The sequence below is a fragment of the Meriones unguiculatus genome, chromosome 1, assembly GCF_030254825.1.
Source record: "Meriones unguiculatus strain TT.TT164.6M chromosome 1, Bangor_MerUng_6.1, whole genome shotgun sequence".
Taxonomy (NCBI): Eukaryota; Metazoa; Chordata; class Mammalia; order Rodentia; family Muridae; genus Meriones; species Meriones unguiculatus.
The window spans coordinates 11,988,982-12,975,407 of NC_083349.1; the positions used below are offsets into that span (position 1 = coordinate 11,988,982).

The window sequence follows — 986,426 nt, forward strand, 5'->3', positions numbered from 1 at the left end:
GAGTGAGTCTTTTGGAGATAGCACATAGTTGTGTCTTTCTATAGGAACATTTAATCAAGTTACATCCAATGTGAGTATTAGTGGATAAAGACTGAATCAGTCCTTGTTTTCTAGTTCTGTAAATCCTTTGCTCCTTTGCTTTTCTTGTATTCAGGGATTGAGTGGTGCACTTCGATTTTGCTCTTTAAACATTTTATTTATCCATGTGTGTTGGTACAAGGGTGTGTTTGTATATTGTATGTGAGCATGCAGGTTCACGCTACTGAGCATGTATGAAGGTCAAAGGACAACTCCATCCAATATGTGAATCAAACTCAGGTCATGGGGCATGACAGTCGGTACCTTCATGTGCTAATGGATCCATCTCCCCAGTCCCTTCAATTCCAGGCTGTTGCTTTGTGGTTGTCATGAAACTTACATAAAACATACTTTATATGCAGTCATTAACCATCTTTCCAGTTTCAATACCATTTCTATCTACACATGTCTAACAATTAGAGACAGATAAGAACAGAAAGAAATAAGAAGATGGTTATATTTACTTAGGGCAAAGGAAAGAACCAAGCACCACAGGTCAAACATCTCTGTTACTCTCACCAGATTTTCCACAGTTGACACTTCACCTTTTGTACTGGCTGGTTTTGTATGTCAACTTGACACAAGCTAGAGTCATCAGAGAGGAAGGAGCCTCAACTGAAAACAATGCCTCCAGGAGAGCTAGCTGAAAGGCATTTTCTCAATTAGTGATCACCCAGTTCATGGTAGATAGTGCCATCCCTGGGCTGGTGGTCCTGGGTTCTATAAGAAAGCAGGCTAAGCAAGCCATGAGAAGCAAGCCAGTAAGCAGCACCCTTCCATGGCCTCTGCATCAGCTCCTGCCTCCAGGTTCCAGCCCTGCTTGTGTTCTTGTCTTGACTTCCTCCAGTAATGGACTATGATCTGAAAGTATAAGCTGAATAAACCCTTTCCTCCCCAACTTGCCTTTTGGTTATGGCAATGTGCTGTAGCAATAGAAACCCTAACTAAGACATCTTTGTATCCTGCTTGTCTTCCTCCTGGTAGACACAAGGGCATGTTTATGTCTTGAATCTCAGCCCATTGTGTCCACAGAGAACTTCCCCTGGGGTGTGATCCTTAATCCAATGAACAGGCTCACACCTCAGCTTTGTTTCTTCTGCCCTTGCTCTGTGGTTGTTCTATCAATCAAGTCACTGTACAAAGCAAGCTAAGAGCAGCAGGTTTTTCTCTGACGAGTACACCCTGGCTTCCTTTATCTTGCTGTTGCTCCTCCACCTCATTTCTCTCAAGGATTACATGAACATCCACATGTGCTGAATGAGACCAGCACAGCAACAGTCTAAGAAATAGCTACCGTTTGCAGCAACTTACGACTGCCTGTCAGCCTGGTAAGGTTGCAGACAAGGCAGACTTAATTGTGAAGTTCAAGGCCGCCTCACCAAACACAGCAGACCTCATCCCTTGAAACTCACTCTGAGTCAAGGATATTGTAGTTTGGGTCATCCTTGAAATACATGGAAGGTTTTTTCATGGAAAAAAAAAAACTGGATAGTAAGTTATTTTCTGTGGTGAAGAACAAATTCTTATGGAAATGTTCACAACGTACAAAGGCAGCACCAGGTTTAATTTGTACTGTTTTTCTTTCTGTTTGGTGCTTTACTATTTTGGATTTGGGTTTTCTTGATATTGTCTCAGTCTGTAGCCCCGACCATAGGCCAGACTGGCCCTAAACTTGCTGTGTAGCACAGGCTGCCCTCAAACTCTCTACATAGCCCAGGCTGGCCTGGAACTTAAGGTATCTTTCTGTCTTAGTCTCTAATGTGATAATAATGGACCACCATGTGTTTTTGTTTTGTTTTGTTTTGTTTTGCACTGTTTTCCTAAGCAAGTTGAAGGTAGTTGGCCTCTCCATTGTCATATGGCCCTTAAGTAATATGGAGCCAGATTACCACAGATAATTGGGCAAAGGATGGAGCTTTGATTCGAGTGTAGTTAAATTTTCACAACAAACAAATAAACAGACAAACAAACAAAAAAGCTTTGTAATGAGGGACAAAAAGACTGAGTTAATCAGTTCCAGGACACTAATCAGAACATTGATGTTGCCTGAGTCCTGTCACTGCACCAAACCATGCACAGTGGGATGATGAGAAGTTAGGTCGAAGAGAAGCCTGGAAACCTTTGAGCGGCAAAGATGATCAGAGCATCTTGGCCAAGCTCCCTGGTGTTCACCCATGCTTTATTGTAAAGTGAGTCCTATGTGACTTGCACACTGAGACTCCTGCCCGATACAGTCAAGCAGTTGCCCTGGCCATGGAGACTGGAAGATGCTTTAGATGGATGGCACAGCACAAGCACCCAGCAAGCTGGCAGTTCCCCATCTTTCTCGACACCAAACGCCTCTTCCAGGCTGTCAGCTTCAGTCCCTCTGCTTCCTCAGCTCTTTTCTCACTATCCAGCCATTTGTGATGACCTCCAGAGAAGGCTTCAGAAACAATAGGCCAGCTACATTCTGAGAAGATGCCTGACTCTTCAGGGTGGGAATTTCCAAGGCCTAGTACAATTTATGCCTTAGTTTAAAACTAATAGAATTTGCAAGTTGAAGAGAACCTCATGCTGAAAGACCGGACCATATGACCAAATTTTTTCAACATAATCCTGATCACTAATATTCTGTTTAATTTGCAACCATTCTAATCTAATACTTGTTTTAGAAAGTGTTCCCTTCCTTTCCACTGCGATCAGGAGATAAAAGCAAGTACAGGAAACTCCTCTCTCTCTCTCTCTCTCTCTCTCTCTCTCTCTCTCTCTCTGTCTCTCTCTCTCTCCCTCTGTGTGTGTGTGTGTGTGTGTGTGTGTGTGTGTGTGTCCCTCTCCCCTGAGCCTGAGCCTTTCCCGCATCCTCTGTCTCCTCCTCATGTTAAGTAAGTACTCAGGCTGAGCTACATTCCATATTCCAGCCTTGGGAATAATCTCCAAGAGTTTACAGTTTCACGTTCCTGGGACTCTCATGTTGAAGGTAGCAGAAGTTCACCTAAAACAGTCACTTATCTCACTACTGTGAGCCAGTATGTGACAAGAAGCAACTTAAAGGTGGAAGGATTTGGGTTTGTTTGTTTTTTCTCACTGTTTGAGTGTGCATAAATCCATGATGGCTGGGAAGGCATGGCAGCTGGCTGTTTCATGGCTGCCAGCAATGTGTAGCTGAGATTCCTCTAATCTGCTTGAATCAGGATGCAGAGAGAAAGGACAGGAAGTGGGGCCAGGATATAAAACCTTAAAGCTCACCTCCCAGTGACACACTTTATGCAGCCAGGTCCCACCTCCTAAACTTTTCACAGTGTTTCAAAATAATGCCATCTGTTGCATATAAAGAGTTCAAATACATGAGCCTGTGGGGGGCATTTCACAGTCAAACTATGGCAGAGGGGAAACCACTATCTTAAGGAATCTAAGGACCAAATAAAAAATTAGAATGGCCAGGACACATCAGGAAGGAAGGGCCAACTGGGTCCTCCTCCTGGGCGCTTGTCAATAAAATGGGAGGATTGTGTGGACCTTAGAAAGCAAGATAAAGGCTGAAACTTAAGTATCTTAGAAGTGTGAGGAGGGTGCAAGGTAGGAGCTCCATAAATGTTCTCCTTTCCTTTATATAAATTCCACTGTACTTGTGAAACTCTGAGGACCAAAATGCAAGCGAGCTAAAGAATGCACAGTTAATAGACACACTTTAGGTAGAGCGAGATAGAAGTACAAGGCTCAAGGAAAAAGAGGGAAAGCAACAAGAAAAAGAAACTGTGAGTGGGTGTGAAGGGTCTTCCAGCAAAGGCAGAGGCAGAGTCATTCTCTCTCCTTAAAGCTAGGGAGGTGCAAGCACCTCCTGCCCAAGACAGTTACAGATTATTTATCATAAAGTAGAGGTTATCAAAAGCAAATCATACCTCATGAATTTCCAACAATCGAAGGATATGCTGAATATTAAAATAGAACATGTAGAAAGAGCCAGAGAAAGGGGGAATGTTCACAACACCCATGGATGGAATCTGAGACTTTCTAAAGATTCACAAATGAATCTGAAATCACTCAGAGATGCCAAGAGCCCTCTGGAATTAGCATAGAAAAATAAGCGAGCATTCTGAAATCAAGTGGCTTGGAACTGATGCTGATTAGAAGGCTGCAGCAGAAGATTTTCAAGGAGACAAAGAGGATATGAAAGTACTCAGAACGAAACAGCCCTCTCATTCCCTAGTTAAAGATGAGTTGCAGCATGACCAAGAGAGAGCTGAGAAAGGCTGACAAAACGTTGTTTATAAAGTAAAAGAATGGGGGATGGCTCACCAGGCAAAGTTCTTGCCCTGCAAGCATTAGGTTGCAGGTTCAGATCTGCAGCATCATGTAAATTCTGGGCAGACCTGGTACATTAGTGGCAGAGACAAAGGATTCCCAGGGTCCTAGACTAGCTGAGTCAGAAAGCTCTGGGTTCAAGAGAAAGAGCTTCCCTCAATATATAAACTGCAGAGAAACCAAGAAAGATTCCTGACATCTACCTCAGGCCTCCACACACACATGAGAACATCATACCACATATATACACACACCCATACATGGTATTATCATATAAAAAGACAATAACTAAAATGTTTATATCAGTAAAAATTATAAATTTTGTGCTATCTAATGCATTCATACTAGGAAAGTCATGTGATGAGAACATGTTCATGCATATTCATGGTGGGGCCATTTTTGTGGGATCCCTCAGCCAACTGCTGCCTTTCTTTTCTGTAATGAAGATACATTATTCTGCATTAAAAAAAATTTCAGGAAATATTTTTAAGCTGGCTTCTGTTGGTGTTCAGAAAGCACCTGGAAGGTCAGTCTGGAGTTCAGATGGGATGGGTGACACTGGGGTGACAGTCGCCCCCAGGCACCACGGAGAGAGCATCTGCACTCCAATGCCCAGATGTTCCTCATTCCATCCAAGAGTGAACTGGGCGCAAGGACATCCAAGAGATGGACTCATGTCCACCCAACCCTAGATCACTCCTCCTAATTCAGGATGGAGTGAGTGTCTGCATTTGTTCAAATAGGAAGACCCACTCAAAGCATCACAAAAATTATTCCTGAGCCAGTAAAATGGTTCAGCAACTAAAGGCACCTGCTGCCAAACCTTATAAGCTGAGTTTTATTCCAGGACCCACATGGTTAGACAGAACTAACACACTCACTCACACACACACACACACACACACACACACCAAATGATAGATAGATAGATAGATAGATAGATAGATAGATAGATAGATAGGCAAACAAATATTTTTTTTCCTGAGCTCTCAGATAGATTTTTAAGGTCTGTATATAAAACAACTTTTGAAGAAGTCCAGCTTCTGGACTGAGGGATAGCTCAGTGGGTAAAGTGTTTGCTTTGCAAGTGTGAGGGGCAAAGTTCAATCACCAGCAATAAAGTTAAAAAAAAACAAAAAAACAAAACAAACAAACAAACAAACAAACAAACACACACACTTGATGGTACATGCTTGAAATACCAATACCAAAGAGGAAGAAAACAAGCAAGTCCTTGGGCTCATGGGCCAGCCAACAGAGCCGAGTCTGTGAGCCTAGTCAGTGAGAGACCCTGTCTCAAAGAAACAAGGTAAATGGCTCCTGATGATGGACACTTGAGGCTGCCCCCTGGTTTCCACGTTCGTGTGCACACACATGAACACACACACAAAGAAGGCAGGTGCCAGACCACCATCTCACAGCAGGTTTGGGACACAGCAAGCAAACGGCCCCCTTTTCTCCCACAGTGCCACACCCTTCATCATCGGAAAGGCTGGAATTTTAACGGCGGTCCACCTCTTCCTGGCCAGGGATTTTAGCCAGGAAATGTAATCGCCCGTTCATCAACAGCTGTTCATTAAGCCCCATCCAGGTGCTCATCCCCAAGGATCTGAAGATAGAGGTGATGGATCTCTTTCTTTCAAGGAATACGCAATATTCTGATGAGATATGTGCGCCCACACTCAGAAAGGAGTTGACGAGGACGCATAACTGCTGGCAACAATGAGGGGAAAGTTTGTAATGAGCACGCAAATGAAAATGGATTTGCCTGTCAGTATCCATAGACTCTGTGGTCAGGGCACTGGCAAAAGTACTGGTTGAGCACAGAATCTAGAGGCATGTCCCATCACCCTGTTTGCACCAAGATGATTCAAACGTCTTCCACCACTGTGACACAGGCTGCATGGACAGTGCTAAGCAGAGGAACAATTTTAAGAACCAAGCTCCCTGGTGGGGTCTAGCCTCCGGTTCCTGGATTTACATACCAAAATGGCCAACAGTAGCCATCACAATATAGTATTAGGTGAATTTTCTGAAATCCTACTGTGAGCTGATAGGGATGAATGGAGAAGAAAGGACCATAAAAAGAAGAGGTAAATCTCTGATGTCCACTCTGCCAGGATTTCCATCTTCCCCTGTCTATCTTACCCCATTTCCAAATCCAAAGCAGTGTTGAATATTAGGCTCATATAATTTTACAATGGGACTCATCATCAGCCTTAAAGCTGGCTGCCTTCTGCACTGAACATGAAAAAAACAAAGCATAAAAGGACCACACAACCTGCTGTAAATGTCCTTTCTACTCCTGCTAAGCGCAGGCTGGTTATGGGTGAAGGCACCTGAGTATTTATAGAAACAGAAGAAAAGATACAACTTCCCCTACTGCTCAAGGAAGCCCCTGGGGGACCAAAAGCCAAGAGGTGCCCTCCTGCTCTTCTTCCTTCCTCCCTGCCACCCAATGACTGGACCCTGACTTAGTTAATTTTCTTAGTGCTGAGATCAAATAAGAAGCAACTTGAGGGTCTATTTTTGACTCACAGTTCAAAGATGCAGTCCATCACAGGAGCGAAGGTGTGACAATGGAAGTCCGAGGCAGCTGGCCACACGTGGCCTCAGTCAGAAAGCAGAGAGAGATGAATGCCGCTGCTCAGCTGGATTCCTTCTTTTCCTTGTTAAGTCGGTCCCAAGATCTGTCCCTTGGACAGTGCTACCCACATTTAGGGTGGGCCTTCCCTCCTCAGTTAAACTTTTCTGGGGAACCCTTGCAGTAGGCACACCCAGCAGTATGTCCCGTAGGAGATTCTAAAGCCAGCCCAGCTGGCAGTAAAAATTAATGCTCACAGCCCCTTCTCCACCACCACCGTCTGTGGGGTGTTCTCCTGTCACCTGGAGTAAATCCAGAGAAGGACATTAAAGCTCTGGCTTGAAGAAATGTGGGCAGAAGGCACAGCTTGCACAGCCTGCAGAGAGCCAGCCAATCAGAAACCAGGCTCTAGGCTCTAGTCCCGGTATTATAATTTGCTGAACAATGGGATTCTCGGTTTCATTAGAGTAAAGGGGGACAATATTGTCTTATTCCCCCTGGAGAGTAGCTTATTAAAGGAAAAGGGATTCAGATGGGTGATAAAACCATCAAAGGCCTGTAGCAATAGATTGAACTGTATTGTAACAGAGAAGAGAGTGAGCAAGTGAGTTCAACTTCAAACAAAACAAGGTCAAGGGGGATTCATTGCCAAGAGGTCAGGTTTGCCATGGAAAATTACTAGCATCAAGGGTCAGCACTTCTTACTAAATGGTCTCAAGAAGATTCTTGTTAAAGGCCAAGGACTCAGACTTCAAAGCTGAGAGATAAGGAACTTGATCAGATATCAAGGGTAGGGAGATTGCTAAGACTGGACAAGTCGTAGACAAGAGAACAGTCCAGACAAGGCCAGGTCCAAGAGACAGCTCAGAGGGGCCTGATTAAAGCTTGACCAAGATGAACATGTGCACATCCAGGAGTTGAACATCAAGAATGATGTGCATGGTCTTTTGTAGTGTATCTAGCTCATCAACTTCTACGAGAGCTATTCAACAAGTTTGTTAAAGAGCTGGTACAATGATACAGTTAGCATTTCAAGCACAATCAAACCAAATACATAGTCTTTGGGCTCTTCAAACTCCAAGAAACAAGGAGCTTCACTGACCACTGGTTAATTATTTGTAGCCACCATCCTAATAGCCAAGTACTCAAAGGACCACTGGGGACAGACTATGGACATCTAAGTAATATCCATAATCAGTGTCTTGACAGTTCTTGGACAGTCCCTTCACAGTGGTGGGTAGCTCCTACTTCCAGGTAGCCACCCTGTGCCAACTGATCCTGAGCATAGAGAAGCTTCTCACGTATTGAGGGTTCCTGGTCACTGCCAAGATTCTAGGAGGTGGTTTCAATCATCTCAAAGATCTGACAACATCTCTAAAAAAACTGGCCACTTGGGTCACCCGAGTGCTTTCCTCCACAAGGCAGCTTTCCAATGCACTGTTCCCCATTAGGAAGATTGGTATTTAGAGAATCATAGCAGCAGGTGAACTTAGATGGTCCAGAACCCAGCACCCAGAGAGGAGAACTCAATCCAACCAAGAGCAGGCTTTGGCCAGAGTAGAAGCTAAGGCTCTGGGTATGCCTGGTGGTTCTCAGCTTAATACAATAGGACACAGACCAGGCAGGTGCCAGACAGCTGGTCACATGAAGAAATGATCTACCTAATAATCCAAGTGCTTCCTTCCGTCTATGGCTTCTGCTTATATATTCCTCACATGTGGTAGGAACATGAACTAGTAGAGACAGTTTCCTGCTCTTGTATCATCAGGAAATTCAAGCGTGCTCTGGCACTTGAAGCACTAACACTGTCCACAAGCTGCCTTTGCAAAGCCAAGGGGGCTCTTTTCCTAAATGAAGCCTTCCTGGATCCCCAAACTAAATACAAACTCATTTCCACTCAAGCCCCTGGGATTTTATAAGCCCCAATCTCTGAATATCTTCTTGGTCTCATTCTCTACTTGTTCCTGTGTTAGTCTCCCTCTCCACCCTCCATATTGGACATTCCCTTTGAGGATCCAGTGAGTCCTTGTGGGACAATCACAACATGCTTTTTACTGACCTTGGAGGCAGCCTCCCCACCATTAATTATTTTCCCAGGAAGAAAATAACCATGGGCCAGAATTAGCCTCCAGAAAATCTATTTGCCCCCATCTGAGTTGGAAGGTAGGAAGCCTTTCCCTAACCTTGGTTTCCCTCTGGTGCAGGCATAACCAGTTCTAACACTATGGATTCACTTTACTAAAGCTAAGGTTCTCATCTATCTTCAGACAAAACAAGAGGTTAAATCCATATCCAAAAGCCAGTGAATCTTGAAAATGTCCTGACTCATAATTGAAACCTTCTTGAGAGGAAAGAATACAGACAGATCTTGGAAAACCCCTTGCCTCAATCTCACACTGTCATTACTGTCATTAAGGGTGCAGACCTCAGCCAGCTACCCTAACAAGTCACTTACGGTCAACTTCTTGGAGACACCTGTCTGACCATCTTCATAGACATGTGATTCTGTGCATCTGCCAGGCTCCAGGCTTCAGATGTGACCTATAAAGGGTTCATTGCTCTTCTGGGAGAAAATTCTGCTGAGAAAGAAGAACCTGCCATCTGCCTGAATTGCCCCTATGAGGATGAAGGTGTGGGAACACCCTGGCCTGTGTCATGGCTAGGAATGCCCATTGAAAACTGCCTTTTTTCCTTCCAGGTGTGAAATCTCCAAAAGAAAAACTGCGATGGCCACTCAAAGGCATCATTGAACTCCTATCAGCAGGCCAATGATGGATACCTGCTCTCTACACTAAATTCACTGGTAGAGGCCAGCAGCGAGACTGACTAATAGAATCAAAGGAGCCTGCAAGGTAAAGACTCGAATGGAAGCAGAATGGGCCTGCAGGGTAGTGCAAGCCTTGAAGATTTGATTCTATTAACCTGCTAAGCCGAGTGAAAGGAAACCCTCTTCAAAGAAGCCACACAGATATTTGTATAAAAGGTGCAAAATGTAGGCCTCGGGACACGCGTGGGAAACACATGTAAGAATAAGATAAGCAGGCATGAAAAAATGCTTCCTCTCAGCTCATTCCCAGGACTTAAGTATAACAGAAATGAGAAGAAGTGCACGTGTTATTGGAGATGTTAAAAAGAAAAATAGAAGCCTGGAATCCAGAAGCCTCCAAAACTAGGCTGATCTGCCTGTCACCAACACATCAACAATAGGGAATGGCTAAGTGTTGTTAAAAGGCAGACAGAGGAGGCTTAGAAGGGTCCAGTAGCCCAAGTCCATATTCAAGGCGCTGTCATGACTATAACTTAAATATGGAATAGGTTGGGGCAGACAGGCTATAAGGTATACAGGATATAAGTTAGCAGTCCTGTTCACTGTGCGGCCCCTCCCATCCTCTCAGCTGCAGTCTCCCAAGGTGATCCAAAAAGTCCTTCTTACTGCCCTTGCTTCAGGGGACAAGCCTGGTTCTCAGGAGATGGCCACTTCTGCTTCAGGGTTCAGCTCTGACGTGATAACTGCCCTCCTGAAGCTGGTGAGGTAGGATGTCTGTCCTGCTAGGTTCTGCTGTTCTTAGAATCCAAGAAGCCTGCTGGCTCAGGACAATGGTTTATCTCTGCGTCTTCAGTTTGAAGGGGGATGAGCCAGGTTGGAAAGACATTCCTGGAGAATTAACATGCCTGTGCACAAGGGAGCAGGTGACCTGAGTAAAGGAGGACACAAAATGAAGGCAAAGGCATCTTCCATCCTGCATTTGCTGATCTCGTGGATCCAAGTGAGGAATCCATGCTGCTTAGGAAAAGCAACTTCTAGGTGCCTGTTTCACATTAATCAGGGAGTGACTCTCCCTAGACCTCGGTTCCTACTGTGCTAATGCCCCCTCCCCACATCCCAAGTATCAAAGCCTTCATACTGCCTCAAGGGAGAGGTAAGAGCAAGAGGGTCCAAGATCACTCCTGGGTCCTGTCTACCACCTGTTGGCCACTCTTCCCCAGAGGTGCTCTACCTCTAGTGATTCAGTAAGGCACAATATCTAGCCAGGGTTTGGCGACCCTGAAATCATCAATAACAAGCTGCTGAGGCCACATGACAAAGTGAACAGGCAGAAGTGCCAAGTAAGAACAAGCTTGGAAAGCAGGACCCAGGGCCTCTGGAGGGCAGAACCAGGAATAGGAGGGTTGCAGAGAGCCAATGGAAAAAGCAGGGCTAATATCCCTTTCAGGGTGATATTAGACCACCTCAGGGTCCAAGGGGTGCTTCGCTTCTAGCACTCTACCTGTATGATACCCACTTCTATTCCCAGGACCTCCAGGAAGCCCCACAGGGAATATTCTTAGGTGTGGAGGTGGGAGCTGGCCTAAAGACCACACTGAGGAGAAATAAGAAAGCCCTAGAGCCCACCCAGACTCCTGAAGACCCTAATCTTCCCAGGACAGCTGAGCAGACATTCATTGGCAGAGCTATGACCTATGTCACCTGGATATGACTTTGCTGTCTCTATACGCCAGGGACATTTAACACTGTCTGTTACTACTACAACTGGCATCTGGTAGTAGGAGTCAAGGAAGCAGCCTAACATAATGGAGCCCAGGTTTTATCTTCCTACAAAGAATGCCCAAGATCACTCAGACCCCAGGGTCACCAGGCCTAAGGCTGAGGGTGTCACCAGAACCCCACTGTGTGTGTGCCCTCAGATCTCTAGTCCTTGTGTGTTCCCTCAGATGATATCAGAGGAATACACAGCATAGTATAGAAGGAAAGATGGGCTTTATCACAGAATAAAAGGCAGCTCTCAAGGATGACAGTGAGAAATGGACAAAAGGCCCACAGCAGAGGAAAGCACACTCTAAGGATATGAGTAGGGGTGGACCACTGTGTAGTGTGTCCTCTTGAGGGATGAGAGTGGACAATAGTCAAATGCCCACAGCAGAGGAAAACACACTCAAGGGGTAGGAGTGGACACTGGATAGAGTGATCACTGTGTAGGGAACATCAAGAGATGAGAGTGAACAATAGTCAAAGGGACCATTGTGCCGACCTCCATGTGTAGGTGGGTTTTATCTTATTTGGTAAAATCTCTAGAACACATGGCTTTCCTAGGGGCTGTTGTCCTGCCCAGGTGTTTGGCAGGCCCACTTGGATTGGTCAGGGAACAGGTAATGCTATGTCTTTACCAGAAAGCCTCCAGCTGTATGGTATTTGTATGAACTTCAGGCAGAAGCCATGTCTCCACTCAAAGCCAAAGCCAAGACTCAGGGCCTATTCTATTGATGAGTAATCAGAGCCCTGCAGTTTCAATTCCAGCTCTTACAAGCTGCTCACTATGATGGAGGGACCATTCTAGTGCCCCTCAAACCTGCCGACACTTGTATAGTAGCCTAACAAGCCCTTTCCCCCACCCCAAAAGAAATAGATCAGAGATCACTGCTTCCTGCTTCACATCATTATCACCTTTTAGAGTTCCTTCTCAGCATTTCTGATCTGGCCAGGACACTCAGGAGGCACACTGGTAGGAAGGATTACTAGAGCTGGGGCTTTCAGGCAAGTTTGGACAACAAAGAGGACTCTTAAAAGAAGGAAGAGGGATGGGGGTGAGGGTGGGAAGGACAATCCTGAACCAGGTCAACCTGTGTAAACACTCACACTAGGAACAAAGTGACCTAAATCCCAAGGACTGCCTCACTTTACCTACCAGGCCAGATTCGTGGAAGAATCCCTGTGTAGGAGAAAGATAGCCTGAAGATAATCAATTTAGGAAAAAACAAATTGAGTGGGAAGGCTGTTACCCCGCTAAACAGGCTGTTACCCTTTAAAAGATGCCTTCCCTTTGGTCTGACTCGAGCTAGGCATTTTTCATGTTAAATACAAGTTAACTGGGAAATTACATTTCTACTCTTTTATGATACAGATTAGAGAGATGAAGAAAAACCTGCCATAAACAATGGAAGGCGGCATTCTTCAGATGGAGATAGCCTGCAGAAGGCCATTCTGCTTCAAATGCAAGTTCAAACCGCTGCCTGTGCCTTAGAAGCCCAAATTCTCAGCCACAGAAAATCACTGAGGAGTCTGAGCGGCACAGCCACAGCCACTGGAAACAGCGAGAGTCATGAAGTCACAGCCTGACACAGTCACAGCGAAGCAGAGCAGATGGCTACAATCACTGTCCATTCTCTAACTTTTGGGCTTTGGTCTCTGTGCATTGAATTTTTTCGGACTCTCTGCATTATGGTTCATTTTATGTCTTTTCCTGTGAAAAATTATGGCTGAGTCTTTTTAGGAAAATTCTAAAATTGGCTTTATCTGGCCAGTGTTAGAAAGTCTTCCTTTTGCCCTGGAGATCATTAAGCACAGATAAGCACATAGCTAGATGAGGCCATTTTTACCAGGGATTCTCCTGGGGTGTCTGCCCCTGAGCTAACTCAAAAATCATAACTGGTGCAGGGTAAACAGAGGCAAGTGACAAACTCTGACTGGCCAGGAGAATAGGTTACAGATTCAAGATTTCTTTTTTTATAGCTTACAGCTCTCTGAAAATAGAGTTTTCAGGGGTACACTCCTGAAGGAATAAAACTCGGTAAATAAGATAGGTTGGCTAAAATAAACTTTTCCTACTCTATACCGTAGACGATGAAACATAGTACATTAAGTTAGGTGTTAACATTTCCTATTCATAAAAAGACTGATTCAGATAATTTCTGTTTCTCTGGAGTACTTTCATCCTACAAACATTGGCAGTCTAAAAGCAGGCTGTCGTATAATAAATATGTTTGCTTTGGAGGAGACATCCTTTTTATTCTTTAAATTGGAGTTATAGGGCTAATATAATAATAATAAAATCTGTTCTGTTTGTATTTTCTAATTGTGACTGAACTTGTAACCCTGGACATGTAATGGAAAATCAAACACATAATCTGTACCACTTGCATAATTATTAGTCTGTCTTTGTTCTATGAAACCTGCATAAATAAAGAAGCACCTGATTGCTAGTAAGTCAGGGCTGGGAGATTCTCCTGACCATCAAGCCTAGCTCCCTCCCTCCCCTTGCCAACTCTTTATATCTCCTCTACAGGCCTCCCTGTCAGCAAGGACCCAGCCCCACCCTGTTGCTGGACCACACTCCCACTAATCCACTAATTGCATCAGGACAGTGGGACAGTAAGCAAGAGCTGCCTCAGAAGCCCCGGGAAGCTGGTCATAACTTAGACTGTTGTTTCCAGCTGCATGAGGTCCAAGCTGTAGTAAGATCAAACCTACCAATTTGCATTTCTTCAAGCTTCCAATTTGTTTCTGAGATCCATGCTCAAGATCCATGGCTGTGAGGCAGACCCAGGTTTTCAGTCTAAGAGCTAATAGCTAACAATCTGAGGGGCTGGGTTCTCCTTCATTGGCATGAAGAACCAACAAAGTGAAGTGTTTGTGGTATGTGTTTATGTGTGTATGTGTGTGCATATATGTGTGTATTCATGTATGTGTGTATGTGTGTGTGTGCATGTGTGTGTGTGTGTATGTTTGTGTACCTGTGTATGTGTGTTTGCATGTCTGTGAGTGTGTATATATATATACATTTGTATGTAAGCCAGAGAACAATTTGGGTGTCATCTGTCACCCTCTGACTGGCCTGAAACTCAGCAAGCAGATTAGGCCATCTGTCCAGCAAGCCTTGGGAATCTGCCTGCTTCTACCTCCCGAGTGCTGGTATTGCAAGCATGAGCCATCTCTCACAGCTTTCTATCTTTTTTATGTGGGTTCTGGGGATCAAGCTCACATCTTTGTGCTTGATGACAAGCAATTTCCCAGCTGAGCCATCTTCCCAGCCCCTGAGCTTCAATTTTATATACAACCTTTGCATCCCTTTAAATGAGATTTCTCAACAAGCTGTGTATAGAGAAGGAAAAATAGTCAGTGTATTGTGGAAAATCCCCTGTCTCTGAGCACCAATGCTGACATCAGCTGTAATGAGGCGTAACATTATTACATGACCCTCACATGACATGAAGAGGGGTACAGAGTCACTGTGGTATTCTGCCACTGAATTTAAAGTTCTAGCCTAATCATGAGCAAACATCCTAGAACACAATTGGCCATATTCGCTAAGCAGCAAGGTTAGGAACCACAAGGGAAACTGAGGACATTCCTCAGAATGTACAACAGTGCCTTGGAAGCTGTACGCTATGGGTGTCTGGATTCAATCCTGAAACCAAGAAGGGACATTAATGAAAAAAAAAATCTGCAACTATCCAACCAAGTTTATAGCTTTATTAAGGACACCATGCCAATGCCAGTTTCTTAGTTTTGACAAACATACCATCATTAGGCAGCAGAGAGTGGGCCAGGGCAACAAGAAGCCTACTGGCATCACAACTCCTCTGCACAGCTGCAATTATCTTAAACTTCAGGCTAGCCCCACGAGAACCTGGGGACTGTAAGAATTTCCCAACAGCACAAGCTCTGAGATCAACAATTAACAAATGGATCTCATGAAACTGAAAAGGTTCTGTAAGTCAAAGGACGCTATCAATAGAACAAAACAGCAGCCCACAGATTGGGAAGAGATTTTCACCTACCCTACATCCACATCCGACAGAGGGCTAAGATCCAAAATATACAAAGAACTTAAAGAATTAAACAACAACAAATCAAATAATCCAATTTAAAAATGGGATACATAGCTAATCTGAGAGTTTACAACAAAGGAATCTTGAATGGCTGAGAAGCACTTAAAGAAATGCTCAGTGTCCTTAGCCATTAGAGAAATGCAAATCAAAACAACTCTAAGATTCCATCCTACACCAGTCAGAATGGCTAAGATCAAAATCTCAAGTAACAGCACACACTGGTGAGGATGTGGAGAAAGGGGAACCCTCCTCCATTGCTGGTGGGAGTGCAAACTTGGACAACCTTTCTGGAAATCAATCTGGTGCTTTCTCAGAAAATTGAGAATAGTTCTACCTCAAGACCCAGCTATATCACTCCTGGGCATATAGCCAAAAGATGTTCCACCCTACAAGGGCACTTGCTCAGCTATGTTCATAGCAGCTTTATTTGTAACAGCCAGAAATTGGAAACAACCTAGATGTTACATCTAGGTAACAACCTAGAAGAATGGATACAAAAAAAAAAATTGTGGTACATTTACACAATGGAATACTACTCAGCTATTAAAAACAAAAATCACGAAATTTGCAGACAAATAGATGAAACTAGAAAAGATCATTCTGAGTGAGGTAACCCAGACCCACAAAGACACACATGATATATATTCACTTATAAGTGGATGTTAGACATATATATAGGATAACCACACTTCAATCCACAGACCCAAAAAAGCTAAGTAACAAGGAGGGCCCAAGAGAGGGTGCTGGAATGTCACCCAGAGGGGAAATAGAATAGACAGCAGAAGTGGATGAAGAGAGGGAACTGGGCAGGAGATGGAATTAGGAGGGAATCAAGGGTGGGCATCAGATGTGGGGAGAACCGGGGTGGGAGGTGAGAGGTCTGGAAACAAAAAGGGAAACTGAGGGGGAGGGCATCTTCTTGTCAAGCCAGAGACCTGCGAAAGGGTAGGTTCCTGGGAGGATATGGCTATGACTCTAGCTGAGACTCCTAACAGAGGGGGATGGGATAAGGGGGACATGAAGACTGAAGTGACCATCTCCTAGCCAAGCAGGACTAATGGAAGGAGGGGAACAACAACCCACCAACAAAACCTTTGATCCAAAACTTACCCTGCCTACAAGAAGTGCAGGGGTAAAGAGGAACAAAGATGAAGGGAATGTCCAAACAATAATTGGCCCAACCTGAGACCCACCCCACAGCAGAGAGCCAGCCCCTGACACTGTTAATAATGTTCTGCTATGCTTGCTGACAGGAGCCTAACTGTCATCAGAAGTCTCCACCTAGGAGCGGATGGAGACAGATGCTGAGACTTGCAGCCAAACCTGGGAAGGAACTCTGGGGATCCTGTGGAAGTGTTGGGGAAAAGATGGAAGGACCTGGAGGGAACAGGAACCTCACAAGAAGACCAACAGAGACAACTAACTCAGGCCTATGAGGGCTTTCAGAGACTGAGACATCAACTAAGGAGCATACAAGGTGTACACATATGTCTTCATGTGTGTCACGTGGTAAGTGGAGTAGGGGAAGCTGTTTCTAACATGGACTCTATTGCCTACTTTTGGATCACTTCCCCCTGGCATGGCTGCCTTGCCTGGTCTCAGGGGATGAGGATATGCTCAGTCCTAATATGACTTGATATGCTGGGGAGGGTTGATGGAGGTGAGGGGGAGCTCCCCCTTAATCATGGGAAAGGGAGAAGGCAAGGGGTAGGAGGAGGGAACTGGGAAGAGAGGAAGGCGTGGGCACCCTTGGGATGTAAAGTAAATAAAGTAAAATAAAAGAATTTCCTTGATTCATTTCATAATGTGGATGTAACAAGGAGATCTGGTGGTTGGGGGGGACCCTTCTCTCAATCGTTTCTCATTTCTTTTCTGGACAGAAGAAAGGTAACACCAGATACAAGGTATGGGGGAGGGGTGTATAGCATTGGAAGCTGAGTGGACAAATGCTTTCCAGGAGTAAGACCTCGTTTGCTTGAAAATGATCAGTATTTGCAAACCATCATATCACAATGATGTTAAGAAATGAAAGTTTATACCCATCAGAATGGCCAAGATGAAAAACTCAAGCGATAACACATGCTGGAGAGGTTGTGGAGAAAGGGGAACCCTCCTCCACTGCTGGTGGGAATGTAAACTGGTACAACCACTCTGGAAAGCTATCTGGCGCTTTCTCAGACAAATAGGAATAGTGCTTCCTCCAGACCCAGCTATACCACTGCTAGGTATATACCCAAAGTTTGTTCAAGTACACAAAAAGGACACTTGCTCAACCATGTTTATAGCAGCTCTATTTGTAATAGCCAGAAACTGGAAACAACCCAGATGTCCATGAACGGTGGAATGGGTACAGAAATTGTGGTATTTTTATACAATGGAATACTACTCAGCAATCAAAAAGGAGGAAATCATGAAATTTGCAGGCAAATGGTGGGATCTAGAAAAGATCATTCTGAGTGAAATATCCCAGAAGGAGAAAGACAAACATGGGATATACTCACTTATATGGACCTATAAGATATGATAAACATAATGAAATCTATACACCTAAAAAAGATAATCAATTGAGCGGACATGGGGTAAGATGATCAATCCTCATTTAGAAAGACAGATGGGATGTGCATTGAATGTATGACAGGAGTCTACTGAGCGCATCTGAAAGACTCTAACTAGCAGTTTTTCAAAGCAAAGACTCATGACCAAACCTTTGGCAGAGTACAGGGAATCATAAGAAAGAAGGGGAGTTAGTCTGATGGGGAAAGGATAGGAGCTCCACAAGGACCAAATATATCTGGGCACAGGGTCTTTTCTGAGACTGACATTCAACCAAGGACCATGTATGGATATAACCTAGAACCTCCACTCAGATGTAGCCTGTGGTAGCTCAGTAACCAATTGGTTTCCCAAAGTGAGGGGAACAGGGACTATTTCTAACAGGAACTCAATGACTGGCTCTTTGGTCTCCCCACCCCCGAAGGGAGGAGCAGTCCTGTTAGGCCACAGAGGAGGGCTTTGCAGCCAGTCCTGAAGATACCTGATAAAACAGGATCAGATGAATGGGGAGGAGGTCCCCCCTATCAGTGGACTTGGAAAGGGGCAGGGTGGAGATGAGGGAGGGAGGGAGGGAGGGACTGGGAGGGAATGAGGGATGGGGACATGGCTGGGATACAGAGTTAATAAAATGTAACTGATAAAAAAAAATAAAGAAAGAAATGAAAGTTTATGTAACAAGATACAATGCAGAGACATGTGCTCCTGACTAAGGCAGCTGTGGCTAAACTCAGTTTCCCCAGTGTGATGGTTAGTTTTAGTTATCAATTTAACACAATTTAGAATCACCTGAGAAGGAAGTCTCAGTGAGGGACTGTTTAGACTAGATACTGATTACGTTATTATTATGTTAATTGAATTGGAAAAACTTGCCAACTGTGGGTAGCACCATTTCCTACGCAGGGGATCCTAGAGTGGAGAAAGTGGGAAGAACCCTAGCATACATTCATTGATCCATTGCTTTCTGCTTGACCGTGGGCAAATACTTCAAGCTTCTGCTGCCTTGACTTCTGTGCAAAAATGGGCAGTAATCTAGAATTATGAGACAAATAAACCTTTCTCCTCTAATTTGCTTTTGTCTGGGTATTTTTATCTTAGCAACAGAAACAAAACTATGATACCCAGTTATACATCGGAGGCTAAGACAAAACAGCCTTGAAGTTTTTGTCCACACTCATGTTCAATAATTCATGTGTATATGCCTGGAGCTGCCTGACTCTGCCTCCTACATGCTGGGATTAAAGGTGTATTCTAATACATACCTTGTGGTTGGTGTTGCTCTTATATCAGCCAAGGGAAGAGCAGATGGTAATCTTTAGTTCCTATTAGCTTGATGTCCGGGTTGGGCTGATGGCCCAAGCTTTTTGATGCCTAAGATTCATAAAATTCAAACAAATCAAGGCAGTACAGCTCAGGAGGAAGAAGACAGAGACCTGCATTCTGCCATGACACACAGTGAGGGTGAAGAAAGATGCCCATTGACCTGCCCTCAGCCCCACCGCAAGGGTGGGCCCTAGATACACAGACTCCCGCCTACAACCATGCAGTGTGGCACAGGAGAAAAACAGAGACCTGCAGACCTCCATGCTACCCACAGACCTGCCCTCCAGAACAGGACACAGATACATACGTGTTACAGACACTCACTTGCCACCAGGCCACACAACACAGTTGTTACCCAGGGGCCCTTCAGCCACATGTCTTGCCTACAGGGGGAGCCACCACAATGTTTGAGTGTGCAGCAACTAGATGGGAGAGAAAGAAAAGTGGAGAAGCTTGAGCATGATGAAGAGAGGTGGAACTGGAGACTCAAAGATGTTGAGGAGTAGCCTATTGTGAGTGCCCAATCCCACTACCTGGGGCCGTGCTGAGGTCACAGCCTGAACTGCTGCTGAGGGCCGCGTCTGTATCGGTGGCTATGCAGCAGCAGGGTTTCGTGTCGGTGTTCATGGCTCCTATTACCAATAGAGAACATGAAGACATTCCTGGTTGGGACAGCCACTGGGAACTACATAGACGTCCAGAGGCTGTGCAGGACTGGCCCGGTCCGACTCTGGCTGTGGTGCTCTGGAGAGCTAGTCCTGCCACATGTCTGCCATGAGGTGGCATGGGTGCAGAGATAATATCCTCCCCATCCCTCCTTGCTTGTCACCACCTGTAACAGTCAGGGGAGCTGGTCCTGTCCCTCACCCGCCTTAGTACTCAGGAGAGTGGGTCCTGCAACTCACCTGGGCAACACAGTAGAGCTGGCTATGATCTTGAAGGTACATGTGAGCCAGCCCCAAAGATATGAGTGCAGGAGAGCTGACCTAGCCCCTCACAGGCTACAGCAGTTGGGAGACTGGGCCCCATGCCTTACTGGGCAACACAGTACAGCTGGTTCTGGAGGTATGGATTCTGATGAGCCAGCCCAAGGGCATGAGAACAAGAGAGCTGACCCTGTCTCCTGCTGATGATGGCACTGGGTAGCTTAGCTGGAACAGTGCTATAGAGCTCACTCTGGTGGTTCAGATAAGGAAGAGCTGGTGCAATGATCAACTCAGCTTCCACGCAGGCCCAGATCCAGGGCTCTGAGTTGGTCCACCCCCAAATTCTATATCATCTGAGATTAGTGGGGATGCATGAAAGGGCCATTCCTGCTGATCCAAAGCTGCAGGATCTTCATGACACAGAACAATATGATAACTAGGAGGAGTCCCTGTGAGGATCCAATATTGATGGAATCACAGAAGCCAAAGATTGCCAACCAGATCAATGACTCTTTGCAATGAACATTCACAAGTGAAGATGTACAGACAAAGGGGAACACTGTGGGACTCATTGTGACATACGACAGCTTCCACAATGAGATGTTTATAAAATGTTTTCTATGCTTTGGATTTTTTTGTTTGGTTTGTTTATTTGTGTGTTTTTTATTTGGGAGGGAGGTTGCAAGGATGAAGGGCAGATATGAGGGAATGGGAAGATGAGTGGGCCTGACTTATATCGAAAGAGTTTTGTAATGATCAGCATTTTTAGAATAAGCTTTGCCTGCCCTAAGCACACTGGGAAAGGATAAGAATGTAGCTTGGTAGGAGAGTGTTTGCCCTGCATCTCCACACCCTATATTTAATCCCTAGTACTAGAGAAAAAAAGTGAGAAATTTAAAGAAATACAAGTAGTGATCTTTGATATTTGTGGTGATTTACAATTCTTCATAAGACATCTCAAGTTATTTTATAAATATTGTAAAAAGTGCTATGTACTAGTTTTTATTTTAAAATTCAAGGAAAAAAAACTAAAACATACATCGAAAATTACTAAAATTTCATGTTTAAGACAAACAGAAAAGAAATCACATATAGGAGGCCAGCAATGGCCTGGGCTTGCTAATGGGCTCTTTTCTGAGCAATGTCTCAATCAGATAAAAATGTGTAAATATGAACGCCCAAGGGCTCAACACGATGCTGAAAGAAATTTGCTTTTCGGTTTTCTCTAAAAACAGAACTGGCTTCCCTCTTGCCAGGAAGTCCCAAATTACAGTTTTGAATCCATTCCACCAACACATGAGCCAGGCTATGGACTTGACAGTCAGAGCACACAGCACTGCAGTTTGGAGAGCTAATCTTGGAGCATTAAGTAAAAACGATGGAGAAGTGTCCATTTCTGGTCGTAGCAGGAGAGCCAGAGTCAGATATTACTTCTACAGGCCGAATGTCTGTGGTCTGTCCTATCTTCAAGGCCTTATGTTGAAGTTCTAATGTCCAGTGTGACAATATATAGAGACAGGGCAATAACTGGGCGTGGCTGAAGTCACCAGGACAGCCACCATGATGGCATTAGTGTCCTCATAAGAACATGTACCAGAGATCTATCCCTGAACCCCACAAGGTCACATGGGCATTTGGCAATACAACAGCCACCTCCAAACAAAGAGAAACTGCTGCATAAAACCTACTGTAATAGGTTCCAGAAGCTACTTCTTCTAAAAGGCATTACTACTCAGCATGGCCCACAAGAGCACAGCAAGCAGAGAACCTGGATCCATGTTGAGCCTGTGTCCTTTACTTTGGTCAGACGTCTGCTGGCTTCTGCAGAGGAGTGATGATCACACAGCAGTGTCCATCATCAAAGGGTGGCAGCGGCCTAACCAATCTCAACCCCCTGAAAGGCTGGAGGCTCAGAGTTATTGTCCCAAACCTTACAGTAGTCATCTTGGAGCCTAGGAGCTACAAAAGTCTCACAGACCCAAGTCACGCTATGATTCTACACCATGTCTGGGCTGCACCTTCTTCTCAAAGGAACCAGAATGACCCCCATAAGGAATGACATTGGTGCTTACATTCCCAGACAGAACAAGAATGGGGGCAACAGTCCACACCTGGACAGGGCTGCTTGAGTCTCTGTACTTCCTGTTCTCTGCCCCCATTCTTCCTCTGTTTAAGCATAGAGCTTATGTTGGTACCACAAAGACAAACTTGGGGACCTGGGGACCGCTGGAACTCTTTATTCTGTCCTCTTCCTAAACTATTGATTAGATCTTCTCTCTGCCTTCAGACTTACTGGTCTCTAATTGGTGAGTTGACTCAGGTGGCCAAGAAAGAACCTACTGGGGCTTCCACAGCTGGGGTTTTTGCCCTGACTGGCACTGGAATCTTAGAGCTACAAGGTATCAGTTTCCGCTATTTAAGCCATGTGGTATGTATTTTGTTAAAGAAGCCTGGGCAGGTTGAAGCAAGGCTGTATGTAAAACCCAAGTGGGGCACATGCTCTGGCCACTATCTCTGAAAGTAATCCTTATGAGAAGGCACTCACAGCAGGCCAGCTGCCCATTGGTTGCCAGCAATGCCAAGGGCCAGTGCAAGAAGCTAGGCCTGAGTACTTGAAGATGACCACGCTGAGCCAAGGAGCTAGGAGACAATACTATCCACCCGCATCGTGGCCTTGCTCTTCTGTAGCCTTCCCCAGAGCCAGCACCGTGGAGAAAAGACAGTGTCCTGGATTCCTGTCACTATCAGCATCTGACTTTCAGTAGAGCCACACTGCCCTGACAGAGCAGAGTAAGAGGATCCAGAACACCAGGACATTGTCACATGACCCCTACTGGCAGGTCTTCTACTAGCTGTTAAAAATCATGCATCAACAAATAGGAGGCAGTATTGTATCAAGAGGCTGAATATGCATCTGTGTGCCCTGGACTCCCTCCCAGCTCAGCCCACAACAGCTGTGTGCCCAAGGGCAAGTTCCAATGTGTCTCTGTGCCTCTCTTTCTTGGTTTATGATATCCAGGGTAGTATAAAGAAAACATCATTTCTGAACTCCATAGTGTAAGGGTAACTCACTCAACAAACACACTAGATTATCATTTGGCATAAAAAGAAGCTCCCATTTTGCAAAAGCCCCTGAGTGAGTCCCATGAGTTTCAGCTTTGGCCAATGGAGGAAATATTTTCATGGCCACCAGGCCAGATCTGCTGCCCCCACTCACAGCAGTCTCTTCTCTGTCACAGAACTGGCTTCTGGAAAACACAGAGATTTCTGACTTGCGATATTCAGGGAGCCAGAGGGTGGTCAGCTCTCTAACCTGAAATGCTCAAAGGACGTGGCAGGGCCAGGCCCATGCTCACAACCACTGAGGAAATGTACTGAAATAAAGGCTCACAGCCCTGGCTTCCCCAGAGAGAATTTTAACATTTATTTATGTTTGATGTGTATGAATGTTTTGTATGCCTGTAGTGCCTGTGTGCCACATGCATGCCTGGTACCCACGGAGGCCAGAAAAAGTCATCCTATCTCTGGAACTGAAATTACAGATGGTCAGTTGCTCTGTTGGTTCTGGGAACTGAACCCATGCCTCTGCACAGACATCAAGCACTCTTAATCACCAAGCCATTTCTGCAGCTTCCAGGGTTATTTTAAGAACTTATTTTTGTTTATGTGAATATATGTGTGTGTGGATGGATGCCTGCAGAGGCCAAAAGAGGGCATCAGGATTCCCAGGAGTTTAAACCAAACTCAGGTCCTCTATAAGAACAGCAAGTGCTTTTAACCTCTGGAACCAGCTCTCTAACCCTTCCCCTAACCCCCCAGAGATTGTTGAGTCTATGGGGGGTGTGAGACACTGCACTTGAAATTTACCTTGAGATGTTAATGCAAGGGGTGCCCGCAAAACACTGTTATAGCATCACCCCAAACAGTGCTCACCTCAAAAGGAATCTTGAGCTAAACAGGAGTGAGCTAAACAGGAGTGAGCAAGGCCCAGGAACACAGATACAGATCAAGACAAATACTATGAACACCATGTTCTAATGTGGAAATCATTTCATGGTGTTTTTACAGACATGGGACAAAAGAATGTCAACACTCCAGAACACTGGTGGGAACAGCATGTAGCAGGTTACAGCCGGATGCTGTCTGATGACATTCTTAGCTCTGGGATGCGTTGGAAGCTCATGATAAGCTAAATTAATACACAGGGCCTTACCTGAAAGTCACAGGGATGTTCTGGCACAGAGGTTGGCAATGAATATCTATTACGGGGACTACAGAAAGCTCAAGATAATCTGACTCTGGATCTGCAAAATTCCAACTATCCACAAACTTCTAATTAGTCAATTGACCTTGAATTTTTAACACAGGTATGTCTTTCTCTGAAAACTCCTGCTCAAAGAAAAAACACTAGTCACGAGGACTCTACTCCTTGGGAGTCTCTCGCTAGCACTCATGCAGAAGTCAGCCTGCGAAATGATGTCCAACCAGCCTGAAGTCTGTAGGCGGCTACTAGGACATTCGGCTGCTCTCCTGATATGGAAACTACATTTGGCCTTGGGAACTTAGCCCTCAAACAGTGGACACAGCGATGGTGGGACTGTAAACTGCAGCCTCCATTCTTCTGCCTAGTTGTCTGGCATGTCTGTCTCAAAGTGGTACCCACTATAGGCTACTCAAATCCTCGGCAGCCCCACCCTTTCCATCCACCTGTGACCTACTCCTCACCTCCCAGGTGAGACTGAATTCCTGTTTAGAGCCAACACATGTTGGCTGGCATTGCATTCCAACAATCACCCTGAACAAATGTGACATGGGGTTTGTGGCCCTGGCTGAGCCACAGGGATAGGAATATGGCAACATTTGCCAAGAGGTTTCCCAGTAATGGTTGGTTCCCAGTGAAAGATAAGAAAAACACCCAATGTACCGGGCTGGGCCCTAGGTTACTGTAACAGCTATCAACATCCAAGCTCCTTTCAAATGATCTGACATGAAAGCAGCACATGAAGGCAGTACTTGACTCTTTGAAGAGAATAAAAGACACCCAAGATGCTTGAGTCATAGTGAGTGGGAAGTTCTGCAGGAAACACAAGGGAAATAGAAAGCAGGGGTCTCTATGGCATGTGGGTGAGCTTGCACTAGCATGAGGCACATTACAATGCAGGAGGATATCCCCCAGGTCTAGATTCTATGTGGAGCCAGGTGTAGGGGTTACTTGCCTATAAGCCCAGCACTTGGGAAATGGAAGCAGTATGGTCAGGAATTTGTCAAGGTCAGCCTTAGCGGCATACCCCTGTTTAAAAAACAAACAAAACTTTGAAAGGTTTCGTGTGGAGCAGATGGACACAAGATGATAGCGAAACGAAGAATCTAGACTACTGCAAAGAACAGCCCTCCCCGTGATTGTGACAGTTTGCTCCAACAACTCTGTGACAGAAGGTGAAGAAGGTGGGCTATTGCGTTCTCAACATACAATGTCCCAGGCCTACTAAGGTGTTGGGAACTCGGTTGTCAGCTGGTGGGCTTTGGGGAAGATTAGATTCAGGGGGCTCTGACCTAAGGGCTGAATTAATCTCTTGATGGAGTCATAATATAGTCATGTTATTGGGATGTAGTAAAAAGCCATATGAAGGAACTAAATGGAGGAAGTGGATCACTGGGCATGTCCTTGAGCTACATCTTGCCCTGGCCCTGGCTCATCTTCCATTTCTGTATTTCCTGTCCACCATGACGATAATACACTGGACACCTGATCCTAGGAACAACATTCAGCCATAATGGAGTCAACCATGATGGATTAAAGCCAGGAGCAAAATAAATGCTTCTTTTTTTCCAGTTTTCTCCCAAACACTTTTTTTTTTAAGTTGCTTTTGTTTGTGTTTAGGGGGTTGCTGCATTGCGAGTATGTAGGGCAGCAGAAAATTTGTGGGAGTCAGTTCTCTCCTCTTTTACTGTGAGTGTCTCAGGGTCAACAGACTTAGAGACAAGTACCTTTACCTGCTGAGCCATTATCACCAGCTGTCTGTCGAGTGTTTTGTCACAACAGAAGGTCTAACACAGTGACCGTTCTCAGAGTCACCCACAGAAGCTCAGCAGGTCTGATAGGGCAGGATGTGGCCTTTCCTGTGGCAAGTGATTTTCTTTCTGGGCTCTACCACTTCCGGCCACTTCCCTGAGACTACAGCTGTAAACTGCATCTCACCTGCCTATGGGTATCATTGAAGAAGAAGAAAAGTAACACGGGTTGCTGAGGAAGTACAGACTGGGATCTTCCAATGCAGGGCATGGATGTAACAATGTACAGCTGCTGGGGAAAACAGCATGGCTGATCCTCAATAAATCGAACTTGGACCTGCTGCCTAACCAAGGAAGCCCTCTCCTAGGTATCTACCCAAAAGAACTGAAAACAGCATCCAAACAAAAGCCTGACCCTGAATATTCGTTGCACTATTCACAAAAGCCAAAGGTGGAAATTCCTGGAAGCTTGCCAACAGATGCAGGCATGAAACATGATTTGTCCACATGATGGGATTGTACCTCGACTTTTAGAAAGCAGTACTGAGACTAGTTGCAACACGACTGACCTCTGTAGTATGCAAGGTATGAGAAACAAGATGCCAGTGATTCCACGGGTATGAAATTTCCAAGGCAAATTTATAGAGTAGGGGTTACTTGGGGCTGGAAAGGGAGGACTCATGCTACTCATGACAGGATTCAGACCTTACACAAGTAGAGGTGAAGGCTGTACAGAATCAGGAATGTAGTAAATGTCACGGAATTGTTAACTGTACTGGTAAAAGTAGTCAATTTTATACTACATGTATTTCACGTTGTACAGGATTATCCTTTAAGCCGACCTGTCACCATCTCAGGGAGTTTTTCTTGGCCTGCTTGCAAAAGGTCATCACAGTTGGGCCTGTTGACGATTTACCTTTCCTCATAGAAAGAAAGGCCAGGAGGGTGATGAAAACTTCACCTGAGAATCAAGCCACCCCTTTCAACCAGTGACTGCATGAGATTGTCCTCTGGCTTCCAATTCTATACTGTGGCAGGTACATACACATAAACACATCATATACAAAATAGATTGATAGATACACAGGTGGATAGATGATAGATATAGATAGAAGATAGATAGATAGATAGATAGATAGATAGATAGATAGATAGAGCTCTTCTAGCCAGAAGTCAAAATTAAAGATAGAAACAATGCAGATTAGCCATAAAATCCATGCAATAAAAAACATGAGTAGGAAAGGCCAGACTCCTTGGGCCACTGGAAACTGGGCTTAGAATTTGGACACAACAGATGTCAGCAAGGAAGATGTTTAGACAGTGAGTGGCATCAAGCTGGAAAGAAAGAAAGAAAGAAAGAAAGAAAGAAAGAAAGAAAGAAAGAAAGAAAGAAAGAAAGAAAGAAAGAAAGAAAGAAAGAAAGAAAGAAGAGTGTGGAGTTGACCAGGCTGGGACCTGAGACACAGGGATGAAAGTGAAGAAGGATGTGGGAAGAGAAGCTGAGAAAAATGTGACAGGTACAGAGACAAACCAGGGACCCTCTGGCCAGCACATCTTCCAGATTTGGTCATGCAGTGTGTAAGGGGAGGTGAGCTGAGCTGAGGAGGAGTCAGCTCTACATGGTACACATTCTGCTCAGGTCTATAAGTTCTAACTCACTATTTTCCTATGTCTGTTGACCTGAGTTCAAAGGAAATCAGAGCAACTGCAGTGATTGGCAAAAATGATTCAGGCAAAAATGTCTGGGAAGGATTGCAGAAGCCAGCAGGACATTCCAATCATGTCAGCACCTCTGCTGGGTTCCCATGTCTTTCCCTTGCTTTGGTCCCTTGGGGCTGAGGAGATAGAGCAGAGATGGATAGGAGCCCTCTAAAGTCAGGGACTCGGATTCTGGGGCTGTGCTGCTAACATTCAGTCCAGTCTGCCAGTGTGGACACTGGGGCACAGACATGTTAAAAGGCTTCTTAGAATTCTGTGGGTCTTAAGCAGTACAACATACAGAGTGAGCCTGGTGCTGTGTGCTCTATGTATAGTTAAGCTGGGGCTTAAGAGGGAGTGATGACAAAGACTTAACCCTTTGACACTACTGTTCCAAAAGTGACCCTCAGTATTGGAGAGCAATTAAATGGCAAATGCTTTGGCATCTCTTCTGCATCTCCAGTTCCCTCTGTTGCTCTTTCCCTCTGAACTAAATCATGCTCTCCTGGTGGCAGAAGAGAAGCTCACTCAAATTCCCAGGCATAGGAAACTCAGAAAGTTACAAGACCCACCAGACCCCCATGCCAACCTTATCCAAAGCAATAATGATTGCTTGGGGGGTGAGGGGGACACTGGCCAGCCATTCTGCCTGTAGGTTGGGCAGAGAGCTCCAGGAGTCCTTTCCATGAACGATGGGCTTTGGGTGATAAAGCTGCCTTTGAGCCACCCATGCTCCTTTGGAAGGAACCCCTCGCTCCCTCTGCAATGTCACCTCAATAAACTTACTGCTTCACTAAACTAGACGTGAGTGAAACCGTTCCTTTGGTCAGTTGTCAGTGCCCTATCTGGGATGAATAGGCATTTTTCACCTCTCTCTGGGAAAATCCATACAACATTCTCACAGCCCACTTCTACCTGTCCTCCAGTGCCTCGCCCTGGGCTGTCATTTCTCCTAAGAGGCTTCCATCTCTGCACAGGCCTCATCCCCTGTGAATGCTGGGAGCTCCGTCCCAATCAAGGAGGGATTCTAGAAAGTCCAAGTAAAAGTAAAGGACCTTGCTCCTAAGATGGCATAGGAAGTTCTTAAGGTCCCAATGATTCATGTTCTCTGGGCCCCATCCAGCTCCTTAAAGCTGTAGTACTTACTGCTGAGCTTTGGAAGCCCTTGCAGCTTGAAGGTGCTTCAAGGCAAGTGTTATCAATGGCTTCTCCCAGGCATTCAGCTCCAGTGGCCTCAAGGTGCTAACAGAGTGTCCTAGGGGAACAGGGCACAGGCAGCTTCTCCCTTTCCTGCAAGTCAAGTCCCGCTTTGTGCATACCCCCCTTAGAGAGGTGTTCTCTGCAAAGGGCAACAGCATTCTTGTAAAAGACAAGGCTACTATGACTCTGAAGGCTTAAACTGAGAATAATGAAAGAGCAACGGTGCCATAATTAATTAGGGGAAGAACTGAGAGATGAGATGCTTTATCTAACACCTAAGAACATTAAGTAACTTAGATCCATCCTCAAGGCAAAAGCCACCCAAATCGTTCCCTGCTCTTACAACGAAGCACATCTGCACAGCCTTAATTGCATTCTCTGTGTTCTGCCCAGCCCTATAGCTAGCTAAGGGAAATCTCAGCCAGGAGACCTGGCTCAAAGACCTTACCCTTGCAACCTGCCTTCCTTCAGCAGGGCAAGAAGGTGGGGAAAGGGCTCTTTGAAGACTTGTAGCTTCAACTGGAACCACAAACACAGTTAGTTACAGTGTAGGATCTGTCTTGTGAACAATTACCTTTGAGGGAGGAAGCCCCTTTGAGATAAAAAACTGACTCAGCCTTCAATATCTCATGCTATGCTCACCTATGTGACAGTCTTTAGGAGGCCGAGCCAGGAGAATCATAGGCTCAGAGGGCTACATAATGAGATCCTACTTCAAAAACAAAAGTTTGTCTTAATTCACCAACCTACACCAGCACCTATCTCTGAACTACACGGGCCAGTGGCCTGGTGAGGTTTATTTTTGTTTGTTTGTTTTTGTTTTTTAAGAAAAGAACGAAAAAAATGACTTTTGAGTCATTTAATTAGTCTTTTTTTTTTTTTTTTTTAATGCAGTTTATTCAGGAACATTGAACAATCCTCGGACCCCGGGGAAAGCCAGCCCACAGCTTAAATAGCCTCTGGGTAGCCAACCCAGGCGTGCCACGGGGGCAATGCAGATAGGTCCACATACATGGAAGCAAGCCAGATCCTCGGCCTTAGCCAAATGTGGAGTTGTTCGTGACAGAGAGCACTCACCATCGGGAAGGTGGAAGGCGGAAACCAGCTCCATCTTTAAGGCATAGCATTCCGCAGCTCTCTACAGTTCCCCATTTTTGTTTTAGACGCATCAGGCAAGAGTAGAGGTCTATTAGTCTTATATGTCTTCTTAATACGTGTACCTCAAATTTAAAATCAAAGGGGAAATTTGACTCTCTTAATTTCTTGGCCTTTTGAGTAAACTAACAGTAATCCAACTTGAAGATAAATTTTTTAAAAGTAAAGAAATATTAAGGGATGGACAGATTAATCATTCAACATATTGAGACGCCGCTTCCAAATGGGCTGAGCTCATTTGTAGTTGGTCAGCTGTCCCACCTGGGAGAGATACCCAGATGATAAAATATAGAAACAACCCATAAGAATCCAGATTTTCCAAGAAGCAGAAAAGATGGCAGCGGCAGCCTACCTTATTGTAAGGGAACACCAGGAAGGAGCTGGGGTGGGGATATTCATCAGATCATGAAGCCTGTGAAGGCTGGTTAAGAAGAAGCTTGGCTTTGGAGCAGAAGGAAGGTCAGCCTAAGCTATGAGAGAGCCCTTAACCATAGTCAGCTTGGAGGGGACTCCTGGGTATGCTTTACAGCCTTGAGACCCTTCACTGGCTAGGGGCAGCCCCTTTATGGAGCAGGCGTCAACACAAGGACAGTGACATATGTGAGAGGCCAGCATCTAGGGATCTCTATCAGTAATCACCCCAATGCTTGGTGGTCCACAAGGTCCCTTCTCATACCTCTGACAGCACCTGTTTGGGAGCAGTAGAAAAAGATGCTAAGCATCTGGCAGAGTCAAAATCTCACAAAGAATAGACTGTGGAGAGAGAAACTGGCTCATGCTCTCCTGAGAGGGCAGCTTGAATCTGGGTTTAGGAAGGGGGGTGTGAAGTCTGTGGAAAGCACAGCAGGAGGCTGTGTAGGGGCCACTGCAAAATGGCAAAGGCAGTGGAGTTCAGGCACTTGGGAGTCCTTGAAAGCACAGACCATTGCTTCTTGCTATTAACTGAGTTCTGGGCTACACAGAATGCAGTGCAAACAAACCTTGATGGAAACTTCTGGAAAGCACAGGCTCATGATACAAGAATTTGAGTTTTGCAATTTCAATTAAACACATCTTGTAGAATAACCCTGCATCTCTATTTAACATAAAATGAGAATCTGGAGAGATGGCTCCACATTTAAGAGAGCTTGCTGCTTTTACAGAGGACCCAAGTTTTGTTCCAGTGCCCATATTGGTGGCTTACAACACCTATAACTTTATCTCTGTGGGATCTGATGCCCTCTTCTGAGCCCCACTGGATTCATGCACACAAACGCATGCACAGATGCACTCACATAATTCAAAACTTTTAAATTAAATATTTTTAAGGTAACAACAGAACAAAGCATCCTGAAAGGTCCAAGATTACTCAGTGTTTACTAACCAGCTTCATTAACCAGCTATTACAGGGCATGGTGGCACACGTGTTTAATCCCTGAGAGTTCCAGGCCAGCCTGGTCTATAGAGTGAGTTATAGGACAGCCAGGGCTCTTACACAGAAACTCTGTTTCAAACAAACCAAACAAACAAACAAATAAACAAAAAATTAACCAGTTATCAGCTCAGCTCTGACCGTGGCTGTAACAGAGCATTTGCCGCTCTTCTGTTTTTACCAGAGGAGAGGATCAAGTCCTATCTAAAAGAGGGGGGAAAAAAACTCTGAAAATTACTAGCTGTACAAAAGAAAGAACCGTGTAACATGAAACCGAGAGAGAGAAGGGGAAGGAGAGAGAAAGAGAGCACAAAACCAATGTCCACAGGATCCAGATGTTAAGATTAGCAGACAAACTTCATAAAATAACTATTTTAAAACATTTGTAATGATAGAAAAAGATGGATATTAGATATTATAATAAAGATGATATTAACATAGCTCATAAGCTACAAAAATATTAACTAAATGGATGTTCTTCGATAGAAAAGATAATGTTTGAATTAGGAGCTCATTAGCTGGAGTTACCAGCAAGTTTAACATGCAGAATACAAGAATGATCTGCGCTGATTATATTCAATAGGAAACATCCAAACTGAGGCTTGGAAGTGAAAAACAACGGGAAAAAAAAACATATTTCAAAATTAGAGAATATTCAGTAGGGACTGGGAATTGCTGACAGAACATAAAAGCATCAGGCCTAGGTTCCAGGGTTTTTTCTCCAAAAGGGGAGAAGAGATTAAACATGTGGGACATAGTAAAAGTGTCTAACACCTATTTAAAAAGCAAACAAGCAAACATGTTCTGGAAGGAGAGGAAAAAAAGAATGGGACAAAGCAGAAGTTTGAGAAAAGATGGTGGGAGTGTCCCCATGAGGGATGGAAGACACACGCGGGAAGAAAAAGGAGAGCAAAAGCAAACACAGTTACATTGATGAAAACCAGAGAGACACAGAGGAAACCTTAAACCAGTGAAGGGCCACTCTCCAGTTTACATCTGAAACATCCCCAACAGTTCAGGGCTGGACCTTAGTCCTAACTGCATGGAAAACCCCATTTCCTCCTCCCAGCCAAGCTACCTTCCCTTCGTCACTCAGTAGTAGGAAGATGGACCGTGAGGGAGGATGTTGAAAGGATGTCACCCTGTTCTCTGTGACACCTCTCCTCCTGTGTTCCCAGGCTTCTGTAGGTCACAATCCATAGCCCACGCTTCCCTGCATGTGAAAGCAGGGACTATGGTCACCTCTGACCAATCTGTTCCCTAGAAAGGTGGCTAGTACAGAGATGAAGGAAACTCCATCTTGAGTCTTGGGAGTTAGGGAGCCTGAACATTCCCATTGTCACCGAAAATTCTCCCTGGTGACTCTAAGGAACTATACAGACATGAATACGGCCTTGCTTTTAAGATGCTGGCGTTCTCAACAGAATTCCCACCTGGGAATCCCATCTCAAAAGAATGTCCACCAGGGCAGGAAGAAAAGATACCCAACTCAGTCACTGGCAACAGAGGCTTCAGAGGGAGAATGAAAAACCAAAGCCTTTATATGGATTCCAACAGATTCACCTAAACTAGAAAGATGGTGAAGGGAGCATAAAAGGGGAGAGATACAAAATTATTAGCAAAGATGTCTAGACTAGACATCTACACTTAGAGCAGGTGCTCAGAGGGAGTGAGAGTAAGAGTGCCACAGATTCCCTCCTGACACAAGAACACCGTCAAAAGTTTGCAAATGAGCTGGGCATGGTGGTGCAGGTGTGCGAACCCAGAGCTCAGGAGACTGAGCCTGAAGCATCATGAGTTTGAGACCAGCCTGGACTACATAGCAAGATGCTATTTTTTAAAACATACATAAAATCTGAGATTGTAATTCAGTTAGTAGAATGTTTGGCTAGGATGCACAATTCTTTGTTTCATCTTCAGTGTTACATGAGCAGTAGAGTACACATCTGTTTTCCCAGCACTCCGGAAGGAGAAGCAGGAAAATCAGAAGTTCAAGGTCACCTTTGGCTATACAGAGAGTTTGAGACTATCCTGAAATACATTAAATGCTATCTCAAAAAAAAAAACAAAAACAAAAAAAAAAAAAACAAAAACAAAACAAAAAAAAAAAACCTTAGCTGTTCCGTGAACCTTAAAACCGGATTCCAAACCTGTGGGCCCCAGATCTAATACCTCTAGAGAATATTGTGATTTCTAGTAAGTAGAAAACCTGACCTTCAGATCCTGCAAGGCCAGTATGAACACATGCAGGGCTGTTAAATGCTGGGCACTTCCAGAACAGCCACTCACATGACCATTTGGCGAGTGCTCTCCGTTTTCATCTTTGCCAAGATAGTTGTGCAGTATGATGGAGTCCAGCCATTTTTCCAGGGGACTGTGCAAAAGCAGTGTTCTAGGCAGACTGAGAAGCTGAGAGAATACGGTCTGGTGAACTCACAGAGCTTTCAGATGTCCTGTACCCCATGAGCCGGCTCACATCTGGGACACATCTGCACTCTTGCTTCTCATGGAGAGTCAAAGACCTCTTCCCCATGGGTAGTGCAGTCAGAACCTTCCCAGGAGCTCAAGAAAGGGAGAGGGAAATCTGAGTTCTTGGCACAGTATCAGACTCTTCATGATGCCTTTTATACACTTTGACAAGCCCTCTGGACAATTAAAAATGACATCACCTGGCCACTTTTAATCTGCAAGCCTGGGGAGGGGGAGGTGCAGAAATATGTCTTGCACATGTGGTGGGTGCTGAGGCCAATGTAGAGCGTTTCTCCCCGACAGGGCAGGAGTTGAAACTCAGGATGCCTTCAGTGCTGTCTGGGGTCCCGCTGAGAGTGATTTCATGTTTCATAAAATGCTCTGAAGATGCCCAAACCCAGGTATGGACTTCACACAAGGTCACTTTTATAACACAGAGGAAAAGGCATAGAAAACACAGACAGCTCTCTGAGACTTTGTGTCTGATGCTGTAGCTTTCAAGCCAGCCAAAAAACAAGAATGTCCATCACACAGCTATGCTAACCAATAAACTCCTCACTTTCCTTCCAAGAAGCTGTTGTTGCTGTATCTTCTTGCTGAGCCATTGACCAGAACCTGTCTCTGCATGTAGAAATACCTGTTTGTCTGTTATTATATAAATACTGTATTAGTCTTAAGCTTGACATTTTTGCTTTTTCTTCTTCCTTCTTGGAAGAAATCCCCATGCCAACGTGTATAGACTGGACACTAAGAACTGCAAATGCACAGTCAAGGTTACGCATAATTTACTTTTAAAAGACGATGTCAAGTTGATCTCCAAAAATCCACAGGGGGCGGACGTGACAGGCTGGTAAAATAGCTCATAAGTGTGGGTAAGCTGCTTAACCTTTGTATGCCTCAGTTTCTTGACTTGTAATACCACAACTGGTCAGCCACCCCCTGCCTATGCCCCAGCAAGGGGGATGAGAACAAGATCAGATCGAGGGTATAGTCACACTGGGAAAGCACAACAGAGGATGCCATTGTTAGGGATTAGTCACCACAGTGAGGATTGAAAAAGGCAGCTGGCTCCCGTGCAGCTGGGCTGGGCAGACCCAGGCTGTGGCCTGCCTGCTCCTGTTGCTGTTTAGAAGGTGCACCACTGCTTCCTCTTCGGCATTGTTTAACAGCTCCAGCCCTCCTCGACTGCAGAATGAGCTGCCCAGGCTTAGCCAGGCATCCAAATTACTGTTTCCTTAATAGATTCTGAGCATGTGCACTGGCATTAATTTAAAGCCATTCATTGCACTTCTTATCAGGGTAAAGGACATTGGTGCATCTTACTGTTATCTTGAAGTTAATTTGAGGCTTTAAATATTTAAGTGTTTGATAACTTGTAGTTTGGGAGGGTGAAATACCATGAGAGCCTCAGACTGTATGTATTTATCTCTGGGTTAGATACGAGATTCCCTCCCACTTCTCCCAAACAGCACTGACTTGCAAAGAAGTCCTTTTAAAATTCATTTTCAGGCTATTGATTCTTTCAGAATGAAGATGCTCTATCAAGAGGCAAAGAAATTACTTTTGAATAGCTTCCTGTTCTATGGACTGTGTGGGTTGGAGCAGTGATGTATGCAAGGATACAGGTGGTGAGATGAGCTATGAGCAGCTGAGAAGCAGCTCTCTGGCCGCTGTGTCCCATTTTTTTGAGAGACTTCACCCCACGGTCTGCCATGCCAGCAAAGTGTTTGGCCCTCCTGCTACAAGTCACGTGCATTGCAGTATTCCTAAAGTGAGTAATGGCTTTCATGAAACACCGCTTTTTCCCTAGCCAAATGCCCTTAGAACAACTCAACTTTCTTTCATGAATGAATGACTCAGAAGGGCTGTCAATGACAGCCACATTGTTTGTAACAGGGTAAATGTTCAGCTGGATGCAGATGGAAGGACTAGGCTTCAAGGTGAATTGATTTAAAAGGAGTATGTGTGTGCCCAAGTCAAGCGGAGTCCCAGGTTGCTAAGCAATCCCTATGCTTGCATGCCTCAGCAAAGCTTTCTGGAAAGGAGCTGTCCACTCATGCTGCTTGCCAGCTCTCCCCTCTTGGGAGAGGCCTTGCACAGGATCTCCTTCACTTAAAACACATAGGAATTTTTGGAAGCATCCATTTCAGACCTCAGTTTACAACTAGCTACATAAAACATAAGAGTACCAAGCCCAGCTCCAGGCAGAGAGGTGAAATGCCCCTGCATTGTTGCAAAGAATCCATGGTGTGCATCTTGTGTGCAGGAGTTCATGGGAACTAAGATAAAGAAGAATAAAACTATACCTACAGCTTGGGACCAGAGGACATTTGGAATGGGATTAAAGCCATGGAGTATTCCAAGAAAGTCCTAGAGTATACAAACAGGACATGGCATTAGGAGACCTCACGCCTACAGATACGCAGTGAAGAAACAAGAATGAGACCACAGTACACACGCGAGGGGCTTCCTTCAGAATTGAAATACCACCAGGAACCGCTGGGTGTGAGCTGAGATCTGTGGTCAGGAATCCATGATTCTGAAACATGAACAGGTCCTGTCTGGAACATGTCACATGCACAGCCCATAGAATGACAGATGGTGACGCTGTGAATGACAGCTAAGACATTTGACATTGCTTAGTTGAAAGTGAGCCAGCTGGATGCCTTTAAAGTGAAGTAGAGCAATGATGTAATCCCAGCTGTGCACTGGGGAGAATAACATGGTGACAGCGTGGAGAACAACTTGAGAAGAAAAGTCTAGAGACAGAAGACCAGGTAGGCTCTCATGAGCAGAGACAACAATGGCCTGCTGCTTCTGACCATAACAGCCTTCCAATATGCTGTAACTTCCAGTCTGGAAGGAGAAGAGATGGGGGAGGGAGGAGAGCAAGGTCCACTGGGCTCAAAGGAAACTGACTGAAAGAGGAACTAGAAGAAAAGCAAATGAAAAATGCGAAAATACGCCGTTCTCCTGGGAAACCTAACATCAGTGTCTGGTTTCAGCAGAACACCATCATCTGTCACAATACCATTGTGATTCAAACTTTATTGCTTTTGTAATTCTGTTTATATTTAGTTAATCACTCAATTTGCTTTCAGAGATGTGTCGAGTGCTAGCAGTGTAAGAATGCTGTACCTTGTTTGTACATACGAAATATTCAGTGCAGGCTGATGACACCCACCTTTAAAACTCTGCTGGAGGCATCTTCGAAGAACTGATATTGCCCTGCTCCACCTACCTGTCTGATGGACACCTGGGACATGGCACTCCCAAGCCTGAATCTGTTCCTCCTGCAGGTGCACAGCCCTATCAAACTGCAAACACCATCGTTTCTGTTGCTGAGCCAGAAGCTATGAAATCATCTGTCTCTTCCTTTTCTTTCTCATCTTATGCCTGTCAGTCAGCTGAGTCTCTTAGATCGCGCACCTCACCTTCCTACACGGCTCACACACAGTTCAACATCTCCATTCCTGACCCCTGGGGTCAAGCTACCCAGACCTCTCTCCTGGGTTATTATAGCAGCCCTCCTTTGCTTCACTCTTTTCCTTCCCAGTGCTATAAGCCTGGTCCTCATCTGACCATGTTGAGAAATGATCGACTTTTAAGAGGCAGGGCCTAGTGAGCTGCCTTTAGGTCATTAGGGATGCCCCCTCAGAAGCGATTAATGCAGTTCTCATGGAATCCCAACTGATTACAGCACACACATCATCCAGTCTGGCTTCCTGTCTGCCACGGCATCACATGCCCCTGCCATGGAGCTGATGAGAGTTAGCATCATGCTACTGAAGCCTCAGAACTGTGAACTAAGTAAGATTTCTCTTTCTAAAGTTTGTAGTCTTTGGCATCTCATTATAGAAAAACGGGTTGATAAGCTATAGTCTCTCCCTATCACTTCAAAAATGTAAATTAGATCAAGTCCCTTCCTATCTCAAGCATTTTAATTTTACACAAAGGAAAAGCCAGATTATCACACTGGCTCCTAGGACCTACTGGTTTGACTTTGAGCTACCCTTGTTTTAAATTTGAACTATTATAATTTTTAATGCATTATATAAAATCCACTGTCTTAATCAGTCTTAAGCGCACAGTTCAGTGTTGTCAAGGATGTTCACATTGTGGATAAACAGATCTCAAGAGCGGTTTTCATCTTCCGCATCTGAAACTCAGGCTGGAGAGATGGCTTAGCAGGCATTTGCTGCCAAGCCTGATATGACTGAAGTTTGATCCCTGGGACATAGATGAAGACAACAAACCCCACAAGGTAGCCTCTGGCCTACACAGACAAACAGACACACACACACACACACACACACACACACACAGTGGCATGTGTACACACACAAGTAAATAAAGTGTAATAAAAAGAAAGCTTAAACTCTATACCCATGAAACTTCTCTCCCCTCCCCCACCATCCCAGCATCAAGCAAGTGCCTTTCTACTAAGCTCTCTAGGACTCTCATTGCCTACACAAGGAGAACCACACGGCATTTGATATTTTGAAGGTGGCTTATTTCACTCAGCCCCAGGCTGCCTTGTAAAATTCAGCTGCTACTCCCCTCCTTGTTCAGCCTACTCCAGCCACGTGGTCCTTCTGCCTGTCCCCGGGCCACATTGAGTACACTCCTGGGTGTCCATCCATGGTATGCTCTAAATCCATCTGTCTTAAAGAAATGACAAGCATCTCTCCCCTGCTTTGTATCTGGTGATGGGGGTGAGCTAGAAATAAGCCATGATGGTCATGTTTACATCACAGGAATCAAAAAAGTTCTTTAAAAACAAAACAAACAAACAAAAAAAGCGTAGAAAGCTAGTTGATTTCACCTGCCAGCAGACTACTTACCACTACTCTGCCGGAGATGAATGGTTCTGAGTTTTTACCTTTTTTTGGGGGGGAGGGGAGGTTCTCAAGACAGGGTTCCTGTGTAGCCTCAGCAGTCCTGGACTCGCTTTATAGACCAGGCTGGCCTTGAATGCACAGTGATCTGCCTGCCTCTGCCTCCCTGAGAGCTGGGATTAAAGGCAATTTCTACAAGACAGGCTCACTGGAGATACCCTTCTGACTCGTAGTGTATACAGCAGCAATCCCTACCTGCTCCCTTCCACTTCCCATCGCTGCTGTCTGCCTGACAAAACATGCACTTACCATCTATCTGTTTACAATCTGTGCTTTCCTTCCAGAATGTCAGCACCATAAAAACAAGAACTTTGCTTAACGTACTTCTCCAGCACCAGGAACAGTACCTGGTCTATTGAGGGTGCTCTCTGTATATTTGTTGAACAAGTTCATAAACACATATAATAGGCCAATATTGATTGCCTAGTAATTATTTAGCAGAGTGAAATGTTTCACATAAAAGAAAGCGCTAAATAAATAGATCTGTACTTGCATCTGCACTGAGTAAAGCTTAGGCAGCCAGGAAGCCGGAAGCAGTGGCTCACATCTATAATCCCAGCACTCAGGAAGGCCAAGGAAGGCAGATCTGTGAGATCAAGGCCAGCCTGCTCTACAAAGGGAGTACAGGACAGCCAAGGCTACACAGAAAAACCCTGTCTCAAAAAAATAAACAAACAGAAAGAAAAAGAAATAAAACCCAAGCCTTAAAGAGTAAACAAGTTAGACAACATAAAATAATGTGCATAACATATATAGGTGTATACATATATATTTACAAAAATGTCTCCCAGAGGATAGAATGTGGTATTAGCCACTTTTCCGTTGCTGTGACAAAATGCCATTACTAGAAGCAACTGAGAGCAGAAAGTTTACTTTGGCTTACCACTCTAGAGTCCATGATGGCAAAGGAGTCACAAGAGCAGGTGGCCAGAAAGAGCAGGTGGCCAGGAAGCTGGCTGATCACGTTTTCCTGCACACTAGGAAACTGACAGAGTGAACTGGAAGAGGGATGACACCAGAAACTGCCCTCTTCGATGGACTTCCTACAGCAAGGCTCCATGTACACAGCAAGGCTCCATGTACTAAAGGTTTCGTAACATCCCCAAACAACGCCACCAGCTGGGGTATTCAAACACATGAGTCTGCAGACACAATTCTCATTCAGACCACCATACCTATGTCCACAACTTGATTTCATGCTCTCCCTCAACGTGATGTTTCAAATAGTGAATGTGCACCCCTTTGGGTTTCTTACAGTTCTAATATGTAAAAGCCAAAACTGAAAACACATAAGCTTGAGAGCAAAATGAAGGGAGAAAGCTATAGTGACTTAGACAACATTGGTGTCTACCAACTTCCTAATAAACATTAGGACTTTGGAGCAGATGAGTTCAAGTGTTAGCTAGATCAACCCTGAGGTCAGGAGGAAGAAGAGGGCACTGCCATTCAGGACTGTTATGCAGCAATTTCCTCCAAGACTAAAGCAGTTCATCTTGGGAGGAAATTTCTTCCTCGGAGACTATAAAAGGGAAGTGAAACAACAGGTTGTTTCAGAGCCAAGGGTGACACAACAGGGTGTGTGTGTGTGTGTGTGTGTGTGTGTGTGCGCGCGCGCGCATGCATATAAAACACTATCTTGTAGGGAAGAGGAAGTCAGGGAGTAAACAACCCAAAATAGCTTCAGGAAGTCCCTGAAATGGACCAGATTCACTGGGCCCCTTCATCCCCAAACGTTATATAAATAGTAAAGACTGCTGAGAGTCACTGATGAGCCAAGTTGTGAAGAAGGCTCTCAGACCTGAAACAAGCAGAGACCAGTTGGACTGCCTGGAAGAGGTCCAGACCTCACTTAGAAAGGACAGCCTCCAGCATGTAGTGTGCAGTGTGTTCCAGGCTTCTGGCTTTTGTGAGCTGTAACCAATGCTATGGTAGGCTTTGGTGAGGCAGCTGTCTTTGAGTCACTTCTGTTCCTATAACTAACCTCTCTCCCACATTCCTTTAATTAGCCTCAATAAAACTCATCAGTTCAACAAATTGGACTTGAGTGATAGCCATACTTTGGTCTTCCATGGACTCCCTATCTGAGGTAAAGAGTGTGTGTGTGTGTGTGTGTGTGTTGTCTCGTCTCAGGAAAATCCCACAATACAACAAGGTCTAGGGAGCAGAGGGACTCGGAGAAAAATGGAAAAGGAGGAAGAGAGATTCGATCATACCTGCAGATGCTGGATACTATTGAGTAGTGGCTGAGTGGAGGTGTGCTGGGACCTGAAAATAGGGAGGAACAAGGCATAGTGTCAGCACACCCCACAGACAGTAGCATCAGGAGCTGAAGCATAAAACCAATGAAGAGACTTAGGCTTGGGGAGAGAAGCAAGGCACTTCCTTCATGGAGTTCAAGGAGAACAGTACTTAAAGAGTAGAGACCTGCTATGCCTAGAACTCAAAAAGGAGTCTGTGTGTGTGGTTCAGATGCCCTCCCACCATTAGGATCTTTCTCACCAGATTTCCTGCTTATACTGTACACCAACAAAGTGGTCTCATATAGAATCTCAGTTTAGGGTACAAGACCATTGGGGTGGTAAGTGTTGACTGTCAGTTTGACAGGGTCTGGAATCACCTAGGAGACTAGCCCCCAGGCACACCTGGGAGGGGTTATTTAATCCCTGGGCATTCTTGTGGGAATTACCTTGATCATGTTAATGAGGTCTAAAGAGCCATCCTGAAAGTAGGCAGCACATTCCCTAGGCTGGGATAATGGAGATGTGGAAAAATAGAGCTGTACATGTGGAGAAATAGAGCTGGCCAACAGCAAGCATTCATCACTCTCTGTTTCTTGATATGTTGATGTGACCTGACCAGGTGTTTCAAGCTCCTGCTGTTATGACTTCCCCGCCATCATGGCCTGAACCCTTAAACTAGGAGCTGAAGTAACCCTATCTCCCTGAAGTTGTCTCTGTCAGGGTGTTTTATGATGGCTGTTGATAAAGAAACTAAGGCGATAGTTAAACACCTCTCCTAACAGCTAAGTAAGTTTGTAGTGTGTGGACAGAAGGAGATGTATACAGAGAAGTTTCCCTTCTTGGGGAATCAAACTGCTTATTCATGTCCTGAGTCCCTGATGGTCCCTCATTACACACTCCATTATCCACACATTCAATTAGAAGACATTTATATTCTATTTTAAGGAATCGTGACAACTCATTATAGAAAAGAAAAAAAAAAAAAAACTAAGCACACTTCGTGATTTGTTTTTTTTTCCCCCAGTTAGAGAGTGATGTTGTCAGATAAACTTAAAAAATAAAAATAAAAGGATGAAAGCCTTCTTCTGACCTGAGTTCTCATTGGGTTTTCTCAATCTTTGAATAATAGATACTGGGATAAAAACCAAGAGAAAATGGTATACATTATCAGATCTTCAAGTTTTCCCCAAGCCAATTGCTTGAGCCACTATCATTTGATAAAAATAAAGAACTTCTTCCTGGGAAGATGGTGGGCAAACACTTGCTATGGAAATGTGAAGGCTTGAATTCAGATCCCCAGAAGCCATGCAAAGCCAGGCATGGTAACGTTCCTCTGTAAATCCTAGCTCCTACAGCGAGATGGAAGTCAAAGACAAAACCCCACCAGCTCACAGATCATCTAGCCTGACATTTGCAGCAGATGGCAGATGAAAACTATCATCTCAGAATGCTCTCTGACATTCACGCATAAAGGAGCAGGCACACCCTCCCGACCACTACTGCACTTTAAAATAATTTTTAAATAAATTTTTTCTATTCTGTTCAATGATGATCTATCTATTAAAAAAAATATGGACATAACAAGAAAGGTCTTGGGATTCACAGAGTGAGGTTGATTCCACCATCAACCAGCCAAATGACTTAACTCAGGGCGTATGCCCTCTCTACTGTACATTTTCTCCCCTGTAAAATAAAATAATCCTCACCTCACAGGCTGTCATGAAGGTTAATTGTGTACTTTATGAAACTGTTATGACAAATTCCAGCAAGAGCAATTAGGACTTCTGTTTATTTGTTAAATAGGAGTTCGGGGTATGGATATGTTATTAAAAATAATTGTGTCTCTTAAGCTTGTTGTAACCGCCAATTATGTACGTTTTCACACAACTTCTGTTAAATAACCTTTTAAAACAATCTAACGAATGAATCACATTCATGTTTCCAAATGGCCTCAGCCAATCATTATCTCTTCTGCGTCTGATGTTTGCCTTGTAAGTTCCCACATCTGTCATGTAAATATCCCTTATCTGACTGGAGGTTTTACCATATACATGGCCAATTTTCAGATATTTTATATTGTTCAGGGCAAAGAACACATAAAGTGAAAAGATGAGAGTCTATCAAGTAAAAGCATAGAAATCTATTTATGAGCCTGAAATTTCTATGGGTTATTTGGTAGCTGATTGAATGTGTAAAAGCTGTGGGACGAGGTTGGATTCTATAAAAATACATTCATTTTCACCCTGGGCAAGGGATTCTTATTTGTCCAATCCAAGCAGCTCAATGTTGATGAAACTGGTGACAAAGAGAACGAAGACACTGTAGAAGCAATCAGTCACCATTTCTCAAAGGCTGATAATTATGAGCAGGCTCTGGGCCTTTAGCAACTAATCTCTGCTCTCTTTTTTGAGGGAATAAGAATTGTGCCCCACAAAGTACTAGTTCACTCCACAAATGCCCAGAACCCATGTAATCAGATGCAATGGTGCACCTCTGTAATCCTAGCACCTCTATAGTGAGATAGACGTGGAAGGCAGAATGGGCTTCAGAAGAAAAGCAACATACTCCCTTTGAGAAGAACAGTGCTAATGGAATAGGCCCCACTAGACCCAGAGGGCAACCAGCACTCAGTTCAGAGCCTATGTGTGTGGCTCATCTGCCCTCCTACCATTGAGCATTTCCTCACCAGATCCCCCGCTTACACATAGTACTGACAAAGTGCCTGTCTTGTTGACTTCCAATTTCCGGGCCAAGATTACTGTGATGGTTAATGTTGACTGTCAACTTGATAGGAGCTGGGATCACCTAGAATATTCAGGCACATTTCAGAGGGCTTATTCCTCTCTTGCTTTCTCTTCTTGTGTCTCTTCTACCCTTATAGATTTTTCTAAAGTTTTTTATTTGTGCATGTGTGTTTTGCTTGCACGTATGTGCACTGAGCACATGGCTACTGCCTGCAGAGGCCAGAAGACAGTGCTGTATCCCCAGGAACTAAAGTTACTGAAGGTGGTAAGGCTCCATATGGGTGCTGATAATGAAATCTGACATTTGAATTTGTCCTTTACACAAACAGCAGGTACTATTCTGAGCCATTTCTCAAGAAACTATGCCCACCAATTTCATCCTCAAATATCCCAATAACTTCAAGGATAGAAAGGAAAACATAGTGTATGCTGGCATAGGACACTGGCATAAAGAAGCTTGAGCTGTCCCCATCATCATGTTTAGACCATTGTGCTGGCTAGTTTTGTGTCAGTTTGACACAAACTATAGTCACCTGAGAGGAGAAAACCTTAGCTGATAAAATGCTGAAATGTAATGTCTGGCTGAAGGCAGGACTGTAGGACATTTTCTTAATCCATGATTGATAAGAAAGACCCAGTCTATTGTGGGTGGGTGGTGTCATGCCTGGGCTGGTGGTCCTGGGTTCTATAGGAAAGCAGGCTGAGCAAGCCATGGAGAGCAAATCAGTAAGCAACACTCTTCTGTGTCAGCTCCTGCCTCCAGGTTCCTGCCTGGTTTGAGTTCCTATCCTGACTTCTTTCAATGATGAACAGTGAGTGGAGAAGTCACCCAAATAAATCCTTTCCTCCTCAAGTAGCTTTTGCACATGGTGTTTAACAGAAAAGAAAATGAAGACAGCCATCATCTCATTTAGCTCCAGATTTACTCTCTTTTCCTACATAAGTCTCAGAATCACTGTAAGGTTGTAGTACATTTGTGTATGGAGACATTTCAATGATCTGTACTCTAGCAAAAGGTTCAATGTTATAAAGTGACCATCCTGTCCTTGGTCTTATTGCTAACTGAAGGTGAGAATTAAAATTCAACTCTTTCTACCATTGCTTTCTTTAATGAGAAAACCAAAATTGAATTTGAAGTAGATTAAGTAACTCATTTAATCTTGCTCGAGGTGAAACCCAAAAGAAGGCATTTGCTAGGAGTGAAGACATTTGTTGAACCATTTAAAGGACTTAAGACTCAAGTCATTTAGCCATCAGTGGCACACAAGTTCTCAAACACACCGGAAATTCTCAAGTGCTATGGACTTCCTGATATTTCCTGTGTCATTCTCACCATACACAAGATAACAGGATTTGAGACCATACCAAATGTTCACTGGGCCAAGACAACTCAGTCAGTAAAGCACTTGCTTTGCAAACATGATGACTTCAGCCCCAGTAACCTGTAGACATAAGGTTATTGTGTAATTCAAATGCTGATTTCTGTACCACCAATATCTGGTTATACTCCTTGTTCTGAGAATCTCCTGTCTCAATGTTGTGTAAACACTGCTCCCCGATTATCCCCTGGTATGCAAAAAAAGCAGCTTATAGCCAGGGGAGAGAATAGGGCTGGACTTCCTGCCTTCTGGGGGAAAAGGAGCTTGAGAGAGGAGAGGTTCAAAAGACACCAGGAAAGAGAGCTCAGCAGAAAAGCTACAAAGTACAAGTATCTCTGGGGTGTATGCTAGGAAGAAGCCAAATTAGCTTAGAGGGTTAAGAATAGAGTAATAACTGCTCAGTTATTGTGCTGTGAAGCTCATTATAACAAATGTAAAAGAGTTTCAATTATTTGTGTGATAGCTGGGTTAAAAGAGAAACTGAGAAACAAACACAGTTTTATAAAAGTAACCCTAGCAGCAACCACATAAAAAGCAGAGTATGCTGACAATGCATACCTGTATCTCCAATGCTGGGGAGATGCAGGCAGGTGGATTTGTGGAACTCACTGGTCAGCTAATCTAGCCAAGGACTCTATAAGTTTCAGATTCAGTGAAAGACCCTGTCTCAAAAATATATCTGAATGGTACCCAAGGAACCACACTGAAGGCTGTCTTCTGACCTCCTTATATATGGGCACATACCTGCATGAGCACCTATACAAATATAGGCAGCCTCCATGAACACACACACATGCACACACACAGTGCATGCACACACACAGATAGATGCCCAAACTTTAACAGGTAACAGCTCCAAATAACTATTTCCCAGGCTCCTTCTCAAGATAGCTTCATCCTTAGATCTAGGAAAGCCAGGAAACACCAAGTGTGCATACTGAACAAGGTCCACACATGCCAGAGGAAACCCATGGAAGATGCCACCAGCTTCCGAATAATAAGGGCAGCATTTGAAGTCTTCCATGCATTAGAAATGTTACACTTATGATCAACTTACGATCAAACCAACCTACCGGGAAGAAAGACTCCACAGCACCCATCCTTCCTACAGTCCACCTATCTTTAGCATCTCCTTGGCTGCACAGAGGCCTTGACATGCTAGACTCACAGTGATCTATTCATTTCATCCATATATATGACATTCTCTGCCAGTGTTTCACGACAGAACTGAACTGGTTTAACAAATTGAAGGTGGCTTCAGTCTGCTGTAATAGAAGTTTTGGTTTCTTTGTAAACTCGGTTATGTTACATAAGTATGTTTTTTTTTGTTTTAATCCCAAGTGTGGGATTTTAGTCTGAGCTTTAGTTTGTCCACAGATGATAGTTATCTCATGTGGAGTGTGGCTTTTGGCAGCTGGTAATAGCCTGCCTCGTGCCTTGTGGGGCACAGCGAGGGACATGGTCTAGGACTCTGGGGGATATAAACGAGAAAGCGTGGTATGTGTGCAGTGTTGGCGTGTGGCAGGTGGCCGTTTGGAGAGACCAGAGATGGATGGTGTGGCAGTTTGGAGCACATAGACAGAGAAATGCTTCAGGGGGCAGCAGCTTGGAGGAGACTGCTGGCTGAGTTTGGTGTTAATGGAGACTGGTATAGCCCCAAAGAGCCTTCGACCCTTAACAGCTGGGAGAAGTAAAGGGTTCTGGGCCCCCTCTCTCCACTAATCTTCACTCTCCTATGTAGGGTTAGGAGGTTGGAAGAAAGGTAGAGATCTAAACACCCCAAATCAAGTAGAGTTTTAAACACAAGAGCTACAGTCTGCTTTCCCTTTGAGTCCAGTGTCCTCTCAGTGACTTAGGGTGTTTGAGCAGGTCTGAGAAAGAGCAAGACTCAGCAGCTACAAAACACTTTTCAAGTCAGCAGAGCTGGGAGCTTTGGAAGAAGCTGTATCCACAAGGCTGGAGGTCAAAGATAGGAATATCTCCTGCTTGGGACCAGAAAGACTTCTTAAACATGTATAATCAGCCATTACCATAAGCATTAAACAAGCCACACAAGTCATAATTGTAGAGAAGTCTTTTTGAAATATACTGAGTTTAACAAACCTTTTAGTTGAGCTTTGTCAATCATTCCTTTGAATCCATTGGTGCTCACTATGCCAACAAATGACCACAAATGCATGGCATTAACAGATACATTCCCATCAGGAACCCAGAGGGAATTGCCTGCCAATCTTTCCCTGTTGTGGGCTGACTATTGGGTTGTCTGAGGCTGTAGGTTCCCCATCAGCAGCCTTCAGATCCCATCCCACTGTGTCTCCTGTGGTTGATACTTCCTAAATGTCTACACGGGATGGTTGCTTATAATATAGTATTAAAGGAAGGGCACGCAGGTTTGAAAAGTCCATCAAAGTTGCCTGTGTCTGAAGTGTTCTTGGTATTCTTCACAAAAGATCAGAACAGCGGAGAAATTAGCTCAGTGGCTAACATCTTGCAATAGAGACTCACAGGCACAGAACCAGCTTCCCCATGGCTCCTCTTTTATGTTCAATATACTCCCTTCTCAACAAGGAACCCCAGCTGGTTTTCATGAATCCAGGACCACCTTGATCTAGCTATCTGTGAGTTCCATTAAAGGAATGACAATCATTCTTTAAACAAAACACCAAGAGATCACAGATCTGTGCAGGGCTTCCCTTAAACCAGTGTGGGCTCCTGAAGGCATGAAACAGATTTTTTATAATTCCCACTGGCAGTACTCTGCCCCAGTCACTCTGTGGGATTTGCTGTAAGGAAAGTTCCTGGAAGCATAACAGAGGGGCTTGAATGCATTTCTCTATGTGTTGAGGCCCTCAAAGTGAGATTTTACTAAATCAATGTTAATCCATTTACATAATCCACTACTTGAGGCTTTCTATAGACAATTTCATTTAACAAGAAGCTGCCCTGGAGTGTTAGAAGGGCCCTAAGTAAAAGGTGCTATTAATGTCTCTCTCAGCTTTGGACACCTAAGAGTTCATTTCTATAGCTGAGGCTTATGCCATGACAAGCAGGCTGACAGGTGTCCTGGTTTACTTTCTATTGGTGTGATAAAGACCAAGACCAAAAAGAGCCTGGGAAAGGAAGGGGTTATTTGGCTTATACCTCCTGATCACGATCCCTCATTGAAGGGAGCCAAGACAAAATCTCAGGCAGGGCAGGAACCTGGAGGCAGGAACTGAAACAGAGATCATGGAGGAGTGATGCTTATTGCTTGCTCCTTGGGCTCACATGTATTTACCTTTTTTATTAATTTAATGGACCACCTTCCCAAGGTTGGCACTGCCCAAAGTGACTGACCTCCCCACATCAATAATTAATCAAGAAAATGTCCCCATGGACTCACCTATAGGCCAGCCTGATGGAGAGGTTTTCTTAACTGAGGTTCCCTCTTCCCAGATGACTCCAGTTTGTGTACGGTTGACAAGAAACCAAACACGTATGGTTAGGGTTTAGTGCTAGTCTTCTGAAACATGTTCTGGCACCAGCAGGTGTTATACTCTCAAGCATACAGCAGTGTGGGGTTTCTTGGGCTTCTTTTTACTTATGCAAGGTGGGCCAATTGTGGATGACTGTTTACTGAGAGAAGAGACAATATAGATCACTTATTTAAAGAAGTTGGAAGTAAAAATTTATTAAAGCAAATTATAGATTGACAAATACATTAGTGTGTGTGTGTGTGTGTGTGCATTCAAGAGTGTGCACATGCATGCGCGCACGCACACACACACACACACACACACATACACACCTTTCTAAGCAACCACACCAAGCAAAAAGGCTAAAAAGACACTCTTTCCAACTTCTCTAATGCAGGGTGAGGGCTGCTTTCTCGCCTCAAACATAAATTCTGTCAGCATAGGAGAAGAACCAAAGATGCTATGGAGATGTTTCTCATTAGACCAAGATGATGAGTCTCCAGATGTGAAATGTTCTCTTTGTAAGTAAAGGAACACATATCTGCAAGGACTGCCAGATGTTGGACAGCTCCACTGTCTCCCTTGGTGACCAGGACTAGCCTTCCATGGCCAACTTCAACATTCATGGTCACTTTTCATGGCATTAAGACCTATGCCTAGGGCTGGAGAGATGGCTCAGTGGTTAAGAACACTGTCTGCTCTTCCAAAGGACCCGGGTTCAACTTCCAGCACCCACAAGGCAGTTCACAACTGTCTGTAACTCCAGTTTCAGGTGGTCTGACACCCTCACACCAAGGCACATTAAATAAAATTAAATAAATTATTTAAAAAAATAAAAGACCTATTTCTTTCCAAAATCTCTGTACTGAATAAACTGGGGCTATTTTGGTAACTCCACAAATAATTAAATGCACATGCCCTTTGAAAGGAAAAGTATCGGCCCAGGAACCCCAGGACTGAGTTCTCAGCACAAAGGAGATTTGTTTGCCCCAAAAGGACAGAGGGCATGGATAAGGGACAAAGACAGGAGACAGAGGAAGAAAATAAAGGAAGGGAACAAAAGACAAGACACAGGACAGGAGCCTATGACAGATGGCCTGGGAAAGTCTCTACTGATCGAGGTATCGAGGCAGAGGTTGAGACTCATAGCCACAATTTGGCCAGAGTGCATGGAATATTACGGAAGAAGAGAGAGACAGAAAGACCTGGAGGTGACAGGAGCTCCAAAAGGAGACCAACAGAGAAAAAAAAAGGGGGGGGTCCTAGGGGCCCTGCAGAGACTGATACCCCAACCAAGGACCATGCATGGAGAGGACCTAAAACTCCTGCTCAGATGTAGCCTATAGACTCAGTCTCCAAGATGATACCCTAGTAAGGGGAGCAGGGGCTGTCTCTGGCATGAACTCAGTGGCAGGCTCTCTGATCATCTCCCCAGGCTACAGAGGAAGACAATGAAGCCAGTCCTGATGAGACCTGATAGGGTTTGGTCAGAAGGATTAGGGGAGAGTCAATGGACTAGGAGAGGAGAATAGGATGAGACGAGGGAGAGAGGGATTGGGAAGAGACAAGGGAGGGGCCACAGCCAGGAGAGTCAATAAATTGTACTAAATTATTAATAAAAAATTAAAAAAATAAAGAGAGGGGAGAAAGAGGGCAAGGAAGTGTGTGTGTGGGGGGGTATTTGTTCCAGAGAGGAAAGAAAAACTTCCTCTGAGTAGAGCAGAGACAGATGTGGTCCATAGGAAAATAGTGATTTATAAAGGTAAAAGGGGAAGCCCCATGTTAGGATAAAGTGTTTAATTTTAATTGGCCATCTTAATTAGGTGACTCAAAGGGGGCTTTTTTATTGCTGGGTTTCAATACTTTGATAGCTGGACCTTGGTAGTCAGCCTCAGTAGGTGGAAGTGGCCAAATAAGGAAACAGAACTCAGTGGCTAGCTTTAGGAATCTAATCTAACAAAGCAGACAGAAATGGGGAGCAGGGAAAGGCCTGCCAGAGCCATGCTCGTCATGCTCAAGCTAGACAAGAGTCCCTTCACCCTTCCCTCCAGCAACTTGATACAGACAAGGAAGAATCTGTCAGAAGACCTCTACCAGAAGGCCAGGTTTTTAAGTAATGGTGAAAAAATCTGAGGCCTCCCCGAAACCCACCAATAAAAATTACTCAACAAACCAAATACTGTTATGCTGTAAGACTCTGAGCAACCATCATAATGAGACAGGAAATGGGATACTCGCTATTAACAGACACCTATACTACAGTGTTATTGGGAGAGACCTTTATCAATAATATATGGATAACTTTGTTGAAAAAAAATTAAGAGTATGTATCAGTGCATGTTAGAATGTGAGTTTCTTTGCTGGATAAAGCAATGGAAGCATGCAGAAGACCAGCCAGGAGAATGGCATTGGCAGAAGGAGAAGGGCTATAAAGAAGACTTTTATTTTTTGTTAAAATGAGCTAACATGTAATTGTAAAATCCCTACTCTCCTATTGACTTGGATACAGTCAACAGGATACTGATACAGGACAGGCCATTCCCACTGTGTGCAGTAGCCCGGCTGATACTTGGGTGAGCTCAGGATGGAATGTCCATTAACAAGTATGCTAAGAATCGCCCTGAAACCAATAATCTGCAGCAAGCTTGCTAGCACTGGGGAGGCCAGGGTCCATCAGCTAGCCGGCGTTCATCAACTCAGCCCCTGCCTTTCAGACAAGAATGCCCAGAAAGAAGAAGGCAGATCCTATGGTGAGGATACCCTGCTAGAAACATTTTCTGACTCGTTCCTAGAACAACAAACACGCCATATGTCAACCCACATCAGTGATGGAGCGCTGCCTGGTGGCCTGGATAGAACCAAGACACACTACTGTACAGCTTCAGCCATCCGTGCCCTACCTCCACCCTAAGATTTATTACAAGGACATTGCCCAAGCAGCATATGAAAACCATTGAACAAACTGCAAACACACTGGCCCAGACGCAGCTGGGCTTTTCCTTCTGTGAGGCCCAAATCACCTTGTGTTTTCCAACATCGCAATCTTGGTCAGAGGAATTTCGAGCCAGTTACATTTGGGCAGCTAGAGATAAAAGTATTTTCCATTACATAACACAATCTTTCATTTCCCTACTCCCAAGCCCTGGCTCCCCTTCCACCTGACTGAGCTACTGACTGGCACCTGAACACTGCATTTAACTAAACTCAACAAGGGCCAGAAGGCAGAGGATTTGGCTTATAATTCCAAGCCACCCACCAACCTTTCCCTGACACCACTTATTATATTTTAGTGTCTGAATCAATTGAACGGTGGGTTCTAAAGAAAACAACTGAATACATTTGTGCTCTGGGAAAAGACAGCTTCGGCCGTAGTCATCCATCACTGTAAGATACAAGGGGGAAATGCCTTCAAGAGGCTCATTTCTTTTTCAACTGCAATATGCCAGCAGAGCGCATACGGATTCCATAGCATGTAGAAAACCACAGGGATTTATCCTCACAAAGCCATGCCTGAGCCAAAGGAGACCTTAAATCTCAGCAAAACACCTTCCTCTGTAGGGAACGTGATAGGGTCATTTGTCCTCCACATTCAAACCACATAAGGGTTAGCATGCCCCCTGGTGGTAGTTGCATTTATTTGCCCTGTGCAATGCCCTGCTTCCATTCACTCCCTGGAAGACCAAGGCAACTCCCTATTCACACTCTGGGCACCCAGCAGCTGGATGGCCTGGGGAAGTCCGGAAGTCTGCAAAAGTACGTGTGCAGGTTCCTGAAGAAGAGACTCTGAGATCAAAGCAACTGGCCAGGTGAGAGTGACAGGTATGTTCAGATACTGCTGCCTTGTGGCATACTAAGAACTGATTGATACTTGGCAGACCAGGGTGGAGGGTGTGCAAAGTTCTCATGGTTTTCTTCCAGATCTGCCGAGAAAACAGTCCAGAAATCATCCAGGGCGAACAACGCAGACACAGGAGTAAAAAGAGGTAAGGTGGGACCTGACTTAGCCACTAGATGGTCTAATGACAAGGGGAGAGTCACTTGCAGTCTTCAGTTTGCCTGTGAGTTCACTCAGCTGTCAGATGGCGTCCTGGTTGCATTTGATCCTTGTTTTGTTTTGTCAACTTGACACAAGCCAGAGTTATCTAAGAAAAGGGAACCACAACTGAAAAAAATACCTCTGTAAGATTGTCGGTAGGGTATTTTCTTAATTACTGACTGATATAGAAGGGTCTAGTCCATTGTGGGTGATGCCGACGCTGGGCAGTTGGTCCTGGGTCATATAAAGAAGACAGCCTGACAAACCACTGGGAACAGGCCAGTAAGCAAAACTTCTCCATCTGCCTCTCGATTCCTGCCTTGAATTCCTGCCCCGGTATGTCTGGATGATGACTTACACACTGTAAGAAGAAATAAACCCTTTCCTCTCCATGATGCTTTTGGTCATGGTGTTTATCACAGCAAATAAACAATAACTAAAAAAGATGAGGGCACAGCTGTGATAAAATACCTAGCAAGTAACAATTTAAGGGAAGAAAGGCTAATTCGGGCTTACAGTTAAAGGGGACAATTCCATCATGGTGGGAAAGGCATGGCAGCAGAGCATAGGACTGGCTGATTCCATTGTAACTACAGTTAGATAGGAAGTGGGCCTGGTCTACAAAGCCTTCACCAAGGCTCTACCTCCTAAAGGTTCCACAACCTTCCCACAGATTGCCACTAGTGGAGGAGCAAGTTTTTAAACGCATCAGCCTATGCGAGACATTTCACATTCAAGCCATAACAGGGTTGGTGGAATCTCATCTTATGAAGTCAGTATCCCAAACAAGCAAAGCAACATGGGTAAGGACTCTTTGCAGAGTCCCCAAGAGAGCGAGCAAATGCTCTAGCGAGCAAATGCACTGAAAGCAGACTGCAAACCTGATTGATACTTTACAATCCTGATGTTGCCCAGTGAGACCGGAAGGTAACTATCATTTTAAAATCACATCCATGTCATCAAGCTCATGTCCTCTTTCCTCTGTGAGACCCGAAAATACAGAGAATCCAATATGAGCCACCATACTTGTCCCTCATTATTTTTTCTTTCCCAAACTTCCTGTCTTAGTTACTGTCCTGTTGCTGTGAAGAGACACCATGACCAAGGCAGCTCTTAGAAAAGAAATCATTTAACTGGGGGCTCACTTACAGTTTCAGAGGGTTAGTCTGTGCTCATTATGGCAGGAATCCTGGTACCGGAGCAGTAGCTAAGAGTTTACATCCTGATCTGCAGGCAACAGGCAGAGAGACAGAGATAGAGACAGAGAAATGGAGAGAGAAAGAGAGAGAAAGAAAGAGACTGGGCCTGGAGTGAGATCTTGAGACCTCAAAGCCCACCCCCAGGGACACACCTCTAATCCTTTACAAACAGTTCCACTAACTGAGGACCAAATATTCAAATATATGAACCTATGTGGGCCATCCTCACTCAAACCATCACACTCCCCACTGCCTCATTCATCTCAATCTAAAATGAACAGACTTCTAAAGATCTTTTTAGCAAGCTCTTGCAGGTCAAAGATTTCCCATGTTTACTAATCCTGCTTGTTAAAAACAATCCATAGTACTTCTTGGGGTCCAGAAAAATCAAGCATATAACTACCAATTTTAAGATGCAAACAGTCAATGTTTATGTGAGCCATCAGTTTAAGCACTGAGATTCTACCTGTAAAATGTATTGAAGTGTGACATGAAATGTACTGATGGTTTGTAGATTGGTTGGGGTGGTACTTACACAGACCTGCACATCAGCCAAATGCACAGATACATACAATCCAGACCAAGTTCTGTACATCATGCCAATGTCAGCACCCTGTAGCGACATTATACTAAAGTAAGACAAGGTGCCAGCTTGGAGTGACTGAGGGTCGTATGTGGGACTTAATAATATAGATTTTATAATTGATAATGAACCTGTAATTTTATCAAAATAAAATGTTAGCATACCAATAAGTTTGCCAAAACTATGACTACTTATAGATATAATAGTTATTATACTTTGAGATTAATACAATATTAAGAGTGAGCTATGATCATAAACTGCAATGATCTGTATTGTACTTTACATTCCAGTACAGAGCTTTCTTCCACCATCCTCTATATTTAGGTTTTAGCGTTTGGAGGTTTTAACCTTGAAATGAAGGTGAATCACATAGTGGATGTTGTGCTATGGTTTCATTAGCTGCATTTCTTTTTTCTTACTGGTGATGAGAAAAGAGTTATGAAAAAGCTGTCCAGGCTTCCCTGAGCCCTCTCCATAATTTTGCTTGAATCTTAGCCATAAAGGCTGGAAACCACTGACAGGTTCTTGCTCAGGCCCGCATCCCTAAGGTGACCCTAGCCCCCTTAACACACCTGTCTCAGTAAATCACTAAGAGCAGGCGCACTTTATTATTTCTCGATGCCGAGATGCCATTAGGGACCCTTTCACTCCTTTTATTTTTTTGTTGTTCTCAAAAATGCCCAATCCCCCAAGCTGGAAAAGGCAATGCCTGCCTGTAATCCCAGCACTTGGGAAACTGAGGCAGGATAATTGCTGTGAGTTTTAAGACCAGCCTAAGCTATGCAGTGAATATTAGGCAATCCAGAGATATATAGTGAAAAGACACACACACACACACACACACACACACACACACACACACGGAGGAAGGAGGGAGAGAGAGATATCTCCTCTGTGCAGATACTAGTCAGTTTTCATTCACCCTGGACTTTCTGTTGCCATAGTTATTTTAACACCGTCTTTGACATTTTAACATCCTGATCACTGACAACACAAAACACAAAACAAAACAAAACAAAAAAAATGCATCTTCAACTGATGGCATCCTCTGTCAAATGACATATCACGAATGTGACCGCCTTTAGCAGTGTTTGCCTGATATCTTCTGCTTTGCTCCTGGCTTCAGGTAGGGTTGCTCTGAGTTTCCTCCTGGAAAGCTGGTGTGTCTCTGGAAGTGACTTCAACCAAACATCAACAGAAACAATGTGCGCTGCAGAACAGATTTAAATGCCTGTGCGACACGCCCTTCTGCTGCTACTGTGACCACTTGTGTTCTAAGTGCTGGGATCTGTGCCAGCCCCCATCATAAAGGAAAAGAAGTGTACCTAAGAGCCCTAGAACTAACCGTGAAAGTGAAGAAGGAACTATAAGTGAATGGATTATTAGGGGTGCTGTGCTGATGGCTCAGTGGTTGAGAGCAATTGCTGCACAAGCAGGAGGACCGAGTTCAGATCCCAGTTCCCATAGAACATGCTGAGTATGATCTTGTGTGCATCTGTAATCTTTACTCTTGAGCAGAGACAGGGGGATTGCTATGACTTGCTGGTTCCCAGCCTAGCCAAAACAAAAAAGCAACCAGCTAAACAAACAAACAAAAACATGAGCTTCTGGTTCAGGGAGAGACCCTGCCTCAAAAGAATAAGATGGGTAGTGGTAAAAGATACTCAGTGCCCTTCTCTAGCCTTTTCACAGTTATGTACCCACATGTACCCTCACACACACACACACAAACACAGACATGTTTTTAAAGAATTTTCAAAGCAAAGAAAAAGTTATCACTCTGAGGCGTGTTGTTAATGAAGCACAGGGTGGCCTATATTTTCAAAAGAAGGGATGGCCAAAGAGAGACATGTTCCATTTGGTAGCCAGTTGTTATTACTCAGGACAACCATGTTCTGCAGGAACACCATACCCTGACTGAGTGAATACTGAATCACTGTTCTCAGGGGAAATAGAAAGCCAGACTCCTGCAAGCTCCAAGTCATAGCATTTCAACCGAGCAGCACGTGACCTCGCTTTCTGTGCTTACTTAAAGATACCTTACCTGACAAGTGCTTTCCACTTGATAACATAAAGCCTAGTTGGCAGCAGTGCAAGTCAGGCAGAGTAGGGTCCCTGCACGCCCTCGATGACGCCATTTCCATCAACTGATCGGCACATAAGCTTGCTGTACATGTGTTTCTGCTCCTTAGTTAATGTGTTTGTCACTTGTGATGTGAAACACAGCCAAGAGTGACAAGCCAGGCCAGATCAGAGCTTTGTCTCACCAACACGGTTTCTCTGGTGAAGGAGTCCATAGTTTTCTTCTGGGCCGTTCTAAAGAGCAAAACTACCAACAACAACAACCAAAAAAAAAAAAAAAAACCTTGAAAAAGCAAGGCACAAATTAAGCTACATCTAGGACATATATTCACCACAGGGGTAAAGATGAGCAGCAGCTGTCAGCCCTGGCTGAGACCGAGCACGCTGGCTGACCTCACTGAGCGTTGATGTGGGCTTACAAACAGATTTTCGAGAGGAGGTGAGTTTACACACACTGATGCTATGGAAAGAGGTTTCATTATCCCAGAGGTTTAAAAACTAAGATGCCTGGAGCCCCAGGACAATGAGAACTGTGGAGGATCTGGGCTGGGAACACAGCTCACTGGGTTCCCACCGAGCTTGCTTGGGATGCTCAACACCTTGGCCCAGTCCCTAGTACTCCTCACCCTACCTTACCAGTCTGAAGACCAAAAACCTAGACACCGTTCTTGGCCCCAGCAAAGAGCCACGTGCATTGTTCCAGACATTGTAGTTGGTGCTGAAGGTGGAAAACACGAGAGTTGTTTCAACGCCTCTGTGTCCAGTGGCCGTGTGGCCCCCATGAACGGACCGCCCTGCTCTTTGCTGCCATGCTCCAAACAAAGAAGGGAAAACTGCTTTTGATGAATCAATACAAATTAACACCACGTTCTTTAATATTGCTTATGACAATGGTGGGAGCCACACATAAAATATTTATGCTCTGTACTGTCATCTGATAGCTGTCTTGAATAAAGAGATCTTGGGCAATTATTTAGAGTTGTGCCTTGAACTAGTCACATTTCCAGGGAACACTCTTCCTGTGTATAAGAAACAGTGACAAACTAGTCATTTAGACTTGTACTTTCTCAGCAGTGGGCCAGGTGAGCCTGCCATGTCAAGGAAACAACTGTTATTATTTGTTGCCAAAGATAAAATCGAGGCTTTGAGATGAAAATTAGATTTTGGAAAATATGTATATGCTGCCACAGGCTGGACAGCCTTCCACTCATAGTTAAATGCTTTCTGATGTAGTCAGCGCTGAAGATAACAAATACTCATTTAATCACTTTAATGAAACGTGTCAACATTTTCAAGAGCCACTTTGCTTAGGATGTGATTATATTCCAATTGGCTAGTGGAAGGTGTTAAAAAAAAATCTTGCATGAGTAAAAAAAAAAAAAAAAAAAATCCCAAGACAGAAAAACATTTTAATATAAACAAGGACAAAAGGTTCATTGACATCCCATATCCCACACCGTCACTAACTTTGGGGAAGCTGGTACTGTCTCACTAAGCAAAGTTTAAAAGAAGAGCGGTGACAAGTATTGGGGCAGTAATCCTTTCTCCAGATGTTGAGGCCAAACTTCCCCCATTTGCTTCAGCCAACTATTATAGCCTGCTGCAGAAAGCAGCAGGTATGAGAACAAAGCTTTTCTGCTAAACCAAATGGGTTTAAACTACATGGATTTTCAGGCTGGCATGGCAATTTTGGTCTTCTTGATACCTCCTCTTGGGAAACAGAGCTTACTTTGATTAATGTGTTACGTTAATAGCTATGCGCTGGTCTGTTACTGCTATCTTAAATGAGCTGATGTTCTCAGCATCTCAGTTCTAACATGGTAGATCTCAGAAGATGCAGCTTAAAGTACAAAAGGTCTTGGGGTTCCAAAAACTTAGGTGTTTGAAAACTGTCATTCACATTCTCACCCACTAAATTAACACTACTGTCATGCCATCCATGCACAGTGTTCTTGTATAGGTTACAGAAGACTACAGACTAGGAGAGGAGGAAGAAATGGAAGGAGGATGGGAGATTGTAAATTCACACTCTTTCCTAACAGACAGATGACATGCAAATCCTGGTTGGTTTGTTTGTTTGTTTGTTTCAATAAGAATATGAGTTTCCCAAGAAAGGTATTTTTAAGCCAGAGTTCTTAAACAGAAATCAAGCTGGCTTTACAGTTACCAAGCATTCTGCTCAGCTTCCGTTTGACAGTACTTACTAGGCTGCTAAGCACGGGAATTTGCAAGACTGTTATTCCTGAGCCATCAGCATGGCCTGGCATGGCTGTGACTTCAGCTGCCGTTATTATTCCGTTTTAATTAGAAAACTTTATGGGTTTGCTTTCACTATTATCACTGTACTTTCTCATGAGCTATTTGGTTTGCTATATAATGAGACACTCTATTAGCATCAGTGACATTTTGGGTCCATAATTTTCCAGTGCCTAGATTTAGCATTGTGTGTCATGGTACAAATAAGAACCTTTCAGATTCCTGTTGCTAAGATTGGTGAGACACCATTACAGGTAATTATATTATGATAAATACTTATTATTATTTAGTTATGATATAAATAATATCCTCCGCCTTTTTTTGGACAATGAGATTTTTGTGTAGTTCAAAATGTTTCTTAAGATGTGAAAGCGACTCCTGCCTATAACTCTGGCAGTGAGGAGTCTGAAGTGGGAGGATTATGAGCTTAGGGTCTGCCTAAGGTACATAGTGAGATTTTTGTCTGGTGGCTGGGGATGGGGGTGACATTTGTCTCTCCAACAGCTAGTGTCAGTGATCAGAAACGCATGCTGATAACTCCAAAATTTCTACCAGTGGTTGAAATTGAAACTGAAATTTTCAGATGAATTGAAATTGAAACCAGGCATTCCATGTGCCCAGCCATTTCCATAGGTTAACTTGCTTTCCAACATGAAAGCCATCCTCCCTTAACAATACTGAACTGACTCCTTGTAAATAGTCTCATCAACAAGATGGGTCCCTGCCCCAGCCCAGCCTCTCTGCAAAATTCATCCTACCTCCTGGGTGCGCTTCAAACCAAGAGAGACAATGCACCATGGCATTGTCATTGACAAAACTTATGCTGGAGAAAATCTTACCATGTTTTAAGTTAATTGACTATTCTGTGTTGAGCTGACTTCATAGCTATCCTGGGGTGCCCAGGATATGCCTGGGCATTGTTGGACATGCCTGCAATCATCCTGTGTACCCAGCCCCATGGCTCTCACCAGACATGCTCTAATTACTCATAGGATATTCACTGCTCTGCTCTAGGTGTCTCTCTGGCACATGGTAGGTGCTTATACAAGCTCTCTCTTCTTTGTCCCTCAAAATCAATGCTCCTCCCCTCACTTCTGCCCTGGACCCAGGAAGCCACCTTAGTGGGCCTTCATAGCAGCATTCCTGCTTCTGACTTGGTCTGCAGAAAAAGAGAATGAAATAATACCACATGTATAATTTAAAATGTTGTCGTAGTCATATTTTTAAACGTTAAAAAGAAATAGGTGAAGGCAATGGTAACAATATGTTTTATTGAAACCAATATATCTAAAATGTTACCAAATCAACACACAATCAATATTTTAAAAGTACAAATTAGTGAAATATTTTATGGTCTTTTCCCACTAATTCTTCACATCCCAGTGTGCAGGTTGCTCTGCGAGTGAGTCTTGGTTTAACTCGCCACATGGCACATGCCTTGGGATCATAGGAGGCAAGGGGCCACCCTGGGCAGCTCAGATCAGGAAGCCAGAGGCAGGGAGAGAGTAAGCTGAGAGTAGGCACAGCTTCAGCCCCAGCCTCATGGGTCACTGCAGGCTGCCTGCTTCACAGTATTGTTTCAGAAGCCTTTTGGAGCTCAGGTCCAGTGAATCTGGCTCCTGCAGTCTTTCTTCATCCCTGATTCTAGAAGGCTGAGACTTCTGACACACGCTGACACACGCCTCTGAAGTTTATAGAAGACTATGTCCCAGACTTTCATGTTGCCAGCAATCCTTTGTGTCCCTTGACTATCACCATCACCTGGCCTTCTCCTCCTATGTTACTTTGTTTTCATTTTTTTGGACAGGGTCTCCTGTAGTCCAGGCTGACTTCAAAATCGCTATGTACCTGAAGATAATTTTGAACCTCTGCTCCTCTTGCCTTCATCTCCAGGGGCTGTTTTATAGGCATCACACCTGATAAAACCTGGGTTTTGATGCATATTTGGTAAGTACTGTACCATATAAGTGACCTCCCCAGCCCTCTTGTTAAAATGACATCTGTCATATTGGATTAAGAGTCTTACCTAACTCCAGTCTCACCCGACCTGTACCAACCTGTGGTACCAACCTGTACTTCCAAACTCTGATGCATTATGAGACTCCAGGAAGAGTAACAATTTGGGAGGTGGGGGAAGAGTCATCTAACCCATGCATTCCCAAATAGCAAGCAGATCTAACCAAAAGATGAGCAGGTGCCTGCTTGTGATGGTTTGAATGAGAATGACTCCCACAGGCTCATAGATCTGAATTCTCCAACAGTAGAACTGTTGAAGAAGGATTAGGAGGCGTGGCTTTGTGGGAGGAGGTTTCAAAGGCCCACACCATTTCAAGTTAGCTCTCTCTCTCTCTCTCTCTCTCTCTCTCTCTCTCTCTCCCTCATTGTTGTTTCTCAAGATGTAAACTCTCAGCTCCTGCTCCAGCACCATGCCTATCTGCTTGCTCCCAAGCTTCCTGAGATGGTGGAGACTGCTGATCCCATACTGATTTGAGATCCAGTCTTAAGCAAGTATATCCCAAATGTGTATATACAATTGAACCTCATACCATATTTTCTGTCCTGTTCCACTGGCCGACCTGTGCAGGCAGGTGTTGATTCTGCACGAAGGTGGGTACGAAAGCCTTGTGATCTGTTTTCATGCTTTAACATGAAAGACCTACAGTCTACTTAACCTCTGTCTCCCACTCGTTACTCCTCATCTTCCCCCAGGTTCTCCTGGAGGACTTTCTTAGTTTCACTTCTAAATAAATTTCCTAAGCTAATCATTTAGCATCACTTAAAAATTAATAATTCCTTTTTTGAACAGGAAAACTCTTTGGGGCAAAGAGTTCTGTATTATTTCTCTCCTTCAAAATTCATTAAGATCTTGTTTGTGGACTAAAGCATAGATTTTTCTTTGATGTCCCAGGTGTGTTAGTAAATTTAATCATAATGGTAACAGCAGCACCTGACATGGGCAAAGTGAAAGGGGGGAGGTTTAACTTGGCTCACGATTTCAGAAGGTTCAGAAACTTTGTCCAGAGTATTCTGGGAGAACTTCATGGTAGGAAAAACATGGTACAGAAAGCTGTTTACATTACTGTGGACAGGAAGGAAAAAAAAGACAGAAATGAGGAGGCCAGGGACAAGATATTCCCAAGGATTTACCCCTAATGACCCGTTTTTCCAAAAAGGCACACCTCCTAAAGCTTCCACATTCTCCTAAGATAGCAGAAGCAGCTGGGGACCAAGCCTGTAGAGGGACATAGCATATTCAGAGCACAGCACCATGTGAACTTTAAGAAACTATATAATGAGGCTGGAATGATGACTCAATGATTAACAGCATTGTTGCTCTTGGAGATGACCCAATTTTGGTTCCCAGCACTAGTGTGGGCAGCCCACATCTGCCTGTAATTCCAGTTTCAAGGGATCCGACATCCTCTTCTAGCCTTCCCAGGCACCCACACTCACACGTACATATTCACACGCAGACACACAGGCACGCACATAATTAAAGATTAAAATGGCTCGGACTACTGGTGCATAGCTTTAATTACAGCATTTGGGATGCAGAGGTAATCAATCTCTGTGTATTCAAGGCCACACTAATCTACATAGTGAGTTCCAGGCCACCCAGGGATACACAATGAGACCCTATCTCAAAAAAACACAAATAACAAAATTTAAAATAAATAAATATCCATTATCTAGATTTTAATATAAGAGTTACCTTACTGGTTGTGTTAATTAGCTTTCTATATTTCTACTGATTTTTTTCCTCTGTGTGTAAATTCTTCAATTGACAGATGTGGATTAAGAATAATATTAATGCATTCAAAGGTTTCTCCTTGAATCTCTTATTAATTCTGTGGTATGAAAACTGACGTGTGCTACCAATGACTACACATTAATCATGGTGACTGGTTGCAATGTGAAAGGCAGGCCCTGACATTGTAAATTATATTCTTTGTCTCCAGTGATGCTTTCAGGTCTGAATTCTATCCTACCGGATGCAAAGCTTTCTGTCTTGCATTTCATCCTTTTAAATTTTATTTTACAAGGCTTCTCTTTACGTATCTCTAATATGGAACACAAAGTTGAATTTTCCTTTAGCTAAAATAATAAAATAAAAAATGTTTCTTTTGAGAGTGAGATCTTATGTTTTATCAATACAGGTTTTCAGGCTTGTAACCCAAGCTGGCCTTGAACTCATGGCTTAGCCTCCCCATGCAGGGATTGTAAGCAAGGCATGTGTCATCATGTCCAGCTATCCAACATATTTTATCTCTTTTCTGGAACGCAATAATATGCATACTAAACTACATACAGAGATGCCCCAAAACAGATATGTGTGCATAGGGAAGCACAGACAAAAGCCTTTCCATGCTTGATATTTCAGTTTACTTCCTGTTCCTGGTATGTGTCTTAGAGCTTGGGAAGGCTTGAATTTCTGGACAAAGGTTTTTATACCTTTATAATAAAGATTTAGTAATATTTCAATCTGTCCTCTTGTCGCTTTTCTCTCTTGATCTCCTACCATAAAATATAATTTGCAACTTTTCTTATGTTCCCATTTTTTTACCTTCTAATTTAGAATAAGAATTTTACTTCAAGACAGTCTGAATAAAGAAAGCAATGAAATCATTTCCTTCTTCATCAAACTCTTTCCATTTTTTGTAGCTATACAATGGTCTGCGTGGTGGCAGTCCCTGTGGACTGCACATTCCCTCATGAATTCTCTGCTGTAGAATGGTAGATTTATCTCACTTATCTACTTAGAATCAACATCAGTCCTTCTTCCAGCGTCTCTCCTGTTATTTTATTTTGCTTTGTTTTATTTTTATTTTGAGACAAGGTCTTCTGTAGCCAAGGATGGCCTCAAACATCCTACATAACCAAAAATGACCTTGAACATTTGATTCCCCTGCCTCAGCCTCCCAATTGCTAGGATCAGAGATGAGTATGGAGATACCTAGTTTGTGCCGGGCGAAGGATCAAACCCAAGAATCTACTTGTGCTAATTACACACTCCACTAAGCCATGGGCCAGCTGCCTCTGTCTGCACAAGGCTCAGGCTAACCACAGCCCACAGTTTCTGTGTATTCATGTCAGTTTACCTGTGCCTCTATCCTCAAAGGAGAGCCTGGCTAGAAACAAAGCTCTTGGCTTATGCTTTCCTCCCGTGAGTACATTAAATAGGCATTCATTTACCTTTTAGTGTGATTTGTTGCTGTTGAAAAGTTTCCTCGCTTCTTTCCTGGCAAAAACTTGATCCTTTCACTCAAATGTCTGAAGATTATTTTTCTTTTCTAGATTCATTTCTTAAAACACTCCAGGTTGTCGCTAGAACATGATCCTGATCTATACATAGTGTTTCCTCTTTCATTGCGTGCTTTCCAGGAATTTTATGTCAAGGAAAAAAATTTTCATACAATTCGATCCTTTGTATATTCTGAGAGTTCTTCAAAGGGGCCTTTGAACTCCCTGAAACTAGGTGACAAGATGAAGACAAGAGAATATGGACTTTTTTTTTCTTTTTGAGCCATATTTCAAGCCACTTGATTTTTTACTTACATGAACCCATACATTCTGTCTTTGGCTGGTTGGTGGTGGATGTGCTTCCTAGCCTAGTCTTAAAGCTCATATGATTTTCTGTCTTCTGCATGAATGCTCCAATCTTCCATATTCCCTCCTATGCTCCTATTAATTCATCTACCTGCGAAATTCCTTCAGAAGCCACATTTTCATTCCTGTGATCTCAAATAGCACCTGCTCTATAAAGAATTTCTCCAAAGAACTGAGATATAGGGCATCTATTCACTAATGTATTTGTGATTTATTTTATGTTCCTGTAGGTGTATCATCTGCATGCAAGTACTCACAGAGGCCAGAACAGAGCATCAGACAATTGTCAATTGCTTGATATGGGTGTTGGGAGTCCCTCTTGGGTCCGCTGCAAGAGTAGCAAGTGTTCTTACCCACCAATACATTTCTCCAGTCCCAAATATTTTTAAATAATCTAAGAAACCAATGTTCTTTATATGCCCTTGCAACTTTCATATAACTTTTCAACTGCTTTAGACTTTAAAAAAAATAACCATTACAATAATGCAAAGGCTGAGGAATACCTCAGTTGGAAAAATGCGCACTGAGCAAGCATAGGGACCTGTGTTCAGATCTTCATCACCTACATAAAAGGCAGACAGTGTTGAGAGAATGTAGACCAACAGACAATTGGAGCTCACTAGCCAGCCAGCCTAGCTGAATTGGTAGGTTTCAGGTGCAGTGAGAGGCCCTGCCTCAAATAAACAAGGTAGGGAGCACTGGTGAAGAGTCCCAAAGTCAGTCACACACACACACACACACACACACACACACACACAAACACACACACACACTTTTTGATATGGGGAACTTCAAAGTGGTGTTACTCCTGGTAATGCTCTTCTTTTTGAGGCTGGTTTGAAATGGTCCTATATATGTTTATTCTCTTGCACAAGCCAGATAGGGCCCTTGTCAATGGGCAAAAGAGATCCAGGATTTTTCCCAATTTCTGGCACATACTAGGCACTCTGTGGGTACTTTGTGAATGGGTGAATGGACAGAGATTGAAGCTTACATACAGTCATCCACTTGCTGGCTATGTATGATAATCCACAGGACGCAGCCCCTTCCCCCCATGTCATGAGATTCGGGAAAAGTTATTAGTGTCTGGGTCTGGTTAAATGGTTAGGAGAGTAAAAAGATTTTCCATCAACTGGAAGAGCTTCGCTTCCTCGCTGAGTAGAGGGATAATTGAAGATTCATGCGAGACTAATGGATTCTTTGCAAAAGCAGCCAGTGCATGAAGGGAGCCTGATACTGCTGTGCATTGACATGAGTAACAGTTATTTATCAGAAAAATAAATGGGACCCACGTGCTCCTGATGCCATTGTGATGCTAAGCACACATTGGCACCTTCCCCCTTCTCCATCTCTCTGGCTTTCTCTTCTCCCCAGCCCAGCTTGCTCTGTCTGCATCAGACAGACCCTACAGATAAGAGTGACGGTGTACATAGGCATAAAACACCCCAAAACTCCCTGGGTATAATGCCTCTGAGTGATTGCGAAGAAATGCACTCCAGCAGCCACTACAGAACTGACCTCAAGTCCAATTTTGTGAAGAAGACCTTACCTCGATTGCTCTTTCTCAATTGTGCGGTAGAGAAACCTCACCCATGTCCCATGTTGTAGAAAGAAAAATGTTTAGGAGCTGGAGTGATGGCTCTGTGGCTAACAGTTTATACTGCTCTTGCAGAGAAATTGAGTTCGGTTTCCAGTACCCACATAATGCAGCTCACGGGGAGCAACACCTCTAGCTATAGCAGGCACCTACACTCATATGCATGTACACACACAGAGACACACACAGACACACTAACAAACACACAGAGATTTTATAAGAGTTCGAAGAGTCCACTTTGGACTCAAACACAGTGCCTTGTATGACTGAAAAAACTGTCCAGCTTACAGAGTCTCAGGGTCTCGGTCAGGTGAGCAGGTTTTGAATCAACTGTCCTAGTCTACAGCCATAACCCCAATCTTGTCTGTCAGGATAAACTGTCCTAATTTATTCACACAGTTGTTGCAAGGATCAAATGTATGTGAAAAGTCTGAGCATGCAAAATAGCTCCTAATACACAGAAATCAGGGCAATATGCAAATGCAAAGGCAGACACTATAGAAATGTGAGTGAGCATCAGAGCCAAAGGAGAACAGAGTGGAATAATAAAACCCCATGAAGTTTCAATGTGGGATGAGACTGTTGACCTCACCCAGGGGGCTGGCCCGACATGTCACAAAAAGGGCTCAGTTTGTACAGGACTTGTCATTGAAGCAATGATTGATTCTACCCATATATCCAAGAGAAAAAAAAATGGCTGAAATATAGTGGGGTGCAGAAGAAAAGGAAAAGTAAATCTGTCAAAAGAGTTTGCTGGCATCTTCATTTCTGTCCTATCTGGAAGTGCCATGTTGCCTTAGACCACACAGATCCCACAGCCAGTCCTGGTCTGTGGCCTTCGGTGCCAGGGGATTAGAAGGTAAAGATAAGCGTGGAAGGCCTTGACATCTCTGATTCAAGTGCGCACTCCTCTCTTTTGCAAGGCAGCCCCTGAAGGCATCTTAAAAAAGTTTTCTTTTCTAGAGAGAGGAGGGGTAACATCTCCCTTCCACTGAAGGTTTCCATGTGGAATTGCAAGGCCAATTAAAAAGTATAATATGTAAATTTCTCTGGCATTTATGCTCATAAATATGTTTGCAAATACTCCAGGGTGACCTGCCTTGACTGCCAATGAAGCAACTGCTGTTTTCTGGAATATTCTTCAAAAATCCTGTTTTAGAAAATAACATTACATGACCATAAATAGTTTACATCCATGGTTTGAGAGATTTCCTGGCTTGGTGAGAGATTCTCTTTCTCACATCTGAGTGGGCCTTCCTCTGCTCACTAGAAGAACTCAGAAACCTCAGTGTCACAGGCAAGTACCTGCTCTGAAGGATTTGGTCACCATATCTGTCTTGTGACTCATTTGGGCTTTGAAAACATGACTATAGTAATTAACACTTTCCTAGGAAGTGGTTAATGAAGATAATACAGTAATCCTGTGCACTACTGCACTTTGCTGTTGAATCCTTTTAATCCGTTATACTTGTAATACGAGAGGGAAAGTGAAGATGTCGTTAAACAAAGACAAAGCCTACTTCCCGTGTGTGTTAGTCACTTTTCTGTTGCTGTGATACAACACCACAAACAAGGCAACTTAGAGAAGGAAGGGTTTGTTCGGGGCTTGTAAGTCCACCACCATCATGGTGGGAAGCACGGCAGAAGGTAGTAACAACTTCTGGAATAGTGAGCTCACAGCTCACTTCTTAAATTGCAAGCAGTAGCCAAGAGAGTACAAAGGGAATGGTGCAAAGCTCACCTCCAGTGACAGATTTTCTCCAGCCACATTGCCTGAGTCTTCCAAAATAGTGCTACCAACTGAGGACCAAGTATTCAAATGCCCAAGACTATGAGGGACATCTCATTCACGCCACCACACTGTGTTTTGTAAGTCTATTTCATGACATGGCAATTTTTTTTTAGTTGATATAGATTTGGAAAGGTGGTTCGGTTGATAAAGAGTTTGCTGTGCAAACATGAGGACCTGGGTTCAATACCTAGCACCCACTTAAAAAGTCAGGCATAGATGTCTAATCCTAGCACTGGAAGAAGGAGACAGGAGGGCCTTTAGCACACAGTGGTCAGAGTGTCTAGCTGAATCTGTGAGTTCCACATCCAGTAAGAGACCCTGACCCAAAAACTAAAGTGGAAGGCAATTGAAAAAGATACTAAACCAATCTCTGACCTCCACAGGCCCTGCCCCTGTGTGCACAGGACTTACTGGCATGCCTATCATCTTAGTTAAGATGTCTATCTCTGTGGTGAAACATCATGACCAAAAGTAAGTTGGCGAGGAAAGAGTTAATTTGGCTTACATTTCCACATCATAGTCCATCATTGAACAAAGTCAGGACAGGAACCTAAATAAGGCAGGTACCTGAAGACAAGAGCTGATGCAGAGGCCAAGGAGAATGCTGCTCACTGGCTTGCTACATGTGACTTGCTCAGACTGTTTTCTAATAGAACCCAAGACCGCCAGCCCAGGGATGGCAAAGGGGCTGAGCCCTCCCCTGTCAATGTCAATCACTAACTAAGAAAATGCCCTACAGGCTTGCCTACAGCCTGATTTTATGGAGGCATTTTCTCAGCGGAGGCTCTCTCCTCTCTGGTGACTCCAGCTCGTGTCAAGTTGACATAAAACTAGCCAGGACACACAAATACACACACACACACACAGTGCAAATATGCTGTGCTGATTTGTATCATGGGAATGCCTTGACAAACTGCCTGTGGTTGTAAAGAAAAATTCAGAAATTAATTAAAACTTTAAGTAAGTTGCTGTTGCTTTTGGGTCAAGGGGAGAGGAGGGAAGGAATTGAACATAAAGGACCTACCTCTGAAGGACCTCAAATAGCTACGTTTCTACTTTGTAATGAATCCTTTCCCTCCTTTGGGCTTTTTGGGCCACAGTGGTCTTCAGTGTAAAATTAAGGCAGGGCCCGAGCTGCAGACCATTAACCTGCAGCACAGAGACCCTGGGGGCTCTGCAGAAGTAGACACGTTAGTCAACAGGCAGAGAGAGAAGGCTGCATCACAGGGCTACCCTGCCTTTCATGGTCTTTCAGCATGACTATTACCTTTCTAAAGTGGAAAACTTGCACATGAGATTTGGGGCTTTGTTCTTTGTATGTGTGATTTGAAAAGTCTACTTTGACTTCAGTGCCTGGGAAGGGGGAAAAAAAAAACTTACCATAATCAAGAGCAATGGGTACAGAGTGAGAAAGGGGAAGTATTCTCACCACCTCTCCATGAGTGCTGACCCCCCCCTCCCAACATACACACAGACATGGACTACAGCTACTCAAAAGTCCTACTCACAAACCCCATGAGAAAAACACACATGAGCCCAGAGAAGCATCTTCCTTGCTCAGGAAATCCTTAGGTCCTCATGTCTCTCTTCTCCCCTTTCCCTTAACTGCTGCCTAGGATTTGTTTGAGGCAAGGTTTCTTGTTGCTCACTGCTGCACATGCCAGGCTAAGTGGCCCAAAAGCCCTTGCAGAGATGTCCTGTCTCCACCTCCCTTCTTGACGTAGGAGTGCGGAGATTCTAGATGCTTGCGACTTTCATGAGTGCTCACTTACTGATACTGTGTGCAGCTTTATATGGATTCTGGGGATCCCCGGGACATCACACTGTTACGACAAGAGCTTTGCCTCCTGAGCCATCTCCCCCACCCAAGTTAGTGGTTTTTAAAGTCAACCGGAAGCAGACGAAGCTATTATTTATGTTTATGTTGTCCTCAAGTCAAAGGAGCCAGTGGAAAGCCATCATAGGAGCTTACTGTTGCTCTGGTGACAAGTTCCTGAGACCTGAGCAACTTCAGACCCCGCAACTTAAAAACCGTGTATTGCACGGTTCTGTATTGTAGAAGTCAGGAATGGGTCTCAGGGCCTTAAAGTCAGTTTCTGTGTTTCCTGCAGTGGCATCAAGAGAGCATGTGTGGCCTGGCTTTACCTGCTGCCTAGAGGGCACCAGACTGCTTCTGCTCCAAACTGCCTAACTCAAACCTCTCCTCTCTCTCCTGATGCTGACATTCACAGATACGCTTGAGAGGCACGATCCTGAGCTTACTCCTTTGCTATGCAAGAAAATGGTTTCACATTAACAGCTGTGACACTTTAAAATAAGACAAAGATATTACACAGGGCAGACTTTGCTGAAAATTATTCCTTATTTGTCTGATATTCTAACTTAATTGAGTGCCCTTTCTTGTTAGTTGCAAAATCTGGAGACCCTTAGGGCTCTCGTAGAAATGGTCTGGAAGCATCTGGGCGAGATGCTATTGGAGAACAAGTGTCCCGTAGTTAAAGCCACCGAAGGGTTTTGTGGCTGCAATGTACATTGTACAGAGGATTTGTCCAGTTTATAAATTACAGTCATGATTTCCTTAACACTTTCTTGTTTCCCCATTAATAGCTTTATGATCTGAATTTTATTATCTGCTCTAACTTAGGTTTCTGCCTATTTGAAATTTGTCCAATTTTACCCAGATACTAAATATATACTTCAAAGCTGTGATTCCAATCAACGTGGCTAACTGAAATTTTTTTTTTATTTCCATAAAGCAAAGCCACCACCTGTTGCTTTCAATAAACAGATGTGTGGCTCATCCAAACTCATGATCGAGCCATTTGCTATTAGGATTCCTCCCAGTTGTCAGGAAGATGAAGTTCACCTTAATAGCCAGTTATATTCCTTGTGCATCCGGAAATCCCCAGAGGTCTTTGATAAGAGGCTATAATTCTTCCGACAGCATTCTAGCCTGGGTATTGAAAATGGTCCCCAGCAAACTGATGTATCATGGAGCTTTCCTCAGCAGCGGGCAAAGAATTCTGAACAAAACAAAAAATTATGTTATGGATAACAGCCTCAACTATCTAGTCCAGTGGTTTTCAACCTTCTTAGTGTTACAAGCCTTTAATACTGTTCTTCATGTTGTGGTGACCCTAACCATAAAATTATTTTTGTTGCTATTCATAATTGTAATTTTGCTACCATAACGAATTGTAAAGTAAATATCTGATAGGCAGGACATTGGATATGTGACCTCTGAGAAAGGGTCATTTACCACACACACACACACACACACACACACACACACACACACCGCAAAGGGGTTCTGACACCCAGTCTAGACCATGCCTGTCCAACAGAGATAATAGCAGTCATGTACATAATTATGGATTATTTGGAAACCACATTTAATAAAACAGATAAAGTTAATTGTAATATGTTTCATTTTGTTCAATATATCCAGAGTATTATCTATATAAGATGTAATCAACATAGAAAATAGTAAAGACACATTTTTACATTTTATTTTTCCTGGTATGTGTGTGGGCTAGAGAATATAGTCCACATTTTCAGTGTCCCATAGGTACATGTGACTTCTGGTGGTCATACCAGATAGGGCAGGGGGCCCTGGCCTGAGCCCTATATGCAGGCAATGCAGCAAATTCTACAAACCTAGAGGCCCAGAGACGCAAGCCAGAGACGGTGCTGATGGGTAATGCCTGGGTAACTCTAAATGCCCCCAACAATCGGGATGGGAGGCTATCTCTAAAATCCTGCACAGTCACCCATTCGTTTCATTGTCATCTCTTCAAATATAAAAGACCAGTGCCTGGCAGGCAAAGGCAGTTAATTGGAAGAAAGCAGTCAGGAGAGAACCGCCGTTAATCCACTCCCTTAGACCCACCGAAAAGAAGAGCAGTGCAGGAGAGTCAGCTTTCTAACAAGCAAGCTCCCACCCTGCCTCCAAGGTGAAATGGCTTTCAGTCCTATGAAGAAGAGGTGTGCCTGTTTGTGGTTCTTGGGCAAGTTGACGGCTGGGGCTCCAGGGATCATGAGCCCTGGAGAGAGGAGCTGCATGAAGTTTTTACCATTCTGAACTGTGCAGCTAGAGGTATGGTACCATAGGTGCCAGAGACACAAAAGGCCTCAGCTGTTCCTTTCAGGAAAGCAATCCTCAGTCTGGAGGGCGTGGTGGCAAAAACCATTTTGAAACTCTGAGAAAACATCTTTATTCCAGGAAAACAATTTTCCCAGGCAGCCTCATACCTGGAATTCTCTCCATCAACCATCTCTGGCATCCACCAGAGCAAAGAGTGGCTGCAGCTTGAAGCAGGCGTTTAGCTGTGCGTCTCTGGTATACATGAGAAGTGCCAAACGAATGCCCTGCACCCACAGTTCACATATTCTATTTTTGAGGTTAATAAACTATACCTTAGAAGGTGTAATTGTTTCCTTGGAGCCCATGCTGTTAGGGCGCTGGGGTTGCCACCATTTACAACACCACTGTGAACAGACTTTAAATTGGAGCTGTCAAAATGTCCCTTCAGCAACAACAGAAGCAAAACTCTCACTGCACACGCTAGACAGAACAGCTGTGTTCTACAGGAAAGGGGCAGGCCCAAAGCTTCCATCCCATGTTAGACCAGTGACTTGAGCTGAGCTCCTCTGATCAGTACATAGGACATTTGGCCTCATTTTCCACGTTTATTACTGAGAGACATGTTAAGACTGACAGAGCCGCCAACAGTATTCTGAATATCTAGACAGAAACACCAGCTATAAGAGCAGGCAGGTGACCAACTTAGCAACCACAGTGAGCTCTGAAGGTGTCACCTGCCTGGTGACAAAGCTGCCTAATACCTAATGTGACAAACAGAAGCTTCCCAGTCAGAAGACTCTACAGCCTAAGGCACCAGGTCACCTGTCCCAGGCTGACCAACTTCCTGACCCAAGAACCCAAAATATTCCATTTCTTCTGGAAGTCTTTGGAGGAGGATTTTGGAAGAGGAAGTAGGAAGGTAGGTAGGATGAACTGGCCCCATGGTAGGCCCTCCTCCAAAGTTCATGGAGCCCTGAAAGACCTTGTATTGCTATTTTAGGGACCTGGGGGTCACAGCCACCCACATGTGTCCCCTGACTCCACGTCATCCCAGTCCTGGGGAGATTCCTGACTCTCTGGGTATTCCTAGCTGTAAACTGGCCAGGTTCACTGCTGAAAACCATGTATGTTTATGGTGTTAGTGTCTCAGAGGCTCTGAGGAGAAGCAGTGTCCTAGCCCATTACCCCACTGCTGGCACTGTGTATTGGAGTTTATGACCTCAGCACAGCACTGCTGCTTTTGCTGGAAACACCAGCCTTCAAGAGCACTGAATCTCAAACCAGAAACCAAGCAAAGAGGGGGAAATGCCCAGTGTCTGAATCAGCCAGCAGCTCGGACTCCAAACCTTCCCAGTGACCCCACCCTCACTGAAAGGCGTTGTGGCTCCTGTTCCTTAATATGGAGCTGCCTCTGCCAAAGACAACAGCAAATACAAATAAAGTGGGTGTTTTCCCTTGCTACCTACTCCTCTAGGCCCTAGCTGGTGCACCTTTATATATCAGGCTGTGCTTGGCTTAAACATGCCAGGCAGATCAACCTCCTCATTTTTAACCAGTGATAGCCCAAAAGCGTAGCTAATACCAATGGATGATAACGTAAATAGTGCTTGACAACAGAGGATCAAAATACATGAGCAAAAGTTGTTAAAAAATAAAAACACCAACTACAGACAGTTTCACAAAAGAGCATAAGGGGGAAATAAAGACAGATCTCCACAATATCCTCCAAACAGAGGCAGTGAGATCACTTCCTGAAACATACTATGAGGTCAGCATTATGTTAACAACAAGATAATATAATCATATTACAGGGAAGAGAAACTGCAGACCAATACATGAACAGAAGCTCAAAATCCTCAACACAGTGAGCAAATAAAAATCAATCAATACCATCCATCAAACCAGGGTACTAACGAAAAAATATGTGATCATATCAACTTGCATAGAAAGGTACTTAGCAAAACCTAACATCCATGAGGGTTTTTTTTGTTTGTTTGTTTGTTTTTGTTTTTTTCTTTTTTAAGACTCAGAAAGATAGGTATAGAAGGGAATGGCCTCAATTTGATAAACTAAATATATATCAAATCTAAAACAGTATATTTCTAACAGTGACATGGTGAACACTTTCTCCCTTGGCTTGGGGCAGCTGAGGATAGATATACATATTTGCATGAACATTTCTAGATATGTGGACATGCATGGGTTCATATACACACATACACCTGCGGCTCTGTCATCTGAAAGGGTCCGAAAGGCCTGACACCTCAGCAATGGCAAGCACAGAGAGAGCCTGCATCTAGAACCCTTCAGAAGTAGCTGATTCTAGGAGGGGCTGGGGAAAGCCTGAAGAAGTTTCTAGTGCAAGAAAGCACAGAAGAACTTAAAAAATAAGACAAGGGGCAGCAGCCAACTGAAAGAATCAAAAGGAGCCACACTGTAAAAACTTGAGCAAGAAAACAAATTAAGCGATAAAATCATATTGGACTATAAACTCATGTACTAATAAAAGGGTAGAGTCCCCAGCAGTGTAAAAGTTACTGAATGGTTAGGACATAGACCAAGCTTTTGTCCATAAGAACTCCAAGGCATATGTACTGATCCATTCAAGGAAGGAGAATAATTCCTTTCCTTCGGTGGGGGCTACATGGAGTGACTTCCCTCCAAGAATTGAGCATCAGGTGGTTCCCTGAAGATGGCAGACAAAGCTGTGACTACAGCCAGAACCACACAGTCCCCAACCCTGTACTCCTAACTACCCCAAAGTCTGTGTTACATGGATCAATGTTTCAAGGTGGCACTAAATCAGTGTCATAAGGAGGAGCCTAAAAGTCTGAATCATGGTCAAGCCACCAAAGGCAGTTCCAGGAGCCAAAAGCCTTGGGGCAGAAAATGACTGCTCCCTTCCCTTCCCTTCCCTTCCCTTCCCTTCCCTTCCCTTCCCTTCCCTTCCCTTCCCTTCCCTTCCCTTCCCTCCCCTCCCCTCCCCTCCCCTCCCCTCCCCTCCCCTCCCCTCCCCTCCCCTCCCCTCCTCTCCCTCTCCTCTCCCTCTCCTCTCCTCTCTTCTCTTCTCCTCTCCTCTCTTCTCCTCTGCTCTCCTCTTCTCCTCTCTCTCCCTCTTTTCTCTCCCTCCCTCCCTTCCTCCCTCTTTCCTTCCCCCCTCTACTTCCTCAACTGCTCTTACACTTGGTAGTATATGCACCCTCCATATCTTCAGAGATAGTTAATACTAAAGCTTTGAGAATCTATTCATGACAGGACATTTCAAGCACAAGATGGTAAACATGTTGCCAATGAGACAGCAGCTCAACTCTCTCCTAGGAATCCTGAGGACAGCCCTTTTGCAGTAGCCTTCTCCTTAGCTGAGAAGATTCTATGTTACTCTGAAAAAGACTAAGCATCTGCCACATTCCAGGGTCAACACAGTGTCCTGAGTTCTATAAGAAAGCAGGCTGAACAAGCCAGGGGAACAAGCCAGTAAGCAGCACCCCTCCATGCCTCTGCATCAGCTCCTGTCTCCAGGTTCCTGCCCTGTTTGAGTTCCTGTCCCTAATTCCTTCAGTGACAGTGTCCTTGCTGTCATACCCTGCCCCTTCCCTGAACTCTCCAGCCCAAACACTGGGCTGGCTTTTCCTGAGCTGTTCTTCTCTATATAATCCATTCACTTTGGCTATACCAGTCCTTTTCCCCTTTTCCTTTTTTGACGTCTTGGTCTCCTGACCTTTCCCCTCCCCAAATTCCATGCTCTAATGTGGAAGCAGTTTCTTTGGGGGTTTGCAGAACAAAGAGAGTAATAAAGCAAAGCAAGTTTGAAATACAATGGTAGGTACTTTAGAGAGGTGGGTACAGTGAGATTTGGCTTTTCTGTAGGCCTAAGATGCTGCCTAAGGGCATTCTTCACTTTTGGCTTGGCAGAAGCCAGTTGTTATATTTTGGGTTACTATTGCTATGATAAAACAGCATGACCAAAAGCAAGCTGGGAAGGAAAGAGTTTACTTAGCTTACACTTCCTCATTACTGTTTATCACTGAACAAAGTCAGGAGAGGAACTCAAACAGGACAGGAACCTGGAGGCAGGAGTTGATGCAGAGGCCATGGAGGGGTGCTGCTTATTGGCTTGTTCAGCCTGCTTTCTTATAAAACTCAGGACCACCAGCTCAGAGGTGGCACCATCCCCAATAGACTGACTTGGTGAGGACTGACCCCCTCCTCCATCAATCGTTAATTTTAAAAAATGCCCCACAAGCTTGCCTACAGCCTGATCTTATGCAGGCAATTTCTTAATTGAGGTTCCCTCCTCTCAGATGATTTTAGCTTTGTCAAGTTGACATAAAACTAGCCAAGTTAATGTGCTCCAAAAATAAAAAGGCTTTTATCTGTTGTCACAAGATGTTAGTTCTGACACAGAGGTGGGCAAGGAATGGCTGTTCTAGAGGGCCTAATGCAAGGTAATCAGCCTCTGGACCTTCAACGTTCCAATTTCTGATTTTTCTAAACCAAGTTACTCTTGCCATTGTCAACTAGTCCTGCTTTTTATTATTCTCTGAGGTCTTCAGCCGAATCCTCTGTCTCCATGGTGTGAAGGAAAAGAAGAACCCTGTGGCTGTGTGAGCTAAAAGGATGTGAGAAAAGGCTCCTTGAGCTTTAACAGCACCTGAGATTAAGCAATCACAGGTAAAAGGCAGGACGATGTTCCTCCCAGGCTGAGTGAGAAGCAGAAGTCAGTGAAGCTAGAGCCTAAGCCTGATACCCTTGGCCATGGGGTGGGGTGGAGGAAGAAGATCAGTCCAGGCCTGAGGACTTAGAGCACAGTCCAGGACAAAGGGCATGGAGAAGACCTGACAGAGGTCCAGGCCAGGCCTTGAAGCTCCACTTACCCACCCCAACCAGATAGGAAGCCTTTGGCAGGCACCCAGTGGGGTGTGGGAAGCTCCATCCCTCAGCAACTTCTCAGTACTGCCTAAAAAATCCACAGGGGGCCTGAGAGCTCTCTCAGGTCATGCCAGCCTCCTAAGGCTCCCCACTAAGCCTCTGAAACCCACTGTGCAAAAATCCCATCCAAAGAGCCGAGAAACTAATTCCAAAAGAGACTCCCACTGTTGTCGTTTTAATTTATTTTATATTATAAGTACTACTTTTCTCCCTTCCTTTTCCTCCTTCCAAACCTTCCCACATACCCTTCCCCACTGTCTTTAAACTCATGGCCTCTTTTTTCACTAATTGTTATTGCATGTAGATATGTATATACATATACAAATATAGCCCCTCTGTTGCCCTCTTTCTCCTGGTGATCTGGCAATGTCCAATATCTTTTTCTGACCCAGCTCACCTCCTCCTTAGAGGCTTTCTTGACCTCCATTTAGCCCAGTGGGGAGTGGACAGAGTAAACACCCAGCTTGGGAGTCCAACCATCCAGATGGCTTCAGTTTTTAGTAGCAGGGTTTTCCATTTCCTGTAGCTGAAGGTTTTTTCCACCTTGACTGCTTTCAAAAGCTTTCTGCCCAGCCGTTAAAAAGCGTGGTGTGAATCGGTAAGCAAGGCCCGGCCATCAAGCTTGCTTCCCACCACACCCTGTCCATCACCAGTGACAATTTGGCAATGCTCAGAACACATACCCCACTGACGAGACAATGGGGGCAGAAAGCCATGCTCAAGACCCCTCTCACTGTCAAAGGAAGGAAACCTACCAATTCAGCTTTGAGAAGAAGCATCATCACCTCAGCCAGGTCCCACATGAACAAAAGGTAATAACTGGGTCTCCTGTGTACATTTCAGATGTGCTTACCAGACACAAGGCTGCATGTGCTCATTAAAATATCCATTTTCAAAATTGTTTTGGTTAGCCCTATAACAATGGTATACTGGCTATTAACTTCTACTCAATAAATGCACTGTGGATATGAAGTCTTTCCCAGCATGCTATTATAGGAAGGGGCAGTTCTAGAAGAAGCCCTGATGAATAAGAGCAACCCAGCATCTTTAGACTAATGCCTTGAGAAGTCGGAGAGCTTGCCAAGTCTACACTGTGAACTTGGGGTTGGGGCTGCAGAGACAGCTCCACAGTTTAAGAGCATTTACTGTTTTTGCAGAAAACCCAAGTTCAGGGTCCAGCATCTGTGGTGGTTTACAAGTGGCTGTAACTTCAGGTGGTCTGGCCTCTTCTTCTGTCCTCTGCATGGACCAGGCACACACATGGTGCACATACATACATGCAGGCAAACATTCATACACAGAAAATAAAAACATAAAAATTTAAGAAATAACTGGGCACAGATTTAGCTCAAGCTAACTTTTATTTACCCCATTCTTGAGTCTTGTGTTTGTGTGGGTTTCTTCGTTTTTGCTTTTGAAGACATTCCTCTATATGCTAGGCTGACCTCAAACTTGATAGACACCTGCAAATGATCTTAAATGCCTGATTCTCCTGCCTCCAGCTCCCAAGTGCTGGAATGACAGGGTTGTATCACTGTGCATCTCCATGAATTCTAGGAATGAGCTGAGGTGTATCTCCAGCCCTGAGTGTTTTCATATAAATTTGAATGCTATTGATCTCATCTCCCAGTAGAAAGACCATTCAAATCACATCCTCCAAGTCTGACAGGCTGGTCAACACCCATTGGCCCAGCCCCACCTGACCATATTGTTGGTAACCCCACTGGCATCGTGGAAGTTGAATATCTGCCTTGTTAGTCAGTGACCTCACCTTGAGGTATGATGTCCTTGTCCAGTGGAGACACCTCAGCAGTTTCTTAGTGGAACTCTGTTGCTTATCTACATCATAGGAGCAGAGATTCCATCAAATGCTCAAGAAATGCAGAGTCCAGGACAGACAGACAGACAGACAGACACACACACAGAGAGAGAGAAAGAGAGAGAGAGAAACCTCATTTCATTTTAAAGTCATACTTTTCCTCTCTGACCCAGCTCTTCTTCTAGAAACAGACCCCAAGGAATTTTGGTCTGCAAAATACATGCGTAATGATGTTCATCAGAGCACTGATTAAGTACCAAAAATTGGAAACAATTTAAATGTCTGGGAAAATGGCATGAATACATAATTCATCACTAATGATAAGCGATATAGCCATTAAATAATATATATGCCATCATCAGATATGTTAATAACATATTAATCCATATAGTTACATGAAAAAAATTGCAGTGGATCAAGATGACTTCACATGGCTTCCCTTCCCTAGGGTCTTGGATGTCCACTCAAGAAGAGTCCAAGCACTGTAGAGAGCTGCGGAATGCTATGCCTTAAAGATGGAGCTGGTTTCCGCCTTCCACCTTCCCGATGGTGAGTGCTCTCTGTCACGAACAACTCCACATTTGGCTAAGGCCGAGGATTTGGCTTGCTTCCATGTATGTGGACCTATCTGCATTGTCCCCGTGGCACGCCTGGGTTGGCTACCCAGAGGCTATTTAAGCTGTGGGCTGGCTTTCCCCGGGGTCCGAGGATTGTTCAATGTTCCTGAATAAACTGCATTGAAAAAAAAAAAAAAGAAGAGTCCAAGCTACTACCACCAACTCTAGTGTCCTGTGCTGCCTGCTATATCAGTGTCTCCAGATGGCTGAAGTCAAGCTAAAGGCTTGAATTGTCATCAGCTCTACTGTTCCTGGAGTCAGGTGTGAGTCAAAAAACTCACATAGAACACAGCATCCCTACCCCTGTATACCCAAAAGAAATACTGAGCCTGGCAATGGAAATGGCTGACTCTAGAACCGGAAAGGAAACAAATTCAGGAGCCGAAGTCCTATGGCGAAAAAATTAACATTTATTTATAGATAAGAAACCCTGCTGTGGAGAGCCACTCCTGTCCTTGATAGCCCTACACAGTCCTACACAACTATGTTTGCTCTGGGAGATCTGGGAGATCAGTAAGTCATTGACTTCTCTTTCTCCTCCCTGTTGCTGCCCTGAGAATCCATATTACAGAAAAGCCTTTGGAAAGAGAAACTATATATATATATAGCATTTATTGTACATGATTGTTGTGATGCTTTATTTTTACTTTGATTGTCACTAGATGATATTACCAAAGCTTCAACCCTAACTGATATACCTTTGGGTATGTCTGTGATGGTATCTCATGAGCGTGGGTCTCAGGAGGAAGAACTACCCTGTGTGTGTGCAGCACACTGAGAGCAGCGGTCTCGCAGCTGGGATACATTTGTTCCACCTTAAGTTGTCTTTTTGTCAGGTATTTGGTTCCAGTGATAAGAAGACTTGTTAATTTTAATGATGGCGATAATTACATTTATGGTATCTTAAGTTTATTTCTTAGGAGTTTTCCACTCAAGATTTTAACTACCCCATGAAGAACAGCCAACTTCAGTGCTAGAGGGAACATAGTCTGTAGGACAACAAGTTTAGGGGAATTCCGTAAAATCACCCTCACCTTTGCTAATCCTGCCGAAGAACAGGCAGATCTCACTGAAAGCTGTTAAACCCAGGGTTAACATTTATTATAGGGAGGAATCCACTTCAAAATCAGCCAAGGGAAGAGGGCCCTGTGGGAAGTCAAAAAAAGCAGCAAATGTGGAGTTTATGTTATCTCTTATTGTAGAATGAGAGAGAGTATTGTTTTCCTGGCTCTAAGGGTAAGATAATGTGTGGAAAGTATTACCAGTAACAGTTATCTATGAAAGTATGGTGGTTTGAATGAAAATGGCCCCCCATAGACTCATAGAGAGTAGGCTTGTTGAAATATGACCTTGTTGGAGGAAATGTGTCACTGGAGATGGGCTTTGAGGTTTTAAATGCTCAAGCCAAGCCCAGTGTCACTCTCTCTTCATGCTGCCAGCCAATCCAGATGTAGAAAACTCAGCTCCCCCTCCAGCACCATGTGTGCTGCCATGCTTCCTGCTGAAACAATGGATTAAACCTCTGAACTGTAAGTCAAACCCAACGAAATGCTTTTCTTTATAAGAGTGCTGTGGTCATGGTGTTTCTTCACAGTAATAGAAACTCTAAGACAACAAATCTTGATGTCTAGAACCTTTACTGAGGCCTCATCTTGGGAGCACAACTGATGGTCCAAGAAGCTATTTTGTTTCCAGCCTCTTCAAAGGTCAAATGATACCACATGACCCAAAGTTTCCACTCAACATTACAATACCTGGTTGGCATAAAACACCTAGACTCTGAATGCAATCATGCATATTCCAGAAGCCTAGAGTTGACTGCCCAGAGGTTGAAGGTGAAGACTAGACCTCTTCTGGGACAAGGTTAAATTCCTCAAAACAACACCCCGCCACCACCAGTAGTCTATGTTGCCTTCAAGTCTTTATTATATGAAGTCTCAATTTTGGGCAGAGACCTATTGTCTTCATAATTTCTATTTCTTTCAGGTCTCCATGGCTTTCGTGGTCTCCAATTGCTTTCATGGTCTCCATTCTGTCATGATCTCCATGGCCTTCAGGTCTCCATGCCTTCTGGTCTTTATTGTTTTTATTGCCTTCATAGTCTGCAAGGCCTGCATGCCTTTTTAAATCTTCCCTATTATTTTTAGGATCTGACTACTCATAAAGAAGAATGAAATCCTATTATTTTCAACAAAACAGATTAATCTGGAAGGAAGACATGATATAAGCAAGACAGAGAAAGACAAGCACCATACCATCTTTCTCATATGCAGTAGGTTTTCCTTCATGTTATGTTTTTGAGCTGGAGTCTCACTAGGTTGTCATCATTCCCAGTTTCCATAGTATCATAATTATTGGCCCATGCTATCATACATAGCACATATGCAGAAGCTAACGGTCTGATAATTCAATAGAGATTACTAGAAACAAGGAAGAATATTTTGGTGGAAAGTGGAGACAGGGAGGTTGGATTTAACCCATACATGGTGTATATGTACTTGAAGTATCACACTAAGCTCCATTAATATGCACAATTAATATCTATTATTAAAATCTTTTTTTTTTTTTGCCAGGCATGGTGATACATGGCTTAATTCCCAGAGGTTAGGAGGTAGAGACAGGCAGTTCTCTGTGAGTTCCAGGCCACCTTGGTCTAAATAAGAGATCCAAGACAACCAGGGCTGCCTAAAAGATCCTGTCTTAAAAAAAAAAAATCTTTGGTTACTATTTTGGAGGGATGGCAGTGTTGTTTTGTTGCATTTATTTTATTTTATGTTTATGAATGTTATGTCTGCATGTATGTATGTGCACCATATGTGTGTGTGGTGGCTATAGAGATCAGAAGAGGGTGTCATATCCCCTAGAGCTGGAGTTATGAATGATTATGAGCCACTATGTGAGTTCTGGGAACTGAACCCAGGTCCTCTGCAAGAGCAACAAATGTTCTTAATCACTGAGCCATCTCTCCATCCCATGTTATAGATTTTTTAAAGACAGGCCTTACTCTGTAGCCTTAGCCACACATTGAGTAATGATCTAACAAGGTGATTAACAGGCACACTTCCTCAAACTTTTATGTTCCTTTGGGTTTTTGAAGTAGGGTCTTAGTATGTAACTCGGATTGGCCTCGAACTTTCATCTACTGGTGGATATTTAGATGCTCTCCACTAATCTCCCAATGATCTTGGGAGATGTCATTTCCTTTGGCTATAAACCCAGCAGTGGGGCTGCTCTGTCATGGGAGTTAGAAGTATTCTGTTTATTTTGTTTGTCTGTATGAATGTGTGTGCACTTGTATGTGCTCATGATTACACGGCAAGCACTCTTTTCTAAATATAATGCTTTTTAATGCTTTGAGGATTTCATAGAATATACTTTGATCATAGTCACTTTCCCTAACTCCTCCCATGTCCACCCCCACCCTTGCTGCCACTCCCAACTTCATGCACTCTTTCCTAACCCACTGAGTCCAATATACATTGTCCATATACTCCTGGGTATGGCCATCCATTGGAGCATGGTCAACCTACCAGGGACCACCCTTTAAAAAAACCTGACTCTCCCTCCCTGAGAAACCTCAGCTGTCCTTGCTTAGCTTCTCAGTGACTGATGAAGTTTATGAGCCCCTTCCCCCTCCATGGTGGAGTGTTGACCAGATTTATCATGTTCAGGTCTTTTTCAGGTATCCACAGGTGTTGTAGTTCCTCCCTCACCTCTGACTCTCACATTTTTCTGTAATGGTCCCTGGGCTTTGGAGAGGTGGGCAAAGGTCTCATTTGTGGCTGTGCACTCAGTTGTGAATGTCTGTGTTAACTGCTGCACACAGCCCCCCATCAAGCTCTCTTACCCAGTAAGTCATCTCGGCAGACATTAAGCCATCTTATCAACCACTCACTGAGTTTTGAGGAACCCCAGTACTGTTTTCCACAATGGCTGGAACTATGTTCCCATCCACCCTGTGTAAACATTCCCATTTCTGCACACCCTCCGCAGCATACATTCCGTTTTGTCTTTTTTAGTAATGACTTTCCAAACCTGGATTAGTTTCTATTTCTTAACCGTATGTATCTTCATTTCCCTGGTGATTATAACTACAGTTTAGAGCTAGTCATCTCAAAATCCCCTGCTTAAAAGCCTAGTCACCAGTGTGACACTCTGTGGTGAGGATAGATCCCTTAGAAACCAGGCTTTATTAGAAAGAAGGTCTTGAATTGTGCCTTTCAAAGAGACATTGGGACCCCAGCCTTTTTCTTTCTCACTCTTTGCTTCCCAACCACTGTCTTCTGCCACATACTCCCTTCATTTCTGTGCTCAAGCCAATAGGAGCAAGTAACCATGGGCTGAAGCCTCTGAAACTATAGGCAGAAGCAAACCATTCCTCTTTATAACTTGTGTTTCTCAGGTACTTTGTCATAGTAGCAGAGTGCTGACTGACAGTGATGCCGAGCATGTTGTACATATCTCTTGGTCACTTGTATGTCTTCTTTTGAAAGATTCCTATTCAGGTCTTTAGCCACCTTACTAATTGGATTATTATTGGTTCTGCTAACTTAAAAATAAACTATGTCTTGGGTATTTTCCTAAGCCCTTTGGAAACACCAAAAAATATTCCAAATTATTTGTTCTTCCTTAGAAATTTTTTGAGATTATGTCATAATGTCTTCCACTGGCATGTGCGGAAAGTGATATCCAGAAAGGACTTGCTGAGGATCACACAGATCTAAAAGGTAAAGACTGAATAGTTTCTGAATTCTGGGCCTCCAGCAATAATGTGTTACACTAGAGAATAGAATTCTTGCTACCAGGAGGCAACGTTAAATGTTGGCTGCTGAATTCCCCGTTACCACACACACCTGAGACCTAATAGCTGCCATCCAAAGATTTATTATGAACTAATTGAAAAGACTCAGTATATTTGAATGTCCATCAATTAATTATTTATATAATTAATTATTTAAATATAAATACAATTATTTATATTTATTAATGGGCAAATGAAGACATTAAGTTGTTTGCCCAGGCAGAAGGATTCTAGAATTTGAAAGGTGTTTTGAGAATGCATAAAAGCAAATGGGTTAGGGCTGCAGGAAAAAGGACAATGGACAGAGAAATGTTGAGAGCCCTTTCCTTTATTTTAGCAAATAAGAGAGGGCAGACAACTTTCTGAAGTGAAGATAGTTAAGACACAATTAAGTAAATTTCTCATTGGGTTCTTGAAATCAGGTTCATTAATCAGTGCCCAGAAGGCATAAGTTGAGAAACTCCAAGATTTTCAGAGATGGAAATGACTTTGAAGGTCATTACATTTAACTTTCTCATTTTACATATGCTTTTCATAAAAAGAAATCGTCATCTATGGCATCCAAGAAGCTGGGTTAAGCCATTTCTGTCTCACATAGAAATTGCTGCCTCCCTTCCGGTGGGCAACCTGGTCTAGTTCATCCCACAGGATCTCCTCACTTTCTAGCTTCTCAACAGTCTTCCTGCCCTAACCCTGCAACACACAGTTTGTAGGATTCCGTAGTTGTTGGTCTTTCATTTACATGGATGAGTGTGGAACTTAACAGTACTTGTTAAATGATTGGTTCCAGGCTCCAGCACCCATGTAAACAGTCCTGCATGACATCACTAGCCTAGAATCCCAACACTGGGAGTCAAAACAAGGAGACCCCTGGGGCTTGCTGGCCAGCCAGTCTAGTCAAATCAATGAGCTCTGGGTTCAATGATAAACCCATGCTCAGAAAACCAGGTAGAGAAAAAATGGAGGAAGATACTAAATGTCAACCTCTGACCTCCACAAGTACACATACACACACACACACACATCATCATCATCATCATCATCATCATCATCATCATCATCATCTAGGGCTTTTTCATTAACTGAAGGGGTAGAAACTGCTTTGAAAGTATGTGGCACCACCGCTCGGGCAGGACTTAAAGAATGAATAAAAGGGGGAAAGAAAAAGCTAGTTGAGTGGCTTTGTTTCCCTTTCTCTGCTTCCTGCCCACACTTGCAATAAGATCAAGCAGCCCCACACTCCTGATGGCACAGCTTCCGCCACCAGCTTCCTTCATCATAATTGACTGTGTTTTCAACCCCTTCCTGCTTGAGCTCCTCTTGTCAGGAACATGTGCACAGAAGCAGCATGAGTACCTTTAACACAACCTCAGAGGTGTTAGTGAGGATTAAGGAGGTCATGTCATATAAACCACCGATAACTTAATTAGGGCTGGAAAAGCGGCTCAGCGGTTAAGAGTGTTTTCTGTTCTTGCAGAGGACCCAGGTTCTGTACCATATCAGGCAGCTCATAACCATCTGTAACTCCAGATCCAGGTGGGTACAACACCCTATTCTGGTCTTCAAGGACCTGCATTCATATACCACACACACACACACACACACACACACACACACACACACGAACACATGTACATGTGCATGCATGCAGACACTCACTTAAAAATAAAATTTAAAAATGAACAGCAACAAACAGAATCATTGGTTTTCTTTTCTCATGCCTAGAGCAAGTACGAGACACATGGCCATTGTCAGCAGTTTCCTTGGCATCTAAAGATGCTGTCACTCCTTTCCAAGATAGAGAATTTACAGTTTTCAGAAGGCTGAAGAATTAAAGTGCAGTCTGTTCAAAGTGCCCCTCCGATAGCCATCAAATAGCCAGGGATGTCATAGGAAGGCTCATGTGCTCAGGGAGAGACGTGCACAGCGACTACAGACTCATAATAATTCCACAGAGTCGCCTGAACAATTAAAACACATTAGGGACAAAGTCCACATTTGCTCCCAGAACCAAGGAGGGTAATTGTGTCATTGAACTCATATCATTTCCATTTGGCGGAAAGAGTTCTCAGGTCATAAACACAATAGTTCTTCATTCCACCACAGCCAAGTGTGGAAAACATAATAGAGACCTAATGACCCATCTTGCTTAATCAAAACGAGTAATTTTTTTTTCTTTTTTACCTTCCATGAGCCTCTGCTTCTGGAATTGCAGAAGCCAAACTTAACCTGATGCCACAGCCCACATTCAAGACAGTGTTCCTCCACCTTTTTGTGAAGCTCTCAGCTTTGAAGATTGAAAATGCTTTGAACCAACGGCTTTGAACTCAGGAAAGTAAGCCTCTGCCCAGAATGCAGTCATGAGGGTGACGCTGGTTATGAGGCATGATTAACCTCCTCTGCCCTGTCACATTTCACAGACGGTAAAGGATTTGGCTTTCTGATTTTGACATTAGTTTCTTTCCTCCAACGTTAAATATCAGTCTCAGGCTGTTGTGGCTGGGGGTTGGGGAGAAGGTGCCCAAGTCTGTGTGTATGTATAAGACCCTGTGCAGGCGTGAGCACCTGTATGTTCCTGCCTGTTGATGCCAGAAGGCGACTTTACCTGTCATTCCTTAGGTAGGCCCTACATATCTTGGCCTGTTAGATTTGAGGTTTGAGTTTGGATGTTGGTTTTGTTTTGTTTTGTTTTGTTTTATTTTGTTTTGTTTTGAGACAGAATCTTTCCCTGACCTGAAACTCTCCAGACAGGCTAGGCTAGGCAGGCCCAGGGTTACTTGTTTACACCAGGATTGGGATTACAACTGTACTGTATCACTCCTGGCTGTCCTACATAGGTCTTCGTGCCTACAAGGTAAACACTGTACTAAGCCATCTCCCCGCCTCCAAAGCACACACATTTTATCATGGTCTATTTTCAACTTTATTGCATCTCAACCTTGCTGGCAGTAACACAAGCTGAAAAATCTGATGGCACCATAGTTCTTTCCTTCTTCATTTTCATGAGCTTTGACAAAACAGCTAAATTTGTGGCTTAGGAAAGCCGTCGTGTCCAAGTCCATAGGTCTCGGTGTGGCAAGGAGCTCTTGCCATAGGGAGAGAGAAACAGAAGTCCCTGTCAGAAGTAGTGTCATTGGTGAAATGAGTGTATTTAACTCCATTGTTAAGCTAGACCCTAAGAGCCACTGCCTCTGAGTCTTAGGAGTTGCTCTTGGTGTCTTTCTGTCTTGGTGATTGTTTTTCTGCACGTACAGGAAGTGTCCCCCTCTTCTGTGAAGAAGCAACTCCACCATAGAACACTGTTCTGTCTAAACAGGAAAGTCACCTTCTATCTCAGAGCATCGCAGGGGCCTGGACATTCTGAGAGTGAGAAGACAACCAGGAAGAAGCTGCCAAAGGGCAAATGAGCGAAGACATGCTTGGGACAGAGGCTCTCAATTGATGAAATAAATGGTGACATACACACTACTGTTGGTCACCAAGCTATTTCATTTATGGAGGCTACTAACATGGGCTGTTCTCCAAATCAGCTTCTTAAGTGAAAAGAGCTAGGCCATGAACAGGGAATGTGCTATGAGGATACGGTGTGTGTGTGTGTGTATATATGTGTGTTATAATTCTTTCCTTCTTTCATTCCTTCTTTTGTCTTTTTGTTTCTTTTTTTTTTTTAAGACAGGGTCCCTCACTGTCCTGAACCTTGTCAAGCAGGCTAAGATGATCGACCTTCAGGCACCCTAGGCAAGTACTCTACCAACTGAGCCACATCTCTAGCCCAAATATTTTGTAATCTTTACGTATGCATAGGATTTTGCCAGAAGAACCCATTAGAAATTGATAAGGGTTGTCTCCAGGGAGGCAGCCAAGGACATAGGAAAGAGAGACCCGCACAGAGGAAAGAATTCTATATGAACAATAGCTGAGTTCTTATCAGAAGTGATAGAAGCCAAATGCATTGGAAGGGTGAAAAAAAAAAAAAAACCTCTCAAGCTAAAACTGTGTGTCCAGTGGAAGCAAACTTCTAAAATAAAGACTGTTTCAGATAAGCAAAAAAATGAGAAACTTGTCAAAAGCACACACAAAACAAGAAAATTTAAAGAAGGTTTTTTTCAGGCTAAAGGGAAATAAAACTAGGTAGAAATTCAGATCAATAGGCAGGACTGCAGGTTGCTAGAAGTGTCAACTTGTGCATGAATACAGAAGACTCTTGAGGATACAAGAATATCTCAGTGCACACTCATGCTTAGCATGTGCAAGGTTATGAGTTCAAACCTAAACACTGAAAATAGCAATAATAATAACAACCCTTTTACTAATCTTACCTTATTAAAATATCATTTATAGCTTAAAATTAAAATATTCCACAGCTAGTAACAAAGACAAAATAAATATATGAGTATAAAAAGTAAATAAATTGAGACTATATGTGATATCCCTAGAACAACCAAAAATACATTTTTAGACAGAAATCACTATAAATTTAAAAAAGGAGATAGAATAAGAAATACTCAACACAAAAAAAAATAGAAGAGTGAATATACAAAAGTACAAAATACAGAAGCTGAAGCCTTAAACTCAACTATAAATAAGTAAATTAAATATAAATTAACCTGACAGTCTAACTAAAAGACAGAGATTATCACTCTGAATTATAAAGCAAGACTTAACACTATACTGTTTGTAACAACTTTAAACATAAAGATACAGACATACTGAAAGTAAAATACTGTGGGAAATGTCCATCTAATTCTTAAACTTAAGAAAGATGATACAGTTGCATGATTGTCAAACAAAGTAATTGTCAAATGTGTAACCCCTGTGGCAGCTCTTGGCTGAGCATTCACAGCTGTCACCTCTTGTCCAAGGGTTTGCATCCTGCAGCTTCAAATACCTGCACCATAAAGAATAATATTTTTTTTTAAAGAGAGCACACTCTTTTAACAAAAAAAAAAATAATTGAGACTCAAATGTATCCTAAATCTGAGGTGAGTCTGGCAATAGTCAACTCATATTGCATGACATGACTTCACTGCAACCTTCGTTCTGGACACACAACCTGAGCATGTTGCATTGTGCATGCTGACACACAACACACATTCGTGAACTCTGTGGAGGCCAGAGAACAACCTTGGGTTCCAACCTCACAAATGTCATCCACCTCCTTATAATGAGCTCTCTCATAGCCTGGAGATAAGGCAAGGCGAAGGATTCTTCATCAACCCCAGAGGATTCTGGGATTGAACTTTGCTCCTAATGCTTACCTGAGTCATCCTCTGGCCTCCTGACATGGTTCTTCTCACATGATCATGGTGCCAAGTGGAGTCAGAGCCAGGTTGTAGACCGGAGCTGCTCTTGTTCCCACTTTGGAGTCTTTGCTCCCACCCTACAACATTCACCCATGCGACCTCTGCTCTCACTACTGAATGACTTCCTGGCAGCATCCTGAGCTCTCCTGTTCCTGTCTTTCAGCCTCTGCTGCTTTCTCTGTAAAACTCCCGCTGAAAACCAGTGCTGAGTCCACTGAAAACCAGTGCTCTCCCTGGGTAGTGCTCATAGGCTACCTGTCTCTCCAGAGAAACTTGTCCCCCTTCTTCCATGTCTGCATTTGCCTTCCTGGTGCCTGCATCAGCGTCCTAGATACGAGGAGGCCTCAGGAACCCTGGCAAGCTTGGAGTGGTCCCTATTGGAGATTCGTTCCAAGTTCTGCTCCTCAGTGACCACATGAGCATGGGTACACAGCTGAGACTCCTTCTGTAAACAGGGCAGCAGTTTCCATGCAGAGGGTTCCTATGAGGGTATAGAGGGACTGTCTGTGTGGTCCTCCTTCTTCCAACCCAAGCCCCCTGCATGAGAGTGAGGATTCCCTGAGCTGCTGGGGCTGGATTACATGAGACACACTAGCAGAGCAGTCGTTTGCTCATCTTGTGTTTCCGGCTGAACATAATGCATCTGTTCCTACCTGTCTAACTGAACTAAATGTCCCCACAGCAGGGAACTAAGACACAGGCATCCCTTTATCTCAATCTGTGTCTCAGAGTACACTGTTTGTTTGTTTGTTTCTCTGTGTAGCCCTGGTTATCCTGCACTCACTTTGTGGACCAGGTTGATCTCAAACTCACAGTGATCCACCTGCCTCTGCCTCCCTGAATGCTAGGATTAGAGGTGTGCACCACTACACCCAGCACAATATACAATTTTAATACAATAAAAATGATTCCAACTTATTAACCATTGGAAATGGTCTTTGTAAGGGCTTTTGTGTAGATATTTATTGAGTTTAAGGGTCTCATAAACAATACCCCTGGGCATAGTTTCTGTGACTGTTTGGAGTAGACCAATTTAATTTTTCATACTCTGGGTAGTTATTAAGGACATATCACCTTGTCCTGGTATCTCTGCAGCTACCAGAACAGAGAAGTCCAGGAGAGAGAGAGAGAGAGAGAGAGAGAGAGAGAGAGAGAACAAAAAACAAAAAACAAAAAATAGGCTGTTCAGAAGACTGAAGCATAAGGATTTTTTTTTCCCAGTTCAGGAATTCTAGATCATCCTAGAAACACAGCTACAAACTATCCAAAAAATAAAAATATAAAAAAATAAGCAAATACTGAACTAAAAGAAAGTTGTTGCTGCTGTTGTTTTGTTATTTTAAGTAAGCTGCATGTGATGGCACATATCCATGATCCCAACCCACAAAAAGCTGTTTGGAAGGCTGATGAGTTGCAGGCTATTCTGGTCTATTCATTGGGTCTTGAAGGATGAATAAATGTGGTAATTCAAATGATAAATGTGCCCCATAGCCTCACATATTTCAACATTTGGCCTCAAATTGATAGTTTGTTTGGGAAGGCTTAGGAGGTTTAGAGAGTATGTCACGTGGGGTGAGTTCTGAGAGCTTGAAGTAGGGTACCACTTCCTGTTCATTCTCTCTGCTTCATGCTTGTGTTTGATATGTGATCTCTCAGCTTCCTGCTTCTACTCCCATGCCTGCTGGGTGCAGACATGCCTCCCTAACTGCCAGGATGAGCTCTTATCCCTCCAAAACCATGAGCCAAAATAAACCCTATCTTCCTTAAATTGCCTTTGGTCACAGTGCTTTGCCACAGCAACAGAAAAACATTAATACAATGAATGAATGAATGAATGAACGAACGAACGAATGATAAAATAATAATAGAAATATCTCTATATAGGAAAAGGATGAGAGCATGGTTCTCAGAGCCCTGGTCAGTACCACCTTTCAGAGTGGAAACTTAAATAAACAAATCCATGACAACCTCTAGTTCTCATCTGTAAAATGGAGAAAACAACAGCACTGATCCTAAAAAAAAAAAACACTGGTCAGAGGATTCAGTTAGAAACTGAATACCATGGTGTCTATCAGCACACAAGAAGGCAGACTTCAGAGAATTCTTGGCACTGAGCTAATGCAGCTGTACCAAACACATCTCTGAGCATCCTGAGTACCTGGTCACTGGGGAAACCCAGTTTATACCATTTTCGGAGCTTAGTAAAAGGAAGCTCAACCATTTAAAAAAAATACACTGAATGCACTGGGGAATTATGTCTGTGAATGTACCTGGGAGACCAGCAGTTCTTGGGGAATATGGCGAATACAAAATTGCAGGAACAAGTTGTGCTTCCTGGGAAGGGTTCATCACAGAGGAACCTTAGCAAAGTCAAGGGCCGGATGCCAGGTAGCCATTTGGCAGGGAGGGCCTGTAACGCAGATGTCTGATCCTTGCCTAGCCCTTTCTCAGCCTTCAGAATCTCTCCCTATTGGAAAATGGCTTCATTATATATGATCCTCCAAAGGACTGGAGTGAGGGAGGAGAGGGAGAAAGAGAGGAGGAGAGGAATATTCTTTGGCTGTGAGCTTCATTTATTCATAGGGCTGAGAATCAAGGATCCACAATTTCTTATAACTGTCTCATTTGACAAGCTAGAATGAGATTAAAACCTTTGCAAGACTATAGAGAGAAAAATCCCAAACTAAAGATTTTTCACCAAGAGAAAAATCTCTAGCTAAAGTATGTCCTTGCTCCAAAGTAAATTGTTAAGCCACAATTCATACCAGTGGGTGTAATTCTCATTTGCCTAATGTGCAAATATTCAGTAAATATCTACTGGGCATCCTCCATCAGCCTCAATGATGTTATTTTTTAATAAAAATCATATAATGAAAGCAATAGCAAACACTCATGGATCCCTCTCTATGAGCTAAAGAACAATTCCAGATATTAAAGGGGCTTTTAAAAATACTGGCAAGAGGCTAGATGTGAGAACCATGGTAGAGCCCTCGCCTGGCACAGCTGAGGACCTGGCTTCCATCTGCAGCACCATGGGAAAGCCCCGGCATATGTATGTACATGCTTTGAAGCTTCTTTAAGCTCTGACCACATGGGGACCACAAAAAGCCTCCTCTCTGGGCACTTTTTACAAACAGCAGCTTTTCCCTGAGCTGCAAGGGGCTGCTCCTTCCTCCCGGCCATCATCTCTAATGTGTGATAAGTTAGTACCAAGCATGGTAAGTATCCCGCCCAGAAAGAGAAAGCTTGCCCCTTGTCCAAGCACAGTGACTTTAGACCAAGAGGCTGCCTGTCTAAGTGGAATATACCAGTGGCTTTGAAGTGCCCATGAAAAAATATGGCTCCTACCCACCTACCCCAAGCTGACAGAGCTATCTATGGAACTGAAGGAAGGATGGCCAATCTTGTGGATCACTGCCCTGGGTAAGCAGGATCCAGCCATCTTGGTATGCAGAGCAAATGTACACATAGTTTTACTCGGAGTCTGCTCTTGAAGAGGGAGAAAGGGCGCTACGCAGCTGGGAGGACAGCAGTGGATCTTACAGCCCAAAGCAGGGATGGCCAGTCTGGAGCATCCAAAATCACTGCAGGGGAGGCCATATGCAGGAAGAAAGTGATCCTTGTTGGTAAGGTGGAGGCTCAAGTATTCCAAGCCACACTGGAGTCGTCTCAGATAAATGTTGCAACATGTGCACATGTGCCTAAAACCATTTTTATCTAAATCACCTCCCACCTAAACCCATGGAACCCATGAAGCTCTGTCTGTCTCCCTCTCTGTCTTTGTCTCTGTCTGTCTCTGTCTCTCTGTCCCTGTCTCTGTCTGTCTCTTGTCTCTTGTCTCTGTCTCTCTCTTGGTAATGACCACTACTTCGGAATTGCATCTCTCCCCTGTCCATTGTCCCTACCCTACTTGAAATTAATCCGCAATGCTTCTCATGATAAGGTAGGCTCTTCCCAAGGCCTGTGGGGCATCAGATCTGTTCCCACACACATCCAGGCTCTGCTTCCATGGTCCTTCCTGTCTCCCACAGACCTGCTCAATCTTGGTGTCTCACTTCTGGAGTCTCATTCCCCAACATAAGAGAGCCTTGTCCTCTCCTCTCCTCTCTTCTCCTCTTGTCTCCTCCCTCCAGGATCTGCTCACTCTTCTTATCTTTCCAATTCCTGGGTCATACTATAGAGAACCTCTCTGACCCTGGGAATAATCAGACATCCTGAACCTGTCACAATGTTAGACAATTGGTCTGTAGTGAGCTGTAATGGTTAATCTAGATTGCCAACCTGACAGACTCTAGAATCACCGTGGAGACAAACGTCTTGGTGTATCTGTGAAGGAGTTTCTAGATTAGGTTAACTAAGGTGGGCAAACCCACCTTGAAAGTGTGTGATCCATCCCATAGGCTGGAGCCCCACACTGAAAACAAGCAAGCTGAACACCGGCCTCCCCTTTCTCTCTCCCTTTCCCACTCCCTCTCCCTTTCTCTCTTCCTCTCCCTGCCTCCCCATTTCTCTCTCTCTTTCTCCATCCTGGCTGTGGATGCAGAAGCAGCAACAAGGAAATAACTAGCGAGTGAACACAGTGTGGACCCCTACTAGGCTCTGGGCAGTTCCGACAGAATGAATGTTGAAGAGAACCAGCAAAGGCCACCAAGCAAGCAGACTCCTGACTGAATCAGGACCATGAGCAAGTTGACAAGCCATGGAATGAGTGGCCATCTCAGATCTAAAGGCTCCTGACCACCAGCTGGAGTCAGATCAGCCACAGACTCAGCACAGCGCAGCTATTTCTTCCCATGTAGACATGACCGTGACCACTGTGGAGCAGAGCAGCCTGGTGACTACCTGAGGCCCTTCCAACAGTGAGCATGTGGATATTCTCTGTGGGGGGAGGGGGAACTCACAGGACCCCCTTCCCTCCCCAACGTCCTACTAAATAAGAGGCAATGGTTGGCCTCTTGGGATGTATCAGTGCGAAGGTCGCCTCTGAGTTGCCTATGCTCCTGCAAACTAGTAAACTCATTGGTTCCCCAATCTGTATTTGAATGGATATTTTTTTTATAGTTGGTTTGCCAGTGTCACGTTTACCTGGGATAACTAGACTTCTTTTTTTTTTTTTTTTTTTTAAATCTTCCCAGAAAAAGTCAGGCAATACTCAGGTTGAGAGAGTGCTGAATATGTGCCTTCATGCCTCTCAGTGTGCTGCAGCTCAAACCAGGCATCTCTCCCCAGCCCTCCTCCCTTTTTGATGCTATAGGCACATTCCTGGCAGGGGTGCTGTCAATCCCAATGTATCCTCTCTTGAGTGTTCTGAAGTGACCAGCCATGGAATGATATAATGCATTCAGGTTTCCTGTGGTTTGGGATTTGGGGACCACATTTCTGAAGGAGAGTCATTTTTCCTTCATTTTCAGACAGCTCGGAACAATCTTTCACTTCAGCTACAAAATATCGATGTCTCAGCATTTCAATGTTGATGGTTCGGTGTGAGCAAAAGTCATAGACCTGAGAGACTGGGGATTTCTCTGCATCCCCAGCCCTAGACCCCTCTCCCCACTCTACCACGTGTTCAAGGTCTGACACTTCTGGGACAACTCTTTATACCAAACTCAGCCAGCCTGGCATAACTCTCTGAGAGCACAAGGGAAATGCATCAGCTCCCACACCAAATATCACCAGAGAAATTTAAGCAGAAAATACTGACAAGGCTTTGTTTCCACGCAAAACTCAGTCTCCGGGGAAATTACACTTCGATGATTTATGGAATGTGGGTCTTTAGCCGTATTACACTTTGCGATGCCGACAAAGACAACAATAATGTATAATTGATTCCACTTGGATCTCAGTGAGTCAATAAAGAACTTTGTTTATACATAATTTTGTTGGGCAAATCTCCCAGATGGTGCTGAAATGTTGCATTTTTAAGACGCTGAGCTTGGTCCAGGAGGATTATAAATTATAAAGATAATGTGTCTTTTGTATCGTTACAGCCATCTGATTGTAATCACAATTATAGTCACTGTGAAATCTAACTACATTCCATTGCAACATGACTCTCGACATTTTTAAAGCTTCATTTATTTAAGAGCCAAAAGTCAAAATAAGGGCTCTGGTAATCCCAGTGCTCTACCTGCCATGCAAGGGCTGCTCTGCAAATTAGAGCCTATTACACAAATAAAAATTTAACATTCTCATAACAGGATGAGACAAGACAAATACAGACTCTTCAATAGGATGCAGGTTAACTTCTGGCGTTACAGCAGATGGATTTGTCTAGGCTCCTGGGAAACTAACACCTTTTATCTCCACAATAGTTAGCTACTGTGCAAAACAGATAATTGATGCTTCTCTCAAAGATGCAGTTGTGCCTCTTTACTGCTACATCGATATATGATCACAAGGTTAGGAGAGCAGACCTAGAGTGACATCACTGAGAAAATGTCTTTGGGGCACTGGTGGGTGACGCCAGGACCAGGTTGGCATGCTAGTGTAGCCGAAACTGGCCCAAAGCATAGCCCTTGTGACTCCCTCCTGGGGGAAGAACAGGTCCTGCATACTAAGACACTGTAAACAGAGGAAGCACACAGTCATTTCCAAAATGATCTCCGAATGGAAAATTCCACAAGCCTGGGTTCCAGATTGCAGGGATTGGCTTGTAATGAGGCTGTTTATCCCAAGGGTGTCTGCCCACCTACAGGCTCTGGATGAGAGGGCTCAGGGATTTAGATATGAAAGGATGGTTAATGATTCTCCCAAGGAATGGCAGGAAGCCCAGGTGGCTCTAAACAGACCAGGAAGAGGCTGGCGCTGAGAAAAAGGCCAGCAGAATGGAGAGGCTCAAGTTCTCAAAGTTAACCTTGTATCCACATCACCTGCAGAATGGCTGGGCTCAGGCTGCAGGGCTTTGCCTGCAGGAGTTGGATGGCTGACTTGTGAACCGGCCTGAACATTTGTATTACTTGTATGTAAGTCCCCGAAGCTGCTGGCCTTGAAACCACACTTCTAGAAAGCCACTTCAGGGGAGCATTTTTGTTCCACATGTGGTCCTTTGACCAAAGCCTCAGCAGCCCCAGTAATCCTTGGAATTGTACGATCTCAGACCCACCGGAGGCATAAGGATTCAGAATCCTCTGTGAAGCCGACTCTCTGAGTGGCTCGTGTGCTCATTAACGTTTGAGAAGCACCATTGAATATGATGTAAGGTCCTTCCAGACCCTGGATTTAGCTAATTTCATGGTCAGGTAGTTCCTGATGTGCAGGCACAATCACATGCTTTGAAATTAGAAAGCGGGAAGAGGCTAACCTCAACTTACTCGTTTCCAGTCCACCCTTCTCAAAACTGCACTGAAATAAATGTCACACATGGTAGCACAAGTGCCAGCTGCACCAGGAACCTCAACCTTCATTTGCCTTTGAAGCGCACCTTGAGCTTGTGTCTACGAGGAAGGCAGCCACCATTTTAGCTTCTTGATTTTTCTCCCTCTTGATGCACATCAACACCTCAGACACACACATTCCTCACAAATACGTGGGCGTTGTCTGGAGGGCTGCTGTCTGAGGACACATAGCGGCACTGTGCTCCTGCTTGTGAGACGGCACGCTCACAGTTCTGCTCAGGCCCACTTTCCCACTAACTCCTTCTCTCCACTGTTTATGGGACACAGCCTGGCACCCCCCAGTTTCCTTCCAGAAAGGCCTCTGATACTACTGGGAAGCCAGATGTCGCAGAGCTCAGCTATCTAGAGTAGGCCTTTTCTACAAAGGGCCAAGTGGTTAAAAATCCTGGCCTTGGCAGGTCATGCAGATGTACATCTGTTTATCAGTCAATGTGGCTTGAAAGTATCTGACAAGATGTAAAGAAAGGACAGTGGCTGTGTCTCATTAATACTTTATTTATGGCCACTACCTTTGGGTTTCATGGCTGGTATATCTTATGAATTTTTTCAACATTATATAATACAAAGTTGTTGTTGTTGTTGTTTATCTTCAGGAAATACAAATTCAACATACCCCAAAACCAAGAGCAAGGCTAAGTAAGTCTTACCATCATCTTCTGTTTAAATAGTATTATAGGCACTTGCCTTCTCCCTGGTGAATCTTAGCAGACCGTGATCAAGATCAAATGAGAGGATCCTTCTAAGATGTGCACCAAATATGCAATAAGAAAAGGCAAAACTGGAATAAGCCAATAGAAGCAAACAACGAGGAAAAACCACTGTTCTCCATGAGGATAGAGGTTGCCTGTGGATGAGCAGCAATGAGACTGGGGGCTCCTCGGAAGAGTGTAGGCCAGTGGGGTCATGTGGTACCCTCATCATGGCTAACAGGAAGCCTCTAATGTGGACAAACCAGTACCGCGCCACGTGAGAAGATATGAGAAAGTAAAAAGGGCTGTTCTGGACAGAACAAGGTCCACCTCAACCTGGCCCTGGAGGTGTTGAAAACGAGAAGTCCTGAGAATGCTGGAAGGAGGGTCAGGTTCTCTCAGCAGCCTAAGATGATACGTGGGCCCTGGTTCTGCATCCAGCACTTTTCGCTCCTCTAACAAATATGTATTGATTATCTGCTGAGTGCCAGCTCACCTACCATGTTAGGTACTGTAGCACAGATGTCGCAACGCTTCTAAAAGGTTAGGTGTGTGAGAGCTGGAGAGATGGCTCAGCAGGTCAAAGGACTTTCCATGTAAGCCTGATAATGTGAGTTCAATAGCCACCACACACACACACACACACACACACACACACACACACAAACACACACAAAGCCAGATGCAGGGGATCACGGCTGTAATCCAGAGAGCAGAGACAGGCAAATCATCAGAAAGCTAGCTAGCTCGGAGTACGCCAGCCCAGAAAAGAGGGAACAGATTCCTAAAAGTTGCCCTCTGACCTCCTCCATGTGGCATATTTGAATTCTCTCTCATGCAAACACAGATACTCACGGTTATAAAAAAAATGAAATAGAAGAGTGCAATGTAAAACAATAGATGGGTAAGCAAGATATATAAGAAAGATAATAGACAAGATGGATAGGTAATAGCTAGGTAGATAGAAATTTACAAAAGAAGACAGAAGATAGATAGATAGATAGATAGATAGATAGATAGATAGATAGATAGATAGACAGATAGATAGACAGACAGACAGACAGACAGACAGACAGACAGACAGACAGACAGATAGATAGATAGATAGATAGATAGATAGATAGATAGATGATATATGCATAAGTTGATAAGTAAGTGACAGGTGGATGATAGATAAATATAAAATTAGATGATACATGGTAGGTAAATACAGATGATAAATAGATAAATACATAGATTATAGATTCATGTTTAAATAGAAAATAGACTTAGGATAACAGATCCTAGAAGCCTTCTAGATCATGCAAACAGAAGCCCTAATACCATGGGACTAGCTCACAGACAGGACGCTCCAGCTAGTTGCTGTAATGTGGCATGATGGCAGACTCTGGCCAAGTAGACAGAGCAGCTCATCAGGGGGAGAGACTCTCACAGGAAAGGCTCCTGTGGTATCTGTCTGTCCAGTGTGGTTTTTCTACATGTTTAAAATTGGCTTCTATTTTTTAAAAGGTTCAAAGGTTTAAGCCAAACAATGTGTACCTGTGAGTTGCACGTGCCTTGTCTGTAGACTATGGTTTGTGATTGCTGTTTGAAAATACATGAAAACACATGTTAGCTCTAATCCATGCCACATAGCGAGAGCAGAGACTAGAACAGAAGTGGGTGTGGGAGGACCAGAAAAGCCGAGGCCAATGAGATATGCTCAGGACACCGTAACCAGTGGCCTTGAAAGACAAAAAGGATGACATTCATGATACAGTGCTTTTCCTGTGACAGAGACTCAGACACTGCCAGGCCTTGAGTCCCAGAAGGGCACAATTCAGTCTTGAAGGCAGGTGACATGGAGTCATCAGAGAGGGATGTCATGAGCAAGCTACTGCTTGGCAAGGGCAGGGGCAGGTGCTCAGAGCCCAAGTCGCTGTCCTCTTCCCATCCTCTGTCAGCCGGATGAATCCTGTTAGAGAAGTTGAGTATGGTGCACCTAGGTTGTGAAACCCAGTGTTTCACTTTTATCTCTTCTGTGAGCTCACATGTGCTGCCTGTGGTCCATCCATCCATTTACCTCATCCACTCATCCCTCTATCCATGCATCCATTCTTCTATTCCATCCACCCACCCATCTTCCATGTATCAAATGGAAATGATAGTGACAGTTCCTGTCCTGAAAGATTCTTTTGGGAAAACGAGTGAATTGAAGATCTGGGTTTATTTTCATGAGTCTGTGGTTCCAGTACTCCAGGGCTGAGGTAGAAAGATCTACCTCAAGGCCAGCATGGGCTACACAGGACTGCTTTAAAACAAAACAAACACAGTTTGTAAAAGTATAGGAAAGATGCCCTAATGCTGCCTTGTACCTGGGCGGGATTGGTCATCCCTGTCGGTCATGACAAGCTGTCTAGTTTACCTCTTTGGCCTCTGAGGAAGCCCCAAGTCAGCTGCAGCCTACAGTTACCTCATACAAACCAACCATGTCACTTTCATCACACCACAAGAATTCTCCCAGCCTGAGAAAAGGCTTGGCCTTTCAGATCCACCCATGAAGAGCCCTTTCTGCTCACTCACCAAGGATTGGGGACTCACAGGGCTCAGGGGAGCTGCAGCCCTACTCTGACATTCAGTGCACAGAGCATTTCTGCTTCTGCCTTGTATCCCACCAGAGAGGAGCCCCACTCTGTGGAAGTAGAGACATAAGGATCGCTAGGGTCTGCTGCCCGACAGCCTAGCTCCAGGCTCAGTGAGGGAAAGACAAAGAAGTGAGTCAGAGAGTGACAGTGTTCTCCTCTGGCCATTGCATGTGCTCACATGAGTCCTTGCACCTCCCACCACCCACACACTCCACACCACACACACACACACACACACACACACACACACACACACACACAGTACAACACACATAAGCCAAAAACCCCACATAATTCATTAATTGTTCTTCCTTTCTCCTCTAATTCCGTAATTTAATTTTAAAATATCAGCTTTGCTTGATAGAATCCATCCTTTCTATACCTAAGGGATGGGCATTACTCCTTTAAATTAAATATAATATTGAGATGTACCACCTGGATACCGTGGTCCCCTAAGCCCTTTAAGCAATATTCTCCTGAAAACAGCATGACATTTTCACTGAACAGAAGTGTCTTTTTTCCCCCAACTGTAAATGAGCATTTTATGCCCTCCCAAAATCAAAATGATATTTTTACTGTTATGATTTTATTATGGTTCTTGATAGGGCAGTTTGCTTTTGTGAAGTTAAAGAAGGCAGCGAAGTGGAAACTGGTAACAAATAGGGCATATTGAAATTGGGCTCCACAGCTTAAATTTCCCATTCATTTAATTGGGGAGAAAGTGTGTGTTTGTTTGGATATCTAATTATTGGGAAAGGAGAGGTTCATTTGTCTAAGTTAATATCCCTTAACCAAGTTAAAAATTAGCATACATCTCTTTAATTACACCTTGGAGTGACAGCAGCATGCATCAGGCCCTCCACAGGCCTGTTCACTGCAGCTCCCCATCATCCAGTGCTAGAACAGGGCTAGAAGGCAGAGTCCCGTCCACCCCCCTCTCTCATGCTGCTTTGCTGCTGAGTTGGTATCAGAGGCCTGCAGACCCTCTGGTCCACCCTGCCCCCTGACACCTTGGAGCCCCCCACTCCGGTCCCATATGAACAGACCCCCCTCAAGGTGCCCAGCTTCTTTGGCTTTCTGATGAGCTCTGGAAACACCAAGCATGGCTCCCATGTCAGATCCCGCCCCTGCAGCTCCTCTGCTTGTGCAACGCTGATGTACTCCCACTTTAGGCTTCAGCTGACCCCACTGCCTAGTTAAATCTTCTCCAGTTCCCCGTCCCCCTCTACTTCACCCTCTACTTTATGGAGAGCCTCAGCCCAGATTGCTCAGAGCAAGGATATGCTTAGGAATCGTCTGTTAATAAAGAAACAGAGGAGCAAATGGGTACATGAATGAATGAATGAATGGCAAATGAAGGAATGAAGTAAATCTCACCTGTGGTACAAGGCACACAGTAGGACAGGAGCAATAACTTGCAAACCACTATGACCTGGTGAGTGCTCTCCCTAGCGGCTGAGTAGGAAATATTTCTCTTGCCTAAGACTTTCTTTTCTGTTTTCTTTCTTTCTTTCTTTCTTTCTTTCTTTCTTTCTTTCTCTCACTCTCTCTCTCTCTCTTCCTTCCTTCCTTTCTTTCTTTCTTTCTTTCTTTCTCTCTTTCTCTTTCTCTTTCTTTCTTTCCTTCTTTCTTTTCTCTTAGTCTTTCATCATTGCCCTCCTCATTGTTGTTACAGGGTCTCATGCACCCCAAGTTGGTCTTTCACTTGCTATATAGCTACAACTGACCTTGAACTCCCGATTTTCCTTCCTCCACCTTCTGAGAGCTGGGCTTCTAGGTGTGTGCCACCATACTGTTACATAAGCCTTCATTTCTTAGTAGCTCATTAGGAAGTTCTATAGTTTCACTTGCTTATTATTGTCCAAACCAGATAATTTGTGGCTTACATATTTAACAATGGAAAAAAAAGAGATGTGGAAGCAATAGCATTGCAATGGCTAAGCTGCTATGTAAAATGATTTTTACCAAAAGTTTACACTAACATAAGAAATGTTATCTTATGAATAAAAAGAAAACAGTCTGGGCCATTCAACATTATGTAAAGACAGTGATGGCAAAGGTAGTTTTTACAAGGTCAAAGAATCCTAACATAGTCCTGAAAAGAACCAGTAGGATGCTAGCTGTCCCATGAACCAGGCAGGCAAGCACAGATGTGAATGTGACCCAACACAAAGCCGTAAATTTAGTTAAGACTTTTTAAGGTTAGTTTGTGATTTCTCTTTTGGTAACCTTGTCGATGACAGTGTCTAGCTACAGTGTGGAAAGGTTGGGCCCTGACAGGGAGCACTTCTTATTTTGTAACATGTAGAAATCATAGGGTGTGGCTCATTGGTAGAGTGCTACCCAGCATGCTTCTGCCCCACCCCCTCCGTCCAAGCCTCAACACTAAAAGAAAGCAAGGAAGTACACCCATGAGAATGGCCAAGATCAAAAACTCAAGTGACAACACATGCTGGAGAGGTTGTGGAGAAAGGGGAACCCTTCTCTACTGCTGGTGGGAATGTAAAACTTGTACAACCACTCTGGAAAGCAATCTGGTGCTTTCTCAGACAACTAGGAATAGCGCTTCCTCAAGATCCAGCCATACCACTCCTAGGCATATATCCAAAAGAGGCTCAAGTACACAAAAAGGACATTTGCTCAACCATGTTTGTAGCAGCTTTATTTGTAATAGCCAGAAGCTGGAAACAATCCAGATGCCCCTCAACTGAAGAATGGATGCAGAAATTGTGGTACATCTATACAATGGAATACTACTCAGCAATGAAAAACAAGGAAATCATGAAATTTGCAGGTAAATGGTGGGACCTGGAAAGGATCATCCTGAGTGAGTTGTCCCAAAAGCAAAAAGACACACATGGTATATACTCACTCATATAGACATACAACGTAGGACAAACCCACCAAAATCTATGCATCTAAAGAAACCAAGCAAGAGAGAGGACCCTAACTAAAATGTTCAATCCCCACCTGAAAGGCAAAGAGGATGGACATCAGAAGAAGAAGAAAATAGGAAACAACCTAGAAACCTGCTACAGAGGCCTCTGAAAGCCAGAAGAAGAAATCAGGAAACAAACTAGGAACATACCACAGAGGGCCTCTGAAAGCCTCTGCCCTGCAGACTATCAAAGCAGATGCTGAGCCTGATGGCCAACTCTCGGGCAGAGTGAATGGAATTTTACGTAAGAAGTGGGAAATAGTAAGAGCTGGAGAGGACAGGGTCTCCACAAGGAGAGCAACAGAACAAGAAAATTTGAACACAGGGAACTTCCCAGAGACTCATACTCCAACCAAGGACTATTCATGGAGATAACCTATGTACAGGTTATCTCATGGCAGGTCAGTGTCCAAGTGGGTTACCTAGTAATGGGAAGAGGGACTGCCTCTGACATAATCTGATTGGCCTGCTCTTTGATCACCTCCCCCTGAGGGGGGAGCAGCCCTACCAGGCCACAGAAGAGGACAATGCAGCCACTTTTGACAAGAACTGATAGACTAAGATCAGAAAGGAGAGGAGAACCTCCCCTATCAGTGGACTTGGGGAGGGGCATGCATGCAGAAACGGGAAGGAGGGTGGGATCAGGAGGGGAGGAGGGAGAGGCTTATGGGGGGATACAAAATTAATAAAGTATAATTAATAAAAAAAAAGCAAGGAAGGAAGAAGAGAGAAAGGTAAGGAAGGGAGGAAGGGAGGCAGATGGCGGAGGAGCAGGAGAAAGGGAATCATAAAGTTTCTTTGTTGTTCCCTGATTATGGTCACTTCCACTCCCACAGCTGGGTTATAATTGGTATTTGGCTTTTTCCTGGGGAAGGGTCATCGTGCATGGGAGGTGGTCCCATACCTCAAGTGCTGTGTGTCTGAGCTCCATGGGAGGGTCAGAAAACTCAGCCACTCTTTTCCTCAAGTCAGCCTCCCACCCCAGGGAACTGTGTGTCCCCAGCAGAGTTGGTAGTAAACAAGGGAGCACCTGCCTCCACTTTCCCTGTTAATTATTCAGCACTACCACCCACACTACACAGCCAAGATGTTTGGAAATCAATAACTAATTTACATGTGACCCTCTTAGCAGAAGGTGTTATTTCATCTCATTCAAAGGCCTCTGGAGTGTCCACCATGAATGAGTCTGAGACGTAGCTCTGATAAGAGAGAGACACAGGGATGGAGACTCCAACAGAAGAGTGTATAGAAGGTACAGGAGGGCTCTAGGCAGAAAGTCTTAAGTTCTTGGCCCAATACCAAGTTCAATGTGGTCACCAGCAAAGGGACTGCTCCAGCCTGGGGAAGCCTGAGTACTTTCCTGTACTCCTGCAGGGCTTCATTTTTAAAGAAAAATCTTTAAAGCGTAATAGGTTTTATTTAACGGCATGTAAAACATTGCTGTCGTGGGGACAAAATTCCCGTTTAAATAGCTTATTGAGACATTAATCATCCAAATTCCCAAAGATATGATAAAAAAAATTTACAAAATTCTGTTACATTAGAAAAGCCTGGGCACACAGCTACCCCCAAACTTCCAGTGCCAATTTCCTCTGATTTATTGGAATAACTAAGTACAGCCACAAAACTTGCTTTGTTAGGATACCAGGGAAGTGTTGTCACAGCCTGAATCCCAAAATCTTTTAAGCCTGCCCAACCTGCACACTGTAGGGGGAGGGAGCTTTCTTTCCTGGTGTCTCTGTCTTTGTTGCCCCCTTCATCTTCACTGTGTGAACTGACTATATCATTACTACCATCACAGGATGGGAGCCCTCATCCTAGGGGACCACCCGGAAGCCACATTCTTAAAGGAGCTGAGGGGTGGGGAAGAATCAACATTCAAAAAAAAAAGCAGACAGTGAAACAGTGAAACAGTTAAGTTGAAAGATAAAGGAGGGAAGAAGTCACTCCAGAAAGTGGAGGTCACTTTTGAGCGCCCCTGAACACAGAGACAGCATGTGGGGACTTCATTATGCAGATTAGCAGGGAGCCACTGGTGGTCTCCAAGCAGGACAGTGAGGTGATTGCAAATTTGGCCTTGGAAGATCATGCAAAGTTGATTAAAACTGCCAAAGCTCTCCTGTTCCTGTGATGGTTTGAATAAGAATAACCCCCAAAGGCTCATATGTTTGCATGCTTAGTCCCCAGTTGATGAGCTGTCAGGGAAGGATTAGGAGGTTGTGGCCTTGATGGAGAAGATAAGGCCTTGTTAAAGGAAGTATGTCATTGGGAGTGGGATTTGAGATTTCAAAAGCAAACACCAGGCCCACTCTCTTTCTCTCTGCCTCTCTGCCTGCTACCTGCAAATCAGGATGTAAAGCTCTCGGCTACTTCTCCAACACCATGTCTGCCTGCTGTCACACTTCCCACCATGATGATAACGGACTAACCTTTTATAGCTGTAAGAAAGTCCCCCAATTAAATACTTTATTTTATAAGCGTTGCCTTGGTCTTCACAGCAATAAAAAAATGACTAAGACAGTTCCTCTAGGACAGCCGTCCAAATGCTGTGACCCTTTAATACAGTTGCTCATGTTGCTCTCACTCCATACCAGCGTTAGAAACGAAACTGGACTGAAAAGAAATACAATATGAGCCAGGCATGCCAGCATGTGCCAGTAATTCCAGCACTCAGAAGCACTTGATCAGGAATTCAAGGCCAGTCTGGGCTACCTGGGGAGAGCCTTTCTCATAAAACAAAGCAACAACAACAAAAAAAAAGAAAAGAAAAGAAAAGAAAGAAAGATACATTCCATGTCTTGGTTTCAGTATATTGAACCATTCCTGCATCTCTCCTTGGACCTCTCTACCATCCTCTCCTCCACCCTGCTATTCATTTCCTTATGCATATTCTTACAAATATCCTACAGCCACAGAGATCCATTTATGATGCTGAATACAGCTGTTTAGAGAGCTTTAATAGTGTAAACACAGGGTAAAGGAAGGCAACAGGTCACATGGCTTGTTGGTTGTTATGTTGTTTGTACTGTACAGAAACAAAGTTCACAATCAGACATTTTATGGGAAATTATTGCAGTTCTAAAAATGTGTAAAAACTCTTCCTAAATATATCAAAGGTAGAACAGCTTAGGAGCATACACAACTGAAGAAAAGTTCACGAGGTGGTAGGTGTCCACAAACAGCAAGGAAAATCTTCCAGAACTGTGTCAACATTTATATTTTGTATGTGACACTCAGAAAGTAGCACCAGAGAATACACCTGCTCTTCATACAGAGCCCATGTACGGATCTGTGTGCGGAATGAGTGTTGGGGCTCCAGACGGGTGAGGGCATTGTGTACAGTGATTGAGGGTACGCTCAGAACACCTATGAGTGTATTTTCCACAGAGAATGACGTGGAAGGTATCTGACGGAGCTGCACAGTGCACAACCCACACCACTCTAAGGCGTTCTTCAGAAGCTGGCGAAAGACGCAGAGTCCATTTGTGCAGCCCCGAAAGAGAATAGCCAAGGAGGAAAATAAGTTCTGATTCCTACCAAGCCTTGCCTGGTTTGGGGTGTGGTTCATGGTGTCTTGCCCTAAATGCATAGATTTCCTGGTTTCATCTTCAACAGTTCAAAGGAAAAGACTGCCACCACCAATACGGTCATTCCGCTGCTTCTTAGTTAGTATAAGACAGATGCCCCCATAGTGCCCTTGAGTCCTCCAAGGGCTTCTCTGTGCCCATGGGAGAGCAGGGCTCCTGGCTATTTTAGAAGTCACCACAAGGGAAGGGATTGTTTCTCTTCTCACACTTTTGCTCCATGAGTTTTTGTTGTTGTTGTTGTTGTTGTTGTTGTTGTTTTATCCTAACACCAAGCAGAAGGACATGAGGTGGCTTCTCCAGAGCTGGCTCTGCTACCAGCCAGGAACAAGCACATGAAATGTGCTGTTATTTCAGTTCAGGGAAAAACAATTCGATCTAACAAATTATTTATAATAGTTTTTTTTTTAAGTCCTGCAAATAGAATAGGAATGAATAAACATTGAGTTGACACCTATACTACTTTCTTATTCTTAGCAAGATTTGGTATATTTTCTAATTGTATGTGATTGGAGCCCAGTGCAGTGATTCAGTAAAAGTGTTCTACCTGTAGCCATTAAAACAGGGTGTCCAGCATCTCCAGCTCCTTGTCCTTTGTGTTCGGAGCTTCCTGTTGTTGCTCCTGGAAATGTCTAGTTGAGTAAGGATGTGCTCCACATGACCAACCTCATGGGACAAAGAACATGTCCATGGGAGTTCCTATTTAGAAACCAGTTATACTCTACACTAAATTTTTTGTTAGGTTCTTGAATTTTTCTTTGGTAGACAGCCTTGGTTGGACTAGCTGGACCACAGCGTCTAAGCCATTCTAATAAATCCCTTTCACACACACACACACACACACACACACACACACTGTCTCTCTCTCCATCTCTCTCTCTCTCTCACACACACACACACACACACACACACACACTTCCTCTGTAAGATCTGTTCCCCTAGAGAACCCTTAGTAACAACTGTAGATACAATGTGACCAGCTGCCTCAAGCTCCCATCTCCTCAGCTTGCCAAGAATGGCCTGTAGCTTTGAACTGAGAGCCAAAATAAACCCTTCTTTCTCAGGTTGCTTTTCTCAGATATTTTGTTCTAACAATAAGAAAACTGACATGAGGCTAAGAAACCATGGACAGACAGACACCTCTCAAACTGTGAGTCGACACAATGCCTTCCTTCTTTTAAGTTGCTCAGCTGTTTTGGTCACAGCAATGCAAGAGTACTAATGGGCTTCTTCTAGAGGCCGAAAGGAGCATTGAAAGGATTCCAACACCACACAGAGATCTGGTTCTGGCTTTCGCTCTCCTGAGGGAGAGCTTCCGATGCTGTCACTGCAGAACCAGTTTTCCTGAATAGGAACTGGCTCCTGCATAGGATCTCCCACGGACATGTTCTTTGTCCCATGAGTTTGGTCATGTGGAGCATGTCCTATTCAACTACATATTCTCAGGAGCAACAACAGGAGCTTCTGAGATGCTAGCCATCCTGCTTCGATGGCTACAGGTAGAATGCTTGCACTGAATCACCTCACTCCGATACATACAATTACAAATGTTACAAAAATTAGGTACAATTACAAAAGCTGTTTTGGAAACATCTTCTTGAGTAGGACAGAATGTTACTCACTTTCTATAAACCCCAACTGTGGCAATCATTCTCCTGCCTCACCCTCCTCATCTCCATGTGGAATCTTCTTCCTTGTGTATGGCCTTAAGGGTGGTTTCCAGTCCCCAAGAGATCTGAGGTTGGGCTCTGAGGTACAATACCCATCACAGTTACGATTGCTATAATGAAACACTATGACCAAAAGCAAGTTGGGGAGGAAAGGGTTACACTTCTACATCATTGTAACCCATCATTGAAGGAAGTCAGGACAAGAACTCAAATGGGACAGAAACCTGGAGGCAGGATCTCATGCAGAGGCCATGAAGAAGTGCTGCTTACTGGCTGGCTGGCATGACTTGTTCAGCCTGATTTCTTATAGAGCCCAGGACCATCAGCCCAGGGGTGGCCCCACTCTCAGAGGGCTGGACCCTCCCCCCTAAATCACTAATCAAGAAAATATCCTGCAAGTTTGCCTATAGCCTGATTATATGAAAGCATTTTCTAAATTGAGATTCCCATCTCTGAGATGACTTTAACCTGTGTCATGTTGATCTAAAGCTAGCCACCACAGGTACTGTCAGCTGGCTATCTGGGATATGGAGTCCCTTAAAGTACCTGGGTCATAGAGAGTTAGTCTTTGCTGGCATCAGGTTGCACAGTGATCTAAGAACTGGATCTTAGCATCCACTCACATATAAGGCTTTCCACACTGCACTTAGCTTTATATAACCCCAGTGTCTAAGATGCAGGATCATGTTCTCCACATCCATGGAGAACCAAGCTAGGCTAACCACTGGATTTGTGGGTAGAAGAGCATCAGTAAAGAAAACACAAATATCACACTTAGGCTGTGGAGCAGAAGGGAACAGCTTACAGGTTGAAATTGGTCAGCTCTAGAATTACCGGGATTATTGTTCTAATGGTGGGGGAGAAAACTACTCTTAGCAGGTTAAAACCTGCTAACCAAACTCATCTGAAACTACTTTGTCATTACTTTCTAACAAAGGAGATCTGACAGGAGAGAAACTACATTCCCACAACATCTTCCAGATGCCCCCAAGCACACATGTACTAATAGTGATGGCTCCCAGGCAGCTCAGTAGGCAGGATGCTCTGTGCAGAGCAACCTCCAGGAATACTTGCCTGCTGCTGACCCAGTAAGAAGACATACCACACACCCAAGAAGAGCTTCCGTCAGCTGCCCAAATGGAAAACAGCTCCAGTTTAAGGAAGCTGCTCAGTAACTTTTTGTGACCACAGGAATGTGGAGGCTTGTTAAGCCCTGGAGAGGGACTTGGATGGACCAATGGATACATTGAAATCTGCACCAGGCTATATATTCTTTCTTTTCTCTGAAAAGAGACCCCACACCCCCTAAGGACCGCTGAATGGCTGTGCTTTGTAACCACTATCTCAAAGAGCTTTCTGCAGTGATGGAACTGTTCATGGTCCAGAATTGTGCCCATCAGTGACATATGAATATGAAGGGATAAAGTGGTTTATTTTACTTCAATTAAGTAGCTTTAGTTGGGAGCGGTGGCTCATGCTTGTAATCCCAGAACTCAAGGAGACAAAAGCAGGCAGATCTCTGTGGGTTCGAGGCCATCCTGGTCTACAAAGCGAGTCCAGAACTGCAAGTATACACAGGGAAGCCCTATCTCGGTGGGAGAAAAAGTAGTTTTAATTTCAAAAGGCTAGAGACATGGTTCCATGAGCAAAAATCTTGCCTTGGAAGCATAGTATTTTGAAGTGGCTCTCTAGAGCCTTTGTAAAGAGTCCAGGTGTGGAGGAATATGCCTGCAATCCCAGCATTGGGGAGGCAGACACAGGCAGATTCCTGGAACTCACTGTCCAGCCAACCTAGCCTACTTGTTCATACTAGTGGCTTTTTTTGGATAGGCCTGCCTCAGAAAAAGAAAAAAAAGCACCTTAGTGGGTGGCCCAATACTCATGAGTGTATGGGAAGCAACAAAAGTAGACACAACGGGCTATTAAAAAGAAGGCACAAAGTTGGGAGAGGGATTTGGGGGTGGGGGTAGGAAGATTTGAGGGAATAAGAGGTATTAATCTGATAAAAATGGAAGCATGTATGAAATTCCTAGAGAATTAATAAAATTTTTTATGTATTTTTAAAGTAAATAGATGGTGCCTAAGGAGTGACAGCGGAGGTTGTCCTCTGTCCTCTAACTGTGCCATGCACAGATACATGGATGTGTGTGTGTGTGTGTGTGTGTGTGTGTGTGTGTGTGAAAGAGCAAAACTTGAATGAATGACTGCCAAGCATCAGGGTCTGAGAGAGGGCTAAGCCCAAGGAGCAGTCCAGGGGATGTGTTGGACCAACGTTCCCCTGCGTATCATTCTTGCTGGTTATTGTGTGACTTCAACGCTCCTGAGGAAGACACACAGAGTGAGTCCAGGACTGCTAAAGTTCTTAGCCGCTAAAGGCGAAGCTCACAACTGAAATGTCAAAAAATAGTGGGCTCTGTCGTTGGCGAATTGAACACTGTCATTAACTGTGTGTGGCCTGGCTGGCACACTGGATATGGAACTGCAGAATGTCACTTCTTTGAAAGCCTCCAGGCACATGTGCCAGCAGTGACTCAGCTGGATTTCCCTGCCAATCAGATGTGTCAGCTCAGACCTTCTGACCCAGAGTTGCCAGAATGCCAGAATCAAGAGCATTCCTGCCTCCCAGATAAGAGCAGCCACAAAGGGCATGCTGACTCCCTACTTGCTTCCTTCCATCCCCACTGGGTAAGGCCAATCCTACTTGGCAAGCAGGCAATTCTTGTTGGAAGTCTAAATTAGTATCCCAAGTTCACATCTAAGCTTGGAATAAGATTCCCCCAGACACCCAAATAGGCAACCAATATGCCCAACCATACTGTGACAATGATAGATAGCTTCCACCCACACCAATAGGCATCTTGCTTAGAAATGAAAAAGAAAATAAGCCAGGAGCGGTAGTGCACATCTGTAATCCTAGCACTTGGGGAGGTAGAGACAGGCAGATCTCTGTGATTTTGAGGCCAGCCTGGTCTACAAAAGTGAGTCCAGGACAGCCAAGGCAAAACAGAGAAACCCTGTCTTGGAAAACAAAACAAAACAAAACAAAATACAAACCAAAAAGAGAAAAAAAAAAGAAATTTTAAAATAAATCACTATTGTCCATTTTCAGTACAATATTCATGCAGAATTCATCAGCGAATCAGATGAACAGGTGGCACGGGACACCTTGTTCCCTAACTGGCCCCTGGTGTCACTTGAATATTTATTCTCAGTCCATCCTACAATGGAAATTTTTCAGGCAGTCTGTGCTGTGAATGAGCTCATGAACCAGAAAAGAAGGGAGTTCAAGTCCCAGGGTATACAGTAGGTAAGGCTTTGTGTCCTCAAACAGTAGGATGGGGGACCTAGGGATGGGGAAATGCTAGACACCAGGAACATCTCCTGGAAGAACTCAACCAATGGGAACTTCAGGGGCAGAGAAATGCAGCCAGAAGTGAAAAAACTACAATTTTGCACCAAATCCACATGCCGGCCGCTTCGGCTTTTTTCTCTAGGTGACATCCAGCTTTGGAAGACTGTAAATGAGCTGCTTCACTTTGGCTAGTCTGCAACTCCAGAACTCATATTATGGAGTGAGGACCACTGTTTCGCACAGAAGCTATCGCCCGGGCTCCTGTTGATTCTTGAATGCAACTCCAGCTCTTTCCCTTCGGGCACTCATAATTTCCCAAGGTGCTCCTAAATGTTTCACATGCTGGGTGGCTTGAAACAGTAGAAATGTACTTGCTGTGGCTTTGAAGGCCCAACATTTAAGAACCAGGGATCAGCCGGGTTGATTCCCTCTTAGAACCTTCAAGAGAGAATCTACTGCAGGTCTACCAGCCACTATCTCCCTTTTGGTTGTTCCCAGAATTCCTTAGTGCTCCTGGCCTTGCTGCAACCTCCCCCCAGCTTCTCTTTCTGCCTCCACCTGCACAGATTTCTATTCTCTGCACCCTTTGTCCATATCTCCATTTTCTTGAAGGATATTGGTCTGTCAATAAACGACCCTGGTTCAGTGGGACCTTGACTTTAACTGACTACATCTACAAAGATCCAGTTCCAAAAAAGGCCATAAACACGGGTACCAGGAATTAAACACAGCACTTTTTATACATATAATTCACCCCTAGAGACCACTGCCACCTTGGAAGCAGAAAATCTTTCCCCCGGAATGCACTGTGCTAGACCAGGGTGGCTTCATTTCTGATAATCTGTGTGTGTGTGTGTGTGTGTGTGTGTGTGTGCATGTCTGTGTGTGAATGTGTTTGTGCACATGCATGTGTGTGTATTACCAGTACAGCGTCTTCATCATGACACCAATGCCATCTTCTTGGCAAAGAATGACTCCCAGTCAGTGTTCCACATCACTGAGCCTCAGCATCCAGCAAAGACTTCCCTCCTTTTGCTGCAAAACAGGCTCCCAAAGCAAGGCTCTGGTGCCTCCTGTACCTGTGACTCCTGAGGATTTGCTAGAGCACAGTGGACACATAGGTAGAGGGGATACAACAGAATAAGAGAAGTAGGATTTACCTCCAAATCATCATTGCTTCGTGTGACATTGAGCAAGGTTATGTCGGGGTCACTTTACTCATTATTGGCTCATGATGGAACAGCTCCTTCACAAACTCGCTAGGATCATTAAATAATACACTGGGCCCTTAGATGCTGAATGGTGAGTGTTAGTTGCCAAATCTTTCATTTTTGACATTTTCCTTTTATATTTTCACATATATTATGAGTCCTTATAAAAACACAATTTTAATTTAATGTTAAAATATAAACAAGAAGAGTAAATTAAAATATTTATAAGTCTCCAACTGCAAGATAATTATTATTTAAGCTTTGGTGTTTTTCCTTGGTCTTTTAAAATGCATATATTTACACATAGCTCTTCTGTAAAATTGGTATCATTTTATTCCTGTTTGTTTTGTTACCGCCTCCACTTAACAAGATAATACGTTTTCATATTTAATTACTTGATCTTCTAAAACCTAGCTCATAACATCTGCAGAGTAATACATCCTAGAGAGAACATAATTTCTTCAATTAGTACATTTTACCTGTCATTAGGGCTTCTTTCAATATTTTTAGATTTTGTGTGTGTGAGTGTATGTGTGTGTGTGTGCGTGCGTGCGTGTGTGTGTGTGTGTGTGTGTGTGCGTGTGTGTACATGTGAGTATGTGCATTTGAATAGTACAGCATGCATGTCCAGATTAGAAGACAGCTTGTGGGAGCTGGTTCTTCCTTGCCACCATATGGGCCTGTGAATCGAACTCAGGTCTTCAGGCTTGGCAGCAGGTATTTCTGTATGCTGAGTCATGTTGCTGATTGGTGTGTATGTGTGTATGAGAGAAAGAGAATATAGGCACATACATGTGAGGGCTATTTGGACAGAAGACAGCATTGAATACCTTGAAGTTGAAGTTATTGGAGCACCCAAGATGTCTGTCCTTTTTTATTTTTTTTAATATTAATTACAGTTTATTCACTTTGTATACCAGCTGTAGCACCCACCCTCATTCCTTCCCAATCCCACCCTCCCTTCCTCATCTCCTCCCATGGCCCTATCCAAGTCCACTGATAGGGGAAGTCCTCCTCCCCTTCCATCTGACCCTAGCCTATCAGGTCTCATCAGGACTCTGCATTGTCTTCCTCTGTGGCCTGGCAGGGCTGCTCTTGCTTCAGGAGGAGGTGATCAAAGAACCAGCCACTAAGTTCTTGTCAGAGACAGTCCCTGTTTCCCTTACTAGGGAACCCATTTGGATACTGAGCTGCCATGGGCTACATCTGAGCACAGGTTCTAGGTTATCTCCATGCATGGTCCTTGTTTGGAGTATCAGTCTCAGAAAAGACCCCTGTGCCCGGATTTTTTGGTTGTTTTGCTCTCTTTGTGGAGCTTCTGTCCCCTCCAGGTCTTTCTATCTCCCCCTTCTTTCATAAGATTCCCCCCTCTCTGCTCAAAGTTTGGTTATGAGTCTCAGCACCTGCTTTGATACCCTGCTGGGTAGAGTCTTTCAGAGGCCCTCTGTGGTAGGATCCTGTCCTGTTTCTCAGCTGCCAGGGTCTGAACACTGGTCCTCATGATTATTCAACACGCACTCTTAACTACTGAGCTATCTCTCCAGCCCTCACTATATTTTAATCTAATATATTATGAAGGACATTCTTAGAGATAAAATCCTGTGCGGCTCTTTAATTATTTCTTTTGGAAAAGCAGTAAAACGTAAAATTACTTAAGCCTCCTCTTTAAATGACCACATCATAACTCTTCCTTCTCTGTCTCTCCCTCCTCCATCTCAACGAAGAACCCTCCCTCCTTTTTCTTTGTATTAGTTCTTTGAATGTGTTGTGCAATGTTATTTGGTTATATTCACCCCTGACTTCTTCCAGATCCAACTACCCCCTCCACTTCCCTACCTTGCTAACTTTTGTTCGTTTCAATTTTTTTTTTTCTCAAACCATCAAGACAACGTGTACTGCCCAAATGTTCTTGGGCGTGTGATCTCTAACTGGCATGTGGTCAGTTTCCCAGGGGCTATACTCACGGAGAAAACTGCCCCTCCCATTCCTAGCATCTAACCGTCCTCACTACCTCTATGGTTAGCAGCAGGATTTTGTGCTTCGCTCTCATGCCCATGCTAGAATTTTGTCTGGCTTTGGCTTTGACAGATCTGGTACTCACCGCCACAACTGCTGTATGTTCATACACGCAACTCCTCTGTGCTATCTAGAAGATAATGTTTTGCTCTGTTTGTTTTTAATTTTTTTTTGTAGTCATTCACTGCCTCTGGCTCTTAAATTTTCCCATGCCCTTTTCTGACATGATTCCTGAGGCATGGGAGAGGAGGAGTACCTCATCTATCTTACCTTCGGGGCTGAGCATTCTGAAGTCTCTTATTCCCTGCACTTTAGCCAGTTGTGGGCCTCTGTGTTAATCACCATCTACTGCAAATAGAAGCTTTTCATAGGAGGATTGAGACATGTATTGGTCTATAGCTTTAATGACAAGTCGTTAGAAGTTATTTTAATACTGTGACTGCTTAGTGGAGTGATAGTAGGAGGTTCTGTCTCCCTTGGGACCTATGGCCTGCCTAGACAGGTTCTTGGTTTGATGATGGTACCATATATGGGTTTCATCTTGTAAGCAGGGCTGAGATCCAACAAGAAAGTGGTTGCCTGCTTCCATTATGTCTATACCGCTGTTGCACCAACAGGTATATGTCTTCCAGGCCGGTCATTACCGTAACTCACAGGGTTCACAGCTTGTAGGGTTGATGATTACTTGTTCCCCTCCTGTAGCAAGAATAGACCCTTTTAACACTGTGAGAAATAACCAGTGGAAACCTCTCTCTCTCTCTCTCTCTCTCTCTCTCTCTCTCTTCAAAAAGATAACAGAAAATGTTCAAACACCCTTCGCTTCTTTCCTTGACCAACTAGCTCAATACCCTTCCTCCATCAGTGCTCAACCCTCCTTAGCTCCTCACTACATAAGCTGAGCTCAGCCATGTCTAGGAACAGACCCTGCATCTCTTTCCTCCCCGAATACAGGCGCTCCTTTAGTTCTTGACTGCTTCTGCCACATCTTCAGACAGGTCTGTTCATTTCCCTATCTTAGTTCCCTTTAACTGATAGAAGAAATGTCCTAGTGGTTTAAAAATATACAACACTCATTATCTTTAGGTCTGGAGATCAGAAGTCCAAAGTGGGACTGATTAAAGAAAACCCCCAATGTCACAAGGGTTCCTTCTTGAGGCCCAGTGAAAGCATTTTACCCTGGATACTTCTAGCTTCTACAAGCTCTCTAATTTAACCTCTCCATCTCCATGACCATTGGCTCATGGGTCCATCGAAAGCTAACAGTGGGTCACCTCCAAGCATGCACTGACTAGGAATTCTTACTTCTCTTGACAGGACTTTTAGAATCAGAGTCTCTCAGTATTCCAAGATGGCATCCCTTCCACAGCACCCTGGTGTTAGTCAGATCTGCAGGAATGCTTCTGCCAGCCTAGGTGACACCCTGAGGGGCTTCCTTACACTAACCACACTCTTCTTTATTCGCTGAGCCTCTTACATCTGATCCTTTACCCACAAGTATCTGGCTCTAGCCAGTCATTACTGATCTCCCTGGAGCTGCACACGGTAGCCAGGTCTCAGTCCTAGAGACCTCAGCTGGTCATTGTTTTCTTTGTGACACTCTCCTTGCGTGAGGGGTGCCGGAAGCCTTTGCTTCTTCCTTTACTCAATGTCATTGGCTGCTTCTTTGTCTCTCTTATTAAGTCTCTCCTTTATCTTGACCATAAAATGTGGCCCAGGGGACACTCCATCTGCATGGTTGCCTGGGTGAATTCCTAGCACAATTACATATTTACACAGGACACACCATGCATGGCTCTGCTCCCAACCTCTCTGAGCTCCTAAATTAGTGCTACGACTTTTCACTAAACACTTGGGCTTCCAATAGATATCTCCAGCATGACATGCCCAAGCCCACACTCAGATCTTTTTACCTCTACCTGTGCAGTGTGCTACTCTCTTCTCTATATGGAACAGTGTGCCCAGGTGCTCAAAAGAAAGCGTAGGCTCCCTTTTTCCCTCTTTCCCTCAAAACCAGGACTGCTCCAGCAGTAATTCTTGAAAGAACTTCCATTAGCACACATCCCTAGACTGACTCTTTGGCTCTGCCAACACCTTGCACAACTTTCCCACTGCTACTCTTGTTCCCTGGATCCCTGGTGAGTGTGGTTCCAGCACCTTGTTACAGCCTGTTTCTCGTGCAGAAGGAAGACTCTGAAAAGCTTAAGTCACCTTGTATTTGTTCCTGTGCTCAAAACCCTTCAGGATAGCGTGTTCAAAACTGAGACAGAGGCCAATGTATTGATGGAAGTCAGAATCCAGGAGCCTCAATAATGTGGGCAAGCAGTACTTGGAGCCCTGCACTGCCTGCATTGAAGCCATCAGCATGAGCGAGTTTGGAAAATGCCAATAGCCAAACTAGAATCTTCAAAAGCTCTTCAAATGACTCTGTGGTGAGGACTGCAAATATCAAGGTTTGTGACTGAAGTTCATGAAGACAGCTAGGCATGGGAAAGCAGTAGACTGCAGACTGTCAGGTGGTTATTTATGTGGACTTAGAAGTTTCCCTGCAGCTTCAGGCAGAAAATGTTGGTTCTGCACACATGTTCTTGAGCTTTCCCCCCGGGCATTGTCTCAAACATTGGTGGTAAGTTGAGGTGGTGCCTAGGTGTGTGGGCCCAGAAGACCACATGGGCCTATGAATCCTTTTCAAATTCTGTGGGCATGGCACGGTCCAGAATGAATGGGGTCTTCTGTGTCTATGGAGGCAAGAATACTTTTTCTCTACCAAATACCCACATTCCAAACCACAGATCCAAGAGTATGTTAAGACACAAAGGTGGTAGGTCAAATGAAGGCTGCTAGTCAGCTAACTCAATAAATGGAGAGGTAGCTGGATCTGATGCACATGCCTGTAATCTAACATTCAAGAGGTGAAGACAGAAACTAAGGTGTCTGAAGCTAGTGTGGGCTACATAGTGAGACCCTTTCTTAAAAAATGAGGAGGGGGATTACACAAGTAGGCCCAATGTAATCACAAGTGTGTCTCATTGAACAGTGTCTCCCAAAAGTGAATGTCCTCTGGAGCCTCATATTGTGACCCTGTGTGGAAAAGGGGTCTCTGAAGATATATAAGACAATGTAATTTGGGTTCCTGATCTAGTGACTGATGTTCTGAATAAGAAAATAGGGACACAGAAATACAAATAGAAGGGGCTGAGTTACACTCCCACCAGCCACACACTGCCAGGGACTCAGGAGCCACCAGAAGCTAGGAAATGGGTAAGGAGTGGGTTCTCCTTCAGAGCCAACATTCAACTCTCAGATTCTCAGTTTGGCCTCCATAGCTGTGAGAGTGGAGTCATCCAGAGAACCTCTTACAGATGCTCTGGGAAAAAGGGTATGGGGTTCTTGGAAATGCAAGAAGGAAAAGGAAGGATCACCACCACAGCTCAATCCAGGGAGGGAGGAGCCAAGAGGCACAAAAATAAGCAGCCTCCAGAGCTGAGAAACTGCAGAAAGCAGAGAAGTGGGCTCTACACCGAACCTTCTAGAAAAAAAAAAAATGTGGCACTTTGAATCCTAGATTTTGGTGCAAGAACCATTTTGGACTGCTGTCTTCTGGGAGTCTTTTGCAAGTCAGTCCTTTCCTTCCAGTAGGTATATCTTAAGATCGAACCAGGTTGTCATGCTAGGCAGCAAGCACCCTTTACTCTCTGAGCCCTTCCTCTAGCCCTCACTTGGTTTTTGTTCACTGTTGTTCTTTAAATACACAGTAATTCAAAACATTTTTTTACTAAGCTGACTCTTATAAATTCCTTTTTGTATTCCTTCCCATAATTCTTATAATGCCTTCACATTGAAACTAGATAAATATTCTTTCTATTTTCTTCAGTTTTCCTAATTCACTTTTTGCATTGATTTTACAATCCAGTAGCTCTTAGCATTTAGTTCTGGTTGATGACAGATGCTTTGAGAATCTGTGGATGTCAAAGTCACTTCTCTAAAGAAGACAGACACAGACATGCAAGCCTTCACCCACTAATATGCTGTGGGGAGCATGCTGCCAAATCCTGAGTAGGTCTCAAAGAGAAAGAATGACCTTTCTCTTTCCTTCCTTCCTGTGTGACCAGGAACAACTCTGCTCAGCTGGAGGTAGGGCATTGCACTAGGCATTATTGGGCTTTACTTCACTGTGACCAAAGTACTTGAAAGAAGCTTTAATTTGGACTCAAAGTTCCAAAGCTGAGAGTCCCTGTCTCACTGGCTGTGTTGTTTCTGGCCCCGCAGGGACAAAATTAGAACGGAACAGAGCTGTGCATCTCTTAGCATCAGGGAAGCAGAGAGGAGAATGCCTGTGCTGGAGAGCTTCCTGCTTCTTGGCACTTTATCCCATCTGGTGCTTCGGCCTGTTAATGCTGCTCACCTTTAGAGAGGGCTTTTGTTAATTCTCTCCAGAACCATCCTCACAGACACACCTGGAGAGGCGAGCTTTCCAAATCTCCTAGGTTGTCTCTTAGTCTGCTCATGCTGATAATCAAGATTAACCATTCTCCACAGGGGAGGAGGGCCTTCCCGCAGCCACAGGAACAAGCTTTCCAAAAAAAACAGAAAGAGAAGCAAGGGGAAAAGTAGGGATGTGTCTCATAGATAATGATGAGCCTACTATGGTTGGACAAATAAGAGGAGGGAAGCTACAGGGGCAAAGAGACCCTCACACGTCTGTTACTGATCTGACCAGGACATGGAGCAGTCAGGAAAACATCATCTCACACATTAAGCATTAAGGAGAGCGTCAAGGCCTCGGATGGTTAGCGTTAATTGACAATCTGATAGAATATTGCCTCTGGCCACACTTATGAGAGATTATCTTGATTACATTAATCAAGGTAGGAAGACTTGGCCTCCCTTGGTGGCAGCATTCCCTGACTGGGAGCCTGGCCTGTACAAGTGAAGAAAGGGAGGCAAACAGTGTGCTTAGCCCTTGCTCTATGCTTCTCTGCTGCAGATGCAGCATGACTAACTGCATCAAGCCTACCTCTGTGACTCCCCCTACACACACACACACACACACACACACACACACACGATAGGCTCTACCTTGAACTGTCTGCTGAGCAAATCCATCCCCACTTAAGCTGCTTTTGTCGAATATCTTGTCACAGTAACTGGAAATAAACTAAGGCAGAGTATGAGGAAGACCAGAAACGTGAAGAAAAAGCACTTGGGAAGGTTCTAAGTGTGTGTATTGATGTGTCTGCGGGAGAATGTCCATGTTCCTGAGACACTCGGCTGTAGCGGCAGCAGCATCTTCCTCTAAAGGCTTTCTCATATGCATTCCCCCATGCACAGGTGTGAAGACAAGCTGGGAAGAGGCTTTTCTAATCACCTTTGTCCCAATGATTATTCATACCAAGACCCCAGAGAGAAGTTAAGACATTTGTCCAAGGCCAGTGATTTGTGGAATTAGACTCCCAGAGGGCAAAAGTGGACAATGGTGGCAGACTTAACACAAACTTTAATAGAATTTATAAAAGCAGACTTTCCAGAGCCTGAACTGCTCTTGGATGTGATCTTTATCACTCACTAACCGATAAGGCCTCTGGGACCCAAGGAGGTTAAGTAACTCCTCTCAATCACAGAGGCATTAAAGCTAATCTTGATCCAAATTCTCGGGAGTTTCTAGGACTGTGAAAAAAAAATGTATAATGCCCTAAGCAGTGATAGCAACCCTCTACCAGCAATCCAGTAGGGTTTATTATCAAGTCCTGAGTTGAATTCAGACAGTTTTTATAGGCAGCCCAACAGGCAACAGGCCTCTGTCAAGTGAGCAGGGACTTAGACACTGTTTACCAATGTGTGTTCCATTAGACTCTAGCTCCTGGGGGGGTGCAGCATCAATTTACACCCTTTGTCTCTGTTATCCTATGGCTTGGGGCATGTTTATCACATGCTCACATTCCCAGCTAAATCTATAGTCCAGTCTCACCTCAATTTCTCTGTGCCATGTGGCTGAGAGCCAAGCAACAGAGAATCCCACCCACTGCCATCCTTGAGCCCGCAGTGTCTGGGGCTTTTGAACATAGCTTCCTAAGATAGTCCCTGCCCTGGAAGCCCTGCTTTATTAAAATTCCCCCTGTAAAGATCCATCTTCAAACCTATGTTCATAGCAGCTGTGTGCCCAAGACCAAAGAAGCAACAACAACACAAGTGACTCTTGGTAAATAAATAGTCAAATGTGGTGTCATATGAAAGAACACAACTCAGACTCAAGAAGGAAGGAAATGTTGGCATGTGACCCATCAGGCATGAACCTTAAGGACTTTGTGTGATGTGAAGTAAACCAGTCACCATAAGACAAACGTCCTATGATACCGCTTGTTTTAGCTACATTCCTGTTGCTATGACAAAACACCTGACAAAAGTAAATAGAAGAAGGAACAGTTTATTTTGGCTCACAGTCTGAGGGCACAGTCCTCCACAACCAGGGATGCATGGCAGCAGGAAAGTGAGGTCATGGCGGGAATGCATGGTGGGCCTGCTCACCCTGCAGCTATTTTCTCTCAAGATAAGAGGTGGACACCTCTCTCTCTAGTGACTCAGCCAAAATCCTATGATTGGCACAATCACAGTGTAAAGCTTATGACTGGTGGAATTGGAGATCATAGTGTGATGGCTGTATTTATAATTTCTTGGCAGGCTTGGCATGCCCCTTTCCATCTCTATAGCAGGCTGTTCTTCAGTCTTGTCAGGTTAGCATGGTAGGCTCCTTTTGAGTATTTTTCTCTGATGTTGCAACATTAAGCCCCAACAAAGGCATCTCCCAGAGGGACTTTTGCTTGTCCTTGGATAGAATGGGTTGAGCTGGTTTCACAAAAAGCAGGGGGGAAAATCCTGTAGGGCTCCCTTACCTAGTGTCTCCCTTCCCCAGCAGACACTACATCAAGAAGGAAGGGATGAAGGGTTCCTGAGGGCAAAGGCTCTGGTATTTGAAGCTCTGAGCTGCACCAGGAACAGCAGCTGTTGGCCAGCCAAGGAGCCCATACCCAAAGCCTAGCTGCCACAATAGGGGACAGTTAAAGAGTCTCCAAACATGACAGGGTATAGGCAGGACCAGAAACTATGAAGAACAGCAGACACATTAGCAAGGCAAGCGACAGCAGGAAAGCTGGGACTATAAGAGACAAGAGGCAAAAGCGGGCACTAAGGACAAGCACTCTGACCTCTGGAGGAGTCTGAGAGAGCTGCCAAGGGTTAGAGAGGTCCTCAAGCTAAGGGGCTGTGACTCTTGGTGGTCACAGCTTAGAGCAATAAGCCTCTGTCTTGGACAGGAGAACAAGGAGCTGCCATCTTTGAAAGATTGGAGCCATAAGCCTCTGGTTCTCAAGGCTTGGCGCTATAAGCTTCTAGATTTGGAAGCCCAGCTTGTGAGCCTCTGAGCTCAGTATCATCAACAGACACTAAGGAAGCCTTTCTTGTCATATGAGCCAGCTGTGCCTTCAAGTCACTCCGCAGCCCAGGCTTGCCTTGAACTTGCAGCAATCTTCCTGGTTCAACCTCTCAAGTGCTGGGATCACAGGTCCTCATGACTATATTCCACTTCCCACAGTCTGTATCCAGATAGACACAAAGAATCCCAGGGCAGCCTCAGCAACATTACTGAACTAAACACTTACAAATGGCTAAATGTGGGCCTGGAGAAATGGCTCAGCAGTTAAGAATTCTTACTGCTCTTGCAGAGACCAAGAGCCCACATTAGGCTGCTCAAAACCACTGGTAACTCCAGCTCCAGGGAATCCAACACCTTCTTCCGATTTCCCTGGGCACCCCAAAAACACCCACACATATTCATTTACATTCACAAACACACATAAATAAAAAGACAAGCTATCTTTAAAAAAAAAAACCAAGAGGTAAGTTTTCTATTATAGTTTACCACTATTTTTAAAATTTTGGATCTATATTTTTATCATATGTATATGTGTCTATGTATGTGTATGTGACTGTATATGTTTGCATGTATGTCTGTGCACCACTTGCATGCCTAGTGCTTCTGGAAGCCAGAAGAGAGCATACAATACCCTGTAACTACAATTACAGATGGTTGTTAGCTGCCATGGAAGTGCTGGAAATAGAACCTGGGTCCTCTGAAAGAAGAGCCAATGCTCAGCCAGAGCTGAGCCATCTCTCCAGCCTTTACCACTTTTTTTTTTTTAAGAAAAGTATTTAAAATGTAAACCTAAGTTGCTCAAAGGATTTCTTGAATCCCCACAGTGAGTGAGTTGCATGCCCCTGGTATCATGGTCGGGAGAATTGTACATGACTGTGACAGGATCAGCAGCCCCTCATCCAGCACTGTCCCTGGACAAGAGCTCAGATCACCTTCCCATATCAATCAGGACTCTAAATGGGATGTTTCCTGGAGGCACTCAGCCTTCTCCAGCTCCTTGGTATGATCATAGGCTCACAGACATTCAATCTGATGCTGCTACAACAGACAGGTCATTTGTAAAGAATTAGCTTGACAAGTTGAACACTTTCTTCTTGAAAAATGAAGATGAACATGAAAATATTGAACATCCTGAAGGAATGGCATGATTTACAGAGGCATTAATGAGAGTGGATCCCTGACCAGCACAACCCTGCATGTTGGTCACAGACTCACCTCCATCTCCTTCCTACTATCGGACCTGCAACCCACAGCCTATAAATGCAACTGTAGCATATGACCGTGGCATTAGGATGTCGGCTATGGTGATAAAAGTGTCTAAGGAGCTCCAGGTTATGTCATGGAGAGGGATGGCCCAGAGACTCAGCATGGAAAGCAGTCAATAAAGGGGCTGGCTTGGGGAGCTAAGGGCAAGCAGGCAGGAGGAATTAGGAACCTCAGTAGTTGCTGAGTCCAGCTATCCCACCTGAGCACCTAGCAGCCGTTTGCTGTTCATAGTGCTTGAGAATGCCAGAGCACTCCCTAGGTTCAAGTTTGTTTCCTGGTTCCCCTAGCCCTCTCGTTGCATCCTCATCCAACACAGCACAGATACATGACTAAGTGGCTTCCCTAAAGACAATCACAAGCCTGACTCACACTGGCTCACCACTTCCTGCAGGTCAAGCCATGCACTAAGCATTTTTAAGTGGGTCGTGTCAATTTAACCCTCCAACGACCACAAGTAGACTCTATTTTCTGCATCCTCCTGTGAAAGAAATCAGTGTGTGTGAAGGTCAGGTGGCCTGCCTAATGACCTGTGTGATGTCACCACGAGGAAGACAAACTCAAGGAAGCCGGATGACATGTGCTATGCCTCAAGCATTCCTGACAACTGGAAAAAGGGGGGTGATCAAGGAAGTGGTAGCAAGACAGGTAGGTTGTTCTTACCCCAAATGGAGGTGTCAGATTCCATGTAGGACACCTGAATGGCACAGAACAGCTGCCATGGCCGGGAAGACAGACTTTGATCCTGGGGTATAAGCTCATGAGCAAAATGGTTCCCATGTGAGGATCCAGCATTGCACATGTTCTAGGTTGTCCCATGGAGGAAGACCTACCTGAGGAACTTATGGGCCAACAGGAAAAGGTCACCAATGAGATTCCCTACATTTGCTTACCTGCCACACAGGTGACAGTGCAGGCTCCACTGGCAAGCAGGATGCCTGAGGCATAAGGAAACTGTTGATGCTGAGGAGAGTTACAGTGAATGGACATGATCAGAAGCATTCATATGTCTTCATCAAGGTCCACACATCCCCAGGAACTATTTTCAAGGGGTCTGTTTTGTCTCTCAGTTCACAGTACAAATTGAGCAAGAACAAAGCCCGTTCCCTCATTGCTCAGCATCTAGCCACAGGCTGACACGGACTTGACCCATATGTGTGCCCAGTGTCAGATCTGGAAGGTTTACACGTGCTCTCCTCCACGCCAGTTCTGTGTGAGATTACCAAATTGCCTCTTAGAGAGGAAGAAACGGGCTGTGAGTCAGATCTCCTGGACATGTGTGCCGAGTACAGTACACACAGGAGGACACACCCTTCCTGCAGATTTCTCTGGAGATGGATCCTCCTAGGTTGTGCAGTACCCAGCCCATGCATGGCCCTATCAGGAGGGTGTGCCCCTTGCCAACATCCACCCACTGGGAAACGGCAGAGGTGAACCTTCGCCTGTCGACACCAAATTTTGCCCACCTATCTCTTTGCCAAAATGGGGAAGGCACTTCTTAAATGCTGGATGATGGCATGGTGTTCTGAGAGAAAGTACATCTTAACTCTTTCAGTCCCTGGGGACAACAGGGAGTCATGCAGCCTAAAGGATCTACACATGTAGCTAAGAAGAAACCAACCCCAACCACAGAGTGGCATGAGTCACAACAGGCTAAAAGGGGGAGAAACAAGCCAGAATCAGTGACCAAGAAGTGGATGGGAAAGAAGTGGAGATGTTTGCAAAGAAAGAGGTGCCATCTGCTCAATGAGGCCAAAACCTTTTGTACTGTCTGTTCTCTTATCCACTTTTATCCTAAGTCTTAATCTATCTCATTAGTTTGCTTTCTCCTCTCTCATTTCTCTTCACCATCTTACATCAGTGCAGTCCTAAGCTGCTCTAACTTACTTATCTGTTCATTTATTTACTTTATCTTCATTGTGTATGGATGGTACATGTGATATGTGCATGTACATGCCATGGAGCACATGCTATGGAACATAAATCAGGGAACAACTGTTAGGAATGGGCTTTCTTTCCAACTGCGGGTTCCAGCGTTAAACTGAGGTCGCCATGCCAACATGGCAAGCACTATTACCCAATGAGACATCTCACTAGCCCTGGGAGTAAATTCCTACTGATCCAAACAGAGAGGGGTCAGGCCTGAAGTCTCCTTCAAAAGCAGTTGTCCTCAGTCATATTCTGAGAACTAAACCACCTGCAAGAACCTACCAGCTCTTTCTTCTCTCCAAAGACCAATGTAAAAATGGAAGGCGTGCCCAGAGGCAGTATCTCCCAGTTCCTTATTGGAAACAACTCCATCACTGCAGCAGCATTACTGACACCAGGGGTGGAAACACTAGAACAATATGCTGATGTCTGACCACCAGATTATGGCTTCAGAGACAAGGTTATTTCTCCCTTCACCCTGAAGCCTGGCAGCTGCCTGCTCAAAGCCATGCCATGAGAAATAGCTTTACTGTTCTAGCATCCATCACTGCCTTGGGTTCCTTTCATCAGGATTTGGCTTTTGATCAGTCATGTTTCTATAATTATATGTCAGAATTATATTTCACTCAGAAAACCAATTTGAAGCCCAAAGTCTAGGTCTTCAATTTAGACATTAAAGAGAAAGTACCAATACAAGGAGGGTTTGTGGACCTCAACAGTGTAATAACCCAAGATCAGAGTGGCCAGTAACCCATCAGTGTTAATACTTGGGCTGTTAGGGCTGGGGCTGTAGCTCTGGAGTGTTTCTTTGGCTAGCGTGCAGGAGACCCTGGGTTCAAGCCCCAGTGCTACCAAACAAGTACTTAACAGTCCTACGGGCTTTCATTGCTCTTTGTGGGCAGAGCATAACAACTGGGTTGAAGGCTTTTCTTTTCAGGTCTGGGAGCTTTTGCCCTTTGATGCCCATCAAAACTCAGTGAGTTCTGTTGTCTGGCTCTATGGCACAGGCATATCATCCCACTTACTGGGGTAGGGTACATGGGGCAGGAGGAAAGAAAGAAAGACCAGGCCAAGGTGTAGCTCAATAGATAGAGTGCTTGCCTAAAGCATGTGTAAAGCCTTGGGTTGAATCCTCAGCACCACATAAATGAATGTGATGGCACATGCCTCTAATGTCAGCCTTTGTGAACAGGAGGCAAAATGATTATAAGTTCAAAGTCATACTTGGTTACAAAGTGAGTTTGAAGGTCTACGTGAGACACATGAGACTCTCTGCCCCTGCCTTTGTGGGGCGGGGGAGTAGAATGGGGTTTGTGCTCAGTAGCAGAGGGCACACCTACCACGTGGAAGCTCCAACTGTCTGCTTTCATCTCATCTCTCCCTTCTGTCTCATCGTTCACTGTGCTTCTTGTCATTCACAGTCTCTCTTCCTGGTGGGGTGTCTCCCCTGCTTAGCTCCCCACCCACATCCCACGCAGCCAGGTTTCATCTCTTGAAGGACACCCCCTCCCCCAAACCTTGGTCCTTATTCAGGTCGTTCCTCACTGGTTCAAGCATGTCCCTCAGGCATTTCCTGTCTACCTCACTTCCAGATTGTACCCATGTAAACCCACATTTGCTTTAAATGCTAAAGGAGGACAGAGAGAAACCAGTGCTCAAAGCAAAGAGCTGCAGGCCATGGGGAACACTGGTTAGTGCAGGGCATTTTACACTGGATGGGAATCATCAGATCATTTGGGGATACCATTCACAAGCAGCCGAGTTGCTCCAATAGGGCTAATTGTCTCATGTGAAGCCTCCTAACAAGTCTCCTGTTCAAGATTCCACTGCCTTCAGCCAAAAAAACAAATCCAACCCTGGGAATAAGATATCTATTGGTTCACAAAATGTGTGTTTCTTTCCACAGTGTTTGCACTCACTGTGAACATATGTTGATTCATGACGTGATTTTTCCCCACTCACCACAAAATGTGACTTTTTGGTTCTATTTAAAGATTAATTTTTATGCATAAATCAGTATTGAAAAGATGTGGAGTGATATTTAGAATCATCTTTCAGTTCACTCCTTATTTTATTGCTGAGATTAACAGACCTGTCTCAGATTTAAAATTTTTCTCTTTTGCTCATTTAATATCTTAGAATTAAATATTTATTATTAATATTAATGAAAACTAAAAAATGATTAATTAGACCTAAATTATAATCAAGTCAATTTTTTTTCAAATTAATGTGATACCAAAACAAACACTGATCACGCCTTTCAGCTCATGATGTAATTACAGAGACAGTCAACCTGCTATTTATCTAGATATCCACTCAACCGTGTTATAAACTATTAATTTTCAGAGAGAGCACCGTTGCCAAGGACTGTCAGCTTCTGCCTGAGCATCTAAGATACATTCATTGCTCCTCGACCTACTGTAATGGCAAATGTCAGTTACAGCATTTCTGGCACCAGCTGCCTATAACCCTAGTGCAATTATGGAAAGATTGGATCATTTCAGTAAACAACTACAAAGAAAAAGTTTCAGGGAACTCTCTCTCTCTCTCTCTTTCTCTTTCTTTCTCTCAGTGTGTGTTTGTATGTTTGTGTGTATTCATGTACATATGTGGAATGTGTGTACATGCTGATGTGGTTGTGTGCATATGTTTGTATGTATGTATGTACATGAGTGTGTGTAATGAGTGTGTACGTGTTTATGTGTGCGTGCATATGGGTATGTATGTGATGTGTGTGTTTATGTATAGGTCAGAAGCCAATATCAAGTGTCTTCCTCATTCAACAACATATTTTTTGAGACAAGGCTTTTCACTGAACCTAGAACTTACCCAGCAAGCTCCAGGGATCTGCCTGTTCTAGACTTCCCAGCACTGAGACTATAGCCAGGAAAGCCCAATTTGCACCCTGAGGATCCAAACTCAGGTCTTGACACTTGCATTGCAAGGATTTTACTGACTGAGAAATCTTCTCAGCTTTGGGTAGTTGTGAATTTCAGAGAGTAACACATATGGTCTATGATGTTTTGCTTCTTCAGAAAGCAGATGGCTTGTACAAGGGGGCCATAAAGAGAGGGTCAGAGGGGCTGTACACACCCTGTACAGAAAACTCTCATAACCACCCTTCTTGAGTACTCTGTTGACACAGGGGCTGAGCAGAAGAGAAACAACAGAGTAGATGAAAACTGATAGGAATAAGAATAGTAGGAAAACAGAAAAATAAAAACATGCTAATTTAAATGAGGGATGGGAGTAGATCTGCAAGGTTCAGTAGGCATGTTACCATGTGTTTTAATAATACATGAAAACAAGCTGAGTGTAACTTCACAACTCCAAAAGTAGAGGTAGAGAGACAGAGTTTTGTGGCTGGATTGATCTATGTATATAGCAAGACTCTGTCTTAAAAAAAGAAATAGAAAACAAGCATGTAAACGGAAAAGTCAAGAGTAAGCTTGAGAAGTGGGACATAATTGCAAAGTTATGGAAACATGAATTTCACTTAAAAATTATACTCAACAAATAACAAAAAATCTGTAAACACCAAATTCCACACAAAGGACCATAAATCAGAAAGAAAAGAGCAGAGTCAACAACCTTGTGGTTAGTACCTAGAGGGCAGCAAGGTGTGACCACAAGACAGTTTAGAATTAATAGGGCATAAAAAATAGCTAAAATGATATAACACAAGGGCTGAACAGCTTTTGGGAAAGCTTTGAATAAGAAGTCAGAGCACACGAAAGAATTAGAAAGGAAAGAAAAGCTTATCTCACATCTCTAAGTCAGGAGAAGCAAGGAATTTAAGAGTGAGTAACAGAAGAGAATGTCTGATAAGAAATGATGAATCCAGAAAAAAAAATGGCTTTAAATTAAAAATAAATGAAGAAGTATTAAGAATTGTTTGAGAAAGAAAACAAATTTTAAAAGTGGGCAAAAAAGATTAAACATGCAGATAACAAGAATCCCTTAAGAAGAACATTAAATCTAAGAAAGAAAACAAATATTAAAACCATAATTCAAGAAAAACTCCCTGAAATAAACAAGATAGATATGCAAGTGTGTATTGAAAGGATGTGCTGCCTCTAATGACCAACAGCAAAGCACTGGCTAGTGAAGTTGCTGAGTTGAAAATACAAGAAGAAGCAGAAGCTTTGAGTACCTAGAAAACAAAATAAAACAAAACTAAACTAAACTAAACTAAACTAAAGGCTTATAAGGGAAGGGCATTTCACTGACCCTGAAATGGTATTACCTGTCATGTTTTCTGCTAGGTAAAGATAGAATGCACTTAACTTTAACAAAAATACCCAGAAATATGTTTTATGCTTACAAACATGAGAAATTATTTAATGGCCATACTCCTGATATATAAAACACCCCAATAGTCTTACAAGAAGTTTTGTTTGTAGAGGAAATTAACATAGGAAGACTTCTTTGACCAGCAGGTAAGAACAACTGTTAAGCCATGGGTTTTTTATACCCAGCAAAACTGGCTTTTAAATATGCATAGACATTATTGTGAACCTACAAGAATAGTGTTGCTATCAGTTCTTCCAGAGTGATCCAGTAGCGAATGACAGCATCAGAGGAGGCATTGGTGGCACCAGAAGCAGCAGGAGCAGCAGAAGCAGAAGCAGCAGCAGCAGTGACATGGTTACTCAGGAAAAAGAGGCAAAGCTAGACAGGCCACATTACTCTTTCCTTGGACCTCTTTGTTTCTTTCTGGCATGTCCATTGGAAAGTGCTGACCATTTTGAGGGTATCCCTCCTCCCTGATGTAAATCCTCCTTAGAAATATACTAAAAAACATCTCCAGAGGTCTATCTCCAGGCTGATCCTAAATCCCATCATGTACAGTGTGCTAAATTCCTTTATCCCCCAAGTCCTTAGACATAAGAACTATCAGTATTAAAAATAAAGAAAGAAAGATAAATACAATGAAACACAGGAATAACAACAAAGGGCCAGAGAAGACATATTTTTTCATTCTGCCACCTCGCTCAATCTGATTGAGTGAGAATGTTAATGTCAATATAGGGAAGCTACTTTTTCAGTCTAACTACTCAGAAGGCTTGGATGAACTTAGTGGCAGGGCATATACCATCCCTGGGTTCTATCCCCTGCACCTCAAAATAAAAATACAATAGCAACAAGCTTCCTTGAAACTTACAAGGTCATTTTGAAATATAGCATCTCACTGAAAGACATTATTGCTTCATGGACTTTAAGTGACTATGGGTCCTTGGTAGAAAACACAAATGACTTATAATATCACTTAGTGCCGGTTTGTATGGAAGCTGGCAAAGCTTTTTAGAGACTCTGACATCACATCTCAAAAAGTCAGGGACCAATATGAGCATCAAGCATGGTAATATTTATAAAGACCTATCCCTTGTGTGGTCCCAACTACTCAGGAGCCTGAGGCAAGAGATCTTAAGTTTAAGGCCAATGTGGGCAAATTCCTGAGTCCATGTCTCAAAAAGTTAAATAAGAGACTGGAGCTGTATAGCTCAGTGGTAGAACACTTGCCTGCCCAAGGTCACGAGCTCAATCCCAGAACCATCAAACAAAAACGAAAGCAAAGGACCACTTAGTGAAAACCCATAACTTCCTAACATCTTCATAATGAAAAGACCACATCTGAAGGATGGTGGGACAAACTCCTTACATAGAAAAGATGACACTGGAGATGAAAATTTTGCATAAATTCTTCACTAAATGTATCATCTCATAATGCTTCTATGGACCAGAGAAGGGCTATGACTGGTATGGGTATGTGGGAGAAACTTCTGGGTTGGCTGGCAGAGTTGCAGTTCTGAATCTGGCTGTATTTGTTTTGTTATAATTCCTGAAGATTTGATTTGTGACAGTTTCTATATTTAGTATTCGTCCTAACTTACTTTTAATTTCTGTGACAAAAACTAACTTGGGGAGGAAAGGGTTCATTTCATGTTACACTTTACAGTTCATCATGAAGGGAAGTCAGCAAGAACTGAACAGAAGTCATAGAGGAATTCTGCTTACTTATTTCCTCTCCATGGTTTGCTCGGTTTACACTCGTACTCTCTACGACCACATGCCCATGGGTGGTACGACCCTCAATGAGCTCAGCTATCTCATCTCACTGGCTCATTAATCAAGAATTGACAAAGGATATCAATAAAAGTCCCTACAGACTTACCTACAAGCAGTCTGATAGAGGCATTTTCTAAACTGTGGTCCTATCTCCCCAGATGGCTTTGGCTTGTGTCAAGTTGACCAAATACCCAACCAGCACAATATTTTTGCAGTGAAAAGATTTAAAACAAAAAACAGGAGTCCACCCAGAGAACCTTTTCCATTTCAAAAGCTAAAACCTCCTCTGCCTCATGTTCTTTTCTAGAAAAAGCAACTTTTTCTGGAAAAAAAGGAGGCATCAAAACTTCCAGTATGGTCTGTGCCCAATACTGGCGTGAGCATAGACTCTCTTACAGTTCATTTCATGGCTCACTGTGGCCTTTTCGGGCTTCAAAATGAAACACACACGGTTCCTTCTCCCAGGACTCAGTGGCATTTCTCTGAAAGGAAAAAAAAAACAACAAAAACAAACAAACAAACAAACAAGCAAAAAAAAAAAAAAACCTGACTTCTTTCTGGGCTATGACATGGCTCAGGCAGTAAACACTTACCTGACAAGCATGAAACCTGAATTGGGTCCTTAGAACCCACATAAATGGCTGGGTGTGGTATAGCCCAGATGTACCACAGTGACCGGGGAGGTAGGAGGCAGAGATAGAGGCAGGCAGATCCCGGGAAGCTTAAGTACCAGGCAGCTCAGCTTATGAGCAAGGTTGTGGTAAGTATGAGGCAACACTAAAGGCCATGAAAGACCTTGTCTCACATGAAAGGTAGGAGGCACTTGAGGACTGACATTCAAGACTGTCCTCTCACCATATGTGGTGTGCATGTACACCTGCAGTCACACATATATGCACCTGTGTGAATACACATGTACTCACATACACACACACTTATATATCATCTGCTTAGAAAGTCAATTTGAGATTTCTTTTTTTAATTTCCTTGGGAAATAGTAGTCCCATCTGGTTTCTGGAAGTCACCCCTTTAGTTGGACCTGAGTTAGCCAAGGAGACTCTGGCATGGAGGGATGACGGAGTCCCAACAGTTTTGATTGGGACTCCACACTCCCTGAAACCACAGCTTGGACCCAACTTCCCTGTCCTGCTCTGGCCTTGGGATCATTCCACCTTCCTTTCACTGAGAGCTTCCAGCATAGGAACTTAGCAGTGACATGAGGCCCCTCATAGTGAAACAGCTTGACCTCTGCTCCTCCACCTCACTCCCACTCCTGAAGCTGGAAGTAAGCACGTTCACTAGAGAAAGCGCTGAGGGGAGCCCAAAGAGTAGGAGGAGGTGAGGTCCTCCTGCCTAAGCTCCATTCATCGGGCTCAGTGACAAACAATAGAGAAACACATCCTGTGGTGTATATATTTTAATATTTTAAGTGTATACTTGTGTATATCAGTGAACGACAATGTAGAACAACACAACAGTTTAAGGTCTGGTCTCTCTTGGTGGACGTGTGTACAGTGGGGTTTCTGAGTGTCACACACAGGAGATGACTAAGGTCTGATAGTTGAACTATACCCCTTGCCTGCTGCCTACCATGTCAATAGCTTCTCTCTTCATATCCACTCCTTCTCAGTTCTCCAGCATCCTCCCTCTTTGATCTCAAGGCTGGTCGTTGCCTTGGTGCCTTTGCTTTGTGGTGCTATCAGGTCTAAATACTCTGCCCCAGGCATTTGCAATTTTTCTCATTGTTTAGGTCTTAGCTCGAATTCCATCACTCTCCACAGGTTTCCCTGAAAGACCCTGCGACAAAGGGTACACATAGAGCTGAGGGTTTGGCACAGAGGTGGAGCACTTAGCATTGCCCGAAACAAAGTGGGCCCGGGCAAATATGCCACTCAACACTCCTTTTTTAAGGTTTCCCTAGACGTATAGGTGTTACTAAAATTCCTTCCCCAAAGGGAGTAATGCTTATCCCTCCTTCTAAGGCCCTAAGGACAATATGGGGGCACTTAGAGGGATGTGGATGCTCCTGACCCACAATGATGCACCAGAAAGCCTTTACAGTGATGATAGCTTTCCCATAGCCATATAGATGGAAGACCCCGCCCCCCACCCCACACTGTCTTTCCCAGCCGATATACTCTAGTCCCTCTCAAGCCTCTGGGCGGTTAGGACAGAGTTGATGCCAGGATGCTTAGGTGAGAGTGTTGGGACCCTCCTCAGCACCTGTGAAGGAATATAAACAGTCAACAGATCCAGCTGGGGTAATCCCTTCAAAGGAGGCTGAACCCAAACTCCCCATGATAACGATAGCAGTTGCTTGCCTCAGAGGTCTGTCACAACAGTGAGCCATTGTCTCCTCACACTGTGGTCCTGCTGAACTGTTTCCTGCCCATTAGAGAGGATAATCTCTCTCAGAACAGAGCTTGCCACTCATATCCTGAGTCTATAGACTTGGACAGGCTCCAAGAATCAGTGACTGGAAGTTGAAGGTGACCTCTGACCCTCATCTGTCACACTCTCATTTACTCACATCCTGTGAGTTAACGAACCCCATCTATCCTTTACAATGCTTGGAAGAGATGGGAGTCTATCTTGCCTAGGTCCTCTAGTGGTCAGCAACTCCCTGACTATCTCGCTATCTCCTTCTCTGGAGACTCAAACTTCCTTTACAAGTGTGCTAGGTCACATTGTCTAGAGGTTATGTTAGAAGTAGGAACTGTTTAGGGGCGCATGGAGGGCAGAGTGGTGTTTGGGAAAGTGGGGGGTAGCAGCAGGAGAGGGGATCCCAGTAAGAAGCCACTCAGTTTAGTTGAGTATAACCCCACCAGGGCTGTTCACATCCAGCATCTTTTACTTCCTGTCTGTGAAGACTCCGGAAAGCAAAGACAAACAGACAGCATGTGCCCTGCCCTCAATGGAGAATGCAAAACAAGCAGAGAACAACCACACCATAGGGTCAGTGGTTGGTTCCAGAGCCAGTTCCCTGACAGCAGTGCTGGGTAAATGTCCCTTGCTTCTCAGCTGTGAGGGCACCTGCTATCTGTCCAAGGAGAACATAGAGGCTGGGCTTCTCCTGCCTGCCTGAGGGACTCCTTAGCAGTTGAAGCCAGTTCCGCCGACATGCCTGCCTGTGATGTACACAGCCTAAGAGATGGGATCAAGGGAAACCCCTTTCTTCTGAAGCACCCACTCTGCTCTGACACCTGCCCCCCTCCCCACTGCCTATGCCCTCTTGCTGCTGCCAGCCTAAGGGGAGCCTGGAGCTACATAGCTTTAATGGCTTTAGAAAATCCCCTTGCCCTGCTCTGGCAGAATTCCTCCATCCCAAGTTTCACTTGCCCAAAGAAAAGAAAACCAAGGCTTCTAGAATGCGCCAGAAGCCACTGTCTCTTAAAACAGCTTTATTCTCCTGGTTAGCAAAAGGAAAGAAAAGCTTAGTTTGCTTAAAATAGGAATAAATTCTGTGTGTGTTGCAACAGTGATAAAAGTTTGAATATATATATATATTTTTTTATTTTATTTTTTTTCTGTGTAGCTTTGGCTGTCCTGGACTCACTTTATAGACCTAGCTATGTTTTGAACTCACAGTGATCCACCTGCCTCTGCCCCCTTAAGTGCTGGATTACAGGAGTGCCCCACTCTGCCCTGCTTTGAAAAGTTAATTTTTATAACAACATCAAAAGCAGGGTGTCTTGGGGAAGCCTTGGAAGATATCCTGGTGCCTACTTGGAGGGGTCTTTGTGCTTATGAGTTCAAGCAGAGTATGGTAAAGGAAGAAAGAACTCCCATGTCATACTTATCAGAGTAGGTCTGATCTCTCACCAACAGACAGGTTGGAGGAGGAGCCAGGAGATGGCTGTCTAATTCCTGGGGTGTCCAGCAGGTACTGACACTTCATTCTTAAAGTGCCCTTGACTCTTGAACCTAAGACAGAATCCAGAAACATGCAGGAATTAGTAACATTGGCATCTCAACTCTCATGGCATCAAGTTCTAGGTAGACGTTAGCAGAATTTGAGGTGTCCCAGCCTTTTATCAGAGGGAAATACGGAGTCTGGTCTTCGTCCTTGCTAACACAAGGCATCCTGAAGCTGCTAACGTGGGCCTGCAGCTTACCTGGCCCATTGTGTGTTCAGAAAAACCTGACCCCAAGCTGCTTCACAGAGCACTCCTGCCCTGTGAGCAACGCCCGTTGGGGACTAGAGGGACCACAGGGACCTGTACCTATGTATCCATTCATGCATGCACACATATCCACAAACATATGCACACATAGCTCCCAATTGCCAGTCTGTACCTATCTTCATTTATTTTCTGCTGCTATCACAAATCACTGGAATGAGGTAATTTATGAAGAACGGAGTTCTGCAGTACAAAGCTCTGGGCACTGCAAGTCCGACAAGTCCAAGACCATGGCACTGACCTCTATGCGGCACCTGGTGAAGGATGTTTGCTGCATTATCGTAGAGCAGAAGGCATGGTGGGATGGGCTAAGAACAGCTTCTTAGCTCAGCCCTCCCTTTTTTTCAGAAACCCACTCATGGAAGCATGGGAAGGGGGTGTCCTAGGTCCTAATCTCATCTAACCCTCATTGTCTTCCGAGGCCCTGCCTTTACACAACATTAACACAGGAATTTTGGGATTCCATGTCTAACACAACTCCAGGGATGCATTCAGACCATTTGCTGTTCTCTAACAGCAAAGCCCCCTCCCATAGGGGCTCTTCTCTGCCCCCTCATTTGTTCATCCCCTCCCATTTCTTCATCCTTTCCTGTAGCACACTATCCTACTATCTCAGCAGGGCCATGGCATTCTCTCCTAAAACACTCTTCCTGTTAGAGCCTCACCCTATTTCCATCTTTGACTGTCACACTGCCTAACACACAGTCCCCCATGGACAGTAACCACCTGAGTTGGATTGTATGTGTTCCAGAGCCTTTCTAATGGACCTGCGTGTGAGTCTGGACTGGCCCCAAAGTGGCTTTCTCTATGCCTGTGGCTCTGGTCCTCCAGTGAGGGGCAAGCAGGGACAATGTTCTCACCAGCCTACCCTTGACCACTTACCCTCGACACTGGCTGAGCTTGGCTTCCAAGTGCCCAGGCAGAGGAAGCAGAGGAGATGATAGTCAATCACAGGCATGTGCTGGGATTGTCTACAGGTGTATGAAGGTCTTGGGCCTGTCCTCTTCTGGAAAATGGTCCAGGAATTGTCCAGGACATTACCTCCTGTAATGTCTAGCTGCAGGCAGTTTATGCAGCTTCAAAAAAGGAGTCATTGGGATTGAATGTGTCTCTCAGCTGTGCCTTGTAGAGTTGGAACAGCAGGTGGTCAAGGCATGCCCTCCCTTCACCTTCGGGGGGGGTAACCTTGGCATCCACTGTCTTTGGTCCCTCTAGCTGGTGTGACACAAGCCTTGGGTCTTGTCCACAGACAGGCAATGCTTCAGGTTTGTGAGTGAGAGCTACAGAGTAAGTGGTGGCGCTGAGAATTATTTTTTTTAAAGGAAAAGTGAATAATGACTGTTTGAGCAGCTTCTCCTAAAGGGCTCCATTAATGATCTAGTGTTTCTTTTTTTTCTTTTTTTTAATGGCTGTAACTTCTCTCCAGATGAGGAAGCTGCCAGTACTGCAGAGCTCATGTCAGATGCAGGGCGTGGGGCAGAGCAGGCCTCTCCAGCTCTACCCTCCCCTCCCTCTGCCTCTGGGGAGGTACTGGGTGAGGATGAGTAACAGCAGGAGGGCTCTGCAGCCCTAGGAACCCAAGGGTAGCCAGAAAGGGGGACTGGCAGCGTGTCTCTGAGCACTTACTATGGGTGGAAGCTATCCATGAGAGCGTGAATGTGAACTTATCCAGCTTCTATTACTGACCTCCCTGTGTTACAATGTTCTCTCTCTCTCTCTCTCTGGTTTTTTCTAGGTAGGATTTCTCTGTGTAGCCGTGGTTGTCTTGGACTCCCTTTTGTAGATCAAATCTCTCAAACTCAAGAGATTTGCCTGCCTCTGCCTCTCTGAGTGTTGGGATCACAGGCATGAACTACTGCACCTGGCTTCTTTTGAGGTACCTAGAACTTACGTGTAATGTTGTGCTTTGGTATTTTCTGTCTGACAAATCCTGGACCTCTTTAATTTTTACATCTGTTTCTACATCTGTTTCTGACTGTCTTTCCTTTCCCCTGGCTCAGGAACATGTTTTCCTGTCTCTTTACATGAATATATATATATATAATTAAACCAGATCATTGACACTGGGTGTAGGATATCATGCCTCCTTTAACATATCCTTGGACTTTGTTCTAGGATGCCCTTAAGTCCCTTGGGCTTAGCTTCGTTGTCTTGACATTGTTTCTTAGTTTTATTATTGATCAGAGCAGTCTATGGTTTACTGATGACTTGGCCTTTCTGCAAAAGTGGGGGCCCTCTTTTGGAGGTCTTAGCCTGACATCTTTTGTGAAAAAAGTGTCCACGGTAGTTGCAGGGAAACTCCATTACCGAGCCATCTCTGAGAACACTTCTGGCAGGGTCCTCTTGTGTTCTTTTTATGTCAGGTAGGCCTCTTGAGCTTTGGTCTACACATTCAATATTCAGCCAGATTCTACATCTCCCTCTCTTTTTCTCTCTCTCTCCTATCAACCTCTGCAGCCATGGAGAGAGTTTGACAAGAGACAAACCTCAGGGTGTGGCCAAACACTGATCTAGATTAGGGTAGTTGAGGTTGGAAGACCCACCCTAACTGAGGGTAGTGCCATTCCAAAAGCTTGATGAAAAAGGGGAAAGAGAGCTGAGCACTTGTCTTTGACTTAGAGTCACTATTGCTGTGATGAAACACCGGGGACCAAAAGTTGGGAGGAAAACGTTTGTTTGACTTACACTTTCACATCATGGGCCATTGTCTAAGGAAGTCAGGGCAGAAACTCCACCAGGCCAGCAACCTGGAGGCAGAAGCTGATGCAGAGGCCGTGGAGAAGTGCTGCTTCCTGCTGAGCCTGCTTTCTTATTGAGCCCACAATGTGCTGGGTCCCCCCACAGCACCAGTTTTTCATCCCATTCTGCTTCCTGACTGAAGCCACAATGTGACCAGCTGTTCCAAGCACCAGCTAATGTGTCTTCCCCATCAATGCATGGAGTATACCTGAAACCAGGTACCAAAACAAACCTTCCCTTCCCTAAATTGCTTTCGTCAGGCATTTTGTTACAGCAATGAAAAAAAACAAAACAAAAAAAACCAAAACAAACAAACAAAAAAACAATCCGCTTGGCTTCTCTGAAATTCCAAATCTGCCTCCACTGTGAGCATCAGGCTCCCAGAGTTCTCTGTCATATTCTGCTCCCCAGAACCTTCCTTCATATTTGTTTCTGAGGCCCCAAATTCTGAACCACTTATATCCGTGATCAGGAAACTGCTTCTTCATCTGTACCCTTCCTGTGTGAATCTCTGCTCCTATGACTTCATGAAATTTGCAGGAAGCAGAGAAGTCAGATAATATTGCCAGAGTCAGATAGCTACCAAGGTCTTGGGCACAGCATTGGTTGACTCTGTGAATGAACGTAGCACACAGAAGAACCTTGAGGTCCCAGAGTTGGGCTAGCAACCTAGATCCAAGCTCCATCTGTTCCAGGCAGCTCTTCTTGCAATTGTCCCTGGCCCCTGTCAGAGCTCATTTCCTGTGTACAGGGAAGTTCAGTTTGATCTCTGTGTCTAGAGTTACGTCACACGGGCCCCCAGGGCACACCAGAGGCCAGTGTGCAGCATACACTACCTAATAGCATATTTGTTCCGTGTGGCTGGTAAAAGTTTAATGCTGGGGAAAAGCCTTACTCACCTTTATGGAGATGGCTAAGCAGGGCACCTGCTGGCCGAGGCACTGGAGGTCAACATGGCAGCCTTAGCATGCTGATGTGTGGACACTCCCAGCCACTGCTCCTTAAACTTGGCTGGAACCTCATGCCTCTCCTCCCCGTACCTTGATCTCACTTCAGAAAAAGTTTCAAACGTACAGATAAGGCAGAGAAATGAAACATGCACAGACCTTTCACCAAATATAAATAATTTAGCCTCATTTTTCCCATGGAGGCCAGATCAGGACATCGTGTCTTCCTCTACTATTCAGAGTTATTATTTTGAGACAATGTTTCTTACTGAACCAGAAGCTTTCTGTTTTGTCTTGGGAAGACTGGCCAGGGAGCTATCTGGATCTGCCTCTCCCCAACCCTCCCCCGTGCTATAGGCCAGTGCAGTCATGACTGGCTTTGAAAACAACAACAACAAAAAACATTTTGATTCAAACTCAGTCCTCCATGTTTGCAGAATAAGGGCCCTATCCACTGAGTCCATTTCCCCAGCCCTCTGACTGTCTTTTATTATTATTATTATTATTATTATTATTATTATTATTATTTCTCAGTCGCCCCTATTTCAGTAAACTGGAAGTTTCCTCAGTCATGCTTCTTCCTGGCTGTGTGACCACAGCACACATCTGGCATGATGTCCATACCTGACACTGGGTCAGTGGTCCAGCAACCAGGTGCCTCTGCTGCAATACTGAGTCCCTCCCCTTTCAGCTGTCAGGCCATCTGTGCCTAGGCCTCCTCTGTGCAGGCTCTTCCTTTTCATTTTCTTGTCCATTTTCATCTGTTCTCTTCGAAGCACAGCCCCAATGACTTACAGGTCAGGTACCTCTGCCAGGATAAATTTTTGCTTTCTCTCCTGGGTTTGCATAGTAAAGGTGTTCAAAAGAAAATAATTTGTGTGTGGTGACCCATGTGTATAACCTTAGCATGTAGGAGGTGGAGGTCGTAGGATCAGGAGTTCGAGGGCATCTTCAGTTGGCTGTACAGCTAATTTGAGGACAGCTTTGTCTACAAGAAACTGTCTCTCTCACACAAAATTAATCCAGGGTGGCATACACACACAACCCCAGCATTTGGGAGGTTGAGACAGGAGGATTCTGAGTTTTAAGCTAACCAGAGCACAGTTAATTTTTTTAATTTATTTTTTTTAAATTTCAGTTTATTCACTTTGCATCACACCTATAGCTCCCTCCCTCCTCCCCTCCCGATCCCACCCTTCCTTCCCCTTCTCCACCTGTGCCCCTCCCCCAGTCCACTGATAGGGGAGGTCCCCCCCCCCCCCTTCCTTCTGATCTTAGTCTATCAGATCTCATGAGTGGCTGCATTGTCTTCCTCTGTGGCCTGGTAAGGCTGCTCCCCTCTCAGTGGGAGGTGATCAAAGAGCAAGCCAATCAGTTCATGTCAGAGACAGTCTCTGTTCCCATTACTATGGAACCCACTTGGACACTGAACTGCCATGGGTTACATCTGTGCAGGGGTTCTAGGTTATCTGCATGAATGGTCCTTGCTTGGAGCACCAGTCTCAGAAAAGACTCCAGTGCCCAGATTTTTTGGTTCTGTTCTCCTTGTGGAGCTCCTGTCCTCTCCAGGTCTTAATTTTTTTTTTTAATTTAATCAAGACTTAAAGCTAATACTATAAATGTGATCGCTGATTCTGTCATGCGTCTGCTAGTCTGCACTCCTGCTGATTGCTGGGGCTGGGCTACTGGGCTATGTGTTTCTGAATGATATGCAGCCCTGGCACACTACCCTATGGTTACATTAGCTGACTATGATCTCCATTACTGATTTCAGGAGCTCTGGGCCTTGCAGCCAGTTGGCAGAGGTGTGATGCCTGGCAGGAGATCTGTGGCTATGAGTCAGGAGTTCAGAATGCCACTGCCACAATCCCAAGGCGTGTGGAACCAGAGAGTACCCAGCTCGTGTGGCCACAGCGCAAGGAGACAGCGATATTTTGAGCCACAAGATGTGATTATTGCCTGTGATGACCAGTCTCTGAGGCTTTGAGGAATAGGGGCACATGCATAAGTCCTCAGCCACACTGTCTCAAGCACACAGTCAAGGTCCACCTAGAGTTTTAAAACTCTGACTCCCAGGCCAGAGAAATGGTGAAGCGAAGTCAGGCTGCTTGCTGCCAAGCTCTTGACTTGAGTTTGCTATCTGGGAGCCACACGGTCGGGGGGGACAGAACTGACCACAACAATTTGTCTTCTAACCTCCACCCATATTCTCTGGCAGATGCCCTGCCCCCAATAATAAAATAAAAATCCAATATACGTTTTAAACCCTGACTTATACATTTATTAGCATGTTTTTTTTTTCTTTACAAAAAATCCTGTGTCAGTCAAAATACGTGTGTTGTATGTATGCATTTGTATAGGTGTGTGCTCTTGCACACACAGGTATATGTGCACATGTGTGCATGTGTAGGCTGAGTTTCACATCAGTGTATTCCCTCAATGACTTGCTAACTCATTTTATGAGGTCAGATCTTTCACTACATCTGGAGCTCAAAGGTTGGGCTAAGCTGCCTGGCCAACGAGATGCAGGGATCTGCCTGTTTCTGGCTCCCCATCTCTGGGGCTACAGGTGTTGGCTGATATGCTCAGTTTTTTTATGTAGCTGCTGGGGTTCCAAGCTCAGATCCCCCTGCTTGCATAGCAATCACTTCATCCACTGAGCCATTTCCCCAGCCTCCTATACCAGCCATTTTTATCAGAGTGAAAATGTGTACCATGAGGTTATTGAACAGTGACTAAGGAGAGAGGGAGGGACGGACAGGAGGCAGCTGGCAGCTGTTTGCTGTTGACTTGTAAAGCTACACACTCACTTGAGAGCCAGGGGATGACTTGTGGGTTTCATGTCAGCAGTCCCAGTTCATAAGCAGGGCTCTCAGGACCCTAAGGTTTAGCAACAAGAGGCCTGGACAGAGGCAGCAGCAGAATGACTGCAAAGATGGCGGAAGCAGGGCATGCTTTCAAGGACTGTTGGGTCCCAGGCCCCTGGTTGTTCTGCAGAACAAGCCATCATGCGGAGCCTCAAAACCAGAATTGAAATGAGGCCCAGAAGAGAATATGTGTGCCTCCGATTCATCTTCCTGGTTTTCTTCCCAGAGTTCCAAATTCCCAGGAAGACCTAGAAAGCCCTTCCCCCTGGAGCTTCTCTGTGTTACTTCTCTGCTTTTTAGCCTTAGGCCTCTCCCTTCCCTAAAGACCAGCACTCCTTCCCACCACAGGCCCTTTGCATATCCAGCCAGTCTCCCACATTTCCTTGCTCACATCTGCTTATCCTTAGAGTCAAGGCACCCCCACTTCTGGTTAGCACGTTCAGTTGCTTCTCCTTGGGAACTCAGAGTCCCCAGGCCACACCCACAAGGCCTGAGGTTTCTGACAGCTACAGATGGTTTTAAGTGCATGCTGGAGACCATGTGTGAGGTGAGCTCAGGCTGCTTCCCTCTGTGGGACTGAAGTTCCTTATCAGTGAAAGGAGCCTGTGACTTTCTGTGAATCACTGGCTGGATTGTTAGAAATCTTAGCTGCACATTATTCTGAGTGGGGGAGGTTCCCTCTCACCTTCCCCATCCAGAAGCCCCTAGCTATTTAAGCTGCATTCTGGATGGGATGAAAAAAGTGCTCCAGGCCAGGGTGGCCCTGTCTACAGCAGGTAGTGGCCACCTGACCTTGCCAATTCTAAGTGAGCTGGCCTTTCCCTGCCTGTGACATTCAGTCTTTATATTCAGTAGCCTTCATCCTTTTAAACTTTCATTCTTCCCAGGCTACTGCATTTATTGTTGTTTCTAGGAGGCAAGGGAGAGAGGTCACGGATTAAAACATGCAATCCCATTTACCCCTTCTAAAGGACTGCTGTAGACCTCAGGGCTCATCCCACCTTACTTTTAACTTTTTCTGGGATGCCAGTGAAAACTTAACCCGGGGTGTGTCTGTGTCCAGGCCGTAAAGTTTTGCACTTGTTGTGGCCTGGCACTGAGCGAGTCTGAGACCGGCCTCCCTCAGATTAGGGTTGCTAGGAGGCTGAGCTGCCAGGTCTAAGCTTGGCCTGGTTTCCTTTCTACCAGCAGCTCTTCCCACTTCCTCTCTTTCTGCCCTTCAGCAGGCCTAAGTCCTACTGAACACCCCAAAGTTACTGCAAGCCCAGCTGCAGGCCCCTCGACACCCAAAGGGAGCTCAGCTGTCAGGAAGCACCCGGGGTCTGTAAAGTCTTTTCCTAGTCTTCTCTTACCAGCGCTGATGGCACTGTGTGCACCACCTCTTCCATCAGCTACCAGGTGCATGCTCAGTGTGCTCAGCTGCTGGCGAAACAGGTGCCCACTTTGTCTTTGCTGAATGAATGAGGGCACCACGAACTCCTAGCTCTCTACTCCAGTGCTCTCCACCAGGCCAGAACCTGGGATTTGCATTTCACACCAGCGAGCGTGTGTGTGTGTGTGTGTGTGTGTGTGTGTGTGTGTGTGTGGTGTCTGACTCTACACTAACCCTCCATATTCCTGTTAGGGTCCAGGCCTGGAGGGCTGCAAGGACTCGCGGCCACGGCATGGTGCAGTGTTCGTTCAGGATGCCGGTGTGTGGTGTTCACCCCGGGTGTTTTCTGACAACTGAGCTCCCTTTGGGTGTCAAGGAGCCTAGATCTGGCCTTGCAGCAACTTTGGGGTGTAGAGTGTGGGGGACATAATAAAGAGCGCTGGATGTGGCGCTGCAAAGGGGTTGCAGGGTGGGAGGTGAACGGTGCAGAGTAGCGACTGCGGGATGCTTGGTGCAGTGTGCAGGGCGTCCGTGGGTTCGGGACAGCGGCCCGGGTCCCCCGAGGGACGCGGCAAGCCCGGCCCAGTGCACCCGCGCCTGGGCGGGCTGCCGCGGGCCGCCGTCCCGCCTCTCGCCGGCGCTCCAGGCCTTTCCCATCCGGCCCGCGACGCTCCGCCCGCCCCGTCCCACATGACACCGCCTCTGCCGCAAACTTTTTCCTCCCCATCCTGTCGCGGCAGGGAAGGAATGGAAGATGGCGGCCTAGGCGCAGAGTTTCCTGCCCGAGCAGCGGCGGCGGCAGCGGCGGCTCCAGGGGGCTGCGGCCCGCGCCACCATGACGCGCTGGGTCCCCACCAAGCGAGAGGAGAAGTACGGCGTGGGTGAGCAGCGCGCCGCCCCGCGCCCGCCCCGCGCGCAACTTCCCCGCCGCGGCGCCCAGCCTGTTGCCGCGCGGTGCGGAGCCCGGCCCTCCCCGGGCTAGAGCCCGCGCGGGGAACCCGGGGACCCTCCGGGGCCACCGTGCTCCTCATTCCCGCGCATTCTCATTGTCCTCGTCCCGTGTGGTCCTGCGCGCGCGGGGCTCCCGGGGTCATTGTTTGCGTGCGTTTTGGCTTCTTCGGGAAACTTCTGTTTGGCATCCGGGACTCCGGATGGATACTTTTCATTGTGCAGCGCTCGGATCTGAGAAGCTTCCCTTTCTAGCGTGGGGAGTGGCCGCGGCTCCGGGTCTGGGTCGGTGCTGCCTTTCCCGCTCTGAATGGTGGGGGGACACTCGGGCGCTCCTGTGTCCCTGGGTCCCTAGAAAGGGACCTCGAGGGCGGGGACCTGGTTTTGCCTCTTTGTTGCTTCCCGAGGGGGTGGAGGGAGTCGGGTTGCAAACTTAGGTTTGACAAAGTGCACATTCCAGGGAGCCTGGCTTTCCTCGGTGGCCAGGCTGTCTGTGGGCCCTGCAGACCCTGACTCCTCAAGCTAGCCCACATCAAATGTCAGCCCTGCGTAGGCCGCAGAGCTCGCTAGCATTCCAGATCTCACTATTCTGTTTCCAGGCTCTTCCTTTCTTTTCCTAAGGAGCCTTTGACGCCCAGCCTCACCTGAGCAGACTCTCTCTGACTTGCAAGCAAGCATTTCGGGGATTTGCAAGCAAGCATTTAGGGAGCTTGCCGCCTTCCATCCTAAGGGCTGCCCTGGGGCACCTTCTCCGCAGCTGTCTGTTCCAGGCATGCTTTCAGCACCCTCTTGCAGGCCTAGTTCATGTCCCAGCCCGCTGACTTTGGAAGTTTCCTGGAGGCTCCGCTCTACAAGTCTGTGTCCTTCCTGTGAACTCCAGTTACTCATTTCTGTAGCGTGTCAGGGATGGTGTCCATGGGTGCAGGGCTGGGGAAGCCTAGGGTCCCTTACCCAAACTCTAGGCCCACACACAGGTTTGGAGGGCTTCTCTGCTTTGGGAACACTGGGGCTGAGCGCCCACCTGGCCCTGGGCAGACCTTGCTGAGGCCCATGGCAGAGCTGGGTTTTCTGAGGGCGGATGGGGTGTGTAAGGAGCTAAAAAGCATGCTGTATACCTCCATCTGATGGGCCCGGTGTGGGGCGAAGGCTGTTAGAGCCTCCTCCGTCTGTGTCCCGTTTGGGATGGGGATTCTACTTGAGAGGACCTCAGGTGTGGCTGTAATGGGGTTCCTCCTAGGGTTGTCCAGGTCTGCTCGAGGAAGAGCTAGAAGAGGACTAGGAGCAAGCAGAAACCAGCAGCAAGATGGCCAGGAAGGAGTGAGACAGGAGGGACGCTCGTGCCGGCAAGGGAGTCCCCCTGTAGTGGAGAAAGTTGCTGCATTTCACCTTTGCAGCAGAAGTAATGGGAACACTCTGGGTTTGAACCCTGACAGCAGTAGGTTCACACTTATCGCCCCGTTCTGGCCACCATGGGCTGCAGTTATTGCATAGGGATATCTACTTTGATTTTTGTGTATTCTCTTGAGACAGAGTTTCACTGTGTAGCCCTGGTTGGTCTGGTTTTATATTCTCTGAGATCTACTTGTCTCTGCCTCCTGAGTGCTAGGTTTAAAGGCATGCTCCGTCACACCTGGGGAGGCTCCCCCACCCTTTTTAAAAACAAAAACAACAGCAACAACAAAATACTGGAAGGCAGTTTTATTGGCGTTTGAGAGAAAGAAGCAGGCAGGCTGCAGATCTCAGCAGCTGTGGGGAGAAGGTGGTGGATAGGACAGAAAGCGGCTGGGAGTGATAGAGGGGGGCTCAGTTCAAACCCAGTTTGTAGTGCAGGGTGGTAGTGTGGCGGTTCCTGCCTGTGAAGCCAGTGGTGCATGTTGGGGAGGCGAAGGCAGGAGGATCGGAAGTCATCCTGTGTAGCATAGTAAGTCCGAGGCCATCCTGGGCTGTGTGGGATCTTACCTCAAAAAGAAGAGATAAAAATCGTATTTTCTAGGGGAAAGGCTAAGAAAACCTGCAGGCTTAGCAGTGGGAGCCCAGTGAGTTCCTTTGTTGGGTGTGGGGGCTTCACTTCAGAAAGAGAGAGGGAGGGGAGGATCCGGTGCCAGGGTGTGGGGTGGTGTGGGATGGTGGCAGCACTGCATTTTGCTGTAGTGTCCAGTTCCCATAGAGACCCGGATGCTGTCTTCAGTGAGCCTTTTGTAGTTCTGTAGTGTGGCTTTACCTGGAGAAGATGGGGGGACATTCCTGTGGAGGGTCAGGAGGGAAAGCAAACAGCGCAGGAGCCTGTGACCTGCCCAGTTAGGTCACACACCTTCCAGGAGGCAATCTTGTATGTGACTTCTAACACTGTGTCTTTTGCTAATTCATTGATCTTAGAACTGTTTTGGGTAGTTGTCAAAGGAGACCCCAGCCATAAAGTTATTTTTGTTGCTACTTCATAACTGTTGTTTTACTACTGTTATGAATCATAATGTAAATAGATGATATGCAGGACCCAAAGGGGTCATGACTCACTGGTTGAGAACCGCTGGTCTAGGGGATGGTTTTGTCAATACAGTCTAGCAAAAGTGTGAAAGACTGTCTTATGTAGGAGAAGGTAGGGCTCTGTTTCCCTTCACCAGGATGCTGCTGAGCTTGGATGCAACAAGGCCCGAGAGGACGCCTTGAAGATTAGAATCTCCATGGGGAGAATTCCTGTCAGAGTGGAGGGAAGTCAAGGATGGAGGCGTGGAGGCATCCCAAGCTATGGTCATGTTGGACAGTTTGAATTGGGAGGATCTTAGTGGCTCATGGGCAGATGCTTACTGGGAAGGATGTCATTTCTTGTATGCAGGCTGATTGGCAGTTTCTCCATAAGGGAAAGTTCCTAAAGATCCTCCATACTGACCTCAGCCATTTCTTTGGTAGCCTTAACAACAGGCCTGTGTTTCCTGAGGCTCTGGTGGGTGGACCCTGCTTCCACTCCAGCCACTTGGCCCATGAATGAATCACGAGGGAGAAGGAAAATGATCAAATGCCATCTCTTTTGGAAACATGAATCACAGCTCATTGTTCAGAAGAACTTGGGGACTCTTAGAAGCATTGTTTGTAAATGAGACACTCCAGTTATTTCTTTATTTTGGAAAATTGAGATGAGAGTAAAAATGGCTGATGTGTGGCTCCTCCCAGGGCAGGAAATGGGGGTTCCCGTGATCCATTTGGTGGGGCTGCTGCTTGTGAAGGTTGCCAGCTGGCTTTTTCTCCCTCTCTTGGGCTTGGTTTGGTGGGCCATGTTTAGGGACCTGTCTTATTTGTGCAGGCATAAACTTTGATTTAGCTGTCACACTAGGGGCTGGGTTAGATGATCTTTTTCCTTCACTCCAGACTTGTCAGGTCCTGTGTTCTGGAATGAATAAGGTTTGATGGACCCTCCTTCTCAGATTTAGCATGGGCTAGAGGCACACCTGGAGACAGCGTATTAACAGTTGTGGAAGGTGGAGTGAGGGCCGTAGAGGTATGCATGCAGCCTCATTTCTCTACCCTGTGGGTTGTGATATGCTAATAATGAAGAGAGGCTTTGCAGTGTGATTAAGCTCATGAAGTTTGGGAGGGGGTCAGATGGGCTCTGGGAGCTTGGCTGGCTAGTCTTGGCAGAGGGAGTGAGAAGAGAGACGTGTTGAATGGGAAGTCAGGTTCCAAAGCAGAGCAGGACTTGATGGGTTTTGCTGGGAGACATAGGGGCTCACTGGCAGGGACCAGACTGAGGCTCCAGGGAGCCAAAGGCTACCAGGCAGTGCAACCTCATAAAACTGTCGGGTTCTGCAAATACCCAAAACTAGTTTGGACTAGATTCTCCATGGAGTCACCTGGTGGGAGCCCTGCTGGACAGCCTCCTGTTTTGAGACCCAGGACCACTGGGCCTCTGGCTGCAGAAGTGTGGAACTATTCACTTAATAAGGTTAAGGCCATCTAACTGGGGTAGTTTGTTATAACAATAGTAGAAAACCAGAGCAAATGGTGTGGACAGAACTTGGGCCAGGATTCTCCTGTCCTTGAACTCTGTTAGGTGCAAGGAAGATAGTGAGCCCAGTATTCCTCACCCCCCTCACTCTGCCCCTCCCCCACTCACTCTGCCCCTCCCCCACTTCCAGGTAGAGATCCCCAGTAGGGATAGGGCATTGGCAAGGTAGGCACCTTAAATTATTCCTGGCTCTTGCTCATACCGTGACCCTGAGCCTTGATATTCCCATGTGCAGAGTGGGGCTGAACCTGCTTACTTCAGAGGCTTGCAAGGATTCATCGAGGTGTTGTGCTCAGAGCATGAGTGACACGTGCCGACTGCTCAGTGCAAGCAACTATTGTTTTATTTTTAAGAAAATTATTATATTTTTGTGCACGTGCAGGCACACACATACACACACACACACACACACACACACACACACACACACACACACACACGGGCCATGGTGGATATCATAGGATAGTTTGCAGGAGTTGGTTCTCTTCTTCCACTGTGTGGGTGCCAGGTATCAAACTTAGGTCATCATATTTAGTGTCTTTCCCCCTGAACCATCTTGCTGTCCTCTGCTTTTATTCATTCTTTAATAAGGAATAGCTTTAAGAAATGTAATGAGGAAGTGGGGCATAGTGGCACATGCCTTTGATCTCAGTGCTTGGGAGTCAGAGGCAGGCAGTTTCTGTGTGTTTGAGGCCAGCCTGGTCTACACAGTGAGTTCCGGGACAACGAAACGTACGTAGTGAGACCTAGTCTTGAAAAAGGCCAAAATGCCAGAGAGAGAGAGAGAGAGAGAGAGAGAGAATGATGAGGTAGAACACTCATAGTTTTTCTTCAAAAAGTGATTTTATTTTTTAGATTTTGAGACAAAATTTCAACAAATTACCCAGGCTGGCCTACTTTGTGGTTCAGACAAGTGATTTCTTAAAATCCTGTTTGCTCAGTGTGAAACATGGAGTGTGTTTATGTTTGCATGGTCTTTGCTTCAAATATTGAAACATCCAGAGAACCCTGGGAGGGCAGGGGGGAGAGGGGAGGTGGAGCTCCTTGTCATTACCTAGAGTGGTGGGCAGGCTGCCGCTTTGGATAAAATATTAGATTTGATCCTAAGCAAGAAGGAATGCACACATTTTCATTCACTAGAGCTGCAGAAAAACCAAATTAGGGCACAGATTATATTTCTCCAAATCCGATTTAACTTTGGAACACAAATGTTTAAATCTATTGTTATACCATTGTTCTAGAATATTACTTGTCAGGATTGTGTTAGGGTGCAGGGACCAGGGTCAGTTTGGTTCTGAGTGGCTCTCACTTCTGTGGCTGCAGGCAGTGAAGGCAGGGAACAGAGAAGGGTTGAGTTTTCTGGGTGGATTTGATGAAACACCAGTTTTTCAGTAGTACTTGAGCTTGGCCTCCCTTCCTTGTCCCTCCCTCACTTCTTCCTCCTTTTCTTTTGCTCTTTCTCTTCCTCTTTTTTCCTCTCTTCCTCCTTTTCCCTCCTGCGTCCTTCTTCCTCCTTCTCTCCCGCTCTCTCTCACTCTCTCCTTTTCTTCCTCTCTTTCTCTTTTTGCACTCTTCATAAAAGTTTGTATTTGCAGGCAATATGGCCACATGCAGTCATAAATAACAACACAAAGGGATCATCTTTTATTTACTTTTTCGGTTTCAAGTTTGCATCTCACCAGGCTGGTCACACAATCACTGAACTACGGTCCCAACATTGATGCAGTCAGGCTACAGAGCATTTAGTGTCTCCAGGCCCCTCATGCTGTCCTTCAATAGCCACCTCTACCTTCATAGCACACTACCTACCTAAGTCCTGGCAACTGTTAGTCTCTTCTGAGGCTAGACTTCTGCATCTCAGATTGATTCCTACAGTAGGCAGCCTCCAGTATCCTTTTTGCTCAGTGGCTTTTTGGCCTCTGGACCACCAGATTGTTGTGCCTGTCTAGTTTGCTCCCACTGATGGCTGAATAGTGTTCTTTATGGCTCTGCTGCAGAAGGTTTGACTGTTCATCTGTCAGGATATCTGAGTTTTGGCTGTTATAGATAGAACTGATATAAACACTCAATGTAAAGATTTTTTTTTTGTGAACATAAATCTTAATTGCTTTTTGGTGTGTGTGTGTGCAGATGAGGGTTGGCGGGAGGGAGATAATACAGGAATAATGCAGTTGCTGAGCCCTGTGGTAGCTGGATAATGAACTTTTTTTCCTTCCCATTTTGAGTGTGTGTGTGTGTGTGTGTGTGTGTGTGTATGGAGGCCAGAGGGCAATGGTGGGTACCTTTCTCTTTCACTCTCCACCTTATGTTTTGAGGCAGGGTCTTTTACTAGAACTGGAACTCATCATTTTGGCTAGGCAGGCTAGCTGCTGAGCTACAGGGGTCCCCATTTCTACCCCTCATTGGTGTATTTATAGATGTATGCCACTGTGTCTGGCCTTTACATGGGTGCCAGGGCCCAAATTCAGGTCCTCATGCTTGTGCAAGCACTGAACCTCCCCTGCAATCCTGGAAGAACTGCCAGCCTTTACCGCACTGGCTGCACAGCCCCCGTCACCTGCTAAGCGCTTCTTCCTTTCTGTCCCTCCTCTCTTGGCTGTTGTCTCAGTTTGCCCACTTTACCCAGGCAGACTGGGGTGGCAGTCTCAGTATGGCCGGAGTTTGTGTCTCCCCACAGTAGCCATCTTCTGATGTCTCAGTGTCATGTATGTGTGGAGGCCAGTCTGTAGCTAGCTGCCTGGTGATGGAGGTTCGACAGGGAGGGACAGCAGGAGCTGGGGCACTGAGCTGAGAAGTCGTTCAGGGTGGGACCCTCAAGATGGCTCAGTGACTAAAGGTACTTTCTGCTTGAGGACCTGAGTTTGATGCCCTGGACTTACATAGAGGAAGGAAAGAACTGCTGCAAGTTGCCCTCTGACCTCTGTGGGTACCATGATACAAGTGCCCTTCCTCCAACTAAAATACAATAAATGTCAACAACAACAACAATAAAAGACATAAAAAAGGTAATACTTTATTTACCAACAACAAGGAGAAATATTGTTCCATGTTCTCAGGGCAGGGTAGTCCTTCAGTCTGCAGGGTAGTTGTTCAGTCTGCAGGGAGGGGGCCATATAGTGCATGCGGCCAGCCTTGTAGGGTCAGCCTTGATAAACCGTGCTGTGGATAACTCATCTACACTATCACTTTCCCAACTGTTTCAGTGTGCTGAGAAAGGCCCTAGGAGACCTTCTGCTCCTGTCTGCTTTCTGTTGCTGTGCTAAAGCAACTTGGGGAGGAAGGGGTTTATTTGTTTTACAGGTCACAGGCCATCACCCCTGGAGCTGAGGCAGGAAGAGAAGCAGAGACAGGCCCGCTTCACCTGGCTTGCTCAGCTGCTTTTCTTACACAGCCCAGCTACCTAGGGACGGTGTTGCCCACAGAGGTCTGGGCCCTCTCATGTCAACCAGCAGTTAAGAAAGTGCTCCTTGGGTCTGCCCACAGGCCAGTATGATGGATATAGTTCCTCAGTTGAGAGTCCTTCTAGGCGTGTGCAAGTTTGTGTCAAGCTGAGAAACCCTAACCAGCAAAGAGGAGGTGCTCATCGGAGTTGGCTCTTAGCCTTTCACGGGTTGTTGTCAACAGCCTCTTGGAGTTGATGGGGGTGTGCCCACCACCATCATCGGCACCCCCATGCACACAGCTTCCAAATGAGACCTTGACATCCCAAAGGTGGAGATGCCACAGGCCGCTGGGGCCAGCCTGTCAGCCTCTGCCACCTTCTTTCCACTTCTCTCAGAAGCGGGGAGGGTGCCAGTTGATGTGAGGTGCTTAGGAGCTGATGTTGTGTGAGGCAGTTTGGAAGTGTGGCGGTACAAAGACTGAAAACACTGTCGTGCGTTTGCGCATACTAACATGCTAGGAAGCCCTGGGGGCTGTCACTTAGATCCATGTGCACAGTATGTACTTTAGTTTACTGGGGCTGCTATGACAAAGTGCCAGAGTCTGGATACTTTAAATGGCAGATATGTATTTCAGCAGTATTCTTGAGCCAGAATTCTTAGGTGGGCCTATCATGGCGTGTTTTGTGTTTTGTTTTTTTTTTTTTCCTGAGACCTGTCCGCTTGGCTTGCAGACTGTCATCTTTACCCCATCTCCCGCAGGTATGCGTGCCCTAAGCTCCCCCTTTTATAATGAATGACAATAGACCTGTTGGATTGGGGCTTCTCTGAAAAACCTTATTTTAGCTGAGCCACACCATGAATGACCTCGCTTCCCACACAGTTCCATCCTGGGGCTCTGTGGTGGTTCATTCGAGTGAGTGAGAATGTCCCCAGATGCATGTGCCCATGTGCATTTGAATGCTTGTGCCCCAGATAGTAGTGCTGTTTGGGGAGGCTTTAGGAGTTATGGCCATGCCTGATGAAGTACATCCCCAGAGCTGGGCTTTGAGAAGAGAAGGCTTCACCCTACTTTTGTTTTCCTTCTGCTTCTTCTTTGTGATTGAAGATGTGAGCTTGCCTCTTCAGCTGCCATGTCTGCCTGCTCCCGTGCCTGCCACCCTGCCATTTGGTGATGGACTCTGTTCTCTCTGTAATCATATAAAAGCCCAGATAACTCTTCTTTCTATAAATCGCCTTGGCCATGGTGTTTTATCACAGCAGCAGAAAAGTGACTAACATAGGTTCAAAACTGAGGTTGTCACTTCAACTTTCAGACTTGGGGCCTCACAACCCAGCCCACAGCAGCGTCCCTGAGACTCAGCTGAGTTTCCCTTGTCTTCATGGCACTTGTGTTGTTTTGTTCTTTCCTGTAAGGTGGAAGGTGCCTAGAGGGGTGTGGCAGATGAAGTGTAGGGCTTCTGTCCTTAGGTCAACCTGGAAGTCAGCAGTAAAGTTGGCACCGGACTGATACGCTCAGGCAGTTTTAGACCTGAATGTGAACTCGATTTGGTGCTGTTGTTCTTTCACATCTCGTTGGGTCTGGGTGCTCACACACCCTGCTTGGATTCATTTCTGGGTTCTCAGCAGGTGTGTTTTTGTGGCAGGAGCCTTGTGTCCAGGTGCAGTGTGCTTCCTGAATCCCAGCTCTGCAGCTGATGGCAGGAACAGCCTTTGGTGCTGCTGCCCTCCAGGGCTTCGCACTGCCTGATTGCCCGAACAGCTCCGCAGGCTGCAGTGGGAGGCTGGCTTCTCTCCCATAGGCAAACTCACAAGGCTCTCAGTCTTTCCCTATGACCACTGAGTCATAGGGGGGCTAAAGGGGCAGGCAAAGGGCTGATCTTGGGAAAAATATATGACTTGGTGATCATTTTGAAGCCATGCTGGGCTCTTCACCCACCAAATCGCCATAGCTGCACAAAAGAGGGAATCTGGGTGCTTGCACACAGGCACTCACTGACTTCAACAGGCAGGTGGTACCTCCTAGACGGACAAGGCGGCTTGTTAATTTTCTTTTGTGGGTGCCCATGGCACCTTAGCATGTGCTGATGACATCAAAACGTCTCAGTTTCCGAGGCACAGAGAGCCCTGTTGTGGATTTCTTTCTTTATTTGTTAGTTGTGTTTTAAGAGAAGGTTTTAGTCTGTAGCCTGCTGGCCTAGATCTCACTGTGCAGCCTAGTCTGACCTCAACCTCACTAAGTAGCTCAGGATGGATGCCCTTGAACTCCTGACCCTCAGACCTCCACCTCCTGAGTGCTGGGATTACAGGTGTGAGTCACCAAGCCTGTCTTTGTTTTGTTTTTGTCATTGTTTTATAGCTTTGACAGCTTCTCTCATGGGAGTGAGAAAAGAAGCAGAGTGAGCTTAAGATATAGTATTACTGAGATCAGGTGAGTGCCACAGTTCTTACTGGTTCCCAGGGGACCATGAAAGTACAGGGTATAGGTGCAGCTTGAGTGTGTCATTGTTCTATGTCATGTGTCACTGAAAGTGTCCTTCAGCCTCTACTAGGTGCTGTTTAAAGCTGTGATTTGCCATTACCTTGGGAGTGACACCCACAATTCATGTGCCACCCTGAGTGATTTCTTTAACCGAGTCACATTAAGTTTGTAGGGAAAGGTAGCAGTCACGATTTACTTCCTTTCTGCCTTTGGCTGCTAGCTGCTCTTACACACAATTCTACTCCTTTTTTTTTTCTTTTTTGAGCTAGGGTCTCACTATGCAACACTGGCTAGCCTAGAACTCAATACATAGACCAGGATGGCCTCAAAATCACAGGGATCCTCCTGCCGCTGGCTCTACAGGGCTGTTTGCTGACTTCATACAATTAACATTTGCTTTATGTTGGTGTCCCTCAGGTGGCTCAGAGCACTCTGTCAGGCAAACAGCAGGTAGGTGGAGAAGTGTGCACCGGGAAGCTGGTCATCCCTTCCACCAGCTCCTGTTGACACTTATTTTCTATTGATCGGGAAGTGGATTGGGATGGGGCCCTTTAGCATCACGGACCATGACTACAAGCTGCATCTCTTTATTTCTGAAACTCAATAGCAAACAGTTGTTTGCATTCCCTAGACACTGGAAGAGATGCAGCTGGGACCTGGGGCCAGCTATGGCGCCTGTGGGTTTCAAGAAGTTCCCAAGGTGCTGAGTTGAGGAAGCAAACTGCTAAGCATCTTTTTTTGGATCGACCCTGCAGCTTCCGAGTGTGCCCTGGAGAGAGCACACACACACACCTCATCATCTGTCTGTGGCTGTGGACTTGTTTGGGTCTCAGTGGGCAGAGCACTGAGTGTGTGGAGATTGGCCTGCTTTTCTAAGTATTGGTTTTGCCTTGTTATTTCCTGGCATCTGTATTCTGAAGTAACTCTTATGCTTGTGCTGGAGTGTGTATCAGAAAAGGCAGTCAAGTCTCCTTGGTGAGAACCTTGAAATAGTGTTAGATGGGCATGCTGTGAGGTGGGGCACAGAGCACTGTATTGGGAGTTCAGGACTATGTGATCAGCCCTTGGAGCCTCAGTACCTCACCTAGAGACAGGGCCATAGGCGCACCTGTGCCCCTCCCCCATGCCTGAAACATTCAGGAGGAAGTACACTGCCTCCCCCCATCATGTCAACTCCCTAGAAAACACGCCATTTTGGACGATTATTCTAAATTGGAAAATGGCATTGTGAGCTTACTTTCCCTAGTGTTTTAGTATTTCATTTTATTTACCACTAGTCGATTTCTAGTTTCTGGTTGCTGTTCTGAGGAGGTGCATATTCTGTCTAGCTCACCTTGGCTGATGGGCCTGGGTGTGAGAACTGTGCTGATGGAAAGAAAACAATGCTTTCAGTAGCTACTTCCCTTCTTCTCTCCTTCCTCCCCTCCCTCCTCCCTTTCTTCTCTCCCTCCTCCTCTCCTCTCCCTCCTCCCTACACTCCTCCCTGTCTTCCTTCCCTTTTCTCACATTTCCCTTCCCCTTTTTCCTCCCCTCCTCCTTACCTTCTTCTTCCCTTTCCTCCTCCTTTTCTTTCTCTCCTCCATTATACTCTCCTCCCCTTTCTCCTCCTTACACTCATCTCCATCTTTCTTCTGTCTTCTTACTTTTCCATTCTTCCCTCCCCTCTCATCACTATCTTTTCCTGATCCTTCTCTTCTCTTCTTCCTCCCTGTTTTCCTCCTCCTCATTCTTCTGTTCTTCTCCCTTCACTACCTCCTTTTTCTCTGGCTTCTTTTCATTCTTTTCCTCTTCCCTTTCTCTTATCTCCCTCCCTCCCTCCTTCCCTTCTTCCCTCCCTCTTTCCCTCCTTCCCTAAACTCCTTCCTTCCTTCCTTCCTTCCTTCCTTCCTTCCTTCCTTCCTTCCTCCCTCCCTCCCTCCCTCCCTCCCTCCCTCCCTCCCTCCCTCCATCCCTCCCCTAACTTTCTGTCTCAGCTCTGTTTGTCACTGGTGATCCAGAGATGTCCTTCTGGGTCCCATATTCTAGCACAGTTCCCTATCTGAACCCATCAAAGCCAGTGTTGTGAAATGTGTCAGGAACTGGATTGTCATGATGTGTGTAGACAGGTACTAACTGGCAGGTAGCTCCTGTACGTTCCAGACCCCACCCTGCACAGTTCTGGGTGACACCCAGGAATCTTGTTGAGTATGTAGATCCAGTGGCCATGGGGTGTGGACATGTTTGATATAGAGACCCCGCTCTACTCAGGTTGAGTTCCGCCACTGGATGAATTCTCACTGGGTTCTAGAGCTTTTGGGGTGTGTGGGAAGCCAATAAAGAACTGTAGGTGTTACCTGTTTCGTGGTGGCACCCACAATCTTTCCTCTGTTCCTGAGATCTGATGAGAAAGTCTCAGACTCTGGGTGGCTGCTTCGCCTTGAAATGCCATGGAATGCTCTTTGTGGCTTTCTTGGCCTCCTTTCCTGTACCTTTCCTGGTGCTTGGTGGGGGCTGGGTTACAGCCCCATATGCTCCTCTCCTTGGCTTGGCACATTTGTGCCTGATTGTGCTCAGCTACCAGCACTGTAGGCGTTGTCATGCCCCTGACTGCTCTCCTTCCTCTGAGCTGGGCTGTGGGGATAGCTGTGGGGAAGGTCGGACCCGTTGTGGACGATTCTGAGTCCCCAGACCCTAGCTCCCTGAGGGGACTAGAGACAGGATGGGAGTCAGCTGGTATGTCTCCCTGTGGTCTTGCAGCTTCATTTCCTTTACCAGAATCCCCTCAGGCAGAGTCTGGGGGATGGAGCTCTGTGGCTGGCTCATCATCTTCACAGTCAGGCCAGGATCCAGCCGCCCCACCTGAAGAGTAGAGACCCAGCTCTTCCAGGTCTACCCACACAGGCAGCCCCACACAGCCTGTGCTACCTGCAGGATAGAGCAAAGAAGAAACTTCCGCTGGTAGGCCCCACAGCCTGGCTCTTCTACCCTACTCCTCCAGGGTGCCCCTCAGCTTCCCTGTTGTGCACCCCTTGTGCTGAGTGTGAATAACTGAACTTTCTACCTCGGGAAATGCTCTGGGGACATGGGAACTAACTCATGCCAAACAGGGTTCTCAGCCTGGGCAGTCCTGACTCCCTAGGCTGGGTGGGTCAGTTTTTGTCGTAGGAGTTGTCGTGAGCCTTGTAGGATGCTCTGTAGTAGAACTTTCCATCCCTGGGCAGGAAACTCCCCCAAATGTCTCAGACATTGCAAGTGTTTGCCTGGGGCAAGAGGTCCAAACTCATGAGAGCTCCAACTTGTTTGCTGCTGCTGCTGCTGCTGTTCCTACTGCTCCTGCTGCTCTTACTGGCAGAAAAATGTCTTGCATGTGCCATACACCTGGCACTGTGTTCTAGTTACTTCTGTCTCTGTGATCAACACTAAGACCAAAAGCAAGTCTGGGAGGAAAAGGTTTATGTCATCTTACATTTCAGGTCAGAGTTCATCACTGAGGGAAGTCAGTGCAGGAACTAGAGGCAGGAACCTGGAGACAGGAACCGATGCAGAGATGGTGAAGGAGTGCAGCTTACTGGCTTGCTCATCAACCTTTCTTTACAGTTCAGGCCCACCAGTCCAGGGATGGCACTGTCCACAGTGGGCTGAGTCCTCCATCAGACCAGCTACCAAGAAAATGCTCCAAAGATATGTCCACACTTTGTGCATGCTGTCACAACCCCTCTGAGTTCATACATGCAGCAGTGTCTGGAAGATAATGTTTCAACCACAGCCGCTAGCTCTTACACCTTTCCTGGCACCATTTCAAAGTGGTAGTGGAGTGTGTATGTGTGTGTGTGTAGTGTGTTATGTGTTCCTTTTAGGGCTGAATATTTTGCAGTCTCTTGTTCAGTGCTCTGTGGCCAGTAGCTAGTTGTGGGTCTCTGTTAATCATTATCTGCTGCAAACAGAAGTTCCTCATTTAAAAAAGATTTACTTTTGTTATTTTTAATTATATGTATATGTGTGTGTGTGAATGTGTGTGTGTGTGTGTGTGTGTGTGTTGATGGGGATGGTATATGCACATGTGTGCAGGTACCAAGCACATGGGATTTCTCCAGAGCAGAGTTGCAGACAGTTGTGAGCTGCATGTTGTGGATGCTGGGAACTGAACTCAGATCCTCTGCAAGAGTGCTGTGTGTTCCTAATTGCTGAGCCATTTCTCCAGCCCCTAAACATTTTGTTTTTAAATCCCACTTATTTTCATGCATGCAAGCGCATGTGTGCTGTGTGGAGGTCAGAGGGCAGCTTATGGTAATTGGTTCTTTTCCACCATGTCAGTGCCGAGAAACAAACCCAGGTCTTGGGAACATTGCCGTTACCGCTCAGCTATCCCACCTATCTGAGTTTTCTGGATGTCAGGCCTCTGATGATGTGCGGACGAGCTGGACACCAAACAGCTGAAGTAGGGGAGCCTAGAAACTCCTCCTCAGAGTTTGTACTTTTGAGAGAGACTCTCACCGTGCAGGTTTGGATGATCTGGGACCCACGATGTAGACTGGCTGTCCTGGAGAGCACTGGAATCTGTTGGCTTCTGCTTCCTGAGTGCTGGGATTAAAGGTGTGTGCCACCATGCTGGGGAACTCTCAGGGTTTTATTTGTAGAAATAAAAGCACTTTCCAAGCCCCCCCCCCCAAAAAAAATATAACTTATTTTCTTTAAATAATTGACTTTACCAGGGGCAAATAATGATTTAGCAGGAGGAAAATGTGGTTATTTTTCTTCCAGATTGCCTCACTTCTATTAACTTAGCATGATTTATTTCAAGTCCTCCCTGTCTTGTGTGTTTGGTTGCCCATTTCTCAGAGGTTTGAGGCATGTTGGGCTGTTCAGCCCTCATGCTAGGCCACTGCAAACCCTTGGGCCGTTCTTGGGAGCAAGGGGACTGCTTTGAGAACTAGCCTGGTGAGGCTGCAGAGATGGAGGATCTGAGGTCGGAGCAGTTTCAGGGACGACCTCACAGTAGGGAGAAGGCTTGGCCTGTGAGCCTCAAGCTGCCTTCTGGTGTCTCTACCCAGTGGCCACCTAGCCGCCGTAGCTCCGAGAAGGTTAGTGTCCTGTGGTCTGAAAAGCCATAGTGCATCTTCACAGGCTTCTTTGGCTGTCTGGATATGCTCTTTGTTTCCCCCTGTCTTGGTTTTGCAGGCTCACCGCTTTTTTCCTACCCAGCTTGCTGAAGCGAGGCCTCCCCTATGTTGCTCACCACAGTACCACAACGAACTTCTTCTGTTCCAATCCCTATGTTCCCTGTCCCACAGTCAGGGTTGAGTAGATCCTTTTCTCTGTTCCCAGTGTGTGCTGTGGTCCATGCATGTAGGTGAAGGGACAGATTTCATCTCAAGAGCCCCGAGGCTGGAGGTGTATGTGTGTGTGTGTGTGTGTGTGTGTGTGTGTGTGTGTGTATGAGTGTGTATGAGTTACGTCACTTATGTTGCTGCTTCCAGACTGGTGTTGGGACCCACTGAGTAGCAGATGACTAGCAGATGACTGTGACAGTGACCTCAAAGCTCCCTCCCCTCTCCTGTGTCCTGGCTGTTTGAATGAGCGAGGATATGGGTGGGTGGGGGAGCCATTTTTACAGCTCAGGTATTCGATAGGTAAATTGGGGCCATCACTTGCACTTTGGTGATTTATATGGGCTTAGAATTTTCCCCACTGTTTATTGATACAAGGTTACTTTTCAAGTCTCTTTTGAAGATAAAAGACAGCTCTGCATTCAGTAATCGCCTAGAGAAGAGGGTAAAAGGAAGGTGAATGTTGAAGGGTGGTGGCTGGAGTCTTGGCTCCAGCCCCAGATTCTGGCTGGCTGCAGCACATCTCTGGTCTCTGATGAGATGTCAGTGAAGGCTCTGCCTCCAGCCTTTCCTGCCCCCAAATGCGATAAAAAGACAGGTATCAAAGGAGAGAAACAACTGCAAAGTTCTTTGCAGGTACGAAACATTAAACAACTACAAGAAACATTTAGCAGCCTGTGTTCAAACGGAGATGGGATGCTCTTCCTGTCCAGTTCACTTGATAAGTACGCCAGACTTTCCATACCAAGAGATAGGATCCAGGGTGCCTGGGGGCACTGATATAGTCACTGACAAATGATACTGCAGGAAAATGTTATCTCTATTAAAAACAGTGTGCCGGTCAGCCGGGCGAGGCAGCACACACCTTTAATCCTTTAATCCTAGCACTCGGGAGGCAGAGGCAGCTGGATCTCTGTGAGTTTGAGTCCAGCCTGGTATATAAAACAAGTCCAGGTCAGCCAAGGCTGTACAGAGAAATCCTGTTTGAAAAAAACCAAAATGAACAAACAAAAACCAGCTTGTCAGTTACAAGAAAAAATATTATATATAGAAGTACTGTAGGAACTAATGATCCCACTTCCCCACAGGCATGTTTCCCATAGAAATAATGACAGCTTAAAATGTTGATAGTTGTACTGCTCTCAGTACTCAAGAGTGGACATGAACTACCAAAGTGTCCACCTTTGATGAGTTGATAGTACAGTGAAATACTACTGAGACATGAAGAGGAATGAAATTCCCATTCATGGCATAGTATGGATGAACTTCGCTCACATTATGCTAAGGGACCACAGCTAGTCACAGGAGGACTTATATTGCAGGATTCTGCTGATCTAAGTTATCTACAACAGGCAAATCAATAGGCACAGAGAGCAGTTTAGTGGTTGTCTGGGGCTAGAGGAGGGGGAAGCAATTGCTTAACAGTCCTTTTCCTCTTACAAGAATGAAGATATTTTAGAAGTAGGTGGAGGTGAGGGAGGCCCACAATATTGTAAACTTCTGATTAGTAACCTCCCCTGAGCTTCCTCTCTCCTTTTAATAGACTCAACCCAGGGAATGATGCCACCCTCGGTGGGCAGGTCTTCCCATACCAGTTAAGGCATTCAAGATAATCCCCCACAGGCAAGGCTGGAGGCCTGTCACCCAGATGATTCCAGATTTTTTTCAGTGACAGTTAACGCATCCCAATCCCTCCATTGGAGGCCTCCCTAAGAGTTGTCTTTCTTCAGCCTCTTTGATCACCTCCCCCTGAGGGGGTGGGTGGGTAGTCTTACCAGGCCACGGAGGAAGACTATGCAGACAGTCCTGATGAGAACTGGTAGGTTAGGGTCAGAGGGAAGGGGAGGAGGACCTCCCCTATCAGTGGACTCGGGGAGGGGCATGGGAGGAGAAGAGGGAGGGAAGGCAGGATTGGGAGGGGACAAGGGAGGGGATGAGGAAGGGGGCTACAGCTGGGATACAAAGTGAATAAATTGCAATGAATTTAAAAGTAAAATTAAAAAAAAATCTCAAAAAAAAAGTTGTCTTTCTTTTTCCATGTGAGGACTTAGCACAGAGGGGACATCTGTGAACCAGACCCAGGCCTTCACCACCTATTAAACATGCTCATGCTTTCGTCTTGGACTTCTTGCTTCCACAACCCTGGTACATTCCTGTCGCTGACTGATGTAGTGGCCAGAACAGGCCACCACACCATGCCATGTGTGAGAAGAAGCAGGCAGAAAAGCAGGAGGATCTCCGGCCCTTTTAGCCAGCATGAAGCTTGCTCATCTCTCTGGTTGTGGTCATGCTGGGTGGCAGGTGTTGCTGAGCTGCGCTGTCTCTGGAAACCCCTGTTTAGAGCCACAGGCAAGGCAAGAGGACCTTGCGGTGCCGGAGTTTGGGCACAGGTGGTACAAGTGGAGCCCAAGGTTTTAAAAAGCAAGGGGACAGAAACCCAGCCCTGCAGACTCTCCTATTTGTGAGCCCTGCTGCTCTAGATTAACTAAAAGCAAAAGTCTCTGTTTGCAGTTTTTGTGTAACTGGCATTTGACTGCGGGGACCAGATGTGGTCAAGGGCTCTAAGGCATTTGTCTGCACAGCGTCTCCCTTTGATTTCTGTGATTTATAGGCAGGAATGTCAAGGTGGGATTAGCATGGAACGAGCCTTCAGGGTGAGAAATCACAGTGCCGGGAGATGAAGGATTGTGTGGACGTGTTTCTTAAGGACAGAGGTTGAGTGATGGTGGCACGTGGGGTGCAGCGTCGGAACTTGTGTTGGTGAGTGCCCCGGTGTTATTTGCAAAACCGGCCACTCGCCTGCGAACATGGCCAGCGGCTTTGAGATTTGCTTTTAGATCTGGCTGTGTACATTTTATTTTTTGCATTTTACCATTTCGTAAAATTTTTAACGGGAAGGCTACGCAGGCAGCTCAGTAGACAAGAGTATTTGTTGTAAGTACAGAGGATGTGAGTGAGTTCAAATCCTAAGTGCCAGCATAAGAGCTAGCCTGGGTGCTGGGACTGTGGTATTGAGGTAGGGATGGGGTAGAGTCAGATCCCTGGAGCTTGGTGGTCATTAGCCTAGCTGCTCAGTGAGAAACCCGTCCTCGAATGAAAGAAAACAGAGCGGAGAAATACAGGCAGATACCTGATGTCCTCCTCTGGCTTCCTGTGTCCGTAGACTGGCGTGTGCCTACACACACACACACACACACACACACACACACACACACACACACCGCACTCGCAGGCGCTCGCGTGGGATCACAAAGACTCCTTGGCAGTTTCCGGGCCTACTTCTTCTTGCTGTTTCCTTCCACCCAGGGCCTGCCGGATTCACTTCTAAACACTCAAATTTGCAGAATTGCCGTCTCCTCTCTTAACCTGGCATTTGTTTACTTCTGATCAACCGCAGTCTGAAAATGGCAAGTGGAAAATTCCAGAGATGAATGATTCATGTTTTAAATAATTGAGTACTATCTGTCGCTGTAATTGTTCTATTATTAGTTACTGTGGCTGCTCTCTTCCTGGGCTGGCTTTGTAATTGAACTTGATCATGTGTGTGTATGTGTGTGTGTGTGCAGGAGAAACACCATATGTGTGCAGCTTGGATGCTTTTCGGCATCCAGTGGGTCATGGCTCACATGCCTGTTAATGAGTGTGGACTGCTGTGAATGTGTGTGAGGGAGGGTGGGTGCCTCCTGCTCAGGGATCCTGGGACCGGTGCACCTGGCACCCAGTTGGAGCCACCGACTGGGAGTGTCAGAGGGTTTTTTTCTCCAACGTGGGAGAGCTTGAGGGTTTCTGCTGTTCTTAAAAAAAAAAAAATATATATATATATATATATATATATATATATATATATATATATATTTACATTGTATTTATTTTATGTGTGTATGAGGGCTGCCTGTGCTTGCCACATTTTTAATAGGAAGTCATCTGGGCATCCACAGGGAGCCTATGGCTGAGAAGTGCCCTGGATGACTTTAGTCCATAGTTTAATTAATTAATTAAAAATTAAAAACCAAATTATTTTATTTGGTTTTTTGAGACAGGGCCTCTCTGTGTAGACCTGGCTGCCCTGGACTTGCTTTGTAGACCAGGTTGGCCTGGAACTCACAGAGATCCACCTGCCTCTGCCTCCCTGAGTGCTGGGATTACAGGCGTGTGCTATTTTATTTTTATGTATATGTATGAGCATGCGTATGTAGGGTATGTGCGCATGTGTGTACACTGTTATGCATGCCCATAGATAACAGGAGAATGTCAGACGTCTGCTCCATCACTGCTTCATTCTCTTGAGACCCTGAACTGGAGCCAGGCTGGCAGCCCACAAGCCTTGTCTCTGCCACTTACAGCACTGGGGTTACAGGTGTATATGGCCATGCCTGGCTTTTTACACAGGTAGGTGCTGGGGTTTCAAACTCAGGTCCTCATGATTGCATAGCAAATACTCTCATTCACTGAACTCCACCCAGCCCTTGCTCTGGTGAGCCTGCAAAGGCTGTGAAGAGCTTCTTCAAGCCAGACATTGCCAGTGCTGATTTGGAGTCCGAAATGAGTGAGGCCAGTGTGAGTGACATCTTGAGGTGATCAGGGGTGTAGGATCTTGTGGTTGACAGGAGCGTGTGTGTGTGTGTGTGTGTGTGTGTGTGTGAACTAGGCCCTTTGATGGGCTCATCTCACGGTGTGGTGAGCCGTGGTCTGGCTAAGTGTGATAATTGGGGTCTGGAGAGCATGGGCCATGAAACTGTAAGAAAGATCTAGAAGCCAAATCCCTGGTGGCTCTTGGTTAAGTTCGAAGCCCTGGCTGTGTGACTTGGGCCTGGCCAGGCTAGCTCTGTGAGCCTCCATTAGCAGGTGTGTAAGCAGAGGAGGACAGCCCCTGCCTCCTCCAGGGTGAGAGAGATGACAGGAACTCAGCATACATTTAACCCTGACTGAGCTATCCACCTGCACGTGGGATGCCATCCCTGAACAAAGAAGCCTGAGAATTGTTCCCCCACGACACAGCCATCTAAGTTTTCTCATGTTAAAAAAAAAAAAAGCCAAAAAACCCCCAAGAATACTAGAGAGCTGTTAAGTAGAATCATAAGATTTCCATCTAAATTACTTGATGTTTGTTCTCATTCTAAAACTACTTACATGCTCTAGTATGAATTGAGATTTCTAGGAAAAGTAGACAAAAGGAAAAAGATTGAACCTTAAAAGCCATTTTTCTCATAATCATTTGCATATATTTGCATATCAACTTGAGGGAAAACAGCTACTTACGCTTGGGTTGCATGGCTATAACATTTCATAAATATTATGTGATAGAATGAAGTGCATGTTACAAGTTAAACAACCCCCTTCAAAAGGGTTAAGGTCCTGACTGAGTGTCCCGGGATGTGACCTAGTTTGGTATAGGGTCATTATTGTGAGTTAGGATGAGGTCGTGCTGGAGTATGGAGGTCTTTCAGTCAGTGGCGCTTTGTCCTAGTGTGAAGAACAAGATGGCTACCGATGAGGAGAGAAAAAGTAGAGTTTTGCTCTCAAAGCCCAGAAGGAATGAGGAAGGTCTATGGAATACCCAGAACTACCAGGAGCTGGAAGGCTAAAGGAGGGGACTCTTGTCAAGACTTGGAGCACAGCCCCACTGATCCTTGCTCCAAAGCTGTGTGAGAAAACATTTCTGTTTATAAATGCCCATGATTGTGGTACTTGGTTATGGAGCTGCAGAGAGCTGGTGCAAAGATACAGTCAGAACAGAGGAAGACTTGGCCATTTGGAAGGAGAGACTCATGAAAAAAATAAGAAAAGAACCCAGCGTGGTGGTTTGAATGAGAATGCACACATAGGCTCTTATCTATTGTTCCCCAGTTGGTGGAACTATTTGGGAAGGAATGGGGGGTATGGCCAATCTGGAGGGAGGTGTGTCACCTGCGCTGGGCTTTGAGGTTTCGAAAGCACTAGCCATTTCCAGTTGGCTCTTTCTGCCTTGTGGTATGTCTTAAGATGCTAGCCCTCAGCTACTCTCTACTGCCATGCCTGCCTGCCCTTCTGCCATACTCCCTGCCATGATGTTCATGGGTTCTTAATTTTCTGGAACCGTGAGTCCTAAGGAAGTGCTTTCTTTTGTGCCTTGGTCATGGTGTTTTGTCATAGCAATAGAAAGGTAACTAAGGCATGTAATGGAGACATTCATTAGATGCAGGATAAAGCCAGAGTCAGAGGAAGGATGCAGAGCCTCCAGAGACTTTAGGGATCTAGAGCATGATGGGATTTTTTTAGGGCCACGCCTTGGGGATCTGTATGGTTGATTTCTGTGTTCAGGGCTGGCAATGGGCTCTGCTCCTAGGGCCTCTTACAGCTGGACCTGTAAACTTCCACATCTCATCTCATTTTATCTTCTCTCCTCTCTTCCCCTGCCCTCCCCTGCCTTCCTCTCTCCTTCTCTCCCCTCCTCTCCTCTCCCCTCCTCATCTCATCACCTGTCTCCAACAGGCACAGAGGTGTTACATTCAGACTGTCTTAGTTCACTTGACCGTCATCTTGACATAGCCAAGGCTGACCTGAGAAGGGAGTCTCAGCTGAAGAATTGCCAAGATCAGACTGGCTTGTGGCCATGTCTGTGGGGGGATTGCCTTGATTATTCATTGACATCGGAGGGCCCAGACTGCGTGGATGGCACCATCCTCAGGCAGGTGGTCTTGGGTTGTACAGCATGAGCCTCAGAGCAAGCCTGGTAGCAGCACTCCTCATTGCTTTCTGCTCAAAGTTTCTGCTTGAGTTCCTGCCTGGCCTTCCTTAGTGGTGGGCTGTGACCTGGAAATGTAGCCAAATTCTTTCCCTCCCCTTAGTTGCTTTTGGTTTAAGTGTTTTATCAGCAACAGAAAGGAAACAAGAACACTGTCTATTTGAATCATGTTTTTAGAAGAGAGTGGTGAGAGCGTTGATGTAGTCGCCACTTGCTGGGTATGTGGTAATATAAGCAGATTCCAGGGCCAGCCTACAGTGTTCCTCACTTTGGATTTGATGAGATGTTTAGGCGAATGGGAGATAACTAACCACAGTCTCCTCAAGGGGCAGGCTTTGTAGATTATTCTTGTACAGTGAAGTGTTTGGTAGAGGGCTGGATGATCTGTCTTTTGCTTCCAGAGAATATTCTGATCTCTTTTCTTTTCTAGATTTATTTATTTAACTAAAATATTTATTTAGTTAATTTTATGTATATCTGTGTATGCCTGCATGTATGTTTGGGTAAAAGAGGGTTATGAGCTACCATGTAGGTGTTGGGAACAGAACCTCTGTCCTCTTCAGGTGCTCCTAACCACTGAGCTATCTCTCCAGCTCCTAGATTTGTTTGTTTCATTTTATGTTTATGAGTGGTCTGCCTGCATGTTTGTACATGCGGCTGGTGCCTGCAGAGGTCAGAAGAGGGCATCAGATCTCTTGGAACTGGAGTTAAAGATGGTTGTGAGTTACTGTGGGTGCTGGGAATGAGACCTGAGCTCTCCTCAAGAGCTGGGACCAGGCAGTTTTAGTGCTGAGGTGAGTGTTCTCAGGAAAGGTCTCAGCTCCAGGATGCAACAGAGCCAATCTTGTTAGAGAGTGGAGGGGCTGATGGGAGGTTCTCTCCAGCAGAGGTAAGTAAGGACCAAGGCTTATAGGTGGAGCCAGAAAAGCTGAAAACAAACAGCCCCTGAAGGGACTGGGGAGGTAGTTCAGTTGGCAGGGTAATTGCTGCATACAAGCCTGAGGACCTGAGTTAGAAACTGTTGAACCCACATTTGAAAATAAGTGGGCGTGTTGGCGCATGTTTGTGAGCACAGTGCTGGGGAAGCAGAGACTGTGGACTCCTCACTGGCTGGCCAGCCTGTCTCATCTGGTGAGCCTCAGGCTAGTTAGAGAACCTTTTGCAAAGGAAAAGTGGATGGCAGCTGAGAGACAACTCCTAAGATTGTCATCTGGCCTCCATGTGCATGTATACATACACACACACACATCACACACACACACACTGCACATATACACCACACACACACACACACACCCATACACATGAGATATTTATCAGCTGCAGAATAAAACCCAAACCAGAGGAAGGGCCCGGAGTGTTCAGAGGCTTGAGGGCTGGAGGAGGAGGGCTGGCTGATGGAACACATTTTCTTGGGGTCATGCCTTGGGCTTTGGTAGATCGATTGCTGTCTTTAGGACTGGTGGTGGGCTCTGCTCCCAGGGGTCTCATGCAGCTGGACTTGTCAACTTGCTCAGCGTTTTTACGTCTCCAGATGCCAATTTTACCGGAAAATAAGGAGGACTGCTTCCTGCTTTTCATTTATAAGCATCCTTTTGCTCTGTTGCTGGGTAGCCTGTGCCACCCTGGCCTAGGGGTTGATCTGTTGAGTCCAGATGGGTATTGTGGGTGAGTGTTTAATCAGGGCTGGGTGTTGGTGTTCAGTCTCTGGAGGCATTTATATGTATTCTGTGAGGACAACTTCTTGGTCCAGAGGGATTCTGGGAAGTATATTCATGAGATGGTTCTTGTTTTCAGTATCAGGCCACTTCCCATAGATTGCTCAGATATAGGTAGAAATCTGTAGAGGCTGATTTGCATTGGAATTGACTCTGCATCCCATTGCCAGGTCCCATTATGGACTATGTGGCCGCTGGAGTGGCCTGGTATCCCGAGGGCTCCAAGACTGTTTGTGGGCAAGCTGATGAGTCCTGGCAGTACTCTGCTGGTTGTATCATCTCTGATATTTACTGCACCCATCATCTGCAGACTATAGAAGAGATAGCCATTGCTACCCTGTGGAGCTGTCATGAGGATTAAATGCCAACACAGGAGACATTAAGATTTATTGGACTTTCCCTGCTCTGGACTAGTACGAAAATGGATCTTACAGGTTGACAGTGACAAGGTTGAACATGCAAGGTATTGTTCTTGGCTCAAGTAAGGGATTCGAGGGCTCCTAAAAGTGAGGGGCTGCCTGGAACAGCTTTCCCACAGGGTCTCTGATGAAATTGGGAGGATGATGAAGACATGAGGAGAGCAAAGGGTGGGTAATGACGGCAGGAGATTGTGATGCTGCTGTCCAGACTCAGGCATTGGATGCTGGAAGAGAGAACAAATGGGGGACAGGCAGGGCAAAGTGCAGTAAAACAGGTAGGCAGCCTAGAAGGGGCTCAATGGCCCAGCTCTAAAGTTTTGACTCATTTGCACTTTCAAAATAAAATGCAGGGGGGTTTCATCTCACAACTAGCCATTGTGAGGAAGCGGTCCAGTGGCATTTACTGCATCTGTATACTGTGTGGCTGTGAACTGTGTCTATTGTGAACCCCCATGTGCCTGTGTAAGGAGGTTAATCTTCCTGGTTTGTTTTCCTGCTTTATTCATTAAGGCAGGGACTTGCGATCAAACCTGGAGTTTACTGATGTGGTCAGTTTCTCTAGTCAGTGTGCTCTGCAGATCCCTGTGTCTTTCCTCTCAGGCTGGAATGGCAGGCCCACCTGGAATTTTCCAGGGTTCTGGAGACCTGAACTCTGGTACTCATGCTTATGGTGCACACCCTTGACCGTTGAGCCGGCTCTGGAGCCCTGTACTCTGAATCCTTCAAAGGCATGCAAGCCTGGGTTGTCCGGTTGCTTTAGCTTGTCATGTGTTTGAGGCTCATCCATGTTGGATAATGTGTCAGCACTTCCTTTATATGACTGCGTGCTGTTCCACCCTATGGATAAATTTCCCATGTGTTCAGATGCCAATGGACACTGGTTCATTTATATCCTCCGTCTATTTCAGCTAGCCTCGCCTTGACCATTCCTGGGTAAGTATTGTCTTGGCCATGTATTTAGTTCCTTTGGAGGTAGGCCTGGGCATGGTCAGGGACATCGTGGTGCACCCTGCCTTCCCTGAGGCAGAGAGGCAGCCCTCCCTGGCTGCGCCCCATAGCTGGTATCTTCCCTGCCCATGCTCTCATGCTTATTCAGGGAAGGGTGAACCCTTTCTCTGCCTCCTTGGGAAACAGGACTTGGGCAGTGGGGATTCTGCGCTCACCACTGAGGCTGGAAAAGCAGAGAAGCCTGGCCTGGGGGTGAGGGGGAAGTGTCCTTGGCTAAAAGGTGCTGGGCTCAAACCAAGGACCCAGGTCTCCAGGGTTCTGGGCCCTGCACCTCCTGGTCTATGCTCTCAGCTCTGTATATGGCCTCTTTTGGGGGGACCTAGAGGGAATCTGCTTCTTACTTGGCTGCTGTAGTGATCCTGTCATTGCACTTGACCCTTGGCTTGTGGCAGCATCACAGAGGCCTTGTTCTCCTTGCATGCCATTTTTGCCTGTGTCTAAATTCCCCTCTCTTCAGAACACTGTGAAAGGAGGTACTCCAACTCATGCTTCCTCCCAAAGGCCCTTTGAGGTTTCAAAAGCTGTTCGCAGGCGAGGCATTTGCTTCTAAATCTAACCATTTTTTTTTTCCTGCCTGTGTTAGTAACAGGAAGTTTGCTCTGAATTACGCATGCATGTCTGATGGGATGATGGCTGACTGTGGGTATTCGGGGCCACTCTTGGTGACTCGCCTTGCTTTAGAGTTTTGGCTTAGGTTGATGGGAATTGACTGAGAATAAAGCAGTTCTGGATGGAGGAGAGGCACACCACTGTTCTGCTCATTCTTTCAAATCACAGTGAGATCACAGAAGAATCTGGGGCACTCCACACTCAATATTCATTTCCAATGTGTCTATGCTAGGGAACAAACTCTTCAGCCTGAATAAATCAGAGTGCCTCCCTCTGTAGCGGGCAGGCTGTGTGTAATTAGTTTATCAGGGAAAATTTGACTAGTATTGACGGGAAGTGGGGTTGGGATAGCAAGTGGCAATGGCTAACTATCTTATCAGGGAAACCAAAAGTGTCTATCGAATTACAGTGATTCTGTTATGTTGCTTGGCCACTCCATCAAGTTAATCCTCCTGAGGATGATTAGGCACAACCATAAATGCATAGATACGAGGCAACCAGCAGATGGATGCACAGACAAAGTAATTATAAGCTGGGCATTTACATTTTTTCCGTCACAGTGTTTCAGGGGCCTGCTGGTCCAGGGCGATCTGCCTGTTGTCTGGGAAGATGACATTGCAGTCGTGGATTTCATCTTCCCTGTGAACTTAGCCAGGGCATTGGACTCCCAGAGACTCCGAGGGGATTCCGTGTTGTGATAGTGTCTGGTGGGTAGAGGAAATGGCCTTTGGTTACTTTTGCATCACTCTTCTGTGGTTCCGGAAAAGCTGCGGTGTTTGGATCTGCTGTTAGGATTTGAATCTGGTGATGTCCCCAACAAGCTCATGGCTTACCCCTGCCAGAGTGATTCTGTGAGGCCTTTTAGGAGGTGTGTTCTAGCTGGCAGATGTAGATTGCCAGGTCCCTGGTTCTTGTTCGCTGTCTGCTTCCTTTTCTGCTGTGTTGCGAGCAGCTGTCCTCTGCCATATACTCTGGACACCACAATGCTCAGCTGTAGTGCCAGGGCTGAGCAGCTGTGGACAGTGCCCTGCCAATGAGGTAAGGCTAATATTTCCTCCTTTTAATTTGTTCCACCAGTTATTTTGTCAAAACAACACTTTATATTGTTCTAAGGGAACAGCACAGTTCAGGTAGTTTGTAAAGAAAAGTTACTACTTCTGGGTCTGAAGCTTGTGAAGTCCATTAATAAAGGACTGCATATGGGACTTGTGATTCCATGGTGAGAGACTGTGAATGTGTGTGCTCAGGCGTCTCTTCTTCTGAAGACACTGATGCCTGGAGCCCCACCTCATGGCCCCACCTCATGATCCCACCTAACCTTCACTGTCTCCTATGGCTTGGCCTTCTAATCCCACTAGCCCATCAGTGAGGAGACTAAGTTTCTATTGTGTGAACTTTGGAGAACTCATCCAAACCAAACCTGAATAAACTTCAGTCTGCTGGAGACAGGCTCCTCCATGCTCACCTCTCAGGACTGCTCCCAGCCCACCCCTCCTCTGGTGCTTAGAACCCTCTAGACAAAGCAGCTCCAAAGATCTGTTAGAAGGGATCCTCCAAAGGAATGCAAGAAAGGCTCTGTTTGTGCACTGAAGTCCTGAAGAGAGATTGCTGTACCCTGTGATGCTAGCGTCAACTCTGATGCCGTATGTCTTTGTGTGTGTGGTGTATAGATGTGCATATATCTAGTGTGTGTTCTACCTACATCTAGTGTGCCTTGTGTATCCTCACAGGTCAGAGTTCAACATCAGGTTTCTTTCCTTGTCGCTTTCCACTTTGTTTTTCTGAGATAGTGTCTCTCACTGAACCTCACTCACTGAATCCTCCTGGCCCTGTCCCCTGCAGTGCAGGAGACTAAAGCCTTTTTTCCTTTAGTGCTTGCTTAGAATTTAAATCCGCACTGGCACTGTTGCTCTGCACCTTACTGACTGGGCCATCTTTCCAGGACCTTGAATCAGCCTTTAATTTTTTTTTTCTTTTAGTTGTGTATGCACTTACATGCATGTGAGCATAGCCTGGGGGGGGGGGCGCTAGAAGAGGGTCTCAGATCCTCTGGAGCTGGAGCAAGAGGTGGTCGTGAGCTTTATGACTTTGGTGCTGGGAACTGAACTTTTCCTCCGGAAGAGCAGGAAGCTCTTACCTGTAAGCCCTACTTGGTGCATCTTCCAGAACACAAAAATAAAAGCAAATGAGTGAGTATCCCAACAACTACAGAAATCACCCAAGAGTCTTGATCAGATTGTGACCCTGGATTCTCCCCTTCTGGATAAAGTGTGATTTCCCTTTTCTGGAATGTTCTCTTCTCAAGTCACCTTTACAGGTGGGATAGCTGAGAGAGTGAGGTCCCAGGGGAAGGAAATGCTGCAGTAATTCAATACATGTCTTGGAGGCTGCTCTGTCTAGAGTGTTCTAAGCACCAGAGGAGGGGTGGGCTGGGAACATGGCGAGCTCTCAGTCTGTTGCCTTCAGCTGTGAGTCCTGAGTGGTTCGCATGGAGGAGCTTGCCTCCAGCAGGCTTGGGTGGGAGCGGAGTGTGTTCAGGTGTGGGCGGATGGGTTGTGTGCTGAGACAGCAGGATTAGTTCTCAAAAGACAGGAGAGCACTGGAAAAGAAACAGAATGGAAGAGCTCCTGCTTATTCTGAGCTGCAGGAAGCTGCCTTAATGGGATGAACCAGCCTCCAGGGAGCAGCATCTGGGAACCTGGGGCCTTTGGCGAAGCAAGGAGTCTTGATGGGGCTTACTTTTACTGTAAATACACTCCGCATTACAAAATTTCATCAAAAGATAACCATGATCCATCCTTTGGGGATGCTTCTAAGGGAAAGTAGGGGCAGTTCCCGATTGCTTTGGCTGGGCCCTTGTTTACAAGGCGCTTCTAAAAAGCACTTACAGAGACAATATGTTTCATGGCCTTAATATAGATTGCTTTGGTTTTCCCCAGCTCTTGTGATTTTAATTACCATTTAAAAAATAATGATTTCCTTTTCTTGGTCAATGAAAGATGATCACTAAAAACAAACCAATAAAAAGTTTAAGACGTCCTTGAACCTGCTGCTGTGCTTTCTTTGGAGGGCTGATTTTCCTGTGGTCAAGAGTATATATCAGGGGCCTGACTGCCTGGGTCACCTCCCAGATCTGGTGTGTGTATGGGGTGGGATCACTTCTGCGTGCCTTAGTTTGTTCCCCTGTGAGAGGAGGATAGTAATAGCAGTTGTGACCTGGGTGACGTGTTGTTCGCACGGGCTGGCGTCCGCAGGCATCTCATAAGCACTGTGTATGCTTATAGTTATTTAATGGGTTTGTCTAAATGTAGAGTTTTAATTACTTTTATCCTCTCTGTGAGAAAGTGCTTGACAAGAATTGGTTAAGGCAGGAGAGGTGTTTTGGCGCATAGTGTCAGGGGATAGAAACTGCCATCATGGTGGAAGAGGCCGGGCAGCTGACATGGGTCTGCTCGTGGTGGCAGAGTGTGAGACAGGTCCTCATATCATGGAGGACCAGGAGGCGGAGACCTTGGGCTAGAACTAGAAGTAGATAGCCCCAGTAAGGCCTACCCTCAGTGACCCACATCTACGAAGTAGGCCAAAGTCCCATATGGTCCATGAGCTGAAACAGCATCACTAACTGGAGGCCGGGTATTCATATATGGGCATCTCTGGGGTACAGGTCACATTCAGTGCCTACTTACCAAGTAGGAAACAGCGCTGAGTGGTGAGTGGAGGAGGGACTGCCAGAGAAGGATCTCAGAAGCAGCAGCAGCTAGTAGGTGCTTTAAAGAGTAGATCTGAGTTCATGATATGAAGAAGCCCAGGCCCAAGTGGCCTCAGCTTATCTGAAGGTCCTAAAGGTGTGAAGGTGTGAGAGTGTGCCTGACACCTAGCTTAGCTGAGATGAACAGATAGTCAGGAGCCAGGAGAAGAGCAGGGTCTTTTGTAAGTGTTCTTGGATCTGGACCTTCTGCTATCTTAGCACTGCAGAGACTGAGAACCTCATAGCTGTCTCAGCAGTCCCTATCTCACACTGAAGGCCTGGAGGATTCCTGGAGAGCCAGTGGTCTGCAGTCCATGGTGTAAGCCAGAAGAAGCTGGCTTCTTATATCAGGGAAGGAATGCAGGAGCAGCAGCAGTAGCAGCGGCAGTAGGGTAGATGGACTTACCAGCTAGATGGGAAGGCAAGCAGGCAAAAAGCAAAGCTTTTCCATTGAACCACCTTTTATCTGGCTGTCACAGGAAGGTGCTGCCCAAATTTAGCGTTGAGTCTTTCCCACATCAGATAACCTGATAAAATTCCTCACAGCTGTGCCCAGGAGACTGTCTCTTAGTGGATTCAAGATCCAGTCGGGTTGACAACCAGGATCAACCATCACAGGAAAGACCCATTGGGAGGCAGGCAGATAAGAAGAGGGACTGATGGGAAGCTGTGTCTGCAGCAGAGTGTCCAGCAGTGCAATTAGTTGAGGGTGAGTGACACGTGGTGAGGGAGGTGTCCAGTCGTGGAGAGCGATGAGCCTGATTTCCCAGCCCAGGCTCAGGCCTTGCCATGTGGCTGAGAAGGAAGTCTTTGCTGCCAGCTCCTGGACCAAGTTGTGGGATTCTGGAACAGTTTACAGAGTTGGGAGTCCACAAGTAGATAGTGACAGTTCTGTAGATGTGACTTGGGTGGGAGGAGTTGGAAGAAGAGATACAACGAAGGGATATTGTTGGCGCTGGTTTTTCAAATGCCATTTTATTTGGGCGTTTGAAACTTATACCTTAAAAATATACCTTAAAACTTATACCTCCCTTCCAACCCTCCCAACCCCAGGTAGGGGAAAAAGGGAAAGGGGACATAGCCCTCTTTACTTCCTCTTGCTATGTAATGTCGTAGGATTCTTTAGGGGGCAATGCCAGTATCCATTGTTAGGAAATCCAAAAGTCCAGGGAACCAGCAAGCCAGCAAGAGCAGCAAGCAGTCCTCCTTCTCCAAGCCTCCACCCTGTCTTCCTGTGAGCTATCATATATATAACCCGCAAAGTCCTCGTAATTCAATTAATTCCAGCTGGCAAAGAACCCATCTCGGAGCCTGCATGAGGCAAATAGCCTGCTGCTGTGGACAATCTGAATCAGCCTTGTATCGCACACCTGGGATTAAAGCAAAACCATGTTTACATCCACAATATTTCCCCCTTTGTGTGTGTTTTTTTTTTAATTGGCTTTTTCTCTAACATTTATAAACTATGTACAAAAGGATATGGAGTCAGGACTCTGGGCAGGACAGAGGAGGAAGGAGCACAGTGTGGATGTCCAGTGTGGACACCCAGGAAGACCCTGCAGAAAGAGAGAATCCGTGCGAGAGAGACAGTCTGTGGTTAGGTGGCCTTCGGGTGTGTCTCAATGGCCTGGTGGCCTGGCCCCAGTGGGCTCAGAGGTTAGAGCATGTTCTGTCTGTGTGTGGCTAGGGGAGATGCAGGGGCAGGGGAGCACTGGGGTGTGAGGTGGGGAAAGCAGAACTTAATCCCAGCGCTGGAAGCATTTCTTCTCTGCTGTGTCACAGGGGCACGGAAGCCCTGTGGCCAGAATCTGTTTTTATCTTAGTGTCTGAGGCAGCAGTCCCGCTGTGTCTCTCTTGTGGGTTGTGCTGTAGGTGCCAGGCTCAGATCACTGTCCATTCCCTGCAGCAGGATGGCCTTCTGAGTCACAAGGCTACTGGCAGGACTCTGTTTCCTAGAGGCTGTGGACAGAGGCTACATGTGGTTTTTTGCCACGTGGGCCTCTCCGCAGCTCATGGCTGGCTTTGCCAAAACTAGCAAGTGAGCTGGGGGTCAGGGTAGACATGTATACTGAGAACACAGAGGGCAGCAATCAGTCCTTCTGTGACCCATGGCTGTCAGCTGCCATATTGGCTAGGGGGACCCACACTGGCTGGGAGAGATCGGGAGAAGCATCAGGAGGTAGGTGTCTTTGGTCGTCAGCCTGGAAGCTCATTCATTCTCATCTCTGAGGCTTGTCTCGTGCTTTCCTGCTGGGGTATCCCTGGGCATCTGCCCTCTCCAGCTGTGTTTGGTGCCTGGTTCCCAGGACATAGCGCATGATATAGGGATGAGGCAGGTAACATGTTGGGGTCCTGTTAGAAAAGGGGCAGTGGACTCTGGCCTGAGAGTCAACAGATTCTGTGATTGTAAGGCAGAAGCTCCTTTTGGGGGGAAAAACCAGATGGCACCATTGAACTCAGTGGCTTTAATTTTTTTCCCAACTTTTGTTACATCTATTTATTTGTGTATATGTGTGTATGTGTGTGTGTGTGTGAGAGAGAGAGAGGGAGGGAGAGAGAGAGAGAGGAGGGGATGTGCCACAGTGTACAAGTGGAGATCAGAGGGCAACTTGCTTGAGGTAAATTCTCTCCTTTTTGATATAAATAAAAAATGGGAGGTATAGCTCAGTGGTAAAATATTTCACGGCAGATCAATATGCCCTCTGTTCATATCTGGATGCCCTGACATGTTTTCCTGTTCAGAGTGAAAGTGTTTGTATGTGTGTGTGTGTGTGTGTGTGTGTCTGTGTGTATCTTGCCAGGCATGGTAGTCTACATCTTCAATCCCAGTAAGCACAAGGTAGAGGCTGGCAGATTTTAGGCCAGCCTGATGTACACATGGTAAGTCCGAGGCTAGCCAGAGCTAGAGGACATTTTTTGTTCACTGTTTATATTCACGTATATGGTAGTGTGTTATATAAGGACATTTTCATAACAGCATACTTGGTATGCTGAGCATGTTCCCTGACATAGGCCCTACCTTTTTTGTGAACTCTCATATGACTGGGCTTAACCTTCTGGGAGTGGCAGCAAGATGTCAAGCCTTCGCAGAGTCCTAGGTGGAGCCCAGGACTCACCCTAGGTAGGTTTGGGTGTATCTGCCTAAAATCTCTCATCTTTCCCTGGCCATGGGCGGATCTTGCAGTGGGATTGGGTGGAGCCACTCCTGAGAGGCACCCCAGCCTGCTCTTACCTGGAAGCGCTCCAAACCCTTCTCAGTTGTTCCCTTCCAGGAGGCTCTGTGTGGATTTTCACAGCCATGGCTTGATTCCTTCTGGGCAACCACTCAGCTCCCTTTTTTCCTGTCACTAAATAGAACTCTATTTGCAGAAAGGGGTGTCTAGGCAAGATGGGCTTGAGGCTTTGGTTATGGGCACCTGGCCTATGCAAGGAGCAAATGCAGTACTCAGTTACTTTCCTCTGATGCATGCATATGGTTGTGGCTCTGATGTGTTTGGTTGACTCTGTCACAGCTATGTGCGGCACTGTAGAAATGGTTGGGATACTTTGAGGCTATAGGCTATGTTCGTATACTACTTTCAGCCTGTGGGACCCCAGGAAAGTTATCTGGTATTGGTTTATTGTTAAATTCTAATAACCATGAAACATACTGAAAAGTGTTTTCAAGAGCAGGGTACCAAAGGCTTAACTGGGTAGCTCATGCAGAATGACCAGGTGACACAGAAGATACTGTGAAAGGCCAGCTTCTGAACCCAGGAAAGCCGCTTGCTTAACCTGAAGTTTGGAGAACAAGGCAGTATGACCAGGACACCTGCTTGTATCTGGGTTCCATGTAGGCCTGGGGTCCACAGAGGAGTGAGGTAGGCAGCATTCGGTGGGACTGTCAGGAAATCCTAGAGCAAGTGTACAGTGAGAATTCCTTCCCTGGGGCAATGTGAAAAAAAGGTCTGCCCCCTCCTTGTAAGGCCACAGTGGCAAATCAAAGTACAATCACACCAGAGCGTATCCTGGGGAGCCAGTGAATTTATTGGGCCTCTTTATGGGTGAAGGGTTGTGGACAGAAACATGGGTCATCTGAGACAGCACACTGGAAAATGGATGATAGCTTCTCCATAGCCAAGATGAAGTTCTTCTCAGTTACCCTTTCCCAGCCTATGTACTCCAGCCCCTTCTGAGACACCTAGGACGTAGGCAACTATGGCAGAATTACATACAAATGGCTAGCAGGAGGTGCTAGGGTGACGGGCCCACTGTCTCCTATGATATGTCAACAGTTAGTAAGTTTGCAGTAGTTTTGCCAGTAGGCCTGGTTGCGTTTTTGTTTGTTTGTTTTGTTTTTGCTTGGTGGAAGCATGGCGAGGGGCATGGCAGGACCTATTGCAGGAAGAGTCCTGCATGATGAAGGCACAGGCATGGGTGGAATCTGAGGGTAGGTGTCTTGGAGTGCAGGTTACCAGGAGTGGCAACCAGAAGATCAGGGGGAATGGCTTCATAAGACCTGTAGAGCTTGGCCAAATGTGACTGTGAAAGAGAAGATGCACAGAGGCTACATGCCATGACCCTAGAGACCTCATGACCTTCGCTGCTGCCTGTCACAGGCACCTTCCCAAAGCATGCTTCCCTTTTCATTGTTGAGGAGGCTTTGACCTTCTACTTCCCTCTTTCCATCTCCTTGCCTGTCTTTCCATCTCTCTTCTTTTCCTTTCCTCTTTGTCTCTCCCTTACCCTTTCTCTCTCTTTCCTCCTCTTAGCCCTGTGCTTTATTTTCTCTTCCTGTGGTATTTCCAGAGCCTCAGTTTTCAAGGTGATGTCTACTCCTCATGACCTTTTTTTGCCAGGGGCATTTCATAATGCTTTCTTTTGGGCCCCTAGGAGCAGCTCCATTCTGAAAGCAGAGGGAGTGCAGCAGGGGATCTGGTGAATGGGAGTCCTGATGAGAAGCAGCCATCCAGCTGTAGCTGTCACCATGGCTCCAGAGCCAGGTGGCACCTAAGATGTGACTGCCCACAACCAAGGGCCTGCCTCATTGCATCCATCTTCTATCAGTCAGTCATTTTAAGGTCTAGCCTTCGTCATGTTCCCTGGCGAGGTGGCTTCCAGCTCTTAAGGCACTCAGGAAGGGCACACAGCACCAAGTGGTTGCAGCCCACACTCAAAGCCTACAGGTGAGTTTCCTGCACACAACATGGGGTCTCTGCCACACCTCTGTCCTCGCTCATGGTACATTGGCAGACTATGGAGTGGGTACCATTCTGGCCGTGAACAGGGTCATAAACAGAAGCCCTGTTCTTAAGGGAAAAGGTGAAGCCAAAACCCAGATGCCTTAGGAGTTCCTCTTCCGTCAATGTGGAGATGTCATGTGGTCCTTCAAGTTGGATTTTTCTACTGTACCCTTGACAGGAAATCTACTCCCTATCAGTCCCCAGAGGATGTGTGTGCCATTCTACCCTGCTGGATGATCTACCTCATGTGGGTCCTGAAAACGTTTATTGCAGGTGGACTGAGAGCTGGGTTTGAGGAACCAGGGCTTAACACATCGCCGCCCCTGCTGGCTCTCTCTGCCCACAGAATGTAATGCCTTTAAGGGTCTTGGGGTGGGCATGCTGCTTGGGATCCTTAACATGTACTGGGTTTAAGTCCCCATCTGCTCTCTCAGCCTTGACCTTTTGTTCGGTGAACAACGTACTCACTGAACATACAGGCGGAGTGGGCGGTTAAGGGATGCTCCTATGCTAGAATTATGTGCTGTGCCCTCCACCCCCGCCCCCTCCCCTCAGGCATCAGTCGCTCCCCTCCTTGTATTTCAGAGGAACAAAGAGCTTGGACACAGATGGATCTCTGTGTGACCAGAGCATGGGGTATTGAATGTCCTTTTTGTGCTGTAACTATCAATCTGTGTTCGACAGGAACGTGGCTAGAGTCTGACTGATGTGGGGAGCATCCGGAGGGGAAAGCATTACTGAAAATATTTCATCTAAAAAGGACTTTGTGACAAGGTATGCTTGTGACAGTCCTTGTGTGATGTTAGATGGGATTTTGTGCGACTTTTGTTTTGACATCTGGCTGGTTTTATGAGAGCTTTTCTGTGAAAACCAAGAAAACAGTGGCCAGCCAGAAAAGCTATGTTCAGCTGCCACAGGGAGGCTGGGCTTCCCCAGAATGTGCAAGTGTCTTAGTTCATTTTCTTGTTGTGACAGAATACTGGAGAGAAACAACTTAAGGAAGGGTTAATTTTGGCTCACAGTTTGAGGGTGCAGTACATTCTGGTTAGGTGTGGTGGCAGGAGCTAGGTGGTAGGACACGTTGTATTGAGAGTCAGGAAGCAGAGAGAAACAAATGGTTGGTGCTCAACCTACTTTCTCTTTTTTTTTTTTTTTTTTTTCATCTAGGTCCCCAGCTGGTGGACTAGTGCTGCCCACATTTTTTGGGGGTGGGTTTTCTCCCCTCAGTTAACCCAGTCTGGAAACTCCCACATGGACACGCCTAGAGGGTTGTCTCCTAAGTAATTCCTGATCTCAAGTTAACAGCCAACGCTAACCATTATAGCGGGTTGGCAGCCATGCTGCATGTTGCTTACCAGTACACTCAAGCACTTAACTTTCCCCACCTTCTGGTTCTGTGAGTTTAGGTGGTAGCCTTACGCTTTCTCCATATTTTAAGTTTTTGAGTCTAAAGTGGGGTTGCTAAGTGTAACCCCTCACTTGTGAGTTTCTATAGTAGTAAACCTAGGTCAGTTAAACTCAGTGCTCCTCCAGAAGCCATTCGGTGCAGCTGCTCCACGGTTTGCTTTGGTTGGGTCCTTTCTTTAGTTGGAGACCTGGTTTCTGGATAGTCTTGGTCTTACCTGCTTTTTCACCAAGCTTTTCCCAGAGCTCCTCTGGGAGCTGGCTTCCAAAGCGTTGTCTATGAGTGCCCTGTGGTATGGAGTTGGGACCTGGTAAGAATTGCCGAGCATCGTGTTGAACTTTCTGTGTGATAATGGCCTGGGCTGTGCCTACTAGAAGGTGAATTTTGCCTAGAGCGGACATGGTTCAGCCCTGTGTCCTCTGGCTGTCCTCTGTTCCTGGGATTTGTCATTTCATCCTGTCTTGAGGGCTTTCTGAGTGAGGCATGCATCCAGGGCAGTGTCATGACCCCTTTGAAACAGAGGGGAGCTGGCTGCAGAAGCCTGAGCTGTGGAGGCTGAGACTAGTAATTTTTTTGTTGAATACATTTAGGGAGGTGCTCCCAGATTGGGATGAGTAGGGCCCCAGGTATGGTGGCATTCTTCTCCTCTTCTTGGCCCTTAGGTCTTTGTTCAGGAGTAGGAGCACCGCGGAGCCTGCAGGCTTGGCCAGACTCCATGGACAACACAAGGAGTAGTTTGTGGAGTGTCTGGTCCTGCTTGGTCAGAATGAAGCTTATGCTTTTTTTCTATGGTGACAGTGATGGTGGTTGCTAGTCATATGGATGGTGGTAGTGTTGCTTGTAAGGATGTTGTTGTTGGTGGTAACAGTAGTGGAGGTGATGGTGACACTGGTGTCGACAGTGGTAGAGACAGCGGTGCTGATGTGGGTGATGTGGTGTTGTAGGTATTGGTGCTGGCTTCCGTGGTTATGTAGATGCTGTGATGGTGCTGAGGATGGTGGTTATGTGGGTAGTGTGATAATGGAATTGATGGTGACATTGTCAGTGGTGGCCTTGGTGATCATGTAGATGTTGTGATGGTGTTGACGATGGTGGTGGCAAGTGGTTGTTATGAGGGTGATGTGGTGGTGATACTGGTGGTGGTAACAGTGGTGGTAGTGGAGGTTCTGTTATGATATGATTGATGGGGCAGTGGTGATGACGTTGATGATGATGTGGTAGTAATGGTGGTTACGACTGGTGGTGGCAGTGATAGTTATGTGTTTATGTTGTTAATGGGGATCAGATGGTGTGAATGCAGTGAGATTGATGGTGATAGTGGTGGTGTTACAATGATTCTGTTGTGAGGTGATTGGTAGTGACGGTGGTGGTGTTACAGTGATACTTATTGATGGTGACAGTGGTGATGTTGGTGGTGGTTGACCATAGACATGGTGATAGTGTTAGACTCCCTTGTCTCATGCACCAAATGTTCCCTGGGGCTTTGTCGTGAGTGTGGTTGCCCTCCTTTGTGGCTGGGGAATTTTCTGTGACGTGGTTTGTGGAGGAGAGCTTGCCTGTGTGTTGGTGCCAAGGTGACTGTTGGAACTGAGAGCTCATACCAGTCAGAGAACTGTGAAGAAGGGCCGTGTGAAGTCACAGGGAACTGCAAGGAGATGGGTTTTCCCATGTCCAATTTGATGGAGCTTTAAAAGTTACAGATGGAACAGGAGTGGAGAGATGCTCGTTTTTCTGTTCAGAGCGTTGAAAACAATCCTGAGTGCTCCTGTCTGCTGAGCATCATGGCAGACAAGCTGCAGTGAGCGGTTTTGTTGTCTGCTCTCGCCTGCCTGCCCCTTATCTGCTTCAGCTTTCGTCTTATTCAGCAGCTACTCCATAAGCAAGCAAATAGGGTTTTATAGCCTCTTGCTAAGTATTTCTCATCTCTTGCTAAGTATTTCTACCACAGTGCAAAAGCAATTTTATTATGTGAGGCTGTATTTTTATAGTCAATTGAAACAACTATTAAAATATAACATTGCTTGTAGGGCTCATAGCAACTCTGCCCTTGCCAGCTGCAGAGTCCTGGAAAGAGAGGCCTTCTGGGGAATCAGGGCCTGTACCCTGGGCCTGAGGCCTGTGTCTGCTTATGGGACCCTGTGTTAGTTACTTGTCTTGTTGCTGAAACAAAATATTCAACAAAAGCATCTTAAGGAAGGCAGCGTTTATTTTGGCTCACAGTATGAAGGGATACAGTCAGGCCATTATGGTGGTGAATATCTGGTGGCAGGGGGTTGTGAGGCAACTGGTAACATTGTATCTATAGTCAGGAAACACGCACACACACATACACACACACACACACACAGAGAGAGACAGAGAGACAGAGAGACAGAGACAGAGACAGAGTGTATTTTGACCTCAGTTAACCTTATCTAGATAATTCTTCACAGACTTGCCCGTGTGCTAGGTGATTTTGGATTCCCTCAGGTTGGCCATCTAGAATAAGCATCACAGCTGGTCCCCAAAGGTCCTCTTAGTTTAAGGCCCTGCAGTCACACCTTGAACTACTTTCCATGTATGTATATGTAGGCTTTCCCTTTTTGACATATCTGCTTTTTGTTGGCCTTTCAAATTCATGGGTGGTCAGCCCATTCATTTTGTTGGGCCCACATCAACTAAATCATTTGGCAATTCTTTTTTGGGCTTTAGAAGCAGTTCCGTAGATAACCCAGGGTAGCCTGGTACTTGTAGAGACCAGTAGCAATTCTCCTGCCTCAGCTTCTTGAGTGCTAGGATGACAGGTGTGGGCTGCCATACCCAAGCTCTATGGAAATTCTGCTTAATTTTTAGAAGAACTGTCAAAGTATCTTCCCAAGCAGCCACTTAACAGTATATAATCTATCCGTAAAGGATTCTGGCTTCATCAAATGTTTGTATTCTTACTTTTTAGTTATAGTCACTCTGTTTTGAAGTTTATAACAATTGTTAAATAAAAGACTTTGCACTGGCATTTTGTGTTGGGCTGTGAATGTTATGTAGCCCGTCCCAGGAATAATCAATGTCCTAGGTTGGCGGGGTGTTCTGTGGAGTGCTACCTATGCTCAAGAGCATGGGGTCTTGGCTTAGAGTGGGTTTCCAGCCTGCTGAAGACAAAGGCCCTTGCTTTCCAGGTCTAAGGGATGTCTCTGTGGTCTGGGGCTGAGTGTATTTGTCTATCTTTTGTAGGCAAGGTCTTGTTTATTTAACTTTGTTCAGGCTGGCCTTGAACCCATGATTTCTCTGGTTTTGTCTCCTCAGTACTGAGGTTACAGCCATGTGCCACCATGCACCAGGTTCCTCATGTCTGGGTAGTATACTGTGGGCTGGAAGTTACTCTCCCCAGGTCTATAAGTTGCTTAGTACTTATCATCAGTGCTTACTTCTGGGAGTCCCCATTACATAATGCTTGTGAGTGTTTCTTTGCCCTCTGTGCTCAGGCAACCTACCACAAATGCTACTTCCAATTTCTGCACACTGTCTTCTCTGTGGTTTTGGGCAGTGTCCAGGGAAGACAAATTTATCAAGCGTTTAACCAAGGCAAGATTTGTCTTGTTTCCTCTGGGAGCTAGAGTTGCACATTGGCTCCTCACTACACAGTGCTGAAGGCAGGTGTTGGTTCCACTTGGGCCTCATTCCTGATATGACAGACGGAAAAACAGGTGCCGTGTCCAACCAAACCAGGTCATGGGTGGGCTTTCTCCCTCAGGCTCTGCGAGGTTGGGTCTCTCTGAAGTGCAGGCTGTCCCTCTTCTCCTTGGCAGAGCATCTGGACCAAGCCCCAGCTGCCAGTGCCCAGTGTTGATTCTGCCTGGGAACAAGAGTTCAGTGTGTGGGCTGCTGGGCCATTAGCATCTGAGTATGCAAATACATCCCAGCAGCCTTCTCCCTCTGTAGTGAGGTCCTTGCTCAGTCAGTGTTTTGGAAATCTTGGGATTAACCCAGAAGAGTGAGGCTTGTACTAGTCCTGACCTCTAGGCATTAAACGTGACCCTGAATCTCATGTACTGTGGTCCTGTACCTTATAGTCCTAGAAGTATCTCCCTTCTGATCTCTTAGACACAAATACCCTATCTGGGCCATAGTGACAGGGGAGAGAGGCCCTGGGGTAGGGCAGGGAGCAGGAGGAGGAGGTAGATGTGAGCAGTGTTGCAGTCACCTGTCTCTCTTTCTCTGTGTTATATGCTGTGTTGGCATGTGCCCATATGTGTACTAACAGAGTGCAGAGGTTGACATCTGACTCTTCCTGGATCACTTTCTTTGTGTTTTGAGACAGGGTCTCTCTCACTGAACCTTGAGTCGCCGTTTAAGCTGGACAGCCAGCCCTAGGGGTCCTCTAGTCTCCACCCATCTTCAGGTTTACAGATGTGTTCTACCATGCCTGGCTTTTATGAGGGTGCTGGGAATCCAAGCTCAGTCCCTCATGCTTTCCCACCAAGCACTTTACTCACTCAGTCCTGCACCCTGCCAGGACCCCTATTCCCTCCTTCAGCTTAAGGTATTGTTCCGTGAGCACAGGCTTGGAGTGGCATTGACCTGTAAGACCTCCTAGGCAACATCGCATCCTCACCCAAAGGTGCTGTGGTGGCTGTCTCTTGTCACTCCATTTCACAGAGTGAGGAACTGCACTGCCCAGAGCTCCTCATTTGTCTGAAGGCGCAGAGCTGGGGCATGGGATTGAGCTCGTGATGCTACTGGAGGTCCCAATGCTGTGGTCAGCTAGAGTGATGGGCCTGCCAGCCTTGAAATGGAACCTTCCAGGGAGGATTTGCTTCAGGGAGGCAATGTGGAGGGGCCCTTTGCTTCTCAGATACAGGGCGCATGGTGCCTTCTGTCTTGCTCACCGAGTGGGAAAGTAGTGTGGAGGGATCCTGCTCTCTGAGGAGACTGTTCATCATGGAAGGAAAGGGCTGAGCAAGTTGCCTCATCATGGAGGCAAAGGACTGGGCATGCTGACAAGCCATCATCCTGGAAGAAGAATGGCTGGAAACTGCTCCGAACTCTGCGCAGAGGCGAGCTGCCTGGAGGGCTCTCGCCAGCAGCCTGTGCAGTCGCTTCATTAACACCCCTGCGTGCTCCGCTTTATTGTTTATCTCGAAGAGGGCTTGATTGTTTTTTTAATCTTCATTTTTTTTTTTATCAACGCTAAGTCATGTAACACCACAGAGGAAGAATTTCAACACACTATAGAGAATCAAAATCTGTCTCCGGGAATAAGAGGGTTCCGTCCAGCGACCGCCACTACTGTTGTCCCTCTCTGACTGGCAGGGTGGGTGAGGGTACCAACAGTTTTTGGGGGCCTTAGTGCTTCTCCTAGATGCTTTTGCAGTGTGGAGCTTCTCCCAAAAGTTGGCTGGTCAAGGCTGAATTTCCATTGATTGACAGAAGGTTCTCAAAAAGGTTAAAGATAACAATTGTAGCCGTTTTTGTAAACGTTCCAACAACAAGTACCTTAAGATGCCCTTCAGCAGGGGAATGTGCAAACTCATGGTAACATGTATTCTGTAATGAAAGCGAACACATGTGTATCTCACAAGGTCAGGTAAATAGGTCAGACATGAAAACAGATTGTGCTTCTGTGTGTGTCACTATCAAGAATTGGCAAAGGTCTTACCTAATAGAAGATAGTGCCGTGAGAAGAACATTCTCTAGAGGGGGCCCATGTGTGGAGGTCAGGGTACAGCCTTGACTGTCAGTCTTTGCCTCCCACCTTATATGAAAGGTGGATCTCTTCTTGTTTGCTACTGATATACCAGGTTCCCCAGCCCATAGGCTTCCTGGGGTTCTGCCACCTCTGTCTTCCATCTCACCACAGGGGCTTCCAAGAGCTTGTCTTTCTTTGGTGTCCGTCATGTATAGAATCATGGATCTGATTGTATGAGCTTTGGATATAGTCATTTACTAGTATGTAATGGGGATGGCTTAGCTCACCATGAGGACCAGGAGGACCACGAGGACCTGAGTTGGAATCTCTAGAATCTATGTAAGGCCAGCCACGGTAGACCTTGTCTGTAATCCCAGAGCTCTTTTGGCAAGGTGGGAGGCAGAGGCACAATCCCCAGGAGCTCGTTGTTTGCTGGAGCCAGCTCTCAGAGGATGGTTTGAAAGGGAGGAGGGTGTCATACACAGGTGCCACAGCAGGGCTTCTCAGCATGGAGCCCTGGCAGAGCATGTTTGCCGGTGTCTGTGCCACCTCTGATTGACTCAGGAGATAGGAAGAAGATGATGGTGTAGCTGAGGTGGAAGTTGAGCACCTGCTGATACAGGGAGAGGCTGTCTGTCTGTCTGTCTTTCTCTATTTGTCTGTCTGTTGGCACCACCGTGTTAGCACCCAGGGTTTGTGTGTGTTCCTTCCTGGTTTCAATGGGCTGGGGACTCTTTTCTTCCCCCACATTCGTGTTATTTAGTCTTGGTGTTTTGTCCCTTTAGGACTCTCATAGGGATGGTTGGTCGCCTGTGAGTGTTAATGGGAAGGAGGCCAGGTGGCTGGCCTTTGTGTCCCTTACTTGCTAATGTGGTTCATTGAGCACATTCCCTGGCATATCCTTGGTACCTCTTGCCCAGGTGACACGGACATGTGCTGCAGTGTGAAGGCTGGACCTTCAGGGCATGTTATTTGGGTAGATGTTTGGAAGTGGCCTCTGCTGGCTACGCCATGGGTTAGCTCTATAGGTTCTAATGTGAGCTAAATCTAACAGTGGGGTTAGGAGTATGGCCATGGTTATGTCATCTTGAAGTCCTTTGTTGACTTACCAGTACAGCGTTGGGAAACTGAGTGCTGGATTCTGTGAAGCATGGCTGTGATGGGAGGGTGGCAGAGAAGGGCGTCCTGTCAACAGGGGCGTCTCAGTAGTTTCGTGGAGTGGGACAACTGGATGTAGCCCTTCTGTGCACTGTCTTCTGTGCTTATTGGATTTGGCTAATGATAGGCAGTGAGCAATAGCAAATGGACAGCATTTGGTGTGACCTGTCAGGGTGTTTGGGGACACTGAGAGCATGTGTGGAGGTTCTTACATTGAGGTGATGAGGCTGGGCCGGGCCAGGCCAGGCCAGGCCAGGCAGAAGTGAGCCCTGGACACAGGCTAGAGGTAGGTGGTTCTGATGTGGAGACTCATCTCTTCCCAGAGTAACATTGGCTCTCCCCTGTTGGATTTCTGGCTTTGCTGGTAAATGTCTACACATATGAAATCTGAACCAAGTCTGCCACTGAGACAGCCAGTTAGGAAGGGGTCACACTGGCTGGCCGTTAAACCTCTGGAACCTCTTGTCTCTGACTCACTAGTGCGGGGATTATTGGCTTGTCTAGTTTTTTTTTGTTTTTTTTTACATGGGGTCTGGGACTTGAACTTACTTCCTCAGCTGAGCCAGTTCCCTACCCGTCGGAGTTTTCTTCCTTGTGGATGGGTTTGTACAAATTCATTCTTATGAGGATGGTAATTTTCTATTCTAGAACTGACTTCATAAAATATGAAAAAAAGTAGAAACGTAGGATTTTACTTTTCCTACCATGGAAAAGCAATAAATCTGACATCCCCCAACACCCGCTGTTCTTCCTGTGGACCGGTGCATTTTGGCACTGTGACCTTTTGGACTAGATAGTAATAAGATAGTCGCTGGCTAGTCATGGATAAGGCAAACAATGGTATTTTATTCTGAAGAAAGATATTGAAATGTCTCTGAATTGTGTCTGTCAGTTCAATTAGAATTTGAGCAAAGACTCTTTCATATTTTCTCTTTCACACGCTTATCTCCACCACCCTTCCACCTGTTCCCATTTAAAAGGCAGAAGGAAATATTGAATAACAATGACAGTGCCTTTATCCTGCTGTGCCCTGCTCTGTTTTTTTTTTTAAATTATTTAGATGATTTTTTAGATTCTAATATCCAAACAGTTCATGAAATATGGCCACAGGGGTTTTTATTGGCAGGGAGACAATCTGTGTATTCCTAGGACAGAAAGATATGAGCCTGAAAGAGTAGTGAAGCCTGCAGGAGGAGCACAGTGACTTTGAAACAATATTTCTGTCCCCAGAGAATCTGGGGCATTCTGCGAGGCACGTGTGCAGAGAAATGAAACTGGGGGTGAGCTTTGATGTTGAGCACCACTCCCCTACTTTCCTCTGTGTCCCTTTCCTCTTTGAACGTGGTTCCTTAAAGTGGGTACAGAAACTACCCAACCCACTGGAGTTTGTTTAAATTGTGGTTAAAAATTTTCATTACATAAAATCTTATTTCGATCAATCAAAAGGACCCAGTTCTTGGTTGAGAGCCAACTGTTTCCACTATCCATCTCCACAGTGCTTTTCATCTTCCCCAGTAAAACTGTCATTCAACCCGACTTCCCATGCTTTCCTTATCCCAGCTTTTAGCAGCCTCTCTTCTCCATATGAGTCCAGGAAGCTTCAGAACTTTCTGTTTGAGACTGTTCCCTTTCACGAGTGTAATTAATGTCCATGTTAAAAATGTTCTGAATTGTCCTTCCTTGTAAGGCTGAGTGGTAGTCCACTGATACATCAGATATGTTTTATCTTCTGTTGATGGGCAGGTTTCTGGAGTCACACCTTTAAACTGGAGACTGCTGTAAGTAACGTACCCATACCGCTGGTATTTTCACATTGGGTGTGTGCATATTTGATATAGGTACATTGGTATAGGTCTCTGGCTATAGACATGGATATACATTGCAGGTGAGAGCCATTCACTTTTCTATGGCAGCTGAACTGTTTTGCATTCTTGTCAATGCCATGTTTAAGTGGTTGAGATTTTTCTTACTCACTGGAGACTTTGCTTTCAGGAGGAGAATAACAGCAATCCCTGAGGCTGGGAGGCGATAGCTTCTTGTGGTTTTTGAGCAATTGTGTGCAGTGATGGTGAGCTTATTTGCCCTGTTTTCGTTGGAGACATTTCTGCCCCAATCCTGTCCATTTAAAAAACACTCTTAGTGTTGATTTTGAAGGAAGTTTTAAAAACAACTATCTAATTTGGGGGGAGGCACCCATGTGCCTCGCATAGTGTGTGCCACTTTGTGTGTGTGTGTGTGTGTGTGTACATATGCTCATGTGCATGCATCATGTTGTATATGTAGAGGTCAGAGGACATTTTGTAGGAGTTGATTCTCTCCTTCCACCATGTATATCCTGCGGACCAAACTTTGGTTTTCAGATTTGGCAGCAAGCTTCTATACAGAATGAGCCATCTCACTGGCCCCAAAAGTATTTACACAGTCAAGACACTGAATTTTACTCGATTTGCAAATGTTTTCTCATATTCTGTGTGTCATTCAATAAATAATATCTTCTAATATATTCTTTTAAACTTTATTTTTGCCTTTTCTTGTCTTTTTTTTTTTTTGTTTGTTTGTTTTTTGTTACGGTAGCTAAGAAGTCTTCCAGGCTTACTGTCATATTTTCCCACAACAATTTTGAAGTTTTCACTCTCACAGCATTTCTAGCTTGCTAATTTTTGTGTTGCTTGGAGGATGCAGCTTTGTGGGATGTTTGATTTCCCCCCCCCTAGGGTAGCCAGTTGTTCCCACCACCATCTGCTGAAATCTGACCTCTGCCCATGAGATGGTCTGGAGGGTTTATTTAAAATCACTTGCGCAGGGCTTTTCTTCTTGTCCCTTGGTCTGAGTGTTGGTGTCTGTGCCTGCACCACACTATCGCTGTGGCTTTGAGGTCAGGAAAATGGGAGGTCCCAGCTCTGTTCTTCTCTTTCTGTATCATTTCGGCTACTCTGGAGTCTCTGTGCTTCTGTTTGTGGGGTGTCAGTAGAAGTACACTGAGCTTCGGATTGCGCTGGATGCCATGGCCATGCTGACAGTTTGAAATCTTTCTCTCCAAGACCGTGGGTGTCTTACCATGGATGCCTTTTCATTTGTTTGTGTCTCTTCTTTTCTTTCTGCAGCATGTTATTGTTTCCCAGGTGTATCTGCCTTTTTCTTCCTCGGTTAAATGAATCCCTGTTTTCATTATTTTTGTTCTTTAAAGACTCGCCATTAGTGTGTGTATGTATGTACATGTGCGTATGTGTGCACGCATGCAAATGGCACACGTTCTTTGGTCAGTGGACCACTTTGTATAGTCAGCTCTCTTTTCTGGGGGACAGGCTCAGGTTCTCAAGTTCCTAAAACATGTGCCTTTACTGACTGAGGCTGCTCACTGGCCTGGTTTTTATTTTTATCTGTAGAACATCTTAGAAACAGCACTTTTAACAGTGCCATTTCTGCCTGGCTCCGAAGAATCTTCCTTCCATTCTTCCTCCTCCTTGTAGCATCCTTCCAGCCATCCTCCCACCTGGTGTTAGAAGCTCTACTATGTGCGAGGAGCATTAGAAACTCCCCTTAGGAAGGCACAGTTAGGTCTTTGAGAGACTCACAGTCAAGGGGAGGAGTGTGGAGGAAGAAGTGACTGGGTGCTCCAGCCCTGTCTGACATATTTGCCTGTGGCCTCCTTCAGCTGCTTGACTTGGGGGTAAACGCAGTAGTGTCTCCTTTTGAAAGGACAGTTTAGGAACTCTAGCCCGCAGCTCCCATGAGGACTGGTTTGTTTGTCCCTTTCTTTGTGGTCATGGCAGCGGGTTCCCATGCTACACTATTGCTAGTGCTGTTTGCTGAGTCCTCCACGACTATACAGTTAATTTTCTTCCCTCCCAGTTCCTGCCCTTTACTGTCAAAACCAAAGGATGTATCTTAGTGCTTCCTGACCTTTTCTATCTATTATTTTCTGAATGGCCCAGTGTGGGAAATGCTATCCCTCAGAAGCCCGGATGTCGGGCTGACTGGCTTCCTCAAGGCTATGTCAGTGGGCCACAGCAGGAGTAGGCCCAGGCTTGGAAACAGCTGGCACAGAATATGCCAGCACACTGTGTTCTCCAGGCTTGAGGACAGGCCCTGTGGCAGGTAGGCCTGCAGGAGCACAGACAGGAAGGATACTGGCCCCCACCATCCCAGGAAGGCTTCTCAAGCTCTGAGAACATGAGTACCCTTGAATACTTTTCCCATTGAAGGCAAGATAAAGGGACTGAGATCACAAACAGAGCAACTAATTTTCACAGATTGACATGAAGAAAGAATTTAATTATCTTTTAAGCTGCTGCCTGAAATCCTGATGTCATGTTTCAAGGATGTGTGGGTCCCAGACAGAATGCTGAGCCTATTGATGGGGTGGTAACCTTCACCTTGGTTGCTGTGAGGAGGCTCTCCACAAGGTGGGGATGGGAAGGGCATATATTCATAGCCCCAAAACAAAACTGCAATGAGTGGGTAAACCTCCAGCTTCCCGATCTGGGCAAGAGCATGCCAAAGAGGAAGAAACCATCAAGATTTTCTGTTTTCGTGCTACTGCAAACCATCCAAGAGGGGATACCTCATGAGCTCACTTAAGTCAGTTCTCAGCCTGTGGGTCAAGATCCCATTGGGAGTGGAATGATCCTTTTACAAGGGTCGTCCATGACCATCAGAAAACGCAGATATTTATATCAAAATCCGTAACAGTAGCAAAATTACAGTTATGAAGGAGCAACAAAAATAATTTAATGGTTGTGGGTCACCACAGCATGAGGAACTGTGTGAAAGGGTCAGAGTGTTAGGGAGGTGGTGAACCACTTCTCTGAGGAGTCATGGTTTGGGGAGGCACAAAGGAAGACAACTCGGTAAGGTCATGGGATGGCGCAGTTTATAGAAGGCTCTGTAGCAAACCATTCATTCTAGGTATGCACAGAATCTTTCCGTAAAGGGTTTGAATGAATAGGATTCACTTGGCATGTGGACAAGGATGTAGAGTTAAGGATGGGCCTTTCAGACAAGTGGGGCTTTGTAGCATGGAGAAGGAACTTTTCTCAGGTACAAGGACAGCTCATGGTGTGGGAGGTATGGTGGAGCTGGAGAAGGATGAGGGGTGCAGCCAGATGGCAATGTGGGTTGAAGTTGCATCCCACAGGGCTTGGGACGCTGCTCTGCAGGGGAGCTGCTCTCAGAATGGAAAGCTGAGAGCGGAGGGCAGTACTGTCTGTGGTGGTCTGAGAGAGGAGAGTTTATGACTCTCATGGAGGTTCGGGTGGGAGACAATCTGGAAGGGAAGGCACAGGGCTCTGGGGTTGCCTTCAGCTCACTGTACCACCTTGAGCCCTGCCAAAACTCTGTGGACCTCAGAACTGTCTTTTCCTCCTGCCCTGTTGCTGTCCCCCTCCTTTTCCTCCCTCTCCCCTGCTGTTCCCACCTTCCTTCCTCCCTCCAGCCTTCCTCTCATCTCTTCCTTCCTCCCTTCGTTAGTACTGAGAGAGTCCTGAGGTTAAATCTAGGACCTTGCATTTGCTGGGCATGCTCTCTACCTCTGAGCTATGTCCTCAGCTCTCTTTTTTACTGTTTTATTTTGAGACGAGTCACTAAGCAATTCATGCCGGCTTTGAATTAACTCGGCCTTTGAACCTGTGATCCTCCAACCGCAGGGTCTTGAGTAGCTGAGGTTAAAGGAGGTCCAGCTGGTGTTTTCATCTGTTAAGTGGGTTGATGGGCTGTACTGGAGTTTTCCCATGTGAGAATATTTAAGTAGGCTGCTGCTCCTCCACAGTGTGACTTACACGTCATTAGTGCTTTTTCTGCAGCCTCCAAGAGGTCACAAGTGCCTTATAAAGGTGATCATTTATGTTGATTTTATTTGAATGGTAAGCTAATTTTTTTTGTTTCTGAGATTTTCTTTGAAAAGAATAAGTGATTCACGAGTGGGGTGTTTTGGGTGCAGGTGGCCCTTAGGAAGGTACAGTGTTGGTACAGCATGTTTATTTCTCATGTGGTGCCCAAGCTGAGTAGTGTCATTTTCTGGTTTAAACCCAGATTGAGGGAAATGAAAAACATTCTATACTTACCTTATTATGCAACTTTTAAAAAAAGGTGAATTAGTCTGAACACATGAAGCTGTTGCTAAGTGCCTGGTTCATGGTATGTGCATAGTGACTGTCCACCAGTGCCATCACCATCACCATCATCATCGTCATCACTAGCAGTGAAAATACTTGTGGTATCTCAATACCATGTCATCATCACCAGCAGCATCAATTCTAACACCCCCACCCTTGGTGTTGCCAATAATATTAGTACATAGAACGTGAAGTCCTCTCCTCATGGGCTTCAGGAGGCTCCCCCCACCCCAAGATCTCTCACAGCTGCTGTCAAGATGATCCGGAAATTGAGTAGAGGTCATGGATTTGCTTTCTCGGGTCTTTGATAAACTTAATGCTATTTGAGACACAGACCAGTGTGTTAATTTCATGCTCTGGAAATAAGACCCATACTTAACTCTAGGCTGCTGGCAGTTCTTAAGAAATGAATAATTATAAAAAAACACCCCACCATTCAAGAAAAGAACTCTATGATTGGCTTGTCTCCATACCTCCCTGTTACCATAGGCAGCATGTCAATCTTCTACGTTGGGCTCCCCTGTCCAAGATGGAGGAGTTCATGTTTCTGTGCATTGATATTTGGTGATGTCACCTACAGCTGGGCCATTAAAAAAGGTAAACAGGGCCTAGGAAGATGGCTCAGTGGGTAAAGTGCTTGTGGTGCAAGCATGAAGACCTGAGTTTGAGTTCCACCACCCTATAACTACAGTGCTATAAGGTAGACAGAATTAGATCCCAGGGATTCAGTGACTAGCCAGTCTAGCACAATAGAAAACTTCCAGTTTCTCCGAGAGACCTTGGCTTAAAAAAAAAAAAAAAATAGAGGAAGACACTCATCCACACCCATTCACATGGGCAAGTGCACCCTCACATACATGTGCACATATGAATATACTATACACACAGATACATATCACCCTCACCACCATCACCACCACTACCTCTACCACCTCCACCACCATCACCACCACCTCCACCACCACCACCACCAACTAATGATCAGTGAGCTTAAGGACAGACGTGGCCACAGCCTAGGGGTTGTTTCCTGGATCTGAGTGAGACAGGATAACCAGATTCTTCAGGGAAGGAGTTCCCGGGCTTTAATAGCTCATAAAGATGAAGGACCTTTTCATGGCTTGCATCTCTTTGCAATGTCGAATGACCTCATATTAAGCCTAGATGTTGACTGCTGCTCATATCCTTTTGCAGGGATACGTTCCTTTCCTCTCATCCTCACCAAGGGCAATGGTGAAAGACTGATCATGAAAGAAGGAGTAGCCTTAAACTGAACACTTTGGGTGCTTATTTAAAAACAGCTTTGCTCCCTTGGGCTTGTTTACCTCGTATAACAAGAACTGAGAATTGGCACTGCAGGCATGTGCTTGTCTGTGTTCATGCTTCTGCAGTGGAGACCAGTTCCAGCCGCCTTCAGGAGTGAATACCATTTCTCAGTAATTCTGAACCTTTTTGTGTGTGTATGTGTGCATATCCATATAGAGACTTGAAGAGAACTTTGTTGGCCGTCCCTTAGTCACCCTCTCCCAGGGCCCTGGAATTTGCCAAGTAGGTTAAACTATCCGGCCTGTAAGCCCCAGGGTTCTTCCTGTTTCCACCGCTCCATCGTTGGGATTTCAAACACACGTTCCCAGCTAGGCTTTTTTTTTTTCCCCCAGTGTGGTCTTGAACTCAGGTCCTCATGCTTGCATGACAAGCCCTCTGGCCCGTCCCGCTTCCACTCCTCCTTCTGCCAGTCTCCTTTTACTGCCAAAACACATCCCCACAGATCTTGAACCTTAAAACAACACACATTGGTCACTGTCCCTAGTCCTGGAGCACTGAAGTCTTAGAGGCCAGGGCCATACAGGGCTGCAGGGAGCGTGTGCTCCATGACCTCATCATGTAGGACCATCTGGATCTTGTCTCCTCCATTCTGGACTGTTCCTCCTGCCTCCCTCTCACAAGGGCCTTTGTGATTACCTTGAGCCCATTATGTGATCCAGAATTCGCATCCCCATCTGAAGATCCTAAGCTTGGTCACAACTGCAGTGGGCTTTTTAGCCGTGTTAGGAACATGTACATGGCATTCTGGGAATTCAGATGGTGATGTGTTTGGAGGGTCATCGTTTGATCTACCACATTTCCTTGTCAGATAGTCTTATGTTGCTGAGTGTTTTGATTTACTCTTACTTTTGACTTATTCAGTCGGCATTAACTTAAGTGCAAGGATGGGACCATTGCTGTGGTCCTGACTCGCGGGTGATTTGGGGCCGTGTGCCCACAGATAGAGCTGTGTGGCCCTTCACATACAAGACTGTGGGTCTGTAGGCTCATTTTCAAGTTCTATTTATGCCTTTTGAATTTGTGTATGAGGTTCTCACCCCGCTTTTCGCTGCTTCTGAATAGGTAGGGTTCTTTGAGTGGAAACAGTAGGAAAAAATTATGTGTATACACTTTGCATGTTCACACATGCCCAGATGTATTTACATTCGATGTGTTCATTTTATTTCAATTTTAGTGTGTCTGACTTGTTTTCTCCGGATCTCTAACTGAGTAGGCATGCTAGAAGGATGCTGTTAACGGTTGTGGTATAAAAGCATTTATGGTTCCTAAAGGCTTAGGAATATGGCCGTGCTGAACTTGGGAAGCTCAGCATCCGCTGTGCACTGCCTTTACCTGCTGCCGTTATCTCCTGTTAAAGAGTCGCTATAAAATGCTAAATAAACTTAATAACTGGTAACAACCTACTTTGTCAGTTGGGGACACTTACATTTTATGAATTTGGGGGAAATACTCGAGAAAATGGAACTTTCAAGCTGTGTGTGTGTGTGTGTGTGTGTGTGTGTGTGTGTGTGTATGTGTTGTGATGCCTGAGATGTTTTGAGATGTTTTGTGAGCCCGTGCAAGTGCCATAGCTTTGGCTTTTTAGAAAGGACCCAGAAGCTGAGCAATGCTCTTTGCAGAAAAGGTAAATCACCTCCCAATACAATAAAGGACTTCAGTGGCAACCAAAGTCACTGTGGGCCAGGTGGTGTGCTAAACATGCCTGTCACAGTTGGCTTCAGCCATTACCGTCACACACATGGAAAATGTAACCTCAGCTGAGGAGTTGCCTCCATTGAAATGGCTTGAGGGCGTATTTGTGGAGCATTTTCTTAATTGCTATTCAAGTGGGAGGGCCCAGCCCCCTGTGGGCAGTCTAATTCCTAGGCAGGTAGGCTGTATAAGGAAGGTGGACATGGGGCTGGGAGCAAGCCAGTAAGCAGTGTTTCTCCATTGTCTCTTCTTCACAGTTCCTGCCTCCAGGTTCCCACCTTGAGCCTCTCCTCTGGCTTCCCTCAATGCTGGGCTGCAATGCATAACTAAAATAAGCACTTTCCTACATACATTGCTTTTGGTCAGTGTTTTATCACAGCAAAAGAAGAGCAAACTAAGGCAGGGGCTACTGCTGAGTGGGTACTGGGTTTCTTTGTGAAGTATGGGAAACATTTTAGAAATGATGGGTGATGGTTGCACAGCGTTGTGGATGTAACTAAAGCCCTGACTCACATACTTAAAAATCACATTCTCAAGCAGGGTACAGCGGTGCACATCTGTAATCCCAGCACTCTTGGAGGCAGAGGCAGGCAGATCTCTGTGAGTTTGAGGCCAGCCTGGTCTACAAAGTGAGTCCAGGACAGCCAGGGCTGCATAGAGAAACCCTGTCTTGAAAAGCCAAAAAAGAAAAAGAAAGAAAGAAAGACGCATCATTTTCTCACCCCCCCCAAAAAAAAGTGTTTCTTGGAATTAGGAATAGTTAAGAACGTCCACATATTTAAGACATGCAAGGGCTACCCATGTGAGGGCATCAGGATTGCAGATATTATAACGTTGAAAAATAATAATTTCTCCTTCTGCTAATGCGTTTTCCCACTTCTTCTTCAACAGCTTTTTATAACTATGATGCTAGGGGAGCAGACGAATTGTCCCTGCAAATAGGAGACACCGTGCACATCCTAGAGACTTATGAAGGTGAGTATCGCCTGGTGGTTCTTGTCTGGGGATTTGGGATTCTCCAATGCCTTCTCAGGCAAAGCGTTTCCCTGTCAGGGTGCTCTATTCTCATGCTGCCTTTCCCACAGATGCATGCTTTTCTAGGCAAAGGTTGGTAGGGCAGCTATTTGTTAAATTCGGTGAGGCTTTATTAAGATCAGCATTAAACGAAACATTTTTAACCCCTAAATGCTTCTGGATGGCTCATTATTTTGTACATGTGTGCAAATCATTTTTTGTTCTCTGTGTAGAAACCTGCCTCTGCCTCCCAAGTGCTGGGATTAGTGGTGTGAGCAACCACAGCGTTGCTATGTGTGTAAATCTTGACCAAAACTGACATCATGTTGGTGAGAAACAGACTTGGGCTATTTCAGTTTGTTTATCTGATATATGTGATGCGTGTTTTGAGCTGTTGGTATATATCTATATCTATATCTATATCTATATCTATATCTATATCTATATCTATATAATTTTTTGTTGTTGTCGTCGGTTGTTAAGTTTTCACTTTGATTTGTTAGCAATAGATCTCAGGGGGAACTGCAATCGTCATGCCTCATTTGTTGCCCTTTTTCTTTGTCTGTGACCCCCATTTTCTGTGGGGTGAACAGATCACCAGTTATATGGGATACGGTTCAGGGAAGCAATTGTGGCTTTTCTGATACCATTGGTTTTTGCAATAGGCTTTCCTACTTAGCGCCTTGCACACCATTTGAGCCATGGTGAATGTTGGGCTGTGGTTATTCCTGTGTGTAGGAGCAGCAGTGGTAGCAATAGGCTGGCTTTGTTTCTTTGTTTCTTTTTTTCTTTTCTTTTTCTCTTTCGGCATTGCTCTCACCCAGAGTTTCCTTAAGGTTGGTGTTTCTATGTCACTGGCTTCCTTTTCTGCCTGAAAAGAGCATTCCTAAGCAGTGTTTGAGTCAGAGAAACTGATTTAAATAACCAAATTGCTTTTAGATCGGGTTCAGTGAAAAGTCTTACAAGCGGGAGATGAAATTGTAGACACCTTATAGTAATCAACAAATTGAACTTCCAGTGAGGTCTTTACACTCCACTTTGCACAGGAGTGAGCAGAGCTTTGCTCCTGCCAGCCAGGCAAGTAGGGGCTGGCTCGTGTGCCCCTCAGAGACACAGCTGAGAGGCAGAACTCTATTAAAAATCCATGTCTTGGCTCCCATCTCTCCATCTGATGAGGAAGACTTAGAACTCCATTCTATTTGCACCGTTTACTCTTGAAAATGTATGGGGGTTGCGGGGAGTCAGCTTTACTGGCATATGCCTGGAAGCAGCTGTAGCTCGGCGAAAAGGAGCCCTTAAGCGAATGAGTGGCTGGCTGTGATGGGCGCCGTCTGCTTGTTTTCAGTTTTGACAGCTGACAGTTGGATTTCCTTATCTGCTCTCAGTACATATTGCCAGTGGCTTCGAGGAAACAGAGAGAAATTAAGTCGAGGTGAAGGATCAGGCATCTCATCTCAGACACTCTTTCTGATCTGTAGGGAAATGCTCTGATAGTGTTTTTTTTTTTTTTTTTTTTTTTTTTTTTTTTTTTTTTTTAATTGCCCCCAGTCACTTGAATGTGGAATTCCTGGGTCATCAACTCTGAGCAATGGTGTCTTTCCTGAATTGTTAGTGATTTCCTGGGGCCTCTGGGTGTGTGGAGGCTGCAATATCATTCTTTACTTCAGGAGGGGACTGTTCTCTTTTGCTGTGCCATCCTCAGTCACATCAGTGGGCCTTGGTCTATGCTAACCACAATAATCTGCTTGTGGCTTTGACTTCCAGGCTGACATCAGCCAGGGTTAATTTGCAGGCCAGTCTTGGTTCTGATTAAACCACCACAGTCTTTACAAAAGACTCTAACATAAAATGCATTTCCCTTCCTGGATCGCTAACTTCTTCGTAGGGTCTGGTCTGAGAAATACATTAACTGCATCTTCTGGAAACTGGGTAATGTTACCATCAAAGAGGGACACTGCTGCCAATGATTTCCTGTGCCTGCCTGTGCACCTGTCTTGTCTTGGAGTTTCGCTCTGTTTCTACCTTTATCTTCCCTCTCTCTCTTCTCTCCCTTCTGTTTATCAACCTTGATTTTCTTTTTCTCTGTGGTTCAGGATATCTTTATATAGGATGCTGCAAAAATTGTAATATCTAAACGATCGCTCCATCTTCCTTTGCCCCAGGGTGGGCTGGATTGCTCCTTTTTTCTCTTCCTGCCTTTTTTCTTTCTCCTTTTAAGATGATTACTCTTCATTACATGCAGTTCAAAGACCACATTTCCCTTCAAGTTATGGTTAATTGCCCTCGGAGCCCTGCTGAGGTGGACGGTGTCTAACTGCAGCCCATGGGCCACATGCAGGTGAGGACAGCTCTACTGCAGCTCAACATAAAACCATAAACTCAGTTAAGACATTATGAGATCTCTCTCTCTCTAGTTGTAAAAACTTGAACGCTCTCGGCATGAGTGCTGTAGACAGCCATGCCGTTGAAAGGTTGGATGGGCCAGCCTGTTACATCCAAGAAAGGTACCTACTACCTTCAGGTCACAGTGCTGTCGAGGCAAGCAGATCTTCCAATGGCTACTCAGTGTAGGCTCTTTCCTTTAATCCATGTCTAGTGTTGAGGGCCAGCCAGTCACATGTGAACACAAGTCCCAGGTGTTTAGGAAGTGACTGGTGCTGAGTTTCCCCAGGGCTGGATGCTGTTCCAGGGGAAGCTAGAGGCATTGTACAAAGGTTAAAGAGTCATCGTTTCGATGTGGCTGTCACACAACTAAGCCTGATTAATTCAGACTTTTAAGTGATAAGGATATATATTCTTCTGAAATGGTCGGCCTACTTCCTGTGCTGGCCTGTGGCCTCCCTGAGCTCAGGACTGTATTTCTGCTTTGTTTGCCTGTCTTTCCAGTGGGTACATCTTTTTGGTATGGATGGGTTGGTTACACAGAGGCCAGAAGCAAACCCTTCCAGGGAGAAGTTCCTAAGTGTGTCATCTGCCAGCTGAGCATCTCCCTGCTCAGCCTCGTCCCTCCCTCTCATAGCCATTTTGTCACATCCCTTCATTCCCATGGTGACCCTTTCCTCTTTACACAAACTCTCTCGCATGCAGCACTCAGTGTGGCTTGGCCCTGCTTGTCTCAGGCATCTTGGGAGTCATGAGCAGAGGCCGTGTCTGTAATTGGTGTGCGTAAGAAGGTCCTGGTGACGAGTGAATGGGCCCTGCTTGATGAAGCAATAATTCGTGTGGAATATGCACTTAGCTTAGAAATCCCATTACAAAAGAAACTGCCAGCTAAATATGCTAAGTCAAAGATTCCTCTTCTGACCCACCCATAACTTAGTCCCTTCGAACAATAAAAACACCAGCTCCCCAAACCAAACCAAACCAACAGAAACAAAGACAAAAAAACGAAACAAAACAAAAAAATCAAACCCCCCAAAAACCCAAACCAGTTTTCTTGCCCCATGTGTGTTGTGGATGTCTTACCTTATATGAGTGCATCACAGCTCTCCTGTGTCTCACTGGCTCCTCTTTAGGTTGTTTTGCTCTGTTGTCTGAGTCTTTTTTACTGTTAGGCCCTGTCTGCCATGTGAGCATTGCCTTATGCTCTGCAAACAGTACCGGGAGCTCAGGTGATCTCAGCTCCCATCTCCAGGATTCTGCAGCCAGGACCATCTGTGTCTGTCCTGCTGCGCAGGGACACAGCTGTCTGTAGGCTGTTTCACTAGGACAACTTGCTTGCATTGGGTAGAGGGTTCCTGTGTTTTTGGTGGCTGTGGGGTAGGGTAGGGTGTCTGGTGAGCACCTGGAGCTGCTGTCTATACGCTCTGAGTTCTGAGCCCAGGAAGCCATGTCCTGAATCCTCTTATTTCCACCACCTTTATTTTGGGGCAGTGCTAGGAGGTTGAGTTTTCACTTCATTGATTAGTACTATGTTTGGCTCCTCTTCACACACGTGTAGGTTCGTGGGTTTCTTTGGTGAATCATTTGTGTAGTTTGATCCCTTTTTTTTACATTTGGTTGCTGACTTTTTACCCCCTATGGTCTTTCTTTGATATTTCTAAGACATCAGTCCTTTGCCACTTTCGGAAAAGGAGGGGAGGAACATGGTCATGCTGAATGGGACAGTGCAGGGGTGTAAAGGATAGTCCTTTATGCTGAGTGGTACAGTCTTTGAGTAACTCACTAGATTATAGTCCCATCTGCCTGGAGCCTGGAATGCTGTAACTCCGTGGGCACTGATTCCGGGCTAGTTTAGCTTAACTTCTGAACTGACAGTGGCTGTCAGGAGATGCTTTCCATTTGGACACTTGACATTTGGGACAGGCTATGTCCCTACTCACTGTCCTCATGCTGAAAGAACAGAATGGGTTCATTTGGACCTTTTGAGATTCCTGGAGTTCCTGTCCTATTCCCCTTTCTGGATATATATCTTTATAATTACTAATTGAGGCTTTTGTTCATGTTCTGGTTCATAGTCACTTTCTTCATAGTCACCTTCTGAGAGGGCTGAGGGACCCACTGCTGCTATGTGGGATCCTTTATTCTTTCTTTCTTTCTTTCTTTCTTTCTTTCTTTCTTTCTTTCTTTCTTTTTCTTTCTTTCTTTTTTCTTTCTTTCTCTCCTTCCTTTCTCTCCTTCCTTCCTTCCTTCCTTCCTTCCTTCCTTCCTTCCTTCCTTCCTTCCTTCCTCCCTCCCTCCCTCCCTCCCTCCCTCCCTCCCTCCCTCCCTTCCTTCCTTCCTTCCTTCCTTCCTCCCCCCTCCCTCCCTCCCTTCGTCCTTCTTTCCTTCCTTCTTTCCTTCCTTTCTTTCTTTTTCATAGCTTGCTTTAATGGATCTCATTAGTTTCCGGGGTCCAATACATAGGACTGGATAAAACCCCATGTTGTTGACTCTCTCAGAATTCACCCAGCTCACCTCCAAATGCTACCTGATGCTCTGCAGGGTCTTTTTGTACCTGTGAGATAGTGTTTTGGGAGGTCTTTGAGTTAGCTGGTGAGTTCCTTTCTGGAAGTAAGGTGACCAGGACCAATCGTGAACTCTTTGTAAGAAAATATCTATCTGATTTCTTGACTCAGTGGGATTGTAGGGACATGGGTTCATCGTCATGGTCCTCTTGGAATCTTTAGGGATGAGTTTCTGCAGTTAGCCTTGGTGGGAGGTAGCCCTGATAGTGGCTGGTCTGCTGTGAAGGGCTCATCCGTTCAGCCCTTGATGTGAATAAGCAGCTCTCCTTCCTTTGCCCTCTTTCCTTCTCTTGCAACATGGAAGGGATATGAAGTTGGAGCCAGGCCAACCCCTAAGGGCCAGGGCTGTGTGAGTGCTTGGTGTCCTTGCCACAGAAGTACTTTGTGAGCCTATGGCTGCCCCAGGGCAGAGGCTTGCAGAGGGAGGAAGTGGCTCTCAATAGGTTTTCTGTTGGACAGCCTTTGATGATCTGAGACTCTGGAAGTTGCCCTTGGAGAGATCTTGAGCCAGATCAGCAGAGGGAGGGAAGGGAAAGGAACCTCCTGGGAACAAGGCCTCTTGTAGGGCTTAACTTCAGGTTGTTGATGGGGGACCGATGGGCAGGCAGAGATGAAATGCAGAGGTCCACATTTGCAGGGAGTGAGTCGTGATCTGTGGGACTTCTCTAAGGTATTAGGATGGTTGTCCTTCCCCAGCATCTTCCGCATACCTTGAGGTTTTGCTTGGACTGTGCTGTGTCTCCTGTACTAACCAACCATTCCAACTCTGTGTTTGTTCAGGGTGGTACAGAGGCTACACTTTAAGGAAAAAGTCTAAGAAGGTAAGTCCTTTCCATTAAACATATTTCTTCATAAATCAGACCGGGAGAGGAAATCAATTCTATCTTATTTGCATCGAAGAATGTTACTTATATTTCTCTTTCATGAGTTTTAACAAATACATGGGCTGAGATTAAAAACAAAAACAACCACAACAAAAAAAAACCGACCTTGAGTTGGCTTCTTCTGGATAACGAATGTCTACAGAAATCACAGCTTTAAGCAGGGAATGGTGGTGCATATCTAGCTCCTCAGTATTAGGCTCATCTGGTCTAACTCAATGAGAGCCTGCCCCACAAAAGACATTTCATCTAGTTGCTTAGTTCCAAGAGTGAACCGTTAAGCTGTGATGTGGTACCACTGTGTGTGGCTGTGAACTGAGTGTAATGACTTGAGAGAAGTAAAATGCTGCAAACAGTTTTTATCCTTTATAAATTAACAAGTTTGCAAAGCTCACACATGGCCATTTCCCATTTGCCTTATGGCAGTTTTCAAACTGGCTTAGTCAAGTTGTAAAAAAAAAAAATTCCTATTTTCTAGGGTGATTTGCGTGTGTGATTCTATGAATATCTGAAACAAAAACATGTTATTACTCCTCCGATATTGTGGAGGGCACTCCCATCCACAAGGGTGTGTGGCTTTGACATTCTTAGCTTCACAAAACCTAATTATGGCTTTTCTCTCTTACTCTGTAATGCTACAGTGTTGCAGTAATGCCCATGCTAAGCCATGGTTAGGCTGTCTGTTTAACTTGGACATTTTAATATCTGATTGTGTTTGACAGGTGGTTCATTTTGCTTCTCAGAAATGGCCTCTCATTTACTGCTGTATCCAACTGGACTCTCTGTTGTGATCTCCAGTCTGTAATGGAGCTTTGGAAGCCCAGTGGTTTCTATGCCAGGGCCTCCCTGCTCTATAATAGAGCTTTGGAAGCCCAGTGCCAGACCTCCCTACTCTGCAAACTCGGAGGCCTGGGCTGGCCTTTGCCAGCTGAGCTGGAGCTCCATGAAGCTGTGAAGCTGTCCATCCCTTTATGGATATCACTCGAGAAAGGTCCAGGTTGGGGGAGCCACAGTTGGAGATTTCAGGAGACAAGAGCTTAGCAGTATTACAGTTTCTCAGTGGTAAAGTGCTTGCCCCAGGATCTGAGTCCTATCCCTAGTAACAATGTTAAAACCCTTCAAATCTGGGTAGTGGCACATGCTTCTAACTGTAATGCTGGGAAGGCAGAGACAGGAGGTTATCTGGATCTCACTGGCCAGCCAGACTTGACTAATTGACCAGTAGAGACTTTGTCTCAAAAAACAAAGGTGGGTAGCTCCTGAGGAGCAGCACCAGAAGTTGGCCTGCTCATGACAGTCACTCACCCTCACAGACTCCCCCTCCCTACGGCCTTATTACGTAGAACAAAGCTGCTGTGAGGAACGTGTGCCTGGAAGGCCGCTCAGTTTCCTTGATGCGTATTCCTTATCTGCCATCCCCTATCTGCCATCCCCATCTCCATCTTGGGCTTTCTCCCATTCTTCAAGACAAGACCTGTAGTTCTCAACCTTCCTAATGCCATGACCCTTTACTACAGTTCCTCATGTTGTTGTGACCCCCCCAACCATATTTTTATTGCTACTTTGTAAGTGTAATTTTGCTACTGCTTTGGGTAGTATGATAGATATCTGATATGCAGGATGTCTGATCTCAAAGGGGTCGTGACCCATAGGTTGAGAACCACTTTTCTAGGCTTTGGCTCTTCAGGATATTCTGCCTGGCCTCAGGATACCCAGGCCTTCCACCTACAAAAGGGTGTGGTTATTTACCACCTGAGATCCCCATTGGCAGATGAGGAAATCAAAGCCTTGCAGAGGCTGTACTTTGGTGTGGTCCTGCACCATCTGTCTAGGTCTTCACAGACGTGTATTTGGGCTGGCCTGTGGCTTATTTCAAACCTCCAGGCATGTTCTATGTCATCCAGCTGTAATTCCTCCGTGGCTTCATGATATTGAGCACTAAAGTGGCAAGATTTCTGTCAGTGGACATGGCAGGGCTAGAGTCTCTTGTGTGTTTTCTTACCCCCTTCCAAACCCACACACTGCAGAGAAAATACACATTCTATGTGCACCTGCCAGCTTCTCCAGGTCCTGGATTAAACAACCTGGACCTATTGGTTGCTCAGCCTGGACTTCCTGCTTGCCCCTTCCCTAGGTGTAATAGTATTTCTTTGTGTGAAATCTGTTCACTTTGCTGGTGGATCGGACAGGCAGAGATCAGCAGTACCTCCTGGCCATGTTTAGCCCTCTCTGAGTCCTGCTCCCTTCCAAGCGTTGTTTGCCATTTGCTTCCTGGATGTCCCATCTTGGCAGTTGTCTTTAATCAGAAACTTCTTTTCTCACAGTAGGTTACCTTGAAGCATTAGGGTACTAACTCAATTTCTGCTAGGTTCACCAGTAGTCTCCGGCTTGTGCTGCCTAAACCTCTGGGAGTCTCTGGTTTGTGCCGCCCTAGATCCCATGAAAGCGCTCTTAATAAACTCCCTCTGGCACTTCACAAACAATGTCTGATGCTGGATTTTTTTCTCAAGAGACCGGCTCCTTTAAGCAGGGATCTGCTGGGCCACATGTTTTTGCAAACACATGTTTGCACTGCACATGAAGTGTAAAAGTGTAGAGACAGAGCTCATATGTGTCCTCAGCACCTCCGCAGATTGTTTGTTTGTTTTTTTTTTGCGGGGGGGGGGGCATTGTCCACTCGGTGTGGAGCCTGATGAGGAAGGCCCCAGGGCTGTCCTTCAGTGGTCAGTGGACAAGTGACAGTGGTTTAAACCAACTTTTGATAGCTGTCTTGTCAGTTTGTAAGGGGACATCTGTCAAGAGCCCATCATCAGAATTGGTTTCTGGCGTCAGACTAGTGGGTGTTCCACTAGTCAAGGTCAGCAGTGGAGAGGAGGGGCACCCTGTGGAGGAAGATTTTCCTGGGCCTTTGTGAGGTTGTCACTTTGCAAACACGTTGTGTCTGTTTTCTGCTAACACATCTGCACAGTCTGAAATACAAGCTGATTGGGATATTCTCTTTTGTGCCTCATGTTGTATGTGATGCTTACACTTGCAAAATTAGTGGTGATACAACCCCTTATACCCTCACTTTTGGGGGCTATTGTTTGATTTGCAATCAGTATTCACACTGGTAATAAAAACTCTTTTTTTCTCTTCCTCAAAGGGTATATTTCCTGCTTCATATATTCATCTTAAAGAAGCCATTGTTGAAGGAAAAGGGTGAGTCTTTTCTTGATATTTAAGTGAAGAATTGAATGATTACATGTGACATTACTGCCAAGTATGTGGTAGGGCAAGATTCGGGTTAAGGTAGTAACAGTGGGGCTGCAGAGTTGGATCACTGGTTAAGAGCATGTACTATTTTTGCAGAGGACTTGAGTTGGCTTCCGGTAGCGTGTATGGTGGCTCACAATTACCTGTAACTCCAGAAAGGGCCCTTGGACTCAAGTACAGATACACACATATATACAAAGTTAAAGATAGTAAAACCAACTCATTATAAAAGATAATAGCTGTGTTTGACCATGATGGTTAAAGAGAATAAAGGGACTTGTGACTCAGTCATGTTGGTCATTGCATTGACCCATCAAAGTGGCCACGGTCAGTGCCTTAGCTGTGGTTATCTCTTTGAGCTGAGGTTCATTTGGGGAAGTGTGGGCCTTGTCTGTGACAGTGACTACCCTAGGCCCTTAGCTGAGTCTTTTCTGAGTCTTCTCCTCCTCTTTGGAAATCATAACTCGGTGTAATACAGAGTTGAGGGCGAATGAGCAGTTGTTGCATGTAAATTCACCTCTGTGAATGTGTGTGTCAGCTAATTGAGATGTATAACTCCTGGAGGTCATCAGAGTCAGGTGTAAGGTCCTGAAAAGGACATTCATAGCACAGGAACGCGTGCCAGGTGTGAACTGGAGGAGACAACATTCAAATGTTTTCTTTTTTGGTCTCTGCTTCATCTTCACACTCGGTTAAATATGTAAATTATAAAATTACTAATCATATGATTACCGCATAATGACATCTCTTTGGCTGATTACAAAATTGCCTTTCCGAGCACTGTACTTTTAACATATGAAAAGGATGGCTCGGGTTCCTGCACTTCCCCAGTGCATAATTAGAGTAAAGGGAATGATTTAGAGGCATGGATAGTGCTGACCTGCAGATGGCATTTGTTCAGACAGATAAAATGTTTTGTATGCAAAATTCTAAAAATGAAGATAAAGAAAGTTGAGAAAGTTTTGCCTTATGACGGGACTAATTTTAAGTGTGCATTTAATGTGTATCTATCTGCCAGGGTTAAAATCCTTATATAAGTTGGCTTGTATAGGGGTAATAATTTTTCCAAAGCTTTTTGAAGTGTGTGAATAGGGATGTGTGTGTGTGTGTGTGTGTGTGTGTGTGTGTGTTTGTGTGTGAGTTCCACTTACACCCATGCATACTCAGCAGCATATTATTATGAGAATATGGAATTTCCCGAACCTGGCAGCAGGCAGGCAAGGCCTGTTGGTCTTCTGGTGTGGCGACCACAAAGAGTAGAATGTGAGCTGAGTGGTGCACAGGTGTCCTGATTATGCTTTTGGCTGTCCGATGTTGTCCCCCACACTGCGGGCTCTGACCTTTGCTCCCACTCACCTGGCTGCCCAGCTCTTCCTTTTTGTGAGGTTCCTCTGCCCAAGGACCTGGCAGGTGACCACTACCTCTTCGTTTCTTCTGGGTGCTGCAGCCATCTGCCCTCTTCTCTGCTGGTCTTTCCTCTTGTCTAGTACTGACTTGGCCACAACTTCACCTCATTCTACCTCTCTATTTTTTGGTTTAATATCCTATTATATTCATTTATACTTTATCTCCCCCATTATCTCTCTCTCTCTCTCTCTCTCTCTCTCTCTCTCTCTCTCTCTCTCTCTGTTACCTATTCTTTTTCATCTTTTTCTCAGCGGTGGCTGCCATCACTTCCTTCATTCTTCTTTCATGCTGGTGGCTTTGAGAATGTGCTTTTTACATTTTGTCATAGCAAAGTCGTTCCCATTTTGTCTCCTCCCCCCTGCTGTATTGCCTGCAGCAATGGCTGCTATTGTCCACTGTTTTCTCTGAAGCCCCCTGTAGGCCTTGGCTAAGCATAGTATACACAGCAAGAGCAGGGTCTTGAGCCTCGGCAGAAGGGTCAGGAGTTTATGTAGTGCTACATTGGCTGCATGTCCTTCTTTCTCAACTCTATCCCCCAGTCCCTTCTCCCTCCCTGGAAAACCAAGGTTTCTGTTGCTGCCTCAGTGCCTGCTCTACCCCTGTTTACCCTTTGAAGAATTATTTCAAATTGATAAATAAAAATGGTATGTATTGCTGGTGTCTAATGTGGTACTCTGAAGCACACATGCATTGCAGAGTGGCAGGTGGAGCTAGTTCACACCAGTTCTCAGGAGAGGCTGCCTTCTGGTCCTACTCATCTGTGGTGAGAGCACTTCAAGTCCAGGCTTCTAGTCATGTTCAAGTGTATAGATGTTGTGAGTCACACCAGTCACCATGCTGGACAGTACAACGCGTGGATTCGTTCTTTTGTTTAATGTTTCATCCTTTCTCCAGCATGTGTCCTTCACAGTCACTGAGGCACACCCAGCCACAACTCTTTCCCTTCATCCTATGCTTTCAAGGTGGATGGGCAGGTGTGGTTAGGGTTGTACCATCCTGCTCCTCTGCCTTCCTGGCCGTGTGACTCCCTCATTACTTAACTGAGGTGGGAATCTTTCCCTTCATCTCATGGTCTTGCCCACAGCTAGTAAAGCAGGCATTGTTATCTGTGCCTTTCTGACCTCCGCCAAATATGAATGATTTGATTTTAAAAACTGGGGAAATTAAAACCATAAAGTAACGCATATGTTGATGAAGAGTTAAAGCCAAGTCAAGGGCTAAATCTTTTGGGATAGAAAGAAAAGGTGGGTGGGTAGTCGTGGGTGGGACTGGATAGAGTCCTCATGGACACAATAAGTTTTGTACCTGATAGGAATGTGAAAGTTATCTTAACTCAGACCTGTGCCTTTTAATGGCACACACCGGCTGGGTGTGTTTCTGTCACTCTGAGATGGGTGAGTACACAGTGAATACAGTTTCCTGTACCCACCCTTGGCGTTCTGAAGACTGTCAGTGGCTAGTCTTTCTCTTCTTCATTTTACCCCGCCACGTGAGATGCATGGCTTACAGGCAGGGTAAGGTGTGGACATCCCCATGCTCTCTACGAAGAACTTGTCATCTGTAGGTATGTGTATTCTCGTGTGTGTGGACATCATTGTATTTGTGTGTTTTCTCCATTTGCTGAACCATTGAGCTGTAGCCCCCATAGGGACTCATTCACATGCAGCTCACAACAAAGCCACAGAGTCAGCTACCTTCTTCTTTCATTCCAGGCAACATGAAACTGTCATCCCTGGGGACCTCCCCCTCATACAGGAAGTCACCACAACGCTGCGAGAGTGGTCCACCATCTGGAGGCAACTCTATGTGGTAAGAAAGTGGGATGCTCAGTTACAGCTCAAGAATAGAGACTTGTGTTTCTGGTCCTTGTGCCAACATAAACTTTGTCCTTCCTGGGCACCTAGAGAAGAGAGCCTCTGAGACAGGGTCCTGCTTCTCAAGGACAGAGCAAGCAATGTGATCATTGTTCTGGCTAATGTTGGGTGCCCTGTGGCCTTTGACCTTTGTTGTGTTGGGATGTAGCTTGCTCACTTGTATTGGGTAAGCTGAACTAAAATGGAAGATGGCCTTGGATCCCCCTTGCTTTGTGTTGGTCAAAGGGAATGAGGCTGATGTAGGGTCTTTGAAGGAGGGGACCAGGCAGTGTGCTCACCTCTGAGTGTATATTTTGGTCATGAAAATTAAAATCTATTTTTTTTTTTCACAGAAGTAACTTAGTTTTGAGAGCTTGGTAGGGGTTATTACTAATTATCTATTTTATTTTTGTCACTGACTATCTGTAAGTGATGGGTTTTATGGTCTGAGGAACATGATAGTCTCCAGGTATTGTGTCCGAGGTAGGGCAGGGAACATTTCATATTTTGACTCTATGAGCAGTTGTCCAGTTCTTATGAATGCAGAGATGTTGGAGCTCTGATATCTTCCATTTTGTTCTCCCTGGGGGCATTATTTGCACATAAATCCATATTTGCAGCAGATTACCTTTTGTTAAGCCTGTATTTCTATTCAGTGTTGATTTCTCATATGCTAATGTTATTATCACCGAGCAAGGGCCCTGGAAGGAAGTCAGTGCGTTAATTTCTTGGGAACATAGAAAACTTCCTAAAGTCTCCACAGCTGTTCGCCGGGCAGGCTTGTTTTTGATTATACAGTGGTTTCCTATAAATGCGCGGTAATAAGCACTTGCGGTAATTGTTCATCAAACGTACTCGCAAACCTAAAAGCTTGAAGTTAGCCATGAATGTTTTGTGTAAATCTGAGCAATTTCATAGTCGGTGTTTCATGTTCAACTTAGCAATTTCTAAACAAAAATACGATAACACAACAAACAGGGGTTGCCATGGACTAATACGGTATGTGGACAGCATCACTCTCCCTGTCAGGGAGTCACCATTCTTAACCGTCACCTGGTTCCCTCTACAAATGGCAAATTCACCTCTGATGGATTTGTGCTGTTGGCTTTGTACAAAGCCAAGTCAAAGGTGCTTTCGAATGTTTAGATGCATTCTTTCAGTTCTCTGGTTATAGGCCTGTCCACAAAAAAGTATGTATTTTTTTTTATATGCTGTTAGAGAGATGGGCAATGTGGGTTAGTAAGACAAAAAGAAACATGTTTTAACTTTTAGATTTCATTAAAAAAATAAAATCAAAATTAGGAGCCTGGCATGGTGACGTGCACTCAGAACTTGGAGGCAAAGGAGATTAAGAATTTCTGTCTTGAGTTTCTGCTGTCTTCCACCTTCCCTAGTTCTTGGCACATTGTCAGGTCTCAATAAATCTTTGCTGAATGATTGAAAAAAAATTGTTTAAGGATAAGGCTAGCCTAGAGTACATGAGACCCTGTTACAAAACAACAACAACAAATACAAACATGGGAAAGAAGAAAAAGAAAGGCAGGAAATAGAATTAAGGCGATATTATAAAGACAACTTGGAGAGATGGCTCAGCAGTTAAGAGCACTTTCTGTTTTTCTGGAGGTCCAGAATTTGATTCCCAACATTCATGTCAGGAAGTTCATGACTACAACTCCAGGGGATCAGATGTGCTCTGGCAGCTTCTGTGCACACATGTCTCTCTTCTCTCTCTCATACACACACACACACCTCTCAAACACATACTTATACAAACAGTATAATATAATGATACAGCTCATGGAATATAAAATAACTTGTCAGAGTGCTATGAGTTGTGTAGGTAGTAGGGCTGGTTTAGGAACTTAGAAGTTCCTCTAGAGAGAACTTAGAAGTTCTCTAGAGAGAAGAGTTTCAGATGGTTTTCAAATAGGAGATAGTGACGGAGTGGCTCAGGTAATGTAGAGTGGAGCTCATTTTTAAAATGTTTTAATTTTGCAAGGGATCATGGTGCTTAAACTATAACTAAGTCCTGCGTGGATTTTCAGAGGCAGAACATTATAGACAACCCTAGTCTCCTTGATGAGTTACACCAACAGAGTCAAACCGTTTTTTTTTTTTTTGTTTGTTTTGTTTTTTTTTTTTTTTTTTTTGGTACCACAAATCCAATACACAAAAGGTGAGCAGGGTCAGTTCGGGCTCTTATGTTTTAGTTTTCTTTTGATATAGAAACAATAAAGAATCCTCATGGATAGACATTTGCTGTCACTGTATGTTGTGAGGGTCACAGTGTATCAGGGAAGGCTAGCTCAGGATGGCTTATGTGTCAGCTGGCACCATGGTCTTGGGGCCCAGCACAGGGCCTTTTGAAGACTATTTCCAGGTGAGCAATGAGGCAGAACTGTCATGGAGAGGAGGACAGTCGGTGCTTCCAGGCATGTTGACATGTGAGTCTTTGTTAACTAGGAAGTTCAGGATCCACAATGGAGCAGTGAAGTTAGAAGAAAGATTCTCCTAATGTTGTGAGTTTCTAGTTTTGTGGTAGAGCACATCCATAGCTATCCTTGGATGGATGGAGACACTTTCCAGCATTGGCCGTGCACAGTGTGATGCTGGGAGTCTGGGCCATGCCGAGTCCCAAGGTCCTGCTCTTTCTGTGCATTCTACGCTTGGGAATGTGGGATTCAGTTTGGGCAGGTGGGCCGCTTCTTATTTATGCAGCGTCTCATAGGAACCAAATCCTATATAATGTGCTCTGTTTGACATGATAATCTGCTTTTCATTTGACAGTCACTGAATCCCAGGGAGCAGTGCGTATCCTACCTTTTTATTTGAAGAACCATCCATTTGATTTAATCTCCACTGTGCTGTTTTGTTTTTGTTTTTGTTTTTTTCTTCTTTAAATCAGAACTCTTACAGTTGCCTTTTTTCCCTCCCTGTACAGCAAGATAATAGGGAGATGTTTCGGAGTGTACGACGCATGATCTATGACCTTATTGAGTGGCGCTCGCAGATTCTTTCTGGAACTCTGCCCCAGGATGAGCTCAAAGAGCTGAAGAAGAAGGTCACAGCTAAAATTGATTATGGAAACAGGTTTGTTTATTTAAAAGATGATTTCATGCTTAAATTGTCTAATATAATAGCACAACCCTACGCCAGGAGGATGTCTCAATTACATATCATAAAGCTAAATTTCTAATACCACAAAAATGGAGTGGCTTACATTCTAATCTAGTTTATCCAATTACCCTTGAAGCCTTTTGTGGTCTTTGTTGTATAAATGGTGGAATTGTGAAGCTGGGATGGGGTAGCCTGTCATTTTCACTGTTTTTTTTCCACCCCAGTTATGACCTTCAGTGCACTTTTACTTTCCACACACAGCATTTGACATCGCGTTTGATGGGCAGTGGTGAGCCCTGGATTATTTCCTGTGGCTCCCTTGGTCTAAATGTCAGACTAGATGTTAGATGTCACCATGAAATTTGTCCCTAGAGTTGACATGCCTGATCTAACAGACAGAAGCACAACTCTCTTAAGCTGAAAATGAGATGAACTACACACTGTCTTCCATGTATGGGAAGTGTCCACCCTGGTTTACTTGAATGTCTTGAGGGAGGGCGTGCTTACTTCTGAAGAGAGCACTTGCTGGTGTTAGCTGCCAGGAACATGACTGTTTTGGTCCTAGTTCTGCCCTATCAGTAGCCAGAGTTAGGTCATGGCCTCTCCCACCTGGTTCCTGTTTGCTTGTTCACAAGTTGTCAGAGCTGCAAGAAGCCTGAAAAATGACTTGGTCCTGCACTTCCCTGATGCCTTTTTTACCTCAGAATCACTCGAGGAGGTTTCACTATTTTGAACCTGGGGTCCAACTCTCCAGGTTCCAAGCTCTGCTGTCTGGTGTGAGGTAGAGAGTTCATTCAGCCTGCTGTTCGGGTGGTGGGAAACTTAAGGTATAGTCCACCGCCTTCCCCATTTTCACACCTGAGAACGTGGAGGTGAGAGCAAGGCTTTCCTGCCCATCAGCTCAGAGGCTCCTTAGATGAGTCATAGGGCCTTTCTGTAATTGAATTATTGCATACTTGTTTCCTGGTAATCCCTCCTTTCTCATGTATGAATATTTCCTAAAGTCCCATTGTGTGTGACTTTATTTATTTACTTTGGCTTCCATGGCCAAGAGATTCCAGGTATAGGATATTAGAGACTGCTTCGATGAAACCCATTACCAAGACTACCTGCTTTCAAAAGCTGCAGACACATGCACATACTTCGATTTCAGGAGGAGGTGTCCATCCCCTGAGCCTAGTCTCTAACCTTGTTATGGTGAGGCACACGTTTCAACAGAACCAGCTCTGTATTGATTTCAGTGACCGCTGTAGACTGGTTGACGTGACAGGCTATGGTAAATGGTGGTGGCATTGGGCTAAAATGCCATGAGCAAAGGTGATTATTTATTAATTTTTCTGCTCCAAGGCCAGAGATTCCAGGTATAGGATATTAGAGTCTGCTTCAATGAAAGCCATTACAAGACCCCGTGCTTACAAAAGCAAACCTCTGATTTCATTTTCTGTTGGAGGAGCCTGGTTTTGAAGTTGGGTTCAGAGACCACCTGCTTAATCCAGCTGCAGGAAACAACCTAAGTACATTACACCATGGAACAATCTTGTTAAGACAGAAAGTGTTTTCAAATGTAATTTACTGCTTTGATAGAAAATACAACCTTATTAAGATAGGTTTGCCTGAGGACTGCAGGCCAGAATTCCTCCACAGCTCATGCATTCTATATATTTTCCTACACCCTCCTTTAGGAAATGAAATAATAATAATAATAATAATAATAATAATAATAATAAAATAAAAGCATAGCATATTTGATTTTAGGATGGTCCAGTTTCTCAGGGAGCAGTTGGTTGCTATCATCATTATCATTTATGTATTCTTGCTTTTTCCTTTTATATAGATGGGGGCCAGGTCAGGGAGTGTCCAAGGAACTGTGGTAAATGTGACCAAGGTCATGGACTCTTTCTCTACAAAGATAGCTCTGTAAAACACACAGAGACAAACCATACCACATCCAGATACTCCCAGACAGGTCCATAGTCACACTTACCCACGGAGATCCGCATGTACATCCAGACATACCTAGAGATGTAGACACTTCTTGATTTCAGAGGGGGGTTATCCAGCCCCTTTTTTAGACCCTTTGCCATCCCGTGGGACTAGTCTCTAACCTTGTTATGGTGAATCCAACACTCCTCAACAGAACGAGCTGTTTGTGGAGACCGAACCATTGATTGTGGAGACTGATGTAGACTCCATCTACAATGATTGTGGATGCAGCAACAGGCCACCTCATATGATGGTGAACTTATGGGGAGAACAATGACATCAGATGATACCCATGGTAGGCTGGCAAAGTGCCTGATCTGTATCTTCCTTGAGGGGGCCTCACCAGTGTGACCTGTTAGGGCCTTGTGGCTGAGCCTCCAGGAGCTCGCCCACACCACCCACATATCATTGGCGCACAACAATCACCGCACTCACTCACACAGTGCTGACCCACAGTATTGACTCTGAGAGCAGGGTCAAGGCTGGGGTGAGTTGGTCAGATCTGGTAAGCTTAGTCTTGTTAGTGAAACATGTTATGGAGACAGTGCTGCCTTTCTGCTATCATGTACCTACGGATAGTATGCATGTGCCAAGTGCAGTCGTGAGCTCTAATTGTCCACACCTTCCACAGTCACTAGTCATACACATTTTGAAGATCTAAAAGTTCCCATCAGAAGGTGAAGACTTTATCGAAATGCAGGTAGCACTGAGTAACTTTCTTCCTCACAGTGTGACCCATTTTGACGTACCGAAAGCAGCGCCACAGAACGACATTCCCTGATATTTGTGGATGAGTCTCAGTGTCTGAGGCATTTTCATCCTCTCGGGCTGGGGCTGACACTGTGCTAGGCAATTCACTCCCATGGTTCATGTTCTCCATGCTCTGAATTCTTGGTGCTCTAGAATTCTTGATTTGGACCTGGTGGTGAGGGATGAAGATGGGAACATTTTGGATCCAGAGCTGACCAGCACCATTAGCCTCTTCCGAGCGCATGAAGTAGCTTCCAAACAAGTGGAGGAACGACTGCAAGAAGAGAAAGTGAGCTGGCTTCTTCAGCATGTGCTTTGCACGGGTGGGGGGTGGGGCGGGAGCATGGGGGTGTGGGAGGTGTGGGGTGTGGGGGATTGTATTTCTCAGCAACTATGTTAAGTATTAGGAAATGTTAAGGGAGTCCAGAACGGACACTAAAACGAACCACCAAAAAGCAAGTGTCCAGTGTGTTTCAGACAAGGAGTGGGATGGAGTAAGTGCTATAGCATAACCTGTTAATTTAATGAGTATTGGTCAGGCATCCGCCATATTCCAGGAGCTTGGGACATAGTACAGAGTGAGATAGAGCGTGGAAGTGTCTTTCTAGTGCGAACTCCAAATTAAAGCTAGCCAGTAATCCAGGAACTATCATTCCAGTTTGACAGACGGACATGTGTTCTTGCAAGCACACAGCTGCAGGATGGGTGCTGTGTAGTTTGAGAGCATGTGGTAGGGTCCCAAAGTGACTGTATGAGCAGTGTGGCTGAGAGGTGGCAGTTGGTAATGGTTTCCCTATTCTATAGGGGACTAAAAAGAGCATTGGTTATATTGTCCAGCTTGCTCACATTGATCTTCTGCTTTTCTCTGTAGTCTCAAAAGCAGAATATGGATATTAACAGACAAGCCAAGTTCGCAGCTACTCCATCTCTGGCCTTGTTTGTTAACCTCAAAAATGTGGTTTGTAAAATAGGAGAAGATGCTGAAGTTCTCATGTCTCTGTATGACCCCATGGAGTCCAAATTCATCAGGTAGGCGACTTCCCCATTGCAGGCTTTATCAGTTACTTTTCTTAATACTGTGACCAAAATACCCGAAAAGAAGCATCTTCCTCGGGGAGGTGTTATTCTGACCCACAGTCTGAAGATAAGGTCCAGCATGGTGATGTCCTGGCAGCAGAAGTTGCTCTCAGCTGTGGTAAATGTGCTGGTTAGTTTTTTTGTCAACCTGATACAAGCTAGAGTCATCTGGGAAGAGGGATCTTTAACTGGGAAAAATCCCTCTATCATGTCCTGTAGGCAAGTCTGTGGGGCATTGTCTTGATTAATAATAACTGATGTGGGAGGGTCCAGCCCACTGTGGATGATGCCACCTGTGGGTAGGTGGTCCTGGGTTACATAAAAAAAAAAATAAAATAAAATAAAAACCTGAGCAAGGTACAGAGAACAAGCTAGTAAGCAATGTGTCTCCATGGCCACCATTTCAGTGCCTGACTCAGAGTTCCTGTTTTGAGTTCCCGCCCTGACTTCTCTTTAGGAAGGACTGTCAGCTGTAAGATCAGTTGAACACTGATCTTGGTTCCCCTGATTGGTTTCCCATGGTTCCTCTGGTCATGCCATTTATCACACTGATAGAAAGCAAACAAATTCACCCTACAAGTGTCACCTTTGCTTTTTTGCAAACTTTTGGTCTAGGAATGTCATCTGTGGCTTTTGCCACTTTGCTGTTTCTCTAAGCCAATTGGCCAGCAGTAGGTCAAGTATTTCCTCTTGTCATATGAAGACTCATAATAAACATCTGTTGAACAAAAACATATAACTTTCTCTTTATCCTGATGAAAAATATTATGATTAAACTGTGTGAAGTGTGTGTGTATTTATGTATCAACACTCCTGTGTTTTTGTTTGAACTATCAAAACTTAAAAATGTAGTATTTGCAGGAAACAGAACACATAGGTGATTTTTACTCTCACTTCTGATAAGTGCTTTCTTTTTGACAGAGATTCAGCTTGTATTTTATGGCTTACTTGGCTTTTTAAAGGCTCTGAATTAAATATACATTGTTCCAAATTCAATGCACAGCTATGTATTGTCATTCTAAACAGACAGAGAGGCTTTTCACATTATAAACATTGCATTGTCATTTGCAAATACTCCTGTTACACAGATAACCCATGTTGTAGGAAGTGGAAAAGTTATTCATACAGTGCCTGCTTGGCAAAGAGTCTGTCTGTGGCCTGCATGTTTATAAAGTCAGAGTCAGGTGGATAGTAGACTTCCATGCTGTTAATTGGGATGCTTTATGTGATACATTGTATACCCATCGAGGTTTGAAATATTAATTTGCTCCTGTGTTTTCTTTTCTTTTTTTTTTTTTTTTCAAGTGAAAACTACCTAGTTCGTTGGTCAAGTTCAGGATTACCTAAAGACATTGACCGGTTACATAACTTGCGTGCTGTGTTTACGGTGAGTGTACCCATGCAGGTATATGTTGGCTATCATTGTGTCCTTCTCTGATGATTGTTTTAGGGACTGCTCAGCACTGACTGGGGTCTGGAGGAGGTGGTGGGGATGCCGCCTCTGATACCGGCTAATCAAGGTATCACCGAGCCTTTGGCTGAGGTCTCTGAGCTTGGTCTTCACTTATCATCGCTAGGAGATAGATTACTTCCTGTCTCTTTAGCTCATGTCTTCAGTTCACTGAGCTTAAGTGTCTCCTGTTACTTTATTCCTTCTTTTCATCTGTATAACATTAAAATGCTCTTAGCTGGTCTGAGAACAGACCCTCGATCCGTTTTATGTCCTTTTCAATTGGACTTGTGTTGGATCATGGTTCTCTACAATAATTTATGGAAATTAATATTTTTAGGATCTTGGGAGCAAAGACCTGAAAAGAGAGAAAATCAGTTTTGTCTGCCAGATTGTCCGAGTTGGCCGCATGGAGCTGAGGGACAGCAACACGAGGAAGCTGACTTCAGGGCTGCGGCGACCCTTTGGCGTGGCTGGTAATGTCCACATTCCTGTTTTCCTTTGGGAGTTTCAGATCTTTCACTTTGAGGAAGTACAGTGGGCCACTTTGATTAACGCACTTTGCTGCTGGAGAAAAAATAAACAATGTATTAGTTATATTTTATATTGTTCGGAGCCGACCTGCTGCATCTACTGTGCTTTGGATTCAGACTGAATCTGCTCTAGTTTGAAAGCAGATCCCAGTGTTTACTGGGAGAGACACTGAATCACTTTCCTACACTGTGGACAAGACAGCACTAGGGGGCTTGCTGGACTCAGGGAATGGTTTAGTAGTGGACAGGCACAATCTAGATCCATGCTGAGGATCTAATAGAGGAGACAGGACAACTAGCACATGGGCTTGTTACTGTCCACATCTCTGCTTGGTGTTGGTAGCTGTACAAGAAAGCGAGAGCCTGGTTATCTGTGTCAAGGAAAGATAAGTCCCCACTAGGTGACCTCTTTCAATGTCATTCTCTTTCTTTATAATGTAGAGAAGCAGTTTTCTTTCTTTGTTAAGAGTTGCAGGGCAATTCTTAAATCCAAACTTCTGACACTTACTGTCCCTGATCTTTAGGAATCACGTTATAGTTCGATCCTGTGGCTGGGATAAAACAGTGTGATCAAAAGCAAATTAGAAAGGAGAGAGTTTATCTGGCTTACGTTTGCAGGTCACAATCTATCGTTTTGGGAAGTCAAGGCAGGAACTCCTGACAAGAACCATGGAGGACCTGCTTGCTGGCTTACCCTCCGTCTTGCTCATGCTTATGCTTGGCTAGCCCCCTTATATGGCTCAGGACCACCTGAGTGGGCTGGTGTGCCCTCCCACTTCAGTTATGAATCAAGACACCCCATATAGATATTCCCAGAGCAACCTGATAGAGGAAGCATTCAACTGAAATACCTGTGCAGTTGATTCTAGGCCGTTTCAAGCTGACAGTGCTAAGTAAGACACATATGTGGGGAGAATTCTTGACTCTTGATACCTAGCTGTTATTTTTTTTTTTTTTTTGTATGATCAGTGATCAAAGACAGACTTTGCTCGACTACCAGGACGCTCAGCACTGAAATTTTACTCAATTAAATACCTTCATTTTAATAATAAAAAAATGTAGGTGCTGGAGGAATTGGGCTGAAAATACACAGTTCCCGTACACCTTACCCTGCTCCCAGTGTCCTCTACATTTGTGCCACCAGTGAATGCTATGCTTATGACAGGCATTCAGTGATGACTGCGGCCTTCCCTAGAGTTCACAGCTTACAGGAAGATTTGATGTTGGTATTGCATGTTCTGCCAAGTTGTGTGTGTGTGTGTGTGTGAGAGAGAGAGAGAGAGAGAGAGAGAGAGAGAGAGAGAGAGAATATGTGCAAGTCATAGATCAAAGGTAGATGTCTTCCTCAGTCACTTGCTTGACACCTTCTTTCTGAGACAAAGCCTCTCACTGAACCTGGAACTCATTATCTATCCATTGAACCCTAGGGATCTTCTTGCCTTTCTCTCCCTCTTTGGGCCATGTTACAGTCATGCACCACCATGCCTGAGTTTTATATGGATGCTGGGATTCTCAGGTCCTCATGCTCATGACAAGCAGTTTATCTATTGAGTCACCATCCCAGCCCTATTCTGTGGGTTTGGACAAATGAATAATGTCCACTATCAACCCTAAACATGGAGAATTCTGTTTGACTGTTGGGCTCTTCAGTGGGCTGTCCCAGTGTCTTTATTATCCATGGTGAGGTGTTCAGGGTGGGCGTGGTCTGGGGAAACTTGGCATTTCCCTCCCCTCGTACTTTAGCACACACTAAAACACTCCTGTTTTCCCAAGCATATAGCATCATTTGCATGTTTAGCCAAGTTACTTGTGATCCTTTCATGGCTCAGAACTTTCCTTTTTTTTTTTTTTTTTTTTGGTCTCACCTGCATGGCAATTTTAGGGAAAGCTTGTATGTTTTTGTCTCAGGTGTTTTAGTTTTTTCCCCCAAAGCCATCAGAGAGATCTATGACCTGATAATGTAAGCTGCTTTTTCAGGCATGGATACTGCAGGTTCTTTGGTTATTAGATAACTGCAGAGATCCTGCTGATAAGTTCTTGTGACAGCACTGTTAGATTCGTGAGAACAAAGATGAGATTTAGCCAGAGGCGGACATTCTTTCGCTCTGTAGATTAGACTTGGGATTTTCCCCAGCCTTTTCTGGTTTGGTTGTAATGTTCTGGGAAGTTGTCGGTGATGGAGTGTGGGCAAATGGGTGGTCATGGTACTTGCTGATGTTGCTGTGTCCTCTCCATGCTTATAACATGCTTTTTCATTTGCTTGGTGGAGTCTTGTGTTGGGTTACAGTGCCCTGTCTTTGGACTTGTCTGGAGCCAGGCTATATGATTAAGGACAGCCGAGCTTATGGTTCTCTGTCCTCAGAGGTGCCAGTTAAGTCAGAGGACATCTGGGCCACTGTGTCATCCCTAGTACTTGGATTTCTGCCTGTGAAGCCACCCTGGTTGCCCATCTGGACTGATCTTTGTCCCTTTCCTCTTGTGTCTTCTCACCCTGGTACTTTGCAGGCTCAGGACTAGTGGGAACCAACCAGCCTGAGAGAAGCTCTAGCCCCTCCAGCTTGCTGCTACCTAAATTCTTGAGAGAGGAGCCTCGTCCTCTTTGCTGTCTGATTGGCTGATAGGACCCTGCATGCTCTAGTGCTATGCAGTTCCCACATGAAGTACTACAGAGGCCCCTGGGAGCCTGTACTTTTAGGCTGTTGCATAGTCTCTAGTTTGGCTGTGAAGATGTCTATTCTCTTGGTCTTAGAAAGGGACCTCTGCTGTTTGCAATAAGCCCAGCAATTGCCTGTCTGCTCAGGCCCAGTGCAGCTGCCTTCATGTTGGCTCTCAGCACCTAGCCTTCTAGCTTCTACATTCTCCTGAAGATCAGCTTTCTGATTCTACTTATATTTATTTCTGGCCTTTGTCTGAGACTGAGGGTAAACCTTTAATCCTGTGCTTTTACTGTGTAGACTTTTATTTAATTTAATTTATTTTTTAATTTTTATTTTACTGGCAATGTCCTAACATCTGGTCATGTTCTCCTTTTCTGGCCCAGACTTCTAACTCCCACAGAGACCCCCCAGCCACAGGTTCCCATTCTTATTAGGGCACTCTGTTCTCAGACCTGAGAAAAGAGCCTGGCTTTTGGTAATGGGATTCTGCCCATTCATATGCAGCTCCCATGTCCACATACACAGATTTAATTTTGAGGCTTTTTCTAGAACAATCTCTGCTCATCTGTGTCAACAGAGCTGGATCTTAAAAATGAGAAAGGCATTCATGCACCTGTAAGCCCACAGGTTTTAGTCTTTTATTGAAAATAATATGCCATGATCCTTTTTGTTAAAACATTTGATAATGCGAAAGTGATTGGCAGTTGTGGGAAAATCATGGAAATTTTATGGAAAAGAAAGATAATTAAATAAATCATTCATAATTTGACTCAGCCAGGGTAGCACATCATCTTTATTTTTGGTATGCCTTTTTTCTTTTATTTCTAATTTCTCCTTTCTTTTATGGGAAAACCTGGCCAGGGGATCAGTCCTAGGTAATGCGTTTATCCTCTGTGCAGCCCTGGTTCAGTGCCCAGCTTGGTAGAAACACTTAAGACAACAGCAGCAAAACAGTAACCAATTGTAGGTCATTTAGTTGTTCATTGATTTTTTTCAATTCTTGGTCTCCTTTTACCAGCTTCACTATTTGTGGTGTGGTGGTGGTGTGCTCATATTTTGTCCGTGTACTTTTTACATGTTAAAATACTTAACACTACATTATGGATGCTTACATTTGCAACATATTGTTCCAGAGTTAGGGGTTTGATGTCTACAATTTAGAGCTTCACGCTCATTAGCCTTGGGGCTCAGGATGTTCAACTTAGTGGGAGAGGTGTGTGGTGAGCACTCTTGAACCTAAGCACCCAGTTGGGCTGCATACAAGGAAGTCCCTCTATTGAGGTTGCCAAATAAGAGAGTCCTTGGTCCTCAGTGTCTCATTTTGTGCTCAGCTGATATGAACAAGTTGCATGGATGTATCATGTCATCAATGGTTATAGCTGTAGGTCTTTCTCTTTCCCCTTGAAGCCTGCTTCTCTCTCTTGCCACCCACTTTTCTTATGCTATATTCTTGATCCTCTGTTGCTGTCGTGCTTTGCATCCATACCTCTTGCTTTGTCATTACTGGGTCTGCCATACCCTTATTCTTACTCATGATCATGTTGATCGCAGCCAGACTGGTCACTTTGGGTAATGGTTTCTTTCCTTGTCCGTACCAGAGTGTATCCCTCCTCCCTGGTGAAATCCCCATGCCGAAAGGATGTAGAGACCCAGGGCTGGCAGTTTCATATCCTTTTTTTGGCAATGGGTATCTGTGATGGATAACTTTAATTGTCAACTTGACACAACTTAGAGTTACCTGGGGAGAATTATCTAAAACAAATTAGCCTGTGGCCATGTCTAGCAGGGATAGTTTGATTTTCAATTGATGAGGAAATACCAGCCCACTGTGGGTGGCATCATTCCTTAGGCAGGGGTTCCTTAACTATATGTCAGAAGCAAGCAAGCAAGCAAGCAAGCAAGGCCTGCATGTCTTTTTGGTTTTGACTATGAATATGATGTGACTAGCTGTTTGTAGCTCCTTCCACTTTTGACTTCTCTACTGTCATGGAATGTAACCTGGAATTGTCAGTCAAGCAAAACCTTTCTCCTCTATGCTGCTTTTTGTCAGGGTATTTTATGGCAGTCACAGAAATGAAATTGGGCAAGTGTCTTTCTCCATGCAGACCACAGTGAGTTCTACCTGCACACAGTGCTTGGCATGGATGATCTCTGAGGAAATTCTTGTGCCTTGGAGGCATTCTCATAAGGCTCAGGATGGGTGGGCCTGGAAGTATGTTCATTAACTAATAGCAAGCTGGTTAAAGGCTGTTTTCTACATGTGTATTTGTCCTCATCCTGCCTTGTTTCTTTGCTGTGTTCCTGCAAATTCTTGCTAAGTCTACGTATGTTCTGGGGCAGGATTCTGGACACTTAGCAAGGTATCCGATAATCTAAAAGAGCTGTAGTTAGCTGGTGAGATGAGACCTATAATAGAGATAAGAGTATCCAGGGAAATAGGAAAGCCATCCATTTGGTATGAGTGGGTGGTCTGCTGAGTTCAGCTTAACTGTCCTGGGCATGGCTGTTTGAATGTTCTGCCACTGAAATTCAGTGTTTCTTGATTATGAACTGGTGGTGAAAAGATAGGCTTGGACACTGTGCATGTGACCTTAAGTGAGAGCTGTGAGTCCACAGTCAAGTGAAAACCTGATCTTTGTCAGTCCCTCTTCTCAGCAGCTGATAGCCAATGCTCCGTTATCCAGGATGTGCTTATCTAGATTCGGGACACATGTGTTGGTTCAGTGGACTGTGTGTGTGTGTGTGTGTGTGTGTGTGTGTGTGTGTGTGATGGTTTTCTCCAGGGCTTTCTGGCTCTGCCATAATGAGCAGGGGATGGTAGTGCTGCCTTTCTCTCCCTTTCTTAGTGTGATACTTACTTTCTGTTGTGACAAATATCCGACTTGGGGGCATAAATAAGGAAGGACTTATTTTAATTTCCTGTTTAAGGATATAGCCTGTCACTGTGGGGAAATACCAAGGCAGTCCAGATTTGAGGATGCTGGTGACATTGTGTCTATTGTTAGAAAATAAGAGGTCAGACAGGAAGTGGGGCCGGGCTGTAAAACCTCAGGGCTTGCTCCCAGTCACCCACTCACTTTAGCAAGGCTCCATTTCTTAATAGTTTCACAACCTTCCTAAACAGTGCCAGCAGCTGGGGGCCAAGCATCAAGTACATGGGCCTATGGGGAATCCTTCACATTGTTGCCGCAGAACCGAGGGTGGTTGTATAGGAATCAACCTTACCTGTAGTTTCAGTAAGGGAAACCAGTCGCTGGGAAAGAACTGGGGCATGTGGGTGAGAAAAGACATGGTAGAGTACCTTTCCAGTTCCCTTTACTTAGGAAGGTAGAAAGTTGCTCTGAGTAACACCCCGAGTGCCTCTAGGGCTAGCCTCTCTTTTAGGGTGGACTTTCTAGGGATGCCAGTGAACCTGGACCATTTCGGTGACGGCAACTTAAAATGAAGAGAGCCAAGGTGGTGAGATGGAGGTGATAGACCTGTGGCTTTGGGATGTCTGTTCATTCTTGTCTCTGTGCTCAGTTTCCTTAATTGTCCAGTGGGTAACTGATGGTCAATCTTGAGTATCCCACTGACTAAGATACCGGCTCTTGGTGAATTGTTCCACTATGTAATTATGTTATTACTGGATGGTGTCTGAGTTACTTTTCTCATTGCTATGAAAAAATACCTGATAAGGAGATAACTTTAGGAAGCAAGTATTTATTCTAGCTTGAGAATATAGTCCATGTGCTGTGGATGGCATGGGGATGACAAGGTGGCAGGACACTGAGGCAGAGGCTCACATTACATCCTTAGCAAGGACATGAGAGTGAGAGATGAATGCTGGTGCTCAGCTCACTTATCCTCCATGTTGAGTGCAGGACCCCAGCCCAGGGAATGGCCATTCTGCCCACCTAAATTCACTTCATCTAGATAGTCCCTCGCAGGCATGTCCCGAAGCTGGCAGAGTCTAGTTAACTCTCCTGCCGGTGTGTCCAGAGGCTTGTCTCCTGGGTAACTTTAGATCTGGCAAGTTGACAGCCTTAACTATTGCTGGTTGTTGTGTTGTTATGAGCAGGCCAGCCGCTTGTCCCAAGAGCTGTTTAAAATAAAGTTAAATGACGAGTATGAAAGCGCTTCTTTATCACACTTACTCCCGCTTAGGTGCTCACTGATGCAGAATATCTTCTTCATAGAGAACTTTGTGTGGGAGCAGATCTCTAGAGTGACCCCAGGGAACAGGCAAAGGAAATTATTCAGTGAAATTATCTATTTGAGTTCCTTGCCCATTGGGGCCAGCATGTTCAGATGACTTAATCTGTCAAGTGTCTTAGAATAATGGATTTATGTGTGAGAAGATTCTACCATATGGTTCATGCTGGAACATAGTCCACTCTTCCTCTCCCCCTCTCTTTTCCTGTAAATGGTGGCACTTAAACCAAAATAACCCCCTCTGTTCTTTTATTTCCCCAGTGATGGACGTAACAGACATAATAAACGGAAAAGTAGATGATGAAGATAAACAACACTTCATTCCCTTCCAGCCGTAAGTATGAAATAATTCTGTCCTTAACCAGATACAACATGAAAACCCCATAGTTAATAATTTATTCGTTAAGCCACAGTCAGGATTCATTTATTTTACAATAATAAGAAATCTATTTAGTCACTGCTGTGGCACGTGGAATCGGGAGCTGTGAGGACGATGGAATAAGGTTTGTGTATGGTCCCGAGAGCCGATGTTCCTTGTGTTCTCAGAATTACCTTATCAGTAGGAAGATTACAATTCTGCACTGAGCGTGTTTCTTTACATAATCGATTTGTTCTCGTAGCAATTCACATTTTCAAAATACAATACTTTCAAATTCATCACAAGAGGTTGCTGCTTTTTAAAATAGAAACCAAACAAAGTAATGATGAATTCTTTTGTAAAGCGAGAAATAACACCTTAAAGCCTGTAATCAGGCTGGTGATTTTTCTGTCTTGGGTTTTTTTTCTCAGATGAGAGAGTTTGGGCTTTCTGTTTTTCTTTCTTAAAGGCTTTGTTCACTTCTGACCCGAGGTCTTTAAAGAGGGCCAGGGAACATGGGGAAAACGCTTGGGGCCGATTTGTGAGATTAGTCTCTGATTGGAAGCTCGAACCTGTGGGAAAGGTGGCTGAAGTGAGGGTGGGTCTTGATGGGGCCACTCCTGCCTCATGGAGGAGAAAGGAAAACTGGGTGCTTCAGGCTGATTGCAGGAGACTGTCTCCTCTTGGGGCCTGACTTTCCAGAAAAAAATCAGTCGGGGTTAGAGTGACCTGTCCCAGAACTCTGCAGTTTCCTCTTCTCTCTTCTATTTTGTTTTTATTCAAAGACTTAGGCTTAAGGTGAACTTTACTTTGGCAGGCTTACACTGCTTTGGAGTTGCTGGCTGAGGGCTGTGGGAGGCTGGTACTAATGGGTGTCTGAAGGAGCCCTGTCCTTGGGAGGATAGAAGACATGGCATTGGCTTCTCTTGCCTCATGCACTCTTCATGATGGACCACCCCATTCCCTGCACATGTGAGAACTACTTGTTTAGGATGGTGGCAGTGTGGCTTTTTTATGCATTAAAAGAATACTTTTTCTTGTGCATCTATAGAGGATTTCAATTTTGTTTCCTTTTGCAAGGAGAATCACATCAAAGCCAAATCACATAAGCCTAAAGTTGGGCTCAAGTACCACATGTTTCACTACAAATAATCGAGACAGAGGTCTCTTGTGGCTTAAATGCTTTTCATTTACTTTTCTGTCTGGTCTACTAACCATGAGCCCCATGTGGTTCTTTATATTAATTACAACTGAGTGGAATTAAAATGTAGCCCTTCAATCACATCTGTCTGTTCAAGTGTTTAGGGCCATGCAGGGCTGGTTATTGCCATATTTGGATAGTGTGTTGGTTTCTTTTCCTGTTGCTCTGGTGAAATACCCTGACACAAGCAACTTAATGGGAAAAGGTTTTTTTTTCTTTTTTTTCCACTTACCATTCAAGGTTACAGTCCATCAGTGTATGCTTGTGTTCAGCTCACTTTCTCCATTTTTCACAGTCCAGGATCCCAGCCAGGGAATGGTGCCACTAATGGGCAGGTTTCTCACCTCAGTTAAAGCTGTCAGGATAATCCCCCCTAAGCGTGCCCAGAGTTCTGTTCTATCTCTCAAGTCTGTCAGGTTGACAATAAACAGTAACTACCGCAGATGGTGTGTAAGTGCTCATTTCCATCTCTGTAGGCAGTTACAGTGGATGATCCCTCTCACGGCAAGAGCATATAGCAGCGTTCTATAGAACCTGGGAGATTCTTTAGCAACAGGGGAAATATTCCCATCCTGGAACATGGCTGACATAGTGGTAATAAACAACACACACCTTTTTCAGGTTATAAAACTCAGTTACTTGTTTTTTTTTTTTTTCTCTCTGAAAAATGACAAGGTTTCCTATTGTTCCTAAGGCTTCAGTTTCATCAAGACCACAGGATTTAGGAATACCCAACAGTCCTTCTAAGTGAATCTCCTTGTTGCTTATTTGTTCCCTCTGAAGGTAAAGTAAATAAAACAGCAACAACATCAAAAATCAAGCCCAACAAAACACTAGCTTTGGGAATTGTTAGAAAAGTCAGTGAAATGATCTTTCAGGTTATGACTCTGGTTTTCACCTGGCCTTTGAGATCACCTGCATGTTGCCACCATGCTTTTTTGTCTGACAGTGGAAGTCCACTGTAAACAGAATTAGCACACTCTCTCACCTGCTGTGTCATTTGTGTGTCTTGCTCTTCTAGAGGATGATGTCTACACAAATTTTTATCTGTGGTGATAGAAGAAAAAAGTAGCATAATTCTAATAGCAAAATAAGCCTGGAAACTGTTCTCTGGGAAATGTCATGCTAATGAGAACGTTTTTTGCTCCATTAAAATGGATTTATCACCTCACAGGGTTGGTTTTAGGGAGGGAAACGTAGTGTGCATTCTCTCTCTCTTTCTTGTTCATCTCTTTTTAACTTGGTGAAATAAATTAGAATAGCTCTCAGCTTCTTTGAGTTGCTTGGCTCAAGTGATGGATGACAAAGTCCTTGTTCCCAGAATTGATTTTAAGTGTTCTGTACCTGATGTATGTTTTTACACCCTCTTCCCATGAGGCTCGGTGGCACTGCACAGTATTTCTCCTGGTGCATGTTGCCTTTGCTGGCTACTCTCATGCGCATGGGCTCATGGGCCTAAGAACATTGGTAGCTTGGATTTCCAGTGATGCGCAGGGTTCGGCATGTAGACATGGTGGCTGTTACTTCTGTTCTCCAAGGACTGGTCACATGTAGCCATTGAAGACCCTTTTGTGAGCACACTGAGGAACCAAAGGCAGGGCTTCTTAAGTCATTAGGTTTGAGGGCTATTTTGGGGGGAAGGAAAGGGATCTTGTTTTTATTTTCTTCTTTGTGCCATCTTGCCCTGGACTAGTTCCGCACTAGCACAGCGGCACAAGGAGGCATCAGTGTTGAATTCAAGGTCTCTCAGCCACTTTAATTTCAGACCAGCCCCTTTGGACTGTCCATTAGCAATGGAATGGAGCCCTGTGCACATATTCCCTGGGAGTGGGGCACCCTCCTCGGCTGGACTTCTCTCCTGTGGTTCACCATTTTCCTGATCGATGCTTTCCCTGTCTCTCTTGTCACCTCTCCTGCCCTTTGTCTTTCGTTGACTCATGACGACTCTCTCATATTTGGTGGTGATGCTCTTTTGTGTCCCCCTGTTACTGTGACCCATGGGTCTCTGTGCCCCTTTGTCTCCTGTGGTCTTGGTTGCCCCACGCCCTCCAGGCTCGCGTTGGACGACGCCATTCGACACAAGCCGCTGAACATGTCATCCCGTTTCTCACCCAGGGTGGCAGGGGAGAATGACTTCCTTCAGACTGTCATAAACAAAGTCATTGCAGCCAAAGAAGTCAACCACAAGGGACAAGGTATGTATCTCTGTTTTTTTTTGTTTGTACCCATGTAAGGAATCTGGTGTGGGGCTTTCCTGTTGGAACGTTTGGGACTGGGTGGTGCTTGTGGCTCCCAAGTGGGCAGCTGTGCAGCCTCACCAATAGCCTTTGTAGGTTCCTGGGAGCCAGCTTCCCTGATGAGTGCAAAAGGGTGGGGAGTAGTGCATGGCTGGGGCTATCTGAAGACCTAGGGCTGAGGATCCTGGCAGCATGGGAATCAGTCCTTGCCTTTGACTCCTCCTCCTTCGCAGTGTTCTCCTGCTCTCTCTCTTCTCTCTTATGCTTAACAAAGTACGGATGGCTGAGGATGGTGGCTGGTTGGTAGTGTGCTTGCTTGTCACATGAAGTGCTGAGCTCTATCCCTAGCACCACATAAAATAGGCTTTGATGGTACGAGCCTGAAACCCTGGCAGTCGAGAGGCTAGGGGGATCAGAAATTCAAGGCCACATTAGGCTACCCTGATACAACAAGTTTAAACAAATACACAAGGAAGTCAATCAGCAAACCCAAACCCCAATCCCACAGTAACAACAAACCGCAAGCCGTGAATGGAACCCCTGCCCAAAAGCCATGGCGTCACCTCATCTGATTTCCCTCCCTTCTGGCACCAGCTCTTGTCTCCAAGTCCTGTCACAGTTCTGGCAATGTTTTGTAATTTCCCCTTTGTCCCAGCAGGGGAAGTGACTCCTTTTTATTTCTGTCATCCAAGTAGCCTCCTCCCTCCTTCCTGCCAACCCCTTCTCCCTGTCCTGCTTGCAATGTTTTTAATACCACACCGATGTGTTCAAGCAGCTGACCTTCTGGGGGCAGAGCTAATGAATCAATCAGCTTGGGCTGGTGACAGTTGGCGTTGGGCTGGCCAGGAGCCCTGCCAAAAAACAACAGCTTATCAAACCCTACCTCTTACATGAAGGAACATAAGTCACCTTCAGAGATTGGGGATTCTAACCCTGGTTTTTAGCATTTGGGAAAACCCATGTACCCATGGCTGTTGATCTGGCACAGCACACTGTGCACTCAGAGGAGCTCAATGAAACAGCTACCCTCCATCTCCGGCCTTCCAAACCAACCCTTTCCATTGTCTCAAGCAGTGTTTAATGAGTCTGAAGAATGTTCTGGAGAAAAGGAGCTCCTGTATGTCTCTGCAGTTAGCCTTGGCTTTACCCCACTCTCTGGCCAACCCCGTCTAGAATGTTTATGGATTATAGCCTTTGTACATGGAGCAAGTTTAAACTGAGCCAAGGCCCCACCCTTGTAGATGATAGCTTTTCCATTTTGCAAGCCACAGGGAGTCTCCCAGAGGTAGGAGCAGTATAAGGCCTGGCTGCTCCCTTATTTCTGGATCAGCAACCCTACCTCCGCCAGTCCTCCAGTTCCTTTTGTAGCTTCCTCACAAGGTTGTGTTTATCACAGAATCACATAGGAGAAATAGAAATGGTTTCACACTAACATCAAAACAGCCAGGCTGTTTCTGGGTCACAGTCAGAATCTCTGAGCTAGACAGCAATGGCATGGACACTGGCTGGGGTTGATAACACCTGGTACCTTGGACGACCAGAGAGGAGAGAGAGGTCTCAGACCATAATTGAGGATGAACAACAAGAATCCCCATAGCCTTTTTCAACGGGGCTACTACTGTCTTCCTGAATGAACATAGTGAGTCAGTAGTATCATCACTGAGCCAACAGCATCAGCAAGTGAGCTCTACCTTGACCCTGAACCTTCCTTCAACACTCCTACTTAGAATCTAGCTCATTCCTAGGAGGGTCTGGGGAGGCTTGGCCAGGGCAGTCACTGCTAGATGGTCTGGACTCTTCCCGTGGGCTCCTGTTTCCATCAGAATGACCCAGGTGCCTCCTGATGCCTGCCTATCTTTCCAACCACAGCCGGAGGACCCAGAATAGAGGACAAGGTGGAGATGATAATCTCTGCAAAAGCTGGTGGCTCTTTTCCTGCTCACCTCCCCACATGGCCTTGGCATATTCCATTGCTGTAGCATCCAGTTTCCTTTTCACAAAGGCAGAGTCTCCTGAACATCCTCTTTTCCCCTGGTTGACTGAACCCAGGGTCTTGTGCAAGCACAATAAGCACAGGACCATTGAGCCACACCCGTGGTCCCTTGATTCTTTTTTTATTTAACCCACAGGATTCTGCCTCTGAGTTCTGGGTGCATATATGGACACTAGATCCTCACACCCATACCTGCTAATTGTTGTTTGCGAAAGGCCGCCTCTCTGCTGTTATTTAATGTCACTTGGTTTAGTTTGCTTGGCTGTATTGGCAGAATCATGGGGAAGGGGGGGGTCAAGATAAAGTACCCAGCCCCTTGAGGGTCTGTTTAACTCTCTGCAGGCCCAGAGCTGCCTGTTGGCTCTCTGTCCTTTAGTGTGAATTAGGAAAAGGAAGCCCATAGCCTGGGTGTATAGAGATACAGTCAGTTCCTGGGTGCACGGGGTGGGAGTACAGTGTGAAATGCAAGTGAAGAGAATCTTTCACATGTGCTTTGGGATTTTCTTCCTCTCCCCAACCCTTGCCTGGTGCAGAGCACGTTTAATGGTCCTGCCCACAGCAGATGCTGCCTCTTAGGGCCACCTTCCTTCCCTTTTGCTCTCCCTGGTTCTGTGGTTTTGACTCCCATATTGGTCTTCCCAAGGCCCTCCCCATGGGTTAGGCTCCAGTGCTGGCCTCCTGCAGCCTCTCCTGACTCAGTATTTTCCCTTTAACTTCTATCTGAACGTGGAAGTTGCTTTCAGGTCAGGCCCCTGGCTTGCTCTTGAGCCCTCTGTATCTTTTCAGAGCATCCTGGCCCCTACTGGCCTCCAGATATAGACCTCCATGGGGGTCAGGAGCCTCTGTGTCTCTGCCTGTCTCCAGCCTCTGCCATAAATGCCACCTTCTGCTTTCTCCTAAATTGAGATAATTCAAAAGAACCTTTTATACATACAGACCACTTTGCTTCCGTCCCGTGCTCATGCTGTTTGATCTCAGAGTCAAGGGCTGTGTCTGGACTGAGTGTGTGCCCCTGTGCTGGGTGCCTCTGGCCTGGACATTTGCCTGAATATTTCTGTTTATGATTCTGCTCCGTGGATTAAAGGTTTCTCAGCTACTGAAATGGTTTTTATCAACACACCTGAGGCAAATGTGACTTTGTTTTTTCCAGGTTTGTGGGTAACCTTGAAATTACTGCCTGGAGACATCCATCAGATTCGGAAGGAGTTTCCTCACTTGGTGGACAGGACCACAGCCGTGGCCCGCAAGACTGGGTTTCCAGAGATTATCATGCCGGGTAAGGTTAGCCTCACTCGGGGCATTGAGCTCCATGTGTGAATGGCAATGTTCAGGAGATCTTGTAGAGAGAGTGAGCCGAACATGTGACAGGTACTGTGTCAAGCCCTGGGGCATTAAGAATGTCGTTAGTGCAAACACAGTGGTGGGATGCACGCTTTGGACCCTGGGCTCTTTGTAGGATTGGGATCCCACTAACTGTGAAGCTCACACATGGGAGAACATAGATACCCAGCAAACATGGAATTAAGTATCTGATCAAAGGAAGGAAGGAAGGAAGGAAGGAAGGAAGGAGAAGGGAAGGAAGGAAAGAGAAAGGAAGGAAGGAAAGAGAAAGGAAGGAGGGAAGGAAGGGTCAGACACCCAGGCCAGTGCCAGGCAGTTAGGATGATGCTGTTCCTTTGGACCAGCTCAGAGGGTGTTTATTACCATACCGACATAGCTCAGCCATAGCAGTATATTTTGTGCTACGTGACCTAATAACTTGGGTTATTTTAAAAAATGTTTTTTCTCTTATATTTAACAACACTTTCCAGTTTCTAAATAATACTCATATCAATAATCTGATACTGTTATTGATATCTGCCCCCGGGATGCATGCTTATATTTATCCTTAATGTTCCATTTGTTTTGCAACCAACATTTATTTGAATAGCCTGGATTGCTCCACAGAAGGATCTTGGGCACTTTAAGCTTGGTGTTGAACTAATTCCAATCAGAATTAAACCACAGCATCTGGGTGCAGTGGTTACAGGCCTGTAATCCCAGCACTTGTGAGGCAGGCACAGATGGATCTCTGTTTGAGGCCAGCCTGGTCTACAAAGTGAGTCTAGGACAGCCAAGACTACAAAGAGAAGCTCTGTCTCAATAAATAAATAAATAAACAAATAAACAAACAAACAAGCAAATAAAGCCACAGCCCAAAGTTACATGGGCAATGGGCATTGAAAATGGGATCAAGCCACAGACATTTATTTAATTTTATTTTATGTGGGTTAGTGTGAAGATGTTAGATGCCTTGGAATTGTTGTTACAGTTGTGAGCTGCAATGTAGGTGCTGGGAATTGAACCTGAGTACTTTGAAAGAGCGGACAGTGCTCTTAACCTCTGAGCCATCTCTCTAGCCCCAAGCCATAGTCATTGCTGTTCTTATTTCATGCAACCATGGGGTGTATGCTTTCTATGCTATTCACCTTTCAGGATTGGTGTGGGTTATTGACTACTCTGTCTGTTGACATGACAGATAACTGAAGTGAGCTAGCCTGCATAACATTGTTGCTTCCTGTATCCCTGCAGAGGTATGGTATGTCAGTCTTGTTCATGGAAATGGGCCAGTTGTGGACTTACTGTTTATATTTGGACTGTTTATATATGGGTGAAGGTGATGGTGCATTTGTTTGCTTCTTTAGTATATCCTTTTAGTGTTTTTCCCCACTTCTGTTGCTGTGATAAAATACTCTGACAAAAACATTTTAAGGGAGAAAGGCTTTCTTCTAGTTCACCATTCATAGTATAGTGGGGAAGTATAATATAGTATGGTGGGAAGGTCAGAGGAGTAGTAGGATGAAGCAGCTGGTCACAATAAATTCACACTCACAAGACAGCAATGAATGCAAGCTACTGCTCAGTTCACTCTGTCTCATGTAAGTTGTGGAAGCCCTACCCAGGAAATGGTTCCACCCACAGTTAATATAGATCCTCCCACTTCAGCTTATCAAGCTACTTTTCCACAGGCATGAACAGAGACTGTCTTCCAGTGACTCTAGTCTAGAGCCTGTCCAGATGACCCTCTACCCTAACCATCCCATCTGGGACATCTGGAATCTCCTCCTTATGCTAGTAGAAGTTTCCCTTGTTGTAGATAAGTTCACAAAGTTAAATCCATAGCTCATCAGTTATCTAATCGTTGGCTTTTGAACAACCCATGCTGCTGACCATTGTCCTAGTCAAGAACAGGAGTCCACATACTGAGTGGCTGCTAGAGGGATTCTAGCTGGAGTGAGTCACCCTTGTTCTCTATTGACTGAGTAAGCACTGGCCAGGCGAGGGCACCAAGTCCACAGTGCTGGCATTCTTCTGTCTTCCTTCCATATTAGTTCAGTGGAACCTCTGCATTACTCCTTTCCACCTGCCTTTTGGAGGCATGCATCTTTCCACAGTAGGAGAGCCTGTGCGACCTCACTCCTGTTGACCCTTCTATGTGTTCATGGCCCATGCTACCCTGGATCCTTTCTGAAGGACGCAGGGGAGAAGCCAAGCTATCCATGGAAGATGGATAGCGTCCAGTCATGCCTCTGGGAAGATGATAGCCTCCAGTCACCTCTTAGCAACTAATATCAGTGTCTAGTGAGCCCAACCTTTGCTGAAGGTCTATGTGGTGCTCTTCTGTGGGGATTATCCACTGCAAATGCTGTCTTTTTTTTTTTTTCCTCTCATGGCTCAGAAAAAGTCTCTGTGGGAATGGCGAAAATAGGCTTGAGGGTGTGGCCTTTCATCCACTTGAGACCTCATAGCCCATGTTTCTTCCTCTGCGTACTGAGGTTTTTTAGGAAATTGATACAGCCCTCAAATAAAGATTATGGTTTTGGGGGCCAGGGAGATAGCTGAGTTTTTAAAATGCGTACAAGGATTTGAGTTAGATTTCCAGAACCCACCTAAACCATGCTCCACCATTCTAGTTTTGCAGTGTGTTGGAGAAAGCTGGATTTCTGGGTCTTACTGGCTAGGCAGCCTAGTTGAACTGGGGAGTTCTAAGCCAGTGAGACTCTGTCCTAAAACACAACATAGATGGTGCCTTAAGAACAGCAGTTAAAAGCTGGAGGTGGTGGCACACGCCTTTAATCCTAGCACTCAGGAGGCAGTGACAGGCAGGTCTCTGAATTCAAGGCCAGTCTGCACTACAGAGTGAGTGCCAGGGCAGCTAGGACTACACAGAGAAACCCTGTCTTGAAAACAAACAAACAACAATTAAGATTGCCCTCTGGCCTTTGCTTGCATGAGCTCACAACTGCACATATAGCTGTATACACAAATGCATACATAAAGATTATGGTTTTTGTGTTCTGATAGTAATTTTCAGGCTAAGAAACATACAATTGAGGCATACCAAACCACTAAGGCTGTTGAGTCATGGTGTGTAAGCCCAGGAGGTGAAAGGACTTATTTGAGGCCCCACAGCTGATAAGGGGTAGGCCTTCGTTGGAAAGTCTTGTTTCCTGCACCCCAGCCTCATGCTCCAATCTTTTTAACCTCTCTTGTGTGCAGTATCTGCCATGGCAGCTATGCTTTCTTCCCTTTTGTGCAGCTACCATGGCTGTGGGAGCAACCCACTGGGACCATTACGATAATGACTTTTAAATGCGACTTTAATTTAATAGTTGGAGCCATTAAAAGCCAAAATAGAGCAAATTTTTAAAAAGCACATACACACACAAACACACACACACACACTAAGAAAAAAAAGAAAACTTTTTTTTTCCCTTAAAAACTCCTCATGGTTATCCACAACTGAGGTCTGTTGTTCTCCCTGCTTTTCAGTGCAGAGCAGGGTTGGGCATGGGGTGGGGTCAGGCAGCCTAGTCATCAGTAATGATGCTTCTTCTCCATCATGGAGCAAAGGAAGCTTGCACTTTCTCCAGCTCTCACGTTCTCAATAGAAAGAAGATTCTGAGTTTGTTTGTTCTAATCTGCCCTCATCACAATTAAAGGTCCATTTCATACTAAAAGTTATGGAGTTGTATGTGGTGATACACCCTTGTGATCCCAGCCCTTGGAAGGCTGAGGCAGGATATCTGTTCATTGGAGGCTATCCTGGGCTACAAGTGAGATCCTAAATAAAAAACAAAACAACACAAAACAAAAACTTAACATCTCTCCTTCCCCAGACAATCTCTTCCCACCTGCGTCCTGTCAGCTACTTGCTAGAAGAGAAGAACTACATTTAACCTTTCCGTGACCTGTCCTTTGTCCATGGCTCGTGGTTCTCATTCGCAATAGGCTTTTAGTTCAAGGCTTGAAATCGGACAGTTCAAAACAAGCAAAGAAAGTTGGCCTTGGCAGTTCTCTTCTGCATGTGTGAGCTGGCTGCTGAGGACACAGTGATATTCCATGGGAGGCTTACAAAGGACCCTAGTGATCACGGGATGCTACAAAGGGCTTGGGTCCTTGTAGCTCCAGCAGTGGCATAGCAGCCTCTTTGAGCACCTCAGAGAGGTGCAGAGCCAAAGTTGACGCGAACAGGTTCTGCCATGCTTTAGAAGCCTAGACTGTTCTGTAGGAAATATTTCAGAACTGTCTAATGCAGTATTTATAATATTCCGTTAAGACAGCAATTCCGACAATTTGGCTAAATTCACAGTTACACAATGAATGATGGATTGCTATAAAGATATAATTTTCCCCCCAGGTGATGTTCGAAATGATATCTATGTGACATTAGTTCAAGGGGATTTTGATAAAGGCAGTAAAACGACCGCGAAGAACGTGGAGGTGACGGTGTCTGTCTTTGATGAAGATGGGAAGCGACTGGAGGTATCTCTTTTTGCTGAGTCTTGTCTGCAGAGTTCAAGTTCAGCTTTGCACATGTCCGCCTTGGCTGTACTACAGGAACTGAGGTTTTTGATTGCCTGTGTTATGTCATATGTTGGGATGTGTGTTGGTAGCAGCCTCCTTTTTTTTCCTGCTTGTCATTGTGTTCTGGGTATCCAGGCCACCAGCCTGTCTCAGGGGATCCCTGTAGATTTTGACGACCCTCTTTGCTCAGACTTATAAGGAGGCCTTATTTCTTGGTGTAATCCCACATACCTAGCAATCACAGTTGTAGGTCAGAGACCATTTCTTTCAATATTTGAGAGATGAAGAAATAGAACCTGAGGATTCTCTTTGCTCAGGCTCATAGAGTGAGGTAGGTTTATAGGATCATCTGCCTTATCTCTTAAATGCCTGAGGTGACCAATAACACCTCCTCCTCATGGCCAGAGCAGCCAGCAGAAGCCACCGGTGTGGCTCAGAGGCTGTGGTTCCCTCTGATGAGCAGAGCAAGTGTCCCTCTAGGACTGGACAGCAGTGGCTGGGCTTGTGTCCTGGCTCAGCTGTGTGCAGCAGGTCTCACACTTTTTCTTCCTGTCTGGCCTTGTCTAGTGTCACTCATGTCTGCAGAAGCCTTGAACTATCATGCCCTGGCCTCTTAGGCTTTAGTGTTATGGATGTGGTTGAATTTTGGCCGACAACATTTATAGCTAGAGAGATGAGTCTTTGCTTCTAGGCCCACTAAGTAAATTGGGCAAGTGTCATCAGCTTGTAATTTGAAGCCAGTTGGGCAGGGGATAGGAGAAGTGGTAGTCGAGGTTAGCCTGGTTTAGACTGGTAGCTGGCACAGGCAGACCTGCCCCTTGATTTTGGGAATGCATGCCAAATGTAGTGCTGTGTTGGCATCCTGGATAACTACCACTTTTTCTTGGGTGGGTGTAACAGGACTGTGTAGGGTGAGATACTGTGATCTCTAATGCTAACACCTTTAAAAATAGATATCTAGATAGACAGATAGATAGATATTATTCATTGTGTGTGTGTGTGTGTATGTGTGTGTGTGTGTATGTATATGCCCATGTATATAGAAGTCAATATCCCACTTCTATCACATAGGTCCTGGGGATTGAACTCAGGTTGTCAGGCTTGGCAGCAAGAGCCTTTCCCCACTGAGCCACCTCAGCAGCCCTAACATGAACTCTTTCTTTCTGCCTTTTCCTGAAGCATGTGATTTTCCCTGGTGCTGGTGATGAGGCAATCTCCGAGTACAAATCCGTTATTTATTATCAAGTGAAGCAGCCTCGCTGGTTTGAGACCCTTAAGGTATTGTGTTTCTGCGGTCGTTTCATCCCCAGGGGCTGATTGTGAAATCCTCCCTCACACCACACAAAGCAAAGTTGTTCAAGACGGTTAAAGAACCTCCCTGCTAGTTCCTCTCACACACCCTTATCTCCTTGGAATGTAAAAATAGTACCTCCATGGGGATGAATTGTCACATCTTCAGCATAGCTAACATCATTCTCTCCTTGGGTCTGGTGTATATGTGGCCTGCTGCCTGTGTACCAAATAGGAAGAAGCGGGGATGCCGGTGTGTGGAGGTTATCGTGGAGAGGGTGGATCTGCTTTTTGTGGCATTGATATAAGGCTTTCATCACGCAGCCTGTATATGATGCTATGGTACCCTACTGTAATATGTAAAACTAACCCCCCCCGACCCCTGTACCCTTGCCCAACCTAAGAATTTGAATCACAGAAGGTAAGGGATGGCCTTTCAAATATAGATGTTGACATGAACATTAGGGGCAGTCTTTGCTTACAGACAGCACACATGAAGCCTTGTTCTTTGGCCATAATGGAACAAAAAAAAGCTTTCTTGCTGCAGCTGCCGAAGGGATGCGGACACACCTTTATATAGGGGCTACAATGAGGAGAACAGCTTTCAAAAATAGAACGCGAGCAGTGTACATCTGAGTGTTAAAACAAAAACTACCCGGCTGTCTAGCAGAGCTTCCTCCGTGTCCTTCACAACATTATCTTGTTTAAATTTTCAAAAGACATTTTGCCTTTGGCAGAAATCATACGAGGATAAGATAGAGGGTGTTTTCATTGCTCTGGTCCCTGAATGCTTATCGTAGTACGGATAACTAGCCTGAATTAAGCACTTCCTGCTATGGGATGTTCGGAAAGGTACTCACATGTCCCCTTTCGGTTCTTCAAGGTGGCTATCCCCATTGAGGATGTAAACCGGAGTCACCTTCGATTTACCTTCCGCCATAGATCCTCGCAGGACTGTGAGTAATGGGCCACTTTATCAGGGTTTGTTTTCAAGGGAAAAGCTTAGCAGGCAGCACCTGCTCTGGATCGCTTTAGGACATGGCTGTCATTTGCGGTGATGTCGTGGCTCCTTGGCCGTTTCTTTCACCTGAACTTGGCCCTGGAGAACATCAATGAACGATCTCAGGGAAATTAATTTTCGTCTTTCCTCTGGGATGGGAGGTGCACCTGCTCCTTGCTCCTCTTTCCTCATGTCTCTCTTCCTTGTCTCTAAAGATTTTACTTTTAATTATGTGTCTGTGTGTGTGTGTGTGTGTGTGTGTGTGAGTGTGTGTGTGAGTGTGGGTTTGCAGACATGAGCGCAGTGCCAGTGGAGGCAGCAGAGGGCTTCGAATCCCCTGGAGCTGGAGTTGTACCCTGTTGTGAGCTGGCCTGCGTAGGTGCTACGAACTGAACTCTGGTCCTCTGCAGGAGCCACCTTTCCAGCTCCATATCTTCTTTGACTCACTTGTGCCAGGCTATTAGGAAGGCCACTGAGGCATAGCAAATCATTTGGAAGATTGCCTTTTAGCACTCTTTGCCTTAGCATCAAGAACTAAGAACTTGAACCACTTTTTGTCTTTGCTGGAGCTTAGCTGGAGCTCTCCCAGACGTTGGTGTAACACTAACTTTCATAGCAAGCCTAGAGGAAGGATTGCACCTTCATGCTTTCCCCTTTCTGAAAGAATTGCTTACTGATTACTGAAGCTGCTCCCATCGCAGTGGTTGAATTAGTTCTAGACTCTGTTGCAGATTCCTAAGGATGAGGCTCTCTGGCCCTTGCTTTAGGACAGAAATGCCATCCTTTGGACTGTCTTCACCACAGGGCAGGTCCCAGAGCGGACCCTGTTGCCATGAGGAAGTGCTCATGTGTCCCCCATCTGACAGTTTCTGGGGGCTCAGGCCCTCCCTGTGGGTCAGATGTGTGTGATAGAGGATGAAGCTACAGAACATCCTGAAGGGCTGACTGTGAGCCAAGGTTTATTGTTGGGAGGCATATGGTCCTCTGCGTAGGGTCACTGAGAAGCCTGGGCTGCTATCATTAGGAGGAGTTAGGAGAGAGAGGGCATAAGTTCCATAGAGCTAGAGAACCATATCTGAACCTACACGGGTGCATGCTTGGGGTGTGCAAGGCCAGGAAGTAGTTACACAAAGGCTCTAAAACAGCCAGGAGCCCATGTGGTGCATCCGTGTGGGATGGAAGGAGGGCATGCATGGCAGGTACCTCTCACAATCCCATCCTAACCGTGTAAGAAGGTCAGAAGCTAAAAGGCCATCAGAGGTCACGATAAGTGTGAGAAGCAGGTTAGTGAAGTGCAGCTAGTGGAGATGTGCTGTTTCACTTTTGTGTTTGCTTTAAGACTAGGCCCAGCAGGTTGAAGGCCTGGTCCTGGTCAGTGTACACGGTGCCCTGGATGGCCGACACCCCAGGATGATGGGCACAGTCACAGACTGTGAGCTCCTATCCTTGAGGCTGACATGGGAGCTTCCTTGTGTTGTTCGGATCAAACATCTCCAGAATCCCTTGCAGAGTCAGTGTTCCTCTCCTGAATCCTCATGTTACACACGAGGAACTCCGTGTAGAGGCTTTTGGGTTAGTGCCTCTGAAAAGAGCCTAAGGCGTAACCCGTGCTTTAGTGCTACACTACAGTGCCTCTGGGAAATGACAAGGACATTCTTCCACCTCCTGGTGTTTGTGTTAGTGCCTGTCTATCTAACCAGGGGATGAAGACTCTGGGCTAAGTGGCAGCATGGGGTTAGTCTGCAGGGCCACCTGAGTAATGGCAGCCAGGATTAAAATGTCAAATGGAGTGTGGAGAGATAGGGGCTGGTCAAAGGGGTTCTCTGGGCACAGGTGCAACAGTCCAGATGTGCTGTGGGCCAGAGTTCTGCCGAGGGGGCAGTAGGAGCTTAGGCACTCTTAGAGAGGTAGAAAGACCAGCCTTAGTGCAGGCTTGGCTTCCTGGACACATATCATCCCCAGGCTGCAGGGCCTCCAGGGTCTGTGGAGGAAGCGGCACAGTAGCTAAAAGTTCTAGACTCGTCAAGGACTGTGTCAGAATTACTCCTGAGCCACTTTCTTAACAAATTCATTCCCCTTAATTAATGAATTACACTAGGGCAAAGGAAGGTCTCTAGCATTCTAATTTTCAAAATCCTTGTTTTTCTCGTCAGTTTTAAGTACTCATTATAGACAAGATGCTATCACCCGACATGCCAAGACACATTTGCATAATTAATGAAGCCTCTACGGCCACAGCTTGTGGGGTTCTGGAGACATGTTGAGCATTGTAAGTGTGGTGCTTATGAGATCTTGTTTGCCAGCCACTGAGGGTAGCCCTAGGGGCTGCTACAGCTGGGCAGTATATCCTGGGTCTGAGAAGGAAAGAATTCAGTACTCATCATCCCCCTTGGCTGACCACTGGGCACATACAAGTTGCTTTCCACCTTAGAGCAGGGCCTGGAGAGGGAGAAGTGATGGGTTGTCCTCTGCTGTGATCTAGCTAGACTAGAAAGCTTGGTGCTGACGTATGAGGATGTGGCCCGCTGTAGCTGGTCGGCCATGTAGATACATTAGTGCATTATTGCAGATAAAACTTCATGGTCTAGCCAGAAGCTGAGTCTGTTGGGACTGGAGCGGGCTCTGGCTACTCTGTAAGTCCATGTGGGTTTCTGCTATGTAGTTCACAGGACTCTGTGAGGTGGTGCTAGAACAATAGTCCACCTACTTTGTGATGGCTCTTAGTGAGCATGTGTTGGACAGGGCCTCTTCCTTGAGTGTTGAAGATGCAGTGTTAATGAATGATGCCCCTTTTTAGTGCCTCAGTAGAAGCTGTCTGCTGATAAGTGCCATTGCATGTATGGCTAGAGATCGCTGCTCCCCTGGGGGCTCAGGCTTAGACGGAGCGGGTCCTAATCACTTGGAAACTGATGTCTTTCACACGTGCTGCTCTTTCATAAAGTTATGTTTAGTAAGGCACATCTGTTCTGTTCCTATCTCTCTTTTTTGGTTGGCTTTCCGTCCTTTAAGTAATTAGTCATCATTTACTTAGCCCCTGTTACATATAAGTTGCATATAACTATCAAGATGAGTAAGTGATGGCTCCTTGGGCATTGAGGTCGTGGGATGAATGTTTTGTGCGCTTCAACTAGAGGAGGGTGGATATGCCCTCCTTCCATGTCCCACCTCTGTCCTTTCCTTCCTGAACAGACTTTTGAATATATACTTCTGACATTTTCTGGTTCTGCACCTCTGTGTCTGTGTGCCATCTGTAGGTGGCAGCTTGTGGAATTCATCTCTTTGGTTTTAACTCTTGTTTGTGTCACTACCTCACTCACCAGCCACATTGGCCTTCTGTCCCCAGATGAGCTGGGTCCCCGTTGCTACTGGACCTCTGTGTTGCACCCTTTCTTCCGGGCACATGGTCCATCTATCTTCTCAGATCCACCTGTTCTGACCATCCACCCACAGGGCCTCTGATCTTCCACTCCTGGGCACGCCTCCAGGTTTTGCTTTCTTTGTGGCCTAAAAGAGCTTACCTGTTTGTTGTCCCTCTTCGTAACTGGCGCAAGCATTTGTTTGTCAGGCTTTATTTCATATGCTGGGTAATGGCAGTACAAATATACATACAGACATACACACAATCACACATATGTTCTCATGCACATACATTCACACATATACACTCAAATGCACACATGTATACACACATAGATACATAGATACATGTACACACACATATACAACCATACATAGCCATATATACATATCTACACATGTATACATCTACACATACAGATATATACTTATACACAGTACATACACACAACATATACATATACATGTATACACATGTACCCATGTAGAATGCATATATATGTATATACACAGACACACACATACACATGTACACATACATATATATACACACATACAGTTATACACATATATAGACATATATGTACATACAGACATGTACACATATACAGACATAGAAACACGCATGCATGTATTACCAATAAACACATACACACATACACATGTACACCCCCCACAGACACACATACATACCCCCATACCCTTAGATGCCAGGGCTAGCAATAACAATAACAGATCCCCCATCCCTACATACCTGCCAGTGATGAGGACCATGAAGAAAAAGCCCATCAGATGCAGGAAAATTATGTAAGCAGGCACCTGACTGTTTTAGATGCTGTGAGGAAAGTTGAATGAAGGAGGGCATGAGCCCCACATGCAGGTCTGACTGTTGCACTGTCTTGCTAAAGCACAAGAACTTCCCTCCCATTCAGGTCTTTAAGCCCCCAGAGGTAGGTGATGTGCTTTTCGACTCTGTCGTTTCTGTGTTGCTAAGTCTTTTTTCCATCCTTGCCGTAGTTTGCCATGTCCTAAGTTTCCACTCCTGGTCTCTATTCCAGGTCACACACACATTCACATTTGTTGTTCCTGCTTACTCTGGAATTGTAGCATCTTGAGCGTGCCTTCACATTCTTCCTCGAAACTTTCGTGCTCTTTAGTCTGGAATCGGTCCTCACATTCTGTAGTCTTCCCCGAGACTTTGAACTGCTCTGATATTCGAACTAGTTTGAGGACAGCTTAACCTTCTGTGATATGAATCTTCCTGTTGGTGACTCTGCTCCATTTCTCCACATCTTCCATTGGCTTCAGCGCAGTTGGGTGATTTTTTCCATAAGGTGTCTTCAGTAGCATGTGCTAATATCACTGTATCCTGACTGTAGTTGAAGGTAATTATTGGTTTTCTTTGCAGCTAAGGATAAATCTGAGAAAATCTTTGCACTAGCCTTTGTGAAGCTGATGAGATACGATGGGACCACCCTGAGAGACGGAGAACATGACCTTATTGTCTACAAGGTGCGCACATCATCACAGGGATACTGGGGATGCTGATCTGATCAGTCCTTTATAACTTCCTCACCTGAGCTGAGCTGTTGGGTTTTCATGGCTGTGACTAAATGACTGAGCCAAACAACTGAAGGTATCCAGGGCATGTCCTGGTGCAGATGTCAGCGCTTTCAGTCCTTCCTGCTGGGGAGGGTGTAATGGAGGGACTCACATCATGGTGACCAGGAAGCAGAGTGCGAAGAATACTGTGGGCATAGACTTTCTCTTATCCTATCATGGTCCCCAGTCTTTGGTGGTACCAGGTTTCAGGGGGATAACTTTCCCCTCATAGTTAATCCTTTGTCGTAGCTTCAACTTAGAGGTGTGCTTCACCAAACTCCAAGGACTTCTCCCTCCAGTCAAGCCTGTGATCAAGATGAACATCACAGCTGACATTTCCCACCCCGAGGAGAGAGCTGCTCTCTAGCAGTGAGCAATGTTTAATTATGCAAATGAGCAGTTATGATGACCAGCCCTTTTGCTATTCCTAATGAGAGAAGATGACAGGCAATAGCACAGTCTATGCTGTATATGAAGGCTAGAGATATGAATTAATGCACAGGAAGAGGGAACGTTGTTAATGTACATTGTAGAGCACAGTGTAGAAGGGGGTTTGAGGGTTGAAAAAAGTCAGAATAATAAAGCATGCAAACAAACCGTGGAGTGTGGCCTCCATGAATGTTGTTTCACATAGCGTATGATCAAACCTACAGGCTGAAGCCAAAAAGCTGGAAGATGCAGCCACATACTTGAGCCTCCCTTCTACCAAGGCGGAATTGGAAGAAAAAGGCCACTCGGCCACAGGCAAGGGCATGCAGAGTCTTGGGAGTTGCACCATCAGCAAAGACTCTTTCCAGATCTCTACGCTGGTGTGTTCCACCAAACTGACCCAGAATGGTGAGTTCTAGAATTCCTCCCTCTCAGACACATCTTTTTTGGCTGCTTGTTGAGTGGAGGAGTTTCCTGTGGGTGTGTGGACGTCATTTATTCTGTCCTTTGATAAGGACCCGCATAGACGTTGATGCACTTGGGAGGAGGAGGTGGCATCCGTCATAGTTTAAAATTCACACTTCTAATTTGGTCTAAGAATTAACTCAGCAGGGAGATTAAACAACGAAAGGTCTTATTTTTATTTTTAAACATGTATTTATTTGAGGTGTGGGGGCAGGCAGATGAAGAGTGGTCCTCTTCATCCTCTGTATGGATACTGGAGATTGAACTCAGTTCATCAAGAGTGTTGGCAAGCACCTTTATCACTCAGCCATCTTGCCAGCTCTGGACTTCCTCTTTAAGATACTTTCCAGCCAAAAGAAAAAATAGCAAGGCATCAGGGTAAGCATATAAGATTTGAAATCAGACCAGAGAAATGGAATTGAACCTTGGCCCTAATTTAACCCTGGAAATGACCTTGAATAAAGGTCTTCTAAACCCACCTATTCTTGTTGTTTCCAGAGATTTCGGACCAGTATATAGACTGTCAGATTCGAGGTACCTCCTTTCTTTGTGTCTTCCTCTGTCTTAGCTTCTCCTTGAGATAACTTCTGGTTATCTTTCTTGGTATGCCTGACATTTTTAGTCCCCTTGTGGTGTGAGATAAGATGTACTTTCTGGTTCCCATACACTAAGCTCAGCCTAATGTGGCTGGTTCCTCATGTCCCTGGGCTGGCTGAGTTTATTTCCCTCCCCTGCAGCCTTCCCAGAAACATGGCAGTCCAGTGGAGACGCTTCTTATTCAGAGCACACCAGTGCCGTTGCCGTGACTCTGTCTGAAGGAGGCAGAGGCTCTCTGCACAAATCCTTCATTTAAAAGCTGCATCCTCCTAATGTGGCCGTATCACAGCTGTGCAGGGACTTTATGCTGTCTTGAAATAGAGCTTAAAAATCCAATTTTTTTCCCCTCTTAACTGTCTGATATGAGTTGTGATTATTAATGTCCGTCATTATCAGGAATCACATCTCTGTGTTGCCTGTCAGTCATGGCTGGAGTTTGAGATTTGCTGAGGGGCAGGCATCCTTTTGGGCTTGCACAGGATTAACCTAGCACAGATGAAACCCTGTCCTTTGGAAGACTGGACTCAGGGGGTAGGGGCGTGGGGGAGGAATGTTTGTGTTCTGAGGGCTTAGGCTTGCCAACCCTGGGTCAGATATTTTTCAAATTTTCTCCTCCTGCTTCCATCTCTCATTCTCAGCTTTACCCAATGATGCCTTATTCATGTATTAGTGAGGGGCTATAAGTTATCCAGATAACTTTGGGTTTTTTGGGTCTCTATGTGAAGAATACTGCTACTTTGTGGCCATTTGGGTACTTCCTGGTTGCTAAGTCATTGTGGGTTTGTCTGAATCATTCCTGAAGGGTCCTAACTTGTTGCCTTGTGATAATCCCCACCAACAAATGGAACTTTTCCCCCTAAGGGACTAGATTTGTACAAATGGTAGGGTGAGGGAGGCAGGAGATCAGTACCCAGGGACATGAGTCAGCTGTGTGGGCTCCTGCTTGGGACTGGGCTGTGACAAGAATGTTTTTGTACTAGGAATAAGACTCTCTGCATATGCCCAACAAATGAGTGTTCGTGCCTCATTTAATGCAGACTAATGGTGGTGTCCCCAGCTGGGTCATTGGGCCCTCTGTGTGGTGTTTTAGTGTTTTAGCAGGTGCTGAGATCTGGTGCAGGTCACTTTTCACTTTGGAATAAGCCACTGTCTTATATGTGGGTCATGTTTCAGATACACTGCAAGATATTGTTTGAAATTTGATCATAATTGTCTTTTCAAAACAAGTCTCATTCACAGGATCTTTTTAAAATCACACATCCCAGAGAGAGAGAGACAGAGAGAGAGAACCTCTCAGGGTGTTGTGAGGATTCCTCTTTTCACCTTCCAGCTCCTTGAATCTCACCATCTGCAGGGTGATTCCCTCTCTGGTACCCAGGGAGAAAGCCCTGGTCTCCGCAGCAGCTGTTGCCAAGCAACAAGGAAATTCCAAAGTGATGCTGCTCACTAAACAGAAGGAGGAATCTGGCTTTCTTTTCATGCCAGCAGTGATACCCCTTTTTGGGATTGTGCCATGCCAGGAGTATACAAGATGGGGTGCCCCAGTTGGCATCAGAGTATGGAGTCCCAAATTGTCCTTTGAGAGAATCATTTTCCTGAAACCATAATTTGTTCTTGCAAAGTTCCATTACTTAGGGAAAAAAAAAAAGCAGGGGCTGAATTATTCATCAAGGTTTGTATTAAAGATCTCTGTCCTCAGTGCTGTGTGGGCTGCCATAGGAGGTAGGAAAAGAGCTGTAAGATGTGATCCCTTGTCTCAATTAGCTTACTGTATAATGAGAGCGAAAGGAGTCATGAAACAAAGAATAATAATGAATCCACCTGTGTTGAGTCCCTGGGAACATAGGGGATGGAGCAAGGTCTTTTCTGACTGGATAGCTTTGTGGGGGTGGGGCAAGCTGTTTTCTTAAGCCCCCACCCAAGACATGATCTTTTGTTAATTTTCTCATTTGAGCCTTTTTTCTCTCATTTGCAAAACAGAGCTCAGATTGACAGGACAAGTGTTATCATCCCAGATTTTGTGAGGTGTGGATCCCTGAGACAGGAGAATTACAAGTTCAAGTACGATCTGGACTCTACAGTGAGCTCTAGGCTAGTTTGACCTGTCTAGTGAGATCTATCTTAAAACAAAACAAAACAAAACAAAATGCCAAAGCAAAATGGAAAGAAAAACCCCAAACAAAGAACTAATAATCAACCCCCAACCCAAACCTACCAATAAGTAAATAAATACAGATTGAAAGTTACAGTATAGAGATCAGGCTTAGCCCAGTGACACCAGCTTGGGGTCCAGATGATTCATGGGTCTCCATTAAAGAAACACTGATCCCTTGTGAGATGGAAATATCCCCAACCCTGGGACCAGGAGTGTCTTAAGACAAGATATATCCGTTCTTGTTACTTTGCTTTCAGTTAAGAAATGGCAACATGTCACCTTCCACCCAAAGTTTCTAGCTGTCTTTCATATTTGAAGGACTGTGGCTGGTTGCATCTTGTGTTCAGTGTTATGATAAGCTTGCCTTCATATTGTATCACTGAATTCTTTTAGCTGCCCTGCAAATTATGCAGCATATGCTTGCCGTTCAGACAAGAAAACAAGGGAAAAACAAGGGAAACTCCCTGCCTGATGTTCCGTAGTTACTGTGTGACTCAGCTGGTTTTATGTAACCCACACTGTATGTGGGTGCTGTGCGCCGTCCCCCTCTGCTTTACTCTTCTGATGCCCGAGGCGATGTGAAATACATGAAAGTCTGTATGGGGTGGAGATGGCTTTTGTGTGGTTTGATTCTGAAATTAGAATGCATATCTGTTTACTGCATTCTTACCTAGATCCCAAATTATATGCTTGCTTTCAGATGTTAATGGGAGCCATGGCTGTATTTATTTGTTTATTTAATTATTTTGGTGCTTGTGGTCTCTTCTGTAGCTGGTGCTCCTGCTACACATAAACAGTAGATTAGATGCAGTTTGCTAGTTGCATTTTTGCAAGTAATGGCCTAGTAATATAACTGGGAGTAAAAAAGTGTAGGCATGTGGGATTTCCTAGACAGGGCTTGGATTCTGTTTTTCTACTTTAAAGAACATCTTACTGTCTTAGGCAAAATCCTTTAAGCTTAAAAACAAACAAACAAACAACAACAAAAAAAACCCCACAACCACGCCCCCCCAAAAAACAAAAAAAAACCCAAAACCTTTGAAGCCTCAGAAGATGTTTCTGTAGATTGCCTGCCATGCAAGCATGAGGAGACGAGGGTGGGTCCCTAGCACCCACATAAAAGCTGGCGGCAGTGGCATGTGCCTATAACCATAGCACTTAGGAGTGGGTGGGTAGAGACAGGTGGATTCCTGGAGCTCATTCTCCAAACCATTGGGTTGAGTCAAACTCCACATTCAGTGGGGGAACGTGTCTTAAAAGGTAGCATGCAGAATGGTGGAGGAGCAAGAAATACCCAAGGTTGGGCCTCTACACACACTCTTGTACATGCACCTTTACACACACACACACACACACACACACACACACACACACAACCAACCTCCCCCCATCCCCTTTGGATCTTTGAAAGCCAGTATAGTCAATCCTCGGCCTTTCTACTAAGACCCACAAACAGCTCAGAAGGCAGCAGGCAGCTGGTCAAAGAGTATTCTCCGTTCTTCAGGTTCGTTGTGGCTCCATTGAATTTGTTTTAGTTTATTTTTAAAAATACACATTTGTTCTTGAGCAGGAAGAGCCAGTTGGGGAAGGAGGGCTTGGCAGCTCTTTCTGGGTGGGCAGCATCTTACAAGTGTTACAGTGGTTGGCAGCTGCCTCCAATACGTAGGAAACAGCCTCCCCCCGTCCCCCCGCTTGGTTCCCAAATGCATGTTGAAAGCTCCTACATGGACATCATTTCATGGTAAATGTGCTTGGAAATAGTGAATTCAGCCTCACTGCTGTTAAGTATGTTGGCACTCGGTAATGAAATATTTAGCTGGTGAACCTTTTGAAATCGGCTTTTCTTTTGAGAAGTGTTCACAGAAACCCTCACATGCTGCATGAATTCAAGACCAAGTTCTTGCCAGAGCTGGGAACTGATTGATTCCTGTGTTTCATTGCAGTGGACCTCCTGGGGCTTCTGAAGTGGAGATCCAACACCAACCTTCTGCAGCAGAACTTGAGGCAGTTGATGAAGGTGGATGGTGGTGAGGTGGTGAAGGTAATAGGCAGTGGAGGGAGGCTTGCCCTTGTGTTTCATGTCTGTTATGTGTGCAGTGCTATATGTGTGCAGTGCTGCTGGGCCCTCCTTGGAAGGGCTATGTGGCTTAACATGGAAGGTGTGAACTTTGAACCCACCTACTCTAGAGTGCTGTTTCAATGCTGCATTGACACTGCTCAATGGCCTCTTTCAGCCATGACATTCGTTGTTTTTTTTTTTTTTTTCCTAGGTTCTTAGGGTTTCATGGGACATGTTAGTCTGTTTTTAACCCATGAGGGAATGTCCTGTGTCTGCTGGGTTCTTTCACTCTTACCCTGGTCATTGTTAACATCCTTATTACTGACTCATGATTCTTCAGGTTACTCAGAAGTGACCTGGATAGCCAGCTCTGGGTGTGGTAGAAATATTACAAGTACCAAGAATCTGACCTGGTCATTTCCTCCCTGTGTGACATTGAGTTCCTGTCCTCACCTCATATTTTAATTTGGAGAAATGTTATTAATTACTGTTGTTGGTTTGTTCATGTAGCTATTTTTAATATTTAATTATTTGAGAATTTCATACAATATATTTTGATTATATTCATCCTTCCTCCTCTTCTCCTCCTCCCTTCAACTCCTCTTAGCTTCACTCCCACACCTCTTACTCCCCTCCTCAACTTCATGTCCTTTTAGACAAAACTTTTAAGAAGCATAGATTCTAATTTGTGAAGCCCATAAACTCTGTGGCAGGAGAGTTTTCACTGGAGCATTGGGAGCCACAACCTGAGAGAAAACATACTTTCCCTGAGTAGCAGTCAGCTATCATTAGCTCCTCATTGAGTGGGAGGGGCTCAGTTGGCTTGATCTTGTATAGGTCTCGTGCAGAAAACCACAGCTGCTGTGTATTCAGGAGAGCAGCTTAGCAGTCCTATCCCAAAGACACTGTTTCACTCTGGACCTTTCTGCTCTCTGGCTCTTCATATCCTTCTGTTGTCCCCAATGGTCCTTAAGAGGGATATGATATAGATGCATGATTTGTAGCTGAGCACCCCATGGGTACTCTCTGTGCTTTGTAGGTACTGTTACTTGTTAAGACCCTCTCCACTTGGTGTCCTGACCTGGGAGCTTGTAGTCAGAGCAGTGATCTGAGCTCCTGTAAGCATCAGGTTCTGTCCCTTGTATTCTCTAGTAGTGTGTGCTCCTAACATCTCCCTACCACTGCCCCACCCCCACCTTAGGTTCTTCTTTCATGTTACATATAAGGTGCTTGAATGACATTCCCTTGCACAAATGTAAATCTCATCAGTGTCAGGGTGATCCCTCCCTGGTTGGGGACTCTGAGCAGGCCAGTGGCCTATGGTGTTTCATAAATTGTTTCTCTACTGCTTGGTTTGTGCATTGCCTCTTCAGTTCCTCACCCTCTGTGAGAAGAGCGTGTAGTCGGGGACTGTCTTATCTCTGGAAAATTAATTACTTAAAATGGCCTTAATTAACCAGCAATGTGCTTAACTTCAGCGTGAATTAATTTGGTTGCACTACTTTCCTGCATCCGTTGTATAACCGCTCAAACATAACCTTGCTAATCTTAAAATTTTAATCATCTCTTCAGTCCTGCTCTTGTACCAATGGCTTGGACAACATTAATTGCATTTTATACTTCCTTGGCTTCTAAATCCCCAGTTCAGATGGAAACTGTGTGGATAAATTAGCATACTTTAAAAGATGTGCATTTAATGAACTTTTGTCTGTTATTTTGAAGTCCCTGTGTCAAAGATCGACTGTACTTCTGTTGACTGGGTGTCACACCAGAAAAGAAATCTAGAATCATCTTGTCCTCTTCTCCATTCCCAGAGCTAATGTTTTATTATATCTGAATGTTCGTCCATGGAAGTGGTTTTCTTATCTCTCCCTTCCAGTGATTACTGCTTCTCCTGGCTGGCCTGGGTTGACCTGACCTAGCCTTACTTGGTGTTCTTGACTCATTCCTTTTCCTCTTTCCCTCTGCCACCATGTTCCACCCATGCTTGTTCCTGGAGAGATGAAATGGCTTGTCGAAGCCAGTTGGTCTTGAAGCTCAGCAGGACTCTAATATCTGTTTTACAGGGCTCCTTCTTTATTTAGAGACATTGATAGATGGTGGGGCATATTCCATTTATTCTATGACTCCCTTGTGTGCTTTCATAACTGGGAGAGGAGGGACAGCAGTACTTGATGGATTGAGAAAGGAATTTGTACATGTAGTGAGAGAGATGCATTCCCATGAAAATGGAGAATGAAGATGGCTGTTTGATTCTTGACTGGGTAGCTCAGAGAGTGAGGGGAGTGGTGTCCGAGCCTTTGGCTGCATGTGGGGGCCCCTTCCTGATGCTTGTCTCCAACTACCAGGTGCCTGTCCAGAGAAGGAGTCTCTGCTCTCTCGAGTTCTGCCCCTGGGCCACTGAGCATGTCATTTGTCTTAGGGCCATTGGTAGCCCTAGGGTAGGGAGTTTGCATGATCTGTGATGAGCTCGCTACACAGGGAGCCTGTTGGCAGGGACACTGGGCTTTTAACAGATGACATGATGTTTTGACCTTTGCCACGATTTATAATCTGAAAGTGATAGGGACTGTAAGATGATTGTAAAGACTCAAAACATCGGAGTTGATCAAGATCTTGTCGTGTGTCCAGACTAGAGTTCTTGACGGAAAGGGTAGTTTATCTCCTGCTAGTTGTGAGGACCATTTTCTCTGTGTAGTAGGGGTTGGGTAGCACAGTGGCATACAATGTGGATTCATGTCTCTCTGAGCCACAGTTCTCTTGCCAGTTCTTCCAGTTTTCAGGCATGAAGCACAGGTAGGTAGTTGGAGCTGCCACTAGTTTGGGAACAGGTTCCTACGGCCTGTATTGTTACTTTTCTAAAGGCTATGGCATCTGAGGTCCCCGTTATTGTCTGCCAGGGCCTCTGGCTACTTTGTATAGGCTGGACAACTCAAAATCTGTACCCAACATCTGATGTAGCCACCACTTTGATTTTATACCTCTGTGCCCACCTACTTTTACAAAACAGGGTTTTTTGTTCTGTTTTGTTTTGTTTTTGAGATACAACTTATATAACATATTTTGTTTTTTTCCTTTTACTCTATCCAGTTCAGTAGGCCTTACCAGGCCACAGAGGAAGAAGATCCAGGCAGTCCTGATGAGACTTGATAAGCTATGGGCAGATGGCAAAAGAGGAGAACTCTGCCTTTCAGTGGACTAAGGGAAGGGGATAGGAGGGAGGAGGGTGGGACTATGAGGAGTTGAGGGAAGGGGCCTCAATTGAGATATATAATGAATAAATTGTGAAAAAATAAAAATAAAAATTATATAAAAAATAGCATTAATGTATTTATAGAGTTGTGCAATTCCCAGTACTATCTAAGAACCATTTCTTTACCCACCAGAGAAAATCAAACCTATCGGCAGTCACTTTCCAGACTCTGCCACGGACAGTCTGCTTTCTTTTCTGTTTTTGCCTCCTCTGAACATTTGGTGTAATGGAATAGTACAGTGTGGCTTCTGAGTCTGGCTCCTTCATTGGGTACCACATGTACATTTAGTTAGTGGACAGACCATCCATCCTATAGCTTTCCTAGGAACTTCATGTCTCCTGTGGCTGAGTGATGGCCCACTGGGAGGATAGATAGGGATCCATAGAAAACATCACTTTGCTCACGCATTCTTTAGTTGATGGACATTAGTTTCATTCACTTTTTTTCAACTGTAAACAGTGCTGCTTTAGCTTTTTTGGGCAAGTTTTGTGTGAGCATTGTGCTTTCCTTTGTTTGGGATGTGTATCTAGGGATGCTGTTGTTGAGTTATATAGGGTTTATGTATATTTACCTTTCTGAGGAATTGTCAAGCTGCTTTCCAAAGCCTCTGTCCTATTTTATATCTCTCCTAGCAATGAATGCTCAAAGGCTCCCATTTCTCTACATCTTCTCCCACACTGAACTGTCATCCATCTTTTTGGTGATTACAGTGGGTGTGATGTGGGACTCTGTGTGGTTTCAGTTGCACGTCCCTACTGACTAATGATGAGGCATTTTTACTTCATCCCTTTTACGGCCAATATTGTATCATATGCTGTTCCACTAATCTTGGGCATCTCTATAGCCAGGAATCTCACTATATAAGGGAAATCTAGGCCAGTTCATCTTACAACTCCTTTAGAGTGTGGGATTAGTGTTACATATCTTTGAAGTCTAATTTTTTCTTAATTAGATCAGTGATGCTCTGCTGTGCTATACGGTCATTTCTTTGGTGAGTTTCAGTAGATTGTAAAAACAGTATTCAATTATTGTAATGCATACTCACGTTGCAGCACACTGCTGTGTCCCTAAGCTGCAGGCACACTCTGTCTCATATTTTCTTCTTGATGGTTCAGCTGATAGTAGAAGGTCTTTCTCTTTCTCAGAGAAAGCTGATGCTCTGTGATGTCTGGTTGTCACTCATGGCCTCTTATGCTTATGCTTGGTATGTCCTGATAAAAATATGGAAGAGCCTTAAGAAGGGTCTCTGTGTGGTATGGTTTGACACAGGGCATCTCCCAGCTCTGGTCATTCTCTGATCGGTCCAGGATGGCTTTTTTATTTTTTTGGGTCTGGAATTCAGTCATGTGAAATTTTGTCTCAATCACCTGTCACCTGAATAAAATCTTGGAAATTAGTAGCTTAATTACTTAATTCAGATATCTATTCAGATAAGGTCTCACTCTGTAGCTCAGGTGGGCCTGGGACTACCTGTATAACTCAGACAATCCTACCCAAGCCTCCCCGGTGTTGGGATTACAGGTGTGTGCCACCGTTCCTGACTGCAAGTTAAAGCTCTATATCCAGGAATAGGGGGAGGTGGGTAAGAGGAGTCTGAGGAGAGACTGTGGTTGTCCCAGGCTGGATGTAGGATGCAGGGACTGCTCACTAACCTTTTGTGTCTTTGCAGTTCCTGCAGGACACCTTGGATGCCCTCTTCAACATCATGATGGAGAACTCTGAGAGTGAGACGTTTGATACCTTGGTGTTTGATGCGCTGGTAAGGGGCCTCCCTTTCATCTGCTCAGAGGGTGAGGTTTTCTTTCATGCTGCAGCCTTTGAAGCAGGGAGGGACCCATCCCAGTCACCTTGAAAGCTTCTCCATTGTGGAGTCAATCAATGGGGGAAGCAGGGAGGAGTGCAAATATACTTTAATGTATAACTATAGTTATGTTAATCCCCTTGCTAGGGTAGGGAGATCCAAACCTGGGGATGGCCTCTGCCTGGACCATTTCCAGCTCATCTCCCCACTTCACAGAGGAAGATTCCAGAATGATTTTCCGTGTGCACTCATGAGAATATTTTGGTTACGTTGACAGGTGTTTATCATTGGACTAATCGCGGATAGGAAGTTTCAGCATTTTAATCCTGTTTTGGAGACTTACATTAAGAAACACTTCAGTGCAACCTTAGCCTACACGTGAGTTCTGTGTTATTTGAAAACCGTTGCTGCTGCCTTCTTTGATGTTTGCAATCATTTTCCTCTGTGACTTTGTCCTATGGCCACACACTTCTTGACTCAAAACTCTGGGTTTACTGGCATACTTCGTATTATTGTTCCCTTCTTAACAGACCTGAAAGTCTTGTTGAAAGAGATATGTGATAAATTAGCCCCACATTCTGGAATAAATTCTTGTTGTCCTCCATCCCTTCCATTTATCTTTGAGAAATTTCTGCTTATGTTCGATGAAGCTGATATATGGATTCATGCCTCCTGTCATGCTGCAGCTCCCCAACAAGCAGCTGATGAATGAATAAACGAATATGTTTCTCTTTTGAGGTTATTGGTCCTTTAGTGTACATAAATGCAGTTTTGTTTTCTTCAATGAGCCTCCTCACTCCTCAAAGTATCTTTTCCCTTCTCTCACACAAGTTCCGGCTGTTAAACTACTTAGATTTCTTTTTTTCTTCTGTCTGTCTGGTACCCTTGTCCCCCCCCCCCCGTCTGAGGGAATCTGTGGGGCTTGGGCCAGCAAGCAGGTTACCTCCTGTTTGGTAACAATTCTGGATGCAGGATACGTTGGCTTAAATGGCAGCTCTTTCCTTTATGAATTGTGTGATCTTAGGCAATTTGCTTAACCTCTCTGACCTTCAGCTTTTTTTGTCTATAAAAAAAAAAGATTGTAGTTTTGTTTGAGAATTCTGATGAGTTATTAGAGCTCAAAATAAACCCTGATGCTTAGACTAAGCAGTTGTTGGGGTTCGTTTACTGTGTGTGACTTTCCCTCTCATGTTGGGATTTAATGACATGTTTTCAAATTTTGTGTTGTGTAATTGCATTGAAAATCTAAAAAAAAAAAAAAGTCATGCCATTTCTTTAAGAACAGCACACTTAGAAGTTAAAGTCTGTGAAATGAGTCCAGAGCCCATCTGTGCTTCTGAGTAGACTTTGTCTATCTTCCCTGCTGGAGAGCTGCTTTCTCTAGCTGAGAACTCAAGGTCCAGGGATGTCAGCTCATGAAGCCAGGGAGTGTCACAGCCCAGTGTTCTGCTGCAGATCTCTTCCTGCCCTGTCCTGCATGTTTATGACAGGTGGTAGGTAGAGTCCCTGGCCAGGGTGGTTGCTGTAGAACCCCCTGAAGCTTGCAGAGCAAGCTGTGACGATTGTTTTGTTAATTTTCTGTTAATGTTCATTGAAAGCTCTCTTTGCTCAGTGGAGATGTCCTGTTGGTTGGCATGTTGGACATTTTTCTATGGAGTCTCTGGGAAAAGAACAGTTTGGGTGCCTTCCTGCCCTAGTTGCCAAGCATGGCTATTCAGGGATTGTGGATATGGCCAGAAGATGTCTTCCACATGTAGCAAGGTCTCCATATGTAGCTGATTTCAAATTCTTTCCTTTCAAGAGTGACCAGTCAGCTGTTTTGAGAGTAGCATTCCTACTTTACATCATGAAGTGAGAGCAGTGCTGAGTTCTACCTTCGGTATCGAATGTTGCCTGGTGTGGGACTCAGCCTTGTTGTGTTGGGCTGGTGAAAGAAGGAGTAGTATCCTCACTGGTAAAAAAATGAAAATGGAGAAATTTGGGGGCTGGAAATATAGCTCACTAGAGTGCACAGCATCCCTGACACCCTTAGTTCCAGCCCCAGCCAGCATCATAGGGTGTGAAGGGTCATGGCTGCAATTCCAGCACTCAGAGGGTGGAGTCAGGAGGGTCAGAAATTCAGATTCATAGGCTACCTGGGTTATATGAAACCCACTTAAAATAAAAGTGTGTGTGTGTATGTGTTTAGTTTTTGGGAAATTAAGCGATGGATCAGTGGGAGAAATTAAAGCACCAAATTATCTTTAAGCTTAGATGAGACAGAGGCATGAGTCAGTATCCTCCTGTTCTGTCAGTGCTGTCTGCTGAAAAGACTTGTGTTTTAGAAAAATAGGTATTGCACTGCATTCTGATAAATTTCCAATCCATTGTTTTCCGTATTAACTGCAAGAATTAATAACAGAACCTCCATGTTGGTAAGTAAATAAAAGAAATAGGAACCCACATGTTTCACATTGCACTTAAAACAATAAAACCGTTTTCCTACAAGAGTTTTAAGAGAAAAAATTTAAATTGTGTGTGCATATGTTTGTATGGGTGTGCAGATGCTTGTGGAGTCCAGAAGAGGCACCAGTTCTCCTGGAGCCGGAGTGACAGGCAGTTGTAAGCTGCCCTACAGGGGAGCTGGGAATCAAACTTGGTTCCTCTGGCAGAGCAGAATGTGATCCTTACCACTGAGACATCTCACTAGCCTCTGAAACAGTAAAATCTTAACTCTGAGGAAACCTTGGTTCCTCAGCAATGAATCAGAGTATTTCAGACTTTGAAACACCAAATGAGTAGGTTTTGATTTGTGAGTCGGAACACCACTGGAGGCTGCCCCTGCGTATTATTTCATTCCATTCTGGGTGCTCGTAGTGTTCTGTGGGCCACCCGAAACTCTGGCACTGTGTATTAAGAATCTCCATCCATCCAGTTCCCTGAAGACCTCAGCAAGTCTCTTTATGCATCCCTGGCTTGGAACTCACTATGTAGATCAAGATGGCCTCAAGTTCACAGGTTCACCTCCTCCTGCCTCCTAGGGGAAGGTGTATTGCCATCTTTTGCCATGCTTTCCAAAAGCTATCTAAGCAGGGAGAAGGCTCGGGGTAGTGGATGTTCTCTTTAGCAGGTCAGCTCCTGCATAGGTCCCTTCTTTGACAGTTCGTGGAGGCTAGGGCACCCTGGCTGTGACCAGTATGGCTCCAGATAAGAGAAGAAGGAGTTCCTGTGAGGGCTGCTCTACATGTAACCTTTATGTCATGGCTCTTTTCTGTTCCATGCTCTGGATCTCATGGAGTTGCTGTGGGCTCCCTATTGGCATACTTGAGGCTCCGTTTGCTGTGCTCCTTTCTTGCTTCCATAGAGGTTTTGATCTTGGTGCAGTCATGAAATGGCCTTGCAGATTTATTTTCTGGGTTTGGGCCATTCTCTTTGTAAATCATCATTATTATTTCAATCCTTTCCTTTGATAAAACAGTTGGAAGGATTCTCCTTGCCAAGTGTGTGCTAAGGATTTGTTGTTGAGTTGGGGATGTGAACAATGGTGAAAAGAAAAGAGGTTGTGTAGCTTGGAAAAAAATAACAGGAGCTGAGTGAGACAGACTTGCGCTAGGATTTCACTTGTGTCCTGGATATTAAGGACTTCAAGGAGTGGCCCTTGCTTTGGGGCCCTTCCCAGTGAGTGAGTCCCAGTGCCAGACCCCATGGCCGAGGGATCCTGCAGGCCATCCTTCAGAATGCACTCCTGAAGTTCACACATCAGACTGGCTCCCCCAATGGCTCAGGCTTCTTTTTCGAGGTGCTGTAACATGATCCATGACAGAAATGCCTTCTCAGTCAGTCACTTGCTCACTCACAAGCCTTTTGGCGTATTTTTTTTTTTTTTTTTTTTTTTTTGTTTAATTAACGTTGTATGCAGGGAGCTGGGGGATGTTTCAAGGAGTAGGAACCCTGGCTATTCTTTCAGAGGATCTGTTTTGATGTGTATCACCCACATGACAGCTCTTGACAGTCTGTAACTCTGGTTCCAGAGAACCTGATACCTTCTTCTGGGTTCCTATGACAAGAGACACACATGTTGTGCGTGGATGTACATGCAAGCAAAAGAACCATACATATCAAATAAAATTCAAAAATATTAAAAGTCAAAATCTGTGTGTGTGTGTGTGTGTGTGCACGCGCGTGTGTTGTATATGTATGTACATATGACTGTATAGGCATGTTCACCTGCATAAGTTAAGTATTCATGTCAGAGGTCCTCCTTCATGTCTCCACCTTGTTTTTTGAGCAGGACCTCTCACTGCACCTGAAGCTCCTGGTTTCGTTAGACTCACTTCTCTGTAAATCCCACAAATTCTCCTCTGTCTCACCAGCCTTGCTGGTGCTGGAGTTGCAAGTGTCTGCTGCTACTCTGGCTGTCTTTTATTAGTGGTTACTGGGCATTGAACCTAGGTCCTCATCCTTGTGACAAGCATTTTACCCACTGACCCATCACCCTACATGATGCACCACGGTATTTTTGCTTGTTTAAAATTCAGAACTGTGCCTGGAGAAACGGCTCAATGACCGCGTGTTCTCAGTGCTCCCACAGAGAGTCTGAATTTGGTTCCCAGCACCACACAGTGTCTCACAACCGCCTGTAACTCTAGTTCTCTGGGATTTGATGCCTCTGTGGATATCTGCACACATGTGGTATATATGAACTGGTGCAGGCGCGCGCGCACACACACACACACACATACATACACACGCACGAAAGTAAATACATTTTTAAAGGGAATGGAATTTCAAAGCTTTTTGTTCATTGCTACAATGAGGTATTATATGAATTCATGCAGGTTTTCCCCCCCACCCTTGTATCTACTGCCGGAGACAAGATGCCTGTAATGTATTGCTATCCCCCACTTGAGGAGGACCCCTCTTGCCCACAGAGTCATTGTCCCTCTCTAGAAGCAGCCATGTTGTCATCTCTGTATCACAGCTCTCTTTGTCTTCTCTTGAATACCATGTACTCATGTGCACCTGGCCTCTTTTCCTTCAGCATAATGCTTTGAGATTTGTCCATATTGCTGTATGTGTCATTGTTTGAATTGGGTCTTTTTTGATGTCTTAGTCGTAATTGAGTCTCATGATTTGTTCAGTCATTATTGGTAGATGTGCGGGGGCTGCTAGTTTCCTAGTATTCTGCATAAGACAGAGAAATCTTCTTGTATTTTATAGACACAGAGTTCATTTCTCTTGGATAAACGCTTGGGACTAAATTTGCTGGACCGGAGGGACACACACGTAGTTTATGAAATTATTGTATCGCTTTGTATGCCCACCGGCAACTTACAAACATCCCTTTGCACAGAGTTGGAAGGTGTGACCCTGGATGTAGCTCAGCATCCAGAGTGCACAGAAGTCCTGGGGTTGATTACCCAGCACATAAAACAGGGTTCCATAGCAAACCCCTGTAATCCCAGCACTCTTGACGTGAAGGCTAGAGGATCAGAGGTCCAAGGTCTTCCTCAGCTTCATATGACAGCCGGGATTACAGGAAACCTTTTCTCACAAATAAAACGAAACACAAAACAACAACGCCACCTCCATGTTAGCGGTGGTGGAACCTCCTGTCCAGCCTTTCCCTTTTCATACATAACAGTTTGAGCAGTGTTCTACTCTCTTTCATACTTAAATTATTTACACAGCTCAGGGGATACACACCGTATCGCTCATATATTTTATTGTTGCAGACAAAGCTGAGGTGTATGTTACTGAATATACTTGTAATTGCTGCTGTATGAGATTTCTCAAAGTGGAGTTACTGATGTCAAAGGATCTGAATATATTTGCTCTTAACTGGTGTCAATGATAAAATACCCTGATATATACTGTTAGTTTCCCTCCAAGGAGTCTTGTTCCCATTTATTCCCTCATTCTCTCTTTATTAGGCAAACGTTTTACTTGTTATTTGTTTATATAATTGTATTATTTACCTTATTTTTTTCTGTGTGCTGGGATTGGATGTAGGGCTTGGCACCTGCTGCTGGCATCTTCCTACTGAGCTGCTTTCTCATCCCTGTCTTATTTGAATTTACATATATTTGTTTACTAATGAAGTTGATTACTTTTTTAAAATGATATTTCTCAAATTTTGTTTCTTTTGAACTGCCGTTCTCACATACCCTGATGTTCTGAGTGAATCTCTTACCGTTTAGACTTTGGTCATATGTAATGAAGGAAAATTTGAGGCTTTTTGCTGTGCCAAGAATTTTGTAAAAATGTATTTATGGCTGGGTGTGCTGGCACATATCTTTAATCCTAGTACTCTTGAGGCAGAAGCAGATGGATCTCTCTGAGTTCAAGGACAGCCTGGTCTATCATTGGGTATCAGTCTTCCTAAAGCTGTGACCCTTTAATACAGTTCCTCATGTTGTGGTGACTCCAACCATGAAATTATTTTGTTGCTACTTCATAACTGTAATTTTGTTATTATTAGGCATTGTAATATAGATACCTGATATGCAAGATATCTAATATGTGACCCTAAAGGGGTCTCAATCCACAGGTTGAGAACCATCGAATAATTGTTCCAAGGCACCTGGGACTACAGAGAGAGACTCTGCTTTAAACATCAAAAACCAACAAACAACGTGCAGTATCCCAGAAGTCCCCCAAATCTTAAGAAGCTATTAATTGCAGAGTCCCAGGGAACAATTCATTTGTATTTCCTTCCCATCCTTATGTCTGCCGTGGGATGGATAATTTGAAAAATAATTCTGATGAATTTATACATGCTGTGATTTGTGTAAACTTTTTCATGTTAGTGATTTGTTTTATGCTCCCAGTTTATAAATATGACCATCAGAAATACAGTTATTATTTATGTTTTAAAATATTTATATATATTTTTCATTCAGGGGTGAATTCCATTACTAAGAAATATGATATCTATTCTAAAAATATTATTATTCTCATTTTTTTATGCTCTTAATAGAGATTCCTAGGAATTTCATTTAAAATTTAGCACTGTTTATTTGCATTGTCATCCAGAAATTTCCCATCCAAGGCATTCAGTTGCAGCAGATTAGTTCACCTGAACAGGCGGCTGATGGTCATGAGGGAGGAACTCTTTCATCTCACCCCTTCACCATTCTTACGTTGCCAGGAAGACATTTACCAAGCGCTTCGTCTGATAAGAAAAGCTTCATGACTATTCATGTATCCATAGGTGGAAACCAGAGTAAAAGTGATGATGTAGACATCACTTTCAGATAAGTGTCTCTTTGGGATTTCTGAACTCTTGCTTGACATATGTTTCCCTTGGGACTAGGAAGCTGACCAAGGTGTTGAGGACCTATGTGGCAAGTGCGGAGAAGCCGGGAATCAATGAGCAGCTGTACAAAGCCATAAAAGCCTTGGAGTACATCTTCAAGTTCATCGTGCGCTCTCGGGTATTGTTCAACCAGTAAGTGTTCAGCCAAAGCCCTGGAAAATGCTCACTTCCCTCGTTTTTTTCTTTCCCTCACTCTCTCCTCTTTGTCCTCCTCCCTGTCCTTGGCTCATCTTCCCTCCTTTCCTTGCCTGCCATGGCCAGACACCCATAGGTAAAGGGCAGGTGTGCGTTTGCCCACTCTGACCCTGACTGCTTCCACGGCTGTCCCTGCAGTTTGTGTTGTCCCAGAGTCTCGAAAGTGTGCCTGTGAGCCAAGCATTGTCTGCTGAAAGTGTTTGTAATGCTTCTCACGCAGTGCTGGGCATCCACTAAGAGCTTGGCAGTACTTTTCAGTATATCTTCATAGAGCAAAAAGCCCCACAAGAGCAAACAAAAATGAAACAAGCAATGAGGAGGAAAAGCCAAAATCAAGTGGTACTGCCTCACATGGGAGCACTGCAGGGCGCTGGGCACTATTTTCCTTCCAGCAGAATGCTGTATTTCTCCAGATACTAGAGCACCCTTGGGCAGCCTGCCTAGTGAGTGTTTCGTGGCCACTGATCACCTTTAATTTTGTGCTTGAATCCAAGTTGGGGTATGTATGACTTGATTATTTCAGAGAATGTTGGTCCTTTATAAACTTATAACATCCACCTTTGTCCTGATAAAATGAAATCAGTATCTCCCACTATCAAAAGAGATGTACAGGTAGATAGTCTGGGTTTACGGTATGGAGTGCACTCTGCTTATTTTTGGAGGGTGCCATTTGATGGTGATTTACAGCGAGGATTTTCTTGTGGTTGGTCTCTTCACACAGGGAAGGGCTTTGTGAACCCATCAATCAGAGAGCATGCTGCCTTTGCAGAGAACAGGGCATACCACCTGTTATCAGTGAGAACTGGGCAAATGTTCATTGGACCCTTATCAACACCTATTTCCTCTAAGCTTCAACTTTACCTGCTTGAAGTAGATATGTTGATAAGTACCAAGAGGAAAGGGAAAGGAAGCATAAAGAATGCCATAGCAGCATGATACTGATTGTGTAGACCGGTAGTGGTCAAAATAGGTGTATCTACGAGGGACTGGGCAGCCCTCCTCTTGCTCTTGGGACTGGGGTAACAGTGCTCGACTCACTCTGGGGTTCCCATGGGTAAGCCAGTAGAGATATATGTAGACCCAAGGGTGGACATATCAGGCTTTGTCCTTGATAGATATCTCAAAGGTATGTTCTTTCTTTTTACTTGCTGGAGGTTGGCATGGCACTTACTGTAGAAGGGTTCTGTCTTTTGGGGGTGTTTAAGTTGATGGTGATTTTCTCACTGTTAGGTGGGAATGAGGACAAGATAAACTTGCCTATGCATTCCTGTATGTTGTTTGGTTTGATTTCAGTCATGCTAATTATGCGAGAGTGAACTCTGTGGCCCTTGGAATCATCATTTTTCATTATTTCCTTCCATTACACAACTCTCTTCTCTGACCATGTCATGACTCAAGTGTAGAGGTCAGTGGACAACCTGCAAGAGTTGGTTCTTTTCTTCCACAATGTGGTTTCCGGGGATCATATCGGGTCCTCAGCACTGGCAGCAAGCACTCTCAGCCACTCAGCCATCTCTCCAGTCCCTGTTTTAAAATTTTTCTTTAAATTCTCTCATTACAGTAAGGCAGGAGGGTGAGCTAGAAAGAAAACCCATACTAGTTTGGCGTTGTGGCTTTCATCATGGTTTAACTGAAAATTTGTAATCTTGTCCAGTGTATGCTCCATGTGCTGCTGAATCAGGGGCTTGAGGATGTGTGCCTCCTTGGCAGCCACAGCGAGGGTTTCCTCATTCCTCAGAGATTCATAACAGCAACCTGTGTATGTGGGGTGCCATAGCAAAGGCTGCCTCATTTACATCAGTGCTTCATTAGAAATGACTATGGATGGTCACTCAGTCCACTGAGATCAGGTGGGTCAACCAGTAGCAAATTCTCTGCCTCTCTCTTTAGTTCTTTTCAAGTGTAGACTATGAACTTGGGATTCCAGGCATAAGATCTTAGAAGCATGGTATCTCAGATTTGTTCAGTTTGATCAGTCTTATGCTGGTTAGGGCATACGTTTGGCTGGTTGTTGACATTAAAAATTTACTTAGAAGGTTTTGCCAGGTGAGACCCACTTTACTCACCTACCCTATATATAACTTCTGGCCTGAAGAAGACTATGGCTCACAATCACTTGCTCCATGGTATCCCTCATGTTCTCTGCATCCAGTATCTTTTTATCTTCTTATCTTTAGAGGCTTTTTCTCATGACTTTAAGGTAGATCTGCCTTTTCTAGCCTGATGCCTATGAGCAGTGAGGTCAGGGTATAGGGTGTGTAGCTATGCCCAGTTCTCCTAGAAAAAGCCTCTTCCAGCTTTCAGAATGCAGTGTGTTATTTTCATCTCATTGACAGAAGTTGTCACACGACCACCCTAGCTTCAAGAGAGATAGGTGGGAACTCAGTTGAAGCAGAGATTATGTTACCTTCAACAAAATGAAAATATACAATAAGTATATATTAGGCAGTATAGTAGGTTGTAGTGTTTTTCTTCCTGTCCCTTAGCTCCGGGAATAACTACTCATGAGACTCATTAAATATTATGCAGATATCTAGGCCATATAACTCTGACTAGTTCATAACAAAATAACTCATATTACTAATATAATTTTGCCACATGGTTGGTTACCTGAGCTCAGGCTCCATGCATCCATCCTCCTCAGATCTTGCTGGCTGAATCCTGTACACCTGGCTCTATACTGAAATCCCTCTGTTTATTGGATGTTCCACCTCCTATTTCCTGCCTCAGCCACAGGCTATAGATTGTTTAATTGACAGGTGATGCATCCATACAACACACAAGAGATTCCTTCTATAGAGCAGATAGTCTCCACTCTTGCATATCTTCAACCCAGTTTACCTGTGCTTTGAATGCTTAGTATTTCCCTACTTCATCCCAGGTTCTATGTTATCTTCATGTAGGCTCTATTGCACATTTCTTTCTCATAAGAGTTTCTCATAGAGACTCTCGTCACCAGCATCTTTATGATTTTCAGTCATTGGAATACTAGATGGCTAACAGATGAGCTACTAGAAACACACAACTTCCTGTAAGAATGTGGTATTAGAATACAACTTCTGCTCAGCTCTCTTCTCACAGATACTGACTCATATCCTCCTGTCATGAGCCTCACATGGGGACATCTCACATGGGAAGTGAGTTTACACCAAAGGGGTGCCACCACATCCTGTTCCCTCCTCTACTCCCTCCTTCCCTTCCTTCTGCATGGGAAGCAGAGAGCCTCGATTTAGGCACTTGCTGTGAAACTTTTCCATTCTCAAAAGGTATAAGAGGAGACTGTCTACCCTCAGCCCTGTGGGCTCTGACTTTACCACGACTCCATCATATTGTCTGTCTCTGGTGCCGGGGTCTGAACTTTCCTGGGAGCCCCCACCTTGTTTTTCCCTCTCTGTCTGTCTGTAGCACTATAACATGGTCCCGGTAGTCCTCTTGCCCTCTTGTCTCAGTGTCCTCTTAAACCATATGCCCCAACTAAAACCTAACCTGAACATGACACAGGAAGTACCCCATATAGGGCCTCAGGAATGACCTTTTGCCTGTGCTGGGTATTCAGCCTGCCTCTGCAAGCTAGGTCTCAGCAAGACCCAGCCCTCTCCCAAACTGAATTTCTTTGCTAGAATAACTTACACTTTCTGAGAGCCAAGATTGTGCAAAACACGAATTGAATGTCAGCCATCTCTAAGAGGAGCAAAGTCTTGCACTCTCCAAGGTTTTTGTCTGGAGTCATGGCCTTCCTTACTGACACAAGGGCATCATGATGAGATGGTATAGGCTCTTCCTTGTCTGTCTTGTTTTTCTTTCCCTCTCTCCTTTCTTCTTCAAAAAATATGTAATAACTTATGTCCTGTCTGTATCACAATTTTCACATCCTTGTCAAACCTTCTGCATGTGTGGGTTTTAGCTGCCTGCCAGGATCTTGGAAGGATGAAAGAACATATGTGCCTTTCAGAATGCAAGGTGCACTTGTAGCCATATTGTGTGGATACAAGAAATACTTTTTTTTTTTTTTATCTTCGGATGAAACCTGTGAAGGTGTTTTAATATCTTGTGGATTTCAGGGGCTAAAAAACCAAAAAAACAAAAAACAAAACTCATGCCCTTCTAGCCAGAGCTGCTTCTTCCAGAGGCTTCATTTCCCACCCATGATGTCCTGACCTTGTCCTTCCATGATATTTATCTTTGACTTTAAAGTTCTGATTGGAGTCTTGGCACATTTCTGTTTTGAATGGGTTTCATGAAGAGTCAACAGCTTGGTGGTATCCCAGGCAGACATCTGGAGTGTTTGATCATCAGAAGCTCTATGTAGGTCTCATGCAGGGTATTTTCAGAGGCGGGGAGCAAAATGGGGAGTTCCCATTTCCTTACCTACAGTACACTCATTACCTTTGGAGAGAAACAGTTGTTCTCACAGCTTGGATTGATAAGTAGGTTTTATTTTTTTTTTCAGCTGAACAAACTTTTGAGGCTTATTCTTTTTCTTCTTCTTTCAAAATGGTCTGCTGTGTTTTCAAGTATAATATAGCTGCTGTGTTAAATCCTGGGATAATTGCGAGCAATTATTCTTCTGAAGAACAAAGAGACTAAACTTGGTAGATAGGGATATTGACACTTCCCGCACTCTGTGGCTGTCTTTCTGTTGTGCAGTCCCATTCCCCACTCTTCTCTTGCACTTGGGAAGCTCTTTTTGTCTTGAAATGAGAACAGTAGCTCTGGCCCAAACAAATGTGGTTCATCTTGAACTCAGTGAAAGACCCCAGGCAGCCAGAGGCTCCTCTGCTGTATGTTTGTCTGCCTTCTGTGTGGGTGGATCACATTAACTAGAAAGCCTGAAGCAGACACATCTTGCAGCAGACAGGCTGAATGCTGGTCTTCATCTAGGTACTACTTGGCACCTTTACTGCCTTTAGTGTGCTTGTAGTTTCTGCTTGTCATCTAGTGTTAGCTTTGTGAATAATTAGTTATTGATTATGAATAAGTTATGCCGATCTGTCTTTGTGCTCTCATTCCTTGGGTCACAAAATAGAATGTAGTTCTTAGACAAAGAGCCTGTCCTCATTCATTGTTAATGAATACTTAATGAAAATAGAACAAGGAATGAGGAGGTCTTAGTCATCAATTTATTTATTGATAACTTTCTCGGTTCCTTCTACACATCCCTTCCTCCAAATCCAAATAGGTCGTGTATGTGACTCTTCCAGGCATAGTTGATGAAACCAGGATGGAAAGTTCTAGAGACTTCCCTGATGAACTTTCATTACAGAGAGATGTTTCAAAGGAGTCAGTGTTTGGTGCTAAGCATTCATTAGCCTAAGAATGCTGTTTGCTAAGAGAGCAACTCATTATTAAAATGTCATTCTCGAGAGGGTCTTTGTGGGGTTCCAAATATATTAAAGGCTCATACATTATGCTTTACAGGTTTTGAAACAGTTGTTGTTGGCCTACAGGTTTATAACTGTTGTTTGTTGTGTGGATTTAATTTAGTCCTTAATCAGCATGAAAGTCTTCCCGTGTATTGGTCACTGTGTACTTTTCTTCATTCATTCTTTTATTTTCCAACTCTTGATGCTTCATACTTAAGGTTCTCTTGCTACTTTACCCACACTTACCTCGGAATTCATCATATAGTTTGGGTTTGTCTTGAGCTCATGGTGATCCTCTTGCCTCAGTCTCCTGAGAACTAGGATTACAGGCATGAGCCTCCATACCCAGGTTAAGGCATGTCTTTTTATATAAACACAGCATGTATCTATTTTTATTTGCCAATCTCACAATTCTTCAAATTCTATGTTCCATTTGTTTATACATAATGTTGTGAAGTTTTAGATTCCGTTTCTCAACCTAAATTAAATTAAAAAAAAAGATTTTCTAAACTAAATGATATTTCTTTGTCCATAGCTTTGTAATGAGAATGGCAGAGGATTGTAATGAGGACACCAGTCATTAAGGAAGGTGAAGGAAGGAAGTTTTTAAAGGACCAAGAGAGAAAGATTACACCACATATTTTTGAATAAGTGGTTTTGGCTACAGTGAATAGACAGGAGTGACCTTACTCCGTGGTTGCTGGGTAGAATGGATATCTTGCTAGAAATACAAAGCTATGGTGCCAATCTGTACATACCAGTGCCATGCACATTCTGTTGTGATAGTTTCTGTGGGACAATCATGTCAAGGACATTCCCTTTACAGCCTCCAGCTTTAAGTAGTTTTGGGGAATTCGGTCTGCATGGAAACTACATTTTGATTTTTGGCAACTTTGTCCTTCTCATTTTAAATAAAGATTTCCAAATACTTGTTAATTACCAACCCCTGTAGTTAGGCTTTGGCTGTAATTGTTGTGGACACATTGCTCTCCCTGTTGCTTGCTTGGTCCCATGTCAGGGGCAGAAGTGATTGGTGCCTGGTAATCAGTGTTACACTCCTTTGGCAGCAGGTCTCTGGAGCTGCTCTGCTGGAGTCCGTTGGTAAGTTCCTTTCCTCTGTTCTGCTCTTTGGGAATGGTTATCTTTTCAAGCAGCACGCTTCCAACAGATAAGCCAAGCAGAAAGATACAGTAAATATAAAGCATGGGAAGTTTGGAAATAAAAGAGCAAGGAAGGAAATTCCATATTTCTTATAATATAATGTAATATAATATAATTCTTATAATATAATGTATATGAAATTGCATATAGAATTTGGAAATGGCATGGATCATTAGAATTCTATGAACTTTTGCAGTCCTTTATACATTCACATCGATAACCAAACATCATTCTAGAAATAATCCTTATTCATGTAACTAGAGTCACAAATCAGATTTAATCACTTTAAAAGCAGTACTTAAAGGACTTCAAAGCAAACAGATGTCAGGTTATAGATATGGCTTAGGGGCTAACAGCACTTGCTCTTCTTGCAGAGGGCTCAAGTTCAGTTCCCAGCAACCATACAGCAGCTTGTAGTCATCTTCAAGTTTAGTTCAGTGGGATCCAATGGCTTCTTCTAGCCTCTATGGACACTGCACCTACGGGGTCCTCATACATAGATGCAGGCAAAAGATGATCTTAAAAACAGATGTCACAAAGAAAACGATCACTAAGATTTAACTTTCTGTAAAACTAACGCTGGCAGTAGAAAGCTTATCTTGAGAAAATACAACAATCTTTGTATCTTAAGCCAGTTATTCTAAGTTTTACTGAGAACAGATAACCCTTTAAAACTAATTCATGTAAAAAAGAATGGGACTCACGTTTTACCTCAGTGTGTAGGTTCAGGTTTAGAGAATCCTGTAAGAGCTTTATGAATGTGACCACGTGTAAGTTTCTGTTCGTAAGATGTGTTCTTAGCAGAACTCCAGCTTGCAGACTGTAGCATGCTTTCCCTCTGTTGCTTTCATTCTTTTTCCTCACTTTGGAACATTGCCTGCCATTCTGCTGCTGAACAGAAACTTCATTTTGTAAAACTAGATCTCATTTGAAAACAATTCTTTTTTTATCCTTCTTTACCAAAAATGTCTTTTTCTCCTCACAATTTTGTTCATCTCTTCCCTTCCTGCTTCCTGCTTCCAGTTTGGCTTTGCGTCTTTCCTTCAATTGACACTTAAGTAAACTCTAAACATCTCTACATTTATACAATTACTCCTTTTCACAAAGAAAGGATGAATTTCATGTGTTGCAAGTTTTCCTCATCAAAACATGCTGTATTTTGTCATTTTATTCTTTCCACATAGAATTACCTATCAGCTCGAATTTGAAACTCTAGTCATTTTTGTAGTAAAGACCAGAAAGGAACTTCTTTTTTCCATATACTGACAACATATGACAATGTATATTTCAGTAAACCCAGTTATATACTGTATTATACAGGTTTGAAAATGCTAAGAAAACCTTAATTTATATTTAATTCATTTTTATTATTTAAACTGGCATTGGAATCATGCAGTTCTTTTGTATATTTAATGCCCCTTGTAGAATTTGTGGCTAGTTTATTTGTAAACATACCATTGAGCACTCCTAATTTATTCTTTGATTATATATTCTTTGATTATATACATATAGATATAATCTCCAACTTCTCCACATATGTGTAGTCTTTATTTTTGGTTATTTCCTCATCAAAAAAAAAAAAAAATCCCCTAAAAGGTGAATGGCTGTGTTTAATGTGCAGGAGACAATGGACATTATTTTTTTTTACATATTTATTTTTTGTTTAAAGATATGATTTGATATCTAGTAGAGATAATTTTAACCTGGCCAAGCCATGATGCCCACGCCAAGTTGTATGCTAATTCCAGCAGGTGTCTCTACTTTTATTTAGTCAAAATTTCATAAAAAGTAAGAAAGTAATGTGAATTTATTAGTTTATAAAATGATAGTTGAGTGAAAATTATATTTATGACAGAATGGGACAAGTTAAGGTCACCTACTTAAGTAATGGAACTTTAAAATTTTTGTTTGTAGTTTTATGAAGCCTGGGACCAAATTGTTCAGTCTCAGCAAGTTCACATAGTTTACAGTTTTCAAACGGGCCTCTTCTACTCTTCTTTTCTTTCATCTCAAATGAACATAGGAATGAATGCTTAGATATTTTCATTTTGGCTAGAACTGGGTGAAATAAATTTCCAAACTCTCTTGAATAACAAGATCATTTTAGTGTGAATAAAGTGGATTGACACTAAGGGAAAGGAAGCACCAGAAAAATTAATATATATATGTATATATACACGTGTATGTATCATTTATATGTCACAATACATGATGTGTTATAGTCGTCATATATATTAGTATATAGTATGCATACAAAGTCTCCTACAGCGCTAGGTTTCTGGTATAAAATCATAGCAGTCTTACTAACATCTAAATCACTGAGCACAGCAGCCTACAAAGGCCTTTGCCACCTTTCTTAGGCAAATAGCAGCAGGATACATCAAAAACAAAGGAAATTTTGTCTGGGATGTTCTTGTTTCTTTGAGTAAAAATAACATGGGAATTTGAGAAACAGAAAACTGGTTCCAACTGCTTGCCCCAGGGAAGAGGAATAGAACTCAAGTAACAGCTTAGAAAACTATGTCTCAAGAAATTGAGGTTACAGCTGAATCAAGATTGCCAAATGCCATTTCACAAATGGCCTTCTATTCTTCCTGATATTTATGCCTCTCTGAATATGGAAAATGAAAGCTCTTTTTTCTAAAGTTTAAAAAAAAAAGTGGATTGAAAATAGAGGAAAAAAGAAACTAGCGCAAAAAATGAATACTATTATCATGTTTGTGGTACAGTTGCAGATTAAGAATCATCATGACAGTTTCGACATGAAAATTTTATATCAGGCATGCAATCAAAAATGTTTTTAGATACACAGATCCAAGAGACATATACCATCACAGCACATAGATGTGAGCACAAGTGTAGGTGTTTTTAAAACACAGTAGAAATCACTGCTGCAGGATCTGTTGTTACAGTTATTTCCTTGGATTGCAGGGTCAGCTGACCCTGGCTAAGTTAACTTTGCCCTGAGCTGTTACTGGCACTCTAGGAAAAAAAAAATACCTTTATGCAAAGTCATCCCCATAAAAACAGCCAGCACATGACAGAAGAGCCTTTGTAAGAATTTCACCTCAAAAACAGTTCATGGAGTTCTGCCTTGCTTAACGATGTGATCCTTCCAATACACTGAAATAATATAAAATCAGTAGGGTGCCTTTATAAAAAAGTGGGACTCTAGATTTCTGAAAAGACTTTTTTTTTCCCAAGTATTTTTTTAAATTATTTATACTTTTATAAATTATAGTTTATTCACTTTGTATCCCCACTATAGCCCCCTCCCTCAGCCCCTCCCAATCCCAACCCTCCTCCTTCATCTCCTCCCATGCCCCTCCCCAAGTCTATTGATATGGGAGGTCCTCCTCCCCTTCTATCTGACCCTAGCCTACCAGGTTTCTTCAGGACTGGCTGCATTGTCTTCCTCTGTGGCCTGATAAGGCTGCTCCCCCCTCAGGGGGAGGTGATCAAAGAGCCAGTCCCTGAGTTTCTGTTCCCATTACTGGGGAACCCACTTAGAGACTGAGCTGCCATGGGCTACATCTGTGCAGGGGTTCCAGGGGTGCTAGGTTATCTCCATGCATGATCCTTGGTTGGAGTATCAGTTTCAGAAAAGACCCCTGTGCCCAGAGTTTTTTGATCTGTTGCTCTTCTTGTGGAGCTCCTGTCCCTTCCAGGTCTTCCAATCTCCCCCTTCTTTCGTAAGATTCTCTGCACTCAGTCCTCATGCAGAGAGGCAAAGTGGATGGACATCAGAAGAGGGAGAAAATAGGCAACAGGACAGGAGCATAGCACAGAGGGCCATTGAAAAACTTTACCCAGCAAGGTGTGGAAAGAGATGCTGAGACTCAGAGCCAAACTTTGTCAGAGTGCACGAAAAGACTCTTGAGAAAAAGTAGTGTTGTGGAAATGGAGAATACCATGGGCTCCATTATAGGGTTTGTTAAGAGCTGACTGTTTGCTCCAAAGGAACTGTATTCCAGTCCCCTTTTTGGTCACCACAGATATCAATTTAAATAAGAAAAAGAAATTTGACATACATTCATCCATTTATGTGTGTATGTATGCATGATCTACTGTCTGTCATCTGTCTTTAATATCCATCATGTTCTTTATCTATCAGTTATCTTATCTACTTATCTTTCCATTAACTACCATCTCTCTCTCTCTATTTATCTATCCATTCTTTTCATCCATTCATGTTAGTTTTTATTGTCAACTTGATACAACCTAGAGTTATCTGAGATGGAGACTCAGCGGAAGAACTGCCTCCATTAGATTGTCCTGTGGCCATGTCTATGAGGTATTGTCTTGTCAGTTGATCTGGGACAGCACTCTCAACCTGTGGGTCATGACGCCTTTCGGGGGGGGTCGTCGAACAGTCCTTTCACAGGGGTCACCTAAGACTGTCTGCATATCAGATATTCACATCATGGCTCATAACAGTAGCAAATTTACAGTTATGAAGTGGCAACAAAAATGATTTCATGGTTGGAGGTCACCAAATCATGAGGAACTGTATTGAGGCATCACCGCATTGGGAAGATTAAGAACCACTGATCCAGGAGGCCTGTCCACTGTGGTGGTACTATCCCTCTCTCCCCACCAGGTGTTTTTGGGCTATTTAAGAAAGGTAGCTGAGCATAAGCCAAGGAGTGACTCAGTAAGCAGAGGTCTTCAGTGTTTTCTGCATGGGTTCCTGCCCAGGGTTGTCTCAGTATATATAGGGTATGACCTGAAATAAGAGCCAGATAAACCCACATATGAGCCAAATAAACCCATTTTTCCCCCAAGTTGCTTTTGGTCTGTATCTCCTTGCAGCAGACGATGGAGACTCCGTGCATTCTTTTTGTCCTTGGCACTAATGTCGCCATGCACTTTAATACTACATGTATTTTGAGCTCTGTCACACGTTGCTGTTTTGTGTAATTGTCATTCATTGGTTGTGCTCTACGTATAGAATTGCTTTTCATCTCTCTTTTAACTTCAGGTTTCCCCCAGGGTTTGTTTTCCTTCTGTCAGAAGAGTTCCCTGTAGGATTTCTTTTAGAAGAAATCAGCTACAGGCTTTGTGTATATGAAAATGATTTATTTCATGTCTGTGGTTGAAAGATATTTTTATTTGACACAGCCCTCCAGATTGGCAGTTTTCTTTCTGTAGGTGTTACTCTATTTTCTTCTGGTTTCCATCATTTCTGGTGAGAAGTCTGCTTTCAGATATATAGTTACATCCTTAAAAATAGAGTAATATGTGTCTCCTCTTCTGGCTGCTCTCAAAGTTTGTCTCTGTGGTTATTTGCAGTTTTACTGTGGGCTGAATAGGTACACTTTCTTTTTCATTCATTTTTCACTGAAAGTTTGGGGTTTGGGGTTGAAGTCTTTGATCACCTCTCTAACCCCCCTTTTCTGCAGATATGTGAGTTGCATGCGTCCCAGACCTTTTTGCTGGGGCTCCATCTTCTACGCCCTTCTCTGTCTTTCTTCATGACTTTTCTCTGGGTGGTCTTCCATTTCACTATTTTTATTTCTTGCTGTGTGTGCCCTTTAGGTAGCCCATGCAGTGAACTTTTAATGTTATTTATTACATCTCATAATTTGGGGATTTGCATTTTACAGCTCTAGTTTTAAATGACTTTGACCTCTGATTTTTCCACCTTTTATTTTCTCATATTCTATCTTTTCATTTTCTCTAAATAAAAAAAGAAAAGTTTTGTGTAAGCACATGTGTAGGCTACCCACAGTATTCAAAAGAGGATGTTGGATAACCTGGGGCCTGAGCTGCTATGTAGGTGCTGAGAACCCAACTAGAGTCCTCTGTAAGAGTCTCAGTGCTCTTGACCACTAGGTCATCTCTCCAGCTCCCATGTTTTCTCTAATTTTGATGTTTCAATCAACTAACTACAGGGCAGCTCCTGTGTTCTGAGTCATTCTCTTATTTTCTTCTTTGGTTTGACCATGTGAACCATGTTTGGCTGAGGTTATTGAGTTCTGTTTGAAGGATGGATTACACATATGCAAAGCTGTCGAAGCTCCAGATTATACGATTATCTTCCTGAGATGGCTCATGGTCTTGCTGGAGATTGTCCTTGGGCATGACCATACTCTAGGTCTGGTCATTTCCGTTGTGGTAAAAATACCCCAACAAAAGGCAACTTAGCGTAGAAAAAGGTTGTCTTTCAATTCTAGGTCACAGTCTTTACATTTTTGGAATGTCAAGGCAGACACAGCCACAGTCAAGAGCAAAGAGATAATAAATACACACTGCATGCTGTAGGCTAGCTTTGTCTTCGCTAACACTTTTCAGGAGCCCCTGCCTGGGAAACGGTACAACCCGCAATGAGCTAATTTTTCCTACATGAATTAATAATCCAGACAGTCTTACATAGACATGCCTACAAACCATCCTGGTCTAGGTAATTTATCACTAAAACCATCTTTCCAGATGATTCTAGGTTGATTGTTAAAATTAACCAAAGCCTACCTTGTAGGCACAGTCAATCTGGGCATCTTGGTTTCCTGAGAGCCTGTGGTGGGCTGGGTGCCTGGAAAGTTGGTGAGCTGTGTCTGCATTTTATTTTCCAAGGTTCTCCAGTGTTGTCACCCAGAATCTGCTGTTTTGTTTTGTTTGTCTCTTATCTGCGCTGTTATCTAAGGTCCCTTCTCTTGATTTTTGGAACCCAAGCCATTTCTTCTGAGACTGGTACCACTTCCAGTTGGCTTTCTAGAAGTTTTCATTTTAGTATTTAGTCTCATACAGAATACAGCTCCAGGAAGTGACAAATGTCCTGGGGTGACAGAAAATTGTAACTTATTTACAATAAGTGGCACATATCAGCATTCATGTTACCAACGTACAAGATCCTTATTGTTCATTTAAAGCACAGCTGAAGCTCTTGACAGTTTCTCAGTTTCCATCGCCTCTTAAATGAATGCACTGGTGTAGAGCCATTATTGAAAATAATTTTGAGTTTACCATTACAATGTCATTTTAAAATGGTTATAAGATCCTGTTACAGTTAGACAATTAAGTCTTCTTAGGCTAGTTCTATAACATCGTGACACTTCCCAGGCATTTGCACCAGCCCCGCTATTGTTCACCTCCCACCTGCGAACAGAAGTTCACGACTCTATAATTTTAATTGTTCAGTATATCATTTAAGCAAACCTCTATTTGGAAACGTTTATTTACAAAACAGGTGCACTGGGTTGCAATTTCCCGCTTTATACCAGAATTCCTTGCTTTAGAATGGAACTCATTTAAATGTAAGATTACCTCTGGGGTAATTAATTATCACTGAGTTTATGAAATTTTCCATTGTGTACAAGTTCCAGGTGGGGTATATTTTTAATTAGGCAGGAAACTAGTTTACATTAATAAAACATATGAGTTGCTACATTTTAAAATGTAAATGCAACTTGCAGTAACTGCTAATAAATAATTTATGGATGGGACTTATTTATAATGAGTAATGTATATCGGCATCTTCGGAACCAGTGTAAAAGCGCCTTATTGTCCACTTAAGGCATAGCCAAAGCTCTTGACAGTCCCCATTGCCTCTTAAGTGAACACAGTGGTGCAGTACCGTTTCTCAACGTGACTTTGAATTTACTAATATAATGTTATTTTTCAAATGGTTATAAGAGCCTGTCACATTTAGATAAGTAACTCTCCTTATGTTCGTTACATAACATTAGGTGTTAAAAATTCTGGCAGAAGGTTTGAAGATAGAGCTCCACAATAGAGCACTTGCCTAGAACGCATGAGGCCAAGGCTTTGTACTCAGTACCACAAAATTAAATCAATAATGAATAATTGAAAGCTGGCACAAAGCATGCCAAGGGAGAATTATGGTTTCATTGGGGTAGGAATAAATCTGAACTGGCCCATCATAGTCCCCTCCTTTTCTTTCTTCTGACTCCTTCTTCCCATCCTTCCCCTTGTGTGGCTTATGTCTTTACAGGTTTCTGAAATGTTTCAAGTTACCAGCAATATGTATTGGGACCAAGTCTGCTCTGATGCATACCTCCATAGTTGTGTGTCAGATCATACCCACCCACCCCCCCCTTGAAGGATGCTGGAGACGGCCCTCACACTCCCACAGGTCCCCTGTCAGTTCCCTTAGTTACTGTGGATGCAGGGCTCAGAGCCGGGGCTTCTCCTCAGGTCCCCACAGTGTCATGTGTTTCTTGCAGGCTGTATGAAAACAAGGGGGAGGCCGACTTCGTGGAGTCCTTGTTGCAGCTGTTCCGGTCCATCAACGATATGATGAGCAGCATGTCAGAGCTCACAGTCAGGGTGAAGGTAGGTGCTACCATGCTCAGCCAGGCTCCGGCAGCTCCCTCCTGGGCTGAGAGATCCTTAGCTAGGAGTGTGATCTTGGTCTGTGTTCAGTGAGTTCTCATCTCCTTCCTTTCTAGGTGGCTGAATTGTAGATTATCTCTGTGCTCTGTTCCAGAGAGGTTCTGAATGAACTTAATATAAATAGAGGGAAGTTTATTAAAGTCAGTTTAACAGACAACTTGTCAGGGCATCTGGCGTCTGAGACTCTGGGAGGGAGGCTGAGGTGGATGAAACCTTGGTCAGACTTCAGTCTGTGAGAAGGGAATGACTCCGTTGTTCCTTTCCCTCTTCATCCATTTCTTTTTTTGTGTTTGTGTGTGTATAGATGGGCATCTGTGTGCATGGTGTGGCCAGAGTTCAACCTTCGTTGTCATTCCTCAAGTACCTTGATGTTTGTTTTAAATGAGGTTTCACTGGTTGGCCTGGAATTTACTATGTAGACCAGGCTGTCCTTGAACTCACAGAGAGGTAGAGACCTACCTGCCTCTTCTTCCCAAGTGCTAGGATTAAAGGTTTGCATCATTATTTCCAGCCCACTTTTTTGTTTTTGAGACAGGTTCTATCACTGAACCCAGAGTTTGTTTATTAGGCTAGCCTGGCTGAGTAGATTGCTCCAGGGATCTTTCTTTTTGTACATACTCATCTCGGAGATTATAAGTGTGCTAGATTTTAAGTGTGCACCACTGTGCCTGGAGTGTACATATATGCTTGCACAAACTCCCCTCATTGTGCCTTGCATGCAAATGCCTCTAACCTTGGAGCCATGTTGCTGCATCCTCTCCCTTTTTGTAACTGAGTTTTGCAGGATTGAGTTCCAGTTCTCATACTTTCAAGGCAAGCACTTTAGTGGCTGAGCTATCTCCCTAGCTCCTCTACACCCATTTATGATCACCTCTTCTTGTTCTGTTGTCGTTGGGAAGAAGGCTTGGGACTCCTCTAGGACATTAGTGGTGTGGAGTTGTCCCAGAGACAGAGCGTGGAGAGGCCCTGAGGGGCAGTCCCAGATGCCCACACTAAGAGTCCACTCTGTTATGTGGACTCTTAGGAGCTGATTAATGACCAAGCAATTGTGTAATTTGGAGCTTGCTGGCTGCTATGATCTGGCAAGGAACAAAACCAAGTCTTTTTAAAGTGAGTCCTTGTAAGTTCACTCTCCATACCAAATTGTATCTTTTTTTTTCCTTTCATGCTTTTTTAGTGGATAATTTTAAATCATTCTATTGTTATTATTGTATATAAAATGAATTAATTATTCTGTGTATATTAATTAAATGCAAGAAATTATTATGGCAGCAGTTACGCATAAATCAGCTCTTTTCCAAATAAAAGGCACAGAAACTTGTAAGATTTATAATAAACCTTAAAGTTCTAGAGCTGGGCAGATATTAATCCTTCTAAGCTGTTTCCCATCCAAAATCCCAGACACTTAAACATGTTCCATTGGGCTGCTTCTGCTCCATCAGGCCAGTCCTCAGAGCAAGATGTCCTTGTCCGCAAACTCCAGGTTACTCCATGGCAACCTCCTATCTCCTCTCCATCTCCTTCTTTCTCCTTTTCCTCTCCTAGTAGCCTTTCTGAGACCCTAAGACTAGGAACCTTTGCTCTGCTGCCTTTCTTCTGCCCAGCCCAGGCTGTCAGCAACTTTATTAACCAATCAAGGATAACTGGGGAACATTCCTTATATCACATGGATACAGGACATGGTTTAACATGCATAACAATGCTCATGGCAGGGAGGTTACCAGATCTCAGGGCATTGACATCAGCATCTGAAAACAGCATCTTAAAATTATTATATTAAAAATGTTTTGGACACTGCTGTAAAACTTTGCCATGCTAACTAGAATGAGGATGTGTGTGTGCAGAAGTGGTTCCTTGTCACAGTGACTAAGATGATTCTTCCTGCTGAGTAAGAGTAAAGCTATGACCTCCTAAGGTGATTCGTGGCAAAGCCTTATGATCTCTCACCCCAATTTTCACGTGAAGTTTCCCCAGATTGGTGATCTATTAAGAAAGCCATGTCCTGCATATATTAAAAGTTTTAGGTTAGTTGTTTTGACAATGTGATACTGCCTAAGGCTGTTTTAACCCTCCAGGGTTAAAATTAGCTTTGCATTAGTACATTTTACTGAGGAATGCTGTGGCATTTGAGAGAAACAGACATACATTGTTCAAGAATAGATTTTAAAAAAAAAAAGGAGAGGAAAGAAAGAAAAAGAAAAAAACAGTTCCAGGAAGTTTTGAGACTAGAAGTAATTTTAGTTGGCTAAATATATTCTTACATTATTAAGTTTGATTGGGCTTGACTGGTGTCTGCCTGCCTCCCTGGAAGTGAAGTCGTTTGTCAGTGGAGCCCGGAAAGCTTACCCTCTGGTGGGTGTTCTATTGTAAGACACGGATGGATTCAGTGACGTTCATGCTTGCTGCAGGTCTGCCATCTGCAAGTTGGAAGACAGATTTCTTCCTTCACTGCTAATTTGGTATTGTATGATCTCATGACATTTGTTCTTTTAGCGTTGCTGAATCTTCATTCAGTCCTTCGGCTTGGGTCCTAACTCACACACTATTTTCACTCTTTCTGTTTTGCCATGTGAAATGGAAATAGAATTGTACACTATCTTAGGTTTCTCTTACCGGGGCATTTCCTAGGATGAATTATTATTCCCAAAGAGCCAACACTACTGGCTGCTTTGATTCTCTGGTGCTGGCGTGAAGGTCAAGTGCACATTTTCATGGTACATGTGCCTGCGAGTGTGTGTATGTGTAGGCAGTGTGAGTATACATCTAGATGTAACACATTGATGTATGCCTACCCCTGCGCATCTGTGTGGGATGTAAGCATCGTGTGTGCCTGTGTGGGAAGGCATGTGAGTAAGCATGTATGTTTGGGATGTATGAGCGTGTGGATTGCTGTGTATGTTTCTTTATTTCTCTGTGTGCATTCATTTGTAGTGTCTTTGCTGTACCTATAAGCTGAAAAGAGTTCATGAAAAACGTCAGCTCTTATTCCACAGGATGCACTCAGGCATTTTCTGTTCTCTTCTAGTCTCCTTTAGTATATTCTAGACTAATGTGTTTTCAGTAGTAAAATTGCTCACTGGGAGGCCCTGTGTTTTCAGCAAGGGCTAATGGATCTCAGCCCACATTTGGAAGCAGTGCTTTTTTACTGTTCTTTGGGGCTCTTTCCCATCTTTCCTGTACAGCACAGAATGAATATATTATCATAGTTCTCTGCACTTTCTGCACTGTGTTGTGCAGCCTCAGGCTCCTGCCAATTGGGCATGAGTCTGGGACTGAAGACTAATTGAATTTGAGGCTCCTGAACTGAGGGTGAGGCAGACATGTGAGGGTCTGTCTCCTTCCAGGGACTGCCCTTAGGAAGAAGTCCTCTCATCTGCCCCCTCTCTCATCCTCTCCTGGTGTGAGTTCCATCTGGCCTTCCTAAAAGGAGCTGAGTTGGAATGATACCATTGTGTAATCAGTTGAATTTGAGTTGATGGGTGGCTTTTCTCTTCTAAGAGGCAGGACTTTAATGTCCCTACAAATAATACGCTATCTTCCTTCTTTGCCTTTTGTCTTATGTGAAATTGTTGTGCATGGCAAACTGTTACTGCCTTTTGTCTATCTACTGCTAAACTGGCATCTTGGGTCTATATTGCTTCTCACAAATCTCGAAATTTAAAGTTTTATTTTCCCCAGAAAAACAGTCTGAATGTGTGAGGGGCGATGACAACTAAGAGTCAGATATGACAGTTTTCACAAATGAGAAGCCAGGCTTCATGGAGCTTTGACCTACACAGTGCTCCGTGAGTGGTGACGGCAGTGCCCATTCAGACATTCTCTCCAAGGCTCATTCATTTTCCTCCCTGGGTTCACATTCATCAGACACCGAAGAGTCCCTCATGACCTCAGCTCTCAGAGCTTCCACTGTGGGTATTTCATTCTTACAGCTGTGTGGTTTTCTTTTGAGCTTGGAATGATCCCAGTCAGACACAGATCGGTATGATGAGCCGAATGTTCATAGGGTGTCCTCCCTCCATGTATGGGGACATTGCTTCCAGAAATCAACAGAAATAGATGGAGACCTGATATGCCATTCCTTATAAACATGAAGTAGCGTTTGCAAATAACCTTTGTCCATCCTTCTTCATAGCCTATTATTTTTTTACTATTAGTTTATTTTTTTTAATTATTAATTATTTATTATAGTTTATTCACTTTGTATCCCAGCTGTGGCCTTCTCCTGTCTCTCCTCCCAATCCTTCCTTCCTTCCTTCTTCAACTCCTATGCCCCTCCCCTAGTCCACTGATAGGGGAGTTCTTCCTCCCCTTCTATCTGTCCCTAGCCTATCAGGCCTCTTCAGGACAGGTTGCATTGTCTTCCTCTGTGACCTGGCAAGGCTGCACCCCCCACTCCCCCAGGGGGAGGTGATCAGAGAGCCTGTCACTGAGTTCCTGCCAGAGACGTGCCCGTGCTTCCTTTACTAGGGAACCCACATGGAGACTGAGTCTATGGGCTACATCTGAGCTGGGGTTTTGGTTCCTCTCCATGCATGGTCTTTGGTTGGGGTATCAGTCTCTTCATGGGCTCCAGACCCCAATTTTTTTTTTTTTTTTGTTCTGTTGTTCTCCTTTGGTGCTTCTGTCTTCTCAGATATTTCTATCTCCCCCCTCTTTCATAAGATTTCCTGCACTCTGCCGAGAGTTTGGCGATGAGTCTCAGCATCTGCTTTAATACCCTGCTGGGTAAAGTCTTTCAGAGGCCCTCTGTGCTAGGTTCCTGTCCTGTTCCCAGTTTTCTCCCTCTTCCCATGTCTGTCCCATTTGCCTTTCTGAGTGAGGATTGATCATGTTACCCAGGGTCCTCCTTCTTGATTATGTTCTTTAGGTGTACAGATTTTAGTATGTTCATCCTATATTTCTAATATCCACTTATAAGTGAGTATATACTAAATGTGTCTTTCTGCTTCTGGGATACCTCACTCAGGATGATCTTTTCTATTTCCCACCATTTGCCTGCAAATTTCATTATTTCCTTGTTTTTAATTGCTGAGTAGTATCCTATTGTGTAAATTTACCACAATTTCTGTATCCATTCCTCTGTTGAGGAACATCTGGGTTGTTTCCAGATTTTGGCTATTATGAATAGAGCTTCTATGATCATGGTTGAGAAAATGTCTTTGTTGTATAGTTGGGCATATTTCGGATATATGCCTAGGAGTGGTGTATCTGGATCTTGAGGTAGCATTGTTCCTAATTGTCTGAAAGAGTGCCAGATTGATTTCCAAAGTGGTTTTGCAATTTTACATTCTTACCAACAATGGTGTAGGGTTCCCTCTTCTCCACGTCCTCTTTAGCATGTGTTGTCTCTTGACTTTTTGATCTTAGCCATTCTGATGGGTATAAGATGAAATCTTACAGTTGTTTTGACCAAGTATGTTGGACATTTCTTTAAGTATTTATCTGCCATTCTATATTCTTCTATTTAAAATTCTCTGTTTAGCTTTGTACCCCATTTTTTAATTTGATTACTTGGTTTGTTGCTATTTAACTTAAAAAAAAAAGATTTATTTATTATTTATTCAGTATTCTGCCTGCATATATGCCTACATGCCAGAAGAGGGCACCAGATATCATTATATGGTGGTTGGGAGCCACCGTGTAGATGCTGGGAATTGAACTCAGGACCTTGGTGCTTTTAACCTCTGAGCCATCTCTCCAGCCCAGTATTTAACTTCTTAAGTTCTTTATATATTCTGGATATTAGCCCTTTGTCAGATATAGGATTGGTGAAGATCCTTTCCCAGTCTGTAGGCTGTCATTTTTTTTTTGTTTGTTTGTTTATGACAGTGTCCTTTGCTTTACAGAAGCTTTTCTGTTTCATGAGGTCCCATTTATTGATTGTTGATCTTAGAGCCTGTGCTGTTGATGTTCTGTTCAGGAAGTTGTCTCCTATGCCAATGAGGTCAAGGCTTGTCCCCACTTTTTCTTCTAATAGGTTTAGTGTATCTGGTTTTATGTTGAGGTCTTTGATCCCCTTGGACTTTAGTTTTGTGCAGGGTGATAAATATGGATCTATTTGCATTTTTCTACATGTAGAAAACTACTTAGACCAGCAACATTTCTTGAAGATGGTATCTTTTTTTCCATTGTATTGTTTTGGCTTCTTTGTCAAAAATCAAGTATCCATAGGTATGTGGGTTTATTTCTTGTTCTTCTATTAGATTCTGTTGATCCTCCAGACTGTTTCTATGCCAGTACGATGAAGTTTTATTTTTATTACTGTGGCTCTATAGTACAGCTTGAGATCAGAGATGGAGATACCTTCAGAAGATCTGTTATTGTACAGAATTATTTTACCAGTTCTGGGATTTTTGTTTTTCCATATGAAATTGAGAATTGTTCTTTCAAAGAAAGAGGAAAGAAAGATTTCTGTTGCCACATGATCAGCTTACCATCTCAGTACATCACATCTTCTCTGTATAGCTGATGGTACCTAATTCAATGTAAGTATCATGTAAATAGTGGTTCTGAATAGGAAATGATGAGGAAAAACTAAGTGTGTCCTTATTTCAGACATATTTTCTCATATCCATTTTTGATCAATTTTGATTAAACCCCTCATGTTGAAATTTAAGTGGCAGGGCTGACAACATGTAACATATATGCTTTAATGTTTTTTTGTTTTTGTTTTTTTTACATATAGACTATTACAACTTTCATATCTTTGGCATGAATTTGCCATATAACCACTAATATTCTGTCCCTGTTTGTCTCTGCCTGTCTTTTTCTCTGTGTCTTTCTTGTGTCTCTGTGACCATTTGCCTGTACATGTTCTTGTGGAGAGGGCTAAAGTGTAAGGTAACCATGGAGCTGGAGGTACAGGTGGTTAAGCGAACCAGTTAACTTGATTGCTGGGAACCAGTCTTGAGTCCTCTGCAAAATAAATATGTCCCCTTAACAGCTGACAGTCTTTGTAGCCCAGCAGTTCTCAATCTATGTGTCCCGACCTTTAGAGGTTGAATGACCCTTTCACAGCGGTCACCTAAGACCACCAGAAAACGCAGAAAGTTACCTTATGATTCACAACAGTAGTTACATTATGAAGTAGCAACAGAAATAATTTCATGGTGGGGGTTACCACAGCATGAGGAACTGAATTAATGGGTCACAGCATCAGGAAGGTTGAGAACTGCCACAGTCTAGCCAGACCCACTAACGTTTTCCATCAGCAGTTGTTATTAGCTGCTGGTTGTACTTGAGCTCATTTGATCCATGTCCTCTTTCAGAATACAGAGGTGTTTTCCCTCTTTGTTTTCATAAGCAGCTCTTTAGGAACCTTCCTTGGCTGGCCATCTATAGTCCTGGCAGGAGCCTTGTTCCATCCTGTCTGGCCTGAGGCTTTCAGGTTCTGTACCTCTTATGGACCTCCTGTGACTGTCCTTTGTGCCTGTCACATGAGGCTTCTGGCCTTCTCGCTGCCTGGTGCTGTTAAATAAGATGGTTGTGACTCGGTTTCCTCTCAATCTACTCCTGTCTGTGTTTCCACTTCGTTCTTGGTGGCCTGGAGTGGAGAGGGGACCGCTTTCCGTACCTACTTTGTTTCTCTAGTTATTGGCCATGTGCGGGGAAGAAGAAGAGTGTGGTGGTGAGGAGCGCAGCCAGTGAAGGACTGGACCATTGTAGACCAGCAAGCGATGTAACAAAGTCCCATTTTGAGACCAAAAGTTTTGCCCAAAGCAAACAGTATCCTCTTTCTTTCACTTGCTTTGCTTTGAGGTTGGTAGAGGTCAGCCGAATGCCATTAGCTTTATTTTCAGGTTTCTCATTTTTCTCAGACGCAGGATGTGATGTTTCTCATGGGGACTTTCCAGGTCATGTCACTGCATAAGGAAAAGACTTATGGAACAAGAATATAGGAACAGCTGAGGCTGGCAGCCCAGGAGCAGCCAGCCGTGACAGAAATGGCTACCCTTGGTTGAGAATCAGCCACAGGCCAGGCCTTCTAGAGAGTACTGCTGACGAGATGCCAGAGTCCAGAAGGCGAAAGACCTAGTTAACACGGAGGTTGTATTAATTTCCTGGGATCCCACAAAGAAACTTCTTCAAATGCAATGGCTTGAAACAGCATAGATTCAATCTCTCACAGGACCATAGATTAGAAGCCTGGCATCTTGGCACCAGCAGGTTAATTCCTTCTGTGTAGTCTGGGATGGAATCTGGTTGTCCTCAGCCACCCTTAGCTCATAGACATACCCATCTGGCTCTAGTCTGCATCTTCTCAAGGGGGTTCTCCTTGGTTATCTGTATCTTGTGTCCTTCTCCTCTTCGGCCATGTGGAAACAGCACCTATTTTACTGAAGCATAACCCCATGCCAACTTAATTTTGTCTGAGTAAGACACTGTCTGATCATACTCAGAGTTGCTTTGGACTTGCATGTAACCTTCAACTCACATCGGATGTCAGCGTGTATATTAGTAGCACCCAACACAGTAGAAAAACAGAGACTATGGCCTTGGGCTAGGTACCTTCAGCTAGCCTGACATATTCATTACCTGTGAACCAGAACTTTCTCTGAATTGTGTGGCCTCAGTTTCCTAAAGGCCTTGTGAACATGGAGATTTCAGTTCTAAGTTGGATGAGATCCTGGTCCAGCTCCCAGGTGACTCTGATGTCTCTGAAGCTTTTCTGCTCTTTAAGTTGGAAGAAGCCAGCCTAATGGTGCATTCCAGTGGCTGTGGGCACTAGTAGGAGGAGTACTGGGGTCTGACCTGGTACAGCCTTTGCAGCTGGTTTCAACCTTGCTGCCCACCCTCAGCTTCTCAGCTTTGGTTTGACAAGGCCCACTTGTGTGTGCATGGGGAGACCCTTGCCACTAAAGCTATAGCATGTATTAGTAAAGAATCAATAGCAGGAAACAAGGTGGCAAAGGCAGTATCTTATGTCTTCCTGAGAAGGAGCCTTTGGTTTAGAATGCCCCCAAGTTCATTACTGTACTCTCTGTTTTGTGCTTCTTCAGGGGCTTCTAAAGTCCGGAGCAATGAGAATTCAGCAGACAGGGCAGCCCTGGACTTTACCTTCTGTTTGGTTGATTCCCTGCAGTGGTTCCTACCTTCCCTACAGGACCACAAAGCATAAACAAGATTAATCTGGAGCTTCCTGGCCAGGCCCACTTCTTTCTTGGCCCCCTCTATGCTGCATTCAGGACATGGCTACTGCAGCCAGCTTTGCCAATGTGCAATACTAACAGTGGAGATCCTGCCTGTCTAACCTCCTTAAGCAAGCCTGCCTCTGCGTGGGTGGGTCTCCTTCCAGCCTGGGTGAGAGAATTGTTGCAAGGACAATAGCTATCATTGGTGGTTTCTTGTTTTGTTGCAAAAACCCAGCCACCTTTGCTTGCAAGCATAGCCATAATTATAGCTGTAATCACTGTGTGCTGGTTTGGGGCACATGCATAAACTGATGTGCATTCAATTGTTCAATCCAGTGATTTCTCATCAAATTAATTTTCCTATTGTTGAATGCAAGGGCTTTGCTTTTAGAATCTTAAGCTTACAGTGAGCAGTTTCATTATTAGGTAGTGGGAGAGAGTCATCTTTTTCTTTAACCTGTGACTGATTTCTTTTTTGCTGATGACCATGGCACTTCCTGTGCTAGGGGCAAGCATTTGGGTTGGAGGATTCTGGCTGCTTTAACCAGCTCACCTACTCCACCTTTCATATGGGGCTCACTGGGAAATAGTTACTTCTTTGACTCTGGGGTTTCTGCTGGGGAGCCTATGATTTCTTCCTGCTTCCCTCTTGGCCTTCAGGACTTTCTGGTGTTTCTTCCACATGTGTGTCCTTTGGCTAGCATCCTGCTTCCTGTCAACCACGGCATTTAGCTCTTTGTTCTTCCTACATTATGGCCAGATTCCTTCAGTGTTTCTGAGTAGCAGTGAGCCGACAGACAAGCTTGTGCTTAGCAACACATCATTCATTTGCTTGGATATTTCAAACCTCTATTTGGTTAAAGAGGTGGCTCAGTGGGTCAGAGATTTTCACTCTGTGCCTGCGACTGTGCTAGGCCATTACAGGAATAGCACATTCCAGCCTCTGTTCTCAGGGGTACATTTGAGTAAGCAAGACAGGGATGAACCCATTAACCACACCAAAGAGGCAGAGTCACACAGCTGGAGATGCAATCCAAATTCACACTTGTTCTCACATTATGCCTTGTAGTAAACTATTTTTAAGAAAAATGTAAGGTTTGGAGTGCCAGGCTGTGTCAGGGGATGAAAATACTTTGGAGGACTCCAGAAAGTTTAATGGAAGAATGAAAAGAGAGTGTGGAATAGGGAAATTGAGGTGGAGACAGGCAGCTGATAGCGAGGCATCAGTGGCAAGTGAAACATTTGTCTGTTTATCTGAGGCAGAAAATTTGCAGGTTTGAGAACAGACAGGTTTGAGCCAGCCATTACTTTAAAACAACAGCAAAAAGGCCCAGGGAAGTATTTCAGGGTTTGGATTATTCCCTCATGTTTAGGGAACATGAGGCCCATGTTTGTGTGTGGGGGTCCCATGTTTAGCTCTCAATACAAGGTTGGGGGAAAACAACAACAAGAAAACCCACCAAACATGAAAAAGCAATGATAGAATCAAGTCAGAGCTCCATTCAAGCCTACTTGGGCTGCATAGTGAGACTGACTCTGTGTAGAAATACTACCCCCCCCCCCCCCCAATAAACAAACAAATAGTTCAGTGGTTATGGCTGGCTTGAGTCAGCAGTGAAGAATCAGATCCCTGGGATCATGGAAGACTAGGCTAGCATGTGTGGCCTGCTCTGGTCAGGTCACCCTGGCTTTTCCAAGGGACGTCTTGGTGCTGCCTGCTGAAGAGGGTACCGAGGCTGAGAGAGGAAGCAGGGGGTGAAATAAAACAGACCCCCCCACACCAGACTTGCTGACATTTGGAGATGGTGATATTTGTCTTGTCTGTTGTAGACACTTAGCAGCATTGCTGGCTTGTGCCCAGGAACCATCTTCATCATAATTATCAGAATTATCTCTTAGATGTTACATATGTTTCCTGGGTTGGTATTGCTCAAGTGGAACTCCATGGACTGCAGGGCTGGTGACAGAGAATGAGAATATGGTTACTTTGTCTAACGTGCAGACCGCCGTAGATCTGTGTTGGAATGTGTGAACCAGGGTTATACCATACACCAAATTAGAGGCAGGTGACTATGGGTACAATTAAAGACTGTAGAAATTCTGCACATCTTGGATCGCTGGCCCCTGAGACTTTGCTTATGAGCCACTGACTGTATTGCCCTGGCTGTTCCAATCTGTGGTGGGGATCCCCTCCCTGCTTAAGGCGGCATGCCGGTGTGTGCATACGCCTGCTCTCTTTGTACTGATTCACTTGCCACTTGGAATAAAGTTTTGATGTTGTTGAGGATTTTTATATTTATTTTTATTTATGTATTTATTTTTATTTGTGCATGATTATGTGCACACGTGAATTTAATGCCTGTGGAGGCAAGAAGAGGGCACTGGACCCCTGGGAGCTGGTGTTTCAGATCTGCTCTGCACGGGTACTCATAACCACAGTTAGGGCTGCTGCAAGGTTAACAAGTGTTCCTAACTATTGAGCTATCTCTCCAGTTCTAACACAGCACTATATTTTACAACGAGTCTCTCTCCCTCCAACATTTGGGCTAACATTTTGTGTCTGGTGTCCCGTTAGTGTCTATTGTTGGCTGGCTGTCAGAGTTACCTGCTGCAAAGTTGCTGGTCATCATTGGATGACTGGTTATATAATAAGATAGGAAAGTCCCAGATTTCAACTCCCATATGGTTTAGGGGAATTTATCTTCTGCTTCTTTTGCTCTGATGGATTGTACAGTGTGAAATAATCCTAATCCCTTCTATTTGTGCAGCTTCTCAGTGGCCAGAGCTTTCTGATGCATGTTATCTCTCAGGATCCTTCAGTACCACTGTAATGACTATGCAAACTAATAATGGGAGGGAGGAAGAAAGTAATTGTATAGAGTGTGTGCTCAGTACTGTAGATGGAAACGGCTCCTTCCTCACCGCCACTGGCTCATGTCTGGGGTCTTCACCTGCACCTGTCTCTTGGGGCCTTTCGGGGAGGTGCTTGGGGGGAGGTGGGTACAGTCCTGAAGTTTCCAGACTGAGCAGAGCTGATGTGTCTCTCACACAGGCAAGCACATTCAACAGTGCAATCCTTGTAGATATGGATCAGTGGCATGTTTCTAGGGTATCGGGCATATTTTGGTTGCACACTGCAAAAATCTTAAATAAGATCTAAATAAAAGGAGAAGAACCATCTCTGTATATAGATCAGACGACTAGATACCACTAACTTCCCAGTTACCGAGTCAGTGCGGTTCTCATCTTTACTTTAGAGTTACAGTGTGACTATTGATGGCATGGTTCTGAAGTTTAGATGAGAAAGAGAAACACCAGAATACCTGATAGGATGTCCTGGAAGGAGAAACACTGAAGTTTAGATGAGAAAGAAAAAGACCAGAATACCCGATAGGATGTTCCGGAAGGAGAAAAACTCAACAAGCTTCGCCGTTATGCTACCATTGTCTCATTGCACAGACTGACCTCGGGTTTGCTTCAGAAAGCTGGATGTGGATTGCTTCAGGTAGCTGGAAGTCCAGTGCCCTAGGCCATGTATCCATGTATCCATGGTTAAAAGTTGGCCCCTATACTTGCTGTAGCTGTTTCCTCTCCACTGGAGTGAGAAATGGCCACCAGTAGGCAGAAAGTTACATTCTTATTACTGTTTAATGATCCTGATGTTCATACAGTGACTGCTTCTTTTAGAGAATTTCAGTCCTTATAAAGAACTTCTTTCTGGGCTGGGGAGATGGCACAGGATGTGAACTTCTTGCTATACTAGCCTGAGGACCTGAACCCTAGAACCCATGTTTAAAAGCTGGCGCATGGTGATACACAGTTGTCATGACAGTTCTGAGAGGCAGAGATAGAAGGGTCCTTTGAGCCTCACTGGCCAGACAGCCTTGCCTGCTTGATGAGCTTCAGGGCAACGAGAGACCCTGCCTCAATCAATCAATCAATCAATCAATCAATCAATCAATCAGTCAGTCACTCAGTGTATGTTAATAGGACCTGGCATATGATACCCAGGGTTGTCTTCTATATGCATGTGTAGAGCATGCATGCTCCACCCAGCTATGCATAAATGCATATACAGACTTGTGTACGCTCATACCCCTAGAATTCTGGAACCTCTTTCTGTAAGGAAGGGGTTGTGGGAGGGGCCTGGGAAAGAAAAGGCCATGAGGCTGAGACAGAAATGAAGAAAAGGTGGAGGGAATGGAGAGTGAGGTGTTGGAGCAGCCAGGAGGAGGGCTTGGGGACAAGCAAATGCAGCTGAAACTATTGTAAACCCGGGACTCTGTGAGGTGTGCTCTGCAGCTGTTCTGGCCTGTCTGCTGGACTGATGCAAAGGGCCCTCACTGAGGCCCATGCTCACCCCACATGCCAAGTAGCCCATGCCCACGACCAAGAGGAGTGAGTTGCTTAAACCTTCCCAGGAAGAATTTCACTGAGTTAGAATAGTGCAAGGAAGTGAGGGACAGACATTTCATATGTGAGCTTCAGAAAACTCACTGGCTCTGGTAAAGTGGATACTTATAAACTGTTAAGATGTTTTCAGTGTTAGGATCAAGTAATGTGTCTTTTCCTGTGCACTGAGGACACTGCACATTAGGTTCCAACCCAGTTGGAATTCTGAGTTACTCAATGAGTTATGTTGGTGACTCAGGGAGTGAGAAGTCAAATCCCAAAGGCGTATAAGGGTCCCAGATGGGACAACCAGACCCCAATTTCCTGTTCTCCACAGTGCTGCTTTTTCCATGAGATCACTCCAATCCGATTTTGAATTATTATGCCGGATTTACTCGGAATCCTGAGCCAGTCAGCGTCCTTCTGACTGGAAGGTCAGCAGTGTACCTAACTCTCTGTGAACTGCGGCCAGGGTGCCTTAATAATTCAAGGAGAACAATTTTTTTTCTCTCTTAGGAAATCCCAGATACTCAGTATGGTGCATTGAATTAGGAAAGAGGCAGGCACAGAGAGAGTGGGTCTGTGAAAGAAAGATGTATCATTAAAACAAAGCAGACCTTTGTACCTGTGTACCTTTTAAATTCAGCCATTCATTGTTAGAGACTGTCTACCATTGTGTGTATGTGTGTGTGTGTGTGTGTGTGTGTGTGTGTCTGTGTCTATGTCTGTGTGTAGGGGTGTTCATGTGGAAGCCAGAAGACAACCCTGTATGCCATCCACTTCAGTTTTTGACACAGGATTTCTTCATTGCCTGGGACTTACCAGTTAAATCAAGGCTAGACTGGCTGGCTAGAGAACCTCACAGATCTACCTGTCTATAAGGACTCAGGGCTGACATTATAGGAGTGGGTCACTCAACCTTATTATCTCTCTCTCTCTCTCTCTCTCTCTCTCTCTCTCTCTGTATCTATGTATGTATGTATGTATGTATGTATCTATCTATCTATCTATCTATGTATCATCTATGTATCTATCTATCATCTATCTATCATCTATGTATCTATCTATGTATCTATCATCTATGTATCTATCTATCATCTATCTATCTATGTATCTATCTATCTATCATCTATGTATCTATCTATGTATCTATCTATCATCTATCTATCTATCTATCTATCTATCTAATTTATTATTATTATTTTTTTGAGATAAGATTTCAGTGTAGCCTTGGCTGCCTTGGACTCACTTTGTAGACCCGGCTGGCCTTGAACTCACAGAGATCTGCCTGCCTCTGCCTCCAGGAGTGCTAGGATTAAAGGCTTGCACCACCACACCTGGCTTATTTTATTTTATATGAGATGGAATTTGGTATGCAAATGATTAAGGAGGGACAGCATTCTTTACCATCTGATTAGGCAAAACAACAGTATCATCCATTTTAGAAAGAGAAATTTTCCTAGGATGGTTACCTCTGAAAATCAAAGGCAGAGGCACTGCGTGTCAGGCAGCTTTACGTCATCGAGACAAAAACTTCAGCAAGTCATCTTATAAGCAGGAGGGATTTATCTTGCCTCTAGTTTTATTGCCTCACAGCCAGACTCTTTGGCTGTCCCTGTTGGACCTGTGCTAGGTAGTACTTTTCAACCAGGCTTGCCATGTCACATGCCCCTCTAGTGACTCACTGCCTCACCACAGGCAGGGGCCCCACAATGCCTTGCGTTTCTCTTTTAGTTGGAACCTCTTCGAGGCTCCCCTACCTCCCTGTAGCAGCTTACTGGGGAACAAGCTTTTAACCACCTGGACTGATGGCGGACATTTACAACCCGAAGCATAGTGTGTCTGAGAGAGTCAGTGAGCACCAGTTCCTTTTATTGCTTTTCTTTTAAATAATTCATTTCATATTAAAGTGGAGAAAGATAGTACTTGAGTTTCTTGTGTCTCAGGCCGTTCCTCATGTGATGTTTTCTAGGTTGGCTGTGGCTCGGCTCAAACGCTTCTCCTCCCACAACAAACTGTTCACATCCGCCTTTTTGGCAGGCCTCTGCTAGTTTTCGCGCCTTGCCTTGTCCCTGGTACTTCCTGTTTCCACCTTTGCCCGTGGTTATTACTAGGACATGGGAACAAACCACAGCTCCACTTCTCTGACTCCCTGACTGAGGTTTCTCCCTCTGACTTGTCCAGGTTGTGGATGTGCAGTACCTCCCTTGTCTGCTATTACTGAAGGTTACCTGTGGGCAGCAGGTGGCTCTGGGTAGATGGGGGTTGAGCTTCATACTTCAATGACATCACTTTATGTTTCATGGACTCTAGACCCCAAGACAGATAGCAGGAGGACCATTTTCAGGTGAGACTTGTGTTCCTTCCTTGAGTGTTTCTTGAGGGCCGAGGAATAAAAAAGTGCTTATAAAATGCACAAGCAGATGTATAAGTCAGAGGTTGATGCCAGCCACTTGCAGGGAATCATTTATGAATGAGGCTAAGATGAGCCCAGTGCAAATCTATGGCCCTTGCTCCTCTCTGCTTTGCTTTCCACACTGTGTTTGGGACCTTGCCATGTGAGTAGGTAATACCTTCTTTAAACCACAGAGAAACTCCAATGTTGGGTCAAATTCGCTTCTAGTGAATGGCTGATGAAAGGAGACATATCTGAAGCAGCACGTGCCACTGAAAACAAGCAGCCAACATGTATCATGAGCCAGGCTACACTTAAGAAAGTGCAAGGGACCAGAAAGCAGAGCTCAGAGTGTAGAACTTGTGGGAACCTTGGACCCCAAGGTTGGAGGCAGACACTCTGCTAAAGGGTTCATGTGCTGCCTTTCCACAGCATTCCAGTTCCTGCTGCTGTCCTCAGCTCCTCCAGGCTCTTTCCTCCGTTTCCCTTTCCTTGTGATGATCCTGCTCTGTTACATCAGCATTCATTCCCATGCCTCATCTTTGCCGCAGCTGTAGAGTCAGCCTCCTCCTCTTACCCCAGGGCTTGGCCTTCCTTTTTCCTCCATGCTGGGATCTCCCCTACGCGTGCCTTTTTGGAAGCGGGATATATTAATGGCCCCAGAGCTTCCCTCGCACTCGTATGCCTGGCTAGAGTTATGCTTCAGTCTGCAGACCTCCACGGGGAAAGGCAGGCAAGGGCTGGAGCCTGTGTCCACACTGAGCAGTGGGCTGTACTATCAGGGGAATGGTCATTACAATGGTTCTTAATTGGGAAGGTCATAAGGCTGGGCAGATAGGTCAGCAGTTAAGGAGGCTTGCTGCTCTTGCGGCAAACCCAGGCTTGGTTCCCATCACCTATATGGCTGCTTACAACTATCTGTAATTCTGGTTCCGGGGGTCATCTGATTCCCTCTTCTGGTCTCCATGGGCACCAGGTCCACATGTAGTGTATAGACAGATATACAGGTACAAATACCCGTGCAAATAATCTAAAATGATAAATCTTTAAGAAGAGAAGGGAAGGCATGGTAACTTCACTGTCTGCTTGTTTGTCTGGCTTGATGACTGTTCTGAAAGTAAGTCTTCAGTTCTGCTTCTGATGTTGCCCCTCCCTGGCTGCTGGTGTAACGGCTAGCATTTTAATGTATGCCTACTATTAGCATGTGGGCAGGCATAATGTGCACTCTATTACTTTCCTTTATAGTATATTAAGTGCTCATTTGGCGCCAACTTTGGCCTCATTACTGGCCGGAGGCTGTAAGTAACAGACAGTGAAAGATGTACTGTTCCGTTTGCAGGAGAGGAAGCCAGGCATTTGACCCCCAGGGCAGGTGACAGGTGAGGTGGTATGTCATTGCGTCATTAGCTGTCTAGATGAGAGACTGCAAGGCCAGGCAGGGGCCCAGAGTGCCAATGGGCCTGAAACCCCCATCAAGGGCTTGGTTATAGCTCTTAGGATTGGCTTTGAGGCTGAGAATCGACATGGCCGACTGTTTCAAGGTAGAGTTGGGCAGGAGGATGGGGAAGAAAGGAGGAGAGAGAGATGCTGCCAATGCCTTGTCTGTGGGTTACTGGGATCTTGGCTGTACTGGAATATACGTTGAAGATAATGCATATAGAAGGGTACTTTATCGCATACTGGAGCCCAGTGATAAAGATGGGATGCCGTCTCTTAGTCCGATGGTGGTGTGTGAGAGCCCAAAAGTCCTGGAAGCTGGCATATAAGCTTATTTTTTAATTACACTTTGAGGAAAGGTTAAGATTTCCCAGGGAAGACATAGGGGGATGGGAATGGGCATCTCTCAGTATGAAAATTACATGAGTTCTTGAAATTTTTATCTTACAGACTTCATTATTAGTTCTTTTATTTTTACCATGGGATAACTTTCTTCATTTATATATTTAAATAAAATATGTCTTTAATTGAGAAAGCCTTTTCCCGAAACCTTCCCTGTCCCCTTTCAGAGTTTTGTGGCTTTCACCGGGAGCCTCTTTGTAGGGTGTATGGTCTCATTCATTCCCCCTAGATTGCTCTTGTCCCGTCCTGGGAGCTGCTTTGGGAGTTTGTGGACAGGCATCTGTTTCCCACTCTAGTTTTCTCTACCAGCTAGAAAGCAGATAAAGCTGCTATGGCCTCCTTTGCATTTCAAATGTGTTGGTAGAAAATGTGGTTATTTTCCAATGTGTTGGTTACCTTCGATGGAGGACACAGCATGTGCAGACGTCATATCCTGCCCTCAGGCTCTGACGTCTCTGGATAGACAGCTTCTGAGCTGGGCCTTGGGTTCTTACTGAGCCTACTCCGGGCCCTTCCCTTCTGCCTGTTCCCTGGTTGGCTGCAATAAACGTTGGTTGAAGGGATGCTGGGTGTGTGCTTTCCTCTCCAAGACATAATCCATAAGTGAGGGAAGCTGTGTTTGGGGACCACGATGAGTCAGACAGAGCCCTGTGAACAGTAATGAATTTTAAGGTTTGTATTTGAGGTTACTTGGCTTACTGTGCTTTCTATAGGCTGGCGTTTGGGTGAGATCCCATTTCAGCCCTTTACTTGTGGTTTTTCTTTACCTAGAGCAGCGTATTGTGAGTGGCACAAAGCTGCTTCCAGATTGCACAGTCTGACAACTTTTCCTTTGATTTTATTACCTGCAATCCTTTACTTTTGAAATAATCCCTCAATCAAAAAAAAAAGTGAGAGATGAATCTTAAATTGAGGTATAATTTATAGGCATTGAAATATGTACCTCTGAAGCAGACAGCTCAATCTATTTTCAGAAATGCTTTTGCCAGGAGCCCACAGCCCCACCTGAGTCCTGAGTAAAAAGTATCTCCATTGCTGGTACCTGAGTGTCTGCTGTGCCCACTGTGAATGCAGCAAGTGGTATATATTCCTTTATTCAGAATCAGAGCCTGTGACTTCCATCTGCATCGCTAGTTGTGGTTCCTGTGGGACACAAGCTTTGTGTGCCACTGTTTGCTTGTTTCTGTCCATGAAACACTAAAAAATGTTTCAGCTGTGTCCCGAAGTTCCAGAGGTTGCACACATTCCTTGTGACTCTCCCTAGAACAAAGTGATCACCTCTTTGAGCATCTGAAGAGACCCTGGACAAAGTACCATCCCTCACTTCACCAGCAACTAATTTTTCACTAGCATGCATAGAGACAGATTGCACACCCGTGTGTGTGTGTGTGTGTGTGTGTGTGTGTGTGTGTATGTGCACTGTCAGTTCATGTATACCACATACATGTCTGGTGCCTGTGGAGTCCAGAAGAAGACATTGGATCCCCTGGAACTAGAATTGTAGGCGGTTGTGAGCTGCCGTGTAGGGGCTGGGAACTGAACTTGGGTCTTCTGCAAGAGCATTCCTAACTCTTTCTCCATCTTTCCAGCTCCATACAGACCAATCTTTTTTTTTTTTTTTTTTTTTTTTTTTATCTGTGGAACCTGTAATTAGAAATTGCTCTTTGGAAGTGTTACTCCTTTGTATTTTAAAGGAATCATAGCTCCCAGAATTAGCATTCCTGGTTGTGTAATATTTAATGTCTTTTCTTTATTCATTTTTTGAAGCTATGTTAAGTTCAGTAGAGCAGTCTCATTTACACTCCACTTATTCATAATTTGGGATAATTAATGTAGTGGCTGGGCTGCCATTCACCTCTCCCAGCTTCAGAACACGGGGCTCTGCCATTCAGATGTGTATCTTGAGCAGATTAAGTTGCTCTTGGCGTGCTTACACCTCCTAAGGGAAAGAGATCTTTTCACACTCTGGAGGGGATCTGAGTCCCTCTTGACTCTAACTTGCCAGATGGCCAAAAAGGACTTTAGAAATGATGAGCTCAGGTCCCCTCCAGCTCAGAAAGCCTGAGATCTTGCTAATAGGATGCTAAGCTAGGGGGTGTTCAGTTCCTTTGAAAGTGTGCATGAAATAGCAGAGAAATTTGTTGTTCTTCATATTTTCACTAATTTCACCCCCTCTCCCCCAGTAGGCTCCAGTGTCTGACTGATCTTGGCTTTTGTGACAGAGTAGCTATTTAATAGCAAGTGTCCCTGGGGGAGGCTTTAGTGTAGCTAAGTTTCCTGGAGCTGTTGGGGTTGGGGAATGACCCCCGTTTAAGGGACATCTCTGGTACTTCAGATTCAGCATGTTGATCACAGCTTGAACAGGCTCTGTGAGGTGGAAAGAGAACTGCATATGAACTTTAGTTTCCTGTGTTACAGCTTAACTCTGGGTCTGGTCCCAACCAGCCTGGGCTGAATATTAGGTTGTTCAAAATCAGTGCCATTTAGTCGAGGCTTGAGTTTAGGTTTTCCTTTTCAATAATTTAATATTTAAAAAATGACACCTTTGGTCTTCTGTTCTCTCCCAGGGAGGGTCGAGGGAACCAGCCTGCAATTTCCCTGTCTGCCCTCTGCCCTTGCAGTGTGTACTCATTAGCTTGTGATTGTTCCTATAACCTTTTTCCAGCCTGGTGTGATCTCACAGGCCACCTTCTGTGACCCTCCGAGGCAGTTAAATGAGGTTTCACTTTTCCTACGAATTAAGTATGTCACGGGTATTTGAAATGTTCCCAAACTTGCAGTGCTATATTTTGGCAAAATAAATACTATGCTCAGAGAGTTTCAACCGTATTGATTAAAAGCCATGTCTCTTCTTATTAGGCTAGGAAACAATTTTTATCAGGTAAACAATGGTGAGCTAATGCTCCCATTTTGGCAGAAGACCTGCTGCTGGCAGTTTTGCTGTCTGCACGTATGGCAGTCCTTGCTGATTGATAGGTAGGCCCCGGGCCTGTCGGCTTCTCTCTGGGCTTGAGACTTCTTGCTGCAGGAGTGTATGGTGCTTAATGGTCGTTCTAGCTGAGTAAGTGATGTATTGCTATATAGCACCCACCCAGAGGTTGCCTACTGTGTGTTGCTTGTATCTTCCCTGTTCTTTTCTATCTCTTCTTCAGACTGCACTGGTACTAAAAAACAGACATGGCCAAGATGGCGTATGGAATGGGGGTGGGGGATGGTCATCTGTGTCCTGGCCCAGAATCCCAGGCAATCTCTGAGATCCTTTATCCTACCTTGGACTAACTGAGCTGCGAACTCCTTTTAAAATTCCCTTCCTGGGGAAGATGGTTTACATTTACAAACAGTGGCGATGCTGTTTGTAGTGTTGGAAGTGCTTTGGAGATGTGGGTTCACTGCACAGTCTTCACCATTCTGGTAAAGAGTCAATGATGCTTAGCCTTATGCTGCTTCCTCCCCAAAAGAGGAAACACCTGAGTGAAACACCTGGCCAGCAGCAAAGTATGGTCTAGTGAGTAGGGCCTATGCATTGGGCAAGAAGAGGCCTACCTGGGGGAAGTAACAGAGATTATCTGGTAAGAATGGGAGGAGCCATGGCCTCCATCCTCTATCTGCCTTCCTCCTTGAGCTACTTCTTGTAGTCCTTCCATCGTCATTCACCCTGCCCTCTCATCTCAGCACAGGGGCCTGGTTGCTAGTCTGAGCCTTTGCATCTGAGCAGATCAGCTGCCCTAGAACATCCATCCCCTCATCTCTCCCAGTTGACCTGCTTACCAGTCAGTCAGCTTTCCCTACCCAGCACAGAATTCGATTGTTTCTTCACATTTGTCCTAGCATAATACCCTTAAAGCCAACATCCCTCATTTCTAGAGTGCTTAGCAGGGAATTCTTCCAATAAGCCAGACAGAGCAGAAGTGTTGGGGGCTATCATTTGAATGTCACTCTTCAGTATGTCATAGCCCTGGTCATCAAGCACATTGGCTGGAGCTGGAAATGTATCACATACCATGAACAAACACACAGGGGATCAGAAAATGATTCTGGAATTGTACCTGCCATGCTATTCGTGAAATGTTAAATGTGGTATGTCACATTGCAGGTCACATCCTGGTTAGCTTCTTGCATACCTCATCTTGGGAGCCTTGGTGGTACTGGAGTTGTTAGCACTAACAAGCTAGACTCATACACTCATCTTCCGTGGGCTAATTAAAGGGGAAAGCCATAGTGAGAGGCAGAAAAAGGTTATTTACTGCAGCCACCTTGGGAGGAGGAACAAAGAGGCCCGGCAGCCCTCTTCAAGTGCATTTTTGAGTTTCTGACAATTCGGTTTAAGTTTAAATAGAGAGCAAGAGGTATGCATAACTTAGCAGTTCTGGTCAGGGTGTGGTCCAGCCCATTTCATAGCCTGCTGCAGTCAGGTGGTCTGGCAAGTTATCAGAATTGTGTGAAATTGCTTTCTTGGAGACAAGTTCTCCTTCTGATTGGTACCAGGTATCAAACTTCTTCTTCTTTTTTTTTTTCTCTTTTTCCCAGCATGAGATTACTGGGAAAATTCCATCCCCTCAGGTCCATTATTTCAATATTCTGACAGCTAAAGGAAGGGACACAAATGTCTCCATAGACTATCTGCATCCCTGCCAGGACAGTCACAGTGTGCTCTGATTCTTATCTTTCTCCCTGTATTGTTTGTGCTAGACCTGCCTGCTTTGATTTGAGAAACCCTTAGGGCTATTAAAATATGAGTTAATCATATAAGGAACTCACTAACTCAACTTCATAGTGAGGATGTATGCTTCCTGTTGATAGATAATAAAACAGAGTGCAATAATTTGAATTCTGTATAATGGATGTGATTAGAAATGATTTCCCTATTTACTCATATAAAAGGCTAAATGGAAGATGATTAGTGAGTTCTGTTTAATGTTTTTTCCTAAGGTGATTTCTTAATCTTCCAAACAAATTCCTATGACAGAGAGAAGAAAAAGAAAAACCCATTAAAAGTTACTTTAAACCTTTAAGACACTGTTCAAGGCTTTAGATATGAGTAATCTTCTGTCCCTTTGGTAGATTACGGCTCTGGAGAGCAAACAAATCATAGCCAAGAGCTATGCTGTGCGTGTTAACCCAGGGTCAGCATCTCCAGGCACGGTTTTGACCACAGTACTGTGCTCCTGACACTGATCGTAAACACAGTAGTGAGCTTTCACATCGGAAAGATCTGTAATTTTCCATCTTTGACTATATTACTTCTGAAAATTAGTATTCATAATTAATGTGTCTAAATCCTTCCAGATCCCATTATTTAATATTGTTCTGTAATTTGATGATTAAATAATGCTACTTAAAAAAAAAATCCTTGATCCTTAAATCCTTCCCCAATAATCTCTTGTCCATGATTGTGGGTATCTCATGACTTACATTTAATTAAGCCATTGTTGGCGAGCAATTGCTACTCATTGCAATTAACAAGATAATATATAAAGCCACAGTGAAATATATGTGCATTCCTTCCTGGTCTTGGGTTCACAAGGCCTCTAGGCATCACATTTTAATTATATCTGGCCATAATTTTTTTAAGTAATGACATCTGGTCCAAAGACCCTTTGTCACACTGAACCAGGAATTAAGTCTGGTTGGTCATGGAAGAACTTTCCCCCTAGTTGAGTAGAAACCATGTTGGGGCTCTCCTCAAGGTGTCCGGACCCTGATCTGGTAGCCTACATGGAAAAATACCAAGTGGGTAGTGCCCCTCTGTCTAGCATTTGTTGCTTTCTGTGTCCAGTAGATGCCAGTGAGAAGAAAACAAGCAGATGAGTGAGCAGAAGACCAACATGCCATTCTCACTCACTCTTTTAAGTACATGTCTGGGACAAGGACTCAGACTTCACTGTGTGGTCTTGGCAAGAAGTTTTCTCTGCCAAGAGATGGCCGAGAACATGGACATGGTGCCCCATCTCTTGGATAGGGCTCACATAGAGTCCAGGAAAAGTAAGGAAAGGATGGATTGGATGAAGGATGGGATCTCCACTGTGAAAGATGTGGCACATCTTTCTCTTGATGGCTCAAAGTGACAGCCAACTTCAGAAGACTCGGGCTGTTAGGAGAGAGATGCTACTGGATCCTGAAAGCTGCTGAGTGTTCTAAGACCACCTTAGCCTGGACTGTGATGGATGAGGAGAGAGCTTATTTTTCTGCTTCTGGCTGGTTTGCTGCACTGTAATCTGCTTTCTCCCTTTTTCTCCTTTTCAAAAGGATTTTTTTTTTCTCCTCCTCGCCATTCTCCATCCATGGCCTGACTATATATCCCTAAGTGTTCTGTAACTTGATATATAGACCAGGTTGGCCTGGAATTTATTAATCTACCTGCCTCTGGCTCCCAGGTGCAAGTGCTTGAACCAAAGGTGAGCAGCACCATGCTTGGACCCTTGACTTCTTGGAGCAGCTATTCTAATCCTTCCTGTCACCTGGCCTCTCCAACAATGAGGACACTTTGAGTTTACAGTGTTGGAGAGGAAGGAGTTTGTGGATTAAGAGCTCGTCTTATCATTTTTCCTTCTTTATGGTGTAGCTTTTTGGATCTTTTTGCCCAGAATCAGTAACCAATCTTGAGCTACTAGTATCAAGAAACAAATTACTATCTGACAAAAAAGTTATGTTATTAAATATCTCTGCAACTCCCTGCATGTGCTAGGCAGTATTGCAGACATAAAGTTCTTCTATTGTGCAATGGTAGGATGAGAGTGATATACTTTTAAATCAGGGCGAAGAGGTATAGTTTACCATATCATCTATTGTAGTAGAACAATCCAAGGCACTAGAATTCCATCTTCAAGCAGGAGGGATTTAGTATCTTATTAGGGAACAGAACTAAAGTTTAAAGCATTAGTCGGCTATAAAATTGTATTCGTATTATATCTCCTTCACTCCAGGCGGGCATGGTATGGTTGAGTACCAAGGATGAATGGAGGCATTTGAGATGCTGGAGTTCAGAATTCTCTCAACTCATGGTCTGTTTACTGGACCCTAAGCCTCTCCTCAAGATGGTTTTTTTTTTTTTTCTTTTAATTGTTGAGAAAGCCATTTTGTGTTTCTGCTAAAACACTCATTCATTCAACAGATATTTTCCAGAATCTGCTGAAGGTCAGATGATTTGGGCAATGCTGAGGAGTCAGAAGGATACTAGAATCCCTATGAGATTGTGTGGGGGGTGTGAGGCAAGGAGAAGATTTATCAAAAGGATGCCTCTTCTTCCCACATTGGCCCATCCCAGGTTTAGACAGATCTCTAGCTAAAGGAGATGGAGCTCCGGGTCCTAAGAAGCAGATCTGGAAGAGCCCCTGGTGTCAAGAGGACCCAACTTGGTCTTCATAATGTAACTCCCGTTTAAGCAGAACCCCTGAATTCCCCGGTTAGTATCCAGGGGTTCAGTGACTTTGTTGGAGTCCATTTACCATTTTTCTCTATATAACGTTAAAACAGCAACAAAATACCGAAACACATTTGCCTAAAAACTTCTATGTTGGTTTGGCATGATTTCAGAAGTTACCTGGCATACTCAATGAAAAAGGAGCAAGGAAATGTAAAGTACACTTGGCATTTTCCTGCTGGCATGAACACAATTGTTAGATGTCATTTTAAATAAGCCTTTTAAAGGTCACATTAAAAATAGAATAATTGGCTATGTTCTACAGCTCATGAAAGATCATGAATACATAACTAAGTAATAAATTTTAAAAACAACCACTCCTAATTCTATAAATATAGGTACTGATGGCCTTGGTTAAACATTACCATTGTTCTTAAAAATTGCCAGGGCTTAAGCATTCTAAATTGGTATGAAAATGATGACCAGACAGGTGTTGGTTATAATGAAGTTACCAGTGTCTAAAAATGAAGAAATTAATTCATAATTCTGTGAGATGCAAACACATACACAGACTCACAGCCAAACAATATGAAGAGAGAGAGAGAGACTTTGGAATACCCAGCCCTTAAAGGGATATCTCTATCAAATCCCACCCCTGGGGTGGGATTGAGGAATTCTCCAGGATGAAGACACCCAAGCAAGTCAGTCAGTCTACAGGCTCATTTGCCGTAAGGCTCTCCCCTTCCTCTTGTTCAAGCACTCTTTGGGGTGTAGAAGATTTGAGGCAAGCTTTTGTGAGGTCATTCTGATGACCTTCACATCACCTGTCAGAGCTATGACATCAAGGGCCGTCTGCAGCAATAATTGATACCTTTGGTATTAGTTGGTTAATGGCTAGGTAAATGATACTTTGATTCCAATGCACATCTTGGTCTACGCCGTGAATCTCGTCCCAGGCTTTCCTCACAACTATGTTTTTGTGCATTATTGTGCATCTCCACATCTAGACCTTCCAAGATCCAGAGACAGGGCACTTCATTTTCTCGGATGGCAGTTTCACTTCATTGACCAATAAATGAAATTATTTTCTTGCCCTTGCTTTTGTCTTGAATTTTTAAGTTCTCTCTGCTTTGCTGTAAATGGTCCTTTCCTAATGCAGAGTGGAAGCCAGCGGTTTTTTTTTTCTTCTGCGTATATTGCCAATTAATGGCAACATTGGAAAACTTATTCCTCATTTGATTTAACTCAATACCTAGTTAGCTGTCAACATGTGTCTCATCTTTTTAATTATCGTCTGTTCAGACTCATGGTGAAGTCATCAGGTACTGAACCTTTCAGAAATTGGTTGCTGGGCCTTTTGTCCTTTTTGCTTATTATTTCACTGTTTATTGTTGTCTCTGATGACATTTTCTCTTTCCTTCAGTCAGTTGTGGAAGAAACAGGCATATTTTTCCAGAGCAAAATCCTTTTTTTGTTTGCTTGGGGTTTTTTTTTTGTTTGTTTGTTTTTTTTTTTTCTTCTCCGATTGCAAAGCTAGGATTCTGTTCCCATGCCTGCATTAAACATGCCCACCACAAGTTATTAAATCCTATTAAACTGACTCATGGTCGGGTGCTAGCAGAAACCTCAATATCCTTTTTTTCCATCTCTTCTTGCTTATGTCTTTCTGTGCAATCTTGTTTGGGTTGAAGTTAATCTCACACTTCTATTATGGCTCTGAAAATAACAATGATTATGGCAATTTCTAAGTAAGTTATCATTTGTTTGAAGTGTGTAGATGAATGGCAGCGTGAAAAGATATATTCTTTCCCATTTACTGTTACCCAGAACAATGAGCTTGAGTTCATATATGTTGAGCTGGGGTAATGGCTCAGTGGGTAAGAAAGTTTGTTTCATAAAGCATAAGGCCCTGGATTCAGATCCCCAGAACCCGGGCATGCCGGTGTGCTTTCACAACCTCAACAGGGACAGAGGTGGCCAGATCCTAGGGGTTTTCTGAGTAGTCAGACTAACTGAAATGACATATTCTGGGCTCTGTAAGAGGTCCTAACTCAAATGGAAGGCAAAGAGTGATTGAGAACATCCACTCTTTGCTCCTAGCCTCTGCACATGTGTTCCTGGGTGTGAACTTCCTGGCCTTGTGCATGCACATGTTTATACCACTCCACATGCAATTAACACAAATTCACAGGAGTTGAGTTTTTCCATGTTTCTCATATTTAGGTATTTGCATACCAGAGGCACCTGCCCTGAAAGAGATTTCACCCTGTCATCCCTGGATGACACTTGTCCTGAAAGTCAAAGGAAGAGCCCTGCGTTTGGAAAGATCCCTCTATAGGAATTCAGAAGCCCTGATGAACAGGTGTCTTGTTGAATGTAACATATGTCTCCAACGTACCAGTGCTTGGGTTGAGTGAGTGGATGCGGGAGTGTGAATTTGTGAAGACTCACTGCCTTGGCTGGGTCCTTTTGGCTTTCTCCAACTTTTAGTAAAGTGGCCTATGATCTTGGGGCACATGATCCGTTTTCCCTCTATGCTGGTGCATTGTGGGTATCACCTGTGGGGAGGATGCTACAGAACTGGGTGAAGTATGCATGCAAATATGCATCATTATTGCTAAGACAGGGCCACATGGGAAATGAAATCCGTTGGGTTTTTATTTGTGCATTGCAAGGAGTTGCTGTAAGTGTTGGGGAGACTGTAGGTCAACTGGTCACTGGGGAGATGGCACTACTGTCTTCTCCTTGGAAAACCCCCTTCTATTCCTCACAGTTTTGAGTGGATTTCCACAAGCCCACCTGAATTGCCCAGCCAAGTAACCTGAACTCAGATGTTTGTTATTAACATATAAACTATTAGATTCTGCAGTGGCATTTTTCAAACAATTTGTTTTTTAAAGTATTTATTTTATTTATTTGTGTGTGTGTGTGTGTGTGTGTGTGTGCTCGTGCGTGCGCGCGTGCACGCACAGGCGCGCACATGTAGGGACATGCGTGATTGAGTTCAGGTGCCCATGGAGGACAAAGATGTCAGACACTGTTGGAGCTGGGTTTATAGGTGGTTGTTAGCCACCTGACTTGGGTGTAGAAACTGAACTTAGATCTTTCACAAAAGCAGTGATCACTTTTAACCACTGAGCCATTTCTCTAGCTCCCAAATTTGCTTTTGTATATCATCTCCCTCCCTCTTTTGCCTGTCCCCATTCCCTGCTTTGTACCTTTCTACTCCTGGTAGCCCCCTTTCCTCTTCATGCCCTATGGTTCCCTTTGCCAACAGTAAGCTGTAAATTCGAATGGCTCATTTCCCAGGGTATGGGTCTGCCTGTGTGGTTGCTGTGGAGATTAGTCCTGATTGAGGAATAGTGTTGTTGCCTTCAGGATTCCTAATGGGAAGTTCTCATTCTAGGACTAGTTCAGAACAAACCTGCGACAAGTAAGGAGGTCCTGTGGCCCTTATGGAAGCCGTATGTTCTCTGGCCAGGGGTGGGATCCTTGGAGAAGGCACTGGGGAAGAAAGATACTGTCTGGAAGACTTTGAGTTCTCATTTAGGGGTTTCTTTGATTCAAGGGCTCCTTTCTAGTGCTGTGTTGCACAATTTATAACCATATGATTGCCAAACCATTTTTTTTATAAGCAAAGTGCGTCAGAAAAGATGGAAGGTATATTAGTTAGGGTAACTGTTGCTGTAATAAAAAAAACATGACCAAAAACACCTTGGGGAGGAAAGGGCTAATTTCACTCATAGTTCCACATAACAGATCATCATCAAAAGCAGTGAGGACAGGAACTCAGGGGCTGAAACTTAGAGGCAGGAGCTGGTGCAGAGACCATAGAGAGGTGCTGTTGACTGGCTTGCTCCTCTTGGCTTGCTCAGCCTGCTTTCTTATAGAACCCCAGATGGCCAGCCCTGGTATGGCACCACCCACAATCAGCTGGGCCCTCCTGCATCAATTAAGAAATGTCCTACAGGCTTGCCTATAGTCTGATCCTTTGGAGGTATTTTCTTAGTTGAAGTTCCCTCACCTCAGATGACTCTAGTTTGTGTCAAGTTGACATAAAACTAGCCAGCACAGAAGGCCAACCTCTGTGTTACCTGCTGGTTGTGCTCCAGAGAAACCGCTTTAGGAATTTGATGATTTGTACCTGCTTTTGGAGGAAGGGTCTTTATAAACATGCCTAAGCTAATATGAGGTCATAAGATAGATGGACCCTAGTCCAATGTGGCTAGTGGGTTTGGGGCATGCAACACAGCTCAGGATATAGGGAAGTCACCAGAAGTAGGTGTCACATAACAAGGAGAGGAACAAGATGAAGCATGTGATACTGATATACTTGACCTCAGACTTTCATTCTCTGTACCTGTGGGACAACTTTTAGAGCATCCAGAACTGACTAACACAGATTGCAGAAACCAAACTCCTGCCTTTTGGGCCCTCCTTACTCTCCTGTCCTCTTGCATCCGTGCTTTGGCTGACCTCTCTCCCTCAGTATCCCCTGGCTCCTCTCATGACCCAGTGTGCTGGCATTTTTACTGTGTTCTGCCAGTCTGTGGCAGTCTGCCTGGTAGACTTCACATGCTTGTTTTATGTTCTTCATCTCTCTTCTGTGATTCTGCCTTCCATGCTAGCATTGCTCAGGGCTTCAAGGCCTCTGTGTCCAGGAATGGCCCCACTCATCTCTAGTGATTCACCAGAGTTACCTCACCTCTGGGAGAGATTAAGACTTTGATGGGTTGTCTGTTGCCAGGGATGGTCATCTTTGCCACCAGCCTTTCCTCTGTAGAAGATATTGTCTGGCATGAGGAAGTTTTTTGTTTAATCGCATGGTTTTACTTTTCCTTCCTTCTTTTCTTCTATTTCTTCCTTCTCTTTCTTCTTCTTCTTCTTCTTCTTCTTCTTCTTCTTCTTCTTCTTCTTCTCATCTATCTATCTATCTATCTATCTATCTAGGTGGTAGTTGTGGCTAGGTTGGCCCAGAACTCAGCTTGTAGCCATACAGGCCTTGAATTTGTGACAGGATTCCAATCTTAGCCCCATGCATGCCAAGATTATAATGAGACATCATGTCTAGCTTTAAATTGCCTAAACTTTGCTTTATCTATTTTGGCAACACTTAGAGAAATCCCTTACTCTTGACATCAGGTATCTTCCTCAATTGCTTTCCATGTTATTTATCAAGGCAGGGTCTCTTGTGGAACCATTTCCCTCCAATTCATGATAGTCTAGCAAATTCATGATAGTCTAGTCCAGCCCATTCCAAGGAATCCCTTTTCTCTGCTTCCCAAGTGCTAGGATTACAAAGGGCTACCATTACTGCCTTTTGTGTATGTGTGTGTATGGGTTTCAGGGATCTTTATGTTTGTGCAGTAATTGATTTATCTACAGAACCAATACCCTTGTCCCTAATAAGTTTTTCAACAGTTATTAATTTATTATTGTTTTATAGCTTCTGATGCAAAATGTTTGGGACTCAAATTGCAGCTTGTTTGAAAAGGTCCTTGTTAACTTATGGAAGTGGAGGGTAGTTTGAGGCAGGGACAGTTTTGCATATTGTCTAGTGTTTGGGACATGAGGTGGCTCTCCGTCCTGTTTCTCTTGGTTACCTACCATATAGGCACCATGCAAGCTGGGTAATTAGTGATGGCATTAGCAGTGGATTCTCAGGAGACACAGGCAGCAGCGCTGGAATGCAATAACAAGATGAGCAACCTCAGCTCCATTTCTAAGATCCTTTGAGCCACAAAGCTGTGTCTGAGATGTCTGTCTGTCACTGTTGGAGACGATTGTGTGTGTCAGTCATAAGTTGTCAAGAGGTGTTGTGGCTTGGAGTCAGTGAGTCAGGAGTTGGGGACAGGATGTTCTCATTCTTTTCCAATTTGTGTGTGTGTGTGTAATTGTGTGTGTGTGTTTAAATTGTGCTGAAATGCATGTGACATAAAGTTTATGAATTACAATCATTTTTTTAAAAGATTTATTTTTATTACCTGTAGTAGTGTGTGTTAGTGTGTGCTTGTACATGAGTGCAGGTATCGATGGAGGCCAGAGGCTGGCTTTGGCTCCCCTATAGCTGGAGGTACCAGCAGCAGTCAGCACCAGACATTTTTCTCTAGAAGAGCGGGTAAGTGCTCTTAGCTGCTGAGCCGTGTCTCTAGCACTGTTACAGACACCTTAACATGAGCAGTTTCACTACTCTGGGAGAGTCACAATGTGTGCCCACGTTACTGTTCCAGTACTGCCACTCAAGAGGAAACCCTAAACGGAAGGCCATCCATCCCCTCTTCTCTGTTTCCTCAGCCCCATTTGTTTCCTACTGTGTATACTCCATAATAATGGCACCAGGAAGTAAGTGGCCTTTCCAGTCTGGCTTCTTTTCCTTCACATAGTTCAGGATTTGCTCCTATGATAGCATCTAGCAACTTCTCATGAAAGGGTGGATGGTGTGTAGATGAGCCATGCTCTACTCACACATATATTCCTCATGGATTCTCAGATGGCTTCTGCTGTGAGCACAGCTTCTGGGACCTGTTCTCTACAGGACTTTAATAGCTGCTTTAAGTTCCTTGCAGTACAGGCCTAGGTTTGGCCATCCTAGGTCACATAGTTTTCCTTCCAGTTTGTTGAGAATGACATTCTTCTATTTTATTTCTATGGGCCTCTCTCAGGTTACCCCATTGAGTGACAGATTGATCTCAGAGTTCACCTCCTGTAATTAAAAACAAAAAAATTGCATCCATTATAGTTGAATACTGACTCTGCCCCACAGCCTGTGTGTTAAAACTTTATTGCCTAGGAATGTGATGTCCAGGGCCTAATGGCAGGTGTGTGCTCCATGGGATGTGGAGGTCTGTCCTCTTTGCAATCATTTGCTTTCTAGTCAGGAAGCATGTGTGCATACATGTGTGGGCAGTGGTGTGCCCCGCACTGAACTCGCTGCTGTTGCATAGAGAACTGGTCTCATACGGGGAGCTGCGATACTCACAGTGTCCTTGCCTCCGAGCAAAGGAAAGGGTTCCAGAAGCAGCATACCAAAGGGCAGAGTTGCAGGGCAGCAAATACATCCTGCAGGTTTGTAGCTCTATGTCTGCATCGCTGACAAGGCATCGATGGGCAAGGCATGGAGGAGTTGCCTCCTTAATTAGGGAGAGCAGGCTAGGATCCCTTTAGGACCCAGGGCATCATAATGCCAATGCTGTGGGATAGCCTCAGGCTGCCTCTGTTCTCAAGGAAAGTCTTGTTCTGCTGTTACATGCTTCCTCCTCCCCTGGAGTACCCCAGCTAACATTTAGCAGAAGCTCTGGGAGAAATGACTAGAAGTTGGTACCAGAGAACCTTTGAGGCAGGGATGAGATGAGTAGACCCATGGATTCCTTTGAGGTGTTTCTACCATACTTACCCCTCTCTGTTACATTACATGTGTTCAAATTGAATGAAGCCAGATTGTTTTGTTCTCCGGCTACCCTGGTGTGTATCCTTTGCTTGGTAGACACATATGCCTGGAGGCTACTGGACTAGGCAGAGCAGCTACAATGTACTTCCATCACTGTGCTAAGTACTCATTGGCAAAACTGTGAGGACTGTGGGTACAGGAGGGACTATGGTGACCGTTTTAGGAAGCTGAGGAGCCAAAGGAAAGGAAAGCAGAATTTGTAAGCCGAGCTGTACTCGGGTGTTGTCATAGCTGTACCCATTTGTTGCTGTGGCTGTTACACGCTGGCCACTGGGCTGTCTGCATAGGCAGTGATACTGGTCCTATCTGTGAGTGTGTTGTAGCTAGTTTTCCCTTCCCTTTGGGAGATGAGAACAGAGCTGAGAACAAAATTGGAGAGGCAGTTTAAGTGGCTTTTAGCTTCCTGGAATTCCAATTTTATTGTGCTTTACAAAGGTGCAGGTCAGAAATAGTGGAAATAAACGCAGACTAGTCTTTCTGTGGGCATTATTATGGAGGGATCCTCATTGTAAGTGTATTTTGGCTTTAGCATCTGCAGTGTGCACAGTTTCAGGGCAAGTATGCTAATAAAGAGCAGATGGCCTGCTTAGGACAGCAACTTATCCTCTTATAGCTCAGAGGGTCTGAAGTCCAAGATCAAGGCATATGTATGGCCAAGCAAACAGGAGGGGAAGCTTTTGCTGTTCCTCCAGTTTTGGGTCCTTCCTGGTGGTCCTTGGTTGTTGGTATACTTTTTAAAAACTTTTATTTATGTTTTTTATGCCACTTTCTCCCTCATCCACCCCAATCCCTTCTAATATGCCAACACCAGGTAGAAAAGAAAGAAGGTTAGTGGGGAGCAGGGGTGTAGTTCTCTTTGGCTACTTCCTGCTGGTTAGGGTCAGTGGGTTCCTCGGGGGCAAGTCCAATTGTGGTTTCAGGATGTCTTCAAGTTCTTGTCAAACTGCAACAACAGCAACCAGGAGGAGCAGGGGGAATACCAGCATTTTAATTCCTTGGAGCACCTTTATTCCATCTCAGAGTCTTCAGAATTAAACTATCTGCAGCTGGCAAAGAGCCCCCCTCTCAAAGCCCACACCAGGCAAATAGTTTCCTGTGGTTTAGTTTGTAGTTTGTAGTTTCAGTGGACAATCTGAATCAGTCTTATATCCCACACCTGGGATTAAAACAAAAACATGTTTACGTAACGTAATTGAGTCAAAACTTTTCACTACACTTGGTTGTATTAGTTACGTGATTATTGCTGTGATGAAATACCATGACCAAAAATAAGTTGGGGAGGGAAGGGTTCATTTGGCTCACACTTCCACATCATAGCCCTTTGTTGAAGGAAGTCAGGACAGGAACCCAAAAAGGGCAGGAACCTGGAGGCAGGATCGGGTGCAGATGCCATGGAGGGGTACTGCTTGCTGTCTTGCTCTTCATGGCTTACTCAGCTTGCTGTCTTGTAGATCCCAGGACCACCAGCCCAGGGATGGCAGTACCCACAATGGTCTCACTCTCTCACGTTAATCACTGATTAAGGAAAATGCCCAACAGGCTTGCCTACAGCCAGATCTTATGGAGGCATTTTCTCAGTTGAGGCTCCTCCCTTCCAGATGACTCTAGCTTTTGTTAAGTTGACCTAAAACTAGCCAGTACATGGCAGTCCCTATCTCCTCCCGCACTCAACAACCTTTCTTTGTGTGTTTCTGTCTACCTCTCCCTTCTCTGATACAGACACCTCATTTACCATTGGATGTAGGGGCTCTTCTTACACACATGTGATTTTTCTATGTAAAGATTCTATTTCTGGATCATTCCATAGTCAGTCCTGAGGCTTTGCTGTCTGTCTGTTTTTGGCTGCTAACAGAATTCTTGAAACTTGAGTCATGTATGATAAACAGAAATATTTTACTCATAGTTCATGTACATAAGAGCATAAGAGGGGTAGGAATGATAGGCCCCTCCCCTTCATTTGACAGAATCTGGAGCCTTTATGGCTTAATTACCTCTTAACAGCCTCTCAGTATTGTCACAGTGGTGAATGAACTTGAACTTGGATTTTGAAGGGTGCATTCAAACACAGGGATGGTGTTAGGTCTCATATTTTGGAGGAGGTCCAGGAGAGGTGGGCATGAGCTTCCAGTTCAACAGGTTCAGATAGGCTGAGTTTTGTCTGGGGAGGGTGGTAGTGGGTTGGCTGGGCCCATGTTTGTTTCCTAGGTCCATGGGTCCTTTCTGTACACCGTCCAGTACCATTGAGCTGTGTGTGCATCTTGACTTCCCTCTGTACTGTCTGAGGGTGTGCCAGGGGGACAGCAAGGCAGCAGACAGGGTAGAGACTGGTATCCAGCCTCACCTTGGAAGAATGATCTGGAGGCTCCACCGCCTTCTCACAGTGGTGTCATCTGCCCTGGGGCACATGCTGTGTCCCCTCCTGTGTTCCTGAAAGGTTCCTCTTTCTCATTGTCCTGCTATGAGGAAACCCATGTATATGCTGTGTTCACTCCACTGCTCACTGTTTTCAAAACTGTTCCACTGAGGTTCAGGCCCTTCAGCTGCTGTCCCCATCTGTCCGCTTTTGAATTCCAAGTGCGTTTCAGACAGACCCCATCATTTGGAAGTTGAGCTTTGCCTCCTGGAAGCTGTCTGGACAGGTAACCAATTTGCACCAATCAGCAGGCCGTCTCACAAGATTGCTCTCCTTTTCCCAAGCTCTCCCTCATGTGACCACACTAGTAGATCGGTTAAAATGGGGGGGGGGGGGCGTTGAGAGGGGAAGAAAAGCAAAGCAAGCAGGAAAAGTTTAGTAATGCAATTCATGTTTGTTCCTGCTAAATCACGCTAATTCCTCTGTTAAGCATGCTGTGCAGTGTGCAGGCTCCTGTCCATTCTCTGTCAAACCACCGTGTCCAGCTACCTGCCCTGTTTCATCAAGACCAACACCCAAGAGCACCCCCGGCAGGCGTGCTCCTTATACCTCCCCATTTTTTTAACCAAGATTTCATATTTCTGAGGTCTTCCAGAACTGGAATCTTGAAGTCGGAAAGGAGATTCTGTTGACATATATATATTAGCTCAAAAAAACCTACAAATGGAATCATTTTAATATGCGTTTTTCTCCAGAAATATGTAAATTAATAATTGCTTCATACATTATTCAAGGAAAACTTATTTTGTATCACCGATAGCTCTTGTAATCTTATATAAAGATATGCTAATGGATTTAATTAAAATAATTATGCTGAATAATGTAGCCTGAACTTTACCCTAAAATAGTATCTATTAATCGTCATCAGTAGTAATATTTTTAGGCAGAGAGACACTTACAGCATTAAACTGACACTGGATAGAAAGTGCATTTTTGTTTTGTTTTGTTTTACAGTTTTGTATTAAGCTACTATTCTCATGAGAGACATGGCAATGAAATTATGTGAACTATCAAATTTATTTAAATTTTTTAAAACCTGAACTATTTTACTGATAAGAAAACTTTTAAATCTTCTCTGTCCTTTTGTGGTCTTTTTTTTTCTTTTCCTTTTCTTTTCTTCTTTATTTTCTTCTTCCTGCTTCTCCCTCTGAAACTTTGATTTCGACCTCATTTACCTTCTTCAGGGTTTAATTTCAGAATATGTTCAATTCCTGATTACTTGGATATTAAGAGATGAACCCAATTTTAGGAAGGACAGTCTGCATCCTGCCTGTCTCCTCATAGAAGTAGAAATAGCTTTTCCTGCAGCCATGGTTCTGTGCCTGGTGCCAGGAATCACTTGTGGGCTTTTATCAGTCCTTAGTGGCGAATCAGTGTTTAATGCACATTCTCTCTCTCTCTCTCTCTCTCTCTCTCTCTCTCTCTCTCTCTCTCTCTCAGGTATATGTGTACGTGTGTGAGTGCATGTGTGGTGGTCAGAAGTCAGCCTTGGGGTTTGTTCCATCAGGGACCACCCACCTTGTTTTCCTCTTAGACAGGCTCTCTCAGTGGTCTGGAGCTAGGCTAGTTAGCTAAGGACTCTGCTTGTCTTCAATAATGATATTAGAATGACCCCAACTCCCCTTCCACTCAGCGCTGCCTTTTGGGAACTCCCCAAAGGTCTGTCCACCATCCCACTCCCCCAACTCCACAGAAATGGGTGAGTGGTCTCCCTCTGTGCAAGGCCAAGAACAGGCAGTGCTGTGCAGAGGCCACTGTTGAGGAGAGGGTGTCATGTTCTGAACAGGCCTTTCTTCACTGATGGGAGTAATGAAAACCAGACACATCCAGAAGGAAATGTAAATGTAAGAGCTCTTCGAGAACTCTGATTGGGTGACTAGGTCCTAAGATTTCCAGTGAGCTTAGACTCAGGATGGAAAGCTCTGCCGTCAGGGTGCTTTCTGAGTTAACATTCGCTGTATCTGCATGCTGTCCTGTGGCTACTGTGGTGATGGACCTGGCCCTAGTCTGTGGTGGGCTGGACATCCATTGGCATCCTGGGACAAGCTTATCTGCTCATGGCCTGTCTTCCTTCCAGCACCACCTGGAGGTAGATCCTGTGAACCATTAGTTACTACATGGTATTCCATTGCAGATGGTGGATCCCATCCTTGTTCCTAGATCCCTGCTCTCTGTCACCCTGCACTGCCTCTCCTGTCCACTCTGCTGGAATCAGTGGGCCTGGGAGCATTCACTTTTTTTTCCCCCTGTGGGTGTCTCTGTAGATAAGATTGTGCCCAGTGTCCTCTGTCCACAGTGTCACACTTACCCTTATTCCTCCGGTGTGCTGTGTCTCAGTTCTGTCTTGAAGCAGCAGCCCTTCCATTTGACCAAGACCTTCCCTCAGAGCAGTGACCCCATGCTATAGAGGACACTGATGCCTTCCAGCAAGTTTAGGCCAAGTTTCTAGCCCTGGGAGCTCTAGGCAAACCCCAGTACTTATTAGAAATGGAATAAGCAAATTGTGGTCCTAAGCCAGGCCACTCACACTGGCCCAGACTTGAGTCAGCACTGGGAGGGAGGGAAGCAGAGCTCTCTACTCTGGTGGCATAAGATATGGTGGATTTCTCTCTTAGCTAAGGCCACTGACAGGCGTGGCTGGTAGCAGAGAGGCAGGTGTTGTTGTAGGACCCAGGGAACATGCACCAGGTTCATATTCTTCTGGGAGTCCTGGTGCTTGGCACTGCCTCATGTTTTCTGTGAGAACAGAATGGAAGTCATCCTTCTCTGCTTTGTGGGGATGTGAGGAAACTTTGGTTTATTGCCCGCAAGAATGTCTTTAGGCACTTAATCCAGTGTTTCTGTGTCCTGGAGCTGAGCTAGTGGTGGTGGTTAATGCTATTAACTGAAGTGTGTATGGGGGTGCAGCAGGACAGATAGTAGCACACAAGCCCATGAGTGAAACAGAGAAGGGGCTTTGCAGCTTTTGAAGAGGGCTGCTCAGGTGGGCCAGAGTCTAGGAACCCTAGGGAATGCTAGCCATGTCACCTTCTCCCCTCTCCCCAGCAGAAGATGTCAATATATAAATTAATGATGCATTAAATAATTATGATGTAATTATAATCTAATATTATATATGATAACACACACACACACACACACACACACACACACACACATATATATATATATATATTAGATTTGGATCCTTTAAGAGCTCTCTGGCTTTCCAAATGAGCTAGAGGGTGTCATAGTAGAAGAAGGAGGCAGCTAAAAGGTTGAGGCATTAGATGGGGTATTTACAGAAGGAGAAGTTGTCAGGGTCAGGGCAAGCTTTCTTCCTTTTCAGAACTGTCCCGTAGGGAAGAGGGATGCTTGGCCTGACATTCAAGGCCATGGAGTAAGCAGGTATCCAAAGCCCAGCAGCCTTTGGGACTGTTGTGTAGCTCAGGAGCGTAGTGCACATCAGGGGTGGAAGGAGTTGAGATCCTGGGCCTGCAGGTGGAGTCCCCACATGTAAGAGGACAGAAGAAATAGGGTGTCACATAGGGTGCTGCGGGAAGAGTGGAGTGAGAAGGGGTGGCTGAAGGGTCTGGAGAATGGTCATATAAGACCATGTTACAGCACTTTACACTTGTCTCTCTTCTCCTTAAACCTTGTTTCCTATAAGAGAGGAGGTTTGCAATTATTAGTCTGATGAGCTGTACTCTGGACTAATGGACTTTATGAGATCACTGGCCTTAGCAGGCACTGACTTCTGTATCCATCCCTGGGGCATCCTTGGGTTTGGAGGCCTGAGACAGCCTCACTGGGGAAGCCTGCCAGAACCCTGTCTCTGACTTGACATTCTGATTGTCCTCCTGAACACTGAGCTGGGTGACTCAGGGCCACCAGCTGAAGATGGCCCATAAAGTTCTGTCAGGTTTGTGGCTGTCTGCCGTATGCTTGCAAAGTGGTGTTTATGAACTTACTGCAGGCTATATGATTCTTTGTAGGGTTCAGTACAGAATGCACAGAGCTCATCCAAACCTTCCTCTCTGGATGTCCACAAACTAAACGAGACATTCTAAAAGACCAAGCAGCCAGCCTCTGCGGATGCTCATTATTAAATGTCACCATAAATACTTTCTAGTTTTCCAGACAAAGGCTGAGGTAGTTGAAGCAGAACATTTGAAAACAGAAAGAAATGATATCTATTTAGTGCTTTTTTTTTCCCCCCCAATATCAACACAGGCTACTAACTGGAACCCCTTTGATCTCTTTGGTGTTGAATGGCAGTGCCAATGCCTGCAAAGAACAATGGGCACTGGAAATCTATAGAGGATTTAGGGGAAAAGTTGCTCCCCAGCCCTGTGTGTTTTCCTGATTGTGTGCATACATATGTGCATGGCCTGTCTAGAGGACAGAGGACAACCTCTGTGTCATTGTTTTTATTTCTTTGCTTGTTTTTCAAGACAGTTTTTCTCTGTAGCTTTAGCTGTCCATCCTGGAACTCACTCTGTAGAACAGGCTGGCCTCGAACTCACAGAGATCAGACTGCCTTTGTCCCCCAGAGTGCTGGGATTACAGGTGTGCGCCACCGCACTGGGCCCCTCAATGTCATTCTTCAGCTGTCTGTCAGCTTTTGCTTGAGAGATGATCTCCAGTTGGTCTGGAACTTTCCCGGGTAGCCTAGGCTGGATAGCCAGCAAGGGGTCCACTTGTCTCCGCCTCCCAGTCTCATCATTTCTGTGTTGCAAGAGATTTGATCACACTATGAACCCCAAGACTATGATTGTGTCATTTACTGGAAAAACCTGTTTCTAGTTGTGATGTGGCTCAGCCCTATCACGCATCTTTACTCAAAGAGCCTTCTGCTTGAGTATTGTAAACGGGATTAAATAAAGTTAAGCCTCAGTCAAGAGGTGGAGCAAGCAACCAGTTGATTGGGAGTGAACATGGGGAAACAAAAAAACATAGAGTAAGAGGAAGTCAGGAGGACAGATAGAGAGATGCACAGGAAGTAGAAGGGAGAAACATTCAGTCCAAGGGGATTTTGAGAAGGCCTGTGAAAGGAGGATTCCTTCAGGGGGCAATGGCGGAGTAGGAAGGTCAGCAGGGTGCTTTCTCTACCTCTCTGGGTTAGCAGGCTTTCACCCCAGCATTTGGCTTCCAAGTCTTTATTGTTAAAACTGAACTTTTGAGATATTTTTAACAGAACAATATTGCTGGGATTGCAGGCTGTCTACCAGAACTTGCTTTTTACCCACACTCCGAGGATCTGAATTCAGGTCCTCACACCTGCTAGACAAGCACTTTACCTCATTCGTTCTTGTAAAATTTATGAGGACTGAATATGACAGCTTCACCCACTCAGCCATGGGGCTAGAACAGACTGTTCTACTAGCCAGTGAGACTCCATGCTGACAGCTCTGAGCTTCACTCCCTCTCTTCCCATCTGTGACAGCATGCTCAGGGGCTCCCGCCAAAGGTGGCTGGTGACTATTTAGTGTTTTATTTGGGCCTGGGGATGCTCACTTTGTGGAGATTAAGACTCTTGTCATGTGACTGGCATCTGGCTGCTGAAGTGCAGGTACATTCTCAGCTGTTCCCTCCACCTCCATATGCTTTCACTCTAAATGTGGACATCCATTCATTTGACATTTCTAATGATTTTCAAAATTAAGGCCAAGGGCTCATGCATAGATGAGACTGGGACATTTGTACAGTACTCATTTTTTTTTTTTCTGTTAGTCTCTGTGCGGAGGGGTTTCTCTATTATTATTATTATTATTATTTTAATTTTTTATTTTATTTTTTGCCAACTGGCTAATCTTAATGCCAAACAATTCTGGCTCTTTTCTACAAAGGCACACCGTCCACTGTGACATTCTACTGTCCTCTTTGGCAGAAGATTCTCCCTCCCCCCCCTTCACCTGCTCTGTGCTATTTTGACTTTTCCAGAAAGTTTAAAGATATAGTTATATTTTCTCTGGCTTTCTGGGTCCCCTGTGTTACTGTGGTTTCTCATTTTCAGTGATGCATAGTGCTTCATTGTATGGACTCATCTCCTGAAGGACTTTCTGGCTACTTCTTGCTTTTTATTGATGACCATTAAGGCTGCTGTGCATTATCACATGCCGGATTTCTGGAATTCTAACACCCAACGGTTCACTTAGTGGGATTCACTAGTGGGATTGTAGATTCTTCCTATCTCACTGCAACAGGCCTTCAAGACCGTTTCTAGCTTTGTTTCATTATGTTTGCATAGCAAACACAGGCATGCAGAGCATTGCTGAGGACTGTGGTTTCCTTTCAGACGCCATTCTACAAGATCGAGTGGTGCCTCGCTGGAGTTTTGTTTTGAATTCTCCTTATAAGTAGTGATGTGGAGATCTCCTCTTCCTACCTCTTCACTTCTTTCCTTTCTCCTCCCTTCTACTCCCCTCACTTTCCTTTCCTCTTACTTCCCCCTCTCCCTTCCCCTTTCTACCTCTTCTTTCTTTCCTCCCCTTCCCCTTTCTACCCTTTCTTTCTTTCATTCAGTCAACTGGCCTGGATCTTACAAATGACCTTGAAGTGCTGATCTGCCTACCTTCCAAGTTCTAGGATTTTTGGATGTGCATTACCCTGTCTGTCTTGTGCTGAGTATCTCTGTAAGTGTTTATTTTCCATCTACACATCTTTCTTTGGAGAAGTGTCTCTTCCAGTCTTTTTTAAATTTTATTTTTAAGTGCAGACTATTGTTTTCTTGTTGAGTTTCTGAACTCTTTGAACATGCTGGCTCCAAATCTCTGCCAGACTGAGTTTCTCAGCCGTCCTCCCCCAGTGTGTGACTCCTGCCTTGTTATCCAAACTGTGCCTTTCATAGATGTAGCTCTTTGTTTTGAATGCTTTCTTTTATAGACTGTGCAGTTTTATTGTGTGTGAGAAATCTTAGCTTAGTCCAAAGTCACAAACATTTTCTTTTAAAAGTTTCATAGTTTTTGAGTTTTTCATTGAAGACCAATGATGTGTTTCATGTTTACCTTTGTATCATGTGTAGATCTGGAGTGAATTCATTTGGGGATGCTTTTGGAGAATTGATGGCTTTGGTAGAACTCCTTGACCATATATATATTCTGGGAGATACATTGAAAGTTCTATCCATTTGTTTTTAGGGGTAGGGGGGTTGACACTGATTGCCACCATATTTTCCAATACTGTAATTGTCATCCTGCTCTCTTCACCATTTGCCTTTGAGCTTTCCTGCAGTTCCCTGAAGTAGTTAGCATGAGTCAGAAGGCACCAGAAGCAGAGCCCTGTGAGCCGCGCATGCTACTTAGAATCACAGATAGAGTGTGGCAGAGCCACGTCAGAACACTGATGTTCTGAAGTGTGTGTGTGTGTGTGTGTGTTCTCCAGCTTTTTCCCAATTCACTTTCATTTCTCCTGTTCAGTACTCCCTGTGACTAAGAACAACGTCTGTAATGCATGTATTGCCAGTTTCTTCATCTGACACCTGTCCCTTCCAGATGGGAAGTTCCCCAGAGTTAAAGATCATAGATGCAGGGTGTTGTGAGTGTCTCTGTGGCGGAGTGTACTCCTTGGGTATGTCCTCAGGAGTGCTAGAGTGGCGGCATGTGTTATTTCTATCAAAATTTTAAATTACATTCATCTATCATCTATCCTCTGTGTGTGTGTGTGTGTGTGTGTTTAGGGTGCGTACACTTCCTCCCGAGTATGTGTGGAAGTCAGAGAGTAACTTGCAGGAGTTAGTTCTGTCCCTCTATCATGTGGGCCCTAAGGACTAGACTCAGGTCATCGAGCTTGGTGGCAAATGCCATTACCCACTATGTCGTCTTCCTCCTGGCCCACTTGTGCTTTCAATTTTTGCAGAAAATATCATACTGATTCGGTAATGACTGTGCCATTTTACACTCCTATCTACAGCGAATGAGGGTTTCTTTTTCCCACATCTTCATAGCATTGGTGTTTTTTCTTTTCTTGTTGACAACCATTCTGACTAGGTTAAGATGGAACTCAAAGTAGTTTTAATTTTCATTTCTGTAAGGATGTGGAACACTTTAAAAGATACATATTGGTCATTCATTTCTTTTTCTTCTGAAAACCATCTTTTCATTTCATTAGCCCATTTGTTGACTGGCAGTTTTGTTGATTGGCAGGCTTCTGTTTGTTTAATTTCTCACAATAACAAGGAAATGGAACAAGCTATCAACAGATGACTGGGTAATGACATTGTGGTTTATGTACCCAGTCAGATTTTATTCAGTAGCAGGGAAAAATTAAATCATGAATATTGTAGAAAAATGAACAGATCTGAAAAATATATTAAATGAGGTGACCCAGATTAAAGAAGACAAATATTGTCTTTCTCTGGGGATTCCAGCTTGTAGGGTTTACACACACACACACACACACACACACACACACACACACACACAGAAGTGAGTGTGGACACGTGCTATGAACCACAGTGGAGACCACTAGAGAAGGAAAGAAGAGGCAGGAGAATGAGTATAAGTGATAGGAAGGGACTGAGTAAGCTATGGAGCCAGCAGTGTGAGGGTCAGCCCCCGGGGATGGGACAGAAATGGGGAGTAGAATTAATAAAAATAAATATCAGTTTAAAAATGCTGAGTTGATACTTAATATTGTGCATATGAATTTAAATTATTAAATAAAATGCAGGAGTGGACAGGTCTTCGCATGGTGAATGGCCAGCAGTAGACTCTGCCCCTGCTCTTACTCTGTGAGGCTCTGGGCTTTCTAGAACAGGGGCACTTAACCTCTTTGTACTAGCAACCACCTTTCACCTGAGAAACCTTTATGTGACCCCAGGTATCCAGGGGTATAAAACAGGTATCCAGATTAATCAGGTACTGAGGATATATCATTAAAAATTTATTTGAAAACAACTATTGGGCATATATAGAACTTTAGCCGCTCATCAAAGAAGATTGCAAATATGCATGTTAATAATACATATGTGCTTTTCTAAATATCTCAATACAACCCAAAGATATGCTAATGAGATGCATGCTGAGTGACAGAGGAAAATATCAGGAGTCTTTCTTATAAATCAAGCCACTGTATTTCTGTAAAGGCAGAGAATGTTATTACAGCAGGAATACTGTGATTTGCTAAAGTATAAGAGTTTTGGATCTGAGCTGAGGGTGTTTTGGGTGGCAGCACGTTTTAGCCATGTGTGGTGTGATAACATACCCAGTGCACAACAGGCCTGTTGAAGTCCTGTGATACAATATGGGCAAACACTGATAGGAACATCCATTGTTTCCAGGCACAGTGCACCCTTCATTGTGAATCATGTTTTGGTCCTGTATGTTCCCCCAACTTTTACTATGGCCAGACTTCCTGAGCCCTCCATGTTGGGGTGCTAGGACCCAGTGAGAGGCACCACCTACAGTTTAAGAAGCTGGAAGACACAGGCATGAAGGCCAGAGAAGACTGAGTAAAGATCAAAATGGTTTTTCACTAAAGGACACAGACAGGAGAAAGATGTTTTTGGAGTAGAGCAAAACTGCTTCTGGTAAAAAGGCGTTTTTCTAGGGGACTGGTGTTCATCTTATTTCTGAGATACTGTTTCAGTTATAGACAAACATTTCTGCTCAGCTCACAGTGTGGGCGCTTAGTTTTACATGTTGTTCTTATTGGTGTCCATTAATGTCCACCCCCACCCTGTGAAGTTACTTGTATGTGGGTTTAAAAGCCTGATCGTTTGTTTTTGGATAACAATGGGTATGCTCTTCCCTCAGGAAGACTATTTCTTCCGCTATGCATTCCTTAGTTGTCTGTGTTTCTTTGGCTAGGGTTGAGGGCCCATGCACTTTCCCCATCCACATTAGTATGTCTGTTTTTGTTGTTCTACATGGCTGTAGCTTCTGACATTTTTATGAGACACAATCTCACAGCAAACTCCTTTTTGTGTGACTTTTACAATCTCTCTACTCTCTGCAGTACTTTTTCCTTTCTTTTTTTAAGCTTGTGAACATAAAACAAATGCCTCTTTTGGGGGGTGGGGATGAGATATTGTTTTGTTCATTTGTCATTGTGGTTATGCCTCATCAGGAAGCGGTCTTTCTCATTTTGATTTTTCTGTGGATCTTTATCAGAATCACAGGATTATGTTAATATTTGCCTGCCTGAATTCTGCTCAACACCCCTCTTTCTGGTTTGCAGGGGGCAGCATTGAAATACTTACCGACCATCGTCAACGATGTGAAGTTGGTGTTTGATCCCAAGGAGCTCAGGTAATTGTCCTGGAAACAAAGGCTTGCTGGGTATCGCTTTTTGTCAGAGCATTGAGTGTGGAGGATGCTGCAGGCTGTCTCAGACTTACAAAGATCAGTGTCCTGGACTGTGTGGGATGGATGCTGCCGATTGTATCTTCCTGTAGAGAAGGCTTTTTTACCTGTCAACAGCCAGGATTTGATTATTGTTGTTGAAAATGGTTTGCAGCCTAGTGAAACTATGTCCCTATGTTATCTTAGTTTCTCTGTCTGTTGCTGTGGTAAAACACCCCGACAACAGCAACATGAGGGAGAAAGTGTTTATTATGGCTCACAGTTTATCATGGTGGGGAGGTCAAGGCAGCAGGAGCTAAAGGCAGCTGCCATATTGCATCCAGAGCCAAAAAGTAAATGGCAAGGAACGCATGCTAGTGCTCAGGTCACTTTCACCACTTTATACAGTTCAGGATTCCCTGCCCAGGGAATTCTTTCACCCACAATTCAGACCAGTCTTCTCACATCTGTTAATGCCATCAGGTTAACCTCCTATAGGCATGCTCAGAGGCCGGTCTCCCAAGTGATTCCAGCTCCTGTCAGGGTGACAGTTAACACTAACCAACACACCCAATTTTTCTATTTTCTATACTTTGGTGTTTAGGTTTTAATATGTGGTTGCTGGCCTAGTTTGAATTTTCAGCGCCCAAAAATCTTATATGGGGCCTTTTCTCTTCTCCTGGTAGTCCCTGCTGTATTGTAACAGGACAGTTTCTCTCTCTCTGAGCCCTCCTAAATGAAGAGCTGTGAGCCACAGGCTGCAGGACCAGAAGCTGCCATTTATGGTGATGATGATGACAGTGATGATGATGAACCCTCTGAAGAAGTAGTCATTGGGCATTCAGTGTGGAATATTGGTCCAGGGACCAGATTTTTCCTTCTTAATATGTGCCCCCTCTCAGAGTTCTTTGCTGTGTAATCCACAAATCCCATGGCTTTCTGAGGAGTGCTTTGATGGGGTATTTAGCCTTTCATACTAGATGTGAGCCCCATACCTGCCTTTTGTTTGACACAATGAATGATGTGCATGCAGGAAATCGCACCATTTGTACTAACCAGAGCCTCCAAATCGCTGAGAGGACATTTGTCTCTGAGGGGTCATCTTTCCTTCACTTTATATCCACCCTAAGCAATTAATGTCTTGAAATTGAAGGGCAAGGGGTTCCTGGACAGTACTCCCTCTGATTTGCCTGAGATTTACTGTCCAACAGGGACACACTTATTTTCTGCTTCCATGGCACTGACATTAGGGTTCTAGCTTAGCAGGCTCCAAGCAGTGAAAGAGAAACCTAGGATGTGGCCCAGGATGTGGCCTGCCCAGTTGTGTTTCTGCTAAGTCCTTTTTTTTTTTTTTGGAGTGCGGTTTTAAAACACGGTCCCTGTTCTTGGTAGAAGCCAAACCCTGAACTCTTGCTGAGTGTTCTTAAGTAGACATGGCAGCCTAGTGTCTGGTTTTCCTGAACCCTCAAAGGACTACAGTGGATATTTGAGAAGCACAGGGCTGGAGATAGCGAGAGGAAGTGGAGAAGCTTGCCTGGTGTGAGCTAGCGCCGGAGCCGGGCCTGTCTTTGACAGCTTGTGGAGGGACACCCTCCCTGCTTGGGATTGCTGGTTGTACCATGTGCTTGGAACTCTGAGGAAGAGCTGATCCTCTGGGGCACCTGTCTTCACCCTCTGCTCTGTCCTTACATGTGCTATTTTGATGCCTATACCAGTTTTACAAATCACATTAAAATCTCACACACACACACTTTCAGATCAGCATTGTTTTAAGGTCTCTTTTTTCCCTGACATGATGTCTTCCATATAGTACTTAGGAGTGACTTTCACAGCGTACCATCCCATGCTTGGCCATCATTTATTTCTGCTACAACAACAGGCATCTGCTAAGTGCTCTCTCCCCATAGGGAGTAGGCTTCACCCAAAGTGCTGTCCACACTCCAGTCAGTCAGCTTCTGGGACCATGCTAGAGCACTGGTTTGATACTAGCCTAATTTTGACTGCCCCTGGTAACTCAGCTGGCGAGTGCCACAGGTCCAAGGTGAACTTGGTCGTTTTGACTACAGAGAACATGCCCCTCATTGATCATGTCTAGTTTTGTTTTTTTTTTACCATTGTAGAATATGCTAGGATATTTGGGGCAGTTTCTCCTTTTTTGAGTACTACAAATAACACTACTTTAAGTCATGTGTAGGTTTTGTATGTAAGTGCAGATTTTATGTTATGCATTATATAATATGCAACACGTGGTAACATGGTTTTACATTTTGGGGAAATTTTCAAGTGGCCGCACCTCTTTCCTACCAGCATCATGTGAAGAATCTAATTTCTTTTCTTTTTTTTACATTCTTACCAACACTTACCATTATATGCAATCTGAGTTGTAGCCTTACAATCTGTTGTAAAGTACAGACCTGGGCCTGGGTTCTGTAAAGGACTCTATGAAACCCAGTCTTGACCTTTCAGGGTCGTTTCCTAGCATCTCGGGGCAGCAGGGGGTGCTTAGGCCGCCTGTGCTTTTGAACAATGTCACTTGCATTTCTCCTTGTAGCAAAATGTTCACAGAATTCATCCTGAATGTCCCCGCGGGCTTGCTGACTGTCCAGAAGCTCTGCTGCTTGATTGAGATTGTTCACAGTGACCTCTTCACACAGCACGGTGAGTGGATCCCTGGGAATGAGGAAATCGCCCGGTTCTTCAGTCAATTCTCCCGGCTGCCCTAAGGAAGAGAGGTGGCTCCCAATTAAAGCAGCTCATTTGCTCTAGGCAGGCCTTAGCCCTTTCAAGAGAATGGCAGCTGCCGTACAGTATATGTGATAGGCCATTGAGAGTAGAGGTGAAAGCGTGGGTTTGTAATTTGGGAGCACATTAGAGCCCTGTATAATCAGCATACATTGTAGCTCTTAAAATGTGTGATTGTCTGTCCTGGGGAGGCAATCACTTACATCCTTGAGATGATTGGAAGGGGGGAAATACCCATTTTTCTTTCGATTTAGAAGTAATGGCTCTGTCCTGTTCTAACTCCTGGCTTTTAACAGGGCTTCCTCAAACCCTGTTCAGAGTCATGAGGGCCCTAAAGACTCCTGCATCCCAGTGAACTTTCCATTCTTCTTCATTTACTTCCCTTCCCTTTTGATTAATCATTTTCTGTTTGGACAGATTGAATTAATATTTTACACCTGCCAAGCAATTTTAGTGAAAGCTCAAAACTTTTGCATAATCTGCAACCTCCCTCATTTATCGGGGCCGACTTGAGGTCTAGTGGGTGACAGCCTGTCTGTGTAACACAGATTTATTCTCTTCCATTTGTGACCAGACATTTGGTGGCTGTGTTCTTTTCCTTCTGTCTCCAGGCACAATGCTGTTTCTTTTTTTCCCCTGAGCTGTTTTGGTGATGGAGCAGCCCTGGCTGCAAAGTGCCCTCTTAGTCCTGCTGGACTGGAGCAGGGGCTTGGGGCACCTGTCTCAGGTGCTGTACTGTGTTTGCTGGTTTATCGTCTTTCTTGATTTAACTCTGTGAATGTACTGGAATGTGTATGGGGGGGGAATGATCCTTCATCTTGATGGGTGTGATTCATCCCCTCCTTCCCAAAAAAGGATGAGACCAAATATGGGTGGCTTTCTGAAGCACTTTCCCTCATACTCCTCTGTGGGGCAGAATCCCTTAATCTCATCTATGAAAGCCCTGTTGTCTAGGACTTGAATCATGTGATCTAAATTGAGTTCTGACTTCCAACAAAGTCAGGCTTTTACTCAAGGGCTTGAATGAATTGATTGCCTAGGTGTCTTCAGAAGCAACGGGACGCCGTGGAGCATGTAGAAAGTTGCTAAGAAGGTGACCGTTGGGGACATTGCAAGCAGGTGTTCCCATGGTGACTACAACTGAAGCCAGAACAAATACATTCTTGCCCCAATTTATATTTGCGTCTTATTGGGTTCATTATTGCTGGAATGTGCCAACACCTTCCCCATAAATATATATGCTTTCTCTCATCAATATCTCCACACTCCCACATACCGGATCCACATTCCTCTGCTGCCCCCCAGGCACCTGGCACCCTTTCCTGATGCTGAGATAAAGTACCTTAACAAAAGCAACTTAGACAAGAAAGGGTTTATTTTAATGCACAGGTCAAGGGCACAGTCCTCTCCTGGGAGAGTTTTGAAGCCACTGGTCACACTGCAGCTACAGGCCGGAAGCAGACCTAGTTCATGGCTCATTTTCTCCTCTTCGTGTAATCTAGGACCCAACCCCAGAGAATGGTGCTGCCCACTTTTAATGTGGGTCTTCCCTCATCATGTCATAACGTAATGGATGTGCCTGCTAGGTGATTCTAAATCCTGTCTGGTTGACAATTAACACTGACCCTCACATGCCCCAACGCCCTGTGCTTTCATTCCTCTCAACCTTCTAGGTCTCATTTCTACTCTCCATACCACCCCTGTATTCCTAGATACCCCACTCGGTATGGCTTCCCCAATTACCCTCACTGCCATCAGCAACAGCTTCACTGAATGAGTACTTGTTGCCAACCAAATAGAGATAGTCTCTGTTTCTCTCTCTCTTTCTCTCTTCCTTCTCTGCCTCCCTCCCTTTCCTCCCTGGATTGTGAAATTTATTTGAGAATTTCAGAGCCTTGCAGGAGGACTGTGTGTCTTATTATAACTGGTGTGTGTGTTCTAAGAGATTGTGATGAGGGGAATGTTGAAACCACAGGAGGTATTTGAAAAATCAATTGCCCTTGGCTCCAGTGAGTAGAAACAAGTGGCTTCATAGGCAGGTGTGGAGATGTGTTTGGGGAAGTTCTTCCCTATGAAAATTTGGTGGCCTCTGTTCAGGCTCTGTGCAGATTATGGCTGACTTTTCATCACAGTCACGATGAGGCAGTCTTGTGTATAAACACCTACTTCTTTACTTTTTGGCTTTAGTGTTTTTGGTTTGAATGACAGAACAGCTTCCATTTTGATTCTAAAAAGCTTCTTTTCATCTTCCTCATTCTCCTCCTTCTTCTCTCCCCTTTGGTGAAGATTTTCTTCTGACAACATTATTGATCAGTGTGTTTAGAATTTGATTATCCATCCCTGCTAGGGTGGGCATTCTAATTGACGGAGAATTAGGTCATGCCCACTTCAGTCACACTGGAGCAATAAGGAAGCTTAAGAGGAATAGGTATCTGTTGCTAATTCCCTGGAATCCATGGTTATGTTCAGTTTGTGTTTCCTGTAGGTGGTGGGGGCACAGGCAGGTCATCTTCTCAGGAGTGGGACTTCTGCAGAATCATGACACACAACAGGTGTAGAGACGGTCAACAATACAATACAAAGCCTACCAGAACGAAACAAATCCCACGTTCGCTAGAACTTTAAACATAATATCTGTCCTTTAGGTTACACTAGTTCTTATCAAAGATAATCAAAGAAAGACCAGTTTGTGTAGTACTTAGCTTATCCTTCCCAGAAAGTTGTATCAGAGGTCCTCCTGCCCACACCCACTGGTGAATCTCATTCTAAATATTTCAGAGAAGAATCAAAGCTATGGCCGAAAAAAGACATAATAGTCACAGTTTAAACTTTGATGAGAGTTTAGCAATTGACATGGTTTAGTTGTTTTTTATTGTACATATCATTTTAAGATAACAGTCATGACTGACAGCCTCACACTAGGACCTTCGGGCTTTTATAAATTTTATATGATCTTTAGAACATTTGCATTAAAAATAAATATCAAGCATCATGGGAAAGTAATAGTCATTTATTTAGCAAGAGTTCTAAAACAATCACCCAAAAGACTTTAAAACATATACTTACTAAGCCTCCACTCTTGCTCATACCTGTAATCCTAGCACTCTGGAGGCTGAGACAGAATGATTGCCATGAGTTCTTTCTCTGAGAAAGAAAGTCTGGGAGGCCAGTCTAGGAGGTAGTGAGTGTGATATCCTCTCCCAAAACTAGAAATCCAACCATTCAACCCACCATACACACAGAACAACACAGCATCATCATCAACAACAACTTATGACCTCTCTTATGATTGCATGTTCTTTCTTAAACAATAAAAAGTGTAATTGAGATACCAGAACATGCAAGAAATCATCGTGATAAAATGCAATCTTAGGGCTGATCTGTGTTAAGGAAACTTGTTAGTTTAAATACTCAAAATTGTTTTTTTTTTAAATGTCACTTAACAATGTTTAATTTTTAAAACTATACATGTTTTAAACAAATTACTGTTATCCTGATTATATATAAGAAATTTCCTTATCTATAATTCAATTTTCCCAAACTTACTAAGACTTCTTTTCTTTTTCTTTTTTTGTTCTTGTTTTTGAGGCAGGCTCTTTTTAGGTAGCCCAGGCTGTTCTAGAGTTTCCTATGTGTGGAACTTACAGAGATATACCCTTCAAGCCCACCGAGTGCCTTCTTTAGACTTCTACAGTTGGAGTATATCTTTATTTCTTTCCTATCATTCTTACATGCCTTTTTATCTAGAGCAACTCAGACACTCTACTTTTGTAACAAAAGGTTTAATTTTTCACTAAAAAAATCTTTTTTCATCCAAAACAAATCCTCTTTGTAAATATTTCCAAACCAGAATGTATCTTTGTATTTGTCATTGCAACTTTCTTTGCTTCTATCTTAAAAGTTCCTGTTTTCTTTCTTAAATTTACATGTTATAGTATTCCTTAAAATGTTCAGATTTATATAAAATTCGTCCATTTTCCAATGAAAATATATTTTACATTTTAAAGATTCTTATTTTTGTTTCCTTTTATATATGATTACATGTGTAAACTAGAATTTTCTGCTGTTTATAACCTTTCCTTTTAGCAAGAAGTTAGAAAACAATCTTGAATTGATTTTCATATACCGACAATTTCTAAAAACACGTTTGATAAGGAATCCCTGTCTTAGGTTCTTTTTTCTTGTTGTGACAAAATCCTCTGACAAAAGCAACTTAGTGGGAAAAGGTTTATTTAGCTTCCAGATTCAGGTCACAGTCCACTATGGTAGGAAATCGGGACATCAGGAGCTTGAATCAGTGGGCCACAGTGCAGTCAAGGTCAGAAGGAAAGAGCAATTAACTCAAGTTGAGAGAGCTCAGCTTATGGTCTTCACTGTTACAGCCTGGATCCTGCCTATAATTAAAATGATTCTTCCCATATCAATTAATGTAATCAAGCCAGTATTTCAGAGGCTTGCCTATAGGCCAGCCTGATCTAAGTATCCCAGTTTTCAAACTTCCTAATGCTGTGACTCTTTAATGCAGTTTCTCATGTTGCTAGTTCATAACTATAATTTTACTACTGTTATGAATTGTAATATATGTATCTGATATGCAGGATATCAGATATAGGACCACTGTAAAAGGGTCTTCAGCCGTTCAAGGGTTTGAGACCCACAGGTTGAGAACTGCAGAACAGCCCCACAACAAGGGGCTCCATTCTGAGGTAATCCCAGACTGCCAGGGTGACAATGGAAATCAACCATTACACCCACGTAGGTAGGCTTTTCAATAGAACATATGAAGACAACTGTTTTAATTTGCATTTAGAAATATTTCCTCTACTTTTCTTAATTTATTCATTTTGGGCAATTATTCATTGCTCAAAAAGAGCAATTTTTAGCAAGAAGTTAGACAGAAAACAATCTTCAATTGATTTTCATATGCCCCCAATTTCTGAAAACACATTTGATAATAGAAAATTTCTGTATGAAGATGATTTTTTTTGATGTACTAAGAAATCTTGTACTGCTTTTCAGAACTTTTTTCCCCCCAAAGGAAAAACTCAACATGACATTTCTGTTCTTGATACACAGGCTATAGTCACTGTTATATGCTCACCTGTGTGTTTATTCTTTTGATCACACTTAGAGTTGAACCTTTTGCTTCCAGAGAGATGGTGTTAATATACAGCCCAGGCTGACCTAGAACCCCTAGCTTCCAGTCATCACCCCTCACATGCTGGGACTGCAGGCTTACAGGACTGTTTTTTGCATACTTATGACCATAAACATTCAACAGAGGTCAACGTAGCCTCGCCCAGCCTTGAAATCCAGGCAGGCATGTTTGCTTACAGTCCAGAAGACAACTTCATTTTTCACTTAACCAACCATTTGATGAGACAGAGTAACACAGAGTATAAACTCACTTGTTTATAGAGTTGTGTCTGCGTTACATTAATAAAACTAATATGTGACGAGTTAAGGTCACCTGTTGTTACACTATTGAACTTAAGAGATTTTTGTCGTGCATCTTAGAACAGCATCTTCTGCTGAGGCATCGCCCAGAGTAACTTGGATTACAAAGGTTCTTTTCTCTGTTCCCCTTTCCTTACTCTCCAGTCTTGCCATCTCAGCATTCAGGAGCCAGCATTTAAGTTAGGACTAACTGAAATTAAAAAGTTTCAACCAACATTGAATAATAAGATTATTTTGCCAGATGTGATGGCATACTGCTGTGAACTCTTATCCTTTGGCAGGTAGATGAAGTAGGGTCATGATGAGTTCAAGGTCATTTGTGTGTGTGTGTGTGTGTGTGTGTGCTACAGTGAGTTTTAGTTCATGGTAGGCTATGTGAGAGACTTTGAAAACAAACAAACACATCAACAATATATAAAATTGACAAAAATCAACATGCTCACATTTAAAATTAAAAACTGACAGAAACAACAGAGAGATGGACAGATTTAAATTCCTTTCCATAGTTTCTTAGTTAGGGTTTCATTGCTGTGAGGGGACACCATGACCAAGGCAACTCTTATAAGGGAAACCATGTAATTGGCCTGGCTTACAGTTTCACGAGCTTAATACATTATCATCATGGTAGGAAGCATGGCAGGGTACAGGCAGACATGGTGCTGGGGGAGCCAAGAGTTCTACTTCTTGATCTGAATGCAGCCAGCTGGAGACTGTCCTGGGTCTTCCTACCTCAAGATCCAGATCACACGTGTCTCCTCCCTTTCATTCCAGAAACAGTCAAGTTGACTACCACGAATAGCTACCACACATATTAGTACTGATATTACAATTTAAGAATAACCTTAGGGGTACTCAGAAGTTTCTGAATTGGATATGTAGGTCAAAGAAACAGTGCAGGAGGATTGTTGTAAACTGTAGACCTACTTGGGCTGCATGGCAAAGACATGTCTCCAAAACGTAGTAAGTTTTAGAACCAAAAGAGATTTCACCGTCAAAAGGCTCTAAGCTGTTACCCCGAGCTCAGTTATATTAAAAAATTTAAGGAGAAATCCCTGCCAGACCATAGTGCAGGGGCCATGGGAATCCATTCCAAATCATGCCCAGGGATTCTGGCTATCTTAGTGCATTTTAATAAAATTCTGCCCAAAGCTGATGCCAGGACCCAAAGCAAGTGTGAGTTACCTTGACCCAGATTTGCTCATGGATGTATGTTTGCAACAACCTCTGTCAGAGTTATCATCAGACCATCCTACATTGTGTGTGTGTGTGTGTGTGTGTGTGTGTGTGTAGCTAGCTAGGTAGGTATGTTTTTTATCTTCATGTGTACACATGTGTGTGAAGATCAGAGGTCACCCTCAGGTGCTGTTTCTTGTGATACTGTCCACTTTGTCTTTTTAATCAGGTTCTTTGGCTGGCCCAGAACTTGCTGATTTGTTTAGATTGGCTGGTTAGCAGGCCCTGTAGATCCACCTTTCCCAACCTCCCCAGTGCTGGGATTGAAAACCGTGCCACTCTGTGCAGATTTTTGTGTCAGTTTGGACTATTTAACTGGGGTCCTTCTGCTGATAGCAAGATCTTTTTCTGGCTAAGCTTTCTCCCCAGCCCCAGCCATCAAGCAGCCACATGAAAGAAACCTTCCTTCACACCTTCCTGGATTCATTTGCTTGCTCTGGGTTCTCTTTGATATGAACCTCTCCTTTCTGCTTCCCACTGCTCCTGTTTTCCATGCTGTCAGTGACTATCAACTGTCAGTGAATGACAGCACCCTGTGTATTACCAGTGAACTGTCCTGGTCCTTCTCTGCGTGTTGGTGTGAGGAAGAGCTTATTTACATAGCTTTTTGGGTTTTGTTTTTTTTCAAAACCTGTACATGTAAATGCGGTGCCTGTTGAATAAGTACCCAAAACATGCAATCTTCAGTTAAAAATATTTAGAGCAGGATGTCTCCTAGAAATATGTTTTATTGGAAATTCTCCATCCCCCTGCAACTTACTGTCTTTCTGCAGCTACTATGACACTTGAAGGGGTCTCTTCTGCTGGTCTCGTCCTGGTGTTGGATAACTGCGTCTTCCCATGCAGCCACTTTGTTTATTTCCACTCTTGTCTTCTGAGTCTCATTTTCATACACTGTCTAGAGTTCTCTTTGAGCCAAGCAGCGCATAAATAAATGGCTGGAATTCCTAATGAGTTAATCCGATCTTTTAAAACAATCCATCTTTTTAAATATAGTGCCATACTTTGACTGTATGTGTGTGTCTGTGTACACACACGTCTGTATGTATGTGTGCGAAGATCAACATCAGATACCTTCCTCCATCACTCTCTGCCTTAGCTATCATGACAGTCAGTTTCTCACTGAACTTGGAACTTGTTTCGTTTGTTAGATTGTTCATTGACCCCAAGGTAACTTCTTCCTGTCTCTCTCTTCCCAGTTTTGGGATTGGCAGGCACGTGTGGGCATGCCCAGCTATTTATGTGTGTGCTGAGTCCCCATTGGTGGCAAGGCAAGCACTTTGCTGAATGAGCTAGCTCTCCAGCCCTACCTGGAATTTTGATCTTCGTATCAAGTGGTACCCAGCCTAATGAGTAAGGTGTGTGAAGTATTTAAATCCAGAATGGTCCTAGGCCAAGGCAGAATTAGCCTGGAGCCTCTCATCTTGCAGCCAATCAGCATCTGCCATCTCTGTTATAATCAGCTTCCTAAATGTGTTCTGAACACTGAGTGGCTGTTCCCAAATCTTTTAGAATGCTTTGTCCAGTATATGAAAATTCCCCTACTCATGGATTTTGGATCATAAGAACCTTTCTGGTTTGGGATAGCACAGAAGGCCACTGTTTTTCTCATTTGCAGGCTCTGTCCTCCCAAGCAGCCAACTGCTGTCTTCTCTCCTCATCAGGAAAAGATGAACAGCTGAAATCATCTGGTTGGTCTATTCTCACAAAGATGCAATTACTTTTATAAAGTAGTCCATGCCACATTTGTATAAATATTTAAAGTCAAGTCATTTTCGGATGAGATATTGCGCCTGCAGTTTTCATGCCTTCTTCTTCCTTAGGCCCCGATCCTTAGAATTTTGGAGAAGTTGGCTTTGCTGCCTGTTCTATGGAATGTGGTGCATGGTTGTGGAGTGCTATGTTGGGTGTGCTCTTGGTGTACCAGTGATGGAATCCTTGAGGTCACTTTGAGAGTTCCAAAACACAGGCTGCATTTCAGCCCATGATCCCTGACTCCTTGAACGAAATTACCTCCTGTTCTCATATTAGCTGAGAAGATGGAGACTATTCCATCTGGGGACTAATTTCGGTTGTTCTCTGGGAAAACGTCTTCAAGCAGTGTTGAAGATGTATTCTGGGTATCTCGGAATGGTGGCCATATTCATAGATTTATAATCTCAAGGGGTTACAGGGTAACCAGTCAGAAACTGCATGTACTCAGAGCCAACCTGAGCTAAGCTATCTTGTGGCAAATGTATGCCTTGTTGTCTGGGGTGTTTGGGGGCAAGCAACATGTTTGTGCAGATCTCAGCGGGGCTGTGTTTCCAACACTTGAAGTTTGGCCCAGTCCTATGGTCAGCAGGCATGTGGGTGCTATCTTAACAGTACATAGCCACAAGAGCTATGCTTTACATCAGTGAGTTGTGTACTCTCACACTGGACTTTGGTTCCTGTGGCCCAGGCTAGTAAAAAGCCAGCTGTTTTTGCTTTCTCTCACCATTTCTTCCATTTGCAGACAGGGAGAGGGAAGATGTACCTAGTTGGTCTTTGTTGGGCTACAACAGGAGATGGGTCATTTGTCACAGAAGGTTGTGCTGGACCTGAGCCTCTATGAAGCTGCCTCATTGCATGACAGCCTTCTTCTCTGTCCTGGCTTAAGGATTGTACAGTGTCAAGCCCCATGTGGGAGGATGGGACTGCCTCTGGATTCAGTATACTTTCTTATGGAAAGGAAGGGGGAAATTACCAGAATATAAAAGGGTAGATAGAAAGCGCGAATATGTACTTATGTCCCCATTTTCCAGCTTCCACAATATGAACTAATAGTCAGACTCTCAATCTAATCCAAGACATCATAATGCTTCCCTTAGGTAGCATTGCTCAGTGGATGACATTGTTCCGGACTGAGGATGTATACTAGGTCTAGACCCCATGCTGACATCCTGTGTCTGTTCCCTATCCATCTGCCTTGGATGTCCTGTGTTTGCTCCTATGCTGAGGTGAAGGGCCTTGGTCTCATTAGCATGCTGTGCATGAGAGCCAATGAATGGGCGGTAATGGCTTCCGAGCCTGGTCTCCGATGTGACTTGCCTACTTGAAAGCTGGCTAAACAGATTATGTGCTGCGCAGAATGATGACTCTTGAATATCATCTGTGGTGGGAAGAGCAGATTTTCAAAGCAAGATAGAAAGAGAAGGAAAGGTCGACATCTCATAATTTGTACATTTGTGGCTTTGTTCCCATGTGATTATGTTGTTGCCTACATATCTGAAAAAAGCTGGGAAAAATTAAAGCTTAAATCCCATTATAGAAATGAAAAGTTCTAGCGTAATTAAATTAAACGTCAGAACACTGAGTGTAGGATTTATGCCCACAAAATTCTTTTACATTGATGGTATAGGAATTGGGATGAAGTGAATTCACCTCTCCAGCATTACCATGTAGGCTAGCCAATAGTACTCCCTATGCTTTCAGGGAGCCTTTGTGAGAAGGGGAGTTTTCTTTTGGAACTTCTTTCTTGTCCGCACATACCTGCTCTTCTGGATCCTAAACCAGGGGGAGTTTCTTCTGATTAACATGGAACAGTTTCCTTGTTTTTCCAGATATAGTCTTTCCATTTCCCATCCTTACAGGAACCTAGGTGATTGACAGGTTTCATTTTCCAGCTTGCTACCTGCTTTTTCTTTTGTGTGTATTTGTTTGGTTTTAGAGGGGAATGTGAGATTAGATGAGTCACGTTTAGCAATATCTGTTGTGCAATGTACTATCAAGTCTTGGTCTTGGTAGTGCTTTAATACCCTGGTGGATGACCTTTTTGTAAAACTGTTATTCCCTGGCACGGCTTTGATTTGTTTGTGGTTGTTGCTTTCCTGGAGGCTGGGCTCTTGCTGTGACCACAAGAGAGAAGGGAGCCATTCTCTCAAACCCTGGCCATCTTATACCCCTTCCTCTCCTTTAACAGACAGACCCTTTCCTGGGTGGCTGCCCTGCTCACAGGTAATGCTAGGTGGGATAGCACGCTGTCCTGCCTTCGGGTTCATCCTTGAGTTCCTGCCCCAATAGCCCCCAGGAATGGTGTGTGGCATAGAAGTGTAAGCTAAACAATCCCTTTTCTTTCCAATTTCCATGTTGACAGAGTCTTTTATCACAGCCATAGAAATCAAACCAAGGGCAGATTCCCTGTCCAACAGTGCTCACCTGCCCTGTGGAAGCTCATTTATTCTCAGTTTTGAATAATAGGAAGCCTCTTTAAAATTCAGGGCGAAGGAGCTTAAATGTTGTGTTTCATTCTTCTTTTCAAGGTGAATAATTCTCCCCATGATCAAATGGAGTAAAACTCTTTGCTAATGGTGGAAGCATTAGTTACAGCAGTCCTTCAAAGGCCCTGGGTCCCACATACCTGTTAAGACTTTGAGATGAGAAAATACTGAAGTCAGAGTTCTCCTCACAGTAGCCAGACCCTAAGTAGAAAAAGTATCTATCTCTAAAAAATTGCCCTGTCCATCAGTTTCTGCTGCTTTAGGTCATACACAGGAAAAACTGTTTAATTCATAACCGTAATAAAAGAAATATATTGTTCTGATGCTTTGATCTGTCAACAAATCAAAACAGGTTTTTTTTGTTTTTTTTTTTTTTTTAGTTTTTCTACTATGAAAAACCAGATCTTAAACCCCAAGCTATTCTCAAGTAGTTTTGTTAACTTGATAGATGTTGTACATAGAGCAAAAATTGGGGTTGGGGCTAATTTTGCCACAGTCACTTAATGTCCCACTCATAAAGCATTCTGGAACACTTTAATTAGATAGCTGTGCTGATGACTTCTAATGAATGTGGCCAGCTGCGAACCCTGAAGACTAACTCTTTTAAATAATGCTGGAATATAAACATCACTTTCTCTTCTATGTTTTTTTCTTCTTCTGTGCCTCAAGGAACCTTTTAATCTCGATCTGTTATCCAGTACCTTTTCCATCCCTCATTCTATAGGTCTCTCTCTCTTTCTCTCATTATGCATGTTTGTCCAGAGGCCGCTTGTTTCAGCAGTACACACTTTTAGGAATAGCTTATAGATGGGAATTTCTCTTAATTATCCCCATCTGAAATACACCATAATTTATCGATCACCTACAAAGTGCTCAGGACTTTTGGTTAACAAGTTTGATTCCTCTGAGAGCCTTCAGGGTCATCAACATAAAAAATGTAGAATTGGAAAAGACTAATTAACTCAATTCACAGATGAGGGCATCAGAGTTAAATAAGAAGCCTTGTCTCTAAGCAAAGGCCCAGGCAGGGAGCTGTCCACCACTGTGGTGCTGATTAAGGCTCTGGCTTGTTTCAGATCCATCATCCACACACTCCTTAAACTGTTTCACGCCCACTGCATGAGTAATTCTGTCTGAAAGCTGAATTTACTTCGACGCTATGTGAAGCAAGAAGAAAACCCAGAAATAAATGGATAAATGAACACATCTGTAAATTAAGCATAAATAAATCATATAGTGTTGTTCTAATATGTCTGCGGGGTTTTAATAGTTTTTCTCTTTCTTTCTGTGGGGTGACAGTGGGGGGGGGTTGTACTTTGTGAACAGATTGCTAGGACCAACAGCTCTTTATGGTGTTATTCATCTAAATATTAGCCTCTGTTGACTCTACTTTGAGCCCATCTCTGGGCAGGAGGCTCCTGCCTCTGTTGTTTAATGTCCATGTAGGAAGAGCAGTAAGAAGTGGCTGTCTCCATTTGTCTCATACCTAATCATGCTATCACTAGGTACCTGGAAAACTAGTTCCTTAGCCCTATATCCCTTGGTTATTTCTGGGCCCTGAAAGTTCAGCTCTTGCTGTATAAAATGCTGTATAAAATTGAGAGGCTGCCAAAATTTTTGCACCTGCCAGGATTTTGTGCCATGAGTCCACCCTGCAATAGCCATTACATAAATCCAACTCCAAGGGCACAGACCTTCCTGCAGATGAGCTGCCTTCATCCACATATCTTTAACACTCTGTTTGCTAGAGTGGCATGTGCTCAGATCCACACTGACTAAGGGCTGTGTCTGTGGCCACCTACTAGATCAGCTAGCAGCATGCAACCTCCCCATCCCCTCCAGACCATTGATCCTGGGTCTTTTCTCTTCCATATTCTGTGGTTCTCTCCATAGGGGATTAGAATTGTAGAATCCCTTGTCCTATCAGCAGGCCTCCTCTTTGAGCTCCTTCTCTTCACTTGGAGAGCAGATTGCGTACGTGATCAGATTTTCCACACAATATTTCCTGCCATCCTATTTTAGTCTATGCATTTTCTTTCTTTCTTTTTTTTTTTTCATGTATTTACATGGTGCTCATTTTGTATCCTTTCGATTGGTTTTTCTTTGCCTTTACCTGAGGATATGTCATACCTTACAGCAATTCTATTAGAACTTAAACTCTCTTGTTGTATCCCTCCAGACTCAAGGGTTGAGAGGGTCTGCTGCCCAGTGCTGTTCTTTTTTTTTTTTTTAAAAAAAGATTTTATTTTATGTATAAATGCTCTATCTGCATGTACGCATGCACGCCAGAAGAGGGTATCAGATTCCAGTACAGATGGTTGTGAGCCTCCATGTGGTAGCTGGGAATTGAACTCAGTACCTGAAACAACAGTCAGTGCTCCTTAACCTTTCAGCCATCTCTCCAGCCCAACAACAATTTTTTTTTTTCTTTTCGAGACAGGGTTTCTCTATGTAGCCTTGGCTGTCCTGGACTTGCTTGTGGACCAGGCTGGCCTCGAACTCACAGCAATCCTCCTGCCTCTGCCTCCCAGAATGCTAGGATTACAGGTGTGAGACACCACGCCCGGCTTCAGTGCTGTTCTTAAACATTACTGCTTCTATGCAACGTCTCATGTTCATACATAGGAGACATACATTTAACCAGATTTTAAAATATATGTTTTGCCTTTATTAATCATTCTGTGTGGGCACACACATGCATACCACAGTGTATGTGGGAGGGGTGGTCTAGAGCACTACTCGTGAGGGCCCGTTCTCTCTTTCAACTTTTTGGGCCTTGGGGATGGAATTCTGGTCATCAGTTTGGGTAGCAATTGCCATTACCCACTGAGTTTTGCTCTGCATTGTTTGAAAGTCTCCATGTCTCTCTGCTCACCTTTCCAATTTCCAGAGCTTTTGCCTGCTCTGTCAGCCTCTCAATTAAAATTCCATGGCTTTAGGTACCTCAAGGCTGAATTACAGATTGCCACATTTCTGACCCTTTTAGCACACCGGCAAGTGGCACTGTTCTGACCAGAATATTTTACAAGGTTCTGCCCAGCCCCCAGGAATAGAAACGCTGGGCTGCAGATCTCTGTAGGCTCAGTCCCACAGATCAGCACAGTCAGTATTCCAGAAGGAAAACTGCAGTAGCAAGGGCGGCTTGCAAGTAGTTTCTTCTGGCGCTGCCAGGTTTCACAACTTCTTACGTTAAAACGATGCCTGGGAAGATTTCTTAGAACTTGACTTTTATATATGCACCCATGTATGTGCCCAGGCACATCTGTTATCACCAAGCTCTCTGGCTTGGGGGTGGTGTGGTGGCTTATGCCAGCTTAGCTTTTGCTTAGCAGTACAGTTGCTGATTATTTCTGTCACCAGGTTCTGGGTCACCATATCTTGGCAGTCTGGAGAGGAGTAAATGGCTTCTGTGACCCCTTCTAGTACAGATACTGTCTTTCAGCTACTGCTGCTTAAAGGCTCACGTAGACAGAGAAAATCACTTGAGCGTATTGAAATTTGGGCACAGGGTTCCTAAATGGTAGGGAAACAAGACAATTGTCTATAAAAGATGAATAGCAAGCATTCCCCATTAATATGGCTCTTACTGTTTAATTCTCATTAAAAGTGTTATTCTGGCTTTCAGTTCTATGCAACACACACAAGGTTATTAAATGCACTTTATGGATCATTTGTTTAATGTGACCGAACCAAAAATTAAGAAGCACATTACTCAGTGTTTATAAAAAATGAATGCTTTAAATGGACAAATTCATTCTCATTTTTGTGTCTTATTTTAATGTAGAGCTCTAATGGGGTTATAGACGGATATTCTGCTTGGACATTTATAAGCCGATGATGCCTGTTGAATACCTTTTATAAAGATTAATATTTTTTACTCTGTGCCCATTACCAGAGCATTAATCATCCTGGCTTTGGCCCTCACAGCTGCAGATGAGCAGATGTTGAATGATTGGAGTCTGTGATCATTGCAGAACATGGAGAGGGGAAAGCATGGACAGTGGTTGCTCATGGCAATTTCTATGGAATGTGGGCCCGTAGCAATGCCTTCCCCTTGCCTGGGTTCTGGATTGAGTTGCCTTTCTTGCTCTCTGTAAATGGCAGAAAAAAATAGGGCAGCTATGGTTCTTGCTGCTATTCCTCCAGTGGGTACTGACAGGTAGGAAAAAGTCCTGGGCTCTCCTCTGATAGGCTGAATGGCCAGAGAGAGCTGTGGCCTTGAGTGAGAGGAGCCTTCATTCATCAAAGTGAAGAATTGCATGAATTCCTCCTCATCTGCTTTGTTGCATACTTAGCCTGTGCTTCCTACAGAAGTAGACCATGAGCCCTGGATGTAATTTTAAATTCCCTAGTCCTCAGCAAATGTGGTTTGAAGCAATGTAAGTCAGTCACATATTTTATCCAAAATGTCATTGCTCTGTGAATTCTATCTAAAACTCACTAATGGCATGCTTTATATTCTTTTATCCACACCGAGTCTGAGTTCATTGTGTTGTAACTTATAGCACAATTTAAATGCTAAATTCTTACTCTATCAGAGACCCTGGATCTTTAGTTTTCAATGTATAATACAATTTATTCTTCTTAACAGTTGTTTGCAGTAACTAGATTAAACATCACATTTAAACATTTGAACTTTCAATTCATTTATTAAAATTAAATCCAGCTCTATGGTTGTAAACATACACATTTAGAAGGCAGTTTGACAAGATGACCATTTAGAAAAATAGCAATAGAATATTCTGCCTTAGGGCCTGTTACCTCCTCAGCCAAGGGCTTTTAACCAGAATTACAGTGCTAGTCCTGCTGAGCAGTCCTCAAATCAAATCAGAAAGCAGTTAGTTACTCCATAACAGTGTTGTCACTATTGTACCAGTGGATACACATTACCTAGAAGGTTGGCATTTATAGCATTAGGAGCCAGCAGCCAAAGGTCTCCTAATGATAAAGGTGATGCTTCCCAGGCTCCACCCCTTACTGAGGATCTGTTGAAAATTGTTAACTGCTGGAGAAAGAGAGTTGGTCTTTGAGGGTGTGGTCACTACCAGGTTTCCTTTGGTCCAATGATGCCTCACACCTATGCACATACGGGCAGTGCTAACTGGACTTAATGTCTTAGTCTCTATTCTGTTGCTGTGAAGAGACACCATGACCAAGGCAACTCTTAGAAAATAAAGCATTTCATTGGGGGCTATGGTGTCAGGATTTGTCCATGATTAGCATTGCAGGAAGCATGGCAGCAAGTAGGGAGGGGCTGAGGCTTTATATCCTGATCTGCAGGCAGGCAGATACAGAGAAAGAGGGAAAGGGAGACAGAGACAGACAGACAGAGAGAGAGAGAGAGAGAGAGAGAGAGAGTCAGACAGACAGACAGACATGGGGAGATAGGGACAGCAGGCAGAGAAAGAAAGAGACAGAGAGAGAAAGGGACAGAGAGAGGAGAGAGAACAAGAACACTGGTTTGGTAATGGGCTTTTAAAACCTCATTGCCCACCCCCCAGGGCCACACGTACTCCAGCAAGGCCAAACTTCCTTGTTATTCTCAAACAGTTCCACTAGCTGGGGTCATGAATTCAAACAGAAGAGTTTTGGGGAACCATTCTTATCATAAAAAGAAAGAAGACAGGAAGTTAGGAAGAGAAGTTGTTGAGGGTACTAAGGGGGAAAGGAAGGGATGGCATTTGGGTATATATGGTCATATATTGTTGTATGCACACATGAGATTCTCAAAGAATAAGCAAATTAAATCCAATTATAAATTCTATTCTTTGGATGCACCAGCTCAGCTTCATGTCCAGTGACGACCATACTGTATTGTAACCATACTGTGTTACTGCTATGAGGCACAGGTCTTAGCGCGGCTTTTATTAAAGAGACGTTGTTGTCATTTGTAAGAACTGTGTCTGCTTGTGCTCACTGTCTGCCCAGTAGGCATGATATCCTTAGTTCTCAGGATAAACTGACGAGGTGGCTAACTGCAGTGTCACTTTGTAGATATGGAAATGGCATGTCCAGAGCATTAAGGTAATGTGCCCAAGATTCACAGATGAACCTGGTGGATTTCATTTTTGCTATTATTATCATTTCCATTTAACGTCCAAATTACAAGATATTTTTATTCAGATATGTTTGCATCCTTTTCAAAGTATGTAATTTGGGGTTTCTTTTTCTTAGTTTATTCACAGAGTGGAGTAATTCTCACACTCTTTAATTACAGGGTATTTACTTGTGCTGTGCTGTTTGTAGCCCCAGTCTCCTTTCGTCACTGCAGGCAGCCCTACTCTACCTTTTTTGAGACAATAGCTCACATAGCCCAGGCTAGTGAAGAAATCAGTATGGAACAGAGAGTGACCTTGACCTTCTGACCTTCACTCTCCCTTTCACCAATCCTTCGATGGCAAGCATGAACTACAGTATCTGATTTTAGTTTGTGCTGGGGATTGACCTCAGGGTCGCCTGCATTGCTCGACGGGAATTCTTTCAATCTTTCTGTACCCCAGCCTTGCTTTTTTTTTCTCTATGTTTTTCTTTTGTTTGTTTAATTTTCTGTGCTGTGATTGAACATATGGCTTCATATATGTTATACAGTTCTTGTTTTTATTTTTATTAAAATTAAATTTGTTGTACAAAGTAATGAGTTTTGCAGTGGTATGTTTTTTAAGTATGTCATACATTTTGACTAATATTCATTTCCTTACTACCTTCTGTGTCCCCTCTGTCTTCCTGCTAATCTCTTTCCTTCCCCCAAGTAGCTCTTCTATTTTAATATTGTGTGTATGCATTATGCTTTTATTATTTCTTTACACATATGGATGAACTGATCAAATGCTTTTTTCAAAATCTCACATCATGAATCAGAGTTTATCAGTCTTCTGGGCGGGCATTCCAGAATTTTTCAGAGGCTGTGTGTCAATGGTTGATTTAAAACAAGTAAAATGAGTTTTTCCTTTAATATAAGCTTTTTTAAAAGTTGTGCTGGGAATGGATTCTGGGTATTTAGTTTGTTTTACTGGCTTTCTGGATATGGTTTTCTGGATTTGGTATTCTGTCTGTGTGAGAGGATATGGCACACGACCAGTCTGAATGTCCACTGTGTGGCAGGGGAGTCTTCTGCCTCAGCGACCAGGATTGTATAATCCTGCAGGTGCGTACCTCCATCCATGAGTGGCATATACTTTGAAAGCCCTACTGTGATTTAAAATTTCGGAACACTTAACTTCTGAAGATTAAAATACAGGCTATGACAAGAACCACTAAACAAGACGGTTTTTTTTTTTGTTTGTTTGTTTTGTTTTATGGATATAGTATGTGCTTATAACTCCAATATTTGGAGATAGGATTATGAACTGAAGTCTAGCCTGGGCTTTATTGACTCACCTTGTCTCAAAAATAAAAATAAAAAAGAGTTTCTGATACTTATATTATTCTGTGCTTTGGGAGCAGGCAGCAGAGTAGCTACTGGGTGGTAGATCCATGCTAAGGCCACTGTAAGGTATTCATTTTCCTGGTGTACTTTCATCAAAGAGCTTGGCCTGGCAAAATATAAATCATACACACAATAATAAAAATTATAATTTAAACAGCTATTATTCAGTAAGGGCTGGGAACAGTACTGGACAGCAGGGTATGCTTTTAATTACATGCAATTTAGTTTTCAGAACCTCTGCACGCACTTGCAGAGTAAAGCAAGTCAACACACACGCACATGCACACGCGCACGCACACGCGCACACACACACACAAACATGTCCCCTTGTTCAGGTGTTCACTATTATCCAGACTGGTATGGAAACCATCCAGTAACTTCAGATCCCCAGGAAGGTGGAAGCGCTCTTGTTGAGGCCTGTTTGTCCTTCAGCTGTCTGCCAAGGATGGGGTAGTGCCTTCCTCACCACTTAGCAGGTGTGAATTGCTGTGGTTCACAGATAAAATGAATGTGTATGGAGGTACATACTAACCAACTGCCCTCTAAGACAGAGAAACCTACACACACACACCTGTCTTGGTTTATTTTATGTGCTGAGGTCATTCCTGTTAAAGAGAAGAGGAAATTGTCCCCTCACAGCATTTACCTTCCAGTGAAAAGAAGCACAGCTAATACTCAAGGCAGTCAGTATTTCTGGTGGTCCATGAACTTGGACCTGGAGGTACAGAGCATGACTGCTTCACTCTGGCTCTGGTTCCCCAAAAGGTGCTGGGAACATTGTGTTTTTTTCCTTTGAGGGTGTGTACTTGGTTTCTGATGGCATAATGATGGACAGCCGTGCAAGCTGTGCTATATTCTTGGAGGCTGGCCCCAGAACCGTGGTTTAGGCAGTGTGGCCTCTGCCCTTCAGGGATGTCTGGCAGACCGACTGTTCTGTTTGGCTCATCTGTGTTCAGATGTGGAGCTGCTTGCCGAAGGGATTTTGTGCTGGTGCTGAACATGGTGACCTTTCCTAGTGGTTCAGCCAAGCATGCTTTGTTCCACGTCCTTCCTTACACACCATCTTCTTCTGTCTTCACAGTATTCTCATCTCCATTTCCCCATCGCGGCTCCGCCCTCATCTGTCAGAAAGAACAGCCAATGACACTTTCTCTTTTCTGGGACCTAAAGGAAGGAAGCTCTTCTGTTTCTGGATGTGTGTGTGTGTGTGTGTGTGTGTGTGTGTGTGTGTGTGTGTGTTGTGTTTGAGTTTTGTTTTCTCAACACATTGTGACTCAGGCTAGGCTGGATTTCATTAAGGAGCCCAGGCAGATTCGAACTCACAACTGTTTTCTTGGCTTAGCTGCCTGAGTTTTGGGATGGCAGATGCGAGTCTTCAAACATCTTTAAATATCTTTAAACATTACAAATGGTCAGTGGAGTTGCTTGTCGCCAAGACTGTCAGTATAACAGACAAGTGAAGCTGACAAGACCCAGGAGCTGGTGAGTGGTGAGTGCTCCAGTGAGGGAGCCAAGCACCCTGGGTAGCATCTCCCTGCCCAGGATGAACATGCAGATGTGCCTCATTTACCCTGAGGTGATACTGACCAATGGAACCAGAACACTCAATTAGCTCTGAGAACAGCGTAGTCAGCCCACTACTGCTTTCCCATCACAACAGATAAATGGGGCCATAAGCACTGGACTTAGGCCAGGACATCTGGTTCCAGGGCCTAAGGGGCCAGCTCTTACTTTACCACTCAAGAGACATAGCCTTCCTCCAGCATGTGCTGGCCAGCTCACAAGGCTCTCTGCTCAGTAGGCCCTAACACAGTGGCTCTCAACCTTCTTAATGCTGTAACCCTTTAATGCAGTTCATCATGTTGTGGTGAACCCCAACATTTCATTGCTACTTCATGGCTGTAATTTTGAAATAGTCATGAATCTTAATGTAAATAGCTGGGTTTCCTGATGGTCTTAAGTGATCCCCGTGAAGGGGTCATTTGACCCTTAAAGGTGTTGTGACCCAACAGGTTGGGAATCACTGCTTTAGCAGCTCTGCCTTTTCCATCTGAGATAGTTTGGGGATTCACATGACCTCCAGAATGACAGCAGTCACATGGATAGTAGCCAGATGGACAGAGATAGCTCAGGGCTTTTTTCCATGTTGAGTTGGGCACATAAGTGTCATATGTTCCCGGTGGAAGTTAAAGAGGGCTCAATTGAAGGTACTGAATTGCAGCTCTCTGGGAGGGCGAGGCATGAAGGGATATTCTGACACTGGTCTGGACGGTGGCTCTGCTCTGGTTTAGGTGTTACATATGGCCTAAAGGCAGTAGATGTGATATAAATGACGGTGGATATAGCTTGTGAACATTGAGGCTCTATAGGAAAGGCATCTGAGATGGGTAGCATGTTCCAGGGGTCATTTTCTTACATGTTTCCCCTGGATAATCTATCTTTTGGGCTGTTGCCACATCTGTAGCAGAAGACATTTGGCATGTTGGAGTATGTCTCAAGCTCAATGATCCATGGTCCTATCTGTGAAACACTTTAGTTTTTCCATCCGGGTTGTTGGAAGAAGTCTTCCTGACTGGAAACCCAAGCAGAAAGGGGCCACCATGCTGGCTCCGACATTGCCACAGTTATGTGCTGTTCCTCTGCCCCTGGCTTTTTGCAGGATGCCAGTCAGCTCCCGGAGTGCTTAGCATCTTATCCATTACATCTGCACAGGGATTGACTATTAAAGTTAAAGTGTCAACAAATGTAGCTGTGTGTTCACCTTGGATTACTTAGGTTTTTTGTTTGGCTTGGCTTTTTTTTTTTTTTCTTTCTCTCCCTCTCTATGACCAAATATCTGGCAGGAATCAACTTAAGGATATAAAGATTGATTTTGGCAAACTGTGTGGGTGGGGGCCCATGGTGGCAGGAACAGCTCCAGCTGTTGCTCCTCATCACCTCACATTTCAACAGAACAGGAAGCAAAAGGCAGGGAATCTTGGCTCATCTGGCTTTTTAACTGTTTCCATTCTTACAAACTCCTGGACTGGTGAGATAGCACCAGTCATGATCAGATTGAGGCTTCCATCCTCAGTGAATGTTTCCTGGAGAATCTTTCTCAGTCTAGTGGTTGAGGTCATTCTGGATCCCATCAAGCTATCAGTTGAAGGTGAGTCATCATGCACACTTGTGCTGTGATGCACTTTCTAGAATGTGGAATTGCCCTAGACTATCTCTATGGGAAATCCTTAAGTGGAATTTGTGTATACTCTGGTTGAGCTACTTCTATGTGTCCCACTGGGAGACTGTGGAGCAGAAGGGCTTGTGTTATTTCTGATTCTTCCTGCCCTGTGCCCTCCTCCCCAGTCTCTGACTGAACTGTTGACCTTGGGAAAGTTCAGTGGGTGCTCTTGAGTTGAGAGTCTGTTTCTGAGTGGGCAGAAGAGCCCTTCCATTGCTATGTGTGATTTCTCTTTCCTTCCATAAAAACCTTGGGGAACATTAATGCAAAACATGCTTTTCTGTATCATTAATGTCATAAATCCTAAAATGTACAGTCCTGAAAAACAGCTATATTTATTTCCTGTTGCAGAGCTCTGCTGTGCTCACCTGCTTTGCATCCTAAAGGCAAAAATGGCTGCGCTGATGTCAGAATAAGGGGCTGTAACCAGGCAGATCGATTTGGAAAGGGGATGCTGCCAGGATTCAGCTAGATTTCCAAACTGGAGGAGATGATTAGGAATTTCACTTCATCATAAATCTGTGCCCTTGTTGCTCTTCTGTTTAAGGTTTGAATATTCTTGTGATATTCCTATCTAAACCACAAATGAAAACCCAAACCTTCTTTGACCTGGACCTCAACTCCCAAGTTTCTGTTCTCAGTCTTGTTTCTGTGACCCTGACTTCTGCTTTCTCATTCTCACCTCTTCAGTCTACCCCAGCGAACTGTGTGGGGCAAAAAGGCTGGCTTTACACCATTGTCTCATCTTAGAGCCGATCTCTTTCTCTTAAGAAAGGGAATCCTTTCTGCTTGTTCTAGGAAAAGGCTGGAAATCTGCAGCTAGAATATTTTTTTTGAGGTAGTACTCTTTTTAATGTTGTAAAATTGATGGATTAAAAGTAAGAAACACTAGTAGTCAACCCATCACATGTGCAACTGCCTAGAATGTGCAGCTTTGAGAGATGTGCAAATGTTTCTTTCTGTGTTTATATATGATAAGCCTGTTTGTGACTTGTGTTTATACAAAGACCTGCAAATGCACGCAGGTATCCATCTATGAATGGTTGACTGCAATGGAAATGGCTTCCTGGTGGTCAAGCCATTCATTCTCCCCTTCAGGTGTCAGTGTCCATTCTGTACCTTGTGAATCAGACACTTGAGAGGGTACACAGCCCTTTTGCAGACCTGAGGGATTCCTTGGTGTCTCCCGCTGTCTGAAAATCCTGTGTTCTGTGCAGACTGCAGAGAGATCCTGCTTCCCATGATGACAGACCAGCTCAAGCACCACCTGGAGAGGCAGGAGGACCTGGAGGCATGCTGCCAGCTACTCAGCAACATCCTGGAGGTGCTGTACCGGAATGATGTGGTGAGTCATGGCGATCGGACCACAGACAGCCTTAGCTGCCGTTGCCCAAGCCTTGGACACACGCTACAAATAGGCCTGCCTTGTTGAAAAAAGCGGTGACCTTCATTTTCAGCCTTTCTGTAGAGTTTTACCTTGAAATTATTTTTATTTATGTGCATGCTTCGATTGTTACATTGCAGCTTTCACCCTTCTAAATTGAAATTAAGTTTTTGTTTTCCTGGTAAGATGTTTCCCCCGGCCAGAGTTCTCATCCTGCGGGTCAGCTGAAGGTTGGCAGGCTGGTTACCATCCTTTTTTATTGTTTGCATTTATCAAGTAATACGTCAGCCGAGCCACCGTGCTTCCGGCAGGCAGCTCTCTGCTCTGTTCCCCACAGGTAGAAGCTCCCAGTACTTCCTAAGCTTTGCAACTCCCTCTTGAGTTAATACATCCTGTGTTGTTCTCTAATCTGAATCTGGCTCAGGCAAGATAGAAACTCTTCTGTGTGTCACAAGTAGAGACTGAACCCATGAGCAAGACTGGGGGGTGGGCACCAGTGTGCCTAGGGTTCCCCTGCATGTCAGTGCTTCCAGTTCTAGTCAGTAGACAGGGTTGGTTCTGAACTCTCTCATGTATGGCCTGTGCACCTTCCTGGTACAGATGCACACACACATGCACACATGCACACATGTACTCCTGTGTGGTGTTGTTCCTTCCTTCCCATGGTAAGTTGTTCACTCTGAATTAGTTACTTTTCTTCTTGCTTTCACTAAATACCTGACAAGAATCTACTTAAAGTGGGAGGGGTTGATTTTGGCTCACAGTTCAGAGGTCCTAGAACATTGTGTGGGGTGCAGGAGGATTGGGCTAGGTTCTATCTGTAGCTACAGGAGGGTGCTTGCTTTCATCTGGGCAAATCATGAAGTGGCAAAAGGGGAATGTTGATCTTCATTTGCCTTTCTCCTGATCCCCTTTTTATTCAGTCCAAGACTCCACCCCATGAGCTGCTGCCACCCATGTTCAGAGTGTCTTACCCTCTCAGCTAATCCTCTTCGGAAATGCCCTCAATCAAAGCTTTACCTTATAATGCCCTTGGTATTTCTAAATCCAATAAGGTAGAGAATGATGATTGACTATCCCATTCTCCATGGTTTGTGCTCAAAGGATCAGATACAACCCCTGATGGGTGATGGGACAGCTTCACCAAGGGCATGGCCCTTGACACGTCTTGGTGTCTTCCTCAGGACCAGCCTCAGTGCTCCTAGGCCAGGCCCTTTCATTTCTCAGAAAGAAGCCAGGGCAAAGAGGTTGTAAGGAAGATCTTGTGACTATGCAGAGATGCTCCGGTGCCTGCCTACTCAAGCCACGTGCATGGGAGAGAATCCACAGTCCCATTTCACGTTAAACAAGGGAATAAATTCTCCCTAATGGAAAACCCTATGGCACTGTGAATTTTAGATAATTTGCTGCACTGGTACTAAAACACCCTGTTCTGTGCAGCAGTTAAGTTATCGGGATGTGACACGCAGAGCAGCCAGCGTTGTTATCTGCCTGCCTTCCATTTACAGATGGCCAAGCGTCTCTGGAAGACTAATTGGCGGGCTCACCAGGGATCATAAACATTATATTGTTTAAATGGATTTGCTCTTAGTTTTAAGGTTTGCTTATATTAATTTACTATGATTATATAACAAATTATCATTAATGGGCTATAATTAATAAAAGGCCTCGAGTTTTCTTTGGGAACGCATTTGCCTTTTACAAAGACCATTTTTCATCTCGTTAAGGCTCATAATTGATTGACTCTCTGCAGAGCAGCTGGGTTTGGTGAGGAGCGCTCGGGTATGGGGGACCTTGATGGCCTGTGTTCTTGGCTGTAATTGGTGTCTCTTCCCTCCAGGGACCGACTCAGAGGCATGTCCAGATCATCATGGAGAAACTTCTCAGGACAGTGAACCGGACAGTCATTTCCATGGGGCGGGATTCTGAGCTCATTGTAAGTGCCCAGAGACGCACTCTTGCGTCTTCTCAAGAAGGCCATTTTCCACAAATACCTGTCCCATCTCTCCTCTCATAGCTGCCACTGGGACACTTTCTGAAAAGGTAGCATGGGACTGAGAAACAGTCTGTTCTTGTTTCCCATAATTCTGGAAGCATCTGTCAGAGGGGAAGAGGAAACTAACCAACACATCAGAGACAGAGACACTTAGTACTGGGTTTCTTGTTATTACTTTTTGTCAAAGATGCATATTTTCTTTTAAGTCTTCACTCTCCTGGTATTTCTTTCTTTGTATTTATGTTGAACGTATTTTTTTTATAACATTTTATGAAGTACCTTAAAAAGTAATTGAGGTAATCCACCTTAGCAATTTTATTGTCTACTAAATGCATTCTAGTTGTTTCTCTCACAATGGGTCCTGACTTGCGGGAAATGATTTATTTCAAAACGATTTTATCAAATTTTTACGGTCATTGTGAGCCCGGGTCATGGCGACTCGTGTGCAGAATTTGTCATCTCCATCCTCTCAAATGGTTACATTTGGCTACTTAGGCAGGAGACCCACATGTGCGTCCTAGTAACCGTTTTATTACATCAAGTGTACGTCATTATTTAGTTAACCTGGCTGGGAGGCCTCTCAGGATGGGATGGAAACAAGAAAAGCTTTCTTAATTGAAGAAACGAAAGCTTTTTTAGCCTTTTCACCCACACTCAGGGAGGACACATTGGTTGTGTGTAAGCCTGATCCTTTCAGGGAGTGAAGAAATGAGGGAACGCTGGGGTTGCACAGCCATCCCAGCCTGGGTCCTGTGTCCCTGTCTACAGCCTTCACAACAGAGGGTATCATGGAAGTGAAGTAGGCAGGTAGCTCAGCAGGTGGGCTAGGAATCTTTCTGTCCAGCACAACTGTGCACTTTTTGTCTGTGACTTCCAGGCCGCGCTGTGCTCATATTTCCCTTGACTAGCTATAGATTGCTTATGTTTGGGCTATCACAGGTATGAATTAGAAAATAATAGGTTTCCCTGTGATTGGCTATAGTTTAAGTTGGTTTTCCCAGTGTGGCACTCTGCATGTGTACCTATTGTGACTTTCTCAGGAACTGGAAGCAGCTGTTTACCCATCAGTGGAGGTGGAACCCCATTAAACAGCATGCCTGGGGGCTCCCCTGCAAACCTGCTTGGGTGTGCTGGACACATGTTCACATGGAAACTAGGAAAGGGGCTCTAGGCAGAATGGATGGAGCATGGCTTGGAGCCACAGCAAGCATCATGATGTTCACTGTGACCCTTTTCAGAATAAGTTGGGTTCAAGGCTGGTGTTGACATGGCAATGCTCAGGGGCTTTCAGATGCTGCAGAGGTTTCAGCATCTGGATGTGCAGACTGCCACGGGGGCTTGAATACAAGGTGTCTGATAAACTAGCCTTGCCTCTGTCTAAGGTGGAGGAGCAGGGTAATTGGTTAGGGAGACAGTACTGTCTCTGGCTAGGGAGACAACAGTTCTGTTTCTGTTTAGGGAAAGTGATCTTTTAGTTAGGGATATATAGCCCTTTCTCCCTCTGGCTAGTTGGACACTAACTGAGCTAGGGACCCTGTCTTAGAGCTGTATTCTCTTGGTGCATAGTCCCTGACTACAGCTAAACCTGGGAAAGGAGGGTAGAGAGGAAGCTTAGAAAAGTTCACACATGTACTTTTAAATGTGAGTGATTGTAAAGAGTACACAAAGTTTGATAAAAGGAAGAGTGCAGTGAGTGGAGCTCTTAGAGCCTGGGGTCCAAGCATTTTTGGAATGTTTCCCTAGCTAATAACCATAGCAAGTTGTTATTGGCAGCTTGAGCTGGGCACTAACTAACTAACATCTTGGAAGATTCTTGTTTCTAGCTCCTCCTGCCCCACATCCACTGCCTAAACAACTACAGAACATTGGACCCCAGTACATCTGTGGTTCCTGATTCTAGTGCCAGCTTATCTCAGCCTCTGCTGTGTGACCAAGGTGGAGTGCTGGTGGAAGAGTGATCAAAGTGCCTTTCTGGTTTCTGCCCTACATGTAGGCAGCAGCCCAGGGATATAAGCCCTCTTCTAGCCCTACCTTGCTTCCTTTCCATAAGACAAACAAATAAACAACCAAAATCAAAAGCAAAAAACAAAACTGTAGTCTTCTGCAGGTAAAATCCAGATGCAAAATTGATGCTGAGTTTCATGGCGGGTTCGTGTCCAAGCTTGGAGAAGCATTGTGTTCTAAGGACTGGTTAGCAATTCCTTGAAATGAACTCTTTAATGTTTTTAAGGTGGGCATGCGGTAAAGACCTCCACTAGGCCTTCCCATCTGGAGCCTCATCCACTTGGGGTGCATGCACAGGGGTGCCACACACTGGCAGGGAGTGAGTATGCCTGGGAGACTGTCATATCCAGTCCCATCTGACCTTAGCAGAAGTCTCCAGAAGTCAAAGGGAGATTGGGATCTTAAGCCAAGCTCTCCAAGTCCCAAACATCTCAGGTAGCTAGAAAAAAGAATGAAAGACTCCTTTTAAATTTGTTCTGTGAAACCAAGCTGTTGTGGAAGAAATCACAAAAGGAAACACGAGTGAGCTGTAATTATTTAATAAGTGATCACAGTGTCAAGACATACCAAGAAGGATGCTGGCCTTTTCAGAGGTGAATTGTTAAGAAGGGTCTGTCGGTCATCTGCCATCCCTGAGTGTCCTCTCTACTGTCTACAGAGTAGTGGGGCTGCAGAACTTTCCCTGTGAGTGTGTGTCACCCAGGAGTCACTGTGTGTAGCAGGTGGGCATGGATGCATTAGCTCAATGCTACACTGTTGCTCTGTGAATTTCGATTAGGATGGGATCGTCACAAAAGCATCCTTGACAAGGGGGACAAAAGCCTCATCAGTGGGTCCTCCAGGGTGGAAAAAGAGCAGAGAATGGTTTACAGATCCACTGTAGGAGAGCTGTGCTGTTCCATTGTGCCCTGGAGATTTCTATCTTTCCAGGCTACTCACTTTGCATAACTGTAGTGGAAATTGTGTAACTGTGAACCAGCTTGAAAGTTATAACTGATTGCTCAAAATGGATTTTTTAAAATAGAACTTATTTAAAAAAAAAAAAAAGAACAACCTTCTGAGTAGATGTGTTTCATTAGAAGACTTATTCTGTGACATTGTCAAAGTTAGTACTTGGAATGGGTCTGCTTTTTTCCACTGGGTGCATATTTATTAGGTGTTCAGTCTCTGCCTGGTTCTATACTGAGTCAGGAGTGGGCAACCTCACACAGAAGTAGACAAGATGCCACAGGCAGTGTACAGCCACTTTTATCCACATCTGCAGTGGTTTTATATAAGCTCTGCACTGCACTCTGTTGTGTGGCCTTTGTTTAAGAAGATTGTCTAAGAAGATTGCATTTGAAGTGACTACGGGGATGCTTTTCATACACACACACACACACACACACACACACACATGCTACCTATTAGGACAAAAATGTTTCTTGATCCTAAATGTCATTATTAAGATAAATCAGTAAATTAACAAATAAAATATAAACAAAGCCCCTCCACTTGGCAGGTATAGAATGAAGAGCATGTATATGCTGAAAACAGGCTATCCTATTACTTTACTACTGAATTAAAAAGGGTTTTTTTTTTGGGGGGGGGGGTTGAGACAAGGTTTCTCTGTGTAGCCTTGGTTGTCCTAGACGCCCTTTGTAGACTAGGTTGGCCTCGAACTCACAGAGATCCAGTTGCTTCTGCCTCCCTGAGGGCTGGGATTACAGGTGTGTGCCACGGTGCTTTGCTCTCAAGGTCTTTTTAATCTCTGTTCCACTTAGAAGTTCTTTAAGGTGAAGAAAGTGGAGATAAAGAATGGACAGGCCTTTGACCTCATGTGTCTGTAGTCATGTCCACATGGAAGAGTTGGCAGTGATACAAGTCATCGTCAGAGGCTCCTGAGCAGACCATTTAGTTTTTCATTAGGTCTGACTTAGATTTTATCTGTCTCTTCCTCTTAGAAGCCTGTCTAGACTCCCAGAATTCCATCATTCCTACCCAGGATGTGTGATGCATTGCAGGGGCCATGTGCTTGTACACAGGTGGCCATACCAGACATTTGTTGTAACATTGAGCGACACAGATCCGTCTTTCATGGGATAAGCCATGGCCAGGGAACAGTGATTAACATGTAGGGATATTCCTTCTCCCTGCTGTATTAGCTGGTTGCTTCTTTTAAATGATTGGATTTACATTCTGATAATGAATGCTTTAAAAATGTAATTGAGTGAGGACAGTGGTTAAAGAGTTTTCTTTGGCCTGGGTACACACCAGAAGACTGAAAATTACCGTCTCACTTAGGCAGAGATGTAAGCCTCCTGTAAGTTGACTCTGTGAACTTGGGAGCCTCTGCCTTAGACATTGTTTGGGACTTGCTGTAGGGCATGGTTGGGCACAGAGTGATTGAGATGGGAGCAGCATCGTTGGTAGGGCATTCATTGGCATCCCAAGTCATTTCTAAGGGCCGGGAATGCTTCTGCAGGAAAGAAAGGTATTAATTATAATTGTTACCCTAGGGAAGAGTGCCTTTTCCACTAAGTCTTAAGACAATTTTGTCGCCAACATATTACATCCCTCTGCATGAGCTTTAATGTTGAGGTTTGTATTATCTTGGAGTTAAAGTATGAATGTGCTTTAAAAAATCCTTACTGGTAAAAACCAACTAAACCAACCAACCAACCAAACACAAACCAGTGCATTATAGATGCTTCAAATGGAAGGAGCTTGACCTTTGAATAAAAGCGTCACACCAGCTGGCCAACTATATTGTTGGTGGCCTTCAGGAATTCATCCTGGTGTATGCATGTGTGAGTAATGACTTTACAAGTTCATTTATATTTGGTGTTAGCAGAGTGATCTTTCTTGCTTTTTATATTTCTGTGTCCTAGGGTTTTTTTTCCCCCCACCGAGGTTGCTCACTACCAGTGGGCTTATAGCAGAGGAAACACACATCATGTAATCACCTTGGTAAAATTCTTGCATGCTCATACCGGTCTATGGAGGTATCTTATATTAACTACTAATGTGCCTAAAGCTAATGAGTTGCTTTCCCATGACCTGTGACTTGCCATGACATATGCTACCTATTAGGACTTGATTGGTTTATGTTAATTCCCAAAACTGGATGATACTTTTGCTCTTTGTGTTGTACAGCTATTTTTTTCCCCAATAAATGGATTGGCTTCACACTTATCTGAGGTCAAAGGTATAAAAGCTCTTTATTATTATGTTTTCTTTTAAAGATAAGAAATGTGGGTGAAGCAAAATGTCACATCCATGAAACTGCTCCCACTGGTGGTAACTGAGTCAGATAAAGAGAGTCCTATAAAACCAGTCCACAAGCATGTTATATACTGGCCATGCTCTTAACAGATGATATGGTAGAAGTTCATGCCCCTTGGTTGTTTCTCACTCTTCCTCACTTCTGTGAAAGCCAACAAGCCAAACTTTTATCTGATGGCATCTCTTCTCTTTCAGTGAATGGTGGTCTGTGGGATATGTCATGCCTGTCATTGTCCACAAGAAAAATGATATCAGGCACCTATGGTTGGGGGGTTCTTTCAGCTGATCCTGGGACAGCTGCAATGAAATCCTTGCCCCTTGTCTGCCACAATCAGCTATGCAGCAGCAAATAACAGCCTTGTTGGTTGCACAGACACTCAACAGTATGGCTTTTCTGGACATTGGATCCCTTTCATGCAAACTCTGCTGGTCTTACATAATGGATATTTTGGTGTTTATATGAGCGGTACCCCAAGGTGGCCCCAATAGGCGGCTACTAGGATTCTAGAATTTGCCTGAATAATCCCCTCATCAGTCTGAGCTGGTATTTCAATCTTCTTTCTTCCTCCTGTCCATAGCGCTTGCCTTCATCTCCTTCATTCCCACAAGGCAAATGTGAGGACAGTGAAGTCTCACAGTCACAGCCACAGTGACCTCTCTTTATAGATGGCCATCTTCTCCCAGAGGAGGTGCTGTCCACTTCTAGACACTTGTTGGCACTGGGATTAGGCTTTATGTACAGCCAGGATGGAGTGAGTGCTTCCCACCCAGAGGAAAGCGGAAGAAGAAACAAACTAGCCACTAGTCGTGAGCCAGGGACCTACTTGATACTCTATATAGAGTCTAGAGAGAAGCCACCCACTTTCGGCTATGGAATGTGAGGACACAGGGTAAGTTTAGTAGTCTTTGGAGGCTCTTTAAAAATGAGACCCAAGTTAGGCACATCATGCCATAAGCACGTATGTACCCTGCATAACTTAAAATGTTACCTTGTTTTTCTGATACCTAAGCCCAGGCCAGGGTGCTGAATAAACATGCAGGACTAGCTTCTCTGTGTCAGCATTGGGGATACAGGGAATACCCAGGGCCCATAGCAGTGCCATCCTTCCAAACCCCATCAGAATGCATTTTAGGGCAAATATCTACCCATTATTATTTTCTTGGATTAGAATCAGTCCCAAAGTATAGAGGCAGCGAAAGAAGTTTGGTAGACACACACATTACCTTTGATTTTTTTATTTAAAAATTAATAAAGATTTAATGACAAGTATAATAATTTACTCTATACGTAATGCCATGTGTACATCTACATGGGAGGGGACACTGAACATTTTACTTGGTTTTGTATGAAAGTTTTGACTTCAATATTTCAAGAAGAAGGGTCATCCTCTGTCACTGGCAATTTGTGATTCAGCTATGAAATGAGCTTGAAAATACATTTTGTTTCCTGGTTGGGGAGATGCTTTTTCTTTTTCTTTTGAGGAGGAATTGGTTTTTCTTCAGAGTTTCGCTTCTGACTCCAGAGTGTTTCATCTTTTGATTTGGGGGCCTAGACTGGTTTGAAACAAGTGTGCTCACATTTAGACAGATAGCAGCACTGGACAGAAAGCTGCTGAACCCTTCTTTCCACTTAACTGAGAACATGGGAATCTTCAAACATACGAAGAGAAAACTGGTTGCCAACATTTTTATAACATCAGTTAAAAACAGTATAAAAACATGAAAGTTGTGTTTGAAGTTTCATATGCATGAAACAATTGCACTTCCTTCAGGTACAGGATCAGCTTGGTCAGGGCTCTTCTCCAATAGTCCTGTTCACTGCTCTTCTATGGATTCAAATTCTTATAGAGTACCTCCATTAAAGCCATGTATTTGTGTGTGTGTGTGTGCACATGTGTGAGTGTTTGCAGATGCGTGCACAGGAGCATGTGTGTATCCATTTTCAGTTAAGCATACCTCTGTCGTGTGATTTGAGTAATCCTTAAGAGTAGTCATACAAAATATCCTTTTCGCTTTTTTTTGGTTTGTTTTTTCTTTTAAAGACCAGACCAGATGACTGTTTGCTAGATCCTTGTATAACCCAACTAAATGGAACTGCTGAATCCAGAGGAAAAGCATGGTGAATCATAGCTCCTACTCCTCAAAAGAAGGACATGACCCTCTCCCAAAGCTGGGTTGCTGCCCTCAGTATGCAGTTCCACTGAAAGTGCTGGACAGACACTGAAGACTAGGTTTTTCTGATAGGCTCACAAACTACTCAAGATTTTAAGTTATAAAAAAAAAGGATAGTAAATAAAAGGCAAAAGAAGATCCCTACTTCCTACACAGGAAACAGAACACTGAGAGAAGTCATTAATGCACAGGAGGATTTTGGTTTCTATAAAAAAGATATTTGTAAAGGTGCAAAGAAATGAGTGAAAAATAAAGGAGCAGAGGTTTACATTGTCATGTGTGATCAAGAGAGAACTCTTGAGTGTGATGGCAGATTTTAAAAAAAATGCCTAAAAACATTTGATTCACAGCTTTTCCCTAAGTTTGCCACTTAATACAATTTACAGGTAGGTTAAATGTAGGCGATGGTAGGTTTGGCCATTGGTAGCAGCTAAGGGAAACCCACTGTTTCTCTCTGAGATGGTCAGATCTCGCACAGTAGTGACAAAGCATAAGGAACTGTATAAAACACCTGGCTGCATTCAGGGATGAAGGGCATCTCCGGGGATTGAGTCACAAACAAAACAAAACAAAACAAAAAAATCACTTTCTGCTTCAGCCCAGGCACCCATGATTTACAGGTAACTATATTACCCATTGTGTATCTTTTTCTGTTTTCAAATTCTTACCAGATTCACCGTTTGGCCTTTGGGTACCCAGAGATTAAAGCAAGATCCAAGAAAGCTTACTGTCCAGTAGCTCTGACCCTGTCAGCTTCAACGATTGAAGGCATATTATGACTTGGGGGTGGGGGCGGGGTGGTTCCTGGCTGCTGGCCATTTGGAAAATGAGCAGTAAACATGTCGTCCATCTGGAGATGAAGAGGGTGCTAAATCTGTGGTGTCAATGTGACACTGAAGATGTGGTCACTTGGCTTAGCGCTACAGCACACGAAGGCAGATATACATAGAGTCACATTTTCGAGATTATTTATGGTCTCCGACCACTTGAAAAAAATTGTGCTTTCTCCGGAATTTAATGTGCTGAAAACTGCACTCCCCGCCCCCCTGCTTATTTGCAAAATGAAAGATAAAATGAAGTCCTCTGCCAATACAAGGCTTGCTTTCTCTTCTCATTAAAAATAATAATAATAATAATAAAGGGCCAAAAATAATGAAAAGTTCCACTGTCTACAGAGGGACAGCCTGCCCTATGGAACGCTGATAACTCAATACTCATTCATAGATGGGCCGGCTGCCGGGGGTTAGAGTTTTTCCTTATCTTTGACTATGTAAGTTTTATTTCAGACTCTTCACCCCACACCAGTGCACTGCAAAGGACAGCTGGCAAGGGGCGACAGTCACTCCCTTGCTGCTAATTATCTGTTGGTGCGAAGGCCTTTTTGGTACGCAGGGCGAGAAGCAGGGAGCACGCGTTGGCACCGCAGTTCCCTTGATCCTATCCAGTTTGGGAAAGGACTGACTTAAATTCCAGTGGGTTTGCAAGATGGCCTGGGTACTCCCAAGCCCCCGAGTCTTAAAGAAACCAGAGTTTCCACCTTCCGTGCTTTTTGGACTCAGTTTTGGATTTTTGCTTGGGCGTGGAGGAGTAAGTCTCCTGAGTGTAAGGCGAAGGGATGACCTGAGTTTCCTCGACAGGGTGCAGTTTTCTCAGCACAGGTTGGAGTTTGTCTTCCTGTTGCTTAAAGTCCAGCTCCACACTAGAAAGACAGAGCAGAGAGTTTAGTGTGTGACCCTAGAGATCTGGGGACCTCCCATCAGAGAGGTCATTCATTCATACTCTATGTTTAGTAATAAATAGTTGGCTAGATCATATTTTTACTGTTGAGCACTGTGATCTATTCCAAATTCACTCATTTCACTTTGGAAAATAACTTTCTTTCACAGGCAGGCCTTTAAAGTTCTAAAATATATCCTGGGGCCAGGGTGATGGCTCAGTGAGCAAAGGGCTTGCCACGTGAGCCTGAATTCAACCCTGAACTCTACTTAAGACCCACATGCGGTGGCTTATGTCGGTAAGTCCAGTGCTGAGGGCAGAGTTCAGGCAGATCCCCCGAGCTCATTGGCCAGCCAGCCTAGCAATCGGTGAGCTCCAGGTTCAGAGAGAAACCCTTCCTCAAAAAAATAAGATAGAGATTTACCAGGGGCTGCTTTTAAAGCTGATTCTCCTTCTCCTGGCAGCTATCATTTGCCAGTAACTCACCAGTTAGTGGGAGGACTTTGTACCCACCTGTCTGTCCATGCTGGGATTTTTGTTTGGCTTAAGATTACACAAGGATTGTACATGTTTTCTCAATGTCTGTGGGTTCATATATGCACCTGCCTCCTTGAGGAGAAGGCTGTTTTCCTCCTCTTTTCCTCTTTCTGACCCCTCTTCCTCAGTGACCCCGGAGCCTTGAGAGGGAGGGCCACACAGCCAAGAATAAATGGGCAGCACAGATTGGTTTTGATGGGTAGGAAAAAAGTAAAAGGGCACAAAGTTGGGTTGCGGAACCCGAACTAAGAGGAATCAATGTAGGGGATGAATATGATAAAAATGTAGTATTTAAAATCCTCAAAGTATTAATAAAGTTAAATTTAAAATAAAATGAAGAGCAATAGGGGAAGATGTGTGACTCAACCTCTGGCTTCCACATCCGTGCACAGATGCCCAGGACTACAAGTACAAGAATTTAAATAAAAGCCTATCATATATCTGTTGCCACAGAAAATAGGAAAGGCAGATTAATCACCCTATTTATCCTGAAGTGTACACGTGCACATCATGGAATTGGCCAGCCAGCAAACAGGGAAAGAGGCAGAAGTTGTAATACACACACACACACACACACACACACACACACACACACACACGTCATATGCACTTGCAGTGTATCAAGCAGTGTATTCCTATGCAACCGCCACTGGTCAGAGAAGCCTGCCATTTGAAAGCGCCAGGAACCGAATGACTTTGGCTTGCCTTCTTACAAAATTGTACTTGTCTCAAACATTCTTGTGGACTACAGCTAGGAGAGGACCCCGGGGAATGTCTCTTGTGTTTATCACCTCTGCACTACTGAAAGGTTTTGGTTGTTATCAAACACAGCTTCCCAGGACACAGCATAGATAGCATTTGGTCAAAACAATACAAGATTGTAATTACCCCATGGGAGCAGGAGTGTGCAAGGATGTTTGTGCTAGAAAGATAAGATTGAAGATGTGTTTCAAAACATCCACGGCTACTTTGGAAGATTCTGGGAGGAATGCTGTCAGTGTAGTGGAGTGGAGTTGTTCCTTAGGTCTGTATGAGCTGTGATGGTCTGCTAGAAACTGGTCCTCATGGAGCCCCTGGCCCGCCTGGCTTTCTGTGATGATATGGCACTGGGGAGCTTTTCTTCCCATCCCTTGCTTTTTGTATCATGTGATTTAGACTAGAGCTCTGGAGTCTTCTACCCTGTCCTCTTACCTTGTCTAGATTTCACTGAAATCTAAACTAGATTTCAGTGAATGTTCATAACACTCTATAGCCAGAGGGACCATGAAGCACCTATAAACATGAAATCCCATCCATTTAGAGAACTATTAATCCCAGCCAAATTCTGACATTTTAGAAACACAAAGCAGCAAAGCTGTATTATCTGGAGACTTAAAAATAAGTTCAAGCCCTATCCAGTGGACCAGTTTATGATTTCTAAATCACACACACACCATATTTCTTATTGTTTAAAGGCTGTAATATCACTGTGCGTTTTTTTTTTTTTTTATTTCAAGAAACATTAAAGGGTGTTCTTTTTTTTCTACAAGAAGCCTTCCTCTTCTCCAGGTATTTTAAAGAACTGTGTGTGTGTGTGTGTGTGTGTGTGTGTGTGTGTGTGTGTGTGTGTGTGTGATGTGTGTGGATGGCACAGCATGTGTAGAAGTCAGAGGACACCTCTCAGGAATCTGTTCCAGGAAGTAGAATTGACGCTTATGAGCACAAGTGTCACTTATCTGTGTGGCAGAGGAGGCAACTGCAAACCTTAGGATGTTCTGAACCTGTGACATTCCAGCCTGTCTGGGCCGTGGTATCTGTGGTAGGAGATCCTGTCCTGGTGCAGGAGCTTGGGGCACAGGGATGAGGTCATTCCCTCCTCATCAGTGAGCTTTCATTTACTCCAGTTCAAGGAGAGGTACTGGCTGTTTTACCGAATTCTCAAACATACAAGTGTATGAAAGACCTCTTCACTATTAGTGAATAGTTCCAGTATTACTTTGTTCTTACCTTTATGTTTTGACTGCAGATTTTACAGTTGAGTCTGATGCTGATAAAGAAAAGTATTAGAGAATCCTCAGCCTGGATGTTTAGGCAACAAGAGCCTTTGGGGAATCTGTGCAATGTGACATTTAGTTAAGCTACTACTGAAACATGTCAAGGCCATGTTAATTCCATGTCAGTTGTCCAAGGTAGCTTTTTAGTTGTTAGAACAGAGCATGTGGCTAGCAGTTCCTAGACTAACATCCAATCCCGGGCACCTGTAATTATTGAATTTCCCATTAAGCAAGTACACTGGGAATCCTGTCATTAACCAATTTATCACACCGAGGAACCATGTAATCACAGAGTAATCTAATCTGAGTTCTTGTTAACGAAATGGCTCTACTTTATCTGTTGAGCAGAGTCCTTTGTGCTCATCCAGTACGCTGCAGCCTGGAGCAGGCTTGATAGGAGAGACCTACTAAGCCTGAGAGTACGTACTGGGTAATGCCTGCAGTAGGCCTCACTGACACAGTGACCACGAGCCCTGCCTCTCCTCACTGCCTGCTCTGTGTTGTCCTCCCTGCAATGGATCTGTCTGGGCGTGATATGCATGCCTCAGCCAGGCACACTCCGGACAGGCGAACCTCAGCTCTTAAGTAGCACAAAAGGGTATTTTTTTCTTTTGCCCTCTGCTGTCTGCTAGCAGCTTCTTGTTGTCAAGGAGCACACTGGGTTATTTGGCGTCTGAAGTAGATGGCTCACTGAGTAGGGCAGTATTACAAGGTTAAGAATCTGGTTCTCTCTGACTGGCTTAGAGCAAAGGTTTCTGTGATGTTAATGGCCAAGTGGCCTCTGCTAGGAACAAAGGTCCTGGATATTGTGGAACTCTACAGCTGTGTAGTCTCCAGTCCTTCCTTTCTGAAGACAACCAATTGGCCAGATAGAATTTAGGGAGGCCTGCCAAGCAAATGGGCAATAGCCCATGTTTTGACTTTTATCTTGCCTATGGGATGATGAACCTGCATCTGCTCGTATGTGTAATTTGATGGCTGTGTAATCGTCTTTTTTTCCTTGCATCCTTCCTTGTGGCTATTCATTTACCCACCTGGGGTGCTCTGTCTGACTCATAGCATAGAATGTCACTCTATCTCCCCACTCCATCCCAGTTTCACACAAACTCTGCAACCCGACCACAAATCCTTGTCTTCCATATTTGAGTTCCTTCTTTGCATTGCATTCAGTGTGGAGGATTCTGTGTCTGCTTTGGTGCTGAGAACTGGCCAGAGTTTTCTGGATAAGTTTTCTGGCATCAGAGAAAAGGCTGCATCTTGTACTGAATGGAAGGGAAACATCTCAGTCTCTGCATTTATAGCTATTGCCAAAGGCATATTATTGAGCCCCTCTAATGCTTTCCTTTCTTTGTTTGCACCTCCATTCTTGTTCTAGAGATGTAAAACAATGCCTCCCATTAGGAATTCCCAGTGGGCAGAAGCCCTGTCTGCAAATGTTGCAAAGCCTTGGCCACACTCGTCTACGGCCCCTGGTGGTTCATGATTAAAGATGCAAAGACATTTCATTTTTTTTGCTCTATTATTTTCTCTTAAAGAATATAAGTTTAGTTGTGAGAGCTTATAAAAATCACTGTTCTATGTTTCTTATGCATGCATTGATGTACATAAACATGCTCCTATACATGTCTGTATGTATATGTAGAGGCCTGAGATCAACCTACCATTTCTCATGTGCCATCTGCCCTGTGTTTTGTTTTTGCTTTTGTTTGTTTGTTTGTTTTGAGACAATCTCATGCTGGTCTGGAATTTTCCAATTAAGGCTAGGCTGACTTGCTTGCTAGCTCCAAGGATCTGCCTATTTCCCCAGTGCTGGGATTTTAAGTATTTGCAGAATGCCTGTTTGTTTGTTTGTTTGTTTGTTTGTTAAATGTCTCCTTTGCAGTTGGGTGCAGATCCCCATGCTTACAAGGTAAACTCTTTATCAACTCAGCAGTCTCTCAAGCACAATCTGTGTCTTCCTAAAGAAGTGAAACGTGCCCATCTCTAAATCTCAGGCTGTTCTCTCAGTCTGTGCCCAGGCATCGTTTTCTTCCTGGGTATGGCAGTAAGTTTCTTACTAACGCTCCTTCTAACCACTTCATGGGATGATGCAGTGCTTCTCTGTTCCTATGAAGCTCCTACAAAGCTTAGGTTCTGCCACTTGATGTCTATACCTCAGCTTAAAGGAGTGCCTCACCTGAAGTCTTTTTCTGTTTCTCACTCTAAAGCAGGAAAGAGTTAAAAGCAGGTGAGTGTGGCCCCCAAGCTATTGCTTGTTTTCTGAAGTGGAAACCCCCACACCTTTGATTTCTCCTGCCTGCCAATGCCCCGTGGCTCCTTGAGCTTCAGATCCCTAGCCTCTGTTTTTAATTCTCTTTGAGTTAGATCACAGAGTCCCCGGTGCTAACTGTGACTCTGCGAGTCTTGCTCTGCCACTGTGGATAAATCACCTCACCTTGGGGACCTGTACTCCCTTGGCTGTGAAGTGGTGATAGAGAGTCTTCCACTCAGAGGGCAATTCCCAGGAGCCAGTGCACTGGCAGCATGGAGGAACTCTTCTCCTGTGGCTTCGGATCTGATAAGGAATGCTTCTGAGTACAGTACCTAGTGAAGGTGACTGTTGTTTGAACTTGTAGCCATCAGCACCACGGGAAAGCACCAGCACTGTCCAGAGGAAGCTGATGGTTAGGCAGGGACTGTTCTGGCCCATGCTCTCTTGTATGCTAGAGGAATCTAGAAAAGTCCTTTCTGTTTGGTCTCTGTTTATCTACATCCTTGGCCACCTTTCCAAGTGGTAGATGAAATAAAGCCCAAAGGAGCCATTGTTTTTCTCTGAACATTTCCCCATAGGACATGTAAGGGGCACTCTCCATCTACTGAGTCCCAACACCACAGCTTTCTAAAGTCCACTCCTCTCTCTTCCTTCACATGGTTAGTGAACTCCATCCTTCCAAATGGCTGCACTGCAGACCCCACATTCCTCCTTCCTCTCCACCTGTTAGGTCCAGTGGCTCCCCCCACCCAGCTCCCACATACTCTAGCACCCCATTGAGGACCTTGGCATTTTCCATTGGCCTTGGAAGAGCTGGCTCTCTTTCTTTCTTTCTTGCTGCCACCTCAGGGTTGCCAGAGTCTCCACGGCCAAAATGGCAAACACCTTATCCTCATCCTGTCATCTGTCTAAATTGCGGTTGCTCTTCCCCTTTCCTTCAATGGGTTTTCTGGAGGAGCTAAGTCTGCCCACCCACAGGCCATGCACAATGCTCTGGCAAGCCACCCTCTGGCCAAGTTCTCTTTACGTCTGTCTGGTGGCAGTTGCTTTCTCTCAAGTCTGGGAACTCACGGAGGTGCACACCACACTGAAGCCATCTTTCACTGTGATTCAACCAGTGCTGGCCTCTCCGAGCACATCCTCTTTATTTACTGAGTCACAGCAAACTGAACTGACCTGCATCCTCTCCTTCCAAGCTCACAGAGCTGCACTACCCAGCCTGTTTTTCATTTAATGTGCGTTCTATTTGAAGAATTCTGGTTATTGTGTATTATGTAATATGTATATAGTATATGGTTATGTTTTATAGAGACCTATATAAGGATATGAATCTCACTCCAATGAAGTATTGGTAATTTATAATTACTAGTTTTTTTTTTTTATTTTTAGATGTAGATCTGCTATCCCTCCCAGCACTATTTCATGCATTCTATACCTGTCTATAGCAGCACTATAAGGCTTCAACCACCAGAAGTAGTTGCCTAACCAGTAATATTCAATTACTGAGACTATAAAGATCTTTGCTATAACAAAGACATTATGATTATAGTTTTTAAAATTATCCGACTGTTGTAGCTACAAATTAAAATATATAGTATCCAAAGCCAGTTAGAGAGTGATATTTTCGAATGTACCCTCTGTTTCCTGAGCTGTGGGATATGCTTCACTGAGGCCCCAGCCTCTTCACCTCACCTGCTGTACCACGCCCAGGTCATGCCTAGGAATGCCTAAGTGCAAGGGCAGGCTAGGCCAGGTTCACAGCCCTCAGGGAGCCCTGCTCGGCCACAGGGCAACAGAAGTAGGATCAAGTCATTTTGATAAGCTCTGCATGTTATCAGTTCTCCCCTCAGGCAGGAATGCGACCAGAGGACTATGCAGTTATCATATGAGAACTTAGCACACCTTAAGTCATAATCCTAGAAGATGCCAAGATCGTGCATTGTGATTAGAAGGTATCCTTGATTTATTAAATGTCGCCGGCCACACATTGCCATTCAAGCCTCAGTGACAAGCACAGTTTTCTATCTCTGGAGGTATAACTGCAGTGAACTTCAGAGAATGCAGAACCTTCACCCTGTAAAATCCATTCCAGTGTGCTTCCCCCTCTCCCTCAAGTACTAGGCCTTGGGTTATAACCACAGTCCTCTCCTCACTTGCCCTTGTCACTTCTGATGAAACTCCTCTCGTCAGACTGGTAGATTCCATCCCGGACACACCTCTGGGAGTGAGTAAAGCCGCGTGCTTCTGAGTGCCAGGCCGGGCTCTGCTCCTCTGGAACAAAGGCTACAACCCAGGGTCAGTCACACAGCAGTTTTTACACACAATGGCATTAGGTTAGGTTGTTCAAGGCTGCTGGCATCTTGGGGATGGTTTCATGTGCCTCCAGGTTGTTGTTTGAGGGCGACTGGCCAAAGGGAGAGGCTGCTGAGAGGGCCTGGGAACCACCATACTGTAGAATCCCTGGAATCTCCTCAGAGAATGTTTTGCAACTCCACTCAGAAATTAGGGGCATGTTTGAATCCTGTATTTAGGCCCTAGAAAAATCCCCACATTCACCTAAAACTGCAGGGCATCTATATCCTTATAAAACTGGCAAACTCCCTCTTTCCTGGGTGCTAATTTGGACTTCAGAGAAAGGTTCCCTAACTTACACCCCTTGATTTAATCAAGGTGAGGGCGGTGGCTACTCTGTGCTCTTCTGCCCCTGAATAAAATGTAAGTCACTGCTTTGCCAACAAGATGTGGGGCTATGAGTAGCTTTCACTCTGCGTGCCGTCGTTAGTTTCAGTGTCTGCAGAAGGAAATCAAGGTGTTGTTGAAGGTCTTTAAAAATCTTTACATACTCAGGGAAAAGGGATAGTGTATTTTTAGACTCTGAAAGAATACTGAGAAACTGGATTATTAGCTTTGGGAATTTTTCAAGGAGAATTTTGAGGCCTGTCAAAGCTATTCTTTCCACCTGACTTAATTTATTTTATTAAATTTTTTTTTCTTTATACTGGAATAACATCGTGTGAGGTATTGTTCAAGGATTCAGTTATGTCACTGTGTCCCATTCCCCACTTGAAGAGTGTGAATTAGAGCACTGAGATATATGTCGGATGGAAGGTGGATTTTTCCCACCTTGGCTCATGCTGCTAAAGAACTCAGTATGCACACGCGGAGTAATTGAAGCGGCGCTGGAAAGGATATTTCCACTAGGAGATAATCGTTGGGTGACACAGGCTGCAGTGACGGTGCTGCTCCAAGTGGCTCTGGATGGCCTCAGATTGGCACTGGCTCTGCATACAAATGTGATTGCCTCTCTCTACAATAAGACTCCATTAATTGTGTTGCTGCCCCTCTTCCTCACTCCAAGCAGCTCCTCTCTGCACAACCCTGGGGACCAGTAAAGAATCCTCCTCTCCTGTGTATCTGGGTGTCTTTGCAACCATGCATTTTGTGTTCTCAGTGGTGTGTGGTAAATTAGTTGGGATGATTTAAAAAAAAAAATGCAGTCATGGTCTCTGTGTCCTTACCCTATCTAATTGCTTAAGGTGTTTCCTAAAATATGACTGTCATTTTGGGTAAGAGCATGTATCCTCAGGGCACTTCCGACTTGAGACTCATATACTGGAAGGAAGTCCTCAGTTGCTCACATAGAGGTCACATAGAGATGCTCTGCTACCTGCCTGTTCCTAACTCTCCAGCAGAGGGAGTGCTAGAAAACACAGCTGTGCCACCTTTATACTCCCACTCCCCACTGCCTAGCATCCCTCCCTGGGGCCTTTTCTCCCCCCTGTCTACTCTGTGTGAGATGATGGAAGTGTGACACCCTACAGGATAACTCACAAGTTTCCCTCTGGTAACGAGGTCTGGGTGGGCGGCCAGGGCTTTCCCTTCCTTCCTGGTACCCTGCCCACTCACTCCTTAGTGAGTGATTTCTGGTGTCACCTGAGGCCACTTTTATGGTGGCCTTGACACTATAGAAATGAAGCATGAATGGGCAGGATCTTCCTGAAGTCTATCCTAACTCTGCTCAAGACGAACTTCCTCTCTGGAAACAATACTCCCTAATTAATCTGAGTCACTATTATTATCTTTTACATCTCTGTGCTATCCCCCAAAGCCTTTGAATCAAGCCTGGCTCACTGGTATTTTCATTAAAACATACACATTAGAATTCACCCCCATTCCTTGCTCTGTTATTGCACTGTTATTTTATGAATTAACTAGTTCAGTAAAAGAGGGAAGGGCCGGATTTGCTAATGGTCTCTTTCATTATTCCCTTTGAAACCAAATCTGAACGCAAGGTGAAGTCACCGGAGGTGACATCAGATTAGTCTGACAATGGAGTTATCTGGAAAGGTTGGAGACAAAGACTTCACCATTTATCCTTAAAACATTTCTAAACTAATTAAAGCATATTTTGACAGGAAGTAGGGATGATAAGGCAGAAAAGTTTTACTTAAAGGAAAGTCCAACTGGAATCTCTTTTAATCTTTTGTGCAGAACCTCCCCTGCATTTGAATATCTCAGCTGGTCCAGATCACAGTCAAAGGGGTGTCATCTTAGGGGAAAATGTGATCATATCAGCCTTCTCAACTTTTCTAGTTGTGAAGAGATAGAACCCTCTGGTGCTTGGCCTTTCAGAGCACTAGTGAAATGGGAGCAACCATTGGTTACGGCTAGGTCTGTGCATCCGTTTGCCAACAGAGGGAAAGGATTTTTTTTTTTCTCCTATGGCGAGGCATGTTTTATGACTGTCCACATATTCACCCTCAGTCACATGCCCTGTCTGAGAACCCAGGCCCTTTCTTATTTTGTGTTTGTAAATAGCTAGCTTCTTGGATTTCAGAATTGGAAAGGATCCTTTGTAACTCTGCAGGGCTTAAAAGGTGAATGGATACCCGCCACAAGAAAAGAGAGCAAAAGCAGCTGGGCCCTGAACCTCAGGCACCCAGACCTGAGCAACTGGCTCTAACACACGATTGCTTCCAACCTTTGTGTGGTGCTACTTTCACTTCAAGCCTCTCTTTTTCTGAAAGTGCTTCAAGACCTTTTGTCCTTTTGGTATTTTTCTCAAGTCCTGTATATTTCTGTGGAAAAATTCTACTTCATAGTAAGATACGTACTGCTAACCACAACAAAGGCATATGTGTATTACAATGCCATATCCATCCCAAAGCAGGTAGCCTGATCTTGAACTCAATACCCTTCCTGCCTCCTTCAGCCAATCCCTACTAGAAACACAGGTGGTTTTTTTTGTTGTTGTTATTGTTTTCCTGCTTTGTGAAGAAGACAGCTGGGTTTCCAGTGTTTAATGCAAGACAGTTCATTGTCAAGTTCATTGCCCTGCAAGGCTGGCTCTCTGTTTGCCAACAAGCAGAAATGACAACTTAAAATTTGGGCACATTGGCAGCTTTTATGGCCCTTTGTGTACTTCAGATTCTAAGATAACCACAGCCATGTAACATTTAAAATATCTCCCAGGTTGGAATCTGCTTTCATATTCCCCAATCCCAGACATGCCCCTACCAGGGGAAGACTGAAATGTCAAAGTGGAAAGCCATAGGTCCTCAACTCAAAGTCCCTCTCCTTGGTACCAAAACCAAGCTTTGGACAGATTGTAAAGACTCTGACCTTGAGTTTTGCTTTTTCCCTTTGCTCAGAGTGTTGTCATAGAGACAGTCAATTTCTGTCTCTCATGGTGTATTTTTGGTATTCAGATGGGACCCTTAGCTGATGTGCCTCATTAGCCCTTCCTTGGGTGATGTTGCTGACACCTACCCAAGGCCATTGCTGTTGAGTGGACAGGTCTCTCTCTCAGACCTTTTATTGTTCTATAACTGTCTGCTGGCCAAAAATATGCTGTTATTTGTTCCTAGACTTGTTTATGCCCTTTATATTCATAACTGATATGAGTGATTTCAATATTGTGAAAATCAATAAGTTACTCTTGTCTTTGGAAAGAGGGATGATATCAAATAAAACACACAGAAAGAATAGGGTCAGCTCCAGTATTCACACAGACTACATCAGGGTCTGTCACATGACATGGCTGCATTTTTAACACAGGAATGCAGCCATTACTCATAGAGGATAACATGAAACAATTGTTGGCCCTGTCTACATTTAGAGGCTTCACTGCAAAAGACTCACAACACGATTTCAATGTTTATAATTTAAATGGAATAACATACACACATGCTGTATAGATAGGAGTTGCCATGGTTTCCCCTAAGGCAGCGGTTTTCAGTTAATGGACATGGCCACATCTTTTCTTGTTTTAACATCTGTTCCTGTGAACCTCAAGAAACTTTTGAGCCATTTCAGAGACCGAGTAACTATTGTGTGGTGTCATATACCTTTAATCCCAGCACTGAGGAGGCAGAGGCAAGTGGATCTCCTTTTGTTTAAGGTCAGCCTGGTCTACATCATGAGTTCCAGGAGATCCAGGGCTTGATAGTGAGATACTGCCTCGAATCCAAGCCAAACAAAGGGTGACAGGAACTAAGGGGAGAGTTGGATGAGCTTTGTGTGTTCTAGAATACTAGTTACAAGAATCAGTGAAATAGGGATGTAAAGGATTGCAGAAACTCCAGCTGGACTGCTAACATGCAGAATGTTCCAGAACTTGCTTACTGAGCCCAAGTATCTTTTGTTTGCAACACATCTTTGGAGTTAAAGTGTGGTTTTGTTTTTAATTGCCCTGAATGGAATAATTTTCCAGTACTTTTATGGAACTCCGTTCCTCCTCATTCACCCCATCCTCTGCTGATGTTTCTGTGTTGTTCTGTTCTGATGGACAGTCTGTGAGGTAGTCGAAAGCCCCTTTTCTAGTCTGTTTATGAAAATGCATCCCGCCAAATCCTGCTGTCAATGAAAAGTCTCTGGGTGTTGACAAACACTCACTGGTTTTTGCATTTTGTCATGCCTCTGACTTTCTAGCACATTCTTCTAGTGCCTGGACAGTCACTGGTCTTTTGGATCAGAGACTGTTGGTTAATATATTTGGATGCATGTAGAATGTTAGCTGAGCCAATTCAACATGGTATCAACTCTATGCTAAATCCCCCAAAAGACAAATCCTTATCCTTCTCCAATTCATTAAATTACTTTTAATATTACTTTTTATGTAAGTCGCCACTGGATTTAGAGCTAAATTTATTTACATTATTTTCAGCTATGTTGGACAGAGCCCTAATAAATTCTCTTTTCAATCACCCACAAAGTGTTAAGTGATTTTAGGCTGAACACACTCATCCCATGAACTTTCTGTAGAAATCTTTTCCATGTCAGTCTTGTCACATTGGAAGACTGGAGGAACTCTTGGCCTGGAAGCGTGCTGAACCCCAGGCAGGAATTGCCTAACACACACTTGCAGGCCATAGTTTTATTCATGTCATTAGTGAAAAATGGGGTATCCTGCTTAGAGCCCTTCACTGTTGAGTCAAGGTTCTTATGCACAGTGTGGATGTAGTGCCAAATCCTCACCAGGCATGCTCATCAGAAAGGCACTCCCTCTGAGCTGAAACATGGACCTTTGTGTGGGGCTTGATTTTTATTTTCACACTCACAGCAGCCAAGAACCATCAAGAGCTTCATGTCCTGGCCAGGGTTGCTGGGGCTTCCTGGCTTCGTGCCTGTGTCCACGCCTTAGCCTTTTACTTATGCCTCTTACAAAACCATGGTGTAGGATGTCCGCAACATGGCAGCCTTTTCAACCCCAGCTCTACTGATGCTTTGGACCCAGTGACTTTCTTTTCTTGGGCTTGGCTTCCCTATGCATCACAGGACATCAGCAGCATCTCTAGCTTCTTCCTACCCACCAGATGTCAGTCTTGCATGGCCAGCTGTGACCAATGAGTCCCTTCAGACTTGGCCTGTTGTCCTGTGGGAGTCAGGACCATTTGGGGCCATTCAGTCCCTACATCCAGCTGTGGTTTCTTCTGCTAGCTCCTTGACAAAATTTCCATGTGACCCAGCTCTGCTTTGAAAGAACCAAGGTCCTTCTGGGCTGCTCAGCTTGGGTTGTCACAACCGTATCTGTGTTCACCTCAGCACTGGAGGTGATGAGTATAAGACTGAGTGGCCCAAAGCCTTCCTACACTGTCTAGGATCAACCTCTTCATGTAGTGGTACTGACATTTGTCCACTTTTATTTGGGGAGGGGGCACTGAGGCTCCTCTGTATTTTTAGGCATCTATAACTACTTAGTTACTACTGTTTTTTTTGATGATTTTTAAAGCTTACTAAAATTGTTTTTTCCAACAGAAGATACACAGATAACCATTAGATGTAAGAAAAAAAATGCTAACTATCAGGAAATACAAATCAGAACTACAATGAGACACTGCCTCCATTCATAAAGACAATATCATTTTTAAATGTTGACCAGGATGCAGGGAAAGGAAGATGCTGTTGGTGGGAATGTGTGTGACCACAACCGCTATGGAGATGCTGTTAGTAGGAATATGGGCAACCACACTCGTTATGGAGATGCTGTTGGTGGGAATGTGTGAGACTATAACTGCTTTAGAAAACCCAGTGAAGAACTGCCACCATAAGGGCTCCACCCTTACTCCTGGGTATACCCCCAATAGAAATGACATCACTGTATCTCAGAGATGACCACACTCACCACTGTGCACTTCACACCAGCCAAGGCCGTGGTCCTTCTGGGCCCTTGACTTCAGTCTCCATGTTTAAAAATGAACTAAATCATAACACCTGCCACTGTGGTCACAGTTTGTAAAAATTTCACACACACACCCCCCCCAAGGAAAAAAAATACAGCAATTTCTGAAAGTTTTAACCATGCCTTAAATCTTAAAATTATTGTCAATGACCTAAGTATAACTTGCCTATTGAAGGTTTTGGATTTATTCTAGTGGGCTTCAATCACTACAAAGTTTAAATTAAAACAAAATGCATACAAACAGTTATAGTTTCCTGAGAGGGGACCCTGCCACAGGGAAGGAGAGGACCACACACTTTTTGAGTTCCTTGAAAATACCTGTATATGTGGTGTGAGCAGAGCAGACCTCCCATGAATCCTAGCCCGTACAGTGTGAACTCAGGCCTTTGATCTATAACATCTGAAGGGCTTATATTTTACTGTTTTGCCAGAGCACAGCTCTGTGCTCAAGGCTATAGATTCCAAGGGAGCAAGCCATCAAAATGATACTTGCTCCTGATACCACAAAGGTGCATTTGCAAGATAAACATGTTCATGCTCTCCTTCATCCTGGGTTCGTATTCCTGGGGTTGGTGCTTGGGTCGAAGGATGGCTGCTTAGACATAACCTAGAAGTATGGTCAAGGATGGACCCAGCATGGGCCCCAACAATTCTTGCATTTGGGGGTAAACATCATTGTCACTCAGAACAGCAAAGTGGGAAGAGAATGTGAACATACCTATAGATAATACATGCACTGTTCCTGCACGTGTCACAATTAGCTGTGTCTTGCCCCGTCCGATATGAAAGCCTACAAGATAAGAACAGGAGAGCATTACAATCGGTGGCTGGGGGTGGGGGGCCGCTTGCTGGCCTCACAGAGCAAAAGCCTCAATTCAGATGCCTTCCCAATGTGAGATGCTCATGATCACAGGAACTGATGCCTATGTGTTTTCCACTTTGCTCCTGTCTCTGCCTTTATGGTACCAGCCAGTACACGTCTACAGCCAAGATGTCACCGAAATTAAATTTAGAATGTGAACATACGCTCCTGGATGAAGTGTGTAATCTGATTGCAATAGAAGCATGAAGAGTAGGATGTTTAAAAGTAGCTTAATGTTTATTGTACTTAAAAAAAAAATCTTCCAGGAGAAAGCCATGGGTTTAGAGGCTGACAACTGCGTGGTTTTATAACCTACCACTTCCTGTCCTGATAGCTCAGGGATTGTGGTCCCTGAGTCAAGTTCTAACCCCAGCCTCCACAACCAATTTGTCTAGTATGCCTGGGATGGATTTTACATTGTTAAATGCTTGGAAAAGTATCCAGAAACTATTACCTATAACATGACTAAACCATGTATGTCTCCAAAGGGTTTCATTCTGACCATAAAGATTGTGATTTAATACATAGATGAATATTCATATAATTTCTCTGAGTCTGCCTTTTGGCCCATAAATCCTTGAGTATTTCTTTTGTGGGTCTGTAGAGAAAACAGCTGCTGTTGTCGGTGAATGTATCTCTCCCACTGTCAAGACTTCTGATGCATTCTCTGGCTGTGCTGTCTGCTAAGTAATGACCTTGTAAGGGGAACATGGCAGACTTCAGCTGAGACCAAGGAGATTTTTGAGGTGTGTGAGTGTGTGTGAGCATGTGTGTGTACGTGTGTGATTGTGACCCTCTCATAATAAAATAACTAGCTCTCGAGTATTTTTTTGTATTATATTGAAACTTGCTTGTGACGGGGAGGATTTTCTTAACCAGGTCAGGGTTGCCTCGAATATATTTATCTTGGACCATTCAACCTCCAAAAACCCTCGCATGTGGTGCTTCTGCTTGCTCCCAACTGCTCCACCTTAGATGGATTTTCTGCTCCTTCTAACACACATGTGTACTTTATTATAAATATTATTTGCACCAAAGGTCCAACATGAGCAGCCAAATCTGTCTTGAGAGAACCGTTTCCATCTGGCTTGGTGTCCAATCGCCTTGGGGTCCTATTTGCATGGACAGCATAAGCCAGCAAGGTAACCATGTGCACAGTGGCTGTGTCAACACCAGCGTTCTGGGTTTGTGTCATCTTTTGCTGTGTACACTGTGTGCGTTTGCATTGCGAGTTTCAAATTGAAAAATAACATTTGTTTCCTCATTTATATTTTGTGTTAGGTAAACATCTGACAAAATCATTGACTGCTCAGTGCTGACATTGTCTCTGTGGACTCAGTAAATGGCAGGCCTGGCTTCAAGTTCAGTGCAGTTCAGTTTGGGGTAGTTTATTTGTTAATCAAGTGACTCTGTTCTGCTCCAAAGTCTTGTTGAACGTTTTCTGTGATGCGTTGCGTTTGAAAGAGATTTAGAATCACAATATCGCTGCGTTTGTAGTGCCCCTCTGTTATACTGGGCAGCTTTGGACACTCCTATCTGGCCTTTTCACCTGGGGCTCATGTGCTCCCCCTGCTCTTCCCCAGGCAAGTCAGGTTCTCATTCTTAGCTTTTTCCCCCGGAGTGGCAAGCCCGAAGGATACACGCTGCCTCTTTGTCCCTTCCTAGCCAGAGCCCTTCTCCAACCTCTAGGGGATGCACAGGGCCATTCTCTCTTCAGTCTTCTCACTTGAGCTTGGCCCTCAGTGTGTTCTTGACCATAGCCCCTGCAGGGTGAGAAACTGTACCTGGGCCCACATCCTTGCTGAGACATCCTAGCAGTATATGTCTTTGCTGATGTGCTGTCAATCTTCAGGGCTGGGTTGTTCACAAGTGCTGCTATCCTAAAGTGTATGAGCAATAGGGAAGCAATGCACCTAACAGTCACTCTTTCGTGCTAGTCACATCCAACCTCTAGATGCTTAAAGAAGGCTACTGTGGTCCCAACCACTGTTTGGGGCCACTCATTGGTACACTTCAAGCTCCCAGAACCTTCCTGCCCTAGACCTCACTACAACCTCTTCCAGCATCGCACCTCCAAGCCTCAAGGGTCTCACTTGTATTAGTGCCTGGAGTCTTCCAATTAATTATTCTCATTTTATAGAACAGAATGCAGCCATACTCCAGGCCCAGGAACTCATTATTCTTAGACCCTGGGCTTCTGATGCTTTGTGCTGCTTTGCCTCTATCCAGGGACTTGTGTTTTTCATTACATGTAATTGGCAGCTTGGGATAGTCAGTGAATCTGAAAACTGACAGGACAAAGGCTTCAGGTACCAGAGAGTCACAAGAGGATCCTCCTCCAGGATGGGAGAATGCTTTAGCAAGAAGCTGTCCCTTTCTAAGCTTTCCTTAGGAGGCTATGCTAATCACTTGTAAATCCCACACATTTCCCTCCCAATCTATTGGCAAGTACCTACTGAGTCAGGCATGGCTGTGGCCATCCAGAAGCTATTTGCTGTGATGTTAAGTGCTTGCCCTTGTGAAGTACTCTGCAGAAGTAGAAGCATGTGGTCAGCACACGGGGAGGGTTGGATTGTCTCCTAGTAGTGGACAGTCACATTTCTTTTTTTCTCAGTGGTATTTTTCATCAGCTTTCCCTATCTGTGACTTAAGTTCCAGACTTCATTACTTGTCAGAACCTCTCTTGGAGGGATACTTCTGAATGTTAGGAATGGTTTCTTTAGTATCCTTTCTGTGGTTGTCATTTAAAGGAATCAGACAAGCCAGAGAGGGATTAACTTGTGGTAAAAAAAAAGTAAGATGTTGACCTGTGTTATGTGGCTTGTAGCAAACTCAGCACAGGACTCCTGCCAGCAGGGATTGTCAGTCAGGGTCTCTGCTGAATCTGTTATGCTCTGTGCTAATTGATCTTGGACCTTCCAAGCTCTAGGATTTGGCTTCACTGATCATATTAAGGGCACATTAATATCTGGGCTGCAGTGTGTGAATTGGTCAGTTCTGCAAATACAGACTTAACAGATATGTTCTTCTTGAGGGCAGGAACACCAAGTGCCACTCAGTAATGCCCATGTTTCTTCACCCTTGGAACCCTTCCCATTAAACCAGGACTTGGAATGACTGTCTCTCTGTATCACTACTGTAATTGAGAAGAGCAATGCCAAACAAACTGCAGGCCACTAGAGCAAGAATTTCTTCAGATACAATGAAGCATAGATCTCTGTTGAATCAGAGCTTCACAGATACTAGAGTTCAAGTTACCTAAAACTAAACCAGGACATTTTGATCAGCTTTTGTTTGTTTGTTTGGTGGGTTTTTATTTTTTATTTTTGTCTAAGAAGGTTCTGACTTTGTAAAGTGTTCTTCCTGTTTGCTTTCAGGAATCCACACTTTATACTGGGTTGTAAGTTCATTCTCCATTCAATAGTGGTCCCATTGGGTTATTTGGTTAATATGACTTAGAGTCAGACTTAGTTTTCTTACTCTAGAACAACACATGAAACAAATGACAAATGAGAGCTAAAAAGAAACAGAAAGATAAAGTGTGAATAGTTCTATCCTCACAAGGTGAACCCCTCTGGACTCCAGTGGCAAACACGGTTGTACTGTGTCAAGATAGCATAGCACTCCCCTGTCTTACTGTAGTGACCTGTATGTTTTTAGTCTCAACAATAAATGTTATGGGGGCTGGAGAGACAGCTCAGCAGTTAAGAGCACTGACTGTTCTTCCAGAAGTCCTGGGTTCAATTCCCAGCACCCACATGGCAGCTCTGTAACTCCAAGATCTGACATCCTCACACAGACATACATGCATGCAAATTACCAGTGCACATAAAAAAATAAATAAAATAAAAACAAAAATAAATGTTACTAGACTTAAGAAAATAGGATGTAGCACCAAGGACAGCTCCTAGGCCAAGGGACAGTTTTTTAAGCAGCAGGTTAGACTCTTCCCCCCCGCCCCCTTACATATACTGCATGTGTGAGTATGGTCTCCCTACTAGTCCATCTCTCTGTCCACCTATTTGCTCATCTCCATTCAGGAGTGTGTGAATGTTATCTGTGCAGAGATAAACATGCCTGTGTAAAGAGCGTACATCATGCAAGTATAGCTCTAGAGTCAAGCCCCAGGAACTTCTCTCTGTTTACAACAGGATCTCTTATTTGCTGGGAACAAGAATAGTAGAATGTTTGAAATGTTTGTGAGCTCCCGGGGATTTGGCTGTCTTTACTCTCCATCTCATGATCACTGGATTATGAGAGCATGCATGCCAACAAGCCCAGCTTTTCACATGGCTGCTGGGGATTGACCTCTCACACTTGCAAGGCAAGTGCTTGAATGACCGATCTATGTCCCCAGCCCTCTATACCTTTTTCTCTTGGCTCCAGCAAATGTTTCTAACTCAGAACCCAAATCAGCCACCCAGAACGTCTTTCTCCTTGATGATGCTCTTTGGACACATCCTTGTGTTGGAATGGGCTTTCTGGAAAGGTCCAGGCAAGTAGACATGATTTGTAAGCTTGGTAAGAACAGGATGCATGTGAGTTCAGTGGAATCTGGACAAGGACGAGGTGTTCTAGGAAAACAGAATTTAGACAAGCTCGTTCCACAGGGCACTTCTGGTGGAGACCAGTTGTAGGGTCACTTCGGCTTCAATATGAAACCTTATTTCTCAACAAGGTTTTACATCATTTAAAAAAGTGCCATGAGTGTTTTTTGCAGAGAACAGCCTGCATCTCAGGGTGTTCCTTCTCAGAGAACCAGATGGATGCCTCCTTGTAGTGGCCATTATTCCTTGAGTGCAGTTCAGCACTCCAGTCTCCCTGGCTACCAAGTGCTTTGATAGTAATTTGCTTCAGTTCTTCAGCTGTTGTTAGCAAAAGTCCCTGAGTATATAAATACAAATATGTATTTTTCTACAAGTACATCCCCCTTCATAGTAGTACTAGTGTAGATTTGTGAAAAGGCATTGAAGACAGTTCCTGTGTGGGATTCTCCATTTTTTTTTTCTTTTATTGGAGCTGAATTATGAAAACAAAAAAAAAAAAAAAAAAGGGAGGCACAAGGCTGAGCTGCTGCAGTGGTTTTTACAACATCCCATAGTGACACTAAAGGAAGAATAATGGTTGCCAACTTCAGCTGAGACACATGAAGGGGCTGTCCTGGGATGCAGAGAGACCATAGGCCAAAGAATGGGAGCTACAGACTACTTGCATCTCTTTAAGGTAACAGGGGAAGCTAGGTGGTAGAAAGGGGGTGTGAGGAGTATCAGGGGAAGGTCACTGGGAGCTCCCTTCTACTCCCCATCCAAGCTGCTTGGTGTCTCTGACACCCTGAATGTTCCAAAAGAGAAAAGACCCACAGTCCTTGAGTAAAACAAGGTAAAGCAGAAGCCAAACACTGCTTGTCTTAGTAGAAGATCAGAAGGCATTAAAACTGAGGAAGGGGAGATGGAGGAGGAGAGGCAGGAGAAAAAAAAAGGGAAGGGAAAAAAGAAGGGGAGGAGGGAAGGAGAAATGAAGAAGAGCAAGAGGATGGAGAAGAGGAGGTAGGGGAGGAAAAGAAAGAGGAGGAGGGAAGAAAGGGGGCAAGAGGCTTAGGAGAGGGAAGAAAAAAGGAGGAGAAAGAGGAGGACTGGGAAAAGAAGAGCAGGGGGAGGGAGGGAGAGAAGAAGGGGAGGTCCACCATGAAGTCACTCTCTCTCTCTCTGTATTTTTATGAGAAGCAGAGCTGGACAAAGTTCTGAAGACTCATTGGGAAATGTCTGGGAAGGGGAAGTTGGTTTTCTGGCATCAGCATGAATATTGACACTGTTTTGACTGAGATCGGTTGTTCTGGTAGCCACAATAATCTCTATGTCCCTATGTACTTTGCCCTGATAGCATCCATTTGTTTGTTTTGTTTCATGGTACTGAGACTCAAACTCATGGCCTTGCTCTTCTAGGACAACGAGCTCAGCTCCATGGCAAGGGATTATTCTAGTCAAACATGATTGGAACTCCCAATAATGATTGGGACTCCACCTACCAGGGAGGAAGAGATTGGTGGTGGTGGTGGTGGGGGGGCGCTGCCAAAGTTTAGGAGTTCAAAGAGAGTGAAAGATGTAGTGAGACTATTCAAAGAAGGGAGGACAGGAAGAAGGGATGGCTGGAGAAATGGCTCAGAGGCAATAAGAGCTTGCTGTCCTTGGAGAGGACGCAGGTTCTGTTTCTAGCTCCCATATTGCAGCTCACAACTATTCAACTCCAGTTCCAGGGCATCAGGCACCCTCTTCTGACCTCCAAAGGCACGAGGCACCTCACATGGAACACGTACATACATGCAGACAGAACACCTGTACATGTAAAATAAAACAAGCAGATTTGAACAAAAAGGAAAAGAGAAAGGAAAGGTGGAGAAAGCAGGGAGATCTTAAATTCTCATCCTCGAACTCCCTTGCTCACTTGCCTTGGTGGTTACATCAGCCTTTGTATTCAGTCTGGTTTGAATGTAGCCCTCTGGAGAATCGTCCTATGGGCAGTGCCTGTGTGCTGTGGGTTGTGGGGGCCCTCCCCCAAGATCCTACACAGTGCAAGCGACAGCAAGTGACCTTGTAGCATACTCACTGTCTTTTAAATGGTGTATTAATTTTCAACAAGGTCACATTTCTAGTGCTGAACAAAAGCATTTCGGATGATGCTAACATTGGGGTGACCCGCCAAGTGTGGTTTTTCAAAACACTAGTTACACAGAGGGTTGGAACTGTCACACTAAATTAACACAAAGGCTGTGTCCTGGTCCTGTGGGTATGGCCCTCAGAAAGAGATGGCATTTCTTGCAAAAAGGAAAGACCATCGTCTCTGTTCTTTATGATAATTTATGTTCTTATCTAATTTATCCCTTAATTTTGATCTCTTTTTTCTTTTGGCTTTCTCACCTGGTGCCAACTTTTTCCCCCCCTGTTCTTCTGCATTCCTGCCCAGCTATGCCTTCTCGATAACTAAGCCATAGTTTGTGTCAGCATCTTAATGGGCTTTTCCACATAACAGTCTCCAAGTGATATTAATTAGAGGCACACCATACCTCTGCTATTGGCAAGAAATAAATTCCAAAAGTAGTTGGAGTTGGGTGTTGTAGGCAACCTCACGGATTCCCCAGAAGCAGACCCAGCTTGTGTCTGCACCCAAATCCTTACTAGGAATTTGCCACATCATGTATTGGAAGTGTACCTAGTTTATATATTGGCTCTTCCGTTGCTAAAGTGAATTTAGACTTTCCCAATATATCCATAGAAACATCTACATCTGTTGTAAGAACTGGAGCCTACATCGATGTAAGCTATTATATGCCAGGATTTAGGGAGTATCTGATTAAAGCTTTGTGGTGCGTATGTGTTGGGGTATATATGTTTGTGAGTATGTGTGGAAGATAGAGGCTAACAGGAAGTGTCTTCATCATGCCAAACCTTACATTTTGAGACAAGGTCCCTCACTGAATTTAGAGCTCACTGGCTGGCTAGTGAGCACAGAATTCCCATCTCTGTTCTCCTACCATTCAGCACTGGTCCGACGCATACAAACTACAGTGTCCAACTATGTGCAGTGGGAATTCGAACTCATGTCTTCATGCTTGCACAGCAAGCACTTTGCCCATTGCTGTAAGCTTCTTAAAAAAGTTGGTTTTCTTGACCAACTCCATGGTCACCTATTGGTTAATCCAAAGTAGGGTGGGCCCTCTTAGTTCATGGTTCAACTATGTTTCTTTCCCTGGTAGTTGCCTCTCAGCTGAGTCAGGCTAGGCGGTTGAGTGACCCTTGCTGGGCCTGTGTCTCTAATCAGACAAAGTAGGTTGTTAAGGGTGAACACCAAGCCTGTGTTTTGAGATACATGTCAGTTGTCTCCACTGCTGGCAAAACTATCTGAGATATCACCCCACCTCCTTAATGATGTGTTAGAGGGGTGAAGGTTGATGCCTGTCAGGTGCCTTCTAAGAGCTCTGGAGAACCTCTCTGGAGCCCTTTGCTGGCTCTCATCTGCCCTCTACTTGCTCTTGCTGTCAGGGCCTCCAGCATTCAGTATCAACATGGTTATTCCATCCTTCAGTTTACACCACTGATGTCTAGCACGTGGGTCCCAGGGGAAGGTGGCAGTTAAAGCTTGTGGGAGCTTGGGCTGAATGAGCAAACACAAATGTGAATGGACCAAGAAGTGATGTTGTCTAAGCTGATCATTGAGAGTGAGTCTGATCTGTTCCAGTGAAATTTACCATTGAATAACGCTCTAGAAAAGTCCCTTGATGTTTTATGGACGTTGTGTAGCAGCAGTAGTAACCATGACAGAGTTTCCCTAATACAGTCACTGAACTGTGTGCATTTAGAGAACTCCAGCTGGTATTGGCTGTTCCATGAGTAGTTTCCTGTGTTCAGGCATGAGCTGCAATCCCAGCCCAAATAAACATAAACACAGATTGCCCACCTTGATCCACATCATCTGGTGGTGGTAGGCACAGGGGAGGGAGGTCCTCTCACTAAGACCAAACTCCTTTTTCACAGATATTCAAGAATTTCCCCTGGACATGGACATGTGAATTCCTGATTTCTTGCATGTGCTGTGTATGCAAACATGTGTACATATGTGGTACCTGGGTATCTTCCTAAGTCACTACCTACCCACCTTTTACTGGTGTCTCTCACCAATTCATCTAGACTGGCAGGCAAGCTCCGGGACCCATCTGTCTCCTCAGCACCCCAATGTGCTGAACTTCCAGATGGAGTTTGTTCCATGCCTGGCTTTTCTGTCTGTGCTGAGGACTCGAATGCAGAGCCCTGTGTTGTGTGGCCGGCATATTACCACCTGAGAGGTTTCTTAGCCTCTCCACCCTGGTATCTGTAGCATAAAACAGGAGTTAGATCTGGTTGACTACACCAAGGGTGATTTGTTTTGGGGGAGCATGGGTGCCATGCCAGAACTCAGAAGAAAGAGCCTTCAAAGAACACAACAGTGTGTTCCATAGCATTTTTCCTTAAGCTTGGAGTGTTGGAAAGCCAGGCTGGGAATTTTAGCATGAAAAATGCAGGTATCCTGATTTGGAACACGTTCCTAAGAAGCTGAGTTGGGTCTCTCTTCATCCTATTTGTCTTAACCTTACTTTTTAACCCTAGGATAGGGTGAAATCTTTAACAGGAATAAAGGGGGGTGGGTGGGAATTTCTCCCAAACCAATAATTGAGATAGTAACCCTTAAGGTGCGGCCCTACATGCATACCACATGCCATCTTGCTGAATTCCAGGATGTTGCCTGACAGTCTTGGTCATTTCTACTTCTTGTTCTAACTATTGACTTTAAGAACTCTGCAGCTCTGGATCCCAGCACGCTTGCCAGTGACTAAGAACACAAGGCCCATTTAATTTGATGTTGGTTATAAGCTTGCTGTATACAATTTTTTACTATTTTTAGGTATGTCACTTGTTTCCTAGATCTCTCCAAGACTTTCAACATGAATGGGTGTTAGATTTTGTCAAATGCTTTTTCGGCCTCTAAGGAGATGATCATGTGTTTTGTTTTTTTTTCCCCTTCAGTTTGTTTATGTGGTGGATTACATTGTTGGATTTCTGTATATTGTACCACCCCTGCATGCCTGGAATGAAGCCTACTTGCTGATGGCGGATGGTTTCTTTTATGTGTTCTTGGATTCGGTTCGAGAGTACTTTATTAAGAATATTTGCATCAATGTTCATAAGAGAGATAGGTCTGAAATTCTTCTTTTTTGTTGCATCTTTGTGTTGTTTAGATATCAAGGTTACTGTGGCCTCATAGAATGAGTTTGGTCCTTCCATTGCTTGCTGTGTCTTAATGTCCTGAATGGCCCTTTGGTGGGTGCTGGTTGCTTGAGCTGTTAAGATGTACAAGGCCCCGTTTTCAAGTTGAAGGATGTGCAGGTATGTTGTGGAAGTAGATTTGCATGACTCTGAAAAGCAACATCTTTCCATGGCCCGCTTTCCAACGTTCTCGCGAACTACCCCTTTTCCAGTTAGTCCCTTGCATCCGCTGAAAAGCTCTAGTGATCTGGGAATCTCCACAGACCACTCCATAGTAGCTAGGGAAATAAGGTCACTTTCTCCTGTGCACCACTTGAGACCATTTGTTGGCCAGGACCTCGTCTTCTGCTATTCTTCCCCATGCTTTTCTCTGATCAGAAGAACTTAGGTATAGCCTTTTTGCTTGTCTTTAACATTTGCTTCCTTGTCCCACCACCAATCCTCATGGAGGATTCCCTCAAAACCAGTGGCCAGTTTGTTTTTTCTGTCTTCTTATACCAGAATGTAGGCAAGGTTCTGGTGAACTTGCAGTGTGCAATATATGTGAGTAAAGTAGTGGATGACCAAGAAATGTTTTGAAAAATGACTGCATGAATGGTTGTATGAGCAAATGGAAAACATGCATATATATTCTTTTTGGGTCTAGGCACGAAATACCCTTTTGCTCCTGGATAATAGACTGACCAATTTTGTGACACTCCAGCTGGGGAAGGGATGCTTGTCTAAAGACTATTATCATTACCCCCTTTCAAATTTTTCCAAACAGGTAGAGATAAAGGTCAATCATTTTCTGTTCCTCTCACCCAGTTATGAAGATAAATGACTCAGCACCTTGTACCTTAAGCTGCCCTCTTCACATGGCTGGGAAAGGTCACTCATTCAGCCCACAAGCAATCTGGGTAAAACCACCTCTTCCTGAGAAGAGCCCTAATAAACTCCACAGCTTTCTGTAGACAGTGTTGACAAACAGTTACTGGTTTAGCATTGACTCAAATGTGGTGACCCTCTCATTTTGGGGAAGTTCTGTGTGGACTTTCAGGTTATGCTATAAATGTATAAAGCTTGCATTTTCTATAATGTATTTACACAGTTGAGGATATACACAGTTGCAAAATAATGACAATAATGATACAAACAAGGCACTTGCCCCAGAAGGCACTAGAAATATCTATTAATAATAAGAAAGATGGCTTTTTAGGGCTGAGCAGAGGCAGGCTTGATTAATTTGTGTTCTGGGAGGAGAGCTAATGCTTAAGCTATAGTTTATTGAAAATTAATGAAAATGAATTTTTGGTGATACTAGCTACCCAAAGGGAATAAAAATTAGGATGTGAGTTTATGGTACCGAAATGGATTTCCTTCTGGCTGCCATTTCTCCCCACTTGAATCCTATCCATCAAATATGCTGTAATGCATGGAGGTTTCAGTTTGAAAGTGTGGCTGTTCATTTGCAGGTCATGATGACAAATACCCACAAGGGCTTTTATCTTTTCTTTATAGATTCTTTTGATGTATTTAGATTAGCTGAGTTAACAGTTTTAAGTGAGGCTTTTTGCTTTGTGAAGCTTGTGTGCCTTTCCAGAGCTGATCTTGCCAAACAAATGCACCTGAATTCTGCTCTCCGAAGATTCAGATCTTCCTATCTGAGGCAGGAGAGATGGCTCAGTGACTAAGAACACTTTCTGCACTTGCACCTAGGTTCAATTCCCCAGTGTACATACGGCAGCTCACAACCATCTGCAACTCTAGTTCCAGGGGATCTGACACACTCTTCTTGCCTAGGTCGCCCCTGCATCCTTCTTGAATACTGCATGCATGTGGTGCACAGACATGTAGGCAAAGCACGCGTGTACATAAAATAAGATCCTTATCAAGTTTTCATATTTTTGGTGAGATGATTTGTAGAAATCCTTACTGTCCAATTTTGAGCCTAATCTGGGGATACAATCTATTATATAACTGATGAGATGTTGACCTAAATTTTTTTACTCCAGTCAGAGTAGTGGTACAAACAGCTTGAATTACAGCACCTGGGAGGCAGGGGCTGGTGGTTCTCTGTCTGCCTTATCTATAGGAGCAAGTTCCAGGCCAGCCCAACTATACAGTGAGACCTATGTCAAAACAATACAATAATTAAAAAAATTCATTTGTAGTTGGATAGTGCCTAATTTGGCAGCATCCTTCCCCAGTGTTCAGCATCCTTCAGCATCCTAGCCCCAGGGTCTCTCATCCTCACAGTTGTTTCCATCTGGACTTTGAAATACATTCGGTGTTTATTTTATATTGTGTCAGAACCTTCTGGCTTGTTGTTCACCTGCTTCTGTTTGTTGTTTTTATGAGGCACGGAGAAGTCTGTTTTGATTTATTGCTCCCACGCTGTTCTAATTTGAATCAACTTGAGGAAGTAAGAGCCTGGCTGTTGGGTAGTACTCACTCTATGAGTGATGAGCTGTTTTTCTCAGGGAGAGTGAGTGTTGTGTCATTCCCCAGGTCCCTGGACTTAGACACCAGTGATCTAGATTCTTCTGCAATGATCACACAAAGCGAATTCCTCTTTGTCAAGATAAAGCCTTAAAAATATACACTATTTGGGGAATGGTGGTCCCTGCTGCCTGTGGCACTGGACATGTGCTGAGTTTCAATTCTGTGACCCGAGAGAGTGGACACAGGAACAGAGTGTCTGAAGGCCCTTCAATCATGGCAGGACCTAGGCCTGCTTTGGCTGGAAAATGCCTACTTTCCTCCTTCCATGTGCAAGCCTGCTGTGCCCCCGTTTTCAGGGAACTGTGAAGTCTCATACAACCTACCTATGAACTCAAATGCTCCCTCTCTCCTGACCTTGGAAAGCCTATGACGCATACCCAAGCTTCAGTTCTTTGATGGAGATCATCTGCCTCAGACTGCATTGTGAAGCCTCGGAAATGCTCTGCTTATTGTACATTGCTCCAAGTAGGTATACTTGATGTGTTGAGCTCAGAGGGGTTCCATCTGGGGGCTCTTGCTCCCATGCAACTCTTCCTCAGACCCAACGGAAGGTTGAGTGTAGAGCATTTTTCCACTGCTTAGCAGAAATTGCATGAGGTTTGAAAAAGTATTTGAAAACCAGAACTCACATTTCTTCTTCCTTTTTTTAAATCTGAATTCTGGAACACAAATCCATAAATTTCATAAATGTTCATGTCATGCCTTGAATTGCTCATTTTATCTGCAAACGGGGTTTCAGAGTTGCCTTGTGGCTCACTGGTGAGGTTCCTATTCACTGGCCAACTTGAAAGGCTGAGGAGGTATTTGAAAGCTATTTTGGCATTCTGCTCAGGAAGATTATTTAAATTCCATTTCCAGGTATATGTGATACCTACACGAAGCCCACAGCAAGAATGGGTAATGTGTTTTATACACTTACAAATATATTTAGCTTTATTTTTACATTAAGGAGGGAAAGACTTATCATTTCCAAGAACTTGAGACAAGTATTTACAAAGCTATCTAAACATAAACCATTAAAAAAGGCTCACCACGACCTTGTGACTGGGAGGGTCCTGGCATGCACTTTCACTTCAAAAATCACAAAAACAAGAAATACACTTGAATGTGGGGTGTGACTGTTTCATCACAAATCTATAAAAGCTACATGTTGTAATAATGATAAAAAAAAGTTTCTCTCTTCTGCTAATAGAATGACACCTTCACCTCCAGCATCATGGGAAGGAAAAGGCACTGGGGAAATATCAAGAGGGGGAAACGGAAGGGTAGGGGTGGAGGGTGGGAATTAGGATGGGATTGTTCTCCACGTAGGCAGATCAGTACATAGGGGTTTTCCTCAGTAAATTTTTATGAGTATTTTAAGATGGCTGTAGAAGTTGTATTACTTCTAGACAATTCTGCAGAACATGTTCTTAGGGCAGAGAGGAGCCTTCTTCCAGACAGAAAAATGTATGTCAGAAAGTCAAAGCTCAGTGATCTGGCAGACTCCAAGTTCCCTGACTCCCATCTCAACTCCCCACGACTCAGAAGTGAAGTTCAGAGCACAGTGCCTTGATTGTGCAATCCTCAGGCCCTCTTTATCCTCCAGAATAGACTAACTCATGTAACACAGCCAGGAGACACTCCACATGTTCCAGCCCACATGCCTTGACCTCGCGGCAGCTTGCTCCTGCATGGTCATTTGACAGAGTGACTTCAGAGAAAAACGGGGTCTCCCCGCAGGCAACCTTTGGGTACGGGATTCCTATCTTCTATAAGCTTTCTGTGTTTCAGAACCAGATTCTTGCTTTGTAGTCTAGACTGGCCTTGAACTCACCATTCTCCTACCTCAGCCTCCCAAGTGCTGACATTACAGGTGTGTACCATCATACCTGTTTTCCAAGTGTCATTTAATCCCCAAATCCCCTGGGCAGGCAGGTATGCAGGCTGCAAGGCCTTTAGACCTCAGTTACAAAGGAAGAGTCAGGGGTCCGGCCAGTTAGAGACCACTGAAGTAACTAGGGGAGGCCATGTCTGTGGGAATTTCTCTGCTCAGGACCTGCTGACTGCAGAGACCTGCTCATTCTGCTTTGCTGTCCCACTGAAATTCATTTTCTGAGAGGGGAACAAAGGTGCAGTAGACGCCGGCCTGCCTTGGCTGCACCACTTTAAAATGTTTTCGGTTACAATAACTGAGATTTGTCAAGAACTTTAGAAAATGGAGCGCCGGCATTTCCATCCCCTGCAGATAGAGTGTTTGAAGGGATAGGACAGTATTTGGCAGAATTAAGGACCCCTCTGCCTCTGATTTGGCACTTAGCACAGCCTTCTCTCGATGCCCACAGTCCCCTGCTTGCCGGTGGAACACCATGTCAGAGCAGAGCAAGATACCACTCAGACTTACAGAATCCACAGGAGTATCTACTCTTAGAATCATGGTTGCTGGCAGCGACTGTTGATCACTGTCTCCCCCACCCTCTGTTTGAGACCTTTCCCAGCGAACCGGGTTGAAGACTTGATCTTAATGCAGTGTGTTGACTCTATCAGGAACACTTCATCATCCAATAGGCAGTGTATAATAGCTGGGCTAGGCTGGGATCAATTCCCTGGACCCAGCTTTGCCTGGACTCCAGAAGGGGAGACCTGGGGGCCAGGAACTTAAAGCTTTTGATTCCCAAGGTCTCTGCCACAGCTGCCACAAGGATGTACAGATCCCATGCTGAGCCTCTTGTTTTATAACTTAAACAAGTAAACTGCCCCCCCCCCCTTTTTTTTCTGTTGTAACACAGAATTTTATTCCATTTGGGCCTGGGTAATTAGAGAAAATTTAAAGCGGTTTCTCATCTCCTCACAGGTTCTGAAATGCCTGATTGTGCATGTTCTGTCAATATGAGAAAGAGCCCGTATACCAGTTCTATCCATCTGGCAACAACATATCAATGAAAACAAATGGCCTTTTATTACCACAAAGGTGGGGTACCTTTCCTTTGGCTATAAAGGATGCTGCCGTATGATTTACCATTTTGTATTATACACACACACACACACACACAGAGAGAGAGAGAGAGAGAGAGAGAAAAAGAGAGAGAGAGAGAGACAGAGAGAGAATTTCAAAGTTGGGTATGTTGTAGGGGCCATATACACTGAAGAAAAAATAAAGCATATACACGAACAAGCTGAATATTAGTTAATAATGTATTCGTCAAAGGCCTGAATTCCACGTGCTTGCTCACTGCCCAACTCAGCATCCTCCACTGAAAATATTCCAAATAGGGGCCCTCTGAGTGTCTGAATGAGTTACACGTCCTTCCTGTCTGGCAGTCACATATGAACTATCTGTACCCGAATTTTAGCATAGATTTCAACTGAGCTGAGCTATTTCCAACACTTAACCATCTAATAGTCAACGCTGCGGTCTCCGGTCTAACTCTCTCTCTCTGCTTGTGTAAATGTTTGTTGCAACACACCGTGACTGCTCATATTTGGATTGCTTGCGGCTGCTTTTAGGATAAAGATAGAGTGAGAATCATCTGGATATGGATTCCAAAGCTGATAATCTGCTGCCCTCCCCTCCCCCTGCCGCCCAATACTGGCTGGTTCTGCCCTGTGGGAAGGGATTATGAGGTCCTCTAGTGACCCAGGTCCTAGGAGCTGAGTCCTCACTTCTCACCTATTTGTCTGCACAGAACTTTTTCTTACTTGGTGGCTACTCCACTTTTCATGCTGATGAACAGGATAAATGGGTTTGTGGAGACATTAACACAGGTCTCTGTACGGGATGTGTTAACTCCGTTATTTATTCCTCTCTCCTGAGTCTTGAAAGCACAGGGATGCTCTCCTCATCGAGCCCCTGGCCTTGGAGGCATTCCCACAAGTGGATTTTTGTATGAGTGTCTTTGTGTATTTAATTTTAAAATAATATTGTTAGTTAGTTAAACCACTGTGTGCCCCAAATGGGGAGAACCAGACCTCTGGCCACCAAGAAGCCACCTATTGCCTTGCTGAAGGATATCCTACCACAGGGGACCTGTCCCTCTGACGATGTATTAGAAGTTCTACCCTTTCCTCAAGCTATTAGACACTTTAGCTTGTCTCCTTTTAAGCTGTTGTCTCAGATGTTTTCTCACTCAGTATAGCCACAAAGGTCCAGCACTTCATGCCCGCTTTTCTATTAGCTATGTTTCAAGTTCTGGCATGCTCTGGGTGGCCTCCTCACCTGACTCCCACTTCCCATGTCTGAGGGAGATGCTCACAAGGACCTGGCCAGTGAAGAAGCTGTCAGTCTGGGGAATGGTTGGTCTTGGCCTTGTGTTTAACATTTTTGAATATAGCTTCTCCCATGGGTTTCTGGTCTTCTCTGACTAGGAAGGCTGTTAAGAGACAGTGACTTATTGAGTCTCTAGAGCAAGTGGTTCTGAGCCTGTGGGTTAGGACCTCTTGTGGGGTGTCAAATGATCCTTTCACAGGGTTCCTATCATATATTATTTCACAGAATATCACATCAGATACTCTGCATATCAGATATTTATATTACAATTCATAACAGTTGCAAAGTTACAGCTATAAAGTAAAAATGAACATAATTTTATGGTTGGAGATCACTACAATATGAGGAACTGTATCAAAGGTCGCAGCGTTAGGAAGGTTGAGAACCACTGCTCTAATGTAAGGGATGGGTAAGCTGGGAGGCAGGAAGAGCTATCTCCCCACAGGGTGCTGCTGGGGCTGCAATGCCCTTGAGCAGGGAGGCCCTTCAGGCAGCCAGTCAGTGAGTTTCCAGCTCAGGAATCCCATAGTGGCTACAGAGAATTTCCACTGTTGCAAGAACTGGTTGCATTTTTAATTCCATATCCCATTTGCCCCATTCTCAACCTTTAACAAATACATCAGTCATGCAGGTAGCCTGTGTGACCTAGCACTTCTTGAGAAGCGACCAGAATAATACTGAGAACACTGAAACAGGCAGGGTAATTCTTGGCATTCATGCCAGCAGGGTGAGCAAATGCCGCCTGCGCTGCATAAAGCAGAGTGATTTGCGTGAATTGCCCAAACGTTTTTACAGGGGACTAAAAAGCATGATTGTGAGGCAATTTTTCCACAACCACTTCCTTACAGAAGGCATCCTCTTAAATGCTGTCCATTGGTCTTACCATTTTATCCTGTACCCACTGTGTGCTCTCTAGGCAGGGGGTTCCTAGAAAACATACCTAATAAGCCTCAACCACTCCTACTTAATGAAGACCCAACTGAAGCTCAGTTGCCTACGATGAGACCTTTCTCTGCCCAAGCCTTTCAGGCATGCATACAGGCAAATGAAATTAATGGAAGAGTCTCTCAGGAAGAAAACTTGCAAGGGACTGGAAGCAGCTATCTGGTGATGCCCTCATTGCTCCATACAGAGAAAGCCATTGGAAAGCGCATGTCTGACGTCCTGGATGATGAAAAGCCCTATCAAAGATATAACACATTAATTACAGCCTAAGATATTTAGAGACTCCTGATCAGACGTAAAGATCATCACTTTCCCCTCACACCATCCAGACATTAACACAAGAGAAGACCCGTGGCCTCCAAAAGCACAGCTCTAGCTCTGAGAACACTCTGCGGATGTGTATATAGGATAGGTCACATAGAGGCAGTCGTGGCTCCAGTGGGCCCACTTCATTAGGAGATCCTTCTTAATAGTGATGGTTCTTATCCAGAGCCATTTTGTACTTTGCTAGGCATGATAGGAAAGTAGGAGCCTTGACATTAGCCCATTGCTTCATAGGTGTCTTACAGTCAGTGACCCATAGCTTTGAGACTATTTCCTAAGGACAACTTTGGATATTTTAACTTTGGATATTCTTTAATTCTTTGTCACTTCACAGAAAGTGAATATGTAATGATACATACATACATGGATGGCAAGATGGCTTGATGGGCAAAGGCAACTGCCACCAATCCCAGTATCTTACATTCTATCCCCATGACCCGTGTCATAGTAGAAAGGACTGATGGCTGAAGGTTGTCCTTTGTGCCCTTAACCACCAAACTCACACAACACACACACACACACACACACAAACACACAGAGAAAAAGAAAAATATAGTTTGTAATATATTAAAAATTAATCAGCATAAAGCAGAATGCATTTCCTGTTGTTTTAACTTGGGCTACAACCAAAACAATCATCTCTAGCCTCCATGAAGTACATAAGTCTTAAGAACCTCTCTCTTCTTCCCTCAGGACCAAAGAGGTTAGCTCAGGTGATCAGAGGAACAGAAACTTCTATTTTCAGGGTTTGGGAGCTGATGCAATTGCCTGACAATGCAGTATTTACACCAGGGAAATGGGCAGCTACTTCCCTTCCCCAGAGTGCTTACAGGTGACACAGTGGAACTGGCCATGACTGGCCTTCCAGTCCCTATGGACTCCTCAGGGATTCCAGCCTCATAGCTTCTGCATTGTCCCCTACAGGTTGCTGCCCTCTGGACTAGTCCCACGTGGACAAGGGAAGTGGGAAGTGTAAATATTAGTCAAATTAATGATCTTGTTCCTGGAGTGGGAAGAACCACTGTCAAGGTAGCCTGGGGCTTTGGAACTACTTGATTCTCTGTTACATTCATACAGTGGATTCCCTGAGGTGGGTGGGAATGAGTGTTCTAGAACTGATGTGTGAGGCTGCCATACTGTGGAACTGACTTGAGATCCTGAGTTTGCCCTTGTATGGATAATGACCTAAGCAGAGGTTTGTTTTAAAGGTGAGAGAAGGGACCACATTCTTGGCCTTGATATAAGGTGCCAGTCCTAACATGGATATGGCACTGCACAAACTTTGGGATACCAGGGTGAAAGGCTTTTTGTGACAAGAGGCCTTTTCTCTTCTGTTTGACACTACCAAGCTCTTAAATCCTGGCCAGCATGACTGGGGAGTGAATGGTCAAGCATAACCAACTGCAACTAATGTGAATTTATGAGTTTCATTGGGCACAGGTAGCCAGCAGCCACTCTACTCAACAAAGAATCCCAGGGTTTCCAGGGCAATGTTGAGTATCAGCCTTTGCGCTCAACATATGGGATTGTATTCATTACAATGGACTCAGACATAGGACCCTAAGTGTTCCTCAGACCCTCTTTCTCCTATCCAAAACCATTAATCAATAAGACCAATACTTAAACACTTGCAGACATTATCCAGCTCAGCATTTGTCACCGGGAAGAACATAACTGAGAGTTGCCTTTGTAACTCTCACTCTATTGCATGATGATCAAAGACCCCACTTTCTAGGTGCAGAGATCAGCTACAGAGAGGTAGGGCCCTGGCCCAAGTCACCAGAGCCAGAGCTCCCATCCAGACATAGGTTACAGGACTTGAACCCACTTGGCTGGGTACAGATAGCCTCTAGGAAGCTAGAAGACGCCAGTGAAATAAAGTTTCATGCTTGTCCTGATAACACAAGGAAGCGCCTAGCTATAGGCATAGTTTTTCTTTCCTAGGGTGCTCATAGATGTTTCTGTTTGAGTGTGACTCCCAGTGGGGTATGCACATTACCATACTATATGCATCTAGCTTCATACCAGTTGATGAGGTTTTTTTGTTTTGTTTTGCTTTTTCCAACCTGGTGTTGCTGACATCCTTTTATGTTGCTGTCTGGCTCCCATTATTACAAGCTATATCAAAGTCTAGAAATGGTTCCTGTGACCTTCTCGTTTTTTGCTAATGCCTAAGTCCCTCTTCCCCAGTGTGTGACTTTTGGATGTGTACAGAATGGAGAACAAATGAGTGAAATGCATGAATATGGAGATATTGCAGGAATTGAACAAGCTTTCTGCAGTTCCACGGCATTAGAGTGACTACTAGCATCCTATCAAATTATATTAGGCTAGTCTTTATTTTTGTGGTCATGGCAACTGGAATCTTACTGTGTCAGTTGGACAGGGGGCGGGGGGTTGGTAGTAAGTATCCCCATTTGTAGACAGGCCATGTGCTCCAAGGTAGAACAGTCAAAGTCAAGGTTGGGACAAGTACCAGGTGCCTCGCTATTGAAACCATTGCATTGGCTTCACCTTCCGCCTTGGAAGGCAGAGGCTGTTTCTTTTCCACTGCTTGTGATAAGCAAACTGTCTGAATCAATCACAGCAATCCCCTACAGGAGCTTTCAGTCTAGGGTGTTCTGCTGCAGTGACAATGTATTGCCTGGCTTCCCTTTGTTATGCTGCTGCCAGCTCACTTCGCCCACAGAGTACAGGGGACCAGTCACACAGACAGGAAAGCTCATCCAACCTCCAGAACTTAGAATGGAGTGGATGAGGCAGTTTCAAGGGGTTGGAAAACAGAAGGCTTGTCAGACCAGACCAAGGTTGGCAAGCCATGGGTACTGTTTGAAGATGCACAGAGCCAGTCCTGGCATCCTTGCCTACAGTGAAGGCTGGGGGAGATTTGCTTCCTAGCTTGCACGCTCAGCAGCTGGTCAGGTCCAACAAACCCTTGTTGATGTTAGACTGTCCTATAGTCCAAAGGACACTCAGGACCAGTCATGGGTGTAGTGTCTTTCTCCTAATCATCTACAGATAGGGCTTGTCTAAAGAGGGGTTCTGCCTCTGTGTGCTCTAGGAAAAGAATAAAAACCAAAGACTGTCTATTACACAAACATTATATGGTCCAGAATGCCCATCCCAATGGCATCATTTACCTCTTCCTAGAATTTATTTTTCCTAATCCCTTTTGATTTGTTTTCCCCTACCTCTCCTTCTATAATGATAATGGTATTCCAGGTGTCAAGAGGCCTCTTATTTAGATATTGTGAACGGGCACATGCATTACAGTTCATCAAGATCAGAAACATTAATCTGATTAGATCACAAGGAAGACCCATCAACTCACTGAGTAGACAGGTAGAGCTTGCAACCCAAGGCCAGGTGGGCAAACATTCACCAATGGAATGAATGTCAGAAGCAATGAAGAGCCTGGCCTTCAACACACCTGTGACCCTTGTAACTGGCTTAGCTCTTCAAACTGCAACCCTGACACAGAAATGCTGGCATTAGATAGACTCCTTAGGGATGGGACATAGGAGCTAGTGATGGGTTTGGGAGTGGTGAGCCTGCAGGGAATAGGATAGTCAGCATACATACCCTTCCCGGTGGGCCTCTCCTTTCTCCAGCTCCTGAATGACTCCCAGCAGCACTTTGATGGTCTCTTGGCTAGAGCTAATTAAGTTCTCCATCACCTGCAGCTGGGCCTTGAGGTCTACCACCTCTGTGTGAGGCACGATTTGTTGGTGTTCTTCATCCCCTGCCCCAGCTACGGGGCTAGGCTGGTTCCGCAGGGGTTGTTCGCTACATTCTGGGGACAGGCACTGCGCCGGGGGTGAGCAGGCCAGAGCAGAACCTGTGGATGCCTGCAGTCCATTGATGTGAGCAGCCCTCCTCTGCTCCTCATCCGCAGGGCAGAGAGACCACTGGCTGGCAGCAGCAGAGTTTGACAAGCCAGGCTCAGGGGGCCTGGTACTGATGGCAGGCGGGTACACAGTGGCGACCTCTGTTTTAAACACCCTTCCATGGGTGAGTGGGGTGGGCTCCTCTGAGTCTGGCGTGCCCCTGTCGGGTTTAGCTCTCCCCTGCAGCTGGGGGATGGGCTCCTCAGAGGGAGGCCGAGAGTTCTGCAATAGAGCTTCAGGATAGCCAAGCATGCCTGGAGTCTTGCAGAGCTCTGCACAGTTGACCCCAGAAGGCTGGTCCAGCGCATTCACATGCTCATTGGAATGGAAAACCAACGCTGTGGTCTTGTGAATCCTTCCTGCACTGCAGGGCCGTGGGTCCTCCATGGGTCCAGCCTCGCTCTTTTCTTTTGAATCTGTCAGAAAGCCATTGTTCTGGCTTTTGAAGGCATCTGCAGCTGGCAGGCCCTTGAGACTGCCTTTCTTCCGGTCCATCGGGAATGTCTGGTAACATTTGCGAAGGTCCGGTGAGGTCTGCACACCCGTGCTCTTGGTGACATTGGGAATGGATCGGCGGGCTGGCACTGTCATATACTTACGGTACGCCGCCCTACAGGACACAGCCTTGGCCTCCCGCTTCTCCCCCAGAGGTCCTGAAGACAGCTGTGTGTCCCTCTGCTCATTCTGGGCCTCACAGATATCCTTAAAGCGCACCTGCAGGGCCTTGTTGCGCTTTTTGATCTGTCGGTTGGGGTCCAGGGCATATCTCATCTCCAGGGCCAGGCAGGCCGCTGGCTCCACTTCCTGTTCTGGTGTCGTGAGTACGCATCTGCCGGAGTCCTTGCTGACCATGGTGCCTGCATGCAGAGACAGCAACAGAGGCGTCAGTGGGTCAGAAGCACACATGCAAACGCGGCCGAATGGACTTCCAGCCAAATTACAGCTGCCGGCTTCCTAATTATTTTTAAACAGGTGAGGTCGGCCTTTACGTTAAGGAAAATCAGACAGGCGGGGAGTTGCTGGCAGGCACAGCATGAAATGCTTCTCAATATTAAAGCCTGCTTACATTTCCATGTGGGATACACTCGTTTTTTGTTTGATAGTGATCCTTGTTTCCCCATTAGACAAACCTGCTTTACTACAGTCATCAAGCGGCCCAATGATGCTGCCTTGTCAGATTTGCAAATTATCTTTTCACATGTGTGTTTCCACTCCTTAGGCAGATGGTTTACGAAATGCGACTTATTTAGTTTCGGATTTTTTTTTTTTTTTTTTTTTTTTTTTTTACTTTTGAGAATGATGTGATTAATCTATTATTGGAATCCAACGGTTTTAAAGACTTACTGAAGATTCTAGGTCCTAAGTAGACAGACACTCAGAGGGACGGCCTTGCAGGCAGGAACCAGGGTCGGTCAACATGGACTCTATGGTGAGCCAGCCATACTCCTCCACAGGGATAACTCTGAGGATAAGTCATGGCGGGGAGTATGCTTCTAGCAACACCAGTCATGGAGCACACTGTGGGTTTCCCTGAGTCTACAAAAACAGCAAGGTCATCTCTTTTCTGTGATTCCAGGGAGAATGGTATTTGGAAATTACTTAAAAAATTTCTAGAATCAAATTTTGTGTTTTGATCACAACCCCTGGAAAAAAAATGACAACAATGGTAGTTGTTCTAGCATTTAAATGCTGAAAGAAAATAAAATCAGGAGGCTTTTTGTTAATCATGCAGATTCATCTTGGGCTGAGCTATTAAATGCAGCTAAAGAGATGCAGGTGGCCAATGATTCTCTGGGGAATACCAGGAGGGTAAGTGCCTTCCCTTTATTAGATAAGCAGATTCGCAGCTGCTCGGTGCACACCGAAGAACTTTCTTGGGGCCCGCACTTGAAACAAGAAAATACAGCGAAGCTGGGCCTGGTGGTGCAAACTTCTGATTCCAGCTAAGTAGGAAGCTGAAACAGAAAAGCTTCGGCTACTGAGAGAGTTTAAGGCCAGCCAGGACAGATGAATGAGCCCTTGTCTCAAAATAAAGTAAAAGTAGGTGTGAGATAAAGCTCCACGGTAGAACATTTTCTCGGTATGTAAGAGGGCCTGGGTCCAGTTTTGGGTTTGGCAACAGAAAAGCAAGCCAAAGATCAAGCTGCCCCTACTCTTTGTGAACTAGCCTTCTCTGGAGTCCTGACATTTGAGAATAAAGTGACCAGTTTTTGGATGTGGCTTTACAGGAGGCTCTGGTGTCAGAGGCCAAGAGGTGAGAGAGTCACAGAGATGAGCCAAGGTCAGTAAAGGCTGATTATCTAGTCCAGAGTATACAGAAAATCAAGCTCTGTCCTAAGCAACGGGTTTACAAGGATGTTGACAGTGGTGGTAGTATAGGTAAAACCCTAGCCCAGAGACCTGGAGGAGACTCTTGGGATACACCATGGCAATGGAGATATTTGTAGAGTGGCTGCTATGTATGTGGTCAGGAATTGGTGTCAACATTCCCATGACATGGAGGTATGGTATGTCAGCTGTTGAACCTCACAGAGCAGGTGAGAAGCCCAGGTAGGCACTGACCCACCGAACCCTGAGTTCACAAAGTTTCCAACAGACCTAGATGTCCAACATACAGGTCCAGTACCTCTCTTGTCCTTAGTAGTGAAGGCCAGTAGGCATAATGACTCACTGAAGGAGAGGAGGAGAAGAACTCCAAGCCCTTTACTTAGGGGTATAGCCAACCCAATGCTTCTGCCATGGGTTATGCCTCTGCTACCTTACGAGCCCCGGTGTGGTGTTTACAGCATGGAAGACGTGGGCAATTCCCAATTTTTCATGATAATGCTAAAAACCAATGGGTAGTTATGTCTGGGGATACCCTAAAATCATCTCTGCAGCCTTTGGCTGCATTTAGACCAGGGTTACTCAGCTGTTGCTCTGTGGGTAGGTTAGGCAGATGCCCTGCTAATGCGGGAGCGTCTCCGCACAGTGTAGAACGCTCAGCAGCCGCAGCCAGCAGCCCTGGCTTCTCCCAAACAGAGAAAAGAAGCGCGTCTTCCTCCCAGTGTGACAACCAGCAATGTCACCAAGTGAGCTTCAGCATCATGACACCCATGCATTAGCCTTTCCAACCATGACTGCCCAAGGCTTCCATGTCATTGTCCCAGGGTCATGTCTTCAGAATCAAGGATCTCAGGTACATGCGGAGGATTTCTGCCAGACCTCTGTAATCTGAAACTCAACCTCCGGGACAGTTTTAGAGAGGAATAGAATAGACTAGAGGGAAGAGAATAGACTAGAGATATGATACATGAATATCAAGGCTCATACATTGAAGGAGGGGATTATGCCTCAAGGGTGGGGCAGGGCAAGCTTGCCAGCACAGATAAGAGCTATCTTTCAGGAACATTTTTCATAACAAAAAGAAGACATATACTAAAAAAAAAAAAAAAAAAAAAAAAAGTTGGTGTGGCGAAGAGAATTGGAAACTGGGGGCCATAATAAGAAAATTAAATCCTAACCCCAACTGTTATCTGTGTCTGTTCTTTAGCTGCTTGGCCATATGGTGTGTCAGAGTGCATCGTACCATCATTCCGAGGGAGACCTTCGTACTAGGGGAAATTTGAAAGAGAGAGCATTTTTACAAAAAGCAATTTACTAGTAATTTTTCAGCCTTTTCCCTGCCAGTCCTGAAAACTGTGTGTCTGAGTAAGTTTGTCCTGCCTCACTATTCATCATCAGCATTTGCCAGGAACTGCACTGAAATAATTTTCTTACATCACTCCGCTGGTTTGCTGAGTGCTAGACCCAACCATCAAACTCATAAAACAAATCAGAGGAATTAATTGCTGGTGGTAAAAGCAAAATAGTAAAAAACAAAACTCTTGGCTCTTCATGCTTTACAGAGCTGCTAAGTGTGTAAAACACAATTCCCCCTATTAGGGAAAACAATGATAAATAATAAATAAGTCCTTTCTTTTTGGAGGGCAGGCCTAGGGGTTGACCCTAGGGCCTTGTGTCTATGGGCAGGTTTGAAGGTTTATTTTTATTGTCTTTTTAAAATTTTTATTACACGTATGTGTTTTTGAGTGGAGCTGCTCCAAAAGGCTAAAGGCATTAGAACCCCCTGGAGCAGGAGTTAAAGGATTTTGGATGCTGCCTGTCATGGATGCTGGGTATTGAGCTTGGGTCCTTTGTAAGAGCAGTACATGTGCCTAACTTGCTGAGGCATCTCTTGAGTGTCCAGACCCTATGCATACACTTCTGAGTGCTAACAAATGCCAGCCTGTGGCTGTACATTTCACCCCCATCTTCTCCTTTGACCCTCAGGATACCCTTGCCTGCTGGGGAGACTCCGTTGCTATCCCCATACTATATGTTGAGACTCTGAAAGGAAGAGCTGGTGGCCTGTACTCTAAGTCCCTTTGAATAACATTCACTAAAGAACTACCCTCAGCAGAGAAATCTGTCACTTGGCATGACCCGTGGTAGACTTCCAAAAGCATCAGCTAAGCCGGACACGGTAGCCTGTACCTCCGATTCCAGCACACAGGAGCCAGGGACAGCAGGATCACTGCAAGTTTGAGGCCCACTTGGTCTACATAAGTTCTGGGCTAGCCAATGATACTTAGCAAGGGCCTTTCTTAAGCCAACAACAATAATAAAAGTGTTGGGCATCTGAAACATGAATGAGTCAGTCTCTTGGCCTTCTAATATCAAGTATGGGTTATGGGAGACTTACAGTGGTCCTAGACCATGCCTGTCATTGCTGCATAAACTAAGGGTTACCCCGAATTTTGAAGTGACTGCCAAGACTTGAACAGCATTTATAACATGTCTTCTTTGGGTAGGTTACCCCGTAGAGCAAGAGGTGTTGGTCCTTTTGGTGAATCTCTTACCTGCAGAGCAGTGGAAGTCCATAACCTATATTAGATTTCATGGGGAAATGCTCTGGCAAGCGGCAAGTCATGGTTGGACCTGCCTGGCTCGGGGAGATCTAGATGTCGTGGAGCTGTGTGGAATATAAATGTCTTAATTATTCTCTCGAATTAAATTTCATAATCGAATGTAAGTTGTAAATATATAAACCCTGTAGCTGTAGATTAGCGATGCCCTGTCATCTCTGTACTGTTTTAAATTAATAACATAGATTTTAAAAAAAGCTCAGATCAACCTGAATGAGAAGAAATAGAAACTACTACCATCCTAACAATAGGTACACATTCAAGTAAACGATGGTGAACACTGTGACCATTAAAGTAATAATTATAAAGAATCTCTGCAAAGCAGGAGCTAATGTTCAGCGAAAGAAAATAGCCTACCAAGTTTAGCTGGGAGAAAAGAAACCAACCAAAGTGGTTGCTGTTAGGTGAAAACATTGCCTTTAGGGAGAGTATCTTATCCATGTTTTGTTTTTTGTTTTTTGTTTTTTTTTTTGTTTTTTTTTTTGACTTGAGGGTGATTGTGGACACAAGGCAGCTACCTTACTTTTCCAGTTAAGCAGTCCTTCAGCAGCCCCCGAAAGGATCAAGTTGGGATACAAACAGCCCCCAAACGCCTTCTTTGGTCACACTGAGAAAGTGCTGAATTTTAAAGTTTTGATAGTGTGTGTGGCCTGCGTGTATGTCCAGGTGTGTACCTACCACATAATTACTTGTGTGTACAGATATGCTCACATAGGTTGGGGGAACTAACAGACCATACCAACAGTCCAGAGAACTTGCTATGAAGAAGAAAATTGCCACTGGTTTGAAATTATAAGCAAATCGATTTACTCTAAGCTCTGTGATTACAGTCTCCAGGAAGTCTGGGGTTTCATCAGCTGATGGGAAAGACTTGCTTCTATTCTGCCATTGTAAAATACTTCATGCTTCCCAGGATTCATATGTGTCTCTCTGATATGGTGTGTGTACCTTGATTAGTCCTCTGACACGTGGGACTGTAGAGAAACTATCTGTTGGGGTCGCCCATCACTGTTTTTAGTCTAAAAGCCAGCAAGCCATCACATGAATGTGGAGAAGGACTGCATGAAATTGCTGGCTTCCCAATGGCTCTCTCACAGTTGAGGCACCTTGGAGCCAGAGATGCTGGCTGCAGTTCAAGATTAATTGGGTCAACATTTTATTCCATATGCTGTGGGAACGCCTGTGTATTAGGCTCCTAGGAGTGGGGAGGAAGGGGAAATGGATAAGCTTTTCTTTAACATGGAGCTTCCCAGTGGGGAAGGGAGGCAGGCTCTCCCTCACTCCAGGGATGCCTGTGTGTGGGGAAAGCTTTAATGTGGAAACCTGACTTACAGTCCTAAAGCCCCCTTGCCTTGAGGCAGAGATAGCTGCATAGGCGTTGCACTGTGTCTCAGCTCTGTGGTCTAGTTTCATTTAACTCTCTTCTCCCAGACATTCATACCCTCTTCAGAGGCAACTAATTTGGCTGGAAAGGGATAACTCTAGGTACATTCAGATGCCTTTCTATGGTAGACAGTGAGGAGCTGCTTCTCGGACAGCAGCCTGGCTTATGGGAGGTAATCGGCTTCTGTTCTGTGTTCTGTGTGTGTGTGTGTGTGTCCCCTTCCATCCCTCCCTTTCTCTTTCAATTTCTCCCTCTTTCCTTCCCTCCCTCCCTAGGCTGGCCTTGAACTTGCTTTATGTAGCCCAGGATGACCTTGAACTGCCTCTTCCTGGGCTTGGCTTATAGGTATATACCATTATGTCTCATTTACGTAATGCTGTGAATTGAATCCAGGGTGTTAGGCATACAAGGCAAGCTATGTACCGAGTGAACTACATTCCCTACCTCTCTTATTGTGAGGTAACCCAGGCCCTTATGAAACAATTGCTTTCTAGTATGGCACTGGGAAGAGGAATACATTTTAAGGTAAAAGGCAGCTTTGAGGCAGAAGAAAACCTGTCAGAATGAGGGCTCTGGTTTGTTCTTACCTATGTCACTGGAATACATAGCTCACCAAGAGAAGAGTCATACCAACCTTATAAACCACTGCTGCCATGGGTACACACTGTCCTGTTTACATTGAGTGGGCAGAAAGGCATGAACTGTGAGCCTCATCTAGGCATGGACACTTTGGTTTGAAGGCTTCAGAACAGTGGCTCTCAACCTGTGGGTCATAACCTTTTTAGGGGTCAAATGATCCTTTCACAGAAGTCACCTAAGACCATCAGGAAAGCCAGATATTCACATTGTGATTCATAAGAGTAGCGAAACTAGAGTTAGGAAGTAGCAACCAAAATGATTTTATGGTTGGGGTCACCACAATGTGAGGAACTGTTTTAAAGGGTCACAGTATTAGGAAGGTTGAGAACCACTGCTTTTTAGAAGAACCAGAAAATGGGCCTCTTCAAGGAAATGGACTTTCCTCTTCACTTAAGTTCCATCACAGACATTAACCTTTGCTTACCCACTATCCAAGCAGAATCTAATTTAGTAGAAAGGAAGAAGCAGAATTTTATGATGTTTGTGAAAAATCAACTGGTAACCCTTCCTCCTTCAAATGGAATCTTAAGTTGACCAACAGAAAACACCCCACCCCATCCTCGTCCTCACTGCATTTGCAACAGCACATTTCCCTGCTGGAGCAGGCACCCTACTTTCCCTGTATAGGTTCTAGGGAATGAAGAGCTCATCAGATTGCCACATGGAACTCCTCAGAGTTTGGAGTTTGTGAGAGCTGATGTGACACTAAACAGGTGTCCCTCCTTTCCTAGACCTCATGGGATTCTTATTCCTATAAAAATAGGTGCATGTGTCCTGGGATGGACTTGGAGAGTCGGTTGCTGAATCCAACTTTTTTGAGGGTGCATGCGAGGGTGCATGCCTGTGCTTGTATACAGGGTGCGCATTCAAGTACTTGTACATGTGCTTGAGCATGTGTGTCTTTCTGTCCCTGTGGCCTGTGTGAAGGCTGAAGGTTGATGTTTGGATGTCTTCTACGTTTTTTTACTTTTTTTCTACCTTGCTTGTTCCCAGACAGGGTCTCTCAGTGAGCCTGAACTGGCCATCAAGACCCAGACCTGCCTGTCTAACCCACCTGACTCAAGGCTGGATTTACAGACATGCACTTCCACACCAGGCAACTTTAAAAACAGAGCAAAACCAATGAGTGCAGGGGACCAAAACTCAGATCCTCTGTGCTCCTGCTGCAAAACGCTTTCCCCTCCAAGCGTCTTCCCAGTGCACAACCTACTTTAACTCATAACTTATCTGAACTTCAAACTGGAATGCTGACCTTTTCTTCCTTTCCCCCAAAGTCCCTTTTGTGAGCAGAACACCCCCGCCAGCACCCCCTACTACATTTCATGTTCATCTTAGGACACCAGTCTGGGACATCCAGGATAAGATTTCTGTGTGGAAGTATCCACTCATACAGAGAAGCCATTTAGAACCGTCGATGCAGTCTGTCTCTCTGGCAAGTCCATGCAGGCTTCTGTCTCCTAGCCTCAAAACGATCCCCACCTCTGTGTTCTCCTTGGTTTGGCCAGGATGTTGAATAGGTCTGGGTTCACAGCAGCGGCAGCTAAGCCAAGAAGAAAGAGCCATGAGTGCTTCTTATAATCGGCTTCTATTTATAAGCTGATTGTTGAACGTAGGAAAAAAAAAAAAAGTCTTGCTCCAGGAATGAGTGTGGATGAATCGCTGGCTATACAGAGCTGGTAGTGTCTGTGACCCGGCCAGCCCTCATACTTACCGTTCACCAAGGTCTAATGTGGAAAGATATCCTGCTTCAAATTCTGAAGGCCTTCTGACTCGTAGGCTACAAATGTTAGAGGGTACTTTAATTTAAAGTAATTCACAGTATGAAACAGGGGAGCCCTCTTCCTCCTACTGAATCCGATGGCATGTGAGGGCAACCTCAGAAATTGCTCACTGCCCTGAAGACTGTTTTGTCAGTTTAAACAAAACTTAAGGGCTGGGGAGATGGATCAGTTGGTGAAGTGCTTTTCAAGGGCCTGAGTTTGATCCTTAGGACAAATGCAAAAAGCCGGCAATGGTATGTGGGTTTCTAATCCCAGCACTGGGGAAGTGGAGACAAGATTACTGGGGATGCCTGTCCTAATAGATGAGCTCCAGGCCAGTGACAGGCCACAACTCTAAGTGCATGGCTCCTGAGGATGAACTTTTGCCTCAACTTTACACACAGTTGCATGCTTGCCTATACTTGTTTGTATACCTGATCCCAGATATACACACCCACACGCACCAGACCTTAATTTAGGCAGAGAGAGTATGCACAGTTAATTGCTTCGGATATGGAAACTGTAGAAATACTCTGATCAGAATGACTGACAGTTATTCATTGCAGGTTTGCAAAGGGCAAGGTTTCAGTGTTAAGAATATAAGTACAAGGAAGGCATGGTAGCAAATTCTTTTAATCCCAGCACTGGGGAATCAGAGGCAGGTGGGTTCTAGGACAGCCTGGGCTACACAGAGAAACCCTATCTCAAAAAAACAAAACAAAACAAAACAAAAAAACAGAGAAAGAATATGTCATGTCTAGTAGTGGGGAAGAGAGAGAGAGAGGATAAAAAAATTGCCTACATATTGTACACTTTTTATACTGGGCCACTCCAATTGTTGTCATATTTTTTTTTTTTTCATTTAATTAAACCCCATGAATCCTGGGCTTCTTTTTTTTTTTTTTTTTTTTTTTATACAGGCCAGTTGATTCTTTCTTCATTTTCTTTCTTGACCAGCAGAAACAGTGGCTATTAACTTGTCTTTTTTTATTGCTATCAAAAAGTTAGCTGCTACTTTACAGCATGACACTGCAGGCATCCCTCTCACGCTCCGCCTTCCACTTTGAAGGTATGTCTCCTGTGTGCATGGACCTTAGCAGTGTCCCTGCGGCATGGAACACCCTGTGGTGCTTCTTGAGAGGTGGTTATTGTAGTTCACCTTCAGTCTGGGAACACAGCTACCCTCTTATCTCAGCAGAACTTAGACAAAGGCTGCTGGTCTTAGAGGCAGCCTCTGGACCTAGCTTGCAGGGGTCCAAAGCTCCACCTCCTTCTTGGATTGCTGTACCATCTTTCTAGCAAATCTTGATAACCTTTTGATTGCTTCTCTAAATCCTGAATATTCAAACATCACCTCCCACTAACTTCTACATTTCTTTTGCTGTTTTTTTTTCTTTTATTGACTTCCCTTTCATACCAGTCACCTTCTGATCTTAGTTTCTGACCCTTTTCTAAAGCCTACCTTCTATTCTTACTTCCCATCCCTGTTAGTGGACGCTGCCTGCTTCCCCTCTCAGCAGCGCCTAGTCAGGTAGCAAGTCTTGTTTTCTTTAAAGCCTTCTTTATTCTTTCCTACCCTATTCCTCTGATTCTCATCACTACTTAAGAATACCAAGCTCCCACGTTCCTACACCATCTCTGGAACACACTGTGGTCATCCCTAAAGTACATCTTTCCTTCTCTTGGCTCATTTTCAAGGGCTGTGCCTCATCCTCCACTCATGGCTCGTTGCTTTTAGGTGGCATAGACCTGGTCTTGCTTCATCTGGCTCCAGTCACCTATATGCCCAAGATGTCCAGGAACCCTACTGGGTGCTGGGTACATGTAAAACAATGAGACATAGTCCTCAGCAGTGTGTCATTAGCAGGTAGGGACATGTTTAATGGACCATTCCTGGAGTTACTAGGGACAAGTTGTTGAATGTGATTGTGGGAGTGTTCTCTTGTAAACATAAGTATCTGGACAAAGCCCCACTATCCCTGCCTTGTACCCAACCATCCTTCATCCTACTGGCTGATTTGAATATAAATATACATCATTCTTGGAGCAGAAGCTCTTCCCACGATCTGGTCAAGAAGTCTTTGGATGAGTGTGTGATATTAGTGATTTCCAAGGATTCTGTCTGCATTCCCGGGAGAGCTTGGCTGTCTAATAAACCTTGGGTAGGAATAATAGAAAGGACAAGTTTTCATTAAGTTTGAGGAAACCACTACCTGGAATTATGCAACATTTTTTTTCCTTCTGCTGATGCAAGACAAAGAGATGGCATGCATACTCATAAGAATAAGAAGATGGCCTACGAATTGGGCAAGTTTTGTGTTTAATTGTGAAGACTAGCTGGAACTTGATGACATATTCCTTACAGCCATTGTGACATGCTAACAATAGACTTTTTTTTTCTGATGATTTCTACCTGTCTTCTAAGGAATATGATGTAGTAGTTGCCAAATAATTAATAATTTGATCCACACATCTGTGGCTCTGAGTCATATGCAAAGTTCAGTGCACAACATCTTTCATAATCCCAGCCTTCTAACCAGCTATAGAAAAGGCACCCTTGGCCATTGAGGGGCAGACAGTATTGTAGAGTCCAAAGCACAACAGTAGACCTTGATACTCAGAGGCACATCAGGGTCTGGATAGAATCACATTCATTTTCTATACCCTGAATGTGACCTGTGGATATAAATCTTTAGTCACTACATACCATCAGTCCTTAGGAATATTATTTCTCCTCTATCATTATCTACTAAGACGAATGTGTGGGTGGCAGTCCTGAAAAAAATACAGATAGAGGGACAAAGAGTAGGGAGCAGAAAGACACACTGTAGACAGAGACAGGTACTTCCTGACAATAAATGGGGCCCTCAGTAACAAAGGGGCAGTTGAACTATGATGTATCACGCATGCTTTGCACTTGAGTGAGGTACACAGAGCTTGGGTGGCCGTGAGCCCCACTGTCAGGATTTTGGAAGCTTGTTTAGAGGTACCCAAACCCTTTCTCTACCGAGAATGGAACTTGACACTCAGATCTGGGGCAGAACCAAGGCCAGACAGGCAACTGGGTTACAAAACTCTCCACCTACAGACAGCTCACGTGTCAGTATAGTGGGAAGGCCAAGGTGATATTCCTCAGTTTGCCTCCATCTCAGACCTCCACGGTAGTTTACAAAATACCCTGGTATTTTACAAGGATCATGGAAAGAAGAAAGAACAATAGAAAAAGACTGCATAGCCCGTGAGAACGGGACACGGGAGTAAGGGATAATGATTTATGACAGTCTGTGAAGAGTCCCTACAGCCATCAGAATCCAAGGGAAAAATATAGATCTCAGCCAGTCCTCGTCCTTCAGTAAACCTCCTCCACGCTGCCCATCCTGAGGCTTTGGAGGAGGACCTGAGTGTTCATGAGGTGGACCTGAGTATGTTTAAAGCAAGCAGTCTAGCTTGGCAGGAGAGAAAAACCCGAGGACAGCTGTCCTTCCACAGAAGAAAAGGAGTGTGCCTTCTCCTTGGTGGTTGACCCCTAGACTTGCTCTAGGCAACTGCACAGTTTGGGTTAGGAGTAAAGTATTATAAAAGAAGAATGAGACAATATATTTAATCCCCACCCCTATCATGGTAAATCAGTGTCTGGATGTAGAGATCAGGAAGCATTACATATATATTTTTAATTCCTCTGGCCATTTTATATATGTTGGTTTTTGGGTTGGTTTGGTTTTTGTTTTCTTTTGTTTTTGAGACAGGATCTCACTGTGTAGCTTTGGTTGTCCAGAAGTTTGCTTTGATTGACCAGGCTGATCTTAGGCTCACAGAGATCCATTTGGATTGGTTTATGAAAACCGCTAGCTTGTGTCTTTTGTTATGTTTCTTCCCCACTTCCTTAATTTCTTTATTTCATTTTTTTTTCATTTTCTAATTTTTATTTATTATTATTGTGTGTGTGACTATGCTAGTACTTGATCATGGCCTGTGGAGGGCCATGGGGTGTCAACACTACTGATTAAGACCGGGTCATATTTGCACAGATTCAGTGATGTCACCCCTCTGTATAAACCTGAGTAAATTTGTCACATCAGTGAATCTGATAGACACAGCAAATAGAAATGTACTCAGAGGAGAGTTAATATAATACATATGAAGAGAAATGCAAATACCAAGACAAAAATAAATTACATGAAGGCACAAATTATTTTAGTGTAGCCATAGAACTAGCAGCCAAGCCACTATTCAAACAGGCCCACACAACAATTGGCTGGGAGAAGTCATAACACTGTTTTTCTCTTAAATAGAAGCTGGGGCTTGAAAGTAGGAAGCTCGTAGCCCTCAAAGCTCCCAGCTCTCTATGCTTCTACCTGCAGCATACCAGCAACTCTTTGGGGCACTAACTCCTGGATACAGGATCCTAGCTGTGGGAGTGTCAAGTCTATTGTCGGTGGAATGGTGGAATGTAGCCCTTTGTGTTGTGTGCTCTCAAGGGGGAAGACAGGAGACGGGTGAGGGAGGGAACTCCATGTACCACTGTATAGATTTTTAAACCATTAGTGATGATTAGATAGCACAGAGAAGAAGAACGTTAGTGCCAAGGTGTTGTGAGGTTAAGGGTCCAGAGGAAGACACTGGGTGTCTCAGCCTGCCCCAGTGACCTCTCCAAGCTGGTAGAACTCAAGCAGAAAAAAAAAAAAAAAAAAAAGAAGTCCTTGGACTTGGAATGTCAGCTCTTGGGTGAGAGAGCTTTCATCTACATGAAGGCAGGGAGAGAGGCGCCCTCTTCCCCTGGTTTGTTTCTCAAGGTTAGTCAGTTCAAAGGCATTCTTCCTTTAAAAACTCAATCTCTACCCAAGTGAATTTTTAACAAAAAGATCCTGATTGTGAGCTGAGCAGAAACCCAGCCCTATTTTTTTTCTAAACACAGCATGGTCAGAAGTAAGGACTGATTGTCATCAGTATAAAAGCAGTCTTTCCTTTTATCACCTTTTATCATTATTTTTTTTTGTCCTCCTTAATAAAAAAAAAAAAAAAAAGACAAGAAGAGTTACTTCCAGCCAGGATTCCCTGGATTTCCATCGAAATTACTGACTAGGTTTACGGTTAATAGCCTCATCAAATATTCATTGAGCACCTGTTACTAGATAATACAGTGTTTCTTCCTTTAAGGATCTCTTTGAATTGCGAGTCTCCAGGTCCATCCATCCATCCTCCCCTTGCTGAAAGCATTCTTGATGCTTTAGGTTAGAAGTGATAATGGTGATGATGATGAAGAAGAATAAGAAGAAGAATAAGAAGAACTTTCCCTTTTTCAAGTAGTATTTCCAGCTGAAAACTCAGACTCAATTTCCTAGAATCACCATATCTTTCCCCCTGCTGGCTCCCAGCCTTAGGTTTTCACTTGAACCACTCACCCCCTGGGTCCAATGTTAATCTGTCCTCTAGCAGCCGCCATGCCACAAGGATCCCAACCTTGACAATTTCTGTCATAGCTGTACCTCTCTATCCAACCTCAGTGCTACCAGCCACTTTTTTTTTTTTTTTCTTTAGTCAATTTTCACCTATGGCACCTTCTCAGCTGGGCTCTGGTTCCTTTTCTCTGGCTTCTGTCTGGATATCAACACTTGGTCTTCTCCTAATATACATTCTTGCTGAAAGCATCCCAGGAGGCCCTCCTTGCCCTTCTGATTCCTTCTCAAAGTGGCTTCAAACTGTGTCTGATCACCCTGTGATGCTGAAACACAAACCTTTGCCAAATGTCACTCATCATTCTTGCCTTGGAAGTCTCTGCCCCTCAGCGCAGCACCACTTGGCTTAAGCCCTGGGTATCCACATGCTGGGCCCCAGGATCCTCTCTCAATCTGACACTTGAAGTCAGCCAAGGTGTCACTCACGCTGGAACCACCCATGTCTTGTCAATCTAGAGCTGTTTGCCACACCCTAGTCACCTCTTCTCTCCCTGCTGGACTCAAATTCCTTGAATACCTTCTTTTCAGTCTTGAGCTCTCCTCCTGCTTTGCCTTGGTCCTGGCTGCCACCTGCTTATCTGTCTACCTTCCTATGTCCACCCTTTCTAATAGCCTGGTCTTTAATAGTTCCAGTAAATTTCCAAGACTGCTAAAATAACACTGGAAAAATAAGCAGATCTCAGGAAGCTAACTCCAGATGCTGTGAGCTACCTAGACTCTGACAGCTCAAAACATGTGGAGGAGATGTTAAAAGGGGATAGTTGAGCAGTTTAGGGTGACCCCCAAGAACGTTGTGCTGAGATCCATGTCACTTGTTGAAACGGCCTAGAAACACAAGGTTGGCAATGGGTCTGCTGTTCCTCTCCCCAGCAGCTGACAGAAGGGCCACATCATCAGCCTGCCCTGTCACTTCCCTGGGTTACTGGAGTGGAGAGAAATCAACTTTCATTTGCAAAGCTGCTTGCTCTGTTTTTCACATTTGGCAGCTTTCTCTCACACCCCTCCTAGTCCATAGTTTACTGCTTTCATTTTATGCCCTAGGCTAGATTATCAAAGATCGAACTGGAATTTTCCATAGTAACTCCCATGCAGACTTTAAGGAGCATTTTGACATGCTGGTAGGTTCACTATTTTTTTGTTTCCTTCACTTCATTGGTTAAAATAGTGGAACTTCTCTGAATGTACACTCTGCATAGATGAGCTTCTCTCTAGTTTTTTCTTTCTCAGCCTTCCTACCAGGATGACATGGCCACTGGACATACCTATCAATATGCAGTGCTTTAAATTAGCAGTGCCATACTCTACAAAATCGGAGAGAATTCTTCCCAAATCCCTGTGAAATGGTATACTATCCCAAAGGTTTACAGAGTGATTTAGAAACACAACTCTTTCTTTGTCTCCTATTTCTACTTTCTCTGTATTCAAGTTCATCTTTCTCTCATGCTCAGCTTGAACTGAGTCTCCGGTCCAAGCCGAATATCCTGATGGTTTAGAATTTGGGTGAGTGAAGACTAGGAGAGGCCTCTGACGGTCTGCTGTTTCTTAATCTGAGGTCAAGATCTTGGTTGCCTGGAGACATCTCTCTGACTTCTGTGCTTCCCAGGGCTGAAATGGTTATATCCTCAGACTTGGTTGAGAGGTTCCTACCAAAACCTCATACGTCTTACTCCTTAGTATGCAATGTCATCCAGACCCCTTCTTTATGTGAATTTGCCAGGGCCATGCAAATCTGTATTCTATCCTTCAAGGTATAAGATAAACACTTTTTTTTTTTAAAGATAACTGATTAAAGGTCATGATGTTTTACTATATTTACATAAAGATAGATTAATACAAGTTTGGATAAAGGCTTTTCAGAACATCTTGGAACTTCATGGGGATATGTGTGTTGTTACGTCATATCAATCATATTAAATTTTGCTTTAAAATATTGAAGTCACTTCATAATGCTATGAAATATTAAAATCAAATATGAAGGTTCCACATCATAAATTATGTCAGCTAATTTTGGGTTAGAGAATGCAGGTCTCTGGAGTCACAAAGAGTCCAGGGTGATAAACGCAGCTGTCACATTTCCAAAGGAGCTATGGAAAACAGTCCTTCTCCTTCTGTCTGGGAGTCCTTATGGCCTTTCATTCCCAGGAGGATGTGAGCCACCTCCATTCCGTATAATTGGTGTGGTGCCCTAGATGATCTGTTAGCAGCTTCTCTCCTATGCATCTGCTTAGATGTCTAGTGGGTCCGTCTGGAGTGTTAGGATTAAGGCCTTTGGCAACCTTGTTACTGCCCTTCTACAGCAAGGCTTGTCCTGAGAACGGCTTCACAGCTATGCCTCTGATCATTTCTGAACATCAGTCTAAGAAGCAGCCTGGCCCAAACACGAGTACTCTGCTTCTACACAGGAGCGCAGTGTCTGTCTCTCTCAGTGAGGTGGCCATGAAACAGAGCAAGCGAGGGTATAAAAATGTCTAGCCATGTGAATAAGTACCTGACCTTTCACTGGGATAGCCTGGTATTTCTCAGCCTTGCCTACATTTTCTGTGAACTCTACTGTGTAGGGCTCCTCCTTGGAGATGGGTGCCTGTCTTGCTCAGGCTTTCCTTTTATTTATGTAGCTCTTAAATTTTTATCTATAAGGGGAAAACGTAAGTCAAAAAATTGCTTCTTTCCTGGGGCAAAATAACTGTGACAGCCGAGGAGTTCAGTGGTAAACTGAGGTAACAGGATTTGTCCTAGATGTGGGGCTCTCTATGTTTGCCTTGTTAGCCTGCTTCTTAACCACTAGTTATGTTTCTCAGTGGGATAATGGACCTGATTTACGTCAAAAGCCCCAGTGTCTTAATCAGGATAATAAAACAGAAAGTCATGGCAACTGTTGTCATTTTAAGACATGCTTTGCCTTTCAAGGACATCCTGTCTTTAAAGAGAGGTCTTTGCATCAGATTTAAAAAAAAAATTAAATTGAAACACTACCTTTTTAAGGAAAAGATGGATTTAATGAAGAAAACAAAACTCTATAGCTCACATAATTATACCAAATCGTGATAAGTGGTAGCTATGCTAGACTCCCTCCCTACCAAATTCAATTCTGATGAACCTCTCCTGGAGAGCAGTACCTTCCCATGTAAGCAGCAAACATGGACAGTAGATTATTAATATCTGGTGAGGTATGCAGATGGCAAGACTTCCATTTTCCCCTTTGAGCTGTTTGGTGCATGTTTGCTAATCATGCTTGCAAAAAATTGCAAAGATAAATATGAACTTTGAAAAGTAACATTCAACAGGATGTGAATGTAAGAAATAGCACACCATGAATAGTAAAACCAGCATGTGCTGCCTCTGCGGAGTGAAATGATTACTGTCTGTTCATCCTTTACCATCGTCTTCACAAGGCGGAATCCTTATTTATGAACTACTCATGGGGAGTGATCCAGGTTTTATGATTTGAATGGTATTTTTTAATCAAGTCCATAGCCCCGTAACCTTGACTGTGCCCTGATCAGGTTGTGAAAAAGTAACCCCTCATCAAGTCATTTTCCAAGAGAAAACCTTCAAGCTACTGACCTCAACCCTGTGCTAGCCCTTGCCTTGGTGCTCTGAAATGATCTAGTAGGTTCTTAGCCAAGGCAGGGCTTGCCCAAAGTTCCTTCCCACTCTTGCCAGTTTCACCTCAGGATGCTTCGGCACAATTTCAGCACCCAAGCAGACAAGGTCAAATTAAACTGCTTCTCCTGCTGCTTCTAGCTCATGAGCCCAACAGGGCAGCCAGTCCCCCAGCCCCAGACCTGCACCAAGAGAGGGGGAGGGACCTGAGCAGAAAGTAAAAGTCACCCATTTTCTCCCCTATTTACTCCAGGGGCGCCTCTCCTCCCCCACTCCTGGCATTCCTTTATCACTGGCTCCATCTCCTTGTGGCATATTTTCAGGGTAGTAGAATGTTGAGGTCACAGGAGAGACTCTTTTTTTTTTTTTTTTTTTTTTTTCCCCAAGCAGCGGAGACACCAGCCTGAAACCCTGAGCATGAACAAGCAAGATGCAGAATCTTATTCTTGACTTTGGGCTCTAGTCTCTGCCCCTGCCTGGGGCTGGCCAGGGTCCCCTCCTCTATCCTGCCCTCACTAGTTCCCTTGGTTCTGCAGCATCGGCTGGTTTCCCACGCTTGTGCTTGTCAGATATGGGATGCCAGGCACACCAGAAGCTCAGCAGATGCAGACCCCAGCCCGGAGAAGGTGCCAATACCAGTAACCAAGAGAGGAGACGAACATTTCACGTGGTCATTTTTGCCTATGCTCCTGCTTCGGTGTATACTCAAAGGCAGGCAGCAGGGCCCCTCCGTTCAGACTTATCCCCCCATCTCCCTGAAGTTAATCAGCTATACTGTACTTAGCAGTTCGCTTTAGTTTGGATAATACTTTCGAAACCTCTAACGTGCCAGGGAGATGGTCGTCCCCTGAGCCCACCACCCCACCTCCCGCCCAGTTCTGCCTGGCCAATGATGCCTTGTGCTCACAAGGCTGTGGCGTTTGTCTAGAATAGACATCACATTCCCGCTCCTCCGAGGCTGTCGCCAAAGTTGCCAGATGCCCCCTCAGGGACCAGGTCCTGCCAGATGCAGTTGCGTAACCTCGCCCCCCAACCCCCGCCGCTGCCGGCCACCAGGTCTGCACTGGGCTACACCCGCCCGTCCCAGACCCAGGCGCTGCCGGTTTAGGGGCGAGTGCGTGCGCAAGAGCCAGGGTCTGCGCCTATCTGCCCGCGGTCAAGTACAGCGGGCTCCGGGGTGCGGGAGGAGGGCTTGCTGGGCTCCGCTTACCTTTGGCTGCTCACAGATAAGTGGAGGTCGGTGCAGCGCCTGGCTCGGGCATGTCTTGCCGCGGACCCTGGCAAGCCTGGCGCGGCACGGAGCACTCGGGGCAGAGCATCCACGGCAAGGAACCCTGGGCTCGCGCCGAAGAAGGCTCAGCTCCGGGGACTTGGCCGGCTGCGTGCCCGCCGCCCGCCCCCTCCACTGCCACGGGCCCGGCCCGCCCGGCCCGGCCGGCCCCCGCGCCGCAGCTCGAGTCCCTCCGGCTCCTGCTCAGCGACGCGCGCGGGGAGGCAGTGGCTCGGCCGGCTCCGGGGACGCCCGCGCGCTCGCCCGGTCGCGGCGCGGCGGAGCCAGCCACAGCCACCCGGCTCCGTGCTCCTCAGATGTCCTCATTTACTGCAATTGTCTTCGGCGAGATCCGGGAGCCCGGGCCGGGAGGAGGGGGTGGAGAGGGGGAGGGAGCAGGAGGGGTGTCCTGGCCGTCGCTCCAGGTCCCAGCTACTCTGTGGAGCCGGGCGGCCAGAGGACTGAAGACAGGGTGCCCCCAGAGCTGCGCGCCTGCTGCCTGTGCGCTCGCCTGCCACTGAGGCAGGCGGAGCCCCGGGGCCCGTGGGGCGGGGGTGGGGCGGGGGCGGGCCGGGCCGCGTGCGTGGGGCGGGGGCCGGGCGCGCGAAGGAGCCCCTCCAGCCAAAGCCGGCTCGCGGGCAGGAGGAGGAGGAGGAGGAGAAGGAGGAGGTGCTGGAAGCAGCCACTGGCTGCCGCCTGCGCGCGGAGCTCCTCTGCCACATCCTCGGGTTTCTGGGCTGCAGGCGGCGCTGCGCGGCCCCTGGAACTTGTTGAGTCTACCCAGGAGCCACCTCATGCAGGCGCGGGGACCTCTTGATTTCTCCTTCAGGAGAGGGCTGTCTGCAGGGTCCCTGCTTGATGGCTTCCTGTGGTGTCAAACAACCTACCCCTGCTGGTTAGCTAATGCGGAGGGAGGGAGGAGAGGCCTCTCACCTGCTGATCTGTCTTTGGAGAGACTGGGGGTCAGGATCGCCCTTTTGTATTTCTAGGTCCATGACCAGCGTGGAATACACCCTTCAAATAAGGACTGCAAGGCAGACCTGCTTAGTGGCATAGGGACTAAGTAGAGAGTACCTGCCTGCCTCCCGGGTCTGTTGGACGCTGACAATTTGTGGACATGCAGAACAGACATCTCTACTGCTGCTCACCTGGAGCTCCTAGTTCCTCTGGCCCCCTCCTTCTGGAGAGGCCGTCTTGGGGAGGGTGTTGTGTTTGTTTTGATCAGTTAAGTACACTTGGGAAAGAGATTTCTCTAGCATGAACAGAGAACAACTCCCATCACTTACCCCAACTTCACCAGATCTTTTGAGCTCTCTGCGGAAGGTTCAGGAGCTTCCCTCATGCCTAGCAGACACAGGGACTAAGTATCCCTGCATACAGGTCTCCTAGCCCCCACCTAGGACATACTTGAAAGTAGTTCCTACAGAGAACATGGTGGTAAGCTTGGGCTAATGAGTTGGGAGTTCAGATGGGAAATGCTCTTACCCCAAACCCTAACCCCAGACAGAGGCAAGCCTTGCCAGACAGGAGATAGGATCTTGTTTGTTCCTATATCCTCTATCCACGCATCCCATCTTAGTACTCCAGCCCACACGCCATTGCTCTGTTCTCATGTTGTGATCTGATTGAGCCCAGCTCCCTGTTTTGTATACAGCCTCAGCTCTTTTAAAGGGCTTTCGATGAGATGCTTTATTGTCTGTGTAAGGTGATGTGTTTGTTTGTTCCAGAAGGAAGACATTCTAAAATATCTTCCCTTTGTGTGCCTCTCTCAGTAGCCCTTAGGATAAGGACCCATGCTTCTGGGTAAAAGATTTCTCTAGATGTACCACTAGGCTCAGCCAGATGTCAGGGCTGACCCTGAGCCTGCAGCTGGGTACTTATTCCAGCTCCACTGGAGTATCCTGTGTTGTGAACACTCAGCTGCAGGCTCAGGGTCATCCTGATATCTAGCTGGGCCTGGCAGTTTGGGGGTGGGGGCCGATGCCAAAGCTGGGAAATCTAGACTCTGTCCCTCCCATTCTTTAAAATGCCCCTTACAAAGCAAGTTCCCCCAATTCTGATTGACAGCCCCTTTTACTTCTTTAGCCCAGGAGGCTGTTGTGATTTGGTTGGGGGAAAAGGCCTGTGTACTGGCTAATTTATGTCAGCTTGACACAAGCTGGAGTTATCTGAAAGGAAGGAACCTCAGTTGAGAAAATGCCTCCATAAGATCCAGGTGAAAAGCATTTTCTTAATGAGCAATTGATGGGGGAGGGGCGAGTTCATTGTGGGTGGTGCCATCCCTGGGCAGTGGTCCTAGGTTCTATAGGAATGAAGGATGGGTACTCCAAGAGGAGTGAGCCAGTAAGTAGCACCCCTCAAAGGCCTTTGAATCATCTCCTGCCTCCAGGTTCCGGTCCTGCTTAGGTTCCTGCCCTCATAGCTTTTGATGGTGAACAGTGATATGGAGCTCCTCAAGTTGCCTTTGATCACCGCATTTTATCCCAGCAATACTAAGCCTGAATAGGACAGCCTGCAAATCTGAATAGACTACTCAGAGGGATGCCAGAAGAGGGAGTGGAGAACTTAGGGCTGTGGAACAGCAGATAGTGAGGGTTCCTGCCTTATATTCCCCCACCCTTCATGTGCTCTCACATCTTTGGAAATTCTGTTAAGTGTCTAGAAAACTTTCTGTAAATCTTACCTTATTGTAAATCCATAAAATCAAAACCCCTCTTTTATTTTTTAAATATGTCACTGTAAAGCTGATAGGCAATGTGGTAATTGGCACCAATGATAATGGAAACTAAAGGTTTGGGGTTCATGAGTAAAGTAAGGTAGACAGAAAGGTATACAGAAGAGGTCAGAGTTCAGCCACAAGTGGCATTGTGAGCTAGTTAGGTGTCTCTAGGGACAGTGTCAGTGAAGATCCCCTCAATGGCTGCCTGGAGGAGGAAAAGATGAAATGCTGTGGCAGGCAGATTGGAGGATGTTGTTGTTGAGCCATGGATGCTCTGAGATTTTCAGCTCCCAGTAACTTCAACTGTTGCTAAGTCTATCCTGGTTTAGATATAAAATGGTTCTCCAATTGGTCCCCAGCTGTTGATGATATTTGGGGAAATTGTGGGAGCTTTGGAAGATGGGGTTTATCTGGAGGAGGTAGATGTCAGGGATCAGGGTACAGGGGTAGCCTTGGAGGTTTCTAGCTGGATTCTGCTTCCCATTCCCTACTGGAGGTTTGAGGAGACCCAGCCTCATACACTGCCATGGCACTCCTACTACCTGGGCTCAGCCTGCCACCTATCTTCCCCACCTTAATGGGCTGTGCCTCTAGACCACACCCAAACAAACCCTTCCTCTTTAGGTTGCTTTTTTCATGATTCTGTCTCAGTAATAAGCACGTCACTGATAGACCTCTTTTTAAAAATGTATGAACCCATTTACGGATTACATCACTAAGTCCACCGTCACATATTGAAATAGTGAGAGTATGTCTCATTGGACATTTGACTGGGGATGAATATTCCATGTGGGTAAGGTTGCTGTGCCATCATGCTCAGATCCTAAAGGCAAGCCTTCTTTCAGGGGCTGTGTGTGTGGGGGGGGGGGATTCTGGCTTTCTCGCTGCCCACAGATGCTCTTTGCATCATTGTTTTTGCATGGACAGAACAGATGTATATATTAAGGGTTTATAATTAGTCCTTATGTTCAGCTTCCTCAGAAAAAGAAAGTGGACTCATTTTAGGAATCAATTAGGTATAAATTGGTTTCTTAGATTTTTGCTTCAGAATTTTGCTACAAAAGGTAGTCTTGCAAAGGAGAAAATAGCCATTTTAAAGGAGATTTCCCACAGGCAGTGGCATCCAGAGAATAAAACTACAAGGAAACTCATGCTACCCAGCCCACATAGAGTCTGTTCCTTTGACTTCCTGAAAGTATGCACATCTTGAAATTCCAAACCAGTGAATTGGTCAGAAATTGGTAGCCAGGTTAATAGGACTCTTGTCTAGCATGCACAGCATCCTCAGCCTGCTCAAGTCAGACTGTGTGGTGTATACATGCAAACTTAATTCTTAAGAGGTAGAGACAGAAGAAGTAGAAGTTCAAGGTCATCCTTGGTAATATAGCAAGTTGGAAGCAAGGCTGGATTACCAAAGACCCTGTCTCAAAACAAAACCAAATAAATACTATGATGAACTGCACTCTGTGTGTGTGTGTTCCAGAATGTTTCAAGCAGCTTTAATTTCAAACTGAAAGTAACCTATATATCTACTAAGAAGCAAATGGGTAAACATTTCTTGAACTTTTAAAAGTGTAGAATATGATCTAGAAACAACCACCACAAAATTATTACTTTCTGAGGCCAGAAGACTTTCAGAAACATTTTGCAGAACAAGAGTGTATATCAATAATTTCCTAGGGAGACTCTTGGTGGTGAAGAACACCAGCTGCTCTTAAGGGACCAGGATTTGATTCCCAGCACTCACATGTCTCACATTGATCTTTAACTCCAGTCCCAGGAATGCTGATGCCCTCCTCTGGCCTCTGAGGCCACTGCATGCATAAGGTAGTGCACAAGACATACATGCAGGCAAACTGCCCCTGTACAAGAAAGAAAGAAAGAAAGAAAGAAAGAAAGAAAGAAAGAAAGAAAGAAAGAAAGAAAGAAAGAAAGAAAGAAAGAAAGAAAGAAAGAAAGAAAGAAAGAAAGAAAGAGAAAGAAAGAAGAAAGAGAACAGAAAAAGTGTATATCACAAGAGTCATTCAAGTGGAGTTCAAGGGAGATGTTTTTGGTGCTTGTATGAAGCTGGCAGCTACCATTGGAAGCTAATGACATAGAGGGTGGGGACCTCCTTGAACATTCATTCACATACGTAAGCCGGGTGTCGTTTCATCTCATTGTATTTTGTTTGACTGGTGTCACTGCATCCTCACCATGCCTTTTAATACACTTCTTTAAATGAAGCAGCTTATTCATCAGTGAGATGAAGCCAAAACCCAAGGGAAAGGATGGGTTCTGCAAACTCCCTGCACACTTAGCTGCAGGTGAGAAAGTTCTAAGGGAAGCTGCCACCGAACCCTGGCCCTCCTGACTCTCAGATGCCCCCGTGACACAGCTCACTTGGGAATGATTTTCCCACCTCCTCCTTTAATGTTCTCAAGTGACTCAAGGTGGGACTGTTTATGGTGAGCTATTTTCCCACTCCAGCTCGGAGGCTACAGCTTCAGGCATGGTCAACTCACAATCCACTTCCACAAAGGAGAGGGCGTCACACTGATGAGCCCCTGTTGGGTGGGAACTAGAACACATGCAAGATCTGCTTTCTCCTTCAAGAACAAGACAGATGCACGATGCTCAAAAGGCATTGCAACCAGGCCTCCCTTAGCCCAGGAGACCGTTGAGACACCGCCTTCAGTCATTGCATTTGTCATCTACCTTCTTCTGCCTCTGGACTTGGATCTTGCTTGAGTCTCTGTCTGTGTCAAGCCTCCTATCCACAACTGCCTATTGTCCTGGTCACTAGATCTTCTCTTGGAGGAAAGCTGCCTGACCACCCTTCTGATGCTTTCCCCAGTTGTCTTTTCCTCCCAAGACCCTTCTGATGCCTTCTCCAGTTGTCTTTTCCTTCCTTCTCGGTTAGTCAGCCACTAATCTAATTGGTTTGGGAGAAGGTGAGCATCTTGAAGACTGGTTAAAATACCAGGTTTTCTAAACTGATCAATGTGAATATAACTTTCTAAAGGAAATTAGATGTTTTCCCTTTTAAAGAGGATGTTAGTGGTTCTAGCCTCCCTTTAACAACTGCGGCAGCTGTGCTTAGTGAGGGAGGCTGAGTGGGCATGTACTCCTGGCACTCTCCCAAGCCTACACATGCTGCACTCTCATCAAACCCATGGGCAGCTGGGCATGGTGGTTCATGACTGTAGTCCTAGCTATCTGGAGGCTGAGGCAGGAGTTCAAGGCATGCAGTGCTACAGAGTGAAACCCTGCCCCCAAACAAACAAAACAACCCCAGGCTTCTCCCTCCTAGGCTGGCCATCCTCTTTTCCCCCAGCACACACCAAGGAAGCAAGCCTGCAGTAGCGATTTGGCCGGCTTCAGTCTGTTCAGCCTGGGCTGTGGCAACAACAGAATTTTCCCACCATTCTTACCTAATCCAAGGAGTAGAGGTAGCAACAGAGATAGCTGGCTACAGGGCCATTCTCAGCATTTGCTGCTTCTGCTTTGCCAAAGATGACACCTTTAACCAGAACTGGGTCAAAATAGGATAAAAATTGCTCTCAAATTTCAGGGCATATCTTCCAGTCCACTTTATGTAGCACTGTCCTGTCTCTGCTCTTCCTTCTGAGGTCTGTCCTTGGACAGAGGCTAGGTGTCAGCTCGGGCATTGCAGGGAGGCACTTGTCTTGCAATCAGGCATAGGGGTTTCCTGGTTTGTCCTTGTTTGTCCCTATCCTTCCCAGGCATGCAGGAGGGGGTAGGGGGAAGGGAAGAAGACAAGAATGTCTCCTGTCTCCTTTGTTTGTTCCCCTAGGCTCCTCACACTAGATGTATATGATGCTCCATTCTTGTGGGGAGCCTACGGCATGTTGTGCCCCAGTGCTTTGTGTATTGTCTGCTTTTGTCCTCGTGAGAAGGCTGTGAAATAGACAGGGACAAACTTTACACAGATGTTAATCAGAAAAGGTGAGCAGTTTCTCCAAGGTCACGTAGCTGGGAAGTGCTGGAGCTTAGACTCAGATGCAGGTCCTGCACATTGCCAAACTGCTTTGCTCAGTTCCTTATTTTTGTCTGCCCTTGACATTGCTGTAGAATATATATGGTAAGTTAGTGTGCCTTGACTTGGGGTGAGCATCTTTCAGGGGTGAGGAATGTCTGTATCCACTGTAATCTCCTTCGTGGTTCTTACCTGTCTGTCCTAAGGAATACCAAAGGCCTTTGTCCCGAGCTAGCTGTAATGCCCCAGGCTATCATGGGAGCAGTCCAGTGCACTCATGGGACACACTCTGACCCCAGTCAAGTCTTTTGCCTCTGCTCAGCTCTTTGCTGCAAGCTTCTAAGACTGTGGCCATTTTTTTTTCTTTCTTTAGCTAGACATCCTCCTCTCACTGTACCTCTCATTTGCACTTTAGAGTGAAACCAGGCATGGAAACAGCAACAGACCAGGATTCTTTTGTATTGGGTAGTACTCTGCTTCACCCATATGATTTCACTGACATTATCATGTTGTCTTCATCAAATGACAGTTAGTAAAATGATCCATCATAACATACATGTTCTCTATACACCATAGGGCCCTTCTTCAATATTTTCTGTGCCATGTAATAAAGTCGTATTATCGTGGCCATTACTGATGGCACAGAATTCGGGCCTGCTTTTTTTTTCTGAGCCCTAGCTTATTTGGACAGCATTTCCTCCTCCCTCTGCTCCTCCTCCTCCTCCTCTTCTTCCTCCTGCTCCTCCAGCTCCTTCTGCTCCCCCTCCTCCTTCCTCTGCTCCTTCTTCTCCTGTTTCTACTCCTCCAGTAGCTTGCTGTGCATATAATTTTAATTACCCACCCTTGACATTTTGATACTCAGTATAATAAATTATTTTGCTAATTTGGGTCTAGGAATTGATTACCTGACTTTGGATGTTGTGTTTACTGGGGAGTGTGGATCCCGAGAGTGGAAAGACATGGCTTTTGTTTTTAAGTGCTGGAGTCCACATTGGAACAATACGAATGTTTTTGTAAATATCTATTTATATTTGGTGACCTCCAAGTCCACACAAGGATTTTTCAGTTTTATTTTTATCATTAACATGTTTTTGGTTCTTTTTAATATATATACTGTAAATTCTTGGGGATTAGGTGAGCAAGGCCATTACTGTAGTCCTACTGCATGAGGCCAGGATCTCTCCATTCAGCCTAATCCAGATTATGGTACCTTGTGGATATGGTACACTCCAGAAAGCATGTGTCTTTAGACCTCACTTCTCAGTGCCCTTCTGCTAGTTCCAGTGTGCCTTTAAGCTAACGTGACAATCAAGCATTTCTCTGAACACATTGTGTGTGCAGTTTTATTCCCAGGATCCAAAGAATAGCATGGAAATAGGTTTGTAAATGCCGCCTACCATTCTTCATTTGTAAATAGCTAGCGTCAGTAATTTAAAGTGTGTATGGTTACAATATGATTCTGAACCCCTTTGTTGAGGCTGTCACAGCTTTTTGCTGCAAAGAAACTTCAATGGGGTCCTCCACGCTCTGTACATTGTGAAAGATGGAAGAGAGTCATGAGGTTCTTGAGCTTCCTTCCTTCCTTCCTTCCTTCCTTCCTTCCTTCCTTCCTTCCTTCCTTTGATGGAAGCTTTTTATTCTTGGCATTCTTTGGCTAAATATTTCAATAAATTAAGCAAAGAAACCTGAAAGTCAGTGTGCTTTGATATATATGTGTCAGTGTGTATGATATATACATGTATATAAGTGTGTGTGTGTGTGTGTTTGTTTGTTTATATAGCTTCTTGATCAGTGTAATTGATAGCAGGAAATCTAAATTCATTCTGAGTGTATTCAGTGTGAATCCCCAGGTTTTGTTGTAGAATTTATTGACTACCGAAAATGATTCCTTAAAGTTAGGCAGTTTATATATAACTGGGGAGGAGGCAGAGGGCAAGTCAGGAGACTGAAATGGGTGTTGTTATCAGTGGCCACTGGGGGCTCTCTTCAACTTTCTGTGCTTGTAAGTGATGAAATCTTCTGGGCAGTCCTGAGCTCAGGTCATTCCACTCATTTGAATACTAATTATATGGTTACACCCGATGAGCATAAAAACAAAAACAAAAACAAAATGTCACCCCATTATTAGTTATCTTGGACTATAGTGTTAGGCTCTGAAGTTCTAGTAAAAGATCAAATTTATTGAGATTTCTTTTGTTCCCTGCATCCAAATATGAAAACAAAATAATTAATTTTAATGACACCTTTTCCTTTCCTTCCCAGTGGAGTAAATATTGTCACATGAAATTGTTGGTGATGCTTCCAAATTCCTTAAAATAAGGCTTCTGACTCATTCACACTGTGAAAATAGTGAAGAAGCAACCTCTTCACTTGCAGGTTCATGTTACTGCCTCTTTCTTTTTTGGTCTCTGGGTGTTAATGAAGAGTTTTTGGTTCTGGAATTTTCTCTGCTGCCAACTCGAGCAGAGACAAAAGAATGAGGCTCCTGCTGCCTAGTTAAGCTCTGGGGTTCAAGCTTGGTGCTCCCCTGCCCTTGCTGCAGGCAAATCACTTTGTTAGTCAGTGTGATATCGTAGAGCACAGCCAATAGGAACAGTGGATGAGCAGATTGGAGTGAACTTTGCTGTGCTGTGCTGGCACTGCGCCTCATCTGGTTGAGTAAGTGGCAGAAGTTGACCAGATGTTTCCATCCTGAGTGCTGAACAGCAGCATATAGCTGAGGATAGCCATGGATGTTACTCCACACAACATTGAAAATCTACTGTAACTGTTCTGAGATTTCTAAATGATGATGTACTTTAACTGTTCTGAGATTTCTAAATGATAACAATGATGGTTATGATGACCATATGATGTGCAGTGATAAGCATGATTAGCATGCTTCATGATAAGCATGAAGTTTGTAATGGGAGCATGGTTTCCCAGTGTGAAAATGCTGGGCACACCTGCTAGAACATGTGACTTCTATAGAACATGTTCTCCCTCCTCCAGACATACTGGGAGAGCCTTGTCTCCAGCAGTATCCTGAGCCAGGAACTGTTAATGGTGTCTGAAGACTTGAGAACAGGTTACTTAACACAAGGAAGATTCCTTGTCTGGGCCACTTTCCATTGCTTTGCGAGGCTGGACCTTGTTAATACATAGCATTAAAGGATATGGTACTGTCTTTTGGATAAATCACAAGTGTGAGAATCTAAGCTGCTGTTCTCAGAGAAGTGTAGGCAAGTTTGGGAGGCATCACTCCTCCACCCCTTCATTGTTAGCCAAGCCTGAGCATTGTCTGGGGAAGTAAGAACTGTGTCTTTCTTATGTGCCAGTCTTCCTTATGGGATTCCTATAGATGCTCCTCTACTTCCCGGAACCTATGAGGTCAGCACTTTCATTCTCCTTAGTTGTAAAACTAGGTTAAAGGTTACTAGCACCAAGTGCTGGTTGGAGAGGCAAATTTGGGTGAGTCAGTGCACAAGACAATGTCAAACATCTTACATAAACACCCCTCCCCAGAAGCAAGAATGATTTGGAACTGTCTACAGAAATATCAGATAAAGAAATTCACCTTGTAACCATGCAAAGCGTAGCTGGAGCTGGCCATGTTTGCTGTCCAGGTCTACCAGATAAACATGGATGAGCCCTAATGAACCAGTGACACTTTGGAAGACTTGAAAATACTGTGGCTTTGCCCTTCCCAGGGAAAGAAAGCATCTTGCATTCTTGCACATACTAAAGACTTGAATGTTTCTCACATATTTTGAGATGAATGTGAACATTACCTAAGCATTACTCAAAAGAATCCTTTGTAAAAGGTGTTGCAAACTTTTCTTTAAAAAGTTAATTAAAATATCTTAAGACTTTATGGGCCCTAACATCTCTGTTATGAAAACCCATTTCTGTGGACGAAGCAGAACAGCTATAGAAAACACCTTTAAAAACAAAACAATATAAAACAAAAAAGCTGGATGTGGTGGCATATGCCTTTAATCCTGGAACTCAGTAGACAGGTAGATCTTTGTGGGTTCCAAGCCAGCCTGGTTTACATAGTAAGTTCCAGAATAGCTAAGGTTACATGAATAGATTCTGTCTCAAAAGAATAACAGAAAGAAAGAAAATATGTTAAATAGTGAGTTGTCTTTGAATTTCAAAAGAAGGTTATTAGTGGGGCTGGTGCTAAGACTCAGTGGCTAAGAGTACTTGCTGCTCTTGCCAAGGACCCAAGTATGATGCCCAGCATTCACACGTGGCAGTTTAGAACCACCTGTGGCTACAGTTGCAAGGGATCAAGCACCCACTTCTGGCCTCCATGACCACCTTTACACATATGTGCCAGTGTGCATGCAGGCACACACACACAAAACAGGCACAGGCACAAGGAGATGATAGATAGATAGATAGATAGATAGATAGATAGATAGATAGATAGATCTTCAAAATTAATTGTCTCTATAGAACCAGGGAAAAAGGCTGGATTTACTGCATAGACTCTTATTTCTTAAGCTTCCAACCCCATATGTAGCAAAAAATTGTTTGACCCATTTCTAGTACCATGTATGGGCCCTGTGGTGGTTTGAATGGTCCCCATAGGTTCACAGGCAGGGGCTCTATTAGAGGGTGTGGCTTGTTGGCGTAGGTGTGACCTTGTTGGAGGAAGTGTGTCACTAGAGGATGACTTTGAGGTCTCAGATGCTCAAGGCAGACCCATTGTCACTCTTTCTTCTTGCTGCCTGCTGATCTGAATGTAGTAGAACTCTAAACTACCTCTCCAGTACCATGTTGGTCTGCATGGGCCATGCTTCCTGACATGATGATAATGAACTACACCTGAACTGATAGCCAGCCCTAATTAAATGATTTTCTTTTTAAGAGTTGCTGTGGTCATGCTGTATTTTCACAACAATAGAAACCCCAACCAAGACAGGGTTAAGGTTTTAAGAATTTTAATAATGATTTAAATCATCCTAGGAAACTGTGGTATTTTTTTCCTTTGTTTCTCTTTGTGGTGCATTCTAAACTAAACCCACTTGGGATTTGAGCAGTAGAACAGTGTTCTATCAAGGATTGTTTCTGAGGACATATGTATACTCATGGAGACATTCATTTATTAGTATTTGGCTAATAAATAACATTTTTATACCTCAAGACTCAGGTTTTTCAGAAAGAGAAAATGAAGCAAGAACTATAAAAGGGGAATTTTTTTTCTTCATGAAAAGGGAGATAGAGAGAGAGAAAGAGAGAGAGAGAGAGAGAATGAGGGGAGAGGGAGAGAGAGAGAGAGTTAGGGCACCTTTCTAAGTTATATGCACAGGGTACCTGCAGGTGCTCTCAGAGGCCAGCAGAGGCCATCATATCCCCTAGAGCTGCCTTAGGTGGGTGCTGGGAATGGAGCCCAGGTCCTCTGCAAATGCTCTTAACTGCTGATCATCTCTCAAGCTCCTAAAGTCTTTACCAGTGATGACCAGAGAGTTGTGCATTCCTGGCTGTGCAAACAGTGTGTGGTGCCTCTTGGAGACAAAGAGCAGCTATCTCCTTAAGGAGATCTGTGTGTGCTGAGGTTGTATGTGCCTCCAGAACACTAGACAATGCTGTTAATATTGGCTTTTCATCTCCAGCTGATTTATTTAAATGTTTCACACAGCCAAATGTACTGTCTTTGCTGTAGGCTTTTAATATGGGAGCTATTATGATGACGGATATGATATATGGATTTTTTTGTTTTGATAGTTTCCAAACAATTGAGATAAATAGTTAACTTTCCATAATTGTTTCTTGTAACCATATGAAAAATTATTAAGCATAAACTTCCTATTTTTTTAAACTAGAGTAAGAATCAATAATCAATCAAATGTGCTTTTTAAGGTTATGTTTAATGCTGTTATTCCAGGGAGCCGAGATGCACTGACCCTTTATCATTTTGTGCATATGTGTGTATGTGTGTGTGAGTTCATTTATGTGTTCGGGTTTTCGTGATGCAGCTGAAATGTAGAGGTCAGAGAATAGCTTTGGGTATCAATCTTGACCTTCTACCTTGTTGAGATAGGGTCTTCTGTTATTCTCTGGCAGTGTATACCAGGATGGCAGCCCCATGGACTTCTGTGGATCCTCCTGTCTCTGTTTTCCATCTTCCCCATGGAGGACTGAAATTAGAGACAGGTTGCAGTGCCTGTCTGTACATGGGTTCTGGAGAGCCCAACTCAGAGCCTCACAGTTGTGTGACAGGTGCTTTTTACCCAAGGAGATAACCTGCCCAACCCCTGATTTATTTTCGAACATGCCCCAAATGTGACATGGTGCTCTGTGAATTCCGCAGGCATCTCTGAGTGTTTCCACCCACTTTGGAATTTTTCCACGCTCTGTCATCTGTTAGTGCTTTGTGATGTCCCCTAGGGATATAAGATAAACTTAATTTATACGGCAGTATTTCTGAGTTACTACCATTAATTCCATTTAACATCACTATACATTAAAATCAGTTCACTCTCCATAGGGCTCTAGGGTATCAAGGGGTTGCCAGCACAGGCTGTCTTACCTGGTGGCCCTCTGTTGACCTGCCTATGAGGACTTACCTAGGCTGCCTTTTGCCAGCTGTGTTAACCCTAAGTGCCATTTATCTTGTTTGAAATCCGTTTGGATTCTCTGGGCCATTCTTTGCCATTTTTCTCTTTTTCAGCAGTGAGTGGGCCCTTTGAAGGCTGGTTTCACGGTCCTTACAGAGATTTCCAGGATGACTCTGAATACTTGACTCTCATAGGCCAGAGACTGAGCTTGCCTTTGGGGTTTTAGAGTGAAAAGTCAAGTGTGTTGGGGCATGTGGGTGTAGCTAAATTGGATTTTCCTGAAAGAGAGCAAACTCCGGGATCTCTGTGCAATGGAGATTTTTTTTCCAAGAATGAAGACGAAAGAGAAGAATGGGGCTGGGTGGAGGAACCTGAGAGCAGGGGAGCGACAGTGTAGAGCACGTTCCTGACCCTGTGTGGTGGTTGCCGTGGCATGTGCTTGACAGTGAAGGGCCACCTCTCCTCTGTTGTCAGAAACAGATGGGTGCGTAAAGGGCAGGAGAACCACGGAATCCCTTCTTCTGTGTTCCCTCAAATGTTAAAATGATGGATTGGGAAAGTAGATGAGGAATAAAAGTACAAGAGCCCCATCAAAAACAGTGTAAAGTCAAGGGTTTCCCACAAGGGTGCAGTTGAATTTATGGGACGAGCACAAACGTCCCAGGGACTGTGGAGGCATTTCCAAAGTGTGTGACCACGGCCTCTCAGGCGCGCCTCCACCTAGATGTGGAGACCCTGTGACCTTGCAAATTCAGCTAAGAGCCTCCTTGACACCTTAATTTTCACTTCGCTTAGCAGGCCTGCTTAGCCTGCACTTCCTGTGGGGGCGGGGAGCTCCTCCAAGGCTGCTGACCATTGGCTAGGGAAACCCCATACTCAGTTGCGGTGTCCCTCGAATCAGTTATAAATCTCTCTTTATTGCCAGTCTGCGTCGTTATGATTCACTGCCAGTCTCTCTGTCTCTCTCTCTTTTTTTCCAATCAGGAAAAAAAAAAAAATCAAGAGAAAGATTTCTTCTCTCAGTTTCTTGCTTTCCTTGCTGAGAGAATGAAATTTTTTATGTAGTCTTAAATTTGGTGGTTATTGCCCCATTACCTATGGAAACTACTGTAAAGACCTCATTCAGCTGCCATCAGCACCAGCTGTAGGCATCATTTGTGCCACAAAAGGTGGCCCCAGTGCTCAGCTTGGGAAGAATGGCCCCTGCTTGGCTTTGCAAATGACTCCCACTGAAGCCTTGGAGAGCCTAGGACATGACATGAGGCATTAAGGGGCTGTAAAGGGAGTGATGACTGAGAATTTCTTGTGGAAATGTGGTGCTGCTTGCGACTTGATGATGATGGAGTCATAAGGGGCTCTCTGTGAATGTCAGCAGGCGGCTCCCAGACTACCAGGATTTGTCTGTCTGTGGGGAGTAAGGGCAGGGCATTTTCTTTCTCTTGTAGCTTCTGGTATATGGACTTTCGGTTCTCCTGTCTGGCCCTTTCTCTGCTTTGAAGCTACTTCCTGTGTGCTATCCACCTTGACTGTGGTCTGTATTGAGGCCAGGCCGACTCCTTAGATGTCTCCCCTTAGATGATACCTTGGCTGGTGGAGGTTACATTAGGATGCTGTTGAATGTCCATTCTTCTCCCTCTTCCCTCTCTCTCTCTCCTCTTTCCCTCTCCCCTCCCTCTTTTCCCCTCTCTTCCCCTCTCCCACTTTTTCTCTCTTCCTCTCCCCACCTCCCAAGATCCTACAGCCTCATCAAGTTTTCTGCACAATACAAAGTCCCTCTTTTGTTACTAACTTCTTTAAAATACTACAATAAAATCTTGGGATTCTGTTTTCTGGACCTGTGACAAATGACCTAATGACTTAGGAATGTCACATCACCCGTTTGCCTTTGAATTACTCTCTTTTAATCCATTGTTTGTTTTTATTACATTTATGGAGGAGAGGGTCACGCAGGTGCCACAGCACGTGTGCAGAGGTCAGAGGGCAGTTTATGGGAGCCGGCTCTCTCCTTCCACCAAGTGGGTTTTGGGATTGAACTCAGATCTTCAGGCTTGACAGTAAGCGCTTGTATCTGCTGACCTATCTTGCCAGGCTTCTCATGGTTTTATTTTATCTAGGACGCTTTGCAGGAGATGGGTCCTCTTTGCAGTCAGTGTGCAATAGTGTACCGCTGACTTGTAGGGATTGCCTGGAAAGGCAGACCTCTAAAAGCACGCCACTGAACAGATCTCTATCCTTTAAGGCCCCACTTGGGCTGTGAAGGTCCTAGAGAAGGCGGGGGGGGGGGGGGAGCCAAGGGCATCTTGCTAGGTAGATGGTGTTTTGTGTTTTTTTTTTTTCTTTTTGGTTTTGTGCCTCCCAAATGAAAGTTCCAGGTTTTGGGGTTGGTGTCCTCAGGCATCTGGAGAGAATTCGCCTCTCTTGGCACTTACTGACCTTAGTAGCCCTCCTGGGCACTGCTCTGCCCTAACAGACAACATCGCCAAGTTCGAGAATTTGGGGTTTGGGTTTTCGTCTCTCCCTCTGAGCTCCGGGTATGCCTGAGAGAAAACAGACAGTCTTGGGCCTTTTAATTCTTGTCAAATTCGTCTCTTTCATTTAACAGCCTTTATAGCATTGAATTTTGAAGGCATTGATTTTTCTATAGTAGAAATTATGGATTAGATAATTGGTCAAATAAGAAAAATCCTGATACCATAATTTTCTTTTTAAAAATACACTGACAGGAATGAGCTCCTTTGGTGAGGAGGAAAGGTAGTAGGGTGTCCACCTGTCCGTGGATTGGAGTGTGTACCCTCTTTTGAATATTTGCTGAGACCACAGGCCGGCAGCCTCTTACCCGATTCTCACCCTGTCTTTCTCTCTCTGTCTGGAAAACCTATTTCTGTCTGTACCAAGTGAGCTGTGTGTCCTGACACACTGCCCAGGGGCTCGTATTCCATGCGGTGTCACTTCTGCTGTTTGAATCTGTAAGTAAAATTAAGTTCACTTTGGCTAACCCGATTTTATTTCTAGCTAAAATAGGTGTGCCTGGTGCAGTTTTTTTTCTTGTTAGCCAGCTATGAAGGTTAGCCTAATGAGCTCTAACCATTTCCATTTTGGGAAAGTCATACTCAGTTCAATAGAAGCTAGACCTCAAATTTTGAATTTTGAACACTGTCCACAGTCTGAACATACAGCACAGTCCTTTCTTGTAACAAGCCCAGTTTTCAGTCAGCCCCTCACTTCCCAAAGAAGCCGCAGACACTGCACTCTGTGCTGTGTGGCTAAGATGCGTGCCGATAGGCTCCGTGTGTGGATATATTTCAGTTTATACTATCTTTGGAGTAACCACATCGTAAGTATTGAAAAGCATCTGTATTTCCAGGCTGCTCAAAAACTAATCGTTATGATTTCAGAAGTCGGTTTTCTCTCACTTAGCTCTTAAAACTAGCTGTTGTGAGTACTTGTACACGCCTGCATGTTTATTTCAAAGATTCTGAGAGAGAGAGAGAGAGAGAGAGAGATCTTCAGGGAAGTGCCATCCCTGAGTCAGTTCTGCCTCGCTGATTCTGTCCCTGAGTCGTCTGTGAGATGACATTCAGTAATGTAAAAGGTTAAATTATTTCAAGAATCATGTCTCTCCCAAATCTAAAAGCAAAAAAGAAGGAAGGAAGGAAAGAAAGAAAGAAAGAAAGGAAGGAAGGAAGGAAGGAAGGGGGAGAGAGAGAGAGAGAGAGAAAGAGAAAGAGAAAGAAAGAAAGAAAGAAAGAAAGAAAGAAAGAAAGAAAGAAAGAAAATGTGTTTAGCAGCAAACCAATACCAAACCACCATGTGACGATGTAATTGCCTTTGGTTTTTGCACATTAGTTTGTACTTCCATACAGTCCTGTGGTAGAATACATACTGATTTTGGGAAGCAGCCTTTAATCCTGCGGGCAGGTGGTCACTCTGAAAGGACTACGCTCTCCACTCCATGCACCTCGCCTCAATCCCTCAGTACCTTCCACGCTTTCCAGTCACCTGTCCAGTTTCGCCTCTGCCGTTTCTCACTGCCTAGCAATTGAGAAGCAGTTGTCTCCTTCAGGAATGTTCTAAGTACTTCTCTAGACTACTCTCCAGTGAAGGATGAATGTACCAAATTCATACTTCTGCCCTTCTGTGATAGAGGCCTTTTCCTTTCCTGGAGGTGCTTGGAGAGCTGGCTTGGTTGGCCAACACTGTTCCATCCCCATTCCCTACTCCTTTCTTCTCTACAAAGGTGCCAAAAGGGTATCTCTCTTGCTTGCCTGCTGACTTTCTGCCTCTCACAGTGATGGCTCCCAGCTTCTTATGTTCATTTCTTTTCACATAAAAAGAAAATTTCTCCCTAATTAAAACATTGAGCATTAATGCATACTTTCTTAATGCCTAAAACATATCATAGCAAATGGATATAAAACATCAAATCATTTCTGTCCCCTGCTCCCATGCCTCCCTGAACCCTTCAGGTGTCTGCACGGTGCTGACAGCTTGACAGCTGTCCTCCCACACTTTTCTCTCTGCTTGTGTGCACTCGTGGTCCTTGCTGGCCTCCAGCTCCCGCTCCTCCTGCCTCCAGCTCCCAAGTGTGAGGATTATAGGTGTGTGCCACCACACCTAGCTCTCTCGGCTGTTTTCTCACAGCAGTGGAAAGCTGACTGGCATATACAGTGTTCTAGGGAACATGCTTTGGGGAGTGGTGCCCCTTTGACTATGTTCAGCATGTAGGGACATGAGCTTTCCTTGTGATGTAATATGTACGTTATTCCAACTGGTCGTTCAGGTTCACCTGTGCCATTGTCTAATCTGTATAGACCACACACACAAGAAGATTCCCTTTCAGACTCTCTAGCCTTCGCTTGTCCTAATCCAGCATTATTTTATGTGTTGTGTTTTTCACTGTATATATGCAGTCTCTGTGTGACGCTGCCACTGTGGCGGTAATGTAAGGTCTAGCCTGGGACGCTGCTTCTCCTCACCCCAGAGTGCATGCGTGCAATTCTAGTGTACTAGTCTGTGGCTGAGGTAAATACCATGATCAAAAGCGGCTTAGGGGAAGAGTGGGTTTATGCTTCACCTTATGATTCTGGGTCACAGGTTATCATTGAGAGAATGCAGGGCAGGAACTGAAGCAGAAAATAATGGAGGGACATTGCTGATGAGCTTCTACAGACAAAGTCCACCTGCCTAAGGCTGGTGCTGCCCACAGTACTCTGGGCCTTCCTACATCAATTAACAATCAAGACAATTCTCCACGGGCATGTTTTTTTATGGGAACAGGGTTGTTTTGTTTTGTTTTTTAATTCTCAGGTTTGTGTGTTGACAGGAAAGATTAGCCGTCACTAGCCATCACACACGCTCTGCCATCTCTCTCTTTTCCCACAGTCAGATCTCTCTGGGCACACTGACCCCTGCACCAAGTCTATAAGGCTCCCTGCCATTTCCCATTTTGTCTCTTCCACACCTCCCAGTATCAGTCTCACAGTCCATCTTCTTGTGGAGACCTCCCCTCCCCCATGAACATAAGCAGCTTGATGTGCTCTGTGGAGCCTAGGAGGCCAGCTTGCAAAGCTCTGGAAGCCACCCTGCTGGGAGTCTTGTCTTCCCCCCCTGCCCTATGATCCTGGCTGGGCATTCCTGGATGAACCCAGCCACAAACACCCCTGCCCACCGTCTACACTGGCTCTACTTCAGAATGCGGAGCTGTTTCGTGTGACCGTGAACACTATCGCCTCCAGTTCCCACAGAGGCCCCGTGCTTATGGCCATGGTGATTTAGAACCAAATTCACAGCAGGGCTCCAGCCCTTGCTTGCCTTCAGTCTCTGTGAGCTGTTGCAGATAAGTGGGATTGACACGTAAGTCCGCCTTATCTTTCAGACCTTGACACCGACAAGATGCCTTAGATAATGCTTTGTGAATGATGGCCCCTTTTTGTCTCTGAACCCCACGTAAAGGCCTAACACATACTTCCCCAAATGTTGATTCCCTGATAACTTAAATGAAGTTAAAGGAAAGAAGAGGGATGACCACACTTGCACCTGGGATGGTAGATAGAAATTTCTAGAATACGCATACCGCATCTTCTCTGTAGCAGAAATGAATGGACAAAGAGCCCAGAAGAGAATAGTGCGAAGCATCGCTAGCCAGTAAGAGTCAGATTTCCTTCTTCCTTCCTTTTCACTGCGACTTCAGCCCGAAGGCCTCTTTGATTGGCCCTGAGTATCGGGGTATATCTCTGGTACCAAGCATCTGGCCACTGCCTCTCTCTAAAATAAACTGATTCGTAGTCACTTCCCCAGTAAATACATCTTAGCTTCCGCAGCAGAGTTTATTTGCTGGGATTTGGAGTGATAGAATCCTTGATACTCCGGAGTGAAGGGAGGAGGCTGGCTATGGAATTCATGAATTGAAATTGTGTTCTGGAAGCAATGCCGTCTGCTGTACTTTGATTTCATCACAGACCACAGGGAAAGCAAATCCCGTGAGCGTTAAGAGTCCTGTTTGGGCAAGTGCTATGATTTCCAAAGATAATCCAATGTTGTGGGTAAGGTGAGCTTGCCTACCAGTCTTCTGAAGAAGTCGTGGAGGAGACATGAACACATTCTTAAACACAGTGTGTTTGCTATAGACACTCACTGGATTCAGAGATTCCTGCGTGTTGCCAGAAACATTGCCAGCTCAGGGGAGGAAGGCTGCATAGTGAGGTCTTGAGGGGGAACTTCTGGGGTTAGAAGAGAGGACTGGGAACTTCCCAGCTGGCAGTGTGCTGAGGGTTCTCTGTGGGCAACCTTTCCTTCCCTTCAGCTGGAGGCTGAAGCAGATAATCACCCTTCCACATGGAGAGAAATGTCACGTCTTCTGGAATAGAACCATTACGATGCATCGGGGCCAACTGCCCCTGAAACACGGTTGTATCAAAAGCGCCTTTCCTCTTTGCCTTTGGTGGTATTGACTTTTCTCGGGGCTTTTCAAGATAGGAGAAGTTTTGAAGCCTTAGGTCAAATTGCTAATTTAGAAAAGCATTAGGCTGTACAGGAAGCCGTTTCTGCTTTCCTTTTGAGGTGGCCACAGTATTCCAGGCAGTGCAGTTGGCCAGCTCTGACAGACATTGATATCATTGGGCCAAAATCCCAGCTTCTTTGCCCTGCTGCAAGTCAAGGGCAGAACGCCAGAGGTGCAGAAGTTTGCATAAGGCCCTCAGTGTGTTCTGCTGACCTAGGTTGCATTGCAGGGGACAGATGCTCTAAGAATAGGAACTGTGGTGGCTTTAGTTTGTTTTATTTACATTTGTCTATTCATTGTTTTTGATCATCAAAGGAAAACTTTCAGGGGTCAGCCTCTCCTCTTCCACCATGTGGGTTCCGGGGCACTGAACCCTATTCAGGCTGCCTCAGGGCTGTGTTTTGTCCATTTACTTTTATTTACATCCTAGAATACTGTCTAAGTGCTACATTGCACAGGACCCGCAGTGGAATTTGATCATAAAGATATACTCACTCCCAGTTGTCCAAGGTGTCCTGTGCCCTTCTTTGACACCTCAGAAGCAAACCTGTTTCTGCAGTTCCCCTCCACCATCTCTCCATTAGAGTTAGAAATGCATTCTGTCAGCTTTCCCCACTTCTCTGCAGATGTAGGTTGCATTCCCTCTGGTTTTCACACGTACACTTTGTATGCACACACTCTGCTGCATCCCTGTCTCTGCCCATCCTTTCCATGTTACTCTCTGTGCCCTAGAATGCAATGCCAGTGCTTTACTTCATCCTTAACATCCTGGTCTGCCTTTAGACCCTCCTCATATCCAATCCTTCCCTCTACTTCTATTTAGCCTTAATTCTGCCTTCTCCTTGCCAGAGGCCCCTTCTTTCTGAGTCCCTAACTGCTCCTCATAGCCTTGTTCAGTGGTCTCAGATTCCCCTGGCCTCTTAGAACTTCTTTCTTCTCAATGACAACCAGACAGAAGGATGTGTTTTCTCACTGACATCATCAGTAAAGCACAGAAATAATCACCTTCAGTTGAGTGTGGCGATGCCGTTGGTGTCTCTCCATTCTTGCCCCCTGGTTAAGAAGAATTCAGCAAAATACACAGATAGATGAAGCAAACAAGATTCATCAAATTGAGAGTAGACACCCCCACCAACACAAGCAATTGGCTCAGGGAAGAGAGGCCCATACGGTTTGAGCTACTATGTTCTTATCCACTCTGCCTGGTCTTATCCAGGACATTATTCTCAGGCTCCCTACTGATGGGTTTAAAATAGTTCCCCCACCATTTTCACTTAGAATCCATTTGACCAGAAGTGATTACTCCCTTTTGTGATGGGAATTTCCTGATTGATATCCTGACTGGCTGTCCCCTGCATTCTCTCTAACAGTGGACCGTGATTATAATCTCAGCACTTGGGAAGTTGAGTCAGGAGGATTGCAGTGAGTTCAAGGCCCGCCTAAGCTATGTAATAAATATAAGGCCATCCAGGGCTATACAGCAACACCTATTTCAAAAACTTAAAGCACACACACACACACACACACACACACACACACACACACCTGTGAAGAGAAAGAATCACCCTGAGTATCACACAGATAAGTGTTAGCCTGCACACTGTAGTGCAACTCCCAGCCCTGTTTAGGAGAATAGCTTACACCATTTTGCTCACTCTGTGAGCCTTATTCACAATCTCAAATCTTTTCTCCTTTGCTTGGACACTCACTCTCACTGCACCCCCTTTCTGCACTGTGGGTGTTGGCACAGAATATGACATACCCAGGCAAACTTCCAGCTTCATATGTAGCTGAGATGATCTTGAACTCCTGACTGTCTTGCCTTCACTTCCCTGCAAGTGCTGGGGTTACAAGCATGAAGCATCTCATCCTGTGTCTAAGTGTGTGTCTGAATAGTTTTGTGAGTATGAGTGCAGGTACGCTTGGAGTCCAGCAGATGGCGACAGACCCCATGAGCTGGAGTTACAGGTGGTCATGAGCCATCCATCTCCTGGAGGTTCTAGGGATCAAATCTTGACTTTTTGTACAGAATACTGTTCTGCACACATTTACCATCATTTCAGTGATATCTGCTTCTGTGCTTCTCAATGAGGTAGATACCCGAGGTCCCGTGACATGACAGGAACCTGTTTCCATACTATCACTTTATCTTCCAAACATCTGCTTTAAATTATAAGTTCTATCAGCAGAAAGTGTGTTCTTCATTTTAACTTTTTAAAAACAATTTTGAGACAGGTTTTTACTGTTTAGAATTTTACTGCCATCAATCAGTAGTGCTGAAGGAATCCTGACCCTTTACCATGACACAATTCTCTGTTTGGGTTTATTTCCTGAGAATTGGCTTCCACTAGCAGTGCCGGTGAGTGAAAGGAATTTTAAAAGTGGCTCTTTAATCTGTTTGGGTGAGAGTGTAGATGGGTGAAGATGAAAAATTAAATTTACACTATAAGTTTAAAAGCTAAAGAGGAAAACGGCATTTGGAAATCAGAAAAAAAAAAAAACCTTAAATGCCTACTTACATAGCTAGTGTTTATTCTGTTTGTAAGCAATGTGTTGACTTTACTGGAAGCCATTAGGTGTCTCAGTAAGCAGCCTTGAACTTGTGCTCTGTGAGTGTGTTTGAGTTCTAGATGTACTCTCTTTGTGACCCTCCACAGGCCTGTCCCCTCTGTCTAGGTTCCAAATGCACACTGCAGAGCCAGATTCAGTTGTATGCTAAAGATGGCTTCAACTGGATTTGGCTTCTGCCTCATTAATTTCTTAAATGCTCTTTCTCACTGCTGCAACGGACTGGCCTCAGAGCCCTGTTCCCAACTGTCTCCACACGGAAGTGTTCATGGAAGGCTTGAGCTGTCAGATGAAAGAGCGCTCCTAGAAATGGCTGCAGGCTGGCAACACAAGCAGAAATTTCAAGGACGGATGCTCTTACCTGTTAAGAAGGGGCTCTGGTCACCAGTAGCACAGCGGGCTTCTGGTACTGGCTGCGTCCAGTCCACCACCTCAGTGTCTGCATGAACGGCAGACATCTTTCCGACTGTAGTTCTGATTGGAGCTCCTCCGAAGACAGGTATGCGGCAGCTATCCTGTGCCCTCCTCTCCGAGGGTGTAGGCTGTGCAGGATGGAAATAGAAGCCACTGGTCCACCATGTGCCCACATTCAAAGTGCTAGGTCTATAACAGCCTGCTCTCTGTCTTCACTGAGTCTGTATGCAAGCAGAGAAGATGAGGAGGAGGAGAGGGCCATGACTAGCTAAGAATGGGAGATTCCCAAAGTCAGGCAGCCCAGGGCATCACAGCAGGTTCAGCCAACTTCAGTGCCAAGGAGCCACCCGCCGACAACACCTTTTCCCTCTGCTGTCTTGTTTAGCAGATGAAAACTGGCTTTTTAATAGGTTTTCTCCCCGTTGCATCTTTGAAATTGTCCAGCGTTAAGTGGTTTAAGTTGTTTCACACAGGCTTTTATTTCATTAGTGGTTCTGTATGTGGATTCTAATTCTCACAGACTGATAATATGCTGATAATATGCTGCTCTTCTGGAAACAAGGAACCTACTCTGTGAGTGTGTGTGTGTGTGTGTGTGTGTGTGTGTGTGTGTGTGTGGCTAGGGAGAGGGGACACTGTGATGTGCTATCAACTCTGAGCACCCTGGTATTACTCTTCTTCCTCTCAATGCTCAGACAACAAAGGCAGCGCTTTAAAGTGTTTCTAGTTATTAAAGTTTGAGTTCATTCAACAGTTTCTTCTCTGTTCTGAGAACCCTGTGGAAATAAAGCCAAGCAATACTTCAGACACAAAATGCTAACCTGCCCGTGGTCTAAGCAGACTCAAATGCTTCCTTTCATATTTAAGAACGGTCTCCTTGCATACCGCTGACATTGATTTGAGAAGATATCACCTCGTGGAAAATATTTTCATGAGTTATGAAAATTATGGGCCACGCTGGCTCTCACTGTTTAAGAGAATTCCCTGCTAAAATATGTGCATGGGAGGTGGAGTGGAGAATGCGCAGTAGCTAAGGTTCATATTGACCTAGCCTTGCAACCTGAGTCTGACTGCCAGAACCTGTGTAAAGGTGGAAGGGGAAACCCGACTCCGCAAGCCTGTCCTCTGACCTCCACGCTGGTGGTGCTGTGTCCCTGCATTCCACCTATACATCATGCTCATAGAACAAAATTCCCAAGACTAGGTAATTAATAAAGAAAAGAGAAGTTTCGGGTTGGGGGTAGCCCAGTCCGTAAAGTGCTGCATTGCGGACATGAGGACCTGACTTGTGTCTCCAGAACCATACCCCCGTCCTGCTCTGTGTGTATGTGGTAGGGGGCGGTGTAGGGGGGTGTATGTGTGGGTGGGGGTGTGTGTTCAGCCGGGTATGGCTATATACACCTGTAATCCAGCACTGGGGAGCTGGAATTAGGACGCTCCTCAAGGCTTCCTAGCTGGCCAGCCTAGCTAACTTAGCCACTTTCATGCCATTGACAGAGCCTATCCCCAAAAGCTAGTCTTTTGCATATAGTAGATTGCAGATATTAGATTGAATGTGAGCATATATGCAACAACCACTACTACACCTACATGTGCATATGTGCCTGCCATGAACACAGGCATACATGGTAATTACATAATTAATCCTTTAAGTCACCCTTTTCTTTATTTTTAATTTTTATATTAATTACAGTTTATTCACTTTGTATACCAGCTGTAGCCTCCATCCCCATCTCCTCCCAATCCCACTCTCCCTCCCTCTTCTTCTATACCCCTCCCCGAGTCCACTGATAGGGGAGGTCCTCCTCCCCTTCCATCTGACTCTAGTCTATCAGGTCTCATCAGGACTGGCTTCATTGTGTCAAGATGCTCCTCCAACAGGAGGAGGTGATCAAAGAGCCAGCCCATGAGTTCATGTCAGAGACAGTCCCTGTTCCTATTATTGGGGAACCCTCTTGGACACTAAGCTGCCATGGGCTACTTCTGTGCAGGGGTTCTAGGTTATCTTGATGCATGGTCCTTATTTGGAATATCAGTCTCTAAAAAGACTCCTGGGCCCAGATTTCTTGGTTCTGTTGTTCTCCTTGTGGAGCTCCTGTTCCCTCCAGGTCTTTCTATCTCCCCCTTCTTTCATAAGATTCCCTGCACTCTGCCCAAAGTTTGGCTATGCATCTCAGAATATGTTTTGATACACTGCTGGGTTGAGTCTTTCAGAGGCTCTCTGTGATAGGCTCCTGACCTGTTCCCTGTTTTTTTTTCTCTTCTGATGCCCATCTCATTTGCCTTTCATAAATAACCCTTTTTTTGTTGCTCTTTTCACATTTCTGAAGACTACTCCACAGGCTATCACTATTTACTGTCCCTGAGGATAAACCCGGAGGAGCTACAGGACTGCACATCTTACCTGCTTTGTGATATTTAAACATCTCCTTAAGTGTCGGCTTCTTTGTTGTATCTGTGTTTTTAGAAGATGCCTCAAATGATGTCAGCGTCCCATCATTAATATTTCCTTGAGAGATTAATTTGGTAGTCTCTTTATGTAGACTTTCTCCTATTCCCTCAATATTACCTGCCTCCCTAAGTCTTTTTCCTGTCTTGCTCTCTTCTTCCCCCAAACCCTAGTCTGTCTTTGGAACAAGGTCTTCCATGTACTTCAGGCTGACCTCCAATTCATTGTCCCCCTGCCTCCACCTTTGGGGTACTGGGATTACAAGTGTCCCTTACCACATGTCATACAATTCTTACGTTGTCAAAGTAATTTTGTAGGCCCTGATGGTTAGCTTTGAGTCACAACTTAATCTAGAATCCTCTTAATGAAAAATTGATTAGATTAAGCTGACATGACGACAAGCCTGTCAGGGATTATTGTGATGGTTTTAATATGTTTGACTTCCATTGAATCATGTGTTTGAATGCTTGGTCCATTGGGAGTGGCACTATCAGGAGGTTTGGCCTTGTTGTAGTAGATTCGGTCTTGTTGGAGGAAGTGTCACTGTGGGGGCAGGCTTTGAGGTACCCTATGCCTAAGCCAGGCCCGGTGTAAAACACAGTCTCCTTATGCTGCCTTGGGATCAGTATTAGAACTCTTAGCTCCATCTCCGACACCATTTCTGCCTAGGTGCTGCTATGCTTCTTTCCATGATGATAATGGACTATAAACCTCTGAATCTGTAAGCCAGCCCCAATTAAATGTTTTCTTTCGTAAGAGTTGCCTTGGTCATGGTGTATCTTCACAACAATAAAACCCAAACTAAGACGATCACCTTGATTATTAATTGATGTGGAAAGGCCAAGCCCATGGTTGGCAGCATGATTCCCTAGGCTGGAGGTCCTGAATAGTGTAAGAGGAGAAGGCTGGAGGAAACCGAATGATCAGAGATACATTCATTCTCTGTCTCCTCTGGGCTGTGGATGTGATGGGTCAAGCTGCTTGAGATACTGCCTTGACTTCCTTCAAATGATAGACTGACACTTGGGATTGTAAGACGAATAAACCCTTTCCTCCCTGTGTCAATTTTTGTCACAGCCATGGAAATGATGACAGAATGTAGGTTCATAGAAAGGATGGAAAGGTGAGGATGCTGATTCCCATGTGACTCCCCTCAGTTTCTCCTCTTTTCAGCATTCTGAGGTACATTGGTCACAGCTAAGAAGTCACTGCTGAGAACCTCTGCATTTGTAAAAATGTTTGATTATGTAATTTAATGATCTGTAAAATTCAGAGCCACACACATTAGCATCCTTCAAGGATATTTGGAAAGAGAGTAGTTTAGAAATGTATACAAAAGCAAATTAAGTGGTAAATTGTGTATGCTTGTTGTTTAGAAAGTTAAAAATCAATTAGTACCATTAAAATTATCATTTGCCTTAATAATATGGTAATGTTTGACTTGAGTTTTTCCTGAGCTTAATCATTTCGGTTTGGTGATATATGTTCAACCTCTCCTCATCACTTATACTTCTTGGGCAAGCCTCCAGTGGGAAGATGGTAGTGCTGGGTCTGAGCCTCATGAGCACCGTCTGCTTCCAGAGTGATGCTTACCTGTGAACAAAGTGGCTTCTGTGTTTGTTTGCTTTTAGCTTTATTGAGATGGGGCCCCACTCCTTCACCAAGCTGACCTGGAGTGTACTCTGTAGTTGCTGAACTTGTGGCAGTCTCCTGTCTCTGCCTCCCGAGTGCTTCTATTAGAGGCCTGAGCCTTTGTGCCTGGCTCCCTCTTCTTTCAGAAATTTGTTTGTTTGTTTGTTTTTTAACAGAGTTTTATGGCACACACCTGTAATGCCAACATTTGTGAATTTGAGGTGGGAGGATGAGACAATCAAAGCCAGTTTTGGCTGTATAGCAAAGCCAAGGCCAACTGGGACACATGAGGCCCTTTCACAACAAATGAATATATAACTACCCAGCCTTTGTAATGGCTTTGGCTGCTCTCTGCCCGGTTCTCCCTTGTCATGTAGAAGTGACCCAGACCATCTTCACTGGCTGTGTGAGTCATCTCATCCAGTTGGGAAGGACGAGCAGGTGATGCAAAGCCACACTAGTTGGTGAAATGGGTTGATATGGCTCTATTTGCAGGGTCACCTTGAGGGCTGTTTTCTGATGTTCAGTCCACCAGTGTAAGTTAGATACTCATAGTAACTTATACTTCTGTTTATAGCCATTTTTTGGGCTAACCTGAGCATGGCTCTTTAAAAAAATCTTTTTATTTACTCTTGTTTGTGTATAAACAGGGTTTTCCCCTGAATTATTTCTTAGCAAGGAGAAGATTCTGTTTTAATTATACCCAGAGGTTATTTGAAGCCATGTCACTTAAGGTAATGAAAAACTGATTAGAAATCAGGATGTTTAAATATATGTAACTGCAGGAGCCATGGCTTAGGTTATTTGAGAAGCCATGTGAAGCAGGAATTGGGAGTAAGAATATGTTTTTTGAGTTTGTACAAGAGAAAGAAAAAATGCTATTCTTATTCATAGAACCATATGTAGATATCAGGTAGCATTCACCATTTGTATTCTTACATTCTATATGTAGTTTGTTGCTGTTCTCATATAGTCTACCATAGCCCAGGTTGGGTCTGAATTTACTCTATAGTCAAGGCTGGTATTAAATCCTGGCTTTTCATCCTCCACCTCTCAAGTGGATGGTTAAAACCTACTTTCTCTAATTCTTAGTAAAGTTTTTGTGTGTCCTAAAAGTCACATTTTCTACCAATTAACACTTTTTATACTAGCAATCTGAGCTAGAGAGGTTAGAACATTGTATATTCCTACATGTCTAAAATACAGAAAATTATCTATGGGAAAGAGAATAAGAACTGGAGTGCATTTCATGGGTACAGTGTAATTGCTATCACCATGTTCTGAACTGACAGTTTTTCATAATTGTGTGCTTTACTAGTAAAGATAGAAAATGAGCGGTCACATTTGCCAAGTGTAGGATTCCGGGCTTGCCCATCAGGGCTGCTGGCATAGGAGGGTATCCACAGGACTCCCTGCTGGAAGCAGGGAGGGGTCTTTGTACCCTGCACTGTCCCTTGCCTGGACAGTCCTCGCATTCTCTCTGAGAGATTGATACCCTCCCTTTTGGACCAAGAAGAACCCCACTCTTCCTGACGTGTACTGTTCCCCAAGTCTTGCTGCCTAAGGCTGCTGCCGTCACAATATCTAAGGATAAATGTGTCAAACTAGAGGATTTCCATATGTACCTGTTGCTTTTCTATTCCTGTGACAAAATAACAAACAACGACAAATCAAGGAGAGAACAGTTTATTTCTGCTCATGATCTACGGTTACAAGTCCACCAGGGTGAGGAAAACATGATGTGGGAGTGTAAGGTGCCTGGTCACAAGTATTCAGTCAGGTAGGAGCAGGTGGCTGAGACTAAGCTTGCTTTCTCCTCTTTTCCTTTCTCTGTAGTGTGAGGTATAGCCTGATGGCGGGGACCACATTTAGGGTGGTCTCTTCCCATCAGTCAGAGCTCTCTGGAAATAGCCTCTTGGACACAAGCAGGGGTTCTAAATCCTGCCAAGCATCAGGCAAGATGCCACCCTATGCAGGAAGTTAAGGTTTGCTTAGAAGTTAGCCTTTTGAATACCAGTGATTGGAAACAACTTAGGAAAAGTGATCACACCCTTCTCATCCTTTTACTCATTATCTCCTAGATATGGAACTTGTGTTTAAATATTTTATCCCTGGCAGTTAGCATGTAGTTCATCCCAGGATGCTGGAGTTTCCCTGATGTTTCCTCTTTCCCCTCACACTGAGTACTGTGGACTGCAGAAGTATGACATCTGCCAGTAGAAGATTATGCATAAGATGGAGGAAAACTGTAGTCAAATAAAACTTAATTTCTTGGCTTTGGACACTCTGAGCCTAGGTCCCTTTCTCTGCCATTGTGTTATTTCCTTCCTCTCCAGACTGTATCCCTCTCCTTTCCCCGGCACCGTTGAGCACCAGTTCTCCGGCTCTTGGTGCCTTGAGTTCACAGCAGCACTTCCATGGGACTGACCTCCTCTCCTGCCACACCCATCTCAGCCTGGCTAGGTACCCATCATGTTCTCACACCTCTCCCCCTTTAAATGGCATCTTTAAAGGACAGTTGCAACACGTGGTGCGATTCCGTGCCTCAGCATGGCACATAGCCTACAGCAGATGCTGAGGTACGTAGTGGGTACAAATGGATGTGTGAGTGGTCCTGAGATCTCAGTTTAAGGTAAAGTCCCCATGTGGCTGCCTTTGACTCATTTATCCCACCCGCTGTAGCTTTGGGTCTTACTCTGGATGGCATCTTTGTATGTGATACCTTCTCCAGCCAGATCCTCACTTAGTTTTTGGCACACCCACTCCAGAGCATCCATCCTGGGTGCACTCTTCAGATCCACCACCTTGTAAATTCCCTTGCGAGGTGAGCCTCCCCTGGGGGCTTCTTTGACATTGGGGATGAAGGGGATTATAGTGGCTAGGTCTGGCTTAGCTTGGCCATGCCATCTGTACATAGTGTGTCTGTATACTAGGGTACCCCGTGTCTCCATTCCAAACCCTCACTGTATCCCGAGCTCTTCCCAGTCAGGAGACACAGGCAAGGTGAGAAACAGCTGGTCCTCAAGCCCTCCCTTCCTTAGTGTATTGCTTTTTCCCCCCCTCAGATGAAATTATCTTCATGAAGGAAGGGGTTATTTCCGCTCACGGTTCCAGGGTACAGTCCGTACTAGCAGGGAAGTCATCGTGGGAGCTTGAGCAGTTGTTCACATTGTATCTGCAGTCAGGAAACAAGAGAGAGATGAGCTCCGGTGCTCAGTTCACTGTCTTCTTTTTATTAACACTGGGAGCCCAGCCCGTGAGAAGCTGCTTCCTATATTTAGGGTGGGTCTTTTGCCTTCCATCAGACCTCTTTAGAGACATCCTCCCAGATATACCTGAAGTGTTTCTTCTAGGTATTTCCAAGCCCAAGTTAACAGTGGAGGTTAACTTTAGCTGTCACACTTTCCTGCCTTCGTGTTGAGGCAGTTTCTAGTAGCCTTCCCAAGGAACATCTGGCCACAGTGGATGATGGCCCAAACATCACACAGTCTATACTGAAATAGCCCACCATTTTCTGTGTTTGCGATGCTGGAGAAGGACTTTCCAACCTGATGGACTAGACTCACTGCAATGAGACTAGACATTTCACACTGTGTAAAATTGTGTAAAGTTGCAAACACTGGGGATGAAAAGATAGCCCAGTCAGTAATGTGCCAGCTTCATAAGCCCGAGGACCTGAGGTTGCATCCCAGTATCCACACAATATCTGGATGTAGCAACCAATGTGAGAGGGTTACAGAAACAGGCAAATCATTGGAGCTTATTGTTTAGCCAGGTTAGGTGACACATAAGTTTCAGGTTCAGGGAGAGACCCTGTCTCAAAAATAAAGTGGGGGTTGGAGAGATGATTCAGTGAGAAAACTATGAGTGTGGGTCTCCATGACCCTTGTAAAACCAGGCATGGTGGCCTGTATCCAGAATCCTAGTACTTTGAAGACAAAACTGGAGGCAGAAACAGGAATTCTTGGAGCTTGCTGGTCAGCCAGGCAGACACATCCCAATCTTGTTTCCTTTTAATATGTTCCCAGTAGTGGATTCCTTTGTCCCACAGGCTTCAGATTTTGAAGTCTTCCACAAGGGCTATACTGATTTACATTCTCCCCACTGTGTGTGCCAATGTTCTCTTTCCTCACATTAGTCTGAGTACTTTCCTTTCTCTCTCTTTTAATCAGTAAGCTGCTCAAGCCAATGTAAACATTTTCTCTGCTTTGGAGTTGCATTTTCCCATTCATTAGTGAGCAGAGCATTTTCCCCCCATACAACTGCATGTCTGTTTAAATGTCTGATCACACCCTTTACCAATATATAATTAGCTCATTTGTTTTCTTGGTATTGACTTGTTTGAGTTTTTTACACATTTTGGATAGTAAAGTTTTATCCAAATGATGACTCCAAGCATTTCTTGTACTAACAAATGCTTACATTATGGTAACCGTTTTACTGTGAAGCCTATTAGTTTAATGCAATCCTATTTGGATTTTTTTTCAGTATACTACTATGTCTGCATGCATGTGTGTGTATATACATTTTATATGTATATATTATATACAATTGTTATATATAATACTTACGTCATATACTATATACACACACATATACACATGTACAAAGGATTTGGGGGGAAAGGGATCTCTCACTATGCAACCTGGAGTGGCCCAGTACTTACAGTGGTCCTCCTGCTTCTCACTTGAATTCTCTTGATTGGATTATGCACATGTTGCAATCCATCAAGCCAAGGTTTTAAAATATACTTTGAATTGACTTTTGCCTATGGTGTGAGGGTCTAATTTAATTTCTCTGTATGTGCATCTCCTATTCTCTCAATACCATTGTTAAATAGACAGCACTTTCTCCTTATGTGTTCTAGGCATCTTTATCAAAAGTCACTTTCCAAACTGGATGGGGAAACATCCACAAGGCCTCAAAGCTAAATAAGAAACTATAGGCAACTTAGTAAAGCTGGGAGAGGTAGTCTTCCCCAGGGAGGTGCATAGCAAGTGCTTATTCACTGCCAAATAGTCAGCCTTGACAACATGTGTACAAATAACACTATATGGACTCACTAGGTTACATTTAGGAGTATATGTGTATAAATGAATATATTTATGTATGCAGTAGCTATTACTGAAAAGGGGGCTATGAATTTGAAGGAGAGTGGGGAGGGATAGATGCGAAAGTTTAAAGGAAGGGAGAAACAGTTAAAGTATAATCCTAAAAGCAACAACAGCAATAAGTTATTTAGATTCTTTTCCAGACTCTATTTCTTGGTGGATGTGTCTGATTTTGTGCCTGTGCCATGCTGTTTTGATTACTCTAGCTTTGCTTTGTATTTTGAAATCTGGTAGTATGTTTCCTCTAATTTTTCTCTTTTTACTCAAGATTGTATTGACAGTTCAAGATCATTTGTGCCTTTGTACAAATGTTTGTTGCTGTTTTTGTTTTGTTATTTATTTATTTATTTATTTATTTTAGTTTGACTACTGCCCTGTGATGGGGGCGGGGAGGCTTGTACTGAGCCTGCAGGTCACTTTGGCTTACACAAACATTTTAACAGGATTAATTCTTCTAGGCTTTAATCATGGTGTTTCATTCCTTGTATCTAACATATTTAAGGAGTGTTTCTATGTTCAGCATTTGAATCTGCCTCATCTTGGTTAAACTCTTCCTGGTTTGGTATCTTGTTCTCTGGTGCATTGAACTGTTCCTGTTGGTGGATTCTTTGATCAAGCACCCAGAAATGTTGTGTTTCAACATTTTCAGGCAGTGTTGCTCAGGGCAGAATGGAAGTTTACATCAAGTACGGTCTGGGGAGAAAGGTGTGTTTAGAGAGTGAGTAGGCCGAATTAGACATGATTTTCTACTATTTAAAAATGCTTCTTATGTTGTCTTCTCAGAGCTATCTTGAAAATGTATATTCGGTATAATAGTAGCTGAGAATGTGTATTTTAAATTCATGGTGAGAAGTCTTTCAGTGCAGGAATCTGAGGACATTCTGTTTAGCCGCAGGTCTGAGATCTTTAAAGGGCCTAGGCATGAAGCCATATTCCTTCAGTTGTTGGCAGGCTCATTCCTTGCTTAAAGTCATAGTCAAAGAGAGCAGCATTCTGTTCTCATTGTGCAGACCTTCCTCCTTTCTGTCCATGGCTTTAGAATAGCAGAAACACAACATATCCACTAGGCCTGTGGCAGGATCCCCTCAGGGATGGCTGTGGTCAGGGTGTCCTGGAGGAGAGAGCATCCTTGTAAGGAGGAACAATGGATGGTGTCCTAGATAGCTATGTAGCTTGCACAGGAGGATCCCTACATGGACATCAGATCCAGGATGGAGGGGCATCAAGGGTACTGGGACCAGACATATCTCCCATTCTGAGTTGGAAGGCAATAGACAATTTTTGAAAGGAGGTTTTGGCATGCAATTTTGCAGGCAGAGGTAGGCTAGCCTGATGGTGTCCTGAGCAGGGACCTCCTATAGAGACACAGATAGAGTGATCCTAAAGGGTGCAAGTGTTAAGGACAAGGACAATGTGATTAGCCAATGTGGTTAAAATAATGACCATAAGGAAGTTGAGTTGGGGAGGCAACAGAAAGGGCTGGAGCAATTCTTGGGAGACTTCATAAGTCTAAACATGGGTTCAAATTAACAAGGCCCTGACCCCACCCCACCCCCACCATGTGCTTGGGGGGGTGGGACACATATGATGACACACAAATATATGTGTATATGTTCATGTTTGCATATAGACGTTAGTTAACCTTGGGTGTCTTCTTCAGTCACTCTTCACCTTGAATTTTGAGATAGAATCTTTCATTTCTTTTATTGCCTGCTGCTCACCAGTTTGGCTAGTCTGACAAGGCAGCAAGACACAATGAACCTCCTTTGTATGGCCATGATGTATGGGCCATCATGCCCTGGTTTTTTTTGTTTTGTTTTGTTAAGGTGAGTTTAAAGGATTGAACGCAGGTCCTCAGCAAGCACTTTACCAACTCTGACATCCCCCAGGTGGTGTTTTTCTTTTGGACTTACAATAATGGTTTTGCCTAACTAAAGGAGATTCTCCCTGGGCAGTGTTTGGGGTATGTAATCCCTTTAAAGAAATGCCACCTAATAGCTGTGTTTCTCTCTGACTGATCACCTTATATGTCTGAGTTTTGCTCCTTCTGGACACTGAAGCAGCCCATTGAAATTCCATGTGAGTGGGCCTCATCCCATTATCCTGCAGCTTTTTGCTAGACAGGGATGGGGAATATTCCATTTTGCAAACTTTTAACTATGTAGCTAGATAATGAGCTTGTGAGAAATATAGTCAATTTTGCAAACAAGTAGAGATTCTGGAAAGTAATTAAAATTAGTCATTATTGTGCCACTTTGTAAGTTTACCTTCCTCCGCATGCTGTTAAGATCTTGTTTGCACAAAATTAATAAGGAATAAAGAATCTTGACTGAGCATCTGGTCCAAAGTGACTTCCAGTATGCATCTGTCCAGGTAACTTATGATTGAAGTTTGGGATTCATGCGAGGGGAAATCAATTTTTTGTGTTCTTGTTATTATGATACCTTTATCATTTTGTGTGTGCGATGAATGATTGAAATGTCTGTGACTTTTTTTTAACAAAAAAAATCTATGAAATATAGGGATTTTGTTCAAGGAGACTAATCTCAATGAAGCATTGTTTTTATTAAATTTAATTAAAGTTACAGTGAGCATTGTTATCCACCCTGGTCATGTGACAGTCACAAGCGCTGCTGTGAAGTTCGATGAGATGAGTGTCAGCTCTTCTTCTTATACCTTCTTTGAGTCTGGGTAAGAAATAATAAGGTGGAATTGGAAATATGATAGTGCTTATGGACCACTGCAGCCTTGGCTGTGTGTTTAGATTGATACCAAGAGGACAAGCATTTTAGGGTTCCTGGGCAATGCTAAGGCTGGCTGTCTTTTAACAGATTGATTAGAAGTTATTAATACCATAGACAGACAGTGGTGTCAGGGCCTCTGAGGAGAGCTCAGAACCATGTGGCAGAGTTGGGGTCCCTTTGTATAAGTTTCAGATGAGTGGAGGAGGTTTTTGTTCTGTGACTGGTGGGTAGTCCATAGTAGGTACTTGCTTCTGTGTTGTCCTTGAATGAGCCATGAGGGTGGAGAGGGCAAGACTAGAAAAATAAGTCACAGTGATTATAGGAACCAAATTACCTTCATTTTAAGAAGTGTCCTTGTTTGATCAAAATGGAGGAGCTATAAAAAATGGTGAGGCCATGGGTAACATGTATAGCCTAGAGAATTTTCCTCCATTTCTGAACAGCTGAAAGATCTTCTTTCTGAATAAACTATAACATGAACCATCTTCAGACTTTGCTCACCAAGCACATGGTGTTCATGAACTGCAGGTACCAGATGGTCCTCTTGTGATACTGATTAATGTCAGCTCGGATGAGTGAAAGTGATGCTTAGATTCAGCTGCCAGTAAGTGTCCCCACCCCATCCCCCACTCCCACCGGTGGGGAACCTTCTGAGAAGAGTGTGAGGATTTGGTGGCAGGGCCTGGACACTGCAGGCAGAATCTGACTAACAAACTACTGGCAATCTCCTAGGTTTTTGACCTTACACAGTCCTGCCTTTTTGGTTTTATCTTTACTCTCTTAGTGAGAACTCAGCAGCATCCTTGCAGAGTACTTCATTTGGTTTTTGAGACATGGTCTAGCCAATGAGTGGTCTAGAACTGGACATCCTTCTGCCTCAGCCTCCTGACTGATCCACATGTATACCATTGTGCTGGGCTAACTGTGTATCTTGGTGATCAGTTCTACTGTTAATAATTACTCTTCCATAGTAAAACTCTCATCCATGGCCATCTTTGTTTGACTTGCTTTGTTTAATTATGGCTGGTCTCTAGTTGTTAAATACTTGCTTAACATGATGATAAGTTAGGTTTTTCCTAAACTGCTGTTCAAAGTAGCTGTCAAAATTAGCCCCAAAGACATGATCATTAAAAGCACTAAGGTGCTTGGAAGATGGTCCACACTGTCAAAAGACCTGAGTTCAGCTCCCAGCACCCACATCAAGAGGCTCAGAGCTTCCTGTAATTCTAGCACTAGAGGATCCAACAGCCTCCTTTCGCCTTCATAGGTACCTGCATATGCATGACACACACTCATACACATGCAAAATAAGCAAATGAAACCACTGGAAACACAAAGTGTCCGCCCTTATTATTGGAGCTTGAGGTCGTCCTGCCAGATGCTGGCCCAGAGTGAGGCTAGAAACAGACAGTGGACTGAGATGTGTAAAGACAACACCAAAGTATGTACAGTCAAAACCTTGGTTTATTTAGAAACTCGCCCCAGAGCAAAAACTTTGAAAGTCAGAAGAAAAGTCCATTAAGTTGTATCATTAAATATGCAAATATACCCACCAAATAGAATAGGTTTCCCAAGTACATAGAAAGAAAGAATAAAAACTTGATTTAAAAATAAAACGAAATAAAAAAACCCCACTTTATCCTTTGCATATGAAAATACCAAGATCTTTTAAAGGCTCCTAACAATAATATCCATGAAATATTAACCAACAGCATAAAAATAGACTGGGACACTTTGGTTTGTGTGTTTAAATGGGAGAGTTGTTTTGTAAGCCTCCTAACATATAACAATTCAATGGAAGTCCAATTTGAATCCCAGTGGCATTTGAGTTTATTTACAAGATGAAACTGACTTGGGTGGGTACGACAGGGCTTAGGGAGCAAGGTGCTTGCCATACATGCAGCAAGATATGAGTTCAAATCTCCAGGACACAGAAACTGAGTGGGTGTGAGCACCTGGCTGTACTCATCTGAGTGGGTGTGAGTGCCTGGCTGTAATCCCAGCACACTGAGGGTGAGGACAGGATCTCCATAGCAAGCTTGCTACATTAGAACCAGGAAGCTCTGGGCTCAAGAGAAATGTAGCCTCAATATTAAGAAAATAAATACATAGAAGATAGACATATAATAGACACATAGTTGGATAGATAGGTAGATAGATAGATAGAGCCTCAATAAAAATATAAAAATATATAGAAGAGTGATCAAAGATAGATAGGTGATAAGTAGATAGATAAGTAGATGGCAGATATCTAGCCTCAATATAAATATATAGAAGATAGATAGACAGAAAATAGATGGATAGATAGAGATCTAGCCTAAATAAATATATATAAAGATATATAGTTTGATAGATATAATCTATTATATAAAATATATTTAAAATATATACAATTCAATTTAAATTACATACATTTATGTTATTTAAATATAAAATTCAAAGCACCCACATAACACACATAGATGTGCAAAAAAAATTTTTTTGGAGTTTTTGACATGCCTCTGTGATACCTCAAGGCAATTTTTTTCTTCCTCTTTTCTGTTTATATGTCTATCTTCTTCCTTTCTTCTTTTCTTACTTCTTTTTCATAAAGAGTAAAATAGCGGAGAAAATGGAGAAAATATATAAAACAACAGCTTCAAGTTCAGTTTGGCAACAGAGAACAATAACTCCATTTGAGCTCTAATATATATGGTATTAATTAAGTAAAGTAGTCTGTTTCAACCCATATGTCCCTCAATTGAGGATTGGATACAGAAATTGTGGTACATTTACACAACGGAATACTACTCAGCAATTAAAAACAAGGAAATCATGAAATTTGCAGACAAATGGTGGGAATTAGAAAAGATCACCCTGAGTGAGGTATCCCAGAAGCAAAAAGACACAAATGGTCTGTACTCACTTATAAGTGGATATTAGACATATAATATAAGATAATCATACTAAAACCTGTATACCTAAAGAAGCTAAGCAAGAAGGAGGACGCTGAGTAAGATGCTTAATCTTCATTCAGAAAGGCAAATACAAGATGTCCTATTTCCAGTTCGCTCAAAATATCCCACATACCCTGTTTCATTGTCTCCTCCACTTGTTAATTATTTTCTCTTTTGAACAAAAACACACAGGATGTCAACCTTCAAATATGGCTTCTTTGATTTAGGATAGTGTTTACAATTCATCTCTTTCTTGTCATTAGTTTTTTTTTTTCATTTTTTACTGCTTAGCTGTGTGTCATTGTACAGATGTGCCACAGTTGGATAGGTACATATTTGGAATGTCTCTGAGGCTTGGTATATGACTCTGTCTCAAGGAGTGACCAATTTTACTTCTTTGCTGGCCTCCTCCAGGAACTCAGTGCTGTCTGCACTGCAGAGGAACTGAATGGCTGTTGAGAATTTTGCTTGAGTCTGCTCTGCCATTTTGAATCTCATCTTACAGCCTTCCCTCCTCCCATCGTTTAGCACACATCACAGTGAAGCCCTGACCTCATGGTCTCAGAGGCCTTTAGCTCAGGGGCTCAGCAGAGGGTAAGGTGGCAGGTGGGGATGCTAAGCCTGTAGAGACTGGGTCGACCTTTTAACTCATCTTAAGTACTTGCTTCCCATGCACATTGTTCTTGGATCCCCACGGTCATTTTTTTAAAATAAATACTGAGACTTTTACTTGTCAAACCTATTTTGCTCTCTTACATGGTTTCTAGTCAGAAAAGCTATGGAATGACTGATCTGCTGTATAACATCTGTGCAAAGAGCCACGTCTGTGCCTGCATAATGCCTAGTAAGAATTCCATAGGAATTGTCATATGACATCTGCATTCTGTTGTGTAAAAGATCAGACATCAAAACATCTACCAGCTATAATGTTCTTGTCTCGCAAGGTGGCAAGCCTGCTAGGGAGCAGTCCCCGGAGCTTCCCCAACCTTTTATAAAACGTTTTCGCAAATCATTTAATTGTCACGCCACCCAGTAAAAAATATTGTTTACAAAAGGGCTCCTCTGCGTTCCTAAAACTTGATGACTCAAAGTGGCTGACCCTTTCCTCCTTCCCTTGATCCTTTGCACTTATAATGAATTAACCAATCACATCCGGTTGAAAGGTTGAACTTCCACCAGGGATGAGACACAGTTACTTCCTGGGTCTGACTGTGCTTCCTAACCATGTCTGAGTCATGATACAAAAAATTGTTTTGTTTTGTTTTGTTTTGTTTTTCCCCAAAAAGAAATTGCCTTGCCAGTTTCCTTTCACTTTTCTCAGCATGTCTTCCTGTAACAATGAGATTCTAACACTCCCTGTGGTTCCTTCACTTTTTTCCATCATCATCACTTTCAGTATCCCACGCAGACCCAGAACTTACTTCATATCCCAGGATGGTGTTAAATCCACAATCCTCTTCCTTCAGCCTCCCAAGTGCTGGAATTAAAGGTTTGAACTCACCATACCCAGCTGCTGATTTATCATTTTTTTTAAGAAATACTATTTATTTAAGTGCATGTGTGTGTGTGTGAAAACACACCTGTAGGAGTCAGAGGATAACTTGTAGTAGCTTATAGTCAGCTTTGTCTTCCCACAGTATGAGTCCTGTAGGTCAAACTCAGGTCGCCATGCTTGAAGGCATGTGCCTTTACCTGCTGAGCCATCTTGCTGGCACTCATTATTATTATTTTTTTTTTTACATTTAGTATGTGATATATTTCTCTTCCCACATCATTCAGCCAGTGTGAGTAAAATTGCAGACAATGTATTTTTTGATATATGCATCTGTTTTGCCCATTTCCAATTTAATCTGTTACTGTGATTGCAATACAGCCCTTTATATACAGAAATCAGTTGTAGAAATGTGTGGACATTGATTCCCCCATTAACTAGCAAGGGTTTATTAAGGCTCTGTTACTCTTGTTTCTGTTACTTCATGTTCACTGATACTGTCTATCATGTCAGAAGACTCGGGAAATCCTGAGCTCTCTAAGGCTCTAATATCGCCTGATTTATTGAGTTTATAAAATTAAGGTATAAAATCTCTGCTTTACTATCTTTCTAGTGTTGACACCAAATGAACTTTATTAAGAAGTTGCATACATAGTATATAATTTTTATTGCACTATGTATCAGTTGCTTTTTATTGCGTGATAAAACACCATGAACAAAAGCAAATTATGGAAGAAAGAGCCTGTTTGGGCTTACAGTGCCAGAGGGAGAATCCACAAGAAATCAGAACTCAATCTACAGAAGGGAAGCAGAGAGAATAAACTGGAAAGGGGGTGAGGTTATTAACTCAAAGCCCACCCCTAGTGACATATTTCCTGCAGTGAGGCTCCACCTTTTAAAGGTTCCATCACTGTCCCAAGTTATGAGGGAACCAAGGGTTCAAATACATGAGCCTATGGGGGACATTTCTTACTTAAACCAACACACACCACAGAGGATAATTTTTATACTTTTTATCCTTTACTGTTTTTAACAAATGTGAACAGGTATTTAAATTATTATATTCAATAAACAGCGAATAATTGTTACAGGTAACTTCCTATCCAAATATTCCCCTTTGGTATGTGTTCTTTAAACATCTTTCCATAATTACTGCCTCTGTAAAATTGAAATTGATTTTGTTTTTAAAATTAGATTTTTTTTTTCCCTTAGTGTGCCCGGAATGAAATGAGATACTAATACTTTATGAATTCAACCAAGCACACTATCTAAATTTAATATTTAATTTTGTTGCTAGTAGTTTAAAAATCCCTAATAGATGGCATTAGTGTAGTTTATCAACCATGCTGTTTTCAGTTTTATTTTGTGCCTTTTATAGTCTTCACTTTGGCTCTTCATAAAATAAGGAAATTATGATATTTTGGAAATTAAATGAGTGAAAATTCACCACATGTTGAATAAAAAGATCATGTTATTGAATTTATCCTCTCTCTGTCTTTCTCTGTCTCTCTCCGTCTCTCTGTTTCTCTCTCTTTTCTTCCTTCTTTTCCCTTGCCCCTCTCCTCCTGACAAGGTTTCCTTTTATGCTGCTTTGTAACTCATGCCTTGGCTTCTGAGGTCCTGGTACCTCTGGTTTCTAAGATTTTCTGGAATTCAGAGAAGTCAGTGGGCTTGTTGCTAGATTTCACCATCTTCCTGTCTCTGGGTCCTCTGGCCACCTCTGTTCATTCACTTTCCAGCTTCCAGAGTTCTTTTGTTCTCCATTGCTTCTCACTCTCATGGTCCTTGTGACCATAGTGTTGATATTGATTTTTTAGACAAGAGTCTCTATGTAGCACTGGCTGTCCTGAAACTTACTCTGTGGACCAGGCTGACCTGAAACTTATGGATAGTGGCCTGTCTTTGCCTCCCAAGTGCTTGGATTAAAGGCTTATTCTACCACACCTGGCTGCAGTCTGCTGCTGAAACATGTTCTGTATAGTCAGCATGATGAGAAGAATCAGAGATAGACCCATGCTTTGAATGTGTAATATGGGATTCCCCCAAGTGTGTTTTGCAAAGACTAAGGAATCTTTGGGCTAGTTTATGATGTCTTGATATTTTCTTTGTACTCTTGACTTTCTGTTTTTATTATTTTGTAATTTCTTGGTAGAAATAGGAGCATATAAGCTTTCGCCTTGGCTTTTTGTCTCAAAAACAGAGAGCCTTTGTGCACCATATTTTTCTAGTGTGTCAGTACTCAGACATCATGCATATGAACTTATTTTTAACAGCTTTTGACTTCTCAGTGGAGGGAATGGCTCCCAGGCACATTCCTTTCCTGTATTTTGTTCTCACAATGCTCCTTGCTTATTCATTCTTTGGTTTAAGTCTTTCTCAAAATGTGAGTCATTACAAACCCCTCGAGTTATACACCTTCACACCTTGGCTGTAGTTCTTTCCTGGTGCTCTCTCACAACACAAGCTTTAAATGCCACTGATGATTGCTGTCCTTGACTTTGCTTGACAGGAGATTATGAGGTAGGGCCATTCTCAGTGTCCAATGAGACTTAAGTACCTAAATGGAATTTCCTTTTTGAAGATACTTTATTAGAGAAAACATGTTGCATTTTTTTACCAAGCTAGGAGCCATCAAGTATCCTCCTAGAGCCATATCACCAGAACTAGTCTTCACTCCCAGTGTTGACACCTGTCACGTGTTCCGGGTGTGCTTTTTCTGCTTCCAGCAGCTTCTGTGATCTGGAGCTGCTCAAATACCTCATGAAATTTTTAGAACTTAGACAAGTGTTCACAGCCCTGTCTATGCCACACATCCCAGACAGCAGATACTTGGCACATGGGAAGTGGGAGCTCCGGGGCAGATGAATCAGCGCACACCCAGCTGACAGAATAACTAAACCACGTTCACTAGGCATGTGGCTGCAACCATTTGCCTTCCACCTTCCCAGCTCCCCCAAACCAGGAGTGAATACTCTTGGGGGTTTTCCTACTAATCCATATACTTGTCCTCAAACCTGACTGTTCTGCTGACCCATCTAAGAGGCACTATGTCAGGGCTGGCTCTCTGTTTGTGTCTGCTGCACCTCGTTCCCCATACCTCTTTTCTACCCTGCTGCAGCATCTTAATATTGAATTTACCTGATGCGAAATATCCTCAGCTCCTCTACCAGTGTTCCCCCCTTTTAGCCCTATCTATATGCTCTTTGCTCTTCCTCTCTTCTACCCATCTTTAGTCCTCATTGTCTTCGGTTTGACCTGCCCTCAGGCTCACCTGGCCTCTCTCTGGTCCTCCTGCCTCCTGTCCTCTTATGCCCACTTCTCCATTCTGCCTGTGTGTCCCATCCCTCCAACCACTATCCACATTGCTAATGCACTGAAAATACACAGGGATTTAAAAGTGGCCACTGAAGCCAGTTCTTCAAGGATTTGTAAAGTATATGTGGAGGGGGTGATCACTCCGTCAAGAAGTGGTGTAAGGCAGTTGCTATGTTTTTCCAGACAACAGACCCTTGGCAGAGTGCAGATAAGAGAGTAGGAAATACAGGGCTCAGGAAGAGGTGGTCACTCCTCACAGATGACATCTTTCCTTTCTTGCAGGTGACATCTCTCTGTCTGTCTTTCAAGACTACCTTTTAAAGTCCTAATACATGCTGCTTATAAAAATAATATGTATTCACCTTTCTTCCCTGATGACAGCCCTGAATCTTTTCTTTCTAGGCATTTCTCTCTTTAATCTTCCCTTATAGATTCCTTACAGTGTGGGTTCGTGTATATAAAATATCTGTATTTTCATTCCTCAACTGTCTTTTCTTGTGTTACTGAATCGCTTTGTAGTTCTGAGGTTAATATTCAAAGGTTGTGCAATATTTCAGCCTAACAGTACAACTGCTTGAATTAACAGATATACACAAGACGGTCCATTGCATATAGACTGTAGGTAAACAGTGTTCTTCCTGGCTTCTGTGAGGTCCATGTAATATATGCATATAACATGGAGGAGTTGCTCTTTCTTTGTGTTTACTTGAGATTCAAATGTAACTAGCATCCTGCATTTCATCTCTCAGCCGTACAAAATATATGACTTAGACAATTTCTTGCCTTGAGTGCTTAGATATTTTTCAGAAATGCAATGGACACTGTTGGACATAAAATTTCCTTTCCTGAATTACCTTTTCAGGTGGGTTGTTAGAGGGAGAATTACTGAGAAGATGAGTATTTTCTTTCCAAGACTTTTCAAACCTCTCACCAAATTGCTTTTTAAAAAGGTTATAGCAATTTACGCTCACACCGGTCATGTGTAAGAATCCTCGTCCTCTGTACCTTCACCACTCAATGCTTAAATCCTGCCTTGCTGTTCTGGCAGCAAATAATGATGTATCATTTTCTTCTTGATTACTAATGAGGTTCACATTTTCTGTTTATGAGGCAGTTGGTGTCCTGGTTTTTTAAGTACAGTTGACTTCTCTGCCCTTACTCTGCCTTGCTTCGAAATCACAGGAATATCTCTTATTTTTATCTTGTTAATTATTTTAGTCTGTAGCTAGAGCTGGAGCCCAATCCCCAAACTCAAGTTCCAAGGACTAGCTCCGTACAATGTCTTACCACCAGCCTACTCACTGTTTAAAAATAAAAGCCTCAGATGACTCCTAAAATGAATTTAAAATAATTAAACCAAAAAGTGTAATTTTCTTTAGAGTCTGTAGAATTAGAAGTGTTTTTTTTCCCACAGTTCTTTCTAGTTTTGTTCCTACTATACAACTGATTTCAAATACCATTTTCACAAAAACAAACAAACAAAAAAAAGCAAAACAAAACAAACAAAGTGCTTCGCCCATTCTTACAGAGAAATATGTATATGCTGGGTTACCCTGGTTCCAAGTGAGGTGTGGAGCTCTATCGTGTGAACAGTACTAGCTCCATAAAAGTACTAGTTCCCCAAGGGTGGGGCTCCATTCCCAAAGCTCAGGGATGGAAGAGGGGATGTGTCTGTGAACTGTAGCACATATGTTTCCCCTTGGCTAGTGGAGTCCATGTTCCCACATATAATTGTGCTGAGCTAGCAAAACTTGCTTCCTCTAAGCAAGGAGTAGGTGAATGGTACAAATTGCTTTTGGCCCATTTCCTTAGGTTAAGTAAAGGGGGCATGCAGGCTGCCAGGCAGCTCTCTGCTAACTCATGGGGATGGCCCTCTTTCTGCCCTTTCAGGATCTGCCTTCATTAGCCCCCAGTGTCATTAAATAAAGGGCTGTTTGGCTGCATTCTTCAAGATGTTCTCATCCATATAAAAGACTCCATACTAGCCATTTACATCTTTCCAGGGCTTGCTTTGTGGATACCACTGTGTTCTTGGGTTTTGGTCTCTCCGCCACCATTTTCTTTGCTTCTGGACTTTCAGAATTACACTCGTTAATGAGTGGGTTTCGGTCACCTCCTCTGCCCTCTGGCCTGACTCAGATGTGCTGGCTGTTCTTATGGCTATGACTTTGAACAGAGCCTTGAATTTTCTTAAGCCCCTTTAGTAGTTTTCTTTCCTTTTCCTTGCAGTGTGATATTTTACGGTGGGCATGTTGATGTCATGCTTCTAAATCTAAATCGCTGACCCAATGGCTTTGGTGATTCTGAAATGTCAGTCATTGCTGAACTGCCTTGACCTGCATGTTTCCTTTAAGCATATGCTAGGTGTACGTGCCTGGATGCTGTTCTAGAAATTTCCTCTTCTCCCAGAGTCCATTACAGGCTCCAGGCAGCTGCATTTGAGTAGAATTGGAGGCATAGTATTGTAGAGGCCCTTCCTTCTCCTCTACTAACTTTCCCTGATAAGGACAAGAATGGGAGTGGTGAATCTCTAAGTTATGTTGGTTGTCAGTGACCAAATATGTGCGTTCCAGCCCTGGAGTGCTGGCTTCATACCAGGCTTTCCTCCTCTGTAGCTACAGTCTCTGCATCTCAGATTAGCTGCCTGAGAAATGGAACAAGCAACAAGTTTATAGATGATTGAAAGAGAGTGGGGCCTGGCTAATGGGCAACATGACAAGGATGAGCACTCAAGGATGGCATCTCCTGAGAAGAAGATGAGGTGCTCAGGCAGCTTCTCTGGAGCCCAGTGGGATGCCAAATATTTACGTCTTTCAAAAGTTCCCATTCATAAATAAATGTCCTTCTGATGCAAAACAAGCACTATTTAGCTCTTTCCCAGAACACCACCAACTTGGAATCTAAAGCTCAACAATTACCATTATTCACAAATAATTTACATTTCTGGGCAAATGGAAGATACCATATCATCATTATTGTATTTGTTCAATTTGCAAAATGGGTCCTTTGAGGACTCATTTGGAAGCCTGTGTGTATACTACAGACAGAAAATGTATCGGACTCTAACATTCACTGTGGAGTGCATGTTCCAAATTAATATAAAAGACATTTAGGCATTCAAATATATTGTTGGAAAAATTGGAATTAGTGAAAAGAATGCAATTTGGGAGCTCATTTACTAAAGAAAAAATAGGGATGTGTCTCAAGCTATATCCCTTTTATTATTCTACGAGACTCATACAATTTAATGTAAGTTAGTATAGGTCCTGTGCGGCTTCAGATGTCATTACCTTGCGGGTGCATATTTAAAAGCAAGGCAGGCTCCTTGATATCAGCTCCCCAGCCTGCCAGTGAGAAATTGTACTTATGGCAATAAGACTGCTCACGCCAAAGCATGCACCTTTCAAGGTACACCCTTGTGTGTCCACACACCCACAGTGTGCACACTGTCCAGACTCCTTGGACAGCTTTGGTCTTTTGCTCTCTCCAGCATTTGCTTTTGTTTGTTGGTTTCTGCTTTCTTCTTCCTCTTTCTTTCCATGAAGCTCTATAGGTTATGAAGAATTCCCATCCCTCTTACTGGACATTCCAGTGAGACTGACTGCCTTTCTCCCCCTACTCTTTCCCGGGAGCAGAACTCACAGTGGGTTTGGTTGGTAGCGATTGCCTCTGAATTGGCCAAGGAGGACATAGGCAGATTTTGAGAAATAAGATGCCTCTGTTTGCCATGGCCCAAGAAGAGGGGCTGCACACATCTGCTTCATAATAAATGCGGGTTATTTCTAAGAATGCTACATAAGTTTTTGGGATTTCAATCTTGTCTTTAATTTTTTGTGAACTTAATTAAGGGAGAAACATTTAAAGCTTCTTTTTCCATTCTGGAAAACCTTTTGTCAAGGTGCATTTGATAATTTAATACAGTTAGAGATGAAAAAATCCACTGTACCCCCTTAAACAAACAAACAAACAAACAAATTTCTGAGGTCAGATGTGACCCAGGCCATCTCTGGGTCTTGAGTCTCTGCTCTTGAGTGCCATGGAACAGAATTGGGACTTCTGCCCAAGTCCCATGCCTTCCCCTGGTGGTTGAACAGCCAGCTCCATAGTTGATGTCAGTTTTCCCCATAAGGAGTGTTATTTCTCTACCTAATTCTACCTTCCAATCCACCTACAGGGGAACTTTGTGGCTTGCATGACAGCTATTTTACGGCAGATGGAAGACTACCATTACGCCCACCTAATCAAGACCTTCGGGAAAATGAGGACAGATGTCGTGGTGAGTGTCATTTCCACCATCTCACTAGGCCAACAGTGGAAGTGGAGGGTGACATCTGTATTTCCATTTAAAATAGATTTTTTCATGGGAACTTCTCTCGTTGATATCAAAAGCCACACCAGGCTCTACATGGAAGCTTTTGACTAGCGCTGATCTAGAGAACAACTTGGGTATGAGCCTAGAGCATTCCCATCTGTTCTGGTCACAACATAGTTTCTCTTGCTGCTGGGTCACCAACAATCACATCCCTCAGTCATTAGCTCCTGTCATTTCTTGGTTGGCTTTCTATAACTGTAGCTCACGAGCCACTTTCCTAGACCTTCAGCTATCTTCTGCTATTAATTAGTGCTAATCATAGACACTCATCAGCATTTCTCCTAATAACTCCTTCGTCCTCCTCACTCAAACTATGATGCAACTTAATTGGGAGAGTGTAATAGGAAAATTTATTGCTCAGGAGCTACCTCCCTAATGGCCTGAAATTACACTGCCATATGGCAAATACTCTTTGCAAAGCTGCACCAAACCTGCTGGCAGGCTTTCTAGTGAGCAGCTCATGCGAGTTCTTGGAATCCACTTTTAAGGACCCACTGGTCCAGTAGACTATGCGTAGATTGCTGTGCGGCACAGCTAGCTCACATTGTATTACCAGAGCAAGACTTATTGCACTTGGCCTCTGCCTTACTGAAGGAGGGAAGAAACAAGATGATGTTCATGATTTTCTTCAAAGAGCTATATCAAGGACCAGGTTTTCTTGTTTGTGGCCATCGTAGGTAGGTGGACAGGCAAATAGACAGGCAACAGATATGTATACAGACAGTTTATACATACATACATACATACATGTATTCATATGATGGATGAAAGATAAGTAAATCTCTAAGAATAAAATGAATTTATGCCTTAAAATTATAACAAACTTCCTTATAGGTAGATAAATGATAGATTGATAGAAGTTAGATTGATAAATGATAGATTACTTGATAGATGATAAGTGATAGATTGATAGATATATTGATGATGACAATAGATGTTGGACATATTGATAGCTATTTAGGTTGATTGATAGACATAATTATAGAGACTAAGTTAGTAGATAGACTATGGGTTAACATAGACAGGCAGACAGATAATTTTTAAGAAGAAAATAAATCTATACCTTCAAATAGTAGTTTTCCTTAAATGAAAGTGTATTAAAATGTGTACAGTTTTATTTTATCTATAAGTTTTGGTTTTCTTTGAGTATCAAGAAGAAATTTACTCTAAGCACATGTTCAAGTAAACAATAAATACCACAGAATGTCCTAGGTGTAATTCAAAATGATAGCATAGTGAAAGCTTATTTTATATTCATAGTATTTAATTTCATCATTAAATCTTAAAAGTGTGTCTCTGGCCTGCTTTGGTCAGTGAAAATAACAATATGACATTGTGTGAGTTCACAGATGATATTTTGGGATGAGAATAACTGCTCATACTGAAAAATGAGTACCGCCATTAATAGTTTGTCCATTATCAGAACAGACGTGCTCAAAATCTATATGTGGCATTAAAAAGTATCTAATATGAATTTAGCTACAGCGTGGGATGAAACGCAATGATACAATGTAGTTTGTAAGTGTGAGTCTTAATTACTTTTCTGTTGCTGTCATAAACACCATGAACAAAGTCAATTTATAGAAGGGAGACTTATTCTGGCTTATAGTTCCAGAGGGATAAGAGTCCTTCATGAACCCCTGCTCAGATGTAGGCCATAGTAGCTCAGTAACCAAGTGGGTTTCCCTAGTAAGGGGAACAGGAACTATTTCTGACATGAACTCAACAACTGGCTCCTTTACCCCCTTCCCCCACCCAAGGGAGGAACAGTCTTGCTAGGCCACAGAGGAGGACAGAGCTCTATGATCTGAATGCCTGTTCCCAGGGAGGACAGGCAAGGCTGAACTGCCAGCAAGGCTGCACCACCGAACCCTCCCCAAACACTGCTCCTAGCTAGAGACAGAGTGTTCAAATGCCTAAGACTACAGGGGCCATTTCTCATTCACAGATGAGGGTGCCTCACTGGCTTGGGTGTGAACTCTCTCCTTCCTCAAAATAGAGGATCAAGTATGGACACCATGTTGTGGGCCTAATTTCCCAAGGGACTTTTCTTTTTTTCTTCTCTTAGACACAGGCATCCAGAAAATCAATTATTTGCATACAATTTAATTTCCATTATAAAATGGCATTTGTTATTGGTATGTCTCAAATTCCCATGGCAAGGTTTTTGATTGTTGTTGGTTCATCAAAACCTTCTTGAAAATATGTTCCTATCCACTATCCACTAACTATATGTGGAGAGTATTTTATTTTTCTGCTCTCCCAATTATCACGAAAATGAAAAGATCGTTTCCTGTGAAATAATTGGAAGTTAATTAGTATTCCAATATGAGAGTGGCCTAAAACCGTTTTTCTGAGTCCTGCTTGCATCTAACAAGCACAGCTCCAGGTCCTTAGATTCAGCCGCACTCCAGCCCACCCCCGCTGCTACCTCCCCCAAACACTGCCAGTGGGTGAATCAGTCTCAGATAGATTCAGAGTTATCATCACCCCACTATCCCCACAGGGCCGCTGCGGTCACCTTCTAAATGGTCCTTTGTCCCCAGGGTAGCCAGAGAATCTCAACCAGGGTGGGAAGACTGATCTAGGCAAGGGAAGACCAGACAGGTGCCACTAGAGCATCCCTCAAAGGACAGGCAAGCTGCTTCCTCAAGACCAAGAGCTGCAGCAAACTTTTCTTCCTTTTGCCTTCTTCTGGGTATTGCCCTGGATCTAAGTCTCAGCATCAGGAGGAGAAGCAGAAAGCTTGCCCAATGTATCCAAAAGATGCTCAAGTACACAACAAGGACATTTGCTCAACCATGTTTGTAGCAGATTTATTTGTAATAGCCAGAACCTGGAAACAACATAGATGTCCATCTATGGAGGAATGGATACAAAATTTGTGGTACTTTTACACAATGGAATACTACTCAGCAATTAAAAACAAGGAAATCATGAAATTTGCAGGCAAATGGTGAGATCTAGAAAAGATCATCTTGAGTGAGGTATCCCAGGAGCAGAAAGACACGAATGGTATATACTCACTTATAAGTGGGTACTAGACCTATAAGATAGGATAAACATACTAAAATCTGTACACCTGAAGAAGATAAACAAGAAAGAGAATTTGGGTAAGATGCTTAATCTTCATTTAGAAAGGCAAATGGGATGGACATGGGAAGTAGGAGAAAACAAGAAACAGAACAGGAGCCTACAGCAGAGAGCCTCTGAAAGACTCTACCTAGCAGTGCATCAAGCAGATGCTAAGACTCATAACCAAAACTTGGGCAGAGTGCAGGGAATCATATGAAAGAAGGGAGAGTTCACATGACCTAGAGAGGACAGGAACTCCACAAGGACCTAATAAATCTGGGCACAGGTGTCTTTTATGAGACTGTATTTCCAACCAAGGACCATGTATAGATATAACCTAGAACCCCTGCTCGGTTGTAGTCCATGGTAGCTCGGTAACCAAGTGGGTACCCTAGTAAGGGGAACAAGGACTATTTCTGACATGAACTCAATGGCTGGCTATTTGACACCCCCCCGGAAGGGGGGAGGAGCAGCTTTGCTAGGCCACAGAGGAGGACATTGCAGCCATTCCTGAAGATACCTGATAAGCTACAGTCAGATGGAAGAGGAGGAGGACCTCCTCTATCCATGGACTTGGAAAAGGACAGGGAGGAGATGAAGAAGGGAAGGTGGGACTGGGAGGGAATAAGGGAGAGGGCTATAGCTGGGGCACAAAGTAAATAACCTGTGATTAATATAAAAATAAATAAAAATTATTAAAAAAAAAAAAAGAAAGAAAGAAATTTTAAAAAAGAAAAGAAAGCTTGCCCAGAGCCTCAGGGAGACTGTTCTAGCCAGATGTCACAGACCTCCACTGATGGCTCTGGAAGAGCCTATACTTTTCTCCACACTCTGACCCAAACCAGCCGGTTCTCTGACATCAGCTGGATGTCCTGCAGTTCGGTCCTTTCCCTGCACTGTCAACATGGATGTAGCTATGGATGCCACACATGAAAAGCCCCACCAGGTCCAGCTGTAAGTCCAGGCCCCCATATTTTTGGCTAAGCAGTTGTTAATGAGAGTTCCTTTAACCTTATCCTTGAGGTCCATAAGTTGCCCGTCCAGCTCACAGTACTTCAGGAGATGCTGGCACATTCTCTCCTGTTTATTGTAAAAGACAACTATAGTGAAACCGATGGGAAGAGCTGCACAGGACAAAGTGGACAGGGGTGGGCATTCAGAGCAGCTGCATCTTTCATATGATTCCCTGGAAGCCTGTCAGCAGCTCAGACCCCTCCAGTCTTGTCTGTGAGTTATTTTGGCATAATCTACCCCTAGTTGGAGAATGTAGGGTTTGGGAGTTCCAGACCTCTTACCCAGACTTTCTGGTGAATAGCCCCTCCTTGACACCTCTTTAAGATAAACTCATGTGTAAGACATATATAGCATGTGTAATGCCAAGTACTTGGAGGATTTTGTCCTTGGTTCCTGGGACTCATGTGCCATTTTACCATAGTAAATGTGTGTTGGATGAAGATGGACATGTGCAGGGGCAGAAAGGGTGGAGGCAGTGCTGAGGGGACGGGTCTGTTAAAGGTTAGAAGAGAGAAGGAGGCACACTGACTCTGGGGACTGCAGGCCTTCTCACCTGCTACCTGGTTCTTGTATTCCTTGTGGAGTCTCTCAGGCCCAATCTGCTGCCAGGCCACTTTCTGAACCTCCACATATCCCAGGCCCTCTTGCTGGAATCCTTCCTCACCTTCTTGCTGCTTCAGTCCTCACTTTCTGGGAGACTTTCTGACATTTGTCCAGATCTCTATAGATGGATATAGGCCCCTCTCTTTCAGAGTACCTTATCTTGACCATTAGCCTGTTCTGCAATAGACAAGGGTAAAGTATTGGATATAGAAATGGTGAGAAAGAATACTAGTGGGTTTGCGGGAGACAGAAATGCCAGCAGTGTGCCTGCTTCAGACACATTCCATAATGGAGACCCTCAGGGTCTCCAAGGTGTTGTTGTCTGTGTGACACCATCAGCAGAGGTGTTGCCTGGTCACCATGGAGCATGCCTTCTACGTGGAAAGAGGAGACAGGCTCCACACACCGGCTGCCCTCTTCCTGGACCACTACTTTCTTGCAAGTGCAGCCTCAGGAGAGCTCTCCACACTGGACCATCAATCTAGGGGTGCAGATTCCATTCCCGGTGACTTTTTATCAGCATCATGAAAGGCCATGGCAGTCAGAACAAACTCACATGCCCCAGGGTTAGTCTTTCCAGTGAACCCATATCATCTGAGCTCTGAAAACAAAACAAAAACCAAACCAAAACAAAACAAAACAGACAAGGCTAAGTCATTGGTGAGATGTCTTCCCTGGGCATAGTAGACAATGGTGGCAGTAAAAGGAGGAGTTTCTGATCCTGTGCTGGGCAGGAGTTTCCTGTGGGAGGCACCCAAGGGGCACGGAGGTATCATACCAGCCAGGAACTCCTCTGGCCTATGCTAGCAACCTTCTATCCTTTGTTGCCTGTTTTCAGAGCAGTTGTGTTTTGGGTGAACTTTATTGTGAGGCCATTATGGGGTCACACACAGCTGTTGAATGTAATGAATTCTGTATGCCCTTTATTCAGTTCCTCCTGACAGAAATGTCTTGCAATACTATCTTATAACATCAAAACCAGGGCTTGACATTCATGCAATCCACTCACCTTATCCAAATTTCCGTGATCTGACTTGTATTCTTTAACCTAACGATGTGTCATGAAAAACTTCAGACAAACAGAGAAATTGGGAGAACAGCAGCAATTCATGTCTGAGCTGTCAATGGCAAGCCCTGTAGCTAGGAACTTCTTCCACCAACCCCCGTGTGTGTTGTGTGTGTGTGTGTGTGTGTGTGTGTGTGTGTGTGTGTGTGTGTTACAAACATTTTAAGAAAGAGAGTGCCATTTCTCTAGGCATGCTAAGTGTCTGGGCAAGCACCTACAATGGTCCCCATCATGCCATAGGTAGGGACAGCCACCACCTCACTCATTGACCTCACACCTAATTTTCCCACCTTTGCTTCTTTCATAGAGCCCCACCCCCAGGATCAAGAGTCCAATCCAGATTGCTCTGTCCAGTTTTCGTGTAGACTAGGCTAGCTTTAAACTTGCAGTGATTATCCATCTCAGTCTGCTGAGTGCTAGGATTACAGCCATGGGCCACCATGGTGAGCTTTGATGTGTCTCTTTGTGTTTCTGTTCTCTTTTTTGCCTTTGCTGTCTTCCTTCTATCAGTGTGTGTGTGTGTGTGTGTGTGTGTGTGTGTGTGTGTGTGTGTCAGTGTATGTCTGTGTGTGGTCTGTGTTAGAAAGAACATGTGAGAATAGTGCCCACAGAGGCCACAAAAGGGCTTCGAATCTCCTGGAGCTAGAGTTACAGGCAGTTGTGAGCTGCCAAACATAGGTGCTGGGAACTGAGTTTGGATCCTCTGTGACAGCAGTATCTGCCTTTCTCAGGTGGGCCCTCCAGCTGAGGGTGACTTTTTCATCAAATTAATGAGATTAGAGATAGAGTGAAGCTGTTGTTTTCCTCCAGAGCACACCTGCAGCTTTTGTTAGAGCTGACCACTTACTGTATTGGGCACCCTGTGTGTGAATAGTCAAACGCAAATTGTGATAGGAATGAATGAAGCTGACTGATGAAGCATTCTTTCAGTACTCCTAAACCCAAGGCTTTGTGAAGCCTCATCAGCTATGCTGGACCACCCTGACTACTGAGTTACTCAGCCCTAAGGGCAAGCCTCACAAGAGGTCATCTCCCACTCCAGACTGCATTTTGTTTGATTAGCCAAGCTCCATCATATATCAGCTGAGCAATACTAATTAGGTGTTGGCCTGTGAGTCATAGAAAGGAAAGAAAAGCCACTGGAGAAAGATGGCTTCTCTCCTAAGACTGTAAACCCAACCTTGCGTCTCAATTACTAGGTTTAGGAGAGAGTTGGGCAAGAAAGCCAACAATTCGAAACAAGAAGATATGACCACAAAGTGTATAACCGAACCGTCCAAAGTTCCAAACTCTTGACAAAATGGGAAGCTAAGCAGTAGAATCATTAACTTGTGTTGAAATAAACCCATTCCTCCCCTAAGTTTCTTTTGGTCAGAGTGTTTCCTCACAGCAGCAGAATGAATCTAGATTAGGTTCCCTTGCCCACCACCCGATGTTGTGCCCAATTCGAGAGACCCCAAAAGACCACTAGGAGTCAAGTCCATTGCAAATCACAGGAGGATCTTTATTCAAGCTTAAGCTCAGGCCACCAATCTTCCCTGAGGCAGCAGGTTAAAAAGTGAGGCCCTGAGTCTCAGGGGGGCAGAGTTTTCAAAGGGGAAAATGGCAAGCAGGGAATCCCAAGCCTTACAGTTACAGGGAAGGGAAAGTTTTGGGTGGGGGTGTTAAGCAATTAAGGTGGCATTCACAACAATCTGCAGGGTGGAGGGCTATGTGCCCCTTCTCAGAACTCAAAGGTGGGGGTCAGGTCACTCCAAGGTAAGATAGAGTCTAAGAAACAAAATGGAGCCACCCTTGCCAACCTCAGTTCCTTCACCGACACTTGTCTTCAAGTTGCTTCCGTGCAAATGGTGCCATTTGATAATTTGCCACTGGGAATTGCTTTCTTGGCTGCTTAAACTCCATTCTCTCTCTTGGCCTTCATAGCCAACACTTCATTCTGATTCAATAGATAGAGCAATGAGAAAGGCCCACTCATTTGGCCAACTCTAGCTATGACTGTCTTTTTCTAAACCAACTCGCTGCTGCCTTTCTTTTTCTCTCCCTTGGTCCTGAGCACAGATGGAGGCTTCCCAGGAAACCTTGCCAGGGCTCAGGTTAACAGCACAGAGTCGAACCAACTTGCCTTCCGAAATAGGAAGTACTCTTAATTGCAACCAGCATGGGCCCTCTGGTACAAGCTTACCAGCTTCCTGTGTCCAGTGACTTCCTTGTGGGTGTGTGAGTGGCATAAAGCAGCAGGGAACCCCTTGAATCCTGCTCCCCCATAGGGATCTGGGTGCTCCACAGGAAGATCGTGAGATTCCAGTGGCATCCCTGAATGGTTGTTGGTCAAAAAGCATGCTGAGAGTGTGCAGCGGCTCAAGGCAAGCTTTAAATGACAAAACAAAAGGGTAGGGATCACAGCATACAAACCTCTGGCGGCTTTGATAGAAAAAAAAAATGGATTTAGGATAAACATGAGAGAATGCTATAGCTAGCTTGATAGGTTTGTAAAATCCATGTTTTCCTATAAGCAGAAGAGGCACAAATGTATATTTATAACCCTTGGGGATCTTTTCTTAACTGCCAGAGAGACATTTCCAGGGACCATTTCAACATCTATCCTTGAAAAAGCTATCTCGAGCAGGAGGTGCCCAGGTAAACAGACAGAAGCAGTATACAGCACGAGAGAAATACATCTTCATTTGCTCCTAGAATGTTTTCCTTCAGCTAAAGATAATGGGGTCTTTTATAATCTCATCATGGGGAGAGGGTTCACCCCACTCTTGGTGGGCTGCCTCACTGCCACGTTGTCTCGTTGCAGGACTTCCTGATGGAGACATTCATCATGTTTAAGAACCTCATCGGGAAGAATGTCTACCCCTTCGACTGGGTGATAATGAACACGGTGCAGAACAAGTAAGTGCAGCTGGCACCCTGCCTCCTTGGCATGTGGAGGCAGCAGTGTGGTGGCTGGGTACTCAGGTGGCTGTGCTGAAGTGCTCTGCTCCTTCCACAGTGCCCATGGTTATATAGAGAAGTGTTGACATGGAAATCATGGCAGGTGTCCTCATGCCAGAGTGGGGCTCTGCCACTAGGTCAGGCTGTGTCCCTGCAGGGGAAGAGCCAGGGATGTTGTCAGCTGGTACTGACAAAATCTAGGTAAGAAGGATTCTGTGGTAGCTGTGGATGAAGGTTGTTGGTTATGAGTGGGAAGGGGCATGAGTGTATTTTTGCACTTCTGATAGAAACGTGCTTCTCCTGGTGGTGTTAACTTATAGTTCTTTATGGCTTTGGCTTTTCTTTGCTTTTGTTTTGTTTTCACCAGGGTCCCATATAGTCCGGACTACCCTCAAACTTATGATATAGCTATATGTAGCCTTGTACTCCTGATCCTCCTACCAACAGTTCCCAAGCATCTGGGGAACAGATTTTGAGTGCCGCACCTCCCTGGCTTTGTCTTTTTGTCCACCTGTGAAGAAATCCACGGCAGCAGGGACTTTCCCTGGGTTCCTCTCCTGCTGTATCAACAGGAATGGTGTTGGCCTGGATTCCCAGCAGACCTCTGACAAGGCTCCACTGAGGGGGTATTCAACCTCTCAAGGCAGATACTGCTGTGACCAAACTCTCATGGTGGACAGGATGGAATGGGGATTCCTGGCCCTGGGGGTTGCTGTAGTCAGCCCTGACTGGGCCCTGGCCTCTGATTCCACCGTTGCCATGTCTCTGAGCCCTCTGCCTATCTCTTGACATTCCCATCCTTCTGGGGAAGCTGAGATCCAATCCAACAGCATACTACTGATTTTTTGCCCTTAGGATTTATTTTTGTGATTCGAAATCCCAAATTCTTCTGGAATATTACACAGTGTTTTCAATAGGTCTCTTTTTTATCTATCAGGACAAACAAATCAACATCAATATCGGAAACAAACCCCCACTACCTTAAAACCATGTACACAAACCATTGCACCTTTAGCCAAGCCTTAGGGACACTGTGGCAACAATGCTTAGAAGAGGTCCCTGAACACAGGTGAGAGAGATAGCAGGTATGGACTCCTTGACATGACCTCATAGGTGAATTTGGCTGCTGGTCTCCCTAGAAAGGTAGCCCACATCTCAGTGTTCAGGTTATACATTCCACACTGTGGAAAAACCTCAGATGTGATTGGTTCCCTGTAGTTGTAGCTCCCTTTCAGGGTCCACCAGTGTGTTGCAGAGAGCATAAAATATATACTTGCACTTTTATTTTTTGTGATGCTTTTACGACTGACAGGTTGTTTATAGTTTTCAGGTCATTCTTGTATCATCCCTCTTCTTGCTGCACCATCGAATACCTCCCCCCACCAACCTTGGCTTGGAGGGAGCCTCAGCTGTCATTGTGGCCTGCAGCTCCATGCACACAACAGTGTATGCATGCACAGCGGTGTTAGTCTGGAGACACCAAGGTTTGTTGTAGCCATGCTGCATTTTGTGCAGCCAGGAAGGGTATGATCCATGGTCCGCAGAGTTGTGGACTGACTAAAGAGTATCAGCCTTCTTCTGCTCACTGAAGACTCCCTGCTGGCCCAGCCATGTGACGAGCTGTAGTGGGTGGGCAGCAATGAGTGTCCACTGTATTGTAGCACAGGCTTTTGTTCTGAGGAAGATGAGATGAAGGAGGGAAGCCACCCCTTGCTCCTGTCCGTGAGCCACTAGTGCCAATATTGATATTTATGGGAATAAGTGACACCAAGGGTAGAGAATGACATCTGTCCTGGCCTCTGATTCACTGTGCACAGAGGCTGCAGTCCTAAGGCAATCATGGTAAGGGGCATGTGTGTGTGTATATGTGTACACACACATGTGTGTGTGTGTCTGGTCTGTCCAGCCTGCTATATGTTATACAGAATACTGCACCAGATTGTCTAGTCACAAATTCAAAACCTCTGAGTCACCAAGTCTACCTACCTACCTTGGTACTTTCTGTAAATTTGGAAGAGAGAGAGGGAGAGAGAGAGTTTTTGTGTATGTGTGTTCTTACCTATGTGTGGCTGAATGGGAAGCTGAAATAAAGGCTCTTCTGTTTGAAGACACTTTAACCCTTAAAAGTCACAGCAAAGCCACAGTTAGCATTGTGCACTGGGACAAAGTCAGAGGCAAGGTGACCTGTGGAAGAGCCGCCCATTTTTGATGCACATCACATATGATGATTGTGAAAGTTATTCCCATACGTGATGGGATGCAGATGCCAGAATACACAGCGCTGATACATAGAAGCTGAGTGAGAAAGATGTGGAAGGAGCCTCTTTCCAGGCTAGGGCTGTAGCCCAGCTGGGAGCCTGCTCACCCACCATTCACTGAGTACAGAGAGCTTGACCCCTGGCCCCTGTGTGAAAACTACTGTGTGAAAACGGTGTGAAAGCATCTGCCTGTAATCCCAGCACTGTTATCCCAGGTGGAATCAGGGAGAGCAAAAGCTCAGAGAGAAACAGAAACAGAAACATCTTGGCCTCTTGCCTCCACCAGGTCAAAGGGCCAGATACTTACAGCTCTTTAGAGACAGCTGGTTTTGTGGCCCTTACCTTCCCTTAAATGCCAGCTTCCCCATGAAGAGTTTTTCACTTTTCACATGGTGTGCTCATTCTCTCTTGCTGCCTTCTCTGTACAAGTTGTGATGGCTAACCTTGGTGACAGATTGAGCACATCTGGAATTACCTAAACTCAAGCAGTTGGACACATCTGTGAGGGTGTTTTCTCCCCTCTCAGTTGGATTATTTGAGGTGGAAGACCTGCCCTAAATCTGATCATTTAAGGTCAGAAGACCCACCCTAATTCTGGGCCAGAGCTTCTGGAGGCAGCTCACCTAAAAGGATATGGAAGATATGCTTTTGCCTCACTCTCACAAGCAAGTTCATCTATGCTTATCCCTTTGCTTTTGTGAGAACCTTCTTCTTGGGAATTGCCAAGTAGACTGTAAACTGACAGCTCTCTAGGATTTCTCTGGAACTCCATCAGCAGTCTGGGACTTCCAAGATACTCAGTCTTGTAGACCAAACAAGATCTAGCCATTACATACATGCATGCAAACATATATGTGTGTGTGTGTGTGTGTGTGTGTGTGTACACACACACTTATATACACACATACACACAGAGAGAGATACACATAAGTAACTAGTTAATTCTATCAGTTCTGTTCCTTTAGATTGTCTTGACCAATAATACACTTGTTTCTGGGATGAAGAGTGAATGACACGTAGGTGCTGGGACTACTATAGGACTATCATATGCCAACATATTCTTCACAGACTTGGACGCCTTGGGGATTCACACATGGGGAAACTGAGGCAAGTTATAAGCATACAAAAGAAGTGGTAGGGTTATTATTTAAGTCCATGCCAACCATCCAGAACCATGTTCTAAGCCATGCTGTACCTCCCCCCTTATCTGAACTGTGCCTTCGTCTGCCCAAAAGGATGCTGACAGTACTCCTCACCTCCTAAGAGCCCAGGCTTCCTATCAGACTTGCCTCTTACCTCACTGACTTCTGCCCAGTCAAGGCTCGCTGCTCCTCTCTCTTCATCCTTGAAGGCTGTGCGCATAGAGAAGTTGCTGTCCACCAGCCTGCTCCGAGTTCCTTCAAGAACAAAATTGTTCAAGTATTAAAACAATATTCCTGTAGAAACTGTGCAGAAAGCGTATAATATTGTTTGTTTCTAGGAGAAAACACCTGAGAAAAGCAACTTAAGGGTGGAAGGGCCTGTTTTGGCTCACAGTTCGGAGATGTCCACCCTGGTGGGGAAGGCCTGGTGGCAGAAAGCCCTGTGTGTGAAGCAGCTGGTCGCACTGTGTGAATATCCAAGGAGCAGAGCAGGATGAATGCTGGTGCTTTGCTCCTTTCTCCTTTTGCCTGAGTCTGGGACCCTAGCCCATTCACTCACATCCAGGGTGAACCTTCCCACCTTAATTGTTCTAATCTGGAAAGTGCCTGAGAGATTTGCCCAGAGGTTTGTCTCCATGGTGATTCTAAATCCCATCCAATTGAGGATCCAGATTAACCATCACATATGGTTTCAATATCATTTCCTGCCTGCCCTTGTTGTGTATAAATGCGTGTGTGTATCTTTCTGTCTCTCTTTCTGTCATTAATTATGTCCCACATTGCCACCTTTGCTCATGTCAGTCCCTCTGCCATGTGCTGTAGCCCTCCTTCCCTCTGTACTATGAGCTGTGATTCCCAGAAGCTTCTGGAGTCTGTATTTAAGTTTTAATGGCACAGCTGGACATGCAGTTTTACCACCCACAGCTTAGAAATCGACCAAAACAGCCTCTCTGGTCTCTTAAATATCCATGTGCTTGCTCGGCTTTGTCTGTGAACAAAGTGCTCCTCTGTGTTCAGGGCTCGTAAAAGGGAATTAAAGGCAGCACCCATTTGATGTGTGACAACAGCTTGCAAATCAAGACTCTTGGGGCAGAGTTAAGCTCCCAAGGACAGCCACTGCTTGGTTGCCATGTTACGACAGTGACAGACTAGCAATGGCCTGACATTATGGCTCTGAGCTAGGCTATGACAGTGCTAGGAGGCAAAATGATATTTAAGATAAGCACAGTTCAGAAGGGGTCAGAGTGTCTGTGGGCTAGCTTCCAGAGTGCTTCATGGCCTCCCCAGTCATAGGTGCTGCCTCCTTGGAAGCCCCCAGGATGACCGGAAACCCACACCTTCTTATTCAGCCACTGAGCATCACAGCTGCCCTGGCTCTCGCGCGGCTTTCTTTTCTTTATTGGTGCTTTGAGTGTTTGTGGCACCGCCCACAGTTGCACACTGTGTCATGGCTGTGTTAGCTGCTGATGGGAATGAGGCCACTTGACTTGTCTCCACTGGTCCTGGGCTTTGGCTCACTCACCATTGTAGCACTGTGTTTATGTACTCAGTATGCACACTAAGAGTTTTGCTATGGGTGCTACCTGGTAGGAGGTAAAAGTCTGTTAGATGGGACACAATTCTCTTTCACCTCAGAGAAGGGGTGTATGAACTGCATTCATTTGGCCTGAGAAACATATTTCTGCATCATGTAGCAGATGAGAAAATGGACAGTACTGGGGATGATTTTTTTATAGCTTCTTAGAATTCAGCTTCCTGTTCATACCGACTACAGAGATGGTAACGGAACTGTTTCTGCGCTTGTCAATGATTGACACTTGTGATAGATTTCCTTTTTAAAACTTCAACCACTCCTGCTGGAATTCCCCCATGGGCCTTGCTAGGAGCTGGCCCTCCTCTCTCAGGAGGAAACTAAGTGAAATCAACACTTTCTGTTGTTCAGAACCAGAACCATCATGGTTGACAACTGTGACTGTCAGTAGTTTTCAAGCATCCCTTCGTGTCAGTGTAGATTTGGTGTTTGAGGCTGACTGGTCTCTTTTAGGCTGAGTTGGGGCCTAAAGGAAACTGTAGACTGTGGTTTAAATCCTGCACACTTGCATAGAAGACTTGGAGGGGCCTTGGGACGTTCTAGGAGCCAGCAACAGAAGTACACTGGAAAGTAAGGCATGGAAGAAGAGACAGTGGTTGCAAAACTCACCTTCATTGGATGGTGGACAAGAAAATGGTCCTTGTCATGCACCAGAGGAGACCCACTATTCCTCATTTGAATCTTTACCTGTTCTCACAGGTAAAGTGAGCAAGAAAGTGGCAGAGGGAAAACATCTGTTGAGAACTTATAATGCCTCCCACAGAAACAAATAGACCAGTCTTCCAGTGTATACACACGCCTGGGGTGTTGCCACTCAGTGCAGTTACAACAATTAGTTATAACTGGAGCTATTGGAAAGACGAGCTTAACAATTGTGGTGAAATTTTTGGTTTGTGTGTATATGCTTATCTGTGTATAGGCAGATGGATGACCAAGGGACACCCACACCCTAGGTGTCATTTTTCAGGTGCCATTGACCTTGATTTTTGAGACAAAAATCTTACTGGCCTGGAACTCAACCCTTAGTCAGCGAGCCACAGACAAATGCCTGTCTCTGCCTCCCTAGTGCTGGGTTACAATTATGTGCCATCACATCCAAGTCTTCCTTTTTGAGTTCTGAGGAGCAGGACTCGTGACTTTAAGCTTTCAAGGAAAACACTTTACTGACTGAACTATGTTCCTGGTCCCAAATGCTGACCTGCTTCATTTCATTTCCTTTGTGGTTGAGTATTGGAGCATCTGAGGTCAAGGCGCCAAATTATATTGTTGGGTCATCTGTGTCTAGAACCATCAGATCTCTAATTTGTAGTTTCATATTCTGAAGTTTTGCCTCTACTTACAGTTTGTAAGAATATATTGGAAGAGGGACTGCCTCTGACATAAACTGATTGGCCTGCTCTTTGATCACCTCCCCCTCAGGGGGGAGCAGCCTTACCAGGCCACAGAAGGTAACAATGAAGCCACTCCTGATGAGATCTGATAGACTAAGATCAGAAGGAAGAAGAGGGGGTCCTCCCCTATCAGTGGACTTGGGGAGGGGCATTCATGAAGAAGGGGAGGGAAGGTGAGATTAGGAGGGGAGGAGAGAGGGGCTTATGGGAGGTTACAAAGTGAGTAAAGTGTAATTAATAAAAGTTAAAAAAAAGAATATATTGGTTTTTTAAAAAATTTCATGTGTATATGTCAGTCATGTTTTTTGTTTGTTTGTTTGTTTGGTTGGTTGGTTGGTTGGTTGGTTGGTTTTTCAATCTTGAACTCTTGGCAATTGATCACCCAAGTCCAGGATATGTTTGTAGTTTCCTCCTAAGGATATACACTCCTCTTTTTCTCATCCGGTGACTGCAGCCTAGCCATTTTATATGGCTTCCTTCTCCTCCTTTTTTTCCTCTTCCACTTCTTCCCCTCCTCATCCTCCGTCTTCCCTTGCTTAAATGCAGACAGCATTTAGCCATGATGTATTCCCCATGTATGAATATACTACTTATGTGTTCAGCAACTGAATATCAACAACACACATTATCAGATTCCACTGAGGTAAGATGTCATGACTACTTTTTCCATGAAGCAACTTCTCTCTTTTAAAAAATATCGTATATTTTCCCACTCCTGGGTAAAACCCACCAGATGTGCTGGCATCCAGCTGGCATGCTTGCTGATCTTTCTGCCAGTGTTAATCTGGGGTGTGCTCAGGATGGGAAAGGGCCCTTTTGGGAAGGGGTTCCACTTTAGCAGTGCTGGGTTTCTAGAATACATCATGTCAGTGCTCGGAAAGCAAATTTGGAGCTCCAGTTTCCAGGTGCCTGTTTACTGGTTTCCTTGCTGCAGAAGAATTGTAGTTGGTAGTCTTACTGTGCTGAGGGCTCAGGAAGGTGGGGCCAGGGGTTAAGTACCTGCCAATGGAGACCAGCCTCCCTCGTGGGGATAGAGGAATCTGGAGGAGCGAGCTGGCAAACTTTTTGTACCTTGAGAGCAGGACTATTTGGCATTCCAGGCTCCAGCAGCTCTGGGATTCTGCCTTAACCTCTTTCTTCTTACTTTCAAGTCCATGGTTTTAGTTACCCTGTTACTTTGTATTGATGTGGCCTAACTTTTTTATTGCCTAGCTATAGCTATATAGGTTTTGCATTCCTGGCAGCTTACTAGTAGTTTTAAGCTTGCCTAAGGATTACTTTTTCCTTTTGTCATTGGCATCTGCATCATCACACCATAGTGAGCTGAGTTGCTGAGAACCAAAACTCAGTGTCACAAACATTCTGAAGAAAGGTTCCCAGCAGCTTATTGTGCTTACTGTGACCTTCGCTCATACTCTGTGTTCTTGAACCTTCACATTTCCAAGGAAATGGGCTCTGTCTGAGATGTGCTCCAGCTGAGACCACATGCTCTCCTGATAAACTCACAGGGCTTTCTTGAGACTGAGCATCTTGGTGTTCTAGGGTTTCCAGACAGCTTTGGGCACAGGTATGGGGCTCAGACTGGCACTTCCAGAAGGCACTCATTAACCCAACAGACTTTACTTCCTTTTTTCCTCAGAAGCTGGTGGGAGTAGAGAACAAGGGCATGAACTACTCTCCCTCAGCAACTTTAGGACCTCTGTGTGATATGGACAACACAGGAAAGCAAGCTTCCACTAGTTGTAGGAAACACCAGGCCACCCCCTTCTACCTCTTGAAATTCTCTTCCTCTTTATTATGTTCTTTTGACTACTTTTTAATTATTTTGCTCTTCGCATAATTGAGACAAACCAATTTTGGATTTTACCTGGATGTTTATAACTAATTTATTGGATATAGCATAGATATTTTCTACCAGTGAGGTTGATTTGAATTGCCTCTTTATTTAATTCCGAGATGAAAAATCAAACCGCTCTTCAAGGGCTGGCAGTGATGAAGGGCTCTCAGAACTCTTACTTAGGGACACTCACTTCAGAGTGTTTGAAAAGGCGGAGCCTACTGGAGAATTCTGAGGCTCACGTTGTGAGCTCCCTGCTGCTGTTTGTCTCTGTCTCCTTGGCACTTAGCAGTGATGGATGCACTGTGCTTCCTGAGGACAGAAGTCAAGTGTCCTCTTTATCCTGTGCATGGAGCATCCCTAGGAGCCAAACAAGTATCTACCTGAAGCCCCCAACCCCACCCCAGCCCAACCTCCCATGTTAGGCCTGTCCTAACTTCTCATTCATTACATTCCTGGGACCTAGAAAAATCTATGCTGAAGGACCTCGGAAGTTGGCTCAGAACTGAGAAAAACCAGGTGAGGGAGGTCAGCAATCTAGCATTCATCTTGGCAGAGACAGAAAGAGCAGGGTCGGAGGTCAGTCTGGGCTCTGGAGTGGATGAGAAACAGTATGAACTATAAAGGGAGACCTTATCCAAAGCAAGAGAGAGAGAGAAAGATAGATAGAAAGAAAGAAAGAAAGAAAGAAAGAAAGAAAGAAAGAAAGAAAGAAAGAAAGAAAGAAAGAAAGAAAGAAAGAATCCTCAGAGGGAATCAAAGCCACAAATGTGCTGGGTTGCCTGGCAATACCTCAGGTGTCCTTTCAGTGGCTGAACAAGTAGAGTTCCCCCACTCCCCAGAGGACAAGGGGCTATGTCCATATTTATATAGGGAGGAGAGGGCTGCTGGCATCTGCAGAGGGGAGCTCAGGAATGTTCCTGACCATTTCAACAGTAGCTCCTAGTAGAATTAAACAATAGCTTTCCTAAGTTGTCTTGGTCATGAAGTTCAATTACAACAATAGAAAAATAACTTGACTGATGATATATGTAGGAGGCAGCCACTTTGGGTGGAACCATCTCGTCTCTATGCTAGTGGGGCTGGACTGTAGAAGAAAGGTAGCTGAGCATGAGCCAGAGAAACCTCTAGCAAGCAGTGTTCATCCTTGATTTCTGCTTCAGTTCCTGCCTCTGGTTTCTGCCTTGATTTCCCTGCCTTAGCATTGTAACTTGTCAGAGCTGCTGGCTCCCAGGATGCTTCCGATGTGGCAGTTACATCAGTTGCCAGAAATGTAAGCAGCAGAGCACCCTGGAACCCATTCTCCTTCCCAGGCTGAAGGCAGTGGTTAGTGACCTGCTCTGCCCTCAGAGCTCCTTGGGAAGAGTCTTTGAAATAATGAAAAGCAAAGGCTTAGTCATGTGTGGGTTCCTGCTGAGGTCTGGAAACGAGACTACTGTTGCGCTACTGAGGTGATGGTATAGACCATTCTTACTTTCAGTGATGTTATTGTCACTACATAGAATCCTTACTCCTGTCCTCCCTCTGTCTCCACTTTCCTTCCCCTCCCTCCTCCATTCTTCCTTCCCTTCCCTTCTTTCTTCCTACATTTCCCTCCTTTCTTCCCTCCCCACCCATTTAACAGTTGTATGTTTATTGCAGTCATGAGTTCCATGCATCTTCACCTTCCACAGATACCTTCCAGAAAGACTCCAGAGGTTTCTGCACGCATACATGTGCATACACATACACAGCTGTAGCTCTGTTGCCACATAGACTCAGTAACAGTTATTACCATTCATTGAGTGATTCCTTTTTTCTGTTTTAGCCAACCTGGGGTCTATAGAATTACAGTATTGAACTCACCTTTTCTTGATGTCAGACTAACTTGAGCACAGTTCTGTGTATTCATAAAAAATATTATTTTCTCTTCAGATTTGTGTACTTCATGTGCTAACAGCTCTTTGTTCTCTCTCTCTCTCTCTCTCTCTCTCTCTCTCTCTCTCTCTCTCTCTCTCTCTCTCTCACACACACACACACACACATTCTAGACAAGAGCCTTGTGGAAGTTTGAGTGCAGCAGACACTTTCCTCAGCTCAGTAACTGCAGCCTTCCCTCTCATTATAATGTGTCTGTTGGTTGACATTTAAAATTTGTCTTGAAGACTTATAGAAAGATACCGACTGGAATCACCTCTGGTGACTGTCCAGGTAGTGAGGCTTCACATTTCTCCAATGCAGCATCTCCAAGAGATACTGTTTTTACAGTGAGCCTGTCTTAAATACTTAATGTGCTAGTCCACAGTTATCTGTCTGCTAGTCACAAGATTGAAAATAAAGTTGAATAATGCATTGTCTTCATCTTCAATCCACCCTGACCCTGTGTTCTCAAATTTAAAAAATTTAAATGTGGGATGCATTCCCAAATCTATGAGGAAATTGTAACAGTGATCACTGCAGTTCCTCCGGAGAATCAAAGGGTGAACAGATTGGGCGGGGGGTGTCCTCCATGCTTGCCCCTTCCACGTGGCATGCGCTGTGCTTTGTAGGAACCTCTGGACTCTGCCGTAGGGGTGTTGCATCTAGATATTTGAAGTCTCTCCAGCAACCTGCAAGGCTGCAGGGTATCTTGCCTATCACACAGTAGGTACTCAACAGTGGTCTAGGACTGCCAATCTAAAACAATGAGCGTCAATAGAAATCCTCCTGAGGTGGCTGAAAATGACCTTGAACTTCTGAACCTCCCACCTCTACCTCCCAAGTGAGTTCATAGGACACACATCATCGCGCGTGCTTCGTACTGTCCTGAGGCTTGAGATGGGGACTTTGTGCACTTGAAGCAAGCACTTACCAGCTCCATTAGGTCCCCAGCCCATGAGAAATAGCAGGAAGTCACCTGACAAGTACAGACAGCCTTCTGTGGCAGATCCTCTGTGGGAATGAGGCACACATACTCCTTCTATGTTTGAGTCCGCTAAGGAATTATTTTTGATGCCAATATGCAATGAGCAGATCCCTCTAATGCTCCTGGCGATCTAGCAATTAGTGAATCTCCGTAACTGAGAGTTGTCCCAAGTTTACTCGAGACACCTGCTTGCAGCTCTGAGTCTGTAAACCTCGCTCAGATCAGCAGCATTGCTGCAGGCCTGTGAGCTGCAGGGAGCTGCTGGCTTCTGGAGCTGGCTGCTTCATGGTTAACCTTTCCAATAAGGCATCAGAGAAGGGGTTTTACTTAATATTGTACCTGTCAGATTCCCAGAGCTGCAAGTAAATTGAAGATACAAATTATGTTGTAAAGTGAAATATTTTGTGTTATTCTACAGTTTGGTTGATTTAGGAAGAAAATGAACTCTGACAGCTTGATCTTTTCAGTTCAGTGGATTCTAATGGTCCAAAACAAAAGCCCACACTACAGGCTCTTCTTCTTTTGCTGTTTATGAGCAGTACGGCTGCAAGCTCGGCCCATGCTATAGACCCTTGACAACTGGCTCCACGCTGTGGATGTGCCAGCTCTTGGGAACAGCTGCATCATGCTGGCTGTACATATTTTATGTATAAGTAAATACTCGCCATCCCCATGAGGGGAAGGAATCCTCTCTCTGTCTGGTCCACTTGCCTCGGTGTTTTTCACAGGAAGAAGGGAGCCTAGTTTTTCTAACTTGTTGCTGCTGTTGCCATGGCTCCGATGCTCACATAGATGTGATTATGTAGATGCCTATAGGAGATGCTCACTGAAGTGCACAGATAAAGGTCAGTTGAAGAGCCCTTTACTTTTCTATCATGAAGCTCATAGCCTTCCTGTGCCAATGATTCTTTGTGTTTACAATATTCGTTCCCTGAAGTTCTCACCTTAAACCCTGTACTTCTGATGCATTAAGGAGGGCTGTGGGATTTGGAAAGATGATAGTGTTTTGTAGGCCTAGGCTTCTTTGGTGGGACTAAACTGTGTGTTCCTTCCAGTTTTGGTTTGCTTTACATAAAATTCTTTGGCCTTCACAGCTTGGTTAAACATCTCTCCTTGACCTAAGGAGGACGATCAGGCTGCCAGCAGCAGTTGATGGCAGCTTTGACACTTCCTCTAAAAGCTCCCAAGCACAGCTCTTGCCATCCTGGAGCTGGCTCCTTGGCACTTTCCCCAGTGTCCCTGGGACTAGGGGATCAGGGATCTGCTTTACTTCAGACTGAATTTTACTGGATAACTAAAGCTAGTGACCACTGGGAGGAAGGGGTTTTAATCAGTTACAACCTGCAGGTGATTTGGAGGTAAAGCAGAAAAAGCAAATGAAAAAGTGGGTAGGTGCCTTTATCTTAGATACAAAACCTATGACATAAGGTGGATTCAGAGGGCATAGAGTTTATCTTTTAGGAGATGCTCTTACAGGTAAATGTGGTGTGCTTGTAAAGCACAGAGTTTGGTACTCCTTCCTAGTATTGTGAAGTGGGTTGGAACCTTCCAGAAACCACAGTAAAAGGAACTGCTCTGTTTCTCAATGATGTTCTGCCTGCAGGATGGATTTTGGGTGGTTTTCCAGCCTAAAGAAACCATATCTTTGTGTATACAGAAGCCAGTGACTGCTGGGGACAGGAGCTGGAGGCAGAGGAAGGATCCTCTGAGAATGGGTAGTTTCTGGATTTGTTTTGAAATCCAGGCTTTAGAACATAAAAGTGACATCAAAGTTAGGCTTCCTAGAGATGGTTTGGGCATCAGATGAGGGAGCATGGACAGGGATACAGGCTGGAGAGATGACCAGGAGCTTCTGGAATAATCTAGACCACAGACCACACATGGTTTTGTCCTGGAGTGAAGTGGTCATTCTGGAGAGGAAAAAAAATGGGTCATTTGGCATATTCTTCAGGACCAAAAGGACCTGTTAAGAGATGGCTACAAGGAGTGAAAAGGTAGATTGTCAAGGGAGTGTGATTGGCAAGTCTTTCAATGTGATGGGGAAGCAGATTAACAGGGTAGGAATGTTCATAAGCACTCTTTCCCATTATGCCCAGTATTTCTTCACCATGCCCCCCACTACCCTCCTACAGAGAAAAATTACACCGAGTTTACACTTAATTATAAAAAAGAATAAATACTGAGAAATACTGTAGAGTGTGCTTCAGAGGGCCACAAGTAGGATGGTATCTGAAATCTTTTTTTTTCTCTCCCTAAAAAGTGTTTTCCCCTGTTGCCCTTGTTTAAGGAATTCATGGTCTGCAGACTGTAAGGAGAGGACTGGTAGGAAGGCTCAGCCAGCAGGTGGACATCCAGCACTCATCTCAGGAGAAACTAGAAGTTAGAACTTACAATTTACTGTACTATTAACAATGACATGATGCTACCAAGATGCTGTGGGCAATGAATGTAGCCAGAGCAGGGAAATAGAAGGAGGTGGAAGTCCTTGTGGCTGAGCAGATGGAAAAGTCAACAGAATACAGGGAACTGGGAGTAGGAGCCAATAGAAGGGAGAAAACCAGAAGAGAGAAGAGTGTTGAGCTTCTAAGAGATTGTGTGCAGATTAGCAGAGAAGTGGCCTAATGAAGTGGAGGTCACTGCTGATGTCGACCATGTTTGCCCCCCTGCAGTTAGCAATTGTATGTACTGACCTTGGGTAGCCCTGGTGAGGTTCATGGTGCTTAATTCATAGAAAGGGTATGTTTGGGGACATACTGTGATGCCAAAGTGGTTTTTCTATATTTCTTGTTTCTTTGGTGGTGGAGGTTGGGCCAGTGACTGAGAGTACTCTGGTCGAGGACAAAAAAGGTGATGTAGAGGTGGAGTTAAAAGCCAGGATGGCAACAGCAACAAAGGGATGACCTTGATGGGAGGGGAGATGATTTGCTGTGAAACATGGTGAGACAGAGGTAACGAGACAGAGGTAACGTGTATGCGGAGGTAGGAAAACCTCATATGGCTTCATTTCTCAAGACTAAAGTTTGGTCATTAGCAGTAAGAGACCAACTCAGTAGTGGGGGATTTGGGTTCATCTATATGTTTTGTTCCCATGTTAACTCTGCCTGGGGCATTTACCGTGTATCCCTGTGGGTGGCTCCATGTGTGGCCCGGAGACTCATGCTGTGTTGCATAAAGCCTGGGAGTGACTCATGAATATACAAGCCTAAAAAAGATATATCACTTTAAATAACTGCTACCAAGTCACCCTCCCGTGAACATTTCTAGATGGATTTTGTCTTTTAAGCTTCAACAAACCCTATTAGCCTGCAAAACCTACTGGTCTCTCAAAATAGCCCTCTCTAGCTCCTCCTCTGCAGGTGGATATGGCAGTCTGGCCTCGAGGCTGGGATGGGCCGCAGGAACCAGAGTTACCGAAAGAGGTGACTTGTGTCTGAACCCCCTCTGGCTTCATTTAGTACATCCTTTTTGATGAGTAGGGATGCTTTAAACATCCTGTTGCTAGTTTTCTGCCCTCAAAGCCAGTTCTGTAATGCTCAGCTGTCTCCCCAGACCAGCTGCCCTGCTGCCCCTCCAGTGTCCCAGTTTGACATTCCTGGGAGTCCCTGCCTCCTGTTTCTCTTCTTAATTTCCATTTCTCCTGTCCTCACAAACAACTAAGCTGTGACTCAGAATTCCTGGTGTCTCACGGGCATCCCAGGACCCAGCTGTGATGTGTTTCAAGCAGGTGACTCACAACTCTTAGTCCCCTTTCCATTTTGTTTAGAGGTGGATGATGTACATGTCTTCTCAGACCTTCTTCATCCAGACTCCGATCAGTCCAATCACTATTTGGTGTAGATCATTGCATTTCCTGTTTCCCTACTGCAGAGGGCTGGAAGGGAATGTGGAAATCACTTTGTGGTGAGTTTTACAGACTGTTCCCTAGGGCTGACGTTACCTTGCTACTTCCTTGGAGATATAAGATGTATATCCCTAGAGCCAGCAAGCAGCCGGCTAGTGCACACAGTGCTGGGGAATCCAGGGGACTAGATGTCTTGTACTGATCATGTTCATACGCTCTTAGTGCCATCTCTAGCAGCCATGAGTAACAGGCTCCGGTCTCAGCTGCCTCTGCATGGGAGCCCCAGCTTATAAGGCACACAATTTCAGTAAAGGATCACACTCTATGTATAGCTTTGGAGCATCAGCCTTTGATGCTGTTTCTGCAATGAAGATGCTGTGGAATCATGTCATCTGATACAATCATATATATTCCCAGTTGTTAAGCAGAAAGTTGCGAAGATGGTTAAGCTTTAAAAACTATAATACATACAGGGCTAGGGACATGGCTAAGTGGTAGAGTGCTTCCCTAGCATGCATGTGACTCCGTGTTTAATCCTCAGCAATGCAAATAATAAATAATAATGACACAATAAATCAGGCTGGCTTTATTATGACTCTCTCCATATAAATGTGCGCCCATTTCCCAAAGGCCATTGATAGGTCAGGATGCTCTTTCTTGTTGGTCCGTTGATCTTAGTGCTGTTTCATTGGTGCACAGTTCACAGTGCCTTCCTGGAATTGGGTACCCCCAACAAGTCAACTTTTATGCCTTAGAAGTCAAGTAAGACCTGAGGACAACTGGCAAAGGACTTTGAATCCTGTGGAGATTTTTACCAGTTCCTTAGCTGCATCTTGCATAATATTTCTGTAAATAAAACATTTACAGTGTTGGGACACAAAATGAATAAACTGTAATTAATAAAAATAAAATAAAAATTAAAAAATTACGGTAACAGACTTAACTGCATGTATCAGGTTGTGTAAGAGTAGAGAACTTGAGCTCAGCACAAACAATTGAGCATGCAGGTATTAATTTTTCTCTTCGTTCTTGAGTATGTTCGTGATATGACTAGCTGTTTGTCGTTTCTACCTTGATTTACCCACAAAGGTTGGCGGCAACCCAGCGTTGTAAGCCAAGTAAATCTTTCCTCGCTAAGCTACCATGATGTTTTGTCACAGCAACAGACATGAAATATGGATAGCACCCTCATTAGTGTTAGAGCTGATTGTGAGCAATTTTGCATATAGGTATTTCTAAATTTGTTCACTTCCCTTTTAGAAGGAAGAGACCTCAATGGCATGGGTTTGCCTTGCCCAAGTAGACCATCAGATGTTTAAATGAATAAACCTCTGCAGATCTCCAGCTACTGGGCTTGCTGTTACTCATTGAGATCTTGAAAGGTGATAGCTGAACTTCTAGGGCCTCAGGAAAATGAGGGCAAAGTTTTAATTTTTTTCCTCTAAGGTCTAAGAAAATGAAGTTAGAGAATGGCTCAGCAATTGCGAACATGCACTGCTGCTTCAGAAGGCCTAGGTTCCCAGAATTCATTTGGGGTGACAACCATCTGTCACTAGGCACCAGGGGATGGATCTGATGCCTCTGGCCTCTGAGAGCATCTGCACTCACGTGTGCTTACCCCCAGAAAGACACATACCTATACACATAACAACAGAAATAAACCTTGAAATATATTTTTTTAAAGATTTAGGAAGATATTGTCAAGCAAGCAGAACTTGAGTTCAGTGGACCAGAAGTTCACCTATCTGTTTCCACCTGACATCTTCCTCCTGGTCTGAGGGAATTATGCAAGGGTGAGAGAGCACTGGGTAACTAAATTCAGAAACTCATAGAAGAGTCTAACATAACTACACAGGCTTCTAGCCTTCCTTAATCCCAGGGCACTGATCCCAAGTGCTCCATGACAAGGTAAAGTAGTTTCTTGCCTGGTGGGGGAGAGGATGGGGTGGCGGTGATGGGAGTGGGGCAAGATATTTTGTTCTCCTTCCACAGGATGTGTTCTTTCTGGTCCAAGTATAATCACTGATTTTGGCAAACTTCAGGATGCTTTGAGTACTGTTTACCGTGTAGAATATTTCCTGAGTCCAAACAGAATCAGTGACAGTGCTCAGGCACTGAGCAACCTGAAGCCTTTCCAAAGCACACAGTCTCTCGGAGCCACTATGCCCCTGTTGCTGATAGAGGTGATTGGACATGCCAGATTCTCAGGAAATACCTGGTGAATTGACAGATGCTCCCCTTCTTGCTTTACAGTTGGCAATTTTCCAGTGTCCTGTTTTCCATATGCAGGTATGACTCTGAATGCATGTTTTTCCATAGTAAGTCACATTTGTGGTATTTGAGACCATGGTTAGACTTCTGTGTGACTTTTACATAAACTGACATCAAAGGTAATGAAATTCATAATAGAGCATTTAGCAGCTATTGAGCTTTTAGTCTGGACTGCACGCTTTGCACTATTTATTTAAGATCCTCCCAGTAGCCATAGAGGTCGGACCATGTGGCCCTTATTTCAGGGATAATGGGAGCGGACCTTGGTAATCTCTTCTGAGCACAGCAATGTCTCTGACCAATCAATAAGACTGGGGCCCTGTTTGCCCGGCTCCAGAGCCCATGCCCTCCTTTCTAAAATCCCCACTTAATTTTCACACACACCCCCATCCCTATTCCATTGCACTTTCTTTGCCATATTTTTGTGCCATGTGGAGAAAAAGGTCAAGACCCGAGGTTCACCAGGCCATGTAATCATATAGACACCCTGCCTGCTGAGCCAACGTCTGGACATGCATATTCAGCTGAGATTCAGAGAAATCTGTTGGCGCTCCGTGCTGCCTGTGCCTGTGTTCACCTTGCTGTGCTTTGGATGGGACAGAGAAGGCAAGCTCCCAACCCAGGCTTCCAGACCAGCCTCTGCCAGACTGCAGTGGCAAGAGGATGCTGCAGCCCTCCTCCTGCCCATGGCTCGGGAACAACGGACGTGCCCGGCAATTTATGAAGGATTATCGCACACAAAGGCAATATTTGCTTCATTCCCTCATTTCTCATTCGCCCACAGCAGTGCCTCTCCCCCAGTATCTCCTTATAGCAGAATTGTAGGAAAGTGACCTTAGCTTTGAATCAAATACCACACTTTCTCTCTTTTTTTTTTTTTCAAGGAAATTTCTGTGGTTTTGGAAATTTATTTCGTATACTTTTTTTTTTTTTAAGAGAAAAGCCTTTGTTCTATTGTTCTTTGAGTAAAATGTGCTGGCAGTGAATATCTTTTATTTTCCTGTAAGGATTTTCTTTTCAAGTTAGACAAAAATACTTCATGTTTCATGCATCCAGCCTCCTGTCCTCATCACCTTACATTGAGACAACTCTGGGCTCTTGGGGAAAAAAAAAAAAAAATGAACAGGGAATTATGGGAATTCACCCATCTCTGAGCTGCTGGGGATGAAGTGAGAGATCAGCTAGTTGTTCCTGCAAGCAGTCCTCTTCCTGCAGACAAGCGTGATGCCAGCGAGTAGATCTCCTGACAGCGACTGCTCAGAGAATCGTGTGCAGGTAGGGTGTGGTGTGCAGTGGAGATGTGCAGCGCTGTCTTTCCAGGATGTCTGCCCTCGGCCCAGTGCTGCTTTAGAACTGTAGAGATACCTTTCCTCCTATCTTTTTTTTTTTTTCGTTGTTTTACCCTAAAGTGGGCCTTAATCAAGAATATTTCACAGGCTGGAGAGATAGCTCAGTAGATGAAGAGGGTTCAGTTGCCAGAACCCATGTGAGAATGCCCAGTGTGGTGGAGCAAGCTTGTAATCCCAGTGCTGGATTCAGGTGGGACCCTGGAGCTTACTGCCAGCCAGCGGAGCCGACTTGGTGAGTTACGCCAGTGAAAGACCCTGACTTGTAGGAGATAGACTTCATTTTTGAGGATGACAACTCAGGTTGTTCTCTGGCCTCAATATGCAGGTATACACACACAGACCACACAACACACAAATTCATCACAGCAGAACATTTTTCAGCTTTTCAGTTTATAGAAAGTACAAAAGTGGTACGTCTCAGCCTGGGTCCATGTTTCTTTCCTTAGGTTAGCGATGGCTGACACTGTTTAGTTTAGCCAGCTACTCCTTTGGAATTTACAGTAAGGCCACATTTAATATATTTCCATTTAGCAAGTATTTGTTCTCCATAACTGCCTTTGCTCTTTATTTGATTTGGGGAAAGGGGGCCTGGTCCTTTATATTTTCAGTATGGCTAGAAATAGAGGCTCCAGGGCTTTGCCCCTGATGTAATTTTATTTTTAAATTGAAAAGTGGATTTATTTAATGTCCTCCAAGAAGCAAATTCACAAAGCTCTGGCAGCCCTAAAATGCACTGCCAAAGTTGTAATTGGTAAGAAGTTAGCAAAAAAGAGGGATTAGCTTGTTGAGCCATGGCGTTGCAAATTGTCATGGTCTTGAGTAGTTTTGTGGCTTGTTGAGAAAATGATCCTGAGTTTAGTATGCATCCCCACACAGTAATATTAGAGAGCCCTGACATGAAGTTACTCTTTGCAGGGAGAATGTGTAAACTGATATTTCCTGACCTTCCTAGAGGAATGTATAAGGACTTACGTTTTAAAAGTTCCTAGCTCTTCTTTGAAAGTCTGGTAGAATCCCGCGCTAAAACCGCATCCTGGTGAGTGAGGGCATCTCTGTGACAAGCTGCAGACCTAAATCAGAATAGGCCTCTGTGCTGATATGAGGGGGACTCTCGCTAAGACTCCTAGTATCGGGAGGCTGAAGAGGACACCTTGTAACTAGACCTTTATTTGAACTCCTAGTGGACGGAGGAGATCCCCGTCCCACCCACAAAAACCTCAATCCAAAATTTACCATACCTACAAGCCCTGCAGGGACAAAGATAGAACAGGTAGAGCAGAGACTGAGGGAATGTTCAGCCCATGCAGGACCCCACCCTAAGACCCACCCCACTGAAGAGAGCCAACCCCTATCACTATTAACAATACTGTGATATGCTTGCAGACAGGAGTCTACCAGAGTTGTCCTCTGAGAGGCTCCAACCAGCAATGGCTGAGACTAACAGCCAGACACTTGGCAAAGCATAGGGAGTCTACTGGAAAAAAGACGGGAAGGATAAATGGACCTAGAGGTGATAAAAGCTCCACAGGAAGACCATTAGGGCCAATCAACCAGGGCCCAGAGGGGCCTATGGTGTCTGAAACACCAACCAAGGTCAATGTGTGGTCTGAACCTAGGTCCTCTACTTATAAATAGCGGATGGGCATCTTAGGCCTCATGTGTTAGAGTGGGGGATATCTCTGACATGGACTATGTTGCTTGCTTTTTGATCACTTCCCCCTGATGGGACCACCCTACCAGGCCACAGGGGAGGAAGGTGAACTCAGTCCTCATGTAAATAGATGAGCTGGGGTGTCAGGGTAGGGGAACTCCCTTATTCTGAGGAATAGGACAGAGGGAATGCAGGAGGGAGGGTGGGAATGGGAAGAGACAAGGGAGAGCCCTATGATTGAGATGTCCATTGAATTAATTAATAAAAAAAGTAAAAAGAAAAAAAAAAGAGTTCCTAGGAAGAAAGTCTCTGTTGGCAAGGAGGCTGTTTTCGTGACAGCCAGCTGTTACTTCTTAGAAAAGGGAAGCAAAGCAGTCTGTGATTGAGGGGTGCTGCCTGAAGGCAACAAATGGGATAACTCCTGGGCATGCCCAGTTCTTTCAGTCTTCTTACCTCCAGTATCTAAGAACAAGTAAATATACACCTTCTAGATCCTTCTTGACAGCAGGCCTTTGTCTTTGACTTTGATCCAGGGTTGAAGGGCAGCATACTCCTAGGGACCTGTTGACAATCCAGCTATGTATGGGTCTGAGCTGGGACATGGCTTCCTTTGCTTAACTCCACAAAGAGGCCTCCAGGCCATCTGCCAGAATCTTCTGCTGCATTGCCTGTATTCTGTCTCTCAGCTTTGTGTTGGGGAACCTCAGTGTTCCAGTATGGGCCTGGCTGCTAGGCCCCTGCTCTGTTGCCATATGGGACTGATGGCTTCCTGTCCGCCATGCAGTGATTTTTAGATCCCGTAGAGCTGTTGAATGGGGCCAGCCCTGCTTTGCAGTCTTGATCTGGTTTCTCACCAGGGAGGTCAGAGAAACTTCTAGAAGACACCTTTTAAAAGTGGAGGAACACCGAAGGCTGTTTCCTTTTGGTGGGTTATGTGTTAAGTCTAGAAGAAATTACACCACCCTCTACCTGGTCTGAAGACCCAACAGGTGAGGACAGTGTGTATGGCCTTTTGGTGTTGCAAGCAGCTGTTTTAGTTTCTTACAGTTTGAAATCCCCATGTATTTTACTTTCTTACCATCACAGTATAATGTCAGAACGCTGTACTTTCTATTTCCCGTACACCAAGCATTTCTCATCATCACTAACGGAATCTTGGATTCCTGCTCCCCTCACCCTCACTTATACAGGAGTCAGTCCAATGGTTGGATCATTTGCCAGCCTATCCTGTCTTTGTGTGCGTTCAATTGCTCTCAAGTTGCATCTGGTGCAGATAACGTTGTAGTGAGTGCGTTCGCGCGTGCTTTTTCTATACTTTGGATTCCTTCCTAGGATTCGTTCCCAGAAGTGGGATTACGAGAGCTCGATACACACTGTCAAATTGCTTTCCAAAAGGACTTTACCCACTTCTGTACCCATGCCAGGATACAGTATTATCTTAAGCTAGAAAAGTTTATTTAACGCAATGATAAAAGTTCTCTTATCTTGATTAAATTAACGTTTCTTCAACTGCCTGGAGAATAAACTAATTCTCACCCATTTCCTTATAACTCCTGCTTTGGACCTCTGTATTTATTGGATTTTAATCAATTTTTTTCTTTTAAAGGAAAGATTTTTTTTTTTTTAATTTTGTATGCGGGTGGGTGCTGCATTATGTCTCTGTTTCACATGGGCAGTATGCCTGCAGAGGTCAGAAGAGGATGTTGGATTCCCTGGAACGGGACTTAGTCCTGGTAGTGAGCCATCGTGTAGATGCTGGGGCCTGAACCTGGGTTTTCTGTAAGAGCACCTAGTACTCTTAACCACTGAGCCATCGCTCCAGCCTTGAACCTTTTTTTTTTCTTAAGCAGCACTGCACATGATGCTCATGTTAACCTTGCCATATATGTGGGCATATTGGGGGGGGGGGCGTTTGCATAAAAAGCAAATGGAAAAGTGGGTAGGTGCCTTTATCTTAGACATAAAACCTATCACATAAGGTGGATTCAGAGGGCATAGAGTTTTAGGACAATGATTTTCTGCCTACAGGATGGATTTTGGCTGGTTTTCCAGCCTAAAGAAATCATGTCTTAGTGAATACAGAAGCCGGTGACTGCTGGGGACAGGAGCTGAAGGTAGAGGAAGGATCCTCTGAGAATGGGTAGTTCCTGGATTTGTTTGAAATCCAGGCTTTAGAACATAAAAGTGACATCAAAGTTAGGCTTCCTATAGATTTGGGCATCAGATCAGGGAGCATTGACAGGGTTGTGGTGGTTTTTTGTTGTTGTTTTTTGTTTTGGTTTGTGTGTGTGTTACTCTTTGCCATCTCATTTGGTATGACTTTCTGAAAATTATGTCTGATGTTCATGTATAACGTTTCACACATATTTCCAGCCTTTTCCACATGATTTCATCATGTTGGCATCCTCCCTTCTCAAATTTACTATTTAGTTTGGCGTTTTCCTATTTTATTATTTACATTTTAGATTTTCGTTTTTCTGGAATTTAATATTTGGTGCTAAGTGTGCCAAATTTACTTTTCAAATCTTCCATGTTATTACATTACTTTTCTTGAAGTAATCCCTCACTGTAGTTTCAAGTGATCTTCTCAATTCAATTTTTGAAATACTAGAGGAAATTTTGGGGTAGCTTGAGTGCTAGAATAACCCTGTATTTGCAGGTTACAACCACATTGCTCTGGCTTTATGGTGTTTAAACTCCTGCTGGCCAGCCAGATTCTACCTCCTTATTCCTCCTCTGGGCTTTTCCTTAATAAATAAGACTATTGTTTTACCAAAGAAAATATAATTTGATTAATCTGTGGAAAGCAGTTACTTTCAAATTATGTTTGGATTTACATTCAAGTGTCATGTAAGCATGGCTCAGTTTAGAGTCTGTATTTTATTTGCAATGTATCTTGTTCTAATCTAGTCAAGTGGTTAGATTTCTTATGGGTAATAGCCAAAGATGGAAGCCAATGTCCACAGCTTCCGGCTTCAAGTAGAGACTTACTGTTGTGTTTTCCCCTCACAGACAAGTGGGACTATTGCTTCCACACTAGTGTGACTCATTAGCAGAGGCTAATATATATTTCATAAACAAAAGATGTTTTCATGTCACTGCAATACCCTATTGCCCCCACCAAAAGAATGTCTTTTTATGAATACTTTTTCTACTTGGATCAATTCAGAATCTAAATAGGGTACAAGCATCCCGTGAGGGAGCAATAGGTAGTATGCACCTCACAGTTGTCTAGGTCTTCTGTGGTATGCTTCCTACAGTTCTTAGGGTGTTACATGTGGCGTGTTTCTCACGGTTTCATGATGCATATGTTTGTCCCAGCTTTCAGGACATTACACCTGGTGTGTTTCTTATAATCATCACAATTTACATACGGTATGTTTCCCAGAGTTAAGGGTATGCTATGTGGTGTGTGTCTCACAGTCCCTGGGATGTGCTATGTAATGTGTGTGCATTGCACATAATGATATTTCATAATCTATAGAAATCAGGAAATTACATAAAATACACATGTCTTCGGTGCAGACTTATGTAGAATCATTTCTGGATGACGGGCAAATTATTCCTTGCTGTGTTTGTTTTGTTTGCTGTATCCTGCCAGCATACCCAGTCAGGCACACAGATGATTCCTCCTATGAGTGAAAGTCATCACCTGGACATTTAGAGTGATTTCATATTGCTTTTGACTTTTATTTAACGACTCCGTAGTCATCACTTTTGTCATTACTATGAGGTTCAGAGTCCATAAACAGGTGTTTGCATACTGCTTTCATCTCTGCTTCTATTTTCCCACAGGAAAACATTGTTATTAGCTTATTTATGTATACATCACTGCTTAATTTTAATATAAGTAAATACACATATTTCCTACTCCAGTCTTATTCTGGTTAGATGACTGAATATTAATGATGCTTATAGGGGTATAAGGGACTGCGTGGGGTACCTGCACCCACTCAGAGGTCAGAGCATTACATTTACAGTCTTCCTCTATTACCTTTGACCTTATTAGGGTCAAGTGAACAGGAAGCTCACTACTTGGGCTGGGTTGGCTGGCCAGTGAGCCGTCAAGATTTACCTTGTTGGCTGGCCATGCTTTTCTGCTTCACTCTTTCGTGTAAGTGAGCTCTCTAGAGACAGGTCTCCAACCACAGTCGTGTTTCTCACCCACTGCCTCTTCCTCTGTACAGCTGGTTGTTGGATATGCCTGCTGTGTTCCACTCAGTCTTCTGTCTTTGACTTTTTTATATGGAGCTTTATCTAATAGCTGTGTGTGTTCATCTCCTCACAGTGTTGCCCGTGTGTCTTTATGGTAGGTTCTTTGCAATAGATTGGCTCGATGGGACAAGTCAGTGCCATTCTGCCAGGTTATTTATTTGAGCTTTCCACCAGAAATATCTAAGTACATTTAATTCTTCAGTAGCACGCCAACATATACTTTCATGAGTGAGTGTGGTTTTGCATTGTTTGCTGTGTGACCGTTCATGTGTTTGTTTCTATGATACCGTGGTTCAGACTTAGTACCTCTGTTATTGCTTTTACCCTACTCTTTTCTCTTCTTCTTCTGGGACTTCTGTACTTACGTGGTAGACCTTGGCATAATATCACTTGCCTTTCTAAGGGTCCTGAAGTGTATATGACAGTCAAAGGACAACATTTTTCTTCACTTTCCACCTTGCTTGAGACAGAGTCGCTTGTGTAGTGTACATAGTACAGCTGTTCATAAGCTTCCGAGGATTCTCCTGTCTCCCTCCTGACCTGCCATTGGAGCTCTAGAATTACAGTTATGCTTTACAAGGGTTCTTGGGGTTCAAACTCAAGTGCTTTTACGAGTGTGGCATGTGTTTTATGTATTCTCCCTAGTCTTTCCTTTTCTTTTACTGTTATTTACCATTCTTTTTCTGTTTCTGTGCTGACCTAGCTATCCTTTGCCTGGCATATATTCATGTTTTGACTTTCTTTATCATATTCTGTGATCTACTAATAAACCCAGGCATTATGGCCTTGGAATTCTCATTTGGTTATTCTCACTAATCAAGCACAAAATTTCTCTGTTCAGTCTTTCAGTCCCTCAAACACTCTTGGTGTCTCTGGGTTCCTCTGTTCTGTGGGTCTGTTTCTATTGAAAAGTATTGGTTTATGGGTCATATCTTGATGTCCTATATGCCTGGATTTTTCTGAAATATATGGCAGAGATCCATTTTATTTAAAGCAAACAACAAATTCATTAAAAAGATGATGCCATTGTCTTACTTTGTATCAAATCTACCTTTTCTTTAGTTTCCTGTGGTTTTATGTTTTGTGTATTTATCTAAGACAAAACGGCCTTTTCTGTAATACTCAAAATGAAGGTGACAGGTGTTTTGGGTGGAAAGTAGATTTTTGTTACATTTTGTAGAGCTTTATTTTTGGAGCTAGTTGTAAGCTTCCATGCCACTGTAAGAAATAACTCAGGTGGATTCCATAAGCTCTTTGCTCAGTCTCCTCCAGAGTTAACATCTTTCATAACCGGAATCCCCACCAAGAAATAGAGTTCTCCTTTTATGTTCATGGCCATAGCTTCCCCCTCACCTTGCTGCATTTCCAGCAACTGCCGTCTCTTCCCCAAAGCTGTAAAAAAATTTTTTTTGTTGTTAGACTAGAATGTAGATCGGATTGCACAGTTGATCACCTTCCAAGACTGGCACTTCTCTCTCTCTCTCTTTTTTTTTTCACCTATCATAGTTCCTTTGAAATTCATCTAAGTTGGAGATAACAACAACTCACTGCTTTTGGTATTATTGAGTCGTAGTCCATAGTGTGGACATAAGGATGTTTTAACAACTGAAGGCCATTTTTTTTTCTTACAGATAATAGGTATTGTGAGTATCCATGAGTAGTTTCTATGTGGGAAGAGAAGCTTTCATTTCTCTAGCATAAATGCCCGGGATCCCATGTCAAGGTAGAGACCTGGAACCCTAGGTCTTAGTTGGTGGGCCTTTTTTTGGGGATTCACACCATACCTGGGACTTCCTTTTCCCACCGCTTTCACTGTAACATGCCAGACCTCCCCCACGCTCCGTCTCAGGGTAGCATAGATCTACTAGCCGAGTGCTCTTTGGTTCTGCCTTGATGAAAACCACCGCTGTGGAAGCACTGGCCTGGGCAGCCTTCTGTCTCTCAGTGTCTGACAGCAGTGAGGGAGGCAGTAGGCAGGGAGAACAGGGACAGGTAACACCATCTAGCACAGCGGTTCTCCACATGTGGGTTGAAACCCCCTCCACAGGGGTCACATATCAGATAACCTACACGTCAGACGTTTACATCACAATTCATAACAGCAGCAAAATGGCAGTCATGGAAGTAGCAGTGAAATAATTTTATGGTTTGGGGGTCACCACCACCTGAGGAAGTGTATTAAAGGGTTACAGCATTGGGAAAGTTGAGAACCATTGTTCTAGTGTCTCCTTTTCTACATGGACTTGGGGTACCTGGACTCTGGTGTCTGAGACCTTTGCCTCTGAAGACTTGATAGCTCTCTAGAACTCTCCTAGTGATTATCTTCTTTGGCTCCATTAGCTTTCTATCAGCTCCCTAACCCTCCTATGATTTCTGCGTCTACTTCCCCCGTCTCCTCAATTGGATGTTCTCAAACCCTTCAGCTGCTGCCTGAACAATGCACAGTACCTCTCTCCATGAGATATGTATGTTCCGAGAAAACTGGGCATTAGCTGCTAAAACGGACCCCAAGGCAGAGGACCACCTTAGCTGTTGAACAGTTGTACAACTTTTGCAGTAGAGAGCCCAGGGCCTGGGAAATAGAAGATGGACTGTTTGGGAGCCCAGCACAGGGGATCAGAAGCAGTATCCATTACAGGGATGCCGGCACCAGTCTAGGCTATGTCCGATTTGTTGAGCTACTCAGATGTTAAGCTGCTGGGGTACATTGTTCCTGACCAGTGAGATTTAGTATCAAGCCACGCCTGTAGACAGACGTGTGAGTGGTGCTCATAGGATTAAGCTGTGACTTGAAAAATCCTAGGTGGTCACCTGAGGCAGGCGCTTGTCCAGCAGTTGAGCACCAGGCAGCAGTGCATATGGTAGGGTTTCATTGAATCTTCTGGATCAGGCTGTAGCCAGGTAGAGTTGCCCGGGTCCAGGGCAGTGCTTGTTCAGCTACCAGCTAACTCCACTGCCAGTATGGCTGAGGTTACTTCTGCTACTTCCTTCTTCCTGTTTTCAGCTCAGTGTGGACTCCCGGAAAGGGACAAAGAAAGGTAATTCAAGGGAAGTCTTCATTGGACCTGATGTTGCAATATCAGAGTGGGCAGCACAGGGAGGTGTTTTCTCTGTCAGCTGTGAGTGAGCTGAACACACTGCTTATACAGACCAAACTGGAATATCTGGACCTATCACCATCTGTTTGGCCAACCACAGCTATTCATTTTGGACCAATCACAGTGATTAAGGCTTGTGTTTTGGACCAGTCACAGCCTTGCCACAAGAATTACTATCTTTCCACCAAGGAGATGTACTTCTACTCTGACCAAGGTAGAAATGATCCATCCAAGCTGTGATTGATTGCAAAAAGCCTGGGACAAACTGTGCAAACAGTCCTGGCTCCGGCTCTGTCTGCAGGAGCCAAGGCAGACAGCTGCAGTCTTTTGCATAGTTTTCTCAAGGCATCAAGGAGCCTGGTGCAGGTTTTGAGAGAGGTCTGGTTGGCTGTGTAACTGGCAGTGCTGTTGCTCAAGGCTGCTTGGACATCCAATGGCTCAAGAATCCAAAGGCTGCTAATTAGGGAGTGTTGGTTTTCCATTCCCATATCTTGGCTTCTTTACAGGAAAATGGTTGTCATAAAATCTTTACAATAAACTGAGAAAAATTGATATTAATACCAACAGTGATTTTATTAGATTTTAAACAATGCTTTAGCAGTATTTAACACCTGTTCTGTGCCCAGGCAAGGTAGGTCTCTCTGAACTCTCACACAGGTGAGATGGAGAAGTCATCATCTGCCCTCTCTGAAGCACATGGTCTCAGCGTGGAGTTGCTAGACAGAACTCTTGGGCACAGGCAAGGCCACCTGTCATATGGCCATTAGGCAACAATAAGAATTAGGGGCTTAAATGTTGGTGTTGGTGATGCAAGCCTCAGGCCTCCTTGCCATTGACCCCCTTCATTTTCATGGCAGACAGAGAATGTGATACCAACGTTCAGTTTCACTGTCCTCGGCCCTGCTTTTTAGTTGGAAATCCAGAAATCTTGAAGGCAAGTCCTCAAGTCCCATAACTCAGATGCCTATGCCTATTGGTAAAGCATGCCCTAGGGTCCTTGGGACTTGTCCTGAGCTGTTGGGTCCTCCCTGGTAACCCCAGAGGCAGGGACAGTTCAGATCTCAAGCGTGCAGCACTGACCAGACTTCCTCCATGCTTGCTTCTTCTCTTCTGGTTAGATTCTCTGTGTTGGGTGTAAGCTGTACTGTTGAGATGCTGGGTATAGGTACAGCTCAGGGTAATACAATAAATAGACAACCTTCCTGATGACAGGGCAGGTTGGGTGAGAAACAACCTATAAATAATCACTCAGGAAAGGCTGTTTGCCAGAGAAAGTTTGGGAAGAGGAAAAGGTTTCTCTGACTTTCTCTTTCGCTGTTGCAAAGAGCTTGCCCATCTGACAGGGGTTTGTAACAGGCACTGAACCAAGCACCATTTTGGAATCAAAACTCTTGGTTTGACAGAGACACCATAGGCTTGGAAAATCTATAATCCAAAGCACCTTTGGGAGGAGTTGAGGATGTAGCCCTGTTGGTAGAATGCTTGCCTAACGTGCACAAAGTCGTGGGTTCAGTCCTCAGCGCTGCATAAAATTTGGCATGCTATAATGTATATGCTATAATGCATCCCTGTTATACCTATGCTAGGACGGTCGGGATGTAAGTAAGATCGATAGATAGATAGATAGATAGATAGATAGATAGATAGATAGATAAATAGATAGACAGATAGATGATAGATATAAAAAAATAGAGCCAGAGGACCACCCTCATGATCAATATTCTACCTACCAAAAAAAAAATTCCACCAAAGTTCACAATTTCTTCATCGCTTATCCTGGAGAGCTGGTGAATTCACCAGGCTTACTCAGGGAGGGAGTGAATGGTTATTTACAAGAGCATGGCTGACCCCAAGGCAGCCAGGCCAGACCTTCTCACCTGGGAGCACAGATGATGGGTTCCCTACAGAGCCATGGATGGAGCTGCTCCTCACTTAACTTTGTCTGTTCCATATACTTTAGCACATCCTAAAACCCTGAGGTCATATATAATTTGGGCAGAATTGTATGTTAATTGCTCGGAGGGACAGATGTAATGTCATGTCCCAGGAACATCCCATCCTTCTCTCTGGGAACACCAGCAGTGAACAAGCACAGCTGAGAGTTCTCTTGCATGAACGAATGGTTGATCTGATGACATGAGCTATTTTGCTCAGAACCCAGATGAAGAGGCAGGAGGATCAGAGGTTCAGAGTTATCTTCAGCTGTATAGTGAGTTAGAGACCAGCCTGGGATCCCTGCAATCCTGACTCAAAACAAACAGAACAAACAGAAAACAAGAGCAACCAGACATAGTTCACTGTGGCTTGAGCTGAGTTGTGGTTGGTTGTTGACGGTGCCTCTCATAGACCACTCTGATTTGGAACAGGTTTTATTATGTCTGTTTCCTGGCATGACCATGCTAGCTCACTGCTTTGTTGTTCTTGTCCTGTTACAGTCGTCTGTAGAATAGTCGTCTGCTGGAGATTCAGCGTTTGCCTGGAAATGCTCGTTTCAGCAGAAGGTGGGTGCTATCCACCTATTAGCCAAATTCCAGGAAAGAAAGCTCAGCATTCTGCTTGGGCCCAGGATGGTAGAGACTTAGGCAGTACATTGGATCCACTGTCTCCTGCTGCTGCTGCTGCTGCTGCTGCTGCTGCTGCTGCTGCTGCTGCTGCTGCTACTGCTGCTGCTACAAAGCTCTCCTGTCAGCTTCCCAGGACACAGCCCTCTGGAACAATGAACAGGGTCTTTTATATGTTTTTAATGGAGAAATGGGCCACTCGTGTTTGTCATGGGGATTTGGGGGCAGCATGCCCAGGACAGCATCAGGCACAGTCCTAAAGCCGTGGGAGATGGGCTGAGAAGAAAGGGTAGTTGGCAGCTAGCAAAGCACAGGTGTGCTGTCATTCTCTCTGACCTGTTTGTTCTTGGGAGTGTGGGTGTGTGCACCACAGTAAACTTTGCATTCCTGTCGATTGATTAAAGGTGCAGCAAGCCTGCTTGTCAGCCGTGCTATTGATCACATTTATTTACAAAGAAATAAAGTCGTTCATGCAGCTTGCCTGGAGCCGGGGGCTTTAAGTTTCCTGTTTCTCTAGGAAGAGCTGCCAGGGATGTGAAGTGACCTTTGACCTGCTGAGAGTGGATATCGGCAGACAGATTTCATGCCCTGTCTCCTGGCCACCCGTTTGCTGCCTTTGAGTTGTTAAGGATATTAAAAACAGAGATGAGGAGCCCACTTTTGACTTGTTCAGTTTGTAATGTGTAAGCCTCCAATAGCAAAGCAAGGAAGCTACCAGACCTACTGCCCCAAACCTCAGCAAGACAGAAAGAGCGATCTGTGAGCTCCAAGAGTACTGGAGAAGGATGTGGGAGTCTGGGGGACAGAGACCTTGAGTGTATGGCCTGAAAAAAAAATGAGAGCTGGTGACACCTAAGTGCCACAGTTTTGATAATATACTCTCCCTTGAAGGCTCTTAAATCTTCCATGAAGCCTGTGACAAATAGGAGTGGCTTGGCCTTGGGGCACAGAGCCCAGCAGCTAAAGGCTGACCCTTCCTTCACTGCATAGGAGACTAGTAGATAAGAAACCAATGCCTGCCTTCATCAGAGGCCCCTGAAGTTGGCTATGTTGCTTGCTGAACTGTTTTGAACTTGTGAAGGAAACAGCTGTCATTGTCTGGATGTTAAAATGACACCCTTGGTTTCATGTGTCACTAACATCTTCCCTTGCTATATGCTCAACTTGGATGGGTTCCTGGTCTTTCTCTGTGAACATGGTGGCAGTGGCTTGTCCTTTATGTAGTCAAGTGCCCTTTATCAAAATATGCTGCTCTACCCCTCTGCCTTCCTGTGATACAATGTGTCCTACTCAGATTGCTCTCAGAGGGATGATGGGTTGTGGGGAGCAAAGGAAAAAGAGGGAAACTGGCTTGCCCAAGGAGCAAGATGCTGAGACCATACTTGTTGGTGACACTCCAAAGATGTTTATGAGATGCTTTGAAAACAACACAAGAAACCAGCAAAGAAGAAAGGCATTTCATTTCTGTCAGCCTGGTGATGCCAGAAGGGACCTTCTTTCTGTCAGAGCCCCTCTACTCTACTCTGGCTCTCTGGCTCCAACAGATCATCAGGTACTTCTTTGTCATTATCTTTGCCTCCAACCTTGGCCCTTCATTCTCAGACAGAGTTGTTGAGAGACATACTCTAGCACAGATGTGGGGGCTCCCTGAGTCTCCTCCCAGTTCACCTGACCCCACCTCATTTCCCAGCACTACCCATCTGTCTATGCCTGCTCACTCTAAGACAAACCTCTCTCAGGATTGTCATGAAATAGAATGGTTCTTATTTACAGTTGAACTTCCTGTTCATTCCTGAGTCTGCTGTTTGTACCAAGTGCTATATTTTATGTAAATTGTCCTATTTAAGAAAGGTCTCATCCAGAACCCTGATGGGAAGGGCTCAGGGCCAGGAAGTGAAGTCCTAGAGCAAACACAGCCTGCAGCTACCTGCTGACTCAGGGCCAGGATCCCTGCCTCATGCCTAGATATGAGAGTGGATCAGTGTAATAGATGTAGCTCCTTCTGTTCTTTGAGAAACTGTGAGGAGTGTAACTAAAGTGTTGACAACATGAAGAAGCTAAAGTCAGCATTGTGATAAATATTTACATCGCTTCCCTTGGATGCTGATAATTGTATTTTTAAACGAAACTCAATGATAGAAGTGGGACTTTTTGGGGGGAACAGGTGGTAACTTTCTTACAGCCTAATATGTGGTTTGGGGACAGTTTCTCAATCACTCTGGGCTTTTCTTTTCTTATCTGTTAAAAGGTGTTATGCAAGCTGCATGATTCTCATGACCTCTTCCCTTTGAAAAACTCTACTTTGCCTCAGTTTACATCATCCTGTGGTGGTAGAGCATCATAAGCACCAAGAACCTGTCACGCTTCTGTAGCAGGACAGACAGAAGAGCAACTGCCTGTGGTATCAGAGGCCAGATCTTCCCTGCAGAACGCAGCTCCTCTCCTCCTCAGGCCTGGGTCCCAGGCCTGTGTTTTGCTTGTTCCTTGAGTAGATCCAGACACTGCAGGACAGATAGTCGCAGCTGTTGTTCTCTTGTTGGGTCAAGGTCAAGGTGCTTGGCCAGGTGTTCTGTCAAGAGTCCATCATGAATGATGAGAACACAGTCTGAGTCCAGAGCCTCTGGAAAAGACATTGCCTCCTCTGCCCACTTGGGTGATGAGTTTCTAAATGTCTGGCCCAGAGAAAGACTACGTCACTACTTGACTGGTTCTAGGTCAAAGCCATGAGGGCCAGAGGAGACAGGCCAGCAGAGGAGGTCCTTGGGTGGCGTGCATGGAGAAGGGAGGTACTGCTGGCAGGTGGAAGAGAACTATTGGTGCTGAGTCTATAGAGCATGAGGAAGGAGGTTAGCTTGGAAATACACCTCACAGAGCATCTTCCACAAGCTCTGATGAGCCTGGCAGTAGCGAAAGGTGGGACTATATGGTTGTCTCCACATGGAAGATAGGATCAGATATCCTGGCCTGGGCACTGTGGCTTTGAGTCAGGAATTGGCTTGGAGGTATGGCTGCTTTTCAGCACCTCCAGGACACTAAGACACACTGAGCAGTGGGAATCTGGAAGAACACATGCAACTCAGAATCAAGCAGCACCCAGAGGACTTGGCTGGTGGCTGAGAGACACTGGATGGGTCAGCAGTTCCAGAGGTGAGATGTATAAGAAGAGAAGTAAGGATAAGCTGAGGCTATAAAGGGAGAGGAGAAACAGCTTAAGGCTTTGCTAGTGACCCTGGAGACGGTATATGGCATGGCCTGGAGAGTTCTTCAGTTCTTCAGAGTTAACCAACAAATGTGAGGTTCCTCAGTCTCACCGTGTGCCTCCAAGTCACCCTACATCCCCTTGCCATGTGACAGCTTGGTTCTCTTCTAGCTATGTTTGAACACTTCAAGTGTTCATAAAGCAAGTGCTCCTGGCATTAACTTGAGAAGTCCATGCAGAAGAAATCCATGCAGTGAGAGAGAGAAAAGGAGGGGAGCTTTCTTAGAAAGGGAGCCATAGCATCCCTCCTGCTTGCTGTGCGTGATGCAGGCAGGCTGGAGGCAGAGCAGGCAAAACACTACCTTCTGCAGCCCACAGTGATGCCTTCTCTTCTGCTTCCTCCTCGGAATATTACTCATTTCAGGGTTTTGCTTGTGTTATCTTGAGAGGAAACAAACAGGACTTAATTAATCCCACCCAACATTATACTGGAAAAGCAATTATTCCCACCATGTGTAATAACCCATCTGTAGGGAAAATAATCCATTAAGCATGAATCAACGTGAATTTAAAAACTATTATGAAGATCAGCCAGGCTCTTGGTTGTGAGCACCATAATTTGAGAATTTGCTCATGCATACTTTGTTCTAGCATGTTCTGTGACCTTGGCACCTAAGTTCCCAAACAATGAGCGTCTATTTAGTAATGAGTGTCCAAATTCACAGGTTAGCCAATCAAATGCTTCACAGTTGAGTCCCTTTTGGGGGGATTAGGTTGAATCTGTGATTAATGAGACAGTGAGTCCCCTGTTTTGAAATGAGACTGTAATTGTAGCAGAGGGCTGCATTTGTTTGCATTTTCCATAAATCATTCATTAACTGAAATGAAATCTTTTCCTTAAATTACCTCTCATGGTTCAGTTATTAGTGAGCTTTCCTTTCTTTATAAATTTACTGGGCTATCCTTCAGTTCTCCTTGAGCAAACCAAGTGATTGCTTTGACCATTGTCAACGGGAAATCATTTTCCCTGGCATTCCCCTCTTCCCAACTGGGCTGTAAATCCTCTCCCAACTTAGATTGCTGTCCACTCTGCGGAGCCCGGAGGCTGCCGATGCTCTGTCTGAGTCTTGTTGAGCTGCCTATGAAGATGTGTAAAAACTCTCTGTGGTTAATTTTCAAAGAAACACCTAGCAAACTTGTCCGGGTTTACAAAGCCCAGGGCCTGCAGTTAGGAGACCATCCCTACTGAAAAGCATTCGGTCACATTTGGGCTCTGGAAGGCTTCCAGGGTAGCAAAAAGTTCTGTCGTATAATGTAACTCCTAAAGTAGTTAAATAAGGGTAGTTAGATAAGGGAAGTCCTACTGCAGTGGTGTGTAACATACAAGTCCAGGCCAGGTAATATCAGGACTGAGCAGGTCCTCTCTCTTTGATCCATCATAGCCATCTGCACTCTTGACCTTCCAGTCTTTTCAGATCTGAAAGCTGCTTGAAAGAGGTCCAAGTCATAGCACTCCCAGGAAGAGAGGTTGACATCTATGTCACTTGATCTTTATGAAAGCCACCAAAACCAACAAAGAGAAGGACTGGTACTTTGAGGTTTTGTCTCATGTAAGTGGGAGCCTGAAGTCCACTTCTGAGCCCGCATCAGACCCCACCTTCAGTGCTTCTTGGGTGCAGGGTCCAAAGGGCAGAGTGTGCACCAGAGCTAATGACTTGCTTTCTCCACAGCTGCTTTCCATACCAGCTCAGTTCTTCTGGAGTTAAAGAAAGTAAGCCTTGCTTGTATTGTCGGAGCTACTAGCCATCTAGTCATGCGTCTCCATCCTAACAGAAGGATCCCAAATGTTCACTTGATGAGGGCAAAACAGACTTCAGTGAACATGACTAGGGATGGTTATGTGGAGGGAGACACGAAGGTTATCTGCAAACCAACTTCACTTTGCTGTCTTTGCCAGTGGAGGGTAAAAACTTGTAAAGGCTGCATGCTCACTCATGAGCATGTCGTGGTTTGGATGGGTGTCTCCCAAATGGTTGTATTAAAGACTTGATCTTGCTGGGCACAGTGGTGTATGCCTATAATCCCAGCATTCGGGGAGGCAGAGGCAGGTGGATCTCTGTGAGTTTGAGGCCAGCCTGGTCCATTAAAGCGAGTGCAGGACAGCCAAGGCTATACAGAGAAACCCTGTCTCGAAACACCAAAAGAAAAAGAAAGAAAAAAATAAAGACTTGGTTCCCAGTGTGGTGTTGATAGGAGTTATAGACATTTAGGGATAGAAGGACTTAGGTGTTTTAGGTTACTGGAGGTATACCCTATAAGGGGTAGAGCATGCTCTCTCATTAGGTGTTTTAGATTACAGGAGGTATACCCTATAAGGGGTAGAGCATGCTCTCTCATTAGGTGTTTTAGGTTACTGGAGGTATACCCCTATAAGGGGTAGAGCATGCTCTCTCATTCTCCCCCTCCTCTCTCAGTCTCTCTCCCCCACCCTCCTCTTCCCTCCCTCTCCTTCCCTTCCTCCCTTCCTCTTTCCTTTGCTTGAGACAGGAGTGCCCTAACACATGTTCCCATGGTGATGCCCTGCTTTACTCAGAGGCCCAAACCAATGGAAGAACCCGACCTTAGAACTGAGTCCGCATCATTGCAAACTGAAAGAAACCACTGTGCTTGCCAAGATTCCTGTGTCAGGCATTTTGTTATAATGACATGAGATCATTACACACGTGCATCTTGTTTTTAATATTTGTGTGTGTGGGGTGGGGGGAGATCTTCGTGTTAAGAGCAGGTCTTTATAATGAGCTACCACTTAAAGAGCCACAGAAAGAAAATGGCAAATGTTGCCCAAGCATGGCAGCCAGCCTGTTGCCTTTGGTCCTGTGTTTGCTAATGGTCTCATAGCCTTTCTTATGCCAGGGTTCATGTGGGTTGTATGGCAGACCCTCATTGGCAAGCCTCTTTATCTTTGCTGGGTCCAGTCTGCATACAGCGTGATATCTCCAGCCAGTTCCCCTTCCTTTCTGGGCCAGCTCATTTCCATGGACTGTTTGGGCCATCCTCCTGGAATTTGAATCAAAGGTGGCTATGGAGACATGGCTGTCATTTGGCAAACCTGAGATGCCATGTATTTGAAGCGGAAGGTGCCTGTCTCTCCACACCATGTGCAGAGGCGAGAGAAAGGTGCTGAGAAGCAAGGGCTGCTCCGGGGCTCTAAGAGGGGAGCTTCTGGGGGAGGGCTGAGCCTAGCTTATACTTCTCTGTTATATCTGTCTACTTGCCTTCAGGTGAATGCCGGGCCTGCTATCTGTACTTAAAGGCAATTTGAGGATAGAAAAGATACTCTCCTCCAAAAGAATCCATCATTCTTTGGTGATGGATCTGCAGTCTGAGGCAGGGCTCAGAAATCGTGTCTTGGAAAGCGAACGCTGAAAGAGCGTTTTAGACAACGTGGTTCTCTGAATGTATTACTTCAGGTGACATCTCTGTGATTAGTGTTTTTAGTTTAGGGTGCACTATTCCATCCGTTGGCGCAGCTTTCCCTAACGCAGCCTGAAATGTGTGCATGTACACAGGTGTGTGCGTGTGCATTCTTAAACACGGATGGAAAAGAAACCTCTCCAAGTGAGCCTCTCCAGAAAAATGTGTGGTATGCACAGCTCTGCAATAAAAATGCAGGCATGGCACCTCCAGAGAAGCTGCTCCAGGCTGTGTGAGTTTGTCATTTCTTGGAATACCAGTGTGGTATTAAAAGTTCTCACCAAAACATAGAATGATTGGATGGATCATGTGCTTATTACAGTAAGAAGCACACAAACTCACTATTAACCACTTGCTTAAAAGATGGAGAAGTCTTCATTCCATCAATTGCTGTAGGTGTTTTGCAGTAAAGGAGAGAAATTATCAGACTCCCCTCTGAACAATGGAGATTTATGACTGAAAAGCAGGCTGGGAGGACGGTGACGGATGACAGATTACTAAGGAGACATCAAGGATAAGGTAATTCTTGCAAACTAAAACTGGAGGATTCTTATAGAAAGGGGGCTCTGATTTAGATGGTCCAGGTGAGGATAGGAAATGGAACAAACATGGGGGAAGGGGTATTCTCTCTGTTGAGGTGTCTAGTCAGAGTCTAGGTCAAGACCTGATGGATAAAAAGTCCCCAGAGGATCTTGGTTGTACTGAAGTCAAGGAGACAATATTTGCCGGACCTTTGACTTAGTCTTGTCACTCATAGTTAAAGCACATTGTTTGGGTTCAGCACTGACTTAGGCATATTTTTGAATGTCTAGTAGAGGGTGAGAGAGAAAAACCTGTATGCTTCTAGTGTTTTAAGACAGATAGTGTGTGCTTATGTGCAGAGCACAGAGGAATTCAGTCCACTGAAAGAATCCAGTCTGGACCACAGAGAAAACTGGCAAAGCAACTGCTCTGGTTTGATTCTAAAAGGGTTCTTCTAGCCTTTTGCTAGGATGAGAACACAGTTGGTACGTTTGTCATTGTTCATTCGTTTGTTTAACTGCTGAAGATTGAACTCAGGGCTTATAGGCTAGGCCATTGTGGTGCCACTAAGCCACATTCTGTGACCTGTGGTCAACCATGGGCCAAAGTTAATTTCTTTTTTTCAGAATGTCACAATCTTCATTTATTTTAATGACTATGTAATATTCCTTTTTATTTATATTATTATAATTTTTAAACAATTTATTTATTTTGTGTCCCAGTTGTAGCTCCCTCTCTCAAAGTAGATAGTTCCAGAAATGAACAATTTATACTTTCAAATAACTGTTACTATAACAAGTTGTTATAATTGTTCTGTTTTATTAGAAGTTATTGTTAAGCTCTGTAGTGCCTAATGTACAAATTAAACTTTATTGTGCATATATGTGAAAAAGAAAAGAAAAGAAAAAACTAAACAGTAGCAAGTTCAGACCTCTCAGTGGTCTTGACATCCACTTGCTTTTCAAGTTCCTCAGGATAAAGGACAGAATCGCCTTGAAAGCTGAAAGGCCTTTTAGTAGTGGGGATTTTCTGTATGAAGCTTTGGGAGACAAGAGGCTTCCACTTCTGTCACTCACAACAGAGTGTCATCCTGGGCTTCCAGGCAGTAGAGGGCAGGGGCAGAAACTGAGCCAGCCAGGGAAGCATCTGCCAGCACTGACAGATGTACCAGAGCCTTGCTCTTCAAGGAGGCGTTCCCAAGGCCGCCAGTTATTCAGCTCTCCGTCACTAGGGATGAGTTTAGTGGCCAATAATTTCCCCCTTTGTGACATGCAAAATTTTACTGTATCTTTGTATCTTCAGTAGCCACACTAAGTCAAAACATGTCAGCTCCTTTCCTGGAGTTTCTGAAGTCTACATGTGACTTTCAATTAACTTTGAAAACCTTTTAGAAGAGATCTGCTATACTATGTGGCTAAGGCCAGAAGTTAGCAGAACAAACAGGAGTTGTTTTCATACCCATCACAACCTTGAGCATTTGCTTTTGCTGTAAAGACACCTCGTACGACTTTCGTCTTTGTTGGGTCTGCTTGAACTTGTGTCTACCTGCTAACTTCAGTGTGGAGTCAGGCAGTCTCATCTGAGCATCACAAAGCTTCCACTTACCAACCCAACCAAAAAAGTTCTTCCCCTTTTCATCCTCATAACTCATGGTTCCAGATTGTATCTCTGCATTAACACAGTACCAAAGTAGGTTCTGTGTGAAACCTTTTGACCTTGGTTGGTATTGGTGCTCTGATGAATGGGCCACAGCAGAGCCTGGGCATCACAGGCTGTGTTATAGGCTGTGCTCAGTGTGTGTTACTGAGGCACCTCAGGGTTTCGGTCAACTCAGGGACTCATTTTCCTCTACGTCTCTTAACAGGATCCCTGCCTCACATGACAGCCAGCATACCTTGCTGGGCCTCAAGGGGCATGGGAAAGCATTCTGGGAGCAGTGTGGCAGATGAGCCATGTGCTCAGGTAGATAAGGCAAAGAGCACACAGAGAAGCCATGCTCATGATCAAGCTGTCAAAAGCATCTCCAAGAACAGACATGTGCCTGACTGACTGTCTGTAAGCAGAAACCCACACAAAGAGACCTCGAGTGAGGTCAGCTTTGATACTTCTGTACTAAGGTTGATGCTGATTGGTTTGTTTCTTCTGGTTGATTTCAAGCAGGACTTTTGAGGATTTTGTGTTCCCCTGCATGGACTAGGTGGTTTGAATCTAGGATTGTGGCACACACTGTTTCTATAAGGTAGTTAAAGGTTGATAGTGTTATGTAGTTAGCTCAATTTTATGCACATAGGGATACACCCATACACACAAACTCACACACACACACCCCAACATAAAATCAAACTCAATGGTATTTTTAGTGATCTTTTGTTTCAGAATGCTTTGTTTTGGTATTTTTTTTACTCTCTCTCTCTCTCTCTCTCTCTCTCTCTCTCTCTCTCTGTGTGTGTGTGTGTGTGTGTGTGTGTGTGTGTGTCTGTATGCAAGTGTATGTGTTTTTTGTGCTTTTTCTTTGTTTTGTTTCTTTTTTTCTTTCTGTTTGCTTTGTTTTATTCTGGTTTGTTTGCTTGCTTGTTTTGCCTGTTCTCTAAAGAGAGAGAAAAAGGTGTGGGGTTGGATAGATGGATGGGAAGATCTGGGAGGAAATACAGGACAAACATGATCAGAATATACTGTATGAAAAAAAATGTTCAATTAAAAAAAATCCTACTTTGTAGGGACACACCTTCAGGAACACTGACTTTGTCCAGATGGACTTTTGGTGTTTTGTACTATGTGGCCCAAGCCTTGTTTTCCATCTTAATGCCAGTTCAAAAATGCCCATGGAAGGGCTAAAGAAATGGCTTAGCAATTAACAGTGCACAGAGGACTCATTCAGGGATCCTCTGGCTTCTACAGGTACCTGCACTGATGCATGTGTGTGCATATGCACGCACACACACAATCAAACTAAATCCTTTTTATTTAAAAAAACAACAACAACAACAAAAAAAAACCCCTCCTACCTGTCAACGCATTGACTTTTCTTTTTCTCTGAAGGGCTGTTAGTGGCACCCAGGAGAGTCACTTCCCAGAAGTATCTTTCTTCTCACAACAATGATAACTCTGTTTTGTCACACAGAAGTTTGTCCCCAGGCCAACATTCAATCAGCTTTCCCTGACTTGAGCATGGTCTTAGGAACTTATCAGGAAAATATGTTTTGTTTGTACTGATTGTATTATGGAAACCTGGATATGTGCTTGGGGGAACTTTTAACTTTATCTTGCGTGATAGATATTCAGCCGTTATGAAACTAAAGCCCAAATGAAGTGACAGGGACGTGAAAATGGAAGTCTGAAAGTCTGGCTTTCTTAAGAGAAAATCTCTCTCTGGGTGAAAATTAAGAAAAATATTTACATGTATTATATGCAAAGTGTTGCCGTTAGATTAGCCATAATTGAAAACACAAGCACTGAGACTAGCTGGGGAATTGTTTTAGGATTAAAAGAAGATTCATTTATAAGGCGATGTTTTCCTTTTGGTAATGCTAATTTGATATCTTCAGTATATTACTTTGAAAGTGGGCACAGAGAATTTTCCAGCTTCTCTGGAGCTGTGCTAATCAGATTGTTGATACTCTGTATTTTCCAGGCCTTTCATCAATCCTTTTGAATATGTAAATCTTTGGTGTCAGCCCCTTTGTTATGCTATGAAGAACAGATAAAAATCACTTTTGCTCTCACACATTTGGCCACTTTTGTCTCTGCCTTGGAGTAGCCTTGCAGCAGAAAGCACTGTGCCCTCTTGGTTTGCTGTTATCTTCAGGGTATATGCTTCCTCTGTAGCACCAGCCATTCTTCCCTGTGAGCTTGAGGTTGTGTTTTCAGTCAAGTCCATAAACTTGGACACCAAACCCCTAAAGGAAACCCTCCTGTTCCATGCGGCAGCCTGTCCGACAGTGCCCCCACTGAGAAGTAAACAGCTACTGTCAGCAAACTACATGAAATCTTTCTGAAATAGGAGGAGGTGGCTTGTCAGTAACCCCTCTCTCCTGACACAGAAACAGATGGCCAGCACCTGTGCAGCCCTCAGCGAAAGCACTGCCCTCTGGGACCTGGCTTTCACTGGCCACTTTCTAGGTGGTGGTGGTAAGACCCCTCCTCAACAGAGCTCCTGGCCCTTCTCCTGCGACTCCCTGGCTACCCTTGTCTTTTCTTCAGGGAGTTCTTCTCTTCAGAACCCTGCTTCTTCTGCCTCCCGGTTGGCCCCAACATAAAAAGGAAGGTTCTCTCAAGGGTGGGGAAAAGCCTAGGGCACCAGTCTTGAGAAATGTCTCTTATGTGTCAGCGGAACTGTCTACAGATGATCTGGCGTCTTTTGAGACTATCTTTGAGCAGATTTCCAATTCACATTCTGGGGGACCAGTTGGTTCTGTTTCTATGGTCCTACAGTAAGGAATATGGGGCAGCTAAAGTTGTATTTCTTGGTCCCTTCCACCGATTTCATGTGTTATGGACAGGAAAGATGCACTTGTCTTGCTCCGTTGGCAAGACAACCCTGTGCTCTTTCCCTCTCTTGTAGCTCTCCTGAGTATGATGGTACCAAGTCAGTTGTTTATGCTCTGTGTGCTGAGCAGCTAGCAACTGCTTACATCTTCCTCACCATGGGTGGCAGTAACCAGGGATGCTGGGCCCAGTCTCAATTTAGACTTGCCTCCCTCTACCCCCCAGGTGCACAGCAATGATTGAGTTTCTCTGGCCATTTCCAAAGACTTCACTATCAGTTTTAAAAAAAATGATTTTAATCAAAGAGATGAGTCAGAACATTAAAAAACTTCTCTTCTGCCCAGGTAAATCCCCTTAGGTTTTAGAAATACCACATCCTGCATATTTTTTTTTTATTAAGACCCTAGTGACAATTGTAATTAAAATTGGTGTTTTCCATGAATGGGAGCCAGTTGCCTATTGTATTCCACATAGCCTACCATCTCCCCTTCCTAATAAAAGGAGGGTGTGAAGCAGCTTGCCCAGCATTAAGCAGATTACTCTGGGAGAGGAAGCAGTGAGGATAAAAATTCTCCCTCCGTAGATACATACAAACTAGCTAGAACAACCAGGCGCAGAGTAAATAGCCAGGCTTCATTGCTGCCTGATTATGGATTTGTTGATAGGAAACAACTTTTTGACTGTTTACATCATGAAAATTTGATAACCCATTTGTATTACTTAAACCGCATATTTCGTGAGCGTTGTCAAAGCGAGGGAGTAATTTGTAACAGAGGCAGTGGATGTAGAAACGAACCTCGTGGAAGCGTTCTCTAAATTGCTTTGCTTGCAGCTATGTGGGTCTGCCATGAAGAATAATTTCTCGTATTGGATTTCCAAAGCCACAGGAGTGGCCACAGAGCAGGCAAGGGACAACCCAGTGATTTAAGACCATTTAATGCCCCAGTTGTCATGAAATACTAGGAAATAAACTCCAGTGGCCTGCTAGAACACATTGCTACAATCTCTTAATGCCCCAAACTAGGAGGCTGATTTATCTTCTGTTATGTCTTATTAGATGACAATGAGGAAAACGAGTTGGGAAAAGTTAGGACAAAACAAACCCACAGCAGGGAAATGGGCCTGAATGCACCTGGTACCAGCAAGTTTGAGCTCCAGTCTAGCTTGGGCCATGTTCTGTATCAATGGTTTTCATCTGGGAGCATACAGACAGGCAAATGTGGTGCAGTCTGTGAGGCTGACTATCCCATGTTGCCCAGATCTCATCATGCACACTAGTCCCCAGGGATCTTATCAAATTTCAGGTGCCAGTCCAGTGGTCTAAAGCAACCTGAGATTGTCTCTGTGTTTCCACTGTAGCTGGCCTATCCAGGGCTATGTGGGGAAGGAGGTTCCATACACTCTTGAGGATGGCTGATAAACCTGTAAACTTACCTAGTCATCCTTTCTGGACACTGCTCCCTGATTACAATAGATGCTGAGCCAGCAATGGGGTTTGAACACAGACACGTTGTCCCTCTGTTCCAAAAGCTGTGCCTCCTGCTTTATGAGCATGGCTGCCACTTACAAAGTTCTTATGCCACAAGCAGGCTTGCTTCTTCTTCTGCCATTAATTTGTTGAAATAAAATATGCAAAACAAGCTTACCATCTTAATGATGCCAAGTGTACATTTTAGCGATGTTAAATAGTCCTTTTTCTTTTTTTCATGCCAGACATTTTACCCCTCACACCACAACTCTTGAACACTAATCCCTGTCCCTTCCCACCCTCCTCCTTCCTTCCTCCTCGGGTGACCCTTCTGTGCCACATATATGTAAACTCACACCACTCCCAGCCTGTTTCACTTGCTCAAGGTCCTCAAGGTCCGTCTGTGTTGTAGTGCATGTCAGTCCTTCCTGCTTTTGAAGGTTGACCGATCTTCTACTCTGTGTGTTACCACATTGTGCTTCCCCATGCATGCATAGTCCTGGGGTTGCTCCTGTCTTTTGGATAGCGTGAGCAGGGCTGCTCTGAGCAGGGCTGTACGGGTCTCTTTGACTTCACTTCTGGTTCTTCCTGACTAGTAATAAAACCAGAAGAGGAGGCTCTGGGTCATATGGCAGCTCTATGTTTGAATGTTTAAGAAAGCACCTTTGTGTTTTCCACAGCAGCTGCAGTTTTACATACCCAGCAGCACAAGGCTTCCAACTTCTCTGTATCCTCTCCAGCGTTCATTCCAATGTTTTCCATAGTAGCAGTTCTAATGGGTGCAAAGTGTATTCTCATTAAAATGACTGCTTTCACGAGGGCTTAAGAGGTAGCTAAAGGGTTAAGAACAGTTGTTCTTCTATCATCAGGACCAGAGTCCAGATCCCAGGACTCTGATCCTCACATCCCAGATCCTTTCTCCTTTCCCATATGGCAGTATGAGCATTCATCCTGGCCCCTGGAGGACAACCCTTAGACAATGTATCCACTTTCCATAGCCCTGTCACTCAAGCAAGGGCAGCATCCTAAATAGCTTCACAGCACAAAGACAAGCCCTAAGATTCTGACTGGCAAGTGAGCATATGAGATCACTAATGTGGGTCTGATTACTGACTTATGGCTCTGGGCTTTGTGACATAGTATGTAAGAATGACCAAAAATCACTGATACCTTCAGATTTCACATGCTATTGCCAAGGATTTTGTTGGGTGAAATAGTTGTTCCTTGAATCAATAAGATGATGTCTTATTGTCTGTTATTTTTGTGAACTTATGTGACCATACCATTCTCAATCTTTCGAAAAGAAGAGCCACGCCAGGCAATAGTGGCTCATGCCTTTCATCTCATCACTCAGGAGTCAGAGACAGGCAGATCTCTAAGTTCGAGGCCAATCTAGTCTACAGAGTGAGTTCCAGGACAACCAAGGATACACAGAGAAACCCTGTCTCAAAACCAAAGAAGAGGAGGAAGAGGAGGAGAAGCCTTTGGTAGGGAGGGGTGGTGCTCATGCATCTGTGTGAAATGTTTATATGAAGGTGGGGTGTTGACAATGTATGTCATTCCTAAGATGCATGTACCAAGTTTCACTGGCCTGAAACTTGCTGACTGAGCTAGGTTGGCCAACCAGGGAGCCCCAGGGATCTCCCTGGCTCTACTTCCCTCCCTATGCTAGGATTTTAAGTGTCTACCAGGCCGGCAACTAAGCCCCGGTCCTCACACATGTATGGCAGGTGCATTACCAACTGCCCTAGCCTAGAAGGGAAGAGTCTTGAGAGAAGGGTAGTGATCCCTATCGGCACACAGCATGGCCTACACTTCCCCCTTTCCATCTTCCCCAGCAGATACGAACGAGGCTCTTTTCCACCCTTTCCTTTCTGCTTCCCTTTGAAGAGAAGTTTACAGTTGTCTGCCCAAGATTGGTTCCTGTGAGACAGAGGGTTTAATCCAGCATGATAGTCCCCTCAGCGCCCTTGGTTCTCACAGGCTGGCTATGTCCATATTTGTGTTCAATATAGGTCTGCACTTGCTGTGTGGTCATCTGGCCTTCTCCAATCCATGTGTTGACTTGTTCTCTTCTGAGGTTTCGTGTGAAGTAGATTTTTTATGTGGTGGTGTTGGGGAATGTTGTACCCTTCAGAGAAAGGGACTTTTCTTTCCTGTAAATATTGAAGTGAAATATTTCTCTTAACTCGGATGGCCAGTGTACACCTGTTTCCACACTTAAGCTGATGAGTTTGTTCATGACATGACATTCCCTTAGAGACCCAAGTTACCCTAATGGTATCTATTTTTAGGGCATCCTGAAAACAAGAAAGGGCAGGCATGTGAATGCTTTCTTTGAGTAGGCTATTTAAAGTTGGGCTGGATTATGGGCAGATTTTTTTTTCTCAACTATGAGTGAAAGGGGAAAATGGATAACACAGGGCCAAAGCTCCTGAAGTGGGTTCTGGATGAGATATAGACAAGCTGTGCCTGCAGATTTCTGAAAAACATGAGCATCGTGTGGGTTTGAGGAGGTCTGTAGCAGCTCATCCCCACTGTATGCATGCTGTCTCCTGTGCTGAGCTGTTCTGTGTGCTTGCTGCCTGAGAGCTGCAAGGGACACGGAGTATAAAGAGTGCTTGCCTGTTCCCTGGTGTAACTGAACATCCCAGGGTAGGGAGTCTGAGAAGAAAGAGATTTATTTGACATATAGTTCTGATGGCTGGAAAATTGACAATCAGCTCACTGCACCTGGTGAGGTCCTTCTTGCCAAAAGGGACTCTCTATGGTCTGAAGGCAGAACAGAGCATCACAGGACCACACCCGCAATATCCTAGTTCAGGCCTCTGGTTCTTCTTTTAAATGCCACAGTGGCCCTGGGTTTGGTTTCCACCTCCCAATTCCTTCCAGGTTCTGTTAAATTTCAACAGTGTATTTTATTTGGTAGGGACGAGATTCAGCCTTAGTGAAGCCATGATAAGTCTGCAGATCAGGCTTCTCTCTGTTGGAAAACTCTGACTTGCAGTATGACAAAACCTCCGTGCCTTCGAGTCAGGGCTTTATCTCCCTTGCTAGGAAATCCATCCAAAGGAGGCCGACATTCAGATTCTCTCCCAGATCCCCCAAAAGTGGTTGTGAGAGGAGCTTGCCTCCAGGTACATTCTAACCTGTAACCCTCGAGGGACTAACGGGACCAGATCCTCGATGAGCAGAGCTCACCAGCATTGTGAGCAAACACACTGTGAGAGATGTGTGCGCTCAAAATATGTCTGCAGTCCTTAGGCGCTGCCTTTACTGGGAAATGAAGTTTTTGGCTCTGCTCTCAATGTACTAAGCATTCACACCAACTGCTTGACATCAAGGGATGATGATGTAGTGACAACAATTGCCGCACATGTAAGGTCTACACACAGTGTTTTGATATCCATTTATAGCAAAGTGGTTACTGCAGCCAAATGAGAATGTGTATCCAACTTCTTGATTATGTATCTTTTTTTGTGTATGTTAAACACTTCTAAAATCCCTTTTAACAAAAATCCAGTACACAATCCATACCATTTAGCTTTTGTCCTCAAACATCAGATCTAATCATATCTCTACTTACAGCTACATGGCTGCAGCTCTTTACCACTGGCCACATCTCCTCTCCCAGCCCCAAATATTTAAAGTCTGGCAGGACAGAGGATGATGGACTTTTCAGCCAGTGAAAAAGCTCTATGATACTTTCTCTAGAAAGCAAAGACCATGAGGAGAGAGAGTTAGAAAGACGCTGCTGCTTTGTTTGACTTTTTGTTCGGGTTCCTTTCAACCAGGTCATTAAAAGCAACAGACTTTACCTGGGTTCCTCTTTCATCGTTCTACTTTCACCTAACATTTGTGACATCTGATTGTGGAGAACCTGGGTGACTTTGGAAAGCTATGTGGTTGTACTCAGAGCAAAAGTGGAGTTAATATGAGGCCTGACTTCTGGCCTACATATCATCCCACAGATACAGGTCTGAGAGCCCCACCAGGCTTCTCACAACTTACACCGTGAGTCCCACAGGTCCCAGGTTACTTGCATCCTGCATGTGGCCAGGCTTGGAAGTAAATAATCACCCTTCACCAATGCACTGGGCTAGTCTTATGTCAACTTGACACATCAACTAGAGGTATCTGAAAGGAAGGAACCTTAATTGAGAAAATACCTCCATAAGATCTGGCTGTCAGGCATTTTCCTAATTAGTGATTGATGTGGGAGGTCCCAGCCCACTGTGGGTGGTTCCCTCCCCGGCCTGATAGTCCAGGATTCTATAAGCAAGACATGGGAAGCAAGCCAGTAGCCAGAACCCCTGCATGGCCTCTGCTTTGGCTCCTGCCTCCAGGTTCCTGCCCTGCGTGGGTCCTCACTTCCATGGATGATAAATAGTGATGTGGAAGTATAAGCCAAATAAACCCTTTCCTCCTCAACTTCCTTTTGGGTCTTGATGTTTTATCACAGCAATAGAAACACTAACTAAGACATTCAAGACCCAAGACTTGCCCAAGACCAAGAAAAACATCAACATGGAACATTGTTCCACATAGTGAACTGTTTCACCCCAAAGCTCGGTCCCTGGGCTTTTGGTAGTTAGAATGAGCTGACTCATCTGTGTACATTCTTGTATCATTTTCTTGGATTATTTCCCAAAACTTGACAGACCTTAGTAAAGTTATTTTGAGACTTTGCTGACAGTTTTTTTTTTTTTTCTAGGCTCACACCATGTATTTTAGGCACTTCAGTATTAATACTGTGACCTCATTAAATGTGTATTTTTGTTTAAGCCTGTGGGCATGGGTGGGGTGGCAGTTTTTGTGTCCATATTCAGAAAGCCCAAGTTTAAAACAGCCCACTCTTGGGGGTCATGTCCATGCGTCAGAAATTGGATCAAGAGAGAAGGACAACCTTTCCAAGGCAACCTTTCACAAAAACATTGAGACGATGACTTTGCTAAGTGCTATTACAGTGCAGAATGTATTTTTTTTTTACAGACATATGGACTTTTATAATTTTCATGTGTTTACCACATATGAACCTCATACCTCCATCATGTAATGTAGGTATCTTGAGCCTCTCACAGAGTCTGCTCCTAATCACAGAGCTCACTGTGACGCAGGAGTCACATATACTGCACTTGAAGAGCTCAGGATTCAATTTCACATGAACTCGCTAGTCATAGAGAACAGCTGATTCACTAATGCCGATCAGTACTGAAGTTTCTTGCATTGCCACTTAGCCCGAGTGTTAAAACCAGCTCAGTTGGATTAGCACTTTATGTCTTTCGAGCTTATAAATACTCCTGCGTGCCTGCTCTGGGCATGCCACTCACAGGCTGCTAGAGTTGCCTGCCCTTTCCTGTGCATTACTGGGGAACACCTAAGTTCTTAGCAAATCCCCCTGCCAGATGTTTAAACAACCACTGTCTTCCATCTAGACTAACTCAGTTGACCTTAGTAGAATTTGCACCTGGAGGTTCTGATTTCTCTCCAAAAACAGGAATATTGTGGGCAGTGGAGTCATAAATCCTTGTGCTGGAGGGAAGCGGAATCTTCAATGCTGAGGGCAGCCTTTCTTGGGGCTAGCCCATGCTCGCTAGTGACTTTCCTTCTCTCTACTTCAAAGTAGAGATGTGCATAATGCAGTAATGAACACTGGCTCATTCCACAGCATCCATATTGACATGACAATAACAGCATTGACATCCATAGCAACATGACAAAATTGTCAAGCTAGACAGATGGCGCAATGCAAGCATGCGGACTTGAGTGTGAACCTGGATAAAGGTGGGTGTGGGAGCGTGCCTGTAATCCTGGTGCATCCATGATGAGGTAGAGGTTAGAGATGGAGACTCCCCAGAAGCTCGTGGGTCACCTATCCAGGGAATATGCAGTGCCAAATGACAGAGAGACCACGTCTCAGATATGGTAGGAGAGGGCTGACGCCCAAAGTTGTTTTCTGACCTCCACACATGCACAGTGGCACGTGCCCACACTCACACATAAATACCCATCCTGCACATACATGGAGAGTTATTAATGAGTTGCCTCATCTCATTACCACCTTCATTCAGTCTTTCTCAGTTCAAATGGGTGTTGAATGCCTCCTACGGGTCTGGCTGCAGGCTAAGTACCAGCTAAGCAAAAACCAACGAAAGTGGGTATCGGGTGTCGAGCTTCTCATATAGCTGAGAGTCTTTGGGGACACCCTGGACATTGTTCAGACAAGCGAGCTAGTGACCATGTAATAACAAATGTGACCTGGGCCCCCTGAGGTAGAAACACATGGTTCTATGGGAGAAGGAAATGGTTATGGGAAGGCTGGGAGCTGACCACATGTGCAAGAATCTAGGAAAAGCATAGGCAGGCAGTCACCAGGGCATGGGAGAAATGGAAGGGGCTACATTCATCCTTTCCAGTTCATGTGCCCAGCCTCTAAGGCAGCTGCTGATGAAGAGTTTTGTCCTCCAGCAAGAATGATGCTCACTCTGCTGTGGTAATATCATTTTACAAGGCATAGTGGCTATTCCTGAACATGAGTGTCAGGCCCTGCTTTCAACGCTAGCAAGACTGACCAAACCTCTTCATGATGCTTGCCTCCTACACAGACGGAGGTTCAGACAAGAGGTTTCACAGACCTACAGCTTGGGCATATAACATCAAAGACTATTGTCATGCAAATAAATAAAGCATTTCAGGTGCAGTGCATGCATCTTACAGGGGAATCTGAGAAAACTTCTGCAGAGGCCTGGCAATGAGTCTTTCCTGGACCAGCGACTGGCATGAAGCCAGTGTAGCTAGGAGTTCCCTCGGAGCCTTGCTCCAGCACTCTGACAGGCAGGCAGCTACCTACCTGCCTTCTTCGTCACACAGAGCTAAAGCTTTCTTCAAGGACAGCACTGGGGAAGAAAAGAGGAAAGCAACTCAGATCGCCAAAGGCGGGAGGCAGTGTACTGATCGCATCAGTTAGAAAATTGTCTCCGTTCCCTGGTTTGCTTTCCCTTTAAATAGGACATTCAGTCATAGCTTCACTATAAAATTGATTTATTGTGTGGAAATAATTTCCGTAGCAGGGGAACTAATTTGATTGTGTAGCATAAAGAAAATGTATGTGGGACAATGGGGAAGAATAGAGCCAAAATGAATCCAATATATTTTAATCTCCGCAATAGAGATTATATTTTCAATTAAGAAGCTTAACATGTCTGTATTCAGCTGGTAGGGCCCTTCCCAGAACACGTTCCCACGTGTTTGTGCGTAATAAGTCACTTAGCATTAAGAAGGTACATGGTGATTAGCCCTGATCACCTAGTTACCTCCCGCTAATAGCAGAGTCAATGTTCACAGCCACTGTGACTTCATTTGTGTGGCAAAAAGCACAATAACATGAAAGATGGACCTATTATATTGGTAATATGGTGTATTCGTCAGAACAAGAAAATCCTCAGGGCTGAAGAGATAGTACAGCGGTTAAGGACACTTGCTTCTCTTCTGGGGAGCCGCAAACCTCAGCACCCACACTGAACAGCTGTAACTCCAGGTCCAGGGAATCACATGCCCTCTCTGGCCTCCATGGGCACCTGAAGTTGTGTGCATGCACCCCCCCCCACCATGCCCCTTCCCCCATGTACACACATAATTTAAAAATAATAAAAAACAAGTTTGTTTGTTTTTTTAAGGAAAGAACAAGAAACCCCTGCCTGCTTCCCTGACATCATGGTCAGGACTCGGTTTTTGGTCTCTCTCTGTCCTGCTCTCTCGAGCAGAACTGAGCAGAAGGCTGTGTCCCAGCAGCTTTGCTTTGCTAATTGAATCTACCAGGGGCTTGGCAGCAGATAGGCTGGTCTTTGTTCTATGCCTGCTCTTGGCTGACCTTGGAGTTGCTCACTCACTGCCTGGTAGACTCAGATGCTAGCCATGTCCCCTTGTTCTGGGTCACGTTTGATCTTAAGCCAACCTGTGAGATCTGACTCCACATGAGTTACATTTTACAGTCACTGGCATTTGTCTCTGGGGCTTGTCATGTAACACGAGTGAGCAAGACAGAGCACAGCGCCTCTGATTCTAGGCCCTACTCATGGTTCCTTGCTCACCCTATATTAGTCAGTTTCCCAGTGTTTATTTTGGCTTATGTTTTGAGGGTATGGTCTGTCAGTGAAAGAAATCAGTTCTCACCTCAAAAGAACAGCAGAGATAATTTATTCTGGAATGGAATGTGAGCAACCACTTCCCAGGAACACAGGTTAAGGTTACCTCAAATTCCATGTTCTAATATGTTAACAGTTTCATGATTTTTTTTAATAGTAAAATCTAGATGATTTTCAAGTATACTGGCAGAAACATGTAGGCATCTTCTCAAAAAGTCAGAGAAATCTGAGCTGTAAGCCTCAGTAACACCTGAGGCCTTCTTGGCCGTTAGACTCTGGTGATCTGTGTATTCCAAAGGGCTTGCCTAAAAGTCGGTAACAGCTAAGATCACATGCCAAAGAGATTCACAAATGACTTAAGAGATCAGCTGGAGATTGACCAAAGGTTAGTTGGCTCTGGACTTGCAACACTCCAACTTTTCCAGTAGTCACTGGACTTCTTAAGCATTTGGCTCCCTAAAGCCTCAGTGGAAGGTCCAGTTTTTTCTAGGATTATTTCAAGACGAGGAAAGCATGCTTGTTCAAATCTTTCAGACCAGGAAGCAGAGAATTGGGAATACTGGTACTCAGCTGGCCCTCTCCCTTTTTTATTTTTCTTCAGGCCAACACCCCCTTGGTGTAGGCATTAAGGGCAGGTCTCATTTCCTCAGTTACTCCTCTCTGAGGAAGGAGCACAGACAAGCCCAGAGGTGTGCTTCATTAAAGACCCAGATGGTTCCTGTCAATCAGGTTGACAATAAGCCAGGCGCAGTGGTGCATGCCTATAATCCCAGCACTCTGGGAGGCAGAGGCAGGCCTCTGAGTCCGAGGCCAGCCCAGCCTACAAAGCAAGTTCAGAACAGCAAGGACTATACAGAGAAAACATGTCTCGAAAAACAAAAACAAAAGTTGACAATAAATAGTAACCACCCCATTCCCTGTCTTCCTTCTTTCTAGAAGCCTTGTAAGGGGCAGGGGCTTTGAGATGCTGGCTTTTTTTTCTTCTTCTTCTTCTTCTTCTTCTTCTTCTTCTTCTTCTTCTTCTTCTTCTTCTTCTTCTTCTTCTTCTTCTTCTTCTTCTTTTTATGACCCTCTCCTGTCTTCAGCATAGATGTCAGATTAATACCAGAGTATTAGGTGTAGAGACAAGAGGAAGACAGTGAGCAAAGGAGAGAGGGTCAGAAGGAGCACAAATCTGGCGTGATAGCAGAGGCAGATGTAGGGTGGTTTAAAGGCTAAGATGAGCCTTTCCAGAGGCGGGTTGGGAAGCACAGTCTAGCCAATACACAGGAGCTGGTGCCAAAGAAGAGCTGTTGTGTAAGTAGAGCAAGCGCCCAGGGCTCCCTCGTGCACAGCCATGTGGCTAGGAACATGTCAGGTTTGATAGCATCAAATCAGACAGTATAGACTGGGATGGGGAACAAATTGGGAATGAGGTCAGAGCTGGGTAAGGGAAGTGGGGGCTTTAAACCATAGAGAAAGAGAGCCATGGGAGCAAGGACAAGGGAAAGGTGACAAGCCTGAGTTTAAAACTTGGCCAAGACATCATTCATTTGGGTGTTTATTTGTTCTAGAAATATCTATTGTATACTAAAACAGGTCAGCCTCAGGCCCAGGCCACCAGAACTACCATCTGGGGCTCTGTTTCTACTGCCGTCTTCTCCTGTAGATTGTCCCTAACCTTCCAGTGTCTTCAACATCTGTACAAACTCATTCTTCAGATGTAGCCTTGACCTCCCTTCAGCCCCCTCCCCAGCAGCTGCATTCTGTCTTCAGAGCAGACTTCCCAGAGCTGCTAAAGTCCAGGTCTCTGCCTCCTTCCCTCTGTGCAAGAGCCCCACTCACCCCATTCAGCTCTTAACATCTGTTCTGCTGAATCCAGTGACACCCAGTCAATAAGCCCTGTGATTATGTCACCAGTCATAGACTTAGCTCTTATTCTCTACCTCTCCCCAGGCCCCATCACTCCACATTGCCTTGCCTGGGTTCTCCATTCCTGGTATATCTCTTCTATCTGCTTCCGGATGCACATGCTTCCCCTATCATATCTCCTCTCTCTCCCCTGTATCTCTCTCTTATCTCCTTCCCTCCTTCCCTCCTTCTCTCTCTCTCTCTCTCTCTCTCTCTCTCTCTCTCTCTTTCCCTCTCTGTCTATCCTGATGAAATGCCAATGTCCCCATAGGCTCTATGTTCCAAGTTCCAACATCCCTTTCACCTGACTCAAACCTCCCTGATATCTGGGGTCCCTGGGGCTGAACACAGGACATTATTCTAAGAAGCAGTGCTGTGCCCCTGTGTGGTGAGTGGCCCCTCCCATTGTGTTGCCTCCTGTTTGCTTCCCCTCCCCTTTCCCTGAAAGTCAGCCTTTCATTCTTTCCTGACCAGCACAGATTCTGGTACACACAGAATGTCTGATATCCTTGTGAAAGGCCAGGAGAGAATGAGAGGCCCACAGAGGCTGTCACATGCATGGCTTCTCTTTGGCGAAGAGATGGCTCAGTGGTTCTGAGTGTTTGCTGCTCTTGCAGAGGATCCAGGTTTGATTCTCAACACCCTCATCAGGTGACTCACAACCACCTGTAACTCCTGTTCCAGGGTGACCCGTGTTCTCTTCTGGCCTCTACTGGTACCTGCATGCACATGATGCACTACTACACTCTTACATATTAAAATAAAATAGATAAAAACAAACCCTAAACTGGGAATAGATAAACTGGCCAAACTACTTCACTATCGTGTACCTTGAGATTAGGGGGGAAAGTCAAAATAAGAATGTTTGCTAGTATCTGAAAATTAGATGAAATTCAAACCTCTGTGTCCATGAACACAGCTGGTTTGGCACATAGTCCCCTGTGTTCACTGTAGCCACATTTGCACAATGGGTGAGTAGTGGCAACAGAGACCATATGGCCTGGGAGACTTAACCTCTTTATGGTGTGATTCTTAATAGAGCAAGTCCGCTGATTTAGGAACTGAACTCTTAGATAGAGAAAATGTGGTGTGGAGAACAGACACATTGTTCTCAGGCTGTGATCTGTGTAAATCTAGTGTGGAGGTTGCAGAACTGACTCTCATGTGAATGCCAGTAGTGATGGTTTCTTTGAACTGTCAGCTTGACACACTGTAGGGAAGGAACTATCCATAGGAACCATCAAGACTAGGTTGGTCTATGGGTGTGTCTCTGGAGGATTGTCTCAATTATGTTGAGGGGTGGAGGTAAGTCCCTGTCACTATTCCCTAGATTGAGGGTCCTGAACTATGTACAAAAAAAAGAACGGATTAAGTACGAACCAGCATGCATTAACTCTGTTGCCCTCTTCTCTTAATGATGAATGTGATATGACTAAATCCTTCAAGTTCCTGTTGCCTTGACTTCCCAAAGCGATAGACTGTAGCCTGGAATTGTGAGCCAAATAAACCCTTTCTCTCTTGAGTTGCTTTTGTCAGGGCATTTTTTTCACAGCAACAGGAAATTAAACTGAGACACCTACCTTTCGGGAAAGGAGACCCCAAGCATGGAAGAATAATGAGCATTGTGCAGTGGAAGGAAGAGACACAGGTGCCTGCAGCTAGTGGGGAGACTCCATATTAGTACTTTGGACTCTGTAGTGGAGTTCTAATCCCCAGTAACTTTTCATTCAGTAAGGCAAGCATAGTACAAGGACCTCAAGGTATGCACATCCTAGTTCCTAGGTCCCTAGAATGTGCTGCTGTATGTCCTGGGGTGGTTAGGTCACAGATGATGCATGGGAACCTACAGGAAAAATTAAGACTATGGACTCTGTCTGGGAGCTTCTGTAAAGAAAACAGCTTTTCCAGCGCTTGGGGCTCCTTTTAAACATCTGCTGTCTAGAAGCAGAAGGGAAGATGTGTCATGGCATCTAGGGCATTCAGTAACATCACTAGGCCCTCTGTCTTTCCTACTTCAAAGTCACACCCCTAGGAATGTCTTGAAGCTGCTTTATGATGGTGACTGTGCCTTAGCAGGGCTGGTTATAATGATGTTCCTTGGAATACTTTATTATCCAGGTGATGCTAAGAAGTTAATAATAAAATGGTGCCGGGTACCATAATAGTAGTAGACCTATGCTCTACTATGGAAATTTGCTTTAACTTTTTTTTCAGTGAAGTATGCTGAATATCTGCAAGTTTGCTCAAGTGACAGTAGAAGCTGGAAAAGTTACTGCTGCTAATGATGCAGAGCATGGTGCTATTATTGGTAGAGTCTGTGTGTGTGCATGTATGTACATGTGTGTGTACTTTCAAGTTTTGGAAATCTTACCTGTGTGGTCAATTTTGGATAAAGTCTCCCAGTTTCAGAAAAAGTCTCCCAATTTCCCACGTTGGGTTGGCATTATACAGAAATTATTGACCATAACAATAATGCCTCTAGACTGTTATCCTGTAAAAAAAAAAAAACAAAACAAAAAACAGGATAACACATTATATTAAATACCTAAGGTCTTAGCTACATGAATTTGATTATAACACATTTTCTAAATATTTTTCAATTCAGCTATTTTGAGAATAAGATTCCCCTAAGCAGACACCATGCTGATTTTCTCTTCTCTTCTGCCTGACACATCCTACCTGGAGGAGCAGAGGACTCAGGCCTTGGTGTCTGCTGGAGGACCTCATAATAATTTGGCAAAGACCAGGACTACTGTCCTCACCTTAGATTCAGCTTATGTTTCTGGCTTTGTCCTAGCTGGCAGCTCTGTTGAAGCTGCTTTATCCAGATGTGAAAGCACCATTAGATTCTTCGCGACTATACAGCTTTGATTCTGTTCAGTACTTGTGACAATAGAATGACTCAAGAGCAGAATAGAATGGCCCAAGAACAGACAACAAGTGTACCTTGTCCCTTAAAAGGGGACCTCCCAACCTGCTTCAGTCTTCCTTCTTCTCTTTGGTCCTCTAACGTCTATTCAGGTGTCCTACTCACTTTCTGGGGCACGATGTGTCGAGCATAAAATTGTCATCTTTAGAGCACACCCGAGTACCTCACTCTGTAGTTGGCCCAGACTCTATCACCAACTCTGAGTTCTCCAAAAGTCATGTAATCTCCCTACGTTCCTTTCTAGGGACCCTATGGAATAGTCTAGTCAAATGATGACCTACACCATCACTTCCCATGGGTTGAAAGTCGATCTTCTTCCTTCCAGACCTTCCAACTCTGAGGCCATTAGTCCTGCTGCACTTGTCACCCTCCTCTTGCTTTCTGATCTTGGTAAATGGTACAGAGGGTAAAAGTCTCTGGTGCCCTCCTTGAGTCTTGTGGCCTTGACAGCATAGGTTTGGGTGGCTAGCTCAGCTCTCAGGGATTTGTGATCACAGTGCCTAGGATAATCATTATTGACTCACTTAGATTGATGTAACAAAATTCCAAAGATTAGAGGATTAAAAACAATAGAAGGTCATTTCTCAGAGTTTTAAAGACTGGAAAATCCAAGGTCAAGTTGAGGCAAATTCCTGTCTGGTGATGCTGGCCATGATAATACTATGACAAGTTCATAATACTTCAAGGGTTAAGAGAGAGTTTTCTTAGGCTGCTTTTACCAACACACCAATCACAGTCCTGGATACCCCACCCTCAGCTAATCATCTCCCAGAGGCCCACTTCCTAATGCTATAAAGATTTCACTCTCTGAATTTGGGAGACACAAGAATTAGACCAGAGCCACTGGGGATGCTGGCTTCCCCACAGTCTCTCCAAGTAAGTTTAAAGATGTCATTGTCTCTGCATCTTTCTGTCTCTTCCATGCCTTCCTCCCAGCCACCTGGGGATGTGTGGGTGTCCCTCCCACGGGTACTTCCGGTACTTGATCAAAATGCTCAAATTTCCTTCTAGCCAAGTGCATTGAAGCAAAGGCAAGCCACTTAAATTATACTGCACGGTGAAGGGGGTTGCTGGAATTGTTGGTGGAGTGCTTGCCTAGCATGCAGGAAGCTTGGGATTCTCTCCCCAGAGCCATATAAAACAGGCATGATGGGGCAGACCTGTAACTCCAGCACTCAAGAAGTAGAGGCAGGAAGAGCTAAAGCTCAAGGTCACCCTTGACTTCATAGTAAGTTTCAGGATAACCTAGGGTACAAAAAATAGCCTATCTCTAATTAATTAATTAACTGGTTAATTGTAGTCTTGTGGCTGTGTTGTCTAAATGCCAGAGTTCCCCACAAGGCACTGCTGTGATGCTATCGGGCAGCTGATTGAGCCTGTGGGGTGTTCTCTAGCAAGGGGCTGGGCCAGGAGTTCAGCTCCCCTCTGATACCTGTGAGCAGTGATTCATGAAGTGTACAGAAAAGGGAGGTGGGAGGTGTGGCTGGTTTTACTACTAGCTGAGTTGTCCAAACATGTAGTGGACCTTCTTTGCTTCCTCCCACTAACAATCAAAGAGTGTGTGAGCTCTGGGCTTAGCAGGTAACATGGCAGGTGGCCAAGCAGGGATGTTTCCTGTACTCCAGAACAGAGCCTGCCCTTGTCCTAGGTCCATCCCAGCACCTGAGCAGGTGTCTAGGATACCTCTCGCTGGTGGATGGAGCCAAAGCCAGATCCACAATAAGCCACTGTACCTCAGAGTTCGTGCAGTCACTTCAGGGTGAGGTGTGAGCAGGGGCTGTTTGCTTTGAGCTGGTGATCCTGAGAGGTAGGAGCTGTGTGTTCTCCATAGCTTAGCTGACAGCTGTCAGTTGTCATGGGATCAAGAAACAATTGTCACATGGGAGCCCCTTGTGGAAAGAAAATCTGTTTGAGGTGCCTTCTGCTCCTGAGCTGCAAATGACAGAGAGATGAGCTGAGAAGAAATCAGCCACTGCAAATTCAGTTGACAACCAAGCACCAGCCATGTCTCCTGAGAAACATGAATGAGCTTCACTGTCATCCGCCTGTCCCATTAATCAGTCAGTCATTAAAGTAATTCTCCATTATCAGAACTCAGAAACACCTGGTAGGTAGATTTTCTGAGGGACAGAAGAAGGGATCTGCCTCTGAGTGGTTCCATTCAGGTTCCAAGGCACGTCAGGGTCATGTCAGGCCGTGTTCTCTCTAAGCCATTGTGCCACCTGAAGTCATGCCAGTTTGGGAGAGAGCCCCATAGTTGTATCTAAAATTGGTCATTGCCAATGTTTGGGTAGGATGTGTCCACCAAAAAAGCTTGTGTGCATTAGGCTTGGCTTGGCACTATGTTGCTGACACCAATTGACTCATGCCACGACTGACTTCATCCAGGGTTTAATTCCTTGATGAGTTTACAGCTGTGAGCTATGATGAAGTGCAGCCTGTTTAGAGAAAGTAGGTCACTGTGGAGGTGCCTCTGAAAGGTTTATTCTGTACTTGGCTCTTTCCTAGCCTTCTCTCTGCTTCCTGGCCACCATGTGGTGAACAGCTTTTTTTTTTTTCTATTATGTTGTGCCTGTCTTAGCAGTATACTTTTGCACTGCAGTCCATAAGAAATCTTCCTTTCAGATAGTCTCTCAGTTATATGTTGTAACAGTAACCAAAAGCTGAGGCATATAGATGGTATCTGCTAAGATCCTGTGAGCCACCTCTCTCTCTCTCTCTATTTGTGTGTGTGTGTGCATGTTTGAGTATGTAGGTACATGTGTGTGCACTTGTGGTGACTCCAGGTTGATGCTGAATGTCTTCTCTGATCACTCTCTGCCTTAGAAATTGAGGCATCGTCTGTTGTTCAACCCCTGTTTAGCGAGTCTGTCTGATTGGGTTGCTCCTGAGATGCCATCTCTACCTCCCCCAAGCTGGGATTACAGATACTCCACCAAACGCACCCAGCTTTTGCATAGGTGCTGGGATCCAAACTCCGGTTCTTCTACTTGCACAGCAAGCACTTTATTTGCTGAGCTATCTCCCTAGCCCTGAGCTACCGCCTTCAAAAGTGGTGCTACTGAACCATGTCCTCATTACTTTGCTACCAGAGGGATGGTCTCTAACCAAAGTCAGCCGCATAGGTCTATTTGTATGTAGTGTTCTTGAGCTTCCTAAAACCCCTTCTGTCATGCCCTTCCTGTGCTATATGAAAAACCATTCCAGGCAGGTGAAAAAGTATGCCAGATGCAAGATTGGTTTCAGTCAATGGTCGTCATTACACCATTTGAGTTCTCTATACTCATGGCCTAATACTAGAGTATATGGTGAGGCTTTGGATACCATCCCTAGACACTGAGCTCTTTAGATCCTCATAACCTATTTCCACAGAAGACTGGTGAATTCCCAAAATGTCTATGGGTGTCTACATATTTCACATAACATAGATTTCAATAAGGGTGGCTATTTTGTGGTCATTTCTTTTTTTTTCATAAGAAAGCTCAAAGCTCATAAAATAGTTTCTAACATGCTAGCATTTGAGCTCTTAGTCAAGGAAACAGAACCAAAGCAGGTAGTTTTTGTCCAGGCTACTCATCTTAGAATGTACTTTTCTAGTTAAGGGTTGTTGGCCAACTGACTATATATGACATGGCTCTCAACTAGCTTTCTGTTGAATTGCTTGTGTGGAAGCAATTCACCTGCTTGCTCACACTTAGTTTGGACTGTGTGCAGTGCCCTATCTTAGATATGTACATACTTTCAGATCACTTTTTCTTGCTACCTGGGACCCATTTGGTAGATAAGTGAGCTAGAGAACCATGGTCAGGGCATTCATAGCTCACTCAAGACATTTAGGATTGTCTCTCATGCTGTTCATCTAACTGTCACACTGATTTACTTTCAGCACTAATCAAGACTTGAATTTATTCTCCAAATCTTAGGATTGGGCGTTTATGGGACAAAAGGTCAAGGTCACTTGGTAGCTGTGTTCCAAAGATCAGGAGACTATGTCAGGGATAGATGAAGCAGGGTCAAGTGGTCTTAATAGTAAAAGATAGCAAATTTCCATCTGAAAATAGGGACGGATTCATGAGTTTACTAGGGTGAGTTCCAGAAGCTGATCTTAGGCTTGCGGTCAGTGGCTATGTCTTCCTTCCTTGAAGAATTTAAATGAATTGCTGAGTGAATTTGTTAAAATGGTTGCCTACAAGGCTGAGGATGTAGTTCAGTTCATAAAGTGCTTGTTGGGGATGCAATAAAGCCCCAGACTAGAAACTCACCATACTGCCATACTCAACTCTCATCTCACTTGGAGGTGGAGGCAGAGGCATCAGGAGTTCAAGGTCAACTTCTGCTACATAAAGAGTTTTAGGCCAGCATCAGCTACGTAAGACTCAGTCTCAAATGATATATCACATGTTCAGCTCTGTGTGGGATTATTCTATACCACTAAAATTTTGTTTGCATAAGATGGTGGGCTTGCTCTCTGGGATGTGCTGTGAGGCCCTCAAAGAAAAGACATGATTCTATCCAGCTTCCTGTCTGCTTAGGATTGTAACATAGCACAGGGCGCCTTGGCCCAACTACTTAGTGAGTGAGATCACACTGGATGAAGAAGGCCTGACCTCCCTTTTGTCTTTTGTGACTCGTAGCAATTATGTAAATACAAGCAACTTTTTAGATGCCTTTTTTTTTTTTTTTTGGACTGCAAGGGGAAGAAAATCATAATTCAATGCCTGAGCTCTCGTGGTCTAGGCTGCTACACTGAATCCATCCAGCAAATGAGCTTAGAATGAGATGGCCTCACAGGCTCAGAATAAGGTTATGCCTGGTAATAAGAAGTGTCACTCAGAGGATGGCAGAACAGCAGCTTCTGGAAGTCCCTTCTCTCAAGCCTGGCACACTATAGTATTTCCTGCTTTATCTTCCTGGCTTCTCCTCCACTTTTTCTCACACACTCAAGTCAGCACCAGGGCCAACCAAGGAGAACCTTTCTCTGCACGAGTTCAAGGCTGAAAGACAGTGCCAGCAAGACCTGTACAACTCATTTGGCCTTGAGGTCTGTGGCTCCATGACACTTTACCATGGTCAGCGGAGCTCCAGCATGACCATCAAGAACCTTGCCCTGGGGCAATCCCCTCCCCCCCTTACCCAACACCCTGAGTGTGGTAGAACCATAGATAACACACACTGTTATGCTTCTGGTGGTCCTTGCATTGTAAAGGAGCCACAATTAAGATCAACAATTAGCAGACCTTAAAAAGAAGCAGCTTGGGAGCTGTGGAGTAACGTGCCTGCCGCACAAACATGAGGCCATGAGTTTGAATCCCCTGTGCCCCCAACCTTAGCAAGGAGACCTTAGTCTCTTGCAAAGGCCCCTCCATCATTGCACAGCAGCTGGAGACTTCAGGCTTTCCTTTGGTAGTAGCCAGAAGAAGCTGCAAAGCCAGTGCGATTGCATGAGATCTGAAACTGATGTCAGGATATTTTCTTCAGCCGTTTCTTCACCTTAGTTTTAGAGATGGGCTTCTCTCACTGGCACAAGAGCTCACCGTATCAGGTAGGATGGCTGGCTAGTGGGGTCCTGGGGTCCACCTGTCTCTAGCTCTGTGCCTGACTTTTATGTGGGTGCTGAGGCCTCAAACTCGAGGTGTCTATGCTTCTCTGGTTGCAATCCTCTCCCCCTCTTCTCTCGTTATTTAAATGCCTGGAATCTGGCAGTTCCTGGATTCTGGAGCCTAGTTAAACTAGACTGCTGTTGACCTTGTACTCCTCCAGGCCATCTGAGCTGGAATGAGACGAGGTTTACTCAGAACAAATCAACTGCTTAGCACTGAAGCACTAAGCTATTAATAAAGTAGCCTTCAATTCTTTTCTGCAATATGGAGTACAGTTGTGTCTTTATAATACTTTGGAGTATGAAAGTGCCCCCTACCTCTTGCCCCTCTCACATAGACCCAGTAGCTCCTCCCTCCTTAGCCCAAGCACGGGAAACTAAGCTGGTAGTGAGTGGAATCAGGCACACTCTAGTGAAGATGAAAATGCCAAGTGCCAGGTAGCTGCTCACAGAACACTCACAGGCACCTGGGCCCCTGGAGTGGCCAAAGAATCTTGTCCCAGTTTTTAGCCCATGGCAAAGGAGCCTGGAGCAAGTTACATTAGTTTGCTAAATGATTAAAGTGCCCTTAAGCAAGTCTTGCAGATGCTCCAGGATGAGTCCTAGGCAGAGCTGGGCCATCCGAGCATGAGCTGACTTGAAAGATGCTTTGTCCTTTGTTCTGCTGGCTTTTCTTATGAATCTCTGCCTTGAACTTTACAGCTCACCCCGGGGGTCCTCACAAGGTACATTCATCTGTACTAGATTTTATTCTGTACAGGCTCCCCTGCTGCCTGCTTAGTGATAAGGCTCCTCAAGGCATGTGGCTGACCCTCTCCCAAGCTATATGACAGGCACCCTAGGGCCCAAGGCTCCTGGCTTGTGGTTGTTTTCCGTGTTCAGGTTTCTGGTTTTGTCTTGGTTTATGTCTATTTATCAATGCCCCTCAGACTCCTGGATCCGAATAGCCTGGGGCTTAGAGAATGAAAGGCATACATTCTTATTCCCAGGTTTGTTGGTTTGCTTTAGTTTAGTTTAGGGTTTTTGTTGTTGTTTGGGTTTTTTTTTTTTTTTAAGCATGGAATTGAGTCACAGTGATGGTAGAGGAAAATCATGGCTCCCACTGCTGCAGTTTCTAGCAAATGCTGTTTCCTTTCCCTCTTATGCTTTTCTTCTTTATTATTATAAAATATATATACCATAAAATTGGCCTTTCTCCCATTTACAGGTGTGCAGTTCAGTGGCATTAATTACATCTGCAGTGTTGTGCCACCAACATTGCTGCTTATTCCCAAAACATTTCATCTCCTTGAACAGAAACGCCTAGCTCTCTTCCGACCCTCCCACGTTCATGGGTGTCTCGAGATCAGAAAAGACTCAGGTGTGGGAGAAGATGATATTCACACCCTAGCAAAATCCGTATGCTTGTGCCTGAGCCTGAAGAATCACTGCTTCCTGCTTCTGTCTCTGCCTCCAGCCAAACCATCTTCCATCTTCTATCATCTAACATCATTGTCCTTGAACCATCCAATTGAAAGATGAGGGAAACCACAGAGGCAGCCTGAGGGAGGATGGTGCAGGGCATTGGGATGTTGGTTGAGGGACCCTATGAGGCAACCAGGACCCTCCCCTCCTTACCATGATTGATTCTTAGAGTCAAACCATGTACTCTGTTCCCTGCTTCCACCATCATTAGAGACTGCCCCCTCCCTTCCCAGTGTCTGCTGGAGGATCACTTTTGCCTTACTCTTCAGACTGTCACTAAAACCAACACTTATTATGAAGTTGCCATAGGTTAGCTGGGCAGGGGTGGGAGGCACAGGAGAGTGAGCAGAAGGAGGTTGGAGAGAGGTAGCTCATGGCCTTAGTAAGATTTTTATTATTTATTGGATGAATAACAATGCTTGTTTTTATCCTGTGGAACATAGTTGTTTTGGAGTTGTGGAATGGTTATATCTAGCTAATTAACATATGAGTTAACCCACACTGATGCCATTTTTGTGAGGCATTTAACAGTCTCTTTCTTCACAGTTTTTTAAGAACACATTTATCCACAGGTACCTGCTGTACAAAGATCTCTTGACATCCGTTCCTTCTATTTAACTCATTATGTATTCCTTGACCAGCATCTTTCCATCCCATCCCACCCACACCCATTGTCAGTCTCTCTCTTTATATTGGGCTGACATCCATGTATCCTCTCTTAAGGAATAGGTATGGCTGTATTCTAATGAGATTTAATCTCAGAACTCCAAAAGAGAAAATAGAAAGCCTTGATGAGGACTTAGAAAAAATAGAACTCTTATGTGCTATTGCTAGAGAAGTAAAACAGTGCAGCCACCCTGTAAAATAGCATGGCTGTTCCTTGAAAGCCTCTAATGCTTTCACCACTGTGGTGACCAGCGCCATTTCCAGGTGGTGGAAAACCAAAGACATTGAAATAAGCCTCATAACTGTACATATATTAGGCAAAAGCTGAAAAGAACCCATATCCAGTCAGCAGGTCAGTGAGCAAACATAGTATGACTTTTACAGTAAGGTTTTTTCAGCCTTAAGAAGGGATTGTTACACCCACAGCCACAAAGACAAACCTTGAGGGTGTTTTGCTTGAGAAGCAAACCACTCACTGGAAGATAAATTCTTTATGATTCCACTCGTATTTGGTACTGAGAGTTGTCAAATTCATAGTCAGACGGTGGAAAGGCAGTTTACCAAGGACAGTGACATGGGTATAGTAGGGAATCACTGTTAAAGGGCTCAGCCTTCACCCTGTAAGATAAACTCTGCAGCTGGACAGCAATGATGGCTTAGAGTTGCTGAAATGCATGCCTTAAACTTGCTAAGATGATCAAACATATGTTATTTATATTGTACTGTTTTTAAAAGAGTAAACACATATGTGCATATACACACAGAGAAAGACTAATGATTAGTGTTAATTGTCAAAGTGACAGAATCAACTATCACTTGGGACTTAGGCCCCTGGGGTGCTGGTGGGGGGTTGGATTATCTTGTTAACCTTATTGCATTGATTAAGGTGGGAAGATCTGTCCATTGTTGGTAGCACCATCCCCTGGCTTGAATCCTGGACTGTAGAGAATGGGAGCTGAGCTGCAGCATGCATTCATCAGTCATCATTCCTGGCTGTGGGTGTGATAGGACCAGCTGCCTCCAGCTCCTGCTGCCATGATTTTCACACTATAATGGATTTCACCCTTGAACTGTGAGCCAGAAGAAGCCTTTCCTCCCTTCACTTGAGACAACTATACAGAAACATGAGATTGAGGGCTGCTAGGGATGAACGAGGAAAAATAGGTTAAGTGGATCACAGAACATTTTGGGATAGTGAGCATGCTTCATATGATTCTATAATAGGGGTATCTGCTGTACATTTGTGAACTACAGAACACACAACATGGGGAGTGAACAGGAATGTAACCCATGGACTCCGGGTAATAACTAGAGCTCAGAAAATGATGTAGCTTCATAGATTGTTGAAAATGTACCACTATCAGCTACTGGAGGAGGCTGGGCATGTCTGGGAGAGAGGCATCACCTAGTACATTTTACTTTCCATTGACTTTTGCTGAGCACCTAAAACTGCCCTAATTATACACAAACACACGCACACACACACATATACATGGGATGACATGTAGATGAAACAGCAATAGGCAGAATTTAATAATTATGAAGCCTGGGGGGCTCATGTTGTATTGTCTGCTTAGGTTTCTGTTAGAAGCTATCCTTGCTACAATGAGAAAGGAAAGCAAGTGCAGGAATTGACTTGGGTCCTGCTGACCACTCTGTTTGGGTTCCTAAGGAAAGCGGTGTCAGGTCCCAGGAGCTCAGCCCCAGGCTCGAGCTCCCTTTCAGGAATGTGGTGTTGGCCTCCCTGAGCCTCAGTTTGCTTGTGTGTAAAGTATTGGATAATTCATACCCCATAACTCTTTAACTCATTAAATAACATGGTTTGTATGAAGGTACACAGCAGTGCCTGTAACAAGAGATTACCTGTAACAACAGAGCATCAGGAAGCAGAGTGGTCAGGTGTTAAGAGGAAACATAAGATCCAGGCAGGATGCAGCCACCTGGCATGGCCCTATCAGCCCTAAAGAGCCCTTGAGTGGGAGTAGTATTTCAGTGAAAATGGGACAGGGCATGACTCTTACCCCACTTCTTTAGCAAGAGCTAAAGGATGAGACAACAGCCATCTTTGCTCCTGGAGACCTTGCAGTGAGGACAGCACAACCTAGATCCAGGACAGGTCCTCTCCCAGAAAATCCTCTGAGTTCCTGTATGCAACTCAAACCCCATCTTTTACCACACTGTCCAGCAGAGGCAGGGTTAAAAAAAAAAATTCAGAGCAACTAGGATTTTAGTTACAAGCTTCATGGATGCTTAACGTCTTTATTGATTTGAAAAAGAAATGAGGAAGTCTTGGGAAACTGTGGCAAGAGCTGTGCAGACAGGAAATGGTGGTGATGGCGTCTTTACATTTGGGATCTCCCAGCTACACATAGGTTAGAGTCCTGGGACTCCATTCTACCTCTGCTGTCCATCTGCAAACATGATTACACCCCATACTTCATGGTTAACTCTAATTTCAAACTGAGCTGGCTCTCTAGTGACATCAGTCTTCCCAAACAATTTTGCTGATTCAATGTTGGAGCACCAGGCCTTTGGTTTCTATGCAGTCCTCATACTTACTGTACTAGGGTTCCCCCCTAGAAGTCACCTCATTTGTATATGATTTTGCCATTTCCAAGTAGAGGTCACACAACAGGAAGCTGCTGACTCTAGTTGGTCTCTGATTTGACAGGAAAGCTGTTCTGCCAAGCTGGGTGCTGGACAGCCGCACTGATTTGCTGAAATAAAGCATTCGTTACCTCTCCTTCCCATTTAATTGAAGTGGCATTCTTTGCCTCTCTGTCATCACTTCTCCTTAGCTTGCCTCTTTTCCCCCAGCATTCCTGAATTCTGCAAAAATCCTTTGAAGGCACGTTTCCAGATCCTGCACTTGACTCATTGTCCTGCCGGGATGGGATCTGTCACTTCTAATTTGTTTCTTTCTTTCTTTTTTTTTTTCCTACCCACTTTGGGCAAAACATTTTAGTAAAGGATGCAGTCTTTCTCCCCCAAAGCAACTTGTTTTGATGCCAGAAGTGTTCAAATGCCCTCATATTGAACTGTGCAATCTAATTATGTAAGTTAAAGTGAGTTTGAGGAAGAAATTAGGAAAAACCCTCAGCTTCACAGTTTTTGCAAACTGGCTTTACATTTCCCTAGAGGCTTTGCACCGTTCTCCATATTTTTTCCTTTGTAATGACGAAGAAACTCAAGCACCTTGACTTGAGTTTTAGCAGCAACAAGCACTAGGTAAAAGAGACAATAAAGATGTCCAGAAGCTAGCTGTGACGGAGACAGTCCTTACAGTGCTTTTTTTTTTTTTTTTTTTTTTTTTTTACAGGGTTTTTCTGTATAGCCTTGGCTGTGCTGGGCTCACTTTGTGGACTAGGCTGGCCTTGAACTCACAGACATCCGCCTACCTCTGCCTCCTGAGTGCTGGGATTAAAAGTGAGAGCCACCGTGCCTGGCCATTCCTTGCTGTACATATGCCGGCTCTTGAAGACTTTCCACTTGTTAAATTCCCTCCTCAGCTGAGCTGGGCTATGTTACTTTTAGTACTCCATACATCACCTGCCTGATCCTTTCTGGGTGGTCTCCCACCAGAGCAGGCACATCCTGTGACCCTGAGCAAGGTCATGATAGGACTGTGGCAGAAAGGCCAGAGCCTTGGGAAGCTCTCTGTAAGCTTCATGTTGGTGAGAAACTTAGAACTCAGAAAGCACCTCTTTCTGTTCTATTCTGTTCTATGTTCTATTCAGAGCATAGAAATACTCATGGGCACAACTTCCTTTTAACAAATGCAACTTAAGATTCTTTGATGTGTCCTGTTACTCAGGGTTCTCTAGAAGAACAGAACCAAAGGAGTGAATATATATTACAATAGGCACTTATTAGATGGGCTTAGACAATATGGGCTGGGTAATTGAACATTGGCTATCTTCTACCCATTGGGGTAGTTGAGAATCCTGTTGCTACTCAGGCCATGACAGTAGGTGCCTCAATAGTCCCTGTCTGGTGCTGAAGGCCTGGAGAATTCCTGGAGAGCTGCTGTTCTTCCGTCCATAGTAGAAGGTTGTAGAAACTGGGCTGCTAAGTCAGCAAAGGGTGACAACAGCACCACTTTGCCCTAGGACCGCTTCGTAGATGGGCTGCCTCTGGAAGGTGCCACCTACGCTGGGGCAGGTCTTCGCCCTGTGGTAACCCTTCCTAGAAGTGCCTTCAGAGACCCACCCCAAAAGTGAGTCTCAGTAGATTTCAGAGACAACCAAGTTCAAAACTCTGTTTAACCATCCATCATAGCATGCCTAAAGAAGACAGTGTTTGATGGCCATGGGCTATGTAGTGATGTCTCTTCTCCACTTTCAGTCTCAAAATCTTGAACTAGGTAAGCCTTGTAGATTGGAAAGTTCCCGAGAACTGGCTGGAACCTCAGCTCATTGTTCTCATGATCTGCTCAGAAACTTGAGCTGCTTCTTCCGTTGATGTAACATTTCCTTTTAAACTTAATTTTAATTGGCACTTGTTTTATATATTCACGGAGTGTAGAGTGTTCTGGTGGCATATGTACATCTTGTGGAGTGGTTGAATTATCCTTATTAATCTATCTGTCGCCTTACATCCTCATCATGCTTTTGTGATGTTGAGTGACTTGGTGCACAGCTAAATGTTTACATGCATAGGAAGCTGTTGATTGACAGATGTATAGATACAATTAGATGAAGATTTTAACTATACAAGTGTGTAACTGTGTCAATTACAGTTAAACTTAGTTGAGACTGACGGAATAGAATTGAGCATTAACTGCCTCGTGCAGAAGAGGTTGTCAGAGAATCTCCTGTGTTGTTTAGTTAGTTGAATCATATTGGCTTTGTGGTTGTATGTTTTTCCCCCCACATTGGCACAATTTTAAAACAAAATTTTGGGGAGGTGGCTCAGTCAGTACATCCCTTCTGTTGTAAGTGTGAGTACCTGAATGTGGATCCCCAAAGCCCATGTAAGAAGAGCTGGGTGGCGTACATAAATGTAATTCTAGCAGTAGAGACAGGCAGATATCTGGAAGTTCATGGGCCAGCTAGCCTGGCCTACATGGTGAAGTTCTAGCCAATGAGAGTCTCTGTCTCAAGCAAAGGTTAAAAAGCACTTGAGGACAGATACCCTATCTTATCCTCTGACCTCCATACATATGCTATGTATGTGTACACCCAATGTGGACAGATTAAGTTGTATCAGGTTTGAGCATGCTACCCTGCCTTCCTGGACACATGACTAAGTTGCCGAGTATCCAAAGATTACTTTCTTTCCACTGGGTTTTCCCAAATAAAACTTGCAGGCTTTCAATCTGATGACATTTTTTAAAAATCTATTTAGGATGACATGATTTGCCTTTGATTCGCTCTGTATTATTTATCTCTGTGTAGGGTTTTATCTTCCAAAGTTTTAGATTATAGATAAATCCTTCCATAGATTAAAAATGATTGAAAAGAGCTCTGTTACATTCAGGCAGGCTTAACTTTTTCTTAATCATTTGAACCGTTTAGGAGAGTAGCCATGAATACATTTGAACCTTCATACCATTAACTAGGTGTTTAGAAGTTTACCACTTAACATCCAGGCTCTGAATAGGACAAAGCTTGATCCGTTTGCCTGATGATGGTTTTCCCCTACTGCTGTTTTCTGCATGAATAGAACACCTACCTGTTGTGGTGCCTTCTTTCCTTCTTCCTTGCAAGCATCTTTTTCACATTCTCACATCTTGCCTAACCTCCTTGTCCTGGAGCAAGCTGAGGGATAGGGGACTTTGGTTGGTGGGATTTCCTAACATTCACCTTGGCTTACAGAGATCTCTTACTGTGCTCGTAAACATATGGTTCCTTGGAACAAAGCCTTTCAGAATGCACACGCTGACAAGGGATCCACTGAGATGCCTTGGAGGCTCTTGATGTGAAAAAGGCAAGATTCTTTCACTCATGAAATGAGCCAGAGATAAAAAGAGGAATGGAAGGATCTCTGGAGACCAAGAGAAGAAAGGGGGAGCAATGCCCAGCTACTGCTGCTTATCCTCATCAGAAACCTGGGTAACAAAAACTTGAAAATAATTGAACCCTGCCCAGAAAGTCAGTGTAGAAAGCAGGGGCCCCACAGAGAAAATACTAAATACTTGATCCTACATTGTGAGTCACTTTGATCTTCTAGGCCACCTTTTCCATCCATTTGCCGTCTACTCACCCATTCATCTACTTATTTATCCACCCACCCACTCACTTACTACTTAACTGCCTATCATCCACTTACCTACTACCCATCTGCCCATCCATCCACCCATCCACCCCACTGGTCATCCACTCATTTACGCATCCAGACACTCACTTTTCTATCACCCACTCATTTACCATTCACCCACACATCACAGACTCACCTGCTCATCCATTCCATTTATCCATCATCCCACCCATCCAAACAACCACCATAAGCAGACAAAAAACAATGTATTTGAATACCTACTGTTAACCCATTGTTAGAGAAGTGGATGTTTTTTTGTTTGTTTGTTTTTTCTGTTTTCCTTTTCCTTTTTACTCTAAGCTCACTCCAGCAGTGTGGAGCAGAGACAGACTCGCCAGTGTGTAAAGACAAGCCCATCTATCTACCCACCTATCTGCCTTCCCTATGGCCACTTCCTCTCAAAACCAATTGAGATCTTGCTGTGTTGGTCACACTGGGAGGAAAGCCCTTATTCTATATAGTCTAACAAGGCATCATGAATCTGTCTAGTTGCATGACTTGAGATCCTCTTCATGCCCCTCTATGACCGAAAGCAAGCGCTGTGCAAAAGCTTCTAATATGATTTTCTGCATTTTTGCTCCCTAGTTTGAGATTTATTACAAATAACATAGGATTACAGTGCCTAATAGGTCATCCTACCCAAAATAGCCACTGCTTATGTTTCCTTTTGCATCATTAGCTAATTGATTTATTTCGGGAAGACTCCGACATAGCAGCTTTTTCACCCCATCTCTGTGAACTGTGGGATATTATTTATCCGTGCCTGTGATGGCTCTGTGCAATCATCCTACTCTGATACGCTGAGCACATGTTCCATTTGATCTTGTTTACAGCATTGATTGTAGTGTTTATTTGATCAGTCCCCTAGTTTCCTTCATGCAACTTGCATTCTGTGTTATTTGGAGTTTTGTCCTGGCTTTTTAAAAAATTTATAGGGAATCTAAATTATAGAATCTATCTCTGAGCACTGCTCTTTCTCAGCTGACAGTTCATTAAAAAAGTTTTTGTTCAGACTTCATATTGTTTCAGCCTGACAGCGTTTCTTTTACTTTGAAGGAGGGGGAGGGGCATTTTGAGAAATATCTTTATTTAACTAGCTGAAAATGTTCCAGAGCTTAATTAGAAGTAGCATATTGCAACTGTTTGGGTGTTATCTAGAGGCAAAATAATTACCCTGTAATAATAATCCATGTTGTGCAAAACCCATCATTATTGTCATCAAGGGCTGGGGACAGCAACTTGCGGCTCTGAAGGGCAGTAGTGTACTCTAGGGAATGTCCGGAAATACTGAAGGGAAAAAAAATAGAACAGAAAAGTTATTGTGGCTATATAAGCGGGGAGTTCTTGGACTTCATGCAAGTCCGTTCTTGTGAGAGCAGGGAATTGTGTTCCATTGAGATCTTGAGGCTTGAGGTGGGTCTGTGGTTTCTGTTTCTGCAGCACGTTGCCCCCAAAGGCCAAATCTGGGAGTAAGTAAGAAGATCATCTTCTGACCTGTGCTGTATTCCTAGAGGCTAGCCAGGGTTGCCATGCTTCCTCCATGCACAAGCATAACCTTAGTTCTGTGCTCCATGTAGTAATCTGGCAGGATGTCTAAACATTCTGCATTCAGCTTTAAAGAGACAGCTAAGCCAATTACAGAGTTCAGCACCAAGAGCTATATCTCAGATGTAACTAGACATCCTAGATTTGCAAAATCTGGCCGATGGATGCTGCTGCCCCGTCTTGGTTAATGGACAAGGCAGCGATCCCCATGGTCCTCCATTAAAGGACACTTAAAAACACCCATTCTTCCAATCTGGTTATGTCTTCATGTCTCCAAGGAAGAATACAGATGAGTGTCTCTTTCTCCAGTGACTGAGATCACAAACTCCACCATGGGCCAGGCAGCACACCTGTGTGGGTCCTACACCCCGTGGTCTCCTTTCTGATGGAATGATGTCTGCAGCTCCTGATTAACAGAAAGCGCGGTGACAGGACATGCTGTGGAAAGGGCTCGGCCAGAGGCCTCTTTTAAAGCCTCAGGTGGAGAGTCTTTTTCCTTCTCTAAGCTCAACTAGCTTGACTCTGGGTGGCAGGGCCTAGGGAGCTTCTGCAAGCATGCTTAGTTAGAGAGATAGTGCTGTCAGAGAACAGGGATTTCAAGTAACCCAGATTTCCCTCACATTGTATCTGCCTCCTGCTGTCTAAATGAGGAGAGGTAATTAAGTTTATTATCTGTGACCTGATGCTAATTCCTCTTGCATCCTTGCTTTGTGCGAAGGGAGAATGCCATTTACAAAGAAGTAGCTGGACTATGCTTTACTGTTGTCAACACTTTTTAAGGGTTATAAAACAAGTCTACTGAGTGAACAAGCTGAGGAAAGACAGTCCTCCAGAGTCCTCTCTGACAGCCCAAATTGCACACTTCATCATAGAAAAATAGAAGTCAAGGTGTTGAGAAATGTGCCGAAAATTGTACATTGTCAGGGCTGGAGAGATGGCTCAGTGGGTTCCAGCCCTCACTGTACAAGCATTTACACTCGAGTCCAAATCTCCCTCACCCGTGTAAAAGCCTAGGTATGGCCATGTGCACCTGTTATCCCGGGCTAGGTGGCCAGCAGCTACAAGGATCACTGGGGTTTGCTAGCCACTATCCTAGCTCCGGGTTCATTTACACTCATTCCCCGATTGAAAGGACTAAGGCAGAGAGTGATAGAGCAGATTACCCGATGTCCTCATCTGGCCTCCCTGTGCCTACACCATGCAAACTAGTGATACACATCAGTGAATCAAAGGATCCCGATGCCTCTAAAATTCTTGCCAGGTCACTTTCTTATCTACTTTAAAGCCTTTTTTAATTTTCTTTTATTAAGTGAACAGTGATTGAAATTAGATAAAGGACAGATGGCAATGATAATGGCGGTACCTCAAAGTACAGTAACATTGTACCAAATCATGCTAAGCCTCATAGCTTGCACACCAAGAATGCTTTCAAAGCCAACTAAAGGATTTGATTATGAAGCAATAAGATGTTTTAACTTCAGGAAAGGATTTTATTTACATCTTTTCTTTCTTTTTTTTGAAAAGCAGGGTATTTTTGTGATGTGTTTTAAATGTTAGCTTTAGCTTTAAATGTTATTTTGGTCCATTTCTTTCATCCTGTAGGTACTAATCTTCTTCATTAATTTAGAGAAGATCTGCACATAATGCTGAGAGTTTCTCACTGGCAAGACCTCCCAACTTCACCGGGGACTTAGAGACTTTACACTCTCAACAGTCTGGAGTCCTACCTAATTGAAATGCCAAACCTACAAAGGTGCCAAAGCTGGGGTGTGTAATTATGCCATTTTCTCTTGATCTTTCAGAGTCTTCCTGCGAGCGATTAATCAGTATGCAGATATGCTGAACAAGAAATTCCTGGATCAAGCCAACTTTGAGCTGCAGGTAAAAGGAGAAGTAGACAGCACCTTTGTGGGCGAATCATGTTAAAACAAACGGCTGCTTGGCGTCAGTCATTTATAGCTCTAATCCTTGGATGCTAATCGGCCTCTCATCATAGGTGTAGAGATGGAAGCCGAGGAGTGAAAATTATGCCTCCAGTGTATTTGCTCCATTTAGCAAGTTAGGAGATAGAGTTGTTTCCGAAAGAAAGTACTGAATCAGAGTGTCAAGGAGCCACTCTTCTGGCAGGAAGCAGCAGGCAGGCCACTGGGTGCCACTATGCCTGGCTGCCAGCCTTGTCTCAGATCATCCTAAGACAGGATGAAGGGTTCAGTGAAGGAGAGTCAGGTGTGCTTCACTGAGCTAATTGCTTCTGAAATTCTTACCCTCATCCTCTCCCCTGGCTGTATGTCACCACTAGTGTCCACAGTGAGTCCTCCTGTTCCATAAATAACTCTTCTGTGTATGCCCTGCCTAAAGTTGAATGGAGGGGTCCTGGGCAGGACCCCTGGGTGTGTGCTAACTAGGCCTTCTACCAACTGAGCCACATCCCCAACCCTAGCAATGTTACTTTAAAAACATGTTTTTTTTTTCTTTCTAACTTTTTATTGCTTTTCTCTGCCTGATGCTTGTTTTCATCTGTCATAAACAAAGACTCAGATGCGGTAAATGAGTTGTTAGGGAATGTTTCCTCTCCTCTCTGCAACTCTCATTCCCTCCCTGCAGGAGTAACTTATAACTAACGGAGCTGCACTCTTCCTGACACCAGGCATTTAGGTGGGCTGATACATGACTTCATCTCGTTTAGAACATGTGTTGGTTCATGCAGAGTGTTTTGCCGTCCTGTCCTACTCCACAGCATGAATGTGCCTGCACTCATTCAGCTGCTCCTGCAAGATGGCCCAGACTCCTCAGCCTCTTACTGTCTAATACTGAGCCAAGCTCCCATGAGCTCCCACGAATGTCAGTGCATGCAGCCTGTAGAAAAGGCTGATTGCAGGCAAAACAGATGAGCGTGTAACCTTGATGGACAGTATCACAATGCCCTTGCAAAAATGTTCTAGCAGTAGCACCCTCACCAGCCACATATATGTATATGTACATGTGTGTGTTTATAAAATTCTCATTAGCTTTCTTCTTTGAGAGTTTCATGTATGTCTGTGCTATGTTCTCTGGAATTGCTGGACTGGTGAACTTGGAAATGTTACAACCAGCATTTTGAGGGAGTTTTTGCAGTCTGTCTTTTCCTATCCTATGCTGGTCGTCTTGTCCTAGCTTTCATTAGACTTGGGCCTGCCTTGTGACTTGCTGGCTGGATTCTTGTCTTTTCTGAATGTAACTGTTGCTAGGGAGGGACCTTTCTCCCCGCTGAAGCCATTCTCACTGCACTCTGCACTCAGCTACTCATGATCTGTGATGACTACCCCTGGGTTCTCAGCCTGAAACTGAACACATTGAAGGCTCTGTGTTCTCCAGGTTTCAGAGCTGGGCCCATACAGGATGTGAACCAAACCACAACAGCTCGGACTCTACAGCAGTCCTGGTTCCATAAATCAATAGAAGGGATGAGGAGACAATAATACACTCATTTGAAAAGTGTTCACCCTGGTGTAGTGGTAAGCCACCTGTAACCCTAGTTTTTGAGCAGCTAAAATAGAAGGATCCTAAGTTTTACCCTGGTCTGAGCTTCTAAGCCATACCCTGTCACAAGAAAACAAAAAGGAGCATTCTCTCTCACTATGGTACAAGTCTGTTGTGCCACCTCAGTAAACTGAGGTGGAAGGATTTTGAGTTCTGGTCCTGCCTTGGCTACATAGTGAGTTGAAGGCTAGCACAGGTAACTTAGTAAGATCCTTTCTTAAAACTAAAGTTAAAAAGGGCTAGGATCTTACGCAGCAGTAGCAGCGTGCTTTCCTACCATGTATCATAGGCTCTGGATTCAATCACAAAAGGAAACAAAGGAAGGAAGGGACGGAGGGAGGGAGGGAGGGAAGGAAGGAGGAAAAGAGGGAGAGAGGAAGGGAGGCTTGGAGAGAGGAAGGGAGGCTTGGCTTGGATTGGATTGGGTTGGATTTGTGGTTGTTGCATTTATGGCCTTTAAAAGTACTAGGTGGCACACACCTACCTGTAATCCCAGCACTTTGAAGGTAGAGGCAGAAGTATTAGAAATGAAGTCATTCTTAGCTACATAACCAGTCATGACCATCTTGGTCTACGAGAGACCTTGTGTCAGAAAATGAAAAGAAAACAGAAACAGGTACCAGGGGGCTGTTTGTATGGTTTCTGGTCCATGTTGACACACCCTCTTTCCCTCCCTCCCACCCCACTTTTCCTGCTGGCCATGGTTCTATGATCTGCAGAACATACCTAGCACTGCCCTGTGACGGCTGCGGGAGCAAGAAGGACAGAGGAGGGAAGTGCTCCTTTCAAAAGTAGATGAAAAGGAGCAACTTATATCTTATGTAGTGGAGCCTCACCCACCCCCACTCCCTTGTTATTACAGAAGAGGCCAAAAGAGAATGCGCTTTGTGGGCAATTAAGAAGCACTCTGAGGTTAGGGACATTGGCTCAGCTTCAATCCTGCCTTGGATGTGAACATCCTGAGATGGGTAGCCAGGGCATCCTTGGTTAGGTCTATGGTGGGCAGAAGAGCCAGACAAAGGGAACCACACACACACACACACACACACACACACACACACACACACACACATGCTTAAATCCTGGGGGTGCTCTTGAATTCCCACCTTTCACAGGTCATTAAACTCAGAGCTGATAGTGTGAACATCTTATCTTTATGCGACTCTACGTAGCTATCGCTTTTGAATATCATCCCTGGTTTGTAAATGAGGAAAAAAAAAAAAACGGCATCTGCACTGTCTTCCAAAGATCATCTTTCAAATCACACATAGTCCATAAATCCTTGAAATGAAGGTTTGATCTTTTTACATGTTTTTCCTAATTGTTTGGTGTATGCATAATTTTGGTATAATAAGAAGTCGTAAATTATGCAAGCGTATACTGTTCTGCAGAAAGGGGCTCTGTCGTATGCTAACAGTCAGAGCTGAAACCACGCACTGCTCATGGCAAGTTCGACACCACCATGCCAGTAGACACTACTCCGCCCGTAACGATCCCTTGCGCCTTCCAAAGTGCATATGGTGTGATGAGAAAGAGTCAGGACAGTCTCCAGACGCTTTCAGGCTCACATAGCAGCCAACAGTAAACCTTTCCTCACAAGGGACTATTCCACCCAGGTCGCTCCTACTAACAACCTTGTATTACCCTTGAAGAAACTGAGGCATGGTCAAAGGTTAGAGACGCTGCCCTGGTGAATTGAGCCTCACTCTTGAGCCTCCTTCTCAGCCATGAATCACACCCTGAGGGCTAGCTGGCAGTGCTGTGGGGTTTTAAGCGTTTCAGGATAATTTCAGGAACGTGTAGAACTGTTCTGAGGTCCAGTGGTCAGCTATTCCACAGCCTAGAGCCTCAGCATCTCCTGTGTTTTGGTTTTCAGCTGTGGAACAACTACTTCCACCTGGCTGTGGCCTTCCTCACTCAAGAGTCCCTGCAACTGGAAAATTTTTCAAGTGCTAAGAGAGCCAAGATCCTTAACAAGTAAGTCCCTAACTCTCCACCCCCCAGCCCTGCCACCTCGGGCAGGAGCCTCCTGCTTATTACCATAATTTCCATGTCTCCTCTAAGCCAACTGGGTACAAATTGAGATGTAATCACAGTGTAATGAAAGGGTGGTTTCAAATCACAAATCCGGTGTCGCCTTTGTAACCCATGAATCAAGATCTAAAATTGCAGGATTCGTCCTGGCAGGTTCAAAGTCAGTGTGACTGGAGATGGTGAGTGCTAAACAGCATTTGAGTTTCTGGAGATAATGGCTTTTGCCGAGCGCTTGTCTGATGTCATTGCATATGTTATTGCTTAGTTTTCAGTTCTGCTGTTACAAAAAGAAGGTTCTGGTGGCGAAGCAGAGCCATCCATGGTTCCCCGTCTTCCTCTGGTAGGAGCTTTGAGTGGACTGGAGTAGCCTGTGTGTCATTAGGAAAGCTCCATGAAGGCCAGGATCCCTGGGCCGCTCTGTGCTGCCAGAATGCATCCTGAATGATCCTGTTCCAATACCAAGAAAGAAGGTTATGGGCTGAGGAGATGGTTAAGTGTGTCAAATGCTTGCTTCTCGAGCATACGTAGTTCAAATCTTCAGAACACATGTAAAGTCAGACACAGTAGTGTACCTCTGTAATTCCAGCATGCATATGGTGTGATGAGAAAGAGAGACAGGACAGTCCCCAGACGCTTTCAGGCTTACATAGCAGCAAACAAGAAACCTTTTCTCAAAGCACATGGAGGGACATTCATGTTGTCTGTTCTCAGCACACTCATTCACATACACACACACACACACACACACACACACACAAATACATAGAGGATTTACAGAGAAAGAAAAAAAATGGTTGCTTAGGGTCCTTCCCAAGGTCTTGGTGTCCTGAGGTCTCAGCTCCTCTCCTTCTGCCTCAGTTCCACTAATGTCACCCTGCTCCAGGTGCCCCTTCAACAAGGACTCCTCAGAAGATTCTGAAATGATTCCCATATTGCTAGGTCATATTTATATTGCTTATGCAGTATTCTGACTGTGTTGAGGCTTTGCCGAATCCCTACTAGTTGCTGAGATTATAGGTCAGAGGATACAGAGAGAGTCTTGGAATGTGGCCCCTGCTCTGCCTCTCATTGTCCAACAGTTTCTATCTCCCCTATAGGGAAATGAAAAACATGTGATCCTTGGCGTGTAAGAGGTGTTTCTGTGTATAATACTGAGCTTTAGTTCACATTCCAGCAGTCTAAGTACTGTGTGTGTGTGTGTGTGTGTGTGTGGACATGTATATGCATGTATGTGTTTATATATATGTACATTTATGTATGTGTGCGTATTTTATGTGTGCACGTGTATGTTTCACATATAATCATTAAAGAGCAAGACCGTTCATTCTGTAAGTCCTCACACTCTCCATGTCTTCCATATGAGCAAGATAAACAAAGCACAGAGGGTTCGTCATAGGCCACCCTGTCTAGCTTGTGCTGGCACATTCCAGCCCAGGCAGCTCTGCCAGGGTGAACTTTTGCTACTTGACTTTCCGAGAGAGCCTGTCTGTAACTCCTCCTGTGCCTGACCTGATCCTCTTTGGCTCCCTTACGTGACTGACCCCAAGAGCCATGCATGTAGACAGTGACCATTATCCAGAAGCGACAGATGTACCTGCCAAACCAAGCACCGTGGGCAGAATAGCACCCACCTGCGACGGCTGGCACACTGCCCCTCTTCGGAACCTTCTCAGGGCTTAATTGCTCACCGTGGCCCCCATGCCCAAGGACAGACGTTTGCTGGCTCTGCATGCTGGAGACTGATGCTGCACAGAGTTTCCGCTTTCTGGCATTCACGAGGGCTTGTGAAAAGGGAGGGATGTCTGCTTGTGTTGTTGCTGCCCGTGTGGTAGAAACCATTATTTGTAGAAGCAGGGTGCCCTTAGCAGCTCTCAGTGTGGCTCCCTGAGGCTACCTCAGCTTCTTGAAGCACAGGCTCCCACCACTTTTTACATTTGTCCAGCAGCCCACGTGGGTAACACAGACTCTGGCATCCAGCCCTGGGCTGACTGCGGGACCCATTTAATATGAAGCACCTATACTTCCTGCCCTTAGAGATAGATGCCTACAGGAGAAAACATGCTTTTAAATTAGATGCAGCTTCTGGAGGCTTTGATGCTGAGTCCTGTGAAGACCCAGTGGTAGCTCTGGGCTGTGGTTCCCTCTTGCTACTATGTCAACTGTCCAGGGTAGGGCAGTGTCAACAATTGCTTTAATCATGCAGGACCCTGTTCTCCAGAGAAGGTCTTTGCTTCCCTTCTTGCTCTATGGATTCAAAGGCTACAGAGCCAAAGGAAATTAAAACAGCCATCTGGCGTCTCTCTTTCTGGAATCCATGGGGACCCTGGATCAGGCTTTGCTGTCTCTCTTAGATACAGTTACAAGAAACTCTGGGACTGTGCATCAGTATTCCCAAGGATTTCTCAGGGGGGAAAAGCCTGGCCATATTGGAAGCTGTCTTTGTAAACTTCATGAGATATTTGAGTCTCACTGGGCCACAGACTACATGTGGTAGTGACTGGCCATGGAGAGCACAGTGAGTTCCTGTTTATGATAAAGCCAACATGACTTACAAGCCCAAGAAACATCAGCTTCATGCAGGTTGTCACCAGCATTCATGATAGTTGCATCTCTTTATAGACCATAGACACTTCGTAGTACATTTGCAAACATTATTCTTAAATAGCAAATGGCTTAAGATGTATCTCAGGGTGTCCTTTCCAAACTCTTTAATTGACTGGGTACATTGAGTACTAGATATGATGATCCCTTTAGCTTATCTAATGGAATAGGATTAGACCTCCTCTGTGTTCAGGCAAGTGTGGTCCTGATGCAGGGGAAAGAGGGGAAGTAGATCCCAAGGTGAAGTCTTTCATTGTCTAGTGGAAAGCTAAGATAAAGCAGTATATGGAATCAGTAGAACACGAGGTTGTCACAAGAGCCTTGAAAGCTGGAGGCCTGCCTACAGGGCACAGCCTAAGGAGGAGAAGCTACCAGGTAGAGTGGACTTCAGACAAGGGGAGAATGACAGCTGAGATGTCTGCCCATTTGACTGACATTGCACCCCAAAGGGCATAGCCAAATCTTCTAGCAAAGAGATGCACTGACTTGGAAATGTAAGGCAGTGGCAGGGGCGAGGGAGGCTAGGAAGACAGAGCCTACAGGGAAGTGATAGGATGTTAGCCCAGTGATCTGAGGTAGTAGCTGGTCTTATATACTTGGGGCACGGTGCATAGGTCTAACTACATCTGGGGGAAAGCCTTGGGTCTGATGTAGATTCAGGTCCTCCCACTCAGGACTGTCCATATGTGTCACAATCAGCGTCTGTAAGGCACATCTGAGTGGACAACCTCTGTCTTCTCTTTCTCTTCCTGTTCTGCCCCACCATGGCTCAGAAAAGTAGAAATTTCTGGAGTCAGAAGACCCACTTGTTCACGCCCTAAGTATTTGGGTGTGTGTGAGACATAAGGAAAACAAGCTATACCACGCCAAGGACTGAATATATAAACCCCCAAATAAAAGGAAGATTTGCCTGTAAAGCACAGAGTAAAGAACCTCAAGGACTCAAAGTCCATAATAAGAAAATGCTGCCACCCTACTCCAACGTATTGCTAGTGACTCCCAGTAACAGACATCAGGAGCATGCTGCTTTGGACTATCATCCACTCTCCCCAAGCTTTTTGCATTACTGGGGTTCAGGAAACATAAATAAAATGCAGAAGTGTTAACGTTGAGTTCATTGCCATTTGGACAACATTAGTATGTCACATGACTACAAGGGAGCTCCATGCTCAGGACCCAACTTTGGTCTGGGAGAGAAAGGATTCATGAATTGCTTTTGCATGGTTTTGTTTGTTTGTTTGTTTGTTTGTTTGTTTGTTTGAGACAGGATCTCTCTACATAGCCCTGACTGTCCTGGAACTTACTGTGTACCCAAGACTAGCCTCAAAGGCATAGAGATCCTCCTACCTCTGCCTCCCAGAGTGCTGGGATTAAAGGCCTGTGCCACTAAACACAGTGCTTTTGCAAGGATTTGCAAGAGATTTCTTTTTCCAATGGTGTCACAGCAGGGAGAGGGGATGTTAAATGAGCAAGTACAGCTCTTTCACTTACCCATTTCCCCTCCCCCACCCCAGGTGAAATAGGTAAACAAATTATAGGCAGGATTTTGAGAGAAGCTAAGAAAAAAAAAGTAAATTTGATGTGACAAGTTCCATTTTACAACCTGGCCTCATCAGAAAGTAGTATTCTGTACTGCATAATTCGATCAATTCAATCCTCGTGCTAATTATTTTTTTTTTTTCAAAAGATTCAAATTGTTTCAAGTAAATTCACTTTAAGGATTAGAAGGGGACCTGGGGAAACAAACTTCATAAGCAGTAGCCCTGTGCCACCTTCGCGTTCGCAAAGCTAATTAGATACATTGGTGAGATATTGCCCTGGGGAGCATAATAAAGCGTAATGCAGGCAGAATGCTCACATCAGCCCTGTGTCTAACGGGGCTCATTCCCAATGTTCTCATCCCCTTCTACCTATTGTGTTTTGTTTGGTTTTTGTTGTGCCGGTGGTTGTTTTGTTTTGTTTTGTTTTCATTAAGACAGAAATGCCTCAATGGTGGGAACTAGAAAAGATCATCCTGAGGGAGGTAACTCAGAAGCAGAAAGACATAAATGATATATACTCACTTATAAGTGGATATTAGCCATATAATATAGGACAAACATACCAGAATCTATAGCCCTAAAGAAGCTAAACAACAAGGAGGACTCTAGGGAAGATGCTCAATCCTCATTCAGAAGGGCAAACAGGATAGACATCGGAAGTAGGAGAAGACAAGGAACAGGACAGGAGCCTTCCACAGAGGACCTCTGAAAGACTCTACTCACCAGTGTATTGAAGGAGATACTGAGACCCATAGCCAAATTTTGGGCAGAGTGCCGGAATCCTTATGGAAGAAGGGGAGATAGAAAGACCTGGAGGGGACAGGAACTCCACAAAGAGAACAACAGACCAAAAATACCTGGGCCCAGGGGGACCTGCAGAGACCAATACTCCAACTAAGTACCACACATGGAGAGGACCTAGACCCCTGTTCAAAGGAAGCCCATTGGCTGCTCAGTTTCCAAGGGGGTTCCCTAATAAGGGGAACAGGGGCTGTCTCAGTTACCAGCTCTTTGATCACATTCCTCTGAGGGAGTGCAGCCTTGCCAGGCCACAGAAGAAGATGATGTAGCCAGCTTTGATGAGACCTGATAAGCTACGGTCAGATAGAGGAAGAGGAGGTTCTCCCCTATCAGGGACTAGGGAAAGGGCATAGAGGGAGAAGAGGGATTGTGGGTGGGACTGGTAAGAGGCAAGGGAGGGAGCTGCAATGGGGATACAAAGTGAATAAATTGTAATAAATACATATAGAAATAAAATTAAATTTAAAAATTAAAAAAAAGACAAATATCTCATCCTACCCATGAGCTTGTTTCTTGCTTATCTATCCCTTCTTTCTCTTTTGTCCTAACTATCCACCCTTTGGCACTCTGGCCACATACCTTATACTCTTCCAGAACTTCTGACCAAGTCACAGGGCACCAAATCAGGGTGTGGCATTCAGTGTTCTTGATTGCTCTCCCTAATTCCTTCAACACTGCTGCTCTTTGCTTGTGCCTTGGTCATTAACACAGAAATTGGGTGCTTTGTAAAGAGTTTGCCCTTGACTTGCCATCTGGAAGGCAGGAGGCGTTTACAAGGGCATGAGGCCAGCATTTTCTCAATTTCTGCTGAGTGTCTTGTGCTGTATAACAGCATGGTCGTGAAGCATATGGAGGAAGAGCAAGGAGTACTAAGTGAGAGTGTTCGAGAGAAAGAAACAGAGGCAGACTGGCTTTATAAACACATTCTCTCTTATGACTAATCTAGTCCTGGAGACCTAACTCTATCCTATGAGAACTAACTCACTCCTAAGTGCTCTGACTCACTCCCTCAAGATCTAACCTAATCTTGAGAGAAGCAACCTAGTCTCTTGAAAGACATTTATCCATTCCTGAGGGTAGTGTTCTCATAACAGAACCACATCTACTAGGTCTCTTAATGTCAAGTTGTAGCACATAGACCTTTGGGGGCAAGAATATCCAAACCCCAGAACTCTATCTCCTCTCCTCTGGACCTCCATTCCAGGTTTGCTTAGGCTGCTTCAGCCTGTTTCTTTGTCTGGTTTGACTCCTATACACACACATCATGTACAGAGACCCCTCCAATCTCAGTCTTAGTATTCTTATTTTATTCTCTCTTTAGGGAAGCATAATCCAGATTCAAGATTCTCATTGTTTCCTGGGCCAGATACTAAGTAGATGGCTCATTGTATATGTTCCCAGGTTCACCTGCCACAATAGTGGTCACCAGGAAGTTACAATCTCTTATCTAGCAGTTATGGAGTAGGTTCTTCTTCTGAGGGAGGTTCTATTAGCTTTCAGTAACCATCCCCAGATATCAGCATCTCCTAACCTGTGTTGTAACTCCAGTCTCTGCTCATCTCCAGATTAAATTCTTTTCAGGTCTCCCGGTGTGTTTGTGATTCTTGATGTGCCCTCATAGGAACACCACTTCTTGCATTTAGGGCCCACTCTACTCCAGTGTGGCTTCATCACAACTAGGTCATACTGTACAGACTCTTTGCAAACAAGGTCGTATTGACAGGCCTCATGTGTGTAAGGTATGTAGATACTCTGTGTGATTATGGGGTTGAAGTCAGTCTCTTCTGTCATGACATAGATATCCTGAAGCCTGTAGGTCTTGTTGGAGTTCTCAGTAAGTGGTGACTAAATGAAAGCATCTAATGGCTCTTACCACCATGAGTGAGATGCTGTGGTTAAGGCAAGCCCTTTAAATTATAGCATTTCCTCACTGGAGTGTTGGTTAGGACCACCTTGCTGTCACTGTTCAAAATGGCCCCAAGACAAGCATCATGACTTGTTTCCCTATACTGTGGTCAGGTAGTTGCCTAGCTGTGCTTAGATTTGGGTTCTGGTTGGCCTTACTCCTGTGGGGGCTGAATATGGTGGATGTAATTTCCTCATCTTGGGTTAAAGATGCAGGAATCCAAGTTCATCCAGACATTAGGCCTGAGTGTAAGATCATAGGACTTCCTGGATTGGGGAAAGGCTCCCTCCCAAGCCAACTTAACTATGCTCACTTAGTGGGTAGACACACTAAGAATGAGGTCAGTCCAGTTGTGTCCTTATGACTTGGCAGAGCTAGGCCCATCTCCTCAGCACCAGTCCCAGGCTCCTCATTGGAGGAGTGATACAGCATTGTAACAATGATATGAGATGGAAGCATTTTGGAAGAAGATGTAACACCCCGTCCCCTGGAGTGCATGAAGTGCAGGGAACAATGTGGGCTTATGATCTGAGAACTTGGACTCTCTTCTCTCTCTGCCCTGTAACTCAAGCCAAGTCATCCAGCTTTTCCCCTCCAGGCTTGGGCCAGCTCCCTGACTCTGCACTGTGAAAGAGCCACTCAACTGTGATCTCCAGGGTTGCCCCCGGCTCCAAGGTCTGTCTCCAGGAAATGAGCTTCAGCCAGACACTCTCAATTATCATCATTTTTCTCTTTCAAGGGAAGAAGGTAGAAGTGTTCCCCGCAAGCCCTCTTGAGATCTGCTGACAGCTGCTACTCTGCCTGGGAATTACTAGGAAGCTTGTATGGTTCCATCAGATCTGCCTTCTTATTAAATGCAAAGGAAGGATCAAGCCTGCTGCCAGGGAACTCCAATCCTGGCCTCCACCAAGCAGCTCCTTCCTTCTCGTCTGGGTTTCCAGGCATCTTGTCTTATTTGATTGTTAAACAGTATTTTCAGCTCATTGTGCTGCAGGCCTGGCTCTCATGAGAAGCACCCCCTCTGATCATTGCTGATACTCTGGTTCTCAAATACTGCCAGGTCAAATCATCACCTGAATCAGGAAAGCAAAAGTGAGAGAGGGAGGAAACCCATTGCTCTCACCCTCCTCCAGCAAGAGAGAGGCAATGTGCTGGCCAGTAGAGACAACACTCCTAATTTCCCCAACAGCTGGCGAAAGGCAGGTCACCACCCGAAATCATAAATGTTAACCGTGCTGCTGGCAAAATGAATCCCAGGGCTTCCTTTAAACTATTAGAATTGTAATCATTACAGGACCTGAGAGAAAAAGCTGAGTCAGGGCCATCCATGCTGAGAAAGAGAGACATCCATGGGCCTTCAGTTAGATATTCTGGTGTTTTGAGAAGGGATTCTTCCTGTAGCCTGAAAGCAAGATGTTCACAGCCAGAGTTAATGCTGCTGCTTTTGTTACCACTGGCATCACTGGTGAGGGCATTGGCGTTCTGTAGCCACCTGCCACACTGTCATGCTTCCCAGTCTTGTCTGAGGCCTTAGCTGAGAGTGGCTAGCCCATTAACCTCTGAAGAAAAGATAGGGCTGGGTCTGAATGTGAGTCCCCTCCCCATGATTAATGGCAGAAGATGCCAAGTTGCCAGGCTGCCCTGCTGCCAACTGCATCTTGCCCAGGCTTTGGTGGCAGTAGCTGCCAAGAAACCTCAAAATAATGCACAAGTTAATGTGTTCAGGTCTCGGAACCCTTAAGCGATTTCAAGGGGGACTCAAGCCTGGGAGAGTGTCTCCCTGTCACATCTGACCTCAGACCCACAGGCTTTGGGGGTAGCGTGTCTTCACTGCCCGGGACATGCCTCTCATCCCTGTGGCTTTGGCAGTGAGTCCGCTGCTGGCTGAGATCCCCTGATTTACTGAGAATGCCTGTGTCAGCTCCCACTGGCTTGCTGGGCTGGGTTTGTAGGTTCCAGCTTGTCCGCAGAGGAAGTAGCTGACCTCCCAGTTCTGTTTCTCTACCTACACCTGGGTGTTCTACGCTCCATGGCAGGGGGCCAGGAAAGGATCTATATACATGTATTCATACATACATGCATATGTACATACACACATATGTTCATACAAAGTATATGTCATTATGGCATTTTATACATTCAGTTTGTTCTCGTACACCCTCAGTGCCCTTCCTCAAGACCCCTACTCTGCTTCCCTTTTTACCCATAATTCACTCCTCCTTCTATATTTTATTACCCACTCTTACCTTTCCTTACCTTTAGACCTCATCTCCTCCTTCTATCCCATTCCTATTTTCTTTATATATGCAGATAATATGGAGACCAGTCTATGTATACATATACAGCAAAGAAAATATGTATACACATACATTCACATATATGTATATGCCAGATCACACATAGAGAAAGCATGTGTGTGTATGGTTTGGATTATTACTTTTTTTTCTCCGTGACTGATATGAGCATGCCACTGTAACCCTCCAGCTATGAGTGACAGACAGATGCTTAGGGTGCAGGAGACTTTAATAGGGTGGCAGGCGGCTGGGGGTTGTTGATTTAGCAGCCAGGATGCTTGCCTGAAGAGCCGGGACACCGTCATCTGTGATCAGCTCTCGTGGCACCTCGGCTGCCACAGGGACGAACGGAGCAAGCCCGACGACGCAGCTGCTCGGCTGCAATGCTCTATGATAATTTCGCAAATTATTATTTTTAATATAATCAGCTTTTTCCTTAGGCACTAAAAGAAAAGTTAAATTGCTCACAAGCTAATAAAGGTTTATCTTCCGAAGCATCAAATTCTGTTTACTCATGAAACGCACACCTCCTCTCTTCGCCCACCGGGAAGAAAATTAGCATTTATTTTCCCAGATAAACAAAAACTGCTGCAATGTTTGTTGACATATTTGGGTATTAAGCTCTTGCTTACATTTAAAATGATATAGAAGAATGGGGAAAATTTGGAAGCAGCCTTCCCCAACTCTGGGGTTTTATTTTCCTGTGGGGAAGCTGGTTGCTCTTGGGTGCCTGGGTGTGCTAACTAACAGCAGCATGCATGGAAAACAAACTGCCTTAGGCCCAGGAGCCAGGAGACTGAAGAACACAAGCCTGGCTGTTCTTCATAGCTTCTCTGTGTTCCCTCGGGATGTGCTGTCATCTGGGATGCGCCCCATTCCCGCCTGGAGCTCTCCTTGAAATCCTGCTGGTGGCAGATGTAGTTGGAACTCTGGCACAGGCGTCGTCTGAGTTCATGATGGAAGCTCCATAGACTGACACGGCCTCTCTCCTTCCCTGGTGTCTAGGTATGGAGACATGAGGAGGCAGATTGGCTTTGAGATCCGAGACATGTGGTACAACTTGGGTGAGTAGCTGGGCATCATTTTGGGGAGAGGGTGAGCAACTTGAGTTCCCTCTGCATTGTGACATCAGCCCCCGAGATCCACTTGTCCCTGTCTCCCAGCACTAAGATGACAAGCATGAGCCTCCTTGCTCAGCTTTGTTTTATATGGATTCTGGGTTTGAACTCAAGTCCTCCTCCTATTTGCGTGGCAGGTACTTTACCAACTGAGTCATCTCCCCAGCCCCTTTGGGATATCCACACACACACAAAAAAAAAAAACCTCTATTATTCCTATTCCCAAGATAGCAATTACTGCTCCATGCACAGTTCCATTTTCAGTTAGGCAAACAGAGGGAAGGGGGAGAAAAGCATATCCCTGTGGCAAATAAGGAAATCAGAAAAGGGCCTCTGGTGTCAAGCAGAAACGTAGCCATACTACCATGGCTCCTAAGTACTACTCTGCTTCAGTCTGTGTCTGCTCCATGTCATTTACCAGACTGTGACATCTGCCATCACTCCTGTGTTCAGCTGTACAGAATCTCCCCTCTAACAGGTTTATTCACCTACTCAAAATCTGCATTTGCTTACCCTGCCACCAGGTGGTGGTAGCAGAGTGTGCTGCCGTGATCCAAGCACTGAGAGATCTGATTAATGATGATACCAAACAAATACAACTTTATCCAGGAATTAATTCATTACACAATGCTTCATCATTAGAAATAAAGAATTCTCTATTAAAATCTTAACCAAGGGCGAGCTAAAGGGACTTGCCAACAAGCCTGATGACATGAATTTGATCCTGAGACTCACATGATTGAAAGAACCAGCTCCTGAAAGTTTTCCTCTTTCTATGATGTGATGCACACACACACACACACACACACACACAAACACACAAACACACACAGATAAATGGGGTCTGGAGAATAGCTCAGTAGAATACTGACTGATCTTCCAAAGGACCTGGTTTTGATTCCCAACACCCACATAATGTCACACAACTATCTGAAACTCAAATCCTAGGGATCCAACTCCACATCTCTCCTCCTCAGGCACTGTGTGAATATGGTGTCCATATAATGCAGGCAAAATACCCATAAACATAAAACAAAAATTAAAGATAAATAATTATGATAAAATTGCTTTTTTAAACCAAAAGGACTTGTTTTCCTATAGGTAAGTTTCTTAAAGAAATTAGTATCCATCAAGAACTTCTGTCTTTAGTGTTCCTAGTGGGAGCCTGCTGGTAACACGGGGGTCCTTATTGACATCTGCCTTTTGCCCTGAAACTTTGTATCAAAGTGTTCTGGACCTTAGAGGAGTTGCCCAAGTATCTGGAAATTATCAGGGATCAGTATAGTATCTGGAAAGTGTGGCTAGGAAGATAGAAAAATGAAGTATGCATTTTGATGGAAGTGTGGTACGGGGCTCCATGGTACACAGTTCCTCACACACATGGACTATGAGCAGTCAGGAGCTGGCTCTACAGGGCCACACCTAATACTGTGATCAGCAGGATCAATGTGACCTTTTTGACCGTTTGACTCCTCACCCTCCCAAGCTTCTCAGTATCAGACATGGGGAGGGAAGTACTGTCTCATCTGAAGGAAGGTCAAAATTCCCCAATGTTCCTTGTCTTTTTTGCTTAGATAAAGAATAGATCTTACACACACACACACACACCTTTTTTTTTCCTTTTTGCTTTTGTTGAATTTTGAGAGAAGAGTCTTACTCTGTACTCCAATCTAGACTGCCTCAGCTTCTTGAGTGTTGGGTTTGCAAATGCGTGCCACCGTATCTGGCTACATATTTTGTTTTTGTTTTCTCAAATAGATCTTTACCTGGAATAGAAATGTGAAACCCCTGAGAAAATGATACTGCGAGAAACTCTATTAGTGCTATTACTCTATAGGTACTATGACTCTGTAGGTGCTATTACTCTTGGCAATGCTGATAGCCTAAGCATTTCACCTGAGGCCCCAGCTCAGCTCTTGAGCATAGAGATACAGAGTAGAGTTCCCTGGTGGAAGTGCAGAGCTCTCGGGGCAGCTGTGTCTGTAATACCCACCCAGTGCACACAGAACCTGCCCCGTCCCATTTGCCTTGGGTATCAGAATTGGAACATGGAAGGAAATGAGGCCAGGTTTAAGGTCAACCTCGAGCTTCAGAGGTGCCACTGACAATACTTAAAAATGAACACCGAGTTTGGTTGCCGGAGGAGGGAGAGACATCTTCAGGGATGTCTTTGGGCAAGGTGCGTACTCTTCACTGTACATATTCCTCACTAATGCCCTCTGCCATGACCCCCATGAGCAAAGGAAAGATGGGCTTCAGGAAGAGTTCTGCAGTCTCCACGGTGTTCTCCACGGTGCCTCCCCAGGAGCCTGCAGTCTCAGGTGTGGCTCAGACTCTTCTTTTCTGCCCCAGAGTGGTCAGCTCTCTTGACATCATGTCATTAGGCTCTAAATAAGATGAGCAGAGCTTTTTGATCCACCATGTCAAGAAAGGAGCTGAGGCGGGTCCTCCCCCACCTTGTCACTTACTAATATGATCACACGACAAACACTTGAGTGTTTCAAAGCTTGCTTATCAACTTGGACATGAAAAGGAATGGGAGATCAAAAAGAAGCCATGGCCTTCACAGTTTAAGAGCAAGGATTTGTGATCTGTAAGAAAGAATGACTGCTCGCTGTACGGAAAATGTTGTCCTGCTCCTCAGATGCAGTGTTCTCCTGGCACCGCCATCTTGTCCCCTCCAGTAAGACCCATTTGCTAAACCACGTTTGTAGCGGCTTTATTTGTAATAGCCAGAAGCTGGAAACAGCCCAGATACCCCTCAACTGAAGAATGGATACAGAAATTGTGGTACATCTACACAATGGAGTATTACTCTGCAATGAAAAATAAAGAAATCATGAAATTTGCAGGTAAATGGTGGAACCTGGAAAGGATCATCCTGAGTGAGCTGTCCCAGAAGCAGAAAGACACACACGGTATATACTCACTCATATAGATATATAACATAGGACAAATCTACTAAAATCTGTACATCTAAAGAAACTAATCAAGAGAGAGGACCCTGAATAAAATGCTCAATCCCCATCCTGAAAGGCAAAGAGGATGGACATCAGAAGAAGAAGAAAACAGGAAACAAGCTAGGGACCTGCCATGGAGGGCCTCTGAAAGGCTCTGCCCTGCAGACTATCAAAGCTGACGCTGAGACTTATGGCCAACTGTTGGGCAGAGTACAGGGAATCTTATGTAAGAAGTGGGAAATAGTAAGAACCGGAAGAGGACAGGAACTCCACAAGGAGAGCAACAGAACCAGAAAATTTGAACACAGGGGTCTTCTCAGAGACTCATACTCCAACCAAGTACCATGCATGGAGATAACCTAGAACCCCTGCACAGATGTAGCCCATGGCAGTTTAGTGTCCAAGTGGGTTACATAGTAATGGGAAGAGGGACTGCCTCTGACATAATCTGATTGGCCTGCTCTTTGATCACCTGAGGGGGGAGCAGCCTTACCAGGCCACAGAAGATGACAATGCAGACACTCCTGATGTGATCTGACAGACTAAGATCAGAAGGAAGGAGAGGAGGACCTCTCCTATCAGTGGACTTGGGAGGGGCATGCATGAAGAAGGGGGAGGGAGGGTGGGGGAGGGAGGGGCATGCATGAAGAAGGGGGAGGGAGGGTGGGGGAGGGAGGGGCTTGTGGGGGGATACAAAGTGAATAAAGTATAATTAATAAAATAAAATAAAATTTTAAAAAAAGAGAGAAGGACTGCCAGGGCTGGATTCCTGATAGGCAAATAACAGAATTTTATAGGTTTTTGTTTTCATCTTGGAGGTTTTGGTTTTTGACAAGTAAGTTCTTTGCTCTTCTTGGGATCTTCACCATGCAGGCTCTAAGAGCAGCTCTGTGCGATCATTATGGCCAGCAAGGACCCTTCTGCTGTGATCTCCAATGTTCAGGCCTGTCTGCCAACGATACTGTGCAGGCTGCTGCTCTCCAAACTCAGAGCAGCCCGTCGTGATTTCCCAGGATATGCACAGCCTATTTCCCACATAGCTTCCTGTTTTCTTTTTTCTCCAGTGGGCTCAGGTTTGGGAATATATTGGCAGGCACATGCAACCAGTTCTGCCAAGAAAATAAAAATAGAAGTCGGATCAGATGTGTTCCTCACCTTAAAATTAGTCACCTGTCACTCCACCGAATGCCTTCCCTCCGTCCTTCCAGTGCTGTGTGTCTTTGCAGAGAGAAGGGTTTCTCACACAGAGGTGCCCCAGAAGCCCCAGGGCACAGATTGGAGTCTCCTTGCTCAGTGTGGTACAAATGCAGGCACAGCCCTGCTGGGTGGGACAGGGCAACAAGCCCTTTTCTTTTCAGAACCCAGCACATCAAAGAGAAAATCAAAAGCATGCTCTTTCAAAAGAAAAGTGGAAGTGAATAAACTGTAATTAATATAAAAAAAAATAAAAATTTAATTAAGAAAAAAAAAAGTGGGAGAAAATGTGTCCATTACCCAACTCTTCAGTTTCTTATGAGAGCTGCTTGGAGGCAGCTGCAGGGCCACCTCGCCTCCCCCTCACCATGGTTCCACCATCTACTGTTGTTTATTACATCCAGCTCTCGGGAACCAGGCCATGCTCCCTGATACAGCGCTGGAGAACCAGCGCATGCTCCGTGATCCGTTCTGGCTGGAACAAAATTGTTCACAGTGAGACCTTTCTTTGGCCTTATCCAGCCTGGGCTATTTTTCATGCAAGGATCGCCTTCACTGGTGTTTGGGGGAATGTACGAAATGGCTGCTTTTCCTTGAAACGGGATACTTCATGATGAACCCTCGTGGAAGTGATAGAAGGTTCTGCCCTGTGGTCCTCGTATGTGCACAATTTTTCTATGATAAGACCTTGTTCGGTTGCTGGATCCCTGAACATCAGAGGTGCAAATATGAACATCCAGACACTGGGGATGGTGCTGCCTGGGGAAAGCCTGGCTTTCAGGGAAAGCCAGGTGTCACTCTCAGAGGATTTAGTGCTACATCCTGTCACTAGAATAGTAGCTCCTGGCAGGTCTTAACGGGGTAGAAAACACAACTAGGGGACCTAAGCTAAAACCTTTGCCTTGCACCATGGTTGTTATTGTCTCAGTTACTTTTTGTCTGCCTTGATAAAACACGATAACCAAAAAAAAAAAAAGCAACTCATAGAAGAAAGGATCTGTGCCACCTTAAGGTTCCAGAGAGAGAGAGAGAGAGAGAGAGTGCATTATGGCAGAGGAGGGATGACAGCGGTCTGCTGGAGCAGGAAGCTGACAGACCGTATTTCCATCTATACCCAGGAAGCAGAGAGAGTACACTGCAAGTGGAACAAGGCTATAAACTCTCAAAGCCCGCCCCCAGTGACGTACTTCCTCCAGCAAGGCTGCACCTCCAAAGGTTCCATAATGTTCCCAAACAGAGCAGTTGACTAGGGACCAACTGTTCAGATACCTGAGCTATGGGAACATTTCTCACCAGAACCACCACAATCATCTTGTTCTTCCTTTCTCTCCAAAGGAAAAGATAAACGGCAGGAGTCTCCTTGACTCTCATTGACCCACACTGAGATCAATCATTAGACTTCAGCTAGAAGTGCGCCAGGGTGACTGAAAACGTGGCTGTCCTAAGTAATTAAATGAATAAATATGAGCGTCAGAGAGCCCTGCCTACCTTACTAACTGAGGGACAATGGACTTGTGACAGTTCCATCCCCGGGACTGTCACAACTCAGAGGTCTCAGGCTACTCCAACCAGGTGTGTTTTCTGTACCAAAGTGAAGGGTGATGATCCCTGGGGTCACACCATCTTTCTATCTTTTTTTTTTTTCTTTTTCCGTAGCTTAGGCTTACAGTGGTGCCCCTGCAACCGTTTGTTCTGCCTTGTATATCCCTTCCAGCCTGGAACAATAAAAGCTGCAAGTGACAGACAGAACTTTATGACACTGAAATTACAGTTGATGAACAACTTGCTGTCACAATCTCCTGTTTTCTGAAGCATTGGCTCTGATATCTTTTAGGTGTAATACAAGGAAAATGTCACCTGAGAAATTGAATATAATGGCATTTTCAGGGGACCACTTTGTAGCACTTGCGTGCCTTTCAGAAGTGTTAAGCATTAAGGGAAATGGGCAGAATCACACCATTGGTGCTTCAGAAAAGGTATTAACTATGAAGCAAAAGTTGAAAATTTGGATTCTAATTAAATTCAGGTTCCTTATCAGAGATTACACGCTGTACCTGTGTCCGTATTCTGTTAAAATGTCTTTTGGTTTATGAGAACGCTCTACTTTCTTATGTATGGTTATTTATAATTTATAATAGACACATTAACTTAATGACTCTCTCGACAAAAATCTGCATTCCTTGAGCTATAAAGAAAACCAAATTCCGTATTGTGTTTCCTGATTGTGTCAAAGTATTAATAAAATTAATTAACTCCAGATCAGCTGCTGGTGTTAATAAGAAAATGTCACAAATAATTCACTCAGGCGTGTCGTTCCTCGTGCACGCTCCTGTTGTGTGCTGGCATGAGACAATGCCAGTCAGAGCGCAGTGGCTTGAAGATAAAGGAAGCATTCGGAGATGAAAGATGAGAGAGCGTCCTGGGAGCACCACCCTGGCCTCATTGTCGTGTTAGCCACCTTTCTCTAAAGGAACAGAGCTGATAGAATAAGTGTGTCTGTGCAGTGGTGGGGAAGTATTAGAATGGCTTACAGGCTGTGGTTCAAGTACTCCTACGATGGCTGTCTCGTGAGATAAAGGCCAAGCATCGTGTAGTTGTTCAGTGAATGAAACTGATGTCTCAGCAGTCCCGGCATTGGGCTGGTGTCCTGGGAAAGACCTAGAATGCTGCTAGTCTTCAGTCTTGGTTGGTTTTCCAAAGAAGTAGGTTCTAATACCAGCAGAAGGATGCCTCAGCAACAGGATAGATGAACTTGCCAGCAAGAGTGAAGGCAAACAGGCAAAAACAAAAGCTTCCTTCTTTTGTGTGCTTTTACATAGGCTGCCACTAGAAGGTGTGGCCTAGATTATGGTGGGTCTTCCCATCTCTGATAATCCAGTCAAGAAAAATTGCTCACAGCTGTTTGAGTTGTAGTTGATTCCAGATGTTGGTTGACAACAGAGATTAGCCATCACAGCCAGCTACCTCAGTGTAGAAAGGTTCTCACCTTGCCTTCCCTGGCTCTCATCAGGGCCCATATAGAGTCATCTGTGCCATTTCCTAAGCATCCTGAATTCAGTGATAGCACAGTCAAAGGAGCCCGCAGCTCACCAGGTAGTCTTGGTGGCCAATGAGCACTGGGAACACACCTCCTCAGTGCAGGGAATGCAAATGTGTTTCACCACACCTTTGCTTTTTGTTATTTTATGTTCTGAGAGTCAAACATAGGTCTTCATGCTTGCGAGGCAGGCCCTTTATCTCCTGAGACCAAAACAAAAAGACTGTTCTTCACATAAATGCGTCCCTATCAAGCAACATCCTGAGATAGTAGACCCTGCTATTTCTGCAGTCCCATGTTCCTGTAGGGGCTCTGCACCATTTCATTGCCATCCTTTCAGAAGCCACTGCTTAGTTAGTTCACAGAGGTGTCAAAAGAACCATACCACTCCACACTACCTGGGAGAGAGAATAAGCCTAGGAGATCTGCAGTTTTCCTGTGTCACCTCCCAGGCTTGTCAGATGGGCCTCTCCCAGCCCCAGTCCCCTCCTCAATCTGACAGAGGAGCAGACGTTGATCATATTCTTGACTTATGTGCTACAACTCACTTCTTTTGAAACCACCCTCTCTCGTCAGTAAACAGGAAGATGTCTTGTCTCAAAGCGAACATCCAAACAACCCCTCTAAAAGAATAATAATGAATATGATAGTACAGAGTACCACACAATGCAATGAACGAGACATGCTTGCAGGCGACAAGTGTTTAAGTATTATTTATGATTGTTGTATGTGTATGGGTCATATAGGGGAGCGGTGCATGCCATGCCACATATGTGGAGATAAGAGGATAATCCACTTTTGTGTGGGTTCTGGCACCACACTTGGGTCATGAGACTTGCTGGCAAGTAGCTTTACCTACTGTGCCGTCTTGATGGCCTGAGACACAGAAGGTCATGCATTATGGCTTGCTCAAGACTGAGTTCTGTCCACTGAGCCATCTCCTCAGACCTTCATACACACATATGGAAACTCCATTCAAAAATCCTAGGGATCTGTGTTGCTGTGTTCTGTGTTCTTTAAGCCCCTTTTGAAAACCCACCCCCCTTTTTAAGGAAAATAATAAATGTTGCATTTCTTTATTGAAAGGTCAACACAAGATAAAATTCATCCCAGAAATGGTTGGCCCAATATTGGAAATGACATTGATTCCTGAGACAGAACTTCGAAAAGCCACCATTCCCATCTTCTTCGACATGATGCAGTGTGAATTCCACTCCACCCGGAGCTTCCAAATGGTAAGGATGTAAATGTACAAAGAGTGTGAAGACCGGAGGGACAGACGAAAACAGCTGGAAGACACAGATGATTCTAGAGCTCAAGGTGACACGCAAAAACAGTTCTCCACAGCTCAAAGAAAATGCTGTGACCATCCTTACTAAAGAATCTGCCGTCTTCCTCTTTGGGGAAGGTGGCCATTGGTTTCTACCCATCTCTCCATCTCTTACTGGTTTTTATAGGTACTTTATATTAAATTCTAGATGAAAGTCCGTTGAGGCTGGAAAGAGGGCTTAATGGGTTGGTTTAGAACATTTGCTCTGAAAGCAGAAAGATCTGAGTTTGAATCCCCTGCATCCATGTAAAAAAGCATAGGGATGCATACCAGTGCTAAGATAGGAGACACATGGGTCATGGGAGCTTGCCAGCTGGCCAACCTAGCCAAAAAGGTGAGCTTTGGGTCTGTTAAGATGTTCTGTCTCAGGGAATAAAGTCTGGACACTCAGCATCCCCCTTTGGGCTCTGCAGATGGGCGAAACACTCCAGGCTCCAGCAGGTAGACTCTATACTCCCACATATACATGCAACATACCAACTCACATACATGTGTGTGTATGTGTTTGTGTGTGTGCTTTTTAAATCTGATTTTAATGGAGATATAACACTCCAGGAAGTAGGTTGACTCCTTTTTTTTTTTTTTTCCCTAGGCTACTTAAGTTTCCACTACCAATAAGTGTATTATGTGCCTGCTCATTCACATAGCTTGAATTCATGTGGAATGTTTCTCTAGTATACATACTCAGAAATGCAATTTTCGAATGAAAATGCTTTTGTACCATTTGGCGTTATTGACAGATTATTTGATATTACTGCTATAAGCTTTGACCTGCCTCCACTGCTGCTGCCTCTAACGCCTGGTTCCAGTGTCACTCCATGCTTGGTGGAACTATAAATTATAATCTAAAATGCTTTTTTTTTTTCCAGGCATAAAATTCATCAGACTTTTTCAATTTCGTACGAGTCAAGCACAAAGAAAGACTTGTGAAAACTGCTATTAAATTTAAAAAACTCAAAGGGAGAAAAATTGTTTATATAGATAAATGTCACACGTTCAGAAAACCAGAATCAAAAGCCATTAAAGCCATTTATACCATTTCTCATTTTTAAATGTAGTCTTTGGATCAAAATAAAGGTCAAGGGTAGGTAGAATGAAGACGAATGAGAGGTGGGCTTCTGCATTGGCTGTCCCTCCTCATGGGCTTTGTGCCTGGTTTCAGTGTTATGGAAGTTTCTAAATATCTTATAGTAGTAACCTTCTAAGGAGGTCCTTGAACTGTTCTGACTTACCTAGGTTTGCTAGGAAATGATACAAAGCCAATGAGAGCCACAGAGGCAAGGCCCAGTTTAAACACTTGCCTCCTCTTGAGCATTCAGACTCTTCCTTTGTTTTTGCCAAACTTCCTGAGTAATACTACAGGGAAACCATGCTCCCTGGATCCCAATTCATGCTTCACTGACTTAACACACACCTTGCTTGGACGTAGGCAAATAAAAGCACAGCCATGAGCAAGCAGATCCACAGAAGAGACGGTATCAGACTGCAGCATTTTGCTCAGAACTCACTGGCTGTTTTCCGTTTGTGTTGAGACACGAAGTTGTACGTATCAGCAACTCTTTAAGTGAAGTGGAAGGCGAAAACCATAAAGCTTGTAGAATCAACCTTGAGATTACCTGCCTTCTCTCCACACCAGAACAAATACACCAGATAATCCATTTATAAAGAGAAAGGTCTTGCTTTGGATCACTGTTTGAAAGGGTTTTGCTCATGATCAACTGTCCTTCTTGTCTGGGATCTTTAGTAAGGCAGCACAACATAGCAGGACTAGAGAAGCAGTGAACAAAGCCACTCTCCCCAGAAAGAAAGAAAAAACAAATCAAGGAAGAGCTGAGGCCATGCTCTACCTCAAAGGTGCACCTGTTGGTTTTATTGACCTAAACAGCTCTCACACTAAAGGTTTCCTGGAGACCAAGCCTCCGTTACATGGAACTTAGAGAGCACGCTAGAAATGCAAACTGTAGCAGGTCTCCTCTGTGTCAGTCTGTTCCTGGGGGTTGGGGAAAGACGGAGAACCTCTGCCTCCCAGGAAGATGCCATGCCGAAACCCTCCCCACTGCTTACTCTCCCTCTGGCATCCTGGTCACTTGGTTTTCTGGTTACAGTAGCCTTTGCTTGCCCTCTCCACCTCCTGATCGCAGTCACTTATGAAGATTCCCCATTCCTTGCCCTTTCTCATCCCCCCACCTCCATCCTTCTCTCCCTGCTCCTCCATACCAGGGCTCTCAGGCTCCACAGCACTTGTCCATTGACTTTTTCTATCCTTCTAGAGCCTTCCTGCTTTCACTCTGGCCAGTTCTTGTCAGCCTGTTCTCTTCAAGCTGTAGGCATGACCCCTGTTCCTTATAGGCAACCTCTGCAGCCATCTCCTGCACTGGGTACGTGCTCAGCCTCCAGGACACAGCTGGCTCAGCCTGCCTTTCCATCCAGGAGCTGCTGGGATGGAGATGCTTGGCTGCTGTTTAACTAATCCACCACAAATGCAATTATCTAACCTGATTAGTCACATCAGTGAGGGCTTAAATTGCCTCTACTTTTATAGCAGATGCACAAACCTAATGGAGTGAGGGGAAGGCATTAGGGCTTTTTGTTTTTCGGCAGCTTTAGTGTTTTGGTCACAGGACACAGCATCTTCTACGACTGTACTTTCATAGCAGAGAAGCTGATATGCTGATGTTGGTGAAATTGTGGCCAGCTTGTCGCGATCTCTTGTAATTGGAGGTTTGCGGTGACCTACTGGTTTCAGGGGGAAACCTTCATTTCACCCATGATCAAATAGTATCTAAACATGACTGAGGTTTTTAGAAGCACATGCTGCAAATTGGCCTTTCCAGAGTCGCCTGGAGCTGTTGCCCTTGCACTCGTCAGCCACAATGGTAGCATTTTATTAGCATGTTCTTTCCAATGTAGTTCCAGGAAGAACAGAAAACTTCCTTCAGGACTGCTGTCCCCTTGCCCTGCTCGGCCTCCCCAAGGTTCTTCTATTGGCTGGGCTCCTGTGGTGGTATGAAGGAGCAGCATAGTCACCCATTCGGGAACCATGGCCTCCAGTAGCCTATGGCAACCTTCCTAGGGCTGTATTCCTTTACCTTGGCTCATTGAGTGATCTTGGTTTCCTCAGTTCTGAACAGATCTCCGCAGAACCATCAGTTCTATGAGAGTCTGTAGGACCTGGGGATATGGCTCAGTTTGTAGAGTTATGTACCTGGTCTGCACAAAAGTTTGATCGCTAGCACTGAATAAACCAGGCATGGTGGTAGGTGTTTAATCCCACCACTGGGGAGGTGGAGGCAGGAGGATAAAAATTAAAGGTCATCCTCAGCTGGCAAGTTTGAAGCTAACCTGGGATACATGGGACCCTGGCTCAAAAAAAAAGGGGGGGTCTAGAAAAGTAGAAATAACAACAATAACAGGAAGGTCTGTGGACTCAGGGTACCTAATGCTATTAAAAGTCACATTTTTATAGCCAAGCTGTACAAGGACTGGACCCCAGTGGGTGGATCTGTGATCTAACATGACAGGCTTTGAACCAGGCAGGAGCATAGGAGATAAGAGGCAGCCTAGAGTTCTCTCAAAAATCTCTCTGGGCTGTCGACAGTGTCCGTCCTTACAGGCCAAGACAGCAGATTTGTAGCTCATTGGAAGGAAGTGGGCTGGATACTCTCTCCACACCCACACCCTATTCTTCCCCATACCATCTTTGGACTGTCCTTTTCCTCCCTGGGTGTGGGTACTACAAGTAGCCAGAGGCAAGAATACCTATGAGAGTCTTAGCCTGGGGGCCTCTCAGGTGTCCTTTGAGTGGTCTCTCCTGACCCTGTAGCAGCTGCCGTTGACAGAGGGAGTCCCCTGTCATGTCTCTGGCCTTTCTGCATGAGTGTCCCCTCAGCAGGAGTCTATTTCTTTTCTTCTCTACCTCTTTTATCTCTGACTGCTTCCAAAGCTCTAGCCTTTTGATCCATTCAGTCCTTCTAAGACCCTTCCATGATATGGTTGTCTCACCCATCCACCTCAGTTGTTCCCTCCTTTTGTTTTCACCTCTTGGTCTCCTGTCCAAGAATTCTCTGTTCCTCATCGTTATAACATGTTACTTCAGTTCATACCTGTTCTCTGTTTAAATCTTCCTTCCACTCCTTCCTGCAGTAGCATGGGAGAGGCAGAGAGGCACTGTAGAATGGTTATTAATAATTATTATCAATTCATATTATTAGTAATGCAGCAGTTACTCTTTAACCAGCTGTTTTCCTGAATAACCACACAGAGCGACTATAATTTATTTAATTAGCCCAGAGCATTATACTGAACAATAATTACTTCATCCTAAACCTCCAAGCTATTTTAGTTTTCTCCCATTCAGATTTTCCGTGTAATACTTGCTTTTTAAATCAGCTTGCTCCTGTTCATTCCTCCAGATGCTCCTTGGCCCTCTCCTCACGGCTCCATCTCCACTTCCTCTCTCTTTCTCCACCCCATGCTGGATGTGGATGTCCCACCCTATTCTCTGTATTGCTCAGCATTGGCTGGTTGGTGTTTTATTGGCACAACAGAGAACAAATGGTGGGCATGTTTACACAGACTTGAAACAAGAGATACTTAGAGTAAACATCACAATGCTGTGTCCAGATTGAAAACATCTAGTGGGGTAGAGAAATCAGCATTTGAATAAACAAGGGTAAATTTTACACAGTCCACAAAAACATTATGCCAACAAGGCATCCAGATCTTCATGTCCCATTTGTCACCCACCTCAGAACACCAGCCATAGTAAAGAGATGATGGAGCATCACTTGACTTTGCACTGACTTTTCTGCTCTCAAACTGAAAGCCTCCCAGGTGCATAACTGTGAGAGCCTCAGCCTTACACTGTGCTTTCCTTCCAAAACATAAAAATGAAAAACAAAAACAAACACACATACACACACTTTAAATTCTCTTCTGACACGTTTTTAAAGAATTCCATTTGTTATGGCTTTGGAAAACATAGCACTAGCTGAGAAATGTAAGCAAACAACCACACAGGCCACATACAGTTGATAAAAACGTGGTTGGAAAGGTGAGATCATGTTCCCAGTCATGGGGTTGTTTCATGTAATCTTCGTGAGACTTGGTAATAATATAAACACGAGTAATCTTGTCTGGTGTCATCAGAAACTCAGTTCCTGAATTCCTTCTGCAGCCTATGTCTCTAATCTTAAGCTAATAAATGGATAACCCAAGTGGATTTTGGAAGCTTCTGCCACTTGGTAAGAAAGCCAGTGCAATGTGTACGGGAGTATGAATGTGAACAAGTTTGGTGGAAATTTTATCTTGTTTATTCTCCAAACCATTTGGCAGTTTTATTTGTTGGCTTGTTTATTTGTGTTCTTTATTTCAAAAGAAAATGTGGTCATATTGTTTTATATGCTTCTAGAGAAACCATGGCATGAGGAATAGATTCGATTTCATTGAATTCATTCCCAAAGGTGGTCTGAGAGATCTTGACAGCCAATACCTTTGACTCCAAGAGTTGTGATTATATTGAATTCTGTTCTTTAAAGCCTTCCAGCAAAGGCATACTCTCCCATCATCTCCTTCAGCTAAATCAGACTTGACTCTCTCTGGGGCCATTTTCTTAGAGTTCACTGTAACTGTGCTCAGCAAAATAATAATAATAATAATAATTCTCTTCAGGTTGAGTCATAAGTGTAAGGTGTCTCTGCCTGGCTGCAGGGGAAGCCCAGCCTTGCTGTCCCAAAGGTTCAGTTTTGGGGTCTCCCAGTTCATGAGCAGGGCACAGAAGCTTCAAGGTCAGGGAGCTACTTGCTGGATGGATAGAGCAGGATATGGAAGTTTTTAAGTGTGAGATGAAATCCTAGAGATTAATTAAGTGTGTAATTGAGTTTACACAGCAGTTAGGGAAGATAAATTCAATCTACGTAAAAATATTAGTGTGTCTGAGCACAGGGATTTAAGGCCGAGTGACAGATTGAGGAACCTGTCACTGTTAGGATATCATCAGGAGAGCTTGGAGATCGAGCCTCTTGAACACTGGCTCCTGTCTGCTGAGCTTTCTTCATGGGCATATTTTACATGCAGTCAACCATCTTGCTGTTTCTCGTGCCCTCTGGTGAATCCCATGATTAAGGCTGTATGGCCTTAGCAGACTGGCCCTGCTCTATAGAGGTGCTTCTTTGGAGCTCTCTGAAACCAGGAAGTGGCCAGGCACCAAGCTCCTACCTTGCAGTGTCTTCTGAGCTTGTTTTCATGGGAACAGCAAGGGCAGGAAGTAGAGCACTGGGGAGCAAAGGGCAATATTTACCTGGAAACTCTTTTGCTGTTAGATACAGCAGGCTACACTCGTTGGTTCCAGCTCATGATAAGCTCTGAGCCTCCAATTGTATTATCTGTGTTGTCCAGATCATTGTGATAAACAATCCTGGATACAATGCAGGTCTGATTTCATACATGTATAAATATGTTGTAGTGATAGCAGTAAGGCTGGTTGGATGGCTTAGTGGGTAGAGACATGAGCACACGCACACAATTTTAGCAGTTAACCTAACCCAAAGTTATATGTTTCAAATGTATTATCACAGATTTTAAGATTATCCATGGCTGGGGTCCCTACTTCATAGTTTCTGAAATAACATTTGGTAGACCCAGAGCTGACTATGGCAGTAAGATTGGGAACCAGTATCTTTTTTCTAAGTTAGTTGTATTCACAACATCAACGCTACTGTGAAGACAGCCCGTCACCGTCAGCTGAAAAGCACCCTTCCGAATGCCTTCACTTGATGATCTCTTACATTTAGTGTTCTCAGGGGGATACAGATATCAGAGACTTGACATACTCTGTTCCATACTTTAAGCTGGATACCCCGTGGATATTTTTGTAGCTATATTGGTGATTCAGAAGAGGAAAGAAAATATAATGACTCTGCTTATTACAACAGAGAGCCTCTGCCACAATAAGGGCACAATGAACACACTCCAATTTTATCCTAGCCACAGAGCCCTGCTGCCTGTTACCATAGTGCAAGCTGGCAAAGAATACAATAAACCCAGGCTTTATTAAAAACCAGCCCCGCTCTATCAGCAAATGGACTGTCTCCAATTTATTGGGATGGGGCCGTTTAATTCTGATTGTGATAACAGGTCACAGTACACTAGCATATTGATCCTAGTATGCTCTGTAGAAATGGATGAAGGCGCGGAAGTGAGGGGCTAGCTGAGGAACCCCGCTGCTGTAAACCTTGCTGGTACCCGGCCTAGTTGCCAGGTGTTCGTGCAACTGGAGGTTGGTAAATCTAGAATCGGCTGTGCTCGGATGCACTTACCGTTCAGCCAGTCTTTTTAGGAAACATTATATTCTTCAGTCAAGTTTGATAAGCAGCATATTTCAGGAGCTGAGGCTTCCTCATAGTCTGTGTGCACGAGTGTGTGTTTGCGTGTGTGGGTGTGTGGGTGACAGCTAAGTTTACACACGGAAGCAGAGAAAGAACGTTATTTTCATAAAGTAGATCCTACGTTTCGGTGCATTCTGATTGGGGGGTAGAGAACAACTTGAAATGTGTCTGTGTATATTTGCCAGTGTTTGAAGAAGGCGAACTTCCTTCTTTCCCAGTTAGCAGTTCTAGTCCTCAGACATGTACGCTTGAGTATATGTCTGAATTAAGGTGTTTGGTCCTCTTTTATATCTCAACTACTTGTGCATCACACAAGCGTGTCACACCTTCGATCTTTGGCATCCCACTCTTATGTTTGCTCCTAAAAGGACTGCCTTGAAATGCCATCTTGGAGCTAATTGCAAGAGGTCTCCCAAAGTGAATGGCCACTTGAAGGGACCCTTTCTGTACAGAACAGAGTCGTTGCAGGCTAGGAGCAAAAGGTGGTCACAGCAAAAGCATTTTTCTTGAGACTCCATGTAGGGGGAAAAAAAAAAAAAGGAAATCTCTTCTTTCAGTGGAACCATCTCTGTTTCTTTAAGCCTTGAACTTCTTAAGCCTGACAATCAGAAAGTGGCATTTATCTGGGAGGAGAGTGTGAGGAGATCAGAAAGACTGAGCAGCTCATAAAGGCCAAGGTTGCTGAGAAGCTGCCAAGTCCTTAGTGCTGAGCAAGAAGCAGCCCCGGCCCCTCCTGCCCCATCTGATGTGTGTGCAGTGAAATGAAAGTGAGGCTCTGAGTACTGTGTCCTGATACAGACAGGAGAGTCTGGGACAGCTTGGAGGCTCTTCCACTGGCCTTGCTTCTCTGCTTCTCCAGGGCCCACCATTAACTGCCACTCTTCCATAGCACTTCACATGCCCTATGTCAATGTCCCTTGTCTGTTGTTGTGGATAAACCATGTCACCACTTGGCTGGACAAAACCCAGAGAACCAGCTTTTTCAGTAACAACCATTCCCTAGCTCACTGGTAGATGCCTTGCCTGGCATACAGGAAACGCTGGGTTCGATCTTTAGCACTCCATAAAATCTGGAGCAGAGGCACATATCTGTAATCCCAACACTTGGGAAGTGGAGGCAGGGGATCAGAAGTTCTTCCTTGGTTATATTCTGATGAGAACAGGTGTGTCAGGCTCACCTCCAGGTCTTAATATAGTAGTCACTGAGGGAGGAGGCCTACTCTCACCTGGCCGTCATTCTCATAAGAACCTTGTGATCAAGGGGGATCTGGGGATCGCTGCTGAGAACTGGGCAGTTGGACGTCTTTAAAGGGACCCGGGAGACTCTCACATCCATGCAATAGTGTGTTTGCTTTCTGGGCTTTGAGCTCAGTTGCCCATTTCTCTCTTGTTCACCTTCCCTTGTTCAGAGTGTATATATAACAACCCATGCTCTCCTAGCCCCTCCCACCTACCAACATCCCGGATTTTGTTACCTCAGGATTCTCTTTGACCCGGGTGTCATCTGGCTATCAGGGTAGGAGATGAGGAAACACAGGTATCAGTATGAAGGTATCTGTTTCCAGTCCAATTATCCCTAGAAACACATTGGGAGTTTCTCACTCCTGGAATTCAGAGATTTTTTCTTTTTAAAGTCTGGATCTGAGAGATAGTCATTCAACTCTGGTGCTCACCATGTCTGCTCAGCAGCTCTGTGGAGGTGAGCCTGGAGATGGACCACCTAAAGGTGACTGCTGAGGTTTGTTTCTGGACTCTTCTGCTTTGCTTCCAATAATCCTGTTTGAACTGGAGACCTGCCACAAAGTGGCAGGGAATGTTTTCAGATTGCCAAAACTGCTAACCTAGCAAATGAAGTCTGTTCCCTTCCAGGAACCAACGCCCTGCTGCACACATTGTTGTAGGGATAAAGTTGTATATCTCTTTCCATTACTCTTGATTCCATTTCCTGCAGTTGGCTTGACTTGCCTTCTGCACCCCTACTTCCACTATTGAAATACATGAATTCAGGCTCCATTAACCGGGAGGAGAAGGAAAGGTTCTCTCTGAGGCTGGAAGTCATCAGAAGTCTGTAAGGGCTCAGGGACAGCATCTCTGAAATGAAATCAGGTTTCAAAGGCAGAGGATAACCATCCGACAGTGATCCCAAAGATGTAGATGTGACTGAGACCCGAGTCTCTGAATGGAATATCTGCCATGCTAATTATTTACGTTCCTGTGTTTAATTATAGTTTGAAAATGAGATCATCACCAAGCTGGATCATGAAGTGGAAGGAGGCAGAGGAGACGAGCAGTACAAAGTGTTATTTGATAAAATGTAAGTGTTGGTTCACAGTGGGATTTATGTCAGGAGAGAGACAGAGAGACTTGTAATTAGACTACAATGAACTTTGTAGCCCAGAAATAATTAAAATGTGTTAATAATGGGAAATATTTTAAACTGCGCCTCAAGTTTCTTTCTTGGAGTGTGATTAACAAGGTGTATGTAATTATTTTTCAGCCTCCTGGAGCACTGCAGGAAGCATAAATACCTCGCCAAGACAGGAGAAACTTTCGTGAAGCTCGTGGTGCGGCTGATGGAGAGGCTCCTGGACTACAGGACCATCATGCATGACGAAAACAAAGAAAATCGCATGAGCTGCACAGTCAACGTGCTGGTGAGTGGAAAGTTAATTAAACCTTCCATCTTCACAGCATGCTGCATACAGATAGAGCCAGGGCATCCAGGAGCCCTGAGGACAGCTGGCCAGAGAACACTCCACAGCACAGCACAGCTTCCCCCTGCCGGGGGTCCTCTTTGCTTCAGGGAAGAAGGACAAAGAATTACCTGCCTATCTGCTCTCAGCCAGGCCGGGAGCTTGGCTTCCTTCTGAATGTTTTCACAATGTCAGTGCAAGGGATGAGGGTGGCAGAGCCATCTAGTTTCATAACTAAGGTAGCACCTTGTGCATTCCAGGTATGAAGACTCTGCTATTAGATTAGAGTCATGTACTACAATGTATGTCCTGAGTGGTAGCCTCCAAAAGATGAATTTATCCTTAGTCCTGAGAATATGGCTCAACCCTAGCATTGGTGGCTTATAATCCCAGCACTGTTGAAGCAAAGACAGTTGTAAAATTGTATTTCTGGGTCTCATTGGGCAGCTGGCATACCCTGCTTGGTAAGCTCCAGGCCAATGAGAGACTCTAGCTCAAAAACATAAAATAAAATTAAAACAAACAAAAAAACAAAAACCAGAGTGAATGGCTGAGGAATGACTGGCAGCTGAGCTTATCCTCTCACTCCCACCTTCACATACATGTGAACGCACACACGCTCACACGTGAACACTGAAGCTTGAGATGAGATCACCCTGGGATGCCTAAGATGATGAGGGTTCAGTCTAGTCACAGGAGTTCTCATACAAGTGAAAAGAAGAGGCTGGGCCCTTGGGAAGTGGAGGCATAAGGATCGTGTGAGTTCAAGGCCAGCCTCAGCTATATAGCATATTTGAGACTCATGTAGGCCATGTAAGTCTTTGTTTCAAAGTAACACCCCAAACAGGGACAGCAGGCACAGACACAGAAGAGAAGCCAGGTAAACAGGGGACAGCAATTGGGGTGATGAAGACAGAGTCTACAGAAGCTGGAAGTGTCAAGGAATGAGTCTCCCCTAGAGCCTTCACAGGAGATGAATATGGCCCTACTGACACTGTGACTTCAGAACCCCTCTACTGTGAGGATGTGTTGGCGTTGTTTGAAGCCACCCAGTTTATAGTCATTTGTTAGAGCATCACGGGACACCAGTGCAGGACAGCACAGATGGAGGGTGGCTTGGTGAGTTATCATTGACCTTGAATGTTCCCACTATGACTGCAATGCAGGCAGGTCTGCGGACACCTTTCCTGCTGCACTTCCTTCTTAACATGCATCCAGAAAAAGGAGCAGGAGCAGGGCCAGTGTGCTTTTAGGAAGCTTGATGACACACAAGCACAAGTCCAGGGACTGTCTTACCAACCCCACGCCTCTCTAAATGGATCTGGCTTCAGAGCTCTCTGCTTGTCCGTGCACTGTTCACCCCATAAAGAACCATAGTGGCTGATTCCTGGCCATGTGGGGCTCTCCTCTGCCTCCCTCAGCTGTCTCTAAGCAGAAACACAAGACAGGTCTGTTCCTAATGTGCCTAACTTTCTTCATTGTTCTCCTCAGTCACTGGCCTTGTGACTTCAGCCCATGACCCAGTCACTGAGCAGCATGCAAGCACTTAGCCCTCCCTTTCATGTCTGTCGTTTGTGTGACCTGCAAGTGCTTTGAGGTCACTGCAATGGACTTTTGTGTCAGGAGGAATGTGATATGGCATTCATTTTTTATAAAGTTCCCAAGGGAAGAGAGATGGCCCAGTGAGTAATACCAGTTACTGTGCAAGCATGAGACACTGAGTTTGTGGCTCAGTATCAACACAAAGACAGGCAGAGTGGCCTATGTGCCTATAACTGCAGCACTGTGAGGGGCAGAGACAGGAGGAGCCCAAGGGCTTGCTGACCACTACCATAGCTCCAGGTTCAGTGGGAGGCCCTGTCTCAATGGGCCAGGGTAGAGAACAGCAAACCTGAAGTTCTCCTCTGGACTCTGAACACATGCATGGGTGTATGTATACACACACACAAACACACACACACACACACACACACACACGTACATTATGAAAAATCAAAAGGGCTGGAGAGATGCTTGATGATTAAGAGTGAATATTTCTGCAAAAGACCTGAGCAATTCTCAGCACACATGTCAGATACCTCAGAGCTTCCTGTAACTCCAGCAAGAGGGGATCCGGTGCCCTCTTCTGCCCTGTGCCAACACTCATGCACACATTTATATAAATAAACAATAAAGCAAGGTTCTGCTTCCCTTAGCATCAATTTAGTCTCTGACTTGCCATGAAGGATAGTTGAAAGCTCCTGTGCAAGCACAGCCCCTGTGTGCTATCTGGGCAGACTGTTAAGGCTGCTAACAAATATTTCTGGTAACGAGTTTTTCCTTCCATAAACATGGGGACCCATGATGTCTGCCAGTTGTAGAAAGAGCTTGGGAATCATCACTCCCTTCACAGCAAGGAAAAAGCTCAACAAACTGAAAGACTAACAGTTCTTCTGACATCCATCTTCTTAGACAAACAATTATTACTGCAGCTGGAGGGGCAGGGAGATCCTCAAAGTCACAGCTGCTGGAGCTGAAATCCAGGATAGTAGAAACCTTGGCTAGACATCACATTCCTTTCAGCACAAAACAGCCATACTGAAAACAAAGACCACAGTTTAAGGGACAGAGAGGCCACTCGAGCCAGACAGGGATAGAAGAGAGGTTTTACAGTTATTGGCACAGGCATTTCAAACAACTGTGGGGACTGAGAAGATGGTTCAGTCAATAAGGAGTTTGAGGACATGAGCTAAAGCCCCAAAACTCAAGAAAAAGAGGCTGGGTGTGGTGGCACATGCCTATAATCCCAGCCCCAGGGTAGTGAAGCTCAAAAGCCAGGCCAGTGAGAGACCGTGCCTCAAAAGGAGGGGCAAGATGTCCAACAGCTGCTGTTGGGGGAGAAGAATTATTCTTAAAGATAAAAAAAAAAAATAGTGTAAAAGAAAAAGAATGACTATGTGGCACCTAGTTGAGTTCTCATGCTCCTGTAGATGGCCCTTGCCAACACAGATATGACAGCATTAATTAAATTTAATGGATCATCTCCAAAAAGGATAAGACATGATGCTAAGAGGTCCATATTAGGGAAAGTGCAAGGGAGAAAATAGTCCTTGGATATGATCATGTTTCCTTGTATATATGTATGAAATTCTCAAGAAAACCAAAGAACTTGTATAGAAAATAAAATGGCTGTGATGCTTCCATCTACAGGCCATATGAGTTGACTCCTGCACCCTTGTGTCCTATGCATGACTTAAGGTATATAAGGTAGTCACAGGAAGGAGAAATGTTACCAGGAAGGAAGGGTAAGACAGGGTCAAAGTGTATTGCTCAGACTGGCTTGGGATTCTCTATACAGCCCGTGCTGGCTCAGACTCATGATTCCTTTGCCTTAGCATTACAAGTGTTAGCATAACACAGGTGCACTGCCATGCTCCCCAGAAGTGTGATTTTGGCAGAAACATTGAGTTCGATGATATTTTACAGTAATGTGAAGATATAGCCCACTTACTATAATTCACAAACTAACTTTTCTCCACCAGGGTTTTTGCACTAGGGGCTTTCTTCTTTCAGGCTTTCTTCCTTTCCTTCTTTCCTTCCTTTCTTCCATTTTTGCTTTCCTTCCTTTTTCTCTTTCCTTCCTTTCTTCCTTCCTTTTTTCCTTCCTTCCTTCTTTCCTTACTTCCTCCCTCCCTTCCTTTCTTTTTTAAGTGAGCACCCATTTTTCTTATTGTGGCTTGAAAGGTCTGTCTCTCTAAAACAATGGATTCTCTATCCAGGAAACATCGTGGGTCCATGGGTTAGGGGCCTGCTTCAGAACAGGCTCAGGCAGTGACAACAGCCCCTGTGGGACAGTCAGTGTAGCAGTGGTATACAATTAATGTGTCTTTACCTTTAAATACATGGGGCTAGTGTTTTGTGATATGTGAGAATAAGTCTGTCTTCATGCTTCTCTGTCTCTCACAAAGACTGGTTCCAGCATGCTAAAGTCATGTTGATGATGCCTTTCCTTACTCCCAATATTGAATTGCTTATTTACATGAGACTGACTACAGTGATTAAGAAATTGCGTTTCCAACCAGAACCTTGTTTTCCCTGAAGATGGGTGACTTTCCAATGACCAATATAGGTTCAGTCCTCAAGTGTCTAAAGTGTTTGAGATGTGATCCTTACAAAAACAAAAGTCAGGAAGTGTGAGGTGCTCAGCGCTCAGGTAAAGTGGTCGCTTGACTCTTCATGGCCTGGGTCCACTGGATGTGCCAGCCATAACTGAACCATCAGTTTTCGATATGGGACCATTTTGATGAGCTGTTGTTTTAATTTTTTTTTTTTTTTTTTTTTTTTGCTCGGTTGTTCTTTGTATTGTGTTACATAATGGAATCAGTTTTGGGTTGTTTTGTTTTGTTTTTTTAACAATGGCATGGCTTACTTTTTCAGAATTTCTACAAAGAAATTGAAAGAGAAGAGATGTATATAAGGTAGGTATGCGTCACTCTGGTGGCACCCTCTGTGTGTGCCGCACTGGCCAGCACACTGTGTATGTGTTTCAGTCCCTGTGATATGTATTTAAGATATGTATGGGCTGAGCTGACCAGCATCCTCTGTTTGCCTTGTCATTACTGTGAGATGTATATGAGGGACATGTGTGCCACGCTAGCCAGCATCCTGTGTGTGTTGTAATTGTGTTAGATGTATATAAGGTATGCATGTGCCAAACTGGCCAGCACCCTCTATGTACATGCTGGTAACCTAGTAAGTCATGTGACCAAGTGAGAAATCTGGTGATAAATTCCAGAAGTAGACAGTATAATTTTGCAGTCTACTATTACTTTAACTAGTAGGCTATTCCCACACGTCTATGTATTTCTCTCACAGAAATGAAAAATGTTTTGTGTGGACAGCTGGACTTGGTGCTCTATTAGCTTTTAAGATATACTGCAGACATAGACCTCTGATGGAGCACTCACCTTGCTTGGGGAGGCCCTGGGTTTGATCCCCAGCTTCACTGGGAGATCAAAGCACTTGATGAGAGTGACATGCTATATTTCTTGGTCACTCTTCATGTTATATGGTCACTAATTAGTAAGGTGACAGACCATGGCAATGAATGAGGTTAATTTGTCATCTTTGTGACAGGAAGCTTGACTGTGTTCACTACCCAGAGCGTACTTGTGTGGTTTTAGACTTCTTAGGTTTTTGGTTTTTTTTTCTTTTAAAACATACCATATGAATATAATAAACTTAGGAAAACAACTAGCCTCTTTGATCCAAAATGTGTCTAGCTGTACAGTAAAGAGCCTCCCTTTCTTCCTACAGAACAGACATTCTTTTGATCACGTGCGCTGTCATCCTGGTTTTGTTTTGTTTTTTTTTTATCTGTGGATTTAGATCTTTATGAATTTTTTTTGTGTGTATGCATTTTAGAAATGCACAATCTAGACTGTCTAATCTAATTTCAAATATTTGAGGAATAAAGCTGGAAAAGATGAAAGAAATAAGGGGCCTTGCAAGGAAATTCTTACCTTTATAAATATATCCTCATGTTTTCCTACAAAGATGACTTAAAATTATATATTTGTATATGTGCATTCCAATATATACTTTTATTTATTTATGTATGGTATATATGTGTGTATGTGAATATATATTATTATTACATTTATTCTTGTCAGTTTTTTTTAGTGATTTCTGCACCAACAGTTTTCACAGCATTTTGAATTATGAACATAGTAAAAAGAAAGTATAGCCATGAGTTACTGTTGAATGTCGAATTTAGCGCCTGCAGTCCTCAACACAAATTACCTTGTGACTCTTTAAGAATGTAGCCCTATTTCATCACCAGATACTTATATAAGCTCTGCGACCTGCACAAAGAGTGTGACAACTACACAGAAGCGGCTTACACCTTGCTCCTCCACGCGAAGCTTCTAAAGGTAATAAAAAATCACAGTACACATCTATGCAGCTCTTCTGAGTTTATTCCTCATTTTACTTTTCCATGACAAATTTTAGTAAACCACTGGCATAAGATTTTATGGATATTGGCTAGAGTCAGCGACATAAACAAAGATATGCAAGAAGGGCTCTGATTACAGAATCGGCCCAGCTGATTGCCAATTTAACAAGGTGTCAAGTTTGCAAACCTTCTGTGGGCCGTGAAGTGACTGTGAGTCAGATGGTACGTAATTCCTCAATTGTGCCGACAGGACTGAAGATGGAGGACAACATTGATAATAGGGAATGACCCTGGTAGAGCAGCTTGGATGAAGGATAAGTCATCCTCCTCCTCACATTGGCAGAGGGAAGAGGCAGATCACAATGTCTGTGCAGAGCAGGGCATGCAGAGAGTTTCAGTGTTGGCTGTTTGAGTCTCTACAAAAATGTTGCTAATGAGCATGAGGACTTCCAATGCCGGGTGATTCCTTTATTACTCACCTTGTTCTGAGACATTGGCCTTTTACTTGTGCTGATGTGTTTGTGTTCTTACCCATGTCCAATTCCAGAATAGTTAGTAATACAGAGTAGAGCCTCATAAAATAACTAGAATAGTGGGTGGGCAGCTGGATGGGTAGATTAGTGAGTAAAAGGACAGATGGATGTGGAGAAAGAGAGCGATAGACGCATGGATGGATGTTGGATGATGGATGAGAAAAGGATCAATGTGTAATGAATGGATGGGTGGATGAAGGCTGGGAAGATGCATGGGGCGATAGAAGATTAAATAGACAGGTGAATAGATGATGAAACTGCTATGTAGCTTTAGATCTTAGAATCTTAGCAAGTCTTTGATTATCTTTCTCATGACATTCTTATTTTTAAAAAAATCAGAAAATTCTGCACTAGATAAACAAGAACCTTTAGAGTATTTAGTCAGTGAATCTTGTTTCTAACTCTAGGCTAACCCCCCAAACAGCAAAAGTAGAGTGAGAGATAAACCCACAAGAGAAAATTACGTTAAAATGTGTATTAGAATATACCTGTTGGGTCATGAGAATCAAGGAGGATAGTGTTTCAGAACTAAACCCTGGGCAGACTCCTTTAGCCTCTGTCCTCATCCTAAAATATACACACAGAGAGACAGAGACAGAGAGACAGAGCAAGAGAGAGCAGGATTTGCCTTTGCCTAAGATGAGCAGGGTCCTAGTAGGCAGACGGCAAAGAGCTTGCTTTCTTTTGCTCCCCCTCCATAACCCTGTAGGTTGGATGCCTACAGACCCTCTTCTCTGGTGGCCATTTAAAGCTTTGACAAAGAATATTTTTGAAAGTAGAAATTTGGGGAAGTTCCTTTGGAAGCAGCCATTACCTTTGTAAGGTCCAATGTCTGTATTTATTAGAAACCCAAGTGTCAGTAACGGGCAAGCTATTTTCACAAAATGTGAAGATCTTGTTATTCACACCAGGGAAATTAAAGCAGCTTGACAGACCGCTCGCACTCTCAGAACATAAACTTTGTAAGTCTGTATAGTTGTAAAACATATATGTATATGCTTGCATGAATATGTGGCTAAGCATACCATTTGCTTAATCTTTGGATATATTGAAAACAGATGGGTTTGTCACAGGCTGTGTGATAGCTTGTTCCACAGCCTAGATCAAATAGGCTCAGTTGCTTCGTCTCTTCCACTGGGCTCCAAATTTTCCAATTAAATGGTAAATGAAACATAATCTGTCTCCATATTTTTTATACTATTACATTTTGTAATTTCCCCTAAATATGTTTTATATTGTTATCAATGTGAATTCATGCTGGTTAATCAACTTACTAAATAAGATGGTCTGTATTGCCTTGTCGAGTAACCAAAAAAGATTCTTCGATCCACTCCCCCCACTTTTTTTTTCCTATCTTTCTTAATCAAAAATAAGAATGATTAAGAGCATGTGTGCTTAGCTTAGTAATGATGTATTCACCTGCAGCCATACGTGGAAAGTGCAGGGGACTTCCCCATCCTGATTCAATGTTACTTTTATGGTCTGAAGTCAAAAAGTAAGCCTGAACCTTTGGTTCTTTCTAGTCACATTTCAGAATCACCAAAGTCTTACATTTACATCAAGTCTACTTCCAAAACAGCCGTATGTGTCAGGTTATGGAGTTTCTCAGTTTTGCTTACAGATAGGATGTGCAAGTCCACCTTTAATTTGAGCCTTCTACCCAACAGTCCTAGGGATAGGGAACTGAACTCAGGTGTGCAGAGTTCAACGTGAGGTAGCCAAGGCCCTTGACTTTGGGAAAGATGTGTGCCTGGCTGAGAGCAATCCTCTGATGGTGTATCACCACCTTCATTGGATTCTGACTCCCTACTTCCCCATGACAGATCACTTAGCCCTTTGTCCTATGTCACAGCACCACCCAGGTCCCCACTCCTTGCCCTGGTCCCCTTGTTTGTCATCCTCCTAACAAGAGTCACCATAGCTGGCCCCATGGATTAACCCTGGCACTAAGTTCACTTCCACCACATTTGTTGGAGACCCACGGCCTAGGAGTCAATTGCTTCTTTGCAAGACTCTCACTGTCCTGTCTGAACACAGAGTCACACTGCACCTCCCAGGTCCACCTGAGAAGCCCATGCGTGCTGTACTCTCCTCTGGGCCTCCCATGCCGTTCCGTGCAAAGTCACACCTCACACCCTTAGCTGCCTATGAAATCTTTTTTAGGGCTATTATATCCCATGATGCATTTGTGTGATGACAGTTTCTAGGTAGCTCAGAGCTCTTGTGAGTGAGGCTTCTGACCCATCTTTGACCCAAAGGCACATGGGAGGGCCTCAAGAAGCATCTGCTCATTGTTTCTGAAGCCCATACTAACATCGTTGGTTCATTGAGCTAATACTGAGTTTACATGTTTTACCTGTCAAATGGCCCTAGCTTCCACTCTGGTACCTCTTCAATTCACACAGAAACTGACCAGCACTTCCACAAACACTGGTAGAGCCTGTGCCAGGCCGAGACCCTATAGCTGGTGGTGCAGAGACACCTCTCCCTCCTTAAGGATCCTGATAAAATATGCAGTTCCATTCTGGGTGACCTGTGATCCACACACATTGTCTGTCAAGGTTTTGAGTGACTTCTGACCAAGGAGAGAGTGCTCCCATCACCCACTAAAGACAATCACCGGTCACTTGCTTATAGTATCCCTTGCTGCCAGGAAACCGTTTGTAAGCTTTGTAGCCCCGGCTTTGCAGGGATTTTTTCACTGGACAAGTCTGCCTCCGCTGTCTCATCTGCTCTTCTTCTCGGGCAGAGACAGCTTTGTGCCCCTGGCATTCCCAGGCCCAGGCAATATGATGACAATAACTACCGGATCCCTGGAATCAGTTTACAAATATTCACATACACATATTCAGTGCCTGGCTTGGTGCTCCATGGCATTACTGAACATGCCCCTGCCTCAGCGTTGTGCAGTCCTTTTTTTTTTTTTTTTTTCCACAGTGGTCAGAGGATGTGTGTGCAGCCCACCTCACTCAGCGGGATGGGTTCCAGGCAACCACACAAGGACAGCTGAAGGAGCAGCTTTACCAAGAAATCATCCACTATTTCGACAAAGGCAAGGTAAGACACACACTGCCCATTGGTCTCTCTCTCACATGTGCGCCTTCCAGCGCTGTAAGCACAATTCTTAATGCGTGATGTTTGCAGAGCCAGAACTATTTTAAGTATTTTGTAAGGAAGCATTTTATGTATGTTCCTCCAGCTTGTACTTATAAGAAACCTTTTTATTTTTATTTTTTAAATCAATAGCTCTTTTGGATGCTCTGTGGAGAGTAAAGCCTGAAGCCATCCAACTTTTCTGATACCTCTTACTTGGGGAACCAGGTCTGGGAGACAGCTTGGACATGTCTGAGTGCTTGGACTTGGTGTATGCCTTTGGCATCTTGCATTTTTCCTTTGTCACTGAAAAATTAACCCTGTGATGAAACAAGCTTTGTTCCACCTTGGCAGTCTGCAGACTAACTGGCTTAAGCAAAATGGTACATTCAGTTGACTGCTAAGGGAACACTGCCATCATTTTAATCAGCCGTCTTAAATGTTGCCACTGTCCTTGTGGTCAGATGTGTAGTCACTATACAAAGCAGGCCCTCTGGCTTAAGAAAGTCGTAAAGCCAAGGTGACTTCCAAGCTCCCTCTGGAGTTCCATTGGACTTTTTGAGTTCTATCAAGACTGTCCTGTGCCACTCCAGCAGGATTCCAAAGGGGGCTTGTGTTTTATTTCCTTCAGCTGTCACGACAGAACGTTCTGAATGGTAGAAACATTTACCCTTCAATGCCGGGAGCTCTTAGCCTGGAATCCAGGTGAATGTGAGCCCAGGCTCTCTCCAGGCATCGTGGGCAGTTGTTGGTACTTGCTCCCTTGGTGTGTCCCCCATCCTGGGTCCTCCTGCTGCTCACTTTAAGCCTGTGTCTACATTCCTCCTCCTGTGAGGACACCAGGCACCGCCTGGAGGGAGCCCACCCTGCCCCACAGAACTTGAACTATGTCTAAAATGTCTGTTTCCACATGAAGCTCCCACTCACAGGGGCCAAGGCTTAGGACTGCATGTGTCTTTCTGGAAATGCATTTTTACCCACAGCAGCACCTGTGTTACATAGGGCACTGCCCCTTGGGTGTCATTCACAGGAACCGAACCCTGTTAAAAGTGACCATTTAGTAGAGTCTCTGTGAGGACAAGCTCAGGAGTCTCTCTGTGTCTGAAGTGACTTTATGTCTCCTTTTTGAATGGTGTGTGTTTGTGTGGCAGAAAACTGAACCTAGATCCTTACATGTGCTAAGCAAGTATTCTGCCACTGAGGTACATACCAATTCCTTCTGGTAACCTTTTCATTTCAGAACACCATCTCACTAAGTTTCCCAGACTGACTGAACTTGTGAACATCCTGACTCAGCATTCTGAGCAGCTAGGACGACAGGCCTGTTCTACCTGTCATTCTTAACACTGGGAAAAATCTAAACTCCCCACCCAGGCCACTTAGAAGGCAGATTCTGCCTGGCCTGATAGTAGACTGGCAGGATGTAGAGATATGAAGCTTGCCCCATCGGCCCCTACTCGTGCTCCCTAAGCTTTTCCAGGGTCCCTTTGTTCCTCAGCAAGTTGATAGAGAAACAACAGATTTAGCCTGAAGCTTTGAGGCTTGGTGGTATGTTGGCAAAAGGATAGCCAGATCCAATGAAGCACAGGTAGAGACCCAAGGCAGGAAGCTTAAGGAAAGCAGGGGTCCACCGAGTCTGAGGAACATGTGCCTCTGTGGGTAGCCATAATCAGGCTCTCTAGGAGCAGCTCAGCTCCAAAGGATCTGAGACCCTGCAATTTCTCTGGCTTCATCACCCTCTCTTCCCCCTCCACCTTACCCTATGCTTGTTGGCGTCTTGAATAGACCAGCCTGCCCACTCTGCCTAGTAGCTGCCTATTGTTCACCCAAAGCTCTTTCCTCTCCATCTCAACCTAAAGGTCACCTCTTCCCCACCCTTAAGCCACCCTGTGTCTTCCTTTGGAGTACTTACTTTAATTTGCTAAAAGAGGTTTCCATGCATGCCTCTCTAGTGACTCACTGAGGAGGCTATGAGCACTGGAAACAGAGGCCTTGCTTATTTGTTCTCCCAGCATGCCTAATGCTCAGAACAGCTCATGCTGCATGCTTCCTGAGTGGTGGCTAGATGTCCAAACAAATGAATGTTTGTTTATCAGCCCTTTTTCTCCATTAGAGTAGTCTGTTTCTAGTAGGATCACTGGCCTTCAGGAATGAGAGACATAAGACAGGTGTGTTTGTTTGTTTGTTAACCTGATAACTTTTTCTATACAATAATAGTTCATCTAAAAAAAATCACATGAAGGGGCAAAAAAGAATGCAGTCAGTTTAGAATGTTGGTATCCAACTGCAATCTGCAAGGACATCTGGCTGCCTTGAGTGAGAACCAGTGTCACTAGAAATCTCATGGCTGAGTCTGAGCATGTGGAGCTGTGTTTCCCATAATGCACAGGGTGTCCCCATTACAGAGAACATGCAGCCCAGAATGTCAATAGTGCTGATGTGGAAAACTTGCCCTGAAAGGAAGGAAGGAGGAAAAAAGGATGGAAGAATCCATGTGACAAAATAGTATAGACGAAAAGGAAAACCAGTGAAAGGACTGCCCTCAGGTGTCCCTGTGTTGTGGAAACAAAGACCATGGTGACGTGATCCATTGTCTGACCTTGAGTCAGAGTGAGCTTGGGAGGGCTGTGTTCCCAGCTGCCATTCCAGTTGTATTGATAAAACAACAAGATTGGAAAGCCATTTCGGAGTGCCTGTGACATTTCCACCAGAATGTTAAAAAGGAGCCAAGCTGCCCATCCACACAAAACTACAGTGCAGGTGCTGGAGAGAGCTCTAGAGCTTAGGACGAGCTGTGCCTGGGTAATGAGCTGGCAGCAAAGGGTTCATCTTCATATCATCAAGCAGGATGTGTTCTAGGAAGCCATTATCTTTTATGTATGCAGGGATAGGCCAGAATATTCTGGAGTTTTGACCAGGAACTCTCCAGAGTTCCAAACAACAATGGTTCTCTTCTGCTCAGACTATGTGGCTGTCTCTCTAGACTACGCCCAGGAAGGTTGAACTTCTGCTCAGGTAGATACAGCCAAAGAAGGAATAAGAGGTAGTGGTTTCCCTGAACTGTTTCTGCTCTTGTCATCTTCTGAGGCAATAAATGGTCATTCAGACCTTCCAGGGCTGGGCAGGTACCTAGGAGGACAGCGTAGCATGAGGGGAACCTGCTCCCACCATGCACTACAGAACTTGATCGGGAATGCAAGTTCTAGATAAGTGTGCTCACAGCACATAAAGTGGTTAATCTGTATGTATACATATATGAATTTACTCACCTATATGGTCACAGGTAGAAGCCCTCAAGGATGTCATCCTTTATTACTGAGCTTTTTTATTTTTATTTATTTATTTTGAGATGTGGTGTCTCCATGAACCTAGAGCACCCTGATTGGCTAGACTGGACAGCCAGAAAGCCCCTAGAGTCCACCTGGGGACTACACTAGTTCTGGGGTTACACACACACACCACAACACCTAACTTTTAATGTGGGTTTTAGGGTTCCAAACACAGTTCTTTGTGCCTGTCCAGTACGCACTTCGCCCACGGAACCATTTTCCCAGCCCTAGAGCTGCTAATCTTGACTTGGCCCAAGTGACACATGTGTTCTTAGAAAAGTGTCCTGTTATCTAACCGCGTGGCTCCTCACATCTAGAGATACAAGAGCTGCTATCTGAGAGAACTTGGCTTTGGTGTTCATCCTGGCTTCTCTGTGGTTGGTATCATTCTTCCATCTGAGAGATCTTGGGAGGCAGGATTACATACCAAAAGTGCTTCACAATGGGTCCTAGTGTCCTGTGAGGGCAGGAGCATGGCAGGTGGGTAGATGCTGACAGTCTGACATACTATTCAAGATTTTGACTCACTTTCATTTGGGAAACAAGTCCGTGTTAAAGGCTAGAATGCTTGGTAATCATTTAGAACCAACACTCTTCACGCCTGTTGTGCTGACTGGTTTTATTGTCTTGTTGTTGCTTTGCTTTTGTCAACTTGACACAGGCCAGGTCGTTTGAAAAGTGTAAGGTAACTTAATTGAGAACATGTCTCCATCAGATAGGGCTGTAGGCAAACCTCATGGTACCCCATGGGAATTCCCTTGATTGATGATTGATGTGGAAGGACCCAGACCCCTGTGGGTGGTACTATCCTTGGGTGGGTGGTCCTGTGCTGTATAAGAAAACAAATGGACCCCCATCCCTTTTACCTCAGCAGCAACAGCAGGCGGCATAGCTGGTCCCACAGGGGCCAAGAGAGCAGGAGAGCTGGCCCTGCCTCCTACCTGCTGCAGCACCCAAAAGAGTAGGCCCTGTACCTCACCTGATTAGCACAGTAGAGCTGCCCCTAATGGCAGGGGTGCAGGTGAGCTGTTCCAAGGATGTGAGCATGGGAGAGCTGGCCCTGCATGCAGCAGCATGAATGAGGAAGAGATGCCCTCCCCCACCCTCCTTGCCACCTAAGAGAGTACTGACACTCCTCTTAATTCCTGCCTCCATGTTCCAATCCCTTGGAGATCTGTACGAGTTTTCTTGCTCTCTGCTCTGAATAAGAACCTGAGAAGTAGCAACTTAAAGGAGGAAGGGCTTATTTTCCCTACAGCTCAAGAAAGAACATAGTCCAACACGGCAGGGAAGGCACAGCAGCAGCATACGGTGGCTGGTCGTACTACATCTACTAAACACTAGTCAGGAAGCACAGGGAAAACGGGAAGTAGGGCTGAGCTAGCAAGCCTCAAGGCCCACTCCCCAATGATTCACTTCCTCAAGCACTTCCTAAAGATTCATGAGCTTTCCAAAACAGCGCCACCACCTAGAGGCCACGTGAACCTACAAGGGATTGTATTTGTCAGGCCCCTCTAGACCAGGGGTTGTCAGCCTTCTTACTGCTGCGTCCTTTTATACAGTTCTTAATGTTCTGCTGACACCCAAACATAAAATTATTTTCATTATACATCATAACTGTAATTTTGCTAATGTTGTAAATCATAATATAAATATTTGATATGCGGGATATCTGATATGTGACCCCCAAAGTGTCTCAACCCACAGGTTGGGAGCCACTGCTCTAGAAAAATAGAACCAATAGTTCAGAGTAGTCAAACAATACCATTCTCACGCCAGAGGGGCTGACAACCTAGCGGTTGCTCAGCAAACAAGGCTGGGTACCTAAAGACCCACTGATCTCACTCTGCATTGGAAGCCCAGAGAGAGACAGGTTATCATATCAGGGAAGGATTCAGCAGGGCAGATGAGCTCACCAGTAAGACTGAAGATCAATGGAGCAAAAAAAGCAAAGTTTTCTTTCCTCCGTCTGCTTTTGTCAGAGGAAAACTTGTAGGAGAGGTGCTTTTCTACCAACGTGTGGGTTCCAGTGTGGGACTCTTATCCTTAAGTTTGATGGCAAAGGCCTCTACCTCAGACCTGAATCACCACCTCTAAGTAGTGAGTTTAAAATAGTTTATATTTACTGCAAAACTGAGCAGAATGTACAAAGTTGTCATGACCCCACCCTCGTCCCACACCCCAGTACTCCAAGTGCCAACAGTCACTCTTTTGCAGCTGAGTCTCATGTAGCCACTGCTGGAACAGCAAACACCATGGGATTGAAGAGGCTACACGGTCCTGCTTCTTGAGCCTGCCTCTGGGCTTCAGGGATGCCTCAAAAGCATCACTCCTCCTCCCCACACGTGATCGGCTATCAGAAGCAACTGAGGTCCCATCAGTTCCCCCACCACAAGAGTCCTGACTGAGCATGGGATTAGCATCCTCCATCTTGAATCTTGTATTAACTTCCCTTCAGAACTGCACTCAGCACTGCATATGCTCATAGTAAAGGTTGCTAGTGGGACAAAGAGAGGTCCTTGCAAAGAAGGACTGGCTGTTATTATACAGCATCCTATCTGTGTGATGAAGGGAGCCACCTTTGGTCTGAATGGTGGTGGCAGCTTATTGAGTGGGTGAGCAGACAAGCACACAGGAGGCCCTGACGCAGACAAGTTTTGCCAACTGCGCTCCTGGCTAGGACCACATCTGAGTGTGCGTGCATGTATGTATATAACCATTTCAACCCCAAGCTTTGTTTGATCTTGCACTTAGAAATGCATCTTTAAATTTCCTTACACGTATTCATTTGTGTGTATGTGTGTACAGACAAAATAAACAAAATACGATAAAAATAATTATTTTTAATAGGGTGATAAGATAGAAGCGCAACAATACCTCAGTCTCAGGAAACTGTAACTCAGGTGTGGCTCTGTGGAGATACTTTCTCACCTTTGGTCTGGTTTTCCTTGCGCTTGAGGAAATTTTCCCTCTTTACTCTATGGGCATGGGGCAAAGTCTTGAGCAGATGCACTGTTGGGACTTCAGATAACAACCCAGGGGAAGTCAGGCCAGCAGCATCCCAGGCCGTGTGGCTTATTGCTGGTCAGCAGAAGGTTCCATTCCCAGGTCTACAGCTGCATCCTGTGTGCAAGGAAGCCCTAACAGGGGCGCTTGGGCTGAGGCTGGGACTGAATTCTAAGAAAGCCTCTCTCTCTTGCCTTCTGCCATGACACCAGCAAGGCCAACAAGAGTTTTTTTCCCTTTTATATTGGGCACATTCACCAGTAACATATGACCTGTTAGTTTTCTGTGTTTCTCCCATACAAATCATTCTTCTAATTTTGCTTTTCCTCTGTTCTCTAAAGTTTTGAATGACTCTCAGCCTAGCTGCTGGCATCTTAATCTTTCCCTTTCTCTCCACAAAATGTCATTTCCATTCACTCCCGTTTTCATTCTCCGACATTTCTTCCTTCCTCGGCCCAACAATCACGGCAGACTCTTTTCCCATTCCATTTTTACCCCCACCTGGGCCTCTCCCCGCTAAAGCGTCTGTTTGGCTTTATCTGGGAGGCGAGTGTTCTTTCTGAAGCTGCTCCAAATTGTCTGTCTTATTGTGTTTGGCTGAGGCCTAGTAATTTTCAATAAAGCCCTTAATCCAAGTACTTCACTGAAAATTACCAGGCTTCTCCGTGGAGGATAAGAGTTGAAAATAGCAGCCATGCTATTGGGAGATTTTAGAGTATGGATGCCTGTCCTAGCCCAGGTAGCTGCAGCTCCCAGTCCAGCCCCTGACGGTCATTAATGATGCCTATGATACATAACTTATGACTAGATGATGTGTGGAACCCTGTGACGATTTTCAACTGGAGTTCTGCTTCTTCTTTAAAATACGATCCTTTTGATGAAATTCACACTTTACTTTGTGCCAAACTTGGGGGGAGGGGGAGGGAGACAAAACGCACGTAGCGTGCATCATCTTGTGAGCTGTAAATAGGAGTTTGGAGATGTGTTTCCATTTTTGGTGAGATGGTTGAATTTTGTTTCTAAGTAGGGTGACGTTTTCACATCCTGTGACATTCCATTTTAGAAGGCTGCGGGTAAGCCTTGTGGAACCCTGTCATAAGTTCATTTGGAGGCTTGGCAAGCTCTTGGTGTGAACCAGAGTCTGTCTGTCTCATCAGCCCAAATCTGCATCTGCGTACGTACTGAGGTCTCTTAGGTTCTTTGTGATTTTTTTTTTTTTTTCAAAGCATCAAGGCCAAGAACAATGCTATTGTGCATTAGTCTGTAGTTACACGGGGAAGTTTCTCTGCTGACAGTTCTACTGTGTGCCAAAGGCCAGTCAGCACTATACAGAAACAAAGTCAGAGTTGGCCTCAAGGGATTCTTGGCTAGCATCAGAGTACTCTAAGAGTAGATAAAGAATGGAGCCTTCCATGAGCATGTCACACAGGTGGACATGGTTAGACCTACCTCACAGGTGCAAGTGTCCCTTGTTCAGATTTGGGGACTAAAAGGCTGCTCACTGAGTGTAAAGGCCTACTGCCAGTCCAGGGCCTCTTGGTCCCTCTGCTGCAGAGGGACCTCAAAGAGAGCTGTGGCCTCTTCTGCAACATTGATCCTCATCCATTAAACACCAGAAAGCTGTGTGGGACCCTGGAAATTCAGGAGGTAATTGAGTGTGATTCTCCCCAATTACTGCCAGGGAAAAATGGATGAGCAGTAGAGAAATGGCTTGAAAGTCAAACTTCATATAAAACACCTTTGCTACGGAGCTGTTCACAGTCAGTAAGTGCCCTAAACCAGAGTCACCCACGGTAGTCCTGCGAGTCAGCCACGTTAGGGATGAAAGACCTTGTATCCCTGATGACACCTGTCTCCTCGTCTGCTGCTGCTCCACCACCCTGGAGAGTCTGTCTTCCTGTCATCCACTTAATGTCTGCATGTGCGATGTTTCGCTTTGTTGCCTTTCTTCCTTATTCCCAGGGGACAAGCTCTCCCGTGGAACTCAGAGCTAGACAGGCAGTAGGCAAACCCCACGGATCTCACTATCTCTCACAAACAGGAGCTAGAGTTGTGTGAGACCATGCCAGGCTTTTTTACATAAGGGCGGGAGATTTGAACTCAGCTCCTCCTGCTTGCACATCAGTGCTCTTACCTTCTGAGCTGTTTCCCAGGTCCCCTTCTTGACTTTGTATGTGGCCTCTGGGACTCGAACACAGGTTGTCTTGCTTCCGTGGCTACCACCCGCTTTCCCATGGAACTATCTCCCCAGCCTCCTTGGCTGCCACTGTCTTGACACTAAGGAAGGCATTTTAACAGAAAAGAAAGTTTTCTGTGTGCTGGGCTTGAAAAAAACAGGAACTCCTGGAACCGGGAAGACAGTAAAGATTACCATCTCAGAAAAGGGGAAGGGCACAGAGGTCAAATGTGCTCCACAGATGGTAGCCAACAATTCCCCAGATGCCATAAACTGGATTAAAGACCTCAGATCAGAAAATAAAGTTGTCTGCGAATCCAGGCATTTTCATTTGGGGCTGTTCAAGCCTGCTAAGCCTGTAGCTCTTGTAAGAATGGAGCTGAGCCAGGGTTCAGTCACTAAAGGTCAAAGCGATTCTTTCCCTGAGACAATCTAAATCTAGATCATATTGAATCTGCTTCCTCTGTGGTGCTGAAATATTTTCCAAGGCATTCGTGTTGGAAGTATGAACTGCCCACACTCCCTGTAGAGCCCTGGTCCAATTAAAAATAGATGAAAATCTGCCCAGTATGGAATCCTTTAACAGGAGTGGTGGGGCATGGAAGGAGGTTGTGTATTTATAGAAAATCTGATAGAAAACACAGCCGTGAGACTTCGGGGTGAGCAGGATAAGATATTTACTTGAGACCTATATTTCTTTTAAAAACAATTACTTGGCTGTGTATCTAAAGTACCTCGTCTGTCATTTAGGATCAAGACAGATTAAGCTTTTGCTCAGGAATGAATTAGAAGGCGGAAAGAAACCTGAGCAGCTAAGTAAGAAAAGGTGTATTAGCGTGCAGAAACTAAAGAACAGCCTACCAAAGGGGACCTACAAGGAAAGGAATGTTGTCTTTGAAGTGGAAATACACTAAAGGAGGCATGGGTCACTGGTGCCTAAAAGAAACATTACAGGGGAGAGTGTTCCTCTGGGAGTGTGAACTCGGGCTCTAGAAGACGACATTAAAGGTCTAGAGAGGCTGATATGGCTACACAGAGAATATGAGATAACATCAGACCACAGGAAACAGATTTGAAGTGTGACCCCTTGACATGGTGTCCCTGGCTCTTTCTAGACTCTTCTTCAGGCGGATCTCCCCATGTGTGAAACCCACAAGGAACTTACTTTTTTTTTTTTTTTTTACTTTGCTCTTAAAAGTATTAAAAATACAACCATTAATTCAGAGTCGCATTTTTCTTCTCTCATCAAGAATACCCAGGTGGTATTGGACATATTGGCATACTCCTGTCACCCCAGTACTTGGGGGATGGAGGCAGAATCGGGAATTCCAAGTCATCCCTATCTGTAGAGTGAGTTAGAAGCTAGCCTGGTAGTAGGTATTAGAAAGGATATTTCTGGTGGGTACAATTATAGGAGTGCCCTTCAGTTAGTTGAGTGAGTCAATAATAAGCAAACCCTGTGGTGGTCCATCCTAGCGGGCAGAAGGGCTCTGTGCCAGGAGGGTGCTGGCGTGGGATCTTAAAGAGTGAGGATGCCAATCTACCGTGTATCTGCCCTGTGACCTGGAGCAAGCTCCTTCCCTCTCTGATCCCGGGATTCCCAGTCTGCAGCCTGAAAATGACACTCCCTACCAGACGGTTAGAGAGTGTCCACTGGGGTACACCGGGAGCTGGCCATCACCATGTTAGCTGGAAGCTGCTAAAAGGCCCAACTTGTTTTGCTCCCGCTACGGTTATCTGTGCCAGTGGTTCTCAGTCTTCCTAATGTTACAACAACAGTTCCTCATGTTGTGGTGACCTCCCCCCAACCATAAAATTATTTTGTTGCTATTTCATAACTCTAGTTTCCCTGCTGTTATGAATTGTAATGTAACTATCCCGTATGTAGGATATCTAATATGCGACACCCTGCCCAAAGGAATCTAACCCACAGGTTGAGAACCACTGATCTGTGCCCTTGTCAGGAAGAGATTGCACCATTAGGTCTTCATCTTTTTCCAACTATTAGCAGGCAGGAATGAGTAGCTCCCATGAGGATTAGTGCTGTGATCTCCTAGGAATGACAGCACTGAGGAAATGTAGAAATTTGAGGCTAGGGTTGCACAGTTTGTTGAGAACTACCTGAACTTTGTCATTTCCTGCCAACCTTGAGTTCTGTGTCCTGAGCCTTGAGGAGCAGGTAGCAGCGTCCTCAGGTTTCGTATGAGTGACACCCAAACCTTGCACTTGGGCGAATACAGTCTGGGGGGGAGGGGGAGACAGGCAAGTTCCAGTTTTAATACATTAGAGAAAGTTCTGAAGCCCAAAGGAGGAGGGTAGGCAGCACCTGGGAGGCGTGGTAGGGGATCTTCTGCCTTCAAATGTCCAGTGTTTCTCAGGCAAGCCACCTTTCCCAGGGGAGAGCCAGGCCTAGAATCAAAACACTGTGTGTCAAAAGTTTATCCACATTTTAAAAATGCTAATAATGATCATGATGATGATGAGGGGCCTAGAGAGATGGTTCAGCTGGTAAGACTGTATACTGTTCTTGCAGGGTCCCATGTTCGGGAACTGGCACTCACATGCCTATGTACACACACGTGCAGGATAGATAGATGATAGAGAGATAGATAGATACACAGACAGACATATAGATACATTTAAAATAAGTAGAAGTTTATCCCTGTTTTTGAAAGTAAGATATTTGGAGAAGCAGCTTCAAACTATTTTGCCGTAGGAAAGTCCCCTTTTCAGATATTAGCAGGATTTATATCAACAAAAGGCAAGCATTCTGAAGCTTTGAATTGGCGTTTCTGGCAGCGTGCACTCTGGAGCATGATGGCTGTGCAGTAGGAACCTTTGGGATGTAGCCACATAGTAGATGTTCTGAGCAATGTGTCTTCACCCTGTGGTGTCTCTTCCCTGGCTCCGAGGCTGCCCTGACAGATGGTCCTTGGCGGCCATTATTGGCAGCAGGAGAGTGAGGACAGGTGATGATGGGCCAGCAGACTGCCTTGCTGTGGGAAGAGCTGGTATGATGGATGAACCTGGGTTGAGCAATTTAGTCAAGACCGCAGGTCTGGAGCCAAAGGCTGGAACCTCTAGAAAATACTTGTGTATTTCCTGCATGATTCCCCAGGGTGTCCGTCAATCTAGTGTATTTCTGGATGTTCCCTTATGAATGATGATGTTACTGTTTGGTGCACAGTTCATGCTTAGGTGTCTCTGTTTTCTCCGTGTCATTCACAGATGTGGGAGGAGGCCATCGCCCTGGGCAAGGAACTTGCAGAGCAGTACGAGACGGAGATGTTTGATTATGAACAGCTAAGTGAATTGCTGGTGGGTCCTTGCTTTGGTTTGGGTTTGGTTTTGTTCCTAGATTTTCTCATTCAGTTTTCATATTGGGATCTACCTAAGATGTTCTCTTGGCTTTGACCTGCCTCCTTTCTGTTGTCTCAGAAAATGGCTATCTTTTAACTGTTGGTTGATTCCAGTCCATGAAAATTCACTTTTTGTTCTCAAGTAGGCCAAGAAGTTAAATCTTTTATTAGAAATGGGTAACAAGACTGAATTTTAAATACAGGGTCTCGACAGCCGGAGTCTCTGAGAGTTTTGACCTGTTTAAAGCAGTAACTCTTTCCATATGAGGAGCCTGACAGTGAATGGTGGTAGCCAGAACCTTGTCTTTCATCCTCTAAGTTTTTAGTTACTGCCTTCTCAGTCATGCCTTGTGTGTGTATGAGTGAGGGTATGAGTGTGCGTGGAAATGTGTGCAGACCATGTTTATAATGAAGTGTTTGCTTGCTCATAATTTAGAGTAGAATAATTCTGTCCTTCAAATTCTCCCAGCATCTGATCTGTATCCTTAAAAAAATAAAATAAAAGTAAAAGAAAATCATCTTTGGATTATTGAAAATTGCCACTAAAGGATACCTAGTGACCAAGTGTGGCTTGTTTAGGTTGCCTTGCTAGACAGCGTGGATTCACGCAGGTGCAGGCCTCAGGTCCCCAAGAAGAACCCAGAAGGGTGGTTGCTCCCATGCTCCTCTCAACTCTGAAATGAGTTTTCATTTTTCCTTCCAGAAAAAGCAGGCACAGTTTTATGAGAACATCGTCAAGGTGATAAGACCCAAGCCTGACTATTTTGCTGTTGGCTACTACGGGCAAGGATTCCCTTCATTCCTTCGGGTAAGCTTGCTTGTTCTCGCTCTGTGCCAGCATTACTCGCTCAGCTGAGCGGCCCCTTCCAGTCCCGGGGCTTTGCTCTGCAAGCTCATGTGCTTACTCTGGGGTGCCAGAGAAGGACTAAGAATATTTTCTTTATTTATATAAGGACTCTGGTTACATAGAGACCTTCTGTGTGATTTTTTTTTTCCTGAAAGAACTCTCCTCAGAGATTTGTATGTGTGTTTAGTTGTGTCAAAGTATACATAGCAAGCTGGGGAGATGGTAACTCAATAGGCAGAGCACTTGCCACAAGTGTAAGGACCTGAGTTCAGATCCCCAGAAGCTACTTAAAGCCAGACTCAATGGCACCTATCTATAATGACAGCACTCTTACCAGAAGATAGGATGTAGAGAGAGGAGACTCTCTGGAAGCTCCCGGGCTAGCTGGTCTGGAATATAAGGCAGTAACCAACAAAGGGACCTGCCTCAAACAAGGTAGAGGGCATTGACCAACACCCAAGGCTCCTCTCACCTCTACTTACTTACACTTTGTGGTATGCATGTACATACACACACACACACACACACACACACACACACACACACACGCACGCAGGACCCAGTGTTGTCCTGTCTGCCTCTGGGAGTCAGGCCTTAGCTACCTCATATAACTCAGGTCATACTGTGTCGGGCCTATTGTGTCTTGCTTGTTTTCACTCTGCATAATAGCACCAAGGTTTGTCCATGGGTTTGCACGTGTCATAACTTAAGTCCTTTTCAAGGAACGGGACTATCCCATTGTGTGGACATACCTTACTTTGTTCATTCATCTATGGTGGACATTTGAGTTATTTCCACCTTTGATGATGTGACTAGTGATGCTATGCAAATAAATATTTTTAGTGCCATGAGAATCTGGAAACAGGTTTTCACAACCATGGTGAAACCGAATCTACCTCCTCCATGGGAAAGCTGGGTGTTATTGGACACGTTACTAGAAAAATAGGCATAATGCACCTTTAGGCAAGCATTTCCCAGTATCCAGGTGATGCTGGAGTATGTAAAAGTTGCCTGGCCAAATAGTGAAATTGGTTCACACTTCTGAAGAAGACATTCTTGCTCTTGATTTTCCAGTCTCACGACATGTTTTTATGACTGTTTTATGTCTCAAAGAAACAACCTAGGGAGAGACATCCAACGCTGTTATGACATCTACATGGAAAAAAAAAACATGGATACCCCCACATACACACAAACATACAAAATACAAAATACAAAAAAAAAAAAAAAACAAAAAAAAAAAAACTGCATGTAGTAAAAGTTGTCCAGCTTTACAAAAACTTTAGTATCTTTTATCTTTTTTTTCCTCCCTTTGGTGTTTTGAGACAAGGCTTCTCTGTGTAGCCTTGGCTGTCCTAGACTCAATTTGTAGACCACGCTGGCCACAAACTCACAAAGATCCGCCTGCCCCTGCTTCCCAGAGTACAAGGATGATAGGCGTGTGCCGCGGCGCCCGGATCAACAGCATTAGCGTCATTAAGTGTGCCTCAACATGTATCTCAAGGAAGAGAGAAGCGAACCCTGGACTTGGCACACTCATGCTCATGGGTGTCTGGGCCCCAGGGGCAGAGCCCCCATGTGATACAGGAACCACCAACCATCAATACAGTTATCTAGCTCCAACAGCAAGGCAGCAGCCTGCCTGAGCAGGAGCTGAAAGGCCCCTGGGGAGGCACACTGCAATACAGTCTGGAGCACTGGATCCTGCAGGCTCCAGGGACCATTCTGGGTCACTTCTACCATCAAAGGACAAAACGTGAAGGAAGAATGAAGAGTTTAACGGGCTTGATTAATATCGAGCTGACTTTCCCGACACACCTGAATAACTCTGTGGGGCTGTAGCAATATATCCATTACGCTTCACAGATCGCCTGGCAGGGGTCAGTCTGACAATGACATTACCGGTTACCAAAAAGTGGGCGGAATGTTTAGCAACCTCACGCTGCTGAGAGAGCAGGGCTGAGCTATCTGGCTGTCTCCTTGGCACTGTTTCTCTCCATAAATCGAGCTCATTGCTTTTTTTTTTTTTTTTTTTTTGCATTCTTATTAATATTTATAACTCTCACAAGGAATAAATATCTCTTGCCTGGTATGTACATTTCCCCCGTTTTCATGTTTGGAAGGACCTCTGCAGAATGCAAAGTAATGGACATTTCTTGAAAATGTTATTAGTGTTTTCATCTATAACTCTAGTGTTTTTCTATTAGAGCCTTTATGTACTTTTATTATTGTGCTTTTTTTGAGGGTAAAACTTAATAAATGCTTGCTACTTTCTGAGTGACCTGCTCTCTAGTAAATCTTACTGCATTCTTGAAATGTTTGCCTTCTTACAGCCTCACAGGAGGCCCCAACTCAGTATTTATATTTCTAATTAAGACTACATATTACTTTGCTTTCTGCCTGACATTTTTCTTCCAGAAAAAAAAAAAAAAATCAGGCATTTCTTTCTTCCATAATGATGCTTCAAACCATACCTAAGCACAAAGCAGGAAAAAAAAATATAATTCTTAAACTGTTACTTCCTTAGTAATTTGTTAAACTGCAGAATAAATTGGGATTTGAAAAGGGGACTGTTCAGATTGGTTTGGACTGTTATAAGAAAACACCTTAGACTGGGTAATTTATAAACCACAAAAATTTATTGTTCAGAGATCTGGAGGCTGGGAAGTCCAGAAAGAAGAAGCCAGGAGATTCTGTATCTGATGAGGCCCTGTAGGGTAGCAGAAGAAAATTTCTGGAGGCGTTCCCAACACCCATTACCCAGCCACCGTTACATTGGTGACCATATTTCAGAGTGGCAGGGGCATCCAAGCCACAGCCAGGGTAGTTAATTGCACGTCCCAGGTGTCTCCCCTTATCTCTGTGACAATGTATTAATTAGATAAGCTTTTACTTATGGCTGAGTCTACACAGATCTAAGAATGTGTGGCAAAATGCTATTACCTCTGTCTCCCTCTTGCTACTCTTTCTCTGTCTTCCTCCTCCTCACCGCTGCCAAGCCATGTCTAGCCGTAAACGGCCACTAATAAGTTGGGGCAGCTCCTAGCATGACCAACTGGTACAAAGGAGTTTCTAGTTAGACGGAAGCAGGAGAGGAAAGGACTAGGCAGGTGGGAGAGGCAGCAGCCCTCAAAGGACAGCAGTGGTGCTATGAGCTAGTCACTGACACCTGTTTGTGACTCTTCTGACATGCCCTCCCTCCATGGTCCTTAAAGAGATCTGTTGTGTCTCTTCAGGACCCTTCCTCCCAGATGTACCTTACAGCGACTGCCTCAAACTCACATAGACAAGGTAGGCACAGTGCAGCTGGGCGTAAGGACACACCAGGGCCACCTAGTCTGGCCTTTGCTAACAGCTTCCAGTGAAGTCTAAATTGGAGGATGTGACTTGGAAATGACAAGAGTCAGCCCTAAGCGCTGTGAACATTTAGTCACTGTTGAGTAATCATCCACTCATTGCCAGTCTCCAGGATTCAGGGATGCCAGGAGTTCAGGGTCTTCCTGTTTGGCCTGGGTCTCCTTTCCTCCATCTTTGCTCTTGTCCATGTGACACCATAAGTCAGGTCAGGCTCTGAGGACCTCTCCTTAGTCCAGTGCAGAGCTATATTCTTTTTGGCAGGAGAGAAACTACTTAATTAAGGCTACAGGGGAGAGGCCACTGCCACTGGCTGCTGGGTTCCCATGTAGACTCTTTGCAGTATCTAGGAACCCAATTAACACAGGACCCAATTCACATGAGAGAAGCTTAAAAACAAATTAATTTTACATATGCATAGGGATTTTCACAAAAGAGTAAATTCCAAATATATGACCGGAGTTGATACTTTTTGTCAAAGAGTAATAAATTAACAAAATAAAAGCAGGACAAACCACTCTCTTGACAGGATAGTAACTTCTGGGGATGTTACTGAGAGAGATGGGTTGGAGCAGAAGCTAGGAAGGTGTGGCTTACTTTGTAGCTGCTTATCCAGGTTGCTTACAGCAGAGTGTGAAGGGCTCCCCAAGCAAGAATCCTTACTGCTTCCCTGCAAATGAAAGTAGAAGGTGATAGGTGTGGTGTCGCAATCCTTGAATCACAGCATCTGGGAGGCGGAGGCAGGTGGCTGGCTCTCTATGAGTTTGAGGTCAGCCTGGTCTACATAGTGAGTTCCAGGACAGAACTTAAAAAAATTAAAATAAAATAAAAAAGGAGAAGGAGGCTAAGCATCCCCTACAGTGATCACAGTTCTGTGGGGAAATTCACCTTTTAATAACCATTTCCCAGTCAGCATACAAAAACAAATACATTCAAATATCTTGTCCATACACACTGGCCAGGTTAACCCTATGTGAACATGTGTAGGGATCCTGTGCCTTGTTTGGTTACTTATTACATTTCTTTATATAAAAGTAGACTTGTGTGTGTGTGTGTGTGTGTGTGTGTGTGTGTGTGTGTGTATACATGTGCCATGATGTACATATGGATGTACATATGGAATTCAGAGGACAACTTGTGGGAGTCACTTTTCCTTGTATCATGTGGATCCCAGGGATTGAACTCAGGTTGTCAGCCTTGACTTACAGGTGCCTTTACCTGCTAAGCCATCTTGCTGGACTCCTTAGGTATTTAGTTGGCTTGTATCATTAAGAATAAAGCTCCTGGTGAGTGTTCAGCCATATGAAATTTGGTGTTCTTGATTGAAGAGTGCGGTTGCTAGTTATTCTCAAATGTAGTGGCCTAAAAACAAAAACAAACAAAGAAAGCTGTCCAAACAAATAAAGCTGTCAAACACATTTTTGAAGACCAGTGTTCTTGTGTGTGAACTTTTCTTGGTCCTTCACCTGTGATGTTATTTAACAAAGGTCATTGTTTCCAGGGAAAAGTGTTCATTTACCGAGGAAAAGAATATGAGCGACGGGAAGATTTTGAAGCTCGGCTCTTAACTCAGTTTCCAAATGCTGAGAAAATGAAGACGACATCTCCACCAGGCGATGACATTAAGACTTCTCCTGGCCAGTGTATCCTTTAAGACAGCAGGAGGGCCATTCATGGGAAGAGTTGGTACACTGGTGCCTTCAGGGGACGGGCCTTCTCTCGGTTGTCATGCATGGCTGCCATTTGGTCTTTAACCCTCTTTCCTCAGACATCCAGTGCTTCACAGTGAAGCCCAAGCTAGATTTGCCCCCTAAATTTCACCGGCCGGTATCAGAACAGATTGTAAGGTAATCAAACCACTTTTCTTACCAATAGGAGGTGAAAAGATGCTGACAGTGGGTCTCTTACAAATAATTCTACCTTTTTAAATATGGATTTTAACATTTGAAGAGCAATGCTGGATGATTTTTCTGCCCTCTTCTAAGAACAAGGGCAGCTAATGATTTCTGGCACCCATAAAAGGAAAGAAGTAATTAGAAGAGTATACAGGATTCCTTTCCCAGGGGCTGCAAAGATGAAACCCAGGAGGAAGGAGGTGGCCCTTGGCTCTCCTTACAGTCCACACATTCAGGGTAGAGTCCACAGTAGTATTCAAAGTTAGCCCTGCCCCTGCCCTGTGGAGGTATGAACTCACTGCCTTGTCTGACATGGAAACCGAGATTGGAATATTTGCTCCTCATGAAGGTACAAAGCAAAAACCTTCTGCCCCGGGGTCAGAGGGTTCACTCCACTGGTAAAGTACTTGCCTTGCTAGCATGAGGATCTTTGTTTAATCCCCAGAACCCTCATTAAAGAAAAATAATAATAAAATAAAACAGGCAAGGTGCTTCGTGCTCTAACCCAGTGATGGCAAGATTGGAAGTCAAGACTGAGGGAGCTGTATAAACTCACTGGTCAGCCAACAGAGCATAGTTGACAGAGTTCCAGGCTATTGAAAGACCTTGTCTCAAAGAAAAGGTGGAAGATGCCTGAAGGATCACGCCCAGGGTTGTCCTCTGCCCTCCATATGTGCACATGTGCATCCCCACATATGAACTCACAGACAGGGTCATGCAGTGGCATTTAAACTTCAGGTATCCCAGTGGGACTGAGCTCACACACACACACACCTGTGCTGAACTGCATCTGGGCAGCACTATAGAGCTAGCCTCCCCAGAGGTTCTTTGATGTGGTGGATTCTCTATTTGATCTCTGTCCTGGTGGGAGCTGCAGCCTCTTTGATGCGTGCTCCTCCTCTGCTCTGTTTGTTCCTCATCCTGGAGTTCCCTGGGCCCTTTAGCCTTTCATCACTGTTGCCCTGGCAGTCATGGAAACAAAGTAGGGTTTGCAGGCTGTTTGCAGTCTAGTGCATTCAAAGAAATGCAGCGTTGGGCAAATAGAGACTCACGGAGCCCCTCAGGTGGTTTTGCGTGTATTCCCTCTTGAGGAGAGAAGTCACAACATACATGCACACGCACACATACACATACTTCACGAGCACAGGGCCATCCCCCACCCGTAGTCCCCAAGGAAGACAGACAATAGGCTGTTTATGGCCCTGTGCACTACTCTAAGTCTACATCTCAAAAGTCTGAAATTAGAGCATGTGATACCTTTTTTGAATATTGTCAATTTATTTAGGTAAGTTATCAAATTATTTCATCTAGATGGGGCAGAGGCAGGGGATGTCTGTGAGTTCAGGGCCAGCCTGGTCTACATAACAAAGTACAGGCCATCTAGGGCTACATAATGAAACTGTCTAAAAAAAAGAATATATATATATATATATATATATATATATATATATATATATGCATATATATATATATATATGTATTACTAAAATGACACATGATTGATTTTTTTTTAAATAGTGGACACACCTATTGAGCCCACAGGCTTTTTCTCTCCCTCACATCACCTTTCCAAGTCTTTGCCAGGTCTGTCCTTACTCAGCATCCTTCTCCCTGAGGGCTGGCAGAGACAAAGAGGAGGGGAAAGTCTCCAATCAATTTTTCTATCTCCAGGAGCTGCTGGAGGAGGAGCCAGGGCAGTGGCTTCAGGTCAAGTTTGGGTACAATTCCTGAGATGTAGCGCTGTGTTCTGAAACAGACCCCCACACACACACCCAAGTCTTAACAGCATTTGGCTGCTTTCAGGTTAAAAGTCTAATGATTTTTCTGTCTCTACAGTTTTTACAGGGTGAATGAGGTCCAGCGATTTGAATATTCTCGGCCTATCCGGAAAGGGGAGAAAAACCCAGACAATGAATTTGCGGTAATTAAACAATAATACCTACAAATGCTGTAACAAAACCCACAAAAATCCTCACCTAGTCTTCCGGCCACAGAAGGGCCTGGAGAGAGCACATCACCGCAAGGCCACCATGGACAGTGCTAAATATCTCTGTGTATTACAGGCAGATATCACATAAGCATTACACTCTAGACTGAGTAGTGCTAGTAGCATTTCACACAGCTCATCAGTGAGGTAGCTGAGACATGCAATGATGGACCAATGGCATTAGAGCCGTGGGTGTTCCCTTCCAGTGAATCTCAGTGCTTAGAACCTCAGAGGCTTATTTGGCCTTGGGTGACAATGACAGGTGAGGCAAGCACCAGGGCCTCCCTGTAACTCATTATACTGTAGCTATGTCCCCACTGTCTTTATGGACTGGGTGATCCCTCTTTGAGAATATGCCATGTGTCTCTAATCTGAACCCAGCCTCATCTCCCCAGTCATGTCAACCAATCAGGGCTCTAGACATTGCCAGACAGTTCTTCCTTTTTGCAGCCACTACATTGGTCCCAGAAATAGTAATACACACCTATATAGTCTTCTAGGAATTATACTTGCAGGACTGGGGAGATGACACGGTTAATAAAGTGTTTGCCATACAAACATGGGGACCTGAAGTTCATCCCAGAACTTATGTCCAAAAAGCTAGGTGGATGATGCATACTTGTAATCCCAGTGTTGGCGTGACAGAGTAAGGGAGATCCCTGGAGCGCACTGGCTAGCCACTCAAGCTGACTAGGTAAGCCCCAGGTCCTGCTAAGAGACCCTATGTACCAAAACAAGGTGAAGAGTACAAAAGGAGCCCTAGCCAAGGTTGACCTCTGCCCTCTACCTGCACACACAGACACACAGACACACATTCAAAGAAACTGTACAGATGAATTGCTTTAATAGAGCATATTTCCAAAAGCCTCAGACAAAGCTGTACTTTGACAAGTTATACTGGAACTCCTCCCTTCAGAATCCCTCGTCAAAGCCATGTTTCAAGAGACCTTAGCCCCTGGGTGACAGCAAGGACCAGCCCTGATAGCATGGTTTCATTTGTCCTTTAAAGGTCTGTAGGGTACAGGAAGCTAAAGGTAAATTAACATGCACACCTGACCCAAAGCATAGTTCAGAGCCTGCTGTCAGGGCTGCTTTGGAGAAAGGGACTTTTGCCCTCTCTTCCCAGGAATCTTCAAGGGGAAAACCTGCGTTTCCTTCACAGCTCCTTGGAGTCACCTTCATGACATCCCTTCTGGCCCCATACCAGTGTCTCTGTGATGAGCTTGGAGTGAGGCAACTCATTGTTTTAACAAAGGTTGGGTTTCTTGGCCAGTGCCAACATGCCAAACCTTTGGTGGCTGGTCCTCATGGTGTGACCAGGGTCAGAGACTAGGCACAGACACCCTGGACATCCACGCTAATGGTGGATTCACAGTTTTCTGAGTAATTCCTTCATAATAATAAATCATGCCATTCTTTCTGCAGTGTCTGGGACACAAATACCTCCCCCATCTTGCAGTATGTATATTCTTACACTGTAAAGAACAGACACATAGAGGCCAAGCAAATTGCTGAATGGTACTCAATGAGCCGGCAGCGGAGCTAAGAATAACTGAGACACCTGACATTTTGAGCTGTGCTAAGCCCCGGAGCTTGTGCTGCTTCTAGATGGCCCCAAAATCCTCCGATGGCCCCATTTGGGTCCTTACACGTAGATGGAGCATTCCAAAGCCGTGGGATTTAGCCCTTCACCACCAGACAAAGGTTCAGGCTTCTAGAAAAAGAGCAAAATCTCTTTCAGTAGTGAGAAGCTTAAGCCTGACTCCTTCTACAAGGCTTCTGACCCCAAGAACAAGGGCTAGGAAAACTGCCCTATGAGGCCAAGAGCTGTGCTCAGCATCTATAAGCCTGGTAGGGGGTAAAACTTTAGAAATCAGGGCCATTGAGGAGGAACCAACCAAGGTGGGTGTCTAAGTTAAGAAATGACCATAAAGCCCAAGATATATCCAGGGTATTCACAAGGGTATGGGCATGAAGGGGAGTGTGGACAGGCTCTGAAAGGCTACCCTTTCTCTGGCAAATCCTCAAGAACACAGGCAGAAGAACCTGGCCTACAAAACAAAGATCTGCCTGTGGCCCAAGCTCCTGCAGTCCCCTCACTTTCCTCTGGAGTCTCAGAGGTTCTAAAGGCCAGAGCAGTTTTCTGTGATTGTCACCTCACAACTGGATAGGTCTGAGAAGGTGGCAGTCTGGAGGGTTATGGTTTGCCCCTCTGCTAGAGCTGTGGACCAACCATTAAAGAAACAGCCTGTCTCATTGGTTAGAAAACCTTTCCTGCAGTATGTGAGGTAAAGCTCTATAAGGACTGCAATTTTGAAAACACTTTTAAGATACACCTAGGACCGAGGTTATGTTTTGGATGGTAGAATGCTTACCTGGAATGCAGGAAGACCTAGGTCTGATCTCCAGCACTGCATCAGCTGAGTGGGTATCGTGGTGCATGCCTGTAAGGTCTGATCCCCAGCTCTGCATAAGCTGAGTGGTATCGTGGAACACACCTGTAATCCTAACACTAAGGTTCAAAAGTTCAAGTTCACCCTCAGCTACCTACCAAGTTCGGGCCAGGGGAGTTACATGAGACCTTATCTCAAAAGAAAAAAAAATTTAAACAAAATATACATGTGAAAAAAAGCATAACACTGAGTGAGAAGTCTTGAATAAAGAACACTAAAGTGTTCAGGTCCTCACCGGTGCATTGTGGTATGTGCCTCTCTTCTATTTCTACACTATGTTCCCATACAATATAAACATAATAATTGTGTTGTTTAAAATGGTGATTTTTATTAAAAACACAAGAGGCCAGTTTTAGGAAACTTTGACTTTGAGGGGTTTGTGCCTTTGAGTTTCTTCTGTAAACTCAGTTGGACCCCTCCCCTAAACACACTTATTGAAGAGAGAACCCCTCTTATTCTGGGGTGTTTACATCACCCCTGCTCACCCACTATATTCTCTTGCCAAACAGCAGAGAGGCGTGTGTGACAGTGCCTTTTGATGATGTGCTATGACTGTTAAGTAGAACATGGCTCCTGAGGTTTCCTCAGCACACACTTATCCTTTGAGAACACAAGCAGACCCTGTTCTCCTGGAGGACTCACCTGATGGGGTCACACGGATACCCAGCAGAAAAGAGCCCCTTCCTACTGGCATCTGCCTCCTGACATATATTATGTGAATTCTGCTTACAGAATATGTGGATCGAGAGAACCATCTACACCACCGCCTACAAACTACCAGGAATTTTAAGGTGGTTTGAAGTCAAGTCTGTCTTCATGGTAAGGACACGCCCTAGAAGAAGTGGCTGCCTCCCTCTCCCATTGCATTTGACACGCCCTCCTTGTCCCCAAGGATCACTGTGTGTACCTTAAAACATCAATATCTCCCCATCTCCTCCAGCACCTTATACCCCAGAGCCAGCTGACCCCATTCCCTCTCACACGTTAGTAATTTCAGCCACAGCTGTGTTGCTTTGATAGTTCTTTCTCTTAACTAAATGAAAAGTTTAAAGTATGTTCCCACTGCCATAAACTTTCTACCAATGGTTGTTTTGTTGCCATTTACATGACAACTCAATGAATAGAATTTACTCATTTCAAGTGAGAATGTATTCCTCCTTGATCATATTTTTAAAGACATGATTCCCAACGTATTAGCCAAACTTTTCCTCACTGTGATACCGGGTTATTTTGTTGTTTGCTTTTGTTTATGAATGGGCATTTTACCTGCATGTGTGTCCCATATGTGCCACATACATGCAGTGCCAGTTGAGGCCAAAAGAGAGGGTATTGTATCCCCTGGTATTGGAGCTACAGATGGTTATGAGCCAACATGTGGATGTTCAGAATCAAACTCAAGTCCGCTGGAAGAGCAGCCAGTCCTGTTAACCACCAAGTCACATCTAGCACCGTGAGTTTTATTTACATGGAACTCACATTTGTGGGGAGCTACAGGATGGCTTCACTAACAAAACACAGAACTGTGCCCTAGGTTTATTGCCAGGACCAAAATATCAGGACTATGATAATTGCCCATATAAAATGATCTAACAAAAAGATAAGGATGGAGTAGCCCACTTGATGGAATGCTCGCTCTGTGTGCACAGAGTCTTGAGTCCTATCCTCAGCACCACATAAACTGAGGGTGGCCGTGTACATCAGTAATACTAGCATACACGGGGATCACAAGTCTCAATGTTATCTTCATCTGTATGTTGAATTTGAAGAAGCCAACCTCAGGCTACAAGATATTCTGTCTCAAAAAAAATCTAATTAAAATATGCTTTTGTTCATGTGTTTTCACTGGGCTGGATGCTACCTCAAGCGATGGCTCCTGCCATTCAATTAACAGTGAGTCCCTGAAACACCTGGTGATTTGGCTTAAGGACTTGGCTAAGCTTGCCAGTTTGGCTCTTTCCTAGTGTATGCCCACTGATTTTTTTTTTTTTTTTTTTTTTTTTTTTTTTTTGCCCATGCCAATGAGAGCTGTGGGCCCTTCCATGAACATATATGTCCCTGCTCCAGCAGACCTCTCCACTCCACCTCAGCCAAGATGGAGCTCCCAGCCCCCCAGAGTCCTCAGGACCTTCTTCCTCCTGGGGACATGGTCTGAGACCTCAGTTCTCTTTCACTAAGCTACCAAGGTAAATAGAAGGCTGTCAGAACATTAGCCATGAGACCATATAGCGTGGCCAGGCTGAGGTCTGGTGGAAAGCCAAGTCCCAAAAAATTCTTCATTAACATTCACAAGACGACTGAATTTTCATTACCCCAAATACCCATGTTTGCACAGAAACCATGTGTTGGAAGAAAAATGTACAGGAGGCCATGAAGGCTGCCTCAACTGTGCACTACAGGACCTGGGGTGATGGCCCCATGCTCTCTTTCTTACAGGTAGAGATCAGCCCGCTGGAGAATGCCATCGAGACAATGCAGCTGACCAATGACAAGATCAGCAGCATGGTCCAGCAGCACCTGGATGACCCAGGCCTACCTATCAACCCCCTGTCCATGCTCCTGAATGGCATTGTGGATCCCGCCGTCATGGGTGGCTTTGCCAATTATGAGAAGGTGAGTGGCATAGCTGGGATGGCCTGAGTATTCTCAGGCTCCATCCCCTGAGACCCAGAAGTTATCCTGAAGAGTTACCATCACTTTCCAGAACTCCTGGGAGTCATTAAGGGCCTGAAGACTCCATCCTGGGGACAAACAGGAATCCAAATGTTTACCCTAGGGAGATGACGTAGGTTCAGTGGAAACGTCTCTAGCCTTCCTCAATAGTAAGAATTGGTGGGAATGGGCTGAAACTGAATATCATGGGTACAGGCTAACCCAGGTCTGCTCACCATAGCCCACTGCCCATTTTCGCAGATGCCGAAGCTGCCACGCATTTATTTACTTCTTTCCTGTGACAGTTTTCCTGATACCACAGTGACATATTTGAGCCACGAGGCCTATGTGGTCCGCAAGACTAAACCATTTGTCTGCTGGCTTTACACAAAAGAACTTGGTTGACACAGATCTAAACCGTGAAACCTGAGACCAAAAGGGCTCTACTAGTGAGCTGGCAATGATTGTGGGAGAAAAGTTAGTAACTTCCCAGTGTCTGTGTCCTCTTGGTCTGGCTGGAATCAATAGAACAGAAGTATATCAGATATGTAGGTGAGCTTCCAGGCATTGGTGCAGCTGAGAGGACAGGAGCCATTCCTACTCAACAGGGCTAAGTAATCTAGACCTGCTATGGCCTTTCTGCACTCCTGGCTGCCTGTGTACTCCATGTATTGTGTTTGACCTTGGGCCCTGGGGATGGGGGCCGGTTAACCCTGGGTCTACAGGGAGTGCCATGGGAGGGCTGTGGCACTAGGTTATTGTTCTCTTCTTGAGGCTCCAATGCACAATGCTGTGCTGGGCAGTCACCTGTGCTGAACAGCTCTCCTGTCTCCACAGGCTTTCTTCACAGACCGATACCTGCAGGAGCACCCTGAGGCCCATGGGCAGATTGAGAAGCTCAAGGACCTGATAGCCTGGCAGGTTTGTATGGCTAGGAAGGGAAGACGGGTGACTCGGCCCCTTCACACACATTCCTAGCAGAATGGCGGCAGCCTCGGGATCAACATACTCACTGTGATACCCCACTGTGATAAAGTCACTTAAACACCCAAAAAATTCTGTGTTGCAAGTGAACAAGATCTGCTAGGAAGCTTTTGTCTGCTAGAATAGAAGAATATCAGATATCAAGGTAGACTCAGAGCTGCAAAAGCTCATACCTCAGTCCCTGTGGTGAGAAAGAGAGACAGACAGACAGACACACATACAGACAGAGAGAGAGCTCCATAGGGTAGCTGCAGCCTGCCCTGTGAGCTGCCCTTCCATTGTGAGGAGGCAGCTCTGAAGGATGAGTATCATTGTTTGTGTTTGCCCAGCTGTGGTTCTGAATGCTACGTTGACTCCATTCTTGCTTCTTGGCTGTCTACTTCTAGAGTAGGAAGCTGCAGAGGGCCCCTTGGATTCCCTGGTGTCTGTGTTTCCGGAACCCCTGGGCTGGGTGTTCTACACTCCCTCCATCTGTATTCGCTCTGCCACCAGAGCAACTTGCTGCAGCTCCCCTCACACAGGCAGCAAAGATGTGCTGACTCCATGATCTCCACCAGGTGTAATTTTCCTAGCCAGACTACAGAAGGCAGGGAGTGGGCCAGGTCCGCAGGAGTTAGGAATGTGCCCACGCTGGAGGAGCTGGAGAGCTAGCCAGCTTGTGTTAGAGTTGTGCAGGTGTTCAGGCTGCGTGTATGGCTAAGCCTGGCCCCAGACTCTTGAGTGTGCCTAAGGACACCCAGGCTCAGCACAGAACTGTTCTTCCTAGGAAACCTTCTGGGCATCCTATACTGACTCCTAAAACAGTCTCATCCTTGTGACATCTCTGTCACCAGCACATTGGCCAGTGAGACCTCTTAGGGAGTGGGGCTAGGTTAGGGTTCGCAGCCAAGTTGGACGTCTTCTAAACTTGCGTTCAGATGTATTCGATGACTAGCTTTTCACAGCTCTCAGTACACACTGTACACACGTATACACCAGCTCTAATCGTGCTTCCCATCCTTTCTTCCCTCAGCTTCCAGCATCTGCCCTTCTACGTTCAGTTTGTATGGACCTGGTGACTCTAAGAAACTCCATGAGTAGAACTGTGTATGATTGGTCCTTTGGTGTGTTTTATTTCTCTTGGCATAGTGACGTCAAGGTTCATCCGTGTTGTAGCGTATGTTAGGGTATCTTTTTGTAAAGCTAAACAATATTCTGTGGTGAGCATTTGGGTTGTGTCTGCCTTGTGGCTGCTGTAACTAATAATGAAATGAACACGAGTGTACAAATGCCTGCCATCTCCCTGCTTTCTGGACTCTGTCTATACTGAAGGTTAGATTTTCTGTATTGCATAAAATTCTAGTCTGTGGCTTTCAGCCGTTACCAAACTTATCTAAAGTAGCTGAATCGTCTTATACCCCAAATTCAAGATCTTCACCAAGACTTTTTATTATTTGGGTTTTCTTTTTTCATATCATGGCCATTTTACATGAATATGTCGCTTTATACATTTTTAAGAGAATTACATGAAAAGGAGATATTTTGACTTTTGTCATAAATCTCTTGAAGTCTGATTGCCCTGGAATTGTTTTGTGACATAATTAGATTCTCCGAATGCAAAGTGTGCAATACTGTTGGTTAATTAGTGGATGCTTCACAGAGAAGTAAGTCACATCTCCATTCTCCCTGTGACTTTTACTTAAAAATAAAGAAAGCATAGAAAAGAGTTTAAATTTTGGATGATTCCATTTGAAGCACCAGAAACAAAGAGAACACAGAACTCAAAATACCCAAGAATGCTATAACACAAAAACTAGTTTGGTCTGTGGAAGTTCTATTGATTTCCACCACCCCCCCAACCCCTGTAAGCTTTTACAGCAAATTGGATTTTATGAGTTTCAAGTCATACAGAGGAAAATAATTTGTTCCCCAGAGAGAGACTTTATGCCAGCACCATGTCATCGCTCCTAATAACTATATTAAAAGATGAATTTTAAAACAGCTCTTGGGAAAGTTGAAAGAAAGAATCTGTTTTCTAGCAACTTCATTAAATCAAAGAGCAAAGGGAAAAAAATACATATTCAGAACATTACCTGTGATTTTGCTCTCATTTGCAAGTGTTTTGATATCTTCGTATCAGTAATTGAGTTGTATGTTCATTAAAAAAATGAGAGCTTTACAGTTAGCCTGGTTCTCATTTTGCTCGTTAGTTTATTCAGTTTGGGTTTTTTCAGAAATTCTATCCAGGCAGAGTGGGGTTTCTCCTGGGAGGAGTCCCAGGGTTTGCTGGCTGAGTTACAGCACAGGTATACGGTCTCCAGCACCTGCAGTTCCACTGAGACTGGCTGGTTGGCCCGGGCCTGCTCCTCACCTCTGCTTTGTGGTTCTAAAGAAGATTGTGATAATCTGCCCTCCATAGCCGGAAGTCTGGGCATGCTGCAGGCTGCCTAGGGCCCGCAGACTTTGCAGTCGATAGTCAGGCGCTTCTTCCTCAAAGCCTCAGCTCTGGCTTCCCTCAAACACACCTGCAGAGTGTCCAAAGATGAGCCCACGCCTCCTCCTGCTAGACTGCTATGCAGAGTACTTATTTTCTTTGAAATGTACAGAGATGAGAGACCAGCCTCACTCATCATCCCCAGCTGACAACAGGCACCGCCCTTTCTGCAGGGGCTGGTGCCCTCGGAGCAATGAACAAAGCTGTCAAGTGTTCCCTGCTGCTGGCAAGGCCTGGACCTGTGCAGAGCACACACAGCAGGGTACTTGAGGAAGGCACTCATGAGGCAAGCTGAAGGTTCCCTTTGAATAACTGGAGGTGTGGCTGAGGAAGCCCCCTCTTCTCTTCCAGAGTCTGGGGCTCTTTAGAAATAACAGATTCCAAAATGTACCCATGGCGACTCAAGCTGTGGGGCACAGTTTCCGAGTCCTGGGGCAATTGTGGCAATCCTGCGTGGGGTTAGGCATCTGCCTGCCAAAGATATTTTGAACATGTGGAACAAAAAGGCCCTTGGTCTATGGCTTCTCTTTGTATATTAAGCACCTCATACGTTGGACTGAGATCCACAGAATAGCATCTTCTTTCCTTTCATTTAGAATCACAGCTGCAGCTCAGCTCCAAATAGACCTAGAATCAGGGGCCAAATCCTATTCTATGAGAAGGCTTTATCTGCTCAGCATTAGAGACGACTGAGAGCACTGAATTCTCTCACCTTGTAAGTCTCACCTGCCAAACTGCAGGTTCCAGCAATCCCGGTGCAAACAAGGGTCTCAGCTCTCACTCTCATCCATCACCATCGGGGAGGAGGTAGCCTCCCCGAGACAAAGAATAATTGTATCACCCTCAACCATCACCATCACCGTCACCACAAAAACCAGGATGATTGGATTGCGCTCTGCACATTTGAGACAGCCATTCTAAATCAGAACTGCTCTTATCATCTAGAGTGACTGTGGTTTCACCTAGAGACAGCCTTCCCACCTGTGCTCGCCTTTCCTCTTCCACACACAACACCTTTGCCATGCCATCTGAAGACGTCCCGGTATATCTTTGTCATACCTCCCACCCTTCCACCCTTCCCCTCCCATGCCCAGTCAGAATTCAGGAAGCAAAAGACTAGCAATGAACATTTTTGAGGCTAGTCCCGGGTGCACGGTGGCAAAGCCTTGGGGAAGCTGCAATTTGCATGAGGAATTCCTACAGGATATGAAAGCACCTTGTCTGTTTCAAAAAGCTCACGTGCACATGGGCCTCATGTGATAACTGGACAGAAATTGAGAACTGGCTTATGCCCAACTGTCAGCATAACAAAGTTTTGTACCCATGCCCCCTGAGCAGGCTGGGTGCCTTGAATATGGGGGTGTTTGCATGCCCCTCCTTCCCTGAAGTACAAGAGAGGCAGCAGCTGTGTGCTATAAATGGAAGCAGATATAGCTCATGAGTTGATTCCTCTTGCTAAGATTCCTTGAGTTTGTTCACATGAAATTCAATTGTGTACTTATTATCCATCTCACTAATAAATACGCTGGTTCAGATTGGTATTCTGTCTTATTAGGAAAATCTGTTTTTAATCAGTATTTTTATTTAATTATAAATTATTAAGAGGAAGCCTCTCAGCTTGATTGCACTGGAGACTGACTAACTTCCAGTCCAGGTGCTAGGGGAGAAGCAGAGGCCAGAGACAGAGTGGAGCCTGTTCTCATGCCCACCCCCTAGCCGAAACTGCTCCAGGGTTCTCTGGCACTGAGAGAATGAAAATGTCTTGTGTGACGGTTTTAAAGGTCAGCGTCATTTCTACTGTCGGAAGTGAAGTGTTGGCACGGATATCCTGTGACAGTAGTGTCGGCAGAGAAGCGATTATTTTTGGTTTTAAGGGAGAATAAATTTAGTTTTTTCTTTCCACGTAAGAATATCCGTCAGGGCTATAGATCGCCTATAATTGGATTGTTATGTTTGGGGTAGGCTTCTCAATTGCCTATAAATACAATCTTCTCAGCTGATAAATGAGCCCTAGCGTGACCTTTGGCTACCAGAACAAAGCATATGGGTACACATTCAAAGCACAACTTTCCCCAAACGCTAGAGAGAAACACTTGTGCAGAGTCTATTCTGGAATGGATTGGGTGACTCCTACCAAGTAACAGCGTGCCCACCACCTGGATCCCTTCAGGACCCTTCAGTTCTTTCTTTTTTAAATTAATTAATTATTTTTTTTTTCAAGATAGGGATTCTCTGTGGAGCACTGGCTGTCGTGGACTATGTAGACCAGGCTGGCCTCAGACTCACAGAGATCTGCCTGCCACTGCCTACCAGAGTGCTGGGATTACAGGTGTGCTCCACCAGGCCCAGCTGACCCAAGCAATTCCTATTTAAACATTTTTAATAAATCTTATTTCAACATTTCTTATTTAAACTCTGGGCAGACAGGTGTTAACCTGCCTGCTGATGAGTTTAATCAGTCACTCTGATTTGGGAACTAAAAAGCAAGTGCAGCCAGCCTGCTGCTGCGTCCTCCTGCTGTGTATTGCTCCTTCCCCAAATCAGAAACACCGACCTGTGTTTTTCAGATTCCATTTTTGGCTGAAGGGATCAGGATTCATGGAGACAAAGTCACAGAGGCGCTGAGGCCATTCCACGAGCGCATGGAAGCCTGCTTCAAGCAGCTGAAGGAAAAAGTGGAAAAGCAATATGGTGTCAGGACCATGGTAAGTGGGCAGGTCACAGAAGATGATTGTCCCATTGGAGCGGAGGTCCTGAGCTGAGGCCACTGTAACGCCTGCTAGGAGATGGGATTTTAGGGATGTCAGCCTTCTTATTAGCACACTTTATGGGATATATTAATTACTAAATACCTCACTCATCTCTGAATTGTGTGCTGTTTACATTGATACAGTCCAGGGGTCTTGATAGAGCTAAAGAATTAAAAAGGAGGGAAAAAAATCTACAGTGTGACAGGTAGCAGTAGAGAGAGAAAATTTGGAGCACCACAAACAGGAGCAACTGAATCAGCTGCTAAGGATATCTATTGGGGTTGAGGAAATGCATGCATGCAGCAGATAGTCAGAGAAAGACCCTCTGCAAAGCAGACAGGGAACTCAAGAAGCCAAAAACCCAGCTTCTTAAGCTGGAGGTTTTTAGCTCTCTGCAGAGTCTTCTTCCTCTAAAGTAGGGTTGGTTAGTTGGAAGAAATACAGGATGGCTGATTGGCCCCCAACAATTGTATCCTAATGATCAGGCCTTGAACTTGCTGAGGCAGTCTATGGAGGTATGGTAAGCGGGAGGGGTGTGTGTGGGGGAGGATTAAACCAGTCTTGGAAGTTTGCCATCTTTATTACCTAGCCATGGCCCTTTTCCCTATCTGTCTGCCTACCGGGAAATCTGGCTAACTCCTAGTCCCTCAAGGTCATGGAGAAATTTCACAGAGGTCTCTGGGACTCAGTTGGGCTACAGAGCTCATGCCATGGATAGAGAGCTCAGGCAATATAGCACTCATGATATCCCAAAGCAGACATGGAGTCAATGCCTAGTTCGGCATTAAAGCCTACAAACTGTGGCCAATGGGCTCAGAGAGATAATAGCTTTAATAGTATTGAGTTTTCCTTGAAAGCATGAAGACTGAAGTTTGATCCCCATCTTATCATGTAAAATAAAATAAAGCCAGACATAATGACACACATGTGTAATCCCAGTTCATGGAAGGCAGAAACATACAGATCCCTGGAACTCACTGGCCAGCCAGCCCTGCCTATTTGGAGAGCTCTGGGCAAGGTGAGAGATCCTGTCTCAGAATAGAAGGTGGACAGCACATGAGAGAAATATGCCTGAGATTTATGACCCCCCTCCACACACACACACACCATGGCCAGGAAGGGAGAAGAAATGGGTTACTGATGTTGTAAATTGTTGCTAAAGGATCTTTGATCTTCAATAATGGCTATTGAAGAAGGTAGAAATGATCCAGGCTGGGAGGCAACCAGGGGTCTGAGTGGCAGGCCAGAAACCAGTGCAGACACAAGAGCTGCAGTTGGAAAGGCTAGCAGCCTCCAAGAGCCAGGAACACCAGTCAGGGGCAGTAGGCTGTGGTCAGGGCATGGAGCTAAATGGCTCTGGTGATAAGTTCCTGAAAAATTCCTGGACTAGAGCTGGGTCAGAAGCATGACAGATGGGGCAGCCTTGATTTTCAGTAATGCAAAGAGGCCTGCAGATGTACTCTTACAGACGAGCCCCTACTGAGCATGGAGCTGGCAGCTCCAATCCCATAGGTCAGTGCTTTGTCAGGGACCAAGCAGGACATGAGCCAGACAGGAAAATAATGATCCTGGACTATGGTTTGCAAACCAGCAGATGAGAGCCTGAGACTGACAGCCCAGTGGGAGCCCCGGCAGGTAAACAGCTGAGGGCACAGGGTGCCCCCCCTACTGTTTGGAAGGACCCTTCTGCAAGTCAGAATCCTTGAACAGCGCTGTGTGATGGCTTAGAACCCACAGCTTTCCACCTTCAGGGCTGAGTGGCAAAAAGTTTGTGGGTGTGTCAGAAGGCAGCTCTTCCAAAGCCTCACCGAGAAAGCTCTCTGTAGGGCACAGGTCAAAAAAGAAAGCTAGGGCAGGGAGGTGGGGGTGGTGTGCAGGGTTGGGTTCGGGGGACACGGGGAGTTTATAAAGATGATGGGTGTCTTTTCAGACAGGTTTCCCTTGTACCTTGGCACCCATCCTTAGCTAAGCAATTTCTGTATCACCTTCTCCAGATGCCATGCTTCTCTTGGTGGGGACAGCCAGGCATCCCACCCAGGGCAGTGAGGCTTTCAGAGCATGATCTGGAGACAGAGTTCAGGGAGCATCTGTACACAAGGGTGCTGTGATGCATGAGTCATACTCCATCCTGGGGACCAGAGTGAGGCTCTGCAGCCAGCCTTTCTGGGTAGACAGCAGCTTAGGCTGCACCCTGTTGTTCTGTGAGATACGTGTTCATAAAGAAAGGCAGGCTGGAAGGCACCTTGTTTTGTCACCTACTTTGGAAACCTACAACCATCCCAAAATACTTTGAGATGCAAAAGAGATGGGTCTTTAAAAAAAATAAACAACCCTCAGAAAGGACATAAAGCGTTTTGTCGGTGTTTCTGAGCCGGCCTGAGCTGGGAAGGGGAAGGACCACACGTTCCCCGACTGCATAATGCACAGACCCTCCAGCTTGCCCCTCTGAGCCGTGTATTTTGTCGATCCTGGAGATCCAAGGAGACACTGCTTCCTGGATGAACCCTGAGTAGACTCCAAGAGACTCTCAGAATGGACATGCCAAGCACTGGCGCCTACCTCTACCTTTGCTTCCACCTCCACACATGTGAAACCTTTTTCTGTTTCTCACCCCCCTGGTGCTCTTCCTAAATACCGATGGGGGCCAGGGAAACTTGCTTGGCTCTGCTCTCTTTTCTCACCTCACCTGAACCAAACCACTGTTCAGGCCAGGTGCTGGTTGGAGCTCCAGGTCTGTCTCTCCAAGGGACCCCTACTAGCTCCTTATGGGGTTCCCTCTGTCCCACAGCCCAGTACTTCAGTGCTTCTGAAGTGCATCAGCTGCAGAGCCCAGTCATCAGTGCCTCATCAGCGCTCACACTGGCTCCCATGCCACTTTACCTAGAAGGAGACTCAGACCAGGCCCCTGAGTGCTTCTCATGGCCTCAAACCTGGCTCCCTTCAGGGGCAGCATGGATGCCTGAGTCTCCAGTCCACAGCTGCCATTTAAGTAGAACAAAATACACCTACTTCTCTCCCTTCCTTATAGCTCACCTTGATCCATTCACCTGTCCATGACTCAGTGTGCAGCCAACACTCAATGGGCATGGTTGGAAAGTATCCTTCAGCCAGGAGGCAAAGATGCAATGTTCAGAGAATCATGACAGGGCCTGAGGGTCACTCTGGCTGGGAAGATCAAAATAAATTGTCTATCCAGATACCAAAGCAACAGGACAAGGACAAAAGAAGCTGCCACCAGCCTTGTATCAAGCCTTCTAGCCCTCATATGTAATCATTGTTAATCCTTACAAAGGGCCCACAGTGGGGACAGGGCTCTCTGCATGTCCCCAGAGAAGCTCACATTGATCCCTTGCTTTCCACACAGTTCATAGTTGGTGCTAGAGACAAAAATCTAGTCTGTTCTAATTGTTTGGCTGTGCGGCTGGAACAGACAGACAGCAAGACTATTACCGTGACCTGTAACTACCTGTGGGTTCTGGGTAAGATTCTGGTTGCTTCAGATGGAAAGAATGAAAGTCCTCTTAGTTCTAGAATTCGGAGGCCCTACTCAGTGAAGAAGTGAGGCAAATGGACCAGAAGCTCCCCTCAGTGAGTGTCCTATAAATACAAACCTCCAACAAGGGCTTGTTGTCCAGACCCTTCCCCTGACTTCCTCCTTCTCATGTACATCCTAGTGTATGTGCAAGTTGGTTACCATGCCAGCCCTGGCTAGTTGACAGTAGGAGGCCTGTCCTTTCAAAAGCTTAGGGTATCTTCACCTGACCTTTGTCTCCTCTGGCCCCAGCAGTCTCCTGTTCAGGAGCACCTGTTTGTGAGCAACACTGCATTACCGACATAGCAATCTACATGCTGGATCTTCTCAGGAACGGGCACACAGTGCCAGGGCACCCCCACACACATACCAACTAGTTCAAGTTTCTACTCAGCTGTTGGCTTGGCATTGGTCTCCTTGGCTGTTCCTTCCCCTGCTGGGATAGTGATGAAGCACAAGGCAAAGTTCTGCAAGTTACAGAAGTCAGCAGAATCTGAAGTTTGTTCACCGCCCTGTATGTCAAATGGATAGCAATCAAGTCAAACTTGAAATACATTCAGTGGAGTCAGGAAGGCAGTCCCTCCCCAGCAAGATAGGTGTTCAGAGATAGAATCACCTTCCCCAACTGATCCTCCACCTTTAGCCCTGTGGAAGAATGACCAGAGATATTGTGGTCGAGAAGGCCAAACATGTGACCAGGTCTCATTTAAAATATAAAGTGAGTCAAAGCTCACTGGCCTCGGAGATGCCAGAGAACAGATAGCATCCCAGAGATGGGGTTGGGTGGTGATGAGCAGGTCAGAATGCGCCTAGACAGAACACTATCCTGGAATCAATGGGGATAACAAGGGAGACAGCTGCATCCCTGCGTTTAGTGCAAGACAGAGAGGGGGTATTGTAGATCAAAGCATCGTTCTGCATACCAGCAGGGCTTCAGAAAGGATGAGAAGAGGACATGGTATAGACACCGAGTCTCCAGGTGTCGTGTAGAAAACATTTCTGCATATGGGAAGAATCTACAAGATACTCTGCCCCTTCTAATTTTCTCCCAATAGCTGATTAATCATGGTAGACATCCATGGAGATGCCTACTGGCACCATCATTGGTCCTAAGTTCAAGACTGTGCTGGCAACCCCAGAAACTTATTGCCTTGAGCCAGTGGCCTGCACTGTACCAGGCCTTACTGTTTGTTTTGTAAATAAAGTTTTTTAGCAGACAGACACACTCCTTTCTGCATCATATGTAATCAACACCTTGCTATTCTCCAAGAGCTAGGATTACTGCAATCCAGATCAGCTGTCCTCTAGGTGATTAGCTGTTGTAACATGCCAGGATCCTGAGCTGCAGCAGGGAGGGTAATGCAACACGAGAGGAATGACACACAGAGATGTGATTTCTGCCAGCCCAAGGAAAGTGTTTCTGAAGCAGCTGTGGTCCAGATGGGCCAACATCTGGCTTCCGGCTCAGGTACACTGGTGTTTCCTGGCTAATTAGATGGAGATGCATGCTGTATCCCATTGGCATTGGTTTTTCGTAATGTACAGCAAGTTGTCAAAGACAGAACTAGAAAATTCCCTGTCGTGACTGTTTTCTTGGAATGTGTCATTGGTCCTCTTTGTAGGAAAAGGGTGACACATAGCCTGGCCCAGGTTTTTCTTCCATCACTCTTACTCATGTGAGCAGATCTCTGGTGGAGAGGCAGCCTCTGTAGTGAGGGCTTTGAGCCAATATGCCTCTATGAGTCTAGACATCTGACCCAGGTGTTACTGTGCAGATGATCAAAGGTCATACAAAGATCTTGCACATTTCAGTAACATTCTAGATGCACTCTCTGTTAAACTTCCTGATGAGTAGCACCACTGTAGGACAGGCTGATGTTCCTTGGAGAAGGAAATTATATTTCAAATAAAAAGGCCAAGAAGGTTTTTTGGTTTTGTTTTTGTTTCAGTTGAATTGGGTCTCAAAAGATGTTGAAATTGCCTTCTTTTTTTCCTCCTCAGCTCAGAAGAAGAAGAAGAAGAAAAAAAGGTTTATGAAGTGTGGGCTCGTGTTGCCTTGATCCCACATTGCTGAGGCTGCTTCAGCACAGGAACCTGACCATAGTGGCCCAGGTGTTAACACATTTCTTCTTCTCTCAGCCCTCAGGCCTGGATGACAGGAGAGGCAGCCGTCCACGGTCCATGGTTCGCTCCTTCACCATGCCATCGTCTTCCAGGCCCCTGTCAGTGGCTTCGGTCTCTTCCCTCTCCTCTGATAGCACCCCTTCCAGGCCAGGCTCTGATGGGTGAGTTGGGCTCAGCAACTGGGAATCCATGGAAGGAAGGCTGGACACCTCATGGGGTGCCACCAGTACCCTGGGGTTGCAGAGCACCCCTGGACTCACTGTTTTTGAAACAGAGACTCTCCCAGACACTTCACCTGTGGTGCCAGATATCACAATGGAGGTCTTATTGCTACCATGAAACACCTTCCTGTGGGTAGCATTACCAGAAAGGTGTCTGCCAAGCCTTAAAACTCCAGTGAGCATTTAATTCTCAGTGTGTCTCAACTTCCCTACTATCTCCATCATGCCAATGGCCAGAGCCAGGCTTATCTGACTGGATAACTCACTTTTTTTTTTTTTTGAGGGAGAGAGAGACAGAGAGGAGAGAGATTGTATATTGCTAATAAGGTTTTTTACTTTTAAAAAAAAAGATTTTTATTTTATGAATATGAGTGTTCACCTACACACACTCACACACACACACACATGTATATGTATATATGTGTGTGTGTGTGTGTGTGTGTGTGTGTGTCCACTACATGTATGCCTGGTACCCACAGAGGCAAGAAGAGAGCATCAGATCCCCTGGAACTTGAGTCGCAGAAGGCTGTAAGTTGAACCCCTTCCTCCAACACACACACACACACACACACACACACACACACACACACACACATACACACACACACACAAAGACACAAGTCCTCTGCAAGGACAGCACATGCTCTTAACTGCTGAGCCATCACTCCAGCCCCAGATTTATTACTTTTTAAAGAGTAATTCTGTTTAATTTAAATACTTCTGAGAAAAATATGCTGCCCCATACTTTATTTGGCTACCCTGCAGAATAGAAATCATACTGTCCTTTTCCCCCCCAACTTTTATTTTTCATTTTGTTAATTGCACCATCAAAACCACCTTTAAGAGTGAGTAAGGTGTATTAGCAGGTAAAGGCACTTGCTGCCAGATCAGATTCCTGGGACCCATGTGTGCAAAGAGAGAGCCAGTTCCAGCAAGTTGCCCTCTAACAGCACGGATGCTGCAGTCCCTGCCCAGGTGGGCGTCCACACATTCCATAAATACCTGACAAAAAACTAAAGAAAATCACAGTGAAGTATATAAGTACTCATACATTCACACGGTTGCACAAACACTCCCCACCCCTTGAACTCTTTCCTCTTACAAAACTGAACTTCACACCACTAAACCACACCTTGCGATCCCCTTCTTCAGACCCCCCCCTTAGCTGCCACTACTGTCTGCTGCCAAGTTTATCTAGTCCCGCACACACATCAGAGGCTATAGGCCACCTCTGCTCTGCAGGGCCATCTTGGATACCCCCTCATAGGAACTAAAGAACGCGTGAACCTGCTAGTTTATAAGCTAAGTAACCACCGTGAATCCTCAGTGTGGCTAGGACGTTAGCTCAGAGTGCTGCAAAGACCACCTGATGCTGGTATTTTCCTGTTGTTTTTGAGTGCCAAACCATGTAAAAATGTCTTGTTATGCAAAAGAATCACATACAGTTTACACATCAGAGCAGAACTTCCGAGCAGTTAGTTTTTGCACAGTTGTGATTATCCTAGCCTTTTCACTTGATAATTCATCACTATCAAACCTGCAGCCTTTGGTCCTTGTTCTATTCAGACACAGTCTTCTGGAGACTCTCAGGGACAGATCAGTTCTAAGTGCCCTTTCTTGCCAGCAATTGGTGTGCCTGATGGAGAACTGCAAATTCTCGCTGTGTTCTTTTCTTAACAGTAATTTTTATCAGTGTCTGATATTTAGGCCAAACCCATATGGAAATTCTCCACTTAGAGGTGTTTAAATCATATGTGCCTGTCACTTAGAACAAGATAGCTAAAAAAATTTAATGCAGCTTCCCTTCAAGAGAATCCCCAGGCTAGTTAGGGAAAGGTTTTTATATTCCTGAGAACACAGGGGTTAGGTGGAAATTGATGGAGAGGTTTTAGATGGAGTGGAGTATTACAGGCAGCTCACCCAGGAGGCGTTTGCTCAACCTTTAACCGCAAAGTGTCTCTATTAGAGTCCAGAACTGTGTTCATTCTTGGATTTCCATGCTTTGCTGTCTGACTAATGTGGACAAAGTGAGGCTTAATCTCAAATGGTACAGGTTACATGCATAATAAAGTTCCTCCTGGCTGCAGTGATCCCTCCTAAACAAAGAAATGTACAGGCACCTGTCTCTGTTGGGTTCCTTTAATGCTCATCAGGACACAGAGCAGAGTTCTCCTCCTAAGGTCCAAAGGAGGCCACAAGTCTTCCTTCTGCCTGTTTAAATTGTCTCAAGTTCAACAAAACCTAGAATAAAGTGATGACATTTTTAATATAGATAGATAGATAGATAGATAGATAGATAGATAGATAGATAGATAGATAGATAGATGGATGGATGGATGGATGGATGGATGGATGGATGGATGGATGGGTGGGTGGATAAGAATACCTTTGTTTTAATTATTTTTCTGTTGCTGTGATAAAATACCCTGAGAAAAAGTAACTTAGGGAAGTAGGGCTAGGTTAGCTCACAGTTCTGGAAGGATAGAGGCCATCATGGAGAGGAAGGTGTGACAGCAGGCAGAAAAGGCATGACAACAGCAGCTGGAGGCCAATCACATTGCACTCAGGAAGCAAAGTGGGGGTGGGGAGAGGAAGGAGAGAGACAGAGAGATATATCGGAAAGAAAAGGAAGTGGACCAGGTCCATGAACCATCAAAGCCTGGCCCCAATATTATACTTTCTCCAGCAAAACTCCACTCCTAAAGGTTCCATCACTTCTGCAAATTGCACCACCTACTGGGGACCAAGTGTTTAAATATATGAGCCAATGGGGGACAATTCTCTTTCAAACCACCAAAACCTTCATGGTCAAAGTCAAGAGTTGATGTGTAGATTAACATTCATTTTTAATCCCTTTATTTAATTTTTACTTTTGGAATTTTTCAGACATGCACAATGTAGACTAAATAGTATCTGGTGTCTTATCCCAGCAGCCAACGTTCACATTATAAACTCTCTTCCCATCTCGTTTCCACCTGCATCCCATCAACTTCATCTTTATTTTGTAACAAGTCTTAAGCGTTGTATCATGTTATCTGTTGATGTTTTGGACATAGCTATATACTTGAACATCACATTGACGTGAATTCCAAATTACTATGACATTTGTATCAGTTTCTCATTTTTTACACATTATATTTTTATTTTATTGTTTTTATCTTTGTGTGTGTATGTTTTTGTATGTATGTTTACATGCATGAATACAAGCACATACATGCCATGACAAGCATGTAGCAGTCAGAGGACCACCTCAGCTGTTGGTCTTCACCTTCCATCTTGCTTGAGACAGGCTCTCTTTTGGTTGTTCATTGCTGTCTGTACACACCAGCCTTGCTGCTCCTGCACGTCTAGATATTCTCCTGCCTCTGCTCCCATCTCACTGTCAGGAGCTAGGACTGCGGATGGGCAGCGCCACCCCTATCTCTACATGGGTGCTGTCGATTTGAGCTCAAGTCCTCACAGCTGCACAAGAGCTTTACACAGAGCACCATCCCATTGTGGTCCTACCTCACATTGCTTTTAAAGTTTGTTAGAAGCTAGACGGAATGAAGTCCTCACTTGCCTTTGGTTGATATCATCTCCTTAAGGCTCTCAATCCACTAAAAAAAAAATTGTCATTTCCTTGTAATTTGTTGAAAAGTCCAGATTGCTTACCTTCCTGTGTCTGCACTGAGCGGATCATGTTGATTTTGTGCCCTGTAGCGTGGGTACCATACAATGAGTGTCTTCCCCCTATTAGCAGCATACTGGGAGTTGAATCTAGCTGTGTGGTGTAATTCAGGTATGACTTGGGGCCAGCTGACCTTGTAGGTGGCTATCGGTCCTTCCCTTCAGAGGCACATCAGAACTGATTCTCTCTCTTGGTGATGGCGGCGGCCATTGGTAATCAATGCTCAGATTCAACACCATTACAGTTTCAGTAGCATGTATGTCTCATCATCGCATAGCACTGTTAGACTGGGAGAGACGATATGTGTGTAACAGGGTTCTTGTACTCTGTGGTCTTTATCTCCAGTAAATAACATATGTACGTGTGTGGGGAGTGTGTGTGTGGTGCGTTCATGCATGCATCTTGAGTGTGTGCTAATGTGCAAGTGCAGTAGATGCGCAAGAAGGCTGAAGGACCTCATCAAGTGTTGTTCCTCAGGATCAATTGTTCTTTTTCCCAGACAAGGTTTCTCATTGGCCTGTAGCTCACTAATTTAGCTAAGCTGGCTATCAAGAAAACCCAGAAGCAAGCACATACCACTAAGCTTTGCTTTTCCGTGTGGGTTCTGAGGATCAAGCTCAGATCCTTGTGCTTGTGTGGCAAGGATATAACCAACTAAACCACCTCTCCAGTGTGGCATGCTGCTGGGACTCATCATCCCTGATGGGTCACTATACATTTAAAGGCCCCTGCTGCCTCTCTCCTTGAACCATTTATTTCCTTGTGGAAGTCTGTGGTTAGCAGCCAGCCTGGTGCATGGTGCCTGACTTCACATATCCCTGCTGGATAAAGGGCAGCAGCTATCCCGTTAAGACATTGATTTAGATATGTATTTCTTCTAGCTTTGCTCTTGAGCCTCTGCTGCCGAAGAAGATGCACTCCAGGTCCCAGGACAAGCTGGACAAGGACGATCCGGATAAAGAGAAGAAGGACAAGAAGAAGGAGAAAAGGAACAGCAAACACCAAGAGATATTTGATAAGGAATTCAAGCCTGCTGATGGCTCCCTGCAGCAGTCTGAGGCTGTGATCCTTTCCGAAACGGTAATTTAACTGGAGATTAGAGAAGCTGGGGGGGAGGGGGTGTTCTGGGACCCACCTAGGCTCTGCATCTAACCGAGAGGGCTGTCAGTTGGGTTTTATTGAATTTTCACAAAAAAAAAATAGCAACTTAAGAGCCTGAGGTCTTCTCATCTCTGACCTCAAATAACCCAACAGTCAGAGACACAAAGCCGAGCTGTCTTTTCTCTGAGGACACATGCTGTCTTAGCCTTCATCCTCTTTCAGAGGGGCTGAATAGGTCAGTCTCTTGCAGGGACGTCATGTGTCTAGGTTCCTTATAGCTCTGTTGGACTTTGTGCCCTCATGTCCTAGCACCCCGGAGAACAGAAGCACACTGCTTTCACAAACAGTGCTCACGCACAGGGTAACAAATGTCCTCTGTACCCCTTCTTGACTGATGTCTTTAAGCCATAGTCACTGCCTGAGGGCTACAATCCATTCAGCTTGGGGCTGGCGAGATGACTCTATACTCAATGCTGTCAGTTGATTACCCAGAATCCACATGGTAGAAGCAAACTGACTCCCACAAGTTTCCCTGTGACCTCCATCCATGTGCCATGACATGTGTGGATACACACAAATATAGGCAGGCATATGCAAAATAAGTAATCATCTCAAGATGAGTCCAAGGCCTCCTCGGCTTCCCAGAAGCACTCCATAGTGTTCAGGGTCTGTGTGTAGAAATGAGGCAGAGAGTGTTTCAGTGACAGACAGACAGACAGACATCATCAGTGTCCAGAATGATAGGATCTCAGAGCCATCTCCCCTAGACATGGACTCCACTTGGCCAAAGTGGCCAAAGCATTCATCCCTGGGTAGCAGCTCCATTACATCTGTGACTAAGGACTGAGCGAGGCACACCTCTTAACAAGCCATGCTAAAACATATCAGAGGGAATATTTCAGTACCAAAAACAGTCACATATATGCCACGTGGTCAGGTCAAGGTGGAAGGCACATGTAGATGCCAGAGCTGTGGCATGGCTCAGGAAGGCCACTGCCTTTCTGGCTTGTGACCATATATTGTCACCAGAGCTGGGCTCTGATGTCTCTATTCAGACACTGGTGGCCAAGGGCATTGGGCCCAGGAGGCACTGGTCAAGGCTGGCATTAAATGACTGGGCGTTGGGCCTCAGGCAGTACATGAGGGGATCTGGTGAAACACTCTACATTTTCTGCCTGTTATTTCAGAAAGCTGGGCTTCAAGACAGACACCATCACCAGCCAAAAGCTCCTCTAAGGTCCCACAGAATCCTAACTAGTTGGCTCAGCTTCCTTTGAAATATTTACTCAGGGTCAGGCACTGTGAGGTCCTTCAGACATTTTTATTTAAGCTCTGTTTTAAGATACTGAAACTGAGCCTCAGGAAAGTAGAGCCAAGTAGCGGAAAGAACCAGGAATGAACTGTGGGAGAACAAATCCAAGGACACAGCAGATGCTGAGCCATCACAGTATAATTTCTGTCCTTCCCAATGATGACCATGTTCCTGGGACAACACCTGCTAATGACAGGGCCAGCTGCACCGCCATGTGGGCCTCTCAGATCACAGGAACTACACAAGGTCAGAGCACAGAACCTACGGATGACTTTGCCATCAGTAGGTGCCTGAGGTTCAGAATGACCAGGGCTGTAGCAGCAGAGTTCTACCCACTGGTGAGGTGTGGTACAGCCACTGACACTCTATACACATGGAGGCCTCCTTCAGGGGGCACAGGTGTTGGTGTGGTCCCCTACGAAGGAGCCATGCTAAAAAGCAACTGCATATTCCATGCTTACTCTAGCACCCCCTAGTGTTTCCAGGACTCTGATGTTGCTAATGCAATAGACCTACGTATATAAACTGGTCTCTCCAGACTCTGCAAGGTTTCCCTCCGCCCTTTGGAGCTGAGCTCAGCTTCCTTCTTGATTTGTATCATTAACAGTTTCCTAACCTTTGGCTGAGCCTCTCAAAGCTGGGCCTCCAGGCTACCATTTGCATTTCCCCAGGAAACCCTCCTGAAGCTTTGTGTTAGGAGCTGGGGGAGTGAGAGAAGCTCCTGACAGCCCCAGTCTCTTTCACTGCCCCTGTGCACATCTTCCTGAGAGAGCTGGGCTTGAAGCCAGTCCTGACCTCCCCTAGTAAAGCTATGGGCCCTCTCCAATTCCACAGAGAAAGGACAGTACTTGAGAATGGCACTCACACCATCTTCACTAAATGGTTCTGATGGGGACCAGAAGGCTGAGGGTGTATGCTACTCATTTATCATAGGGACTCTTCCCTGCCCAGGACTTCACCCCCACTTCTGGTGTCAATAACTCCAGTTTGGACTGGCTTTGTGGGTCTTTTCTAAGGTAGATACAATGACCCACTGGCTCTTGCCATCCCCTTCCCTGCAAAGCCATCTCAGCCCACCCACTATACCCCAGGATTAAGCTGAACCACCAAGGCCAGGCCCACTGGGAGACAGCCTCTTCTGCTTTTCCGTCAAGTTAATAATATTTCTGAATAATCCTGCCTCAGAATATTTTGTAATTGCTGGTGTTCCCTGATGTGTAAGATCTAATACCAAGCTGTAAGAAATATATAAATTAAATTTACTGGTGTTACAAACAGGGGAAAAGGCTCAGGTTGGGAAAAGTGGAGTACACCCAGAAGCATAAGGACAGCAGAGAGAGAGAGAGAGAGAGAGAGAGAGAGATAGAGAGAGACCTCCTGCCAGATAATAATAGATCAGAGGAGAAACTAACCAAAGGGGAAAGGGACTCCTGCCCTCTTGCTGAGCCCTCTAGACTTCTGTTCCATTTTTGATCCTTTGGGGGCATCCCTGGATGCTCTCCCTGGGTACAGAAATAGCTCACAGCTGCACCCATCCGTTTTTACATCGAGTTCAAGTAGCCTACAAAGGACTGGGGCCATAGCTCGGTGGGTAGAGTGCCTGCCAGCATGCATGATGCCTTGAGTTCACTCTCCAACAACTCATAAACCCTACGTGGTGTGCACTTGTAATTCAGGAGGTAGAGACAATCAGGATCAAGAGTTCAAGGTCATAGCAAGTTCCAGGCCAGACCACCCACCAAAGGCTAGGTCGAGGATTCATGTGAAAATCTGTGTTGGTGGGCACAGGCTGCCAGAACAAAGTACTGTACTCTCTGTGAGCAACCCAGACAACAGAAAGTGTTCTCTACCAGCTCTAAAAGCTACAAGTCCAAGATCAAGGTGTCAATGGGATTGCCTCCTGCCAAGGTGGTGAGAGATTACATTCCTCCCCTGGTTCCTGGGTTGGCTAACCATCTTTAGTGTTTTTTGATGTGTAGCAGCCATACCCCACATCTTCTTTTGTCTTAGTTTAATGTTCTTCCTGTTTACATGCTGTCTAAACCCCCTTAGTTTATAAAATCTTATTGGATTAGGGTCCATACTCACATCATCTTAACTGGCTCCTTTGCAAATCCCCTACATCCAGATAGGCTTGGATACTGGGGTTACTGCAGCACAGGAATTTGGGGAAGACTCAAGTCAGTCCACACAGATCTTAACTTGGTTCTTTCTGTCCCTCAATACAGATAAGTCCCCTGCGGCCCCAAAGACCCAAGAGCCAGGTGATCAATGTCATTGGAAGTGAAAGACGCTTCTCTGTGTCTCCTACGTCACCATCCTCACAGCAGACACCCCCACCAGTCACACCAAGAGCCAAGCTCAGCTTCAGCATTCAGCACAGTAAGTGGAACTTAAGATGCTAAGCCATAAGGTCCCCTTGACCGTGGCGCTTTCCTCAGGACCTCAGCAGCAGACCGAAAGTTAGAGGGGCACCTGTCATCTGGAAGAAATCCCTCTGGTTGAGCTGGGACATCAAAACTTCAGCATCTCATACAGAAACCCATCTTCAGTGCCTGAACTCAGCAAATAGAGAGTGCATGACCCAATCCAGGACCAGAACCCCTGCCTCAGAAGGAGTCCTGAGAGCCACAGGGAGCAATGTATTCTGAGACCGTGGGGCTCTGTGTCTCATGGGAGATAGTGAAAGAATCATTGCTTAATGCATAGAAATTTCTACCAAGGATTGCAGATGGCTGTACAGCACTGTCAGCCTGTAACCACCACAGGCCCGAACACTAAAGGAGGATTAAATGACAAGTGTTAGATCACATCTGCCTTCCTGGAGTGACACAGGTACCCAAGTGCCACTCCTGAGGACCACTGTTCTTCCAGCTCTATACCAAGGTTTCTGCATTCACTGCTGATCTACCCTAACATTTCCCTGTTATCAGATAAGGTCTTTCTTAAAAAAAAATAATAACTCCAAAAACACAACTATCAGTGAATAAAACATTTTTTCAAAGAGTATCAACGAAGGCTGATTAAATTAGCCTACCTTTGCGGTCTTCCCTCTGTTTAACAGCCCATTGCTCATCTCTTTGGCTTTGGAAAGTAACTGCCGACCCCTATCTATTCAGCAGTCATAGGATCGCTCTGGTGAGCGAACTGTGTGAGGTAGCAGCTGGCTGTGCCCTTTACCCAGTGAGTTCTCCCAGTGGCAACTGTGGCAGACTGACCATAAAGCCGGCCAGACTTTCAAAGCGGCCGCTGTCCACAGCCCTTGACACGTCAACTATGTGGGTACCACCAAGGAGACAGAGGCTCACGGGCAGTAGTATTTACACAGTGAGTTGATATGTTGCTTTAAGCTCCTTTCTAGAACATTCCGCGAGAAAAGACTCCCCTCTTTGTATTCTTCACTGCTCTGTCCTCTCCTGTGTTATTTTGGCAAATGTTTCTGTGGAGTAGGAGACAGGTAGAGCCAGAGCCTTCAAGCCCTCGAGACTTTTTGGTAACACTGTAATTATTTGGCCATTCTCTAGGTCTGGAGCTGAATGGCATGACAGGGATGGATGTGACCGATATCCCGCCTCCTCTGCCTCTCAAAGGCAACATGGCAGATTACGGAAATCTGATGGAAAACCAGGATTTGATGGTCTCACCCACATCTCCACCTCCTCCTCCTCCCCCACAGCGGGTAAGTGGAATCTAAACCGTGGATTGCAACCTTCCAAGTCTCAGTGGGTTTACCTTGGGCCCATGAGGAAAAAAGAAAAAAAAACTCAGGATGGACCTGGATTTGATTTTGAGAGAAGAGCTGAGGAGCAAGGATGGAGGCGTGAGTATACAGTCCATGATTCTGCATCTTAGCCCTAGCTGCAGGCAACCCCGCCTCCCGTACCGTGCTGCAGCCAATCCAGTTGCTGGCCTTGCTCTGATGTCATCCTGATGGATGCCAATCTTTGAGCTGTTGGTACTGCCAGCAGCCTTGATGCCAAGAGGTCCGCCTGACTAAAGTGATGTGTCCCACCATTTGGCTCACACTGACAGGTCCCTGGTGGCCACAGGCCCTTGCTGTCCAGAGAGTCCCCAGAAGAAACTCCACATTGGTACGGAGACTGCATACCCTACCTCACTGGTTCAACAGCCCTCAAGTGCCATTCACAGTGGCAGTTGAAGGTTCTGGCCTGGCTGCTTCTGGCAGTACTCATGAGCAGCCAGCCCGAACCCCTTTTCATCACTGGTCCCCAGGCTGGTCCCCGCCAGACACCGTTATAAAGTCATTAATCATGTCTAATGTATTCCCTGCTGAGCAGCCTCAGGCCTGCCTGCTAATGCAAACAGTAGAGAGGGGTCCCAAATGCCCCACTGCACCGGGTTCTCTCAGCTGCTGTCATGCATTGCTCAGGTCCTATGGTCCTGGCCCATCCTCTTGTTTAGAGCCCAAAAGTGAGTAGAAAAGGTAAGCTCGGCGAGGAAGCACAAGTGAGATTTATGTAGCCAAGGCTGAAATGTCCACTCCAAAGTCTCCATTCCCAGGACACATTATTCATGGCCTTATATGAAGTCGACTCAGACTGAAGAGTAGAACACCCCAGACCGTATTCGTACAGCTGGTCCTATCTTGTGCTGTTCAGCCTCAATAAAGATCTGGCTACCAGAGGCCCTGAGAGCCCTGATAATGTGAGCTTTGCTGGTGGCTACCACGAGGCATGGGGATTTTTTTTTTTCTTCAGTCATAATTTAAAAATAGATTCTTCATGGCCATTTCTTTTTTTCTGTTGTGGAGGCTTTTTACTGGGTACTCTGCAAGCCTCTTCTCCCCTTGTGAAAGCAGTAAGGGAGATCTGGGGCGATAGCTCAGTAGGTCAGATCTTTGCCATACAAGTAATAGGACCTGAGTTCAACCCACCAGACCCCCATGTAAAACAGCAGGCATGTTGGCAGGCACCTGTCTTCCCAGCACTGGGGAGACAGGAAGTTCCTTGAAGCTCACTGGCCGGCCATGCCAGCCAAATTGATGAGCTCTAGGTCCAGTGAAGGATCTTGTCACATGACCGAGGAAGATGCCTATTGTTGACCTCTGGCTGCCACATGCATGTTCATACACATATTTCCAATAGCGTGTGTCTAAACACATATAGACAGGAATGCGCACATCCAAAAAAAAAAAAAAATAGAAAGCAGTGAGGGAAGAGAGTGCATATTAACTGTGTATTTGATCCTGTAAGGAGACTAAACACACTGTAGGACTTTTGTCTCTGACAAGCAAGGGACAGGTGGCTCTTCTAAAGCTGAAGTGTCATCTATGTAGGAAAAGGTCCCCCTAGAGCTCTCAGCTGGGAAGCTGGCCCTGGAGAAGGGTGTGTTCCATGAGGCTAGAGGTCTTAGACAGCTACTGAAATGTAGACTTGACCTCTCCAGCACAAAGGGCGGCCCAGGGAACCTGAAGGAGAGGAACCCCCACTTCCTTAGGGCATCACATCCTATGTAGTCAGTTATATCGTTATTTTATTAGAAAAGTTAAAATAACTATAATTCAAAAACTGAACTTGGAAGCGTGAACAAGTTGGGTTTTTTTTTTTTAACACATCTATGCAGAGGTGACAGATCCATCGTCCTGAATTGTCAGTGCCACCTGTGATTAAGTGAATGACCGACATGCCCTAGCTGCAGTTCAGTTTATAAAGCGGGTGCAAATTCAATTAGATTAATTACCCAACTCTCTTTGCGACTTGTTTCTGGTTTAATTTGCAGCCTGAGCTCAAGTTTGGGTGACAGGGCCGGTGGTTAGTGTGTCGTAATTAGTCAAGGCATCTTCTCAGGTGCCTCCCTCAGCACAGGCGCTGAGAGCCGCTTTTGGATAATGATCGTTTATCTGCTATGGGAGGTGATCGATAGCCTCCTGTCACTCTCATCGATTGGCCCGGGGCTTGTCGGTGACTCTATCTCTAGCTGTTGCTGTTTTAAGCTGTCATTCATTTCAGAGTGGCGCATATAACCAGTCATGTGAGCTATCATTTTGCTCAATGGTGATAAACCCAACATTCTTCTGCTTGGTGTTAAGGGCACCTTTGGCATCTAACGCTATCTTCTCCTCAGACTGGGCTGGCCTGCCTGTAGTTACTCTCAGTTGGATGTCACAGTCACCATAGCTTTCACCTATACACACCTGTGATGGATGGTCTCAGGCCATCAAATCTGTGTTTCTTTTCACGGTTCACACCAACCTTAAAAAGACTCACAGATGTACTCTTCACTTTCCCTTGGGTGTGTGTGGGTCGTGGGGAGGTGTCTATGAGCGTGTGTGTGTGTGTGTGTGTGTGTGTGTGTGTGTGTGTGTGTGTGTAGGTCCATATAGACATTTGTACATCTGCATGTTTAACATCTGGTGTCTTCCTTAATTGCTCTCCATTTTATTGTTTGAGAAAGGTCTCTCACTAAACCTGAATCCTGCTGATTAGGCTAGACTGGTCAGTCAGCAACAGCGATGAATCCTCCTGTCCCTCAGACAGGAATTATAGGCCTGTGTCACTGTGCCCACTTTTCCCCATGGGTTCTGGGGATCTGCACTCATGTCTTTATGCTTGTGTGACGAGAACTTCACAATGGGGCCACGAGCCAGGTCCCAAGGCCACCGGCTTCCCTCTGTAAAATGGCTAGTGTTATAGACGATCACCTTTCCTCTGTACCTCAGCACCAGGGTGATTGTATACTTACCTGTCCGAGAATCAGGAGGGAACTGTGGCAGCGAGCATGAGACTCTCACATTCAGCCACACTTCACCCTCTGTTGAGAGACTGTGACTCACGTTACATGTTGGGTCTTGAACACTCCTTGGGATTTCTGCTTGCAGTGGGCTCCCACCTCCCTTAGTCTGCCAGTTCCTTCATCTGCTCACCTTCTGTGCCCTGGGGCGATAAGGGTACATCTGCTGGGCATCTCTTGTCAGTGTCTGTGATGGTCATGAGGATCCCGGGAGTGGTCACTTTAGTCACTTACAGGCTGTGGTGTGTGGCTTTCTGTCAGCCTCACAGCTGTAGGTTCCTTTTCTGTTTTTGGAAGATATATTCCATTAGTGACTTTTCTAATCTCCATCATGCCTGCTAAGAAGTCTCCCAAAACAGTGCCACTGGCTAGGGCCAAGCACATGAGCCTGCGAGGGAAGAGGCATTTCAATGAAAATGTACCAGGGACCCAAGGCACTTTGCTGCCTGCGAACCAATCCAGCTGGTCCCTTGCTTTTGTTAATAAAGTTCCCTTCACCCACCACTGTGGCCACAGCTTCTGCTGGCCTAGGTTTTGGCTGCTTTCCAGCCTCAGCGAGAGCCAGGCGTGACCCACAAATTGTATAAAGTTACTTTCTGGAGAAAGCTTGCTGCCCGACCAGGGCTGTCAGTCCAGAAGGCAGGGGAGTCTCTCAGCACAGCCTGGAGAGCCTGTCCTCTGGACACAGGGCCATTGCTAGGTGGATGACACCTGAATCCAAAACCACAAACAGTGACACTTCTCCAGGGAGCACTCACTGTACTGTGTACATGGATTCAGATGTCAGAAAACCACAGCACGACAGGGCAACCCAGGGTAGGGTAGCTGACATGCTGGCTCCAAGCCAAGCAGAGTGGAGCCAGGTCACACGGAGAGGTCAGTTCCGATTCTAAGTGTTTGGACTGACTTCCCACTGCTACGCCAAGTAAGGACCCCAGCAAAGTAATGAGGTGCTTCTCTGTGAGGACATCAGTGACATGATGGCTTCTTTATATTCCTGTTTCCTAGCAACAGCCACCTCCACTGCCCAGCAAAACGCCACCTCCTCCCCCTCCGAAGACGACTCGCAAGCAGACCTCAGTGGACTCCGGGATCGTGCAGTGAATGCCCTAGGATGAGGAAGCTAACCTTCCTCTTCACCTCCACACAGCTACTGTACCTGCCGATTACCTCCTCCCGGGCCTGGGATACCTCACCCTAGTGTGATGGCTTTTCCTGGAAAGGAATCCTTCCTAGCCATGGGACCAGAGGCCTTAAGTATCTCAGAGCACAGCAGGAATGGGGCCAAGGCATATGTAGTCCGGATTTTTTTTTTTTTTTTTTTTTTTTTTTTTTAGGTTGGAGCCTCCAAGCATGTCAGCCTTTCATGTAGCCTCAGTCTTGCCCTGACATCTTTCTCTTTTGTGCCAAATGACTTCTATTCATTTGCAGAGAGCTTGGCTGATGTGAGTTAGCCAGGCGGGAGGGATGAGGCCAGCCCCTCCTCCCCCATGAGAAGCTATGCAGTAACCTTGTAAGGATCCTTACACTGCCTCTGCAGCCCAGACTCCAGCTCACCCCCCAGGGCTGACTGCTCAAGCCCATTCCTGCTGCATCCGCAGTGTGACTTCTGTGATTGAGTGTCACTTCAGCTGACATCGAGCAACTAGGTGTACCCTTCAGAGAAGATCTCCATCTTCTCTCGGCATACATAATTTAAAGTAGGGATATCTCTCAGTTACTAAAGAGATACTAATATATGCCATAGAGACACCGTTAAGAATACTGGATCAAATGGAAAATAAATATGAGCATAGGAAGGTGAATTTTCACTCTTTTTAAAAATATGACCCCGTGCACCACCAGAGGCCGTTTTAATTGGGTGGCTTCTCCGTGTTCTCATTGTGTACAGAAGTTTGTATATACACCGGGTCTCAGAGCTCCTGTGAGTGTCTGGGGCCCTTGTTTACTCCCATGGCTCTCTAAAAATGAGCTCCAATGTGTCTTCTTCATGTTTGACTGCTGGGAATATTTGTCTTTGAAATCCCACAAATTAAATTGTTTTCCAGATTCCAAAGGTCCTGAAAACTGTTGGTGGACAATGATTAAAACAACAACAACAGCAACTAACTTGGTATAACCTAATATTTTTATTTGATCATCTATATTTTTTTATTCACTATGATCATGATACTGTTTGTGCTAGAAGATTTCAAAGTTAATCACTGACAAATGAAAAATAAATGTTATTTAAAAAGAACTAGTTTCTGGCCCTTTTCATCATTTAATATAAAATATCGATGCTACTTTCTTAAACAAAAATACACATTTATGTATGTACCCACCTATCTTTCTCAGACATAACTGTGTGTTTTGTGTGTGTGTGTGAGAGAGAGAGAGAGAGAGTGTGTGTGTGTGTATGTGTTTGTGCTCATGTACTTGTGTACAAAAGTGCACATGTCTGTGTGAGTGTAGGTGTTAGAAGCAAACCCTGTGTTTCTTACTCAGTTGCTATTCATGTGTTTTGAGGCAGGATCTCTCATGAACCTCAACCCTATCGTGAGGCCAACCCCTTTGAAAAGCTAAGCAGTAGCCTTGTAAGGAGTAAGCTAGACTGGCTAGCCAGCAGCTCTCAGCAATCTACTTGTCTCTGCCTCCCCAGAACTGGAATTATAAGTGCCTATCACTGCCCTCTGTGTTTTGTGTATGAGTCCCTGGGCTCAAGCCCAGGTCCTCCTGTTTGTATGGTGCTCTTCCAACTGAACCATCTCCTCAGCCCTTAAACATAATTGTTCTTTAATTCTTAGTTTTAATAATCTCATGTATGCAGTGAAATATAACTGTATCTGCTCCTCCTGTCCCTCCAAGTCCCCCATACATATTCTCCCAACACGTCATAGCACAACATAACATCTTTTTTTCTTTTTTAATAACACACTAAGTCTGGTGATATGTGCATGGCTGTAAGGCCATTAACTGGACCATGGGAAACCTAGCAATGGCCACACCCTCAAAAAAATAATTATCCCACCCTCCGAGTAGCTCTTCAATAACGGTGGCACCTGGAGATCATCTACCCCAGTCAGGCCAGGAGTTTAAGTGGTTTGAACTTGTGCCAGCAACTACAGCTGCTGTGAACTAACTCATGACTGCAAAAGCTAGATCACCTCCAAAAGACAGCATTTCAGAGCTATTTCAGCCCCACTTCCTTTCGCTCTTACTTTCTTTCTGCCTCCTCTTCTGTGATGTCACCTAAGCCTTCCTTTGGTCACTGGGAAGCTAATGTCAATGTTCCATGTAGGGCTGACCACTCAGCCTTTTATTCTTAGCACTTTGATCTGATATGTGTCTCCGAACTGGCTGCTGTCGACTGCAAAAAGAAGCTTCTCTGACCAAGGGTGAGAGCAGCCCAGGTTTATCGGGATAAGCCTAAATGCTTTCTAGTCCAAAGCCCCATGGTTGGGGAGGTTGCAAGCCCAAGCATAAAACCTACTATTGTTATTTTGCTAAATGGCTATGCTGTTCATATGTCAAAATGCCTTCTAAATATATATGCTTATACTTAAAATTTTGAATCATCCCATTTCATTGCCTCTGGATTGGAGCCCAGGTACAAAATGCCCACATCCACTTGAGTGTGTACATGTCCTCACAGTCCACACCAGACCTGCACACTCCCATACTTTATTCTTCCCGCTGGACCTGAGTTCTTCCAGCTGCTTCTCACTGGGGCCTCCTCTCCAGCTGGGCGTTGCTGGGGCCACTTTCTCCTGCCTCTGTTGCTGCTGTTTTGAGAGAGGACTTTGTCATGAGGCGTGTGATTTGTCTTGGGAAGCTTGGATGCTTGAGAGCCTTCTCCAGGACCTACCACACCAGAAGTTGGGTGATAGTGGGCCCTCCTTGCAGTGTGAAGGGCTCTCATCTCCCTCCTTTATAAAAAAAAAGAAAAAAGAAAAAAAAATGCTCTGTCCATAAGAAAGTGCTTGCATGTCCACCCTCACTAGCCCGGAGGAGGCCTCCGCAGAAGCTAAGATGCCCCCGGGGGCAATTGTCATTTGTAGTAGTTGTCCTGTTACATCTTACAACAACTTCAAAGTATACAGAGGACTAGAGAGAGGCCTCAGTAGGTAAGAGCAGCTGCTACACAAACATGAATCTCTTAACACGCAGATAAAAAAAAAATACATGTGTGACTATGTGTCCCTATAACCCTAGCACTATGGAGGGCAGAGGCAAGAGGATCATTGGGGATAGTTAGTTGACTGCTGGCCAGCTCTTGGTTCAGTGAGAGGCCCCTCCTCTCCAACCCAAGCAAATGGGGAAGTACATGATAGAGTAGGACACTTGATATCTTCTTGCCTCCCCATAAGCTCATGAGCAGTACACATCCATATATGTGTGTGTGCACGCACACACACACATACACACACACACACACTGGTCAGTTTCTAAGACTCTGTAGATACTTGTCAAGATGGAAGTTTTTCTTTGTGAACCAGCTTTTATTTTTTTCATCGAGATAAAGTGTTCATACTCTATTCTGTATGTTAGAAACAGAACACTGCCCACAGTCCTGAAACAAATGGCTTTGGCACAGCAGTATGGGAAAATGTCAAGAGTCCAGCCACTGGCTGTGGGCCATTTGAGAATGGGAGGATGGTGGTGTTATTGCACTGTGTCATGCATGCAGCACAAAAAAAAAACAAAAACAAAAACAAAAACAAAACAAAACAAAAAAACAAAAAACAGAATCATTGCCAGTCTGTGGGAGTGGCATCAGCCATGACTGTTCCTGATCTCCCAGATCAACCTCCTGTGATACAACCCCAGCTGGAGTTACTACCACTACACACACATCTATTTGTTATTTTTCTGTTATTGTGTCGAAATATAATGAAGACAATTTATAGAAAGAGAGTCTTCGTAAGTTGGAAGCTTGGCTGGCTGGATGGGGTCTTCACCTGGCTTTGGTCTTCCCTTTTTATTTTAGTTGCTTTCCACTAGCAGAAAACGCCTTAGGTTCTCTTTCAAGTGGCAGACATGGCAGCTGGAGCAGGAAGCTGGGAACTCACATCTTCAACCTCAGGCACAAAGCAGAGAGAATCTTCACATCTTCAACCTCACATCTTCAACCTCCAGCACAAAGCAGAAAACTGAAAGAATCGCAAAGCTTTAAACTCTCAAAGCCTGCCTCCAGTGACATACTTCCTCCAGAAAGGTCACACCCCCTAAGCCTTCCCAAACAGTGTCACCAACTGGAAGCCAAGTGTTCAAATACCTGAGCCTATGGAGGACATGCTTATTTAAACCACTATACCTTCCAGAGATACATACCCCATGCTGGGAAATACGTGGAGAACATAGCACAGTTACCTAGGAAGGAAGGGAGACCTCTACCATGTCACAGAACTACCTTAATATAGTTACATATTCACAAATATGGGGGATGGATCTGACAATTTCCTCCCAGTGTCAGCCTTCTGTTACTGTAAGAAATATCTGAAGTAAATGAACCTCAATACAGGGAAGCTCTATTTGTGCTCACAGTTGAGGTTTGATCCCAATACCAATTAGCTGTGAAAATTTGGGCCTGTGGCAACATGGTGCATTGTGGCAGGAGTGGAGGAAGAAGACCCATTCACTTCACAGCTCAATGCTAAGAAGGAAGAGAGGAGGGAGGGCCCAGAGCCCCCAATATCTCCTTTGAAAAGGAGATACTCTGCAGCCATTGGGGTGCATCTGACTTGGCCCCAACTCAGTTAACCATATTCATGGTACCAAAGTCTAGAGACCTAGGATAATGTATGGGCACATCTGGAACATTCCAAACTAAAACCATAGCGCTTGTCTTACAGACCAAAGCTCTAATCGAGGAGAGATTCCCTGCTGTGTCCATGGTTTCCTGGCTCCCAGGAGCACAGAGAAATGAACGCTCATGGTCTCCTTTCCATTCGCTTTAGTGCTCCAGCCCACGAAGTGGTGCTGTCCACCTTTGGAGTGGATCTTCCCATTTCAATGAACCCCACCCAGAAGATAAATACCTTATAGCCATGCCCAGAGTGTTGTCTCTTGGGTGGGTCAGGATCCTGTGAAGGTGACGGGATTATTAACCATCAGGTGCTATTTGTGTAATTTACAGAATACATATGCTTTTCTATTTAATGAGAAAACTTTTGTTCAACAAGACTCATCTTCCACCTTCTGGGATGCCTTATTGGATCAATGTGAATGACAGCTCTAAAACTGGAAGGTGAATGGTCTCTTGTGTTGTTTTTTTACTTTGGTTGTTAGGAAGTTCAAGGCCAATTTAGTTCGCACAGAGTTACTTAAACTTTGGTTTTATTTCCTTGGCCCTCCAGAATGCTCTCTGGCCTGTTAAAAGTCCACCTTTACTTTCAACTACCCAATTTAAAATGCTCTTTCCCACATCTTTATTCAAAGAGGGTAGTATATAAGCCTTATCCTATAAATGGAAAAATCTTTTTTTTTTCCTATTTAAAAACCACCCTCGGTGCCTGAAGATTGCCTCCTAGTATCTAAAGAAATTATTTAAAAATCAATTTTAAGATTATTCTTTCATGTAAAGATTTGATCTCTTTAATTCTTTACAGATTGTATTATCTTCTGCTCTGGATTCCTCTATGGCTCTGGGCTTCACAGGTCGTGTTCATGGGAGTCTTTGTGGGTTTAATGCCTTTCAACCTTTGCTTTTTAGTTCTATATTTAATTGCTTTAGTGTCCTTTTCTTTTTTTTAAAAAAAAAAAAAGTCTGTTGGTAACTTTCCCCTCTGTCTTCTCGAAATGCCTTTTAGAACTATTTCACCTACTGTCTTCTTGGAATGCTCTGAAGACCTGGGTGTCTCTAACCCTTTGACCTGTGTCCTAAACTTGGCAGACCCTGTTTACCTCTCACCTACACATCTGCTGTCGCTGCTACTTGCTGTAGGGCCTAAATTATTGTCCTAAGCCTGAAAGGGGGTGGCAGTAGCTCAGGATAAAGCTTATTTTGATGAATTCATGAAATTTCTCTTAGCCCCAGACAGCCAAGATGTGATATAGTCTTTCTTGTTTGGTTGGGTTTTATTGAGTTTGTTTTGTTTGTTGAGACAGGGCCTTGAGAAGTAGCGTGGGCTGATGTAGAGCTCAAGACAAATTTGAGCTCCTGCCTCAGATCAGCCTCTGGTTGCCGAGATTCCAGACACAGCCCACCATGTCCATCGGAGGGAGTCTAACCTATTACTCACCCCGAGTGTGGGTGTTGCCAGGAAGGTGTCTGTAGGTAGGATACACATCTATAATCAATTGACTTTTAGTAAAGTCTCTTGATATGTGGGAGGATCTCAGCAAATCAGTCTAAGGCCTTAAGAGGAAAACAGTTTTCTGGAGAAAAACATTTCGGCCCAAAGACCAGTCATCCCCCTCCTGATTTTGTGCCAGTTGCCCATTGCAAGTTTGAACTCACCAGGGTATGAGCAATTTCCTAACTTAAATCTCTCTTTCTCTCTTCCTGCCTATATCCCCCTCCTTCTTTCCCTTCATTCTCCCCATTTCCATCTCTCTGTCCTCTCTCTCATTTCTCTCCTGTCTCCTCCTCCCTTTCCTTCTTCTCTTCTCTTATGTTTCCCCTTCTTTTTTCTTTCTCTTTTCTCTTCCTACCTTCTCCCCATTCTTCTCGCTTTCTTCCTCTCCTCTCTCCATTCCCTTCTCTACTCTATCTTCTCGCTTTCATCTTCTCTCTCTCCCCTCACCTATCTTCTTTGTCCTCTTTCTCTCCCACTTTCTTCCTTGTATACCCTCTCTCCCTTCTCTTCATTCTCCTTCTCCACTCTCCTCTTCCTCTTTTCTTTCTATTTTCCTCTCGTCTCTTCTCTATCTCTACTCTTTGTCACTTGCTCCTCCTCTCTCTCTTTTTTCTCTCTGACTTCTTTCGTCTCCTCTCTTCTCTTTAATTTTCTTTTCTTCTTTCTCCTCTTGCGCTCCTATCTTAAGTTGCTTCTTGTCAGGTGTTTGGTCACAGGGAAATGAAAAGTGCCCAAGCCAATGCTGTCCGCATTTAATTCTTGGCTTTTAATGTTCACACTGAGGCTCTGTAAAAAAACAAACAAACAAACAAAAAACATTTGAAGAAAAATCACTCTACAGTAAGAGGGCTAGTGTGGTACCCAGCAGACATCTTATGTCAAATGATTCGGGGAGGGCAACATAAGGTGTCCTACCACAGAATATCACCCATGAAGGATGGAAATATCTTTCCACTCAGGAAAATTGATGCGATATTCAACAACTTCTTTAAGAAAGTCTAACTACCCTCACAAACAAGTTTCCTTAGAGCATCCCTCTGATTCAGTGTCATTGGAACCACAGATGAAAAGCCACCACTGCCACCTCCCTTAGCAGTAAAGTCTCTACCCAGAACACCAAGGAGCAAAAGTGAGTCCCTTCCTGAGCTTGTGAAGTCAGGATCAAGTGGTCCTTTCCCATCTCTGAAATATTCCTAGGGCTCTTGCCAGGTCGGGCCTTTTTCAGTCTCCTGTCCTGCTGTGGGAAGAGCTAACATCATCTCTGAAATTCCTCTGGGAGAGAAAAAGTGATGCTCAAGGGAGACTAGTCCATATAAAACCCATAAATCATAAAACTCTGTGGTCCTCAGACGGGTGAGAAGGAAGGTGAGTTCGGCTCCTTGAAGCTGCAGTGTTTGAACGGAGCCTTGAGCTGCTATGAAAGGTACTAAGAATCCAGGGCTGTCTGACTAGAAATGAACTGGGAATAACTCAGAAGCAGAAGGAAGAGGTGAGTAGGGCATGAAAGGCAGAGACTTAGTGGGACAAGGTCATGAGGGAGCCTACTGTCCATGAGAGAGCTTAGATGTCAATTCAAAAGCAGGAAGAAGAATGACCACCATCCAGGGGAAGGATAAGTAGAAGGAATAACAATTACAAGGAAATGGAAGGATGGACCATGAGGTCTTCAGCATCACCACCATCACTAAATGAAGCCGGCATCTACCCCTCAAAGGAAGCAAAAGGAGAAACCCAGAGGTGAAAGCTGGCTTTGGGATTTTCCCTGCCAGTGGGTTCGGAGATGTTCCTAATGGGGATGGGATGTGGAGCAAGAGAGAGAGAATGCCCAGGGGTGCCCTGACCATAAAAAATATAATGCTCTCAGTCCTGCTTCTACCACACTGGCAGCATTCCTTTTCCCTAGTAGCTCCACCAGTTCATATGCACAATTCACTATGAAATTCATTGCCATTCTGGGCTTCCAAAGCGAACCATGCAGTGGCCACAGTGAAAAGCACCCACAGACAACACCAGAATCCCGAAAGCCACCCAGGAAGCAGCTGGCTCACAGGATCCAGCCTCCTTGGCTGCTAATGGAAAGGTGCAACAATTTGGGAGGCAAAAATAATCAGTTTGGGAACGGAATATTTTTGAATTAGCATAAATTAGGCTATTTAAAAATACTTGTTAACAGTTAATTTAGCATTATGCACACTCTTGTTGGAGAGGAGGACACTTAATATTGAATAAGGAGCTACCTGCAAAAGGCAGGGTTATTTTTAAACAGCTGAATATTTTTGGTTTCTCAGCATGGTATACAGACAACATCTGCAGGCTTTCACTGCCTGGCGGAGGCGCTTTCACATGAAAAGCAAACTTCATAAAAGCAAAGCAATTATAATGGCATGGCTATGGCAGAACACCCCCCAACCCCTGTATTTCAGAAGTGTTAGTGAAATGAGTGGTTTTCAATAGGATCGTCCTATTACTTTAGCCTTGGAATAAAGACTGCACAGTTTCTTTGGTTTGGCTGGCTTGCAAGTGCTCAGAAGCCCAGTGGGCAGAAGAAGTTGGATCACACTTTTATAGCCTTGGATGTGAACTCCCTTGAAGAAAGAATGCTGGGAATGGAATGCAAAACCAGGTGGCTGGTCCAGTGTGATCTCCAGGTGCCTGGGACAGCCTGGCTGTGACAGATATGCACAGAAGTGATAGAGAGTCCTGATACCCGGCCCAAGGTTTCACAACTCAGAGTCCAGGATGTGGCAACACGGCTGAATGGGGCCTCAGAGCCTGGCCTCTGCTGCTTTTGAATCCCTAACTTTAGACAAGGGCACCTCCTTAGACATCTTCACATTTGAGTCCTTCTACTGTTTTCTGTGGTTGGAGGTAAAAGGAAATGTGGTCCATAGCCAGAAGAGGCTTGTGGTGTTAAAAAGTGGAAAACAGATTCCAGAATTTTCTCTAAGGAAAGACTCCCGGGATTCACATTCCTAGCAGTGTCCTCAACTTTATTTCTTCATCCATCACAGTATTTGGAAGCTCAAGGCACAAAATGGCCATGCAATTTGCCAAGGTCACACAGCTGGCTTTCCATTTGAAAGCGTCTTTAGAACTCATGTTGGTGGGCTGGGGAGATGGCTCAGAGGTTAAGAGAACTGGCTTTTCTTCCAAAGGTCCCGAGTTCAATTTCCAGCAACCACGTGGTGGCTCATAATCATCTGCAATCAGATCTGGTGCAGGCAGAATATGTATAAATAGTAAATAAATCTTTTTTTTTTTTTTTTAAAGAACTCATGTTGGGTTAGAAATGGATGGTTCAATGGGCAGGTCTTTTGCTTCCCTTAGGGTTCTCAGCATTCTTGCTTCCACATGTTCTGCACAACTCACTCTGAAGTAATATCCAACAGGTTGGCTGCCAGGCTGCCCTCTTCCTTTTCTCTACCGGGACAACAAAGCAACTTTGTTTTGGATGCCAGGCTGCAGCAACTTGGTGTGCACACTTGAGCGTGTACATATATTTAAGAAAGACCCATCTGTTGTCCTCCTCTATTCCTTTTCATCTCATTTCTTTGAGACAGGATTCTTCACTAAATCTGGAGCTTGTGGTTTCAGTGACACTGCCTGGCCAGCAAGCCCCAGGACCTACTTGTCTCCACCTGCCCAGTGCTGGAGCTACAGGTATGCGCACCAGGCTCAGCAACTTTCTTTCTTTCTTTTTCTTTCTTTCTTTCTTTCTTTCTTTCTTTCTTTCTTTCTTTCTTTCTTTCTTTCTTTCTCTTTCTTTCTCTCTCTCTCTCTCTCTCTCTCTCTCTCTCTCTCTCTCTCTCTCTCTCTCTCATTTATTTATTTTAGCATGGTTCCGGAGGATGGAACTCATATCCTCATGCTTGCACAGAAAGCACCTTACCCACTGAGTCACCTCCTCTTCCAGCTACAGCTGCTTCCTGTAGTATGTTAGTATGAACCAAGGCTACAACTGCCAAAGATGATTACTGATATCATAGGTTCTCTCTGCCATGCATTGCCACATCATGTGGCTATTAACAGTCTGACTACCAATCCTGAGTATAATATCAGTCCCTTTATAACTTTTGTATAAATGACCACATTGTGTGTGTGCGAGAGAGAAAGAGAGAGAGAGAGAGAGAGAGAGAGAGAGAGAGAGAGAGAGAGAGAGAAGGAGGGAAGGAGATACAGAAAGCTTCTGTCTACATTTAAACAGCACTTTCTTCCAGCAGGTCAATAAGGCTGGGGGAGAGGCAAGGAATTAAATGGGAGATTTCACTGCATCTGATTTCAAACAGGCTGGCTTATGATAAGCCAGTCTTTGAGAAGAGTGAACTCAAAAGAATAAACATTTAGATTTTAACAAAAAAAAGTACTCAAAACAAATAGGCTTGCAGAAATCTCATGAAGGAATAGCCTTTCTTAACTCCCTTTGACACAGCAGAAACTCTTTGCAGAAACTAGACTGGCAGAACACTTTTCTTGTTCTGATTGGCTGTGTCTCTACCTGTACCCCACTCCTGTCATAGCCCCCTTATTTCTTCCAGGTCTCAGCTCAGTTCCTAGACTACTGGCAGCACAAATGAATAAGACTGGGAGAGCCCAGAGAGCTGATCAGTTCCCACAGTGGTGTTCATACAGGGAGGGAGCTGTGTGTCGAGGCTTTGGAAGAAGAGTGATGGTAGGAAAAAAGAGGCATACTGCCTTCTGCTTCCCCCACTTTCCTAATACCCTCCCATCAGCCAGAAAGTCCCTTCTTTTTCCCCTATGCTTGGGGAAACGCACTTGAGACCTTCCACAAATCCCCACACTTTTTCTGGAAAAGTCGTATAGCCTCCTACTGCCATGTGATTGTAGAGGGAAGCCACCACCTGATCCTTTCACAGGTACTGGGCAACCTTAATGCAGGAAGACTCTATCTGTACACACTCTAGCTTTAGCATACAGGGTTCAGTTGTCCCAATTGTCCAAACCTGAGGTCACCATCTCTTTCCATGACCAGAAATGTCCTCTAGACCTAAGCACATATTACTGACATCTAGGCTTGGGACGTCTGGACTCCAGTCCCAGTGATTAACATATGTTCTTGCATGTTAAATGCCCCTCACACCCACTTTGGAAAAATCTTGAAACTTCAGAGAAAGCCTGCAAACACAACAAGACAGTGTGTACTGTTAGCACCTAAGCTGTGATGAGGTCATAGCTGGGCCAGGAGTCATGGCGTGATAGACTGAGAACAATTCTCTATCATTTGCAGTGAGGAAGGTGGACATTATCAGCTACTACCATGAAGGATAAAGCAAGGAGGTTCAGCAGGGATAGTGAAGCCCCAGAGAATAAAGACGGGTCTGAAGGAGTAAGAATAGAACACACCAGGGGCCAGAGCATCTAGAAATATAGGAAGAGTAGTAGACATTCAAAATAGGACAAAGATTAAGGGACCAGGTATCCATTCAACATACAACCCAGGGCGAGATGGTCATGGTTATGGTGGTGGTGGTGGCAGGAATGTACTTTGACTCTAGTTGCCCCTTGGTAGGAGAAGGTTGGGAGGGTTGATCAGGAAGGAGTAACTAGAAGGAGAAAAAGGTTGCTGTCAACAACATTGCCACTGTTATTACCATCTTCATCACCACCGGTAACTCCACCATTACCATTATCATTGCCACCACCACTGTCATCACTACTGTGACCATCATCATTACCACTGTTACCTCCATCCCCACTCTCAACTCCAACACCATCATCATTACTATAGTTACTCTCATCACCATCCTTACCTCCGTCACAATTACCATCTTTACCCCAAGCACCGTTCTTACCCCTACCACTATTCTTATCCCTACTGCTGCCGCCATCACCATCTTTACCACCACCACCATCATTGTCACCATCTTCACAACCACCACCGTCATTATCACCACTACCATTACCTCTACCATACTGACTACAACCACCACCATCACCAACACCAAGGGCATCATCATCCTAACCACAACTTCCACCCTCACTACCCCTGTCTGCCCTAAGGTATTTGAAGCATGAAAGGAAACAGTTTTCATGAAAGCACTTTGCAATTATGTTATAAGAACTAACCCCATGTGATCCAGACCCCAGTTTAGGCAGGTGTGGAAATGGTAACAGGGACCCAGGAAGCCACTTCAGGGCAAGTACCTGTCCAGCAAGATGACTAGGCTTCTAAAATCAGTTCTGACAATTGTCTTTGGGATCTCATCACAAACCAATCTGTCAAGAAGAAACTAGGACCAGCAGAAATGTAAGAAGGCAGGAAAGATGGGAAGTTAGACAAAAGAAAAAAGAGAAGGGAGGGAGAGAATGAAGGAGCAAAAGGAACACCAAGCATAGCCCTCACCTGATTCACACATCCCACGCAGCCTGTGGTCTGCTGCACCCAACAAGCACCTAGGCTTGCTTTTCTCGAAAGATTAATTCTCACCCTGTCCCATACTTGTTCCCACTGAGAGATTTCTTTGGTGGTAGAAGAGATGCCATCTTGAATGCGGGGGTTAGGGGTAGGGTTGGAGGCGGTGGTTGAAAGGTAGAAAAATCCTAACAAAACCTTAAATTACTCTCATCAGCTTCCTGGAACTACTTAGCAGTGAGCCAAGAAAATCATAACGTTGGCAAGTTATTATTGTGTCAAAAAAAGGATATTTATTTTTATCATGAATCTTTTTACTTTCCAAAATACCTAGCACATCGATTATCTCGTTGGAGTCTCATAACTGTCATGGGTATAGAAGAAGAACAACATATTTCCTTCTCCCTTCATGCAGGGGGTGCAAGTCCTGGAAAGTTTGAGTGGCATGTGGCTGTGACATTTTGCAGGCTATTGGCAAGCTCAGGCAGGCATCTCATGATGTTCAGAGCATATATACTGCCTAAGTCCTCTCAGCATCTATCATGTGGCTGGACCTGGCTGTGCTCATTTATACAACACATGCTTATTTCTCTAGGCGCTGAGGATAGTAATCTCGAAGTCCCTCCCTGTGGCATAGTGGCCATGACCCCATCTTTGGAACCTGGAAGTAATCAGAATTCTAACTTTGTGACTTACCTGGCGCATACAGATATTTTGACTCAGAATATCCTAATGAGCTTGTTTTCTTCTTCCTCCTCCTCTGCTCCTTCTTATCTCCTTTCTCCTTTTCTTTTTGAGACAGTCCTTAGTTCAGGCTGCCCTTGTCAGGAGGAGAGGCTCCTCAAGCAGGAAAACAGCTTTCTCATGGATAGGAGCTGGTAGGAGGCTGATGGAAAAATGGCAGCCTCCCTCAAGGGAGGCCAGTCGTGGCTAAGCTCTGACAGTGCTTGCTAACCCATCATTACGTGTCTTCCTGAAAATGGCTCCTTATTCTCCAGGTCAGAGTCACACAAAAGAAACAGTTTTCTCCATAGAGCAGCCTTGCCTCCACTGCTCTTCTCCCTACCTGACAAAGACTGTTCAGTGACGGGGCAGCGTAATTGGAAGTGACTGGTTACCTTCAGTTTTAGGCGGGTGGCACGTTCTCTTAAGGAAAAGGCTTGGCTGTAAGGAAAGAGCCTGTCTTTGCAAGATGTCAGGGGTGGGGCTGCTATTCCTTGAGATGGGACGTGGATGCAAGACCTCTGAAATTCCATGATTACCCCCACTTACCTTGAGAGCTCTGAGCATGTGAGTTCCCCAAAGTATGTGGACAACTGTCCTTCACGTGAGAGGAACACTCACCGTACTGAAATACTAGAGGCTCATGAGGTCTTCTTCACCATAAGTGAGTTATAATGCACACTGAGAGTGTAGTCCTATCAGCTGAGACTAGGTCTCTGTCGACCTACCCACAGGGGAGGCCATATTTTACACAAGGCACACTGATCCCCAGTGGAGACTCAAAATCATAAGCAATGTAGCAGGAATGCACGTCTGTCTAGGCGGGCCAGAGCCCCAAGCACTGTTCCTCCTGAGATGTTTCACTAGATGCTCTGGGGAATGGCCAACAGGGACCATGGCACCCATCCCCCCCCCAGAACTCAGAGAATGCCTCTGAAATGGATAGCAACCTGCCCTACACACACACACACACACACACACACACACACACACACATACACACACACACACACCTGTCCCTCACTCTGTATGGGTGAAGTCCACAGAGGAGATGCTGGTTCTCTGAACAGCAAGCAGAAAACTAGCCAACACATAGTTTGAATGGCTAAGCCATTGTGCTAAATTATGAGGGGGAAAAAAAGCAGCAGAAACCATTGTTCTTCAGCAATAACAATAAAACAGACTCTCTTTATTAGTCATGGCCCTTTAGAAGAACAAAACAGATAGAATAAATAGATATTGTAAAAAGAGGTTTATTAAATTGATTTACACAATAGTACTGAGAAGTCCAGCAATGGTCATTTGCATGCTGAGAAGCCAGGAACCCAGAGGCTACACAGACTGTCCATGCAGGTGGATGCCTGAGCAGTCCAATCTGGTGCTGAAGGCCTGAAGGAGTGGTGGGGAGCTGCTGATCTTCTGTCCACACCGGAAGCCTGAAGGAGCTGTGTTTTGATGGCTGTGAACAACAGTGATGGGATAGATACACTCAGCAGCACGAAGCGAAGGCAACGGGTAACACTGCTTCCAGGAGAGGCTCTTCTCCCCTTCATTAATCCTTCCTGGAAAGAGCCAGAAACATTGTCACCAGTCAGAGGCAGTGGTGCATACCTATGATCTCAGTATTTGTGAGGCTGAAGCAGGAAGATGCTGAGTGCAAGGCACACATAGTAAGTGTAAGGACACCTGTAGCTCTTCAGCAAGACTCTGTCTCAGTCAATCAAACCCTAACATGTGGCCCTTACATGAGCCTAACAACTTTGGAAAAACCCAAGTAAGCCTTTCTCCAAGATTTTCAGAGATATCAAGGTCCTCAGAAATGAAATCTAAAAATCTAAAGTGCATCTGTGTTGAGAGTTGCCCAGCCTAGACAGACAATGTGAGTTTCAGCAAGCAGTCCCTCCTCTTTCAGATGCTTCCCAAATCCATGGCCACATTCTAGCCTCCATGATCCAGGGCCTTTCGTTTCATAAATCAAACTGTGATCCAACCTCAAGTCCTCCCCCTTTGTCCATCCCAGGACATTGCTGAGAGCCATGCTTCAAGACCTGAACAGATGACAACTGGCTATGCAAAAGCAGGCTGAACAGATCCATGGAGAGTCCAACCCTGGTATTTAAAGAGGACAGCCATTCTGGTCAGTGCCAGCCAGGGCCTGTGAATACTACTACTATCAGAGATGTGGCTCCCCACTCTTTTGCAGGGCCTCTGCATAGCCCATCAGGTCCATCTCTCTATCCACATGGCAGGCCATGTGGAAGCATGGCCTCCAAGACAGGAGCTCCTCAGAAGCTGCAGTGAGAACTACCCCATATATATATAGAGAGAAGCACTCCTCCAAAGCTCAGGGATGCTGAACCCAGTTCATGCTGAGCCATACAGAGGCAGAGAGGCTTCCCAGGGTTCCCTGGTCTCTGATCTTCCTTCCTGCACAGCCTCCTGAGACTCGCTGGATCTTTAAGTGCACTCTCTGCCCAGCGTGAACACAGAACTCTTGGGAAGGCAGCAAGCTGTGTCCTCAGACCATATTAATAGACTGGCTCTCCAGGGAAGAGCACACAGAACTGAGGCCTGGGTGGCATCTGTCAGTGAGAGGATCGTTGGTTAGTCCAGAGTCCATACTATTCTAGCTTTCATGGGACAAAGCAAACAGAGCTGTCTGATTGCAGAAGGGTGGGCAGCAGAGGACCTACCTATCAGGGTTGGGTCAGTCCTTTGTTTAGCTGTGAAAAAGACAGAACGATGTCACAAAACCTGGGTCACTGCTGTAAGAGAAGTCTCGAGACACTCAAGGGAGGTGTCTCTTAGCAGAAACCCAAATAGACCTTTTATCTTAGAAATAACTGTCGCTGTGATTTTGGCCTAACAAACCTTATCTTCAATAAGACGGTAGGAGACCCACAAACATTTAAGAAGAAATACATGACATAAATGTCACTAGCATGAAATGAAGAGGAGTGAGACAATAGAAGAAGGGGGAAGAGAGGCTCTCAGACCCACCAAACCCCACCACCAGGCAGGAAGTGGACAGCATGTTACACTGAGTCCCACACAAGAAAGCCACAGCTTTCCTGGATAGATTTGAACATGGATACTGTTCCTTCTGAATAAGAGTATTATAGGAATTGTTTTAGGTCCATTCTATTGCACTTTGCACGTGTTGCCACATAGGTCTCCTGTCAAGAGAAAGGGTGGTTGAGATGTGCTTAAAGTTACATCCAAGGAGCCTCCTTCCATGGGAACCCAACTTGTAGGAAAACGGCCTGGATCATGTGCTGATCTTGTAAAGAATAGATGGTGGAGTAGGGTGGATATGAATATGTTTTGCATGTAAGAGAAAGGTAGATAATTGCAGTCAATGGGCAGATAGGTCAGGCGGTGCTGAAGCTTGAAAACATATCCATGATTTCATCATCATCATTCTATCTTCATCAGAGAAGCTTTTGCTTTTCTTTTCTCTTTCCAGTGGGCAATGGTTAATTTAGAGACTCACATTTGATAAAAATGCAGAGAATAAGTGACCACGAAGTGCTCAGCCACAAATGGGCTGTCCATATCACACTCTATCATGTAAGAGGGGACAGAATGAGTGGCAGAGGTTGGGGAGGACTGCTGTGGAAGAATGTCCCATGGACAGCATCACCAAACTTAAGAATTCACAGAGGCGGTGGCTACCTGCACAGAATCAAACTGGTCAACCTTCCAGCAGGGGTAGGGGACCGACACAAAAAGTCCTGACCCTGGGGAGAGGAAGTCAGTCTTAGTGCTCTTCAGGATGGTAGTTCCTCAGGCTGCCCTGAATAGTCCTGCACTCAGGCACATGTGTGGGGCACTAATTGGACTGAATGCAGCGAGGAGTCATAAAATAACTAGGATATGAAGTTGGAAGGAGCATGGTGGAGGAGCTGGAATGGGGATGTGGGGAGGGTGTAATCAATCCATTTTCATAATATATGAAATTTCAAAGAATAATTAAAATATACCCATGAGTCTTTGATAGACCTTTCTTTAAACAGGTAGACTTTTTTTTTAATTGCCCCTTGAATGTGGATTGGACCAAATGATTGCCCTTTAATGAGTGATATATGTGATTGCTCAGCCTAGGTCATAAAGCCACTGCAACCATCCCAGGCTTCTCTTTCAGTTTCCTTGTCCTGAGAGCAGCCAACTGGCATGCCCTGAGAGGACTCAAGCAGCTTACATGGTAAAGCTTGCCTGGTAAAGACCTGAGGCCAGCAAGCAGGCATGAATGGAGCTCTGCCAAGGGCCCTGAGAATAAAACATCAGGGGAAAAGACTGCAGTTCTGGGTGAACTTTGACGCAGGACTGCCCATCAGCCCTTTCTGAGTTCCTGCCCCCCCCAGGCCTTGTGTAATCATGAGTGGTAGTCATTTAAGAACATGCAATTTGGGTATGATTTCCTCTTTGGTGATGAATAATGTGACTCCAGTACTCTGGAAAAAAAATACGTGGGGATGTTTTTCATGTTCTCCTCTGATTGTGAATAGTTAACCTTTAAGAAAAACTTGGGATGTAGGCAGAACTTAATAGAGCTGTTTGGAATGGGCAGGCTTTCCTGTTGAACTTTGGAAAGTGATCCTGTACAGATTTAAATTTTCCCTCTAGATTGTTTTGGCTCGAGGTTTGGTAGATTGCAATAATTACTTTGCCGTATTTGAGCCTCCTATTTCTTTCTGAGCTTGTCTTGGTTTATGCATACTTTCCTGAGAAATCACTTATTTCATTCACACTTTAAAGTCTCATAATAGAGTTCTTCACACCATGCATTGAAATGACTGTCTCTGTGTTTTTGTTCTTGATCATGGCTGGGATATGGTTCTGCTGTCCATTCTCTTTCTTGCTTAGATTTTCTAGAAAGTTCAGTTCCACTGGTTTTGTTGTTGTTTCATTGCTGCACTGCCACTGATGTTTTCTCTTGTTTGTTTTTGACTCAAGGCAAAGTCTTGATCTGTGAACTCTGGCCGGCCTTGAACTCATGACAGACACTGCTCTGCCTTAACCTCATGAAAATGGGGAATGCATGTCTGCACCACCTCGCCTGGCTTTGAGTGCTTCTAGTAGGAACACTGCTTAGGCCCAGTGAGGATTTAAGCTTTGTTTTTTATAATCCTAGTTTCATTATTGTATCATAATTTTGTTGCCATGGCTCCCCGAGGGTGCTCACTCCCCACCCTTAAAACTTTCTACTTTTTTAGCTAGTAAGCATATTCCTATTCATGCATGTTACCTAGCTTTTTTACTTACTAATTAAGAGCATTTGAGAGTGTGAGTTAGTCTGAATGGGATTTGCATTTTGAGTTTTCACACAATCATTCAGTACTTGTAGTCTGGGTTTCCCTTGTCTCAGATGTTATCTTTAGGGTGGCAACATTTTAATTTCCTGGTTGAATTTTTATTATTAGACATTTGTGTTTTCATCATCTTATGGTCTGAGAAGCTGACCTAAACATTCCAAAACTATTTTAAATTTTTGTGTGAGCCATGGATATTTCCAAATAATAGATATGATTTATATATATATATATATATATATATGTATATATATATTCATTTATTTCTTTGTGTGTGATTCGATATAAACATACAAGACTATGGATGTCATATGTGTATGATTGCAGTCACCTGTCCTTTTCTGGGCTGCTCTTAAGGTCTAGGCTCCTTTCTAAGATGAAATCCAACCTCATTGCTATAAAGCCTTCCTGACCTTCAGCACAGGAAATAATTGCCTCAAATCATCTCTGAATTCTGGAAACATTCACTGCCATTACTGTGATGGGAGTCCCATCCCTGCCCAAAGACTGGCTAGGCTCCTGCCCTTTTTCCTGCCCGGGGCTAAGTCCTGCACTCAAAATCCTATAGTTACAGGTAAATGTGTGAGAACCTCTCCAAGGTCACTGGCTGTAATGTCAGATGGGTTATGTTCTATAGAGAACTTTCTGAATTATCTAATGCTTTGTTCAAAGCACAGTGTCAGTTCTGCGTTAGGATTCAGACCTGCCCCAGATCTGTGACAGGAAGCATTTCTAATTCATACTCTGCCAGGCTGCACTCTGCCGGCCTCATCGTCAGTCCAATAGGCAGGGGTGAATAAGATACCTCCTATCTTTCTCAGATATCCATGCCTGCCCCTGATGATTTCTTGCAAGGACCATGACACAGAAAATCCCCCATTGTTCAGATCGTTCTACACACTATTCTAAGACTCTGGGATTTCTTTTTAGAGCAGTTTTAGGTTTGCAGAAAGATGGATCAAGACCACATTTTTAAGAGAGCACTTACTATGTCTTTGGATATTGCACGACACAATCATTTCAACATTTTGATAATCTGAGACTCAGATGGTACTGTGCTCTTCTTTCTGCTTTGCAGGGATGGTGGGGCTTTTTTTTTTTTTTTTTTTTTTTTTAAAGTGAAGGATTTGTTTCCATTCCCTGGGGTCTGTCTCTATGTAGATCAAACAAAGAAAAATTGTAGGCATCCTATTGGATCCCTGAATCCTCACTGGTTTAACTCTTTCCTGAAAAGATAAGATCAGAGGTATGGTGTAAAGAAGGCATTTAATCATTGCTTGAAACTTTGAATGGAGATCTTTAACTCTGTGGGCGAAAGAGTTTAGGTCTTGGCTAAATTATTTTATTATAAGCCCCCTAGGCTCACATGAAATGATGACATTTGTGTGTGAAAGAAAATGTTTCCACTCACCTTGCTGTGCAAGCCAAGTGCTAGCAGAACCCTTTTCTTGGGTTTTGGAACTCTCTGGAAAGGATTACTAGTCCCTGGCACAATAAAATCTGCAGCTGACACACTGGCACTTCTCCTTTTAGCAGTTTCTAATCAATGCAGCTCTGCCCTCTATGGAATGTCAGAGGAGAATTTTGGTTAAGAAAAGTACATCAGCTAATCATTTCTAAGGCGTTTGGCCAGTGATGAAATATAAAGGGCTTAAAAAATACTTCCATAAAGAAAACTTTATTCCTTTTCCTTTTTTTAAAAAAATGTGAGCACGTTGTTTCTTTCCCTTTCATAGGTCAGTAGGCAAGAACGAGCTCACGGCCCTCATTCTGTTTATCGTATTATAAAGATGACTTACAAATGCCCTAAGTGTGCTGCCATCCACAGACCAGAGTGATGGTTCTGGGGAAGTTTGGTGAAGAGCTGCGTCCTCCTGGGAACTCTCCAGGGACGATGGGAGAGCTGCCACAAACCAAACTGCTTTGCCCAATCTCTTCCAGCTCCTTACCAGAAAATGTTTGCAGTGCTGCAGAAAGAGGTTAAAACGGTTCATAAATCAGTAACAAATCTATTGATGTTAATAAAAAAAAAAATCCTGTCAAACTAGAATGGTTTAAGGATTCTGGGAAAAATTTAGAATGTCCTTGTCAGTTGTTAGCAAATAGATAAGCCTCTTCTTCTTCCTTTGCCTTCTCCTCCTCTTCCTCACAAACAAGAACATTTTTTGTTTTGTTTTGCTTTGTTTTTAAATTATGATTTAGGTACCGAGAACTTGAATTAATTAAAACAAACACCCAAGCAAGGACTTACTAACCCAACTAAGAGGCCATTCTATTTGATTTTTTATGCACCACTGAAATGTTACCCATTAAAGCACTTTCTCTTCTGTTGGTGTGGGTCTAGGCATCACTGTTAGACAGACTGCAGATCAAAACAAGCCATAAGAGGCACACAGTTATATTTTATCTTCAAAGGAGAGTAGTGTAGTTTCTACATCAGCTCTCTTAGCTCTTTCCTTTGGGTTTACACCTTTAAATTGTTCTCTATCAACGAAGAAGGCAAGGCAAACATTTGCAGAAACCTTTGCAGAGATGGGAGGAGCAATTTGCACGCACTAAGTACTTTGATACACCAGTCCCTGACTGCAGCATGACAAACTTCATCCCCCATAATGTTAACCATTACGCGATGAACAGAGCATCATGCCCTTCAGGTAACGGATAAAGCTGGGCAGTAGGGGCTGAAGAGAGGGCTCCCGTGTCCTCAGGGTCATCCCACTCCACAGTTAGTTCAGTTGGGTTTTGTGCTGACCTGGATTGTTAGGTACTTTTCTGTCTCTGTGATGAGATGCCGTGACCAGAAGCGATTTAAAGAAAAAGGGGGCTATTTTGACTAATAGTTCCAGAGGGTTTAGTGAGGAATGGTGGGCCAGCATGGCAGCAAGCAGATGGAACAGGAAGCTGCTCATCACATCTCATTGACACATTAGGAAACAGAAAGAGGGAACTGGAAGAGGAATAGTGGTTAGAATTAGGGTCACAGTCAGTGTCTTTAGGCACTGAAGTACAATGAACTCCATTCCCTTTTCCAGCAGCTCTGGGCATTTTCCATTGCCCCTTCGTCCCTCCCGCAACACCAGCACAGCCTTTACTGCCCCGCCTTCTGCTACTTTGATGGTTTGAAGAGCCTCTGCTTCCTGCCCCCAACATGATGGTCCTACCCTCCTCCCACTGTTTCTCTCCTGATTTGACCTTGCCTAGCCTGGGCATCCTTGTCCTTTATTTGGAGAGGAATACACCAGTAGCCACTTGCCTCAGGCCGGAAACTGGGGCTTGTCTTCAATGCCCCCTCTTCTCCATCCTACCTAGGCTCCTTTGACATGGCATCCTTACTTCCGCAGCCTTCATCTAGACCACCGTTGTCTGTCTCCCAGCTGATCCTAATGGCTTCTCACAGCTCCCCTACCTCTACTCCTGCCCTCTAATTTCTCTTCCAGAGAAGTCAGAACATTTCTAAAGTATAAGCCTAATTTTGTCAATGACTCTCAACCTTTCTGAATTCCTGTTGACCATAAGACCGACCCCATGTGATTTTAATCTGTTGCCTCTGAATGGTTACCGAATATATCTCTTCTCCTTCCCTCCCCTCCCCTCTTCTACCCTCCCCTCCTTTCTCCTCCTCTCCCCTCTCTGCTTTTTTAAGGCAGGATCTCCCTATGTAAAGCAGGCTGGCCTTGAACTAATGAGGTACACCCGCCTCTGCTTCCTAAGTGCTGGGATTAAAGACCCAAATCACTGTGCCCAGCCCAGTACCTTCTTTCAAGGACATCTCTCCAGCTAGGCTCAAATTGTTTCAAGTACTTCCTCTAGCTTCTGGCTCTAATACAGTATTCCCAAACCCCCGCAACCAAATTCTTTTAGTTAATGGCAACTTCTCCTTGGTATTTCCCCTCAGGCACCAGCTCTTCCAAGGAGCCATCTGATATGCCCTACCCCATAGCTGCTGCTCCCTGTGTATGGTTCTCCACTTCCTCCTCATTAAGGCTTGACTGATCAGATATATGATGTGACAAGAGTACGTTAAACAAGCCATCACCTCCCCCACCCGTGTCAGGTGGCTTCTATGCCCCCACTGTTAGCAGCTCATATCTGAAAACTTGAGGTGAAGAACTGTCCTCCATGCAGGTTTTTCTCAAGAAAAGTTTTTCACATAGGTACCCCCCACACCCCAAATACTAGCCAGGCTCTTCTCACCCTCTCCTCTCTGGTCCCTTTGTAGGTTTCCCATTTGGCAGTGTCCTCCTTAGATGTAGAGGAACACAGAACCCTCCAGACTGACAACATTCTGCGATCTAGACATGGTTTGACCCTATGTGAACTTGAGTCTTTCCAAAGTTCTCCCCTGGGCTCTTAGGGGACTTACTTTTTGACAGTCCTCACACCTTCTGAGCAGAAGTCCCGCTTTTGTCTGAGATGTTTCCCAGGTCTGTTGATTTGTGGAACAACTCTGAATGCAGAGTCACGGCAGCATTTTGACCTGGGGGTGACAAGGAAAAGCACTGTTTAGCATCAGTGACTTGGCCCTGGATTTCCAAATCAATTGTTTCAGAGACACGGGGAGGCAGCAGCTACATCTCCATGCAGGAGCACACCTTCATAGAGAGGCGCTAACACTGTTTCGTGCTCAAAAGCTGGGAGGCTCTGTGCACTTCAGAAACTCATTGTAACACCCCCTGATGCCTAGAATCAGCTCCAGTGACCAAGGGCTCAGCTGAGCCAAGGGCTCCCTGAGGCTGCATCACCAGACTCCATTGTCTTTCCCAGTGACCCCTAATGACCGACTGGGGCTACAGCGCTTTAGATGAGGAGTCAAATATGCAGATCGATCTCTGTTAGAGAGTAGGAATTGCTCTCATTAGTCTTTGCTTAGGTTAGGAGCCCTGTGTGCAACTTGAGATTCGAAGGGGGGGGTGTCCAGTGAGTGACCAGGGGGAGCTTGCATGTGGCCAGGCAGCTGTGAGTCTGCCCCGTGCTTTCTTCCTCAGAGCAGCTCAGTGTGGTGTCTCTCTTTCTCTCTGCCTTGGTAGCTGTGGTTTCCAGCTTAGGCTGGCTGCCCCGCTGGTTCCACAGAGGCTGCCTTGGGTGCTGAGCCCCCCTGCACACCCTCTGAGTCAGCGGCCATTGTCAGTTGTCTCTTCTGCACTTGCTCATGCTGAATCATAAGTCTCGGATCCTACCCTCTGTCATGAGCCTCTTGGCGAGATGATTTTGCAGAGGTGACTCTGTGTTCCAAGATGAAATGTCACACCCACTGAAGCTTCTCAGAGCTCATGACTACACGCTTCAGCCTCTTGTTTTGCAACTAGCATTTTCTCAGGTCACTTCCATGTGACAATTAAGATAGTCTGAAAGGTGATACTTAATCAAACACTTGCTTGGACTGGGCTGGGGAGATGGATACGTGGGTGACAACGCTTGCTATGTAAGCACGTAGATCTGAGTTCAAATCCCTTAAAAGGGTGCCATGGTCCTGTGTGTGCCTATAACTTCTGAGCCATGAGAGATGGAAACACAAGCATCACTCATCTGGCAGTAAACCTACTTCCAGGTTCTTTGAGAGACACTGTCTCAAAGGAAGAAAATGGAGAGTGACAGAGCAGGACTTTTGGTGTTCTCTCATGTATTTGAGCATGTATGCATATGAGTTGAAGAAGGGCTGGAGGGATGGCTCAGAGGTTAAGGGCACTGGCTGCTCTTCCAGAGATCCTGAGTTCAAGTCCCAGCAACCATATGATGGCTCACAACCATCTATAATCCTGATGTGCATGTGTACATGCTGACAGAACATTGTACATATAAGCAATAAATCTAAAAAAGAGAAACATTTTTAAAAAAGTAAATGCCTTGAAGAAATGAGTGAATTCTTGGTTGTGCTCCTTTAAGTCACAGTCCTAACTGGACACATTAAAGTCCAGAATCATGTCCCTACTCAATGTCATTGAGACAGTTTCAAGGTCTTGGTATGGGACTTTGCTCTCTTCCTTCAAATACATTAATTTTTCCACTCTGTTTTTCTATGCTTGTATTTCCATTCCTTTTATGTCTCTCTACACAATTGAACTGCCAGATCAATTTTTCTGGGATGCAACTTGTAGCTCAGAATTATCGATGGCTCTCTCAGAAACTTCCAGCAACACCTCCCTCCCACCCCTGCCTCATTCTCAGGGACAGGTCTTTCTGGCTCTGGTTCTGATGAGGCACATTGCACAGTTCCTTTCTCTCCGTTGAAGTCACACTCTTAGTCTCCCAGCCCCCAGAGCCCAAACCCTCTCCGCTGCATGAATCCTTCTCACTGTCCGCAGCATCCCGAGACCTCAGACAGATATCCTTCCTCACCTGCTGTGCCCTCCTTTCCCTCTGAGGGTACTCCTCAGCTCTTGGTATCATTTGGGAAAGCAAACAGGAAGTCTAGAGGACAGATTCAATACCCAGGGACACAAATATCTTCTGCATGACTATGACTCTCTGGATGAGGTTCTCTGGGGTGAAAAGGTGTCCTAGTCAGTAGCTTCAGCTGTCAATATGGTGCTGAAAGCCAGCTTCAGAACCCTGGGGTGAGAGTGCAGGAGCTCAAAGTGCTTGTCAAGCATGAGTTCTTGAGTTCCGTCCCCAGGACAGATATCAACCAGGCTGTGCATGGTATTGAGTAGATGTAATCCCAGTGCCGAAGAGGCGACAGGTGTGGGGCTCTGTGGCCAGCCAGCCCAGCCTGCTTGATGAGTTCCAGGCCAGCGAGAAACCGTATCGAGAAAGCAGATGGATAGTATCTGAGGAATGACACGTGTGTGAATGACCTCTGGCCTCCACACAAACATGTGTATGCATGTGCATGTACACACATACACACAGACTCACAAACACAGACACACACACAGAGACACACAGACACACACCACACACACACACACACACACACACACACACACACACACTCCAGGTGATTTTAAAATAAATAAAAAAGTGTTTTTGACCGAGCAGTAAAATGTAACTTTATCAAGCCTTGGTGGTAGGCCCTAGTATGCCTGTCTTTTAATCTTCTTCCTGGTGACAGGGGCTGTGAACGTCAAGTGTTTCTGCTGCCCACGTGTTCTATGCTTTCTCCCGAGGAGTACTTGCATGCGATTGCTTCTGTTTTGAGCTGAATGAACTTCTCCTTCCTTGGAACACCGTTTTTATTTCAAAGAGTGACTGACAGACACACCACGGCTCTTCAGACTTGGGTATTTGCTAGACATTTTCTCAAAAAATGAACGATGCAAGCTTGTCACTTCAAGGAGAGCAACTGACAGTGTATTTTTTTTTTTCTGGTGATAAAATTCAAGCTTTCAAGTGAAAATTGGAATTTTGGGACACTTGTAGCAACCGCCCTGAGCCTGACAGCTCCTGGTACGTAGGCGCCTTCCTCTTGAGAATGGCAGAGAACTTAACAAAGAGAATTTTCTTATCATGCATGAGAAAATGTGGCAACAGATGCAAGCTCGGCATAACTTAGGGACCTAGCACTTCTCTGATGAGCACTGTAAGATGCCATGTGGCAACATATGGAAGTCCAAGATGACCTTACAGAGTTAAAGCCCCAGTGGGGTACAAGCTCATTGGGGGGTGCTTCTGATTCTACCATGAATTCATTTTACCAACCTATGAGCTCCTAAGGTTTGATATGGTGTGTAAGAAGAATATAAATAGCTATCTTAAAGTGCTTTTGAGATTTATTTTTTATTTTGAATTAAGTGTATGTATGCATCTGTGTTTGAGTATGTTCATGGGAATGCAGTGTTTTCAGGCCAGAAGAGGACACTGGATCCCATAGCTCTGGAGTCACAGGTGGTTGTAAGCCGTCTAAAATGGGTGCTGGGAACCAAACTGAGGTCCTTTGAAAAGGCAGCAAGTGCTCTTAGCTAAGATATCTCTCCAGCCTCTCCAAGTTGAATAAATTTTTAGTGACCTATGACTTTTGACATTTGATAAGGTATAGAAGGAGAATGTCCTTATTGTGTACTTGAGCCTCTTTTGGATGTATGCCTAGTAGTGGCATGGCTGGATCTTGAGGAAGTGCTATTCCTACTTGTCTAAGAAAGCGCCAGATTGATTTCCAGTTTGTAGCAGCTTTATTTGTAATAGCCAGAAGCTGGAAACAGCCCAGATGCCCCTCAACTGAAGAATGGATGCAGAAATTGTGGTACATCTACACAATGGAATATTACTCAGCAATGAAAAATAAGGAAATCATGAAATTTGCAGGTAAATGGTGGGACCTGGAAAGCATCATCTTAAGTGAGCTGTCCCAGAAGCAGAAAGACACACACAGTATATACTCACTCATATAGACATGCAATATAGGATTAATCTACTAAAATCTGTACATCCAAAGAAACTAATCAAGAGAGAGGACCCTAACTAAAATGCTCAATCCCCATCCTGAAAGGCAAAGAGGATGGACATCAGAAGAAGAAGAAAATAGGAAACAACCTAGAAACCTGCCATGGAGGGCCTCTGAAAGGCTCTGCCCTGCAGACTATCAAAGCAGATGCTTAGACTTATGGCCAACTGTTGGGCAAAGTGCAGGGAATCTTATGTAAGAAGGGGGAAATAGTAAGATCTGGAGAGGACAGGAACTCCACAAGAAGAGCAACAGAACCAGAAATTTGAACACAGGGGTCTTCCCAGAGACTCATACTCCAACCAAGTACCATGCATGGAGATAACCCTGCACAGATGTAGCCCATGGCAGTTTAGTGTCCAAGTGGGTTACATAGTAATGGGAAGAGGGACTGCCTCTGACATACACTGATTGGCCTGTTCTTTGATCACCTCCCCCTGAGGGGGGAGCAGCCTTACCAGGCCACGGAAGATGACAATGCAGCCACTCCTGATGAGATCTGACAGACTAAGATCAGAAGGAAGGAGAGGAGGACCTCCCCTATCAGTGGACTTGGGGAGGGGCACGTGTAAAGAAGGGGGAGGGAGGGTGGGATCGGGAGGAGAGGAGGGCGGGGCTTACAGGGGGATACAAAGTGAATAAAGTGTAATTAATAAAAAAAAATTAAAAAAAGAAGGAGAATGTCTATAGTTATCTGAAGTGAGTTAAGGAAAAATCCTCTCTTCTCCACTGACCTATGTATAGGAGGCCTGATTTTCTTCCTGTACTTAAACCAAAACATCAAACCACGGCAGAATAGCTATGAGAACCCAACTGTCTTCTGTTAAGTCAGCCATTAGGAGAATATGTAGAATGTCTACTCTTCTCATTTCATTTTCATTGTGTGCATGTGTTTGAGATTAACACCTTTGAATAAACATATTTTGGCCAATCTTCTGATGACTTCCCTGGAGTAGTGCTTCAGGGTCCAGAAGTGTGGACCCTGAGAACCCCTGATATTCTTTTGAACAGTCTTTAAGGTCAAAACCCTTTTCATAATAGTAAATAATCCAGCGACTTTTCCACAAGCTAGTCACATCACGACTATAGCTTTGTCGTTTTAAAAATGCCAACATCCTGGTGTATTTTCAGTTTTAATTTCTAATTAACACAGTAAACATTAATGCTCCAATGCGCAAATAGCCACTTTTTTTTTTCATTCCTTGGTAGCTATGTAGAGGAAGAGGGCTTCTGAGATCCAAGGACATGAGGACAGCAGGCACAGCTCATCCTTTGATCATTCTTTACTTCTCTTCAGAGAGAAGGAGCTGAGAGTGGACAAGACAGAAATTATATTGCCTTTCCTGCAAAGCCCAAGTTGTAGAGAGATCAAGGTAAAGGTGAATATGTTTCCGGCCAACCCTTCCCTCTGTGGCTGACAGTGTTTATGGTATAAGGGCTTTTCTGCCCATCCCTCTGTCTTCCCAACAGCCTGGACATCTGCATGCATCATCTTCGCCTGCTCAGCTTGGGAGCGTCCTAAACTTCAGGAGTGCTGGGGCTTTTCTTCTCTCACTTCAACCAGAGAACAGTGTTTCTGCAGGGATCCCATTGTGCAGCAAAGAGATTGCAATTTTTAAACTATTATTGCCTCTTTTTTTCCTGGCAGGTAAGTGCTCTTCCACTCAGCCCTACCCCTGCTCATGGCATCCTTTGCTATACGATCATGGGAAATATTATACATAATTTAACATTTAAGTTTTTTGACCTATGTCTCTTATGAGTCTTGCTTTTCTTTGTCATTGTTTTTAGTCAACAAAATATTTTTGTTGACTAAAGTATTTTCACAGTAAGTTTGTAACATTTTTAAAATTTTTCTTTGGACATTTTAATGTCTTCTTTCTTATGTTAAAGGTTTATCCATTTAATAAAACTTGCAACTTAAAGACATTACTTCTAGGACTGGAGGGGATGGCTCAGTGATTAAGATTACATACTATTCTTTCAAAGGCTCAGGGTTCAGTTCCTAGCACCCACATCAAGAAGCTTACAATGGACTGTAATTCCAGCTCCAAAGCACCCAATACCCTCTACTGGCCTCTGCAGCTTTCTGCACTTGCATGCACACACATATACAAATTAAAAACAATAAGAATAAATCTTAAAAAGCTAGCTCCTCAAGTGTAATTTATATGCAACAAAATGAATGTGCCTATCTCCATTTTCAGCGTTAGTTTGATGAGCTCCGGTTCCTGATGAATACATATTTATATACAAATCTTCATACTCACCCTGAACATATGGAGAAATGTCACCAGCACTGTGCCCATACTGCTTATGGTTGTGCTGTTGATTGCTATTTGTGACATTTCTCTTTCTTTCTTTCTTTCTTTCTTTCTTTCTTTCTTTCTTTCTTTCTTTCTTTCTTTCTTTCGAAGGATCTTATGTATCCAGGCTGACTTCAAACTTACTGCACAGCCAAGGCTACCCTTGAACTCCTGACACACTGTGCTGAAAAGCTTATAGCATCACACTCAGCCATTACTCTTATTTTAAGGTTTAAATAACATATTATTATATTATTAATAAAGCTAATATGAACATTGACATATGCCTTCTGTGAATGTAACTTTAAAAATTATATGTTCAGTTATTTCTGACATAAGGGGAGGAGCTTTGAAAAACATATTACTATCTGCATAATCCTTACAAGGAGTCACAGTAGTGTTTCACTTGAGTTCATGAGTTTCATTCAGACAACAAGGGCATCTCCCTGTCATGATATGCTGAGCATTGCCTTCCCCACATTAAGCATTGGCTTCTTTTCTTGCCTTGTTATATTAGTTAGAGCCTTCAGAACAAAGATCAATACCAGCAATTATCCCTGTTACCAAATGAGCAATCCATGAGTCATCTGTTAGTGCACTGGGATGGTGAGCTCTAAAATTCATATGTCTCAATACCCTGGGCTTCAAAATGTGACCTTATTGGGAGGTAGGCTCTATACAAAGGCCCTCAAGCTAAAACAAGGTCATTAAAGCAAGCAGCAACTCACTATGATCAGTATATTATAAAAGGGTGAGGATTGGGAAGATTCACACAATTCCTGAAAGAAAGATGGCATCCAGAAGTACAAGACAAGGCTGGCTCTGATCCAAGCCCTGGCCACAGAAGAAGCCAACACCAGTTCCCACTGCTGGGTTCCACTGAAGGAGACACACTGTTTTGTGGTTTGAGTGACTTTTCCAGTTGCTGTGATACTCTGACAAAAAGCAGTGCAGGGGAGGAAGGTTTTATTTTACCTCACAGTTCCAGGCTCAGTCCACAATAGTAGAGAAATCATAGTGGTAGAAGCGTGAAGCACATCCAATTGAGAGCAGAGAGAGATGTTCACCTGCCTGGTTGTGCTTGGCCTGATTTCCTCCCATTTACACAGTACATAAACTCCTACATAGGGAATAGTGCCATTCACAGTGGGCTGGGACTTTCCACTTTGATTAATTGAAACAATCTCCCAAAGACCAACCCTATGCAGACTGTTCATTATAGAGACTTTTCCTCCACATCCTTCTAGGACCTAGAATCTAGGTCGTGCCAAGTTGACAATTAAAGCTAATCATCCTAAGACCTAACAAACAGGCACCCAAAACACGGAGGCTCAGAGTGGCAGGCATTTGTATCTGTTCACCATTCTGTAGGTCAGCAATGTGGGCAAAGCTTCAGCTGAGCTGGCCTGCTCTCCTCAAGAGAGTCCGTCACACAGCTGCAGCCATCTGCAGCACGACCAAGGCAGAATGTCGAGGCGGCCAGCAGTGACATGCATTATGCTGGGGACCAGCCTCAATGAAGTCTGTGCTGTGTGTCGTGTCCTCCAGCTGTGGCCTGGCCAGGCTGCTGTTCATAGAGTGCTCCCAGCAGACCGGAAGAGAGAGTGTGGCATCTTCAGGGACATGAGTTCGGAGTGACACATCACTTGCTCTGCATCTCAATACCAAGCTACATGGCAGGGCCAGCCCATGCTCAGGAGCTAGATGCAAAGATTCCAGAGCCATCCTATAAAGGAACACGTGTGCACGGCGCCGAGGCCTGCCTGCTTTGGGCAGCTTGCCAATCTGCCTTTAATGGGAATGTCAAATGATTTATTACCAGGTGTGATGCTTGCTAGGTGTTTCTAATGGACAGTCTTAATTTTAGCGAGTGTATTTCTAGTCTCTGGCTACACACATTTTGTATCAGAAGTGGATATACAGTTATATCGACTGTTGCCTGGCACCCGGACAGATGACCACGCGCACTTCTCGATAACCTCTTCATGTTATAAATTACACTAGTATTCCAACCCTTTCTGTCACGTGGCTATCAGGCATCTCATCTGGCCATTAGGCATGAATTCCGGGTGGGTGGAACTACGTCTGTTCCTCAGGCTCTGGTATACCACAGACCCCCAGTGACGTTTGCTGCAGAGTGTCGGTCGGGTAAGCTACCATCATTTAAATTCCAGGCCATGTTCTCTCGGTTAGATCAGATGGAGCATGGAGGTGACATTCCTTTTTTTCTATTCCGAGACGTCTCACAGGCATCCCACCTGCGCACCTCCCCGGTGTGACCCACCTGTGAGGCTGCAGTCTCTCCCTCCCCTCTGCATCTTGTTCCCCTTGTTCTTACTCCATCTGAAGACTCAGTGCTAGCCCAATAATTAGCATTGTCCCTGGGAACCCTAAGGAAGTGTGCACTGCTTCTGTTTGGAATGACCCCTCTCTCGCACAGAGAAAAGCATGCCCTCCTTCCCCCCCCCAAACTGCTTTGAAGTAATACATAACTGTATAGAGTAGTTTAAAAAAAAAAAAAAAAAAACCACCAAGAAGGGATCTCTACAGAGGTTGCAATGGAGATTTTGCTTCCCTGGTTTTAATTTTTCCCTTGTGATTTCACTATTTTTCAATGTTTTACAAGAGGAAAAAAAAAAAGCAGCCTCCCCCTCTCCCCCAGTGTTTTAAAAAGAGAAAATAGTAGCAGCCTCCTCTCCTCGCTTGTGTGTCTCAAGCAGGGGAACACGATATAACACTACCATGGAAGACCCAGGCTCAGAGCTTGCTGTTCCTCAGCCGGATGCACAGAAGCAGCCCTGACCCAGGGCTGTGAAGAAGGCCCGGAGAGATGCATAGAGCCCAGACTGTAGCTGCGGGAGGAGAGTGACAGCTGGAGCCCAGTTCTCCAGAGCCTACACTTCCATGTTGTTGCTAGACTCAGCACCGAGGGCATCTGCTGAGCCAGAAGGTAGAGACTAAGGCTGGGTCTAAAGGATGAGCTGTGCGTTAGTCACAGCTTTCTAGAGGAGCAGAGCACATAGGATGAATATATAGCATAAAAGGGTTTTACCAGATTGGTTTACAGGACAGAGTACGTAGCCCAACAACGGCAGTCTACAGAGACTGAGAGCCCTGCAGAAGCACAATCCACAAGGCTGGATTCCTCAACCATCCCAGTCCAGGGCTGAAGGCCTAGAATATTCCTGGGCAGTCTGCATTGGAAGGTCAAGGAGTCTGATGCTGGGAACGGATAGCTGCAGTAGCTAAACACCCCAGCAAAAAGCAAGGGTGGGCAAGCAAGCAGGCTGCTTTTCCCTGGTGTTTCTTTAGGTCTGGGCTGCTGCTGGAACCCGCTCTGGAGAAGGGTCTTCCCCACTTTGTTAATCCTTCCTGAGAGTGTCCTCCCACACAAGCTTAGCATAATCACTGGCAGAAAATTGCTAGCCTTGAGAGACAGGATTCTTATTTTCAGGTGAGGGCTGAGCTTGGTCAGCTGAGAATTTGTGAGCAAAGTACAGAACTTGAGAAATGATGTTAGATTCTATTGAGTCTTTGTTATTATACATCTGGGTATATGATGTATGTGTGACGTATGACTTGCAGGTGTGAGCATGTCATGGTGCATAGCAGACGTCAGGTCAGAGAGCAACTTCAGGGAGTAAGTGCCCTTCTCCCCCCTTGTTAAAGCAGGGTCTCTCTTGTTTCTGCTGTGCCCTGTACTCCAGGCTGGCTAGCTGCTGAACATCCAAACTATTCTTTCTCTTTGTCTTTTATTTAATCACAGGGGTGCTGGGATTCTATGTGTGTGCCACCATAGCTGGCTTTTTATGTGGATCCTGGGCATGGAACTCAAGTCATTAGCTTTGCAGAACATGGAATGGAGAAATTGTCCTCACCAGATTGCCCAGTAGGGAAGGCTGTGGGGCATTTACTTAATTAGTGATTGATGTGGAAGGAATCAGCCTATTGTGAGTGAGGACACCCCTGCCTGGATAGCGATAAGAAACTGAGGTGGACTGTATAAGAAACCAAACTGAGAAAGCCATGAGGAGCAAGCCAGTAAGCGGCATGGCTTCCTCATAGGCTCCTGGCTCCAGGTTCCTGCCCTGTTTGAGTTTCTTGCTCTGACTGCCTTTGATGATGCACTGTGATATGGAAGAGTAAGCAAATTAAGCCTTTCCTCCCCAGGTTGCTTTTGGTTTGTCACGGCAATAGTAAGCCCAACTAAGACACATGGAAAGAGCATTTTATATGCTGAGCCATCTCAGCGGCCTATTTAGGCTAGTTTACGATTCCAGATGAAAAGTCCCATAACAAGGTGCAGTCCCGACAAGGTATCAGGTTGGAAGTTTTCCGCCTGAGTTGTGGGGAGAGTTCTTTGAAAGATTGAGAAACTGATGTTGCTATGCTATGTGTGGTCATGCTTTTAAAACTTATTTACATTTCTTAAACCTCTACCTCCCCACCACCCCAATCTCTTCCAACACCCCAACACCAGGTAGGAGAAAGAAGGTGGTTAGTGGGGAGAAGGGGTGTGGTTTTTCTTAGCTCCTTCCTGCTGCTTGGGGTCATCTGGTTCCTTGGGGCAAGCCCAACCTTCATTTCAGGATATCTCCAACTTCTTCCCATCCAACTGCATCAACGGCAAGCAGGAGCAGCAGGGAGAAGCACAAGCAGCCTCCTTCTTTCTCAGAGCTCTCCCAACACTCTCTGGGCTCTGGCCTTTATTCCCGCTCAGAGTCCTCAGAATTCGCAGGAGGCAAATAGTTCCATGCTGTGGGCAATCTGAATCAGACCCATCTCTCACACCTGGGGTTAAAACAAAAACATGTTTACATCCACAATACTCCCTCCTGTTCTGTATCCAGCCATAAGACACTGACATTATGTAAACATGGAGGCACCAAGCAGGAAAATACAAAGCTAAATTTCACTGCCAGGATTTTCCTCAGTTAAGCATGCCCATCTAAGTACAGGAGGGTTCCCCCAACAAGACGGCAGTGAACAAAAGGTCTCTTCTAGGAACGGCCCCTGACAACTTAGGGGCACCCCATGTTCTCATGAAGCCTTGTCAGAGCCGTGTGAGAGATCAGGGCTCTTGGTTCTTCCAAAGCATTTTTAAAATGTCTGTGTCTAGAAGCTTTCCCTGCATGCATATCTATGCACCACATGTGTGCCAGTGTGTGTGGAGGCCAGACAAGGGCACTAGAAATTGGAGTTACAAATGGTTGTGAACCACCGCAATTTCAGTGCCAAGAATTATACCACATCTTTTGGAAGAGGAACCATAACTGCTGAGCCATCTCTCCAGCTCCTCTCTTGGTTCTTTTAAGGCTGCTTTTTCATCTAGTCTTCTTCAGGGACTAGAATTCCCAGAGCAGCTTTTGGCTCGTGGGAGAATACAGGGCAGAACGCAGAATTCCTTAAGGAATGCCTCCAGTTTCTTTGTGTGTTCTTTGCAGGGTTCTTTGGGTTTGATCCATACATGATGCCTTGTACTCCCCATCATAGGACAGTGCAGAATCCTTTCTTTGCTCTGGAGTCTCACGTGTGCTACCTTTTGGAGGACCCTGTGGCTGGTCTTTGAGTTCCAGCTATCCTTGAGTCCAGGTCCTTGTTCCCTGGGGAGCTTCATGTCTCTACTCAGGTGCTAGTATCTCCCTTTGCTCATGTATGCCATTCATTTCTATCCTGCACAGAAATCACTCCCAGGCTGCTCTCTTTCAGCACCCTTTTATTGTCTTCACTCCTGCTTGCACCCTTAACTCCTCACCATCTTCTCGAGACTCCCTCTTTGCCTGGCTCATTGGGTGAGGGCCCATTGGGTTTAGCTTGAATCCTGCTTTTGGATTGTTGGCTTGTTTTTTGTCCTGCCAGTCTTTGCCCCAATAGAGGCTAAGCGACCCAGGCAAACGCATTGGCTTGGTTACTCCTTGGATAAATGGTGCCTGCTTCGTGTGATAATATGACACCTGGCCTTTCCTCATATATCCCATGCTCTTTTCTTTCAAAGGAGCCTGGCACAAGGAACAGTCTCTGCAAGGCTCCCCTGAAAACTCAAAATAACTGATTTCATGTGCGCAGTCACAGGCCACACTCAACCCACTTAAGACTCAAGGACCTGACTCAGCTCCCTGCACACACTGCCTTACCAAAGCACCTTTCCCTTGCTGCTCTTTCTAGTCGTGACCTTTAATCGCTTTTCATGATGCTAGGAAGTGAGTTGCTGGGACGAATTTATTCTTGGAATGCACCTTTGTTAGACAGGACTCCCTCATGCCAACCCATAACCACCTGGTACAATTTAGGTCCAGTCTGTCTCTGCCCCGTTCTCTAAGCCTGAGCATCCTGGCAACTGATTTGAGACCCCGATAGGGATTCCACCCTTCCAAGATGTGTCAGCTCCTACGAGAGCACCATCCCTGGATTTGGTCCTTTTCTTCTATAGTGGTCTTTGCCTCTTGGAAATTAACGTTACGTGCTTGAAGCGGTCTTAGCTTCCAGATTCTAGCTGCTATTGCAGATTGTGAAGTCTGAGTCTGAGGCCTTCCAGTGACTTCAAGAGTCACAATTGCTCTCCTGCAGGCCTGGGCTTCCATGCCTCACAGCTGGGTCCAGAGAGGGAGGCACTTCTCTTAGACTCAGGATATCATCCCTACAATACCTCCTGGACCTGAGTATGTATGGAAATTTCCAGAAACGAGCTTCTTTGCCTGCTTGCTAGTCTGAGTGGCACTGGGCAGGGACATCCTTATACCACCCCAGCATCCACCCATGAGGTCAGAGCTGCTGCTGGCAGGAGTGTGGATGTATATGACAAAGACCCTTGCCTTTCTGATGTTCCACCTCTCAGGAACTAGTGCAGACATCTGCACCGATGGAAAGAGTCTTATCTCAGTCCTCCTGGGATGAAATTTTATGACAACCGAGGCAGAAGGAACTGTCAGGAAGAGTGAGGCTGTCAGGATTTGTCCCCACAAGATTGCATGGGTGAGGAAGAATAGACCTTAGAGCAGATCAGCCCGGAGAGATGGCTCAGCAATTAAAAGTGGTTTCCGCACTTACAGAGGACCTGGGTTTGGCTCCAAGCACATATATTAGGCAGCTCACAACCACCTTAAGTCCAGTTCTAGGATACTCAATGTCATCATCTGACTTCAGAGGGCATCAGGTACATGCATGGTACATATACATATGTACATACATACATACATATATACATACATACAGGCATACATGCAAAAATAAACAAATCTTTCAAAAAGACATTAGGGCAGAGCTTAAAGGCATTCTGAGACCTCCCTGTTTTAGGTACTCTTCTTGTCACCATGACTAAATATCTGTCAAAGCAGCTTAAGAAAAAAAGGCCTCGTTTTGGCTCATGATCAGAATACAGCCCATCATGGTGGAAAGGGAATCATGGCAGGAGTGTGAGGCAGTTGGTCACATTGCAACTGAGGTCAGGAAGCACAGAGAAGAATGCTGGGGCTCCAGTCACTTTTCCTTTTTGATTCAACACAGGACTCCAACCCATGGGATGATGCCTCCTATACTCAGGTCAGCTCTTCTCTCTTTAGTTAAGCTCCTCTGGAAATAGTCTCATAGACACACCTCTGGGTCTATCGACTCTAAAACCCATCAAACTTACAAGAGAGACTATCGTACTTTTAGTAACACAATAAATACCAGATCCTCTTAGGATAGCGGAGTGATTTGAGTCTCTCTGTTGCCCCTGAAGCAGGCCTTTATATTCTCCCCATTAACTCTATTACCCCACTGAGAGCTGACATGCCAGCTCACAGGCGGATCAGCTGTCTCCCTGCAAAAGAAGAGTAAAATCAGCCAGGTGTATTTGAGCAGCTTGTGCTGCCAGGTGCAGGATCCACTGGAGGCAGCAGAATGGTTGATGGCCTGCACCTAAACTGCCATAGTGGCAGCATCAGAATAAAGGCACCAGTAGCTGGGGAGCCCCAGAAGGTGAGCCAAAGCTTCCATAGACGATTACCATTATGGAGGGAGGTGTCGGTGACTTCTGTGATAGACAAGGAATCGGGTAAGGTCATTAACAAAGCTATGTGGCTCCGGATAAGAGGAAAGGGTGAGAGGGTATCTCTCTGCTGTGCCACTGGACAACATGCTCCTGGGGCACAGTGGCCAGACAAGATGTGTAAGGGTAAAAAGTTGGAAACTGGGATTGACACAAGACTGTGAGCTTTCAGGGGCATTCAGTAAGCTGCCTAGTCTGTTCTGCAGCCCTGATTGATCAGTAGTGGTTTGATTACAGTACATTTTCATCATCTACATTGACCTGGTGTTTGAGTTGTATCGGACTAAGTGGACCCCATTACAAAACAATGACTAGAGAGATGGGAAAAGGGGCAGGAGAGGGAGGAGTTCACAGAGAGGCTTAAATAGAGGAATTGGTCATCTGGGTCCTTTGTTGTGGGGTCACGAGAATAAACTAGAGAGTGGCCATGGGAGAGCTACCTTTGCCTGTGAAGAGCAGTGCCTATATTCTGGCAGACTAAAGACTCAGGGGACATGAGGACATGGAGCTAGTGCATGCCAGAAATCCTCTGATAAGTGTCAGTAAAGTGTTTTGAGATTGTGATCGCTAGAGAAAGCAGAGGAGAGGAAAGCCAAGGATGGCAACACATTGTCACTCTAGCATTTGGGAGATGTTCAGGAGAATCAGGAGCTCGGGGTTATTAGCAGCTATATAGTTAGTGCAAGAACAGCCTGGCTGCATAAGGAGACCCTACCTCAAAAAACAAAAACAAAACAAGCACGCAGTTGAGTTGAATCAGCTGTCTTTGGACGACAACTACCAACAAGCCTGTTGATATGAGTTTGATCCCTGAGACTCATATGGTGAAAAATGAGAACCGATTCTGCAAGTTGTCCTGTGATCTCCATAAAAGAGTCGCCATAGCCTGAGTATGTGCACACACACAGTAAATAAATGTGAAGTATTTTTTTTAAATAAAGCAAGATGCAATAAACAAGACAAGACAAAACTCCAACACACATATAATCTCTCTCTCTCTCTCTCTCTCTCTCTCTCTCTCTCTCTCTCTCACACACACAAATAAGGAGATCGGGAGGTTTCCTTCCTTTCCTCTGAGGGCTTACTTACAGCTGGCAGAATGACACATCTGAGCAGGATGGATGAGCACACTGGGATATGGGGTCATGGTCCTCAGCCAGGACCTTCCTATTTTGTGAGTCAAGAGAGGCCACAGCTCCCAAAAAGAGCTTTTAAAGCTTCCTGGCAAAACCAGAAAGAATGCAGCTATCTGCAGCTATAGCTCCCTGCAGTGTGATGTGAGCTAAAGAGTCAACTGCTCATTTAAAATATGCATGGTTGAGGCAGGAGAGATGGCTCAGCAGCTAAGAGCACTGGCTGCTCTTCTAGAGGGCATGGGTTCAATTCCCAGCACCTACATGGCATCTCAGAACCAATTCCAGTTCTCCAGTAACTCCAGTTCTGGGGGATCCAGCACCCTCATCAGGCTTCTGCCTGTACCATGCAGGCACATGGTAAACAAATGGACATCCAGGTAAGATGCCCATACATATAAAAGAATTCAAAAATTATTTTAAATATGCAAGGTATAGCCAAGGGTCTTTGTAGACAATTTTCCACCAAAAGTTAAGAGTTTAAAAGAATTCACAAAGCAAGAATGCTGCCCTTCAAGAAAAGGTAGACGTATTATATGATACAGTGATTCTATCCAGCTGTAAACCCCAAAGAACTAAAAAGAGATACTTAGTAGATATCTGTATACTTGTGAAGATAACATTTTTCAAAAAGAAAAAAAAAGTGGAAATGACCACAGTGTCCACTGACAAATGAATGGGTGAAAAAAACTGTCATTCATATCTATGGTGGAATAGTATTTAGTTTTGAAAAGTAAACTTGATTTTGGTCCCTGGTACACTACAGATGAGCCTTGAGTTAACTGAAATAAATTGTTTGCAAGTAGGCAAGTTCTATATGAGTCTACCCATGTGAGGGCCTTAGAGTAGTCAAAATCATGGAAACAGATAGCAGAATGGTGGTTCCAGGTGGTTTCCAAGCCAATGGAAAGAGGAGTTTTGTTTTATAGAGACATATTTTCAGCTTTGCAAGGTTAAGAGTTCTGAGGATGGACAATGGTGATAGTCATTTGTGGTGATTTGAATAAAAATGCCCTCCTCCCCCATAAGACCATAGGGAGTGGCTCTGTTAGGAGTGGGTGAGGCCTTGTTGGAGGAGGTAGGGGTGGGCTTTGAGGTCTCAATCCAGGCCCAGTGTCTTACTCTTTCCCTGCTCCTGCCTGTCCAGATGTAGAACTCAGCTCCTTTTCCAGCACCAAGTCTTGCTGCATGCTGCCATGCTTCTCGCCATGATGGTAATGGGCTAAACCCCTGAGACTGTAAGCCGGCCCCAATTAAATGTCTTCCTTATAAGAGTTGCCATGGTCATGGTGTCACCCTACAGCAATAAAAACCTTAACTAAGACAATCACTCAACTCTGTGAGTGCATGTTGTGCCACCAAACCTCACACTTTAAAAGGATTGAGAGAGTATTTTGACAGAAGATTATTTTGTCACAACTTTAAACTTTTAAAGAAGGTTTGTTTTTATTTTTATGTTGGTGTGTTTGTATATATGCCACATGAGCCTTCAGTGACCACAGAGGCCAGAAGATGATGTTGGACTCCTATGGAAATGGAATTACTGGAAGTTGTGAGCCTTGAGTGCTTGAGTACTGGGAGCCAAACTTAGAGTCCCTGAAAGAGTAGCAAACATTCTTTCCTGCAAACATTCTTTCTCAAGGTCCATTGTATCATAACTTAAAAAGACAATGAATGTCTTTCACATAATCTAAACTTTTATAAAAATTGAGGTTCTGAATGTTAATGAAGGACAAAACGACTGCAAAATGCAAAGCATGTTTGACTGAATATAGGAATATTTAGTTGCATTCATGTTTGTTCATGGCAGTCCTTGGAAATGAACACTGGAGTGTGTATCCACAGACCTAGATGGAATTAGGAAGAATTGCCCTGTGAATTAGGTTGGGCTGATCATAGCTCTGGTATGGGCTGCCTTTGATCTTTTTCAGATTATTTTCCCCAGATAGATGAGGGATGGCTTTCAGTGACAGTAAGAGGAAAAGCCAACTGCACTAGCACAGACAAAGCCTTTGCTCGTGTCATTCATCTATCTACTGGCATCTTGCTAGTTAAAGCAAGTCTCATGACCAAGACCAGCACCATGGATGGAACATTAGTTTCCCCTAGATTCAGAGCCTGAAGCTGAGACCAATGGAAGATGGACTCATCTTCATATTTCTTGTAGCTTTCTTGCATAGCCTTCTCTGTAATCAGCCTTTAATTCTTGTAAGACTGTTTGTTTTGCATTAGGATAAACAAATCATGGCTTTGAAGGACAGTTATGGCTTCTGTTTATTCTATTTCTGTCTGTGAACATGGTTCTTGAGCTTTGAACTTTGACTTGATGAGTTTAGCCAATATCCTTTCTGCTTATTGGAGTCACACTTTTTAATTCCTTCTGGTAGCTATGTTTTGATTTTCACACTGTATCAATTTCACTGCAATATGCTCACCTGACCCAGTGCCTAGCTCTCACTGCTTTCCTGATATCCTGTTGGCCATTAGTTGGAAGCAGATTTTGACTCTAAGCACTCCCGATGATGCCACTGACATGTAATCATTTACCATGCCTGTCATTTCTAGTCATTATGCCATGCGTCAGGGAAGTTCTCCAATTACCATTGGGGAGGTTAAAATCAGACACATCGTCACCACAGCTGGTTCTCATCAGGTCTCTGGCATTTCCAGTGACTGCTTGGGAAGATCCACAGATGGTGTTAGATGAGATGGCCTTGTTTCCTTGGCTTACAGAAATTAAAAGAAATGGAGACTCAGGAAGAACAAAAGAGGCTGCTCAGCCACTCATCTTTGACAAATAGAGGCAAGTGTCCAGGTGCCATTTTTATGCTTCTGCATATGAAGCCTCACCCGCTAATTAAGAACCTCTGAGACATGCTTTAGCATGAGTTGCCTTGCCTAGGTTAGCTGCAGGAGAGTACAGTATGGATGCCAAGGAAGGGCACGGACTCTGCAGATGCTGGGCAGTGAACCCAGTTCTTCAGTGTCAAGTGACCCAGTAAGAATGTTCTTCTAGGAAGTAACAGGCTTTTGTGGAATGTCCTTGGGTGTGTCATGGCATTGCAGACTGTTCCTTGAGGTACCTGAGGCCTATGCAAACACAGCATCTTTGCACTGAGCCCATTGAGTGAGTGCCAGGGTGGAAGAGAGGCAGTTGGTGAGAATGAGCCTGACTGCTGGTGATCACAGTCAGCAGACAAGATCTGAACATCAAGTTCACACCAGAAGAGCCCTTACATGCTGGGCCTCTTTGTGAGCCAGGCATACCTCCTGCCTGCCTAAAGCAGACACACCTCCAGGGCTCAATGCCTAGAACTCTCAGCACTCAGTCCCTTTCTCAACCCGCCCTGCTGACCCATCCACTGTGCTGTATTTGGGCGATGCCTAGCTTTGCACGGACACACTCAAGATAAGATACAATGAGAAAGGAACCTCAATAGGACTCAATAGTAAACCTGAAAAATAAAATGATAAGAGAAACATACTCTATGAAATATAAGGCAAAAATTCATCACTGAAGAACTGAGCTCTAAAACAGCAGATATTCGTAGACAAGGACTTCTGTATATAATACTAAATGAAGAAAAGGCAGTATTTGTATATCTCTCTGTGTGTGTCTGGTCTGAATCTTTGTATATTTGTGTGGAATGCATACACAAATGCATGATCCACATGTTTTAGGCTCACATGCACACGAAGGTCTGCAGTAGATTTTTGGTGTTTTCCTCTATTTTTCCACACTTCACTTACTGAGACAGGGTTTCTTGCTGAACCCATCGTTCACTGGTTTGGTAGTCTAGGCCATCCAGATTGCCCCAGGGATTTTCTGCATCTGACCCCTGAGTTCTTGACTTATAAATGACCACACTTCTTGTCTACATCTTACATGGGTTCTGAGAATCTGCCAGGGGCCTTCCTGGGGGAGAGGGCTCTTCCCCGGGCCAAGAGTCATTGCTGACAGGGCAGCCATAGAGGAGATAAAGAATAGGCAAGGGGAGAGAGTAAGTGAGATGCTATGGTCAGGGGATTCTCACAGCTCTGACTGACTAGTAATCAGGCCACTTCAATGGCACTGACTGACTAGCAATCAGGTGCTTCTTTATTAATACAGGTTTCACAAAACAAAGACAGACTAATGATTATCCAAGTGGTACAGATTATGTGTTTGCTTTTCATTATATGTCCAGGGTTACAAGTTCAGCCACAATTAGAAAATACAAACAGGACAGATTTTATTATTTGTTTATTTATCTATTTATTTATTTTGTTTCGTTTTTCCGAGACAGCATTTTTTATATGTAGCTTTGGCTGTTCTAGACTTGCTTTAATTTTTAAATTTTATTTATATATTTACTTATTACAATTTATTCATTTTGTATCCCCTCTGCAGCCCCCTCCCTCATCTCATCCCAGTCTCACCAACCCTCCCTCTTCTCCCCCATGCCCTTTCCCTAGTACCCTGATAGGGGAGGACCTCCTCCCCTTCTAACTGACTCTAGCTTATCAGGTCTCATCAAGACTGGCTGCATCATCTTTCTTTGTGGCCTGGCAAGGCTGCACCCCCACCCCCAGGGGGAGGTGATCAAAGAGCCAGCCACTGAGTTCATGTCAGAGACATGTTCCCTGTTCCCCTTACTAGGGAACCCACTTGGAAACTGAGCAGCCAATGGACTTCCTTTGAACAGGGGTCTAGGTCCTCTCCATGCATAGTCCTTAGTTGGAGTATTGGTCTCTGCAAGCCCCCTGGGCCCAGGTATTTTGGCTCTGTTGTTCTCCTTGTGTAGCTCCTGTCCCCTCCAGGTCTTTTTATCTCCCTCACCTTCCATAAGGATTCTGTCACTCTGCCTGAAGTTTGGCTATGACTCTCAGCATCTCCTGGACTTGCTTTATAGACCTCAAACTCACAGAGATCTGCCTGCTTCTGCCTCCCTAGTTCTGGGGTTACAGGCATGCACCAAGGTACTTCGCTAGATTTTATTATTGTTATTCCTATAACCCCAGTTTTAATAATCTATAGAGTGTCTACTTAAAGCAAACACACACATTATATGACAGCCTACTTTTGGACTGGTAGTGTTTGGGAGCACTCCAGACAAACAGAAAATATCTGAACCAGTCTTTTGTATGAATAGCAAACACTAATGTCTTACTTCTTTTACTATGTGTTTCATCATCTATGCTATAAAGTAGGAAAAGTTTATTTTAGTCAATCTATCATATTTACTGAGTTTTATTACTCCAGGAATGTACCCTATATGACCCTCTATCTTTAAACTACATTATCAGAGATCTGTAAGTCATAATAAAAAGAGACCTTGAACCTGTAACTTATTCTCCTGGCCACTCAGAGTTTGTCAGTTGTCTCTGCTTACCTTGTGCCAATTATACTGTTTGAGTTTGCTCAGGGGCAGATACTCCGAGAAGATTCCTAGAGTAATGGCCTCATCTAGCTATGTGCTTAAGGATCTTCAGGGCATAAGGAAGACTTCCAAATAATGGCCAGATAAAGTTAATTTTAGGATCTTCCTGAAAAGAATCAGACATAGTCCTCCCCCCCTCCACTCAGGAAAAAAATATAAAATGAATCACAATGCAGGAAGTCCCCAAGAATGTCACATAGAGCGACCAAAACCCAAATGTTAGACATAGAATGACAATAACTGCAGCAATCTGCTTACCTTTGCTGGAACTGTGTCAAGCAGCTGTGCTGGCTTCATGACTCTTGTTGTGGCTGTGCCAAGGGTACAAACTCTGGTCCTTGCAGTTGTCCATCTGAACCACCCACAAGGCAGTATTTTCATGCTGAAACAAGCACAAAAAAAAAGCAGATGAAATGAGACAGCATGAGGTGGTGAGCAAACCGAAAGCAGCGAGGAAAGAGGTGGGAGAGAAAAATCAAGTCATCGAACAGCTAAATGTCAAATTTGCATCAGTAAGAAGAAGATCAATGTTATTAAAATCGCAACCGGAGACACAAAAGAGAAACTCAAAGAAATAAAATGGAAAAGAGGAAAATTGAAAGGATGATAGGAAACATGCTATACATGAAAGACAGACGAGAGATACAAATGATAAAGTTGGTGCCCTTTGAGAAAAGCCTAAGTTGAGTTGAAAGCATTTCAAGGATATAGCAGAAGAAAAACGTCTCATGAGAAGTACTGACAACAGCAAGGAAAACCAGCACAGAACAAAAAACTGAAAGGTTGAAACTTACAGAACAAATTATATGTGTGTCAGACAAAGGGAACAGAAGCCAAGCCATTTATTTGTTAAGTCAAAAATACTGAGACTATTTGAACACCTATGATTACAAAAATCCAGAAAATGAAAAAAAAAAAAAAAAGGACAGTGAGTGAATGTTGACCCTATAATCGTGAATACCCGATATTAGATGGGATAGCCTTGTTTCCTTCACTTGCAGAAATTAAAAGAAGTGGAAACTCAGAAAGAACATAAAACCAGAACTCTTCTCAGCCACTCTTCTTTGATAAATGGAGGCAGGTACCGTCTTTATGCTTCTGCGCATGAGGCCTCACCTGCTAATTAAATAATGCAAATCTTGAAAATGTTTGTACACAGGACAATCTGTGGGCTGAGGAGATGGCTTGGTAGTTAAAAGCATGTACTGCTCTTGCAGAAGACCTAGGTTCACCCCCAACACACAAGTCTGGTAACTCACAACCGCCTGTAACTCCAGCTCCAAGGGGATCAGACTTCTGATCCTTGGCTACCTGTATTCATGTGTGCCCACACACATGCACGCAGAATTAAAACAAAAGATTAAGAAATCCGTTAAGATAACCAATGACACCATCAATTAATTAAATAAGAATGACCAACTGACCTCCATCAGTGGCAGTGGCAAAATGTGTATATTAAGAAAGCATATAATAGGGTCAAGTGTGATGGCATATAGCTTCCTTTATTCCCAGAAGAGGCAGGAAAATCTCTGAGTTCGAGGCCAGCCTGGTCTACAGAATGAATTCTAGGACAGCAAGGGCTACACAGAGAAATCCTGTCTCATAAAGCCTAAAAAAAAAAAAGAAAAAGAAAAAGCAGATGATTTTGTTTCAGCAAGGTGATTCAGCAGGTAAAGGTCCTTGTCACCAAGTCTGATATCCTGAGTTTGATTCCTGAGCCCCTTAAGGTAGAAAAAGAAAATGGTTGCTTTGAGTTGTCTTATGATTTCTATGCATGCCCTGTGGCATTTACATGCCCACCTTCCAAATAAATAAAAAAGAACACACTATTTTTTAAAAACTTAAATCCAGTTTTGATGGTATGAAATCCTCTTACTGGAGTAGGAAATAATAGACATTTTCCTACAATAAGAAATCCCATGCTGGTCAGTGGGGAAAACACTAGAAATTTTTCCAATAAAATTGGGATAAAAATGCCCACTGTAGAGTTTGCTAAGGTAGCAGTGACAAATTTACCATAGACTGAATGGCTTAAACAGTAAAAAATTAAATAGCTCATACTTCTGGAGGCTAGAACTCTAAGATGAAGGTATGGATGAGTCTGGTTTCTTCTGTGCTTCTGCTCTTGATTTCCATGTGGTTATCTTCTGTCCAAAGTTCTCACATGGTCACATGAGTCATTGTGAATTAAGAACTGACTATAAGACCTTGTTTTATTTACCTCAATTGCTCCTTAAAGACTCCATCTCTGACACCACCACAGACCAAGCCATTAGCACTGGGATTTCAATCTATGAATTTGGAGAGGCACAATTTGATCTGTACCTTACACAGATACCACGGTGTGACATTGCCCTGAAAGGTAGCAAATGGCAGCTGACAAGAATTACCAGATTTCAGAATTCTTCTCACCTGTGAGTTAGCCATTTGGGTGGTAGATCATTTGGAACATAAATGGCCACATCAGCTTATCAGTCATGCCAATTGCAGCTGTTTGAATGGTCATTGGGTAAAGCGTCCATTGCCTAAAGAGTGTGTGAACATGGCATCTCTATACACAGGATATAAGCCCACTATGGAGAGATGTGAAGTTTGCATGTATGTTACACTATGCACCCATGCTTCAACACATTAGAGCTAAGAGGAGAAAGTCAGTTACCAAAGACCAGTGGCTGTGGGTGAGTGCTCTCAAATTGGAACGGGTACTGTGTGTGCAACCCCGTGAATTCACTCGATGATGTTAGGTTGTTCGCTTTAAATTAATTTTAACATGTCACAAAAAAGATTTAATTTATAGACTGGTGATAGACTCAAAAAACCATAAACGCTTCAAAGTATGAGCTCTTTCAAAAACAGATGCCTCTGGGAAGTCTGGAGGTGACACGCTTATAATGCGAGTACACTGAAATGTAAGAAAATACTAGCGGCTAGTAAAACTGACAGAGGAAACATTTATAATAAGTTTTTAAAAAAACTTCCATAGATCAATATAAAAAGCAGACTTCAGCAGACAACAGACCAAAAAACAACAACAACAAAAACCCCCAACAAAACAAACAAATAAAAAAAGACCTGGCAGTTTACCAGAATAGTAATGGCCAATGACATATGTGAAAGTTTTAATCATAGAAATCCCAATTAACACTAATAGTCAGCAGAAGAGCTGAAATGAGCAATATCAAATGCTGGCAAGAATGTGAGGCAACGGGGCCTTTTGGACATTGCCAGAGGCAGGTTGAATCTGTACAGCCACTAAGGAAGCATCTCAGCCTCATGACCGTCAGAGAGCCCACGACACTCCTGTGCCTCACACGGCCGTGAGCACACACACCATGTGGCTCACAAAAACATTTGTGTTGACACTTTCTGCAAAACAAAAACAAAAAAAAACAAACAAAAAAACAGGACCCAGAGAAAGTCCAAAGGGATAAATGAGTTTTGCATGGTATGAATATATCTATTCACCAATTTAAACCAAGAAAGTCAACCATAAGCAAACATGATGGGATGTGGGGGAAATGAAGCCATATAATTAGATATCACATGAGTCTGTATGTAAGGGCGTTCAAAAGCTGATAAGGGGAAAGTGTAATGTTAGAGATTTATTCTTATGCCATAAAGTTAGTTATGAGAACAACCAGGAAGTAAACACCAAAAAAAGATCAGCTTCTCAATGGTTACCTTTCCTGAGGTGAGAGTCCTGAGCTGCTGGTCATGTATTGTCTCTGGGTGTGGATGGGCTTACATGGATGTTTTATTACAATTCTTCCTGCTGTACATTTTTATGGTGCGCGTCTTTATGTAGGTATGTGATAGTTCCCAGCAGGAAGCAGTTTTATGGGCTGGGAAGTGGCTCTGTGGGTAAAGCGTTTGTCACACAATGGTGACTGGAGTTCAAATCCCTAGTAAGTATGCAAATTCTCCGCAGATCTGATCACATGCCTTTAATACCGATACTCACAGTGGACAGATAGAGATGGGGGTTTCTGGATCAAGCTAGACTTGCTGAATCATTGGTTTCGAGTGACAGGCCCTGCTTCAATACATAAGGTGGAGAACAGCTGAGAAAGACACCTTATGCCAACCTCTGGCATACCCACATGTGTAAATACACATACACATATACATGAATATTCAAACACACACACACACACACATAGCATATATGTGTGCCCACACACATGTACACACATACATACATGCACCCATGCAAACATTCACACACTCATGACACATATGAACACAAAAAGGAGAAAGTTTTAAACCAATGTCAAGGGTTCTAAGCTGTGGGCTGTGCTACCATTTGCATGAGAAGTAAATAAGCCTGGGTGTGTTTTTGGCATGGTCGCAGGCAATATGAGAAAGCATTCAGAGGAACCACGAACAATGGCTTCCTCCAGTGCCCGGCACCTGAGCCTGAGGACTTATTTCAGTGAATGCTTTTGTATGGTTTGAGTTTTTAACATGCTTAAAATGTATAATGTCAGTGTTTTGAAATGATTTGCCACAGCAAGCATGAGCAGTCCATTTCTAGATATAAATATTTAAATCGTGGCCACTAGAGCAGCCTTTGCTCTCATGGGATGTGGGAGGAGGTGCTCCCTCTGCATCTTCCCCTCTCAGGTTTCAGGAAAGTGAAACTTCAAACAGAACAATGGAGATATCTAGGAAGGCTACACTAATCTTCCTCCCTGTTGTCCTTCTTGTCCCCCTGCAAGTGAGTGCTGAAGAGCACTCACAGTTGATGGAGTAGGACAGGGGTAGATGATAAGGTGGATACATGGACAGAGGATAGAATGGGACAGATGATAAAATGGGATAAGGACAGATGAGGTGGGGACAGGGTCAGATAATGGGGCAAGGACAAGGACATGGACAGATAGGACGGACAGTAACAGGGATGGATGTTGGATGAGGGACATGGCTAGGTGATACATTGAAGACATGGGCACAGGGCAAGATGGTGGGCTTGCTGCCTTCTGGTCTTGGCATTGACTTGACACGAGCAGTCATTGTTCACCCAAGCACAAGGAACCTCAGCATTGGAGACTGTGATTGATTCAATACCCACCGTATCAAGGGATTATTACCAAGAGGATGAAAAGAAGCCAGAGCCCCTCCAGGATGCTGGAGTTTCCAGAGGGTGTCTCATGTTTCTACTGCCCATCTGCTTGGATGGGAACCAGCAGGTTCCATAATGTTCTAGATTCATACAAATATTTCCTGAGATGTTGCTGATACATGCCCTCATGTCGAAGTGTACTGTAAATTGGTAGCGAGGTCTAGGACTGGGTGGACTCTGACTCAACATTTTCAGCAAAGACTTTACGGTGCCCCTGTGTAAGCCCGAGGCTCCAAGTTCCTCTTGCTAATGTTAAGTCTGGACACTTGGTTAAGGGGTGACAGCAGGCCCTCTCCTTATAAAGACTGGTTCATCTTGTGAAAAGTCAGCCTTCCAAAGGACCAATGTGTCAGTATTGTTTTAACATCATGTGATGTTCCTTGCATATGTCAGTTAATTCACTGAGGATTATTGGATGGTGATTTCATAAATCAATTACTACATTAATGACTTGGTATTTCTGAAAAAACTTTGATGACTGTTATAGCTGTCATTTCTCAAAAGTGGGGTAGTCATCAATTCTTAGAGTGAGGAGTTGGGGTAAAGACACTTCCAACACTGGGACACTTTCCTTCTCCCCAACCTCTCTTAGTCACTGCGGGCTTCTGAGCTTTTGTTTAATGTAGAAGCGAGTCTTATAATGACACTCAGCTTGGCCCCATTTAAGGGGGAGGGTGGGCTCCAAAGAATCTTCTGGATCACTTCGACAGAGTCTTATTTGTCCTTGGAAGTTTGTGCTTTAGGACTGAACATAATGCCCCGAATTTACTATTCATTTTATAACCTGTAGCCATATGTTAGGGAGAATGGTATTTTAAAAGTATGGATACTGATGTGGCTGCCCCTTGTCACCCTTTCAGTAGTCAAGGCTGAGAAATTTAAAGTGAGTTACTATTGATATTCCTGATATAACATGGCAGGATGCAGCTTACATGAATGCAGCCATCATGATGTAAATGTCAGTTTGCCCACCGTGTTCTTGTGAGCAAATACTGTCTTAATTTAATTTCTTAATTAATTCCCATTAATTGAAATTCTTAATTTAATTAAGTTTTTGTCTTAATTTAATTTCTGTTGCTATGATAAAATATCCTGACAAAAGGCAAATTGGTATGAAGGAGGAGGTTTATTTTAGCTTATGGTTCTGAGTAACAGTCCATTACTTTGGGGAAGTCACAGAAGCAAGAGCTCAAGACAACTGATTAGTCAAGAGCTGAGAGAGATATAAGTACATATATATATATATTTGTGCCTAGGGAATGGTGCTGCCATTCGAGGGATGGATCTTGCTGGTCACTACAACTATGTTCTCATGTTGTACAAGCTCATGTTTTCTAAGAAAGATCAGGCAATCCTAGTTGGTCCTGGCCCAGCTTTGTCTAGATTAGTCCACTTTCCTGTTTTGAGGTACAGAAATTTCATTGTTTTGTGGTGCAGGGTTGTGTTTAGTTGTGTTTATCTTGGGGTACAGGGGAATGCTTATCTTGCTGCTACTCAGGACATGCCTTTGTCCTGTAAGTCTCTAATAAATTGGCTCAGGAGGCTTCTTCATGGGTTTTCATAATCTACTCAATCAGCTGCTGTTTAATTACACTGGATGAACTCCAGTAGTCTGTTATTACCAAAGAGAGTGTGGTTTATGAGACAGACACATGTGACTGGGTAGTGGCAGAGCTTTGCCTTTTAGAATTGACTGGTTTAATCATGAGTAGACAGTGATTTTTCTAACTAATCTGGATGTGATCTGCCAAAACTACACAGGAATCTATACATCTGCAAGCTTTCCAACCAAGTATATCATCCATACACCCCATAAAATGGAATATATTGGATGACAACTCAGTGTTTCTTTGACACTATTTATATAATATGTGTTTTATACATTTTAAAAATGGAATTTGTGGCTGTTATTTTAAATAACTTTTTTACATGTTAGCATATTTGATTAATTATTCATATCACTGACCCTGATACCTGTCAGAGACAACTTAAGGAAAGAAAGACTTATTTTGGCCCACATTTGCGGAGGGATTTAGTCCATCCTTCCAGGGAAGGATGCCAAGGCAACTCAGTTCAAGGCATCAAGAGCACATGGAGGAAGCTGTTGACAGCAGGGTAAACTAGGGAGCAGAGGAGGGAGTCACCCTCAAATGCCCATCACTGGTGATCCACTTCCTCCTGTCTCTTGTTTCACAGACTCCTGAGCTGGAGCCAGCAGCTAAGGACCATGTGTTACAAACAAAATCCTGAAAAGAGAAGCTCAGATTCAAGGTGTTGCTACCTCTCAGCCATTCCTCGCAGATCTAAGATACAGATATTTCCTCTCAGAAAGAGTTGAACTGGAAACTCTAGAGCAGTGCTTTTAACCTTCCTAATGCTGAGACCCTGTAATACAGTTCCTCGTGTTGTGGTGACTCCCAACTGTCAAATCTTTTTTGTTGCTACTTACTAACTGTAACTTTAATACTGTTATGAATCATAATGTAAATATCTTATATTTCCAATGGTCTTAGGAGACCCCTGTGAAAGGATCAGTCAACCCCAAAGTGGCTAAGAACCATTGCTCTAGAGTCATCAGAATACTTCACATGAAATGTTGGACTGACAACATTTTCTCTCTTAGGGTCAATGCACAGAGACAAAGCTTTCCTGCTGATACATTGGAGTACATTAGAGATATGAAAGATGGTGATCTCTAATTTAGACTTTCTTTACTATATTAGAAAAAATAAAGAATAGCAGCCATTAAGGGCCTTTGACATGAGCTTAATGTTGTGCTGAAACGTTTGTGTTCCTTCTTCCTACCAAAGCTGTACAGTAAGCAGTACTGTTTCACATCAGCAAGGGAACTGACACACACAACAGCTTAGGGAACATGCCCAAGGCCCTCTAGCTAACCAAGCACTAAAGGACAGAATTTGAACCCTAAATAGCATGACTCTATAATCTAACCTTTAATGTAATAGCTGCATGCTACTCTAAGGGGGGGGGGGGTGTAGTCAGATGGAGATTTTCCAATAAGATGGTACATAGGTCCACTCATGTCCACAGAAGCCTATTGAAACATCAAGGTACAGAGTGTCCATGAAAAAGAACGTAAAGAGACCCAGCTTTCTGGGGATTCTGCTCCCCGTTTCTAAGGGAATTCAATGGGAGTACATCCTGAGAACTGGAACAAGGGTGTGGCTCCAGGGTGATGCAGGGCTAAGAACAGGGTGTTTTGGGGGCCATATGATCAGCAGTGTGTGTTTGGGGCTGGGAGCCTTAGGCTATCAAGGAAGCCAGCAGGCACACCATGTTGAGCCAGTGTTTTTCATTATTTCTTTTCCCAGGGTCTTTTGGCTGTGAAAAGTGTTCTCAGCCAGCATGGACTGAATCCTGCCTTCAGCTCTCTGTAGCCCTCCTCCTGAGCTCCTGGCCTTGTCCTCCTCATGGATGTGTCTCCATTTGTCTATAGCCCAGGATGGTAACACCACTGCTTCTGCTCTCAGCTGAACACCTGACCTCCCACTGCTGCCTGAACACATTGCCACTCAACAAAGTTTCCCATCAGGTTTTGCTTTTGTCCCCAAGTGCCCTATTTGAAATTGCACAGACTTAAAGCATCCACAGTATTTCAGTGAGTCTATCCACCTCAGCAACGTAGGCAGACCACGCTTTTCAGGTGAGAGGAGGTGATAGCCACAGCCCATTCTCTGTGAAGGCATGATAGTTCATCAAATGCCATGCCTACCTCCTTCTCTGTTGTCACAATCACCATGAAGAGAATGACAAGTGTCATTTTGTTTGTTTGTTTGTTTGTTTGTTTTATTTTGAAACAGAGTCTTACTACACAACCCTGGGTAGCCTGGAACATGCTATGTAGATCACACTGGCCTAGAACTTTCACAGATCCACCTGCCTCTGCCTCTAGAGTGCTGGGATTAAAGATGTGTGCCACCACACCTGGCTGACAGGTGTCATTCTTGTTTCTCTTCTAGAATCACTGTAAGGGGTACAATGGGAACTCTCAGGCCTCCTTTTGTGAAGAAAAGCAAAGAACCCAATTCACATTCAAAGATCATCCCCGGGTCTAGTTTCCTGCTCGTCAGCGAAGCCTGGAGAGAGACTTACTTACACCATCACATTTTATCCCATCTTGACAAAAATATGGAGATAGGAAGAATCTTTTTCAAAACCACAACACTGCAAATAGGACTCCAACCCGGTGATGGGAAAAGGAAGGCTCAGCAGAGCTGAGAAACCTGTCCCTGTGAGATAGCTAAGCGGGGTGGGAGCTGTGGCTCTCACCCTGGGTCCTTCAACCTATGTCAAGCAATCGTCCGTATGTTAACCATCTACTCATCCGTCTACCGAGGAATAGTTTTAAAGTTCAGCATCTTGCAACCATCAGCTCAGTCAAAATCAGAATTTTGCCAGACCCTTCTGAGCACCCCAACCTTCCCCATTGCTCTAAACTCTTGCTCTAAAAGTCACTAACAGTGTCCTGGCTTTTATGAGCACTGTTGGGGCAGTTTTGAAGTATTTGCCACCCACCTGTCTGGAGGCAGGAAAATTGGTTCTAATCATGCTTTAAGTTTTGTGTAACTGATAGCTACCTTCCTTCCTTCCTTCCTTCCTTCCTTCCTTCCTTCCTTCCTTCCTACCATTTATCTTCCTCCTCCTTCTCTCTCTTCTCCTCCTTCTCTCTCAGCATTTATTCAAGGTCATTCTATCTCTTTCCTTCTCTGAGCCCTGGGAAAGCAAAGAGTTCTATGCAAAGTTTCTCAGCAACTCCATCAGTGTCTTCATTCCTATCCTCTGCACACTGTACAGGGGTCATCTGACATCCCTTTTTTCCTCTTTATAATGTGTACACAGAAGAACCTAGGGCATTTGAGTTATAGCTTCTCACAGGATGGATTTTGTGTGATGTTGGTGCTGCTGCTGCTGCTCATAGTGGTGATGATGATGGTGATGATGATACTGATGATGATGGTGATGGCAGCTTGGCATGTGCCTACCTCTCTGCATTTCCCAGAATTTAGCAGCTGAATCTGACTCAGTCTGGACCATTTGCCAAGGTTCCTGGCTGTGTTCTTTCATTAGGACTGCAGAAGATCTGATTTATGCTATTTTCAAATTCTAGCAGACATCGTGCTTCATACACAGATCTAATAATTCAGGGGCTGCAGAATGGTGAGTCCTGATACCATCATTTTATTTTTACGGATTTCCTGGGAAGGAAAGGCATAGTTTTCTCATATGATAAGCAGTTATCCTGTGGCATGGTTTTTACAAGAAAGGAAGAAGAAACGTTTGATTCATTTTTTTTTTTTTTTTTTTTTTTTTTTTTTTTTACTTTCTAGGATAACAAAATGGTTTCTGTCATGCTGAGGGCCAAGTGACAGTTCAAAAAGTCATTTTGAAGTAATAGGTTTAAGCAAAAGTTTTGGAGTTTAATCTGTGGGGGGGGGGAGGGGCATTTGCATGTGGGTGACCATGGAGTCCAGAAAGAGGTGTTGGATCTCCTGGAGTTGAAGTTATCGGTGATTGTGAAATGCCCAAACCTGGATACTGAATTCAGGTTCTACGCAAGAAAAGAGAGCACTCTTAACTACTAAGCCATCTCTCGAAAGGGAGTTCAACTCCCATTGTAATTCTTATACATTGTAATTCTTATGCCCTGTGTTTGGCTAAAGAAAGTAGCCCCACCAGCTTTCTGGATATTCTCCGTATGTAATGTTCCATATATCTGTTCTAGATATGGAATTTATCCCATCTCTAAACCCTGGTTTCTTTATAGAAAATGATATTTTGAGGCCATAATCATGGTTCCATTATTGCTAATAGGTTTTTATAGCTACAATGGACAGAGTTAAAATGTGTTGTGTGTGTGCATTTGTATATGTATGTGTGGATGATGTATGAGTGTATTCGTATGTGTATGTACGCGTGCATGGGTGTATGGGTGTATATATGTACCAATGTATGAATGAGTGTATGACTGAATGTATACATATTTATGTGTATATGTTTATGTGTGTAAATGTATAGGAATGTGTATATTTACGCGTATGTCTATGCATTCCTTTAGTTTCTCCAAAAACATGTAGGATAACTTAGATGTTCTTTCTGCTATTTCTAGAGATCTGGCTCTGGGCCTATGGCCTGTGATATGTAGCACTCCTGAATATCCTTCTCTTTACGTTAAGAGTCTGGGTTCTCAGGTGCCGGAGATGACGAAATGAGAAGTTGGATCCTCTCTTTTTGGTTCCACGTCCCCTGTCATTTCTAAGGACAGCAGATCCACTCTGATCAGCAGTTAGGTCTGCTGGGTACCTCTCATCTCCATCACCTGCGTACACTCTGCTGTGGCCCTTGTGTGTAGAGAAAATTCTCTCTCAGTTGTTTCTTATTTCTCTTGTTATAGGGAAGCATATGGTTAATGCTCATATCTATGAAAAACTCTCTGGCCACGTTCAGTGTCTAGAGTTTGTTTTCTCCAAGAGCCCTCAGGAAGATCTTTTGTGAACAATACTCCTGCCATCTTTTCCATGGATAACCCTTTGTCTGTGCTTTTTATGCTTACAGATCATTTTGTGTTATAAAATTCTGGGTCATCTTCCTTCTTTTTTTTCATTTTTCTTCCTTTTCCTTTCTCCTACCTTCCCCCCGTTTTTGAGATAGTGTCTGTGATTGTTAGCATTAGTTGTCAACTTGATACAATCTAGAATCACCTGGAAAGAAAGTCTCATTGAGGGACTACCTAGGTCAGATTGGCCTGTGGGCTTGTCTCGGGGGTGGTTATCTTAAGGAAGGGAAAGACCCAACCACTGTGGGTGGTACCATTCCCTGGGCAGGGGATCCTGAGCCACACAGAGTGGAGAAGGGCTGAGCACTAGCATGCCTGCACTGATTCACTGCTCTCTGTTCTTGAATATGAATCATGTGACCTGTTGCTTCAGGTTCCTGCCACACTGACTACCCTGCAATGATGGACTATAACCAGGCTAGGTGAGCTAACTAACACTTATTAGGACATTTTACCAATGAAAAAGGGACATGGTTAACATAAGGGCTTATAACATGGCCTAAGCTGACCTCCAACCTGTGCTGAACTTCCTGCTTCTGCCTCCACAGTGCTAGTAATATAGGCAGGTGCCACAATCCCTGAGTGCTTTTCCTCTAAGTATCCTAAAGATGTTATTTAATTTTCTCCTGGCATAAAACAGTGCTGGAAAAATCATTTTATTATAATCTAATTTTATTTTATTTTCAAATCACATTTTCTTCTTGCCTATATAGCTAAAAGGTTCTTTTCTTTTAATAACTCTAGTGACTTAAGTAAAACAAATTTTATTTGTTGTTCCATGTGGTTATTCTTAGGTAAATAGTTCTTTCTTTCAGTAGTTTTTTTCACATGTTTTTCTCTTTCCCAAAGGAGACCTTTGTGCTGGAGTATGTCATATTTGTTCTGTATCTATCTTTCTCTGTACATCTCTTTCTTAAGGATTATCTATATGGTGGCTTTTTCAGTATCTTGAATTGCTTTTTATAGGCTTCATTTATTTATTTTTCTAAGGCCTATTTATTCAAACAATTTGCTTATTTACTCTTTCATTCTTCTATCTCATTTTCATTTTTAAATTATATTGATTTTTGTTTACATGTTTATTGAGCCCTATAAACTTATTCTGAGTCTGTCTAATTCTGATTTTCATTGTTATTTTGTGTTTGGTGTTATTTCTTATTTTTTCCAGCCATTTGTATCTCTTTTTTGCTTATTGTGGTGTATAGAGTACTTTCTTTGCCTTTCAGGATGCTGTTCTGCCCAATGTCAGATATTTAGCATGAAGCTTATTTTCCAGACTTCCAAGGGAGGCTTGGTCCAGATGCAGTTTTTCTGGCTGCATATTATTCCTCCTTCTGTTGGTTTCATATGGTATTCCAAATGTGGCTCCTTTATTTCTGATTTTTTTGATTTTATGCTCAGGCTGTTTCTCCCCTGTGGCAATTTTGTTTCACTTTTTATTTTGTAATTTCAGTCTTAGTTGAGGTTCTAACAGCATTCTCAACCTGCAGCTCCTCCCTGACAGGCATCCCAAGGGGTGGCTCCAAAAGATCACAGAGCCCAGGAGACCTTGGCTCTGCAAACTTCCTAGCACAGGTGGCCTTAGTTCCAGTATGGTCAGCTGGCTGTTTGGAGATCCCTGTTCTCAGGTCTTTCTTCTGCTTTGTCCCCCAGTGGTACCAAGGCTGGGGAGAGTCTCCACTTGTGTGTGTGTGTGTGTGTGTGTGTGTGTGTGTGTGTGTGTGTGTGTCTGGAATATTTTGTGGTCTAAAATTGATGCTAGTCTCACCCCTAGTTTGAACTTGTGCAGTCAGTCTTTCTGTGTCTTACTTGATGACTCTGAGTTTCCTTTTCTTTTATTTTTTTGAAAAGAAAGTATAAATTATTTTAGATGGATAAAAAGTAGGGGGTTTAAGATAACTACCCTGAAGTCATTTAACTTAGGAAGCGAAGGGTCACAAATGCAGCAGAATGTTACTAGTCCCTTCCCTTCGGTCATGTTCCTTACAGCTCCACACAAACCTTGCCACTCCCACAATCTTTAATCAATAAATGATGATCTATAGGGTCATAGGGTGAATATGCAGCATTAATCAAATAACTGTGTCAATCAAATAATTGACACAGGTATCAATGGGGCAGGCTTCCAGGACCTTGGTGTCCAACCCATCTATAAATGTGCATTTCTACCTCTATTGATCACATGGGTGTCTGCTTAACATCTTTCTATGTGGGAAGCCTATGATATTATCAATGACCTGCACCTTCTACTGGAGAGACTTCCCAGTGCCTCCTAATTCACCCAGCTTGGAAATCCCAGTCGACCAGTGTTGATATTTCCCACCAGAAGCATAGACTTTTCTTATGCTTTCTGGTTTCTAATTTCCACAGGTTAATATGCTTCACACCAAGGGGAAAAAAACCATAATTACTTTGTACCAAGCTGTAAAGAGCTTTACTGACTCAAGAACATAATCATTGCTGTGTTGTGAGCACAGCAGAGCTGATTCTTATTTGTGATCCTGAGTTATTATGCTGCAACTCTGCAAAATTATTTAGACAGAAATAATTATACCCAATGCAGTCAGATCTGGAGAATCACAGATTGCAGTAAATTAGAAAGTCTGGTCCTAAATATATATATTATGTTATCTTGTTTTTGCTCTATCTTTCCCTGAGTCATTTATCCCTTTCCTTGCAAACTTTGATTCACTTAACTGCTTGTTTTTGAAGGTTCTTTTTTTTTCTTTTTCACATCATATTTTACCAAGATGTAAATTAGGAACATCAAATAACATACATCTTGGTTGTCTTCTAGGACAATGTGTGATTACATAGGTCTTCATTCCTAACCCAGACACCCACTCTTCACTCAAATCAAACCAAGAGACTCATTGAGGACCTTAAGCAATTCTAAAGAACTAGGAGGGGAAAAATTAGTTCTTTAATGAGATCGTGTACTTTTCCTTCCCAGAATTCCCAAAGCCTGTACGAGGTCCTGTTGGGTCTGCTTGTCTTTCTGAGTCTTGATACAAAGAAGTGTAACTTTCCCTTTTTCTTTTCTTTCTTTCAGATGTTTGCCAGGCCTAAGCATGTATCTTATGGTACTTTGGGTTTCCTTAATTTTTTTCTCTAAATCTCAACCATGTGGTTGACTTCCGTGCCTAACTTGAATGGCATGTCTCTCTCTCTCCCTCTTAAGCACACACCTATGAGTCTATAATAAATTTCCCTCTAAAACTGCAAAAATGCAATTATTGAATAATCTCTACTTGGGTGAGATCAAACCCAGCAGCAAAGCCCCTCTAGTTACTGCAGGGCCTGGGGTTCAAAGGGAAAGCCTGAGAGCTGTGGTACCCTCCTATTGGGACCTTCCTGGCAGCTGTAGCAACTTGGGAAATATATTTGCCCTTTTAAAGCAATACTTCTTTATCTATGCAACTGAGTTGGTAAGATCAGCCTTTTGAGTTCCATACTATGTAATTTCCAGGGTATGGGACAGCATCAGGGTAATTACAAGGTGGGAATTGACACCTCTGACCTCAGGCATCTACAAAAGGCATCAGAATGGATGCGCAGTCCAACAGGTTTTCATCTAACTCAGACGTCTACGGCTGTGGCTGCTCAAGGATCTTTTAGTGCAGAGCTTGGGCCTCACCTCAGGGATTTTGACATCAATGTTGAGAAGGAAGGCATGATATCATGTTGTTCAAGAGCTTCCCAGTGACAAATGTATCCTGAGATGGCTGGCTGGTTTGGGGCTGAGGTCCTGGGATAGCTCACCTTAGAGTGAATTAATCCTGTAGCAGTGTGGATGACCCCCATGCTGGCTTTGAATAATTATCAATCCATGATTCCCAAACAAGGCTTTGCTCAGAACCATCCCAAAAGGTATTTTAAAAGATAAGCTTTCAGAGCAAAATTCCAGGTCTGCTGAATAAGAACATTCAGGAGTAGAGACCAGAAATCTTAGTCTCTCTCTCTTTCTTTCTCTCTCTCTCTCTCTCTCTCTCTCTCTCTCTCTCTCTCTCTCTCTCTCTTTCTTTTTTTAAAAAATTGCTACAAGGCTCAACCATTATGGGAACACCAACTGAGAGGGGACTATTGTTTCCGGTTTCCAGAGAGACTGTTTAGCAGCAGAAAGATGGTGTGTGTGTGTGTGTGTGTGTGTGTGTGTGTGTGTGTGTGTGTTTTGGGGGTGGGGAGTCTAGATTGCTTTCTTGCAAACAACAAAAAGGAAGGTGAATTTGAGTGAATTGTTTGCAGTCATGTTAAGTCATTCCCTTAGCTTTCTAGTGCCAACCAGACCAGACACCTGGCAGGTCCCTGCTGGAGAATATCAATGATTCCAGCACTGATCCCTGAGACCTTTTCTATCTGGGGCCTGCTGAAGACTCTTGGGGGTATTCTTGTATTTTTCTCTTCTATTGGTAGTCTCTGAAGAAAACAAATGCATAGCATCTTTTCAAATGTCTTGCACATGCACAGTTACATGTGTGCATCTACAGTCCTCAGCAATGTGGAGTCACTTCTGGGTCACCTTGAACAGAAAGCATCCATTGTGCTGGGGCCCACAGCCCCGCTCCCAACATTTGATCTGGGAGGTAGATCTCCCCACTACACATGAGTGCTGCTACCTCCAGCCTCCTGAGACTTAAGGACTAGGCTTTTCCCATCAGTTGCCTCTTTTGCAACAGCCCCAGCTCTACGAAGAGTTAGTAGGTATTCTTTTTCCAAGTCTTTCTTGAGGAGCCAAGGTGACAAGGACAATGGGATGAAAATGTGACTTCTGGGAAGATGATTGAGAAAATAGGATTTGTTGTAAATGTTTCAAAGTGTTTAAGAAGTTTCTGGCTAATTAAAAAGTGGGAATCCATCCCTGATCTCAAGCTGTACTATTGAGCAACAGTAGTAAAAACTGCATGGTACTGGCATACTGGTGGATCAATGGAATTGAATGGAAGACCATGAAATAAACCCACACACTTATGGACACCTGAGTTTTGACAAAGATGCCAAAACCATACAATGGAAAAAAAGGTAGCATCTTCAACAAATGGTGCTGGTCTAACTGGATGTCTACATGTAGAAAAATACAAATAAATCCATACTTATTACCCTCCACAAAACTAAAGTCCAAGTGGATCAAAGACCTCAATATAAAACCAGACACACTAAACCTGTTAGAAGAAAAAGTGGGGAAGACCCTTGAACTCATTGGCATAGGAGACAACTTCCTGAGCAGAATGCCAACAGTACAGGCTCTAAGAGCAACAATCAATAAATGGGACCTCATGAAACTGAAAAGCTCCTGTAAAGCAAAGGATATTGTCATCAAAACAAAAAACTGCCTACAGATTGGGAAAGGATCTTCACCAACCCTATATCTGACAGAGGGCTAATATCCAGAATATATAAAGAATTCAAGAAGTGGAACAACAGCAAATCAAGTAATCCAATTAATAAATGGGGTACAGAGCTACACAGAGAATTCTCAATAGAGGAATATTGAATGGCAGAGAAACACTTAAAGAAATGTTCAACATCCTTAGCCATCAGGAAAATGCAAATCAAAATGACCCTGAGATTTACCTTATACCAGAATGGCTAAGATAAAAACTCAAGTGACAACACATGCTGGAGAGGATGTGAGAAAGGGGAACCCTCCTCCACTGCTGGTGGGAATGTAAACTTGTACAACCACTTTGGAAATCAATCTGGTGCTTTCTCAGACAATTAGGAATAGTGCTACCTCAAGATTCAGCTATACTACTCTTAGGCATATATCCAAAAGATACTCAAGTATACAACAAGGACATTTGCACAACCATGTTTGTAGCAGCTTTATTTGTAATAGCCAGAACCTGGAAACAACCCAGATGCTCCTCAGTTGAGGAATTGATACAGAAATTGTGGTACATTCACACAATGGAATACTACTCAGCAATTAAAAACAAGGGAATCATGAAATTTGTAGGCAAATGGTATGAACTAGAAAAGATCATCCTGAGTGAGGTATCCCAGAAGCAGAAAGACACATACTCATAAGTGGATATTAGACGTATAATATAGGATAAACATACTAAAATCTGTACACCTAAAGAAGTTAATCAAGAAGGAAAACTCTGGGTAAGATGCTCAATCCTCATTCAGAAAGGCAAAGAGGATGGACATCAGAAGAGGGAGAAAACAGGGAACAGGACAGGAGTCTACCACAGAGGACCTCTGAAAGACTCTACCCAGTAGAGTATCAAAGCAGAGGCTGAGACTCATAGCCAAACTTTGGGCAGAGGGCAGGAAATATTATGAAAGAAGGGGGAGTTAAAAAGACCTGGAGGGAACAGGAGTTCCACAAGGAAAGGAAAAAAATCTGGGCACAGGGATCTTTTCTGAGACTGATACCCCAACCAAGGACCATTCATGGAGATAACCTAGAACCCCTGCACAGATGTAACCCATGGCAGCTCAGTGTCCAAGTGGGTTCCCTAGTAATGGGAACAGGGACAGTCTCTGACATAAACTGAGTGGTCTGCTCTTTGATCACTTCCTTCTCAGGGGGGTGCAACCTTACCAGGCCACAAAGGAAGACAATACAGCCACTGTTGATGAGACCTGATAGATTATGATCAGATGGAAGGGGAGGAGGACCTCCCCTATCAGTGGACTGGGGGAAGGGCATGGATGGAGAAGAAGGAGGGAGGGTGGAATTGGGAGGGGAAAAGGGAGGAAGCTACAGGTGGGATACAAAGTGAATAAACTGTAATTAATAAAAATAAAAATAAAATATATATAAAAAAAAGAAGTGGGAATTGATACCTCTGACCTCAGGCACCTGCAAAAAGGTGTCAGAACTGATGTTCAGTCCAACAGGGCTTCATCTCAGCCATCTTCAGCTTTTGCATTTCTGGAATCTGTAAGTGTTCCATCTGATCATGACTGGAAATTCATGTCACCCATGACATTTGCAAAGGGGATTACATGATCACTAGGAGGGTGTGCCTGTCATCCAGGTGATACACAAATTCTTTTTTGGCACAGCCTCATGGAGCAAGAGTCAGTCCTGCTCATTGCTCTCCCTCAAGACTTCTATTAATTTACTTCAAATCTCTGCCTGTGTCAAAGACCCGAAGATACATGCATGTCAATTCATTCATGCAGTGACTGTGTGTTTCATGGTCCAGGGCATCACTCTAGCCTATGGTAAGTACTGAATTTGATCTTCATGTTTCTGACTCCTCTGAGTTGTAATGCTGTTGGGAGATCAGGTCAGTTAAGCTGTGACCTCACCCTCAGAGAGCCTGTGCAGTCATTACTTTCCTTGTTGGTATTACCTATTACCTGACAAGAAGCAACTTAGAAGAGGAAAGATGTATTTAGCTCATGGTCCGAGAGGAAGGTCAATGATGGATAGGAGAGCCATAACTACAGGAGCTTGCCTCACAGCTTGCTATATTTCCTTGAAGCAGAGAGAGGGCCAGAGGCCAGTAGCTTCAACGGGCTATTTAAGCCTCAAGGCCTACCCCAACGTGACCCACTTCTTCCAGTGAGGCCTCCATGTTCCAAAGTCTACACAGCCTCTCAGAACAGCATCACCAGCTAAAGATCACACCTCAGATACTTGAGCTTGTGGGGGACATTTCATACCCAACCCACAAATAATGGTCTGTGTTCTAGTGGGTGACACTGGCATGGCTGCCCCTTCCTGTATTCTCAGGAGAAAGCAAACACACACAAAAAAAATCTTTTCAAGTGTCCCAAAGGTAGAGTTTGATGCACATGAACATGTTCTGGTCTTAGCAATGCGGAGTCTGTGTTTTCAGCCATTATGAGCAGAAAACATCTGCTGGGACCCAAAGATCTATGATGTGCTTGGGCTTCAGACATGGAGAAGGGAAAAACTCCCTGTTCAACCATATCCTCTGACCCTTGTTTGACTGAGGACAGGTCTTTATAGCATAGTCTGAGGATGACCTGGAACTCTCATCTTCCACCTCCACCTCCTGAGTGCTAGGGTTACAGACACATATACAGCCCCCAGCTAACTTGTTCTGCAGGTCAAATTTATGGCATCCTGAATACTCTTCTGAGGTCTTGAGAAAGTGACTGGACAAAGATCAGCATCACCATCTGCAAAATGGACACGGCAAAATACCTGGATGTCTTCCCTGTGAGCTATGACAGGGCTCTTATCAGACAATGCAGAAAACATAACTTCCGACCAAGATGAATTCACCCTTTATTGTCATTACATATCAGTTGTAGGCTTATGAAACATGTGTGTTTAAAAGCATCATTTATAAGTTTCACAGATAAAGGAATCAACACATCTGGGAGATGATCAGAAAAAGTTAGATTATAAGATATCATTCAAAACAATTGGAATAATTGAAGAGTTAATACCATTAAAAACAAGTGGTGGCTGTACCAGTTTGAAACAGGCTGAGCCAGTCACCACAGCCCTTGCTCCTGAGAGCCAGTGAAAGAGCTCTCAGCTGTTTCCTGCCCCAAATGTGACCCAAACTGAGTTACTCTTGGACGACCCTAGAAGCCTCCCTTCTTTTTGTCTCCAGCTCCTTTAGGTTGCAGTGTAGACACCATACCAAGGTAGAAGGAATGGTGCCCAACTTGAGCTGCATGTCCCCTTCATGGCCTCCTTGGAAGTGGCAGATGTCTGGAATCCTGTTTATGTGGTTTCTGGAGCCTGGTTTCTTATTTTGCTCAGACTTTGAGCCTCTGTCTCTTTTTCAGGGCCATCTGCATCCATCTTGAGATAAGAAATACCATCTCAGATGCTCTTTGCTTTGCAGGGGTACAGAGACCCAGCCCCTAGAGAACAGGATCTGGAGAGGCTAGAAGTTCTGCTTTGCCCAGGGAGAATGCGTTGAGGACAACTTCCCAGCCTCCCAGTGACCTATAGCCCCATTGCTTATCATCGCTTCAGAGTTTTGCCTTTAGCATAGGGTCTGTCCTGTAGAGGATCCATATTCCTAAGTTCATGCTGGCCATCTCTGTTCTTTGTCCTGTGACCAGCCAGCAAAGTTCTATCCTGTCTGGACAGACACAGGCAAGTCCTCTTTCTGATCTATTCTATGTGAATTAACTCTATGGCCTCATCTTTCAGATTTCAGCCTTTGATTTTCCGAATGAAGGTTTTTGGAATTCAAATCAGTCTCTCCTCACCAGCAGCAGCATGACTTTTAAGATCAGCATCAAGCCACCTCTCTCATCTTTTTCCAGTCACTCTGGAGGGAGCCAGGGCTCACTGAGAGAGTCCTCATGATACCCTTCTAGGAAGGCAAGGCAAGAAGGGAACAATTTCCAAAGCAAAAGCAGATGTTTATTTCCGTAAACTGAATATAGACACACAAGCAGGCACACAATGGCCACATATGAGTCATTGGAACCCATGATGCTACTCTGGATGACAAAAGAGATAAAAAAAAAATAAGTGGCTCTTCAGTACACAAATGACAAAAGGGCTAAGAAGGAAATTAAGGAAATTACACCCTTCACAATAGCCACAAATAATATAAAGTATCTTGGTGTAACTCTAAACGAAGAAGTGAAAGACCTATATGATAAGAACTTCAAGTCTCTGAAGAAAGAAATTGAAGATGTCAGAAGATGGAAAGATGTCTTATGCTCGTAGATAAGTAGGATTAACTTATTAAAAATGGCCAAAAGCAATCTACACATTCAATGCAGTCCCCATCAAAATACCAACAAGGTTCTTTACAGATCTTGAAAGACCAATTCTAAATTTCATATGGAATAACAAAAAACCCAGAATAGCTAAAACAATCCTGTTCAATAAAAGAACTTCTGGAGGTATTTCCATCCTTGACTTCAAGCTACACCAGAACAATAGTAATAAAAACTGCATAGTATTGGCATAGAAACAGCATGGTTGTTCAATGGAATTGAATCAAAATAAATCCACATACTTGATTTTTTTTTTACACTTGATTTTTTTTTACAAAGGATCTAAAACTATACAATGGCAAAAAGACAGCATCTTCAGCAAATGGTGCCAGTCTAACTGTATGTCTACATGTAGAAAAATTCAAATAGATCCATATTTATCTACCTGCATAAAACTCAAATCCAAGTGGATCAAAAACCTTAATAAAACTCCAGATATGCTAAATCTATTAGAAGAGAAAGTGGGGAAGAGCTTTGAACTCACAGGCACAGGAGATAATTTCCTGAACAGAACACCAACAGCTTACGCTCTAAGATCAATAATTAATAAATGGGACCTTTTGAAACTGTAAAGCTTCTGTAAGGCAAAGGACACTGTCAAGAGAATAAACAGTAGTCTACAAATATCGAAAAGATCATCACAAACCCTACATCTGACAAAGGGCTAATATCCAAAATATATAATGAACTCAAGAATTCAAACACCAATAAACAAAATAACCCAATTAAAAAATGAGGCATAAAACTAAGAATTCTTAACAGAGGAATCTCAAATGGCCTAGAAGCACTTAAAGAAATGCTTAACTTAGTCATCAGGGAAATGCAAATCAAAATGACTCTGAGATTCCATCTCACACCATTCAAAATGGCTAAGATCAGAATCTCTAGTGACAACACATGCTGGCCAGGGTGTGGAGAAAGTGGAACCCTCTTCCCTTGTTGGTGGGAGTGTCTACTTGTACAAGTTCTTTGGAAATCAATCTGGAGCCTTCTAAGAAAACTGGGAATAGCTTTTCCTCAAGACACAGTTATACCTCTTCTGGGCATATACCCAAAAGATGCTTCACCACACAACAAGGACATGTGCTCATTGTGTTCATAGCAGCTTTATTCGCAATAGCCAGAATCTGGAAACAACCTAGAAATCTCTAGACCAAAGAATGGTTACAGAAACTGTAACCATTTACACAAGGGAATATACTCAGCTATAAAACAAAGAAATCGTGAAATTTGCAGGCAAATGGATGAAACTAGAAAAGATCATCCTGAGTGAGGTAACCCAGAACCAAAAAGACACACATGGTATGTACTCACTTATAAGTGGATTTTATATAGTATAGTACAGGATAAGGATACTATAAGGCACAGACCCAAAGAAGATGAGTAACATAGAGGATCCAAGGGAGGATGCATAAATCTCAATCAGAAGGAAAGAGAATAGACAGAGGTAGTGGCTAAAGAAAGGGAACAAGGCAGGAGAGAGGCCACAGAGAATTAAGAGGGTGGAGATCAGATCTGAAGAGAGCGACAGTGAGAGGACAGAGGGCCTGTAGAGAAAAGAAAATCTGAGGGTGGGGGTATCTCTGGACCTAAGCTGGAGACCTAAGTCAGGATAGGCTCCTGGGACAATATGTGGGGCACTCAAGCAGAGACTCCTAGTAACAGAAGCCATGGTGACTGAAGAGGACACTCCCTAACTAGACTAGTCTCCTAGTAGAGGGAGGGGAACACCAACATACCCACAAAAACTTTAACCCAAAATTTACCCTGCCTACAAGATGTGCAGGGATAAAGATAGAGCAGAGATTGAGGAGATGCCCAACCAAAGACCCATCTTATGGAAGAGTGCTAACCCCTGACACTATGAATGATGCTCTGCTAAGCTTGCAGACAGGAACCTTGTCAGAGTTGACCTCTGAGAAGTTCTACACAGGGGTGCTTCAAAACAGATGCTGAGACTCACAGCCAAACATTGAGTGACATGTAGAGAGTCTTGTGGAAAAGTGGGAGGAAAGAGAAAGGGACCTAGAGGTGACAGGAGCTCCATAAAACCAACAGAGCCAACTAATCAGGGCCCAGAGGTACTTGCTAAGACTGAAGCATCAGCCAAGGACCATGCACCAACTAGACCTAGGCCCCCTACAAAGATGTAGAAGATGGGCATTTTAGGCTTCATGTGGCTCATTTAGTAAGGGAAGTGGGGACGTCATCTGGCATGGACTCACTTGCCAGCTTTTTGATCCCTTCCCTCTGGTGGAACTGCCTTGCCAAGCCCCAGGGAAAGAAGACATGCTCAATCCTGATGAAACCTGATGAGCTGTGGTAGAAAGGGGAAGGGAGCACCCCTTTTCTGAGGAAAAGAGGAGGGGAAGGAGGGGAAGGGGAACCTGGGAGAGAAAGAGGGATGAGGCTACAACAAGGATGTAAAGTGAATAAAAATAAAATTTTAAAACATGAAATGAAGAAAGTTAAATACTCTGAGATAGTCAGGTCGTCTTGATCACCTGGGTTCCCACTATCACAGAAAGATGGAGACAAAGTTAGGAAAACGAGAGTTGACAATAAAAGCAATGTTTAGAGAGATGTGAAGATGAGGGGAGTGTGCTGAGGGTTTCAGCACTTCCGTAGACCGGACAGAGCAAGTATCCATGATTCTCCAAGGCGTCTCCAGCCTTCCTCCCAGTGAACTTTAGTCTGGAGGCCTTATTTAAGACTCCTCATCTCCAGGATAGGTGTCTCAAAATTTTAACTAGTTTTAATCCCCTGTGTCTATGGGAATTCCTCTTAGCAGCAAAAGAGGGTTAGCAAAGGATGGGTCAAAATTGCTGTTATTGTCTAGTACCTGCTGGCCAGGTGGGCCTTTCTTCTCATGGGCCCTGAATCCCATGAGGGAAGTATGTGTCTCTATCTCGTTTGCTATTTTAAAACACCTAAGGTAAGCACCAGATGTTTGTTAAATGAGTGACCTGCTCCTGTTTACAAAAGCTGTATAGGTCAGTTGGAGGGTATAATAACTTTTTCGCCCTTCAGGTAAGGCATAAGCTTCTTCCTTCCCAGGACCATACACATTCTATAAGCTCAAATACCTCGTGTTCTCCTTCCTATATAGGTTCAGTTCCTGTCTGAGGAAGGTCAAATATGTAAGTCTAGAATACTGAACAAATGAGTTTAAATACTTCCTCCCAACCAGGCAAGATCATCGAGTGGTATGGTCCCAGCAGCCCTTGCCTGCCTCTTACAGGATGAGAGCCGTACCCTAACTTTAATCAGCACAGCACCAGGAAATCAGACTCTGCCTAGAGTAATCACAGCCAACCTTCTGTATTCAGACATTTTGCTCTCATGGATACCAGCCATCTCAGTCGCTCTGGCTTAGTTCAACAGAGGTGAGCCATCTAACCTTTGAAATCTCAGCACATATAGATATATGGTTCTCTTCCTCATTACAGCACTAAGACTTCACCCCAAGAATGGCACATGGGTGTCCTGAGTATGTCATATCCATCATGGCTGCCTGGAGGACAAGGTGGAGAAAATGGCCGAGGTTATATTCTACCTGGGATGACACTATTAGTGACACCTGTTATGACTGTGACAGGTGAGAGGGTGACATTTCCATTTCTACATCATCTTGCTGGCACTTTATACTGTGTTGAACCACTGATGGTCTTTAGGCATGCTTCTCTCCAGCTATATTATAAAGCCTTTGAAGCCCCAAACCAGAACATAGACCTCTTTGTGCCCCCAGCACTCAGCACAATGCTTGACTCAGAGTAGGATCTGGTGGTGGTGGTGGTGGTGGTGGTGGTGCTGTGCCTGTGTCTCTATGAGCCATGTTACCATAAGCCAATGTTGGATGTTTTTGTCTAGTGTTCTCCACTTTGTTTTTTGAGACATGGTCTCCTACTGAACCAGGATCTCACCATTTCCACTAGGCTGGCTGGCCACCAAACCCCTGACATCACCTGTCATCCTCCTCCCATATGGGCCTTTATGCTTGACATTTGGTGGATGCTGTGGAGCCAAACTCAGGTCTTCATTCCTGTGCAGTATGCACTTTGCCCACTGAGCCATCATAGTTGGGTCTTCAAAGATGCATACTATTTTGCTCACTGAATAGTAGTAAGTAGCATTGAAGTGTCTTGTTCTACATACCAAAGCCCTTAGAGAGCCACCCTGCATGATTTCTGCCTTCTCTTCATTGAAAATCAACACCCCAAAGGACCTGACCAACGTCTATGATTAGTGTTTTTCTACTAAATGTCCCTCACCACTTCAGCTTCTTTGATTCTGTCCTCCATGAGGCAAAACCTCTTCTGTTAGGGTCCAAGGCACTTGCTGATAGCTGAGATCCTATCCTATGGTGCTTGAGACATTCTGCACAGGTTTGTTTTCTAGGATAGCATCTCTAAATTAGACAGACAAATCAGTAGTTAGCAATCTGGTGGAATAAACTGCTGAAAATGTATTTTCTCACTAACAGACTTTTTATTACATATTTTGAATCAGGCATGTGAACTGGGATGTTGACAGTGGTAACTGACTCTAGGTTATGTGGAAATGGTAATCTGTAGTCTAAACTCTGTTATGTTGAATTCAGCTGCTGCAAGAATATCAGCAAAGAAACTCTCGTTCCAAATGACCCACCCATATTTAACTGTCCTTTGCAGACGATTTGGCTAAATGAATGGATGGAGCTTAATTCTTTCCAAGACTTCCTTTGGCCTGACTGTTCACCAGATGTTTCACTTCACAGAGTTCATCCTGGTCCTAAATATACACCAGATGGCTTAACTCTGCCCTCATGCCCCACAAAACACAGGGGAAGGGAGGCTGGTGCTAACTGATGAAATCATTTGAACTTGTGCTTAGCGCTTCCAGGGTTGCTGCGGATGTCAGAAAGGCATAGTTAACACTAAAAGGGCTTAATCAGATTTTCCAGACTCATATCCTCATTTTATTAATGTCAGGGTTTTCCTGATAATGCTGCACACTGGCAAATGTGAGTGGCATGAAAGGAAATCTCTTAGTGTATGTCTGAGCTGATCCCAGGACGCAAAGGAAGTTGTTTCCCAGGCAACAAAAATGTCTTCATATTTGTTGGGTTCAGGGTGCCTTTCCAACCTCTGTTCTCCCAGGACCTGTAGCTTTTGTTAGGTGAAGGATGCGTCTTTGTTGTGGGAGAAAGTTGGAGTTTTCCTGTCCAAGCTTTTGGGGCTGCCAGCTTTTTAGCTCAAGTCTCCCTTGCAGATGAGATGGGGAGGACAGAGCCTGGTCAGAGAAAGAGAGAGAGAGAGAGAGAGAGAGAGAGAGAGAGAGAGAGAGAGAGAGAGAGAGAGAGAGAGAGAGTCTGAATCTGGGCCAGAAAGGTTATCACCCCATTGCTCCACTGCATATTAGTAAATTTTGGAAGCAGATGGTGCTGTCTGCAGCCCAAAGTACAAGGGGCAGACACAATGGTGAGGAAAACTCTACCAGCTTTCTCTGCCAACAAATGGACAGGTTTTTCTACTTGTCATCCTGCTACAAGAGGCACTTCCAATTAGCTGTATTAGGAAGTCCAACCTGGCATGGTGACATGGCTATAAAATAAGGGGAGGAAATATTGAAAGAGGGCTCAAACATACAGGAACAGAAAAGAACTGCAACTCATGACATAGTGAATTAATTTCAACCACATATTTTAGAGCAGGGATATCCAGAAAGAGAAGGAATTCTTGACAACAAATTCAAACTGTCAGCTTCAAAGAAGTCAAGACCAGCCATAGTGTGGAGTTGACCAGGTTTCCTGGAGCTCAGACATAGGCTGTGTAATCCCTTTCCTGCCACACCTGAGACCCTCAAGGTAACGTGTTCTGAGTCCTCCAGGAAGGCAGTGACCAAAATGTCCATTCTGCTAGCCCAAGGGGGCATTGTGGTTCATACTGTGGCTCTTCATCAAAGCTCATGACACTGGCTTTTTATTTAAGTTCTGGGAATCTTAACTCAGGTTAACACTTAACACCTCAAGGCAAGCACTTTACTAACTGAGCTATCTCCCTCACCACTAAAAGCACTGTTAGAATAGAAGGAAGGAAGGAACAACAAAAAAAGAAAGAAGCCGTACTACCCAGGAAGGCCATGTGGATGGCTGCATGGGTGAGCTCTATTGTCCAGATGTGGTTCTCTCTATGACTGCATCCTGTCCAACCCCGATGAACACACAAAAACTCTAGAATTTTAAATGGTATTCAGTGCATTAGTTTAACAAGAATGTGCCATGCCTTGTATGGAAAGACCAGGGAAGATATGATTTCCACCACTATAATTATTAGAATTATGCAGAGGTGGTTGGATATAATGTATATCAATTAAAAAATACATAAAATAATCCTAAAAGTGCAATAAAACATTGAGAAAGTGGGCACTTTGCTTTAGATACAGTATTTAATAAACTTATAGAAAACTAGAGTCTGTGTTTCTCTATAGGATGCTAAGGGGTCACAAATAGGAAGGAGAAAGTGTTTTGGCAAAAGGCCCATCATTAGTGAATGCTCAGGGGCAGGAAGGGGTGGAGAAGTAGAAAAAGCAGAGATTAGATCTAACAGGGTACTGCTGATCTCACCTAAGGGCCACTTAGGGGAAGAACCTCATCTGACTTGTGGTTTGTGGGGGGTTTGGGCATATGGGTGTAGAAGCCCCACAGGGAAGCAGGGATTGTGGTTAGGGACATGCTGGGATCAAGGTCAGAGTTTAAGGTTTGGACTCAAGTTCCTGCTGAGTGAATGAGTTGTGTTGTGCAGTTAAATGCCCAGGTCTTGGGTCTGGGGAATGGGGAGGTTTCAGGTTTTCTGCTTGAGCATCTGGGTGGTTTATTCACAGTGAGAGTGAGGCAGGGGAGTGTGCAGAGGGCCAAAGTTCAGTTTTGAACATGTTAGATTAAGCTCTGTTAGAGATATTCTGGATGTACCAATGAGTTTGAGAGACGTGGGAACAGGGGAATCCTGGACTTCCAATGCACTCCAGACTCTTGGTAACTGGATCACAGGACACACTACAGGACATGTCCCATCACGTAGACAAAATGCCAATGGAGTAAGGGGACACAGGCCTGTTTTGAGAGCGTGCAGCAAGGATACATTCAGACAAAGGCAATTCAGATCACATGGTGTCTTAGGAACAAGAGGAACCTCCCCTTTCCATTAGAGAACAGATTAGTCCTTGGTCAGGAATAGAGAGGATCTACACACCTGGTAAAGACAAGCAGTAGGATGAGGCCACAAAATTGGACAAATCCAAAGAGGAGGCCTTTGTTGCCACAATGAGAACCCCCTTCTCTCTTTTTCTCTCTCTCTCCCTCTTCCTCTCTCTCTCCTTCCCTCCCTCTTCCTCCCCACTTCCTGTATTCCCTCCTCTAGCCTTTCTTCATCTCTCTGTTTTCTTTTCTTTTACACACTCTAACTATATATCCCAGGCTAGTCTTGAATTTTTGAGCCTCTTGTCTTTATCTACCCATTGCTGGGATTACAGGTATGTGTCCCAAAGGGTCCCTAAATTGGGGGTTTCCCTTATGATTCAAGGTGATAAGGTACCTACATAGTCTTAAACTATCAAATGGTCAGAGGAGAGCAGGGCTTTTGCAAGGTCTATGGCAGGTGTTGAGCAGGTGGATGGAGACAGCTAACACAGCAGCAGAGGCAGCTGTTAGGAGACTGCTCTCATGCCCATGGAGCAGGACGGGCAGCTGAACCAGGTGCCAGGGAAGAAAACAAGGTCAGGATGGAGACAATGACCTTAGGATGTGAAGCATGGAGCATGGAAGTGAAGGGTCAGAGAGGCAAGGACACTGCAGGTTTCGATGGAACCCTGTTGAAGCCGAAATGCAGAAAGCTGAATATCATGGGGTCTAATGACAGCTCAGTCACCAGCAAGTAATTTCAAATGAATCCAAATATTCTGTATCTGTGGTCAACATATGCAGTGTGGGACAACTTCCCTCAAAGCCTCCTTCTCTTCTGTTTATATTTCTCTCAGGCATGGGTCCCAGGCATACCTCCCCGCATACCCTTCCTATAGCTTCCTATGTTCCTTTCCCAACACTTTCCAACTCAGCAACAAAATGCTAAGACGTAAATATGGGTTGGAAGTTTCTTGGGGTATGGGAAGAAAAGGAAAGAAACTTCCATAACCTTCTAGGAATGCGAAAAATCTGTTTCTTTAGACGAGCAGTTAAACTCCCTGTGCCTACGTTCTCTCTGGGTAGCAGAGACCCCTGTAATCATACAGATGGAGTTCCCAGGGAAAATGCAGCATCTGACTCTGTTAGCTGGCAATGGGGGCTGCTGGGATGATGACCCCACCCAAACATTTTTTCTGTTTACCTGTGCTCCATGAAGTATTTGTTAGGGAATCACCTTAAGCAGTAGAAAGCCAATACAGCACATGAAGGTACCTGTTAATCTTTTGATCATCATCTTTCCAGTTTCATTTCTCTACTTTTACACAGTTCAAGAACCCTGCCAAGGGAATGGTGCTGCCCACACTGAGCCGGGTCTTTCTACATTAATTAAGGTGATCAAGATAATCCCCCATAGGCATGCTCACAAGCTGAGGTGATGTAAATAAACCCCCAGTGAAACTTTCTCCCCAAGTGGTTCTAGGTTGAGTCAAGCCGACAAACTAACCATTAGAGGCTAAAGATTCCATCTTTTTTCTTTTGGGGGGGGGGAATGAAAAAAGAAATTGCACCAGGACTATGATATAGGAACCAGGGTATTAAAAGCTAGCAGAGCTTCATGAACAGGGAGTCAACTATGAATAAAACTACCAGGTTGGAAATGCTATAGAAAGCCAAACTGCATGGAAGAGGCTTTAAAGTAGTGAAGCTGACCTTGAGCTGTGAAGTGCTGCTGGAAGGGGTTCTATAGCACCATCCAAATCCTAAGTTAGTTCTCCAACCTAAAAATATTGTCAAGAATGTCAAGAGTTACAAGTGATGTGAACAAGTCGGAGCCAAGATGGCGGTGCCAAGCACACACAGTTTCTGAAAGGCAGAACAGTGGTGACTGCAAACAGAGGAGACCAGCCAGCCCTCAGGAGCATATAGGATCTCACTCCAAAATGGCGGTGACCAGCTGAAAAACATCTTCAGCAAAGCAGCTGGATACAAAGTTAACAGCCCTCCCCCCCCAAAAAAAATCAGTAGCCCTCCTATATATAAACGACACACAAGCTAAGAAAGAAATTATGAAAACAATAACCTTCACAATAGCCACTAATAATGTAAAGTATCTTGGTAAGCGAGTGAAAGACCTGTATGACAAGAACTTCAAGTCTCTGAAGAAAGATATTGAAGAAAATATCAGAATATGAACACAGGCCTGGGCCTCACCTATGTCTTGCCTGCAAGCCAACCAGACATGGGCCTTGGCCCGCACCTCTGTCATGCTCAGCGCAGCAGCTTGACCAAGTGCTATAACACTTTGGTATTGCCGTAGGCTTTGGAACCCCGGAGCTGCCATTGACACCAGCCATCTTCTGCTAAAAGAGCTAAATTGCAACACTCCATGGAAAACCATTTCCACACCCCAGCTTAGTGCACTCAGTCTTCACCCTAAGGTGCTTTAGCAGCCCCTGAGAGAAATGGAACCCCCATTCTCCATCTGGAAGCTGAATTCCAGGACCCCAGCCAACATCCAGGCCCCTCTGAACAGAGAATGACACTTGCTCAGATGGAGAAATAGAATAGACAGTGGAAGAGTAGAGTGTGGGGGGGGAGGGAAACAAGGCTGGGGAGAGTGGGGAGGGGAGATTTGAGGGCCTGGAGAGAAAAAGGAAACAGAAGGCAGGGCATCACAAGACAAGCTGGAGACCTGCAACTGGGTAGGCTATGGGGAGGATATGAAGATATCCACAAGATGTGCAGAGATAGAGTACAGACAGACAGAATTTTCCAACCAACACCTGGCCCAACCTGACACCCACCCCATGGGAGACAGCCAACCTCTGACACCATTAGCAATACTCTGCTATGTTTACAGACAGGAGCCTAAGCTCACCATTCTCTGAGAGGCTTCCCAGCAGATGATCAAATCAGCTGCTGAGACTCAAGCATCAAGCAGAGCTTGGAGAGTCCTATAGTAAAGTGGGAGTGAAGGTTAGAAGGGCCTGGAGGGGACAAGAATGCTGCAAGAAGACCTACAGAGTCAACTAAACTTGACCCATGGCAGCTTACAGAGATGAAAGCACCAACCAAAGAGCATGCATGGACTTGACCTAGGCACCCTGCCCATGTATAACCAATGGACATTTTGATCTTCATGTGTATTCCTTCGTAAGCTGAGCGGGTGCTCTCTATGACATGGACTCTGTTGCCTGCTTTCAATCACTCTGCCCTAACCATATTACACTGCTTAGCCTTAGTGGAGGGGTGAGGCTTAGTCTTGGTGTGACTTAATGTGCTGGCATGGGCTGGATGTGGGCTCCCCTTTTTGGAAGACAAGGGAGAGGAAATAGAATGAAGGGGATGGGAGAGAGGGGGCTATGATCAGGATGTAAAGTAAATATATAAATTAAAAATTAAAAAAAGTGATGTGACCAGAAACTTTTGCTTAGTTGTGCTGGCCCAGGATGGTCTGCATGACACCCACAGAAATGACTCCTCCCAAGAATCTAGCTTAGGATGAAAAACACCTGTGCCCCTGTGCAGTGCAATGCAGCGTGTGCATGCATTCCTGTGTGTGTGTGTGTGTGTGTGTGTGTGTGTGTGTGTGTGTGTGTGTGAAATTTCCACTGCATTATAGAAATCAAAAGTTGTCAAGGTCTCAGGTCTCTCTTAGTCTTAAGAGTTTGCTTCATACTTATTATGTGTCATAGGCTGACTTCAAACTCATGTAGGTTATCCTCCTACATTTGCTTCCCAATTGTTGGGATTACAGGTGTGTACCCCACAGCAGGTTGCATCATGTTCTTAAAGAACTGTAAGTGTGAGCATCTGGATTTCATGAGACCCAATAGCAGGGGGAGGACCTGTGTTTTTTTAATATAATGTGTTTTTTAATATAACTTTCAACTTATTTGGTATTGACAGCCCCATTCCCTTCAGAATCCTCTCATTTGGAATCTCCTCATGCTTCCAGGGCTTCTCTGATTGTTCAAACAGTTGAGCATGGCATTCAGAGTCCCATTATGTGAAAAATCCAAAAAAATTACTCTGGTGGCTTCTAGCCATACCTCAATTTCAGCCTCCTAGCACCAGACAGCTTTGTCCCTACCCAGTTCACAGCCCTGGTTCTAGGCAACCTTGTTCTTTTTTATGAAACCCATCCCTGGGCAAGGCCAAGTGGTTGAGGGTACCAAGGGCATTCAAAGGAGTAATATTTCTTATTTTTCCAAAATTGGAAGCAAGGTTCAGTCAGATAAAATGTTTGGTTAAAAAAGTATTTGTGGATATACTTACTAACTTTTTTTCAGCTTGACATAAGCTAAGATTGTTTGGGAAGAGGCAATTGATGGAAAAAACACCTCCATCAGAATAGCCTGTAGGCAAATCTATGGAGCATTTTCTAATTATTGATTAATGATTGATGGGGGGCAGCCCGCTCTGGTCAGTGACACCTCCAGGCAACTGGTCCTGGGCAATTTAATAAAGCAAGCTGAGTAAGCCACGAGAAGCAATCCAGGAGAAGCAAGCTAGTAAGGCAGTGTTTCTCCAAGGTCTCTCCTTCAAGTCCTGCCTCCAACTTCCTTCCCTAAATTCCTACCCTGATTCCCCTTCATAAGAGACTGTAAAATAAAATAAACCTTTCCTCTCCAGGTTGCTTTTAGTCCTGGTGTTTGTCACAGCAACAGAAAGCAAAGTAGGACAGCGGGATAGGGTTTATCATTCATGATTAAGGAGTGAATGAATGAATGAATGAATGAATGAATGAAAAGTTTACTAAGTCTTTTTGAAGTGTTTCCTAGTGTCTTTATATCATGGACTCTGCACTGTTTAGGGATATATAGTTAGACAAGCCACGGTCCTGGCGTCACACAGTGGTGAAGATGTTAGGAGGAGGGCCCCACACTAGCAGTTGTTTTCAGGGAAGGTATGTGGGTTTTAACATTACAAACTCAACAGTCTGTCTTTGATGGCATATGTGGAGGTGGGCTAGAGCTCTCAGGGGAGACCAGCAGCATGGAAAAAGTAGGAAGTACTCAAGCAGAAGGTCTAGTAGGCTCTGAGTTCCAGAAAATTTTGAAGCTGGCTTTTTCTTGGGCTGTCTTCTCTAGGCAGCCCATTGCAGGCAGAGATTGGGGCCCAGGGTCATGGTTCTAATTTCCTTCAAAATCAGAATGGTGGCGCCTACTTATCTTTAGGTTTGAACTTTTTAGAGTTCTTTATATACTACTTTTTAGATTTCTCTTAATTTGCTTTTATATTCCTGCTCATAGAAAGGAGGTTATGATAGGGCTGAGGAAATGGCTCAGTTGGGTAAAGAGCTTGCTATGGAAATGTGAAGCTTCTGAATTCAGATTCTTAGTGTCCAGGTAAAAGTCAGAAACAGTAGCCTCTGCCTGTTAGGATAATACTCAGGGAGAGGAGATAGAAAGATCCTGGGCACTTGCTGGTCAGCTAGGTTAGCTGAAGTAATGAACTCAGTGACTGTTTTAGTTAGGGTTTCTATTGCTGTGATGAAACACCCTGAGCAAAAAGCAAGTTGGGGAGGAAAGGGTTTATTTGGCTTATGCTTTCACATCACTGTTCATCAACAGAAGTCAGGACAGGAACTCAAACAAGGCAGAACCCTAGAGGCAGGAGCTGATGCAGAGACCACAGAGGAGTGCTGCTTACTGATTTACCCTTCGTGGCTTGCTTAGCCTGCTTTCTTATAGCATCCAGAACCATCAGCCCAGGGGTGGCCCCATGCACAATGGGCTGGGACCTCCCTTATCAACCACTAATTAAGGCTTGCCTGCAGCCCAGTCTTACAGAGGCATGCTTTAAACTGAGGTTCCCTCCTCTCAGATCGCTTTAGCTCCATGTCAAGTTGGCATAAAACTAGCTAGTATAATGACAGACCCTAGCTCAAAAGTTAAGGTGGAAAGCTAGAGAGAAGACAACTGACCTTGACCCCTGGCTCACACTCAAGACACACACACATACACACACTCAACACACGCACAAACAAGGGGTCCATGAACTACCCAAAAACAAGATCATAGCAGGCTACTCATAAAGCCCACTGTAGTTCAACGGGAACACAATTGGCCACAGAGCTGACAAACAGATTCCGGGGCTGCTGTGCTGACAACTGATGCACCATGGAGCTGAGCCAGGGAAGTAGGACTGAGCTGGAGTGCACACGCCTCTGACATTGTTGTCTCCTGGGCTCCTGTTCCAGAAGGGAGGAAGAGCAGGGTTTTCTTCTTACTCACGGTTGTCTCAAATCCCCATCCAGACAAATGCAGCCCTGGCAGCAGAGCCATGAGAAAGAGAGAAACCTGGCAGAGGTCTTGGATTTGGTGCAGGGTGTGGAGTCCAGGCGGGGGTGCTCTTACTTGGAACAGTATGATGTTCTTGGACTGGCGTCTGTTCCTGCACAGATACGCAGCCAGGAGCCCAGAGTCAGCTATCACTCAGGCCAGGACTCTGTGCTGGCTGCCTTCTCTGAGAGGGACCTTTTTACGGACAATGACAGGCTCGGCATCAGGAAGGATCCTGCTGACATTTACAGTCTTTTGGCTTTCTCTTGCCAGTCATTTCTTAATAAAGCATGTCAGCTCGAAATGGCAAGGGGCTGGGCTCCTTTGTTCTACCTGGCTCTCTTCTTATCACTTGCTGCTGGTCCTGCACATACAAGATTTTCATATTCCCACGTATTCCCCATATTCCCACATCTGAGAGCTTCCAGGACATCTATCTGCCCCTGCTTACTGAACCATCCAGCATCTACCCACATCCTTTCTCCTTCCAAAGATGGAGGAGTATGACTACTCCCATCTGCCAGTTCTGTGTGCACCTGCTCCTTAGAGAAGCCAGCCACTATTACTAGTGAGAACACAAGTCTCACATTCTACAATGACTACAGGGTAGCATCATTGTTGTAGAAACAGAAAAGCTCAGGTTCCTAAGGAGACCATGCAGTGTTTGGATGAAGCCTGGGTTGGTCTATTGGGTGATCTTGGCAGAGCTGGCTCTGGGGACAGAGGAATGCACACAGTCCCATAGGAGCTAGTTCTTGAAAGAGCTCCATGCTTGAATGTAATCCTCTGCTGTCACCATCTGCATTTATTTTGATTTTGAGACACATGTAGCTCAGGCTGGCCTAAATATGCACTTCATAGCTGAGGCTGTCAGGATCCTTCTGCCCTTGTCCACCTAGCACTGGCTTTTCCTGCCTCTACCTACCTAGTGCTAGGATTACAGGTATCAACATTATTCATGCTGGGAATTCCTAATAACTATTGAGTAAGAGTCCCCATGCTTCTAATCTGTACTGGGCATTGCAAATTGTGTCACCAGTACTGGATCTTGCGTAAAAAAAGAAAAATGTTTTTTAAGAGTGACTCTGGTATAGAATCACCAGGAGCTGCTCATCCAGGAATTCGTCTGTAAGCCTGTAAGGTAAGACTGGTATCACTTATAAACTCTACTTTTCTGGTGAGGAACTGAAGTCACAGAGAGGTTGAACCCCTGTCTTTCTAGTCATCAACTTTGCCTGTATGAAGTTCCAGGTTTGTTTTCAGTCTCACTGTCTACTGTTCCTCAAGGCAAGCTTACATGAGGCTACCCAGTGCTCCTCACTCTCTGGTATTCTTGGTTTCCTGAAGTAGCTGTGATCTGGGGGGACTTTGTAGCCAGCTCTTTTCTGGATGTTTCTGGTGGAGCTGTTCTAACTTACCCTGGATCCCAAGTAAGTTCTCATGACTCATCTACGATGGTTCAACTGTCTTTTCTGGGAATTTCCCTGAGGCCATCTTGCACATTCAGGGTTTATGTTCCCAAGATCATTGGATCTGCAACCTTAGGCCCATTCTTTTGCATCTGTGAGCTTTCAACAGAATGCTTCTAAATTAGCCTGGCTCTGCTTTGCACATCAGAGACTTCTCTTGTGCAATACCTCAGGTGCTTGCCTGTTGACCATGAGTGACAATTCTTGCCATTCTAAGGTGTTGGTGGCAGAATACTGGCCATGGCTGCACCTCCCTGGGGGCATTCTCAGAAAAAGATGGTTGTAGCCATTTGAGCTCAATGCCAAGGACGACAGACTTCATACCCTTGCACTTCACTTCCCCCCAGCAGTGTTGGCAGCTTGTTCTGTGGCCACGAAGGAATTCTGCTTTTTCTGCACGCTTGGCTGAGAAGCCAGAGAAAGCCATTTGTTCTAACATGAAATGAGGTTTCACCTTTGATAGGCGTCTTTCCCTCAATGACGACATCTCTCTTAAGAACCAATGTTCTGTAGACAGTTTCTGAGCAGCCTATGCAATTGCCACCATGCCACCTGGCAAATACAATTCCTCCAGTTCTCAGTCTGCCACCAGTTAGAGGTGGCACATCCCCTGTTTTCACACTCAAGCCAGGGTAAGACTGCATTGCTTTCTGCCTGAATGCCCCTGCCTTCCTCCCAAAGTGTCTCTACAAACAGGAAGGAAGTGGCCATCTTCCTGCAGGTGCTCTGATTCTTTAGATTGAACTGGAGGAGTCTTAACAAGGAAAACCTTGTTTTCATAGAACCCAAGGAAAACCTTCACAAAAAGTTTAAAAGCCAGATAGATGCCTCTCAAAGCCTTCCAAAGCAGTCTGCCTGTGCCAGCCAAAGACAGGGCTGGGGCACAAACTGAAAGGTTTTCCCAGTTGGCAGCTACCCAACATGGCAGCCAATAGGCAGCCTAGAGCAGGCAGTGTGGCAACACAGACATTCTGCCCTACTTGCAGACAGGAGCTTAGTATAACTGTCATCAGAGAGGCTTCACTCAGTAGGTTGATGGAAACTGATGCAGAGACCCTCAGCCAAACAGTAAGTGGAGCTTGGGGAATCCTGTGGAAGAAGGGGAGGAAGGATTGAAGGAGCCAGAGGGGTCAAAGACACACACACACACACACACACACACACACACACACACACCTAAAGAATCAACTGACTTGGGCCCATAGGGGCTCAGAGAGACTGAACTGCCAACCAGAAAGCATACATGAGACTGGGGCACTGTGCAGATATGTAGCAATTGTGCAGCTGAGTCTTCATGTAGGAATCCTAACAGCAAGAGCAGGCACTGTCTCTGACTCTGTTGCCTATCTTTGGATCCCTTTCTCCCAACTGGGCTGCACTGAGCCTCAGTAGAAGAAGATGAGCCTAGTCTTACTGTAACTTGATATGCCAAGACGGTTGATATCCATGGGAGGTCTCCCCTTTTCTGAAAAGAAAGAAAGGAGGGGTGGGTGGGAGAGAGAGTAAATGAGAAGGAGGAAAGGAGAAAGGGTAAGCTTTGCTCAGGATGTAAAAATAAATAAAGAACTAAATAAAAATAAATTAAGGCAAATGGGATGGACATAAGAAGAGGGAGAAAACAGGAAACAGGACAGGAGCCTACCACAGAGGACCTCTGAAAGAGTCCACCCAACAGGATATCAAAGCAGAGGCTGAGATTCATAGCCAAACTTTGGGCAGAGTACAGGGAATCTTATGAAAGAAGAGGGAGATAGAAAAACCTGGAGAGGACAGGAGTTCCACAAGGAGAGGAAAAAAAATCTGGGCACAGGGAACTTTTCTGAGACTGATACTCCAACCAGGTACCATGCATGGAGATAACCTAGAACCCCTGCAAAGATCTAGCCCATGGCAGCTCAGTGTCCAAGTGGGTTCCCTAGTAATGGGAGCAGGGACTGTCTCTGACATGAACTCAGTGGCCTGCTCTTTGATGACCTCCTCCTGAGGGGGGAGCAGCCTTACCAGGCCACAGAGGAAGACAATGCAGCCAGTCCTGATGAGATCTGATAGACTAGGATCAGGTGAAAGGGGAGGAGATCAGTGGACTCTGGGAGGGGCATGGGTGAAGAGGGAGGGAGGGTGGGATTGGGAGGGGATCAGGGAGGAGCCTACAGTTGGGATACAAAGTGAATAAACTGTAATTAAAAATAAATTAATTAAAAAATAACAAAAAGAAAGAAAAGACCATCTTGAGTGAGGTATCCCAGAAGCAGAAAGACACACATGATATATACTCACTTATAAGTGGATATTAGATATATAATATAGGACAAATATACTAAAATTCTATAGTCCTAAAAAAGCTAAACAACAGGAAGACCGTAGGGAAGATGCTCAATCCTTATTCAGAAATACAAATGCAATAGACATAGGAAGCAGAAGACAGGGAACAGGGCAGGAGCCTACCACAGATGGCCTCTGAAAGACTACGCTGATCTAGGTATCAAAGCAGAGGCTGAGACTCATAGCCAAAGAGTGCAGTGGCTTGGGTAGAGTGCAGAGAATTTTGTGAAAGAAGGGGAAGATAGAAAGAGCTGGAGGGGACAGGAGCTCCAAAAGGAGACCAACAAAGCCATAAAAACTGAGCTCTGGGGGCCCTGTAGAGACTGATACCCCAACCGAAGACAATGCATGGAGAGGACCTAAAACTTGGGCACAGATGTAGCCCATAGACTCAGTCTCCAAGTGGGGTCCCTAGTTAGGGGAGCAGGGACTTTCTCTGGCATGAACTCAGTGGCAGGCTCTCTGATCACCCCCCACCCCAGGGCGTGCAGCCTTGCCAGGCCACAGAGGAAGACAATGCAACCACTCCTGATTAGACCTGATAGGCTAGGTTCAAATAGAAAGGGAGGAGGACCTTCTCTATCAGTGGACTAGGGGAGGGGCATAGAGGAAGAAGAGGGAGGGAAGGTGGAGTTGGGAGGAGAAGAGGGAGGGGGTCACAGCCAGAATACAAATTGAATAAATTGTAATAAATGATGAAAATTAATAAAATTCTTCTTGCATACAAAAACAAAATAAAGAATTCTGCTATCAGCAGGTACCAAGTCATTCTTTCTCTCTCTCTCTCAGATACTCTTCTCTAGAAACTTCCTCATTTTAATATAACATGTTATTCTCCATCCATTTCACCTGTTTTTGAGGTATCTCTCTGAAATCTGAATTCTCAGAAAGGAAGTCAAAGCAACCATGAATGAGACTGAAGGATTAATGAGCTTCTAGGAATTAGAACAATTTGGGAAGGTGGAAGTAGGGTGGAGGAGCCTGGAGGCACTTCCTAAAACACAGGTGAGTTATTTATTTGCAGGAATAGCTGTACCTGGGTTGAGCTCTGAGGCAGGAAGCCAGTGAGCATCCTTTCAGTGACCCTCACTATCAGTTTCTTCCTTTGGCAAAGTCCACCATGGTGTTTTTCATGATCTGGTCTTCAAACCAGCAGCACCCTGGTGCAGATTGGCCAAGCTGTCCCTGAGAGACAAGACTACCAGTAAGGGGCTGGGAACTCCATCCCAGCAGGGATACTGTCCCCAACCCATGCCCTACCATAGTCTAGAAGGCATCAGGGTCTGACACAGAGGCTTGCACATCTGTGCTGGAGCAAAAAGTAGGCTCAAGTTCCTCTCAGTGATGCTTAAAAGAAAATAGAGGCCCATGACTGACCTTCAAGCAAATCTCCGGCAGGAAGGTCCTGCTGAGATCTGAGAACTCAGCTGGACTGTGCAGAGTATAGAATATACTGGCTAACAAGATGCTGGCAGAGGCCTGAATAAGGGATGCTCCACCAAATCTCTTTGGACCACCGAGTACCTTCTCAGCTGCCTCCTTTTTGAAGTCAACTTGACCTTGGATAAGATTGTAGCATTTCCAATGTTGAGGAACCAGGTTACAGTTTACCTTCACCCGAGCTGTGTGTCATGGCTGTGGAAACACAGTTTATAAAATTGGGCCAAGCTCTCCTGACCTTACTGTGTGCAGAGCTCCCACCCCGCTTTCTGGATACAGAGTTCTACAAATGCCTTCGGATCTTTACCCAGGAGTGGCAGTTAGGGCTGGATTGATGTGTAGCGGTTTTCAGGACTTTCTGCTTCTGCAGAGGACTAAGGTTTGTTGCCCAGTATTAATATCAGGCGGTTCACAACTATCTGTAGCTCCAGTTCTAGGGGATCTATTCCCTCTTCTGACTTCTGTGGGAACCCCAGCCCCCCCCCCCCCCAATCTCAAAACAAGAAATGAGGCAGAAGTTGACATTGGGACCTATCTGGCAATTTGGATGATGTTCAAGTTTGCTTTCTAGTGCTTCAATTAACAATGACCAAAAGAAACCTGGGAAGGAAGGGTCTCTCTGGGTTACACTTTCATGTCACAGTCCATCACTGAGAGAAGTCCAGGCAGGAAAATTAAGGCAGGAACTGAAGCGAAGACCACAGAGATCATTTCTCCTAGCTTTCTCAGTCTGTAGAGCAGTTTCTTGACTGATAAAGGAGGCCCCAGCCTTTGTTGACAGTGCTACCCCTGGGAAAGTGGTACCTATGGTTTTTGTTTGTTTGTTTGGTTTGGTTTTGGTTTTTTGAGACAGGGTTTCTCTGCATAGCCTTGGTTGTCCGGGACTCACGTTGTAGACCAGGCTGGCTTCAAATTCACAGAGATCTGCCTTCCTCTGCCTCCTGAGTGCTGGGGAAATAAATGGTTTTTTAAAGCTGGGTGTTGGAGTACCCGTACACATACTCTCAAATATTTTAAGAGTTACAGGGTGAGCTATGTCCCTCCAGCTCTTTCTTCCCTTTGACTATTGTGAGCTCAGGAGGTAAGGCAGCTGGTCAGTAGAAAATTTCCGGAGAGATGGAAAGGAAGTAGAAGCATGAATCCCATCTCTGCTAGTCCCTGAAGAGCTTTTCCATTGACTTTTCACATGGGGTGGGAACCATAGAAGGAGAAATATATGATATTGTTTCTGTGGCTAGGAAGGGCTTCAGACAGCTCCCCCAGATCTCCATCAACCTTCCTGGTGCTTTCAAAAAGAGATATGTCTTAGTTACTTTTAAATTTTGGTGACAAAACACCATGACAAAGGCAACTTAAAAATAACCATTTAATTGGGTTTACAGTTCCAGGAGGGTTAGAGGCCACAACGAAGGAGCAAAGTGACAACAACGGCTGAAAGTTTGTATCTTGATCCACATGTAGAAGGTGAAGAGAGAAAGAGCATCCTGGTAATAGAGTCTTTTGTAACCTCAAAGTCTACCCCTAGTGACACACCTCCTCCAACAAAGCCACACTTCCTTAATCCTTCCCAAACAGGTCTAGGAGCCTCTGAGGGGGGCATTTCATTCAAATCACTGCAAGGTAGAAAGCAGCAGAAAGAAGAGGCCATCGCCCTAGCTGGGACAACCAGAACAAGGGAAGGAAGGCCCCTCCACTAGGTATAGGGCAAGCAAGCCAGAGTATAGGGTGGTCAGGACCAGTGCTAGGCCCACAGTGGACAGCCGTGCTCAAGAAAATGCCATACAAAGGCAGAAAACTCCTTGGAACCTGCTGCTGAAAGGCAATAGAGTTAGAGCATTGTCCAACTGTTAGCTGCTTGTTACAGCTCAGTAAGTAAGCATCCAGCCCAAGTGCCTGCAGTGTAAGTCTCTGGCTTCTAAATCCTGGAAGAATTTTCTAGTATCTGCATCCACCAGCCTGGCTTCTAGGGCTCGGGCACTCAAGGTCTGGAGGAGTGTCTCTTTATTAGCCCATGATTATTATTCTAAAGAGCCAAGGGGGCCCCAGCTGGCTCACTGAAAACACTATCTTTCCCAGATGCCTCTGGGATGAAGCAGAAGGCAGCCAGAGAAACACACAAAGACAGAATCGTCACCCTAATAAACACCCTTGATTCAGTAGGGCTGCTTAATGAGAGCACCTACCAGCAACTGGGATGTATTTAATGTCATTCTATATGGGTGCTGGGGCTTGAACTCAGGTCCTTGTGCTTCTACAGCAAGCGCTCCATCCACTGAGCCATCTTTTTAGGCCCTCTTGTTCTTCTTGCAGTGTAAAGACAAAAGCAGGCTGTAGCTGTCGCAGATCTCCTCCATTCCTGGAAGAGAACCGGATGAATCCGGCATCACAGAACCTCAGCTAGCCGAAGAACAGGACAAGAATATAGATAGGTAAACTCTCAATTCCCACTCTGCTTTTACAGTCCTGAGCGGGCTGCTCCCCTGCGTTGGCTTTGTACACAGCTTCACGAGATTTCCTAGCAGAGCACTCCTGACCTCCACCCACACTCCTGGCCAGCATCTACCATGTATTTCAAATGCTTCTCAGTCAAATATTTGACAATATAGAAATAATGCCTCTTTAATGCAAATAGGATGCTTTTGTGAAGCTTAGTAACTTTTCATTTATTGAGAAGGAAAATACTGGTCAAATGTCTTTGAAGTTTTATAGGCAGGAAGCTATATTTGAATAGTCTAATATTGTACAGTGGCAGTGCAATTATATGATTTTAAACATCACGACTTTAACAATACCCCTGGGGCTGGGGATATGGCTCATTGAGGAAAGAGTTTATTGTACAAGCAGGAGGACTTGAGCTCGGATTCTCAGCACGAATGTGAATACTGAGTGTGCAACACACTCAGTGCTTGGTGGTGGGGAAGAGTCAGGCACATTCCCAAAGCTCACTGGCCAGCCATTCTAGCTAAGTGAGATCCAGGTATAGTATGAGACCCTGTCTCAAAATAGAGAAAGACACTTTTTGGCCTCTCTGTGTATATACTCACACCTGTATATATACACAGAAATAAACACATTATGTATGACATACCCCATGGCCAATGTTTAGCATCAATTTCATATTTGAAATTGAACAGTAGTTGTGTGTGTGTGTGTGTGTGTGTGTGTGTGTGTGTGTGTGTGTGATAGTGCCCATGAAGGTCAGAGAAAAGTGTCTGATCCCCTAGAGCTGGGGTTGGAGATGGTTGTGAGCTGCCCGTTGTCAGCATTGGGAACTGAACTTGGCCACTCACGGCAAGAGCAGTAAGTGCTCTTAGGCGCAGAGCCAACTCTCCAGCCCCAGTAGTGTTGGTTTTTATATGAAAATTAAATATACTTAATTTTTATGATAGCTTCAGCATTATAAATCAACTAATTCAAAAGCATTAAAAAATTTCACTGCATATAAAGAGTGTGAGTTATGTAGGCATCCGTCTTCACCTGTTCAGGCTCTGAAGCTTAGACAGCTGTATCTTTCAGAGATGATGGCATGATTATTTTAGCTGGAGATCAGGAACATTCAGAGGCCAGAACAGAAGCTTCCAGTAGATAAAGTTTCAAGTGCCTGGAATTTATTTATCCATGAATACAACCATAATAAAAGATTGTAAAGTTTAAATGGGTACATAGCTGGAAAACAACCACAGCCCTAGTAAAAGTGAGATAGTAAAATGTACAGATGAGGGTTAAACGTGAAGGGAGAGGCCAAAAGCAAGGTTCCTCCCTGACATGGGTTGGGATATATGGTTACTAAGGCCGGCAGTGCAGCGGCCTCTATGGAAGGATGAATCTCAGAGACCTGCTTCTCCCCTAGGCAGTCATGAGGCACTGAGACTTGTTTTCCTCAAAGCTTTTCAGCTGGGCCTGTGAGACAAAAAGGGGCTGGTTGGACCTCAGAGGCCTGCTAAGGACAATTCCCTATCTTGTCATCTGCCCCATGTGTGACCATGCTTAGGAGATGACCGTGAGGCCCCAGGTGGAATTAGGAAGGAAGGCAGGTCTGAGCCCTGGGAGCTGGCAGTGACCTCTGCAGGTTCTTGCCTTCTTTGTACGCAGCTGTTTGGGGTCATGGTTGGGGCATCAGGAGAGTGAGCTTGGACATTAGTGCTGGGGTCCAGCTGTGCCTCTGGGTTCACATCCTCGCTCACTGAGATTCCCGGGATGCAGTGCTATATAGGTTGTACTCTTTGTCTCAGTCACATGGCGCCTCCTCTGAGAATTAGAAGAGAACATTCAGACTCTTTCAGGAGGGCCCTGTGCCTGACTCAAATCACCCCTCAGCAGCTCATAGACCTCTGCCGAGCCCTGTCCACCACTCAGGCTTTGCTTTACTCACCTCCACTAGATTTTTTTCCTGTTCCACCACCATAACCCCAAGTCAGGGGCTCAGCATCTTCCTTTGTCCATGCCAGTAGTACTCAGCCCACTCCACCTCTGTTCGTATTGTGTTTCCCTTCCCTCAAGCACACAGTTCCTCCTGGCTCCACTTGCCAGGCATAGGCTGCTCTGATCATCTAGAAGATTACCCCCAATATACTCTCTTGGATAAGCACCTCTCTAGATGCTTATCCAGTGTTAGCATTCTAAGGGAGGGAGAGGAGAAGAGGCTGAAGACCTGCTCTGGGCAGAATCATTGTTTAGGCAAGACATTTGTTAACGCAGACAGCAACATGGCGGGTAGTTGGAAATGGTCCCAGTCACACACCTATCAAAAGCAAGATGTCTTCTTTTAAGGTTTTTAAAGAAACAGGAGGTCTTGCATGGTAGAGAAGCAGGTTTAGTTAATATGCAGCTTATGTGACAGTAGCCACTCTTCCTCTGGGTGGGTAAATTGAGCCCAGTTAATGTGTTACCCAAGGAGGGAGCTCTGTAGCCATGAACCTTTACTAAAAAATATAACATAGTCTTGAGATGATACCGAGGGAATCTCGGTAACGGGGTTTAATCACTCAAAACTGATGCAGGGACAGTCTTGACAGTTGTGTTGGATGGAGAGAAAGAGGCTCTTTTTTGGGAATAGTTGTGATAGTGGATGTTTTGGGGAGGGAGAGGAGAAAGGAGGGTTAAAATGTTGAACAAATTAGCCTTCAGGTACAAGATTTATTACCGCTGTGGCATCAGACAGGCAACACAGCACATCTGGAGTTCAAAGGATGAGGCAACGGTCCTTACAGACGAAGCCTGGTATTTGCTCTTGAACATGGTCGTGAGCAGACTTAGTTAAATATGTGACCTAATCTATGTGACGACGGTAAGAGAACGGGATTTTAGACTACATGACAGAGGTTACAAAGATATTGGATGGGAGAAGAGGGATTTGATTAATATATGATCAAAACCAAGCTGCCTCAGACACCAAGGGTTAGGAGGGTGGTGTGTTTTCCACCCTGTTTGCAGTCCTACCTGCTTAGGGTGTGGCTATCTGGAAGGCTTAAGGTTTCCACCTAAACAGGGAATTCCTGTGCTGAGTGATAACAGAAGAGAGACTCAAGGGAGTGATAGGTGTTGAGGAGGTGGTCAGAGCAGGTATGGGTGTTGACAAGATAGATAGTACAGAAGTGGGTGCTAAGGAGGTGGTCAGAGCAGAGGTAGAGGTCTAAAGGTGGTCAGGGTAGGGATGAGGGGTAAAGAGGTAGTCATAGCAGAAATGGGATGTGAGGAGGTGGTCAAGGCAGAGATGGCGGTAAAAAGGTGGTCAGAGATGAGGTGGGGGTAAGCAGGTGGTCAGAGCAGAGGTGGGGGTTGAGAAGGTGGTCAGAGCAGACATGAGCAGTGAAGACGTGGCCAAGGCAGAGGTGGGTGCTGAGGAGGTAGGTGGTCAGAGCTTAGGTGGGTGGTGAGGAAGCAGTCAAACAGAGCCATGAGGCCCAGTGTGGTTCAAGAGTCTCTGGAGGACTTGGATGAGAGAAAAGGCGGTGTGGGGGAGGGCTAGTAAGGCCAGGTGTGGAGGTGACATTTTGGAAATGGCATGTTTTTGAGTAACCACGGCGAGCTGCTGGAAAACGCAACCCCTCTTCCAATCATCTCATCACGCCCACACAGCCAGTCTGTGAATGTGCTTAGTTGTCTGCCTCTACCTCTGTTGCACCAACCTGGTCCCTGGCTCCCTCTTCTCAGCTGGATCATCACACTGAGGACCATCTCTGCCCACTTGCTGAGCTGCCTGTTTCCTCTGCTTTTGGCTATTTTTTTTTTTTTAACAAAAAAAAACTCTGAAGAGGTGTCTCCTCTGCTGTGATCCTTTGATGGCAGAATGAAGTCCAGATGCCCAGTCCTGGTATGCTCTCCCTGCAAGATGGGAACGGGAAGTAGAAGTAGCAGGATGGAGCCACTTGCAGGGGTTCAGATACCCTGGGGCACTGGCTGTGTGAGAGTGGGTCCCCCACTGAAGGCAGAGTTCTGGTAGGTGCTGCCTCATTCAGGCCAGCCTGACCTTGGCATTCCTCATCTCCTGTATTTCACCCTTTGTCATATTTGCTTGGTGCTTCAGTCTTCAGGGTACAGTGGGCCCTTACTGATTCATTAACCACCCAGTTCAGCTGCTATAACAGAATGTTCTAGAGAACAGCTTTTAAAAGACTTCTCCATCTTGGGAAGAGCAAGATCCCTTGTGATAGGGGTCTTTTCTTCCCACAGTGAGATCTTACAAAGTATACTTGCTTATCCAGAAAGATTCAGCTGCTGTTACCCAGATGTTTAAGGAGCCTTCTTTATCGATCAATGCTGCTCCCAAAACAGGACACTGTGATACACTGAAACCTCACCTCACGGAGCATATGCCTTCTTAGAAGCAAATTCAGAGGACCAGTAGAATAAAACCATGGGCTAAGAAATTCAGGAGCATATGCAGAAATTTGTAACTAAGAATGTACGTCTCTGGGAAAACCTAACAGCATATTTTACCACTAATTATTTAATCAACATATAAGTCATTTCTTATGACTGCTACAGCTTCCTGCATTATCTCACAAATAAGTGCCACATTTCAGTGAATCTGAGATCAGATAAAGGAAAACGCACATTGTTTATTTCATGAATAAGCATTCCCAGCACTCAAGAAGCAGAGATAGGTGAATTTCTATGAGTTCGAGGCCAGTTTAGTCTATATATCAAGTTCCAGGTCAGCCAGGATTACATAATGAGACTTAAGGAGGATGGAATGAAGGAAGGAAGGAAGGAAGGAAGGAAGGAAGGAAGGAAGGAAGGAAGACAAAAAGAAGGAAAGAAGGAAGGCAGGCAGATATGACTGTGTGAAATGCATGCCTGCTTAGACTATTGCTCTGTCATATCTAGGATATGGTTCTCAACTGGGACGAGGGACATATGGATCTTGTACCTGCTTCCTAAGGGGACATTTGGCCATTCATGGAGAGGTATGTTTGTCAACTGCCGATGTAGCAGTATCTAGTGGATATGCCAGGGGTCCTGCTTAAAAGCTTAAAATATGTAAGCACCTTCCACAATCAATGTCAGCCCACAGAGTCGAGGGGGCTTAGTCAGCAAAGCTTGCTACCCAAGAACGAGGACCCGAGTTTGATCCCCTCCCCACAACCCACACAGAAAAACCCAGAATGGCTGTGCACATTTATAATACCAGCAATGGAGAGACAGAGACAGGTAGGTATCTGGAACTCATGGCCAGTTAGCCTGGTCCAATCCGTGAGCTCCACATAAGTGAAAGACCCTGTTTCAACAAATGAAATAGATAGCTCCTGGGGCTGGAAAGATGCCTCAGCAGTTAAAAGCACTGGCTGATCTTCTAAAGACCTGGGGTTCAGTTCCCAGCACACAGTGGTGGCTTACAACCACTGTAATGCAAGTTCCACAGGATCTGACACCCTCTTCTGGCCTCTTTGGAAACTGCATACAAGTGGGGCACAGACAATACATTCGTACACAAAGATTTAAAATAACATCTTTATACATAGAAGAAGATGGACAGACAGTTCCTGAGTCAGGACACATGTCAGACACAGACAGATAGAGAATGTCCACCCAATGTCAATACTTCTGACCCTGAACACCCACAGTGTAAAGCAAACATGGAGAGTGGTTTGCACTTTTTATTCTACCATGATGAGCCTCACCATCTCCTGGGTCCCGTTTCTGCCAGCTCTTTAGGACAGATGCATGGAAACCGTAAGCAAAGTCCTGAGGAAGTCATGAACCAGAGCAATGACTGACTTCAATAAATTAACCTCAGCTTCACCCAAGCCTCTTCGTACTCTACTATAAAATATAAAACACAAAATGTACTCAAACACATTCTGTGTTTTAATTACAGATTCAGAGCTTAATTCATATAACAGTTATATGAATTAAGGAGCAATAAAATGAAATTGATTTTTCCATACACGCAGAAAGATGTGGGGCCTAATGTATATTACAACTACAGCCACTGAGATCTATTGCAGGGTGTTTGTATAAAGACAGTGCAAAGCCTTCAACTGCAGTGAACTGCTAAAATTTTTGTTCTTGTTTGTTTGTTCTGCTTTTTATTTTTAACATGGAATAATTTAAACATCTAAGTCCTAATTTTGGTAAGTTGCTAAGGCCAGTACTGATAAACTAGATCCTGTAGGAAACTTCTTTGTCCTTTGACACAAAGCTCTTGGAATAAAAAAGGTGACCTCAGTGGCTTCTGACCACAGTATTTCTAAACTCATGTCTTCAAACTTCTGATGGGAGATGCAGACATGTCTGAACATTCCAGAGCGCACCAATGAGAAGCAAAAGTCACAAAGCATTTGTTCCTTTCCTCTGCTTTGGCTCTAAATGTGGGCAGAAGTGTGTGCAAAGGACTCTTGTGACTTTCAGACAAAGGTGTGACAGACGGGGCATTGCTCTTTCGATGAGAAGGCTGGTGAGTTCCAGGGCTGAGCTGGCACTAACCTTTGCTTTTCCTGTTGGCAGTGTTCTTGGCATGCGGCACCTTCCCTGTCTGCCCAACACATGACACCATGGAACTCGTCATCCAAAGATACCCCTGGGGGCCTGTGCCAGCTTTCTAGCTGCCCTCTCCTCCTCTTCCTCCTCTTGGACATACAATTGACATTAATATGCACTGAGAGTTCAACATTTTCTTTCTGTCCTCCCCACGCAAGCTGTTGAAAGGAGAATCTTGTTGCTCAGGGCACTGTGCATAGTTCAGACTTTGGATTCTTGGCTCATCTTGAGGAATGAAACACTCTACTTCTCAATCATAAGAAGCTGATCTGTGTAGAGAGTGCTGGGGTGCTGGGATGTTTGGGCACTGGGCACTTAGTCCTGACCTAGAACTCAAGGCCATGAGCATATTTTGAGCTCCAGCTTTGCTGTCTTACAACAGCTGCCCAGCTGCAACCTGCTTTTAATAAGCTTGGGTCCAGAAAGCAGTTCTTGCTTTTGAATCTGAGTTAGGGATTTCCTAAGGACAAGATGGGACTAAGGGCATCATAATCAGTTCTAAGCCATAGCACAGGACCCAGCACACAGTGAATGGAACACAGCATGTTTTCAGGGAACAAATGCCAGGATGAGTGCCTCTTTTACAAATAACCTCTTCTAACCTTCACTTTTGGTGCTGACCATGGTCTTGATGTGGGCTGCTGTTACTCCCAGACATTGTACTGTGGGATCCAGGCACCCGAAATACCTGTAAAAGGCAGAAAGAATGAACTATTAGATCAAAGCCTGGAAGGACTCATTTAACATGCTTCCCACATTATCAAATCCATGGCTCTCTGTGTAATCTGTCATTTTTTGCTCAGTTACCAATGCAGAAAGAGTGGTTCTTTTCGGAGTCATGGTGACAGGCATCCTACTTTGCTTTCTGCTGCTATGATAAGGCACTGTCCAAAGCTAACTTGGGAAAGGAGTGAGTTTGAGGAAAGCTGGGGCAGGAACTTAAGCATGCTGGAGGCAGGAACGGAAGAAGAGACCACAGAGGAACACTGCTTACTGACCTGCTCCCAGGCTCACACGCAATTGTCTTTCTTACATAGCACAGGCCCAGCTACCTAAGGATGGCATCACCCATGGTAGACTGGATTTTCCTGCGTCAACTATCATTTAAGAAAATGTCCCACACACATGACAACAGGTCAATCTGATGGAAGTCCATCCTCAGCTAAGGTTCCCTCTTCCCAGGTGTGTCATGTTGATATCCAAGGTTAACCACACAAAGGTTGTCTTGTGAGTTTAGAGGATGGTCACTATATCAGAAGATATCCAGGGCTGAGTTTGAGAAGAAGTTGCTGGCAAAGCCTTATGTTGTTTTCTTCTCAAGTGAGTGTTGACTGAGAGGTACCCCACTAAGCTTTCTGTATGCCCAAACACCCTAAAGTTCAGGGGCTCAAAGCCCTGGCTGGTTAGCCAGCTTGGTGGCATATTCCGCTAGGCTGGCTGGAAAGGCTTTACTCTGTGACTGACTCTTCTGGAATCCGTAGGCCATGGGGGCTGCTTCTCCTTACACATAAAAGAGCATGCATGTCTATTGCTGCCTGATGTCTAAGATACATTGGGGCTCTGCCCGTGGAGGCAGCAGACAGGAAGGATGCAGCAGGTATATCGAAGGATCCACCAGCAAACATATGACAGCCATACCACATCAGCCCTCTTCCCTGTAAGCATTAAACACTGTTTCCTTTACTGTCCAAATGGTGAATAAGCAAGAACCAGGGGGCAAACAGCAGAGAACGGTATCACAAAACCTTATGGAAACAATCATCTCTGATGAGCAAACTCGGGTTTGTTATAAGCACATGCCTAAGCTAGCATCTCTGATCTTTGGAGTGAGATAGATCATGGATCTTGGGCAATCTCCAAGTCCCACAATAACCTTGCCTTCTATCTCCAGATGACAGCGTGCGTGGGCATAAGTACAATGGCCAGTGTATCGTTTGCCCACCTGTGGACTCTGCTTCCTGGATCTTATGAGCTCTGTTTTGACACAGCCTCCTACTATGATGTTCTGCCTCTCCATGGGCCCAGAAGTAATGGAGCCATGACCAAGACCTATGAAACTGCAAGACAAAAGAACTCCTTCCTCCATCATGTTGTTTTCTGTTAGGTATTTACTACAAAGATGCAAAAACAGACTAACAGACAGGATGCATCAAAGAGCTAAGAAATATATTTAACTATCAGAAACATGGTTACCATTTTATTACAACTAAACTATCATAGTCCCAGGATGGAGATTTCACTCAATTAGAAGAATACCTAGCATGCATAGAACCCTTTGTTTCATTCCAGCATCACATATAATCAGGTATGGTATAGTTGTAATACTAGCACTTGAGAGATAGAGGCAAGGAGATTAACTATATAACAAGCTTAAGGCTAGCCTAGGATACATGACACCCTGTCTAAAAAAAAAAATCACACAATCACACTACAGAAGGAAGGAAGGAAGGAAGGAAGGAAGGAAGGAAGGAAGGAAGGAAGAAAGGAAGGAAGGAAGGAAGGAAGGAAGGAAGGAAGGAAGGAAGGAAGGAAGGAAGGAAGGAGGAGAGGGAGGGAGGGTGGATGGGAAAGAGGGGAAAAATGGAAGAGGAAGGAAGGGACAAAATGAAAAATTATCATCATCTCCCTGTAGGTCAAAATGGCAGGTCATGGATGTCTATTTAAGAGCATCTGGTCTCTGTTCCTCTGTGTAGAAGGACAGAGAAAGCAAGTTAGGCCCTTATTATCACAAGGACCTATGGAAAGCAAGTTGATCTCAAATTCCCTTGAAAGTCAAGTCTAGTTGACAACTGACCTTAAGAGACATCTGGTTGGTGATACCAAATAAGGCCTTGTTATTCCAAATAATAGAACTTCATTATTATTATAAATAAAACACCAACACAGGACCTAATAATGTTTTTGTAGGTATGAGAGTCCCCCAAAGGAAACTATATGGGACAAGGCAAGACGCTTAGAAAAGAGAAAGCCACCATTTCAAAGCCATGCAAGATAATATGTGGCTGAGGATCCAGATGATATCATCAAAGTTGAAGCAGAAGGTGTCTTGAGAAATGTCTTGTGGAATCTCTGAGGAAAGAGAGAAAGAAAGGGGAATGGGGAGAGGTAGGGGGAAGATTCTAGAATTACAGAACCAGCCTGGCCTAGACAAGTGGGGGAACAAGAGGAGACACAGACACCAGAACTAGAGAATGGACAATGGTATTGAGCTCGGAGGAGGTGACAGCTGAAATTTCTCATTGGAAAGGAATGCATCTGATTTCAAATACTGAGATAATCCAACTTCAGTGTGTATGTGTATTATCCAGGAAGTGGGAGATTGACTTTCATAAGTACTGGCTGTTCTAGCCATGGTCAAAGTCCGTGCATAAAAGATTAGCAGCCTGTGAAGCCCCCACAGAATGGGAGTGACACCTTATCTCTCCTCCATTGGCTAGATGACCTTGGGCAAGTTGTTTAATATCTCCAAGCCTCAGCTATAGAGGACAGTAGATTGGAACCATGCTATTCCAGAGCTTCAATGAAGATGTAGTGATCTGAGCCACAAAAAAAAACAGCCAGGCTGCATGTAGGCTACAACAGCAAACACTCAGTACACAGTGTCGACTGTTACCCTTATGTACTGAGCCTAGTGTGTGTTAGCCAAATGTTTTTAGTTAAAATGTCTAATTTGTACTGAGAACAGAGTTGCTTTATGTAAATGAGATATTACAGGAACATGAGTTTCAAGCATTTAAGTTCAAAGTCTATACAATATCATCTTCTGTCTCTCTCCATCTATCCACTTGCCAATCTCAATCTTTCTCCCTCCTGTTTTTCTTCATCTCTCTCCCTGTCTTTTTTCTTGTTTCTTTGCCTCTTTTTGCCAACCTCCTTCTTTCCTTTTCCATATATTTCCAGTTATTTCTTTTTTGTCTCTACATCTGTTCACATCAGTCCTTTTCTTCTTTCCATCTTTCTCTTTGTCTCTATAGCCATCTCATGATTTCTTTCTCTTTTTCTCCTCTCCCTCACTTCCCCTCTGTCCATCCATCCTTTATTCCTTTTCTCTCCCTTTCCATTCCTAGTTCTGCATTTCTAGTAATGGCTTTTTTCTTTTCTTTTAAATGAGGCAATCTTTTCCTATGCCACAGTAAAGATGACTCCTGCCATCTTCAGACACAACTAGTCCATAATGTTGTAAATCTCAAACCTTTACTTTCATCACAGCTAACAGTATACTCTACTGAAAGTCAAGTATCCAAGGAAGCACTTTATGATAATAGCCTATTCCTGCTCAGTTTCCTCCTCCAGAGCATAACTTTCAACCTTTTTAAAGCTGATTATCTTTGTATTTAACTCTGAATAACAGTGTAGTTTGAATTTTAATTTTTCAGCATTATATTTTGAGTTTCCTTTATAGAGATTGGGCGATCCACTTTACCACAGACACATGCTCATGCTCGAAATAGCTTTCAGTGCAGTTAAGATTCTTTTGCATTAGAAAGCCTCTTGGTAATCACATCAATATAACGAGTGTACAATGTCCTCCCAACTGAGTCAAGTAGTTAGCTTACTACTTTCCTTCACGGGTGGCATCATTTTCACTGGCGTGAACATCTCTCTCTCTATGGACTCACCACTAGTTCAATCTACAGTTCTCCAGTGGTCTAATTCTCCTTACAAGGCATTTAGTCATCCTTTGGATTTTATCTTCTTGCAGTATTCTCTTTTAGAGACTTCTATACCATCCCAATATACTTGTGGTCCTCCAAGTCTGGTGTACTGGTGAACTGGGGACTGCTCTTGATTGCTCTCTGTGAATTTTCTCCATCTCCTGTGTTCATCTCATGGCTGTGTCCCTCATTGTTTCTTTATTACAATTTGGTGGAACATAGGAACATATCCTGAAGTAACTTTCTGAGAAAATGTTTGTGGGAAGTATTGTTTTGTGATAATATAATATAATATAATATAATATAATATAGATTATATTATATATAAGCCCATATTTATCATAGTCTTACATTTGATGGAGAGCAATAAATTCTGATTATTTGTGAATTATTGGATTCTAATTCTAAATTAGAAACAAAAGTTGAAAATTCTTCCAGAATTTTGAAAGCATTGTTTCACTGTCTTCTGAGTTCTCTGTGTTATTTCTGAGAAGCACAAAATTATTTGTGAATTGAGTCTTTGTAGACAATCTAGAAGCTAATTGAATCCAAATCTGCTGAAATTTTGAGATGGGCTGAGTTTTATTTATTCTGCTAAACAATAATGGGGTCTTTCCACCTATAAAGGTATTGGGGATATTGTCTTGGATATTGTGTCAACGGTTCTTTGCTTCCTCATTCCTTCTGCTCTCTTTTCTAGAATTTCTATCATGTCATCATGTCTGCGTGGGATCCCAACATCCTTACTCTTTCAGTACCGCAAACATTCTCCTTCTTTCTCTTAATCTAAAGGCTGGGAGACGTTTTTAATGTTCTCTCTCAATACTTCTGAGTTTTCTTTAGTTTTAATTTTCATTAGATGATGTGTCATCTGCAGTGTTTCTTTCATATAGCTTTCTTTTTTGTTTCATTGATCTAATATATTGTTTTCTTTTTGAGAGTATCGTTTCTTTTAAGTTTTTCCCCTTTACATATTTTAATATGTCTTCTTTTCTTTCATTACTTCATATTTTTTCATATTGTTGTCTTCCATCCTCTTTTTTTCTTACTGGGGTACAGCTCTGTAGTTATTGTACTTGTGTTTTGGTCATGCACGTCGATTTACTATCAGGTACTGAAAACATTCATGAAAGGATTTTGTGCTACCAGAGCTGGTGATAGGGGAGTTTAGCACACTTTGGTAAGCTGAGATGATTGTGTTTAAAGTCTCTGAGGTTCTTGTATCTCCCACTCTTTCCTTTTGTCTTTGTCTTGGGCAGACAATTCAGAAAAGGGTCTTCTGTCTCCTGTTTTGATGATGAGGGACCTTCTGGCTATGTGCTAAGAGCTAAGCTGTATCGGAGACAGATGCAGGGTTTACAGCTTCGAGTTGTGCCTTTGTTTATAAGACTCCATTATATCTAATCCTCTCCATTAGGAGACCTCTGTTTCGCCCCTCCTTAGAAGAAACCTCTGGTCTCCTGCCAAGTCCAAGAAGAAGAAAAGTGATGTGGCATTTAAATGATTCCTAAACACATTTCTCCCAGCCCTCCTTCCAGGACTACCTTTAATACATGAAAAGAGTCCCCATCCCTGATCATAGCTGAGTCTGTTGAGAATCTGTCCACAAGCACTTTCCAGCTCTAGCTAGCCTATTGCTCATCAGCTAACAAACTGCTGCCACAGAATAGAGCCTCTTTTTTTCCTATTATGTTGTTTTCAGTGTGTGTGTGTGTGTGTGTGTGTGTGTGTGTGTGTGTGTGTGTGTGTATGAGTTACCTGGTCTTAAGGAACAATAACAAGAGAATATATATCCTCAATTCCCTCTGCCCTTTTTGTCTCCCAGTGTCTACATGATGTCCTCAAAAGAACTCTTAGCAAGAGAGTTTGGACTACCTGCCTCAGGCCTTCAGCTTGGCACTAGTTCTGTGATTTGAGTTCTCTCAAGAATGGAGTCACTTTCTTGTCCTTGTGGTAGTCAGACTGGGACTATATGACTGACAGCTGCCTGAAAGGCACACAGAGGAACATTTCCCAAAAGAAAGGCTTGGATGTAGCTGTGACAATTAGCTATGTCCCTGACTCAGGGTACCTTTGCCCTCCAAAAGGTGAGGATTTAGAGGAGGTAAGAGTTTTCTTCAGAAACCTGCCGTGTGTGTGTTATATGTGGGTACACATGCACATTTATGCACTGTGTGTGTGTAAGTCCAAGGTTGATGTTAATCAGTTACTTTCTACATGGTCTTTCATTGTCCAGAAGCTCAGTAGCTAGCTTGGCTGGCCAGTGAACTCTACAATTCTGCTTGTCTCCAGTTCACTGTCACTGGCATCACAAATGTGTACCACTGCACCTGTTTTTATGTGGTTACTAGGAATCCAAACTCAGGTTGTTCTGCTTGCATGGCAAGCCCTTTGGCATCTGAGCCATCACAAAGCAATGTTCTTTGATTATAATGAAGACCAGTGGCACTACTTCAGAAGCAGTAGCAGCAGCATCTTCTTTGGTGCTTTTTGCCATTGTGGCCCTCAGAAACAGCTGGTCCTGAATCAACTTCTTAACACTATTGCCCACTGGTGTATAGGGGCAGTGAGGCTTTGAGACAGGCTCTGTCTCCTGGAGAGGAAAGGAAGTGATGAATGTAAAGGCACCCAAAACTCTGGCCAAAGGACTTGGAGAGTGTCTTCAAATTCAGTGTCATTCCTTGACTCAGGGACAAGTGACAACAGATGTGCCATTTGTTTTACTTTGACAGTTGAAGTCCTGAAGGAAGAAAATTGGGTATTGAGACCTGATCTTCCTGCACCATTTGTGTGGTCACTCTTGGGGCCCTCAGTGATTTCAGCTGTATTGGTTTCTGACATTCAATGAAACACTGTCATCCTTCTTAAGCATTTATAAACTCCAAACTCAAAACAGTGCTTTCGGTTCCTTTCAGGCCCCTGGCCACCTATGTCACAAGGAAGCCGTGTGGGGGACTGAGCCTTTGAAGGGCATTCTTAATGGCAAGCTTTGAATGAAGTCAACCCCTGGCAACTCTATGACAGCTTACATGTTACTGTCCTTTTCCTACTTAGCAAGAACAAAAGGTCGCAGCCAGGCCAACCAGTCACACAGGATGGATCTCAATGACATTTTCACTTCGGAACTTTTCTGATATAAAAGGGCCTCCCAAGGAGGATCAGGCAGCAAGCCTGAGGCATTTGGCAGAAAAAAAACCGATCTGCGCAGATCTCGGAGAATCCAAAATGATTAGGTAAAGTACTGCATATCACTGCCAAGAGAAATATTGAATTTTTGTATGTTCTTAAACCTGCATTTGCTTATGTGAGATTGCAGTCAAGGTTCTGTCTTTTCTGCTTTGCAGCTCCTTAAAGCTCAACCTCATCTTAGTGCTGTCGCTGTCCATGGTACACACGTTTTGGTGTTATCCGGTTCTCTCTTCCAAGGTAAGGGCTTCACTGCTATTTCTGATGGTCATAGGTGATCAGGATGGTGAAATAGCCAAATCCAGAAGAATCTCAAGAAATATGTGACAGAAAAATAGTACATTTTATCTCTAGACCTTTAGAGATAAGTAAGCGTAAACAGATTCATGAGATTAGTAAGGCAGAAGCTTAAATGTGGTCGTAGGTAATTCTGGAATATACTGATTTGTTTTGAGCTGTTGAAGGATTGTATACTGCATGAGGAAATGGCCGTTTCAATCGAAAATGTGCATATTTTGGTCCGTGACAATTTATTTATTCCCCATTCACCCACTCTTAACCATAGTAAATATTTTTTGCATTGAAATTGTACAAAAAAGCTCCACAGTGCTCATTTTTCAGAAGCAGAAAATTTCTTAATTTTTCAAAACTGTGGGCTTTTTGCCACATGTGGAATATAAGGCAACTTGTCAGATGCCAATAAAATATTGTCTAAAATATTTATTCGTTGTATTTATTCAAGAGTGTTGGTGGAGGTTCGAACTATATTCCCAGAGCTGCTCAAGACATTAAAAAAACATAATTGCCTTCCCTTAGTGTATTTATATTCCTTCTATGTCATCTGCCCTTGTCTTTATGTCATTATGTTTACAATATTAAAATATCTTTGGTTGTTGATGATGCTGTGAACTTTAACTTTTCTTTACTAAAAGTTAACCTGTCACAGTGTAATTGCTGCACTCACTGTGGTTTGAGGACTAGTTTTAAAAGAGGGGTCACAGAAATTCCAAGTGGCAACTCCCTCAAGCACCGTATTCTAGTTATTTATATAATCGGCCTGCTCATTGATCTTCACATCTGTCATTTTTCTATTTCCTGTGTGCTTAATATAGCTTCTCTTCTGCCTTCCCCTCCTATAAGCATTCAACACTAATTTACTCATTGGTTCTTTAAGACATGAATAACATTGATCCAGTGGGTGACTCACAATCCATAAATGGATATATTTTCTCAAGTGTCTTCCTGATTGCTTTCTATTGTTTGTCCCTAAAGGTTTGCTCACAGCATTTTTGAACAAGAGGCACTTGTCAGTAGCTGTTTTTAAATTAAGAATTCTTTCTTCTGAAGTATGTACAGACTGCTTGGGCCATAAGACAGTGTTTCTCCTTTCACTGTGTTGCCCATATTTCTATCTTTGCCCACGAGAATACTGTTCCTGTTCCAGCCCCGTCAGGCAGTAATGCTGTGGATGGTATTCATGGTAACCTGACTGTTTGGGGTGAGTGATGATGCAGTCTAATCATATGGAATTAGATTAAATTAGATTAAATTAGATAAATTTCAGCATTTTGTTCAGAGCTTCATCGAAGTCCATCAGCTAGGCAAGTGCTCAGTGGGATCCTCATGATGGGTTGCCCCAGCTACCTTCAGATCAGCCACATACACTAAAGTCTTTTTAGGGATGACTTAAGGGTCTCATGGCCAGAACTGGCATCTTTCTTTTGTGTGATAGAGGTGACTGTTTCTGGAAACAGTGAATGTTTCTGGAAAGAGTCGGTTGTTTCCTTTCTGCAATGATGCATAGGTCACTCCTGCTGGACTTTTAAAATAGACAGTGTTTATTGTGTTAACACAGGGGAAAACAGAGTGGCGTTAAACTCAGAGGTTTTGATTGGCTTTTTACCATAACCAATATTTATAAAACCGTATTTGACTATTCCCAGATCAAACAGAAAACAAAACACAACACACACATAAACACACAGAGAGACAGAGACAGAGAGACAGAAGGATACAGAGACACAGAGACAAAGAGAAAGGCAGAGATGAAGATAGAAAGACAGAGAAGGGCAGAAGGAAAAGAAGAGAGAGAGAGAGAAAGAGAGAGAATATACATCTTCTTTTCCCCAGGGCTATTGGGAAGGATTTCTTGGGTGTTCTGAGCACTGGAGACCAGTCACGCATCCAGCCAGGGTGTGACAATTCCAGAATTCCAGGAATTGTGATGCATTATGAGCATCATCCCAAGCCCCAAATAGAGTAACTCAAGGCAAACTTGTCTCCTACACCAAATAGCAAAGGGTGTAAGCTTTGCTTTATGCTATGTCTCTTCATTTTAAGTAAAATGCTTCAACTCTTGTTCTATTGGGACTGAGAAACCAGGGCCTGGAGTCAGCCACTGGGGGATAGCATCATCTGCAAGCATGAGCTTTCCTCATCTAGAGCCCAAAAGTCAGTAGCGCTGACTTCACACAGCTCTTTCTTTGCAGGATAAATCAAATAATGGGAGACACAGAAAGTGTGTCACTCAGAGGTGGCTTTACCAAGGTCTCTGCTTGGTCAAGGACAAAGTGCCTTGTCAATTGTTAGTCTTCTTTTGAACCCATGCAAAAGAGAGGCCTGGCAAGTGTCAGCAGCTCCCACCAGAGCCCTGGATCGGGGCTGCTGCCAGGACTTACCAGCTGTGATCAGAGCACGGACTTGGCTCTGATGCATGCCTTCCTCATGTGCACAGAGTGGGGCTGGACAGCAGGTTCCTTTGGCTCAGTTTGAGCTCTGGGGTTCAGGATCCCTTTCTTCCACCATTGAGCACCTCAGCATTGTGATGTGCTATCCAGGCCTTGAGCAATGATGAAGACTGGGACCATAGCCAGAAGGCGTTGGTGTCAGGGATGTGCAATGGCACCACTTTCTGGAAACCTTGGTGGGTAGCCACAGAAGGACGTTCAATACTTCCAACAAACCTAGAGTTGGGTCACACTGTGTGGGTTTTGCCTAGGTGAATTTCTTTCAGTTTATTTAATTTTTAAAACTAGCTTATAAAGCAGCAGGTTTTTTTCTGGCATGTCCATGAATACTTAGGGGAATAGAAAATTTTGACACAGGATGTCATGTAGCCCGGGGTTGGCCTAAAACTCACTATGTGGCTGAAGATGACCTCACGTTTCTTATTTCCCTGCTTCCACCTTCCAAGTGCTCATGTGTCAAGTATGTGCCACCCTACCCAGCTTATATGGTTCTAGGGACTGAACTAAGGGTGTTGGGTAAGCTAGCCAGTACCCTACCAACTGAGCCACAGCCCTAGCCCCTACATGAGTTTTCAGTAGCATTCCCAGGACTAATCATAGCCTTCAAGTACTCCTTATGAAATAATGACAACATGATCGTTACATGGAATACACAATGTAAATGCCGAATGGCAGAATGAAAAGTAGACAAGCCAGAGGTAACCCAGATGCTCTCTGGTTTAAGTATGTGTTGAAACACAACACATACTTAAACATACTTAATGATGTTTTTCCCTGTTAAGATGAGACATGGGGCCTTTATGGCCATAGGATTACGGAAATCGTTGCTGTTGAAATAAACTTTTAACCCAGAAGCTGAATCCTCTCCCTCTTCCCCCATCTCAATCACCAGGTGCCTGGGAAGCCTGATTACTTTCTCATCTTACTGAGCAGCTGCCCAGCCAGGCTGGAGGGGGGCGAAGGACTAGCTTTCCTAAAGCCAATTTTGGAGAAGACGTCGATGAAAAGGTCCTTTCGCAACGGAGTCGGCTCAGGGGTGAAAAAAACTTCATTTCGAAGAGCAAAGCAATGAATAAGTGTGCAAAGGACTCTGGGAATTAATCTCAAACTATGTAGAGTGTGACTGATGTGCTAAAAAAAACTGTGTATCTTACATGGGATGTTTGCTTTCCTCCTCGTCCTCAGAAATCCCCCTTCTCCTAACTGGCTCAGAGGAAATTAAGTTTTTTGGGGAAAAATACAAAGCTGCCTCAAACTTGCACCAGTGAGTGAAATAAACGATGTCTGTGCTTAGCTAGAAAAGTCCCCAAATGAGGAGGGACTCACTGGCTTTGATCTTGAATTGGCCACAATGTGTGGGCGTTTTCACTGCCGCATTAGTGTGATCCTTCCCCTGCTGTCTTACTGAGCTGTGACACCGGGTGCAGCAGAAGGTATATGCTATTTCTCCTTTAAAATATGATTTTCTCAAATGATTCAGCTGGGCCAGTTCTTTGGGTTGTGCTGTTTCTGTTTGTAAGAGCCTCGTGACATTCCAGCAAGAAGATGAATGGTGCAGCTCCATCTCGCAGTTAGTTAATTGGTACCTGCAACAGAGCTCTCCAGAGCCCTCTGGGTCTGTTTCTACCCCTCCTTTCTCTGATTCCAAATATACATGAATATGGCTGATTGTTTGGCCTGGAAATTTTTGTTTTGTCTTGACTTTTAAACTCATAGACCATGAAACACTGCCGGCCACAATGGTGACACCAGAGAGCTGGCTGGAGCTTGAGGGGTAGGAGGTCCATTCCCCCAACCTGGCTGAAGGATGAGTTTCCCCACCTCTCTCTCTGCCAGGTCAAGCCCAGCATCCTTACACTGATACTCTTGACACTGTTTTTTTTTTTTTTTTTTTTTTTTTTTATGGACAATGCAGGACTGAGATGGTGGTGGTGGTTTAGTGGGTAAAATGCTTGCTATACAAGCATGGGGACCTGGATTTGAAGCTATATAAAGTCTATATAAAAAGTAATGCATGCTTGTAACTTCAGTACTGAGGAGAGATAGTAGGGATGATAACTGTGGCTTACTGACAAGGGATTCTAGTCAGATGTGTGAACACCAAGTTCAGTGAGAGACCTTGCCTCAAGACAGTAAGGTAGAGAGCAATAGGGAAAGAAGCCCAGTGTTGACTTCTCACCTCCATAAAGGCATGCATGCATACATACACATATGTGTACCCACACACATGAGTATGTAAATATACACATGCACACACAGAGAGAGAGAGAGAGAGCAGCCATTGGTCGAAGAGTTACTTCTAAAGTGTAAAGAACATGCTCATGCATGGTGGACTCTGTGACATGTTGCAGGTGTTCTCCGAAAGTGTCGCAAAGGTTTCACAAGGCCAGCTTTGAAAGTCAAAGAAGGATGCTGTTCTCGGTCACCAGCTTCAGAGAGAAAATAGTCTTTAGAATTTGAAGCTCATGGTAAGCAGGTCGCCCAGTGGCCAGGCAGCTTTGTTCAACCTGCTGCCTGTGTGTGCAGCAAACCCCAGATGTGTCCAGTTGAAGAAGATTCTAAGAATTTGCCTGAAAATACCAAGCTTTGCAAGACCTTCTTGTGCTTCCCCTTGTCCACAGTAAAAGTGAGGGGCCCCCTGACTTGTGTGTGTTCATTTTACTCTTGCTGTCCAGATACACAGGTGATAGTTCAGAGTGAAGCAACATAACCATGTGTGCATCTGCTAAAGGGGCATTCAAGGTTCTAGGAGCCCCAAGGAGACACTTTTGAGAATCACAGAGGAAACACCCAAGCATGGAAGTTCTCCTGGGCTGATATGTATACCCATATGAGAACAACTTTCCCTTGTCTCTTTCCAGCATTTGTGTCCTTCTTGTAGACCTGATGGTGTGAAGACTGTTCCTTCCCATGATGCCTGTCTGCTCCTAGCTGTGCATCACTCAGTGACCTCCCCACTCCAGTGCTTAATAAATGGGCCTTCTCCTTTGCATTCCTTTTGGAGACAGGTATCCATTGCTGGTCCCTTCCATAGAGCCAGCTGTGCAGGGCCCCTTGTCTAACAGCCATACTATGGTAGATCCAGAGAAGAGAACAACATCACACATACTACTGTAATGCTGGGTGTGCTCTCTCTTCATTTCTTGGATGGAAAAATCATCTTCACCTACTGGGCTGTGGTTTTGTTTACCAAACATCACACATTATAAAGGGGACAGATGATGTCTCTAATAATTTGAAACATTCATTTTTTTTTTTAGATTTATTTTTATTTATGTGTAAGTGTCTGTCTCTGTATGTAGGTATGTGCATATGAGTGAGGGTGACTGCAGAGGCCAGAGAGAACATCATATCCTCGGAGCTGGAATTATAGATCATTGTGAGCTAATATGGGTTCTGGGATCCCAAATCTGGTTCTCTGCAAGAGCAGTTAAGTGCTCTTAACTACTGAACCATCATTATTCTGACTCCAATATTGAAACATTCTTAGAAAATCTACACTTGTAAAATCACCTCCCTCTTTAATTTTTGTATCTCCAAATACACGCAAGTGTACACTCACACACATGCTAACAGACCTTACACACAAACACATATATACCACATACATATACAAACATTCACATGCATATACACAGATCCCATGTACATACACACTACACACATACCATATGAACATCTCATACATACACCACACACACAGACACCCCACATACATATACACGTCATACATACACCCACTGTCATAGTCAGGGTTTCTATTGCTATGAAGAGGCACTATGACCACAGCAACTCTTATAAGGGAAAACATTTAACTGGGGCTGGCTGACAGTTCCAGCGGTTTAGTCCATTGACATCATGGTGGGAAGCATGGTAGTGTGCGGGCAGACATGGTGCTGGAGAAGGAGCTGAGAGCTCTACATCTTGAGCCACAGGCAGCAAGAATGAGACCTTATTTGAGCTTCTGAGTTGAACCCACCCACTAGTCACACACTTCCTCCAACAAAGCCACACCCACTCCAACACCACACCTCTATCCTCCAACAAAGCCACACCCACTCCAAAACCACACCTCTATGGTGGACCATTATTATTCAAACCACTACATACACATGTACACCACACACGCTACACACCCACCACACACAGACACACACCCCGTACACAGGCACACGCACACAAACACATACTCAGGCAGGTGAAGTGAGGGTTCACCTACCAGCAAAGGCACACCTTTTGGTCTTGGTGTGGTCATGACCTGTGACCACCCTGAGGAAGAGGAAGGGTAGTGCATAGACCGATGGTGAGAAGAAACACAAAGCGAACTAAACACAAACGAACTAAAGATTGGCCACCTAGCTGCTCCCTCACCTGTCCACAAGCTTGGAACCCACTCAGTCATAATCACAGAGTGGTGTCCACAGTTTCCCCTGGTCTTGCTCCAGCCAGGTTCTTTAGCCCTTCAGCCACTATTTCTGCTCTCAAGATACCTGGGATAAGAGTAGAAGCTTTCCTAAAGGTACTGAAAAGGAACATTAGCCTGAGACATGTAAGGCCTTTGTGTGTGTCCTTGATACCATCTCACCTTGCAGGCTTAGATTTTTCACCAAACCTACTTTATTTAAGGTTCTTAAATGCTTCTACCTCCCTTCTGCCCACTGGCCAGAGGCAGAGAAGAAAGAAGGCAATTAGGTAAAGGGGGCTGTAGACCATTTTAGAAGAAGTTGCTTGGGATGAGTCCACTCTTCATTGCCTGGATACCAGCAGTCCAATCCAAAGGCCAACATAAAACAGCAACAGGAATCATCGTGATTCAGAAGATCAGGACAAGTCGGTGAAATCTGTAAGACTTAGCTAGACTACCCTAAGAAGTTTTCTGGAAGGCTTTTCTCTGTGAAGTCAAGTGTCAAAGCATGAAGATCAGCACAGCGATGTCAATCCAAAAAGCAATGTCTCATTGTCCGTGGGATTCTATGTATCTCCTCTCCTCAGAGTCCACCCACTTTGTTCTCAGATGGGTAAGGTCATTCCCCCCACATAAGACAGCTCACAGCAAAATATCATGTGCCCTCTCACAAGCCAGCCACCAACAAAATGCCACATGCCCTCTTACAAGACAGCTTCTAACAAAACATCACATGACTCCATAAAGAAACCAGAAATTTCCTCTTCATCCCGTATTTGCTGTTTTTATCGGGTTCCCTTCTGGGGCAAAACCTTCGTAGTGGTTGCAGCTTTCTTAAAGGGAGAGATCACTGTTCCCTTGTTTAGTGTCAGTGAGGACAGATGGAAGGAAGAAGTCCAAGTACAGACAGGATTGACTGCCCTTTGCCCTTTGTTTTCTGTCACTGACTCTGAGGCAGCAGCTTTAGAAATCTAAGCCTGTGGTCAATGGTAGCTCTACACTCACTCAGAACATATAGACACAGCCAGGGATCTGCCCTCAGTGATGGTCATAGACTCTGCAGCACTTGGTGGCCTGAGGGTCTCCATAGAATGTGCTCCCAGTGAAATGTGGAAAGCCTGGCTGGGAGCGTGTTAGGGAACTGAGTGCTTCGTGTCTTCCCAGAATTATTGATGGGAAAGCTAATAAGATAACCTCATGGCTGATACTTTACGGCAGGCAGCAGATTGCTGCATTGATGTGTGGCATGGATGAAGCTCCTTGTATGTGAGAAAGGAAAGGCTGGTCTTGTGAGAAGTCTTCCCAATTTTCTATTATTTGTATTTATTTCCATGGATCAGTTGAAGTAATAAAACACCAAAAACATAATTAGAGAAAGTTCCTTCTCATTTCTGAATGTAAAATATTTAAGCCTTGGGGAAAGGGGAAACTGAAAAAGTGTTTGCCATCAAAGGATCAGAAGGGGTTACACGTGGGCAGATGGGGACGTTCTCTTTTGGGAGAACAGTTATACACTTCTTGCCCAGATTCCTGTCATAACATGTTTAAGAGGAAATAATATTTTTACTTACCAGAGAAGTGGCTGAGGAAGGTCACTTAAATCTTTGGGGAACATGAGCCTAACACAGTGAACTGTTTTGCTCACCAATCCCTGCCCTGGAAACTGTATGCATTGGGGAGTAGCCTGGTACAAAGGGATGGAGATGAGAAGACACCAGTGACTTCATGCCCTCATCACCAAGGGTTTTGGTAGAGGTCAGCATTTTGCTTGTCTAGCTTTAGGCTCTGGAAGCCCTTAGAACACAAACATCTCACAAGATGAATAAGTTGTTACTTATTTCCCTCTGACTCACCTGAACAGGATTGAGTTTCATGCTCTACTGGAGAATTTTAGTGGATTGAAAACAAGAGCCAGCAGGAGCCATAGTTATCCAGAGAGAAAGGATGCTGGTGTGGAGGAGTTAAGCACAAAGCTGACAAGGGAGGCAGGAGAGCCAAGAACCCTTGTCCCCACAGACCGTCCCCAAAGCCCATGGCCACACACTCTCAGTTTTGACACATCACCTAACCTTCTGGAATTCTTCTAACTCTGAGTTCCCCCAGCACAAGTCAGAGCTGGTATCACTTATCTTACCTAGCTGTTTTTCTTTCTTTCTTTTTTAAAAATTTCATTTATTTACTTTACATCCCGATTATAGCCACTTCCCTCCTCTCCTCCCAGTTCTACCCTCCCTTCCTCTTCTCCCTATCCTCTCTCCCTTACTCCTCAGAAAAGGGAAGTCCCCTCCACCAACCCACCCCAGCACATCAAGTTGCATGAGAACTGAGCTCATCCTCTTCCAGTGAGGCCAGGTAAGAGCAAACTACAGAGTCCATGTCAGAGACAGTCCCTGTTACCCTTACCTGGGAACCCACATGAAGATTAAGCTGCCCATTGGCTACATCTGTGTAGGGGGCCTAGGTCCAGTCCATACTTAGTCCTTGGTTGGTGCTTCCATTTCTGTAAGTCTCCCAGGGCCCAGGTTATTTGACTCTGTTTGTCTTCTTATGACATTCTTGGCCCCTCCAAGTCTTTTTTACTTTCTTTTTTATAATATAATTTTTTTATTTATTACATTTTTAAATTTTTTAATTTAAATCTTATTTTTATATTAATTACAGTTTATTTACTTTATATCCCAGTTGTATCCCCCTCCTTCATTCCCTCCCAATTCCACCCTCTCTCCCTCATCTCCTCCCTGCCCCTTTCCAAGTCCACTGGTAGGGGAGGTCCTCTTCCCCTTCCATCTTACCCTAGCTTATCAGATATTGTCAGGACTGGCTGCAATGTCTTCCTCTGTGGCCTAGCAAGACTGCCCCTCCCTCGGAGGGTGGTGGTGGTCAAAGAGCCAGCCATTGGGTTCATGTCAGAGACAGTCCCTGTTCCCCTTACTAGGGAACCCACTTGGATACTAAGCTGCCATGGTCTATATCCGAGCAAGGATTCTAGGATATATCCATGTGTGGTCCTTGGATGAAGAAATCAGTCTCAGAAAAGACCCCTGTGCCCACATATATTTGGTCCTTGTTGAGCTCCTGTCCTCTCCAGGTCTTTATTACCATCCCCCTTCTTTCATATGATTCCCTGCACTCTGCCCAAGGTTTGGTTATGAGTCTCAGCATCTGCTTTGATACATTGCTAGGTAGAGTCTTTCAGAGGCCCTCTATGTTGGGCTCCTGTCCTGTTTCTTGTTTTCTCTTACTTCCATCTTATTTGTCTTTCTAAGTGTGGATTGATCATCTTACCCCAGGTCCTCCTTCCTGTTTAGCTTCTTTAGGTGTGCAGATTTTAGTATGCTTATCCTATCTTATAGGTCTAGTATCCCTTATAAGTGAGTATACACCTTGTGTGTCTTTCTGCTTCTGGGATACCTCACTCAGGATGATCTTTTCTAGATCCCCACCATTTGCCTGAAAATTTCATGATTTCTTTGTTTTTAATTGCTGAGTAGTATTTCATTGTGTAAATGTACCACAATTTCTGTATCAATTCCTCAACTGAGGGACATCTGGATTGTTTCCAGGTTCTGGCTATTAAGAATAAAGCTCTTATGAACATGGTTGAACAGATATCCTTGTTGTGTACTTGAGTATATTTTGGATATATGCCTAGGAATGGTATAGCTGGATATTGAGGAAGCACTATTTCTAATTGTCTGAGAAAGCACCAGACTGATTTCCAAAGTGGTTGTACAAGTTTACATTCCCACCAGCAATGGAGAAGGGTTTCCTTTTCTCCACAACCTCTCTAGCATGTGTTGTTACTTGAATTTTTTATCTTAGCCATTCTGATGGGTGTAAGGTGAAATCTCAGGGTCATTTTGATTTGCATCTCCCTGATGGCTAAGGACATTGAGCATTTCTTTAAGTGTTTCTCTGCCATTCTATATTCCTCTACATGGAATTCTCTGTTTAGCTCTGTACCCCACTTTTTAATTGGATTACTTGATTCATTACTTTTTAACTTCTTTAGTTCTTTATATATTCTGGGTATTAGTCCTCTGTCAGATATAGGGTTGGTGAAGATTCTTTCCCAATCTGTAGGCTGTCTTTTTGTTCTGATGACAATATCCTTTGCTTTACAGAAGCTCTTCAGTTTCATGAGGTCCCATTTGTTGATTGTTGCTGTTAGAGCCTGTGCTGTTGGCGTTCTGCTCAGGAAGTTGTCTCCTGTACCAATGAGTTCTAGGGTATTCTCCACATTTTCTTCTAACAGGTTTAGTATGTCTGGTTTTATGCTGAGGTCTTTGATCTACTTGGACTTTAGTTTTATACAAGGCAATAAGTATGGATCTATTTGCATTTTTCTACATGTAGACATCCAGTTAGACCAGCACCATTTGTTGAAGATGCTATCTTTTTTTTTCCATTGTATGGTTTTGGCATCTTTGTCAAAAATCAGGTGTCCATAAGTGTGTGGGTTTATTTCCGGGTCTTCTATTCGGTTCCATTGATCCACCATTCTGTTTCTATGCCAGTACCATGCAGTTTTTATTACTGTTGCTCTATAGTACAGCTTGAGATCAGGGATGGAGGTACTTCCAGGAGATCTTTTATTGTAGAGGATTGTTTTAGCAATTCTGGGTTTCTTGTTATTCCATATGAAGTTAAGAATTTTTCTTTCAAGATCTGCAAAGAATTGTCTTGGTAATTTTATGGGACTTGCATTGAATCTGTAGATTGCTTTTGGTAAGATGGCCATTTTTACTATGTTAATCCTGCCAAGCCATGAGCATGGGAGATCTTTCCAACTTCTGATATTTTCTATTTCTTTCTTCAGAGATTAAAATTTTTTTCATACAAGTCTTTGACTTGTTTGGTTAGAGTTACACCAAGGTACTTTATGTCCTTTGCAGCTATTGTGAAGGGTGTTGTTTCCTTAATTTTTGTTTTTTATATTACAGTTTATTCACTTTGTATCCCAGCGGTAGCCCCCTCCCTCATTCCCTTCCAACCCCACCCTCCCTCTCTCATCTCTTCCCATGCTCCTCTCCAAGTCCACTGGTAGGGAAGGTCCTCCTCCCCTTCCATCTGACTTTAGCCTGTCAGGTCTTATCAGGACTGCATTGTCTTCCTCTGTGGCCTGGTAAGGCTGCCTCCCCCCTCAGGGAGAGGTGATCAAAGAGCCAGTCACTGAGTTCATGTCAGAGGCAGCCCCTGTTCCCCTGACTTGGGAGCCCCTTTGGATACTGAGCTGCCATGAGCTACATCTTTGCACAGGTTCTAGGTTATCTCCATGAATGGTCCTTGGTTGGAGTATCTTTCTACCTGCTCCCACCTCTTCTACAAGGCTCTCTGCACTCCATGTAATGCTTAGCTATGAGTCTCAGCATCTGTTTCGATCTGCTGCTGGGTGGAACCTCTCAAAGGAAAGCTGTGTTAGACTTCTATCTGTAAGCATAGCAGAGTATCCTTAATGCTGTCACAGGTTGGCTCTCTCCCATGGGATGGGTCTTAGGTTGGGCCAGGCATCGGTTAGACATTACCAGGTTGCTTTTCATTTACTTATTAAATAATTTGCTCAGAAACATTTTCAGAGCTTGTACTGAACTCAGACACAGTGTTCCAGACACTGTGAATTCAGAGGTGAAGAAAAGAAATCAAAACTCTTGGACGAAGTGGAGAAATATATAACATACATGTAAAATAGCACGAGGAAGGTGCTCCCTATAAAAATGCACAAACTGGCAGGAATCTGTTGGAAAAATTTAATAGATTAGTAGGTGTTATTTAACATCTACATATATGAAGACTGCATACAATGCAATCATGAAATGGAATATATACATTCAGGTTATATACGGTTATTATATATATACGGTTATTTTCAATTATGTAGATGTAGGGAGTATCTTAGATGATGGTAAGAAAAAAAGGAGCAGTGGGGTTGTCAGAGGGGGAATTGTGAGGTAGGAGCAAGAGAGCAATTTTGGGTACAGTTGTTAGGGAAGGTACCTCCAGGGGAGATCAGAGCACAGAGACCAAAAGGGTAAGAGTCTCTGAAGACTGTTGTAAGACTCCTGTTTTTGAGGGACACAGAAACACACTGGATGGTTTCCAGCAGATCTGTGTCTTTGGCCCTTGGAGACTTTATACACATGGGACATAAAGAGTCCTGTAGTCAGTTTTAACCAGGGTAGCAGCTGTTCACTGCAGGAAAAACCCCAGTGACACAGCTCCTTCTCCATCTCTGTTCCCATTATGTCCTCAGAATAAGCAAGCTGGTGGGAGGTTTTGTTTGTTTGTTTTTAGACGGGGTCTCACTGTATAGCCCTGGCTGACTGGTTTGGAACTTGCTTGGAGCCAACTGGCCTCACATTCACAGAGATTTTGACTGCTTCCACCTCCCGCATGCTGTTATTCAAGGTATATGTCATCACAGATGGCAGAAACAGCTCAGCTGTGATGTGAGTTACTTGTCAGTTACCAAGTAGGGACAGTGGCTAATATCCAAGGTGCTGAAGACACTTGGAATGACAGAGGAACTGCTGACTTCTCCCCTTTCCAATCTCCCTTCCTCCCACTCCCAACTCACCTGCTCCTCTGACTCTTTTGGACCCTGGAAGAATGACAGTATTCCTGAAGGGTTCGATGTCTTCTTACTGTTATGGACTGTGAGGAAAAGTAGGCTTCAGGCAGAGGACAGTAGAGATGGAATAAAGAACAGAAAAAGCAGGAAAGACAGTGAGTGCACAGTGAGTAGGAGGTGAAGACGTGCTGAGAGATTCAAGATGAGATGTATCCCCCAGAGGAGGGACCACAGGGGCAAGTGGAAAACGACTGGACCCAGATCAAATGAAAAATCAGACACCACAGAGCAGTGTCCTGTGTACCAGTGTGACTACAGACTCCTAGAGAAGCCAGCCTACAGGAGGCTGGAGCTCTGTGCTCCTGCCCATAGTGAGACTTCGCACATCCTTGGGCAAGCAATTCAGTAATTATCAGAGTGACTTATGGTCACTGCCAAGAAATGACATTAGCTGGAGTCTTTGCTTCCTGCCACCATGATGGAAACCCTCCAGGTACATAAAAGAATTATGGGTTATGGCTCTTTTATAGTCTTGGAGTGAGAAGCGCAGCTCAGGCTGGTGCAGAGTTCTGTCCCAGGCTCCCATAGGGTGTGCTACGACAGATAGCATGTGTGTCACAGGACCATCACACTTCTTCTTTGGTTAACAACCACTGACTTTGCCATCAGGCACACCCAAGCTCAAATAGCATTCATTTAGCAAACTTTAGGCAGGTTTCCAGATCTTTCCAGCCTCATTTTCCTCACCTGTAAAAATACAAGCCAAAGTGACATCACCATAGGATCACAGGAAGAAAATAAATAAAACAAGAAATGCTATGCCCTCAGGGGCATCAGTGACAGCCTGGATTGGTGTTGACTGAAAGAATTGTGTGTTTAACACAATTATAAATGGCATTGCTGGGGAACTGGAGGCAGATAATGGTTGTTGGTGATAGACATGCAAAGTGAATATTATCCAAAATAAATCGCCCCAAGGAGAGTTCTACCCTAATACGGTGCCAGCATGGCTGAGTACCAGGGGGAAAGTCTACATTCTTTAGAAATCACAGATTAATTGAAGCTCAATGAGAGACTGAATGTAGAATGAGCTCACAGTCAGGCTGTACCTAGCCACACAGACCTTTGTCTCTGAATCAGCCAGGATCGGGAAAGCCAGTCTCTGTGGCAATTGCTCAAAACAATAAGTCATGGTCAGTAACTGGCAGCACTGGCCCCAATTCCAACTCACAGGAGCAAAAGAAAGCCAAATGCCCACCCTGATCACCCCAAGCTAGCCCACGTCTTGTGCCTCCACACCAAAGCTCTCTATCTAGAGTGACCCTGAAGCCCCGCTCTTCCCCACTGCAGCCTCCACTCCCCTGCCTTTGAGTCTCAATTAAGCAAGACATGATGTTGGTACCTTTGCAGGGGAAGTTCAGTGACTAGCTCCTCTTAGTTTGTTTTGCAGGCGATGGAGCCTCTGTTCTGACAATGTTGAGAGTGAAGGCGGCACAGACCAAGAAAAACTTCAGAGAAAGCCTACAGTTCAACAGTCAAGAAATGCTGGAGTCTCTGGGTCCTAGAGTTCCGGTGTCTCTTTACTGCCCCTTGTCACCCCACCAAGTCTCCCTCGTACCTGGGGGCAAGGACGAAGACATGAAGCTTTGGCATTTGCTGACCCCCCCATATGTTGGAGCTGTGAGGACAAGGGCATCCATTTTTTCCATCATAAATGGGGAAGAGTTGGGACAATAGGGAGTGAAACAGGAATAGAGAGAGGGCTGGAGCCCTTTGTCCGCAAAGTCTTATCTTCTCTTGCCTACTACTTGATGTGATCCAAGGTCTTATCTTTTCAACTTGAGCAGCTTTGAGCAGAGGGCTTTGCAGTTGGCAGAGGAGGGCTTCCCCAGCTCTACTGCTGGTAGGAGAGCCTTATGGTCCTTTATTTCTACTGACGTCACATGCCAGCCCTGCCTCCCACGGCCCAGTCTGTCCTTGCATGTTCGGTACTATCTGTGTTTTCTTTGCTCAGAGACCTGCCTCGGGGTGTTGTTTCACTAGAAGCCATATATAAAGCCTTCAACAGGCCAAATTACGATGAAGCTGCTTTCTTGGAAGGTGGGAGACATCATCTTTTTCTTGGTATGGAAGAAATACTAATATTTTCCCAAGGCAAGAATGACTGTGAAAAGCCTCCAGAGCACACTCCATCTCCTGTGTGCACAGAGTACCTGGAGAAGAGAGGGGTAATCAAGGCCATGCATCTTTGCTTTAACACCCCTTCCAGAAAGCAAGTAGAAGGCCCCCTCCCTAGGAGATGGGAGGCAGACATTGGATGAGATATTTCAACTTGCTTTACTTTGTGGCTCTAACCATAAAAAAAATTTAAAAAAAAAAAACAGCACTTTTATTTGAGTAAGAGAGCAAAGAGCTTCCCCACCTATATCTAATCTGTAATTCCGTGGCGTGGGTAGAATGATGTTCGAAATTTAACCAAGCTCTACAGGAATAAGCCAGGACACACAAGTAATTATTAATTAGTATTCAGTGGGCTCTCAAGATAATCATGGTCTCAGTCTCACTTTCTGATTTGTAGATAATGTTATCACACTGTATTTCAAGAGAATTATGTATGAACTTGCCGTGGAGAATATGTCCAAGATCCCAGAAATTTCACACTCCCTAAAGACTTGACAAAAGGCCAGCTTCTCATGGCTCCTACGTTCTCATTAGCAATTCTTCAAATCAGTTGATTGTGAAGACTGCCTTCTTTTCACTCTCTCTCCCTTTCAGTAACACTTGGGACATTTAAATGTACCACCTGCTGTCCATCTAAGGTTTCTGCTTCATAAGCAACATCCTGTACCGTGATTGGCATCTCCTCTTTAAAGCACAGGATTGCGTGAGTGTAGAGAGGTGGTTGTTTTGGGCATCAGATCAATTTGTAGCATGTTGAATTTCATCCAGATTCTGTCTGGCTTATGGGTTCTGGTGGTATGAGCCCACTAGAGATGGCAGCTCATCATTTAGCAGGTGGCAGAGAGATGCCCTCTCTCCAAGACCGAGTTCTTTATTTCGCAAATAAAAAGCAATAATTATTTTCCCACGTGACTGTGTATGTGGTGTGTGTGTGCTTGTGAAATACATGTTCACTAAAGAAGCTGAAAAGCAGCAAACCAAGTAATCCAATTAGAAAATGGGGAACAGAGCTAAACAGAGAATTCTCTGTAGAGGAATATAGAATGGCAGAGAAACACTTAAAGAAATGCTCAACGTCATCAGCCATTAAGGAAATGCAAACCTGAGATTTCACCTTACACCCATCAAAATGGCCAAGATGAAAAACTCAAGTGACAACACATGCTGGAGAGGTTGTGGAGAAAGGGGAACCCTCCTCCATTGCTGGTGGGAATGTAAATTGGTACAACCACTTTGGAAGTCAATCTGGCACTTTCTCAGACAATTAGGAATAGTGCTTCCTCAAGACCCAGCTATACCACTGCTAGGCATATACCCAAAATGTGCTCAAGTACACAATAAGGACATTTGCTCAACCATGTTTGTAGCAGCTTTATTTGTAATAGCCAGAACCTGGAAACAACCCAGATGTCCATCAACAGAGGAATGGGTACAGAAATTGTGGTATTTTTACACAATGGAATACTACTCAGCAATCAAAAACAAGGAAATCATGAAATTTTCAGGCAAATGGTGGGATCTAGAAAAGATCATTCTGAGTGAAGTATCCCAGAAGGAGAAAGACAAACATGGAATATACTCGCTTATATAGACCTATAAGATATGATAAACATAATGAAATCTATACACCTAAAGAAAATAATCAAGAAAGCAGACACGGGGTATGATGATCAATCCTCATTTAGAAAGACAAATGGGATATGCATTGAACGAATGACAGGAGTCTACTGCAGAAAGCATCGGAAAGACTCTACCTAGCAGTGTTCCAAAGTAGATACTAAGACTCATAACCAAACCTTTGGCAGAGTGCAGGGAATCATATGAAAGAAGGGGAGTTTGATGTGGAAAGGATAGGAGCTCCACAAGGACCAAACATATCTGGGCACAGGGTCTTTTCTGAGATGGACACTCAACCAAAGACCATGAGTGGATAAAACCTAGAACCTCTGCTCAGATGTAACCCGTGATAGCTCAGTAGTCAATTGGTTTCCCATAGTAAAGGGAACAAGGACTATTTCTAACAGGAACTCAATGACTGGCTCTTTGACCTCCCCACCTCCCAAGGGAGGAGCAGTACTATTAGGCCACAGAGGAGGACTTTGCAGCCAGTCCTGAAAATACCTGACAAAACGGAGTCATATGAAAGGGGAGGAGGTCCTCCCCTATCAGTGGACTTGGAAAGGGGCAGGGAGGAGATGAGGGAGGGAGGGAGGGTGGGATTGAGGAGGGAATGAGGGATACAGCTGGGATACAGAATTAACAAAATGTAACTAATGAGAAAAATAAAATTAAAAAAAAGAGAGAAAAGAGAAAAAAAATACATGTTCACATTGTATGTGCTCACACATATGTGCATGTTCATTTGAAGGCCTGAGGCTAATGTTTGGAGTCTCCTTGATCACCCTCCACCTTATTCATTGAGGCAGGGTCTCTCATTTGAACCCAGGGCTCAGTGATATGGCTAATTCAGCTTGCTGGCTTACTCTGCCGATCTCTTGTCTCCTCTTGAGAGTGCTAAAATTATACAAGGGCCACCATTCCCAGCCAACATCTAAACAGGTTCTGGGATCTGTCCTCAAGTTCTTACATTTGTTGCATGAATTGCAAGTGCTTTAGCACTGAGCCATCTCTTCAACTCAAACAGTAACTATGAGTGCTGATAACTATTCTTCAGGCTAGGCTAAATGAGTTGAAGCTCATAAAACTCTCAGTCCCATGGCTGATGGTGACACTCAACAAGGTATGTAGATCTTTTAGCATTGTTCTTGGCACAGCAGCAGTACTGCAGGCCCTGACATTGTTGGAGTCCTCCAAAGTAACTCATCTTTCTATTGATAATCCTGTAAACACATATAATGCCTTGGTAGCCACAGTCATGACCTTGTCTGTTTCTACCTGTGATACAGAGATAACTACCAGCATCCAACACAGGAGTCACAATAAAACAGAAAGGGAAAGAGGATTTTTATGTGAACACTGTACCATGTATCATGCAGGCTGAAGACTGGGCTGTTCCACAAACATTGTATGAAGAAATCAGCAGAGGGTCATCATAATTCATTGTTAGGTGTAATCCCATGATCAGTAACTGGCTCTTTGATCACCTCCCTCAGAGGCGGAAAAAGCCTGACCAGGCCACAAAGGAAGACTATGTAAGACAGTCCTGATGAGACCTGATAGGCTAGGATCATATGGAAGGGAGGAGGTCCTCAACTATCAGTGGACTGGGGAAGGGGCATGGGAGGAGATGAGGGAGGGAGAGAGGGAGAGTGGAATTGGGAAGAAATGAGGGTGAGGCTACAGCTGGGATACAAAGTAAATAAATTGTAATAAATAAAAATTTATATTAAAATTTGAGCTTTATTTGCTGAGTATAGTCTCTATGCTGTTTCTTTTTCAGCCTCTCATGTGACCCTAATGCTTCCTGGTCCAAGTAGAATTCACTAATGTAGCAACCCTGGACAGTAAAAGGCTTCTTAGTACTTCTGTTTCTCTGAATAACTAAATCTGATGTTTCTTTTGTTGCAATCTTGTCAGTTAATACCCCTTGTAATGGTTAGATATAATATATAGTATGCAATTCTAGTGTTGATATATGAATTATATAAACAACATATTAATTAGAATATATAATATGCAATTTCTAGAACGTACATTTTACACTATATATATCTACTGCATAACACATATTGTAGAAATTTTATACATGGCATCTCTGACTTAGAAAATTATTTGCTTTTAGAATATCCCTCCACTTGTGTATATCCATTTATAAACTATTCCTGGTACATGCTATCACAAGCTTTAGTTCTTTCATAGTATATTTTGGCTTAATGAGATGAAAGAACATCTTCCTACCTGGTGAAATGGTCTCACACAGATGGTGGGAAAATATGCTAAAATTTCAAAAATACATTTAAAGTAGCTACTCCATTCTTCTTTTTTACTCTCCTCTTTAGTAAGCTATTTTGTTGCCAAAAAGAATAAAAAGAAATTATAAGGTTAAACTGTATATATTTTTAAAATTGCAAGTGTTCTGGAATTTTCAGTGTGGAATGACTGTGTGGGACAGCTGCTTGCTCCCATGTATATGCTCCTGCTTGGGTTATGCGTGCAGGCTTCTTTTTCCACATTTAACTTTAGGATGGCACTCAAACTTGTGGAAGCGTCACTTTATTACAACTTGATGGATCCAAATAATGGCATCCCAAACAGCTCTTCTTTAATATGTGTGAGTTATCTTGCATATTAATAAGATTAGTATTCTGAAGAACTTCGGAAGAGAATTCTAGGTGACCGAAAACACACTAGAGAAATAGCCAATCAGAAGAGCACAGGACATGCCAATTTCAAGGACCAGTCTAGAGACTGACCGCTAGAATTTCCTTTCCTCTGAAACAAGGCATCCGTTTCCTGTGGACAGAACATTTCTTGAATTCTCAGTACAGTTCCAGCATGTACATAACTGGAAGACACTAACACTGAATATGTTATTCACTTATGTTTTGCTTTATTCTTTAAGAACTAATTAGGAATGCATGGAGATAATGTTTCTGAGGAATCTGAGTAGGCTATAAACTGCACGAATCCACAACCTGAAAGTTAAGATGATTTCTAATGAATGGGTGAGTCACTCCCATGTGTGTTTAAGTCGTTTAAAATAATACTTGAAAATGCACAAAGGAACGTTGATTAACTGCCCTTCAACTCATGTAAAATGGAATGAGAGCTTGTGAATTTAGACATTAGCTTAAGATATTAGAGGAGAGAGTGCTATTCTAATGACACTGATTGATAAAACCTTATCCTCCCACTTATAGGAGTAAGATGGACCATATCTGTGTTTACAAATTCCAGAAACTTCGCTGAAAGGGCGTTGAAAAGAAACACAAAACTCACAAGGAGAGAAGTGGCAGCAATAACAGTTTAGGGCTGGCAAAGATACAAAAGGACCCAGTGACAAAATTCTTTTTAGAAAATTCAACTCTATAGCATTAGTAATTGTTTACCCCATAGTCTTCAAAAATGCCTACTATTTAATGGCATTAAATGCTTCAAGAAAAGGCTTAAGATGATAGGACCAGAGCAAGGAGACATTTTTGGCATCTATTTAAGAAACAACCAGACCTAGAACCCCTCTCCCATTCTTGATGACCACCTCTTGCCTGACACCCTGTGTGATACAAGATTTATTCTCTGCCAGTGATCGTTCCAGAATGAAGAACAAGGTGTGGATGAATACAGAGGCAATCTGCTGACCACTTGGGGGCAAAGGTATGTTATCTGGGGTCTGCTTTCACCCAGTTCCTAGGAGGTTAGGATGTCCTTCCTCCACCAATCAAGAGGCAGGAGGGGAGGGGCAAGATGGCAGCGCCGGGAGGACTCTCATTCTGAGCAGCAGCAGCAGGATCAGCACAGTGACCAGTAATCAGAACTCACGGCCATAAAACACAGTCATTGTGTTTCCCAGGTGAGAGAATACCCCACGGTGGGGGATTCAATCAGCTTTTAACTCACCCGGCTAAACCGCGGAAGAGATCCCAGTTCCGCCAGACGCTTGGCTGCCAGCCGCCAGCCCCAGCCCCAGCCCAGAGCCACAAGCCAGTGTCTCTGGTCACGGTCCCAGACTGAACCGTGCACACCACACTATCAGAGACTGGAATTTTCAGTCGAGAGATAACCCCAGGGTACAGGAAAAGATTGGGACCAGCCTTAGGTCACCCAGACATCTCCTGGAAAAGACTCGGGTTCCATGGGCACCCCAGGACCCAGCTGGGAGCCAGAGCCCGAGACCCAGGCTATGGCACCACAGAGCCCTGCCTGCCTGCGCGCCTGATTCGCCGCCTGAGATAGAACTGTGGGCACCAGGGCACCAGCAAATGAGTTTCACTGTCCGGTGCAAACACACAGGGAGGAAAATGGCTGGTCTGATCTCAGAGCACTCAGCCGACACCCCCAGCCTGAAAACGTCCCCGGAAAATTACCCAGCTTAGGGAGGCACCCAGGCAACCAAAGGCCGCAAAGGCAGACACAGGCAGTTTCTGCGCACCAGACAGCTGGTGGAGACTGAGCCGCCATCACTCAACTGTGCTCCAGGCACAGGCAGTTTCTGCGGCCAGCCAGCTGGCGGACACTGAGCAGTGTGCACCAGGGCAAAAAAGACACTGGGAGTCCGTGTCTCCAGAGAATCCATAGGGAAGGAAGAAGACTGTACTGACTTAAATCACCCAATCCTTCCCTAGAAAAAGTCTAACAGTCTAGCAGACCAGTAAGGCCATCACTCAGCTGTGCTTCAGACACAGGCACAAACAGTTGCTGCTCGCCTGATGTCCAACTGGGTCACAGCAGCTGATCATTAAATTTACAACAAGAAACCCAGAAACAGGGCAGCTGCCCTCAGGACTTCCCTGGGTGAGAGGAGAACCCTCTCGACTAACAAAGACCACAGTTACCACTCAGGTCTATATCCCTGAGGTGAGCAACTCCTGAAAAAACACCAGCCATCCAGGGACTATACCCAAAAAGCTGAGAAGACATCCTTCAGGAAAAACCAGCTTTCTGCAAAGGGGATTCTCTCCACCACAGGATCCCCAGGAACCACCAGAAAATAACCCCAAACACCTAAGATAGCACAATGGGTAGAGGCCAGCGTAAAAGCTCAAGCAACAAAAGACAGAGCAATATGGCATCTCCAGAACCCAGTTACCCAGGGGCAAGTAGCCCTGGACACCCCAGCATAACTGAGATCCAAGAAGATGACCTAACAACTATGCCCATGAAGATGATAACAGAGGAAACAAATAAGATACGTAAAGACATAGAGGAAGATGAACTCAAACAGAATATTGCCATCCGTAAAGAAATAGAGGAAGCTGCAGCCAAACAGTTTATGGCCTTTAGAAAGGAAATGCTTAAAGCACTGAATGAAATAAAAGAAACAGAGTTGAAGGAACTAAAAGAAAAACAGGAAAGTACAATCAGACAGGTGAAGGAAGTAAACAAAACAACTCAAGACCTGAAGATAGAATTGGAAAAATTAAAGAAAACACAAATGGAGGAAATAATGGAAAGGAAGAATTTAGGGAAGAAGACAGGAACTACAGAGGTAAGCATAACCAACAGACTACAAGAGATGGAAGAAAGAATCTCAGGTGTAGAAGATACAATGGAAGAAATCGATGTATCTGTCAAAGAAAATGTTAAATCTGAAAAATTCCTGACACAGACCGTCCAAGAAATCCAAGACAATATGAAAAGACAAAACCTAAGAATAATAGGTATAGAGGAAAAAGAAGACTTCCTTCTCCAAGGCCCAGAAAATATTTTCAACAAAATCATTGAAGAAAATTTCCCCAAGCTAAAGGAGAGGCCAATTAGAATACATGAGGCCTACAGAACACCCAACAAATTTGACCAGAAAAGAAAATTCTCCCGCCACATAATAATCAAAACAGTAAGTATACAGAACAAAGAAAAAATACTAAAAGCTGCAAGGGAAAAAGGCCAAGTAACATATAATGGCAAACCCATTAGAATCACACCTGACTTTTCAACAGAGACTATGAAAGCCAGAAGGGCCTGGACGGATATCATGCAGACCCTAAGAGAACACAGATGTCAGCCCAGGCTACTATACCCCTCAAAACTCTCAGTCCTCATAGACGGAGAAAACAAGATATTCAATGACAAAAACAAATTTCAACAATACCTACAAACAAATCCAGCATTACAGAAGACACTGGAAGGGAAAATACAACCCAGGAAAACTAGCTACATTCAAGAAAACACAGGAAATAAATAACCTCACTTCAGTAAAACAAAAAGCAACCAAGCACACAACCTGATGACCACAGCCAATATCAAAATCAAGGGATCTAACAGCCACTGGTCATTAATCTCTCTCAACATCAATGGACTCAACTCTCCAATAAAAAGACACAGATTAACAGAATGGATACGTAAACAAAACCCAGCAATCTGTTGCATACAGGAAACACACCAAAGACACAAAAATAGACATTACCTGAGGGTAAAGGGTTGGAAGACGACTTTCCAAGCAAACGGACCCAAGAAGCAAGCACGAGTAGCCATTCTAATATCTGATAAAATAGACTTTCAACCAAAATTAATCAAAAGAGATGGGGAAGGACACTTCATACTCATCAAGGGAAAATTCCACCAGGAAGACATCACAATCCTGAACATCTATGCCCCAAATACAAGGGCACCCACATTTGTGAAAGAAACATTGATAAAATTTAAAGCACATATAGATCCCCACACATTAATAGTGGGAGACTTCAACACCCCACTCTCAACAAAGGACAGGTCAACAAAACAAAAATTAAACAAAGAAACAATGTCTCTGACAGAGGTCATGAATCAAATGGACCTAACAGACATTTACAGAACTTTACACCCAAACACAAAAGAATTTACTTTCTTCTCAGCACCTCATGGAACCTTCTCCAAAATAGACCATATAGTGGGTCACAAAGCAAGCCTCAACAGATACAAGAAGACTGAAATAATTCCTTGTATCTTGTCTTATCACCATGGAATAAAGCTGGACCTCAACAATAACAGAAATAGCAAAAAGCCTACACACACATGGAAACTGAACAACTTCTTACTAAATGACAGCTGGGTCAGGGAAGAAATAAAGAAAGAAATTAAAGTCTTTCTAGAAATCAATGAAAATGAAGACACAACATACCCAAACTTGTGGGACACAATGAAAGCAGTGCTAAGAGGAAAGTTCATAGCACTAAGTGCCTTCAAGAAGAAATTCGAGACAGCTCATTCAAGCACCTTAATGGCTCACTTAAAAACCCTAGAAAAACAAGAAGCAGACACACCAAGAAGGAGTAGACAGCTGGAAATAATCAAACTCAGGGCTGAAATCAATCAATTGGAAACAAATAAAACAATTCAAAGAATCAATGAAACCAAGAGCTGGTTCTTTGAGAAAATCAACAAGATCGACAAACCCTTAGCCAACCTAACTAAAAGGCAGAGAGACACCACCCAAATCAACAAAATCAGAAATGAAAAGGGGGATATAACTACAGACACTGAGGAAATCCAAACAATCATTAGGACTTACTTCAAAAGTCTATATGCCACAAAATTTGAAAATCTAAATGAAATGGACAATTTTCTTGATCGATTTGACTTACCAAAGCTGAATCAGGACCAGGTAAATCAACTAAATAGTCCTATATCCCCCCAAAAAATAGAAGCGGTCATCAAAAGTCTCCCATCCAAAAAAAGCCCAGGACCAGATGGCTTCAGCGCAGAATTCTACCAGACCTTCAAAGAAGAGCTAACACCAATTCTCTTCAAACTATTCCACAATATAGAAACAGATGGAACATTACCAAACTCATTCTATGAAGCCACAGTCACCTTGGTACCTAAACCTCACAAAGACTCAACAAAGAAAGAGAATTTCAGGCCAAACTCCCTTATGAACATTGATGCAAAAATACTTAATAAAATACTTGCAAAGCGAATCCAAGAACACATTAAAGATATTATCCACTATGACCAAGTAGGCTTCATCCCAGGTATGCAGGGGTGGTTCAATATATGGAAATCCATCAATGTGATCCACCATATTAACAAACTGAAAGAAAAAAACCACATGATAATCTCCCTAGATGCTGAAAAAGCATTTGACAAAATCCAACATCCATTCATGTTTAAAGTATTGGAGAGATCAGGGATACAAGGCACATATCTAAACATAGTAAAGGCGATATACAGCAAGCCTATAGCCAACATCAAACTTAATGGAGAGAAACTTAAAGCAATCCCACTAAAATCAGGGACAAGACAAGGCTGCCCACTCTCTCCATATCTCTTCAACATAGTGCTGGAAGTCCTTGCTAGAGCAATAAGACAGTTGAAGGAGATCAAGGGGTTACAAATTGGAAAGGAAGAAGTCAAATTATCACTATTTGCAGATGATATGATAGTATACGTGAGTGACCCCAAAAACTCTACCAGGGAACTCCTACAGCTGATAAACACCTTCAGCAAAGTGGCCGGATACAAAATTAACTCAAAAATATCAGTAGCCCTCCTGTATACAAAAGACAAAAGGGCTGAGAAAGAAATTAGGGAAACAACACCCTTCACAATAGCCACAAATGACATAAGGTACCTTGGAGTAACCCTAACCAAGGAAGTCAAAGACTTTTATGAAAAAAATGTCAAATCTCTGAAGAAACAATTAGAAGAAGATATGAGAAGATGGAAAGATCTCCCATGCTCATGGCTTGGCAAGATTAACATAGTAAAAATGGCCATCTTACCAAAAGCAGTCTACAGATTCAATGCAATGCCCATCAAATTACCAACACAATTCTTTACAGACCTGGAAAGAAAAATTCTCAACTTCATATGGAATAACAAGAAACCTAGAATTGCTAAAACAATCCCCTACAATAAAAGATCTTCCGGAGGTATCTCCATCCCTGATCTTAAGTTGTACTATAGAGCAACAGTTTTAAAAACTGCATGGTACTGGCATAGAAACAGAATGGTGGATCAATGGAACCGAACAGAGGACCCAGAAATAAACCCACACACTTATGGACACCTGATCTTTGACAAAGATGCCAAAACCATTCAATGGAAAAAAGATAGCATCTTCAACAAATGGTGCTGGTCTAACCGGATGTCTACATGTAGAAAAATGCAAATAGATCCATACTTATCATCCTGCACAAAACTGAAGTCCAAGTGGATCAAAGACCTCAACATAAAACCAGACACATTAAATTGGCTTGAAAAAAAAGTGAGAAATACCCTAGAACTCATTGGTACAGGAGAAAACTTCCTGAACAGAACACCAACAGCACAGGCTCTAAGAGCAACAATCAATAAATGGGACCTCATGAAACTGAAAAGCTTCTGCAAAGCAAAGGACACTCATCAAAACAAAGCGACCACCTACAGATTGGGAAAGAATCTTCACCAACCCTTTATCTGACAGAGGACTCATATCCAGTATATATAAAGAACTAAAGAAGCTGAAAAGCAGCAAACCAAGTAATCCACTTAAAAAATGGGGAACAGAGCTAAACAGAGAATTCTCTGTATAGGAATACCGAATGGCAGAGAAGCACTTAAAGAAATGCTCAACCTCACTAGCCATTAGGGAAATGCAAATCAAAACAACCCTGAGATTTCACCTTACGCCCATGAGAATGGCCAAGATCAAAAACTCAAATGACAACACATGCTGGAGAGGTTGTGGAGAAAGGGGAACCCTTCTCCACTGCTGGTGGGAATGTAAACTTATTCAACCACTCTGGAAATCAATCTGGCGCATTCTCAGAAAACTAGGAATAGCGCTTCCTCAAGATCCAGCCATACCACTCCTGGGCATATATCCAAAAGTGGCTCAAGTACACAAAAAGGACATTTGCTCAACTATGTTTGTAGCAGCTTTATTTGTAATAGCCAGAACCTGGAAACAACCCAGATGCCCCTCAACTGAAGAATGGATGCAGAAATTGTGGTACATCTACACAATGGAATATTACTCAGCAACGAAAAATAAGGAAATCATGAAATTTGCAGGTAAATGGTGGGATCTGGAAAGGATCATCCTGAGTCAGTTGTCCCAGAAGCAAAAAGACACACATGGTATATACTCACTCATATAGACATACAACATAGGACAAACCCACTAAAACCTGTGAATCTAAAGAAACTAAGCAAGAGAGAGGACCCTAACTAAAATGTCCAATCCCCATCCGGAAAGGCAAAGAGGATGGACATCAGAAGAAGAAGAAAACAGGAAACAACCTAGGAACCTACCACAGAGGGCCTCTGAAAGCCTCTGCCCTACAGACTATCAAAGCAGATGTTGAGCCTGATGGGCAACTGTTGGGCAGAGTGAATGGAATTTTAGGTAAGAACTGGGAAATAGTAAGAGCTGGAGAGGACAGGGTCTCCACAAGGAGAGCAACAGAACAAGAAAATTTGAACACAGGGAACTTCCCAGAGACTCATACTCCAACCAAGGACTATTCATAGAGATAACCCAGAACCCCTGCACAGATGTAGCCCAGGGCAGTTCAGAGTCCAATTGGGTTACATAGTAATGTGAAGAGGGACTGCCTCTGACATAACCTGATTGGCCTGCTCTTTGATCTCCTCCCCCTGGGGGGGAGCAGCCTTACCAGGCCATAGTAGAGGACAATGCAGCCACTTTTGATGTGAACTGATAGACTAAGATCAGAAAGGAGAGGAGAACCTCCCCTTTCAGTGGACTTGGGGAGTGGCATGCATGCAGAGGGAGGAGGGAGGGTGGGATTGGGAGGGGAGGAGGGAGGGGCTTATGGGGGGATGCAGAATGAATAAAGTGTAATTGATGAAAAATTAAAAAAAAAATTAGCCGTGAGTCATACTGTGCAGACTGCTCAGACCCTGAATAATCTTTTAGCCAATGTAGCTCATGCCTTAGATGTACAAAAAGGAATTAATGCTCAACTAAAAGGAGGCTTGATGGTGTTCAATCAGAGGATTGACCTCGTGCAGGAGCAAATTGATATCCTATGGCAAATCGCTCAACTTGGCTGTCAATGAAAGTATGCTGGACTTTGTGTCACTAGCATACAATATGAGAATTTTTCCTGTGCTGCAAATCTGTCTAAACAATTGTCTAGCTATATTTTAGGTAATTGGACTGGAGAATTCAATACTACGATGGAGCAGCTGAGAGTGGCCATTATCACGGTAAACTCTACCAGAGTGGATGCAGGACTAGCCACAGGATTATCACCATGGATTGCTGCAGCCATGAATCATCTGAAGGAATGGGCGGGCATGGGAGCGTTAGCAGGCCTTCTGGTGTTGGTCTCCTTGGTTTGCCTGTGGTGTATATGCAAGATTAGAGTCTCACAACAGCGTAATGCAGCCATGATCATTCAGGCCTTTACAGCCATTGAAGCAGGACAGTCTCCCCAAGCATGGTTGGCTACCATAAAAAGCTAAAATGTTATGCTCAGGATGCGAGGCTAAGCACTGCACTCAGGGTCAGCCGCTTTCGACCCAGAGAAGAGCAAGTCTGATTGCATGCGGGTTGATGCCCCATGTCCCACCTCTGAGAAAAAGGTATCAGACGGGTCTGATGCTCTTTGGGTGGATGACACCTAAATGAACATCGGTACAAAGTCCCAATTTATTTCTGATATCAGAGATCAGACCTCTACTCTTGCCTGATGCATCTAAAACAAAAAAGGGGGAACTGTAGAGAGCTGCATAATGCCGCGCCTTAAAGATGGAGCTGGTTTCCACCTTCTACCTTCCCGATGGTGAGTGCTCTCTGTCACAAACAACTTCACATTTGGCTAAGGCTGAGGATCTGGCTTGCTTCCATGTATGTGGAGCTATCTGCATTGCCCACGTGGCACGCTGGGGTTGGCTACCCAGAGGCTATTTAAGCTGTGGGCTGGCTTTCCCCAGGGTCAGATGATTGTTCAAGGTTCCTGAATAAACTGCATTGAAAAAAAAAAAAAAAGAGCCAGGAAACTCTTATCTTAGATGTTTGATGAGATCTAAACAATCCAGCACCAGAGGATCCATAGTTGTGTAGTCGGCAGCTCATCCGGCAGTGTAACAACCTCAATATATGTGTTAAATCACACAGTCTGCTCTCGTGAGCCTCCTGCTTACCAGAATCAGAGCAGAAAATATTAGGGGAAATGTGAAGACAGCCTCTGGCATAGAAGACAATTAACAACACTTTGGAGGGGTTGGAAGGATGGGATAAACAGAATTTGTGCAGAAAGAGAAGAACAATATTCTAAGCCAAACAGCAGAAAGTTACTGGTAACATCCACATACATAAGCAAGTATAATAGAACCATAAAATAAGAACTGGATGTTACAGAGAAGAAACATTTTAGGAGCAACAACCATGTAATATATTTGGGTTATGGCTGGACTCAAGAAAACTAAAGCCATGAAAAGTGAAACCATAGACAAAGAGAACTATGGTAGTTTCCCACAGAGAGAATGGCCAGGGAGAAATCACCAATGAAACAGTGTAAGAAAATGAGCAATAATAGAAGCACATCAAATGCTGGTTCAAAAGGGTACAACTAATAGTATCACGATGGTTGAAAATGATTGTTACAATATTCACAAGCAACAAATATCATAGGCATTGATGAGTTGAAGCATTATAGCCCTGGGAAGGAAGAAGGTGGAATGAGGTGGGAACAGCCGTTACTATAAGGAAATGTATGTGGCTAACAGACCCTGTCACCTATGCTCTGGACAAAACTAAAAGCTATCTGACTAGAAGAAAGGGAGGAATAAAAGAAGAGAGGAAGGGGGGATGGAGAAAAGACAGAGGAGGGGGGTGGAAGAAATGGAGGAAAGAAGGCAGAAAGAGAGAAAAATGAAAGGAAGCAAGGGAGGGAAGGGGAGAAAAAGGAAAGGAGAGAGAAAGAAAGGAATGGTAGGAGGAAAGGAAGAAGAAAGAAAAAGAGAGGGAGAGAGAGAAGGAAGGAAGAACAGAGGAAGGAGCTTAAGAAACGGAGGGAGGCAAGAAAGGAGCAAGGAATGGAGGGAGAGGAAGGCACCAAGACAATGCAGCTGACTGGACATACAGGTTTCACTGAATTCACACATTCCATCCTGCATGGGACTCTGGACATGAGCCCACAGAGAAACACATTCCCTACGCTCCTGTATTCACAGTGTTGGTCATAAGATTTAGCCCTGTTCTTGGACTGCCCATAATCAGTCATTAATAAGCCAAAAGAAATTCTTCCCGTGCTGGCTGGGCCACAGCAGAATTGTGTGAGGCCAGTCAATGATCACCATAGTGGAGTTCACCCAGCTGTTCACACATTGCTGATACCCTTGGGAGGTCTACGTTATGCTTGTAGAATTTACAATTCAGATTAAAGGAGGATTTTACAGCTATTTAGAACATACTTTAAAATGTTCTCTTTTGATTTTCTCAAGCCGTATACACATATAGGTTTGGCTGCTATGCCAGTGAAAATCTTCCTGGGCAGCCATCTGGACTTCTTAGAAGCAAATGACCTAAAGTCAACTGCCCTTGGACCTCAGTGGGCAGGAACTTTAAATGAGATGTGCTGGCTTCATCTTGTCCTGTCCCCTTCATTCTCCATGGCAGGTACTAATGTCTTCCCTTACTAACAGGGCATGTGGGAAACCAGAGCAGCTGGGGGCAGGGGAGCTTCTATGAGTCCCAGGCTGAGGGTTTAAATTTTACATTCATTTGGGCAGTTTACTACTTGCCTCTAAACTGCAATTTCCCTGGCCTAAAAGATGTGAATTGCAACCTTTCTTTCAAAGTTTCTTGAAAGTATTATCTGGAGTCACTGAGGCCTTAATATATTATCTAGGAATTGCCTTGTCTCTAACTGGTAGCCACTGGCTTTCCTCATCTTAAAAATGATGATTGATTCAGGTGCTGACAAGGTTCGCCAGAACTCATTACACATTTTAACAGGATCAGTGTAGGATATAGAAAGAGCAGGGGAGAGGGCCTGAGGAGGTCATCCAGCAGGGACACATGAGATTTGAACATAACCATTCTCCTGGGTTTTTTTTCCCAAAAGTTCTTAGCATATCAGAGGCAGTGTGAGTTATTGGAATGGGGCCACTACAGCGGGCTTCCTTCTTCAATGTAGTCACCCTGTGAGCATTTGAAAGCAGCCACTCTCTGTCCCCTACAGTCCCTGCCCTGCTACCTCATGGTTTGAAGCTAAGACGTGCCAGATGCCAGCATGAAACACTCCTGAGAGTGGACAGCAGGTGGCCAATCCATTCAAGGATACTGGAAGCTTTTTCTCTTCTGGTGGCCATTGCATGAATCCTCTAAGATTTGGGATTCTCTGATCTCTCAGATGGCCTTGTCACAAAGCCCTGGTGGCAGCTTTTCTTACGTGCATTAGGCTTAGCTGGTCATAGTCACAAGCTCCTATGAGGTTAGCCCACGAGAATATGGAAGTAGCCATCCAATAGGAAAGTGTTGAAGGCCCACTGCTCTTGGCCGCTCCTCCCTATCCTCCGGGCAGACGTTGCATTCTTACTTGATTAAATCGCAGAGCACTTTTCATTCTCAAATAATGATTTTCACGGGCTGGAAGCTACAAATTCCAAGGCTGCCAGCTTCATCTTCCTGTAATTGGCTGTGCAAACCTTGGCAGATGACCCCCATTCTCCATCCACATGGGGTGCAGAGGGGTTTGCACCCCATGGGGCTACAGGGGTAAGAGGGTTTTGTGATACAAATTAGTAGAGATCACCCTGAACACACTGCAAATTAGATCAACGTTCTCTTGTAAATAAAACTCTGACCACGGAAAGATCCACTTGTTGTCCCAGGAGAACAAGAAGGCATGGGTCCAAAGGAGGAGAAAAAAACACACAGGCTTGGGACTTGTTTTGTGCCCCGCCCCCAGTGTTTCCTGCTGTGCTCAGGAGTCAGAGGGTCTGCTGGGTACAAGCACTGGCTTTGAGCATATCCGTGGGCTTCGAATCCAGTCCCAGATGAGGAAGGTACAGATGGTGCCTGCAGAGTGTCGGGTGGGAGGTTCAGTCCCTTGGAGAAGAAAGAAATGGTGTACCCAGATGGAGGGGTCAAGGCTGAGGGTATTTTGGTTGTTTTTCAGTGGGAGGACAACATTATTCCCACACCTGATTGGCAATTCTTTTTGACATAATGGAATTGGAACGTTGGCAAGGATGTTGTCACATGACTGTGTTACAGAAATAAAATGCGGGGCACTCTGTGGGTCTGACGTACGACTCCCTTCTTCGCAGGCAGACTTCCTTTTCTGCACTAAGGGAGGGAGGCAGGAGCTCACTGGATAATTTTAGAGAAGAAAGCTGAGTTCAACACTCTCAGTACACAGGAGAGGAGAATGGTTGGTCTGTCAAAAATGAGTCCCGTCCGAACAGCTCCAGGCAACACAACCCATTGATAGCCATGTAGCCCAATTAACTGTCTTGTTTGTGTTCTCACGGATCCTAACCAAGGGTCCAGTTACAGGGGGAAACACACACACACACACCAAACATTTAAATTTTGACCTGCAGAGTTCTTGTCTCTCCCTGCTATTAGACACTTAACAACTCAAAAACTCTGTTTCTTCTTAGGACTCTGCTGAACATACCAAATATTGGTGGAGAAGGAACTAAAAGTCTGTCCTCTACACAGCTGACAAAGGACCAGTGTGCATAATCTCACCCCATCTTTTCTTAATGAAAACAGTGCCACCAGCTGGTTAATAAATGGTTCCAACTAGACTCTATTGACTGAAATAAGCAAGTTATTTTGTCTTCACTTAAAAGGGGCTCATAAACTCTACTAAAGACAATTTTTATCTTTCCATAAACATTCATAGCACCTCATCATCCTTGTCCTCCACAGTGTGGAAAAATGACCTGAAGAAGACCCATCTTTGCATTTCTTGAGCCATGGTGGGCTGCCCGTGGAGACACTGATGGCTTCCTGGGGAAATGGGTGATTCTCACTTCAATCCACTACAACACACAGGTGGCTTCACTGAGTGAAAGAAACAATTATCTTCTGCCCATAAAAATAGGAAAATCCCAGTGCATTAGTCAGTTTTCTACTGCTGCAACAAAATTGCTGCCAAAAGTGAATTAAGGCTCATATTTTGAAGGTATTTGCAGAGGGAAGGCTTGCAGCAGGAGGGTGAGGCAGCTGGCCACAGTGAACCCAGTCAGAAAGCAGACTTGAACTTTGGTGCTTGCTCACCATTACCTTTTCATTCTGTCAAGATCCTAGCACAAGGAATATTGCCTCCAGCATTCAGGGTGGGCCTTTCCACCTCAGCTAATCTAATCTAGACAATCCCTCTCTTACCTGGCCGGATATTTATTTCCATCAAGTTGACAGTTAAGATTAATCCCAAGCCTGGCTTACAGACAATCTCAGCTACTATTGTCTAGGAGTCCCATGAAACCCCAGTGCTGGGTAGGAGGCTCCGTTGGTCCCTCTGTGGCCCATCCAGCTTTACCTCTTGTACCTGTGTCCTCAAGGACCTGTTCTGACTCAGGGCATTTTTAAGTAAGCTAAGATTTCTTGAACTTGAACTGTTATGACGCAGAGCAACAGAAAAGAACTAAGAAACAAAAATCAAAGCAACTGCATCTCAGGCAACCAGTGAACTGAAGCAGTCAGATTTTGTTAAAGTGAAGCATGGTTTTAACACTCATGTGCCTTCTTTTAGGTCGAACATGGCACTAGGGACAGAAATAGCGTCTGTCACCTTGAGTCTCAGCAGGACTCAGAGTCATGGCGTTTCTGGTTTGAGTGTAAAATCTCCCTCATAGACTCATCTGTTTGGCACTTGGTCCCCAGCTGGTGCTGCTGTTTTGGGAGGTGGCGGTATGAACTCAAGAGGTGTACATAGCCTATCCCACTTCGGATCTCCCTCAAGCAAGTGTCTGGAGCAGAACGAAGGACAGAGATTGTCCCCACGCCAGGGACTGTGTGGAGGGGAGGCTGTAGTTTCTGCTCTGCTGGGGGACTAGAGAGGGTGACCTAAGGAGATAGATCCCAAGACTCCTGGCTGCAGAGTAGTTTTGTGAAACCATTTTCATAAAATTGGGCTGGACTGTGAGGCCCTATGGCTAGGCTCCTGATTCTGGGAAAGGCTCCTGACTGGCATTTTCAGCACGGTGCTAGTGGTAGGTAGTCCTGTTCTTTCAAAATCTGCAAGGGATGCTCATCTCTAAACTTATTATGCTTCCTCTTTGCCTAAGGAACAGGTGCCAGGAGACTGGTAACACTTAGGACTTCTGTGGGTCTTTTCCACCTCAGCCTTAGCACAATGAGGCCTGAAGGGGAAAGGCTGGGTGACCTTTGACATTTGCAGAAGCTGTTTCTCATGAATCCCATCAGAAAGCTTGAGAAGTGTCGCTTCCTTCCCTCCCCATGGTGGAGGTGAACTCTGTTAGAGGTTGGGAAAGAAGCTAATATCCAAGCTCATGAATCCTGTTCTCCCAACACCACTGGGTACAGCAGAGAGCAAGCAGTATGTGCTATGCCCCAAGGCCAGCTGCTGACCTGACAAAGCAGTTTATGAACGCTAATTTTCCCTTTTATCACAGGAAGGGGTAGGACTAGAGTGATCCCTAGAAGAGTCCAGCTATTTGTGTGTCTGAAGGTTCTCCACACACATCTGTATGCATGCGTGCATACCATCGCACCGCCATAGGTCTCACCATAGGAAAACCTCAGTATGGGGACCTGTGACAATGCCTCAGCCTTAAGCCTCAGTGACATGAACTGAGCTTCCATGCTAAAATCCAGTCCTACCTGCTTCAAATGAGCACAGAGTCAAGGGAGCGGGGAGAGACAGATGCATAGGAGTCTCTTTCTCTTCAACTAATGAGGAAAATGTTAGGACTTTCCCAAGGAAAGAGATTCATTTCTCTAAATGGCTCTAATAAGAAAGGGGGAGGGATCATTAAGTATTTAGAATATGAAGATAAAAGTCTCCCAGGTTTCTAAGTGCTGATATTAAACTGTAACATCATTTATTAACCAAATGGCTTTGTAGAGCTCTTTCCACTTAATGTTTGAATCTGAAGACATGAATGTATTTACTCAATATGATTGCATTATTTAAGGGCATGTGTCCAGTTCAGGGCATTGTGAACAGAGGAATAGTGCATGTAGTTAATGTTAAGATGAGAGGCAAGCAAACATTTTGACTGGTAAGTGTTTCCCACAGGCCTTCAGGGTGGTCCTTAGTCACGAAGTGGAGAGAGATATTTTATTCAAAAATGTCCATTCAAAACACCGTTTGTTCAAAAAGAAAAATCAGGTATGATGGTTAGTATCATTTTTCCACTGGGCTAGGATCCAGACTCACCCAGAAGACTAATCTCTTGACATATCTGTTAAGGAGTTTCTAGACTTGGTTAACTGAGGCAGGGAGCCCCATCTTAAATGTACGTGGTACCACTCCCTAAGCTGGGGCTCTAGAGTGAATAAAATGGAGAAAGCAACCTGAGCATGAAATTATTCTCTGATTATAGTCAGGAAGTTGCCAAGCTCTCCTGCTGCCATGCTTTCCCATGTCATGATGGGTGGACTACACCCTTGAGTTTAAAGTAAGCCCTTCCTTCCTTCCTTCCTTCTTTCCTTCCTTCCTTCCTTCCTTCCTTCCTTCCTTCCTTCCTTCCCACCTTCCTTCCTTTTTTAAACTGCTTTTGTTGGGTATTTTGTCACCACAGTGAGAAAAATAATGAATGCATAAGGTTTGTAGTATTCTTAAATCAATCTGCTTGAAAAATTCATGTTGGGCTAGGTTCTCTGCCCACCTTTGAACACAACATCACTCTGCTGCCTTGGTAATACAAAGCCCTGAATATCAGCTTTCCCCAGCTCCTCCTCTGCATGCTCCTAGCTCTCTCCAGGGTGATTCCAGACCCAGAGCAGGGGCTTGACCTCCAAGCTCCATTGGGTGTGAGCTGGCCACCTGGCTTTTCTACTGTAGTGGCCAGGTCCTCATCCACAGGAATGTCCCCAAGCAAATACTTCTGAAACCTCAATTTACCTAAATTGGCTGTATGTGTCTTCTTCTTCAAGCTCCCAGGGTTTCTGTTTCCCAAGTGGAAGCTCAAGAATCTCCAGGTCACTGTACTCTGAGCATGAGTCCTGCACAGCCCTGCCTTCTCTCCAGAGAATTACATAGCCTTAACTGTGCAAAGGGCTGTTACTGAAATCAGAGACCCTGAGGGTTCCAGTCCTCATCCAGGGTTGATCTGCAGAGAAAACGACTCAGGAAGATTCTGACAAACAAGCTCTGCGATTTCATGTTTTCCACTTGACCTTTCTGCTTTCTGTTTCCGGCTGGCTCCTGCTCATCCCCTCCAGCCACACGGCTTAGAACAGACTCTGACAGCTGTGTGGGCGTCACCTAGCCAGTCCAGAGCAGTCTCAGGGTGGAAATGCTTCAGAAGGGCCTACCTGGAAGAAGTCAGTCGATGTGGGGTGAGCCTTAAGGCTGCCAGCCTGACCCTGCTTCCTGTCCAGTCACTGCCTCCATATCCACCCAGATGTGAGCACACAGCATCACAGGCTTGCTGTCCTGATAGCCCAGAGCTGGCTCTCCATGGCACATATACAGTCTGCCTGGCCACAGTCAAAGGGGTGTCAAGAGAGCTCTGCAGGGACAGCCCAACACTGTATGCTTGTTCTCCCGTATCGTGGTTTAAAGCCTAATATTGTTCTGTGCTTAAACTCCAGGAGCAACACACAGTTGGAGAGTGCTACCAGTTTGTAAAACATATGTGATAATTTTTGTCACAGCAAAGAGAAGAAAACAAATCTGGAGGTTTCATCATAATAATTGGCAAGCCTGAACCAGGTAGTCCATCCACATTTGTTGACTTGCCAGTGTTTCTGGGGCTTCAGCCCTGTTGTCACCTCCTCTGTGCAGACATGCCATAAGAGTCTTCTAGGTGCGTTTGTGTCCATAGCAGTGTTTTTGCATTGCTAAACACTGTACAGTACTTCAGATGCTGAGAAAATAAAAGTTTACATTCAGTGGAGAGCATCGGAAAGTGGGGCAAAGAAAATGAGAAAAAAAATCCTGTCACTAGAGAAAACCTTTTTAACGTTTTAGTTCATTTTCTTCTAGCTTTTCTCTCCATGCTTTAAAAAAATGGTTTTAAAAGAATAACTTCATCTATATAGGTTTTACACTCTGAATTTTTCATTTAGCACGGCATATGCATTCCCCATGTTATTAAATATTTAGCAAAACATATTTAAAGTCAGCATAATATTCTGTTATATTTATATACTATTATTTATTTATTCATGATTCTTTAAGGCAAACACCCACTTGTTTAGCAAAAATGTACCGAATTCCACTCTCTGTCAGGTGCCATGTGTGGCTGGACACTTTGCTATTCTTTGTGTTTTTAACCTTGTGAACTTCCAGATGTTGAATTTATTTATTTTTCTACATCTCTGCATCTCCCTATGATCATTTGTCTAAGATAAGCTTCTTCACTGCGAATCACTGCTGGATAAAGAAGGATTAACATATTTTTCTTCTAACTTTTTATTTGAAAAAATTTCAAACCTATAGAATATCAGAACAAAAGTATAGTATGAACATTTAATTTGCAGTCACCAAGTTCTCTCACTCTCTTTCTGTTTCCTTACCCTTTCTCTTTATACATGAGTTAAAAAAAGCACGGACCCAAAGTGAGGGGAACAGGGACTATTTCTAACAGGAACTCAATGACTGGCTCTTTGGTCTCCCCACCCCCGAAGGGAGGAGCAGTCCTGTTAGGCCACAGAGGAGGGCTTTGCAGCCAGTCCTGAAGATACCTGATAAAACAGGATCAGATGAATGGGGAGGAGGTCCCCCCTATCAGTGGACTTGGAAAGGGGCACGGTGGAGATGAGGGAGGGAGGGAGGGACTGGGAGGGAATGAGGGATTGGGACACGGCTGGGATACAGAGTTAATAAAATGTAACTGATAAAAAAAAAAAAAAGCACAGACCATGTTCTTACATGTACACACATTCCCACACATACTTATGCACATACACACCTGTGCACACACACATGCACAAACTTTCACACACATGTGCTCACACTCCTACACATACACACACATGCACACACACATACTTTACCTTTTCTCTAAACAAATTGAATCTTGGAAAAGTAGCTGGGGACCACCATGATGTTTTGTTTGCTCTGCTAGGATGTCCAAAGAAAGCACATTTTTCTCATTGCCAAGACCTTCATCACATCCAAGAAACTTAAAACAGTGAAACTAATGATTCTGTGGTTCACCTTGATTTTTCTCCACCTCTCCCAATAATAGCATTGTAGCTGTTAGTTTTTAAAAATGCTGCCTGTTTCTGTGTTTACTGATGTGCTTGGGAGCTGATTGCACATTGCTGTCCTGTCTCATTCCTTTCCGCCCACATATGTTTACTGAGGGAGAATTTTCACTGCATAACATCCAAACATGTCTAGGTGCCATGCATTTTACATCCGAATGCATCTTCAAGACACTGGAGGGCTTCCTTCCTCTGGCTCTCCTATGCTCACTGTTCAGACCCCTTCTCCACTGTCAGGGTTTAGATATAAAACATAACTCACAGGCTCATGAGTTTGTAAACCTGGCTCTCAGCTAGCAGCACTGTAGCACTGAGGCTAGGAAACCACAGAGAGGTAGGGCTTACCTGAAGGAAATCTCATTGCTGTGGGTGGACAGTGAGGTTTCTAGGCTGGCCTCACTTCCTGTCCTATCCTGGGCTGCTGGTCTACCTCCACATTAAGCAGACCCCCTCGTGTTTCTGCTGCTTCCCACACCATGCCTTCCTCACCAAGACTGTGTGTGTACCCTCAAACATGGAGGCAACATAAACTCTCCATCATGTGTCTTCTTGTCAAGACTTGGTCACGGGAGTGAACAAAAGCAACTAATTAACCTGTTTCTGGAGGGCAGTGTTCTGTATTCCTATAGTTTGCCTTTGTTGTTGCTGCTGCTTGAAACAGGGTCAACTGTGTAGCCCTCGTTGTTCTGGAGCTTTCTATGTAGACTAGGCTGGCCTCAAACACCTATCTGCCTCTGCCCCCAAGTGCTGGGATTAAAGTGGTTGCCACCATGCCTGATCCTAGGTTTTATAACCAGGGTTAGGCTGTTGGAATGCTGTGGTTTCAGTTTGTCTTTTTATTACTGAGAACCATTTTCTTTTATAGTTTTGGCACCATCCATCCATATGCTAGCTCACAGGCATGTGAGTTGTTCCTAAATTTCAATTACAATAAGTAGAGCTACTGCAAACACTTGTATGCCATCTTCTGCACACTTCATTTCTTTTAGGTAAAGATTTAGATTAAAGTCTGGGATATAATGCTGCATGCATGTTTGATCTTAGGAAAGACCTCCACATCACTTTTCAAAGCAGTTGCATTCATTTGCATTCCCACTAGCAAGCCAGTCACCTTTTGATCACCAACATTTAACACTGTCTGTTTCCTTAAGCCATTCTAAAATGTGCCCTAAACCTTACTGTAATTTTGATTGGCTTTTGCCTAACAGTGAATGGTGTTATCTTCTGTTTATATTATTTATCACCCATGTATTTTTCTGGCAAAGTGCAAGACTGAAAGCTAGATACTGAGCTCTTCGAAAATATCCTTTGCTGGTGGGAGTTTGGATTAAGAGGGCATTTAATTGCCAATCTTTTAGTCCCTAGAATTTAATGTTGTACCACAAAAATTAATAAACCTTTACATTGTTCTTGTTCTTTCAAAAATATTTATACTTCTCTTCGGCCTTTTATTGATTAAAGGAAACAATATATAGAAAGCGTTCATTTTCTTTTTCAAAAGAACTATTGAACTCTGATTAAGATTTCATATTGCCCTTAGAGCCTTTTGGTTTTATTTTGGTCTCAAAACCAAAATAAAACCAAATATGTAGTCCAGGCTAGCCTCAAACTCATGATCCCACCTGCTTCAGTTTCTAGAATACTGAGATAGGTGTGTGATAGGTGTGTGATCTCCATGAATATGGGGCCCTCTTTCACCTTCATCTCTGGGGATACTAACTCATTTTCCTGTGATAGTATTTTAAAACTTCTGTGTTTTTTTTTTTTGTTTGTTTGTTTGGTTGGTTGGTGTGTGTGTGTGTGTGTGTGTGTGTGTGTGTGTGTGTGTGTTTTCTCCCAAAAATTTTATATAAAAACAATAGTTTAAAAATATCATGAAGAGCTGGGAGGTGGCACATGCATTTGAGCCCAGCTACTAGAGAGGCAGAGGCATGTGGATATGTGGGTTTGAAGCCAGCATGGTCTACAGAGTGTGCCAGGAATCCAGGGCTATATAGAGAGACTTTGTCTCAAAACACAAATACAAAAATGAACTGTTGTGGGTATTAACATGTTTTTGTTTTGGTCCCAGGTGTAGAATGTGGTACTATTCAGATGGTCCACAGCAGCAGACTATTTGCCTCATGTAGGCTGAGAGGCGCTCTTTGCCAGCTGCAGACAGTTTGAATCTGAGGACTCTGAAGAGAGAATGTGAGAGCCCAGAGACTGGAGTGGGAGAAAGAAGGCTGCTCCTTCTTCCCCTTGCTGCTTCTGGTTACTGTAGTGAGACAAGAAGATGGAGATTACTGAAATGAGGACTGGACTGGTACCAAGGGACCCAACGACCCTGACCGGCAGGAAGCAGCTAAGAAAGAACTGACCCCCTCTGCCACTCACCTTTTCTCTCTCCTACCTCATGTTGGGCTGTTGGAAGGGTTTTGGGTGGAGTAGGGAGAAAAAGATACAAGAAACATAAAGAGGTTTTTTTTTTTTTTAAGTTCGTCAACACAAACACTATCATGAAGAGAAAAGGGAATCCTCAGCACCTCCTGTTTAGCTGCCTAGCAGATGAGAGGCCAATGCAGTGACTCCATGGATTTCAAAAACCAATACTGAACTTGAAGGAGTCATCTATGGGATTCTAGGTTGGTCTGGTGGTCCTTTTTTTTTTTCCTTGACTTAGAGCTCACCATCTCAGAATGTGTGGCTGACATCAGGGTACCTGACGTCAGGGTTCCCACTGTGCCTCTGCTGATGAAGGATGACTGGAGTGCGTCCTGGCACCCCATCAGTGCTCACTGTGGAAAGCTCAGGAGTGAACATCTCACATGGGAGATCACACATCTGTGCAAAGGCTGACTCAAGGGGGCTCTCCTGCTCTGTATGTCAGGGTAATCGAAAATGAATACAAACCCGTTATACACTTGAAGAAAGAGCTAAGACAGGAAGCCCGGGAGATGCCACGGATTCTTCTGGTACTCAGGGCCTGATGTGGTGGTGGGGTTAGGTTGGTGATCACATGTGATAATGTGGGGTGCTGAGGACTCTGAGACACAAGGGAGAGCGCCCAGCCATCCCTTTACACTGTCAGTAGGATGATTTCTCAGTGGGAAAAGAGGATGGATGATGTTTTCCATTTCTCTCAGATACATTAAATTTTATCCCATGTAAATGAGCCAAGAGTCTCCAGTGATTAATCGTCCCCATGATCAATTGTCTTCATCCAATTCCCAAGCTCATCTTCATTTCTACAATCTTGTCATCTGCAATAAACATATTCCATTTTGCCTTGCGATTGTTGATTAAGCCTGTTCAACATCTGTTAAAATAAACCAAATCTGGGAGACATTCTTTATCGTTTGGATGAACAATGAATTCATTCCCCTTATCCAAATTTGCCTATTATTTTTCCTCCTTGAAAAAAAAAACAACAAAACAGCCACAAATTAGAAAACCCTGATGAGATTCTCTTTACCATGTCAGCTGGTATCTATGGAGCAGGACACATATTCAAGGTCACTTCTCATTACTTGAATATTTAGCTAAAAGAAATAAAAGTCATCATTTAATTTATTATGCATGTCAATTTGCCATCTCTGCTCACTGCAGCATTGTTTATGAATATTTCGAGACTGAAATAAAAGAAACACATGCAATAGTAGCTTTGCTTGAGTTGGCTTTCTGGAGGACTAGAGTCCAGCCATCTGGACTGACAAAGGTTTCCCAGGAACCAGGTACCATATGTGTCCCTAACTCTCAGTCTTAGAACCCCCACTAACCTTGTTACAGACTACTGTTCCTACTTGTCCTGCTTCTCTAGCAAGAGAAGGCCAGAAAGAGGTATGAAAGGGCTCACCCCACCCCCCTGCACTTCTAGCTGCAAGGGAGCCTGGAAGTGTGTGTACCTCCACTGGGCTTCTCATGCCTCAAATGTAAGCAGCGTTTCATTAGAGATAAAAGGGATAAAAGAGATATTGCCTATGCCATACATGAAAGTCTTGGCATATGGAGCATTTGGTGGGTACAGAAAATGATTGGGACTGCTGCATATCACCTTTATGTCCACCTGCTCTCAAACTTACATAGAAGCATCCATGGCCCTTTGTTAGGAGGCTGCTGGAGAGCCCTGCTTCTTCCCAGGGAGAAAAGGGAATCACCTGGGAAGATGCATGCCCAAGTATCAACTCAAAATCATCAGCATAAAAATTTCCTTCCTTTTTACACCAACAGGAATAACTGAAATGTGACTCCTATATATCTACAACCCAAAAATCATACTGTGAGCCTCTGACAGGCAACCACCTTCTGTGATCTTCTTGCCCAGTCGCATTCCTCTGCTAGGGCTTCTTGGGATCATTTCCTAATAAACTTTCTACAGACACTTTCATCTCCAGGGATATCTCTCAGGAGCCCAGCGGAACCACCAGCTGTCAAGATGTTAGCTTCCTAGGTGGATCCAGTTTGTGTGTACCATAGCCAGCCACCCCTGCAGCCACTAAAACACTCACACACGGTTAGAGATTTTTGTGTCATTATCTAACCATCAGGCACTTTGCAGCATAATTTGTGTTTATAGCCATCATCATCATAAACATCACAAACACATATTCATATAATGGCTATGTCATTAGCATCCTTGAGACCAACCAATTGCAAGTAACAAATTGAGTCAAGTCAGTTTCTTAGCCATTTATTTGGCTTTTAATCAGAATAAAATGTGCTTTTTCTCTTACCATTTGAGAAGAGTGTATGGTCCAGCAAGCCTGCTTGTATTTGTTCTAAGCCAGAATCAATCATAGTGACATTGCAGGACATTACCAGCTTCTCATAATGTGACTGTCACTGTTGAAGTAATTTCTGAGACGACCCTCAGTTGACAAGCCCAGTATATTTGAATTAAACTATATTTACATCATTTATACTGTTTACTCATTGTTTCTACTCTTTAAAAGAAAAAAAAGTTTACCTTCTCAAGATTTTACAACATCCTTAGATTTTCTTTGAAGACTATAGGTTTGTTTGTAAACACACCTTTGTGATATCAGTTTTGGTAACTCTGCTTTTTTATATAAGGAACAACGAATATGTTTGTTTGACTTTTCCCAACTATAAAATTTACCCAAGAAATTACTTGCTAAGTATCCCATGAGCTTACGTCAACTGTTGCTACTGATGCTATTGGTGTGCTGGCTGGTCTTGAAATGCCTTCTGCTGTCACATTCAAAGGCATGCCTGACTTCAGACTCAATGACATTGGAGGCTCTGAACAACTTCATTATTGGGTGTGTTTTCATTTATTTATGGCCCAGCTTTCAAATGTCCCTCGTAGGAACAGCATGTTTCAGGTTTTCAAATGAAAACATAACTTTAAAATTCTACTCTTTCTCCAGAACGGATGAGGAATGGCACTGCCCAGTGAGTGTGGACCTTGCCATCCTTTCTGTCGAGAGAATTCATTGCACCCGAAACCAGAGGAAGCCGCATTTTGGTAAACAGAGTGTTGAGCCAATACAATAATGGCAGGAAGCTAAACGGACTTGCGTGGGCCAATTTTATTTTCTATCATCAAACACTGACCCAAGCGACAAATTCACTTTAAAAATGGCTTCTGGCTCAAGATTTTACAGTGAGGAGAAGTTTTTAAGTCTCTCGTGGTAAACCTTCAATGGCAGTTTCATAAAAACCACAAAAGAAAAGAAACTGGTAAGAAGCTGCTTTAACGTGTCCCATGAAGGGTGGTGGGACTCCCCAGGACTCTTTGACTTTTAGTCCTTCAGGTTCGTGCTGGCGCTTCCTGGGCTGAGCTGGAGCTAAGTCAAGTGGCTCGTATATAAAATATGGCCAGGACACAGCTTCTAGAAAGTGAACCTGTTGGAGGTTTCTCATCAAGGAGGGATACCGTTGCTCCCAAACTTTAGCTTTTAGCTCCATGTGAGACTCTGAGCCCCACTTCTACTTCCTTCCATCAGAAAATGCACTAAATTGGGGGACTAGAGAGATGCCCAGTCCATAGAACACCTGATAGGCAAAATAGGGATCCCAGTTTGATTCCCAGAACCCAAAACCAGATGGATTGGCATGTATTTATAATCACAGCACTGGGTGATAGACAGGTGGTTCCCTGGGACTCCGCCGGCCTAGCTGAATTGGTTACAAGCCCTGTGCCAAAACCCAAGGTGGATAGCACCTAAGGATTAACACCCACGGCTAACCAGTGAGTGGCCTTCACCTAGGCTCATGCCAGCTCATCTGCACACATGCACATATGCACATACATGATAGGAAAATGCATTAATAGGAAATCTATTAATTCAAATGGAAAATGATCCCATGTTCGTGGGAAGAACGCAGTGAACTAAGTGTCTGATAAGTTCGGAGTGATTTGAGACAGAGGGCTCCACACTCGGGCACAAGCTCAGGGCTCTAGAATGGGGCTGGGAAGGGGTGGCCTCTCTTTTAACAGGGGGTGGTGCCAAGTTGTTGGAAGGAAGAGCTGGGGTGGGGCTAAGAAAGCATATTGTTTGGCAGAGACTCTGTTGGGGACACCCACTTTGTCTATCACCATGTCCTCTACTCTCACAGAATGGAACCACCTGCAGAAAAAGAGCCTAGTATCAAATTCTAGCTGAGTGTTAGGTATATGCACAGTCCTGGGGGAAGAAATGGTGATCTTGACAGCTCTATGTCATCCTGCACAGCACCTGGGGAAGCCCTACCCCACCCCCCACCCACAGCACTGAACAGGCAGAGTAAATATAGCCACCAGGAGCCAGATCCTGCCCTCCGGAATCCAGTGTGGCAAACCACAGATGAGCAGCAAGAACTTCTCCCAAACACTGTTTATTTCTAGCAAGCAGCAAGCCATCTGCTGGGTACCATCATAACCACTGTTCATATGCCAGCAGCTCATTCCAAATTTGCATGCGTCAAAGGGTTACTGGGCCATGCCAATCAGCAAAGAGCTCAGCAAACTCCACTCTCAATAGAAAAACTGAAGGACTCATCAGAGAAGTTTGTGCACTGCCCATCTGTCTCAGAAGCACTTAAAATATCCCATGTCACGGTGACTGACTAACTGGAAACCTAGCACCTTTAGAAACTTGTTTGATGGATGGTTAACCACACACCAGCACCCTGATCTGATTCATCCCTTAGTCCTCAATGAGGTCAACGCCGAACAGCCAATGTTTCCCATGCAAGGAACATTCAGTCACAACCCATGGGATCGTCAGAGTGCCTCTGAGAAGTCTGAGTGCCCTGAGACTATCCTGAGCAGCATTTAAGAAATAGACACATAATATTTGTACATGTTTATGGGTGCAGTCTGGTAACTCAATCAAGATGTATGCAGAGTAAAGGTTACTTTGGGGACATCGTGGGTGCCTTAGCATCTACTATCCTCTAGCACTGATCTGTGCTGGTAGACGGGCCTCTTTCTGCTATCTTAAACTGTCTCATAAGTTACTGAAGACTCTAGTTATACTACCATGCTGCAGCACACCAAAACTCATTCCTCCCATCATGTTAAATAAATGACCCATTTGATAGTGAGAGCACCTAACAGGGAGGGGGTTATCAGTTGTATGCTGCTCATGCTTGATGACTTTGTGTTTCACCCCAAACACCACCATGGAAGAAAAGAACTGACCCTGAAAGCTGTCCTCAGATCTCTATACATCACACACATACACACGCACACACACACACACACACACACACACACACACACACACGAATAAATAAAAATTATAAAATGAATGTATAATAAAAAATCTAAATCATAGAAAAACCGAAATATTCTAATATCAATTAGACAAAAGGTTCTTACAGGTAATTCATTGATAAAAAATGTTAATTGTGCAATATACCAATGGGCATGGCTCTTTTGGAATCAGGTCTTTGCTTGCAAACCACTCCCTAGTTTCATTTCTATTGCTGTGACATAATACCCCAACAAAAAAGCAACTTGATGGGGAAAGGTTTATTTCAGCTCACAATTCCATGTTACAGTCTATCATAGCTGGAAAGTCAAGGTGGCAGGAACGTAAAATAGTCACATTGTATCTACACTTAAGAGCAGAGACATGAGTTGATATATACGCGCCTCTCCTCAGCTCACTTTCTCTACTCTTACTCAGTCCAGGACCCAAACTCCGGGACTGGAGCGACTTGCAGTGAGCGGGTCTCCCGTGTCAAAGAAAACAGCAACAATAATATAATCAAGACAATTCCCCACAGGCATGCCCACAGGCCAACATGATCTGGATGTTCTCTTCTCCAGACCCTTTTTCCGGGTGATTCTAGATGACGTTCACAACATTAATCGTCACAAAACATTAATGGATGTTTACTTTTTCTCTGATTATTCACCGTTAAATTTGATAATATCAGGTGCTGGTGAGGATGTATTTTATGGAAAGTTTCACAGACTACTTGTGGGAGGGCATGCTGTGGGAGGAGGAGATTCTCTGGGAGGGGATGCTGTGGAAAGTCTCGCAGTTGAGTTGCTGTTAGAGAAGATGCAATGCTTGAAGCTGGTAATGTTCCCCTTTCTTGGAACAAATTGTCTCCACACTGGTTTGTCTTCCGCTTCCCCAAAACTCCACTTCTCTGGAGGGAGAATTCTTTCTCACTTAGTTGTTAAGTTAGTCAGTTTTGTTATGATGGATTCTGAAAACAAATACTCACCCTTCTTTTCTTTCGCTAAATTCAAGTCCATTGATTAAGACGCTTCAATCTCATAGAAAGCCAGTGACAAACACATTGTCCTATATCACCCTGAGGTAAGAGTGTCTTGTGGCTCCCACAAGTCTGTCAAAGGGGCTGGGCAAGGAAGTAGGCGTGATTCAGTTGGTAAATCACTTGCTTTGTAAGCCCAAAGACTTGATTTTGATTCCAAAGCTTCATATTTAAAACAAACAGGTAATGGTGGTGTGCACTTATAATCTGACCACTGGGGAGGCAGAGGCTGGTGGATTCTGGAGCTTGCTAGTTGACCAGTCTAGTCAACTTTGAAATTTCCAGGCCACTGAGAGACCTTGTCTCAAAAGTAAAAGTGGGCATCACCCGAGGGACCTAAGGCTGTCTTCCGGCCCTCACACACAGATTCACTCAACTGTATATGCACTCCATGTATACGCACATGCACACACACATATGAAATTTACACAAGAAATGGGTGTGTCAGATCAAGTCAGAAGAAATTCTGTCCTGTTGATGCTGCTGTTCCTGTTGTATAGGTCCCAGAAGGTGAAGGGTGTCTGATTGGTCAGTAAGACAGTCTGTTCCACATGTAATGTCAGAAAAGACTCTCAATTCCCCAGTTCTACAAAAAAGAACGTCATCTGATATATGTAGACTTCCAGCAAAGAAAAGATCTTGAAGGTCTTTGGAAACCAGAGCACACACACAGCCCACACCCAACAAGACACTAAACTCTGTGATGAGAGGGTATGTCTATTTTATCTCTGAATCTTAAAACCTCCCACAGCAACTGGCATGAAAGGCACACAGAGCATAACAAAGCCACTCTGCTAATTCTTGGTCAATAAGCGGATTGATGAGCGGGTGGATGGATAAAAGAAAGATGACGTGATGGACAGGTGAATGGACAGATGAATGGGTTATGGATGGAATAATGAGGTAATGGATAAGTGAATGAATAGATGATTGGTGGGTGGATATAATGATAGAAGGCTTAAGTAGTGGATGGGTAAATGAATAGACAGATGCATGGAATGGTGTGTAGATGATGGATGGGTAGGTGGTGGTAGAAGGATGGAGGATACGATGATGGAATTATGGATGAATAAGTGGATAGACAGAATGATGGATGGGTAGATGGGTGAATGGCAAATGGGTGGATGGAGCTGAAGGCTGGTCAGGTGAGTGGATAAGTGATGCATACAGGAAGCAAAGTAGAATGTTCATAGGACAACTTAGTTAATTCTAAGTGGTCACAGGGGAGGAAAACCTGTTTCCCAAGATGCTTTGGAGAATTGGTGGTCAGAAAAAAAAAGGAGATTAAATGTAAGTAACCAATTAAATGGCATGTATCTAGATGCTCCTGCTCATTAATCATCTGGAGAGCTAAACTTAAACATGTTCTTTTCTTGAAACTGTTTCTACGAACACACTCTCTCTCCCTGGTTCTGCAGATTTAATTGTGATGGTGTATCGTGTCATCACACAACTAGATAAAACAAGTAAGTTTTGTTTTGACTTCCCAGACTGCTGTTTTGCTTTCTGCAAAAGTGCTGACAAAGGTTTGTTTTATAATCCTTTTTAGAAGGAAGTCATGCTGGATTTGGGCTCCTCTTGAAGCAGACGCCATTTCTTCCTTAGTCTTATTAGTTTGATGAAGCATCTAGTGTCTTATCTGCATGTGGCAAATTCAGTCCAAGAGCTGTAGGAAAAGGCTCATGGCATCGTTAGTCACCTGCCCTTTACCTGCTGCCTACAGCGATGCTCTCAGAACAGGGATGAGGGATGTGTGAGCAGTTCCCAGACTTTCTGCACATCTCTGTGATTTATAAATCTCCCTGCCCCTTTAGTGGAAACTCCTGGATCCAAATCTAAGCAAACTTTGCAAGATTAAATTTTTATAATGAGAGCCTGAAGAAAGATGAACTAGTCTGAAAACACAAAGGAAGCTTTTGTTTCCTCCCTTCTCCCTGGAAAGTGAAAGATTTCACTGAGGGCGTGGGAAATATTCAAGCCCCCTGGTAAACAGTCTTCGCATGGTCTGGAAGCATAGCTCAGTGGTAGAGTACTCCCCCCCAGGATGTGTGAGGTGCTAAGTTCAACTCTCAGAAGTAGAAGATATTCTTCTCAGAATCTGTGTCTGGCACTGGGAATAGTTTGTTTGATCAGAGAATGTGGAAGGAGCCTGAAGAACTATGCAGAGAGGCTCCGCTTTGTGCAAAAGGTGGATGCTGGACACCACTTGGTCATTAATGTTGGACATATTTTCAGAACCGTTATAACAAAGAACTTTTTTAAACTTTTTTATTTTATTAATCATAGCTTATTCGCTTTGTATCCAAGCTGTAGCCCCTTTCCACACCCCCTCCCTATCCCATCCTCCCTCCCTCTTCTTCTCCTATGCCCCTCCCTCGGTCCAATGATAGGGGAGGTCCTCCTCCTCTTCCATCTGACCATAGTCTATCAGGTCTCAACAGGACTGGCTTCTAACAAAGAACTTTTAAAAACAAACATTCCACATCTGTATGTTTCCTTAAGTTCTGGAAATGGAAATTTCTCTCTCAATATTAAGAACATCCCTAGGACAAGACCTGCAGGCCAACTAGAGGGAAGGTGTGTTTGATGGTTCCAAATACTGATTCCCAGTTGTGAAGAGGTTTCCTTTCCCAGCTGGGGCACTTGGTAATACAGACCTCTCCGGTTGTGAAAACCTGTGTGTGGGTGTACTACTGATATCTAGGGTGGAGGCCATTGATGTTCACAAGCATCTGGTCACACAAGAGAGCCTAAAGCAACAAAGAGCTCTTGGGGCCAACATGTAAGTGGAATGAGACTAGAACTACTTGGGTCTTAGTTACTTTTCTGTTGCTCTTATAAAACACCATGACAGAGACAACTTACGCAATGGAGGGTTTGTTCTGGCTCACAGTGAGAGGGTACGGTATATCATGTCTGGGAAGTCACAGCAGCAGGAGCTTGAGGTAGCTGGTCATGTTGTACCTGCAGTCAGGAAGCAGGGAAAGATGGATGTTTATACTCAGCTTGGTTTCTCCTTTTCATCTGGGCCCCAGCCATAGCCCTGGGGTGGTACCCCTCACATTCAGGTTTAATCCTCCATCCTCCATCAAACATCTCTGCTAATGCTCACACAAGAGACACAGAAAAATGTCTTCCTCGCTGATTCCTGTGGCATCAGGGTGACAGTCAAGATTAACTGTCACAGGCCATTTATCTGTTAAGGGAACTGACTACCTGGGGTCCAAGAGAATTCCCCTGTATACATACTTTAAAAGCACTACTCAACCAGTCTCTACATAGAGTGGCCTTACTTTACGTACCTTGGAATTTAAAAAATACTGCTCTAGATTAAAAGAGAGATGCTACAGCAGGACCGTTTCCCAAAGAAGCATCACTGCTGCTCTGTGACAATCATTTGAGGGAAATATTGCAAGACAAATAAGCCGATTAAAATATGAGTCTTTCTTAATAGTGACTAATGTGTCCAATAGCCATTCATTTCCTTTTCATTATTGCTAAGTCAATAGAGGTGTTTACTTGAGATTTGTAAGTTTACTTTACACATGCACCTGCTCACTGTTTCATTAATAACTCTTAACAGGTCAAAGCGTTCCTTTTGTTGCATCTTCATATTGAAAGGGACTTTAGTAAGTGCAGATCGATCACACTGTGTTGGTTATGTCTTCATAAATATTAACAGCTAAAACTGAGGTGTCAGTGTGTGCACACGTGTCCATGCATGGATGTGAATATATGTGTAGATGAGTGTGTGTGTGTCTTGTAGGGGCTGTTGGGGGAATTGGTTTTTAGCCAGAAGAGTTGAAAATGGAGACGATTTGGTCCAAAATTTTATAGCTCAGAGAATCCTCCACTGTACCCCAGTACGAAATCTAGAACCAGCTCTAAACTGGCATACAATTGACTCCACCATAGGTCCACACTGAACACAGAATCAGAGTCTGGAACATTTGTCCCAATTTCTCTTTCAAAGTTAGATGCACACAGGATTTCTTTGCTTGCTAATCTGCCTGTAGATGAAGAACCTACAGTTCTGCTAATGAAAACTGAAGGCTGAGATAGTTTGAAGAGCGTGGGTAACTAACTGTCAAGTAGAAAAGAATTAAAAAGCAAATGACAACAGAAGCTCTACCTCTTCAGGCTGTCTTTTACTGGATAAAGGACCACTCAGGCATGTGGATTCTGGATATGGACCTCGTCACGGCTAGCTTATATGGGTTAAAATGTGTCATCTCCATCACTCACATTGCCCTTACCTTTCCGGTGAAGATGCTGACACCTGGCTGAGTGGCTGTTATGATCCCTGAGAGTAATCAGCTTGTACAAGACCAGTCCCATGGTAAGCACTGTTCTCAAAAGATGATGGCTGCTTCCATTGGGAGCTGACTCACGTAGTCATGTCTGGATCATGTTATATGATGATGTGTCTTCAGTAGAGAATCTTTAGATGAAGGCTGGTATAAGGGTCCCACAGCTCATGTGTTTCGCTAATGCTTTGGGTAATCTTCCTGTTTCCTAAATAGTAAAATTCTGTGATTCTAATACAATGTTCAAAATTGAGAAAAGCAGATGACAGAGAGTCTGAGTTCCACACTGTGTCATTCAACTTTAACTCGAGTCAGGAGATGGTTCTTCATGTTTGAGAAGAGTTTCAGGCCATTCTCTGGGCATGACATGGCTCTCTCACACACAAATATGCAGCAATGGTTACACAAGATTTGCACAGAAGTGAACCCTTCAGTATTCCACCACGGGTTGGGAAGTGGTTCATGAGGCTCCACCCCTCCCTGAGGAGCCATTGGCAGTTAATTGTCAGGGGAGAAAACATCGTTTTCTGTAGTGATATAGCCGCTGCTAAGTTGCCTGTGCTCGGCTAAACAACCTCCCCTCCAGGCCCATGCCAGCACCCTAGTTAAACTAAGTGGGGGAAAAAATGAAAGTGTGAGGATGACTGTTTGGGAAGAAGGAGTTCAATGGAAGTGGGAGGAAGAGAAAGGGGATGCTGGGACGGGGGGGAGGGATGATTATGGTATATTGCATACATCATGCATGAAGCTGTCCAAAATAAAATAATTATTTTCTACAGACAAAAATTGAATTACAAATATGTGTGTGTGTGTGAGAGAGAGAGAGAGAGAGAGAGAGAGAGAGAGAGAGAGAGAGAGAGGATAGAGAGAGATTGTTCCAACTGGAAAGAATAGGCAGAGTCCTTGCAAGCCCTACCTTGGTGGACACCACTTCCATCATCAGTAGCTTCTGTGTCACAGCTGCACAGAAGGAAAGCATCAGGCCTGGAGATATTTGGAAGTTTCAGAGAGATGGTTCCTGAGAAGGGCACACTCCACTGAAGCAATGTGACCGACAGGAAGGCCACCTCTGTGAAAGGAAGAGATGCTATTCTGGCGTCTATGGTGGGCTGCCTGTGCTGACAGGCTTTTCACTACCTGGTGTGTACAAGGAAGAAGCCGAAGATTTCTCCCTGGGTTGGAATGGGAAAAAAAAAAAAAACAAAAAACATGCTAAATGCTAATAGATGTCATCTGGTGGAAATCGAAGAGCTTTTAACATAGGCACCTTAATCAGTAGCTTCTAATGCAGCTCCAGGTGGCACCTACACTGTGACCAGCAGACACCATGCCAGCTATAGGCTTAAATGCAAAGGGACAGTTCTTGTGTTTTGTAGCTCTGACATGCCTTGTGCACAATCTCCTACTGGTGGCTTTCCCAACTATTCCTCCTCCACTTAACCTGATCCCTTCCCTCTTCAACATAACGTGTCTAGGGACCCAGACATGGCCAGTCCTACTTTCCAAATGCTAGCAAACTAAAGGCCTCGAGATGAGTTCATGGCTAGAACTGGTACCTCAGGGTCTGCCATGAGAAGGCGTATATGAACAGTGACAAATAGAACCTCATGGCTACAAGAATAGACCCAGTGCTACTGGAATCTATGCTCCCAGCACTTGGAACAGCACACAGGTAGAAACCACAAGAGAAGGGGCCAGTAGGAGACAACCCTGGCTCCTTTCTTGAGCTGGTCCTTTTATCCATTCTTTCCGTAGAAACCAGCAAGACAGCCTGCTTTTATCTTAAACTAATTTTGCTTGGGTCTTCTCCTTACCACAAGTTGTAACTTCCATATGTATATTTATAAATAGAGCCCACTTCTGCTTCCCTTAGGTATTTCCTTCGAGCCAAGGTCTACCTACTGGTTCTGTACATTTATCAACCAAGACCACCATAAACACCGTGGAACGTCTGGGTGGAAAAAAACACCCCTTCAGGGCTAACTCTGTGCTAAAACGGGCTGTATGTATGGCATGGACTTTCTCACAGGCATCTCTGGTTCTGAGAAAATGAGAACTGAGGATCCCTAAGGCATCTGCTGACACAATGCCCTGAAGGATCTGTCCTTGGACTTGGGTGAAAGGTTGTCTTGGAATATTGGATTTAGAGAATTAAAAAAGAAGAAAAAACTGTATCAATCAGTGTGATATGTTGATGGGGTTCATCCCACCAATTGGAACACACTCCAGGACTCTTTCCATCAGTGTACGTACAGAAGGACCTAGGCAGAGGAAGAGAAGCTTGCAGCTCCTATCAGGTTGGCAAAGCATGGCATTATTTGGGTGCAGAGAGGTACACCCTGTAACTGCAGTGGGAATGGTTCTGGAAACAAAGCCGGGGGCTCTAAAGACAGGCTTTCCTCCAGGAGCAAGAAGGCTCAGTGGGAGAATGGGAGCTGGTGCTTGGGGGACCTTCCCTTTGCAATGGTGGCCTGGTAGAAGGGGGTGAGGAAAAGGCAGAGGTGGCTGGGATAAAAGCAAGCTGTGTCCTCAGCTCAGGAGGAAAGCTGGCTCAAGGGGGTCTGTCAGGGAAGAAGCTGAGGCTTCAGAGAAAAAATGGAGGGCAGGAGTCTATCCACTGCTGCAGACATGGAGCAGACAGAAGTGGCTCAGGCTTGCTTCTGAGTCGTGCGTGATGGGAGCAGCGCTGAGCTGGTGTTTGTCCCTATCTTTTCCCACCTCTCTGCCTTCCAGGGCAAAGGGCTGTCGCAGGCAGATGAAAGGATAAGGCAGTCTCTCCACAAGAGTCTGTGTGAAGAAGAGTACAAATACCACAGTAAACCATGGCGGTGAAGCCATAGCCTCAGGAATGACTGCCGTCCTAAGGCGGTCTTCATTTTACCCCAAGGACCTTGCAGTCGGTCAGAGCGCAGGAAGAAAACGGTACATAATAAGAGAAAGAGGCTATTCTTTACACTATATGCCACACAGCGCCTTGCCTTGGCAGGGCTCTACATGGAAGGAGGCCAACAGAGAGCCACGAGACTCTGACAAGACCCTGAGAGTCAACTTATGGAAACTGCTGAACTACGAAAAAAACCTGGATCTCTCAATGCCAGAGGTCTGTAGACAGTTCTGTACGGAGCTGAACACATGTGCTAATGTTGGCCTCTCCACTGTGGAACCTGCCAGGACATGGGTCAAGATCATAGAAGCAAAGATTGGAGGGCTCTCTAGAAAAAGGACAATTATACAAAAAAGGTTATACTGAGTCAGCAGGTTATATGTAAGAATTCATGTACATTTACATATACACATGAAACAATAAATGAATGCAAACTGAGGCCATGAATTTGAAAAGAGAGCAAGGAGGAGTATGTGGAAGATGTTGAAGGGAAGAAAGAGAAAGGGCAAATGATGTAACTGTTATAATCCCAAAGTAAAAGAGATCATTTTAAAAAGAATAACTCTCTTCATATAGTATTAAAAGTTGAGATGACAAGTGAATTGAACTCAGACTATAAGTGAGCTACTATGGAAATATAAATATGAGCAAAAAAGTAAAAGTCCAATCTCTCCAGATGTTACATCAGCTTTAAAATTTATATTACGAAATCAGAATATAGTAAAAGTGTAAAACTTAGAGAAACAAAGAAAAGGACAGTTAAAGGGGGTGGCTGGGTGTGTGGGGACTGAACACAAGGAAGGCATCAGGGCAGAACCCATATTTAGAGCCATAATAACACACAGTGTCTCCGAAGTCGCTGACACGGTCAGGCATGAGGACTGCAGTTGGGATAATTGAGTGCTGTGCCACCCAGGCATTCCGCTTGACTTAACAGTGCAGTAGAGTTCATGAGCAGACTTTCTGAGCCCTCTCCCTGCAAATTGGAAACATTAGTCATCTGTCACGAAGCTTTCCATCATTTCTCCTTCATTCCCTTTCATCTTTTAAATTCTTTTTCTTTGTTTTGTTTTTTTTCCCCCCTTTTCTTTCTTTGGTGCGTGTGAATGTATGTGAACTTGTTCATGTGTGTAGATACAAGCACATGTGCACCCTGGCATACACATGGAAGTCGGAAAGACAACCTTTGGGTGTAAGTCTTTCCCTTTTCACTTTGTTGGAAACAGGGTTTCTCCCATTTCATGGGTTCGGCTGCTCTGGTTTGGTCCCTGTTGCTGTGAGAAACACCGTGGAGTCACTTGGGGAGGAAAGCGTTTGCTTCACCTCACAGGTTGCAGCCCATCACCAAGAGAAGCCATGGCAGTAATTGGAGCAGAAACCATGGAGGAATACTGCTTGCTTATCTATCACCTACTTTTCATACACAACCTCTGCCTGCTTGTCTAAGGATGGCACCACCCACATCAATAGCAATTAGTTAATCAATCCACAGACATTCCCAAAGGCCAATCTGATCGTGGACATTCCTTTATTGATACTTTCTCAGATAACTCTGGACTGTGTGTGGTTGACAGCTGAGCTAAGCAGGAGATCAAGCTAGCTGGCCCACCAGCTCCTGGGAGAGTCCCCTATATCTACCTCCCATCTCCCTGCTGGGTGTGCTGAGATTACAGACAGTCCCTCCCCAGTCCCTCCATTAAGTCCTACCAGTCATTTTCCTCATTCCTCTCTAAACCTACAGCCATTCTGAGATGCAAAGGCTAACTCACCCAAGGAATGGCCCTGGGTCAGATGAGTATTCCCAGAACTCTGTAGGACTTCATTCCTGGCACTCAGAGTGCATTGCACTTTCACAGGCACAAAGCATGTATGACATAATACTCCCCCTACCTTTATACCTGGTGTTGATTCCTCGTGAGCTGGAGCACCTTCTCTTGGCAAGAAAGAAGGTTGAGCTTCTATGTGCTTTTTTCTCTCTGGCCTTCCTTAGGCCTGGGACAATGTCTTAGCTAGTCAGTGCTGGGCCTCTTATCTCATATTGTCTCTGTTTTTTATGGTCCTGCATAGGTGGCTTCTAAACTTGACTTTCTTAACATCTAATAATTGCACACACGAATGGGTTTCACATGACATTTCCATGCATGCAGACAGTGTGCTCCTGCACGCTGGGTAATCTAGTATTTCTCTCTTCCTCTTATTTCTTTGTAATCTCAGCTTTGAAGTCCTCTCTTCTAGAAATTCATAAAACATATAGCAGGTTGCAATATGGGTGCTTCTTGAAAAGAAATGAAAAGAACGGAGGACCATACACATATCAATAGTTATAAGAGCAAATGATCACTTAAAATGATAAAAGAAATCATCACAAATGACAAGTTTTACATAAACCTCACAGAATTCAGTAAATGTATCATATCTTCCAACATATTTTAGTTTCATATTCTAATCATGTTTTCATAGAGAATCAATTCTGCAATACCATTCTCTTTTTTTTTTTACCTTCTGTTTGTTTTTAGACATATTCTACTGTGCATACAGAACTGAGAAATCGGGGCATGGACTCATTTTGTATTCGAAACTGACTGATACACAAAAGCCTCTGCACATCACATGCCCAATCAAACCAAACTAAATGAATCCTTGACTCGGCTTTCATGAGCAAAGCTCCTCTGGAGAAAGAAGACAGAAAGAAAATGAAAAACATTTGTATCCGCTCAATACTGCTTAAAGTGAGGGGAGATTGGAGCATAACCAGACAGCTGAGTCAAGCCGACTGGACACCAAGCATGAGGTCTTGGCCAGTTATAGCTTCAGTAACACAAATGTAAGCACCTCCTTGCCTTGAGAGCCCTTCAGAGTGAGCTGTAGCCAGCCATGTCTACTGGGCTTCCCACCATAGACACGCCAAAAGGCTCTGAAGGCATCCCTGCCAGGAAGCTCCAGAAGATCTCCCCAGATCCCCCCAAATCTGCTTCTGTCCATTGTCCTTAAAATGTTATCACTGCTTTGAAAATCATTGAAACGACATAAAAGCAGGAATCACTGTGGTTTGTGACAACCAAGTCAAAGCTTTGGAAAAACAAACAACAACAACAACAACAACAAAAAAAAAACTTGCCTTTGGGCATGTCATCTAAAAACATGCCTTGAGAAAGAAGTATGGAGATCATTTGTCTCAATTCAAGGTTGGTTGTTACAGCTGTTTCTCTTGACAGCTGATGCTAAACAGTCAGCACAGCCACCAGTACCTCACTGCTACACAAACAGCTGTCCACCAAGGCTACCCACAAACCCACACTTGGGAGCAGAGGCACAAAGAAGCTCCACAGCTAACTGCCCTAACGCCACACTGCTGCTGAAGAAGTTCAGTGAGCTGCTGAAATGCAAGCTACTGTCCTACTGCCTAGATTGCTCAGGGCTCCAGGGCCAACCTACACTTTCACAGCTTAGCATGGTAGTACTGCAAGAGGCAGGTGTCTTTTTTAGGACACCAACCTCCTCCTTCCATACTGAGCTATCCTGCCCAAAGACCTCCAGAAGAGCTCTGATAACTGCACTGCCAATTTTAAGATCTCAGCCGAAGACCCTTCTCAGAGCCACAAATCACTGGGAAGTAGCTTGATAACACACATTAAAAACAACAACAACAACAACTAGAAAATCTGGAAGATATGGATGATTCCTAGACATGCAGGATCTACCAAAATTAAATCAAGGGGATGAAACAACTTAAATAGATCTACAAGAAATGTGGGTGAAGCAGAATTTAAATCTCCCAACAAAGAAAAGGCCCAGACTCAGACTGATTCACTCGTGGGTTTCAGCAAACCCTGAAAGAAGAACTGACAGCAGCACTCCCTAAGCTGCTCCATCAGATAGAAGAGGCAGAAGTCTCTGCCTCTTAGAGTTCCAACTCCTTTTGATGGTACCCACCCATCCATCAATAGGACAGAGTTGACCTGGTAGCACCCATTCATGAATCAAGAAGATATCACTGCCCTGGCATCCTTTCCCATGGTTCCTACAAAGAAGAGCTTCCCTGGATGGAAATCACTGGCTATCAATATAGATGGAACATTTTAAGTTTAATATGTTTCCTTATTCTTTGAAAGCTTCATATGTGTATACAATGTACTTTGAACACATTCACCTCCCATCTCCCCAGCCCAACTCCTTCATTTTGTGCGGGTCTATGGCAGGCAACCACAGCTGCTGTGAGCTTGTGAGTGCAAAAGATCTGTCGCAACTACAGGACACTGTTTTTGCCTCAGTCTCCCTCAACCTCTGGCTCTTAAAATCTTTCACCCACTCTTCCGCCATGTTTCCCAAGTCTTGTGGGTAGAGAATGTAATATGACTGAGCACTCCACAGACGCTTGTTTTCTATACTTTAGTCAGTCGTAAAATACTTACAAACCAATCAGTGAGTGTGGTGCACCACATAAATGGACTCAAGGACAGAAACCACAAAATCATCAATGCAGAAAATGCCTTTGACAAAATCGAGCAATGCTAAAAACCTTGGAGAGACTAAGGGAGGAGGAAACATCTACCAACAAAATAAAAGCTATCCATGACAAACTGACAGTCACCATCATGTTAAATGGAGAAAAGCTTGAAGCTTTTTCCTAAAAGGCAGGTCAAGGTAAGGATATCCAATTTTGGTACTCCTGTTCAATACAGTGGTTGGAATGCTAGCTAGTACAAGACAAGAGAAAGAAATAAAAGGGATACAAATAGAAAAGGAAGAAGTCAATTTATCCCTATTTGCACATAACATGAATCTATACATGAGAGACTCCAAACACTTCACAGGAGTGGGAAGATAAAATTGAAACTACTTTGAAATTTCATCTTGCTGCAGTCAAAATGGCTGCCATCAAGGAACACGTCTGAATATACATATATAGTTTAAATACAAATTTGTCAGCTGGGCTGATAATGCTCCCTCTAAGAGCCAAGCATATCTAACAAAAACCCCAACATCAGGCATGAGAACCCTCTTTTGAATTGGTGGTCAGGGCTCCTTTGAGCAGGATTAGCTTCCATTGAACCAGGGGTTGCCATGCAAGCTTCCAAAGGAGGGAAGCAACCAAGAGTCCTATCCAGCTATGATGCCTATGTTCCACACCAATGACCAGCATTGTTACTGAATAGTTCTTTGTTCTAAAGGGTTTTTCTATAACCTGACTAGGGCTAGTTCCCCAATAATTGAGACAGAGACCTGCTGATTTATTTAAACAAGTTTTAAGCACAATAACTGGGCAGGTACGATTTAAACTAATTTTCTAAGCTAGTCTGGCTACCTCCTAGCTGCACTCCCCAAGTTACTTGCCAATCTTCATCCTGTCTGGGCTGTATCTGCTCCATCAGGCCATGTCCTCTGTCTCCATATTCTTCCTTTTTCCTTTCTTTTCCTCTCTCCTCTTCCACTCCTCTTGACCTCACATTCCTACCTGAGACCCCAAGCCCAGGAACCAAATCTCTGCCTGCTCCTCTTCTGCCCAGTTACAGGCTGTCCAGCCTCTTTTATTTAACCAAGCAGAGAATATTGGTGTGGGGAGAAAAGTTTACACATTATTCGATGTATGTGAGAATGCACTAGTCTGGGCTGTAACCAGATCTTGGGGCCCAAAATTTAGCATTTGTATACATAGTACCCAACCAACCACCAAAACAGTATGGTGCGATAACCCAAGGGTGTATAGTGACATGCATAGCTTGGTACTAACTAACAGTTGCCTAATTGGACTTAAGATCCTCTTAACAAGAAGGAATAACATCTGGTACTGGAAACCTAGTCAACTATCCAGGGATAGCGAAGTAATGGATCTTGGATGAGAACTTACAACTGCCATTTTACTAAACTTGCCTGCATAATCCTTAACTGCATTCTAAATATTTGTCCTTATACTTACAGAGAAATGTAGCCGTCACCCCTCATCAGGGAAATTCCTCTTTGCAACAGACAAAGACCACTAGAAGTACCAATGGATACATTTACAAAACACTGCCAAGACCTAAAGCTCAGAGAACATTGTGGATGAGGGGGCAAAAAGATTGTAAGAGCCAGAGGATCACGGAGTTTGCTGTGAGACTGTGTCTTCTAGTAATATCAGAAGCTACACTCAAAGTCTCACCAACATGATTGCCTAGAAACGAGCTGAACAAAGACAACAACAACAACAGACATACAAAAGTGGATGGAGAAAGCTCAGGAAGCCTCATGTCTACACAAAGAATTATGGGCAACTAAGGAATGCTGAGAATGGGAGAAATAGTCTTCCTCAGGGAAAAGCACATCAATTTGTTATCCAACGCCAAATGGTCATTCCTGAAAGCACAGATACAAGTAGCACTGTATGGACTGATCAGATTGTATTTAGGAATACATATATGTTCCTAATTACATACATACACATATATATGTATATACATATACATGGAGTTTGCTGTGATATATATATATATATATATATATATATATATATATATATGGAATATATATATATACAAATAAAAATAGGCCATGAACTTGAAAAAGAGCAAGGAGGGGTATATGGGAAGGATTGAAGGGAGAAAAAGGAAGGGGTAAATGATGTAATTACATTCTAATTTAGCAGTTTTCAACCTGCAGGTCTCAACCCCTTTGAGGGAGGGGTCAAATGACCCTTTCACAGGGTCACCTTAAGACCATTGGAAAGCACAGATATTTACATTATGATTAATTACAGTAGCAAAATTGTTGCTATGACGTAGCAATGCAATAATTTTATGGTTGGGGTTACCACAACAAGAGGGAATATATTTAAAGGGCAGCAGCATTAGGAAGGTTGAGAACCTTTGTTCTAATCTCAAAAAGGAAAAGACAATATAAATAATATAGAAACCAAATAACAATAAATTCTGAAGTGGGTGTGAAGAAAGGAGAACACGTGTTCACTGCTGGTGGGAGTACAAACTGAGGTAGCCACTGTTGAAATCACTGTGGAGATTCCTCAGAAAGCTAGAAAGAGCTGCATTATATCCTACGGCTCTATCACCCACGGCACTTACCCAAAGTCCTCCATATCCCACTACAGAGATACTTCCTCACTCACGTTCATTGCTGCTGTCTTCCCAATAGCCAGGAAATAGAGACAGCCTACATGTCTATCAACAGATTGATGAGTAATGAAAGTGTGCTATATTTACACAGTAGAATATTATTCAGCTGTAACGAAAACATAAAGTTTTCAGGTAAATGGATAGAACTGGAAAATATTCTGAGTGAGGTCACCCAGGCCAGAAGGACAGAAGTCTCGCGTTCTCACTCATTCAGATTCTAGTGTCAAAGCTTTAGATCTGGAATCCCTGTAGACTCTAGCATAGACGAAGGCAGGAAACCAGAAAGGAACCATTGGTGGATTTTAAGAAAAGAGGGGTTTAATATACAGATTCTTTTGTTTTTAGAATCAGTCTTCTTTTATCCTTGGATGGCTTGGGACTTACTAGATAGAGCAGGCTGGCCTCAAACTAAGAGCAATCCTTCTGCCACTATCTGCAAAGCATTGGGCCTGGGGTACTGACTAACTCACTCACTCAAACTTGACTTTGAAATGCCTCTACAGAGGTATTATTTAGTTGCCGTGAATTCTGCATATCTAACGTGCATTATTCTCTCCATCTTGGTGTATTCACATGTAGGCCCATGGAGCAATTGAGACCATCAAGACTGCGAGTTTGATTTCTCTTTGAGTAAACCTTGTTAGAGTTTTCGTCCTTCTAGAAACATCTGTCTCATCTTCATTGTTGAACTTTCTGGCATAAAACTGTTCACAATATTCCCTGATCATCACAGATGTATCTGCAGCCCACTGTGTTGCCGTCTGTCTCAATTCTGCTATCAGTTATTTTTGACTGTGTTCTTTTTGTTAGTCACACTGGATGGAGGCTTATCAATGGCATTGATTTTCCTCCAAGAACCAGCTTTTGCTTCATTGATTTCTTTTTTTAATGTAAGATAGTCTGCTTGTGTTTCACATATGTCTGCTCTGATATTTCTTGCTTCTTCCTCCTTCCTTTGGATCTGACTTACTCAACTTTTACATTTGTCCTAGGATAGAGGCTGAGGGGTTGTAGACTTGTGATCTTTCCTCTTTTTTTTTTTTTTCTATAAGGAATTCAGGGCTATACATTTCCTTTTAGGGTTTAAATTCTGTTGCATCTCAAATATTACACTGTGTTGTATTTTCAGACTGATTAATATGGTTTTGTTCTGTTAAAAATACTTTATTTCCTTTTCATATATTATTTAGTCTATGGGTTATTTGAAATTGTGTTATTTGTTGACAAATACTTGGAGGTCTATCTGATGTCTTTCTGTGTTACGTTTCTAATTTTATACTACCACACCCAGGTAACCTATTGTTTACTAACCAATCCCTTTACCTTTTTTCTTTTCCTTTTTCTTTTTTATAATATATTCACTTTATATCCTGATTGTAGCCGGCTGTGGTCCCACCCTCCATCCCCTTTTGCCCCTATATACCACTCCCCTAGTCCACAAAGAAGGGGAGCCCTCCTGTGATACCATCAGACCCTACCTTATCAAGTCTCATCAGGACTGCCTGCATCCTCTTCCTCTGTGGCCTGGGGGGAAGAGATCAAAGAGGGAGCCACAGAGTCTATGTCAGAGACAGCCCCAAACCCCTTACTAGGTAGAACCCACATGGAGACTGAGCTGCCTATCTGCTATACCTAACCAGGGCGGGGGGGCGGTCTCGGTCCTCTCCATGCATGGTCCTTGGTTGGTGCATCAGTCTCTGCAGGCCCCCCTGGGTCCAGATTTGTTGGCTTTGTTGGTCTCCTGGTGGAGCTCCTGTTCCCTCCGGGTCTTTCTATCCTTCCACGCTTCTATAAGACTCCCTGAGCTCTGCTCAAAGTTTGGCTGTGAGTCTCAGCATCCACTTTGATCCCGTGCTGGGTGGAGTCTTTCAGAGGATATCTATGGTGGGGTGCCATCCTGTTCCTTCTCTTGAACCACTTCTGGTGTCTGCCCTTCTAAATGAGAATTAAGCATTCTCCCTAGGGTCCTTCTTAATATTTAGCTTCTTTAGGTCTGTGGGTTTTACTATGATATTATATGGCTAATATCCACTTATTAAGTGAGTAAATACCATGCAGATCTTTCTGGGTCTGGGTTACTTCACTCAGGATGATCTTTTCTAGTTCCATCCATTTGCCTGCAAATTTCATGATTTCCTTGTTTTTAATAGCTGAGTAGTATTCCATCATATAAATGTACCACAATTTTTTATAACCAGAGGGACATCTAGGTTGTTTACAGATTCTGGATATGACAAATAAACCTGCTATGAATGTAGTTAAGCAAATGTCCTTGTTGTATAGTGGAATATCTTTCAGGCATACGTCCAGAAGTGGAATAGCTGTATCTTGAAGTACTATTCCCAATTTTCTGAGAAAGTGCCAAGATTTTAATATGAATGGGTGTTGGATTTGGTCAAATGTTTTTTTCGGCATCTAAAGAGATGATCACGTGGTTTTGTTTTGTTTTTTCTTTCAGTTTGTTTATATGGTGGATTACATTGGTAGATTTTCAAATGTTGAACCACCCCTGCATGCCTGTGATGAAGCCTACTGGGTCATGGTGGATGATATCTTTGATGTATTCTTGGATTCAGCTTGCATCTATTTTACTGAGTATTTTTGAGTTAATGTTCATAAGGGAAATTGGTCTAAAATTCTCTTTGTTGGGTCTTTGTGTGGCTTAGGCATCAAGGTGACTGTGGTCTCATAAATGAGTTTGGCAATGTTCCTTCTGTTTCTATTTTGTGGAATAGTTTGAAGAGTATGGTATTAGCTCTTCTTTGAAGGTTTGGTAGAATTCTGTGCTTTTTTTTTTTTTTTTTTTTTTTTTTGATTGGGAGACTTTTGATGACTCCTTCTGTTTCCTTAGGGGATATAGGACTCTTTAAATTTTTTTTACCTGATCTTGATTCAACTTTGATAAGTAGGATCTATCAAGAAAATTGCCCATTTCATTTTGATTTTCTGATTTTGTGGTTTATAGGCTTTTGAAGTAAGACCTAATGATTCCTTGAATTTCCTCATGTCTGTCATTATGTCCCTCTTTTCATTTCTGATTTTGTTGATTTTACAGTGTCTCTCTGCCTTTTAGTGAGTTGGGCTAAGGGTTTGTCTATCTTGATTTCCTCAAAGAACCAGCTCTTGGTTTAGTTGATTTTTTAAATTGTTCTCTTTGTTTCTAATTTATTGATTTCAACCCTGAGTTTGATTATTTGTAGCTATCTACCCCTCTTGGGTGTGTCTGCTTCTTTTTTTCCTAGGGCTTTCAGGGGTGCTGTTAAGTTGCTTGTATGAGATATCTCCAATTTCTTTATGAAGGCACTTAATGCTATGAACTTTCTTCTTAGCAGTGCTTTCATTGTATCCCATAAGTTTGGGTATGTTGTACCTTCATTTTCATTGAATTCTAGGAAATCTTTAATTTCTTTATTTCTTCCCTGACCTAGCTGAGTAGAAAGTTGTTCAGTTTTCATTCCTTTGTAGACTTTTTGATATTTTGGTTGTTGTTGTGGTCAATCTTTAGTCTATGGTGGTTGGATAAGAAACAAGGTATTATTTCAATCATTTTGAAATATCTGTTGAGGCATGTTTTGGGACTGACCATATGATCAATTTTGGAGAAGGTTCTGTGAGGTGCTAAGAAGAAGATACATTTTTTGTGTGTTTGGGTGAAAAGTTTTGTAGATGTCTGTTAGGTTCATTTGATTCATGAGATCTGTTAGTGTCATTATTTCTCTGTTTAGTTTCTGTATCATTGACCTGCTCTTTGGTGAGAATGGGGTGTTGAAGTCCCCCATTATTAATGTGTGGGGATCAACGTGTGGTTTAGGCTTTATTAATATTTCTTTTATAAATGTGGGTGCCCTTATATTTAGGGCATAGATATTCAGAATTGAGATGTCATCTTGATGGAATTTTTCTTTGATGAGTATGAAGTGTCCTTCCTTATCTCTTTTGATTAATTTTCATTGAAAGTCTATTTTATTAGATATTAGAATGGCTATTCCAACTAGCTTCTTGGGTCTATTTGCTTGAAAAACCTTTTTCTAGCCCTTTACTCTCAGGTGATGTCTATCTTTGCGGCTGAGGTGTGTTTCTTTTATGCAACAAAATGATGGGTCCTGTTTATGCATCCATTCTGTTAGTCTGTGTCTTTTATTGGAGAGTTGAGTCCATTTATGTTAAGAGGTATTAATGACCAGTGATTGTTAGTTTCTTTTATTTTGATATTGGTTGTGGTAGTGTGTTTGTGTTCTTGTCTACTTTTGGTTTTGCTTTAGAAAAGTTATTTATATCCTGTGTTTTTTAGGGATGTAGTTAACTTACTCAGGTGAAAGTTTTCCTTCTAGTATCTTCTGTAGGGCTGGGTTTGTGCATAGATATTGTTTAAATTTGGTTCTGTCATGGAATATCTTGTTTTTTCCATCTATAGTGATTGAAAGTTTTGTTGGGTATAGTAGTCTGGACTGACATCTGTGGTCTCTTAAGGTTTGCAAGATGTCTTCCCAGGCTCTCCTGGGTTTTTTTATTTCTACTGAGAAATCAGGTGTGATTCTGATAGGTTTGCCATTATATGTTACTTGGCCTTTTTCCCTTGTGGCTTTATTTTTTCTTTATTCTGTACATTTAGTGTTTTGATTATTATATGGGGAGAGGATTTTCTTTTCTGGTTTAATCTATTTGGTGTTCTGAAGGCCCCTTTTTGCTTATAGGTATCTCTTTCTTACAGTTGGGGAACTTTTCTTCTATGATTTTGTTGAAAGTATTTTCTGGTTCTTGGTCCCTGGAATCTTCTCTTTCTTCTATTCCTACTGTGCTTAGGTTTTATTCTTTCATAGTGTCCTTTGTTTCTTGGATGTTTTGTGTCAGGAATTTTTTGGATTTAACATTTTCTTTAATGGATGCATTGATTTCTTTGTGTTTTCTGCACCTGAGATTCTGTCCTTCACCTCTTTTATTCCATTGGTGATGCTTACCTCTGTAGTTCCTGTTTTCTTTCCTAAGTTCTCCCTCTCCAGGATTTCTTATGTTTGTGTTTTCTTTAACACAAGATAGTGAACCATTTTGTTGGTTTCCTTCACTTGTTTGTATTTTCCTGCCTTTCACTAAATGATTTGTTTCATTTCTTCACCTGTTTGTTTGTGCTTTCCTGTATTTATTTCAGTGATTTACTTATTTCCTTTCTTTTTAAACATTTATTTATTTATTTATTTATTTACTTACTTACTTACTTACTTACTTACTTACTTATTTTCATGCATATGAGTACTCTAGCTGCATGTACACCTGCATGCCAGAAGAGGGCATCAGGTCATATTACAGGAGGTTCTGGGCCACCATATGTTTGCTGGGAATTGCACTCAGGACGTCCGTAAGAGCAGACAGTGCTCCAAAACACTAAGCCATCTCTCCAGCCCCATTTATTTTCTCTCTAAAGGCCTCAATCTATTTGATTGTATCTTCCGGTATTTCTTTACAGATTTTATTAGTATCCTCTATTATCATCTTCATAAGCATAGATTTAAAGTAATTTTCTTGTGTTTCAGTTGTGTTAGGGTATCCAGGGCTGCTTGCCTTGAGATAACGGTTCTGGAAATGCCATATTGTTCTGGCTTTTGTTGATTGTGTTTTTATGCTGTCCTTTAGCCATTTGGTGTCTCTGGCATTGACTCTTAGATCCTGTTGCCTACTGGAGTTCTTGGAGCTGTGGGAAGAGCTCTGAGCAGGAAGCTGCATGTTCCTGCAGGAGCTCTTCTCATATTGGTGGGAATGATCTCTGAATGATGGGTAGATCTCAGAGACTTGACCAAGGCTGTCCTAAGATGTATGACCCTAGGGACCAAGGGGAATTCTCAGCAGCTCAGGGATCCTTCTTTGGCCAAGGGAGTCATCTGCCCCACCACTGGCTTTCTTTCTCCAAGGTTAGTGAGGCCAGGCATTGTGCTCAGACACTGTGCTTTCTGGGTGCAGCCTTTTTAGAGAACCTATGAGCTCAGAATTCCTGCTGGTCTTCTTATGGAGACAGGTTGAGCCTTGGAGCAGTGTCTAGGGTTGCTTCATTGGGTCCCAAGGGTCATACATATAGGAGGCCTATAACCCAGGATGGTGAGAGTTTGGATCTGTGAGCTGCTGATACCCAGGTGATGGGTGCATGCCTTTGGAGCCTCATCCCCAGTATTGGAAGGTATATACTCTGCTGATTATCAGAGTGGACACCCGAGGTTGGAGCCTCGAGCCGCCAGTAGCAGGAAGGTTTCCACAGACGGTGTGATTGGGTGGGTGGGCTAGGGTTGAGGCCGTGCAGGACAGGAGCCCAGGACCTTTTCCCCGGGTTAGCTGGGTGGCCTGAACTTGGACCCTCACATTTCCCCAGGGGCTCCCCTTTCACCTGAGAAACACAGATTTCGGGGTCTTTAGGGTCCACAGTATAGCCTGTTGGTCACTCTGCTCTCACTGCTAAGCTGCTGTTCAGACACCATGCACTAGTGGTGTTGCCATCTCCACCACCCCAAATCCCTTTAAATGTATTCAGACATTTTGTATTTTGTAGCTTAGAATTTGGCTTATTTGGATTAATAAATAGCCTGTGTACTTTACAAGAACACGGGTTTCGCTCATGTTGCCTCTTTAAAATTTCCCAGTTTGGTTGTAAGCATGTGTTGCCTACAAGGCATCCAATCTAAACATAAAGACACACAGTGGTTAAAAAGTAGTAGATTAGCTGGGAGTGGCAGCACTGGCATGAAACTTCCAGAACTCGGGAAGGGAGGCAAAAGGATCAGGTATTCAAATTCATCCTTGGCTACATAGGGAGCTCATCGTCAGAATGAGTTACTGAAGACCCAGCCTAAAAAAATAAAAAATAAAAAATAAATAGAAAAAGCATTTGAATGGTAAAAGATATGTTTACTACAAACAAGGGAAAGCCGGATTAGCTCTGTCAGTATTCAAATAAAGCTCAAATTTCCTATTTTCTTGACAATCACTAAAGGTGAATGCTGAGATTTCTAACAGTTGTGAATTTGTCTCTTTTTCCTTCCATTTCTATCAGGTTTGCTCCACACATTTCAAAGCATCTTTGCAGGGGGCCAAACACGTTTAGGACTGTTGTGTTGTCTTGATCATTATGAAATGGTGATTTCAAAATCTCTGATCTCTTTTGCTATTGTATCTCCTTAATCTTCAGATACAGGATACTTGGGCCAATGTGTGTTCCACTATTTTCCATGTCTCCCCATTTTGTGCCTGCTCAAGAATCCCCACTGTATACATTTTAAACCACTGTGAGTTTTCCTGTAACTCACTGGGTCCTCTGTTTTCTAGTCCTTTTCTCTCTTTGGAGAAACACCCATTCCTGTCTTCAGTGCTCTATTCTGAAGTGCTCTACTGCTCTACTCTGCAGTAACTACTCATGCCATCCCACAGCAGGTAGCACAGCATGAGAAAGATGGACCCTTGCAAATGGTCTGGAGGGGTTGGCCATCACTGGGCAGGCTGAGCTCCCAATGGTGGGGAGCTGAGAGAGGCTGATATGTTGGTGACAGGTGAGGGCCAGAGAAATAGCAGAGAAAGCAGGCAGTTTTGATCTTGAATGTTCCCATGTCTCAATCCTGTAAAGACTTGGTCTTTATTGGGAATGGCTGGGACCTGTGAGTGTAGACTGGTGGGAGGCCTTTGATTCATTAGGGCATGCCCTCGAAGGAGCCAATTTATGCTAAGGCTTCTTTTTCTCTCATTTTGTACTCTACTAGAAGATGGACAGAATTTTACTTGCTTAATATTCCTTCATACCAAGATAGTCTACCCCAACTACAAGCCTCAAAACTATGGGTACAACAGGCCTTGCCCTGTGACCTCCAAAACCAATGGTGAGAATGAGTTTTTCTTCTTCTTACATTGAGCCTGTCAGGCATTTATAACAGCTGTGAAGAGCTAACACAGGGATGAAAATGGAATCACAGAAAATCAGGAGACTCTCCCCGGCTTAGGGAACAGCTATCTTGTGCTAAATCTTTACTGATTGATTTACCCTGAGCCTCTCTCTTTGCCCAGGTTTATCCACAAAGACAGAGACAAGTGTTTGACCCATTCACAAAGAACTTGTAACAGAGAAACTGCTCGGTAAATAATTTTCAACAATTGACAAAAGGAGGTCATTGGACTGCGAATGCCTGAGAGCTCCATCCAGGGAAAGGTCTTGGTACTGGCTTCTGGGTCTGATATTTGGTGACCTTGAAGCAACAGAGCAGGAGAAATGGGTGCCCTCAATCCGCATACCCCTCCAAGAACTTCCCCTACTATAGATTTTTGGCAGTTGATATGTTTTCAAAGGGCAAGGAGGACATGACTACAGGATGATGGTAATGGTATCCATATTGCATAATAGACTGATTCAGTATAAACAGATTATGTTTATAATTGTAGCAAACTTTAGGTAAAGTGAAAACTGAGGTTATACAACACATCTCAATATATATATACATATACATATATATATATATATAATTACTAGAAAGAAATTTTGCATAAAAATTCCCCAATCTATTAGTCAACACAAGCACATTTGTAAAACAACTACTATCTGATCACTGTTACTTTGACATTAGACTTTGAATGCAAAGGCCATTCAAAGTGTCTCAGGACAGTTCTCTAAGAACAGGCTAGACCTGAGAAGGCATGGTTCACACTCAGAATCTCAGAGCTTGGGAGGTTTCAGATTGGCATTCGTTATGGCCAGCTGACTTCAACAAAACAAAGCAAGAAATGTTGTGTGGTATCCACCAGAGAAGACTGCTTGGGCATGGCTTTTTGTTCAACAGAAAGTCTTTATTAGCTGGCTGATGACTACATTGGGTGTTTAGGATCCTGGTGTAGCCCCAAGCCTTTCTCAGTGTGAGCTTTTAAGCACAAAAACCATATCCTGGGTTGACATACTTCAGTTAACAAGACCAGTTAGGCAGAAGCAGAACTATAGAAGCAAGAAAGCAAGGTTAGTATATTTAGAAACTCCTCCAGAACTATGGACTTTGATGGATTACGTCTTTGCTTTTGTTTTGAGAGGTGGTGCTTTGTACATGCTGAGTTTTAAGGCCTGAATGGCACTTTCATTATGGAGTCAGTTGTGCTAAAAAGTCTGTGAGCCTACTAAGGTCTGGGGACCTGTTACACAACAACAACAACAACAAATGTAAGTTGGAAGGCTGGCAAATGAAGCCAATATAATGTGGAGACCTTGAAACTGTCAAGGTCATCAATAGTAAATCTGAGAAACCACCAAGAAACCAAGAAAAACTAGAGAAACGCTAATCTAATATGGGACTCACAATAGGATACTGGAACCGAAAAAGGATGTTAGGTGAACACCAAGGCCATAGGAGTAAAATACAAATGTCAGCTGCTAATGCATTACTGTTGATCTTGTTACAAAACATGTCATCTCTTTAGGGTGTAAATTACAGAAGAAACTAGAGGTGAGCGAAGGGTGTGAAATTTCTTTGTCCTAGCTTCCCAATTTCTCCTGTAAATGTAAAAGTAATATAAAAAGAAAGTGATTTTTTAAAAAAATAATTAGAAATTTAATTATGAACTGAAAACTAAACGGAGCTGATCCAAAGTAATTTCACTCACTACTTGAGTTGTTTCGTTGTCTTTAGATCTGCAATTGTGCTTTCTCAGAGCACAGCAGTTGTATAAGCTTGCATGAGCTAAATCGGCCTTGATTTCTTTTGTTTGCTATCTCAGATGTGTGTCCGATCACATTCACAAGCATGAAATCCACACGCATGACTGAAATGCATAATGATTGCCCAAGTGCCCTGAAACATCCCATTTCAACTGCAAAGCCTCCCTACACCCTGGTCAAAGTTAAGCCGTGTCCTAAGAACAGTGAGAAGCCCAGAGTGTTCTGGGGAACAGATGATTCTTGAGGCATCCTCGCCATGTGCACATCAATCATGCCGTGTTTATGGTGAGTTATGGTCACACTGTAAAATGTTTCACGTTTAAGAACAGTAAATTCTGACAAGACGGCAGTGTGACAGCAGGGGTGGGAGGCACAGCAGCACCTTCACACAACATTTGCATATCTTGAAAAATTTAAAGCAAATGATCATCCCACTGAGGTCCTGGACACCTGATCTAAATATTAACAATAGACTCCCCGCTTCCTGGTCTAATTCAAGGGGTCATTACAATACATCAGCAGAGCGGGAAGAGAATATTTTCCACACAGAGAGCAGAGGAGTCATAATTCAGTCCTCGTTGGAGAATCTGGTGTCAACAGAGCCATGGGGAGGATGTTCTGAAACTGAAATGTGCATCATGGATGCTGAGCAGAAAGCGGAACAGCACTCAAAACCAAAGGAGCTAAAAATTCATCATAGCAATAGCACAGAAATAACAATCGTGGCAATGCAGGAGCCTCCATCTCTGTAGCTCCCACCTTACCCGTTTTACATGTGGATTCTCCCATTTGACCTTCCCGGTCATCCTGAGATGACTGGATGGTCTTACTGTATTGATTAGAAGGATGCAGAAACCAAGGCTTTGACGGCCTCTGTTCCTTGTCTGTCTGACAGCTCAGGGTGATGGCTGGGGATTCTTGCTGTTAGGGCAATAGCCCTGGACCAGAATCCTCAAATAGTGGTCATAGATACCAATTGTCTATGAATTCATTTTTCACAGTTGTTACTGTGAGGACTTACAAACTCAAGAAGTAGTATTGATCCATGCTAATGAAAAATTAAGATAAAGAATAAACAAATGGCAAAAATACCAGATTGAGTTTTTAAATTTGAATGTTGAGTCAAACTATGTCAAATTATAAATTATTGGTGCTGGGAACAAGTATTTATTATACTTCTCTTTGTTTTGACTACTTGAAATATAGAAGCAAACTGGTTTTTGGTTTCTTCTGTATTTATTTATATAGGTTCTTGTTATGTAACCCAAGCTTGTTTTGAACACAGTCTTTCTGCCCAAGTCTCTTAAGTGGCAGGATTACAAACCTCTTAAGGTGACATAAAGTATTTATCAAAATCACTCTAAATACTAAAACCTGAAAACCATTCATTAAAATCAAGAATAATGGGAAAAACACAATAAAACTTTATCCTGTCCTCAGGTCTGACATCTGAACATTTGTATTCTTTCTCCTTAGGTTTTATGTATGAACATCTACCTCTATTTTCTCCTCCTAGATCTGAAAGTCTAAACATCTTCACATTCTTTCTCCATATCTGACTTCCAGTATATTCTTTCCCCCAAACGTGCGAAGATATGTGCCTATCTCATTTTTACAGCTGTGATTTTGTCATACAATTTGAGAGTGCTCTACAGCTGCCATGGGTCTGCTCTCAAAAGTCCGTGTGCTCCTTCTCAGAATGAGAACCTCCAATGGAGGCTATTCTGATGCAACCTTTGCCGATAGGCTGGGCCCAGCAGAAGCATGGAGGACTCACTGCTCTGGGGAGGACTGTAGTCTTCGGAGCCTGAGCCTGAGGCTCTCTACGTGAGGGGATACAGAAATGAAGTTTCTTCCCCACCTAGAGTTGCATCTTCCTTTTTCCTCTCATTCCCTGAGGACACCAGCAACTCTGTTGCCCCACCCCACCCAAACCCTGCCTTCCTTTCAAGGCCTTGCTGGTGATGGTTCTCCATGGAGCCTTTCCTGCCTCTGCCTTTGGGGGCTCCTTCACCCTCCCGTTCCATGACAGTCTGAACAGTGCACTTTTAGTTAGCAGAGTTGTTTCCCACTTGAGCCTCTCAGTGGATAGAACACTCCTCACCTCACCCCAGAATCCTCCCTTCCACATTATGCAAAGAATGGCACATAGTAGACCCTTAAAGGTGCTCACTGAGTTAGATTGTTGAAGACAACTACACGCTGCTCTGCAATCACTTCCAAGTTGAGATCCTAGAAACCATTCTTTGTGATTATCGGAAAGAAAACTAGCCTAATTCCCAGGTATGGCAGAGAGCATCTACAACACTGGGGTAGCATCTGTATATCAGCCAGACACTTAAAAGATGCCAGTTTTCATTTTTCTTAAATAGCATCGGAATGAAAGAGCTTATATAGAACAGAGTCATGAAACTCTTTCGTATCAGCAGGTCGAGGGTTCCTGTCCATTTCTACTGCACATCCTAAACCATAAGAGAGAAAAGAAGAGGCTGCTACAAAGGAATTTGTGACAGACTAGGCTAGGGAAAGGGGGGCCACATGTGTCAAAGTGGCCACAGCCTGAAAACTCAGGAAAAAGGAGGCTGCTGTCAACAGAGAGTTCAACAGTCATGTTATTTATACCCAGCTACCAAAGCTATGGGGGAAATGCAATAAATGAAGTAGTTGAGACTAGCAGAGCCATTTAGAACAAGTACACCTTCTTTCTAAATTCCTGTAACTGTAGCAAGAGCTGGTTCAAATTTCAGTTTTGTTGTTTGTGTATATGGCTTTAGGGCTAACCACATGTGTGCACTTGCACACACATACACACATATGTAAATATATGTGTGTATATATATATATATGTAGATATATTAATATAGTCAGGAAAAAAGAAGCACCAATAGTAAAAGTATAAGGGACGTGGGAACGGTTGAAGGGGAGGAAGGAACACGGGAGGGATTAGTGGAGGAAAGGCAAGGAAGGAAATTATGTAATTGCATTTTAATTAAAATGTAAAAATAAACAAAATGTAGACAACGTAGATGATCATGAGTAAATTACTAATATTTTTACCATAAAACCTTACAGCTTTGGATCCTGTTCCCTTTTGCTGTCCTGGCAAAGGCACTTAGTGGCTGCATCAAGGCTGTCTTCCCAGTGCGGTGACAGCTGTTTGTGAAGTATCTGCAATGTGTATATTTTGGGTTGGTAAGCATGACACACAGCCTCTTCGGTAACTGTGGGACAAGTTAAGGTCAGGCTTAACTGGCACTCCCTGGAGAAACTAAGTGAGATGAGACTGTAGGCCCATGCAGCCATTTGTATATGGCTTCCAAGCCTGACTTTATGTATGCTAGGCAAGCCTTCAACCAACTGGACAACACTTCCAGGCCACAGACCATCATATCTACCAAGTATAAATGTTTATACTTGTTTAACAAGTATAAATTCCGGTTAGTAAGTGCTGGTTAGTTTTTGTCAGTTTGACACAAACAAGAGTTGATCTGCTGAGGGACTGCCACTATCAGTTTGCCCTGTGGGAATACCTGTAGATCATTTTCTTGATTGAGGACGACTCGAGGAGGTCCCAGGCCACTGTGGGTGGCGCTGCCCCTAAGTTGGTGGCCAAGGGTTGTATAAGAAAGGTATAGGAAGCAAACTGATTGGCAGTGATCTATGGCCTCTGCTTCAGTTTCTGCCTCCAGGTGCCTGCCTGGAGTCTCTGACTTGTTTCTCTCTGAGAGAAACTGTAATGTGTAAGCTAAATAAAACTTTTCCTCATCAAGTTGACTTTGGTGACAGAGTTTATCAGAGCAACAAAAGCAAACAGAGACAAAAATGGTCTGCCTAGCCTTTTCACCATCTAACATTATAGTGAAAGCTTTTTTATTTATTTTCCATTTGCTCTTCCAGGCAAAGTAAAAACTGAAAGGGTTTTGCAGTGAAAGAGAATCTCAGCTACTGGGGGCCAAGGAACACCACATAAATCACACCATGCAATGGACCTGACACAAAAGATTTATTGGGGGGGGAGAGCAAGACAAAATGGCTGCCTTTGAGCAGGGATAAAGACAACAGGCCAGGCTGTGATGGCAGGCTCTATCAGAGCTGTGGGTGGGTGTGGAGCATGTGCAGACATAAATACAGTGGCTATGGAAATGTGTTGCATTGGCTGTTAGTGACAGCATTGAAGGCGGGGAGGAACCTGGTTCCAGAATGTGGGCAAAAGACTTTTGGTGGTTCTCAATATGCCCAAAAGAAACTCTGTAAAATTCAGGATGCGTTTTACATAGCATATTCCATTAACCTGACAAAACTATTGTTGAATGAGTTTGTTAGTTATTAGATGCAACTTAAAAAACCATTTATTTTTATTTTCTGAGATTGTAATATAATTATACAACACCATTTTCCTCTTTCCTTTCCTCTCTCCAAACCCTCCTATATTGCTCTCCTTGATTCATATTGTTTTGTTTTTTTGTTTTGTCATTAATTATATACTCAGTCTGTGTTATGTTGCTTGTTTGTGTATTTTCAGGGCTGACCATTTGGTGTGGAATAACTAATGGTTGTGCTCTTTCACAGGGAATACTATTTCTCGTGCTCTCAACACTCCTTAGTTGCCTGTAGCTCTTTGTCTAGGGTTGAGGCCTCCTGGCCTTTCCTCCATTTACTTTAACATGTCTGTTGTTGTTCCTGTCCTTCTTCAGCTCATGGTTAGGCAGTCATGTTCCTAGGAGACACAACCTCACAAAAGCTCTGAATTTTGATTGGTTGTGTTTTTCTTCTATGGTCTTTGTCTCAAAGAAAAGTGTTCCCAATGTGGGATAAGGCCAACAATTCTTATTTAGGTAACCACCAGACTGGTGTTAAGCCTGCTCTCAAGTGTGCCCAGCCAAAGGACAAATTGTAAAATAAGTAAAGGCAGAATTACAGAAGTTCCAAGACAAGAAATCTTTCAGGAGTGGCAGAGACTTCCAGAACATCCAGGATGGGTCAGAGATCTGCGCTCTAGGCTGTGGAGACTCAGGAGCTCAGACCGCTGAGACAGCTGGGAAAGACACAGAAAGGCTGTAAAATAACCCTCAATTACAGAAAAATTGAGTGAATATTTTACTGAAATTAATAAACATAGGTTAAATACAATATAACCTAAATGACCTTTTGAGAGGTTCCCTCAAATATCCTTTGCTATCCTTTTCTGTACTGTGTATAATGTGTTAAGTTCAAGTCTAAGGGGAAAACAAACTCATTTTTCTGCTGACAAAGCCATTGGCAGCAGCTTGGCAAAGAGAGATACACAGAGTGTGAAACTGGAGAGCCTGTAGGGTGCCAGGGGAACATTGAACCAACTCTTTTCTTTAAGAAGCCTTGAAGTACATAGTCTAAAGGCAAGATATGGGAAGGCCTCATTAATTCAGGTATTCCTAGTCTCAGTTTGTGGCCACTTGAATTTTATCTGGGTAATGAAAAATTTGCAAAGCAAATTAAGAATGTAAATAAGATTAGACAGGGAATGCTTAAGCTACTCAGGAGAACAAAGTGTTTTCATGCATTCATTTACATGCAGAATTGATAGGCTAATTAAAATATATCCTCATTATTAAAGTCACCTTCTGCATATTAGCCTGATAAAGTAAGTTTACTTGAAAACAAGTAAATTCTATTTCTCACAAAATAGTGAGTCTGGCATAAGTTAAAGTGTGTTGGCATTGCCTACCCAGTCAATATTAGAATTAATTTCCAAAGCACTCTAATGTTTTCTAGTCGATATTTTTATTATGCTTTCTTGAACTAATTTGCAATGAAGTGCTTGGTGGCTTTACTTTTAGGTCAGCTTGTTACCTTCAGACTACTGAGCTTTGGTTCTGTGATGGGTGAACTGTGGCCAGGCTTTCCATTAGCAGCCTTGGGGAATCTTCTGATTTCATTTCCCATTAAACACATGCCTAAAAACAAACAAACAAACAAACAAAACCATCAAACTCTTTTCTAAAGTCTTTGCAGTACATCATACCTTTTGAGCAAAGCATTGCTTTCCAGTTGCTCTTCACCCTCACAAACACTTTTGTGACTTCAGGCTTATAAAACTGAAGTTTTCATTTAGGCATGTGATCTCATCGCAGTCTGACTAGAGTTTGCATTCTCAAGTAATTAATGATGCTGGGGTTTTTTGGTTGGTTGGTTGTTTTTTTATTTTGTTTTGTTTTGTTTTGTTTTGTTTTGTTTTGTTTTGTTTTGTTTTTCTTGTACTAACCCACCTTTGGATACCTTTCTTGCTGGTGTCCAGATTTTTGTGGGTGTTTGTTTACCTTCCTCCACAATAGACCCTGGAATCTGGAAGTGAAAGCCAAAATAATCTTTCTCCCTTGAGCTGTTTTTGTCAGGGCATATTTTCTCAGAGCAACAGAAAAGAAACCAATGTTGCATATTTTGTCATATTCACCCCTGACCATTTCTTATAGTATTTGTATGTTATAGTAAATGAGATTTTATTTCAATTTAAAAACTCTAGTTATACAATGCTAACACAGAAAATGCAGTTGCTTTTGTATACCGACCCTGAACTAGCTAATCTGATCAGTTATGGCAGGGTATTTTGCAGTTTAGGATGTTCTCAAAAAAAAAATCACATTTTTTTCTAGACCACATATTTCTACCTTTGTAATATGTAACTGTAAGATAGTTATTGCTTGTTTGTTCATAGTTTATTTTTGTCCTATTGAACTGGTGAATACACCAGTGAGGTAGAGGAGATGAGAGTGGACATCCTTGACTTATGATTTTAGGTGGGAGGTGATTCAGTTTCAATTTTGTTGTTTAATACTTGTCTGTCAATAGACTGAGAGAGTCCCATCGTCTTCTTAGTTTCATGAGTTTTTAAATCATAAATTTATGTTAAAATTTTCAAATTGTTTTGTTCCTGTTGAGATTGTCCTATGATGTATGTGTATTTAATCTTTTAACATGTTGTTTCATTTAAACTTGAATTTTAGATGTTTTAAAACTTTCAGATAGACTCGTATTTGTAATGCTGTGTTGTTATTTTAGTATGATGCTGCATTCAATCCGACATTTCATTAAGTGTGTATGTGTATGACGGCTAATCTTGGTTGTCAACTTGACTGGGAAGAGGGAACCTCAACTGAAGAACAGCCTCAATCAGATTGGCCTGTGGGCTTGTCTCTAGGGTATTTTTTTGATTATTTATTGATGTAAAAGGTCCAGCCCACTGGAGGAGTTGCCTTCTCTGGGCAGGTGGTCCAGGGCTGTATGAGAAAGCTAGCTGAACAATCCAGAAGAAACAAGCCAGAAAGCTCCTTTGATGATGAGCTGTGGGCTGTAAGCCAAGCAAACCTTTTCTCCGTCAGTTTGCTTTTGGTAACAGTGTTAATTATCTGTTGTGTGTGGCATCATTTTGAAATAAATACTAACACCTACCTTATGTTGTAAAGTCTGTAACAACTGTAGACATGTCCCCTCATTTCTGGCAAAAACTCTGTCTTTTTTCATTTTTTTTCTGTGCTCAGTATGAGCAGACTTTCACTGAGCTTTCTAAGCAACTGTTTTATTTTCCATGTTGTTGATCTCTGCTCCTGTATTTATTATTTCCTTCCCATTGATTATTTGTGTTCATTTCTTTATTTTAATCTGTAAGACTAGGCAAGCACTTCCTGTTTTCCAGTGTGGAGTTCTGTGTTCTGTGATTATTAGTTTGAAAGTATTTTCAAGTTTTTCCATGTTCTGATTTTTAAATCTAACTCATTCAATTGATTATTGCTGAGTTCTCCAGCTGTAAATGTATATGTTTTTCTACCCCTTCTCTTGGTCTGGTACTGTTTAATTTCAATCTTAGTTATTAAGTTTGTATACTGTTCAAATTATTCTGCTTCCTAAATGCTGCTATTTAAAGCTAGCTGCAAACAGATCAAATTAGCTTCATGCAAATTAACAGCAACCCCAAAATGATACCTAAAGATACTTAAAAGGAATACAACAAAACAGCCTCCAATATCGCAAACTTCTTAATGACTGGCATCTAAGCAAACATTGCCACACATGCAAAGATGAAAGAAAATGCAATCCATAAACTAAAAATAAAACTCAATGAATGGCAACAAAGACGGAATGACAGAGCTGATGGAATTAGCAAACACAGATGCTAGTGTCTCTTAAAACCATGCTCTAATTGTTCAAAACGTGAGGAGAACGTGTACATGATGAGAATAGAAGAAAATAGGAAAAACAAACAAACAAACAAAAGAACAGAAAAAAGGCCCAAACTAAACTTCAGAGATTAAGCAACAACAAACCTATGGATTGAACAACGCACTGAGTGATATCATTGGCTTGGGTGGCACTGGAGAAGAAAAAAAATGAGTGCATAGACTTGAAGGTCAGTCAGGAAACCTGGCTCCCAATTAGACAGTCTACCCTCTAATCCTTCACCAGATGGATGTCTGTCCATCCAGCCTTCTAGGCTCCAGTGCAGGTAGGGCTCACCACAATTTTATTGGCTAGTTAGTCTTTTGTCTTAATTCTTATTTTTATATTTAATTATAGGCAGGTGTAGAGTCGGGGCGAGGGTTCCCATGTTAAGTGCAGGTGCCTTTAGGGTCCAGAGAGGATGGATGAAATGGAGTGGAGTTAGAGGTGGTTATGGGCCACCCATTGTGGGTGTTTAGAACTGAACTCTGGTCCTCTGCAAGAGCAATATGTACTTGGTCACTGAGCTATCTCTCCAGGCTCCAGTTAGGCTATATAAAGTTTATTATTTGTTTTAAAAAGTATCATCCAATGTAACAGCTTTCACTGAATGTTTTCATATGAACTTTGTTGTTGGGCCTCTTCTCCTACCTCCAGTACCACAGACCTGTGATTCCTTCATGCTGCTCTTTCTTGTTCCTAGTACCCCTTTCTCCTTTCATCACATGGGTATTCTAATACCCTTTTCCCTCTGTTTCCTTCTTAATACTCTGCTTTGTAGTTTTATGACCTATACCCCCCATGCATACACATAAAAAAATAAAGACTAGAAGCTGCTACTGTTATACCCATTTCGCGAGCCCCCAAAAGATCTCCAGGAATCGACTCCGTTGCAAAACACAAGGGTCTTTTTTTTATTGTAAATTACAAGCTGCAGCTCGGGCCTACACAGCCCCACCGCTGAAGCGGTGGGAGCTGAGCGCACCACGCCCAGGTTAGTTGGGTGATATATAGATTCTGGTTCCTCCCAGCATGCCCAAGGCAGGGGCAATTCCTGCCTGGCAAGCATCCATTAGTCAAGGTGCTACATTTTGAATTGATTGGCTATAGGAAGGTCCCCAGACCATAATGACCTGGTGTCCCTCCCTAGGGGGATGGGCCAGTTTCCTAGCAACTGTTATCTCTAGTAGGTGGGGAAAGAATGCAGTAAGGCAGTCCTTCCCCTCAGGGCATCAACAGACTTCTCCACCCACATAGTTCAGCCCTTAATAATAGCTGCTAATTTTTAATCTTTTTGGTCTCTCACTACCATCCATTTCCCTTCAAATATTGTGATTTCATTTTTATTTACAGCTTGTGAAAATATACATTTTCTTTACAATTTATCTGTTGGCATGAACCTAAGCCATCTCCTTCTTAGCTGTGTGAACAGATTGCTCATTTCAGAGCCACCTGGATAAGCACCTCTCATAGTCCCCTTCAATGATAATCATCACATGTTTCCAAGAACTAGGTGCTATGGATGGATTCTGCATCATGACCTAGGATCTCCTGCCTGCCTCACTGGTGATTTCCAGATGCTCATACATTGTGCTATAAAATCCTATGGCTTTTGACAAGCATATTATGTCATGACGAAAGCTCCATGCTTCAGAGAAGCTCCACTGCCCTAATAAGAAAATAAACTCTCATTTTTATTCACATGCTGTCCCATCTCCCCGCTAAGCCACTGGTCCTATTTATTATTGCCATCTTTTTCCTCTTATACACTGTCCTATAATCTAAACCACACTATTAGTCTTTGCAGACTGACTTCTTTCACTAAGTAAAATGCATTGTAGGATCCAAGCATGATGGCACAGTCCTGTTATTCCAGCAATCAGAAGGAGGAGACTGAGTCTAAGGCCAGCCTGAGATACTGTGTGAGACTGTCTCAAAGCAACAGAAAGAAAGTTAAATGATGCTGAGGAGACTCCACCTTTTCTGGTCTGCATAGCTAGCTAGATGGTGGTGCTGTTTGTGAGGTCATAAGTTCAAAACCAGACTGAAGTACAGCATAAGACTGTCCCAAAACAATGAATGGAAAACAAAAAGTACAAGAAAAAATAGAAGGGAAGGAGAAAAGGGAGGGAGGGAGAGAAGGAAGAAAGGAAGAAAGGAGGGAGGGAGGGAGAGAGGAAAAGAAATGGGGGACCATTTCATAGGGTCTGGAGAGGTAGCTCAGTGGTTAAGCATGCTTGCTGCTTTGGCAGAGGACGTGAGTTTGGTTCACAGCACCCACATGGGTGGCTCACAACAACTTACCCATGTATGTGCACATGAGAACACTCACGTACACACATGGACACACCCACAAATAAAGAAAATCTCTTTTTCAAAGAGCCATCCAACTTATTCTGCTCTTTGTCACCTCATTTGTTTTTCTGCTGTCTACTCCTCTTGGGTTGTTTGCTTCCTTTTGTTCTAGAGCTTTCAGATGTCCTGTAAAGTTGCTAGGATGAGCTCTCCAATTTTTTTATGCAGGTGCTTAGTGTTGTGAACCTTCCTCTTAGCTCTGCTTTCATTGTGTCCCATAAGTTTGGGTATGTCGGATATGTCGTGCCTTCATTTTCATTGAATTCTAGAAAGTCTTTAATTTCTTTTTTTTTTTTTTTTTTTTTTTTAGTCCCTGACTCAGTGGTCACTGAGTAGAGAGTTGTTCAGTTTCCATGAGTTTGTAGGTTTTCTGTTGTTGATAAATTCCAGCTTTAATCCATGGTGGTATAATAAGATACGGGGGTTTATTTAAATCTTGTATCTGTTGAGGCTTGCTTTGTGACTGAGTATATGGTCAACTTTGGAGAAGTCCCATGTGGTGCTGAGAAGAAAGTATATTCTTTTATTTGGGTGAAATGTTCTGTAGATATCTGTTAAGTCCATTTGATTCATAACATCAGTTAGTTTTACTATTCCTCTGTTTAGTTTCTGTCTCATTGACCTGTCCATTGGTGAGAGTGGGGTGTTGAAATCTCCTGCTATTACTGTGGGGAGGGGGTCAATGTATGATTTAAGCTTTAATAATATTTCTTTTACTAATGTTGGTGCCCTTGCATTTGGGGCATAGATGTTCAGAACTGAGATGCCATCTTGGTGGATTTTTCCTTTGATAAGTATGAAGTGTCCTTCCTCATCTCTTTTGATTAATTTTAGTTGAAAGTATATTTCATTAGATACTAGAATAGCTAGCCCTGCTTGTTTCTTGGGCCCATTTTGCTTGGAAAACCTTTCTCCAGCCCTTTACTCTGAGGTAATGCCTCGGAGTATTGTTGTTGAGGTATATTTCTTGTATACAAATATCAAGCAAAATGATGGATCCTGTTTTCACATCCATTCTGTGTCTTTTTATTGAGGAATTGAGTCCACTGATATTGAAAAATATTAATGACCAATGATTGTTGATTCCTGTGATTTTGATTTTGGTGGCAATAGTGTTAGTGTGTGTGCTTCCCTTCATTTGTTTTTCCTGGTGTGAAATAATTTATTTACTGTGTCTTCTTGGCTGAGTTACCCTTATTGTGTTGGAGTTTTTTCCTAGTATTTTCTGTAGGGTTGGGTTAGTGGAAAGATGTTGCTTAAATTTGGTTTTGTCATGTAATATCGTTTTCTCCATCTATTGATTGAAAGTTTTGCTGGGAATAGTAGTCTGGGCTGGCATCTATACTTTCTTAGGGTCTGAAAGGTATCTGCCCAGGCTCTTTTGGCTTTTAAAGTTTCTCTTGAGAAGTCTGGTGTAATTATAATAGGTCTGCCTTTATATATTACTTGGCTCTTATCCCTTGTGGCTTTTAATATTCTTTCTTTGTTCTCTACAGTTAATGTTTTGATTATTATGTGGTGGGAGGATTTTCTTTTTTGGTCCTAATCTGTTTGGTGTTCTGTAGGCTTCTTGTACCTCCTTTTTTAGGTTAGGGAAATTTTCTTCTATGATTTTGTTGAAGATGTTTCTGGGTCTTTGAGCTGGGATTCTTCTTCTATTCCTATTATTCTTAGATTTGGTCTTTTCATGGTATCTCAAACTTCCTGGATATTTTGTGTTAAAACTTTTTAGAGTTAGTATTTTCTTTGACTGATGTATTGATTTCTTCCATCATATCTTCTACACCTGAGTGTCTCTCTTCTGTCTCTTGTAGTTTGTTGGTGATGCTTCTGTCTATAGTTCCTGTTCACTTTCTTATGTTTTCCATCTCCAGGATTGCCTCAATTTGTGTTTTTTTTTATTGCTTATATTTCCCTTTTCAAGTCTTGAACAGTTTTATTCATTTCCTTCTCCTGTTTGCTTGTATTTTCCTGTATTTCTTTAAGGGGTTGATTTATTTCCTTCTCCTGTTTGCTTGTATTTTCCTGTATTTCTTTGAGGGATTTATTCATTTCCTGTTTAAAGTCTTCTATCATCTTCATAAGATTAGAATTAAGGTTGTTTTCCTATGCTTTAGCTGTGTTAGGATGACCAGGGCTTGCTGTAGAAGGATAGGTGGGTTCTGGTGCTGCCATATTGCCTGTATTTTGTTGAATGTGTTCTTTCACTGTCCTCTAGCTATCTGATTGTCCCTGGTGTTGGCCAACATGGAGGTCCCTGGTCATCCTTGATGACTGCCACTTTTGTGATGGCTGGCAGAGCCTGGCCCATGGAACTGGCCCCTGAAGGTCACAGGGCAGACCTCACCACTGCTGGTAGTCCCAATGACTGCCACCTTGGAACTGCAGGCAGAGCTGGGGCCCAGGAAGTCTCTCACAGAGGTCACAGGGCAGACTTTACTGCTAGCTGCTGGTAGTCCCCAGTGGGTGCTGTCCCCGAGACTGCAGGCAGAGCTGGGACCCAGAATCTGGCTCCTGGAGGTCATGGGACAGACCTCACAGCTGCTAGTAGTCTCCAGTGGCTGTTGCCTCTCTGTTTTCCTTTGGTATCTTAAAAGTGCCAAGTAATGGTTCTTAATTTATAAAACCATACCACCCCTTCATCTAACTGCGTAGAGCAGACAGTGAAGAGTTTCCCACGTCACAGTGAGCACACAGCTTCTTGCCATGGGTTTCCTTTCCCACACTCATCCTGGAGGCCTTTAAGTCCCTCCATTCTCCTGCCACAGCCCCTTATAGCCACTGCCTCACTACATTAGAGAGGCTCCGACCATCCTCCCCTTTTCCTTCCAGCCATTTCTCTAGGCAGCAGTCCAAGGCGTAAATTAGATGATGTTAAACCCTTGATCAATATTCTTTGAGATCCTCCTAATTGCTTGAAATAAAATCCAAGCAAGCTAATATAGTTTGAGGCCCTCTCAAGCCTTGTTCCATCTGTGCTCAGGTCCGTTTCCCTCCCTCTTGCCCACAAACACCCAGTGAGGTGACTATTGAGTTACTGGAAAAATTGACTCAGAGGTTTCCACACAGGCTGCCTCTTAAAGTATGCTCCTTCCCTCAGTCTCCCAGCATGCTGGCTCCTCGCTCATCCCCAGATCTGGCAGGGCAGCCATGGAATTCTTTCTGCTTTTCGTCTTCTCACAAATCATACTGTGTGTACATGGATATGTATGCATATACATGTATCTATACATGTATCTATGTATATGCATAAGTATGTATCATATACACACACACACTGTTGTCTTCCTCATTGTTCTCTGTGGGCTTACTTAGCCAGTCCAGGTTAGTTCTGTTTCCACAGCCTCACAGCATCTAGAACTGTTGCTAGCTCTTACATATGTGGAAGAAGTATAGTTTGAACAAACAAAGACAAGCTACAGTAGCTAAAAAAAATAAAGCCTGGGACAGCTCTGCCAGCTTTGAGTTCTTTACCTTATATAAGATTCGAAGCACTCATACACAATGACATTTCTTTTTTTGGCTCTTTTTTTGTTTTTTGTTTTTTTGAGACAGGGTTTCTCTGTGTAGCCTTGGCTGTTCTGGACTCACTCTGTAGACCAGGCTGGCCTTGAACTCACAGAGATCCACCTGCCTCTGCCTCCCTGAGTGCTGGGATTACAGGAGTTTGCCACTGCACCCAGCTACAATGACGTTTATTTACTGACTGTAATAATATTGTTTATCTGAAAAGCCTACAGCAGGACAGGTGGAAAAACCAAACGCAATGTAGATACCTTAACTCCTGGCTACTGTACCAAAAGTTAGGAGGTGCTGACACCAGGTGTCTTTCTGGTAACTTCTCTTCTAGTGGAAAATGATGATGTAAGCTTTAATTTTTACTTCTAAGACTTTATTGAACTTATTCATCTTACTATACACTACCTCTTTCTAACATTTGTTAAGCTTTCCTAGATTGTGATACAAAGAATGATGAGGAGAGGAAGAAGGAAAGAGAGAAAAAAGTTAGGAGTGCTTATCAAAATCATCAGTAATTTCTTTAATGTTTTTGTACATATTAATATGGTTTATATATTTTCCTTGTAGATAAAGCGTTTGTCAATATTGAATTGCCCCTTCCCCTTAACAGTTTCTATAGCATTGTAGATCAATATGACACCCCCCCCTTTAATGGCACACATATTTTTCCACCCTAGATTTTTAGCAACTCATTGCAGTTGTTGATGGGTTATGCCATAGGGCAGCATGCCACAGGATTCTCTTACATGAAAACCCAGAGTTTGGAGATATATATAACAAGGTCTCAGACAGATATCAGAGGGGAATTAAAGCTACAACATATTCTTATTCTACTCTTGAAGCTCCTTCCTCGTCACAGCCAGCACGGAGCCCAAGACTCAAGGGCTCATGGAACACTGGCATTGTTTATAGATCTGGCTCTTTGCCATGACTGGTAAATTCTATTTTCTGTCTCTCATCTTGCCTTACACATAGGCCTCTCTTTACGTCTGTTTACTTTGCTTTCCTTTTACTACATGGGCTATGTGGTTGATTACCTTTTCTCTGCCAGTTTTAGTCCCACTGGTGTATGCCCTGAAACATTCTAAAACTTGCAAATTTTTAATTATAAAATCAAAAAGGGGGTTGTTTCTTTTCTTTTCGTATTGCCCCAGCTATAGGAAGAATTTAGCATATTCTTGGTTTGAGACTGTTAATTTTGTCAGCATAGAAACTTTTTACAGTGTAGCTTTCTGGCCTCAAGAACATCTGCCTGTATTTGCAATCTGCTTCTTGTGTCTAGGAGGCAGACTCTCTTGTTTATTTAGCTTACCCTACACGCTGTCTGTAATGCCCTCCCTACTGGGAGCATTCAATGAATGCTCCCATTCAATGAAGTCACAGCTACAAAATAGCATGTGGGTCTCTCTGTCTGTCTGTCTCTGCAGGGGAGGCATGTACACACATATTTATGTGTGCACGTCTTGCGGAGGCTAGAGGATCACTTTCCACTTTTTTTTTTTTTAGATAGATCAGTCATTCTCAACCTGTGGGTCATGACCCCATGGCCCTTTCACAGGGGTCACATATCAGATACCCTGCATATCAAATATTCACATTATGATTCATAACAGTAGCAAAGTTACGGTTATGAAGTAACAGCAAAAATGATTTTATGGTTGGATGTTCCACAACATGAGGAAACATATTACAGGGTGAAAGCATTAGGTAGGCTGAGAACCACTGAGACCCAAGCTCCTCTGAAGCTGATGTTAACCAGTTCACCTCTCCTGCCTGGCCAGGAAGGCTCAAGTAGGCTTCTGTCTCTGCCTCCAGCATTGGGGCCACAGGCATTTGCCTCCACTCCTAGAGTTTTCGTGGGTGTTGGGAATCTGAACTTAGCCCCTCATGCTTGCACAGAGAGACAGAAAGTGTTTTCCCTGCTGAGTTCCACTAATGTGCCCTAGCAGGTGGAGGACTTCTAATGAAGATTCCTCAGTCCTGAGGTGTCCAATGCAACATTTCCACATGGTCAGGACTTGACTGGGTATAAAATCGGGCCTTATCTCCCCATACACACTTTCCCTTAAGAATCTGTGAGATCACATTCTTTTTCCTGGACAGTAGCTCAAAGGAGTCTGAGATCCACTGAGGTTTCTGTCATTCTTGGCAATCTGGTCTCTATATAGGTAATATATAGGATTTTTCAAAAATAAATATTGTCTTCAAAACTTGAAGCCAGGTGCAGTGGTGTCCCCTATAATCGCAGCCCTTCGTAGACCAGGGCAAGGAGGACTGTGGGTTTGAGGCCAGGCTGGGCTACATAGCGATAACCTGTTCCAAAGGAAAAGAACTCTGATCATCTTTTGTAATCATTTCATTTGAAGTATGGAAGGCATTTCCCACTTACAAATACTTGGATTATTTTTGCTGTGTTTCTCCCAATATGCTTGCCTTTAACCAGAATTATTTCCCAAGCATTGTGTCTCCATCGATAGATACTTTTCTAAACCCTAGGACTGTTCCCTTCCTGCTCACTACACATAAAGGTTTTCTGTTGAGCAACTATATGGAACTTCTAGTCACATGTCCTGAGTCCCCCACACTTTCACCGGTACCACAGAAGAAACCCACCCACATTTTCTCAAAGCCTGCCAGTTCCAATTACAAAGAACAAGGAGGAAAATCCCCTTGTTATCAGGAGAGTTAGAATTATGGAAGATAACTCTGATAATAAACAGAAAATCCACTCCAAACTGAGAGAATTCAGATAATGTTAGATGAAAGCAAAACCCTCCAATGACAGAAATAAGGGTCATTTGGGGAAAGTAATACATTTTCTAACTCAATAACTGTGTAAGAATGGGCTCAATTAGTCAATCTTGGAACAATGAGCACAGGCATTTGGCCAAACCAGCTGCCCAGGACAGCTAGGAACAATGGCCAATTGACAGACTGAAGCTCCTGCAAGGACTTTGAAAGACAGATACCTTCTTTGTACATTTTGAGCTGCCTTCTAATTCAAAGAAAAAAAAAAAGAAAATTTGTTTACATACTTGGAAAGAAAATAACTTCTCAAGCACCACAAATAGTAGCACTAAAAATGTCTCCTCCAGGAACAGGACCTCCACAAAGAGACCAACAAAGCCAACAAATTTGGGCCCAGGGGGCCTACAGAAACTGATGCACCAACCAAGGACCATGCATGGAGAAGACCCAGACCCCTGCTGAGATATAGCCTATAGTTATCTCAGTCTCCAGCTGGGTTCCCTAGTAAGGGGAGCAGGGGCTGTCTCTGACATGGACTCTGTTACATATTCTTTGACCATTTCTCTTAGTGGGGAGGTCTTGCCAGGCCACAGTGAAAGAGGGTGCAGGCAGTCCTGATGAGACTTGACAGGCTAAGGCCAGATGGTAGGAGAGAAGGACTCCCCCTTTTAGTGGACTAGGGGAGGGGGAGTAGGAGAGGGAGGGAGGGTTGGAGCAGGAGGAGATAAGGGAGGGGCTACAAAGTGAACAAATTGTAAATAGATGGATAGATAGATAGATAGATAGATAGATAAAATACCTCCTCTATTCACATGTCTCTCAATGGACCCAAATGCTGTGATGCCTTTGGAAGACCATCATTCACTTGAAAATATTTCCATAGTTTGACTCTAACATTAGAACTGTCCACTCTTCTTTGAATTGTTATTGCTTTTCCCTTTTTATCCAAACATACTCTTATGAATGGAAAACTGTTGTCACCTCATTATTTACAGCAAAAAAATATTCACATTGAATTTTTTTTTCTGAAACCATGGGATCCAGAGTTTTCTTCTATCTCCATGGACAGTCACACAAGCAGCTTTGACACCTATATTTCCAAAAGCTTGTGCATGCTAAAAATTAGGTTTAAATTTGATACAAACAATTACTAAAGGGAAAGATGGTTTTGTTGGAAAAGTGTGTCCCTATAAGATCATGGCCACTTCATCAAATTGTTTCATATGTGAGTGGCTTGAAACCAGAAGAAGACAGAAACCATGTCAAGTCTTTGTGTTTGTGGATCCCAAGGGACATTATGAATAGATATTTATCCTAAACAGATGTGAAGTGTGAGTGATAACTTATTAGTTATATGCCACAAATCACAGTGCGTCATCATAAAACCTACTTTTAATTATAAATTGGTTATCACGTTCTTGAGAGTTTCTAAGTTTTGTGGAAAACAAAGAAAGCATTTTGGTGGTCATGATTTGCAAAAAGATTGACTACCTTTTGAAACCTTGGAGAAAATAGCCAAAATATGTAATAATATACCTACTCACTGTTGAATGTCCTTTTCATCCATTCGAGGAGCAGCAGCTTGCTTAACAAGATACATGGGAAGACAAGGAAAATTAAAACTCATTAATATGCCTTTGCAGTATTACATTTCAGATAAAACATTACATTCCCTTTCCCATGTGTAAAGTATCCATAATCTAAAATGTGAGCTGCTGATTAAGCTCATTAAAGTTTATGGATGCAGACCTCAAATCAGCCAGAGCAGCAAAGTCAACACTTACTCTCAAATAACTTGGTCAACTCAGGTTTACTTCCCATCACAAATAACTTACTTCAGGCTTTATTATTTACATAACTAGGATATTTCACACATGCCACACTGGGTCATTTTGAAAACATTGTTTATCCAGATTTTTATTACATTACATTTAATTGTCTCTGTGTTACATGTCTACACACATGACACACATGTGGAGGTCAGAAGATAACCTGTGGAATCAGGTTCTCTCCTTCCACCATGTGGCTCCAGGGAAGTGAACTCAGGGCATCAGTATTACTGTCATGTTAAACCATCATGCCAGCCTCCCAAATTATTCTTTAAAGCTGTAGAATTTACTGTTCTAAGTTTTGGGGGCAGCACGCTTACAGGTTGGGACCAGGCTCCTTCTAAACTCTGTAATGCATTTTTGACTCATGCCAGTTTGGGATGGTTGGCCAGAGGTCCTCGGGATTCCATAGCACTCAGCTGCACAGCCAATCTCAGTCCTCACAGAGTTGCCTGTCTTCCTGTAAGGATGCTGGTCCTCTCACTCAGGGCCACATTTCTCTCTAGTGAACACTCACCTTGGGTAATTAATCTGAAAGGACCATGGTTTAAAACACCACAATGGTCTGAAGCAACAAGGAGCTAACCTTTAACACATCACAATTCAACTCCAAAGTATGTGTTAATAATACTGTTTTATTTTTGTGCATGAGTATTTGTCTGCATGTATGTATGCATATCCTGTGTATGAAGTGCCCTCAGAAGTCAGAAGAGAGCACAGCCATCCCTGGAACTGGAGTTACAGTCAGTTTAGGTGCTGGGAACTGAACCTTAGTTTTCTGCAAGAGCACTTAAATGGTTCTTTTGTTTGGTTGGTTTTGGTTTTTTCAAGACAGGGTTTCTCTGTGTGGCCTTTGTTGTCCTGGAACTAGCTCTGTAGACCAGGGTATCCTCGGACTCCTGCCTCTGCCTCTGAGTGCTGGGATTAAAGGCATGCACCACCACTGCCCACCAGAGTGAGTGCTTTTAATCTCTGCAACATCTCTTTATCCCAGTGTTAGAAGTGTTTTTAACATCAGCACAAAACAAACTACAAATTGTGTCTTACAGAATAGACAACCCCTGTTAAGTTTAAATGACACAGATCTGAAGAAATTAACCGATGTATTAATTTTTAAATAAAACAAGTCAGCATGTCATGTCTTATCACTTAATTTTTATTAACACAGTGATGTGCGGCTAAAATGATAAGTAATTATAGTAATGATCAACTAGCATGTAACTGTAATTGCACGTCAGATACAGTTGAAGAGTAAAAGGCATGGCAACCTTCAGCAAATGTTTACAGGATATGTTAGAGGCCTTTCTTGTTGCTGAGATCAATGCCCTGACTAAAGCAGATGCGGGAGGAAGGGTCTCTTTTAGCTCACAATTCCAAGTTCCCACCTGTCCTTGCCGGATAATTGATGCGGTGGGAACATGAAGCAACTCGTCACATTCATAGCCAAGAGAAGGCAGAGAGAAAATCTCTATGCATTTAGCTTGCTTTCTCCTTTTCATGCGGGCCAGGACCCTTCTCAGGAGATGGGTCTAGAGCCCTATCTAGAGGTAAGTCTTCCCACTTCAAGTAATCCAATAAAGAGAACCCCTCACATTGGGGGAATGATGACTCCACAGTTAAAAGGCTTACTGCTCTCACAGAAGACTCAACTTTCATTCCCAGCATCCTAATTATCTGCAACTCCAGGTCAGGGGGCTCTGACACCCTCTTCTGGCCTCTGTGAGCACTAAGTGGGCATGTGGCACATGTGCCGACACACGTGTAAAACACTCATATACACGATATAAAATAAATAAATCTTAAAAAAAGAAGGAAGAGGAAGAAACTTTTCAAAGGCATGTCCCAAGTGTACCTGACCTACACAATCCTTCATTGAGATTCTCTTTCCATGTGATTCCAGACTGTGTCGACAATCAAATCTAACCATCACAGATGCTTCTGTGTTCAGTGTTTGCATTCAGCTTTGGAATATGATTAACTAAAAGTTATATACAAAATTAGCAATAGCACCACTAAATTTCGGCATTACTTATAATTAAACATTTCTTAACATATTCGCAGTGAAGGTCATGAATTGCCAGTATCTAATCTGCTCAGTAGCTAGCTTACTGTGTTATATTGTTGTTGCCAAGAGGTTTTCATTACAAAATATTGGAGGGTCATAATGAAAATGCTTGTTTGTTTGTTTGTTTGTTTTACAGCATATAATTTGGATATTTGAAGAGAGTGGGTCTTACCTATCTACTATCTGTCATCCAAAACTCAAGCTGGAATGGAGGCTAGATGTGGGCTTTTCATGGGTGATTAAAGAAATTGCAGCTTTGCAAAAGGGCTCAAGGCTGGAGTCAGTGTTCTCTGGCTCTTTAAGGATAGTCTTCCTTCCCTCTGGAGGGCACAGAGATAAGAAAGTGTCTTGGAGCTGCAACTGGATCCCTGTCCTCTTAGCCCTCAGTGGTCCCACTCTCCAGAGCCATGAAACCTAAATCTACTACTTAGAAGTCATCCAGCCTCGGGTATTTTATTAAAGCAGCATATATGGTCTAGGACACTGACTTACTGACTAGAACCTACCAGCAAGTGAACTGTAGTCTGTGTACTGAAAAACTTCAGCAGTCTAGGGGAATATTCTAGGTGTATCCAGAAGAATCACTATCCATATCAGGCTATCACTGGTTCACATGGTTCTGATGTCGTACAGTTGTAGAAAGCCTGTTAACAAAGGCATTGGGCAATATCTTATAAAATCAGATATGTAAATACACATTTTTTTTTTTTTTTTTGCACCAGCAATTCCTCTTCTGGGAGTTTACCTTGAAGAGTTACATGTGTTACTATGAGACAACATACAGGAAGGTTATAATCCTGGCTTGGTTTGTAATAATGACAGACCTACAATGACTCAGGCATGCCTCAGCAAAAACCCATCACAGCGCACACACCAAGGGAGTACTATACACACATACACACAGGAGAATGTTGCCTAAGTATTTGTATAAAGCAATCTCCATGATCTGTGATGGAAGTGAGAACCAGAGTGGTGTGTTTTGTGCTAAACTTGTAAAAGAAAGGAGAGAGCTGAAAAAAATCTATAATGACAAAAAGAAAACCCTTGAGAAAGATAAAGTAAAAGCTAATAAAACCATCGCTAAATGGGAGTTGATGCAGGCCAAGAAGAAGCAAGAAGCTTTTTAATTCCTGTGGTTTGGGCTTGCTTTCGAGGTCAGGTAATATCTTGCATTCAAATGCTAGAATTAAATCAATAGAAGCAAAACCTAAAGTTAGATGCAAATGAAAGCATGTAAAACCAGCTGTGTATTAAATGAGTGACAATGAAGACAGAACGTATTCTTTCAACTGATTTTATAATTACATCACTAGTTAAATATGTTTCAAAGACAAAAATACTGTTCTTTGTAAAGAAAAGCTAGTGAATGGATTGGAGAGGGATCCTTTCAGAACAGAGCAGGGGAATACAACCTGTCACTGTTTCATAAAGCGAGCCAACACTTAAACAGTATTGGGGGGGGTATACTGAAAACACAGAATAGAAAAGAAAAAAAAAGATTTAAACACTATTTATGGTGCCAGTAGTATCTGTCTTATCAATCTTAGTATTGCTGTGATGAAATACCACAACCAAAAAGCAACCTGGGGAGGAAAGGTTTTATTTGACCTAAATATCCCAAGTCACAGTCTATTAGAGGAACCTGGGGGCAGGAGCTGATGGAGAGGCCATGGAGAGTGCTACTTACTGGCTTGCTCCTCATGGCCTGCTCAGCCTGCTTTCTTATAGAACCCAGGACCACCACTCCAGAGATGGCACCACCCACAATGGGCTGGACTCTTCCCCATCAATCACTAATTCAAACAATGCCCTTCAGGCTTGCCTGCAGCCTGATCTCATGGAGGCATTTTCTCAGTTGAGGCTCCCTCCTCTCAGATGACTCCCTTGTGTCCAGTTGACATGAAACTAGCCAGCACAGTATCAATTGATTTAGTAGTCAATTAAGCAAAACAAGTGCAAGTCTATATGTTAGAATCTGCACAACTGTTGCCGAGAAACAGGAATGAATGAAGGCATGTGCCTTTCCAGATGGGTAGATATAGAATTGGACAAAAAGAGAGAGGGGAGAGGAGAAAGGGAAGGAAGAAAAGAAAGAGGAAAAACAAACAAACAAAAATATCCTTAGAATTATAAAAGGAAAAGATTATATAAATTACCATTTGTAAAAAAATTTTAAATGTTAACATTCAAAAAAAATGTTTGTAAGAAAATAATCAGGCAAATCCACTGTGGAGAGAGACAAAGGCAAGGATATGACCCCTTTGGCACAGATGCATTATTAGATGCATTATGTGTGCTCATGAAACACAAGCAACTCAAATAAAACAAAAATGCTTTGAACAGATGTGTCACTGAAGAAGAGAAGCCGTTGAAATGATGCTCAGCTGATGCGGTCACAGGGGAGGCCACGCCAGCGCACACTCTTCAGATGGTTGAAAGCAAATGACTGACAGCCAAGGTCTGCCAGGATGCTGCTTGTGAAAATGTGAAACAGCGCAGCCACTTTGAAAAATTTCTGGGCAGTTTCTTTCCAAGCTGAACATATACTTACTGTATAACATAGCCATTTGAGAAATGGTCATCAACCCAAGAGAAATGAAAACGAAAAAGAGATAGACACAGACAGACAGACAAATAAATTATCAACAGATTAGTGAGAATTAAAAGAGAACTAACCTATTGATTTCTATGCACTGACATATGTGGGTACATATATACATACAGGGACAGAAAGTGCGTGGTGTATGCATGTGTTTGAGCACCTTTGTGTGCATGTGTAGCAGCCAGAAGCTGCCACTGAGTATCTTTGTGTAATGCGCCCCAGCTTATTCTTGGGACAAGTTCTCTCTCAGAATCTGGAGCTTGAAGTTTTGGCCAGGCTGGCTTCCCAGAGAAGCTCCAGGATTGGCTTGTCTCTGTTCCCCAGAAATGGGGTTACTGGTGTGTGTTGGCTGAGTCCATCTTTTTATGTGACCGCTGGGAATTCAAACTCTTGTCCTCATGCTTGCATAGTAAGCACTTTACCAACTGAGCCATCTCTCCAGCTCCTGTTAACCCTGATTTTAAAAGAAGATACTTAAAATATGTGGCGTGAAGGATGGCTCAGTAGTTAACAGCACTGGCTGCTTTTCCAAAGGATCCAGGTTTGGTTCCCAGAACAGACATTGGTGGCCCACAACTGTCTGTAATGCCAGTCCCAGGGAATGAGACGCCCTCTTCTGACCTCTGAGGGTGCACACACATGGTGCACAAGCAAGACACATACACATGAAATAAAATGAAGATCTCTTATCTTAAACTAATTTCAACAATGCAGAAATTCAAAGTGGCCATTTGATCTTAAGGATGTGCTGCTAGTTTTTAGTGTATGTTTATCTTTTAGAGATAGGTGCTGTCTTGGTCACTTTTCTCTTGACGTGGTGTGATAGCCTGACAAAAACAACTCAAATGAGAACGGGTTTATTTCAGCTCACAGCTCAGCGGTCCACCACCATGACAGGGAAGTCAGGCTGACAGGATCCTGGAGCAGCTGGCCTGGAGCAGTCTACAGTCTGGAAGCAGAGAGCCGTGGATGCTTGTCAATGCTCACTCCCCTTTCTCCGTCTAAACAGTGCATGATCCCAGTCCTGGAAATGATACCACCTGCAACTAATCTCCCTCATTCAACACAATCATGTCAGGAGGTCCAGCCCTCACGTGATTCCACATTCTATAAAGTTGACAGCACTGACCAGCATGTGCACCAAAATATTTATGGATAGGATTTGTCTAGGATTTGTTTCATGTGGCTGTGTGTGTGTGTGTGGTGTTGTGGTATATGCTGAACAGATATCTGACTTCATTAATTCTTCACAGCAGCTTGTGAGGTGAGCATGATGGCTACACCTTCTTACAGATGAGAAGCCTGTACAAAGAGGTTAAGGAATTGCACTGTGATCACACAAAGCCGCTGCTGACTCCAGTGATCATGGCATGGGGATTCTGACACAGTATGGTGTGCCCAATATGGTGATACACTCCTCTTGAACTGGAGAAACAGATGCAGGACACTTTGAAGATCCATTGTCCTAAAAGACAGGCCTGCACAACCACTTGACATCCATAGCCCTGCTGTGATGGATTGTCATTACATTGCATGTCTGCTGAGACAAACAGCATTTCACAGTCCCTTTTAGAAATCCCTAAGAAGTCTCTCCTTCCGGTTCCCCACTGCACAGCTGTCTTGGTGGAATTCTGTAGGTCCCTTTGAAGACTCTGCAATGAAGATAAGTACAGTAGATATGTGGCAACAGTAGTTGGTTCCCTTTCAAAATACCCAGCCTCTTCTTCATTCAAGGATTATGGAACTCCTCATCGGGACCCAAGATCCTCTTAATTTAAGAGTTGTGGGTCCCATCCAAAGAGAACCTAGCTTTCTCTTCATTCACAAGTTATAACCCCATCTCACAGAGACCTCGTCTTTTCTTCATCCAAAGTTTACGTGTGTCCTCTGGGTCAAGTCTTGGAGTGATGGAGGAAGCTGACTTTGTTTGAGGGATTCAGATCAGACTATTTTCACTTTACCTAGAGCTTTTATGCTTTATATCAGAGGAAGTAAGAATGTGGCTTGTTCCTATTTCACTCCTAGAGATACCACAAGCTGTTGGATGATACCAGTGGTCTGTGCAGGCCAGAAAACTCCCATTGGACCTTTAGTTCTGCAGTCCATTCTGGTGACGATGGGCTCCACTACTTCCACCCAGGACTCCTTTGCATGTAGGGGAAGATTGGATCCCCCTTTCCTGAAGAGAAATCACAGACCCCTTTGAAAAAAATGAGGAGACCTTCACTTAATTTCTTTTCTTTACGCTTGTGGTTAAAAAGGTGTGTCCTCTGGAACTTCCCAGTGTACGTGAGGTCTTCAAAGACAAACTCACATCCCAAGCCTCTTACTCCTTTCTCTGTAATAAACTTGGATAGGCCTCATCATTTTGCTCCATACAGCAGCTATCCAACTTAAGAAACAAGCCCTTCTACCTCATCAAACATCAGCACTAAGTGGGGAATCTATGTTTATTAGGATTAAATTGAATTTATATTATCAGGCTGAGTTTTCAGCCTGACCGGCTTCAACTTCCTCCCATGTTTGTGCAGCTTTCTTTGATCAAGTAGACTATGGGAAAATCTAGATCAAAGAGCAAACTCTCTCCTAGGACCACGAGACTAGAGGATGGAAACAGGTTGCTTCTACTTGTGTCTTCCTGAAGTTTCACTCAAGCACAGCTTGGAAGGCCCTGCATCTGCTCATGGGTAGGCTTCATGTGTCTAGGCAGCTGCACTGTGGAAAACCCTTGACGCCTTTTAAAAATATGTATGTATATGGGAGTGCCTGCATCTATGTATGTGCACCACATGCATACTGGGGACCCGTGGAAGCTGAAGAGGGCATCAGATCCTCTGGAACTGAATTCACAGCTGGTTGTGAGCAGCTATGTTGGTGCTAGGAACTAAACCCAGGTCTTCTGCAAGAGCAGCAAGTGCTCTTAACCTCTGAGACAACTCTCCAGCGTTCCCCCAACACATTCTCTTTTACCATCAGTGTGGGTATGTTTTTCCCTCCTATGTTAGCAGTTTTGGAGCAGGGGGAGCATTGAGAAGGAGCTGGGGGAGGTATTCGACGGACTGTTTCAGGAAGAAGAGCGGATGAATGTCAGGCGAAAGGCCCAGTACTCCAGAGACTTCCTGTCTCTACCACCAGCTAGGAAGTCGCTCAAGAACCGTGGGTCTTTATCACTATCTCTAGCAGGCAGTGAATAATAACATGTACTGAATAAATGGCCCCATTAAAATAAGAGGCCATTTTAATTTTACTCTTCTGGGGAGTGAGAGATGCCATGGGCAGATGACACTTGGTAGGTTGCAGTGTATAAGGGTGTCCTTGGAAGCAGGGGTCACTGCCTTGGCAAGCAGCTTGGCAGTGTATTAAGACTCTATTCTGGGATTGGAGAGATGGATCAGCAGTTAGGAGCACTGGCTGCTCTTCCAGAGGACCCAGGTTCAATTCTCAAGACCCACAAGGTAGCTCACAACTGTGTGCAACTCCTGTTTCAGGGGATCTGACACCCTCACATAGAAAGGCAAAACACCCATGCACCTAAAATAAATTAATTAATTAAAAAAAGACTCTAACCTGGTCATATTCTTTGATTTAACAATTACCCCTTGGAGCCAGGCAAGGTGGTGTACGCCTGTAATCCCAACAGATTACAGAGCAGAGTCAGGCAGATCTCTGTGAATTTGAGACTAATTTGGGCTACAAAGTGAGTTCAGGACAGCCAGAGCGACACAGAAAAACCCTGTTTCAAAAAACCAAAACCCCAAAACCAAACCATAAACAAAACAAAACAAAAGAATAAAATAAATAAATAAATAAAACAATTCCCTCTTGGAAATTAGCCCAAGGTAGCAATTCTAAATATGTATAAGAGCACGAGGAAGACCTGTATTCATAAAGATTCACAATACAGTGTTATTTATAACTTAGGAAAACTAAAATTAAATTAAATGTTGACTAGATTTGAAAAGGTTGAATGAATGAATGCTTATCCTATCTCAGAACTTAAAATTGTGCACTCTTGCATGTCTCTGTCTCTCTCTCTCTCTCTCTCTCTCTCTCTCTCTCTCTCTCTCTCTCTCGTGCACGTGCGCGCGCGCGCGCGTGCGCGCGCGTGTGTGTGTGTGTGTGTGTGTGTGTGTGTGTGTGTGTGTGTGATTGAGAGAGAGCGAGAAAGAGAGAGAGACAGAGACAGAGACAGAGAGAACAAGAAGAAAAAATATTCCAAAGGGGATTGAGGGTTAGGATTTCTATATGGGTAATTCTTACTATTGTTCATTTACTACTTTAATTGTCGTTGGGGTGCAGAGATGGCTCAGTGGTAAAAAAAAAAAAAAAAAAAAAAAAAAATTCCTCCAGAAGACCCAAATTCGATTCCCAGTATCCACATGAGAGCATCTTACAGCAACCTATAATTTCAGTTTCTGAGGACCTAATGCCTTCTTCTGGCCTCCACAGGCACTAGGGGAACACATAGTGAACAAACATACATCAAGGCAAAACACGCATACATGTAAAATAAAAGTACATTTTCAAAAAATTAAAATGTATATAGTGTGTTTAGGAATGTTCGTGAAAGAAGCAAGGGAGGGGAGGAGGGGGGAGGCTCACAGCAAGCCTAAATCCATCACGTACTGTGATATTTCACAACATTCCAGGACACGCCATCAAATAAGAGGCAGGGGGCCAGGTGCATGGTCTGCGTGTCACACACTTAGAGGCGCTTGCTACACAACCTCTCCTCAGGGCCGGGAAATACTCACCCTGTCAGAAACTGTCCTGCTTCTTCCAGACCGTCTTATTTATTGCCCACTGCTCTGTGCCCGGCATTAAATGTTTATGGGACTGTAGTTTAGGACCCACTTAAAGGGCTTTAAATAATCCTGTGTTTATTTCTCTTCCTTTTCATGAGTGCTTTTGTCTAATGTGTTTGAACTATGCGGTTGGGGGCTTTGGACGTGAGAAACAATTGTGACAGGCTGGAAATTCTTGGGTGGGAAACGGGGGCTGTAGTTGGCCTCTCACTGGGCACCTCGATTTGAGCCCTGGGTCCCCAAAGAGATAGTCCTCAATGCTCTTCCCACTCAAGGCTCAGAAACTGGAGGCTGAGACTTCATGCTCTTGACACAAATATCCACGGAGGAGACCAACAATCCAGTGTGTCCTTACACAATGATGCTCTTGGCGCGAGCGTCCATTCGACACAGACATCCATGGGTGTGACTAACGATCCGATGTGCCCTTACACAGCGGTTGCTAGAAGTAATTGGCACTGTGTGCCATCTACATGTAGAAAATAAGCAGGTTTACAATTTGCTAGGTAAAACGTAATGTATGGTCAGCTGTCAGAGTTAAATTTGACAAGCTGTGATTCATCTGAATTTTTACATACCTCGACGGTGAAGCTTAAATACAAAATTCATCACAGCTCCCCAGCCTTCCTACTGTGGCCGCTTCCCTTTCTCTGCTCATTGGTGGTAAAGTGCAGGACTTCAATCATCTTGATGTGTTTCTCCAGCTGGCTTAGTTTGCTATCGTTGTCATTGGAGTAGTTTGTCTTCCCTTTGTGTTGTCCTGCAGGGACGTTACTGGGGCCAGTAAGATGGTTCAGCGGCTACACGTGCCTGTTGCTACCAAGCCTGACTACCTGGTTTTGATCCCTGGTACCCACATGAGTAGTAGCATGCATCCGTCCATTATTCTCTGCTTCCTGATTGTGCACATCATGCAGGCAGCTGCTCCAAGCTCCTGCCACCTTGATTTCCCCGCCATGATGGCGGACTGTGGGCTGAAATACACCCTTTCTTGCTTGACTTGCTTTTGTCAGGGTGTTCTACCACACCAACAGAAGAGTGATAGTACCTATATATAAAATCTAAAGTATGTTTTTTTTTTAAAACAACATGAGCGCGTGGCATACATGCACACACTATAATATGCATAATAATAATAAAATAATTTAAAATTAAACTTTATGAGTAAACCATAAATGAATTAATTTATAAAATATTCATCAACACTGTCAATATAACCAGTTACCTTCTCAGCAGACAATGGAACTTTTCCTAAAATATATTAGGCTGTAAAACATGTCTTAAAAAAATACAAATCAAAGCAACTTATTTTATCTTATTAGTTCATAGTGAACTAAAGCTAGAAATCAATAGCAAGAGAAACTTCAGAAACTATACCACCACATAGAGTATATTGAATAATATACTCTTGAATGGCCAGTGATTCATTGAAAAAAAAAATCAAAGAGGACATTTTTAAATTCCTAGAATTCTCAGTTTATGCATGATTAGCACCAACGTCTACACAGTGAGTTCCACTCAGGATAGCCAGAGCTACATAGCAGTGAGACCCTGTTAAAAAACAAAACAAACAAACAAAAACAGAAATCGAAAAAAAGCCAAGAAGAGTTCACAGCCCGTTTCTTCCCCTGGCCTTGGTTACATCACACTGGTGCACAGTCAAGCAACACAGGAAGAGAAGCCCATAGATAGAGCATCAGCAAGTACCAAACCCTTGATCTACTTGTGACATGCTTCATGACAAGGTTAGACTAGGACTTGAGTGAAAAAACAAAAGGTACAAGTTGGGGTGATATAGAGGGGAGTATATTTGGGAGGAGTTGGGGGAGAGGTGAATATGACACATTATACAACATTCTCAAAGAACTTGTTTGTTTGTTTATTTATTTATTTATTTATTTATGTATTATCATTTATTACAATTTATTCAATTTGTATCCCGGCTGTGGTCCCCTCTCTTATCTCCTCCCAATCCCACCCTCTTTCCCTCTTCTCCTCCTATGCTCCTCCCCTAGTCCCCTGATAGGTGAGGTCTTCCTCTCCTTCTATCTGACCCTAGCCTATCAGGTCTCATCAGGGCCTGTTGCACTGTCTTCCTCTGTAGCCTGGAAAGGCTGCACCCCCCCAGGGGTTGGTGATCAGAGAGCCTGTCACTGAGTTCATGCCAGAGAAAGCCCCTGCTCCCCTTATTAGGGAACTTACTTGGAGACTGAATCTATGGGCTACATCTGAGACGGGGTTTTAGGTCCTCTCCATGCATTGTCCTTGGTTGGGGTATCAGTCTCTGCAGAGTCCCCAGGGCTCAGTTTTTTTGTTCGGGTTTTGTTGTTGTTGTTTTTGTTTTTTGGCTCTGTTGGTCTCCTTTTGTAGCTCCTGTCCCCTCCAGGTCTTTTTTTTTTTTTTTTCAATGCAGTTTATTCAGGAACCTTGAACAATCATCTGACCCTGGGGAAAGCCAGCCCACAGCTTAAATAGCCTCTGGGTAGCCAACCCCAGCATGCCACGTGGGCAATGCAGATAGGTCCACATACATGGAAGCAAGCCAGATCCTCAGCCTTAGCCAAATGTGGAGTTGTTTGTGACAGAGAGCACTCACCATCGGGAAGGTGGAAAGCGGAAACCAGCTCCATCTTTAAGGCGCGGCATTACGCAGCTCTCTACAGTTCCCCCTTTTTGTTTTAGACGCATCAGGCAAGAGTATAGGTCTGATCTCTGATATTAGAAATAAATTGGGACTTTGTACCGATGTTCATTTAGGTGTCATCCACCCAAAGAGCATCAGACCCAGCCAATACCTTTTTCTCAGAGGTGGGACCTGGGGCATCAACCCGCATGCAATCAGACATGCTCTTCTCTGGGTCCAAAGCGGCTGACCCTGAGTGCAGTGCTTAGCCTCGCATCCTGAGCATAACATTTTAGCTTTTTATGGTAGCCAACCATGCTTGGGGAGACTGTCCTGCTTCAATGGCTGTAAAGGCCTGAATGATCATGGCTGCATTACGCTGTTGTGAGACTCTAATCTTGCATATACACCACAGGCAAACCAAGGAGACCAACACCAGAAGGCCTGCTAACGCTCCCATGCCCGCCCATTTCTTCAGATGATTCATGGCTGCAGCAATCCATGGTGATAATCCTGTGGCTAGTCCTGCGTCCACTCTAGTAGAATTTACTGTGATAATGGCCACTCTCAGCTGCTCCATTGTAGTATCGAATTCTCCAGTCCAATTACCTAAAATATAGCTAGACAATTGTTCAGATAGATTTGCAGCACAGGAAAAATTCTCATGTTGTATGCTAGTGAGGAGGGAGGGGCTTATAGGGGGATGCAGAATGAATAAAGTGTAATTGAGGAAAAATTAAAAAAAAAGGGGGGGGGAATAATTTAAGAACCTTAAATGACTTTCAAAAGTGGAGCAAAACATGGAGTTAGTCAATTTACATGGAGCATGTCTCGCCCCTGGGGGCAATGGTCTCCTGAACCTACTCAGACCTCAGACACCACCACTGCTAGTTCTAGAACTGATGCAAAATGTTCCAACGAGGGGGTTAAGGCTTCTCATAATATTTCCTATAAGCCCACACCTGTTTGTTTATATCCTCCATTTTTATTCATTATTAGCCAGATAGAACCAAGTAATTGTGGTGATGATACTTGCTTTTTTTGCCCAATGCTGGAATGCTAGTGAATTTAGGTATGCCCTGGTTACTCGCATGCCTCGCTGGGTGCCTGTGCCTGTTGATGCCCCTCAAGCTATGACTCTCTTCAGACAGAAAAGGGATCTTGGAACTACAGCCACCATTGTTACTGCCATCTCATTGGCGGCTGTTGGAGCTACCGCCGGGGCATTAGCCATGAGTCATACTGTGCAGACTGCTCAGACCCTGAATAATCTTTTAGCCAATGTAGCTCATGCCTTAGATGTACAAAAAGGAATTAATGCTCAACTAAAAAGAGGCTTGATGGTGTTCAATCAGAGGATTGACCTCATGCAGGAGCAAATTGATACCCTATGGCAAATGGCTCAACCCTCCAGGTCTTTTTATCTTCCCCCTTCTTTCATAAGATTACCTGCATTCTGCCCAAAGTTCAGCTCAGCCTCTGCTTCGATACCCCCATCATTAGAGTCTTTTAGAGGCCGTCTGTGGTAGGCTCCTGTCCTGTTCCCTGTCTTCTCCTGCTTCTAATGTCTATCGCATTTGTTCTTCTGAATGAGGATTGAGTTTCTTCCCTAGGGTCTTCCCTAGCATCTTCCTTGTTGCTTAGGTTCTTTAGGAGTATAGATTGTAGTATGCTTATCCTATATTATATGACTAACCTCCACTTATCCGTGAGTATATACAATGTGTATCTCTCTGCTTCTCGGTTACCTCACTGAAGATGATCTTTTCTAGTTCCCATCAGAAATAATATTTTAAAAGAACTTTAAAAAGAAGATTAGACTGGGATTAAGAGCAAGAATACATTATTTTGTGTGGATGAGTCTGGAAACAAATAATCAGACAATTATGTATACTAATTCTGAAATCAAGACTCAACTCCGTTGAAGTAGTTTTTAAGTTTTTTGTATTTTGGATATTTAGTTCATACAGGTTTGAATATTCTCTCCTCACCCTCCTTTTCTCTGTCTCAGCTTTCTTTGGTGCTTCTCAGTTTGGGGGACTCCACCAATTTTAATTAAGTGGCTTACCTATCTGGTAACCCCCCTTTGCTTGAGTTAGTATTTGTCAGTTTTTAATCCCCTTGGAGTATATCCTCAATTGGGGTTTTCAGAGACACACAGTATATACTCACTCATATAAACATACAACATAGGATAAACTCACTAAAATCTAAACAAACTAAGCAAAAGAGAGGACCCTAACTAAAACTCTCAATCCCCATCCTGAAAGGCAAAGAGGATGAGCATCAGAAGAAGAAGAAAACAGGAAACAACCTAGGAACCTGCTACAGAGGGCCTCTGAAAGCCAGAAGAAGAAAATAGGAAACAACCTAGGAACCTGCCACAGAGGACATCTGAAAGCCTCTGTCCTGTAGACTATCAAAGCAGATGCTGAGCCTGATGGCCAACTGTTGGGCAGAGTGAATGGAATTTTATGTAAGAAGTGGGAAATAGCAAGAGCTGGAGAGGACAGGAACTCCACAAGGAGAGCAACAGAACAAGAAAATTTGAACACAGGGAACTTCCCAGAGACTCATATTCCAACCAAGGACTATTCATGGAGATAACCTAGAACCCCTGCACAGATGTAGCCCATGGCAGTTCAGTGTCCAAGTGGCTTACATAGTGATGGGAAGAGGGATTGCCTCTGACATAAACTGATTGGCCTGCTCTTTGATCACCTCCCCCTGAGGGGGGAGCAGCCTTACCAGGCCACAGAAGAAGACAATGCAGCCATTCCTGATGTGATCTGATAGACTAAGATCAGAAAGAAGGAGAGGAAGACCTCCCCTATCAGTGGACATGGGGAGGAGCATGCATGCAGAAAGGGGAGGTAGGGTGGGATCGGGAGGGGAGGAGGGAGGGGCTTATGGGGGGATACAAAATGAATAAAGTGTAATTAATAATAATAATAATAATAATAATAATAATAATAAAAAGATGATAAGAAAAAAAAAAGAAACGAGATTTCTGAGTGTTAAGTCTGCACTGGCCGCTGTTGCCTCCACAGTGGTCTCTGCTAATGCTGAATCATGTTCTAATTCCCAGACTGTGGAACACACTGATCCTCATTACCCTGCAAATGATCAGTTCTTCCTATTCCAGAGCCCTTGGCATTCTATCTTTGTCTTTGAGTTAAATTACAGATAGTGGAGTTTTTTTTTCTTATTCGTGTAATTAGGATCCTATGAGGTTTTATAATCAGATGCTTTTTGGAAATTCCTTCTCTTTTTAAAATTTGAAAATGTGTTTTCTGTTTTTGGAACACACACTGCCCTTTACCTGTATTCGTTCTTGCTCATTCCTCTGCCCTGGCATGCTTGCACACATATTATCCTTTATGTCTCAACCTTCCTATTATGGTTTTTATCTTTTTTAATCCCTTGCCACAGCCTTTGAAGAGTTACCAAACCTGAATTTCTGGGTCACTGATGTATTTTTGGCCGTACCTGCTCTCTATTTTATTCCTCTGCTCTGCCATTTGTTTTAAAGCTTAAGTGTTTTGCACAAAACATTTCCACTTGGCCCTGCTTGCTCCTGTTTGCATCACATCCTCCCTGAGACTCCTCTGTTTGTCTCATTCTTGCTCATTCTGTCCCATTTCTTCTCGTTGGTCCAGAACGCAGTGTTCTGCTCTTCTTCCCCCTCTTCTTATCTCTTTCCTTTCCTTTTATATCAATGTTCTTTTCTGGTCAGCAGCTGGCTAATATTTCTTTTGGAGACAATTTTCCCTCTGGAAATGTTGCCTTCTCTGAAGGTCAATTTTATTGTGGAGTCATTGGGCCAAGGTCATAGCTTGCCTGTTCTGGGTGGACTAGAGAAGGGACAGGACTTCCAAGAAGGGAGCCCAGGGAGACATGACCCAGACTGGCAGTCCCACTTGCTGTCCCTTGGAGGTGTCATGAACACTCACTCCTCACATGTACTTCCACTTACTACCACTTTCCTTAGGAAGGCATTCCCTTTCTTTTAAACACTCAGCCCTCAAGAGGTCTTTACCCCTGCCTGTAACAGGCTCTCTTTCTCCTTGGCTTTGTCGCACCGACGTTACCCAGCCTAGGCCAGCACTGCAAAGGGAAACTCACACAGTTAAGCAGCCAGAAGCTTAAGGCCAGCAAAGGCTGCATGGTGAAACACTGAAAAACAGGGGAAGATGGGTGATGGCTCGGTGGGTAAAATTCTTGATACTTAAGCATGAGGGCTAGAATTCATATCCCCAGCACCCCAGTAAATGCTGGTTGAGTATGACAGCCTGTAATCCCAGGCCTTGGGAGAAAAAGACGGGAATCTCTGAAACAAACTGGCTAGCCTCAAAATATAGGATGGAAAACAATTGAGGAAGATGTTCAGCATCAACTTCTTGCGTGTGTGTGTGTGTGTGTGTGTGTGTGTGTGTGTATTTGCATGCACATAGGCACATGTTTGTGTGTGTGTGTGAGACCCATCATCATATGCCTGTCCAATCTGCTGTTTTCTCCGGAAGCTAGGTCACACCATCACTTGCCTACCTGCAGCTCCTGTGGTCTCATTTGCTGTCTCTACAGCCATGCAGCCTTCCTCCTTCCTCAGCATCTTCAGTTTTAGACTGGGAAGGGAACCAGCAGCCTATGGTCTCTCTGTGTGTGTCTGTCCCTGCTAGAAAATAGTCATAAAATGATATTGGCAGAGTTTCTCTTTAAACTTTTATTCTTAAGACACGCCATTAATTCAGGCGAAGCCTCCTCCATCGATTGTGCTTCAAGCCACTCAAAATCCTAATGTGCTTATTGGAAGTCAGCACTGCTATCCTTCACTAAGGAATGGGCAGAACCATTCACAGTTGATTTGCTCAATCAGCAAATATTTATTGAATGCCTACTGAGCGTCTAGGACTGCTTTCTTTTCTGGGATATGTCAACAAACCCCAAATTCAAAGTCTCCTGGACTTGTGGAGCTTAAAATGAACTGTTACTGTAAACACAAATGAACTGGAATATTTAAAGAAGAAGGCTACTCTGGAGTGGGGGGAGGTCAGAATTGAAATTTAATTGGGAAAAAGAGTCAGTGTTGTTCTCAGTGAGGTGACCCTTGGGCTAAGAATAGAAGTTTTTAGCAATTAGGTCCAGTGGTACACTTCAGTAGTGGAGTCCTTGCCTAAGATGCATGAGATCCCAGGTTCTGTAAAAAACAAAGGAGGAAGGGTTCAAGGGAAGGAAAAAGAAAGGGAGGGAAAGGCAAGGAAGAAGAGGGAGGAAAGAGGGAGAGAGAGGCAGGGGGGAGGGAAGAAAAGAGGAAGGGAGGAGAAGGAAGAAAGGACAGAAAGGAAAGAGATAAGGAAATAGAAATACTGACCTTCACTTAGGCCTCAAAATTAAAACCTCTTCCAGTATCTGGGGTTGTGTGGATCGCTTTCAGGATTTTAAAAATCCACAGACATTCAACTCTCATATATAAAATGGCATACTATTGCAAGTGACCTACCTTATCTCCTGTACACTTCAAACCATCTCTAGATGATCACAGTAGCTGAACCAACGTAAATACATGGGGCACTGCTGTGCTGGATTGTTTGGGGGATTACAGGAGAACACACACATGTGTCCAAGCATGGCCATGGTAGTGCTGGGTACAGTTTTCCCCCAAACTTTTCTCATCTGGGTTTGGTGGAATCTACAAGCACAGACCAAGGGTCTGTATAATTCGGAGAAGGGGAGAGAAAGGATAAACAAGTGCAGAATGACCTGCAGTGAAGAAGAGGTGACAGTGACTATGAGATCCTCATATTGCTCCTGCTTTGTCAAGAGAGGCTCTTCAGAGTGAGAAAAGTAGATGCGAATTGTCCCACAGAGACCACAAGTCATGAGGGAAATAGAGTCTTTTAAAAAGCGAACACTGCACAGCCACAGAAATGGACACACATATCAACCAGACAGACTAGAGGACCCAGATGTGAGTCCCTGTAGCTACAGAAGCCTGATCTTTGACAAAAGACACCAACAATACACGTTGGAGAAAGACACTTTCTTCAGTGAGTGTGACGCTCAATGTTCACAGGCAGAGGATGAAGTGACAACTCTTTCACCCTGTACAAAAATCAGTTCCTATGAAAAACAAGGATCTGAAACTCTGGAACAGTGAGAGGAAAGAGTGGGAGAGTTCAAAACATAGGCACAGGCAAGGATCTCAACTGCTCAGGAAATAATGCCAGCTGATAGACAGGATTCCGTGAAATCAAAAGCCTTCTGCACAACAGAAGAAAAACTAGGACAAGACTAACAGAGAAAGATCTTAGCTACCATCAGACATGGACTAATAGCTGAAATATATAGAATATTTATATATTGTGTAGATTACATATATAAAACACTTAAAAACCAAATACCAGGAAATCAAGCAACCCAGTCCACACATGAGCTAATGAGATAAACTGCTAGTCCATTTTTGTTTGTTTGTGTGTTTGTTTGTTTGTTTTGTAAACTTGACTTGAGCCAGAGTCATTTGGAAAGAAGGAGCCTCAGCTGAGAGAATGTCTCCATCAGACTGGCATAAAGTAATTTCTGTGAGGCATTTTCTTGACTGATTAGCAATATGGGAGATGCTGTGCAAGCAGTGACAAGCGATCTCTCTCTTTCTCTCTCTCTCTCTCTCTCTCTCTCTCTCAACTAAAATCAGGATCAGGTCCAATTATACCACCATGGAACTGCTTTGTTATGCCAACAAGCTATTTTTTAGCACTTCACTATGTTTTGGAATGTACTTCACCACAGTTTACCTGTGTCATATCCATCCATAGTTGTGCATGGGTGTATAAACAATTCAAAAACACTCATCCATTTTCTAAAAGATTTCTCCTCGATAAAATTTTATCTGAATTTAAGAATTACTAATTGAAATGTATTACTTTAAGTCCATATAATGCTGTGTATTAGCCATACTTTTTAAAAATAGCCTCAACAAGCATAAACCTAACAGAGCCTTATGGTCACAATAATTTGAAAACTCTTTCAAATGGTGGAGGTGTAAGGCAGATCCATACCCCTAATAACAGAATAAAAGAAGCTTGGAGAAAATTCTACATAGAAGTGAAAACACAAGTTCTGCTGAGAAAAAAACAGTACATGTAATGATTCAAGAATAGCTTTGTGCTTCCTTCCTCTTGTCTTGTTGGAGTGTTGAGTGCATGTTTGTTTGCTTGCGACGAGGTCTCACTCTGTGGCTCAGGTTAACCTTGAACTACATAGTCGCTCAAGATAGCAACCAACTTCCAGTTCTCCAGTCTCAGCCCCCGACATCCTGGGATTGCTGGTGTGTGCCAGCACATCTGGCTCTGCTTTGTGGAGTCTTTAAATGGATGATGGAAGCTCTCAAATCTCTGCAGGATCGGTTCCCGTTAGATGTAGCCCCAGCATATTGTTAAAATTGTGTTAGTCTAGGATGTAACTATGCATAATATCTCAAGGTTTAAGGCTTGTACCTGTTTTTATTTTTCACACTTATAATAAAAACATCTGGGTGTTTAATTTAAAAATGTTGGAGGGTTGACTGCTTTTCTAATAATTATTAATATTATTAATATTCAGGGTAAACAAATCAAACCAGTAGAAGGTCAGTGCCCGGACACAGAGCATCCACGGGCTGTGGAACTCAGATTGTTCCACATGCCGCTAGGATGGCATATTAGGCTGCTGAAGCTGGAGGTTTAACACGTACTCAAGGAACCTGAAGGCAAGTCTCTGAGTGTTAAGAAGACAGATTTTTTTTTGCTTGGAATTCAGATGTCTAACTTGTGCTGGATGATGAATTCAGGAAGGGTAAAAAAATGATCCCAGAAAAAAAAAAAAAGAAGAAGTTTGAAGTCCTCAACTTAGAGGGCAGAGACAGAAACCAAGCTACATCAAACACAAAAATTCAAAGTTGGTATTATCGCAACAGAATTATGATAGTGCGGAAAGGAGACCAAGGAAGAGGGTGGGCAGGTACAACTTGCATCAAAGACAGAAACAAAACAGCACAGTACCATGCCTCATTGAAATTAGGCACGCACCTTCTCATCAAATTGTAGAAAAGATTTCCATTAGACCAAAGGACAACAAAGAGTACTTCCTCCCACTTTGCTCTCCCGGCCGTTCCAGCTTATCTTTTCTACCAGAATGCCAAGGGCCAGATCCCAGGAAATGAGTTTTCTTGATTAGAAGAAATTGTTACCAGAATTCCAAAACTTCAGTGATTTGTTTTTAGCTAGAGTAGCCATCGAGAATGCTGGGGGGGAGGAGGGGAGCATTTTATGACCTGTATATAAATTGAAAGTGTCACCATTCTGGCAAAGTACTCTTAATGCATTTCAAACAGCAGTTATGGAGCAGGTAAGATGGGCAAACTGCATGGAGAGGGTGACCGTGTCTCTGCAGCTGGATCACCTTTACTCTTAGACCAGCAAAGGGAACATGGTTTACCTACTTACAAACACAGACCGCAGATGATTACAAAGCATCTGAGAGGGACATGTTTAAAAGCATTAATTACACCTGCCATCACAATATAGCTAACATTTCTGTTAGCTCTTTTGCCATTTCTCAAAATGCATCAAGTGGATTCCAATCAATCAGTGCTTATAGGAGGCATCAAAGACCTGTCTAAAAAATATTCCTACCAGTAAGCTATGAATCCAGAAATTGGACATTAACTTCCAGTGCACAGTTCCCAAGATGCCATAAAAGCAGTAATACCTAATAACTCTCCCTGTCTGAATGTTATCTCTGAAATTCTAGTGCTAGAGTCCAATAACAGTTTAAGTCAGCATAAAAATGTACAAGGACTGATGAATCTATCATATGCTCTAAAAATCTTTGATTTCTCCTGGTTGTATTATGTGCACATGTGCATATGAGTGCACATGTATGTGTATATTGGTGTGTGTACATGCATGCATGCCTGTGTGCATATAAATGTGTGTGTGCATGTGGGTACATCTATGTATAGGTGTTGTGCACACGTGTGTGCATGTATGTCTGTGTGTGCATGCAGGCATGCTTATTTTGTGTATTTCCATGTATTTGTATGTCTATACCATCACGCCCGTGTGTGGTGGGTTTCTGAGCAGACCTGTAAGCATTGACCTTACTCCACGAAACCTCACTAGGGATTTGAGATTCATAAAGTTCTTATCACTGAGCCTTCCTTGGCAGGAATCAAATCTGACTCTTCTGTACGTGAAATACTAAGTCTCTATTACACATGACAAAGAAATAATACGGCTTTCTGTGTGCACTATTTTGACTCAGGAAAATACACTTTGCTCCTATTTTAAAGATAGATTTTTTTTCCCCATAGCAGAAAAAAAATGATTTAGATGAAGGTGTCAGAAAGTGTGAGCACTGGGCTCATATTGATCTGATCAAGACTTATGAGCAGAGGTGAAATTCGGTCCAGAAAATAGTTTGGAAAGAAATGCTCTCAGTGATTTCAGTCTTCCTTGAAAATCGCAGTCTCTGTTGACTGAAAAATGCTCAGGCATCATTTCAGAGGCTCGAAATTTCAAGGACTTTTGCTTTTTTGATGGAGCATCCAGATCTGGATTGCATCAGAAATCGGAGTGAACTCCCACCAGCCCGGCTGGATTTGGGCAAAGATGAAGAGTCCTGTCCACCACTGGGTATCAATCGCTGGTTCCATTTCTTCACTGTCCAATTTCTTCTCTTGAACTGTTTCCCAAATCTGTCTGTGAAGTACAGGCAATCTAGACTGAGTCCATAAGCTTTGTGTGGCTGTGAGACTTCAGTTCAGGTGTCCTGAGCACATTGTAAGTAGACAGTGCTGTGTGGGTTTGCAACTGCTGAAGTCAAAGGAATCAGAGGAGAGATGGGCCAGGGAGACAGAAGCTGTATTAGTCAGACTCTCATTCTTGTAGCAAATACATGAGAGAAGCTGCTTGGTTTTATGTGAGCTGAACATTTCAGTCCATGGCTGGGCCTGAGAGAAGGCTGATGATCACAGAGGAGAAGACGGTGGGGAAGAAAGGGGGAGAAGGAAGCCTGAAAGGAACCAATGACAAGATAACTACTGTGGCTATTTGAATGAGAATATCCCCCACAGACATTTGAGCACTTGGTCCTCAGCTGGTGGCACTGTTTGGGGAGGTTCAGAAGATGTGGTGGTGCGTTGGAAGATGTCACTGGGGCATACTTCTCATGACCTTTCTAGTCACCCTCTCTTTTTCACAATGGCTGTTCAAGATGTGCGATCTCAACTTCCTTTTCCTGGTGCCATGCCTGCCACCTGCTGCCATGCTGTCACTGTCATTATGGACTCTCCATCTGGAACCATAAGCTAAAATAAATTCTTCTCTAAGTTGCTTTAGTCGTGGTGCTTCGTCTCACCAACAGAGAAGTAACTAATACATTTTTCCCCCAAAGGCTGTCATCCAGTTGTCTCCAGCTGAGCCCTTCCTCTAAAAGTTTCCATCACCTGCCCTAAAAGTTCCACCAGCTAAGGGACCAAACAATCAACACACGACCCTGTCCAGGACATCTCACATACAAACTACTCTGAAAGCTTGGCCCCATGTTCTTAACAAGGTGCTTTAACCTCACGTCCCAACTTCTTAAACAGGGGTGTTAACCCCTATTCTGCATAAGTCAAAAGAGTCAGGTGCTTCATTTGAGGGTGTACATAAGTCCATGTGTGTGTATGTGTGTTGTATGTATATGTAATATGGGCATGCACACATTTGCATGTGGATGATTTCAGTTGCCTTTCTTGATTGCTCTCCAACTTATGTTTTTAAGGCAAGGTTTCATCAAACTTGGAGCTCACTGATTCAGCTAGATTATAGCTATTGGACTTTGAATGCAAGGATATTGAAAGCAAGGATACTCCTGGCTTTGCCCTCCCCCAAAACGATGGGGTTATAGGAGTACACTACCAGTACTAAGGCTCTAGACTCGGGTCCTCAGGCCTGCAGAGTAAACACTGTACGAGCTGAGCCATCTCCCCTCACCCATAAAGGAACTTCTAAAAACAGAAAACAGGCTGAAGAGGTAGATCAGCAGTTAAAAGCATTTGCTGCTTTTGCAGAGAACCTGGATTCAGTTCCCAGCAGCCATGTGGTAGTTTACAATTCCTGTAATGGCATTCCGGGAATCCAACATTCCCTTCTACGCTCTCTGAGCATGGCATGCATGTGGTGTACATACAGAAACAGAGGCAAAACACTCATACACATAAACACAGGTAAAATATTAAAAAACAACAACAACAACTCTAAAACATCACTGAAATGGCAGCTATTACACCTTTCCCTTCTGCCTGTCTGTTTGTACATTTCCATGTAAGAGAAGGTATGATTTAACATCAGGCAAATCGATCCTCTTGCCAGGCCCTGCCTTTCATGGTTAGAGAATAAATGCTCTACCCTGACTGTACCTCTCCGTCAATAAGTTGAACCTTCCTCCTCAGGTGGCATCAAACTAATTGGAATCATGCATTTCATGAGGGATTGAAAATTCCAGGAGGGATGTGTTTAATCAAGACTTCTCTGTGGCTGGAAACACTTCAGGAACCTGCAGGCTACTAGGTGTTGCTCAAAATCCTTTTCATCTGAATTCCTTCCAAGCTCAAAGACTCACACAAAAAATATCACCCAGACTTTCAGTTGTCCATTTTACATGCACAAGGACTCCTCCAGGTTTGTCTTTCCTGATTCATACAGTAAAACACACACATATACATACACACAAACGGCACAATTATTTTATAAGACTTATTTATTTATTTATTTATTTATTTATTTATTTATTTATTTGTTATTTAATGTGTATGAGTGTTTTGCCTGTATGTATATGTGTGCCATGTGCATGCAGTGCCCAAGAGGTCAGAAAAGGGCACTGGATTCCCTGGAACTGGAGTTACAGATGGTTATGGGCTGCCAGATGGGTGCTGGGAACTAAACTCAGATCCTTTGCAAGAGCAGGCAGTACTCTTAACTGCTAAGCCATCTTTCTTCATTTATACTTTCAGCATACAGCCAGGAAATAACCTATTGCACTGGTAGAAGTGTGTCTATCTCCTTGAATGTCCGTCTTTCTACTATGTTCTGTCAAGGCCGGTATCTCTCTCCTTGAAAGGATCCTGCTTGTGTGCAAATGCCTGCATGTGGGAGGGGCGGGGAAGAATGAGTGTGTGCTTAAAACAAATGTTATGCTGTAGGAAGAAGACGGGGGGAGATTAATAGGGTATAAAATTTCTAATAACAATAGGATATTAGAAGAAAATAAGAGAATAATTACTTGAGTACATAAATAATATGCTTCACACTTATTATTTCACATTGGTTGGATTCATAATTTATTCCTTTAATAAACTTCAGCATTTTCTACAAGTGTGTCCCAGTTGTCTTTATTATCTGCATAATGGGGAGACTCATTATGAGATGTAATTTTATCATACGAACACGTTTCTAATCACTGTTAAAAAAATTATTTATGAGCATGGAACACTGAGTAGTTCTTATCAAGGTTAAGACCTGCAGATTATACGGCCTCATCCCTTATTCAGCCCTCTTTATTTCCATTGCTCTATGTAGCTCTGAAAAACAGAATGAATACAATGTTTTTTTAATATATTATTGAAATTTTGATAAATCACAACAAAGAGGATTTACCTTTTGTCCAAAATTCCAAATCCATAGACCATAGACATTTTAACTAAGCATGTGATTATGGTATTGTCTGACAGTCTTGTCTTATTGGAAGTTGAACAGATTTCTGTTCATAAAGGTTTATTAAACATGTTTTGGATCTTACTGTCAAGTATTTTCAGTTTCACCCAAATCAGATTTTGTACTTGCATCTCCTCTTACTCTACAGACATAAGCTACTGGGGAAATGTGAACAGACAAAAGCTAATGGAGAAGTGTGTATGGACAGAAACCACAGAAGGAGGGCTCTGAGCAAGGAAAAAAGTAGAAATGTCTTAAAGGCAAATCTCTCCAGACACCTTCCACAAACTTCCCCACACAAGAGGAAGGGAAAACAGACCCACTAGGCCCCAGACACCTCTGAGTTAGCATGAGGAGTAAATGTCAAGATCCCATAGACCTACTGTTTACATCTCTCCCACCCAGCCTTTCCTTGAAGGACAAGCAGAAGCTCTGGAAGGAACAGAAGGAACAGAGCCCTGATGAGACCTAATAGACTAGGATCAGAAGGAAGGAGAGGAAGACCTCCCCTATCAGTGGACTTGGGGAGGGGCATGCATGGAGAAGGGGGAGGGAGGGTGGGATTAGGAGGGGAGGAGGGAGGGGTTTATGGGGGGATACAAAGTGAATAAAGTATAATTAATAAAAATTAGAATAAAAAAATAAAAAAAGAAGGAACAGAGGTAGGAAACAGGAAGTCACCATGAGGAGAGTGACAAAGACTCCTTGTAGACAAGGGGCATGATCAGAGGGAAGAAAGTGAAGACCAAGCCTGACCTGGAGAAAGATGGTGAGGTGCAAAGAGGCCAGCAAGGTGGAGCAAGGAAGGAAGAAACACAGGGATCTGTAAGGACAAAAAAGGTAGGGAGGTGGACACCCTCTGCCTACCCATTGAAAGGAAAAGCCTATGTTGATAGGTCATCCCAAATCAGCATGGGTACAGGAAGCACAGGGGCATGGGCAATCCTCGTCCATTAAATTCCTGTGAGAAAAACGCAGCCTCAAGGTTAGAGCAAGAAAGTCTCTCTCTGCCCCAAATAACCCCAAAACGTGTAAGAAAAGTCCTAGCCTATCAAGTCTCATCAGGACTATCTGTGCTTGGCTAAGGTCAGATAGTACTGGAGGAGGACTATCAGTGGACTAGGGAGAGGACATGGAGGGGGGAGGAGAAGATGAGGGAGGACAGCTGGGATACAAAGTGGATAAACTGTAATAAATAATAACAACTTAAAAAAGAAAAAGTTCTAAATGCTGGAAAGGTGGCTCAGCAGTAAGAGCAATTACTGCTCTTTTAGAAGACCAGAGTTCGGTTCCCAGCACCAATATCATGTGGCTCACGACCACCTGCCACTCTAGCTCCAGGAGATCTCTTGTCCTCCAAAGGTACCTGGATACACACACACATACACACACATGCACACAAAATCAATCTTTAAGAAAGAGAAAAAAATTTTGAGCTAAATTAAGTATCACTGAATATTTGGGAGCAAATAAACAAACAAACCCTAAATTCAGTTTTTTTTAATCAAAGGAACAAATAAAGCAATGGTTGCAATGTTTTGTTTATTTATTTATTCATGGCTGCAATTAGAAAAGCAAAAACAATTAATAGAAAAATGTCGTAACAGAAACAACTAGTAGTGGTCAGATGTGGTGCTCAGACCTGTAATCCCAGGCTGAGAGAAGGCTTGCCAGGAGTTCAAGGCCAGCAAGCTCTGGATCCACCTGGACTGCACTCTATACCCTGTTTGAAAAAAATAAATTAAAAAAAAAAAGAAATCATAGTGTCCAAGGGGAAAAATGGTGAAAAATTAACAGGGCCATACAGGAAAATAAACGTAGAAAATCCAAAGGGGGAAATGAGACATGAAGAGAGGAAAGAGAGTGAGGAGAGAGGCTTACAAGGAAAGTGGTTGGCAGACAGACCAAAAGGGCCCGACACAGATATAAATGGAATCCCAGGAAATCAAATACTGAAAGCAAACTACAATGCATACTTCGAATCCAGTTAAACTTTTAGAAAGACTTGACTCAGCACAGCAGAAGCACCTCCTCACCCCAGCTACCTGAGAAAACAGACCCAGAGTGAGTAACTCTGAGACATATATAAGAAAAGGAATTATACCATAAGGATGGATAAAGACAGCCAAAGATCGTTAAAATATAAAGATCTAATTATTTATAAGGAGGACAGAGTCCCGCTGATGCCAGTTTTCTAAGCGTGTCATAGAAAACACAACAGTGAAAAAGAATGACATTGTGGGGTAAGCTGGGAGTACAGACAGTGGCAGGGCTCCTGGCTGGGGTGGGTAATTCCCTGGATTTGAGTTTCAGCAACACGGAAATAATTAATTAATTGTCAATGATTAATCAAGATTGAGCTGAAAGAAAAATCAACTCACAGAAAACAATGAGCCCAACACTTGATTTTTTTCAATCCAGCTCACCTTTGAATACTAACTCACAGAAAAACAGTTAAAATACCTAAGAACTCAGAAAATTCTGTACCCAGCGTTCTTAGGAAAATTTACCAGAAAATGAGTCCTTTCCTTGTATGGCTGATCTTGTCCTCAACAGGATTGGACTGAGAAACTCCCAAACAATTGGTGCAGCTTACCTATGGACAGATGGACACACACACACACACACACACACACACACACACACACACTATTTCTTGAGACAGATCACAAGAGCTCTGACTTCAACTGTGGCTGAATCTGTGGATGGATCAAATTTTTAATAGACTATTGAGAGGTAATAGAACTGGAGGATGTGAACCCTGATCAAAGGGTGTGTGAGAGTGTTTGTCTGTGTGTGTGCCTGTCTGTCTGTCTGTCTGTTTGTCCCCCATGATAGACTGAAAGCTTTGAAAAATTGTGAGTGAAGAGACTCTAATGCAGTCCTAGATAGTAAATATTGGGAAAACAACAGTAGAAAATAATTGTATTTAGCTGTAGATGTAAGATTAAACCAGAGAGAGAAAAATCACCACCCAGATGGTATCTCTTCTGATGAAGTAGGAATTACCCCCACTGAAATAAAGGCTCTGGGACAAGGGAAAGAGAAGAGGGTTAGCTCAACTGACTGTACAGATACGAAGCAGAAGTCAGGAACACCAAAGGGAATATCAAATGACAAACAGATGATCGAGTACAGAATCAAGTCTAAAACACAAGTACTCAACCCAAAGGCTAGGCTGTCTTAAGTACCAAGAACATACCCCATACAGATGGAAACAGACAGATGTTTACATATATCACAACATGGACGGATGGAAGTCTCACATAACACACTAGAGACCAAAGGTGTCAGTTATGTTGTTGAATGTGGATGGGTTGAGCCCACTGCCCCAAACAAAAAGTCTTCTAATTGTATTCACAAAGCAAGTCCCAGCTAGACTGTGTGATAAAGGACCTATGTATGAGCACACACAGGGTCCTGTGATTTAAAAAGGCTAACATGAAGGGACTAGCAGAAAAGCACAACAAGAAAACGGGAAGCAAATGAAAGAAATGAGGAATTGGGGCTTTCGTTACTAATTATAGAAAAAAGCCCAGAGCTAAAGTAAAAATTCATGTGGCAAACAAAAATAGCATTAAAACCCACAATTAATAATCAAAACATTGAAACATCAACACTTAAGCAAGAATCACTTTATCTTTTAAAACATGGAAATTGTGAGAGGTAAGAGATACCAGGAGAAACATAACGATGACTGGGAAACTCAAAATATTATTCACAGTGTAAGTCAGACCAAGGGGACAAAGTTAAACAAATAATTATGTAATAGAGAAGCAACATGATAATGTGAGGTGCACCCTACTTAATGTGTGTGTGGTACATTTTACGTAACGAATAAAAATACCTCTATGGGTAGCCTGTGTACCGTAGACTGAATGTTTGAACCTTCCACTACCACACAGACCTGCTTGCCCCATAAGCTCCAAGTGACTGTCTGTCTTGGGAGACAGATGTTGCACCTCAGGGTGTAACATGATATCTTAAGGCTGAGTTCCTTCCCATATATTTAGTGTTCTCATATGAAGTGATGCTGAGGGTGAAGCTCAGTGGTGGAACCATTATCTAGCATGCTCAAGACACCGGGTTGTATTCTGAGCACTATAGACAGACAGACAGGCAGGCAGGCAGACAGACAGATAGACAGACTAGTACTAAGGGCAACCATGAGGATACAAGACTATGGGTGGCTGAGGGCAGAGTCAGAAGACCTGAAAGCCTTAACAGCTTGACCCAACTGACATTCACAGAATCTGGAAGACAAGTTATTACCGCAAGAGAATCTGACCAAATACCGACCACAGAAACAGCCACAGAAGCCTCCAGAACTGGAAAGTCCACAGTGGCCTTCTTTGTTACGTATTGCATTATGGGTAGGTCACCAGAATAATTAAGAATATTTCTTGCTTCATTATACCAAAACCACAACAGACTGAAAGTGGAAAGACGAAGCCGAAACTATTGAGTGAAAATAGATAACTATGGCAGTTATAAATTCACAAGATGGAAAAGGAAAAGATGAAAGACCAAGCAGGCCGGCATTCTTCTTAAGGAGCTGAACGAAGTGCAGTGGGCAAAGCACAAGTGAAGTGATGGGAAGGAGATTAGGAAATAAATCAATGAAATGGAGATCAAATACAGGCAGGGATCATTGACAGAACTGAGAGCCGGTTTTTAAAAGATTAATAAAATGTATTAATCAAGGTCAAAAAAGAGAAAACTTCATTTTTCAGTATCAGAATTGAAAAAGATGTCACAGAAGATGCCAAACACATTTAAGTGATAATAAGAGGATGTTATAAATAATCTCATGCCACCAATTTTGTGGGTTTTATGAAATATGCTAATTTCATTTAAAATATATTAAAACTGACAAAATCAAACTCAGCTACAACCATCTATATTCTATCTATAATAAAGAAACTGGATTCATATTTTGAAATCATCCCACAAGAAAGCTTTGGGCCTGGATAGCTTATATCCACACACTTATGAAGCAAAAAGATTTAACGCTTTTAACATACCATAGGTGCAAACTCTCACACGGCATCCGAGGGTCATGTTGGTGCAAGGACTGACTGTGCAGAGTCAGGTGAACTGCACGCCTGTGCTTCCATGTCCAACACAAGGAAAGTCTCGGTAATTCATCAGGGACACCGGTCCTCTTAATAATGGTATTCTGTCAACTGGGTAGCCATTGCTTTAGTTCATCTGTGCCCCCAAAACAAAATGCTTGAGACAGTGTAATTCATAAAAGGAGTATTTATTCCTTCATAGTTGTAGACGCAGAGAAGTCTAAAATCAAGGGGCAAGCGTTGGAGTCTGCCGAGGGCTGCTTTCTGCTGCTGGAATGGCCACCCTTGCTGGGGGAAGCCTCTTTGATAAAGGCACTGACCTCATTCCGGAGAACTCTGTCTCCATGACATCATCACATCCTATTGGCCCAGCCTCTTAATACTGTCTATCACACTGGCAACTGTGAACATATGGATTCTGGAAGGGACATAAGCAGTAAGGCCATAGTGGTCTCACTGAAAATGAGACACGTATCAAGCTACATACATACACGCTACCAGAATTGAAGGTGAGTCACAGGGCTGCAGGTGTAGCTGGAGTAGAGCATTCAGCACACAGCATGCGCTAGGCCCTGGGTTCAGTCCCCAGTCCTGTCAGTACACTGTGCCATGAACATGGACACACGTGTCTTTCCACACAGAATTTACTGAATAACAACCAATTCCCAAGCCATATGGCTTCCCGTGGCTGTCTCTTAGCAAGGCTTTCAATTTCCTTTGATGTCTGCCTTGGGCAAGCATGAGTTCTTTTATTTCTATCTTAACTACAGACCACACATTTCACGTCACACAGCAATTACGCCCATGTGTATGTGTGTAAGTTACAGAATGGCTGGCTGCAAAGGGTTAAAGGGGCTTCAGGGTTTGGAAGCAGTACTAGAGGCAGAGGGAGTTAACATCAGTGTTAAGAGAGTCACTGCAGGTGGCCGTTTGGGATACCTAGCTGGAGAGCAGCTGGAAGCACAGGGCTGAGCCTTGGGGTCCCAAAGTCTCACTGAACTGCAGAGGCATGGGTTTGCGGCTGTGAGGCACAGAACATACAAGCAAGGTGCAGGCCCCGGTCCAGATGAACAAATGCAGTAGGAGGACAGATGGGTAGTTCAGAAGTGCCCCCTCTAGCAGTGGGAGCTGTGCTGAGCTCTGGGGACAGCTGACAGTTCTCTCAGTGCCCTCCTCTTTATGGGTTCCAGGTGAGAGTGTTGCACCCTGCCTTGTACTGGTGTGTTTGGCAATTTCTCAGGTCTGTTTTTGCAGATGTGACTTCAATATGATGTACCTGTTGGTTCCAAATCTACTTTGCTGTTACCAGTCTGTGCCTCCCAGGAGCTGGGCAGGTGCTGATTTCTAGTGCACAAGAAACAAAGATACGAAAACACAAAATACAAAGTCATTCTTCCTTTCTGCATTAATTCTCAGCACAAAGCCAAACTGGGTTTTGTTAAATAGTCACCTGTAGGTGTAGTTTTTAAAGAATTCTTTTATTTACATTTCTTATATTTTTTCTCTCTACTCCACCCCAACCACTTCCATCACCCCAACACGGGAGAAGAGGGAGAAAGGGTTAGTGGGAGAGGGGGTGCAGTTCTCTTAGCTGCTTTCTGCTGGTTAGGGTCGTTGGGTTCCTTAGAGCCAATCTAATCCAATCTATTATTTCAAGAGATCTCCAACTTCTTGTCTCACAGCGGCAACCAGGAGCAGAAAGGGGGAAGCAGGAGCAGCCTTCTTTCTCTGAGCTCTACTCTCTGGGCTCTGGCATTTATTCTTTCTCCAGAGTCTTCAGATTTAAACTATCTGCAGCTGGCAAAGAGCTCCTCTCAGAGCCCACTCGAGGCAAATAATCTGCTGCTTTGGACCATCTGAATCAGTCCCACATTTCATACCTGGAACCAAAAGAAAAACATGTTTATATCCAAAACAATCACCCTTTGCTCCTGGAATTCCTGAAACTTGACAAGGTGATGTTATTATATTTTCCACTATTGACAGGAAAGGAATGGCCAGGTCTCCCACACCTGGATAGCCCTTGCTTCTGTTTAATTCTACATATGTTAAGGGAAGATTGGTATTTCTCTTGGGCAGCTTCTATGGGCCTGATCTTGCATGGAGCCTCATTCTCTTGCACATCCAAGTATGTAGGTCATGCTAGTGCATGCCAGCATGCATGGGAATTACCACCCATGGATAGTGAGAGTCCTCCCTACCCCAGACCCCCCAAATATGACTGTGTAATATCACTCCTAAGTGTCCCAAATTTGATAAGAGGGTAGACAAGATGGAGCCTGTGCCTGATTGTCTCTCCTGTATCCCTGCTTTTAGACACAGTGGTCAGTTATGCGTAAGCCAGACACCTCATGATTCTTAGTTGGGACCTGGTAGAGAAAGCTGTATTGATAGGAGAAATGGGAAACGACTAATATGAGTGCCTTACCAGTACTTAGGAGACTGTGAAATTCGGGGAAAGAGTCAGTCTTAAAGAGCTGGCCCAGGTGTTGGAGAGATTACCCAACAGTTAAGAGCACTGGCTGTTCTTGTTAGAGGACCTACATTTAGTTCCCAGCACCCAGATGTTGGTTTACAGCTGTCCTCTATTACTCCAGTTCCAGGGAATCCCATTCCTGCTTCTGAGCTCCTCGGGTTATGCATATCTGTGGTGCAAAGAAATACATGCAAGCAAAACACACATACATATAAAATAGAAAGAAATTATTTTTTTAACAAGGTGACCCAGTCCTGTGGCTCATACAATTAGAAACAACATGGCTTTAAAATAACCTGTGTTCCACAAGGCTGAGGGGTTTGGCAGCATATGGCCACTCAGGTGCTCCCTTTCCCATCCTTCACTTTAGAAGTGTCTGTTTTGGCTGTGATAACCCCAAAAACTCCAGCCAAACACCTGTAGACATGGCACTTCACAGGCTGCTGCTGGCTTTCCTGGGGACCTGTCCTGGGATGTTTAGGATTCCAGGGATTCTGGAATGATTCTTGGGGTGGGGTAACAGGTTCATGGTAGTAAAAATATGTGATCTGTCACCACCTGGCACAGGTATGTATCTTCTCTTGGCCTGCTCCTAAGGGGCTTGGACAAAGCCCTCAGCTGTTCCTGTGTTAGGGTGCTTTTCTGTAAAGGATGATATGACACACACCCAATTTATGCTATGAGTTCATGTGAGGAGAGCTATGGAAATGACGTAATGAAACGACTACTCTTTGTAAAACTTGAAACATTCTAGTAAGATGACATTGATCATTTTAATGGCAATGCCATCAATCACTTCAGTGCTGATTCAAATTGAGTAAGACGATTTATTGAAAATATTTCATCCTATATATATCCTCTAAAATGGTTTTAAGATTAAAGCTACATAGCAACATCCAACATGGGTATCAAAGAATAACATGGCAATTTAGTTTAATGATATTAAGTAACACATCACCATTTCTGAACTGAGGGGGCTCTGCCTGGCACCCACAGCAAGCAGAAAGTTCTGAGTTGCCCTAAGTTGGTTTTCTACAGCTACCAGGGAGAACAAAGGCTTAGTTGGTGAAGTGTGCTTGCTCTGCAAGTATGAGGACCTGTGTACGATCCCCGGTGCCTACATTGAAAAAGGAGCAGTAGTATCTACCTGTTACCCTGGCAATGGAGAAGCTACCCTGCTTGTAGAGTTTCAGGTCAGTGAGAGACTCCATCCTAAAACAAAAGTGAATGGTACTACAGAGATAATACCCAACACTGTCCTCTATTTTTCCTATAAGTTCTCTCTCTGTGTCTCTGTCTGTCTGTCTGTCTCTCTCTCTCTTTCTCTCTCTCTCTCTCTCTCTCTCTCTCTCTCTCTCTCTCTCTCACACACACATATACACACACTCCACTTTGGAAATGAGAATAAGAGCTACCAAGATTAATGCTTTTATCGGGACTCGAAGCAGCTGCAGCCCCTGGCTGAGGCACCTCTGGAAGGGGACACTCCTTCTAAATATTCAGTTTGGCTCTTCCAAGATCCTGGCTCTTATTTTATTTTTAAACTTAATTTGTTTATTTTTTTAGACAGAGTCCAACTAGGTATTCCATGCTGGCCTGGAATTCAAGAGTCTCAGGGTTCAACCCCTAGTTGCTAGGATTACAGGTGTGCACCGCTACCCAGGCCTGACCTTGGCTTTTAAGGATCTTTCTAACTGCAGACTTTGTAAGTTTTGTTCTTTTATCACCTGGCAGTCAGAATACACTAGAATAAACCGCAAGGAATCTCAAGAGTAAAAAGCTCTATTTGTGCTTTAAGTAAAGGAGACCACAGTTTTCCCTTCCCTTCACTCTGGGGTCACCACAGGGCAGTTCAATAAGCAGGCATCAGAGCCAGGGGTAGTCTACTCCTGAGTGAATGACACCTCCCAGCTCCATCACACCATCCATCACCAAAGCAAGTTGTTCCCCTAATGATACATTAGTGCGATAATCTCACAGGACACACCATTGATGTATTGCTCAAAGGATGGCCCCACTTACTGAAGCAGGATTCCAGGAAGCTCTTGGGTACCTCTGGAGGGAGCTGGAAGGCTTCCACAGACTCTGAAGTCAGCCAGCAGGCATTGCAAAACGGAAGCCACTTTCTTAGCAACAGAGAAGGATTCTGGATGTACATTAAATATCCTGTCATCTTTGTAATATATCTGCAGCCTGTTTTGACCTTGGTGTCTTGGATAATTCTAATTTAAGGTTCCATCTTGGTAAGCAAAGAAGAATATGGAGTCTTGTTCTGGGCTACCCCTTGATCAGAAACCATGCAAGACCTCTTCTGTGTGTCTGTTTCTTAGGGTACTTGCAGTGCAGAATACCTTACAGATTTTCAATTATTTGAAATAATTGAAATCACCTATAATTATAATCTCATTGAAGGCATACTTGTCCTTTTCATAGCGATTTCATTGCTTCCCCAGATCTATAAAAAATAGATTTATTTCCTTCCCTGTCCCTTTTTCCTCGCAATGTTTTATGTTATTAAAAACAGAAGATTGCTTGTCAAATGTTTTATTCGCCACATGTGTGGGACCATCCATCATTCCTCTCCTTCTGCCTGTGCATGTGTGCCTCCTTCTTAGCCGAGCTCGCTTCATCAAGCTCTGTAGAAAAGCTGCTAATTGGATGGCTACCCCCATAAAAACTAATTAGAATGTAGCATTTACATCATAGTAACTGCACTTGCTAAGGAATAATGAAAGCATCGGGGTAAGTGTAAGAGTCCACTCTACTAATTGTTCTCTGTGGATATAATTGCTTTGTGGCAAAGGTGGGTTCCTCAGGGCAGCAGTAACAAGGGTGAAGACATTTGCCATTGCTTGACAATGAGTTAGATCTTCTGTGAAGGAAGCCTAATGCAAGTGGTTGAGATATAAAGGAGGCCAGCATGTTGATCCAACATTCCCCCAAGCTTTCATGGACTAGGCTGGTTTGCATGCATCCCTCCATCCAAGCCATGGCATCCTCCACTAAGAACATATGGAGCAGACTTTTCTGAACATGGACAGACCCAGAGGGCCAGGATGAGGTCTACCTGACATATAGGCTTTGTACTGCATTCTTTTTTTGTCCTTTATTTTTTAATTATTATTATCATTTATTACAATTTATCTAATTTGTATCCCGGCTGTGGCCCCTTCCCTCATCTCCTCCCAGTCTTCCCTCCCTCCCTCTTCTCTCCCTATGCCCTTCCCCTAGTCCACTTATAGGACTTCTCCCCTTCTATTTGGCCCTAGCCTATCAGGCCTCATTAGGACTGGTTGCATTGTCTTCCTCTGTGGCCTGGAAAGGCTGCATGCCGCCCCCCCAGGGGGAGGTGATCAGAGAGCCTGTCACTGAGTTCATGCCAGAGAAAGCCCCTGCTCCCCTTACTAGGGATCTCACTTGGATACTGAGTCTATGGGCTATGTCTGAGCCAGGATTTTAGGTCCTCTCCATGCATTGTCCTTGGTTGGGGTATCAGTCCCTGCAGGGCCCCCAGGGCTCAGTTGTTTGTTTGTTTGTTTGTTTGTTTGTGTGTTTGTTGGCTCTGTTGGTCTCCTTTTGGAGCTCCTGTCCCTTCCAGGTCTTTCTATCTCCCCCTTATTTAATAAGATTCCCTGCACTCTGCCCAAAGTTTGACTATCATGAAATTTGCAGGCAAATGTGGGAACTAGAAAAGATCATCTTGAGTGAGGTAATCCAGAAGCAGAAAGACACACATGGTATATACTCACTCATAAGTGGATATTATCCATATTAATATAGGATAAACATACTAAAATTTATACTCCTAAAGAAGCTAAACAACAAGGAAGACCCTAGGGAAGATGCTCAATCCTCATTCAGAAGGACAAACGCAATAGACATTGGAAGCAGGATAAGACAAGGAACAGGACAGGAGCCTACCTCAGAGGGCCTCTGAAAGACTCTAATGATCAAGGTATTGAAGCAGAGGCTGAGACTCATAGCCAAACTATGTACTGCATTCTTAGGAAAGTAGTCCAGGACAGCAGAGCTGAAGGATAGAGCTTTAGGCTAGGGCTTTGGTTTGGATGCCTGAGTCCCAATAAAATTCACATAGGCAATAAGAAGAAGGGTCTTTGGGATGTGATTAAGTCATTTATTCCCACAGATATATTAGTGTCCTAATAAAGAGGCTATATGGGCACTAGACATGTCCCTTCCTCTGGCCTTTCTATTCCTTCCAGCAAGGCACCATTGCAAAAACAGTCTTCATTCAGGATCCACTCTGTGGCCCTGAGCTTAGACTTCCAACCTCCTGAGTCATAGAAAATATATCTCCATTATTTATAAATGACCCTGTCTTCGGTATTTTGATGTATCAGTACAAACAAAATGAGACCAGCTGGTAATCCCAGATAACATGTGAGCATGAACTCACGGAATGACCAGGTCATGCTTCCGTTGGCTTGGAGGGAGCACCCTACTGAACAGAAGCACGGCATTGGGGAAGCCATACCCATCGGGGAAGCTTCATCCTCTAGCCTGGCTTCTTTTCCTTGGCTGTTTCTATTCCCTTGTCTTCTCTGCTTGCAACAGATATCATAGGTCCCTGTGTGGACAGCCTATCCCCGAGCTCCTAGTCACACTGAACCATTGGATAAGCCAGAGCCGGGGAAGAGACTCAACCCCAGAGCCTCAGAGCTCTCTTCTCCACCTGCCTCAGATGGAGCGTGTCTCAGCTCCCCAGGGAACAAGTGGTGGCGGCAACGAGACTGTGATGTTGAAGTGGTTATGGCTTAAATTACAAGAAGGGAGCCATGTACCACTGTGATAAAGGAAATTAAGCCATGCACGCAAAGACTAATTCATCTTGATGAAGCAAGATTTAACCCAGGAAACTGAAGACAGTTCAGAGCAGGAAACGCAAATAGATTTTAAAACTTAATAGGGAAAGATCCACTTACACGGTGCTACCACGTGCATAATAAATTGGCACAATCCTCAGGGAGAGTTACTTGTGATACATGTTAAGAAGCCTAAGAATATACACAGGCTGTACCCACTAATCTCACTTCCAAGAACTCTCCTTCGGGGACACACTCTAGGGGAGACACTGAACCCTCGTCTCTTGCCACATTCTCCCACCCAGTGCTGTCATCCGCATGGAGTAGCCCCAGTTCTAGCCTAAAGCTACTCAGCTATGGAACAGACACTTCCTGTCTGTGCCTGGAGGACCCATTTCAAACTTATAAGGCACTCAGAACTTTCCATAGAGATGGGTGCCCGGCCCTACACACATGCAAGTCAAGATTTCCAAAATGAAGCCCGAGCAACTTTTTCTTGTTGATCAGCCCCTTCCACTGCCTTTTCTCCAGCATCTTCAAGCCCATCAGCAAGGCTCCTGTCTTGCGGCCCACCCCACCTCCCTATATAGTGCCTTCCTCCCCTGCGTGGTCCGTAAAAGTTCCTCCCTTTCAGTCTCACACTCCTCCATGTAGTGGGTGTCTCCACGCCATTCTGAAGTACAATATGCACAGGTCCATTTCCTGCCTCATCCCCCAACTTCTAGTCAAGACCACAGAAAACATTCCAAGTCATGATATGATCCCAAGTTGCATCTTTCAATCACCTCCCTGTACTCGTTTGCCAGGGCAGCCATTAGCTCTGGTCTCATCATTGCAGAGCTTATACATCCAAGGTCAGGGTGTAAGCAGGGCTGGCCCGATCTGAAGGAAGGCTGGTCCTCTCTCCTTGGCCTACAGATGGCTTTCTTCAAGTTCGTCTTCATGTTCATGAGAATACCATTCTAGACAAAGAGCGCATTTTACTGCAGTATGGCCTTGTTCCAACTAATCTGCTCTAACCCTATTTCCAAATATAATCGTATTTCAAGGTAATAGACATTGAGATATTTGGGGGAGAAAACTTGTTCAATGTATGTATAAACCACCTTGCCAGGTCATTTTATTTTACAATCCTATGGAATCTGGGATTATACCTTTCAGTAGAGCACTTGTCAAGTTTCATCCCTAGCATCACATAAATAAATGAACAAATAAAAAACTACATAAAGTTTGAGCATATTGGTATGCACATACCTGTAATTCCAATCCTCAGGTATCTGAAGCTACATGACCATGATTTCAAAGCCAGTCTTTATTATAGAATGACACCTTGTCTTTAAAATAATAGTAAAAACAAATGCCAACAAATGACTTTAAAATGCCCTGTTAAATGGAACAACATCCACGAGTAGAATAAACTTTATTGCCTGAAAACATGTGCCCTTCTTGCCCTAACTGATAAAACCTGACTCGGTATATAAGTACATAAAGGAAGACCCCTTCCTCTGTGGAGTCTCTGGAATACAGCGCCATGTCATTGGAGGGACTTTGGAAGAAAAGATCTTGTCTCACAAATGAGAAGTCATCAATGCCCCATCCAAGGACCCTGTTAGAGAAGTGATCTAAGATTTCCATGAGCTAGAACATCCATGACGCTTCCCCAGAGCTCTCCAGATTAAGCTCCATCCTCTCCTTTGCCTTGGCAGCTCTCACCCAACCAGGGACCTGTGGTTTTCTAGTGGCACATGGCAGCTTTGAGTGAGAGCAGCACTACATTTTCAGATGCTTTGGTGGCCCCAAGTCACCCACATAGTATATGTAATGGACACCGAGTCTTATCAGAGAGAACTGGGATGTGAGCAACAGCCAAAAACCCATTAGCTGAGGAAACAAAGATTACACTGCTCTGTGTTGCCTCCTGACAACTCTCTTACCTAAAGAGAAAGGTGAGTGTGATTCTTGACTGTCACCATCAACTTGCCTGGGCATGGAATCACCTAGGAAATGGTGATTCCATTTCCTCCAGGCAAGTCCATGAGGGTGTTTTCAGAGAGACCTAACTGAGGAGGAAAAGCCCATGCCGAATATGGGTGGCACCATCCCATAGGGTTCTGGCCTGAATAAAAAGTAACAAAGGAAAAAAAAATAAGGAAGCTGGGCACCAGCATTTGTCTTTCTGCTTTCTGGCTGTGGGTGTTACACGGCCAGCTGCTCATGTTTGTGTCACCACGCTTTCCTGAACACGATAGACCACCCTTCAACTGTGACACAGAATGTACCCTTGCTTCCTGAGGTTGCTTTTGTCAGGCACTCCGTCACAGCTGTGAGCCAGGGACTAATGCTTCAGCCTTCTCCCCTCACACCGGTACAAAAACCTGCTGAAGTTTAAACTGTTTGAAGCTGGGATCTCCCCCTCCCTCCTATGTTTGGTGCTTGCTAAAATCTTTCAGTTACCGAGAGCTGGTCTGAGCTGTCAGCGACAGAACACTGCCCATGCTGAATATCAAGATCCTTCTCTGGGCTTCATCGCCAACCATTACACAGCAGGCTCCACGGGCACAGCAAATTTCCCTCGCCTGTCAGGGAGAGCTTCTACAGGCTGGCAGATCTTATAAAGAGGCCAGAGAGTCAGTGGGCTTGAAAATTAAGCTTCATTCTTTCTCTTGGAATTTATCTCCTGTGCTCAGGTCCAAGGCAGTGTGACACAGTAGACATGTGACACCCTTGCGTGCAGATCCCTGCATACAGCATTGCAGTCTCTCACTAAGGTGGCCAGTCCCCTGAGGACAGTCAAGAGCCACCCATCAACCAGGGCACTAGGGAAGGCAGGGAGAAGAGAGGAGTCACAGCTCTGACAGAAGTGATTCTGGGGAATTGCTGCCGAGAAGGAAGCTTCACAAATATGTTCTGCCTCACCTAAAAACATTATTTCTCGCAGGTAATGTCCTTGGCTCTTTTCCCTTAAAAAAAAAAAAAAAAGAAAGAAAAAAGAAAAGAAAAGAAAAGAATCCATCTTGGGGCTTCCTCTCAAGTGCTCAGCAGGTAGACCGTCCTCCTTTTGAGTGCGTTTATTTGCTCATTGCCCCCCTTGAGTCTGCTGTAAATGGCTGTACCCCACAGTTCTGACAAGGAATTGAACCTGAGCTGGGAGATGCAGCCCACTGAGCACTTCCCAGCCAATGAAGATTAGGTTTCTTTCTCTACCAAAAAAATCTAATGAGAAGAGTGGGTAAAGTAGCTTTGGACTTTTTGTACATTTGATTTTCTACCCAGATTACTACTGATCACCGAAATATAAACAGTAACAAACAAACTGCTTAATTTACGTATCTATCCCCAGGAATTACTCTGAGTAACGGTAGCCAAGGCGATTGTTTTTAAGTGAAAAAAAAAAAATTGAGTTTTAAAATATTGGCTTCAACTTCTGCAATATATTAGACTAGCATTTTTCCAAAGATATTTTTTTTTCCTTGGAGGGAAAAAAAAAGGTATCAACTATGCTGCAGCTTCATTGTAAATAAAAATGTTCATAGTATAACTTTTATCTACTGAAGTTATCAGTAACATTTGGGGCTACAAATGATTTATTTTCCTTTTGCCTCTTCAGATCTGCCAGCTCTGCTTTGGTTATATATCTGCCTTCAACACATTCTGGGTCTTGAGGATAAGAATTGCATAGTTGCTTCTAGGGATAAAAAAACATAACAACTTCCCCAAACGGTGCAAATATCTAACCTGACACTTTAGTCACATCATAAAAACACAAGTATCTGCAGGGCCTTAGTGTTGAAGGGAAAGAAGAGGGTTTGAACAATTGAACAAGGGATGTGAGCTGAGTGAAACGGAATCCTGGAGCCTCTCGGGTCTCACCGTCTCTAAGCCACTGTCACCTGATGCAAATGAGGATGGATTGCCTCCAGGCTGAAGAGCTCTGTGGGAGAGAGGTAGTAAGTGTGCTCCCGGGGAGTGGCAAAGACAGGTTGGACTATATCTTCTCTCTTGTCACACTCTCTGTGCTGACATTCCCCCAGACTCTCAGGCTGTTTTCTTAACATCCTTAAATGTGACAATCCCTCTACTCTCTTGACACTGACGTTTGTTTCGTAGGTAATTTCCCTAATTGCTCACAATAGCTAATGATGGAGATTCTCTCAGTCTGAGCTTAGGGGACACCTGCTCTTCACTTCAGCTGAGTTTCCTGGGGGAGATTATTAAATCCAACATCTAGAAGGATTTTTTAATGTTATGTAATTGGACTCCACTTTGAGAGGTGTCAGTCGCTGTTCTATTGCTGTGTAGAGATACCATGACCAAGGAAACTCTTATAAAAGAAACCGCTTCACTGGAGATTTGCCTACAGTCTCAGAAATTTAATCCATGGTAAGAAACATGGACTTGAAGTAGGTTTGTCTATTTGCTAATACTGTGGAAACTCAAGTCCAACAACAAAACTGCTTTGGAGAGAGCAGTTTCTGTACTATGCTTGCCTTTCAGCTTCAACCTCTAACTTTTGGAGTACCCCTGAAGGTCATCCTTACCTGTCAGCCGTTGTTGTCCACACCCTGTGAAGAGCAGTGGAGGAAGCACATGGTGAGTACTGACACTTGAGGGATCAGAGATCTCAGCACTAGATCCGAAGTCCTAAAACCTCTACATAGAGAGCATCGCTCTCATTCTCAGGTTCTGAGACAATAGTGCATAGCAAACTCCATTGTGAAACTCAATGACAGCGGCACCTGAGGGTCTGTGTGCGTTGTAATGTCAGAGGCCTTCCAAGACAGCTGTTTACTTGTCATGTTTTGGGGCTAATAATAACAGTAATAATTATTCATGGTGGATAGAGATAATCAGAAACAAGCTGATTGCCATGATATCAGGAAGGACTTATCAAGGCTGCGGCTCAGGGGTGTAGTCTCGGTGGAGAACTGACACAGAAACCACAGGACATGACAAGATCCCAAGAAGGGACAGACTGTGTGGAGTACACACTCCAGCTGTCCAGAGGGAGGTCTGGAGACTGTCCTGTTGCCGTGACAAAATACCATGTCCAAAGACAACTTGAGAGAGAGTTTATTTTGGCCTCTGGTTCGGCATGGTTAGATGTCCATAATGGCAGAGAAGGCATGGCAGCAGAGGCAGGAAGCTGAGAGATCACATCTCAACCATACACCAGAAGAAGAGAAAGAACTGGAAGTGGGTTGAGACTGTAAACTCTCAAAGTCCACCCTCAGCAAGGTTCTGCTTCTTAAAGGTTCTGTAACCTCCCCAAACCACAACATCAACTGGGGACCAAGCATTTAAATACATGAGCCTATGGGAGACATTACTCATTCAAACCCCTGCTCGTGCTACAGCTGCTCTGTGCGTTCTGACTCTAGGTCAGAATCTGAGTCCTGAGAGCTAACTCTCCTTCACTTTTTTTTCCTAAGTGTTTTTAGTGATTTATTTATTTGTTCAGCTATTCATTGGCTATCTTGACTGGCCCACAATGCTTGAAAATTATGTGAAAAACAGAACACATCTGGTCCCCAACTTAGCTGGGGGCTTAGAGTGTTCCCAAGGAGGCTGTGTCTAATAACCACACAAATAAGAATGCTGTTACGGGTTGCAAGAAAGTTTATCGAGGAAGGGACAAGAATTCTGGAGGGAGCAGAGAGACTGGATTCTGAATAAGGGTCAGGATTGCTTATTCTGGGGACTGACAGTTAAACTGAAGCCCGAAGAATGAATGTAAATAGGAGGAAACTCCAGGGGAGAATGTTCTGGAAAGTGACTTCAAGGTGAGAATCCAAAGGGTTTCTAAGAAGCTGGCACCCTGCCAGCACAGCTAGACCCCGAGAGGAACAGAAGCACCTGCTGTGAACATTACCAAGGTGACTAGTGCCCACCAGGGTAAATCAATGGATATGGCTGCGTCTGTGTTCTGAGAGGCAATTAAAAGTCTCAAGATGGTCTAGGGTGATAACTCAGTAGGCACAGTGCTTGCCGTGTAGGCATAAGGAGCTAAGTTTGGATCTCAGCATCCACGGACAAAGCTGGGCATGGTAGTGTGTGTCTAACTCCAGCTCAGGAGGGTTTGGTGGCAAATCAGTTTAGCTGAAATGATGAGCTTCTAGATCACTGGGAGACTGTCTCAAAAAGGTGGGGAGTGAAGACATCTAATGTTTACTTCTGGCCTCTGTGTGTGCAGCTACGGTTTGGGTGCCTGCGCACATGCAAGCACACAGAGTCTCAAGAGAAGACACTGTAGTATTGAAACTGCAGTGTAGCAAAAATCCTCCTGTAGATTAAGTCAAAGGCAGGAGGACCGCAACAGCCGAGCAGCGAGGGAGATGAGGTGACAAGGGTACCAGCCGGACCAGAAATCATCAGTTAATATTTAATTCCTTAGTCCAGCTTCAAAAGAGATTAGGAGAACTGCAGGAAGAACAGCAAAATTATCTACTACCCAGAAGAAGCCTGATCTAACCCTGCCCAGCTGAGAGACCAGCCCTTGCTTTCCCTCTGGACAGAAGACCCTGATGAATCCAGAGAGACCACACAACCTTTGGGATGCACCATCTCTCTTGATTCCCAGCGTCACACCCTGGGATTCCTCTGTGTTGACTAAGGAAGACATCTGTTTCTTTCCTAAAATGTGGGAAGTAGATGGAAGATTAAGATGAAAATAGAAGCCACGCTGCTACCCAGAAAGCTAGCGTTAGATGAAAGGGGAGGAGGACCTCCCCTATCAGTGAACTGGGCAAGGGGCAGGGAAGAAGACAGAGGGAGGGCAGGATGGGGAGTGAACGAGGGAAGAGGCTACAGCTGGGATACAAAGTGAATAAACTGTAATAAATTTTTAAAAATGTAAAAATGCTGGGAAAAAAAGAAAAAGAATTGTCATCTAGCTTCTATAGAAAGAAAAAGACATAGAGCAAAAACCATAGTACAGAGGGTGGAGGTCATAAGAAAATAATGGGAATCATTGAGATTTGAGAATTTGAAGGAAGGTGCTGGGACCTGGATCTTTAAGAAGGTTGCTTAGCTGGTGGGCCAGGTGACCCTGTGGGGACATAAGGAGTCCAACTCTCGTAATAACAGAAAACTGTGTCCCGTCTCCATACTCCAGCTTTTTAGGCTTCTGTTACCGCCCTGTATCAGTTGTTTCCAAACAGAAGAAGCTATAAAAGGGATCTGGGGCTTGCAGAGTCTCCGCTCAGGCAGGGGGGAAAAGGGTGGGTGTGGGCGGCAGACAAGAGGTCTGTTCCTGGCAGAGTCCCAAAGGATCATTGTGCAAATTGCGACCACCAAGTTCAAAACTGAAAAGGTTTTCCACTGTTTTGTAGAAAGATATGTGCACACCAAATAGCGCATATATTTTTAGACAGACAATACTCATATAGCATTACAGCTCCCATTATCTGGCTGATGATTTCTTCCTGCAGGAAAATATTGAGTAGATAAAGTACATAATGAATGCTCTTACGACTCAATAAAAAGGCAAATTACACAGCTACAAAGTTGGGCAAAGTTCTCCCACGAAGGTATACAAATGGCCAAAAGGACTTGTGAAAAGGAGATGATGTCAATCTTTAGGAAACCGTACGTCAAGGTCATTTCATTCGCTGCTGCGTGACAAGACCAAAACAGCAGTAACAGATGTTGAGGAGGTAATAGGAATATTAATAATAAAATGGTAGCACTGCTTCGGAAAAGTCTAGAGGCTCTTGTAATACGTAAGCATACATAGTTACCACCTGCCTCAGATATGCTAAACTAGTGGACAACACGAAAAATGAAAGCGTGCACACACACACACACACACACACACACACACACACACTTGTACACATATGCACTATCCATTTCTTGTGCATTATGTGGGTTCTACTTTAGTGGTATGAGGACACTGTGTAGCCCTGGCTGGCCTGCAGCTCACAGCCCCAAATGCTGGGGTCACAGGTTTGAAGCACCACGCCCAGCCTTCTGTTCCCTCTAGTCCTCTGTTCCTGCTTGTAATTTTTGTGTGATGTTTCTCTGTACTCTGTGGAACTTCCTCTTGCATTTGTTCATTGTAGTTCCGTGGATGAAAAGCTCTTTGTGTTTTCACACATTTGAGATGCTTTTATTCTGTCCTCTCTCTTTTAAACAACGTTTTCGTGAGGGTAGCGTTTTGTGCTGGAATGTTTTCTTTTGATGCTTTGAGAGCATCATCCCGTTATCTTTCATCCGCTTTGTAAGGTGGCAGCCCCTGTCAACGGCGCACTGGCTTGCCTGTGCACCGCCCACCTTTTTGCTCTGGATGTGTTCAAAGTCTTCTCTTTCTTTTGGGTTTTCTCATATCCGGCAGTCACCTACTTACATTAGTTTTTAATATGCCTTCTGCTGGACATTCTCTGATCTTGGAGATGTAAGTTTAAGAGTTGATCATGGGTGGTGACACACACAATGGCAGCAGGCTCAGTAGGAAAATTATGAGGGTGAGGCCAGCCTGGGCTACATAGCAAGTTCCAGACCAGATGGAACTACATAGTGAGATACTGGCTGCAAAGGAAGGGAAGGAGGCAGGGATGGAGGGAGGGATACAGAGATGCAGAGATAAAGGGAAGGAGGGAGGAAGGGAGGAAAAGGGAAAGGGAGGGAAGGAGGGAGGAAAGATGTCAGTGTTAGAACATTTCAGCATTTATTCTCTGCTTCCTCAGAGAATTCTTTTATTTCCACTAATGGTCCATTATTATCATTATTACAAGTAGTAGTAGTAGTAATATTAGTAATAGTAATTATTCAGCTTGTATAATTTTGCAAGTTTATCAACTATGTTTCTGCGTTAAGCCCATCTCATTAATCTTACTTTATATGTTAGTTTGCCTCTGGAGTGATCATCTTGTCATTGCCCCCATTTTTTTCTGTTTCCATCTTCCCCCTAGGATTCCTATCACTTTATTCACAACACTACATTTTCTGCTATATCCAAAGCATGTTTACATCAATGGCCTTGAACTCCTTAGGCACTAATATTGAGGTCATTTGGAAGAGTTATTTTCTAGTGTCTTCCCTTCCTCCTCCCTCCAGGCTCTATTTTTCCATCCCATCCTTTGTCAGTTTCTTGTTGTATACTGAGCAACATGGGTGAACTATTGTAGAAACTCTATATTATGATTTTTTCTTTTAAAAAACTGTATATTTTTCTCTGCAACAAACTTAGCTGAATTAGTCTGTCTCTTTCTCCATTCATTCATTCATTCATTGCTTCCTTCTGTATGCTTCTTTCTTTCAGGTTACCTTAGTCTTTCCCTCTTTGTGAATTTCAAGGATAAGCCAGGAATGGAAAGTGTTCGTATTCAGATTTTAGGCCACCTCCCTGACAGGTCCCTCTCTTTTCAGGACACCTTCCTTTCCTTCCTCTCCAGCCACCCTGGCCTTTGACTATCATAGTCTGTGGAGGGTGGCTGTACTATCAGCTCACCCACACTATGACCTCTCAGTGTTCTCAAACAAAGGGCTGTCTGATTATGATCCTCACTCTGGTTTCCTCTATCGTCCTGGCCCCTATGTTTTGCCTTCTTTTAAGAAATAGCTATAGATTCTGAGAATGAAACTCAGTTGTAGAACTCTTACATAAGGTCTTGGGTTTGGTCCTCATTTAAGTAAATAAACAGATTAGGTAGATAAATAGATGGTAGGTAGGTAGATAGATAGATAGATAGATAGATAGATAGATAGATAGATAGATAGATGATAGATATCTGTATCGATGTGTCTCTTTTCAATTTATTATTATTATTTTTTTTTATTTTATAGAGAGATGTTTGGCCTGCATAGGCCTATGTACAATGTATATGCAACAGTGCTCACAGAGGCCAGAAGAGGGCGTTAGATTTCCTAGAACTGAGTTATAGATGGTTGTCATCTGCCATGCTGGGAATCAAAGGAGCCCCAGTCCTCAGAAGGAACAGCCCACGCTCTTAACCAGTGAGGCACCTTTCCAGCCCCCTCTGTATCTCTTTTGTATGGACGGATTTATCTGGAACAAACTCATGATTTTTTAAAATCTTAAGATAACAGAATGCAGCCTTCTAAAAATTGCCCTGGTTTTTGAAGAGCAGCGGGAACGATTTTGGGTTTCATAGATTATTAGGGTATTGTTTAATTTTTAACTATCAGGGAAACTAAGAAAATGATCTGCCTTTTTATTTCTTTTCATTTCTTTAATTATGCATAAGGTTTTCTTAAGTTAATTAGTTTGCTTTCTGTGCCAGGAAAGCTTCCCGCCCTTCCTGCTGCTTGCTTTCCTGCTGGCTGTTTGTCTTTCTTATTGGGTGTTTGTCTTTCCTTCTTTTCCTTTCTGAGGTTTCAGAAATGAAGGAAGTAGGCTTTTATCTTGCTGTTTTGGGTCAGACATTTCTTACACCTGTGCCTATTGCCTTGATATTGTGTGAATATTTTTTCTTACAGAAACTTTTAATTTTATAAGTAATAAAACCTCCCAGTTTTCTTTTATAAGTTCAGGGCTGTGATGAAGATTCTCAGACTAGAAATACATTCACAGCAGGTTGTTTTGCTGTTCTTTGAGGGGCATATTTCTTCTTCTTCTTTTATTCTGCTTCCTTCCAATCTATCTAGAATCATGACATAAGATGGCAACAGTGCCCTCTCCTACCCTCCTACTTTCTTCCCCTAAAGCCCCATCTAAAATGTTGCTATCTCTTTTAACAAACAGCTTTCCCTCTGCTGTTTGTTCGAAGTGTGTGTTTGATTTATTATAAATTGCCCTTTGAGTCTGACCCTTGCACTAACCTGATGCTCTTGTCCAATGTGCTGCTCTCATCACTGGCACCAAAGTGCCTTCAGGATTGGGGCTTTACCAGGCTGATGTCTGCTGGGACTCAACCCGGGGAGCAATTACTTTAAATGTATGAGATTAATGTAGAGACAAAAGGCCAAGTATAAAAGCTAAATGCTCACACTTCAGTGATCAGATCTGACCATCCAGCGCCAGATGCCAGCTGACCCATGGCAACTTACACAAATAGCCAGTTTCATGAAAAGCAACTGATGCTGTAAAGTTTATTACTCAACCACATAAAGATGTCTCCTGCCTACTCTGATACAAACCCACCCAGGAGTCTCACAGGAAGACCAAGCGCCTTCTCTCTGTCACCGTTAACACCCCACTCCCTGCTCTCGGTGCCCCTTCTCCCTGGAGATTCACTCACTGCTCTTTTTAAGTGGATGCCAATAACTTTTCTTTGATGTGTGTCTTCATGTAAGTTCTTCCACATGTCTTTTCACAAAGGAGTTGACAGTCTCTTTCTGTGAATGTTTTCTTCATGTTTTGTACTTAGTACAAACATGGTTACACGGTGGTTACAACAGGCCTGGTCAGTGCTACCCCTGGGCATATCTACTTCAATGGTTCTCAACCTTCTTACTGCTTCAACCCTTTAAGATAGTTCCTCATGTTTTGGTGACCTCCAAACATAAAGTTATTTTTGTTGCTACTTCATAACTGTAATTTTACTACTGTTGTGAATCATAATGTCAACATTTTGGGAGATAGAAGTTTGCCAAAGGGGTTGCAACCCACAGGTTAAGAATCACTGCTACTTGGAGACTGAGCTTCTGTGGACTACAGGGGCTGTCTCTGACCTGAACTCAGTGGCCGGCTCTTTGATAACCTCCCCCTGAGGGGGAAGCAGCCTTACCAGGCCACAGAGGAAGACAGTGCAGACAGTCCCAATGAGACCATCATGGTCAGATGGAAGGGGTGGAGGACCTCCCTTATCAGTGGATTGGGGAAGGAGCATGGGAGGAGATGAGGGAGAAAGGGTGGGATTGGGAGGGGATGAGAGAGGGAGCTACAGCTGGGATACAAAGTGAATAAATTGTAATTAATAAAAAAATTAAAAAATTAAAAATCCCAATTAAAAAAAAGAAAAAAGACTCACTGCTATATTGTTCCTATCTTCCCTCATGCCAAGGGCTTCAGACAGTCCTCAGAGCCAACTGCCTTGTGTGTGAATGTAGGGGGATATTTTTAGATAGAAGAGCACTTTTGTGGAGTGAGTGCTCAATCAATCACCACCTTCTCTCTTTCTTCAATCACATTTTAAGTCCATATTTCAAGAATAATGAAACAATTGTCATACAAAATAAACAAATTTGAGAGAAATATTTTAATTTTAATGAGTGTTCATTACCGAACCTCAATGGAAAATAATTTACAGCTGCAAATTACTAAGTAAATGGCAAATGTTCTGCCAACCTGCAAGTCACACTAAAACATGGGAGGGACTAGATTGCAGACACATACACAACGCTGAGTTGTGTGTGCTCTCAGGGAAGGGGGGAGTTGCGAGTCATCCACCGTAAGATGTTTGTTTACTGACATTTCCTGAGATGCAACAGTAATTACAGTAGACAGTTTGATGTTTAGTATTGATTGTCAACTTGACAGACTCTGGAATCACCTGGGAAATGGGTCTCTGGGAGGCCTCTGGGAATTACGTTGTTTATGTTAGCTGACTTAGGAAGAACCATCTCCATCGTTACTCTCACCATAATGTGTGCATGTATGCATGATGTTGGGGTTGTGAATGTCCCAGCATGTATGTATGGAAGCTAGGGGAGTCTGCTCTGCCCTTATACATTTAAAAGGATTCCAGGGATTGTACTTACACCACCAAGGCTTGCAAGGCAAACACCCTTACCCACTGAGCAATCTAGCCAGCCCCAGAAAGACTTACTTGTGGGAGCAACCACTCCCTGAGTAGGGGGTCCTGAACTGTCAAGATGGGGAAATGGAACTGAGAATGTATTTGTCATGCTCTGTTTCAAGACGTCTGGGGATGTGACCAGCTGTCCAAAGTTCCTGCTGTTGTAACTTCTCTTTTATGATGGACATGAGTGTGGAACTGTGAGTCAGAAAAAAAACAAACAAAACTTTCTCCATTAAGTTACTGTTATCTGAGCATTTTTAAAACACCAAGATAATTCAACCTGGATGTGGGAATCCAGCTCAATTAGAAACACTGAAACTCAGTTACAAATATTCACAAAAGTTTTATTTTTTGAATGAAATGAAATACACTTTGTGGCAGAATGAGTTAAGCCACAGAAGTCAGGAAAAGGAATTAGAAATCAAACAAAATAAATAGAAGTATATATTTAATCTATGGAGGATAGAAGCCATTTTTTCCTGTTGATACTTATATAACATTTTTTCATTTACTTTCAAATATCGCCTCAAAAGAAAATGAATCAGACTTTCAGCATGAGCAAACAGAAGGTAGCAAGCCAATCCTAGTGCAAAACAACAGATGTTTAAGATACTATGCAACTAAAAATGAAATGCCATATAAAGGGAAAATTTATAAAACAATGCATATGCGTGTGCTTATGCAGATATATGCATATGTGCGTGTGTTTACATGTTTAAACCAGTGTTCACAAATAGATGCATGCATTGTCTTACCAAATGGAATGAATATTTGTAAATGGCATTTCATATTTCACTTCATTTTACTCACCCTAGTGCTGGGATGGGTAGAGATGAAATCAGGAGAGGCTGGGGCTTGCTGGCCACCATCTTAGCCACAGTTTGAGAGATCCCTGCCTCAGGGTAAGGCGGAGCAAGATAAAGTAGAATATCCAGTGTCCTTCCTCTGGATCCCATGCATATGTAGGTATACCTGCACACACATACAACACTCAAAAGTACACCATCCCCACATTCACCACACTCACAGGCACACACACAAGAAGTCAGAAAGAGAATATAAAAATTAAGAAATAACATGCCAAAGCTTCTGAGGACTCCAGGTTGAACAAAAGGTAGATTAAGCTATGGGGTTATGTGTATCAAGAATGTGTGACCCCAGGGGCCAGTCATGGCAGAAAATGTAACAGTCCAAGGCTAAGTGGGAAGGAGAGAGAAAGAAAAGAGCAGATGAGCCCTGGGTGACGGGTGAGCAGATGTCAAGGGCAGCCTCCTGGTGGTCAGAATCACCCATCAAGAAGTTGGAGCTCTTCTGGCTGATGCCGGAAAGTGGAAGGAAGAGAGTCTGTTTGCATCACAAGTATGCACCCCCCCCCCCCCAGACCAGGCTTGACGAAACTCCCTCGGCGAGGTAGGAAGTTCTGCAACAGGCAGTATCCAGGGCGTGGCAAGACATCTCCCTGGATTCCCTTAGAAGTCAGCACACTCAGCTTTCGCTATTGTGTCCCTTCCTGGTACAGTCATCACTCACAAGACCTAATGGCACACTGGTGAGAACAAGTGGCATTTGTGTCACCCTCTGGGCCACATGACATTTTAATTCTTATTAGGGTTCTTGTCTGTCTTTGGGTTTGCCAACCATCCTAGAACTTAAACTGAGTTCCTGCATCTTCCACGCCTCTTCTATTTTCAAAGACCCAATAGAAAACAGTTTTCCCAAAGAACTAAGAACTGACACAGCTTCCTCCATGAACAGTTATAACCGAGACCCCCTTAAGCCTGCAGTACTCTGACTCTCGGGTAGAGGGGAGGGCATGAGTCTTCCAGCCTGCTGAGATCAAAGCTGCTTGCCAGAAATGTCTGTCCATGAGAAAGAGGTAGGTGTCAGTGTGATATCTTCAAGAAACAAAGTCCAGCCAGGTGGGATGGGCAGGAGTGAGGAGAAGAAGCTCTCAACGAAGCACAGTCACTTCCTGGAAACCATGTGATTAAACTGACCAAGGCCACCAGCAACGCAGTCAGCCCTGTTGCCCGTCTGCTGGGCTCCAACACTGGACCCCACTCTCTGTGACAAGCCCATGCTGTATATTTTAATTCTTGCCTGTGATTAAACATCGATCATCAGGCATCTCCTCATGATGGTCCATGAAATGAGAATTCTGCAGTTGTCGCTGAAAATTTTTATGGCTATCCTTTGCAGGGGAATTGATCACACAGTGGTTTACTAGCTGGGAAGATGGATGAATTGTGGTGCCCAGGCCTCGGCATCAGAAACTCAGGGAGGCTGTGATTTAATGCAATGCTGTTGGAAGACATCCAGCCTCCCACTGTCCCGCTCGATCCAGAAAGTAAAACATACTGCTTGCCTTGCTCCTTCCCTTCAATGTTGTCCATGAATACAAGTTGTCATCTCACACTTAGGATGTCTTCCAAAGCGCATGGTCAACTTTGACCTGGAAGTGAGAGCAATGACAGATACTCCTATTATTTAAATGTATAGTGGTCTTTAAATAAATAAACCAAAGGCCTGTTTCACCAGCAAAAAGGCGTAGAGGAAGATGTTAAACGGCTTCATTTATTTATCACCCATCATTTTCCCAGCACCACCCAAGTCACAGTGTTAAAGCAGCCCATTAGGGGAAAACTCCAACTAAACAGGGTCAACAGCCTGGCTAAGGGGCCACCAATAAGAAGGTAGGTTCACCTTAAGCCATGCTAAAGAAATGGGTGCAATAATTATTCCTTTAATGAGATACTACGCTATTCCTTCCCAGAACTCCTATCACCCCAACCTACCCACAGCACAGCCTCTAGGAGGTGAGCCACCCTGAGGTCCAGCTGGATCTGCCACCAACCCTCTGAGTTCTGAGTGAATACTCAAAAACTGCAACATTTTTCTTTCTTTTTCCTGTTGGTATAAAATTCTTGTGGAATGCATACAATTTACCCTTCTTCATTCAAATGCTGATTTCTCTACCCCCACTATCTGGTTTCAATCCGGATGCTTATTCTAAGCATCACCTGTCTCAAGTTTGTGTAAACATGCCACCATTTGTTCTCTGTGTTGTCAATAAAACAACCAGCCAGTGCTGTGCAATGGTGAGAATAGGGAGGGACATCCTAGTCCGGAGGGGAGGAGAAGAAAGCAAGTTGGGAGGAGGAGGAGTGGATCGGCAGGAGAGGTCTTGGAACCAGGAGGAGAGATGAAACAGACCTAAGATGTGACTAAAAGCAAGTATAATGGGTGAAATCTGAATGGTAAGAAACTATGTGGGCTTGGAGATTTAGGGTGGAATAATCATTGCCCAGCATTGTGCTCTAGGTTAATTAAATAAATCCTAGTCTCTGTGGTGATTTGGGAATACAGCTGGTTTAGGAATAGCCACTGCTTAACTAAAAGATAAATAATAATAAATATTAATATCCCACAACATTTTCCTGTCTCTTTCAGATGCTGACCAGGGTCTAAGTTGGCTTTTTCTACTGCTTTAGCCATCTTTACTCTTTCTATAGCCCCCATTCCCAAAATGTGGCTACCTACAGCCATGCTGTACACCTCTGTGCTGATAATTCAAATACCGTGGCTTTTTTTCCTACTCTACTCTTTTTTTCCTCCCCTAGGTAGCTGCTGAGAGTTACAGCTTGCCTACTCTGTTGTGTTTTTTTTTTTCTTTTAAACTCCAATAAAATCATCCTCAAGTTCATGCTTGAGTCCATTCATAAATTCTTTTATAAGAGAATAAGAAACTCAGGAAGGGACCCCGGTTTCCCAACAGGCCAGTTGCCCACAGGTGAGTCCAGGGATTTCTGTGTGTGAGTCATCCTCAGCTTCCCAAGCTAGACAGTTAAAAAAGTGCACACGGTTTATTGGGTTTACTCCGTCAAGATAGATGGTTTCGTTTTTCCGCTTTTATTAAAACTGTAGATTTCTAGAATCAGAGCATAATGAATGAATTACAAATCTGTGCACCTCTCAGGCAATTTTAGCAATGATCTGACTTCTAAATCTTGAGTTCTTTACTTCCCGTTCCCATATTTGCATATCTGTTCAATTCCAAGTGATTAAAAAGGAGCTGTCAAGGTTGATGGGACTAAAATTAGACATGACTACTCATCTTTAATGTACACATTAACATAGATGGCTCTTCCTAGTCCTCCCTGAACCCTCAGAGATAGAGACTGACACATAGCAAAAAAAGTGAGATATTTTATTCTTTAAAAAAAAGGGGGGGTGGGGGAGAAGAGGTGTCTTTGAAAAGAGATTAACAGTATGTAAATCAGTCTGCAATGGAAAACCTCTTTACTCCGAAGAGCAGGCAGGCAGCCATATTTGAATTCAGCAGCTAAACAACCAAACAAATTAAAAGTACAAGGATGGCTCCTCGGGGAGAAGAATTTCACAGGAAAGTGGTAAAAATTACCAAAATTCAGTGTATGAAATTACCGTCCTCTTATTTAAGAATTTTAAGTGAAGGTAAATTTGTACCAACTCAACTTAAATTGCCTTAATTCCAATAATTTCAGTACAGCAACCTATCACACCAATAAATGTTAGACTGGAAAGACAGCTCTGCAGGTAGAGGTTGCTACGAAGCCCAAAGATCAGAGCTTCACCCCAGGGTCTCATGTGGTTGAAAGAGAGAACTGACTCTTGAAAGTTGTCCTCTGACCTCCACAGACAAACCCAGCACCCATGTCCCACACCTCAAGATAAATGTAACAAAAAAAAATAATAAAGAAGTATTATAGAGAGGTTTTTAATCATTTTACTCACTAGGACTAATCTTGGAAATAATTAGCATATCCTTGGCCGTGTCTTTAAATATATGAAACATGTTCTGGTGGCTTTATCTTCAAACAATTTCACACACATTTAGTCACCAGAAAAATGGTCATGAAACATATGTTTAACGTCCTGTTATTATATTTGATAAAAAGTAACCCTGTACTTAAAGGAGTTACATGAAATTTATACGTTTCTCTTTTCAAAGTACTGTGCATAAATAAACTCTGTAAATTAAAACAAAACAAAACTAATGCTCTTGTACAGTGCCAGGGCAACAGAGATGCCAGGGGTGAGAGGGGCTGGGCTGCTGTACTGCCCAGCACACAGCTGGACAGTGCACTAACCCTGGCCACGTGTGAACTGTTCGATTCCGCCTCTGATAGAATCAAAGCCAAAAAGATCCATTCGGGGTTGTGACAGCTGTTTAATCCGTCTCTGTATGGAAAGCATGACCTGGCTTTTGACCTTCCCCAGAAAGCTGTGGTTTTTTTAAAAAAAGAGTCCAGTAAGGCATAGCCACCTTGCAGTGAGCAAAGGTTAAGCTGGTGACCTTCTCTCTGAGAACCGAGGCTGTTACTGGCTCAAGCATCCTGGCTGCTCTTTCAGAAGCTGGAGGTTCAGCAGCAGTGCCTACAGGCAGCAGGAAAACTCTCCACACTCCCAGTGACACAAGCCAGGGTTCAAAGCTATTTGGGTTGTTCGTTCTGAGCTGCTCAAATGTCCTTTTGTAATTAGTAATTAAATCACCTTTGGTCTCAAAAGAATGTTCCTGGGAAATAAAGCCAGCCTTCCCTCTAGTTGAATTCTGGACCCCAGAAAACTCTTAGAAGAAATTTAAAACTATCTTGCTATGATTCATGAGTCCTGGTTCCCCTTTTTCTTCTTTGGAGTGATAAATTGCTTAAAATAAGAGTCCTGATGTCAGGGACTCACCAGCCAAGTGAGAGTTTGGTTTCTTGGTGGGAGCAGTTAAACTGTGCTCAGGGCTTGGGCACTATCCATTAAGGTGTCTTGACAATTAAGTTATCTGTGGCCTTGCAGAAGGCTCTGTCCGTTAAAGACAGATGCTTCGAGGAGTCCCCACGGTCTCCATCCAGGCTGTTTGCACGGGAGGAGCTGTCCTTTGCTCCTCTGAGGCAAGCTGTCTATTCTCCCACAGGTAGGCAGAAGAACCAGACAGGGTCTCTCTTAAATGACAAAGAGATTGAGTCAGTCCAGTCTCTCCTCGGAGACACTTGATGTTTGGGTATTAAACTACCTCCTGATAGGAGGACACACACACTCACAGAACACAGCGAGGTTCCCCTGTGGGTCCCCCACAGCCCTCTCCTCCTGCTGGGTGACAAAATAGGGTGGTTACAAAGTCAGGTCCGACAGGCCTGGAGGGCATGTTTAGACTCACTGTTGGGCAGGACCACGGCTTCGGCGACTGCCTTCTAACACTCCAAGCTTAAATGCTTGGAAATAAAGGAGTGGGTGGAGAAGATGAGGGTGGAGATGCAGAAAATGCTGAGACTAGGGTCCCGAATGCTAAATATTCTTCATGTTGTGACACGTAGAAAACTTTGTTGGTCCTTAGAAGACTTTCTATGCATCATGTCCCTGAGGCATATTAGCATTAATACGTTCTGAAGACTGGAAGTCCCCAGTTCCACAGGAAAGGGGTGATTTGAGAAGAATCTTTAGACCAGTCTAGAAAGGAGCAGCCATGCCAATGCCCAACCCTGATTAATATTTTCAAATCAATACCCCACCCACAAAGCAACCGGGAAATAACTACTAGAGTAAAAACTCATTGAGTCTGGCTGATGAGCAAGAGGAAGGAAGGGGAGCAGCAGAAATGCTCTCTGTAAATAGAGAATTGTCTAACCTTGGATGTGAGCAGTGGGGCCTGGGTTTGCTTCTCTCTGTTCTAGTTGCCTGTGTGTTGCGGCAATAAAAAGCAATTTATAGAAGAAAAGGTCAATCTGGTTTACAACTACACATTAAAAATCCATTATTGTGGGGAAGTCAAGGCAGGAAATCAAAGCATCACCCCTAAAGACAAGAACAGAGAGAATAAACTCATGAATCCTTCCTTGTTTGATCCTCTCATCTATTTCTCAGGACCTCTTGCCTATGGAATGGTGCCGCCCACAATGGGATGGGTCTTCCGATATCAACTAAAAGTCAAGAAAACCCTTGTGTACAAGCCCACGGGTCAACCTAAACAAGATAATTCCTCAGCAAAACTCTCCTCTGGGGTGACTGTAGGTTGTGTTAACTTGACAATTAAAGTTTACTGTCACGCCCAAGCTCCCCCCTCCACCATGGAGTAAACAGGTTCTCCTTCCAAACAGAAAATTGAAACTTCCTTCTTTGAAACTTGCATGCGTATTTCTCTGAATCGAAATTCAGAGATCAACTCAAAAGGTACCCTGCATTCTACATATATGCACACACACAGACTCACACACATACATTCACAGTGCGTGTTCTCAGGCATGTTCACTTCAGCATAACTTAGGCTCATTAAAAAAAAAACTCCTAAATTTTGTACACAGTGTCTATTATTTTAATTATTTATTTCTGTTTATTGTTATTATTTTACAATACTATTATGTTAGTATAATACTAATTATGTTAGTGGAGGGGAGTTTGATCTGGGAAGCAAACATAAGTCATGAGGCTTCTTCTACTTGCTGAACCATCTTCCTGGCCCATGAATGGCTTTTATTATAGCAAGCTCTCTCCAAATAAGCCCAAGGCTTCTGTGTATTATTATTATTTAATGTGTATGGATGTTTTACCTGCATGAAGATCTGTGTACCACTCACAGAGGTCACAAGAGGGCATTGGGTTCCCTATAACTGGAGTCACGGATAGTTATAAACCACCATGTCGGTGCTGGGAATCAAACCCAGGTCCTCTGGAAGAGCAGCTACTGTTCTTAACCGCTGATCTGTTACTTCAGCCCCCAGGCTTCAGCCCAAAGCATCTAGTCTCTGCTGTGAACCAATAGAGTACCTTGCCCTCTGTCCTGCCTGGCAACGCTCTTAGATGCTTGCCTTAGATTTTCGCGTCCTTCCTGCCTTCCAGACAGCTGTCTGCCTTCCAGGCCTTACCCCAGAAGCTGATGTGAGCCAAGGTGGTTAGACTATTACATTGAAGTTGAACTAGCATGTTTTGGTATGTCAATCTGTGAGAACTGTGATGTGTGGCCATGAAGCTATCCCAAGAACCAGCCAGGCCCAAGCCACACATGGCTGCTCTGAAACTTGTTCCCCATCCTATGTAGTCAGGGTTGAAGGAGTCTGTCAAGAGCAAGAGAGAGAAGCTCCTTTCTCCTGAAAACTGCCTCTGGAGTTCACATGAGTAGAACTTATGAACTGACCACTTACCAGTGACTGATGTGGGGGAGGGGAGGTGTTTACAGCTTAGCAATTTACTGAGTCCTATGGTCTCCAGCTAAAGGTGACAGTAACATGGACCCTTCTGTGTGCAGAGTATGGGGAACCTCAACAGAAGCCACCATCAGGACAGGTGTGCAAATATTCCAAGCATATGTGGAAATGTGTGCTGTGCTTTTCGGTCCATAGTGATGATTTAGGGCCCAACCTTGAGGGCCATCAAGGTAACAGCAGTGAGCTAACCCACAGCTGACACCTGCTGGATTCCTGAGCACACCAGTTGGTGTAACGTTAGGAAAACTGCTTCAGAGGTCACAAGCCGGCAAGTTCTGACAGACATTGAAGTTATGAAATTACAGTAAAAACTGGAGGCACAAAGGCTGGTGATGATATTAGGCAATGCTAAGGCTCCAAGTCTGCTAGAACCAGCGGGCCCAGGACCTTGCAGCACACTGGGCAAAGCAGGCTGCCACCCATGCAAGAAGACATCCACTGTCACCTGCCGATGCTGCAGGAGTCTCCTGTTCCCACGTCCCCTCTGCTGCTTTGAGATGGAGCCCAGTTGCCCTGCCTGGCTGGAGCATCGCCAGAAACAAGAGTGCTTTTGCCATCTCCTGCCTGGCACAAGACTTTTAAGCTGCCAAGAGCTTTTACGGGACCCCAGCGTCTCCTGAAGGTTTCCACATGAGCAGAAAGGAACATGCAAAAGGACTTTGCCAGGGCAAGGGTGGAAGTGGGTACTGTGGACAGCACCTGACACAATAGTTGTCACCTGTTCTGAAGAGGTATCGAGCTCTGATCCACACGGCTGACCACACCAGGGTCTTCAGAGAAAAACACAAGAAGGTGAAGGTTGAGTTCTCAGCAGACAGAATTCTGGTGAGAAGAGTAGAAATTGAATTTTTTATTTTATTTTATTTTTTTTTAGTTTGTGTGAGGGGGTGGCTCAGTGTTTAGGAGCACCTGTTTTTCTTGCAGAGGACTGGGGTTTGGTTCCCAGCACCACACCCGGCAGCTCATAGCCACCTGAACCTCCATCTTCAGTAGACCTGATGCCCCTGGCTTCCTAGGGCTCCTGCATGTGTCCATGGCACACATAGAGACACATAAAGATAAATCCTTACAATGTTTTTGTTCTACAGAAACTAAATTGAATAATATTTACACGTTTCTCAAAGAACTCTTTCACGGAAGAAAACCCTTCATGCCCTTGCAAAACTCATAATATGCTACAGGAGAGTCCCATGGCATCCTCGTTATGCAGATGTGACTCCAAGGTGCGGTGCATTTTTCCGGTAGAAAAATAAAGCTTGAGAAAGATCAGGGCTGGGGTGTAGTTCGTGGCAGAGCTCTTCCCGACATGTGAAAGGCCTGAGGTTTCATTCCCAGGGCTGCAGGAAGCCCTGACTGTCTGGGGATGCTGGAACACAGCTATAATACCAGCAACTGGGCAAGAGGGTCTTACATTTAAGGCCAGCCTGGGCTTTAAGAAATGTGTGTGTCGGGGGTGTGTGTGGGTGTGGGTGGGTGTTCAGAGAGATGCACACATTTAAGATACCTGCCTAAAGGTGCACAAAAAAACGTGGCAATGTCAGAGCGTCAAGGTGGCTCCTGACCTCTGGTCATAGCTCGTACCTTTGTGATGTCTCTGAGGTCCCCAATGCTTCTCCAAGTAGAAGCATCAAGTGGGGAAGAATGTTGTATGCTGTGGCTGCGAGCCCTGCTTCTCAAGTGCTAAGAAGGGTGAAAGACCTCACGTTCCAACAGTGGCTGTGTGAGCTGGCCAACACTGAGCCCGATGATGAACTGCTGTGCCACACTGTGTTAAAAATATCAATATACATGTCATGAGAATTAATATTCAAGTTTTAAGGGAAAAAATACCGAAGAAGACTTCATAGAGAGTCTGTTCTCCTTGTGGGAAATTCTTTACTTTTTATTAACTAAGTCAAGGAAAGAAAGGTTATATCTATAAGATAAGCTTCACTCAAAGATATCTTTATTAATGACCAGGGATCCTTCATACACCTTTAATAAGAAGGGTATAATATTTGGCCCATCGATCACTTCCGTATCTCAGGAGACTCCTTGAGGAAACAAACTCCGTTACTCACCACTAGATGGCGCCACACCCACATAGTCACATTCAGGAGGCTCCCTGGAGGAAGGAGGCCCCCATCCTGGGTTAAACCACCTCTGACTCTGGAGGGTGAGGAATACAGTCTCTCTCCTTCCAGTAATAGGACTTGTTTTTTCATCGGTTGTTATGAACAAAGAATGTGCAACGTAACTTTTGAAAGCTCATGCGTCATTGCATTCTGATAACACTAGGCCCCCGGTCCAGCTCCAGGAAGCAAAATCACACAAATTAGTTCATTGAACCTGCCGGTAAGGTGGAGGTCTGTGAGATGACTCTTCTTGGCATGGTGAAGAAAAAGAAACTGATAGATCAAGTTAACTCATCCTAGATCACATAGGCAGTAGTTAACACAACCCAGATTCCACCGAGTGAACTGGCTCTCTTGACTACCATTCCCTATTTCCAATCTACTCAGACTTTGGGAAAGCCTGCCACCTGCAGAGAGCAAAGATGACCCTGGTCACCTGGAGCTGTCAGTGTCCTAGGCTTGTCACAGCTCTAAGCATCTAAGTAATTCCATCATACATAATTAGTAAACAGGCAGGAAATAGAAATCTGTACAGCCGTATCTTCTAACTTCTCAGCAAAATCAAGGCTCGGAACGTAAAAGAGATGAAACAAAGCAAACCTAACCATGAACCACCCTTAGAGTGAGTCATGCAGAAAAAATGAACCCACCCACAAGAGAAACTACAGTTTCTGGGCATGGTTTCGACTCTGCATGACTATTGGGGTATAGCTTAATGTATGTATGTATGTATGAATGAATGTGTATATGTATGTATATGTGTGTATGTATGTATACACTTACATACATACACATATATACATATATATACATATATGTATATATATGGCTACAAAAGGTTCCTAAGCATCATTTAATGTCCTGTTAATGTCAACATTAGTCTGGTTATTTGAAAAAATCAGAAGGAATTCTAGTGACTTTGTTAGGAACCAATATCTCCAGCTTCAAATATAGAGTAAAAGTTGGTTTTTATTTTAAATAAACTGTGAGCATTTGATTTAAACCGAAAAAAAAAATATATATATATTAACTTCGGGTTTTACAAAATGAATTCCTTAGCTCTGCCTGTGGAAAGGTCTAGAAGACTTGTCACTTCTTTCAAGGAAAAACAAGCCCTCTCCCCATCCCTATATTTTGGTTTTGTATTAATGCCTTAGTGGAAAAATAGCCAGGACCACTGGAGAAGAGATGGTCATATGGTCTAGCTCAGGAAAGCGTATAGCAAGGCTGGATGTATCCACAGCTGGCAGAACCCTACAAAAGGACACAGGACCAGTTTCGAACAATATGAGTGAGCGTCACATATCTGCAACATTTGAAACATTAACTATATAAAATTAGTCATGGTAAGGAGAGAAGGAGAGAGATGGAGCCAAGAAAATGAAATTTGCAATGAATTAAATGACTTTCATGAACACATTGCTCTTAAGAATTGGTCAGTTGACTGGGCGTGGTGGTGAACACCTTTAATCTCAGTCCTTGAGAGACAGGCAGTTGAACCTGTGTGTGTTGTAATCCAGTCTGTTCTACATAGGAACTTCCAGGCCAGCCAATACAATGAGACCTTGTCCAAATCACCACCACCACCACCATCATCATCAAAAAGAGTTGGACAATAAAAGCCAGGTGAAATGGCTCATGCTGTCATCCCAGTCCTTAGAAGTAATAGCAGGAAGACTGTCAAATTCAAAGCCAGCTTTGGGATATATAGTACATTTGAGGTCACGCTGGGCTGCTTAAAGCAATCCTACCTCAAAAAAAAATTATAATAAAACTAGTCAATAAAGGAAAGGAATAATGTGAATAGTAGTCTTTTAAATATATATAAGAACTGTTAATTTTGATGATCCAAGTGACCCCAGCTCACGACGAAGTCTGCAGATAATTGTCACATTTGCCTCGCTGGCTTTTTTTAATAGAGAAAATTGAGTGTTGAAGAAATGACAGAATTAAAACTTCCACTTTGCAACTCCCTGTTGGTTGTCTGACTCGGGAGGGACCACCACTCCAGTACAAAGCCAGCAGCAGTCCACGTGGGAAGACCTTCTGAGGACTGGGATTGTGCAAGCCCACGTACCATCTCAGGGATCAGCTGCAGCCACCCTTCAACTCCATGACCATGCTCCGTGTCAGGGGCAGTGGCCCAGCCTCCTCAGAAAAATGAGTTCAAACATTTAACCTTAATTCAAGAACTTTAGACCTGGTCCGAAAGATAAAATCAGGCCACAGGTTAGGTACACAACTGACCTTGACCCCTTAATTGAACCTACATGATTCTAATTTCCCTAAAACACTAATTCTCACCACAGGTGAAATATGAAATGCAAGCTTCACGTTCTTCTCAACATAAATTGGTAAAATTTAACTATAGAACATCAGCTTTCTTAATTTAAGATGATAGATAGATAGATAGATAGATGATAGGATACTTGGGTCAGAGTTAAACATCTACGGAAAATCAATTTTTTAATTGAGCATATTACTTTTGTATCATCAATACCTAAGAGAACAACTTAGAAAAAGAAAAGCTTTGTTCACAGTTTCACAGCCCGTCTTTGCTTAGCGTCTCAAGCTCAGGCACGGTGTTACTCATAATGGTTGCAGGAACATAGGGAGGAAGAGACCATTCACCTCATGGAGGACAAGAAACAGAGTGAAGACAAAGCAAGGCACCCTTTCCCTAAGGCCTTGCTTCCAGTGATTTAATCCCTCCAACTGAATCCCTAATCCCTCCAACCAAATTCCCAAAGTGGGAGCAAAGGCCTCACAGAAAGGCAGCTGGGGAGCAGGGCCTTCACCTGGGCCATGCAGTGAGCTCTCTGAGAGCCACACCCCAGTGCCTCTATGTTGCATTCCAGCTCTGCCCAAAGGAGAGGGTAAGGTGGTGAAAGAGGAGGTTCAATGGCAGCAACAGGAGGTGCAGCTGCAGGTTGGGTTATGTTTGGTGGTGGATATCTGGAAGACTGTCCACAAGGTAGGAAGCAGGTTACTTCAAGAGGGTCAGAGATTGGAGAAAGGCCCAGGGATGTTGTTCTACCTAAAGACCCAGCAGGCCATGGTTTTGGCCCTGAGAGTTCTCTCTTAGACACATTTTTCTCTTCAAAAAATTCTCATCAGAGTTCCATCAGAGAAAATGTTAAAACATTTTTCCAAAAATGACTGTACTCCATCTACGGAAAGTCATTTTGGGGTCCAGCCTGTTGAAAGCTCAGAAAGCTATTACAGTAAAGACAGCCAGCAGGCTCAGAAATCAGAGAAGGGGGCTAGAAATACAGCCCAAATTGTAATGATTTTTATACAGGAAAATTACAGGAAGGTTTACTTGATCTTGGAGGTCCTAGAGCCCACAGTGTTCATGAGTTAAAGTCTCAACAGAAAGAAACTGTAGTGAGGAGAACCTGGAAAAAAATGTTGCATTCTTTATTCATTTGCATTGTGAGAGATGACTCAATGCACTTAAAATTCACTACTGAGGTGATTCTCAGAACTGTGTGTGCTGTTTCCAACCCACCAAGGAAATGGTTTTAATTTTATGTCTAAACTGATGCATAAAACCAAAATTGTACATACTACAAGGAACCATGGGATGTTTGAATACATAATACACCCATTTTAACATGTAGTTCCTCGAATACTCATCATAGTTTCTTCTCCTTCTCCTTCTTCTTCCTCTTCTTCTTCATGATGAAAACACCTCAAATCCCCTCTTCTACTCCTTGAAATAGATAGTAGATAATTTCTATCTTTGATCACCCTGCTTACTGTGTCCTACCATCCAAGACTGCCCTATCCACCTGCACTGTAGTTTCCATGCTAGACTCCCAGCCTCTGGTTAAGCAGCATTCTTCTCTCAACTTCTATGAGACCAAGAATTCTATGTCCTATACATGAGTGACGTCATATGGCACTTGTCTTTCTATAGTCGACTCATTTTATTTAACCGAATGGCTCCAGTCCTTCCATGTTGTCATAAGTGACATGAGTTCCTTCTTTTATGCCTGTATAGTGCTCCACTGTGTATACCCGCCACATCTTATTTGTGGTTGGACACTTCCACTGTTTTTGTTTCTTGGCTACTGTAAATGGAACCACAATAAATGTGGGTGTGGTGGGATCTCTTCAGCATGGTAACTTTGCTTCTTTTGAACACATAGTGGGAAGATTACTGGACCATACAGCAGTTCTACTTTTTTGTTTTTGAAGGAGCCCCTGGATTGTTTCCCACAATGGCTACGTTGATGTACACTTTCACCAAGAGTGTGCAAGGGTTCCCTTTTATCTACTTCCTCACCGTACTGGTTATCTTTTAATTTTTTTGATAATAATCATTCTTTCCTTAGTTTGCTGATATCTCAGTGTGCTTCTGTGATTTGCATTCCTATGGTGGTTGACAGTGTTGGGTATCTTTTCATATACCTGTTGTCTCTTTGTATGTTATCTTATGAAGGAAGAATTTGGACATTTGAGTCTACTGTCTGTTTTTGGATAGGGTTATTATTACTTGCTGTTGAATTTGGAGTCCCTTGTCCATTCTGAATGTCTATCACCCCATTTCAGATACACAGTTCACAAACACTTTCTTCAGTTCTGTAGCGCATGACATCACTGTGCAAAAGCTTTCCAGTTAGACACAATCTCAATTGCCTTTCTTTTCTTTTGTTTCTTATGCTTTAAGGATCATTTCAGGGGTGGGGGTCTCCTTCCTGAAGTACTTTGTGTTTTCTTCTATAGTTTCATGGTTCCAGGTTTCACATTTTAGTCTTCGGTCTTTTTCAAGTTGACTTTAGTAACTGATGAGAGATGAGAGTCCGGTTTCCTTCTGCATGTGGATATGAATTTTTCCCAGCACCACTGGTTGGAAATGTGTCCTTTTCTCCTGATGTACGCTCCTATGCCCTCCGTGAAAAGACAGCTGGCAGCAGGTACACAGGTAGATCGAGCTCTCCATTCCACCCCGTTGGTCTATTTACCTGTCTTTATGCCAGTAACATGTTGTCTCCACAGCGACAGCTTTTTAACAATAGAAGAGTCAGTTGTGGATAAAATAAAAATTCCCTCTCACATCTTGGTATGAGGCAAAGGTCTTCTCCGTTTAACACCTTGGGCCATCAAAACCTCCTTAAGGAACAGCCATGTTCCTGACAGACACCTCACAGCAGAGAGAGCAGAGAAGACAGATGAATTCTTAAAGATTCACGTGACCCCACCATCTGGCTGCGGCTCCCAGAGTGGACTCCCTCGGGGATCGCGTGGGCGAAGCAGAACTGCGGCCTCTGTGATGCTCAGGCTGACAGAAGGTGCTTCCTCTTCTACAGCAGGATTCCAGCAAGTGGAGAAAAGGTCCGAAACCAGCGGTGAGCTCAGGAAGCAGGCAGGTGCCCCTTTGCTGGCGCTGTGAGGAAGACCACCACATTTGCTGACGGAAAGAAACCCCCTCTAAAGGTGGTTACTACATGCCTTCAAACCCACAGAGAGTACTTTTATAAGTTTGAGCACATCTTGAAAATGGCTCAACAGAGAGGCTGGCGGCACTGGCTGCTGTTTGGGGAACTGTAATAAATAGATACCTCTTGAGAAGCCAGGGAGGAAAGGACATTCAGAGAGCTGGGCCTGTCATTCTCTCTCTCTCTCTCTCTCTCTCTCTCTCTCTCTCTCTCTCTCGATGTGTGCGTGTGTGTGTGTGTGTGTGTGTGTGTGTTTGTGTTTTGGGGTGTTGGTGGTGTCTGAGGGTATTTGATCCTCCCCCCAAGCAGCCCTCCAGGGAATGGGGAATGGAGCCAGGGCCACAGTCTGGCATCATGAGTCAGTTCCAGGCTGCTTTTGTCACTGGCTGACAACTACCTTTGGTTAGTCAGCCTCTTCCTAAAAGCTACAGAGTGTGGAGGCCAAATTTGCTCTAAATGGAGTCTCACTTCCTCCTGCTCTTGTCAAACGGCCTCATTAATTGCTTGTGTCACACGGTGTCTGTTTGTTATGACAGCACAGAATTCCTTCATTCCAAGGCTAGGCAAACCACTGGCCCAGCAAGCCAAAAGCCAGGGTAGACTGGACCTTTCTCTTTGTAAACCAATGTAATATTAAGTTGCTGTGGTAATCAGGGAGGGTCCCTAGGACAGCCCAAGTTCAACAAACTGGTCTTTCACTCTAGAGACAAAAATCTGGGAGGCAGTGGGAAACACCGAGGTACCCACCCCCATTCCGCTCCCACCCCACTATTTCTCCTATGCCAGAAATGTTGTCTCTCCAGCCAGTTGGCCTCAGTGAACAATTCGGAGACACTCCAGCCAGAACTGTGCTCTTCTGTGCCACAGCCGTGGTCTTATTTGTTGCTAAGCCCCCACGGTGCCTAAGGCAAGGGCACCTGGGAATCTGGGTATGCTAGTTAACCAGGAGCAGGAGGTAGGGGTGGGGGGAAGCCCTGAGCTTGACAGTTAGGAAAGCCTGCAGCAGCAAAACTGAGGAGTGGATAGCTCTGGCACACCAAAATGACATCAGTTTTTTAGGTTCTTCAGGGGGTGCCCAGGAATGCCTTCACTGCTGCCTCTTGCACTAGATTTCCCAGGCTATATACCAAACAAGTCCGTCAGGGCCTCAGACTCTTCCAGCGTCTGAAAAGCAGGCCTCCTTGGGTGGGAGACTTCTGGGATTTCCACAAAAACATCCAGGCCCGCCGAGCTTCCTTCCAGCGTTCATGGCACCTGGGACTCCTGAAAGCCACACCTCTTCTTCTTTTTGTTTTTACATTAAATGTATTTATTCACTTTACATCCTGATTGCAGGCCCCCTCCTCCCAGTCCGCCACCCCCCCCCCCACCTCCACACACCTCTCCTGGTCCCATTCTCCCTACTCCATGAGGAGAAGGAGGTCTCCCGTGGGTACTAACCCACCCGGGCACATTAAGTCCCTGCAGAGCTAGGCGCATCCTCTCCCACTGACTGAGGGCAGACAAGGCAGCCCAGTTGGGGGTAGGGGGTCCCTTTCCACACTTCTTCTTGAGACCCTGTCCCTGTCACACTTAAGGACCTCACTAGGAATTTATGTGCATGACAAGTGCTCTCAAATGTCATGGGCCAGAAATAGGGCTGAGTTAAGGCCCCTGAGGCTCAAAGGGCCAGTGCTCCCTAGCCTAGCCTTGGGAGCTGGAATCTGAGAAAACTTTGGGTCCTCTGGCCAGGAAGGACTCTGATCCCGGAGGAACCTAGGTACCCTGGGAACTCTCCAGGGACTACTTCTCTGAGTGTCTCAGGGCGAGGCGGGGGTAGGGGTGGGGTGGAGGTGGGGGATGGGAGGAGTTGAAAACTGACCTGAGGGCTGGAACTGGACTTCACTCCTCCAAGGCTGGCAGGGGAAGAGAATCACTACCTTAGATTCTCTCACCCAGTGTCACCCCACCCCCGCCCCTATCCCCACCCCAGTCCCAAAGGCCTTTAAAGAGCTCAGGGCCGGGCTGTGGGAAAGGGATGAATGGAGCGCCCATGAGCTTCAGCTCGGAGCCACCTGCACCGGCCCAGGCCGGAGAGCTGGACATGGCTGGGTTCTGCGAAGGTCTGGGCGCCTGCTCGGTCCAGCACGGCCTGGCACGGGCCGTCGCGCACCCCCCGGGCTACAGCCGGGCCGATCTGGGCTCTTGCAGGCGCCTGTGGGTGAACTCCGCGGCACTTAATCCAGCGCCCTACGCCGCGGGCTCAGCACCATCCTACACCGCAGCGGCCCTCGCCGCCCCCGGTTCACTCCTCGGCGCTGCAGGCGGCCTGGCGGGCGCCGATCTCGCGTGGCTGAGCCTGTCCGGACAGCAGGAGCTGCTGAGGCTGGTACGGCCGCCCTACTCTTACTCCGCGCTCATCGCCATGGCCATCCAGAGCGCGCCGCTGCGCAGGCTGACGCTCAGCCAGATCTACCAGTACGTGGCCGGCAACTTCCCCTTCTACAAGCGCAGCAAGGCAGGCTGGCAGAACTCCATCCGCCACAACCTGTCGCTCAATGATTGCTTCAAGAAGGTGCCGCGAGATGAGAACGACCCAGGTAACTAGCAGCACGTAAGCCCCATCCAGGACCCTGGGCCCTGGCGTCTGGTGGGGTGACTGGGGTGGAAACGGCCCTGGGAGACCAACTGAAGCGCAGGAGAGAATTCCGGTGGGATGAAGTGGAGAGGAAAGACGCGTTAGGCAAGGACAGGATATGAGCTAGCAGCAGAGCCCTCGGGCCTTAGCTTCCGAGCGACCCAGGGCTCTGCTTGAAGCCTAGAAAGCTAGCCGTCTGAGTGGCCATGGGAGTTTAACATCTCTGGGCCTCGATATGCCTCCTTGTAAAATGGGAGAGATAGTGCCTACCTTTAAAAATCTGGGCGTGCTGGGGAATGATGTGTCTCTGGAAAGCGTTGGACAGTATATTAAGACCAGATGCGGTTAGCTCTGCTCCATTGGCTGAGTGAGCCCAGCTTGGATATCAACAAGGGTCCATGGTAGGGTATGACCGTACAGGCCCATTCCTGACACAAAGACACCCCAAGGCTTGGAGCGAGCAAGGCTCAGGACCCCCCGCAGGGACCAGTGGGGTCAACACCGGGTTTTCGGAACCGCTTTCCCCCACAGGTAAAGGCAATTACTGGACGCTGGACCCAAACTGCGAGAAGATGTTTGACAATGGGAACTTCCGAAGGAAGAGGAGGAGGAGAGGGGAGACGAGCGAGGCCACTGCGCCACCAGGAGCCGTCAGCCCAGAGGGAGTCCCACTGGAGCACCGTGTCTTGGCATCCCAGGACCTGCAGACCTCGCCATCCCCGCCTGCACCCGACGCCGCTGCTTGCCTCTCTGGCTTCTCCGCAGCCGTTGGCACCCTGGCTGGCGGCTTTGGCACCATCCCCAATGGCCTGGCCCGTGACTTTTCTATGAGAAGGCCACCAGCCGCAGCTGCCCACAGTCCTCAAATTCCTAACACCGCGCAGGGCTTCTCCTCTGGCCATCAGACAGGGGCTACCAGCTCTAGGGTGGGTCACCTTGTCTACAGCCAGGAAGGGACAGAAGTTTGAAGAAAGGCTAGACACCAGCTGGATGCTCTGTTCCAGCATTGAGCTCAGGCCCTGAATCAATTCCTCCTGGGGCCCCCACAGGTCCTACACAAGCAATGGCAGAGCTCCTGTGTTGAGCTGAGCTGAGCTTTGCTGTGTACTCCCTCCCCCAGGGGAAATACCATTCTTCCGCTGCTTCTAGGGCTCTACCTATATATGGGCTCTCTGACAGAGAACTCCGGAGAGCTGCTTTAAAGGGGTGATGGGTTCCTAAAGAAGCCTGGAGATCTCTACTCTCCAGGGAGGTGTCTTGGAGCTGGTCAGAGGAGGGGAGGAAGCTGGGCAAGAGCATCCAGAGAGCCTGTCTGTGGCTGGCTTCCACCTCTGGCCCATTTGTTTTAGGGCAGCTAGGGAATGGTGTGGGGGTGCAGGAACCCGAGATGAAGACAGGGTGCTTCCTTCCACCCCCGTGAGATTGCACACTGAGGGGAGTCCAGGACTCTTAGGCTTAGGCCTCACAGAAAGAGGAACTGAAAAAATCTGAGAGGTTGTGGGGAAATGTTTAAGCAGAGAGGGGGTCCCTGGAGACACCAGCTCCCTCCCCTGTCACTCTGCTCCTGGAATTACTAGTGCCCCTGTTACAGAACCTCACTGTCCCCAGACCACATTGCAGCTGGCACCTAGGAATCCCTGGACAGCTTTGGGTTTGTTGTATCTGCCTGCTCCCCCCCCCCCATGACTGCACACACTCACTAAAGCTCACCTGAGGTAGGTGGTGGCCACACCTGTTTTTTGTTTCTCTCTGATCTGCCTCCTCCCCCTGCTGGGGCTGCCCCAGGCAAGCAGAATCCTGAAAACTACCTCCCTTGTAAATTTAACGCTCCACTCTTCCCAGTTCTGTTTATATTTACAGTGACTAGCAAGGAGCTCGAAATCAGTAAGAAATGGAATTTAGACATCTGTGCTTTCTGGAGCTCCTGGAGGCCCCAGCTAGCTCTCATGAGTATTTCTGTCATCTGGCATCCTCTAGGGACATACCACTCCAGGATAGGTAGGAGAGATGCTTCCCATGGAGGAGAGCAGAGAGGAAAGACTCTTTTTTTTTTTAATTTTTATTTTTTCTTATCAGTTACATTTTATTAACTCTGTATCCCAGCTGTATCCCGCTCCCTCATTCCCTCCCACTCCCACCCTCCCTCCCTCCTCTCCACCCTGCCCCTTTCCAAGTCCACTGATAGGGGGTGACTTCCTCCCCATTCATCTGATCCTGTTTTATCAGGTATCTTCAGGACTGGCTGCAAAGTCCGAGGGAGGACTCCTAATTCCGATCAAGCTGGTCCTTTAGCAAGGCCATTCCCACTTGCACCAATATGGCAGGTTTGCCTTGCTCCATCTGAAATCTACCTGCTTGGCTAAGGCTGCCACTGTTCTGAAAATGAAGGCAGAGATCCATTGAACCTGCATTGTGCCTTTCAGTTTGCCTGGAGAGGGGATGGGAAGTAGGAGCCCTGGCTCCTGGTTGCTGGGTGCTGTTCCTACCTGGTGAGCTGTGGTAACTGCCATGAGCAGTTGCTGCCATGAGCAGGTGATCTGTGCGCTAGCTGAGTGACCATGGCATTGCTTAATCAAGCTTACAGTCAACCCACACTCTCTCCAAATGTAATGCAATTTTTAAGGTTCAAGGGAAAATATATCATTTAGAATGTAAATAAAGGGGCTTTGGGTTTGGAGACCTATTTTAATAGAACATCACGCTAAAAAAGGAGTATCTCACTTCACACTTTTATGTCTGCAGGAAAATTGAAAAGAAAAAAATTAACTAACTATGACAAGAAGAAATACCGTACAACTTGCATCAGGGCTTCCACAAAATTGGATAACATACACATTCAGCCAAGGGGGGTCACATCTGTGTGGAGGCTGCTGGCCATAGGAAGTTGTGTTTGTGTTTATTATTATTATTATTTTGCTTTCGATGCTGATTTTCTATTAAAATTGAGAAAGGTAAACTTCTTTTTTTCAGTGTTTTGTGTGCCTAAAAGTCAGTTTTGGGTATTTAATGATGGTTTAGCCCTTTAAAGCTATATAGAACTGATAAGTGACGGTATATCAAGCAGATGAGCTCTCTATGAGAAAACCACAATTAAAAATATTCTGGTAGGGTGTTGTTGCAAATGAATGTAATTCCAACACTTTGGAGGCAGAGACAGAAAATCAAGTTTCAAGGCCATCCTTAGCTCCTAGTGAGTTTGAGGCAAGCCTGGTCTACATCAGACCCTGTCACAAGAAGATTCTCTCTGTATCTCTCTGTCTCTGTTTCTCTCTGTCTCTCTCTCTGTCACTCTCTCTCTCACATACACACACACAGTAATGCAGTATATTTAGGAAATGGTAATGTCAAAAGCCAAACAGAGTCCATTCTTTCTCTGGACAGTCCCTATGTCTGGGTGAGTATGTGAAGGGGAGGCATTCCCAGGTGCCAGTGAAGCCAGCTTCACAAAGGAGTATTTCCCTAGAGGGAGGACTCTGCCAAACGCAAAATCAAGAACCAAACACAGCAGGCTGGTGAACCTGACCTTCTCTCTAAAGCTGCACTAGGATTGACCAGGGCATCAATGATAAGGCAGAGAGGTTGCTGCTGAAGACCCATCATGGTGTTTATGCCCAGGGTTGGCCCCATTCCCTCTCTTCATTGCCTTTGAACTTGTGAAACTTACAGAAAATGACAAAATATTAATATTAACTGTGAGCCGAAAGCCCAAGATGCCATGAGCACTTTATGGTGTCCAGATGGATCCCTGACTCCTCAGCTGAGTGTACCACTTAGCAGAGCTAAGCCACTTCAAATATAGAAACAAGTTTCGTGTGTCAGAGGGAAATGCCAATCTAAAATGCCCACACACTGGATTATTCAGAATTCTGACCATTGCCAATAAAGTCATAGTAATCTGGGGGTTTTAAAGCCCACAAAGCACACTAACAGCATGAGTCATAATCTCCCTGGATTTGGAGCAGTCACGGAGTGAGGAAGAACCCCCGTTCTAAAAAGGATGTTCCCAGTGAAGACTCCGATGTTCCTTTAAAATGTTCGTGAAGGTGCTGAAGTGTTTTAAACGTGAACCCTTGAATTCAAGACATCGAGGCCTCATTTCAAGTGTTGATTAAATTTCGAGTGTGTCTGTGATGACCATAAGCTTTTATTTTGGGTCTGCTCTTCTTCCTTCCTTTCTTCCTTCTTTCCTTCCTTCTTTCCTTCCTTCCTCTTCTTTCTTTCTTTCTTTCTTTCTTTCTTTTTTCTTTTCCTTTTCTTTTGAAGCAAAGTTTTTCAGAGTAGCCCATGCTATCCTGGAATTTGTAATCCTGCCTGAATACTGGGATTACAGTCACCTTGCTCAGTTCTTTCAATCTTTCATCTCTTAAAGCGTGTCCCCTGCAGTTAGTGTCATCTGTCATTCATGGACCCCACAACACAGTGATTAACAGAGGCTTCAGAAAGACAGAATATGGAGTTTTCCCCCAAGTAGATAATACAAGCGAGAGAACTAGGTGGTAGAGAGACTCATCTACTGAGCTACAAAGAAGTCCTGGCACACAAACCATGCATGCATACACACACACACACACACACACACACACACACACACATGCACACACACACCATAGAGCACTGTCCCTGCCAGCATCCTCAAGGGAAAATTCACAACATCTATCCATGAGGTCTCTATTACTCTGAGAAGGTCATGCTTATGTTCAGGACTGGACCAGGTGGGTAAAAATGACAGAAACATTACAAATATAACAGAAGGTGAATACCATAGAGCCTAATGAAATGTGATTCATTCAATAATTTTTTTTTTGGAGGATCAATTAAGAATCCACTTTTGTCAAACCAGCAGAAGATGGTGAATGCTGGTTGTTGCCCTAAAAGAGCCTCCTCCCCATGGTTAGGACAAAGATGAAGAAAAGGCACAGCACTAGCTGAATAAAGGCTCCAAAATGATTGCTTTACATACACAAGCCCAAATACCAAATCGCTCTACTACACCTGCTAACTGTATCTGCTCACTCTCCTTCACCTCCATGTGGTTTAGGTATAGGCTCTTGTGCAGCCTGGTTGAAGTGAGGTGGCTTTGTTCTACTCTCCAAGACAGCATACGGTAGATTTAACCTAAGGCCTGGCTTCTTGTTGGGAGAACTGTCATCTGGTGGGCACTGGGGCTGAACTTTCTAGGGCTTCTGGGTAAAACTCCACTGGGGCTTCTCTGCACCCCTAAGCTGAGACACTGAGAGCCCTTTGAGTCCCAACATGCTAAGCAGCATCACTCAGAGCCTAGGCCTCCTGCCTTGCAGAAAGCTGCTTTCCTTAGTGAGCTTCATTACTGCTGGACACAGACAACTGGAAATAGCTTTGCCCTTTCTCTAAAGAGGACACATGAATGCTATGCTAAGCCAGACCTTCACGCACACAGACTTGTAACCCTGCCTCAGCAATGAACAAATGAAGCCCATGCATTCATCCCGAAAGTCGAGAGTTACCCATTCATCCAAGACATGCTGACTTCAAGGTGTCAAGAGTGTTGCTGATGTTTAAAGTACCTTGTTTCCTTTTCATTCTCACATCTCAACCAGGCCAGCCAGTTTGTGCCCAATATACCGGTACAGCAATTTGTGGTGATGCAATTTGTTTCTTGGGGGGGGGGGGTCACAGATAATACTGAGCTAAGTCAGAAGGAACCTAGCTTCTCTGAACCCAACTTCCCTGTCTCTTCTTTATTCCTTATTCTTGCTCAGAGTCTTTCCCCAAAGTCCAAGTCAGCAACAACTCCAGTGTCTAGGCAGCTTGGGTAGTTGGTAATTTTTGAATGAATGAATGAATGAATGAATGATGAACACCCTTGCACCCTATGCTTTCTATATACTCTTCCATCCCAAACCCAGCCCCTCCCTGGATTCTGTGACACAGAAGACAATCCTTCTACTGGACCTGGGTGTCACAGATGTGCTCAAGACACAGCCTCAGAAGCCACTGCAGCTGAGTACCTTAAGTTAGGGTTTGGGTTTTGGGTACCATGCTAGGACACAGATCTGGGGTGGCATATAGAGCTGGGGCATGTGAAATTCAGAGCTGAAGTTGACAACAAGGCCAATGTGGTTTGGTTGACTCTCGTGCGCTTCATTGCAAATACAAAAGCAGCCATCCATAAAGGTGTCACAGAGTGGTTAGGGTGTAGTCTCTGTGGTCCCACCTTGGTGAGTGGCTAGACATGCACACCTTCTCATGAAGCATCTTCCAAGCCTTCCATACCATCATTCTGATCCCAGTCTCCTCATCCAAGAAGACAGGCCCAGCCTTAGCTTTTCAAGCAAGGAGCAAGGACTTGAAGATAGCACTGAGACAGCCTGCTAGGTTCTTTTCACAGACTCTGAGCTTGGCTCCATTACAGGGCGGCAGACAAATGGAATGCAAGTGTGAAAGCTCAATTTTATTCCCACTCTGGAAGTGCTGAGCGGCTTACTGATCCCCAAGCCTTTAATGATCCCCCAATCCATCACCCACACCCAGACCCTCCTCACTCCTCCATGCACCAGTGGCTGGGAGCTGCCCCAGGCACACATTAGTGTCAACACCTGAACCAAGCAACCGGGACCTTTGACTGACACTCACCTGTCCAGGCTGAGACCACTTTACCACAAGGAGCCTATGGGCAAGTCACAGGGGAAGATGGACTTGAAGTCAGGAGGATGGATACTTTAATGAGAGGTTTTGGTTTCAGGCGTCCTGAAAATCACACACTTAGCTGCTTCTTTTGTATACATTGTTTAATCGGATTTTTTTTTTTTAATGTTTAAGTTTAGGATGAAAAGAATGTGCATTGAGAATTGTGTATTTTAACTGAAGAAAATAAAAAAGCTGTTTGGTCTGCTGTTTTTTACAATATAACACAAAAGAAAAAATCTCAAAAGAAAGAAAAAAAACTTTTAAAGAATTGTTGGTTACATAATTATCTAGAAATAAATTTTGGTTTCTCTTTTTGTCATTTTACTTTATTTTTTCTCTATACAGTACATTATCAAAATGTAAGCATCATGAGGAGAAACTTGTGCAAATGTTATGTTTTCCTAACAAGATGGGTTTTCTCTTCCTTGCAGGACCATTCCCACTGCTGGGCTCCAAATGTGTGAGTTTGTTAGCACATACAACACTGTGTGTTCCTTCGTCTCAGGAAGAAAATGAAAATGAAATTTATAGCAGGAAAGAGACATAGATCTTCAGATAACAAGGAATATGGGTGCTTCTACTTTCTGACCTGTTGAGAAGAAGCCCATTCTTGAGCTCCGATTTCACAGGGGCTCATCCACACAGCAAACTCAATGCCTCCTTGACAGCCTAATGGGGAGCCCACAGTGAAAATGCCTTTTCATATACCTGATGTCAGAATAACAAGTCTTTGCTGAGTTGTTCCATTCTGTTCCACACCCACCAGGCCAGTCATGACACTGTGGTCCTGAAGAGGGGAGATGTTCAGTGCAAAGCTGAGTGTGTCGCGTGCTTTATAGATGCTCTTGTGAAAAAGACTGAGTGGAACCATCCAAAGCCTTCCTGCCTGTTCAGAGGCACAGTTTAGAACTGGGATCATGTACCCAGGAGCACAGATCATGCCAATGCAAAGCACTAGCCAGGTCTGTGTGCTGTCAGAGTGACAAACTCCATGCAGGGTCTACTGAGACCAGTAGCTTTGTGACAAGCATGAACGATAATAATGAATATTACCAGCTCAGCCTCAGAAATGACAAAGCCGTGGTTCATAGAAACCCAGTGATTTGCCTGAGGACAGGGGTACCAAAATATAAGCCCCCCGCCCTTGTCTGACTCAAAGTCCATTGCTCCCACTACTGTCTGCATTATTTTTCTGTATAATAAGTGGAAGTGGTCAGGAAATGCCCCATATGCTTTGATCTAGTAAAACTTGGCTGAAAAGAATTTACTCTAGGAGTCTACTGAGCGCATCTGAAAGACTCTAACTAGCAGTGTTTTCAAAGCAAAGACTCATGACCAAACCTTTGGCAGAGTACAGGGAATCATAAGAAAGAAGGGGAGTTAGTCTGATGGGGAAAGGATAGGAGCTCCACAAGGACCAAATATATCTGGGCACAGGGTCTTTTCTAAGACTGACATTCAACCAAGGACCATGTATGGATATAACCTAGAACCTCCACTCAGTTGTAGCCTGTGGTATCTCAGTAACCAATTGGTTTCCCAAAGTGAGGGGAACAAGGACTATTTCTAACAGGAACTCAATGACTGGCTCTTTGGTCTCCCCACCCCTGAAGGGAGGAGCAGTCCTGTTAGGCCACAGAGGAGGGCTTTGCAGCCAGTCCTGAAGATACCTGATAAAACAGGATCAGATGAATGGGGAGGAGGTCCCCCCTATCAGTGGACTTGGAAAGGGGCACGGTGGAGATGAGGGAGGGAGGGAGGGACTGGGAGGGAATGAGGGATAGGGACACGGCTGGGATACAGAGTTAATAAAATGTAACTGATAAAAAAAATAATAAAGGGGAACCCTTCTCCACTGCTGGTGGAAATGTAAACTTGTACAACCACTCTGGAAATCAATCTGTTGCTTCCGCAGACAACTAGGAATAGTGCTTCCTCAAAATCCAGCCATACCACTCCTGGGCATATATCCAAAAGAGGCTCAAGTACACAAAAAGGACATTTGCTCAACCATGTTTGTAGCAGCTTTATTTCTAATAGCCAGAAGCTGGAAACAACCCAGATGCCCCTCAACTGAAGAATGGATGCAGAAATTGTGGTACATCTACACAATGGAATATTACTCAGCAATGAAAAATAAGGAAATCATGAAATTTGCAGGTAAATGGTGGAATCTGGAAAGGATCATCCTGAGTGAGTTGTCCCAGAAGCAAAAAATACACACATGGTATATACTCACTCATATAGTCATACAACATAGGACAAACCCACTAAAACCTGTGCATCTAAAGAAACTAAGCAAGAGAGAGGACCCTAACTAAAATGTCCAATCCCCATCTGGAAAGGCAAAGAGGATGGACATCAGAAGAAGAAAACAGGAAACAACCTAGGAACCTACAACTACAACAGAGGGCCTCTGAAAGCCTCTGCCTTACAGACTATCAATGCAGATGCTGAGCCTGATGGGCAACTGTTGGGCAGAGTGAAGGGAATTTTATGTAAGAACTGGGAAATAGTAAGAGCTGGAGAGGACAGGGTCTCCACAAGGAGAGCAACAGAACAAGAAAATTTGAACATAGGGAACTTCCCAGAGACTCATACTCCAACCAAGGACTATTCATGGAGATAACCTAGAACCCCTGCACAGATGTAGCCCAGGGCAGTTCAGAGTCCAATTGGGTTACATAGTAATGTGAAGAGGGACTGCCTCTGACATAATCTGATTGGCCTGCTCTTTGATCACCTCCCTCTGGGGGGGGGGGGGAGCAGCCTTACCAGGCCACAGTAGAGGACAATGCAGCCACTTTTGATGTGAACTGACAGACTAAGATCAGAAAGGAGAGGAGAACCTCCCCTATTAGTGGACTTGGGGAGTGGCATGCAAGCAGGGGGAGGAGGGAGGGTGGGATTGGGAGGAGAGGAGGGAGGGGCTTATGGGGGGATGCAGAAAGAATAAAGTGTAATTGATGAAAAATTTAAGAAAAAAAGGAAAAAAATAATTTAAGAACCTTAAATGACTTTCAAAATTGGAGGAAAACATGGAGTTAGTCAATTGGCATGGAGCACGTCTCGCCCCTGGGGGCAATGGTCTCCTGAACCTACTCAGACCTCGGACACCACCACTGCTAGTTCTAGAACTGACACAGGATGTTCCAACGAGGGGCTAAGGCTTCTCATAATATTTCCTATAAGCCCACACCTGTTTGTCTATATCCCCCATTTTTATTCATTATTAGCCAGATAGAGCCAAGTAATTGTGGTAATGATACTTGCTTTTTTGCCCAATGCTGGAATGCTAGTAAATTTAGGTATGCCCTGGTTACTCGAATGCCTCACTGGGTGCCTGTGCCCATTGATGCCCCTCACGCTATGACTCTCTTCAGACAGAAAAGGGATCTTGGAACTACAGCCACCATTGTTACTACCATCTCATTGATGGCTGTTGGAGCTACCACCAGGGCATTAGCCATGAGTCATACTGGGCAGACTGCTCAGACCCTGAATAATCATTTAGCCAATGTAGCTCATGCCTTAGTTGTACATAAAGGAATTAATGCTCAACTAAAAGGAAGCTTGATGGTGTTCAATCAGAGGATTGACCTCATGCAGGAGCAAATTGATACCCTATGGCAAATCGCTCAACCTGGCTGTCAATGAAAGTATGCTGGACTTTGTGTCATTAGCATACAACATGAGAATTTTTCCTGTGCTGCAAATCTATCTAAACAATTGTCGAGCTATATTTTAGGTAATTGGACTGGAGAATTCGATACTACGATGGAGCAGCTGAGAGTGGCCATTGTCACAGTAAATTCTACCGGAGTGGACACAGGACTAGCCACAGGATTATCATCATGGATTGCTGCAGCCATGAATCATCTGAAGGAATGGGCGGGCATGGGAGTATTAGCAGGCCTTCTGGTGTTGGTCTCCTTGGTTTGCCTGTGGTATATATGCAAGATTAGAGTCTCACAACAGTGTGATGCAGCCATGATCATTCAGGCCTTTACAGCCATTGAAGCAGGACATTCTCCCCAAGCATGGTTGGATACCATAAAAAGCTAAAATGATACGCTCAGGATGCGAGGCTAAGCACTGCACTCAGGGTCAGCCGCTTTGGACCCAGAGAAGAGCATGTCTGGATTGCATGCGGGTTAATGCCCCAGGTCCCGCCTCTGAGAAAAAGGTATCAGACGGGTCTGATGCTCTTTGGGTGGATGACACCTAAATGAACATCGGTACAAAGTCCCAATTTATTTCTAATATCAGAGATCAGACCTCTACTCTTGCCTGATGCGTCTAAAACAAAAAGGGGGAATTGTAGAGAGCTGCGGAATGCTATGCCTTAAAGATGGAGCTGGTTTCCGCTTTCCACCTTCCCGATGGTGAGTGCTCTCTGTCACGAACAACTCCACATTTGGCTAAGGCCGAGGATCTGGCTTGCTTCCATGTATGTGGACCTATCTGCATTGCCCCCGTGGCACGCCTGGGTTGGCTACCCAGAGGCTATTTAAGCTGTGGGCTGGCTTTCCCCGGGGTCTGAGGATTGTTCAATGTTCCTGAATAAACTGCATTGAAAAAAAAAAAAGAAATGTTCATAGAACAAAAGGGAAATAAAGGCGATCTTGGGCATAGACTAAAAAAAAAAAAAAATTAAAAAATAAAAAAATTTAAAAAATAAATTAAAAATTAAAAATAAATAAATAAGATTAATTGGCAAAAAAACCAGAAAGGATTAAATATGTCTTTTTCAATGCCTTACAACTCAAATCATAAGTATTTATTCAATAGAAATAAAAACATATATCAACAAAAAAAAAAAAAAGAATTTACTCTATTGTACTGACTCTTACTTACAAAGACCAGATATGAGATGAGGATATGAGTGCCTTCTACTGTGGCAGACACAGAACAAGCCAGTAAGTTTGGACTGAAATATAAATACGGTTAAATTTGTTTTTTATTATATAACTTTAATTTAATTTTAGGGAGAAGGCTCAGCAGGTAAGAGTACTTACTGTTCTTGTAGGACCCTAGTTCATTTCCCAGCATTGAAAGAACCAATGTCAATGCCCTCTTCTGATCCCATGGGCACCAGACACCAGATATATGTATATATATGTGTGTGTGTGTGTATATATATATATATATATATACATATATATATATATATACCAGATAAAACCTCATACAGATATACAGATAAAACAATAAATTCTATAAAAATTAAGTCAAATTTAGTAAGCAGGAGTTTGGAATTTAAACATGAATGCAGTCTATAGTTTGAGGAAACAAACAAACAAAAAAACAAACAAAAAATGCATCAGGAGATAATTTAAGGTTATTTCTCTAGCTTACCATGGGCTTATGTATGGCCCATGAACTAAAGGTTGTTTTCACATTAACAGTTGGGGAAACTCAACTGAAGAAGCCTATTTCATGATATAAAATTAAAGTTTCAGTATCCATAAATGTAGTTTTAGTGAGAGCCAGCTTGCTCAGTTGTTGAGATGTGATTGCCTCTACATTCAATGCACAGAGTTGAGGAGGTGGCTCAACCAGGGTGGCTTCTCCCTGGCTACAGGATGATGCAAACCTAAGGAAGTGAGACTTGGTCACCTGTATCCCAGCACCATCAGGGCCCTATGCATGGATGTGTCATATCTGTTTTTATATAACCCAAATAAATCTTACATGTCAAAGAGAAGAAAAAAAAAACAGACTCAAATTTTTAATTTGCATTTCCTTTTTCATTAGCGTATATTAACTGTAGGAAACAGTGGGCTTTGCTATGACACTTTCAGGCATGTATAGAATGTGCTCTTTTTCACATTCAGCTCATTGTTCTCTCTTGTACATTTTAAGACACAGTAGCTTGTGCCTCATGGGAGCCATGATGGGGAAAAAGCAAATTAACCAAAACCGTCTCAGCACAACAGAATGTCTTCACAAGAGCACAATACTGAAAACAAAGCTGCTGCCAACGTTGTTTCCAAGTGGCTCCCTTGTTAGCAAAGATCATTTACTAATTAAGTCAAGTATGATTGCAGGAGTCAAAGAATTGTGCCCAGAAAGGGCATGGAGAAAATAAACCTATTTAAGATGATAAATTTATTTTTCTCAGGTTTGTTGTATATGGTTAGTTGAGGTTTTTGTTTTCTTGAAACAAGCTCTCATTATGTAGCCCAGGCTGGCCTTGAACTTGTGGCATGTCTCCTGCCTCAGTTTCTCAAGCGCTGAGATTACAAGGGTGTCCTACCATGCCAAGCTATTTCACATTACAATTTGAACACAATCAACAACAAAAATAAACAAGGCAAATCTGCTGCAGAAATGTGTCTTTCTGTTGCTATAAATGAGTATCACATGACACCACACTGCTTTTGACCCTTGGCCTCAAAGCCTAAGAGGCTTACCTCACATTATCAAATGTTATCATAATAAAATTGTCAATCTCTGACCTGTTAGGTTATAGAAAAGGAGAGAAGTGAAGAGTGCTTAAGAGCAACCACAGAATAAGATGAAGAAAGAAGCCCAAATGCATAGCAGTGATGATAATAATAATAAATGGATACAATTTTTTTTAAAGCCATAGGACCTGATGCACTTATTTTTCATCTAATAAGCTGGCAAAAAGGAATATGCATGGAATAAAACCTTAGAGAAAATTGAAAGGCACATAAAAGACCTAGCAGACACATTTCAACCATTTGGAAAGCTATAGCAATATTAACTTTAAATATAAATTTAATATAAACATGTTAATATGGTAAAGAAAAAGATCAACAATGATTAAAAAAAATAGTTGACTAACAGGAAGACACCATAGTTCCCAAGGAATGAAGAAAAGCTTAAAGAAGTAAATGAAGTGAGTACATTTACAGAACAGGCAATTTGAACCGATTTTATCTATGTAGTGCATCAAATACTTGAAAAGAAGAAAGATGAGGTTGTTTTTTATATAAAGAAATATTTATTTATTTAACTTATGTATGAGTTTTGTTGGGGGGGGTGTTCCAACATGTATACATTTACTCTGCGTGCATGGAATGCCTACAGATGTCAGAAGAGAATGTTGGATTCGTGCTTCCCGAAGCACGAATTACAGACAGTTGTGAGCCTCCATGTAGGTGAGAGGGACTGATTTCAGGTCCTCTGTAAAAGCAGCAGGTTCTCTTGACCTCTGAGCCATCTCTCCAGCTCCATAAGATTCTAGATTAAATAGAATCTGAGCACAGAGGCACACGATTTTAGCCCACACACCGAGGGGACTGAGATAAGAAGAGCCTGACTCTGAAACCAACCTTGCCTATACAAAAAAACAAAACAAAACAAAACAAAACAAAACTCTATCTCAAAACAAGGAAGGAAAGAGAGAGAGAGAGAGAAAGGAGAACAGGACAGTGGGGGAAAGGAACAGAAAAATGGCTTTCAAGAAGGAAGAGCCTTCATAGGAAGAGACTAACAAAACAAAGATAGAGATGATCCACAAAGCCAAGTGGTGACTTTAAAAAATGAAGAGAACAGGAGGATCAGCCACACAGATGGCAAAGGCAAAGGACATCAGCAGGTGCTATTAGGAATGATGGGCGACCTCAGCCATTCCTCTGTGCCACCTTCTCTTTGTCCACTCATCTTTCGATGGACACCTAGGGAGAACCAGGCAGTTTCAACAGATGGGAGAGGAGGTGTGTTGTGGGGTTAGATGATGGAGGAGGAAGGGAGGGAGGAGAAGGTTAACATTACTTTTGCTTAGTGCTTTGTAAGATCATGCTGGGCTGCAAGGACAAAGTGGCAACGGGAGACAAGAAGTAAACGGCAGACTGAAGCCCAGAGATCCTGAGAGATCAGCAGACTGCTCACTGCATAGGAAAGACACTGACCTGAAAGAGGAGAAGACCACAACATCCTTTTAGATTAGAGGGAACGTGCTAAGAATGGCTGCAGTTTCCCCATTAACAGAGAGTGGGGGGATCCTCATACAAATCTCTGATTTTTCTAGGAAGCAGAAGGTGAAGCTAAGGCTGGGGAGATTCCTCAGTGAGCAAGAGAATTTACTTTAGAAGCTAGAGGGCTTGAGTTCAAATCCTCAGCATCCACACAGAGGCAGGCATAGCCAAGTGTGCCTGTCATCTGAGCATTGTGGGATCAATGCAGGTAGATCAGGGGAGTTTGCTGGCCAGCCAGCCTAGCCAAAGCAGTGAGCTCTAGGTTCATGGAAAGACCCTGTTTCAAAAAATAAGGTGGGGAGTGATGAAGGGGGACACATACGGTATACATACACTAAAAATAACTAAATCAGTAAGTTAAAAAAATTAAAGGTGAAGTTAGTTTTTGAGAAGTAGGAGTCAGTTAAGGTGGAAGTAATAAAGAAGTTAACTAGCAAGAAGTGAGTGGCAGATAGCAAAGGAGGAACTGAACGTCCCTAAAAAGCACCAGGGCTGCTGTCAGAAGTCTAGATGGGGGTGAGAACAGGCTCATTATTTTGGTTGAAATTCTGTATCAAGCAGAGAAAAAGAAGCATCGAGGCCTAAAGTTTATAAACCTAAAGTTTATGTTGAATGTGTTCAAATAATCATTCCCAGCTAGAAGTTATAGTAGACATCGTAATGGTTTAAAGCAACTTAAAATCTCTAACATCTTAGAGACTTTTTGAGACATGACTCCATTCAAATCCACTGCACTTATGTGCCCATGTTTACTCCTGTGCAGACATGAATAATCAATCACTAGACTGTTGCCTACTCTGCCTTCACTCAACTTAAGGATCTTTCTCATTATTACCCTTAAAGGAACTATATCATATAGATCAGAGCTGTAGGATTAAATCTGTTTCCAGCCATAACAGTATGATTGAAAACCAATACAGGTCAGGTTGGGCCAATAGTTATGGCCAAAGGCACACAGAGACTCTGGGTCTCTGGACTCGGCCCTCCATTTGGCACATGCATGTGGAGAAGGAGGCAGCCATTTCTGTTTCAGTCATTCGAGCTAGAGACAGAGATCACGCTTTTGAGTATTATGATTCCAATATTTTGTGGAAAGCCAAGAAGTATTTTCAGATCTTCTGAAATGGGCTGGAGGGGTGGCTCAGCAGTTAAGAGCGCCTCCTGCTCTTCCAGAGGACCCAAGTCTAGTTCCCAGTCCCCATTTCAGGTTCCTCACAACAGCCTGTACCTCCAGCTCCTCGGGATCCTATGCCCTCTTCTGGCCTTAACACCTGCATGCACCTGAGGTGCACACACACACACACACACACACACACACACACACACACACGGGCGTTAGATAAATCTATACTTTAAAAAAGACAAGAAATTTAAAAGGGAAATGCTGTTTTTCTAAGTTAAGATTGGCTTTACACAGCGACTGAGTCCTAAATTTTAGTTTCTGGGTCACATGTATGCCTCTGAACCTTTATAAAACATGTGAGTTTTCTTTTGGGTTCAATTCCCAATAGCTGACACAGATCTTTTTTATATTTGCAACTTAAATATATGCCATTCTTCCAACAATCCTGCAAATTGGGAGAGATTGCTTTTCTCTTTTGAAGATGGAGAAACTGAGTCCGAAGGCATGCAGGGAAGGCACACAACGAGAAGGTAGCAGAACTGGAACCCAAGTCCAGCCACCTGGTGAGGGGCTCTGCCCTTTACTCCTGGCAGCCTGCACCTCTTGATCCAGGCAGAATTTCAAACATCTTAGAAACTTTTTGAGACATAGACCACTGCCAACAACAGCCCTTAAAGAGCATCTGGTAAGGAAACAGTGAACACCCAGTCTGGTTGAAATCTTGTCTGACGTAGAAGGTCGTGGGCTTGCACTGACTTTAGTCTTCACCCTGGCCTGGAGACTATGATATTTAGGTCTGCTTTGCCCCCAACTGCTGCTAGAGTTGACAGCAGGAGAAAATGCTTAGCACATCCTCAAGGGAAATGCACAAAGCCAACCGAAAAATGTTTTATTAACTAGTAATGTAACTCCGGAAAAATGAACATGAATCTTTAAACATTTGCCTTGTGTTATATATTTATTTCTTTAGTGAATTATATGGTGTTCTCATTTGCTTTCTATTGCTATGATAAACACCATGACAAGAAGCAACTTGAGGAGAAAAGAGGTTTATTCCAGCTTACCATTGCAGTCCATCTAAAGATGAGTCAGGGAAGGAACTCAAGATAGAAATCTGGAGACAGGAACTGATGCAGAGGCCATGGAGGAACCCTGCATTCTGGTTTACTCTCCACAACTTGCTTATCCTAATTTCTTAGACAACCCAGAACCACCTTCCCAGGAGTGGCACTGCCCACATGGCAAGACCCTCCACATCAACCACTGATTAAGAGAAGGCCCCATAGACTTGCCAATTTGACGGAAGCCTTTTCTCAATGGAGGTTCCCTTTTCTTAGATGACCCTAGCTTCTGTCGAGCTGACAAAACAAAACCTGACCAGCATGTATGGCTTAAACATAAGGATCCAGCACAGAGAAAATCATATAATCACCAAGGAAGGGAAGGGAAGGATAAACATTTGATTACTGGGTTTTAAGATGGAATCAGACAAGCCTTGAAACACCATGGACTACAACTTATGGCTAATTAAGCTGAGGTTACATTCATTTAAAGAATCGACAAGGGGAAAGAAAACAGGGAGATTCACAACTTCTTGACTAAAGTGATGCTCCATTCGAGGAGCTTCGCTAAATCCAGAGAATTCTGTGCAAATGTATACATCACTCTCCCAGCAAACATGGGTCTATTCAGAGACTAAAGCAAAGGTTTCAGGTAAGACAGAGAGTGTCAACAGCTGATGAGGAAAATCAGATGGGGAAAGAGAGCAATCTCTGGTTCCAGCTTAGGTATCATGTTGCCTAAGGTTAATTCCAGATGAGGAGGCTCTACTCACTAATCCTGGAAGGCAAAGTAGATGTCATCCAAGTGGGTTGGGTGGAAGACAATTTGGATAAACCAAAATTTAGCTGCAAGGGGTGGGAACCTGTTAGATTCAGGCTGTCTGAGGGGACATATGGGCATGTGTTATTGATGCCTCTTGACTTATAGAAGGGTAGAGCATTGATTAGCCTTCTAAGGATAGGGGGTCTAAGTTGGCTCACAGTTTGAGGGTACAATCTATCATGGTAAGGAAGCCACGGCAGCAAGAGATTGAGGCAGCTGATCACATTACACCCCCAGTCTGGAGCGGGGGTAGAGGGAGGAGAGAGAGAGATAGGGAAAGAAAGACAGACAGACAGAGAGACTAGAGCTTAACTCACATGCTCTTTTTTAGTTAGTTCAGGATCTCAGCCAGGGAATGGTACCACCAAAAGTTATAGTGGGTTTTCACACCACAATTAGAACAACCTAGAAAGTCCCTCATGGACATGTCTGGAAGCTGGTCTCCTAAGCGATGTAGATCCTGTCAAGTTGACAATATTGAGCATCACAAGGCCTTAGTCACAGGTCTATATCCACTAGTAAAGGAAACTGAGTCCAGATAGTATTAACTCCTGGAGAAGAATCCATATTAACCATTCAGGAACTCCTCCGTGAATGTATACAGCAATGGTCAATTGCAGACATCAACTTGACAGGACTAGATTGCTCAGATATTTACCCCAGCATTCACCTGGATATTTGTGGATGACACACTTGAATTGGTAGCATAAGCAGATTTTCCTTTCTCATCTGGCTAGTCAACACCTAACTTGAAGGTCTGGATGAAACGAAAGTGCCAACCCTTCCTCAAATGGGAAGGGTTTGTTTGACCTCTTCAAAGCAGCTTTTCCCTACACTGACCTTGAACTACCCACTTCAGTCTTTCAGTGTCTCAGACCTGTCAGGGTTTCACCAAACCATACCGCCAGCTTTCCTGAATTTCTAGCATTTGAAGGTAGACTGGGACTAACCCACCAGTAATCCTGAGGTCTAGACTGAGGCTCACCCTGAGCATCTTGTGATTGGTGAGTTTCTGTAACCATGTGAATGGATTCCTATTATAAATCCTGTTGTCTATCATCTGTCCATCCACCCATCCATCTATCCACTCATCCATCCATATACACACCTGCCCACTCACATACTATAATTTTGTGGTTTTATGAAGACTCTGCAGTAATTTTCTTATTGTCCTGGAGTTTTAGCCTGTTTGATAGGTGCATGTGTTCCCTTTGTGGTCAGACAAGAAGCATTCCCAGTCCTCCTCTTTAGAAATATTTCCTGCTTACTCTTAGCTGAAGTTTCAAATGTGCTATGAAATCCTCCTAGCACTACTAGTCACATGGTCACAGAGCTCAGCTTTCTACAAGCAGTCTTGTCTTCTTTGTTTTGAAGTATCTTCTTCGGTTTTCAAAATAAGATCCCATTCCATCAGTCACCCACTGGGAAATGCCTTGATGTGTTTGCCATGGTCTCTGCAAAGTGAATCTCAAGCTCAAGATTTGTGAGTTCAAGGTAGGATAAGCAGGCCTGTGGTCTGTGAGGTATGCAGGAGACAGTGGAGAATCCCAAGGTCACAAGGACGCAATGTCTTCACAATCCGCTCTTGTATCCTGACTGGTCATCTCCACCAGGTTACCTCTGGGTAACCTTGTCCCTTCAGTGTGACTCGGCCATGCACATAGGTGTGGCTCCCTTTCTGACAACTGCACCTGCCTCCAGCATGATGTCCCAGCACTGGGTGCGGAGCTGCTTCTGTATCTGAGTCCACGATAGGTCATAGCTTCTCGTGTGGAGAACTTGCAGTATCTGCAAGCCCAGACGATAGCATCATCCCTGCAGTCCAGAGGATTTCCTAGCACTTGCTTGGAAACGGCTTTTCTCACCTTCTCTTTCCTCACCAAGCCATGCCTGATGCACTGCTGTGTCCTCTCCAGGTCTACAATCACCTTGTACACCCCCGTAACTGATCATCAACTCTGATCCATGTCTAATGCTAGAGAAGCCTGTGGTCAATGAGAGAAAACCTTCTTGGAGAAGACCATTCCACTGTCAGTGGAAGTGTGTGTGTGTGGGGGTAATGCGTGTGGCTTATGAGTATGTACATACCTGTGTAGATGCTTGTTGTCTAACTTGGGGTTACTCTTGCTGTGATGAAGCACCATGACCACAGAAACTTGAGGAGGAAAGGCTTTAGTCAGCTTATGCTTCCACATTGCTGTTCATTATATGACAAAGTCAGGACAGAAACTCAGACAGGGTAGAAACATGGAGGCAGGAGATGATGCAGAAGCCATGAAAGAGTGCTGCTTACTGGCCTGTCCCTGCTTCCTCAGCCTGCTTTTTTATAGAACTCAGGACCATCAGCCCAGGGAGGGCACCACCTACAATGGGTTGGGTCCTTCCCCATTGATCACTGTTTTAAAAATGTCCTACAAGCTTGCCGACACCCCGATCTTATAGAGGAATTTTTGTTTCATTTTGTTTTGTTTTTGTGTTTTGAGACAGGATTTCTCCATGCATCCTTGGCTGTCCTGAACTCGCTTTGTAGACCAGGCTGGGCTCAAACAGTGATCCCCCTGTGTCTTCCTCCCCGAGTGCTGGGATTACAGGCGTGTGCTCTAGGCTTAGAAGAATTTCCTCAACTGAGGCTCCTTTCTCTTTGATGACTCTAGCCTGTGTCAAGTTGACATAAAACCAGCCATCATACCTGTGCAGTATGTGCAGCAGCCAGAAAAAGTCCAGCGTTACCTTGAGACACAGTCTCACTGTGAGGCTGTGAGCCTTGGCTAGGCTGGTAGCCAGCAAGCCCCAGCCACCCTCCTATCTTAGCTCCCCACAGCACTGAAGTTGCGTTGCAGGAGTGTGTGTGGCCCACAGCTGGCTTTTTTATGTGGGTGCTGAGGATTTAATTGCAGGTCCTCATGTTTCTATAGCAGGCGCTCTTTCTGAGCCATCTCTCCAGCCACCACCTGCTGTCTCTATAATATTGTTGCCCTTTCTCCATTTTTCACATTGACCTGGTCAGTTTTTAGCAGGTGGGTCTACTCTGTCCAAGGAAGTGATGCTCCCATTTCAGATGAATGATGAGGTGACAGCAGACAGCAAAGAAGCCCTACTCTACTTATTGTAAGATGCATATGAGTGCCGAGGCTGCAAGTGGCCTGTGTATGGACCTGGCCTCTGAAGTGCTGGATTTCGGCAGACATATTGGAAGCCATAGCCTAGCCTTGCAGCTGGCATTGGTCTGACAGATTCCTTCCCTGTGTGTGCTCCCCAGGCTTCCGGTGCTTAACTACAAATGACCATAATATCAGACTTTAAGCTCCTTCAGGTTTACAGTGGGAAGTCTGATCAGGTTACCAATGTGATCAAGTTTTATTGTTCTCATAAAACTGAGAGGGATAAAAAAAATGTAATAAAGATGAAAATATTAAAAATAACATTTCCTTGATGCCATTCCTCTGAAAGGTAGCTTCAGCGTTTACTTCCAAGTTGGTTGATAAACAGTGGAAATAAAAAAGTCTGCCACTATCAAAAAATTTTTAAATCTGAATTTATATGAAAGACTCAAGGTAGCCCTCTGCAGTCATGTTGGATCAAAACTGATATTGTAACCATCTTTTATGTCTAAAAGTGGCTATCTGTCCCCAGAGGGCCCATCTGACTATGATCATGTGCTGGAGATGGGACTGAAGTAATATGAATTCAGGTGGACTAAGACTCAAGTTCACTTCTCTCCACTCTCTGTCATCAAAAAGATCATCCCAAAGCCCATGGCTGGGGAGGCCATAGACCTAGGCCAGGACAAGCTACTGTTGTTTTATTAAATGGGCATGATGTCAAACTGCCTTCTAAATATTCATGTTTATACCCATGTTAATGCTGCTCTAGGTGTTGTTATGAGGAACTCCCATTTGTAGTAGGTGATGACTAATGCAGACTCATTAACTGGTCAGAGTGCGGAGTGCAAATGACCATAAGATACTCCATCTTAAAAGAAGAATTTATCTCAATCCCTCACCCCATATCAAGGCTCAGAGGCCATTGAAGAAAAGGGGGCAGAGAGAATGTAGGAACAGAGGATAGAGAGGAGGAATTCAATGAACCACTGAGTCATAGATGTGGCCATTTCACAACTAAACTCAAAAGCAGCTGTGATTGTCTATACAAGACCTGCACAAGATTGGAGTCTGTTGACACTCGGTCATAGATGAGGGAGAGGCTCATGACAAGCTACCAGAAGTTGATGATTAGTGAAGGAGGAGGAGTCATTTTCTTCAGTTTTATAGCCACTGGTAAGTTATCCATGCTCCAGTAAGTGGTCCCCACCCATTCACGATTACACAAGCAACCCTGATTAAATTCAGTGGATAATAGACAAACAAACTAACCAACATAAGACATGAAAGTAGGAAGAAAGTTAAAAAGGACTTGCTTAGGAAAGGGGGGTTTATCAGGAGGAGGAAGAGGATGGGAGAGATAAGGGGGAAGGAAATAATCAAAATATATTATATACATTAAATACAAATCCAAAACAAAAGTAAAATAAGGGCTGGAGAGATGGCGTAGTGGTTAAGAGCACTGGCTGCTCTTCCAGAGGACCCAAGTTCAGTTCCCAGCACCCACGTCAGGTGGCTCACAGCTGCCTATAGTTTCAGCATCAGGGGATCCGGCATCCTCTTCTGGTCTCCGTGAGCACCTACACAAATGTGCACAGATACACACATACACAAAAGTAAGAATAAAGTAAATCTTTAAGCAAATAAAACAAAGTTAAAAATTTTTTAAGGCCACACAAGAGCTAGTTCGCAGTATCAGTCTGTGCCCTCTTCCTGTATATGAAGACTTGGTAGGCAGAATATCACTGTTTCCAGGTAGCTGTGGTTTGAGAAATAATTTTATTTCATCTTGTATTAGTTTTATGTCATTATAATGATATGCCTGAGGCACATTACTGAACTTATAAAAATGGCAGAATGGTTTAGGTTCAAAGTTCTAAAGGTTCACTTCAAGAGTAGGTAACCATGGCTTTGGGCCTCTGGGACTAGTGACATACCTTGGAATGAATGTATAGTGAAGAAAAATGCTCAACTCATGATCCAAGAAGTAGAGAGGAAGAGGCAAGGGCTTTTCAGTCTCCTTTGCCCTCATGTCCTCAATGACCAAAGGACCTCCCCAGAGCACCGGTGTGGAGACCATGCCTCTAGCACACAGTTCTTCAGAGATGTTTGGTATCCATGTCACATCAGCTTCCTGTAGAACTCGGGCCTGCCTCCATGGAAGGCCAACTCACATGGAGGTGAGGAATGCTGCACCTGCTCATGACAGTCAGTCAAGCCTTGACTATTTGGGAAACTTTGTTTTCCCAGGAAGGTCATAGAAAATAGACATCCTATTCCTCCAACCTGCACGAGAACATAGAGTGGACATAGCATTGAACTTATCTTTCATCTACAACATGACCAGCCCAGAGCCCATGGACCCTAATGTGGCTCAGGAAAACTATAAAAGCAGCCATACTGTCTTAGCTGGGTTTCTATTGCTGCATTAGATATCATGAGCAAAAGCAACTTGGGTGGAAAGGGTTTATTTCATTTTATATTTCATAAGTCCATCATCCAGGAAAGCCAGAGCAGGGACTCAAGGCAGGAACTGAAGCAGGGACCATGGAGAAAGTCTGTTTACTGGCTTGTTCCCCATTGGGTTGCTCAGCCTGCTTTCTTATGAAACACAGGATCCCCTGCCCAGAGCTGGTACCACCCACAATGGGCTGGGCCATAGGCTTGCTCACAGCCCAATCTCATGGAGATGTTTTCTCCACCAATGGTCTCTCTTTCCAAATGACTCTACCCTGTGTCAAGTTGACATGAATACTAGCCAGCATACCAACACAAAATCAAGAACTTACATAAAATATTGGGTTTTTTTCCCCAAAACAAACATACAAAAATTGTACCTTGATTGCACAGTTTTCTAGTTCCACGGAACTTGACAGACCACAAAGCCATGTTGCAAAGTCCAGAATCTGTCTGACGTTCTCCAGCACACTGAGCACTCTGAAACTCTGGAGGGAACAGGTGTGGGGGTCAGGTGAACCATGCAAGCATCTCTGTAAATTCCGTCTGAACATGCGAGATGCTTCATGTGAGGCCCACAGATCTGCAGGCTCTTATTCACCATAATCTAATTCTTTAGAAGTTTTATACGCTAGGACACACAGTTGGGAGAAGCTTTCTAATGACTTCTTATAATTTTTCAAGTGTCATCAACAAGAAGTTTAGCACCAAGTCCCTGTTGGAAGGAAAGAGCTTTGCCATTAGTTTCAGTTGAGTCCCTGCTGTCAGCGGGTAATGAATGTGGGTCATTATCACAGTGGCTCCTGGCTGGCTGGCCTGTCTGCTAATGACTTGCTCTGCTCTCATAGAGAAGGTTGGGTGGGCATGGATCAAGCAGGCTGGCATTCGGAGGTGGGTGGTTGGAGAGAGGAGAGACTGACATAGGACTTCTGTACATAGAGGCCTCAAGTTGCAGGCACAGGCTGATTGACTGCAGCCAGGTCCCTCCCAGTGAGTCAGAGCTGGCTGCAATTCTCTCTACTCACAATTCATTCCTCTGCTCAGCCTGGAGTCTGTATGGTAGCCAGGGTGGTTATCCCAAATATAGTTGACCTTCTTTACCTCCAAGACTCATCATAACTGAAATTCTTTACCTAGAACGCTAGACTTGTCAGAGGAGGCAACCACCAGCCTTTCTTTTTTGTTGTTGTTTTCACTGAGAAAAGGCCTTGCCTTAGCCACTGTTCAATTGCTGAGAAGAGATCCTATGACCACAACAACTCCTATGAAAGAAAGCACTTAATTGGTGCTTGCTTACAGTTTCAGAAATTTAGCGTGGTTGGGAGCAAGACAGCGTGCAGGCAGACATGGTGCTGGAGAAGGAGCTTAGAGTTCTACATCTGTATCTGCAGGCAGCAGGAAGACTGAGACACAGGGCCTGGCTTGGGCTTTTGAAACCTCAAAGCCCACCCCAGTGACACATTTCCTCCAACAAGGCCACACCTCCTAATCCTTTCAAATAGTGCCACTCCCTGGTGATCAAGTATTCAAATCGATGAGCCTGTGGGAGCCAATCTTATTCAAATTACCATAGGCCTCAGGTAGTACTGGCTGGCCTCAAACTCCCCTTTCCTCTACTTCTGCTCCCCAGGAGCTGAGATCTCAAGCACATGCCACCATGCTTTTACAATGATCTGTGTTCCAACCCAAGCACTGAGCACCAGAAGCTGCCATCACCCATCCACTCACCATTGGTCCTTCCCATGCTGCTTCTTACCTAGTGCTCAGTAGGTTTTCCTTGTGTTTTCTGTGCATTGTCTACCCATCTCCTAAACATGATTGCCTGCTTCCCATAGAAAAAGCAGACTGTCTAGTTCTCTTCTCCAAAGTTCCATGCATGAAGCATGTGGGAAGACCCTCTAGAATCCAAAGGTAAGGATCAGGGATAACACATAGACTCAGTGATGTTCACTGAGTGAGAGCTGTGAGTTACCTAAAACGACCTATAGCTCACATCTCTGGAAGACCAAGATCTTCTCAGATCCAAGCCATACAGGAAGTAAGTATTCCATTCACCTTTGAGAGGTCCTAAGGACCGTAGAACATTCCAGGCTAACTCTAAGTCCTTCTTATTCCCCAGGCAATCTCTAGAATGACCAAGCACTGTACTGTCTCCAGGATGACTCTATCTATCTATCTATCTATCTATCTATCTATCTATCTATCTATCTATCATCTATCTATCTATCATCTATCTATCATCTATCTATCTATCTATCTATCTTCTATCATCTCTACGTCTTCTATCCATCTACCTAACTATCCCATGCCCACCCCATCCCTCAACATGACTTCTCAGTAGAGAAATCAGAGCCTCTCCACCTTCTCTGTGTCTCTCCACCTCTACCCTCCAGAGAAGCTCCACAGTCTTGGTCCATCCTACCCACTCTTCTCATTCCTAGGTAGAACAACCTGAATCATGCTTGGCATCAGGAACCCCCAACTGCCTTTCAGACCAAATCTCTGACCCTTTCCATGAGCTTCTGAAAGGACAGGCTTTGCTTACCCTCAAGTCTCACCCAGTGCCTCGGGCTGTAGAGCAGACACTCAGAACTGAGTGCTCATGTCTCTTTTGTTTCTCTTAGCCTGAACAGTTTCATCCTCCTGAGCCCTCCCCACTCCTTCTCTCTCCTTCCCACCCATAACCCTCCATTTATCCCCCACCATTGTACTTTCACATTCAAGATTCCTTATTTTAATTGGCCCAGAGAAGGCCAATTGAAAATCTTTATTTTAGCTAGTTTGGATTAGACTCATAGAATCCAGGACCACCTGCCCAGGGATGGCCCCACCCACAATGAGCTAGGCCTTCCTTCATCAATCATTAATTAAGAAAATACAGACTTACCCTACAGGCATCTTTTTTTTTTAATCGAAGATCCCCCCTCTCCAAAGACTCTAGCTTGTGTCAAGTTGACATAATGCATCAGCATACCTGGCAAGTAAAAGGTGCTCAACAAATACTCTTGTTAGGGAAAACCCTCCCAGTTCTTCAGGAAAAAGAGGCCGTTCTTTCTGGTGAGAAGTGTCTTTTAGTTCTGATGAGATGGGATGTGTTCAGGGTGGTTTGGCCACAGAACTCTTGAGTTCTGTTTTCTGATTCTGGGAAGGATAGTTGGAACCTCCAAAAGCTGACGCTGAAGCAATTTGGTAGTACTTCAGGAAGGGACACTAAAGAGTACATTTCAGGTATAAACATTAAAACTTGCATTAAAAATTGCTGGAGCCTTAATATAAGTTCTTTCACCTTGAGGAAGAGGCCTTCTCCTCCCCAGAGAGTTCCCACTAAACATCCATTCTTCCATAGACACAAAGACAAAGCAAGGAAGCTAATGAATTTACGTTCGGTTTAATCCAGTAATAGCAGGCCTTTTTTATGAAGTATACTATATATATATATTCCATTATCCTGTAATAAACCTTTATGAACTGGCAGTGTTTTCCAAAACACATGTATCACCAACTTCAGAGCTAATGTAAGCCTTGTGTTAAAGGGTTATATTCCTGAGAAATTAAAATGGGTCCCGTAGTGAAATAATTTGGCATTTCAGGAACCATTTCTTCCACACATTGAATGTCAAGGAAAGCGGAAGATGGTCTCTAATTAATGCTCAAGAGCCACAAACAGAACAGATTCGCTCTCACCTAAGTCCAGTGCTTGAGGCTGATTAGTCAGATAAACAGGTCCACGGAGTAATAAATATTCTGTCCCCTTGTCTATTTTCTCTTTCCAGAGCAAGGCAATCTCCAATACTGCCACTAACAAACAAAATAAATGGAGGTGCTTAGGGTTATTTTCTGAGCCTTTTGACCATGCTTTGTGACCTATGATTCGGCTCAAATGAGAAGCTAAACAAGAATGTGAGTATTCTAGGTGATGGAGACATACAAAAGCTTGGAATCAGAAGGGAGGTGGTTGGGTTGCAAGACCAGCATAGAAGGGAATGGCTGGCATTCTTTAGATTTTTAGGAGGAGGCTGACAGCTCATCAGGGGCAAGTCCTTTGTGGTGTGTGTGTGTGTGTGTGTGTGTGTGTGTGTGTGTGTATTGGGAGAGGGGGTTTGGTGGAGGATTCCACCCTCAGGGCAAATCAGCAAAGGAGTAGACACTTGTGCCATACAAAGAGTTGACCTCAAAAGGAGAGAACTGCTTGGAAATGGTTGTGAACACTGTGTTTGGACAGGAGATGTGCAAGATGACTTTTGGGTAAGGGACACAATTTCCCATCACAAACTTCCTGGGTTCTCTTTGCCCACATAAAAGCAGGCAGTTGCTTTGCAGAGATTCTGTAAGGCCAGAGAGAGGATCTGTACACACTGGAGAATACTCAGCACTTGTGTGGGCTGCAGTACCCATTAGTGATTTATTCCGCAACATCCGACATCTCCTAACATCTTTTCTTGTAACCATAGCAACTACACTGTGGGGCAGGCTTTATCATAACTAGTTAAGTTCTTTACTTTATCATAACTAGTTAAGTTCTTACTTCATAAGAAGTAAGGGCTTACTTTACCTTATACCTTTACCTTACTTATTTTATCTTTACCTTATAGATGGGGAAAATGAGGTTCAGAGAGGATAGACTAACAAGCTCACATTGACACACTGACCCAATTGTGGAGCTGAGACATGGACCCAAACAACCTGCTTTAGTCTTCTCATACCCACAAAACCAATTTGATTATTATACACAAACTGTCCACTTGAGTCTTAAAAATGATCGCCAAGGCACAGGCATGATTGTCAACATGATTTCTTTATTAAGAGATGTTGAGGCAGAGTCTGAATGAATTGTCCTTAGCCAGTTCGCTACACAGAATCCAAGCCAGGACCAACTTAACTTCAGCTTGTGTGCCTTTTTAATTGATTGCGTGTCTGTTCAGGTAGTGTGACCCCATAGATACTCCATCAACATCCTTCTCCTCCCAGCTTGGTACCTCATACATATCAAAACTACCTAAAGCAAAAGCTCTTGGTGGCAAGATCCTCCCAGAGACCAACAGGCTCAATTTGCTGGAGTGGATTTTTACAGATTTTTATTTATACTTATATCTTATCTGCATATATATTCACACTAATGTTTACATACAGTATTTAATAATTACCTGGTAAACAAATTAATATGATCTCCAAAAGAAACAGGAGAGAGAAAAATCTTAAGAACCAGAAACAAGAGACGGCAGATGAAATCCATGTGTTTGTTGGCAGGCAGGTATCCGTACCTGGAAAGCACGCTCTCCGACGAGATAAAATTATTAACTGCTTTAGCCCCTGTAAAGTGAAAAACTTACCCAGTATATCATTCATGCCCTCCATGAGTCACAGCTATGACAGGCCAGACCTAGAAACCCCTTGGAGTTGAGTGTGCAGAGAGTTGTGCCCTGATTATTGTTGGCCTGCCTCTCAAACAGTGTGACCTTACCTGCTGTGTTCGGGGCTGGGTCGGTCACACAGCACCATCCATCACTAAGGGGACAGTTAGAAGAAACACTCTGGATGTCACTAATAACGCAGAGGACTGCTCTCACCTCAGTCATGCCCGGAAACTAAAACCACAGCTTCTTTGTCCAAAACTGATCTACCCTTACACCTTTCTCTAGTGGCACCCTGTTGGCTTAAGAGTAAGGTCAGACAACCAGACAGCACAAAGAGGCCAGAACTGTTGGCACTTGTGAAGTTCCCAGCTCTTCAGTCAAAGAGAGCACTTTAGAGTGATTTTGCTTCCCGATGCAAAGCTTCCGTTATTGACAGTGAAATACATTAAATAAAAAAAAAGTAAAGACACAAGCACAGTGATTACCCAGAAAGATCACACATATTTTGAAGTAAATTTTTCTAATGACCAACTTTCTTAAAAATGAATCAGAAATGTACATGAAAATAAAATCCTGGAAACCATACAAGTTCAAAAAAAAAACATGACTGAACTTGCCAAAAATAGCAAAATAACAGAAGCTTGAAACCCAGGAGGAATAACAAAATGGAGTGATAAAGAGATTTCTTTATCTTGGAAGTAATTTTCTCCTAACAAATGAAAAGGTAAAGGAAAGCTGCATTGTCTTTATGGACAATCTATTCCTTTTTGTAGGGTTGTCCCTGCCTCTGTTCTGTTCTGTGTGGCATTCTCATGGCTGCTCCTACTCAGACCTCACTGTGTGTCTTTAGCCTGCAACTTTCACTCTGTGTTTTGGAATCAAAATAAACATCTTATACTATAATATAGCTGGTTCTTGAATTGTCCTAAAGATTTAATTTTTAAGTGTGTATATACATGTGTGTCTGTGTGTGTGTATGTGAATGTAGATGCCTACAGAGGCCAGAAGGGGGTGCCAAACCCTCTGGAATTGGAGTTAGAGGTGGTTGTGAGCCTCTCAAATTGTGTACTAGAATTTAAATTCAAGTCCTCTACAAAAGCAGTAAGTATGCACTCTTTACTACTTTGCCATGTTTTAGCTCCTGGTGCTTGAATGTTAAACTTTTTTGTTTTCTTTTGTTGTTGTTGTATTTTGTTTGTTTTGTGCTTGAGGTCTTAAATAGACTAGGCCAGGGTTACCATTGAGTTGTATGCTCATCCCCATGTCACTTTTCTTTTTTCTTATTTAGACAGGGTCTCATGTATCCTAGGCTACCCTGAAACTCTTTATGTAGCTGAGAATAACCTTAAATTTCTGATCCTTCTACCTCTATTTCCCAAGTGTTAGGGTTACAGGCATGTGCCACCACCCCTGGTTTATGAAGTGCTGGGAATTGATCCTTGGGTTTCGTGTATCCTAGGCAAACATTCTGAAAACTGAGCCTTATTCTCAGCCCCCAGATTGTCTTTTCACAGATTTTCAGTTTGTCTGCTTTTAATTATTATATTGATGTATTAAAAACTGTTGTTTTTATTGAAGCTGAAGAGATGACTCATCAGCTAGGAGTACTTATAGCACAATTGTGGAAGCCAGAATTCAGATCCTAGCACCCATGTCATGTCAGGGGGTTGTTCTCAGATGCCCATAATTCCAGGCCCAAGGACTCTAACACTCTCTTTTGGCTTCTGGGGGTACATGTACTCACACTGACACACACATATGCACATAAATAAAATAAAAATATTTTATTTCAAGAGATTATTATTTTGTCATTTTAAAAATTTGTTCCAAAAACAAAAAATAAAACTAAAAGTTACAGTTTCTCTCATTTGTTATTTTTTCATATTTTTACTGTGCTTCGTGTGTGTGTGTATTTTGATATCCCATTTTATCTCCCCTTGATGTCTTTGGAGACAACATTTTAGTTGGCTTCATTATCTCTGCAACCTTCTTCAATTGGTTTTCAGTGGTTACTTTAAGGATTGTAGCATGCACCGTAAGTATATCAAGCTGTTAATTTGAGTAAATACTGAACAACTTCGGGTAAAATGCAAGAAGCTGATGCAGTTTCTTCATCCCCACGCATGTCTCTTGTGACATTGCAGTCTTGCAAATCTCACCCATAGATATGAAAACCCATAGTAACCATGATGTGATATTAACCTTACTAAGTCATGTATTTTTAAAATTGTTTTCCACTTACTAATTTTGTGCACAAGTGTTTACCTGCATGCATATATGAGCTCCTTATGCATACCCAGTGCCTTCAGAGATCATAAGAACTAGACACTGGACTCCTTAGAACTGGAATTAAGGGTGATTGATTGTGAGTCACCACATAGGTGCTGGGAGCTAAACCTGGGTCCTTTGTAAGAGCAACAGGTGCTCTTAACCACTAAGCCAACTCTCCAGCCATAAAGCCATATATTTCTTAAGTAATGAGAAACTGTACAAAGAATGTTTCTAATGCATCGACACTTCTGAGGCATCTGTGCTCCTCCCTTTAGCCTGAACACCAGTTGTACCATGCTTTGTTCTACATCCGTTGGCTGTGACTGGCTGTGGCTGGCTGTCACTTCTCCCAAGTTCTGCTTATCTGAACAAGTTTAAACCCGGCTTTATTTAGGAAAGAGAGTGCCACTGTGATTGGATTGCCAAACTCACAGGATTTGAGGGGGTGGTGTTTGTTCTTGGTTTCTTTGCTTTGTTTTATTGAACCATTTGGACAACTCGTTTAGAAATCAGTCATTAATATGTCGGTATCCCTCTGTATAAAGTGGTTTGTATTTTCAAGACTGTCACCTTTTTATTTTTTAATTACGTTTATTTATCTTTTGGGCGGCACATACCACATTGTGTGTTTGTAGGCCAGAGAACAAGCTTGGGGTGGGGGTTGAGGGTTAGTTCTTTCCTTTTATCATTCTAGTCCCAGGGATCAAACTCAGTTCACCAAGCTTGAGGGCAAGCCACCTTTACCTCCTGAGCCATCTCATTAGCCATCATTATCAGCTTACCTTTAGTTTTCAACAATCTGACCATAGTGTGTTAGAAGGATATTTTCTTTAGACTGTTACTTCAAGTTTGTTGAGGTCTTCAGGTCTCTAATATTTCTATCCCCCACTCCCCATGCCCCCCCACATTTAAATCATTTCTCTAAATAAATATTTTCCTTGCCTCTGTCTTGTCTTCCCTGGGATTCCAGTGTACCTAAGTTAGTCTACTTCGTGTGGTCCACAGGACTCCGAAACTTTATTTTTCTTCAATATTTTCTTTCGTTTTCAGGGGAAAAAGGCTTGTTTATTGATCTGTTGTCACATCTACTGAGGATTCTGATATTTCTAAAGTGCAGCTATACCCAGTTAGGTGATTTTCATTCTAGTATTGAGCTGTTTGCACCAAAATTTCTATATCATTTGCGCCTCTCTGTTGTGCTCTCCATTCATGTGAGGCGTATTTTCTCCATTATTTAAATGTGTTTTCTTTCTATCCTTTCCGCATACAAATCACTGTAGCTTTGAAAAACTAGTCGGCTGGCTCCAATGGATGGCCCAGCTCAGTCGGGTTCTGTTGTCTTCCTCTCTTCGGGAATGTGGACGCAACCCCCTGTTCCGTGGCAAGTTAGGTGACAACTGATAATATTGTAAACAGTATGCATTTATGCAGTCAAAGGCTGGGTCCTGCTGGTCTATCGAGTATGTTTAGATTCCAATTGTATGCCCTGTCTCCCATAAGAGGCAGCTCTGAGACCCACTTTCCTCGTAGCATGAGCTGTGAGACCCACATGGACTCCTTCTCTGCTCTGAATGTTGGTCCCACCAGCCTCCTCTGTGCTCGGACAGTTGGTGGTCAGACAAGGCTCTGAGAAGAGGTGATGTTCCCGATCGTGTTTTCTCTGACCCATGAGACCCCTCTCCTCTGCAGGTACTGGTCTGGTTTTGAGCTACTTGCTCTGGCGTTTTGGGTTCATTCAGATTTAGCTTTCTCCTTTATTCCACCAGGGCAAATCTCCCCCCCCCCCCACTTAGCCCTTTTGGGAATGCCCACATGAATACACCCAGAAACATCCATTGCAGATTTCCATGGCACTTCTGAATCCAGTGAAGTTGGTGATCAAAATTAACCACCACTGGCCCTTGTTAAAGAAAAGAAAATAGCTTTATCTTCTCCATTCTTTCCTTCTGAGGACAGTGAAGTGACACAGTCATCTGTGGCTCAGGAGAGGGACTCTCACCAGAACCCATACCACCTCAATCTCAGAATTCTAGCCTCTGGAATAGGAGAAGTAAATTCTGTTGTTTAATCCCCTGGTATATGCTTTCTTTGATAGAATCAACTCTGAAACCTTAAGAGTTTTTCTAAAAATGTTGATAGATAAATGATACATACATGATAGATAGATAGATAGATAGATAGATAGATAGATAGATAGATAGATAGATAGAACCATCTGTAACTCCATTTATAGGGAACTCATTGCCCTCTTCTGGCCTCCATGAGCACTATATACAGCTACATTCAAGCCAAATACCCATACACATAACATAAAATAAATAAGTATATTTTTTTTCTTAATTACAACTCTATTACATTATATCAGAAGGTCCACCTTCTCCTTCACATTCTGGAAGGAACTGACTGGATGTTATTCATGCAAAGATGCAATCAGTGATGATTAACAAGGTGCCACAGGAAATGAAGAAGGAGATGTATTTATGGCTATCTAGACTGGGCTAAAGTTTAATCTATCTATTCAGTAACTTGATCAGTTACACCTGTAGGAATATTCATTGACTTCTTGTTATGTTTGTTTCTATGTGAATGATAATCCTTTGCCAGTCACTGAAAACCCCTGTTGTTATTATATTCCTATCTACTTTTCCCTCATTTTCCTGGAGTTTACATTTTATGCATGTTGAAGCTAATGTATATTTTGTGCACAATAATACTCATATTGTTTATATTATTTTATATATAAAGGCCTGTGACAGGTATAGACTTATCCTTCAATGAGCCGTTATTGTAGTAACAGACTCAGTCACTCTTTACAATGATAAACTTTTTATTAGATTTTTGGCTTTTAACCCTGTTTCAGTTGTTTAAAACCAGTTTCTGTGCTCTTTTCCTGGCACAAAAGTTTCAAGAAGTCTATAGTTTGGCTTGTGGCAAGATGGCCATCAAACTTACTTTCTTTTCAGCTCCTCATTCCCAAGGCTAGAATGCATGCCCTACTCAGCCCAGACCTAGCACATGGGTAGCACAGACTCACTGCACATCTTGGACTTACATGTCCTCTCTTCTTTTTTTCCAGAGACATTCATATTTAAGACTCAGGCCTTTCCACAAGCCAAGTATGGAATCGTGACAGGATGACACATAAGTCTCCAGGGTCAAACTAAGCTCCCCCTTGCATCTCCAGCAACTGGCCCAGCCTCAGTACTTGGCTTGTGCTGGTTCAGTTCTCAAATACAGCATATCCACACCAGATGGCCTGGGGGAGAAGCAAGTGTTGACCTTTCAAACTTACAATCTTCAGACCACCCTGTACATCCTAAATCAAGACAATACCTGACAGCCCTGGAGAGAATATACCTTGAGTCTTTTAAAATGTATGGACATAGGAATGAAGAGATGCCTCAACAATTAATAGTGTTCTCTGCTCTTCCAAAGGAACCTCAATAGGTTCTCAGCACCCTCATAATCACCTGTAACTCCAGCTCTGGGGAGCCAATACCCTCCTCTGGCATCCATGGACACCCACATTCCCCTACACACAACACACACACACACACACACACAGATCACTATATTGTACATACAGAGAAATATCAACAAACACATTTTTTTCTTTATTAATTACACTTTACTCACTTTGTATCCCCCCCCCATGGTTCCCTCCCTCCTCCTGTCCCAATTCCTCCCTTCCTCTACCCTCTGCATGCATGACCCTCCCCAAGTCCACTGATAGGGGAGGACTTCTTTTCCTTCCTTCTGATCCTAGCCAATTAGGTCTCATCAGGAGTGGCTGCATTGTCTTCTTCTATGGCCTAGTAATGCTGCTTCCCCCTCAAGGGGAGGTAATTAAAAAGCAGGCCAATCAGTTCATGTCAAAGACAGTCCCTGTTCCTATCACAATGGAACCCACTTGGATACTGAACTGCCATGGGCTACATCTGTGCAGGGGTCTTAGGTTATCTCCATGCATTGTCCTTGGTTGGAATAGCAGTTTCAGGAAAGACCCCTGTGCTCAGATTTTTTGGTTCTGTTGCTCTCCTTATGGAGTTCCTGTCCTCTCCAGATCTTATTGTTTCCCACTTCTTTCCTAAGATTCCCTGCACTCTGCCCAAAGGTTGCCCATAAGTCTCAGCATCTACATTGATAGTCTACAGGGCAGAGCTATTCAGAGGTCTGCTGTGTCAGGCTCCTGACTTGTTACCTCTTTTCTCCTTCTTCTGATGTCCAGCCTCTTTGCCTTTCTGGATAGGAATTGAGCATTTTAGCAAGAGTCCTCCCTCTTGATTAGTTTCTTTAGGAGTACAGATTTTAGTAGGTTTATCCTATATTATATGTCTATATGAGTGAGTATATAATGTGTGCATCTTTCTGCTTCTGGGATAGCTCACTCAGGATGATCTTTTCCAGATTCCACCATTTACCTGCAAATTTCATGATTTCCTTGTTTTTTATTGCTGAGTAATATTCCATTGTGTAGATATACCACAATTTGTGTATCCATTCCTCCACTGAGGGGCATCTGGGCTGTTTCCAGCTTCTGGCTATTACAAATTAGGCTGCTACAAACATGGTTGGGCAAATGTCCTTATTATGTACTTGAGAATCTTTTGGATATATGGCTAGGAGTGGTATAGCTGGATCTTGAGGAAGCACTATTCCTAATTGTCTGAGAAAATGCCAGATTGATTTCCAGAGTGGTTGTACAAGTTTACATTCCCACTAGCTGTGGAGGAGGGTTCCCTTTTCTCCACAACCTCTCCAGCATGTGTTGTCACTTGAGTTTTTGATCTTGGCCATTCTCATGAGTATAAGGTGAAATCTTAGGGTTGTTTTTATTTGCATTTCCCTGATGGCTAATGAGGCTGAGCATTTCTTTAAGTGTTTCTCTGCCATTCAATATTCCTCTGCAGAGAATTCTGTTTAGCTCTGTACCCCATTTTTTAATTGGATTACTTGATTTTTTGCTGTTTAACTTCTTTAGTTCTTTATATATACTGGATATTAGCCCTCTGTCAGATATAGGGTTGGTAAAGATCTTTTCCCAATCGGTAGACTGTCATTTTGTTCTGAGGACACTATTCTTTGCTTTACAGAAGCTTTTCAGTTTCATGAGGTCCCATTTATTGATTGTTGCTCTTAGAGCCTATGCTGTTGGTGTTCTGTTCAGGAAGTTGTCTCCTGTGCCAATGAGTTCAAGGGTATTCCCCACTTTTTCTTCTAAGCGGTTTAGTGTGTCTAGTTTTATGTTGAGGTCTTTGATCCACTTGGACTTTAGTTTTGTGCAGGGTGATAAGTATGGATCTATTTGCATTTTTCTACATGTAGACTTCCAGTTAGACTAGCACCATTTGTTGAAGATGCTGTCTTTTTTCCATTGAATGGATTTGGCATCTTTGTCAAAAATCAGGTGTCCATAAGTGTGTGGATTTATGTCACGGTCTTCTATTCGATTCCATTGATCCACCAGTCTGTTTCTATGCCAGTACCATGCAGTTTTTAGTATTGTTGCTCTGTAGTACAGAGATCAGGGATGGAGATAACTCCTGAAGATCTCTTACTATAGAGAATTGTTTTAGCACTTCTGGGTTTCTTGTTCTTCCATATGAAGGTGAGAATTTTTCTTTCAAGGTCTGTAAAGAATCGTGTTGGTAATTTGATGGGAATTGCATTGAATCTGTAGATTGCTTTTGGTAAAATGGCCATTTTTACTATGTTAATCCTGCCAAGCCATGAGCATGGGAGATCTTTCCATCTTCTGATATCTTCTTCTAATTCTTTCTTCAGAGACTGGAAATTTTTTTTCATACAAGTCTTTGACTTGCTTGGTTAGGTTCACACCAAGGTACTTTATGTCCTTTGTGGCTATTGTGAAGGGTGTTGTTTCCCTAATTTCTTTCTCGGCCCTTTTGTCCTTTGTATACAGGAAGGCTACTGATCTTTTTGAGTTAATTTTGTATCCAGCCACTTTGCTGAAGGTGTTAATCAGTTGTAGGAATTCCCTGGTGGAGTTTTTGGGGTCACTCAGGTATACTATCATATCATCTGCAAATAGTGATACTTTGACTTTTTCCTTTCCAATCTGTATCCCCTTGATCTCCTTCAATTGTCTTATTGCTCTAGCTAGGACGTCAAGAACAATGTTGAAAAGATATTGAGAGAGTGGACAGCCTTGCCTTGTTCCTGATTTCAGTGGGAATGATTTAAGTTTCTCTCCATTAAGTTTGATGTTAGCTATAGGCTTGCTGTATATTGCCTTTACTATGTTCAGGCATGTGCCTTGTATCCCTGATCTCTCCAATACTTTAAACATGAATGGATGTTGGATTTTGTCAAATGCCTTTTCAGCATCTAAGGAGATGATCATGTGGTTTTTCTCCTTCAGTTTGTTTATGTGGAGGATCACATTGATGGATTTCCATATATTGAATCACCCCTGCATGCCTGGGATGAAGCCTACTTGGTCGTAGTAGATGATGTCTTTGATGTGTTCTTGGATTCGGTTTGCAAGTATTTTGTTGAGTATTTTTGCATCGATGTTCATGAGGGAGATTGACCTGAAATTCTCTTTCTTTGATGGGTCTTTGTGAGGTTTAGGTACCAAGGTGACTGTGGCCTCATAGAATGAGTCTGGTAGTGTTCCTTTTGTTTCTATCTTGTGGAATAATTTGAAGAGTATTAGTGTTAGCTCTTCTTTGAAGGTCTGGTAGAATTCGGCACTGAAACCATCTGGCTCTGGGCTTTTTTTGCATGATAGACTTTTGATGACAGCTTCTATTTCCTTAGGGGATATAGGACTATTTAATTGGTTTACCTAGTTTTGATTCAGCTTTGGCATGTAGAATTGGTCAAGAAAACTGTCCATTTCATTTAGATTTTCAAATTTTGTGGCATATAGACTTTGGAAGTAAGACCTAACTATTGTTTGGATTTCTTCAGTGTCTGTGGTTATGTCCCCCTTTTCGTTTCGGATTTTGTTGATTTGGATAGTTTCTCTCTGCCTTTTAGTTAGTTTGGCTAAGGGTTTGTCTATCTTGTTGATTTTCTCAAAGAACCAGCTCTTGGTGTCATTGATTCTTTGAATTGAACAAACACATTTTTTCGAAAGCAGAATGGTGCTATTGGCATGTCTAAGTGTGAAGATGCCCCATCTTTGAAGAGTTAAATGCACCCTTCATCTCCATGTCCCTCTATCCTTGGGCTGAAGTTCTGAATTGATGATGTTTGTTGATAATTTTGGCTTCTAACATTCTACAATAGGATTCATTTCTTCAGCAAATATCACTTGGAATGTACCAGATCTTAAACATAGGAAGTGTATCCTGTGTTTTAAGAAATTTCAACATTTCAACTTTTTCTCTAAGATACTTAAAAAAAAAAGATCATCCAGTAACATTATCTGATAGTTTTAAACCAATGGTTCTCAACTTATAGGTTGCAATCCTCTGGGAAAACCTCATTCTCCAAAAATTTTTATATCGCTATTCATAATAGTAGCTTAAGTTATAAAGTAGCAAGAAAAATAATTTTATAGTTGGGGTCACCATAACACAAGGCACTGTATTAAGGGGTCCCAGCAGAAGGAAGGTTGAGAACCGCTGGTTTAAACTGATTCCTCTTTTGTTCAGTTTATTTCTTCTCATTTTTCTATGGCTGCTCATTTTATAGAACTAGAAAGAAATGCAGGAGCAGTGACCTGATGCATATACTGTCTCTGTCACTCTGTCACTTCTGTGGCCTGAAGATTTGTTTGGAGGCAAACAGGCAATCTTAGGACTGCCAGAGCCTTCCATGATGAGGCTGGGGGAACGAGGACACTGTCTTAAAGACAACACAGAACCCAAACCTTCCATTATGCTCTACTGCTACCTGTGTGGTTTCCATGGTCCTTGAGCACTCCACAGGAGGTGGGCCAAGCTGGCATCAGCAAGTCTAACTCACAGCTTGTACTGCTCTCAGGAGAGACCCTGAACCCAACACTCTAGGGGTCTCTAATGGAAGAAAAGACAAAGGATGCAAAAGGGTCCTTAGATTACAAGAAGGCCTTTCCCAGATGCCAACACTACACCCCTGGACCTTCTAGCCTCCAGAACTGGTCTTTTGTCTTCTTGCTCCCCGAAAAGCAGATACAATAGCTAGAACTCTTGGGCCATCTTGATAGCTTGAGTATTGGAAACACACACACACACCCGCCCCTGAAAATGGCAGAGTAGTAAAGGAGAAAGAATCTAGGACCCTGAAGGTCTGTGGAACCTCTGTAGCACATCTCTTGGCATCATCCAGAGAGATCATCAATATTATTTTTGAAGAAAATAATATTCAGTTTAGTCTACTTGAGCACACAGACTCTGGCAACTATTGGGTCAACGAAAAGGTGGCCATCTGTGTTTCCATGTTAATATCAAGATGGTTCACTGCTCATTGAACAGTGAAATGTCTCACACATGTAAAACTGTTCTGAGAAGCTAGAGGCTTGGTTCTGGCCCATGACTGCTCTATGTCACTTGTGCTTGCAAGTGGACTTGTGTAGGCAAATAGAAGGTAAGCCTGGCCTGGAGAGACGCTCCTTAGGTGCAGGGTGCAAAGGGGTGGAAGAAGAAAGGAAGGAGAGTCACACAACTGTGAAGAAAGTCTCCCCCAAACATCTGCACCTTCATGAGACCTTCTTCAAGGCTGATTGGCTGATTAGAACTTCAGTAGCTGTGGAGAGTTCAGGATGTTCCAGGTCCAGAGTCTAATTACAATTTGTCTTGGGCCATCTTTAGACCCCTAAATAGCCATTTCTTGTACACCACTTTGTCAGACCAAATATCCCATGATGAGTGGATAAAAACCTTTTGGAGTGAATTAGCAAAGCTGTAGGTAATTTCTACCAACCAAAAGGCTAAGAGTGGCCAGAGAGCGTGCAAGGCCAGGTGTCCCATGTACGCTTCTCCTCAGGGTAGCCAGGCCTGTTGTGCACCAGGCTGGGCTGGAGGGAGGAAAGCTTAGCTGGGGCAGGTGGGTGAAGGCAGGATCTTGGTCAGTGGTGAGTGCAAGGGTAAACGCACCCAGGAACAGCTTCAGAGAACTGGCTCATTTTATTGGAAAGGGAAGGGGTTATTTATGCGCCTGGGGAGGTGGCCAGCATCTCTGGAGCAAAGGTTTATGTGGCCACGTATAACTGGCCAGGGCAAGTGTTGGAAGATACTTCATCTGAATACTCAGGGGCTGGGCGAACTGGGGTGTGGGGGCACCTTGTAAGGTCAAACTTGATGACTGTCAGGGTAGTAAATTCTTACTAGGACTGATAATGGTATCAGTTTGGGAGGAGGGAAGAGCCAGCACCTGTCATACTCATCTGAGGTATCCGTGGTTAAAGCTGTCCTCACCCTGGGCCATTACAGTCCCACAGAGCCCACAGCTGAAGTTTCTCTGCCGTGCTGTAATTGCCTCTTAATACTTTACTTGCTCTGTTACTCTAAAAGCTTCATGAAAGTGCTTCCACGTGGAATTTAGAGTAACAGATGTGTTCCCATGCCATAATCACTCATAATCTGGTTCCAGATTAAACTCTCTTATTCCCTTCGAGGTGAGAGTTGTGTTTTTGTGTTGACAGGAGGGAGGTGGAGGGAAAAGGCTGTCCTTACCCAAAAGGTACATTTTGGGTTCTAATCCTGCTTGAGTGCTGTGCAGCTGTTGGCTGTGAACTGGAACCTGTTCTCATAAGGATGGGGAGGCTCTCAAAAAGCACAAGAAAGTTACAAGATGTGCAAGCCCTTCCTTGAGGTTATGTAAACAGTGTATCATTGCTGGGGGAGAGATTCTGCCTGCAACCGCCTGGAAAGAGGGCAAGAAAGCCCTGTGTTGCAGCTTTCAAAAGTAGTCACCAGTCCTGGGGAGGACCCTTCAGGGATTCAGCTCAGTCGCCCATACTCCTCTAAGTAGCTTTAACAAAGTCCTCTGTTCAAGCTAGCGTTAGATGCACCATTCCCCACTCTTGTCTGGTGTGAGTGAAAATAGATTTCCCCAGAAAATGTGACACCAAGTACACAAGGGAGGCTGGGGGAAGTAGTCTGGCCATTCAGGGTTATTGGCTGGCAGGTTGACTATCAGTTTGCATACGACCAGAGTAAAGTAGCTGTTGCCCCTTACACTCCTGCTCTAGTGTTTACTTACAAAGCAGACAGTATTTACTGATACTTTCAACTGAAACTTGATGCCCATGGGCTTGCTCTTTGAAGCATCTCAGCTTTCTGTTTTTCAAATGTATTCACTTACTTTTGCAGCTCAGCCTTCTTCCTCTCCCCCGCTCCTCCCACCCAGTGGGGTTTGGAAGGTGCAGAGGAATCCCCTGCTTTCAGGTAGAAACTTCAGTGTCTCTGTAAGTCACTGATACTGGACAGCTTCATTCCCAGCATTCCATACCCAGTGAAAGACATTGGCTTTTCCTAGGACTCTCATTTCAGATCAATAGTGTTAAAAGATGACAGAAGGCAAAAAAACGTTTGTCGTTTACATTTTTGAGATAGAAAATAACTGAACATCAGGGCTGGGTAGATGGCTCAGTGAGTAAGAGCACTCGTGAAAGCATGAAGATACGAGTTCCAATCCCCAGGAACATCCACACATGTCTGTAAACCCAAAACCCTAGCTCAGGAAACAGAGACAGTGGATCCTGGGACCCCTTTGGCCAGACAGCCAGCCTATGCCAAAGAGCAAGCTTCAGTTTCAAGGAGAGACACTGTTTCAAAGGGATAAGGCAGAGAATAATAAAGGACACTCAGCATGTGTGTGTGTGTGTGTGTGTGTGTGTGTGTGTGTGTATGAGAGGGGCTGTGAGAGAGAGAGAGCCGAGTGTTCTATTCAATGAGCTATTCGAGTCTGTGTTAAACAAAAGTACTCTAGGCTAGCTAAAATGACACAGAGAAACCCTGTCTCAAGAACAAACAAACAAAACACAAATGCAAAAACAAAACAACAACAACAAAAGACGGAGGTGTGAATAGGAGGGGTGAGGGGAGAGGGGTTTCTCAAATCAATCAAACAGCTCTGTCTTCAAGAGCACAGCAGGAGAATTAGAGAGATGGCTCAGAAGAACACAGGCTGCTCTTCCAGAGGACCCACCTTCAAATCCCAGCACCCACATTATGGTTCACTACCATCTATGACTCATGTTCCAGGGCATCTGGTCTCCAAGGGCTCCAGGCACACATGTGGTGCACAGATATAAGTGCACCCAAAGCACCTATTCACAAAAAAAGAAAAAGAATGCAGCTGAGCCTCTCCACTAGGAATTGTGCCCAGGGTGCTGTGGTGTTTCTTCTCCATGCTGTGCCAGGGTGGGAAGTTTAGAGAAAACGGGCCCCTTGCCTCCAGCAGGCAAGTCACAGCCTCATGTGTCCTTTTGTCTCTAGTCCAGGGACTAAGGATGCCAGGGCTTTCCTGGGTCCTTCTGCAGCTTGTGTGGCCTACAGTAAGGTAGCCTGGGCAGGCCCTGCAGTTCCAGAATACACCTGCTACTGCCTTATCCTGTTTTGTTTTACCCAAGGTTGATCTTTGCAGAGAAAATGGTGTCTTTCCTCAGAAGAAAAATACAGCCTTGGGAAATTTGTGACTTTGGGGGTTTAGCCCAGAAGCCATAGGCATACTCCAATGGCTGAGAGGAATTGTTTGTTCTAGGACACTTGGCAAGCACCCCAGAAATGAAGGGATTTTACAAGCACAATAGGAAACTGACTTGGAAACTGATGCTCCATCCATTAGGCAATGTGTCCTGAATCCAAATTCAAACAGTATGATTTGCTGTTGCCTCTGCCCTCAGAGAGGCAGGGGAAGATGCAGCAGGGAAGAAAACACATAAGCCATATGTTGGGACCCTCCCTGGGCCCACCCAGACCACCTGCTTGTGTCATTGGGCCAGCGTCTCAGTCCAGCACAGAACAGCTTCATCCTCTGTCTATGGAACACCAAGGAGATGGATGAATCTGACTTGACCACCCCACAAGCCTATTCTTTGGCCCCTCCTTCCACCAGACTCAGGCACTGTGGACTTGAAGGTATTGTAAAGGGATTGCCATCTCATCCAATCAAATGAGTATTAAGGTCGTAAGTATTGATGCCTTGGTGTAGATATCACCCTTGATGGGGCAGGGAACAGATGACTCTATGTGAATGCTCCACCTGCCCTTGCAATGTAGAACCTTCCCACAACCACATCTTACCTGCCAGCCGTGCAGAGCCATGCATTTAATTTGCCTGGTGAGTGTCATATTGAAAGAGAAGTAGTGCCCTAGTGTCAACTCCAGCACTGTCTCTGGAATTCAGTTCTTGCCGCCATGCATTTTAAACCAGGGCTTTAAGACTGTGGACGTCTGATTCTGATCCCAGGAGCAGTGGAAAGGCTTCTTGAGTGAATTGCCTGTGGAACACAACCATGGGTCCATGTAGAGCTGAGGGCCACCCCTTCCCACCAGGAAGTGATTAGAACATTCTAAAGTTGACATAAATATGGTGGCTCAGCTCCACTGACATACTGCCAACCACAGAACTGTAGGGTTTGTAGTCATTTTTTTCTTTGTTTTTATTTTGTTTGTTTAGGTTTGCCATTGTTATTATTGTTTTTGTGGTTGATTGAGACAGAGTTTCAGATGAGGCTCGGACAAGGTTCATATTGGCTACATGGCTGGAGTTGGTCTTGTGCTCAAGATGCTCCTGCCTCTAAAATTGAGCTGTAACTTTAAACAGGAGCTACATGTTGCATGGATTATATCTCAATATGAAACTATGTTTCCTTTATTTAGAGAGTCTCCCATAGCCTGGGTTATCTCTGAACTCTTTATGTAGCTAAAAATGACTTTGAACTCCTGAGCTTCTTGAGTGCTGGGGCTACAGGTGCGTGTCCCCACACTGCACTGTGCTGTAGCTCAGTACCTGGGCTTCAGCACCCGGCTTCGTGCTTGAAAGGTAAGCAGTCTACCTGCTCAGCTGCACTCCCACCAGGCTTCTCAATTGTGTTAAAAAGCAAATGGTTTGTGGGTGTCCATCCTGATTGACAAGCTAAGCTCACAGTGTTAGCACAGCTCTGATTCCCTAAGCAAACTGCCCCTCCAGACCCACACAGACACCAGGGTCGGGGAACTGTCCAAGAAGCTTCAGTGCTGAACCGCCAGAGTGCAGGCTCCTAAGCCAATGTCTGCAGCACACCAGCAGGGTGGCAGCCAGAGTCTGTCCCTCAGGCAAGAACCACCATGCTTCCAGATTCTGGCTATTACAAATAAAGCTGTTAAAATATAGTTGAGCAAATGTTCTTATTGAATGGTGGGGCATCTTTTGGATGCCCAAGATTGGTATAGCTGGATCTCTGGAAACAACCTAGATGTCCCTCAACAGAGGAATGGATACAGAAATTGTGGTACATCTACACAATGGAATACTACTCAGCTATTAAAAACAAGGAAATCATGAAATTTGCAGGCAAATGGATGGAACTAGAAGAGATCATCCTGAGTGAGGTAACCCAGAAACAGAAAGACAGGCCTGGTATACACTCACTTATAACCGGATATTAGCTGTATAAGATAGAACAGCCATCTACAGACCTAAAGAAGCTAAACACTAAGGAGGACCCTAGGGAGGATGCTTAAATCTCATTCAGAATAGCAAACAGGACAGACACCAGAAGTGAAAGAGAGGAAACAGAATGGAAGCCTACTGTAGAGGGTCCTCTGAAGGGCTCTACCCAACAGTGGATCAAAGCAGATGCTGAGACTCAGGGCCAAACTTTGGGCAGAGTGCAGGGAGTCTATGGAGGAAGAGAGGGGTGGGATTAGAGGGACATGGAGAGGATAGGAGCCCTACAAGGAGACCAACAAAACTAAAAGATCTGAGCCCAGGGAGTCCTGTAGAGGCTGATGCACCAATGGAGGACCATGCATGGAGAGGACCTAGACCCCCTGCTCAGATGTGGCCCATTAACAGCTCATCTCCATATGGATCTCTGCGTGAAGGGAGCAGGGGCTGCCTCTATCATGAACTCAGTTGACTGCTCTCTGATCACTCGCCCCTGGTGATGTGGCCTTGCCAGGCAATTGAGGAAGAGAATCCAATCAGTCCTGATGAGACCTAACAAGCTATGGGCAGATGGCAATAGTGGAGAACTCCCCCTTTCAGTGAACTAGGGGAAGAGGGAAAGAGGAGGGGTGGTGGGACTGGGGGAAGTTGAGGAAGGGTGCTTCAGTTGGGATATATAATGAATAAATTGTAAAGAAAAAATAAAAATAAAAATAAATTTTAAAGAACCATTTGGAGCTGCCAGGGCTTCTTGTAAGGCATTGCTTAGCAGTTGCCTCCTCTGGAGCCTTGCCTGAATTCCAGTGTGGTTGGCTGCCTTGTAGAGTGCTTGATGCTTGGGTCACTCATGTAACATTTTTCTGCTAGATTTTCCTTTCTTTTAAGGTTTAAGTTAAAACCCATAACCTACCAAGAAGTGAGGAAGCCACCATGCACTTTCTGTGTCACACACATTATTATTCTTCATGATGTCACATAGCATGAGGTTATACTCTGTGAAGCCTGTGGGAGTTAAATTTTTGTTTGTTTGTTTGTTCATTTGAGACAGGGTTTCTCTGTGTAGCCTTGGCTTCCCTAGACTGGCCGCAAACTTACAGAGATCTGCCTGCTTCTGCCTCTCTGAGTGCTGTGATCACAGGTGTGCGCCACTGCATCTGGCTGACTTAAATTTTTGAATTGCACTTTTCTAATGTGGAAAAGGGATCCAATGGCCTTCTCAAGGGCACAAAGAATTTAACAGAACATATAGTTGAGCTTAGACTGTGCCGAGCTGCAGACCACAGTCTCTTGTGAATGACTACATAATCTTCCAAGACTAGAGAGTGTCATCTGTTTACCCCAAAGCAGCTTCCTTTGTCTCCTGGATGTATCCTGTTCCACCCTGTCCCCTAGCTGTGCATCCTCAGGCAGAGGACTATCAGGTCCTGGTTTTTCTAAAGGTCACCTTCATTTAAGGTGTGTAACAAATGACTCCTTGTTTCTTTGGACCAAATGCATGCCTCTTGAATGAGGAATGTCCTAACATTATGACCCTGCCTAGCTGACAAACCAGTCTTTGCACAGATTCTGGAATGACTAACGCTTTTATTTTATTTATTTAAATTTTTTTTTGTCAAAATTTCCAAGACTGGGCCCTTCTGAAGTTAAGATTCATGCTTGGTGTGAGTTCTTAGCCGGGATTTTGCAGCTGCCATCAGTGAGAGTGCTCTGGTTTGCTTTTCTGTTGCTGTGATAAAACACTGACCAAAAGCAACTTGGAGGGACAAAGAATTTGTTTGACTTACAGGTTACACTCCATCATCAGGGAAGCTGTGGCAGGAACTCGAGGCAGAAACCTAAGCAGAGAACACAGAGGGATGCTGCTTAGTGGCTAACTCCTCCAGCTTGCTCAGCCAGCTACTTCTCTTATACAGCCCAGGCTCACCTGCCCAGGGAAAGCATCACCTGCAGTGGATGGGGCCCTCCCACATAATTTACAGTCGGTAATGCCTTACAGGTATGCCCACAGCCAATCTGGTGGAGGCAATGCCTCAATTAAGATTCCCTCTTCCCAGGTACATCTGGGTTTGTGTCGAGTTGACAAAAGCTAACTATAATCCTGGGACACCAGCTCCAACCAAGGGGGGGAAGGATTCCAGCAAAACAAAGGTGATATTGCAAAGAGGCACAGAGCATCTCATTGCCATGGTAACAGCTACTGAGCTTCCAACACAGCCTGTAGCCCTGGTAAACACCAATATGTCATCTCATTTTTAATGAAGAATAGTAGCACTGCTGAACTCATCCCACCAATTCCATGTGGAGAGCTCTGACCTGACACCAAGGCAAGTCAGCAGGACTTCATCAATTCAGGCCAGGGCTTCTCTGAAAATTAGGGTGTTAAGCTATGCACAATCATAGCTTGCCTTAAACGTCACTTGAGTTGGCCTTTCTATAAACATCCCTGTTGTCTGTCCCTGACACTGAGCACTCCTGGGATGGAGCAAAATAAGCTTTTGCTTTTTTATTCTAAACAAGTGGAACCCTTACATACTGAAGGTGGGAAGGTGAATTACTCCTGTCACTGTGGAGGTTTCTCCAAAAAGAAAAGCTAACACTAGATGGCCCATATGACACAGTACCCCTGGGTATGTATGTATGTGTATATGTATGTATGCATGTATGCATATATCTGAGTGGTCCACACAGTTACAAGGACATGATCTTGAAATCAGTTTCTTTCATGTGAGTTTAAAAGCATGAAGTGTTTACAGTCAATACTGCCTATACATGGGTAAGAATAACACAGGACACCTGTCTCCTTTGACATTCTCAACAGCTGGGACAACTGCCACTGTTGACTGTCAATAGAGTGGATCAAAACAAGTGGGAGCTTCCCAAGGTCACCTCAGATAGATGTAGTCAGGACTTCAGTTTCCAGGGACTGTCAACTCCCGTGTCTGCTTGCCTTCTGGCAACCACAGATCCTGGGTCTCCACCTCTCTGTGGTATGGCATGGTTAGGTCTGTAGTCAGACCTTCTGCAGTCTCTACCCCAGCACCCACCGCCAGCCCAACCCTAAGATTCAGCATTTGCTTATTGCTTCTATGTGTTGGAAAGGTCACCCTATGAAAAACTTATTCTCCTTCCAGCAAGAATGCCATCTTCTCTATCTATTTTAATCTAAGCAGCAATGCCACATGCTGCCCTTGATAAATTTTCTGGAGTTGATTGATTGTTGGAGACATTTCTAGCATGGCACCCATTTGGTCTCCATCTGTGCCTCCCTCTTCCATACACTCTTCCTGTTAATCAGAGCTCATTCTGTTGAGCCCAAGTCACGGGTCTGATATTGTTTATCCTTGTTGTACTTTTTTTTTTACTAGAAAGTTCTTTGTGGTTTATAATGGGTGCTCTAGAAGATCTGACAGCTCACAGGTTGTCACCTGCATCTAGGAAGACGTTCAGGGATTCCAGATGCTCCTGGAGAGGGGGCAAACAAATGGAACACTTATATGCTGATGGTGGGAATTAAATTGTTCCAGTATTATGGAAGTCACTGGGGAGGTTTCTCTAACTGACACTAGGTCTCCCATATAACCCAGCTACAGTAGCTCTGGATATTCATCCAAAAGACTCCTCATCACCATGCCACAGAAACACTTGTGCATCCGTGTCTACTGCAGTGCTCTTCACCATAGCTAAGGAATGGAGACAACCTAGGAATCCAGCAAAGAGAGGAGTGAATAAAGAAAATTTGATGTCTACGTGAAAGAATTGTTCCAGCCACAAGAAGAGCAAAGTTACTTTTACTTGTAAAAAAAAAAAATAGATGCAACTAGAGGTTATCGTATCCAGTGAATTATGTCAATCTCAAAGAGGCCAATAATTGATTTTCTCTCATTTGTAGTTCCCAGATTTATATAGATGTATGAAAGTGAATATGAATATATAATATGAACACGTAAGTAAAAGGGTAAGAAAAGGAAATGTAGGGAGTTCTGAGGGGCCCAGTGTGCCATATACCCATATTTGAGAGCCTTAGTGTTAATTTAGAAATGCTGTAAAAAGAAAGTAGGGCTGCTGAATGGCTCCATGGGTAAAGCAGGGCTCTCAAGAGTGGCAAGCCAGAGTTTGGATCCCCAGCATCCAAGTAAAAACCAGACTGACATGGCACCCCACCTGTAATCCCAGCACCACAGAAAGATGGAGAAGGAGATTCCTGGAACAAGCTGGCTAGCTAGACTAACTAAGCCAGAGCTCTCAGGCTCAAGAGAGAGATTATGCCTCGGTATAGGAGGTGGAGAATTCAAGGAAGACACCCCACATCAACCTCAGGCCTCCACAGGCCTACGCACAGACGTGCATTGTGTAATTCACACACATGTGCCCACACTAATGCAAACATGCACACATACATGCACACACATACATGCACACACATACATGCACACATACATGCACACACATACATGCACACACATACATGCACACACATACATGCACACCCCACACACCCTCATCAATTGATAGTTTAAGAAGATTCGAATAAGCACAGGAGATGAGCACCCTTCTTCTGCGGTCTAACTGATCTGCTCTTCCCGCAGAAGGGGAATTGTAAGCGAAGAGGCAGAGAACAAAGGAGAAGGACCCTTCCTCCCCTCTGTGTCCCCAGCCTTTGTGAAGGATCCATCTGTCACCTTTATTGGAACCTCACCCACCCTCTGCCTGCCCCAAGTCTAACCCAAGCCAGCAATGTTGTCTTACAAAGAAAAATGAAAACCACCTCAGCTGCCCTTTCACACACGTGTGAAATTACTGCGGTGCCCTGGTGCAGTCTCAGGCCAGCAAAGCAAAGACACCATCAGCTGCCTATGACTCATCCGAAGGAAGTGTGAGACCTGTACACTGAGCAAGCTGGCTGCTGCAGCTGCCTAACAGAATCTGACTTGGAGATGTAGCCCATCTGATTATTATATTATAATCATAGCAATTAGCACAGAGCCGGGGCTGACTGGCTGGTGTGTGAAGGCAGTCTTAGCAAAAGAGCTTAGAGGTCCCATTTCACGCCAGCTGTGAGCCTGCATCTCTGCGAGGAGATGGTGATGATCATGACTACAGAAAGGTGTGGATATCTGGTCTCGTCTCTGAGTCCCAGCCCTGAGTTCATGGTTATACCTGCAGTGATATCTCTATCTGTATCTTTGTGGGTGGGGACTTGTGCATGCAACAGCTCACCTCCCTGAAGACTAGCAGGGCACCTAAACCATGAGGCCATTGGCCTCATGAACCACTATCTCATTTATGATTCATATTTCAACCTTATGGAAAGCTTTGACTCATGTGCCTCATGTTCACTCCCGCAGAGAGCATCAAGTCTTCATGCTTTGTACTTATTCAGCCTGGAGTATTTTCTCTTCTGAACTAATGAGTTCCCACCTATACTTTAATATCTATGTAAATATCCTTCCTCCATAGAGTCTTCCCTGACCCCAAGCCCAGCTGGAATAGCATCTCTGTCTTTTACTACAGTCATGCTCCTTACCCAACAGAACTATGGCTGCAGAGTCACTGTCTAATTCCCTCGTTAGTTACTTATGATTGTACCAATATGCTATGTTAACGTTCTAGTTACATTACTATCTTCTGCATTCCTGGTAGAAGACTGGGCTATCTCTTCTGGAGATGAACAGGCAGAAGACATGTTTCTCCCATTTTGTTCCAAGGCATGACGGCAGTTCCCACAGACTCTATGGGTTTTCCACATAGAAGCTTGAAAACTTGCCTATCTGTCTGTGGAACAGGAATCTGAGTGACATCTCTGGGTCAGAACTAACATCTGCCCTTTCCAAAGCAGGTGGGAAGACCACATTAGTTCTAACAGCATGGTGTGAAACTAGAGAGAAGACAGCCCACCCAGCATCACAGACTTGGTAGTGAGCTTTGGCCTGTGCAGAGATGGAGGAAGTGTACAGAGACCTCTGCTGTACCCTACCCACCCAAAGTGCAGTGCAGGCTGGCATTCGTATTATAAGAGAGTCACCGTGGTGCCTGCCCTGAAAGGTCATAAGAGGTAGGTCCGGCCACTGTAGGTGCTCGCAGAGCTCACCTTCCCAGAGAGATAATTTAGGGTCTTAATGCTAAGTTCTAGCTGTGTCCAATCAGAACCAGAGACGGTCCTGCCAGCTTGCTTATCTTTTGGTTCCTGGCAGAGGTTGCATTAAAAGCAGCTAAGAGCAGGGAACAGGTGTGAGTTCCCTGCAGCAGGGAATAGGTGTGAGCTCTCAGAGAGGTCATTACACGCATGTGTCCACATGAAGGGTACCTCATTCTGGTCTCATGGCTCTGTATAGTGGATAGTGTTGTGTGTCACTATTTCCTCAGCAGTCTAGAGCAGGGTGTCCAAGCTCTTGTCTTCTCTGGGCCACATTGGTTGAATTATCTTGGGCAACACATTAACCAGCATATGCAGGCAGGGGCCTATGGGTTGTGCAAGCTTATATATGTTTATTTTGAGAAACACTGTTCTTATTCACAGAGTTCACACTCCAGGACCACAAAACACAGCAACCACAACAAAATCACCCCACACACACACACACACACAAATCTTAACAATGGTTTAAGCGTGTTTATGATTTTTGTGTTGAGCTGCTTTTGTGGCTACTTTGGGCCATCAGCCCCCTGAAGACCACAGCATGGACAGCCCCAGCTAGAATAATCTGAAAATGTCTAGACAAAAGAGGAAACCAAAGGATGGAGCAAATTCCTGTGTGGTTAAAGTATGACAAATAATTGCAAGCCTCTTTGTTTTCGACTTCGGTCCAATTCTGGAAGGCTCAACAAAGAAACGCATTCACACTTTAAGCAGTTCACCCCAGCTCTCTCTTTTCCCAGGGACCCTACCTTCCTGGGGTCCACTCAACCAGCCTGCCCTTTAATTCCAGCTTTGGACAACAAGAGAAGACTAAACAAGTAGATGATTCCAGTTTCTCTTGGTTCTTGAAGGACACTCTATGTCTCTGACCATCCATAAATGATGATACCAAAGTTTTCTAATGTGATATGTGCCCCCCTGTGAATCCACAGCTTCTCTGAAAGAGGAAGACCTTGACCTCTTGGTGACAAGTAAAATAAAATATAAGTTTAAAGCCAAGCTCCCTCTGCCCAGGGTGTGGGCTCTCACATGTCTTCTTAGCAGTACCTCCTGACAAGCAAGATATTTGAACCCAAACATTAGAGATTACTCATCAGGAGCAGGAGGCAGGGCTGAAGGTGATTCTGCCCAAAATTACTAGCATTCCTTAAACTATAGAAGAGTGAGAAGGAAGGATAGGAAGTCAAGAAGCTGTTATTCAACTAAAAATCCTGGCAGCATTTGTCATAATAAAGTGGGGAGCACCTGAGGAGGTGACGAATCACCCCATTAGTACCTAGACACACTGAGAGACAACAGAGGTGTTTCTGCTAAGTGAGTCACCTGAGAATTCTCACACTTGGCTAGTCACTCCAGGCAAGCAGCTCTTCTCTGAAAAGTGACCTGTGTCCCCCGGGAGACAGACAACAGAAAGGGTTTAGCACGCTTAAGCTGCTCAGAGCAAACTGACACTCCATCTCTCCAGAAGATTGACTTAAAGGAGGGATTCCCATGGCTCTGAGGGCTTTGATCTGCTGTGTGGCTCACTGAATGCTGACCATTGGAAAGGGATTGCTGAGAATCTCTGTACTTAGGCTCGACGATGTCTTGGGCTTTCCTTTCGACTAACATTTCAGATTTTTCTTTGGCCTCCTACACTAACTCCAAAACTGTGGGAGTCTCAGGGGCAGGAAGAAAGTGTATAAATTTTTTTTTTCATTCATTCTGTGTCAAACATTGAGCAACCACTGTGGACCCTGGGTCTGAGCTACGGGCAGGACTTGTGTCAATGTCCTTGCCCTCTGACACTGACTTCCAAGCCTGATTATACAAGTACTGTTGTAAAAAAAAAAAAAAAAAAAAAAAAAAAAAAAAAAAAAAAAAAAAAAAAAAACCTCCTCCAACAGCTTTCTCTGAGCCACAGTGACTGAGGTCATACTTCCAAGCATGAAAACCCATACTAGAAAATGTTGCCCAGTATTCTGACTATGTGTAGCATAGGAGGAGCCTCACCACAAAAGCCCCAGAGGACAAACTCACATTGGGAGCTTTAGCTGACTCATTCCCTGACTATCAGAACCTTGACTTGAAGACTCATACATGGAGGACCATTTTTGTAAAGACATCAAAAAGGCTTTGAAGTTTTTCTAGCACTGGTGGTGTTCTGAGACAGGGTCTCACTATGCCCTGCCTGGCCTTGAACTTACTGTGATTCATGTTGACCTTGAACTCAGAACAATCCCCTGCCTCAGCCTCCCAAGTGCTAAAATTACAGATGTGAATCTCCATGCCTGGCCTCGATGTTTCTCTCTCTGTTTCTCTTTGTCTCTCTGCCTGTCTGTCTTTGTGTGTATGTATGTGTGTCATACACACATATTCCAGTATGTAAATGTGTGTACATGTGTTGTTCAGAGGGCAACCTCAGGTCAGTCCTTGTCTTCTGCCCTGTCCAATGGCAAGGTCCCTTTGTTGTCTTTTATCTACAATGCCATGAGCTCCTGGGAATTCTCCCATCTGCTCTTCCCACCTCCCTCTGTGAGCCCCAGTGTTAGAGAACCCATGCTCTGCTTCTGGTTTGATGAGGGTTCTGGGAATTTGACCTCAGGTCCTCACACTTGGACAAATGCTTTACGCACTGAGCCGTCTCTCCAGCCCCCCAAAGTTTCCTACAGACTTTATAATCATGACAAGGACTTGCAGGCAATGGCTGAATTCTAGACTGCTCTAATGGAGAATCATGTTTCTCTCATTGCATCTAAGTGCAAGATGGTGGACGCAAAGGCACCTGAAACTTGCTTTCTGTAGTCTGCTCACTGAGAGCCATAACCACCCTACCCAGCGCCTGGGAAACCAGGATGCTGCCTTCTCTGCCGTTCATACCTCATCTGTCAGGTTAGCTTTCACTAACATGCTGCTTAGACCAATCTGGAAGGACCCTGACTCCATTTGTCACCTCCTGTGACAAACACTGCAGCTATTTGTGTGCTCTGTGACTTAAACCTTGCCTTAGCTTTCTGCCTTGATCAGTGTTCTATGTGCTGCAGTGAAGAGAAAACTCTGGGACCCCCTGTATGGGGGAACTGTATGGGGAAATTGACCCTTTTGTATGTGAGTTATGCTGGACATGGCACTTTCATTCTAACCCTACCAAACCAAAGCAATGAGCAAACCAACACTCATTCTTTGCTGCCTCATGTACCTACAAGGCATGAGCATACAAATTCTAGACAGAATTCCTCTAGAAATAAAATGTCAGGCCTAGGGAGGTGGCTCAGTTGGTAAAGTGCTTGCTGAACAAGCATGAGGACTGATTTCTATCCTAAGAACTCATTACATACATATATATGTATATATATATATTATATATATATATGCATGCCAAGTGTACCGACAAGTGTCTATAACTGTGGGTCTGGTGGGGTGGCGACAGTAAGGAGCTGACCCTGGAGCTCTGCAGCCAACCAGCCCAGCCTAGTTGGTAAGCTTCAGGCTCAGTGAGATGTACTGGGTCTCAGAAATAAAATAAAATAAAAATAATTTAAAAAGGTGGATTATGCCTAAGGAATAGCACCTGAGGTTGGTCTCTTTTTCTCAAACAAGCAGGCACACATATACGTCCACACAGACACATTAACGGGGGGGGGGGGGGGGGCAGCTGACAAGATGGCCCAGAAGGTAAAGGTGCCTGCCACCAAGCCTGACAATCCACATTTCAACTCTGGGAACCATATGGTGGACGAAGAGAACTGAGAACTGACCCCAGATAAGTTGTCCTCTGACTTCCACGTGTGTGATATACACGCATACACACACAAACGCACATATACACACATATGCATACATACATGCAAAATAAATTAATTAAATGTAAATTTAAAAAGTTTAAAGGGAAAGGCACTAGCTAGAGCATAGTCACTTTCTGAGGGCTTGATACACACACACACACACGCTCCCTGTTTTCATGTGTGTACAGCAAGTCCTTTTATCAAACAAATGCCAGTGGCCAAATCCTAGGTGTTTCCATTGATGTTAAATCATTACCTGGGTAACTTTTCATGTTATTCTGTTTCACAGTGTGAAGGAGCTGGGTAGTGATGGGAGATGGTCCTGTGCTGAGACTGTCATGTAAACATGTCAAATGCCAGCCCAGGTGACATGACGAACTATGTTGAGAATTGCTTCTTAAGAAACTACTCAGAGGAATGATTAGACTCTACAGTGAAGCAGCTTCTGGGTAGCTGCTTCCTCCAGCAGAACATGGCCACTGCTGTCTTGAATAAGAGCAGCTATGCTCGCTAGCAGAGAGATAGGTAGGTTTGTGGCCCTCTCTTGGGAAGAACAGGGAGGCTGACAAGCTCTCAAGGCTCAAGGGGTGCCCCAGGGCCCCTGAAGCTCACAAACCTTCACAATTCTCACAAGACTGTTTTCCTTCCTGGGGTAGAGGAGGTGGCAGGTGGACTGGGGTTCGTAAGTTGCACAGGAGACTTCCCAGAGATGTGGTCACTTTGAGTCACCCACACTCCTGGAAGGAACGCTGTAAACCCAGGGCTCTCAGGATAGACTTGCACAGAATCTTTTCTTGGGCCTTTCACCCCTCTGTCTGCAAGAAATACACATATCTTTATGTCTCACCAAAAAAAGTCACATGACGCTAGACATCTGGTGTCAGATTGTATGCTCCAGAGCTTGGAGGGATAATCTTGGAAATATATCTTGGTCTTGGTTCTCTCAACTCTAAAACCAAAATAAGAACTAGAAAGCACTTGGCTCTAGGAGATAGACAGAGGAAGTACTGTTTAGTCTTAGCTCCCCATATGTATTCACTGCTAGAAATCCCTGTGAACTGTGTCCCAGAGAAAACTGTCATGTAACTCCCTGGCAAATGGCAATATCTATGTGTGTATGTGTGTGTGTGTGTGTGTGTGTGTGTGTGTAGGGTATGCACATGAATATCCAGATGCATGTATCCATGGATGTAGAGGCCAGAGGTGAACATTGGGTTTTTTTTTTTCCTACCATCCTCCACTTTATTGTCTTGAGATAGGATCTCATTGACTCGGGAGCGCTGTTTCACTTAGGCTGGCTGGCCAGCAAGCTCTCAGGATCTGCCTGTCTCTGCTCCCAGTGCTGGAGTCACACAGAGCCATGCCCAGCGTTAGACGTGTCTGTGCTGGGGATGCAAAGCCAGTCCCCCAGGGTGGCACGGCAAGTGTTCCTACCCACGGAGCATCTTCCCAGCCCTTGCAACGGTTCTGCTTGACTCAATCAGCCCTTCCTTCCCATCTGCCAAGCTCATCACTGCACATCAGTGAAGTTTCTAGCCCAGGTCTTCCCCCCTGCCATGCATCCCTCCCGAACCTCCTGAGTGTGGAGGTTATGTTCAGAAGACTGAAAGCTAGTGAGCAACTGTAGTGACTTCAGATTTCCACAAGCAGGAACTCTACGTAGTCACAATCTGACAAGAAAACCCCATGATATATGGTCAATTAAAGGCCAATAAGGGCTCAACACAACTTAAGCCAACGATTACACACAACGGAGGCACGAGAGGCCGGCACTGCTGTGCGCATGTCCCACTGTGACTGTCATTAACCACAGCAAGGTGGGAGAAGCAGAGATGATTGGCAGCTTTTATATCTCAGAGCCCACCTCCCGAACCATGCACTGCAGAATCTCTCCAAGTACTTTAGACATTTACAGCCCAGGGCAAAGTGTGCAGGCTCTTAAAACAAACAAACAAACAAAAAACCAAACAGTAACAGCAACAAAACCAAGCCAAACCAAACCAAACTACTTTGCACCATGCGGAAGGAACGTGTGACCTCTACTGGATGCTTTTGGGACTGACTACCGCCAGGCAAAGGAAAAAAAAAAAAACAAAAACAAAAACAGAGGCAGAAAGGGAAGGAGAGAGAGAATAAAAAAAGAAAAAATGTGCTACCCCAAAACCCCTTTAACTTGAAGCCACTCTTTCTATGAAAGGAGGTTGAGTAAGGGTGTCTGATGGACTTCTCAGACTCATAGCACCCATGTCTCCTGATACCCCAGTATCCTCAGGGAGTGAAATCAGCCTGCACTCACCCCCATTCTTCCCCGCCCCCGGAAGCAGGGCATCCAGAAGCAAAATTTTCCCACGTAATTACCATCTTCAAATACTTTTGAGGCACAGTTTTACGGATTATCTTGCCGTTACTGAGTTTGGGGTGTTGCTTTGTGACAGGGACAGGAAGCCATCGTGCGCTGAACACCGCCGGCTTGTTGGAGGTTCCCTTTGCCAGTTTAGTGTGGGAGGGGTGGGTGTGGTTGTTTTGTTTTGTGAAATTAGTGCTCTAGTGTGCTCTGCTCTACCCGCCCTGCTCAGCTGAGCCTTCAAGCCTCCAGGAGGAAACGGCTGATTAATTAGGAGATCCGAGGTTCTGAAGTATGTTAGGGCCCTACAGGGTCCTAACCTGACTGGTGGGCACCAGAGTTTCTCAAATGTTTTCAGTGAGGAGTCTGCAGAACTGTGAGCTCAGATCTCTGTCACCCACCTCTGTTGCAGAGAGCGTGACTCCAGGAGGGCACCCCATCATCTGTGAGGTAGGGAGTCAACAATGGGAACACCAACAACAAAAATAGAGAACCAAACAAAAAACAGGTCCTGTCATAGAGGACCTTAAGGGGTCACAGTCTGAGCAGAGACTGCATCTTCATGTGGGAATCAGACACGTATGTCTACTTCTGAACCCCAGTGTTGAGAGAAGTGGTTAAATCTTGTAGATAGCAGTTGTTAAGACAGAGAAAGGGTACCACAGCTGGATTTTTTCTACTTTGTGGGTTATTTTTTTATGCCTCCCTCAAGTTTAACCCCCTATCACTTGATAGGAGAGAAAGAATGATAGAGGGGAGGGAGACAGAGATCCTTGAATCTAATCTCTTTCTTCTTGTTTCTTCTTTGCTTGTAACTGTTTTTTGTTACTTTGTGGGTTCTTTTTCCCACTCTTTATCCCCCCTTGTTTCACCTCCTATCATTATGTAGGAAAGAAGGAGGGAGAGAAAGAGAAGAGTGAGAGAGACAGAGAGGTCTGAATCTAATTTCTTCTTGTTTCTTCTTTGAGCACAACTACTAACAAACTGCAGCCAACCCCCCTCCCCAAACGACCACCAACCACCAACACCATTCATGGGGCTCTGGCATTTACATACTTGCTAAAAAGTTCCCAGAATTCCAAACATCATACGATCTCGGAAACAATCTGCAGCTGGCAAAACCATGCCTCTGCTAGAGCACAAGGCAAATCACAGTCAGCTGCTGTGAAGGAGCCCTACATCCCCACTTGGATCAAAATGAAAACGTATTCTTATAATATGTCTGTGTTTTTTTAAGAAAACAAAATTCCAGAATTCTCACTACAGGGTGCAGAGACAGCAAGGGGGATATTAAAGCTCCCTTAAACTTCAGAATAGGGAAAGCTGGAGAGGAGGAGGAGCCCTTGGCTTCAGGAAACATCGTCTTTCTCCTGATAAGGCTGGATATCCCAAGCCTGGAGAGGGTGGTTGGAATGAGGTTATCAGGCACAGCCCTGCTCCCTGGTGCCAGAAGATCCGCCCAGAGATTCCTCAGACTAGATCTCTACTCTTCCTTATCTGCCAAATATGCAGGCGCTTAACAGCAACTACATCTCCTTTACCTACAGTTGGGTAGAGTCCCCCACTGTTCTGGGTGTCTTGTTTGTGGCAGAGTACACATCTCTCCTCCCCTATACCCACAGCTAACTCAGACAAAGCAGTTCTAGCTGGACTGAGCTGGTCCCATCTGTTGTCTCTGGAAACTTGAGGATACCCAAACCCAGCTCTCACGTGGAAGGTGAAGGATGGGAGTGGTTATGTGCCCACCTGTCACCACTGGAGACAAACAAGAAGACTCAAGAACACAAAACCCCATGTGCCATCAAAGAGACATAAAAACAGCCTCCCATATTGAGTGCCCTACGCCCTATATCTGTCCTGCTTTAAAAAAAAATGCTCTTCTTTTTGCCATAGGATCCCAAAGATGCCACCAAGGCCAGAGCTGCCATCACCCCTCTACCAGCAGCAGTTCAGCAGCTCAGCCTCACTCCCAGCAAGTTCGCCATCATACCAACATCACTTCCACCACTAGTGCTTCCAGCACAATCTTCACCACCCTCCCTGCCCCTGCTGCCACCACTGCCACAGCCCTGAGCATCATCACTGTGATCTGTAACAAGAACCGTGGTCACCATCCCCTTCAGCAGGGCCATCATCCACGACTTCCATCACAACCACCATTACCAATTACTATAGCACTGTCCACGCCACCACACCACAAGCAAAACCCCCTACTGTGGAAGATGCTAATTTGTTTCCATTCCGTGAAAATGGGTGACTGTCAGTTAAGATGGAAACATCAATGAAAGAATGAAAGAAAGTTAGATTGGTGACAAAATGATTGGAGCCAGCGAGGAGCTAAGTGTGGGCAAATCCTGGCAGAACACTGTGTGGGGAGTTTGTTACTGCTGGTTGGTTCACCAGTTTATACAATGGAAACACCAAACAAGCAAAATGATATTTTGTGTCTTCCTTTGCCTCTTCCTACAGTGCCGCTCCTGGGACCATGGGCACAGCAAGATTCCAGCCCTTTCAATGTGCCCTTTCCACAGCCCTCACCTGCTGTGATGCGGGGAATGGGAAGGGCAGTGGTTGACTAACTTTGGGCGTTCTGTTGGCCTCATCACCTTGTCTGTGAACTGGGCACAGCAGCTGCTTTCTAGGGTGCTCCATGCTTAACAGGACAGTGATCGTCACTGCTGTGTGGTTGCAAACACATCATTAGCAGGGACTGGCACTGAACAAACAGAAGGTGGTTTTGCTGTGCTCTTATTAACCTTTTATGTCTTCTCCAGAGTCTAATCCCCATGCATTCAATTAGCATTAAAAATAGTAACAAATGGTCATTTGGGTTTGGCCAGGCGTGAAACATGGGAGATAGGAGGTGGGAAATAAATTCTACTGGGTGTACATGACGGTTACAATGGCCCAGGATCTAGTTGGCTACCCAAATGGAAGTACCCAAATGGAAGCAGACGAAAAGTTTGGGATGTTCCTTAACATAGCGTTACTGCATGCATCCCATGCCTGGTGCCTGGCTTTTGGAGCACCACTGTGGACCACCAGCTGAACTTCAGAGTGGCTGCCGCGCGCGCTATGCGAGAATGTTAGAATGAAACCACAGGAAACTAGGCCCTTTTGTCCTGGGATCTGCCTTACAGATATAGGCTCCCTAACTCTGAACTTTATGTGACAGAAGCAGTGGTGTGCATGTGTGCAAGACCCGTGTGTGCAGAGACCAGAGGCTGGCACTGGTTGTCTTTCACAAGCACTCTCCATATTTTTATTTATTTATTTATTATTATTTTGAGCTGAGGTCTCTCGCTGAACCTGGTGCTCACTGATACTAGACTGGCTGGCCAGCAAGCCAGTGGGATCCTCTGGCCTCTGCTTCCCCAGCACTGAGATTGTGGGTGTGCCTACCACACCAGGCTTTTTACCTAAGTGCTGGGAATTCAAACTCTGGTCTTCATGCTTGCACGGCGACTAAGCCATCGCCCAGCCATTTTTCTTTTATATCTTTATTGTATTTTTTTTCTCTCATCACAGGTCAATTTTAATTTTAAAGTTAAAATTAAAGGTTAAGCAACACCCTGCAGATTCGTATCGAGGAGCTGAATATAGTTTGGTCCCACCACAAGCTAAGCAGCAGCTCTCTAGCAGTGAATTATTAGAAAGCCTTACTACAAAAACAACACAGTGGAGGCTGAGATAGCCTCTATTTAAATTGCCGCCTGCCTGCCGGGAATAAAGTAGTAACTAGGACCCATCCCAAGCAGCTGTCCTTGACAGGGACACTCATGTCAGCTCACTAGTAAGACATGGTTAGTTCAGTTCTCACCAAACAAGATCAAAAGCAGGAAGTCCTTTGTAGCATGGCTGTACAGTGAGAGGAAAGTCAGCCCATTTGTCTATGGGATGATAAGTTCTAAGGTTTCTTTTCACTGTTATTCGTAGCTAAACTGACGGTCCTGAGCTTTTCTTTTTTGGTCCTTTTGTGTCAGCAGCTTGTCTAGAACACAGCCCAAAAGGGAGAGATACCCAAAAGGGGTATCTCATGCCCTCAACCCTTCCCTCACTCCCCCTCATCCCCAAACAGGGCTAGTGTGCTCCTCCATTCCCATCCCATTTCACACTGTTCATGTCTGTGCCCTCATACATGTGTCTGATATGCCCACCTTCCATCCTTAGGTGAGGGGAACAGTAAGCCAAAGGTAGCTTGGTTTTTACAGCCACCAGCACAGGGCCAGGGAAGGCGTACACTGTTTGTGCTCAGTAAAGGTTTCTAGAAGCCGTTTGGGAGGCCATCAGGGCCTTTTGACTGACTTTGGAAACAATGTCCTCTAATAAATCCCAGTGAAAATGAAGGTATGTTGCAAAAGATGAACCTTGAAATAAGTCTCTGGCATCAAGCACAGCCCCCTCTGCACTGGTGGGGGCCTGGTTCTGCCCGTGGTTGATACTGGTGTGATGCCAGGCTCGATGATAGATCAGACAAGTAATTAAATACAGCTCTCTGAGAGTACAAAATTGATCACCAAAATAGCTCATGGCATGTATCAAAAAATGTTTGTTTACAGACAGCTGATGGGGTGCTAATTACCTCCTGACACCCTCCGATGACACTCATTCATTTCCCATGCTGGTCTTGACAGCTGTGAAGTGTGTGGCTGTCACCCCAACTCTCTGAGCAGCGATTCGCCAAGCTGCAGCCTTTGACCTCGCCCTCCTTTACGTGACAGGGATCAGCCGGTCCTCACAGCAGGCACCCTGACCCTTGAAGAACCTGATAATCCTTTCAACTAGAGAGCTGTGTTATCCAGGCTTCGGGATCCAGATAATTGCTGTGTGATTGTACATCAGAGTCTTTGGCAGCTTATTACTGGAGCAAAACCCCTCCAGATCTGGGTGAATGCAACTTGAGGCAAGCCTGTACTTTAATTGGCACACTGAGAACTCCTGACTAAAACTCCTTTTTTTCCAATTTGGGATTATGATTCTCCACTCATTGACTTCAAAGTCCTGCTTCCTGTTTTGTTTCCTTCTTGAGCTAAGGAAGAACCAGTCACTGAAATCCCAACCACTTCCTCAGTAAGGGGTAGGCAAAGCTCATGAAGGGCTGACCTGCCTCAGCCAGACTGAGTCTGGCAGTCTGTCTGTTTGTGGAAGTAGATATTTAGGTCCTGTAGAAAGTGTCTGCAAGTTCAGGGGCTTCTGCTCCTGTCTGCCTTCCTGTTGAGTTCTCTTCTTCCATCTCTGTTTCTGCATTCGTTTAACAGTATTTATTGATTGCCTTTGATGGGATGGGCATCGTGCCCAGCTCTGGCTCCTGAATGAGCCTCTCACTTAGAAAAGAGACTGGACCACAGCAGCCAGGCAGGTCCTGCCAGAAGGAACAACTCTGGAAGGGTGACTCAGAGGCTGGATAGCCTCAGGGTACCCACAGAGGGAATGGGCTCTTACTCATCGTCATTTGTCTGGGGATATTCAACCTGGGGTCTAGAAAGAACATAAAGAACACTTGAAGAGATTTAACCCAAAATCACTTAGCAAAGGGCCCTACGGGGGTTAGGATGAACTGGACTAAGAAACTTCCAGAGTTTCATAGTGGCTTTCTAGTGGCTGGCCACAATAGGAAGCCACTGCTGCCTGGACATGGGAGAGCCAGAGACAGTATAAAATACAGGAAGCCATGTAAGCCTGCAGAGTGGAAGAAAGACACCGAAGCCAGAGTAAGGGCACATGAGGTGCATGCAGCACACACCTAAATGTCTACAAGGCATAGATCAGGTTGGTGGTGTTAGATCAGTTGCTCTATCCCTCTGCCTTGGCAAGTATGTCTTTGTGATGGCAAAAAGACAGTAAAATGTATGTAAAATAGTAGTTGCACATGTCTTGTGAACTTTGTCAGAATCAAAATGAAATTACTTTTGTCAAGGTCTGATAATTAATTAATTGGTCACCGAATAATCCAAGAAGCTCTCAGAGAGCAGGGCTCATGCAAGGTCCTGGCAACAGGACCCCACGAGGTACTCTGCCAGCACCTCAGACTTGCACTAAGACCCGTTCTACAAGAATACCAGAACTGCTGCTTCACCTCAGCCTGGTATGGCCTTTATGTTGTGTCAAAACCATTTGCACATTCCTTTTTGTTTTCCATTTAGAGCTGTTCACCTCGGCCTGTCAAAGCTCACTCATTGTCTGATGCTGCCCACACACTCTCACTGCTATGCCATTCCTGCCTTCATGAGTCTAGAGTTCTCTGTAGCTCAGACAGATTGACCATCTGGAAGCAGCGGAATGCCAAAGAAAACCAAGTTTACTACCACTGCACATCTCTGCAGTACTGAGATCCGAATAAAACACTCACATAATCCGTCAATAATTTTTGAAACAGGATCTTACGCTAGAACCTTGTCTGTCCTAGAACTCACCACACAGCTCAGGCTGGCCTCAGAAATCTCTGCACTTGTCCTGGCTACTTTAATGTCAACTTGACATGAGCTAGAGTTCTCTGAAAATAGGGAACCTCAGCTGAGAAAATACCTCCTAAAATACAGATGTAGGACACTTTTAAAATGAGTGCCCACCCCACCCAGACTGCCCATCCCACTGGGCTGGTGGTCCTGGGTTCTAAAATAAAGCAGGCTGAGCAAGCCATGGTGAGCAAGCTAGTAAAGAGCACCCCTACATGGCCTCTGCATCAGCTCCTGCCTCCAGGTTCCTGCTCCGGTTGAGTTGCTGTCCCAGTGTCCTTCAATGATGGATTGTGATGTGGAAATATAAGAAAAGGAAACCCTTTGGCCCCGACTTTTGACATGATGTTTCATTGCAGATGTAGTAACCCTAACTCGGACAGCAATCCTCTTGCTTCTGCCTCTCTACTTGCAGGGATTATTGTAATGAGCCACTATGCCCAGCTCAACACACCCATGCCTACAGATTTAGTCCATAAAAATGTATTTGGATGCCTTCATTTCAGCAGAATCACAGATTATGATTTAAAATGAAGCTGCTTAACATAAATCCCAAATGAGAATTTCCCCTTACAAATGTAAATGTCCTTTAAAAAAAAAAAAAGGAAATGTGCATCTGCTTTCAGTCAATTACAAGTCTCCCCATCATCTGCTGACTGTCACTGACTTTGGCACAACCATAATCCTCATGTCAGAGCTGGAGAAATGGCTCAGCAGTTAAGAACACTGGCTGCTCTTGCAGAGGACCGAGATTTAATTCTCAGCACCGGCATCACAGCTGGCAAACATCAATAATTCTGGTACCAGGAGAATCCAACACCATCTTCTGAAATCCTCAGGAAATGCATGAACATGGTTCACAGACATACATGTAGACAAAACACCTATATACACCATTAACAATAAAATAATAGTTCATATGCCAAAGAGACATTTCTGGAGTGGTGGCTTCTATACCCTGTACAAAGTACAGAGGCATCACCACACATTCATACTTATATCTGTTAATGTTTCTGCTATGAAGCAGTGGCCACCACAGGAAGCAGGTGCCTCCAGAAGACCTATGCAGGCAGAGAAGGAGATTCCATCATGTCCTCTCGCTTGCCACCTCCTGCCAGCCTGAAAGACAGAGGATACAGGATGGCCCAGGGAGGTCATTTCTGGGGTATACAGCAAAGACAGAGAGTAGGAATGAATTGGGAACATAAACTGAACTATGATCACCCTGTGTCCCCAAAGACCCCAAGTTGGGTCCTCTGTTTGCTCCTAAGCATGTTTAAAAATCTTCTCTGTTTGGAAGATGAAAGAATGGCTCTTTAGTCAAAACCATTGAGTAAATGTCACAAGAGGCCATACTGCGAAACACTATGGTCAGTCATCAAACCACATCCTAAGTGGTTATCTGATCTTTTAAGAAATCAGGATTGCTACTATGGACCTGCATTCTCTCAGGCCAGCATCAGATGGCATGCAGGGGAAGTCCCTATCCTTCATAGTGGTCTGGAAACAGCCAGGCATTGGCCATTTGGCTCTGCTATTGTTGGCTCTTTCTTGCCTTACAAAGAAAGTGACTCTGGAGTGGTTGATCCTTATGATCTTTGCTGCAGTTTTCTTTAACTCTTCCCTGTCTGGAATCACACATACATCCTTTACCTGACCCATCAAGGCACCTGCTGTAGTTCGTGGAATGAAACACTCCCTGATTTCGGAGTTTTTACAAATGTTTAATTCAGACCTTTAACTAGTGATTTTTGCGCTTTGGCAAAAGGGAGTGGCTGAGAATTTCCTAGCTTTCAGGCTTCACATATGAGGGCAACCCCATCAAGGAAGAAAGTGCTTCACTATTCAGGATTCCTGCCTGTGGGGGAGGGGAGCTGGAATTGGCTTTTGTTGTTGTTTGTTTGTTTTTTGAGACAGGGTTTCTCTGTGTGTTCCTGGCTGTCCTGGACTGGCTGTGTAGACCAGGCTGGCCTCAAACTCACAGAGATCTGCCTGCCTCTGCCTCCCAAGTATTGGGATTAAAGGCATGCACCACCACCACCTTGTGGGATTGGCATTTTTTAAGGGGATTGTCAGGGTTGTGAAATGAAGAAGAAGAGGGCAGGGCAGACTGAGAGTCATTTCCTAGGTGGCCACTAATATGAACTCCAGGGAAAAGACACCCAGAGCTCTGAAAGAGCATCCCAAACACAGTATCTCAGATGCAAGGAGGAGAAAAGGCTTCAGTTTTCACAGAACGATCCTGGGAGTAGAGGAGATTGGAGTTTTACTTCTGTGTAATTTTATATACTCTATGCATTATACCAATTTAGCCTAAATTGGCCTTTTCTTCATACTGACGTCTGTTTCATTTAAAAATAACAGTGCTTACTGGATATGGGTTTACATACCTGTAATCTCGATGCTGGGGAGAGGAAGGCAAAAAGATTTTAAGTCTGAAGCCAGCCTGGGCTACTTAGTAAGATCCTATCTCCAAAACCAAGATCTGGGAATGTAGCTCAGTAGTAGAGCCTTGCCTAGTATAGATAAGGCCCTGGATTTAACCTACATCATCATCAACAATAAGCACAACAATAATAATAATAATTGATAATGGTGGTGGTGATGGTGGAGGTGGTACTAATGATGATGATGGTGATGGTGGTGGTGGTGATGGTGGAGGTGGTACTAATGATGATGATGGTGATGGTGGTGGTGGTGGTGGTGGTGGTGGTGGTGGTGGTGGTAGTGATAATGCCTGACATACAACTCTGGTACACCATGCCAGGTTTGGCAGACTGCTAGGGAGAATCTTCCTTGGGCTCAATAAAACAGGAATAGTCATGATATCTCCATGACTCAAGGTAACACTGGTAGGTCCAATAGGGAAACCCAGTCATATAAAAACCCATCTATATTTGGACATGTATTGACCACTCAGTTCAAGACATTAAAATGGGGATGGCTTGGCACAATCAGAACATGAGGAGCAATGGCAGCTCCAAGTACTGCTCCTACCTAGAAGATGTATGCTGGAGTAGTGTTGTTGGAGTGACAGCTGGTGTTGGGGGAACAGGCCTCTCCGTTCTATGGTCTGCATTGGAGGAGACCAATGAGGTAAAGGACAAAAATACAAGAGAAGATCAGAGAACACCTTTGCTTGTGAGATTGGCTTTGGAATAATGTTTTCAGCCCCTCCCCCAAGACGAATGGGAAGGACCCAATAATCTATTACTCTAGCCACATGTGGCTGTTGACGCTGACATTGCAATTAGTCTCCCTGTCGGAGGTAGACAGTGGAGGCAATTGAGCCTGTACGTTATCATGATTCAAGCCAGAGCAAGGCATGTCCTGCCTTTTAACATTGCAACATAGCACTGCCATTCACAAAGTTCATGTTTCGGAACTACATAATTGAGTTTTTAAAAAATCATGAAAAAGACCCCATTGGGTTTTAAGTAGTTTACAGCTTGGTGCCGGACCATGTTCATAGCTGTCTGGGGTACATGCGGCCCAATGAAATCAAGAGTGCATGCCACTCAGGAAGTTGAGGCAGGAAGATTGTAAGGCATTCAAGGCCAATGTGAGCTGTGTTAGGGAGAAATAGAGGCAGGAAAGAAGAGAGGGAAAGAAGGAAGAGGGGAAGGAAGGTTGGGAAGGAAGGGGAAAAAGGAAGTAATGTTCTACATTGAAAGAGAGATCTGGCTTTACTTTCTCCATGTCTTGAAGCTTCCCCATGGCTGCTGTATGGAGAGGCAGTTCTCAGGCTACAGGAGCCCAAGGCTGACAAGGCCCAGGTGAGGGGTGAGACCTGAGGTGCATGGCAAATGGCCTAGGAACAGGAAGTCAGGTCTGGTTTCCTGTCAGGGATCAACTGTTGTGTGTGATGACTTTTTCAAGGCTATTGTAGGGGCAAAAAGTCTATTGGTGTTAGACCAGCAATGGTGACTGAGTTGAGTTCTCTAACCATAAGGCCTTTTGGGGTTTAAACTAATGTGTTTAAACTCTAAATTGATTGAGATAACCTAAGATGTTTATTCAAATCCTGGGTATTTTATGAGCAGCTGTCATTGAGCTTATGATGTACTTTGAACTGAGGACATGTTAGCCTTGGGGGCTGACTCAGAGGAAATAACCTTGTATTAGTCCCCTCTTGTTCTTTGGGGCCATGGAGGCATCAGATTGTCCATTACACAAAAAAAGAATGGCATGGTGTTCATGTGTTAAGTGGCTAAACTTTTAACTACAGAAAGCACTCCTGTTCAATCTTATCATCTTGGTCAACCGGCTATTTGTACTTTGTTTTTAAAAATCACTGCTTTGGGCAGGAGAGATGGCGCTGCTGCTGAAGATATTTGCTGTCAAGCCTGATGATCTGAGTTCAGTTCCCAGAACCCACATTTAGAAGGAATTGATTCTTATAATTGATTCCTCTGCCTGTGGCCGCACACACACAGAGGCATAATATAAATACATAGATACAGTTTTAAAATATTTTTAAATAACCAGTTTGTTTTAGAGGCATAAACAAAAAGCCAGGGTTTATCAAATTATATTCCAGAGAACAGTAGTGTCTTAAAAAGGAAACAGGATTTGTGTGAGTTTTCTTCTCGTTGCTATGGCAAAACAACCTGAAAAAAAAAAAAAAAACAAAAACAGAAAATAAACAAATAAACAAAAAACCCCGACTGTGTTAGTTACTCTCTATTGTGGCAATTAAAACTTAAGGACCAAGGCAGCTTACAGAAGAAAGAGTTTATTTGGGGTTACAATTCTCGAGGGTCAACGTCAGTGATAGGAAACTGGAGGCAGCAGGCATGGCGGCTAGAGCAGCAGCTGAGAGCTCACATCTTGAACCACAAACAGGAAGCAGAGAGAGTGACTAGAGATGGTGTGAACTTTTAAACTCTCAAAGCCCCTTCTAGTGACACATTTACTCCAACAAAGCCACAGCACACCTTTTAAGACTTTCCACAAAGTACCCGCCAACCAGAGATCAAACATTCAAATGCCCAAGACTATGGGGGCGGGGCTGGGAGCATCTCATTCAAATCACAGCAGCTTAAACTGAGGAAGGCTTTATCTGGGCCTAGTTTGGGAGGTTTCAATCCATGGCAGCCTGAATATTTCTTGGACCTGAGCTGAGCTAGTGACTGGAATGTATGGCAGAAGCTGTTCACTCCACAGAGGTCAGGAAGCAGAGAAAGGAAGGATAGGATACATGTTTTCAGGCCCTGTCCCAAGAGATTTAACTTCCTCCAAGCAAGTTCCACAACCTTCCAAAACAGCACTACAAACTGTAGAGCAAGCCCTCAACAGATGAGCCTATGGGAGATGCTTTGCATCCAACCATAACTATAAGAATAAGAACATAATAGTTCCCTATTATCTGTGAAGCAGAGTCACCAACCTCATTAGCTCTTAGGCTCTGGAGCCACCACCAACTAAAATAAGGGTTACCTGAACAAGAGCACTGAACAGAGCACCTTGACAGTTGACGTGGTGACTCAAATGGCTAATGAGCGACTGGTAGGCAGGCGGCATACTCAAGGTAGACGTGGTGTGAGTCAAGGTCACAGCCCAGGGGGATAGCACAGAACGATTCAGCTTTCACTGTACTGCTCAGAATGCTGTGCAATGTAAAACTGATAAATTGCTTCTTTCTAGAATTTTCCATTTACCGTTTCACACTGCTATGGATCCTGGGAAACTAAAACCAAAAAAACAAAAAACACAAACAAACAAACAAACAAAAAAAGCATGCAAAACTGGGGAAGAGAGAAGACTGTGGCCCCAGTAAAGATCACAACTAGTATTTATTGAGTGTTTGGTTATGGGATTAACAACTTTTATGAAATCAGTTAAGGCCAATTGGCAATTTTTCTTCAAAAAGAGTTGAGCAAAATATTTCCATGTTTCTTTTTGGCCATTCATAATGTTGCCTCTCCTTGAGAGTTTTTTCCAGGAGGAAATCCATTTTATTTCATTTAACTTGATGTAGTTCTGGGAAGAACAACTTAAGAAATAACTGTGTCCTGTCCCCAAACTTGGCAGCATCATTGAAGATCTGACACTGATCGCCATGTAGATTCTATCAGTTTGCATGCACAATGGGGAAGCTAAGGATGCTTAGACTCTAGACCAACATCTCCAGCAAGGGAAACCCCTCTCTCCTCCCTCTTCCCCTCTCCTCTATCCCACTCCTATCCCCCACTGAGAGCAGAGGCTGGGTCACCTGCCTTTTATGTTTAGTGTGGGGCAGAGCTGTCAATCATCCCAAGATCCTCTGCTGTGGGCAGGGTCCTCTAGAGGCTTCCTAGGACATGCTGACCCAGCATTTGGGGTGGAGGGCCAGATAAAATGCCAGACACCCAGGGAAATGCCAATCTCAAAGAGCAGGTTCGTTTTAAGAGGAATGTGTCCTGTCTGTCATTTGTTTACAACTCACATTGAACTGAACGCCTGGATTTTTATTTGCATTATCTGCCATGCTGCTCCTGGATCCTAGACCTGCCTTGCTGCTGCCCCTGCTTGGTGATGCCAAGTCTCCACTGTTCTTTGTACCTTGAACAATCTCATACAGCAATAAAGGCAGACATGGGCACAGACAGCAGACAGGAAAGTTCCATGGACGTTTTGTGACCCTCACTCCATCCATGAGCCTTGAGATTCTTGACAACCATTCTGACCCCACAGTGAGAGGACAGGTCCAATATGACTCCACCTAGGGACATAGCTCTCTTTATTCCCTTTACCTAGCAAGCTGAGCTCTGCAGAGCTATCCTGTGGAGGACAGTGTGATAACTTCACCAGAGGTCAAAGTTCAAGCCACCATCTTCAGACTCCTGGCTCATCGCTCCTCCTGACATTCCCCATTCCCTCAACCAAAGTCACCCCTGAAACCTTCAACAAAAACAAAAACAAACAAACAAACAAACAAAAAGCATCAAAACTGGGGAAGAGAGAAGACTGTGGCCCCAGTAAAGATCACAACTAGTGATCTTTTCCACAATCTAGTGGATCTCTCTTCTCCAGCTTGGTCCTAAGGCTCACTGGGGTATCTATCCTCAGGAAGATTGCTTAGAGGAAAGGAGCTAAGCCACTGCCTCCCCAGAGGCCACGGGGATGCTGCTGGTCTTCCCAGCCTGCTCCACTCACTCTCGAGCTCCTGAAGGGAAGGGGTCCTCTCTCTTGCACTCTGAGTCCAGCACCTGGAGAAGAGGGGGCTATACATGAATTGTGGCAGGAAACGGATGGATCAATGAGAATGCCTGGGATATATCTGAGCCTGACAGCTCACTTCCTCCCACGCCCCACCCCTAGCTGTACATCACCAGCCTGAGTCCCTGCTGGGTCTGTGACACTGGCCCTCAAGGCTAGGTCTCAACCCAGTGAGCAGATACTGCTTGAAACCTCTCAGGACGCCCCCAACTCCAGTTCAAAAATGTATTGCACTCATTTATTTTATGTGTGTGTGTGTGTGTGTGTGTGTGTGTGTGTGTCTGTCTGTGTATCTGTCTGTGTCTATATGTCTGTGTGTCAGAGAGAAACTTGTGGGAGCCTATTCTCTCTGCACAGAATGTAGCTGTTGGTGAGGGAACTTAGGTCCTCAGGCTTTGTAGCCAGTGCCTTTAGCTGATGATGCATCTTGCTTCCTTCAGTGTCCTCTTTCTTTAACTATAGGTGGTTCTACTGTCTGAGTTTGTAGGAGGCAAGGACCAGGCCCTGGGCAGGCTGATGCCATGGCACCTTTTCCCTCTGAGGTACCCTCAAGCCTGCTCATGTCTCCAGGCCTAGTTGAAGGGCAGGAGATTGAGAGGATCAAGACTACTGGCCAGAAGGGAATTAACAGCAGGAGGAGAGATGAAACATCCTATCCAGTGTGTAAAGAGCTGAAATGCTGAGGGCAGCACTGATTTGATTCCCTGCAGCTTCTAGGACATGGAAGCTGGGAGCATGGAGGTGGTGAGTGCTTCGGGGTCTGTGATGCATATCTGATGAGCACCTGTGGCTCCTAGAGCCTGGAGCCCCTTGAATCTCTATCTCTGACTAAAGAAACATGCTCTGGGCCCCCTTGCTAGGTCTGTAATTAGGAGCAGGCTGCCCACTTCCCTGAGGAATGTGGGAGGCACTGCATTCCTGGAGAATACACAGGAAGAAGCCAGTGTCCCCAGGCACATTCTTCAATGATCAGGAAAGTGAGGCTACAAAAATGGGCAGATGAGTGAGGGACAGGGCCCCAGGTGTAGACCCAGGGTCCTGGGAATGTCCCTCTGCACTCCAGGGTTTGTGTATCTTCTCCCATCAACACCCATCACCATTGTCTGAGTTGCCCTGGGCAGTGCATGTTGGGGGAGGGGCTTCAGACGCAGAGGGAGCAGCTGTGCAGGCAAGGTGAGCTATGGCTTCAAGGGACACAAGATGAAGCTTCCTAAGGTTGCTGCAGGAAAAAACAGAGAATTCTCTGTGGAGACTCACCATACCTTAGGAGAGAAGTTGGGATGCCGGTGGCCACTTAAGTCTGGCCTCTCATGACCAGCAACACACATGAGCACACACATATACACACAAATGCTACAGCTACACTGTGGACCTCACTCACGGCCGGTTTGCCTCATCCACTTGGCAATGCCTGCAGACGTATTTAGCCATCACAGCTAGAGGAGGAAGCAGTATACTGGGGAGGGGGGTGTGTGGACAGAGGTCATGTGTGAAGCCCCACAGCCTATTGTACTTGAGATAGCCCCACAACAGAGAAAAATCTGGCCCCAGATATCAAGGCTTAGAAGCCAGTTAAAGCCTATAGACTTCCATCCAACAAGACCTTGCAATTTATGGCCGGCCTCCCTGGCCACCACTTGGAGCCTCTGGAAACCCCTCGTGCATGGTTGCCATTGGCTACGAAGGTAATTGCAGAAGGCTAAAAGATCTGGCAAGGCAGTCTCTTATTTCAATGGCTTTCTTAATGAAAACACTGCAGTGACACACACACATACCACCACCACCATCACAGCATCTGATCACTCATGGCTAATTTCTCAGTAGAAGCCCTGAGCTAAGGCAATGCCAAAAAGAACTGTGAAGACATTCAGAGTCCTTAAAAATTGGCAGGAGTCAAGAAGGCTGGAGATGCTTCGGGGCACAGGGGTGGAGACAGAGGGGAGGCTGCCCTCCGCTCTCACGTGCAGGACACAAACAGGACTGCCAAGTCTGTGCTGTCTTGTTTGGTCTTCAAAGCCTTTCCTTGGCTGAGACACTGAAACTCTAGGAGAATGATCATGACGGAAGGGGAAATGTCATTCAACAGATGGCACATTTGTCCTTTTACCAATTTAGATTCATTCTTCCTTGTGGGCAAACCTCTCTGACAAAGCGAGCATCACAGGATGCCCAAGCTCTCAGCACAAAGAAAGCCACGTCAGATGACGTCTCTCCCTCTTATTCAGGCACTCTTTCTCTCACACACACACGTCTGAAAGGACTCATGAAAGCAAATAGGAAGAGGGCTGTCATTTCCCTTGCAGAAGTGGCAAGGATATTTTAAACATAGCTGACGTAATCGTTTAATTGGCTCTGATCTTAGAAAGTGTGGAGAACTCAGCTCCTCCTTGGCTCTGCAGCCTGGCAGGTGGTACACACTGTTATTGGTGACAACACAGCTGGGCTGATTTGATTTGGCAACTCGTGTTTTTCTTCTCTCTGTGTGTGTATGGATCTTCATATGTCTACTAGTGTGCATACATGTGTGGTGTGTGTGTGTGTGTGTGTGTGTGTGTGTGTGTGTGGTGTGTGTGTGTATGTTTGGGGGCACATGTCCAAACCAGAGGACAAGCTCAGGTGTCGATCTTCAGCAGCTGTTCACCCTTATTTTTGAGACAGGGTCTCTCACTAGTCTGAAGCTTGCCAATGAGGCAAGGCAGGTGAGCCGGTGCATCTCAGGGGTCTGCCTGTCTCCAGTGCCCCCACACTAGGGTTAAAAGCAATGGCCACGACCCCTAGCTTTTGTGTATGAGTCCTAAGATCAAGCCATGGTCCTCATGGACACACTGAAAGCTCTTATTGACTGAGCCATCTCCTCAGCCCTTGATTTTGTTAGTCTAGTGTTTTGAGGCAGAGTTTCGCTATGTAGCAAAATTATGCTTCAAATGAGTGATCCTCCTGCCTCCACCTTCTGGGTGCTGGCATTAGAGATGTGTACCACCATGCCTGCCGAATGCTGGTTTTGTTTTGTTTTTGTTTTTGTTTTTGTTTTCTGTTTAAAGTGATGCAACAGAAAAGACCTCCACCCTTCCTTCCGTTTCTTCTTCTCTCCCTTTGTTAACAAGCTTTTCAAATACTCAAAGCTGTTGTGGAGAAATGCTGATGAAGTCATCCTACTGAAGTGACAGGCAGAACCATCCTTGGACACTTGCCAAACCGGCCCTTCTAAGGGAGAGTCGGCTCCTTCCTCCGTAGGCCTCTTTCCTTAGTGGGCACATGCAGAAGGCACACATCTAAGGAAACCCCCTTTGTAATGTGTGTGAGTATGCCTCCGGGGCAGTGAGGTCACTGTCACGTTAGGGAAGGGCCAGAGTGGGGTTCCTAAAGGAGGGTGTGCATCTTCATCAAAAGGAAGCAGCGGACCCGTGTCCTTAGTGGTGACAGTCTCTTGGCAGAGCTGTCCTGGCCTCTGGTTGGAAAATACAACCCCAAGGGAAGCCCCACAGGTCTCCCCAGTTGACGTCTCATAAGAAGAGAAGCAGGCCACTAGGGCCAGGGCCAGCAGGTCTGCACCACGCCGGCACCCCCCTGAGACCTTCTGTTCTCCACCCATTTCAGCAGGCTCTCTGGGAACAGCACACATGCAGGGCACTGCCCCGGGTCCTCTGAAAGCATCATTCAGCTCACAAACTGTTATCTTCAAAGTGTTTTCATTAGATTCCTAACGCTAAAAATATGATCCTACCACCCCGATAAAAAGACACTTGTCTTTGCCTGCTAAGTACTTACGCCACGGTCCCCAAGGCGCCTTCCATGGGAAAGGAGGCTGCAAGGACAGAGTCTGTGCTAAGTACTTTTCCTAATGCCACGCTTCGGAAAATGAAGATTCTTGTCTGGAGAAGGTGAAGTTTTCAGTGTTTGCTTCCTGAGGCTGGAGAGATGGCTTCAGCAGTAACTTGTTTGTTTTGAAAGTATGACCTGAGTTTAATCCCCAGCTCCCAGGTTAAAAGAAGAAGAGGAGGAGAAGGGGGAGGGGGAGGAGAGGCAGGCCAGCACATCACATCTGAATCCTGGGGCTGGAGAAGCAGAGACAGGTGTGTCCCCAGGCTGGTTGCTGAGTCTGGCTGATTAGCCAGTAAGCTCTAGGTTCAGCAAGAGGCCCTGTCTCACAAAGCTGATGTGGACAAATGATTAAAAAAACATTCAATATCAACTTCTGAGCTCTGTACACTTACACACACACAGCTAAATAAAGACAGAGAGACAGACACAGAGACAGAGAGCAAATAACAATTGGCTTCTTGTATCTTTGTATCTTTCTCTTAAAACAAATTAGCTGGGTTAGCCTCAAATATAGGTTAAACATTTTTTTTTCAAGATAGGGTTTCTCTGTGTAGCCACAGTTGTCTTGGATTCCCTTCGTAAACCAGGCTGGCCTCAAACCCACAACTATCTGCCTAACTCTGCCTCCCTGAGCGCTGGGATTAAAGACATGGACTGACTCACCTACCTAAGTTAAAATGTTTTTAAAAATGTCCCTAGCCCTTTACTTTGTAACAGGGGCAGTTTCCCCCCCCTCAAGATTAGAAATGAGAAAGGGCAGACTTTAGAAGCAAACAACATTGTTTTCTTTTTTTTACAACATTGTTTTCATCTAGTCCAGTCAACACCCCACACAGCAAGGATAAGCCTGTTTCCTGTCAGCCAGGTAACAGTGTGAGAAGTGAGCACCACAGAGCTGTGTTGAGGCTTCAGAGAAGCACCTGGTGGGGCCAGCAGGAGTGAGCGCCTGCTCCCTGGCTCGCCAGTGACAGATGAAGATAGATGAGGGGCTGGCAGGTGTCACTGTCAAGCTGATTTAAGGTCTGACAGTGTGGCCTTTCACCAGGCAGCCAGGTAAATCAACTGGCACTGGTCGATCGGGAATTGGGAGGGATCCCTCAGCCTTCTTCTGGAGCCATCTGTCTCCTAAGTGCAGCTGTTCATCAGGTCAGGGCAGAAGTCATTGCGCTGACTGAGCTGAGAGCATTTCATGCCCTTATTGTGTAACTAAAGATCCCCCCCCCCCGCAGGATTAGGGGGAGAAGGTGTTTTCATACAGCATGGAGGGTGGAGGGTGGCATTGGGAGGCAGGTTGCTTTGGTAGAAGGCATGTCTGTTGCCAGCAAGTGTCTTTGTGTATGCAGACGCAGGTGTAGATGTTTGTGTGTGGTACAGGTATGGGCAGGCATTTGTGCACATGTACGTGTGAGCATGTGTGTGGGTGTTAGCCTGCGTGTGAGCGTCCTAGGCTGGGGGGGAATCAAGGTTCCATGCACCTTGAATTTTGAGACAGGGTCTCTCAATGGCCTGGAGCTTTCCAACTGAGCTGTGAGCCCAGTGACCTCCCCACGGGTGGGTTTATGGACGTGTGCTCTTGTGTCTACATTTCTTACATGTGTACTGGAGATGGAAGGAACTCTGGTCGTCATGTTTGCATGACAAGCATTTGACACCCTGAGCCACTGCCCTGCTCTCCAGCAAATACTCTTTGTGTGGGGATGGGGGTGGGAGTGGGAGTTTGAGACAGGGTTTCTCTGTATAGCCTTGGCTGTCCTGGACTTGCTTTGTAGACAAGGCTGGCCTTGAACTCAAAGCAATTTATCTGCCTCTGCCTTCCAGAGTGCTGGGATTATAAGTGTGCACCACCCTGCTCGGCTCAGCAAACATTCTTAAACCCATGATTCAGCCTTATAGCATGGGGAGCCCAGCTCTGGATCGAGAGGTTGTCAAAGAAATCCCAGGGATGAAAGGTGATCAAAAACATAAAACTAAGGATGACACTGGCTGTTAAAGCCTCCTTCATTTGGTATCTGTTACAAGAAAGCAAGGGATTTTGAAAAGCAGTTGGGAAAAAATATCATGTAAGCATCAGAGCCACAGAGAATGACATTTCAGCCGACTACAGGCCCAAGGTGAGATTCCACTCCATATGCAGAAGTAAGTAAGCCCTTTGCTACTCCTATGGGCCAGGCTTGGTCATGAGGGGCCCACACACTTCTCAGGGCTCATGCCTGCATTGCAACTGTGTTCTGCAAAAACACATAGCTGGAGCCAGAAAGCCTCCAGGTGAAAATTGCCTTTCCCCTTTCAGAAGGTCTCAAGGTACCTTGCTATTCCATAGACTGAAGGATGTGCCTTCCGGATAATGTACCTGAGTTTGGGGTCAGCTGACCTGCTGATTGGCCAGGTTCAGGCACAATGCCCTCGAAAGAGACCAGAGAATACTGCATTTGTTGGCATGCGTTTTGCAAAAGGCAAAGGTCAGATCGTGTGGGACTGGAATCAATCAAGGCCAGTGGCTTTTGAAACAAGAAGGTCAGCTGGGAGAGGGGCACTCCCCAAGTCTGTGCAGTGAGCATGTGCTGAACATGAACCTTTGAGAAAGCAAAGGTAAGAGAAGAGAGAGATACAGGATGTATCAAATACGACCTCTGAGGTCCTTCAGGTTCATCTGCCCACATCCTGCCCCAAACTGATTCATTTCCTCCTTTTCCCTCCATTCCTAGATGACTGTGAAGGCTTGTGAGAATGATCTCACCTCTTCGGCCCTCAGTTTACCCAGGAGGAAGTGGAAAGCATGACATCACCTCCTGCACACAGTCACTGTGAGACTCCAGCACACACACAAAGTGCCCAGAGCGGTGCTGACACCAGATAGGTTCATATCTTTGCCCCCTACTCTGTTGCTATAACAGGATACATGGAACCAGGTCACCTATAAAACAGATTTGTTTGGGCTCAGGGTTCTAGAAGTGGGGGAGAACAAAGTTGGCAACCTCTGGTGAGAGCCTTCTGATACTTCAGCTCATATGGAGCCACACAGGAGACTGTACACAGAGAAAGCCCAGAACACCAGATACACACACACTCACGTCAACTCACGTCAACTCACGCTCGAGGCAATGAACCCCTCCCACAGGAATGAACGCAGTCCTGTGTGCAGAGCATCAGAACCACCACAGGGTTCTGTCCGTGTGGCCCAATGCTTCCCATGAGGTCTTCTTCCATAACCATAGCAGGGCCTGATTTCAACCTGGGCATCTAATGAGACACGCCATGTCACACAGCAGAGTGGTATAATTATTGCTGAGTGACACTTTTTAGACAGTGGCTCTAATTAGATCAGAGAGATGGCAGAGGCGCTGGACTAGGGCAGAATGCACCTGCTTGGGATCACAGCAATGGCAAGCAGGATACCCAAGCCAGGTGTGAGCTCACATGCCCTCTACACAGCCTTCCTCCTCCACCCCAAAGCCCTCACCCCCAGGTTCCAGGCATAGGATGGTCTGCAGGCAGGAGTAGCATCTTTGGACAAATGCCGCTGATTCCAAGCCTGTGGTTTTTCTGCGGACGTCGTGTGGGTTCCTGAACATCAGCCCACCAGAGGGCAGGCTTAGTCACCAATGGCAACCTCACACCCAGAAGTCTTAAGAAAATCTTGAAACCCGGACAAGATGCACTTGTATAAAATGAACCTCATTCACAGACAACTTGGAATAAGGCAGGCCATGTCCTGAGGTTAAAATAGGAATGAGTCCTACCTACCCTCCTTAGAATGCCTCCAAGCTGATTGACCCTACGAGTACCAGTTTCTCCTCTTCAGATTTCCCCAGTGGTTTCCTCCAGTTCCTTTTTGCCAGTTATGTGACTGATTCCCATGGACAGACAGGAGCTTGAGCGTGGCCATAGCTTTGCTGTTCTCTGGAACAGCTTGGTTTCTTCGTTCATAGCAAGGGCTCAGCTCTCAGCCTGGGCTGGCAGCCAGGTATGCAGGGAAGCAGAGTGAGTTTCCAGGTTGCTGGGGCCAAAGGGCAGGCTCTGGATATCTCTGCTCTTCGTTCTTCTCCTTGAAGAGCACCCGAGGAAGAGATCAGCGTTGGGTCTCTGTGGGGTCTGATACTGGGAGATTTGTAGCCATTCTCTCTTCCCACTGGGAAGCTTTGGAGGTAGACACTGGGGCAAAGAGCCCCAGGTGGCTGGGACAAGGCCAAGCCTACCCCTACCTGTCACCCTCTGTACATCGAAGGCCCAGGGTCTCAGTACAAACAGGTGACTGGTGGCTTTGCCAGATGTAGCTGAAGAACACCTGGGCTGGCACTGCCATCCCATCCTGCCCTACCCACCTCATCAACAGCGTATTTTTACTTTTTGTGCCCTAAAGAGCAGTGGACAGTACCCACCCCTGCTACATCAGCCTGCAGTGGCCCTTCCACACTGGGCTCAGATCTGCTGCTTCTGACATTTGGGAGTATAGAAGTCCATCCTAACCTGTCTTGTTCCTCTTCAAGGCTGAAGGCAAGGAGATAAACCATTGCCCTGAGCCTGAGGCCACCTTAGATTCCAGGGGTCAAGGAAAAGACCTCACAAGACAGATTCTTCCAGGATGAACACCACTGTCCTTGGTGGGCAGGGCTGTACCTTCAGCAGAAGAGACCTTCTCCTAAGGATTAGACTGATCCTTTAAGCAAGAGCAGCCAGAAGGACTTCTGTTCGTGTTACAGGGTCGCAACAAGACAATGGTCATACAGCCCACACCTTAACCAGGTCCACTTAACAAAGCATGTCTTTTGCGTCTCCCACCCCACCACTCCAGTTATCTATTTAAGTGAGCCTTGCGTTCATGTCAGTACCCCAAAGACTGACTGACGTGAGGTCATTGGGCCTCTTTATCTGTTGCTCTTCTCAGTGTGGTCACAGTGAATAAATGTCTTCTCCCTGCTTTTCTGTAACAGTTTCTTTAGTGTATTGGGGTACATGAGCCTCACATTGGGGGTTTCCAAAGCCCAGACTTCAACCTTAAAAATCTCTGGTGACATGCTACTTTAATTAGCAACCAAGAAGAAAGCCAATGACAAAAATAAGTGGATCCACCTTCTTTCTTGCTGGAGTCTTGCTGGAGATGGTGCCAATCAAGCCAAGGTCTAAAAGCTTGTGGGCATTCTCCCTGAAAAGTAGTGCAGCAGAGGCTCAGGAAGATTATTCCAAAAAGATGTCCCTGGAGCAGCAGCAGGAATGTCTGCCAAGGGCTGGAAAGGCTGGGACCCACTAGGTGAGATGCATCCTTTCCAAACTGCCTTAATCCCATCAAAGGACTGAGGATGTACCAGGAGACACCATAATCCCATCAAAGGGTGGGAGGGAACCGCTGGGTCCCACCCCAGGTCCAGGAAGGAAGCTGCTGGCTAGAAATGCCAACAGTCTCCATTCCAGATCAGAGAAGACAAGCCACTACCCTCAGCCCAGCCTGCCTTTCAGAGCTATAAAGACCCACCCTGCCTTTCAAACCTTTTACTCTAGAAACTTCTTGAGTGTCCTACTCAGTGCTTCCTTTCAAAGACAAATTAATTTCAAACCAGAGGAGTCTGCTGCCTCTAACCCATCAGCTTCAAGGAGCCCAAACAGATGTCCCCCAGAGCCTGGGACAGGACAGTCAATACCAAATTAAAACTAGCTTTAAAATAAATTAGCACACAGAGGCTCTAAGCCCTTCCTGCTGGCTGCTGCTGCTCTTTTCTTTTTAGTCCAATAAAACAATTAACTTTTATGTCTCAGTTCAGAAGCAGCTGCCTTGGGGGCAGGGGAGCTCTGGCTGGGAACTCTCTGTATAGGGAGAGCAGGGAATCCACCCACCCAAATAGCTGAGGCAAATCGGAGGTCCAGGGAGGCAGCTGCCACTCAAAGGGCTCTGAGGCCTGTGCACAGCAGGCTCAGTAAGCACTGTGAGGTGAGGTGGCAGATCTCATGGGACCACTGTGGTTATCTGCTGCTAAGGATGCAGAGGAAGTGGTGTTTATGATTGTCCTCATCTAAGATGGACTGAGGAAGCACCCCAAGCCCAACAGAAACTCACTGTCAAGCATTCAGAGTGTAGAATGTTTTACAAGAACCTGTAGTCCGCCACTGAGTTAAGACCATTTCCTGTTTCCTATCTATCTAGATGGCAAAGGTAAGGCCTTGGCAGGGGGACCAGCTTCCCGGGAGTTGATGTGTGAGGAAAACGGTGATCAGACCTTAAAGGCTTGATTTTGGTGAGCTAGCTGGTGGTCAGGAGATTGCAAAAAACAAACAAACAAAAAACAGAGAAACAGAGATAGCTACTATGACAGCACCTATGAGCTGCATACAAAAAGGAAGAGGAAGCCTGGGAAAGTAGGAAAGGCCTAACAGGAAGATGGGGAAATGAGCCCTTAAGGTAGAGTTTCAGTTGGAAATGGAGGGATTCCAAACTCCAGGAGGAAAGGGTGGACTAAGAAGTCAGTGGACATGGCCCGGAGAGTGGCAATGACAGTGATCCTGGGGCCTCTGGAGCAGCAGAGTAATAAGGGAGCCACCCAGGCCTCAGGAAGGGAGTTGAGGGAGGTGAATTAGAGCTTTGGCAAGAAAGCCTGGAGTTTGCCTCAGGCAGTTTGAAGGGGCCAGTGAGAGAGTGGCTTCAGAAAAGGAAAGGGGTGTCAAAGCGATTGGGGTCCAGCTGACCTGAGAGAGGAGGAATGGCTTGTCCTCCTAAAACTTTTCTGACCAAACCTTATGAAGATCCTGGCACCCCTTTCTCTTGCTGTTATCCATCACCCCTGCAGAAGGAGGGGCAATGTCAGTCTCTTTGTCAAGATCCCACAGGAAGCTGGAAGGACGCTGTATCCGACAGAGGACACCACACTGCAGTAAAGGAAATATACCTTGCCCCTCCCTCCTTTCTCCCTAGGTGGGGAGAAAGGTGGATGACCTATTGGAATGAAGTTTTGGGACAGGTAGCACCAACAGAATGAGCCACCAACAGAGGCTGACCAGGCGTTGATCAAGGCCATACAACACAGGACAACTCGGGGCTGCAATGCCAAGTCCACAGAACTTGGGACTAGCTGGTGAGGCTGTAAACCTTGTGGAAGAGTATGTCCCTGTCTGAAATGATCTAGTTTCACAGAAAGCAATGGCTTCAAGGCATCCAATATGCCCTTCAAAAAAGGTTCCATCTCCAGGAGCTCCTAGCTTATCTGCATAGTGGGGATGAGTGTGCTCCGGACACGCAGGCAGAAAGACAAGGGCATACACTGAAGGGGTCCATGAGAGCTAAACTATTCCCCACAGTGGCAAGGGAAGATAGGTAAAGCCGAGGGATTGCTATACTCAAGAGCCATGGAGACATGCTGACTTTGATTTTTTTTTTTTAATAAAAAAGGATTTAAGCAAAAATACACAGGGTCACCATCAAGAGAGGGGCGAGTGTCAGACACACCCAAGGACACAGAAAAACCTCAAACGGATGGAGCTAGAGCCCCCTAAGACGGTGATTTATGATAAGCATACGTGGGGGTGACAGGGCAGGGCACCCTGTGGACAAAGCTGCTTGGAGAAGCTCACCTCCAAACACACAGAAAGATCACGCTCTTAACCCTAGGGTGACTTGCGCTCCTTCCCTGAACCCTCTGACAACGGCAGCAGAGCATTTCTCGGCCTCTGCTGCCCTCTACTGGTAGATGTTGGAAACACTCATACGCTTACCTCTTGGTCCCATCCAAGCAGAACTGAGGCCCTGTAAGTTCTCCAGGGGGCGTCTTCACCTGCCAGAATCAACGTGCAAGTTTGCAGAAAACTCCAAAGTGAAATCTGCCCAGAAAACCACCCACTGTTCTCAACATTTCAAAACTGATTATAATAGAAACGGTGACAAGACTAATCATGAAAACAGCTATCCTCAGTCATTTGTGCCCTGTCAATATAGAATGGAAAACTACAGGAAGAAGCAACCATATGTTTTTTTTTAAGCTGCACGTTGTTCAAGTAGCGGGATGAAAGCGAATCATCCCTCTATCCTGTGTGTTACCCACTTGATAGTTAGCCGAGCAACAATCTTAAGGATCAGATGGGCTGTTGTGTCCCTGCAGTGCTCTCGTCCAGGGAATTATAAAGGGTGGGAGAGTGTTCCCAGGGCATAAAAGTAGAGCCGACTGATTCCGGCTCTGTGCGAGTGTGCTACAGGCCACGTGCGGTGGATTATAGTATCATAGGGTGTTTGGCACTATTCCAGGCCTCAGGCTTCAGCCCACGCACTCTGTGTTCCCTTACATAATTGCGGGGTTCTCTCACCAGACCTCAGTTCTTGAAGTGGCCACCAGGGGGCAGTGGTCCTACCCTCCTTTTCCTCCCCCTCCCCCCCACACACACCCTTGGACCGTCAGATCTCTCACAACCAGCCTTCCACCTCAGTTCCCCCCGGCTCACAGAAACAACCATGGGCAGTGCACACATGGCTGAGCAAGACTGCTTCCCGCAGAATGCAGTGGACAGTGGCTGTCTGAGAGACGGGGCATTGTCCAACTTAGCTTTTTCTGTTGCTGTGGTAAAACACCACAACTGAGAACAACTTGGAAAGGAGAGGCTTTATTTCATCTCCATCACGAAGAGAAGTCAGGACGGGAGCCTGGAGGCAGTCGCTGAAGCAGAAGCCTTAGAGGAATGCTGTTTACTGGCTCGTTCCTCATGGCTTGCTCAGCCGGCTTTATTATCCAACCCCCACCATCCGCCAGGGGTAGCACCACCTTCGGGCGAGGCCCTCCCAAGTCAACCATCAATCCAGAAAATCCCCTCAGACTTGCCTGCAGGCCAACCTGGTAGAGGCGTTTTTCTCGGTTGAGGCGCCCCTCTTCTCAGATGACTCAAGTTGACAAAAATCTAACTAACACAGGCGCCAATGACAGACCAGAGCACAACCCCACCAAAATCCAGCTTTCGAGCCAATGCGCTCATTGACCTTACTTAGAGAGCATGGCTGAGGAGCTAATGACAGGACTGTCAGTATTCCGAGAGCGGCTGCATCAGTGATAAGCCTCACCCTAGCTTGGACTCTGATTACCCTATGGCTGTATAGATGGAGTGCCCCCCACCCCACTTCAGCCACACTCTAGCATCTCCTGAGCCCATGTGGCCATATGAGATTTTGGTAGAATTATATGCAAGTGACAGGGTAGGGTGGAGGGAGGTCTCAGATAAGGGTCCTGGGATCCCTCACTTCCTCCTTCTGTGGAGTGCCTGAGCAGCCACAGCTGCTCCTGATGGAGATGGTGATGGCTGCTATGCCAACAAGTGCCTCAAAGATACTGGGACTCACTCAAGAGGAGCCAGTGGACAAAGCTGCTTGTCCTGGGATTCTTTTTAGAGTGAATAGAGAAGGTGGGAGGAGCCTGGGAGCCTCTGGAATAATCCATCAGTCTGTTTTACTCATCCTTGTTTCTGTGGCAAATGTTTTTATCTCTAAGTCATGTCTATTTCATCCCACAATGGAGTACCTGAGCCTCTCAGCCCCTCCCTGGTGACCATCCTTTGCCAGTAGAGCAACTGTTCAAGGCTCAGTGGAGGATGAGTGACATCTGGAGGCCTAGGAGGTGAGAAGCAACTGAATTCTCTGAGAACAGTCTGGGTCATCTTGTGGTGTGGGTCCGGATTTTAAGATTCTACCTCTGAGAAAAGAAATTATGAAATTATGTCAGGACTATGAAAACATCTCCTGGAAAACATGAGGCTTATAGATTTCTGCAGGTCACCTATTCACTGTTACTGTCATCCACAGTGTATCTTCTTAGAAACAGATTAATGAGATTATTTGTGAGGCTTAGCCAAAGAGGCTTGCAGAAAAACAGGAAATGAAAATGTGAACTTAGAACCTAACGTTGAAACAGTAGCACCCAGCCAGGATGGCCGGGCTTAACGTGGCTTTGAAACCTTGGGTGAATCAATTTTGACCTTGGGTTAGCTCATCTGCAGCCTGGGGGAAAACAAAACAAAACAAAACAAAACAACAACAACAAAAAAAAACTTACTTACCTGGCGGCTAACGCAAGGCACACTCCCAGAAAGCTCTGGAACAGCCCTGTACTGGCTGGTTTTGTGTGTCAACTTGGCACAAGCTAGAGTCATCAGAGAGGAAGGAGCCTCAGTTAAGGAAATGCTTCCATGGGATCCAGCTGTCAGGCATTTTCTCAATTAGTGAAGTAAGCCAGAAAGCAGCACCCTTCATGGCCTCTGCATCAGCTTCTGCCTCTGGGTTCCTGCCCTGCTTGAGCTCTTGTCCTGACTTTGCTGATGAACAACGTTGTGGACTTGCAAGCCAAATAAACCCTTTCCTCCCTGGCTTCCTTTTTGGTCCTGGTGTTTCATCACAGCAATAGAAACCCTAACTAAGACAAGCTCCTAACGTCAAACTGCAAAGACTGGTTCAAGATCATGGCTGCCATGGTGAGGGAAGAAGGAAACAGACCAGGAAAGGAAATGGAAACTGGACTTCTGCGTTTCGGTACTATTATTTCTTTGGTGTGAAGAATAGTAGAGAAGGACTGGGATGGTACACAGTGGCTGGACAGTTGCCCAGCATGTTGCCTGGGTTCAAGCCTCAGGACTTAAATTAGATTTTTTTTTTAAAATTTACTATTAGTTACAGTTTGTTAACTTTGTATCCCTGCTGTATCCGGCTCCCTCTTTCTCTCCCAATCCCACCCTCCCTCCCTCTTCTCCTCCCTGCCCCTTTCCAAATCCACTGATAGGGGAGGACCTCCTTCCTTTTCATCCGATCCTGGTTTATCAGGTATCTTCAGGACTGGCTGCACAGTCCTCCTATGTGGCCTAGCAGGGCTGCTCCTCCCTTGGGGGGCAGGGGGAGGTCAAAGAGCCCACCATTGAGTTCATGTCAGAAACAGTCCCTGTTCCCCTTATTAGGGTACCCACGTGGATACCGCTTGAGCTACCACGGACTACATCTGAGCAGAGGTTCTAGGTTATATCCACACATGGTCCTTGTTGGGAGAAACAGTCTCATAAAAGACTCCTGTGCCCAGATATATTTGGTCCTTGTGGAGCTCCTTAAATTAGATTTTTACATCATTTATTCATTTACTGTTTATGAGATTGGGTCTCATGCACCTCAGGCTGGCCTCAAACCTACCGCATAGCTAAGAACGACCTTCAACTCCTGTGTCCTCCTTTCCTAGTGCTAGAGTTTCATGGAGGCACTTCCTCAACTGAGGCTCCTTCTTCTCTGATGACTTTAGCTTGTATCAAGTTGACACATGAAAACCAGCCAGTACAGGGATGTTCCAGAGGCTTCTGGGAGTCTGCCACCGGCTTGCATGGCTTTTAATTCTTAGTCATTCAAGCTGGTGCGAAGTTGTATTTCCCAGGGGTTTTAATTTACAGTTCTATAACTAGTGATGAAGAACACGGACTTCAACTATTTGAATTCTGGGTGGCGAGGAGTGTGGGTGATTGGCGTGTCTTTATTTTTTGTATGCTCACGCGGTGTTTTTAAAGTACGTGGCTTAGTATTTTGCTGCTAACACGCTCACCGCACAGTGAGCCCTTTACAAACAGTAACGGTGATTTACCCGTGAAGGAGCTGGCCTCTGACCTCACAGTGCTCAGTCCCCACAGCCCAGCCAGCCTCCCTGCTCTGCTGGAAAGGCCAAGGCCACCTGAGCTAGCGTCCAGCCCTGACAGTCCTTGCAGCAAAGAGACAAAAGTCCACTAGAGGGCTCTCAAACATAGCAGTGATTAGACGGGCCCTTCCCATGCAGAGTGCCAGCTGCAGAGCAACCCTTGCCCTGTTGGGGCCCCAGGGTGTGCCCAGTGCCACTTACAGTGGTGGTCAGCAGCAGGGATTGGAGGCACACAATTCGAGTATCCCTCCCACGAGTCCTGTCCTTCTGCTAGGCCCCTCTCCCACATTTTGAAAGATGTTCTGCCACCCGGGCCTCAGCCAGGGGCCAGACTGATACAAGGTCCGGGTGCCTCTGTCTGCCCTCCATCTCTTTCCTCTTCTCCCTCCCAATAGATGGGCTTCTGAAACTGGGACCGAGTCTCTGAGAGATTGCTGTGGTCAGTGTATATCATAGATGGAGGCTTTCCCTGCTGAGTGGGTATTTCCACCTCCTTGAGTTTGGAATGTTGAAAACCCCACTTCCTGGAATGGGAAGAGGTGTAAGATGCATTCCTCATGAAGAGCGTGAGGCTATGAATCTGTGGACCCCCACTGAGCTCCCTAGCTGCCTCCTACACCCACAGACACAGCAGAAAGGCACATTTATTGCCTTAATTAGGGATGTATTGCTTTGAAGCAAACACCATTGACAAAAGCAACTCTATAAAGGAAAACATTTAATTGGGGCTGGCTTACAGTCTCAGAGGTTTAGTCCATTATTATCATGGCAGGAAACTTGACAGAGTCCAGGCAGACACGGTGCTGGAGGAGAAGCTGGAGGAGAGTTCTACATCTTGAGCTGAAGGCAACAGAAGGAGACTGTGTGCCACACTGGACATGGGGTAAGCATGGTAGACCTAAAAGCCCACCCTGGCAGTGGCACGCTTCTTCCAACAAGACCACACCTCCTAATAGTGTCGCTCCCTATGGGCAAAGCATTCAAACCCATGAATATATGGGGCCGTACCTATTCAAACTACTACATTTATGGTTCAGAAAATGGACCCCCACACACACACACACAAACACTGAATACCAACACCTTGACCTTGGGCTTCTCCAGCCTTCAGTGAGAAATATTACAGCTGTTGGTTAGGACACAGTCTGTGGCATTTTGTTATAGCAGCCTGAGCCAGCTGAGAACTTCCATATCTCTTGTGTCCCAAAGCTGGATCTACCTCAGATAGACCTGCGACCACCTAGGAGTTTCCCCTCCATTGCCACCAGAGAAATCTGAGGCAACTAGAAGACCTGAGAGCATCCTTCTGCGTCCTCTGGGAAAGCTGAGATGTAGCTCAGTGGCAGAGCTCTTGTCTAGCAAGTGTGAGATGTGAGGCCTTGGGTTCAATCACCAGCACACTGTTTGTTTATCTCCATCCTCTGGACGCCTTAGGCTGTGGTCAGGTCCAACCCCACAAAACTGTAAAAGAGGGCTACCATGCTTGGTGGCAGAATCGGCCTCTTCCTTCCCTCTTCCTGTTTGCTGGATCAAGGCCAGAGAGCATTCTTTTAAAAATTATTCTTGTTCTTCTTGGTTATCCTTTTCTGTTTCAAAGAATATAAGGAATGCCTTTTGACCACCATCCAGCTTCAGCAGGAGAACCTTAGCCCCTACTGATGTGGTCTCTCCATAGCCACTGTACCCCAAGAAGAGTAAAGGAAGCTCCATGTGGCAGGTGCGCCAGTGGCCCTAAGGCAGGAAGTCCTCTTTCTCCACTTCCCTCTGGCCAGATTGTTCTGCTAGGCTTGTGAGGAAACCCTCAGGCCCCAGGCTCTAGCTGAGAACTTTCCCCGGGGCTAAGGAAAGCTTTCACCACCTCGTACCTTTCCTGTCTGAGTAAAGGCCAGTGTGTGTGTATACGTGTGTGTGTATATTTAACTTGGTGGAAGAATGCCTATTAGTCATATCCAATATGTTCTTTCCATCCTCTCAGACTCTTCCCAAATCACCTACCCAGGAGGGGCACATGAGGGCTGCTGACCACTGACATTGCCTACAGGGTCAGGCTGGACCCCAAGCTCTAACAGCCATCTACAGTAATGGCCAGTCTTGCCCCTCCAGGCAGGGTCTCTGTTCCTTTGGCTGAAGGACATCAACATGGCTGTATGGATGGACATGGGCTGAATGTGAACACTCCCAAGTGTGGCTGACCACTGCTCACTGGCCTGTCTCTGGGGGTGGGAGGTCCTGAAGAATAGGAAGTGCACTTTGACCTCCGGTCTACACTGCCTTCCCAAGAGTCAGGAGCCAAGGTGAACGCCAGCATCCTATCTGCAGGGCTGCTTAGCTCTCCCCTCCAGAAATCCCTCCCTCTGCTGTCACCCAGCACTGTCATCCCTTAAGATGCTGTGGCTGTCTCTCTGTGCACATCGGTTAATCTTGCTTGTCAAGTTGACCAGACAACAAAAACAACAAAACAAAACAAACAAGGAAGCAAACAAACCTAAACCAAGCTGCTAGGCATACCTGTGAGAAATTTTCTTTTTCAGATCATTTGAAGCAGAAAATACATCTAAATGTGAGTGACTCCTTCTGGTGATTAAGGAGATAGAAGAAAGGCTGGAGAGATGGCTGGAGAGTACACGCTGCTGGGGACCTGGGTTTGATTCCCAGCCCCCTCGTGGTGGCTCACAACTCTGTGTATGTCCAGGTCCAGGGGATCCAGTGACCTCTTCTGGCCTCCTCAGGTACCAAACATGGACACGGTGTATGAACATACATGCAGGCCAAAACAACAACAACAACAAAACCCATAAACCTCATACACATAATACAATACTAAAATTGAGATGAAAGAAGGAAGTTCTGCTTGCCTTTGCTCACCCTGACAAGCTCATATACTTGCTGCTGTTGCTAGTTCATGCACTGATGTTAGAAGAACCCAGTGTCGAGCTTCTGACTAGGATTGAAGATCAGCAGCTCTCCAAAAGTCTTCCAGGCCTTCAGTATCCAACTGGGACTGCTGAAACATCGAGCCTCGGGAATGGAGCAGCTACTGAGTTTTTCTCCTCTCCGCGTGATCTGGACCATAAGGTGTAAGCCAACCTTAGAAACCCTCCTTTCATATATACTCATTGTGTTGGTTCCACTCCTCAAGAAAAGCCCTGTCCGACACAATGTTGTGTTCCCAGGTCTGTTTTGAAGGTAGCAATCAGGTTGTGTTTCTGCACTGATTGGGTGCCAGGCAGACAGCAAGCCATGTACTGCTTAGCTCACAGTGGCAGTAATTTAAACACACAGCCTTAGGCAGTTTCATTGGTCTCTCTGACCTGAGATTGACTGCCTTTCCTTGCAGTAGACAAGAGTGGCAAACGGCACTTTCTAGCAACCCTGGCGAGCCAAGGACTGGGCTGCTGGGCATCTGCACTGGAGGATGTCCCCTCTTCTAGCCTAGCCACCATCTACACCTGGAGGGTAAATGCAGCCCATTCCTTTTTAGATCCCCAACTAGATCAAGCCCTTTCCTTCCCACTCCTGAAGGCCAGCTGCAGTAAGGAACAAGACGAGCTTCTTCAGATCTTCATGAGAGACTG

The 986,426-nt window shown here is 44.3% G+C and overlaps 4 protein-coding genes across 6 annotated transcripts; 3 read left to right on the forward strand and 1 right to left on the reverse strand.

The window, feature by feature from the left end:
* The first annotated feature begins 144,694 nt into the window (after nucleotides 1-144,694).
* Nucleotides 144,695-639,128, forward strand: Dock1 (dedicator of cytokinesis 1). 2 transcript variants are annotated; one of them, XM_060381413.1, is made up of 52 exons: nucleotides 144,695-144,870; nucleotides 197,798-197,881; nucleotides 203,647-203,687; nucleotides 206,893-206,948; nucleotides 210,122-210,218; nucleotides 213,204-213,352; nucleotides 216,266-216,401; nucleotides 216,984-217,141; nucleotides 218,495-218,576; nucleotides 218,980-219,115; nucleotides 226,285-226,357; nucleotides 229,635-229,777; nucleotides 232,963-233,088; nucleotides 237,493-237,617; nucleotides 238,839-238,937; nucleotides 239,833-239,905; nucleotides 244,715-244,818; nucleotides 245,562-245,745; nucleotides 250,498-250,595; nucleotides 255,537-255,626; nucleotides 255,946-256,046; nucleotides 262,963-263,097; nucleotides 277,868-277,976; nucleotides 323,172-323,242; nucleotides 325,827-325,933; nucleotides 348,812-348,939; nucleotides 350,819-350,914; nucleotides 462,313-462,414; nucleotides 471,075-471,169; nucleotides 544,746-544,824; nucleotides 548,339-548,439; nucleotides 558,645-558,703; nucleotides 567,035-567,183; nucleotides 576,892-576,977; nucleotides 577,161-577,317; nucleotides 581,773-581,813; nucleotides 583,178-583,268; nucleotides 586,762-586,881; nucleotides 598,657-598,746; nucleotides 599,491-599,595; nucleotides 604,490-604,631; nucleotides 604,757-604,835; nucleotides 606,720-606,804; nucleotides 610,056-610,142; nucleotides 611,757-611,933; nucleotides 612,810-612,893; nucleotides 617,997-618,134; nucleotides 623,851-623,996; nucleotides 628,608-628,806; nucleotides 632,368-632,521; nucleotides 633,664-633,818; nucleotides 637,898-639,128. In XM_060381413.1, exons 1-52 carry the CDS (start codon nucleotides 144,825-144,827, stop codon nucleotides 637,991-637,993), a joined length of 5,664 nt encoding a protein of 1,887 aa, XP_060237396.1. In that variant the 5' UTR covers nucleotides 144,695-144,824; the 3' UTR covers nucleotides 637,994-639,128. The 2 variants fall into 2 exon arrangements, with proteins under 2 accessions (XP_060237396.1, XP_060237399.1); XM_060381416.1 differs by having other exon boundaries at nucleotides 229,698-229,777.
* On the reverse strand, nucleotides 357,463-415,762 carry Insyn2a (inhibitory synaptic factor 2A). Of its 2 annotated transcripts, XM_021644391.2 has the most exons (4): nucleotides 415,172-415,762; nucleotides 395,869-397,030; nucleotides 374,350-374,421; nucleotides 357,463-360,113 (listed from the first exon to the last, which is right to left on the reverse strand). In XM_021644391.2, the coding sequence occupies exons 2-4, from the start codon at nucleotides 397,023-397,025 to the stop codon at nucleotides 359,930-359,932; spliced, it is 1,413 nt and encodes a 470-aa protein (XP_021500066.1). In that variant the 5' UTR covers nucleotides 397,026-397,030; nucleotides 415,172-415,762; the 3' UTR covers nucleotides 357,463-359,929. The 2 variants fall into 2 exon arrangements, with proteins under 2 accessions (XP_021500066.1, XP_060237412.1); XM_060381429.1 differs by lacking the exon at nucleotides 374,350-374,421.
* Nucleotides 639,129-738,593: 99,465 nt separating the features above from the next.
* Nps (neuropeptide S) lies at nucleotides 738,594-743,127 on the forward strand. The gene is made up of 3 exons (XM_060389628.1): nucleotides 738,594-738,766; nucleotides 738,878-738,959; nucleotides 742,359-743,127. Exons 1-3 carry the CDS (start codon nucleotides 738,639-738,641, stop codon nucleotides 742,536-742,538), a joined length of 390 nt encoding a protein of 129 aa, XP_060245611.1. The 5' UTR covers nucleotides 738,594-738,638; the 3' UTR covers nucleotides 742,539-743,127.
* Nucleotides 743,128-896,556: 153,429 nt separating this feature from the next.
* On the forward strand, nucleotides 896,557-900,097 carry Foxi2 (forkhead box I2). Its single transcript, XM_021636783.2, has 2 exons — nucleotides 896,557-897,118; nucleotides 897,688-900,097. Exons 1-2 carry the CDS (start codon nucleotides 896,557-896,559, stop codon nucleotides 898,122-898,124), a joined length of 999 nt encoding a protein of 332 aa, XP_021492458.2. The 3' UTR covers nucleotides 898,125-900,097.
* The last annotated feature ends 86,329 nt before the right edge of the window (nucleotides 900,098-986,426 follow it).

What these genes read in the sequence shown, in the direction of transcription:
- Foxi2 (XM_021636783.2), top strand. Translation starts at nt 896,557, where the DNA reads ATGAATGGAGCGCCCATGAGCTTCAGCTCGGAGCCACCTGCACCGGCC. An exon ending in GCGAGATGAGAACGACCCAG is followed by an intron (nt 897,119 to 897,687) that starts GTAACTAGCAGC and finishes TTTCCCCCACAG; the next exon opens with GTAAAGGCAATTACTGGACG.
- Dock1 (XM_060381413.1), top strand. Translation starts at nt 144,825, where the DNA reads ATGACGCGCTGGGTCCCCACCAAGCGAGAGGAGAAGTACGGCGTGG. An exon ending in AAATGAGGACAGATGTCGTG is followed by an intron (nt 462,415 to 471,074) that starts GTGAGTGTCATT and finishes GTCTCGTTGCAG; the next exon opens with GACTTCCTGATGGAGACATT. An exon ending in AAAGTGTTATTTGATAAAAT is followed by an intron (nt 576,978 to 577,160) that starts GTAAGTGTTGGT and finishes ATTATTTTTCAG; the next exon opens with CCTCCTGGAGCACTGCAGGA.
- Insyn2a (XM_021644391.2), bottom strand. Translation starts at nt 397,025, where the DNA reads ATGGTCAGCAAGGACTCCGGCAGATGCGTACTCACGACACCAGAACAG. An exon ending in GGAGAGGCCCACCGGGAAGG is followed by an intron (nt 374,422 to 395,868) that starts GTATGTATGCTG and finishes CTTATCTTGTAG; the next exon opens with GCTTTCATATCGGACGGGGC. An exon ending in AGTGCATGTATTATCTATAG is followed by an intron (nt 360,114 to 374,349) that starts GTATGTTCACAT and finishes CTGTCTTTCTAG; the next exon opens with TGTGGAGCTGGACTTTAAGC.
- Nps (XM_060389628.1), top strand. Translation starts at nt 738,639, where the DNA reads ATGACATTTTCACTTCGGAACTTTTCTGATATAAAAGGGCCTCCCAAG. An exon ending in GGAGAATCCAAAATGATTAG is followed by an intron (nt 738,767 to 738,877) that starts GTAAAGTACTGC and finishes TCTGCTTTGCAG; the next exon opens with CTCCTTAAAGCTCAACCTCA. An exon ending in ATCCGGTTCTCTCTTCCAAG is followed by an intron (nt 738,960 to 742,358) that starts GTAAGGGCTTCA and finishes CTCAATCACCAG; the next exon opens with GTGCCTGGGAAGCCTGATTA.